Source organism: Sarcophilus harrisii, chromosome 1 (assembly GCF_902635505.1).
Source record: "Sarcophilus harrisii chromosome 1, mSarHar1.11, whole genome shotgun sequence".
Taxonomy (NCBI): domain Eukaryota; kingdom Metazoa; phylum Chordata; class Mammalia; order Dasyuromorphia; family Dasyuridae; genus Sarcophilus; species Sarcophilus harrisii.
The window spans coordinates 677,718,220-678,871,652 of record NC_045426.1 but is presented as its reverse complement, the minus strand read 5'-3'; the positions used below and the strand labels follow the sequence as shown (position 1 = coordinate 678,871,652).

The 1,153,433-nt window shown below is 37.5% G+C and overlaps 6 protein-coding genes across 23 annotated transcripts; 4 read left to right on the top strand and 2 right to left on the bottom strand.

Moving 5' to 3' along the window:
• The first annotated feature begins 174,861 nt into the window (after nucleotides 1–174,861).
• On the top strand, nucleotides 174,862–180,628 carry FZD10 (frizzled class receptor 10). The gene has a single exon (XM_031948413.1). It carries the CDS (start codon nucleotides 175,369–175,371, stop codon nucleotides 177,112–177,114), a length of 1,746 nt encoding a protein of 581 aa, XP_031804273.1. The 5' UTR covers nucleotides 174,862–175,368; the 3' UTR covers nucleotides 177,115–180,628.
• Nucleotides 180,629–394,754: 214,126 nt separating this feature from the next.
• Nucleotides 394,755–437,691, top strand: LOC100935365 (piwi-like protein 1). Of its 6 annotated transcripts, XM_031948409.1 has the most exons (22): nucleotides 395,234–395,443; nucleotides 396,266–396,283; nucleotides 397,112–397,210; nucleotides 397,893–398,001; nucleotides 409,468–409,593; nucleotides 410,217–410,431; nucleotides 411,082–411,203; nucleotides 412,474–412,554; nucleotides 414,266–414,463; nucleotides 415,059–415,170; nucleotides 418,960–419,086; nucleotides 419,362–419,479; nucleotides 420,259–420,373; nucleotides 421,589–421,776; nucleotides 423,844–423,916; nucleotides 426,592–426,792; nucleotides 427,255–427,358; nucleotides 429,440–429,510; nucleotides 429,666–429,819; nucleotides 433,536–433,661; nucleotides 435,560–435,707; nucleotides 435,861–437,691. In XM_031948409.1, exons 3-22 carry the CDS (start codon nucleotides 397,133–397,135, stop codon nucleotides 435,975–435,977), a joined length of 2,583 nt encoding a protein of 860 aa, XP_031804269.1. In that variant the 5' UTR covers nucleotides 395,234–395,443; nucleotides 396,266–396,283; nucleotides 397,112–397,132; the 3' UTR covers nucleotides 435,978–437,691. The 6 variants fall into 6 exon arrangements, with proteins under 6 accessions (XP_031804268.1, XP_031804271.1, XP_031804269.1 ...); XM_031948408.1 differs by lacking the exons at nucleotides 395,234–395,443; nucleotides 396,266–396,283 and adding an exon at nucleotides 394,755–394,953; XM_031948411.1 differs by lacking the exons at nucleotides 395,234–395,443; nucleotides 396,266–396,283 and adding an exon at nucleotides 395,019–395,193.
• A 34,956-nt stretch (nucleotides 437,692–472,647) lies between these two features.
• Nucleotides 472,648–530,247, top strand: LOC100914441 (piwi-like protein 1). The gene is made up of 21 exons (XM_031948407.1): nucleotides 472,648–472,846; nucleotides 474,572–474,659; nucleotides 475,237–475,690; nucleotides 484,074–484,202; nucleotides 485,733–485,947; nucleotides 487,925–488,046; nucleotides 489,044–489,127; nucleotides 494,485–494,679; nucleotides 495,249–495,357; nucleotides 499,863–499,986; nucleotides 500,252–500,369; nucleotides 501,110–501,221; nucleotides 502,292–502,479; nucleotides 506,421–506,493; nucleotides 511,087–511,287; nucleotides 511,738–511,841; nucleotides 515,285–515,355; nucleotides 515,493–515,655; nucleotides 523,475–523,594; nucleotides 528,649–528,796; nucleotides 529,534–530,247. The coding sequence occupies exons 2-21, from the start codon at nucleotides 474,582–474,584 to the stop codon at nucleotides 529,648–529,650; spliced, it is 2,925 nt and encodes a 974-aa protein (XP_031804267.1). The 5' UTR covers nucleotides 472,648–472,846; nucleotides 474,572–474,581; the 3' UTR covers nucleotides 529,651–530,247.
• A 2,442-nt stretch (nucleotides 530,248–532,689) lies between these two features.
• On the bottom strand, nucleotides 532,690–1,021,894 carry RIMBP2 (RIMS binding protein 2). 9 transcript variants are annotated; one of them, XM_031948398.1, is made up of 30 exons: nucleotides 1,021,365–1,021,893; nucleotides 1,021,053–1,021,259; nucleotides 1,003,740–1,003,862; nucleotides 992,288–992,416; nucleotides 978,304–978,603; nucleotides 970,588–970,725; nucleotides 828,348–828,485; nucleotides 695,636–695,725; nucleotides 684,005–684,127; nucleotides 646,209–646,313; nucleotides 633,456–633,506; nucleotides 618,118–618,322; nucleotides 607,758–607,909; nucleotides 604,556–604,632; nucleotides 599,706–599,815; nucleotides 590,553–591,365; nucleotides 576,454–576,605; nucleotides 574,359–574,826; nucleotides 565,763–565,915; nucleotides 564,070–564,228; nucleotides 559,373–560,113; nucleotides 557,026–557,143; nucleotides 549,255–549,407; nucleotides 546,489–546,673; nucleotides 544,948–545,116; nucleotides 543,819–543,884; nucleotides 541,362–541,462; nucleotides 538,893–538,964; nucleotides 536,604–536,738; nucleotides 532,690–534,296 (listed from the first exon to the last, which is right to left on the bottom strand). In XM_031948398.1, exons 2-30 carry the CDS (start codon nucleotides 1,021,089–1,021,091, stop codon nucleotides 534,108–534,110), a joined length of 5,454 nt encoding a protein of 1,817 aa, XP_031804258.1. In that variant the 5' UTR covers nucleotides 1,021,092–1,021,259; nucleotides 1,021,365–1,021,893; the 3' UTR covers nucleotides 532,690–534,107. The 9 variants fall into 9 exon arrangements, with proteins under 9 accessions (XP_031804258.1, XP_031804260.1, XP_031804259.1 ...); XM_031948400.1 differs by lacking the exon at nucleotides 1,021,053–1,021,259 and adding an exon at nucleotides 992,715–992,854; XM_031948402.1 differs by having other exon boundaries at nucleotides 534,164–536,038; nucleotides 1,021,365–1,021,894.
• Nucleotides 1,021,895–1,040,243: 18,349 nt separating this feature from the next.
• STX2 (syntaxin 2) lies at nucleotides 1,040,244–1,091,542 on the bottom strand. Of its 4 annotated transcripts, none has more exons than XM_031948396.1 (11): nucleotides 1,091,390–1,091,542; nucleotides 1,071,933–1,072,007; nucleotides 1,068,352–1,068,451; nucleotides 1,059,800–1,059,874; nucleotides 1,053,858–1,053,931; nucleotides 1,053,037–1,053,145; nucleotides 1,052,704–1,052,777; nucleotides 1,052,458–1,052,595; nucleotides 1,051,163–1,051,190; nucleotides 1,047,246–1,047,373; nucleotides 1,042,399–1,042,511 (listed from the first exon to the last, which is right to left on the bottom strand). In XM_031948396.1, the coding sequence occupies exons 1-10, from the start codon at nucleotides 1,091,417–1,091,419 to the stop codon at nucleotides 1,047,279–1,047,281; spliced, it is 798 nt and encodes a 265-aa protein (XP_031804256.1). In that variant the 5' UTR covers nucleotides 1,091,420–1,091,542; the 3' UTR covers nucleotides 1,042,399–1,042,511; nucleotides 1,047,246–1,047,278. The 4 variants fall into 4 exon arrangements, with proteins under 4 accessions (XP_031804255.1, XP_031804256.1, XP_031804254.1 ...); XM_031948394.1 differs by lacking the exon at nucleotides 1,051,163–1,051,190 and adding an exon at nucleotides 1,050,519–1,050,629; XM_031948395.1 differs by lacking the exons at nucleotides 1,047,246–1,047,373; nucleotides 1,051,163–1,051,190 and adding an exon at nucleotides 1,050,519–1,050,629 and having other exon boundaries at nucleotides 1,040,244–1,042,511.
• Nucleotides 1,091,543–1,123,304: 31,762 nt separating this feature from the next.
• RAN (RAN, member RAS oncogene family) lies at nucleotides 1,123,305–1,128,503 on the top strand. Of its 2 annotated transcripts, none has more exons than XM_031948393.1 (7): nucleotides 1,123,305–1,123,504; nucleotides 1,124,776–1,124,821; nucleotides 1,125,230–1,125,314; nucleotides 1,125,396–1,125,521; nucleotides 1,126,565–1,126,752; nucleotides 1,127,079–1,127,249; nucleotides 1,127,344–1,128,503. In XM_031948393.1, the coding sequence occupies exons 2-7, from the start codon at nucleotides 1,124,786–1,124,788 to the stop codon at nucleotides 1,127,386–1,127,388; spliced, it is 651 nt and encodes a 216-aa protein (XP_031804253.1). In that variant the 5' UTR covers nucleotides 1,123,305–1,123,504; nucleotides 1,124,776–1,124,785; the 3' UTR covers nucleotides 1,127,389–1,128,503. The 2 variants fall into 2 exon arrangements, with proteins under 2 accessions (XP_031804253.1, XP_031804252.1); XM_031948392.1 differs by lacking the exon at nucleotides 1,123,305–1,123,504 and adding an exon at nucleotides 1,123,936–1,124,040.
• The last annotated feature ends 24,930 nt before the right edge of the window (nucleotides 1,128,504–1,153,433 follow it).

The following is a 1,153,433-nucleotide window of genomic DNA, read 5'->3' as shown; positions in this document are numbered from 1 at the left end:
CCTGCCCTAAGATGCAAGATTAAAAGAAGGTAGGTATCCTGTAAAAGAGTTGCAGTGAAAAATAAAATTCAAAGGTAATAAGATTATTAGGGAAATAGAATATACAGTCTAGTATAATACACATAGTCCTATCTGACTGGTGGGCAGACACTGGTGGTATTTCTACCATTGGTGGTGTTTCCATCATTTTCCACAAAACCAGAAAATCCCTTGGACTTTTCCTATCATTCCAAGGGACCAGTGATGGAGCTTGCTCTCTACCTCCTGACAGAGATGATAGACTCAAAGTGCAAAAAGGAGAGACATTTTCACACGTGACTAATATGGGGATTTGTTTTGCTTGAATATGTATATTTGGTGCAGAATTTTTTTCTTTTTTTTTAGGAAATTTTTTAGGAAATCAGAAGGACCAGTGCGACCAATGATAGGATACAGAAAATAATAGAGAATATAAAATAAAGGAGAGTCATCAAAGCATTTTTTAATGTACAGAAGAGAACAGAAAAAAAAATCAGAAAGGACCATAGAAGAGGACAGCTTTGAAAGTTACATGATGAATTTGTTACATATTTTAAAAGAAAGCAAACTATGGAACAGAGATTTTCAACTTCATGTATAATCTTCCTTTTCCAGCTTGCCTTATATATGGAAAGATTTATTTTATTTAATAAAAGTTAAGTTCAAAATAAAAATAAATTTAAAATTTTTTTTAAAGAACCATACAATGAAAAGTATGCTAAATTTTGTGCCAGAGGATTGCATCCAAGTTCCAGCTCTGCCATTTACTATCTATATAATCTTGGGTAAATAACTTTGTCCTGTATAGGTCTCTGTTTCCCTGAATAAGGGAAGTTGGACTAGAAGGAAATTTAATTGGCCAGTTCTTGTGAGATCTCTGTATAAGGACATGCTCTCTATGTGGCTTTGTAAAGAGTTCAGCCTATGGCAGAGTTGAAATCCATGATTCTCATCCAACCAATACACCTTCTGAAAGGCAAAAGCTACACTTGTATATGTATATAAAACTAGTATTTTTTGCCCGATGATAATTAATTTATATTGTTGCTATTATTTCAGTTATGTTAGACATTTCAGTTATGTCTAACTCTTTATGATCCCATTTGGAGTTTCCTTGGCAAAGATACTAGATTGGCTTGTTATTTCCTTCTCATTTAACAGGTGAGGAAACTGAAGCAAATAGGATTAAGTGACTTGCCCAAGATCACACAGCTAGTAAGTATCAGAGGCCAGATTGGAACTTGGGTTGTTCTGACTCCAGGCCTGATGCTCCATATTACCTTTCTGCCTAGCTTATGTTAAAATTGACTATATTTAGGGAGGGAATAAAGTTTTAGCTATCTAATTGACATATTACAGTTTTCTTAAAATACATTATTTTTCCATGGTGTGCTACATTTATCTCTAAACTCCATGTGTAAAGTCCTTTATAGTTCTTTAATTTGGGATCTTTTAAGACCCCCCCCTTCACAAGACTCTAAATGGAGCACCCTAAGCCTCTCTGTTTCAAACACTTCTCAAAGTTTTCTTTAGAAAAGTAATAACCTAGGTAATAACACTCTGGACCAATATGTTTCTTTCATCTAAGGATCTCAGAGCACTTAAAAAAAACATTAATGGCTTAATAAGATCCCCTGTGGCCCTAGGCAGAGTAAGTCACCTCTATCTCTGATTCCCCATCTGGGAACCTGGCCCGATGGGATCTAACATAATAACACCTCTAGGAGCAAGGCATTATTAGGTCTGATTAACAGATTGGAAGACTGAGACTCAGGGAAGCTAATAACATGGCCGCCCACCTGCTTGCCTGCTCACAGGAATGTTGTAAGGGCCAGTGACATCATGTCTACCTGGTGCTAAAAATGCCTCAGGAAGCTCAGGCTTCAAGAAACAAGAGTGGAGGGCGGAATGGCTCCAATACTGGCATCTGGGATCCCCCAACTTAAGCCGGATATTGAAAATTTGGAGCCATTGATAAGAATGAGAACTACCAAAATGGCAGAAGAATTGGTAAGTGCATTTTACAAGAACAAGCTAAAGGAACAAAGTTTACTTTGCTCAGAGAAGAAAATGCTAAGAGATGATTTAGTGATCACAATGGCTCCCGTTTCCCTCCCATTTCTTCTCAAAAAATCAGGAGGAAAGAAGTGTATATTGTAATAGGAGTCATACAAGTTAGCCATTAGGAAGACTTTCCTAGGTCCATGGGATAAAGACAAAATATGTTGACTGAGGTCTCCTAAAGGAGTTTAAGAAAAGAAAAAGGGAACATAGGCTTCTTAGAGACAGGGAGAAGGCTATATTTTCCAAATCTCAAATTAGAACATGCTTTCCCTGAATTATGTTGCCCCTTGCCTCTGCCTCCTGCCTTTCCTGGCTTTCTTTGAGCCCCAGGTCTCCTGAAGGAGGCTTTTGACTAGTTTCCCAGCCTCTCCCTCCTGTCTCCATCACCAATACCTTCCCTTTATTTACACATATAGTCTATTCCCATCTCCACCCCATTACAATGTACACTACTTGAAGGCAAGTACTTGCCTCAGCCACTAGCACAGTCCCTGAAACCTAGGAGACACTGATAAACAAATAAACGAATGAATGAATAAAAATATTTGTTGATTCACTGATGATTGATTGACTAGCTGACCTTGAAATCTTTCTTTTCTTTCAGGGCTTGGCTCAAATGTCTCCTCCTCCATGAAGTTTGCTGTAATCCTTACCTCATCCCAAGAACTATGGTTCTCTTTCCTCACATTTTCTTCAATTTTCCTTAGTTTTCTAGCTCTCTCCTTTTCTAAATCTTTCCTTTGTTCTGGTCACAACCTGATTTGATATAAATCAAATTTATTTTTGTCTAAGTCATATCTCACTATATGGAGGGCAGAAATGCATTGTATGTTCTTTTTTTTTTTAAGTAGTTGCATCCCTAGTACAGAGAATCTAGGGGGTACAGTAGATAGAGCACTGACCTTAGAGTCAAGAAAACCTAAATTCAAATCTGGCCTCAGACACTTACTAGCTGTGTGACCCTGGATAAGTCACTCAACTCTACCTCAGTTTCCTCATCTGTAAATATGAACTGGAGAAGGAAATGGCAAATCACTCCAGTATCTCTGCCAAGAAAACCCCAAATGGGGTCACAGAGACTGAAAATGACTAAATATTAACAACATAATTATCAATAAGAGTAAAAAGAAAACCCCAAATGGCATCATAAAAAGTTGTAACAACTGAACAATAGCAACAATACCCAGGACCCAAAACCCAGCCCTACACACAGTAGAGGCTAAATAAACATTTGTCAGATTGAGTTGAATGCTCATAGCATCACATAATTAAAGACAGAAGAAATCTTGATTTCATCTAGAATATCATCCTCACTTTATAGAGAAGTAAAGAAACTCAGAAAAATGAAAGGATTTATGAAGGTTCCATGGGCAATAAATGGCCCAGTAGGGACTCCTCTCCCTCAAGTCTATTTTTCCACTTTATCATCACATCCTAATACCACCCCTCTGCCCACTGCCCTCATGCAGTTCTGCCAAAGGATATTCTTTTGGTCAATTCTCCTTTTGCCAAAAAAAATGTGGTGAATAGAGATCTGACTATGAATTAAAGAAGATCTGACTCCAAGGCCTTCCTCTAACATGCTGGCTTTGTGAAAACACAATTGGAGAACTTTTATTCCAAGTCACTGTAAGACTAGAAGGTGCTGAACTACTTTAGGTGGAGGGAGGGAAGAGAGAATTTCCTCACTGGGAGTTTTCTACACCAAATGAATCCCTTTCCCTAAAATCTTTTTTGAGATATATTTTCATTTCTTGAAATCAAGACTATCTCAAAAGAAATCTGGAACTCTGATTCCCTTCGGATGGAGCTCAGATGAATTTCTAAATGTCCTTGAAGGGCTTCAGAGACCTCTTTGAGGGAAATAATTCTAACATTACAAAACAATATATTGAGTCCCTTAGTGCCTCCTTCTACAAAGCTCATAGTCCTTATTAATCAATACTGAGTTTGGCCCATGGCAGGATGGGAGTGGAGCTTCTTTGAGAGGGAATTTACAGATGGGAAGATGAAGGAGTAGGACAGGAAGACTTGGGTATCAGTAGATAAACAGGCAGATATTTCCAGCAAACAAATCCCCACTCCATCCCCAATCTACCTCTGAACCTCAGTTTACTCATCTGTAAAATGGAGGTAGCAATGCTTAATTCACCTACCTAAGAGACATACCCAAGGTAAGGGGGAAATAGGAATTTTAAATAAATATGAATTAATGAAATTATTATATGCCACATAATACTCTTGTAAAAACAGACTCAAGTCTTTTACCTGTAATACTCTTGTAAAAACAGACTCATCTATCCTCCTGAGATTTCCACCACTGTGTCTCTCCTTAGAGTTTGTAACCATAGGAAAATCACCTTCTCTCCTCAATTTTTCCATCTGCAAAATGGAGTGGGGAGTGAGTGGGCCAATTCTAAGAGTCTTCTCACATCCAAATCTATGATTCTATGAGTCTATTTGCAGCCCCCTTTTTATCATGATGAAAAAATAGTAAATATTTCAGCTAAATGTGAGGGAGGGCTTGATTTTTTCATTTTTTTCAAGGCTCAGTTCATGGGTCATTTCCTGTCCAAAAAAAAAAAAATCCCCAACAGTTGTTAGATCTCTCTCTTTTTTTCAAATTACCTTGAATCAACTCATTTGTGTTCATATTGTAAATCCCAACCGAATGTAGGCTCCTGGAACTGTGCGGTTCTTTTTGCCTAGATTTTCAAGGTTTCTAGCACATAGTAGGTGCTTTAAAAAATTCTTATTGGACAAGTCTGGGTCTGCCACCCCGGGCTCTATCATTTTTAGAGTCCAGAGAGTTTTTAGGGCTGAAAACATTCTCCTAAATATCAGAACGCTGCTTCTTCCGCCCCAGCTCACCCGCAGTCCCTCAGGAGAGAGATGGTTCAAGTCCAAGTACACTAGTCAGTCCCAACATTGATTTTCTCAGTCAAGAAAGTTTCTTTCTCCCCATCAATCTGATTGAAATTTTCACATGTGACCACAAGGTGGCGATATGGGCACTTAGAAATCCAGGCTGCTTTTGGTTTGTGTAAAGTTCTGATCATCCCTATCTGAACCCACATTCTCCGCTTTCTTTCCTTTTTATTTTCCTCCTCACGTCCGGATGTTCCAGCTCAATCCCTGTATGACCACTGACAAATCACTCAACTTCTCTGTACCTCAGTTTCCTGAAATGTAAATTGAAGAGAATCAGGTTAAATAGTCTCTTTTGTCATTCAGTCTTTCTATTGTAACTATACTCATTATTAAATTCCCTTGGTCTCTCCATCACTTTCCACACCTGCTGTCCAATGCCCCCTGCCATTGCCTATCTATGTGTTAACTGCCCTTCCCATATCCTCAGGGTCCCATATATAGTGTGGCCAGTATAATATAGTGGAAAGAATATTGAATTTGGAATCACAGATTTTGAATTCAGATCCTGCCTCTGATATGTGTGATCTTGGAAAAATCCCTGGTGCTTCTTTGAATTTGTTTTTTTTTTTTTCCACCTATGAAATGAGCCAGACTAAGATGAACTCTGAAGTACCTTTAATTCTATAACCTGATTTCAAACCAGAGATCTTCCATTTATTGATTGTGTGACTTGGAACAAGTGACTTAATCTTTTTGAATCTGGGTGTTCCCAAGTATAAATGAGAAAGTTAGACTAAATGGCCTCCAGGAGGCCCTTCTAGCTCTAAATATGTGATTCTCCGACTCAGCCTGCACATTTACAGAGTCCTTATTGTTGTTCATTTATTCTTTATTTTCGGAAGACCAATGACATCACCAGTGATGTCTTAATTTGTGCTTGAATTGGATTTAATTGAGGCAGAGCTGGACAAAATTATCAGCCTCGGTGTCTCTTCCAAAATCATAAAAGTCCGGTGTTGAGACAAAAGTTGGGAGAAGAATGGGATGCAATGATGACTTTGATTCTTCTGTGACTGACCAAGCTCTAAGCGCTCCATCTTGCCTACTTCAGACACTGTGAGACATCCCCCAATGAGTTTGGTCAGTCTGTTACCCTTAATCTAATTTAGCCCCTCTCCCAAATTGGTTTTACCAGGGTTCAGCTTCTTGAAGCCAAAAATCCAGCTCTGAGATCTGGATGACTGGCTGGACACCCAAGGTGGATGAACAGCCCTGAAAAGTGTTCAACAAGTCCTCACACTAGGTTAGGGGGTATTAAGAGAGAACAAACATTTCTTAAACATCTATTATGTGCTACCCAAGGCTTCTGCTAACTATGATGAAATAAGGAGCAAGAAGAAGAACTAGAAAAAAAAGTAATTTTTAAAAGCTCCTAAGCAGCTCCTAAGAGCACATTTATCATCATGGACCCACTGATTTAACAAGCAGACCTCACACTCTCAAGCACTCCTGGGACTTCCAGGAATTAATGGATTAACATTATCCTATGAGGTTCTGTGTCTCCCACACCTTCAATACTGATTTTTATATATTTACTAATTCCTTACTAATGTATATTTTCTTACTAGTAAATTATCTACTCAGTCTCTATTATTTTTTCCAGCAAAATAGGTCATCCAATGAAGAGAAAGAAAGGTTGGGAGTAGAGGGCAGAAAGTGGAAGGAATACTGCATTTGGAGTAAGAGGACTTAGAGTCAAATTTTGACTCATTTTCCTCATTTTCAAAATGAGGAAGTTGGATTAGATTCAAACTCCAAATTCACAGTCTTGGCCTTTTTCCTGCATTCAATGTAAGCTCCTTAAAAGGCACGGAGAGTTTCATTTTTTTGTCTTTTGCCATTGTTGTTCTTCAGTTATTTTTCAGCCCTGACTTTCCATGGCTCCATTTGGGATTTTCTTGGCAAAGATATTGCAGTGGTTTGCCATTTCCTTCTCCAGCTCATTTTATAGATGAGGAAACTGACACAAACAGGGTTAAGTGACTTGCCCAGGATCATACAGCTATTAAGTCTCTGAGGCTGGATTTGAATTTGCAAATATGAATCTTCCTGACTCCAGACCCAGGGCTCTATTCACTACACTATGCTGGTACTCCACTACTACCTAGAAGCTCTAATTGGCTTTTTGTGAATCAGTAGGGAAAGTGTGGGAGACACGTGGCCCCATAGGATCCAAAGGTCCATTCCTGGAGGTCCTAGGAGGTTGCCTCTGGGAGGATGGCACTTTAAGTAAGTACTTAAATATACTCTTTAATTGACTGATTGAATGCAACACATACTTATTAGTGCCTACTGTGTGCAAATTTCTTTAATTGGAAAAAGTATCTAACTCAGCAAGAGCCTTTTATATGATGAAACCTGATTCTATAAGATAGAGTGAGGGACCGAAAGTCAGAGAAATCAGAATCAAATTCTGATTTTGCCACTTATTACCTGACACTCTTTAATTAAGTCATATGTCTCCAGGTCTTACTGCTCTTGTTTGTGGAACAGGAAAGTGGGGGGTCTCGGAGGTCCCTATCTCCCTTAGACCTAACCCCTAAAATCTTTCTGGCAAATTACAGCATCTCCATCCCCTAGCCCTTGATCCCTTCACTCAGGTGAACAAGTAATCTGACTAATAAATCTTTAGGAGGAGAGATGAAGATTTAGAAGCTAGATTATAGAGAGATTAGTGATTCAATCATTCATTCACTAAGCAACCTTAAATCTATTATGAGAAAGATAGTACTGATTAAAATCGTAGGTCAGGCTTTAGTCTGTACCACACTTCCTATATGAATTACTCCATCTCCTCTCTCTGAGCTTTTGCCTTGGCTGTATCCCATGCCTGGAAGGCACTCCCTCTTCACTTCTGTTTTAGAATCTATTGATTTCTTCAAAATTCAATTTAAAAAAAACATCCTTTCATCATCTTCCTTTCCTCAAACACTCCCCCAGCAGAGGGGAAAGTGAAGCTGGTGACTTTGCACAACTCTCCTCCACTTAAATCCACATTCACTTGCATTCCATGCCTCTCATGTGCTCCATTGCGCTATCCTCTTCAGGGACAAAGCACAAAATAACAACAAACCCCAGCTGTCAATGACTTCTCTCTTCACTTTCTGTTTTGTTTATACTTACCTAGGTACATGCTTTCTTCTCCATGGAACTCCTTGAAGATAGGCTCTGTTCCACTTTTTGTCTTTGGCAAATAAAATCTTAATAAATTAATATTTTATTAAGGATATAACTAATAAATAACAAATATAATTTAATCAATATATCATTTATTATTACATACAATATACATTATATAATTATATAATATACATTACATAATTATTGTATAACATATGTAATTAATAAAAATTAATATATAAATAATATAATATTAATTAATTAGTAATTTAATAAATTTAGATAAAGTCTTTAATTGATAGACCTCAAAGAGTTTACAATTTAATAGGAGCATGAATAGTGCAAAGAGTGTTGGATTCAAGTCAGGAGAGATCTGAATTCAAATTCTGTTTCTGAACACCACCTAACTGAACTTAAGCCACTTAATTTTTCTGTAATACCTCATGAGGTGGTTGTAAGAATAAGTGACATAAAGTATGAGGTGCTTTGAGATCCTTACAATTCTTCATAATTGTCAGCCATTTTAATTATTACTTGGAACATAAGGCATGCTCAAGAATAACTTTAATAGGAAATAAAAATTACTTTAGTGCACAGAAAGAGTCAGAAGGGAATGAGAGATTAGGGAGGTAAATTTATTTCTAGTTGAAAAAAAAACAAAGGTTTCCCTGAGGAAGAGATACCTAAACTATGAAAGCAGCTAGGCAAAGTGCTGGACCTGGGATCAATGAAAATTTAAGTTCAAATCTGACCTCAGACTTCCTATGTCCTGATGCTGGACATATCATTTAACCTTAGTTTCCTCATCTATAAGACAGGGAAAATAATAGATCTACTTTTCAGGATACTATTGAGGATCAGACAAAATATTAATTGAAAAGTATTTAGAATATAGCAAATAAGTAAATAAAATAAATGTTAGCTATTATTACTGAAAGAAGGGAATTTTTTTCAACTGGTGAAGGTTTAGAAGGCACAGGGAATGTCACAGAAAGAGGAAAGGATTCAAGAACAGGTATAGGTTTAGAAGGCTATAAGTGTTGAGTATGAAAATGACTTGTTTTAAATGAAAGCCTTGAATACCAGGCTAAGGAATTAATTTTGGTTTGGGTTTGGTTTTGTCCCATAAGCAATGAGGAGGTACTGAAGGGTTTTAAGCAAAGGAATGAGCTGATCAGATCTATGCATTAGGAAGAAAGTCAGCAATAGTATGAAGATGGACTGAAGAAGGAAAGGAAGAGACTGGAGGCAGAGATGGTGAAGGAGGCTTGAGATAAGGATTGGGGCCAAAAAAAAAAAGGGCAGAAATGAGGGATTTGGGAGCTTTGTGATCTACATGAGCTGGCTGCTGTTAGAAACATAGAGAAAAGAAGGGGAAAACAGGTTCCAATTCCAGTAGTGTCATCAATGGACTAGAAAGGATGGGGAAGATTGAGTTACATTGAGATCCTTTTAAGATAAGCACACAGTTTAACCTGGAGGCCATTGGTTAAGTCGGTGGTTGGCTGAGCAGAAAGAAAGAAAGGCTAGATGAGGGAGGAGAAAAGTTTTGGAGATCTGAGGTACCTGGATTAGTAAAACCTGAGTTCAAAACCGTGGTCTCAGACACATACTGGCTATGGAAACCCAGGCAAGTGACTTGGCCCTATTTGTCTCAGTGTCCTCAACTATAAAATGGAGATAATAATAGCATCTAATATTTGAACATCAAATGAGATCCTATTTGTGAAATGCTTAGCACAGTACTTGACATATGGTGAGTGTTTAATAAATGCACCTCCCCTGACAACTAGGTGGTACAATGGATAGAATTCTGGGTCTGGAGTCAAGAAGATGAGTCTTCCTGAGTTGAAATCTGGCCTCAGGCATTTACCAGCTGTAAGTATCAAAGAATCTCCCAGAGGCACTTAGGCCTTGTGACTTGTCCTGGATATATCCTCTGTTTGGCTTTAAAAACCCTTCTACGACTTGGCTCAACTTACCTTGCCAGGTATTACACATTATTCCCTTCCAGCCCTTTATGGTCCAGCAAACCTGGCTTTTCCTTATCCCTCTAACTTATGACCCACCTCCCTAAACTACCTTGTATTTTTCTGCTTATTCCTTTTATTTTTGCAAGTCACCTTTTATTTTTCAAAATAAGTCATGTACCTGGGGACTGTTTCATTTTGTGGCTGCAATCCAGGATCTTTGACTTCTAGTAAGCATTTGGGGCACTATGTGTCCCTCCACTGAAGCAGATCAAATAAATATACCCCTTCTTTTATGACCCAGCCTGCTCCACAATAGGTAATTCATAAATGCTATTGAATCGAATTGAATCTAATCATCCATATGTGCTGCTTGTGAATCCCTGTCCCCGAGACTGGGGCTGGAAGGCAAGAAGGAAGTAGGACTCTTCAGTGGTCACACATTTTTACTCTCTATACTTATGCATATGCATATCCTGCCCTCCTATCTTATGCAAGCCCTGGAGAGCAAGAGTTATTCTGATTTTATCATTGTGTATTTCCATCAAATGATTCTGAGTCTGGCACATTGCTGCAATTTTTAATAAATGTTTATGGATTCTTTCTTCTCATTTTCCATAAGAGAACTCTAAGATCCAGAAAAATTGATGTATCTGCCTAAGGGCCATTCAAACCTGGGTCTTCTGGACTCAGAAAGGCAGAGTCAGAGCTGAGTAATAGGAAGTAGTAAACAGTAAGATTGTAAAAAGATCAGGAAGCCACACTATTCCCCAGAAACTTGGTTCCTTGAAATTTAGTCCCCAATGAATTGGAGAGAGGGGGAGGTAATGAGCAAGTTCCAGACTCCAGGAGTGTCCTAGTTCCCTGAAATCCAGTCGCTAGTGAATTGGGGAGAGGGGAAGGTAAGTGAAGAGCAAGTTCCAGACTCCTGGAGCGTTCAACTCACCCTCTGCATGTTAAGCATTTGTTTTCCTTAAACTTGAGCAAGTTGGTAAACAGGCCCCCATTCCGCCCCCCTCTTTTCTTCCCTGTTGGTTTGTAGTCAATTTGTTTGGGTCTCTGACAGTTCCCTTTATTAAAAGCCTTTTCACACCTGAGGCCCCAGCCACCTTGGCAGGGGGGAAACGATTGCTCAGGGTAATCCTTTTAAATCCCTAAACAAAACACTATCGCCTACAAATCTTCCCCAAACTTGTTTTTGAATTTAAATCCCAGGAGGCATTTGTCTCCTATTTGAGAGTTAGATTAAGGGAATGGCTGTTTCTCTCCCCCAGCAGTGTGCTCTCAGAGGGCAGATGGGTCCAGCAGAAGTAAGCGTGGGGAGGGGGAAACTAAGTCCCAGATTCTAGTGGAGGCATCCAATGGCAGAGGATAGAGCACTGACCTTAGAGTCAGGAAGACCTGGGACTGACCATGGTCCTATTTAGGACTTAACTCCCTAATACCTCTAGGGTAAAAGGAAAATAGTTCAGCTTGACTCTAAAGAGCTTCAACTTTATAATCTTCCTACTTTTCCAGGCCTTTTTCCAATCGCATCCCTTCATACACTCTTCATCCCAAACAAACTTGCTCCTTTCCTATGCCCCAATCAAGGCATTTCATCTCCTACCTTCATGCTTTTGTAAAGCCATTCCCAAGGGCCTGGAATGCAACCTACTTCCTTTGTAAAGCTTTTCCTAATCCCTCTCTTCCTCCTCCAATCTTGTCCCTACAAATTATCTTGAATATACTTATCTGTGTAAAGATGAGATCCTTCCCACAGCCTAATGCAAACTCCTAAAGGGCAAGGATATTAATCATTTTTGTTTTTCTATGCCTATCGATTAGCTTTTTGCCTTGTCAGAGCAAGCAGGGAGAATGCTCCTCTTAGACAAGAAAACCAGAGTTCAAATATGGCCTCAGTTATTTATTTAGCATTTTAATCCGGGACAAATTATTTTATCTTCTCAGCTTCACTTTCTCCATCTGCAAAATGAGCATAATAATAACACTTACCTACAATCTTGAGGATAAAGTGAAGATAATATATATAAAGCATTTTGCAAACCTTAAAACCTTGTATAAATGCTAGCTGCTACTATTATTGCTCAGGAGGCACTTAATAAATGCTGATTAAATAGAATTAATTTTAATTTGACTTGAAGAGAGGCAAATACATGAATTTATATCCTGCCTTTGACCCTGATACAACTTGAGCAAATCATCTAATCTCTATGAGCCCAATTTCTTCATTTGGGTTTATTGTCTGAAGTCAGATTTGAACTCTGAAAGATGGCTCTTTCTGATTCCAAATCTAGTGCTTTATCCATTATGGCACCATCTAACTGCCAAGATCATCATCTTAATATCTGATCACATAGTCTTCTGCTTAAGCCTTTGGAGCCTCCCTAATCTTCTACTGGCTAGAGACGGATCACTACACTTTAATATAGAATTAACATTGAAGAAACTTTTCCTTAGAATAACCCTATCAGACCCTCCAATGATTATCACCATTTTATAAATAAGGAAACTGAAGCTCAGAAAGATAAATTTCTTACAATCAATTCCATTTTTGTCATGCTTGTGATCATGGAACAGACCTAATTGTATCCTCTATACCCTTCCAGATGGCGTGTTCTGGATGATGAGACTTAGTAGAAACAGTACTGAACTGATATCAGAAGACCTGGGTTCAAATATGGGGCAGAGAAGAAAATGTCAAATCATTCCAATATCTTTGCCAGGAAAACCCAAAAACAGATCATGAAGAATCAGTCATGACTGAAATGACTTTACAACAATATTGGCAGCTGTATGGAGATGGGATTGGAAAGAGGAAGCAAAGAGACCACTAAAGGGGTTGTCAAAATAGTTCTGGTGACAGGTGATGAGCACCTGAATTAACATGGTGGCCATTTGAATGGAAAACAAGGATGAAAATGAGAAATATTGTGCGAGTAGTTTCATTGAGATTTAATAATCATAATAGCTAATATTCTTCAACAGGAACTATAGGTGAGTTTTATTTTTGAAATTTTTCCCAGTTACTCTGGAATAAAAACCAACAATAAATAAGCAAACAAATAAATAAATAGAAAACAGAGAGCATGAGAAAGTTTAAATACCTCTTTAGCACTTTAAGGCTTTAGAGAAAGGACAAACATTTATTAAGCACTATGCTAAGTGCTTTATAAATATTAACTCATTTGATCTTCATAACAACTCTTGGAAGTAAGTTTTAATACCAGTTTTATAGTGGAAGAAAATTGAGGCAGGAAGCAGAGGTAAAGTGGTTTTCTCAGAGTCACATAGTAAATAATTGAGGATAGATTTGAACTCAGATCTTTTTGACTCCAAGCTCAGCACTCTATTCATTGGATTACTTACCTTCCTATAAATTATGGCATAAAATATGTGGCAACTAATTGGATTTTAAGGAGAAGGGAAAGGAAGAAGTTAAGAATTAATTTTGACATCATAAAGCAGAAAGGGTAGAATTGTTCTCAGCTGAAATAGGGAGATGATGGCCTCTTTCTCACAGGTCTTCAAGAAAAGGTCAACCGACAACTTGGTGAGCATATTATAAATAGGATTTTTATTCAGGGACAGATTGAACTAGAAGACTATGAGATCTCTTCTCGCTAGAGATCCAACAATCCAAGGAAATTGCTTTGTAAACCATAAGGCCCTGTCAAGAAATGGAAGCTATGGTAATTCTTGTCACCAACAAGACCAGACTAGACTACCTGTGTAAATTCTTCCTGTAACCAGAGTCCTTATATTATGGAGAAAAAATAATTCTACCAGAAGAATTTCTTACTACCTTATGAGGGATGGAAGGCAGCAAGTATAATTAAAGTTAAGGAATTATCTTTGTAAGATGGTTAAAAATCCTTTATAATATGATTAAAGTTAAGAATCAGCTTTATAACATGATTAAAATAAAAAAAAATCTATTATAATATGGCTAAAGTAAAGAATCAGCATTATAACATGGTTAAGGTAAAGAATCAGCATTATGGTTAAATCAGTGTTATAACATGGTTAAAGTAAAAAATCGGTGTAATAACATGGTTAAACTATACATTGAATTGCTTGCCATCTAGGGGAGGGGGTAGAGGGAAGGAGGAGAAAATCTGAAACACAAGGGTCAATGTTGTCAAATTATCCATGCATATGTTTTGAAAATAAAAAGCTTTAGAAAAAAATAACATGGTTAAAGTAAAGAATCAGCATTATGGTTAAAATAAAGAATCGGTGTTACAATATAAAAGTTAAGAATCAGTATTATACCTGTATCAGATTATTTGCTCTCTTAGGGGAGAAAGAAGAGGGGAAGGGAGAAAAAAATTGGAACTAAATCTTATAAAAGTAAATGTTGAAAACTATCTTTACATGTAATTGGGAAAAAAATATTATTAAGTTGGGGAGAAAAGAAGGCATAGGAGCATCAAAAGTAATCTTAACTGCACTAAATTTTCTAAAATATTAAAAATCAATATAAATATTAAAAAACAAAACAATGTTATAACATGATTAAAGGTAAGAATGAGTATTATAACATGGTTAAAGTTAAGAATTAGTTTTATAACGTGACTAAAGATAAGAAACAGTCTCCTAGAGAAACAATACATTTGAAACTAAATGATAACTAGACGAAGTTTTCCAAAAGAGTAATGGGATTCTCTCCAGCCCTCCCAAATGATATCTAAAGATTTCAGTTTTGGGAAGTAAAAAGGACCTAGCAGCTCTGACTCACCAGACTCTTATTGGACATGTTCTATAATGAATTCCTCCAGGTACATTGCAGCAACTGTAATTTTCCTGAGTGACATCCTGCAAATACTGAAGCTGAAATAGGGAGTAAGTTGATGTTATCAAAGCCTGATTTTATTTTCAAAGTGACTTTTAATTTGGGTGTATCTTATTTCAGAGAATGAAGGCTTCTGTGAGGGGAGAGCCATGTGAGTCTGGCTGAGTACCTTACATAAGAATGGGAAATCTGGCAATGTTTCCATTTAAGGCTACCAATGCCCACTCCTATGAACAGGAAGGCATATTTCTACAGGGACATCAGGTGGGACCCATGATTGAAATCTATTGTCCCAACCATCTCTCTCCTTAATCATTCTCTTTCTCTAATTTCTATCTTCTGCACTCCAAAACAAAACAAAACAAAAACAGAGTCAAATGATAACAAAAATGTAATAGTGATCTCATCACGGCTAAGTTCAAGAGCCTCTTCCCCAAACATCCCAATTAATTGCTCAACCTTCTTTTCATCTTCACAGACACAGAGAATATGAGAATTGGAAAGGAACTCGGAGATCATTCACTTCTAAGTGGGAATTTCTAGGACTTATGGTCTTCTCCAAATGGGCCTTCAAGTTTTTTGTCCCCTTCAAATTTTTCCACTGAAAGGAAGTAGAATGTAACGATAATAATAATAATAATAATAATAAATAACAATTCCATATTGCCTACTATATATCAGGCACTGTACTATATGCTTTACAATTGTTATTTTATTTGATCTTCACAACAATCCTTTCACTTTAACAAAATCCTTTCTAAATTGCATTACCCGTAGTGGATCAGCTATGGTCAGAACATATTCCAGATATGGTCTGATCAGGGTCGAATATAGCAGAACTCCAACCTTCCTTCCCCTCACTCACACCCCATTTTTGATACTATACTTCTCCTAGATCCTAGATTTAGAATTGGAAAGGGCCTTAGAGGTCATCTAGTCCAACTCTCTAATTTTAAAGATGAGGAAAGTGAGGTAGAGAGAAGGAAAATGACACAGGTATTATTAAGCAGAGATTCAAAGCCAGGTTGTAGATTCCCAATCCAGCATTCTTTCCACTATTCCGGGCAAGAGGGAATAGATCTCTAGGTCCAAAGGCAGGAAGATCTGAGTTCAAATACAGTCTCCAGAGACATTATAACCGTGTAGATTTAAACAAATCACTTAACTTCTCAGTGAAAAGAAACAATTTTGTTAAACTAGAAGTTGCAGAGAAAAGATTGGTAGACATTGGTAGAAGAAGTTTCTTTGACAATTAAATCAGAGGGTTGCTTTATAAAAAGGAAAAGTGAAATTAAAATCGTTTGGCCCCAGAGTAAAAGACAAGAAGGAATGGGTGAAGGCTGCAAAGATGTAAGTTTGATGTGAGAAAAAGTTTCCCAACAACAAGAGCCTCTCAAAGTAGATGAGATGACTTTGGGATATATTGAAATCCATGCTAAGCAGAGCTCTTCATGCAGACTGAATGACTATCAGGGGATGTGGCTGAGGGGGATTCTTAGTCGTATACAGGTTGGCTAGAGTGGCTCCTTCCAACTCTGAGATTCAATCACTTTCTCTTGAACTTTGCCTTATATATATATTTTAGGGCTGTTTTCTTATCCTTCCCACAGACTGGGGGATGGTGATGTAGTTTGTGATCTGAGTACTCTGCAGATTCTGCCTCCTGATCTGTCTCTTCTGCCTCGGGGGATAATCATCTTTGGAAATCATCAGTCCTCATGAATCCTTCACCAAGCTAACTCAATAGCATGTTTTTTTTTTCTTCCTTCAAAAATTTCAGATAGTCTTCCTTTGTAGTTTAAGACACTTTTCTTCCCGTATTCCTTGCTCTTCACTCCACTGGGGCAGCAGGTGGAGAGAGGGACCCCTAGAATTGACCATCCATTCTGAATTATGGACTCTCCTGCTCCACTCACTCTATGGTTCTAGGAATAGAAAGGTAGTTAAAACAGTGTCAGATTTAGAATGGCAAGGGACCTTAGAGGTTACATAGTCCAATTTACTAATCAGGAAACTAGGGGCCAGAAAGTACAAATAATTTATCATAAGGTCTTAGGTGGAGGGGCTGCTAGATGGCTTAATGGAAAGAGCCCTGGCCCTGGAGTCAGAAGTGCCTGAGCTCAAATTAGGACCCAGACAATTTATTACCTGTGTAACTCTGATCAAGTCACTTGACTGTTGCCTCAACAACAACAAAAGATCCTAGATGAAGAGGTAAGAGGGATCTTAAAGGCCATGTAGTCCAATCTCCTCATTTTATCCATAAGTAAACTGAGGCACAAAGGTTAAATGCCTGATCCAGGGTCAAATAACTATTGTATGAGGCAGCATTTGAATACAGATCCTCCAAACTCCAAACTCTATCCACCCTTACATATTGCCTATGTACGTACTATATAAGAGGAAGTTACTGAGTGAAAGTGCATATCTGTTCTGAAATGTAGGACTTTGGAGAGTATGATTGCCTACGTTTTTCTTTTTTTTCTTGATCAGCTGACAGTTTAAGGATCATAGACATAGGAGATGTCTATCTAAGAGGTACTAAGAGGAGTATCCTGGCTGTGGAGTCAGAAGACCTGGGTTCAAATCCTAATTTAACCTAACAAATTACAGATGAGAAGACTGAAGCTTGGTCAGATAGTGATCTTGCCTAAGGTCACTCAAGTAAAGGTCAGCATTATACTTTGGTCTCTACCTTATTCTCAAATCCCACAAGTTTTCCACTATTTCACCTTGTTTCTCATAAGACTTATTCAGGGATACCCACCCACAGGTGGGTCCACCTGTTCAAATCTAATTTAATTCATCTTTCTTGACCTCAGTTTCCTCCTCTGTAAAATGGAAAGGTTGGACTAAATGGACTCTTAAGCCCCTTCCGCCTTGAGGTCTATAATCTTTTGACAAATTAACCTCTTTGAGCCTGTTTCCTCATTTGTCAGATTAAGGGATTGGAACAGACTCCGAGGTCATCTTCAGTTCGAGATGGATAATTTTACTACAAGTTAACATTTCTGGCCTGAGTTTCCTCATCTGTTAAATGAAGCGTCCTCTAAGGTTCCTTCAAGATTAGAGAGACAGTGTGGTACAATGAGTACAGAGTAATATACTCGTGAGAGTAACAAGTTTGACATCATCGACCCGTGTTCAAATCTCAACTTTGCTCTATAGCCAAGTCTTTTCCCTTCCAAGTCCAGTGACAGAGCCGGACTTTACCCATCCCCAGGGACAGAAACGGACTTTACCCATCCCCAGGGACAGAAACGGACTTTATCCATCCCCAGGGACAGAGCCGAACTTTACTCATCCCCAGGGACAGAGATGGACTTTATCCATCCCCAGGGACAGAAACGGACTTTATCCATCCCCAGGGACAGAGACGGACTTTACTCATCCCCAGGGACAGAGACGGACTTTATCCATCCGCAGGGACAGAGACGGACTTTACCCATCCCTAGGGACCGAGACTTTATCCATCTCCAGGGACAGAGCCGGACTTTTCCCATCCCCAGTGACAGATGCAAACTTTATCCATCCGCACCTTCCCCAGTTGACCAAACGCAACATTTCCCTCTCCAGACTGTTGTCCGAAGCTGTTGCCAGCCCGGGCCCGAAGAAGAAAGATAATTAATTAGGGACGGGTAGGAAGGCAAAAGCTGCTTCAAAGTTGCTCAGGTCTCATTTCAGATTCGATGAGCAGAGGAAAATTTGCTGGAGATCAAATGAATTCAAATACATAAGAGGAGCTCGCGAGGGAATGCACTAGAGCGAGGCTGGAGCAACTTCAGAAATCGACTCCCGAAAACCTGACGGAAAGCAGATGGTCCCTCACCTTCCACTCGCCGCCATTCAGTGTGAGGCTGCTGTAATGTGAGCGCTGACCTCGCCGGCAGGCAGGAAGCCCCGCTCTCCTTTTGATTTCTCCCCTTATTATATACTGTCCATTTATATGTCACTCCGAGGTTACCTTGATTAAAATCAGAGGCCGCTTTGTGAGCAGAACAGACGGAGGGCGAGAGTGCAAGCGAGCCAAGATGAGTGCTTGCCTCCCGCTGTCGGGAGGGCTCAGGAGCAGCCTCTAATTCAAACAGAGGAAATCTCCAAGAGACATCCTGACTTAGTAGAAAGCCTTAGCAGTTTTTTTTTTTTTTTTTTTTTTTTTTTTTAATAAAGGAGATAGCTAAAATAATTCCCTGGCCTGCTTTCCTTCAAGCTACCTTAAGGGAACGTTGGCCTGTGACAGGTACCAGTTAATTGGGACAAAGCTACCTCTCCAGGCACAGGTGCTGGCTCGGTGACCTTCATTTGTGTGTATTTGTGTGTGTGTACGTGTGTATTGTGTCCTCTCCCTGTCCCTCCCCCTACAACTCCAACACCCAGACAGCTGATGGCAAAGACACTCCCTCTTGTTTGAAGCTGGTTCCGGGTCTCAGGGTGGCTCATGTCACCGAGCCCAACTCTCCCCTTAGAAATCAGATGGCCAGCAGGGTCTGTTCTTGGTCAGCTGAAGCAAATCCGGGATAACGGTTTAATGTGAGGATATGGAGAGCTGCTAGAGAAAATTCCCTGATCATTCTGCTGCCAGTAGAGTTCCCTAAAAGACAGAGATCAGTTCTTCCTCCCATTTCACCCCCACTTTTTTTGGTCTTTATATTCTTGGTACCCAGCACAATGCCAAAGGGAAAGAAATAGCTAAGATTTCTCTAATATTTTAGTTTGCAGGTCACTTAGCCTTTCTGTGCCTCAGTTTCCCCATCTTTAATATTAAGATATTGGTGATGGTGCAGTGGATAGAGTGCAGGCGCTGAAGTCAGGAGGACCTGAGTTCAAATTCGGCCTCAGACACTTAATATATCCTACCTGTATGACCCTGGGCAAGTCACTTGACCCCAATTGCCTCAGTAAAAAGAAAAAAAAAATGTTGGTTATGATAAATCCTTTTAGCTCTAAGTCTATATAAGAGTTTTGAGGTCAGAGATGGTCTCACTTTTGAATTTGTAGCTTCTAAACTTAGCACGGTATTTAAAACATAATAAGTGATCAATAAATTCTCTTAATTTATTCAAGGAACTTCTTTTCCATGAAAAATCTTGGGGGAGAAAACTATGTCCAAGCAGACAAATTGCATGTCTACATTATATAACAATCTGGCTTTGCCTAAATCAGAAAAAAGTCATCCTCATCATCTCTGATTTTTTAATAGCACTTTATATCTTAAAGCATACTTGAATTATTTCATTTGCTTCGACTTTGTAATATAGTACCAAATGCATTAATTTCTATTTTACCCATGAGAAGACTGAAGCTTGGCCAAATAGAGTCTTGCCTAAGGTCATTCAACTAAAGGTCAGAATTATACTTTGCTCTCTCCTTTATTCTCAAGTCCCACAAGTTTCCCACTATTCCACCTTGCCTCTCATAAGACTTATTCAGGGACACCCCTCCTGTTGGGTCCACCTGTTCAAATCTGCATAACTGGCTCCTTTACCTACCTTTCAAAGCTTCCTTCTCCCTGGGCCTGACTCTTAAGAAGTCTGTGTAAGCTGCTTTACTCCTCTCTGACTATATTCCCATATTTCCAGATGAACATATTCTGTCTTCCCCCCCCCCCATTTCTACCACCCCATTTCCTGGAGAAACAGCTAGCACTGGTTTTGCCCTCTGACCTTTATTCCAGAATCTGGAACAGAAGCCCTACCCCTCACCCCAATGCTCTTGAGTTTCTGAGCCCCAGGACTTCCCAGCAGTCTCCAGACTTTCAGGCTCCTGATATCCAAATCAGCTCTTCGCTCCTCCCTCTTCCTCTAACTTTTTCTGTCCCTTCTCTGATTACTCTCTTCTCTTCTGAATTTTCTTTCTCTCCCCTGTTACATACCTCAGTCTAAGGTTTCTTTCTTAGTGAAGGTTCCTTGTTTACAAATATAATAAAATATGACTTCTACTCAACAAATCCATTCAACGAATATTTCTTTACTAAGTGCATCCTGGGTGCAGCAGGGAGTTGGCCATATATCCCTACACTTGTGTTAGATACCTTTTTAATTCACTTTCATCAGTAGTTAGTGGGAAATTGTTAGAAGCAAATCAAAGTATAGTTAACCCCTAAGACTGGAGGCAAGAGCCTCATCAAATCAATGCTTTGTTATCTGAAAGCTAAAAAAATTTTTAATTAAAAAAAGTGATTTTTAAAAATAAAACATTTTTTAAAAACTCACAAAATCCCAATAGGAATTCTATTTTTGTTCATTAATTTATAATTATTGTACTTTGACACGTATTCTACTAGATTCAGCCCACCCAATCCCATACAAACAAGAATTCTCTTTAAAAAAGTCAAAAGCCCAACAATGAAATAGGATATGTTTGGAGGTAGAGATTCTCTTCTTATTAGAAGAATTCAAGCAGAAGTCACATAACTTCTAATCAAAAAAGCGGGAGTTCAAATCCCATTTCGGACACTTAGTAACTATGTAAGCTTGGATACACTACTCAACCTCTCCTAGCCTCATTTTACCCCTCTCTAAAATGGGAAAAATAAAAGTACTCACCTCATAGGGTTGTTGTGAAGATTAAATGAGATAATATTTGTAAAGCACTTTGCAAACCTTCAAATTCTATATAAGTGCTAGCAATTATGACTTTATTATTATTATTATTATTAGAAAAGTGGTAGAGATTTGGAGATTGGACCCTATGCTTATTAAGGTTCCTTACAACTCTAAAATTCTATTAAGTTTAGTTTTAAACAAAGTCCAATTAGTCTTGGGTGAATTTTGTCATTATTTTTATTTTCTACTTTGGTCAAGAGCCAGAGTCATCTTGTCATCCAGTTTGGAGTTGCTTCTCTGTTTCACTTTTGCCATGTACTTACACTAGTTCTCCTTTGTTGACTTCTCTATCTGGAGGGAACTCTTTTAATCCTCTATGGTCTATGGTGCTAAATTAAGCTTGTTTCAATGTTAACTACTCAACTAAAGTCTGGGCAAGTTGTCTTTTAGAGGTCCAGACTCATTTGGACACAAAATATCATAAAGACATTTAATTTTCATTCTTCTGATGGTACTCTATCTCCAGGGCCACCATGCTGCCATAAAAATCAAAATCATGAGTGACTCAAGAGGGAATGGAAGTGGAAGTGAGAAAGCCATAGCTATTACTAATAGTAATTTGTATACCAGAAGACAAGATCAAAGACCTTGTCTGCTTATCAAATTGTGAATAGCCCAAAGCTAGGAGACTTGGTTAACAAGCTAGGTGAAAGTCAGGAATTTAAAAGAACTTGGCAGGGAAGACCAAATAAAAAAGATGAAATGGAATAGAGATAAATGGAAATGTTGAACTTATTTCAGAAAATCAACTTCAGAAATGCAAGAAGAGGAGACATAGCCAGAGTAGTTCAATTTAAATATGTTTGTGTGTATGTATGTATGCATGTGTTTGTGTATACAGGGACAGATGCATACAGATTTTAAATGAGATAATATTTATAAAGCACTTTTCAAATATTCAAGTTCTATATAAGTGCTAGCTATTACAATTGTTATAATCATTATTATTAGAGAGAGAAAGTGAGTGAGAGAGAGAGAGAGAGAGAGAGAGAGAGAGAGAACTGTAAGTTTTACACCTAAGTCAGTAAATTAACAGTATGACAAAGCAATCATGAGATCTTGGATGACCTGTTAAGACAGGCTTAGTGTCCAGGACTGGTGACCTACATAGTGTATGCATTTGTATTCTGCCTTAATTAGACCATATCTGAAATGTTGTAGTTCCTGGTACCCCTCATCAAGGACACTGACAGGTTGGAGAGTATCCAGAAGAAGATGACCAGTTTGAAAAAAGACCTTGAAGTTATGCCATTGTTGAAGAAACTGAAAGTCATCAATCTGGAGAAGAGAAAGTTTAGGGAAATCAATAGAGCTCTCTTTTAAGTAATTCAAGAGCTGTCACGTGGAAGAGGGGTCAAGTTTATCTGGCTCAAAAATCGGAACCAAGAACAATGGATAGAAATTGAAGAGAGGAGACTGAACTTCCTAACCATTAGAAATATCCCAAAGTGGCGGGGCTTCCTGGGGCGATAGTAAGTTGTCATCATTTAAGACATTTCAGAAAAGACTGGATAACCATTTGTTAGGAACGATGGGGAGGAAATTCAAAGATCTTCCAAAATCTAAGATGCTATAAGTCTGTGAATGACTAGTTGATGCTACTGACAATAGCTGTTGAAAGAAAGAGGATGAGCTCTTGACTAGTTGACCAAGGCATCCATTGGATAAGAGAGTGTCCTATTCCAATTCAATTCAATTCAATTCAACAAGCACTTATTAAGTATCTAGGAGGAGCCAGCTACTATATTGGTTTTGTGAACACACAGGCAAAAATGAAACAACCCCTGCCGTCAAAAAGCTTAGTTTTCTTACTGTCCCCAATGAAAAAGTGGCTGAAATTTTTACTCATTCTGAGTTATTCTTCAGACAAAAGTTGACACTACCCATGAAGTTAACTGCATGAACTTTCCCCTGGCAAAGTAGGTACAGACCTGTACTCTGGGTAGCTGAGATACTCGCCCTGTGTTTCTTGTCTAAATGTGTGTCTCTTTGATGCTAGATAATATTGGTGTGGCTTTTTATGAAGAAGGGGAAAGATGCCATGGTTAATTCAGGAATTACAAAACATACTGTAGGTGTTTCTCATTTGCATTGGGTAAATAGAAGCTGTTTAGAAAAAAAATACAAGAAAATCCCAAAGTAGAAGAAAAAAAATTTGGAATTGAATAAGGACATCAAAGGTTCTAGTGAAGCAGGTGGTAAAAGGGGTGGGATTGAGTAATCTCCCCTTGGGCTCTGCACACCCTATGAATAAAACAAATGAAAAGAAAGAGAGAAGTCTACATTCTGGCAAAGAACAAACCGTTCTAGACAATTACAATTTCATTTTCTCCTGACACATATGAAAAGTAAGAAAGGAAAAAAGCATACTATAGAGAGTCAAGGAAAACAAGTATCTCAGAAACCAATGAGTTTTTCACCTAATCCCCACTATATTTGAGAGCAGAGCTGTACAATTTCCCCCACTTCCATCCTCCTCCAACTTTTTTTTAAACAATTGTTCTTCCTGGGAGGTAGATAAAAGTTAAATATATTGAAAAGCCTGGGAAAGACTTTTCACCAGTTGCTGACAGAAATTATCCATCCCATACAACACTCCCACCAGGATGCTCTGGGCAGTTTGGGACAAATGCTATATATATGCATAGGCTCCTTGAAGGCGTGACAGGGTTCTTTTTTCTTAATGTTTCCCTCAAAGACCCGAGTCTTGAGAATGGATACTTGACAAAAAAAAAAAAAAAAAAAAGAACAGAATTTAAAGGCAGAGAATCTGAGTTCAAATCTCAACTTTGCTACTTACTGCCTGAGTAACTCATTTGATGTTGTAGAGCCTGGTTCTTCATCTCTTTGTGTCCCCAGTGCTTAATACCTACAGAGTAGGAGCTATTGATTAAATATGATCTGGAAAATGAGGGTCTCTAAGATTCTTTCAAACTTAAAATCTCCATGATCCTATAACCCCAAGTAAATACTGAATTATATTGCCAAAGTCCCTTCATAGGAATGAAAATGAATGTTGTCTTAGGTAGCCTCAGCCGTCCCAGAAAGTCTATAATCAATTCTTAGCTATCTGCATACAAAGTTCAAAAGTTCTCACTTCTTTTCCTCTTCTCCTCCCTTTACTAGCTTTCTTTATTTTTTCCTTCCTTCCTTTTTTCTTCTTCTTTCCTTTCTTCTGTTCTTTATTTCTTTTCTTCCTTCCTTTCTCTTTTCTTTCATACCTTTTCCTTCCCTTCCTCTCTCTTCATTTTATCCTTTTTCTTTCTTTCTTTCTTTCCTTTTTTTCTTTCTCTTTCTTTCCTTCTTTTTCTTTTCTTCCTTCCTTCCTTTATTTTTCTTCTCTCCTTCCTTCCTTCCTTTCTTTCTTTTTCTTCTTCCTTCCTTCCTTCCTTTCTTTTCTCTCTTTCTGTGTATGTCTCTCTCTGTGTGTGTCTCTGTCCCTCTCTTGACAACACATTCATCTAGAAGCATCCCCAAAGGTTCACATTTAGAGGTCATGCTTTTTGACTTAACACACACACACACACACACACACACACACACACACACACACAGCCATACAATCAATCAGGCTTACTCACAAAGCTCACTCCAACTCAGAATAACCTAATCCAGGGATTTGACTTGCTGTTATTCTTACAGAAAAGATAACTAGTTCAGTAAGGGGTTTGATCCCTTAATACTCACACGTTATATAGAGACTTGAAAAATTTAGGGAAGCCATGATAGCCATCCTGAAGTATTTGACAGATTATCACACAGAAGAAGGATCTGATTTGTTCTGCTTGGTCCCAGAAGGCAGAATTGGGAATAACTGGTAAAAACTGAAGAGACAGATGTAGGTCATTAGATTTAACTAAAGGTAGAATTTTGTTTTGGGAGGAAATGGGGTCCCTCTCAAAGGAGATGTTTTTAGGTATGTTGCAAAGGGGATTTCTGGTCAGGTACTGGTTGTTTAGATGATCTTGAGATCCTTTTCAACTGTGGAATTCTCTGACTTTGAGCATAGATTAGACTAGGAGAGAGGGAAGGAGGAGAAAACTTTTATTTAAAAGAATACTGAGATGATGACAGGAAGCAGCATGTTAGAGAAAGGTGATCCTGTTAGGAAATATAAAAAAATGGGAGAGAATTGATGACTGAGAAAAAAGAGAGAATTCGTTAGTTGTACAAAAGGACGGCAAAAGGTTTTGGTCCAAGGGAGGAATGTTATTAGAGTTCTTCGCACAGAGCATTTACATGGAACACCTCACTCAGAGAAGTTGTATTGGCTGAGCAAGCTGATAGGTTCTATACATGTGTCAGATAGACCCATCATATAAATAATATCAATCAATAGATAATTGATTATAATAGTTAACAATATGCACAACTTTACCATTTACAAAATGTCTTACATACATTATCTCATTTTTTCCCACAATAACCCTTAGAGGCAAGTATATTATTATCCATTTGTACATATGAGTAAACAGACTCAAGGAAATTAAATTCTATAAATTCTATATGAGGTTAAGCATAATACCTAATTAGCAAGTGTCTTGAGTAAGATTTGAACCCAAGTCTTCTCCAATTCATGTCCAGCATGCTATCCACTACTCTATGCTGTCTCTCAAAAATGTAACTTTTTTTAGGGTCCTATAGGGATGCAGAGATGAAAATAGGATGACAGAAAGAGTGTCATAAGACTGGATTCAAATTGTAGTACTGTTTTTGTGACTGTGGACAAGTTATTTCAGTTCCCTTAATCTTCCACATGCATTAAATGGGAAAGTTGGAGCTGGCTTTTGAATCAGTTCTAGTCTGTGATTCTGTGACCTTAGACACTTGACCCTCACTCTAATCCTCAGTTTTCTTAACTATGAAATGAGGGGGTTAGATAAGAAGCACCTTGATATCCATAATTCTATGATAATTTAAGCCTGTCAATACACTAAAAATGCTTTAATTGTTTTAATTTTGTCTGCTTTTACATGTATATAAACTTTTTTATTTTTTCCTAATAAGTTTATTTTTAATACACATTGTTTTATGAATCATGTCGGAAGAGAACAATCAGAGCAAAAGGGGAAAAAAACCATGAAAAAGATTTTTTAAAAAAACAAAAAATGTTGATTTGCATTCAATCTCCTTAGTTCTTTTCTGGATGCAAATGGCATTTTTTATTGGGATTACTTTGGATCACTGAACTACTGAGAAAAACCAAGTCTTTCAAAGTTGAACATCGTACAAATTTTGCTGTTACCATGTACAATGTATATATACCTGGTTCTGCTTGTTTTGCTCAGCAACAGTTCATGTAAACCTTTCTATAATCAGCTTGTTCATCCTTTTTTTCTTCTTGCCCTCTAGAACAGAACTAAGATAAAAGCTCTGGGGAAGCAGATTTTGGCTCAGTTGTGATCCTGTGACTTGTATCACAGGGAGGCAGATTTTAGCTTAACATCAGGGCAGACATCTGGGGGAAGGAGTGGGGGGTAAGAGGTGAAAAATTGGAACAAGAGGTTTGGCTATTGTTAATGCTGTAAAGTTACCCATACATATAACCTGTAAATAAAAGGCTATTAAATAAAAAATAAAGAATTTTAGGGATTAAAAAAAAAAATAAAACATCAGGGCAGAACTTTCTAATGATGGGAGCTGTCCAGACATGGGGAGGGATGTGTGAGCAATTTCAAACAAACTGGGTGACCCTTTATCTTAGGGATACAGGGGAATTCATATTTCTGATTGGAGTAAGACTATCTGATCTCTGAACTCCTCAGTTTAGGACATGGGATCCCATTATCCCCATGATCCCTTGAAATCAAGATGTTTGCAATATCGTAGGGAAGACATAACTAACACATAGCAAAAATCAATTATCACACAAGACAGCCTCTGCTAAAGCTCCATGAGTTATGGAGGGGCTTTGAGCAGCAGCAGGACCTCAGAGGAGAGAAAGATCAGGGCAGGGAATTCCTGCACATCCTTGCTGAAAGCCCACAGGGGCTCCCAAAAGGGGGGAGGAGGGAAGAAAAACAAGGGTGGAAAGCATCTGTCAACAATCCTACCTCCCTAGCTGAATCTGAGACTGGGTCCTGCACTTGACCTTTATGCACATGGAGCCGGCTTTACTCTTCAGCTTGCCTGAGAGCTGTTAGCACGGCATAGATTGTTCTCCACAGAAGGGGCTTCCTTCCACTGAGTTCCCAAACCACACACATGGCAGTGAATGCCCCATCCTTTGAAATGTTTTGACCTTGGGAATCTATTTGATCTCCCCCCTGCAGAAAGAAGGGGCAGCAGGGCAGAAACAGGGCTCAGGCCTCCCATGTCCCTTTATATCCCTCCTAACTCCATTCTTCTATCTGGAACAGGATACTAAACGGGGAGAAAGCTTCAAAGTGACAGATTTCAGTGGGATGTCAGGAAGTAAAATAAAATAAAATAAACTTCCTGACCACTAGAGGTTTCCAAAAGTAGAATAAACTGCCCTGGAAGATGACAAGTACCTCCCATGGATTGTTCATTTGATGCAAAAACTCCAGAAGCATTTATTAAGTAACTACAAGATTAAAAATGTAACCAGCCCTGCCCTCAAATAGCTTACATCGTCTTAGAGGCAAGGAAGAAGGAGAAACAGATATCATATGAACAGTTCAGTCAGACCTTCAAGGCAGCTAGCTGGTGCAGTGAATACAGTACTAGAGTTGGAAGCAAGAACTGAGTTCTGGGCAGCTAGGATAAAGTACTGGTTCTAAAGCAAGAATATTGAAGTTCAAATCGAGGAGGAGGAGGAGGAGGAGAAGGAGGAGGAGGAGGAGGAAGAGGAGGAGGAGGAGGAGGAGGAAGAAAATGACCTGAATTTCAGACTCAATCATTGTGACTCTGGGCAAATCATTTAATCTTAGTCAGTTTTGAGTTTATTATTGGACTCCATGACCAGCTCTTAATCTAGGATCCTTTGGGCGGATAAGCAAATAAAAAGTAATTTTAGAATAGAGAGAGAGAAATGCAAAAATTGATCAAATGGGGTTAATAATTGGTACCTGAGCTGAATCTTGTATGGAAGATATGTCAAAGGATGGCTTCTCATTCAGGTACAGAGGAGACAGCTTGGCTGCTGAGGTCCCTACCAGCTAAATGGCACTATCTTGAAAGTGAGTGTACCTGGATTCAACTCCTGCTACTGACCTAACATTTCCCTTTCCTGGGCTTCAGTTTCCCCATATGTAAAATGAAAGATTGGGACCAGCTGGGTACTTCTAAATTTAAATGTACTGATTTTAAGTCTATTTCCCTGCCTGAGCCTCAGTTTTGCCAGATGTAAAATAAGGGGGTGAAACCCAGTATCTCTGAGGTTTTTTGTGTGACTGGAACACATGATGGCCATTGCTGGGATGACAATGGGAGCCCTCCTGGAAGGCTGTTTTGTGTCCAGTCACAGTGGGGGAAGGAATGAAGATGAGGAGCCCGGAAAGGGATTAAACTTTGGGCTGGGAGAAGTCTATCTGGCCAAGGGGGGCGGGGGGGGGGAGAAGGCTCCCTTCCCACAGTGTATCAGGCCAGACTGTCAGAGTGAGGGTTTGAGGGGAGAAAACTGACTCAACCCCCTTTCTGTGGAAATTTGTTAGTCTTGTAACTTTCATCTTCCCAATCTCCTGCTTAAAAAGAAAAAGAAAATAGAACTCTTAAAGAGGCCCTGGTCTGGGATCATTAATCTGGTCACAATCATCTCCCTTCCAGCCCTCTTAGAGCAAGGAGTTGGATTTCAGACGGAGACATACACAAACATACACACTCACATGTGTTCATGCTCATATACTCTCACTCACACACTCACATTCACATATACCCACTCACTCACACATTCACACACACTTCTGGATAGGGAGACTCCATCTACTAACAGGTCAGAACCTTCTCTACAGCTTATTAAAGCAGTGGTTCTTCTCTTGACCATTTTTTGTATTGGAGACCCTTTGGGCACTCTGATGAGGCTTTGGAATAATATTTTTAAATGCACAAAATATCTAGAATTATGGAAACCCATTATATTGAAAGATAATATTTTCCCCATTCAAATTAATGGATCTCCTGAAATGAATGGATCTCTTGGGGGATGATCTGGGGACCCCAGGGTAAGATCCCCTATATTAGAGAATTACCTACATGCTGAGAGGTTAGGACTTGCCCAGAATTCCAGTCAAAACACCCAGATCTTCGCTTTCAAGATTGGGTCTCCATCAACTATACTATGCTGTCTCTAAAGACGGCAGCAACAATGATAGCCCACACATATGTTTGCAATACACTATATATATTATATCATTTGATCTTCACAATCACGACATAAGGAAGGGGTTATTCTCATCCCCATTTTAGAAATGAGGAAACTGAGGCAAACAGGGTAAGTGACTTGCTCAGAGTCACACAACCAGTATGGTTCAGAGACAGTACCTGAATCTAGATCTTAACTTCAAGGTTGATTCTCTACAATGCCATCAGGTCTCTAAGGGCAACAATAATAACCAACACATATTAACAAGTTAGTGTTTGCAAAACACTTTATATATCTTATCATTTGAACTTTACAACAATGCTTTGAAGTAAATGTTATTATTATCCCCATTTTAAAGATAGGAAGCTTGAGGCTAAGAGATTACGTTGTCATTAATGAGTAACTGAAGGGAAATTTGAACTCATTTCTTTCTGACTCCAAGCCTAGCACTCTATCCACTGTCTGTCCTTTGCCAGTGTCGCTAAGCTAACTCTTTTGCCTTTTCCCCACAAAAGCTCACTAGGTTTAAAATTAGCCCTGGCAGGAATCAAAAGACCTTCCAAAAGCAGCCAGGAGAATTTTCTGTGCCATTGGGTACAATCTTCAAAACACTCTGGCCAAAGCTGTGCCCCTTCATTTTCACCTTTATTCCTGAATCTCTTTGGGTTGTTTCATAAACTACAGGATCAGTCTCAGAATCAAGTTTGGAGGTCCCAACTGAAAGAGAACTTGAAAAGGAGGGCTTATTGACCCCTGAACTTACAGAGCAGGAAGCTAAGCTTTTAGACTCCAAAAAGAGAGGCACTATTATGAAGGAATAGGAGGGAGATAATCCTTCTGTTTTCTGCTTCATTCGGGACACATCTGGAATCTGGTGTTCAATCCTGGTCGATGATGGAGATGTTTCCAATGGAGGATGGCTGTGATGTCATAAGACTTGGAGGAGATTCGTAGGGAAATATGGTAGTTGTCTTCAGATATTTGAAGAGCTATTAATGAAAAAGAAAGTTTCTTCTTGTTTTTGTTTTTCATTTGTTTGTTTATTTTTTAACCAAAGGGTCAAACTAGGAATCAGATAGTTAACAAGCTCATTTAATAAAGCTTACTATGTGTCAGACAGTGTGGTAATCACTGGGGATACAAAGAAAAGCAAAGATAATTCCTGCCCTCAGAGGGGGTATTCTAAAGGGGAAGAAAGCATATAAACGATTGGGTAGAAACAAGAAATAGACAGAAGCAGATAGAAATTACAATGGGTGGAAGTGACAAAAAGGTAAAATTAAGTTTTGTATTTTTGTTTTGTAGTTTTTCAACTCTTTGTGACCCCATTTGGGATTTTCTTACCAGAGATACTGGAGTGGCTTGCCATTTCCTTCTCCAGTTCATTTTATAGATAAGTAAACTGAGGCAAACAATTAGATGGCTTGCCAAGGTCACACAGCTAATAAGTGTGTGAGGCTTGATTTGAACTCAGGTCTTTCTCATGTCAGGCTCAGTGTTCTATTCCCCTATGAAGCCACCTAGCTGCCCAGGTGATCCATTCCATTTCAGCAGAAGCTTTAATTGTTAAAAAAAAATTTTCCTTCCATACCATTTATGTTTGATTCCTCTAGGATGGTACCATCTTTGATTCAGAGCTGGAATGGACCTTAGAGATTATCTGGTCTTCCTGACCTAAAGTCAATGCTCTTTCCATTGTGTTAAACTGTAACTTGAGCTCATTTTGCTTCATTCTTCCTTCCAAACACATTTAGAGAAAGTCTGGTCCCTCCACCCTAACAACTGCAGCATGTAGAGTAGGTCAGTGGATCTGGAATCAGGGAGGGTGAGATACTGGCTAGTTTGTGACTTTAGATAAGCCCTGTAAATTCTTTGTCCCTAGGTTTCCTCCCCTGTAAAGTGAGGGAGTTGTATCTGACTGGCTCTAAATTCTCACTGAGCTCTAAATCTCTGATTCTACCATCCAAATCACTTTACAAGTTTCTCATTTGAATCTTACAACAATCCTGTGAAGGGGCTAGTGTCTCAGTTCATGCATGAATTGGACACGAGTGGGGAAGAACTGAGCAAAATCACTCTCCAGAATTGTCAAAGTCCGGAGCGAAGAAAAAGTCAATAAAAGTCAAGCTTAAGGACCAGGAGATCATTGTATATACTTCAACAACAATACTGTATAATGATCAATTCTGATGGACGTGGCTTTTTTCAACAATGAGATGAACCAAATCAGTTCCAATAGAGCAGCAATGAACTGAACCAGCTACACCCAGCGAAAGAACTCTGTGAAATGACTATGAACCACTACACAGAATTCCCAATCCCTCTATTTTTGCCCACCTGCATTTTTGATTTCCTTCACAGGCTAATTGTACACTATTTCAAAATCTGACTCTTTTTGTACAGCAAAATGACTTTGGACACGTAGACATATATTGTATTTAACTTACACTTTAACATATTTAACATGTATTAGTCAACCTGCCATCTGGGGGAAAGCATGGGGGGAAGAAGGGAAAAATTTGGAACAAAAGGTTTTGCAATTGTCAATGCTGAAAAATTACCCATGGATAAATCTTGTAAATAAAAATTTATTATTAAAAAAAAGTCAAACTTAAATATCTGGGAAATGGGGAAGGAGAAGAGTGGTCTAGAGAACAATCTGATTCTGGCTATGGTCAATGAGTCAGTAAACATTTATTAAGCCCCTAATATGCACCAAGCACTGTGCTAAGCACTGGAGGGAGGGGGTCAAAGAAAGACAAGGCAGTCTCTGTTCTCAAGGGGCCTGCCATTTAATGTGATCCATCACACCAGGGGGAAAAGCAGGTCTGTTGCCACCCCTGGAGGGCTTAGAGGGAGAATAGGTGAGTGGTAAAAGGATGCTGAGGGTGGCAGCTCTGCCACAGGCTAGCACAGGGCAACAGAGGCCCAGGAAGCCCCATTTACCTCACCATAGTGAAGTTCCAGCTTGGTAAAGCAAAACATTAGTGAATTGACTGTCCTAATCTTTTATTACAATTCTCTCTCGACCTCTCCAGGGTCCCAAGAATTTAATTTGAGAAATTCTGTTCCATAAATTATAAAGCTCCTCTTTAAAAAAAAAAAAAAAGAAAGAAAGAAAGAAAGAAAGAAAGAAAGAAAGAAAGAAAGAAAGAAAGAAAGAAAGAAAGAAAGAAAGAAAGAAAGAAAAGAAAAGAAAAGAAAAGAAAAGAAAAGAAAAGACAGTTTTCTATTTTCCCTTCTGGGGTGAATTATGTTTACTAAATAAATATCAACTCCTGACTTTCTCTAAGCCACAGACTTGGGGCTTGCCCATCCTAGAGGGCAAGATGCTTAACTTAATACATCCTTGTTACAGGGCAACTTCTACATGTCCACTTAACACTTTTTGAAATTTCCCTCTATAAGTTTTATGTAACATAAAACAACATTTAAGGCAACTAAAGTGGATAGAGCACTGGACCTATAGTCAAGAAGACTCTTCTTCCTGAGAACAAATCTGGCCTTAGACATTTACTAGCTGTATGAACCTGCTGAAGTCACTTAACTCAGTTTGCCTCAGTTTATTTATCTGTAAAAAATCAGATAACAAGTGAATAAAAATAATAACAACATGATTCTAAAGGGAAAGAGTTCCAAGAAGACAAACATGATTGTCTGGATTAACTGGGAGAGGTCCTCCTTCTCTTCATCTTCCTCTTTTTATCTTCCTTCTGGTCCTCTTCTTTATCCTCCTCCTCCTCTTTATTTTTTTCCTCCTCTTCATCTTCCTTCCCCTCCTCTTCTTCCTTTTCTTCTTCCTTCTCTTCTTCTCATCTTCATCTTCCTTCTCCTTCTCCTCCATCTTCTTCCTCCTTCCCTTCATCTTCCTCTTCCTCCTCTTCCTTCTCTTCCTCCTTTTTATCCACCTTTTCCTCCTCTTTATTCTCTTTCTTTTCCTCCTCTTCATCCCCTTCTCATTTTCTCTATTCTTCTCCTCCTCTTCATCATCCTCCTTTCTCTTCATCTTCCTTCTCCTCCTCTTTCTCCTCACTATGTTCTTCTCCATCTCCTTTTAGCTCTTGTTCTCAATGTCCATCTTATTATGGAAATCATAAGTGCTCTACCTTTTCCCCACCATCTGAGCACATTTAAGGGACAATAGCTCAATGCCTTGGGCATAGTTTAAGTTCTTAAAAGAAAGAGATGAGGCAGCACCTTCGCCATTGTTCTTTACAGAGGTAGAAAACTGTGGGTGTGAGACACTGAATAGAGCATAAGAATTTTTTGCCGTTCATTGACTAAATTTATTGCATTGTGCCCCCTTTTATTATAATGGATAGCTGGGTAGAGAAGAATTATTTTTAAAAGTATAAAGTGCCATATGAATATGAGCTCTCTGATTATTGGGCCAGCCAAGACTGCTAAACAGAAAGTCAAAATTCAAAGAAATGTAGATTCATGTGGTTGGATCCAGAGAGAAGGCAAGTAGGGAAAGGTTCAGAACACATTTTTCTCCTCCCTGAGGCAATTGAAGTTAAGTGACTTGCTCAGGGACCCACAGCTAAGAAGTGTTAAGTGTCTGAGGTCAAATTTGAAGTCAGGTCCTTCTGACTTCAGAGCTGGTGCTCTAACCACTGAATCACCTAGCTGCTCTGACACACTTGTTCAGCCAGCACCCAGTCACCATGACCATTGATGATAACAGGGATCCAGAGCCCATCAGACTGAGTAAGCCATCCCCACATAGACTGACCTATTTAACCATCTCCAGAGCAGGAGATTTCAAAGTACAGTCCAGGTATTCTGGGAGACTCCACGGTCCTTTCATGGGGCCCCTAAAATCAAAATTATTTTCATGATAATGCTGGGATATTTTAATTTCTAATATTATAAATATCAATATATTTTGTTCAGTCATGTCTGTTGCTTTGTGATCCCATTTGGGGTTCTCTTTGCAAATATATTGGAGTATCTTTTTTTTAGCTCATTTTACAGATGAGGAAACTGAGGCAAACAGGGTGAAGTGCTACACAGGCATTGATCTATGGATTAAGAGCCCCATTCTAAACTAATATTCTTATTATTTATTTATTTTTGCTGAGGCAATTAGGGTTAAGTGACTTGCCCAGGGTCACACAGCCAGGAAGTATTAAGTTAGACTAATACTCTTATCTGAAGCCAGAATGCCTACATTACCTCTGGCCAGTGGACCTCAGGACTCCAATTAGATGCCTGTTCTGTTTTTTCTTCTCTCTTTTGGAAATTTTTCTCAGCTCTTCCTTCTCTTCTTCTCATCTTCATCTTCCTTCTCCTCTTCATCTTCCTCCTCCTCATCTTCCTTCTCCTTCTCCTCCATCTTCTTCCTCCTTCCCTTCATCTTCCTCTTTCTCCTCATCTCGCTTCTCTTCCTCCTTTTTATCCACCTTTTCCTCCTCTTTATTCTCCTCTTCCTCCTCTTCATCTCCTTCTCAGGGATCAGGGATTTTAGGACAGGTGCCCCTCCACCCCCAAAGGCATTCTGTTTCTAGACATCCCCAATTGTGAGATTTTCCTGTATGATGATTCTGTTTCTCAGAAATGTCCAGTCCCAGTCCTTACATTGGGAAGAGACCGAGTTACCGAGAACCAGGTCTGCCCGCGTGCTTTTTGTCTGGCTGATTAGCAACAGGGAACATTGCCTCCCCTCACCCCAAAACAGCCATTCTGCCGGCTGCCAACAGGGTGTTATTTCACCTGGCGATCATGACCTGTTTCCATAACAGGAAGAATGAAGACTTTTCAAGCAGAAACAGAGCAGGCAGCCCATGGAGATCTGCGCCTATGTTTAGTAACAAACACGTGCAGGGAAAGGTTGTAACTGGCCCAGCTCGCCTCCCGGGCTCTCATCTCAGGGCCCAAGGAGATTCTCAGAAGTGACGCCAAAGTCTCCGGGAAGCAGCAAACAGTGGGCTCGGGCTGCTTCCAGCCCCGCAACCCCTGCTGTCCTCCCGCCCTGGGCTCCCATTCCTCCCACTCCCTGTGGTGACCAGGGTGCAGCTGGGGTGACTGTGTCCTAGCTGCCCCCCAGAACCTCAGAGACCTTGCCCGGTCCTCAGCGACCAAACATAAATCTAAAGAGGGGACCAGGGGAGCTTTCCTTGTCTGCCACTTTCATGGGGGAGGAAGGACCATTTGTTCATGGGAAGGATGCTTCCCAGAGAGAAGTTCCTCCAGATCATGGATCCTAGCATTAGTGTTGGGGGACAATTTAGAGGTCATTTAATCTAACTTATTTGTCTGTCTCTATCTCTGTTTCTCTCTCTACAGGCACACACTCGCACACAATCCCTAAGGCCTTTCTTAGCCTTAAACCTATTGAACAATAATTATTTATTAACTTTTTCTTTATTTTGTGTGTATTTGTGTGTATGTGTATAAAAAGATACATGTGTATGTGATACATAAGCTTATATATTGGTTGGTTGTTGTCCATAACTAGAATTTATATAGCCTTTAAGGTTTATAATGTAAAACACTGTACATGCGTTACTTCATTTGACCCTCATACCAACCATGAATGGTTAGTGTGATTATTGTTTCCATTTTATATTTGAGAAAACTGAGGCACAGAGTGATTTAAGTGACTTACCTGGGGTCACACTGCTACTAAGGAGATGCTATATCCCACTCCCTTTTCCTCAATAGAATATAAGCTCCCAAAAGGCAGGACCCATTTTTGTCTACTTTCATCACCTCCTCCCATGCACGGCAAACAATAGGTGCCTAATAAATGCTCATTAAATCAAATGGAACTGAATTGCATCAAAGTTCTTTTTTTTGGAAGTAAGGATGTCAGCCCTTCGGCTTTTTGCAAAGCTGGGGCTCTTGGTTCTCCCAGACACAGAACAGGTGGGGCAGATGAGGTTAAAGGGGAGGAGCTCCATCCCATTGTTCTCCTGGTGTTTAAGGAGAAACACCGGGCACACCTTTCAGCATTGGCGTAACTTCACAACATATTCGCAGACCTGCATTAGCAAGGTGAGAATGAGAGGAACCTGACAAAGACCCAGGATCCTCTTTTCAATTCTACTCAGCCAGTTTTTCAGTGGGAGAATCACAGAATTTTGGATTGGGAAGGAACCTCATCAGCCTTCTGCTCAAATCCCTTTCCCCAAAATGAGTCTGCTCCCCACTGTCCCTAGGGTGATCATCCACCCTTTCCTTGAAGGCTTCCAATGGAAGGAAGTCATTGCCTTATGAGGCAGCTCATTCCATCCTTGAGCAGTTCCCCTTCTTGGGGGAATTAAGTCTAAATGCATTATTCTTGGTCTTGTTGCTTCCCAATTCTGGGAAAAATTAGATCAAGTCAAATACTTTTTCCATGTTCCAACCCTTCACAGCTTAAACACAATCATCATCTTCCTCACCCAGCACTTGACACAGTTCTTGGCACATTTGGTGGGGCATTCATTTCAATCAGCCTAACCCTTCATGACTCCTTTGGAGTTTTCTTCACAAAAATCCTAGAGCGGTTTGCCAGTTCCTTCTCCAAATGGCACATAGTAAGTGTTTAATAAATGGTTATTGACTAAGTCTTCTCTTCCCCAAGGTAAACATTCCCAGCTCCTTGAACCCTTCCTTATCATAACATTCAGTAATGTTCAAGGCTTGCCTTTCAGATGCCCAATGACATCTCTAGGAGCAAGTACTAGAGCTAAAGGGAGAAAAGGGTAGAGAGATCACCTCCCATAACTTCAAAGGTAAAAGGAACTTGAGAAGTCATCTATCCCAGCCAGACCCTGAAAAGAAATTCCCATCCCACCCTCTACTACAGCATCCAAAACTGGGTCATCCAGTGTCTGCTTTCAGGAAAACTCCAAGAATGGAAAACCTGATGTCTTCCCAATTATGCTGCCCGTTAGTTATCCTTTTGGGCAACTCTCATTGATAGGAAGTCTTTCCTGACAGCACAGCTGAATTAAATTGGTCTCTGCAATTTCCAGTTTCTGGTCCTGGTTTTGGTCTCCGGGGCCAAATACAACAAGTCTAATCCTGAGGAGAGAAGGATTCTTGAGTCCCGATTTATGATTCTTAGATTCTATCTTTCTCCCCACCCCTTCTCATCCCACCCTTTCCACCCTCCTTCCTGGACATCAAAGCTCTATTCTTTTCATCACCCTCACCCATAAAAATAGAAATGACAAGATTTTAGGATGGTCCCCTCAGAGAAATAAGGTCTCATTGGCAGCCTTGCCTACTCACAGTAACTTTGGAAGCAATCAAAAGAATGAAGAGCAAGATAAAGAAATAGGGAATTGAAAAGCCCAGCTGGTGATATTCTTCTGTCTGCATGAATTTTCCCCCAAAAGGGCAGCTCATCCCTTTCACCCCCTTCCAAGACAGCTCATTCCAATTTTGGACATCTCTCATTGTCAGGGCATTTTTTTCTGACTTCATGCCTCAATTTCCCTTTCTCCCCTCCCATTTCTCTCCATATTCTGTGCTGGAGCCAAACAGAATGGCTCCTCCTTCTTCCTTACAATATTTCAAACATTTTCATTTGGCTCTCATTTCTTCTGTGTGTCTCTTCTCCAAGCTAGAACCCTAGTTCTTCACCTGAATCTTCAAGGACCAGGACGTAAAGTCCTGAGACTTTACCAACCTTCCTCTGAATATTCTTCAGCTCATCAACATTGTTCAGTCATTTTTTCATCCTGTCCAACTCTTCATGATCCCATTAGGAGTTTTCTTGGCAAAGATACTAGAGTGGTTTACCACTTCCTTCTCTAGCTCATTTTACAGATGAGGAAACTGAGGCGATGTTAAATGACTTGCCCAGTGTCTGAGGACACATTTGAACTCAGGAAGTTGAATCTTTCTGATTCCAGGCTTGGTGCCATATCCACCATGTGCATAACACATAGCTGGCTCTGAAAGAAACTACATATACACATATCAGTCAACAAGCATTTATTAAGGACCTACTATGTGCCAGGCACTTGGAATACAAAATAAAATAAAACAGTCCTCACCCCCAAGATATTTATATTCTGAGTTGCCCCTGAAGATGGTAAGCTCCCCTTTTCCTTACTTTATGACTTCAAATAGAAACAGGATGTATCACTCCTCTGGGATTTTAGGATGGAGTTCTTTGAATATTGGAACTGTTCTATTTTTTGTCTTTACATTCCCAACACAAAATATAATTCCAGAAAGAGAGTAAAAAGATGTAAATGCTTGCTGATTGACTGATGGATTCATATATGGTCTCTATTCATATTCCTTCCTTCCTAGGCTTCAATCTACATCAAAAGTTTCAAAGTAACTGAGAAAAACCACTCAGGGCCAATATCCCACTGGACAGCTTTACTGAGGTTGCAAAATTCAGACAAGAGAAATTGCAAAACTGCTCCTGGGATTTTTTGCTTGCCCCTTCCTGCCCCGAAGCCAGCCTGCCCTCCCCACCTCGTTCCCCAGGGATAAGGATTCTCAGAGCCATGGGGCCAGCTTCTCCTAACAACCCTCCAAGCCAGACCTTGCCAGCTGCCCGCCTCTGGCCTTGTGAAAGCCAGGGTCAGTGAAAATGTCACTCCTTCCCTTGGTTACTTGCCTTCCCAAGAGACTCTTCAGGGTTGCCAAGGATTGGCATTTCAGGCTGGCCCATGGGCTCCATCCATGAGAAGCTGAATCCCCAACCGCGGCTGCTTTTGACAGGTCTCATTGTTGGAGCAGCAAGAGGCAGGCTTGATGAGATTTACCTCCCTTGCACCCCTGCCTTTATTGGGGCTCTCATCAAGGGCCCAGAAGGCTGTAGGGATTGAACTGGTTGGTTTACAAAGTCACTAAGTCAGAGGGCTAAAAGTTCTGGGCAGAAGGATGTTTTACTGAAAAATTAAGCCATTGAGAAGAGAGGGAGAGAGGGAGAGAGGGAGACGAAGACAGACAGAGACAGAGACAGAGAGTCAGAGACAGAGACAGACACAGAGAGAGATAGACATACACACACACACACACACACACACACACACACACACAGAGACAGGGAGAGACAGAGAGACAGAGAGAGACAGAGAGAGAGACAGAGAGAGACAGAGAGAGAGAGAGAGAGAGAGAGAGAGAGAGAGAGACAGAGACAGAGACAGAGACAGAGACAGAGACAGAGAGACAGAGAAAGAGCATCTTACCCCCTTCCTTCAAACAAAAGCAATGGAGGGCAGAGCCAGCTTGAGGAAAGGATCCATTCTTTAAATATTCTAGATGGGCATTTAAACAGCTTCAGCTTGAAGACTTCTAGAGACAGTGAGCTCACTACTTTTAGAGACAACCCACTTAAAAATAGCTATTATCATTAAGTAATCCCAGGACTTAGTAGAAAGAGTATATATTTAATTCAAGGGTCCTGGGTTCAAATTTGACTTGGCTACTAAACACCTGTATAACCTTGGGCTTCATATATTGGACCTTGGTTTCTTCTCTGTAAAATGAGGAGATCCAACTTTGTGGCTGGGAGGTGATGAATTTGAAATGCAGAATGAGGCTCGTGTTTTTTAACGTGGCCAAAGTGGAAATCTGGTTTGAAATATGCCTATTTTTATAAGGATTTTGGTTTTGATTTTCTTTTTTTTCCCATTGAGGACAGAGGAAGGAGAGAAAATCAGCACTTGTTAATTGAAAAACAATAAAAAAAAGTGTGTGGGGGGGTAATCTTATACTCAAATGAACAATAAATATTTATCAATGTTAATCTTTATCTTTATTGTGTGATTATATGTGCATAGAAAGAGATATGTGTATATGTGACACATGTGCTTATAGATTGCTTGGTCGTGGTCCTTCATGTTCTGAGAGGACTAAAATGTCATCACTATGCTGGGGTCAGGGAACAAGGTGCCAGACTATGGCGGATCAGACCAACAGGTATCAGAACGCTCTCCCACCGCTTGGGCTCAAACAGTCCACATGAACATTTGGAATAGAGACATCTTTAAATATGCACCTCATGTCCCACATGCATGTACATATATACATGTATGGGCATATAGCACTGGCATACATACACCTGTATATAACACATGTATGTGTGCATGTGTCAGTATATTGCAACGTGCAATGCACATGCACACATGTGCATATCCATGTATTGCATGCATTCTTTAAATCTGCACTCTTATGTTTAATATATGCATACATCACATGTACATACATATATGCGCGAGCCTGTTGTGCATGCATTGTATGTATTGCATGTACATAGGCATTGTGCACATAGACATGCAGAATTATTTAGGCACAGACACATGCATGTAATGCATATATGCAAGTATATTGCAACATGCACATACATGTGTATATTAACATTTCCATGTGCACAAATCCATATATTGTAGGTATGATTTTAAATCTGCAATCTTGTGTTTTGTATGTGTGTGTACATGTCCATATACACATGTATGTATAAACACATATGGTGCGTGTATATGGGTTGTATGTACATATGCACTGTATGTATGCATGTGTAGGTGCCTATAGACACATGAATGTGTGTGCATATGTGTAAGCACATTACCATGTACCTATATACATGTACACACATATGTATATAGATGCACATACCCATATGCATGTGTGCAATTCATATATACACATAAGCCCATATATACATAGACATATGCATATATATCTACATATATATGTGTATATGTAGATATATTTATGTTATTATTTTTATATCATTATTCATATATGTGTATGTAAGCATGTGTGTATATGTGTGTGTATATATATATATATATATATATATATATACACATACACACACACGCGCGCGTGTGTGTGTGTGTGTGTGTAATTTGCAATACTTACTTTATTAGAAAGGACGCTCCTGGCACATAGCAAGTGCTTAACAAATGCTTCTTGATTACAAGAAACATTTTGGGGGTTTGACTGCTGTTATTTGTGTCAACGCCCTCTGACAGCCCTCCAGAAGCAGGCTGATACTACTCAAAAGATCAAGAAAATTTAATTTAAATCCAGCGCCTAAAATTGAGCTCAGAAGGGCTGAGAGAAGAGCCCCCCTTTTCAGGAGTTTTTCTGAGAATCCTCAGCAGGAGCCAGCTGGTGACCCCACATACCTCAGGGAAGGGATCCTTGTCTAAACGAAGGGATTTCTTTGGCTCTGGCTGCCATCACCGACCCCCACCCGCTAAGATGTCGAACATCCCCAGTTCCACATTATAAACATCACACAACTAACTATATGTCTCACTACCTCCCCGACCATCTCTGCAGCTTCCCTTCGGTGGTCCGAGAACCCTTTGCAGACCCCACAAGAGTTGGAGACTTCCCATTTCTCTGGGACAGACGCTTGGGAAGAGGAAAGTAATTAGATTGTGGGTGTTTCCATGTCTGTATTCTCGTTGGGATCCTACCAACTCATTCATTTCCATGAAATTCCCCCAAAGCCCTTTGGGGCTCTTTTTTTTGGTATTACATTTTATTAGCTATTTTTATGAGAAGAGGGCGGGGAAAAGTCTCATTTCATATTTTATCATGATGTACTTCGTGAGATAAAGTGGTGAGATTTCAAAGAAGCTAAAGCATTCAGCGAGCTCCAATGGAAAAAGTCTCGACTCCTATGTATGATGTCTGGGAACCTCAGTTTCCTCAAGTGTAGAACGAGAGAAGTGGAAGAGATGACCTCTCATCTCTCTGCCAGCTCCAAATAATAGATGATCCTTGCCAGATGATCCTGGCAAGGAGGAAAATTCCCATGAATCCTCAGAAAGAGCTTCTCTCTTTCTCTATTCAAGGAAAGTATTCTGGGTCGAGTCAACAGTTTAGCCACAGCAACATCCTAAATCAAATCAGTGCTACCAAGGAATGTTTGGGAGAGGGCAAGACAGTTTTTATCTATGAAATACCTCATCATTCTTTTGTAATGTGTAAGTCTTAGGAATTCTGCTTTTACCTTCCCATCTCCCCACTCACAAAAGTTGCCTATTTTTGCAACAGCCTCCAGCAAGAGCAAAATCTCTTTGCTTCCAACCTCAGCCTTCTCTAATCTAAACTCTAAGCCAGCTGCCAAAATACTTCTCCTGAAATAGAGTCACTCCCTGACTCAAGAATTTCCAATGGTTCCCTCTTGCCTCCTAAGACTAATTCATTTTACACATAAAGAAATATAGGAAAACAGGGTTAAATGGCTTGTCCAGGATCACACAGCTAATAAGTGTCAGAGATCAGCTTTGAACTCCCAAAGTTGAGTCTTTCTGACTACAAGCCTGGTGCTCTAGCCATTAAACCACCTGGCAGCTCTTTACACTCTCTCCTTTCCAGTCAAATTAGACTACTTACTCACCAAGCACATTTTCTGGCCTGGACATTTCATCAGTTAGCTGGTCCTCCATGCCTGAAAGACATTTCCTTTTCACCTCTGTGTTTTAGAATTTTTAGCTTCCTTCAAGGTTCAGCTCATGTACCAACTCCTCTTTCCTAATTGTTCATTTTCTCTTCCTCCTATCATCCTATCAATTGAGATAATATGGGAGATAAAGACTTACAATTGCTTATTATTATTATTATTATTAGCTGCATTAATGTTGTATCCCTTTCTCTCTACTAGGGCTTGGAACATAGCATATATTTAATACAATTGAAAGAGTTTGGAGATCACTTTGTCAAGAAGCACTTATTAAACACCTACTGTGTGCTAGATACTTTTCAAAGCCCTGGAGATACAAAAATCAAAACAACATCTCAGTCCCTCAGTGCTCTCAAGGAGCTTACTTTTGATGTAAACAAATTCTCTTGATGAAAGTAAATAATTTGTTCAAGGTAAATACAGAAACAACAGAGAAGAAGCATTATTTGAACCCAGATCCTCTGACTCCAAACCTTGGTTACCTGGGTCTCAATTTCCTTGTCTGTAAGATGTCATGGTAGGATTTGATGAGTCTCTCATAATTCTAGGTCTGGGATGCCATGTGTTGGTCTTTGGACAAGAGTCTTCCATCTAGAAGGTCATCAATTAGACTGACATTGATTAGATGTCTTCTCTTAATCGGGGATAATTTCCTTGATGCTCTGGGTTGCTCCCAGATATTTGGAGGGAAGGGATGATAAAGCAGCCTCACTTTGGGAGTCATTCCTTCATACATATCTAAGCAAATAAATCCTCAAATCAAGCCTCTTTCTTCCCCTCACTCTCTCCAGGATCCTTTACTCCTTCCTTGTGTCCCCTCCAAGGCTGAGATTTCCAGTGACAACAACAAAAAAAAAAAAAAAAATGAGAAATTCTGATGTTAGTAACTGCATTTGTCTTTGCAACCTCGGTAGCCCAAGGGTTCTCACACATCTGCACATGAGCACAAGTCAAGTTTCAGCATGTGATCTAAGGGAATCAGTCCCAAATTCAAGGGTGCATTTGGGCCATTAATATGCTTCATTGTCAGATTCATTTTGCAGCCTGTTTGGGGCCTGAAGGAAAGTGGGGGGAGGGCCAAGGGGAAGGAAAAGAGGAGGCTGAAAACCTTGCCAACAATATTGGAATCCATATTTAGAGAGTGAAAAAAAAGTCAACTAAGGAAGTCAGCTTTCTCTTGAACCCATCCCAGCTTTATTGAGGCTGGGATCCCTGCCACAAATCTGAAGAGGTGAGAGAAAATATGACTGGCGCCAAAACTCCATCTTAGAGTCAGGAAGACCAGAGTTCAAATCTGGCCTTAGATACCTTATAGTTGTGTGACCTTGGGAGAGAGGAAGGAAGGGAGAGAAAGAAAGAGACAGGGAGAGACAGAAAGAAAGAGAGAGAGAGAGAAATAGAGAAAAGGAGAAAGAGAGACAGAGAGAAATAGAGAGAAGGAGAGAAAGAATGGGAGAGAGGGAGGAAAAAAGGGAGGGAAGGACAGAAGAAGGAAGGAAGGAAGGAAGGAAGGAAGAGTGGGAGGGAAGGAGGAAGGAAGGAAGGAAGGAAGGAAGGAAGGAAGGAAAGAAGGAAGGAAGGAAGGAAGGAAAGTTAGATAAACTAAGTTTCTATTATGTGACAAGCATTGTGCTAAACACTTTACAATTATTTCATTTTACTCACACTTATAATAACCCTGGGAGGGTTGATACTATTATTATCCCCATTTTACAATTGAATAAATTGAGGCAGAAAAAAAGTTAAATAACTTGCCAAGGATTACCAGCTACTAAATGTCTGAGGCCACATTTGAACTCTGATCTTCCTGACTTCAGCCCCAGCACTTGCTCCACAGCACCATTCTGCTGCCTCCAAGTCACTAAACCTCCATTTAACCCAGTTTCTTCATCCATAAAATGGGAATAATAACAATTAGCACTTAGCTCCCAGTATTATTATGAGGATCAAAAGCAAGATACTATGTAAAGTACTTTGAAAACCTTATAATAGTATGAGGAAAGCTGATCATTCGGCCTATTTTTTTTTTTAACATTTTTAAGCATCTACTGTGTTCCAGGCCCTGTGTTAGGTTCTGGTGATATAAAAATAAAATGATATAATTGTCTCAAGAAGCTTGCATTCAGAGATCATTAATTCTCTCTCTGATGGCAGACAGCATTTTTCATTCATGGATCCTTTGGAATTAGCTTAGATCATTGTCTTGATCAGAGTAGCTAAGTCCTTCATAGTTGATTATCTTAACAATATTGCTGTTACTGTGAACAATGTTCTAGTTTTTCTCACCTCACTCTGTTCTTATAAGTCTTCCCCAGTTTTCCTGCAGCTCTTCTGCTCATCATTTTTTAATGGCACGATAGTATTCCATCACAATCGTTTATCACAACTTGTTTGGCCATTCCCCAGTTGATGAGCATCCCTTTGATTTCCAGCTGTTTGCACCACAAAAAGAGGTATTATAAATATTTTTGCATATATAGGTCCTTTTCCTTTTTCTTTGTTCTCATTGAGATACAGATCTAGGAGCCAGTGTTGTTGGATCTAACTGTATGTGCAGTTTGGTTGTCTTTTGGGCATAGTTCCAAATTGCTCTCCAGAGTGGTTGAATCAATTCACAACTCCACCAACAATTCATTAGTATCAGTTTCCTCCATTCCTTCCAATATTTGTCATTTTCCTTTTCTATGACTTTAGCCAATCTGATTAAGTGTGAGTTGTTTTAATTCACTCTGATCAATAGTGATTTAGAGCATGTTTTCTCATGACTATTGATAGCTTTGATAATTTCATCTGTAAATGGCCTGTCCTATCCTTTCCTTTGACCATTCATTCTTTGGATTCCTCCAATGGTTAATGCTCTCCACCCTTTCCCAAAATTATATAATAGATATTCTGTAGATACTTGTTTGGGCATGTGTTGTTTCCCCCTAACAGGATATGAGCTCCTTGAAGGCAGTCCCTGGATTTTCAGTCCTTAAATCCCCAATGTTTGGCACATAGTAGGCAATTAATAAATGCTTGTTGGATTGAATTGAATCCAACAGTAGGTGCCAGCTTACTAATGGAGTTGGAAGCAAGAACAGAGAAAAAAACTTCAAAAAGATGAATTGATAGAATCTTCTGACTTGTGCCAGGAATTGAATGAAAAACAAGGAGCCACCCTCTCCTCGTTTAAGCTGGTAAACCTCACCTCAGAGCTTATTTCAATATCCCAGCTAAGTCTCTGTTGTAGATTGGAAGGAGTAAAATGGAATTAAATCTCCAAGTTTAGAAAACACCCAATATGAAAAGGTCCACGGCATCCTTCTAAACACTAATGAGTCTGGGATCCTTTCTTTACTCTCCTTAAATTTTCTTTAGGAGTCTGCCTGGATCTCTCCACGACTGCGATCCTTTTGGATTTTGAATCATATTTATTTGAATATAGGTTTTAGCAGAGTACAATCTCCTTGAGGACAGGGAATGAATTTCCAGCACTGAGCTCAGCACACTTACTCCCTGTAGGTACTTAATCAATCTTGGAAATGAATCAAAATCAGAAAGTTGAGTTTGCTATTGCCAGCACGCATTTTGTCCATCCTTTGGAGTCATCTCCCCCTGAAGGATGGGCATCATTTCAATCACTATTTAAGAGCTAACTAACAATCAGACCCGCCCTGTGTCTTTGTTCAGAAGGCAGTTGTAAAAAAAAATCAACAATGTAGTCCTTGTATGCTCTCCCACAGTGGGAAATCATTACACCCAGGGATTGGCTCCGAATGGAAGGAACTTTCTGGGCCTTTTGGAATCCTCATCCACAGGGTTCTGTTGGAACAACACACAGATGGAACCTTTAACAAGAAGCCTGGGTGTTATAATAATAAGAGCTAATATTTTTATAATACTTTACAATTCACAAAGTACCTTACATATGTTATTTCATTTTATCCTCAGAACAATGCTGTCAGGGAGGTGCTACCATTTAGTCGTCTCAGTCATGTCCAACTTTTTGTGACCCCATTAGGGATTTTGTTGGCAGAAATAATAGACTGATTTGTCATTTCCCTCTCCAACTCATTTTACAAATGAGGAAACTGAGGCAAACAGAGTTGAGTCACACAGCTAGTGAGTGTCTAAGGCCAGATTTGAATTCATAAAGTCTTCCTGAGTCCAGGCCCAGTATCCTATCTACTATGGTACCATCTAGCTGCCCAAGATGTTGTTATTATTATCTTCATTTTACAGATGAGGAAACTGAGGCTCAGAAATTTAAGTAAGTTCAAATGGCTAGGAAGTGTCTGAGGTAGACTTTATTTCACACTTTAGTTAGTGATTGTGATGAAAAATTAGTCCCAGAATCAATGAATCTCAGAATTAGACGGGACCTCAATAGCCACCCTATCCAACCTCTGCCCAAACCAAACATATGGCCAATAAACCTTTGTTGGAAAATGTCCAAGAAAGGGAAAGCCATTACTTCCTCAGGCAGTCTTTTTGGACTGCTCCCACAGCTAGGGAGTTTGCTTTTAAGAATCATAGATTGAGAGCTGGAAAAGATTGTAGACAGACCATTTAATCTAAAGCCCTAGATTAAGAGAACTTGAGATCCATAGAAGTTTATTTGCCCAAAGTCCCACAGATAATAATAGGGTGAGAGCCAAGATTTGGAATAGGAACAGTCATTCCACAAGCATTTTATTAAGTGTTTTCTCTATAAGATATACCAACCACTTTCCATTATTTCAAGTTCTGCCTCTGGGACCAAGCAGAACAAATCTATCTGTCAGTCAATAAACATTTATTAAGTACCTACAAAATATTTGTTAAACATCTACCTTTGCACCAATCATTGTGGCAAGCCTGAGGTTAAAAATATACAAATAAAAGCAAAGACTGACTCTGCCAGCCTTTCAAATTCTTCCCCAAATGACTAGTGTCCTGTGGAAGTAACTGGCAGGAAGTAGAGCTTTCTGGAGCGAGTGCTGAGAAAAAGGACAATATTGAAGGCAATCCCATGGAAACTGGCCAGTGATTGCCTGGCCAGGTCTCCCTAGGACTACTGGGATGCTGATAATCTGGATAATGGGACAACAGCAATTGATCATCTCTAGAGTTAGACTAGAAGTATCCCTTACTGAAATCATTGCTTTATTTTTCACATTTGATGGATATCTATAACAGGAACTGAATGAGGTGTTTAATATGGTAAACACTAGAGTTAGTTTTCTTCTACCAAAGAAGATTGGCTCTAGAGTTAGAGAGCCTGAATTCATTCTATTCTATAATCTCCTGGGGTCAAAGCTTTTTCATCTGTCAAAGGAGAAGGATGGCTTAGGTGGTCTCTAAGGTCCCTTCCAGCCTCAAAGCTACTGATCTAATGAAACTTCCTGGGACAGATAAGACACGTGAAGTTACTCCCAAGACTATAAGTCCCTATATTGATTAAGTGCTGGCATGAATGCTACTGTTGCTTGTCCTTTGTTTTTGAAGAGGACCAATGAAGCATGGAGTGATGTCTTGACTTGCATCTGAATTAGATTTAAGTAAGGCAGAGTTGCCAAAGTCATCAGTCTCACTTTCTCCAGGGTCATCAAAGTCTAGTAGTAAGACAAAAGTCAGCAGAATTGGTGATGATCCAGAATGCAATGGACGACCCTGGTGTTTTTAATGATTCAGATGATTAACCAAGCTCTAAGCACTTCACCTGCCTTAGTGAGCATTAGAACAAAATCTTCTCCACTGTCCATCCTGCTGGGGGAAGTCTTTACACACTTGAGGAAGACACCCCCTAATTCACCAACAGGTTTGAGACTCCTCAGTTAACCTCAACCAGGGTTAGCCTGTCTGATGAAACAGTTTATTTGCACTGCACATATTACAGCTTCATAGAGTCACAGGAGAGTTGAGTGCCTGAAAAGGTTGAGAAAACTTCATAACACTTACTAGTCCTCCATGAATACTCCACACATTTCATGAGTTGGATATACTGCAAGTGCAAAAGAATTCTGAAGAGTGAAAGCTAATCAGAATTAAGGAAGTAATTGAACATCAAAAAAGAGAAACATTCCATTTCTTCAAAAAAAAATTTTCAGTTACTATTATTCATTGTATTTCCCGTTGTTTATTCTATTTGTCTCCTTTAACCCTGTCCTTCCTTTGCTTATTATTACCCGCCCCCTTTTATCCCTTCCTTTCTGTTATCCCCTTCCGCCCTACTTTTATACCCAATTGAATGTTTTTCTTATTCCCTCTTTCAACCAAGTCCCAGGATAGTGAGTTCCACTTATTCCCTTTCAGCTTCCCCCTCTTCCTCTCCACTGTAAAAGCTTTTTCTTGCCTCTTTTACATGAGATAATTTTCTCTATTCTACCACTCCTTTTCCCTTTCTCCAAGAACATTCCTTTCTCACCTCTTAATTTTATTTTTTTAGATATCACTCCTTCATATTCAACTTACATTTGTTTCCTCTTTGTATACACAGTCTAACTGCTCTAATAATGAGAAAGTTCTTTTGAATTACAAGTATCATCTTTCCATGTAGAAATGTAAAATGTAACCTTATTAAGTCCCTTATGATTTCCCTTTCCTGTTTACATTTTTATGATTCTCTTGAGAATTTTATTTGAAATTCAAATTTTTTATTCAACTCTGGTCTTTTCATCATTGAAAGTCATCTATTTCATTGAATATCCATTTTCCCCCTGATGGATTATACTCAGTTTTGCTGAGTAAATGATTCTTAGTTGTAATCCTAACTTCTCTGCCTCCTGGAATATCATATTCCAAGCCCTCTAATCCTTCAATGTAGAAACTGCTAAATCTTGTGTTATCCTACCTGTGGCTCAATGATACTTGTTTCTTCTGACTACATGCAGTATTTTCTCCTTGACAAGGGAGTTCTGAGATTTGGCTATAATATTCCTGGGAGTTTTCATTTTAGAATCTCTTTCAGGAGGTGATGGGTGGATTATTATTTTATTGCTAATTTCTTGAAAGATGATGTCTAGGCTCTTTTTAAAAAATCACAACTTTCAGATAGTCAAATAATTTTTAAATTATCTCATCTGGATCTATTTTCCAAGTCATTTGTTTTTCCAGTGAGATATTTCACATTGTCTTCTAATTTTTCTCTTTTTTTGGTTCTGTTTTATTGTTTCTTGATTTCTCATAAAGTCATTAACTTTGATTTGCTTAATTCTAATTTTTAAGGACTTATGTTCTTTTTTGCCTCTTTTTCCATTTGTCCAATCCTGCTTTTTAAGGCATTCTTCTCTTCATTGGCTTTTTGCACCACTTTTACCATTTGACTTAGTCTGTTTTTAAGATGCTATTTTTTTTCAGCAGTTTTTAATCTCCTTTACCAAGCTATTAATTCCTTTTTCGTAATTTTCTTGCACCACTCTCATTTCTCTTCTCAATTTTCCCTCTATCCCTCTTAATTGATTTTTAAAAATCCTTTTTGAGTTTTTTCCATGGCCTGAGACCAATCCATTTTTTCTTGGAGGCTTTGGATGTAGAAGTTTTGACTTTTTTTCTTTTTCTGACTGTGTTTTGATCATCTTATCACTATAGTGACTTTCTATGGTCAGAATTTTTTTTTCTATTATTTTCCTAGCCTATTCCTTGACTTTTAACTTTTTGTTAAAGTAGGACTCTGCTTTTAGGATAGAGGGTGCACTATTCCAAGCCTGAAGAAACCCCCAACTGTTTTCAGAGATACTTCTAGGGACATGTAAGTTTTCAATTCTCCCAAGGTGGTATGATCTAAAGAGAGGTGTTTACTCATGGCATGTTCTTTGGTCTGTGAGTGACTACAATCACTCTTTAATGCCCTAGAATTATGAGGAGCATCCCTGCTCCACTGTGGCCGCAAGCTCTGGTGTGCTAATACTCTTCTTTCCCCTGGGACTGCCACTCAGGATTGCAACCAAAATCTAGGTGTGGGCAAAGCAACAGAGGCCTGCCTCAGTGATAGCAGAAACCTCTGTAATCTCCTTCTGATCAGTTGTTTAACCCCCTTATTATTTATTGGCAGAGGTTTTGGAAATACCCACTGTTGCTGCTAATTCAGTAGCTGCCAATGCTTTCTCTTAGCTTGCTCCTGGGACTGTGCTCCACTCTCACCCAAATACAACAAACCTTTCTTGTTGAACTCAAAATTGTCTTGGGCTAGAAAATTGTTTCACTGTCTTTTTGGGTTCTGCTGCTCTAGAATTTGTTTAGAGTAATTATTTAAGAGTATTTGGAAGGATTTGGGGGAAGGCCCAGGATAATCTCTGTCTTTACTCTGCCATCTTACAATTTCATTCCATTTCAATAAATATTACAGGACAATGAGACATAAAATACAACTTTCACCAAAGAACTAAAAAATGAATATTACAAAGAAGACAATGGATACATACATTAGGAGAGTGAATAGGGTGCAACATAAAGCTCCTGAGGCCATGTGCTAAAAAAGATGAAAGTACCTTTCCTTATGGTAATTTAAAAAAAAAACACCATAGCAGCACCAGCTCAGCTGCTCAGAAAGCAACTCCAGTGATAGTACAGCAAAATGATGGCTTTGATAACATGCTTTAACTATTTGAATGCTAGTGAAAAGTCAGTGGTGTTTCTTCAGTAAGGTGAAAATTCACAAAAGAGAGGAAGAAGTACTTGTCCTTTGATTATGAGTTTCACTGGCCTTATTGGTTCTCTATATGTGTCTTTCTACTTAAAATGGTATATTAATCCGTAGAATAATTACATCTGTGTATGTTAAGAATTGAGGGATGAGAAGAGGAATATATCTTGTCATTTGTTTTAATATACAGTTTAATTAAATGTCATTTGGTTTAAACTAATGAGTCATATGATTGACCAGCTAAAAGAAATACATCAGTAGGGGCATGTGAGCTATATTTTTGAGTGAATGATGGTCTATAATATATCTTGAATATGGAATAGCTTTCTAGGATCCCACATGTGAGAAAAATTTCTTATATTATAGCTGTACTATTTAGAGCTGAAAGATTTTGAATAATGCTTTTTATATCAGCCTAAGCAAAAGAAAAAGAAAAAAGGAAATCAGCAATTAAAGAACATACTTTTATAAAAACCACAAGATTGGGGCAAGTCAACCATTTGGGGTTATCCTTCAGAACCCAACCCAACCCTACCCCACCCCTCCCAAGCATTTATTTCCAGGTAAGGAGCACACACTCCTGGCAAATATCCATTAGTTTGTGAGTCAGTCTGCATCAAACCCAGAGAGGTCATTTTTACTGCAAGAGATTCAAAGGAAAACATATTTTGTTGCAGTCAATAAGTCATAGCAACATGAAAATGAGGAAGAGAAAAAAAGGCAGCAGAGGATTCCATCCCGCTCTCCTCCTGGGGGCTCAAACATGCCCACACATCCTGCAGGGGCTCCAGAGCTTTGCCAAGTCGGTTTGAAGTAACTGATGCTAAGATGCAAATCTTCAGAGACTATTAGACAGTCTAATTGATTTCGCTGGTGGGGAAATTATCCTGCAATTCAGTCTAAAATTTCCTTTCCTTTCATCCCATGGCTTCTAATAGTGCCTCCTTGGAACACCATAAATAGGCTCCATCCCTCCTTGATGTCAATTATAGTTTGATACTTATCACATCCACTTCATCATCTCCCACTATCCCCACTCCAAACTAGGACTTAAGTATTATTCAACTCTACTGGTGGGCTGGTTTGGAGAAAGGGGTTGGGAACCTACCAAAAGCCATTAAAAGTCATGTGGTTCCAGGTAACAATTATGCTCTTCCGTTGCCTCTCTCCCTTCCTACATGCTCCCTCTGACTTCATTAATATTGTTCTTTGAGTGAGATCTAGGTTACTCCCAGGAGACATCCCACACCATAGATACAATGAGGGAGGCCCATTTCAGTGGAAAATAAAGGTCAGTTTTAAATTTTTTGTTGTTTATACTGGGGGGTGGGGGTATTGTTATAAAAGTCATTTAATATCCACTTTACTGCCCCACCCTAAAGACCATGGGATCTTTCATCTCACTTGTAATCAAAATCTTCCAAATGTGTTATCTTCCTCTTTAGAATGCAAGCTCCTTTGAGAGTAGGAAAAGTTTGTGTATTCCTAGCCTAAGTATAATGTTGTATATATGGTAAATGTTTAATAAATGCTTCATTTATTCATCCCCCATTGCTCTTACTTTGTTTTGATCCAAATAAATGAGAATGAGCAACTACTGTGAAGGTCTCTTCAACAAGACAGATTATCAACTGTTGTGCAATTTATGTATGATAATTGTGCATGCTTGTTTCTCATCCTCCAACTAGACTCTAAGCTCCATGAAGGTAGGAGCCATCTCCTATCTGAAATTTATATCTCCTCTTTCCCAGTACCTTGTGAAGAGTTCTCTATACCATCGTTGTTGGTTGAATGAAAAAATGAATAATAATCTGAATCATAGCTACTTTTGAGTTAGCCAGTAAAGATGTTAAAACCATTTTTCAGATGTGGAGAAAGGGTACAGTAACTTGTTTGCCATCACAAAGTTGGAAAATGTCAAATTAGGGACAGGAACTCAAATCTTTGAATTCTAAAACCAGGGATCTCTTTGAAGATCAATCCTCCAACAAGTCTTCACTGATTACTTATTGTTTGTCAGGTACAATGCTAAGCACTATTGGACCATTTGGTTCTCCTCACATAAAATATGCTCCATCTCCCATCTCTGTACCTTTGAACTGGCTGTCCCCCAAAATTGAAAAGCTCTATGGCCCCCTTCTTTAACTCTTAAGGAGGTCACTGACTCCTTCAACACTCAGCTCAATCAGTCTAAGGAGATTGAGAGACTTTATAGAGGAGGTAGCATTTGAGCTAGTTTTGAAAGCTCTGTAGAAACAGGGAGCAGAGGACATTTCTGATGGGGTGAAAAGTAGGAGTAGAACAGGGGGTGGAGGGAGATATAGGTTGTTTGTAGTAGAGTAGTGGTCAGTAGCTGGTGAGTTTGATGCTGTCATATACCCACTCCTTGGTCCTGTGACCCAGGGAGAACCAACATGTCCCCCACGTGAATTGTTGGAAAGAATTTTTCCAAATTGCTTCCTTCTCTACTCCCCCACTTCCTAATTCTGGAAATTAGGAATCCTGGCTAGTTCGTTCTCTCCAATGAACTATGATAATAGCCTCCTAATTAGTCTTTCTGCCTTCACTCTCCCCTCTCTCCAATCCATCATCCACACAGTTGCCAAATTTATATTCCCAAAGTACAAGTCTAACCATGACATTCTCTTCCTTGCCAGCTCTCATTCTCTTCCTGGCTATAAAGACTTTGCAGCCTTCAACATCATTCCCTATATCCTGCGCCCTTCTTCCACTTGAATTATAACTCCTTTTTATGTGTCATCTTGCCCCATTAGGTTGTAAGCTTCTATCTCTAGTTTTGTACAGTGGCTAATACACCATGAACTCTTGAGAAATACATCTTGCTTTGTCTGGTTTTGCCTTACTTTACCTTAAATTTTAAACTGCCCTATTTGTCATTTAAAGTTCTTCATTCATTTTCTGGACCAACTACACTTTTCTGGCCTCATTATGCCTTCTGTTTTTTTCTTCATCCTCTAGTCTGGCCAAACTGACCTTTTTGGGGCCTCCTCACACACAATCCCTTCTTCAACTGATTTTCCTTTGTATTAGCTGTCCCTCATGACTGATATGTCCTCCCTCCTCCCTCTTGCTTTATGAAGCAAGTTCCTAAAAATCAATACTCAGTTCAAGCATTACCTTCCACATGAAATGCCTGTTGATTCCTTTTAACTACTAGTGCCTTCCCCTTCCAATTACTTCTGTAACCGTGCATTACCTTAACTATGGAGGTCAATTTGATTTCCCCAAATCCACTAGTCCTAAGCCATCGGTGATTGGTGGATATCAGGAAAGAATATCCATCTCAGTGGTGATTCTGACATAGTGTTACACCTTGTATAAATTTTGCAGAGATTGTATTTATATAGATAGATATTATGTGTTATATAGAGAGAATATTATATATGTGTATATATGCATATATATAATACATAGAATTATAGAATATATAATATCTATCAGACAAGGAATCATTTTTGTCCTTGGTCCTCCAATGTTACCATAATGCTTAGCATAAAGTAGATACTCAACAAATGATCAGTGATTGATGGATTGAATTCCCATTAATGGCATTAATTGCAGGAGTAGCTTTTTAAAGGTTGTAGGTCACTGGTTTCCTATCTTCACTGTCACTAAATGGAGTTGAATAAGCTATTATTTCCTCTCATACTAGACTGGGAGTTCTCACAAATCCAGATTAACAGTGGGTTATTATTCTGAAACCCATGATTATCTTTTTTGGTTAATCTTTTTTGGTCCTCTTCTGGGGACCCAATCTCACCTTTATCCACTATTAATAAAATCTAAAAGATTTATATCTCTATGTTCTTGAACACATGAAACAAGGTGATTTTAGGTACTTCCTCTTTCAAAGCATCAGTTTTCTTATCTGTAGAGTGGGGATAATAATACCTCATGAGACTGGTGATCAAGGCACTCTGCAAATCTTAAAGCAACATAGAAATGCCAGGTTTTGTTATGACTATATTATTAATAATTTGCAAAAATAATTTGGTCTTAAGATTGATTGGGTTGAGCACAAATAGAAACATTATAGACAAGAGATTATATAGGAAAAGAAGCATAAGAAAAATCATCAGTGAAATATTTGATTTTTTAAAAAGACCATAGACAAGTTGTCTAGCAAAAACAAGGAAATGCTATAGACAGACCTTGTCTCCTACTGAAATCTTTAAAAAATATATATACTATCAAGGCCATAGAATGCTATCAGATCCCCCTGTGATTAAATTATGGGACAATTTGAATAACAGTCATACAGAATGGGTAGATACAGATGGATTGTGATCTGCATCACTAAAAGGAAGAAAGGAATATCTATATAGATAAAATCCCAGAGCCATTGAAACATAATAGTAAATCTTCATAATAATAATTAAAACTAAAATAACTCAATACACTTAGATCCTCCGAAGAGCCTGAAATTTGGAAAATCTCTTGGTCTGACATCAGCAAGATTTAAGTTCGACTCCCACTAGGTGTGTAACCATGGAAAAGTTAGTCTCTGCCAGACTCAGTTTCCTTATCTGCAAAATGGAAGAAATAATAGCACCTACCTTCCAGGATTAATGTACGAATCAAATGAGATAATCAAATGAGACATAGTAGGTACTTAATAAATGTTTGTTGCCTTCTCCTCTCTTTCTTACAAAGTTCCCCCGAAAGTCTCCCCTGCCCTTCCCATTTTCCACTCTGCCTGGAAAGTAGGAAGACTAAAAGTGTTGGTTATTACTACTATTTTAATCTTTCAGTCTCAAAGAGACCATGACATCATGGAGGTGATGCAGTGAAAAGCACCGAGTCAGTAGGGGCATCTGAAACGGGGAGTACCAGCTGTAAAGAATATCTTATCATTGGCAAAAACCTAGCAGTGGATCATTCCTGGTCAATAGGAACCACCTGGTCAGTGGGAAGAGCCTGATTAATTGAAGAAGAGAAACTTATGGATCTGGTTAATTTTCTGATCCCAAAACCTGGGAAGGGGGTGAAAGAAGGACTGGAGGGGGATTTGTGGGTTTGTGTAAATTGGATTAAGAAAGAGCTTCTGAAACGATAATTAAGGGTACTTAGGAGTTATATAAGTAGCAGTCATGAAAGTCTGCCAATAATGTCATTCAGAATTAAGATTTGGGTTTTTTGCTGTTGTTGGGTATGTGTGTGTGTGTGTGTGTTTGAAGGAAGAGCCAGGGGTTATGAAATCATAATGATATGAAAATACAATGTTTCTGAAGTCATTTTGGTCTTCTCAAAAGCTGGCCTCAGGTGCCATTTTTCAAGCTGAAATGGGAATTTCCCCAATAGACATTTCAGCCTCAGCTCATATTAAACTTCTTAGAAGGAATTAAAATATTCACTTCACCTCGGTGAGGAGTGAATCAGTCTAGCTTATAGAGTTTTCAAAGCTCTTTCTTACACAGCTAATCCTGACTGCAACCAAGGGAGATCAGTAGGGTGGGTAGTCTTATACGTGGGGTCAGAAAGACCCAATTCAGACATTAATTAGAGTTAAGTCAACTAGCCTCTCTATAACTCCCCTATCTCAATAGATTGTTCTGAGGATCAAATAGAATTCTGTATTTGAAGAATTCTAAGTTTCAAAAAGCAATTTAGTTATGATACATCTCCATTTTAATGTTAAGGGACTGAAGGATGTTAAACTGATGGATCAGGTTAAGCAATCCATTCAGAGTTATGTTAATAGTTAGGGTCAAAACCAGGATCAAAGCTGAGAGGTCTCCTGGTCTTTAGGTTTATTGGACTTTTAAAGTTCTCCACAAACTGCTTCCAAGGTCCCCTTCTAGCTTGAGGACACACTCTTCTATGCAAATTAGCCTACTTGTTTTTTCCCCCTCACCCCACAAAATTTTAGTTCCTACCTCTACACCTTTGCATAGTCTGTACCTCATGCCTAATGTGCCCTCTCTTCTCATTCACCTCTTGGAGTCTCTAGATCCTTTCATAGCTCAGCTTAAATGCAACTTCTTTTTAGAGGTTTCTCTTGATTCCTTCAATTATTGGTGCCCTGCTTCCCAAAGCAGAGTGCATTTATTTTGAATATATTCAGTATATCTTCACCTAAGAAAATATTGTATATCCCTAGAAGATATACAGACAGAAGAGAGTGTTCCATTTTTTATCTTCATATCCCTAGAACTGAATACAGGGCCACCTGAATATATTCAGTATATATTCACCTAAGAAAATATTATATATCCCTAGAAAATACACAGACAGAAGAGAATGTTCCATTTTTTATCTTCATATCCTAAAATTGGATACAGGTTAAACTGAAGCAATTGGGGTCAAGTGACTTGCCCAGGGTCACACAGCCAGGAAGTGTTAAGTGTCTGAGGCCAATTTTGAACTTAGGTCCTCCTGATTTCAAAGCTGGTGCTCTACCCACTGCACTATCTAGCTGCCCCCATATTAGGCTTTTAATAAATGTTTGTTAATTGATTGATTAGCTTCAGCTCTGGTTAGGGCAGCTAGATGGTGCCATAGTGCACACTGAGTCTGGCCTGGATTCATGTTCTGAAGTTCAAATCTGGCCTCAGATACTTCCTAGCTGTGTGACCCTACACAGGTCATTTAACCTAGTTTGCCTCAGTTTCCTCATCTGTAAAATGAGCTGAAGAACTAATGGGCAAATCTTGCCAGTATCTTTGCCAAGGGGGCCCCAACATGGGTCAGGGACATTACTGAAACAACTGAATACCTCTGGTAACTACCAGGCATGTTTCTTACTGGAGACTGAAAGGAGACAAGAAGAGGAAAACGGAGGGTTTTTTTTTTTAATTCAATAAACGTATTAGGTACTGAGCCTTATGCTAGTTTGGGAGACAAACCAAGTTTAGATAATTGAAGGATTATAGGGTCATCAATCTGAAACTGAATGGGACCCCAAAGGACATTTAATGGGACCCTTCATTTTATAAGTGAGGAAACTGAGGCATCTGAAGGATTAAGTGACTCGCTGTAGGTCATGCAAGTAATAATCATCAGTGTAAGGATAAGAGAGGGTTCCTCCCCTCATAGAGTTTACAGTTTAGCACAGGATATGGACACATACAAGAGGAGAGAAAGAGAGAGAAAGACAAACAGACAGACAGAGACAGAGATGGAGAGAGAGAGGAGAGACAGAGACAAAGAGACAGAGATACACAGGGGGAGAGAGAGACAGAGAGAGACAGGAACAGAGACAAAGAGACACAGGGGGAGAAAGAGACAGAGAGAGACAGAAACAGAGACAGAGACAGAGAGACACAGGAGGAGAGATAGACGGGCAGAGACAGAGAAAGAGAGACAGAGAGAGGGAGGAAGAGAGGGAGAGGGAAGGAGAAGAGGGAGAGGGAGAGAGACAGAGAGAGAGAGAAAGAGAGAGACAGAGAGAGAACTACATGCTACTTCCCTCCCAAAGGCTTCCATACTGCCAAAAGGTAATAAACCTCTTTACTTTGGCACATTAATGAACTCAGATTTCCTGCCCCTTCTTTGCTTCCTTCCCATTCCCAACACACACACACACACACACACACACACACACACACACACACACATACTCCCCAAAAGCCCTTGGTTTAGCACATCCCTGCCTTAAAAAAACAGCTCAAAGTGGGCTGTGCAGGTACTGAACTCCACAAGGAGCAGCCCCTGCCCTTGCAGGCCCCGGCCTCTTTCAAAGACCATTTGTTTTTATTTTATGTGTTGTTTCCTGTTCTTTTCACATTTTCCTCTCTGGCTTTCAAGTCCCAACAGCAGAGATTCGCAGGGACAGATTATAAGTTTCCTCCTAGGTGAGATCAAAGAGGTCTGGGGAGCGGAGCGGCCTGCCCGTCTCTCCCTGAACAAGCAAACTTTCCAACATCTGCTGGGCCCAGCCGCCCAGCCCCGCTCAGTGAGTGTGGCTGCAGAGGCAGAGATAACCGGGGGTGGAACAGAGGAGGTCGGAGGCTTGGGGAGGGTCCGATCCCCCCACCCCCCTTTGCCTTTTCCCCCCGCTTCTCTAAAGGCAGCCAACTGCATACTGCATCTGAATGGGCTGGCACCTAATAAAATGGGGCAGACACAGCCCGGCCAGAGCGTTTCCTGCCTCTTATCTCGCTGGTCAAACGGCAGCTGTAGCAGTAGCAACAATACAGAGGGATTTGTGGTGGCTGATGTTTACTGAGAGATGGGTGGCTTGACTCCCACTTCTTCCCCCATCCCTCCCTCAGCCCCACAGATACTTCCCAGTTCCCAGTTTTTGTAAGTGACAGAATCACAGAATCTATGGCATGGAAAGGAACAGAGACTCATAGACCTAGAATCCAGTGGGACCTCAGTTGCCAACTGATGCCATTTATCTCAGCAGCAGGCATACTATAGGAGTTTAATAATTGCTTGTTAGGGTCATAGGACATGAAAAAAAAGAGGAGGAGGAGCAAGAGGAGGAAGAGGAGGAGGAAGAGGAGGAAGAGGAAGAGGAGGAGGAAGAGAACAAGAACAAGAAAAAGAAGAACAAGAAGAAGAAATGAAGAATTTAGAGAAGGCCGAGATTTTGGTAAACATACACAGTAAAGAAAGAAGAATCATATGTATGATGACTACAATGTACACAGAATAAAAAGAGCATTGGGTACTGTAAAGTTAAAATGATCAAGCTTGGTCTCTGAGAGAAGCCAGGAAATTGGTATTCCATTCACTTTCTGCAGAAGTCAGGGACTATGGATTATTGCATACATGATGCAATAGAAAGGACTAGATTTGGAGCCAGAAGACCCAGGTTTCTCTGAAGCAACTAAGTGGCCCCATAGTACATGACCTGAAATCACAAAGCCCTGAATTTAAATCCAGCCTTAGATAATCCTTAGCTTTGTAACCCTAGACAAGTTGCTTGATTTATTATTATTACTATCACTGCTACTAACTGGTACTCCTGTTACTAATAGTACACTATTATAAGTACACTATTACTACTACTACTATTATTACTATTAATACCACCTCTACTATTATTACTACCACTACTACTAACTAGTATCATTATTACTAGCAGTAGTAGTGATGCTAATAGGAGGGAAAGGAAGAGGAGGAGGGATGGTACTAGACTACTACTATTACTACATTATTACTCCTAATACAATCACCACCATCACCACTACTATTATTACAACTACTGCTGCTGCTGCTGCTGCTACTGCTACTACTACTACTTTTATTATTACTATCACTAACCACTACTACTATTCCTCTTTCTTCTCCTCTGCCTACTAACTACTACTACTATTACCATTAATTACTACTACTACTACTGCTACTACCACTACTATTACTACTATCACTAACCACTACTATTATTCCTTTCTTCTCCTCCTCCTACTAACTACTACTACTATTACCACTAACTACTACTACTACTGCTACTACCACTACTACTACTACTACCACCACTACTCTCACCATCACTACTGATAACTACTAGTTAGTACTACTCTCACCAACACCACTGACCACTACTACTACTGCTGCTGCTGCTGCTGCTGCTACTACTATTACTATTATCACTAATTACTACTACTATTCTTCTTCCTCCTTCTCCTACTGCTGCTGCTGCTATTACTACTACTACTACTACTACTACCACTACTACTACTCCTGAAGTTGGAGGTAAATGAAATGGTCTCTAAATTCTAGTGAGGAAGAAACAAAAGTTTACCCATCAATGAACAAGCATTTACCGAGTGTCTACTATGTATCACAATGTTGCTTAGGATCTTCTGAAGGTAGGAGAGACCAGTGTTCTCATTCTTTGATCCTTTAAAGAGTTCTTATGAGAGATCATGTGGGAGTTCCCTCTGCCAATGTATTAACAAGTGTAGCTTATTTCCATATCCTTTTTTAGTCAAATAATTTGTAAATTTTAAACAATATACAAATGATGATGATGATGATGATTCAGTATAGCATAATGGTTAGAGGCCTGGCCAGCCTCCGAGTTAGGAAAAAACTAGGTGTGAGACCTTCCTCTTCTATATCAGCTATGAAAAAATGGGTAACTCAAAACTCTCAATACCCAAGGAAATTCTCTAAAACTTCAAGTTTTATGTAGAAAAGCATTTAATTTTCTCATCAGTGGAATGGGGTCACCCATTCACTAGAAGTTGCTACGCTACAACAATGAAATAATAATATGCACAAAAATTAGTTGCCAACCTGCCTCAATGGAGGGAAATTTGCATACCTGGAGTTCCCTCTGTTGATGAAATCACAGGTCTAAAATCAAAAAGAAGACAAAGAGAGAGAGAAATCATGGAGTGTTTATTATCCATTAGAAAGTCAAAATAGATGCTAGAATCAGAGTACATATTTTTGTCTTCCTTCTGATGGTACATGCAAATCCCAAATTGTGTTTTATCCCCAGAATTTTTTTAAAATCACTCTTGAGATAAAATGAAATAGAGAAAAGTTCCAGTCTGGGGAGATCTTGAGCTCTGTGCATGTAATAACAGCAATCTATAAGGGAATCTAAGCAGGGGAAATAGAAACTATCAAAAGAAACTGCCTGAAAGACCCAGTAATTTAAACTGTCATTGATCCTCATTACCAAAGTACTGATAAATTCATCTGAAGTGGGAAATAAATGTCAATGTACTTTTGTAATTTAAATGAGAGCTTGTAATATGGAAAACATGCTTCCCCAGTCTGGTCCTTGAAGGTTTGGCTTTGAAATAGGAGTCCCTCATGACCCTTTTTCCCCCTTGTCTTTTATTTTGAAAACTCAGTGTCACTGGTGACATTTGGGCAGAAGGCTGCCCAATTATAACAACTAATTTCCTCAGGGAGGGAGGAGGGAGTTCCTCTCAGGATCGTGGGGAATAAGATCGTGGGTAAACAGAGAAGTGGATGACATTATCCACAGGAAACTGAGTCACTCTGTTGGTCAGAGTTTGGATTTGTTACAAAACACTGTGGGTTGTATTGAGAGAGCCTGATACCATCTACCTTTCTCCTCCCTTTCAGTCAGTGGCTAATCTGGTCCATTCACCCTTCCCTGAACCCATCAACTGCTGTGCCTTATTTCATGTCCTTCTCTTTTCCTGGAATCTTTGTTCAATCTCATCCTCAGTACTTTTTCAACCAAATCAAAGGATCATAGATTTAGATCTGGAACCTCACAGAACCGCCTGGTTCAGTTTTCTCATTTTGTAGAGGAGAAAAATGGGGTCCAGATTTGAAGTGACTTATATGAGGTCACACATAAAAAGGTTGGGATTTCAACTTGAATCTTCTGTGTGGTATGTGTGTTTGTATGTATGTATGTGGATAGATAGATAGACAGAGATAGTATATTATTAAAATACATTCCCAAAAGACAAGTGATAAAGGATATGAATGGTTCTCAAAGGAATTGCAAACTATTAACAACACGTGATTGAATGGTCCAAATTACTAATAATAAGAAAAATTCAAATCAAAACAAGTTTTCTGGCTTACTCACTGCCAGAAAATAGTCAAATATGACAAAATATGAGAAGTCCATGTTGGAGAGGTTGTAACATAGGCACAGTGATACATTGTTGATAGAGATATGAATCAGCATAGCCATTTTGGAACACAATGTGATTGGAGTGATCAAAAGATCAATATCATTTGACCCAGAACTTCCATTACTAGGTTTATACTTCAAAGAAGCTACTGCTAAAAAGAAAGTGTCTATATATTGTATCCAAAGTATACAAATGTATACAAGTACAAAATGTATTGATTCCAACGTACATGAATACAAAATATTTCTAACATCTCTTTTTGTGATAACAAAGGAATAAAACAAGCGCTCAACAAGTAGAGACTCCTGAATGTAATGGAGTATTACCAAACTGTGATAAATTATTAGTGTAAAGAATACAGAGAAACATGAAAAGATTCATATGAACTGAGGTAGAGGGAAAACAACAAATATAATAACTATAACAATGCAAAGGGAACAACACACAGAAATCAAAGTGAATATTGTAAAATTATAAAGAACAATGGCTCAGAAGAGTTATGAGAAGCCATTTCCAGCCACAAATGTTGCTCAGTAGGTTGCTAGATGGCACCATATTGTAAAGAGCACTGTTTCTGGTATCAGGAAGAGTTGAGTTCAAATGTAGTCTCAAATACTCACTAGTTGGATGACCCTGAACAGATCACTTCACCCTGTTTGCCCAAATTCCTTTACTGTGAAATAAAGAGTACAAAAGCACTTACCATGCACAATTATTGTGAGAATCAAATAAAATAAGTGTTTAGCACAGTGCTGGTACATAGTTAGCACTATATAAATGTTGATTTTTAATATTGTATGTTTTTGGATGCATTGATCAATTGAGCTGGGGTTTTTTTTTTCTAATTTTGGTATCGAAAAATTATTTGTTAAAGCTAAATAGAAGTCTTTCTTGGATGAAGCTGGAGACTAAAGCAATGTTTACATTAAACTATTCTGAATTTTAATTTCATAATAAATTTATAAAGTTTTAAAAATATATCATTTGTTATATGGGATAGCTTTCTGGGAGAAATAATGAGAAAGATACCAGGAAAAACTATAATTATTTTTTTTAAAAATCAAAAAACCTTTTTAAAAGGTTCTTCATAGCCTGACCCCAATCTACCTTTCTCTTCATCTTACTCACCTTGTTTTCTTATTTTCCATCATTGGTCGCTTTGCCATTATACAGATTTAAAATGCTCTCTTTCTTCAATTATGCCTCTCAGGGACCCTTTTGTTGTTGTTCAGTCATTTTTCAGTCAAGTCTGACTCTTCATAATTCCATTTGAGCTTTTCTTGACAGAGATACTGGAATGGTTTGTCATTTCTTCTGCAGCTAATTTTTAAGTGACTTTCCCAGGAACACACGGTAAGTGTCTGAAGCCAAATTTGAACTCAGAAAGTTGAATTTTCCTGACTTTGGGGCTGGCACTTTATTTATAAGGTACCACCTAGAAACCTTCATTTCCTACAAAGCTTAATTTTTAAGTACCCTCTCCTACATCTTGATTCCTCTTCTGCCCCTTTGCAATTGCTTGCTTCTCAAGATTACCTTTTTGTAAAAGCATATTTTGTATAAATTTACATGTATATGTTTCAACTTCTCAATTAAATTACAAATTTTATAAGGGTGAGGACTATTTCAGTATTTTTTTTTTATCCTGGGCACTTAGCATAACACCTGGGATGTGGGAGCTCAATAAATGCTTATAAATAGATTGGTTGGCTGATTGGTCTAGATCTATACATGTACCCACATGGAGAGCTCCTGTTGTGACAGCTTCCTCTGTTCATGGAAATGGGCAATGTGTCTATAATTTAAGAATCTTAAAGGAATGGCAGGAAATTGTAAGAGGCTTTCCTATGATCACAGAGGTTCTTAACCAGAACCCTGGCTCCAGGATCACCTCTCCAGCCTCTCTTACACTGCCTCTTACCCCTTACTATGTGCATTATGTAGGAAAATGATTTAGTTAAATAATTGGGATGAATTATAAGAAAAAATAAGGATTTTTAAAAGAACAGAGTTGGAGTTTTTAAAGATGACTCCACAGAAATTAAATACCATAGGTAAGAGAAAGATCATTGAGAAAATTGCCAGTTTCTGCGTTAATTTAAGTTCACATGATTTTAACTAAACACACACACACACACACACACACGCACACACACACACACGCACACACACTGACCCCATGCTGGAAGTTTAACTGAGTTGAGGAGAAAGTAAAACCTTGTCACATTCTGCTACAGATCCTATGGTGCTAATGATGGAAACACCATGTGAATCTTAGTTTAAATATTTGGACTTCAGACGCAGTAAAGAGGTAACCTGCTCTCACTCACAGCGGTAGCCAAGGGCACTAGGGGGAAAATCACTCCAAAGGATTTATCCTAGGTCAAGGGGAGACCTGCCACCCCTAGGGTAAGCATGTGGGGAATTCAAGCCATGCTGCATTGAAATGATGAGTTTCAACGGAATTTCAATTCCTTGGATCATTTTACAGGGTGGGCAGAGGCCATGGGTTATAAGGGTATTATTTCACTTATTATCTTGTAGTTTATTTTTAAAAACACTGCCAAAATAAAAGGAAGTATCCTTCCCCTATATCAAGCTTTAAAAGAAAAGTCTCAGTTTTAAACAATGCTTTCAATCTGAAAAATGGTATTCATGGTCACCACGACTAGTTATTAAAAAGCAATTGTAGCTGAAATTTATGTGTGTATACAAATAAACACATGTGTGTGCACATGCATACATGTGTATTGTACACATGTATACAAATACATATGTGTATATCTGCATGTGAGTGCAGAAAACCCAAATAATTGTCTAAAACAAATAGCTGCAGGTAATGGGGTACTGGGGCCAGCTCTAAGGAGCTCAAGAGAGCCAGTTGTTGAATTTCCAGTGTGAACATTAAAACCTGGGAAATTTTCAAATATTATGAATCATAGCTTGAATTACTCTTTTGTTAGAAAATCATGGAGAAAATATTAATAAGATGGATAAATGTTGTTCATGGGCAAGGGAATCTGGAGAGCCAGGATCACACAACTAGTCAGTGTCTGAAGCTGGATTTGAAGTCAGGTCTTCCAGAATCCAGACCCAGTGCTGTCTATCCAGGGTGCCACATAGCTATCCCTATGTATAATATATTAATAAAATATAATATATATTATTTATGTAATATATAAAACTATATATATATATAACTGAAGTTTAGTCTGCATTTTTAGCATTTTCCCTATCACTTTCTTAAGTGTAGAAATCAATAAACCCTTTAAGTTCATGAAGACAAAAATTGTTACCCCAAATCTTCTCTTCTTTACCTGAAATATCCCTGGTGACTTTGACTAATCCTTATATGTCAAACAGTCAACAAGCATTTATCAAGCACTTACTATGTACCAGCCACTGTGCTAAGCTTGTTGTTAATTAAGCACTAGGGTTTCAAGGAAAAGCACTGGTGGTTCCTGCCTTCAGGAAGCTTACAATCTAATGGGTGAGATAACGGGCAGATAAAAGACTTATACAAAATAGATGAAAGGGGGAATATTAGAAACTACCTCCTCACACATGAAGCTCCCTATTGGCCTTTTCACCATGGAATATCCCTTCCACCTCATGGCCCCCTTAAGCTTTGATGAGTTCTTCCCAGTATTCCCATTTCTAAAAGTCCAGGCCAGCCCCATTTCTATTCCTTCTACTCCTAACTCCAGATTTCACCAGCAAGAATGTTAAGTTCTCAGTTACTTTCTCCCTCTCCCCTTTCATCTCACTTTTATTTGTGTCGTCCCCTATTAAACTATAAGTTCCTTGAGGGCAGGATCTCCTTTTCTTTTGGCTTGTATTCCCCCACCCCCACCCCAGTGCTTAGCATTGTGCCTGTCATTATAACAAGTGCTTAATAAATGTTGATTAACCCAGGGAGTAAAAAGAACACGACTAGGAGCAGCTCAGATAGATTGTTGTTGTTTGTCCTTCATTTGAAAGATCAAGGACATCACAGGTGATGTCTTGATTGGGACATGAATTGTATTTAAGTGAGGCAGTACTGCACAAAATCATCCTGCTCACTTTTTCTTCCAGAGTCATCAAAGGCCAGTGACAAGACAAAAGTTAATATGATTGGCAATAGATGTAATAGATGATCTTGGGGCCTGGGTTCAAATCTAATCTTAGACACTTAACACATCCCAGCTGTGTGACCCTGGGAAAGTCACTTAACTTCCAATTGCCTCAACAAAACAAACAACTAACTAAATGAATGAATGAATAAACAAGCAAACAAATAAGTAAATAAATGAATAAATAAATAAATAAGTAAAAAATAGATGATCTTGGCATTTGAGACTCCTCAATTATCCTCAGCTTGGTTTAGTCTGAAATGCTTTTACTAAGGTGTGGCCGCTGAGCATCCTATAGTTTCTTGGAACCACAGCTGAGAGTTGGATGACCCCACTGAAAATGGCATCATAGAGATGCTAGTCCTCCTGAACACTCCATATATCCCATAACAGACCATGTGCAAAATTCACCAATCAGCTAGGTAGCTTAGAGTTATGAAGACCTGAGTTCAAGTCCCGATTTAGACAATTATTATTATTATTATTACTATTACTATTATTATTATTATTAGTGTGACCCTGGGTAACTTAACCACCACCAACCTCAGTTTCTTCCTTCTCTGAACCGGGAATAATAATAGAACCTAGCTCCCATTGTGATTGAGAAACTCAAATGAGATAACACGTACAAAGCAAAGTGCAAATCTTAAAGAATTGCATAAATGCTTACCTGCTACAGCAGGTATCCCAGACTGAGGTGCTAATGGATATCTTTTTGTTCTCGGGAGACACACCTAAGTGTGATCTTCCGGGTGACATTCTAAGAAAGACTGCTTTTCATTTGAATGGATTTGGGTGAAGAAGTTCTCCAGAATTCTCTGGCCTTCTTTTTCATGTTGACAAATTCCAGATGCTGCAGCTCAAGAGATGCCATAAAATTTAAAGCAGTTTTTAATCAAAGGGCAGCTTGTTCTGGGCAGTATTCATGGTAGGGTGCCCCTCTATTACTGAGGAGCCCATTATCTTTGCCACCAACTGAAGGCATTGACCACTGGACCACCACCCCTAAGCTGCACTGTCCCCAGGAAATGCCTGGGGATGCTACATAAATATCTGTGGGGATCACTTACAGGCCATCAATGGTGACCTCCTCTGGGGAGAGCGGCTGTCTAAATGTTTTCCCTTCATGGAGAAGAATCACTATGGGTCTGGCCTGGGGGGAAAGGGGAAAGATCATCCATTTTTCTTCATGTTTTTAAGTCAAAAACTTACTCACCTTGTGGCTTCCAGCCATCTGCTCCTTTCCTGAATCATCCTGAAACTCTCCCAGATTTTCCCTTTTGACTGTCCAGTACCATATCATTCAGGTGTGAGAATTCTTCTCTAGTTTTTTTCCCCCTAATTTGTTTTCCCTTTATAGGGTTTAGATCACCTGATCTGAAATTGTGTTGACTCAGACATGAATTGAATTTAAATGAGCCGGTATTGCACAAAGTCATCATCTTCACTTTTTCTTCCAGAATCATCAAAGTCCAATAGCAAGACAAAAGTCAAGACTAGTAATGGCCCAGGATACAATAGATGACCTTGGCATTTAAAGCCCCTCAGTTATCCTCAGCCAGCCAGAAGTATGATAGCCAATGTTTAAAATCAGCTCTCTTAAAAAAAAAAAAAAAAAGTTTTCAGTTCCATTCAATTGAACAGACATTTTAATGACTAAATTAAATTAAATTAATATTTAATCACCTGCAAAGTACCAAGCCCTGAACTACAGAGAGAGTCCCTACCCTCAAGGAAATTACTGGGACCATGCACTATATAAACAGAAAAGGAAATACAAAATGTTCCCAGAGTCATTTCTAGAACTGCATTAGACTAAAATGTGGTTCTCAAAATATGGTCCTGAAACTGCTGAAATATCTCTAAATCCTTTACAGAATTTATGAGATTTTTATGAGATCAAAACTATTTTCATAATAACATTTCCATATCTGATACAGGAAATATCAATAGCTTTGACCCCATAAACAAAAGCTCTTGGGGAAGGCATTCTAATTTTTAAATTAAATTAATAATTAATCACTTGCAGAGTACCAAGCCCCGAGCTACAGAGAGAGTCCCTACTCTCAAAGAGATTACTGGGACTTTGTACCATATATATATATATATATATATATATATATATATATATATATATAAAAGGAAATTTTAAATGTTCCCAGAGTCATTTCTAAAACTTTGTTAGACCAAAATGTGGTTCTCAAAGTGTGGTCCGGGGATTGCTGAAAAAAATCTCTAAATCCTTGATGAAGTTTATGAGATCAAACATATTTTCATAGTAATACCAAGACATTTTCATTTCTAATACAGGAAATACCAATAGCTATGACCCACATAAACAAAAGCTCTTGTGGAAGGTGTTCTAATTTTTGAAAATGCAAAGAGAGTCTGGGACCAAAAAATTTAAGAACCACTAGCCTAAAATTCTTCCCCACAGTCTACCTTGTCTAACTACTCTTGTCCTTAGGGATACAAATCTGGAGGTCTCTTCCCTCAAAGAATTTAGGCTTACATCCTTTCAGCCTAACCTTCCTAACCAGTTACTTCTTTAAATTCTATGGATTACCTGGTAGAGATTATCAGCTCTTTGAAGACAAAGGTACAACTGGAATCCAATGCTTAGTTTAAAAGTCAATGGTGATATTTTCTGTTTGGTGATTGTCTAGCCTTAAGGAAAGTGATAGAGAAAATCTTATTATTACAAATGAAATTTAAAAGGTATGCTATGATTTTTTTTTCCAGAGAGCTGGTTGTTAAACATTTACTATCATACTTCTGGCAAGGACTGTTGCCTCTTTTTTGTCTTTTTAGCCTAACATAGTACTTGGCTCTGGAGCTTAATAAATGCTTAATAGATTAAATCAAATGCTCATATATGAACAGAACAAGTAATTTGAAGCTCAGTTTCTTCTAACCATGTGCCCAGTGATTAGTAAAGTAGGAAGCTATGGTGGAAAGAGCACACTGCACTGGGAGTCAGAGGACCTGGATTTGGATTCTGACTCCATTACCTGTATGTCCTCAATCGAATCCATTTACTACTCTTGGTTCAGTTACTTTCTCTACAAAAGAGGGAGTTCCACTAAGGGCTAATTGTGTGTCAGAGGGCTCAGACCCACATACGCCACATAATGCTCCTAAATGCTACCAGAACCAATTAAAATATAATTGGTAAAGTTAACAAAATAGATGAAAATACAATAAAACACAGGTGTTGTTACATTTTAAAACTACTGTCAATTTATGGCTGGCAGTGATCCTTATTTATGAATTGATAGACTTGTTTAGCTTGTTATCACTGCTCTACATGGTCCCTTCTACTAACAAATTCTATAATCAGGAACATGGCTATAGACATATGGAAGATCTGGACACAGTCGTGATAGAGATACTGGGTAAAGAACATCCTGCTTTTAAGCAATAGAGAGTGCTTGCTACATCTGAAATGACAGGACCTGATTTCAAATCTCTCCTTTGTCATTTATTAACACAGGCAGGTCTGGGCCTCTCAGATTCAATTTTTTTAATGATGAAAGGAGGAGATTGAGCAACCCCAGAAGATTTAATGAGGAAACACTCTCTCCCTGACAGAGAGGTCACAGATTTAAGATGAGAAATCAAACATACCTTTATGGATGTGGCAAATATGTGGATTTGTTTTACCTGACTGTGCACAATTTTTACAAGGACTATAGTTTTTCTTTTTCTATAGAGTATGGGAAGAGGGAAGTTTGTAAAAGAGTTGCCAAGAAAAAGGATAAAAGAAATAAAAGGTCATTGAAGCATTAAAAAAAAAGGCAAAGAGAGTTAAAGGTAGTTCAGCAGGAAACAGACAAGTGGGACAGCTTTGAAAATAACATGGTGAATTTATTTTATAGTTTTTTTTAAAAAGAAAGCTGAGAAACTTCTGGTGCTAAAATGGTGGAAGAAGGAAGGAACCCTCTGAAGCCCTCCCAAATTCCCCTCCAAACAACTAGAAAACCACCTCAGAATAGATCTAGGAACAGGGAGAGGTTTACCAGCCAGGCAGTGAAGATCAACCTCTTGTAGGTGGAAAAGGAGTGACAGTCAAGAGTAGCAGCAGCAATCGCAGTCAGGCAACTAGTTTCAGAGCAGGGCATTCCACCAGCCAGGTTCTGCCCTCTTGCAAAGCAACAACCCCATAGACAAATGAGTAGTTTGTGTAGCACAGAAAGATCCCACCCCAGTGAGCCCACCTCCAGCCACTAGTAAGGCCTTCACCCTTTTGCAGACCAATAATGAAGCCCTCTCCCTGAGGCAAACCAGCAACAAGATTTCTCTTCCAGGCCCTTCTTTAGAGAGGCCCTGTTTTCATAGCATCCCAGCAACAAGGCCCCAGGGCAGCCAGTAGCTAGACTTTACACCCAGGGGAAATCAATAGGGAGGCCCCATCCCCAAGTCCAATCCAGAAGGGAAGCCTGCTCTCCAGTGAAAGCAAGTGGCTAAGCCCTGAAGCCCACTGAAAGCCAGTCTAAGACCCCAAGTCTCAGCACAAAAGATTTGGGGCAGAGCAGCACCAGAGCCCAACTGTCACATAAAATGCCAAGTGCCAATAGAAGAAGAAGAAGATAAATAGAGCTTTCCTTAAATTTCCTTAAAATAAGAAGTATCTACCTAAAACTGATATCAGCAAACATTATCTGTAATTGGGACAATCTAGAAGCCTTCCAAATACAATCAGAAGTGAAGCAAGGATGCCCATTATCACCTCTATTGTTTAATATTGTCTAGAAATCTTAGCTATCGCAATAATAGAAGGAAAAGAAATTAAAGAAATTAGAATAGGCAATGATGAAACAGGGCTATCACTCTTTGAAGATGATATGATATTATACTTAGAAAATTCTGAAGAATAAACTAAAAAACCTACTTGAAATTATTAACAACTTTTGCAAAGTTGCACATTAATCATCAGCATTTCTATATGTTAACAACAAACTCCAGTAGAAAGCAATAGAAAGAGAAATTTCATTTTAAATTACTGTAGATAATATAAAATGCTTGGGAATCCACTAGGCAAGAACTATATGAACTCAGTTATAAAACATTTTTTACATAAATAAAATCAAATTTAAACAATTGGGAAAATATTAATTGTTCATGGGTAGATCAAGCCAAAATAATAAAAATGATAATTTTATCTAAATCGGTCTACTCAGCACCATATTAATCAAACTATCAAAAATTATTTTATAGAACTAGAAAAAAATAACAACAAAATTCATGTAGAAGAGCAAAAACTCAAAAAATATCAAGGGAAGATTAAATAAATAATAAATTTTAAAATTACCAAAAAAAGGTGATCTAGTTGGAACAGACCAAACTATATTATAAAGTGGTAATCTTCAAAAAGTCTGGTACTGGTTAAGAAACAGAGTGGTACTACACACCTCTCAGATTGGCTAGAATGATAGGAAAAGATAATGCTGAATGTTGGAGGGGATGTGGGAAAACTGGGATACTGACACACATTGTTGGTGGAATTATGAATACATCCAGCCATTCTGGAGAGCAATTTGGAACTATACTCAAAAAGTTATCAAACTGTGCATACCCTTTGATCCAGCAGTGTTACTATCGGGCTTATATCCCAAAGAGATCTTAAAGAAGGGAAAGAGACCCACATGTGCAAAAATGTTTGTGGCAGCCCTTTTTGTAGTGGCAAGAAACTGGAAACTGAGTGGATATACATCTATTGGAGAATGATTGAATAAATTGTGGTATGTGAATGTTATAGAATATTATTGTTCTGCAAGAAATGACCAGGAGGATGACTTCAGAAAGGCCTAGAGAGACTTACATGAACTGATGCTGAGTGAAATGAGCAGGACCAGGAGATCATTATATACTTCAACAACAATACTATATGATGATCATTTCTGATGGATGTGGTTCAACAATGAAATGAACCAAATCAGTTCCATTTGTTCAATAATGAAGAGAACCCGCTACATTCAGCTGAAAGAGCTCTTGCAAATGAGTGTGAACCACTACATAGCATTTCCAATCCCTCTGTTTTTTATCCGCTTGCATTTTTTATTTCTTTCACAGGTTAATTGTACATTATTTCAAAGTTTGATTCTTCTTGTGCAGCAAAATAACTATGGGTATGAATATATATATTGTATTTAACATATACTTTAACATATTTAACATGTATTGGTCTACCTACCATTTGGGGGAGGGGATGGGGGAAGAAGGGGAAAAATTTGGAACAAAAGGTTTTGCAAGGATCAATGCTGAAAAATTACCCATGAATATATCTTGTAAATAAAAAGCTATTAAAAAAAAACGAAATAGAGTGGTAGAGTAGATTTGGTACAAATTACTTTATAATAAATGACCACAGTAATCTAGTATATGATAAATCCAAAGATCCAGACTTTTGGAAGAAAAACCCATTATTTGATGAAAACTGCTGGAATAATTAGAAAATAGTATGGCAGAACTAATTATAAACCAATATATCACACTGTATCCTAAGAAAAGGTCAAAATGGGTGCATGATTTACACATAAAAGGTGATACCATAAGAAAATTAAGACAGCATAGAATAGTTTATCTGTCAGATTTACAGATAAAAATAGAATTTAATACCCAAGAAGAAATAAAGGACCAATCTTACAAAATGAAAAACAATTTAGATTATATAAAATTAAAAATATTTTTGCATAGACAAAATCAATGCAGCTAAAAGTATAAGGAAATCAGAAAAATAGGGGGGAAATTTGCAACAAATATCTCTGATAAAGGCCTTATTTCTCAAATATGTAGAAAAATGAGTCACATTTACACAAATACAAATTATTTGGGATGGAAAATACAATCTTCATTGAGAGAGAGAACTATGGAGACTGAATGTGGATCAAAGCATTGTATTTTCACCTTTTTTGTTTTTTTGCTTGTTTACTTACTTTTTCTTTCTTATCTTTTTTTCCTTTTTAGTCTGATTTTTCTTGCACAACATTACAAATTGGGAAATTTATTTAAAAGAATTACACATGGATACATTTAAAAGAATTAACAGATTACTGTTTTAGGGAGGAGGGATGCAAGAGAGGGACAGGAAAAAATTGGAATACAAAATTTTATAAAAATGTATGTCAAAGACTATCTTTACATATATTTGGAAAAATGAAAATACTAGTGAAGAAAAAAATACAAATCATTCTCCAAATTAATAAATGGTTGAAGGATATGAACAGGAAATTTTCAGATAAAAAGATCAAAACTATCTATAGCCATGTGAAAAATGCTCCAAATCACTATTGATTAGAGAAATGCAAATTTAAACAACTATGAGATACCACCTCATACATATCATATTGGCTAATATGACAAAAAAGGAAAATATTGGATGCTGGAAGAGATATAGGGAAAGTGTGACACTAATGCATTGCTGGTACAGTTGTGAATTAATCCATTCTGGAGAGCAGTTTGGAACTTTGCTGGAAAGGCTATGAAACTGAGCATACTCTTTAACTGATGTTATTTATGCTCTTCCCCCAGGAAGAAGCTATTATCAGATCATTCTATTATCAGATAATTCCCAGACTATCTAGGAAGGAACTCTTTTGTAACCCCCATTGTCCATCTCCCAATCTCTGGGGTATCTTCCGACACCCTTTTAAGATAATTGATTAACATATCTTAAAGTAGGTTTGATCTGCCAGGTCTGGCTCCTGACCCCTCCCCCTATAAAAGATCTGCTTATGATAAAGATCTTTGCTAAATTCTCTCTAGGACTAAGCCCACTAGAGGTATTCTCTTTCTCTCCTCATAGTGAATTTCTTCCTATGGCGCCTTTCTCCTTACTTTAGCTAACTCTGGTTAATCTAACTCTTTGCTCTTCCAACTCTATTTCATATTTACAATTCCTGGTATTTATTGCATCCTTTCATTTTGTCTGTAACCTCTTCCCCTAAATAAACCTGCTTCTTACCAAAGAAAATGGTCATTGTGAATTTGTCACATGTTTATTTCAAACTAGGTATTGCTATCCCAACCTCATCAATACCACTGCTATGTCTATATCCCAAAGACATCCACAAAAGGAAAAGATTTATTTGTATAAAAATATTTATAGCAGTTCTTTTTGTGATGCCTAAGAATTGGAACTCAAAGGAATATCAATCAGTTTAGGAATAGATAAACAAACTATGATATATGATTATAACTGAATATTATTGTGCTATAAGAAATGACATACAGGATGATTTCAGAAAAGCCTGTAATGACTTTACATGAACTGATGCATAATGAAGTGAAATGAACTGGTACACAATACCATACACAGTAAATATGTACATAGTAACAGAAATATTGATTTTTGAAGAATTATGAATGATTTGGCTATCCTCAGCAATCTAATGATCCGAGACAATTCCACAGAACTAATGATAAAACATGCTATCCACCCCCAATGGAAGAACATATTATTTGAAAACAGATTAAAACATGCTATTTTTCACTTTGACTTTTTTCTTTTGAGTCTTCTTGTATAAAATGACTAGCAAAAAAACTAAAAATGTTTTATATAATTGTGCATGTATAACCTATTTCTGACTGCTGGCTGTTTCAAGGAGGAGGGAGGGGAGGGAGAGGAGGAGGGATAGAATTTGGAAGTCAAAACTTTGAATAAAATGTTTTTTTTAAGCAAGCTCAACATAAAACTCAAGGAGGTTTTTTATGTATAATCCTCTTTTCTGCTCTAGTTGGTATATGAAAATGTTTCCATTTTTGCTGTTTATTAAATTCAGAATTAAAAATAGAATTAAAATAAAACGAGCAGGTTGGATTAGATGAATTTCTTGTGGTCTAAGCATTCTCTAATTATAACAAAGCCTATTTATCATCAGTGCAGCTTTAAATTCTAGATCTTGGAGAAAACTTGTACAATAGGAACTACTTTGTCATTAGTGAAATAAATAAGTCTACCAAAAAAATCCTTATACAATGTTAGAAATGAAAGAACATTTAAGAATAGTCCCCATCAAATAGCATTTATTAAACATTATTATATGCCTGGCCCTGGAGATGTAAGAAGGTTGTATGAAAGGGGCTCTTTCCCCTTTGAAACTATAATCAGGGGTTGTTTATGTCTTTCTTTATATCCCCCAATGCTTAGCACAGTACAGGACAAACAATAGGAGCCTAATAAATGTTTATTGACTTTTATGAAGTAGTAAAAATGAAAGTGGCCTAAGAGCCTAAAAATTTAATTTGAATTTCTTCTATTTTACCTTAAATTGCTCACTTACTTTTCAGAGACCCACTTTCCTCAACTGCCCCTATATGCTGGCCTTCCACTAAAGGATGGCCATAAGGACAGCATTTTGTACTCTGAATTGCACTATAAAAAATAGAAACTCTACATTTTTGGTAGGGACAAAGGACAAGAAATAGAAGAAAAGCCCATTGATTATGAAATGAATGGCTAATAGAACTATAAAAAGAATATTATTGAATATAATGATGCTTGAAGAAATGATGAGTATGATAAATATAGAGAAGCCTGGGAAGACATCAGAACTGATGCAAAGTGAAGTCAACAGAGCCAGGAAAATAATCTAGACAAGGACTTTAACAATACAAATGATAAAAATAATAAAAGCAAAATACTTTAAACTAAATATGGAGAAAGCATTATGGCCAACTGGGCTTAGTTCTAAAGAAGAGATAGGAGTAGACACTTCTCTGCCTCTTTTCGGCAGAGATGAAAGATTAACATTATGGAAATATATATATATATATATATATATATATTAATATCTTGGCTATTTTTTGCTGAATTATTTTTTCTTATTCCTTATAAAAGAGAATGGCAAAGGAAGAATACATTGAGAAATGTAGATGATGAAAAAACCCAAAGATTAACAAAAAAATTACTTTAAAAATAACAATAATATAATTTATAAAAAATAAATTGGAGCTTTATCTAATTAGTTTCAACCTCAATTATTCCCCCTGAGCTTTAGGAAAGAACCATGGGTCAGAGCAGGAAGGAAAAGATCCTGTGGATATATCATGTTGGGGTTGTTCTGTATATTTTCCTATCTAAATTATTCTGCTTTAGTAGAATTAGAACAGCAAGAAGACCTTGCCTCCAAAGCAGCAATATGAAAAACTCTATCAAGGATATAGTGGAGTAGAAACGGTTTGATAAGTAAGATTCAAGTATGATGGATAGAGGGTAAGACTGCCAAGAATTTAATTCATCCTGCAGTTATTAAGCAACTATGATATGCAAGTTCAGCCCTGAGCAGTTCTGGGCAAGTCATTTAATTTCTCAATACTCAAGGTAACTTCTTATGACTCTAGGCTTCAGAGAAGGTGATGAATAACATGCTCTGATAGAAGAAACTTCTTTTTTTTTAATTAATTGTTTTATTTTTTCTAGTTATACATGCATATTAACTTTTTAAAGACACATTTCTTCATGAATCCTGTTGGGAGAAAAAAATCAGAACAAAAGGGAAAAACCATGAGAGAAAGAGAAAAAAAAAAACAGAAAAAACTGAACCCTACCATGTTTACATTCAATCTCCATAGTTCTCTTTCTGGATGTAAATGATGTTTTCTATCATGAAGTGTATTGGGATTGCTTTGGATCACAGAACTACTGAGAAGAACCAAATCTTTCATCGTTGATCACGCACAATCTTGCTGTTACTGTATACAATATATTTCTGGTTCTTTTTGTTTTGCTCAGTATCAGTTCATGTAAATCTTTCCAAGCTTTTCTCAAATCAGACAAGAGATTGTCCAACCCTCACTTGAAGATGTCTAAGGATGGGGGAAGCTCTTTAGGAGTTCTCCATTCCAAAGAAATGCTAGTGTTTCTTTCTATCTATATATCTAATAGAGTATATTAAATACATACATACATAAATATAGATATAGATATATTATATATGAGAGTGTGTGTGTGTGTGTGTGTGTGTGTGTGTGTGTGTGTGTAGAAGCTCTTTGCATAGGAAACTCTAAGGCACATTTCAACTCTCCCTCCAGAATCTCTAGTCTTAGTGAATGCTCCAGGGATTTGAGTGCCTTGTGCCCAGGAGTCACAATAATTAGGTTTGAGTTAAATGGAGAAAGGAATACAAGCCATTTCAAAATAGAGTAAGCACCACCTGGGGGAAATGGATAAGACTTTCTGTCCAGAAATGGCACCCAGGCTGTGCTCTAAATAAAGTCAGAGATTTATGAGATTGTTATCATTTGTCCTTCATTCTCAAGGAAGGGAGAAGACAGTTTGAGATCCAAAGGAAATCCTCTACCATCCTAAAAAGATCCTCTACAATTAGGAGGTAGGAATATTTCAATTCATTTCAATAAACATTTATTAAGGGTCTATTTTGTGCCAGGCACTATGCTAATATGGACCAGATATGTGATTTTGGTGATACAGAGAATTCACCAATGATACAAATCTCTCTGACAAATGTGGGCAGACATATTCTCTGCAACCTATAGTCTTTTATATTGCCTGCTCTGGGACATGTAGCCAGGATGCATCAAAGTGGGACTTGAATCCAGGGGCTTCTATCTATTTGTTTTACAGAAATCCTGTTTACTATGCAACCTCCCTCCTCTATAAGTGATTTACGGTAAGAATTGGGCAAGAATCATACAGGATAGAGAGGTATCAATGAGTTTCATTTTGCCCCACTGGAGGAAATCCCATCAAAGAATATTTAAATCAGACCCAAGCACTGATTTTTTTCCCCATAAAAGAATCCAGATATCACTGTGTCTGGTGATGACAAATCACTGACAGGAAAAGGTTGTTCTGAAAATTTATGAATTCCTTTTAGGGCCAAAATAAACAACAAGTATTCTGGCTGCTGCTTGAGGATACCCATTATTTATTGTCAGAAGAAACATTTTGATGGGGGAAAACAGAGGGAAAAAGAAGAATGAATGAATTGAAGAGCATTTAAATTTTTCTTTTATATCAAAATGAGGACATCAGACTAAACTGATAAGAAGGACTTCATTTCCAGGTCTAGAACAATGATTCTATAGTCACTGGTTTAAAAGCTAACAAGTAGTTCAGGATTGTTGTTGTTCATTCTCAAAGAGAATGGATGACATCATTATGGGGTGTCTAGACTTGCCCATGAATGGGATATAAGTGAGGTTGAGTTCAGGATAGACCTAATTTGAGGGCAGAGTTTTTAAGGGATGGGGGATGGGGATAGAGAGCTCTTTTCTTTTCAGTGGCTCATTATTTTCCTGATCCATTCCACAGACTAATTCATTTGGACATTGAATCTAGAGCTGGAAAAGACTTGAGTCCAACACTTTTCATTTTATAGATATGGAAAAATGAGGTTCAAAGAGGTTATATGAATTGCCCAGGCTCACACAATTAGTGTGTGAGACTAAATTTGAACACAGGTCTTCCTGACCCTTGGTCTAGCACCTATACTACCTCAAATTCAATTCAACAAATATCTATGAATCTTACTATGCATATAGTATAGATAGTACATATTACATTACAATGACATTGTGTACATATGCATTATGTTTATATACATATGTTTATACATTATGTTTTTATGTATATATAATATATCACTATTTTTGGTCCTGAGAATATAATGATAAAAATTCAATAGACTCTGAGGAAACTTATAGTCTAATAGTAGATGGAAGAAACCCAACAGATAAGTAAACACAAATGTAATTTCAGGGAGGGTTGGTGAGAGAACATCCTCACAATTGAGTGGGATAAAGAAGGGCTTCTTTTAGGAGGTAGCAACTGAACTGATCCTTGGAGAGAACTAGGAATTACAAGAAGCAGAAATTAAAGTGGGAGAATTCTGGATATACTAGATGGTTTATGCAAGCGTTCAAAGGTGGGAGATGGATGGCCATGTGCAAGGAATTGCAAGTAAGCCAGATTGGCTGGAATGGAGACTATATAAGGTGGAGTCAGGTGAAATTATCTTTAAAAAAAAGGATATTTTTTTTCCACAGGATGGTGGAACCAGATTATGAAGGGGTTTAAATGTCAAACAGAGGGGAGAGTCCCTCCCCAAAAAAACCTCAGACACTTTAGACAGTAGCCATCAGCACCAAGAGAGCACCCAACATTCATTCTTGTCACATAGCTAAAGTGGGAAGAAATTAGATTTGCCTAGCAATGCACAGGAACCAGAGAAACTCATTAGTTGAAACTCTATCTGTGACCTTCATACCATCCTCCATCTTAGAGAAATCACTTAACTTCTCAGGTTCCCAGGCAACCTCCATGGTGGTCAGATGGAAGTATAATCCTGACGACTAGAGGAATGGGTTGGGATGATTGATCAGTTCAAGCTTGGAAATAGTTTCTCCGAGTCTGGAAGCAGGCTCCAGAAGGTGCTAAGCAGTCCGATATACAGATCAAAAGGTGGGATTGTTTCTCCATTCTGGGTGCCAACCAGAATTTTGTTATTAGGGAATTTACTTTGATTATTGTCTGGACATTCTTGACATTTCTCATGTCTTTTTGCTTTCTTGTTTTCATTGAATTAGTCGTACACAATTTCTTTCGCTCTCATAGAGGAGTTTGGTTCGCTCTGCTGGGGAGCTTGGGATATTTTACAGACAGCATCTGTAGGCTGTCGGAGAGTTTGTGACAGGTTTTGCTCATAGGAGATTAAAACGTAGGGAAGATTCTTGAGTTTTCAAGACAAACCGAGAGGAACACAATCCACCTTGGGTGAAAACAGCCTTTCACAACTCTGTTTATTCAGCAAAAGTCTTTTTATTTCCAGCTGCTGCCTGAGTGCATCTATCATCAGCTGTCAGAAATATTTTGATTAAAAAAAATAAGGAATCAGCCAGCTCTTCGACTTCTCTTCACCATCACTCAGTCAAAAATTAGCAGGATTTGTTTTAAGATGACATGAAAGCATTTTGTGTGCTTCCCATCTCTGCCATGACTACCCTTAGCATCATGGATGCTCAGGATGCATGTGACTAATTTTACCAGACCAGCTTAGAGCTACATTTGACACAAAGGCAGAGAGACACTGGAAAGAGGACTGGAACTGGTATCCCAGGAGCTGAGTTCAAATCCTAATTCTAATATTTAGCAGACTTGTGTGACTTTGAGCAAATATTTTAATCTCAGTGGGTCTCAGTTTCTTCAGCTGTAAAATGAGGGGATCAGATCAAATGGCATTTGAGATTCTTTCCCATTCTAAAATTATGATCTATGACTCTAGGAAGAGTCCAGAAACTGGAGTACAATAGTTGCATGTGGAGAACATGGCGCCAAGCCCAATCTTGGAAGTCCTGCTGTGTGAGACAGAGCCAACCTCCTGAAAAGAGAGGATCTGACTTTCAAGTGACCTAGTCTCCATTTCCTGATCAGCTCTGTGCTGATCTCTCTGTGGTTAAACCCTAGCCTTTCAGAGACAGAAGAAACCTAGAGGGAGGCACATCCAGCCCATGTCTGATGAGGAATTGACTTGACAAGATCTTTGACAACTAGTCATCTATCTTCCACATCAAGATCTCCAATTATGAAGAATTCACCACCCATAGAGCCCATTAAACTTTATAATTCAGACAAATAGACAGCTAGATGGTGCAGTGGGACTATAATCAGGAAGATTCATCTTCCATTCTGACCTCAGAAACTTGCCTGCCTCAGTTTCCTCATCTGCAAAATGAGCTGGAGAAGAAAATGGCAAACCACTTCAGTATCTTTGCCAAGAAAACCCAAAATGGGATCACAAAAAGTCAAAGATACTGAAGTAGCTAAACTTTGAAAATGTTAGGAAATTTTTCTTTGTATCAGTTCAAAATTTACATCCCTGTAGTCTCTAATCATTGTTACTCATTCAGTCCACTGAGGTCAAGAAACAAAGATGTTGCAGATATTAATAATGTGTCCAGGAGCAGGAAGGGTGATAGAAATCAGATGTGTCTCATGCTGATCCCACATGATATTAATTTTTTCTACTAGTATCTGGTGTCTTTTTTAAGTTTTTCATTCCATGCCTAGGAGATACTAAGTATTTAGTATTAATAGAACTATTTTTAAATATTATTATTGTTTAATAATCCATGGTAAAGGGATAAGACTTTGAGAGGGTAATAATAATAACAATGTTTAATACTGCTGTTTTATGCTGGGAACTGAGAGGGGATAATAGTAAAATAGGGAAACACCAGCAAGGACTCTGTGGGTTCTCAGAGCATTAAAGTAGCTTTGGAGGTCTGGAAGAAACCCTGAAATAGTCAAATTTGGCTCTGATGATCCCAATTGATTGCATTATCATTTTAGTCACTGAGAAAATGCCCCTAAAACTCAAAGAAAGAGATGGGGTAGCCCAGAGTGGCAGATTGCTCATATCCCAAACTTTTGTGATGATAAACTTTACCCAGAGAATAAATGAATGGCTTTCCTTCTGTTGCAGGGCCAGAAGAAGGAAAGATATACCAGAACAAATCAGAAATGCCAATCCCCCAGCTGCCTTAAAATAGAGCAGATGCCCCCAACCACTGAAGTGAGAACATGCTGAATGAACTGATAACTTGAATATATTCAGTCTGCACCAATGCCACATCATATCATATTTCTCCCCTCTTTAAGACCTCTTCATTTTTCTCCTTGGATACCATATTATCCCTTTACTCCTCTCATCTTGGTTTTTAAATGTTTAAATGTTTCCTGAGGGATCCTTCTTCTCATTTTAGATACAAATTTCATCATTTCCAGGCAATATTATTTTTTTCTCAAAATCATCATAACCTCCAAATTACCCAACACATTGCTGACTACTGCAGAACAATTATAAAAAAAATAATTTCCTTTCCAAAACTCTAGGCTTAGAGGAAATAAAGAACTAAACTACTAAAAAAACCCTACATTATTAATATCATAATTATTTGCACCATTTTTGTTTCTTGACCTCAGCGGACTGAATGAGCAGCAATGATTAGGGAGTACAGGGATGTGGATTTTGAAAGAAGGAAAAGCTGAAGAACTTTTGGTCATTGAAAGTTTTCACTTAGGAGTTCAGGTGGCTGAGTGAAAGTTATTAGCAAGGCTTGTGTTTAAGATTCCCTTCTCATATACACTAACTGTGTGACCCTGGGCAAGTCACTAAGGCAACTCTCCAAGGTTCTGTCTTGCAGAAAAGATACAAACTTGCATTGGAAGAACTCTCCTCACTCAAGAGTTTCCAAAATCAATGAAACTGCAAGTCTTATTTCTATTCCCCCCAAGCTGTAGCTAAATATGGAAGGGAGGAAGGAAGGGATAAGAACTGATCAAATGCTTACTGTGGGCCAGGCTTGGTATTAAGAACTTTACTAAAATTATCTTATTTGATCCTCACAACAACCCCAGGAAGTAGGTACTATTATTTATCCTCATTTTATAGATGAAAAAAACTGAGAAAAATAAAGGTTGTGACTTGGCTACATCCCATAGCAGTATATGTAAAACCCATGCAATGCTAACAAAACACAGGACCAATTCCAATGACAGTCAAAAAGAAAGGTGAACATTTCTTCATTAAAAAGAGGAAAGAAGAATAATAAACATTCTCAAAGCATATAAGTTACAGAATAATTTTTAACAAGCTGACATCATTTTATTGAGCGATAATAAAGCATGGTAAGAGGTAAACACCAAGAGAGTTGCCAAATATAACTCAGAGTGGGTTATCTCCTTATGGTATGACCTACTATGAAATAACTAAGATCCAAGAATGGAGTCAAAAAGCCCTTCTTGGGTGACATCTACAGCAATTCAGTCAATGTTTCCACAAAGGAATATTGAATAAATGACCAAGTTGCACAGGTTTAGATGATGGCAATTCTGGAGCAGATCATGTCCACCCTAAATTATAGAAGGGTCATCCTTAAGGATCTTGAATTATTAATCAATGACAATTATTCAAAGTAACAGGAGATTCTATGCCCTCCATCACTGTAGGCTCTAAAAATGTAGCACTTGTTGAAGTTGGACATGACCTGAAGCTTTAAGTTTTTGAGAAAAGCTTAATATCTTTAAAGATTGAGAGATGTCAAATTTTCACAGAATAATATAGAGTTCAACGCATCTTTGAGAACTCAGTCAATAAATTGTTGTGTATCAGAGCATCACGAGAGGCCATATTGCTATACACAGTCAATCAGACATTATTATGGACCTACAAAAACCTAAAAACAAAGTTTTTAATAAATGTTTCTATACAAATGCTCAGTCTTCAAACTATTTGAAATGAAATAGTAGTAGAATGAGAACTAGCAGAAGAAAATGCCTGAGTCCAAAGCATGTTCACTAGCTGTCCCCCACACCTGGAATAGTCTTCCTTCTTCAATTTTCCCTCTGGTTCTCAGGCTTCCTTCAAGTCCCAGCTAAAATCTCACTTTCTACATGAAGCCTTTTCCAGTTTTTAAAAAGTTTACTACTTCATTGATTATTTCCTATTTATCTTGTATGTGGCTTATTAATACGCAGTGTCTCTTCATTAAACTGTGAGCTCTTTGAAGGCAGGCATTCTTTTTTTCTCTGTATTTGTATCCCTAGTGCTTAATTCAGTGCCTGGAACACAGTAGGTACTTAATAAATGTTTGTTGACTGACTGACTAAAATAAAAGTCATATAGAATCAGCATGAGCTAAATTTTGATCCCCATCATTCTCTCTGTTATTAAAGATGTACCAAGGGTATTTTAATGAACCTTTGGAAAGTGAGTTTATATTCTAATCTTTTATATCTGTATAATAGTCCATAAAATATTAAATAATAAAGTATAACAGCAGGAAAATAACTTTTCCCTGGATGATTTCTATCTCAACTCCACAGAAAAAGATGAGAAGAATTCTATGGAGACTCTCCTAGGATATTTGAGCCTCTTATACATTTTTAGAGATGCACTGGAGAGGTTCTCTATATATGTTAATCCTTTTTGGATGCCTTAGGATTGTAGGGATCCACTGAAAGAAAAAAAGATTTTTTTTTTCTTTTTATTTCCAACTGTAACTGGACAATCAATTTTCTAGCGTATTTCCTTCGCAGATGACAATGGTTCCTTTGGGATAACTTTTCCATGGTTGAATGTTTATATACCGATCTGTCTGCTAAGTTACTGTACCCAATATGAGTACAGATTTCTAGTGCCTAACAATTTGTCTAATACATACCGTGAGAGCTCATCTATTTTATTTTATTTAGTTTTCTAGCATACCTAAACTATTTACCTTACTCTGACATGAATCTGAACATCTTGTCTGAGATCCTAAAATCTATAATTCTATTATCACAAGGAAGGGGAGAGAAGAGGAGGTAAGTTTCTCTCTTTCCCCTTCTCCTATAAATTATGTGCCTTTTGAATCTGAGATGCCTGACCAGTAAAGAGATAATGTATCCAGTAGAAGCAAAGACACAGACTTCAGACAGACACAAATACAGAGGAATAGTCACTGAAGGGAGAAAGCAGTTTTGAAAATGTGACATCTGGCAGCCGAGAAGAGAGCCGGTTATACATAGGAGAGGGGCAGCTAAATAATATGTGTCAGAGCTTTGAGATGATTGTCCAAGGAGAGAAACAGTGTCAGTCCTGTGACTTACCTTGGCCATATATGTGCCTTACATGCATAATTCACTAGCATTATAATCTAAACTTGTGATTTCCCTTCTCTGCTGTGGAAGACTGTGTCCCCAAGTTTGTGAAGGAGAGGGATGTCTGTAGCTACTATTCTCACCATGCCATTTGAGTAAATGTTCTGGCTTTGAGCTAATTAAGTCTACAAGATGATTGTTTAGGGGAAGCTTGTGAGTTATAGTGTTAGATGTATGACCCCCCACTCTTGAACTATGATAATAATCACTACCCTCTGGGGACCCAATCCACAAGTAGAAATTCAAGTTGGGGTAATGGCCCAGATAGAGCCCTATATCCCATTACTCCAAAACAAAAGGCAGTCTTTCCATTCACAAATCATAAGTATAAAAAATAATGGCAGGATCAGATCTCCTCCAACTGTTTTTGTCTGAAACTCATTTAAAAAAGGGATGGGAATTTTGAAGTAACAGTGATAATGATCATGATGATGATAATGGCAAGAATAACTCACAATCTACAGGGCTTAAAATTTGCAAAATGTTTCCTCACAACTCTGTGATATAAGTAGTGTGTGTAATCATTTCCATTTTAAAGATGAACAAAAAACACTAAATTAATGATGAAACAATAAAAATAAAAGTGAGGGGAGAAAAAAAATGAAGAAAGTAAGATTGAAAGGTTGACTGGTCCATGACCACAAGGTAATTGTTCCAAGAAAAATACTTTGTAAAAACGCCCATAGAAATGGAAATTCATGATACCTTAATACTTCTAGTTATCGGTGGTTCTATTTTGTAAAATTTTGGGGAAGTCATTGAACTTCAATGGGCCTCAGTTTTCTCCTCTGTAAAATGAAAATATTGGGTAAGAATATCACTAAATTCCCTTCTGGCTCTAAATTTACAAACCTATAAAATCTTTTTCATCTCCCAATTGTCTCTTCGACAGCCAAAAGATCTTTAAGTCTTGTTTTGTCAATATTATGTAAAATCCCTCCCAACCTTTCTGGGCCAGAGCTTTCTCACCTGTAAAGCAAGGCAGTTGGACTAGATGGCTTCTGAGGTCCCCTGCATCTCTAGAGCTATTATCCCATAAACCTCTTTTGTTAGTCCCATAATACCAACATTTGAAGGGTTTCCACTGTTTTCTACACTACCTACACCCCTCCTCAGTCACTCTTCCTCATTGACTCATCACAAATGATCTCTCCAATTGCAGATAATTGCATAACCTGTCACTCAAACACTTCATCCCAAACACACCCCTCTGTTCTTTCTTTATTCAAAAATCTCTTTCTGGTCAATTGTGAACATACTCAGGGGCTGACGCTTGGTGCTGAGACAAACTGTAATCACCAGCATCAAAAATACAGTTTTGGTTGGGGGCGGGGGTAGAATAACTACCAATTACAGGCAGTTCCCAGCCCCTTTCACTTCCTTGAAGAGCTGTCTGCTTTTCAAAAGAGGGGCAGACAGAATTAAAAATAGCCCTCTAACAGGTCTTGCCACCTCTGATCTTCACTCTCTCCAATCTATTCTGTATTTGCTCCCAGGTGAGTCTTTCAAAAGCAAAGCTCTAATCCCCACTCCTTTAAACCCAGACCTTCCTTAGCTTGGCACTCAAGGTCATAAAATCAATCCTAATTAGGAAGAAATATTTCTTTGTGTCAAGTCTAATTCTTCTCTCAAATGAAAGTCTTACATCAAACCAAAATCTAGCTCTTTACAAATTTCCATCATTATCTAACAGTAAACCTTCTACTCCAATCAAATTGGTTAACTTACTATTCCTAGGCCATGTTTTTCCACCTTCATGCCTTTTCTCATACTTTACCTTTTGTCTGCAATATCATCCCCAGATTTTGCATCTTAAAATTTTATTCTCCCTACAAGACTCCCTTCAAGACTCTCTTCCATAAATCTTTTCCCCATTAAAGAGGATTACTCCCCGTTTTGAAATCTCCTAACACTTTATCCCACTCCTATTCTTTCTATCTATAAATCTGTGAAACTATTGAAGCGCCTCTTAGTTTCCAGAGAAAGACAGAGATAGACACAGAAACAGAAAGAGGCAGGAAGATAAAAAGAACAGATTCAGTATATGCTCATGATTAAGTCTATAGTTACAATTGATCACTGATACAATATTGTTTTTCTGTGTGGAGTGATCTGATTCTGCTCCCTTCACTCTGCATCAATTCACAATAGGGTTCCATACTAAGAGTAGATGGAGGAATTGTCTCTTTTCTTATTTCTACCAAGTTAGACAACTATGATGGGGGTTAGGGTTAGGGAGGGGAATCAGTAAAAATATTCAGAAATTGACAGGAGATAAAATCCAAGAAAGGAGTTAACAATAAAATACCTGGTCTCAGAGGTCATTATCAGCAGCAGCAGCAGTAGCAGCAGCAGCATTTATCACTTTAATGTTATACAAAACATTATACAAATCAAACCTTCTCTGATCCTCACAATAATCCTAAGAATTAGGTATTATTATTAACTCCATTTTACAGATGGGGAAATTGAGACAGAATGAGATAAAATGACTTGGCTAGGGTCACACAACTAGTCCAGATTTTAATATCAATTTTCTTGACTCCAGGCCCACTTTAGCTAACTATAGTTAACTAGAGATCCAAAGTATAAAGAATCAAATCTAAGACTAAAATATCTTTAGAAGGACATAACTTATTTTTTATATTTTTGTTGTTGTTGAGGCAACTGGAGTTAAGTGACTTGCTCAAAGTCATACAGCTAGGAAATGTTAAGTGTCTGAGATCAAATTTGAACTCAGGTCCTTCTGACTTCAGGGCTGGGGCTCTATCCACTGCACCACCTCGCTACTCCTGGGCATATCTTATTTGAAAGGAATAGAGGAAAAATTGGCTCTCTGGTCAGAGGACCTGGGTGCAAATCTCACCTTTTATACTCACTACCAATATAACCACAGACCATAACATCTTTGAACTTTAGTTTATTAATCTATAAAATGGATTGTATGACATCTGGAGTTTTTTCCAACTAGGTGGAACAATGGACAGAACACCAGGCTTAGACTCAGGAAGACCTGAGTTAAAATCCAGCCTCAGACACTTACTAGCTGTGTCATCCTAGGCAAGTCACTCAATCCTGTTTGCCTCAGTTTCTTCATTTGTGAAATAAGTTGAAGTTGAAAATGGCAAACCACTCCAGTATCTTTGCCAAGAAAACTTTAAATGGGGTTACAGAGACTTAGGCATGACTGAATTGAACAAAGAGTCCCTTCCAACCCTAGGTGTATGATTCTATTAATCCTGACTTTTTTTACTTTAGAATTGATAAAGGACGGGGGAAAGAAGCATATTTTAAGTTAAGCTCATTTAAAAAAAATTCAGTGGAGGAAAAGCATTGTGGAAGAAGGCATAGGAGTAAAGATCAACAAAAAAATAAATTATGCTATTCTAGAAACATACTGTTCAACTGGACAGAAGATGAAAAAAAATGAGGAACATGGGAAACAGCAGAAGTCTAGTTTGGTATAGTCATGGTGGAGGGATTTCAATCATCTGAACACACAATGAATTTCTCTCACTGCCAAAGGAGAGTACTTAAGAAGTTAACTTCTCTCAATAATCATTTAATCTTCCAAAAGAAGGAAATATGAGATCTAGCAATCTTGACTCTGATTCTTACAAATCATAAGCAATAAGCAAGGATTTATTAAGCACCTACTATATGGCAGGTACTTGCTAGAGACCTGGAGATTCAAATACAAAGAATAAAAAAAATTTCTATTTAAGATTTGAGGAATTTATATTCCAATAAGGAACTCAAGAAGTACATATAAAAAATGTACAAAGTGGATAAATACAAATCTATGCAAAATAGTTAACTATAATATAATTTGAGAAAGAGGCAATCAGGGAGGGCTTCATGAAGAAAATGGTGCTTGAGATGTCTGGAAGGAAGAGGATTCTATGAGGCAGAATTAAGGAGGGAGTATACTCCAATAAGGAAGAATTTATTAATGAAGTAAGAATTATGTGAACATTGGAAAAATAATTGCAATTCATATTAGAGAAGGAACACAGGGGATAGAAGGATATGCACTAGTGATTTGGGGACAGCAGATTTCAAAGGATACAGAGAAAAGATAATAACTAGGATCCCATGCACTAAAATTCTAATTGATGAGTCAACCCACAAGGGCTGGGAAAGTGTCAGGAATGAACATTTGAAGCCACAACGAGATGAAGAAGAAGGAAAAGGGCTTGACCAAAGTCATATGGCTAGTAAAGGGGAAAATTAGGATTTGAACCCAGGACCTTGCCTCAAAATTCAATGCCCTTTTTGATACCCCATATTGTTTCTTTGCTAAGAGTATCAAATACACTACCCGTGGGCTACAATTGCAGTAACTCACAACACTTCCAAGTATGGTTCAATATTAAAATATAATTCGTATCTAATTTTAATGGGATGGTATATTTTAAAAAAAGAATATAAATGGGTATTTTTTAAGTCAATATGTGGTCTGCAGAGATCTTTATGTAGGGATTAATGGTCCAAATTTCTCTTTGAGTTTGACACCACTGTTTTTTACCAAAAATAAATCTCAAAATAAGATTCACTTCCAAGTTTCAGGGATTTCAGAATTCAAACCAGCACGGGACTACCCTCATTAGATTTCTAGTCTATTGTCATAACCATTTGGCTACCCTCTCCAAAATGAACAGAGAAACAGAGCAACATTCTGGCCTGGGGCTCTGACTACTATGAAAATGATATATTGTGGTACATTCATTTTAGAATCCAGCTACTCATTTTATGCATTTCCCTGGAAATTCCGAGGAAGAGCAGCTTGCATTCCAGCCAAGGAAAGCACTCAGACAATTAAAGGGAAAAAAATGTTCTTTAGTTTTGGAAATTTTTCAAATGAGCTTATCAGCCACCAAGCTGAAGTTACAATTTACATCTCAGGTTTCACCCTTGCAATTCATTCCACCCATCAAAGTCCACTTAGCACTCAGATCAGAGGTAGGAGGGGGGGCTGCTGGGCAAAATGCTATATGGTCTTCCTAATTTAAATATTTTAGGACAGGATAATTGAATCCCACATTTTCTGTATTGGGTTTCGATTTGCAAAGTGCTCAGCTCAAAGCGTGTCTGAGCACAGGGGAGGAAAGGGAAGGCAGAGAGAACGTACAAATATTATTGTCCCCATTTTACCCATGAAGAAACTTAGTTTCAGAAAGCTTTAGTGTCTGACCTGCAGATACAAGTAACAGAAACAGGACTCCAAACCAGGAAGCCATACCTCCCGGACTCCTAGACTACTTTTCTGTCCAGTACTGCACACTGCCTCTCAGTGGAAATGATCACTGGAAAATATGCCTTGAAATAACCTAACTTGGACCCAGTCAAATTTGAGTCATTTCTATGCAGGTATGAGTTATTTTTTCTTCTAAGTCATCACATCTCACCTTTAGGGTTAAAATAATAGTCTTCTTACCTCTGATTTCTCTCCCTCTCCATTACACACTCCACACAGCCATCAAAATTATTTTCCTAATAAATCTGCCCAATCACTTACACATAATAGGTGCTTAATTGGTCATTGACTGACCTTTTTTTAAGGCTCAGCTCAGGTGCTATCTCGTCCTAAAAGCCTGACTGCCTTGATCTTTTTCCAGATGAAAATAATGTCTATTTCCCCAAGTTTCTTACCTTAGATCAAATTCCATCATCTTTCAGACATTTCTATACATCTCTTATCTCCCTACTCCCCCAGTTCACAGTGCTCTGTCTGAAGGAAGACTATTGTTTTCATTTTTCTGTATCCCACCTAACCCAGATTGTGTCTCAGTTTCATACAGAAAGTTAGTTCTTAAACATATTTCGTTTCTCCTGGCACTGACAGCCAGCAGCACTCTCAGAAATGGGTCCTCTCTAAGAATCAAAGTATATGAAAAATCCAGAGGAACATGAGAAAAGAGACAGCCTAGAATAAAGGATGGAGAGAGGGTTTTAGTCAGTGTCACTTTTTTAGGTCTCTGTTTCCTAATTTGTAAAATGAGAAAAGTATATTTTTCAACTAGTTGATCTCTATGCTCTCCTTCCACCTCCACTTGATCTTAGCCAAAAGAAGCAAAGAAGCAATCTCTTCTAGTTCTAAATCTAGTCTCTGTGATATTATCTTTTCTTTCCATTTCCTTAACTATAAAATTGGGATAATGATGATTATACTTTGAGAAGTCATGTAAGGTAATACATAGGAAGCTGGCCTCGGTCAGGAACAGTCAGAAACCCTCCTGCTTCTGATGGCTGCTGGTTGTATGACAAGTCTCTTCATCTTCCAGGGCCAATGCAGGGGTGTGCTGAAGTCAATTCTAAGAAATTAGTTCTTCATTTTTTTTGTGTAAATCAGGGATTGATTCATTTATTGATTGATTGATTATTTAGACTTATATACAACACTGATCCCCTTCCAATTCCCTCTCCATGAAGGCTAGGTATGTTATCTCTCATCTTTCCCCCAGGGTTCTTTGGGATCCTTAAGGGGGCCAGGGTATCTAAGGTCTCTGGTAATGCTCTAGGACCCACTAATAGTGTTCTTTCAACTTGAGAGATGATCCCCTGTACCTCAGTTCTATTTAACCTCTAACAGTCAGATTAGCTTTTGCCAAAAAAAAAAATTAATTCAAAGATATATTGACAAATAGACAAATAGCTTCTACCGACATAAGAGACTTAATCCCATCCAAGACCTTCCCAACTTTAGGTTCCTAACTTGATTTGGTTATTCAATTAACTAAGGGAAATCAACAGGCTTCAAACCCATAGGTGAGTTAGAAGGGTGACTACTCCAAGCATGTAAAGACTTTCCCTATGGAGTGGCCATGGAGGTGCCTGAAGTAGACACTTGTGGAGTACTTAGAGCTTTGAAGGTCATCCAATACGTCCCTGGCCATTCCCAGTCATATTGACTTTTGTTCATGGACTTTAATGAGTGAAAGAGAGAGTAGGGCTGAAGACTTTGTACAAGCTTGCCTCACTTAATTCCAATTTAAATGAGAGTGAAATCATCACTCCATGATGGAATTCTCTTAAAAAGTGGAGGACAAACAGTGGCAACAGCACAGTCCCAAGTTCCATGTCTAATCCCACAAGTCTAATCCCACCCTGCACAGATTCAAGTATCAGCCCCTTGAATTCTCAAGTATTTCTTATTGAACTGACTAGCTACAACATCCTACCTGGTCACCATGATTTGAATTCCCAAGTCCAGTGGGAATTACTGTTAACACCCAAAACTGAGAAAATTGAACAAAACCAAACAAATCAAACACCTCAAAGATAGAGTAAAAAGAAGAGCTGGGAAAAAGAGGAAGCCTTCCCTCTTCCTCCCCAGCCACTGGTTCATTTCATGTTCAATTCAGTTCATGGTGCCCAAACTCTGAGTGAACTATAATCTTTACTCTCTGCAAGAAAGGGAAAACAAGGAGTGAGTCAGTCTCTCCATGTAAAGTTTTACCATGTACTTTACATGTTAAAAACTTAAAAACTACTTTACATGGTAGTTTTTAAAAACCTGTTCTGACTACGTGATAGGAAAACTCAGAGAAACCTCCATGTTAGGTGATATGGCATGATCCAAACTCCTTCTTTTGCTAAGAAAGTAATGAAGAAAATATTAATAATACAGGTTAAATTTAAAATTCTGTGGTGTGTTCATATTTGTCATTGTTGTTTCCCGAGAACCAGCTGATAGGCATTTACTAACATATCTGTGACCCTAGGATTCTAAAATTCTAAATTGCAGACAAAGTACCATCCTACAATGGCAAAGGGAGTTTCCTCCCTGATCAATGAAGTCACAGGTCCAGTCCCATCCCATCCTATGCAAAAATTTACATAAACTGCCTCAAACATAAACCAAAGAAGACAATATATTTGACTCCAATGGAGTAAATGGAATAAAGCCAAAAACTAGAAAATGAACTTTGTAATTATAATGATCAAATCTGGCCCCAAGGAAGAGACAAAAGAATGCTCCCTTCTCATAAGCAGAACTGGGTGTGGAACATTGCATCAACTGTCAGATGTACAAGAGTACCAGACTGATGAACTACTTAGTTTTTGTTAAATTTCCCCCTTCTCTTTTTTTATTCTTTGTTAGAAGAGATGGTTCAATGAAGAAGAAAGTGGGGAGAGATAAATTTGGAATTGAAGGTAATATTAAATCTGACTTCATCATCTATACAATGAGAAAAGAATTAGACTATATGGTCTTTCAAGTTTCTTCCAATTCTGATGGGATTCTGTGAATTTGTTGTAAATATGATTCTGTGACTAAGTTTAAAAAAAAAAAAAAGAATCTCCAAAAAATTGCCTACTTATAGGAATTGAGTAGTCATTTCCCACCATCACAACATGTCAGAAGACAGATTCTTCCCTGGGACCTCTACTTTGCCAGCATTCCCCTTTCCCCCCCACCTTATCCTATCCCCAGGAGGCTGGATTCTTAGCCTAGCTGAGATCACTTTCCTAACCAAGGCAAACCTTCCAGCCATTTGAGACACACCCATCCATTATTTGAGGGAAGGCTCAATCTAGGGAGGCTTATTACATGAACACTCCAAAGTGTTGATAGAAATGGGTTCCAGTGAAATGCCTTCCTGGCAAATCTGTCTATAGGATGATTTCATGTGCAGAGACCCAAGCTCACATATACACACCAAAAAAAAAAAAAACAAAAAACATACAAACAAACAAAAAAAAACCCCCACACACACACCTATAATGGCAGGCTGACAAGTGTTTGGAGATCATGGGCAAATTTCTGATGGCTTTCTAGGAACAGTCTTGATGTTAAAAATCCTAAGACTATAAATCTTTGAAATGTCCATAAATTTCAATATTTTGATTAGTGGTAGATAAATGGTCCAATATGAGTTCTCTAGGTTTACATATAGAGAATCACAATTCAGAAAAGTACAATTGTTTATGAAAACATCTGTATTCCAATTTGTGCTTTAGATTTTGATTGGGGGCAGCTAAGTGGAAGCACCCACCTTGGAGTTAGAAGGACTTGAGACAATATTAGCTGTATGACTCTATGAAAGTCACTTACCACTACCTTAAAAAAAAAAAAAAAAAAAAAAAAAAAAAAAGATTTCTATTGTACTTGTAATTTGAGTTACATAGGGAATTCCTTTTAATGACATAGATAAGCATTTACTCTGTAGCTTCCGGCCTTAGAAAGTTATCTAAATGACTTGCCCAGAGCTTAAATCCATGTTTAATTGACCTTGAAATCAGTCCTTTATCCACTAAGTCCCACTACCTCTCCAGGTGATATCAGTCTGAAGAATCGGAGGGTCAACATCATGGTAGTATAGACGTATCCTTGGGTCTGCAATCTAGAGGCACTGACTAGCCCACTTCTTAGCTATGTGACCATGAGTGAACCACTTAAACCCCATGATCTTCAGCTTCCTCATTTGTTAAAAAAAGAAGGAAAGAAGGTCTATAATTTCTACCTTACAAGATTTAATGATCAAATGAGATAATGCATGTAAGTTTCAAAACCATATATAGATAAATAGCTGCTGTTATCTTAGGATTTGGAGGGGGATGAGAATATTGAGATTATTGTTCTGCATCCACAGCTTTATTATAAAGAGGAAGAAATGGAGATCGAGCATGTGATCACTACACACACTCTAATCAAACAAGGGCAGCTCCTCTTAACTAATTCCTTATCCCTCATGGTAGCCCTTCAAATATTTGCAGATAGTTATCAAGATCCCCTTCAGACAGAGGAGCAGAGATATATCTGGGCCAGACCAGACCATCTCATTTTACAGAAAATAAAAATGAAGCCAAATGAAGAAAAGGTCTCCAAAAGAGGTCACAAAGGTAGTAGGTGTCAGTGGCAAGATTGGAACCCAGGTATTATACATCTGAATCTTGTGGTTCTTCCCCTTCCTTTCTCTACATAATTCTTTTCTCCATATTCACATGGCATAAGTTATTTTTACCTCCTAATTATCTTCCTCTGGATACTCCGTGATGTAACCTGCTTCATGGTAAGATATTATGAGAATCCAGTGAGACAATAAAAAAGATTTATCAACTGAGAGGCCCTAAAAATTGGAAACAATTATGGTGTCTGCTGTGAGATGGGATTCAAATCCTCCCTCAGACATATACTGGCTACTTGACACTGGCTAGGTCACTTAACTAATCAGGGCAACCAATCATAAGCAACAGACACTGACTTGCTTTGGGGGGTGGGGAAGGGGAAACACAGCAGGAGTTTCCTATACCAATGAAGTCCAGTCTTTTTGATCTAGTCCAAAAAGGAGGGAAAAGGATGCTTATTAACCAGGCTTATTATCTTAGTATCCTTCCAAATACCTACAGGGTGGAGCTCAGAAAATATTTTTTTAATGAAAGGCTTCTAATGCCAGTGTTAGCTATAGTTACCTACAGGTTATTCTAATAATAGTTAACATTTAAATAGCACTTTAAGGGTTTCCAAGTCTTTGACATACATCATTACCTCTGATCTTCAGACAGCCCTACCCTCTAGGCACTAAAGGCACTGGACCAGAATGTCCGAATTTCTGGGTTCTAGTCTCAGCTACACGCTCATGATGAACAATGTCGGTTTATTTTTCTGGGCTTGGGTTTCCTCTTTAATATACTTCAAAGAAAAATTTTGAGGTTCTCTTCACTTTAAGTGGAGGAAACCAAGATTAAGTGGGTATCTAGCCCAGATGCTCATTCTAGAGAGAGGGAAACTGAGGTCCTCACAATTTAGGTGACTAACTCATGCAGAATTCTCCTGCTTCCAGATTTAGGCTTTTCTCCACTGCCCCACATTGTCTCTCCATTAACAAGGACAACATTCTGATTCAGTTTCCTTAATTGAGACAAGTGAGTTCCACTCACCTGTAGATATACAAAGTGTATCCTTCAACCTGTGGTGGAGAAGTGAAGCAGTGTGGGTGGAGTTCAAAGCTCTGCTGTTCAGTCAGGAGGCAGAATGTTAGGGTCTTAATGCCCCTGGCCAATATTTATTAGATCAGTGCCTAGCACACAGTCAGTGCTTAATAAATGCCTTATCTATCTTCCTATTTATTGTCTATTTACTTATCTTCCTACCTGTTTATGTGTCTATCAAATATCTACCTTTTCATTTATCTACTTCTCTAGCTACCTATCTACCAAAGTACTTATCTCTCTACCTTTTTATTTATCTATTTCTATCTATGTATTATCTACTTATCTACCTGTCTATGTACTTATCTCTCTACCTTTTTATTTACCTATCTATCTATGTGCTTATCTATCCTCTATCATCTACCTATCCTTTTATTTATCTACTTTTCTATCTTTATATGATCTCTCTACTTTTCCACCCACCTTTCTATCTGATCTATCTACCTTTTTATCTATCTACTTCTCTATCTCTCTACTTATGTATTATCTACTTATCTATCATTAACCTTTCTGTTTATCTACTTATCTACGTACCTGTCTCCCTAAATGTTTATTATCTATCTTTTAATTTATTTCTCTATCATCTATTATAGATATCCACCTGTCCATCATCTATTCATTTCTTTATTTGCTTATAGATCTATCATTTTCTCCTTATCTATCTACATGTCTAGTACCTATCATCTACCTACTTTTTTATCTCATCTGTGTCCATCTACTTATTCATTGTCTACTATCTATTTACTTATTTATCTACTTATCTACCTACTTTTCTATCATCTATTTTTTATTTATCTACTTATCTTTCTATCTACTTATCTACCTACCTAGGTACTTTCCTACCTGTCTGCCCTTCTATATACCATCAATCTACCTACCTTTCCATTATACATCTCTGATTATTACTTTAGTTGGCAGCCCTCCATTTAACATCAAGCTTTACCTCTTGTTACCTGTGTGATCTTAAACAATTCCCTTTATCTCCAAGGCTTCCATGAGGGCACATCTAGCTCTAAGAATCTCTTCTTATGACCTCTCTTTGGAGCTCAATTTCCTCATCTGGAAAATGGGGCTAAATCATATTCACAGAGGTTCTATGAGGAAATTATTTTATAAACCTTAGAGCTAGAGAATCATGGGTTAACCTTCAAGCTATTATTAATGGTATCACAGATGTGTGTTCCTGTGACACTGCCGATGGTCCCCACTGCAGGAAAATAACTCAAAAGCACGGGTTAGACTCTTGGCCTATAAATGGTCTCATGAGCTCATCTTTACATTCAAACCCAATGTATTTCCTAATACCAAATGGCCCTGAGCCACTGAGAACATCAATATTTAAGTTCACACTCAGCTTCCAGAGTCCAGCTGGGCTGGCTTCAGAGTGCCGCAGACCCCTTCTATTTTTCCGCCACAATCTCTGATGGCCTGGCTGTCTGGCTTCACTGAGGTCAGATTTTCAGATCCTCCTCCCTCCCAAAAGGATTCTGGGGGTTGTTATTCTATCACCCTCAGCTATTCAAAATAACAGCCACTAGCCCAGAACCCCCTGGTGAGCCTAAGTCATCCCAACCAAGAAACTGTGTATTCGGCTCTCACCAGCCAGAATGTGGGCTGGGCTCCATCCTCTCCAGCCCCAGCTCAGCCTGCTGGGCCCTTTCTTGTGAGCAGCAGGGGAGAGTAACTGATGAGAAGCCTGTGTGCTTCAAAGAACAAGAGAATCTCAACAGAACTGCTTTCTTCTTCTTCTTCCTCCTCCTCCTCCTCCTCCCCCCTCCTTTTCTTCCTCCTCCTCCTCTAAGTCTCCTTTCTTCCTCCTATTCCTCTTCCTCCCCAGCTCTTCTTTCTCTTTCCTTCCTCTTCCTCTCTTCCTTCTCTTGTTTCTTCCTCTTCCTCCTCCAGATCTTTTTGACAATAGCAGAAAGGGAGGATGCAGGTTGAACAGAGAGACTATTTGGGGAAAGAGAGAAAATGAGGGAGGGAGAGCAAAACTGAGAGAGAGAAGAAAGAGAGAGAGAAACAAGAAAGAGAAAAGAGAAAGAAACACACAGAGAAAGTCAAGAGATAGACACAGACAGAGACCAAGAGAGAATTCAAGGGAAGCAAAATTTCCATATTGAGTAGTATCTTTCCTCCTTCTCTTGGCCTTCTTTCTTTCTCCTATTCCTTATTCTCCCCAGTTTTTCTTTCTTTTATTTTCCTCTTCTTCTCTTCCTCCTTCTCTCCTTTTTTCTCTTCTTCCTCTAGTCCTCACTGCAATGACAGAAAGGGAGAATGCAGGTTGAATAGACTGTCCAAAAACATCAGCGCTCTCTCTCTCTCTCTCTCTCTCTCCCTTTCTCTCTCTCTCTCCTCTCTCTTTCTATGTCTGTCTGTCTGTCTCTCTCTCTCCTCTCTTTCTCTATGTCTGTCTGTCTCTCTCTCTCTCTCTCTCTCTGTCTCTCTGTGTCTATCTCTGTGTCTCTCTTTGTCTGTTTGCTCTCCCTGTCTCTCTCTCTCTCTCTCTCTCTCTCTCTCTCTCTCTCTCTCTCTCTCTCTCTCTATGTCTGTCTCTCTCTGTCTCTCTCTCCTCTCTCTCTCCTCTCTCTCTCTCTCTCTCTCTCTCTCTCTCTCTCCCCCCCTTTCTCTCTCTCCCTTTCTCTCTCTCTCTCTCTCTCTCTCTCTCTCTCTCTCTCTCTCTCTCTCTCCCTTTCTCTCTCTCTCTCTCTCTCTCTCTCTCTCTCTCTCTCTCTCTCTCTCTCTCTCCTCTCTCTCTATGTCTGTCTCTCTCTCTCTCCTCTCTCTCTCTCTCTCTCTCTCTCTCTCTCTCTCTCTCTCTCTCTTTCTCTGTATCGTTTCTGCCTCTGTGTCTCTCTGTATCGTTTCTGCCTCTGTGTCTCTCTGTTTCCCTGTCTTTTTCTGTGTCTCTATCTTTCTATATCTGTCTCTCTCCCATCTACATATTGGGCAGTATCTCTTTCCTCCTTCTTTGCCCCAAAGCAAGCATCAAGGGTTAGTTAAGTAAGTTTCACCCCTCCATCCTCATGCCTCAATTTGGCCCAGAGAGCCTAGAAAAGTCCCTTGCACAAAATACAGATAAATAAAAGCTCATTGAATGTAGAAGACCTGGATTTGAGCCTTTGCTGTCTCTGACTATGACCTGATCATTTGCTCTCTCTGCATCGTATTTTCTAGCTGTAAAAAAAAAAGAGGGGCTCAGAGGAAGTGGACCTCCAAGGTATTCTGTTTCTAGATCTGTCGTTTCCTGAGCTTATGAAGGGCTACAGACCCTGGAACAGACCCAACTTTAGGGATGGGAGTGAGGGCAGAAGTGAAGATTCCTTCCATGGCCTTTTGGGAAAATCAAGAAAACTAACTTCTCTATAAACATCTCCATCCACCCTAGAAGGTCTCCACAGGCCTGGAAGGCATAGTATAATAGTGGAAAGGCTGTAGAATTTGGAGTCAGAGGTCCTGAATTCAAATAATGATTAGTTCACTGACTTTGGGTAAATTATATTCTCAGTGACTCAGTTTCTTCAACTTTCAAAATGAGACCATTAAACGGAATGACTTCTAAGGTCCCTTTCAGCATCCTGGCTATGATCCCAAGGGGAATTGGAGAAAGGTAATAGATAAAATGGATCTCGAAGCTGGAAGGGGGGGACTCTGGGATGTTGATTTGAACATGATGGAAAAGAGGGGATTACAAAAGCTTTGACCTTCAATTCCACATCTAGTGCAAACCTCCCCTGCTTGGAGAGCAAATGGGGCAGAGATGGGCCTGAGCTTGGCAAGAGGGAGCTTCCTGTTCCCTCTCACAATTGGATGGAAAGTGGCTAAGCAGCCGTAGGGCACCGTGCCCCCCATTCCTGGTCCCAAACCACAACTGGTACAGAGGAAGGCCATCCCATCCCCCACCTTTTTTGGGGGGGATTTGAAAGAGACAATAGAAGGAATAGGATTTCATTTTCTTTTTTTTTTCTTTTCTTTTTTTTCTTTTTTTCTTTCCTTTTCTTTTTCTTTTTCTTTTCTTTTTCTTTTCTTTCTTTCTTTTTTTTTTTTTTGCTCAAGGAAATGCTGCTTTCAAGGCATTTTCAATTAAAGCCAGGGCCGGGATACCTCAAGTAGTTACAATGTTTACATTTCAAAGGCCTAATCCGCTTGTTAGGCCCGATATTGTTTCATGCGGGCTCCTTAATGAAAAGCATTTGTCGGGGATTATTCCTTAACAGCAAATGAGATTCCCCCAAGCTGTCTGACTATGTGGGAAAGTCCATGTGGCTTGGGGGGAAAGGCCGGGGAGCCGGGGTTCTGCGGTGGGCCCGGGGAAGATAAGAACCTGGCGTCTGGGGCCCCTGCTCCCTGGGATCCTCCACCAGGAAAGCCACAGAACAGACCCGGCCCCCCCAGCTGCAGGAGTGGATTTATCACGCTCACAACAAGCCTGCAGACCCGGATTCTCGGGTTCACCCCCAACCCCCAGTGAGCAACAAGGGGAAAACCCTCCCTCCATCTTTTTCAGTGGTCACTTCTGACCATCCCCATGTAACTTGGAAAAGAGGCCCCAGATCTCCCAGAAAACCCATCACTCAGGTTTAAAGCTTTCCAAGCAGGGGGACAGAGAAACACAGACTTAAAATGAAATTAGAGACCATCTAGTCCTATTTTACATAAGGGGAAACTGAGGCTAGGAAAGTGAAGAAAATTGTGCAAACTCACACAGCTAGTTATGTCACCAGTGGGCTCTAGAAGTGACATTCTGCTCCGAGTATAGTTGTGGGATCATGGATGAAGGCAAAGATCTCGGAAATCACCTCAGCCCAGCATCTGATTTTGTGAGGGAGGACATCGGGGAGCAAGGGGATGATGGGATTTTCCCAACATCCCGAGTTGTTCTGTTTGCCTGGGGTGGGTTGAATCTGAGGCTACAGGGAGACAGAAAACTAAGAGAAAGAAACCAAGGATGAGAACCAGGGTGGGAGAGAAGGGACAACGATGAGGTAGCTATTTTCTTTTCCTTAAAAAAAAAAAAAAAAAAAAAAGTTTTATTAGAAACAACATTGAACATGAATACAGTCAACGAAAGGCATTGTGCCATGGTGGGTAGGGTCAACTCAGCGGCCGAGGCGCAATTGTAGCTCCTATACATTCTATTTGTGTGATCTTGGGAAAGTTACTTAACTTGTTAGTGTCCCAGGCATTTGTATAGGATTGCAAATTGCACTAGTTGTAGAAACTGAGAGACAGTTTCTTCCCAGAAAAATTCCCTGCTTTGATGAACTCACTGATTTGGGCCTTTTAAAAAATAAAAATTTTAAAAAAACTAAACTTGACAAGTAAATGTTTGTATTTAAATTAATTTCAATGTATAAAGTGTCCTTCTGAGGTTTTCCCTCTCTCTTCATCTAGGTCCTCTGTCCATTTCTTTTTTATTCATTTTTCCCCACCTAATTGTCACAGACTTCAGTTTTTAGGTTCCCCTTCTCTTTTTCCTCCTCTTCCTCTTCCTCCTCCTCCTCCTCCTCCTTCTTCTTCTTATTTCTCTTCTCCTTCTTATTCCTCTTCCTCTTCTTCATCTTCTTCTCCTTCTTCTTCCTGTTCTTCCTCCTCCTCTTCCTCTTCCTTCTCTTCCTTCTCCTTTTCCTCCTCCTTCTCTTCCTTCTCCCTCTCCTCCTCCCTCTCCCCCCCCCCCCCCCCTCCTCCTTCTCCTCTTTTTCTCCCTCCTCTTCCTCCTCCTCCTCCTCCTTCTTCCCCTCCCCTACAAAATCAGGGGCTTGGACTAGGTGACTTCTGAGGTCTTTAAATACATCTATCATTCTATGATTTTGTAGGGAAGGAAATTGGGCCCAGAAAGGTGATATGCTTTTCCCAAAGTCACAAAGATCATAAGAATCAGTCAGGGCTTAATCTCAAGTCCCAGGACTGCAAATTGAGGACTCAGCAGTGTATTTCACTACAAGACCTCTTCCCAAATATCACTGACTGTCTCATACTTATCCTTTCTCACTATGCAATATTATTCCATTATGTTCATGTGACCCAATGTATTCAGTCACTGCCTAGCTATGGATCTAGACTAGAGCTGAAAGGGGTCTTGGAATACAAAGTGTCCCAAATGAGAACCTCCACTTGAGGGAGGGAACATGTATACTACTCTTTGCTCTCTCTCACCCCATAAACATCATCCTTGATTTCAATAATCTCTGCTACTTTTAGCATGGCTGGGCCTGGAATCAAGAAAACTGACTCATATCCTTTCTTAGACACTTATTAGCAAAAATCATTTAACCTCTGTCTGCCTCAGTTTCCTCATCTGTAAAATAGAGGATCATAATAGCACCCATCTCCTGAGGTTGTTGTAAGTTTTCAATGAGATAATAATTGAAAAAATATAATAATTATAAGTGAGATAATAATTAAAAAGTAAATCATTGTAAAACACTATCCCTGGTACATAGTAATATGTATCCTAAAAGTGCATAGATTTTCATAAATCGTAGAACACTATGTCATAGTCACAAGGGACTTTAAATATTAGTATCCATCCAGAGAAGGAATATTATCCCTTAGCTCAGTCAGCAAAAGAAGCTAACTTTTGGTGCTCTTGTCTAATCAGGAAATTAATCACACATCTTCATAGAGTCACCTGTGGATGAAAAAATGCCCAAACCAGAGAAAGTTTCCAGAAGAAATCCCCCTGACTTTCCTCAAATTTTCATTTTCTTTAAAATATACTCATAGCATGAGTTTTTTTTCCTCCACTTCTTGAATTTTGGGTTACTTTGCTCTTTGGCTCATGCTACTAAGAATAGATAGAGGAGCTGTATCTGTGATTTACTGATATAGGGAACTACAGAAGGAGGAAGTCCTTCTCTGAAAGTGGGTCAACACTTTTTCTGCAATGGATAGTCTTAGAAAGTTGTTCAGAGAAATGAGAGGCTAAATAATTTGCCCCGGGTCACACAACAAGTATGTGTCAACAGTGAACCTTAGTGGGCAGTTACATGGAGGGGTGGATAGAGCACCAGCCCTGAAGTCAGGAGGACCTAAGTTCAAAATCTGTGACCCTGGATAAGTCACTTAACCCCAATTGCCTCAGCAATATATATATATATATATATATATATATATATATATATATATATATACCTTAAATATATACCTTAAACCTACATTCATGGCTCTGAGATGAATTGTTACCCACCAGGTCACACTAACATTACGCTGTCAAGTCACAACAAAATGCCAAGTCCTTTCCCTCATTAATCTTTTAATATTAATAATGAAATCACTGGGAAATGGAAGAAAGGAATTGACTTTGTGAAGGCAATTAAGGAGTAGTTGATAGGATAAAAAGCATTCCATCATGTTGACAAACTGTATTTTTCTTTCTTTTTTTTTTTTTTTTTTTCATCTCAAAATCACAAGACAGAACTTGCTGAACTGCCTGTTCTGGGGGATCTGGGACTGGAGGGGTTGGAAACAGGTAGGAGATGTGTGGGAGGAGGGAGGGGTGTAGGGGAAGGCTGCCAAACAGAAGAGGCCTCTCCTGGAGAAAGCCCACCTCCCTGAGAGACATCTGCCCTGATGGAGTTGAGACTGATGGAGACCTCCTCAGCTCTCTGGAGGCACTGGGAATCATTATGCTCATTCCTAACTACTAGATCCGCTTCTGGAGGGAGGGAATGACGTCTCAGCATTGGAGCTGAGCCTGGATGACCATTTCTCTTGTGTGATGTAGAGCCTATTTCTATTCAGTAAGAGTTAGACTCGGTGATCCCTTTCAGTTCTGAAATTCTATTCTCTCTTTTTTTTTAATTTTTTTTTATTTAATAGCCTTTTATTTACAGGATATATGCATGGGTAACTTTACAGCATTAACAATTGCCAAACCTCTTGTTCCAATTTTTCACCTCTTACCCCCCCACCCCCTCCCCTTGAAATTCTATTCTCAACAAAGCTTCTGTGTCTTAGGACCTAAATGTGGAGCTAGAAGGGACCTCTGAAGCCTTAGTCCAATTCCTACATTTCACAGATGACAGACCCAAGGCCCAGGAGGTGAAATAGCAGCAGACACATTAGTTGAACACAGGTATCAGGCTCACTACCATTAGTGCTAAAGCATTGGACCCAATTAGGCTCATCATTACAGACTCCCTGATCTCCAGGTCCCCATATCCTCCATTAATTTCTACAGTAATGATAATTTAGAACCAAACCTAGAATTTAGATAGAGAACTTATCTTGTTCTGTTAGTTCCATGGATGGACAACTTTGGGATGGCCCACTCCCAAACAGATTGTAGGGGTATAGGATACGATTCCAGAAGGGCTTTTTATTAATGAGGACCCTGAAGCCCACAGAGGTTAAAGATCACACAACTAGAAGTGACACAGTCAGAATTCAAAATTGAATGTACTATGGTATGTAAATGCATCAGAATACTATTGTGATCTAAGACATTTAGGGAAAGATAGTTTCAAATAAAAGAGAAAAGATTTATGAACTGATGCAATGAGAAGGCAGCAAAGCTAGAAAAACATTTTATATTACTATTCCTTATTATAAAAACGATCACATTTTGAGCAGAACCAGGAAAACGTTGTACACAGTAACAAGAAGATTACATGATGGTCAACAGTGATTGATTTGGGTCTTCCCAACAAGGCGGTGGGTCAAGGCGATTCCAATGGACTTGGATTGGCAAGTGCCATCCACACCCAGGGAGAGAACTATGGAAACTGAAGGTGGGTCAAAACATAGTATTTTCACTTTTGTATTTGTTTATTTTCTTGTGTTTTCCCCCCTTTTGATGTGATTTTTTTTTTTTTTTTTTTTTGCACAACGAGACAAACATGGAAATATGTTTAAAAGGATTGTACTTTGATACTTAATAACCTATATCAGATTCAGGGGTGAGGAAAAGTAAGGGAGAGAGGGAGAAAAATTTAGAACAAAACATCTTACAAAAACAAATGTTGAAAACTATCTTTACATGTATTGGGAAAAATAAAATACTGTTAAAAAATGAACGCTTTTGGAAACTTTCATAAATGGATACAAAATGAAATGAACAGAGCCTAGAGAGGGATTTATATAAGAACAACAATATTGTTGAAAGAAACAACTTTGAAAGATACAAGAAGGCTGATCGATGCCTTGACTCAGAGTACCAACAATGGGAACATGTTAATTATGTCCTTTCAGAGAGAGAATGCTAAGAGGGTGCGGAGATATATATTGTTTTAACACAGACAATGAAGGAATCTGTCTTGTTGATCATCACAATTTATTACAAGAATTTTGATTTTCTTTTTTCCCTCAAAAGAATGGGAGGTGGGAGGGAGAAGAAAGAAGTTTCTGTTAATTAAAGAAATTAAATGTAATTTTAAAAATCACATCCAACTCCTTTGATTCCAAACACCCGAGTCTTTACAGTGTACATTTCTCCATCTTTGTTATTGGTCTGTGTATCCCCCACAACACTCTTGACTCATCCCTGCCAACTCTCTACCCTGTTCCAAGGCACATAGCAGCTACCCACTAAATACTTCTTGACGATAATATGGTGCTCACCATCCAGGGACTAGCAATCAAAGGAGTTTACAGTAAACAGAGTTGGGCTAAGATAGAACTTGCTGAAGTTCAATTAATATTCAAATATTTCAATGGATCTATTATCTTCTTAATGTGGATGTTCCCAGCACTGATGTGTATCACCACTCATGTCTGTTCATCTTGAGTGATTCTTTTATACATCTTCCCATAAATCTGACTTGGGGGGCTATACACCCTAAGGTGGATTCTGAGAGATGTCCTCAATATCTCTTGACATCATGTGAATACCAGTTGGGCACACAACCTGTCCACTGTTATCCCTTGACTTTCTCTTTCAAGCAGAAACGAAGGAAGGAAGGAAGGAAGGAAGGAAGGAAGGAAGGAAGGAAGGGAGGGAAGGAGGAAAGAGGGGGAGAAAAAGAGAAAGAAAGGGAGAGGGAGGGGAGGGAGAGAGAGAGACAGAGACAGAGACAGAGAGAGACAGAGAGTCCATGAAAGCACTAAGATACTATGGTCCACAGGATCACAATGAGTTGGACACAACTAAACAATAAACCCCTGGGCAAGTTTTTTAATCTCCCCCAACCTCAGTTTCCTCTTCTGCAAAATGAGGGATAGGATTTGATGCTCTCTAGGATCCCTGCCTGTTCTAAATGTAGATGTTGCACAGTCCTAGAACCCAAGCAGCATTTCTCATCATTGCTGGATTTCATTTTTACCACTTTGGAACCTGGAGCCTTCTCAATTTCTAGCCAGACATTGATTCTGAATGCTAAGGGGGAATTTTGTCCAGTATGTTCCATCTACCTGGCCCCAGGTAATAGGTGTACATCCTAGTCCCTTTGAGGGCAGCCAGGGGTTGTCTCCAGATCTTTTCTCTTCCTTGTTTAATAAGCAGGACTTAGCCCTTTTTTCTGACATAGATTCCTCTGGCAGTCAATCAGCTAAAGCCTAGGGGGCCCTTCTCAGAATTAGGTTCTTAAATGCATGAAGTAAAATACATAAAATTATAAAGGGAACCAATTATATTAAAATAGCCACCAAAACTTTTTTTTTTAAGTTTATGGACCCCAGGGAAAGAATCCCTCAATGGTAGGGGGATATTTTTTCAGGGTTGTTCTTAAACCTGTCTGTAGCTAGACTTTCCTCTCCATTCTTATTCTCTCCCCTTTCCTAAGCATCCTTGTAGCCCAGTAACCCCGAACCCCTACCCAGCCCCCAGAGGCCTACACTGTAGTGAAGTTCACACTTCTCGCTCTCCAGGGGACCCGCTCTCTGTTTGGAGTTTCTTTATTCCAGCTCTGCCCACAAACTAGGAGAGAGAACACATCTCCATTCATTGGCCTTTCCCAGAGTCTGCAAAGCCGCCACCCTCTGTGAGCCATAGAGCAATCTTGTCCCCTTTGGCCCAGTGCTCAGGGGGTTGACTTGAGACCCCCTCCTTCCCTTCCCCTCCTCAATTTTATACCTGAAAAAAAATCTTTCTTCTTAGCATCAACAGTATTAGAGTGAATTATTAATATCACATTAGTTCCATTATTATTTGTCATTATTCAATTGTTCTCAGTAATTTCCAATTCTTTGTGCCCTCATTTGGGGATTTCTTAGCAAAGATACTAGAGTAGTTTGCCATTCCCTTCTCCAGTTCATTTTACAGACGAAGAAACTGAGGCAAACAGGGTTAAGTGACTTGCCCAGGGTCACACAGCAAGGAAGTGTCTGAAAGCAGATTTGAACTCAGGGATATGAATCTATTTCACTCCAGGCCTAGCACTTTATCCACTGTGTCACTTCAATGGGTTATTATTGTTATTATTACCATTATTATAACATTATTTTATTATTACTTTTATAATAACTAGAACATATAGAGTACTTTAAAGTTTGCAAACATTATATACATATATAATATATGTACTATATATACTAATATATATTAATAATAGTATAGTTATATATGTATATATAATATATGTACTATATATTAGTATATATACTAATTATAGCATATAATTATATATATAGCATATATACATATATATAATTTGAACGGCACAACCTTGTGAAGTGGGTGCTTTTATTATCCCCATTTTATAGATGGGAAAGCTGAAGCTTAGAAAAGTTAACTTATAGTTAGTACTGAGCTACTATTTGAACTTTAAGCCCAACATTCTATCTATTATGGCTACCTGCTGCCTATAAATTTTACAATCCCATAGTTTATTCCCCATTTTACTAATGGGGAAGCTGTGGCTTAGAGAAGTTAACTTACAGCTAGTACTGAGATAGTATTTGAACTCCAACCAACACTCTGTCTACTATGGCTACCTGCTGCCTATTAATCTTACAATCCCATAGTTTATTCCTAATTATGATTGATATTCTATCATTATTTTAGTTTTATTATATTTTATAATCACAAGTAGGTATATTTTATAATCACAATTCTATCATTATTTTATTTTTATTAAATTTTATAATCACAAGTAGGTATATTTTAAAATCACAATTCTGTCATCATTTTATTTTTAGTATATTTTTGATCATCACAAATCCCCAGGGCCATATAGCTGATCTACATCCTAAGCAGAACTAGACCTGAGTCTGAAGCCAGCTCCTCATGGATTATCCCACACACCTTCTCTAAGGGTAAAAATCACCATCCCCATTTTACAGAAAGGTAAAATAATTTCCTGGCTCATAGATTTGAGGTTGGAAGGGATTACTTCTTGGATTCTATGCACTAAAATCAGTTAGAGGTGGAAGCGGGGACCTTGGTTAGTTGAATCCCCTCAATTTCCACCCCAGGAAAGCAGACCCAGAGAAGGCACCTTTCATGTGCTCTGTACAGCTCTTGGACGTCCCTGTTTATATACACATAGCACGGTAAGATGTCTGGGCAGGGATCGGCCTGCTTTTTGCCCTCCCCGACACCCCTAGCGCTTCGCCCAGTGCCCGGCATGTGGGCAACACCTGATGAAAACATGTGGGCCCAGCGTGTGATGACAAATCTCTCCCTCCTCTTCCCGTTCGTTCTGCTTCCCCTCCGGCAGGTGCCAGTCCTGGTGTGTAGCAGGGTCCGGCCTCACTGCGGGTCCCCGGCTCAGGCCAGTGACTTCTCCTAGGGCTGCTTCTCCCAGGAGGGAACAGAGGCTCCTGTGCTGTCTGTGACTCATCAGACAAGATGGGCAGGGAGCCAAGCATGAAGTGAGATTCCCAAAGCTCTTGACGACTGGCTTTTAATGAAAGCTATTTAAAGCTGCCCTCAAATCCTTGTTTACGCCTTAGGAACCGAGCAGCTTCCCCTCTCCTTCTTTTCTCTGAACAAATCGCTTAAGAGCACTCCTTGATGTGTGTGTGCGCACATGTGGGTGCTTGCCCTGTCTCCCCCCCCCCACTCCCACCCCCAAGCCTCGTTCACACCCTTCTCCGGGCCCTGCTCTCGCCCCAGTGTTTGTGGTCCTTGATTCTGCCTGGCACGCTGACCGGCTTCTCTTGGAAGAAGAAGTGGGCACTGAAATGAACTGCAGAAAGCTGGGCATAGTGGGAGCCCTGATGGTACCAGGGCGGAGGGGACGAGCCATGAGCAGCAGCTGCTGAGGAAGCTATTCCTGGGACAGGGCGTGTCTGCCAGGCTCTCCTACCCCTGCCCTTGGAGAACTCGAAGGCATTTCTTATGAAATCTCCATTGTGGCGAGAACAGCATTTAGGGAGCAGATGCTTGCTGGTCTCTGCAAAGGAATAAGGTCCCCACTGCTACCTGATCCCGGGGAGAGAGATCAAGGAAGGCCTTTCCAGAATGCTTGGTCTTGATCTCATGATCTGTAATGAGAGAAGATAAAACACCCCTTTCCACCAAAAAGTCTTTATATTGGACAGCCGAGGATGGCAGGATCAAAGATTTAGAACTAGCATATAAGGTAATAAGAGGGATTCAAATTCAGATCCTGAGACTCCAGATTCAGCATCCTCTCCACAGCACCAATTGGAAAAGCTACTGGGCCAATGGCTTAGAGACCAAGATCCTCACCAGCCAGAAAAGCTGGGCTTTCAGTAGGAAAAAAAAAAAAACTGGGGGGAGCTAGGTGGTGCAGTGGATAGAGCACCAGCCCTGAAGTCAGGAGGACCCGAGTTCAAATGTGATCTCAGACACTTAACACTTCCTAACTGTGTAACCTTGGGCAGGCCACTTAACCCCTATTTCCTGGGGTAGACTCAACACCTCTTGGACAACATAGCCAAGAGGCCAGATGTCCCTAAAACAAATTCAGTCCAAAGAGTAAGAGCACTAGATAGGAAACCTAAAATTGTTAGATATATTTATATTATATTCCCTTGAAACATCTCTCACACAGTTCCCCATGCCTGCAATACCATCTTTCCCTCCCCCTTCCTTTGCCTACTAAATTCCCATTTGTGTCTGAGAAGCACCACTCAAAGTCTCCCAGAAAACTTCATTGCCTCACTGACTTCTCCGTCCTATTGTTACTCCCCTAGACTTCATGGGTTTTTAAAGTATTGTTACTTATCTAAGTATACAAATATACAGGAGACACCTAACTGCCCATTAATAAGTACCTATCATACTAAAAACAACTCTGAAGTATTTTTTTATTATGCCCATTTTACTGATTAAGAAGCTGAGGTACAAAGAGTTTAAGAAATTTGTCCAGAGCTACACAGTAAGTTCCTGAGGCTGGATTTGAATTCAGGTGTTCCTGACCTTAGACTAAGTGCTTTATCTGCTGTGTTACATAGCTGCCATATTGACTGGATGTGGGGCAGTGAGAAAAACTGAGGAGTTCTAGATGGCATCTAAGTTTCTGGCTTGAGTGATTTAGTTTCTTCAACCATGAAATAAAGATAATAAGAGCATCTGCCTCACAGTATTGTGAGAATCAAGTGTGCTAATATTTGTAAAGTGCTTTGCAAACCTTTAAATACTATACAAATCATCATTCTTCTTGTTATTATTATTATTATGGTACAAGAGGAAGAGCTCTGAATTTAAAATCCAAGAAAGTTGAATTCATATTCCGGCTCTACTTTAGATGAAGGGTGGATTTACTTTCTTAAGTCAGTTTTTTTTCCAGTAACATGTTAATAATTAACCCTTCCTCAATTCACAGGATACTTGTGAGAAAAGTACTTGATAAACTATAAGAGATAAACTATTGTCAAAATATACACATGATTAATAAAGTATATCAAAGGTAACCTTAAAGACTTAGATAGAATAATTACATTACATAATTACTATGTGGTTATTCATAAGTATTTACCATCAAGATAATGGGCAACACATCTTTAACTCAAAATGTCAAGTACGGCAATGAAGCTGGTTTTTTTCCTGGCTGATTTTGGAGGTAAGAATGTTTCTCACCCGAAGACCTCTGGTTTCCTATAATTTTCTGGTCACTGACATCCAAATGGATGAAACAGGGAACTTCCTGATGTCTCTTTTCATGGGATGGAGAAGAGTTATTTTGGTGAAGGAGGAGATTCTGAGGACTTTTTTTAACTCATTTTGTTTGACTGGTCATATGGTTGGACCTTGGAAAAGGTCTTAGCTTAAAAGGCCAAGGTCTTTCCATTGCATCCATTACCTCCAATCACCCTAACCCACATCTTGCCTGGACTCAGATGGCTCTGGAGGAGAAAGTAAGGCTGGCAACTTTGCCCAGCCCTGACTCACTTAAATCCAATTCACTGGAAAGCAAAACATCCCCCTCCTGAGATCATTGGTCTTCTGAGAATGAAGGATGAACAACAACATTTCCTAAGTGATCCACTCACAACCTCCATTGGGAGACCATAGTGCAAGGAGAGAGAAGTTCTAGGGGCCAATCCCCTCTGATTTCATGTGACTCTTTCACTAGCTCAGTGTTGACTTTTCCTTTTAATTGAAAGACACTGTGTTTCTGATCCCGGAGTTTTGAAGGGGGAAGGGCCAGCTTTTGCAACCAGGCCAGGTTGGATGATTTGAGGTAAGGCCAATGCTGTGTAGGAACTGAATTAAATTTTGAGCCTTCTCCTGTGACAGAGGTAGGATTTAGGGCTATTTGGGAAATATGTAGGAAAATGTTTGTATATTTATTCTTGCTATATCTTGGAAGTAAATATCCATTTGTAAAAGCTATCTAATATTAAGGTGTTAAATAGAACTAAGAAGTTAGTTATTGGTTCATTAATGATGGATGGGGGCAGAAGAAGACAGCTAATGGCAGGTTGAGCCAATGGCAATGGAGAAAAGACATCCCACATCTTCATTTATTTATTCATCTTTATTTAGCATTTATGTTGAGTTTATACATATACACATATGTGTACATACATATGTATAGCATTTACATAGAGCTTTAAAAATCTGGTCTCAGACACACCACTTCCTATCTGTGTGACCATGGGTAAGTCACTTAATCCCAATTGCCTCAGCAAGAAAAAAGAAAAAGAAAACACTATAAATATTATGCTATTTTACCTTCACAATAACTATTATCCCAATTTTATAAAAAAAGGAAACAGAGTTTAAATGACTTGCTAGTAACTTAAATGATAGCTAGTAAGTATCTAAAGCTAGATTTGAACTCAGATATTTTCATTTCATTTCAGGTTGAATTTTCTCCCCTAAGACCCTCAAAGAAGAGGCAAAACCTCTGGGAGAGAGAGCTAAAACTCAAACATGCTACATTGGGTTGTGTGCTTTCTTTTTTTCTAAATGAAGAGGGATTTTCTAAAAAGATTTCCTGGAAGCAATTAAGCATTCCACTGGGAATTCTCATTGCCAACAATGAGTACCATGGTCTCTGAGTCATTGGTCTTCTGTGATAATTTAGCACTTCCTAGAAGAGGCTCAGATTTTAGAAGAAGAGTTAGGTTATCCAAGCTTGCCTTCCATCCTTCATCCCTTTTCTGGGCTAGTTGCCACAGGAACTAACCTTAAGACTTTCTCCCCCATAGAATGGATGTCAAGTGCTGGTTGCTCCCTGACTCTCAAGCCTCTTGAGTGTGGAGGTGAGAGATCACAGATTTAAAGTTACAAGAGTTTTGAGAGTCACCTAGTCTACTTCATTTTACAGATGAAGAAAAATGGAAGCCCAGAGGTAAAATGACTTCCCTGCAGTTGCACAGATCAGAAGTAGCTGAGCCAGGATTCAAACCCAAATTCCCTGACTCCAATCAAATCAAGTACTATTTCTATGACATCACACTGCTTCAGGACCCATGTTCAAATCCTAACTTCACCAGTTAGGACCTGGGTAATCTTGGGCAAATCCTTTCATTTTTCTATGACTCCAGTTTTTCAACAGTAAATGATGGGAATGGATGAGGTAATCCCTAAGGTCCCTTCTAGTTCTAAATCTATGATTATGTGGATAGATATTTAAATTCTTGTCAGTCTCAATTCTTTTATCTATAAAATGAGGGAGTTGGATTAGACAGCTTTTAAGGTTCCTTCTAGTTCTAAATCCCAATTAAAATAGACCATATATACAGAGAGAGAGAGAGAGAGAGAGAGAGAAGTGTAAGGATATATTTATATGTAGATAGATATATATATGATATATATAAATAAGTCTATAACATATCTATAAAATATATTTATTTAAATCTATAAAATATACTTCTATAAATAAATCTATAAAATATATTTATAGATATAATATATTTTCTATTATACAAAATATATTTATTATTCTTGTATTGATTCCTTGCGTCTGACTCTTCATGACCTCATTTGGGGTTTTCTTGGCAAAGATACTGGAATGGATTGCCATTTCTTTCTCTAGCTCATTTTACAGATGAGGAAACTAAGGCATATAGGGTTAAGTGATGTGCCTAGGGTCACATAGCTAGTAAATACCTAAGACCATATTTGAACTTGGGAAAATGAGTCTTCTCTGCGCTCTATCATGTACCACCTAGCTACTCCATAAAAATATGTAAAGTATTCTAAAATATACAAAAAATAAGTATAACATATGTTGTATATGCTATATCACTTTAAGGTTTGCAAAGCATTATAAATGATCTCATTGCTCATTGATTATATTGTTATGGCAATGTTTAACAGTGTTATTATCTCCATTTTTTCAGATGAATAAACAGAGATGTGAAGTGCCTATATTATTAGTCACATAGTTATTAAGTACTGGCCCTGAAGTCATCCTGCTATTACTGTTTCTACCTGTGTGACCTTGGGCCAATGATTTAATCTCCCTAGATCTCAGAGTCTTCATCAGAAAAATGAACGTATTTGGCCCAGCTGGCCCTTAAGGTCTCTCGTACCTCTGAACAGGATTCTTAACCTGATTTCCAAAGGCTCTCAAGGAATCTATGAATAGATTTCCAGGGTGGGGATCTGTGAATTTGGATTTTAAAAATATTTATCTTTTGTTTCACTAACCTTTGTAATCTTGTTTTTATTTGATGTTTTAAAAGTCACAATTCTGAGAAGGGGTCTGTGAACTGTCCACGACACAGAACTCTCTAAAAAGCCCTTCTTGAGGCTATTATCCTAAGTGTCAGTCCAGAGTCAAACCTATTCCTCTCCCCTATGGAAGCCTGGTCTTTCTTCTGTATTCTGCCATTTGGCTTGCATTAAAAATCCCATCGGTAACAACCTAGAGTGGATCAGGCCCCTTCGCATATATGGCTTCATTTCAACATCACCACAATCCTATAATAAATGAGGCAGGTGTTAATATTCCTACTTTCTAAACGAGGAAACCAAAGATACCAGACTTCAAATTATTTCCTCATGATCACACAGCGAGTCAATAGCATTGCTTACATTAAACACGATTGAACCAGAGCAAATTTTGCCCCGTCCATAAATATTTACTATTAAAGGTCCTTATTTCTTAAAGTCTTTACATTTTATTCTTCGGTCTACTTGTGTTCTATTCTCCCAGCAGCACTGGCTCCTTCCTTCTCTGTAGCCCCCAATTCCCACTCCCAGGAAAGAATTTAAATATTTCAGCCACAGTCTGGATAGATTGGGCTGGCCATAGAGGCCCAGGGGCCTCTTTCTGCCTCCTTTCTCAACAGCCTAATGTGGGAATGACAGAGAGTAATGGCCTGCTGCAAACAATGCCCACTGGCCCTTTGTTGTCTAGCTTCCTCGGCCGCTAATAGTGGGCATTTGGGGCCAGGTGGTGTGGGGAGCCCAAAGGCCATTCAACTCACTGATGGAGGGGGGGAGGGAGCCAAGGGTTGCCTGACTGTCATATGTGGCAGTTCATTGATTCCCTCAGCATGGGTGTGGTCAAGGGCTCCAGTAATACTACACAATAGTTCACATTTGCATAGCCATAGTACAAAAGCTCTTGGTGAGCATTTTCTCGTTCAGTCCTCATCACTGAATGCCACTGGAAAGGGAGCTGGATTTGAAGTCAGAGGAGATGGATTCAAATCTTGGCTCTGCCCCACTGTGATCTTGGGGATGTCACTGCCAGTTCTCTGGTTCTCAGCATCCTCATCTGTCCACGAGCAGCTTGGATTTAGCTGGCCTCAAAGACTCCATCCTGTCCTAAATTTATGAGCTATCATGTGTTTATTTTTTAATAAAATATTTAAATAAATAAATATTCTAATTAATTAGTTTAAAAATAAAATAAAATTTTAAATCAATTAATTAAATAAACAAATGCTAAATAATATTTTATTTTTCTAACATTCACCTATGCAAAACCTTGTGTTCCAAATTTGTCTCCTTTTCCTCCTTCCTCCCCAAGACAAGAAATAATCCAATACTAAGTTAAACAGATGTACTTCTTCTAAACATATTTCCATGTTTACCATAATGTGTAAGAAAAATCAGAACAAAAGGGAAAAAACCATGAGAAGGGGGGGGGGGAAATAAGCAAATAAACAACCAAAAAGGGTGCAAATATTATTCTTTGATCCTCATTCAGTCTCCATAGTTCTTTCTCTGGATGTGGAAGGCTCATTTCATCCCAAATCTATTAGAATTGCCTTGAATCACTTGATTGTTGAAAAGAACATAGTCCATCATAGTTGACCATCACATAATCTTGTTACTATTATAAGGTTCTGCTCACTTGATTTATCATCACTTCATGTCCAGACTTTTCTGAAATCAGTCTGCTTACCATTTCTAATAGAACAATAGCATTCCGTTATATCTATACCTTAACTTCTGCAGCCATTCCCCAATTGATGGGCATCCACGCAATTTCCAATTTCTTGATATTACAAAAAGGGCTGCTACAAATATTTTTGCACATTTAGGTCCTTTTCTTTCTTTTACTATCATGTGGGTTTTGAGGTCCTGACTTGGAACCTAATAAACAAATCACTCCCAGCTCTCTAGTTTCTATGTCATCATCTATAAAATGGGAATAATGATTATGGGTGCTTTCTTACTTCTTGAGATCGCAGAATTTTAGAATTGGAGCTAAAAAGAACTTCACAGAAAATATAGTCCAATCCTCTGATTTCAGAAAAGAGGGAACTGAGGTTTGAGGAATTGAGGTCAAATAATTTGCTTAAGGTCAGGAAGATTCAGGATTTTGATTTGAGTCTTCTGATTTCAAACCCAGTGCTCCTCCCCTGTATAGAAGAAGTAGACTAATACAGAGTGAATGATGTGTTTATCCATATGTGTATAATCTGAAGTCCTTTATTCTTGCCATCACTTTGATATATTCCTGGACAGAGAGTGGGAAAGGAAAGCAGAAAAACAGTCTGCTGTCTAAAAAAATAAAAAATAAAAAATTTCCCACATCATAAATCCACAGTTAAATTAATTGTGTAATGGTTTTCTCTAGCAGCATAGATAATAGAGAGAGCTGAATATATTAAGAATTAGACCAGAAAGCTATTTTAAGACAGAAGACAAAGCATTATAGTATATAGTCACCAAAAAAATGTAGGGATTAATACTGTTTCAATAACTTCCTAGATATGTGGCCCCAGACATGGCACTCAACCCCTCAAATCTCAGTTTCCTCCTTTGTAAAATAGAGATGACAGAAAGACATCTAGGGATGAAACCAATATGGCAGAGTAAGAACCCAAATCCCCAGAACTAGCTATAAAATAACCTGAAGCTTTAGACAGTGCCCACCCCCCACACCATGCCAAAAATAGAGCCCAACATTAACACAAAATTCCAATTCAAGAAATAGGGTGAGGAAATGAGCAAACAAATGAAAAAAAAAGTTAGTAAAAAGTATCACTAGTCAAAAGTACCAGTAAAAAACTACTATGATGATAGGTAAGATCAAGACACAAACTATAATGAAGACAAAATAGTCACAAAGACTTGAAGAAAAAAATATGAATTGTGCACAAGCCCAACAAGAATTCCCAGAAGAGCTTTGAAAAGGTGATTTTCAAAAGCAAATAAGAATGGTAAAACAGAAATTAGGTAAAGAAATGAAAGCAAATGTAGAAATTATGAAGACAATTAACAATCTGATAAAAGAGGCATACAAAAAATATTGAAGGAAATAATACATAAAAAATTAGAATTAGCCAAATGGAAAAAGAGGTATAAAAACTTACTGATGAAAACAGTTCCTCTTGAAAATAAATTGACCAAATGGAAAAAAGAGGCATAAAAATTTACCAAAGAAAATAATTCCTCAAAAACTGGAAAAGTTAAATGAATTATAGGAGAAAATACAGTAAAAGTATACTAATTGGGAATCTCAACCCTTTGCCTATCATAAATATGACACAAAATAAATAAGAAAGAAATCAAGGATTTGAATAGAATTTTAGAAAAATAAGATATGATAGGCCTCTTAAGAAAATTGACTTGGGCTAAAAAGGATTATACATTTTTTGGCTGTACATGGCACCTTCACAAAAATTAAGCATGTATTAGGACATAAACTTACAAGCAAATGTACAAAAGCAGACCATGATGCAATAAAAATTACATTGCATTATTCATGGAAGCATAGATTAAAAGCTGATTGGAAACTAAACCACCTAATCCTAAGAAAGAATGGTTCAAAGAGCAAATCATAAACTCTATCAATAATTTCTTTAAAGAGAATGACAAGACAACATTCCAAAATTTGTAGGATACAGCCAAAGCAGTGCTTAAGAGAAAATTCATATATCTACATGCATACAACAATAAAATTGAGAAAGAACAGATCAATGAATTGGACATAGAACAAAAAAAAACTTTTAAAAAGTACAGGCTTTAAATCCCCAGTTAAACATTATATTGGAAATCTTGAAAATCAAAAGAGATTAATAAAAATGAAATAGGAAAACCATTGAACTAATAAATAAAAGATAGGGCTGGTTTCATGAAAAATCCATTTTGATGTAATTTGATATCATAAAAAAGAAAATTAAATTACCAGTATCAAAAATGAAAAGGTCAAACACACCACCAATTACAATGAAATCAAAGCAATTATTAAAAATTATTTTATTTAATTACATACCCCAAAACTGACAATCTAAGTGAAATGGATGAATATTTACAAAAATATAACCTTCCCAATAAAAGAAAAATAGGAGACTATCATAGAAAAAATCTCAACTACCAGATAGATTCGCAAATGAATTCTATCAAACATTTAAAGAATAATTAATCCCAATAATTTTTAAACCATTTGGAGGAAAGAAATTAAGTAAAAAACTCCTACCAATTTTTTCTGTGACATAAATATGGTGCTTATACTTAAATCAGGAAGAGCAAAAATAGAAGGAAAAAAGACTAATTTCCTTAATGAATATTGATACAACATTTTAGCAAGTATAATACTAGCAATAAGATTACAGCCATATATCACAAAGATCATAAATTATGATCAGCTGGGAATTAATACCAGAAATGCAAGGCTGATTTGATATTAGGAAACTACCAGAATAATTGACTGTGTCATAACAAAAATAAAAATCACATGACTGTTTCAATAGATGGAGCAAAAGCACTTTTACAAAATATTATATCCTTCCTATTAAAAAAAAAAAAAAAAAAGCAGAAAGCATAGAAGTAAACAGAACATTCCTTAAAGTGAGAAGCGTATCTATCTTAAACCAAAAGCAAACATTATCTCCAATGGGGATAAACTCAAAGCTTTCCCAATAAGATCAAAAGTGAAGCAGGAATGTCCATTATCAGCACCATTATTCACCAATATACTGAAAAAGAAATTGAAGGAATAAAAATAGGCGATAAGAAACAAAACTACTATTCTTTACAGAACATGATGGTATACTTAGAGAACTCTAGAGAATCAATGAAAAAATTAATTGAAACAATTAACAATATCAGCAAAGTTGCAGGATATAAAATAAATCCACATAAATTGTCAGCATTTCTATACACCCCCACCAAGTCTCAGCTGGAAAAGATAAAAAGAGAATTTGAATTTGAAGTAATTACAGAAGTTATAAATTACTTTGGAGTCTACCTGCCAAGACAAGCCTAGAGATTAAATGAACAGAATTACAAAACACTATTTTAAATTTAATTTTAACTTAATTTTTCTCAATTACATGTAAACAAGAATTTTTATCATTTTCAAAATTTTGAGTTCCAAATTCTCTTCTTCCCTTTCACTTCTCCCTTTTTCTTGAAAGGCCAAGCAATTTGATATAGATATTATATGTGAAGTCATGAAAAGTACTTCCATATTAGCCATGTAATAAAAGAAAATGCAGACAAAAAGAAAAAACAAAACAAAAAATAATCAAGTTTTAAAAGTATATTTCAATCTACATTCAGACTGCATCAATTCTTTCTCTAGAAGTGGATAGCATTTTTCATCACTTGTCATTCAGAATTGTTTTGGATCATTACATTGCTGATCAGAGATGCTCATCATATAATATTGTTATTAATGTGTACAATGTTGTTCTGATTCTGCTCATTTTACATTGTATCACGTAAGTTTTCCCATGTTTTTCTGAAAACATACTGCTTGTCATTTTTTGTATCGCAATAGTAGCCTATCACAATCATATACAACTTATCAAACCATTCCCAAATTGATGGGCATCCCCTCAATTTCCAATTCTTTGCTACCAGAAAGAGAGCTACTATAAATATTTTTATACTTATAGATCTTTTCCCATTTTCTTTGATTTCTTTGTGGGTATAGACCTCATAGTGATATTTCTGAGGTGGTATGTATATCTTTGGACTTAGTTCCTAATTAATCTCCAGAATTGTTGGATCAGTTCACAATTCCACCAACAGTGTATTAATGAATCTATTTTTCCACATCCCCTCCATTATTTGTCTTACTTCTTTTTTGTCATGTTAGCAAATCTGACAAGTATGAGGTAGTAGCTCAGAGTTGTTTTAATGTTTTAATCAATAATAATTTGGAGCATTTTTTCTTTAGATAGAAAAAATCAGTATTAAATTGCCTTCTCAAGGAGGAAGGAAGAGAATTTGGAATTGAAATAGTTTAAAGTAAATGTTAAAAAAAATTACATGTAATTGGAAAATATCTAATGAAATACATAATAATGATTTTTAAAAAATAAAATAGAGATCATAATGATAGCACCTACCTCTACAGCAATGGTGAGGATCAAATGAAATGACAGAATTATAGATTTTTGAGCTGGAAAGGCTATTAGAAGTCATCAAAATGAGGAAAAAAATAGGATCATGGAAGTTAGGTTGTGCAGTTCACAAAGTGCCAGGTCTGGAGTCAGGAAAATGCCTTTCTAAGTTCTCAGAGAGTTACTAGCTATGTGACCATAAGCAAGTCACTTAATCCAGTTTGCCTCAGTTTTTTCATCTGTAAAAGCAAGAGAAGGAAATGACTAACCTCTTCAGTATCTCTGCCAAGAGAAACCCAGAGGGCATCCTGAAGAGTTGAATTGATTGAAATTATTGAATTTTGATTGAAATTGAAAATTTTGAATTTTGAAAAATTAATTGAAAAATAACTGAACAACAACTTGTCCAAGTTTACATAGGCAATAAATTTCTGAGTGTAATGTTATATGTACAATAATACATACTGTAATAATACATAAAGCATTTTGCAAACCTTAGAGCACAGCATAAATAGTAGCTATTGCTAACAAATATTGGATACTATGGGGTTAGTAGAATTAATTCAGGGGGAAGAGGAGCATGGAGGGATCCCAGTCCAGTGATTTCCTTGACAAAGGGAATTCCCAATAAAGAAACACCACTTATTAAGAATCTGTTACATACTTGCCATCACATTAACTGCTTGAGATACAAATCCAGAAAATGAAACAATCCTTAAACTCAGGTAGTTAATATTCTGAGAAGAAAGTACCCATATAAGTATCAACAAACCATAAATATCAGCAATTCTTCTGCAACTTAGAGGTTTGTTGCTAACACTGAGTAGTTGTGTGACTTGACCAAGGTTACACAAGCATCACGTGTAAGAATCTAGAGCTGAACCTCCCTGACACAGGGGCTACTCCATCCAGCCTATGCTGCTTTTCTCTACAGTAGATTAGGGATAGAGACTGGATCTGTGACTCCATTGGTACGGGGATGCTTTCTACAAATTCAGGTCACACTTAGGACTCATAGAATCACCAGATTAGAGTTTGGGGACCATCAAGTCCACCCCCCTCATTTTATATATGAACTGAGACTGTGAATGGTGAACTGATTTGCTCAAGATTATAGAGCTAAGAAGGCTCTAAGCAAGAATGTATGGAGTGTTCAGGGAGGACTAGTGCCTCTGATGTATTGATTGCCAAGCTCCAACTCTCACCTGTGGCTCCAAGAACCTGAAGCACGTGCAGCAGCCACACCCCAGTATCTGGGCCAACAGTGTACGCCAGGCTAAAAGTAACCAAGAGAACTCAAGCTCATCCATGAGTTTGGGGGATGGCTACCCAAGCATGTGAAGACTAATGGAATGGGCAGATGAGAACGATTTGTTCCAGTGGTCATCAAGGTGGCTGAAGTAGGCCCTTAGAGCTTGGTCAGACCCTAAAGGTGCCAGTTATCCACTGTTTTCCAGGCCATCACCACTGAGCCTGACTTTTGCCTTGCCCCTGGACTTTGATGAGTGAGCTAACAACTCAGTGCGACTTTTCCCTCACTTAAATCTAGCCAAGACGTCATCTGTGTTGACATTCTCTTCAAAATAAAGGACCAACAATAAGCAGAAATTTTACCCCAAGCCTGGTGCTCTTTTCACTGCACCATCTAGTTGTCCAGGGGATTAAAAGAAGACAAGTAGAAGGGCAAAACTTGCAATATTTCCAGCCTCCACCATTGGAAGGTGGAGAGCAGGAGAGAAATGACCCATTCACTATGCCCAGGTGGGGGGAAAAACCCACAAGGATGGCAACAACAACCCATAATCCTGTCATAGAGATCTGATCCTGTGTTCCCTTCCCAAGGCTAGACTCTCTAAATGCCATTGCCCCCACAGAATACCACCAGGGCAGCTGTCTTCTTGGACTTCTTCCTAACTATTTTCCCATCATTCCAGGGATAGGAACATTCTCACTCATGTTTGTTTTCATAGCGCATGCAGGCTTGAGACTTGGCCTAAGACCAAACCCTTAATGCTCTTTATTTCCCATCTGCCCTTCTCTCCCCACATCCCCCCGCCAACAAAAATAGCATTGGGAACACTCTCTTGGTACCAACATGTGTGACCCTTGGCAGGAGATGGGGAGGCAGCCCGAGTGGAGGTGAAAGCCAGCTCTGGGACGCCTGTTTTCTGCTTATCCTCAATCCACTCCCCAAAGGCCTCTCTATTCCCCCCCTAAGTTCCTGATTAGGCCCAATCCTTCCTGGTCTTCAGAATGGATTTGTATTTTTCCCAGCCACTCTGGTGCCTCGCTCAGATAAGTGGCGGCTGACCTGGAGTCCTTGGCTGATCTCAGAGCTTAGGCCATCGCCACTGGGTGACTTGATCTCCCCTAGGCTGGACGCAAGGAATGAATGGACTCAGGCTGGGGATGTCAGCCCCTCCCCATGGACAAGAGCAAGTGAGTCAGATCAACTTCAGCACAAATCTGGGCTTAGCTAGCACCGTCAGGCATAAATATTTTTGGCTAATTCCCTTGGCAAGAGATGAGAAGGAAGGAAAAATGTGGCCAAGTTTTCTCCTCCTTTCAGAAAACAAAACAAAAGAAATCAACAACAACAAAAGAGGGGGAAAAAAAACCCTAACCCATGATTTATTCCAAGTAAAATCCAGGTCAGGAGGGAAAGTTGACCAATAATTTAGGAGAGTGCCCTGACTCATACAGTTGCCAAAGAGCAAGATAGGCTTGTTAGAAAGGCATAGAACAGAATTTCTGACCTGATGCCCTGGAAAATGTCCAGATGAGTCAAAAGAGGACACAGTCACCATTCCTAGTCCCTTGGAAGGTTTTTTTTTAAATGCCCATTTGAGTTCTAGAAATGAAGGAATTGAATAGAAGCCAAGGGAAGTTGCAAAATTATAGAATCAAAGATTTAAAATTGGGAGAAAAACTTAGAAGTAATGCATTAACCCCTTCTTTTTTTATATACATGGGAAAACTGAAAGAGAGGAAAAGCTGAAGGCTTCCCAGCTAAAAACAGCAGAATCAGAATTAGAACTCAGGACCTCTGACCCCCTGTCCACTGCATTAACAAATACATGCTGAATTAACAGAGTTGATTTCTTTACTGTGGCAAAAAAAAAAAAAAATCATCAGGCAAAAATCATAGGCATTTCGGGAGAATTAACCAATAAGCAGAACATGTGGTTACTTTTAGGGCTCATGCCGATGGGGCAGATATATAAATGTGCCCTGAGTACAATGTAATTCTATATGTAGAAATGTAGCCTGGAAGAAGTCTGTGTTTTTGCCCGCTGGTTACAGAGCTTCATCGTCTAAGAGACAGCTAGAAATTGAGCTTCCAGTCTTGCCCTAGGTTAACTCCTATAAGGTTCTCATTGGCCTTATGGACCCCAAACTATGGGACACCGGGGAACATGAAGACAAATTCAGACAAATGTATTTGTGACAGATAATGTTATATCTGGTAAATATATTATTTAACAGAATTGAAAAATATACACATAATTAAAGAAAAGCCATTTGATTATTGCCTTTCATTTTCAAAGAAGAACAAAATGGCACCCTTACATTGGAGTCTAGTTAGACATCATTATGTTGGATTACAGTTACAGTGTGTCCTAGTGTGTCTAGTTACAGGGTGTCCAGTTGTGGCTGATCAGACAACATGAGCTCAGAAGGCTCTACCACAGGCGAGGCCAGGCATAAATAATCCATGTGAACATTTGGAGTGGAGGCGGCTCTAAATTTGTGCATCTCATGTTTCTTTTGAGTGCTGCAATTCTGCTTCATTCACAGAACATGGCACCTTCTTTAACACGGGCATGTGTGCCATCCTTGCCAGTGTCTCCTATATCTCACAATTGATTCCAAAGTTCTTTAGAGAGACCTTGAGAATCTCCTTATAGTACAAGTTACAAATCAATATACAAATAATAGTAACACAACTTGATATTTTAAGTCAATAATAATAACACATGAGGTCCAAGAAAGAAAGGTCATGGAGGCTAGAGACTCAGCTTAGTGCCAGTAATAATGCACACGAACAACTCAAAACAAAACCCCTGAATCTCTTGTTTTCAAACTTATTTGAAAGGTAAAATTAAAATAATAATAATAATAATACACATAACTTGGCAGTAGCAGCTAGGGGGTGCCATAGTGGATAGAGTCTGAAGTCAGAAAGATTCACTCTTTTGAGTTCAAATCTGACTTTAGACACTTACTAGCTGGTGACCTTGAGCAAGTCACTCAACTTTTTTTGCTTCAGTTCCTTCATCTATTAAAAAAAAAAAAAGCTGGAGAAGGAAATGGCAAACCACACTAGTATCTCCACCAAGAAAAACCCCAAAGGTCATGAGGACTTGGACATGACTCAAAAATGACCACAACTTGGCAGCGGAATCCAAAACTCTTTCATCATAATAACCGTAAGAGGTAGGAAGTTAAGTATTGTTAATCCCATTTTACAGATATAAAACTGAGAGTCAGAGGCAACTTGAAATTAGCTTTCCCAAAAGTCACATGGCAAATTAAAGATTGATTTAGTGGTTAGGGTGCAATGGCAATCAGGAAGACCTGGGTTCAAGTCCAGTCTCAGATACCAGTTTTGTGACTTTGAGTAAATATACATGACCCTACTGTAACTCACTTTCCTGATATATGAAGGGAAGAAGCTGGACTTGGTGGTCTCTGAAGTTTCTGCCAGTTCTAAGTCTATAATCTTAGTAACAAATATAGTGACAATCTTAGAGACAAAACTTAAATTTGAATCCTATTCTTCTGACTTCAAGTCCAGTGCTCTTTAATCGTTGACATTTTCATAATGGTTCACAGTTTATAAAGCACTTGACAAATTACCTCATTGGAGTTTTACAACAATCCCATGAGGAAGGTGTTATTACTATGCCTGTTTTACACATGGGGAAACTGAGGCAAATTGAGGTTAAATGACTTGTCCAAGATCATACAGCTAGTAAATTGCAGGGCAGAATGGAATCCAAGTCTTCCTGACTCCAACTCCCAAACTCTAGCCATTGTGTTGCCCCTTCTCAAATGCTCTTCTGGCTAGGAATGGAACCTGATTTAACTCCTAGGAAGGCAGCTATAGTCAATTGAATCAACAAGGTTTCTTCTCCAAGAAAAATTTCAAGCATCTCCTCTAACCTTCATTTTAGAAAGTTGGCTTTTAGCTATTGCAATGACTTGGCTGGCTGCACTCAGTACAAGAGGGACTGAATTTATGACAATAAAAATAATAGCTAACACTTATATAGGGCATGCTATGTGCCAGGCAATTTACAAATATCATTTCATTTGATCCTCACAACACTTCTGTGAGGTAAGTGCTATTATAACCTCCATTTTACCACTGATGAAACTGTAAAGATGCATTGCCCATGGTCCTATAGCTAGTAAGTGACCTAATCAGGATTTGAACTCAGGGCTTCCTGATTATAGGCTCCGTGCTCTATCCACTGAACTATTGAATTCACTGATGAAGTTTCATTCTCAGTTTAAAGTGATTTCCCAGAAAGGGGCAGAGGGAAAGCTTCTGGATCAAGAGCTCACACGACCCTTTGCTCTTCACTACCTACCATGTAATATTGTGTTTTGACGAGGAGAATATGAAATCCTGCTCTTTGGAATATGCACCCCCCCCAATTCCCTATTTGGTGAGTTAAAGTCTGAGAATTTAAAGGTTGAAGTCCTCAGTTTGAATTTAGTGCTGCTACTTATTACCAGTGTGAGAAGTCACGTTAGTTCTCTGGACCTCAGTTTCTTCATCTATAAAATAGATGGTGGGATTGATAATCATTGATGTCTCTTCTACCTCTAAATCTATTTGTTGCTGTCCAGTCATTTCAGTGATATCAGATACTCCCATTTGGGATTTACTTGACAAAAAATATTGGAGTGATTGGTCATTTTCTTCTCCAGTTCATTTTACAGATGAGGAAATTGAGGCAAACATGCTTAAGTGACTTGCCCAGGGTCACACAGCTAGTAGATGTCTGAAATCAAATTTGAGCTCAGGAAGATGAGTCTTCCTGGCTCCAGGCCAGGACTCCATCCCCTGTGCCATCTACTTGGAGAATAGATGCTAATAAATGTTTGAAAAAACAAAAAGGATAGGGCAGCTAGGTGGTGCAGTGGATAGAGCACCATCCCTGAAGATAGGAGGACCTGAGTTCAAATCTAGTTATGTGACCCTGGACAAGTCCCTTGATCCCAATTGCCTCAGCAAAGAAAAAAAAAAGTAATGAGAAGATGGGGAATCAAGGAAATGAAACAGGTATTCCTCCCTTCTCCATGGAGCATGCTCAGTCATCCCTCCATCCAAAACTTCAGGAAAGGAAGGGTGGTTCTGGGATTTATGACTCATGCCTAAATCCCCTGATTGGCCGCTGGGCCAGAAAAGTTGATGACTGAGTGGATATACAAAAGGGATCAACCCAGCCCTGTACCTCTCTCATTCTTTTCCACTGTTTCAAGTTGCATCCTTAAAATGGGATAGGGGAAGGGGAAATTGCTTCCATCTCCCATCCAGCTTCCAAGTGACAAAGAACCCAGGCAAGCCCCTGACTGGCTTTGTCTCCTGTGCTTTGGTCCATGAGGAGCCCAGTCCTTAAAGTATGTGCAGATATATACAGAATATATACAATATTTCCTGCCTCATTTTAGTTTACCACATAAGGCTCAGTGACCCTGCTTCTCACCAAGAATAACTGCAGATCTGAATGACAGAGAATCTTCTCGTTGTCTGAGGAACTAGAACTGAGAGTGCTTACTGAAGATTCTAAAATAAAAGGCCTTGCTTTCTTTCCTGATGGCTTTCAAAGAAGGAGGAACTGTTGCAAGTTTCCAGAAAGGGAGAAGGAAGAAGCTGCAGCTGCCTCATCTCATCACCTGGATGCCATATGGCCCCGAGCACATGGTGCTTATTTCTTCTGTGTTTTTCTTCCCTAATCTAAAATGAAAGAATACCTGGATATGGAATGGATTTGGTTACAATCTTGTTATCTTCTAAAGGTCCAGGATCTCCTTAGAAACCAGAATTAAGATCAGATACTACCAGATGCTGTTGTAGCAATATCTGGGTTTAGAAAATAACATCTTTAAGGTGCAAATTGCTTGAATCAGAGCCGGAATGGATTGAACCACAAGCCAGAACACCATATCTAACAAGGAGAGCAAAAGGAGAAAAAAAAGAGAGAAAGGAGAAAAAAATGTTATTTTTTTAACACTATTCCCCAGAATAGACTTGATGGGGATTCCTTAAAGAAAGGGACTCCCAAAACAGAGTCAGGAGGTATCCTTCAGCCCCATTTTTTCTGTAGATTTGGGGCTCTCATTTGAATTCACTTTGTCCACACTTTTTGTGTTTGAATAGAAGGGAGATTAAGCTTTCAGGATGAGAAAAATGTTTTGTTTCATGCCAATTTAAGTTTGAACCCAATCTCCCAGGCAAAAATGTTCCTCTCATTTGGGGGATATTTTTGTAATTTCTGTTCTTGATATACCTTCTGAGTAAATATTCTTTGTAAACGCTAATGGTGTCCAGCATCCAGAGAGAGGACTATGGGAATTGAATGTGGATCACAACATAGTATTTTCACCTTTTTGTTGTTGTTTGCTTGTTTTTTTTCCTTTCCCATTTTTCCCCTTTTGATCTGACTTTCTTGTGCAGAATGATAAATGTGGAAATATATTTAGAAGAATTGCACATGTTTAACCTATATTGGATACTTGATGTTTAGGGGGTAGAAGGGATGGGAGGAAGAAAAATTTGGGACACAAAATTTGCAAGGGTGCATGTTGAAAACTATCTTTGCATGTATTTTGTAAAAAACAAAATAATTTTTAAAAGATAATGATGTCAGCTGGTTGATCAGTACCAAAGAGAACATACCAGATAATAGTTTGTGAATAATAAAAGTATTAGAAACACCAGCTTTTAGAGTTCTATTCTGTAAAGCAATTTGCAACTTTGCTCCCAAAGTCACCGACCAAAGCTTATTCTGTGACCAACTAACATTTCTATTGGATCCATATGCAAAAAAGAGAAATGTCCATATGTACAAAAATATAACAATTCTTTCTGGAGTAGCAAAGGCCTGTAAATTAAAGGTTTGCTATCAGTTGGGGGATGACTGAACAAATAATGGATAAGTCAATGTGATAGAATATTCTAGTGCCATAAGAAATACTGAAAGAAATGGATTCAGAAAAATCTGGAAAGATTTATATGAACTGATGGAGAATGGAGGAAACAGAACCACGGGAACAATTTATACATTACCAATAGCAATAGAATAACAAACAATTGTAATTACCTTAAGAATTCTGACCAATTGGGGCAGCTAGGTGGCACAGTGGATAGAGCACAGCCCTGAAATCAGGACCACCTGAGTTCAAATCTGACTTTAGACACTTAATATTCCTAGCTGTGTGACCCTGGACAAATCACTTAACCCCGATTGCCTCAGCAAAAAAAAAAAATTCTGACCAATATAATCATAACTTCAGAGGACTTCAGATGATAAAAGTATGTGACCCATTTCCTTTCACAGAGGTGATGGACTCTAGGGGCAAAATGACATACATTCTTAGACATGGACAGTGTGGGAATTTGTTTTACTTAATTATCATATTTGTTTTCCTTTTAAATTGGGGAAGAAAAGGAAAAAAAAGTTTGTTAATCTAAAAAGAAAATACAGTGAGGGCTTAAAAAAGGGTAGAAAGCCTAGCTCTTCAGGATTACCCCAATGATAAATCCCTGAGAGGAAAAGTTAGTCGGTTGCCCTCTGGGACTCAAGCTCTCTATTCCTGTGAATGTTGAAAGAATGAGCCCATAGGAAGTGCTTTGTGAACTTGTTCTTTCATATCTTAAGGAAATGAGTGTGTCATGATAGACATGCATGGCACTGAGGACAATATTGTGAATTGAAAAGTTATGAAGAGCTGGCTCCAGTGAGGGGAGCCATTGGTTGTGGCTGGAGTGGGCTGATGGCAAGAAAGCTTTTGAGTCAGATTGGAATGGCTCAAGCTTAGCATTTAATTTGATAAGGAAGGAGGGAGAAAAGAAGGGAGGGGGGAGACAGGAAAAAAGGAAGGAGGGAGGAAGAAAATGAAGGATGGAAAGAAGGGGGAGAAAGGGAGAAAAAGAAGAAAGAGGGAGAGAAGGAGGAAGGGAGAAAAGGAAGGAAAGAGGGAGAGAAGAAAGGAAGGAAAAAGGCATGAAGGAAAGCACAACAGAGGGAGAAGGAAGGAAGGGAGAGAGAGAAGAAAGAAAGGAGAGAGGAAAGAAGGGAGTGATAAGAAGGAGGAATGAAGGAATGAAGGGAAGGAGGGAGGGAGGAAGGGAGGAAAGAAGGAGGAAGGAAGGAAGGAAGCAAGGAAGGAAGGAAGGAAGGAAGGAAAAAAGGAAGGAAAGAAAGAAATTTCTTTTAAAAGAGTACATGTAGCTATTCCACGCAACTCCTACATTGCCCCTGCTGTCTCACATACCAAGTTTCTGAGTCATTATGTGGTTATCAGTTTTTCAGTCAAGAAATTGAACCACGGAGTTTTCTGGATTGTGAGTTCTGATATTTGGCAATAATGCCAAAGACTATAGACCTCACAGTACAGCTCAGAGACCTCTTATCCTGGCTGTCAGTCAGCCAGATGCTACAACATGCTGGAGATACCTCTGTGTGCAGCTCTAGGTGAAGGATTGTGAATAGAAAAATAAAACATAGGAATGGAGCCAAGTTGTACCAATGTTAGAACTGGTTCTAAGGGCTCCTCCTGCTCCTCCTCTTCTTCTTTTCTTCTACCCTTCCTCTTCCTCCTCCTCCTCCATCCTCACAATAACTCTTATTTCTCTAGCACCGTAAAGTTTACAGAGCACTGGTTAGGCTGGTAAGGTAGGTAGCATTATCCCGATTTTATAGATAAGGAAACTAAGTCTTGAAGGGATAGAGTTGACTAGGATTACAAAACTAGTTCTCAGCAGAGCTGGCATTCAAAGGCAAGTCAGCCTTCTTTCCACTCCAACATCATGGCTGTCATGGAGCTGGGGGTTGAAGACCATAATGCATTTAGTCTAACTCCTGCATTTTATACAAGAGGACCTTTAGGGAGGGGGGGTCTTTCCCAGGATCCTAGAGCATGATAGTACCTGTCTGTGACTAGAAACCAGATCTCCTGATCCCCAGTCCTCTCAGGACACCTCAGAAGAGTCCTGATTCCAACTCCCAAGGTCATCGGGAAGTGTCTGCATGTTCTCACATCATACATATGTTCTGATGGGGAGCTGCTCATTCTCTGTGGGTGTGCCGTTGACAGAATGCCCTGGCACAAGCTGGGCTCTGGCACTGCCAATGTTATGACTGGCAGAGGAAACGCGTCTCCCAACTCCTGTTTTGCCAAGTGTAGTTTGATGTCCTGAATTATGTTCAACGACTTCATCAGATTACCTGACATGCAGAGGTCTGCCCAACCTTAACATTATTACAGTGCCCGAGACAACAGCCAGGCTGATTCCATGGCACAAGGGAATCGTGGGGTCTTGCCAGTCATCTAAGAAGGAACAGTCTGCCCATACAGGAAAACACATGAGACACAAGACAAAGGAGAGTTTCCTATGAGCATCTGTCTACATAGATAGACATCCGATGGATGCTCCATTCTTTGCACCGGTGGGAGCCAGGAAAAGCTTGCACAATTCAAACCCAGTTTTCTCCAATCCTGTGTTCATGAAGCATTCTCCCATTCCCCAAACCTACCGATTCTGGTATCAGCCGACACAATGAACTCATTCGATCACCTGTGGCAGATCAGCACTGGGTTGGGGGAAGAACATGAGCTGGGGAGGCAAAAGATTTGGCTTCAAATCTCAGCTCTGCCAATTATGACAAGTCATGTGGCCACTTTAGGTCTCAGTTTTCTCATCTGTAAAATGGAGAGGGTTGACCCAGTTGAACTTGAAAGCCCCTTTTAGTTCTAAATCTATGATCCAATGATCTTAGTTCATACTGCATCTGCAGCTCTGCTTGTTCTCAGCACCAGGAAGCAAGATGTCCCTGGGACAGATACCCTCTGGTGTTCCATTTCTGACCCTTTCCAACTTCCTTTCCCATTCAATTATAACCTCTTTGAGGGCAGGACTGTGTTTCCCCAATGCTTAGCACAGGCCTGGAACATAGTAGGCATCTAATAAGCACTTACTGAATTGAACTGAAAATCATTTAGGAGATTTTGCAGCCACAAAAGCCTGTGTTGATAATCTAAGACAAATCCTGGTGAAACTGAATGGTGTTGAATCTTTATCAGCTTCCTAGTGACTCTAGGATAAAATTTGGACATTTAGAGCTCTTTATAATCTGGTTCTGACCTATTTTTCCAGTCAGATTACATGATTCCCCCTTCTGTATTCCAAGTTCCAGCCAATTCTGGCCCTGTTCCTTGCTCACAAAATTCCATCTTCTTTCTACATAGCATTGCTTAAACAAACTCTCCACCACCATCCCCAGACCTAAAACTCTCTGCTTCACTTCCACCTCTTGGAATCATTAATTCCCTTTAAAGTATAATTCTGATGCTAACTCCCACAGGAAGATCTTTTCTGACCTTCCTATTTTTGAAGTACCTTACTATGTCTATGCACTCTGTTAAATTCCAGGGACAAAGCAATCAACCTATAAACTTTTATTATTAAGTGACTGTGATGTGCCAAGTGATGAGGATACAAGAAAAACAAAAACAGCCACTTCCTCAAAGATCTCACAATTCTGTTGTGTGAAACACTGTCTTTATAAATTGAAATATTTGAGATACATACTCCTGCTTCACATTGGATCTGGCTGAAGACAATTTGTTGGAACAGTAGAGTTAGGTTTTCTTTTTCTTTTAGCTCTAAGGGCCTTGGGGTCTGAGGATGAAATCATTAATGTCTTAAAAACAACACTGTCCAAACCCTTTTGTACACAGGCAGCTTTGACTTGGATTCAAGCCTTTGAACAGGTTTAATAAGTTGGACACAATAAATCTGTCTCCAGCCAGAGTTGACAAGCCTCTACAAGTAGTTGACCTGTAGCGAAATGCCCTGCAGGTCGAACTTGGCAGCCTCAAAGACATGTGTGTATGTTCATAATATATAGGTAGAAATACTTTATTTTAGTAGTATGAAGCTAAACAGGGTATGCTATATGTCTCTCTCTCAAGCCTGGAGAGTAGGAAAAAAATCTGTTAGGGGACTATCTGGCTGTGACAAAAGCTATCTCTGACCTTCCACATAATCACAGGGTGAAATTTCTCTGAATTCATCCAACAGAGCAGACAAGGGCATTTCAAAAAGTGCGCCTCCCCTTCCTCTCACTTCTGTTTAGCCAGAGCTTCCTTGTGTAGAATCTAAGTCCATTTTGAAAGCCTATTGGCACCCCCATCAGTAAGTAACAAAACTCCAACAAGGCACCATGGATGGCCCCAGGCCATTTCAAAAAAATGAAAGTCAGAAAGGTGTTCTCTGGGATGATTCAGACACTCCAGGAAGGGACCAGGTGCTCAGCAATTAATGCCATGAAAGATGGAGGGAGTCAAGTTCACAGTTGGAATAAGGCACCAGTAGCCAAGTGGGTGAGATGGGGCTAAGCAGAGATAGTGATCTTGAAGTTGGGTGGTTTGTCCTGTTGTTGGAGTGAGGTCTGATGTGATGAGAAGAGATTAATCTGATCTCACAGGCAACTTCAAAAAGACTCCCCTACAAGTGTAGTAGAAAGAAAAGAAGAAAAAAGAAAGAAAAAGAAAGGAAAGGAAAGGAAAAGAGAGAAAGAAACAAAGAAACAAAGAAAAGAAGGAAGGAAGGATGGAAGGAAGGAAGGAAGAAAGAAAAAGAAAGAAAGAAAGAAAGAAAGAAAGAAAGAAAGAAAGAAAGAAAGAAAGAAAGAAAGAAAGAAAGAAAAAAAGAAAGAAAGAAAGAAAGAAAGAAAGAGAAAAGGAGAGAAGGAAAGAAGGAAGGAAGGAAAGAAGGAAGGAAGGAAAGAAGGAAGGAAGGAAGGAAGGAAGGAAGGAAGGAAGGAAGGAAGGAAGGAAGGACAGAAGGGAGTGAGGATGGAAGGAAGGAAGAAAATGCTTTGCAGTCAGGGGTTCAAATTTCACCTACATCTCTAACTATTTGTGTGACCTTGGGCAAGTCACACTTCAATTCTTTGGGACTCATTTTCCTCACCTGTAAAAGGAAAGGCTAAACAAAGAAGGAAAAGGGAAAGGAAGGCTATTTCCATTTCAGCTTTCCATAATGGTGGCAAGGTTTAAAGTAGTATTCCAAAGAACACGGACAAACAAGCTATATCTTTTGAAATCTATACAGTATCTTCTTACCTGCTGGGCTTAATTTCAGACTCAAACTTGTTCATTAAAGGGCAAAAAAAATGTGTTTGTGCTTTTATCTGGTCCATTCCATTGCAGCAATTTTCATCAAAAATAGCCAAGGGGGTTCTGGAGATGAGAGTTCATTCTCCAAACTCACCCCACCCCCAATTTTCTGATCTTCAGAAAATTAATTCTGTTCAGGACTGTCTGAAGCTCAAACCAAGTAATATTTCCTTGGGAAAAATTATATATATATATATATGTATATATTTATATACATATATATGTATATACATATATATGTATATATACATATAGATATATATTAACATGAGTTGGAGCACTAGCAAAATTGAGAGACAGTCTATTTGGAAACCACAGAAAATTAGAGTAGATTCTATTAGGAGCATGTCAAAGTGCCTATGACTGTGAGATAGTGCAAAGATTGCTGCACTGCTACACTGAGAGTTGGGAGACTTTGGATGAAGCTCCAAATTTTTCACAATCACAGTTTTGAATCATTGGATTCAGGGTCAATGGCTTGAGGTTCAAATCTTGCTTAGTTACTACTTATAATTACTACTTATACTACTGTAAAATGATCTTAGATATGATCCTTTTGCTTCTAAATTCAAGATTTTATGATTTTGAATGATCCAATTTTTCTGAGAATGCAGAGCACCATTATGAATTGGTCTACTGTTCTGGAAACAATTTGGCAATATACCATAAAAATCAATGATTTATACATATTCTTGGATCCAGTGGTGCTACTTCCTATACAACATATAAGCCAAAATAGTGGAAAAGAGAAGAAAAATTCTATAAATACAAAAATCTTCAAGGTAGGATTTTTTTGAGGGGATCACAAAGAACTGTAAGGAAAGTGGACACCCACTGATTGGGAAGTGACTAAGAAATGTATGGAATAAAATATTACTGTGTCAAAAGAAATAATATGAAAAATTTAGGGAAATGTGGGAAATTTTGTATAAATTGATGTAGAGTAGAATAAAAATCAGGAGAATAATTTAAACAGTGACTGCTATAAGAGAAAATAGCATTTAAAGACTTTAGAATTCTGATTAATACAGTGACCAATTGTGGCTTCAGAAAACTGATAGTGAAACAGGCTTCCATTTCTCAACAAAGGGGATAAGGAATAAGTTAACACTGGCTCAAATGAATTAACATATGAAATGTGCTTTGTAGACCTTAACCACTATGTAAATTCTAGTTGTTGTTATTAATGAAGCATACATTTTAAGTCAAGGTCAAGTGTTAATTAGTTTTGCTTAATTAATTTGTTATGAGAGGTAAGGAGAGGGACTTAATTATTGGGAAGTGATACTGATTCTTTTTAAAGAACCTCAATAATTTTTTTTTTTATGAGCCAGGTATAGATTTTAAATAAATAAATATAAATATAAATATTACTAAATGTAAAGTTTTATATTGGGTTCAAAAAATCAACTTCACAAATATAAGATAGGAGCATGTCAAAGTGCTCGGCTGTGAGATAAATACATTCTTCATCAGAAAAAGATCTGGGCAATTTAATGGTCTAAAAGCCCAATGTGTGTTGACAATGTGAAATGATGGCCAAGAAAAGTAATGTAATTTTTGATTGTGCTAAAAGAAATAGCATTTCATATAATGTACCCTGCATATAAGTTAAATAAATAAGGTGACAATATACAGTCTTTTTGTACTTCTTTTCTAATTTTAAACCAATCAGCTGTTTTGTGTTCAGTTCTGTTGTTTCTTGGCCTACATCCAGGTTCCTTAGACAACAAGTCAGATGATTTGGTATTCCTATCTCTTTGAGGATTTGCCATATTTTAACTGTTATCCAACAGTCAAAGGCTTCAGCATGGTCAATAAAGCAAAAACAAATTTTATTTTTTGGAATTCCCTTACTTTCTTCATAATACAGTGGCTTTTGATAATTTGGTCTCTAGTTCCTCTGCTTTTTCAAAAACCAGCCTGTACTTCTGATAATTCTTGGCTCATATATTGCTGAAAATAGCTTGTAGAATCTTAAGCATAAATTTTGCAAATGAGTGCAATTGCTATATAATTTGAACATTCTTTGGCAGTATCCTTTTTTTTGTTGTTTTATTTTTTTATTATAGCTTTTTATTTACAAAATATTCATTGACTATAGCCAGAATCAGATTGTTCTCTAGACCACTGTTCTCCTTCCCCATTTCCCAGATATTTAAGCTTGACTTTTATTTTTTTATTATTATAGCGTTTTATTTACAAATATATGCATGGGTAATTTTTCATCACTGACAACTGCAAAACCCTTTGTTCCAATTTTTCCCCTCCTTCCCCCCAGCCCCCCACCCATGGCAGTTATTGTCCATGTCCATACAGTTATTTTGCTGTATAAAAAGAATCAGACTTTGAAATAGTGTACAATTAGCCTATGAAGGTAATCAAAAATGCAGGTGGACAAAAATAGAGGGATTGGGAATTCTATGTAGTGATTCATAGTCATCTTCCAGAGTTCTTTCGCTGGGAATAGCTAGTTCAGTTCATTACTGCTCCACTGGAACTGATTTGGTTCATCTCATTGCTGAAGAGGGCCACATCCATCAGAATTAATCATCATATAGTATTGTTGCTGAAGTATATAATGATCTCCTGGTCCTGCTCATTTCACTCAGCATCAGTTCATGTAAGTCTCTCTAGGCCTTTCTGAGCATCCTGCTGGTCATTTCTTATAGAACAATAATATTCCATATTATTCATATACCACAATTTATTCAGCCATTCCCCAATTGATGGACATCCACTCAGATTCCAGTTTCTGGCCACTACAAAGAGGGCTGCCATGAACATTCTTGTACATACAGGTCCCTTTCTCTTCCAATCTATTTGTCACTGCTGAGTTTTCCAAATTTGCTGGCATGTTGATTGCAGCACTTTGTCATTTTTACTGTTACTCTATACAACATTCTCTTCGTTCTGCTCATTTTGCTCTTTATTATTTCATGTGAATCTATCTATGTTTTTCTAAGATCATTAAGTTCACCATTTCTTATAATAGCACAGTAATATTACATCACAATTACATACCACAACTTGTTCAAGCATTCCGCAATTGAAGGATATCCCTATAATTTCTAATTCTTTGCCACTACAAAGAGAGTTGCTATGAATATTTTAGAACATATAGGTTCTTTTCCTTTTCCATAATTATTTTTGGAAATAGATTTTTCCAGCTTACTTTGGTTCTTAGATCTTATATTCTAGGTTCTTATATAGTAAAGATCTTTAAAGCATCAGACTTTCCTTTTGTCATCAGACTTTCCTTTTGTCATCAGACTTATCTGTAGCTGCACTTCCTATTGGCTTTGATCCAACCACTTCATTCTCTCTGAAGTATTTGTATTTGTCTTCTGCTCATTCTCGGTAGTGTATCTTCCAACTCAAGTGGTTCATCTTCCAGTGTCATATTTTTCCCATGGGGTTTTCTTGGCAAAGATACTGATGAGATTTGCCACTTCCTTCTCCAGTGGGTCACCTTTCATCAAGATTCTCCGCTATGACATGTCTCTTAGTTAACTCTGCCTAGCATAGATCACAATTTCATTGAGCTACACAAGTCCCTCTACCCATAAAAGGCAGTGATCCAGGAGGGATAGAACACTGTAGACACGTCTAGATGTTTATTGTTTGCTGGATTAATGAAAGTTCTAAAGTTAAATCATTAAGTGCAAGTGTCAGAGGCCATGAAGGTAGAGTACATGGGTTCAGATCCTGATCTGTGAAAACCCTGAAAAAGTTAGTCTCTTCATTTATAAAGCGGAAGGTTTTGACTAAATCATCTCTAAACTCACAATCACTGACACTATAGGACTATAAGTTATTACTATTTCCTTGGTGCAAACAAAGAAATTAATAACTGGAGGAGGGGGGAAGGAGACTTATTCTATGCCCAGAGTGAGGGATAAGGACAACCTGAGTGTTCCTTTGGTACCAATGAAAATTTTAAAAGATCTAAGGGAAAGCCAACAATGCATTGGGTGGATCCTCTTGAAAGAATCTTTGGAGTACAGACTGAGAATACAAGGTGAGAAGGTGGGGTTAATTTGCTAAGTGCATCAATGGAAGGAGTGGTCCAATTCAGTTCAATCAGTAAACATTTGTTCAGCTTGAACTGTGTGCAAGACACTGATGTTAGAGGTGAGGATATAGAGAAAGATGAAAACAGTCCCTGCCCTTTGCAAGGTTTCATTCAGCAGGGAGATTACAATAGTACACAGAGAAGCATAAATACAAGATATTTGAAGTGGGACAGGACACAAAATAAGTGATGATGGGGACTGAGTCCCCCCAAAATAGAAGATTTCTGGAAGGTAGAGATGAGGAAGGAACAGTATCCGGCATTGTATATATATATAATAAGTGTTAAGTGTTTATTGACTGACTAAACATGGAAGGTATAGAAGACAATTTGTACAATAACCAAATCTAAGAAACAGAATCTCAATTCAATTAATATTTGTATCCCTCCTTGTACAAACTACTGTCATATTCATTGGCAAGAAAAACTCCCAAATGAGAAAGCCCTGGACTTCAAGGAGCTTGTCCCTAATAATGTTTCTGTTGATTCTAATAAAATTTCACCCAGAGTGTGAAGATTTAATAAACCATTCTCTTCACAGAAAAAAAATAGATAGATAGAAAGATAGATAGATAAACACACACAAGTACACCCCCAGGTAAAAGCATTCTGCAAGGTTGAAAAAAAAAGCAATCTATAGGAATATCTATGCAGGTAAAAAGTGACCAGCAATGAGCTTAAATGCAATGGGCAAGGAAGTTCTCTGGATTCTCAGGAGCCCTTTGAAACAGTTCTAGAGCTACTATTATGTCCTCTTGCCTAAAGACACCACAGCTAAGAAAAGTAAGAAACTGGAAGAAAAACTTTGCAACAAATTTCTCTGATAAAGGTTTCCTTCCTAAGATATATAGGATACTGAGTCACATTTACAATAATACAAGCCATTACTCAGTTGATAAATGGTCAAATGTCAGTTTTTAGAGGACAAAATCCAAGCTACCAATAGTTCTATGAAAAAATACAGTAAATCACTAATTAGAGAAAGGAAAATCAAAGCAATTCTAAGGTACCACCTCACATCTATTGGACTGGTTAAAATGACAAGAAAAAAAGGAACAGTACCAGAGTTGTTTTAGGAAAACAGATAAGATTACTATACTATTGGTGAAATTATGAACTAGTCCAACCATTCTGGGAAACAATTTGAACCTATTCTTAAAAAGCTATTGTGCATATTTCCTTTGATCCAGCAATATTGCTACTGGATCTATAACTTAAGGAGATCAAAAAAAAGAAAGAATAAAAGGATAAATATATGCAAAAATATGTATAGCAACTCTTTTTTTTTAGTAGTAGTAAAGAATTGGAAACAGAAGGGATGTAATGACATGCTGGAAAATAGCTGGACAACTTATGGCATATGAATGAGACAGAATACTATTTTGCTGTAAGCAATGATGAAGCAAATGGTTTCAGCAAACATGGGAAGAATGGTAGGAACTGATGCAGTGAGAGGTACTGGGAGAACAATTTATATAGCAGCAATATTGTCAAGATAATCCATTTTGAAAGACTTAGTAACTACGATCAACACAATTTTCAACCAGAATTCCAAAAAACTCATGATAAAACATATTATCTACCTCCAGATAGAAAACTGATGAACTCAGAATTCAGATTGAAACATTTTCTTCTCTTTCTTTTTTTTTTTTTAACATAACAGATTTCATTTTTGTGTGATTATATTTTGTAATGAATTTTGTTTTTCTGATTTTTTCAAAGTCTAGGGGGATGGGGAAAGGGACACAATTCAAAATTGAAATTTGAATTAAAACAAAAGAAAAATCCCACAGCTTTCCTAGATGAATCCACATGGGACAAAGTTAACTCAGTCTTTTCCAAATTCTGTTTCATATCTCTTTCTCTCAAAACAGCCCCAAAGCTATTGTTGGAGTGTGAGTGGTTAATAAGAGCCTCCCTACCTCCACCAGTGTAGTAGGCAACACTGGAGTTGATAACCTACTAAGAGGAAACAACATACATACAAATAAATATAATAAAAAGGAAATTAATGAAGGGAAAAGAACTAACAACTGAGAAGGTGGGAAATCAGAGAATATTTCACAGAGAAATGGTACCTAAGAGTCCTGAAGAAAGATAAGAGTTTTGACCTATGGAAGAGAGAAGTTTGTACAAATGTATCAATGAAAGAAGACCAATGATAAGACTAGCTAACAATTTACAACATTCCTATGAAATGGGTATTACAGATTTTATTATCCTCATTTTACATATGAAGAAACAGAGACCTAGAGAAGTTATATGACTTGATCATAGTATTCCAAGGCAGCTCTAACTCATCCCAGACTAGTAGTGCAGACTTAGAATTGGAATGTGTGAAACATAAGTCAAAAACTACTTAACAGAAAAGTGTACTTAATCAAAAAGAATCAAGGAGTATACAGTGTTGACTCCATCAGAGATAACTCTCCTCTGTCTTGGAATTTGTCACAATAGTGATAATTAATCAAGGAGACATTACCACTTTAAGAATTCTATGAAGCCATAATTAGTCCTGACTATTTATAGATGGGGCTTTTATGCCTCATGTGGCCAAGAAACAACATTAATCATCAACCAATCAACTGATTATTATGAGTTAGCATCATGCTAAGTACTGGAGATACAAAAAAAGGCTAAAGGTAGTCCCTGGTCTCAAGGAGCTTATACTCTAATGGGGGAGACAATATATGGGCAACTACGTACAAACAAGATAATCAACAGAGGGATGATGCTCATGTTAAAGGGGAGTATGAAAGGCTTATAGAAGGTGAGATTTTAGCTGGGATTTGAAGGATCCCTGAAGGGAATCAGGAAGAAGAGATGAGGAGGGAAAGCATTACAGAGAGGCAAGAGATGGTTAGTGAAAATGCACTGAGTTGGAAAATGGTGGGTCTTGTGCAAGGAACAACAAGGAGGAGTCACTGAATCATAAAGTACATAGAGAGTGAATAAGGTAGAAGTAACTAGACCGGTAAGAAGTGACCTTGTGGGAAAGGCTTTAAACACTAAACAAAAGATTTATATCTAATCCTGAAGGTAAAAAGGATTCAAGTTCAAGCTCTAATCTGTCAGACCAAGCCTATCCCAAGGATATCTTCCCTATTTCTTAAAGAACACCTAGCCCAGTCTACATAAATCAGATGTCATTCCTGTCCCACATGGTTAGCAAGGGGTGTAGACATGATTTGAATCCAGGCTTCTCCATAAAGTAAGTCCAACACTTTAGCTAGTATATCATTTTGCTTTTTGGATCTATCAAAATTTCACCATCGGGTAACTAACCAGATCCTATTCACTACAAAGGGCCTGACACTCCTGGAAATTTCACGCTCATCTTGGCAGTTAATATGCCTCAGACTCCTGGAGGGAAGTACCAAGCTCTCTGTGGTTCTCAGACAGGAGATAAGCCACATCTCCCACTGGCATCTCTCTCTGGGTAGCCGGGTTTAATTCATCTAAGGGAAATGATTAGTACAGAACCACTCAATAAAAGTAGCTCTGAGCCCTCACCTCATTTTCCACCTACTGGAAAAATCCTACATCCTCTTTGACCTTGTTCTACTTCTCTGAAAATTCTCCTGAATGTGTTCACAAAAAGACATCCTTTTTTTGCCTAGAAACAATAAAAAGAATAATCAACACATACTAGAATTTGCTTATCTTTACACCCATAGTTTTGAGAGTCTTTGCTCTGAACCCAGAAGTTCTAGGAAAGGCATCATTCAGTCTATTTCGTTTCCATAATTAAGCCTCCTATGAATGGACAAAGAAGTGAGTCAACAAACACTTGCTGAATGCTATCTTCCAGAAACTGGAGGGGGAAAAAACAGTTTCTGTTCTCAGGGAGCTCCCAGTTTGTTATAGAAATAACTCTGTACAAACAAGATAGGGACAGGATAATTGAAGATGACCAACAGAGTTTTAGCATTAAAGGGAATCAAGAAAGATGACTTTTTGCAGAAAATGGGACTTTCGCTAAGACCTGAAGGAAATCAAGAAAGTCCCAAAGTGGAGATGAGGAGGGAGGGAGTTCTAGACATAGGAAAGAATCAGCATAAATACTTAGTCAAGAGTTGTTGTATCCTGGATGAAGAATAGCAAGAAAGCTAGCATAACTATAATAGGTGGGTGTGTGGAAGGGAGAAAGGTGCAATCAAAAGACTAGAAAGTAGGAAGAAACTATGTATAAAGTGCATTAAAGATAAGCAAAACTTAATATTTGATTATGGCAGTACTAGGGAACTATATGGAGGTTATTGAATGGGGTGGGGGTGGAGTCTGATATAGTCAGACTTTCACTTTTGGTAGATTGATTTCACAGCTGATTGGAGGATAGGATTGAGTGGGAATAGACTTAAGGCAAGATCTCCAAACATCAGTCCATTTTAATTGTCTAGGCAGGAGTGTTAGGTTCTGTATGTAGCTGGATGGTATCAGTGTCAAAGGAGAGAAAGGGTCAAATACAAGAAATGTTATAAAAGTCAAAATGAAAGTGTTTGACAACTGTTTATAATTTCCAACCAATGTTAAATTCACTGCATTTGGTAGAACCAGTCACTTGAGGATGAACTCCAGAACTCTTCATTTGGGTCTTGACTCTTCCTGAAGAGAGAGAGATACAAATTAATGAAAGCATCTGGTGTGGACAGAAATTCCTTTGGCTTGTGTTTCCCTTCCCTTCTTCCTTTATTGATAGAAACTTCTGACTGCTTTGGTTCTGTGAAGTCATTACTCTTAGAAGAGCAGGAAATAGACTCAAAAGTCAGCCCTGGGAAAGAGAATTTGTTGCTATTCCACACTGACATCTCTTGCATCCTAGACCTATAGATCTTCAGCTTTCTTTTCCAGAAGGCAAGAAGTATGTCACATTTTCATCTATACCTTTGTTTCTCTTTGGTTTGGGGGGCTTTGTAGGAGGTCAACCAAAGACAGAGTTACTGTAGTCATATAAGGGGGTATGAGGAAGCTATTCATCCCTCTGCTACAAAACTATTTCGGTATTTTTTAAATCATTATTAAGGACAAGGTTCTGCAATTCATCCATAGACTTGACAAATACTGACAGATAATCCGACCTGAAGCCAGATTTCTTCTATAATGCTATATTCCTTTTTACCACATAGGTTTGAAAAATACTGTGGGGATCTCACCTTCTAATGATGAGATGACTGCTTACATTACCCAAAATGGATAAAAACCAGTGTCATGACAATTTCCAGAACAACAGCAGCTACAACTATCACCAGGAATATATATTTTGAATAAAAAATTCTCCTTTCCTGGGAGGCCTCTATTTGCGTAAGAGTATGAGGATGGAGTATCTCTGTCTTTGATATGAATAAAAGCAGCCTCCTGAGAATGTTCTAAAAGTCCATCCCTAATTGGTAATGCCCTTCAGAAGTCAAAAAACAAAATGGACAACTGCAACAAATGTTTTATTTTAATTTTCAATAGTATTTTATTTTCTGAATACATATATAGTTTTCAACATTTGTTTTGGTAAGACTTTGTGTTCCAAATTTTTCTCCCTCTCTCCTCTACCTCTCCTTTCCCCAACACAGAAATCAATCTGATATAGGTTAAATATGTGCAATTCTTTAATCACATTTCCGTATTTGTCATATTGGGCAAGAAAAATCAGGCCAAAAGGAAAAAAAACAGAAGAAACAAACAAAAAATGAAAATACTATGCCTCCATCCACATTCAATCCCCAGAGATCTCTCTCTGTGGATAGCATTTTCCCATTCCAGTTCTATTGAAATTGCTTTCAATCCCTACATTGTTGAGAAGAACCAAGTCCATCACAGTTAATCATCATTGTAATCTTATTGTTACTTTATACAATGTTCTCTTGGTTCTGTTTACTTCACTCAGCACCAGTTCATATAAGTCTATCCAGGCTTTTCTGAAACCAACCTACTCATCATTTCTTATAGAACAATGATATTCCATTACATCATATACCATAGTTTATTCGGCCATTCCCCAATTTATGGGCATTCACTCAGGTTCCATTTCCTTGGCACAACAAAAAGGGCTACTACAAACATTTTCTCACAGGTGGATCCTTGCAACAGATGTTTTATTAAGTTATCCTGGATAATCCCTTGCCTTCAGGTAGGACTACATCTAATAAAACACAGACTATTACTACTTTCAGGGAAATAGATTTCTAACAAATTCTTGGGGTATCTTGCCATACTCTCCATTATAACAAGATATTTGAGGGTAGCGACTATATATATGTCATTATTTGCCTCTGGCACTCCGAATAGTGTCTTGCTCAAACTCATGGTCTCCTCCCTGGTATGAATATTCCATTAATCGGTTTATCTTTATTTCTAAGAAATTCTGTTCAGCGTTCTCATATTTGTGAAACATTTAGCACAATGCCTGGCATACAACAGGTGCTTAATAAATGTTGTCCCCTTCCTTTCCGCCATCCCAAGATTCATTCTTGTCCTTTGGGATTCTTGTCTCTGTATTTCCACACATCCTCCACAGACCACCAACTCCCTGAGAAGCTTACCTCAGTTTCCTTTGGCTACTAATGTAACACTAAGATTATCTGCCATCTAATTGACCCCTATATTTGAAGTCAAAAGACCTGAATTCAAATCTCAGTTTTATCCTTAATTTTTATATTATTTTGTAGACGTCACTTGATTTCCCTGGGTCTCATTTTCCTCATTTGTAAAATGAAGGGGGGGTCAGGTTAGATGGACTTTGAGATCTTCTACAACTTCAGTTCTTTAATCCTATGGTTATGGTCCTGGATCTACAACCCAAACTCTTCCTCCTCACAACTCTCCTCTCTCTCTCTCTCTCTCTCTCTCTCTCTCTCTCTCTCTCTCTCTGTGTGTGTGTGTGTGTGTGTTTCTCTGTCTCTCTTGTCTGTGTGCATGTCTTTCTCTCACTCTGCTTTTCTGCTTTTTCTCTCTGTCTCTGTCGTTCTGTCTCTGTGCCTCTCTGTTTTGTTTCTCTGTTTCTCTCTATCTCTGATTTTCTCTCTTTCTATCTCTATTTCTGTCTCTGTCTGTCTCATTCTGTTTCTCTCGGTGTATCTCTATTTCCCTCTACTCCCTTTCTCTCTCTTTCTGCTTTCCTCTTTGCTTTTCTCTCTCCATCTTTCTTTACTTTCTCTTGCTCTGATTCTCTGTCTCTGTCTCTCTGCCTCTCTGTGTGTGTCTCTATCTCTCTCTTGTCTCTCTGTCTCTGTCTCTCTTGTCTCTCCCTCCTTCCTTCTGTCCCTCCTGTCTCTCCCTCCCTCCCTTCCTTCTGTTCCTCCCTCCCTTCTCCCCCACCTCTCCCTCCTCCCCCTCCTCTCTTCATTGATTCTGGACTCCTATCTTGTAATTAATCTACAAACATTTATTGTGCCTTTACTCTCTGCCAATCAATAAGCATTTATTAAATACCTATTGTATGCTAGGCACTGCACAAATAGGATCTGCTCAATGTTTGCTAAATTAAAAGAAACTTCCTAAGGTCCATTATTTTACCAAATACCCCTTAGAATTGGTTTCTTTAGAAAAGAACAAACCTAGAAATACTTAGTCTTCAACGCAGGAAGAAAAGTATTTGTCCCTGCATTTTTTCAGCAGACCCTCCTGCAGGGTCACAATGGCTCCTTAGATTGCTTCCAGTTGTGTTTATGGTAAGCCCAGAACAGACAAATGCCTTTGTCCTTGTGAAAGATGGAGAGTCATAGGAGGTGAATTTTCATCCTAAATCTTTTAGTAGCAAATACTGGGTGGTGAGTTAGAAATGAAAAACACAAGGTTTTCTAATACAAAACAGTTCCTGTAACAGACCCTAAGACTGGAAGGGAAAGGCATTAGTTTAAGATGGAAAGACAAAGAGTTTGGTTTAGGTTTCAGAGTAGGTTGGGTTTTTTCCCTTTTTTTTTCCTTCTTTCTTATTCTTTTCTTTCTTTTTTTTTTGAAAGTGACTGTTGCGTACTTTCCACTCCCAACAAGAAATTCCTTTAGTCTTTCCATATCAAATTCAGATCTGAAAATTTGACTGGAGCTTAAAGGAATACTAGAGGTCATCTCATTCAACCCCTCATCATACAGATAAGGAACTGAAGGAACTTCATAGCATGTGATTCATCAGCCAGGGATATCAGCCCTGATTTTCCATTCCCACTGCCCCCCATTAAAATCTAGGATATCATCTCTGACTCATTCTATGGTAATAGGTTCTTAGTTTGTCTCCTTTACCCCGTGTTTCCACCTCTTCTCTGAGCCATCCTGTGCACAATTGTAAGGGTAACCTTGATAATACACAACTCTGATGATTCCAGTTTTCTATACAAAAACCATCCATTATCCTTCAAGTTCAGACTCTTTAAATTTACATTTAAAACCTTCTACAGTCTTCCCAATCTCATTTCAAATTACTTCCCATCATTCCTTGCTTTTTCCTATCTCTGTAATTTTGTTCACACCTAGCTTTATGCCTAAAATATCATCCCCTTACATCAGCTTGAGTTTTCTCCTCTTTCAGTGAATATTCCCTGATACTTCTCAGACTAGCACTTATATAGCACCTACTGTGTACCATGTTCTGTGCTAAGTGCTTTCCAATTATTACCTCCCTTAATCCTCATGGCAACCCTGGGGAGGGAGGACCTATTATTATCCCTATTTTACAGATGAGAAAACTGAGAAAGAGATTAAGTGAGTTGGTCAAGGTCACAAAGCTAGCTAGTGTCAAAGGCCAGATTTGAAGGTCTTCCTGACTCTAGATCCAGCACTTTATCCACTGGGCCACCTAGCTGCCACAACTGTTCTAAGCACTGGGCTGGGCAATAAAGGATAACAACACAAAAATGAGACAATCTCTTCCCTCAAGTAGTTTACATTGGAAAAAGCTATCATGAGTATCAAATGAGATTAAGTATCCAGAAGTGCTTTGTTTACAAAGTACTGGTATGGGCTGGTGAAGGAAATGGGAAATCACTCCAATATCTTTGCCAAGAAAACTGCAAACATGACTCAATAACAACAAAAAGGTAATAGTTGGTTATTATCATCATCATTACTGTAATCCATAACAGTGCACACACACACGCACACACACCACCCTTACATTATTATTACAAAAAATTACTCTTATCATGCTCAATGGAGCTCAAATAGAAATAGTTCTGGGACAGGTCACTACCCTGCTCTCATCATTATATCATTATCGTCACTGAGAGCTATTTTGCTGAGCTAATTCATGAAACCTTAGTTGTATTTCAGTGATCCAGGCTGCCTATCCCAACTTTGATACAGAGTGACTAGGGGCTCTAAGGAAAGATTTTCCAATTCTCTGTCTCTGTATCTTCCCTCACCTTCAGAAACCTGCCCATCCTGTCTAAGGGCTGGGTTCCCGAGGTTCATACATCCTCCCACCTTCTGGTCCTTCCTCAAAAAGCCAGACAAACCTTCATGCTTTCAGTTCCCCATCTGAACCTGGTAGTGAAGTCAAAGCCCAGTCTGTCTTGTGGACACATAAGTCCTGAACCAAAAAGTCTTTATTAAGTTTTTTCAGTCAAGAACTTTTGTTTAAAAATAAATAAAAATTAAAAAAAAAAAAAAGGTCTGAGCACTTCCAGGCAGGCAAGCAAACATAAGACACATCAACTTGTAACCACGGTATGAACCTAGAAAGACACAAGTTCAAAGTCACTTCAGATACTTGTACTAATTATTTAAACCCAAATGAATCATAGATAAATGTATGCATGTGTATTTGTGTATATATATATATATATATATATATATATATATATAATAAAGTGTATATATATACACATATATGCTTATGTGTTATATATACACATACATATACATTTATACAACATTTATATATATATATATACATATATATGTATATATATATATATATATATATATATATACACTGTGTATACACACCATCCATATATGTATATCTCAGTATCCTATAAAATTAGAACTTTGAGCTCAATGGCCATCAAGACCCCTACCGGCTCTAAAACATGAGCCTATGCTCCGATGATCTTGTCAGAGGAGAACCTGACAAACATCCACTGAGAATCTGAGCAGTTGCTTCAGAATAATACTTACACGTGCTGGCTTGAGTAGTGTAGTTTGCCCCTTTGGGAGGATTCCTTCTATTACTCCTACCTGCATCACCTTTCAGAAACAAAACAATCATCACCCTGGGAGTACATTCCCATATCACACACAGTCCAAATACACAGCCAATACACCCTGCTCTGATTTCCACTGGGCCTCCTCCTTCCAGACGCCACAGAATCAACAAGGTTGGGTTTGTTTTTTTAAAGGTTTACAAAGCATTTTACGTGTATTATCTCATCTGATTGTCACATCAATCCTATGTGGCAATTATTGCAAGTATTTTTATTCTCATTTTACTGACGAGGAAACTGAGGTCCAGAGATATTAAATGACTTGCCCTGGATCAAAGAGCTGGTCCATGGCACATGTAACCAAAACTAGGTCTCAGCTGAGTCCAATTCCAGTGTAAACAAGGTTGATTTTAAAGAAGGCTGAAGCTGAGTCTGGAAGGGGCCATGACTTCCCTGCTACATCCTTTATCTGTTCATAAACATACTGGGTCCAAACATTTAATTCAAAAGAGAATTGAGAAAAATGAGGATTTTTTTAAGACAACATACACTTGTATTTAAAAAAAAAAAAAAAAAGGATGTGGAAGTATTGGAGTCAAACACAGGGACCTTGGAAGAGGGAACTCCTCCAGAAGTGAGAATCCCAGGAGTGGGCAAGCTGATATTCCTGCACACAGGCAACAGAATATCAAATTATAGTCACAAGGAACAATTAGAAAGAAATGAAAAATAAAGTTAAGCCAGATAAGACAGGGCTCAGGGTAGTCATAACTAAGGAGAGGTGAAGATGGCTTTGCACCAAGGTACAAATTTTCAAGAAGCATGCTTCTTCCCTGCTCATTGATGGTGCTTCCCAGTCCCCTGAGAACCTCTTGCCATGAGAAAGCACTTAGCCTGAATACCTATCCTGTCTCCTGCGTACCATCCCTCCAGACACACATATACCATCTTCCTTCACCACCTTCCAGAGGTTGCCCACTATAATTATACCAAACAGGTTTCCCATTTCAAGTTGCCAACCCATGTGAGCATGTGTGAGTACACACACACACACACACACACACACATACACACACACACACACACACACACACACACACACCTTGCTTCAGTATAACTGCCTTACACACAACAGTACCAAATTGCTCCCTACACCCCCCTTAAGAAAATGTCTTTCAGACACCAATATTCATAGTTAGAATTCTAGGGTTCAGACAAGAGAGAAATCTAGATTGACTGAATTAATGAAAAAAAGTTGCCCAAGAGAAATGGGCTTTGAAGGCTGAGGCAGAGAGAAACAGGCGATGAGGAGGAAGGAAAAAGGCAGGTGGAACTATATATCCACATCAGAATGGAATTCATTGATTGATTAAAAGAGATTTATTAAGGACATATAAAAAGGTACTTTGAACTGATGAGAGCTGGCCTGATTTGCAAATAGTCACCCTGCTCCCTGAGGGTATCAAAAAAATAATCAGAGCTTTGAAAAGGAAATTAAGAAATACCAAGACTCCAGCAGAATGTAAACTCCTGGAAGGTAGAAAAAGATTTGATTGCTTTGTTGTTTTCCGGTTTTTTACCTCGCATAAAGTAGGTATTTAATCAATGCTTTTTGAATGTATGAATTTTTTCCCCAAAAACTTTCTCATAGTTTTTCACTGAGTTTCCAGACTAAAATACCAAGTCCTGGTCCTATATCATCAGTCAAGACCATCGTACTTTGGACATTTTTACTCTCACATACCCTTCTGTGAAACCATAAATAACACATATTTATTGGTTATCTCCCAGCAAAGCTGCCATGACCCCCAGGCTCTGCCCAGTGATCCATGATTTAACTAGGAAAGGAAAAAGTAAGTAACCTGATTCCCAAATCATTTTGATAGAGTCTAGTATAGCACTCAAAAATCTTGACTTCCCACCATCTTAACCCCAGCAAGAAACAAAAAGATAGAGCAGAATTTCCTAGCTGGGTTTTTAACCTAATGGTGCCCAACAAAGGATGGTCATCAATTTGCCCCCATCTCCTCCTTCTACCTCATCCCTCAGTATATCTCCAAGTTTTTGGTCAGGATAGGGCTGTGAACAAGAAACATCATTCCTGGGCACAAATTATATCCTTTGGTGTCAAAGGAAAATAGAAAGACAGATCTGCCATATAATGTCAATCCATGAGATAAGTGGCTGGTCGTCCAAGAGAGGGCATGTCCCATTTCTGAACTATAAGCTCCATGAAGGCAAAGATCATGTCTTCTCTTTACTTCATATCTCTGCCATTTTAGGCTCTGGGATCTTGCATAATGAATGTTTGTGGAAGAAATGAAAAGTCATTGGGTAACTGCCATGAAAGAGAAGGAAAGGTCATTCTTTATGACCTTGAACAATTGATCCAAATCTCTGAATCTCTTTTGTAAAATGAGGAAAATTGGTCTAGAAAGGAGGCGTCAAATACTCCATAGTATCTTGTAGTCTGAACCAGATTAAAATGGAATTGGGAAATATTTAACAAAATAAAAAAAAAAATCTGTAGATAACATATTTTAAAACCACGTCAGTGTGTGGCCTGAAAGAATCCTTATGTAAGAATTAATGACCCTTCTTTTTAATTCAATTTGATAGCACTGGGCAAGATAACCTCAAAAATCCCTTCCAGCTCTTAATCTTGTGATTCTATAAAGAATGAATGGACCAGGATTCATGAAACTAATGACCTCTTTTTGTTAAATAATATTTTATTTTTTCTCAATTATATATATAGTTTTCAACATTCATTTTTATAAGATTTCAAATTTAATTTTTTCTCTCTCCCTCCCTCCTTTCCTCCAGACAGCAAGCAATCTGATATAGATTATACATACACATGAACATGTAAAACATATTTTCACATTAATCATGTTGTGAAAGGAGAAACAAAGGGGAAAAAATCAAATAAAACAAAAAACAAAGGAGAATGCTTTGATCTGTGTTCAAACTCCATTTTTTTGTTATTTGTTTTCTGGATATGGATAACATTTTCCCTTTCCAGCCTTTTTGGAATTGTCTTGGTTCATTGTATTGCTAAATCCATTGTGTGATATACAATGTTACTGTTACTATATACAATGTTTTCCTGGTTCTGCTCATTTCACTTAGCATCAATTCATGTAAGTCTAGGTTTTTCTGAAATCTTGCTCATTATGGAAGTAAATCACCTTTCAATGAGATGTTATGGTCTTCTATATCCTGTAACCCTCTTCTTCCATTATAGTAAACCAAGATTTACAGGCTCCAGACTATCATCTTCTCTTCTAAATTCTCTAATACAAGTTCCCATGAAGGAAAAGAACTAAAGCTCTCTGCAGGAATCTCATTTTCTTGTGAGTCAATTGAATTCATTAAATGTTTGCTATGTTCCAGGGCAATCACACTTGCTGGACCTTCCAAGACAACCCATCATCACTCATCCCCATTCTTTTGTACTCATTGTCCCTTATGCGTGGAATATTCTTGATCCATCAGCTGAATGACCTTGGGGAAACAGGACCAAGACTTCCTAATTGCTCCTTTTTTTTCCCTCTAGAGCACCCAGATGGTCTTCAAAAGCATACTGAGCAAAGTCCCTTAGAAACCTGGGCTTCTGAGAACGTGGCTATGTTAACCATCTTTCATGGATCTGTCAACCATGGTGACTCATTTTTGCTTGGCTTGGATTGTAGAACCTGAGACAAGATCATAGTGAGAACCTCTCCCTGGGTCTTCTGACCACTTACAGCAATCTCACAATGCTTCACAAATGGTAATTAAACTTCAGAGCATTTGTGCCGTACATATAATTATGCCCATTTCACAGGCGGGGAAAACAAGCAAGGGAGAGTTTCACTTTCCCAGCTATGTCATTTTCATAGCTGAGGTTGGAGCCCAGGGCTTCATTCTTCCTATAAACTCGAGGCTCACCTAACTAAACTGTAGCTGACCCCACCAGGGATAAGCAAAGGCTTAAATTACCACAGGAAGAATTTAAATACGATATCAAGAACACACTTATTGGGGTCATTGCTCTAAGACTAGAAAAAGGTCCAACCACCTCACTTACAGAAGTCTAGAGACTGGATATGGTTTGTCTAAAGTCACACAGGTGGTAAGTGGCAAAAGCAGGATTGGAACCCAGGTCCTCTGACTCTAGAGTCAGCATCCTATTCACTGGTGTTGAAGGCATTAAGCCAATTATTCTCTTAATAGTAATGACCAGCATTTTTATAACACTTGTAATTTGCAAAATGCTTTTAATATTCTGTCTTTCATTGATCCTACTGATATAACATTTCTCCCATCCATCTTCTTCCTCTCTCTCTCTTTTCCCCTCTTAGTCTCCCCCATCTCTTTCACTCTATGTGTATATTTCTCTCCTTCCTCTTTCCCTCTCTCCTTCCCTCTCTTCCTCCTCTCTCTCTCTCTCTCTCTCTCTCTCTCTCTCTCTCTCTCTCTCTCTCTCTCTCTCTCTCTCTCTCTCTCTCTCTCTTTCTCTGTCTCTCACTCATCTCCCCATTTCCCCCAGGCTAGGGTTGATCCCCTTCAGTGGTCAGCATGGAGCTTTGATCTCTCCTTTCCAACCTGAGTCAGGATACTTCTCTAGTAGCCTAGTAGCCATTCATCCCCAGATATTCACCATACTGATGTTGAATTCAGTGAAGACCTCAATTAGCATATTCCCACTGCAGCCCAGAAACCCTAAAGTCAAGCAATCCACCCGCCTCAGCCTTCCCAGTAGCTGGATTCCAGGCATGCATTATTACTTCCAGCAAAACATTCTCATATGAACCTAACTCCCCAAACTCTAATGTAACTAGTATATGATTATTCCTATTATAGATGAAGCAACTGATTTTCAGAACAAGGAAATGATTGATTGATGGGATGTCACTTGGCTGGTACATGGCAGAAACAGGATAGGGCCCCTTGAGGGTAATGGCTTTGCCTTATTTCATCACTAACTCCTCACTAAGAACTAACACCCAGAAATCCTTAATATATCTCTGATTTTTCTCTCCCTCTTTCCTCCAGTCTGCAGGGCAGGTCCCCAGCTACAGCACAAACCCAGCCCTCCTAGTCATCTGACTTAACACCCTAACCCCACCAGTTGGTCTTTTCCTTACCTACACTTCAAAGGTTTGGCTGGCAACAAGAAGGTTCAATTCACAGTCTCTTCTGCCTGCCTTGCTAAATAAACCACATCAAAGGGATTTGAATTTTACAGCCATTGCAATTTCCACAGATCTCCCTGCTTAGCTTTTCAATGAAGTGTCCCTCGGAACTGCTTTCCTCACTGCCTGGTCCCCTACCGTCATACATGGGGATGTCATTCATTGAAGAGTCATCTAATTAAGCATCTACTGTATGTCAGAAGGGGAGTTAGAAGGTGCAGTGGCTAGAGCATCAGATCTAGAGGCAAGAAAATCTAAGTTCAAATCTCTGACACTTATTAATTGTATTTGCCTCAGTTTCCTCATTTGTAAAATGAAATGGAGAAGGAAATGGCCACCACTGCAGTATCTTTATCAAGAAAACCCCATATGGAGTCACAAAGAGTTGAATATGACTGAAATGCCTCAACAAGAACAACAATGTTTGAGACTCTAGGGTTGGGGCAGATACAGGAACTTAACCTATAATTTCATTGGTAAAGGGAAGTCTCCAATGAGGAAACTCCTTCTGTGGAGATAAAAAGTTTAAATACAAGAAAGAAAGAGGACCTTATATTCAATTCAATTATTCTTTAAAAAAAAAAGTATAGCTTTTTACTGACAGAACATATGCATGGGTAATTTTTACAACATTGTTCCTTGCACTCACTTCTGTTCCAACTTTTCCCTTCCCTCCCTCCATCCCTTCCCCTAGATAGCAGGCAGTCTTATACATGTTAAACATGTTAAAGTATATCCTAGATACAATATATATGTGTGTAGATCTGTACAGTTCTTTTGTTGCACAAGAAAAAATGGATTCAGAAGGTAAAAATAACCTGGGAAGAAAAACAAAGATGCAAGTAGTCCACATTCATTTCCCAGTGTTCCTTCTCTAGGTGTAGCTGATTCTGTCCATCACTGATCAACTGGAACTGAATTAGATCTTCTCTTTGTCGAAGATATACACTTCCATCAGAATACAATTCAATTATTTTTTAATTTAATGAATATTAAGTGCCTTGTACATGCAAGAGCTCAATATTAAAGTTGATGATTCTTCTAATTCAATGAATATTTATAGGTATAAGGTCTATCCAGTCAATCATTAAATATTTAATAAATATTTACTATGTACCAGGCACTGTGCCAAGCACTAGAGATAGGAAGAAAGGCAAAAACAACCCCTGCCCTCAAGGAGCTTGCAGTCTAATGGGGAAGAGAAATAGATTCAGAGAAATAGAAAGTCCACACCAGCACCTATGGGAGCCAAGGAAGGTCTCCTACAGAAGGTGAAATTTGGACAGGTCCTTGAAAGAATCTAGGGAAGTAAGTCATGATAGCATTGCAAGCATGGGGGACACCCAGTGCAAAGGATACTATCTATAAATGAAATGTGACTTGTGGAAAACACAAGCAAGAAGACCAATGTTGTTGAATTAGACAATAAAAACATGAAAGAAAACTGGAAAGATAGGAAGGAGTCATTGATGATTTTAAGGTCCAGATTGCCATACTAGGGATAAAATAATAATAATAACTAATATATTCCAGGTTCTGCGCTTTATAATTATTATCTCTTTTGATCTTCAAAAGAACCCTGCAATATAGATTCTATTATTATCTCAATTTTTAGAGATGAGGAAACTGGAACACATAAGTGATAAAGTGACTTGCCCAGCATCACATAACTAGTAAGTATCTAAGGCTGGATTTGAACTCTGGTCCTTTTAACTCAAGGCCAAGCTTCTATCCACTGCAGCATCTCAATACCTCATCATAAAATGATGAAATAAATATCATCTAGCTCTTGGTTCAAATTTAGACTTGTAATTTTCCAGATTTCAATACCATTTGCCATCTTCTCAGCCTACACATCCCTCTGTTGTGCTAGTTCCCTTCTCCGATTAGTGTATTTCTTCTAGGGCCTTCATTTTGGGAAGCATCCCAGACTGGCCAATCTTCATTACCTTCCTGGTTGGTGAATCTTCCAGACTTTAACATCATGTCTTCCCAAAACCCTTTCTAGATCCCTTTTGGGTATTGTCTTCCTTCATTAGAATGTAAGCAAGGGGACTGGGAACTGGGAAGAGAGTGTCTTTTCGCTTTGATTTGTATTCTCCAGCACTTAGTACAATGCTTAGTACATAAAAAATGCTTTAAAAATGCTTTTTGCCTTGCTTTGCCTTTTACTGAACACTCAATATTTATATACAAATAACTGGAAGATTAATTAGACTATAACATATAGGAAGGTAGCGTAGCACAATAGAAATAGTAGTGACAATCTTTTTATTCAGTGCCCTACTAATCAAAATAGTCAAAGGATATGAACATACAATTTCAGATGAAAAAATTAAAACCATTTCTAATCACATGCAAAGATTCTCTAAATCACTACTGATCAGAGAAAAGCAAATTAAGACAACTGTGAGGTACACTACACACCTGTCAGATTGGCTAAGAAGCCAGGAAAAGACAATGATCAGTGTTGGAGGGAATATGGGAAAACTGGGACACTGATACATTGTTGCTGGAACTGTGATCTGATTCAATCATTATGGAGAGCAATTTGGAACTTTACTCAAAAGGCTATCAAACTTTGTTCACCCTTTGACCCAGCAATGTTTCTATTGGGCTTATATCCCAAAGAGATCTTAAAGGAGGGAAAGGGACCCACATGTGCAAAAATGTTTGTGGCAGCCCTTTTTGTAATGGCAAGAAACTGGAAACTGAGTGGATGCCCATCAATTGGAGAATGGCTGAGTAAGTGATGGTCTATGAAGGTAATGGAATATTATTGTTCTGTAAGAAACAATCAGCAGGATGATTTCCAAGAGGCCTGGAGAGACTTACATGAACTGATGCTGAGTGAGATGAGCAGGATCAGGAGATCATTGTACATGGCAATAGAAGGATTATCCAATAATCAATTCTGATGGATGTGGCACTTCTCAACAATGAGACAATTCAAACCAGTTCCAATGATCTTATGATGAAGAGAGCCATCTGTACCCAGAGAGAGGATTGTGTGGACTGAGTGTGGATCATAGCATTTTCATTCTTTTTGTTATTGTTTGCTTACATTTTGTTATCTTTCTCATTTTTTTCCTTTTTGATCTGATTTTTCTTGTGCAACAAGATAACTGTATAAATATTTATGCATTTTTTGATTTAACATATATTTTGCCATGTTTAACATATATTGGATTACTTGTTAGCTAGGGGAGGAGGTGGGGAGGAGGAAGGAAATTGGAACACAAAGTTTTTCAAAGGTTAATGTTGAAAAATTATCCATGCATATCTTTTGAAAATTAAAAAGCTTTAATTTTAAAAAGAAAATTAGCAAAGGCTATAATAAAAAGAAAAAGAAAACAAAAAAATGAAATAGTATTGACTCTGGAGCCAGAAGATCTAGTTTCAAATCCTGTCTCTGATGCTTACTACTGACTTTGAACAAGTCAGTTAACTTCCCTAAACCTTAGTTTCCTGGGTGTTTTCTAAGGTCTCATTCACTCCATATCTATTGTCCCATAAATATATCATGAAGAAATCCAAAGGCCTGTAACAAAACTGAGGAGTGAGAAATCACTTTCAATTGCTAGAATCAAAACAGACTTCCTGGAAGAGGTGGTCCTTGACTTGAGTCTTGAAGGATAGAAGGGACTTCCTCCTGGTTTCCCAACCCCTCTCCCTTCTAAATTTCTATGATATACATTTCCACTCTACTTCAGTTACTCACTGTAAAGGACCCAATTTGAGACTTCATCATAATTCAAACTGCTCCATATTTCATATCTTGAATTTTCAAAATCCCTTCTCTAACCACCAGCCTCATTAATTCTCATCTCTTCTTCCCTAATTCCAGATAAACTTGCTCATAATTTTCTTAGTGACCTTTGTCTATCATTCCCATTCTGACTTGTCTCTCTATTTGGGATGGAACTGAATGGTCACTGATTTCAATCATGCCTTATTACCCATCAGGAATCCTTTGATTCTCTTTCTGTCTTTCTGATCTGGCCAATCTCTAGTCCTGGTTAAACCTACTGCTTCCAGCTGTCTTGTGCAGCAATCTGATTCTTATTCACTGCAACTCCAAACCTTTTCTTTTGAATATCATTTATGACATTCTAATTTTCAAATCCATCCTCCCTGACTGCAGAATTAAATGTTCTTATAATTCCCTGATCAGAATCTTTGTCTCTTTCACTATCCTCTTTTTCTACCAGTTCCAAAAAAAGTTTTCACCAAGTTTCTATTATTTCTTTAGTCCCCTTTTTCTTTTCTCTATTATCCCTTTCCCATCCCTCTTCCCGCCAAGAGCTCTTCTCTTCTACAATTTCTTCTCTATGTGGATAAGTCCCAAAATCTATCTCTACTATCAACTTCTCTCATAATTTTCAGGATGAAATTTTCCTTACCTGTTGGATGTCTTTATTCAAATGTACAGCTGGCAGCCCAGAGTTAACATGACTGATTTAATTTAATCCATCACCCATAATGTATTAGCACTGATTGTGTACTAGACACTAGGGATGCAATAAGTATCTTATGAGCCTTTCTGTACAAGGCATTTTGCTGAACATTAGGAGACACAATGATGAAAAACAATGCAGTCCTAACCCTGACAGAATTTATAATCTGATAATGATTGAGGAAGGATATTGCATAGACAGGAAATGGGATAGGGATAAAGAGAAAATGTGGATCATAGTTCCAAACGGACGATGATGAAATATATTCCTCTCTTTTTGATAGAGAAGTAAAAGACTAAGAATGCTGAATGATGTTTTCATGTGTGTGTGTGTGTGTGTGTGTGTGTGTGTAATATATTATATAGGAACATGTATAATTATATATTATTTTCTTTTAGATTTGGATGATGTGGAAATTTCTTTTGCTCATCTATACCTGTTTATGAGAGGGTTTTTCTTTTTCATTTTCCTTTAGGGAAGGTGGGAGGGAAAGAAAGTAGATTTTTGCTGAGTGACTGAAAAAATATATAATTTATTTTTTTAAAAAGATGGATAATAAGATCATAGAACCCTTGATTCGATCTAAAAGGATTTTCAGAGGCTGTCTAGTCCAACCCCCTTATTCAGAAGTCTAGAGAGATGAGATGATTTGTTCAATGTCACACCATTAGTAAATCTGCAGTTAGGAAGGCAGTGCTATAGAAAATCTGAAATGAGATATAACACTTTAACTGGAAGGAGAAAGGAGAAGAACCAGGAAAGGCTTAATGAAAAAGGAAGGGCCTAGATGTGGGCCTTCATTTCATTTCAGTTAGAGAAGAGAAACATTTCAACAGGTAGAAGTAGGAGGCAGTATATTTCAGACCTAATAGGTAGAAGGTAGGTTGTGTGAACGCACCCAGATGGGAGATAATATGTTATAGTCATAGATGAGCTAGCAGGAAAATATAGACAGACCGAAGGTTGTTGTTTGTCCTTCATTCTGGAAGAGGACCATGACATCAGAAAAATGATTTCATGACTTGCAAGTGAGTTGGATTTAAGTGACATAGGGCTGGGCAAAGTCACCAGCATTACTTTCTCCTCTGGAACTATCTGGGTCCAGTGGCCCGATATAAATCAGGACTACTGGAGATGGACTTAAAGGCAATGGAAAATCTTGGTCTTTTTAAGCAAACAAAGGATAAATAAAAGGAAATGACATGAGAGAGGACTGGAAATATAGGAGACAGCCACACAGCACAGAGGCTTAAATGCCAGGCTAAGAAGTTTATATTTAATCCTAAAGGTAATAGGAAACCATAACAGGTTTGGGCAGGGGCTTAATGTGGTCAGAGTTGTGCCTAAGGAAAATCATTCTGGGAGCTGTGTAGAGAATAGATTGGAGGCCAATTATAAGGTGCTGAGGGTGGTATACAGAGAAGGGAATATATTTAAGAAGTGATGTGAAGGTTCAATCAACATAACTCCAAAGCTAAGTGAATATGTGAAAAAAAAAAAGAGGAAAATTCAAGGAAGACTGAGGCATCATAGCATAGGGCAGAGATTCTCAGGGCCCCAAAGATTCTTTCAGGGGATCCATGGAATCATAACCACTTTCATAAAAATAAAGACATACTAAGTTCTAATATAGGAAATAATAATATGTATAACCCATAAAAAACAAAACTCTCATGGGATCCTCAATAATTTGGGGGAGTATACAGTTAAGAGAAAATTAGATGGCACAATGGATGGAGTACTGGCCCTGGAGTCAAAATGACCTGAGTTCAAATCTAGCCTCAGATACATACAAGAAGAAGGAAGAAGATAAAGAAGAAAGAAAAAAGAAAGATAAATCATAAGTCAAGTTTAAAAAGAAAAGAATAAATCACAAGTCAAGTTTAAAAAAGAAAAGGAATGACTGCTATCCCAAAACATAGATGACTCATTCTGTGTGTTCCCAACAGAAATGGAGGACATTTGGAAGACATCAGTAATCAATGGGGGAGGTAATGAACTGATGAATTCTGTTTATCAAAGTATGGAGTTTGAGATATTGGTAGAGCATTCAGATGGAGATGTGAGAAGGTAGAAACAAGAGATATATAAATTTAAAGGCAGCTCCCTCCTAAATATTCATATAGACTGTGCCCAACTGTCTGAGTTCCTATTGGTCAGATCATTCATAATTAGACATACTGTACCTTAACCCCACATAGTGATGTCATTTTGATCCTCTTTGAGCATAAAAAACATCAAACTCTTTTTTTATTTAATAGTATTTTGTTTTTTCCAATTACATGTAAAGAAAATTTTTAATATTTATTTTTTAAAGATTTGGAGTTCCTAATTTTTCTTCCTTCCTTCTTCTTTCTCCCCTTCCACAAGATAGCAAACAATGTGATATAGGTTATCCATGTGCAATCACATAAAACATATTTTCAAATATGTTCCATCACATTGTGAAAGAAGCAGGACAAAAGAAAAAAGCACAACAAAAAAAGTGAAAATAGTATGCTTCAATCTTCATTCAGGCTTCATAGTTCTTTCTCTGGATACAGATAGCATTTTCCATCATGAGACTTTTAGAATTGTCTTGGATCATTTTATTGCTGAAAAGAGCTAAATATAGCTTAGTTGATCATCACTCGGTATTTCTGTTACTCTGTACAATATTCTCCTGGTTCTGCTCACTTCACTTAGCATCAGTTCATGTCTTTCCAAGTTTTTCTGAAATCTGCCTGCTCATCATTTCTTATAGTACAATAGTATCCCATTTACATTCATATATCACAACCTGTTCAGCCATTCTCCAACTGATAGATGGTCCCTCAATTTCCAATCCTTTGCTACCACAAAAAGACCTGCTATAAATATTTTTGTACATATGGGTCTGTTCCCTTTTTTATGACCTCTTTGGGATACAGACCTAATAACTGTATTGCTAGATCAAAGGGTATGCACAGTTTTATAGTCCTTTGGGCATAGTTCCAAGTTGTTCTTCAAAATGCCAACCAACCCATCTTGCAGAAATATAAGCAAGATGTTTTAGGAAGTACAAAAAGTCTTTAGTCAATTAGGCAATATGTGAGACATTAATTATGAGGGAAATAAGAGTTGAGGAATCTGGTTAGGAAACTTCCTGGTAAGAAATTATGGGAGCTTTATTCAAGTGATATCCATCTGGGAGAGAAGTAGGAGGCTAATGTGAGAGGTACTATGAAGAAGCCATCAAGTGGACTTGATTGAGTAGAGAAGAGTACCAAAGATAAGATTACCAGTAGCAGTGACTGAGAGACTGCAAATGTCATCATTAGAAATAGGGGAATCATTTGAAGCAGTGATTTATGGGAGTTGGGAAATGGGAAATGAGTTTTAGACTGAAAAATTTGGGGCATTTAATCCTAAAATTATAGATTTAAAGCCATAAGAAACCTTAGAGGATATTGAATCTAAACCCATCATTTTACAAATGAGGAAACTAAGGTCCAGGAAAGTGACTATGGCCAAGGTCATACAAATTATATGCCTGAGGGAGGATTTGAACTCAGATCTGGGGTTCAAATCCAGTACTCTTACCCTTTACCTCAATTACTATTTTAAGCTCCCTGATCCCAATCCTCTATATCTCAAAATTTCCCTAGGTTCTCAGCCATTCTCTCTTCCATTGTCTCAGTCTCAGAATGTAAGGGGAGAGGGGTGTTTCTTATTGCCCCATCCCTTTCTGACTCTTCAGGAACCTCAACCCATCAATATAAGCATTTCTTCTAGCTTTGATTTTGTGCCCTTGTTCCCATCCCCTACTCCTGGAGTCTACCCTATTCATTATTTTCTTTCTTTTATCTTCAATCTTTGCCTTTCTACTGCATTCTCCCATGGACTTCCCTCCATCCTTAAAAAAACAAAAACAAAAATCCTCCCATTGACTGATGTATTTCATTTCCTTCCCCCAGATCTTTACATAGTTCTGTTTTCCATATCTGGAACATACTTCCTTTTCCCTTCCCCTTGCAAAATCCCTAGCTTCCTTCAAAGCACAACCTGGGTGCTCCTGTCCAAGGAATTTCTTTCCTCATTGTCTAATTGTTAGTATGCTCTCCTTCCTGAATTCCTTTTAATTTACCCTGGATATATTTTGTCAGACAAATCTGGTAGTACAATGACTAGCAAGCTAACCCCAGAATCAGAAAGACCAAGGTTCAAGTCTAGCCTCTGATACATGTATTAACCTTGTAAATTTAGGTAAACCGTAGAACCATTCATCACTCCAGGGAACTTTGGAAGAACCTAAATTTCCAGGTGAATCTGATTGTGTCTGAATACAGATTGAAGCATTCTCTCTCTCTCTCTCTCTCTCTCTCTCTCATCTCTCTCTCTCTATATATATAAAACGTTGGACCTAGAGTCAGGAAGATGGAAATTCAAATGTGACCTCAGACATTTTGCTTGTTATGTGTGACTTAGGGAAAGTTGTTTCATCTCTGTCTGCTCCAGTTTCCTCAATTGTAAAATGGGGATAATAATAGTCCTCACTTCCCAGAGTTATTGTGAGGATCAAATGAGATACTTGCAAAGCTCTTAGTCTAGTGTCTAGCACATACTAAGCACTATGTAAATGTAGATATTAGCTAAAATCAACACATGTGAAGTTAATTTTTGAACCCATGTAGAAAATTTTACATTTATCTTTATCATTACCTCTTACTATTTTATTATTTATTACCTCTAGAAAGTCAATATAGTCTAGTGCATAAAGAGTAGATCTTTGAGTCAGGAACATGTAAATTAATGCATCACAAAAACCTTCCAGACATACCAATGGTGTGACATTAGACAAGCAACTCAATATGCTTATAAATTATAGAACCCACCTGTACTTGGGGAGATCGAGTTTCCTCACAGAGAATTCCTTAACCAATGAAGTCACAGGTCCAATTAAAAAAAAAAAAAAAAAAGATCTTATTAGATTTAGCCCTATATTCTTTCTGGTCTGCCAGTGAATCCTGACTCTGATGTCCAATGTATTAGCTCCCATCCCAGCTAATATAATATAATATATATATATATATATATCTCACTAATGCCTTATTTCCCCACCCTAAGTATTTCATTATTGGACTTCCCTCCCTTGTAACAAAGAAAAATAATTAAGCAAGACAGTGATGCAGAGACTCTGTCTGTCTGACAAATACACACTCATTGGGTTCCCCCCAAAAAAACCGTATATGTGATGGCCTATTCTCTGGCATTCAGAGCTAGCCTGCCTTTTAGTATTGTTTTTGTTTATATTACGGTGATCATCATGTATATTGTTTTCTCCTACAAAGCTTTGTGTCATTTGCACATTTGATGAACTTGCTATGTAAGTCTTTATCTAAGTCATCAATAAAAATCAGTGACTCATCCGGTGAGGTTATGAGTCACCAGAAGTATCAGATCAAGTGACCCTACTGACACTCTGTGGTACATGAGTCTCAGCTTGTCTGTGGGCTGAGTAGGTGGTGACTTTGACAGGTATTAACATTTCCAGTTTCAGAAACACCCACTTAAACACCCTGCCCACCAAACTGACATGTGCCTATTACCCCTCTTCCATTCTCAAAGACAATGGAACCAGTGTTATCTATGTGGGACCACACTGCCTCCACTTGCCTACTAAGTGACAGCCTTATGTATGTCCTGATGGAAGCTTTCAAGGACCATCTAGCTTTAATTGATTGATTAAAAGCTTCATCATCATAAAAATGAAATTCCTACATATAAGACATCATATTAAAGACAGATTTAGAGTGAGCCAAGACCTTAGAAGTGAACAGAAACTAACTGGGTAACGCAAGATGAGTGTAATAAGAAATCCTTTTTAATGTTTACTTTTTATGAATGCACATTTTTTTTTAATCAGAAAAATTCTGCTCTCCATGGTACTTAGACATTCATATCATGATATGAAGTCCCTATGTTAACAGTGAAGGCTTAGAGCTTCTGATGATAGAGTGGAAGGATATGAAGAAAGAGGAGTTCTATTTCTTTCAGCTTTGATAGTGTCATACAGGAAAAGAATGCTAGATTTAGAATCAGAAGTCCTTAGCTTGAGAGCTTTGCAAAAATAAGTGAAGGCAGGCTGCCGTGGGCCATAGTGGGCAAGGTCCTGATCTAGAAGAATTTAGGTCCATCTATATAATTCTGCTAAGACCAATTACCCAGCTTTCTTTCTACTCCCACCATAAAGAGTAAACAATGAATGACCTTTCACTCTCTGCCTCAGCCAAGAATTCTTAAAAGTATCCAAATCAGGACAGCTCCCAGCAGGTGATAAAATATGCAGCCGGCCAGATAGGGGATGCCTATTTGGTCACCTATTTGGGAATTGTAAAATTCTGCTTGGAGCAGTCCTGAGACTCGCAAATAGCGAATACAAACTAGTTATTTATTGAATTGAAATGAACTACCAAAAATGGTAAGAAATTCTGCATTCTGCAACTTTATTATTATTCTGCACCACTTATCAGACATTGTTTGAGCGCAAATATTTGGTCTCCAGAGTGAAATTCTTTGCTTTCTTACAGTCATTGAGGGCAAAGAATGTCATTCTCAAGACCAAATATTTTAACTCAAGCAATGTCTGATAATAAATTATAAAGATGGACTAGTGAAAAGAGTAGTAAAGTAGGAGTCAGACAAGGGTGTATGTTGGTAAATATAACAACCAGCGCTTTGAGAAAAAGAAAAGGGGGGAGGGGAGGGAAAAAAATGTAGGTGACACGCTTTTCTTTTTTTTTTTCTTTTTTTTTTATGTTTTTATTTTTTATTTATTTATTTTTTTTTTATTTAATAGCCTTTTATTTACAGGATATATACGTGGGTAACTTTACAGCATTAACAATTGACAAACCTCTTGTTCCAATTTTTCACCTCTTACCCCCCCACCCCCTCCCCCAGATGGCAGGATGACCAGTAGATATTAAATATATCAAAATATAACTTAGATACACAATAAGTATACATGACCAAAACATCATTTTGCTGTACAAAAAGAATCAGACTCTGAATTATTGTACAATTAGCTTGTGAAGGAGATCAAAAATGCATGTGTGCATAAATATAGGGATTGGGAATTTAATGTAATGGTTTTTAGTCCTCTCCCAGAGTTATTTTTCTGGGCATAGCTAGCTCAGTTCATTACTGCTCCATTAGAAATGATTTGGTTGATCTCGTTGCTGAGGATGGTGACACGCTTTTAAACTTAATGTGTATTATTACCATTTTCTTCATCATTTTTTATGTCTAGATATTCAACAAAATAATAATAATAATAAACAAGCTCCAATTTGTAGTCTTTGCCAAATTTTGTGATGTAAAACTTCATAGTGAAATTTTAACAATGGGCTCTCCCAAGCAGGTTTGAACTGGTTCTGGTACACATGAGAAGACTCTATCCTACTTCCACATCAGTTACCGACTCTCAGAATGACCTACTGCAGATTTTTAGACTTTGAGAGTCAGAGACCAAGAAAGAAATTTCACTCCTTTGATTTCAACTATATTTGTAATATAATTTTTTCAACTAATACAGATGTTCCAGGAAGAATTCACTAAATGGAGAAAAGGTTCACAGAGTCAAAAAAAAGAAGCAGCTGACAATGATGAAGAGAGTTAAATTGTACTAAAGGGTCTCTAAGGTCCAATCTGCCACTAAAATTATGATGATTTCTCCTCATGCTCTCTTCCAAAACAGGAAGCTGCGTTGTAGCCAAAAATGCAAAATGCCTTTGCCAGAGAGGGAAGACTGCTGTTATCTCTAATGGAAAGAACAAAGTTTATACCAGTCCTGTAGCCTATTTCACCACACTAGAGGAAGATCAGAGGAGTAGCCTTTATTCATTTCCCATCCATTTAAGAACCTTGCAGTGGACTAATGCATCCTCTTTAAATGAGGAGCCCAGCAACAGAAAATTATCTAATGAGATGTTCAGTTAGTGTAATAAAATATGAGACTGAAACCAGAACTCTTCATGAAAGACAACAGAAGCCCATAACTGAGTTACAGACAATTTATCCCTGGGGGTATAGGGGAACACCCCATCTCCCCAACCCCAACTACTTTTTAAGGAAATATCTCTTGTAGGATTCAATCGAGACATCATGTGTTTTCCTTACTTCAGCAACAGAAGCTATATAGGGACAAAGAAGGACTAGTGAAAATAAGGAAGCTAGTGAAACAAATGGAAATGGGGTGAAGAAAGAACTCTTTTAGACCCAAATCTTAATTTTACAAAAGAGGAAGTCAGATTTAAGCCAGTCGGAATCATAGTTGTTTGTTGTCTACTTGTGCCCAACGTTTCATGAACTCATTTTGGGTTTTCTTGGCAAAGACAGTAGAATGGTTTTCCATTTCTTTCTCCACTTCATTTTATAGATGAGGAAACTGAGGTTAATAGGGCTAAATGACTTGCTCAGAGTCATACAACTAGTCTAAGACTGGATTTGAACTCGGCAAGAAACATTATTCCTATCCAGGTTGCACTTCAGACCTGCTCCACCCATTATCCTGTTTCTGTTATGTGTCTTACTCCATTACAATGTAGACTTCTTGAGATCAAGGACCTTCTTTCTTTCTACTCATATTTGTATTCCCAGAATTTAGCACAATGCATGGCACACAGCTATCACCTAATAAATGCCAGTTAATGGCAGAGTGATATAGTGGATATAGAGTGATATCATGATATTTGAGCCAGGAAGATCTGAGTTTGAATTCTGTCCCCAGAAGTATTATGAGATCTTAGACAAGTCATTTTTTCCATCCATCAATCAATAAATATTTATTAAACACCAGCTATGTTAAGCGCTGGAGATACAAAAAAAAAAAAAAAAAAAAAAAAAAAAAAAAAAAAAAAAAAAAAAAAAAAAAAAAAAAAAAAAAAAAAAAAAAAAAAAAAAAAAAAAAAAAAAAAAAAAAAAAAAAAAAGAAGAAGCAGGCAAAAACAATACCTGTCCTCAAGGAGATTGCAATTTAATTGGGGAGACACTATGCAAACAAATACATCCAAAGCAAGTTACATACAGAATAAATAGGAAATAACTTGAAGGAAAGTCCTGGAATTAAAAAGGGTTGGGGAAGATTTCCTGTAGAAAGTGGAATTTTAATTGGGATTTAAAGAAAGCCAAAAGTCCAAAGTCAAGTGGAGGAGGAAGAGAATTTAGGTCTGGGACACCAGAGAGAATGTCAAGAACACGGAGATGGAGTTGGTTGTTCTTTAAACAGCCAGATTGAATGAATCTCAGTTTCCCCATCAGCAAAATGGAATTAGCGTTACTACTTCCCAGAGAGAAGAAAGAGTGCCGTATAAACCTTAACTCATCATAGAAAAGGCAACAATCATTATTCATGTTTGAAAAGCTCTTTTGGTCTTTCCTCCTTTAGACCTCATAAAATCACTAATTTCCTTTAAAAGAAAAAGAAAAACTCAGATGCCCCTTCCCACAATTAGTTCTTTCTTAATTCTTCCCAACTATTCTTCCCCTTTTAATGACTATTCCCTTCATTTTACTTTGTATATGGTTGGCTTTTATTTCCATATGAACAAGTTGTATTCCTCACACACATACACCTTAGTGTATATATATATATGTGTGTGTGTGTATATATATATATATATATATATATATATATATATATATATAAAGTCTGTTGATTCCCCGATGTTGGTTTTCCATAGCGGTTGCTTAGTAAATGTTTGTTAAATTTAATTGAATCTTCTAGCTGCAGAACAAATTTCAGCCAGAAATCACGAAAGGAACCTTAGCGATCACATGATCATATATTTAAGGCTGAAAGAGACTTCAGAGTTTATCTAGTCCAACTTCTCCCGTATTTTTCAAATCAGGAAACCGAGGCTCGTAAAAGGTAAAATGATTAGTTTATGGTCACTCAGCATCCGATGGAGAATTCGATTCCGGATCTCCAGATTCCTAGGTCAATTCTTAATCCAACATCAAGCCGACTTAAAGGAGGGGGATCTTAGAGATCCATTCTTAGGATAAGACTCCTTTTCCAGAGATCTTGCTTGATAATCACAGGGGGAGCCCAACTGAAATTTGAATCCAGACCTTTTGATTGCTAATCCAGCGCAATGTTTATTACAAACGGATACAAGGCCCGCAGGAGGGGCGACAGGCGGAAGGGGCGAGGGAGGGCGGAAGGGTCGGTTTCCCCAGTCCCTCACTGAAGCTGAGGTTACCCTATATCCCTTGGGTCTCCGTCACCTGCGGAGGCGATGGTAGAGATAACAAGGACGGGAGCCCAGCATCCCATATGGTGTCTTCTCTTCCTCCCAGGAATGAAAGAGTTGAGGGAGGGGGAACTCTTGGGGGGAGGAGGGGGAGGAAGAGAGGAAAAGAGAAAGAAAACAGATGGGAAGGTGAGTAATTAAATCAATATATACAAACATTTCTCCCTCCCACCTCCCAAGCTCACCTCCCACCCCCAAAAAGCGTCGCGAGGAAGAAAGGAAGCCGGTGGAAGATTGGAGTTTGAACTCATCTTCTGTGTGATTCCAAATCAGATAAACGCCAGCTAGGTCTTTGTCCCGGAGACGTTGTTTGAAATGGAAATGCTAACAATGGTGGGGCTTTTGTTTCATTATCTCGAATGTCTTTGACTGTTTCAAAATGAGGCTCCCCAACCAGCCCCTGCCCCAGCTCCAGCCGGCGGCGGAGGCTTTATGTATATTTTATTGGGACTAGTTCTGTCGCCGGGCTAAGATTCATTTGTGTGTGTGTGTGCTTGGGACGGGCATGTGCTAAGGGCTGCCTATATTTTACACAGATAATGTCCTTGTAATTTGAAAGTACTTACGTATAAGGCTGGCATTGTCCCGCTTTTATCATGCTTTTGTGGAAAGAAAAAGCAATACTGTATCTTTAAATTGGGAGGCGCTGAATCATGAATCTCGGGCAGTGAAAAGGCTAATGTGCTGTGGAAAGGAAGGAGTTTAATCTAATTTAGTTGGAGGGTGTCTGTCTGTGGTGTTGTTTTTTGGGAGTGTGGGAATAGTGGAGAGGAGCTGCCCCCTTGAATGGCTCCCCCTGCGCCAGAAGCAGTGGGGAGTCCCTCAGACGCCACTGATCCAAAGCCAGGCCTTGAAAGGGGGATTAAAGAAATGTTCTGATTTGCAATTCACACTAATGCACCCTGTGGAACCTTTGGTCATATTTCAAACCCCACTGCTAGGGAAAGAGCCGGAAAAAGCCGCTGAGATGGGGCTGAGGCAGCAGCGCTGCCTCCGCCGCTCGCTGGCCACTTCCATTTTCAGAAGAGGGGCTGAGGGGGCCGACAAGGTGTTTGCACACACACACACACACACACACAACCGGTTGCTGCAAGAGTTTGCCACGACACGCAAAAATGGGTCTGGGATTGGGATGGGTCAAGATTAGAAGCGCTTCTAGATAGGGGGGTGGGGGTGGGAATAATAGAGGGAAGGGGCTTCGTTGTCGGGGACCTTCCTTGGCTACTCAGGAGTGGGAGGGAAGGGATTTTTCCCCCCACTCCGCATCCTTGGAAGGACACCTAGGGAGTCACGGTGGGTGTGAAAATCAACAGTAAGAAAAGAAATCACTTTTCCGTCCAGGGTAAGGGAGTTTAAAGAACTCCCCCTTGCAGTATCCTTCCCTCTCCCCCCACCCCTCCTGATTTTGCTCCTCAGCTCCAACATGCTGGGAAGAAACGAAGAGCGACTCTGGATTGCAAAGCAAAAAACTCAATCAGGCGGCCCCGTTGCTTTGTAACTGGGATACTGTGCTGGAAAACCCCAAGAGGCCGGCACGCCGGGCCAGAGGGAGGATGCAATCCCTTCTCCCAGCTGGTTTTCCGCTAGTGTTGCACCAATCTAGGGCTTTCTCTCCGCCTCTGCTTCCGAGGGCCTAGCGAGAGAGAGCAGCACGGCGCCCCCTCCGCTGAGCCAGCGACTGGGTCAAGCCAGACCGAAAGAGAGGGATGAAATCGAGAAGCTTAAAGTGTGTGTCACTGCATTTTATCTCCTAGGAGAACCTTTGCTTTAATCCCATCGCACAAAGGCAGGCCTGGCTAGGCCAGTAATTGCCCAAGACTGTAACCGAAACGGGGGCAGAGCTACAACTCGGATTGAGAGTATTAACCACATCTGGGTTGTTTCCTACCACTCTCTGGCGGGATACAGCTCTTTCTGGCTGAGGACTGCTCCTCTTTCTCCCGAAACATTCCCTCTTCCTAATCTTTCACTTTCTCCGGAGAACACTGGCCAGCCTGAAAGGCAGATGGATGTGTTAATGGGGAGTAGGGGGGGGTGGGGAAGGGGGGAAGGGGAGGACTGGAACCGAGAGAGGGAGGTAGCAAATTCGCGTTGTTTTTTTTCCTGGAGCTGGCACATTATTGGAAATCATGTTCCATTATAAAGTTTCCTCTTAAAAAAAAAAAAATACCAAAAACGACAACCTGTACTCAACATTTTGGAGGCTTAATCAGATTTCTATTAATTTAAACATATAGCTATTCCCACGACAAGCCCTAGTGCTTTCTTTCCCCCCTTTCATCTGTGGTTAAATATGTAAATAAAATGTCTAAAGTCATTCTTCAAAGAAGACAAAAGAAAAAAGAGCTGAGGGAAAAGACAGCCATAAAATTCCTCCCAATTCTCCATAACATTTGCCAGAGGGGGGCCGGGCTGGCCTGGGCCAAGCAGCAGGGGTGCCCGGCGGCTCCATACAATCCCCCATCTCCAATCCCACACACAGGAAAAAAATAAAATCCAATATCTTTTCAGCTGGAGCCATCAAAAGGCCCCTTTCATTGGTAGGTATCTTCCAGTTGCTGATTTCTCAGAGGCCTCTCTGCTGGCTGACTGGTTGTCAGTTGGATCCTAGCTCTTCTGGGTTGAACTAGGGAACAGGCAGGCAAGAAGGTCCTTATGCACCCTGTTTTCCACAAATTCTAACTGGAAGTGCTTATCTAAATTAAAATTGAATATTAAGAAGTCAGAGATGTGTTTCCAAATCGTTCCTACACAGCTCTGAGCAAGAAGGATGTTTGGGTATATATGTGTGTGTATATGTATATATATGTTTGTATGTGTGTGTGTATGTGTGTATATATATATATATATATACACATATATTTTTTTCTTTAAGAGAAGGAAAGGTGAAGAAGAAGATGAAATAAAATTTTGTCTTGAAGGGCTTTACATGGAAGGAAAAGGTCAGAAAATAAACATATCCACTACTTTGTTCATTTTTTGCATCAGGGTTTAGCAAAAATACACATTTCTTGGTTCTTGAAAAATATGCCCATCTATGAAAAATGAGAGAGATCGGGTGATTTTCAGTTTTGCATTATTGTCACAGAAGTAGTTTGGCATATGCCAAACCTGGGAAACATAAAACCCTGAATTTAAATAACTAAATAACTCGCAGTCTCAAAGCACATATGTGTCAGAAATGAAATTTGAACCCAGGTCTTCTTAAGAAAATGTGTTCTCTAGCCACAGATTTCAACATTTAGCTATTCCCAGGAGATGTAAGATGCTTAGAATTGATAGTACAACTTTAGGTTGTCTTGTCTAAACTATTCCCTCATCTCCTATTTCACTGTCTGGTATAAGTGAATCCAGCCTGCCCAGCAAAATCCATACCAATTATTATTTCCCAAAGACACTGAAATGCCCAATTGTGTAATCAGCTTCCTAGAGAAGCAAATCAATAAGCCATGCAGAGAGGATTGGTCTAGGATCTGAGTTTGAATACTGGTTAGTTCTGTTTGCCACTAGCTGCTTAACTTTAGGCAAATCACCTGCATCTCTGGACTTTAGTTTATCTTCATCTGCCCAAAGGGATTATAATGATTCGCTCATGGGCTATAAGTATCAAGGAAGATAAGAAGTGAAAGTTTCTAGGTAGATAGATAGATGTAGATATATACCTAGGTAGAGCAGATAAATATATAGACATATACATATATCACACAATATTTTCATAAATAATTACTATCTGGGTGTGAACATGAAGTAAATGAGAGATGACTATTAACTTGTTTATACAAAAGGTACAGGGCAGATGAGTTAACATCAAACCAGGAATCTTTGTGTGGATGTCCTATATGGAACACCAAAAGGAGAGCCCAAAGTCATTTTCCTTATTTGTTTTTTTTTTTTTTTAAAAGGGGGGGGGTGTAATTTGGTGATAACTTTTACAGTCCCTTCCAGCATGAAAGTTCTGTGATTTTGAAGTCAGCTTCAACCTATGCCAGTGGTCTTGGAGTTGGCCAATGTGAGCCTTTCTGACCAAAATAATAATAATAATAATTTTTTTAAATAAAAACTTTGGAAGGTGCTCTGACAACTCTCTTTCTTAGATACCCTACTCCTGAAACTTCCCAGAAAAACTGGGAATATGCCTCTTCCCAATCAGTTCCTTCTCTCTAAATCTTCTAGAATGAGAAGCATATTAGGTGATGAACCATGTTTTCACTGAGCGAAGTATTTTCTTTGCCATATATATATATATATATATATATATATATATATATATATATATATATATAGCTTTAGCATTCCTTAAGGGTTGCAGAAGGCCTGGGTTACTACCTTCTTCCTATAGTCAGTCACTTTACTTCTTTAACAGCAGGCAGGAGAAAACCCCAAGGGTCATGGAGAGGGGGGGGTGGCTCAAGGGGAGAGTGACTACTGGGATATTAACTTTGCCTTTGTGAGATTTTTGTAGCTTTCAGAGAGAATTCCGATCCTTTCCCTTGTTAGGAGGGATCCTAAAACGTGAGAGACCTTGGCCACTTCTCTAAGATACCCCGAGGGCTTTATCTGGCCTGTTGACTTTAGCCCCTAGGAGTTCAGAAATTGCCTAGTTTAGGCTAGCTTTCGCCCTGGAGTGAGTGAGTGGGGAGGGGGGAGGGAAGGGGAGCTCAGAGAAAGGAGAGGGGAGGGGAGGGGGGGCTGTCCTGCGATTGTCTATGGCCACTGAACAAAAGTGGCAGTGACCCAGGATAGGACGAGAGCCAGGTGTGAATGGGGCAGGGAAACTCGATCCTTGCCTTTGAACAAAATGAACTCAATTCGGGTCAACGTATGGCCACCGAGCTCACTTTGGGAGTTGGTGGTCCGCAGGCCTCCTTCCAGCGGCATCTTGCACCAACAGAACCCGAGGAAGAAGCAGTATGGAAACATTCCTGCTTGGGAAATACTATAAACAATGAAGATTTAGACTCAAAGTAAGCCTAGCAAAAATTCATTTCTGAGATAAGAGCGGACCTAGTGGGTGTGGTCCGGGGGGTCACCACTCCCCACTCCAGTCCCATTTTCCTCAGTTTGTTTGTTTGTTTTTTTAAAGAACAGTTTCCCTTTATAACCCTGCCATTTCCTCACCACCACTCCCCAACCCCGCTTTGGAGAAGTAGGAGGTGTTGTCCCTGAAATTTCGGCCGTTCGGGCCCCCAAATCCCAATACTTTGAACCCCACCCCCATCCTTTTAGTTCTTCCCTTTGAAATATCAAAGGAAACCCATCCCCCCAGGCCCGAGCCCAGGACTGGTAAGGACCCAGCCAGGAGAGGAACTCACAGGGGTTTATGGCCGGGGCTATAAAAAGCAAATCCCACGTCCCCTTGAAAGCGCCCTCCGCCCCCCAACCCACCATAAAAGAGAAGGAGGGGGGAGGGCTGTGGAAGAGAGATGCAACACCTTCCAACTCCGATCCCCTCCCCCTTCGGGGCCCTGACCCTTGGGGGCAGTGTCGGCCATCCCAGGGGGGTCCAGGGAAGTGGGGGGGGGGAAGGGGATAGAGAAAGGGAGAGGATGGGGGATGGGCGTTCAGAGGCATTACTCGGGGACTGAGGCAGAGACACCGAGACAGAAGGAGGGAGGGCTAAAGAGCCCGAGACAGATGGACAGAGGCACATGCAGGAGATGCGCGGAGAGGCCAAGCCATTCAAAGAGCGGGCCGAGACTCCGGGCCAGACAGAGCGCCGCGGCCCGCCGGCCTGCGCCCAGCAGGGGGCTCGGCATCCCTGCGGCGCGGAGCCGAGAGGCTGGGAGCGGCGAGGAGCCCGGCGGCCCGCGGGAGTCCCGGGCGGCTCAGCGCCCTAATCCCCGTAGCAGCGCTGGCTTTCTCATGCAAAGCAGCGGCGGGGGCGGGGCGGGGCGGGCGGCCGGGGGGCGGGCTCTGCCACCACTTGGCCCTTTCTCCCCCTTTCCCTGTTTGAGCTTCTCCTTATTCCGGGACGCAACCCCCTAAACAGCTGCTCCCAGCCCTGGCCAGAGGAGGAGGAGAGAAGCAGCAGCAGTAGCAGCCCGAGCCGCCGCGGAGCGGGGAGAGAGGACGCGAGCGTGGGGCGCGGGCGGCGCGAGCCGGACCACGAAGGACAGCGGGGTCAGCGGCGCCCGGGGCAGCTCTCCGCGTCCTCAGCCCCGGGCCAGCCGGGGAAGCTGCGGGGCCACCACCCTTGCCTGCACCTGGGCGCGCGCGCAGCCGGGAGACCGGGAGGGACGGATTGCCAGACGGCGGGCCGGGAAAGTTTGCTGCGCCTGTAAGTTGGTAGCGGCGCCGCCGGATCTAGCCCGGCTTTTCCTCCTCGCCGCACCGCATTGTTTGCAAACTTTGTTTTCGCCTGCCGGTTGGCCTGCTCGTTCCCCCTTCCTTTTCTGCTCTTCCCCCTCCCCCCTCCCTCTCCGGCCAACTCGGAGGACTCTTCGGGAGGACGCAGCGGAGGCAACTCGGAGCTCAGCTCCGCGCCCGGGGCTCGGCGCGGAGGAAGCGGCGGGCGAACAGCTCGCTTGCCCTGCCCCGGGCGGGCATGGGCTGCGGCCGGGGCTGGGGCAGGAGCCGAGGGGTGCAGCGGGCATCTGCTGCAGCCCGGCTCCGGGAGTTCAGGCTCTGATGCGGCGCGGCAGGCGGAGTGTCTGAGCCGGCCCGCACCGCAGTGTCGACTTGTTGGACCGGCGGGTGCCACTGCCGCCGCCGCCGCCGCCGCCGCCGCTGCCGCCGTTACCCTCCCTGCCCCCCGCCCGGGACCCGACGCCGCCATGAGCCTCCTGGGTTCCCGCCTCTGGGTTGTGCTGCAGGTGGTGGGGGCGTGCACGGCCATCAGCTCCATGGACATCGACCGGCCGGGAGAGGGCAAGTGCCAGCCCATCGAGATCCCCATGTGCAAAGACATCGGCTACAACATGACCCGCATGCCCAACCTCATGGGCCACGAGAACCAGCGGGAGGCGGCCATCCAGCTCCACGAGTTCGCCCCGTTGGTGGAGTACGGCTGCCACGGCCACCTCCGCTTCTTCCTGTGCTCCCTCTATGCGCCCATGTGCACCGAGCAAGTCTCCACCCCCATCCCCGCCTGCCGGGTCATGTGCGAGCAGGCCCGGCTCAAGTGCTCCCCCATTATGGAGCAGTTCAACTTCAAGTGGCCCGACTCGTTGGACTGCAGCAAGCTACCCAATAAGAACGATCCCAATTATCTGTGCATGGAGGCCCCCAACAACGGCTCCGACGAGCCGGCCCGGGGCTCCAGCATGTTCCCGCCGCTCTTTCGGCCCCAGCGGCCCCCCAGTCCCCCGGAGCAGCAGCACCCAAAGGACGGCCTGGGCCGCTCGGGCTGCAGCAATCCGGGCAAGTTCCACCACGTGGAGAAGAGCTCGTCCTGCGCGCCTCTCTGCACGCCCGGAGTGGACGTGTACTGGAGCCGGGCGGACAAGCAGTTCGCCGTGGTGTGGTTGGCCATCTGGGCGGTGCTCTGCTTTTTCTCCAGCGCCTTCACGGTGCTCACCTTCTTCATCGACCCTCCCCGCTTCAGGTACCCCGAGCGCCCCATCATCTTCCTCTCTATGTGCTACTGCGTCTACTCCGTGGGCTACCTCATCCGCCTCTTCGCCGGGGCGGAGAGCATCGCCTGCGACAGGGACAGCGGCCAGCTCTACGTCATCCAGGAAGGGTTGGAGAGTACCGGCTGCACCATCGTGTTCTTGGTCCTCTACTACTTTGGCATGGCTAGCTCACTCTGGTGGGTCATCCTCACTCTTACCTGGTTCCTGGCCGCGGGGAAGAAGTGGGGCCACGAGGCCATCGAGGCGAACAGCAGCTACTTCCACCTTGCAGCCTGGGCTATCCCCGCGGTCAAGACCATCATGATCCTGGTGATGAGGAGGGTGGCCGGAGACGAGCTGACGGGCGTGTGCTACGTGGGCAGCATGGACGTGAACGCCCTCACCGGCTTTGTCCTGGTCCCCTTGGCCTGTTACCTCATCATCGGCACCTCCTTCATCCTCTCGGGCTTCGTGGCCCTTTTCCACATCCGGAGGGTGATGAAGACGGGGGGTGAGAACACTGACAAACTGGAGAAACTCATGGTCCGCATCGGGGTCTTCTCCGTGCTGTACACGGTCCCGGCCACCTGCGTGATCGCCTGCTATTTCTACGAGCGCCTCAACATGGATTACTGGAAGGTGCTGGCAGCCCAGCACAAATGCAGGGTCAACAATCAAACTAAAGCCCCGGACTGCTTGATGAGCAGCTCGATCCCTGCCGTGGAGATCTTCATGGTCAAAATGTTCATGCTGCTGGTGGTGGGGATCACCAGCGGAGTGTGGATCTGGACTTCCAAGACGCTGCAGTCTTGGCAAAACGTATGCAGCCGGAGCCTGAAGAAAAGGAGCCGGAGGAAACCTACCACCGTCATCACAGCCGGGGGAATCTACAAAAAAGCCCAGCACCCCCAGAAAGGTCATCACGGGAAGTACGAAGCAGCCACACAATCACCCACCTGCGTGTGAAGTGTGCGTGTGGGGAGGGGTCGGGACTGCGGGGACTAAGCAGCTAAAAAAGGCTGTTTCCCACGGAAAGACTTGTACAGGACTCCAAGAGAAGGGCAAGGGAACTAAGCCCCGGTGCTTTTCTCAGACAGGATGGGGGGAGGGGAGGGGAGGATTTTTAAGTTGGGGAAAAAAAAAAAAAATTACTGCCCTGAAATTCAGGATCTTCCCATTCGCTTCAAGTTAAATGTACCTAAGAGTTTAACATGAAACGAATATTGTCAGTTAAATGGCCTCTTCAGTTAATTTGAAGTAGCTTGTGGGGAGGAATATATATATATATGTTATATATGCATATTATATAGGTGTATCCATATATACATGTGTGTATATGTGTATATAAATATTTTATATACATATAATATATATATGGATAATACACATGTGGATCAAATCTGTGTGTTTCCCTATTTCCTATAGGAAGAGAAAACTTCTGTGGATAGCAAAGAAGTCCCTCCCTATGCTTCCCCACCCAACCCCCCAAATTTCTTTTCTCCGAAAGCCAAAAGTCACTCTTCCTGAAGCCCTCCTTCAGGTCATGGCCCTCACCATGTGAGAAAGCAACTTCTGTAATCACCTAAGCAAAGAAATCTCCTTTTAACAACACAACACAGACAAGGGGGGTGGGGGGGTGAGGGGGAGAGAATAAAAACTAAAAATTATAGAGGCCACAGCCTCCGCAAAACTTTTTAGCTAAAACGGAAACTTCCTCCGCCCCCCAAACCCCAAAACAAAATCGCCAACTTCTGGGCAGCCTACACACGCAAACTATGTGCAATACATTTTTTTTTTTTCTCCTACCATGAAATAAGAAAAAAGAAACAAGTATTTTGCTGTACATAAAGACCACAAAAGAAACCTCTTAACAAAAGAACTGAGAGGTCTGGCCCTCCGAAACCCTTTAGCGTTACATTTTGTGGCTTTTTAATGGAAATCAAGCCAATGTTATACAAGTTTGAACTGATTTGTGGAAAAAAAGAGAGAGAAGAGAGAGGGATCATTCAAAGGTACCAAGGGCTTATTGACTCTTTCCATTGTTAAACAAATTCTTGCCATGAATAGATACAGGAGCACTTGTGGTGCAAAGGGAAAATTTTGTATATTGTGATGCTCTTCGCTGTGCTGGAAAAGCTCAGTTTCTTAGTTGTATATAATTGTAACATATGATTATTTTTCATGCTCCACTATTTTATTAAAAAAATAAATAAAACATGTTCTTTAGTTTGCTGATACTCCCTTGTGATGGCCACTTTCCCTTTCCCAAGCCGGAGTGTGGAGGGGCTGAAAGGCAACTTTGTTCTTGGCCATTGAGTCTGCAGGCACAAGGGAGACTGCTCCCCTGTTTGTAGACATGGGCTGATCGCCCTTTCCAGCTAGGACAGATGTGGATTACAAGGGTGGTAGAATAATGGGACTTACAGGTTACATAAGAATGACATGTGGCCAACACAGAGAGTTAGGGGATTGTTCCTGGGGAATCTTGGCAACTGAACATGAGAGGTCCGTTGTAGGGACAATTCGTGCAAAGGGAGCCTTGTTTACTGAGTACACACTGTGGCAGTAATCTTTGTTTAGCATCCTTTTTCTTCTCTTCAGAGATGGAGGAATGGGGGAGAGGGGAATTCTCAGGACAGCTTCTTATAATGTCCCTCCCTGGTATCCTTTGGAGAAAGGGGCAAAAGAGAACTCCAGTTCTCTGCCCTTCTACATAAGCTGGGCTGATGGGATAGAAGGGTCAGTGGTGGTCTGGATAAAGGGTACAGCTATACACTTGGGGGAAAACTTCTGGCCAGACCAGACTTTTGGCTCATCCAAGAGAGAGAACTAGGAGAGAGATGGAGGGAGAGGTTTTATTCTTGGCTGCTCAGAAGCAATGAAGCAGTGATCCAAGCTCGCAAATCAGATGTCTTTGGTTGACTGAGTCAAAGGCACCATTCAATCTTTCTTTTTCTTTTTTTTTCTTTTTTTTTTTTCATCAATTAAGGGTACTTAGAGATGAAATCAGAGATTTCTTCAGACTGTGGGTATCTCAGGAAAATCAGTCTCTGACTGCCCTTGAGAACTTGCTAGGCGATCAAACATTTGCTTCCCAGCAAGTGTGAAAGCTTAGGTACGGACCAAAGAGAACTTGGGGAGAATGAAACCAGTCTGATACAACTGGAATCCACTTATTCTTGGATAACCTGTTTGTTCAGTAAACAGAAGCTTTTGTTTTGTAAGCATTTATAAGCATCTTGTCTGAAGTCTGCTCAAAACAGACTTTCTTGGCTCAAAGAGGCAAACTAGAGAAAGGCCTGTAAGATCCTGTGGTTTGGGCCCCATTTCTGCTTGTGGAAAGTTAGTGGTTAATTAAATGATTGGCTAAGAAGGTTGAAAATAAATTAAGGAGTAAATGTAACTATGGGGTAGGGGAGGCGAAGTTTTGGGTTATTTTTAGAATTAAAGCCTGAACATCTACTTTTCTTTAAAAAGTGGGTTTCCTAAGAAACCAATTTTTGGAGAGTCTTAGAATTATAGGATTGTAAATGAGACCAATAGGAAGGCAGTGGGGTGAGGCAGAAAGAGCATGTGAGTAACTCTGAAGTCCAAGGACCTGGGTTCAAATCCTGTCTATGTGGTACTTGTGTGACATTAGGAAAGTCGATTTGACCTCACAAGGCTTGATTTTTGAGATCTTGGTGAAAGGCCCCAAGATTACCCAACTCTTTAGTATCTGTGTTGGGATTTGAATCTAGGACTTCTGACCATAAGACCGCTATAACAAGAATGTGAATAATGGCAATAAATCAAAAATGCACTCTAATTTTTAACTGAATGTGTAGCTGTGGGGATCGCAGTATTTTCTCAGGGAATTTCTACAGGGAATCTTTCCAAGATTCTAAATTAGTGAAGAGTTGCTCATCTTCATTGGCAGAGGGAGTTTATATTCATGGGAATCTCTCCACATCAATAAAATAATAGGTCCAATTAAATTAGACAATTGAAATTGTTTTAAGAGATTAAAAATATATGGGCAGATATAGCTAATAATGACTAACCTTTCTATACCACTCTCTATATGCCAGGCATTTACAAATATTATCTTAATTGACCCTTCCCTACAAACTTAGGGGACAGGATAGTGGCTATTACTCTCTACATTTTACAGATGAGGGAACTTCAGTTAAGTGACTTGGCTAGGGTCATATAGCTATTAAGTATCTGGGATGAATTTAAACCCAGGTTTAGGGATCCAACCACTGTGTTATCTAGCTGCTTAGTCTCATATAGTTGATCATATATGAGCCAGTCACAAATTTAATGCAATCTGCTGAAGGAGCACTCAATTTATTTAAAATTCACCATAGTAACACCTTGTTTTGTAGTTTGCAGAGTTGTTTCCCATATTTGCTAGGTATCCTTAGGTTTCTGGGTGCCAGTCCTCCCTAGGAATCCTCATCTTTTCAGCACCTGATCATCAGTAGGTCAGTATGGTTCAGATTCATCTGAATTTTCTAAAAGTCCTCTTTGAAGAATATTCAATCAACAAACAGCATTTGCCTAGAGAACCAAGAACTAGCTAACCATCAGCCAAAGATCATCATGCAGTTTACTCTCTGTATAAATGAAAGAAATGAATGGAAAAGTTTTTATTAAGTGCTTACTGTATGCAAAGGAAATCTAAATAGAAAGGCAAAGCAGATCTCTATTTCAAGAATTCATATTTACATTTTAATAAAGAGAGACAGCTCCTCTTGGGAGGAAAGATCTCTTGACTCTCAGGGCCCAGGGGCAAAGCAGAGTTGATGAGCTATCTTTTAATGACATTTCCATGAATAAAAACTACATCCATTTCTGATAGTGAACCTTTTTACAACTCCAAAGATTTTGATGTTGAGAAGTTTTGTTTGTTTGCTTTGTTTTGTTTTTCCTGGGTAGTCAATAATGACAAAGACGCAGAGGCAGCCTCCCCAAAAGGATTGCTCCTTTAGGACAATCGCTTGCTGGTTGGTCTGTTGAAGAGGGCCAATGGCATCCTGAGAGTGATGTCTTGAGAGCAAATTAGATGTAATTGAGACAGAGCTGTGCAAAGTCACCAGCTTCATTCTCTCTTCCAGGGTCTTTAGAGGACAAAAGTCCATGCTGTGAGTTGGAAGCAGACAGGGCACCTGGGACAGTACTGTGCCCAAGCTTCTTAGGCTTACCTGTCAACAACCAAGAATATCATTTCACTCCCTCGATCTTATTTCCTTAGTCATAAGAAAGGGGTTAGACTAGTTGACCTTTGAGATACCACCTTTAAAATCTAGGATTCTGTGGAAATTACCTCAGTCTGCCCAAAGTTTGAGGTAGGATTTCCCAAGGAATAGCCAATCACTTCTTGTCCTGGCCAGAACTGTTTCTAGTTCCTGTAGCTTAGAACAAGGAGAATAGGAAGAATCTGGGGCTTTGGGTTTTAGTGGCAGACCTGGCTCTGTCTCCCACAATGACCATGTGTCCCTGTCACCTTGGGCAAATAACTTCTTTTGGGGGACTGACAAAATCGCTAAGCTCTACCTTATGATCAAAAAGAACTCTGGTCTTTGAAGTTAGAAGAATTGGGTTTGAGTTAGCAGTTCAATCTTTTGTAACCCCAGTTTCCTAGTCTTTAAAATGGGAATAACATTTCCACCGCCCAACCTTTCAGGACTAATGTGAGTAACGATCTTAAAGACCTATATGAGTATGTATATGTATGTATGTGTATACATATATTAATATATACCTTTATATACATACATATCTTTACATGTCCATATAGATATAAGTTTATATACCTTTGCATATCCATATATCTTTATATATGTGTGTTTATACCTTTTTATGCATATACTTGTGTGTATTTATATACTTATATATCTTTATATGTGTGTACATAATATATGTAATTATATATCTTGTGGATATATATATATATACATGTGTGTACATATAATTATATTTAATATATGTATACATATGTATATAAAGGCAGTTAGATGGCTCAATGGATAGAAGGCTGGACCTGGAGTCAGGAAGACCTGAGTTTAAATATTCACTAGCAGTGTGAACCTGGGTTACTTAACTCGTTTTCCCCAATCTGCTAGAGAAGGAAATTGCAAACCATTCCAGTATCTTTGCCTAAAACATCCCACTCAGGGTCCCTGAGAATCAGGTACCACTGAATTACAATAAACACATATCTTTATAAACATACATCTTTATGTGTATATATTTAATTACCTATATATCTTTGTATATGTGAATGTATAACACATACGTATATTCTTATGGATATTATTATTTTTACTATTAATAGTACCATTTCTAAGATCAATGACAGGACTTAGGAAAAAAGAGAAAAAAGTAACCCTTTAATTCTATGGAAGAGGAGAGGTGGATTATAAAAAAGTCTCACTCAGTCCCTCCTTTCATCTATACTAGTGGCAAAACTTATGCTATTTCTTTAATTTAACCCCTTGTCTGCTCTGGCAGACTAATCCCAATAATTGATGTTTTTAAAATTATTGTGGTAAGCTGTGGTTTCTCCTTCAAGGCAGAGGGGGAAATGAGTAGAGGAGAAGGTATTTGGAGAGAAATTTTCATTTTCATTTTCTTTTTCTTTTTTTTTTTTTTTACTGAGAAGGGATCAGCAAGAAATCCACAAAGGGGTATAGAGAAGGGATGAGTAATAAATTCAAGGTGTCCCTAAAGTCTCAGGGCATTAAAACTTAAAAATGCATTAAGACTTTGGGGATACTTTTAAGTTAATGTGATATATTTTATTTAGTCATCTGTAATATCCAATGACCTAAGGGTTTGGGGAGAGGCAAAGGTCCTCTTTTTAAAGTTTTAAACTTTTTAAGGATTAACTTAGGCATTCATACCCATGATTTGGAGAGTATCTTCATTTCTTCTCATTCTTCTCTTTCCTTGCCTCCTGAAGAAAGTTGTATTCATTTGGCTAATAAATGAAGGGCCCTCATTAGAGGATTTTTTACCTCCACTGTGGCAGTTTTTGAAGTGTCTTAAGGTTTAATAAAATAATCTACTAATTCTAAAAGATATGAGAAGAAAGAAAAATAAATTCATATTTCTTTTTGTGAGAAAATTTTTTTTCATTCTTAATGGAATATACAATAACATGACATTACTCCATTCACAGGACAGCTGATATTGAATTTAGAAAAACTCATCTTAAGAGTTATCATATTTAATATGAAATATCCTTGGAAAAAGTCAAGAAATAATGATTTTTAAAAATCAGACCTGTGATTGCTGTGGTTTAGGAAACACTTCTACCAAAGCCTGTGAACAACCTTTCTTAGAAAATTATTGTTACATCATGTCTGATTCTTTGTGAGTCTATTTGGGGGTCACAGAGATTCTGTAGTGGTTTGCTGTTTCCTTCCGAAGATCATTTGATGATGTCTTATAAATGATATATAGATATGATATATAAATGATAATGTCTTATCATTTGACAGATAAGGAAACTGAGGCAAACAGGGTTAAGTGACTTGTCCATCCATGGTCACACATCTGGGACGTTCTGAGGTTGGATTTGAACTCATGAAGATGACACTTCCTGACTTCAGACTTGTGGCATTATCCACTGAGCCACTTACCTGCCTGAGACATTAAGGGAAGAAATGACTTGTGTAGGGTCACATAGCTAGTAGGTGTAGACATAAAGCCAAGGATTTTTTTTTTTTTTTTTTTTTTTTTTGTGATGTAGCCCCTTCCTTCTATTATGGTAAAGTTTTAGGGAAGATTATTGAACCAACTGAGGAGACATTATGATAATATCATAGATTTAATTCTGAAAGAGACATCTGAGGCCATTTAATGCAAAACTTTCATTTTATAGATGGAAAAAATTAAGGTCCAGAGAGATGAAGTTGGCTAAGTCTCCACCGGCAACAGCTCTGGGATTTAAACCCAAATTGCAGGATCATAGGTTGAGAGCTGGAATGGAGGCTTAGGTTTCCCTATTCCATTCCTCCTGGTGATACTGGTCTTCTTGCTGTTCGTTTCTATCATAATGCTTCATTTTCCCACTCTGCATCTTTTTTTTAAAACTGGCTCTCCCCTAGGCTTGGAATACTCCTCTTCCTGACCTTCACCACTTCCTTCAAGACTCATCTGAAAGCCCCTCTTCTGCAACAGACCAGTTGCCTGATGTCTACTGCTAGGACCTTCCCCACTTACACTTTCTGTCCTCTTTGAGAACGAAGGAACAACAACTATTTTGTAGTCCATAGTTGCTTGCGAGTTGTTACCGCCATTAAGATGTGGGCTCATTGAGATCATTAGACCATGTTTTTATCTTTCTTTCCTGGGCACTTATGGGATCTGACAGAGAAACGGTGATTAATAAAGGCTAGTTGAATGATTGACACTGAGAGGTTAACTACCTTACCCAAGGTCACACATGTATCGACAAAGGCTCTTTCTACTTCTGTTTAAATTAAAGGGTAGCCTATAGGCAGGTGAGGGAGCTATTGAGGAAAATGGGCTTAGTAGAGATGTGTAAGGAACAAGTCTCTATTGCAGCTGTTGAGGTGATCTGTCATAATTTGGAAGCGAAACACCCAAACCACTGGAAAGAGGCATCTGTTAAGGTGAACACCACGTCCAGAGCCCAGTGGGATGGTTTCAACCAGGACTGTTATTGGAAACCACTATTCATTTTACAGCCGTCATTCTGGAGGGCTTCCCGTCCCTAGCCCAGCAATATCAGCTTTGAAATCCACCCGTCCATCCTATCTGAATGTTTGAGATCTCCAGCTTTGAAGGAGATGGATCCATAATGAGGGGATGGGATGTACTCAGGTGGTCTTTGATGACAGGTGGTCTCTCCCAACAGGTGGCCTCAAAGGGGAAATTTGGTAGCATTTCCCTGAACAGTTGCACTTTAAAAAAAAATCTGAAAACTTCTCCTGGCAAGGCTTAACTATTTTAGGCAGAACTACAAAGTTATTAACACTGACGGATGACAAAATTGCATCTGCACTAAGAGGTGGGTGATGGTGATTAGGAGGTCTCCCGGCTGGCTTTGATCAGAAGTGACAAGCTCCTCAGGTTTGGGGCTCTCCACCTCTTCTCTCCTTTCCTCCCACCCTTCCCCGGGGGGCATATCAGCACCTGTTTATATCTTTCAGCCTCTTTTACCTCCTCCTGCCTCCAGGCACTTAGCTTCTCTCCCAGAACACACAACTGGAACTGACTAGTTATGAGCCACCCGATTATTCATTTTCAAAATACTTTTCTTCTTGGAAGTTCTCTGAAACAGGGACCTTTTAGCACTTGTTTGTATCAATGCATTGGATTTAGGAAAACCTTTTTTCCCCCCAATTAACTCAGGGTTTAGAGAGAAAGGCAAAAGTACTCACATTCAAAGAATATCAGAGAATTTGAAGAAATAGCAGGCAACTAGATAGTACAGTGGATTGAACACAGAGCCTGGATTCGGGAAGATTATTGTTCATGAATTCAAGTCCCTTAACCCCTATTTGCCTCATCTGTAAAATAGACTCACTCTGGAGAAGGAAATGACAAACCACTGTAATGTCTTTGCTCCCTCTCTCTTCCCCCTCCCCCCCCCCAAAAATGCCACAGATAAGTCCATGAAGTTGGACATGATTGAATAACAATATATAGTACTCCATGGGTTAAGTCAGTGTTTTACCCATATGATCTCATTTGTCCTTCATTACATAGGTAGTAGAGCAGAGTTGAATCTGGGAATCCCAGAACATGAGCTCCATTCCTGATTCTGCCATTTGCTGTGTGAGAGAGTTACTTCTTTTCTCTGGTGCTTAATTTCTTCTTCTGTAAAATAAAGAAGTGGGACCTGGTGTTTTTTAAGGTCTCTTACAGCTCCCAAGAAGGAGCCTGCATTGCACCTGGGAAAATAGCATAGGAAATATATTCAAGATAAATACACGGTAATTTTTAAGGGTGATGGAATGTTAACAGCTGGGAGGAGGGGAGAATTAGGGAAAGCTTCATGTAGGAATGACTTTTTAGTAATGCTCTGAAGGAAGCTCTGTTTTCAAAAAGTCTCAGGTGAGGGCATACATTCCAGTCACAGAGGACAATCTTTGCAAAGCCCAAGGGTGGGAGATGGAATCTATGCTATAAAGGTAGTTTGAGCAGAACCCAACAATATATAATATTTATAACATTATATATTACATTTTATTATGTATTATATTATTGTGTATACATACAACAATATAATATAATATATTAATATATCTTATAATATACTATTTAATATAATTTAATAATAGAGCTGGATTATACTACCATAGGGTGGAAAGCATTGGATTTGCAGGTTCAAAATTTTATAATAAAATCCCTATTCTTCACTGGTTTTTACCTTGACTGTCTTAGTCTCCTTTCTAAAGTGGTACATTACAAAAAAATTAAATGGATTATATTCTAACAGGAAATGAATGGCTACCCTTCTTTAGATTCTGAGGTCATTGAAAACAGGAACTAATTTATTTTCTCTTTCTTTATTTTTCCACAACTTAGTAAAGTGCCTAGCACATGGTAGGTTATTATTAAATCCTTATCAATATATACATATATAAAGCACAGGACATGAATCTTCTTGCCTCCTAATCTGGAGAGGGAGACCAATTTTCTAAATGCTATGCTAGGCTGTACATATCTCAAGGGGACATCTTGTGGGTTTTAAAGACATTCTTCATCAAAGGGGAGTGTAACTCATATCTTCTTTCAGATTACGAAGTCTGAATCCTTGGGAAAATTACCACCCAAAAAAGCAAATGGGAGAAAGAAGTTTACTTCACTTATATAACAACTCAACCTGAGACTAAGTAGGTTCCTTTGATTATCTGATATGGACGGAAGCAGAGATTGGCAGCCTAAGAGAAAACGGTCAGTAGCTCCCAAAAAAACCTGTTTGGGCCAAATGGGGCTAAGCACAAGAGGAGGGGTCACTTTTAGCTTGGCCTCCAGTGTCCACCCTCTGGCTATTAAACCAATGAGCTGAGCAATACCCTGCTGAGAAAGACTTCGAGGACCTCTAGGAATGTCTCACTGGAGCAGCCTGTCCCATCCGGTCTCCTCCCTTCCAAGCCTCTGGGGAAGCTGCTGGAGATCTTGTCTCTCTCCTTTCTCAGAGGTCATGACTTGAATCATGAAGAATGACTTCAACAGAGGCTGAGACCTAAGAGCAACGTTTCATCTCTGAGGATTCTCAAAGTCAGTAGCTACCACTGATCATGGGACCCTAGAACTAGAGCTAAAAGGGACTTATGGGTAGCATTTAGCCTAATGTTTCTCCTTTTGATAGATGAGGAAACTGAGGCCCAGGGATGGGAGGTTAGGTAATAAGGATGAGAGCAAGATTCAAACTCAGGGTCTCTGACTCCAATGCTGTGGTTCTCTTCCATATGCATTGAGAACTGGCAAGGAGATCTTGGAGAGAAATAAAAGAGTCTTTCCCTTTAGGGAGGCAAAAATAAAAGCAAAATATAAAACATATCCAACTTATCATTCTCCATTTTCCAGCCAGACTGGACACTCACTGTTCCCAAAAAATGACATTTCATCTCCATCCTCTGCTCCTCAGCCTCAATTTCCTCATCTATAAAAAGAATTCTCTCTTCACTTCTTGAGAGCCCTAATTCCCTTAAAATTTCAGCTCATATATCACTTTCTGTGTAAGATGGCCACACCATCCTCAAGTAGTGAGTTCCTTCTTCATCCCAGGTTTACGCATTATTTACTTTGAATGTAGTTTGTATTGAATTATCTATGGATAGGCTATCCATCCCAGCCCCACTCCCAAGTGGAATAGAAGTTCTTGAGGGCAAGGATAATTTTGTCTTTCTCTTTGTGTTTGTAGAATTTTGCACAGTGAGTGACACGTAGTAGGTGCTTAATGAAAGTTTACTGAGTTTTGAGAGAAGTGTGTTTAAAAAAAAAAAACCAAGAACAAAACCAAAAACTAATGACTTGGGACAGCTAAATGGCACAATGGATAGAGCACCAGCCCAGAAGTCAAGAGGGCCTGAATTCAAATGTGACCTCAGACATTTAACTTAGCTATATGACTCTGGACAAGTCACCGAACCTTAACTGATTTCTTAAAAACAAGCAAGCAAAAAACCAATGGCTTGCAACTGCTCTCTTAGAATTTGTATCTGGTGGCACAGCCTGGGTGGAATGGTGGAATGAAGAGACATTTGGATTGGGAGCCAGGAAGACTTGAATTTTAATTCCACTTAGGACATTTCAAAATTTTGTGACCTTGGACAAGTCACTGAACTTTCTATGCTTCAGTTTTCTCATCTATAAAATGACTCAATAGCTGCTAAGGGTTCTTCTAGCTTTAAATCTTTGATACAATGACTTTAAGAAGGCCCAAAATAGCTTGGTCAGGGAGATAGGCTTTACTTCTGAATTTATGAGATAAAAAGGGGTTGAGGGACTAGTACTGGTTCATTCTAGACTAGCAACAATTTTCACGAGAACCTTAAGCTAGAGGCGGAGAACCAAAGACATGACCCCATTCCAGCCCAAGCTGACCAAGAGACAGCAGTGAAAGACGTCAAAGGGTCTGTGTTCTACTTCTTAGTTGTATGATCTTGGGCAAGTCAAGGTCTGTCTTTTTTAGGGCTAGTTTCAACTTACTCATCCTGTGAAATGAAAGACTCAGAAGGATTACTGCCTGTATAACCCCGAGGAATTCGCTTAACTTATATGAACCTAGGTTTTCTCATCAATACAATGAAGGGGTTGGATTCAATGGCTTCATTGGTCTTTTCCAGCTCTAAGGCTGTGATTCTAGAATTCTACTTGGACTTGAGTTTATATTAAATATAAAAGGCTGTGTTTGACATTCAAAGCCCTTATAACCTGGCCCCTTCTCTATCTTTTTAGTCTTCTTATACCTTCTTCTTCAACATGTACTCTTCTACCAAGGGACACTAGGCTCCTGGCTTTTTTACAAACAAAATCATTTCTCAACTCAGTGTATATTCCCATATCTGGAACACACTCCCTCTTCCATTCTGACTACCGACTTTCCTGACTTCCTTCTGATGCTAACAGGGCAGCTAGGTGGCACAGTGAATAAAGTGCCAGGCCTGGAGTCAAGAAGGCTCATCTTCCTGAGTTCAGACAGCTGGATGACCCTGTTCAAGTTACTTAATCCTGATTGCCTCAGTTTCCTCATCTATAAAGTAAGCTAAAAAAAAAAAAAATAAGAAATGCAAAGCACTCCAGCATCTTTGCCAAGAAAACCCCAAATGTGGTCACAAAAAAACAGTGAAACACAGAAAACAACAAAAAAAAAATCCCAACTGCAACTGGATGCCTTCCCCAGCTAGTCATAGTTCCAGTGCCTTCCCACTGGGAATTAATTATTTCTTCTTTATCCTGTAGATAGCTTGCTTTGTATACATTTGTATGTTATTTCCTCCTTTAGATTGTAAGCTCTCTGAGGGCAGGAACTGTCTTTTATGTCTATTTGCAAGCCCGTATTTAGCATAGTGTTTGGCAAACAGTAAGTGCTTAATAAATGTTTTGTTGATTGATTGAATTCTGAATTTGGCATTGGGACACCTGAATTTAGATTCCAGTTATTTTACTTACTATAGGTATAAACTCTTGGGGCTCGATTTTCCCCTTTGTAAAATGAGGGGGAGTAGAGAGAGTAATGAATTTGGAATTAGAAGATCTAAAGTCAAATCCATCATTTGTCATTTGTCACCTCTGTTAGACAAGCTCTCAGAGCCTCAGTTTCTCACCTCTAAATTGGAAAAGTTTGAATCCTGAAATGTTAAAGTCTGTCTACCCCAGCATTGCAATTAGGACTCTACAATTCTTCCAGCTCTGAGACCCAGGTCACTGACTACTTCTCAAGCCTTTGCCATTTAAAATTTGTCCATGCTTAGGTAAGGCTGCTAACTGGTTGTAGACTGTTTCCAGACATTTGAAACCATACCCTTGAAGTCAATAAGTTGGTGAAAGGCCTAGAGTCCGATATGATAATGGGCTTCTGCCCCACATTCCCAGGTTCTCTTTCAGCACTGAAGATTAAAAGAGAAGTTGTCATTTGTTCCTTCTGTCAGAATTATGGCTTTGCCAGTTATCTTTTCAGAAGACCTGACTCTTATCCCGAGGGGCCTGTTCCTCATTATAAGCTGAACTGGGCCAACTCCACCTGGGGAGTCAGCCCAAGAGGATGTGTGTTGACAAGTTCAGAGAGCTCGAACCCTCCAGATTTGTCCTCCAGGTCTGAGAAGAGAAACTTCTGGGGGTCTGACTTTGTTTTTATTCTGGAAAAACCTGGTTTCCTGTTTCTTGGAGGATTGGGGGGTGTGTGTTAAGGGAAGGGTTGGGGGGAAGGTTTAAAAGACCTCATAAAAAAGGCTCAAAGGGTACTAAACATCAAATGACTCTTAACAGAACAAGACTGGATGAGTTAAGTGTAAAGGAATCAGAAACAGACGGATTAAATTTCCTCTAAGATACACATAGGTTATAAATTAAGGGAGAAGAGTCAAGTCAAAACATGCTTTGGGATTTTGCCAAAACCCAGAAACATTTGAAAAATAAGTTCTGAGATGGCGGATGTGCCCTTGTCCTGGCTACTGTCCCTCCCTACAGCCCCACTCTTCCATAGTTATGTCCCAAGATCCCCACATTGTGGTTCTGGCCAGGGCCCTCTTTAACTAAAGCAGCCCAAAGGCCTGCTCTCTATTCAAGTGATCAATTTTATTTTATTTTCCATCAATAGACCCTCATACATGCAATCACCAAACATCTTCTATTTGATTCTGGGTTACATTTGGGACAGCCAATGTCTCCTGTTTATCAATGAGCTCCATTGCCATAGGAAAGGAAGGACGGGAGCTTTTACGACTCTTGGTATGTTTCTCATTTAAATTCAAAGGCCAGGAAAGGAAACACAAATCTCACTGAATTCAGTGCATTATCAGGGGATAGCTGCCTGGCCTTTTCTCCACCTGCTTTGGGGATTTCTAATTCCAGCGCCTGCTGACATGCCTTGGAGTCCAGCAGGCAATATCATTTAGCACATGCACAGATAAGCAAAGCAACCCCCACTTAGAAGAAGTGGGACTTTTAAAGGATGAAAACAATGCAGTGAATTTTTACTCAGTGATTGCTACTGAGGAAATTCCTTTGCCTTCCACCCCTATGGAGATTTTTCTCTCCTCTAATTACTGGGAAGAGACCAAGTTGTCCCTAAGTAAAGTTGAACAAAATATAGCAATGAAAAGTTTCTCTCCCTACTCTCATCTCCTCCATGCTAATGGGATTCAGTAATTTGGTGGAAATGGCAAAGAATCCTCCAATAGAAACCCCAGTCTTTTAATTCACTGTGTGACCTTAGAAAAGTGACTTCAATCTAATCAATTAACAAACATTTCTCAAGCTCTTTACAATGGACCGGACATTGAATTAGGTGCTGGAGATATAAGAACAAAAATGAAGCAATCTCTACCCCCAAGGAGTTTCCAGTCTACTGGAAGAAATAATGTGTATATGTAAGTATGAGTATGTGCATGTATATGTACATGTGTATATATGTGTGTGCATAAACAAAAAAATTATGAGGAGAAGAGATCACTAGCACCTACAGCATCAGGAGAAATTTCACTTAGTTTCCAGCTAAGACAGAGGAAATTAGACATTCTAAGGGGTAGTAATAAAGTGGGTTAAATTCTGATTTATCTTCCAGCTCTTTGATCTTAGTTCTATAGCTGGAAGGGACATTCAAATCTAACCCCCTCTTTTTTTATACAGGCAGCTATGTGGCCAAGCTTAGAGACTGCTGGACTTGAAGTCAAGGAGATCTGAATTCAAATTTTGCTTTAAATTCTCACTAGCTTTGAGATTTTGGACAAGTCAGTTACTTTTTCAGCTTTGGTTTCTTTATATATAAAATAAAAATACCTAATATTTTTATGAAGCTGCTAGATGGCTCAATGGATAAAGTGTTAAGCCTAGAACTAGGAATACCTACCTGAGTTCCAATCTGCTCTCAGACATTGACTAGCCGTGTGACCCTGGGCAAGTCAATAAGCCCATTTGCCGTAATCCACTTGAGAAGGTCCTGGCAAATCACCCCAGTATCTTTGCCAGAAAAACCCCACGTAGGTCACAAAGATTGGACTTGACTGAACAAGAATATCAAAGTATTTTTTTACAGATACATTATTTGAGCTTCACAACAACTTTTGGAAGTAGGATAATATTTATCCCCATTTTACAATTGAGGAAACTGAGGGAAGATGCCTTGCTCAATGTCACCCAGCTGGTAAGATTTGAGGCTGGATTATAAACTTGAGTCTTCCTAATTCCAGATCCAGCATTTTATCCACTGTACCATCCCATCCGTCTTAATAACATGGAGGTATTAAGAGCACTTAGCCACAGGGTTATTATAGGAATCAAACAAGACATTGTATGTAAAATGGTTTTAAAATCTTAAAGCAAGATATCAGTGCCAACTGTTATTATTGTTGTTGTTGCTATTATTTTTGTTATCATTCAGACACTGGGGCCCAGAGAAATAAAGTGCCTTTTCTAATCTCAGACAGCTAGTAAGTATCTGAAATCAAGTGTGAACTAAGAATCTCTTGATTTTAAATCACGTGAATCTATGCCAAGTTGCCTACTTCTCAGTAGAATCCTCAGAGGCTCTCTAATCCATTTCATTTCATAAATGGGGAAACTAAGGCTCAGGAATATTGAGTTATCTGTAACACAATAAGAAAAGGGAATTCACAGTTTACTTTCTCATGCTTTATTTAGATCATTTCTTCTGAGCTTCCTAAAGAATGGTAAACTCTTAGCAAACATATTTATTGATAAAGTCAGAGTAACTCTGGGTCATTATTATAGCTATTTTTTTTTCCATCTTAAAAAAATAGAGTATAAGAATGTTTCTCCAAACAACTCCACCTACTGATTATCCCACACTCCCTACCTGGCCTCAGAACAGACAGGAAAGTCTGGTCACAAGGGCATGAAAAACAGCAAAAACCTGTCATTCTAATCCACCTTGATCTTGAGAAGTGTATTAATTGGACTTTGGCTGAGCTACCAAGTTCCTAGATATGTCACCCTCCCCCTTATTTAAAGTGATGCTGATGAGAAAGGTGGGAGTCTTGGTGACAGATTCCTAACCACTTGGGGAGCTTGCTGTATACATTTAAATTAATTCAACAGACATTTATTAAGCACCTAGAACATGTAAGGTGTTGTGCTAGCTACTATGTATACAAAGGCAAAAATGACATGATCTCTGCTCCCAGACAGCCTTTATTCTGTAGGAGTAGGGCTGGAAAGGAGTGCCAATTTGTGCAGAAAGTGGATACAAAGATAGTCCCGGACAAGCAAGGAGTCACTGAGGATAGAAAGACAAAAATTATATCCTTTCTTCCTGCTCTTAGGAAATTCTAATTCTCCTTTTCATAAGGGGAAAGAAGGAAGGAAGAAGAGACAATATGTAAACACAGAAGAAAATCCAAAGTTATTTCCAGGCTATATATTCTCTCTCTCTCTCTCTCTCTCTCTCTCTCTCTCTCTCTCTCTCTATATATATATATATATATATATATATATATTCTAGGATATAATTTAAAACTGGTTAAATCAGGAAAAGTCCCTGTAAGAGGAGTCAACTAAATTGAACCTTGAAGGAAGCTAAGGAATGAAGGATTCATTCATTCAATAACTAGCATTTCCTTGGTGTCCAGTACAAGGCACAACCCAATGATGGGGGCCACAAGAAGAGAGACTGGAAAAAAAAAGTGGTAGCATTTAAAATCCACTTATAAAATATTGGTGTTATACAATCAGGAGCTTGTAAAGACTTGTTGTTGTTTAACCTGCTCACATGTTATAGATGAAAAATGAAGTTCAGAAAGGTACTGCAGTATCAAATGTGGAAGGGGAAAAAGGAAGGAAGAAAAGGAATATTTGGAAAAAAAGAAGAAGAAAGTAATGCAGATTCAAATCCTGACTATCCCTTATTACTTATAAAATAAGGTACATAGGATCCTTGTTAGGACCTTGGTTTCCTCATCCATTAGATGAGGAACTTGGATTAAATGAATTTTATGGTCTCTTCCAACTTTAAATTATGCTCCTATAAAAGAAAATGATCATATAGGTCATATAGATTTTTTTTAAAAATCAGAGGCTAGCATAGAAACTCAGGTTCTCGGTTTATAAAGGCCACACCCCATCCATTTTGCCATGTTGCCTCCTTGCCTACTGCAATTGTTCTGGGTGGCTATGGTAAGCAGCACACAATCTAAACACTGAAGTCCAGCCAGACTAAGCTGCTTGAGAATTCAGACTCAGGACTTCACTTTTTATATAATAATCTCTAGTTAAATATTTGTTGATTTGCTTATCCAGCAGCAAGAACAAAGACCTAGCGACAAATATTAGAGAAGTGACCAGCAGGTGGACAAATAAGAATTTGTTTCTAGTAACAAGTGAACAGCTTGTTGAGGATGGAAAGGTTGACTTTGGGGTCAGGAAGCCCTGAATTCAAATTATACCTCTGATTGATATGTATTTGGAATGTGGGCAAAGTTACAAAAGAACACATTTTTAGAGATGAAAGGGGATCACTTTTAGGACTTTTAATCCAACCTCTCATTTGGCAGATGAAGTAAAACTGAAGCCTGGGGAATTTATATGCTATATAGACAACCAATAATTATAATATGATTGTTTTAGAATTGGAAGGTGATCTTTGGATGATTCTAATCCAATTCTCTCATTTCACAGATGAGGAAACTGAGACCCAGAATGGGAAGTGATTGAGGATGATAGATTTAGACATGGAAAGGGCCTTGGAGTCCATCAAAATAAACCTTTTGGTTTTTCAGGGCGAAAAAACAGGCCCTTAGGAATTAAATGATTTGTCCAAGGTCATATAAGTTATAAATAAGAGAGGCAGTATTTGAACCATATCTTTGACTCTAAAGTTATCATGCTTTCTGTACTACGCTGAATTGTGTTGATTCAAATTAGTGGAGTGAATTTCCACATCAGGAGTTCCCCATATTGATGAAATCATAGGTAAAAGATCAAAAAATAATTTTAAAATATCAAAGCAATAAGTAATAAAAAATTCTAGGCTTCATGCAGCTTATACTCTATTAGTCTATATAGCCATGCTCTGGGAAACTGCCAACATGAACATCAAGAACAAAAGGGGAAAGGTCCTTTGGAGAATGGGACTGAGCATTTCATATTCTCCCATCTGGAGATCTTTCCCTGTTGTTACCAAAATACCCATTCCCCAGGAAATCAAACAGAGGCCCTGGAGTTTGTCATAGTTAAGTTCATCTGAAGGAAGTAAATAGGTCCAACTGAGGCCAGGGAATTCATTTGGAGAGAAATCATAGGGAAAAAACAATGCAATAGAAAGAGCCATTGCTATGAAATCTGAAGCCCCGGGTTCAAATCTTAAATTTGCTATTTACTTTTAAATTTATTATTTACAGGGGACGTGGACTAGAGTCGGGAAGCTCTGAGTTCAAACCCAGCTTTAGACATATACTAACTGGGTGATCCTGAACAAGTCATTTCATTTCTGTTTGCCTCAGTTTTCCTCAATCATAAAATGGAGGTAATAATAGCACCTACTCCCAAGGGTTGTTATGAAACTCAAATGAGATTATTTGTTAAAAAAAAAAAATACTTGATCCAGTACCTGACACATAGTAGATGATTTAGGAATGTTTATTCCACCTCTATTCACCCACCTGATGTGACTTCAGTTTTCATATCATCTGTCTGAGATTTAGGTTCCCAAGTTACCTAGAAACTAAGAGCTGAACTAAGTGAGCTCACTAAAAAAGTGAGCTTTTTTTCTGGCTCTGATTTTTGTGATACTTCGTGGACCTGAATTTATCTCCCAAAGAACAGTCTAAAGGAAAAGAAATATTCAGAACACTGAAGTTATACATGTCCCCTAACTTAACATCATTTGTTTTTATAATTTTTTTGTTTTGAAAAAATTATAATTTTTAAACTGAATTTATCCCCCTCCTTTTGCCCTTCAGTATAGGGAATAGAGAAGGGAATCCTGTTTAAATGACCTACATTCCTCCTGTTTTCTCCCTGTCAGGAATCTGTGCTGGCTGTGAGCAGTGCTGGGAAGAGAGGTGCCAGCAAGGTCTCTCTTTGCTGGGTCATAAACAACTTTTTGTCATTCTTAAATTATTTCCTTGTCACTAAAGTCAAAGCCAGTTAACCATGTCAGTACCCCATTGCTATGGTTTATTAATATAGTGACATGCCCCGATTACAAGCTTTTCTCATTGAATCCTTAATTTGCTCTCTTTTGGGTAAGTGTTTTAAACAAGTTGGATAATTGTTTTGTTGGATTGTGGGAATATTGAAAACAAAGTAGAAAAAGAAGAGAAGAATGAAAAGGAGGGAAGGAAGAGATCCAGGGAGGGAGAAAAAGAAGAAAGAACAAATAATTTTAAAAAACACAATTCTATATGAATAATCCCCACATCTGTATATCCAGCCCTCAACTTTCTCCTAGGGCTGCTAGGTAGAACACTGGAGTGTTGAGTCTGAAGTGAGAAGACCACATTCAGATCTGACCTCAGACACTTACTAATTATATGAGCCTCAAGAAGTTACTTAACTCTGTTTGCCTCAATTCTTCACCTGTAAAATGAGCCAGAAAAGGAAATGGAAAACCATTTTATTGGCTAACAAAACTCCAGATGGGAGTCACAAAGTCAGACATGACTAAGAACTCTCCTACATTGCAGTCTTATATCGCCAACTGTGTACTGGACATCTCTACCTGGATAGCCTATCTTAAATTCATTATTTCTAAAAGATAACTCATTATGTTGCTTTTTTCTTCAAGTCTTATATTTATTAGGTTTTCTCCAGAACAAAGGCTTACAAATATTTTACTTCTTTACATAAGCCTGATAGAAATAATTTGAAAAACATAAATTTACAAAAAATAAGTAAGTATAAAAAGGGCTACCCATTCAGACTTAAGTCAACTCTAAATAGAAATAATTAAGATAAAATTTAATTGTTTGAAAAAAAAGTTCTAAAAGTACCTTTTTTCTCTCTCATAGAAATTCATGCCATGCAAATTCATGAAGAGAAACCATTATAAATTTGTCCAGATGTAACTCATTATATTTCTCCCAAAAGAATTATTCCTTCTCCAAACTTCCTTATTTATTTTCCCCCCATGTTTAATTTGACTTATAGCACTATCCTCTCCAATAGGATACTGGTAAATGTTTATCAACCAGCTCCCTGAAAGGAAAAATTTAACCAGGGCATACCTTTAAGTTTATTAACATTTCTTCCACACTTTTACAAACTCTAGGCCATCAACAAAATAATGACTCAAGCCTGGATTTGTAGTTAATCAATTGTCACAATCATATATTCAAGTACAAATGCCTATGCTGAAATTTATCAATCAGCTTAAGTGCCTTAGAACAAGCTCCAACACACTCTTGTTCCTTTCTCTCTACCCCAAATCTTGGGTCTAACCAGTTTCTGAGTTTTGCTAAACCTGCTTCTACAGCATCTCTTGGATCTGTCCTTTTCTTACTATTCCCATAGCCCCCACACTAGTTCAGGCCTTCATTAATCACTCCTTGCCTAGATCAGAGCTTCTTAAACTTTTCCTACTCATGACCCCTTTTCACCCAAGAAATTTTTACATGATCCCAGGTAAATAGATATATAAAATAGACATAACAAATCTAATATTTGCTGATAATAAATCATATTTTTGTGATCCCCACATTCAGTTAAGAGACCCCATGTGAGATTGTGAACCAGAGTTTAAGAAGCTGAGGTTGAAACAGCTTTTTAACTTTGTCTCCCCATTTAAATTTCTCCTTAAGAGAGCAGAAAGTGTTTGGAATTCAGATGGAGAGAACCTGGTTTTGCATCCTGCCTCTGCTATTTGTTAGCTATGTGTCACTTACCTAATCTGAGCTTCTGTTTCCTTTCTTGTAAAATGAGAAGGTCAGCCTGGACTCTAAGGTTCCTTTCCATTCTAGATGTGTTATTCTTCTGTGACCCCACTCCCATTCGTATGCCACTTGGCTGCCACACTGATAGTAGTATTAAAACACAAATCGGACTGTCTAAATCCACTCTCCTATGTAAGTTTTCTCAGTGGCTTCCTATTTCTTCTAGGATGGGACACATTAGAATAGGGAACTCTCAGTGATGAAAACTCATTTGACTAACAAAATTTGGTATCTGCTCTAATCTTAAATAATTGCTTGAGTTAAATGAGTAGTCCAAGGTCACACAGTCAATATGTGACATAAGCAACATTTGAACTCAGATCTATTAGGTTCACTATACCCTACTGTCTCTTACCTCTGGGATAAAATCAAAGACCTTGAGGCTGGTATTTTAGACCCATTACTATTTAGCTCTTGTCTGCTTTTCCAATCTTCATGTTATTCTTCTTTCCACTCAACTTGACCTGTTTTTTGTTCCCCATATATAATGTTCCAGGCTTTCATTGCTGAAGCTCCCCGCCATACTTGAAATATTCTCTGTCCTTATCTTTTTCTGGATAAGTTCCTAGTTGCCTTCAAAATATAGCTCAGATGTCACCTACCTTTCCTGGACCCTCCAGCTATTAGTAATCTCTCTGTCTGATTTTGTTTTACTTACTTGGATACAAATCATATACTTCTAACAAAATAAAAACTCCTTGAAGACAGGGATTACTTTGTTTCTGTTTTTGTATCCCAGGATCCAGTACAGTTCCAGACACACAGTTAAGTATTAATAAGTATTTGTTGAATTGAACTGGACATGAATTTATATTTTTAATGGGTTAAATACAACTTGTTTTATATTCCACTCCTGCCCTATATTCTATTGCTCTTTCACTTGGCTTTTAGCATCACTTCTAAGCTATTATGTGTTGACATGATTTTGAGACAAGGGGAAGAATGAAGGCAGCAAGAAGAGATAACATGTGTCAGCTTATTCAAAACACTCCTTTGACCACAATCTCCCCTGGAACCTCAGTAGAGAAGACCCAGGACTCAAGAAATTCAGGCATAATAGCACTTCCCTAGTCCTTTCTAAAAGCTACTGAAGGCTAGATGATGAAATTGATTTTCCAGTGATAATCTCAGGGAGAAACACACCAATGGGGGCTCGAAACGAATTCTTTGAGGAATCATCTCTTGACTTTTCAGAGCTCCCCAAAAGTATGCAGGATATATGGCAAAAATCAATTGTCAAAATTTCAGTGTATTTACAACTAAGAAATTGGGAAGTGCTACCAATCAGGACTTGATATATTATTTTGCTGATGATCTAGGCTTTAAAAAGGGATGGCGAAACTGCTAATAATGCAGATTAAATGAAGAGTGCCCCCTTTGCACTCTCCTGCAAGCATCCCCAGTGCCTTTAGATTGTAAACTCATTGAGGGCAGGGGTTGTCTTTTGCCTCCTAGTATCCCCAGAGGTAAGCACAGCTCCTGGAAGGTGTTTGTTTTAAAATCATTTTTCGAGTCTTGCCCCTATTTGTTGTTTTCTTCACAGAGATAATAAATGGTTTCCCATTTCCTTCTCCAGCTCATTTTACAAGTGAGGAAACTAAGAGCAATAGGGTTATAGTGACTTGCCCAGGATCATATAGCTAGTAAGTGTCAGAGGCTGGATTTGAATTCAAAAAGATAAGTTTTCCAGACTTCAGGTTGGGTGCTTTATCCAATGCACCACCTAGCTGCACCAGTATGACCCAAAGTAATTAACTGAATAAATGTTTATTGATTGATTGAGAATCAAATATTAAGCATTTAGCAGCCTACCACTGGAGCTACCCCTAAAACTCTGAGGGGGTAATATTCAAGCTCCAGGCTCCTAATCTATTAGTGGAAATGGAAATTAAAATAAATAATATGTCAGAGCTTACATGGGCTATCTTTGTTACTCTGTGAAGAAGGGAGCTGGTGATACTAATCTGCTACTTCAATGGCAGGGAAAAAAAAGAAAGCAAGTTGGTTATGTATTGTCCTTTCTTTAAGAGGACCAAAAATGAAAGATATTTTAGGACATTTTAGGACAATTTAGGACATTGTTTAGGACTAAGGTGGAGTGTGTCCCCCTGTAGCTGATTAGAACATGAGCCTGGAATGCTCTATCACAGATCAGGCACAAATAATCCATAACATTTGGAGAGGAAATGTCTCTAAATTTGCACATCTCATGTTTCTTTTGTGCTATTGCAATTCTATTTTGCTCATAGAACATAGCACCTTCTTTGATGCAGAAATGCATGCCGGATGGTCCTGTGCAAGTGTTTTTCGTGTCAGAAAAAAAAGAAAGTAAGATAAGACAGTTTTCTGAAATATAGTTATAGATATATGTTATATCTACCCAATGAAAATGTCAAAAAAGACAGAGACTATTGAGCATGGAGACTGTTTCGCCTTTGTTTTTGTAACCCCAGTGGCAAGCGCAGTAGTGCCTGGAACAGTGAGTACTGAAGAAATGCTTGTTGATTGATTAAAGAGTAAATCTTTATTTAAAAATAGTCACTTTAGCATTTGGAGAAGAGGTTTAATTTTTTTGTTGTTGTATTGTTGAACAGACTGAAGTCCCTATTAAGTTGGTAAGCTTCCCCTCTGGGGCTTACAGGCAGTGGCCCAAAAAGTGGGAAGGGTCTGTGCCAAAACATGCAAAGCCCTGTGAGAGCAGGTGCAGCCCTGATTGTCCTGGGCACCGAGCCATTGTTAGCTTAATTCACCTCTGGTCTTTACATGTCATCCCTTTCAAGCCAATATTGTGTTTCTCAGTTTTTCTTCCTTAAGAGTATAAAGTCAATCCATCAATAACTCAGGTTTGGAAGCAAAACTAAGTGTTAGTTGTTGATTTCTCTGGTTCTTTGCCACTTGTTTCTCAGATGAACCAATGAGTTATTACTGGGTTTAGTCGGATGATAGTTGCCAAAAGTGCTTTGAACTCCTCAAGGGGAGAGGAAGGACAAAGGTGTGACAGTAAGCCCAGGCTAGGGGCACATTCTGAGGCTGCCAAATACGCTCAGACTCTGGCTGCAAAAATCAAGTCAAATCTCTTGTATGTTCTTTCTTGCAAATTCCTCTATTGTGAGAAGAAAAACAATCTGCTGGCATTGTTGTTGGGAGAGTGTGCCATAGAGGCAGCTTGGAGTGCCGAATGGGAATATAGGGTCCTCTTCAAGCTCTGTTTCAGCTTTAATGTGGGTCTGGAGTAAGGCCCCAGAATCCATTTGCTCTAGGCTCCTGGGAATCCCATTGCTCCTCCCCCAAAAGAATAATAATAGCATCCCATATTCCTATTAATCTTTAAGGTTTCCAAAGTCTTTTTCATCCAAGTGACAAGGTAGTTTGTATGAAAGTCCCCATTTTACTGATGGAGAAACAGGCTCAGAGAGGTGAATGCATGTTGCCCATAAAGCTTGCTGAAATGAATCAGATGGTTGTAGGGGCATCTAGATGGCACAGTGGATGGAGTATCAGGTCTAGAGTAGGAAGACTCATTTTCCTGTGTTCAAATCCTGCCTCAGACACTTACTAGTGGGGTGACCTTGGCCAAGTCATGTAATCTTTTTTGTCTCAGTTTTCTAATCAATAAAATTATCTGGAGAAGAAAATGCCAAATCACCCTAGTATCTGCCAAGCAAACCCCACTTGGGGTCATTTCAGTTGTGTCCAAATGAAAAAAGACTAAGCAATAACAAGCATAAAAGTTATTGTTTGTCCTTCGTTCTCCAAGAGGACGCCGACATTGGGGAGATGACATCATGATATGCAAGTGAATTGGATTTAAGTGAGGGAGGGCTGTGCAAGGTCACCTGCCTCATTTTCCCTTCCAGAGCTACCTGGGACCAGTGGCCAGATATAGATCAAGAAAATTGGAGGTGATATGGGAGACTTTGGCCTTTTTAAGCTAAAGTCTTCAACAGGTTTCAAATTGGCTGTGGCTGTACCCATTTAGTCATTAAGGCTAGGTCACAATTGAGGCAAAGCATCTTCTCTTTTACCAAGTCCAAAAAAAAAAACCCTAAATAAATAAATGAATTTGGGAGGGAAAGACCCTCAAGATTTCTGGCCAAAGCAGATACGGCAGCTACCTGTCATTCAGTCTGAGTCAATCAGGACCCAAACAATGACCAAACAGGGGTGGTCTTGGACATATTGGTGGCCAATGAGAATCAGATTGGTTTTGGTTTAAGGCTTGCTCCTGAAGAAAGAAATCTAGCCAGATATCTACCCAATGATATCTTGGGAGGATTCAGAAATGCAAAAGAGAAAAAAAAATGCTTTTAAGAGCATCTTGTAGAGACTTTACAATGATCAATTCTTATGGACATGGCTCTCTTCAACAATGAGAGGATTCAAACCAATTCCAGTTGTGCAGTGATGAAGAGAGCCATCTACAGCCAGAGAGAGGCCTGTGGGAACTGAGTGTGGACCACAATATAGCATTTTCACGCTTCTGTTTCACGCATTTTGTTTTCCTTTTCAGGTTTTTTTTTCTTTCTAGATCCAATTTTTCTTGTGCAGCAAGATAATTGTATAAATATGTATGCATATGTTGTATTTAACTTAGATTTTAACATATTTAATATTTATTGGACTACCTGCCATCTAGGGGAAGGGGTGGGGGGAAGGAGGGAAAAATTTGGAACAGAAAATTTTGCAAAGGTCAATGTTGAAAAATTACCCATGTATATGTTTTGTAAATAAAAAGCTTTAATTTAAAAAAAAAAAAAGAGTATCTTGTAGGTACCTTAATTACTGAATGGGTAAAGCTGGCCCACAAAGTAGAATTGGTCAATTGGAAGATACCTTCCTTCCTTCCTTCCTTCCTTCCTTCCTCTCTTCCTTCCTTCCTTCCTCTCTTCCTTCCTTCCTTCCTTCCTTCCTTCCTTCCCTCCCTTCCTTCCTTCCTTCCTTCCTTCCTTCCTTCTTCCCTCCCTTCCTTCCTCCCTCCCTTCTTTTCTTTCTTTATTCTTCCTTCCCTCCCTCCTTTCCTTCCTTCCTTCTTTCCTTCCTTCTTTTTCCTTCCTTCCTTCCTTCCTTCCTTCTTTTCCTTCCTTCCTTCCCTTCCTTCCTTCCTTTCTTTCCTTCCTTCCTTCCTTCTTTCCTCCCTTTGTCCCTCCCTCCCTCCCTTCCTTCCTCCCTCTTTCCCTCCCCACTCTGTCCACATAGACTCTGTAGGGGTCCTCAAACTATGGCCCTCGGGTCAGATGCGGCACCTGAGGATGTTTATCCCCCTCACCCAGGGCTATGAAGTTTCTTTATTTAAAGGCCCACAAAACAAAGTTTTTGTTTTTACTATAGTCCGGCCTTCCAACAGTCTGAGGGACAGTGAACTGGCCCCCTATCTAAAAAGTCTGAGGACCCTGACATAGAGTATCATACAATAGAAAGTATGAGATAGGGAGAAAGACTGGTCCTTTAGAGGTAATTAGGTATTATAAAGTGATGGACCTGCAGTTAGGAAGATCAGAGATCAGATGCTATCTGGATATCTAATCTTTCTCAGACTCAGTTTCCTTGTCTGAAAGAATAGGAATAATAGCCAGTCATGGGGACACATACATGTAGTTCTTGGTGTTAGAGGGGCTGAGGCTGGTGGCTTGCTAGTTCAGCAGCTTTGAGGCTCGGTAGGTCTAAGGCCAATAGGGTGGCACAAAGTCTTATGGTGAGCCAATAGGAGCAGGGCAGGGAGGAGGGTACCCGGCTATTATATAAGGATGGATGAAAAGACCCACATTTGAAACAGATCAATTCAAAGCTTCTGAGCTGATCCTTGGTAAGTGGCCTTTACTCTTTCATCTAAAAAAATAACCTACTTATTATAAGGAATTTATAAAGCACTTTGCAAACTTCAAAGTACCATATAAATTATTGGCATTATTATTGGTGTAGGGAATTCCCCAAAGAGGAAACTCTCTCTCTCAAAACAGGTCAACACCTTCTCTGCAATTTATCATCTTAGAGAGTTCCCTCGGGGAGCACTGAGAGATTTAATAATCTGCCCAGGTTTAATAATCTGACACCCAGAATGTGTCAGACAGAGGCAGGACTTTAATGAACGTTATTCTGACTTCAAGGAAGGCTCTCTGTCCACTATGTGATCCAGCCTTTATAGAAGTAAAACAGAGAAATCATAGGACCATATATTTAGAGGGATCTTCAAGATCATGTAGTCCAGCTTTTACTGATGAGGAAATTGAGGTTCAGAAAGAAGTTGGCCAAGGTCAGCACTGATATATAACACTGCCTTCCATAAAGAAGGCAATAGAAAAATCGGGGGACTGGGAATGGATCAGTCTCAGGTCCCTGACATATTCCTCAGTGGAAGTATTCTCCCTCTCTGGGCTGCTCTGTATATATACATTTATACACACATTCATTTATACATACACATATATAACATTTAGATGGTGCGGCAGTAAACAGAGTGTAGGTCTGGAGTCAGATAGCTCTATCCTAAATGCTTGGCACATAATAGGTGATTAAGAAATATGCTGATAGAGCACCAGCCCTGAAGTCAAGAGGATCTGAGTTCAAATTGGAACTCAGACACTTAACACTTCCTGGCTGTGTTACCCTGGGCAAGCCACCTAACCCCAATTGCCTCAGCCAAAAGAAAAAAAAAAAAAAGAAATATCTGTTATCCTCCCTCTCTCCTTCAGGAAATATATGTTTTATGGGTTTCTATTATAACCCAAATCTTTTCATACTTTTTAGCGCACTCTCATCATTTTCATGAGCAGTAGCACTAAGGGAAATCGGGAAAGGCTTTTTGCAGAAGATAGGACTTCAGATAAAACTTGAAGGAAACCAGGAGATGGCAGTGAGGAAGGAGATCTCCAGGAATGGGAGGTAGCCAGTGAAAATGTTGTGAGTTGGAAGATGGAGTGTCTTGTTGAAGGAACAGTGAAAAGATTGGAGTATATGGAGCAGGAGGTATAAGATCATTGGAAATGGATATGAGGGAGCAGGTTCGAAAGGGCTTTGAGAGCCAAATTGAGGAGTTTCTACTGGATACTAGAGATAACTGATTGAATGGGGGTAGGGAGAGTTGGTGGAGGATGAATTAGAGTGAGAGAGATTTCGGGCAGGAGAACAAGCACCAGGCTCCTGTAATAGACCAGGTATGGGATGACAAGAGCCTCACCACATTGGCAGCAGGGTCAGATGAGAGAACTGGGCTTATATAAAATAAGCTACAAAAAGAAAAAGGGCAGGACTTGATAAATGATTGGCTACGTTGTGGGGGAGAATGTTACAGAGAAGGAAGAATGGAGGCCGACACTAGATTGTGAGCCTGAGTGTTCAAGAAGATAATGGCATCATCTACAATAATAGGGAATTGGAGGAGAAGGGAGGAGTTGGGAAGGAGATATAATCAGCTCAGTTTTGCAAATATTGAGTTTAAGATGTCTACATCTTAAGACATCTAGTTTGAGATATCCAATAGATATTTGGATCTGTGGGACTAGAGGTCAGGGGAGAGATTAGGGTTGGAAAATATTTACAAACCTGTTTCTTCCCAACTCCCTTTATTTCTCCTTATTGGTCTTTCCATGGGAACAAAAGATGGTCTCTATTGAAGACTGATATCATTATTAGACAGGCTAGTTTTTAAAGTATTCTGAAAGTTGTAAAGGATGCACTCAACCAAATCACTGCAAAGGACTTTGAACCGAAGAGACACTGATTGGTGGAGGAAATAACAATCATTAATCAGAGAATGGGCCCTTACTCCAGACAGTTATTAAATGAAGGAATCATTATCCAACATGTAGTATTTATAACAGCAAAGTTTTAGAGCTAGGGGAAACTATTTAGTCTAATACATTCCTTTTTCCTAATGAAAAAACTGTAGCTTGTAGTGATAAAGTTTCCCTGACAGTCACATAGCCAGCAAATGAATTCATATTTGATCTTAATTCATTGAGATTCCAGGTCTGGCACTCTACAGGTCTTTTGTTTTGTTTTGTTTTGTTTTGTTTTTCCAAAGCTGTTTGACTTTGGGGGGCTTTTTGCTCCCCAGATCTCTGCCAGGAGAGAGAGAAAAAGGACAAATTTGAAAAAGGACCTCACAGTTTACCTAGTGCCTCTAGCTCATTCTTGCAGAGAGGAAGCAAAAACCTAGAGAACAAGGGATTTCTTAGTAATAGAATTGGGTCTAGATCTCAGTCCTGAACATCCCAGCTCATGATTCTTTCTGTGTTAGTACAGAGATCAGCTCATCCTCAGGACTAGAGTTGAAATTGGATATTTAGGAAAGTCCCATGGGATTTGGAATCAGAGTGCTACCCAATATCCCTAGCTAAGGGAGAACTATTGCTCATGTGTTAAATTAATAGCTAGTGTTTATATAGCACTTAAGGTATGCAAAGAAATTTACATACACTATTTGATTCTCACACCAACCCTGTGATGATGCTGATAATAATAATAGCTAACATTTACATGACATTTCAAGTTTTACAAAGAGCTTTACAAATATCTCATTTGATCTTCACAACAATCCGTGGAGGTAGATGCTATTATTATCCCCATTTTATGGATGAGGAAACTGAGTGTCAGAGAGATTAAATCACTTCCTGAGGGTCATTCAGCTAGTAAGTGTTAGCAGAATTTGAACTCCTAACTTCTCAACTTCAAGTCCAGCATTTCATTATTACATTCACTAACTCCTTATTTATTTATTTCGTTTTATTTTTAATAGCATTTTTTTTTCACTTACATGTAATGAATTTTTTTGGCAAGGTAATTGAAGTTAAGTGACACGCCTAATAAATGTCAAGTATCTGAGACCAGATTTGAACATCTGTGCTACCTAGTTATACTCCTCCTCTCTTTTTTCATAAAGACAATTTTTAACATTCATTTTTTAAAAATTTGAGTCCCCAATTTTTCCTTCCCTTCTTTCTCTCCTTTTCCCTAAAATGGTAAGCAATTTGCTATGTGTACAATTGGGTAAAACATTTCCATATTAGTCATGTGGACTAACACCTTATTTAAAGTAAAAAGGGATAAATGTGGAAATATGTATAGGAGAATTGCACATGTTTAACAGATATTGGATTACTTGCTGTCTAGGGCAGGAGGTGAAGGAGAAAAATAAGGTTTTGTAAGGATGAATGTTGAAAACTATCTTTGCATGTATTTTGAAAATAAATACTATTACTAAAAAAAAAAAGTAAAAAAGGATAAGGATCAGGATAAACTGTTCTGGAGCCATTATTGAGAAGCATTTGCAAATTAAATGTATAGCTGAATTCTGTCTGGTTGTGTCAATATCCAGAAATAATTCAGTAAATAAAGTGAGAATCTCTCTTCCTCTAGGCTCTCCTCTACTGTCTATTTTTGCTCACTCCAGAGTGGTTAGAGACAATATGAAAACAACTGTCTTTGGGTTTCAAAGGAAACTTTTTTTTAAGGACTTCATGAAAGGAAAAACTTTGGTTCATCAGTTTCCTGGAGAGTCAGATTTTGCTGCTTAGTTCCGAAGTTAGCTTCAATCACCTTCCTGGTTTCCTTTGTACTACTCTGATGACTTGCTCTTTTTATTATTTTTTTAATATATTCAAAGTATGACTAAATTTATTAGCAGAAAGATTCTATCAAATCTTTTTTTAAATTACTTTTTATTGACAGAACATATGCCAGGGTAATTTTTTACAACATTATCCCTTTCACTCACTTCTGTTCCGACTTTTCCCCTCCCTCTCTCCACCCTCTCCCCTAGATGGCCGGCAGTCTTACACATGTTAAATATGTTATAGTATATCCTAGATACAATATATGTGTACAGAACCGAACAGTTCTCTTGTTGCTCAGGAAGAATTGGATTCAGAAGGTAAAAATAACCTGAGAAGAAAAACAAAAATGCAAGTAGACCACATTCATTTCCCAGTGTTCTTTTTCTTGGTATAGCTGATTCTGTTCATCATTGATCAATTGGAACTGAATTAGTTCTTCTCTTTGTTGAAGAAATCCACTTCCACAGAATATATTCTCATACAGCATCGTTGTTGAAGTGTATAATGATCTCCTGGTTCTGCTCATTTCATTCAGCATCAGTTCATGTAAGTCTTTCCATGATGACTTGCTCTTAAAAAAATTTTCATACCCCTTTTAAAAACTGATCGCTTAACAAACATTTCAATGCACAACAAAGGAGAACAGAAAAAGAGGATTGCATGTGAAACTGTGAACTTCAGTTATGTTTTTGAAAAATCATATCTATTTCACTTGATATGTATTAAAAACTAATGGTACAGTGAAGAGCGCTCTGCGTTTAGAGTTAGGAAGACTCGCTTTCATAAGTTCAAATCTAGACTTAGACACTTAATAGCTGTAAGTGTCACTTAACCCTGTTGACTTAGGTTTCATCACCTGTAAGATGGGCTGGAAAAGGAAAGGGTAAATCACTTCAATATGTCTGCCAAGAAAACCTCAAATGGGCCCATGAAGAATCTGAAAATGACTGAACAACAATAAACTTTCAAGCACTCTATATTAATCAGGATAGCTGGGTAGTACAATGGATAGAGTGTTGGTCCTGGAGTTAGGAATTCTTGCATTCAAATACAGCAATTTGACTTATTAGTGGTGATACACTGGGCAAGTGATTTAATCTCTGCCTGCCTCAGTTTCTTAAATAATAACAGCTCCTACCTCAGAGGGTTGTTGAAAAGATCAAGTGAGGTGATATTTGTAAAATGTTTAGCACAATGACTGGCACATAGTAAGTATTATATAAAAATACCTATTCACTTCTCTCCCATAAGTATCAGTTGTGATTTGTATAAGATCACACAACAAGTTAATAGCAGGATAGGATCCAGATCTGGAAAGCATCTCAGAGAACTCCTTCATTTTACTGAGGTAGAGAAGTTGTGACATATGGAAGGTAGGAGTGTGCTGGAGTTAGTTCCAGCTCACAAGATCTCATTGTTAAATTTTTATTGTGAGAACTTACACCTTGAAAATGCTCAAACATTACAAATCAGGGCTTGATTTATGGTTTTGTTGATTGTCTAGAATTAAGAAAGCAATGGTGAAATTGTTAATAATGAAGATTAAATTTAAAAGAACATTTTTTTCTGGAAAGCTGGTTGTTAAATGTTTACTTCTATCCCAAGCTCACCCAGGAAGTTAATAAATGCCACAGCCTCCATTTGAATGATCAAAGTATTATACCATTCTTCAAGAACACAGGTCTCCCATCTTTAGTCCAAGCTTTATGTGGACTAGGTCCCTGTTATTGAAGTCAATATAGTACAGAGGACATGGGTTCAAATTCTGTTGCTGCCACATCTCTTTGGGGCTCATCTTCTTCTACTACAAAATGGCCTTGGATTGTAGGAAACTTCTAAGGTCCCTCGATATTCTGATCCTATGAATCCCATTCCTTTCGAAAAGCCCAGTCTGGAAGTACCAGGGACTCTGTAGGGTGCTTTTGGTTCCCCTCTTTCCTCTCCCCTCTGAGGCCTCAGCCTGCAAAGAGCTTAAACAAACTCAGAGCTGAGTGGGCTTTCAATTATACCAAGTTCAGTGGAGCAAAGATAGGTAACCAGAGGTCAGGGAGACGGCTTAACAAAAACACCAGCTTCCATCCATCCGAGTGTAACAATTAGCATGAGAAATAGAAAAGGCTCCCCTGTTTAAGGAGTATTTTCTCAGGCTGGACTCATGAGCTGTGTGATAGTTGTGTTATAGGAGGCAGTAGGGAGAACAGAGTCCCCTCTTTCACTTCCCACTCATCACTTGCCCTCCTTGGAGAGGGAGGATAGCACCAACTGAATAGGAGCATTGCTTGTGACTCGAAGAGATGCTTCTAAGAAAATTCCCTCTTAGCCCCAGGAGTGGCCCCAATGTTCAAGGTCTGTACTCAGCCTGGAGCACTCAACCCTGTCAGAAGACCTGGCCAGAATCCAGAACTCGGGAGACCTCAGGCAATGTGGAGAGAAGCCGAAGGCTAAATTCCCCAGTAGCCAGATGTATTGAAATTCATTCTCATGCCTCAACTCCCCCATTTTGCAGATGAGGAAACTGAGGTCAGAAGGGCAAATTAAATTGCCCAAAGCCATATAAATAGATAATAAGATACAGATAGAGTTAGGATTTGAATCCAAGTCCCATGACTAAATTCAGTATCCCCTACTAGTTGTATAAGACACCACTCTACCCCAGACCAACCTGCCCCGGTAGACAAGCTCACTGGCTCATGGTGAGCCAGCCTTTCAAGAATGCACTCCCCCAGCTTGGGACGGGGGTGGTTACAGGGGCCAGGGTGCGGAGGATGCAATCCTCCATGCCAGCTTGGATCTAAACAGAGCAGAACATTCATCTGAGTACTTTGACCTCAGTGCATTCTTTCTTAGCCCAGGAGGCTGAACACTAGAAATCTGATTCCATCTCTCCGCCAGACAAACAATCGTTTCCACTTGGCAGGCTCTCACAACTAGGGCCACACAAGCCCCATCAGCTGTTCCAGCTCCTACAGAGCCTTGCCGTTGGTCTTTGTCAGTTCTGTTGTTGCCCATGTCGGGCCTTCCCAGCAGTACGGGGAGAGTAGACTCCAAACTTCCAATACTTGCTCCTATGTTTATAGCAAGGGTGGCCCTTCAAGCCCTTATCACCTACATTGGCTCTCTTGCCAGAAGTCCCAAGACAAGCCAAAAAACATTTTTAAAGCATCTACTATGTGCTAGATATTACATTAAGGCAAAAACAGTCAGTGCTTTCAAGAGCTCATAATCACAAAACATTTCTCAGAAAACATTTAATTTTTATTTTATTTTTTCTCAATTATATGCAAACAAAAAATTTTAACATTCATTAAAACCATATTTTTGTGTTCCGTATTCTTTACATCCCTCCCTTTCCATCCCTCACCTTGAGAAGGCAAGCAATTTGATATAGATTATACAGGTGCAATCATGCAAAACATTTCCACATTGTTGTTATTGTTCAATTGTTTTCAGTAATATCTGACTTTTCCTGACCCTATTTGGGGTTTTCTTGGCAAAGAAACTGGAATGATTTGCCATTTCTTTGTCCATCTCATTTTATAGGTGAGGAAATGGAGGCAAACAGGCTTAAGTGACTTGCCCAGGATCACACAGCTAGTCTGTATCTGAGGCTGGACTGGAACTCAAGAAAATGAATCTTCCTGACTCAAGGGCAAAGCCCTCTCTATCCACTGTGCCACCTAGCTGCCCAGATGTCCATATTAAAGTTGCAAAAGAAAATGCAAACCAAAAAGATCCAAAGAATAATAGTTTTTTTTTAAAGCATACTTTGATTTGTATTCAGATTCTACCAGCTTTTTCTTTGAGGTAGACAGCATTTTATTTTATCATGAGTCCTTTGGAATTGTCTTATATCACTGGATTACTGAAAATAACTAATTCATTCACAGTTAATCATTGTACAATATTGTTGTTACTGTGCCCAACATTCCCCAGGTTCTGCTCATTTCACTTTGCATCAGTTCATGTAAGTCTTTCGGTTTTTTCTGAAATCATCTCAAATATCATATATATATATATATATATATATATATATATATATATATATATATATTATGTGTGTATATATATATATATATATATATATATATATATATATTTGCTAAGGCAATTGGGATTAAGTGATTTGTCCAGGGTGACACAGATAGTAAATGGTAAGTGTCTGAGGTCAAATTTGAACTCAAGCCCTCCTGACTTCAGGGTTGGTGCTCTATCCACTGTTCCATCTAGCTGCCTCCATTTTTTATTTTTTATTATACTTTTTTTATTTTTCCAAATACATGCAAAGATAGTTTCCAAAACTCACTTTTGCAAAATCTTATGTTCCAAATTTTTCTCCCTCTCTCCCACAAACAACAAGCAATCCAATATAGATTTAACATACTGCATATCATTTTTAATATTCCAATAGTATTCCACTACAATCATATACTACAGCATGTTCAGACTTTTCCAATTGATGGCCATCCCCTCAATTTCCCATTCTTTACACCCTAAAAAGGCTCACAATTTTTTTTAAAAAGTCAAGAGAAGTATATTTAAAATGCCTACTATGTGCCAAGCACTGTGTTGGGAATAAAAAGAAAGGCCAAAAAAAAAAATTCTTGCCCTCAAGGAGTTCACCTTCTAAATAGATCATGGAGTTAAAGCTGAAATCACTTGCAGGGACTATCTAATACAAAACCTCCAATTTTCTTTCCTACAGATGAGAAAACGAGACTAAAAAGTTAAGTGACCTTCCAAGATCATAAAGGTAACAAGTGGCAGAACTCATCTGAAAGCTGGATCTCTGATTCCAAGTCCAGAATTATCTTTTTAATCAACTAAGAAATGGTTACTAAGTACACACTATATGTCAGACATTATCCTTAGTATTAGTGACACAAAGAAAAACAAAAATAGTCCTTGCTCTGGGGGAATTCACATTTTTTCACAATAGAATTTTATTTCATTTTTCAGATCTGCATTCTCTTCCTCCTGCTTCGCCATTAAGAAAGCCTAGAAAAATAAAACTATAACAAAAACAAAGCACTTTCATTTGCCATGTCCAAAAAGGAGAAAATGTGCCTCAGTCTACACTCTGAGTTTTCCATCTCTTCACTAGGAAATGTATAGCATGCTCCATTATTAGACCTTGGAAACTGGGGATGATTCTTGTTTTAATTAAGTCCCTAAGTCTTCTCAAGTTGCTTGGCTTTAGATTATTGTTGTCATTTTAAAAATTGGTTCTCTGGTCACCTCAGTTTGCATCAGTTCATATAAATCTCCCCAGGTTTCTCTGAAATTGTTCTCTTCATTATTATATTGTGGAGATTTTCCATCACATTCATACACTATATGGTTATTCTTCTTTCCCATTCTCCATTTGATAGGTTTCTTTCAGCTTCCAGTTATTTGCCAACACAAGAAAAACTATTATAAATGCTTTTGTACATATGGGATGCAGAAATCTTTTCCAGGATTCCACCTTCATATCTTTTTCTATACTGCCAAATGATGCAAGATAATTGAGCATTTGATTAAAGTGAGGATAGCATTTCTTCTCTGGGCATTTTGTGTCTACTTCATAGTAGGACCGATAAATTCATGAAAAATTGCAAAATCTGAATATCCCAGCACCCCACAATGTCCCAAAAAGGGACCTCAGAGGTTAATCTAGTCATAGACTGAAAAGATCATCAAGCCAAAGCTGGAAGAAACTTTGGTAACCTTCTGAGTCTAACTTCTTCATTTTACAGATGAGGAAACTGAGGTCCACACACTTTGGGTAATTTGCCAAAAGTCTCACAAGTAGAATCAAAGGAAGGAAGGGATTTTAGAGATCATCAAGATTTGGAGAAGGTAAGGAAGTTGTCCAAGATCACACAGATAGTAAGCATCTAAAGAAGGTCTGAAATTCCAGACTTTCTGATGTAGCAGAGTCAAATTTGAACTCAGGTCCTCCTCGGTCCAATTTATATTACAAAAAGAGGAAACCAAGGCACAAAGCAGCAAAGTCATTTGCTCTAAGACACACAGGCAGAGTATGACAGAGGTAGGAAATGAAATCCAAATCTTCCTTCTCCGAGTTCAGTGTTCTGCACTACAGAATAATAATTATCATTATTATTATAATAGCTATAGCCAGCATTTATAGAAGCTTTAAGATTTGGAAAGTATTTAAAATGTCATTTGATCCTCATATTGCTTTAAGATTTAGAAAGTATTTTAAATGTCATTTGATACTCACAATAACCCTGGGAGGTAGCTGCTATTATTATCCCCATTTTACAGATAGACTGAAGTAGAGAGATGATGTGAGTGGCTCAGGCTGGCTTTGAAGTTATTTTTCCTGATTCCAGGTCACTACACATTTAGCTGCCTACATAATTCATAAGGAAAAATATTAGCCCTTTATTTATTTTTAATTAATTCAATTCTCTGATATGAATTCAGAAGCCCATTTCTTCCTGCCTCATTTAAAAAAAAAAAAAAAAAAAGGAAATAAATCAAGCCAGCGTCCTTCTCACTGAAGCTCAGCTGGCTGCTCTGTCCTTGGTAGTTACTTTTATTGACAAAAGAGAGAAAGACTTTCTAAACTCTCATCATAGTGCATTCATGAAGCCTTTAACACTTGTAGGGATGTTTCTAGGAACACTCTGGGGTGATTGAAAGAGTGCAGGGCTAGGAGAGGAGATTCCTTCCACTGGTTTGCTCTGTGACCTCCCTGGAAGAGTAATTCTACTCTCCTAAGACATCAGTTTTCTCTTGGCAAAATAAGACAGTGGGTCAGATGAGATTGAGGCTAAGTCTCAGATTTTATAAGTTGTCCAAGATCACACATCTAGTACGCAGCCAGAATTTGAACCCAGAACTCAGATTAAAAAAAATTTTAACTATAGTATGGCTGTCACAACTGCCAGAGTGATTTTCCTAATAAATATGATTGTGTTACCCTGCTTAATGAACTGTAATGGCTTTCTCCTATCTCAAGGACCAAGTAGAAATTCCCTTTGATTTTTAATGGTCTTCACAACTGGGCCCCTTCCTGTATTTCCAGTCTTCCTACCCTTTCTTCCCCTCCTTGCCTTAAGCATTCTAGAATAGAGATCTATTTACTGCCACCATAACATTGCATTTTCTGTCTCCCTGATGATAGTAAACATTTATGGAGCGATTATTAGGTACTGTATTAAGCACTTTGCAATTATCTCATTTGATCCTCACAATCCTGGGAGGTGGTTGGTATATGTCTGAGGCTAGATTTGAACTCGGGTCTTCCTGACTCCAGAACGACACTCTATTCCCTGAGTTACTTTCGCACTGACTATCCCCTATATCCGAAATGTATTCCTTCCTCACTTCCATATCTTGGAAATTCTGGTTTCCTTCAAGACTTACTTCAAAACTTACATTCTTCATGAAACTTTTCCTGATCCCTCATCAGTTAATGGCTTCTCTCCCCAAACTACCTTACATTCATTTTGTGTAAGGCACGTATAATAAATATAATTACATAATAATTTATGATGAAAAAAGTATCTTTGGAAGTATAATAAAACAGATCTTTTTTTTTTTTAAAAACAAATACATAAATAAATGGCTTAGGTGCAGTGGATAGAGCACCATTCTTCAAATTAGGAGACCTGAGTTTAAATTCAATCTCAGACACTTACTACCTATGTGACCTTGGGTAAGTCAATTAGCCCCAATGCTTCTTTCCCGCCAAAAAATCAACAGCAACAAATAACATATTAAGCCTGGGGCAACATAATGTTTCCCATCTGTTTCCCTCTTCTGTTGATTAAGGGCATTCATATTAAATGACAATTGTTCAGAGACTCCAGTTTGAAAAATTCCCAACATTCAGACAAGAGTTTGGCTCTCTGTCTTTTTATATTTATATTTATTATTAAGTAACCCTTGGTCTCTTTGTGGTTGAGGTAAAATTTAGGTTACCAAAACTGAGTAAAGACATGAGTAGAGTATTTATAGCTGTCTAGGAATAGACAGCAGCCTGGAAATTGGAGAAAAAGCAGATGTCTTCTTGAAACTTGCTTCTGTCCTTGAGGAGGTAGATACAGTTTGTGGCTTAAGCCTGAATTGTCTGTTCCTTAATGCCCATAGAGCCAATGGCCCTCATCGAACTCTCTCTTCTCTGCCACAGTTCAATCTGTGGCAGATTTTTTCTTTCTCCTTTTGTAACTTCCCTCAATGCTTCCAATTTTTTTCTAGCTCAGCACTAGAAATCCCCAATCCTTCCCCTCAGGCCTATAATAACCTAGACCTATAATAAGACCCTATAATGCCTAGTTCCAAACTGGAGCCATATTTTATTGTCCACCCCCAGGTCATGACCTAGTTTTCGCAACCTATCTGGAAATACTTCCTGCATAATGTCACTGATTCATCACATCAACTTTCAAAGATCTAAATTAATCCAAGACTTTTTCTTCACTTAGTATAAAGTCTATCATTGATGCATCAATAGAGAAGACTTCCCATTTTGTTAAGGTATAAGGGTTTACTTACTTACTTTAAGTGGAGAGGGATATTTGATCAATCCACTCAATAATCCTTTATATGTACATAAACATAGATGCATATGTAGAATATAAGCTCTTTGGGGACACTTCATTACCACAATGAAAGAACTGATTTCCAAGTGATAATGATGATGATGATGAAGATACTTTAAGGTCTGAAAAGAACTTCACAAATATTGTCTCATTCTATCCTCATGACAATTCATGGTGCTATCTAGATGCCTTTAAAAGTCACCTGCCTTACTCTTCCAATTCTAGCATGGTTATAAGTTGTGTTCCCCCTAAGCCTTTTATAATCCTATTCATAACTCATTTTGTAATTAATATTGGAAGAGCCTGAGAAAAATTGCATCAGAAGTGAATGACAATAATGTTTTCCTCTTTCTCTTTTATATTTCCACATGTTAAACGGAGTCAAACAAGAGAGATGGGAATAAGGGAAAAAAAAGTAAAGAGAAAAATAGCTTTCTGATACTTTTTTTTTTTTTTGTCTTTTAGGATTAGGAAAAGAAAAGGTACATTTTAGTAACCTGATTGATCCATATTTTGATTGATTATTTGAAACTATAACTTCCGTTAAATTTCCAGAGATACCTCTTACTCGAAAACATTCCTTTTGGGATTATTTACATCAATTCTGACTAGTACTGGGAGTTCGGGTCCCCAAGAAGGCAGCTGCCATCTCTTCCACTCAGAATTCTAGGGTTAACGCTCAAGTGTTGAAGTTTTCATGTATTTCAAGTACCATCTGATGTGCTTCATATAGATTATCAGTCAGACTTCATTAGCTTTTTAGAAAAGGTATTTACTAAGAGAGTATATAGTAAGCATAGTTTTTGTTTGTTTTTAGAAATCACATTTTTTTTTTATAGAAACACACACACACATAAAGCCTACACTCTTCCCACACAAGCTCACTTGGGAGAACTCAGAGAGTTCATATGGCCAAAAGGTAAGCTCACAGCTGCAGATTCCTGGGAAATGTTTTTTTCTATGGCACCCTCATGAAATTACCCTCAGGTCCAGATCCATGTAGGGTTCTGAGAGTGGGTGCTTTGGAGGATCCCAAAGTTGCCTTTCCTCACTGGGTCTAACTGGTCCTAGATGTCTCGGCTCTCAAGGCAAAAACTGTGCCCAGAAATTGTTGCTTTGGGACATTGCCATTGAAGCCCACCCATAGCAAGAAGAGCCTCAATGTTGAGTCTTCTGGATCTCTGGAACTTACACAATTGCCTGTAGGGTAGGAAAGAATTTCTCTGTCTCTGTCTCTCTCTGTCTCTTTCCCTAGCTGTCTGTCTGTCTGCCTCTCTCTCCTTCTTATCTCTCTCTTTCCTTCCTCTTTCTGTTTCTCTGACTCTGCCTCATTTTTTTAATCTGTTGTGTTTCCTCTCTGTCTCTGTGTTTCTGTCTGTCCATTTCTCTGTTTCTCTGTATGTGTGTGTTCCTTCCTCTTCTCTCTCTGTCTCTCTCCTTTCTCTGTCTCTCCTTCTCTCTCCCTGTTTCTTTCTGCCTCTATGTGTGTGTCTCTCCCTCTCACTCCTCTGTGTCTCTCTATCTCTGTTCTGTCTGTCTGTTTCTCTGTTTATCTCTGTCTGTCTCTGTCTGCCTGTCTCTCTGTGTGTGTTTCTCTCTGTGTCTCTCTCTGGCTCTCTTTCTGCTCTCTGTCTCTCTTTTTGTGCATGTCTCTGTCTCTTTCTGTCTGTCTGTCTGTTTCTGTCTCTGTCTTTCCCTTTCTTTCTATCTGTCCCAACAATTCCCTTTCAGGAACTTAGTTTGAGCTGTTCCACTGTTAGATTGCTGCTAGAAAGTATGATTTGGACTTGGCACACTGTGTTATGCATAGATTCACAGGTGTGTCTGGTCCTTTGATCCATTCCCAAGATATTTCCCGGATGGCATCATTTCCTCCAATCCATTGATTTAAAAAATACTTTCTCAAATTAATTAAAACCTTGTTAGCACCTTTGATTGATTAATTTATTCAAATGAGAAAGTCTAGGCTTTCTTTGTTTACTGGTAGTAGGAATTTCTCAACTGGAGTCAGGGTTTCCATTTTCATCCTTGCACTAGAAACAGAACACCTCCTCCCCTCCCCACCCCACCCCCACCACAAGAATGAAGTATCTGATCTGGAGCAAGGGAAATTAGTTCCCTGGGGCCCTGAGCCACAAGGAATGGCAAGAGAAATGACAGGTTCTTTACTCTGTATCATTTCCCTGTCTCCCACATGAAGGTAAGCTCAGAATAGAACTTTGCTTGGAGGTTCCTTTTGTTTCCCAGCTTCCTAGCTCACCCCACAGAGCTTTCCCTGAATCTAGTTTCTGTCTGATTTATATTGGAAGCCAACCACTGATTTATTGGACAAACTTCCTGAAGGCAAGAGACAAGATGCTCTTTGATAAATTATGGCCATTTGCTTCTTGAAAGTTCAAGTTATGTTGGTTCCTTCCCTAACTACACTTTTTCATCCAGCCAGCATCTATAGCCACTTACAACACAAGCCTTTAAAGGCTTTGGACCATTTTACACGATCACATACTCCTTGACTCTGGCTTATTGCTCTTCGGTGTAACTTTTAAAATTGTCCACTCTGGTAAGTTGCTCTGTTTTGTGCAGTAAAAAAAATTTTTATAATAAAATTATAATCAAATAACAGCATCAGAAGGAGAGAGGCATAGACCCCAACACAGGAAAGAGAATATTAAGAAATTGGCTGGTGAGAGAAGCAGTCACCGGTTGGAACAGTATAGTTCCCAGGAACCAAAGTTATGTGTATACATGTGTGCGTGCATATAAAAACACAAGTATCTATGAGTATATACATATATATGTGGAGAAAGAGAGAGCAAGAGAGAGAGAGAGAGAGAGAGAGAGAGAGAGACAGAGAGAGAGAGAATATCTATATATCTTGGAAACAAAACCCTTTTCAGAATAATTTGAATGAAAGATTTTCCCCCATTGGGTCATTGCCCTTTTTTTGACCTAGGTGCATTGATTTTATCTGCATAAAAGCTTCTCAGGCTCATGTAATCAACGTTATCTATTTTAATTTTTTATAATTGTCTTTATCCTTTGTTTGGTTAAAAATATATCATCTTCCTATAGCTATACAAAATATATGATCTACTTCTTGATATCTTTAAGATTAAAACCATACATTCATTTTTACTGTATTGTATAGTATAACTGCTCTTTGGTTTTCCTAGTGGTTTTTATAAAATAGAAAGTTCTTTACTAAACAAGTTATGCTTTTTAGAATATTATTGAGTTTCCTTATCTCTAATTTTCAATTCTCTAGCCCATTGATCTACATGTCTTCTTTTAATATAACATTACCAGATGGCCAACTTCCTACTGCTTTATGATACAATTTGTGCTCTGAAAGTGCTATTTTCACTTTGTTCTACATCTTTTCTTCATTTTCATTGATATGCTAAATCTTTTTTCAAACAAATTTTATTTTTTATTAAGTTCTGTAAATTACCCTTTTGATTATTTTATTGGGATAACTTTAAATGTGCAAATGCATTTGAGTGGCATTGCAATATTTGTTATATTGGCACAGCCTACCCATTCATTGAATGTATGCAAGGATTTGGGGCACCTTGATAGATTGATCTTAAGATAGTATGTGCATTTTGTAATTTGGAATGGGATTTCCCTATGATTGTCATTTACATTTTGTTACTATATATGCTGTTGACTTTTTGATTATTTATTTTGTAGCCTGCAACTTTGCTGAAGGTATTAATTGTCTCAGTTAATTTCTTTGCTGATTCCCTAGGATTTTCAAAAGGAGCTATCATATCATCAGTAAATAGGGTTAATTTTATCTCCTCTTTACCTATCTTTATTCCTTTAATTTCTTGAAGATTGTATTTCAATATAATTGCTTTCCTTTGTAATTCTGTGTCTTTGATTTTATGCACTTAAAAACATTATTCTTGAGATAACTTCACCTATGCTCAAAAGGTCCAGAACACACACACACACACACACACACACACACACATATACACACACACACACACACACACACACAATTTCTCCTGATCTAGACACAGAATAACAAAAGGAATACCAGAAGTTCAACCATTTTGTTATCTTATTTCTGAATTTCATAGTATTTATTTTTCAACATAAAACCATTGCATTTTTAAAATACTGAGAGCTTACTTCTATAACTTGTTTAAGTGGCATTTGCCAACTTCTCCAAGCTCCTAGAGTCAAGAAATTCTTCCAAAAGTCTAAGCCAGTTCTTTCTTTTGAAAGTGAAGTCCTGTGTTAACTGGAAAGAGAAAATAACTTCTTCCCATTAAGCATACATTAAATTAAGATGTCCTATTAGGTCTTCCACCACTATCTCATCCTATTCTTTTTCAGGGAATGTGCAAAAGACCCTTACCCAAGGGAATATAAGTTTGAGAAGGAGTATAGAAATGGAAGCCATCACTACCCCCCATTCACTCTCTCTTGCTTCCATAATAAATAGCACCAACAAACGCTTCATGAGAATTAATGGGTGCTAGTAATACTTTAGATAAAATCTTGTTTTTAGTAACCATTGAAAGTTTATTTTTAATGCATGTTTTAAATGGAAGCTTGAGAAGTAAACAGCTAGTTGCAAATGAAACATGAAAATAGTCAATATTGGCGTGCAATTAGGGAAGACAGGCATACTATTAGTACATTGTTGGTGGAGCTATGAATTAATTCAAACAATTTAAAATTATGCTTTTAAAATTACTACAACAGGGGCAGCTAGGTGGTACAGTGGATAGACCAGCCCTGAAGTCTAAATCTGGTCTCAGACACTTAACACTTTCTAGCTGTGTGACCCTGAACAAGTCACTTAACCCCAATTGCCTCAGCCACCAAAAAAAAAAATCATTTTCTTTGATCCAAAGATAACTCCATAAGGAATTTAGTCATTTATAGTAAAGACATAAAGCTCTTATATACATCAAAATATTTATAGAAAAGAATTGTAAATAAATTAGATAGATGCCCATTGATTGAGGAATGGCTAACCAGATGATGGCATGAAAATATAAAAATTATAAGTCTGCATCTTACTGAATGATGAATGTGAAGAGTTCAGAGAAGGATGGGAAGAAATATTTGAACCAAAAAAAAAGAATGAAGTGAGTAGAACCAAGAGAACAATACACATATAATTATAACAATGTAAATAGAATCAACAAAAAAGGAAACTTTATGCAGAATAATTATAATGACCAAGATCAAGACCTTAGAGAATGGTTAAGAAAATGTATCTTTTTCTTCATTATAGATAGGGGACTATGGCTGTGTAATATATATATATATATATATATATATATATATATATACATATATACATATATATATATATCAGACATGACTGATACATTCTTTAGTTTTGCTGAATTTATTTTCTTTCTTTTTTTTTTAAATCCCTGGGTAGATGAGGGAGGAAGGAGATATTTGGAAATAAATGTGGTGGCCCAAAAAGTCACCAATTAAAATTAGATTGGTATTTTTGGTTTTTTGTTTGTTTTTGTAGTTTTTTTTGTTTTGTTTACAAAACACACTAATACAATATCTGGATTTCAAGATTAAAATATAGGAAGTAGAGAATCAAGGCTAAGAATAAAGTACAAGGCGAGATGATGGATAGTTTTATTAGTACAAAAATCAACTCAAATCCAGTCTCAGACATTTAGTAACTATAAGTAAGTAAGGTCCAAGATAACTCATTTAACTATTGGCTAAGTGTTCATCCATAAAATGGGTGCAATAGTATCTATCTCCCAAGGTTGCTGTAAGGATCAAGTAAGATATTATTTATAAAGTATCTTTAAAAAAACTTTAGAGAAATATTATTTATAAAGTGTTTTAAAGCAAACTTTAAAGCACCATAGGAATGCTAACTATTATTATTTACTGGAAATATCTAATCAAAATGCTTTTAAAGTGAAAAATAAAGAAGTAAATAAATACGATAAATAAATCTACCAAGCTATAGACTACAGAGAGTAGCTACAATGTAGAAAGAGTAATAACAATAGAGATTCTAGGATTTGACTCGCTGGAGACAACCCCAAGGGCAGCTAGTTGGTACTATGGATGGAGTACCAGGTCTGGCATCAGGAGGACCTGAGTCTGAATCCAGCCTCAAGCAGCTACTACCCTGGGCAAGTACTTGCCTCCGTTTTCTCACCTGCAAAATGAGCTAAATAAGAAAATGGCAAACTATTCCAGTTTATTTGCCAAGAAAACTCCAAATGAGGTCATGAAGAGTTGAGCACAATTAACAGCAAAGCTAAACCTAAGAAAAGAGAAAGTAATCAAACCTATGGACTCAGATAATTGCACAAATGCACAAAATATGAACCACAAACAATGAGATCCTAGTGCTGAGTCAAATTCAATTTCATAAAACACTGAGACTTTGTGGGATGAGATCCAGACTGGAAAAAGATGGGTTAAATGATATTCATTATTCTTCCTCAGAAGGTCATTAGCAATTTTTTTAACTTCTGTAAGTTTCAATGTTCTTATCTGTAAAATGGAAATAATAATAATATCCACCTCACAGTATTGTTGTGAGAATCAAAGGCGACGATATATGTAAAACAATTCATGAACTTTAAAGTGATACGTTAAACGTTGTGATTATCATCATCAACAACAATAATTAAAAGAAATAGTTTAGATAAAAGGAAGAATGGTTGGAGGTGGAATTACATTGTATATTTAAGAAAATGTACTCCTGTGAGAGAACCCAGGAACCAAATCTGGAAAATTTGGTGGAGAACTTTTGAGTGAAAAGAAATAGAAACATAAACAGAAGTTATATTGCTATTGGAATATGTAACAGACCACCTGGATAGGAAAAGGAAGTAGATGAGAAGTGTGGGAAACATAACAAGCAGAGCAAACGAAAATGATATAGGGAACTTCATTTCTGGATATCTCTATGCCAAAAGCAGAGCAGCTAATGATTTTTTGACTTGCCTTAATGACCATTTTATCTTAATAATAATAATAATCGTTTAGAAAGGATTTAAATTTTGCAAAACTCTTTACATATATTAACTGATTTGATTCTCATGACTATTATGATCCCCATTTTTAAAGATGAGGAAACTGAGACAAACAGATGTTAAGTGACTTGCTTATGATCCTACACAGCTCAAAAGAGTCTTAGGCAGAATTTGAACTTAGGTCTTCCTGATTCCACATCCAGTACTCTATCCACTGACTCCCACCTCTAAAGAAGGACTGGTTGCTGAGCTGGAAATGGTAGAAATATGACAAGGTTAGGTCAGGGGTTTGGGTAGGAGAGGAGTACTCATTTCATTTTAGAAATGATCATAAGTTCAGAGCTAGGAGAGACTTTAGAAGCCATTTAGACTAGACATAGAGATATGATAAAGCAAAGGAAATTTGGGGATAACCTGATCTGTGCCCTAACTTTGGGGAGAAAGATTTCAGAGGATCCAATAAACTGAAACTTATAGGAGAATTCAATTAAAAAATGAATGGGGAACCTTGTAATAATGACATTCTGAAGGCACAAAAGAGAATTCCAATGAAGAAGAAAAGGGTAACTAAGCAAATAGACCAATATGGAATTGATTAGTCACTTAGATCCTTTCTTTGTTTCTTTCTTTCCTTCTCTCTCTTTTTTCTTCCTTCTTTCTCTTTTCTTTCTCTTTCTTCCTTTCTTTCTCTTTCTTTCTCCTTCCTTCTTCCTCCCTCCCTTCCTCCCTTCCTTTCTTCCTTCCTTCCTTCCTTCCTTCCTCCCTTCCTCTTTCCTTCCTTCCTTCCTTCTTTCCTTTCTTCCTTTCTTTCTTCCTTCCTTCCTCCCTTCCTCTTTCCTTCCTTCCTTCCTTCCTTCCTTCTTTCCTTCCTTCTTTCCTTCTTTCCTTCCTTCCTTCCTTCCTTCCTTCCTTCCTTCCTTCCTTCCTTCCTTCCTTCCTTCCTCCCTTCCTTCTTGTTGTTATCTTTTTTTCTGCCTATCTATCTGCATGTATAGCTATCCATTTTTGAAACTGGCTCTCCCTAACTCACCTAGGATGGAAGTAAAATGGTTATCACTTAATTAGCATTTATTAATCTCATGTCAAGTTTGAGCAGCACAAAATCTTTCATGCTTTCTACTTCTGACCTCAACTGATTCAACCCTCTTTAGACAGTCTGTTCTCAAGGGTGTGCCATATTACACTAGACTTAGTGCCAACCCCTGACCAAGTTTAAGCCTACTGCAACTCAAGCAGCCCATCAGCCTGAGCTTCCCCTGTAGCAGAGATTATAGGCTTGTGCACTATACCTATCCAATTTAGGTTTTCATAGACATTTACTGCGAGACAGAGCAAGGATAAATAAATAAGGAAAGATGAACTCAGAAGGATGACATATCTCCAATTTAATCTTGTGTATCGCTTATTTGTATATAGTTATTTTGTGTTGACTTCTCTGTTAGACCACAAGCTTTTTGAGAGAAGGAACTGTCTTCTGCTTTTCCCCACTGGTTAGCATAGAGCTAGGTTGCTTAAGGAAAACTCCCTGTCTCCCTTACTCTAGATTCTGTCATTCTTATCTACCTGTCAATAGCTTTATGGTTCCCCCAGGCCAATTCAGCTTTACCCTCACTCCTATTACATAGGAGGCTGCTTTTTATCATTAACCTACTGCCTCTTCCTATCCCCACCCCATGGGGAATGCTTAAAGTCTCCCTCTCCCCATTCCATGGAGTGTGCTCAGAATCACCATATTTGATTCTAGAACCCTGGTGACAACATGGGGAGGGGGCTATTTTTGGCTTTGTGTGACTCATTGCTGGGAAGAACTTGCATTTCATTAGGAAGTGGTAAACTCCAAGTGGTCCCTTGGTTGTGCACTATCCTGTGACAATAAGAAAAGGGTGGGCCATGCAACATCCATTAAAGGAAGAAACTGCTTCCATTTCAGTCATTTGTCTGTGATTCTTCTGTGAAACAGGGAATTCTATTTTTAATTTGACTTTCACCTTTGGCAGAGTGGAAGGATGGGAAGTGCTACCATCTCATATGACCTACATTAGGTGATCCATACCTAGTGCTTTACTGATCTTTTCCTATTTGGATTTCTTTTCCCTAGTTGGAAATCAAACATGGTTTCAAGGTATATATATCCAGGCTTGAAGATGGCCTTGTGAGTTCAAAAAGAGTCTTAAGTTCTTGGGTCCAATGAACAGAGTAATTGGTTCTATCAATGACAGGCGGGGTTGGAAGGAGGCAAATTTTTGTGTTATCAACAAGATCATTGACCCAAGCCTGTAGAAGACATGAATTAGTAGTTTTATGGAGAGTATCACTATTATAAAGTGACTAATGAACCATCCTGAAAACTTTTTTATATTCTGATAAGGTTTAATTATCAGCCATTCAGCTGATGTAATTGTGATCATAAATTAAATTACCCAATTTTGTTTTAAGTTTGTCTTTTTAAATGGGTACTGGTAAATGTCCTATATTTAGCATTTTTCTTATATTTAGGAACAAATCCCCTGTCCCATATTTGATTCCTATTGTATATTGAATACCTTTTTCTATTTCCCCCTTTTGGGGAAGTGCTAGTCATAAGCCAAAATATAAAACAGAGTTGTTGACCAAAGGCTTATCTAATCTTTCTGATTTCTAGCCCAACCCTTCAGATGCTGCCCTATATTTATTTTGTGTGACACTTTACATTGACTTATGTCTATATTGCTTCCTTCCAATAGAATATAAACTCCTTAAGTGTAGGGACAATTTCACACTGTATGAACTAATGAGCAAAAAAAGAACATTTATTTAGCATCAACTAGTGGCAAGTACTAGGTATACAGACAGAAACAGAAATACATCTATTCTGAGGGGGATCTCACTTTAAATGGAACAGGCTATGTATATGGGAGAAGTCCCCTGCATGACTGGTATAAAAGACTGGAAATATGACTGATGGCTAAGCCAGGGATCCTTAGGGTGAACTGGCAGGTCAGATAGCCATACTTGGAGGACTGGAGGATGTGGTAGTAGGAGAGATGGTAGTATCTGGAAGACCTTAGAATACATCAGTTGGGGAGATAGCAAGGCTTACCGTCCACCATCTAAATGGGTAGGATAGTGTTTGGTGACTCAAGGTTCAACTAAAGAGCCACATTTCTCTTCAGGGGGAGGGGAAGGGAGTCACAAGAGCAATGGAGGAAAGGGCATTTAATTAATATTTGTTGAATAAATGAAAACACTAATGAAACCTTGGAAGGTCTGTAGTGTACATGATCCTATGGGATTTAACATTTTTGACAATAACTTAGAAAAAAAGCATAGACAACATATTGATCCAATTTGTAGATGGTTTAGATCTGGAAAGAATACCTAACACATTAAAAGGGATGGGGGATGGGGCCAAAGGAAGGAGAAAAGCATTTATTAAGTGCTTGCTGTATACTAGTCACTATACTAAGTGCTTTAGAATTATCTCATTTGATTTTCACAGCAACCTTGAAATGTTTTTTGTTTTTGTTTTTACAGTTAAAGAAACTGTCGCAGACAAAAAACAAACTCAAGATCCGATAAATATTAGTAGACTAGAGCATTGGTCCAAAATTAAGATATTTAATACTAAAGTCTGCCAAGTTCAAAATATAAAATATTTCAAAAGTAGAATGAGGGAGCCACATCACTATAAAGTTAATTTTTTAAAAATTCTGAGGATTTCAATGGACAGCAAGGTCAATAGATGTTTACATGTGATTAAATAGTATGAGGAAAATTGGGTGACATTAACAGAATCCCCAAAGTGAAAAGATTTCTCTTTACCATCAAATGCTTACACAGCATTTATCAGACCAAGGATTCCAAGAATTTGTATGACATACTTTTATATAACTAGAAGATATCAGTGAAGCTTATGGACCCCTTTAAAGAATAAGTCTTTTAGATGCATAAAAATATTTAAGATTATAAATTAAACCAATTATACAGTTATGAAAAATTTAAACCACGTTCATGGATGCCAGGCAAAGAACTTTTGCATCTATTGGTGGTGAGAAAATTACCCAACAGAACCGCTGTGATTCAATCATGACTTCCAACTCTAAGGTAGCAGTGATGGGGCTGATGAAATGATATCCTGTTTGTGTGTATTTTGCGATTCCAAGACCCATTTCCTTCAACTTCACAGATCAATGTGTCCAATGACACGTGCTGCTCAGAAAACATTCTTTCCTTTTCTCAAATTCCCATCATTGGCTTTCCCAAGGACAGTCAACTTTCTTCTCCTGTTCTTGGGAAGGATAATGTCTTGCGAATTCATCTCTTATTTAAGCCAATTAAAAAAAGATTGCCATATAAGGCAAAGAATAATAACAGTAACTAACATTTATATAGCAATTTAAGGTGGTTCATAAATTGAATGCTGGGTCTGGAGTCAGTTTGCCTCAGTTTTTCCATCTATAAAAAGAAACAACCACTCTAACATCCTTGCCAAAACAAACAAAGGAACAAAAAAAACTGCAAATGGGGTCATGGAGAGTTGGACATGACTGAACAACAAACTTTAAGCTATGCAACATACTTTATGAATATTTTTCACTTCATCTTCACAATCTCCCTAGGAGATTTTATTATCACTATTTTACAGATGGAGAAACTGAGGTAGGCAGTGGAGAAGTGAATTGCCCAGGATCATAGCCAATAAGTACTGAAGGCTAAATTTCGATTCAGGTCTTGCTAAGTTCCCCTAATTACCTGAAAGAATTGGAAGACAAAACTTGTTTGCATCCTCTCCAGGGGATTCCCTCTACTGTCAATTTTACACAAGACCCAAATTCCCAGGTAACTGCAGCCATGTTACTTGCTTCTGTTGAGTGGGAGTCATTTCTCACTGCACATTTCAAACCTCTTTGCCTCGGGGTGGGAGAAGAGCAGGTGGCTGGTAATTTCTCCCAGTCATTTCTCCTTCTATGCTGAGCAATCAGTTTGGAGAGCCATGAATATCATTAGCTTACTCATCAGCCTAAAGGATCTTCCCTTGGCTCTGGGATGCTCCAAAAGAAATGATGCATGAGCAAAACTGAACTAGAATTACTCTTACATCACCGAGGCCATCTAAAGATCAAAGAGTTCAGGGAGGACACTGGGTTGACTAGAGAAAAAGTGATTGAGAAACATCTTCTGTGGCAAGCTGACATGGGAGTTTCAGGAATGTCTTAAAATCAATCAATCAAAAGAATAAGCATTTATTAAGTGACTCTTAAGTGCTCAACAGAAAAAAAATTAAAACAAATATTAAAATGGCCTCACCTACAAAGAGTTTATATTCTGCTGATAGGAACAATATAGATACACAGGAATAGGGTCATTCATCACATTAGCATAGGGATCTTCCAGGTCAGACAACACCTTCCCTGCAGCTTAGAATTCTAAAGGGCTGCCTAGACCACTGAGAGTTTAAGTGACTTTCTCAGAGAAACCATTCCAGGGAGAGGTGAGATTTGAACTTATTTCTTTGTGGTCTCATCTACTCAGCCATTTTGCCTTTCATCCTGCAAAACATATACAAGATAAACCCAAGTTTATTCAGGTGGTTGGCTCAGGGGTGGCGGGGCTTAAGGGGCAGCTGAAAAAGAGAGAAAGAAGATACCAGGAGACAATCTGGATGACAACCTGAAGGATGGGGCACTTGGGCTGAGCTTTGTAAGAAACTAAGGATTCTAAGAGATGTGAGTGAGAAGGGCATACATTCTACAGCAAGTGCAGACGCAGAGATGGGAGCTAGATGGTGCAGATGGTTAAGGAGTAAATAGAGTTTTATTTGGCAGTCTCCCCTCTTACTTCTTTTATACTCTTTCTGATCTAAAACACTTGCACAGAGCAAGGGCTTTACAGATTATTTGGTTCCTTCTAATGGCAAAAGGATAGGGCTTTCATCCTTCTACAAACTATAAGGTGAAACCATTATCTCCAAGGTGCCATAGTAATCCAGTTCCTCATTCACCAGCTTTTTAATGCTACATCTGATAAAGAGTTGTAGTATGTCCAGGAAGGGAAGCCCAGTGTCTTTTTACTGGCTCACATTTAAATTAGGCTCCAGAAAAATACAGGAACTGGTCATATTGGGCTCTGGGTAAGTGAGCTGGTTGAAACTCACAAGGACATAAAAAATCTGGATTCAGAGCATGGGAGCACTGGAGTGATGCTTTCTTTAGTCATACTCGGAGCTGACTGGAACATCTATCCCAACTGCTCCAGCAGGTTGGGGAGGGTCCTTCCAGCTTCTCTAAATTAAGCTTCCATTGGAATGATGAGTCACATATGTGGTTCCCTAAGTTTGCCAGAAATCTGTCCCCAGACTCAATGGGGTGGAAAGTTTGTCATCCCATACAGAACGGCCACTATATTCCCCATCTTTGGAGGAACCTACATTTTACCCAAGCTGGAAGCATTTAAGTGAGCTTCTTCTTGCCTTTTTTGCCAAGCCACTGAATGCTGTCTCTCCTGGGTTGCTGTCCACACTGTCCCTCCCCGCCTCAACTTGGTCCTGTTAGGTTGTTAGCTCTAGGTGCTGCCATCTGGAACGTCTGACAGAGAAGCTAAGTCAGCAGATATGCCAGTGGGCAAGGGAGGGGAGGAGGATGGAAAGCTGAGGGTTTCATCTTGCTTCTGCAGATTACCAGTCTAAACAACCTTGAAATATAGAGCAGATCAGAAGCATTCTGCAAATATCAATGGGGAGCGTAGAGGTACAATGAGTCAAAAAGACCCTTCTCCTGACAATTATTAGCCATGTGACCGTAGACAAGTCTATTGATCTCTTTGAGCCTCAATCACCTCCCCTATAAAATAAAGGAGAAGGGGAGGATCCAACTTGTTAGATCCTACAGTCTCTTTTAGGTCTAAAAAGCTATTATCAAATGATTTTAAAAGCTTCTCCCTCACTCAATCCAACCTTCAGCAGCTTTTCCCCATCTTCATCCCTTTTCTCAGCCATTCTGTTTCCAATTGTTTTAGTGTGAAAAGGATTAGGATTTCAGTACCTCAGTGTACACTGTGCAAAGTACCCAGAACAATGTAGCTTGGGAGCGACGCCAGAGGAGCGGATGAATACGTGAATCTGCTAAATTATGTCATGTCAGCACTATACAAAAATGCTTCATGGAGAATGAAGGGGCTTTAAGGAACTCAGTCAGGTGGTTCTGCCTTTTTTTTCATTGCAGCCTAAGAAGATTTGGGGGGAGGAGTCACTTTGGAAAGGTGGGGAAGCCTTCGCCCTAAGGTTGCCTCAGTAAGAGGCTCCTGCTGTGAAACTTGAAAGCCCAATAGACATGTCTGAATTTATAATACACTCTTGAAGTATTCATTCATAATCCTGGAAGGCTTTTCAAAGCCACAAAGAGGATGTATTACTTTTGACTGGCTAAGGGGGAGAAAGTATTCCTTTCATTGTGATAAACAAACAGCCCATTGGGGTGCAATGAATGGGAGCTTAGAGCTCTCTGAACTCTTGGGGGGGTCTAGGGGAATCCCCCCAGCCAAAACTTGTCATTTCATCTGCTATATTCTCATCCTGTACCCCAGTTCTCTCTAAAGGCAGCTCTGGTAACTGCTGGGACAGTCTGATCTACAAAGGATGCCAGACTCGAGTGAACTCCACCAGAAAGAAAGAGAAGATGACTGGTACAGTAATAGTTCTTTCAATGAATGTACTTCATGGGCTCTATGAATAATGCCATGGGCCAATGACCTTTGGCTAGAGCCAGTTGGGGACTGGGAGATCTGTGGATGTCCATGTCCTCCATACCATGAAATATTGCTCTATGCTCTATGCAAAGCAAGTTAAAATCGAACCATATGTACTTCTCCACCCACTTGCCACCTATGGGTGCCTACGTTCATACCATGATCCATCGTTCTGCACAAAACAAATTGAAATGGAACCATACCTACCTCTCTGCCCACTTGCTCATTCAATTGAAATGATTTTTGCAATCATTTGGGGGTCATCAGGCTGACCAAAACTATACTTAGAAATATATTCATTAAATTTGTATTTATTAATGTGTTCTTATTGTGTACCAAGAAGCGTGAGATGACTGGCATTAGAATGACCTGGGTACAGATCCTGTGTCTGACCATATTTTCTGTGTGACTCTGGGCAAGTCATTTAACTTCTCAGTGATCCCAGTCAGATCTCTAAGGCCATTAATTGCAGAGCAGATGTTAATTGGTATTGATAGAGAGAATGTCCTTATTGTATCAATGAAATCATAAGTTTGCTTCAAAAAATTATATGCTAGAGACATAAAGACAAAAATGAAACACTTCTTGCCCTCAATGGGTTTCTATTCTTTTGGGAGGGACAAGAAGGGAAACATTTACACAGATAAAGTAATGTAAATCATACACTATACAAAGTATTCTGAGAATGGGGAAGAAATTAGTAATTTTAAGAAGTCAGCATTGGCTTCCAGGAGGAAAAGAGTGCTAAGAGACGGAGATGAAAAAGAGTTTCCCATAGACCACCAAAAAATCAAGCAAAGAAGAGCTAAAAGGAGGTAAAATTGTTAAATCTCGTTATTGCTACCCTACAATTCTCACCAATTTTAAGATATGATCCAGATTAAAAAGAAAACTCTCCTGAGTTGATCAATCACCAAGTGACTGGGGAAAGGAAGGAACTCACTCTTTGCCATGGATGGCATCATAATACATTGGAAAAGAAATGCATTTGGAGTGAGAATATTTGAGCTCAAATCCCACCGCTCATGATTATTCCCTATGTGACTTTGAGCAAGTAGCATAATTTCTTTGTGCCTCAGTTTCTTTACCTTTAAAATGAAGAGGTCTAAACTTTTTCTACTCATTAGCCCTTTTCATCCAAGAAATTTTTATGCAATCCTGGGCATATAGAAATATAAGATAGAGATACAAATCAAACATTTACTGATAATAAATTATAATTTGCAAAACCCTTCACACATTAAGTTACATGATCTCCTAATTTAAGAAGTTTGGACCACATGGCTTTTGAGGTCTATTCTGGCTGAAGCAAAAGCATCAGGAGAATTTCTACCCTCGGGATGGGACCGAAAAATGAATAGATATATATGAGCATTGTATTAGCCTTTCATTCATTTGAGTCAGGTGCTATTGTTCATTTATTTTTTTTTCAATTTGGAAAGGAGTAGAGATAGAAGGAAAAAAATACTGTGAAAATATGATATAATTGGGGAAAAAGTATAGCGCTGGTAGGCAGAATTTAAATCCAGACTCATATTTAGCCCCTGCTAGCTGTGTGTTCCTGGGCAAGTCATTTACTCCTATTTACCTCTGATTCCTCTTCTATAAAATGAGCTGAAGAAGGAAGAGCAAACCATTCCAGTACTCTTGCCAAAAACATCCCCAAATAGCATCACAAAGAGTTGTACATGACAGAAATGACTCAACAACAACATGTGTAAGATTGTGTGTTTGTGTGTCTGTTTTAGCGGGATCTGTGATTACTTGATGGAGATAATTCCTGGTGAAGAACTTTCTCTACCAATACAGATAATATCTTCTCTACAAGTTATATAGTGAGACTGAATGAACCTCTAGGGATAACATCCCCACATTACTCCTGCCCCTGGTTTAAAGAGTAGGAAGCAAAATTCCCCTGGCAACCTCCACGAGCTCCAAGGACATGAGTCTTTGACCAGACCTTTTGGGGTTGAAGAACTTTCTGATTGTTCCCAGTGCCCCAGAACAGAGATGACTTGGTTTTTTAGAATGATGTGGAAATCTCGAAATATCTTGATTCTCTCCCAGTCTCATGACAGTGGCAGGCAGGGAAAGGGCTACATTTGTTAACAGAAGAAATTACTTCCTCTCAGCCTTCCAGGAAGCTGCTTCTTTTAGTGAGCATATGAAATTCTTGATAATATCTTTTAGATTGCTCATTTCACGTAAGGTACGATTGTCAATATTTTTCATTCCAATTGCATTCACCATCAAGGCTCTTAAGTTGGAATCTGTGAACTTTGTATTTAAAAAGATGAAAGCTATATTACAATATACAACTAGGTGATATATGGATAAAGTGCCAGGCCTAGTCAGGAATACTCACCTTCCTAAATTCAAATCTTGCCTCGGATACTTTCTACTTGTGTGACCTGGACAGGTCATTTTACTCTGTTTTCTTCAGTTTTCTCATCTGTAAAAATGAGTTAGGGAAGGAAACAACAAACCAGTCCAGTATCTTTTCCAAGAAAACCCCAAATGGGGATCACACGACTGAAACAACTGCACAACAAATAATTAGAACATAACTGATTTCTTGGTTATTCCATGCATTTCATTTTGTGCATTTAAAAATATGATTCTGAAGAATCCATGGACTTCACTTCCAAAGGGATTCATATCTCTCTCTCTCTCTCTCTCTCTCTCTCTCTCTCTCTGTCTCTCTGTCTCTCTCCCTCTCTGTCTCTCTCTTTCTCTCTCTCTGTCTCTCTCTCTCTCTGTCTCTCTGTCTCTCTCTCTGTCTCTCTCTCTCTTTCTCTCTCTCTGTCTGTCTGTCTCTGTTCTCTCTCTCTCTGTCTGTCTGTCTGTCTCTCTCTCTCTGTCTCTCTCTTCTCTCTCTTTCTCTCTCTCTCTCTCTCTCTCTCTGTCTCTGTCTCCTCTGTCTCTTGTTCTCTCTCTCTCTCTCTCTGTCTCTCTCTCTCTGTCTCTCTCTCTCTCTCTCTCTCTCTCTCTCTCTCTCTCTCTCTCTCCACACACACACACACACACACACACACACACACACACACACACACACTCAAGTTAATAGGCCCTAATTCTAGAGACAGCTGTGTAGCTTGATGGATATAGAGTGTAGGGTTTCAAATCAGAAAGACCTGAGTTTAAGCCCTGTTTCAGATGCTTATTAGTTAGATGACTCAAAATAAGTCATTGTAACTATCAGCCTCAGTTTTCTTATCTGTGAAATGAGGATGTTAATAGCACCTGTCTATCTCACAAGATTATTGTGAGAATTGAAAAAAATTTAAATAAATAAATACACATATATACACACTCTAATATATATACACATATGCTTACACAATGCACATAGCTATATATACACACATAAACATGTACACAGACTTATATGTACACAGATATATATGTATATACACATGTATATGAATCTCTCTATATATATCTATATGCACAAATATACACACATATATATACACACACAAACAGGGCAACTAGGTGGCTCAGTGGTTCAAGAGCTAAGTCCCAGTGTCAGGAAAACCTGAGTTCAAATGTGACCTCAAATACTTACTAAACCCTGATTGCTTCAGTTTCCTCAGCAGTAAAATGAGCTGCAGAAGGAAATGATAAACTTCTTCAGTATCTTTGCCAAGAAAACCCCAATGAGGTCACAAATAATTGGTCACAACTGAACAGCTATATACATATATATATATACACACACATATATAAATATATATACACACATATAGACACTTTACTAAGCTGAAGGAGCATTCTAAATTCATTATGATGATTATGCTTATATCTCCAATGCTCTTTGAGTTATCCATAATTTTGATATTTTGTTGATTTTGGAATTCTATATATTGAAATTAAATCGTAGCACCGGAAAATATTGGGGTTAAGAAGACAAGTTTCTGTGTCAGAGAACAACTTAGAATCAAAGAAAGTGTTGGCACATTTCCAAAAACAATCCCATTCACTGTTTTCCTCTTGCTTCATTCTGGGCTCAACTCAAGTGCCTGTCCAAGGTATGAGTAATGACTAATTATCTCAGTGACCTGCCCACCAAATTTCATACTATAATCTCAATAATGTGCATCCTTCATGCAGCAGTGATCTTAACATGAGCATGGGAAACACCTTGTTGAGGGAGCCTTTTAAAAGATTGTGTTTCTGTTTTGCTGAGTCAGATGCTTTAAAAATTAGAGAATCACAAACTACAAACAGTGGGAGCTTGTACTCTCTGTACTTTTCAGTCAGTTGTAGGTATGTAAAGATGTAGAAAGATCTTCAGAAAGATGGTGGGATCAAGACTCCTAGCCTAACTGAGACTTTCAACTCTACCTCAAAAAATAATAATGAAAAATATGGCCAAGTTAAAAGGGAGGAAGAGAGAGAGAGAGAGAGAGAGAGAGAGAGAGAGAGAGAGAGAGAGAGAGCGCGCAAAAATTCAGCAAGAAATTCCAAAAATTATCATAGGCTCATAGATTTAGAACCGAAAGGGAGTTCAAAGGCAATTTAGTCTGCTTATTCCTCATTTTACAAATGCAACCCAAGTGTTGAAGCATATTATAGTGACTAGTGTTGGAATTGGAGTCAAGAACACCTGAATTCAAATCCTGTCTTAGGACTTTAGCAATTCAGTAACCCAGGGTAAGTTCCTTCACCTTACACTGAGGAAGCAGGTGCCACTATTATTTCCATTTTATAAATGAAGATATTGAGCAAATAAAGGTTGTGAGGTGTTTTTTTTTTACTCTATGCCTGATTAATCAGCCACCTCATCATCTATATAATTAATGATTGTGTTTCCTCTTTAAGCAGCCCAGAGTTTATCTCAGTAAGTGGCTAACTGATTTCTACTCCTATCCTAGATACTGAGCCAAGCATCCCAAAGATACTTTGCTTGGAATGATGGGTGTGGAAACTACTGAATGGAAAGTTTGAAAATTGCTCCAACTAATCTGTACAATTACTAAATTCTTTCATCTAATCCTCAAATTAACAATAGCTAGGATTTATTTAGCTATTGTTATTAACAAAAAAATTATTGATTTAATTGGTCAACTTTATTTTTAAAAAAGAATATGACCAAGTTATTTAAATTATAAAATGAGAGGTGAGAATTTAAAATGAATAAAGGAAATAAAATTATCAGAAAATTATATCCATGTGTTAAAAAACTGAAATCCACTTGTATTTAAAAGATACAAACTACACAAATTAAAGGAATAAGGAATACAGAATCTAAACAACCCAGACTCAAAAAAAGACATTAATAAACTGGGAAATATTTAGAGGACAGCAATTAGAATGGTGAAGGGACTCAAGTCCATGCCATATGAGGATTAGATGAAAGAATTGGGAATATTTAAACTGAGAAGATTCACGCAGGGCAGGATAAAAGACTTCAAGCTGACATAAAAGCTATCTTATGGGGGAAAAAAAGATTAGATTGTCTTTGTTTGGCCCCAGAAGAACAATGGATGGTTTTGTAGAGAAGAGAATTTAGGCTCAATATCAGGAAAACTTAACAATTACTTCTGTCCATATTGATGTAAATTTAAGTAAACTACCCTCCCAGTTCCTTAGTCTCCTCAATTTCTATGACTCACTCCTTTCCCCTGCCTCAATTACATTGGGAATTTTCTTGATCTTGCCATACCCACATGTTCCGCTTCCATGCTCAAGAACTCTGAAATTTCTTTACCTAATCACAACCTCCTATCATTCCATCTTGTCCTTTGCTTTACTCCTTCTCAATCTCTTCATCTTCACCATGACCTAAAATTGTATCTCAGTACTTTTCCACACTATCATTCCTATCTGCATATTTTCTCTCCGTTTTAACACCTTAGTCAATCAATTTAACTCTATACTATTATCTATTCTTCAACCCCTACCTCCCTCATCTTCTCATGCGATTACACTTTGACAAATCCCACCTAGATAACTTTCACCATTCACATGAGAAGAAAATGAACAAGCAAAAATCTTGTCATGAGATTTAACTAATTGGTACCATCTCAAAGGTAACTACAGATGCTCTTGGAAAACAATATGGTGCAATATAAAGAATGCTAGATTCATTCACAAATGCTTGGACCTGGGCTCAAATCCTGGTTATGCTACTTGTTATCTGTGTAACTATGAACAAGTCAATCAATCAGTATTTATTAAGCACCTACTATGTGCCAGAATCTGTGCAAATGATACAAAGAAAATCAAAAAACTGTTCATGCTCTCAAAACTCAGTCTGATGGAAGAGACAACAATGTACAAATCTGCGGGATAAATTGAATATAATCAACAGAGAGAAGACATTATTAAGTCTTATTATTAAGAGAATTGTGGTATTAAGAATATTAAGAGAAATGTGGACAAAGGTGGGATTCTACTTGGAACTTGAAGGAAGCTAAAAAGCAGAGATGAGGATGGAGAGCAATCCAGGCATTGGAGATAGCTTTTAAATTTCTAGTGTTGGGAGATGGAGCAAATGTTCAAGCAATAGCAGCGAGGTCAGTGTCACTAAATCACAGATTACCTGGAGAGTGGGAGAATAAGATTTAAAAAGAATTAAAAGGAGGAAGGGGTCTAGCTGTGAAGGGCTTTAAAAGCCATATATATATATATATATATATATATATATATATTTGATTCTGGTGATTATAGGGAGACAATGGAACTTATTAAATAGAGATGACATGGTCCTGCACTTTAGAAAGATCACTTTGAAAGTTGAGCAGAGGATAAATTGGAGTGGGGAGAGATTTAAGGCAGAGAGATTGAACAGAAAGATTTTAAAATTATCCGGGGATGAGGTGACATGTGCCTGCATCAGGCTGGTGGTTGTGTCAAAAGAAAGGAAAGATGTCATGAAAGTAGAATGATAGCTGAGTGGATATTGGTAGAAGAGAGCTGAGGGGAATCAGAGAGACTAAGAAATTGAAGATGATACCTAGGTTATGAGCCTGGGTGATTGTTTTATAATGGTGGTACTTTTAAAAGTAACAGGGAAATTAGGAAGAGGGAAGTGGGTAGGGGAGAAAGATAATGGGTTCGGTTTTGGCTCTGCTGAGTTTAAGATATCTATAGAACATCCAGTTTGAGGTGTTCAATAGTTGGCCATGTGAGACTAGAGTAAAGAGATTTGGGTTGGATAAATAGATTGGAGAATCAGCATAAAGAAATTGAAACCATAGGAGCTAATGAGGTCATCAAGTGAAATAGTATAGAGGAGAAGAAAAGAGGAGATAGGATGGAACCTTGGGGGATACAGAAGATTAGCAGACAACCCGGATGAAGATCCCGTAAAAGAAACTGAAAAAGAGCAGCCGGATAAGAGTTACTTAACCACTCTTTTTTCAGTTCTCTCGTCGTAAAATGAGGGAGTTGGATTTGACAGTCTCTGAGTTCTCTTCCAGCTCTAAATCTATACTTCTATGAAATTATAAGGAACACAGGGCAGCATAGAGCACCAGATCTAGAGTCAGAACATGTTGAGTTCAAATAGGACCTCAGATACTCAATAGCTGTGTAACTCTGGACAAGTCACTTAATCCTATTTGTTTTGATTTTCTCATCTGTTGAATGATGTGGAGGGGAAAAAAAGGCAAAACACTACAGTATCTCTGCCAAGAAAACCCCAAATGGGGTCATGAAGAGTCGGACACAACTGAAAAATGATTGAACAGCAACACTAAGGAATTGTAACATAGAAACAAAGTAAATGATTTGTATTTTGTTCTAGAGGCAATGGGAAACTACCAGAATTAATTGAGCAGAAGACTCAAGGATGAGATCTGTCTTTAAGGAAAATCATTTTGGCATGGATATGTTAGATGGACCGGAGTGAGGTTAGACTTGATCCTTCCTCATGATGTTTTGCCCTCAACTACAATGTCTCTCCTCTTCTTAGTCAAGAAAAAAAAAATTTGTTGATTGGCAGGGTGTTTAGGACTTTGGAAGTTTCTTTCTGTAGCAACTATTTTCAATGTCTTACTTTTATCCATTTCCTATTTCTAAGAATCAATAGATTGTTTATAGGGATAGGATTATAACTGCATGGTTTCTTTTCTTTAATACTTTCTTCTTTTTAAAATTAATTTGTTTAAAATTTAAATACAAAATAGAAAAAGATAAAAGCAGAAAAAGAAAAAGAAGCCATAATGCTTTCTTCTATTATGATGTTAGTGTTTACCTAGACTACTGTCTAGCTCATAAGATATGACTATTAAATTGGTAAATAACACTTTTCTATGGGGATACAATATAGGAAATTTCTTATTTTGTGATGTTTTGATGATCACACAGTGATCACTATGTACTGTGCCTTCCAACATTCTTCAAGTCCAACCTCAAACATTTACAAGCTATGTGATACTGGACAAGTCACTTACCCATTGTTTGCCTCAGTTTCCTCATATACAAAATAGGGATAATAATAGTATCTACCTTCCAGAGTTTTTGTAAGAATCAAATAAGATAATAATTGTAAAATTCTTAGCACAGTGCCTGACACATAGTGTTATATAAATGTTAGTTAGTATTATTATTTTTATTATTATTGAAAGTATATACCTAATAGTCACAAGGCTACAAATATTTGACCTCTTTCATTTCTTAGTCCCAAACAATATTTTCCAAAATATTTTTCACTGTTTCTGATTAAGATAGATTGAACATAGACCTATAGCTAGAAGGATTCTATGAGGTCATTTAGTCTAACTCCCCTGTTTTATAGATATGGGAACTGAGATCCAGGAAGGAGAAAGTACCTTGCCTAAAGTCACACAGATAATATGAGTCATAGGTGGGATTAGGACATCTGGTTCCAGAGCCTGCAACCCTTTCCTCTCTATCACCCTTTTGGGATACTTATTTTAGTATGAGGTTAAGATAAAGATTCAAAACACACAATACACAATAATATTTTGTACTAAATAATATATTGTGTGAGGGATGAAGACTTTATCAATAAAATGTGTGTATGTATGTGCAGGTATGAGCATTTGTGAGGTGGATGAGGGGACAGAAATCAATCAATCTACCAACCATTTATTTAATGCCCACAATTTGCCAGCCACTTCTGGAAATACAAAAATAGACAAAAGACAAATCTTCCCCTCGAAGAGTTTACGATCTAGAGTACAAATATCAAGCACATAAATGTATACAAACAAGCTATATAAAGATTATATAGGAAATAATTAACAAAGGGAAGATAAAGGAATTAAGAGAAGTTAGGAAAGACTTCCTGTGAAAGAAAGAATTTTATTTGGGAGTAAAGGAAGCCAGGGAGATCAATAGGCAGAGATCAGATAAGGCTTGTTGGAAGAGACAGAATTTAAGTTGGACTTTAAAATTCAATTGGAATTCAATAGGTAAAGGGAGAAGAGCAGGTATCCTACCTTTTAGGGACAATATGAGCAAAGACATAAAGGTGGGAAAGCCTAGCATTGGAGATAGAGCTAGGACAGAGAATATATATTAGCATTTATCTTCCAACAGAATAACCTGAAGCAGAAAGTAGCAATTTTAAAAATAGGAAATACAGAGCATGTACACAAAACTGAATTATCCCTAGTATTTAAGGAAGCAACTCAATGCAATTTTTAGCAGTTGTATTTCATTTATTTATTTGTGAGGGAATTGGGGTTAAGTGACTTGCCCAATAAGAATTAAGTATCTGAGGTCAAATTTGCACTCAGGTTCTCCTGATTTAGGGACCAGTTCTCTCTCTTTCTTTTTCTCCCCCTGAGGCAATCGGGGTAAGTGGCTTGTCCAGGGTCACACAGCTAGAAAGTGTTAAGTGTCTGAGGCCAGATTTGAGCTCAAATCCTAACTTCAGGGATGGTGTTCTATCCACTGCGCCACCTAGCTACCCCTGGGACCAGTTCTCTATTCTTTGCACCATTTAACTGCTCCTAAGAGGTATTTTTTCAGAGCTTTCTGAAATTTTCTGTAACAAGACTCGGTTAATGCTCCCTCCAACAATAGAGAGGTAGAACTATAAACATGGATGTCGTGGATGTGGTTTATAAATATTGAGTACAAATCAAAGGAATAGTAATTTTGGTGTTAACTCATAACTCCTTCCTGTGCAAAGATACGTAGATAATAAGAACAAAAATGTCCATTTGAGCAAAAGCTGTAACTTCTACATGAACATGTGTGATAATAAGGATCAATGAGAGCTGTGGGACCAAGATACACAAAGTATATGATGGGACAGGCTCAGGATATGGAAGGAAAGAATCTGTAGGTCTACAGTTGGAAAGGGCTATTATCAGCAGACATCACATTCTGAAAATCTACTGAGAACCAGTGTGGTGTAAGTCCTGGCACTGGTGATTTGGTCTGGTTGCTCATCTTTATATACTCAGGGAGGGTTATTATCCAATGAATCATGACCCTTCCGTTGAGATAATATTAAATTACTACAACTTATACAGGAAATAGGGAAAAGATTTAAAAGAATCTTCTAGTGTGAATCATAGGATTTTAGAGCTCCAGCTCATTTTACAAATGAGGAAACAGACACACAGGGTTAATTGACTTAGTCAGGGTCACAATTAGTAAATTTCTAAGGCCAGATTTGAATTCATGATAATCAGTCTTCTTGATTCCTATTCCAGTACCGCATCCATTGCTCTACCTAATTGCTCTAGGTTCTACATGTGCAATCATGCAAAACATATTTCCATATTAGTCATTTTGTGAAAGAAAAGACAGACAAAAATCATTTTAAAAAAGTAAAAAATTGTACACTTTGATCTATATTCAGACTCCATGAATTCTTTCTCTTAATGTAGAAAACATTTTTTTATCATTAAATCCTTTGGAATTGTCTTGAATCTTTGCATTGCTGAGAAAAGCTGAATTATTCACAGTTGATCATCATATTATATTGTTACTGCGCATAATGTTCTTCTGGTTCTACTCACTTCACTTTCATGAGTTCATGTAAGTCTTTCTAAGTTTTTCTTATAACTTGTCATTTCTTATAGTATAATAGAACTTAATCACAATCATTTAACACAACTTGCTCAACTATTCCTTAATTAATTCCTCAACTATTCTCAATTTCCAATTCTTTGCTACCACAAAAGAGCTTTTAAATATATTTTGTAAATATAGTTTTTTCCTATATCTATATCTATATATGAGGGAGGGAAAAAAGAGAAGGGAGGGAGAGGCAAAGAAAGAAAGACAGAGAAAGGGAGAGAGAGAGAGAGAGAGAGAGAGAGAGAGAGAGAGAGAGAGAGAGAGAGAGAGATTTTTGGAATACAGACCCAGTAGAAACATTGCTGGATCAAAGGCTATGCACAATTTTATAGCTCTTTGGTCATTGCTCCAAACTGCTCTCCAGAATGAGTGGATCAATTCACAACTCCACTCACCATTAAGTCATATCTCTCTTAACGTAGCCCAAACTCAATTTGTTGTTGTTGTTGTTGTTGTTGTTGTTTTTGGTCTGCCACACCACACTGCAGAATATACCCTCCCAATCTTCATTTAGAAAAAAAAATAGCAATAGCAATAGTTAATATTTCTATAAATTTGCTAAATGCTAGATATTGTGCTAAGCACTTTACAATTATTATCTCACTTGATCCTCACAACAACCCTGGAAAATAGGAGTTATTGTTATTCCCATTTTATAGATGAAGAAATTAAGGCAAACATGTTAAATGACAAGCAGAATCGTACAACTAGTGTCTGAGATTCTATTTGAACTCAAGTCTTTCTAACTCCAGTCCCAGAACTCCTATCAACTGCACCACCAAAGTACCCCTCCTAAAATTACAGCTCAATCATGCATTTTGCATTTTGTAGCTAGGAGACTAACTTTTTCAACCTAAGTATAAGGCTTTGCATTTATTTCCAATGAAGTTAATGGTGTTTTAGTCATGATTTTGCATCCTGACTTAGTCACCAGTGGTAATTGCGGTTAGTCATGATTTGGATCCTGACTTTGTCATCAATGGTAATTGGTATACTATCCAGCTTTATTTTCTGGAAATTTTTGAAGTTTCCAGCCACACCTTGATTGATCTAAATCATTTATATAAACACTTTAAACAATACTGAGCCAAGCACAGATCCCTGGGATACTCCACTGAGGATTTCCTTCCAAGATGACAATTGAAATAACAGCTATTTTTTTTAACCCAGCCATGTGACCAGCTCTGAAACCATCTGAGTGCATAATTGTCTCATTCACATCTTTCCATTTTCTGCACAAGAAGACTGAATGATTAGCAAAATGATTGCTAAAATCTAGACAAACTATTTCAGTGGGCTTCCTCTTATCTTTTGTGTTCAATAAATGTAAAAAAAAAATCTTCTATGGGTTTTTCTTAAGTGCTTTCTCATCACCAAGTGGAATGGATCTCTTCTCCCATTTTATCTCATGGTATTTTATACTCCTTTAACCCAAAATCATTTTGAAATTATATTTACTTTTATCTCTATACATTTCCTATCTTTTATTAGGTTGCAAGCTCACTGAGGGGCCAAGACTCTTACTAATTTTAGCTTCACTTTTGCTTCTCCTCCTGGGCTCATTCCTAGATACTTGCTTCAGTGATTATTTTTTTTAAATAGTATTTTATTTTTTCAAATACATGTAAAGATACTTTACAATATTGATTTTTGTAATTTCCCCCTCCCAGCCTTACCTTCCTCCTCCTCAAGACATCAAACAATCAGATACAGGTTAACTACGTGCAATTCTTTTAAACCTATTTCTATATTTGTCATATTGTACAAGAAAAATCAGATCCAAAGAGAAAAACACAAGAAAGAAAAAAAACAACAATAACAAAAGGTGAAAATGGCATGCTTCAATCCTCTATCGTTCAGTCTCTATAGTTCTCTACCTGGATGTGGATGGCATTTTCCATCTCTAGTCTGTTGGAATTGCCTTGAATCATTTGGTGATTATTGGAAGAAAGAAGAATAACTAACATTTATATAGCACTTTAAGATTTGCAAAACACTTTACATGTCATTATAATTAGTTATTTGTCATGTTTATTAAGTTTGTACTAAATATGTGTTTAATTCATTACATTTAATTAAATATAAATGAAAGTATTATAAACAATAACAATAGTATTTATATAACGGTCTGAGATTTGCAAAATAGCTTATTTGTTATTATGATTAACTGCCACATTTATTTAATATATTAAATACATGTTTTAGTTATTATATTTAATAATATGCTAATGTAATTATAAAAATAATGATAATGGCTAGCATTTACAAAGCACTTTAAAGTTCACAATATGCTTTACAAATATTTCATTTTATCCTCACAACCATCCCGGGAGACAGGTAAAAATTATTATCCTAGTTTTATAGATAAGGAAACTGAGGAAGGCAACAGCTGTGATTTGCCCAGGGTCCCACAACTAGTAAATGACTGAGGTAAGATTTGAATTCAGGACTTCCTGACTCCAAGTCCAGTGCTTTATGCTCATATCAATTGTGATGATGACGGTGGCTATTCCTTTCCTAGAGAAGTGTGATATCTAAGGATCAACCAACCACTCAGTCAATGAATTAACTCAAGAGTTGGTCTTGGAACCAGGAAGCCCTAAGTTCAAATCTTACCTCTGATGTGTACTATACACCATGGGGCAAGTCACCTCTCTCTTAAGGCAGCTTTCTAAATGCTTTCCCTAGAGGGAATCTTCTCATCTGGGTGCACCTTATAGAGAAATAGCATGTACAATTACAGTTTTGACAGTTAGATGGTGGAGTGGATAGTGCTGAGTCAGGAAAACTCATCTTCTTGATTTCAGATCTATCCTCAGACACTTCCTAGCTATTTGACCCTGGACAAGTCAGTTAACTTGGTTTGCCTCAGTTTCCCCATCTGCAAAATGAGCTAAGGAAAGAAATACTAAACCACTCCAAATGGGTCACAAAGAATAGAATGCAACTGAAAAAAAATGACTGACCAGCAAAAACAACATTGCTTACGATGATGAAAAAAGATGTTTAAATACACTTTATACCTTTATATCAAATGCATGATCCCGTGGGAGCTGAGTAGTCATTCTCAGATCAGTTTTTGGGATATGAGGATGTAGGAGGTGGGGGGAGGATGGGGAGGGCAGACCTATTAACTGTTAAGGAACACTTTTCCGTGATAGTCAGCAGCTCCAATGCAGATGTTCCCTGGCTGCAGGGAGATTGGGATGGAGAGAGGAAGAATCCATCCCAAAGCTATCTCTTGCTGAGTGGGAGCATTTTGTAGTTGGTAAATCGACAGAAAGCCCAGGATGGAAGCTGCTCTGTAGCCAAGATAATGATTCCTTTTGGCCGATAGTTCTAGTTGCTGCCTGCTGGCTGGCACACCTGAGAACATGCTAGACACCCTTTTCTTTGGAAACAGCAGGCATTAGACCACCCTTTCCAGACTGCGGGTATCAGAGCCCTGATTGCAGATAGTGCAGGGAGCTGGCAAATTCTGCAAGCTGCAGGGGGGACCCAAAGAGGAAGGCTTTTAAATATGATTTCAGGTAAACACACAATTTTTTTAAGTACATGAAAAGTTCATTCTGAGACTTATGGAGCATCACCTTATGAAAAGTTAATATACATGAGTTACAATGGAGACTCGGAGCCTTAGGTGGGTAGTATGAAAAAATTTATTTGCCTATTTTGCTCCAGCAAGAACTGTGATTTCACTGGCATATGTAACTTCAAGGAAGAAAATTCCCTCTAACTGTGCAACTAGGTAATACAGCAAATCAAGTGTTGGGCCTGGACTCCAAAAGTTCAAATCCACCCTCCAACATTTATTAGCTATGTGACCAGAGGAAGTTAATTAAATTCTGTCTGTTATCAGTTTTCTCCGCTGTAAATGGGGATAGTAAATAGCACCTAATTCCCTGAGCTGTTTTGAGGATCAAATGAGGTAACATTTATAAACTTTTTAACACACAGTTGTTTGTCTTTGTTTTCAAACAGGACCCATGACATTACAGGATGTTATCTTAATTTGTGCGTGAGTTGGACTTAAGTAAGGCAGAGCTACACAAAGTCGTCAGCCTCACTCTTTCTTCCAGAGTCATCAAAGTTTCTAGAACTAGAGGATAAAATAGAAATTGAAAGAATCCACTGATCACCTCATGAAAGCAATTCCAAAATGAAAACTCCTGGGAATATTGTAGCCAAATTCCAGAGACTTCAAAAATCCAAAGGCAAGACAACAGTCAGGATGACGGGTGATGGCCCACACTGCAGTAGATGACCATGTCTGCCCAAGCTCTGACTGCTCACCAGCTTCATCCACCTTCATTACTGCTGGAACAATTTTCAACCATTCCACTGAGGGAAGTCTTCATATGCTTGGGGTAGACACCTCCCTGACACATAATAGGTGCTTAATAAATTCTTGCTCCCTTTCCTCCTTCACAACACCCCACTCTACCTTCACAGATCAGCACCTATTTCTTAGGGAGTGCCTCAGACATTGAGAAGTTAAGTAACTTAGCTAAGGTCACATAGCCAGGATGCGGAAGAGACTGGACTTAAACCTCTGTCTCTTGACTGATTCTCAATAAGGTCAATTTTCAAACTTTGTCTCAGGTCCAGGCTCTAATCTCTGACCTGTAGGTTGGTGGGGAGAACTTCAGAGATGAGGAAAGAGTCATGCCAATCTCAAATACAGTATGGCACAAATAAAAATGGGTGGTGGAAGAACTACTGGGTTTGGAATCAATTGGTCACCAACTATTTATTAAGCACTTACTAAGTACCAGGCATTATGCGTGCTAAGTTACTAGGGATACAAAGAAAGGTAAGAACACAGTCCTATCCTCAAACAACATAATAAAATAGTCATACAGATTATTCATGCCCAACCTGTGTCAGAGCATCGTATTGGTCTGATCAGCCGCAGCCAGACATACCATGAGTCGACGCTAATGTGGTGATGTCATTTTGGTCCTTTTTAAGAACAAGGACAACAATCAAATCAAAATATTCTAATGAGAGAGACGTTAATAACTAGATACAGGATTCAGGATGGAGACCTATCACTATTTCATTCAACATGCCCCCAATAGAACTCATATTTCCCTCCCAAATCCATTCCTCTTCCCAACTTCCCCATCCTCCCCATCCCCTGGCTCCCAAGATGGGTAGCTTCTTTTTTTCCAATCTGTTTTTAGATCTTCTCATTTCTATCTTTATAACCACTTTCAAATTCCTCTTTTTGTTCCCAGTCACACAACACACCTTAGTGTAGGATACTATTAGCTTTTATCTGGACTGTTGCAATAGCTTCCTAACCAGTCTCTCTGCCTCAATCTTTTTCCATTCCAATTCATCCTCAACACAGCTACTGAAGGGATTTTCCTAAGTTACACTCTCCCCCTAAATCAACAAATTCCCATGGCTCTCTATTACTTCCAGGGTCAATTATAAAGTCTTTATTTGGCATTTAATGCTCTTCACATCCTTGTCTGTTCTTCCCTTTCCAATCTGTACTGCTTTTTATGTGAGCCAACATACTGGCTCATTGGCTCCCCTCCACTCTCTGGACCTTTGTACTGACACTTCGCCTTCCATGGAATACTCTCCATCCTCATCCTAATCTCTTAGATTTAGATTTCAAGATTCAAAGGCCATCTTGCTTAGTAAGTCTTTCCAAATCCCCAGAGCTGTTAGTTAGCATTTCCAAGAGAGGTTTTGTCATTCAATCATGTCCTACTCTTTGTGACTTCATTTGGGATTTTTTTGGCAAAGACATTGGCGTGGTTGGCCATTTCCTTCTCCAGCTCATTTTATAGATGAGGAAACTGAGGCAAACGGGGTTAAATAACTTGGCCAGGATCACACACCTAATAAGAATTTGAAGCCAGATTCAATATTTTCTTGGCAAAGATTCTGGAGCGGTTTGCCATTTCTTCCTCCGGCTCATTTTACACGTGAGGAAACTGAGGCAAGTAGGATGAGATGACTTGCCCAGGGTCACACAGCCAGTAAGTATCTGAGGCCAGATTCCTGTCTCCTCTATCCACTGAGACCTTTAGAGCCTTCGTTTTCTCAAAATGAGGGGGTTGGGATTGATAGCCTCTGATGCCCTTTCTAGTTCTACATCTAAGATCCTATAAACACATAGAGAGCCACAGATACAAAGCGAAAGCTCTGATCTTATGTTCTTATGATCAACACATACTCCCTATTTATCTGTTCTGTATATGACGCAGAAACCTACACATGGGATGGTGGGTGAGGAGAGCTGATTGTTTAAATATTTGCCTTCTGCTTTAGCCCCCTTTCCTACTTAGCTCCTTTCAACCTTCTCTCCGAACTGCAGGTTGTCAATGCTCAGCTCTAATCCTCTTCCTAGCTGTTCCACGTTAACACTGCTTTATTTCCGAAATTGGCTTTTTAGATTTATATTCCACTAATTGGCTTTTTCACCCTCTGAACTTTTTTTTTTTTTGCTGCCTCCTGCTGGCAGCCCAAACCCTTTACTGCCTAATCCTCACTTTACCACATTCCTATCCCTCCAATCTCTCATTTTCTTTCATTTGCCTTGATATGGTTTTTCCTCCTTTGCTCCCCAAACAGCCTTGTTCTGCCTTGCTAGAGCCCAGGAGGCATCACATTGAAAAACAGTTTTTCCCAGCTCCTTTTCATCTTTATCACTTCTTTTCGAACTTTTTTTTTTTAAAGGTACCTTCCTTTTTTTTTTTTCCTATCAGCAAGCTGACTGCATCCCAGCCAGCCTTAACACGCTCTGTCCAGTTCAAACAGCAGAGTCAAGAAGAGCACAGGAGGAATCCTGGAGTTTATGATTATTATCCCCCAAAAGGATATTTTGGGAACATCTGGCCCCTTACAAGTCCTTACTGGATAAGGCATTCCTTCCCTTCATTTAAGCCCTCCCCCACCTCAGCTTCAACTCCATTCAAGGCCCATAAAAAAAAAATCAAACAAGAAAGTAAAATCTCCCTCTGTTTTTCAAAAGCAAAACTTTAACGAATGGTCTTTGATCCACAAATGTAATTAGCATTAGAATTGGAGATGGAACGGATATTTGTCTAAAAGCATTAATTCAAATCCTGGCCCAGTTTCTTTCTTATCAGTGCCTGTGGCAGAATCCAAAATGGAACAGAGGAACAAGGGCAAGCAGAACTTCCATAGAGAGGTTTTAAAATCTCACTAATTTTGGTTTGGGGTTTTATTTTTTGTAGTTTCTTTTTTTCTTTTCTTTTCTTTTCTTTCTTTCTTTCTTTCTTTTTTTTTTTTTTTTTTTTTTTTTAGTGATTGTTATTGTGTGTATTTTTTCCCTAAATTAAGAAAGACTAGGTCATTCCTAATCTTCCCCATCCAATTCTCTTGTCAGGCTGTGGAATGCCATTCTTTTTTCCTCTGACCCCAATCTATATCTAGTTTGGCTTGGTTCCCTCCTTTTTTATTTTATTTTATTTATTTTATTTTAGCAGAAGGAGCCTCAGAAATAGGGCAAACCTGATAAAGCTAGTGAGTTCTAAGTAGGTTGGTTTGGATCACATTTTAGCTCCAAGTTTCTTTCCAGATAGTTGGTGTTAAAAAGAGCATTTCATTAATAGGAAGCTTGGCAGAGTATCTACAATGTTGGCCACAAAATCAGGAAGGTCTGGTTTCATTCCCTCCACCCCCTTCCACCTCTAAAAGCCATGTGACTCTAGATAAATCAGTTACTATCTGAATTCTGTAGGCTCCCTGGGAAGTGAAAAATCCGTCAGGGAGTGTCTTTGTCAAATGGGACCCTTTATGGATGGACAGTGGTCAAGGGGTTCATTGAGTTTAAATTCACATTCTTCTTGCACTTCTCCAGAACCAGGGTATACACAAAACTAGTAGGAGTTCCTCATTCAGTTATCATGTGAATTTTATGTCCTTTCAAAGAGGAAGAGAAATCATTTAATAAGTGCTATTTTAGAGATGCAGCATGGTGTGATGGAGAGAGAATGGGTCTCTGAGTCACTCAAGGCTCAAGAGTCTTTGGTTCAGGGTCTTTTACATATACCATTTAAGGGACTCTAGCCAAGGCACAAATCTCAATCTAAATTACAGTGAAGGAGACAATCTGAACAGGTAGAAGGAGTTTACTCGGTTGGGAGTTACTTAAACTGATGAAATCCCAGATCAAGTTCCAATCCTTATGTCTCTCTGTAGAGACTGTAGATAAAAGGCCAATTAAATAAACAAGAAGACTAGGTTCAAGTTTTTTCTTTAGATAATGGCTATGGGACTTTGATCAAATCACTTAACCTCTTCATGCCCTCATGTAATTCTCTAAATCTATGTAGAGCAGGGGGTTGTCCTGCATTGGAAGAGGAGATTGGTTTACAGACTTTCCTAAACCAGTGAAATAACAGATATAAACCCAAAAAAGTGCATTGAGTCTTTAAAGTTTATATCTTCTTGTGGCACTGGAGCCTCACAGAAACCTATGGGTACTATGATTATTATCAAGTATTATCACCCCCATTTTAGAGACGAGAAAATCAAGTTTCAAAGAGAAGTGACTACTCAAAGATTCCAATTCTAGCACACTTTTCCTTACACTAAAAATTCTGGTACCCTAGATTTGTAGGCTTATTCTTATTCCATGTATCAGTCACTAAGCATTTATTGAGTGCCTCCTGTTTCTTAAGCCCTGTTTAAGATTTAAGGATTCAAAGACAAAAATGGATCCAATCTCTGTTTTGATTTTATGGCCATTCACAACCTGGCTTCAACCTGTATTTCCTGCCTCATTATATATTACTTCCTTTCCTTTACTCTGTGATTCAACCAGACTGCCCTCTCTGTCCCTCACACAATGCTCTATCATCCTTCCCAATGCCTCTGTGCATTTGTCCTGGATCCTTCATGCTGAGAATGCACTCTCCCCTCACTTCTGCCTCAGAGACACTCTCTCCGCCTTCAAGGAGTAGCTGAAGCTTGCCACATTAAGCCTTTCCTAATCTCCCAAAGCCAGTGCCCTGCCTTAAGAACTACCTTCTCTTTGTTGACATTGTCTGAATTTAGGACTGAATTTATTCTCTTTATATTTACTCTGTATCTGCTTATATATGTATGTTATTTTTCATATAGAACATAAGCTCTTTATCAGTAAATATTGTTTCATTCTTTGTATTTGTTTGCTTAATGACTAGAGCAGTGCTTGATACATAGTAGTAGTGGTAATAATAATAATAATAATAGCTAGCATTAATATATTGCTTTAAGATTTACAAAGTATTTTTCAATATCCTCTTAATAGTCCTGGGAGATAAGTATCATTATTACTCCTATTTTACACATGAAGAAATTAAGGCAGACATAGGTTAATTTGCTTAGGATCACATAGCTAATAAGTATCTAAGGCTGGATTTGAATTCAGATCTTCCTGATTCTGGGTCCAGCATTTTATCCCCTGTCCTACCTAACTACTTAATAAATGCTTATTAACTGATTAATGTTCAGTTAATTGATTTAAAGTTCCTCCAAACCAAGTTAGATATCATAGTGGAGGGGGGGGGGGTACAGTGTCCAACCTTCTATTTTGTTTATTAACTGGGTGATCCAGCATAAGTAATTTAACCTCTGTCTGACTTAACTGTAAAATGGGAATAATAGAAGCTCTAATTTCCCAGGTTTATTATAAAACTCCAAGCTACACATTACCAATACCTCAATTTTCTGACCTGTGTCTTTTGGAGTGAGGGACCCTTTGTTTTCTGGAGTCTCATCCCAAATAGTTGACATAACTGGAAGGAGAACCTTGCTTTCCCTTTTCACCTTAGCACCTGGGTCCTTTGACTGGAAGATAATGGTTTTTAAGGTCAATAACTTGTTGGTGTTTCCCTTTTTCCTAGAAGGGTAATGTTTTTTTCCCCACCTTTTTTTCATTATCTAGGGAGGAAAATAACGTGAGCAGGAACAAAGCCAGTGTGACTGAGCCAAAGGCAGGCCTCAGAACCTTATTTATCAAAGCCCCAGCAGAGTGGGAATAATTACTGGCACTCTGTTGGGGGTGTCAGTAACACCATCTGAGCACAAGGATCACTCAGGCTTTTCAAGGAGAAAAATTAAAAAGGAAAAGCAAGAGAGAGTCGGAAAGGAGGGGGGCGGGGTGGGCAGAGATGCTGCTCCTTCCTCCTTGGACTGTCACTGATAGTCCTGGGTCCCTTGCATGGAGTGGCAAGGAGGCTGCCTAAAAGAGGGTTTTGTCTTGTTGAAAAAGGGAGCGGGGGAAACAGGATCTTTTCTCAGCTTCTATTCTTAAAGCAAAATGGGCTCTGTTGCCTTGGGATTAGGTTGGTTAATAAGGAAATCATGGTGGGCGAGCGGGTGGACTTTCTTTTATTTAATAATTGATTAGTTCGCTCTTCAGAAAAGTCAGCACAGCTTCATTTTTTTTTTAACATAAACTCTTAGAAGATGACAGCTGGAAAGAATCTCCAGAGGTCATTTAGTCCAGCCTCCAGCCTCTAAGCTGAACCACCTTGAATGGGCTCCTCATGCTGCTCTTAAGTACATCCGATGAGCAAAGGTTAGTGGCAACTCTTCAGACATGAAATTGTTAATTGTCTTTTAAATACCAGTCCAGCTTTTCCCAGCTAAGCAACCAGATCACAGGATTTAGGACTGGAAGGGGTCTTAGAGATCTAATTGACTAATCAATAATTATTTATTAAGCATCTGCTACATGCCAGACAGCATGTCTGGAGCTGGGGATGGAAAGAGAAAAAAAAAAGGATCCCTGCCCTCAAGTAACTTAGAGTTTATTGAAGAGAAACAAATATACAGAAATAAAAACAAGATACCTGCAGAACCAATACAAACAGCTGACTGGAGTATTAGTACAATATTGATGTCCTTTCTTCCATTTGTATCCCATTTTGAGACATAATAACTTTTTAGATCAGGTGGAAATTGATTTAATTCCATATCCTATTTTCCCCCCTACATTTTATTCTTCCTTCTGGCTTTGTATTAATTTTGATCTTTAATCTAATAAAGTGGTGTTTGGTCTGTGCAAAGGACATAAACATAATGCAAGAATGATTCCTACATCAACAATAAGTTCTCATCTATTAAAATATATTCCTTTTTGCTGTTTTGTTATTCTTTGCCCAAAACATTGTCCAAAATCAAACTCAGCTTTTTCCAAAACTCACTTCCAATCTTCCCTATTGCTATTGAGGGCACGACAATCTTCCCATTAACTTAGATTTTTTTCTGCTCCCTCACCTCATTTGATCAAATGAGAACTTTGTAAAGCATTTAACACAGTGTTGGCACATAGTAGATGCTTAATAAATGCTCATTCTGTTCCCTTCCCACATCCCTATTCAATTAGCATTTAAATCTCATTGATCTGACTGACATAACATTTTCCCCATCCATTCTTCTCTCTGTGTCTTCCTGTCTCTGTCTCTCTGTATCTGTCTCTGTCTGTCTGTCTGTCTGTCTGTTTCTCTGTCTCTGTCTCTCTTTCTCTCTCTCTCTCTCTCTCTCTCTCTCTCTCTCTCTTTCAGAGAATCCTCTTTTTTAAATTTACCCAGTTGCCATATAAGTTCAGTACCTCATGGCCTCTCACCTGAACCATTGCAATAGTCTCATGATTGACTTCCCAGCATCCAGCTTCTCCCCTCTCTAGTCTATCTTCCACTCAACTGCAAATTGATATTCCTAAAGCATAGATCTGTCCATGTTATTCCTTTGCTTGGGAAGCTTCCGTAGCCCCCAGTTACCTCTAGGATAAAAGACAAACTCTTTTGACTTTAAAGCCTTTATAATCTGCCTCTAACCTACCTTCCCAGACTGATCTCATCCTCCTACCCCTTCCTTGTTCCAGCCAATCTGGAGTACCTGAGAAAGGAAAAAAAAAAAGAAACAGGTTTGAGAGAACTTGACACAAGACTCAATTGGACATAGTCATCCTGGGGGCGGTTTGGGATGAAACATGGAAGAGATAAAAAAAAAAAAAATAGAAGAAGAAAATAATCAACAGATTTTGACAAACTTTTTTGTTTTGTTTTTAACTCTCAAGAGGACCATTGAGCACAGCACTGCATATGTGTACTCAACTATCAGAATTCAATTTTGAAGTTTGTAATTATTCCTCTGAATGGGGATGGAATGGGCTCAAATCTTCCTCCAGACATCAGCCTGGGGGCAATAGAGTATGGTGGAAAGAGGAGAGGCTTGCAAAAGAAGGCCTGGATTTGCATTTTGGCTCTGCCACTTTCTACTTGCGTGATCCAAGAGAAGTTACTTCCCTCTCTGGTCCTCAGTTTTCTCATCTGTAAAATGAAAGGGCTGGACTACATAACCCTTTCAGCTCTGGATTTATTATTCTATGAAATCCAGATATTTATATAGAGAAAGTAGAAATGACATGGATGAAAGTGAAAAGGAGCAGAAGTTGGACTAGTCAACTAGTAATTTTAGAGTATTGAGGAATGGATTCTCAAAGTATATGAAGGAAGGGAGCATATCAAAGGGATGAGAATCTCAACCATAATATGACCCCAAAAGTGCCCAAGAAAAAACAATAACTACCAACCTGTATGTATATTTTCTCATCTGCATAGCATTTTATGAGAATTATCTACACATGCCCCAATGGCATCCTTGATGGTCATATTAGAAGGGAACAGACAAGTTTTATACAGGTGCAAAAACTGAATCACATCTTTGCCATCACACAATTGACTAAAGGATGTTTGGTGACTATTAAAAAAGCAACAACAACTATTATTTAATTTAATAGAGCAGACAAAGGTTCTTCTCCAATAAATGGCTTCCCATGCTTATATCAAGCCTAGAAGCTAGCAAGGTTTGGGTTGGAGTCTCACATATTGGCTCTATGTGACCTGGTCAGAATGATACAAGAGTTCTTCAAATATATGCCAGAAATCAGCTTGTTCATGACAACTCTGATTTTTAGTATCAGGGAGAATTATTCTCACCAAGGACAGTCACCACTGTCGTGGAGGAGACTTAGCACAAAGCCAAAATGAAGAAGGGTTCCCAATATAATGGTGAAATACTCTAGATGCTTCTGTTAGCAGAGGATGTGGTACAATCACATTAAGCAGTACCTTCTAAGCAAGATTCAGAATCACTCTGAAGATTTCTAACTATTTACATCAGAAAAACTAGATCGATGAAGAATGAGAATTGTCCAGTCTATTTCCTAACAAGCCTTTAACATTCTTAACATTAATATCTGGAAAGATAATAGCATTTATGGGACACAATGACTAGAGAGCTAAATCTAGGGTCAGATAAAATCTAATCTCAATCTGGCCTTACATACTTATTAAAACTGTGTCCCTGGCCAAGTAACCTCTTTCTGCCTCAGTTTTCCTATCTGTAAAATGGGGATAATAATAGCACCTACTTCCCAGTGTTGTTGTAAGGATCAAATGAGAAAATAAATGTAAAGTTCTTGGCAAACTTTAAGGTGCTATATAATATTTGTAACTGAAATTATAACAAGACTATTGTGAGGATCCTTTGTAGCCTTTAAAGGGATTGGAATTGGACTAAGGATTCGCTGGAGAAGGAATGAGGAAATAAGAGAGAAAACAGCCTCTGAGTGCAAATAAGCCCTTTCTCTGCAATTTAAAATGATTTGCATAGAATTACCAGGCCAGTAAGTGGGACTCTAACTCAAGACTTGCTGGTTCCAGGCTAGACTGCTCTTCTCAACACTGTTGCCTCTCTGGTCTTTACGATGATATAAAAATAGGAGCTATTATTCTTTGGCCAAAATTGGCCTCTCTGTAACTTTCACACATTGGTCCTAATTCCATTCTCTACAGCCAAGCAGAATAGTTCTATAGCTAAATGGAATTGCTCCAACAATCTTTAATTGTTTATGATGAAATATGCTTGGGATGAGTAGCTCCTGTTTCCTGGAGAATAAGGTACACAGTGAGAGGGAGGAGAATAGGTCAGAGGGTTAATTAAGAAGGTGATCCAAGACAAAGGCAAAAGAGAGATTTAGTTCTATTTAGGAGCTAATAGTCTTTCTTTGAGAGACTTTTCCTGTGTAAGACTATGAGGAACGATTAGTCAGAGAGATAATAGAATTATGATTATTTTTAAATTGTGTAATATCTCACTAATATGGTCTTATGCAAAGAGAATCTAGTTAAACAGATAAGGGACATTTATACAATAGTATTTAAAAATCTCCTTCACTTCTCTCTCTCTCTCTCTCTCTCTCTCTCTTTCTCTCTCTTTCTCTCTCTCTCTCTCTCTCTCTTCTCTCCTCTCCTGTCTTCTCCTGTCCTGTCCTGTCCTGTCCTGTCCTCTTCTCTCTTCACTTCTCCTCTCCTTCCCTCCCTCTTCTAGCCATCTTGGGCTCCCTTTCCTAGAAATACTCCACCTAGCCTATATATATTTTTTCCCTTAAAATATGGTTCTCAGGTCTGTATTACAGATGCATCGTCATGAAAATAGAATCCTAAGGAACTATCAACTCTTTCATTCTGCACATCTCCTTTCTAAATGCAGACTAGGATAGTGCTGTCTTTCGTTGGCTACCATAACCCACTCTAGACTCATGTCGAGTATTCCACAATTCTTGGTTCTTCTTCCTGGCAACTATTATCTAGCTATGATTCTCTCTTCCTCTACTTGAGAAACTGATTTGTTTTAACCCAAATTGAGGAAATTTATATTACTCCATTATATTTCATCTGATTCAATTCAGCCCATTGCCCTAGCCCAGTGGTTTCCAAAATTTTGTGTTCTGCAAACCCATTTCAACAACAATAGCCAAAACATAATGTAGACCCTCTAAGGTAATTGAATATACTACTCAAAATATTCTTTCAGATTTATTTACTGAGTGCTTACAATACAATGATAGCTTTTGTACCCCAAAAGCTCCAAATTAAAATATAATTGATATAGTTATAAAATATAAAATTATATTCTAAACTATAATCATATAATCTCTTTATAAAATCATAAGACATTCTAAAATAATTATGAATATTTTATGTAGGAAGGGAATGAGTCTTTATAAAGTATCTACTATATAGGTATATAGTTAGATATACTATATAGGTATATATCTACTATATAGGCACCACTATATAAATATATACTTTGTACCAAGCACTGTGCTAAATACTTTTTAATAAAAATGTTATCTCCTTTGACTTCCATAAAAACTTTGTGAAGTGCTGTTATTAGCTCCATTTTCCAATTATGAAAATTGAGGCAGAGATTAAATGATTTACCCAATGTCACATAGCCAATAAACGTCTAATGCTGGATTCAAACTTAATTATTCCTGATTCCTGGCCTAGAATTCTATTCACTGAGTATGAGGATTGCTATAATTTTTTTTTTCATTTAAGGAGAAACAAGACAATGCCCTAGGAATACTTAGAATATATAAATCCAGTTTCCTGGAGATTATGACATACAATGAGAGAGATGAGAATAGGCACTATGACAATAGAACTAATTAAGAAGGTCACCCAAAACAGGGCAAAAGAAAGATTTAGTCTTTTTTAGGAGGCGTTTTCTTCATATAGCTTTTTCTATTTAAGAATAAAATGTAAGAATTAAAACAAATAAGCTGGCAAGGTTTCATATGTTTATTATTATCTGCAAGATGTTATGCTAAATAACTTTTAAAATAAATTTTCTTGACTATAATAATATATTTAAAGAAATTATTTACAATTTGGAGGATGTTTAACATAATGCATTTTATATATAAGTTTAATTTTGATGTTCTTTTTTTTAATTGAATAGAAGTTTGAAATACTTGGCTCAACATCAAACAAACATCATCTTAAACTTGGTTCTTCATCAAGTTTATTTAATAATGATGATGATGATGATGATGATGATGATGATAACTGCCAGAATTTACATAGTGTTTTAAAATTTACAAAGTGTTTTACAAGTATTATGTCATTTGATCCTCACAACAACCCTGAGAGGTAAGTGCAATTATTATTCCCATTTTACAGATAAGAAAATTGAGTCCGACAGGTTAAATGCTCAACTGAGGGAGACAAAGCTAGTAAGTTATAGAGAATAGAACTGAATTCAGGTCTTCTTGACTCCAGCTCCAGGACTTTATTCACTGTGCCACCTAGCTGCTTCTCCATATTTTGAATTAAAACAGGAATAAAGTAAAAATAATCATTTATGCAAACGTGTGGCAGAATTTAACAAACTGTCTTGCTGAAAGATGGAAATTCATTTTTTATTTTTAGTCATCTCATCAATTGATGAAAATGAAGAGCTGGTTATAATAATAAATTATGTACGTTTCTACTTGCTAATGACAAGGCTATATTGAATGATAAATGTGCTTAAAGTTCAATTGCATATACTATGCAATTTTTCATTTTTAACAATAAAGAACGATCCCATATTTGACTTTATTCTCTTCTACAACGGGCATATTAGCTCTATTCTCATAGGAGTATAGATTAAATATAGTAAAGATTAGAGATAGATATATAGACTTTGCATATTCTTTATAAACATTCTCATTCTCCTCTGAATGAATGAACAGCATTGCCAAACAGCCCACTTAAAAATTCATCTGATTAACAGAACAGTAACATGAACAGAGAATTCGTTTAAATCAGAAAATAGCCTTGATTTTGCATTGAGAAACAATATGAGGTTTGTTTTCACAGGAAGTTTATAATGGTCTATGGTCATTTCAAGGTAGCTCATTGGACACAGGCCCAGTGATCATGACTTTCAAACAGCCAGATATTGGTAATGCAAGAATGCAGACATAGTAATATTCTGATTACATGATTATTCAGCTGACAAGGCATATGTAACAAAGGGGACATTTGATGAGGGGAGATAACAGAAATTAAATGAAGATAATGTCCATGACAGATGTCTGTCCATTGGGAATCAGCATGCATTTAAATGCTAAACCCTTTGCACACTCAAATGTCAAACTGCAGCAACTTGGAAACAATTTGAGCACAGATTGAAAAACTGAACCCATCAGAGTCTAAGCAGTTTGATGTAATTGCTTCATGATCACCAAAATCATTGCGAGCATGATCATGACAGTTTCAAATCACTGAAGAAACAAATCTGCATTGCTTCAAACAGGCATATGCTTGTTATTACAAAGAAAAATAGGTATTAATAACTTAATTGGATAATTATTTACTGCTTAAGGCACCGCTGAGAATTTTTTTTCCTAGCACGAACCCCTTGGGGATTTGCAAACCACTAAATAGGAATTACTTTTTTAACCCACTGATATATGTATATTTTGAGATCTGATCTTTGTCATCCAATGTACTTGCTCTCCTTCCAAGCTTCATTTCATTTGTGAATTTTATAAATGTTCTATCTATGCCTTCATCAATCAATCCAATCATTTATTAAATACTTGCAGGAAAAAAAAACTAAGATTCTTTAGTTCTGCCAGGCACTGTGTTAAAAATTGAAAATGTACACATCTTAGCTGTGTGATTCACTTAACCCCAATTGCCTCAGGAAAAAAAAAAAAGAATTGAAAATGCAAAAAAGAAATAACAAAAAACATACTTGTCCTCAAGGAGCTTACAGTTTAAGCTTCTTCTAAATCAAAGGCTCTTGTCCTGAGATTCATGAATTTGTTTTGTTTTGTTGTGCATATATTGATAATAATATGTTGAGATAATTAATGTTCTTTGTAATCCTATGGATTTTGTTTGATGCATTTAAAGAAATATTACTCTGAGATAAGGTTCATTGGCTATGTCAGACCACCAAAAGGATATATGAAGCCAAAAAAAGTTAATATGTCCTAAATTTAAGTAGTACAGAACCAAAGGCACTCTCATTTTTTCCCCATGAAACCAGGACAGATATTGAATATTATGGATAAGGTAGAGGAAAGGAAAAAAAACAAGCATTTATGGACTTCTATGTTCCGGGCATTGAATCAAGGACTTTCCAGATAGTATCTCAATGGGGAGGGAGGGAAAGAGGAAGGAAGGAAGGAAAGAAGGGAGGGAAAAAAGGAGGAATCCATCCTTCTCTCCTTCCTTCTTTCCTTCCTCCCTCCCTCCCTCCTTTCTTCTCTCCCTTCCTTTTTCCTTCTCTCCCTCTCTCCCTCTCTCCCTCTCTTCCTTCCTTCCTTCCTTCCTTCCTTCCTTCCTTCCTTCCTTCCTTCCTTCCTTCCTTCCTTCCTTCCTTCCTTCCTTCCTTCCTCATTTGCTCAGTGCCTATTATGTGCTGGGTTCTGGAATGGGATGATTACGGTTATGGTCCTTTTCCTGCCAAAGCATCTTACATAATAGACAAACTTCCTTAAACAATACTTGCTGAGTCTATAGGCTGACTTCAGATATTATTTCAGACCTATGACAGGTTAGAAAACAGGTTTGAGAACTATTCTCCTGGTGTCCATTGGAGAAATCCAATGCCTTATAAAAATAAATAAATAAAATGGCCTCCACTCACCCACACACCCAACTGCCAACTCTGCTTCTAGTTAGGTTAGTTTAATGCAAGGGAAGCAGTCAACTCTAAGCCCAGTGTTTCTCCTAGAGGGTTGGCAGAACTGTTTTAAAAATGAGTTAAAGTACCAAGGGGAAAAGCGTTCTCCATTGTCAAGAAGATATGGTTGGTGCTGCTTTGATTTTTCTCTTAAAAAAAAAAAAGCATCAGCAGCTGCTACTTTCAAAGTCAGAGAGAAGACTTTTTTTTAATCTCAAGGAAAGAAATAGCAGCAGGGTGTTACCTTACTCAGTCTGTGCCCTTTAAAATCCAGCACAGGATATACTATTAATTTTCCTCTCTCTTTTTTGACATGGGGTTTTTTGAAAAAATATATATATATCCATCATATTGCACATCTCGAGATGAATTATTTTCAGATCTGTTGCCATTATGAATATGGTGTGAATAGGAAGCTCTACTCTACACCCTCCCCCCCCCCCACTCCACATCCCCTTGCCAATAGCAACTGGTGACCACATGGCCAAAGTCCTGTTGATCCCTCCACCAAAGCAAAGTAAAGCTGATCAGGTCTGTCTCCCTCTGCTGCCACACAATGCAGAGATGTGCAGCTGCCCTGACCCCTGGGCCACCGAGATTGTTCGCAGGTCAAAGCCCTGAATATCAATAGACTAATTCCTTAGCCCTCCAACCCCTCAGTCCTCTGCTTGGAATGGAAACTTCTATGCACAGTTTTCACCTTTGGCCCTTGCCATCTTCATGGCTTCACACTTCAAAGAATACTGTTCATGTAGAAAATGCCTTATTGAAAAAAAAATGGTCATAGAGACACAATTATTTTAGAAACTTCACATTGTATTTTAGCTGGGGACAGGAGCACAGGCTAAAGTCTTCCAGGCTTTCAGGATTCAGATCTAAATGCCGAGGTTTCAAAATATGAAAGTCAGAACTACAATAGACTGAACATACAAAGCCGATCTTGGCTCCTTGAAATACATGAAATTAAAGAGTGATTCTCAGTTGGACAACTCACCTTCCCATTTTCAAATACAGGCAACAAAGAACCTGGCTAATGAAGCCAGCGTTTGATAGTTGAATTATACTGATGCTTTTCTCTCTGGTTCCCTAAGCCTTTAAACAACAGCTATCTGTAAACGGCTCTCAACAGTCATGCAAGAAGCCTCTGACCTTCGAATACTCTGATTTCTCTTCTGAATTCCACATCAGAGCCCTTTCCGTGGCTAGTCACAATATGGAGGCCCTATGGGTCAGGTTGGAGATATGGTACCCAAAGAGGGGAGTCAAGAGCTTCAGCAGAAATGCAGGTCCCAAGCAAAGTAAGCTGCTCAGGAGGAATGGGATGGAAGAGATGGCCGAAGTCCTTCCTCAATCTGCTTCAGCTATATGATTGAGCAACGGGGATGTATATTAATGAAATAGGAGGCATTGTAGTCAGGAAATATGGCGGCACACGATGACAATGGAGTTTAACTCACTTGATCCTAGACAGATGTCTGATATCTGAGGTGACCCTATGCTCTGAAAGGCGATGACAGCAAAGTGGAAACTACAATACATCTAAATAGGTTAAAAAAAAATCTCTCGTCCAAAGACCAGTCTAGATAAAGGTCAAGAGACTAAACACAAGGTGATCAAGGTTGGAGTTGTGGTTGTTTGGGAGGGAAGGGTTGGATTGTTTTAGTTTTATTTTGATGTTTTTGTTTTTGTCATGTCTCTGGAATGGACAAAAACACAAAATATTGTCTTTTGCCTTCCTTCAATTTTTGCTCTTATGATTATGGCTAATGATCATGATAGTGGAATGATTATGATTATGAAGTGAAGCAAAGGGGGAGGGGAGAAGAAGAGGTATTAAGAATCCTTTTTTAAAATAAAAATGAATCAAATAATATTATGAATATCTCTCCCATTGCCCCACCTCATTGTATAATTAAAACAAAACCCTCATAATAGATCCTCATACAATACAGGAACACATTGTCTCTGCCCCAAAATCTAGGTCTCATCCTGCCATATTTCTGGCAGAAAGTGGGTTATGTATCTGATCTTGAGTCCTCTGGACATGAATTATTTATAATCATATTGATTATAGTTCTAAAGTATGTCAAAGTTGTTTTTCTCCTAAATACTACTGTCATTGTGTAATACTCATCCCTCAGTGCCTACCCTTTAGTTGCCACCTCCTACATGCAGTCTGCCTAGTATTTATCAAGGCAGAAGCAAAGCTCTTTCACCCCCAAGCTCTCATCACACTGATTATGCCGTTCTTGGATATTCACCAGACTCTATCACAAATATTTGTATGGGGGAGGTAGTTAATTGTCATGGAAAGAGAGCTAGTTTGGAACCTGGTTTCAAAACTCTTTTCTAATAATTACAAACTATTTAACTATGAATTAATTAATCTCATTGAGCCTCAGTTTACCCATCTATTAAATGGGGATGATGATATCTCTAGTACTTGGCTCTCGGGATTGTTTTGAGGCACATATAATATGGCATAAGGGAAAGGGCTGTTGCTCAGGGTAGAGTCAACAAATGATGGCAAAGAACAATGGAATATCCCAACTCCCCAACTCATATTTTTTCCTGTTTTCTCTTCCAAGTATCATACAAATACAATACTGACACTAACACTAAGGCTAATATTAATACTAATATGAATATGTTGTGTCTCTCCCTCCCCCTTTAGAGTTGAGAGCAAGGACTATCTTTTCTATTTGCATTTAGCACTTTAGGGTTTTGAACATGATAAGTGCTTTCTTCGTTCATTTATTTATATAACTTTGAGATTTGCAAAGTGCTTTGTATCTATGATCTTATTTGAGCCTTACAATAACTCTATGAAGAACAATCTGTGGATTAATAATAATAAGTCAATGTTTATAAAGCAGTTTAAGATTTGCAAAGTCCTTTCCAATATGGTCTCATTTGAACAAAATTCCATAATACCCAAAGTTAAAGACAATTCTTGGAACTCTGGATGTAGAGGAAACCCCACTTTCAGTGAGGGGAGAGAAGGGGAGGGAAGGAAGTAGTCACTTCCAAGATTAGATGGTAAATGAATAACTGTAAATCTTTTAAGTCTTCAAGACTTCAGTCCTTCCAGTCAATGGAGCTATGTCAAAACATTCCAACAGGGTAACAAATAAATAAATAAATACACTTTGAAAAAAAGAAAAACAAACAAAAAACCAAATGTGGTCTCATTTGATTCTATTTAAGAATGGTATCCAGTGAATTCTCTGCATCAATTCTCACCCAGGAAAATACCCAGGGACAAAAATATATATACCTGGCTATATTATTGGGCTTTATTACCCATAGAAATTCATCATTCTTCAATAATTTTTTTAAAAATCAAGTTGGAAAGACACCTTTTCCGCACTCCTTGCCCCTGAACTCCTGCTCTCTCTCTCTCTCTCTGTCTCTCTCTCTCTCTGTCTCTGATTGGAGAAGGTAGGAGATGGACATCTGGGAGTTCCTCTCTGATGCTCCTTCATTTATGGATGACATTCTAAGATTTTGCCTCATCCTTTTTCACTCAGCCACATTCTTATATGTCATCATTTCCAAAAATGCATATTCTGCAAGATGAAGTGAACTCAGAAATGTACACTTCTTCAGATCAATTTCCTACCCAACGTGCATAACTTCTTCTGCCCTATTCCCACTCATCAGATGACCCCCACTTTTTATATGTTGTCTCCTCCACTAGAAGGTGAGTTTCTCAGAGTCAGAGACTGATTTATCCCTAGCACTTAGCACAGAGCCTGGCACTTAAGAAATGTTTATTTAATTTAAATATTTGTTTACTACTAACATTCTCACAACTAAGGGAGGTAGATGTCATTTTGCAGTTGAGGGAAAAGGCAGACATCTCAATGACAGCAAGTTTAGTATAAGTCTTTGTTTCACACTAGGCAGAACAAAAACAAAAATGGGGAGTTGAAAGCAAAGATATGCAAGGAGAGAGTAATTAATACCCATCTAATTGCCCTCAATGATTTTCCAGTCACCAGAGCTGAGACAAAGCATACCTCAAAGCACTGAAAGACCCATTGATGTGTGAGTTGAGCCACTGTTGATGATCTTTGAAATAATAATAATAGTAATAAGACTATTATTTCTATAGTATTCAAAATATGCAAAATGCTTTACACGGATTATCTCATTTTATCCTCACAATAACCCTTCAAGTTAGGAGTTATTGTTATCATTCTCTGTGAAACAGTGGATAGAATGCTGAACCTGGAGTCAGGGAGATCCGAGTTCAAATCAGCTTCAGATACTTATTAGCTGTGTGACCCTGGGCAAGTCACTTAATCTTGTTTGCCTCAGTTTCCTCAAATGTAAAATGAACTGGAGAAGGAAATGGTAAACCATTTTAGTGTCTTTGCTATGGAAACATCACATGGGGTCACAAAGAATCAGACATGATTGAATGACAAAAATAGTCATTTCCATTTTAAAGATGAGGAAACTGAGGGAGGTAGTGACTAAAATGATTTGTCCAGAGTCACACAACTGCTAAGTATCTGAATCAAGAGATCATGGTGCACAGAGTAGGTGCTAAGGAAGCAGAGAATGGTAAATGAGATCCCAATTTTAAAAACCAAGTAATAGAGTGGGGTCTGCAAAGCACAGGGCAACAAACTTGCCTTCAGTTCTTGGCAAAATTCTAAAATGTACTATTAAAGAGCAGGTTGGCAAGCATCTAAAAAAGAAAGAAATCATTCCAAAATCAATGTGATTGCATCAAATTCAAAGCTTGTCAAGCTATGTTCAATTCCTTTTTGTTTTGTTTTGTTTTGTTTTTGGCAGAACTATTGGATCAGTAGATCAGACTACATGATTTACTTACATTTCAGCCAAGTATTTATGTGAGACTCTTGAGGGAAAAATGAAGAGATGTAACTTAGATAAGAGTACAGCTAGGTGGATTTGTAACTATTCAGATGGCTGGGTATAAAGAATTGTCTTTAATGGTTCAGGTTTAAGAGAAAGGGTAGGAATGAGGGTTCAGGCATTTGTGTTTGGTCCTAAGCTGTTTTATAAAATTATAATTTATAAAAATTGAATTTTATTTTCAGTTATCAAAAAACAATCTTCTCACCCTCCCCTCCTCCATTGAAAAAGAAAGAAAAACAAAACTCTTCTAGCAAACATGTAGAGTCAGGGAAAACAAATTCTTACATTGGCTATGTCAAAAACAAAAACGTGTCTCAATCTGCACTCTGGATTTATTACTTCTCTACCAGGAGATGTTTAACATTTTCATCAAAAGCCCTCTGGAATTGTGGTTGGTCACTGCATCAATCAGAGTTCCTAAATCTTTCCTAGCCACTTATTTGTGTGGTTTTTACAATATTGTTTTAATTTTATCAGTCATGGTCTTGGTTCTGTTTCCTTAATTCTACATCAGTTCATATAAGTCTTCCCAACCTTTTCTGAAGCCATTTCTTACACACAATAATATTTTATCACATTTTATCTCATTTATCATTTGTTCATCCATTCCCCAATTGGTGGGATCCCCTTCACAAAGAGCTGCCATAAATACTTTCATACATTCTTAGGTGGAGTTTGTTTTTTCTAGAACTGATTTCTCTGTTAATCTACCATCCTTTTTATTCTTCCCCTCTTCTTCTTCCCCTTTCTCTTCTGTCTCTTTGTGGTGAAATATATTTCTGTACCCAGCTATGTGTGTTTATGTGTGTATTGTTATCTCCTTTGACCAGTTCTTTTGAACTTCTTCATAGATGTGTCAGCTACTCCCTCACTTTCCCCCCATTTATATAAACTTCTACTTTGCCAGCCCAATTATGTGAGATAATTTCCTCCATCTTTCCTCCCCTTATCCACTCCCAATATATTCTTCTTCCCTTCCCTTTGATTCTATGCCATTAAATATTTTCATTAATGACATCAGCTAAAGGATAAATGGCAGATCACACAAAGTTTGGAGAGAAACCCAACTCTCTCAGTGACAGATTTAGGTTCCAGAAGATCTCTACATGGTAGAATACTGAGTCAAACATCATAAGATAATGTGTAATATGGAAAAATGTCAAGTCTAACATTTGGATTAAAAAACCTCAACTTCCTAAATACAAGATGGTAAAGAGTATATACCTTTTTTCTGGGAAAAGAAGGTGGGGGAAGATTTAGTGGACTTTATCCTCTCTTTTCAATAGAGATGACCTTGACTGCTACCCAATGGTATGCTTCTCTCTCACCAACTTTCCAGTTTCCTTTTATATGTTTTCTTCCCCATTAGATTATACACAACTTAAGGACAGGAAGTCTTTCTTCTTAGTTGTATCTCCAGCACTTAGCACAGTTCCTAACACATAGTAGGCACTTAATGTCCATTGAATTAAATTGAACTTTCAATTTAGTAAGTCAATAGCATTACATGGCAATCAATCCAGTTAATCTGATATCAAGTTACTCTCAGAGAAGCATAGTATTCAGGACTAGCAAGGAAATAATTCCTCTGCACTTTCTCTTGTTCTGACCTCATGTACTATATATACCACAGTCTGGGTACCACATTTTAGAAAAGACAGAGATAAGTGGGAGAATATACAGAAAAAAATAACATAAGATAGGCTATAGGAACTTGGAATGTTTAGCCAAAAGAAGAAAAAGGGGAGGGAAAAATAGTAGCTTTCTTTAAGTGTCTGAAGGGCTATCAAGTGACAGACAATTTTAGGGAGAAAACCTCTATAACTTCTGACTGTTCTTCAGTTGGCAAAAACACTGGAATAGTTTGTCACTTCCTCCAGTGTTAATTGAGATTAAGTGACTTGGCCAAAGTCACATAGCTAGTAAGTTTTTGAGACTAGATTTGAATTCAGATTTTTCTGATTCCAAACTCAATGCTCTATCAACTGCACTATCCAGCTGTCCTCATTAATAATTAGAGATGTCCCAAAGGACAATAGTCAGTCTCAAGAGGTAATGAGATCCTCTTCTCTGGAGGACATTAGGCAGTTTGTATAACTATTCATTGGAGATGTTGCAGATGGAATTCTCTATGGTATGAATGGAACTAAATAAACGTTCAGCTATGGTTCTATAAATAACAACTCTCATTTATACAGCACCTACTGTTGTTTTGTCCTTTGTTCTTGAAGACCACGACTTCGGAGACGTAATGCAATTGAATTGGATTTGAGGGAGGGAGGGCTATGCAAAGACCAGCCTCATTTTCTTCTCCAGAGCCATCTGAGTCCAGTGGCCAGATATACATCAGAATGACTGGAGATGGCCATGAATACTAAGTGTCAGACACTGTGCTAAGTGCCTTATAAATATTATCTCACTTGATATATACAAAAGTGCTTAGCTTAAAATTCACTATACACAGCCAATTATTATTACATTTATTATTTCTACTGCTGAACTAACTGGTATATAGATGCTTGGGGGCAGGTCATAAAACTGAATTCAGAATAGCAATGGGATGACCAGAGCCAGACTGCTAGTACTTCCCAGGCAGGGATCATCCCTTACTCATGCCAAAATTTCTTGAAGCCCTTTGCTTTGTTAATCAACTAAGTGACCAAAAAACATGTAGTCTGTATGGTTGATCTTTTTTAGCTAGGGTTTCTTTCCCAAGCCTTGGAGAAGCAATTTCAAACATTATTAGCATTTAAAGATAATTTTACATAATTTTAAGTGATCTCAGGGTTATCAGATGAGATAATATTTTGTAAAACATTTTGCAGATGAGATCAACCAAATCATTTCCAATGGAGTAGTAATGAACTGAACCAGCTACGCCCAGAGAAAGAACTCTGGGAGATGGCTAAAAACCATTACATTGAATTCCCAATCCCTATATTTATGCCCACCTGCATTTTTGATTTCTTTCACAAGCTAATTGTACAATATTTCAGAATCTGATTCTTTTTGTACAGCAAAATAACAGTTTGGTCATGTATACTTATTGTGTATCTAATTTATATTTTAATATATTTAACATCTACTGGTCATCCTGCCATCGGGGTGGGGGGTAAGAGGTGAAAAATTGGAACAAGAAGTTTGGCAGTTGTCAATGCTGTAAAGTTACCCATACATATAACCTGTAAATAAAAGGCTATTAAATAAAAAAAAAAAAAAGAAAAAAAAAACATTTTGCAGACCTTCAATCACTAAGTAAATGCTGGCTATTAGTATTAAAAATGCAATCAGATTCTACGTTAACATCAAAAGACAGGCAAAGCACATGCAGACTGGAGACCATGTCTATTCATTTTGGATTCACTGTTTCCCTTGGAGGTATATATTCCAAGGAGATAAACTACATGAAGAACCACACAAACCATCAAGGATATATCCAAAAATTGACTGTTCTTCTGAATTAGGTCTCCTTCCATAAAGGGACATTGCTCCAAGGCACAACTTTGACAACGAGATTTCAAGTGCAGTGCTGTGGACTTAATATGTTTCCCATAAACAAAGAATGGGAACTGAATGGTGTCATAAAGTGAATCGTTATATAGTGTCTTTTTCTTTTTCCCAAAGGATCTATGTTAAAATTGGTTTGTTGTATTCCAGACCAAGGAATTAGCATCATGTAAATTGTAGATATGACCAAGAGTACATAATAAGAGCAAAATCACAAACATAAACCTCTATAATTATGTACATGAGTAAAATTATGCTCCAAGTCCTATAAAATGGGCATAAAAGTACTGTATAAATTGATTAGATCCCAGGCTCCAGTGGAATATAGAACGTACATAAAGTCCTTAACATATTGTACTATACCATCTGAAATTTGGCCTAAAGCTAATATGCTGACACAACATACATTAAATATCCTTTTATAATTTAGAAAAGCCTTGGGGGATGATTTAGATAGGGAGGATTTCTTAAAGGTGCTTTCTAGAACAGTAACAACAACATCAAAGACAGAAATTGAAGACTGTGTAATTACACTGACCAAGATCAGCCCTGGAGAAGAGATAGGAGGAAGCACCTCCTTCCCTTCTTTGCAGAGATGGGAGAATATGAAGGGAGGATATAGCCTTTATTGTCAGACTTTATTTATGTGTTGGCTAGCTATGCTGAATTGCTTCCTGCTGCAGCTTCTTTTCCCTATTTTTATTGTTACAAAGAATGATTTTCTGAGTGGGGAGATGGATATATTGGGAAATAAAAGTATTATAAAAACAAAATATGTTAATAAAATTTTTAAGAGAATGGAAACTACTTGATGACAGTTCATTTTTTTTTCAAAGCCCATAGAATCCATCTACATAGACTTGGAAGATACTTCAGAAGTTTTCTAGTCTTACCTTCTCATTTTGCAGAGGAGAAAATCAGATGAGGTCTATAGAAAGATTGACTAACTTGACTCCAGAGATGGAGACTTTTTAAAAAAAAAATTAAATTAAACCTTTTAAAAATTAATTTTGTTAATGAACAAGTTTTTCTTTTTTTCACTCTCTTAACCTTTCCCATCTCCATCAAAAATAAAAAGATAAAACTCTTGCAATAAATAGTCAAGCAAAATAAATTTCCATATTAGACATGTCCAAAATTTCATGGCTCATTCTGCATCATCATCATCATCATTGCTAAATGTACATAACATTTTAAGATGTACAAAACACTCTACATATTAAGTCCATTATTTCTCCATCAAGAAAAGTGTATCCTTCTTCATATCTGTTCTCCAGAATCGTAACTGATCATTATATTAATTGGAGAACTTAAGTCTTTCTGAATTGTTGAGTTTTATGATGATACTGCACTATAAATTGTTCTCTTGATTCTGCTCACTTCACTCTGCATGAGTTCATACAAGTCCTCACAGGTTTCTCTAAAACTGTGCCTTTCATTATGATTAATAACACAAGTATTTCATTATCTTCCTATATTATTCAGCCATTTCCACTTGGTTTTCCATGCTTTGCCACACAGACACAAAAACGTTTCTATAAATATATATTATATATAATATAATAATTATATATAAATTCTATAAATACATTTTCTTTTTTATTAATTTATTTTATTAGTTAATTTATTAATTTTATTTAATTTTATTTTTAATTTAATTTAAACCCCATAAGAATGGGGTATTGTAATAATATTTTTGGGTCAAAACTCTGCACAGTTCAGTGACTTTTGAGATGTAATTCTAAATAGTTTTCCACAGTGGCTGGACCGATACATAATTCTATCAACAATAATGCATCAATATACCTCTTTTCCTATTTCCCCTTCAGTGTTTCTCATTTTCACTTTTAGCCATTTTTTCAATCTTATTTAATTTGCATTTGCACATTTTTAGTGATTTGGAGCAATTTTGCAAATGGCCATAGATACACAGGATTCCTTCTCTTGAAAACTATCTGTTCATATTCTTTAACTATTTATTAGTTGGGGGGGGTGTTGAAGAAAAGCTACTATTCTTTCTACTGTCCCATGTGATCTTCTTCTCTTTGTATGTCTAATGTCTACCAGTGTGTCTGGCACATAAGAGGGACTTAATAAATTGCTTGACTGATTAAAATAAATCTGAACACTACCCAGATGGATTTTTTTTCAATAATGGAAGAAATGGTGGAATATGTTGGAAATATACATGAGTAGTATCACCATTCATGTCCTATTCTGACATCTCATCATGACATGAAAGTACCTCTAGGTTCTAGACATCTGATACCAAGAATGTCACTGCTGGCTGTTTGTCCCTAGGGAATTTCTGGGCATCTTTGCTGCTATTCTTCTTGTTATAATTTATCTTTATTTGTATCTAATTTCATAACATTTGGTTTCTTCCTACCCCATCCCCACATCTACCATTGTCTTTTCAATTTAGAACCCACTTTGATTAGATTTGCAAGACTAAAAGTAAATGCATTTTTTTTTTTACCACTCCTTATCATTTTATTTCATCCCTGGTCAAGAACCCATTATCACTCTACTTTAAATCTTAGCTCAACAATCTAAATTCTATCCTCACACACCATCTTCTTGACTACTGTGCTACTGAAAAGAGCAAATAGAAAGAATACAAGAAATATGGAAATATTTAATTGAAGTAATGCTGAGCAAAGAAAACAGAATTAGAACAGTAAAGATGTCAATGGCAACTATGTTAAAATTTTTTTTTTACATGACCAGAGTGAAAAGAGCATTGTCGGAGAATAGGAATTGGGGTGGGCACGGGAGGGGGTTGAGAAAAGAGAAAGTGAAAAGATTATTTGTTATTGTTGGCATTTTAAAAGTTTGCATTCTTTCCTTTAAACCATGTTATTCATATGGTTTTACACGAAGTTATAGTTCTTTTTGCCTAGATTTGTTATTAAGTTCATAATAAAAAATATTTGTTAAACTAAAGGATATGAAGTGGCGATCACATAATTAAACTGTTTCCTCTGCCAAGGAAAATAAACTTCAGGCTGGCAAGAACAGAACAAAAATGACAAGAAGAGAATTGATAACCAAGATAAGGAGGGAGATATTACAAGCCTTGAGCTCCCCTAATGAGTTCCACTTACCAGGCACACAGATGAATTCTATCTTTAGATGCAACGGGAAGAATTGGCAGAAGTGATCACTGAGCCACCGCATTGATCTCAGAAAGACTGTTGAAAACAAGAGAGCTACAGCAGAACTGGGAGAGGACAAATGGGCCTCTATTTTCAGAAGGGAAAAGAGAAAGGAAGCTGCAAACTATAGATCAGTGAACTTGGTGTCAATTACTGGCAAAAATTCCCGAATGTATCATTAAAAGGATGGTCAGTGAACACCTAGAAAAGGAAGCGGCAATGACAGCGAGTCTACATGGCTTCATCAAGAGCAGATCATTCCAGGCTAACCTCATTTCCTTGTTTTGAAAGGGCTGTTTGATTTGCAGGTGGTGGTGAGGGTGATGGGAGTTGTAATTGTTTCTCCTTTTGTTTTTGAAGAGGACTTGCCTGTGAATTCGATTTAAGTGAGACAAGAGTTGCACAAAATTGCCAGCTTCTCTCTTTCTTCCTGAATCATCAAAGTCCAGCAGCAAGATGAAAGTCAAGATGACGTCCGATGGTCCAGGATACAGTGATAGAGGGAAAGCATTGGCATTAAGGGGAGTTGGGGAAGGCTTTGTGTGGGATCTTTATTGGGAAAAAAGGAAGTCAAAGAGATCAGTAGTTGGAGTGGAGGAGTAAGAGCATTTCAGGCCTGAGAGATGGCCAGAGAAAATGTCCAGAACCAAGAGATGGAGTGTCTTATTCATGGGAGGGCCAGAAGGCTAGAGTCACTGGATTGAAAAATGTATGATAGGGCAACTAAGCGGTGCAGTGGATAAAGCATCAGTCCTGAAGGCAGGAAGACCTGAGTTCAAATCTGATCTACGACACTTAACATTTCCTAGCTGTAGCAAGTCACTTAACCCAATTGCCTCAGCAAGAAAAAAAATATACATGTATATATACATATATGTGTGTATGTGTGTGTGTGTGTGTGTGTATAATAAGGGGTGGGGAGGAATCAGATGTAAGAAGAATGGAAAAGATCAGAAAAGAAGTCTGGAATTCATATATACTAGGCAAAAATTTACCTTTTAATGGGATTATAGCATATACATAAATAAGCACATGAAAATATAGACAAGACATTTACAAGATAATTCTGGGAAGGCACCAAATATCTATTGAAAAATATCACTGTCTAGTGACTAGAAGGTTTGCTATCAAAGACATGAAGATCTGATTTCAAGTCTCATTTCTGACATTCACTGAGTATATGATCCTGACTGAGTCAATTTACTTCTAGACAATTCTCTTAGAAAAGTTACTAGCCTGCATTTGTAGTGGGGCTTTCTTTGCCTGGAAGTTCTCTACCCCAATAAAATAAAAGGTCCTGTCTCTTGCCCCTAACCCTTCTCTCCTATAAAATATATTAGATCCATCTTCTCCCTTATCTTTGCTTCTTGAATAATTTTCTTTTGAATTTTGAATGCTGTGGCTAAGTTCATTTACCTTGGCAGGATACTTGGCAGGGATGTCCACAAAGATGATGAGGTTGATGCAAACATTGATAGTGCTAGCTCAGCGTTTGGGAACCTGTGGAGGAAAGTGTGAGGGAGAAGAGGCATTTGACTGCCTCCCAAACTGAAGATCTATGAACCCACAGTGCTAACCTCATGGTTGTATGCTGGGATAGTTTATTAGAATCATGCCAGAAAGGTGACTCTTTTCAACTTGAATTGTCTCAGGAAAATTCTGACGATCGCCAGGGAGGATGAAAGCCTTTCTTAAGCTAAACTCTACTGCAGAGAGTGCAATTCTGATGGGTCAGCCACGTTGTTCAAATGCTGAAAATGTTTGCCTGAAAGACTATTTTATGGAAAATTCACAGGAGGCAAGAGCTCAAATGGAGGTCAGAAGAAGTGCCCCAAGAACACTCTCTGAGATTTCTCTGAAGAACTTTGGAATCAATTGTGAGACATGAGAAACATGGACACGGGGCTGCCAGAAAGTGCTGTCCTCCATGAGTAAAGAAGAATTGCAGTAGCTCAAAAGAAATGCGAGATGTACAAATTTAGAGACATTTCCATCTCCAGTGTTCATATGTTCTATTTGTGCCTGACCTGTGGAAGAGCTTTCTGAGCTCATATTGATCTGATCAGCCACAGTCAGATATGCTGTACCTAGACTCTGATATCATTTTGGTCCTCTTTGAACACACACACACAAAAAAAATCAAACGTGATTGGATCCTAACCTGACACAGGGTATATAGTAGGAGATTAATAAAAATTTCTGATTAGACTTGATTTGAAAATAGTTCTGTCTAGTTTGGCTTTTAGATGTTTCTAGGGAACTCCATGGCCTGGGAATTTGGGAGGTCTTTCCTAGTTTCTAGTTCAGTGCTAATTTTTTTTTTAGGTACTGAAAGTTCATTGGCAGAAATATACAATGTGAATATGAGCTGGTGTTATGAGGGTCCCTTGCCCTGGAGGGAATAAGTTCTTTATAAACTGAACAGAAAATTCCACTTCTGAAAAAATGCCAACACATTAAAGCCAGAGAAAGCAAAGAGCTCTTATAGACAGAGCTGATCATTAGATGCTTTAATTTGGAAAATATTTTCGAGCAGGGGTTTCCTTTTTGAGTCCTACAACATGCTGATCTGAAACATCTTCCCCTACATTCTGGAACAGGATTGTAATGCTTTAATCATTAATTGGATTGTGGTTGAGTTAACAAAGAATGCACTGCAGCATTTTCTCTTTGCTTCTTTTTTTCCTTTTCTTTTTCTTTCTTTCTTTCTTTCCTTCCTTCCTTCTTTTATTTCTCTCTCTCTCTCTCTCTTTCTTTCTCTCTTTCTTTTAGAAAGAGCATATGGCCTGCCTTTATTATTCATTAAACATTATGTTTCATCCATTAGCTTTGCTCATAAAACAGTCTTAGGTCTCTAAAATGAGAGAGCCACACGAACTTTTCTGTAATTCCCCCTTGTATCCCCCAACCCCCTCCTCTAACTCAGGGAGGCCTAAGCTTCCTTTCAGTTAAGCCCTGTTTGGCAACACCCTTGTTTCTCCTAATGCCAACCATTCCACAAGCCACAGGGCCTAAGGACAGACAAAGTGTTTCAACATGGATCTAATCTACAGCCTGTAGATTTCAGAGATGGATTGCTTCTGGGGGACTCTGGAAGAGACTTAGGAGTAAGTGAATGAATGGCAGCTGGGAAGGCTGTGATGAAGAGAAAGAGAAAGGAGAAAAAGCCATGGAGCAAGGTAGGATAGTGAAGATGAGGAAGAAGTTGAGGAAAATAATAATGAAGGATGGATCAGAGGGAAAGGCATTGGTTTGGCACTCAAAAGGGCAGCTAGATGGTATAACAAAATAATGGGGTTGGACAGAGTACTGAGCATGGAATCAGGAATACCTGAATTCAAATCCAGCCTCAGTTCCCTCAAGTGTAAAATGGGGATAATAATGCAATACTTATCTTGAAGGACTATGAGGATCAAATGAGATAATGTTTGTAAAATGCTTAGGACAGTCCCTAGCACATGGTAGATATTACAGAAATGCTTTTCTGAAGATCACCAGGGAGGATGAGACACCAGACACTGAAACCCTTTCTTAAGCTAAAATGTCAAATTCTATTGCAGAGAGTGCAATTCTGATGGGTCGGCCACGTTGTTCAAATTTCGAAGATGTTTGCCTGAAAGACTATTTTACAGAAAATTCACAGGAGGCAAAAGCTCAAATGGAGGTCAGAAGAAGTGTTCCAAGAGCACTCTCAAGGTCTCTCTGAAAAAATTTGGAATGGCAGGCGCCTCTGAAGCCCCTTCCAATTATAGATCTATGACCCTATGATGAGATGATGATAGAGGCAATGTGACATAAACTACTGAAAGACTTGGGATTCAATCCGGATTTCTCTGCTAATTAGTCAGCATTATATGGATTCTGTACAGATATCCAGTGGGGAACCATTGGGAAAGTAATTTTTACATTCTAGAGCCTCAGTTTCCTCACCTGCTAACAGGAGAAAATAAAATGTGCCAAGAGATAGCCTGAGTAGGGAGGATAAACCAGTCTTGGGGTAAGAGAAGACCTTTCAAATCCTCCCTTTGACCTATTCTATCTGTATGACCCTAGGCAATTAATTCAAATACTTAATACTCCCAAGCAACTCTGTAAAAAGCTGTACTATACATTACAGATGAATTGCAGTTGTGCAAATTTCGCAGGTATTACACTCTTTATACTTTCTTTCCTGATGTTTCTCATGCATAGATTTCCATTTCCCACCTCCATGCTTTTGTACAGGCAATCTCCCATGTCTGAATGCGCTTTTTCTTCTTCTACACATATTAGAATCTCTAGCTTCCAAGTTCAGATCAAGTCCCACCTTCTCTATGAGGCTTTTCTCAGAGGAGGAGACAAGGAAGGGTTGATTTCTAGCCAGTAGCCCCTTTACGTGTTGTCTCCTTGATCCATTAGACTGTAAGCTCCTTGAGGGCAGAGGTTGGTTTTGCTTTTATATTTATCTTTTTTCCTTAGCATAGGCACATAACATATAACAATATTATTATAAACATATGTATTATGATCACATAATATGTAATTAATAAATAATCATTCACTCATAGTTGATGTTTAATAAATGCACGTTGGTTCATTGGCAAAGGGAGTTTCCACACCAGAAGTTACATGGTGTATCTGGAAGGTATCACAGGAATGGACATTGCCTGTTTCTTAGGACTAATGAAAGGAAAATATGCTACAAATATATGTTATCATGTATCATGTATTACATAGTTATTTACATGTTGCCTTCTCCATTATAATGTGCGTTGGTTGAGGGCAGAAACTGTGCTTTTACCTTCTTTTGTATCCCCCACATTTAGTACGGTGCCTGACACATAAAAAGTACTTAATAAAGCTGAAGTTCTGAGCTGTTTCTTCACTTGTAAGATGAGGATCTTGGGCTACAGAGGTTCTGATATTTCTTCCAAATCTGATCCAAAATTCTGTAATGTTGAATCTCTGTAATCGTTGACAAAATTATTATTGTAATTTGAGCCGGTTCTTGAAGAACAATCATTGGCAAGTGTATAATGATGGAAGTTAAGAAGTGGTTTTTTAAGCACCTACCATTTACCAGATCTTGTGTTAAGCCTTTACAATTTGATCCTTATAACAGCTCTTAGAGGTAGGCACTATTAATAACTCCATTTTACAGGAGAGGAAACTGGGGCAGACAGTAATCAAATGGCATGCCCAGAGTCACCCAGGTAGTAAGTGCCTGAAGCTGGATTTGAACTCAGACCTTCCTGACTCAGAGTCCAGAACTCTGACCATAGTCTCACCTAATTGCTCTAATGCTTTGACTTGGGAGGCTCAGGGAGGTTTGACTTTGACTATGTTAAGTCACACAGCTAGTGAATGAAATACCTGAGATGGAATTTCACAAAGTATGAAGGGTATTTCTGAGTTCCCAGGGATGGAAGACTAGAACCCATTTGGCTTTGAATGTTTGCAAAATCGGAGTCTCTGTTTCTCCCTCTCTCCATCCCGTGGGAAGTGGAGTCTATTGCATGAAAGGCAGGCAAATGTCCCACAGCATTCTGGGATGGTCTGCCCTATGAATGACCATACTGTGTGGTCGAAAGAACACAGACTTTAGGAGTCAAAGGATGAATAGTTCTGCCAGCTACAGTACAATTTTTTGAATCAAGTCATTTCCCCTAGCCTCAGTTTCCACATCAGTCAAATGAGAGAATTCACTAGATGACCTCTGAGATCTCCTGCCATCTCTAGATCTCTCATCTCCTGAGGGGGCCTGGGCGGCTTCAGGAAGGGGCAGGACGGGCCTCTTGGACTCAAGGTGTTTTATACAGTGCCGCCCCCCACTCTCGCATCCCGGAGGTCCTTAATAATTATTCCTGGAATGAAAGGATTCCATTAAGTGAAATCAGCAGCCCTGGGAGGGATCCCTTGGACCACCCTCATTTTCACAAGGCACATTTGTACTGAGACAGAGGGACAGCTGCTTGCAATCTAGTGGAGGGAGTGCTTATAAACTCTGCACCCTCCAGTCTGTCTGTTGTATGGCTACTTTCTGTTCCCCACCTGTACTCAATAAGCCTTCCTTCCCCACACCTAGTGCCTCCCAGGAAGAGACACTTTGGGGAAGTAGTAACTGGAGAAAAAAATGGGGAAAATACAGTAATCCAAAACAACAGAAACTTAAAAAAATACAGAAGCTACCAAAAAAAAAAAAAAAAAAAAGTCTTCAAGAATGGAATTCACTTTCCATACTTTAAAAAGAAGGGGGGAAAAGGAAAGAAATTGTCCCTGCAAATTAAATCTGCTGCCAGGGGGTTAGCTGCTGTAATCTGATCTTCCATCAATACCTAGAATGTTCATGCCCAGGATGATCAGACAATTTCTTAAGAATCCATGGCAAGCTGGGAAAATTGATTCTGGCTTTTCACTTTTGGTTTAAGTGGGGCTTGAGGCAGTGGAGGGAGAAATGTGGTCATCTCAGCTTAATCCCCCAGTGAGCCTTCTCCGTCCCACAAAGCCAATCCAGCCGTACACAATTGCCTAGGAAGGCGGATGTCTTCCCATATGGCCTTCCTTTCCCTTCCCTTTCCTCTTTTCTCCACCCCCAGGAGGTAAGAGGGAGGGACAGTTCCATCCCATGGATCTGGGCCAGTGGACACAGCTGTAGAGAGGCTAGCCCTAAAAAGCAGAGGTTCTTTCTTTGTCCAGGACTAAAGAGAAAGAGAAGGTGGGCCTCTTCTCCAGGAAACATCAACTTCGGCTCTCCCATGGACAGTATGCTCTCACTTACCCCTAGCAACAGGGATCCCATTCATCCCGGAAATCCCTCAGATAATCCAAAGCCTCAGTTTAAAGCCCTCCACCCACCAAATTTTCCCAGAATGGCAGAGTACATTTCAGATCCACATCCAATTTACATTCTTCATAGGAATATCTCAGGTAGGGTGGGCTGATTGACTGATAGAAGCCCTTCCCACAAAAAGTGAGTAATAAGATATCTAATTAATCACTCTCATGGACCTTGAATAAATGAGGAAAAATTCTTTATAGTATGTTAAAAGAATTCTCACTCTGGTGACATCCTATAAATTATTAAATAGAATCCATTCATTAGAAATGGAAGTTCCATGGAATTCCAGCATAGTCCTAAGGAAAAGCTATGGGAGAGAAGGGAGATATGAAGAAAAGTCATGAGTTCTATTGGGCATCTCAAAGCAAAACTAATAGACTGAGAGAAGTTCTGAGAAAAAGTTAGCTCTTTCCCCATTTTTTCCTCTCAATACCCATTTCTACCCACAGACACTATAGTATAATATATGACTTTGTGGCTAAAACATTTCCAGTAAACTGAATTTTGACAGAACTACATAGAAGTCAGGGGTCAACTACAGATATAAATGTATAGTAGGCAGCAAGTTGACTTCTGCCTAAATATTTGGAATTTTATTAATTAGGGGCTCAGAGTAACTGTGATTGAACTAATCAATTTTTCATCTAAAATAAGCTCCCTAAAGTGAAGAGGAGGGAAATATATGGACCATTGGGACAATTATATTGACTCAGCCTAAAAATAAACTTATTATTATAGCGTCTTAAAATTAGTAATTTTATATTTAGCAGGGGAAGGAACAGATCTTCAGGGGTAGATCATTCTGCAAGATGTCTCCATGCTCATGAAAAAATTTGAGAATGAGAATATGCAAAGAGCTTTGGCCTTAGAAATCAGAATAAATCAATTAACCAGTGGAAGGAAAGAAGAAAGGAAGGAAGGAAGGAAGGAAGGAAGGAAGGAAGGAAGGAAGGAAGGAAGGAAGGAAGGAAGGAAGGAAGGAAGGAAGGAAGGAAGGAAGGAAGGAGAGAGAAAGAGAGAAAGAGGGAGAAAGAAAGTGAAGGAAGGAAGGGAGGAAGAGAGGAAGAGGTGGAGGAGGGAAGAAAGAAAAAAGGAAGGAAGAAAGGAAAAAATAATGCCAGATGGAACAAAATACAAGGTCCAAGAAGATGATTAAAAATGCTAAAACTATAATTTTAAAAATCCACATGTGAAGGCAACCCAAGAGGGTTTTTCAGTGAATCACAAGGAAACAAGAGACATGATTTATTCATATTTTTTACAGCTTAGCACCATGGTATGCTAAAATTTAAAAAAAAAACCCACAAATATGACATTCTCTTAGTTCTGTTCATACATTCTTTTTTCTTTTAATGAATAATCAAAAATAATGTTATTTGGAGAAGTTGGAAAATTCACTTTGATTCTGATTCATTCACTGATTCTTCAAGAACAACTTTAAATGGAATTTAGGCTTTATTTGATGTTTCTGATTAGAAAGCAAAACCTCTCCCCCCACCTGCTAAAAACTTAAGTTTTAAAGACCAAATTCTTCCCTTGATTCATGTAGGTGACTGGTGGATAGCAGTCAGTCTTTCTAAGACTAAGTTTGATTTCTTTACAGAGTTTATGGGCATTTAGAGAATTTAGAAGCCATGCTGCTTGGTTAAAATGCCCAGATGTCACACTTACCTGGATTCAAGTACTTCTTTAGGGCCTAGGAAGAGAAATCAATCACACTTTCTTTAGCTCCTATGTCCATTTCATGGATTGATTCATTTGGTCAAGCTTGTGTAGGATCAGAGGAACACAGATTTAGAGGAGGAAAGCACTTTAGGAAACATCTGGATCAATGCCCTCCCAACTTTCTTTCTTCCCTCCTCCCTTCTTTCCTTTCCTCTCTCTTCCCTCTCTTCTTTTTCTCCTCTCTTATCTCCTTCCTTTCCTTTCTTCTTTCTTCTTTCTTCCTTCTTCCCTTTCCCCTTCCTTCTACCCTTCCCTCTCTCCTTTCATCTTTCCTTCCCTCTTCCTCCTAGTCTTTATCTCCTCCTTCACTACTTTGCTTGTATCTCTAAGCACCATCTTTAAACCTGAGAAGTTCCTTGGGATGGGTACTTTGTGGATAAGCTGCTTCCTTCTCTGTGACCCTGCCCTCTACACCCACCCCAGGCTCAAATCCTCTCTCCCGAGGTGCCCCTCTCCTATCTGCTTCCATTAACTCATATCTCTTTTCAATCTCTCCAATTCCTGATAGGCAATATAGAATGCAATCTGGGGACTCCTGGAGGTGCCCAAAACCTTTTCAATGGGTCCATGAAGTCAATAATCATACTAAGATTTTTCATTTCTTGTATGATAAAATACCTATAGATATAAGCCTCACAAACAAAATTTTAAGAGAATAAGGGGTCCTAAAATTTAAAAAAATTGAAAACAGCTGATATAGTAGGAAAATACTCTCTCTGGCAGGGGGCCTCAAACTACAGCCCGTGGGCCAGATGCGGCATCTAAGGACGATTATCCCTCTCACCCAGGGCTATGAAGTTTCTTTATTTAAAGGCCCACAAAGCAAAGTTTTTGTTTTTACTATAGTGCGTCCCTCCAACAGTCTGAGGGTCAGTGAACTGGCCCCCTATTTAAAAAGTTTGAGGACCCCTGCGTCTCTGGAGTCAGAGGATTTGGGTTCAAATTCTGCCTTCATTCCTTCACTTATAAAGAGACAGGGTAGAACTAAGAGGAATCCATGTCTCTTTCAGTTCTAAATGGATGCTTCTATGATTGATATAGACCCCCCCCATCTCCATCTCTATTTTCTGTGGCAGTTACCTCAGTCAAACTGAGACCTGGGAAAGACCTTAGCTTAAAAACATCAAAATCTCCCACAGCATCCAGGGGCCATCTCCAATCATCTTGATCTGTATCTTGCTACTGGACCCAGATGGTTCTGGAAGAGGAAATGAGGATAGTGACTGCACAGCCTCCCTCACTCAAATCTAATTCACTCGCTTGTCACAGCATCATCTCCCTATTGTCATGGTTGTATTCAAGAAGGAAGGAAAACAATAACAACAGCTCTTAAGAGGCAGCAAACTATATTATATTGGATAATGAATGTGGAATCAAGAAATATAAAGAAGAGAGAAAGAAAACTATTTATTAAGTCATTATGAGCCAGGCACTGTGTTAAACCCTTTAAAATATGATCTTATTTTATCCTCACAACAGTCCAAAGAGTTAGTTAGGTCATATTATAATCTGATTTTACAGTTGAGGAAACTGAGGTTGGAGGAAACTGGTTAAGCTAGTAACCATCTAAGACTAGATTTGAATTCATGTCTTCCTGATTCTGAATTTATCTACTGGGATACTTAACTACCTCTAGATTCAGATCCTGCTTCTAATATTGCACAACCCTGAGTTACTTTATCAGCAAGCATTTATTAAACTCTTATTATGTTTCAGGCACCAAAAGAAGCAGTTAATTTGTGCAAAAAAATGGGAACGATACTGCTGATAGCACTTACTTCAGGGTTGTCTTAAGGACCAAATGAAATAATAAAAAATAATTTAAAAATGAATGTGTTTAAGACACTAACCAAATGCCAATTTTGCAAGGTTTTATTATCTGTATCTGTTCCCTTGTTAAGGCCAAATCCATTCACACTCCCATCAAACAAAAATCCTCAAAGGCCCAAGCATGATGTTAAAAGAGATGTTTACACTTTGGGTGATAAGATATCTCCAAGAAAGGTCTCATACTTTTCTATCTTGACCCAGCCACTGTGGAGAGGTCACATTCTTTCCACTGAGAAAGTGGACTAGTGGCATAATGGATAAAGAATTGGGCCTGGAATCAAGAAGTTTACATCTAGCCCCGGATATTTACTAGCTGCACAGTCTTGGGCAAGTCATTTAATCTCTCTCCATACTTTGGTTGGAAATCAACTTCAGCATATACTCAGCTGGAAGGATGTTCTGACCCTATAAGTGAGCCTGGGGACTTCCTCCTCCTCTGGAATAACTGTCCCAATGGCCAGTCCCCAAATTCCATAAATAAGAGTCACTTCCACTGCTCCCCTTTATCTTTGCAGAAAAAATCTCTATCAGTGGTCACAGATGTTTGTTCTGAGGAGCTGGGAACAATGTGGTCGGGGCGGTCTCTGCCTCCCAGCAGTATCTGTGTTCTTTCCTCAAAAGCATCCTGTTCTCAGACCCTTGAATCTCTTTGCTTCCAGCTCTGCTTTGTCAGCTTCCTGATCTCCCAAATTCAAGAGGCCCCCAGAATGAGCTTCTATTTTAAGGTTCCTAATCATTGATCAAGAAACAAAGTTGGGATATTGATTGAAAGCAGACCATGGTCCTCTGGGACAACCTATGGTATCTGAAACAATAGACCACATGAGGGTTATCTGAACAGTGAATCAGATTATGGACAGCAATGGGACTGGCTTTTGAAAATCAGCAATTGATAAAACATTAATAAACTCCAATGATTATCATTAGCTTTTCTGTCTCACTCCTAGAAAAACTACCAAAGATAATTTTTACTTTTGGGAAATATGTGTATGGCAAAAGATGTCAGGAGATATTCAAGATATGATCAACATATTTCATAGGTCAAATACTTTTATAAGCTGCCAAATCTCCAGAAGTGGGCCATCAGAATGATGAAGAGCTCAAATCTGTGAAGACTGCTTGGAGGAATCAGGGATGTTTAATCTGAAAAAGAGAAATTTGGGGAGATGGAAGAGGTTTCTGTCCTCAAGGATTTAAAGGTATATAATATAGAAAAGGGACTAAATTCGTGTTTGCCCTTAAAAGGCAGAAATTAGAGTGATAGGTAGAGACTGCAAAAAGACAAATTTAGGAATGATATCAGGAAACATTTTCTAACAATTAGAAGCATCCAAAAGTGAAGCAGGCCACCAAAGGAAGCAGTGGGCTCCAGGTCATACCATCTGTGAACAAAATCTGGGTGACAGTTTATTGGTTGGATTGTCGTAAGGATTCTTTTGTGGATGTGAGTTGGAATATGAGGCCGCTGAGGTCCCTTCCAACTCCAAAATTATGTGATTCCATGATTCTTAGGACCACTAATTAACTAGCAAGTCAGTCAACAAACATTTCCTAAGTATTTACTATAGACCAGGCACCGGGCAACAATTATATCCTGTGGATATAAAAATGGGTGAAAATACAGTCTCTCAGAGTGTTCACAGATTAATGGGCGAGACAACAAGTAAACAACTATGTGACATACAAGATGGTTGCAGAAGGTAATCCCAGAAGGAAGGCACTAACAGCAGAATTCCCTAAGGTGAGCTACTTACTTCCAACAAATTTCCAATTTTAGAAACAAGAAATTATATTTCTGGCAGATCTGTTGGAACTTAACATCCAAAAAGAGAGGAAAGCCTTTCAGGAAAGTTCCAGTGGGTGAACACAGGAGTTAATACAACTATGGGAAATCTATCTTAATCCAGACACCTGGCTGAGAAACCCACGTCCCCCACAATGCCATTTCCCCAGTTAATTCATAGGGGCAAATTCCTTAGAGGAAGTCAATGTTGGAAGAATGGAGAAATCGTTGCTTTCCAAAAATAGACCATCCATGGCCCCTCAATAAATGCAACAAGGAGAAACCAGAGCAGTTCTGAGGACTCTTTTTCTGGGCTTTGTCCTGAGCCAAGTGAGCACCCTGCTGGTGGAAAGGAGGAAAAATCAGACCTCATCTCCAAAACATAGGCAGATACAGTTGTGATGGAAATCTGCAAGTATAAAGTGAGATGCTGCCTAGTTTTTTAGACTGAAAACCCTGTACCCCCACTGCCCTCCAAAAGAAAAAATAAAATTAATTTGGTATGATCAGTTCTTGCTCATGTCATGCTGACCCTTTGTAATCATTGCTTCTTCTAAATGCCCACTAACTACTCCTTTGATAATATATTTTAGAATTTTGTCAAGAATCAAGATTGAACTCACTGATGTAAAATGTACAGATTCCACTCTCCTCTCTGTTTTAAAAATTGGAAAAACATCTGCCTTTCTCCAACCTCATTCCTTGTGTTTTTTTCTTTTTCCTCTCTGAAATTCCAAAGATCATTGAAATTGGCTCAGCCATCACAGATGCCAGCTATTTCAGCATCTTAGGATGTGGTTTTTCTGAATCAGGTCACTTGACCTGATCAAAGGCACCTCAGGGTCTTACTATTTCCCTCTATATTATATGTTATGAACTTCTCTCCCATTTTCTTCCTTTAGAGGTCATTCTCACTATCAGGAAAAAAAAAACAAGGAAAAAAGTAGAAAGCAAGTCAGTCTAAGATTAAAGAACTAGGTTCAAGATCTACCTTTGATACAAGTTGCATGTGTGACACTAGGCAAGTGGTTTTGCCCTTTAATGCTCCAAGCAACTTGCTGAAACTATGAATTGCAAAGCAAGTATGAAATTATATTGATAAAACAAAGTCCCTTCACCCAGGAATTCCCTATACCACAGATGGGGAACAAAGCCCTTGGGAATCATTATACTCCAAATGGGATGAAATCAGATTAAAATGCAGCTAGGGTTTCATTGGCACCCCCAATCGGGCAGAATCAGATTAAAAATTTATCAGGAATCAGGAAAGAATTTATCAAAATAAATAAAAATATAATAGAACACAGAAAATGTAAATGGTTTTCTAGTTCAATATCTGACTCACTGGGATCTTTATGTACAGATCAGGAGCCTCCAGTTTTATTTGTGTTTGACCCCATTGGCCTAGACCAATAAAATAACAGACCCACTCCCCTTAAAAGAGGAAGTAGAGTGGGGCTGCTTTAACTTTTCTACTGTGTATTATCATCAAGTCTTCCACTAGTTGCAGGAAGTTCTTTCAACTCCTTTTTCCCAATATAGCTTTTTAAAAACCCAATCTTTTCTTGTTGTCTTTAGCTTTCTTCACCAGCCTCAGCTCATTCTAAGCTCTAACACCTTGAGGTTTATCCTTCTAGGCCCATATTTTTATATTCATCCTTTGTCACCTGCCCCGGTTTTCATCTTGACTTTTATTTTTCAAATTGAAGTTGGTTGATGAATTACCTGTGTGTTCATATTTGTCTCTTTAGAAAACTCCCCTTTTGCTCCCTCATTAGATGAGTTTCTCTTTTTTGTCTTCAGAATTGCATTCTTGGGCACTTCCTTTTCCTCTGGGGCTGACTTTCCCTGTAGAATTTTAGTCTATCTTTTGTCTGAATACTTTGAAATCTGCTCCCCAGTAATCTAGGGCACATGTCAGTCTATGCCCGCCCTCCCTTTCTGTTCCTCTATCATAAATTCCAAGATGTCCTAGACAATGAGCTGGGGGCAATAGCCACAGGGCTGGACACCCAACTGTGAAAGGAGAGACAGCATTGCAAATCTAAACGCTCTATACTGGATGATGGGCAGAAATGCATTCCAGGGCAGGGCTTTTGGATAGATACACAACGAAACCAAATTTCCTTTCCTTTCTCAGAATCACAGATTTAGAGCTGAGAGACTATCTAGTCCAACCCCCTCATTTTAGAGATGAGGAAACCAATGTTCAGAAAATCATCCGGCTAGTTAAATATTGGAATCAACTTGAACCCTGACTTCCAGGCTGATCCTCTGTGATTTCTGTCCTAGGTCTGAACTCTGTCCCAGGTGCTAGTCCCTTCTTGAAGGTGTGAATGAGTGGGTTGAAAGCTAGTCAGGATCTCTAGAGACAACATTACTACTGTCTCCCGGACTGAGTCCTTTTAATCCCATCCAGAAGAGATATAATTGACAGTGCTGAAAAAGAGAGACTCAGAGACTTTGTATATTAGCTTATTAAAAATGCATTCTATTAAAACCATGGTATGTTAAAGGGGGCTACTTTGGGATTTTTAAAAAATGATTTATCATTGCTGAAGGCAGAATATAGCAATAATGTTTTAAGAATCCAAAAGGTTCACAGGTATCTCCTTTCCTTACCTGGGGAGTAATAGAACTTGTGGGGAGGAGAGAAGAAAGCAGGACAGGTGTAACTCTTAGAGTTAGCTTATAAAGTTAGCTTATCATTTTAAAAAATTTGACTTGTTAATGCAGCAAACATTCACTTGTCCTATCCCAATGGGAAAAAAGCCAATAGTTTTTCCCTGCAGGCAATATCTACAGGTGCTCATTTGAAAGGAAATCTTTGTATCTCATTCCCAGAATACCTTCGGGTTGAAGACTAAACCTCTGCTAGGTTCACTTTTGGTGATCCATTATTTTCCAGGTACTCCCTTCCCATCGCAGTTATCTTTAATCTAGCATTTGTAGGTAGGCAGGGGAAGCTTCCCCCCAATGGTAGCGATCTGTGTTTCTGGGGGAGAAGGCCATGATCTTTGTGCTTTGTATGAACTCTGTCCCAGGTGCTAGTTTCTGCTGGAAGTTGCCAGTGGGTGGGTTGAAGACTAGCCAGGAGTAACTCTCCTGACTGCTCTAAAGCCTCCCCAGGTGTTTTTGCAGAGTGTCAAATGAAGGCCAGAACATCTCGAATGCTACATGTCAGAAAACATTGGAGACTGTGGGGCTTGTGGGACGGGCCTGCCATTGTCTCTTTGGTTGGCAGGACTGACAAGCCCTGTTGGGCCAGAGCCCTGTTTCATCTGGAAACCATGGCGGTGTCCACAGAGTCCCAGGGAATTCATTCCATAGCACTGCAAACATTGATCTAAATGAAGAATGCTCCCTTACTTTTTCCTTGCCCCAGGAGAGGTGAATGAGAAAGATTACTTGTGGATTATAATTGCTTAAAATAGGTTGTGATGTAAAAATCTAATCCCTTCTCCTCTTCAAGAGCAAAGTTCTACAGACAGAGAAATTATGCTTAATGCCAGGATACTGAAGGGAAAAAGGAGGCTCAGTTTTCCCTTTGGGGGAAGTATAAGGACGTCTTTTTAGAGCTGTCGGAATTCACAAGCAGTAATAAATTATTCCTTTTCATTACTGATTTATTAAGTAGGCTTCTTGCTGTAATGGCAGAAAATTTCTGTTTAATTTTGATAGTCGTAGACCACTGTGTTCCTAAAATGAAATCAACTAGGGAAGGGGAGGGATAATTCTATTTTGTGTTCCTGGGCCTGTCTTCACCAAATTCTGCCTTATACAGAGTTTAATCCAGGTGATTATTTGACTGTTCAGAGACTGTCTTACCAGAAGTCTATGGCCTGAAATAGTCTTTAAGCTGTCATAGACCACAAAGTCATGGGATGATAGTAGGAAGTGACTTTAGAGATCTTGGGGTTCAATCCTCTCATTTTTTATATGAGTCAGTCAGTAGGAGATTTATCAATCATCTATTATGTGCCAGAGTTCACAGTGCTAAGCATAGATACATAAAAAAGCAAAATGCAGATTCTTCCTTCAAAGAACTGATAATCTAACAGTGGAGATAATAAATAAACAACTATGTACAATAATAAATAGAATTTATTCACCAAGAAAAGGCAGTAGAATTAAGATGGGTTGGGAAAGACTTCCCATAGAGAATGGAATTTTAGATAACACTTGAAAGAAGCCAGGGATGGAATCAGAGATAAGGAGGGAGGATGTTCTAGGCAAAGAGGACAGCCAGAGAGAATGTCCAGAACCAAGAGATAAAAGGGTCTTGTTCGTTAAATAGCCAGGATTACAGTATCATGGATTAAAGAGGACATGGAGGAAGCAAGAAATAAGAAGACTGGAAAGTTAAAAGTCTAGGTTTTGAAGGGGGTTGAATGCCACACAGAGTATTGTGTGTTTACTTCTAGAGGTTTCACAGAAGTTTCTTTTAGGAGGAACGGGTGAGACTTTCATAATATAGTCAGACTTGCATTTTAGGAACTTTGACAGCTGAATGGAGAATGCTTTGAAATAGGGAGAGACTTGTGGCAGGCAGACCTGCCAGCAGCTATTGGAGTCCTCCAGGAATGATGTGATGAGATCCTGTACTTAGGTAATGGCAGAATCAGAGAGGAAAGGGATGCTAATTTGAGAGATGCTGCAAAGGTAAAATAGACATGCCTTGCAATATATTGGACATGGAGGGGGTAAGAGACAATGAGCTATCTAGGATGATACCTTGGGCTGAATAGGCAGATTTGAGAATTATCTAGGAGATTAATAATTACATTCATGGGAGCTGATGGGATCATCAAGTGAAGTAGTATAGAGGGAGAAGAAAAGAAGATCAAGAAGAACACTGTTGGTTAGAGAGAATGACCTGGATGAGGATCCAGCAAAGAGGACTGAGAAGGAATGATCACGAAGATAAGAAAAGAACCAGAAGACCAAAAACCTAGGGAGAGGGAGGAAAGAATGATCAGGATTATTAAAGGCTCCATCTAGGTCCAGGGGAATGAAGATTGGGAGAAGGCCATTGGATTTGGTAACTAGGAGATCTTTGGAAACTTTGGAGAGAGCAGCTTTAGATGGAGCCCTGAATGGAGGGGATCAAGAAGAGAATGAGAGGAAAGGAAGTGGATGAACTTTGATAAACAGCCTTTTTGAGGAAGTTAGCCACAAAGGACAGAAAACATACAGGAAGAAGAAACCGAGAGGTCCAAGGAAATGAAATATGTAGATAAATATCATAATAGATAGAATTCTGAATTTAAAATCAGCAAGACATGAATTTAAATCCTGCCTAAGACTCTTAGTAGCTATTTGAACTTGTGTGGGTTATTGAACCTCTTTCAGACTCAGTAAAATGGAGATAAAAATAAGACCTACCTCATAGGGTTATTGGAGGATAAAATGAAATAATACCTATAAAGTTTTGTGAACCTTAAAGTGCTATAAAAATACATATTTCTATTACTAGTATTTCTATCATGATTATTATGTAACTTGCCGAAGGTTACACATTGAATCAGTGTCAGTGGTGAGATTTTAAACCAAATCTTCATAACTCTAACTGACAATTTGGTGAGTTTAGTTACTTGTTAGGAGTTCTATTAGGAGTTCTATCTATCTCCCGATCTCCTAAATAACAACAGTCCTGGACCTGGAGTCAGATAGAACTGAATTCAGCTTTCGAGACTTCTTAGCTGGATAGTTCTAAACAAGTAACTTCCCTTCTGATTTCCTCAGTTTTGTTATTTGCAAAATGAAGATAATTAAAGCACCTATTCTGAAGAGCGGTGGCGAGGATCAAATGAGAAATTTTCTGTAAAGAGCTTACCACAATATCTGGCATGTAGTAAGTTCTATATGAACGTTAGCTATTTATCAGCTATTATCTACTGGGTACAGAACAGCATGATAGATCTTTGAGGGAATATAAAATTTAGAACAGAAACAATTTCTGTTTTAATAGAGCTTGGAATAGAGGCTTCAAGGCTCCATTTAACTATGCTTCACCAAAACTCCATGAAACAGGTATTTCTGCTATCTCCACTTTACAGAGGAGAAAACCAAAGGTAACGAAGGTCAAAGGACTTAGCCAAGATAAAACAACTAGGAAACAGATCTGTTTTTACCTAGTGATAGACTGAATTCTCCACTACACCATGCTGCCTTTCTGATCAGACATTCATACAGAATACTTATTATACTTCAAACTAATTGATAAGTTCATTAAAGAATTACAAAACAAAACTCCATGTGAGATCCAAAGGGGAAAGCTGTTAGTGATGAGAGGGAGCAGGAAAGACTTTCTAGAAGAGAAAAATTTTAGTTGGGCTATGAAGGATAGTCTGCAATTTAACAAGAGAAAAAGAAATGAACAATCCAAGCTTTGGAGACAGATTTATCAATGGAACCAAGGATCAGGAACAAAGTTCATGTTGCAACTGAGAGTGATAGAATTGTAAGGGTGGATGGAGGACCACCGAACATAGCTAAATAGTAGAGTGTTTGAAAGTGGCAATGAGACATAAGGTTGGAAAAACAGAAAGGGACAAGATTATGGAAGACTTTGAACAAGAAAAATTCTGAATGTTACTCAGCAGGTAATAGGGAGCCACTAAAGATGCATGAGTAGCAGCATGATCTCTTACCAAGTAGATTTTAAGATGTCTTTAGAAGAGACCCTAAGATTCCTCTTGGAATATAGGGTATAGAAGTCTCTGTGAGTCATGGGATTCTACTCTAATTTGGAATTAGAGCAGGAAGGAATTTACTCTGAATTTCAGTAAGAAAGGTTTCTGAGCAACTAGGCGGCGCCATAGTGGATAGAGTGCTAAACCTTGAATTAAGAAGATTAATCTTCCTGAGTTCAGATCTAGCCAGAGACACTAATTAACTGTGTGACCCTGAACAAGTCATTTAATCCTGTTTGCATCAGTTTCTTCATCTTTCAAATGAGTGCAGAAGGAAATGGCAAGCCCCTTCAGTAGCTTTGTCAAGATATAGAATCACGAAGAGTCAGATATGACTGAAATACCAGAATAACAAGAATGATTTCATAAAGAACAAAATGTGGACTAGAAAATTTTAGGTCATCAGCAAAAAATAAGAGGACTCTCATAATTATAAAATAAATAGTTCTTTTTAATTATAAAATAAACAGATCTTCATTCCCCCATGTGAGATAGTTCCCATGAGGATCAGTGCCCATGGAGAGACAAAAGGAAGGAACCAGCAGGAGCTATTTGTTCTGTTTCCTAATTCAGATTCTAAATTGAGTTGTATTGCTGTGCTCCCTCCCCCTTCCTCATCCAATGTGCAAGATGATTTAATTCATATGAAAAATGAACAGCAACAGCAAAATGGTAAATATTGTTCTTGGCTGGTCTTCATTATTTTTCTTCTGTGGACATACATACATATGGGTTTTCACACTTTTATATATATATATGGAAATAAATGTGTCTATGTGTGTGTCTACATATGTGTGTGTATGCAATCCATAGAAGACTAACCAAGAACATTTATATGTGTGAACATATGTATGTACATATATCTGTATGTAAATATATATGTGCACATACTTTTGTCTTTTTGATATATTTTGTGATTTTTGCCAAATAATATTAGCATGGGTGGTCCCTTTTGTGTCAAATAAAAATCAAAATCCAAGATTCTCCTTCTTCCACTTGTCTCATTTGAATCTTATAATAACTCTAGGATGTCAGTGCTGTTATTATTCCCATTTTTGCAAATAAGAAAACTCAGACAGACAGAGGCTACCCAAGTTCATATAACTATTCAGTGTCTGAAGCTGAACTTGAACTCAAATCTTCCTGTCTTCTGCTCCAGATTCACTGTATCATCTAGCTGTCTAATGGAGGTTTCTACCTTCAAGGGGGAATGTGATGGTGGAAGGTAGCACTAGTTTGTTCTCTCAAATACTGGGGGAAAAGGAGATTAGGGAATGTGAGTCAATAAACTTGGGTTCCCAGGCTCTTCACTGAACTCCCATTCAGCATCAGTTCCTTAGTCTCATCCCCAAATGGTGAAGATGATGAATAAATGAATGAAAAAAAATGCTTTCTTGACATATGGAGCTTAACTTTGACTCTTGGTCAATACTTAACAAATGTTTGTTGATCACTGAAGGGTCTTGTGAAGTTCCAGAAACATGGCATTTAAAGTCACTTTGAGGTAGAGCCTTTCCAAGGCGTGCCCTAAATAAAGTAAACTCATCTTGGTTCTTGCCAATGATTCCCTGATAACGCATCCTCTTCACTCAAGTTCCTTCCACAAGGTGATACAGGAACACGTTCTGAGTCACTCTGTGGGCAACTACCAGAGAAACCCAGAGAAGTGGGCAAGTTTCACCAATCTGGATGCCAAGTGGGAAGCTGTCTAAATTAAACTGAGTCAAGCTTCTAATTCAAAAGCAAATAGACCGGTGCTCTTCTCCTGACCAATCCTTGGACCATTGCCCCTGCCTGCCCAGAATGCACCTGGAAAGTTTGGGCTTCCAGGAGGGCGTTCAGTTTGCAGATGGTGGGGTAGGGGCAGGCCCAGGTATTCAAGACGCCCAGTGATCCAGAAAATCATTACAGGCAGGATTTCAGTTTCGACAAGGGGGGGGGGGATTTTTAAAATGGAAGAGAAACAAAAAATAACAGGGCCATTAATCTTTCATTAAGTGAAAGGGATGAAAAGGAATCGCTTAAAGTATCATTCTTTCCCCCACACCACAAGCATGTATGCCCCCTGCTAACTTCAAAGGCACTACAAAGAAGTTGGTTAATATTGTTGGCACCAGACCAGGGTGTGGTTTACTTTTCTTTAAGTATAATTCTCTTTCCCCCCCCCCACCTCCCCTTAAACAAAGAAAGTGTAAGAGTAGGAACAGTCATTGATGGGAGCAATCCAACGTAAAGGGTGGTTTTGTGCTGCAAGATTTTGGCATCCCCCCTGCATTCATGTTCCTAGACTGTTTTCCAACATGCATGGAACCCAACACAATAAAAATGTCCCTGAGAATAGAGTCATTGTCCCTACGCCATCCGTGCTCCCAGACAGGGCTCACTCAGGCACTCATCACTTTCTTGTGTTCCTATAAGTGAATCTAGACTCAGCTTGGGGTGGGGAGTTGCGGCTGGAAGGGGGTGATAACCATCTGAACAACTGCTCCCCAAAATATCAATTAAAAGCTGAGGTCCCCTCACCTGTTTCAGGAGGTCCCCAAGGCTGCATCTGGGAAAGAGGATAGTTTTTTTTTTTTAAGATTTGCACTGTTTATTTTAAAAACAAAGCTAATTGGTGATGAATGACAGGAGTCTGCAGATCTATGTCTTTTCTCTTTGTACCAGAAGTTGCTAAGTGGTTGACTGAGGCAGCCCCCATCTGGCAAATAGCAGACGACAAGAGACAGAGAAAAAGGAAAATGAGATGTGTTGGTGATGGTTTGATGATGTGCTGAAAGGTTGATAGATCCAGGAAGGCTGGGAGCTGGGGTTACATTTAGAGTTGGGTTTGCCTCCTCTTTCCCTCAGCTACTTTGTTTTTTACTTTGTTTGCTTGTTTTTTCATAGGTTCGAGTGTTTAGGCTTAAACATGTTTTGAAGATATAAAGTCAGCTTCCTGAAAAGGATCGGGTGTCCAGGGAAGCTGATCTGTTGATTCAACTCACATCTAACCCAGATTAAGGATTATATGCAAGATACTCTTAGATACTGGGGACACTGTGAGCCTGTGTCCCAAATCCTCTGCCTGATGTGTGGTGTTGGACAAATCCCTTCTTGGGATTTCAGCCTCAGTTTCCTCATCTGTAAAAGAAAAGGCTGGATTTCATGGTCTCTGAGTTCTTTTCCAGTTCTAGACCCAGAATCCTGAAAACCTAACACAAAAATGAAAGCAACATAATTAAAGAACTTCTCTTTTACTGGGGTTATATCCAGTTAAATCCAGTACTCATCAATCAATAAGCATTTAGAAAGTACCTTCTGTGTGCTGGGTATGGTGTTAGTGTCAAGTACTTACTATGCCCTCTACTAAGTGTTGGACACTGGGCAAAGTGTTGGAGATGATAGAAAGATAAGAATGAGAAGGTCCTTGTCCTAGGGTACTCATAATGTACTACAAATATAGAATGGGAAATTGGTCCAGGTATAGACACCCCTCAGCTTTCTTGGCTGATGAAGCCTTTCCATGTAGAAAGCTTGTTAAAGATGAGAAAGGGAAATGCCTTGGAGAGGCTGTGAGTTGTGGGTAAACATTTCCTAGCTGGTTCTGATCATCTAGCCAGGTGGTGAAGGAGAAGCTCTTGATTGCCTTTGGGGGCTTTCAGAAAGATCTGTCACCATCCATCCCCTCCTACCTCCCATCCCTTCATCTGGTGACTCCTTGCTCTTTGGAGCATCAATACTGAATTAGTTGGGCCTGGCACATTTGTATGAAAGAACACCCTCCTGACATTTTAAACCAGTCCTCCCGACTTTAACTTTGGGGTTTATCTACTATGCTACCCAATTGCTATCTAGCATGGTCTCTCACTGAATAAATCCATTCTTTTGGATCAAAAGGGAGATAACATTTGTAAAGTGCTTAGCACAGTGCCTGGAACACAGGAAGTGCTTAATAAATGCTTGTTCCCTTCCCTGGGAACAAACTCTCTATTGTCATCCCCTTGGACAGATTGCATTACCCAATCCATCTTATAGAACCTGGCTATGTACCAGAACCCCATTAAATAATTCTATACAGAACATATTCAAATTCAGTACAAAGGTAGGGGAGGCACTGAGAGCTGGGATATGGAGATTAGGAAAGTTCTCATGTAGGAAGCAGTGTTTGAGCTGAGCTTTGAAGGAAGCTAGGGATTTTAAGAGGGGCTACAATTCAAGCATGGGGGACTGCCTATAAATGTGTAGAAGTGAGAAATAGAATGTTGCATGAGGAACAGCAAACAAATCAATATTCAAATTAATTTAGGAAAAGACTGCTATGAATTGTAAGGGTCAGAGAAAGATTCCCTTAACCTACATGAACTCTTTTGGACCCAAGGATACCTAATGGTCCAGAACCAATGCAATATCAGACTTTTCTGGCTGTGCTACATGTAAGGAAGAACCCTAGCATTTGCCTTAAGAAAAAGCCTTAGCTTTTAGGAAATAGGCATGAGCTGAGACAGATGGGAAAATAAGATAAAAGATTGGAGGACAGCACACTGAAAAGAGCCCTGGGTGCAAATTCCCACTTTGGAAATTTACTGCCTACATGTTCTCAGTCAAGGCAACTTCCCAAGGCAACCAGACAACTTGTATGTAGAAAGAGGATGGTGGGCTTAAATCTCATCCCAATCCATCTTCCACAAAGTAATTTTCCCATCAGGCAGAGCTGTCTATATTAACTACCCTTGCTTCCTTATTATCTCGAGAAGCAAATATAAACAGCTCTGTCCTTTATAACCCGGCTCCAGCCAATCTTTCTGGTCTTGCTCTATGTATTACTCCCTTTCACATACTCTATAGTCCAGTCAAACTGGCTTTCCTGTTATTGTTCAGTCACTTCCAACTCTTCATGACCCTCTTGGGATTTTTTGAAAGACAAGAGTAGTTTGTCATTTCCTTCTCCATCTCATTTGACAGATGAGGAAACTGAGGCAAACAGAGTTAAGTAATTGCCCAAGTAAGGTCAAATTTGAACTCAGGTTTCCAGACTTCAGGCCCCCCTCTATACCCATAGTGCCACCTGGCTACCATTTCTCTTATATCTCACTCCATTGATCACCTGAGTACTTTTGTACTGGCCCTCGTGCCCTTCTAGAATTCACTTTACCTCTTAGTATTATTTCCTTTTACCTGATTTCCATTCCAGACCTTATAATCTCTCCCACAGTCACCTTCTATATCCTGTCCATGATCCCTTTGACAGTCTGGAGAAGTCTACAGGCCCCTCCCAGAATAAAGTTTTTAAATATTAAAATACATAGGATTACAAAGAAAACAAGCATAATTAAATACAATGACCAAAATGTCCCAAAAAGACATCTGCAACCCCTGTGTTAGGATTCCCTGAAAACACAAGTACATGTTTGTCTGCCTGGCTAGAATGTAAACCTTTTGAGGGCAAGTATATGTTCCTTTTTGTCTTTGTGTACCTAATACCTATCACAAGGTCTGGCAAACAGAAGGTGTTTAATAAATGCTTGCCGACTGATTGAGTAGATGTCACCAAAGGTTCCTAGGTCTCTGATCTGATGAATAATGTCTCCCCACTCTAGAACCCTAAAATCCAGAAAGGTTCTCCAACCCACTTCAGAGAAGATGCCTCTAGATTTTTATCCCTGGGGAGTAAACGTGTTCACCAAACATTAGGATTGTTGTCCTTTCCTTTGTTGGTACTGTTTCTAACCAATCCCATTCAGCTTTGCAGCCAGCAGTCATCCCTGAACTAACAGGGGCTCGGCTCCAGGCTGTCCTGGAGAAGGTAACTATTTGGGATTTTGACCAGAGACCTTCATTTTAAAAAATAGCAAAAAGGGGAAACCATTTGGCAAGGTCTGAGAGCATTTTTTTTTCTGATGATGCCCTGGGGGAGAATTTAACCAACTTGCCAGTATTTATAAACTGTTTTCCATGAGCTCCTCAAGTCAAAATTGGGAACCAGAGTTGAGTACAGACCCTCCCCATCTCAGGTAAGTCTGACCCTCGGTTAACCCTGCCACACATGGGCTGAAACTAGTTTATTTGCTCAGGCATCCCATTAGTTGCAGGAAACACTTGAGCCTTAATCTGGACCATTTGTCTGGACGTGAAAGGAAACAACCAATTCAGAATGGTAGGGAGGGGGTGGGGAAAGCAGGGCTTTGAAACAGAATTAGACAGATTTTTCCAAAGTTGATTTCTTACTGTAAATTCAGGAGATCTGAAAAGATGGTGGCTTCCTATGTTAGGTGGAAACTAATTAAAATATATTTGGCATAAAAGAAATTCTACCAAATTTTCTAGACATTTAATAGATACTTACCGGGTCAGGAAAACTAATAATAATAATAAATAAGAGCTAGCATTCATGTAGTTCATATGTTTAGAAAAATTACACATGTTTAATCTATATCACATTGCTTGCTGTCTTGGGGAGGAAAGAGGGAAAGAAGGAGGGAGAAAAATTGGGGATTTCAAGGTTTTGCAAAGGTAAATGGTGAAAATTATCTTTGCACATATTTGGAAAAATAATATTTCAACTAATCTTCACAGCATCCCTGAAAAGTAGGTCCTACTCTTATCCCTATTATACAAATAGAGAAACCGAGGTAAGCAGAAGTTAAGTGACTTGTCTGGAGTCATATAGCTAACAAGGATCCAGGGTGGCATTTTAACTCAGAACTTCTTGATACCAGGTCTAATGGTCTATGTACTGTACTACCTGTGCCTCTTTAAGACTATATATGACCATATTTAGGAGGGCTGCTGATCTGTGCTGGTAAAACTTTCTTCTTTAAGGGGTTCCTATCTCAACAAAATCATAAATCTACTATCCTTTTTCCCCTTTCCTAAAATGGACAGAATATTTTGCTGAGAGTCGGGAAGACATACACACATGCACATACTCACAGAATTAGGGTACAAATGGAATCACTGGAAGTCCTAAGAAAGATGTAAGTAAAATGATCTGTAATGTGCCGGCAGGAGAGGGGGAATCATTTATGGTACAGTAGAAAACTGTATTCTAGAATCATAGGACCTGAGCTCAAATCTCAACAGTCATTGGGATTTGTATGATCTTAAGCAAAACTCTTAGCCTGATTAAACCTCATTTTCCTCATCAGTAAAATGAAGAATCAAGGTGAAATGATCTCAGAAGTCTCTTTCAGCTCTAATGATGTCTTCTTTCATTTCTGGTTGTTGCTCTTTGTTCTCAAAGGAGATAAAAATGACATGACTATGTTGGGGTATCTTGATCAGATCAATGCAAGCTCAGGATGCTCTATCACAGGTTGGGCACAAATAGTCCATATGAACATCTGGAGTGGAAATATCTCTAAATTTGGACATCTCGTGTTTCTTTTGAGCTATTCCACTTCACTCATGGAGCGCAGCATCTTCTTTAACATGGGCACGCCATGCTGGGCAGTTCTGTGCCAGTGTCTCCCACATCTCACAATCGATTCCAAAGTTCTTCAGAGAGAGTCCTTGTGTCACTTCTTCTGACCATCATGTGAGTGCTTGCCACATGTGAGTTCTCCACAAAAAGAGTCTTTTGAGCTTTTGACATTTGAACAATGTGCCCAGCCCATCTGCAGTAGAGTTTGACTACTCGGCATTTTAGCTTGAGAACGGACTTCAGTGTCTGACTCTTTATCTTGCCAAGTTATTTTCAGAATCTTTCTAAGACCATTCAAATGCTGAGAGACTGTCCAGGTTTCCCAGGCATAAAACACTGAGGTCAGCACTCTCTAGTTTCAGTTTGGTAGTCAGTCTAGTACCTCTCCACTCCCAGGCTTTCCTTTGGAGCCTCGCAAACACTGAGCTAGCTCTGACAATCTCATCATCTATATGGACATCCCTGGAAAGTCAACTGCCAAGATAAGTGAACTTATCCATAGCATAAAAAATCTCTGTTTGGAAAGGGACCCACATGTGCAAAAATGTTTGTGGCAGCCCTCTTTGTAGTGGCCAGAAACTGGAAACTGAGTGGATGCCCATCAGTTGGGGGATGGCTGAGTAAATTGTGGTATATGAATGTTATGGAATATTATTGTTCTATAACAAATGATCAGCAGGATGATTTTAGAGACCTGGAGAGACTTATATGAACTGATGCTGAGTGAAATGAAGAGGATCAGGAGATCATTGTACACGGCAACAACAAAATTATGTGATGATCAATTCTGATGGACATGACTCTTTTTAACAATGAGGTGATTCAGTCCATTTCCAATAATCTTATGATAAAGAGAGTCATCTGCACCCAGAGAGAGGACTATCGGGACTGAGTGTGGACCACAACATAACATTTTCACTCTTTCTGTTGTTTGCTTGCCTTTTATTTTCTTTCTCACTTTATTTTTCTTTTTTGATTTCATTTTCTATATTTCAGATAATTGTATACATATATTGGATTTAACATCTATTTTACCATGTTTAACATATATTGGATTACTTGCTATCTAGGGGACGGGGTGGGGAAGAGGTGGGAAATTGGAACATAAGGTTTTGTAAGGATTAATGATGAAAAACTATCCATGCATATCTTTTAAAAATTAAAAAGCTTTAATGAAAAAAGAAATTATAATGGAAAAAAATCTCTCCGTTTGCTGTAACTGATGGGTCCATGGATGAGTAGTGTGATGCTGGCTGGTGGGAAACCTCTGTTTTCTTGGCACAGTGGAGGAAGATCTTGAGTTCCAGTTCAGTTTCAGACACTTACCAGCTGTGTGACCCTGAGAAAATATCTTGGTCTCTGTTGACTTCAGTTTTCTCATCTGTAAAATAGGGTTTGTAACATTATCTATATCAAAGAGTTGCTGTGAGGTTCAAACGAGATAATATTTGCAAAAGGGTTTAGCAGAGTACTTGAAACATAGTAAGTGTTTAATATATGCTTGTTTCTTCCATTTCTGTGGGTTTCTTTATGAGATTTCTGCTCCCATTCATTTGATTGCTTAGCTTTTTGTTGTTGCTGTCCCCGTATCCAGGCTCCACTTATCACCCCAATGTCTTTCCAAACTAAAGCATCCCAAAATACCATTTTTCTATATTTATAATCTCTCCCATTAGAGTGTAATTTCCTTGAAAGAGTGGATCCATTTTTATCTTTGTGCTTCCAGTGCTCACCACAGTGCTTGGCACATAGCAAATCCTTACTGATATTTTTTCATTCATTGCTTCATTCCAAGAAATATTTGATCTGAAATGGAGCCAGGGCAATCATGTAGTAGATTTTAGATGTGCTTATACATATAGAATACTAAAGGTGCAGGGATGGGCTCTCCAAGGCCACAAGTAATTTCTCTGTGGAAGGATATTGCGCTATTCTCCAAATATAAATATGAAGTAAATGTCTGTTAAACTTGTGGGGGAAATTATTGCATTATTTAAATCTAGCTTTGCATGGCAAGCACTTGTATTGCTTAGAGACCAGACTTGTTTATTGTTTAACTCAGGAGGTGCAGGTCATATTGGTCCCTGAAACCTTCCAGGAGACCTAAAAATTGATGCAAGGCATTTCCAGTTTCCTTAGCTATATACATACATGCATGTGCACATCTATACACATATAAGTATGTGTAAATATATGTACGTATAAAGTAATCTATGAATTCTATTTGGAGGTTCAGAGAAATGAGCCATTTATTTTGATTCTTCCCTCTTCCAGAAGACTTAATACATTTCTTTCTAAAAAAAATTTTTAGTTTTAGTTTTGTTCTCATCACCAACAATTTGGTGTTAGAAGTGGGATCCCTGATTGTTAACCTGAGAAGTCCCAAAAGCTCAACACTGAGTCTCTATGAACTCAGTATCAAGGTAGGTGAGATCGACTTATATAAGATCAGTTAGCATGACAAAAACCTAGTCAGTCCCCTAAGATTTGTGTGGAACATAGTCAAGTTTCCCCTGACCCCTAGGTGTACAAAAAACTAGAGGGTTGTGTGGCATTTTTACTGGGGGAATTAATCAAGGTAGTTAGATCTAGCCTAGATACCCTTATCAGCAAATTATTGGTCACTCAGGGGTTAAAATTAGTCCTCCAGCTGATTCTCCCTGTCTGTCTCTGTCTGTCTCTCTACTCTCCCTCCTTCTCTCTTTTTCTGTTTCTGTCTTTTTTTTCCTCTTTCCCCATCTATTTTTTCTTAAAACCCATGATAAGTAGAGATAAATCGGATCCTTTATTTGAGACTATATGGTGGTGCTAGCCTGATACATATTCTGGTGAGTATGGAACGATGATCCAGAACTCCAAAGCAAGGTCTCCCAGATGAACCACATGACCTTCTGGGAAGACCCAAATAATCCAGATATTTGTGTATTGTATTATTCTAATACCTGTTTAATTGATTGAATAAACTTAATAAATTGGTTTCTACCAAGAGTGCTATATCCATCAGATGACCCCTGATTAATAAGGGAAGTTTGAACATGTATCAGTTTGACCAGGATCAGGAATTTCCAAGTTAAACACTCATACTTCAACGATAAGGTACCCATTTTTCTCTATGTTTCCCACAAATTTCTCAAGAAAACTTCTGCCTTGTGTTGTGTCTAGTACTGTTTACCAGTTCTCTCTGAATGGGTCAATTTAACTCTAAGAAATACCCACAATTGCCCACCAATAAGATGTTTAGATTCTGTGGTTCACTCTTGTGAAATATCTTTCTTAATGACACATTTTATACCAGAAACAATCCTACTTTGCAGTTCCCTGAGGAAGATTCCTTTGACTTATCTATTTTAGAGGATCAATTGAGATTGCCCTAGACAGACACATATCCTTTGGTATGAGATGACAACCAAAAAAGAAAATTTAGTCTATGGTTTGCAATTTAAAGGAAAATGAGTGGAGGCCAAATAAGGAAATGACTAGCTTAAGAACTCAATTTAGGGATAGAGAGATGCTACAATCAATTGCCACAGAAAGCCATGAGTTCTCCTCTGAGTGCTCTAGTCCCTTGATTAATCCTTGCCATAATTCCTAAAGATCCTCCCCTGTTTCCTGAGGACTTCCTGGATATACATACATACACACATACACACACACACACACACACACACACACACATACATACATATATATATATATTTAGTACTAGGGATGATAACTCTTTCTGGATAGATATATATTCAGGGATATATAATTCTCCCCCCCAGGGAGAAATTAGGGATGACTAGGGATGATAACTCTCACCCCCAGGTCCTCAGTCCCTCCAAAACAGAAACCTAGGAAATTTTAGCACATAAAGGAAACCTAATTGACCTCCCAGCATTCTTATAAACTTTGGTTCAAGCATAAAGGGACAAGTCAAGTAAAGGAAAGGAAGCAAGATGGTGTGGCAATGGATAGAATGCCAGTCCTGAGTTAAAATTTGACCTCAGACACTGACTAGTTGTATGACTCTGGGAAAGTCACTTTATCCTGTTTGCCTTAGTTTCTCAATCTATAAAATGATCTGGAGAAGGAAATGGCAAACCAATTCAGTATGCTTGCCAAGAAAACCCCATGTAGAATCACTGAGAATCAGCCATAACTGAAAAATGACTCGACAATAGTAACAGATAAAAAGAAGTTCAAGAGAGTTAGGAGGGAGGACAAATAGGGACTCCTCCTATTACTACCATGTTTTTAACAGAATTTCTGCATAGATTGGTCTGCTTAAATTAATTTATATATTCTGGCTACTTATAGAGTTACATCATTGGGAGTTAGACTTCCCAAAAATCCAAGATAAATCCATTGAATTCATTGAAAAGTTGCAATCTGTCTTTAAAGTCTATTGTCCCTTTTGAGAGGACATCAACTAGTTTCTAATCTTATTTCTTGGAAAGAATCTATTAAGTCCACTACTGAATAAGTCAGGATAGCCCAAAGAAATTCACTGAGATCCAATCAAAGCACAGAGACCTTAACCTAAACAGATTAAAACTTTCAGAGAAATATTTTCCCAGACGAATTGGGGTGCTGTATCCAGCAGAAGGATGAACATACCCTTGAGATTATTTCTATTGATTTCAGAGTTGTTTTAGAAATCATAGCCCTCTTAGGGAACCTGGTGGGAGAACTGGAGTGGGGAGTGGTGGAGGGGAAAGAAGCCCATTTCACTTATTCCCCCTGAGAACCACTAAAGACAGATTCCCCCAAAGTCTTGATTAGTATACATGAGGTTGCTCTTGAGAAAGTTACAAGTTGCCTAAGGGTTTTTGGAATAGGACAAAACTATAAAAAGAAAAAAATGGGGGAAAAAACCTTATGTTACAGACAGTCAGAAAAGTCTATCTCTCTTTCCCAAGAGAGAACCTTTTCCAAGCAGGGGCCCTTTGAAAGAAGGACTAGTATTGGCATCTATCCCTCCTGAGGGATACCTATACTTATTGTAAGCAGAAGGGGCATTGAAGAAATGATTGTCTTCTATGGAAGAGGGATAACAGACCACATTCAGATCGATGAGATAGCCAGACAGTTCTTTCACTAACCTTTGTCCATTGTCCACCCTCCCTTCCCTTCCTCAACCTATTGTTACTGTTCATTTTGAGGAGGTATCTATGGTGGACATTGTCCAGTCTTCTGGTGGACATTGGTATTAGTAGGTCTACGTTGCACAGGATTGATTTGCCTAACTCCATTTTCCAATAATTCTGTGCTGGCTGTTAGAGTTGGGGATCAGAATACTCCACATCCTGTCTCCAAGCCCCTGAATGTATCCCTACTGGATTGGGACGAAGAACATCAGTTTTTTATGAGCCCAATCATCCCCATGAATTTATTCTCTCCTCTGTCAGTGGGGCTGCTACATTCAGTGACCTGATGAAGGCTTGAAACTTAAAATACCAGATTTATCCATCTCTTATTCCCCTCGTCCTCCATTTCTTCTGAGGAAGATTCTGTGGGACTCTATCAGGTATCTGACTCTCTTTGGACTTCAGGGGAGAAAGATGCTGGCTGGGTTCAAGGGGATCCCATAGCTATCCCCCATAAACACCATTTGCCTTTCCCCTCTCTCAAACAGTGCCCCTTACTTATGAGGCAAAAGAAAGTATTGAACTTGTCCTCCATGGCCTCTTGTCAATCAGAATTCTGCCCAAAACTAAATCCCCTTGCAATATCCATGCCCAATCAGTCCTAAAACTAGGAAAGTTCACACCTGAAAGGAAACAAGTTTATCATTTTGTTCAACATCTCATTAATTCCTTTGGAGCTCCCTTATATCCCATTGTACCTAATCTCTTGACAATTATCAGTTCTGTTTCATCAATCCATCCTATACACTTTGCCTCTTTCTCTGTCTCCATCCACCGGGTAGCTGGTTTTTGTTTGCCTTCACCTTTAAAGAGGAATTATAGAGCTGGACTCATCTGTTTTAGAGTTTATGAGATCCCCCTACCATCTTTTCCACTCAGTTAAAACAAGATCTCCAGTTTTACCACCCTTCTACCACTCTGATCCAGTACATGAATGACCCCCTGCTTTGCTCCCTCACCTAACTTCATATCAGGAAGATTCTCTGTCCATTTGTTTACATGAATATGGATAGAATATGCGCTACAAGACTCTCCAGGAGACTGTTCTTTCAGTTCATTACTTAGGTAAATTTTATTATTTCAGGGACTCACCAATGTACCTCTCACTACAGCAGGTCCAAGACATCACCAATTTATAGCAACTTCAGATTAAAAAAGAATTGTGGGCCTTTTGGGAAAAGGTGATTACTGCTACCTATTATTCCCTGATTATTTCAACACTGTCCAGTCCTTAGAGAAACTAACCATTTAAGGATATCTTAGGTTACCAGTTCCCATGGTCCTCAGAGGCACAGGAGGCACTTACCTCCAGAATTCCCTTCTTGCTTTTCCCACACTAACTATAACACGCCCTCCGGACTTTATTGTTGCTAGAAGCAAGGGTTTGTCTCAGGGGTCCTAACTCAAGCTCAGGGGGACTGAAGTTGGTTGTAGCTTATTATAATGTTCATCTTGACCCTGTAGCCCAAGAACTCCCTTTTTGTCTAGTGAAGTAGTTACCATTGCAGACTGTGGATATTTAAGAATATCCCCTTATTGTATGATATCCCTTGGATGCTTGGCAACTGTTTATACCATGAGATTACCCAACTCCTTTTCTAATCCTCAACTAGCCAGAGATGAGAGGCTCCTTCCTGAGAACATCACTCATTCCTGGTGTCCTGTTCTCTATCCCAAGATGCTTCTTTCAATTCCCCAGATTCTGAGGATGTCTTTCTGATTGTGACTATTTCTCTATACTCACTTCCCAAGCCTGGAACAATCTCTTGGATGCTCCCTTTAATAACCCAGACTCCATCTTGTTTGTTGATGGTTCTTCCCTTAGAGATGAGAAAGGGAACCTCTGTGTGGGTCTTCTGCCCCGCTCCCTGAGTTTATTGTTCTCATGGAGACCAGACTTCCACTACTGATACAGATAGCAAATATGCCTTTGGGTAGTACACAGCTTTGCCAGCTCTGGAAGTTCTGAGACTTTTTAATGGCAAGGAGAGCTCCTTTTAATGCTGTATATCTTGACCCCATATCTTCTTCCCTTGCTATTTGTATGTGCCAGGCTCATTCATCCCCCACTGATTCTGTCAGACAAGGGAATGTCACCACTGATCACACAGCCAAGGTGGGGGGAAGAGGGGTGCAACATTTTGCTGGATTGTTACTCATTTTCAGTTCTCTGTTTCTACTTTCCTGGGACACCTTCTTGTCCTCCATGGAACTGTTTGGTGACAACCCCAGAAATCACTCCTGAGACTGAGCAAGCAACTTGGAGAAAGCTTGGTTTGAGTTCTGATGACATTGGTATTAAGATCTCCAAACAGGGCTGCCCAGTCATCCTCCATGTTTTCTCTACTTGGTTCACACTGTCTATTTCTTGGTTCATGCAAACCAAAGGAGAGCAGCAGAGGAAATCTAAGAGATTGGGAGGCTCTAGAGTCACACAAGCAGCTAAATTAACCAGTCCACCATGCCCTATCTGCATGTAATACAATTTAGGCATTAGCATTGAGATCACCCCAATCCCCTACCTGGAGATCCTTTGTTAACATTCTGGTGGATTTCACTTAATTTAGTCCCCTAGAGAAAATATAAGTATGTTCTCATTATGAGAGGCTTGTTCTTGGTCTTCAAGACTTCAAGAAACATGGTCTTCTTGACCCCTGCTGATGTCAACCAGCCTCGGTCAAGATGGATGGGAGCATTTCCATAGAGAAAAGATGGTGGTAACTGTCACAAAGAAATTGATAACAAAATTCATTCCCAGATTTGGAGTCTCACTGGTCATAAATTCAGATGGGAAGTGGGAAAAGTACATTTTACGGTCAAATAATCTCACAGGTAGAAAATAGCTGAAGTATATTATGGCTACCACTCCGAGTCATCGGAAATGTGAAATGTGAAAGGAAAAACTAGGACAAAAAACAGAGATGGCTAAAATATATGAACAAACAGGATCAAAGGCCCTGTAACTGAACCATATACAAGGTTGAAATAGAAAAATGGGACAATGCTCCCATGAAGTCCGTTTTGGAGGGCTCTTGAAAATGCTCCATACTAGACCTACTCTGAACACTTTGGTCTTGTATGATGACTCACTGTTAGTAAGTGTAGAGTAGAGGCTAACTCTCAAGGACATTCAGGGTTAATCACCCTATTGCTGAAACCTCCCACAAAACTGTCACTCACTGCAGCCAGCAGACTGAGCCTCCATCAAAGAGAAACATGGTCTTCTCAATCCCTGCTGATGTCAATCAGCCTGGGTCAATTTTATCTCCCAACTGTAGTAAACATCTCGTTCATCCTTGTTTTTGAAAAGGACCAATGATATCAAAAGATGATAACTTAAACTGATGTGAAACAAATTTAAGCAAGGCAGTTGTACAAAGTCATCAGCTTTACTCTTCCAGAGTCATTGAAATCCAGTGACGACAGAAAAGTCAAGATGATTGACAATGGCTGGGGAGACAATGCATGATCTTGGTCTCTTTAATGTTTGACCAAACATTTCATAATATCTGCTTCAACTGCCTTCATGGCCATTGGAATAAATTGGTTGTTCATCACCCATTCCAGTGGGAAACGTCTTCATCTGTAAAGAGCCATCAGACCCTGGACAAATCATTTCACCATTTACTTAAGGTGCAGGGAAGACCTCACTGGGTAATTGCTAGCCAGTGCAAACAAGGCTACCCTGATTTGAACATACTTAAATTTGTGGTCAGAAGGGAAGATATCCCAGTCCTACAACTTGAGGTGGAGGGAAAGGAAAAAATCTCTTTCTCATGAACCAGATCATCCAGTGAGTCAAGTAGCTGGAGGTGGAGAGCAAGAGTAAATGAGAATTATTCAGACTGTATGATATTTGGATGGAGACTAAGTAGTAGATCATAATCAATGTGTCCCTCTTGGGTTTCATCCTCCTGATGGTGGTGAATAAGATGTCTGTTCTGAGGAATCAAAAGTACTAAGATTGTCAGAATCTACTGACTAATAGCTCAGCAACACAACATGGCTCTCATTAAGATTATCACCATCATGGCATGTTTCATCCAAGTAGAACAAAGAATTAACTATAATTCTAAAAAAGATCCCTCCTGCAAAGGAGTATGTGGATTATTCTGTCTACTAGCACTTTCAACAACAATGGTCACTTTTGTCTACTAGAAGGACAGTAAGTAAGCAATATCATGATTTTATCCTACCCCTACTGAACAGACTGGGGACCATATATTTTTCCAGAATTTTGACATAAATAGGTCCTACGAAAAAATGTTAGGCCCTATAATTGTTAAGTTTCTTCTGTCCAGTGTGAGTTATGATGAACCATGTATGGAATTTGTGAATTTACCCTAAGCATGAACCATATTAATAAGGACACATGTTGTAACCCAACTAACAGAGCTTCACTTGCCTATGTGCACATGCACCGTCCCTATGGGATAGTCTCTCCTGTGCACTGGGAGAGCTGATACATATGTACTAGCAAATAGCTCAGGGGACCTTATACCCTTATTTAAATCAGGACATTCCTTTTCCTTTAAACCAAAATGCCACTACATCACCACTCGGGGAGAAAAGGATCTCCTCACTATGATTATAATGACCACATCAACCTTTTTTCCAAAGCTAAGTGTGTTTCTTTCATCTACCCTTACATTGATGTTCCAGGATTAATCATTGGGGTTAAAGAAACTGTCCAAAATGGCATGAGTCTTGACCACATCCTTAAATCTCATGTGAGATCTATGAGCTCAGCACTGAGTACTGAGTTAAGGAAAATTAGAGAGGCTAATTTACAGAATAGGGCTGCCACTGATTCCCTTTTGTCCAGGGAGAAAAAGAGGGAAAAAGAAAAAAGAAAAAAAAAGAGGAAGGGATAAGGAGGAGAGAAAAGGGGGGAGGTGAATAAACATGGTTTCAAAAAATGTCAGGGCATGTGTTGCTTTACTATCTTAGTACTATTACAAATAATATTCACCATTTTCTGAAACCATTTCTATAGATCTAGAGGATCTATAGAAATTGGTTATAAGTAGCCAATAATTTTCCACTCCCTGGTAGATTTGACTGCAGCCATGGGTGCTTAGCATTGGATGGCTCAGATTCCAGTGGAGTTAGAAATACTCATGGCTATCAGTAGTTTATCTCTGATGTTGCTTTCAATGCTTAGGAAAGCTTTCTATATTGTGTTGAATATTCGTTTCCTTGCAAAAGACTAAACCCTTGGACTCTGAAGCCCCTTATGTTGATCTTCTTGACTCTGACTCATTGAGAAGAGATCTCCTTAAAGGAATTCCATCAAGCTCTTGATAAGATAGGCAATAAATGCCTTCACTGTTTTGTGTTATTTTAATGAACTTTCTTTTAAACCTTAAGCTAGTTCTCTATATCTATAATGGTCCTTCTGCTACTATGACCAGACTTGTTTACTGCTTAACTCAGGAAATGCAGGTCATGTTGACTCCCCAAAACCTTCTGGGGGATTTGATCAATGTTAGACATTTCCAATTTCCTGAGATGTACATTTTAAGTCATCTATGTGCCTTACTTAGAAACTAATTACATGCTGGCCAATCAAAAGACTATTTTCTAGGTCCTTTGTTTCAGTCCTATATATAATGTGTAACTCAATAGAGGTTCATGGGAATCAGTCACCTATTTTGACTGTCCTGGCTTCCAGATAACTTAATAAACTTCTTTCTAAAACTTTATTTTTAGTTCTGGATCTCTTCTCAGATTGAATTCAATTGAATCAATCAATTAACAAATATATATTTTTATTAATTTATGTAGATAGATAGATAGAAAGAAAGAAAGAACCTACTATGTGGCACTGTATTAGGCTACAGCGATCCAAATACAAAGAATCAAACAAGTCCTATTCCTTAACTCAAAGCAAGTCTCAGACATTTATTAGCTGTGTGACTCTGGAGAAGTAGTCACTTTACCTCTGCCTCAGTTTCATCAACTGTATAATGGGGATAGTAATAGCATCTAGATTTGTTTTGAAGATCAAATAGATATTTGTAAAGCACTTAGCACATTACTTGGCACATAGTAGGTACTTAATAAGTGCTTCTTTTCTTACTTCCAAGGATCTTTCTAAGAGGAGAAAAAACAAGTATGTATAAAATGTATTCCATATAAATATGTTGTTGATAAATATAAATATTTACAAATTGGTTAAATAGCACTAATGGTTGGGGGGCTGGGTAGGTTCAGGAATAGTTTCAGGCAGATGATGCTTGAACTGTATTTAAAAAGAGTTTTATTTATTAAACTTATCTCTCATTAGAAATATAAACTCTTCGAGGAAAAGGGATTCATCTTTAGCTTTGTGTCTCTAATGTTTATCATGTTACTTGGTTTATTTCTTCAGTCAATAAACATTTATTAAGCATCCAACTCAGCAGGCATTATGTTTAATACTAGGGATACAAATAGAGGGAAAGACAGTGCCTGCCCTCAGGGAGTTTACAATCTAATAAAATAATAAAAGCTTAATTTTTTTTTCTTTTATTCCTTCTTTCAAAGAAATATAATATTAGAAAAGAAGCCAAGGCAATCATATATCAAATCAGGTATACTTAGACAAACAGGATGCTATGTCCTATATGTGTGTGTGTATTTGTGTGTGTGTATACATACAAATATATATGTAACATATATATATATACAAATATACACCATCATAGTCATTTCCAGTATTCTTTTTCCTTCTTCTCCCAGAGAGATATCTCATGTAACAAATAACATTTTTTTTAAAGAAGGAAACAAATTAGCAAAACTTATTGAAAGATTGAAAAAGCTTGAGCTGCATCTCACAGGACCAAGGGGACTCTGAGAAGCAGAGGGAGGGAATGCATTCCAACAATGGGAGATGATCAAGAGACAAAGGGCCCTGAAGAACAGAGAGAAGGCCAGTTTGCTCGGTCTGAAGTGCAATGGGAAGAAGATCTTCTAATAAGACTGAGAAACAAGGTTAGGGTCAGGTTTCAAAGAACATTAAAAGCAAGACAGGGATTTATATTGTTAAACTAATTCTGTTTGTATCATGTCTATCCCCATGGGCAGCAGCTAACTTTGCAAAATTGTTGGACTCTTCTTATGATTCCATCATCTGCACTTTTTCCCAGGGCAGAGTCACTGTGGAAACCAGACCTAACCTAGAAAGAATTCCCTTAATGAAAAAAATGCAAAAGAAGAAGGTCTAGCTGTGCCAGACCTATGTTATAAAGCAGCAGTCATCAAAACCATTTAATACTGGCTAGGAAATAGAGTAGTAGATCAGTGGAATGGGTTAGGTTCACAAGACAATGACTATAGTAATCTAGTGTTTGATTAAACCCAAAGATCCAATTTCTGGGATAAAAATTCACTATTTGACAAAATTTCTGGGAAAACTCAAAATTAGTATGGCAGGAACTCAGCACTGACTAATATCTCACACTGTATAGCAAGAATGGGGTCATGATTTAGACATAAAGGATGACACTATAACCAAATTCGGAAAACAAGGGATACTCTACTCCTCAGATCTGTGGAGAAGGAAGGAATGTATAGCCAAAGATGAATTCGATAACATGAAATACAAAACGAATAATTCTGATTTTAAATTAAAAAGTTTTTGCTCAAGCAAAACCAGTGCAGCCAAGATTAGAACGGAATCAGAAAGCTGGGGGGAAGGGGAGATTTACAGTCAGATTAAAGGCCTCATTTCTAAAATATATAGAGAATTGACTCAAATTTGTAAGAATAAAGTCATTCTCTAATTGATAAATGGTTAAAGGATATGAACAGACAATTTTCAGATGAGGAATTAAAGCCATTTCTAGTCATATGAAAAAATGTTCTAAATCACTATTAATTAGAGAAATGCAAATTAAGCGCTAAACAAGTCAATCAACTTCACTCAGCCTCAGTTCCCTTATCTGAAAAATGAGGATAATGATATTACCTACCTTCCAGAGCTGCAGCAAATTTCAAAGCAAGGAAGATATGTAAAGTGTTTAAAAAGAAATAATGAACAAAAATATTTATGATAGACCTATTACATACTACTTCACACCTCTCAGATAAGATGATGGGGAAAGATAATGATGAATACTTGAGAGGATTTGGGAGGATTAGAATACTAATACATTATTGGTGAAGTTGCAAAATGATCCAACCATTCTGGAAAGCAATTTAGAACTATGCCCAAAGGGCTATAAAACTGTGCATACTTTTTGATCTAGCAGTATCTCTACTTGTATCCCAAAGAGATCATGTGCAAAAATGTTTATAGCAGCCCATTTTATAGTGGCAAGTAATTGGAAATTAAGTGGATACTTATCATTTGGGGAAAGACTGAATAAGTTATAGTATATACATGTAATGAAATATTATTGTTCTATAAAAAAATGATGAGCAGACTGATTTTAGAAAAGCCTAGAAAGACTTACATGAAAGAATTTCCAAACCTATCTGGCCAACAAGAGACTTTCTGAACACTGAAAAATATTATATATCCATAACCCTTTCTAGCTGTGTGGCCTTAAACAAGTCAATCAACTTCACTCAGCCTCAGTTCCCTTATCTGAAAAATGAGGATAATGATATTACTTACCTTCCAGAGCTGCTGCAAATTTCAAAGCAAGGAAGATATGTAAAGCGTTTAAAAAGAAATAATGAACAAAAATATTTATGATAGACCTATTACATACTGAGCTCTGTGATAAGTACAAAAATGAGTCTTCCCCACAAGAGATTCTGTTGATAGAAGCAATACATATAGGAATAGTATCTGGTTATTGATTAACAATATTATCATCATTATCTTCAAAGTTGGAACAGGACTTAACGTCAGAGAATTCCCAGTTAGTGACAAAGGGACTTCAATATTTCAAATAGCTCCATGTATTTCAAGCCACAGAACTGTGAGTGAGCAAGAACTTAGCTAGAATTTCTATTCTATTATCGTAGGACTAAAATTTGTTGGGAGAAATGTCAGTATGTTCAGGAAAACAGAGGATCATCTTACTGCACATATAATGAAATTACTTCATGCTGAGACTTGCTGTTATATAGAAACCATATCTCTGTCTTCTCTGGTGATTAAAACTCATCTACCCCCAACTAGAAAGTTGCACCGGCAATGAACATTCATCTTGCCAGCATTCCTTATAGACAGAGTACATATTAGAGATTCCCAGGGAGGGTGGTTAAGAAGAATCCATATAAGTCATTTTCTTGAAATTTAATGAAAATGCTATTATTGGACTCAGAATAAGGAGAAGGCAACAAGCATCTATTAAGCACCTACTCTGTGACTGTTTTATAAAGAACTGACACAAGGTAAGCACTCTCAGGGAGGCTGGGAGAAATGATGTAAGGACATTCTCAAGACAAACTTTGGAAATGATTGTGAAACATGAGAGACACTGACAGAGACACCATTCATAATGGTGTGCCAGCATCAAAAAAGGTGCTATGCTCTATGAGCAAAGAAGAATTGCAATAGCTCAAAAGAAATTCAGCAACATCTCCACTTCAAATGTTCATGTGGACTATTTGTGCTGACTTGTGGTAGAGCTTTCCAAAGCTCATATTGGTCTGGTCAGCCACAATCAGACACACTTGGATCTTGACCCCAATATAATGATGTTATTTTGGTGCTTTTCAAGAAGGAAGGGCAACAAGCAAACAGCTATGTGGCAGGTACTAAACACTTTACTAATATCATGTCATTTAATTCTCACAACTCTGGGAACAAGGTGCTATTGTTATCTCCATGCTACAGGTGAGGAAACTGAGGTGCCCAGGGTCATATACTTAGAAAGAGGTTGGATTTGACCTCGTTTCTTCCTGACTCCCATTCTATTCGTTAAACACATTATCTCTCACAATCCCACTTCGCTGAACTCATTCACCCCTCATTCAAACTCATTCTTGAAGTTTAATTCATGTTCTGTACACTGTGGGATTCACTTGCCTCAAAATCAGAACTCGTGGTGAATATTTGCATAATAGAGACATTGGAAAGATCCCATCTGTCCACATGAATTAATACTTCTGGGTATGATTACAAGGTTTGAGTACAAACTACTAATGGAAAGAGCTTGGGTTTTAATTTATCTGCCATCATTCAGTTGTCTGAAACTAAAATTGATCTTTAATATTATAAAAATATTAAAGAAATAGGATATTCGTTTTATTGAGGGGAAGTAATAGGGTTAAATGGTTGGCTTGTGGAATATCAATTTCATGGAAGAGAAATTGCTCTACGAAGTTATAAATGGCAAAGAAAGATGAAGTGACTTATGAAATGACGAAAAAGGATTAAGGAATCTAAATTACATTGCTCATGCTGACGTATTATTTTTTAAAGTGTCAATGAATTAATAAGCATTTATTAAGTTCCTTCTGTGTAGTGAACATTACATTAAACACCAAAGATAGAAAAAGAGAAGAAATTACAATAATGTCTGATACATACAAAGACAGAGGGAAGATCACAAAATAAATAAGATGATGATGATGATGTTAAAGGTTGTATCGCTATAGGTACATTATATTACCTTTAGTAAGCTACAAACTACTTATTTTTAAGAATTGATGACTTTCTGGAAAAAATCATCTGAATTAGGACTATGTAAACACCATGAGGGCAGAGACTTTTTCATTTTTGTCTCTATATGCTCATTGTCTAACAAAGTGCCTGGAACAAATAAGTAATTATTTTCTTTGGAGATGGAGTTTCCCTACCTCCCTCGGGGCTGGAAATGAACATTGATTCTGCAATCTTGGGCAAGTCATCTTTCTGTGTCTCTGACGTCTTTCTAAGATCCTAACTTGGAGAGGAAGTGCTGATCTGCACTTGGGTTTGGGTTTTTTGATTTGTTTATTTGTATTGGCTTTGGTTTTTGGGTTTTTGCCTGGGATCCTCAGAACTTGGCACAGTGCTAGCTGACTAGCTTTTATTCTCATCTATAAAAAGTAATGGTAAGTGGATACTGGCAACTTCAAGCTTATTGGTCTAATTTAGGGTAAATAATGGCAAAAGAGTCTTCCCAAACATCAGATAGAGAGTAGTCTTTTGAGGCTTTTTTTTTTTTTTTTTTTTTTTTTTTTTTTTTTTGCTGAGGCATTTGGGGTTAAGTGACTTGACCCCTGGGCTATGTGCCCAGGGTCACATAGCTAGGAAGTGTTAAGTGTCTGAGATATCTGTCTCTCACCAGTGCTCCAAGAAGTTGTAGCACTGGCAGTGATCACAGGCTGGTAAAACCCAGCTTGGCAGATGGGCTACACCAGTTTCAGAGAATTTCAGGCTAAACCAGGTTCAAGCCACAAAAGGAAGGAGACATGGGATAGATAAATCAAGTGAAGAGTTTTTGAGGATAGAGTAGATGTGGGAAAATTTGTAGCAGTAAATGAGGAGCCAGGGGGCCAAGAAAGAGATTGAAGATCCATGATTAGTGAGAAGAGTAGAGATGACAGAAGAGCAATTTGCTGGAGAAGATAGGACAGGACGGGATGGGATCACTTGTGAATGTAAGTAGTTAACTTTGGCAAGAAGAGTCCCTACCTTATGTAAAAATGAGTGAAAGAAGAAATGAGGGGGAAAGGCACCTTGGTGATGTGAGATGAAGATGAGGAGAGAAGAGGGAGCTCTTGGTGAGTGACCTCAATGTTTTTAGTACTGAAGGAGGCAAAGTTCTCTAAGAGGATTCACTTTCCATGTACAATTCTGCTTTTTTGAAACTCAGTTTCAAAAACTTGTGCTTGCATATATTGTATCTAGGATAATTGTGCCATATTTAACATGTATAGGACTGCTTGCCATCTGGAGGCGGGGGTGGAGGGAGGGAGGGAAAAAGTCAGAACAGAAGTGAGTGCAAGGGATAATGTTGTAAAAAATTACCCTGGCATGGGTTCTGTCAATAAAAAAGTTATAATTATTAAAAACAAAACAAAAAAAAAAAAAAAAACTTGTGCTTGTTTGAACTCAGTAGAAAATGATGTCCCATCTAGGATAAACTGATCATCTGAATTCTCATCATCATGACTTTGTTTACCCAACCTTCCCACCTCCCTCAGCTTCCTCTCTGATGGAATGGCTGGAGGGTAGAGCAATTAACTCCTTCCATATCTTTCCTTTATTTAGTGCTGGAATTTGGACTTTTCAACTACCTCTCACTTTCCATTTGGAGCTCTTTTTGGTTTCCATCCCAAGGAACATGTCTCCACTCCAGGTGCCCCATAGTATTCCTTCCTTCTTTTGTGTGTTGTCTTCCCCCCCCACACACATACCTTAGATTGTAACTTCCTTGAGGGCAGGGAATCTTTCTTTTTATTATTTATGTTCCAGCATTTAGGACAGCTCCTGGCATTTTGTAGGCACTTAATAAAAGTTTATTGAATTGACTGAATTAAGTAATTTGTCCAGGGGTACACATACAGTATATGTTTGACATGGTAGTTTAACCTGGTACTAGTTCTGATACTAACTCCCAGTCTACTACCTATGATTCTCATTATGTATAATTTTTAAAAGATCTTTATAAAGATGGTCATGACGTCATTTTTGTCATCTTACCCATTTTTTGGCCTTAGCCACAATAAGTACATGAGGTCTTGATGTCCTTAGGGAGTTTAAAATAGTTTTCATTTTTAAGATTTAAATAAAAATACTGTATTGGGATATTTTTCTGGAAAACAAGTGCTTGGGATACTAATATTATTTGTAATATCTATATATGGGTGTGCATGTATATAAATAGATATGTATGAATGTGTAGAAGTATCCATATATACACATATAATTTATACACACAGGTGTGTAAATATACACATAAATACATACACATAAAATACTTACTATGCTAAATGCTTTACAAATATTATCTTATTTAATACTCACAGCAGCTCTGGGAGGTAGGTTTTATTATTGTCTCCATTTTACAACTGAGAAAACTGTGGCAAGACAAAGGTAAAATGACTTGCCTAAAGTCACACCAATAATAAGCATCTGAAACTGTATTTGAAATTGTCTTCTTGACTCCAAGCCAGTCTTCTATTAGCTGCCTTAATCCTATTTTTAAAAGTATTCTCTCTGTGAAGCATCATTTTTCCTTTTGCTGAATAAAATTTTTAGCTAGATCTTAATAGGAGCTAATATGTACATAGCAATTACTATGTGCCAGGCACTGGGCTAAGCACTTTACAATTATTATTATGTTTGATTTTCACCAAAAAACTTGGAGATAGAGTGCTATTATTATCTCCATTTTAGTGACTTGTCTAGGGTCATACAGGTAGAAGTATCTGAGGTTAGATTTGAACTCCAATTCTTCCTGCCTTCAGGCCCAGAACTCGATTCATTGCTTTAATATTTTTAAAATATTCTTTCTATAAAGTCCTTTTGACTGTGATAAAACTTTAAACTAGATGTCTGTTTGGTGGCTTAAGTCAATAAGATGATTATTCCTCTAAAATATTAGCCTCAGATCCAGGAAGAAAAGCAAAGATAAAGAAGTTATGGAAAGATTTAAATCTGAAGCTCTTTTCAATGAAATGAAGCAGAAGAAACTAGAAAAAGTTCATTTAAAATACATGTATCCTTGACCTATTACAGTAAACATTATAAAGACAAACCAGAACCAGGAAAATGCACCAGAATTGGCAAATTCTAGAAGGGTTAGGACCCTGAGAGAACAAGGATACTAACAGAACATGGACTTCCCCTTAACAATTAGATACTTCAAAATGGAAACTTAATTGAGTTTTTCTATTCTTTTTCACTTGTGCCTAAAAAAATGAACTTAAAAAAAAAAAAGATACTCTCTACTATGGAACCAAATGCAAGAGAGAGAGACAGAGACAGAGAAAGCAGAGAGAGTGACAGAGAGAGCAGAGAGAGTGAGAGAGAGACAGAGAGAGAGAGAAAAGAAGAAGGAGAAGGAGAAGGAGAAGGAAGGAGAAGGAAAAGAGAAAGGAGAAGAAGAAGGAGAAGGAAGAGGAGGAAGAGGAAGAGGAGAAGGAGGAGCAGGAGAAGAAGAAGAAGAAGAAGAAGAAGAAGAAGAAGAAGAAGAAGAAGAAGAAGAAGAAGAAGAAGAAGAAGAAGAAGAAGAAGAAGAAGAAGAAGAAGAGGAAGAAGAAGAAGAAGAAGAAGAAGAAGAAGAAGAAGAAGGGAAGGAGGGAGGGAGGGAGGGAGAGAAGGAAGAAGGAAGGAAAGAAGGAAGGAAGGAGGGAAGGAAGAAAGGAAAGGAAGAAAGGAAGGAAGAAAGGAAAGAAGGAAAGAAAGTAAGGAAGGAAGGAAGGAAGAAGGGAGAGGGAGGAAAGAGGGGAGGGAGAAAGGAAGGGAAGAAGGAAGGAAAGGAGGGAGAGAGGGAGAAAGGAAGGAAGGGAGCAAGGGAGGGAAGAAGGAAGGAAGGAAGAAAAGAGGGAAGGAAGGAAGGGGAAAGAAAGAAAGAAAGGAGGGAAGGAAGGGAAGAAAGGAAAGGAAAGGAAGGAAAGAAACAAGGAAGGAAGAAAGGAAGAAGGGAGGGAGGGAGAAAAAAAGATAGAGGAAGAGAGGGAGGAAGGGAGAGAGGGAAGAAAGAAGGGAAGGAGAGAGGGAGGAAAGAAGGGAGGGAGAAAGGAAAGGAAGAAGGAAAGAAAGGAAGGAGAGAGGGAGGAAGGAAGGAAGGAAGGAAGGGAGCAAGGGAGGAAAGAAGGAAAGAACAAAAAAGAGGGAAGGAGGAAAGGAAAGGAGAGAAGGAAAAACGAAAGGAGGGAAGGAAGAAAGAAAAAAAAGAAAAAAAACAGATCACTAAAATAACTAAATCACTTTTTTTTTTTTTTTAATGTCAAAAGCCATTCAGTATCTTTAGAAAGGGAAAAGGAATACGAACAACTGAGATGCATGGAAGGTTTTAAACTTCATCAAAAGCCATGAAACAGATGGATAGCCTCCCTTTGTATTAGGGCTTTGGGGAAGTTTTTCAGGATCTGTATTTATTTTAAATCGGAAATACTTACAAAGCATACCATTTTGCAAATTGTGTTTCATGTTCAATCCTAGAGATGACCTCTACTATGCTATGTTGGATTTAGATATTATTTTTTAATGGAAAAATAAAAGAGGGATCTCTTTAATCAGCTTAAAAAACATTGTGAATAGACACTCCTCTTATTTAAAAGTTTAACTTTACATTCATCAATTTATAATCAGAGTTCCTCTGGTATGTTTGATTCCTGACAAACAAGGATAAAAGTCTTGTGCCCCCATTGCTAATGAGATGATAAAACAGCAGGGGCCAAGTTTTTAATTACTACGGGCTATGCACTGGAGAGGTAGCAATGATATTTTCTATTGCATGTCTAAGTTGTAACTTCAGGCTTATGACAGTCCTGCTGTGCTTCTGCGCCTTTGATGATCACTCATCTTTGTCTCCTGAGAACATACAAAAATTTCTGAGCTAGAATCCTGGGGGGCTTGTAATTATTGGCGTAACCTGGTGCAGGTTCTACTCTTGAACCATCATTGCTCAGTCAGGATCCAGGACTGTAATGCATCCCATTATATCAAAAAGGAAATTGGATAGCCCAAGCATCTGGGAACTTTTCTACTCAGATGATACTAACACAACATGGACTTTCTTTTAACAATTGGATACTTAATCAAAATGGAAACCTCTGATTGAGTTTTTCCATCCCTTTTAATTTGTTCCTAAAAAATGGATTTCCAATAAAAATCAAGCATCATCTCCCTTTTTATAAGCCCTTTACTACCTCCTTAATCTCATCTGGTTAAAAATAAAAATTAAAGGAATGTAGCAACATTAGCTTTGTGTTTTTTTGTGGTTGATGGTTAGAATTGGGGGAAGAGGCAGTTAGGGGATACAATGGACAGGGTACTTGACTTGGGAGACCAGACAAATCTGATCTCAGACACTAGCTGTATAACCCTGACAAGTCATTTCACCCCATTTGCCTCAGTTTCCTCATCTGCAAAATGAACAAAGAAATAATTACTAATACACAGAGCATTCTCATGTTTATGTTTATGAATATAACTTTTAATACAGAGTCTAAGAATCTACTGCCTAAGAATCTAAATGGTCTCATTTTAAAAATTAATAGCTATAATAATACCTTTGTACATGTACACATATACATATTGTACATTTATAATAATGTACTATGTTCATGTACATACTTTTGTGTAATACTTTAGGATTACAAAATAACTATGTTTATACCTTGTATTATATAGTTATTTAGATAGTCTCCCCAAATAGTTGCTAAGCTCCCTTAGAGACTGCACAGTACTTAACACAGTAATCCTAAATAAATTCTTATGGATTGATTGAATTATGAAACTCTTTCCTTTTTTTTCCTATTTTAATCTCTGCTTTTCACAGGACTTTTTGAGTATTCAAAAAGTCCTGTGAAAAGCAGAGATTAAAATCATTCTACAAATGATATCAACAACAATGAATAATAATATACATTCCAAATCTGCCATCACTGAGCCTACAGAAAATAAGCTTATATCACACTACTTATATTCAATTATATTATTGCATTATTATGTGTGTGTGTTTTTGTTTGTCTATGTAATAGTATGCTGAACATTAAAAATAAAAGAATAATAATAGGATATTGACACATCTCAAGACTATTTCAATCTGAATGAATTAAAAGGAATATATTAAATGCTTTCTCATTCTGCTAACCAATGGGCATTACAATGGGGAAAGAAAAAGTACTACTATAAAAGCCCACAGTCTCTCTCTCAAGGAGTTTCCATTCTAATTGGGGTAGGGAGAAAAGGGAAACAAAATATAAAAATTAATGGTGACCAGGGAGAAGTGCTTTGTTTGGAAAGTTAGGTGGAGTCCATTGAACAAAATGAGAATTGAGATAATACTAATTGCTCAAAGTTCATAGAACTTAAAGGTTTGAAAAGAGTTTTCCACAAATAGGCTCATTTAATCCTGTCAGGTAGATGTTATCATCACCCGCATTTTACAGAGGAAATGGAAGTTCTGAGTGGTTAAGAGATGTACCAAAGTCGGAGTAGCTATTAGTGTCTGAGCTGAATACAAGCCCAGATTTTTCTAATTCAATTGTGATAATCTTGGAAAGAACCCAAACTGTGGGATCAGAAAAAACAGATTTAAATCACTTCTTACTCTACTTATATTTCACTTAACCTTTTTGGATCTCAGCTTCCACATTTGTAAAATGAAAATGTTGGCCATATGACTTCCAAAGTGCCTTCTGGCTCTTTGTCTATGATTTTAAGGTTCCAAGTTCAGTCCTCTACCCACTATACCACATGGCCTTCCTGATGAGCAAACAAGACTGAAGGGGAGTAAACTAAATTGCTCAAGGTTCCAAATGTAGTTAGCGTCAGAGATAGGCCCAGAAGTCTGGGTATTCCTACACCAAGTCATTTTTTTTTCCTTAGTGAGTGCCTGGCACAGAACAAGCATGTAATTAATGCTCGCTGGCTGGCCGAGTGACTTCACCACTCCATCTCTCTTAGCCAGAGACAAAAAACATGAGGTATTCCTATAAAATAAGTCCATCATTTGCAGGGGCCAGAGAGAAACCATAAATGTCAACAAATGGAAATACGGATTTTTTTTTCTGTCTCCTTTCTGCCCAGGATATTGATAATGCATAAATGCTTAACGTCTTCCCTCTCCCCACTAAGTGTCTTCCACTATAAACCTTAGATTTCCTGAGCTTTTAATTTATTCTTTCATTATCAATCCACTCCTAAAACCTTGCCCTTCTTTTCAATCATGGGGGGAAGAGGAGAAGATCCCAAAAGTTAGAAATAGAGTATAGCAATTGCTATAATAAGTACTATAGTGCATTAGGATCCACACATGGAAGAGGAGCTGTATAATTTAACAATTCTTTTTTTTTGTTGTTTTGTTTTGTTTTGCATGGCAATTGGGATTAAGTGATTTGCCCAAGTCACACAACTAGTAAGTGTCCAAGGCCTCAGGTTCTCCTGACTTCAGGGCTGGTGCTCTATCCACTGTACCATCGAGCTGTCCTTACTTCAACAATTCTGAAAAGAAATCATATTTTAAATATTCTACTTTCAACTCAGAATCTAAACTCAAGATACTGGTTATGAAACATCTGGTTTATTTGTTTTTTAATAGTAGTAATATAAATTTTATAGTCCTTGTTTAAAAATAAGTTCATTAAGAAACTGCTGATTTATTTTCATAATATTGAGTCCCCAAAGGGGTATTTCAAATGTTTCAGTAACTCCAACATAAAATATTGTCTAGCTAAAAATATATTCCTAAATTTCAAGTTGCTCAAGTGAGTTTTTTTCCCTTGATCAAAAAAAAAAAAAAACAAAAAAAAACTAAAGTCTCTAAGAAATATTCAATTAAATTAAAGCAATTCATACCAGTGTATAAACAATATCAAAGGGCATTTAATCTACTTTATAACATGACATGTAGTGAAATTGGCCATAAAATACTAGTAATATAAATTGTAGAAATCTTTCTGGCTTTTTAATGATCAGCTCTCTGAACGAATTGTCTTTAAAAGGTTTAATAAATGTGTATACAGAGAGCATAAATAATGCCTAATTTCAGAGTATTATTATTTAAAGTTAGTTTACAGATCTGATAACATCAAGGACTATATTAATTTTAATTAAAGCATAGCTAATATTTTTTAAATTTCATTTAGTAAATTATGGCTTACGCCCTTGATTTAACTCTTTGTGATATTAGGGAAGTAACAGGTTGCAGAACAGAAGATGCTGAAAGTAGATCAGTGAATCAGATATGATGGCCCAGGTCTGAAAACTCTACAACTATGAAAGCCTAAGGCTGGTAGATTGCTTGAGCTCTGAAATTCTAAACTGACGTATGGCTAAAATCATTCAGATGTTCTCATTAAGCCTGCCACTTCCTGAAAGTAGATGTTCAGGGGTGAGGGTGGTAGATACTGGTCTAGTTTAGTAAAAGGGAGCAGACTGAAATTTCTGTGCAAATTACCCATGTAAGATTGCTTCATTTCCATCCTTGGCAAGATAAAGCCAGGCTCAAAAAACAGAACAAAACAAAGTGGGGTGGATGGGGTCAGATAACAAAGGTAGAATATATGAGACTGCAGTTGTCCAAGGAATGTCTATAGTCTATAGTTGGTAATCTAGATATACAGACAGACAGACAGATAGATAAAGAGACAGATATAAAGATAAACCTATGTGCTTTGCCCTGAGATTTGCTTGCAAAATTGCTCTGCTATAACTGATCAAGCATTAATATTTGATTCCTATTGAGCTACTCCCTAACAGGTTTATTCATGCAGACTCGTGTATGTTTTTGTAGAAGATCATGTAATATTTATCATGCAATATTTATTGATAATTTGCCCTGGTTTATTGTCTGTGTCATGAACCCTGAGCAGCACCTAGGTGGGTTCCCATTGGAAAAATCTCTGACAATATCCACCATGATCCTTGGTATCCCAGAGCTTATGAATGCTGAAATACCAGGAAGAGACTATGAAAAGAGACAGAATATTGTTCCTAGAGGCTCAGTAAACATCCAAAACCATACTGGGTACCAGGGAGAACTAGAAAGTTGGATATGACAGGAGTCTTCCACCTCAGGGCACTAATGAGTATAAATCTAATTGATTTATAAAATACATATAACACTTTGGTGGCTCAGTGATTTCAAAAATTGAATTGAATATTGAAATCAATATGGCTGCTGGATCAACAAGCATTTATTAGGCATTTATTATATATTAAGCACACATTGTGATATCATTTTGGTCCTCCGTTATTTTCTAGACACCTGAACTGAGTGCTGGAACACAAAGCAAAAGCAAAAATAACAACAAAAGCACAGTGCCTTAAGTGCCCTTAAAGAGCTTTTATTTTAATGGGGGAGACAATAAAGACATAAATGGTTAGTTGTTTGGTTTGCCTAAACTACTATTTTATAGCGAGAACTCACACAAGAAAGATGCTCATAAGGTAGTCAGAGGACACTCTCAAGGTCTCTGAAGAACTTTGGAATTGATTGTGAGACATGGGAGACAGTGGCACAAGACCACTCAGCATGATGTGCTCCCATCAAAGAATGTGCTGTGCTCTATGAGTGAAGCAGAATTACAGTAGCTCAAAAGAAATGTGAGATGCAAAAATTTAGAGAGATCTAAATTATATTCATATGGACCCATATTCATATGGACTGTTTGTGTCTGACATGTGAAAAAGCATTCTAAGCTCTGGCTTTCATTGATCGATCAACTGCAATCAGACACATTATAACCTGGTTCCAATTTAGTGATGTCATTTTGGTCCTTTTCAAGAACAAGGGACAAACAAGAAACCAGAGGGGAAGGCACACCGAAGCAGATCAAAAACTCTCTGCCTCACTTTTTTTCATCCTAGGTAGTTCTTGTCTATTTCATACATACTTTTTCATACAAAATACTAAAGTCTCTCTTCTTTTTTTTCCCTGTCTCACATGGATCTATATCTATTATTATGCATGTTTGCTACATGAATACTTTTTTTCCCCCCTTTCTAGTCATATGCAGAATTTTTCCAAAATCTATTAGCTCCAACTGCACTAAGACTTTTTAGACACCCTCAATGCCCCTAATGATATCCAGATATAGGTAAACTCCCCAGGAGCTAGACTGTTTAATTTTTTGTCTTTGTGCCCCCAGAACTTAGCATCATGTCTGGCAGATAGTAAGTACTTAACGTTTGTTGGATTACACTGGCTTGTCTTTTTTTTTTTTTTTTTTTTAACAAATATCTGACCTAACAACTCCATTGATTCCCTATTAATCCCTGAGATAAAATATAAACTCTGTTGTTTGGCTTTCCAAGTCCTATGCAATCTGTGCTCAGCCTATCTTTTGAATCTTTCTAGAATTAACTCCTCTTAACTGCATACTCTGTTATCCTGTTCAACTGATCTCTCTGTTCCTTTCACATCACACTCCATCTCCTACCTCCATGCCATTGTACTGGTTCTTTCCATTCTACCTAATAGAAACCTTCTCTTCCCACAGGGTACAGTTCAGTTATCATCTTCTGAATGAAGCCTTTTCTGATCTCTCTGAGTACAAATGCCCTCATCACAACCACTTGTAAAACTCTGCATTCATTAATTTCTCCTTTATATATCTGTTTACATACTTGTTTCCCCTATTAGAACTCAAGCTCCTTGTAAGTAGAGCTTGTTTTATTTTTTATACTTGTATTCCAAAAGCCTGGCATGGTGTTTAATGAATACTTGCTGATTGATTGGTTGATTTTACACCACTTATCTCAAGCATCATTGGTAATATGCTGAAGGCTATCCATAAGTATTACTCCTTATTCCATAGTCATCTGGGTTAGTTGTGCAATAAGAAGAGTGGCCATTGATGGTATTGTCTTGAAGGCATACACAAGTATTTCCTACCTGGCTCCAAGCCAATCCTTGGGAACTTTGGAAAACCAGTTTCCACATATGAATGATTGAGAGGTTGATACAATCTAATGATGAAAAGTCTTCTAATTGTCTGTGAAGGTAAAGATTCCGGAGGTAATGAGATGGAATGGAGTTCATATATAAAAAGAATAACGCTGATCTCTCAATCTCTTCCTTCCTTGCTCCAAGTGATGTTAGAACTCTTGGGAACTTTCTCCCTCCTTTCTCCTCCACTCCCTTCCCTTAGATGGCAAGTAATCCAATATGTGTTAAACATATGCAATTCTTCTATACATATTTCCACAATTATCATGCTGCACAAGAAAAATCAGATCATTTGGAACACAAGGCTATGTATGCAAGGGTCAATGTTGAAAAATTATCCGTGCATATGTTTTGAAAATAAAAAGCTTTAAAAAAAAAAAAAAAAAGATCAAAAAGGGGAAAAAGGAGAAAGCAAACAACAACAAAAAATGAAAATACCATGTTGTGACCCATATTCAGTCCCTAAGACCTCTCTCTGGGTACAGATGGCTCTCTTCATCACAAGACTATTGGAACTGATTTGAATCACCTTGCTGTTGAAAAGAGCCATGTCTCTCAGAATTGGTCATCATATAATCAATAAATCCCTTTATAAGACACACACAGATACATACGCCCAAAGCCAAAGAGTGTATAGACACATGATCGCATAACATATACATGCAAATATGTAAAGAATCTGCATTATCATTAGAATGGGGAATTCCCAGTATGGGGACTTCCTTTCACCAGTGAAAACTGCACATCATCAATTTACAACTTAGTAGATACATCCTATGGATATTTCTTGTTGGTCTTAAATACTGAATTAAAACCAATTCCTTCATGTACCTTTGCAGGGAGAAATTTTGAGCTATATTCCCTTTAGCTTCTTATTGCCTCCCAGTTTCATTTGCTACAAGAATTCAAGTTTGATATGATTCATTTCCTCCAGGATTTTGTCAACTCCTCAAGGAATATGTCATCACAAAATGATACTAAGATGTTATCATTTAGAATTTGCATAGCTAAATTCATAGTGATCTAAAAATTGCAAGACTCCTAACCCTTTATTATTACTCAACTCTGGTCACTACATAAGCCAAGGGAGCACCAAACAAAACTGAGAGTCTTCTTGTACTTTTAGTTTATTTGTTTCATGGGTTACCATAGCTAAAGAATTCATTATGAAGTGTCCAATCTCCTGGTGAGGAGCCTTTCTTCTTAGCTACGCTGTTTATCAGAAATCAGGCATGGTCTGTTGCCAGGATCATCCTCAAAGCCTTTTGAGCATGTTAGATCTTGCCAAAAATCTGCCATAACCAAGAATGCAGGGTCACTTCCACATTACCATGAGGCACTGGGCCATAAATGTATCTTGGGCATAGACTAATCCAATAGAATGTTATGGAAATCTCTTCTGTCATTGATGGATGCTTCTGGCTTGACTGTGATTTATCCACAGGCTCCAGGATTCCTGGTGTCTGATGTGAAAAAGGTGTCAGCATGTGCTTAAAGACCTCCAGTGAAAAAACCTACCACCACCTTCTGAGTTAGCCCATTTAACATTAAGATAACTCTAATTGTAAAACAATAAAAAAAGATAACTCTAATTGTTAAGAAAAATTTCCCCTGAATTTAAGACTAAAATTGCTTCTGCTGCTTCTACTTATCATTTTCAGTTCTGCCCTCGGAGGTCAAACAAAACAATTCTTCTTCCAGCTGACAAATTTTAACAGCTGAACAATTCTAGTTTCTTCTTATATGGCATGAATTTGAGGAATCTTCATTTTTCTGGTTACCTTCCAATGGAATCTCTCAATCTCAACACTTTGTGTCACCATCATTCTACAACCCAAAGTTGCTAGTATGGCACTAAGAATTAACACATTTGACCAGTTTTCACTATAGTCTACTTTCTGGTGATGTGCTTTATATCAAATAAATGTTCCATGTACATTTAGAAACATATTGATGTGTATATGTGTATGCAAACATGTCTTCCTTTAAAAGATATAGACAGTGTTGTGAGACTTCCAACATGGGAAGGTCTTTCAAATATGTGGGGGAGAGAAGAAAAGCTCAAGGATGAATTCCTGGAGTTATTTGAAAAGGGATTTAAAGGAAGGGAATTCAGTGGTTGGAAATATTGGAAGAGCATTCTAAACACGAGGAAGAACATGAGCAACGACCTAGAAATGGGAAAATATATAATGTGGGAAGTGGCCAGTAAGCCCAGTCTTTAGAGAAAGAGCAACAGCTCAGTCTGCTGATACTAACTCATAGGGAAGCTTAATGAGTCTACTTGCAGAAATTCAGGACAGAGGAGATCTCCTTCTCCACTTCAGCCCTATTGCCTGTTGACTTAATGGGATGATGAAAAGCTTTATAATTGGCTTCTAAACTGATACTGAATTTACATGCAACATGATTGAACAAATGAAACCCATTTCTCTTTCCTTGTGGCAATCAAGGCAAGAATTGCTATGAACTTCCAGATGGAGAAGGGGATTCTGATCCTCTCTCTCCCTACTCATCTACCATGTGGGCATACCACTATTTCTATTGTATTTATTCTTCCCTAATCTTAGGAGAATGAGTATCAGAGAAATAGAAGAGAATGAATATTAGAGCAAATGATGATCTGGTAAGATTTAATAAGTTGGAAGAGCCATCATTGATGTCATCATTTGAAGCTACTGGTAGCATTAGCTTAATCTGGGTCAGAAGTTGAATCTGAGGAATGACCAGATCAACTCAAGTCATCCATGAGTCATCCTGGCAGCCAAGACTAGTAAGCCATGACATGTTCATCATGTCCAAGGTGGCCAAGGTGGTAGAGGAGAGTATACTTCAAGTTTGGGAAGTTGTACTTCCATTGATGCCTTTTAGGTAAATGTTCTTTTGCATAAACTAATTTGTTTTAATTAGTTAAATGACATTTACTGACAACTGGTATTAGAGGAAACACACTATGTGAATACTTCTGAAAGGTAGTATTAAAAGGGAAATACCTTAGAAATTAGGAAATACCTTGTTTCCTGAGAGGGGAAAATGAAACCACACTTTGGGACATGCTAGTCCAAATGGGGGTTGAATTAATGGAGAGTCTGTGCCATATATGTGACATCTACAGGGAGAGCAAGTAATATAGTTTGGTTAGAATATAATGGCAGAATAAGGTGAACTTGGAAAGATAGAATGATTCCTCTGGATCCAGGCTGTCCCCTTTTCAACCCATCCTCTACACAGATATAAAAATAATTTCTTTAAGGCACAGCTTGGACCATTTTACTTTCTTGCTCAAAAACTTTCAATGTTCTTAAAAAGAAAACCAATTGTCTCTAAGATAAATATCTCCTAGGCATATCATTTAAAGCCCTCAATAATCTGGTTCCAAACTACTTTTCCAGACTTCATGCCCTCAGGGTCCCACTCAAATTGCACTCATAGGAATCCAATTACAGTAGAGTTGCTGCCCCGCCTAACTCCGGTATTCCAGGTCTTGTCTCTTTGAATATATGGCTAGCCACAAAGCTTAGGGTGAACTCTCTCTTTACCTGTAATTCTTATCACCCCTAGCTTCTTTCAAGGCTCAGCTAATGTGACCTAGACTAAACCTTTCTAATTCTTTTTATTCTCTCTCTCCCTCTCTCTTTCTGTCTCTCTCTCTCTGTGTCCCTGTCCCTGTCTCTGTCTCTCTGTCTCTCTCTGTCTCTGTCTTTCTGTCTGTCTGTCTCTCTCTGTCTCTCTCTCTGTCTCTCTCTCTCTCTCTCTCTGTGTGTGTGTGTCCCTGTCCCTGTCTCTGTCTCTCTGTCTCTCTGTCTTTGTCTCTGTCTCTGTTTCTCTCTCTGTCTCTGTCTTTCTGTCTGTCTGTCTCTGTCTCTGTCTCTGTCTCTCTCTCTCTCTCTCTCTCTGTCTCTCTGTCTCTCTCTCTCTCTCTCTTTCTCTCTCTCTCTCTCTCTCTGTCTATCTGTCTCTCTCCCCCCCTCCCCTCAATTTGCCTTATTCTTGCTTATCTTCAAAAGTTAGCTGCTCTTGACTTTTTAAAGCAGCTATGTATTTAATTATCTGTGCCTATTTATTCTCCTCCAACCCAGATCCAGCAGGATGTAAGCTTCTTAAAGGCATGGGATGTTTCCTTTTTTTGTCATGTTCTAAATGCCCCCCTTCCCCCCACCATTTTTCTTGATTTCATTGATATGGGGAAACTCCACTGGGAAGAGTCCCTGTATCAATAGCATTAACAGGGACTCTATAACTAAGAATTTTAGAGAGTTCCCTTAGGTATTGAAAGATTAAGTAACTTGCCCAGAATCACACAGCCAAGCAGAGTCAGAGATGGTATTTGAGCCTGGGTAAGTCTTCCTGAAAGTGTTCTATGATTCTAAGCTTTCTTCTCTCTAGAGACTTTAATATTTTCTGAAGTTGAAGCTGGAATACTACTAGGCAACAGAGGACCTTAGGTTCAAGGCTCAGCATTCTACTCATGTCCTGTAGGAAACCATTGTAAAATTGTTGTTGTTCAATTGTTTTAGTCATGTTTGACTCTTTGTGACCCCTATTTGGGATTTTCTTGGTAAAGTACTAGAGTGGTTTGCCATTTTCTTTTTCTAGTTAATTTTATAGATGAGGAAACTGAGGCAAACAAGGTGAAGCGACTTGCCCAAGAAGAGTCTGAGACTGAATTTGACTTCATCAAGATGACTTTTCTGATTCAAGGCCTGGCATTCTATCCCTTGCACCAGTGAATGATACAGTATTTTAACTACCCAAATGGATTCCATTGATGTTTTTGGATCAATTGATGTGTCACATAATTAAGTTTCCTTTTATTCAAATGCTGGCATTTTTCCTGACCATCCCCTTCATCAGTCCTTTCAGAGAAAGACTTGATGACAGCATTTGAAATCATTATAAGACCTAGTTTCTCCAGTCAGGACCTAAAATGGACAATAAATAAGAAATCTGAAATGACATGAAAGATTCAAAGTTCAAGCCATCTCCTTTTATTTTTAGCTTTCAGAGATGTAGGGAGAATCATATAAAGCACTCAGGACCTTGGACTTGATGGTGGGCACTTACCTAAAAAGCCTTTTTTGTTGTTGTTGAAGCAATTAGGGTTAAGTGATTTGCCCAGGGTAACACAGGTAGGGAGTATTAAGTGTCTGAAGCCACATTTGAACTCAGATCCTCCTGATTTCAGGGCCGGTTCTCTATCCACCCTGTCACCTAACTGCTCCCCCCCTCTTTTTTGAAGACTTGGATTTTTATTCATTTTACCAAGATGGAAATACCTGAATGCTTCACTTTTAGTAAAACCCATTAATGTATTCTGATAGCCCTCAAAATATTTTAAATAATTAATTGCAAGAATTAAATCCTCTCTTCTCCAAGCTAAATATCTCTACTTCTTTCAATCAGTGTTTATACAGAACAATCTTGAGAGTCATCACTCTCCTAATTATCCTCCTCTGAATGGTTTCCAGCTAGATGGCATGGTGGATAGAGCAGTGGACCTGGAATCAGGAAGATCTGAATTTGAATTCAGCCTCAGACTTCAGGTAAATTGTGATTCCAGGCAAGTCATTTAATCTGTCTGCTTTAGTTTCTTCATTTATAAAATGGGGATGACAATAGGATTTTTTTTAGTTGTTTTGAGAATAAAATAAGACAACATTTGTAAAGAACTTTGCAACCCTAAAAAACTATATAAATGATTATTACTGTTATTATTGTTACTATTACTGTCAGTGTCCTTTCTAAAATATGATGCTTAATATGAACATAATATTCCAACTATGGTTTGACCAAGAGCTGAGAACAAGGGAAGAAATGGAATTATACATATACATATATATGTATATATGTGTGTGTGTATGTATGTATATACGTGCATATAAAATTATTCTCCAAGAAGGCAGTTTGTCCACTTAAGACTATGATGATTCTATGATTTCACTGAGCATAGTCTCAAGTGGACAAGCTACTTTCTTGTATATGCATCTCCCTCCAGGAGAAGTCCCTGACTTGTCATTGTAAGAGCAGACTGGGATAAGTCAGTCCATAGAGAGAGCTGCTGGTACAGGTGCCATATTAGACACCATGTTCAAGCTACACTACTAACATGAACATGTTGGGTACCATATTGCATTTCATTTATAATTAAAAAGGAAAATTAAACAACAACCACCACCACCACAATAATCCACCTGGGAAGATCATATTGGATTGAATAATGGAATTGAGTCAATCATGTGATCAAATTTATATCTATCAATCATTTATCTATCTACAAAGATAGATAGATAGATAGATAAGGAGGTAGATAGGAAGGTAGGTAGGTAGGTGAATAGGTATAACTTTGCAACCATAGTACTATATAAATGGAGCATTATTATCATCATGTAATGAGAATGAGAGACAAGATGTACATGTGGCTAAAGTATTATGATAGGACACTGGAGATAGTAAAGACAAAACAAAATAGAATATAACTTTAAAAGGGTATTCTAGAAAAGACTTATGAAAAGAAATAGGCAACAATAGAACATGTCAAAATAACTTCTAAACTTTTAGAATTATAATATATTATTTATTTATCATAAATATATTTATATATGTTATATGTAATTATAAATATAATAAATTATATTTCTACAACATAATAATATAATTTATATTAATTTAGAATTACATATGTATGTGATTTATATACATATATACATCCACACACATATAATCTTTTAAGCTCTCTTTACCATTACAAAATAAAAGCAAATCGAGCATCATAATGCAGGGATGGAGTAATTATCCACTGGCGAATATCTGAACCTGGTATATATGGTATGTGAATATGATGGAATGCTACTGTGCTGTAAGGAGCAATAAAACAGATGGTTTCAGAGAAACTTATATGAATTGATGCAGAGGGAAGAACTGGGAGAACAATTTATACTATAGTAATATAAAAATAAAGTTTTGAAAGACTTAGGAACTTGGATAAATACAATGACCAAACACAATTTCAGAGAACTAAAGAAATATTCTATCAGCTCTAGAGAGAGAGGTGGTTGTGTCTAAGTGCAGAATCAGGCATATTTGAGGTGGGTGTGGGGATCACAATTAATGGAAAAATTTGTTTTGCTTGAACAAATATGTATTTCTAATAAGTTTTCTTTTTCTTGCTTCCTCAGTGGAGGGTGGGGGAAAAGAAGATGGAAGAAGATAATTTGGAGATAAAAATAAAAGTGAATTTTTTAAAAAGAAAAAGAAGAAAGAAGAAGATATTTAGAGGCTGGAGTTTGTGTTGATGGACTCTTACCTGAATTTCTTCCACAACACTGACAAAGACCTTTGGAAAGCCCATTTGCCATCACCACCACCCTTTTTAAATGTTTGATACAATAATTAGAGGATCATTGAACAAGTTAGCATCTGTTCCTTTTCCAAAATTGTTAAGTGACCTAGTAGTTCGTTTGGACTTGGAATCAAGAAGGTCTGAGTTCACATCCTACTTCAAACACTGACTAGCTATGTAGTTCTGAGCCTCTCTCAGACTCAGTTTTCTCACCTATAAATTGGAGACAATCTTACAAAATTGTTAAAAGAATCAAATGAGATAATATTATATAAAATATTCTGTAAGCCTTAACTATTATTATTATTATCATTTTAATTTCAATGAATCTTGTATAATTTTAATATCTATTTGGGAAACATGTTCAAAGTAGAGGTTCTTAATCTGGGTAGGTGAACTTGTTTTTCAAAGAATATTTTGGTAAATCTATTTAAATATAATTGCCTTTCTTTGTAATTCTATGCATTTTATGTTACGCATCCATAATATTATTTGGAGAAGAGAACCATAATCTTCAACAAACTGCCAAAGGGGACCAGGACACATACAAAATAGTTAAAAAGCCCTGCTCTAAGGTGATATTAATTGATGATGTTAATTGAATTTTTAAACTATAGCCAACAAAAGACAAACACAATGAAATTTTGCATTTTCTATGTCTTTGGGTCAATTGCACGATTATGAAGGAAAAACATATTGTGAAATGTCATTTGAAAAATGACCTGTCTACTATCTCATTTAGGATGTCTTTGGTGCATGTGTAGATTACATGGTATGGAGGGGGAAGTAATCATATCAGACAATAGTTTTCAATATTCTCAAAGTCATGGTTATAAAAGTATACCAAGAAACATACATCAATAAAGATGGGCTACCTATGTGATGAAAGCAAGGGATAACTGGCAGGTCTCTTGGTCTAGCACAGTAATGCTCTATTACGCTATTCCCATATGGTTGATACTTGAAGCTTAATGACAAACAACCTTTGAGTGTAGTGCTTATTATGTGCAAGCCCCTATGTAAGTAATGTTTACATGTCTTTCTAAAGATTACTCTTTCTATGGAAAATCGGATTTTCAGGAATGAGGTTAAAATAGTAATTAATTTTTTAAGCACATCGGAATTGGGATATTATATGAAGTCTTTTAAATAATATATAGATATAGATATATGTATGTATATAGATCTATATCTATCTATATCGAGAGAGAGAGAGAGAGAGAGAGAGAGAGAGAGATACACACACACAGGTGACACACACAGAGACAGAGGGAGACAAAGACAGACAGAAAGACAAAGACAGACAGAGAGAGAGATTATGTGTGGATGTGTGTGTTCATATATACATATATATATGAAATGTATATTTCTCTCCATATATATATGAAACCTACATAAATGACTACAAAATGTATCAAGTAATTTGCATTGCTTTGAAGATTAAATTTTTCCCATAGCTGTCACAGTATATGTAAAGTTTGCATATTTTAATGGGCAAAACATGTTTTGGGGTACAGTTTTTCTTCCTTTTATTTCTTTAAAAAAAATCTTTAAGTGATTTTTTTCATTCCTCCATCATCATTACCAATAGCCATAAAGAAAATACATCCCATCTCCTAAATGACTTGAAAGAAAAATGAAGAAAGTAGAAAGAATTCACTTGAAATTGTAGTTATTCTGATTCTAATTTAGTCAAATGCAGAATAATTCAACTTCCAACAAGCAGTAAAGAAATGACTTGCTGAAAAGTGCATTTAATTTCTGCAATCTAAAATGCAGCAAGTTACAGAGAATGAAAAGTGACAGGGCAACAGAGTCTTCCAGGGGTAGGAAAGTCAATGATATATATGGTGGCGAAAATTTTGGCTTCATTTGTAGGCCTTGACTGACCTTGATTTGTGTGACAATTCCCAATGGCCTCAAAAGCAACAAGAAAATGATACTTTGTGGGAAGTGGGAGGCCTGCTATCACACCAGCCCCATAGTAGGGGAAGATAAAAGCAACCTCTGTTACTAGTTGTGATGCAGTTAACAAAGCCACACACACACACACATACACACACACACACACACACACACACACACAAGTGTTCAGGAGACAAATGTGAAACTATATGATTTCTTCTCCTGCTATGTTAAAAATTCATCCCCCCCACCCTGCCCCAAGCCCATTCCGATTAAAGAGGGCACAGCTGTTTTAAGTCCCTCTTTTATGAAAATTACTGAGCTTCCTCAGCGTGCTTATCTTTTAATTTCAAAATTCTTTGTAGCAATAACTTAAGATAATAACCAACCATATTTCTGTCCCCTTTAGAAAAAAGAGAGAGAGAGAGAGGGGAGAAGACGAAGGAGAAGAAGAAAAAGAAAGAACCATTTTGAGCTTTGAACTCCCTTTTCTAATCCCCTCCCCCCCTTCGGGCCTGGTTTGAAAGGGCCCCCTCATTTGCGTTTAAAATGGATGTTTCATACTGGTTGATTAGTGTTAGTATGGGATACCAGCCGCTCAGAGCCTAAGGCTCAGCTTGAAATTCTAGGATTATTCATCAATTTCCCCGGCAGGGGGGAACCACTTCTCACTTTCACTGCTCAGCACCAAAGGGCTCAGCTTTCCTTTTTAAGCATTTTCTTTCTTTCTTCCCCTCCCCCTCTTCACAAAGTTTTCACCCCTCCCCTCCCCCTGAAGGGGGTTACTTGAATGTACATGACACGGGATCACTTTTTAATGCCCAAATCTGTCCCCCCTTCACCCCTACCCCCCCCCCCCCCCCAGCCTTTCTGTTTTGAATGGCACGTAGGGCCTTATTTACCATTTGGGTCTCTGCTTTAAACTGTTGTTTAAGGGGGAGATTATCTAGAGGTATCATCAGGGATTTGAAAAGGGGAAAACTTCATATTCTTATGCCATACTTCTCTGCTCCCTCCTCAGGGCACTTTTTCCTTTCTTCCCCAAGCATTTATTAACTAGAGAAACACATAAAAGGAATCTACTAGGTAGGAACCTACTACCTACTAGGAAAATCAGTTGCCAGAGCAAGATGGTTAGCTGCAGCCTATGCGATTAGAGTGGAGAACGGGAAAACATTGAGCTTCCAGCCTAGTCCCTTGCTCTGTTACTGGCTAAGGCAGCAATCCTTAAAGCAAAATGGATAGCTAATTTCTCCCTTTCCGCAAGTAGAGGATGACATTTTCAAAATGCTAGAAAGCCAGGGCAATTCAGAGAATACGGAAGTCCCAACATCTTTTTTCATTTGTGTTTTATGTTTTAGGGTTTCACAGTAGGCACTTAATAAATGCTAGCCAATTGACTGAAAGTTGAAATAGACAAACATGATACTCTCTCTTCCAGCCAAACCTTTATAAAGATACAAAGGATCTACTCAGTGCTTCATTTGAAGCCTTGGTCAGTCAAATCAACTAATCGGTCATTAAGTATTTATTAAGCACTTACTATGTGTTAAGATAGATATTTAATGCTTCAATCTCTGCTCACCTACTAAAGGAGGATAATGACATTTTCGAAATGCTATAAAGTGAGTGAAAGACAAAATTGATGAAAACCTAACATTTTTTCACTTGTGTTTTGTGTTTGAGGGGTACACAGTATTTGGCACATAGTAGACATCTAATAAATGGTTATGGACTGAAAGTTTAAATAGACAAAAATAGATTTATCTACTCAAATCAAAGCATTTAGATTAATGCTTTATTTAAAGCCCACAGTCACTCAAATCAATCAGTCAGCCAACTTATTAGGTGCCAGACTTAGCAACACTTAATAAATTCTAGTTATTTGGCAGGTTGAGGATTTAAAAAAAAAAAAAAAAACCAATCCCTGCCCTCACAGGGCTTACACATTCTAAAAGGGAAGACAAACATTAAAATAACTATGTATATATAGGCTATCTACAGATTATGATAAGCAGTAAACTCAAAGATCAGGTATTATTTCTATTACATTCATTATTTTAGGACTCACATTGTCTACTTTTTCAATAAATATTCACCTCAGAAAATTCCCACTAAGTCACACCTTTCAGGGTTGTTGTGAACATAAAATGAGATATTTGCAAGTGTTTTGCAAACCTGAGAACACTATAACTGCAAGCTATTATAGCTATCTATTATCACTATTCAGGATATATAATATATACAGTATACAATAGAATATAAAATGCAACACAATATACAGAATATATACAAGATATGGAAATCTTATTGCTTCCCTCTTGCTTCCCTCCATTTCCTACTTCCTGCTTTCTATTGCAGTCATTGACTTTGACTTTGCATCCTCAGTGGGGATATAGATTCAAAATTGAAGATAGGTCTACTAAGAGTTGTGAATTTTCATTGTCATTTTAAATGGAACAGGGTAATAAAACTGATGGTAAAAATGGCATCTACCTGTGGATTATAACAGCATATATATATATATATATATTGCTTTAAATAAAGCAATAATATGTATATATACACATATATACATATATACATATACATATACATATATATTTCTGCTGTGTGTTACACAGATAGAGTAACTACTATCAGAGGTCAAATAAGGGAAGAGATTCAAATCTAGGTCTACCATACTGTACTCTTCACTGGGGATGGTCATAGAAGGCTTAAGAGAAGAGGTGGAATTTCAGCAGAAATTGAAATTGTGGGAATTCAATAAGCATGGGCTGCTAGGAGAGAGCAGCATAATCAAAGATAGGAAAGAATTAGGCGCTCTTATTGGTTAGAAAATACTTAGCAAAGATTGGTTGTTCATTATTTCATGGATTTTTTTAGCAACGTTTTTGGTTCTATCCCCTTACAGGGACAAGGGTTACATCACTCTTAAATGGATACATACCTGAATGAAGGACTGTCATCAAGTGTTGATTCTTATTAGGCTCTAAGAGTAAATTTCATAAGGGATAGAGAATCGAAGATGGCAAAATAATAGGAATAAGTATAGGAAAAATGTGGAAAAACATTTTGCATGATTTCATGTGTATTATGGGTATCATATTTCTTGCCTTCTCAGTGGATGAGGGAAGGGATGAAGGGAGGATGATACTATGGAAGTGAAAATAAAAAAAATTCAAGAAAAAGTATAACTCTCTCTTTCACACACACACACACACACACACACACACACACACACACACACATCTAACCAAATCTAGAAAATATATCAGACTGAATCCTAATAGGAAAATCCAAGGAAAAAAAAATCAAAAGTAATTTTTCCAGCTCAGCTCAGCGTAGAGAAACAAGCTGAAAGGTCTGTGGATAGTGGAAACAGAATCTAACCAGAAGCACTCAAGGCAGAGCATTTCAAAGATTGTGCCCAAGAGCAAGACAAGGTCCCATACTCCTGCATGCAAGTTGTGGGAACAGATGCCAACAGACACTACCCCACTGTTGTTCATTATCCAGGTGCAAGTCACAGATCCAAGGTAGATTGAAGAAAGAACCTGTGCACAGAAGTAGAGTTCTAGGGTTAGGGATTGTGAGTCCTTTCCTACGTATACAGATAAAGAGAAAAATCAGAAGCAATCCTCCATAATGTGACTCAGATCTCCAGAATCAGAGCAGGTTCTCAGTTCCAGCTTCTAGCTCAGTCTGGAGTCTGCAGAGAAATAACTACCACCACAGGAATCACAGATCAAAGAGAAACCTATAGTTCTATCACTCTGAACCAGGGAACTTTCCAGGTGGCTGATAGGGACTGAATCCAGCCGTACTCTCCGGTGGCCCAGACTTAAAAACAGATCTGAAAGTTGCAGAGCTCAGGCTAGAGGAAGCAGTGATCATACTTTGTCCCGGATTACATCACTTTGGGAGCACTGAAAGCTTTCCAGATGCCAGCCTGGAGTTGTTCCCAAGAGCCTTAAATACATACATACATATCTATATATATATAAAATACCTCCAAGAAAACAACAGAAAAATCAGCCCAGACCTTTCCTCTAGAAACGCATAAAGCCTGGACCTAATATGTTCAACATTAAAGTAAATTGGAAAAATGACCAAACAAACAAACAATCCCACTATAAAAAGCTACACTGGCAACAGAGATGCTCAAAACACATGCTCTGAAGGAGAGAATGACTTCAAAATATCTAGAAGCAAAACTTACAAGAAAAACACAGTTGAGGAACAAATTCAATTAGAATTCCTCCAAGTGAGGCAAGATTTTTTTTAAAAAGAATTCAAAAAGAGGCAGTTAGGTGGCAATGGATAGAGCACCAGCCCTGAAGTCAGGAGGACCTGAGTTCAAATTTGAACTCAGATACTTAACACTTCCTAGCTGTGTGACCCTGGCAAGTCAGTTAACCCAACTGCCTCAACAAAAAAAGAAAAAAAATTTAAAATGTTTTCATGAATTAAATTAAAACACTAGAAGAAAAAAATGGAAAAGAAATGAAAGCTATGGAGTAAAAACAGAGGGGGCAAAAAGCCAGGGAACAAACAGCTGGGTACAAAAAGTACAAAACTTTGCCCAAACAACATACTTCCTAAGAATTAAAATGGACCAAATAGAAGCAAATATAGAGATCCAACAAGTTCGGACACCGGGAAATATAAAAACAAAGTCTAAAGATTTGAGGGGAAAAAGAGGAAAAACCTGACAAAGTATCTCATAGCTAAAACAATAACATGGAAAACCCAGTGAGAAAAAAACTAGAAAACCTGAAAGCTATGACCAGACAAAAGTATTATATTTCAAGAAACCTTAAGAAAATTTTCAGATCTCTTAGAGTTAGAGAGCAAAACAGAAACAGCCAAAGTCTACTGATTGCTTCTTAAAATGAAAACGAAAGCAACATAACAAAACAAAACAAAAAACCAGGAACATTATAGCCAAAACCTAGAGTTTCCAGGTCAAAGGAAAAAAATATTACATGCAATCAGAAACAAATATATATTTCAACTCCTAAGGATGCCTTTATCTATGCTGCTCCTAAGCTCCTAAGGATGCTGATCTTGAGAGCCTTTGAGCATAACCAATTTGCTTAGCATGGAGCTTGCTTTCTTCCTTACAAAGTAGGTGGGATAACTTTTAATTAGCTACGACATATGTATGTATTTTATTGTTGTTCCTGTTCAGTCATTTTAGTTGTATGCAACTGTTCCTGACCCCATTTAGGGTTTTCTTGGCAAAGATACTGGAAAGGTTTGCCATTTCTTCCTCAGTTTATTTTACAAATGAGGCAAACAGGGTAAGGTGATTTGTCCAAAGTTACACATATAGTATCTGAAGCTGAATTTGAATCCAGGTGTTCCTGACTCCAGGTCCAGCACTTTAATCACGGTACTTCCTAACTACCTGGTGTGTGTGTGTGTATGTGTGTACATAAATACATATACATACTCATAAGCACAAATATATATGTTTGTGTGTGTGTGTAAATTTATTTACAATATAGAAGTTTATTTTGCTTGACTACACATGTTTGCAGCAAGAGTATTATTTTTCTTTCATTCTCACTTTGGGGAAGAGGGGTAGGATGACAAGGAAAGAAATTTTACTGATTGAAAAAATAAAAGTTAATTTAAAAAAGCAATCAACTTGGGGATGCATGTATACATGGAGATCTTATTTCCCTGAAAAACATTATTCTACACACACACACACACACACACACACACACATGTTTGTGTGCATGTAGCATGAAAGAGAAATAGGAGAAAGAGGGAGAAAGAGAAAGTCCAGCGAAGCATGGGAAGATGTGAACTGATACAAAATAACACAAAGCCAAGAAAGTAACATACATCATGACAACTGTCTCAAAGGGTAAGAACAATAACAGCAAAATAAATAAAAACTAAATGCTACATAATTATAATGACCAAAAAGGCCTTGAGAATGAGGTGAGAAAATGCATTTCACTCGGTTCTTTGAAGAAGTAGAGAATGATGGGTATGGACTATTCCATGTGCTATCAGACTTGGTTGAGATCATGCTTGGTTTTACTAAAAGTGCTTTTTGTTTCCTTTCCTTTTTATCCTTTCTGTAAAGAATGTTTCTCTGGATATGTGATTGGGGGAGAAGAGGCAGGGATATATTTGGAAATGAAAGTGATATAAACATAAAAGAGATCTTTAAAAAGAAATTTAACCCAGCCTCTTCTGACATTGGCCAGTCACTCAGTAGGGCAAAAGAGATGTATGCTACAAAAGACTTGAAGGAGATGAAAGATTAAATAAGCTATTCCTAGTATTATTTGCATAGGAGTACTCCAAACAAAGTGCTATTTGGAATGTCAAGCTTTGATCAGTATTATTCAATATCTTTATTAATTTTTTTTGCATTTTCCCACAAAAGAAAACAAAAGAATGAAGCATAATAGGCTAAGTAAAAACTTGGCTTTGAATTAAAAAGATCTGGATTCAAGTTCTGCTTCTGAGATCTTTTGGCTGTGTGAGGTACCTTAACTTTATTTGAATCAGTTTCTTCATCTGTAAAATGAGCTGGAAAAGGAAATGGCAACTCACGCCAGTACCTTTGCCATGAAAACCCCAAATGAGATCACAGAGTCAAACACAATTAAAATCACTGAACAAAAAAAAAAAAAAACAAAAAAAGTAAATATTTATATTGTCCCCATTGTTTTCTCTGCTCTGGATCATGTCATATAAACTTTCATATGCTATTTTGCATTCTTTATGTTTATCATTCTTTATAATTTAAGCACACTCCTTTACATGAGAGAATAAGTAAATAAATACTATTATAAATCATTGGACATAAAGGTTGTTTTGTTGGTATTATTATAATGAATTTTTTTTAACAGATTTTGTTTTCCCCTAAATAACATTTTTATGAGAAGCAGGATGATGTAACACACAGAGAGCTGACCTGGAAGCCAGGAACCCTACATTGTAAGTGCCTCTAATACACATTGACTCTGAAGTCAGACTATCTTTTACCTCTTTTTATATTCCCATTTCTTCTCACAGTTCCTGGCACATAGTAGGCATTTAATAAATATATAATGTTTAGTCATTTTAGATTCATCTGATTCTTCATGACCCCATTTGGAGTTTTCTTGAAAAAGATAATGGAGTAGTTTGCCATTTTCTTATCCATTCATTTTACAAATGGGGAAACTGAAGCAAAGAGGAGTAGGTGGATAGACTAAGAGCATCACATTTCATTTCAGTCTTGAATCTGAAGTATCATCCCAGATTAAGGTAGGTCTGACTTAGTATTATTACATATAGCAAAACTTTGGACTGATTTCTAAATCAAGTCAGATGTATCACCCCCATAGAATTCTAGGGGTACCTTTGCAATTTCAGAGTGGTTTTCATTAGTGCCATTGGCTAAAGTCTCCATTTTGATGTGTCTTTTCAGCTATTTTTCTGCAAAAATTAGCACCATTGAACCAATTACAAACTTTTGCAAAGGAATATTTGCTGAGAAGATATAGCAAGAATAGAAATATAATATTTCTTCCAACACCTGATGGAACTGTCTGTTTTATACAACCTCACCATAGCTAGAAGAGAGCTAGAGCTAGTAAGTGTCTGAATTCAGCTCTTCCTAACTCCAGTCCTGGCACACTATCCACTGTACCATCTAGCTGCCAAGACTAATACTTGGCAGAAATGTTTCAATCTGCAGAGGTAGAAAGAGCTTCCTATCCTTACTTTAATGAAATCATAGAAGTCCAACCCTATGCCTTAAGCCCAATACCATTATTAGGATACAGACACTGAAAGGAAATCAGGTTTATAACTCACTGAATAAATATTATCTGATTGCTCCCTGAAAAGAGCTACACAATTCTTAGCTACACAAACAATGCAAAAGAATGCCTAAGAGAAATTTTTATTGTTTTTTAATTCTCCTTGCTAATTTGAAGTAGTATTTTAGAAACTTTAATTTGCATATTTCTGCTTGTTACTTTCAACATTTTTTAAGTGATTATTAAAACTCTGTTTCTCCCTTTGGGAATTAGCCCTTCATACCTTTTGATTATCCATCCATTGGAGAATGGATTTTACTCTTATATATTTGTATCAGTTTTTAATTTATTCTTGTATCAGTTCTGAATGTTGGAATTTTATCAGAAATATTTACCTATGGTAGGAGGACTGTTTCCTAGGATCCTCAGCCATGCTGACTGTTTTCTTTAAAAAGTATTAAAACGGTCCTAGAGATTTGTTTGGCTCAGGAGCCCAGGAATAGAGTATTGATATAGCTTCTTGGTCACTTGAGCTGAAAAAGGGATAGAGTCAAAACTTCTGACTAGAGACAATCCTATTGTTCTCAGCTGAATAAAGGCTATCTCCTATTGAGTATCTTTTCCATGTTATGAATGTCTTTTCCTCTGCTATGACTAATTTAATCTCTTTTTTATTAACTGTTGGATGGACTAAGAGCATCACATTTCATTTCTTGAGTCTTGAATCTGAAGAATCATCCCAGATTAAGGTAAGTCTGACAGTATTATTACATATAGCGAAGCTTTGGACTGATTTCTAAATCAAGGTCAGATGTATCACCCCCTCGGAATTCTAGGGGTACCTTTGCGATGTCAGAGTGGTTTTCATTAGTGCCATTGGCTGAAGTCTCCATTTTGATATGTCTCTTCAACTATTTTTCTGCAAAAATTAGCATCATTGAACTAATTAAAATCCTTTGCAAAGGAATATTTGCTGAGAAGATATAGCAAGAATTGAAATACAATATTTCTTCCAACACCTGAGGGAACTGTCTTTTTTATATAACTTCACCATAGCTAGAATGAGCTTTTGTCTCAGCTACCGATGGGCTGTGTCCCTAAGGTCATACCACAGAGCTTTGATGTTTGACTGACTGGTGGCAAAACCCAGCAAAACCTACTCCCTGATCTCTTTGAGAATCATTCTCCAGATCTTTTGAAGCTTATGAGTTTAATCTCCTTTACTTAAAAACAGGAAAGAATATACCCCACAGAAACAAAAGTAATACCTTTATGTGTTCTCAGCTTCATGTCATCACCATGTGAAAGAAGGACTCAAGCCCATCCTCAATCTGGAAGCTCACAGCAGTTCAGCCTGCTTTTTGAATGCCATCCAATTTGGGTAGAACTAAGGCCTACCATCAAATGTATCTCAGTTCTAGCTATACAGTCAATCAATATAGTCCAGTTCCTCATCATATGATTAGAAAACTGGTTCTATCAATACTTTTCTATTGCCTCCAGGAAGAAATATAAAATTCTGTTTGACTTTTAAAACTCTTCATAGATACCTTCCTACCTTTCTCTCCCTCATATTCCTTACTCTCCTTCACATAATCAACCTTTCAATGACACTGGTCTTCTTGCTGTTCTTTGCACAAGAGACTCCATTTCAGAATTTTGTGTTTATATTGGCAGCCCCCCACACCTGAGATGCCTTTCTCCCTTGTAACTAACTGCCTCTTGGTTTTTCTGGCTTCTCCAAGTCTCAGCTAAAATCCCATTCCAGAGCTTCTATGAGAAGTCTTTCCCAGCTTCCTTAATGTTAGTGCTTTCCTTCAGAATTTATCTCCAGTTTATCTTGTATTTTTTTGTTTGCACATAGTTGTAGACACATAGGGAAAGGACTGGTTTTTTTTGGGGGGAGTTGTATCCCTAGAGCTTAACAGAAGTACATAGTTGGCACCTAATAAATGTTTGTTGACTTAACAGAACCAGCTACAGAATATTTTTCCTGCCTTCACATTCTCCAAATCATGAGCAGGATACTTCCATTACATGTCATCAACTGAGAACAGATTTCCCAGCTTCTTCCACATGAAAATAAAACAAAACAAGAATGTACCTCCTCCTATGCACTCAACCAAGTGTGTTATTATCTCGCTTGATATTCATAATGACTCTGGAGGTTAAGTGTTGCATTATCCCCGTATATTAATTGAGGAAACTAAGGCATATATGGATTAAATGACTTGTCCGTGGTTACCCAGCTAATAAGTATTTGAGGTAGATTTGAACTCAGGTCTTCCTAAGTACTTCCCTGTGCTCTATCCTTTGGGCTAGAGAGTTGCCTCAGCAATAGGTAAATTGTCAAAATGATGTATGAGTCAAAATGCATGTAAAAGATACCTGTAAAGCTATAAAGCTATATATATGTATGTATATATATATATACACACACACATACATATGGTTGTGTAGATATATATATATATACATATACACACATAGTTGTATATATGTATATATATGTATGTATATGTATATATATATATATATAATTATAAAAGAAATAAACCAATCAGTTGTGGAATGAAAATGAGAAATAACAGATGAACTTCTAAAGAGCTACCTACCATACTAGGAATACTAACAGAAGAAAAGGAAGACTTTCAGTGCACTGAGTAGAATATAATCTCCTTAAGGGCAGGGACTGTTTCATTTTTGTCTCCATTTCACTATGTCTAGAAGAGTACCTGACACACAGTAGAGTGCTTATTGACTTTTGATTGACTGATCTTCCACAGAAAACTTACAGCTCCTTTCATATGTTGTCTTCTCCTTTTGAAATATTAATTTCTTAATGTTAGGAGCTTACTCACTTACTTGTATTTATATCCATAATGCTTAGTGCTGTGACTGGCATACAATAAGTATATAGTATATGAACCCAAGAAACTGAGAACAGCAGTCAGATAACAGGAGGACCAGAAGAGAACATTATCTCCAAAGCTATATCACAGAAATCAAGAGAAGAGAAAGTATCTGAGTGGAGGGAGTTTCTAACATTGCTGAGAGCTTCTGAAGGAAGAATGAGGAGGAAGGAAAGAAACAGAAATTAGCAGTTAAGAGCTATAGTAACGTTGTTGAAGGCAATTCCAATGAAGTACTTGAATCAGAAGACTAATTTTAGGAACTTGAGACCCAAATGAGTGATAAGGAACTAGACAGTGAAAATACACACCTTCTAACATCCTGACAACAAAAGTGAAAAGAGGAATAGACCAATGGTTTAAGGGAATGACTGGGTCAATTGAGATGTTTTCTCCTCCAATAAGGTCCTGTTCAGATCTGGATTACTTCTTCTCACCCCCACCAAATTTGGGAAGATGTGATTATATTTATTAACAGTAGGGAAGGCATTAGCAGAAAAAGAAAAACTAAAGATGAAAGAAGGGAATAATTGGAAGGAGGTGCTCTCCAAGGTAATAGGAGAGAATAGAAACTAGAATACATATAGAGGTGTTGGTCTTGACTAGAAGAAGGATCACTACTACTTCCTCAGGGTCTGGAGAAAATGATAAGGAGATTTAAAAGAGTTTAGAGATGTGGGGAAGGGAGATAAAGAAGATTATGCTCCTTCACATTCTTAATAAAATAGCGGATAAGGGCTATCTGCTAAGAATGGGGTAGAGTCTTCAGAAGAGAGACTAAGGCTTGGGACAGCTGCTTTTAGTAATGTGATAGAGTCAGGGGGAAATAAAAGGATTATAGAGTAGCAGTTAAGATTCACTTAAGATTGGATAACATTAATTTGTGGAGGACTCATTTGGTACCATTGAGATTCCCTGTAACAGATTTCAGCAGAATGGGATTATAAACAGAAAGGTGGATATTGGTAGTAACAATGGAATACTAGAAGGGAAAGACATGAAGGAGTTTTTGATGCGCATGGTTGGAGAGGATATCAATACTTCTGAGATGAGAAGTATAGAGAAAAATTTTTCACAATATTGTTTTCCTTTTCACTCTGTACCGCTATATATTTTTACTTTGCTTCTACTTCAGGCCTTGATTGACATCATTTCCCTCAGCCTCCTCTCCCTTCTGACTAGAGAATTGTGGGGTGAAGTATCAAACTCCTCCAAATGCCTTCCTTTCTAGAGATCAGAAAGGAGACTTTCTGAATCCATTCTGTAATTGTTACTCCTGCTATTTCAATTCGAGGGAATAAGATGACCTGTTCTACTCCCTGTTGTGTGATTCCCTGCTTTCTTTTGTGTGTTCTATCTCCCCCAATTTTAGATTATATATTTCTTGAGGGCAAGGATGATCTTTCTTTTAATTAATTGTATCCCCAAGGCTTAACACATAGTAAGTGCTTAATAAATGTTTATTTGATTGGCTTGGATTGTGCAAAATTCCTCTTTTAAAATATTTACTGATATGTTTTGCTTGAACATTTCCTAATAACTTTTTTTATAATAGCTTTTTATTTTTTCCAAATACATATGAAGATAGTTTTCAACATTCACCTTTGTAAAACCTTGTGTTCCAGACTTTTTCCCCTCCCTCCCTCCCTCCTCCTTTCTCCTTCCCCTAGAAAATAAACAATCTTCTATAGGTTAAACATGGAATTCTTCTAAACATATTTCCATATTTGTCATGCTGTGTAAGAAAAATCAGATCAAAAAGGGTAAAAAACAAGAGAAATTAAAAAAAAAAGTAAACAAATAACACTACCAGGAAAAGGTGAAACAACATTTTTTTTTAACATTTCAGCAAAATTACTTTACATTGTGATTTCAACTTGCTAACACATGTAACTTTCCACTCGAAGTTGATAAGAGCAATAAAAAATGTAATCTAACTTTTATAGTAAAATACCAACAACCATCTTTGCACTTGACATAATACTAGACATATTAACTTAAATATCTTCCTCAATGTTTCTTTTTTTGTCTGATCTTATGGTCCTTATTAGGGCATCCTATCCTTAGCAAGGAATTTGTTGCTTTTATATTTTACATTATAGTATTGAAACTCAATCTTGTTCTCAGATGAGACATCAACCTCTTAAAGAGCAGTTTGGTTCCTAAGGGAAAAATAAAAATAAAATAAAGTTGAACCGAATACTTCCTAACATATCTTTCCAAAAGTAGAACGGATTTTCCCATTCTAGGTGACTTTAGGTGATCTTAAAACAGGCCTGGACAAACATTGTTTGGGATACTTAAAGTTGATTTCTGTTGAAATGTGAAGTGTAAAGTCTAAGTTTTCTTCCTACATTTTGATTCTATGAATCACTTTGATACATTGAACGGTTGTCTCTCCAAACTCCTGGCAAAATATCCTATTCATAAGGATAAACACATGAGAGTTGGTCCATGGTTCAGTGAAAACTAAGGACAGCTAGATGGTGCAATGGACACATTACTAGTCTTAGAGTCAGACTTCAATTTTAGATTCAGACACTTCTTAACTGTATAACTCTGGGCAAGTCACTTAGCTCTTTGTGCCTCAGTTTCCTCATCTGTAAAATGTAAAAAAAAAAAAAAGGAATGCCAAACCACTCCAATATCTATGCCAAGAAAATCTTAAATGGGATTATAAAGTTAGACACTGAAAAATGACTGAACTGACTTGGTGAAATCTAGGTAGGTCAACCCATCTGATTATAATATTTTCCTAATTAAGAGCTATCAATTTTAGGAGATTTTTCTTAGGCTAACATAAAAATTCTTGTGTGGGATATTAAAGTCCTTCACAATCTGACTACAATTTATCTGACTGATTTGATATCACTTTCCTTTGCTCCCCCCTTCAATCTATATCAAGAATTTTTAACCTGGGGATACATTGACTCTTTAAAAAATGTATAAATATATTTCAATATAATTGATTTTCTTTGTAATCTTATGCATTTATGTAGTGCATTTTCTAAAATTATTTGCGCCCAGAGACTTTATTAGACTGCCAAAGAAATACAAAAAACCTTTAGAACTCCTGTTCTACATCCTAGTCAAACCTGTCCGTTTTATGCTCTTTTATGGTCAAAATAGCATTTATTTTATATAGGCCATCATCTTTTAGTTGATCTGGAAGGCTCCAGGAAAACCCAGCTTATTTGGGCTTGGGATTCAAGAGGTTTTCTCAGAAATCTCATTGTCCTGAGGAAATGCCTTTTTTTTTAAAGCCTACATTGCTGATTGTTTGTGAGGAATACAGAAGAAAGGAAAGTAGGTTTCATTTGAATTTAAGCAGGAATCATATGCTTTTTAGTTTTATCAGTGAAGTTGTGTTTTATGATTTGCGAGGACTTCAATGCATTTTAATCCAGTCTGAATTACTCAATTGACCTAAACTAGACTTGTCCTATAATATTTGACACAGCTACAAAGGTTGAATATAAAGACCTTTATGGCTAATTTCATTGTTGAAATAATGAGGGAAGAAGGTTAGTATGGAAGAAATAGAATCTCAAGTGATTGACTGACCAAACAAAGTGCCTACCTGATTATTTAAGAGTAGATGGAAAATTCTCTCAATGAGATTAAAAAATGCTGTAGGATTGATTGATTCATTAAGTATTTAAGGAACTTGATAGGGAGGACAGAAAAATGACAAGTTTGGCTATTCCCTGGATCTTATTATGATTTTTAGAAAAATTGTGTTGCCAAGAAAAAAAAAGAAAACAAATTGTCTTCTCATATTTAGTGATTAGGGGCTGGCTTGAAAGGGTATATATGATTTTTAAGGACCATGACTTGAAGCCAGTGAAGCAGTTTTGGGATCTAGTAACATCATAGGTGAAAAGGGCAATGCTAATGGGGGGTGGAGACTGTTAGATTGCAGGATATAGGAAATAGGAGCTCTAACCTACAAGAATATGTTAAACTCTAATGAGATTAGGGCTTTAAAGGAAAAGAACAGAGGCAGGAGTGAAAAAGATTGAAAAATAGAACTAGGGGGAAACAGACCAACATCTATATATTAGATTCAAATGAGATAATGTATGTAAAGTACTTTGCAAACTTTAAAAACGCTGTATAAATTCTAGCTTTTTTTTATTCTTATTTTTATCCCATTACTATCTCTCCACACAGGGAAGTGTGATTAGGTAGACTTTCAACATCAAGGAATTTGAGAGGTTGCAAGAGAAGTTTAAACATCAAGCTAATAAATTATTAGAACAAATGTCTAATGAGAGTGCGATTGGAGAGGGGAGAGATTGGAGGCAGAAAGACCAATTAGGAGTTTACTAAAATAATCAAACAAGAAATAATGAGTTCCCAAACCAGGGTAGAGGGTATGCTTATGGGGAGGAGAGAGATGTTAAGAGATACTATGAAAATAGAAGGAAGCAGTTAGGTGACTCAGTGATTAAAGAACCTGGCCTGGACTCAGGAAGCCCTGAATTCAAACCAGACCTCAAATACTTATTAGCTATGTGACTCTAGGCAAGTTATTTAATTTCTCTTTGCTTTAAGCCACTGGAGAAGAAAATGACAAACCACTACAGTATCTTTCCTAAGAAAACCCCATGGATAGTATGGACAGGGTCATAAAAGAGTTGGACAGCAATAGAGATAAAATTGATGAGATTTAGCAAGCGATTGAATGTGGGAGTTGAGTAAAAGAGAAAAGTCAAGGATGATTCCTACATTGTAAACTAGATAACTGAAAAGATAATGAAGCTCTCAATAGAAATAGGGATATTTGAAAGAAGGGTAGAGTTGGAGGAAAATATGGATTTTTTTATTAGATATGTTGGATTTGAGACACTTATAGAACATGGGATGTCCAAAGAGCAAATGGTAATATGGGGCCAGAGTTCAGATGAGAGATTAGTATTAAATTTATAGGCCTGAGATTCATCTGCTAAAAATGATCTAACAAGTTCATTAAGGAAAAGGTTTCACAAACAAAGAGACTTAGATGATGCTCATATTTAGAGGGTAGGAGGAAGAAGATGAGCCAGTAAACCAATTGAGTTGTGGTCAGATAAGTAGGAGACCCTAACACCGTGCTTTGTAAAGATAGCAATATCACAGAAGCCAACAGAGAAAAAAGCATCCATGAAGTTGGGCTGGGGCTGGGGATGTCAATAGGATTCAAAAACTGCAGAAAGATTAAAAAGGATGAGAATTAAGAAAAGGTAATTGGTATATTCACTTAAGAAATAATTGATAATCTTGAAGAAAACAATCTCAGTGGAATGATGAGGTAGGAAACCAAGGGATCATGAAATATTTGAGTGGTAAGGAAATGGAAGCAACAATTATAGAGAACAATTTTTTAGATTAAAAATAGGAAAGAGATAAAGAGGGGTAGATAGAGCATAGAATCAAGATTGTAAAAGGAAGGAAGAGAAAGGAATGACATACTGAAGGAAGAGGGAGGATTAGGAGGCCTCCTAAACCTATTCATTTTTATCACCTTGACTTCTAATCTTCCCTACTCAAAATTCCTGAAAATTTTTAAGGTTCATAGTTAATTATAGCTAATATAAGAACATCCAAGTGAAAGGAAAAAAAAATACAGCAAGAAGCAAGAAAGATAGAGTTCGAATACTGAAGAGCCATAGCCAGGATCACACAAGATACCATAATAAAGGAGAAAAAAGCTTAGAATGTGATATTCTAAAAAGGCAAAAAATGATAATAATTCTTAATGACCAAGAATAAACATATCCAGAAAATTAAATGTAATCCTATACGATAAAAAAACCTGTTCATTAATTAAATACAGTACTTTCATTAATTCCTCTTGAAAATATCAGAGTTGAGTAGAAACTCTGAAATGTTCATTCAGGAATCAAAAGAAACATAAAATGATAAGCACATGTGAGCAATCTGAAGAGACTGTACTAGGATAAATTGTTGGGAATGTGAAGGTAATGAACTCACTCATAAAGCAAGAAAACAACAACACTGATTGAAAGCAAAATTCAACACTGTCATTTACAAGAAATATACCTGACACACAAAGGTTCACAGAGTTTAAATAAAAGACTAGAACAAAATCTATCATGCTTCACTTGAACTCAAAAAAGCAGGAGTAGCAATCATGATCTTTTTTTTAGGTTTATAATTTTCTTTTTTTTATTATAGCTTTTTATTTACAAGATATATGCATGGGTAATTTGACAGTTACAAAACCTTTTGATCCAATTTTTCCCCTCCTTCCCCCTACCTCCTCCCCCAGATGGCAGGTAGACCGATACATGGTAAATATGTTAAAGTATATGTTAAATACAATATATGTATACATGACCATATAGTTATTTTGCTGCACAAAAAGAATCAGATTTTGAAATCATGTACAATTAACCTGTGAAGGAAATCAAAAATGCAGGGGGACAAAAATAGAGGGATTGAGAGTTCTATGCAGTGGTTCACACTCATTTCCCTGAGTTCTTTCATTGGGTGTAGCTGGTTCAATTCATTACTGTTCTATTGGAGTTTATCTGTTTTATCTCATTGTAGAAGAGGGCCATGTCCATCAGAATTGATCATCTTATAGTATTGTTGTTGAAGTATATAATGATCTCCTGGTCCTGCTCATTTCACGCAGCATCAGTTCATGTTAAGTCTCTCCAGGCCTCTCTGAAATCATCCTGGTGGTCATTTCTTACAGAACAATAATATTCCATAACATTCATATACCACAATTTATTCAGCCATTCTTCAATTGAGGGGCATCCACTCAGTTTCCAGTTTCTGGCCACTACAAAAAGGACTGCCACAAACATTTTTGCACATACAGGTCCCTTTCCCTCTTTTAAGATCTCTTTGAGATATAATCCCAATAGTAACACTGCTGGATCAAAGGGTATGCACAGTTTGATAACTTTTTGAGCATAGTTCCAAATTGCTCTCCAGAATGGTTGGATTCATTCACAATTCCACCAACAACGTATCAGTGTCCCAGTTTTTCCACATCCCCTCCAACATTCCACATTATCTTTCCCTGTCATCTTAGCCAATCTGACAGTTGTATAGTGATATCTCAGAGTTTTCTTAATTTACATTTCTCTGATCAATAGTTGTAGTGTTCTTCTCTAAAATATAAGGTTCTCTGGGAGCAGGCTTCTTGGGGAGCAGCCTTTGTTTCAGTTTAGTGTAATAATCACCTCAAATGCAGCCAGGAGTAAAAGTCCAAGTCCTTTATTTTCTCCTTCAAAGTCTTGAATCTTTTCCTGGGACCCGGTTAGCGTTCTTAGAGGCCTATCTCTCTCCTTGGTTCCTGCTGCTAGTCTTTTGCCTCTGCCAGCTTCAGCCGCTAGCTCCCTCTGAATCCAAAGCCTCCAGCCAGCACAAAGGTGGAATATGGAATGAATCTGACTCCACCTCCAAGAGTAGGCTTGTGGGTTTCCCAAAGTGCATCCTGATTGAGGCTCCTAACTTATATGTGCTCTCTTAAAGGTGTGAATCTTGTAAAACTCTTAATAAATACTAAGTACATTTAGAGAACTGTTAAGCACCCTGCTGAACAACCATTGTCTCTTATCAATTCCACTGACTTGTAAGAATCATAACAAATGGTGATTTGGAACACCTTTTCATAAGACTAGAAGAGTTTTAATTTCTTCATCTGAGAATTGTCTGTTCATATCCTTTGACCATTTATCAATTGGAGAATGGTTTGATTTCTTATAAATTAGAGTCAATTCTCTATATATTTTGGAAATGAGGCCTTTATTAGAACCTTTGACTGAAAAAATGTTTTCCCAATTTATTGCTTCCCTTCTAAGCTTGTCTAGCAATCATGATCTTAAGGGAACAAAATAGATGAATGGATGGATGGATGGATAGATTAAATGATAGAAAGATTATTTATAAACACTTACTATGTACCATGTACTGTCCTATGTGGACATAAAAGTTCAGGCAAGGAAGGTAATGCCTCCTCTAAAAAAGCTTACATTTTAGTGAGTGAAGACAATATATAAAAGGCTGATAAAATGCTGAAGGAAGGAGAATATTGAAAAAGGAGAAGACAGTACCTCCTAAGGAGCACAGTGAAGAGATGGTTAGAAAATACCATGGAGGGCTGAGTCCAGGAAAGCTAAAAGGCAAAAAGTCACCTCTCAAAGCTAAAAGACTCAAGAATGGAGTCCAACTTTTTGATGAATTGAAGATGGTCAGAGAATGAGGTTATGATGAAGAGATGAATGGATGTAATAGTGTTGTAGAAACTGGAAAGGAATGAATTATTCTCCTACCCTCTCAAAACACTAGCTTGTTGGCTGGAATTGTTGTGAGTAGGAAAGATGTGATAAAGACCAGGAGGAGTTTGGGTAATTTTATCCCAGGTAGATTGATCTGAGACCCAACTGATGGAGGAGGAGAGGTTCTTTGGGCAAGAGTAGTATAGAGATACTTTTTTACAACATTTGAGGATAGTTTCTGAGAATCCAGGGAATCTTCTTGTGCTTGCTTTTAAATTTCTTATTCCAACTTTACTTTCAATTTCTTGGGGAACTATTTTTACCTATGGGTATTGGAGTATGTTTTTTAATAAAAGAACTCTTTGAACCCTTGAGTTCCAAGTGATCCATTGCACCAGTTACAAAATATCAATTGATGGAAATAGACTGATTTTTAAAAAGGAAACTATGTTATTCATAAAGGCACTTTCTATTATGAACTAGTAATACTTAATACAGATGCACCAAATGGCATGCATTGAAGATAAAGAAAAAGTTATATGAGTTACAAGAAGAAATACACAATAAAAATTAGTTGGGGACTTCAATATACTCCTTTCAGATCTAGACAAATCTAATAACAACAACAAAACAAAAAGCAAGAAAGAAGCTAAGGATATAAATAGTTTTAGAAAAATTAAATATCAAAATGATCCATGTATTATAGATCTCTGGCTATCACTGAATGGGAAGAGAAAGATGTGTGTGTGTGTGTGTGTGTGTGTGTGTATGTTTTCTTTTTCATTAGCTGTAAATGGCACCTTTACAAAAATTGGCCACACCTCAAGGCATAAAAATCTCACAAACACATGCAAAAGAGGAGAGGTGTTAAATATATCCTTTAAAGACAAATAGGTAGCACAGTGAATGGAACACTAGACTAAGAGGCAGACCTGAGTTTAAATCTGGTCTCAGACATATACTAGCTATATGACCATGACAAAGTCATTTAACCTTTCTCTCCCTCAGTTGCCTCTTTTATAAAATGGAAATTGTGACTTCCCAGAGTTTTTGTAAAGATAAACTGAGGTAATATCTATAAAACACTTTACAAATATTTTACTGTTATCACTGGCCATAACACAATAAAAATATATTCAATAAAGAACCATTGAAGAAAGAATTATAAATTAATTGGAGACATTACTGGGTCTGTATCCCAAAGAAATCATAAAGAAGGGGAAAGGACTCACATGTGCAAAAAAGTTTGTAGCAGCTCTTTTTGTGGTGACAAAGAATTGGAAATTAAGTAGATGCCCATCAATTGGGGAATGGTGAAATAAGTTGTGGTAGATGAAGGTAATGGAATATTATTATTCTTTTTAAAAATGATGAACAAGCTGATTTTAGAAAGACCTGGAAAGATTTACATGAACTGATGCTGAGAGAAACAAGCAGAACCAGAAATACATTGTATACAATTAATAGCAAGAATGAACAATGATCAACTAAGAAAGACTTGATTCTTCTCAGTGTTTCAGGGATTCAAGACAATCCCAATAGACTCTGGACAGAAAATGTCATCTGCATCCAGAAAACAAACTAAAGAGACTGAATGTAAATCAACATAAGCTATGTTCACTTCTTTTTTCTGTTTTTGTTTTTTTATCTTTCCTATGGTTTTTCCCTTTTGCTCTGATTTTTCTCTCCCAATATGATTCACAAAGCAATGTGTGTTCAAATAAACAATAAAAAATAAATTAATTGGAGACTAATAACAATCCTAAAGAATCAATAAGTCAAAAAACAAATCATAGAAACAATATGTAATTTCATCAAAGAAAATTACAATGGAGAGACAACATACTACAATTTTTTTGGTATTCTCCCCAAGTAATCCTTAGGAGAAAAGTTTATGCCTCAAAATGCATTCATCAGCAAAAGAGGACAGATCAATGAAATAGATATGCAACTAAAAAGAAAAATGCAGAAAATCAAATACAAGTATGCATTTAGTTTTTGCTATATCCAGAGAACTCACCAAGAGGAAACAGATTTAAAGTTGAACCCTGTGATTTTTGTTAGATATTCTCAGGGAGAGAAATTTTAATCAAAGTGATTAAAACATTCTAATGAGTTAGGTACTAAATGAAATTGTGACTTTTTCAACCTTAGGAATTTTTAAAGAACACATAGCCAACCATCTGTTTTTTATGGCTTGCTGTACTGAAGGCAGGGGACTGGACTCAATGGTTTCTTGCAGCCTCTGACCGATGGCAAGTTTGGGAGCATTACTACTTATATTTGTCCTATATTTGATCCTTTTGCAAATGAATGGCTCAGATCCGTAAAGACCACAAGGGTTTTTGCTGGGCTTGGGCTTTTTGAAAGTAAAATAAATGTGGTCAGCTGCCTAGATGTATTATTCTGTCTCCTTTATATGTGTAAACAAAGAAACAGATCCTTACTTTCACACTGTAGTCTGCAGCTGATGCTAAACATCAGCCCACTTCCTCATGCTGGTCCATTCTGTTTCCATGGTACTAAAGCATTGTGTGAGCTTTCAGATTGGAGCAAACTAAAATTTTTTTAAAGCTTTTTTTTTTTAAACCCCTATCATTCATTTGTTGGGGGTGATGCCAGGGCGGGCAAATCGAAATTAAAGCAGAGGGTCCAAATTAATTTTTCTAAGCTCACATTTTCTAAGAGATATGACAAAAAAAATCACTCTTGAAAAATACATTGAAATCCTTTAAATTCAGACATGGGGAAATTTCCCATATCATCTCATTTCTAAAGAATGACCAATTAAAGATTAAATGGACTATTGATTGTTTTGTTTCAGTTTATAGCTTAGTTATAAATGGCTAATGGAAAATGATGACAAACCTTCTATTGTAACCCTCTGGGAGTTCATTAGGTCATTTCTGAGAATGTTGGATAGAGTCATCTGTTGCCCCCAGGTGCTGGATAGCGGCTTTCCTCTTGGGAAAGAAATTTAACAAAGGAGTGTATTTCAAAGAAGGCACTCTATGTTTTCCACCTTTTTTCTGAAGTGTTTTCAAACACACTCTAAGCTAAAAATTCTTAGAAGTAAGAAAAGGAGGTATATATCAGATGACCCCTGAAGCCATTGACAATTCCAGGGAGCAGAAGATAGGGTCAGATTCTAGATGCTTGAATCCCAAATACATTTTCTCCATAGGAGGGCCTGATTTATTTTTGCCCCACCCACTGGGTCCAAACTTTGAAATGCTCAGTACAAAAGCTTTGGACTAATGCCCTACTTGCATGTCTTACGCTAGTGAAATGTGACATGTCTTATTTCGATCTTATTCCAAAACCAATGGGCAGTTTCTTTGTTGCCAAAGGATGTTTCATCTATCTAAGCTCACACATCTCCCTATTTTAATAAAGATATAGATTTGTAAGTAAATTTGTGAGTCATTATTGGAGTAGATATCATAAGGAATGAGTTACATGAGTTTGTGGGGAAGGATATGTTAACACTGCAAAAGAAATATTGATGACAGGATAGTGAAAAGAAACCATTTCAGTTAAGATTTCTACATGAAAGTTTAAGGGTAACTTATTCATTGGTAATTAATTATAATTGTGCTATGTTTTGTACAGAACATAGATTTCTGTGTTCCGGATTATACTTGATTATAACATATTTTTCCGTTTTAAGTGCTATATAGCACATTCGGTAACCTTTTTTTTTTTTTTTTTTTTTTTTTTTTTTTTCATCAATGACCTTTTTTTTTTTTAAATAAAAATTGAATCATTCTAGAATTTCTTTTAAAATTCTATTTAAAATCCTTATAACAAAAAGGGATTTCCATGATCAGCATTTAAGTATCTGAGGTTAACCAAATAATTCACAATTTTTTTTAAAAAATCCATAAACTATAATCAATGTGATATTACTAATGGCATCAAGCAAAAAAAAAGTTGTTTACATTTTTAGAATAAAATTTACTATTGCTGTTATCAATGTTTCTATATGCCAAGGTTAGTCATTTACAGATATAAAAAATATTTTCATCTTTAAAAATTGGAAATGCTTATAAAGTTATAGATTTAGAGCTGGAAGTTTTTTATTTTTCAAATTATGAAAAGAAGCATAAAAATATTAAGTGATTTGTTCATTGGTCACGCATCTAATAAGGCTCTCTGGCAGGATTTGAATCCAAATCTTATCTTCTAATCCAGCACCATTATGCCTTTCTGCTTTTTTTCTCTGCTGATAAAAGTATCTAGCATAGTCAAAAAGTAAGGTTATTGAATTTTGAAATTATTTTTCATTGGGTTTCTTAAGTACTTTAAGTTTCTTAAATCATTAACCAAGTCCATCACAAAGTAATGTTGGAACTCCACCTAGACTATGATTTGAGGGACAATCTGTCCACAAGCTCACTGCAGTATCTCAGACTATTCACATCATCAACATCATCATCATCATCATCCATTTGGGCTGAAAATTTTTGGGAAAGTGTTAAAATGCAAATATATTATAAACTTATATACATTTTACAATAAAATAATACTCCACTTATTTTTGTACTTGTTAAAAATAAGAAAGTAAATTAATGAAACAAACCAGATGTAGACGAATCAGAAATAATCAAATTTAATGAGTCAGCATTCAATAAACCCTAGAAAAGAAAATGCTCAGGAAGAACTTCCCATAGGACATAGACTTCTGGGAAAACTGACCATCAGTCTGATGCAAATTAGGTTTAGACCAACATCTTATAACAAATAGTACAGTAAGCTTAAAATGGATGTGATATTTGAATATATAAAGGCACCACAGAATATTGGAAAAGAATGAGATCAGGTATAGCATGGTTATGACTAGGGGGGAAAATGTTTAACTTCAAACAAGGAATAGAGCCAATCACAAAGGATAAAATAAATCATTTTGACTACATGAAACCGAAAATCTTTGCAGTAACAAAATCAAACCAGTTATGAAGAAATGGGAAAAGCACTGAATGAGAAAAGCAATCTTTACTTCAAATAATTCTAATTATGGTCTAATATCTAATACACATGGGAAATTCACACAAATAATTAAGACCAAGAGCCATTTTGTAATGAATAAGTAGTCAAAGGATACGAATAAACTATTCAAGCTTTTGACAATTGTATGGAAGACTATTCTAGGGGCAGCTAACTGGTATACTACCCCTGGAGTCAAGAGGACACAAATTCAAATATAACCTCAAATACTTGACACTTACTAGCCGTGTGACCCTGGGCAAGTCATTTAAATCCAACGTCTCCCTCCAAAATAAATAAATAACAAGAAAAATGTTAGAAACAACTTTGAGATTCTTATCTTTTTTTTTATTGTGGTTTTTTTTTAATTTAATAGCCTTTTATTTACAGGTTATATGTATGGGTAACTTTACAGCATTAACAATTGCCAAACCTCTTGTTCCAATTTTTCACCTCTTACCCCCCCCCCCCTCCTAGATGGCAGGATGACCAGTAGATGTTAAATATATTAAAATATAAATTAGATACACAATAAGTATACATGACCAAAACGTTATTTTGCTGTACAAAAAGAATCAGACTCTGAAATATTGTACAATTAGCTTGGTGAAGGAAATCAAAAATGCAGGTGGGCATAAATATAGGGATTGGGAATTCAATGTAATGGTTTTTAGTCATCTTCCAGAGTTCTTTCTCTGGGCGTAGCTGGTTCAGTTCATTACTGCTCCATTGGAATGATTTGGTTGATCTCATTGCTGAGGATGGCCAGGTCCATCAGAACTGGTCATCATATAGTATTGTTGTTGAAGTATATAATGATCTCCTGGTCCTGCTCATTTCACTCAGCATCAGTTCGTGTAAGTCTCTCCAGGCCTTTCTGAAATCATCCTGTTGGTCATTTCTTACAGAACAATAATATTCCATAATATTCATATACCACAATTTATTCAGCCATTCTCCAACTGATGGGCATCCACTCAGTTTCCAATTTCTAGCCACTACAAAGAGGGCTGCCACAAACATTCGTGCACATACAGGTCCCTTTCCCTTCTTTAGTGAGATTCTTATCTTATACTCAGCAAAAGAACACAGATGACAAAAGATGAAAATAGTGTTGGAAGGGCTGAAGAAATTACAGGCACACTAATGTACTATTGGTTGAAGTATATAAAGTTAATCATTCTGGAAAGCAATTTAGCAGAATGTTCCACTCTGCATCTGCTGCTCTATCTGATTTTAAGATGACTCAGTGCTGGTGGTACTCAGTAGTGTCCCACTTCCCCTTTCCTGCCCTCTTTTGTTTGTTGCCTCCATTATAAACTCCTTGAAGGTAAGGTCCATATTTCTTTTCATTAACTGTATCCCTAGTATTTAGCACAGTGCCTGGCACATAGTAGGAGCTTGAGAAATGTTGATTGGATTGAATAATGCTTTAAAATGAGTAAAAAGTCCATATCCTTTGATTCAGAGGTCATTCACTGTTATTCAGTTGTGTCCAACTCTTTGTATTCTTTGGACCATAACATGCCAATATTGAGTGTGATCTTTTTGGCAAAAATACTGGAGTGATTTACCATTTTCTTCTTCAGTGGATTAAGGCAAATAGAGGTTAAGTTTAAGTTAAGTGACCCAGGATCACACAACTAGTGAGTGTCTGTGGATGGATTTGAACTCAGGTCTTCCCAGCTCCAGAATAGCTCTCTATTCACAGAACCGCCTCCTCAGAAATCATACTGCTAGGCAAATACCCCAAGAGGGTCATAGACAGAAATAAAGTTCCTGTATATACCCCAATATCTAATTTTTGTGATAGCAAAGAACTAGAAACAAAGTAGATAAACATCATTTGAGGAATGACTAAGCAAACTGGGGTATACAAATATAAAGTATTATTGTGTTGCAAGAAATGGTCAATATGAAGAATTCTGAGAAGTATGAAAAAACTTTTATGAGTGATGCAGAAGGAAGTAAGCAGAATCCGAAAAAAAAATATATACATAATAAGTATAATAATGTCCAATAAGGGAAAAACCCAATACAATGAAACTGAATGCTATATAATGAATAAGTTGACTCCAGAGGAGAATCTGGAAAATGTACCTCTCTCCCTACACTGGAGGAAAGATTGTCGTATATTATATATACAGTCATATAGATATGATGTATTGATTAATTTTGCTTCTTAATTTTTTCTTTTTAATTAAAAGGAATGACTCTCTAGTAGGAACATATTGGTAAATGAAAGTGATGTTAAAACAAAGAGCATCAATATAAATAAAGTTATTTTTTAAAATAAAGAAGCATGTTTCAAGAAGAAAAGTATCAACAATCTTTCAAAAGACTATTCTAAATTAGTAATAATACAAATACATATTGGCAATAATTGAGATTTCATATATCACAGTCGTCAAATTAGAAAATCAGCAAACCCAGAAATTGTCAATTTTAGAGGGGCATATGGGAAGATGGGCACACTAATGTATTACTTGGTGAAGCTATGAATTGATCCAAACATTGTAGCAATCAGTTTGCAAAATTGCAATTTTGCAAGAGAAGTTTCTTTCTATAGCATTTGACCCAGAGATCCTAACACTGGATATTTACATCATGTAGATAAATGACTGAAAAAAAAGCAGTGCACCCTCTCTCTCTTATTGTGTGTGTGTGTATAATGGATGTATATGCATATGTTAATGTAAAAGTTAATTATCCAGAAGAGATGAGAGAGACTTCAGTGAACATAAGAGTTGACCACAGTGAAAAAAAAAGGTTACCTCTTCAGAGCCTAGAGCAGAGAAAAGAATGAGGGAAGGGGGCAGAGCTTTTTTTTTTTTTTTTAATTTCATTTTATTTATTTATTTTTTATTCATTCTTAAACTTTATTTTTAATTCTCTATTTGAAATATGGAATTAAAAACAAGAAACATGTATCTCACCCTTCCAATATTTAATGGCAATTAATAAATGCATAGTCAGTAAATAACAAATTAATTAGTTCATACTTACCATAGCTCAAGTGGATTATTGTTTCATTCCCACAACTTTTTGGTCTCTCAGAGAACCATTCCAATTCCAAGTCTCTAAGTCTATATTCAATGTCCATCCTCCATCTATCATTTTTGCTACATAACTCATACAATTTCTCTGTGGGTTAACTTATGTCACACTTTGCACCATTTTATAGAGTTCAATAATATTGAGATAATATAGAAAGATTTTACACATTTTCTTTTCTTTATCCATTGGGCAGCCACTATAATCTGTTCTTTCCTGTTCATTATAGATCAGCATTCTATTGCAAAGATTATGGCAACCAGAACTGGATAACTGAGCATTCCTCTTCCAATCATCATATTCCTTCAGTATTAATGTAACATTCCCTCCAATGTTACTTTCCCTAAGCCCCACTCGAATTAACAGAGGGTCTCTCAGAAGGACCATAATGACTTCTCCCTTCAGAGATTTTACAAGTGATCCAGAGAACTCCATTAATGTGTTCTCACTGACTATCCAAATGATTGCAATTGTTCAGGTGTTCAGACTCTTTGTGACCCTTTGGACCATAGCATGGCAATACTGGGTATAGGGTTTTCTTTGCAAATATACTGGAGTTGTTTGCCATTTCTTTCTCCAGTAAATCAAGGCAAACAGAGGTTAAGTGCCTTGCCCATACTCACACAGCCATTAAGTGTTCAAACACTTAACATCATGTTTGAACTCAGGCATTCTCACTCTAAACACTCTAATCTGTCATTCTCCAGTTGCTGAATGTCCCTGTTGACTTTTAAAATAGGGTTCCCAACAATACCTCATTCCTATAATTTTTTTGATCCAGGTGGTGGAGAAAGAACTGGGTCTAAAGTAAAAAAAAGAATTGAATTCAAATCTAGCCTCCAACACTTAACTAGCAGTATGATCTCTGTTTGCCTCTATTTTCTCATCTGTAAATATATATATATATATATATATATATATACACACACATATACATATCAGATATAACAGTTCCCACCTTCTAAGGTTATTGTAAAGATCCAGAGATATTTTTGAGCCTTTAGCACAGTTCCTGGCCCATAGTAGGTAGCTAATAAAGGCTTGATCTCTCATTAGTAGAGTTAAAGATGGTAACTAGCAATACCCTAGAATTTTTTTTCAAGCCTTTCTTGCTATTTCTTTTTTTTTTTTTAAATAAATGAATGGGATGGGATGGGAAGAATAACAACCAGCTTTTATATAGTATCTTATGGTTATTTTTGTTATCTAATTTCTTTCTTACAAAAAGAATAAGATTTTGATATACCCAGAACTGGAAAAGGAAACACATTAGGCTAACATGCAATTTTTGTAATCTTCCCAGAGCCCCTTGGCTAACAATTAAGTTAAATTAGGTCCTAAATTTAGACAAATTTTATCTGAACATATATGATGTTAAAATTCCTATTTTCTGTTACTAGGCTTGGAAAAGCAAGTGAAGATAGTAAAGTAGCTTCACATAACAAGCATCTTCTTAAGAGAAGAACAGAGAGGCATCTTGGGGTCATAGAAAGGGGGTTAAACTTGGAAGGCCAAAGACTGAATTCAAGTCCCACTTCTGACATGTCCTGGCTGTATGACTGGGCAAAGCATTTCACTTTTCATTGTCTCAAACAACTCCTTAAGACCATAGAATATAAACACATAGTAAATATTTATTGACTATTGATAAAGGAAGACTCCTCATCTGGGATTCCCAATATTCATGAAATCAAAAGCACAATAAAAACAAACAACAACCAAAATTTTTGAGTTGTGTTAATTTGGGTTGTTGTTGCTTTCAGTTGTTTTCCACTTGTATCTGACTCTTCATAACCCGCTTTGGGATTTTCTTGGCAAAGATACTGGAGTAATTTGCCATTTCCTTCTCTAGCTCATTTTTACAGGTGAGGAACTGAGGCAAATAGGGCTAAATGACTTGCCCAGAAATACTCAGTAAGTATCTTAGACTGGATTTGAACTCCTGAAGATGAGTCTTCCTGATTCTAAGTCCAGTTCTCTATCTACTATACCACCTAGCTGCCTATCTTAACCTGTAACAGTAATATATATAATATCAGTGCTGCAGTTCAGTATAATGGTCATTATCCCATAGCTTGGACCTATTTATCATTCTAAATTTCTGACATGACTACCCCTATGAGGATGTTTACTTTCAATTCTTCCTTCATTTTAAGTCCAATATTCAGTCAATCAATAAATATGTATTAAATATCTAGTCTGGAATTTATAGCCAAAGAAGAACTAGATAACATTATAAAATGTAAAATGGATAATTTTGATTGATTTTTGTGCAATTAAAACCAATGCAGCCAAGATTAGAAGGGAAGCAGAAAGCTAGGAAATAATTTTTACAGCCAGTATTTCTGATAAAGATCTCATTTCTAAAATATGTAGAGAACTGAGTCAAGTTTACAAGAATACAAGTCATTCCCCAATTGATAAATGGTCAAAGGATACAAATAGACAATTTTCAGATGAAGAAATTAAAGCCATTTTTAGTCATATGAAAAAAATGCTCTAAACCACTATTGATTTGAGAAATGTAAATTAAGACAACTCTGAGATACCACTTCATGCTTTTCAGATTGACCAAGATGACAGAAAAAGATAATGATTAATGTTGGAGGGGATGTGAGAAAACTGGGGCACTAATGCATTGATCTAACCATTCTAGAGTAGAACTATGCCCAAAGAGCTATAAAACTGTGCATACCCTTTGATCCAGCAATGTCACTGCTGGGTCTATCACCCAAAGAGATCATAAAAGAAGGAAAAGGAACCACATGTGCAAAAATTTTTACAGCATCTCTTTTTGTAGTAACAAGGAATTGGAAATTGAGTGGGTGCTTATCAGTTGGGGAATGACTGAATAAGCTGCGGTAAATGAATATAATGGAATATTATCATTCTATAAGAAATGATGAGCAGGCTGATTTCAGAAAATCCTGGAAAGATTTACATGAACTGATGCTGAGTGAAGTGAAGAGAACCAAGAGAACATTGTGTATAGTAACAACAGGATTGTGGGATGATCTACTGTGATAGATTGACTTTTTCAACAATAAGATGATTCAAAGCAAATCCAATAGACTTGGGATGAAAAATGCCATCTGCACCCAGAGAGAGAAAACCATGAAGGCTGAATGTGGATCAAAGCATAGTATTTTCACCTTTTGTTTGTTTGCTTTTTTTCCTAGTGATTTTTTCCCCTTTTGGTCTAATTTTTCTTGTAAAACATGAAAAATGTTGTAATATATTTAAAAGGATTGTACATATTTAATCTATATTAGATTACTTATTGTCTTGGGGTGGGGAGGAAATGGAGGGAGATCAATTTGGAACACAAAATCTTACAGAAATGAATGTTGAATGTTATCTCTATATGTATTTGAAAAATATAAAATATTATTGAAAAATAAACACCAATATGTGCCAGGTATTATGTTAAGCGTTGGGAATCCAAAAAAAGGGCAAAAAGCAATTTTTGTTCTCAGGAAGCTCATAGTTTCCAGGGGAAGACAACAGGAAAATGATTTTGTTCAAACATATTATAAACAGTAGATAAATTGAAGATAATCAACAGAGAGGAGGCACTAGATTATTCAGACTTTGAAAAAAGAGTAGCAACATCATTTATTTCTGCTGAAATGTCTGGTATGAGGATTTGGTGTCATCAATATGGCACATGATAATACAGGTATGCTCAAAGAGAAAATGGAATAAATCTATTTCAAGATGTAATAAAAAAAAATTAGACTGTTTTTAGGGTTTGTAAGTCATCTCCTTGTGAAGAAAGCAAACTCAATGAACAATTAGCAAGAGTTCAGTTTTCTGGAGGGGACATTTTGGAAACAGTATTTATGTCCTAATTATGTTCTGAGTAAGGGGGGATGGAGGTAGAGGTATGAGTGCAGAATCAATCTATCCTATGCAATCATGGAGAACATTGCCTCATTGCAGCTATTAGAGCTCTACTGGCAAATTCCACTCTCACTTCACAACTAATTGAATCTACAGGGAAATCTTATTTGATTTCAGATACCCTCTATTATGAAAGGGTTAGCATTTCCAGTAAAACCAATCCAAAGACTACAGAGAAAATCAGAAAGAGAAGGCATGTACTATTCAGCATGAATCACTGAAATAGCCATTTTAAAACATAATCTTAAAGAAGCCAAATTCACTTGGTTAAAAATTTGACAATGTGGATTTTGTATTTCTTGAAAATACTTAGGAGTCAACTTTAAGGTAGACACATGTAATAGAAGCTGAGCAAATTAATGCATTTTTTGAAAGTTTCCCATCAGGAAATGCCTGTAATTTGTATGGGTGGGACGGGCAGAGGATTTATCACTGAATCCTTCAATATGTTAACGAAGTGAACACTTGCCAATTTTCCCTGAGTTTGCCATTTTCATGAAGAATCGGTTTTTGAACCCCCCCCCCCCCCAAATAGTCTAGTTCTGGATTAAATCTTGAAATGGGATTATTCTATTTTCCATTTCATCATGACATCATGTCATGAGCCACGTTGCTGACACACAATCTTTGCTCCAGACATTTCAACTGTCAGGCACCCGAGAGGTCCTCTAGTCAACTCCTTTATTTTGCAAATAAAAAAATGAAGGCCTGGAGAGCTGAATTGACTTGTCCCAAGATCACAAGGATAGTAAACAGCAGAATCTTCTGATTTCAAATCAAGTCTTCTGATTCCAAATCAATTGCTCTTTCCATTATATCATATTGCCTCTTTTGTTATAATAATCTCCTTAAGGTTATTTGCAGAATATCAATGGTAGAAGCTTAGAATAGGGAAAGAGTCCAGTAGAACTCCATTAGTGCACATGCCTTCAATACTCTCTCTTTACACCCAGTCAGTCAACAAGCATTCATTTACCCTTTACTCTCTACCAGAGACTATACTAAGTTCTAGGGATATTTTGTTGTTGTTCAGTTATGGCTGATGTTTTGTGACTCCATTTCGGGTTTTCTTGGCAGAGATACTAGAATAGTTTGTCATTTCCTTCTCCAGGTCATTTTATAGATGAGGAAACTGAGGCAAATTGATTAAGTGATTCGCTTAGGTTCACCCAGCTCAGTATCTGAGGCTAGATTTAAACTCAGGAAGATGAGTCCTTCTGACTCTAGGTCTGATACTTTATGCATTGGGACATCTTACCTGCCCTATATTTATATCTGGGGATATAAAAAAAAGGTTAAAGAATATGGTTCCTACCCTCAAGGAGGTTTTGCCTCAGTTTTTTTTTTTTTAATACTAAAATTCCATTTTCTGCAGAAAGAATCCCTGGATTTCCCCTCTTCCACTCCAGCTCCAAAATTATTAGTGCTTTTACTTTGGAGAGCATCTCCCATTTATTTTGGACATAATCTGCAAGTAACCAGTTATTCACATGTTTCTCTCACTAGAATGTAAGCTCCTTGAAGGCAGGGAATTTCCTCCCACTTTTTTTGGGGGGGGGTATTTCCGTCCTCAACACTCAGAACAGTGACTGGCACATGGTGAAAATTGAAGAATAATCCAACCAAAGGCCTCAGAGTGAAATTTTTTCATTTTATAGGATCATACAATTTTGATCTCAAAATCAGAAATGTGCTGATAAAGATTTTTAACCACCAGCTCTACAGGGTGGAGAAATATAAGCATAACACACTTTTAGTGTAATATATACCATTAACATTTCCCCAACATTTTCTTATGTCTAGAGTAGCATTAAAAACAATAAATCAAGGCCTGATATGTAGTGTTTACAGATTTCCATTGGTATAAATGATCACACCAAAAATTTAACAACTATCTCTTCATTAACACTGCTCTCCTCCCATTCTTCCCTGATTTTCTAGATGAGGAAGCTGATTTGAAAGCTAATAAATAGCAGAGATGAAATTTGAATTTTAGGCTCCAAAACTGGTCCTCTTTCCCCTATGCTTGCTGTCTATGTCCTTCCAAGCCCAAAGATACTCTAAAATTGTTGTTTTGTGATCGTTTACAAGCAACACCTAAATCCCCATAAGTCTCATTTAGAGGTAAACCTTTAGACAATCTAGCCTTTAAATTTTTCCTCAGTTCTCAGAGATACTGCTTGTCATTCAAACAAGCACCATGTTCATGGCACTTGAAGTATTTTTATTTTTAATCCATTTGAGATAGGAAAGAAATAGCTCCTAGTGGTGATGGATAGTCTATTTTTTTTGTTTATACAGCAGCAGAGATCAAGTCAAACCCATTATACAATGTTCTATTAGGTAGCGTATTAATCTGATTGATTCATTCTAAACTAAAGATATTAAAAAAAGATTTACTATAAGGGAAAAGTAGAAAGCTAAGAAAGTCTTATATGCCCAGAGGTAAAAGTGATTTATATTATCAACCTCTTACATAGTAGTCATAAAAAAAAGGCTAATAAGATGCTAGATTATATTAGCAGGAGTATAGGAAACAAAAAACAAGTGTGCTGACACCATTAATTTATAAAGCACTTGCTGAGTCCAGATAGAAGTCACTGGAGCTCTGAGCATTGTACTGTAAATGGATAAATAATGAAAAAAGCCTACTATGTTCCAGGAAATACTCAATGCTGGGAAAACAACTATAGGTAAGAAAGATCTTTGCTCAAAAGATGTTTACATTTTACTAGGGAACCTAGATGGAAGAGGGGGGAGGTTTACTTGTACTGCAATGAGCTACACAGATATAAGATATGGAGATGTGGTTCACTGAAAGATAAGGCTGAGAATTCACCCATCAGAGTGCAGAGTCCCAGAGTCAGAGCTTGGGAGGGAGATAAGGAGGATGATCAAAATATAGGTGACAAGGTTTGGAAATCATTGAATTTCAGATTGTGAAGGAACTCAGCAGCTCTACTTGAAAAAGAAACTCTTTTTCAACACAGCCAGTGAGGGGTCATTCAGTCCTTGCTAATAGTCAGTCTAAATTTTTTTTGGACAGACCTGGAGTCATAAAGATCTGAGCTCAAATTTGACTTCAGATGCCTACTAGTTGTATGATCCAGAATAAGTCACCTATTCCTGTGTGCTTCAGTTTCCTCACCTGCAAAATAAGCTCAAGAGAAAATGGCAAATTACACCCCCAAATGGGGTAGCAAAGAGATTTCCAAGAGTCATTTCCAGACTGAATAACAACAAAAATTATCATTTTTTTTTTGTTTTCCCAACACCTCACTTAAATCTCTCTCTTTGCAGCTTCTACCCACTGCTCCCAATTCTGCCCCTAGAACCAAAGGCAACAAGTCTAATGACCCTCTTCCAAATGAGAGTCCTTCTTGTATTTGAAGACTCTTGAGTTCCCTCTTGAATCTCCTCTTCTCCAGGTTAAACATCCTCACTTCTTTTACCTAATCTTCGTAAGACATGAACTTGAGAGTTCTTCACTATATTTCTCCTCCTCCTCCTCCAGACAATCTCAAACTTATCAAGGTCTTTCCCAAAATATGGTGTCCAAAATCGAGCACAATATTTCAGGTCACTAGGCTCTGATCATGATAGAAAAGCCCCATATGTGGCAATGAAAATTACTCCAGATGAGAAAAATCTAAATTAAAAGACAAAGGACAGTTTACTTAGCTTTATCTTCTTGGAAACATTAAATCCTATAGCTGATTTCAGGAACTCTCAAAAATCCTGGGAAAACAGACATGCTAACGCATTGTAGATAAGTTGTGAATTAATTGGTCCAGTCAACTAAAAAGCATTTTAGAATTTTGCCAAAAACTTCTTAAATTGCATACTCTTTGACCTAGCAATACTCCTATTAGGTCTGTATCCCAAATTGATAAAAAGAAAAAGATTTAAATGTACAAAAATACTTGTGCCAGCTCTTTTCATGGTGGCAAAGAACCCAAAACTAAGGAGGTGACTATCAATTTTGGAATAGCTGAGCAAATAAGGGTAAATGAATATAATGGAATACTACTATGCCATAAGAAATAATTAAAGGGATTTTAAAAAGACAACTTGGAAAGACGTATGAATTGATACAGAGTAAAGTGAGCAGACTGGAGAAAATATTATATCATTGTAAAAAGAAACTTCTCAGTCAATGATAAAATGTGATTCCAGAGGACCAATGATGAAGAAGGCTCCCTACCTCCTGACAGCTAGGTGATGACCTATATGCAATATGAGATCCATATTTTTTGTAAGATTTGTTTTGTTTGTTTATATCTATTTGTCCCAAGAGTGTTTTCCCTCCCAACATGGAAAAATAGAAGGGATAATAAATGCCTGTTAAGTAATTAAAAAGGAAAAACTGAAAAAAAATCTTTGTAGGAGCAAGATGATGGCTTGAATACTGATATCTAAAGCTTAAAGGCTATTTTGGGAGAGAAAAGTCATTTATTCAATCTGGGAGTAGATTTATTGGCATCCAGGCTTGGCCAAGAAATTTTTAGTGAATTCCTGTTTGGGATAATAGATGGCATTACATCTATTGCTACTCTTTCTTAGGTAGATCCTGCATCCTGTTAATTAGCAGTAGCAAAATTTGTTATTTTCTATACTCATCCGGCCATCCAGAACAAAGGTAGGAAGGAACCAACCTCTCCTCCAGGACTTGAAGGACATTGCATGCATAATGTGGGGTTGGCTTGGAGAATGCATAGGTAGCTTCCCTTACCACTGCAAGATCTGAATTAAATGTTGCTGCCCTCTGCTGCACATTTCTTTTGCTACTGAGACAATAATAAAGGTGAAAAACAAGAGGTCGTGGGGTCTCCCAACTCTGCTCCATTGTTCTGGAGACCATCAAGTCCCTCTATATGGGGTGAGTCTGCCAAATATCCCAGAGTGCCTGATAGAGTTGAAATGCTTCTCTTTTTCTTGCTCTCTCAATAAATGATTTAACTCATGGTTCTTTACTCTGAATCCATGGAGAACCTGATCAGCTGGACCTGTATAACATTTAGATAGCCCTTACTATATGTCAGGCAATGTATTAAGACTTTACAATTATTATTTTATTTGATGTTTACATCTACTCTCAGAGGCAGGTCCTATTATTACCTCCACTTTACAAATGAGTAAAGTGAGACAGAGATTAAGCGATTTACTCCAGAGAGGCTGGATTTGAACTCAGCTCTTCCCGATTCTAGATCTAGTGATCTATCTACTATCCCATTTAGCTACCTTAACATAAGGTGAATAATTTGCAGAAAATTGGTGAAATATGTCTATTTTTATTAAATACATATGTTTCTAATTAAGTATTAATATCCACTTGAAAACAAGAGAAAGAACAAACAGGGTTTGTTCTGTTTGCAAAAGCAGAAACATTTCAAAATCCTTTAATTTATTCAGCAACTATTTATTATTTGCACATATTATGTGGAAAGCTTTATTCCAGGGAGAATACAAATATAATTATGACAGTCCCTCGTAGCAGATCCTCCTTCTCCCCAAAGTTGTGGAAATGTGGCTTTATTCTGTGCAGCTGCACAGATGTGTCTTTCAGCATGCCCTATCCACCTGGCTACAGTGATACATCCTGTCTTCTTAGTCCATCCAGGCAAGAAAGAGAGGAGCTTTGCAAGATTGTCCTAGAGCCAGAAGCACATCTGGCTTTATTCTTAGAGAAGAGGCAAAGCCAGATATCACGAAGAAACAAAAAGGTGGCAATGTGATTCAATCAGGGACAGGCATATGGAATGCATTTAATATAGGTACACAGAAGGGACTAGTTAAAAAAAATCCTGCTATTTAAAACACATTCACAGAACTGTCCAAACGTAGAATGGACTTTCTTCAGAGGCATTTAGTTTCCTATTGCTGTGGGACTTCAAACAGAGACTGGATGCCCAGTAATGCATGTATGGTGCTTTGCAAACTTTATGGCATCATATAAATGTCAGTTGTAATTATTATCATCATTTATCTTTCAAGAGAGGTGAGTACCATTATATTAAGTATTAAGAGCCTTACTTTGCGCTAATGTTCATGATAAAGAACAAGAGCAAGACTAATTCAGGAAAATATGTATATAATACACGCATATGTTTTTATGTACATGTATGTATACATATACATAATTCCAAAATTCTTTGTTTTTGAAGGGAAGAAAATTTCCAAAATGAAAGAAGAGGGGGAAGAAGAATTGGGGAGCAAAAGATTAATTAATTTCAACTATTTTCAGAGCTTTGACCATTATAATAAGTTGTGTTTATACAGTGTTTTAATGCTTACAAAATAGTTTACAGATATTTCATTTGATCCTCACAACCATCTGGGAGGCAAATACTATTCTTATTATTCTTATTTTACAGAGAGGGAAACTGAGGCAGCAGAGGTTAGCATCCCAAAGCTAGTTGAGTGCCTGAAGCTAGATTTGAACTCAGATTTTCCTGACTCCAGAGGCATCTCTCTTTCCACAGAGTCACCTAGGTCTTCTAATTTTCACATTAACCCTCTTCCCTACTTGTGTTCGTGGCCGTATGAGCAAAGCAGTCTCGGATCTCAGAGACCTGATTTCACACCCAGCATTTCAGAGCCCAAGGTCTCATTGGCTATAAGGAAAGCAGCACCACCTACCACCTACCACCTCTCACAACTGTTGTGGGAAAAACACTTTTGTAAATCTCAGAGCCCTGAAGAAACGAGTGCTTTTACAATTCCTCCGTGAAGCGGATGGCGATCGCCTTCACCTATTGGATTTCTTTTCTAATCTCAGGGAGAATCTAAGACAAATGGACAAAACTAGATTTGACTCAATACTCCAGAAACTCTCCTAAATTAAAGGAAAAACCAGGGAGCTGTGAGTCTGAGAAGCCTTAATCAAGCATCCTTTGGTTAATCTATTTCCCCTGGGTCTCCTCTAGCCTATAAAATGTGTTCCATGCTACTCTTATTCTTTCTATTAACCAATATCACTTCATGTCATGTCTGATAATATTCCCCTAACATGCCAATCTTGCAAACGGTTACATTTGCTCTTACTTTATGCCAGACTCATTGTGACAAGAAAGGGGGAAAGGGCCATATGTTACTGGTTAAGAAGCCTGGCCAGACGAGATATGTGCATGCCAAATCTGTGAAAGACTGATTTGTTCCTGAAGGGAGGGGGGGAAATCTCATATTTATTACCACATATGGGACTCAGACAAGAAGATAACCTAAGCTGCATTAACAGTCTGCTGGATGCAAGTTTCTGACAGACAAGTCCTTTAAGAAACACACAAAGAAAGCCGAAAGAAACCAGAGAGAGTCTTTTAAATATTTGATTTTTTACGTTGCCAATTTAAAGCTTAACCACATATTTTCATTAAGCTAACTGGCTAAATGATCATTGTCTGCAGGTTTATGCCTACATGCAAAGCATACGTCTTGGACAAATAAATATACTTTCAAAACCTCCCCAAAAACTAGTGATCTGAGTGTTTGGATCAATTTAAATCCAATTATGCATTTTGAGGTTGGCTGAAATCCACAAGACAGAAATAAAGATGTACAATATACATACACACGTATCTACCTCATTTTAAGACCAATTAATTTTTTTTAGTAGAAACCTCTTAGATTTCCATAAGTAAATAGAATAGTAAATAGTAATAGAATAGACATAGTAAAATACAATAATATTAGAATATTAGAAACATAATAGAATAGACAATAGTAAATAGAAGACAGATGATCAGAGAGTGCTTATTATTAAACACTTATTATGTATCAGGTATTGTGCAAAGCAATCAGGATGCTAATACAGGGGTGTCCCTGACGCTTCAGGGAGCTATATTTTAAAAGAAGACAACAAACAAAGGGAAACTGGAGGGGTGTGGCTGGTGCTAAAATCATGAAATTGCCAGGAAAGTATAGTTAGAGGTTGGATCCTGATGAGATAAGGTCAAAATCGACCCATTAGAGACAAAGTGGTTCTGAGGTAAAATCCAAAGTTCAGATGATAATAGATATACTGCCAGAGGGTAGAAGTTTAAAAATGAGACTTTTTTATAGCTTCATATACATATATATGTTTATGTAGTCTATGTATATGCTTACATATCTATCTCTATATATCTCTATAGCCATCTCTCTATTTTATATATTTATACATATATATACATATATGTTCTAGTGAATATAGACATAAATATAGACATGTGTTCGTGTCTACAGCAATATATGGTTTCATTTTCTTATAATGGGCCCACCTTAACTATCTCAAATTCAGATAGCTAACAGCCTTTCCTTTCTCATACATAGTTGAGATTCAAGAAAGAAGTAAAAAAAGATATCTGAGCCCCACCGCCTAAAAAGGCATTTGGATCCATGCACAAGCATGTTGGTCAGGGGCTCGTGGAAACTTAACTTATTTCATTCATAATTTTAAGAAGTTTGGTGATCTCATTTCCAAGTCCCCCATCCTAATTGACTAAATAAATACACAAGTGAGGAGGGGACTTGTCTAGGGAGGCTTATCCGTTAGGAATTAATCCATTGATAGCTCAAAATAGAGGGAGAGCTCACAGAAACTATAAAATACCCAGACATAAAATGAAGAAGAGTATTCTGGAGCCATTTTTGTACTTGAGCAAAGAGCACCCACTAATATACCCTAAGGATATAATTCTTTTATGGTAAAATGTAGTCACTGGTGTTTAAGATGATGATTATTAGTTATCAAGATAAGGTTAAATATGTTCCCTATAGTCTCCTTGTCCCTCCTTTTTCACTGAGTCATCCAGGCATGGAAGTGATCTTGATTTCTCAAAATCTATAAAAGTTAGTATCAATAAGCCCTAGTAGAGCCAAAGAAAATGTTTCCAGGATGAAACTGTATGAAAGACTACCTGTTTTCTGAGGATCAGCCAAGTTCTGGTCTTCTAAAAAATAACAGGTTGGTGATCTAGAAAGACCAATACTTTCTGAAAGAAAAATTCAGCATATTCTATTAAAGAAAGAAGATTTTCTGTGTTTATAAAGATTTTCATCCTCATTACTATAAATAAAGCTTTTTTCACTCTAATGGGTAAATCTTTGAATAATTCTCTAAACTTGATGTGTTTGGAGTTAAAGCTTTTGAGAATTTGAGATTTATTACAAATTGTAAAACATTCAATAAGTGTTTAAAGGAGCACCACATTTCCAGTATGGATTTTGTATTTTCTTCCTTTTCTAGAATAAGCTCACATATTAGAGAGACACTTATGAAAGTATTATAAATCCAGTCCAGAAATCCCTACTCGTTAAATGAATGAGGACCCAGAATGCTAAGAGAATGGGATATTCTGGTGAGTTTTAATTTTCTGGCTTAACTGAGGATTTCAACCCTTATTGTACATCTCTCTTCAAAGATTCATCTACCATTTTACCTTAAAATGGATGGATGGTCAACATAATTTAATCTGTGTTCAATAACTGAAGGGCCTTTAAGTGTCTGGAATGAATCTTCATTGTGAATACACCTGTGGTGAGTAATGAAAAATGGGCTGATTCTGGTGGCGTCACTTCTAGCTCTTAAAGTTTATCTCCAGTTTAAGTTTGGGTAATAAAAGTCATAGAGTAAATCAAGCAACTAATCTGCAAATCTTGGTTTTTGGCCTTTAAGCTCAGCTACATAAGCTTAGACATCTCTCCCTTATGCCTATCTTTTCACCTGTAAAATGGAGTTGAATTAAATGGCTCATGATATTCCTTTCTGTTTAAAAGTTTTATGACTCTGAATATATACAATGGACACACCACTGATGTGCTTACACTGTTGAGAAGGCCAGATAGTAAGAAAGTTTATATCATATAATGTTTATATATATGTTTATATTGATTGATAGAATTCTATTGCCCACATTATTAATCTGCCGTCCACAGACCATCTACCCATTTGTGGATAGACTTCCTGGAGTTCTGTGTATTTGGAGAGGAAGAAATTACATCTTTATTTAAATACAATTGGCTTCCTTTGTGATTCTATGTGTTTTATTTTATGCATTTCAAAATATTATTCTGAGAAGCATTCCATAGGCTAAACCAGACTGCCAAAGGGGTTTAAGACACACACAAAAAAAGATTTAAAATCTCCAATCTAGCAGAAATATCAACATAGAACCAAAAAAAGGAGAACTCTTTGAGTGAGAAACAACATTAGAAGTCCAATTCATCCTCCAGCTCCCTGAAAAAAATCCCATCAATGATAGCAAACTTAAATAGAACCAGAAGCCCTACTTCCCTAAGAATCCCTGCAGACTATATTTTGACTTAGAAAAACACATATTAATATTATCTATATCCTATTATATTTTTATTCATTTTGTCAAATATAAGGATCTCCCATTTACAAGAGCAACAGTTAAGTCAGTGTCTGAAACTTATCATTCCTAATTTTATCAGTTCCCTCTTTCTTTACTATTAGAGCTGTAGGACCAGGTGGACAACTATTTTCTTTCCATTCATAAATTGCAATGCCAAGAAATAAATCACCTTCTTGTGGGAAACTGGATGATGAGAAGTATCTTCCAACTAATCTAGGTTGGTCCTCAGTTTGTCACAGTTTGTCACCAGCATCATACCTGAAGCTGTTTCAACATGGTGGGGACCTGCCAGACAGTCAATTTCTGCTCTGGAAAAGAGAGAATTCTGGTTAATATTCCAGGGATAGACTTTCTGAAGCAGCTTGGGAGTCATTAAATATCACACAATGTTTCAAAAGTAGTCTATTTTAATCTCTTCTTCTTATATCAGTATGGGCCCAGAGCACAGTCCATCAGCAGCAACATACATCCAGGATAATGATACTGATGTATGGCTATTCCCCCAAGCTGCCGGTACACAAATAATGCTGATAAAATTTCTAAGATTAGTAGCAAATCAGAAAATACTTAAGTGACAGTGGTGGTAGGTAGATGGATAAAGAGCTATACTTCTTATTTGTAGTTAGTGAGGTAGAGTGGAGAAAGCCCTGGCTTTGGAATCAGCATGCAAAAATCTGGGTATTTAGGTATCGACCTGGGTCCCAAAATGACCTTAATAATAATAGCCAAAATAGATATAGCTTTTTGAGATAATAATAATAATAACTGGCATTTATATAGATTTTAGGTTTACAAAATGCTTTACAAGTGCTTCATTTTGTCCTCCCAACAACCCTGGGTGGTATTTTGCATATTATTTTTTATATATTTTTCATTTGATTGTCTTTTTATTGTTTTCCTAATTTTGTTGAGAAGGAAATCCAGGGAAGCAGAGGTCTATGACTTATCCAAAGTCATCCAGCTAGTGTCTGAGGCAAGATTCTCCCTCACTCCAAATTTCTATCCAGTGTTACCTAGTTTCTTCTATAATAGCAGTAGGAGTTAATGTTTGAGAAGTGGTCACCAAAAAGAAGGTCACACAATTGACCATATGTCTGAAATTGCCTACTGGAACTTTCATCAGAACTATATTTGAGGAAATCAGTCAGTCTAAGCTTTAAATCATGCCTTTTGCCCATCTCTGACAACAACATAATACAACAAGCAAATCTAATGCCATAGGCCACAGATTAATCCTGGCCTATAAACCCATATTTTCTCAAGCACTAGTTTAACTGAGGATTAAAGGCAATCATTTCAAAAAATGATTCTATAGCTTAAGAAAACATACCCCAACAATGACTGTTTCCTTTTCCACACAACCAAATTCACTGTACGTTACAATTTTAAAGCTAAGATCTAAGGTTCAGTTCAACTCTTTAATCCCAACTGTGGCTTTGGGTACTTCCTGGTATTAATGAGCCGAGCCCCAGGCCTGCAGCTGGGCTTTGAACAACAACTAAAAAAACCCATAATGAACTTAGTTGACTGGGAACAAAGTTTTAGAGTATTAAAAAGGTTGTTATAGCACTGGAAGCTATTGATACTTCAAGAGTCTGTAACTTAATGATACAACTTAATCTTTCCTTGTGTATCTTCTGAGTGCTCCAATTAAATTAAATTATTTGATTTGACTAAAATGTTTGCCGTAACCCTTTGTAGTGGCAAGGAACTAGAAACTGAGTGGATGCCCATCAGTGGGAGAATGGATGAATAAATTGTGGTATATGAATATTATGGAATATTATTGTTCTATAAGAAATAACCAACAGGATGATTTCAGAGAGTTCTGGAGAAACTTACTTGAACTGATGTTGAGTGAAATGAGCAGAACCAGGAGATCATTATACACAGCAACAACAAGGCCATAAGATGATCATTTCTGATGGACGTGGCTTTCTTCAACATTGAGATGATTCAGACCAGTTCCAATGATCTTATGATGAAGAGAGTCATCTATAATCAGAGAGAAGACTGTGGGAACTTAGCGTGGATCACAACTCTGCATTTCCACTCTTTTTGTTGTTGTTTACTTGCATTTTGTTTTCTTTCTCATTTTTTAAATCTTTTTGATCTGATTTTTCTTGTGCAGCATGATAATTATGGAAATATGTATAGAGGAATTGCACATGTTTAACATATTATTGAATTACCATCTAGGAGAGGGGACAGGGGGAAAGGGGAGATTTGGAATACAAGGTTTTACAAAGGTCAATATTGAAAAATTATCCATGCGTATGTTTTGAAAATAACAAGCTTTAATAAAATTTTAAAAAACATGGCTTCTCCCATTTTGATGTACCCCTTTCCCCTTCTCTCAGGAAGCTTTAGGGGCTCTTTTCTGCTTCTAAGATGAACTACACAATTCTGTTTGGCACTTGAGGGCCATGACCTCTGAATATCAGAAAGTAGAAAGAGCCCTGGCTACTGAGTTGAAGACCTGGGTTTGAATCTCACCTGACACATACTGTGTCCTAAGGCAAGTCCCACTGTTTCTCAGTTGCCTCATCTATAAAAAGGAAGGATTGGTCTTAATGATAACTATTACTTTTCAGTTCTAAATCCTAAATTCCTCTGACTCACTAAGATCACACAATTTATTTCACCAGAAAGAAAACTACAAATCAGATTGACTGGCCCTTGTTTCACAGGCCAAGACACCTTAGATTATTTCCAATTTCTATAGTGCTGCCTCAAAGAGGTTGTTGTTGGTCATTCTCAAAGAGGACCAAGATATCAGGGACATGATACCGTTATATGCAAGTGAATTGGACTTAAGTGAGGAAGGGCTGTATAAGTCACCTGTCTTACTTTTCCCTCCAGATCCAATAACTAGACATGGATCAAGATGACTGGAGATGGCTCTAGGAAACCCTAAAAAGGTTATTGTCACTTAAGGAAGTAAATACTGCATAACCTCAGTGCATTTTGATCAGTCTAGCCCCTCTTACCTAGCTTGTGACAAAGTACCAGGTGTTACTCACGTGGATACCTTGCTCCCAAGGAGCTCAGATTCCACTAGAGGTATGCACCATGTTCACAGATGAGTAAATTGAGCATCTTTCTGTCTCTGGTTTTCTCTGAATCTGTCTCTATCTCATAGTCAGTGATGAGAAGTGAGGGCCATGGTTTAAGAGCTCTGGGTACCAGGAAAGATCATGTGGAAAGAGTGGCCATTGTCCTGAGCCGTGGATTTACATGATATGGAGGTAAGGAGACAGATCATTTCAGGCATGGGGAAACAGTCCATGAAAAGGCATCCATGTAGGAGATGGAATGTTATGTATGGGAAGCGGTAAGCTAACATTTTGGCTGAACTGTCAATCTAGAGAGATAAACCAGAGTCATTCTGTGGATGGCCTTAATTGTCAAAAAGATGAATATGTATTTTATTGTAATGACAATGGGCTGCTGCTGAACATCCTCAATCTGGATCAGATCTGTACTTTAGAAATATCAATCTGGGAGCTGTATGAAGGAAGGAGGAGAAAGCTTTACGCTATGATCAAGTCTTACTGGTAAAACTAAATGGAAAATTGAATAACTCATAGAGTGCTTCAAATCTCTTTGTTTTTGCTGGTGCAAATAAAGCTTTTAAAAGAACAACAGAAGACAAGACAAGCAAGAAAGCCTAATTCCAGGCCCCACTCCCAATTCTGATACACCCTCCTATTACAAATTCTCTTATTATTCTATCTCTGAAAGTGCTACTAACAACATGAATCCCCAGCTGCCTACTGAAGCAATTCCGGGCTCTGCAGGCATCTTTTTCCTGTTTATACTCATACATCAAATGGGCCTTTGGAAAATTCCCTGATTTCTTTTGTTCTGTTTTCTTTGTTCTATTTCCATGCAATCTCTTTCCCTTTAGAGGTGACATAGATGGGAAATGGCTTTTTGCCGCAACAGGAGGCCACAGGCAAGAGGCCCACGTCATGGGAAAAACAAACATCCAAGTAGAGCCCTTGCTCTGGGGCCGCAGAATATGTATATGCTTTGGTCAGATCAAATATTCTTACCTTTGGCAATTTATAGCAAATTTTCCCTAAAGCTTCCAATTTCTAAAACACACAAATAATACAATTTCTTCTTATAAATATACCTGCTTACTATCTTGTTAAACCTTTTGTCTATTCCTTGTCCTTGATCAGAAGATGCTCATTACATAGGTATGTTTGCCTGTTGGACTGGTGATAAATATGGCACCATGAAAGAAAAACACATGCTGAAATATCATACACAGATATTATCCATAATACCAGGTTATGAGTCAAATATTTAAAGAGAACTAGGAACAATACTTATTTTATGGACACTTGTTTTCAAATGAGATAATAATTATAAAGCACTTAGTAAGCCCAGCACATAGTAAGATTACATCAATATTAGCTATTATTACCATTATTTATTATTATTACTTGAAACACCAAAGGAGGAAAGTGCTTTAAGAATTGCTTTTGCAATTCTTAATTGCTTCAGCAGCTTTTACCAATTACTGGCTAAAAATAATTGGTGTCTGGCAATATAACATTGGAAAATTGACAGGAATTGGAAAAATTAATATCCAAATAATATCTGAAGGGTTTACAGATTTGGTTTGGATTGGATTAATTTCTTCTCCCCCAACTCTTGCCTCCAATGGCTTAAATGATTATGATGAAGCTTTTTTAATCCTGATTATCTTTCTAATAAAACTGAGTTCCAATGATCTGTATGACAGGTTTGGACAGCTTTAACCTGCTGCCCCTAGAACAGATCCATGGGCCAAGTAATAATATTCCCCACTATGTGTAAAGAGTCCAGGGAAGTACAGCACTGATCATTGTTCCTAAAAGCAGTAAGCATGTCCTGCCTAACTGTGCTGTTAGCTTTGTTAAAATATCCATCTACATTAATATTGAACCAATGAAATTATATATTGAAAAGGACTGTGGCCTTCTTTGTGACCCCAGGTTTCCTATCTTAAATTGTGATTGCAGAATTAATTTAATTGATTGCCATTTAGGATAACAATAAACACAATTGAACTCAAGGCTCACTAGAACTAAAGCAAGCAAAGAACTTTGTTGGTTTTAATGCCAATTAACTGTATTTTTTAACCTAGATATAAACAAGTGATCACAACCATAAAAGTGAAGTAAGCCAGTTAGCCAATTTTCAACTTAATTGATTGTGGATAACTTTGTGCAACTCAGTCTCTTTAATCCAATTCACCTCATGGCATCATTGGTCCTCTTAGAAAGGAAAGATGAACAACACTTTTTTTTATGCTGTAGAATTTCTCTAGTTCATCAAAACAACATTCCCCTGACAAACCTTAACATAATTTTTGAACTAATTAGTATTATGAGAATTAATGAAAAAAACTCATGTTTTTAACAATAATTTTATTTATATTTACTATATATATAGTTAAGAAAATAATTTTTTAAAATTAACTTTTTAGATCATATTCATTTTCAAATACATCCCATAATCAGCAAGTTTTATTAATATTCAATGACTAATGAATTAATATGATATATAAAGAGCCATTTCTTGTAACAAAGATTAAAAAAGGGGGAAAGCAATTCAACAAAACTAATGGAGGCGCTGACCTCTCATACAATAGGCCACTTCAACAAAGAAGGAAAGAGGCCTCTTCTCTCAACTTTTCTCAAGAACCAGGCTTGGTCATTATACTCATGGAATGGTTCAGTATTTTATTTTTAATGTTCTTTCTATTTGATGTAAATCAAAATCAGGAAATCATTATTTTGACATAAGCTCTCAAACTACTGGTTTTTCTTCTTCATTAGACTACATTAGCTATCAAAAGGGAGTTAAAAGAATACATCAGCTTCTGGGGCAAAGGAGTAAACAAAACCCACCATTTATCAATGTACTGGGAAATATTAATGTTAAAAAAAATGAGTAATTTCAGCAGTGGAGGGCCAAATTCTTCCTAAATGCTAACATTCATTCAAAGTCTAAAGATCAAACAACAAAATGAAGAACAAATTTCTATGTGATAGTTAAGTTGCTGGTGATCAACACCTCTACAGTTAGCCAAGTTGGTTAAACTAATGTCATTAGTTCCCAAAGCAAAATTCTTCCATTGTAGTAGGGTTAGTGAAAGATTGGATAGCATAGAGATAGAATAGTTTTCCAAAAGTCAGGGTCACATCCAGAAAGACTTTAAAGGAAGCTAAAAGCAAAAAACACCATTTTATTGCTTACAGCTTTCTAATGAACAACAGCAGTTGTGAATTCAACTGCTAGACCCAAGAAGAGGCACCATTTATTAATTTACCAATGGAACAAACACATTCAGGGTATGCACATACTGATATACACAAACTGTTATTATTAAACTGTCACATTGGGACAGTCATAAAGAAAATAATTATTTTTTTTCTTTCTAAGGTATTCTTTACAGTCTAGATTAATGACAATTAAAATAAACTGACATACACATAAAATTTTAACATTTCTTAAGCATCTTTTTTTGCAAATTATTTGAACAATAGTGTGCAGTTTTTAGAAGGTACAGGAAATAAAATGCAAATAGCTTGTACTTATTCAGATGAAAGATGGTTTAAATTAGGGAGAAATGTAAAACATTAAGTTCTTTTAAAATTTATTTTCTTCTTGTTTTCAAATACTTATAGTACTATTGCATTTCAACAAAAAGCAATGTCAGACTTGAAGATTATACAGAAAATATGAAAACTTCTCTATAAAGTAAAGCAAAGCCAATGTGAAATACTGTACAGATTCTGATTTTAACATGTAAAGTATGCTTAAACAATCTTAAAGAATGAAAAAGACATTTTTTTAAAGAATGAAAAAGACACATTCTGATTTTAACATGTAAAGCATGCTTAAGCAATCTTAAAGAATGAAAAAGATCACAGCACCAATTAGCTTTTAGTTGCTATTACTCTTCAATTATATAAGTTAAAATTTTAATTATAAAGATGATTAAGTACAAAATTTTTAAAACACAAATTTACACAAAAATGACATTTTTAAAAAGTTCCAAGTATGGATTCTATTCAATTTAGCAACATAAGTGCTTATTCCTGGCAAACTCTTTCTCTTCCTTCTTGGTTAATTCCTTGAGAAGGCAGTCTACAATAGGGGCCTCCACTTCCTTTCTTCCCATTCTCTTTTTAACTCTCTTTGGTTTGGCTTTTGACCTCAGCATTCAACTCCAAAATCACCCACAATTTCTTCATTGCCTAATCTAATAGTTTTTTCCCATTCCTCACTTACTTTACTTCTAGGCAAACTTTGATACCATTGATTCCCTTTTCTCTTAGATACTATGTCTCCTCTAGATTTTTGAAACTTTGGTCTCTGGATTCCTTCTCAGTCGTCTTTACTAAGTATTCTTTTAAGTCACTCCCCCTAACACTGGGAATCCTAAGCTTTGTTCTGAAGCTCTTTTCTTTTAGAGTACTCCACTTAGTGAACTCATTACCCCCCGTGGATTTAATTATCTTTATGTCTATCATTCACAGATGTATTTGTCCGTTCCTAACCTCTCTTCTGATTTCACATCTTTAATTGTCTATTTGTTTATTCGTTGCAGTCATGTCTGGTTCTTCCTGATCCTATTTGGAGTTTCTTGGACAAAGATTCTGGAGTGTTTTTCCACTTCCTTCTCCACCTCATTTTTACAGATGAGGAAATTGAGGCAAACAGAGTTAAGTAACTGGTCCAGGATCACACAGCTAGTAGGTGTCAGAGCTGGATTTGAACTTTGGAAAATGAATTTTCCTTATTCCAGGCTCAGCACTCTTATCTACTACAACACCAAGCTGCTCAGTTGTCTATTCCAAAGCTCCTTAAACTCCACTGAATGTGGTGGTCATGAAAAATTTAGCAACAGTAGGAAGTATCAAATATTTAATTCTTTTTTATTAAAGCTTTTTATTTTCAAAACATATGCATGGATAATTTTTCAGCGTTGACCCTTGCAAAAGCTTGTGTTCCAAATTTCCTCCTCCTTCCCCTAGATGCCAGGTAATCCAATAGATGTTAAACATGTTAAAATATGTTAAATCCAATATATGTATGCAAAATATTTAATTCTATATGTAAAAATAAACAAACACATCCATCCCATTAGAATAAAAATTTGCTTTTGTCTTTAATAAGTAGTAAAATTATATGTGTATCAACGAACTACTTAAAAATAAATTTCCTTATGATTTATTATCAGCAAATGTTTGATTTGTATATCTTAAATACTTTTATACCTGGGGACCATGTAAAAATTTCTTAAATAAAAAGGGGTCATAAGTGGAAAAAATTTTTAAAGTCTTGGACTATTAGACTATAAGCATCTTAACCTCAACAATTCCAAAAATGAGCTCATTATTTTTTCCCCAACACCCTCCCACTCTTCCAAACTCCCCTAATATTATCCAAGGCAAGACCATCCTTCCAGTTATCTGCACTCACAAGCTTTGGTCCCCTTCTCACTGTTTTTCTCATAATTATTCCAAATCTCCAATCTATTATCAATTCTTATCATTTCAGTCTTCAGAACGATACTTGTCTATGTTTCCTTCTCTTTACTCCCAGCTACCATTTTGGTTCAGGGTCTTATTACCTTGTGTTTCAGTTATTTCAATAGCCTGGTCTCCCTGCCTTAAGTCTCTCCCCACTCCAATTCATTCTCCATTCAGCTGCCAGTTGTTTTCCTTGAAGTATAGATTATAACTACCACGAGCACTCAATCCTGTCTCCTGGAGGATCAAATATAAATTTCTTTCTGTGTCATTTAAACACCTGCACAACCTGTGACCTTCCTTTATGTCCAGACTGATTACATTTTACTCCTCACCATACTTGCTGTTTCTTATAGGAAATATTCCATTTTCCAAGTCCATGCCTTTTCACTGGCTGTCCCCCATGCCTGAAACAGTTTCCCTCCTCACCTCCAGTTCCTGGTTCTTTCAGCTTCCTTTAAGATTCAGCTCAAATTCTACTTTCTGCAAGAAGCCTTTTCCAGTTCCTAATGACTACTAGGGTCTTTCCTAGGAAATTATCTCCCATTTAACCTGTTTATATTTTGTGTGTGCATAGCTATTTCCACACAGAGGAAATTTAATTATCTCTATGTGTATCATTCTCATTAGAAAGTGAGTTCCCTCAGGGCAGGGACTATATTTTTTGCCTTTCTTTGTATCTCCAGTACTTAGCAGAGTGCCTGGCTTGAGTTTTTCATTCAATTTTCATTTACAAAATTAATGAGGCTTTAAATATAATACACTTGACTTTGCATTGTGGAAAGCTTCACATTCTCAGTCAGCCAGGCTTAAACAGCCTTACCTCAAGCTAGAAAGGCTTTGCATATAGGCCTTGTGCCAGGTAGTATATACAACATTGGAATGCCTGTTTTTTTGTTTTTTTTTAAATTCAGAAAGTCAAATAGACCACAAGAATTTATTCCGAGTTTACTTATGTGCCAAGCACTGGGCTAAGCTTTGGAGACAGAAATAGAAGCTGAACGACAATCTCTGACCTTGGGAAGCTTACATTTTAATGAGAGAAGCCAAAACATCAAAAGAAATTATTAGAGGAAATGACCAATCAGAGGAAGGAGCTTCAGGGACAGAGAAATCTTCCTGTGTTTTCTGAGCATCACTTGGGCAGTTGTGTAGAAGTCAGGAATCTGGTTATATAGAAACAATCTTCTCATTGGCTAGCCTGCAGATATTAGGGGCTACCTGGTTTTATCCTAAGGTAGACAAAAGGGGATGGACTTTTTTTTTTTTTTATAAATGCATCTGTCTAGAATAAGTCAGAAGAGGTTAAACTCAGTAGTTAGTAAAATTCCTTTGAAGTTAGAAGTTGTATTAGTGGATGTTAATTTATTCAGGCTCTCACTTGCTACATGCCCTTTTTCCTTTTCCTTTAGATTGCATAGAAGTCCAACCTAGAATAATTTGAATATTCCAAAAATTAATACCATCTTGTTTTTCAGGATACAATTATCTTATCTCATCATTAAATATTGTAAATCACAATTATTATAATGGGAAAAAAGAGAAACCAAATTATGTTTCTTTCTAACAGCTATAAATCAGAAGAACTGGATTCAAGTCCTATGTCTGATCCATATTGATCTATGTGATCGTTAATCACTTAAATTTACAGAGCCCTACAGGAAACTCATTAAGACTAAATTACAGATGAATTGTCAGTCTTCATTAGTAGAAAAAGTGGCTAAGATTTTTATATCACAGGTATGGACTTTCCAAATAAGGTCAGAAAAATTTGCATATTCTTCTTTCTATCTGGCATTAGATGACTAAATTTCTATTTATGATTCTTTATCATGAAATAGTGTCATGATATGAGTTATATGGTGCTCTAGAGTTGACTATTCATGATCTAATTTTCATGGGTCACACATTGCATAAATATGTCAAGAAAACATATCAGGGATTTGTTATTTCAATCCGTGTAGGGACTTCTTTCAGGTTCAGCTTCGAATGTTGATGTGTTACTTATAGCTTAAGAAAATTAAGTGACTTGACCACAGTAGGCCACCTAATTGGGTTTTTTGTTCACTAATTTCATCCATATTGAAATCTTTGTGACCAACATGTATAGGACTGTTTGCCATCTGGGGGAGGGGGTGGAGGGAGGGAGGGGAAAAGTCGGAACAGAAGTGAGTGCAAAGGATAATGTTGTAAAAAATTACCCTGGCATGGGTTCTGTCAATAAAAAGTTATAATTATTAAAAAAAACCAACAAAAAGAAATCTTTGTGACCTCTTTGGATCCTGGAGTGGTTTGACATTTTAAACTCAGGAAAATGAGTCTTCCTGACTCCTGATCCACACTCTAGCCACTTAGCCACCTAGCTTCCCATCTAATCAGCACCAGAGAGTGAAGTCTTTCTGACTCTAAGGCTGATTCTATCCATTACACTACTCTTGTTTTTCATTATATAAAAATTGGCTACGAAAGAAGTATCCAATTTTGGTTTTTGCTATAATTATTTCAGTAACTAAATTCCTGAGGATATAATTCCAAGAGCATCAGGATTTGAATAATTAGATTATAATAGAGTTAAGGGTTGAATATTGTTTTGCATATTATATCCATCCTTACTACTAACTGATAATTCTGATGAATGTATGCTACAGAAATGCATTGTATAATAATGGCAATAAATGTATTTTGTTCCAATGGCTCTTAAGCTTGTCAAATATGAGAACTTCTTTTTAATGTAAAAAATAAATTATACAGAAATCCCATATGGCAGTAATTATTAGTATCCCTTAAGTAGCGGTGGCTGGATAGTACAGTGGATAGAGCCCTGGGCCTAAAGAAAAGAAAACCTGAGTTTAAATCTTCCCTTCCACATTTACTAGCTGTGTGACCTTGGGCAAGTCATGATTTATTTGCTTCAATTTCTCCAATTGTAGAATGAGGATGATATATTTGTAAAATTTTTGTTTAGTACAATGGTTAGTGCATAGTGTTATAGAAACATTTATTCTTTTCCCTTCTCATTGAGAACACACACTGCCAAAAAGCTGTCACGAATCCAATAAAGGCTATAATTTAGGTTTTTTTTAATCACAATATGCATATGAAAGATACCAATATGCGTGAGAAATATATTATTTATTTAGTCTGTTTGGCAGACATATCAATTCACAGAACCCTTGCAATGGCTGTGGTCCCACAGAGTGTATGACCTACAGATTTGTAAACAATTTTTTTATACTGAAGAAAATAAATGTCAAGGTTTTTTCAACCAGTTTAACTTTGGGAATATAATTAATTCCTTTTTGTATCATTTGATTATACTGTCTCACTTCTATATTTATCACAATGCCTAAGCACACCAATAGGCATGTAATAAACTTATTTTTTAAAATATTTACTTAGTATTAACTATATTCCAGATACTCTACTAAGTTAGGTAGCACCATGGATAGAAGGCCAGCTCTGGCATCTGGAATCAGGAAAAGCCGGATTCAAATATGATCTCACTAGCTGTATGACTATGGGCAAGTCATTTAGCCCTGTTTTCCTGGAGAAGAAAATATTAACTACTCTAGTGCCTAGAAATGGGGCCACAAATAATCAGATTTCTGATCAGGTACTGGTTGGACCCTATGATCTCTGGATTCCCTTCTATTTCTGTTTGTCTGACTGATAGCTTGGGCTGAAATAGCCTATTAATATTGGGTATTTGTCACTCAGCAATACTGTTTTATAATTCTTGTCATTTGTTTTGAAAAATAAAGGCTGATGACACTTTTAAAGTCCAATCTTCATTTATCTGCATTTGGTGGGGCCCTTGGAATGGAAGAGATGAAGAAGCAGAGTAATTATATAGCAAGAAAACTAGAGCATAGTCTCAAAGATTTAGGGCTGGAAAGAATCTTAGAGTCATTAAATCCAACCCTTTCATTTTATACATGAAACAAATCAAAGTCCTTCAGGATTAACTTACTTGCTTAGAGTTATATCATTAGGGCCTAATGCAGAATTTGAACCCAGCTTTTCCTGATTCCAAATCCAGTTATCTATATCCTCTCCCGCATCCTCTGCTTCTCATGGTGATCTACAGCAGCAAGAAAATGTGTCTAATTTAAATTTGGGAGAAATCATTATCAGTAATTACCACATATGTAGAAGCAAGTAAGTAATATATACTTACTTATATGGCAGTAAAAGAACCAGTACCATGTGTTTTAATGAGCAGGAAACTGGATGATAAGTGACCTATAACATAAAGGAGTAACTTTACATCAGACTTTCGGAAGAAAAGGCAAAAAAAAGGGGCTAGCTGGGTGTTACTGTGGAGAATTATGATCAAATGAGATAATGTTTGTAGAACATTTAACTTGGTTCAAGTAAGTGCTATATAAATGTTAGCTATGATAATGATGGTGATGAACCACTGGCTGAATACAGGATCACTTATATACAGCACCAGGACAGACTTTGAGTGGATTGTGTTATCAATACACAATCTCTAAAAGAATCAAGCCTTTTTATTCAGCACAGCAAGAAGTCTTCAGAACCTAGACTCTTGATTCCAATAATGCAGCAGGCAACCTGTCCATGACTACATTACCTGTGGGATTGTTGCCGGCTATTTCAAAACTATGCACAGAAGGGCCCACCTAACATGCCACAAGGCCTTCCCAGATTTCTCTCAACTTCTCCAGAATATTAGTGGGAACCTGTCACCCCTCACTCTTGCTATATGACCAATCCACCTCTTCTTATTGGCAAACACAGTCTCTTAATGTTGTCCTTTATACTTATTCTGATTGTTTGTGTGCTACAGCCCTCTCCCACACCCCCACACACCTGATTCTCTCACTTTTAATCCTTTGGAGGCAGTAGTGTTTCATGTCTTAGTACTAATGGCATAATCAGTATTTAAAAGATGTGCTTTTTCTTTAGGAGAAAGCTTAGAACTTCACAATTTCCCCAAAGCAATTCAGCTTGCTTTCTTCCTCTTGTTCAACTCTATTCCCAACACTCTGTCCATTTGTACTGGTTGCCTCAGATGTACTACAGATGGATGAGTCTCTTGGAGAGCAATTCAAATGCAAACTGAAAGGTGAGCAACAGACATTTTTCATCTACTTGGTCTTTCCCATAAGGATCAAATAACCAAAATTCCTTGAGTGATTCCAAGTATCTTTTAGGAGGCTTTGCCAGATCCTGGGGCTTGATAGAGTCTTAACAATGTCGCTCACAAACAGAAGCCTTAGAAGACTTTATCATACACAAAGAATCCCTTCTTATTCTACACTCCCTATCCATCAGCTTCATCACAAGTCGACTCCATTTGACAAGAGGTTAGTGTTAGATTATTATTATTCAGAAGTTCTGGGTTATCGAATGTTGCTTGCAAAAGCCAATTTGTTCCTTATCTTCATCAAGGAAGCCTTCAATTGTACAGATGAATGGCTTTCATAAAGCTTTGGGACAGATGGATACATTGGCCTATAAGCCAGCTGATAGTGAGTTCTTAATAACATCTGGGGGGCATTAATAATAAAGTTCAAGATTTTTTCCCCTTTACGTCTTTGGAATGCTCTTTTGAAAATTTTCTATATTAGTGCCTCAATTATAACAGCAATTATTTATTCAAATATCCTATGTGCCTAGAAGTTTAAGGCTGTCTTTCATAACATAAAATCAATGTTGCCCAGGATTGTAATAATTGTGTTAGGATGATTTTTATAAAGCCACATGGTGAGTAGGATGTACTCTGAAAATTAGGAGGTTGGTTCTAAACCCAGCTTTGTCAGTGAACCATCTTAATGTATGGCTTTAGGCAAATCCTTTTATTTATCTCCATAGATATGCCATTTGTCAGTCAGTCAGTTTGCATTTATTAAGTACCTTCTAAGTCTCAGACAATGTCCTAAGCACTAGGGATGCAAAGAGAGACTAAAGACAGTTCCTGGCTTCAGGGAGTTCACAATCTAATGCAGGTGACAATAAGCAGATATACAGACTAGCTATATGCAGCACAAATTGGAAATAATTTAGAGAAGGTAGGCACTAGAATTAAGAGAGCGTTTGGAAGGACCTCATGTAGAAGGTTTTATTTAGAACTTGAAGGAAGTCTGGGAAGCCTGGGGGCAGAGATGAAGAGGGAGAACATTCTAGGAACTGGGGAAAGCCAAAGAAAATGACGAAAGCTGAGAGATGAAGCAACTCTCTGTCTCTGTCTCTCTCTCTGTCTCTCTGTCTCTCTCTCTCTCTCACTCTCGCTCTCGCTCTCACTCTTTCTCTCTCTCTCTCAATAGATAGATATAGATAGATAATAGCCATAGATAGATATGTAGATATATATATGTATATATAGATATAGATATAATAGCTAGACAAGTATTGGCTGGGAGATGGAGGTAAGAAGAGAATGTAAAATGTAAGAAGAATGGAAACATCTGGGGAGAGGTAATAAGTTATGAAGGGTTTTGAATGTCAAATGGAAGATTTTGTTTTTGACCTTTGAGGTGGTAGGGAGGAAGGGATGACATGACCAGACCTGCAATTTAGGGAAAAGATTTTGGAGGCTGAATGGAAGGTGAATTGGAGTCAGTAGAGTCTTGTGGCAGGTCCAACCACTTGCTGGCCCGAGATAATGAGGACCTTTACCAGAGCGGTAGCAGTATCAGAACAGGGGGCAAATTTGAGAAATGCTGCGAAGATGAAATTGGCAAGCAATATATTGGATGGGGAAACGGAGGAGAGAATGAGGCTGGGATCTGGGAAACTGGAAGGATGATAGTGTCTTTTAATAGTTTTTTGAAATTTTGGAAGGGAGGAGGATTTATAAATAAAGACAATGAGTTTAATTTTAGACTGGAGTTTACAGAGATGTTTGGGATTGATAGAAGATTTGACAATCATCAGCATGGAAGGTGATTAGAGGGATAAAACAGAGCCCTCTAGGATGGCATAAGATGCCAGTGGTGATAAGAGGAAAGAAAGAACAGCTGAACACTATCTTCCTTCCAGTTCCGCAGGCTCCCAGCCTGGGTTTTACTCTCAATTTTTTATTCCCTCCACTCTTCCCCCATTCCATTTGGTGCCAAGGTTTTCATTTTTTTACAAAATTCCTTCTAAGATTCCCTCTAGCTTTGAAAGTATGTGATTTTAAGTAGCCTTGCCAGTTAAAGGGTACTTAAGTGATGTCTCAATATAGATCAGTAGACATCAGAGGCAGGATTTGAACCTAGGTCCTCTGATTGTCAGAGTTTTTTCCATTATATCATCTGTTTCCAGATCAACTCAACAAAGATTTAAGCTCCTATTGTAAGCCTGGAACTGTGCTAAGTGTTGGGTGGTCCTCTTAGATGACTCTATTGAGTAATTATTACAAGATGAATCCCAAGGGAGAAAAAGGGACAGTTGTTAAAATCCTGATTTTCTATTCTTGTACTATCATTCAGCTGACAGGCTCACTGTGGTTGTGTTTTTATGTATAAGGAGATAATGTATCCAGGCCTCTGAGATTTTGAATGAATAGAACTTAAAAGTATTAGTCAATTAGATTTAGGATCTCTATGGGACCATCAATACAGGAACTTAAAAAAAAATCAGAATATTTCTCCTTTATCTCTTATTTTTAAATTTTGAAACATTTGTATGATAATCAAGTTTCTATAACTATCAAATTAAATCAAATCATATAAGGAGAAATTTCCTATGCAAATATTAAAGAAATATATGAATATAAGCTATTAACAGGTAGTTTTACTTACAAGAGAAACATCTCTGAATGAGATCACAGACCATTAGTCATATTAATAAGTGTCTCCATCAATCTGCTTTCATGTAAATTTCTTTAAAAATCACAGAGAAAAAGAAACCATCAACACAGAGACTTAAAATGGACAGTGCTAACACTCCGTTATATTTTTATGGATTTTTTTTTTTTTTTTTTTAGTCCATGGGATTACATGGTACAAGTTCATTTCTTGTTCCATTGCTCCATCTGTTGGCAATATTCAAGAACATCTTTTTCAACTCAAAACACTCCAAATCCCAATGGAGTTTAGAAGAAGACATTCTTGCTAAGAAACAAAACCATCCATCTGAAAAATCTAGTTGCCTGGACAAGTGTTTCACATTGCACTTTTCTTTGCCTTTTCTAATGTAAAGAACTCAATTAAATTTTCATTTGAATTTCCATAGCAATAACACAACTAGTACTAAAGAACTGAATAAGATCCAGGATGTGGATCTCAAAAAATCTTAGAGATAAATTAATCCATTTCTTAATTTATTTTTAATTATAGTATATAGCAGGAAATATAATCTTATATCCTATTTTGTCAATGTGTTCTGTTCTTATTATCCAGAGTTCTGAAATGCTTTTCTCAGATGACAATCTCCTAACCTCCTATCTTGCCTTTTCATTCTACCTAAATTTTTCTCCAAATTAGAACCAGCGAGGGAAGGCAGGAGGTAGAACCTTGGACCTGGATCAGGAATAGTGGAGTTACCTTGGGCAAGTAATTTCAACCTGTTTGCCTCAGGTTCCTCATCTGCAAAATTATCTGGAGATAGAAATGGCAAACCATTCCAATATCTTTGCCAAAAAACCCCAAAAAACAAAAGGGGTGACAAGAATGGGAACTAAATTATAACAGAGCCACAAAGCTTATTAGGAACAGAACAGAAAATTAGGTCAGTGATGATAGTGTTTTTCTACCATGCTGACTACTATTTCCACACCATTTCCCCAATGAACAAAGTCGAGTGAATTAGAAAAGAGTGGATTCTTCCTAATCTACAACTGACAATTCTTCTGGCCACAGTAAGATAATGAAGCAGTATTCTTCATTTTAAAACTTTTTTTATGCTAACTGTCAGGGTCCACTCAATGCATTTGCTGCTCTCAACCTCCATTGAACTTGTAAATTCAAATACTACTAATGAAGCCCTACTTAGGGTCCAGCCCAGTGCTGGAGACTATAAGAGCTACTGAGAACAATGCTTTACCTTGTTTTACTCTCCCAGAGTGCACAGACCTGGAAGAATGGGGTGGATGCATAGGTGGAGAATTGTTGTTCTCGTTATCAGGGACAGATAGATATTTCATAGGGTCATAGGACTTATGGCTGGGAAAAAAAACCTTAGAAACAATCTAGTGTAATTCCTTCATTTCACAGATGAGAAATTGAGATTCAGCAAGATTAATAATAATTCACATTCATAAAGTTTTCAAGGGGGGAGGGGAGAGTGAAAGCAGGTGGTGGTTGTGTACACAAATTGACAATTCTTGTCAATGTCTTCTTAGGTTCTAAGAAGACATTGACAAGAATTGTACAGGATGGGAAGGCATGAATATATTGAAATCTGCAACACTGGAAGGGATCTAAAAGTTGTTGAGATCATAAAAGTCAGTTCAAGTCTAATTACAAAGTTGCTTGTTTTCCACCTCTGAGGTATCACTTCACACCTCTCAGATTGACTAAGATGACAGGAAAAGACAATGATAAATGTTGGAGGGGATGTGGGAAAACTGGGACACTGATGCATTGTTGGTGGAGTTGCGAACTGCTCCAACCATTCTGGAGAGCAATTTGGAACTATGTCCAAAGGACTATCAAACTGTGAATACCCTTTGATACAGCTGTATCTCTACTGGGTTTGTATCTCAGAGATCATAAAAAAGGGAAAGTGATCTACATGTGTAAAAATGTTTGTAGCAGCCCTTTTTGTAGGGGCAAGAAACTGGCAATTGAGCGGATGTCCATCAACTGGGGAATGGCTTAATTAGTCATGTGCTATGAATGTAATGGAATAATATTGTTCTATAAGAAATGATGAATAGGATGATTTCATAAAAGTCTGGAAAGACGTCCATGAACTGATGCTAAGTAAAAAGAGCAGAACCAAGAGAACATTGAACACAGCAACAAGATATGTGATGATGACCTGGGATGGACTTGGCTATTTTCAACAATGAGGTGATTCGAGGCAATGCAATGCAGAGCCATCCCAATCCAGAGACAACTATGGAGACTGAATGTGGATCATAACTTAGTATTTTCACCTTTTTTGCTGTTTGCTTGTTTGTATGTTTTTTCCCCTTTTGATATGATTTTTCTTGTGCAACTTACGAGGAATATGAAAAGATGTTTAGAAGAATTGCGCATGTTTAACCTATTGCATGCCGTCTAGGAGAGGAGGGAGAGAAAAAAAAAAAAACTGAAACATAAGGTTTTGCAAATGTGAATGTCGAGAATCTTTGGAAAAATAAAAAGCAATCAAAGGACTGTCTTCATCAGCCCACGTGGAGGCTTCCTTATTTTCATTTTACCAACATGGAACTGAGGCTGGTTGTCAGATTCTGAATACGGATTTTCTGAGTAAGGTCTTGTTCTCTCAACACCATCCTGCTGCTAACGTTTGGAGGGTGTTTATTGAATCTGAACACAAACAGTCCAGCTTGGAGCACCAAGGAGATACTGCCAGTCAGCCCGCAGCGCAGGGCCTCCCCTTCCACGTCCTGGGATTTGCACACCACGCTGGGAGAATCAGAGTGATCTGGACAGCGAGTTTCCCGGAAGAACTTGGTGCTGGGGGAAAGCGGGCCAGGTCCTGAGCCCCAGGATCCCACGCTGACTGGCCCCGGGAGAGCGAGTTCTTCCTGCCCCTCCCCACCACGTGTGCTGCGAGGCATACACGCCCCCCGAGGTTCCGGGGGAAACCAGCAAGCTTTTCCTGCGTCTCCGGAACGTGCACAGTCCTGGTCAGACGCTGCCCCTGCTTGCTACAGACATCTTCCAGCCCTCTCCGTCTCTGCACCTCAGGAGGCTTGGGACCCCGGGGCCGGCCATGGACCACCTGGACTCGATGAAGTTCTCAGGTTTCGGAGGGATGGGGCCCCAGCAGCCGCACCGTTGGCAGGGGCCGCCCGCCACCATCCCTTACCGAGAGGAGGTGAGCCCCCCCCCCCCCCCCCCCCCCCCCCCCCCAGTGCAGCCAATGGGGCCGAAGTGTCCGCGGGGATGGTGGGCGGGGCGGGGCGATGGCCTCGGGCCTTCGCCACGTGCTTTTGAGGCCACTGACCTTCATTAAAGTTAGTTTCTGACCCCTCCGCCCAGAAAAGGAGACCCACCCCCCCCTTTCCTCTGTCTGGCCAGCAGGCGAAGTTCTGGAGTCCCAGGCCTAACTGACAATGTAGGGGTCACTAGGGAGATTTTACCAAGGGAAGGCTGGGGAAGTAGCCCATTGAGACTGGGGGAGTGGGAGGCTTGAAACGGGCTGCGGAGGGATCGCGCTGACCGCAGGCTAGCCGCTATAAACTATAACCGTTGGGGCTCGGGGGGGAGTCAGCCGTTGTTGCTCCAGCACCGGGTGGGTGTCGGGGGTCAAGTAGAGTCCAAGGTGGAAGGCGATTAAGGATTGTTGGGAAGAGGGACTTCTGCTGGTGAGGATGGTTTGCCACTTACGGTAATGCCCCTGTAACGGGGCTACTTGGAGGGGGAGGTCTCGAGGAGGCTGGGTCGCCCCCACTCTCTTGTAATAGAGCCATTTGAGGTCTCGAGAAAGGGATGGACCCTGGAGAGTGAAGCCTTGAACCTTAATTGCGAAGCATCTTGGAGACACCTCTTGGCAACTATGGGAAAGGAGGGCTGTCTCATCGAAACAGGGTGATGGTTGTTTGTTGCTATTGATTTTTTTATAACCCTCACAAAGCAGAGGCTGGACATCTTGGCTTCCAACAAGCCCTTGGGGGAGTTTTCTCTCCTCCTTGTCGGGATGCCAGTCTTGATGGACTCTCTCCAGGAACTGCTAAAGAAGGGCTTTTATTAGCGCAGCTGATCCTTTTTTTTTTTTTTTTTTTTTTTTTTTTTAGCGCAGCTGATCCTTTTTTAGCAGGGATTGGGAATGGGGAGTTTTGCCCACCTGGCTAAACAGATACGTTGTTTGTTATCCGAGTTCTCCAACTCTTCTCTTAAGCCCGACCTGCAAAGCCCTCCTTGACTTGAGCAAGTTGAGTAAATTAAAAATACTCAGTTTGCTCTAGGCTGAACAGAATAGAGTGGAGAGCTTGCACTGACCTCGGTACCATTTTCTTTTCTACCGATTTGATGTGATTTGCCCATTAAGACAATTTTATTAAGAGTAAAGCCATTTTAAGACAACCCTGGAGTGGTAACACAGAATTTCTTACTTCGGAACTGGAAATTATTATAGCCAATATGTAAAGCACCTTTTTAAAGTTCATATGCCTTTTTTTTTCTTCCAGAATACACATGGACTTCTGGTAAATAGCCCAAGAAAAATTCCCCAAACTTTTATTACAGGAAGAATTGTGTAAAAAGAGCTGAAATGCAAGCACTGAGGTCTCCCTCCCTTTCTCTCTTCCTTCTTAATAAATTGACTCCCTGCCCCACCTGTCCCCAAATCACCTAGAAGCCAAACCTCAGGTTAAAATCAAACCTTTATATATTTAATATCTAGAGTAGTCATTTTTGTAACATTGCAGAGTAAATTCCAAACCACAATTTTCCTTCAACTAAGAAATAGTTGAAAAAATGGAAACATGTGTAGATACTGAAAGTTTGGTTCAAGTAAAGAGAAATGCTAATATGTTAATGACAAGAGCAGAAAACTAAAGAATTGAAATTCAAACAAAAGAAGTTTTGGTAAAGAATAATGTAAATTTAGTTTGAAAAACATTGTTAATTCTTTGGGTAATTTGCAATACATTTGTTTCATGCTTGGGCACTCTGAAAATTTAGAGCATTTAAATCAGGGGTCCTCAAACTACAGCCTGTGGGCCAGATGCAGCAGCTGAGGACGTTTATCCTCCTCACCCAGGGCTATGAAGTTTATTTAAAGGTCGACAAAACCAAGTTTTTGTTTTTACTGTAGTCCGGCCCTCCAACAGTCTGAGGGACCGTGAACTGGCCCCCTATTTAAAAAATTTGAGGACCCCTAATTTAAACCAACCTCCTATATTTTCTTGTGTTGAGAATTTAATTTGGGGGGAACCTATTTTGACAAAATTTTCAAAATATAGTGAGAACTTAAGTCAAAGTCAAGGAAAATCAAATTGATTAGCATACTCAGAGCATATTGCACATTTCAGAATTACACATTTTCAGAAAAAATGAGTGGACGTGCACGAGCCAGAGCAAGAGGAAGGGCTCGAGGTCAGGAAACATCACAACTTGTGGGACCTGTTGCAGTAAGTGTATTCTTTAGTTACTTAGGGAAGCTACTAACCTCATTATTGATCAAATATTAATTGGTGAATTGATAGTTTTTGTTGAAAATGACTGAAAACTTTGCCATAAGGGAGACTTATGCTGAAGATAAAAAAAGGATTAAGGTGCTTCAGCTTATCTATCTTTATCTAATATTGACGACTGAAGGAATGGAAACAACCCTGGACTTGGAGCCAAAAAGGATTAGGTTTTGATGCTGGCTTTAGGACAGTGGGCAAAGACCTTGATCTCTATTTCCAACAAAGAGGCAAGGCCTGTAGTAACCTGATGCAGGTGAGGTTCAAATGGAATGTATGCTAATAAAGCACTGAAGATATAAATGTCTTCTATACATGTGAGGAGTTTGTAATCTTCCAGGGGAAAAATGTTTTATCCCTTTGTCCCAAATTGATTTGTCATGAAATCCAAAAATAGTTTTAAAAGGCGTTTTATAATTTTGGGCCAATTCTTTGATTTCTTTTTTTTGGGTCAGTTTTTTTAGTGGAGTAAAATATTTGCATATTTGAAAGATAAAAAGATAGATCAACTTGAAAGACTTATTTAAAATATTTTACTTAGTTGTACACTTCTGTCCTTTACTTGCATGTAAGTTATGTTTTAAATTGCTCCCCTCCCTTCTCCACAACCAACAAAATTTCCCAGAGTCAGCAGCCTGGATATTTGAAGCCAAGACCTCAGCAACCAACCTCTGAAGGTGAACTTGTTGGGCGGGGACGACAGAGAGGAGCACTAGGAGCAACCAAATCTCAAGGTGAAAGGGGTAGAGAAGGGACAGTTGTTTCTTTTTCTTGTTTAAGTTCTGTGCTGGTTACAGATGTGAATAGAAACTCTAGGTGAGGAAACCCTAAGTCCTACATTTGGATCAAATTCTTTAAGCATATTTGGTTGATTTTTAGCGTTATTTGCTGTAATATGCTGTATGTTCTTACAGTAGCTTAAGTTTCCAAGGGTGAGAAGTCACCCAGAAGCATCATTCTTCCTATATCCCAGATAAAGATTATACTGTTAATCTACAAGCAGTTATTAAATTAAGTACCTATTGTGTTCTAGACAATTGTGCTAAGTGCTGGGATGTTAAGACAAAAATGAAACAGTCCAAGACTTCAAGGTGTTGTATAACTTCTTGTATAATAACTAAACACTTAAGGTGGTTTTCAGAAAAGGACTAGCAACTGGAGAGGTTTGAAAGGGCTCATGTAGGAGTGGCATTTGCACTGCTGAAGAATTAGGGATTCAATGAAGAGGTGAGAAGGAAGTGTAGTCCAGGGATAATAGAAAGTCTGTGCAATCATGGAGATGGGAGATGGAATGTTGTGCACAGGGTCAATTTTACTGAGGGTTCACAAAGGGAAGCAATATGAAATGAATCTGGAATCCAGATGGTAAAGGGCCTTAAATGCCAAATAGAAATGAACAAATATTTGTGTGTGTGTGTGTGTGTTTCTCTCACATATACCCCCAAGGTACCAAGAAGCCATTGATAGTTTTTGTGCAGGATAGTGACATGATCAGATTCAAGCTTCAGGAATATTTCTTTGCTTTGGAGGAAGGAATGGGAAAGGGAATAGTAGGATAATTTGGAGGCTGTTTTTTAGTCTTAAGAGAGATATGATGAAAGATTTAAGTAGATGGAAAGAAGGGAACAGTTGTGAGATATTAAGATAGAATTTGTGAGCAAATAAGTGGAGGGAGAGATAAAATTTAGGTGAGTGGATGGATGTTGGTATCCTCAAGAGAAATAGGGAAGTTAGGACAAGTTGAGTTGAGAGATAGCTAAGGGACATGAAGCTGTCAATATGGTACTGAAATTCAAGATTTTTTTGACTGGAATTGGATGTAGGAATCATCAGACTAGAGATAATTGAAGTAATGGGAATCTTATGAGATCACCAAATGAGGGTGTAAAGACAATAGATGTAGGTCTTGCTGAGACTCTTAAGAGGTATACCCAGAGATAAGGAAAAAGACAGTGATGGTGGTACAGCAAAGTAAAGTTAAGCTAAATGTTAAGAGAACCAAGAAAAAAGTGTCATGAAAATCCAGAGAGAATGGACTATTCTGGAAGAGAGGGTGGGCAAAAGCATAAAATGCTCTAGTGAAATCAGGAAAGGACTGAGGAAAGACTCAATTGTGTTGACAGTTAATTGATTATTGTAAAATTTGGAGACAGCAGGCACTAAACTGAGGGATGAAGAATTTCTAGATTGCAAAAAGTTGAGACAAGGAAGTGGAGGCAGTCAGACACTGGTTGTATGCTGAATGCTGGAGTACAAAAAAGGCAAAAGAATAGTACCTGCTGTCAAGGAGCCTGCAGTGTAATGGGGAGACATGTGATAGATGAGATAATCAACAAAGGGAAAGCCCTAGAATTTAAAAGAATCAGGCAACTCTTCCTGTAGAAGGTGAAATTATAACTAGGACTTGGGGGAATCCGGGAAGTGGAGATGAAAAGGAGAGAAGTCTAGGCCAGTGACAGGAAGTATAAGGTGTAAAAAAGGGGAGGAGAATGACATGTTTTGAAAGGCTTTGTATATTAAAGGAGACTTATATTTGATTCTGGAGATGTTAAGTCACTGGAATTGACTGAGCAAGGAAAGTGACTTAGAATTGCATTTTAGGAAGATCATTTTGACAGCTGCGTGGAGGCTGTACTAGAATAGGGAGTCTAGAATAAAGCAGAATTGTTGCGTAGACGGAAGTCTAAGTAGGCATGTACCAGGGCAGTGGCAGTGTCAAAGGAGAGAAGGGCACATAGGAAAGATGTTAGGAGGGTAAAAATCACTGGACTTTGGCAACAGGTTGAACTTAAGTGGGATGAGAGAGTGAGGGAGTCCCAAGACAGAAGGTAGGATAGTGGGGGAGGAGTTGGGGAGAAAGAATTAGTTTAGATATATTGAGATGATTCCGGATTATTCATTTTGAAGTGTTCATTAGACAGTTTGAGATACAAGATTGGATGAGCAAAGGATATGAGAACAGTAGATTATGTCAGAGGTTCTGAGATAGGAGTGGAGAAAAAGACTCAATTACATTTGGCATCTTATTTTCTCAAAAAAGTATGAGAATAGAATTCCCTGCTGAGTGGGGGAGGTGGGAGGGTCATATGGAAGACTTGAGCAAGAAGTAACTAACCTTAGTTACTTTCACCATTAGTAGTCTACTCCATCTCTTCAAGATTTTGGGAAAACATAGAAAGTACCCCTAAAGGCAACTAGGCAGGCTTAAGGCACTTCAATTAAATCTTAGGGATAAAATTTTGAGTTACTGCTGACCTATTTTCAACATGTTTTAACATGTTGGATCTGAATTCTAAGGAACTTAAGGGGAAATTTGGTCAAAGTTGATACATAAACAAAAATCATCTCACAGATGTTCATTCATATTCTATTGAAGTTTTTCCTTATACTGTTCTAACTTGCCTATTTTTTGCCCCTTATGTCATTTTCCCTCTTAGTCCTAACCTCTCTATCTACTTGCTTTTCCCATTTGGCTTATAATTTTTTTTCTTAATTTTTTAAAATTTTCAATACATATACAAAGATAATTTTTCAACATTGACCCTTGCAAAACTTTGTGTTCCAGTTTTTCCCTCCTTTCTCTCCACCCACTCTCCTATGTGGCAAGTATTCCAATATATGTTAAAACATGATAAAAATATGTGAAATCCAATATAGACATACATATTTATACAATTATCTTGCTGCACAATAAAAATCAGATTAAAAAGGGGGGAAAACAAGAAAATAAAATTTAAAATTTATGGCTTACTAATTTAAAATGTTTTATTTCACCTACTAAATACTAAAGTTTTAGAGATAGTTCTCTTCCCTTTCAAAACCATAATCCTAGAAAAACCTACCGTTTTTGCTTCCAATTTTCTCATCTCTCTTTTCTCATTGCTTTTGCTCTTGTTTCTTACTGTACTCACACTGAAACTGTTTTTTCAGTTTATTGGTGACCTCAGTTACTAAATCTAATGGTCCTAATTAACATTTTTGCAGATTTCCTCTGTAACAAGAATTCTTAGTTTTCACTTTTCTTGGTCCATCTATTTTATTATACTCGCTAAGATTTGGTTCCATTCTGGTGACAAAGCTTTCTTGGCCACTTTTTCCAACACTGATTGAATTTTCCCATGGTATGGGAATTGGGACACTGCTTGCTCCCCATTGTCACTTATAGGCTTTCCTTCTACATCATCACTCAGTAATCTCTTTTGAGGTTCATTTAATCCATATTTATCCTCCAGTCAAGACCTTTCTCAATGAGTTCAGTATCTAGATCCTCTCTATCCTCTCCTGCTCCTGCCTTAGGAGACTTTAGCATGCACAAAAATTTATAATTAAATACCTCAATTTATACAGGTAAGCTAAATGTAGGATAAATCAGAAATTAATAAAGACAGGGAAGGTACTAAAATTAAGAGTTGGAAAGGTTTATTATAGATGATGGGAAGCCAGGAGACAGATAAGGAGGGAGTGCATTCCAAGAACAAAAATGCCTATAGCCGCTAGTCTGGAGTGTATTGTTTATGGAACAGTAAGGAAGTCAGTATTGTTGGATCAGACTACGTAGGAGGTGTAAGGTGTAAAAAAGATTGAACAGATAGGAGTGGACTAGGCTATAAAGGGTTTTGAATTTTTTCCTGGAGGCAATAGTTCATAGTTGGACCTGTACTTCAGGAAAATACTTTCAGTGGACAAACAAAAGGTGGATTGGAGTGGAGAGAGAGTTGAGGCAGCAGGAGTGCCAGCAGGGTTAGCAATTACTGAGGAGTTCTTGAGGGTGGGGGGCTGCACTTGAGTAGTGACAGTGTCAAAGGAGAGAGGGGGCTGCTGGAGAACTGTTACAAAGGTGAAATCGCTCACAGGAACAGCCAGGATGAGCCTGAGGGACTAGGAGGATGGTGTTGCCCCCTACAGGTGAGGAGAGGAATGTGGTTTTGGGGAAAAGATGAGTTCTGTTTGCGATTTCTTATTCAGTTCAGAATGTCTAAAAAGTAATTAGAGATTGGAGACTAGACTTCGATGGAAGGATTAGGATAAAATAGATTTGAGAATCATCAGCATAGAGATGGTAATAAGTCCATGAAAGCTGATGAGATCACCAAGTGAAGTGAAGACAGGGAGAAGAGGGATAGGACTGTGGAGACAGAGGAGGACTTGGATGAGGATCCAGCAAAAGAGACTTGGGACTGCTCGAAGAGGTGGGAAGAATCAGAAGAAAATGGGTAAAGAAGCCTTTCCTGATTCCCCTCAATTTTATCTCCATTTTATCCTGTATGTAGCTGTTTATACATATTTATTTGCCATATTAAGCTATGAACTTAATGAGAGCTAGGGTTGGCTTGTATCCTTCATATCCTCAGTGCTTAGCATGATATGTGGCATATAATGGCACTTATTTAATGAATACTAGTTACTGATAGCTCAATAACTTGCCATCACCTATATAAAACATTTTATTTCCCACTTTGTGACTTTTGGAAGTCCATTCCTGGAATGATTTCTGCCTTTAATTCCCTCTCTTGGAATCTGTAGCTTCCTTCCAGATGTGGTATAAATATTTTCTCTTACAAAAGGTGTCATCGTTCCCCATTTACTACATTTTTCATATTTATGGGTTATTTTTCTCAAAAAGATTTACATTTCTTGAAGATTTGTTCTTTTGTTTTTCTAGCTCAAGCACCTAATGTCTAGGATATAGGAGGTATTAAATGTTTAGATTGAATGTAATGTGATTTTGATACTGAATGTCCTAGACTCCCTGGGTTTTTGTATCCTAGTACCTGTCTGACTTAAGTCTCTTTTACCAGATTCTCATGTATGTCCTGCCTCAGGGTGTCTGCAGACCCTATTCTTCTCTCTTTCTTTTAAGTGGTCTCATTGGCTCCCAAAGTTCTGTTGATCATATCTGTGTATACGACTCATATAAGCCTTAATAGCTCTATGTGAGCTTTAGTCCCATATCATCAGCTTCTTGGACAATACTAGACATGAACTTTTCATTAGAGACCAAACTAGTTGACTCTGATCATTGCTTCTTTTTCAAGATATTTGCTAACCATTTTTCTTAATGCTATGTTCTAGAATTTTTTCAGCAATAAAAATATTCATTTACTTGGAATTGTTGGATCCTATTTTTTTTTTTGATCACCAGGTGATAGTTGCCCTTCTTGGTAATGCCACCTTTCCCAGGCTTCCATGAGTGGTCCAGTAATTATAGATATACTTTTCTCAGATTCCTGCCTGGTGAATTAAATTTAAGGCACCTGGGAGCTTTTTATTTCTATATTTAGCCACTTAAATATATTCATCTTTTGTTGTGTCTTTGTTGGTTTCTTAAATGTGTGCTTGAGAGAAAAACTTGGCATAGATAATAAAATTATTTTTAATATGAGGCATATTAAACAAAATCACTGATAAGGGATGATGCTAAACTAAATATTGTTCACATGGGATTTAAGTTGTCCACTTTTGGTCTCTGATCAGGTGATATTTCTAGCTTGATAAGTAGTTAGCCCTCCTCCTTTTGGGCATCATAAAATATGCACAAAGATTTTTTGATTTTAAGTTGGTGATGGAAGGTGATGGACCCTACTGACTTTAGAGAAATCCTAGTTTGAAATCCCACCTGTGACAACTATCAACTATATGAAATTGAGTCACTGTACCTTTGTAGACTATAGTTATCAGCCAATAAGGGGGTTGAGCATCTGATGTCTCTTCCAGTCATAGATTTACTTCTATGACCTCTTATAAAGATTTGAAAAAGCCAGATCTGAATCCTGTCAGCCAGATTTGACTCAGAAATAGAAGGGACTTAAGTGGCATCTCATTCCCTTCAGAGGCAATTAGATAGGCTCACAAAGGGTCAGAGTGTGTGTGTGTGTGTGTGTGTCCAGAGTATGGAATATTGATTTAATATTGACACGTTTTAGGCTACATAGATCATACTTTTCCATCTGCCTTTAAACATGCTTGAGTCTTGAAAAATCTTGACTCTAAATGTTCCTAAAAGGTCTAAAGGACTATTAATCACTAAATCCAATGTTTTTTTTTTTTCCTAGTTCTCTAATATAACAGTGTTTTGATGCAACTGAATAAATCCCTCCTTAATTGGATTCTTCTTTTGTGGTTTTCTTTCTTAACTGTATTTTAAATTTAAAAAAAATTTTCTTAATCACTTATATTTACCATCCTTTAAAACATATAGTAAAAAAGAGAAATAACAAGAATTCAGCAAAATTAATACAAATCAAAAAAATCTGATATTCTGCAGTGTTCCACACTTATTGTTCCCCATCTGAAAAGAAAAAAAATACTTTTTTGTATCTTTTCTTCATGGCCAAGTTTGGTCATAGTTTTCACAGCATTCAGTTTCCATTATTTCATTGTTGTTATGTCCATTACATTATTATAGTTATTGAATATACTGATTGTTTATATGAAGTCAAATGAAGTAATCAGAATCAGACAATCTCATGTTTTTCTGTAGGAGTAACACCCGCAAATGTTTATTTAATAACTGGCTTTTCAAGAAAAAAATGTAGGCACCACATATTTTAAAGTTCAATCTGCATTATTGACATTTATCTCTTATCGCTTATGTCTAGATTATCAATAAAATAATAAATTAAGCCCTGATTTGTAGCATTTTCTGATTTATGAATAAATATTCACACAAAAATTTAATGATTGACTCTTCAGTCAGTATGAACGGACTTGAGCTCATCACTTTCTCTTTAGTTTATCATCTTATTAATAAGTTCATTATAATGAAGTCATATTTCATTACATTCATATACCATAATGCTTATCCAGTATTAGATTGATGAGCATCTACTTTGTTTCTAGTTCTCTGATATTACAGAAAGTGCTGCTATAAATATTTTTATGTAAATGGGACTTTTATATGTCCAGCAGTAGAATTTCTTGATCTCAAAAGGTATTAAAACTTTCAGTCTCCTTGGAATAATTCCAGATTGCTTTGAAGAAAGGTTGTACCAATGCACAGATCTACCAAAAGTGCTTTAATGTGCTCATCTTTCTACCATCCATTCATCATTGATTATTCTTCTTTTTGTAATCTTTAATAATTTGCTATGCATGAAGCAAAACCCAAGGGATGTTTTGATTGGCTTTTCTATTATTAATTTGTAGCATTTGTTCATTTGATGGTCAATAGTTTGCAATTCTTTTGTTGTTCAGATCCTCTGACCATATCCCTGTTGAGGATTTTTTTTATTTTATGTATGTTAGTTGCCAGTTCATTCAACAAACATGTATTGGGAGACTGCTATGCACCAAGAATCTTATATTAAGTTGTGTAAAGAACATGAAAGTTTGTGTCACTGGCTTGCAGAGTGTAAGGACGTCACAATGTAAGATGTAAGAAGACTGAAAAGATAGGGGATGGGAAAAGATTATAAATAACTTTGAAGACCAAAAAGAGGATTTCATATTTGATCATGTGGGCAGCAGAGAGCCACTAAAGTTTGCATAGAAGAATGACATGATCAGATTTGTATATATAATTAAAAAAATAGCTTTGACAGCTTGGTGGAAGATGGACTAGAGTGAGAGTGAGGAAAGACTGGTGGAAGAGAAATCAACTTATAAAGTATTTGCACAAGTCCAGGCGTGAGGAAATAAGGATCATTATTAGGATGATGGAAATGTCAGAAGAGAGAAATGGGCACATGCAAAAGGTACTACAAAGATAAAATTGCCAGACCTTTGAAACAGATGGACACAAGGCAGAAAAGAGAGTGGTAGTACCATAAACAGCAAATAATGAATGTATTTAGAGGGGGCTGTTTTTTGGGGGGAAGATAATTGTTTGAGATATCCTGGGTTTAAGATTCTACAAGACATTTAGTTTGACATTTAGTTACTGTAGGCAATTGGAGATGCAATTCAGAAATCGGCACAGAAATTCCAGTTGGATAAATAAATTTGATACTCATAAGCATAGAAATAATAGAATTCATAGGAGATAAGATCACCAAATTAAATAGTATAGAGGAAGATGAGTACCCCAGATAGACACTAGGGGACAACATGAAGAGCCATCTAAGGGGAATAAATTAGAACAAGGATTATGAAAATGAGAAAGTGTGACTGATTCAAAAACCAGAGTTAAATTCACTAGGATAGTGGATTTAGAAAAGGTCAAAAGATTTGGCAGTTGAAAAATAATTGGTAATTATTTGAGTTGAACAATAGAATCCAGTCTATATAGTGTATCTAGAGAGAGAGAGAGGTTGGGAATTGGAGCCACTAATTTTGGATGGCTTTCCTCAAGGAATCGAGTATAAAAGGCAGGAGAGAAAAGGGACAAATATACCTCAGAGGAATGGATGGATCAAGTGAGCTTTTTGAGGTTGGAGAAGACATTTTTTTGTTTTTGTTGAAGTAGGTCATGAACTGAAGTTATTTGAAGGAGTTGATTATATATCTTAGGTTTCAAACCATTGTCAAAGATAGGATACAAAGACTTTTTTCTAAGTTCAAGTTTAATGTCCTTTTTTTTTTGACTTGAGATAATTGGGGTTAAGTGACTTGTCCAGGGTCATATAGCCAGGAAGTGTTAAATGTCTGAGGTCAAATTTGAACTCAGATCCTCCTGATTTCAGGGCTAGTGCTCTATCCACTGCACCACCAAGCTGCCTCTGGTTTTAATTTTCTTAAGTTCTTGATTTTACAACAGCTTTCCACAAAGTTATTTTTTTACCTTTCTCAACCATTTTTTCACTAGCTTATTAAAAATTATGAACTCAAATACTGCATATTACAACAAAAAGATGAAAATTATGTAGGGAAGACGACTACATTAAATATATATTTAGCATGTTGGTACAGTGGAAGAAGCTCTGAGCCTGGAGTCCAGGAGACCTGAATTCATATCTGGGGTCAAAAAATCACTAGCTGTGTGATAATGGACAAGTCACTTAAGCTATCAGTTTCTTTACCTATAACATAGAGATAGATAATAGAGTTATTATAAAGATAGAAAGAAATATCTGGCAATAGTGCTTAATAAATGCTTATTCAAGTGTGTGTGTGTGTGTGTGTGTGTGTGTGTGTGTAAAATTTATAATGTTACTAGCACATATTGTGTCCCTTTCTGATCTTGAACTAACTTGTCCCTGACTTCCTTATAAATAAAAAAGAATAGTCAAAGCAAAAGAAATCCAACACATAAGCCATGTCCTGAAAATCTCTTCTCTCGGTCCAATCCTTTTAGTATAAAGCCTCTCTACCATGTAATAGAAGTTATGCTTCCATCCAAATTCTAGATTGATCATTGTGTTCATAAGACCTCTGAAGACCTTCACAATAGTTTTCCTTGATTGTGATTATTGTGCAAATGTTTCTTGTTTTGCTCACCTCAGTATCAGTTTGTACAAATCTTCAAATTGCTTTTAATGATTTATAATCATAAATACATTTTTACCAGTAATATTCTTACACAATAATTTGTTCAGCCATTTCCCAACTTGACACTTTTAAAAATTAACTTATTACAATGAAGGTGCTGGACCAAGTATTTTTGTGCATATGTATACTTTCCTTCTCTTGATATTGCAGGTGAGAGGAATTGTTTAGCTTAGTGACTTTGAGTAGTTTTGTATTTATTTTCCATTGCATCATTTCAAAGTGGCACCATCTCTGGATTAGTGTGGTCATTTCTAGTCTGTCAAAGGTTTTTCTTTTTGTCATTTCTGCTAATCTGATGGTGGGAGGTTTGAAACCACAGAATAGTTACAATGTATATTTCCATTATTACTGATTCGAAGCACTTTTCCACAAGTTGATAACTTTTTTTAAAAAGTATTTTTGAAAAGTGTCTGTTTCTTTAAAACACATTAAAAATGGTACTTGTTTTTATATAATGATATCAATCCCATATGTATTTTGTATATTAGATATATATAAAACACATTTTCCCTAGACATCTTTCCTTTTAATTTTTTACACATGCAAAATTTCTAAAATTTATGTAATAATTGCCTGTTTTACATTCTGTGATGATCACCTTTATCACTTTTTAGCTAAGAATCTCCTCTGCAGACATAAGTTACAAAGGCATCTCCTTTCATGTTGGGTTTATTATGATACAAAATGTTGACTGAAACCTAATTTCTGTCAGACTGCTTTCCAGTTTTACCAGTATTTTTGTCAAATTTGAGAGTTCTTGCCCTGTAAGTTAGTTTCTTTAGGTTTATGGAACATTGAATCACGTTTACTCAATCTGTTCCATTGATTAAACACCGAAAATCTCCACCATGTTTGGTATATCCTATATAGAGGACAGAAGTGGCAGTATTGAACAAAAGTCCATAGAACTTTTGTATATGGCATTGAGCAGATAAGAAAAGTGATTTTGATTTTTGCCAAGCATGTTTACATAGACTCCATTTTCATTTAATGGTAGTTTTAAGAAGGCAAAGGAATAAGACTTACAAAATATTCTTTTTATGTGAAAATTGCATCTTCCCAGTCCTTAAATTAAAATGCAACCTTGCCTGTCATAATTATATGTTTTACTCACAAGAGCATTGATTTTTTTTTTAAACTAGGATTGGTCTCATAGCACAAATTTGAAATAGAAATTCCATCTAGGAGAAAACAAGAAAATACCAATTTTAAAAGTTTAAGCACATGAGTTCTTGTCAGTTATCTGAGGGAGAGGGGAAATAAAAGATTATCTTTATTCATAATCTTTACACTCAGTTGAGGAAAAGTATTAGGTATATGCTTTTATCTGAAGAACTTTTTATTCAAACTCACTACTGTTACACATTTAATTGAAAATGTTACTATACTTTCCGCTACTTAGAAAACTGCTGTCCAGTGCTATCAACATAATAAATGTTTTAGTGTATAATAAGGAAAATGATACATAGACTAGAAAACAAAAATTGTGTAGGTCTGAGAGATACTATCTTGATAATGTTACTCATTTCTGAAGTTGTATCTTCTAAAGATTGTTGAGAAATTCTTAAGGTTTTACTTTATTTTATTATTCTGCCAGCAGATTAACCAGAGCAATGTTGATAAAAGTTCACCTGTACATTGTCCTGAGTATTTCAGCTGCATTCAGAGATCTGTTTTAATAGCATTAGGGAAATTAAATCTCATAGTTTCTTATTTCTATATGAGTAGCTTTATTTCTTAACTAATGTATAATTTTACTTTTCACAATCATTAAGAGCTTCAGATTTCAGCTGGATTCCAGGAGCTATCTTTGGGGGAGAGAGGAGGCCGTCGAAGAGATTTTCATGACCTTGGGGTGAATACCAGACAGAACTTAGAACATGTTAAAGAGTCAAAAACAGGTATGTGAACTTTAAGGAATGTCATTTTAGAAGGTTTCATCTTAAGTCTACTAATGTACATACTCGTTTGGGAAGGATCTATTAAACAAATGAGAACATAATTATTAGGGTATTCCATTTTTCTGTGTCTTTCATTTACAATTTATCTTACATGCATTGCAAAGTAGACAAAATACTATGAGAGATCTTGGTCTGCACTTTTTTTTTTTCTTAACCCTCTTTTTTTGGGGAAAATTTCTTACATCTTGTTTTGAAATAAACATGTCAAGTCACATTTCATGGTTATGAGAGATTAATTCTTTGTTTGCATTGGTTGTTTCTGTGTAAAATTAGTGGCCATTGGCTAGTTGTTTGATGGTAGTGAGATTATTTGGCAGGTTATGTGTTAGTTAACAAACCTCTGAGTAGGCTTAATTGCTTAGGGAATAAATTTATCTGCTTAGATAAATGGATTAGGTTATAGTCTTTAAAGAGTTGGCCATATCTGAGACTGTACTTTTGTTCTTTTTTGCTTCTTATTTAAGGAAACTGATTCTCTTAGATTTTTATGTGAAATGTGTTCAGGAAAGAATTAACACTTTTCAATACTTCACAGTTGGATAACTTCTTGTTCTGTTTTTCAGGTTCTTCAGGCATTGTAGTAAGATTAAGTACAAACCACTTTCGACTGACATCTCGTCCTCAGTGGGCTTTGTATCAGTACCATGTTGATTATAACCCACAAATGGAAGCCAGAAGACTCCGTTCAGCTTTACTTTTTCAACATGAAGAACTAATAGGAAGGTGTCATGCTTTTGATGGAACAATATTATTTCTACCCAAAAGACTACAGAATAAGGTTGCAATATTTTTAAAATGCTTTTTAACATTAAAAAAAATTTTAAATTTAAGGAAAATAACTAATTGCTGGGATACTGGATAATTCAGAATATTAAATAGTATCAGTTTAAGAGAGTACTTAAGGGTGTTGATGTTTGAATGTTTGAGCTGCAGGAAAAACTGCCATCGGGGACAGCCTGCGTCCTTGCCACTTTCTTTTGCTTTTATTTCTTGACTTCACAGAATTTGGATGATTTGAGAGTTAGTAATTCCATTCCTTTTCATGATAGAGGAATGATCTAGTCCTTGCCATCATTCCTGCCATTCCCACTTAAGATAGTCAATTTGCCTTGTAGAGACTGCTAGCATTTTCGTCTTGTCTTAACTACTTATGTAACCTAATGACCTTTGGGCCTTGCCATCTGCCCTGTCATTTAATCCTTTACTTTGTGGGCCTGTAAGTTATATTGAATTTTGTATTATGTGCTATTCTCCTCCTGACCTCATCCTTTAAGAGTTTTTGATTCCTGTAGAGCTGGTACTGTCTTATTCTTTGTATTGTTAGCACTTAAGCAATACTCTTAAAACACAGTGCTTCCTACATACATAGAGTGCTTTACTAAATGCTTTAACAATAACAAATGCTTTTTTATTTATCATTCCTCATAGGTTACAGAAGTGTTTAGTCAGACTCGGAATGGAGAAACTGTGAAGATAACAATCACTTTAACAAATGAACTTCCACCTACTTCACCAACTTGTTTACAGTTTTATAATATTATTTTCAGAAGGTTTGTTAAAACTTCTCTTACTCTTACTGAGTAATTCTCTTACTGAGAATGTTGACTTTAGGGGCAGTGAGGTAGTGCAATGGACAGTGTGCTGGACAGGGAGTCAGGACGACATGAATTCAAATCATTTCTCAGAAATGTATTAGCCACATTACTCTGAACAGGTCACTTATTGTTTGCCTAATTTTGTCATCTGTAAAATGGGGATAGTACCCCATTAGTACCTATTTTCCTGGATTGTTGTGGGGATCAAATGAGATATTTGTGAAGTACTTTGCACCGTGCCTGAAATATAATAAGTTGAAGTAAATGTTAGATATTTAACTGTTAGTTTGTATCAAGTCATGAAGAGAAGCTTTTTACAATTTTAAAAATTTATATGGTATGGTTTATATTTGAACCACTTTAAATACATAAAATACAACTTTTTAATCACTCGAGATTCTTCTTTCCATTCTCATTTTTTAGTTGTAGGTACTTTTTTCTCACTTTATATCATTTTGAGATTTTTTCTTTTTTCTGTATTTAGTATTTTAATTATAATAATCTGTTACATTAATGTACCACTTCTTATTCATTTGGCCATTCCATCCTTTGATGTTTAGGTTGGTTGATTCTCAGTTTTACAACTACAAATGAAGCCATTACGAATGACTTCAAAAAGTTGATTCTTTTTCTTTGTGTTTTTGTTAACCCTTTCAGGATGTATTTTGTATTTAATTTAATTTAAAGGGTATGATTATTTTTTATCAGATCCTGCTTGATTGGTTTTCAAAAAGGTTTTATGAATTTGCAATTCTTCTAGTAATTAATGATTATGCTTGTTTCTTCATAATCTTACCAGGATTTAGTTTTGATATCAAATTACTTTGGCTAGTATAATGGGTGTGAGGTAGTATCACAGAGTTTGAATTTGTTTTAGTAAGGCTAATAGTTTAAGATTAGTATGTAAGCTCTTTAGGTCTTCATTTGCCATACCAAGAATCACAAAGGGTGGAGAGATTATGAGCTGACTGTAGGAAATAAGAAACAGGAAAGCTTAGATGTCAGTTAATATCGTAGATATGCCAGCGAATGTGGGGTCAATGTATCAATATTAGGTAGATGTTTTCCTAAGAAAATAGTGTCTACTATACACTAGGTACAAAGTAGACAATACATTAACTACAGGTATTTAGTAAATGTGGTTTTTGATCAATTGATTAGTAAACATAGAGTGAAAGTAAAGTGAAATAAACTACATTAAAACTCTTCTGACTGCTATTTCTAGGCTTTTGAAGATCATGAATTTGCAACAAATTGGACGTAATTATTATAATCCAAGTGACCCGATCAATATCCCAAATCATAGGTTAGTATGTATCTTAGATATTTTAGTACTGGAAATGAAAGTATTATTTGATGGGTATTTTTCAAGTGTAGGAACTATTAGATTAAAAAAAAAAACTCAGAACTTTAGAATATTTGAGCTATAATAAGAGTTAGACTAGCTAATTGCTAAATCTTCCCCTTTTTCGGGAGAATAAAAAGGCCCAATTATGAAAATTTGAGCCTTGAGGTCTTTTAGGCTGTTTCTGCTATAAAAAGTTTAATTACATGTTGGACTTCCTGCTACAGATCAGGTATAAATGTGAAGTCTTCTGTTTTTTTTTTTTTTTGTTTTTTTTTTTTTTAAGTTTAGGTTCCTGATACATGATGAGATTTTTTTGTTGGAGGTAAAGGGAAGGTGGAATTTTAAATAAGGTAGGAAGGGCAAAAGAAAAAGGGCCTTTTAGATTGTTGATATTAAATTATCCTTCAATGTCAAATTTATACACTCTTTAGCTAAATCTTATCAATTTTTGGATATCTCAAGGCAATACAAATTTAAGAGCCAAAATCAAAAGATGAATTAGATCTACTAACCCTAAATTATTTGCTTCTTTATATTTTCATTGATTAGATAAACTTGTAAAAAATATTATCAGTGCATTATATTATTTCACATTAATTTAGTCACAACTCATTTAGATTTGGCTGAATCAAATAATCTGTATCAAAAGACTACCCATGTAGTAAGTTAAATACTCCAAAAATTTGGAGTTGTAGGATATGTGTTTCAATTGTCCATCTGTCAGGTGAAGGAGTTGGACTAGTTAAGCCCCTTCTGCAGCTTCTTGGACTATAAAAATCTGTGGTTTTAGAATTTAAAAAGAGGCCTTGGATTTCTAATCTCTCCAACTAACACGTGAACAATTTTTCCCCCATACTATTTCTATGAACTGGACCCCTTAGCTTTTTGTTGAAGACTTTTAATGAAAAGAAATTAGCTACCTTTGAAGGTCATCAGTGTCACCTTTAGAAAGAAAACTCTAATTTTGCTAAGTTTTTCCTTGTATTAATCCTGAATGCTTTTTTTCCTTCTTAGTTCTGGTTTTTAGGATCAAGCAAAAAAAAAAAAAAAATCTTAACTCTTAATCACTTTTTGACAGATTTTCAAATATTTGAAGAAAATTAGAAAGTTTTTCTTGAATCCTTTTTTCACAAACTAAACATCCTTCAACCACTGTAATTATAGCACAAACTTGAGAATCTTCTCCACATTTTTTCCATTCTTTATGTTCTCTGGTTTAATGAAATCCTTCCTAAAATGTAGACCAAAACGTAATACTTCATATGTAGTTTGACTAGGCCAGAGTAGAAAGAGATTATCACAGATTTAAGATTTCATTAGTTCTTCTGGTTACTATTGCACAATTTCTAGTCATTTTGAGTTGGCAATCTGGTAAATAACTACTTATCCTTACATTCTTTCAGATGGAACTGCTCAACAGTTCGTTATTTATCCTTCAATGAAAATGCTTTTAAAATAGATTTAAGACCTTCTCTTCCCACCCACCCCCCAACAAAGAAAATAATGACAGCTTGAACAGACTAATCAGAATGAAACTTAAAAGCTTTCACTGTTGAAGAGAAGTGAAGAAAATCTGAATTATGGGTCATGTGCAAATTTATTACTTGAATATATTGAAAGTATCATGCATTTAGTAGAATCTCTAAAATTTTTTTATACTCTTTGACAGATTGGTGATTTGGCCAGGATTCACCACCTCTATTCTTCAATATGAGAATAACATTATGCTTTGCACTGATGTAAGCCATAAAGTTCTTCGAAGTGAAACTGTTTTAGATTTTATGTTCAGCCTGTATCAACAGTTTGGTGAACATCGATTTCAAGAACAAGTCTCTAAAGAATTAATAGGATTAATCGTTCTTACCAAGTGAGAAAGCTCAATTTGTTTTTTCTTCATAATTTTCTAGTCTTTCTGTAAATTCTTCACAGTAAGGGTATGTTGCTCTTAAAACATGTTCCTCTTCTTCTTTATAAGTACAGACTGAACCTATGGCTGATGGACCACTTGAATTCTCAAAATAAGGAGAATAGGCCTAAGGAAGGAATAATTTCCCTTTGACCCATCTCAGAATTACATAGCTTTAAGGATTGTCTTGCTGTACATTTTCCTTCTGATTATGAAGTACAAAAGCAACATCCAGGGAAGAACTTTAATTTTCTGTTTTTCTGGAGTGTTAATTCACAGATGGCAATCTCCACGATTATTATTAGAACAGACTCTTCAAATTTTCCTTCTTTTAGATAGTGCAGTTAGAACTAACTAAAATCTTTTTTTTTTTTTTTTTTTTTTTTTACTTTAGAGACCAAAATTTTAATTTAATATTATCCTCAGAACTTTTTTTTTTTTTAATCAGAAGAACCACTTAGCTGCTGTTCGTTCATTCTGTTACCTAATCTTATTTAAGGTAAAAGTTTGCAATTGTCACTTCTGGATTATTGAAATTCCTGGAATTGTTTCACAGGTACAACAATAAAACCTATAGAGTAGATGATATTGACTGGGAGCAAAATCCAAGAAGCACCTTTAAAAAAGCAGATGGCTCTGAAATCAGCTTTTTAGACTACTACAGAAAGGTATAAAATATTTAATAAATTTATGTGGTTCCCTTTCTTCCTCTCATTTATGCTCTCAAGGCAGGTTACAGTGACACACCCAGAATACCTACCTATACAATAAAGTTGTTTATCTGGATGTAGCCTATTTAGCAGTATCAGCTATCTAGGAAGTGGGGGAAGGGCTTCTGAGCAGTCAAAATTGCTGTCATAAAGTTAATGGATCTTGAGACTTTATTTGGTGTTTGTTTACTGTAATTTTTTTTAGCCATAAAGCTATCATATTGAGCATACTTGTCTGTTTTCCAGCCAATAGCTGATGAAAAAGAGATTACTAGAGACATATGCACACTTGAAATAGCAAGAACAGCTGGCAGCCTGGTAATTGGAGGAAAAAAATAAAAAGGTGATGCTCCAAAGCAATGATGATCTAGAGATAAATTCATGTAGTAGCCAAAATGCAATGGAAGAAGCCTGAGATCATCCTGCTATTAGGATATTTTGCATAATAATGACTTTTTGTCTTCAGGAATAAATTAAGTATTCACAATAAATTCATACTGTTATAAACAGGGCTAAAATAAGTATTTTAGTACTTAGAAACTTAAAACTTCAGTTACCTGAAAAATCTAGTTATGAAACTATTCCATTCCCTGGGATGCCAGGTAAATGAAGTTTTACTTTTACTGCTCCTTTTTTTTCTCTCATTGGTAATTTTCATCTCAAAGGAAATTTTTAGTGGTGATGAGAAAGGGGACACTGAGAGCTAGGGAAATCTCTTCTGATTAATAGGCATTATTAAGTGAATACTTGGTAATGTCCAATGTAGATAGTTTTCCAGGGCTATTTAAGCAAACTTGGCAGGGGTGAGGAGAGTAACATTTTTTAAACACAAGTGAGGATAATAAAATGGATGTTGAAAAGAACTTAGGTTCGAGGCTAGAACTATTACGCAAATATCAAGGTCATCTTTGGAAGCAGTCCAGAAAATTTTTCCTATAAGCCTGACTTGCTAAAGGAAAAAAAAAAAACTAATTTGATGCAGAAAGCTACTTATAGGAGAAGAGTGAGGATTTTAGAATAGTTGAACATATACTGAGTGGTCATTATTATTTTTTAGTTTCAGTCATGGTTCAATTTTTTGTGGCCCCATTTGGGGTTTTCTTGGGAAAGATACTGGAGTAGTTTGCCATTTCCTTCTCCACCTCTTTTCGTAGATGAGAATACTGAGGCAAACAGGGTTAAGTAACTTGTGCAGGATCACATAATTAGTGTCTGAGACTGGATCTGAACTCAGGAAGATGTCTTCTTGACTTCAAGCCCCACAGGTTGCACAACCTAGCTGTCTCATAACTGTAGGTAGGCTTAATTAACAAAGAGACAATGAGGGTTTGCTACAAGTTTTTGTTGTTTTTTTGAGCTTTCTAGACATAAAATATTACAAGGCCTTAAATCAAGTTGATAATAGTAGAAATCTGGAAGTGTTTCCAGCTTACTCCATTCCTTCCTTAATAAAACATTGCAATTATGGCAGAGAGAGAGAGGTATTGGTGGTCTGGAACAGAGTTTCTTAAAACATTTTCCATTCATGACCCCTTTCCAGGAAATTTTTACAGGATCTGTAGGTATATACAATCAAGCATTTACTGATAATTATAATTTTGTGACCCCCCACATTCAGTTACAAGACCTTACATAGGGTTGTGAACCACAGTTTAAGAAGCTGGGGTCTAGAAGGCATCTTGATCCATCAATTTCAACAATTACACATTACTAGTTGTGAAAATTACTATGGAGAAAATAGAGAATCTTTGGGTAAACAGCATTCTGACATTGATAAATTGGTGGACAACCCAGATAAGATGATAAAACGGAAATACATGTAATCAAGAGATTAGTTGAAACTAGTACTTAGGTTGAGGTGGGAATGACTTACTGAAGAAACTTGTAAATATTCGGAATAAAGATTAGATTTGTTTAATTTGTCTTTAGAAGGGTGAAAATTAGTTGGTGTATAGGTATATTTCATCTTTAAGAAAACTATTTAAAATGAACTGTCATAAGTGATGAGTATCTTGTTTTGGGCATCTTGAAGTAAAGAGACATGTCACAAATAGCTGAAACTATATGACCTTTGAGATCTTTTCCAACTCTCATTATATCCTATAACGAAAAAAGGGTCAGCATGATATAGTGCAGAGGTGTCAGATGACCCACAATACTTCCAAATGTAGCCTAAATCAAAATAAATTTGACAAAATTTATGTAATTTAAAATACATTTTATAACTAAATCAACATGCAATCCACAGGGAGCCTTATATACAGTTTGTTTCTATTTCTATACAGTTTGCCTCTTTTTTTATCTGAGTTTAATACCACAGGTGTAGTGGATAGAGAACAGATCTTGGAGCAAGTGAGACCTTGATTTCAAGCTTTGTCATGTCATACACCTGGCTTACTTAACCTTTAAATGCTTTAGACAACTTTTCTGAATTAACACATTGTAGCAAAAGGTGCAATATACATTGGTAAAAAGGGCTTGCTCATCCAGGAATTTTCTTTAACAATGAAAAAACAGGAATGAAGGAAGAAGTGGCACTTGGATAAAATGGGCTGGATATAAGGGATTGAGAACTGTAAGAAAGAAACTTTAATCTCAACAATGGGGTAAGACTGAAAATGCCGAACTAAGAATAAAGGAGCATTTAATCAAATTGCTCTTGGGGATAACTGGCTAAATGTTATACACAGTATCTTCTATGAATTTGAATTGGAGTGGTAAGTCGTGTGAATTGAAATATGACATATGAGTAGTGATAAAAGTAAGGAAGATATCCCTGAGGGATTCCTTGGTGGTTTGATACAACCACATAGGAAACCACCAAAACTACTTAAGGATAAGAAATCAGGTGATAAATAGATCCTTTAAATAGAAATTGGAAGGAGTGAGCAATATGATTTGCTGTCAAGTTTAAAGAACTATCTATATGGCCTTAATGAGACTTTAAAATTTAGGAATAATGGAGAGAATTAAGAGGAAGTTTATCATCTAAGAATTTATGGAGATCAGTATTTACCATTAAAAATGGTTTAACTTAAAATAAATCACGAAGATGTCTCCAATTTATATAATTATTGCTTTTTTATGCACTTGGCATGATATCTCATTGCTTTATTTGCTTTAATGTACAATGACTCAACAAGTATTAGAATTAACTATTAAAACACCTGTAAACTGGTTTCACGGCATAGATTCCCTTTTCACAGCATAGACTAACACAGCATTAGAATTAAGTTCCTTTTAGAGATGCTAATACTTTAATAAGAGTAGAGTTGGATGAGGAGAATAATGAAGACTAAAACTAGTTTGTTTGGCATGGGACTTGTGAAACAAAGACATCTCTCAAAGATATAAAGTTGGAAGAAACTTTATAAGCTGCTAAATGATCCACTTAAAAGTCACAAAGGTAGCTATTAAGAACTTAGAATCAAATACTGATACTAAATCCAGAACTATTTCCGTTATACCAAAAAGAATGCTTAACATAATTAATATTACAATATTCAATATTTAGTGAGGCTATTGGTAAGAACATTGTAGTATGGCTTTTGGCCATAATATTTCATGGGAGGGAAAGTGACATTATTTCCACAGCATACAAACTGATGGTTTCATGGTTAGATTTAAAAACCTAAAGTATTAGCATCCAGTCTTGCTTTCAAACATGTACTTAAGTTTGCTTGTTACTGTGACTGTTACTAAGGATAATTGTTAACATTGATAGTCTTTCTTGCTTCTGTTGTATAGCAATATAACACAGAAATCACTGACTTAAAACAACCAGTTTTGGTCAGCCAGCCTAAACGGAGGAGGGGCCCTGGTGGTGTATTACCAGGACCTGCTTTGCTCATGCCTGAACTCTGCTTCCTCACAGGTATTACATTTTATTTACTCTGAAGAGAGATGACAAGCTACTTTACCATCTTAGTACTTAATCATCTTTTTTTTTTTTTTTTTTCCTAGAGTAATTAACTCCTTCACATTTTCTGGCCCCTATTTAGGAAACATGAATAAACTTAAGTTTCCTGTTTCTCAGCTCTTTAAGTTTCTCCTGTGTCTACTATTACTCTGTTCTCTCTTCTTCCTCAATTTTCCTTATTTTGTAAGTAAAGTCTTCTTTATTATAACTGCACATATTATCATTCAAAGGTCTAACTGATAAAATGCGCAATGATTTTAATGTGATGAAAGATTTAGCTGTTCATACAAGATTGACACCAGAACAAAGGCAACGTGAAGTTGGAAGACTCATTGACTATATTCACAAGTAGGTCTCCTGAAAAATATAATGGGCTAAATGGTTTTTTTAAATAAAAATTTTATATTCATCAGTTATTATAATATGTGATAATTGTCAGAATTTTATTAAATAATCTCAACATAATTGAGTTGAAGTATCACAGAATTTCAGAGTTGGAAAGGACCTCAGTAGAACTAATTGAAAACATGCCCAATAAGTAGCCATTACAATAGCTTTTCCTTTTATGAAACCTAAATCTTCTTCTTTATAGAACTTTCATTGCTTCTAGTCTTCCCTTGGGGTCAAGTACATATGTTTAAATTATATGTATGAAAAATCATATGTTCCCTGAGTTCTTCTAGACTAAAATCCCCAGGTCTTTTAGCCACTACTGTACATGGTATAGATTCAAGGTCTTTTCATCATTTAAGTTGTTCTCCTTTTTCCTCATCTTATAAATGTCTTAACTAATTTGGTATACAGAATTGAGCGCAGTATTTCAGATATATTCTACCCAGAACAGAACATAGTAGAGTAGAAAAAGAGTTTATGTAGAGAAATCAAGTTAATTAAGTTAAGCAGCTTTGCATGCATGATTCAGTAGAAGTAAGCTGAGAGATAAGAAACATTAGAGAAACCCAAATGAAACAAGATGATAGTGATACACGAGGCATTTTGTGGTTATTTCTATGAGAAAAAAAAAAAAAAAACTAAAAACACCGACTTAATTATTTATAAATGATTTGGTTGGGGATATAGCTTATTGTTTTGATTTGTTTTTGTATACCAATATTTTAAATTAACAGAGATGATAATGTTCAGAAGGAGCTTCGTGACTGGGGTTTGAGTTTTGACTCCAACTTACTGTCATTCTCAGGAAGAATATTGCAAGCAGAAAAGATTCACCAAGGAGGAAAAACAGTTAAGATTTCCTAAGTTGCTTTCTTATAAAATCAATTTGGTTAAAAGTAAAATAATTAGGTCATATATGTTAAAGTTTACTTATAAAGTTAGAAGACTTCTCTTCTAAGATTAATATTGCATAAGGAGTTGGAAAATGGGACATGATAGGGAAAAAGGTGTGGAGACTGAATGTGAATCAATAGATGCTATGTTTACTTTTTTTCTTCTGGTTTTTCCCTTTTGTTTTGATTTTCCTTTCCCAACGTTATTCATAAAGAAATTATATTAAAATTTTAATGTACATGTATAACCAGAAAAAAGAAAAACTATAAAAGGAGGAAAATGTAATAAAATAAAGGGTGAGTGATATTATGTCACCATTAGATTGTTTTATTCCTATACTCATTATCCTAGTACTAAACTTTGATAAAATGTCCATACTAGGTGTTTATTCTTAGCTGATTTTTAAAATAGAGGATGGTATTAAATATTTTGAGAGGTTGCCAATTAAACCACGGTCTTAAGAAGAAAGTTCTAAACACTTGATTTGACAAACAGTACTTTTTTCATTTGGCTTCTGTAAAATCTAGTGGTTAGTGGTTTGGTTTTTAATCAAATAATTCTTATTTCATTAATCATATACCATTATCATATATCATATGATATATGTCATATCATATGATATATATCATTAAAACAGTTTGTCAGACCATCATTATTTTTATAAGAGCGTATCAAAAAGGTTAATTTACAGAATCACAATCAAAATTTACTAAATTTGGATTGGGGGCTTTTCAATCCCATTTCAAGGATCATCATATAGATTTTATAAAGTGCTAATTTATATTGTAAAACACGGGTTGTATGCCCTACTTTTAAAAGAAAAATGGCAAACTTAGAAAAGCAAAATATTTTACAAAATACAAGCAGTTTTCTACACAGTCCATAAAATGATATCTGAACTGAAGTGTCTGATAGTATATATAGTATATAAGAGTATATATTTAATGTTTAAGAGTATATATATTCTTAAGAATTGTATTCCAGGATCAAAAATTTTAAATCGATTTACTAATTATATAGCATATCAAATCAGTTTTAGATACAGTGATCAAATGTTTTATTTTATAAATGTTGATAACCATAACTTCAATGAGGGTAGGACTCAAATACAGGTTAGCTGTTAATATATACCTTGCTTTTTTATAAATGTTTTCAAAATTTCTCTTTTAGTTTGACTACAATCCACAATTTGCAGATTGGTCAAAAGAAACAAGAGGTGCTCCATTAATTAGTGTCAAACCACTAGATAATTGGTTATTGATTTATACTCGAAGAAATTATGAGGCTGCCAATTCACTAATACAAAACTTATTTAAAGTTACACCTGCCATGGGCATACAAATGAAAAAAGCAATAATGTAAGTACAGGTTTAAATAAATAGCCTTTTCTCATATTTTGAATAATGATTATTAGTACAGTATACACTAAATTTAAACCTTAAGGGTTAATTTGCAGAAATAATTCTGTTTGAATGAGGATGAAGAATAGTTAAGAAAAAGTACCCAATTAAAATTGAGATTATAAATGGTTAAAGATCTTAGGAATTCTTTATTATATAATATTTTGAACATGTTTAGAAAGCATTCTCATGATAGTAACTTGGAGAAACAATGGAAAATGTGTTTGAAAAATAGGAAATATAAAATGGATGTTTTGGAATATGTTACTTCTATGCATATTAAATTTCAGATGATAAACAAAAGGATTGTGGTGAGTATCAAATTGTGTGGGGTGAGTGGTTGTGTGGTATCAAGTTGAATTGATTATGTTTGAATCACTCATTGAATTTTTTGAGCCTTCTTATTAGTTTGTTTTTCTTAACTGTGTTGATGACATAAACTTGAATAATTTTGATCCTTTGCACACACTATGAGCTCTCTACAATTCTCCCACTTAACAAAACTTAGCATCACCAGGAAGACCCTTTTTTCTAAGTGGCCTTTACTTCAGATCTTTGCCAGAGAAAGTGAAGTTAAAGAACTGTTTGAAGAGGTTTGGCAATTGTTAACGCTGTGAAGTTACCCATGCATATAACCTGTAAATAAAAGGCTATTAAAAAAAAAAAAAAAAAAGAACTGTTTGCTTCTCCTTGCCTGGGACAAAAAGAATAATGAACTGATGAATCACTCTTTCCCTTCTGTTACTACCTTCATAGTCGTGGGGGCCCAAACTACTATTACCTCTAGCCCATTAAAAAGCTACAGCCTGGGTACCACTGAACAAAGTTCAGTCCAAACTATAAAGTCCTTTTGCTTACAGATGATTCTCCCTTGATTTCTCAGACTATATGAAGTCAAATTAACTTCAGAAAAGAAAAAAAAAAACATATCCAGATACTTATTAACTTTGTGATTTTAGCTGAACTGCTAGTGTGAGTTATTTGTAATGGGCTGAGGTTTGAGTTGATGCACTGAGGTCCCAAGTACGTGAGGCTAAATAGTAATTGGACTATACTCTATTAATATACATGATTGGATAAAGAATGGACCCTGCCCACTCTGTGCAAGTCCTGATGTGTTGTATAGGAAATGACGATTTTGGTGGGTGGAGACAGAGAGACAGGAAGAGAAGCTGGGGGAGATTAGCCTGGGTTCCATGCTTGTAGCTGCTGGTCGTGTGGCTATTGGTCTAGCTAGCTTCTTGACTCAGCTGCACACATTGCTATCGCCGATTCTCTTCCACCTCCAATCTTTCTTCATTGAGAATAAAGACTGACGATTTTCCCCTAACCTGAATTCCTGACTCCGGCTGATTTTAAAATACGCGGTCTTCACAATTATTAGTTATTTCCCAGAAGGAGATGAAAAATTTTAAGAGCTGTAAATTAGAATGAATGTGGACATCTGGTACTTAGAAGTTCTTACTCCCAACTGTTAGAATACAAGTAATATAAAGTGATGTTTTGAGGATGGTGTAGCGTTTACAATGTTATTAGATACTAATTTTTTATAGTACTGGAAAATCTCTCCCTCTCCTTCATCATTTAAGGCAATTTTTCAAAGCAAACTCCCCATATTTTAGCAGCGCTTATCTTTGGGCACAAAAAGAGTGCATAATGGTCAGAGCCCCCAGCCTGGAGTTCAGATCCAGTTTAAGACATTTGTCAGTTAGCCTATGTTTGCCTCAGTTTCTTCTACTTCAATAACAGCATGTAACTTAACAGATGTAAAACTCAAATGAAATAAAAATCATAAAGTACTTAGCATAGTGTTTGGCACATAAGTGTTGTATAAATGTTAGAGCTATTATTGTTAAAGTTTTGATTTGTGTCCTTTAATTTTTTTTTAATTCAATTTGAGGTTTCACGGATTATTTCTTAGTATGTAAAATCTTATTGTGATCTGTATGAATTCTACCCTCCTTGCAATTGCATGAATCTTTTAATATTTCATGCATTATGAATATAAACTAATTTTCTTCCTAGGATTGAAGTGGATGATAGAACTGAAGCCTATCTTAGAGTCTTGCAGCAAAAGGTTACATCAGATACTCAGATTGTAAGTAGCTACATTACATATAGGCATTTTCCAATTGAATGAGTTCTGTTTAAAAGTTTAAGATCTAGTTATTTAGGTCTTGGAATGGAATTTTTCCCCCAGAAAAATACTTTGTAATTGGGGATGAGGGACCTTAATTTGATACTGTCCTGTGTTTTTAAAGGGCTGAAAAGCAAAGTACTAAACCATGCTAATATTTATTTGAATTGCTTTTGTTTGTCTTAGTCTCTTTTATTTCTCATACTTCACTATCACTCCATCTTTTTAAATTTTCCTATTCAAATTCCAACCCACGCCTTTCATAAACATGTTTATAAACCTTTTAACTTCATATCTAGATATACTTAGTTCTTTCCCATTTATCAATTCAACTGTATTTATAATAATAGTACCCTCTTCAATGGCATATCAATCTGTTTCCTACAAGTTGGTCTTTTCATCTAGGTTACTTCCCTACCTTCCAGGAATTAATACTGTATGTAGTATTTTTCAGTATTTGGAAGGAATCATTGAGGGGATTCTCTATCATAATATAATCTTCTTTGATAGCATGGTCTGTTGGTAATTCCCAGTGTTTTTGAAAATAGCATCTAAGTTACTTCAAGAGTGTATTAAATCTAGTGTATTTTTCATTTGTGGAGTTTACTTCCCGTTCATAATTTTTATGCTAGTGTATATATATATATGCTACTGAGAGCAAAGAAATGAATACTTCTTCATTTAAATGTATTACTTTAACTTAACTGATTCCTGAGAAAATTATACTCATACTGCATTAATGCCTATCCTTTCTCAAGTGCCTTTTGGTCAATAGATGTAGTATGTTAAGAAAGATGCAAACAATTCTGAGATAAAAATGTACTTTAGGGCAAGGCATAAAGAAATAGGGATTATGTTCTTTCTAGGCTCTTTATTCCAGAATTAACTGCCAACCTCAAGTTGTTGTTGCTATATTTAGCTGAGAATTGGGAAGGATAAAAAAGGGGATAGTGTTGGAAATAGTTTCACCAATCTGCAAAAGAAAACCCCAACAAACATTTACTAATAGCTCTTATGAGCTAAGCAATAGGAAAGAAAAAGTTGAGGAATTAGGTACTTATTCTAGAAAGTTCACAATTGAATTGATTGAATTTTGTCCTTTGTTCTTAAAAGAGGACCACCAAAATAATATTATGTTAGATCAAGTTAACATGTCCAACTGTGGCTGATGAGACTAATTAAGCTCGGATGTTCAGCCACAGGTTGGACACAAATAGTCCCTGTCAGCCTCTGTAACTGTGCACATCTTGTGTTTCTTCTGAGCTATTTCAATTCTTCCTGGCTCATAAGAGCAGAGCACTTTCTCTGAAGAGGGCACGCCATGTTGTACCAGTGTCTTCCATATCATACAATCAGTTCTAAAGTCCTTAAGAGAGACCTTTAAAGCGTTCTTTTTCTGATCACCATTTGAGTGTTTGCCTGGTATGAGTTCTGCCTAAAATAATCGTCTTGGCAAGCATGCCCTTGGCATTCAAATGGCCTGGCTAATTGAGTAGCACAAGGGAGATATGACAGAAATAACTAGGATAGCAAACTCACATAAGCATGAGAGGAGATAGAAACAACATAGTGAGCATCATTACTGGAGCAAAGAAGGGGGTCATGCAGATGGCTGTGTGGAGAGGCTCATGCCTTAGTAGTTAGAATATTAAAATGAGAAGTGTATTACGTCAGCTGTGAGTAACAGTGGGATCAAAAGAAGATAGAACAGCTTGAGTTCTGGTTTGCCTAGAGTTTAGAATATGTGGGTAGGGAAATGATATCCATCTTGCTCTAGATTATGTCTGCATATGTTAAATAATATTCAGACTTCATGAATGATTGTTTGAGAACTGCTTTTTTTCCCCAACTGAATTTCATTTGAATGTCCATAATATTTACATTCTGCATGCAGTTTTCTGCCCTTCCCTACCCCATTGTCTTTATTGGGGTAGCTAGGTAGCACAGGAGGTCTAGAGGCATTAAAATACATCTTCCTTAGTTCACCTGGCATAGACACTAGCTGCGTGTCCTTTGGCAAGTTAATTGACCAGGTTTGCTCTTATTTCCTTTCCTCATCTATAAAATGAGCTGGAGAAGGAAATGACAGACAACTCCAATATTTTTGCTAAGAAAACTCCAAATGGGGTTTACAAAGAATCAAACATGTCTGAAAAATGAATAAACAATAACAAATTTTTGATATTTTAAAATATTACCATAATTTATTAATGTATTCACCTTCCCAGAAAGCCTTTTCACATAGACAATATTTAAAAAAAAAAAAAGAGGAAAATGAAAAGAAAAAAGTTGGATAACCAATCAACATATCAAAAAAGTCTTGAAAATATGGGCAATATACTACACTTGTGGACTTACTGCTGCAAATGGATGGCTGAGTAGAGTGGGGTTAGGAGGATGGTCATGGTGGTAGTGATGATAGCACTTTCTCTTTCAAGCCATTTTTGTTTTTATAAAAGATACTTGAAACTGAAATTTTGTGAGAATTGAATTTTATATGCCAAAGTCATCAATCTAATAAGCTATGTGGTAATCAAAAAAATACACAATTGCCTTATCTATTTCAGTAATTTGTCTACAGAAGTTAGCTGAAATTCTTATACTTTTGATTGTTTTTCTGTGTTTTTTCCCCTAAGGTAGTTTGTCTGTTGTCTAGTAATCGGAAAGACAAGTACGATGCTATTAAAAAATACTTGTGTACAGACTGTCCAACTCCAAGTCAATGTGTGATAGCAAGAACCTTAGGCAAGCAACAAACTGTAATGGCCATTGCTACAAAGATTGCCCTTCAGATGAATTGCAAGATGGGAGGAGAACTTTGGAGGGTTGATATGCCTGTAAGTTTGATTTTATTGTACTCTTCTTGTTTTTGATAATTTGTCTGGGTTTAATAACAATTACATAAAGATCTAAAAATTTGATAATTCTAAGCCACTTAAGTTATGGCCATTAGAACAGAAGTTGATTTGAAGCAGAAATCCAAGTTAAAGTAAGTTATGAATAAAGGACTCAGGTAAAACTTTCTTTGCAATTGACAATTTGACATAGTCAATATTCATTTTAAGAAAATAGATCTTATTGATTTTGTTAAAACTATTTCTGTTAATATCTTTGGGTTTTATATCACATTTCCCAATATAGATAGTCCTCTGTCCCCATCATATCTCTTTAGGGCCAAGATGGGTGGTCATTAATTAATCTTTTATCACTTTATTACTTTTTATCCTTTTGCATCTCCTTGATTTAAATTGTTATATTTGTAACTTATGTGACTGAAATGTATTATTTTTTTTCTTAAGTTAAAGCTAGCCATGATTATTGGTATTGATTGTTACCATGACACTACAGCTGGGCGAAGGTCAATTGCAGGATTTGTTGCTAGTATCAATGAAGGAATGACACGGTAAGGAAGGTTTGATGTAAAAATAACTTGAGTGAATTTTACAAATAAAAGCCACAGCTATGGCAGAAATGAAAAGAGACTAAACAAGAACTCCAAGGAAGGAAGGAAGGAAGAAGGGAAGATGAGTTGGTGGGTAATTCTTTTTGTGGGTAATGTCTCTCTGATTCAGTGGCTACTTAGTTTTTTGCTTAAAGATCTGGAAGTTGTATAAATAGACATTTTTCTTTTGGAAACTTATAAATTACTCTTGTCTAATTGCTTGTTGGCCAAATCTTTTTAAAAAATATATTTTATTGAATTTTTTTGTTTTTATATCATCTTTGTTTTCCACTGTACCCATCATCTTCCCCCCTTCTATAGAGCCATCCTTTATAATAAAGAATAACAAAAGAAAGAAAAAAAATTCCACAAAACAACCCAAGTCTTACATGTAATATCCCATACCTATGGTGTATCTCACTTTTGCAAAGGAGCAGAGTATGAATTGTCTCATGTCTTCTTTGAGACTAAGCTTAGTAATTTATTTTCCCATCTATTTGCCATTTCCATTTCCATTATTGTAGTAATTGGCTATATTCTTTTCCTAATTCTGCTCACTTTACTTCTACCTTGTTTGTATTTCTCTCTATTTACCATTTCTTATAGCACAGTAATATTCCATTTGTTTCCCAATTCGTCTTTCCTCTACTGATAGTATTTACTTTCTTTCAAATTCTGGAATCTCTGGGTCAAAATATTTGAATATTTTAGTCACTTTTTTTTTTTTTGCATTTTCCAGAATGGTTATACCAATTCAGAATTCTACTCAAAATGCAATTGTTATAATTATATATAATTATAAATTCATAATTACACCTAAACAGTTCATTTTCCTGCAGAAAGCTCTTCATCACCAAATATTTATTAAGCATCTCTATGAAGAGGTTTGTGCTAATGGAACTAGAGAGATTAAGGGATAGTCCCTGACTTAACAGAATTCACAATTTATTCAGAAAACAATAATAAGTGTTTAAATTTTGGACAATGAGGTTTATTTTTACAGGAAAATTGGAATGTTTCAAATAAGATTTGTAAATAAATTTTGGCATACAATCTATCTTTAGGTTGAAGAAACAGATAATAATAAACTGTAATGATCATCTATTTCAATACCCTCAATTTCCAAGTTGAGAACATGGTAATATGTCAGAAGCCAAGGTGTGAATAAATATCCTCTGATTCCAAATATAACTTTATTTACATATCATCTCTATTAAGAAACGTGTTATCCAAGGAAAAGGAAACAGACATGTTAATCAAAGACATTAATTTAATTTAATATTTAATCAATAGTTTACCAAAATTATTTTAAACTTTAACATAAAGGTAGTCAATTACTATCAGCTGTTTGAAATGGCTATGAAACCTCATACAGAAATAACTTCACCCACACACAAATGAGCTCAAAAGTAGTCTATATTCTATTATTAAACTTAACAGATAAGTTTTGGTCAAGAACAGATCTCAAAAAAGGCAAATCAAAGCAAGAGAGGAAAGTCAATGTTGAAATAGTCTTGAAAAGACTGTGGTGATGGGACTCATATGGTACTTTAGATAATTAAGTTTTTTGAGAAAAATTAAAAAATTCTATTATACCTGGCCTTATAACAACATTAGCAGAATATTTTTTAAATGGGCCTCTTCCATAGAGAAGCTTGGAATTATTAAAAGAACCATACACTTTACTAAGGGCAATCTAGTATATAGTCTACCTCTTGTTTGGCCATGGGTCCAATTGATTGTCCATTTGTAGTGTTTGTTCAAGATTATATGTGTGTGTGTGTGTGTATATATGTATATGGGTGTATGGGTGTGTGTGTGGGGGAGGGGGGTGTAACATATATAAATGATGGGAGCCCTATAATGTAAAGAAATTTGACAGTTTGTGATATTTTAGTTGGAGAGATTAGAATGTTCAACACTGACAAACTCTATGTAAGCATTATAGTAGAAGTCCAATAATATGTGTGATATTTTAGCTATAAACTTTTATTTTCATATAGTTTTCAGATATTAATAGTTTTTATTTTTCTCTGAAAAAGCTGGTTTTCTCGCTGTGTCTTTCAAGATAGAGGGCAAGAACTAGTAGATGGTCTCAAAGTCTGCTTGCAAGGTAAAAAATCTAAATAGTTTACTTTGTATTTTAAACTTAAAGAAAGCTATATTTAAAAGCAACATCATTGAAAACTACTGAGCCAGAATTCATTAGAAATGCAAACTACTTTTCAGGCTTTTGTTCTTTTCAAAACTTTATTCATTTTTTTTCAGCTGCATTGAGGGCCTGGAACAGCTACAATGAATATATGCCTAGTCGCATTGTTGTATATCGGGATGGTGTAGGTGATGGACAATTAAAAACATTGGTTAACTATGAAGTACCACAGTTTTTGGACTGCCTAAAATCTGTTGGTAAAGGATACAAGTAAGTACACACAATATAAAATGACTTTTTTATGTTATTCTCATAATCTTCTAAAATTGTTATAAAATGTAACTATAGGTGAAAAAGGAATTATAGTTAAGCATGATTTGAAAATACATAAAAGTACTTGAATTGGTGAAAGGGAAAATATTTGTTCCTTTATTTCCTTTCTCTTATAGGAATGATAGAGTAAAAACTTAAGTCCTTTCAAGAAACAAGTAAATTGGTTTTATCTCATGCTCCAGTGTTCAGGAAACTTGTTTTGGTTAATAATTGCTGCCTTGCAAAAGAATGTAAGCAGCCAGAAAGGCAGTTTTCTGTATCACCATTACTATTTTTCTGTCTTGGGAATTCTAACAACTTTTTCCCTTTGAACTTAGTGATGATTATACTTCTAACTAAATTTTTATGATCACCATTTCTTTTATTTTTGTCCTTTTTTACACAACATCCCTAACTGGTAAATTTCCTAAGTGCAGGGACTGAGCTTCTTACTTGTGTCTACCCAATAACTTCTGCATAATAAAATTTTTATGTTTCATTGGAGTATCTTGGTGAAAGTCCCCCAATAAGTTTGTACAAGGATTTTCTCCCCCTCTAAAGAAAGGGACAACTTCTATTTTGCATTTAAAGAGAAATTAAGGAAATTGCTATATGGGCCAGATTTAGACATAACCTTATTTTATTCAGCCTTTAATTTAAAAGTTGATCTAATAGTTGAAAAGTGTACCAAAGCCCTAAGACTATAAGGTACTAGATAATTTTTTCCTCTATAAAATTAAATGTGACACTTGCTTTTCCACATTAGGAAATTGTAAGTTTATTTTGTTGAAAATGGGGAAGGGGAAGAGATTTTGAATCTTAGCACTAACTAAAGTAGTATCATCTCCCTATATTGACTACAATTCCTCTCTTGTATGTCTCTCTTTTTCTCTCTCTCTCTTTCTCCCTCCCGCCCTTCCTCCCTTCTTCACGCTCTCTTGCGTGCGCGTTCTCTCTCTCGCTCTCTCTCTCTCTCTCACTCACACACACACACACACACACCCCAGGACTTTTGCTAAACAGCTTTTCTTTTTTGTTATTAATACCCTGTCTGCTGGCTGTTAGGAAAGCATCCTGTTTTCCAACTCTTTTAAACATATTCTCATTTTTTGACATTTCTTTTACATTTTACATTTATAGTTGTATTTTTAAAAAAATGAGAAGATGTAAAATGTAATGTCCACATTCTTTAGTAGTTTGAATAGTGAAATCTTAGAAAAGTAGAAAGGCAATGGCCAGTTAAGTGGTATAGTGGATAGAGCATTGGCCCTACAGTCAAGAGGACCCGAGTTCAAATCCTGAACTCAGACACTATATAACAAACTATAGCCCCCCTCTCCCATAAAAAGAAGGCAAATAGGTCATATCTAGTAGACCTCTTTCCCCCTATAATCATACAAATTCTATTTTACCTGCCCACTGACTGCGTTTGGAAACTTGGAAGTATAGTACATGTCAATGTTAGTGATAGCTTCTTTCTTGTTAAAATAGGTTTTTGTTTTTGTTTTTGTTTTTGTTTTTTTTTTTGCTAAGGCAATCGGGGTTAAGTGACTAGGTGGTACAATGAATAGAGCACCAGCGCTGAAGTCAGGAGGACCTGAATTCAAATCTGGTCTCAGACACTTAACACTTCCTGGCTGTGTTACCCTGGGCAAGTCACTTAACCCCAATTGCCTCAGTAAAAATAATAATAATAATTTTAAAAAAGAATATAAGCTTCAAAATCTCATTAATTTTCTAAAAGTAGTTACTGGCTCCACTCAAATTACAGCAAAAAGCTAAGGAGATAAAAAGAGCAATCCAATATACCTCTTAACAACCATCTAAGCAACTGGGTAATAAGCTAATTTTTATGGTTTTAGGTTATACAAGAGGGAAAGTATCCCATCCCCAAGAAGAAGCCCAACATCAATGTTATACTTAACATGCCCATTCAAAACTCAGTAAGATGGTAATGAGGATCAGAGATTATCAAAGTCTGGAAGTACAAGTTTTCTGCTACAAAGCTAGAGGACTTTGCTCTAAGGTCTTTGCACTAGAAGCAAAATGTTGCTCTAGAGAAATGATAGTACTTAGGACTGAAGGATTATAGAGTTGATTGTCAATTGATGGAAAAATTAAACAAAAAACACTCATTTTATATAATTTTAGAGATCCTTTTGAAAGTGATAATTTAAAATAGCCTACATGCAATTGTTCATTCATATTCTCTGTGATCCTATTTAGGATTCTCTTGGTAAAAATACTGAAGTGATTTGCCATTTCCTTCTCCAGTTCATTTTATAGATGGGTGAACTGAGATAAAACAGAGCTAAGTTTCTTACCTGCAGTTACAGTGTCTGAGGCCAGATTTGAATTCAGGTCGTCTTGACTTCAGGTCCAAAACACTATTCCAGTGTGTACTTAGCTGCCTGTATGAGCAGTGGTTTCCACTGGAAAAAGAAACAGCCAACTGTGGTTGAATTGTCTTTTTTTTTTTTTTTAATGGCATTTCATATGACTACAATTCAAAGAAAAAATTAGTATATATTTTTTTAAATTGGAGAAATTTCTTTTCTCTGTGATGAGGTGTATCGGGTTGCTCTTTTTACCTCCTTAGCTTTTTGCTATAGTTTGAGGGGGGCCAGTAGCTACTTTTAGAAAATTAATGAGATTATTTTGATGATTTATTTAAAGTTACTAAACAATAAGGCACTGGAGATGGAAAATAAAGACTTGGGTTCAAATCCTTCCAATCCTTACCCTTCTCAGGGTTTCATTATCTTTATTTCTATGAAAGAATTTTGACCTTAATTAAATTGAGTCCCGACCACCTTTAAAGTCCTAATTATAATCTGAACCTTCTACTTGATTTCTAAGTATACTGTGGAAGGAAGTAGCAGTAATAATAGAAAAGCTCACTGTTTCTTTGACTTTCCAAAAATTTTTTTATTTGATTTGTTTGTACAGGAGATGCCTTTCTCTTGGTCTATCTAAATATATTATTATTCTTGTAGGGCCCTGTTTTAAGTTTCTTTCTGCAACAGTGGTTTTCAAAAGTTGGCCTTTATAATCCACTTTACATCAGAACAGAATAACTTGGGAGGTATATATTCTGTTTACCATCTAGTGGGGGGGAAACAAACTCAAGAAAATATTAGATATTTATTGTGTATATAATAAAGTTCTGAGTGCAGTGAGGATATAATAGTATACTAGAGAAATATTCCTGCTTTAAAGGTGCTTTCTGTCTAGTTGGAGAGTTAACACTCAACTTAAAAAAAACTTATAAGTTAAATGCAAAATGAATTATTAACAAGTGCTGTCCAGAGGAGAGGAAAATTCTGTTCATTTGCCGTTATTCAGAGAAAACTTTTACATAGGCACAAAAAATTTTGCATGCATTGGGACAAAGGATACACAATCTACTGCGCCACCTAGCTGCCTTGAAACAAGAACTTCTGTCTATTCATCTATTTTCCACTCTATTCAATAATTCTTTTCTGACACTGCAACTGTTTCTGGTAGAATTATTGCCCATAATTCCATGCAGATAATATGCCCTCTAGAGCTTTTCAAGTACAGGGTGTTTAATTCCATGCTCTCTTAAAAAGTATAACAATACAAGAATTCCTCGAAAAATTTCAAGGAATGACTTTGTGATAAATGTCACTATATTTTTATCAATCTTTAAGCCCAAGATTAACAGTAATAGTGGTGAAGAAACGAGTGAATGCCAGATTTTTTGCACAGTCTGGAGGAAGACTTCAAAATCCACTTCCTGGAACAGTTATTGATGTGGAAGTTACTAGACCGGAATGGTAAGTTCCCTGGCCCCTTCTCTTTTGCTTAGGCAAATGGGGTTAAGTGACTTGCCCAGGATCACACTATAGGAATTGTAAGTGTCTGAGGGCAGATTTGAACTCAGATCCTCCTGACTTCAAGGCTGGTGTTCTATCCACTGCACTACCTCACTGCCCCACAGAATGATAAGTTCTAATGGAAAGATAATTAAACTACATTGGGAATCCAAAAAAGTAGAAAGAATTTCTGGATGAAAACTTAATGGTATTATTTCACTTCTTTTCTATAAGCTCATATGTACATTAACAAGTTCACTCCTTGATTTCTGACATTTATTTTTATAAATTCTAAGTTCATCTTCATAACTTAATTTGTCCTTTTTAACTCAACATAGACCCAATTGTATATTTGTATATTCCCCTCACCCTACTACTTCCACCACAGATAACTAATTTTCTAACCCAAATTCTTACTACCTTAACACCCTACATATTTAGTGGTCAGATTTCTTGGACCTTCAGACAACTAAAGCATAGCTGGAAATTCAGAACAAAGTTATCGGGGTTTAAAGGAGAAATTCTAGACAATAAAACTTATTTCCTTTTATCCAGAGCTATCTTTTGTTCATCACCTAAACAATAGGATACAAGTATGAAGTAGATTAGAAAGAGCACATTGACAAGAAGGAGGAGACAGCTGCATGTTTTTTATAGCAAAAAAGTAGCACAATCTGTGGTCATTTAGTATATGAATAAAGCATTCAGTTCAGTAAATATTTAAAAGCCTTTTTTGTGCTTAAGCATTTTTGCTGGGATAGAAATAAGTGGTACAAATACTAAAAATTAAAGTCTTTGGTCATATGCTCTTATGGAAGGAATTGTATGTCCATAGACAAGTAAGGCCCATCCCATCTTGGGCTAATTTATTATCAAAATTAAATACAGGTACAATTCGACAGCCATTTATTTTATAATCTAAGCTTAATCCAGTTAATGAGTATAATACTCCATAGTATTCACACACGAGATAGGTTTTATAAACTGACTGTGAACACTCAATAAATTTTAAATAAAAGCAGCAAGCAAGATCTGACTAAACCTGATCCTTGGTAATCAGGAGCCTTGAATTTGAATTCTGACCAGATACAGACATCTATGTACATCTACAGTAGAGTTAATGGGAAATTATCTTGAATTACAGTTTGATAAAATAATTAACATAAATATATTTAACAAAGAGAAGTGCATGTACGGTCTAGATTAAGTGAATTTTCCAGATAACAAAGGTTAAAATTATGTGTTTTTATGTCTGTGTAGTCAACCATTCTCCGATGGCAGTGGTATATATAATCTAAATCTTAAAAATCACTTTTATGATTTAGTTGGTGACATTTTAACTTCCAATTTGTCTCTTAGACAGATGTTAATTTTTAGGAGGGTGGTTCAGAATAGCTCTGGTTAAAAAGATGAGACTTGAAAATCCTGAAGAGAGAATTTCTTCATGTTCCTAGTCATGCAGCCTTAATTTTTCAAGTTGCATGTATGTTTTATAATTAAAATTATCAGAGACACTAGAGAAAGTACTGTTATTAATTTCTAATATTTAAAATTAGTAAATGTATGAAGGAGAATCATTAAAATGACATAAGTGTTTTGTGCTAAAGCCCCATAACCAATAAGGTTAAATAAAATATTTCTATTTATTCATGTTAAGGCATTTCTTGTCAAATTTTTCCTGAAACTTTTAAATTCATTTAACACACTTAGTAAGTGAAATAAAAATATAAATATTTTTGTTTGCAAAACTTAGTGTTATATAAATGCTATATTATTATTATTATCAGTTGCTTTCTTTGTCTGATACTTTGTCAGTTTTTAAAATTTGGCAATACATCTGTGGATTTTGTAATTTGCAGGTATGACTTTTTTATTGTGAGCCAGGCTGTAAGAAGTGGTAGTGTTTCTCCTACACATTACAATGTAATCTATGACAATAGTGGCCTGAAACCAGACCATATACAACGATTAACTTACAAGCTCTGCCATGTGTATTATAACTGGCCAGTAAGTATTTTTCCATAATGACTTTTTTTTTTCAAATTGGTGATTATTATTTTTAAATTTTCAGTCTGTTTATATTCATTTAACATTGGAAACATTTATAGCCTTGTTAAATTTAATACAAAATAATTTTTTCCCCTCTCTCCTCCCCTAAAGGGTGTCATTCGAGTTCCAGCTCCCTGCCAGTATGCTCACAAACTGGCTTTCCTTGTTGGCCAAAGTATTCACAAAGAACCTAATCTGTCTCTGTCAAATCGTCTTTATTACCTCTGAATTATAGAAGAACACAGAAAGTAGTATAGAAGACTAGCTTCATAGATTTTTTTTTTCCTTTTTGCAAATGGAGCTTTCAGAAGTCTTCCTAGATGCAGCATTTTCCCCCCTTAACAACTGTAACATGGAAAGGGAGATAAGAAATTTGAGTTCTGTTGTCAACTCTGCTATTGACTTATTGTGTGAATATGCAAGTGACTCATTTTACAGATGGGGAAACTGAAGGAAGAACAGTTATCTTGCTTTTTTACCTCTCACAAGAATGTTATAGTGGTTTCGTGATAAAATTGTAGATACCGCACTTGAAGCACCAAACAAAAAGGCTATTTGGGAAAACATTGGGCATTACTCATGTTAGATTATTTCTGGAAACAATTGACATAATTGTAAATTATATAGTTTTTTTTAAAATTGGTATTGGGAATGCCGATATTGTGGGGCAGTTTTATTTTGTGTTTTTTTTTAAAACCTCCTTTATGCTAAAGATATGATTTGCCATTTAAAGATAAAAGCTATACAAGATGGGGAGAAGCTAGAAAGAGCAAACTGACATTTTCAAGTTGGAAGCTTCTAGTGATAGAAACAGTTTGGTGCCTTTCCACCAATGGAATAAATCAAGGGCTATATTGGCATAATTCATGTTTTTTTCCCCGTCATTCAAAGTGTTTTTGAAGATTTTGAAATGTGACATTCTGTTAGCTATATTATGTTCTGACAAAGTACTAAAAGCAGAAGAGAACATTACAAGTCTATTTAGTTGAATTCAGAACTTTTTTTTTAAATTAGAAAGTATATTCATTCCTTATTTTCTGAGTTCATGTTGAAATATTCTGCCCAGAAGAAAATTCTCCATGTCCTAATTTTTTCTTACCACTTAACCTAAGGAATAGGTTGGGTGTATAAGAAAAACAAAACCAAGAATGAGAGCATCTATCCAAAAGGAATGTTCAAGTCTATTTTTTTCTATCCACCCAAAGAAAAGAGGAAAAGACAACTTAATTTTAACTTTAAATATGATCAGGTTGAAATTAGATGTGTTTTTCTTAACTTGGTGACTTGACATATCAATTTATAGAAATAATTTCTTAAAGGAAGCAGACAAAAGAGCAGTTAAATAGCTACTAAATATTTGAAGAATTAGTGCAGGTTGAAATCAACAACTGTTCTTTCAATGTAAATGCCATTTCAGCATTGCTATTCAATATGGACAGTAGATACTGTAAATTTAAATTGATGTAGTTTGTTTTAAAATATATGTTATTATTATATTTGTATCTTATTGTAAGTGTTAGTTATACCTTCTGAACCTGTTAGAAAGTTTTATTTTAAAATTCTCAAAGCCAATCTCAATCAGCAACACTTTTTTTTTGAGCCGCTTGCTCATGTCTAATTTCCTTCCCTCAAGAATTTTGGAAAATAAGAAAAAGAAGCAGTACTTTGTGAAACTCTAGAAGGAAAATTGATGCCCCAAAGCCCCAGATGTAAAAGATGCTAAAGTTTATCACAATATTAGAAGAGTATGTTTGTGAGAGAAACTAACTTGCAAATTGTTGTCAAGGGATGGAATAAATTGTTGTCAAGGGATGGGATAAGTTTTGTCAGCTTGTAAGCTCCAACAGGGCAGGAACTATGTCTTAATTTTTTGTTTCTCCCCCATAGCACCTGCACAGTGCTTTGAACATAGTAGGCGCTTAATAAATGGTTGTTGAATGAATTTTGTCTGTTTAACTTTATCCATTTATAAAAGTGAGCTAAATTTTCACTTAGGCAAATACAAAAATTCTTATTCCTCTTCAATTAAGCGAAGCCCACCTAAGATTTTCTAAGTGGGTGAAAACTAGGCTTGTGGGAAAGTTATTTTTAAAAGTTGACTCAATTTCATATTTCTGCAATTTTATTGGAAAATAGTTATCTGGAAAAACTATGTGCAGCAAATAGAATTGCTGTCACTAGCCAAAATTCTACTTTCACATATTACTGTCTTGTTCAGGCATAGGCTAAGCACAGGCAGAGGACAGCTGTTCAACCTACCATTCATAAAACTTTGTTTTCCTTTGTGTGCAAGGTTTATTTAAGTTTCACCTTATTCAGCTCCAGAGTACCTTATTTCATCTTAAAATATTGTAATAAAAACATTTATATGGCAATTTCAAAAAGTTTAATATAATCAATCTCTAAACTCTTATGAGGGAAGTACTCTTCCCCCACTTCACAGATGAAGAAACTTGAGGCTGAGTCACTTCGACTAAAGCCATGCCTATGTCTGAGGCAGAATTCAAACCCTGGTCTTTGTGACTCCCAAATTCACAATTAACATCCTGCCACCCACTACTAGTATTCAATATGTGTTAAGTGCATTTAATTCATAAAGAATAGTACATAGGGAATGCACTAGAGTTTAATCTCAGTACTGTGACTTGAATTATCTAAGTAACCTTGGGAAAATCTTAAACTCTCCTCCATAGTTTCCCATCTTGGCTCCTAATAATATCCCCTACAGATCTAAACCTGTTCTTTTAGCAACTGAGCCATTAGAGTATAGACTCTATACTCCATGGGGAGTATTTCATGAGATATTTTAATTTGTATCCTTAGTTAAGATAAGGTGGAAGAACAGTGCTTTAATGGGCAGCTAGGTTGCAGTGGCTAGAGTACTGGACTTTTGAGTCAGGAAGGCCTGGGTAAAATTTGGCTTCATAGATAATGTGCTATGTGACTAGTCAAGTTATTTAATTTCAAGCTGCCTCACTTTCCTTACTGGTAAAATGACAATAGCACTTCCTTCATTGTGAGGATAAAACATTGTACTTTGTAAACTTTAACATTATATTATTGCTAGTTATTAATATTTAGTTATATAAATTACTCCCCAAAGTGAAGCCATTTGAATTTACCTCAAGGGAAGACTATATTCAAAAGTCTATGCCAGTATGAAGACTGTAATTACTTTGATTCAGTTAAGTATTTGAGGCATCAGTGATTGTTTGTGGGGGTAGTCTTACATTCATGCATATTTTAACAACCCTTTTATTATGCCTTAAACTATCTTGGAGTTACTATGAAACTGTTGAACCATCTTGGGATTGATCCTGTCTCGATGCAAGATTAAAGTGGTAGCACTTGACTTGCTAGATCAGGAATATGAGTTGAAATTCTACTTCTGATAACTTGTATGACAGAGGGCAGACACTTTGAAGATTATTTCTTCATCAAAAATTGGGCTAAGTGGAATACCTATACCTCACAAGGCATTTTGAGAACTGAATGCATATAAAGCACTTTCTAAATGACTAGGTTGATGCAACTTGCTGTTTGTGAGGGAAGGGAAGTGGTGGGAGAGAGGGAGAAAAATTTCAAATTCAAGGTTTTGCAAAGGTGAATGTTGAAAATGATCTTTGCATGTATTTGGAAAAATAAAAAGCTATTTTAAAAATTACTAGGCTGATTCTTGGATGCCAGATAAGTCTGTTACTAATCTTTTACTCATTTTCCTCACCTACTCCTCTCTGGCCCCTTGATTTCCCATTAGTCTTGTGGGAGGCAGGGCATGTCTTGAGTTCTGTGGTACAAGATCAGAGATTGTCCCTATGTTGGGATGTGGCATCAGAGGACTTAGGATTTTGCTTTTACGAAATTTTACTGCATTGTGGGCATTCAGTGAGTTAAATTTGTCTCCAGGGTTATTTATAGATTACTTAAGAGAATAATGTAAGAAAAAAAAATCTATAAACCTACCTCAATGATAGAATGAACTCAGTAATTTATCTTGCACACATGCTTTGCATATGTAGCAGTTACTAAATGTAAAATACTAGTTATTTTGTGTGCCTACTATTTCTTAAGGTAACCTCTTTTAATGCAAAAATTATTTAAAAAGCATAACACAGTAACATATGGGGATCTTACTACTCATGTGGAAATCCAAAGCTTAGGCAGTTTAGTTACATAGTAGTTAAGATTTCTCCACAGACAGAATAAACTATCCTATAAAATATTTATTTAAATGAACTATACATAATGCACAAAATTAAGCTATTTTATTTAGCTAAACACTTTGGTCAGTAATTGGTTTTTTTTCTTACATTTACCACAAATACTTTAGAAAAAACTTAGTTCTCTAAAGGCTTACTGGAAATAACTTTGTTTACTATGTTCATACATTACAAAATAATTACAAGTGGATGAGAATTGTAAATTACAAAATACATGGAAAATACCAGTAAATTGTACTATTACTTTTGTTTGGGACAATGTTAAAAGCAGAATAGAAGAACAATTTGTGTTTAAAGTGCCCAAATGTCATATTTTAAGGAAGTACTCTCTCCCTCTCAACTATAGAGCTGACTGGCTATGGTCTAAATAGTATGGCGCTATTTTCAGGGTGTGGAGATGTAATTCTAACTGTGTGCTATATGGAAAAAAATAAAACATGGCTGATTCTTTTTCCCGATCTGGAAAATAAAAACAATCAGAATAAATTCTAATAAAAATTACTTGATTTGGATGCTAATGCATAAAATGAACCGAAACATGTTCTTTCCATTCTGTGTTTATTATGCAAGTGCAATCAATGCTTAGCTCATTTAATGTAATTATACCAACATTTTTTTAAAATGACAAGTTAAATATATGTGGCAAATATTCTGAAAATGAATTGCAAGTCATTCTACCTAGAGGAAATGCACAAGAGACTAGGTACAGGTAAGGAGCAAGCTCTCTTTAAGTAGCTGTCTTAACCTGTTCTTAAAATTATCCAAAAATCAGACTTTAGAAAATTAGTAGATGATTGGTAGCAATAACATATTTTTCTCATTATATAGTACTATAAAATTGCCCTCTTTTAGCTTTATTTGGTGGTAGGTTTAGAATAATTGCATAAATATCAGACTATTAAATGGTAAAGTTTTTTATCCAGTGGTCTTTGCTACCTTATACTACAGATGCAGTAAAGTGGCCAAGAGATAATTTGAATGAGAGAAAAAAGAATGCAACCTTTTAGTCCTGTTAATTTTAACTTCTCAGACATTCATTTGAGCAGATTGTAATTATTAAAATGCCTAACTTTGGGGATAGAGTTTTAGAAGGCTCTGGCTCTGCCCCCAAAGTTAGACATTTTAATAATTACAGTCTGCCATTATTTACAGTATATTATTGTTGAAGCAATTAATTACCATTTGGGAAAGTAATTTGAAATTACAAAAAATAAAATATAACTCTTGACCCAAAGATAACACTAGTAGGCACATACTTTCAAGGAGGTCAGTGACAAAAAGGCTATAGTAGGTATATACGACAACCAAAAGCTCTGAGTGTGTGTGTGTACACACACACACACACACACACACACACGTATATGTGCACACCTAAATACTTTAGCACTTTTTCTTTGGTAGCCAAGGTTCAAAAATGGCAAACTGTGGTATGTGAGATGATGAAACTACCGTCTTTACAAAATGATGAACTTGACAGAATCATGAGAAAAAAAATGAACTGATGTGAAGTATGCAAAATCAGGAAAACAGCATACACAATGACGACAATGTAAATGGAAAGCATGAGACAAAAGCTTATATGAACCAGTTTGGCCCCAAAGAAGAAATAAACTACATCAAACCATGTCTATGGAACACTGCATATAACACACTTGTTATAGTTGGTTTTGCTGAATTTTTTTCTTTGATTTAGGTAATAAAAAAGGGCATAATTATAATAATAATCAATTGGGGTATTGCTACACTGGGCAATTAGAAACTGTCCATTAAATTTATCCATTGTAACTACAAGATGAATGCTTCCATGCCAGGGGAAGCAGATTAGGTTGTCAAGAGTGTGTCAAAAGAAAAAGCTCTTGCCACATGACTTGCTAAATTTTCAGTGTGAGAATTTACATCTCAGAATCAATGCTACAAATTTGGACTAGATTGTCTAAAATAGTAATGTTAACATAGATTAAAGTGTATACATTCCCCACCTCCTCCCAGAGAATTGTAAAAACATTTACCAGTATATCCCTGGGTGCTAGGACTTTTCATTTCAGTTCTACCTGTGCTACCACTGCTTGGGAAAAGAATCTTGAAAGAAGGAAATGGTAGAAAAATAAAGATATCTTTGCAGGTAATACGTTCTTTCCTTTCATTTCTCTGTCTCTGTTCAACCTAGCACTCCTAGCAGCTCTTTTTTTATTTTAACTTTTTATTGACAGAGCTCATCCCTGGGTTGTTTTTTACAACATTATCCCTTGCACTCACTTCGGTGCTGACTTTTCCCCTCCCTCAAGCAATCCTACATGTTAAATATATTACAGTATATCCTAGATACAATATGTGTGCAGAACTGAACAGTTCCCTTGTTGCACAGGAAGAATTGGATTCAGAAGGTAAAAATAACCCGGGAAGAACCAAAATACAAACAGTTTACATTCATTTCCTAGTGTTCTTTGGGTGTAGCTGCTTCTGTTCCTCGTTGATAAATTGAAACTTGAGTTAAATCTCTTTGTCAAAGAAATCCACTTCCATCAGAATACATCCTCATACAGTATCGTCATTGGAAGTATATAATCTCCTGGTTCTGCTCATTTCACTTAGCATCGATTCATGTAAGTCTCTCCAAGCCTCTCTGTATTCGTCGTCCTAGCAGCTCTTTTTCACCATGGCCATAAAGTTGTGGTCCATTTCCCTAATCTAGATGAAACTTGTTACCAGGATTTAGAAGACTCAATGATAAAAGATTAAGAAGGAACATCTGGGAATCCTGTTGCAGTTGAAAGATCTTTGATTATTTGTAAATTGATGACATTCTCTAATCATGCTAATAAAAATTGAGATAAAGAAAAATATTAGAATTGCCCAACTAAATTTTGAGGCTTTATAAGCTCATATATTTGAAGCTGAATCTTGGAGCTATTTATTCCTGTCTCCCATTTTGCAGGAGAGTAAACAGATTTGAGAAGTTACTTGACTAAGGTCACAAGGATATTAAGCTGGCAGCAAGTTGAAGATACCAGAGTGAAAGGATGGAAAAGAGCAAAGTTCTCACTTTCCCCTCCCAAAATGTACTAGTTCAAATTCTTATTGGGACAGCTGAAAAAATCATTTTACTAGCCTTGGACAGCTTAGGGGAAAAATCTATAAACATTGCAGACAGGATCTATACAGAAACATCCATTGGGCAACATCAGGGGAGCACTCCAGGGATCAGTGACAGCATATCAAGATAGGGCAAAAAGAGATACCATAGATTACTCATCACTGGATGAAAGAACAGGTGCTATCTGTTCTATTGCCCATTAACCCAGTTTTGGTCAGGAGTGCAGGCCCTAAACTGAGCAAGAAACAAATTCAAGAAACCCAGCTGAATGGCTTTGATCTCAGGAATAGGAAGATGTCTCAATTTAGCATTTAGACAAGTATCTAAACCTGAAGTAGAATAAGAGCAGGAGTTCCAGAATGAAGAGGAGCAAGCAATTTATTCATCTTCATTCTAAGAGTGATGAGTTCAGCAGCCTACTTAAACTTTAAATCAAGAGCCAGAAGTCAGCAAAACTCAAAGAAGGGCAGTAAACTTTCCCTGGATTATACTTCTATGGGAGTACTGAAATTTTGCAGGTCCCCAGACTTTAAAAATTGCAGAAAGATATAAAAGACAAATTCCGACTAGACATTTCCCCAACTTCCAAGAAGTGCCTGAAGCCTAGTATATTAAAGTCTAATAACTAGCTGGAGGGAAGGGGGGGAGCAGAGCCAGGATGGCAGAGAAGACACACGCTTCATTCAAAGCTCCCCTTCTACCCTCATTATTACCAAATTCAGCTTCAAAAATAGTGCTTGATTAGTAAAATCCACCAATACTGGGAATACAACAAATTGTCAGCCGAAGATAATCTGGAAGATTGCCAGAAAAGGTTTGTCCTGATCAGCAGGAACTGGCCAGCGCAGGCAGGGAGGCAGATCCAGAGGCTAGCACACTGAGCTGACGGGGCGAGGGCAATCTCTGCAGGTGGAGATTTTGCAGAGAGGACTCTTACCACAGGTTGGCTGCTCTGCTTTGGTTGCAAAGCAGTAGATCAGAGAAGTTACAAAAAGGCTAAAGGTAGAGTGTACTCCAAAAAACACCACAACCTAACAGGATCTGGCTATACCCACCCAGCATTGGAAGTGACCCAGCATAGACTGCAGCACAGCTGTGCAGCCCCATTCTGCAGCTCAGGGCTTTTCCCCAGGGCAATCACAAATTTGCATAGCAGGGGGGCTTTGCCAACTGTGCTTCCCAGAGCAGAGACACTTCCTGCGTGGGGCTTTTTCCATGCCAGTTGCTGAACTACACAGCAGGGTTTGGCCCAGGGCAGTGACATTTTTGCTGCTCAGCCTCTAGTGCCAGGGCAGCCACTAATCCGCATAGTGGGGCTCTTTCCAGGGCACTTCTGCAGCTCAGCCATGCTTCCCAGAGCAGAGACACTTTCAGTGCAGGGGTCTTACCAGCACTTCCACAGCTCCACCGCTCTTAGCAGCCCATTTGTGGGACAGCTACTGTCCATATATCTATCCCTGCTCTGCAGAGGAAGCTGGTAACCCCCTTTCCCTGAAGGCAGATCCTAAGGGCTTTTAAAAAATGAGTAAAAAAGCCAAGTCCATCAATAGTTTCCATGCAGAAAGAGAGCAGGCTTTCAACCCTGAGGAGACTAATAGTAGACAGTCTCTAGACAAAACCCCAAAGGGGGAATGTAAATTGATCCCCATCACACAAGGCTCTCCTAGAAGAAATTATAAAAAATCTTGAGGGCTAGAAGAAAAATAGGGAAAGGAAAGAGAAGCTTTGTAATTGAGTACAGAAAAGGCATATAATTTAAATAAAAAATTTTGATAAAGTGGAAAAGAAAACAACTTCTTGAAATGTGAATTGGAAAAGATAAAAAACTCCCAGGAAAGTAGAATGTGTGAAATGGAAAAGATAAAGAACTCCCAGTAAAGTAGGATTTGTGAATTGGAAAAGGAAAATAACTCAGTAAAAAATAGTGAAATGGAAAAAAATTCCATAGAGCAAAACAACTCATTTAAAAACTTGGACATTTGCAAAAAGAAATAAAAAAGGTAATAAAGAAAATACTCATTAAAAATCATATCTGAACAAATAGAAATGAATGCTTCATTGAGACATCAAGAATCAGTCAAGCAAAACTGAAAAAATAGAAAAAGTGTTAAATATCTACTTGGAAAAACAATAGACCTGGAAAATAGATCTAGGAGAGATAATCTGAGGATTATTGGACTTCCTGAAAATTATGATGAAAAAAGAGTACAGATACTGTTTTACAGGAAATCATCAAAGAGAACTTCCCAGATGTAATAGAATCAGAAGGTAAAATAGGCATTGAAAGAATTCATCGAACACCTTCTGAAAGAGATCCTAAAATAAAAACTCCAAGGAATATTGTGGCTAAATTTCAGAGCTATCAGACTAAGGAAAATATTACAAGCAGCCAGAAAAAAACATTCAAATACCAAGGAGCCACAATAAGGATCACTCAGGATCTAGCTGCTTCCACATTAAAGGATCGAAGGGCCTGGAATCTGATATTCCAAAAAGCAAAAGAACTTGGAATGCAACTAAGAATAAACTACTCAGCTAAGCTGAGTATTTTCTTCCAGGGAAGAAGATGGACATTTAATGAAACAGGTGAATTCCACTTATTTCTAATGAAAATACCAGAGCTAAACAAAAAATTTGACCTCCAACTATCGGACTCAAGAGAAGCAGAAAAAGGTAAAAAGAACTCTTGAGAAGTGTATTTCTGTTATGGACATAAAGAGTGCATGTATAATTTGATTTTACTGATATAATATAAAAAGTGGGAAGTATAAATGGAAAGGGGATAGTATCAGAAAAAGGGAAAAGGAGAGATAAAAAGAGGGAAACTACATCCCATGGAGAGGCAAAGGAAACCTATCATATCTGAGAGAATTTAGAGAGGGAGAGCAACATTGTGTGAATCTTACTCTCATCAGATTTGGCTCAAAGAGAAAATGATTGACATATTTGGTTTAAAGAGAAACTTCTCTCACCTCATTAAAAAGTGGGAGAGGAAAAGAGAAAAGGAAACGAGTAATAAGGGAAAGGCACAAGAAAAGGGAAGGGGTTCAAAGGAAGTGGGAGGGATTCTAAGGAGGGAGAGCTGTGTGAGGCAAGTGGTGCCCATAAGTTTAATACTGGGATGGAGGGTAAGAGGGGTAAGAAAAAGAAAATTATAATTTGGGGAATAATAAGATGGCAGGAAATACAGAATTAGTAATTTTAACCATAAATGTGAATGGGATGAACTCTCCCACTAGAAAACAGGATCAAAAGCCAGAACCCTTCAATATGTTGTTTACAAGAAACACATTTAAAGCAGGAAAATGCATACTTAGTAAAGCTAAAAGGCTGGAGCAGAATCTATTATGCTTCCGGTGAAGTCAAAAAAGCAAAGGTAGCTGTCCTTATCTTAGATCAAGTAAAAGCAAAATTTGATCTGATTAAAAGAGATAAGGAAGGAAACTATATCTTGGTAAAGGGTAGCATAGACAATGAAGCAATATCAATACTAACCATATATGCACCAAGTGGTATAGCATCTAACTTCCTAAAGGAGAAGTTAGGACAGTTGCAAGAAGAAATAGATAGCAAAACTATAATAGTGGGAGATCTCAACCTTGCACACTCAGAATTAGATATATGAAGCCACAAAACAAATAAGAAAGAAGTTAAAGAGGTAAATAGAATATTAGAAAAGTTAGGTATGAGTGATCTTTGGAGAAAACTGAATGAAGACAGAAAGGAATACACTTTCTTCTCAGCAATTCATGGAACCTATATAAAAATTGACCATATATTGGGACATAAAGATCTCAAAATTAAATGTAGGAAGGCAGAAATGATAAATGCCTTCTTTTCATATCACGATGTAATAAAAACTACATTCAACAAAAAGCTAGGGGTAAATAGACCAAAAAAGTAATTGGAAACTAAATAATCTAAACCTAAAGAATGATTGGGTGAAACAGCAAATCATAGACACAATAATTTCACCCAAGAAAATGACAACAATGAAACGTCATACCAAAATTTGTGGGATGCAGCCAAAGTGGTAATAAGGGGAAATTTTATATCTTTAGAGGATTATTTGAATAAAATAGAAAAAGAGAAGATCAATGAATTGAGCTTGCAACTTAAAAAGCTAGAAAAAGACCAAATTAAAAACTCTCAATCAAATACTGAATTTGAAATTCTAAAATTAAAAGGAGAAATTAATAAAATTGAAAGTAAACGAACTATTGAATTAATAAATAAAACTAAGAGTTGGTTTTATGAAAAAAACCAATAAATAGATAAACCTTTGGTAAATCTGTTTAGAAAAAGGAAAGAGGAAAATCAAATTGTTAGTCTTAAAAATTAAAAGGGAGAACTTCCCACCAATAAAGAGGAAATTAGAGCAATAATAAGGAGTTACTTTGCCCAATTTTATGCCAATAAATTTGATAACCTAACTGAAATGGATGACTATCTTCAAAAATATAGGCTTCCCAGATTAATAGTTGAAGAAGTAAATTGCTTAAATAGTCCCATTTCAGAAAAACAAATAGAAAAAGCTATTAATCCAAAGCAAACAATAACAAAAAGTGTGATATGTTGTGATCCATACTCAGTTCCCCCAGTCCACTCTCTGGGGGCAGATGGCTTTCTTCATCACAAGACCCTTGAAACTTTCCTGAATCATCTCATTGTTGAAAAGAGCTTTGTCCATCAGATTTAGTCATTGCATTCTCATCTTGTTGTTGTACAATGATTTCTGGTTCTACTCACTTCACTTAGCATCAGTTTATGTAAGCCTCTCCAGGCCTCTTTAAAATTAACCTGATGATCATTTCTTATAGAATAAAAATATTCCTTAATATTCATATACCATAACTTATTCAGCTGTTCTCCAATTCATCCATTCAGTTTCCAGTTTCTTGCCACTACAAAAAGGACTGCCACAAACATTTTTGCACATGTAGGTCTCTTTCTCTCCTTTAAGATCTTCTTGGGATATAAGACCAGTAGAAACATTGCTGGGTCAAAGGCTATGCACAGGTTGTTAACTTTTTGAGTATACTTCCAAATTGCTCTCCAGAATGGTTGCATCCATTCACATTTCCACCAACAATGTATCAGTGTCCCAGTTTCTCTACATTTCCTCCAATATTCTTCATTATCTTTTCCTGTCATTCTAGCCAATCTGAAAAGTGTGTAATGGTATCTCAGAGTTGTCTTAAATTGCATTTCTCTGACTAATAGTGATTTAGAGGACCTTTTCATATGATTGAAATGATTTCAATTTCTTCATCTGAAAATTGTCTGTTCACATTTATCAACTGGAGAATGGCTTGAATTCTTATAAATTTAAGTCAGTTCTCTATATATTTTAGAAATGAGGCTGTTATTAGAACCCTTGAATGTAATTTTTTCTCAGTTTATTGCTTCCCTTCTAATCTTGTCTATTTTGGGTTTTTATTTATCTACAGTTATTTTAAATGGAATTTCTCTTTGTATCTCTTGCAGCTGGACTTTGTTGATAATATATAAAAATGCTGATTAATTATGTGGATTTATTTTGTATCTCTGCAACTTTGCTAAATTGTAAATTGTTTCTAGTGGGGTTTTTTGTCGATTCTTTAGAATTGTCTAAGTATACCATCATATCATCTGCAATGAGTGACAATTTGATTTCCTCATTACCTACTCTAATTCCTTTCATTTCTTTTTTCTCTTATTGCCAAAGCTAACATTTCTAATACAATATTGAATAATAATGATGATAGAGGACAACCACGTTTTACCCCTGACCTTATTGTCAATGGTTCTAGTTTATCCCTATTACATATGATGCTTGCTGATGGTTTTAAATAGTGCCACTGACTATTTTAAGGAAAAGTCCATCTATTCCTATACTTTCTAGTGTTTTTTTTTTATAGGAATAGATGTTAGACCTTTTCAAATACTTTTTCTGCATCTATTGAGATAATTATGATTTTTATTAGTTTGGTTATTGATATAGTCAATTATGCTAATAATTTTCCTAATATTGAACTAGCCCATATTCCTGGTATAAATCTTACTTGGTCATGGTGTGTATTATCCCGGGGATAACTTGCTATAATCTCATTGTTAATATTTTATTTAAGATTTTTGCATCAATATTCACTAGGGAAATTGGTCTATAATTTTCTTTCTGTTTTCACCCTATCTGGTTTAGATATCAGCACCATATCTGTGTCATAGAAGGAATTTGGCAGAATCTCTTTTCCTATTTTTCCAAATAGTTTGCATAGTATTGGAATTAATTGTTCTTTAAATGTTTGGTAGTATTCACATGTAAATCCATCTGGCCCTGGAGATTTTTCTTAGGGTATTGGTTAATATTGTTTAATTTCTTTTTCTAAAATGGGACTACTTAAGTAATTTTTTTCTTCTTCAGTTAATCTGGGCAATCTATATTTTTGTAAGTATTCATCCATTTCACTTAGATTATCAGATCAATTGACATACAATTGGGCCAAATAGCTCCTAATTATTGTTCTAATTTCTTCTTCATTGGTGGAAACTTTTCTTTTTTCATTTTTGATACTAACAATTTGATTTTTTCTTTCCTTTTCCTAATCAACTTAATTAAAGGTTTATCTATTTTGTTACTTTTGTTTTCCATAAAACTAACTTAGTTTTGCTTATTAATTCAATATTTTTATTATTTTCAATTTTATTAATATCCCCTTTTATTTTTAGAATTTCAAGTTTTGGTATTTAATAAGTTTTTTCTAGCTTTTTAAATTGCATACCCAATTCACTGATCTTCTCTTTCTCTACTTTGTGCAAGTAAACATCTAGAGATATAAAACTTTCACTAAGAACTGCTTTGGCTGCATCCCATAAATTTTGGTATGTTGTCTTATTGTTGTAATTCTTTTGGATGAAATTATCAATTTTTTCTATGATTTGTTGTTTCACCTACCTATTCCTTAGGATTAGATTTTTTAGTTTCCAATTAATTTTTGGTCTGTTTTTCCCTTGACCTTTTATTGCATCATAATTTGAAAAAATGCATTTACTATTTCTGCCTTTTTATATTTGTTTTTGAGGGTTTTATGCCCTAATACATGGTCAATTTTTGTGTAGGTTTCATGTACTGCCAAGAAAAAAAGTATATTCCTTTCTGTCTTCATTCAATTTTCTCCAAGGTCTATTATAGCTAACTTTTCTAGAATTCTATTTACCTCCTTAACTTCTTTCTTATTTATTTTGTGGTTCAATTTATGTAGTTCTGTGAGAGCAAAGTTGAGATCTCCATTAGTATAGTTTTGCTGTCTAATTCTTCTTGTAGATCTCTTAACTTCTCTTATGGGAATTTGGAAGCTATAAGAGCTAGATAAATTTAACTAGTTTAAATTGTTTAAATTCAGTGGAGTTTACTGAAATAGGGAAAAGTTTGAGGTAGACATTAATTAGGAGACTATTAAATAGGTAAGGTAAGAGATAGTTATGATCTGACCTTTTAGAGGAGAGAAGATGATGGATTTAAGAAATGTTATAGAACTAGATAACTACAATCATTCTGAGGGGAAAGAAAAATCATAAAATTTGGTGATTGTTCAGATATATGACGTGAGGAAGAGTGAAAACTTGAGTAGTTTGTAAACCTGGGTGATTAGAAGGCTGGTGATACCCTTTATGGAAATAGAGTAGTTCAAAAGAGGAGTAGATTCTGGAGAATAGATAAGTTCTGATTTATTTCTTCGACTTCACCATGCCTCCAAGTCAGGCATAACCACAGCACCATCCCCCTACCTCATACGCGCTTTTCAGCTTTATTTTGTGTGTCTTCCCTCATTAAATTGAGAACAGAGATTATCCTTTAATTTTTCCTATACTTAGCTCAGTGCCCAGTACATAGTAGGTACCTAATAAATGTTTATGACTATTAACTATCTGCATGAGTAAACACAGAGGAGTTCATGAAGTCACACAAATTGCTTCATGCTCTCATGATTAAGCTTTAATCTCCCAGGGATGTAGAAAAGGTGCCAAAGCATCCCCAGGATAGTGCCTTGGCATACACTCATAGTTGCAGGATGAGAAGTAGATGATGATCCACCAAAGAAGACTAGAAAAGAGCACTCAGACAGATGGGAGGAGATAAATCCAAGAGACATCCATGTCATTAAAAACCTACAGAAGAGAAAATATTCAAGGAGAATAATCTTAGCTGTCTGGGAAACTGTGAGGCTGATTTGCCTCTAGTCACACATCCAGCCTGTGCCAGAGATATAACTTAAATATATATCTACTTGCTACAGTCATAATCTACTGCCTAAAACCACATTTAATATTATTGTAGAATATGTAAATTATGAATTATAATACACACCTCTCATCAAAATCTTCCCATTCTCAGTTTTTTTTTTTTTTTTGGCAATCAAGGAAGAAAGCTATAATCATAGAAAGAGAGCCAATGCTATGTATTCTACTTACATTTAATAAATGAACATTAATGATAAATGCTTAAGAGGTTTTTGAGGGGAGGAGGGATTACACATAAAAGTTTATTTCTTACTTAATTTCTCCATCTTCTGGCTAGATCATATATCTGTTTCTAGTGAAGGGATTATTCTCTACAAGTTGCATAAACAAATACAAATACTTTTTCTTGCTAATTCAGTAATATCTGACCCATATAGAACTCACTCATTGGTTCAATAAACATTTACTAATGCTTCATTGCACTGAAAGATGAACAGCAAAAACTAAAAAGACATGTTAGTTAGAACCATTTAATCTTGGGACAAGTATTACTCAACAGATTTCAAGGACATCATTGTTTAATAACACATTATATAGATAAATCGTAATAATACATATCATTCATATAGCATTTTACAGTTTATTAAGGTAATAATCTGTGAAGAAGGTTCCTAAATCTTGATATTTACCCCTTGACGGGTAAATTGACAAAAGAAGATGAGGCCATAATTACTTGAAAGAATGTTCACCTGCATTAACAATCAGAAAAATGCTAACTTGACTTGGTTCAGGACCTTGCCACTTTAGGTTCAATGTTGGGACAAAATGAGGCACTTGAAGGTTGATGAACAATTTGAAAAAGTTTTTTTAAATTTAAAAATTAATTCTAACATTGAAAGGATATTCACAAAGATATAGTGACATGGGTAGAAATGGCACACTCCCCTTCCCCATATAAAAATTGGGTCAACAGGGGAGAGAGTGTGATGACTTGAGCAGAGAGACAACTGTTAAATCTGAAGGTCCCCAATCTAAGGTAGGTGTGCCCTTTAGTGATTAGTAAGCAATGCCATTATTGCCAGAGGCTTAGAAGGCCTCAAGGGAGGCCTACCTTGCAACTTGCTCCATACCCAGGCCAATCAAGTGTGAGTACTGTCAATTTTTAGGGTGAAACTAGACTAAACCATAATGCAGAAAAAATGGTAGATGTTGGATATGAATGGGACGAAGTTTTCTCAGTTTGAAATTAAGTCATATCATCCCTTTTCCTAGAGCAGGAAGATGAGGTCTTGAACCCTGGGTTGCAGGGAATCACATGGTCTCTAAAGATCAGAAGTGATGTGTCCTGTGGGAATCAGACAACATTGGTTTAGTCTATCCAATGAAAAGGCTTGGGTCTTTTGCTTTTTAAATTCCCTACAAGCCTGAAGCTGGGAAGCGTCTCAGGTTTCACGAGCACATGGTGGGAGTTGGGTTGGCTCCCAGGTGTGTGTCTGGGTCCCTTCAAGCAGGTACTAAATAAAAGTTTTCTCTTTGTATCCAAATGTCTCTGATTAGTTAATTTGGGAAAGGGGGTCTAGCACCTGTCCCACACAGAGGTATTAAAAATGCAAATTAAAACAACTCTGAGGAACCACATTATGCTGATCAAATTTGTAAAAATAACACTTTCTTCTGTCTGCTTCTCCACCTACCTATATCTTAATTCTCCAGTCTCCTTTGCTGAATCTTAATCTAAGTCACATCCATTACCTATGGGTACCACTAGAAGGTTTTGCCATGGGCCCTATTCTCTTTTCCCTTTACACTATTTAACTTGGTGAGATTATAACTTCTCATTGATTTAATGATATTTCTCTGCTGATGATTTTCCCCCACATTTCCATTTTATTTTAAAAAATATTTTCCCCAGTTATTCAAAATAATTTTTTACATTTGTTTTTTTAAAATAATTGAATTCTAAGTTCTCTCCATTATCTCCACCCATAATTATGAAACCACATGTGAAATGGTTTTCATAAAAGTCAAGTTGTAAAAAAAAAACCATAGCTTTCCCACCCTAACAAAAATTAAAATTCCCAAGAAAAAAAAGAGAGAGAGAGAGAGAGAGAAAGAGAGAGAGAGAGAGAGAGAGAGAGAGAGAGAGAGAGAGAATGCTTCAATCTGTATTCAGACAATCAGATCTTTCTCTGGGTAAGGATAGAATTTTTCATCATAAGTCCTTCAAAGTAGTCATGGGTGATTGTACTACTGAGGATAGCAAAATCATTCATAGCTGGTTTTCCCAAAACATTGCTATTACTTTGTATACAGTACATTTCACTTTGCTTGAGTTCATGAAGGACTTTCCAGGTGTTTTTCTTTCTCTTTTTAAAATTAAAGCTCTTTATTTTTAAAACATATGCAGAGATAATTTTCAACATTCATCTTTTTTATTATAGCTTTTTATTTACAAGCTATATGCATGGGTAATTTTTCAGCATTGACAATTGCAAAACCTTTTGTTCCAATTTTTTCCCTCTTTCCCATCCATCCCCTTCCCCAGATGGCAGGTAGACCCATACATGTTAAATATGTTAAAGTATATGTTATCTATCTATCTATCTATCTATATCCATAGTTATTTTGCTGCACAAGAAGAATTGGACTTTGAAATAATATACACTTAACCTGTGAAGGAAATAAAAAATGCAGGTGGACAAAAATAGAGGGATTGGAAATGCTATGTAGTGGTTCACACTCATTTCCCAGAGTTCTTTCACTGGGTGTAGCTGATTCTATTCATTATTGAACAAATGGAACTTATTTGGTTCATCTCATTGTTGAAGAGAACCATGTCCATTGGAATTGATCATCATATAGTATTGTTGTTCAAGTATATAATGATCTCCTGGTCCTTTTCATTTCACTCAGCATCAGTTCATGTAAGTCTCTCCAGGCCTTTCCAAAATCATCTTGCTGATCATTTCTTACCAAACAATAATATTCCATAATATTCATATACCACAATTTATTCAGCCATTCTCCAATTGATGGGCATTCATTCAGTTTCCAGTTTCTAATCACTACAAAAAGGGCTGCCACAAACATTTTTGCAAATACAGGTCCCTTTCCCTTCTTTAAAATCTCTTTGGGATATAAGCCCAGGAGTAATACTACTGGATCAAAGGATATACACAGTTTGATAACTTTTTGAGCATAGTTCCAAATCGCTCTCCAGAATGACTGGATATATTCACAATTCCACCAACAATGTGTCAGTGTCCCAGTTTCCCCACATCTCCTCCAACATTCAGCATTATCTTTTCCTGTCATCCTAGGCAATCTGACAGATGTGTAGTGATATCTGAGAGTTATCTTAATTTGCATTTCTCTGATTAATAATGACTTGGAGCATCTTTTTATATGGCTAGAGAAAGTTTCAATTTCTTCATCTGAAAATTGTCTGTTCATATCCTTTGACCATTTATCAATTGAAGAATGGCTTGATTTCTTAAGATTAGAGCCAATTCTCTATATATTTTGGAAATGAGGTGTTTATCAGAACCTTTGACTGTAAAAAATGTTTTCCCAGTTTATTGTTTCCCTTCAAATCTTGTCTGCATTAGTTTTGTTTGTACAAAAACTTTTCAATTTGATATAATCAAAATTTTCTATTTTGTGATCAATAATGATCTCTAGTTCCTCTTTGGTCACAAATTCCTTCCTCCTCCACATATTTGAGAGGTAAACTATCCTATGTTCTTCTAATTTATTTATAATCTCATTCTTTATGCCTAGATCATGAACCCATTTTGACCTTCCATTGGTGTACGGTGTTAAGTGTGGGTCAATGCCTGGTTTCTGCCATACTAATTTCCAGTTTTCCCAGCAGATTTTGTCAAACAGTGAATTCTTATCCCAAAAGCTGGGATCTTCAGGTTTGTCAAACACTACATTATTAAAGTTATTGACTATTTTGTCCTTTGAACCTAACCTATTCCACTGATCAACTTCTCTATTTCTTAGCCAATACCAAATGGTTTTGGTAACCACTGCTTTGTAATATAGTTTTAGATCTGGTACTAAGCTAGGCCACCTTCATTTGATTTTTTTTTCATTAGTTCCCTTGAAAGTCTTGACCTTTTGTTCTTCCAGATGAATTTTATTAGTTTTTTTTCTGGGTCATTAAAATAGTTTTTTTGGAATCTGATTGGCATAGCACTAAATAGATTAGTTTAGGTAGTATTATCATCTTTATTATATTTGCTCAACTTATCCAAGAGCACTTAATATTTTTCCAATCGGTTAGAATTGACTTTATTTGTGTGGAAAGTTCCTGACTTTCCCTTGGCAGATAGGCTCCCAAATATTTTATACTATCGGCAGTTTAAATTGAATTTCTCTTTGTAATTCTTACTGTTGGATTTTGTTAGTGATATATAAGAATGCTGATGACTTATGTGGCTTTATTTTGTATCCTACAACTTTGCTAAAAGTGAGAATTATTTCCAATAGCTTTTTAGAAAGATCTCTAGGGTTCTCTAAGTATACCATCATATCATCTGCAAAGAGTGATAATTTGGTTTCCTCATTACCTACTCTAATTTCTTTAATCTCTTTCTCAACTCTTATTGCCAAAGCTAGCATTTCTAATACAATATTGAATAGTAATGGTGATAGTGGGCAAACTTGTTTTTACTCCTGATCTTATTGGGAATGGTTCCAGTTTATCCCCATTACATATGATCCTTACTAATGGTTTTAAATAGATGCTACTGATTATTTTAAGGAAAAGTCCACTTATTCCTATACTCACAAGTGTTTTTAATAGGAATGGATGTTGGATTTTATTAAATGTTTTTTTTTCTGCATCTATTGAGGTGATCATATGGCTTTTGTTAATTTGGTTATTGATATAGTCAATTATGCTAATAGTTTTTCTAATATTGAACCACCCTGTATTCCTGGTATAAATCCTACTTGGTCATGGTGTATTATCCTGGGGATGATGTAGTGTTTTTGCTAATATTTTATTTAAGATTTTAGCATCAATATTCATTAGGGAGATTGGTCTATAATTTTCTTTCTCTGTTTTCAACCTACCTGGTTTAGGTATCAGTACCATGTCTGTGTCATAAAAGGAATTCGGTAGGAGTCCTTCATTCCCTATTTTTTCAAATAGTTTATATAACATTAGAATTAATTGTTCTTTAAATGTTTGGCAGAATTCACATGTAAATCCATTTGGTCCTGGGGATTTTTTCTTATGGAGTTGATTAATAGCTTTTTCTATTTGTTTTTCTGAAATGGGACTATTTAAGCAATTTACTTTCTCCACTATTAATCTGAGAACCCTATATTTTTGAAGGTAGTCATCCATTTCAATTAGGTTATCAAATTTATTGGCATAAAATTGGGCAAAGTAACTCCTTATTGTTGCTCTAATTTCCTCTTTATTGGTGGGAAGTTCTCCCTTTTAATTTTTAAGACTAAATTTGATTTTCCTCTTTTCCTAATCAGATTTACCAAAGGTTATCTATTTATTGGTTTTTTCATAAAACCAACTCTTACTTTTATTTATTAATTCAATAGTTCTTTTATTTTCAATTTTATTAATTTCTCCTTTTAATTTTAGAATTTCAAGTTCAGTATTTGATTGAGGGTTCTTAATTTGCCCTTTTTCTAGCTTTTTAAGTTACAAGCCCAATTCATTGATCTTCTCTTTCTCTATTTTATTCAAGTAATCCTCTGAAGATATAAAATTTCCCCTTATTACCGCTTTGGCTGCATCCCACAAATTTTGGTATGATGTTTCATTGTTGTCATTTTCTTGGGTGAAATTATTAATTTGTCTCTGATTTGCTGTTTATTGACCGATTTTTAATGTTTCAATGAATTTCTATTTGTTCAGTTCTGATTTTTAATGAGTTATTTTCTTCATTAGCTTTTTTTTTTTTTTTTTTTAACTTTTTTGGTAAATGTCCAATTGAGTTTTTAAATGAGTTGTTTTACTCTATGGAATTTTTTTCCATTTCACTAAATTTTTTTTACTGAGTTATTTTCTTTTTCCAATTCACAACTCCTACTTTCCTGGGAGTTCTTTATCTTTTCCAATTCACAAATTCTGTTTCCCTGGGAGTTCTTTACCTTTTCCAATTCACATTTCAGGAAGTTGTTTTCTTTTTCCACTTTATTAAATTTTTCTTTACGTGAATTATATGCTTTTTCCATACTCTCTTGAAGAGCTTCTCTTTCCTTTCTCCATTTCTCTTCTAGCTTTCTTTTGAGATCTTTTATAATTTCTTCTAGGAGAGCCTTGTTTAATGGGGACTAGGTTACATCCCCCTTTGAGGTTTTGTCTGGAAACTGCTGTTCGTCTCCTTGGGATTGAAAACCTGCTCTCTTTCTGCATAGAAGCTATCTATGGTTATCAGAGGCTTGGCTTTTTTACTCATTTTTTAAAAAAAGCCCTTAGGGTCTGCCTTTAGGCCAAGGAGGTTACTAGCTTCCTCTACAGAGCAGGGATAGATATATGGACAGTAGCTATCCTGTAAATGGGCTGCTAAGAATAGTGGAGCTGCAGAAGAGTCCCTGGGAAGAGCCCCACCTATCCTGGGAAGTGTAGCTGTGCTGTGGAAGTTGTATTGCTCTGAGCAGAGTCCTCCTGCTGTGCAGATTTGTGGCTGCCCTAGGCAGAGCCCCCCTGCTGTGCAGATTTGTGGCTGTACCGGGCAAAAGCCCCATGCTGTAGAATGGGGCTGCACAGCTATGCTGTGGTCTATGCTGAGTCACTTTTGGTGCTGGGTGGGTGTAGCCAGATCCTGTTAGATTCTGGCATTTTTTGGAATACACTCTACCTTTGGCCTTTTTAAATTTTTCTGCTGATCTAATGCTTTTCAATCAAAGCAGAGTAGCCAACCTGTGGTAGAGTCCTCCCTGCAAAATCTCCACCTGTAGAGATTGCCCCTGCCCCCGTCCACTCAGTGTGCTAGCCTCCATATTCTGCTTCCATGCCTGTGCTGGTCTGCTCCTGCTGATCAGGACAAACCTTTTCTGGTGATCTTCCAGATTATCTTTGGGTGGTAATTTGTTGTACTCCCAAAATTCATGGATTTTACCAGTCAAGCACTATTTCCGAGGCTGAATTTGGTAATTAGTAGTGAGGGGAGAAGAGGACCTTCGAATGATGTGTGTGTCTTCTCTGCCATCTTAGCTCTGCCTCCCTCAACATTCACCTTTGCAAAACCTTGTGTTCCAAAATTTTTTTCCCTTCCCTTCCTCCCACTGCTCCTCTAAATGGCAAGTGCAACTTGTGTAATTTTTCTATGCATATTTCCACAATTATCATGATTATGGCTGATGATTCTTAAATCCACTTTGTTGTTCAGTCTTTTTTCAGTCATGTTTGATTCTTGCTGATCCCATTTGGGGTTTTCTTGGCCAAGATATTGGAGTATCTCGTCCATCTCCTCTAGTTCATTTTACAGATGAGGAAACTGAGGCAAATAGGATTAAGTGATTTGCCCAGGGTCATACAACTAGCAAGTGTCTGACACCAGATTTGAACTCAGGAAAATTAGTCTTCCTGACTCCAGGTCCAGCACTCAAACCACTGAGCCACCTAGCCCAGTTATATTCTGTTATAGCTGTCCAGTTGTTTCCAATCTTCATGACCCATGGTTAAGTTCCTGGAGTTTTCTTGGCAAAGATACACTTGGGTTGCCATTTCCTTCTCTGTGTCCTCATTTTACAGATGATCTGAGGCAAGTAAAGGTTAAGTGACTTGCCCGGGCCATACAAGTAGAATCTGAGGACAGATTTAAATTCAGATCTTCTAGACTCCTGGAAGTGTTTTATCCACTGCAGCTCATAGCCCTAAATTCTCAACTTGCCTCTAGTATCTTATGTCTAAAAGCCAATTGGATTCCTCAAACTGGATGTCCCATTTGCCATCTTAAAGTCAATATGTTCAAAACTGAACTTACTGTCTTTCTTCCCAAGTTCCTCTCCTTCTAACATCCCTCTTACTGTTGATGGTACCCCTACTTTTCCAGTCAAAAAGATTGCTAACTCCCATCTTATAACCAATCATTAGGTCTGATAATTTTCCTTTTAAAAATATTTTTATATATACCCCCTTATTAATTTCTTAACTTGTCTTATGTGTGCATTTCAAAGGTGAAAGACCCAAAAAGACAACTGTTTTGGATCTGGTTTTAACATGGAAGAATTTTTTTCTAGAAGATAATACAGAGAACCCTGTTGGTAGTTAACATTTCCTCTTAGAGTTTTTATTAGAGAGAAAAATCTTGTCATACTTAGATATGAATCGCAGATTTGGAGAAAGGACATTTCAAGATTCAGAGAAAGGATAAGTAGAATCTCATGAACTAAATTGCTACAGGAAAAGTTAGCCCAGGAAAGATGGAAGATGGTTCTAGGAACAGTGAAATAATTCCAAAGAAGACCAAAAAATTAAGGAATCTGAAGAGAATAATGAGTATAAACAGGGAATTCCATAATTTAATTATTTATATTTATATTTAGATCATTTGACTTTTTTGTTTTTTAAATACAATTCCCAATATAATTTTCTCTTCCCTTATGAGAAAATAAATGGGGGGAGTTAAAAAAATGACCAATATGTTGAAAAGTCTGACATCTGCAATGCTCTTTACTAATTGTCATTTACCTGTTCAAAGAATAGAGGTACACTGTCACAAATCTTCTTTGGAACCACACTGAGTCATTAAAAATTTAATAGCATCCTGTCTTGTCTTCTTGTTCTTTCCATTTCCACTACTACAAAACTGTTTTCCTGGTGGTGATTACTTTAGTTTGCATCAGTTCATGTCTTCCTATGATTCTCAACTGTCATCATTTCTTAAACACAGTAATAATTCCATTACGCTCAACAAAACACACAACACAACAGTCATTACACTTGTTTAGCCATTCTCCAATTGATACACATCCATTTTATTTCCAGTTCCTCAACACTACAAAAAGTGTTACTATATATTGGTTTATGTATATGAGATTTTTCTTTTTAAAAAAATATCATTAGTCTTGGAAGTATATGCATAGTATTAGGACCTTTATATCTAAAGATATAAAATCAATCATTTGCTAGCATAATTACTATCTACTTTCAAGATTGGCTAAACCAATCCATTAGAATATTAATGTGCCTGACATTCCACTGTCCTGCCAAAATGAATTATTTTCATCTTTTCATAAATGAATATGCACTCAGTGTAGCTTCTAAGACCAGGATGCAAGAGAATATGAATTTTTTCTCTGTCAGTTGTACTAATTTTGGCTTGACAAATACCATCAAGAAGACATAGATTGTCCACCAGCCAGCACTGCACCATCCATACATGGATCCACTGGTCACTGAAAATGAGAAATTTTGAATGTTGTGGATAAATTTACTTACTTTGGCATTATTTTTTCCAGAGATGTCCATATAGATGATGAAATTGATGCATGACCTTGCCAGAGCTAGTTTAGTGTTTGGAACATTACTAAATTATGTGACTTTGGGCAAATTATTTAACCTCAGTCTGTCTCAGTTTTCTCAACTGTAAAATGGCGATTTAACAGCATCTCCCTAGTAATCAACCTAATGGTTGTGAGGATCTAATGAGGTGATACTTGTGAAGTACTTAGCACAGTGCATATGGTAGGCACTATATGGAATGCTTATTTTCTTTCTTCTTCCATGCTACCTAAACTTTAGGTAGTTTGGACATTTAGTGAAAGTTTCATACTAAAAGACCTCCAAAATCTAACCTTTTTTGTTTTATTTATTTATTTTGGTTATTATTTATTTATTCCCCTATATTCACTCTTACATTCTAGACAAGCTCAACCCTCCATTCAATATTTTGTTCACATGCCTAGAAAACACTCTTCCTTATTTCTTTGTACATCCTTCACTCTCCACCTCTATCTTTCTTGCTGAAATTCTCTTCCATTACTTCAAGGCCAACTAACATGTCACTTCCTCAAAATTCTCAAATGCTGAATATCTTCTTTGATTTGAAGAATATTTTGCCTTGAATTAGGAATTGAAATGTACATTTTTATCCTCTTCTTTCCCATTAACTTCCCTTAAGTCATGTTTGGAATTTCATCTTTGTACTTTAGAAATGACAAAAATAGGAAGTGTTTAATAAATGTTTATTGAATTCAACCTCCCACATTATTTAGTACAAGGACTTGTACAAAGCAGATGCATAATGGGTAAGGCATTAAAAAACAGAACTGTCCTTCTTGAGAAAATAATTAGAAAAGTTACCTAGAATTAGAGACATAGAAGAAACCTCTATTGCAATTTAGTCTAGCCCATTACTGAAAAAGAATTCCCTCTAACAACATATCGGACAAATGATTTTCTGCTTTTTGTTAAAACATCAAGCCTAAATCTGTCTCTGCAATTTCTGCCCACTGTTTAGTGCTGTCACCTTGGGCCAAATAGAACAAGTTCAAAAGCTTCATTTAATGCCTCATTGTCTTTCACCTCACATTTCCTACTTAATAAACTACTGGCTCCCTATCACTTCCAGGATAAAATATAAAATCCCTTATGTAGCATTCAAAGCCCTTCATAACCTGGCTCCTCCTTCATTTTCTACTGCAGTTTCTAGTTTCACCCCATTTCCCACATACTCTTCAATATACTACTGTTACATGAACATGTTACATGTTCCATCTCTCCATTCTGGGCATTTTCACTGGTTGTCCCCTCATACCTAGAATGCTTTTCCTTTTCATCTCTGACTTTTGATTTCCTTCAAGTTTCAACTAAAATCACATGTTTTATAAATATTCTTAAATCTAATGTCTTTCCTCTGTTGATTATTCCAATTTATCCTGTATATACCTTCTTTCTATGTAATCATATAGATATTTCCCTATTAGACTTTGAGTTTCTCAAGAACAGGGACAATTTTACTTTTCTTTGTATCCATAATATTTAGTATAGTGCCTGGCACATAACAGGATCTTAATAAATGTGTACCAACTGCAATTACTCCCCTCCTTTGATTCAAATAAAATGACCTTTTAAATGTTTCTCATAACATATCAAATCCATGCCTTGGTACAAGCAATTATCTACCCCATTCCTGCAATGAATTTCCTCCTCACAATCTGCTTCTTACGATTATATATATATATATATATATATATATATATATATATGTGTATACACACACACACACACACACACATATATGTATATTCACACACATGCGTCACACATCTCTCCAAAGGGATGGAATGTGGTTAAATACTATTTTTTTCTTCTTTAATGTCCCCACATTTAGTATGGTCAGCTTGACTTAATAAATGTTTCCCTAATTATGGAAACACAGGTTTCCTAATTCATTATTGATGAAGTCGTGAATTGTTCAGACAATTCTGGGAAGCAATTTGGAATTGTGCTGAAACACACACACGGAAATCAAAGGTGGAAAGGTCCAATATACAAAGAATTTATAGAAATGCTTCTCTTAAAGCAAAAGAACTGGTGTAGGGAGGAGTAAATGTTCATTGATTGAGGAAAACTGATTGTGTTACATGAATGCAACATTATGTTTCCATACAAGAAAAAAAATATGATGACTATGCAGAAACATGGGAAAACATAAAACTCTCAGAAAGTAATGTAATTAGAACCAACAAAATTTATATTGACTGTAAAAACAAAAATGGAACAAACATCGAAACTAAATAAAGTGGAATCATAACAACCAAGAATTTCTCAGGGGAGGAGATAGATGCACTTTTTTATAGAAATGATAGAGTACAGAGGTAGAAAGGACTGTTTATGCTTTTAGATTTGATTGCCATATTGATAAGTGTTACTGAACTTCGTTTTTCATTTTTTAAAATTAATAAAGGGTGGTTCTTCTAAGTAGGGAAGAGGAGGAAAATAATAGTTAAAGATAATGTAACAAAAGAAAAAAACATTAAAATACTTTCACCATTGGTGGATTAATTTCTAAGCAAAATGAAAAACTATATCTATCCCTCTTAATTTTCATTTAAAATGAGCGTATTGGTATATTATTGATTGAGCTATGAACTGTTCCAGCCATTCTGCAAATAATTTAGAACTACGCACCAAAATTCACTAAACCATAAATATCCTTTGATCCAATGACAACACTACAAGTTTATAATCCAAAGAGAAGAAAAAAGAAAAACACATTTGTTCAAAAATATTTCTAACACTTCATTTACATTGACAAAAACATTTAATATTGAGAAGGTGCCCACTGGGTGAACAATTATGGCATATGAATGTAATAAACCATTATTGTGCCAAAGGCAACAAAAGGAAGATTTCAAAGAAATCTGGGAAGACTTATATGAACTAATACTGAGTGAAATATATAATATATACACTAACAGTGTAAAGACAAAGTTTTAAAAAATTTAATATTTCCCCCCATTAAAAACAAAGTTTTTTTTACAGTTGTTTTTAAAATTTGAGTTCTAGATTCTCTCCACCCAGAGTTAAGAAATCACATGTGAAGTTATACAAAACAGAGTTTTGAAAGCCTTAAGAACTCTGGTCAAAGTAATGAATAACCATTCTAAAGGGTCACACTGATGTAGCCAGTAACAGAGCTCCTGACAGAGAGATTATATAATCAAAATGGAAATTGAGATATACATTTTTGGGTACGGCAAATTTAAAACTTTTTTGTATATTTATTACAAGTTTTCTTTTTGCTGTTGTTTGGAAGTGTTAGAAGGGAGAGAAGGATTTAAGGACAAGCTACTCATCCAGATTAGAATAGAACCAAAAGAATCAGAGACACAGATGAAAGTTTCATACTGAATTTGTTATATATTTACAAAGAAAAGCAAGCTCTAAATAGAGATTTACATTTTGAGGGAATTCTTTCCTATTATATTCTGTACATGTCTTATTTTGGTGAGACAGCTAGGTGGCAGGATAGATAGAATGACAGGACAACTTTGCATGGGTTAAAAATGAATAAGAATGAGATGACTGGTGGTTTTAGTAGACTGCAAGTTCAATACGTATTGGCAGTTAGGTGCAGGGGAAAAGAGATCTGCTCTTAGATTCAGGAAGATCGGAGTGTGGCCTCTATTTGTTTGACCTTGGGCAAGTCTTAATTGCCATCTGCCTCAATTTCATCATCTACAAAATGTGGATAATAATAGTACATGTCTCCCAAGGATGTTTTGAGGATAAAAGATATTTATAAAGTACTTTGTAAATTGCAAACCATTACATATGAATATTATGATGCTGAAAATTAGACAGAACATTCACAGGATTAGATTTAGAACTGAAAGAATGTTAACATCTTTTCCAAACCTTTTGTTTTACAGATGAAAAAAACTAAGACCCAAAGATCTTAGAAAGCAGGAAAAAAAACCCAATAGCATTGAGAAGAATAGTCAGGACTTTGTGGACTAAAACATTAAAAGGAAAAGTAAGCCAGAATAGATGAGAGCAGTTCTTAAAATAAAAATTATAACAAAAGAAACAATACCAAGAAAAAAGAAAATTGGTTATCTAAAGAATTATCAAGTATATAAAAGAAATTCAGTAATATGTATATTCATAAAAGACATAGAGAAGACAGAACCAAGAACAGGTAACTGGGATAAATACAAAAGCATGGAATAGTCCTGCAAAGATATTGTCATGAGAGATAAAGCTTAGAATGAATTGAGAATGGCCAAAAAATCTGAGATTTTCAGGATTATATCTCTGTTTGGGGTGGATGGATGATAAATGACTAGAGGCATAAAGGTTCTTATATTTTGTTTATTTCCTCTGCCACAGGAAATTATCTTTGAACCGGGAAAACAAAAGTTAATAAACACTAAATTGGTCACTTCTCCTCAAGATTCCCATAACTTTCATCCCAGCAACCAAAATCCAAATAAAACACTATTTGAAGGATTGAATAATCAAGATAAATCATTAGCTATATTTTGGAGGATGAAAGGAGAGAGAGGAAACAGGGAGAGGTGGGGCAGAGTGTTCCAGTAGAACTCTGGATAAGTGAATCCCCCACTGTAATATATTGCTTTTCTAGGCTTGTGAGATTTCTGAGTTTCTCATCTATTTCTTCATTCTTTTAAGGCGGGCCATAATATACCCTGACGGTAATATGATTTCTATTTCTGCTTCAATGATTTTTCACCTAATTGTTTTTTTACTATACTTTCCAATGCTGCTTTAAAAAATTCCTCACATATAAATATCATTTTAATTAAAGATTTTTATTTTTAAAACATATATATGGATAATTTTTCAAAACTGACCCTTGCAAACCTTGTGTTCCAATTTTTCTTCCCTTCCTCCTACCCCCCCCAGATGACAAGTAATCCAATACATATATATACATGTTAACATATGTATATAACAATGTTACTTCTACCCTCTCTAAATTGCTTTAACTACCTTGTTTCCTTTGAATAACTTATCCTTCCAAAGCCATATTCCAGTGGGCTTCATCCCATCAAATATCAATGATATCTGTAAGGTCAAACTTATTTCTGTGTTAGGATCTCTAGTCCTTCTTTAGACTATTTTTTTTTGTATGCCTATATATATACATTTAAGAACTGGGATTTTACCACTTGTTCCTTTCTTGGATTTTGTTGCCTATGAAATGGCCATCTTCATTAATGGTATTTCTCCATTACAACTCTGTTACAACTATTTTCTCTGGCATATAGTTTATACATATCTTTATTCTATTACTTTTCAGTTTAAGTCCTTTTCATCAGATTTATAAAACCTTAGACAACTACAGTCTTACTAACCCTCATTAAATATATTACATTTCAATCAAGCAGCTTGTCATTCCTTTATTTTAAGCCATGATACAGAAAGACAAATGCTATTCTCACATATCTTTTAAACTACTTCACTCACAATTTACCTTTTCTATTCTGCTTCCCTTTCTTGTACTGAAGCGCAACATTAAAAATACCACACTGGATCATAGATTTTAAACTATAAGGGACAAAGATTATCTTGTCTAAGTTCTCATTTTATAAATGAGAAAACTTGGTCTCAGGAAAGTTAAGTTACTTGTCTAAGTTCACACAGATGCTAAGTAGGAGTCAGAATTCGAACTTGAGTCTCTTGATTCTAAATCTAGAGATACCATCTTTAGTAATGCTTTCCAGTTTTCTTCTGCTAGGTACTACTTGTTTCAATATAAATTATGCATAGTGGGTCGTAGTCTTCCATTTTGACAAATCTTGGAAGGCTATCAAGTCATGGATACCTGCTCCAGGATGACAACTTAGCTCTCTTGCAAATAGTTGCTTCTGTACTCTTCAGGAGAGAGTCAACAGCTACCACTATTCTTTTCGTCCTTTGAGGTTTATTTTATTTTATGTGATCTCTCTTGTGTAAAAAAAAAAAGTAATTATTTATCTAATTTGTCATTCCTTGGAGTTCAAGCAAATGCTTCTTTTTCCCTCCTGGAGGAGCTTCAAATTTGTTTCTAAATATTCAGTAGACTTTTTCCTCTCCTTTCTTCATGGGATGTTCTTCCATTCTCTAACCTCCTAATAAGGATCAGGATTTCCTTCTCTCTTTTTGGGTTCTTTGCTCATTCATTGAAGCCCTTCACTTTTTCTCCCCCTTAAAGAAATATTTCATTGTCCTTAAGTGTATGGAAATCAGAGAAGTATTCTTAAAGTCCCTTTGCTTTATGTAGGAGCAAAAACTACCTTGTTGGTGTTCACATCTATTGGTTTATAGCTTGAGTTTGTAGTAAAGTCATTTAGGGGTTGACAAGCTACAAAAAATGAATTAAACTATTACTAGGGAAATATCCAAATATAGCAAATTTGAACAAAGGAAAAACTTTCGTTATGGTGACAGCTCCATTTTTAACAAATCCATTGCAAAATAAGGCAACTCACTACTTACTAAGTAAATCTTCCATATTTATGAAGTTTGCTTTATTCTTGATAATGTGATGGAGTAAGAATGTTACATAGTGAAGCATACTGATCAAAATAGCTGATTGAAGAAGAGGTGAAAGAAAAAAATCATAAATCATAAGTAGCACAAAATAACTGCATTTGAAGTTATATTCTAATTTCAATAAACATTTAATTGATTATATGATATGTAAATCATTGAGCCCTATTCTAAGTTACAAAATTTAGAAAAAACAATTCCTTAATGAGACACAAACATAGAAAACTATAACAACACAAAATAGTAATACCACAACAACTAGTTTTTATTTGTCCTGGATCTGTTGACAATTAATAGGGAAACCCTTGATCAAATTTTTTCAGTTCTGTAAAGTTTCCCCAATCCTTAAACTCTTTTCTTACTTCCTTTCCCTTTCTTGAGTGACCATAATTCCTTCCTACTTCTGCTCCAAAACTTTCTTATGTTCTGGTTTCCCTAATCATATCAAAATAATAGGGAAGACCCGAACAATCCTTTCTACAAGTTAAGTGGAATTTGTACCCTGAATCATTCTTAGTAACATGTTAGAAGAGCCAGCTTAGAGCATTTCAAGATGCTTATATCTAATTTATGAGAAGAAGCAAGGTAAAGTGGTTAGCCCATCAGTCTTTGAATCGGGGAAAACCTGGGTTGAATTCTTGCTTATAACAAAGCACAGGTAAGCAAAACAGCCACATCTGACAATGTTTGTTTCATTCTATACTTGTATTCTAGTCAGTCTAGGCTAGAAGTGTCAAATTTGCTGCCTGCAATTCAGGAATATTATTGGAACCAGATTAAAATTAAATGTTTACCAAAATAAATAAAAATACAATAAAGCATAGATAACATTTGTTTATGGTTTTCTTTTCCTTTTTTTTTTTTTTTTGTTTTTGTTTTGTTTTTTGCTGAGGCAATTGGGGTTAAGTGACTTGCCTAGAGTCACACAGCTAGGAAATGTTAAGTGTTTGAGGTCAAATTTGAACTCGGTCCTCCTGACTTCAGGGATGGTGCTCTACCCACTGCACCCACTAGCTGCCCCTAGTTTTTGGTTTTCTAAGTTAATATACACTGCTGGAATCCAACAGACTGGCTTTTGTGGGATGAGTGAAAGAGAGGCTCTAAGAGCCCTAGGTGACAGGATGCTGGCAACCTTGACAATAAAGAAGTTTTGGAGAAGGAATGTTTTGGGAAGGGGAATAAGATAATAAGTTCTGTTTTAGACATGTTGAGATGTTCAAGAGGCAGTTTCATAACTACCTCAGCAGAGACTAGGGCTAGATATGTTGATCTTGGAATAATTTGCACAGGGGTGATAACTGAATCAGAACAGCTGATAGAGATCACTAAGTGAAATAGCATAGAGTATAAAAAAAGGAACATAGAGCAGAATTTTGGAAGATATTACAGACCTAGAACATCAGCTTCCTTTAAGACTCATCTGAAATCCTACTTTCTGTAGGAAGTATTTCTTGGTTTTACCAAACTATTAATAATTTTCCCTTTCAGATGCCCACATTTACTCTTTGTATGTACCTAGTTATGGACATGCTGTCATTCCAACAAGCTTGTTGAGGGCAGGGACTCTCACCTACCCCTCATTTTTGTATACTCAGCCCTTAGTGCATTAATTGGCACATAGTAAGCACTTAAGAGATGCTTGCTGACTGATTAACCCTCCCATGAATGTGTCATCTGAAAATATGATGAGCATACCATATGCTTTTGTGTCTTTATCCAACTCATTAATAAAAACATTAAACAGTACAGGGCCAACCTCAAATTCCTGGGATTCTTGCACAGGAGAGTTGGTTTAAGATCAGCGTGGCAGGAAGGGTTTTTTGTGCCTTCCAAAAACAAACAAACAAACAAAAAAAAAAAAACCCCAGGATCTATCCAAGTTTTTTTCTTTATTTATGGAACAAAGGATTTTACCATTAAAAAAAATAATAATTACTATCCAGTAGTTGGAGAAATAGATAAGGGCACTGCAGTAAATCAATTCTGTTCTATGTTAAGTTAACCTCACATTGAAAGGGTTTTTCTTCCTTGCTAAAATATATTCTCAGTTACCAGCCATTATGACAGGAAGTATTTTGGAGGAACTGATCTCCTAAAATCACACTAACCCTACTCTGCTTAGTTTGGCACATAGTAAGCCCTTAATAAAATGCTTGTACAATGAATGATCCATCCCTGAAACTGAAAAAGATGCTGGCTCTGAAGGCAATTGTGGAATAAAAGATTCTTCTTTGGAACAAAAAGACTTCTTGTTAAAAAAAAATAATAATTTCAGTCAGCATACACTGGGGAAGCACTGTTGTGGAATATATCCTGGGAATTACAGTAGGCTTATTTTGCTAGCTCTGAAGTTCACTGGACCATTTAAATTTTTTTCTTGTTAAAAAGGAAATTCAATCAACATTCATCAGGTGGGAAGTTAGTTGAAAAGCATTCAATTCTGAAATCACACCAGGACCAATCTGTTGCCCCTGAAAGCAATCATAAGAATAAAAGACTTTTCTTAATTGGACTCAAGTGCTAACTATTTCCTAGTTAACAAAAAGATTCAACAACCATCCACTAACTAGGGAAGAGTCTGGAGCACACTCATAATTGAAAAGGACATTAGGTCTACTTTGTCCAGAATCGCCCAGTGTTGGAGCTGGTAGTGTAAATAAGAGGCAACTAAGCATAATTCTAGTCTTGGAATAAGGAAATTCTTTGCCTTAGACTTTTACTAGCTGTGTGATCCCTTCTTTATTTCTTAAGTAATCAAATAAATAAGTAAAAAACTGAAAGGATTAGAATATCTCAAAGGTTCCTTTTCCCAGCCCTAAACTTGTGATGTTGTGAGATCCAGTTCCTAGATTTTAGAGGAAGAAACAGTAGGCCAGGGAAGTATCAAGGATCCATGTCTTTTGTCACTAAAGTGGCAGAGCAGGGATTTCAACCTTTAATCTGACCCTAAATCTTTTATTCTTTCCTTTAATAATTACAGGAAGGGTGTCTATAGTGTTTCAAGAACTTAGCATACTTATTTCATTTGATACTCACCACAACCCATCTGGATAACTCTGTTATTTCAGAGATCCTTATCTGTAAATGACTTCAAAACTGAACAACTTTCTAAAGGGAGTTTGGGAGAGAGGAAATGTGACAGAGAATGAGAAATGTAGGAAAAGGTGAAGGAGGGGATGAAGGAGAGGAGGAAGGGGAAAAGGACGAAAAGGGAAAGAAAAGGATTAGAGGGAGGAAAAATGAGGGAGGGAAGAAGGAATAGGAAGGGAAAGAGGGAGGGGAGAAGAAATAAGAGGGAAAAGAGGGAGGGGAGAAGAAATAGGAGGGGAAAGAAGGAGGGGAGAAGAAATAGGAGGGGAAAGAGGGAGGGGAGAAGAAATAGGAGGGGAAAGAAGGAGGGGGAGAATTGGAAAGGAAAGGAAAGAGAAAGGAAAAGGAGAGAGGAAAGAAAGGGAAAATTACAGAGGGGAGGGGAGAAAAGGAGAAAGAAAGGAGGGGGAAGGGAGGAGGGAAAGGTAAAGCAAAGAGGGAGAAGGAAATGAAAAGGGAAAGACAAGGTTGACAGGAAAAAGAGGGGAAGGGGAAGAAAGAAGGGAAAGGGAGCAAAGAGGGGAGATGAATCGTGGAAAAGAAGAGAAAGGAAGGAAAGGGGAAGGAAAAGAGGGGCAGAGGAGGGGGGAGGGGAATGGAAGGGGAAAGAAAAATGAGAGAAGTAAAAGGAGCTTCCTCACACATTTCAATCGGGGGAGGGGGGATAAGGGCAGGGTCGCACTGCACGCTTCAGCACCCTAATCCGGGCTAGCTCCTGCACTCTTCCGCATCACTCTATCGGGCACCCTCCCTTTTTTCCAGGCCCACCAGCTGAACTTTCCGTGAGGATTTTCGAAGCTTCGATAAACATCTCTTACCTGGGCCTGTCAGGCCGGGCTTGCCTAGATGGACTTCCTTACAGCCACACCGGTTCCTGGGCCAGCGGCTCTGGCTCTGCACGGAAGCCGGAAGGGGCGCCCCTCCTTACCTAGAACATGAGCTCCTCCTCGCCTCACGGCGGCCCCCAGGCTCCCCGCGGATCCTCGCCTCGCTGCGGCCCCCAGGCTCCCCGCGGATCCTCGCCTCGCTGCGGCCCCCAGGCTCCCCGCGGATCCTCGCCCCCTGCGGTCCCCAGGCTCCCCGCAGATCCTCGCCCCCTGCGGTCCCCAGGCTCCCCGCAGATCCTCGCCTCGCTGCGGCCCCCAGGCTCCCCGCAGATCCTCGCCCCCTGCGGTCCCCAGGCTCCCCGCAGATCCTCGCCTTGCTGCGGCCCCCAGGCTCCCGGCAGATCCTCGCCTTGCTGCGGCCCCCAGGCTCCCCGCAGATCCTCGCCTCGCTGCGGCCCCCAGGCTCCCCAGATCCTCGCCCCCTCCCCATCCCCAGATCCTGCCCCTGGGTCCCCAGGCTCCCCGCAGATCCCTCGCCCCCTGCGGCCCCCAGGCTCCCCGCAGATCCTCGCCTCCTGCCCCCAGGCTCCCCGCAGATCCTCGCCTCGCTGCGGCCCCCAGGCTCCCCGGATCCTCGCCCCCTGCGGCCCCCAGGCTCCCCGCAGATCCTCGCCTCCCTCGGCCCCAGGCTCCCCCAAGATCCCTCCCCTGGGTCCCAGGCTCCCCCGGATCCCCCCCCTGCTCCCCAGGCTCCCCCGGATCCCCCCCCTCGGTAGGCTCCCCCGGATCCTCCCCCCCTCAAAAGGCTCCCCGCAGTCCTCGCCCCCTGCGGTCCCCAGGCTCCCCGCGATCCTCCCCTCGCTGCGGCCCCCACCCCCAGATCCTCGCCCCCTCCGGTAGGCTCCCCCCAAGATCCTCTGGCTTTGGCCCCCCAGGCTCCCCGCAGATCCTCGCCCCCTGCGGTCCCCAGGCTCCCCGCAGATCCTCGCCTGGCTGGCCCCCAGGCTCCCCCAGCCTCCCCCCTGCGGTCCCCAGGCTCCCCGCAGATCCTCCCTCGCTTTGGCCCCGGCTCCCCGATCCTCCCCCTGGTCCCAGGCTCCCGATCCTCCTTGCGGCCCCCAGGCTCCCGGCAGATCCTCGCCTTGCTGCGGCCCCCAGGCTCCCCGCAGATCCTCGCCTAGCTGACCCTCCGGCTTCCGCCACCTTGAGCGGGAGCGGGAGAGGACAGGCCGAGGCAGCCAATCCCAGGACAGCCTGAACGCTTGTGGGCGGGGCCTCCCGGCAGGGCCAGATGGAGAATTCGTCCCATCACAAGATGGTCCGTGGATCATGTCCATCCGCGCGGGGAAGGAAAAGAGATCCTAGATCTAGATCCTCCTGTCGGTCCAAGTGGGGCGAAGTCCTGAAGTGTCTTGGCTAAATTGTATGAGATGGATGTCTTGGAATTTTTCAACAGAAAAAAGAGGGGAAAATAACCCCCTGTGAAGGTCTTGGAGAATAGAAAGTGGCGGAGTAATCCGAATGTTGGGCTCAAGGCAGGTGTTATAATTAGAAGGGTTGTAAAAAGATTGAAGAGGTGGTGTGTGCATCTGGTGGACTTGGGAGAGGTGGGACGCTGGGAAGCGGAGAAGGAAGAGGAAAAGAGACTGATTTTATTAGTGAGTTCTGTTTGAAGCAACCCCCCCATCCCCCCCTCCCCTCCCCTCCCCTTCCCCCCCCCACGCGCCCCCAATCCTTCTCATTTTAGGCATGCAACATAACCCAAGGGTCTGTTGGAAAGTATCCTTCTCCCATTAGTGGATCTGGGTGGCTCAGGAGAGGCTTCCCTTCCCTAATTTGTTAATTCCTCTCCCCTTGGGCGTGGGGCTGTTTAAAGAGTCTCCCTTCCCCCACCCTGCAAAGCATCCCCTAGCCCTGGAGAAGAATATTGACAGTCCCAAGGGTCTCCCACCATACACATCCCACAGAGCTAACGACGCCTTCCCTCCTTGTATAGCTCTTCCCCAATGGCAGAATTCTTTTGTCTTGCTGTCTATTTTTTTCTTCTTTTTTATTTTTAAAATTATTATAGCTTTTTATTTACAAGTTATATGCATAGTGATTTTTCAGCATTCACAGTTGCAAATCCTTTTGTTCCAATTTTTCCCCTCCTTCCCCTCCCCCCCTCCCCCAGATGGCAGGTTGGCCAATACATGTTAAATATGTTAAAGTTAAATGCAATATAAGTATACATGCCCAAACAGTTATTTTGCTGTATAAAAGTCGGACTTTGAAATAGAGTACAATTAGCCTGTGAAGGAAATCCAAAATGCAGACGGACAAAAATAGAGGGATTGGGAATTCTATGAAGTGCTTCACAGTCATCTCCCAGAGTTCTTTCGCTGGTTCAATTCATTACTGCTCTGTTGGAACTGATTTGGTTCATCTCATTGCTGGAGAGGGCCACGTCCATCAGAATTGATCATCATATAGTTTTGTTGTTGAAGTAAATAATGATCTCCTGGTCCTGCTCATTTCCCTCTTGCTGTCTATTCTTTATCTCATTTGAACCTTCCAACTCTGTGGGGGAAAAAAGTACTATTGACATTATTAACAGCCATTATACAGATGAAGAAACTGAGCCTAAGGTTCAGTGAGATAACTATGGTAAGTACACATCTTGTAGATTCAGACCAGTATTTTCCAAACTACAACACTCTCAAGTCCAGCACTCAAAGCAACATGTTGACATCCTAAGAGCTTAGGTTTGGAGGATAGAAGATGGAGTCAAATTTTGTATTTCTGCTAACAATTTGTGTGACTGATTGCATGATGGAATATAATTCAGAATAATTGAATTTAGAACTCATGATCATGGGCAAATTACTTAAACCTGAACCTTTCTGGGTGTTGGTTTTCTTATTTGTAAAATGAGTTTGAATTAGATGACTATTAAGATTCTTTCTAGATCTTATTTTCTTTTCATAAAACTGAAAAGCTGATCAATTAGAAATAATGATTAGTCAAGTTTTTTAGCCTGAATTTTCTTTTATGACAAAGGACATATGTCATGACTTTTTCAGTTCTTGTGCCCCAAATCCTCAAAATAATAGGGGGAAATCCTTGTTAAAATATTTAATTTAATGATCATTCCTTTATAAGATATTGTTATTGTAATACAGAATTGAAGTAAATCCATTCCTTAAACCTTATTTGAAAAAAGCTTCCCCCCCCCCTTATGGTAAGCTACCTCTGGTGATTGGAATGCTTTGTCCTAAGTGAAAAGAGTTATTGTGTTGTGTGTGTGTTTGGTAAATACATGTTCTTCAAAAGTTCATTTTGAATATTTAATCAAAATTAGAGAAACTCAAGTATTGAGGAAAAAATATATTGCTCATTTTTAGAGAGAAAAAAATGAGTGGTCGAGCCAGGAAAGGTGGAATGGCAAGAGGAAGACCACCAAGGGAAGCCCAGAGTGGTGCACCTGTTGAGGTGAGTGCTCTCAGTTTTGTAAATGTAGTCATATTGACAACCATCCAGCCATAATTTTCTGCTCGACATGTTTGGGAATTTAGTATCCCTTACATATTGAAGATCAATGGGGCTTATATGTTGAATATTATAGATAAGACCTGTACCAATAGTTAGCAGTCCTGCTGTTCTCCTTCCAATTAGCAACCCCCTTTGTTATTGTTGTTTGTAATTCTATATTCGCAGTGATTCTATATATTCCCTATAACTTCTTTCCAAGTCATTTGATTACAGTAACATCATGCATGTTTGCTTATTTAGAACCCTATTTTCCAGACAGGGATTTCTATGAGAGAATTCCAGTGGTAGCTCATGTTATTTTTCTCTTCTGAAAATATTTAAATGAGGAACTGAGCAGAAGTGTACTGGCTTACAAATAGTTTTAACTTTCTTTGAATTCTTATGCTGTATCTTCCTATTTTGGGGATAATTTGGATGTTATTTTAAATATAATTTCTTGATTATACAATTGAGTTCTCTACTGACACATGAAATTTAATGGTATTTTTTAATTACTATAAATAAATAAAAACTGCAGGGTCAGCAATATGGTACTAGGAGGTCTAGGTATCGACAATGGCAGCAAGTTCCAAAACTGGCTCCAGAACCATCTCCAGAACCGGCTCCAGAACCATCTCCAGAACCAGGTCCTGTTTCAGCTCCAACCCCAATTCCAGTTCTAGAAGTGACTCAGGCAGCAACATTGACTCAGGCACAAGGTGGAGCAGAAACTTTGACTTTGCCACCACCACCAGCAGCAGCAGCTAGGGCATTAACTTGGTCAGAAAGGGTGGTTCATTCACTAGGACGGGCTCGGACACCAGCACAGGCTCGGGCACCTATACGCATGCTACCACCACCACCAACAACAACTGTAGTATCAACACCAGCAGCTCGAGCTTCCACACCAGCACCATCAAGTGAGCTTGTTAGGTATGCAGAGCCAAGAGGGGCAGAAGGAGGAGCTGAAGAAGGAGCAAGTGCATTTCCAGGTAATGTCTTAGGGATAGAATTAAACAATTATGAGATTCTTTTGGTTTTTTTCTTGTTTCTTTTTAAAAAATTAATTTATTTTTAACATTCATTTAAAATAATTTGAGGTCAAAATTCTTTTCTTCCCACCCCTCTGTCATCTATTAAGAAGGAAAAAAAATGAAATGTCAATTATACATGTGAAATCATGCAAAACATTGCCATATTAGTCATGTTGCAAGAAAAAGAACGAAAATGAAAAAATTATACTTCAGTCTTCATTCAGACTCGCTACTTTCTCTGGAGGTAGATAGCATTTTCATTTTTAAGTCCTTCAGAATAGTCTTGATCATTGTATTACTCTGAATAGCTAAGTCATTTATAATTGATCATTGTACAATATTACAGTTACTGTGTAGATGATTCTCCTGGTTCTGCACACTTTACTTTGCATTGGTTCATGTCTTTCCAGGTTTTTTTTAATCATCCTGCTGATCATTTCTTTAAAAAAAAAATCATTTCTAAGAGTATAATAATATTGCATTATTATCATATTACAACTTGTTCAGTCATTCCCCAATTGATGGACATCTCCTCAATTTCTAATTCTTTGCACCACAAAAGACCTGCTATTAAAATTTTTATACATATAGGCTCTTTTCCCTTTTCTTTGATCTCTTTTGAGATACAGATCTAGAAATGGTACTGGTGGTCAAAAGATATGCACAGCTTCATAGCCTTTTGGGCATAGTTCTGAATTGCTCTCCAGAATGATTAGATCAGTTCACAATTCTACCAGCAGTGCATTTAAGGGTCCCAATTTTTCCATATCTCCTCCATTTCTCCTTTTCCTTTTCTATCATTTTAGTCAATCTGACAGGTATGAGGAGCTAGCTACATCAGTTGTTTTAACTGGCATTTCTCTACTCAGTAGTTATTTGCAGCTTTTTTTTTTCATGTGACCATGGATAACTTTAATTTCGTCATCTGAAAACTGCCTGTTCATGTCCCCTGACCATTTGTCAATTGGGGAATGACTCATATTCTTATAAAGTTGTCTTGATTCTTTATATATTTGAGAAATAAGACTTTTATCAGAGAAACTTAATGTTAATTTGTCCCCAGGTTTTTCCCTCTAATCTTGGTTGTATTGGTTTAGTCTGTACAAAAACTTAAATTTGATGTAATCAAAATTACCCATTTTATTTCCTATAATCCTCTCTTCTGTGAACATAAAGTTTTCCCTTTTCCATAGACTTGACAGGTAAAATTTTCCATGCTCCCCGAATTTGCTTTTAATATCAGTCTTTAAATCGAAAACATTTGTTCATTTTGACCTTATCTTGGAATATGGTATGAGATGCTGGCATAAGCCTAGTTTGTGCCAGACTACTTTTCTAGTTTTCCCAGTTGTTTTGGTCAGATTGTGAGTTTTTATACCAAAAGCTTTGATTTTAGGGATTATTAAACACTATTATTATAGTTGTTTACTATCATGTATATAGTATACCTAATCTTTTCTGCTCGTCTTCCTTTCTGTTTCTTAGCTGGTAGATTGTTTTGATGATTACTACTTTGTACAAAAGTTTTGAGATCTGGTATGGCTATTCAATCTTCCTTCACTTTTGTTCATTGTTTTCCATTGATATTCTTGACCTTTTGTTTTTCTAGATGAATTTTTTTCTAGTTATGTAAAATAATTTGTTGGTAGTTTGATATAGCATTGAATAGTTTAGGTAGAATTGTCATTTTATTATATTGACTTGGCCAACCCATGAACAATTTCTTTAGTTGTTTACATCTATTTTTACTTTTGTGAAAAGTATTTTGTAATTGTGTTCACAAAGTTTATGGGCTTATCTTAGTAGGTGGACTCAATATTTTATATTGTCTACAATTATTATAAGTGGAATTTCTTTGTCTTTTTGCTGGATGTTATTGATAGTATATGGAGATGCTGGTGTTTTCTAAGAGTTTATTTTATATCCTGCAACTTTACTAAAGCTGTTAATTGTTTCAACTATTTTTAGTTGATTCCTTAGAATTCTTTAAGTACACTATCAAATCTTCTGCAAAAAATGATAGTTTGTTTCCTCACTGAATATTCTAATAACACCAGTGTCCTTTTTTTTCCCCTTATTACTATAACTAGCTTTTTCTTAGTACATTATTGCTCTCAGCTTCCTTTTTGAAGAAGATTCTCTTGTTCATGTCCTGTTAACCAAATGTTCATTCTTTTTAGGTTTTCTTGTATCCCCATTCTTTCTTATTGCAATTACAGGTACTTTGTATGCATTTATTATGTTAGGAAGTTTACAAGACTTGGGGATAAAAGCCCAAAGAAACAATCCTTACTTGCAATGAACTTATAAACATATACAGCATCAAGTTGTAGCTTTATGCTGTATATATGTAGAAAGTGGATAAATACAAATATGTGCTAAGTATTTGAATAGAAGGTAGTTTGAAAAGGAGGGCACTAGCAATGTGAAGGGTTGGGAAAGGTTTCATATAGAAGATGGAAGTTGAGCTATATCTTAAAGGGAGAGAGGAAATAGTCCATTCCAGGGATAGGGGATGCCTAAGGCAGAAGCAGGGAGGCAGGAGATCTAATATCTCTGTGCAAAGAGCAGAGAGAAGGCCATTCTAGCTAAATCAAAGTGAATGGTTTGGGAAGGGAAAAGCCTATTGAGGGTAAAAAGATAGATTGGGGTCAGGTTGTATGGGGTTATAAAAGCACAATAGAGTTTGTTTTCCCATCAGATTCTCCCTTAAATACTAACAGTTCCTTCTGAATCTGGTTTCCTAGAATCAGTCCCTTTTTAAATGTGTGGGGATACCTTAGTACTCTGCAGTGGGTCATCTTTTCTCTCTTTGTATCTCTTGATCACATAAGCACTAATGAGTTTGACTATCATCTCTATGTAGATGCCTCCCAGTTCTCCATATCCAACACATATTTTTCTCATGAGCTCTAGCCTCACAGCAACTGTATGCTGTATGCCTGGTATCTCCACTCTTTTATCATCTTGGTTTCTCAAATTCAATATGTCCAAAGCAGAACTCATTAGCTTCTGCCCTAAATTTGTTTTACTCTCTAAATACCCTTCTTCTAAATACCCTTCCTGTCTTGGAGGCATCAGTTTCCCATGTTCAGAACAGGGACTCTTTTTAAAACTTCTTCACATGCATCAGTTCCTGACCATTCAATTTCAGATTCCATTGAATTTCAAATCTATTATATTCACTCAACTAGCTATCACCTTTAGTTCAGATCTTTATGGTCTCTCACTTGAACTACAACATCCTCCTAAATATTTTAACTGCTATCCTTTAGTCTCTCCCCGTCCATCATTTACACAATTGCCAACTTGTTCCTGAAGCATGACTCCAAGTTGTATTATTTTGCTCCCCTGTTCAAGAAACCTGTAGATTTCTTAATGTTAGGGTAAAAACACATGTTCTTGTCTGCATTTAAAGCTTTTCACAGTCTGGTACTAGTCCAGGTTAGTTTTGCATCACGTTCCACCACGTCCCCTACTTTATAGTCAAACTATCCCACTTCCTATTTCCCCATACATTCCATGCTGGATTTTGAGCCTTTGCACAAGCTATGCTCTCTTCAAGGCTTAGCTCAAGTTCTATGCCTTTTACAAAAGGCCATTTCTTATTTTCTCATCACCATATTAATTCATACATAACATATAACATTCATATATATATATATATATATTTAATTTATTTATCTGTATATAAGTTTTCACCAGCAGAATAAGTTCCTTTAAAGTAATGACTATTTCATTTGTCTTTCAACTCTGATATTTAGTATATTGTCTTGCACATAGGCATCTGATAAATGTGTTTAATTGGGAGAAATTATTTTAAAAGAGCATGATAATAACAAGTATAAGAGAAACTTGAAGTAATTTAAACTGGTGATTTTTAAATTATCATTTCTAGGCTTTTGAAAGTAGAACAGCAATAGAATCATGGATGGAAATGAATTGTTCTTATTAAATCTATATTATGCTATCCAGATATATCTTCCTTTCTCTTATCTTGTATTAGAGTTTTCTATTGTAATATTATTTTTGATATATAGATTTCTTCTGAATTGTAGTTAGCTTAAAGGCAACAAAACCTCTAGTTGATTCAGAATTTCTAGAGGAGAGAGTGAGGTTGCTAACTTTACAAAGCTCTGTCTCCTTTTAATCAAGCAAGTTAAGACATGATATCATGGATCTTTTTAGAGAAGGAACAATAGGGTTGAGGTATCCACGATGAGTTAGATAAGATGGTTTATATTTAAGGATAAGAAATAGTTATTACAACAGTGAATTCTCATTCATTTAGATTAGCAGAGGATTTGGGAATTGCTATGGCTAACCAATCAAGATGTTCTGAAATAAATATGGTTCCCATTTTTCATCATAGGCATCATCAAGCAGAGCAGGAAAACCAATGGAACTTTAAGAGGAAAGGTTAGCCTGGATTGACTAAACTGTAGACCACAGCAGGGAGAATAACAAGCTATAAACTAAGATGTCACCATATTGTCGAGAGCATTTCAAATTCCAAGCAATAGCATTTCAGCTTTATTTGGCAAGCAATAGGAACCAAGGAAGAACCTACCTGGAGAAGTGAAATTACTAGATTTATGAATTAGGAAGATTAATATTGTGAAAGCAAAATTGGAAGTTGAATGGAGACTGAGAGATATTTAAGAGACCATTGAAATAATTCAGACCAGCAATAATGTCTTTAATCCATAATGGGAGAGTTATCAATAAAGAAGTAGTAAATGCAAGAGATTTTAATATATATTAAAATAGATTGATTTTAGTTGAATATAAATGAGAAAGGAAGATCAAAGAGATCTTAAACATTGGGTATTAGGTACTACTGACATAGTGAAGGCAAGAAAGGAATAAAGATTTTTGGGAGGGAGAGGAGTAGAGAAAAAATATATTTTGCACAAGTTAATTTGAGATGACAATAGCATATCAAGTAATAATGTCCTTCAAGCAGATGAAAATTTTAACCCTAACCTCAGAAATAGTTTCTAGAGAATTTTTTGGAGTCACCTTCATAGAAGTGGTAGTTTTTTTCCTTTGTCCTTTTTCAAACTATGTGCAAAGATAGTTTTCAGCCTTCATTCTTGCAAAACCTTGTGTTCCATATTTTTTCTCCTCTTACCCCTAGTAATCCAATATAGGTTAAGTGTATAATTCTTCTAAACATATTTCTTTATCATGCTGCACAAGAAAAAATCAGATCAGAAAGGGAAAAAAAGAAACAAAAAACCAACCAAGCAAACAAAAAACAAAAAAGTGATAATATTATGTTGTGATCCACATTCAACCGGATAGTCCTTTCTCTAGATGCAGGTGGCACTATCACAAGTCTTGGAATTGGCCTGAATCACCTCATTGTTGAAAAGAGCCAACTCTATCACAGTTGATCAACACATAATTTTGTTGTTGCTTTGTACAATGATCTCCTGGTCCTGCTCATTTCACTCGGCATCAGTTCATGTAAATCTTTCCAGGCCTTTCTGAAATCATCCTGCTAATCATTTCTTATAGGACAATAATAGTCCATTACATTCATTTACTATAACTTATTCAGCCTTACCCCAATTTTTGGGCATATATTTGGTCTCCAGTTCCTTGCCACTACAAAAAGGGCTGCTACAAATATTTTTGCACATGTGGGTTCTTTCCCCTTTTTTATGATCTACAGATCCAGTAGAGAGACTGCTGGATCAAAGAGTATACACAGTTTGATAGCTCTTTGAATATAGTTTCAAATTGCTCTCCAGAATGGTTGGATCAGTTCACAACTTCGCCAATGATGAATCATTGTCTGAGTTTTCCCACATCCTCTCCAACATTTATCATTATCTTTGTAGAAGTGATATTTTAAGATCTTATGCCAAAATGGATAAAGCAGTTGAGTCAAGGAGATCTGGGTCTGAATAATATTTTTGACATATACTGTCATCTTGGGAAAGTCACCTAACCTCCCTGACAGCTTAGCTTCCTAATCTGTAAAATGAAAGGAATTGGATTCAATGATGTCTATGATCTCTTCCAGCTTTAATCTGTGATCCTGTGCTATTTTTAATTTGATTGTCAAACATTTATTTCCCCCATCTACAATCCTATGACAGTACTGAAAAAGGAAGCCCATAAACATGTTGGGAAATACTCATGTTAAAGAATCAGGAGGAGATTAAGGAGCTAGAGAATGATCATAGACTTTAAAAATGGTATAGTCTAGATCAGGGGTCCTCAAACTACGGCCGGCGGGCCAGATGCGGCAACTGAGGACAATTATCCCCCTCACCCAGAGCTATGAAGTTTCTTTATTTAAAGGCCCACAAAACAAAGTTTTTGTTTTTACTATAGTCTGGCCCTCCAACAGTCTGAGGGACAGTGAACTGCCCCCCCATTTAAAAAGTTTGAGGACCCCTGGTCTATATCTTTCCTCTTACAGATCAAAATACTGAGATCTAAAAAGATTGATTTTTTTTTTTTAAGGTCATGACACATAAGGAGCAGATCTGGGAGATAGAAAATGTGATGAGAGAAATAGAGGGAGAAAAAGGAGAACATGATGTCCCTGAAACCAAGGGAAGAGATGGAAAAGATCAGTTATGTCAAAAAATATTAAAGAGTTCATGAAGAATGAAAACTGAGTTAGGACATAGATTCGGTGATTAAGTCATTAGTCCAGTTCTGTCTGCCTCTTTCATAGTACATTCTGTAACTAACAAAATTTTCCTTCATTTTAGAACTCTTCCTCTTTTAGTCCTTTTATCATCTAACAATTCACAGAAACTGGGTTTCCCACATGATCTGGAATCCCAGCCATGCTTTCCTGCTCCGGCCATCCCTTCTTTTACTTTATGACCCCCTTCAACTCTCCCATCCCCATGTTGGTGCTGCAGAGGCAGCAAAGTTGTTCTTGCTTCCCATTGCAAATTCTATCCTTTCTCTTTGATGTCTGAGGCTCCTCAGCAAGTTCTCTTCCTTTAAAGTTCACTATCAAATTTTATTATTGAAATACAGATCATAGTAGCAATTGTCCTGGTCCCCAGGTTGTTCTACTTCCTTTCTCTAGGAATTTAGCATCTACTGTACTGTCTCCTTTACCTTTCCAACTCTTACATTACACTGGAAGACTCCAGCATTCATTCATGTTGATGTTCCCTCAAACATCCTAATCTCCAGTTCTTTCATATTTTTCCATAAAATGACCTATTTCTCAACTCCTCTTCAGCTTCCATTTTAGATTTCACCTCATCTACAAGTATTCCACTTTTTTGACCCAAAACTCTATTATCTGATCATAATCTTTCATTAATCCCCTTCTCTGTATGTGCTTTATTCTTGTTGAATTTATTCTTCATTGTGTGATCTCATTATGATCTACAATTCTTCAGTTTATATTTAAGCAGTTACTTCAGTCTGACATCAATTTACAACCTCTGAGTCATCTGCTCTGGAATGGCTCCTTTCTGTTGTCTCTTGTACCTGGCCAAACTTGAGCCCCAGATAACTTCTACCATAAGCCTTCTCAGCTTCCACTCACACTATGAAGAATGGGACTAGAGAAGTGGTTTCCAAATCTTTTGGTCTAGGGCTTCCTTTAAATCCTTAAAAGGGATTAAATCCTTTAAATCCTTAAAAAGAAGGTGGGAGATGGCTCAGCATATAGAATGCTATCCCATGATTTGGGAACCTGAGTTAAAATGTGACCTCAAATGTTTACTAAGCTGTGTAACTCTGGGCAAAGCATTTTACCCTTTTTGCCTCAGTTTCCTCAACTGTAAAATTAGCTAGGGAAAGAAATAACAAGTGTCTTTGCCAAGAAAATCCTAAATGAAGTCACAAAAAGTCAGACATGATTGAGAAATGACTGAACAGCAACAGCTTTCCTGACTCCAGGTCAGTGCTCTATCCACTGAATTTTCTAGCAGTATTATTCTAAGCTACAATGCTTGGAGTCAGTCTCAACTGTGGAATTTCAACTCCTTCTGTTCCCTCTACTTTCCCTCTCTGAAACTTTGAGTTGCTGTGGCTAGAAAATTCTTGACCTAGATCTTTACTTCTCTCAATCATCTCTATCAAATTTTATTTCTCTTATTAAAACACAAGCTCCTTGAGGGCAGGGATTTTTCTTTTAGCTTTTTATTTGTATCCTCAGCTATCAGCACAATGCCTAACGCACACTGGGCACTTAATAAATGCCTATTAACTGATTTATTGGTTACTTGCTTTTACTGCTTTTCCTTAACAATAAGGGATTGTTTCTTTTTACAAAGTGCCATAAGAACACATGCTATTATGATTCAGGTTTATGTATTGGCAAATGTTTGACTTTATTTTTTGCAATCAGAAGAAGAAGGTCAAGTTTCAGCAAGATCAAAGGAGCCATCACAGAAGAAACAATCTAGTAGAAAGAATTTCCATGATGTTGGTGTGAATACTAGGGAAAAACTACATCATTTCATAGAGTGCAAAAGAGGTATGTCCTGTTCTCAGGAGTATAGTATTATCTCTTTTCTCTAGTACTCAGTAAATAGTGGGCAAAATCCAAGTCCTCTTTTTACTTTGTTTAATCTATTTTTTTTTCTAGTTAAGTTTTTTTTCTTAGTTAAGTTTTATTAGAGATTATATGGTATAGTAGATAAGAGAACTGACTTTGAAGCCAACATACTTGGGTTCAATCCTTGCCACATAATGTTTGTGTGACCCTGAGCAAGACATTTAACTGAGGACTAACCAGTTAACCCTAAACAACTGATTGTGGGATTGTAAAGTACTGGGAAGATTTCCTGCCTGGATATATAAAGGAAGGGAGTTTTCCTACCTGGGAGTAAGGATTTCTATTTCAGTTAAGTCACAAGTCAAGCATCTAACTCTAATCTATTTTATTGTTTAGTATGAGAACATACTAGAAGAGTTGGGCCATCTTTTGTCCTTCCCCCCATCTGTCATATGGAAACAGAATGTCTACTGTTAGTTTTTAAACCTGAAGTCCTCATGACTCAAGTATTATGATTAATTGAAGGAATATCCCTTTGCTCTGGATCCTGGCTGTACCAAATATCACCCTTTAAATGGACTGTCTCACTCATTTTTAGAAATCTTTGCTCTGAAGAGGTTTTTCCTTTAAAGGAATTTGATTTTTTAAAAAGGAGGATTAATTCGTAAGAGTGTGCTTTTTTGTTTCTTTGTTTTTATAATGTAAAGTAATATTTTTAATTAGTGTTACTACTTTGAGATTTTGCTTTTGCTTTAAAGACTGGCTTTGATAGGAGTTTTCATCTTTATTTTGACCATAACTAGAGCACCACAACACTTTCCAGGCATTAACAAACCATGCTGCTATATTTCCTATTCCCTTTCTTCACGCCTCCTCACTATCTATCCCCTCAACTTTTGAACTTCCTTCATTAGAGCATAAGCTTCTTGAGGTAAAAGCTGTGTAGATTGCTTATGTTTGTCTAATCAATCAGTGCTTAGCACAGTACCTGCCTCTTAGTAAACACTTCAGAAATGCTTTGTCATTCATTGTTTTATTCTTTGAGGGCTTCTTTGTTCTAAGACTGTCAGCTGAAATATCATTCTCTGCCATTTTGTGAAAGAAGGCTGCCTGTTTAGACAGAGCATTTAAAATATGTGCCAGAGAAAAGTCAAGTGGTTTGCTATTTTACAACTGATATGGCCTAGGTCAAACTTTGAAACATGTAGGTTATTGATAGTTCTTAAAAAAAATCTTTTGCAGATCTGAGATTTTCATAAGAGACTTTTGATACTACTAAATTAGACCTCTGACTAGGTTCACATATTACTAAAGACATACTTTTATATCCATTCAAATGACTTTTAGATTAGTTTCCTTAAGAATCAGGTTTTTCCCTAAGAACTCTGCTGTTTTGTGCCATTTTTTATCCTTGAGTCTTAGAAAAATGTCTGGTTAGATTAGAAATGGTGGAGAATAAGAAGTAGACTTGATCTCTCACAGGCTGTCAAATCTGACTCAATCTTTCAGGTACTTCAGGGACAGTAGTCCACTTGAAGACAAATCATTTCCGGCTGACATCTCTTCCCCAGTGGGTACTGTACCAGTACCATGTTGACTTCAACCCACAGATGGATTCCAAAAGACTCCGTTCAGTTTTACTTGACACACACAGACAACTCCTAGGAAAACGTTATTCTTTTGATGGTACAATATTATTTTCATGCCATAAGCTACAAAAGAAGGTGAAATCATATTTTTGATTGGCTTTACAGCTTTAGGCTTTTAAAGAAAATGTGATTCAGTCACTGCAGTTGCTAGTAGTGATAAAATATAAATATAAAATGAAGTAATGGTGTAGTCAGTTTTAAGGTAGCTCCCTAAGGTTTTATAGCTGGCAGAGCTTAGATTAAAATTCAGGAATACTTATTGTTTTCTTTGTCACTGTTTTTGGATCCTCTGTAACCTAACAGGATGGTAGTCTTAATAAATGATTGTTAATTGATTTAACTTCATATTTATATTAGTACATGCAAATTTGAATTAAAGTTCTTTGCAATAAAGGCACCACATTACTTTAGGCAATAATTCTCTATCACTTCCCCATGTATCTGACTTGCACAACAAATCTTATTAATTACCTAATATGGACAAAGTCTTGTGATAGTGATGAAGCACAGGTTCTAGGAGAGCAGTTCAGAAGGTGAAAAACTCAAAAGGTTTTATTATAGCCACAAGGAATCCTATACTTCTTTAAGGGTACATGGGCTTTGAGTAGAGGGATGCCGTTTAAAGGTGAGAAGCAAAGAGGGAGAGGGCAGATATACACAGAGAGGAATTGGGAATCCTAGTTGAGAACAAATTCATGTCTACATGATAGGAACTACATGATAGGAACACAGAAGTGGGATATATTAATACAAGATAAGGAGGGTGCTTTGATCACAAAGGTTACTTGTAGGGCAAGAGTATTTCTAGTGCACCTACTCAGGAGAAGGAAAGGTTCCTTATCCTGCAGGATCCTTACTGATTTGGTAGTTAAAGCAAGCTTTAGTCATGCTGACTAGATAAAAGTCCCTGAAATGTAGTCTCCTTTTGTGTGTTATAAGGTTATCATTGATTAGAGTTCATATCATTCCTGACAGTGGTTGCATCACATAAATAGTAAGCCTGATTATATCCTGTACTTATATTTTGAAGAACTTTTCTGTGTTTTTTGCTTTCAAAGATCTCACTTTTGAAGGACAATCCATATTTGGACAATTTAAGATGATGTGGTAAATAGCAGCTCAGTGAGTTCAAATCTGGCCTCAGATCTATCCTAGCCATGTGATCCTGGTCACTTAATCCTAGTTACTTAACCCTGTTTGCCTCAGTTTCCTCATCTGTAAAATAAGCCTTAGAAGGAAATGGCAAAGTTGGCCAGAAAACCCGAAATGGGGTCATAGAGAGTCATAAATGACAACAGATAGTTTTTAGATGTTTAGACTTTTTTTCAGGAATGTCATTAGTAAGGATTTCTCTACTATTTTCTAACATATAATTTTGAAAGAAAAATGGTATGATAAGTATAAAACCAGGTTTCCTAACCTTACTGATTTCTAAGTCACTAGCCTTTTAAGTGTCTCTCTAAGACTAAGCTTCAGAAAAGGTGCTGATCTTCAGGAAGAGAGAGAATTTTCTCATCAGAAGGTTCTCCAAGTCAATAACAGTTTAGAAACAATCTCCTCTTCCTCTTCCTCATCATCACTCCAAACTTATGTTTATATGGCTAATTATATTCTGTATATACATATGGTTACTGAAATTTAGGTTCCTTGTTGTTCTTTGGTATCATTCTTCATCCCCCAAATTCAAAGTGGAAGTATTTCTAAACTAGACATCTCCAGTTCTTTCATTAAACAATTTCTTGAGGTGCATTTTAGAAAGCTAAAGTGTATAATTGATTATTTTTTCCTTTTTAAGTTTCTATTACTGGGTTTAGCTACCAAGGCAATTTATTTTTTAATGAAAATAACTCTTAATAGACTATTAGATTTGCCCCAGGGCTGACTCTAAAATGCTTATAAATCCAGACTAGTTGTGGGGGAAAAAAGGACTCTACTTCTGGGAGCATCTCAGAAAGAAAATTGACCTCCTAGTTCTGCTTTACTGTTTGTGTTATTGTGATTTTTTTTTCATTTTGATTATCTATTAGGCATGTTTTTTATTATTTTTTTCAGATTACTGAAGTATTTAGTCAGACACACAGTGGAGAGAATGTGAGGATAACTATCACTTTAACAAATGAACTTCTACCTAATTCATCAGCTTGCTTACAGTTTTACAATATTATTTTCAAAAGGTTTGTTTGATTCTTTTTACTTTCTTGGAACTCAGAACATTGCACCATTAGGTATCGTAAACATTAGTGAAACTAAGGGCATGTTTGCAATCCTTTGTGATTTTTGAAATCCAAACATGTAGGGGGGTGGTAAAGGATTTTACAGGCTGTTTATTCTCAGTGTAGATGTCGGCTCCCTCTTTCCCTCAGTAGTAACTTCATGGGAAGGAAGATGGCTCTGGAAGAAAATACTTGTAATAGATATATTTAATAGAGACAAGGTATAATTGCTCTGATTTCCTGCTTTATAGAGCCTGAATTTAATCAGCAATTTCTTAGGATCAGCATTGAAAGTACTGGGTAGATAAGTAATAAGCATAACCTATGTCCTTTCTATAGAGCACTGAGCCAGTTGCTAGTAGAAAGGCAGATTTAGATAAAAAAAAGTCCTTCTGTCTTGAACTTGGAAAGCTGAGTTCAAAAAGCCTCAAGGTCCTTCATTAAGTCACTTTACCTCTCTATCTTTCTTAGTTTTCTAACCATAAAATGAGTATAATCACGATAGGAAGGGGGAAAAGAGTAAAACATTTATCAGATGCCTGCTAGGTGCCAAGCACTGAGCTAAGTGCTTTACAATTGTCATAACAACCCTGCTGGTTGGAGGATATTATTATTCCTATTTTAATAGTACCTATCTCCCAAGGTTGTTGTAAGGATCAAATGAAATTACTTTTGTGAAGTAGATATATACATGATAACTATTATTCACCATATTTTGAGATGGGGATGTAGTAGACATCATAAGCTAGCATTTCTATAATCCCATATACATAATAACAATTAAATATATATATATACACACACATATATATATATAAAATAAATAACATTTCTACAGCACTTTCACTTTTGTAAAACACAATGTTGTCTCAGTTTAATCAGTTGATATCATTTTCATCTTGGGAATAAAGTAGAGTAAATATAAATAATAAAACTTTTGTGTGTTTTTAACTTCTAGGCTTTTGAATGTAATGAAGCTTGTACAAATTGGGCGCAATTTTTATGACATTTACAACGGGACAGAAGACTTGAGAGATTTAGGGTTTGTATAACAGGAATGGATATCTATATAGCATTTAACAAAATAGAACACTTCATATTTTCTAAACAAAAAAAGGAGTTATAATCTTTCAAATTATGATATTTTATGTTATAGTTATTATGTTAAATGCTACAATATCAGCTGGGGATTGATTGGCTCAATTTTCTAAAAGAATATAATTATTACAGGAAACTGAGCTCTTTTTCTTTTAGGAGACAGCGTCTAATATCTATTCATCACAAAGTTAATTTTTAATCAGACTTTTATTATTTAATCTATCAGAGAATAATAAAGTTTTACTACAGATATTTGTGGGGGAAAATTTTGATACTTAAAAATGTCCTCAAAATAGATATAATTAGACTACTTAAAAATGAGTCTTTTTCTTTCTTATTTTAAATTTTTTGTTTTTAGTGTAAAAATTCATTGATCATGGATCTTTCACTTCCTTTTAACTTCTATTTGTCATAAACTTGAGAATTTTTTTTAATCAAAACAAATTTGGATGAATGAAAATCATAAAGTAGAATATAATAGAATATTAGTCAAAATTTAATGTTATATATGCTGTGAGATACTAATCTAATAAGGATTATTTCAACATACTATCATCCAATTTTCCAAACAATATTTTACTAAGTAATTCATTATTCCTTACTTTGATCTTGGATTTTTAAACACCTGATTTATTACACGTTTTTGGGCTAGCTCTAGATTACTTAATCTCTTACATTGAAATTCTTGCTTTTTTTATCTTATACTAGGTGGCTTTAATAATTATGGTTTTATTATAATGCTTTAATGAAATCTGGAATATGAGTACATATTTCTCCTTTTCCCCCTAAAGTTTTATTATTTTTGTTAATTTCATTTTTCATGGGATTTTTCTTGCTTTGTTTACTCTTATGAATTATATCGTAATGGTATTTTATATGTTATCTCAAATCTACAAATGAATTTATGTAATACTAAATATTTACTTTTTTTTGGCAAGGAAATTAGAGTTAAGTGACTTGATCAGGGTCACACAGCTGGTAAGTGTCTGAGGTCACATTTGAACTTGGATCCTTCTGACTGTCAGGGCCAGTATTCCATCCATTGAGGCATTTAGTTTTCCCCCATCAGTAAGTACTTAGTAAGTATCTTCTATGTATCAGGGATGGGATAAAGGACTAGCAGTACAAAAGGTGGCAAAAAAAAATTAGTTTCAGCCTTTAAGGAGTCACAATTTAATGAAATAAGCAACAAGCAAATGAATGTGCACAAACAAGCTATATATTTTATTAAAGCTTTTTATTTACAAAACATATGCATGGGTAATTTTTCTAACATTGACCCTTGCAAAATCTTCTGTTCCAAATTTTCCTCTCCTTCTCCTCACCCCTCCCCTACCTGGCAGGTAGTCTAATACATGTTAAATATGTTAAAATATAAAATATATATTAAATCCAATATGCGTATACATAATTTATACAATTATCTTTACCTTTATATACCATAACTTAATCAGCCATTCTCTAATTGATGGGCATCCACTCAGTTTCCAGTCTCCTGCCACTACAAAAAGGGCTGCCACAAACATTTTTGCACATACAGGTCCCTTTCCATCCTTTAGGATCTTTTTGAAATATAAGCCCAGTAGAAACAAGCTGGGTTAAAGGGTATGCACAGTTGGATAACTTTTTGAGCATAGTTCCAAATTGTTCTCCAGAATGGTTGGATCCATTCACAGTTCCAGCAACAATGTATCAGTGTCCCAGTGTCCCCACATCCCCTTCAACATTCATCATTATCTTTTCCTGTCATTTTAGCCACTCTGAGAGGTGTGTAGTGGTATCTCAGAGTTGTCTTAATTTGCATTTCCTAATCAATAGTGATTTAGAGCACTTTTTCATGTGGCTACAAATAATTTCAATTTCTTTACTTAAAAATTGTCTGTTCTTATCCTTTGATCATTTATCAATTGAAGAATGACTTGATTCCTTATAGATTTGAGTCAGTTCTCTATATATTTTAGAAATGAGGCCTTTATCAGAACCTTTGAATGTAAAAATGTTTTCCTGGTTTATTTCTTCCCTTCTAATCTTGTTTGCATTAGTTTTGTTTATACAAAAACTTTTTAACTTATTATAATCAAAGTTATCTATTTTGTGATAATTAACTATTTTGTGATCATTAATGATCTCTAGTTCTTCTTTGGTCACAAATTCCTTCCTCCTCCACAGATTTGAGAGGTAAACTATCCTATGTTCTTCTAATTTGTTTATAATCTCATTCTTTATGTCTAGATCATGAACCCATTTTGACCTTATCTTGGTATACTATGTTAGGTGTGAGTCTATGCCTAGTTTCTGCCATACTAGTTCTAATTTTCCCAGCAGTTTTTGTCAAATAGTGAGTTCTTATCCCAAAAGCTGGGGCCTTTGGGTTTGTCAAATACTAGACTGTTATAGTCATTGACTATTTTGTTCTGTGAACCTAACCTTTTCTATTGATTGATTACTCTATTTCTTAGTGCCAAATGGTTTTGATGACCGCTGCTTTATAATATAGTTTTATATCTGGTAAAGCTAGGCTACCTTCATTTGCTTTTCTTTTCATTAATTCCCTTGAAATTCTTGACCTTTTGTTCTTCCAGGTGAATTTTGTTGTTATTTTTTCTAGGTCAGTAAAATAGTTTCTTGGGAGTTTGATTGGTATAGCACTAAATAAATAGATTGGATTAGGTAGTATTTTCATCAAACAAGCTAATATAGGATAAATAGGAAATAAATAAAAAGGAAAGCATTAGAATTAAAAGGGTTAGGAAAAGCTTCCTGTAGAAGATGGGATTTTAGATGGGGATTTAAAGGAAGCTTGGGAAGCCACTAGGCAGAGATGAGGATGGAGAGCATTCCAGATATGAGGGATAGCCAATAAAAAGACCAGGAGCCAAGAAATGGAGTGTCTTGTACATGGAACAGTCAGGAGGCCAGTGTCACTAGACTGGAGAGTGCATGTAAGGGGTAAGAAGACTAGAAAGGTAGAAGAGGGACAGGTTCATAAAGGGCTTTGAAGCCCAAACAAAGGATTTGGTATTTGATCCAAGAGGCAAAGGGGAGCCTTGGGAATTTATTGAATATGTGGATGACCTTGTCAGCAGCTACAGAGAGGTCAAGGAAAATTAGAACTGAGAAAAGGTCATTGGATTTGAGATCATTCATAACTTATGAAGTTTAGTAGAATGATAATGTTTGAAGTCAGCAAGAGATTAAAAAAATGTGAGAAGAGAAAAATTGGAGGCATTTGATTGTAATATTACTACTTAATTATGGTGAGTTTAGTTGGCCCTTTACATTGAATGGGTCTGTGTGTGTGTGTGTGTGTGTGTGTAAGAGCAAGCGCAAGATGGGGAAAGTAGGCAAGTGAGATGGATAGATATTTTCTTAGCCTCCATTTTTTTTTGGTGGTGGGGAATAAAGTCTGAGACTTTTTATAAGGATTTTTGATAATCTCTTCTTCTTCAAAAACTTTGAGGGATTGATCTCTCAGTGTCCTCAGAATTATTCTATCCAGTACCACCATCCTCTTTGTTTTCTTCGTCTGTTTTAGTGACATTGAAGAAAACAAAAGTGGGAACATCATTTCCTTCCTTGTCTAGTTTAGGCTAATTGATGGATTCCTGCTAGTTCCATTGACTCAGATCTGGGAAAATGTTGGTTCTTCCTTTTGTCAGACAGGTGATGAGGAAATTCATGGCTCTTTGACTAAGACTTAGGTGATCCAAGAAATATAGCTCACCCTTGATTGTAATGTTTATTTTCTCATTAATTGTTAATGTCAATTAATTGCTACCTTCAGGAACACCTGCTCTTCCAAGGGAATATAAATTGTGAATTCATTGCCTAAGGGGAATTTGGTATTCAAGGGTTCCACTAACCTCTTTTATTAATAATATGCTACCCTTATTAATAAAATTATTAAATTATCCAGAAATTATGTCTCATGAACTTTGTAAACATCACAAATTTGTGATCTTCAACTGAAACATGACTTTCTTCAGTTTTGTTATTGTCAAAAAGATTTTAAAAATAGACTTCACAGAACTGTTTCTCTTCTCTGTTACACTTCATTCAATTTTGCCTTAAAATGCTTTGGGGTGACTTTGCTTAGTTGCCAAGCTTTTTGTAAACTTTCTCCTTTACTGCTATTTTATCAAACAACACTGCTTGTTATTTTTTACCATTTTGCCCTGTAAATCTTACAAATGACTTTATATTCTAAACCATGATTGCCCTTGGCAGTTCTCTTTCCTCTTGCCAAGTGGACTAAGTGTCTATGTTCTTTTGATCTCTTCCTTGCGACAATAGATTTACATTTACATCATTAGGCAATAGTGATAGTCTGTGTCGATGCTTTTTAAAATAAATTTGGATTTTTTCCTGGTTCAGCAGAATATTTAAATTTGTTGCCTTAATTTTTACATCTTTTCATTTTTATTCTAGTGTGGTATTGATTTTTCTTCTAACAAATCAGTTTTCTGACAATATGTGGAAACAATTGATTTGAAAATGATTTCCCTATCAGTAAACAGCAAATGTCTATCATTTAAAATGTAACCATTTTAATATTTTTGGTAATATTTGTTCTTTCCCTTGCTCAGTACCTTCCAATACTTCTCAAAGAAAGTATTCATAATAGAAAGGTATGAGTCTTCTGTGATTTGTTTCTTAATGCTATTATATTTTCCTATGTTTCCAATATCACTTTTGCTCTCTTTTGTATTGAAGTCACTGAATATTGAAATGTACACCTATAATTTTTAACGTAGCCAATGTGTGGATTCATTTTGTTTGTGTTTTTGTTAACCAAAGGAGGGAGTTTTTTAAAATTTTGGGGTAGAATTGAAGGAAGAAAGGAACTAGTATTAATAATACCAAAAAAAGAAAGGAAGGAAGGAATGAGAGGAGGGAAGAAAAGAGGAAAATCTTACATCTATTGCTCAAGACAGTCTTTCCATCATGATTGAACCTCGTCAATCTTATACTTCTAGTAGAGTCTTCCAGAACCAAGGCTCAATGCCAATAAAGCATCAATGTAGAACTTTTAGAGCTCATTCTGTTAAAATTACTTTATAATTATCTTCATATAAGTTATATGTTTGATCAAGTTTTTGATACATTTTATCATTAATAGCATTCTTCCCTTCCCCCAGTTTCTTTTATGTTTTCTTAGAGAAATGCTGATTTGTGTGTGTGTGTGTGTGTGTGTGTGTGTGATTTTATCTTTTGTAGTGAGGCTACTATGACTCTAGTAGTGGGGGTTACTATTTCCTAAAGTCATCGATTAAAAAAGGCAATTTTTATTTGGTCTGACAGGTTGAGTATTTGTCCAGGTTTCATTACCTCTATTCTTCAATACGAGAATGACATTATGCTGTGTACTGATGTAATTCATAAAGTCGTCCGAAATGATACTGTCTTAGATCTCATAAAGAAATTTCAGAGATCTCCAAGAACCACTTCCCGAGAAGCCATTTGGAAGGAAATAGCAGGACAAATTGTTTATACCAAGTAAGTCTTTTTTGTTTTCCAAGTTTTTTTTTAAATTAATAAGCAAATGTTTCATCTAATGTCACTGTGCTCTTAAGTGTCCTCAAGGTAGGAGAAGATATTTTAAAAAATAGCAAGAGGGGAGGGAAGAAATGATGGTTATCCCTTTCCTGTTCCTCGGAATTATTCTGAGGAAAGCAGTAAAAGCTACTTGTATGTGAATCATTATCTCACCCCCTACTCCAGCAAGGGAAAATGGCCTTGTTGTAGGAGGGTCATTTATTTTCCCAACTGTGTTTGTTAATTGATAAATAACTGTTATGCTGTATCTAGGACACAGCTTTTCCAGAATTTTCTGCCCCATTACTAGTTCTGTTAAATGTGTATATTTACAACTCACTTTAAAATTGTATAGTTTTAGTTTTATTATCTGAATATTTAAAGAGTTTCACCTTTAATCACTCATCACCCTCAGACCTCTGAACCTAGAGAACTAGTCAGCTGCTACTTATTTTTTCCAAATATTATTTCATGTAGAGAAGCTTCAGGCATCAAACTGCCATAAATCTCCAAATGTATTCCTTCCACAGACACAACAATAGGACATACAGAGTTGATGGCATTGACTGGAAACAGACTCCACAAAGCACCTTTAAAAAAGATGGCTCTGATATCAGCTTCTTAGACTACTATAGAAAGGTAGAAAATTGACTTTCAAGATTTTATTCTCTATTCTGAAATATTTCAGTTGTAGCAGAATTTCAAAATGCCTTCAATAGAATTACCTTTTTTTCTTTGTCATCAGTTACAAATTACTATAAGTAAGTGATGCTTTAGAAGTTGCTTTTGTAAATATAAATTTGTAGATTAGTGACAATCATTTTTGATGTATTATATTCTGTTGTTTTTGTTTTAAATGCCTCTTGCATATAGTACTATGTCATGGGCTATACTTAGTTTTTTTTATGAGATGAAAATCATAAAATCTTTTTATTTTTTTTTTATTTTTTATTTTTATTTAATAGCCTTTTATTTACAGGATATATACATGGGTAACTTTACAGCATTAACAATTGCCAAACCTCTTGTTCCAATTTTTCACCTCTTACCCCCCCACCCCCTCCCCTAAATGGCAGGATGACCAGTAGATGTTAAATATATTAAAATATAACTTAGATACACAATAAGTATACATGACCAAAACATTATTTTGCTGTACAAGAAGAATCAGACTCTGAATTATTGTACAATTAGCTTGTGAAGGAAATCAAAAATGCAGGTGTGCATAAATATAGGGATTGGGAATTCAATGTAATGGTTTTTAGTCATCTCCCAGAGTTCTTTTTCTGGGTATAGCTAGTTCAGTTCATTACTGCTCCATTAGAAATGATTTGGTTGATCTTGTTGCTGAGGATGGCCTGATCCATCAGAACTGGTCATCATCTAGTATTGTTGTTGAAGTATATAATGATCTCCTGGTCCTGCTCATTTCACTCAGCATCAGTTCGTGTAAGTCTCTCCAGGCATGGGCTATACTTAAACATGTTTAAGTGTTTCCTGTTTTCTTGAGAATTATTATCTTAAGATGAATTCTGAGATAATGTTTAAAGAGCTGCCTTGAAATCGGGAAGACCTAGGTTCAGTTGTCATCTGAGTCATTGGCTGTGTGATCTTGGACAAGTTATATATTTGAACTTACTGTTCAATGTACTAGGCAACTCTTGCAGGTATTAAAGCAATTTCCTTACCTGGGAATTTATGATACTAATGAAATCAGAGGTTTGGTCCCTTCTACTATCCTCTACATGAATTGTACAGATTTAAACATGTAGGTGACAAGCATTAGAATAAGACAGATGGCTAGAGAATTTTCTGCTATGTATATCAAGATTAAGTATATTTTTCTGGTGCTGGCTTAAAGAATGAAATATTTGAACCTCAAGGCATCCACGGTTAGGTTTCAATAGGTTTATAGACTTGCATGTTGAAAAACTTAAATCTTTATTTTCACCAACTTTCTACTTAAAATCTAGCATTTTATTCAGTTGTGAATTATTAATAACAAATAAAAAAATAAAAAAACCTACCAACAGACAAGTCTCTGGATTTTACTAGAATGGAGTCCAGGACACACAACAGATTATGAACTCCTGATCTAGAAAGTATCTTTTAGGTTTGGATTTTGGGGAGTTGCTGGTAAAAGAATTTGAGAGGAGGCCCTAGAGGGCATTCTTGGAATGGTCCATCTTGGAAAAATACTCAATCAGGTGCCAGCTCAGATCACTTGACTTGTAAATAGTAGAAATGTATGGGATAGGCTGAATTTCAGAATGAGATTGTTCAAGGATAGCCATTTGGTGGATGGCACTTCTATATGGCACCATCCGCCATATGCCAGGCACTGTGCCAAGCTCTGAGTTTACAGAGAATAATAAAAAACAGCCCTTGCTTTCAAGGAGCTCACAATTTAATGGGGGAGACAATATGCAATCTACTATATAGAAACAAAATATAGACAGGACAAATTGGAGATAAACCACTGAGGAAAAGCACTAGAATTCAGGAGAGTCAGAAGAGACTTTTTGTAGGCAGTGGGAATTGAGCTAAAAGTTGAAGGCAGATATGGAAGCCAGGAACAGGATGAGGAGGAAGAGAGCATGTGCGGCATGAGGGACAGCCAATGACAATGTCCACAATTGGAAAACAACAACAACAACAACAACTTCAGTGGATATCTCCTAAGACTGTCCTATGCCTCTTTCTCATCTTGTCCTTTCTTCCTATGATTTCACTTAGTGCTCTCATCAGCTCCCATGGATTCATTTATTATCTCTATGCAGAAGATTCTCAGATCAACTATTATGATTCCCTCTCACCTTCGCCAGTCTCCTGCTTTTTTTTTTTTTTCATTTTAGTCACATTGACTTTGTTAATGCAAAAACTGTTTAATTTTATGTATTCAAATGTATGCATCTTATCTCCCATGAGTCTTGATTGATTAGTATTTTCTAAATGTACTATTTTTTAAATGATATTTTCTTTCTTTTTCCTTTTTTCTGTTCTCATGATTCCCTTTGTATGATTATACCTAACATTTCCAGGATTATGTTAAATAGTAGAGGTAATAATTGGCTTTCTTGCTTTACTCTTGATCTTATTGGAAAGTCCTTTAACTTTTTTCCATTACATATGTTTGCTCTAGGTTTTAGATATTTACTCTCTTCAGAAAAGGTCCACTTATTCCTTTACTTTATAGTGTTTGTTTGACTTTTTTTAAACAACTAGGATTGGATTTGGTCAAATCCCTTTTCAGCATGTACTAATAATAAAATCATTTAAATATTAATATGATCAACATTATTTATTATATCTGTAATCTTCTGGGATAAACCCAACTCGATCATAGTGTACAATATTTCTAATATATTTTTGTAGCTTATTTACTAAATTTTATTAAAAATTTTTGCATTATTGTTCATTAAGGATATTGTTTAGTAGCAGGGTTTTTTCCTGCTTTGTCTCTCCCTGGTTTAGGTAACAAAACCATATATATATATCATAGAGACTAGAAGGGCTCTTTCATTTCCTATTATTGCCAATAGCTTATAGACTATTGGAATTATTCTTCTTTGACTATATGATAGAATTCATATATATAGATGTGTATATATGTGTGTGTGTGTATTATATGTAAATATGTTTAAAATTATTAAATAAAATTTAATTTTTATTTAAATAAATTTAAATAAATAAAATAAATAAATAATTTAAATAAATAAATAAAATAAATAATTATTTAAAAAATTAAAAAAAAAATAAAAAGACCTCCAGAATAAAATATAAATTTATAAATATATGAATCACATATTTATTTATTTATTTATTTATATTTGATTCTGGAGGTCTTTTTTCCTTTGGGAATTCTTTTATGGCTTGTTAAATTTCTTTTTCTGATATTGATTTCTTTAGAGTCTATTTCTTTTGTTAATATTATTTTATATTTTTATAAATGTTCAACCATCTCCTCCAAGTTATCAATTTTATTATCATATAATTGGTCAAAAATAATTTGATAATGTGTTTTGTTTCATTTTCAATTTGTTGTCATTTTCCCAGCATCTAACACATTGCCTGGCACATAGTAAGCAAATTATTATTATTTGTATAAGAAGTCTCCAAAATAATCAAATCAAAGTTATTAACACCACCTGTATTATTAAGAAACAATCACTGAGTATTCTAAAATGTCCTTGCTTTCCCTCTAATGAGTAGGATATCTTAAGACAAGTCTATCTTTCTGGGCCTGAATTTATCCATTTATAAAATGAGTTTCAAGTAGGTAACATTTGAAGTTCCTTTCAACTTTAAATATATAATTCTTTTTTTCTTAATAGTGTTTTATTTGTCAATTACATGTAAAGATAGTTTTCAACATTCATTTTTGTAAAATTTAGGGTTCTAATTTTTTCTCTTGCCTTCTTTTGTCTCATGCCCCCTCAAGATAGCAAATAATCCAATATATGTTATGCATGTACAATCATCATTTTAAACATATTTACATATTAGTCATGTAGAAAAAAAAGATCATAATAAAAAAAACATGAGAGAGAAAACAAATTAAAAATACCTTGAAAATAGTATGCTTCAACCCATATCCAGTCTCTGTAGTTCTTTTTTTGGATGTAGAAGCCATTTTCTAGCCCAAGTCTTATTGGAATTTCCTTGGATCACTACATTACTGAGAAGAACTAAGGTCATCATAGCTGATCATCATACAGTCTTGCTTTTACTGTGTATACTCCTGTAAAGCTGTGATCCTTATGGCAATGAAAGTTCTAGGTGTGGGAAGAAATCACCAAAGGAGCTATAATTTATACCATTTACAGGCATTTTTAAGTTGTCCGAAATCAACACAACTTCTGATATTCAGTTTTTGCCTTAATAATAATAATAACAACTAGTATTTATTATAGTACATTAAGATTCTCCAAGCAAGTGTGAAAGTTAAACTCTCTTATTTTTCCCATTTTATGGAGAAGGAAAGTGAGACTGAGAAATAAGGGACCTGCCTCAGGGTCATACAGGGAAGGAATAACTGAGGCAGAATTTCTGCTCAAGTACTCAGATCTGGTGGATTCCCTTGTTCTATTCACTGTTAGAAGAAGTGACGGTTAATGATGATAACTTTTTTTCCCCTTACCTAGCAATATGGGACAAGGATCACAGACTTGGAGCAGCCAGTCCTGGTCAGCTTGCCCAAGCGGAAAAAGGCTGATGGGACAGATCCAAGCCCTGCTCTGCTCATGCCTGAGCTCTGTAACCTCACAGGTACTGTATAATTTTTTTTTTCCTTTGGAGGGATGACAGAGTCACTTATCCATTTCTTTCTTGCCCATCACTTCCTCTTCTGTCCTTCATTTAACATATCTTCCTTCTGGTGCTCTGGCCTCTGAGACCCCTAAGCATATCTTCTTTGAACCCCTGCCCAGCTTTCTCAGAGAGAGCTTCTTCTGCATCCCAGTGCTCACAGAAAAGTTAGTAAGCATTCTTAGATCTTGGTTTGAACACAATATCCTGTGTCTTTATCACAAAGGTCTAACACGCTCAATGCGAAGGAATAATAGGATCACCAAGGGCATAGCTAATTGTACAAGGTTGTCACCTGAAAGAAGACACAGTGAACTCCGAAAACTCATTGACAATATTCACCGGTGAGTTTCTTTGTTGTAGGGGGTCATGACCTTTTTTGTGTTATGTGCATCTTATGATGATCTTTTTTTTTAATGCATAAAATGAAATACAGGTTTAAGAGGAAATCAATTATATTGAAATAGAGTTCTCAAAATGCTAAAAAAAAAAAATTCTCATGTCCCAGCTTAAGAATCCCTAATATAATAGGTGATTTTCATGTTATCAGATTTTCATTCTCATCTTTAATAACATAAATGACCAGCATTGTTCAGATCAACCCATTCATGATTTCCTTCATGCTTTAACTCAGTTATCACCTCTTTCATGAGACCTTTTCTGATTTTTATCTTCCTACTCCTATCTAAATGACTTTTTGTGTTTGTGTGTTTATGTATCTTGCTAAATAACTATAGTATAGGTATCATAGTCTATTTACCTTTCTGGTTCTGTACCAGATAACTGTAGCAGAGGAGAACTGTAGTAGCAGAGAAAAAACTCTTAATTTCTCAGCTCTGTCATTCAATCACTAGAGACAGTCCCAAAAGTAAGACAGGAGGATAGAAAGCTACCTTGGATTATCTGTGTGTTTTGTCGTAACAACTTTGTCAGAACTTGGAGTGACTTTTTATAACCTCAAATCTGAGAGGTATCACCTACAATTTTTGGTTAAGAGATGTTTATCTTAATTCTGGTGCATTTCTTACTGGATATTACACCATTGTTTTATTTATCAATGTTCAAATAACTTTTCACTTGACAGAAATGCTGATGTCCGGAGAGAGCTTCAGGAATGGGGTTTAGACTTTGAAAAACAATCATTATCTCTCACTGGAAGAGTTTTGCCAGTACAGAAACTCAATGAAGGCAGCAGAGTAAGTTTCTTAAATTAATGGGTTTTTTTTTCCTTTTAAATATTCAGTTCACTTTGGTCCAAAGCAAACTTGTATAACCAAAGTAAACTTACTCATACAAGTAATTAGGACAAAAGTTTTACCTTATTCTTTTATTGGTTTTCCTACTGTATTCCCATATGAGTGAATTAAACTAACTTATCACCAAAACTATAATTTGGTGTTTTTTTTCTATACTGCTTAAAGGTTTGCAAAACACTTTGCAAATATTATCTCATTTGATCTTCACAATAACCCCCAGAAAAAGGTGCTATTATGATCCCCATCTTTACAGATGAGGAAATTGAGGTTGATAGGTTAAGTGAATTGCCCAGGATCACCCAGCTAAGAAGTACCTGAGGTGAGATTTGAACTCTGGTCTTTGGAAAAGCCTAGCACTCTAACTACTAGGCCACCTGGCCGTTTCATCAAAAACAAGAAATGTGTAAAAGTGATGGTTTCTTAAAGTAGGAGCAACGTTTGTAGCTATCTAGGGCCTGAGATTGGTGTCTTCTCTGCCCAGTTGCAAAGTTATCAAGGATCTTCCTAAGCTTTGCTCTATCCATGGTGCTCCCCTGCCCTAAAAACTCCAGGGGTCCCTCTTTGTTCTAGAACAAGGCTCTTGTGGTGGATGCTCACCCTGTTTTATGCTTTGTTCTTATTGTTCAGGACTCTGTTTCCCATCTTTAGCTCTCCTGTCCCTGTACCTGAATGCTCTCCCACTCCCTTGCCATCTTAGAACTTTTAGCTCCCTTTAAAACTAAGCCCAGGGGCCCCCTCCTCCAGGAGACTTTTCTTGCTTTCTGTGTGCCCCCCTAATTCCCTTTGTATCCTCTGGCACAGTTGTTGAGCAACTGGGTGGCGCCATAGTGCCACGACATTGTGGACCTAGCATCCCATAACAAGCCTCAGCATTGGATTGTCGGCACACATACTGGGGCTTAATAAATAAATAACGAAAGGAAGTGTTGACTTCTTGGAATTTAACACTTTGTGGAGCACAATTAACTTCTCAAAATATATCTTCTGAGTCTCTTTCTCTCTCCTTCTAGGGTATATCTATCCAGTGTACAGAGTGGTCAAAAGAAATCAAAAGAGTACAGTTAAATAATCCTAAACCACTGACTAATTGGCTACTTGTCTTTAATAAAGAAAATTCAAGTCAGGCGAAACTCCTACAGAAGGAACTACACTTAACTGCACATGAGCTAGGCATAAAATGGAAGGATCCTGTTATAATGTAAGTAGAGTTAAGTTTTTCTCATAGTTTAGAAATTTAGTGCTGGTAGTTGACAGGTTAAACATTTGGGGAAGGTTGCTTTTTTTTTACCCTGAGGCATTTGGGGTTAAGTGACTTGCCCAGGGTCACACAGTTAGGAAGTGTTAAGTGTTTGAGACCAGATTTGAACTGGGGTTGAGGCCTGGTGCCCTGGGTTTTTTATTTTTTGTTTTTTTTTTTTTTTGTGTGTGTGTGTGTGTGTGTGTGTGTTTGGCAAAAGTTTTGAGTGAGAATGTAGAGTTCAAATCTAATTCAGTATAGAGATTATTCAGCAATGCTTATAATAAGTTCTCCTAGACTGGATATAAAGGGGACCCTTCCTATTTGAGGAATATAAAAATATCACCTGCAGCTTAAGTCCCTTCAAAAGTCCTCAGCCTATAAGATTTAATCCTCACTCCTTACCTTCAAAGGGTCATTTTCTCTCTTTTGGCTTTGGCTTAAATTTCAGAGATGAATTTCCTCCAAAATGTGGGTAACAAGGTTTCTCAACACCCAGAAAGGCATTCAGTGTACAGTATGTGTGTCAGGTGTATAATGAGCATTATGGGTATAACAACTTTTATTTCACCTATTATAGAAAATTCAAAAGGCACATAGATGATTCTCGGGAGCCCATGAGCAAAAACATAGCACTCAAATAATCCATTAGACTCTCCCCTCTAACTCCCAAAAAGCCAAAATATTTTATGGCGTATTGAACAATCATTCTCCAGGATCTTGGACTGACACTGTCTAAAAAACCCATATCCAATCACCCATTTGGCCCAGAGTTAATTAAAATTGATTCCTTTTCTCAGTATTTCTATTTTTTTAATTTTTTAAAAAAAAATTCTTTATTATAACTTTTTATTGACAGAACATATGCATGGGTAATTTTTTACAACATTATCCCTTGCACTCACTTCTGTTCCGACTTTTCCCTTCCCTCCCTCTACCCCCTCCCCTAGATGGCAGGAAAGGTCTTATACGTGTTAAATATGTTATAGTATATCCTAGATACAATATATGTGTGCAGAACTGAACAGTTCTCTTGTTGCACAAGAAGAATTGGATTCAGAAGGTAAAAATAACCTGAGAAGAAAAACAAGAATGCAAACAGTTCACACTCATTTCCCAGTGTTCCTTTTCTGGGTGTAGCTGATTCTGTCCATCATTGATCAACTGGAACTGAATTAGATCTTCTCTTTGTCAAAGAAATCCACTTCTATCAGAATACATCCTCATATGGTATTGTTGTTGAAGTGTATAATGATCTCCTGGTCCTGCTCATTTCACTTAGCATCAGTTCATGTAAGTCTCCCCAGGCCTTTCTGAACTCATCCTGCTGGTCATTTCTTACAGAACAATAATATTCCATTCAACCATTTTCCAGTTGATGGGCATTCATTCATTTTCCAGTTTCTAGCTACTACAAACAGGGCTGCCACAAACATTTTGGCACATACAGGTCCCTTTTCTTTCTTTAGTATGTCTTTGGGGATATAAACCTAGTAGTAACACTGCTGGATCAAAAGGTATGCACAGTTTGATAACTTTTGGGGCATAATTCCAGATTGCTCTCCAGAATGGTTCTCCACCAACAATGCATCAATGTCCCAGTTTTCCCGCATCCCCTCCAACGTTCATCATTATTTTTTCCTGTCATCCTAGCCAATCTGACAAGTATATAGTGGTAACTCAGAGTTGTCTGAATTTGCATTTCTCTGATCAATAGTGATTTGAAGCACCTTTTCATATGAGTAGAAATAGTTTGTTTCATTATCTGAAAATTGTCTGTTCATATCCTTTGACCATTTATCAATTGGAGAATGGCTTGATTTCTTATAGAGTCAATTTTTTATATATTTTGGAAATGAGGCCTTTATCAGAACCTTTAACTGTAAAATGTTTTCCTAGTTTGTTGCTTCCCTTCTGATTTTTTGCATTAGTTTTTAATTTGATATAATCAATTATCTATTTTGTGATCAATAATGATCTCTAGTTCTTCTTTGGTCACAACTTCTTTGCTTCTTCACAAGTCTGAGAGGAAACTATCCTATGTTCCTCTAATTTATTTATAATCTCATTCTTTATGCCTACATCATGGACCCATTTTAATCTTATCTTGGTATACAGTGTTAAGTATGGGTCCATGCCTAATTTCTGCTATACTAATTTCCAGTTTTCCCAGAAGTTTTTATCAAATAATGAATTTTTATTCCAAAAGTTGAGATCTTTGAGTTTGTCAAACACTAGATTGCTATAGTTATTGATTATTTTGTCCTGTGAACCTAATCTGTTCCACTGATCAACTACTCAATTTCTTAGCCAATGCCAAATGGTTATAATATAGTTTTAGATAGGGTACAGCTAGGCCACCTTTATTTGTTTTTTTTTTTCATTAATTCCTTTGAAATTCTTGACCTTTTGTTCTTCCATATGATCTTTGTTGTTGTTTTTTCTAGGTCATTAAAATAGTTTCTTGGGAGTCTGGTATAGCCCACAATATTTCTATTTAATGAGAATCTGGATTTTTATTAAGAAAGAAACTAATCTGTAGATTTTTCATTTGGTATTTCCTTTTAATTCTCAATCTCCAAGTTAAGGACTTTTGCCAAAATGAAGGTATTATCCTAAACTTTTTATCATCCGCTTGTACCAAGTGTTACCTATTGGAAGCATTGGTGGCAAATGAAGAACTGTCTCATTTTGTGAACCATCTATAAAGAAAGATTATGGGAAGAATTTTCTGCTCTGCCCTCTGCCTCTCTAATGAAAGAGGGGATGTCATATTGACCCATATTCAGTTTGCAATCGGCTAATACCAGCCTAGATTCTCCCCAGAGTTCTCATAATTTTTTTTTATCAGAAACCAGTTCTTCCATGTTTGAGAAAATCAAATACAGACCAGTGTTTCCCCTAGTGGATTCCTCCTATTTTTGAAAGATGAAATTACCATTTTGGTAAATCAAAAATTATTTGCTATTGTTTATTTTGAAAGGTGATAGATCCATCAGATGACCAAAGAAATGAAATCCTCCATCACTTGTCCATTGTCACTCTGGGCCAAATAGGTGATTTGTTTCTAGATTCCCTCATCTGGTTCTTCTTTTGGTTTAAGAGCTCTGTAATACATACTCTGACTGCTCAAATGAGGATGTTCTTTCTTTCTTTCTATACCTACTAATCATATTCTTCACATGCTCTTTACACTATATCTTCCTTAGTTCCTGGACAATAAACCACGCCATTTGTGTCTTTTAACACATCTTCTTGCCAATTTTTTTCCTCCTGCTGATGTGGGTTTCGCAGACCATTGTTGCTTTTGGCTAATAGCTAATAATAAGACCATTTCCTAGACCCCTGGTGTCAAACTCAATATTGTCTTAAAAAAAGTATATTAAAATAATCCACATTGTATCATATTTTTATTTATATTGTTAAATATTTCTTAATCTGGTTGAGATAGCTTTGGAGAGCTGGCTGACAGACAGAATTATGACACCTCTGTCATAGAAGATAGGAAGAACATTTTATTAAGAAGATGGAAAAAATATCAGAAAGTGCCCTATAAATATAAGCATATATAATCAAAATTGTGTGCTGAAAATGAAGGCAAGAGATTTAAAGTAGGAACATTTCTGAGTATTCTGACATTCTGAGTATCAGACATTTTGGTAGACAAACCTGGTAAGGGACTAGAAAAAATTTCCCCCTGAAATTTCTGGTGACCTTTATGGGTCCCTTTTTACTATTTGAATTTTTTATTCTTTGTATCTTTTTGTATTTCCTTCTTTCTGTTTGGATTTAATGTGTGAATTCATTACTCTATGAAACTTGTTTAAACATCTGTGAATAATACAACTTGAACTGGCCATACTGACTTCTGAATATAATGAGTTTATTTACTGCTTTCCTAGATCAGATGTACCATATGAAATTAATACGTATCTGGAAGTCTTAAAGGAGAATATTACAAAACAGACTCAGATTGTAAGTAGCCAATTTTTTTTACTTCTGAAATTGCAAGTATTTGGTTCTTCTATTTCCAATTGGCTGCAGAGCAGTTTCCACTCTACTGCACTCCTTTGATGCCACATTCAGAAACTCAAAAATGATTCACTGGGAATGCAAAGATAAAAAGGTGATCCCCTCCCTGAGCCTGTGTTCATGGTTTGTTTGTATTGTGGGAGCAAGGAGGAGAAGGTGATACCACAATCACATATGTTTAAGTTGAGGGAGAGGGAATTGACAACTGGAGAAATAAAGGAAGACTTTGTAAAGAAAATAAGGGAAGACTTTGTAAAGGAAATGTCACTTGGGCTGAAGTTTGAAGGATGGTACTGGATTCTGAAAGACAGGGACAAAGAGAGAACATTCCAGGAATGGGGAATGGCTTGTGGAATAAAGAAAAGCAGTGGATAGAATTTCAAGTTTGGGGAAAGACTTATTCAGGATCCTTTTACCTTCCCATCCTTATCACATCTTTATGTATTCTCCAAACTCGCCACGCACTCTGCTACTTTCGTTATTTTTACATGTATTATTGATTCTCCGCCTGTCCTTCTGGATTCAGCTAAAGTGTTACTTTTTCTTTGATGTTTGCCCTCCACCCTCAATTAGTAAGGATCTTAACTCCATGTCAAGTAACCTGTTTGGCCTCTCTGCCTTGCCTCATATATGGATTCTTTATAGTCTTCCCAACAGATAGTCTGTGCAGACAGAAATCTCATCTTACTAACACTTTGTATCTCTCCTTATTGTAGCTTATTTTCTTCCCCTATCAGGAAGAAGCTTTTATCAGATAATTCCCGGACTTTTTAGAAAGGAATTCTTTAGCAATCCCCATTGTCCATCCTCCAACGTCTGGGTATCTACAAATCACCTTCTGAGATAATAACTAGCATATCTTTAGCAAGATACATTCCATCTGGCTTCTGACCCCTTCCTTTTGATTTCAGTGCCTTGACTTCTCTGGTTTCCCTGAAAAACTCCTAAGGCTATATTTCCCCTATAAAAGATCTGCTTCTGATGAAGATCTTTGCTAAGGTATTCTTTCTCCCTCTTCATAGAGCCTTTCCTCTAGTGGCGCTTTTCTCCTTACTCTAGCTAACTCTGGTCAGTCTAACCTGCCAGACAGTAGCTTTCCTCTACCTCATGGAGTATTTCTTTTCTCCTGGTTAATTGTGAGTTCCTCTGTGTAACTTGTCTTTTATTACTTTAGTCTTAATCTAACTATCTGCTTTCCCAACTCTGTTTTATATTTAACATTCCTGGTGTCTATTATATCCCTTCATTTTGTCTGTAATCACTTTCCCTAAATAAATCTATCCTTTGTCAAAAAGAATGAGCATTATGGATTTGTCACATGTTTATATTGAACAAGGTTTGTGAAGGTTTGTTTTATGTAATTGAATTCCATGGGACCAAATTAGCTTTTGTTCCTGCTATATTTTTTGCACTATTTTTTACATCTTTCTACACAGGTATCCTTTCTTAATCCTATGCATTCTTTGGGACTCAATTCAAGAATTTTTTCCTGAATTAAGAGCTAGCATTTATAGAACATTTTCTTTTTAAGTCTGTAAAACACTTTACAAATACATAATTTTATCCTTACAATCCTAGGAGGTAAGTACTTACTGGTGGATTCTCCCTATTTTATAAGTGTGGAAATTTAGGCTTAGAGAGGTTAAGTAAATTGTGTAGTATCTTGCAAGTAGGAAATAATTGAGGACAAATTTGCACCTGGGTCTACTGTGTTACAGCATTACTGAGTGCCTATGGGTGGTTGATTATCTGCTGTTTTAAAATCCTGTTAAGATTCCCTTCTAAGAATAAAAAAAAAAAAGGTTTATTTTAGGAGAATTCCTGCCTCAGGCTTCCCACTGCCATTGGGGTAAGAGAAAGACCATAATGGGAAAGAAACTATGGCTTGGACTTTTTGCTGCCACCATGATAGGAAAAGGTTACTGCCCCACGCTCTATTTTGAGCTTCCAGAAATTGTTGCTGAAAGATCAAAGGTCACAAAACTACAGAATCAGGACTGGAAAAGAATCCACAGCTCTAGTTTTGACCGGCTGAAAAGTGTCAAAATTTTTCTTCTGTTACTTATTTCCAGAAATATATACCTTTTCCTTCCCTTCTTACTTTCTGAAAAATACTCTATATCCAAATAATCTCTATAGATTATCTCCTTAACATTATACAGAGTTCAGGTAAAGATAGAAAGCACAAATGTTTATGTATATTTCAAATTTTCAGATGACTTAGTTTAATTTGATGTTTTCCCTACAGCTCTGATGTTTATTATGATGTTAACTCCATAAGATTTTATCTGAATTCCTTGGAAAGGTCTGGAAAGCTAATGTGATTAGGTTTTGTAAGACCTTACTAAATTATAATTTTATCACTTACACATTTAAGTAACATTACCTAACAAAATTCTACAAGTGGCCTGGAACCTAGAAAGTTGATCTACTGGAAGAAACCCTCTTCAAATATTCTCTAGAAACAAAGTCCATTCTAATACTGTTAACTAACATGCCAATGAAAGACTTCAGGAATACATGTTTCTGAGTTTAAGTAGACCAAACTAAACAATTTGTGGGCAGTGATTTGATACAGAATTTCCAAGGGAAAATATTTCTTAGAAGCAGATAACCTTATGAAGTAGATGGCTAGACCTAGGATGATAGGATAAGAAATTTGATATTTACATGGACATTGAATTTTACGCAGGTATCAAACCTCTAATGTTACTCAATATTTGAAAAGCTCTAGAAGAGATTAAATATAAAAGGAATGTATATTTAGGACATTTGGGGTTTGTTGCCAGGAATAGTCCAAATCAAGAGAGTTGTGAAAACTTTGTATTTTGTAATACAATAATTGTTGAACTAATTTTTCTCTATTGTGATAATTGGTACTTCCCAATACTTATATCTGTCTGTGGTACTTCCCAATACTTATATTATGCCTGCCAGAAAACTTACATATAAAAGTATCTCGAGAAGAAAACAATAAGATTTCCAGAAATTTGGATATGCACATGTGTGATCTTTGACCAAAAGTGGACTGTGGCAGGAGAGTTTGTGGCTCAGGCCTCTTGCTGCCATTATGATAATAATACATTGTCCTGGTCTTTATTTTGAGTTTCCAAACATTATTCTTAAAAACATAAAGGTCACAACACCTGGAGAACCAATGCAGGGAAAGAAGTCACAACTCTTCAGTTTTGAAGAGCTGAAAGGTGTCCTTGTCTTCTCCTTTTGTTATTTGTTTCCAGACACATATGTTTTTTTCGCCTTCTGCTTTCTGTAAAATTCTATTTCTCTGTTGCTTACATATCCACAATCTATATAGAATTCTGTGTAGAAGGTTGAAGCTGACTCCTGGGTTCTCGGACTTTTTTTTTTTTTTTAAACACAGATGAGCCTTGGCTCATTTCTTAATTGTCCAATCTGGTGTCTTTTTCTCAGTCCTCACACTTGTTTTCTTTGTAACATTTGACACATTTCTGGGATTTCTTTTGCTCTTGAGTTTTTCTCATGAGAAATGATGGGAGAAGAATGTTCTGTTTCCATAGATATTATAACTTGGTTACAAAAATAAGGAATTGGAGAAGTCAAATCAGTGGTCTATATAATCTTGGTCAATAGTAGTGCTTGTAGTCACAAAATAATTTATTCAGAGATAGTCAGGATGAAGGGAAGAATTAAAACATCCTGTTAAGATATCTCCAACTAATCACTTTGTGAGTCAAGAAGCTAGCTAAAACCTAATTTTCTGAGAAGGGGGCCCTGGCTTAAAATGGCTAAAATCAAATGGGGTCAGTGACAGGACACAAGATTTTTTCAGCACAGATGCTTAATGACCTTCATGCATATTAACCGACACCCCAAGGATGAGATTAGTCCCCATTTTTCATGTTGCCTAACAAATCGAAGGTACTAAATTCCAGCAGACTCTCTGAGAGAGATTATCTCTATGCAGATTACTCTGAGCTATATATTCAGCTCTCATCTTTTTCCTGAGCCACAATTGTTGGACATCTTCAAATGGATATCTCATAAGTTTCTCAAACTCAAGAAATATAAAATAATTTTTTCTTTCCCCTCTAAACCTCTCCTTCCTGTAATCTTCCATATTTCTCTTGAGTACACCATCATCCTTCTTGTGATTGTTGTATCACCCCTACTCATTAAATTCCATTGCTACTTTCAGGCTTCTCCACAAGCTATCCTTCATGACTGCATCAGATTTTCTTCTTATTTCTATTTCTTAGATTCTTTAACTTCCTTTGTGGTTCACCTTAGGTTCCATTTTCTCCTGGAAACCTTCTCTGATCTTCCTAGTCACTGGTTTGCTACTCCCTCTATCCAAATTAAATTGTATTCATGTATCTATCCCAATTCTATGTTCTCCCATTAGAACATAAGCCCCTCAAAGACAGGTGATAATCTTCATTTCATTTTCCTTCTTCTGGCAAGTATATTGCATAAAACTTTGTATACAATAGACACAAAATATATGCTTGTTGAATGAATGACTCTTTATGATAGGAGTTGTCTTTTGTTTTCAAGGTCGTTTGTCTGCTGCCCAATAATAAAAAAGAAAAATATGATGCTATAAAACGTTTCCTATGTGTAGATTACCCAGTTCCAAGTCAGTGCATAGTAGCTGAAACCTTAAACAAACCCCATATTCTCCTGGCAGTTGTTAACAAGTTGGTTCTGCAAATGAATTGCAAGATGGGAGGACATCTTTGGAAAGTTTCTGTCCCTGTAAGTTGTACTTCACTGAAACGCCTCTTTTTGTAAATTCCATTTTGTAAATTTTATAAATTGGTGTTTTTGGTTGTAGTTTAGGCACATATATAGAAGTTTTAATACTTCTGAGCCACAGTATTAATGGAATTTAGGAATTTTCTTCTGGAAGCCTAGAAATTCAAGTAGAAGTGAATGCTTTATCTATGCAAGCCAACTAAGTTGTTGGTCTTCCTGTCATGTACTAATATAATACATGACTACCAGGTAATATGATAGGCAACTTCTATTCTTATTTATGCTGTGATAAATATTTATGCTCACATGATAATAGAGAAAATCTTTCTTAAGGCTTCTAATCATGAGTCATTCAAGACTTACATTAATAAATTTTAAAGAACATTGCTTGATTTTTTTTTCCATGCATTTTTTCTTGTGTGTTTGAATATAAAACTTTTTTCATTTTAGTTCAAAGATGCTATGTTCATTGGTATTGATTGTTATCATGACATATCATCAGGACATCAATCAGCTGCAGGATTTGTTGCTAGCCTGGATGCATCATTGACTAAGTGAGTAATACTTGGTAAATATAAAATGAATTTTACAAAGCTTTTTGGTCTGAATTCTACTTGGAGCAAAGACCAAAGGAATTCTAGAGACTTGAATGCCAACAAGGTAAGATTAGAGAATTTTTTTTCTGTGATCTAGATTTCTTTTCTTATTTCTCTTGATCCTTTAGTTTCATTGAAAGTATCTTCATTGACATTCCCATCATATCCATTTTACAGAGATGGAAAGTTCACTAGTGTTATCCATTGCTTAGTATTTTCAAACTTATTTGATGTATTGGTCAATTATGCTGATATTTTCCCTCCTCTTTTTCTTTTTCTCTTAAACACTGTTTGTTAAATAGGATAGTTCTCTGAGAAGGGGAGAGGGAAGGTTACTGGGAGAACTATGATTATGTAAAAAAACAAAAGATCCAAATTAAAAAACTTAGATTTTTTAAAAAAAGTATTTCTATTTGTTTTCCTATTGATATTTTCAGATATAGTGAAAATGATAAATACAAAACTTGAAATTGGGGAGGATTCTTTTTTGTCTATTTGTTTTTCTTCTTTGAATCTAGATCTATAGATTTCATAAGTTTGGGGAACTCCCAATGTAGAAAGTCTCTCCATCACTGAATATTAACTGACTGCCAGAAATTTAGTCTTTAAGGTTTGCCTACAGAAGGGAAGGGGGAAGAAGAGGAAAGGGAAGACTGAGAAGTGAAATGACTTGCCCGTACTCACATATCTAGGATGTGTCAGAGGCAGGATACTTAAACCTGAACATTTATCCTAATAATAATAATTATTATAATAGCTAATATTTATCTAATGCTTTAAAGTTTGCAAAGCACTTTATGTGCTTACATACTTACGTACAGATCATTTGATGTGATCTTTACAATTAGTCTGGAAAATAGATATTATTATTATCCTTATTTTATAGATGAGTGAAGTGAATCTGACAGAACTTTAAGGTACAGGGTCACACAGCTAAGAAGGTTGTAGGGGCAGGGTTCAAACTCAGATTCTTGCTGGTTCTAGATCCAGTGTTCTGTGTACCATACTGGCCCCATACTTCTCTGACGCTAAAATCTTTAGTCTAGCTCCCTAGCTACCATGAAAATTGTGGGGGGAAGCTCACTAGAACGTAAACATTGAGGGCCAGGCTGTTTCTTTTTTGTCCTTGTTTCCACAATATTAGCACTTAATAGATATTTATTGTTTGGAAAAGCTGAATTTTATTTCTAGTTCCAAATTCAATACCTCTCATATCCATCCCCTCCTGACATAGTTCAGGCTCTTATCAGTTCTCATCTAAAATATAACAATCTCCTTCTAACTGATATCTTGACCTCATGCCTTGCTCTTATCTCATTCATTTGCCACACCATCCCACATGATTTTTTTTTAAGCAAAGGTCTGCTTATGTCACTCTCCTACTTTATAAGTTCTGCAAACTCCCTATTGCCTCTAGAATAAAAGAGAAACTCTTTTCCTGAGCTTTTAAACCCCTTTGCCACCTGGCTTCAGCCTCCTTTCCATTCTTATCATGCATTGCTCCCCTTCCTATACACTGTGGTCCAATCAAATGGGCTTTCTTGTTTTTTCCCCTCACCTCTTCATCTTCTCACTCTTTGCCTTTTACTTGGGCATCCTTCCCAAGGCCCCTCTGCTCGAAAATCTCTTCCTTCTTTTAAGATTCAGCTCAACATCAGAGGCTTGTAACTTGTGTGTTGTAAACCCTATTGGCAGCCAGATGAAGCCTATGACTCCTTTCTCAGTCATATCTTTAAATAATTGAAGGAACTGCAACATTTCATTTAGAAATTAGTGAGAGTAAAGATGCCATTTTTTCCCATTCAATTTATGCAGTCCCTGAGATTCTTCATGGATTCCAGGTCAGGAACCACTATTCTACATGTAGTTGTTTGTGATCCCTCTGTTGCTTGGGCCCTCCTTTAAAAACGGCTTTATTTAGTTTACATACATGCCCATGTTGTTTCTTCCAACAGAATATAAGCTTCTTGAGGGAAGGGACTAGTTTCTTTTTGTCTTTGTATCTCCAGAGGCAAGTACAGTGCATGGAAGCAGCAACACTATCCTCAACAAAAGGTAGTCATTATCTGAGGTGGGATTTGAACTTGGGACTTCCTTACTCCAGGTGGGGCAGACTGCACTGCAGCATCCACTACTACTTAACAAATGGTTACTATATGATTGAAAGGGAGAAATATGGATGGTAGTGGGCTTAATTTTTTCTCAGAAAGCAGTAATAATGAATGTAAACATATGACCTAGGATGGGGTATGTGTTCAATAGTAGTTGTAGACTTCATTCCAGAGAAGTTGGAGCTTTCTCCAATGACTTTTTTTCTTGTTAACTTGAACATCCATCTAAAAAGCGTCTCTCAAATGCTCCTTGGATGCCTCCTTGTAAGAATGATATAACTTGTACAGGCTGTGTTCTGACCAGTCCTTCGGGCCAGTGATCAGATAGTGGCGATTGGTCAGCATTCTGATGCTGGTGTTCTGACCAGTCCTCCCGACTTGTAAAGGCCTTGGTTCCACAGCCGATTTGGAAGGGGTACCGAGGAGGCCCTGATTTTCAGGGAGCCTCTGCTAAGGAATATTGTGATGTGTGCAAGTGGGAAGTCAGACTCTGGATACAAAGAGAGCCTCACGTGGGCAGATGAACTGCTCATGAGAAGGCAGCTGGGTGAGGCTGTGCCTAGAATCCTGCACCTCCACTATCTTCTGTCAGATGCTCAGTTTCCTCATCTGTAAAGTGGGAGTACTAATAGCTCCTCTTTGGTGCTGATTGTCCTTCCTTCTCAAGAAGACCAAAATGACATTACTGTTAGAGTGGAATTACAGTGTGTCCTGGGCTGATTGGACCAATAGGAACTCAGAATGCTCTGCCACAGGTCAGACACAAACAGTTCCTGTGAACTTTTAGGGTGGAGACAACAACTATATTGTGTGCAAATAGTACACATATACTTTACATATAACTCTCCAAAATCCCATTTTAGGGTTTTCTTGGTAAAGATACTGCAGTGTTTTGCTGTTTCCTTTTTCAGGTCATTTTATAGATGAGGGAACTGAGGTAAGCAGAATTAAGGGACTGATCTCAATCTTCCTGACTAATCCCCATACTGTATCCACTGCCCCACCCAGCTGCCTCTAGAGAAACAATATAGATGTTGCGACACAGAGACTTGTTTTACAGCCTAATATCCAATCTTCATTAAACTTCCTGACTGAAACACACCCCAAAAACAATCCTTTCTTCTAGAAATAGTCATTCTAAGCTACCTTAAAGCCCTACATAAGTAATCCTTGTTATAATATAACCTAGAATTTTATATAATGTTGTTCCATTATATTATTTATTATTTCATAATTATTCTTATTGCAGAAAAATCAGGTTCATGTGAATTTGACTTTCCCTCTTAACAGGTGGTATTCTCACTGTGTCCTTCATAAAGCAGGGCAGGAACTTCTAGATGGTCTCAGTGGTTTTTTAGAAAGTAAGTTTCTCATTATTTAATTAATGATATCTCAACTTAAAGGTTAGCTTAAATTGAGCAATGTTACAAGTAACAACCTTGAGAAATATTGCCTTACAATTGGAACCACATATTTTTTTTTCTTGATATCTTTTTAGCGGCATTGGAAGCCTGGAAGGAGAATAATAAACAATCCATATTACCTAAAATTATTTTCGTGTATCGGGATGGCATAGGAGATGGTCAACTTGAAACTATGGTGAATTATGAAGTACCTCAGATATTGAATTGCCTAAATTCTCTTCCTAATTATTCTTACAAGTAAGCACGAGTGAATTATAAAGTGATTATTGAAACAAACTATTAGCTCTAATCTTGAAAAGCAATCTGTATCAAAGGTTCTTAATTTGTGTTTCACAGGAACCCCCTCTTCTCCCCACTTCCAACAGCCATAGATTTAAGGGGATGGAAAAGATTATATCTTGAATACAATTGACTTTATAATCCTGTATGTTTTAAGCATTTAAAAATTGTTCTTGTCCATTCACAGACTTTACAAGACTGCCCAAAGGAATTTTAACACCCCCAAATGATTAAAAACTTCTGAACTACATGGAAAAGAATCTTGTCTAGGATAGGCAGTAGGGCTTATGGTGGTAAGGAAATTATACTCCAGTATTACAATGAATTAATAATCTCATCAATGTGATTATTCCCTACAATATTAAGGACTAAATCCATTTATACCTGCCCCTCCAATTCTCATCCATGTGGTCTTTAGCAGATCCCACCACATGTGCTGGGATCCTTTTTTGTGTCCTCTTGACATTGCATGGATACATTCATGTATGTTTACTATCCATCAGCAGTCTCCAGCTGCTCCAGTCTATAAATTTTTTTGAGTTGTGTATTTCTCTAATACCCTTTATACCATTTCCCTTTCGTTCTTTGTTCAGAATATATTATGACTTGATAATGCTGCTAGATGTCTCTTCATTGCCTTTTGGGGGAATTGCTGCTTCATTCTTCAGAGATTATAGTGTTAATAGCACTGTAAATTAAGTTTTTGTTTTATGAAGAAGCTTGGGGTTCTGAAAAGAACCAAGCCCAAAGACAGTGCAGCCCTTTTTCTTCCTGTATTGTTCCATTTGCAGTGTCTGACCTAGACGTGTGTGTGTGTGTGTGTGTGTGTGCATGTGTGTGTGTGTGCATGTGTGTGTGCATGCATGCTTGCACTCATAGATAGATGCACAAACTTGATCGGTTGTCTATTGACACTTCTTAGCATGGACAATAGTCATTCTTTATCCAATTTTTCCCCACACATAAATAGTTAGAATTGCCACAGAAAAGAAAATTTGGTAAGAGACCAACTAAGCAAAATCATCTCAAGCATATTTAAGAATGAAACTGGAAAAAGTACAACAGACAAAATGAAAAAGTCCTGTTATCATATTTATAAAAACCTCTTTTTATTCTCAAGGATCATAGAGCCATTGAATACTCTTAAAATTACTACCCCTTATATGCTTTTGGAGGAGTTAAAACTGGCATTGAAAAAAAAACCACAAAGATAGGAAAAACAGCTGGATTAGATCAAGGACCGAGAAGAGCTCTGTGCTCTAGGCCTTAGATATCTTTGGCACTGAGGATGCAGGCCTCCAGGCACCTGAAAGAAAGTCAGCATGTCACAAAGCTATGGGGCAATAAAGGGACAAAAAGACTTGCCCTTTTTCACTTTGTCCTTTTACCCCATAGAGCAAAAAACTAAGCACGAGAAGACTGATGTTTTCTGTTGGTTTTTCTTTCATGTGGAGAGATTGAAGCTTTCATAGCCCAGTGAGCTCCAGTGTTTAGAGATAGAAAGTTTTCCCTATTGTGCAGTTTGTTATTTATATTGCTGATTGAGGGAAAGGTCTTCTCAAGAGAAAAGAGTGTCTGTTGAAAAAGAATATTTTGTTAAGGAGAATGTGCTATAATGGGATTTAAATTTCAGGACAACAGTTTAAAATATAGGAATGATAGAATGCATTTTACACAAATTAGCACAATATAGGAAAAAAGCATGGCAAAAGAAAAAGATGAGTTGCATTTGCCCAGTGGATCGTTGAGAGTGGGGCTTCTCCATCAGTTTTCAAAGGCACTCTGTGGATCTAGACTCTTAAAATATAGCTCATGAACTCTTACCAATGGATTTACCTTTATTATTAACCCTAGAGGATGAGCTTGAAACAAAACCCTTCACTCAAATGGCATAATTAAGAGAAGTAGCTACAAAAGGTCTCCTGCCCCTTTTAATTTGAGACAGCCTTTTAGAGCAGACATACCCAACATAGGAGCATGGGCCCAAGCTAGTGATGGGGGCATGAGGTGTGAGTGGGGGGAGGGGTGCATGTGACCAAGACAGTTCATACCCCGTGCTCTCTGGGCCTGTGGTGCTCTCTCTTTCAATGGGGTCCTCCCCTTCTCCCTCTGGAGCAGTATTGGGCTTTCCTGGGTCTGTTCTCTATAGCCCAGTTCTTGACTAGGATTACTTCTGTCTTGAATCTACAGAGAGGAGCTTCATGATAACTCTAGGAGAGGAAGGAGAGAGAAGAAACCCTGAACCCTTCCTCACTTCATTAGAGGCATAGAAGTCTAGCAACAAATCTGCTCCCTGTTCCTTCCAGCTGGGCTGGCAAACTTGGCTTTTTAAAAGCCACCAGAGATATGGCCAATGTCTGGCCAACTAATAGTAGCCCTTCAGTATGTCTTCACAGTGCATAGGTGCATAATTGGGCATAGTCAAACCTTTGTATTTTTTTTTCTTTTAACATAATAACACATTGCTATGTGTGTTACTTGCTCATTACTTTCTGTGATTCCATCAAATAGCTTCTGGGGAAGGAGAATCAAAATTTTCTTACTTCAGACAAGTCAAGGAATCCTATTTATGCATAAACTCAAAGAATGGATAATGAAAAAAAATTAACTCTTAAGAGACAAACACAGCTTCCTAGGTATGCCACTGAATGACTTTGGGAGGATGGGTCTTGTATTCTGAATATGGCTGTAAGCTATACATTTTTGCTTAAACAAGCAACAAAATAAAAAACCAGGCTTTGTAAGAGACAGGTTAGCTATATATATATATATTTAGATGTACTCAATCAATGTATTCTCTCCCCCTTCTTCCCTCCTCTCTTTCCCTCCTTCTCTTCCTCTACCCTTCCCCAGAACAATGGCAGCCATGTTCCAGAATATGGAAAATGAGGATTTCATTGTACAGTATACTCTGAAATATTTTAGGTACTCTAGGACATTGGCAAGACTAGAATATATTCCCTGGGAGGAAGAATAGTTTAGTAAAGAGACTTGAAATCATGCCTTATAAAGATTAATTGAAAGGATTGAGAATACTAAAAAAAATTTTTTTAAAAAAAAGGAAAAATAAAGGAAGACAGATTAACTGTCTTTGAGTATTTGAAGAGCAATTAAAGTGAAGACTTTCTTTTGCTGGGTCCTAGAGAATGGAACCAGAAAGTGGCAGATTTGAATGCAAATTTAATCTTTTTCTAAAGTAAATGAAAACAAATACAAAAAACTTTTCAGCAGTTATCCAGAAAAAAAATGGATTGCTTCCTTGGCACTGGGTTCCTCTACAGTGAATGTTTTCAAGCAGAGGCTGGATGAGCAGAGACTGAGAAGTCATCTAGGCCAACCTGTACACAAAAATGTTCAACAAATATCACCAATAAGTGCTCATCCAAACTGCTTGAAGACCTCATGAAAAAAACTGTCATGTGCATAGCAGAACAGAGGAGAGGATTTAAAATATAAAGCAGTAAATTTCCATTTTGAGAAAGCCTATATAATAAATACTATACATTGGGTTCAGAACTGTCCATCTTTTCTTCCTTGTATTCTTTTATTCTCTGCTATGTACTTTTTACTTTATTCTTTTTTTTTCCTTTTCCCCCACCCAAGAAGGCTATAATTAAGCATAAACAAACATACATATATATACACATACATATACACATGTATATACATACACATATACATATCTACACATACATATGCATAAATATCTATATTTTTATGCATCTATATACTATGCTTGTTTGTCTTCTGTTTCTCTGAAGGTGGATAACATCTTCTTTCATAAGTCCAAATCTTTCCATATTTTCCAACTTCATAAACTCACCATTTTGTATACCATAGCAATGTTCTAATCTTATGCTATATAATTATTTTAATGGTCTAAAATATTGATTAATATGGCTGATATATATAGTATGATTTCCCTATTTTTCACTTTTGATTAAATTTATTTTAGTTTTAACCTTGTTTGACATCATGATTGGTACTCTTGCTTTTTTATATGATAAATTCTACTGATTTTTTTTTTTTTTTAGTATTTGTGCCTATCCCTTATTTTAACTATCCTTCCTAGCTCCTCTTCTTTACTTCTTCCCACTACATTGGCCTCCTATTATTTAACTTAGCTCTCTTCCAAGAATCCCTCCCTTAATCTCTCCCCCCTCCCTTTTCCTTTTGCCCTCTTCTTTTTATCTGAATTAAAAAAAAAACTTTTATAGCCTTCTAATACATGTATATGTGTATATATATATATTTTATTCCTTTTCCATTAATCTACATACTTTATCCTATCCCTCTTTCTATACCCCCCACCATTTCCTCACCCTCTCATTTCTTTATAAAGTTAGATTTTATTTTCTTCTAAATATATATGTTCTCTTTTTAATCTAGATCTGATATGAATAGGGTTCCCTTTATAAATTCTTCCTTTATCTACTCCCCTCTCCTTATTCCCTTATCCTCTTATTTTTTTCTGAATTTAGAAGACTTTTATATCCTTCCAGGTATACATGTATTGTTCTCTCTTTAACCCATTTCTGATGAATAAGGTTCTACAACTACCAACTTTCTTCCTCCTTTTTAATTCCTCTGTGTTATTTTATACAAATGAGGTGAAAGAGGGAAAAATTAAGTACTCATTTTTACCTTTTCCTACATAGTTTTTCTCATTAGAATCACATCATACTCCTCTTTACCCCTATTTTTCTTTCCAACTACCAATTATTAATGACAATCTTACATATGATTTACATTCCCACATATAAAAATATTTTTTCCTTATTGAGTTTCTAGTAATTAGCCTTTGATATTTGCTTTATATTTCTCTTGGATCTTGTATATCAGATATTCTGTTAAGTTCAGTTCTTTTTGCAACAAAACCCTGAAATTCATCAAATTTCAGGCCTTGCATTGCCTTACATAATTTTACATGAATTCAGACAATTTATTGAATCTCTATTTTCTTTTTCATTCAGGATAATGATTAGTTTAGCTGGGTATGATATGCAACCCCAATTCTTTTGCTTTTAGCTATATCTGTTCCAAGACTTGTTGTCTTAATGTGGCAGCTGCTAGGCCTTGTATGATTCTAACTGTGGCTTCATCATATTTGAATTGTTTTTTCCTTGTTATTTCCTCATTGTTTTCTCCTTGACCTGAGGCTTTTGGAATTTGACTATGATATTCCTGTAGGTTTCCCTTGTAGGATCTCTTTCAGGTAGCTTGGTGGATTTTTTTTTTCTTTTCCTACTTTCCCCTCTTGATTGTGACTTCAGAACAATTTTCTTCCATTATTTCTTGTATTACTACATCAAGATTCTTTTTTTTTTAATCATAGCTTTCAGATAGTCTGATTATTCTAATGTTTTCTCTTCTTGATCTGCTCCAGGTCAGTTGTTTCTCTTATGAGATATTTCACATTCTCTTCTATTTTTTCATTCTTTATATTTTTCCATTATTATTTCTTGTTAGCACTAATTCTTAAAAAAGTTTTCCTGACCTTGAACTGAAATTCCTTTTTGGAATTTCCATCCCTCAGTCTTGGTTCTGCCTTCTGGGGCCAAATAGACCAAGGCTATTCCCTTCTCTACAGAGCTGCCTTTGAAACACTTGAATATAACCACTCCTACTCTGTCAGAGATACTAGAAAGCAGACTCCTTTCCAGAAAGAAGTTGTACTAAATGACCTGTCAGAACCCTGAGTACTCTGAGAATGTGATCTTTAAATCTTACATGAATGTTGCTTGGTTTTGCATCATAATGTCATAGAAATTAGTCAATAAACATTTATTAAGTACTTACTATACTAGGCTCTAGAAATCCCTCTTCCCCTTGGAAGAGGAAAAGAAACAGTCCTTGCTCTCAAGTTGTTTATAGTCTATTGAGGATGAGAGTGCAAACAGTGATATATTTATATAGATATAGATATATAGATAGATATAACAAGGTAAATTGGAGTAAATCCATAGAGGAAGAACTGCAGCCAGAGTTTCATATCCCAACACATTCATTCTTAGTTTGGTAACTTGACACTGGTTCTAATGGGATGAGAACCTCCTCTTCCTATAACTTTATAGGCTGATTTAAAGCATTTCAAAGCTAGAAGAAATCTCAGAGACCATTAAATCTATACCTCATATAGATATTTAGCTTTCCTGTATCTTTCCTCAGTACCTGAGGCATTTTTACCCTACAACCTCTCTCTTACCCATTTGTGACTTCTTTCTTGGGAAGCCTCCACTTTCTGTATGAGCCCAGCCAAGTTGACCACTTTGCTCAGTTCCTGACTATGCTACTGAGTCTCTGGACTTGTCCACCATGCCCCTGATTACCAGCTCTCCTTCCCCACTTTCAACCCCCTTATAAATGTTGTCTTCCTTCATTAGAATGTAAGCTCATTGAATCTTTTTTGCCTTCTTTTTTTCCCCTATCTTCAGCCCAAAGTACTTGGCACACAAAAAATATTAATTAAATGCTTATTGCCTGATTGCAAATTTCTGACAAATTTTATTAATGTTTTAAAAAAATGTCTAGATAGCAAGTATTGTTTTTTTTCAATTGATCTCTTCCTCTACTATTTCCTCCTTTACCACTACAATTAAGCAAATTACAAATCTATTTCTTTGCGGCTACTAACCATCATTTTTTGAGGCCATGGAGAACCAACCTAATCCTTCTTCTGCAATATTGCCTTTCATTTACATAAAGGGGAAGAAAAAAAAAGACTCTGATAACTTAGTTGTCTTTTCTGCAATCTAAATAACCTTAGTTCCTTCAAACACTTCTTATATGCCTAGTGCCCAGGCCCCTTCCTGCCCTAGTTAATTTTTTCCCCACATTTTCTATTCAAAGTTTATTGAGATTGCCTTGGATCACTGAACCCCTGAGAAGAAGAACCAAGTCTTTCATAGTTGCTGTTACTGTGTGTAGTGTATTCCTAGTGCTGCTTGTTTCACTCAATATCAGTTCATATAAATCTTTCCAGACCTTTCTAAAATCAACTTGTTCATCATTTTTATAGAACAATAATATTACATAACTTTCATTACCATAACTTATTCAGCCATTCCCCGATTGATGGGCATCTATTCATTTTCCAGTTCTTTGTCATCACAAAAAGAACTGCTATAAATATTTTTGCACGTGTGGGTCCTTTTCTCTCATTTGATTTCCTTGGAATATAGACTCAGCAGAGATATTGCTGGCTCAAAAGGCATGCTATTTGATAGCCCTTTGGCCATAGTTCCAAATTGCTCTCCAGAATGGGTGGTTCACTTCACACACTGGTTGACCTCTTCTTAATTATCTTTTGGTTTCCTAATGTATTGCCTAAAATATGGCACTCAGACTTAAAATTAGTATTTCAGAGGTCAAACTTGGATAGAAAACAGTAAGACCATGACCTCCCTTGGCTAGAGTAATACTCCTTAATATAACTAAGGATTATATTAGTACTTTTAACTACTGAATCCTCCTGATCCTGTTGAGCTTTCATTCTCCTAAAGCCCCAACATGGTTTACTTGCTTTTAGGGAGTGATTACCCCCTCCCCATTCTGTCTTCAATTTGATCTCTTTGAATCCAATTTTCCCTAAGGCAAAGTATTCCCTATCATTGGAGGGTGGGAGTAAGAAGTGAAATCTTACTTTTTTTTTTCTTTTGAATGAGGCATATGAAACTTCCCAAATGCCTCAGCTTCCTTGAAATTATAAAAAGCTTTGAAGATACAACTTCAAGGACATGTAAATGAAATGTGCCATCTCTTGTCTTTTAACCCAAAGACTTGTAATCATTGTGGTGAAGAAACGAGTGAATACCAGATTTTTTGCAGAGAATAACGGAAACCTCATAAATCCAAATGCTGGAACAGTCATTGATGTGGAGGTTACCAGACCAGAATGGTAAGTTCAATTTTAAAAAATGAAGGAGCAAGGTTAGAGATCTAGCAAAATAGAAGGAATAATTTTTACAACAGATTTCTGTTTCTGTAACTATTTGAATATTGCTTCTGCCATTTAAGAGTTCAGTAAATTTATAAAATTCAGACTTAGTTGATTTCTATAGTTGGGATATGTGAAACTCTTAAGTGCATGGTATTGTTATAGTAGGCCCTTAATAAATGCTAGTTGACCAACTGACTGACCAATACTATACTTTCAAACCTAAGATCTAATTTATATTGCTTTTAAAGAAATTTTTAGGTGTTACATCCTTTTCTTACCTAGTCATTTTCTAAGAACATAATGGATGGGAGCATAATCTGTGCCAGTTGATAGTTTTTCACATTGGTTTAGCTTTGGAATTTATTGTTCCTTTCAGTCTTTTCAATTTTATTATCTCTATTTTAAAGATTCCTTGGTAGTAACCCAGGATTTATTGTTCAATGCTGCCTGATTATTGATGACCCAATGGACCATGTCATGTCAGGCCCTTCTACTGTTGTCTCTTAAAGTCTGTTCAAGTTCATGTTATGATTTCATGACACTGTCTATCCATCTGATTCTCTGCCAATTCTCCTTTTCCTTTTACCTTGATTCATTCCTAACTTCAGGGTCTTTTCCATTGAGTCTTATCTTATTATAAACACTTAATAATAAGTGTTTAAGTTTCAGTTATAGTATTTGACTTTCCAGGGAATAGCCTGAATTAATTTCTTTAAGTGTGGTCTAATTTTATCTCCATGCAATCCAAGAGACTCTCAAAATTTTCCTCCAGAGCCACAATTCAAAAATGTCAATTCTTCAGTGCTCAACTTAGCTTATAATACAACTCTAGCATGATGGCAGAGAAATAAAACTGAAGTTTTAGAAAGCAGTTGGAGCATATACACTTTAAATGTCTCTTATGGATTTAAAACTTCAAGTTCTTTTCTAATTTCCTTGCAAGAGCTTTACATGACCAGTTTAAGTCAAGAGGCTACTTTAGGATCAACTGGACTGAAAAATGGCGAGTGCCAAATAGCACCACATCCACAATATGAAATGTGTTATATGCTAACAGATAGGAAATGCCTTGGGGGTTTTGTTTGTTTGCTTTTTTTGAAGTTAATATTTCCTATATTGTTCAGGCTGGAAATTTAGTAATCATTCATGGGGCTTAGTCTCAGTACTGCTTGGCATGGAAACTTTAACCAACTCTATTTTCCCCACCTGAGCTGGCTCACACAATCTTACTTGGGCAACCTTGTAATCCTCTGCCTTCAGGGCCTTATGCTATTGTTGTCAGACTTAGTGTGGACCCCTTAGCAGTGGTAGCCTACCTCCGGAGCTAAAGCAAATTCATCAATTTTCTCAGCAGCAGCATTCAGAGATGGGCTACTATCCTTAGTAAGGAAATGATTTGTTACTATTATGGCATTCATTCCTAAATCAACTGTCTGTGTAATTAGTCCACTAACTTGTCCAAGCAAAGACCAAAAATGATGTAAAAGTAGAAGGATAAAAATGATAAATATAGGGTGTACAGATTAAACAGGGAACAAAAAAGGGAAATGGGTGGAGGAAAGAATCCATTTACTAATTATAACAACTTCATTCAAAAGTATAACCTGTAGAAATCAATTTCTACAAGTAGGCCAAACCTACCTAAAAACTCCAGAATGAGTAAATGTCTGATTTTCTTGCCAGGGCAGGAGATACGACCATGAAAGGCAAAAGCAGCTTAGAAGATATACTTCCCTATAAAAGCTTGTAGAAAAGGATAGTGGAAAATGATGAATATTTCCTCAGATTGAGAAACAGGAGAAGGGGGGGAGGAAGTTTAAAGAACATTTGGTACAAGACATAACTGTAAAGTGAGGAGCTAAGGATGATTAAAAACACTGGATTTCCCTCAATAATTCATCTGTAACACTTGGCCAAAAGAACTCTATTGGGGCTCAGAATCAAGCTGCATACATTTTGGAGATCATATGTATCTTTTTGTTTTGATTGTTGAATTCACCAAGGAGTCTATTCTACACCGTTGGCAGTACTCTTAGAAACATGTTTCTATCAATTGTGGTGATATCTTCCTATAATCCCTGATACCAGAAAGGCTAGAGCTGGTGGATCTCTACAGCTTGGGAGTCTGGGGCTTCAGTGAGGCAAGCTGGTTGGTCACCAAGTCTCACAGCATTATGATGAGCTGCTTGCAGTGAGGGATTGCCAGCTTGTCTAAAGAGAAGAGACAAAGCAGATCAAAGCTTCTGTGCCAATAAGAAGCAGAATTGAGTCATGATTAATCATTATACTTTCTGCCTGAACAAGATAGGGAAACAGTCTTAAAAAATAAATAGAGAGACACAGAAATTATATAAAAATGTGTGTGTGTATACACACATATATATATATGTATATGCATACATACACATATATGTGTGTATACACACACACACACACATATATATATATACTTATATATATATATAAAATAACATTTCTCTGTCTATCAATCTATCCATTCATCTACTCTAGTTCATGGGCAGCCCAGGAGAATCTGTAGAATCTTACAGATTCTATTTAGTAAAATCTTTGTTTATATAATTCATCTGTGACAACATTTATAGCAAATGTTTCCTCCTCAATTCAGCATCTTGCCTTAATATCTATAATAAAAAGATTTTTTAAAGTTTGTCAGTCTGACTTGATTTTGTTGAATGATTGAGTAACATCTTGTCTGAGTAAACACTGTTGCAAACTACATCTTTTTCCCCCCTCTACTAAGTCAGGTGCTTTAAAAAAAAAATCAATACATAAACAATAGTATTTTCTGTTTTTTGCCTATCAGTAATGTGTCTGTAAAGACATAATGTGCTATAGAAAAGTGCCTATGGAAACCTTCCTCCTTGTACTGTTCTTCAGTGTACTGTACATGGTTGCATCATAGATCAATCTCATAATTTTCGTTAGAGTTGAGGAAGGCATATGAGGTAAGAGTTGCTGATGTCTCTTTGGTAAAAGCAATGGCTGTGGGATTTTCCATATATTTAGAAGTTTCTCTTTTCTGACAGAGTTTTTAGAATTCTGCCGCCATAATTCTTTTGAAATAATTCACTAGACTTCTCTGTAGACATGGACAGATGTAGTTGTATATGCCTGTATTCTTGAGTCTCTAAGATTGAGCATAGGAGTTCTGAGTTACACTGAGTTTGTCATGAGAATGGTGAACAAGTGGACAGAAGAGGAGGGTACAGCAGGTTGCTTTAGGAGGGTTGAAATAATTTAGATAAAAAAATGGGGCAGGTCAAAATTCCTGTGTCAGTTAGTAAAGGCCACACATGGGTCCCATCCCACTCCAAGTTTCTAGTGTGGATGAGATGGAAAATATCAGTCTTTCCAATTTGTGTGTGTATGTTGTATATGTTATTGTCCTGAAGCCGATTAGTTACTACCCATATTTTGTGGAGTTGTGAATTTTGTTAACCAAAACTCAAACCAATTACATATATATTATTTGTGTATTAAGGACATGTATATATGTATTAAATGTTTGTGTTTTATTACATATATACTCACATATTTGGGCATCTGTCCCTCTAAAGTATGTTTTTCTCATATGGGATATCAAATGGATTAAAAATGGTAGTGTTCAAATGTGATATTTCCATTATTGCTATCTATGATAATAGAACCCTCAAAAACACTGGGAGATCTATTTCATTTTATCTATCCTTTAGTTTCATCTACAGATGTTCTCAAAATAACCTGTTTCACCTGGAATTTGTCAGTATCTTCATAGGCTCTTTTCCCCTTAAGTGATTTTTATAGTGAAGTTAAAAACTTTTGATGTTCTGGTAAAGATTTAGCCATCAGCTTTACAGAAAAAAAGTATGCATATATGTACATGCATAAGTTTATTTTACTGATATAAATGATATGTAGTGCAATTTACAAATAATAATGGAATGCATATTATTCTTTATTATAAGTTCAATATAGTTTCTTACAGAATACTTTTTGTTGATTTTTGCCAAATCTTGTATCCACAGTCAATCTACAGCTGTTAATTTAACCATAATTTGACAAATGACATTGCCTCCCAAACCACTGAATCTTTTCCTAAGAAATACATTGTCATTAAATATGACATGTGAGTTGCTGGTACAGTATTTCTCGCCATCATATAGTTTGTGTTTATGAAAATGTCACGTCTTTCAGCTTCAGGACTAGTGATGACCAGGGGTTATCTCTTTTTAGTTTTCTGTTGAGTTTTGGGGATCAAAATATTGATTTTACATCATTATTTACAAAATCCCTCAAATACTTCAATACAATTTTGTTTTAAAATTTCACTTAGGTAAGACAATTTTTTTCTGCTGGCTATCCATGTGAATTTAGATCTTCATAAGAGCAAGTAGATATTTCTAATAAATCAGAATAATTAAAAGTGTTTTCATTGATAAAAGATAAATTTATATGTTGATGGATTTTCTAATAACATAGATCTAGGAAGAAGATTATTAAATGGACTATCTTTAAACTTATTTTAACAATCATTCTTCAACTTGAGATTCATTCTTTCTAGAACCAAACTTTAAATTTTTCCAAAGGTTTAATGGTCCTATCCTCACTTTTACTCCTTTTTGAGCTTCCTTTGTGTGTTCTCTTCCCTTATTGGATTGCAAGCTCCTTGAGGGCAGAGATTGGCTTTTCTTTTTTCCATATTGTCTAATCTCTAGCTAGGACAATCTCTAGCATATAGTAGACACTTAATAAATATTTATTAACATTGAATATCTAGCTTTTTTCCTGAAGCACATTGCAAGCAGAGAATGAAGTTTGAAGTCTAAGTACCAAAATAATTTTGGCAGCAATTTTGACATCTTTTATCTAAATTAACTCATGCTTCTTGACTCCAAATGTTTGAAATGTAGTTGTTTGTAGTCTTAAATTAATAGCTTCTACTATATATTAGTAAGTTGTAGCGGCCCCTCAATTTTCTTATGGATGAGCATTTTTGTGTTTTGTAATTACAGGTATGACTTCTTTATCATAAGTCAGTCTGCAAAGGCAGGTAGTGTGACACCGACACATTATAATGTGGTCTTTGATAATACTAACCTGAAACCTGATCAAATACAGTGCTTAACTTATAAGCTGTGCTACATGTATTATAACTGGACTGTAAGTATTTTTCTCTTCCTTCTCTTACGATACACAGATTTTTAAGGGGTCCATGGATCAGATTTTGTGGAGAGGTGCATTTTATTTTCACTAAAATTTGGTTTCATTTGTAATCCCATGTCTAATTTTGTGTGTTTAAAAATCTTATTCTGAGAAGACATCCACAGACTTTTATAAACTACCAAAGATTATTCAGGATACATAAATAGTTAAAAACACTTGCTGTAGCAGCATCTAATTTATATGTAGATCTAATTTATGAAGAAAGCTTGGGGGATGGAATTCTGTCAGCAAACCAGTTGACAAAAAAAAAAAAAAGACATGGAATCCCATTCTAGTGAGAAGGACAAAATGTAACTAAAGTTGTACTTACTAGATAAATGCAGAGTAGATGATAAGTAATCTAGGGAAGGCTTTAACTTGGAATCATGAAGACTTGGGCTCTCTTGCTCTGCCATAATAGCTGTATGACCCAGGTTCTCAAGGCCTCAGTCTGTACCCATGGATTTATGTGCTAAGGGTTACTAGTAGTAACTAGCAAGTTGCTGATGGTGAAAGATTTACTGATGCTGATAAGACTAAATTAGGAAAGTATTTTTTGGAAAATGGAAACAAACATTGTAGATAATAAATGCTTATTGACTGACTCATTATTCAGCAGACTTTTACTTAACGTTGAAAGAACTTAAAATATGGCTGACAAACTAAATGTTGAATTGTTTTCCCCTCCGCTAAAGGGTGTAATTCGAGTTCCAGCTCCATGCCAATATGCCCACAAACTGGCTTTCCTGGTCGGCCAGAATGTACGTAAAACTCCCAGTAAGGACCTGTCAGATCGTCTTTATTTCCTTTGAATAGCAGACCCTTCAGACTTCATTCACAGATGAAAATTTTCAGAAGAATCTTGGAATCAACTTTACATGAAATACAGAACAGGAAGATTCTTGCAGGAGAGTTGGATTTTCTTTATACTTATGGGTAAACACTATTTGAAGAGCTGCTGGCTCAAGTGAGAATTCTTTTGGGAAAATAAGAGAACTACAAAGAAGAACCATCCTCAAGTAAGAGAGGTAGCCATTATGGAGAATGGGACCCATAGAGACTGGTAGACAGGGAAAATTAATTTTGTTGTGATTTAATGATGATTCACATCTAAGATTGTGATGTAGATTCAAGATAGCAACATTTTGCTGTTAATGTAATATTAACAGAGGATAGTCTAAATTTGTTTACTTAAATGTTTCATTTTGCATGTTTTATTTAAAAGTACATGTGTTGTTTTCTATGAATTCAGAGGGTAAATACTTAGTTTAGGACCTTTATGTGTCCTTAGTCATTGTTGAAGTTCATGTCTGAGTCCTATATTTCTTTTGTCATTTAACCTAAGGAATAGCTTTATAAACATTGTTGTTGTTTGTTTTGGGGAAAAAAAAATAGGGATAATCTAATCTGCTCTAAAGCAACCAATTTTTTTTTTCCAACAAAAGATAGAGAACCAATGATTTTTTGGTTTGTTAATTTTTGCAAAAACAAAAATAGTGCGACATATCAGTCTTAAAATTAAAACATAGCACTGTATTCTCAGTGTTATTAGGGATGGGTGGGCATTTGATATTCTTGTTTTCCTTAATTTCCTTCTTTCTCATTCCCTATTGTATCTTTTTCTTTTGAACTGATTTGCTAGCTGCAAAAAAAGAGACTGGTGAAAATATCCACATCAAGTCACGGGACATAAGATTGAATAAATTGGAGAAAGCATATGAACACATATAATTTTACATTTCCAAATCTGATAAAAGGGACATCAAGTGTTTCTTCTGATTACTGATCTTCCCATCTACCTCATGCATAACAATAGACCCACTAGAGTAATCAATACAAAGTAATTAAGTTGTATTAAAGAACTTTCTCATTGCAAAAAAATATTGAGAAAGTACATGAATATACCTGTCTTTAGCCAAAGATTAGTGAATTTTGCAGACTGGGTCATGAGTTTCTATGGATTATTTTTTTTAATTTTAAAATTTCAATATTTTTATTCATTTTGGCTTGTATGCTTAAATAATAACAAAAACAATGCTTTAAAGGAAGAGTGATCCTTAACTACTTTTTCTTAAGGAATTACTGTATACAAAAAAGGCCCAAATACTACTTTGATAAAAATGTATGTTAAAGTCTAAATAGATAATGGTGGCAGTTAATTTGAGATTAAGATGTGATACCATAGTTAAATAAAGTTGTGCATGTTACTACTGTTTTGAATTTTGTCACCATTATACTAGTAGTCTATTTCCAAAGTGGTTCATGAAAAGTATTTAAAATTATAAGGTATGGGGGCAGCTAAGTGACACAGTAGGTAGAGTATCGGCCTTGGAGTCAGGAGAACTTGAATTCAAATCCGACCTCAGACACTTTCTTATTTTGAAATTTCACCCCATCCCGCTTCACTTGCCTAAAAAGAAATCAACATTTATGAGAATTATCATAGAGAAAATTTGTGTAAAAAGTGGTAAATGGTGGGATGGCCAAGAATAGATTTTTTTTCTAGCTTCTTCCTCTATCCTTTCTGCAGAGGAAGCAAGAGTTTGGGGTCAGAGGCTGACTACGGTTTTCTCAAAGTAGGGGTCCCAGAATAGAATTATATCTATCTGGAGGGAATTCTTGAAATTTGATGGAATAAGCCATCCAGATTTCCTCCACAAACAGAAAATCGCCACAAAGACTGTAAAGCAAAAAATAAAGGAGTAAAGCATTGTATTCCTAAAATAATTTGAGAAGACCTCAAAAAAGATAGGGCCTTCAGATGCTAAGGATTGACTTGAGTGTAGTGTAAACACCCTGAAGTTGACTTCATTGAAGCAACAAACAGTAGGCCTTAAGGGCAGCTCCATGAGGCAGTGGACAAGACCTCCCAGCCTCAGGAACTTTTATGTCACAAATTTTCATTTAAGGAACAGCAGACAAGCTAAGTAGGGGAGGATTTAAGGGCAAACCCCTCTTACTCACCGCCCCCCCCCCCAACATTGTTTCTGGAAGTCAGATTCAGTGATGCTGTCTGTAGATGATCCTGGCCTCAGTGGCTGTGTCCAGGGAGGATTGAGCATAAGCCCTGTGATACTGCAGGGAAAAAGGATCCCTAGTCATGCTATCTCCAAAATGTCCTAACTGTGGTTTAGTGGAGGAGAAGAAACCCTGGGACTGAAACAATAAGGAAAACCTTATTAGGAAAACCTAGGACAACACTATCCACAAGTCAGGATTAAAATCTTATTATAATTATAAACTGCTAAAAGTAAGTTAAAATAAAGTAAAATAAAAATAAAAATGAATTGGCAAAGGAAAAAGAACCCAACCATATATAGCTACTTTGTTGTAAAAGATGATTTGGATTCACATTCAGAGGAATATATTAAGATTTTTAAAAAACCATCCCTTCCCTAAAGAGTAACTTTAAATGGTCACAAGTCCAAAAAGAGTCCTTGGAAGAACTTTAAAAAGAACTCAAAAATCAGAGAGATTGAGAAAAAACTAGGAAAAAATAAAAGCAATCCAAGAAATTTAATGGGAAGGGAGATCATGCATTGACTGAGTACATATTTCACAAATACTTGCAGCATCAATATTTTTGTGTGTCACGGACCCCACTGGTAGTCTGGTGAATCCTACGCTGTTTTTAAATATATAAATGGACAATATTTTTAAATATATAAAATCATACATAGGATTACAAAGGAAACTGATTATATTTGAAACACAGTATACCAAGACTCTTTCTACTTGAAGGAAGAACATTCCATTTCCTTTGTTGTGTGTTTTTATGTACATGTCTTTGTTATACAACATTAATGACCAAACCTCCAACAAGTCCAAAGAAATGTCTCAACAACATTCTATAAAATATCAAATATTTTATTTACATAAAATATCTTACATGAACTGTACACATGCACACACCCACACAATATTTAACCACAAATTTAGGCCAGTAGTTGTCTTGAATTTCATACATCTAGCACACACAAATAATCGCTTTTTTTTTTTTTTTTACAATAATTTACAGTCGAGTTCTTTGAAGACACAATGGGGGGGAAGCTTTGATCATTTATAAACCTTTCATAAGTTACAAAAGAAAGGCAGTCTGAAAAGTATGTATAAACAGTAAAAACAATTTTCAAGGGGACAAGAGTTACAAAAGAGTCACTGCCAAATAGATTGGCCAGCAACTGGTAAGACCGCTTTTGTTCAGCAGATGCCAATACTGAAAAATGGGCATGGAAGCAGGTGGGGCTCAGAATTTTAGGATGCCTTCCTCGTGCCTTTTGTGCCTGGTGTAGCATTTTAGACACACATGCACACGTGACACCAAACTGATGAGCCCATTTCCGTGTATTTCACACTGACATCAATAAAATGAAAAATGATTGAACCGAAACTTGCACAAGCTACAGAAGAACACGGAAGGGGCAAAAAAGCTTGCTTTCCAGCAAGCTGGAGGACTCAGACATTACATGGAGGAGAATAGCCCAAAATGGATTTTACAAAGTGTTTTGATTTTATTTGTGAAAGACTGATAGGGCTTGAGAATTTTATTTTTAGGTTGTATCTGGAATTATTTTTCCCCCAATCAGTGAACTCGGGCTAATGTCTAAAATAGAATTAAAATGAATTTACTGTTCTTTTTTTCTCCCAAATTGCAGACATAAAATGGAACCAGCAACAGGTTATTCAGTTTCAAACTCGTGTTTCAATGAGAATGAAGACATTTGAATGTAGAACACATACAAAGTATACACTGTATATTTACTAGACAGTACAAATCACTGTGCATTTTATAAGGCAGAACATCAAGGCTGAATAAACTAGGAATTTCAAGACCATAGTTAAGTGACATTTACGCATCATGAGGCAAGCATTTGGAACAGGAGAAACTTGAAAGTCATCCCTTTAAGGGCAGATAACAAATGCAGAAAGATGAGATATTGTAGGTGGGGAGTATAGCTGTTCATCCACCTGTTGTTTAATGATTCCCCTCTCCCCCACAAATTATACTTTGGAAAAATCAGAGCAGATTGGCAACAATGACTTGGAAAGAACAACAGGCCCACTTTACTCTTGCAGTTGGTTAAAGTGGACCATAGTGCAAAATTGCATTTTTCCCCCTACTGGTATCAGAAAGGAAGGGGAAAAGAAAAAAAAAAAAAAAAGAAGATGATGTTTTTCAAAAGTACTTGAGTGAGTCATGAAAGCCCTAGTTTGGGATGAAAGGAAATTACTTAGGCCAGTCGTTACAAGTCGTCCCGAAGTACATAGATCACTTCACTGCACCCAGTTTTCTCAGAAGTTTCTTCCCTTTGGAAAGCAGACCCTTTTTCTTTTTCGAGGCCCTTTCCCTGCCTCTCCCAGGACTACCAGAACCCATAGATGACGGAGGTGACCCAGAATGGAGATGGACTGTGGGGGATGGTGCTCTCCTTGACGTACCTGTATTCTCAGGAGGAACCTAGTAGGTATATTGTGACAGTTTATTGAATGTTTGAAAGCTAACAACATCAATTTACTGAGGGTAACATCTTAAGGGACCATTTCCCACCAAAAGGGGGCAAAGAGGCTTACTTCTTCTATCAGTGGCTTAAATCATACCAAAGGCAAATTTATATATAAGCATCACCTCCCAAAGTACAGCGGCCACCAAGCGTTAAGACACATGCTTTGGGGACCTAATGGTTCTGAACAATTGCCGCATTTCATTTTGCCAAAATAATGGCAAAAGAAAAAAAGAGAAAATTTCGGCAAATCGTAATTTGAGCTTTTTGAATTAACATAGCAGTTAGCCCAGGATAAGTACAATGGGCTAAGTACCAGCAACTGAATCTTGGGAGCAAAAGTTTCCCAAAGAAATTCCTACTGTATTCAAAACAAAACAAAACAATAACAAAAAAAAAACCACTCTGATGATGTAAAATTCTGATGTCTGAATCATTTTGTACAATTTACTGTGCTATATGTATATATTGGAGAGAGATGGCACATTGGTTAAAAAGAAAAAAAACTAAAATGAACCTTAATTGCAATCAAAGAAAGCTTAAAGGCCCTTATTATTTTGAAAGTGTGCTTTGTATATTTCAAAGTAAAGATGATTTTTTTCAGTGCTTAGGACTTGAGAGCATTTCAGCATATTCTAGATATAACACAATCCTTGAATCCTATTGGTTGAATTCTTTTATTCTGATAGTACAAGGCAGTTACTGTTTGCCTAAAGAAGGCCACACAGTTAGATACATGTTTTAATGTATATGATAGAATTCACTTTCCCCACAATCCTTATTATTTTAGGTCAGATCTTATTTTTAATACATGTTCCTTGTTCTACAGAAAAAAAATTTAGCTAAGGGTCTTCAAGCTTCCTTGGATTTAAAATCAAGGCCTAATTCTAATGGAAAACAATTTAGTAAAGCATCCCAAGTACACCTGAAGATACCATGTCTTTAGCCTAATGCATTCATCCACTGAGCTGCATGACCCATGACAGTTAACATTGCATTGGTAAACCAAACACTATTCAGTGTCTCCCAGAGGTTGGCTCATTTTGTTTCTTTGTTTTTAAAATATCTGTGATGGGTTATATATCATTATATTTTTAAATATAGAAGTCGAACTGCCTAAGAAAACATTTCTAGGTAGTTCAAGCCAGGATTTGAGCTTGCTAATGGTATGAGACAACTCCAGGCCAACTTGATTAAACTATTCATGTGAATTTTAATCTTCCATATGAATTTTTCTGGAGGGGTGGATAAAAGTCTTTCAAGTAATGGACCGTGTTTTTTTTTTTTTTTTCAGAGATTGGCTAACAATGCAATCTGCAGCTTTTTCTTTTTGGAATCCTTAGACATTGGAACACTTCTCTACATAAACAGAAATACTTTTTTCATTAAGAAATATGTTCCAAATGTTGACCTTTTCATGAATTTGTTGTAATATGATAGTGAGGAATGGATATGAGAGAATTTATTTTATGACAAATTCAGTTAAGCTTCATAACTGAGAAAAAGCAACATCCTCAGATTTGGGGGCCAATGATTTTTTGAGACATATTTCTTTTTTTGAATCCCACAGTTAAGTCTTAAGACTACTGCATTAGTTATTGCAAGGTAGCTTAAATTGGTATCTTTATTGGTATCTTCAGTTGCTCACTTACGTGAAGGCTACATTGCCTTATTAAGGTGTGAAATGAACACTCTTCTTCTGTTTCCAAGCAGATGAGCAAAAAATAAAAATATATATAAAATATATAATATAGAAAAACTTGAAGTGATGAAACAAAATAAAGATGAAACACTCAACACGAATGTAATCTCAGATTAGAAAAAATGTATCGGAAATAGTACATTAATGTTAATGTTAGGGAGGAATTGATAAACTTTAATGGGAGACAAGCAAATAGCAACCACTGCTCACCAAATCAATTTAGGTTTTCTCTATAAAGAACTATTATCCTTTTTATTTCATTACATTTTCTCTTTTATGGAGTATGTGAGACACGGGAAGCTTCTTATGAATAAAAATTGACCAAATTAGAATTAAAATGGAACTGCTTGGTAAAGCAAATAAAATATAACTTAAAGTTTTCGATTCAGTAAGAAACCAACACTGAGCAACTAGCCGAACACATTGCAATGTTTCAGGTGGTACATTTCCCCCACCCCATTCCCAAACCCCAAGTATAAAATGTCCATGTGTAAAAAAGCATGAGACAACATATTATGAAAGACTGGAACATATATTAAAAATATGTAATACAATTGCTTACCCTTTTAGCCTTGGTACGCATTGGGGCATCTTGAGAATAACGAGATGGTGTATCCGAAAGGTAGACTTCTACGTCATCAGGCACTTCTTCCAGAAAGTTTGAAGGAACCAGACCCTTTTGTCCATTAAGCTCTCCCTATGACATAGGAGGGTGGATATAAAGTCATTGGAAGTTTCTGATCAACTGACCCCACCAAAGATGAAAAAGGCTAATTCCAGAAACATTTCATTGTCCTGCTACCCATCTGCCACTTAATAAGGACAACTTAATGAAAAAATCACCTCTCTGGTCCTTAGTTCCCTTAACTGAAGAAAGTTAGGGGTGAGGGACTATATGTATCTGATGCTCCTTTTTGTGAATGCCAGGACTTCTCTGACATGTAGATAAATTCATTTTGACGGCTTATATGCATTAGAAGTTGAGCCAAATTGCACGTGCATGTGAAAAGTAAGAATAAGGAGTTTTACATGATGTATATAAATGTTTTTAAGAAATAATGAGTTTAAGAACCTTATAAACTACTTGATTCCTTTAAGGATGCAAGAGTGTTATTTTGTTGGCAAAGAGGCAAGCTGTATTGACGCTTGTCAAAATCTCTGTGTTCCAGATGAGACAGTTATGGGAGATACCCAGATCACAGATATATCCATTCCCTAGTAGCCAATTCTTAGGTCAGGAGCATCTCCAAATTTATCCAGGCTACTTCTGAGATGACAGACTACCCTAGGGCCCGTGCTAGAAATCTTTACCGCTTGATAGATTTGATGGATCTTCAGTGACAACAGCTGTCAAAAGACAATGTTGCTTCCACAATGGGATTGGAGTGGATTTTAATGGAGGATTCTATCCATTCCAACAAAAAGGCCTCTCCCTGGCCACAAGTGTGGAACTGGTCAGAACACAGGCTACATGGGCTCACAGACTGACCCCGCTTCTTTATTTGTATTTCCAGCCCCAAACAGTGTTTGGTGCACAGGAAGTGTTTGAGGTGAGCCGCTAGGTCGTGAGCCTGGAGCCAGGAGTATCTAAGTTCAAATTCTGCCTCAATCACTTACTGCCTGTGTGACCCTGGACAAGAGATAAATCTTGTCTACCTTCTGTCTCCTTAGTAGTAAAATGGAGACAAAAGTAGCACCTACCTCCCAAGGCTACTGTTAGGATAAAATGAAAGTTTTTGTAAAACACTATGTATTGTTGTTGTTGAGTTGTTTCAGTCATGGCTTTTCTTGGTAAAGATAGCTGGGGTAGTTAGCCATTTCCTTCTCCAGATCATTTTTAGAGAGGAAATTGAGACAAATAGGGGGAAGTAATCCATTGAGTAAGTGTCTGAGGCCACATTTGAATTCAGATCCTCCTGACTCCAAGGCTGATGACCTATCTACGATACCACCTTGTTGCCCAAAAGGCACTATATAAGTGCTAGCTACATTATTATTAGTGATAATTATATATCAATATGTATATACATAATTACATATAAATTGATTCAATCATATTCTCAAACATATATGTTGATTTGTAAGTCAAGGATTCATGATTTTTGCAATTGCTCTTACAACACATATCATGTTCTTCTATAGCTTATCATAAAGACTTTGAGAATTACTGTGGGTGAAAAAAAATGAATCCTTTTGACCCTACTTAGCCCAGCCAGGGATGGGCTTCTCCTACCTTGGCTCATGTTTGTAATGCTATACAGAATCTGTCTCTGGGCCTATCCATGAATCTGTTCTAACCAGGTAGTAACTACTAGCGCTTCTGCCCTATTGATATAACTTTGGAACACTTAGATTAATTCCTTTAATTTGTTCTTGGAAAGAACTTTATTTCATTCATGGGCAACCAAAGCTTTTGTTGACAAAGAAGGTTGGGAAGGGGTATGTTTATTGATACCATGGACCAGCATGCTTATATTCCACCCTGCCACAATATCCTGGCCCACTTTGGGTTCCTCCCAAGCCTGAAAAGAGAAATTACTTGTATGGAGAAAGATCTAATGATACTTTTTTTTTTGGTTTGTTATCTCATATCATGATGTCCCAGGATGAGACTTTGGGAAGAAAAGCATCTTAGAAAGTTGTGTAGAGCAGAGTTTGAGTGACTTGTTCCAGGGTCACACAGACAGAATGTGTCAGAAACCCAGGTCTTCCTGGATCAGAGATTGACTCTGTATACTGCACCCTGCTACCCCTTACAGGTGAGTGTTTTACACTCACATACACACACACACACACACACACACACACAGAATGAATATGAATATCCTCTTTTGGTATATCTAAAACTTACATAGTAAAATCCATCTTCATCAATTTCACCAAACACAGTAATAATGTCTCCTGTACAAAATGTCAGTTCTGCCTATAAAGATAGGAAGGAAAAATAGTATTGAAATGAGGCAATACTTTTGAAAATAAATTTGACATTACTGTTTTCCTCTGTGTGGTTATCTGAGAAATGGCAGTGTATACTTGCCCTCTGAATCATGTTTTCCCACTGTTTACTGAGGGTGGTACAAAATTATATAGAATGTAAGGTACCTGTGCATGAACCATTTCAGTTTTGTCTCTATATTTTCAGGACCCAGCACAGTATATCATGTGAGTACTTAAGAAATGCTTGTTAAATTTAGTTAAAGAGAAAAATACAGAAGGTAGAAAGGAAGAAAAGGAAGGAAGAAGAGAGGGAAGAAAGAAGTGAAGAAACAGGAGAGAGAAGGAGGAAGAGAGAAATCAAGGAGAAAAGAAAAGAAGGGAGGAAGAAAGGATGAAAAAAAGAAAGAGGAAGAAGGAAGATAGGAATAAAGGGAATATGGAGGGAGAAAGAGGGAGAAAGAGAAATAATAAAATAATGATTTTATATATATATATATATAAAATAATAATAAAGAGAAATAATAAAAGAAAATAAAGAGACAGAAAAAGAGAAAGGGAGAGGAGGAGAGAGGGAAGGAGAAAGGGAACGAAAGAAAGGAAAGAAAAAAGGGAAAGGAAAGAAAGGGAAAAGAAAGGAAAGAAGAAAAGAAGGAAGGAAGAAAGAAAGGAAATAAGCTTTTTTTTTTTTTTTTTGCTGAGGCATTTTGGGGTTAAGTGACTTACCCAGGGTCACACAGGAAGGAAGTGTTAAGTGTCTAAGAACAAGGAAAGGAGGGAGGGTGGGAGGGTAGGAGGGAAGGAGAGAGAGAGAGGAAAGAAAGAAAGAAAGGAGGGAGGGAAGAAGAAAGGAGGGAGGGAAGAAGAAAGGAGGGAGGGTCACCAGAGATTGCTCCATTCTTTTTTTTTTTTTTTTAATTAAGTTGGTGCTTTACAAATTCTTGCTAAGGCTCAGAGGAGTTTATATGTCTTGACCAAGGACACACAGGTGCTTTGGGGTCCTCTTGTTCCCAAAACATCATCAGTATATAAATAGGTACTTGCAGAGATGTGAAGTAAAAAGTGCACAAGGCTTAGAATGAGAGAATCTTGGTTTAATTCCTCTGTGTGACTTGGAGAAGTCCCTTAAAAACCTGTGAGCCTCATTTGCCACCTCTGTACAATAAGGGTTTGAACCAGATACTCTCTTAAGAGCATCGGACACATGCTTTTCACACAAAACCATATCAAAAAAATTGGAAAGATATCAATTGTTCATGGACAGGCAGAACCAATATAATAAACATAACAATTCTACCTAAATTAATTTATTGATTCACTGCTATACCAAAAATTATTTTATAGAGCAAGAACAGTCCACCTCAGGATCTGGTTTGTAAATTCTATTGGGAAACTAACTTTCTGGGCCTCAGTTTTCTCATTCATGAAATGGGAATGACAACAGCAACGAGCTCTAGGAAAGACCTTAGTGATCATCTCATCTAGCCCCTCATTTGGTGGAGGTGGAAGCTAAGACCTAGAGAGAATAAATTAAGGGAGCTGCCCAGTCCTATATAGGGAGAGTTTAGTGATCTGAACCCAGGACCTACATCATACTACAATTCCTGCCTTTTAATATTTGACAGTATTAAAATCTGAATCGTTTTTTCCTCAGGAAAATCACTTTGTAAACCTTCAAGTGAGAAAGTTGTAGCATGACCAGGATTTGCAGTTTTTACACCTTTACACATTTCACTTGCCTTGGTATAATATTCTCCAGAAATGCTTCATTTTTTTCTCTTTTTTTATTTCTCTCTCTCTTTTTTAGAACTGTTGCTTTCCTTAGAAAACAGTGGCTCAGGAGTGATAAGGACTGAGCATTATCTCTCTCACCTAAAACTGCTGGCAGCTAACTGCTGACCTCAATCTTTGATATCAGTGCCTGAGGGTTTGGTGGTACCATCTGTAAATAAGTAAGGGGGCACGTGATCGTGCAGCTGAAGAGACTGATCATAACCTTTACTTCCCTTTGGCTATTTTCTGGCAGGGCTGGGGACTATTCCTCTGCAGAGAAGCAAGAAAGGTGAAAGTGGATGGGGTGAGGGGTTGGGGGGGGGTATTGACACCAAACAAATGGACACACCATGCACTTTTAAGTTTAATTTGCATTTCTAATATTTCCTCCCTCACTTTTTTAAGTTTAGACAACCAATAAAATAATACATGAAGCTCTGCTTCATGGCATTGTGATTTCCAAGGTATAAACGCTCATGCTGAAAATTTAACCACTGACTCTCTTGATAAGGCAATAGCTATCTCTAGCACCTTGCTGGAAGGGACCCTCTTTAGACAAGGCTGCAAGAAGTGGATTTTGCAGAAATGAACCAAAACAGTGTTGAGTCAATACCTCTACATCAACATTAGGAGAGCTTTCTCTTGGGTCATAGTCATAAAGAGCCACCATTCTTCTTGTAGACATAGGGTGTCTGCCACTCCGTCTGTTCCTCTCTGTTCCAGGGGAAGGAGAGAAAAAAGCTATCATCAAATTATTCTTTTAAAAAATACACAGTGTTTGCCCTCTCTAATGCAGCAGCCATGTTACAGATCTGGTAAGCTAGACAGAGACCTACTCTATCCAAGAAAATGAACCAGGGTCCATCCAAGGTACAGAGCCTTCTCACAGAATGAACTGTTTATTCCTTTACATCAATTGCCTTGGATTTCATTTGTCCTGTTTTTTTTCTTTTTCCTTAAAAAGGTCATTATTAATCATTCAATTGTTTCCTTTCCTTCAATTCATTGGTTAAATTACTTAAAATTCAGGGAGTGGGAGAGCAAACTCCTGAATAAAGCAGGGGACTGCCACTATCTGGCAAGGGATTTGGTTCTACCAATATTGGAGTCATAAAAGAAAACTTTTCCCATAAATAACTACATGCCCCGGATGTTATTTGATATAACTGATCGAGTCTTTCTCCTTCCTTTCCCCTAGAAAAATGTACTTGGGGAGTACAAGTACAATTCTGTTTTTGTCTCTATATAAGCAGCGATTAGTACAAAGTCTGACACAGAGTGAGCACTTTAATTGAATTAAAATGAATCCTCTAGCTATATTAGGAAATATGAGAAGAGAGTTCCTTTGCTCATACCATAAGTGTGCACAACTCAAATAATACAGATCATATAAAAATATTATATATGTGGAGGAAGGAATACATGATCCCCTGGAAATGATTGACCTATTGCACATGTTCTTAAGCTGGACTACAGGGATAGATTTTAAAGTCCACGAATTTGAGTGGGAAAAATCTTCATTTTAATTTATTTCAGTTCTGTAATCTTGTGAATTTTATTTTATTTGTTTAAAAACATTGTTCTGAAAAGGGATCCATAAGTTTTACAAGGCCCCCTAAGGAGTCCATGGTAGAAGAATGGTTGAGAATCTCTTGTCTAAAAGATCTATGTATGTAACTATCTATTTATCTATCTCTCGTTATCTAGCTATCTATCTACTTATCCATCGATTATCTATCTAGAATCTGTTTATTCCTTGGAATGGTGTTTGTATGTGACTTTGTTCCAGGTATATACAGGTAGATCCCAGCCTTTCAATGCCTTAATAAATGGTCTTTGTGACTTATTATGACTGAAACATTTATCTCCATCCAGCCAACTTAAATGATAGAGTCCAAGGCTAAGGTTACACTAAGAATCATCCTGTAACATCTCAGTGGCTAAATTAGCTCTATGAATGGCATCTTCTCTTAGAAAAAAGTTGCATATTTCTTCCATCCTTCTAAATAGAGTCAGGGCCATCTCTTCTCTCCCAATACGATTTTTAAACTTCTACAAATTGTGATTATTTTTCCCAGTAGTATCAAACAAATGAAAATGTGTCCAAGGCAAATGGTTTAAAAAGCAATGAGAGTTGGTAATGTTGCTTTCTTGAGTGACCACATTTAGCTTTCCAAAGAGTTGCAATTTATGTTTCTTTTAAAATTAGGAGAGCAAAGCAAACCAAAAGCTTACAGGTTTGTTTGGTTGTTTTTTCCCCCAGAAGTTCAATGTGATATGAAAAAAAAGAGACATGATTACAAGAAAATTTGAGAAATGTTTCATTTTAAGACAATGAGAGAGACATGAATGTTTTTGAAGTGTGGATGAGGTGATACAGGAGAAACATGCTGGTTAGTTTTACTTACAACAAACACTGTGGGCTGGCCAGATGAAGGACATTGTTTCTTGCCACTTAAGACCCTGAACTTGGGAACAATCTGAGGACTAAAGCTACAGCTGATAGCTAGGGATCAGCAGTGGAAGGAGGGTGTCTGAGAGAGGGAGGTATAGTGAGAGAGATTTTACTCTGGGCAAAAGAAGGAAGTGTGTGTGTATATATCTATATAGTTTTTTTCCACTGACCTGGCAACTAATTTGGGGAAGCTGAATCTCCTAAGGGAAAGTTGGACAGATCTAACATTTATGATGGTGCTGAAAGGTGAAAAGAAAAGTGCAAGAAGAATCAAAACAGAGAGGGGGAAGAGAGAATAAAATGAGCATATGTATAGATCAGGGGAAAGTTCCAAACAAATGGTGGAAGGAAAGATTAGGACCATCTCCCTCTTCTTGGATATTCTACCTTGGAAAAGTTGAGAACAACCACCCATAGCCCAGTTCTTAAGGACTTAGTGAGGCAAGTAGATACCTAAACCTGGATGTTAAGGGTCTCTCTACTAAAAACAAAAAAGAAAAAGAACAGGAAAGAAAAAGAAGAAAAATAAAAAAAATATAAAAAGTCAATCTGGACAGCTCAAAACACTTCACCTAGTTGATCACATAAATCAAGTTACTGTTTCTTAGCACAGACCTCTTTTAGACTTTCGGGATCTGCGGTGTACAGAGAGAGCGCTCTCTTTGAAACGATCACAGGTGACTTCAGGAAAGGGATGCATATAAATAAAAAAGAGGAGAAGATATGAAGCTGTTCAAAGACCTCCAATCTAAGGGACTTAATGTGAAGGTAAGGGGAGTGAAAAGAATTATGTAAAATATATTCACATTTAAACTTTGGATACTGGGTGTGGATTTCAATTTGAAATAATATGGCTATTGAGAAACAATCCTAAAAAGGGTAGGGTATCTCTTGGAATAGTATATATTCTTTGGACTTGTGAATTTAGGGAGGAGGGAATTCTAAATTAAAATGATGAACCCCATTTTTAAAAGATTAAAATATTAGATCTGAAAAATGCAAAACTGGCCTTTATCTCCATTTCTGAAGCATTTGGAAGGAGAGGCATTTTTCTGTGTATGAGGGTGGGTAGATTTTTCCTATTGCTTAAAAAAGTAAATAAGGGAAGTAAAATAATTCTGTTGAAAACTGGCTGAAAATGGTTTCAACCAATGCTTAACCACTGGTTTAAGATCATTGGTTTGAGGTGATTAGGTTAAGATAAATGAGTGAATGTCAAAATACCTACTACAAAGAAAATGTTTGTTTTATGTAAAAAAGGAACCAAAAAACCCCTACAGCCCCCCAAAACAAAAACCAACCCTTTAAACCTTTTGAATAAGTAGTGATAACTTGAAGGATGAAATAACCCTTTGCCATCATCCTTTCCCATTTGTTATAGATAAGATATTTAAAAGTAAAATATACAAACACACACAATAAACAAGTAGTTATGTTATGCTTTCTAGCCAAGTGATACTACAGCATTGAGTTCTATCAAGCAGAGTGTTCTTCTGTGTTCAGGATTCTGTTTGTCCTTAAAATATCCAGTAAGAACACCAAAGTTTTGCCCTGTCAAGTTGATCTTGCCCAAAGAGCTCTGATGTTCCCATTTTCCAAAGAATTTGCAACAATTAAAGGATACAGAACAGGGCCTCCATTGTGTTGGCCATTGGTCTGGGATTCAGCTATAAAATTGGAAGAGCAAAAGCTGGAACAGCCCAGACAACAGCCTTCAATCCCTGTGTTGTGGATTGCCCCTTACCTATTTTTTCCACGGGGGTATTCAGGGGGAGAAAGCCTTGCTTAAGGAGCTGGTCCATCATTTCTTCATCATCAGCTTGGATTTCTGAGACCATGTTACAAGGTATAAGGCCAAGCCGGGCACAGGTTTCACCACGGTAGAAGCCATCAGCATCTTTGTCTCCATAGACCTGAAGAGGGTTCAAGAGTCATGGTGTTAACCATGGACACTCTCGAGAGCAGGCATTAAAAAAAAATTTGTCTTTGTATCCCTAGCGCCTCACATAGTATTTTATTCTTAGGTAGAGATAATGGACATTGATGAGATCACTAATATTTTAAGTTATTAAAATATATAAATAGTGGGATAGATCTCTTCTGTAGGTATTGTTCTCCTAGTAAATTGTCTCCCTCTCCTTGAAAACAAGGATGGCATTACTTTTGAAATTTTATTCTTGGTATTTAGAACAGTGCTTTTTATAGTAAATATTTAATAAAATCTCATTTTATTATTATTATATTTTTTGCTGAGGCAATTGGGGTTAAGTCTCTTACCCAGGGTCACACAGCCAGGAAAGGTTAAGTGTCTGAGACCACATTTGAACTCAGGTCCTCCTGACTTTAGGGCTGTGTACTCTATCCACTGCACCACCCAGCTGCCTCCTCATTCATTCTTAAGAGTGGAGACTGGACCTCTTATTTCACTGATATTGGGAAATCCCATATGACAAAATTTCCTCTGCCAAGGCAAGCTTCATCACCTTCTCTGCAATTTATGGTTTTAGATTATTGAGAGCTTAATGATTTGTCCAGGGTAATATAACCAGTATTTGTCAAAGGCTGGATTTGATGTTAGGTCTTCCTGATTCTGAGGCTGACTCTTTATCCATTTCCCCATAGCTACTTCTTGCCTTGCACATAGCAAGCATTTAATATTAAATAGCTTGGATTGCAAGTTCTTCATGGGAAAAGTTTTTCTTGTGAACTTTAAAAAATATATTTTGGTAGTTGTATTTCTGATCTTCCTTATAATCCTACATATTTTTAATACAATTAAAAATAATTCTTTGAAAGGATCCAGAGCCTTTTCCAGATAACCAAAGGGGGCTATAGTGCAAAAAAAGACAAAGAACCCTGAAGCTAGCAGGTCCTGTTAAGCTGAATAAATTATGAATATGTCCTGGAAACAAATTACTTCTGTTCCCCAAGAAGAAGTATGAAGATAAATAGCAGATTATCACTGAGTGATTAATTCTTTCACCATGGAAATTCTCAAAATGAATTTTGAAAAACACAAATAATGGCAATCTTTAAATTTTATGCAAACTCATAATGCTTTGTTAAAAGCATTGTGAATCATTCATTTAATCTATCAAATGTATCTGAAATTAGGAGCTGATTAATCATTAGGTTCAGTTAATGTTACAGTTATCAAAGAAAGGTTCTTTTGAAAAACTAGATTGACCACTTTTCCCATGGAGGAAAAAGGAAAATTTCAGTAGGCATGGAAAGAATGGAACAGAGACAAGGGAGTGGTGGTGATGGTATTCCATCTTCTTGTACCTTAATAATCTGTCCTTCCTTAAATGGTAACTCTTCTTCCGCCCCATCAGGATTGGGAGACATCGTATGTGGATCATAGTCAAAGAGAGCGACAAATATTCGAACTGAAAGGTCCTCAGCACCGGGATCTGTTTCAGACTCCTCATACAGGTCTGGAGACAGGCGATCCCGGCTGCAGTACCCATCTAGAAGCATAGGTAAAGAAACATAGAACTTGGTGGTTCTTATCAATTCCTTTCCTTGGCTGGAATTGAGATATTCATCTCTGCTTTGATAGGAAATAGTATTTCAAATCAAATTCCAGCTAGAAACCTTGTTGGATACTCTCATTTACCTTTTTTCGTATAAAAATTAACTTAGTTAAGAATATTTTTAAAGAACACCTTGAATGAGAAGACACTCTTTGGGGTAGGCAGAAAAGTAAAATGTATAATTATCATCATTCTTCTGTCTAGTGTTAGCTGACATGCCATAGGAGGAAGAGGCAGTTGTTTATCTCTTTGGGTGGAACTTTTGGATCAGAAACCCTGGCCAGAAGAAATCCATTTTCCAAGCTGAGGGTCTTGTCTTTTGTAATATAAAAGTCAAAATCACAGCATAGTCAGTGTTTTATTTAAGTAACCAACATTTTCCCTTAGCACCATATTTGTTTTAGTGTGTTTATGGGAGTATATGAGAGTCACACAAGACAGGTAGGTATTGGCTGGATTTAATTTACATGATCAGAGGGGCAGTGCCCACAATGATGAGACCATAAAACCATTAGAGTACGAGAATGAATATAAATGTTTTAGCTAGTCCAGAGATATAAATACTTAGATAGCAATGAGAACTGGACCAGTGATTTCAGTGGTATTGGGAACCCCTTACCCCAATTCATACAGAAAGTACCTTCTCTATAACTTGCTGTCTCTAGAGATTTCTAGGTTTTAGGGCGAGTCACATCAGTAAATGTCTTGCTCAAAGCCAGTGTATGTAAGAGGCAAGACACGAACCCAAGTCTTTTCAATATTAATGATTGATACTACAAGGACAATCACCAAATTCATTCAATGATGTCAGTTCTCTATTCATTACATCACATGTGATTAAACAAGTGTTAATCCATTATTACTGAACCAGTAGATAATATTATTTGTCCTGCAAATAAGTGGCAATTTCCCATGACTATTTGTCATCTTAATCAGTGTTTCAACTGTTTGAGCAAATACCAGTTTGATTTTTTGTTTTTATTAATTACCTATTTAGTTTTTGGCTGGAAAACTGAAATAATATATACACATGTATGCATATAGATACATATATACTGAATGACATTATATGTATAACCATATAGCTACACATATACAGTGGTGAGTAGATGGGAGATGATTGATGATGTTAAATATTCTTTTTGTCCTAAGGTTCATAGCAGTGAGAGGGAGGCAAATGGGAAAATTCAGGAGTGAGGAAGTTGGAAGGACAGTCCAGTTTAGTATTAGCACACACATGCACATATACACACAAAAGGGAGAAGAGAAGACAAAGACGTGTAAGAGAAGTGAGTAAATAAGCACAGCACCCACAGTACTTGGATTTTCCCCCTAAAGGCAACAATCTTCTTGCAAGGACCTGAATGTTCATCTCCTTTCCAGGCAACTTTTAAAAGCCACTTCTCCCATGAAACCTCTCCTGGAATCTACTTCCCTACTTCCACAAGCTCTTCTTCTGTAGTTTACTTAATTCCTTTCTGCCTCTGTGGTTGTCTTCAGGGGCTATATAGATGCTAAATATTAATGATTGATACTAAAAGAACAATCACCAAATTCATTAAATGAAAAAAATTCCTCAATAAATTTGTGTACTCAATGCAGGGAGGGATTCAAATATCTTGGCCATTTTGGTCCACATAATTTTTTTTTTCAGACAAATCATAAAATTTTGATAATTTGCTTAATTACTGTTCCCTGCTAAGAAATAGGACTTTTAAACATTATTTTTTGAGTGCTGGCCTATTATTTAATGAAGGCTGGGAATCTTCTGGTATAAAGACTCAAATTTAGTAACTTAATGTTTGTTTCCCCTGGATGTCACACTGCATGTCTGTAAAATGGTCAACTTTTGAGATCTAAGAGAATGTTTTGGTTTTTGATTGTTGTTTTTAACTTTTGACTCTACATCCTCAGCACCCAGCATAGTTCCTGACACATAAAGAGCCAGCTAATAAATACTTACTGACTGACTGATTTTGTTTAGTTAATGAGTGATTATGTAAGATGTGATTCTCCTAGATGGGGAAGTTCAAGGCTGGGCAAAAGATGGGCTTATCACTGCTTCTGTTTATTTTAATTTCTTGCTGTGATGTCACTATTCCACTAAAGAAATCCACCTTATGTCCACTGATAAACATTTATTTAGCACATTTGACATTTAGTACATGTGAGGCAATGAACTATGCTCAGGAGGTACCCTGTTCTGTGTTTATGAGTGTCAAACAGCTATGGAAAGAGACTGGATAACTTTACAGAGGTTCATGCAATGAAGTGTTTGCAGCTTTAAAAAATCATTATGAAAAAGTTTTCTGGAGTAAACAGTTGGAGGCTTTTTTAAAAATCTATTTTCTCTTAGGGATTAGGCTGGACTGAGGCCCAGGAACTTACCTGCAATGATACCCCATTGACCTCCTGTCAGGCCCTGACATACAAGCTTGTCACAGACACGGAGTTTGATTAACACGCAGTTGGAAGATGCGTCTTTGTGATAAAGGAGGAAGAAGTTCTGGCATACCGTGTCTAAGGTCAGGGGCCATGGCACGATGCGGAGGCTGTATTCTGTGTCCACCCATGCCGCGACAATAAGCTTCTTCTTTTACAGAGGGAATATTACCCTCACTACCTGACCGAGACCGACCGCCTTCACTGTTACTGTCCATTGTAATTTCTATGGAGAAAAAGGGAACGGTCTATTAAACAAAGCCTCCTTTGGCGCGGGAGGACCATGGAGATGAAGGTCTCCTTTTTTTAAAAGGCCAGCCTTCACTGATTTCATCCGGGAACAAGTTATAAGTGAGGTAACGGCGTGTGTGGTGGGAGGGAAAAAAGAAAGTGGATTTTTGAAGCAGATTCTTACCCTGAATTTGATGCTTCTTACTACGTTTTAGAAAATTGGACTAATATAATGAGCCCTTTATTCTGATAAATAAAATCTGAATTAACTTTAAAGAGCTGAGGATTAAGAAAAACTCCTAACATAATTAATTAGATACTTCCTGACAATTATCTTTCAACACCATGCTTAGAAACCCTTTGATACTGGTAGAATCTCCTGGTATTGATTTTTTTCATGGCTATAGAATTTTAGTTAATTTAAATTGAAATGGAAAGAATATTAGACTGGGAATCAGAGGCCTTGGGTTTGAATACAGGTTATGTTACCTACTTCCCTTGCAAGAGACTAGCTGTATTTCAGCTTACTCATCTGTAAAATGAAAGTGTTGGACTAGTTGATCTCTTCCATCTCCAAAGAGATTTCATCATTATAAGAGTTCTCCCTACTAACCCCTCTCAGCCTTTCTATAACCTAAAGCCCTAGAAAGTTGGTTGAAGATCACAGCAAGAGAGGCAAAGGGAGGGGCAGCTAGGTGGTGCAGTGTATAGAGCACCAACCCTGAAGTTAGGAGGACCTGAGTTAAAATCCAGCCTCAGACCCTTAATACTTCCTGGCTGTGTGACCCTGGGCAAGTCACTTAACCCCAATTGCCTCAGCCAAAAAAAAGAGAGGGGGGGGGGGGCAAAGGGATTTGTACAAAACAGTTCAGGTTATGTCACAGGTGGAATATGAACTTAAGTTTCCCTGACAGCAAGTTCAGCACTTACCCTACCATGCCATTTTGACACATCCTAGCTGAGAAATCATAATAGGATCTTTCTTAATATGCAGGAGTTCCTTGTACCAATAAAAAACATTTTGTGTGTGTTATCAGTCGATATTAAATTTATAAAGTGAGACGACTTCTGTAAAAATCAAGATGAATATTTTTGTGTTTTGGGCTTACTTTTACCATATTACAAGGGAAATGTGATATCATTATGGATGGCCTATTTAACTGGCTTGCCAGGTCAGGGGCACCATAGTGCATAAAGCACAAGACTTATCTTCCTGAGTTCAAATCGGACTCTAACACTTATTGGCTGGGTGAGTCTAAGCAAGTCCCTTAGTCTTGTTCCTCAGTTTTCCCCATTTGTAAAATGGGCTGAGAAGGAAATAGTAAATCATTCCAGTATCTTTGTCAAGAAAATCCCAAATGGGATTATGAAGAGTTGCACATGACTGCAATGATTGAACAACATTTAGCTGTTAGAATCCAATCATTTTCTTGGGTACTCTGCCCTGTTCTCCCTTTCAGGAGATAAAATGGGAACATTTACTTGTGTTCTGTTTGGAAATGTCTCCAAATGATCATAAAATTTCCCTCATTTTAATAAGGAGAAAGTAGAAGCCAATGAAAGCTTACTGACTTTTCCCACACAGGGATGGGCATCAAAATCGGGATCTAAAACCAAATTTTTAAACTCCAGACTCAGTGGTCTCTCCAAACACTCTAGCTACTGATCATTTTGAAGTAATGTCTTACATGGAATCATTCCCTTCTTCCTCATTTCTTGTTCTGTTAACAAATCATTGGAACTCAAGGATATGACTCCTCCCAGTTCTTAAGGTGTATTCTTGAGATATGTTTTGGGATCTAGTTCAGTGGCAATATTCAGAGATAGTTTACAAAAAGGATTACTAGAAAACTTTTGATATAATTTACTCTATTTTTCTAGAATTTATCAAAAGGTCTACTAAATAAAGATATGTGCCCAGCTTTTAACTATTTAAGTAATCATGGTTGCTTACGTTTGCAAGGCATATACAAAAACACACACTCATTTGATAGTTGTGGATCCACTGATTCAATACTTAGAGCTAAAAGGAAATTTTGAAGTCATTTACTTCAACTGCTTCATTTTACAGATGAGAAAACTGAGGCCGGGGGAAGGGAAAGGTTAGGAGATATTCCTGACATGACACATGTAAGTAAAAAAGTGGAACCATTATTCAAACCCAGGCCCTCTGATTTAAAATCCAGCAATCTTTCTCCAATATCTTCCTTTCCTGTCTTACTTGGTGGTCAAAGAGAAACTTTGGCTTTTCCAATCCCCCTTAGGTAGCTCCTGGACAGGACCCACGGACTTGGACAGATATGCAGATGTATTCACATTAAATCAATGGAACTTCATTGGATTTTTGGCTTTGGAATTGAAGAGTTATTATAGAACTAAGTTCTGCCTTGATTCACTCTGGGATCTTGGGTTAAACCCAGTCCCTCAATCTGTAGGACTCAATTTTCTTCTTTCTAAAACAAAGAACTTTAAGATCCCTCCTGGTTCTGTAGTTCATTGACTTTATGACTCTAAATTCTGGAAGTTTTAGTTCGGCAGATTTTACATTCTTAGTCTCAGGTCACTAGAATTTATTCCCACTATATCCATAAAAACAACATGGACTATATGAATCTATTGTAGTGACTCAGCTAGCAATAATTCATGGGAACAAGACATTGTTTTACCCTCCTTCTAACATCTTGCTTGAAGTGAAACTCAGAAACAAATTCCATAGAGGTTCTCAAGAAGAAATAAAAGGAGTCCCTTATAGTTACCAAGTCCTGTTGATTTTACCTTCACTACATATTTTGTATATAATCCCTTCCCTCTTCCAACTCTGCTATCTCCTTGGTTTAAGGCCTCTTTACCCCTAGCCTGTACTCTTTCCACAGTCTGCTCGCTGGTTTACCTGCCTCAAGTGTCTTTCCATTATAGACACCCTCCACTTTCCTGTCAAATTGGTTTTCCTAAATTACAGGAAACTGTGGAAAACTGACTTTTTTGTTATTCCTGCTATCCTGAGGTCAACCTCAGCCTCTGTTCAATACACTTTGTTAACTCCTATCATCTCCACTATCAAATGTAAAATCTTATGTTTGGCTTTAAAGCCCAAATAATCTGTCCCTTTCATATCTTTCCTTTCTTCTTACACCTTCCTCCTCTCCATACATTCTGTGATTCAATGACACTGGTTATCTTCCTGTCCCTTTAGCAATATACTCTATCTCCCAATTTTGCATTTTTGCTGTTTGTCTCCTATGTTTGAAATGCTCTTTCTCCTCATCTCTGGCTATTCTAACTTCCTTCAGTTCCCAGTAAAAATCTTATTTTCTGCAAGTAGTTTTTCATGTTAATGCCTTTTCTCTAAGATTATCCTCAATTTGTCCTCTATATTTTTTGTTTGGGGGTAGCCCAGTGGTCCTGTGGATAGAATGCTGAACCTGGAGTCAGGAAGACTCATCTTCTTGAGTTCAAATCTGATCTCAGACACTTGTGTGACCATGGGTAAGTCACTTAATCCCATCTGTAAAAATAAATGGACAAAAAGTGGCAGTATTTTTGCCAAGAATACCCCAAATGGCATCATGAAGAGTTGGACACAGCTGAAAAACAATTAGATAATAACAAGTATCTTCCTGTACATAGCTGTTTGCACATTATTTCTCCCATTAGTCTGTAAGCCCTTGAGAGCAGGGACTGTGCTTTGCCTTTCTTTGTATTTTCAGCACTAAGCATATTGTTGTTGCCTTAAATTGACTTGACGTGATAGGATCAATCCTCATTTGACTCTAAGATTTCCTCATGTTATCATCTTAAATCTCTTTTTCTTAGCCAGTCTCCAAAATGAAGCTTTCTACCTTCCTTGTTTCCATTTCTTTGTAATTACTTCTTAATCCTTTGCAGTTTAGTTTCTGACTTCCTTGTTTTACTGAAAATGATCTCTCTAAAGTTATCAATATTCTTTTAATTGCCCATTCTGATGCCATTTTCTGTCCTCTTTCTTGATGTGTCTCAGCAGACACTGCTGACCATTCTCTTTTCCTAAATACTCTCTCCTCTCTGGTTTTTCATGACTCTTCTCCTTCTTGGGTCTCCTGCTACCTGTCTCAGGTTCTTTCTGTTTCTTCATTGCTGGGTCATCATCTACTACTAATCTTTTGATGATTTTTATGTTTCTCAGGCTTCCTTCTCTTTTCTTTTCCACATTCTTTCTTACTCTCTTTCTTGGAAACCTCATCATCAACCATGGATTTAATTTAATTATAATCTCTTTGCAAATGATAGCAAGATCTATATATCTAGTCCCAGTTATTTTTCCCCAAGCTCCCAAACTCTATTACCAATGGATATTTTCTACTGAATTTCCTTTAGGTATCTCTAATCCAATATGTTTAAAGTAAACTCATTATTTTTTTTCCCCAAACCCATCTTTTTCCTAAACTTCCCTATTACTTGTGAGAATACTATTATCCTTTCCATTGGCTAGGTTTGCAATCCAGGAGTCATCTTTTAATCCTCAATTGCCCTTACCCCAACACATTGAATCAATTGCTATCTGTTATTGAATTTACCTCTGCAATATTGCTCACATCTCTCCCCTTCTCTACTCACAGTCACCATCTTAATTCAAGCCTTAATCACTTCTCACTTGAGTATGTGATTGAAACAGCCTCCTAATTGCTCTATTTCATCACTTCCCTAACTAATTCATCATCCGTACTGCTGCCCAAATGATCCTTCTAAAGCATATGTCTGACCATATACTCCCTTTTAATTTCAGTGGTTCCCTATGTTCTTTACAAATACAAACTCTTCTATTAAGCATTTAACACCATTCAAAAATTGGCTTTAATCTACCTTCTGATCCTTATTATTATTCCCTTTAATGCACTCAATGGTCTAGACAAATTGGCCTTCATAGTTCTTCACACATGGCACTCCTTTCTCCATCTTTGAGCTTTTCCTTGTTGTGCCCCATTCACAGAAGGCATTCTCACTTTCACCAAGGAGAATCCTCAGTTTCTTTTCAAGTTCAGTTCAAGTGTTGCCTTTTGCATGAAAGTTTTTCAGATCCCCATGGATGCTGGTGACTTTCTGCCAAAATTAACTGATATTTATTTATTTTTACATATCTTTAATATATAAGATGTTCCAAAAGTCTTAGTATAGTCTTAAGCTTTAATAGCTTTAAGACTTCTGAGATGTCCCATATTTATTTATGTAGATAATCTCTCTCCCAAGAGAATATAACCTCCCTGAGGGAAGATAATATGTTTTTTTTTAATCTTTCTATACTAAGCACAAGTATATATCTGGTACTCAATAAATATTTGGTCAGACGATCAAATGAATAGATTAACTCACCTATCAGATTATCTGCATAGTTGTCTCCCTTTCTCTCCCTTCATTATCCCTTCCTTTTCAAATTTTTTCTTCCTCTTCCTCTCCTTTCTTCCTTTCCTTCCTCTTTTCTTCCTTTCATTTTTGCTTTCCTTTCCTTTTTTCTCTTTCTCTTTGTCCTTCATCCTTCCTTCAATTTCTTTTGTTCTTTTTTTCTCTGTTCCTATTCTTCCTTCTCTCTGGCTTTCTCTTTCCTTTCTTTATTCCCTTTTTTCCTTTTTCCTCTCTTTTACTTCTTGCCTGATTTCCTTATTTTCTTCTTTCTCTCCTTCCTTTTTTCTTCCCACTCTCTCTTGTTTTTTTCCTGCCTTCTTCAATAATAGAGGAAAGGCAAACCTTAGAGTAAAGACGCCAAATCTGATCTCTCTCAAAAACAAATCAAAATTTGTAACCAACATGGAGGAATTTCCATACAGAATGAATGTAGATTTTACAAGTGGAGCTTGTTGAGATGATGAATACTTTATAAACTATTATGGAATGAGTTCTTTCTATTTGTTCAAGTTAATTTGCAATGTTTGTGATTGCTAAAGATGTTTTGAAGGGCAAAGACTGTCTGGGACTTTTCACATCATTTTAAAACACTGCCATACTTTAGAAAATCCTGCAATATTCCATCAGAATTATGCTGACAGAAATCTCAAAAATTAGAATGAGGCAGCTGAGCCCAGTTATACTGAGCTGTCTCAGAATAACTGGGGGAGTTTTATAATTGCACAGGTGACAGGAAAACCTGGAAAAGGAACTTATTGCTCTATTAGCATTTAGGGTAGAATACTATTAGTGGCCCATCATCAGCTGCTCAAATGGTATCATTTTTCTGAACTCTTTGCTAGAGAAACAGGGTATTTGTTGATGATTCTTTTCTTCTTTCTTTTTAAATTTTGTAGTCTATTTGCAATACTGCTATGATTTCAGTTTCTTTGAGTATAAGAGAGGTTCTGCAAGTGTGTGTGTATATGTGTGCGTGTCTGTGCATGTGTATATGTGCATGCACAAGTGTGTCTTTGTGCATGCTTTAAAAAATACAACTTTGTTCAATAACTGAGTTCCATTATCTTGTGCATGATACTTTTTGGAATTTCTTTTTTTCTTTCCTTCTTTTGTTTGTGGTTTCTTTATTTTACTTTATTTCTTTTCTCACTCCCTCTTTTTTTTTTCTAGAACAAAACTCTATCTGATCCTGATTCATTCCAACAACAGAAGAGTAAAACTGCTCCAATGTGTCCTCTGACATTTGCCCATAGGCGCCTTTTAATCCAATGGATCCAGTGAAATAAATGAAAGGACAATTTTGGCTCAACTTGCTGAATTCCAAAAAGTAATTCAGAGAATGGAAACTGAAGGTTGGATGATGATCAACAAATGAAAGGATGGCTAGGTGAGTGAATGGAGGGAAACACTAATTTCAGATTCCCATATCTATATCTTGGAAAGTCTTTCTCTTCATCTCGGTTCTAAATTTTGTCAACTAACATTTTAATATATAGTCTTCTCCCAGTCATTGCTTTTACTTTACTTTTTACTTCTATACCATTTGTCTGGTTTCACTTGATCAAATGTACCCTCCCCCCTCATTTTCATATTAACTCTCAGTGATCCAAGGATTGATAAGCCATTTTATGGATTTCATAATCTTTTGATTTTCTTTCCTCTTACTGTCATTTTCTTAGTAGTGCCCATCCTAGGATGAGCTATGGATAGGAGAAACAGAGAAATTCAAACTATTTACATATGGATGCTAAACAGTAGCTCGGTTTAAAATAACAACAACAATAACAACAATTAGATATTGAATTAAAGGCTAGAACAAGAGGGTCTTCCCATAGGAAGCCTTTCCTGGTTCCTTTGGCCATCAATGCCCTCTTCCTCTTCAAGTTATTGTTTGTCCTTATATTTCTCTATTTCCATGTTGCATTCTCTCAGAATACTAACTTCTTGGGGACAAGACTATTTTTGTCTTCATATCTCCACTGCCCAGCTTTATTCTTGGCACTTATATGGAACTTAAATTATACTTCTTAGATTGAATTGGATTACTCTTCCTATCTTATATTACTATGGATTATTGAGAGTTTTTTGTATTTTATCTTTTAATACTATGCCTTCATATAAATAAATATATGTAAACACAAATATATAAACACAAACACACATATGCAATACATTAAGGACTGAGAATTCACTCTGTACTCGTAAAGAACAGAAATGTACCAATCAGGCCAACTGACCAATGGAAGGGACCATCATTGGCCGGGGCCTCTGAGGTCCAGCACTGCCATGTGATAACCTTCGACCTGGGTGATCCACCCTATCACTCCGTCCTGCAGACACTGGATTTCCTAAAAGCTGAAGACAAAACAACACAACAGAGTCACAAGTTTCACCATCGCTAGGTTCAAGGACATTTGCAAAGGTCATTTCGGTTGGGGAGCAGAAGCTCTAAAGGCAACTAAACTTAGCTTTTAACTGAAAGGTTAGCTGAAGCACCTGGAAGAAAAGCAGACCAGCATCAATCTCCAATCAAGTCACGTTTGGACATGTCGCACAAAATGGTTCACTTGGGTGCCATGTTTTGGGTCTGCTGTTGCTGTCCATAAAGAATTTGAATAAAAGTTGCAAAGGCTTATATTCTTGCAGAATAAGATATAATTTATCATTCCTTTAAAGACAATGAAGGTCTTCCCTCTAGAGTTTGAATGCTAAGGTGCCATATGAGTTGTTACTGTACATAGCCAAGGGATACATTTCAACAAGACTCATCTCTTTCTAAGCAGTGTAAGAGAGAATGGAGAGAACCCTGAACTAGAAAGCAGGAGACTCAGGTTCCAGTCCCAACTCTGCCATTAACCTTATAACAAGTCCCTCCCTTTCTCAAAGGTCCCCAAATTTCCTTTTTTTTTTTAAAATAAAGAGATAGGGCACTATGATCTTTACAATGTCTTCTATTTGTAGATCTATGATCCAATGATCCATTAATCTGTAGGGCTCTTTCCACACCTCATTTTCTATAGTCTTAAAAATTCAGAATTTTCCAAATAGATTCCTTGGATGTAGTTGTCTATGTGAGAGTGATAAAAAAACAAAACTCTGGACTGGAATTTCTTCTGCAAGTTCAGATTGCCTGTACATAGCTTGTTCTGTGCATTGCGCTGAAACAAACCTCAGTGATTTATGGTGAACTAAGGGGAACTCCTGTTTACTGCTCATCTAGATAGAAAAGCTGAAATTATTCCAAGGAAAAAGAAAAAAATCGTGATATTTCATGATACTAATTTGAATAGAAGAGGTTATGATGAACAAAGGGAAAGTATATTCAGTCGTATAATTCCTAAGCTTTGGGCAACGAATCCTGAGTACAGAGAGATTAAAACCTTAAGACATCCTGCTGGTGAAATCCTTGCTTGGTCATGGTCTCATATTTAGTGCCCACTTACAGAAATATAAGGGATTGCTCCAACTCAGACTTTGGAGTGGGGTTAGAAGGGGTGGATGAATGAGGTTGGGGGAAGGTAAAGGCTAACCAGCTCAAAGCTTCCTCTGCAATTCCATTCCAAGGTCCAGGGTATGGGGTGATCTGAAAAGAGGGCACAAATTAAAGATGTATGGGAATCGACTTTGTATGGTGGATACAATGCTGGACTTGTTCTTGGAAAGAGCTGAGTTCAAATAACATCTCGGATACTCACTCTGTGACCTTGGTCATGTTGTTTAATCTCGCTATGCCTTTCTTTCCTTATGTATAAAATAAAGGGTTTAGGTTCAGTAACCTCCAAAGTTCCTTCTAGGAACTCTAATCCTATGAAATCACTTTTTCTAAGTCTTAATTTCCTCATCAGCAATATGGAGGTTTTAGCCATGTTCCACAGAATTATTAGAAGGCTCAAATAGGATAATATCTGTGAAGTGCTTTGTAAGTTTTAAGGCACTATACAAATGTGGGTTATTATTATTATTATTACTCATGAATACCTATTCTTTAAATGTTAGTAACTCTGCTCCTGGGAACAGGTTAGAGAGTTGTCCTAAGTTGTGAATATAGGCTGGCAAGGGATAGAAAATTCATCCTTGAATATGAATGGCAGGAAGGCTAAGGCAATCTAGAAACAATGCATAGTCTCATTTATGAATTCTTCCCTTCAATTTTGTTTTAAAGTCAAAGAATAAAAGCCAAATACTTTAATCCACAATGATCTTGTTATCAGCAGCTGTCATAACAATGGTAATAGGGTGTATTGAGGAGGAGGGGAAAAATACCAAGAAAGCCAAACTTTCCAATAATTCTAGTTCAGCTAACCCTTAATTAAAATTTAGATTCAGTTGTCCTTTAATAAAAGCAGCCATTATTGTAATTTGTTCTGTGGGAAAATCATCATTATAAGCAAAGTAAGGAGGTCTTGAGCATGGTAAGAAGCCTGCGAAATGATGAGGCTGAGGAAATTAAAAAAAAATGCATGAAGAATGAAAGGAGAGCCAGTGGGGGAAATTCCCAAAGATGGACACTAGGAAATCAAAAGAAGAAAGAAAATAGATTGGATTGGCAAGCAGATGTTAGAAGGGAGGTTTTACTTCACACACCAAAGAACCTTCTCCATCTCTGGGAGCTGATTTTGTAAGCAGGACAGCTGCCCTGCTGTCACTCATCTGGACCTTCCAGCCACAGCAAGGGTCTTCTGGCTTCATGGGATCACTGTAGTGACTCTTCCTGGGGCTAGTTCTCTCGGGGCCAGGTGTGGTCTCATTGTTCCTGGTGACCTCACTGGGGACAAACTGCTCTCCAAAGTCTTCCTCAATGCTGGTCTGCCGGGTCAGGGTTTTCCTATGGGCTAGGAGGGGCCTTGGACTTCTCCGGCATGAACAGTGGCTGCGGCCAGGGCAGCAGGGGGTACGAGGGTGAGGGGATGGATGACCATGGACATTTCGGAAGCTAAATCGAGACTCCTCTTCCTCACTCCCACAGTCAAGCCCACTGTCTGGGCTCCGGGTGAGGGCCTGGCTAAATCTGTAACCCTTCTCTTCAGGGGCAGAGTCCTCTGAGTGATGGGCAAACCCAGAGAGCCTGTGCTTGGTGGGGAACCAGGTGGTCTGTTGGACCTTGTCTTCAATACAACACCTGGGGAACCTAGGTCCTCTGGCTCTGGGGGCTTTCATCTTATAGGACAACCCTAAACCTTGTTTGTGCAGCAGCTCAGAATAGTCTCCATCTTCTTCGGCTACTTCTGGGATACTAAAAAGTTTTTTACTGTGGTGGGTCTGTTGGGGAAATTCGGGCTGTTCCCAAAAAGTTGCATCGGTGATGGTCCTATTTTCACAGCACTCCTTGAGTAGTATGGGATGTTAAACCAAACAAACAACAAAAAAGAATAGGTGCAGAAGAAAAAGTGAAAGAGAAAACAGAAAATGAGGCCAAAAAAGGGAAGGAAAGAAAAATAAAAGACAGAATTAGTTTTAGACATGATGACAAACGGAAGGCATGCGGCTTACTCAGTGGAGGGGGAATGGCAGGCTCTGGATGGTTCTCTGAAAATAAAGACATGTTGAGAGTGTTGGAGAGAAGGCAGGAGGTCACAGTACAAACAGAGAGCAGGCATACTGATGCTTGAAGAGGAAGGAGCCAAAGCAGCCCATTAAAAAGAGAGAAAAAGAGAGAGAGAAAGAGAGAAAATCAAAAATGGTACCTTAGAGAGAGGGGCTGGAAGAGGGAGAGGTTCTAGGTTCTATGGGGATTAGAGCTAAGGATGGTTCCAAGCTCAGAGCTAAGACAGGTTCTGCCTCCTTGTTTTCCATGCTGACAGAATTGTGTTGAGGGGTTACATTGCCTGTCCTGTTTTTCCTTGGACCATGTGTGCTTGGAATCCACTACGGATGGGGGTTTGGATCTCAGTCTACCTAGGTCCCAGGTGTCCTGTTGGTTGGGACAAGTTTTACAGGGTACCATTTCTTACTGGCAAAAGGCACCTACCACAGGAGAAGCATTCCAGAATGGTACCCCACACCATAACGGGGAACCCCTACATGCTGATGACAAGATGGCACCAGCATCTTTTACCCCCAAGCTGGAAACTTCATCCAACCAAGAAGCCTAGAACTTTTATCTGACATCAAGCTCTCAACCATATCTTGTTCCTAGACAGCCGCCACCCCCAAGGAATGGAATACATACCAGGTAGAGAGAAGCACCCTCGGAGAGGAGCAGCTGGAAGGAACATTCCATGTAGCTGTTTCTCAGACAGTAAATGAGAATGAATTTGTCTGTTAAACATGCAAAGTACCTCCATATACTGGAGAGCACGTATTAGTATTGGGAGGATGGGGACCTTTGTGTGTGGGACCTGAGGATGATTTAGAGGGAGAGGGGATAGGAAAGATTCTATTGGCTTTCTATTAACACAGCACCATAATCTTTCTCCCTGGAAGAAATTTTTTCACTTAGGACTCCTTAGAGATTTTACCACTATTGAGAGACTTTGTTGGGTGGGGAGACAGCATTGCTCAATTGGATTGGATCCTATAAGATACATGTGGAATAGGTGGGCAGGAAGGGTATCAAGAGAAGTGGGGGGGGGGGAATCATCCTGAGCTATTTGCACTAAAGTGAAAAAAACTAGGAGTACTCTGGGTTTCAAAAGGTTCTGATTGAAAGAGCTCACTAGGAACTTAAGTACAGATTGCTCATTGGATTGGACCCCACAAGATATCTGCACGGGGAATAAGTGGGCAGGAAAGGTATCAAGAGCAGTGGGGGGGGGGGAGAAAATCATCTTGTGCCATTTGCATTAAAGTGTAGAAAACTAGGAGTACTTCTGGGTTTCAAAAGCCTCTGACTGAAAGAGCTCCAAATGCTCATTAGGAATGTAAGTATAGATTGTTTGGGCCAGTTAATAAGGAAAGTGCATCAAGAGTTTGGGAGGATGGAAGAATCATCACACTTCAGATCTGGGAAGGACTTTAGAATTCATCTAGACCAGCCCATGTACTTAATTTAGGAACTTAATTTAGTATATCCATGATCTAGCCCCTTAGGAAAATATACCCTCCAGTAAAGAGCAACCTAAAAACTTTGACCACTGGATTCACTACTTTAGAATTATTCTATTCCCCCTTACTCTGTCCCCTCAACTATAGAATCCTTATCTCCCATTTCTTTGTATTTTACCTTTTACAGGATTTAGTCATGGAGGACCATGTTACTGGCCAAATAAGTGAAAATCAAAGTAAGTAAGAAGATACTGGAATTTTGCTCCTTTAGACCTTTTGCCAAGGAGATCATAGAGGGAATTCCTAGTAGAAGGTAAGCTCCTTGAGGGAACAACTATTCCATTTTAATCAGTGCCTGATGTTCAGTAAGAGATGCTCAATAAATGCTCACTGAGTTTAATTACAATTGAGTTTTCTGACCTCTCAGGTCTCTTCTAGTTCTGAGGCAATAGGAACTACTAGCAGGAAATAAAAGTCCCACTGAGAACAAGATTTGATATTGTTATCTTCAAGATCAGGAGGCATGGCATTCTCCAGAAGTAGCAATCAAAGTGTAGGGCTCATGGGAGAGGGAGGTTTTCAGGACCTCGTCATGGCACATTGGAAGAAGCAGCCTTTCTCTATGCAATGGGTCACTGATTTGGCAGCCATATTTGGATGATGGGTTTGGTGACTTCCATTCAAGCCACATGAACCAGTGCTCCAGTATGGCTCATAGATTCTCACAGAAGAACCAGGGGAACACAGGGAGCTTTGCTGAGGGCAGGCGGGGAGTGTTCCATAAATGGGAAAAATTCTCTACAGGCTCCCCCCAGAATTGACACACTCTGAAACTCTTGGAATATGGTTAGGGAAGCTCCAAAGAAGGAGGAAAATAAGTCTATTCTAATGTGGGTGAGGTAAAGAAGGGAGGGATAAAGGGCCATCTCTCATTTGTGATCTTATTTTTCCTTTTTATGGACCTATCCTTTCACAAGTGAAGTAATTTTCCTTAGGATAAGGAGAAAACTGCCTCTTTCAATATTGGCCAGTACTTGCTCTACAACTGATGCTCTTAGAGAATCCCCTGGGATACTCAGAGGTCAAGTGACTTGCTGAGTTAGAAAACCAGATCCTTTTAGCTAACTCCTAGGCCAATTCTTTTTCCATTATACCTTTTTACCCCCTCTAGCATATGATTCCCTGGCTCAAAAAGTTCCATTGATCCCTCATCACCTTTAAGACAAATTACCTCTACCTTAAGCCAAGATTTTCATTACTCAGGGGTCTTTTCTCTCCTACTATGGATAGAAAACTAGTCTTGGAGTCAGGAAGACCTGGTTTCAAGTCTCACCTCTGATGCACATTTGATTATGTGATCCCAAGCTTTGTTTCAACTTCTCATTTTGCCTTCAATGCTCTGGATACTCTTTAAGATTCTAAATTGCAGAAAAGTTCTGACCTGCGTTGACAGGAGCTTCTCCATCTGAGAGTTCCCTATGCAGTAAGATCATAGATCCAGTTTTCATCCCTATCTTAAGTATACTCTGAATTTACTGAAATACAACCATGAAGAACACAACAGAATGCTCTATGAGGACTAAAGGGGGAAAGCTTAATATTCACTCTGTGTGTGTGTGTGTGTGTGTGTGTATGTGTGTGTGTGTGTAAAATCAAGGAAGAATTCATGAAGGATGTGGAATGTGTGCTCAGCTTTTAGAATGGGTAGGAATCCAGCCAACAAAGAGGACATAAGGATCCATTCAGACAAGAGGGTGCACAAAGGTGGGAAAGTATGGCATGTGCTCAGATAGAGAATAGACCAGAGAAGATGTGGGGGTCAGGAATGCAAGATCTTCCAGGTCTGGAAGGAAGTAGGAGTACCAGGTTCTGGAAAGCCTCGAATTCCAAGGAAAGAAGTTTGAACCATCCTTGACAGGCAATAGGGAGTCAATGAAAATTTTTGATCATTTTAGAATGGTGTAACTCAATTTCTCCACCTTATTTCCCCACTACCAAAAATCTCACAGAGGACAGAAGTTATGTGTTACCCATTGCTGCATCTCTCGCTGGACACAAAGAAAGTGATCAAGAATTCTATTTATTCTCCTCCAAAGCAGAATTCCTGAGGAAATGAGGCAGAAATATACACGCCATTCCTGATACTGGGTTAATGCGCTGCCTCAAAATTGAACATCTGTGTATGCAATTTGTGGGACCATCTAGAACTGAGCTGATCAAAGGGACAAAAAGAGATTGAGAGATGACCCAGCGAGAGAGAGCTCCAGCCCCAGCCAGAACCGCTCCTGGCCACTGACCTTAAGTGTGTTGTGCGGAGTTCCACTGGACCGCCTCCTGCCCCCGTCCTCCAGCTGCATTTCGGAATAAAGTTCCTCCTCATCCTCTTCCATAATGTCTGACAGGTCAGAACCCCGGCTGCTCTCTGTGTGATATTCCTCCCCATGACCATAGTGGGACTGCAGGATCGGAATTGAGAGAATGGGATACTTAATTGAATGGCTTTCCCCATAGCACCTCCCCTGACAGGATGCTGGGGCTTCTTTAAAACTCTAACTCTTGGGGCAGCTAGATGGCATGGTGGATAGAAAACTGTTGTGGAGACAGGAGAACTTGAGTTCAAATCCAGCCTTAAACACTTCATATTCATTAACTCTGTGAACTGGGCAAGTCACTTAATCTTAACCAAAAAACACTGTGTAGTGCTAGAGTAGGAGTAGGGAGACAGAATAGGCAAAGAGTTTCCCACGTAACAAATAAAGAACTTCCTCAAATTGAAAGCTACCTTATTGATGGCTCAAATGAATCCTGATAACTTTATAATCATGACCAATCCTGGCTCCAAAAAAAACTTAGAAAAATTAGTCCTCTTTCCTTCAGGGGAGAGGTAGGAGACAATGGGTATAGAATACTGCATCTACCATCAGATGCAATCATAGTTCATTGGTTCTGACCATTTTCTGTTATCATAAAGGAAAACTCATTGAATATATCCGAAAACGACATTGATACAAAATGCAAGGCATTAATAAAACGTATAACTTTCAAAAATTTTAAGTTTACTTACAATTTCAAATATATGAAATCTTGTGAATGGAAAAAGGAAAGAAATAAATATTTATTGATTGTGTGATATGTCTAGTTCCATTGACTTGCCCCATCTTAAAGCTCTAAATTTTAGTTTATATTTTAGCTTATTTGTTTCTGTGCTAAGCACTTTACAAAATCTCATTTGATCTTCATGAAAACCCATTATCATATTCATTTTTAAATGTCTTGCCCAGGGTCTTGTCACATAGCTACTAAATGTCTGTGGCTGGGCTTGAACTCAGGCCTTCTTGATTTCAGGACCAATGGCTCATCTATTGTGCCATCTAGCTGCCTCCAATCTCACATTGTTGCCTAGGAGCTTTGTGATGGAAAAGATGATTTAATTGTTAATGTTTTAATAGGTTCAAGGGAAGCAAATTTAGTTTGCCAGAAAGAAAACTTCCTAGAAAATAGAGCTGATCTAAAATAGAATGTTTCAGGAGGTCTTATGTTGAAGACTGGATTATCACTTGTTGAGAATATTGTAGAGGGATTCTCATATGAGTTCAATCATGTCCAATTGTTCATGACCGCATTCAGGATTTTTCAAATTTTCTTGACAGCGAGAAAAAGTCCATGATAGGGTTAAGGACCTCTTAAGGACCTTGAGATCCTCTTAAGGACCTCAAGGGTTAAGAACCACTGCTTTAGGTTAATGAATGGATAATTCTAAATAATAAATGAGAAAAGGATCTATCTAAAGGAGAGAGGTCATATTCTCTACCTTTGCAGGTCATTTCAATAAATATTAAGCACTTCCGACCAGAGGATTTGATGGGGAGAGTTTCTGAATTTTGTGCCTGAAATGGTAAAATTCAGCTACAAAGGTGGTGACCAGGTTCCTGCTGCCATATGGGAATCATTAAGAACTGACCACTGATAGTTCCACAGGCTGCCAATTACCTGCTTGCCAAGTTCAGAACCCTTCAGAAAATCATCCACAGAAGCTCCTCTCCTTTTGATGTCTGGTGAATCATAGCCATCTTCTTCCTCCTCATCAGAGTTTGCATAATGCCCAGCCCGGCTCCTGTCCTCGAACATGCTCCTTTTCTCCATCTTGGAGGGAAAAAGAGAAGAAGCAATTGAGTAGATATTCTACTTTGTTTCTGAGCAGCTCAATCTCTACTTCAGAACATACAAACTATAATAAGGACTTGTCCATTTTATAGATGAAGAAAATGACTTGTTTAGAGACATACAGTTAACATATGTGTGACGCAGACTCAAACTCAATTCTTCCTTAATCTATGAAATTTCAATTCTTATGCTTAAGACCTGTGTGATCTTGGAAAAAATCATTAGCTGTAGGCTCTCATATCTTAATACAGTGCTTGGCACAGTAGGTACTTAATAAATGTTTATTGATTGATCTTAAGGCAGATTAAAATCATATTAACTTTATTGGTGGACACATTGATGTCTTAAATTCCCAGGTTTTTTCAGAGAAACTGATATTTAATTGTATTTCACTTAGTTCTTAATCTTTAAAAAAAAACATACTAGTGGGCAGCTAGGTGGTGCAGTAGATAGAGAACCAGCCCTGAAGTCAGGAGTTCAAATCTGACCTTAGACACTTAATACATCCTAGTTGTGTGACCCTGGGCAAGTCACTTAACCCCAATTGCCTCAGCAAGAAAAAACATACTAGTAGGGAAGAACAATAGCTAGCAAATGGATCTCAGTTAAGTTGGGCCTTCCTTGGCAAAGTTATTGCAGAGACTCAGAGTTGGAATCTTGAGTTCACTTGTGAGTTCATTTTTAAGGATATTGTCAGTGAGAGAATGAATGACCTGAGACTTGCCTTTGAGCATTTGAAATAAGAGAGACTAGTTTTTCCATCCTTGGAGCCAGAGAGAAGAACTAATGGGTAAAAGTGACAAGTTGATTTAGGCTTAATGTTGGAGAACTATCCAAAATTGGAATGTGCTACCATGACAGGTCTTGAGTTTTCCTCATTGGAGGTCCAGTGGAACCTGGATAACCTTGTCAGGGATGGTGTAGAACTTCCTGCTGTGAGATTATAGTAAACTATCCTCTAGTAGGGAATCTGAGATCTCTTGAGTGACCACAGATGTCATCCTAATTCAGTCCACTGGGTGGCACTACCTGCTTGAGCCTAAATTTTTTTTCTTAATTCTGCCTTTTTGGATAGATGCTTTGAAAAGGAAATGTAACTAGTTTTTTTTCCCCTGATTTTTCCTACTTGTCTACTAATATTGTCTTTATAAGGGTTTATCCTCCTAGAATTGGATTTCTGAGATCCTAGAACTCAGAAGAGATTCTCTATTAAGTAGAATACAGGGCAGTGAGGGAGGGACCGGCTCTTTGGGGATACTTATCCTAGAAGAGAGAAGATGCAGGGGAAACATGATAATGTCTTCATATATTTGAAAAGCTGTCCTAAGGAAGAGGGATTATCCTTGCTCATGTTGGTCCCAGAGGGCAGAACAAGGAACAATGGGTGAAAGAAAAAACAATGCAAATTTAGGGTGGATATCAGTGGAGTTTCTTAAGAGGTAAAGCTGTCTAAAAGAGAAATGGGTTGTAGAGAGTAGGTTCTCCTTAAGGGAGATTTACAAGCAGAGGCTGCATGGTTTTGGGGGGTTTTTTGGTAGTTAGATGACACAGTGGATAGAGTTCTGGATTTGGCGTTATAAAGCCCTGAGTTCAAATCAGAACCCCCAGAAACTCATTAGCTGTGTGACCCTGGACAAGTCACATTTTAGTTTTCTCAATTGTAAACAGTCACAATAATAAAATTTACCTTGCAGAGTTATTATGAGAATAAAAATGAGATAGTATTTATAAGATTTATAAATATATATAATTTATAAACTTAGCATAGTGCCTGGCACGTAGTAGGTGGTGTGTGTGTGTGTGTGTGTGTGTGTGTGTGTGTGTGTGTTTTATTACCTAGCAGCAGCAGCAACTCATTCTTAGGTATGGATTAGTTGTCCTGGGTAAGGTTCCTTCTCGTTCTGACATTCTATTATTTTGAGTGAAAACGAAGGAACAGAGGAGACCCTTGGGATTTGGATATTCCAAGGCATTACAGGTCCCCAGAAATATCATAACACCATAAAGAAAACTGCTTTCACACAAATCATGAGGATAGCATTATACTTTTTAGACCTTTGAGAAAGAAACTTTCCCAATATGCTCTCAGCAAAATCCTGCAGATTGATGTGGGTTTTGTTGAGACTATTGTTTTGACTCTGATTTGTTCACTGAAATGTACTAAGTCTTAAAGAATCTGGATAGCAGCTTATATTTGCCACTTGCAAGCTGGCTGATCATAGGGACCCAGGAATGGTGAGAGAAAAAAGTGGCTCGGAAGTCAGAGAATGTAGGTTCAAACTCTGCCTCTTGACATCATTGTGATGTTGGATAAGTTACTTAATCTCTATAGCCCTCAGTTTCCCCAGGTATAAAAATGGGGTCCCTTCTAGCCTGGTTTTCTTCATCTATAAAGTGTTATTAATAATGCTTGCATCATCTACCTCTGAGAGTTATGGAAAGAAAATCCTTTGTAATCCTTAAAAGGCTATAGAAATGTGCCTTATTATTACTATTATTTTAATCTCTTTTTCAACTCTTATTGCCAAAACTAGCATTTCTAATACAATATTGAATAGTAATGGTGATAGTGGGCAACCTTGTTTCATTCCTGATCTTATTGGGAATGGTTGCAGTTTGTCCCCATTACATATGATGCTTACTTATTACTATTGTTTATTCATGCTTTAAACTTTACTTGTCCCTACAGTAAATTGAGGGACATTTGCTCCCAAAGTTAAAACAAGATGTTTTTAAGTATCTATTATCCATTGTGTCTTTTTATGATTATGGATTATTTTGTTCCTGACCTACGGGAAAGACTTCTGAGCTTTTATTAGTCCGATCAATCACAGTCAGACACACTGTACATGACCCCAACATAGTGTTATCATTTTGTTCCTCCTCCGTAGGAAGGACTATAACTAACCATGGACATAACCAATCCATAGCTATATCTTCACTCAGTGGGGTAGCTTAAGACCCCACTAAGACTTTGGGGACATATCCCAGAAGAAATTGTGTCTTCCACATTGCACTTGTCTAGAGAAAATTGTACATTTCTCGATGAAGATACTAGCATCAGACTATATTTTGCTCATCCAAGAATGGTTAAGAAGGATCCTTCTGTATCTATATAAATCTTATAAAAATTGCCTGGTGCAATGACTGAGCCCTAAATTCAATGACAGATGAGTTTGAGTTTAACTTCTGAGCCTTCCTATCTTCATAAACTTGGAAAAGTACCTTGGACTTTCAGTGCTTCAGACATGAGGAGCTGATGACATAAATCTATCAGTCAACAAACATGTATTAAGCACACACAAGTGCTGACTCTGTGAGAGGAGCTAATATATATTAAGGGCTTTGTCCATGGCAGCTACTGTTAAGTATTATTATCTGACTTCCTTTTGGATTTTGGGGTGCTCATAGCATCATGGATCACAGATTTAGGCCTGGGAAGGGACCTTAGAGGTCATCTCATTCAATCCCACAGGTTTTACAAATAAGGAAAGGGAGGCGCAGAGAATAAGTGGTTTGCTCTATATCACAAGGTAATAATAACTTGTGAGCTGGGACTCAAATGCAGGTTCCATAATTCCAATTTTGGCCCTTCTTTTCTCAAAGCCATAGGACAAGTTGGAGACAGAGTTCTACCTTGATCCCACATGTCCAGCTGATTAAATCACATATCTTTTGAATATTCATGCATCACTCAAACAACCAATAAGCATTTATTAAACTCCTATTATCTGTCAGTCACTGTATCAGGCATCTGAACAGGAAAGAAACAGTCCCTACCTTTCTATAAAATACATATTTTAAGGCAAGTCAATAGCATTTATTAAGCATATAATATGTGGCAGACACTGTGCTAAGCACTGGATATATGTGTATTAGTCTGCACACATATATACATATGTTTATACAGGTATATACTTATGTGTATATATAAGTAAATGTGTATGATAGCTTTTTTTTTTTTTTTTTGCTGAGGCAATTGGGGTTAAGTAACTTGCCCAGAGTCACACAGCCAGGAAATGTTAAGTGTCTGCGAACAGATTTGAACTCAGGTCCTCCTGACTTTAGAGCTGGTGCTCTATTCACTTAGCTGGTTCTGTGATGTCATTTTTATCCTGTTAAGAGTATGAAGGACAACCATGGTCAGCTCCAATTCTCACAGATACCTATCATAACTTTTAGTGGGGTCTTAAAGTTATTAAAGGTGACTAAGGCTTTGGACACACCCTCTATATCCCAGAAGAAGTTGTGCTTGTATGTATGTGTGTGTGTGTGTGTGTGTGTGTGTGTGTGTGTGTGTGTGTAGAGAAAAAGAGAGTATGTAAATAAAAAGTATGCATGTATATTTGTGTGTACATACATATATATGTATACAAAGGCACACATATATTATTATTGTTCAGTCATTTCAATCATATCCAATTGTTCATGACCTCATTTGGGATTTTCAAGTTTTCTTGACAGAGAGAGTATGTAAATAAAAATATTCATGTATATCTGTATATACATATACATGTATATACACACATATGCTATTGCTGTTCAATCATTTCCATCATGTCCAATTGTTCCTGACTCGATTTGGGATTTTCATGTTTTTGTTTTAAGTTTTCTTGACAGGGATACTAGAGTGGTCGGCCATTTCCTTCTTCAGCTCTTTCAACAGATGAGGAAACTGAGGCAAACAGGATTAAGTGACTTGTCCAGTGTTACTCAGGTAAGAAGTATCTGAATCCAGGACTTCCTGACTCTAGGCCCAGTACTCTAGATGCCTTATATATACCTATCTGTGTGTACACATATGTTATGTAATGTCCTCCCAATATATACAAGATAAATCTGGATGGAGGGAACTGGAGATTCGAGGGATCAGAAAAGCTTCGTGGAAAAGGTGCCGCTTGGAAGAAACTAGGGATTCTAGGAGGAAAAGATGAGATGGGAGTCCATTGAAAGTATGGGGCCCTTGCCTATCCAGCGTATTCACTCAAGGATCTGATACCACATGGTGAGAGCTCCTTTCACCAATAAATCCTAATTCATCAATAGTAAACAATCTTAGGGAAATGTCTGATACTCAGACAGTTAGTATTTGTTAGAGGCAGTATTTGAACCTACTTCTTCCTAACTCCAAGATTAGTACTTTATCTACATAAAGCAACCATCTTTCAATTCCTGCTACTAATGAAGGAGAACATAATCTTCCCATTCCCCAAACATTTATTTGTAGAATTAAACACACATTTTCAGGAAATACCTTCCCAAAGAAAGCAATGTGGTGTAGTGAGTTTCAGCCTTAACCCTGTGACAAGAGATTTGTGATCTTAGACAGGTAGTTTGGCATCTTTTGGATGTGATATTGCCATCTGAAAAATTGGGGAAAGAGAGGAGGACCTCTCCCTTGTGAAAAATGAATGCACAGAATTCAAGAATACTCATAATAGGTGTAGAAATTAATATGTTTGTAGTGTTAAAGTGTTTTCCCTTTTGTTGATTACCTTCATGATGACTTGGGATCTTTAGGGAAGTAGGGAAGAAAGGGGATAAAAGAAGGAAAAAATGTAGGAACAAATAAAAGGAATGAAGGAAGGGAAAAAGGGAGAGAGGAAGGGAAAGAAGAAAAGAGGAAAAGAGAGATGGAAGAAGAGATAAGGGAAGGGTAAAAGGGAGGGAGGAGGTGAAAAAGAAGAAAGGAAGGGAGGAAGGGAAGGAAAAATTGAGATAGAGAAAGAGAGGAAAGAGAAGGGAGAGGAAGAAAAAAGGTGAAGAAAGGAAGGGAGAAAAGGGAGTCTAGGAAATATGATAAAGAAGCAAAGAAAAAAGCAAGACAGAAAGTGAAGGAGAGAAGAAAGGATGAAGGGAAGGAAGGACAGGACAAAAGAAAAGAGAGAGGGGAAAAGAAAGATGAAAGGAAGAATAGAAGGAAGCTCTGGAAGTTATTGTAGACCAAATGAAGGAACACGAATAAGGGTAAACATGAGGAAGAGAAAGAAAAGGGACAAGTGTGAGAAGGAAAGAAAAGAAGGGAGGGAAGGAAGGAAAGGAAAGACGAAAAGAGGAAGGAGAGATAAAGAAGGAAGAATACAAGACAGGAAGGAAGGGAAGCTAGGAGGGGAGGGCAGGTCTCAGGCCCTCCTGCTTTGTTATTTGCTGGGATTCAGAGTAGTAGCAAGTAAGGCACTTCCAATGCAGACAGAACAGATGGTTTCTGCACAGACTGGGCGGAAGGGAGTGAAGGGTCAAGTTCTTTCCCAGCAGGGACCACGTCCATTGCAGCTGGCCCTATGTAGGCTCCAGCAGAGCCCTAGGTGGATGAGGATGAGCCCTGGCGAAGCAATCATTTTGAAACTAGATCCACAAAGGAAGCTCCAGAGTCTCCTTGCTCCCCACAGAAGATGGGAATTTATCCTGCTGAGCCAGCTCCACTTAGGGACAGGAACAGGGGAGGAAAGAGAAGGTCCCTCCTTGGAGCAGGTCCTGGGAGTCTGGAATATCTTTTTACCTCCCTTTTTATCTTTTAGATCTGGGGGTGGGGGTGTTCAGAGAATCACAGAGCTTTAGACTATCAGAGAAGAAAGGCTGTTCAGCACATAAGCCCGACCTTTGTTTTTTCCTGGGACTAGGATTTGATTTAGATGGTGCACTAGATAAAGCAATGGTCCTGGAGTCAGGAGGATTCATCTTCTGAGTTCAAATCTGGACTCAGACACGTACAAGCTGTGTGACCCCGGGTAAGTCACTTTATACTTTTTGCCTCAATTTCCTCATCTGTAAAATGAGCTGGAGAATGATATGGCCAACTGGTATCTGTGCCAAGGGAGTTCCAAATGGAGCCGTGAAGAGTCAGACGTAACTAAACAAACACTAAATTTTGTATTTTGCTTGGCAATAGGATGGCAGAGGGAGTAGAGCTGACCTTGCTGATGCCCTCTACTCCTGCCATTTAAAACAACTTCATTATCAGAGGGCAAGTGGCAACGCTCTTCAGCTCTGAAGCTCTCATGAAGGGACTGAATTGGGATAACTCTTCTAGTTCCTTCCTTCCAGCTCTACATTTATGGTCCTATATGGTTTTATGTTAGTGATTAGCATAGCAATTTGGGGGAATGGCCCATTATTTCATTAGAATTGGGAACTTATAGTGAGGAAATTCTCTCTCCTAGTTCATGTCGGAGAAGAGAATAGTGGGAAGGAATGTAGGAGGAGAGGTAGAGGATTATAATCTCCATTTTACAGAGGAGGAAACAGAGGCAATTTGTAGAGCAGGTTCTCCCAAGGCTAAGTCAGTGCTTTCTCTCATGACACACTTCCACTGTTAATTACACTTTTCCTGTAGTAGAAGTCCTATCATCCAAAACAAATCATGAGCTTTGTAAGGGCAGGGGCCATTTTGTATAATCTAATTACATATTCTTTTGTTGAAAAAGAACAAATGAGTGAGAAGAGAAGAGCAGTCAAAATATCAAGAAACCTGGTGGCAGCTGTGATTATCTCCAGGGCGATCCTCTTCTCAGAACATTTCCTTCCTCTATTATCACCTTTTCAAAACTGAAATCCATGATCCTAATCAGAGAAGTGCCCATGGCATTTATGAGCTGTGACCATATTGCATATGTAGCCTCCCCAAGTAGTTAGCAGAAAAAAGGTGGAAAATGATGAAAAGATATTTCTAGGGCAGAGAATACTGAACAAGGGCTGGAGGAAAACGGTGAAATGCTATACCAAAAACATGGGAAGAAACTCTTTGGAGGTGGGAGGGAGTCAGAAATCTCTGAGTTCAAATCCAGACCTCTCAACCTCTTCCATCCTCAGTTTACTTATTTGTAAAATGAAGATAATAATGACACGTACCTCCCAGAGTTATTGTGAGACTCATATGAGAACTCCTAACATAATATATATGAAACTCTTTGCTGACCTCAAAATGCTATGTAAATGCCATATATTACTATGATTAAGATCTGGGTCTTGTGTAGACAGAAACTAGTTGTGCAATCGTGGACAAGTCCCTTGACATCTCAATCCCCTCAAGGAGCTTTCTATGATGCTATAATGTAGAGGGTTTGCCCCTGCACCAGAAAAGGAAATTTTCACACTAGGAGTTTTCTATACTGATGGAAATATGGACCCATCCCATTCCCATAACTGTATGTAATCATATGAGGATATTTTGTATCCCTCCAACAAAAGATCAACTTCTTAAGAGCTGACACTGTTTCCTTTTAACTTTGTATCTCCAGTGCCTAGCACATAGTAGGCAATAAATGTTCATTTTTATATACATTTAACATTAATTAACATATTTAATTTATACGTATTAATTTATATATTATATATTTATATATAAATAAATTGATTGGCAATATTAGATTGGGCATTTCCCCAAGAAAAACAAACAAAGAAGGACAAAGGGATCCTTACTTACTCGATTGCTCTCTGCCATCCGTTGTGCGGCTTCCCGTGCCATGGCTTTAGCCACAGTGTTGGGGACAGGGGCACCCTGCGGCTGGGGGAGAATCCGATTGGGAGAGGGTGACCGCCTCCCCGGAGCTGAGCTCGGAAAGTTAGATGTCGGAGGTTCCAGCATGTGTCCGTGTGTGGGGGCAGCTGAGCGAGTCTGCTCCCAAGACTCATCCATTTTGAGGTGGGGACCCAACTGTTCGTCTTTGGTATCTGGGGCTCCGGCACTTGCTAATGGCTTAGGTTTGGGAGTAGTTCGAGGGTGTGGGGTTGGAGGCACCAGTAGGTCAGGTGGAATGGCAGCTATTAAGGAGTCCATGGATTCACCTTGGGTGGAAAGTGTTCTCACGGTCACCTCCTTGGCTTCCAGGTTCCGGATGCGGATCAGCTCCACTGTTGTGCTGTCGGCTGTCGGGAAGATGACTTCAGCCACCTGAGGACACAGAGAGCCAACTTAAAAGCTGGTTGACAGATGCCCTTTCTGGCATTTTCTATTAGACCCATATCGTGTCTCTTCCCCATAGTCAATGAAGGGAAATCTGGCTCCTGTGAATAGTAAGTAAATGCTAATTACTGCCAGGTCTAACTGCCCATGTAACTGGAAAAAATGTGGAGCTGGCCAAGCCAAGTTCAAACTGGGCAGGAAATTCTGTGCCAAACAGATATAGCTTGAACAAAATATGTTTAATGAGAAACATTTGGGACCTAATGGGCCTACTGAGAGGGGCCATCATCTTTTCATGTCTTGTATGAAGGAAATGGGGGTTGGTTAATTTGATGATGGTCTTTATCTCCCAATAGGAAGGTGGGGAACAATCCAAACTACTCCTGGTCTGTTACAATGCCAGTTTTAGAGGCTAATTTCTCTAGGTCAGGGGTTTTTAACTTGGGATCTATAGTCTGTGGGCAGATTTCAGGGAGTCCGTGAACTTGGATGGAAAAAGTAATGACATCTTTATTTTTACTACTACTGGAATTAAATGTTTCCTTCAATTATTTAAAAACATGATTCTGAAAAGGGTACTTCAAGCTTCACCTGAGAGAACATGACACAAAGAAAGGTATCAGACTCTTATTCTAAATTAAGGCAATGTCCTCTGTTCAAATGTTCCCCAAATGCATAACTCATCCTAGTCATTATTTCCTTTAATTACTAAAGACAACTGATTGTTGATCAGGAAAATTAAAAATGAGCGATAACTCTTTCCAACCACCAATAATCCAATTAATAATCAGTAGCATCATATTATAGTTTAAAGGTCTCTGGATCAGGATGTGGTTTACCCAAGCGTGAATTTCAATTTTGCTGCTTGCTATCAGGGTAACCTGGGAAAAATCTGTTCCCTCATTTGCAAAATAAGAAGTTTGGACCCAGTTACAACTGAGGTCCATTCTAGTTCTTAATCTGTGATTTCATGAACTTTTCTAGTGCTGGAAAAGATCTTAGAGAGTATTTTGTCTGGTGAATTTAGTTGAGGTTGGCTGGAGTCACAACTTAAAATTGTTTGGGAATGGTACTTAGGACTTTTGTTGGGAATTATGGGAAAGGTTCAGAAAAATGAAGTGGGAAAGATTGGTTCAGTTAAGACACTGAATGAAAAGACAAAGGGCAGTTGGAGGTTAAGCTAAAAGCATCAGGGACCTTATTGAGGAAGGAATGCTGAAAGTGGGAGAGCTCCCCTTGCTTCACAGTTTTTCCCTAAAACTGGCTTTGGGGAGGCCCATCTGGCCCATGCCCTCTGCCTAGTATAATAGAACTTCATGTTCTATTGAGGATACCATCTATCTTTTCTTTGAAAGGCATCAAATCCAATGATGCTGATAATTGGAATTTGGATATGATATGACAGAATCACCAAATTTTAGACTTAAAAAGTTGCTTAAAGCTCATCTAATCTTAACTCCCTTTCTTTACAGATGCATAAAGTGAGGTTATATGACTCCCCCAAGGTTTTACGGTTAATAAATTATAGAGTTGGGACTCAAATCTAGGTCCTTAAGCTACAAATTGAGTGCTTTTTCTGCTCATGTGGTTCCACTTGGGGGTCGGGGGGACTCACCCTCTGCCCTTTTGCATAAACACCATAGCCAGACACATTTGCTCCATTGGACATCCCAGTGGGTGTGAGAATTGGTGGTTTCCAGGAGACCTGTATGGTTGCTGGAGTGGTCCCGGCTTGAATGGTGACATCTTGAGGTGGAGCTGGAGGACCTACAATGATCAACAAATCCCATCTTTCATTCAATGACTACTTGATTTTGTAGAGTGGTTGTCACTATTTCCATTGCTATAAAATTGGGAGAGTATGTCCTTCTATGTGTGGTCCAGGATCACACACAAGCTCAAAAAAGGCAAGTATCTTGGTAAATTAAGGGAGAGAATAAGAAATATTTGTGAAATTGGGGGAAAAGTTGTTAATAGCTGGTTTAACGATTTGGAGAGTGGAAATTGTAAAAGTTATAGAATCACAAAACTAAAAGGAAGCTCAGAGTCCACCTAGCCCAATACCTTACATAAAAAATTTATTCTATGGCATTCCCAACCAATGACCATTGGACTTTTACTTGGAGACTTCCAGTAAAGAACATAATACCTCAAGAGGCAGCTCATTCCACTCTTGGGATACTGTGTCTAGCTTCCTGGTCCAGCTCAAAGGTGCTGAAGGGTTTAGATAAGAAGAACACCATAAATTCCCTGCCCTCAGGAGTTTATAGTTTAATTGAAGGAAGAAATGAATCCTATATAAGGAACAACCAGGCCATGGATCAGATTATATGCCCAAATATGCTCTCTTTTCTTTCTCAAGAATCCATATCTGTCAGGAATTTCTTTGATCCTTGGAGGATATCTTCTCTGTTGGGAAGAACTTTTCTCCCTATCTTTATTTTAAATAACAATTTTGCATGGCATGGTTCCCAACAGAGGGACAAGTGTATGGAGATATGAGGCATCATAATTGCTTTGTGTTTGCCAAAGGCAGATAAACAAATACTTATTATCTGTCCCTAGAGCTGCCCTGAGATAGATAAATGCCTTTGTTTGGAGCATTTCAACTATGGTACAGATGCGGAAACTGCCTGAGAAACAGCTGCTTATTACTGGGGAGGGCACCTTACCCATCAAAGATCATTTGTGGGTTGGTGGTGGTGGTGATGGTGAGGTTTTTGGTGAGTTTGTGATCTCTGGGATGATTCCACCAAACCTGCTGGGCTAGCATGGTGAGCTTTGTGAGTACTCACATAAGTGACTAGCTAGAATTTATGGAAAAAATTAAGATTTGCAAAGCACTTTATATATGTTATCTCATTTTGGGCCTCATGACAACCCTGTTAGGTAGATGCTATTACATTTTTACAGATGAAGAACTGAGACTGACTGAGATTAAATGACTTAATCGAGGTTACAAAGCTAGGAAATATCTAGAACAGAATTTAAAATCAGGTCTTCCTGTCTCCAAGTCAAGTATCCATTGACTATCCCAGCTAGGTGACTACTAAATGCTTGTTGAATTAAATTGAATTCTATAATACAAACCCAGCATTAGGCATGCTGACTCCAAACCAAATAGAAATCAAAGTGGTAAAGATACATAGAAGGAATACAAAGTTTGCTATATGAAAATTTTAGATGAAATAATATTTAAAGTTCACTTTGTTCCAGGCAGTGTACCAAGAGTTTAGGATACAAAGAAAAAATCAAAACAAAAATAGCCCTTGTCTTCAAGGAGCTTATACTTTAAGCATAAATAGGTGAATTCAAGAGACAGAGTAGATAAATGGTAATCTGAGAGAGGGAGAGGCACTGGCAGTTTGGGGCTTTAAGGGAGCCTCCTATAGAAAATGGAGCTTGAACTGAATTTTGAAGAAAGCCAGATGTTGAGAATAGATAATATTAGGCATTATGAATGAAAGCATGTCAATGAATGGACTTTTTGTTAACATACTGTTAATATACCTGTATCTTTAGCATTTTATAGTAGAATTAGGTGGAAAGGGATGGTTATTCCCTTTTTAGAGACTGAGGTTGACCAAGGTTTAGTGATTAGCTCAACTTTATATAGGTAGTTGGGATTCCATACCTGGTTTTCTGACAGGGCTCTCTACTGTACTGTGTGAGATAAAATTCATTGGCTCAGCTACTCACACTATTAGCATCAGTTGTTCATCCCGTAAAGTAGGAGGGACAAATATCATCATTTAGCTTTTACAGGGAAGGAAACTGAGGTCCAAAGAGAAATCATTTGCTCAAGAGGAACACAGGCAGGAAGCATCAGAGGCAGGATTTTAACCAGATGCTACAAATCCAGAATCGATGTCCTTTTTCCCATACCATACATACAAATACATTGCCAAATCTTGCTTATTTCTATCTCTATTGTATCTCTTATACAAGCCTCCCCTTTTATCTATTCACACAGTCTGATACAGGACTTATCGCCTCATGCCTGGATTTTGCAATAGCCATTTGGTGGATCTTCCTACCTCAAACTTCTCCCCACTCCAATTTCTTCTCCATTTAGCTGCCAAAGCAATTTTTCTAAATCACAGATCTGAACATGTCAACCCCAGTCAATTATTTCAAGTAGTTTCTTCTATCCACCTTAGTCCTATATTGCCATCAAGAAGACTCATCATGAGTTCAAATCCAGCTTCAGAAACTTACTAGCTGTGTGACTCTGGGATAATTAAATTTTTGCCTCAGTTTCCTCATCTGTAAAATAAGCTAGAGAAGGAAATGACAAACCATTCCAGTATCTTTTGCCAGAAACACCTAAATGAGGTTACAATGACATGCATGAAACAATCGAACCTTATAAGGAATAATAATAATAACTAGATTCTATTAAAATATATATTATATATTGTATTATATAAAATAATAGAATATTAAAATATTCTATTTGATCCTCAAAACACAAATTCCTCCATTTGATTATTATTTGTCATGATCTTGAATCCCTTGACTATCTAGATTTGTTCTCTTCTGGATGCCCTCTAAATTTTCAATGTCCTTCATGAAATGTGGGACTCAGAACTTAATATACTACAACAGATGTGGTAAGAGTATAGCTAAGGGCAGTGGGATCTTCCTTAGTTCTGAACATTATTTTCTCTTCCCTCAGTCTATCATCACATTTTTACCTATGTACATGTATCCACTTCACTACCACCAGGTAGGGCTATGACATTTAGAAAATCTTTCCATCTCTAGCACTGAGCACAGAGCCTGCTATATCACATTTGCTTAACAAATGCTTGTTGAATCATATTCATTAATATGAAGACAGTCCAATTCTATCTCTTTACTATATGGGGAAACTGAAGCCTAGTGGGGTTAAGTGAGTTTTTTAAGGTTTCATAACGGTGTTGAAGAACTGAACTGAGATTTGAGCAAATTTGCCTATTTCCTGGCTATTTTGTCTATTCTGGTTCTCACAGTCTGTTATGTGGCTTTCAAGGTAACACCTAGGAAAGGATAATTCAGTAATCAAAATCCAAAGCAAAAAAAGAGATAAAAATAATATTGTTAAGGTTGTTCATTTTGTTTGATTCTGCATGATTCCAAATGGGAGGTGTCCAAGGTCAGATTTGAACTCCTGAAAATGAGTTTTCCTGATTCTGAGCCCAATGCATTACACCACATAATTCTAAGCTCATAATCACTCCATAACCTAACTAATAATAATAACAAAACTAACAGTAATATAGTAATTGCATTAAACCCTCCTAATAACCCTGGAGTCTAGGTACTATTGTTTTCCCCATTTTACAGATGAAGAAAATGAAGAAGATAGGGATCAAACCACTTGCCAAAGTTCACACATCCAGTATCAGAGGAGTTCAACATTTTAGCCACTTGACCAATTAATCAGTCTACCAAGTAAGACACAGAATCTGAAAAATAAAGCCACAATTTACTTATTTAGAAGCTCTTGCCAAATAAAATCCAGCCTTCCCACAATCCTGTTTTCCTAAACAACAACAATAATAAATAACAAGAGATAATATTCATATAGCAGTTACTATGAGCTACAAACTTTACAATTATTATCCATTTAGTTCTCATAAGAACTTTAGGAAATGAGTGCTATAATTATCCCCATTTTACAGGTTAAGGAAATTGCAGTTAAGTGATTTTTCTGGGGTCACATGGTGAGTAAATTTCTGAGACTCGTTGTGAATTCAGGTCTTCCTAATTTCAGTCTCAGTGCTGTATCCATTGATACAGCATCTAGCAAAAGGGACTATTATATTTCAAAATAAGCCAATACTCCATACTCTTTTCTTTCCCCCATATCTGAGTCAAATAACTTTTACCAAAAAAAAAAAAAAAAAAAAAGGAGGAGACTCACTTAAAGAATAATGTGGAATAGGAGAAAGCTTCTTAAACTTTTACCCTGGAGATCTGGGTACAAATTCTAGCTGATATTCCCTAACTGTAAGTCAATGGGCAAGTTCCCCAAACTTCTTTAAGCCTCATTTTTCTCCTCTGAAAGAAGCAACATAATTGAATCCAATGCAAAACATGTTAATTAAGCAACATGATATGATGGAGGGAGAGTCAGATTTGAAATCGAAGGATCTGGGTTGTGAGACTTATTTTCTTAGGATTTTTGAGCAAGTAATTATACCTTTCTATGATCCAGTTTCCTCATCTGAAAAATGAGGGGGTTCAAACTGAAGATCTTTGAACTCCTTTCCATCCCATCCCAATCAACAATCTTAAGCATCTTTTATGAGCCCAACCAGCACTGTACAAAGCACTGGAAAGCCATTCAATTTGTTAACAAGAATTTATTAAGCACCTACTATGTGCTAAACACTATGTTAAGCCCTTTGGAATATAAACAAAAGCAAATAGCAGTTGTCTGTCTTCAAGAAACCCACTGTCCCACTGGGCTTATATCCCAAAGAGATCTTAAAGAAGAGAAAGATGTATGTGCAAAAATGTTTGTGGCAGCCCTCTTTGTAATGGCCAGGAACTGGAAACTGAGTGGATGCCCATCAGTTGGAGAATGGCTGAATAAATTGTGGCATATGAATGTTATGGAATATTATTGTTCTGTAAGAAATGACCAGCAGGATGATTTCAGAAAGGCCTGGAGAGACTTACATGAACTGATGCTGAATGAAATGAGCAGGATCAGGAGATCATTATATGCTTCAACAACAATACTATATGATGATCATTTCTGATGGATGTGGCTCTCTTCAACAATGAGATGAACCAAATCAGTTCCATTTGTTCAATAATGAATAGAACCAGCTATATCCAGTGAAAGAACTCTGGGAAATGAGTGTGAACCACTACATAGCATTTTCAATCCCTCTGTTTTTGTCTGTTCCCATTTTTTATTTCCTTCACAGGTTTATTTTACATGATTTCAAAGTCTGATTCTTTTTGTACAGCAAAATAGCTGTATACATATATTGTATTTAATATATACTTTAACATATTTAACATGTATTGGTCTACCTGCCATCTGGGGGAGGGGGTAGAGGGAAGAAGGGGAAAAGTTGGAAAAGAAGGTTTGCAAGGGTCAGTGATGAAAAATTACCCATGCATATATCTTGTAAATAAAAAGCTATAATAAAAAAAAGAAACCCACAGTCCCAAGGGGAAATAATATACAGATAAAATATATATGTATGTTTACATATATACATACATCTATACATATATATGGTAAATTGGAGGTAGTCTTAGAGGGAAGGCATTAATATTAAGAGGGATTGGGGAAGGCTTATTACAGAAAGTATATATACCTTCTATATTTCTATTTATATAGAAGGTATAAAAATTTTTTGCTGAGGTTTGAAGAAAAGTAGAAATGAAAAGGGAATGTATTTTAAGCATAGGGGACAGTTACAGTACTATATATATATATATATATATATATATATATGTATGTATACACATATATATATATATATATATATATTAAATGGTAGATTATTAAAAGGACCAGACATACTGAAGACTGATTCAAGTTAATAATACCAAAAGTAATAGATGTATCATGGAAGAAGCAGTTGATTTGGACTTTGGATAGATTCAACTATTAACTCTACCACCCACTACCTGTGAGATTTTTGGGGAAGTCAACTTTCCTGGGACTTAGCTCTCCCCTCTGTAAAATGAGGGCATTAAAAGATCCCTTCCAATTTTAAATCTATGAACCTATGGAAAAAAAGACAAAAATGAAATTAGTTTCTGCTTTCAAGGAATGTACATTCTGCTGGAGAGACAATGCTATCCAGTACAGCTAGTGCCTCAAATCCAAGCATCATGGACTTTGTGGTGGAAGGAGTCTCAGAAGCTATTTAATCCAACTTTTATAGGCAGACTCTCCTTTTATAGGCAGACTTATCCCCCATCTGAAAGAAGGAAAGCATCTTTTCTAGTATTATCAGTGGCAAAATGGGTCAGAGGCTGCTTCACTGGTCTGACAGCTGCTGAATGGTTATTTTTCAGGAAGTGCTTCACTACTCTTGCTACCGGTGAAAAGAAAAAAATCTCATCCTTGAATGACAAGTTCAAATTACACATTCATTTTATGGAGGCTGAATTGAAGACAACTCATTTAGTAATGCTTCATTAGCATGGGTGATAAGTTATTGCCAACCTGGAACAGTAACAATCAATCCGCAAAGTGTCCTTTGCAGAAAAAGACTTATGAAGATGATAACTCTATCTCACAGCCAAAAAAAGAAAAAAAAGGAAAAGAAAAGAGAAGAAAAGACAAAGAAGAGGAAGAAGGATCACTAGCAGCTAGGTAGCGGTGAAAAGAATGTTGAACCTAGAATCAGAAATAACTGAGTTCAAATTAAGTCCCAAACTGTGTGACAGTGGACAAATCAGTTTGGCTGTCTGCCTCAGTTTCTTCATCTGTAAAATGAGCCGATAAACCACTCCAGTTATCTTTGCCAAGAAAACCCCAAATGGGGTCATAACTAGGCACAACTGATTGGTTAAACAACATGAAAGGATCAATGGGGAGAGAAATGGAATAAACCCCCAATTCTTCAAGTACAAATTCCCATGCCCTGTCCCAGGTGCTGAGAGTACAAAGGCAAAGATGAAAAAATAACTCCTGTCATCAAGGAGCTTATAAACAACTTCTTTCTCAAGTCCCCAAAATGCTCTTTTTCTTTTCCTCTGAACAGAAGACCTCAGCTTTCATTTTATTCAGAAAAAAATGGAGGTATCCCTCATGAATGTCCTAGCCTATCCCTCAAAATCTCTCTCAATCAGCATGTATTCTCTCCTCCCAGAGTCTTGCCACTAGTGGTTCTTATTGGCAGTTGAATCCAATTCCTTCTTTTTACAGATTTTCAAACAGAGATATTAAATGATTTACTCTAGATCTTGCAAGTGTCCTGTAGCACAGCAGAGACTCAAACTAGATTTCTCTGACAATCCAGAGCTCTGTCTCTAAGCAAGCAAGCAAAAGTCAAACTGTTCTACATCAAAAACCACACACATACTAACTCTGAAGTTAGAAGGGATATTAGAGGATATTTAGTGTAATCCCTTCTTTTTTTACAACTGAGGAAACTGAGGCCCAGGGAAGGCAGGTGACCTATTTGTACCTTTTATCCTTTCTTATTTGCTTCTTCAATCATTATTACCCCTTTTACTTTTACTTTTCAATGTCTCCTTAACTGTCTGGCTCTTTTCACTGCTACCTACAAATACATACAGCTCTCTTCAATATTTCCTTCAAGCCATAATCCTTTAACTCTTCTCTCATTCACAGGTAAGAAATTCAATAAATAAAATTCTGGACCTGAAGTTAAGAAGATATGGTCTCAGGCACTTACTAATTCAACTCAGTTTCCTCATCTATAAAAAAGGAAAATAATAGCACCTCCCTTCTCCTCCATTTATATTCTCTCTCAGTGATCTCAAGAACTTCAAGAGTTTAATTATCATCTCTATGCTAATGACTCTCAAATCTGTATTTTAGTCTTCATCCCTCTTCAAAGCACCAGCTAAAGAACTAGATTTAGAGTTGGAAAGTTGGATTCTGTCTCCATCACTTACTGTCTGTGTGATCCCTAGTGAAGTCTTTTCTCAACCTCAGTTTCTCCTCAACAGCAAAATGGAGATAAAAATAGCACCTCAAGAGTAGTTGTGAGGATCAAATGATAATCACTATCATTATTATAGCTAGCATTTATATCACATGAGATAACACATGTAAAGAACTTTTCAAACCTTAAAGCGCCATGTTTTATGACTAATTTTTACTATTATGATCTCCACTCAAAAGCTCGAAAAGCATCTCAAACTTAACATGTCTAAAATCACACTTATTATCACCCTTGTTTGTGAGGAAAATTTAACAAAAAGATAAATTGAGGTAATTTTTATGCAAGATAATATTTATTAATAGTGATATATCTATATGTCAACAAATGGCTCAATGGTAAGGACCCCAAGAAAAACCCCGTTTATAGGTTCTGAGGAGTACAGAATAAATAATAGAACAGGGTAAGTGACATCATGGGATTGAAGACAATATGATTGGAGCTCGCGATGACTTCTCCCCTCTTTTCTTTTGAAAGTAAGAAATGTTTGCTAGTTGAATGCAGCTGCAAGGTTTAGAGATAAAGAGCAGATCTTTTGGATACAAACTAGACATCCTTGAAAGATAGCTTGGTGGTGCAAAAATATTAGATCTGACTCCCTTATGTTCACAGTCATCCCCCAGTGTCAGCTAAATTCCTTGAGGCAAGAATAGATCCGTGATTAGCAAGAAAGCTGGATTTTTAAACTTAACCCATTATGGACCAGTTGAATTTCTGAACTAAATTAAGAGACAAAGAACCATGATGTAAGCAGTTATAGGGCAAAAGCAATAAATTATAAATGATATTAATAAGAAAATAATACAGGATCAATTTAATCTCTCACCCCCTACATTGCCCTCCTCCAAATTTGCCTAGTTATTTTAAAGGAAATCTCCATCCTCCTTTACATAGATTCTAAAGCTCTTTCTTTGCTCTTATCCACTGCACAACTCACAAATCAACTGCCCAAATTTGTTAATTCTACTTCTATAATATCTTTTATATCTGTTCCTTTCTATCCACTCCCATGGTGACCTCTTTTTCAGGCCCTTATCTAAATCTCTCACCTAGAATACGATAATAGCTTCCTAACTGTTCTCCCTGCCTTAAGTTTCTTCCCTGCCTAATCCATGTTCTGTACAGCTGCCAAAATAATCCTCCTAAAACACATGCCTGACCATGCCAGTCTCTGGTTAAAGAATCTTGGATTTTCTACTCACCACTTCCTAAGCTCTCCTCTTATCTCTCTGCTCCTGTTCATAGCGTCACTGTTTTTCTATTTCCCAAAGTTTACCACTTAGCTTCATCCAATAATAGGTAACATTTATATTTAGTGCTTTAAAGTTTTGCAAAATGCTTTACAAATAATAACTCATTTTTAAAAAGGGAAAATGACCTATTTGTACAAAAACATTTATAGCAGTGTGTGTGTGTGTTGGCTAAGAATTGGAAATCAAGGGGATGTCCATCAATTGAGAAATGTCTGAACAAGCTGTGGTATATGATTGTGATGGAATATTATTGTGCCATCAGAAATGACAAACATGATGATTTCAGAAAAACCTTAACAGGATTTACAGGAACTGATGCAAAGTGAAGTGAACAGAACCAGGAGAACATTTCACACAGTAACAATATTGTACAATGAAGAATTATAGCTATTCTCAGCAAAAAAATGATCTAAGACAATCCCAAAGAGCTAATGAGGAAACATGTTCTCCTCCTCCAGAGAAAGAACTGATATTGTCTGAATTCAAACTGAAGCTCACTTTTTCTTTCTTATTTTCTTTTTCCTTTCTTATTTTTCCTTTTCTTCTTTCCTTATTTATTTCCTCCTTCCTTTTCTCCCCCCTTCCCTTCCCTTTTTTCCCTTCCCTTTTTTCCTCCCTCCCTCCCTTCTTTCATTCTTTCCTTCTTTTCTGAATTCTCTTAACTGATTGTTTGACTTTCAGTATATCACCTCCAACCCTCTCTAATCTTTGTGGCAAGAGATTGGGTCTCTCTGTCTCAATCAAATGTGATGATAATGAGCCCAATCTCAATAGTAATCATACCAGAAGTTTTATTGCAACATTGCCTAATGTGACCTGGGGTTGGGCATTCTGGTCTTCCTCTATTTCCAAAGTTCACCATACTGATGCCAGACTTAAGGTGGATTGGTTCTAAACCTATTCCAGCTCAGATCAGCAAATAGTACCTATCCCCCTTCAAAACCATCCTTCACTCCTCTTGCTTGCGCCATCACCTTAATGTACCTCATTGAGCATATGTTTTCTCTACTCAGAAATTTTGGGGGTTCCCCATTGTTTACAGAATAACATAACTTCCAACTCTTGTATTCAAGGCTCGTCATAATCCAGTTCCAAATCACTGGAACTGTCCAGTCATAACTTGTACTATGTTCCTTCACTTAATCAATATTTCAGCCAAATCAGATCACTCTTCCCTCATTCTACTCCTCCTCCTTCCCTCTCTTGACTCACATCATCATAGACAGCTAGATGATTTAATGGTAGAATAAGGAAGACATGAATTTAAGTCATACCTTGGACACTTTATGAGCTTGTGAAACACTGAAGAATTCAGTTAATCTCTCAGATTCAGTTTCCTTGTTTGTAAAATGAAAATGCCCAAAGTCAAAAGGTCGCAAACATCCTTACATATATGCAGTTTCCGGAATTAGACTATAAACTTCCTGAGAGCAAGGAGGGATGATTTTGGTTTTTCTCTGTATCCCCAGAACTTAGTATTAATTAGTACTATTCCAGACATAGTAAGGACTTAACACATATTAAGCACCTAATGTTTGTGGATTGATTGATGGAAGATATAACTGCCTTTGGTAGTCTCTAAATGTTAGCAGAACCTGAGGCAAATTCCCAGAATGCCCAGGGAATGCCTTATGATAAAATTTATGAGAAATTTTACAGAATGGGCAGGTGTCAAGGGGTTTTGATCTCTACCTTTGAAGGGAAATTTTACATCAAAGAGAATATGCATTCATTGGAGTACTTAAGTATATGCAAAGATAAAAATTAAATGTTTTTCCCTTCAAGGAGTTTACATTCTATCTAAATGTTTTATTGATTGAAATTGTCAGTGACTTGTAGCAAAAAAAAAGCATTGTACTACAAACAAAGTACAGATGCAGACCCTCTTGGAGTTTATTTATTAAATATTGATTTTAACAGTTAGGTGGCACAGGAGATAGAATGCTGCATCTGAAACCAATCTAGCCTCAGACTCTTATCTGTGAGGCCCTAGACAAACTGCTGCTTCACCCTGTCTGCCTCACTTTCCTCATCTGTAAAATGAGCTGGAAAAGAAAATGGCAAATCACTCAAGCATCTTTGCTAAGGAAATCCCAAATGGGGTCATGCAGAGTCAAGCATGAGAAAAAGATACTGAACAACAGCAGCCATTGATTTTAGAATTAGGTGTTAAGCGGGAGTCATGAGCAGTGTGGGAATGAGAAAACAGACATGAAATGTTTGGTAAAAGGAATTAGAGAGATGATATACAAAAGCTGCCTTTTGAAAATTCTCTGTCTCCCATTCTTGCCCCCCACTCTCAATCCCTTCTTGTTGGACTTTTATTCTGTCAAGTAAGTCTAGAATGAACTTAAAAGAGAAAAAAAAATACTTAACATAAGTAAATGATTTCACTTCTTCTTATCCCCAGCAAGGTTTCAGAGTATAATTCCTCTCCCTCCCCAACTTTCTATCACCACTATATATTTTACAGCAAAGATTCTTAACCTTTTTTATTGCATGGATCCTTGTGGCAGACTTACAAAACCTCAGGATAATCACTTTCATTCATAATTGACATGAATGCTAAATTTCAGTTAGAGGTTATTGAAAATAAAGTAATTTTTTTCCATCCTGATTCACTGACCCTTTGAAATCTGTCTACAGAAGGTTCAGAATCTCTTTCAAAAGGTTCAGGAATTTTAGAGCTGGATCAAAGCCAGTGCCTTCTTTGATCAGGTAAGGAAACTGAGGTGCAGAAAGGTTTATATAAGGTCATGCAGCAAATGAAATGCAGAATTGGGTTCCAAACTCAGGACTTCTAGAGCTCAATTTTTCCCATTCTCCTATGGAGACAAGATATATTTTGTGTAGGGCAGGGGGTGAGGGAATGGCAAATCATTCTTTTAACTCTGACTTGTGATTCCTGAGGAAAAAGCTTCCCTAATGCACATGAAGTAGAACCAATTCTAGCTTCAATTCAACTTGGCTGCTTTCCCCTAATGCATGTAAAATAGAACCAAATCGACCCTTTATTCAGCATGGCTCTTTTTCCCTCTAAAGTGGTGACCCCATACTGTTTTCCTTGACCTGTATCTCTCTGCAAAAGGATGCAGGCAGGCTGAGTTACTAATGAGCTTGCTCACAGAGCTGCCTGTACTTCCAATGGATTTAAATGTGATGATGATGATGATGATGATGATGATGATGATGATGATAGGAACTGAGTGCCTTTTCTCTGCTCATTATCTTATACAGGAGAACAAAATACATGCTCTGCTGTCTTGTTTTTCTAGTATCTAAGGGAACCCTTTGCTTTATTTTTCACAATCCTTTGCAAATACCATAGACTCTTTCATGACCAATTCATCCCTATAACTAATTTGTCTCTCTTATAAGTAGTAACAGAATGTTGCAGGTCCCAGAGGCTCTAGTCATTTTTATGGTCAAAGATCTTAAACTCATCATGGTTGTTGATGGGTATTGAGAAGAGCATTTTGTTTTGAATGGGTTCACCCAAGTTCTAAGCTCAGCTGTACTTCTTACTAACCAAGTCATTTCACTTCTCTTGATCCCAGTTTTCTCATGTGGAAAAAGAGAAAATTAGATTAAATGACCTAAAATCCTTCTAGTTCTAAATCCTTTGGGGGTTTTGGTGGGGCTTTCTGATTTGAAAACAAGGGGGGTGGAGCAGGTGCTCTGCTTCCAGATTTAGGATCTTTTCCACTATATAAATGGGAGAGAGGGAGAGATGAAATCTGTATTTTATTCCTTAGAATATGTGAGAAATGAATTGTATGAATACAAGGGGCAAGTTGGGTAACAAACATGGACAGTCATAAGCTTGAAGGATAAAGGTTTTATGATGATGTGAAAACAACTGAGAGGGAAGTGAAGAGAAGGGGGGAGAGAAAAGAAGGAAGGAAGAAAGGAGAGAAACAGAGACAGAGAAATAGAAAAGAAGGGAGGAGGAAAGAGGAAGAGGAGACAGAGACAGACAGAGAAAGAGAAAGAGAGAGAAGAAAAAGGAGGAGGAGGAAGAGAGAAAGAGAGAGAAGAAAAAGGAGATGAAGAAGAAGATATTATAAGGAGATAGCCTCATGCCTCCTATTCAGAAAAGAATCTCCATCTTGATATCCCATTGTTCCCACCAGGGAAGAGAATGAATGGAATGATGACTTAGTTACATAACAATTATGGATTATACATCCTAGCTATATTTTTATGTATTGAGATCTTTGCTTTGTTCAGGATTCTGATAATAGTTATTAAAATTATGTATTGGGACAGAAAGCTGCATTGACAGACACAGAGTACTATTCCAGTTTGGATATTTTTCTGTCTAAACTAGAAATTTCCATTTTAATAAAATTATTAATAATTTCCATATTAATAAAATTCATAAAATAAAAATATACTATACTGTAAATTGAAATTAGTACAATATTAATAAAATAATTTCTGTAAAATAAAATAAAATTGTTTCTGGTGGATGAACTTAAAGCAGGGAGTACAGCATTAGTGTTCATGTTTTTATTCATTAATTACTAACTATATTGTTGTTTGTCCTTCATTCTTCAAGACAACCATGACATGGGGGGATGCCATGACACACAAGTGGATTTAAGTGAGGGAAGGTTAGGCAAGGTCACCAGCCTCACTTTTTTCCCAGTTTGGGGGCCAGTGGCCAGATAGAGATCAGGATTACTAGCCCTGGATGAAGTGGGAGACTGTTTTCCGTGTATCCTCAGGGCCTAGCGTGGTGCCTTCTATCTAGCAGCCTTTTAATACAGTCTCACTGAATTAAATACAAGGGACATAATAGGACCAACCTGCTGGCAGAGTAGAAAACTCCACAAAGGCCTCCTTCTTTTCTCTCTGCTCCAGAGGAAGCTGCCACGGCATCTGGTGGGGTTTCGCCAAAACCTTCACTTTGTAAGCCATATTGGGCTTCAGGTTAAAAAACTGATACTTATACCTTGCGGCCTTGACGATATCAAACTCCTCCTCATTGAGAAAGATAACGTGGCTGTAATTGCTGTTGGTCGGGAGCCAGGAGAGCTCAGCTGAGATCTGAGTGATGTGGTCTACCCGTAAGTGGGAAGGGGCTACAATGACATCCTTGCCCACCAGCAAGGTGCACTGGAGCTCATCCGAGCTTCCCCGGCTCGTGATGCTCTGCACGGAGATCCGGTACGTGCAGGCTGCAATGTTCAGCTTTTCTATCAGGGCTTTAGTTCTGCTCCCCAGGGTGAGATTCATGCGGGTCTCGTTGTCAACAAGGACATTGTAGCTGATCACTGTCCCCCATCCTGGCGGCACAGCCGGGGGGTCCCAGCCCACAATAACACTTTTGGCTAGTTGTTTGATAAGGGTGATTCGTCTAGGGTAAGGCACAATGTCTTCTCCGATCTCGTCGATGTTCACGTCCAGCGTCCCGGCCCCATTGTTGAGGATGCTGGAGTCCCCCTGGGTAGGTGAATTCAGATCGAGGATGCTTTCTCCTTCCAAGCCCACACCAGAATGGTTGATAAAATTCTGATCTTGTTCACTCCCCAGTGTGTTGGACAAACGGGATTCATTATCCTGGACAAAATCCACAAAGTTGGAAGGGACCAGCCCTCTCTGTCCATCTAATAATTCTCCTGTTGAAGACAAAAAAACCCATTACCATGCAAAAAACGTAACTGGAGTTCTACCTTATCTTGATGCAGTTTGTTTTGATTCATCAGCCAGAAACACATCAGGAAGGCTGAGAACCAGGATGACATTATTTCTGAAAATGGCCCCAAAGGATATACAAACCTTGAGTTCTTTGGAAGAGCACACAGTTAGATAATATACTGTTGTTTGAATAGACTTTGCAGCCTTCATACTTTCTCCCACCTACTCTGCCATCCAGTGGCACCAGACCCCCTCTCCTGACTCTGTCTGTCTCAATGCCTGGAATTTTCTCCCTCCTCATTTCTGCCTTTTGCTTCCTTCAAAACCTTGCACAAAAAGCCTTTTTGTAGAAGTTGTAGTTTTATATGTAATATAAACATTACACATGCTCTTTCTCTTTACAGATATATGTGTGTGTATGTGCTGCCTATGTAAATATATAAACATATGTGTATATGCTGTATATCTCGTGTTGATTACTTCTAATCTATTATAAATTTCATATATTACATATGTTGTATATGTGCATATATCCTTTGTTGATTATTTCCAATTTATCATATATATATAGAGAGAGATAGTGTGTATATATATTGTATATGAATCTACTGTATACATATATATACCCCTTTGTTCATTACATTGCACATACAATTTATATGTAATACTATATGTATCTACACTGTAAACTGTATATATCCCTCAGTTGATTATTTTCAATTTATGATATGTATTATATACAATATACTGTGTATATATTGTTGATCACTTCCAATTTATCATATATATATATCATATATATATATGCTGCACATATACTTTGTATATATATATTATATATGCATTTTACATATACTGTTTATATCTTTCTGTTGATTATTTCCAACTCATACACATATACTGTGTAAATATTGTTATTATAATTTATTATACATGCTGTTTACATGTATATACTTCATGTATATTATATATGTATATTCTATATATATTTATATATCCCTCTGTTGAGTATTTTTAATTTATTATATATAGACTATATATACTTTGTATATATATATATTCTTATACACATATATATTTATATTCACATATAAATATATGCATTTATATATACCTCTGTTGATTATATCCAATTCATCTTATATACTAAATAATACTATAAATACAAACAATATATACTGGTTATATATTTATTTGATAAATTGGATGTATATAGGTAGATGGATAGATTTCTGCTCATTTATATACCCATTTATATATCCCTCTGTTTATATTCAATTCATCATATATATTAAAAATACTATAAACAGTATATGCTGCTTCCATATTTATATGATAAATTGGATATATGTGTGTAGATAGATAGATTTATAACCATTTATATATCCCTCTGTTGATAATATCCAATTCATCACATATACTAAATATGTATATATATATATATATATATACACACAATATATATACTAAATATACTGTAAATATAAACAGTATATACTGCTTATATATTTATATGATGAACTGGATATATGTATGTGAAGTAGATAGATAACAGATAGACAGATGGATGGATATATCTAGATATCTTGTTTGTACATATTTGTTTGGATGTTTTATCTTCCCATTAAATTTTGAGCTTCTTGAGAGCCGAGTTTTTATTTACTGGTTTTCCTTTGCTAAGTATCCCCAACATTTAGAATAATATCTGATAAATAATAATACATGTTTGTTGACTTATTCACTTGACAAGAGGGCTGTAACTAATACCATGCCCTAGGACATTGAAATTTAGAAGTCTCAAGTAACATTTATACTCCTTCATCATCTTCATCCTTATCACTGACCATTCATGTGATCCAGGGCACATTATTTAACTTTCTAGTTCCCTCATATGTCAAATGAGAGAGCTAGACTGGATGGTTTCTTTTTCTAGATATGTGATCCTATGGCCCTAAGTCACCCAGTCAATCTCAATTTCATGTGTAAAAGGAGCAAGCTGAACTAAATGGCCTTTGAGGTTCCTTCCAGGTAAATTAATGATCCACCTAGAAACAAAACCAAGATCAGTGACTACTTAGCAAGAAGGTTGTATCCCTCCTCTTTCAAAGGAATTTTTCTTTTAAAGTTGATTGGAGGCTAGGTTTCATTCTGTTTGCTCCAGGGACATTCTGGGGAAGTTCATGCGGGGTGCCTAAAGTGCTTGTTATAGCTTTGTTGAGCAGTAATGTAAAATGCTATTAAAAGCTGAAACACACACTGATTTTTTCTCATGGTAAAAACAAGCATACAGATGCTGCCTTTTAATCCTCTTAATCAATACATCAGTTCTTCATGGATCTCTGCTTTCATCGATGCAGGTTTTCTCTCCATTGATGAAGATCACAGACCCTCTCTGACTTTGTAAATGGTATTTGGGAGTTTCTAAAGGATGAAAAAAAAATCCTTCACCTTTCAATCAATCCAGCAATGAGCTTCTCAGCCCTTAGCTGGCGGTGGTCCTTGGATGGCAGTACAGTGGAAAGAGTGTAGGCTCTAGAGTTTGAGCAGCAGGATTCAAGTCTTACCCTTGACACTTACTGTCACTAACCTAAACACCTCAGTTTTCCTGAATTGTAAATTGGGGGGTTAATAACTCTACTTACTTCACAGGATTATTGAAAACTCTTTCTCTTCCACTTAGAGTCTCACAAAAGTTCTGTTGTTTAATCATGTCCAATCTTTGTGATCCCATTTTGAAATTTTCTTGGCAGAGATACAGGAGTGGTTTGTTCTTTCCTTCTCCAGCTCATTTTACAGATGAGGAAACCGAGGCAAACAATGACTGGTCCAGGTCACAGCTATTTAGTACCTGGAGCTATATTTGAACTCACAAAATTAGGTCTTTCTGACTCCAGACCCAGTACTCTATTTTTTGAGCCACCTAGCTGCCCTTTGAGGGGAAGAGGTTAAACTATGACCCCTGAGGTCTTGGATGTATGATCCTGTTTGTCTCTGGACCTATTCTTGAAAACAACTACTGGAGTTGGTACTTTGCTAGTATAGCCTGTGGGTCACCTCTGTCATGATGTGAGATCAGTTTAGGACTTTATTAATTAATATACAACAAAAATATCTGGTGGGAGCAGAGAAAGTTTCAACCAAATGCTCCATGGAAAAAATCAGTGAAAAAAAGATGTCAACAGAATGCCATTTTCTGTTTGTAAGAAATTTCCTTTTTCTATCCATTTGCTAGCTAGAGGACCTTGGGATGTATCTGAGCTTCAATGTTCTTTATTTGTAAAAATGGAGGGTTCAACTAGATGGTTTTAAAAGTCCATATGGCTTTAAAATCTTTGTTCTTATGACTGATAGTATTATAATCCTGATTTCCATGGTTTCTTCCCTGTTAGGGTGATAAGGACTAAACATCTGATTTCTTTAGCATAGGGAACTTTTAGATGAAGAAAATCTCCTATATGAGGAAAATCACTTTAATTATCAGATTGGTATTCTTCTCTAAAATGTATTAACTTTCAGGGTTACCCAGCACACTAGCAAGTTATGTGACTTGTCCAAGTTCACACAGCTTCTATGTGTCAGAGGCAGAATTTAAACCTGTGTCTTTCTGGCTCTCCATCAGCTATGCCCCCCATACCTCACTATTCATTTTATCCCCACTGCTTGACTTAAAACAGAGGCCTTGAAAGAGCTACAAAAATAAGAGTGTTGACCCTACTAAGAAGGTACTTCAGCCCTCAATTCTCAGTCTTCCCAGAAGGGAAGCAGAGTTTTTCCCTAGACATGACAGGGTTTTGCCATCATGAAAGATATCTGGAATCAAAATGACAGTAAAATTTTGAAGGATAGTGCTGCTCCGGTTATGAAGAGACATTTTTGTCAAATGCAAGTAAGTGACAGGCCTCCAAAAGGGAAAATCTGAGCAAGCCCAGGAGGCAAAATTAATTCCAAGAACAACTAGAATTATTCAAAAGAAAGGAGGGGATGTCTCCTTTTTGCCCTTTTTAATATGTCAATCTCACTTCCAGATACATCTATGTGCTCAGCTAGATATTGTATATGGAGTATAAGGTAATCTCAGAAGAGAAAGAAGCAGCAGCTGGTAGGACTGGGAAATGCCTCCTGAGGAAGGTGAGATTTGAGATAATTCTTAAAAGATGAGGAAGCTGAATCACAAAAAGGGGAAGTGACATGCTTCAAAGTCACACTGGGAGTAAATGTAAACTGGAAGCAACAGAATCCTTTAGGCAAATCCTCCACTCAGACTTGTAAGGTCATGAGTATGGGAAAAGAACAGATTGCAGAATCTGTCTCCAAATGTATTCTTCATTGTGTGATACACCAGAGATACTCAAGGTTGGCTAGATATCTGAGAAGTAGGAAATATGGGATGTGATAGGTGACAGACTAAGATTTGAGCTCAAGGTAGGCTCCTGGCAGGCTCTGCATATGGTGGCAATATTCCCAAACTACCTGTAATAAGCCACCTGGGTTTAGTATTGGGTCATTTCAAAGCAATCCTTGTCCTTGGTCCTGACTTAGTCAGAGAGGAGTACATAGATATTGCTACATTTACCATTCTTTCCGCTATGGGAATGCCATGGACACTCATGTGTTTAGGTTTCAACAATGACTAAAAAGGGCTTCCCATGCAACCAAAGTGTTGCTCAATGGCAGTTGTCCTTGGGCATGGATCCCATGTTCCTGTGTGAATCAATACCAGAAGGATAATTTATGCCAAGGACTCATTCTTTTGCTACCAGCTGCCTTGAAATTCTTTTGAAGAATGAAACAGAAACATTGCACTAAACAGTGAACAAGCTCTCAGGAAGTGAATCAGCAAGCCTTCCGAACTACCATGCACAAGGGCCAACGGAGATGACTTGAGAGTGTGCTCAAAACCTTTGAGAGTGTCTCAGCCAAGGCTGTACAAGAAAGAGTTGTAAGGCCAGAAAGGAGGGTTCTGTTTGTAGGGTTCCCAACCAAAGGAGCTATGTATTGTTTCCCAGAATTTCTATTAGTAAAGGAAACTGTAAGAGATAATTGATTTCTTAGGTTTTAATTGAATAGTTTAGGGAATCCATTAACTGAATCCTTTGACTGCTAATCCATCCAACTACTGCTACTAAGTTTACTTGCTTCTCTCCTATTTCTAGAGCAGAAAATGTAACAAATATATAAATCATTTTAGAGAACTGCAGAATCATGTAATGGGCCAAATTGTCCAGGTAGAATGGTCCAAGAGAATCCAACCCATTCTCTTTTTTGTATCTTTTTCAGTTACATGTAAAAATAATTTTTAACATTCATTAAAAATCTTTGAGCTCCAAATTCTCCCTCTCTCTCCTCATTGAAAAGGCAAGCAATTTGATACACGTTATACATATATATTCATGTATTTCCACATTATGCAAACAACAAAAAATCCAAGAAAAATAAAGTTTTAAAAAAGTTTTCTTTTATCTGTATTCAGATTCCATCAGGGTATTTCTCTGGAGATAGATAACATTTTTCATTATAAGTCCTTTGGAACTGTCTTGGAGCATTGTATTACTGAAAACAAATCATTCACAGTTGATCATCATACAATATTGCTATTATTACATACTGAGTTCTTCTGGTTCTGCTCTGTTCACTTTGTATCATTTCATGGAAGTCTTTTCAGATTTTTCTGAAATTATACTGCTTGTCATTTGTTATAGTACAATAATATTCCAAATCAACACATTTTTGAGCAAGAATTATTATGATGAAGATCAAATGAGATAATTTTTGTGAAGTGATTAGCATAGTGCCTGGAACCTAGTAGGTATTGAATAAATGGTTGAATCCAGTGATGAATTTATAAAATGCAAACATACCTTCTGTAGGCTGAGCAAATACAATGTCTTACGCATGTGTATTGCTACTTTTTCAAAGTTACAAAGATGCTTCAGATAATAGGATATATATGGGATGTTAACATGAATTTAGATCTAGCCTTTGACACTACTTGAGTAATCATAGGCAAGTGAGTTAATGACTCTAAAACTTAGGCAACTTGAGAGTTACATGTTACAAAAGCCTTGGGGTTGGGGAGCAGTAGGATTCCCACACTGTTTTATTCACTCATGGAGATTCTATTGGTTTTAGTAATAACAATGAATTCATTTTAAAAGCATGACTAAATTCGGGAAACTCTCTAAGACTCTAAATTGCAAAGTAAGTATATTTGTGCATTGATAGAGATAGTTTCCTTACTGGGGAGAGGGGGAGAGTTCCTTTTTTGTTTGTTTGTTTCTGTGAATCTGATTGGCGATTTTATTGTTGTGGGGAATGCCAGTTGAATTCAGGACATCTCCCAATCCAAATCTATAGTTGTGCTTCTATTTATAAACATCAATGAAACTGCTCTCTCCAAAGTCAACAATGACTTCCTAATTGCCCAATTCAATGGCCTTTTCTTAATCTTCATCTTTCTTGATCTCTCTATACCCATTGATACTGTCAACCAGTCTCTTTTTGTTACTTTCTTCTCCCTACATTTTCATGGCACCTTTTCTCTGACTGCTTCTTCTCAGTCTCCCTTGCTGTATTTTTATCCAGGTCATACCCATTCATCATAGTTATTCCTCAAGAAACTGTTCTGAGCCCTATTCTTTTTTCTTTCTATATTCTTTGCATGATCTCATCAGCTCCTATGGATTCAACTATCTTTTCTATGTGGATGATTCTTAGATCTATTCATCCAGCCCCAAACGGTATTTTGAACACCATTTTCGTATCTTCAATTACCTATTGAATATCTTTGATTGAATGTCTTGAAGATATCTTAAATTCAACATATACAAAACTAAACTCATCATTTTCTCCTCTCCCCTCTTCCTTATTTCCCTATTACTATAAAAGGAACCATAGTCTTCCATCACCCAAACTTAAAACCCAAGTTTCCTCCTTGACTCCTCAGTCTCTCTCACTCTTTAAATCCAATGTCGTCAAGTCCCATCAATTTTACATTAAAACCATCTCTCAAATATGCCTCCTTTTTCAACTCTGATATTTCTACTATACTGGTGCCAGCCTTTATTAACTTACTAATTGGCCCTCCTGATTCAAATCTCCCCACTCCAGTACTTCCTCCACTGTGTCAGACCATGTCAATAAACTCCCATGGCTCTTTCTTACCTGTAGGATCAAATATCAGATCTTCTATTTGGCATTTAAAGTCTTTTATAACCTGGCCTCTTTTAATATTTCTGATCTGTGAACCTTATCATGTGCTCTGTGATCCATTGTCAAAGACACTCCATCCTCCAAGGTACACAGCCCTTTCACTGGCTGTCTCTTATGCATGAAATTCTTTTCTTCTCTCTTGCTATCTTCAAATCTCAACTAAAATTATTCTGTAATAAGCCTTTCTTGCACCTTCTTAATGCTACTACATTCCCTCCACTGACTATCTCCAATTTAGCCTGTATATTTGTTTGCCTGCAATTGTTTATATATCTCCTATCAGACTCTGAGCTTGTTGAAAACAGGGACTATCTTTTGCCTTTTTTTGTATCCCTTTCATTTAGCATAGTACAATAAATGCTTATTGACTGCCTTAAAGCCTTCCAAACTTTCTGAATCTGCTTTCTTGAAATTTAGAAGAATATACGTGGTATGGGAAATAAGGGGAATCAGAAAAGGCTTCTTATTGTAGATGAGTCTTTATTAGGTACTTAGGGAGATCCAAGAAACCAAGAGGCAGAAATGGGAAGGGAAAAAATTCCAGGGATGGAAGACAGCCAGTCCCATGTCACTCACAAGTCGAAGTATCTTGTGTGAGTAAAAGAAGGGAGCCAGTGTTACTGTATCTCAAAGTTCATGGTAGGACGAACAAGGTGTACAAAAGCTAGAATTGTAAGACATAGTTCCTGCTGCTCCTGGAAAGTTAAATTTGGCTAAAGATTTTCCTATCAGAGAAACCCATGAAGATTTGTCTGAGCTGATGAAGAATGAAGTGAGCAGAACCAGAACAACTTCTATAATGACAACATTGTAAAAACAACTTTGCAAGACTTAACTGATTAATGTGATGATGAAACACAATTTCAGAAAATTCATAATGAGGTATTCTATCAACTTTTTAAAAGAGAAGAGGTGGATTCTAGATGCAGAATGTGACATAAATGTTTGGAGAAGGCCAGTGCTGGACTTAATTGTTGTTATTCCTGACTATGCCTATTTGTTAGTAGGATTTTGTTATTTTTTTATTTCAATTGGAATGGGGTAAAGGGAGGAGAAATAACTACTTATTAATTTAAATAAAATGAAATAGAAGTAAAAAAAAACATTACAACCTTCATAGAATCCATCTTCATCCATGTCACCATAGACATAGAGGTATTTTCCTGCTGTGAGGGGGAGTTCAGCTTCCGGGTTTTCATTTGGTCCATCAAAGGGGTTGTAACTAAAATAAAGCAAATTTATAATAAATATATGAGGGAATTTGAATTTTATCCAAAATTCTTCTTCTTGGGATCACTTCTTATCTTCATTCACATCAATGAATTATAGCCACATGTGGCAGAATCACTTTATTTCTAATGGAAAAGAACCTCATTAAGTCCTTCTTAATCTTAGTACTTTCCCACTGAACCAAATTTCAATTTATTCTGGATATACCCTGTTTGTACATCTTTTTGTTAAAGGTCATTTCCCTCCAGGAGACTGCAAGTTCTTCAAGGACAGGGACAATCTTTTGCCTTTCTTTGTATCCCCAGAATCTGGCATATAATAGGCTCTCAATAAGTACTAGTTACTTGACTTACTCTGAGGAAATTATGGTCAGTCTCTACCCAAACAAAAATCCTTTCTTATACCATATTTGACAGGTGATCATCTAACCTTTAGTGGGAAATCTCCATTGAGGAAACACCATCTCCCCCATGAGATTGTAAGCTCTTTGAGAGCAGGGCATGTCTCTTGCCTTTCTTTGTATTCCCAGTGCTTATGTGTCTACCACATAATAGATGCCTAATAAATATTTACTGATTGAATGACTGATTTCAAGGCTGCCCATTTTCTTTTTCAAGAACTCTAATTGTTAGTAAATCTTCCCTCAAATCAAGTCCAAATTTATCATTTTATGCAAAACTTCCACTTATTGTTCTTACCTTATGGGACCATGTAGAATAAGCTATTTAATCTCTCTTCAATATAACATCCCATAAGATATTTGAATACAACTCTCAGGCCCTACAGAAGTTTACTCTAGAATCAATGTTCTCAGTTCTTTTCTCATATGGCCTGACTTAAATTATCTTCAAAATCTTGGCTGTCTCCCTCCTCCTGACTTCCTTCCATTTACTCATGCTCATTCTAAGATGTGCTTGGACCAGGCCAGAGCAAAAGGGGGATCATCATCTCCAAATTCCTAGACATTCTTCTCTTAATACAACCTTTTAGGTTTCCACATCTCACTGGTGACACATTGAAATTGCAGATCTTTTTTCAGACAAAGTTCTGTCCAACCATATTTTCCCTCACACTGGTTTTTTTGAACCCAAGTTTAAGACCTTATATTTATTCTGTATTACATTTCATCTTACTGAGCTTGATTTAACATTTTTGCCTGTCAAGGTCTTTTAGATTCTGGGCTTTGTGGCCAATTGTATTAGTTAGCTTTTCCAGCTCTGTGCTCTCTGAGAAAACAGTCCTTTTGTATCTGATATTGGATGTATAATATTGAAATTCCTTGAACAGTCTGTGCCAGCTCTTCTGTGTCTTTATAAGGCTTTTCTTGCATTCCTGGAATCCTTCAAGGCTTGTTCAGGGACTAACTCTTCTGTAATGACTTCTTTGATTTCTCCCTTAATTGTTAACACTCAAACCTGCTTCAAGTCATAATGCATTTGTATATTTGCATTCGTGTTATTTGCTTTAGTAACAGACTACAATATCCTTGAGAGCATGGATTTGGGATGCTCAAATGTAGAGATATCTCTCTCTCAAATGGCTACAAAGATTATTTGTGCCCAATCTGGGGTCCAGCCTTCTGAGCTTGTGTTGGTATAACCAGTCAAAGCCAGACCCAGTATACATTAACTCCCAACAACATAATGTATGTTATTTGGGTCCTCTTCGAGCATGAAGGACATACAGCAACAACAATTTATTTATGTTTCGACACAGTGTTTTATATATAGGAGATGCTTAATAAATGCTTCTATGACTGGTTCCACTCACCTTCCCTCTGACTTTCCCTCTAAAAAATATCCTTCTTTGATTATCGTAACTCCATTAAATCTTTTGACTCTCCTTCTTAGATTGTAATCTCCTTGAGATCAGGGCTATCTTGTTTTTGTATTTGTTTACTTAAGAATTCAGCACATTGCCTAGTCCATTGTAAGTACTTAATACATGCTTTCTCTTTTCCTGCTTCTGTTTCTCCTGTCTGTCTCTCTTTCTGTCTTTTTGTTTGTGTGTCTGTCTCTCTGTGTCTCATCTATTTACCAGAAAAACTGACCTTTAAGTTCATATCACTTAGGGATGGAAAGGAAAAAATGGCAATGACGGCCAAGCTGGGGACTTAAACCAGCAATGTTCTAGAGTCAGCAGCTGAAACCTGTATTCTCCTTCCTCAGAACTCAAGCTTAAAAACAGAAATAAGTTAGATGGGGGGAAGAGTGGGAGTGCTGTTGCCATAGAGGAAGCCCAGTGGGCACAGGGCATAGGGCAAGCAGGCTCTAAATCTCATGGAACTGTGCACATCTTAGATCACATCTGTGAGCTGTAATTAAAAAAGAGAAAGAGAGCTAAGCTGACCAAAACTCCCACTCCCCGTAGTTGATCTGGAAATAAGGATCAGCTCATAGAACTACAGACCTGAAATCAGAAGCAATCTTTGAAGTCATCTACCAAAATCTTATCACTTTCTACATGAGGCTGTCCCTGACTCCTCCTTTGCCAGGGTTCTTTCCCCTACATGTAGCCAGGGCCTGATTAGTGCAAAAAAAAAAACGAACTCCATGCAGTGGTTGCATGTATTTGAGTTCATACTATTTGAAGTTATAATTATGTAAGATATAGTCATTGCCCTATATTGGTTTTACATATATTTTTACCATGTTTAACATATATTGAATTACTCGCCATTTAGGAGAGGGGTGGGGGCAAGGGGGAAATTAGAACACAAGGCTTTGCAAGGATCAATGGTGAAAAATTATCCTTGAATACGTTTTGAAAATAAAAAGCTTCAATAAAAAAGAGATGGTCATTGGCTCCAGTCCAAAGAAATAAAAGGCATTTGAACAATGTGTCCATCTCAGGGGATTTCTTAGTTGCACTATTGGGCATCCAAATGTAACTCATATTTAAGTATTAGTTTCATATAGACATATTGTCAACATAGACATGTTTCTATCCTAAAAGAATGTAATATCCTTAAAGGCAAAGACTATTTCTTTTTTTGTCTTTTTTTCTGGATCAAGTGAGATATTTTGTAAACACTTTAACACACTGCCTGTACCACAGTAGGTTTTATATATATATATATATGTATATATACATATGTATATATGTAAAGGTCTTTTTGATTCTGGCAGTGTGGTCAAATGTGTTAGCTAGTCTTCCCAACTCTGGCTCTTCTTGCATATATGTACATCTATGCATATGGATGTATAATGCAAGTATATGTATGGGTCTCATATGTATGTATATGTATATACATTACACATATGTATGTGTATATGTACATATATAGTTACATATATCCTTCTCTTCTCCATCCCTCTACCTTTATCTTTTTATCACCTAATTTGACACAGAGCAGACACTTAACAAATCCTTATTGACTCATTTTACAGATGAGGAAACTGAGACTCAGAGAGACTGAGCAAGTTCCCCAAGATCACAAGGGCACTATAAAAGGCAGGAATCAACTCCAAGCCCTGTGACTCAAAGCCAGTGTTCTTTTCCCAGTATCATGCTTTTTCCCACCAGACTTTTCAAACATTTCCTATTTAACTGCTGGTATTCCCTTTCTAAGCAGAATCATTTTTCCAGGTAGCATCTTGCTGAGCTTTCTGAATTTAAGCAGATGTGCAAAATCTCTTCCCCAGTCCAACCCTGTAGGGTGCATTTCATGGGCCATCCACATTTGCTTTTCTCCATTATTTGGGGGTGAGAAGGCGAGAAAACAATCATAAAAACCTCACTGATGAAATATCAACCACAGTGAAGCAACCTTAAATGGGAGATAACTCCTGAGTATAGTATTTGGTTATTCACAGTGACTTAGTAATTAAAGTTTAATAAATAAATTAATGGGGTAATTGTATTTTATTTTTGCCTGGTTTCCTGCTGGTTGGGAAAGCGACTGGCAGGCTGTAGAAGCCTTTAGCACCTGCTCCTAAAACAGTCTCTTCCCTCTCTGGGGGATGTGAAGTTAATTCAAGCCTGGCAGGGGGTTGTATGTTTCCCTGAGTATCCATGTTTTGTGTTCCTGCTCTGCTGTGTCAGGCCCATTAGTGGGAAATGGGACAGGTTCAGCTGGCCCAGTATGTGCTGGAAGAAACAGAGCTTTGTGAAAACATTGTCTCAATGGAGCAACCCAGCACCTGCCTATCAGCCTTGAGGTGGGTATCCAGAGCATCACAGCTCTGGGCTGCAAAACGTTTGAATGATGTTTTATTGGTACCTCCTAAGGTTGTGGCCTCTCAGAGAGGAGGCAAGAAGTCTCCCTGAACTGTTTCTTGGTCCTTCTTCTGCTATTCAAGGCCCAGAAAATGAATTCTCAGCAAGTAGGTCAAACAAATCACACTGTCTTTGTGGAACTATGGAATGTCATTTGGGAAGGAAGCATTAGAAATGATCTAATCATTTTACTCAGATCAGTCAACAAGTATTTATTAGGCACTTACTATACACCAGACTTTCCATGGATAATCTGAACTAGGGTAATGTTTCAGAAAAATTGGAGAGTATAGGATCTGAGATCTAAGGAACTGGGTGAATCCTATTTGTGCTTCTGTGGATAGGTAACCCGACTTTCCTAGATGTCATCAGTCTCCTAAATATAAAATGAGAGTTCTGGGCTAGATGGCCAAGTTCTCCCCCGGTTCTAAATCTACTCTGTTCTTTGTATCAGGCTCAAGAAACAATGATGATGAGAAAGAAAGGGGTGAGGAGAAAAGTTACTGAATTTTACCTGTAGCGGGCAACACACAGATGAACCTTCCCGGAGTATTTCTGCTTTGAGGTATTGGAATTCCGTTCATTATCCATCTATTAAAAAGACAATTAATTCTTGGTTTGTTGAGGCAGTTATGTATGGGAGCCCAATCTTACAAACCCATGAGAGTTTCCATTCTTGATTCTATTTTTTCTCTACTTACACCAGAGAAACGAGCTAAAAATTGTACATTTCCCATATTCTTTTGATATCTTCATAATCTTTGAATTTGTTAGGGGTACAGAACATGCTTTCTATATCCAGACTTTTATTCTATAGCTGAAAATCATGAACTTAATTAAGCATAACAAAAGCTGACTATAGCCTTCAGTATTCTCAAGCTAAGAGTCAACTCAATATTGGGGACTTTCCCACAGGGCAATACAACATTTGCCTGGTCCCTTGAGAGGTAGTGCTGCATTTTGAGAGTTTTCTTTTGTGGGATTTTTTACTGATATTTTCTATTTCTTATATCACCAAAGTAGCCCACATATTCTTTCCCCTCTTATCCCCTAGAGCCATTCTAAAAATGTGGTCTATTTATTTTCAAGACAGTAGGAAAAATCAGAATAACCGATCAATGCATTATCAAAGTCCCAAAATGTGTACAATGTGTTAATACCTATACACCTCCCACTTTCACCAAGGGGTAGATTGGAGCTGTCTTCTCATATCTCTTCCTTCGAGTCTCACTTATCTTTATCATTTTGTTACATTTATTTTTCATTTTTTGATGTGTCATTGTTCTTTCCATTTATCCTGTAGTTACTGACTTTGGGGCTTTGGAGGGGGATTGAGAGAAAGTAGCAACATTTATACCATTAAACTTTGCAAAATTTTTCTGGGATTTATGCATTCACTTGATGGATATTATCCAAATAACACACCACAACATTCTCTTTCTTCACGTGCCCCTGCCAAAATTCCCAATGTTTTCAGATAAACCAATAAATGGTTCATAATTAAGCATAAAGACATTGTTCCAATAGTCCAGAAACTCCCACTATCAATCATATTATCAGAAATATCAGCAGTGTTATACCTATCATGGTAAAAAGTCTGAAAGTTTAATTAAAGGTTTAAAAAGCAGAAGCAAAAACCTTCTGGAACCATGATTCTATCTCAGTGGGGAAACTTCCTTCAGAGTTATAAATTAGCAAATTGTTTATAATTAAAGAGTTATCCTGAAGGGACTGGGAAGATTCCAGAATCAATTTGTCACAAGATGCATTTAAACCATTCTTTCAGACTCCAAGCTCAGCCTTCTATCTGCTATCAAAATTCATACTTACTTCCATAATTCTTCCTTAGTCTACTTAGTATTTTTGAAAAATAAGTAGAGAGAAAGGTTTGGGATGAACACAACAGAGTTAGTCATTATAAATTAATATTTTGGGGGGGTAATTATTAGAAGGAATATGATAAATGCAAAATGCTCCAAGCTGCTTATAACTTATTGAAAATACAATCTTAATTCTCTATGTTTCAACCTGGAAAAATTCAAAATTTGGGGCCATCAAAGGACTCCCTTACTCGACTTTGAGACTAGTCATTTTATCCTGGTCGGAAGTCTGGAAAGACTTATTTAGTTACTAGGGCTGGAGTCTTTTGAGCACCAGGGGCAAGGAAGCTCCTTGAGGCAAGGGGTATGTCTGCTTCTCTCTGTGAAAAAAGTTGGCTGACTAAAGTCACTTATTGTGTATGACAGGACAAGGAAGCAATTGGACTAGGGATGGGCCAAGTTGAGGAATAGAGCATTTATCTTTCATATGTGCATAAACAATTTCTTAGCACCAATCTGGGAATCATACCACACACAGGACCACTGATAAGATCTCTATCTCAGCAAGGATTTTTTAAGATCCTTCGGTTCAAAGGGAGGTCTTCCCAGAAAAAATTCTGAAAGTGTCTTAAAGGATTTATACCCATGACAAACCTCAGCCTCCTAGTCTTTTGCCAATGATCTTGTGTTTTGAGCCTTAGAAGATGCTTATTTTCCAAACATGAACCCTAGACTTCCAAAGTGTCTTCACTGATAAAGTGAGCCTGAAACTCCCACTAACATTTAACAGGCAAACAGAACAAACATGGGACATCAAGAGAGTGGAAGGAAAGGCTGGAAGAACACAATTGGTCCTTTTGCATACCCATTCCTCACAAAAGTGGAAAGGGCTCTTCTGACAAGGACATAGATATTTGGAAACAACTATTTGTGGAGTGGTGTAAAAGCCAGCCTTTGCCAGTATGGGATCTATTAAAGGAATGGAAGAGGAAAAGAAGGGAATGAAGAAGGAGTGAAGAGAGGGATGGAGAAAATGAAGAGAAAAGGAAAGGAAAGAAAAAAGAAAACGAAGGATGAAATCATAGAATCACAAAATTCAGGAGATGCAAGGAATCTCAGTGGTCATCCCATGAACAAAAGGAAACCCCATCATAAGATATCCAGTCATTAAGGAAGAAAGGGAAAGGAGAAAATATAAAGAGAAAAGGAAGAAAAGAGGAGAGGAGAGGAAATAAGGTAAGATAAAGGAAAAAGGAAAGAAGAGGGGAAAGGAAGGAAGGAAGGGTGAGAGAAAATGAAACAAGGTGGAAAAAAAGAGACCAGGGAAGAAGTAAAGGAAAGGGGAAAATGAAGTAAAGGAAGAATGAAGGAATATGAGAGAGTAAAGGAAGGGCAGAGGGAAAAGAAAGAAGGAAGGTGAAGGAAAGAAAGAGGAAAGGAAAGAGGAAGTAAAAAGAAAAATTAGGGAATGAAGGAAGAAGGAATGGGAGAGACGGGAAAGGAAGGGAAGGGAAAGGAAGAGAGGGGAAGGGAAAGGAAAGGAAAAGAAAAAAGGGAAAGGAAGGGAATGAAAAGGAAAGAAAAGGGAAAGAGAAAGGGAAGGGAAGGGAAATGAAAGCAAAGGGAAAGGGAAGAGGAAAAGGAAAGGAAAAGAGAAGAGAAGGGAAAGAGAAGGAAAAGGGGAAGGAAAACGGAAAGAGAAAGGGAAGGGAAAGGAAGGGAAAAAGAAAGGAAAAGAAAGGGAAAGGAAAGGAAAAGGAAAAGAAAGGGAAAGGGAAACGGAAATAAAAGGGAAAGAGAAAGAAAAGGAGATTCCTCCTTCTTGAATGTAGTAGTATAATAATATTGAAACTGGCAAATTCAGCAATCCCCTGGCACAGTCACAATATGACTCACGTCTGATTCAAATCTGCATCCTGGGCTGCCAGATCTCGACCTGGATAGAAAAGTAGGTTTGACAGACAGTGGTTCAGGTTTGTCACTGGAGAGTGGTCGGGGTCGAATAAATTCAGCAATCACAGAATGACTTCCAGAAGTACTGTCCTGACCTGGCCATGAAAATACAATAAAAAAATAGAGAGAAATAAAATAAAATCTGAAACACATGTGCACACACACAATACACACACAGAGGCCAAAGGAACAGGCATATAAACATGGACATTAATGACAACAGACCAGTTCTGTTGGGCTGAGTGGAAGAGGGGGAAGTTACATCTTTAGTAGCTGCCATGACCTTTTCTCTCCCTCAGAAATTTATTTCAATTTAATGAGCCTCCCATGTACAAAGTGCTGTATTTTTGTGTCAGGAAGAACCTTGAGGAAGCCCAACCTTGGAGGAGCTGGGGAAAGAAGCTCTTGTTGAGCAGACATGGTTCATGGTGTTCAGATCTAAGGTTACCTTGAGTACGACACTCCAACTCCCCTAACTCCATTTTCTCTATAAAGTATAACATGGAGGTAATAAACCAACCTACTTCTCAGGGTTGTTGCGAAGATCAAATGAGGTTACATATTTCAAATTCTTTGCAATATCAGCTAATAATTAGAATTAAAAAAAATCAGGCTCAATCCCCACTACAGCCTCCCAGGAGTCTTCTTCCTCAAGGCAGCATAGTGTAGTGTAAATAGGACTAGACTGGTTCTTTTTTTTTTTTTAATAGCCTTTTATTTACAGGATATATGCATGGGTAACTTTACAGCATTAACAATTGCCAAACCTCTTGTTCCAATTTTTCACCTCTTATCCCCCACCCCCTCCCCCAGATGGCAGGATGACCAGTAGATGTTAAGTACATTAAAATATAACTTAGATACACAATAAGTATACATGACCAAAACGTTATTTTGCTGTACAAAAAGAATCAGACTCTGAAATATTGTACAATTAGCTTGTGAAGGAAATCAAAAATGCAGGTGGGCATAAATATAGGGATTGGGAATTCAATGTAATGGTTTTTAGTCATCTCCCAGAGTTCTTTCTCTGGGCATAGTTGGTTCAGTTCATTACTGCTCCATTGGAAATGATTTGGTTGATCTCGTTGCTGAGGATGGCCAGGTCCATCAGAACTGGTCATCACATAGTATTGTTGTTGAAGTATATAATGATCTCCTGGTCCTGCTCATTTCACTCAGAATCAGTTCGTGTAAGTCTCTCCAGGCCTTTCTGAAATCATCCTGTTGGTCATTTCTTACAGAACAGTAATATTCCATAATATTCATATACCACAATTTATTCAGCCATTCTCCAACTGATGGACATCCATTCAGTTTCCAGTTTCTAGCCACTACAAAAAGGGCTGCCACAAACATTCGTGCACATACAGGTCCCTTTCCCTTCTTTATAATCTCTTTGGGATATAATCCCAGTAGTAACACTGCTGGATCAAAGGGTATGCACAGTTTGATAACTTTTTGAGCATAGTTCCAAACTACTCTCCAGAATGGTTGGATTCATTCACAACTCCACCAACAATGCATCAATGTCCCAGTTTTCCCACATCCCCTCCAACAACCATCATTATTTTTTCCTGTCATCTTAGCCAATCTGACAGGTGTGTAGTGGTATCTTAGAGTTGTCTTAATTTGCATTTCTCTGATTAATAATGACTTGGAGCATCTTTGACTAGACTGGTTCTTGAGATAAAGGGCATAGATTAGAATACTTCCTCTGATGTTTGCTGCCTTACAATCTGGGACAAATTATTTCCTTCCCTCACTTAATTTTCCCTATCTATACAGTGAAGGAATAGGTATTGGTGAGGTAAGGTCCTTTTCAGTTTTTAGTCTTTGAAGTTATAATAAGACTTATTATTCCCTGGGAGATTTCCCCTGAGAGGATCTGGTATCTCTTTGGGATTGGGAGCTTATATTCATCTCCTCCTAATAAGGGCCCAAGTGACTTTCTGGGTCCTAGGTAACAGGCAATTGATATGTAGTTCTATTGTATGAGGAGGCTAGAAATGAGGTGGAAAAAATCTGGAGAATAATTAAATTCATTTCCCTCATCTGTTCATGGCTTCTAAAAAATTCCCACAGATGTAGACAACTCATATTCTTTCTCCCACTCACTTAAGGCTAAGCTCACGTACTATCTAATTCATAAAACTTTTCTTGGTAACTCAAAGTCTGTCATCCCTCCTTCTTCTGAATCCATATTGTCTATGCTATTCTTCTGGAACTTACTGTACAGTGTCTCTTATTCTTACCTCTTTATATATAATAATATCATCTCCTACCAATCACAAGGAAATCATAAACTCCCTGAAGGAAGGGGATGTGTCATCCACAGTGTCTAGCATTGTATTTTGCACTAATCTGAAACTTAGCATGGAGTGTCTCTTATTTTATCCATCTATCATCTATCTATCTATCTATCCATCTATCCATTCATATTCTCTCCTCTCCTCAATAAGATTGTAAGCTCCTTAAGAGAAGGGAGTGCATCCTCCATGGTATCTATAATACAATTGAGTAGTTATCTGAAACTTATCATGGAATGTCTCTTATTTTACTTACCTACCATCCATCTATCTACTATCTATCTATCTACCTAGATATCTGTGTATCTATCTATCTATCCATCCATGTCCTTTCCTCAATGAGATTATAAGTTCCTTAAGAGATGGGACTGTATCCTTCATAGTATCTACAATAGAACTGAGTGGGTATCTGAAACTTATCATGGAATGTCTCTTATTTTATCAATCTATCTATCTATGTACCTGTGTATCTATCTATCCATCCATCCATCTATCCTATCTAATATATCTATTTGTCAGACTCAGTATATCTATCCATCCATCTATCTATCTACCTATCTATCTACCTACCTACCTACCAATCTCCTCTTCTTAATGAGATTGTAAATCCCTTAAGTAAGGTAGTGCATCCTTCTTAGTATTTAAAATAGTGCTGAGTAGGTGTCTAAAACTTTTCACTGACTGTTTCTTATTTTTGCCCATTTATGTATTGAAATATCCTCTCTCCATTGAGATTGTAAACTCTCTAAAGGAAGAGAGGGTGCCTTTTCCATGCTGTCTAGCATGGTGATGAGTACAGAGAAGACTTGCAACACAGAAGGAACTCGGAGGACAACTAGTCGCACCCTCTCATTTTGCAGATATGTAAACTGAGTCTTGAGGGGTTTAATGACTTTTCTAAGAGCTTATTTCCTTTGTAATAAAAAGTCTATATTTTTGAATTTTTATATGGTTTCTGGTGAAGCCATTTTCTCCTCTCAGATAAAGCAGCACACTTTGATGAAAAGAGCTTTAGGTTTATAGTACTGTGGCTAGAGAACTGGATTTGGAATCAGGAAGACCTAGCAAATCCTGTCTCAGATTCTAACTAGGTATGCGATCTTGAACAAGTAGCTTCACCTCTCTGACTCTTCTATACCCTTTACACCCAGAAGTTCCCCATCTTTTTACCCCAAACTGTGTGGTCCAGTGACACTGACCTGTTTCCCTTCCTGGAACAAGATGCTTCATTATCCATCCCCAGCATTTCTTCCATTCCTTAACTGCTCTCTCTCCTTACTGCCTCCTAGCTTGTTTGGAGGGACGTTCTCCTTTCAAATCCTAGCCCAAACCCCTTCTTCTAAGAGAAGCCCTTCATCCCCCTTAATCTAGCATCTTCCCCCTGGGGATTATCTCCAATTTAAACTGTATTATCTTCTGTGTACATTTATGTTTGTTGTTGTCTCACTCCTTTAACTGGGAACTTCTTTAGAACAGGGACTATTTTCTCCCTTTATTTTTTTTCTTAATTCTTAGCACAGTGCCTGGCAAATAGTAGGTGTTTAATAAATGTTAATGGACTTATTGATTGAGCTTCAGTTTCCTCCTCTTTAAAATGAGAAGCTTAAGCTGACTTTTTGTGGAGGAAGTAATCAGGGTAAGTGAGTTGCTCAGGGTCTGTCTTAGGTGAGATTTTAATTCAGGTCCTCTTGGCTCCAGGGTAGGTGCTCTATCTGCTGCCTCAAGAGAAAGTTTTTGCAATGGAAGTTCCCCATACCAATGAAATTCAGATTTAAGAAACTGTCCAATACACTCTGCCAGGCACTGGAAGATACAAAGGCTCACGTACTTTTCTGGGAAAATACAGCAGATCACCAGATAAGTGCATATAGGATAATTTGAAAAATTTGAAGAAGGAAGAGAATCAAGAAATGCTAGAGACAGGGGTGGCACTTGTAGCGAGCATTGAAGGATGCTAAAAATTGTGAGAATCTAAGGAAAGGAGGAAAAGCATTCCAGAAAGGGCTGTTGGGGTGGAAGGTACAGCTGGTACAAAGGCACAGTGGTTGGAGATGAGAGGCTGAGTTCAAGGAACATCAAGCTCACCAATTTGGTTGGAACATAATAGTTCTGGAAGGGTAGTTAATATAAAATAACGCTCAAAAGCTAGGCCAGATTATTTAACATATATTGGATTACTTGCCATCTGGGGAGGGGGTGGGAGGAAAGGGAGAGAAATTGGAACACAAGATTTTTCAAGGGTCAATGGTGAAAAATTATCCTTGCATATGTTTTGAAAATAAAAAGCTTCATTAATTTTTTTATAAGTTGGGCTACAGCCAGACAAGCTTGTAAATACCAAAACAAGTTCTATTCTAGGGTCTTCCTAACTGCCCTGATTGGATATTGCTCTTAATTATAATTCATTTCATGCAACTGCTCTGAGGCAGGACCTAAATCCTGAGTCTAGTGCTCTATCCACTATGTCATAATATCTCTTACAGGGCACTTGTGAACATAAAATGAGATAAAATGTACAATATATTTGGCAAACCTTAAAATACCATGTAATTGTCAGCAATTATTAGTTGGTTTTTTAACAGATGAGGAAACTGAGGTTCATAGAGATTAAGTGATAGGTACAGGTTTATATACCTATATAATGGGTATATATATTTTCCTATATTTGAACCCAGGTTCTTGATTCCACATTCAGTGGTTTCGTGGCCCTGAACTGGATCATATGGGATTCTGTCCTTTGGTTTAACAAGTTAAACCACTTTACAAGGCAGAAAAGTGATGAGTCTGCACAGGAAATGCTTATTATGGATATCCTGCTGGGTTTCCCATCAGGGAATCCTGTACAGTTATAAGACCTTAAGAACTGGCCTTCTTCATAGAGAGGATATTTTGAGAGATTTGTTCTGAGAAAGTGTTATTAAAAATATATGGATTGCAATATTGCTTTGACCACCCAGAGGGATGGTACTTCTGGACTCTGTTAAACATTTTTAACTTTTTAAAGAGGCTCCAAAGCAGCTGTTGCAAAGGACTCATTTATTTGTCCCTGCTGAAAGGCTGATAAATCAGAAGTATACCAGCATATGGCACCCTTCCAGAAAGCCCAGTGGCCTGACATAAATCACCATCAGGTCCTCCTCCCACAATAAGAAATGACAAAGGAATTCCTTGGTCTACAAATACTACCTACTTCACGTTGAGATTCTTGGAATAGTAAATAGAACCTGACATCAGAAGGCATAGAAAGGAGGCAGCTTGGAACAATGAAAAGAGCATTTCTGGCTTTCTAGTCACAGGACCTGGATTCAAATCCTGATTCTGACTTTAAGAAAGTCATTTAACTTCTTGGACCTCATCCATTAGATTTTAAACTTTGTGAGGGCAGAGATAATTTTTACTTCTTTTTGTATCTTCAGCACTTAGTACAGCACCTAGAACTTAATAGGCATTTAATAAATGTTTATTGATTGATCTGTAAAGTGAGGTTGTTCTAGATGATGTGAAAATTCTCGTCTAGCTTGGGATCTATGAACCAAATACTCTGGACCTCTTCACTCTGCCCTCCACCATGACTGTAAAACCTTTTCTTTACTTCCTACTCTTTCCTTTCCCACAGGCATCTGCTGCTAGGTCCACAATCTTCCTATTACAAAGGAAAACATTTGCAGAGCTCATTCACATTGACCTTTGACTCAATATATAGTACCCTTCCCCTCTCAGGAGTGTTTGCAGTCTTAAAGAAATCAATGCTAAATCCAACTAATGGGAACACGTTGGAGAAAGTAGGAGATATAGTTTTACTAAAAGGATTTGCTGGTGCTTCTTCAATCAATCAATCAATCAATTGATCAACAGATATAAAGGCAAGGGAAAGAACACTGTCTCTGGATTCAGAGGAGCTGAGTTCATCAACTGTTTCTGATACAGCTTCTGGACAGTTAATTCAATCATGCTTGATCTCAATCTGTGCATCTATAAGTGAGCAGGTTGGATCAGACAGCCTCTGAGGTCTGATTTGTGGGGTAACCAGGAGCTTTGCTGGCCCTTGATGCTCTGAGAACAGAGTTGGACCCCTCTGCTGAAAGCCCATCCCAACACACCTGTACGTTAATACCTCACTAAATAACCAAAGGTCAGAGGGCATGGAATCCAAGCGATCATGCTTGAAGATCTCAAATGAGGGAGATTTCTTCATCTTCTCCCTCACCTACAGTTTCAGTTTTTCTCTATGTGTGTCCCTCTTTCATTCTCTTTCAATCTCCAACCCCCATTTCACAGATTTAGACTTGGAGCTCTAAGAAACCAGGGGTCATCACAACTCCATATGGGGTCTTGTAACTGAATGTGGGATTCATGAAAATGTGATTTATTATCATTAAATGTTTGATTTGTATACTTATTTTATATGCCTATATTCTCAGGGTCCCATAAAAATTTCTTGGGTAAAAAAAGGTCACAAGTGGAAAAAGTTTAAGAAATACTGATCTACTCCAATTCCTTCATTAACTCACAATTGTTAACGTGTGTAAAATGCTTTGCAAACATTAAAGTGATATGTGAATAGTATTATTACTTTTAGTTTAAAAAGTTAGTAAGCAAGTTCATGAAGATGAAATGACTTACCCAATACATGCCAGGAAATGGTAGATACAGGATTTGAAACCTAGTCTCTCTTTTCTATAATTAGCATCTTTGCTCAATCATCATCTTTTAAATGTTTTCTGGCTTATATTGATAATTTCCCTAGCAAAATATTATGCCCCAAACTGTATGTGGTAGCCCAGATATGGTCTAACCAAGAAACAGTATAAAGCAGACTTTTTCCTTTGGAAAATTATACCTTTTTAATGCAGCCCATGATCTCATTAGCATTTTTACAGCTATTTCACACTGTACACTAATGCTGAGCTTGCAGTCCAACCCAGGTCTTTTTCAAATGAGCTATTCTCTAACTACCTGCATTCCTCTATCTGGTGTTTAGGAAATTGATTTTTCGAACCCATGCATAAAACTTTACACTTTGACTCAATTAAATTTAATATTAACTTGATTAGGTCCATTCTTCCAGTTAAATACCATCCTTGTGGGGTCCATGGATGAAACTATAATGTGGTGAGGATGCATGTGAAAGTGTCTTACACTTACAATGGCTACCACTGCCATCACTGCTGCTGCTGCTCTACAGAGCAACATGGTGTAGATCTTGTAATCGGGAGGACCCAGGAGATAAAATTCACCATTGACATAGACTGTCTGGGGGACTATGGGTAAATCGCTTAACTTGGGCAATTTCCTAAGTCCACGAGATCCAGAAGAGTGGATGATCTGAATCAGATGACTGCTATGAGCCCCCTTACCTCAAGTCCCTCCTCTCCCATGTCCATCTCCCCCAAACAGCTGCTAAATTAATATTCCTAAATCACAGTTCTGACCATTTTACTCCCTTGCTCAAGAAGGATCACATGGATGACTACAGTTTTTTGGATAACATACATTTAAAACTCTTCACAATCTGGTTCCATTCTACCTTATTACATATTACTAGGTACCTACATTTCAGCCAAACTGGCTTGCTTGCTACTCCTAGACACGGCATCTTTCTCCCAATTCTGTGGCTTTGTACAATCTTCCTCCCATGCCTAGAATGCATTCCCTGCTCCCCTATCTTTAATAACCCCCGCTTCCGTCAATGCTCAGTTTATGTGCCACCTCCTACTCAAAGCCTTTCCTGTTTCCTTCAGCTACCAGTCCCCCACTTATAATTACTTTATTTGTGTCGTACATATTTTATATTTTTAATATATGTTAATGCTTTTTTCCCCTAAAAGAATACAAATCCCATGGAAGTAGAAACTATTTTTTGTTGACTGCATCCCTCAGAATCTTAGACTTTAGTTGTGTTAAGTCTTTTTTCAGTCATATCTGATTCTTTGTGACCCCATTTGGGGTTTTCTTAGCAAAAATACTAAAGTGTTTTGCAGTTTCCTTCTCCAGGTCATTTTACAGATGAGAAAACTGAAGCAAACAGTGTTAAGTGGCTTGCCCAGGGTCACCCAACTAATAAATGTCTGAGGTCAGATTTGAACTCATGAAAATGACTTCAGGCTCAGAGATCTATGCTCTATGGTACCCACCTATCTGTTCCCACCTAAGGCCATCTAAGTCATCTAGTTCAAATGTTCTGCAGGTGGGACTCATACAGCTCAAAATACCCCCAAGTACAAAGCCATATTAAAATGAAATCAGAAAAAAATTAACAAAATAAATAAAAATACAAAAAAAAAAAAACAATGTTAAGATGTGCTTTTCTAAGGCAACCTGGACCCACTGAGATTCTTGAGTGGTTTAGTGGCTCCAATTTGTATCTGAGTTTGATACCATTGACATGGGCCAATAGACTCACTTTTCAGAACAGGAAATCAAGACTCAGAGAGGTAAAAACAGTTTGTCTGGGTTCACCCAGGTAGAAACAAGGAAGAGATGGCACTCAAACTCTGGTCCTCTGATGCCAAACCCAGAGTTCTTCCCATTGCTCTATAAATTTAATCCACGCATTCAAAAAATGTGATAACCTCCCTTCTGCTTAATCATATTTATTTTAATAATTAATTTAATTTTAATTAATCCCATTTAATTCATTAATCATATTTGATTTAAATTTGGTTTAGCATGTTTAATTAATCACAATTAATTTTATCTAATATTTGTTTATATTAATTTAATTTAATTTTTTATTATCATGAGCTACCTAGTTTATTTGAGGCCATGTTCCTGTTGTTTGCCTCTAGTACCAAAATTGTTTATTATAACTATGTTCCCTAGGGCATCACAATAGGAGGGTCCTCTATCTAGTCTATGAACCAATAGGGGTTAACAAAAAACTATGGAAGATCTGAGCCCCATTTTCTCTACCTGGGCCAGGAAAAAGCTAAAGATTGTATTTAATACATCACTGGATCATAAATTAGAACTAGAAGGAACCAACTCCCTCAGCCCCATTTTATAGATGAGAAAAGGGCAGATGAATTACTCAAGACATCAATTTGAAGCTAGAACTTGAAACCAAATCCTCCTGGCTACAAGTCTATTCCATTAGACACAATAGCATGCTACCTCTCTCGTTCTATTTTTGTTCCAAAGATTAGTTTTTAGCACTTAACTTTGGTAGATTAGAAAAGCATCAGCTTCTAAAGGCAGTGAAATCTGGGGACTGTGGTCTTGCTCCATTTAACTCTGCATCACGGGCCCCAAACTGCTCTGAATATTGCCCAGACCTGCAGACTTCTTCCCTCTCATCCCTCTAGGGAGGAATAGACTGATTTCCCTGAATAAACTCTGTGATGTTTTTGCTTGTGATCAGGCTCCAACTTCACAGAGATAACGTTAAGCTCAATTGTCGTCACCATGGTGTTTTCCAAGCAGAAATTTCGTGCTAAGAGAGAAATTCGTCACTGCTTTCCTAAGCACTGGGTTTTTCAAAATCAAAGTAGCTCTAAGACCTTCATGGTGATCGCCGTCACTGGTGAATGATGGCAATGTCCTCACGTATGAATTCCTAAGAGAAGCAGCTATGATTCATTCCTCCCCCAACACAGATGGCAATGATTTCTCTTAATATAGTGGTATCAGACTCAAATGGGGCCACGAAACCAGACATAAGGATCCCTGTGGGCTGCATATTGACTCAGAAAACCACATAATAGCATTCTCTAGGGGGGTTTTGTATTTTAATTTATTTTGTAAAATATTTCCCCATTATATTTTAATTTAATTAATTAAATTAATAATTTAATTTAAATCTATATTTAGTCCCAGGGAGCTGTCCAAGGTACATTGCATCAAGCAGTGTCCCCTCAGCTAATAACTATCAGAAGTGAGACGTGAAGCAGTCTAACTGGCTTCAAGTCCAACAAACGCCACCTCTTTTTCTCTTCTGAGTCACCTCAGTACCTAGCAAGGGAAACTGAGTTAGGAAGAGGTTTCTGATCTCTTACCTTTGCCAAAGGAGGCGGCTATTCCATTCATAAAGTGGGTGAAAGGCTTGTTAGGGGAGCCCGGGATATCCAAAGACACCACAGAATTACTGCTCAACAGATCAATCTTCCCCGCCTGCTGCCGAAACTTCTCCAGCTCCCTAGACAGGAGGTTGAACTGCTCACTTTGGGTCCGACATTTCTCTTCCAGTTCTCGAACCTTGGACTGTACAACAGGGGCATGGAGATAGGGTCAGTGGGGAGGCAGGTCCCCCAGAGTGGGCTGGTATGGCAGGAGACTGGCTCCTGGTTTGTAAAGTGAAGAAAGGGAAAAGTGGGTGAAAGAAATGCAGACTGCCAGCTGAGTCACTGGCCCAGTTCCATCCCGTATTAACATACAAAATCAGAGGTACCAAGCTGTCTGGCAAGCATGAGGAAGATGCTGCTCAGAAATTCTGGGCAGCCTGAGTCTTTTAGGAGTGGGAGGAGGCAGCTTCTGTCTCTTGGAGTTTGATTTGAAGGCATTAGCCTGAAATGTAGGAGGAATTGGGGGGAGCAGCTCATTGGCTATCTGTCTGAGGCCCAACATGGTTGAAAGAAGCTTTTTTTCACCAGGGAAAAGTTGATCTTGGTCTGTCTGCATCACAGTAAGGTCTGTGGTGTGGAAGGTCACATAGGACTTGGGGGATAGTGTATATAATTACGTTGTCTCTCCTGAGAGAATGTAACCTCCAAGAGAGCAAGGATTGCCCCCATTATCTGTATTTGCACCCCTGGTGCCTATTGGAGTTCTTGACACATAGTAGGTGCTTAATGCTTATTGAACAAATGATTGTTTTGAGGAACACGGGGCTAAGACAAGTCACAGGCAGGGACTTTACTTTGGACAAAATTAGGAAGGAGAAATTCAATCAATCCAATCATCGATAAGCATTTCTTGAGCAACTACTATGCACCAGACAGTGTGCTAAGTGCTAGAGATATAGACAAAGACAAAAAAAATTCCTGCCTTCAAATAATTTATATTTATTATATTATATATTATATAATTGTATATAATATATTATTATAAAGAGAGATGACATGTATAATGTATATACATTTAAATATATATACCCATATATTCAAAATAAATACATACAGAGTCTAACAGCTTGGGAATGGGGATGAGGAGAAGAATCAAGGAAGACCTCAGGTAGAAAGTAGAGCCCAAGCAGACTTCAACATTACCCTTTCAGCTCCTCTTTCCTCTCATTCCCTTCTTGCTCCCCTGTTCTACCTCTACCTCCAACAAAGAACTTGTTGCTGTGGAAGTCATCCTATGCCATCCCAGGATCCTTAGCATCTTCACTGTGGTAACAAGGGGCAGTGACTAACCCTTTGAAGACTAGCTGGGTGATCTTGGGCAATCTTCCCTTTGTGTTTCTAAGATTCAATTTCTTCATCTGAAAAATGGGCATAAAAATAGCCCCTACTTTCCCTTTCCTGTCTACCTTATGGGGTTACATTATGTTCAAGATACTTACTAGGTGGGGTACAGCAGAAAAAGCACGAGTTTTACCCATAATACATGACATCCTAAAAGTCTTAGCGCCTTTTAAAGCATTAATGACTAAAATAGTTGAGGGAAAGAAGAGGAATAAACACTTATATAGCACCTACTATATGCCAGGAATTGAACAAATTTTTTAACTATCATCTCATTTGATCCTCACAAGAATACTGGAATATAGGTACTATTATTCTCTGCATTTTAAAGTTGAAGAAATTGAAGCAAATAAGTTAAGTGACTTGCCAAGGTCTCACAACTGATTGTCTGATGCCAGATTTGAATTCAGATCTTCTTGACTTGAAAAAATTAATTAGCAAATCGATGACAAATAATAAGTTGGTAAATTACTTGACTCATTGACATTTTTAAGATTATTTATTAATTTAATTATTATTTATTCTTGACTTGAGGCCCAGCTCTCCCTCCACTGTACGACATATTTATCTAATTAGATGACCTTAGGTCTAAGTGTCTTCATATCTGAATCAATGAATTTCTTCATCTGATCAGTGAGCAGAAAAACATTTGTCTGCCTGCCCCTGCCCTGCTAACCCTGAGGAGTTGTTCCAAAGATCAAATGAGCTGATCTAGAGAAAGGAGTTCTGTGAACTACAAAATTCTAGCATTTGTTCCCCTCTGCAGATTATTAATAACAATCCTCATTTGTAATTTACCCCACAAATAACTATTCACATTTTTAAAAATGCTTTAATATCTGCAAAGTACTTTATGGTATTCTTCCATTATATCCTTATTAAATACTGTCCAGGGAGGTGCTATGACTATCTCTACTTTACAGGAGAGGAACCAAACATTGATGAAATTTTAATGTGTTCAGAGCCCAGTGCTAGGGGACACAGGAGAAACACCTTTTAAATAATCTCATTCCTTGCCTTTATGGAACTTATACTCTAACCCCAATACTACAGAATAAAAGGTTTTGCTTTTATTCAAAAGATTACAGGAAGAAGTCAGGGGTTACCCTTTTGTAGCCAGTTCTTTTATAATTATGTACTACTTAGACAATTACTAATAAGTGTCTAAAGCCAGATTTGAAGTTAGGCCTTCCTGACTCCAGGTCCAGCACCCTATCAATTGCACTGAATTTTAATTGAAGACCTGTTCAGTCCCACATCATTTTATTCCAGGATTTAATCAGTGGCTATTTAATTCAACCCATCCCTGAACAAGAATCCCATTTACAATACCTCTGACTTGTCCAGGCTTTGCTTGAAGAACCTCCAGAAACAGGAACCTACCACCTCCTCTATGCTAGACTGATCTGGATTCTTTGACTTACGGGGCATCCTTTGGCAAAATCACCAACTGAGATGAACTCTCCACTCCAACCTGATTCAAAGTTCTGATATTTTAAAAATGACCATCAGTCTTCCTCCCTCCTCCACAGACAGTGAGCCTGCTGATTCCTGGTACAGAATGAAGCGCTATTTGTTTCTGTGAACACAGCTTTCTAAAAATAAACCTAATGAATTCCAAACCTATAATTAATCTCTTCAATTCATAAAACATCAGTAAGTTTATTCCTACTCAGGAAAAAAAAACCTGAATGGATTAAGCTGATGATTTATCCTTCCATGGAGAGAGCAATCAACAACTGAAACCCAGGGGCTGCTAAGAATGTCCTTCCAAGTAGATTACCTTTGTCTTCCTTGACCTCTTCATATCTAGCTGAGTTCAGCCCCCCCAAAACACTTCCTGAATTCACTTTGACTCTGTTTCTTCTTAGAATTCCCTGGTACCATCAGTATGTAAGTCACAGATCATAGATTCACACAATCTCAGGGTCAAAAGGAATCTCACAATCAATTATGGTCCAATCCATTTTCGAAAAAGAATCCCCACTACAATATATCCATCAAGAGATCAATCCAATCTTCGCTTGAAGATCTCTAATGAGATGGAGTCCCTTAACTCCTGGGACAGCCCTTGACTCAAGGTCAAAAAAGAAAAAGTCAGCTTCCATACAGTTTTCCAATAAAGTAGAGATAGCCAAATACAGAATCCTGGCTCAGCCACCACTTTTGTGACTTTAGAAAAATCTGTTTCATTTTCCCTATCTGAAAAGGGCAGGCTAAATGATCTCCTTTTAGCTCAAAAACCCAAGATTTTAGACTTTAGAAGCTTAAAAGATAAGACTTATGGATCCCTTTCCTTTGTCTTTGTAGATTCAAGGCTAATGACTTAGACATATGAAAATGGGAGGAGTGTTCTTACTCTTGACACTCTTGGGAAAGAAAGATAGTAGTCTAAGTCATTGTGAAATTATGACAAAATGGGCATTCTTAGAATGAAAGGTAATACGATTCCCTCATTTTACCAACAAGGAAACTGAAACATAGGCTAGTCAACATTAGGGAAATTAATCAGATGTATCTAAAGTCATAAAGGTAGTCAGAACAGAATTTGAACCCCAATTCTCTAGGACCAAGTTGATTGGGCCCTCTAGGACTCACTTTCTCCTCCAACTATGTCATAGCACCTTTCCTTAATGTTTATGGCATTTTATTTTTTGCAGAAGCAATTGGGGTTAAGTGACTTGCCCAGGGTCCCACAGCCAGGAGGTGTTAAGTGTCTGAGATCAAATTTGAACTCAGGTCCTCCTGACTTCAGGACCAGTACTCTATTCACTGCACTAACTAGCTGCCCTATGCTTATGGCATTTTTACCAACCAAGGTTAGACCCAAGAATATATAGGACAAAAGATAGGCAGAGAAGGGATTTTGGCTATTCTTTGTCACATTCCCAATCAATTTTCAATGGCCTGATTTACCTCAAAATGCCAAATTCCTCAAAATGTTGAGCAAGCAAGGGGCAGGGCAGTTAAATGGGATTAACTACATAAAACCAGTCCCAGGTTACCCCATAATAGCTTGTTCCACTGTGGTCAGTGCTGAAGGGGCATCTAAGCAGCCCTGGCAACAAACCCCTCCGGCATGTAGAATTTGGGGAAATAATGAAAGATAACCTTCTCCCACTGAAGAAAAGAAATGCTTAATATGAAGGCCATCTGCCTATGTGTTCTCAGATATAGAGTGATCCTGATTGAATCTCCATAGGCCCAATTTATATGTCATTCAGGAAACTCAGACAATTTTTATCAATGACTTAGGGATGTAGATAGCATGCTTACCAAACTTGCAGAATGACACAAAGCAAAGAGAAAACAATAATTAATATAATGAATGATAGAATCTAAATATCTAAAGACCCTAAAAATGGAAGCAACTATAAGTTGGAATTAGATGGGGAGAAATTTTAAGTCTTTAAAAAAATTTTTCCTATTATAAAGTGGATAGCATAACCTTACCAAAATTCCTCCAAAAAAATGGTAGGGGGAAGAAAGGATTTAGTGAACTTAAAATTTAAGGTTGACTGCATCTTATAGAACTATACTTAATGAATTTTAATAGGGACAAATATAATCCAATGTTTGTCTAAAAAATCAATTGCATAGGAAATGGAAGGAGGAATGGTGCACATCTAGCCAAAGATCTGGAGATTTTAATGTGCCACAAGCCCAGTATGATTCAAAAGTATGACCCAGTAAACAAAAAAAAGGCTGTGATGACATTAGACTTCATTAAAAACAAATAACCCAATTTCAGAACAATTGGGGGGGGGGGTTATAGTCCCTTTGCAGTCAACCTTAGATCACATTTGGAGTAGTGGGCTCACAGCTGGGAAACTCTTTTTAGGGAAAACATTGACAAGATGGAGAATATCCAGGATGGTGAAAGAACTCAAGTTTAAGTCATTTGGAGAAGCCGAGGATGTTAACTTGGAAAATGACAGCTATGTTTAGTTACTAGATGGACTTGGTATGTGGAAGATGGATGACTTGTTCCATTTGGTCCCAAGTGGACAGAACTAGAAATTGCAATAAGTTACCCGAAGGCAGATTTTGGTTCCATATGCAGGAAAATTTCCTTATTGAACCATCCCCAAATGTAACCAGTTTCCTAGGAAATGGTGGATTTTCTATTACTGAAGGCTTTCAAGTGGAAGCCAGAGAGCCATTCATCAGAAATGCTTTTGAATGGTTTTCCATTAAAATTGTCTATGTTTCTTTGGCTCTTTTATTTTGTAGGCTTATATTATCCTCTTTCGTGCATTATGTTTCACCTAAACCAGAAAATCTTGCCTCCTAAACCTAGGAGTACTTAGAGCATGGGCCAAGTTATGCTCTAGGTCATTCACTACCATTGGCCCTTTTCCCTTGTCCTCAGGGCCCATAATTCTATGACTCTCTGTGCTTCATAATATATTCTGTGCTCTCCCATCTTTATACCTTGTCCCACATGGTACCCTGAGCCTCCATCTGTTGAATCTCTACCCACTTTTAAAACTCGTGTCTCCAACTCTTGAAGTCTTCCCTTTACTATCAAATCAGCAATGATGTCCTCATTAGACGAGTTCTTTTCTTGCAGTTTTCTAATGTACTTATCAAGTAATGTTTATTCCCTAGTTTCTAACTAGTCTATGAGGTCCTTGAGGGTTAAGAATGTCTCAGCCAAACTTTGCATCTCCTTCAGAAACACAAGCACAAGATTTTCCCTGCTCACAGTAGGTTCTCAACAGATGTTTGTCAGATTCAAATTAATATATGTTCATGAAATGCTAAACATGTGCAAGATGTTGGAAGTATATTATAGTAGCTAGAAGGCTGACCTTGTTTCAGATGCAGTTTTGTGATTCTGAGAAATTTACTTAACTTCTATGAGCCTCAGTTTATTCATCTACAAATAGGGTTGATAATAATAACACCTATATCACAGGGTTTTTATGAAGATCAAATGATACAACATAAAATGCTAATTATTATTATTATTATTGCTATTGTTATTAATTATACTGGCTCTGTGGCCCTGGACAAATCCTTTTACCCCTCAGTATCCTGGGAAATATTCTAAAACTTTTAAGTTGCAAAAACAAACCAACAATCTACATTGGTTTCCTTGGCCAATGAAATCACAGGTCTTGACAAAAATAAAAGACCTATATTGTTAGGTGTTTGATGACTATATAAAAGAAAGAATTAATGAATATTCAAAAATAGTTAATTCCTTGAGCAAGTAGAAATGAGGCACTTGAGGAAGTCTGTTATTTTTCATTTTTTTCAAAGCCCTATTTTCAGCATCTACTCTCCTCTCTTTCCTCAGGTATCATCATCATAGAAAAGAGGTGAAAACATGTGAATGTATCACTTTTCCTCTTCCCACCACCACCAGGAAGCTCCTGTTCTATTGAGCCCTGACCTATAAGAAAGGAATCAATGAACATATATTTGGTCTTTGTGGCTCAAATACTCACATGGTATCTGGTAGAAATCTCAGAGACCAACTGGTCTAACAACTTATTTTACAGTTGGAGAAACTGAGACTTGTTCAAACACAAAGGGGATTCTTACATATTAAACTCTACAGGGACCCATATATCTCTTTGTCTGGATATAGATACGTGAATTGCATGGTTAGTAAACTCTATAGCAAGCACCAGAGGAACACAGGTTGGAGGATCATATATTTAGAGTTAGGAGGAATTTTAGAGTCCAATTAATCTGACCCTCCACCCCTTACTTTACAGTTGAGGAAACAGTCCCAGAGAGGGATCGATTTATCTAAGGATACACAGGTAGTACTAGAGAAACAGTTTGCTCTTGCTACTGTAATACCTTTTATTGCCTGGTACTCTCTGGGGAGGGAGAGGGACCTTAGCCACCCAGGGAAGAAATACTCAGCTTGTGAATTTAAGGTCTCTCAGGTTAAGAGGGAGGATCGGTAAGTTTTTGTTATTGATTTTTGGAGGCTCAGATGAATGATGCTCAGGGATGTAGCTGAGCTGGAAAGGAATAAAAAACTGCTCCATAACAGAGAAGGAAAACTATGTGCAACTGAGCCTCCTGCTTCCTCCCTTTTTGTAAACTGTGCTATTCTGCACCAGACTGGTTTATTTGCACATCAATATTTATTTTGGGCATTCAGAGGGTTTGTCATTTCTCTAGTTCAGCTTCTCTGCTGGATGGGATGGGACCATGACTCTGCATTAACCCTCTGCTGCATTTATAAATCACTGTTTACACTCATCTCCTGATTCTAAGCCACCTGCAACTTGGTAAGGAGTACAGAACCCCAGCTCGGCATCTGCCATCAGCCGCCAGGCAGCGGGGGCAGCGGGTGGCAATATCACCGTCATCAGCAAATGAGCTATAATTGGAACCAACAGCAGAAACTTCCAAATGTGGATGTGGGTATTTATAAAGATGAGTAAAACAAAATGCAAAAACATGATTTCGAAGATTCCGTTACTTGGTTTTTTATTTGTCAAACTAACTGGCTTTCTTTATCACAGGAGGACTTAAGGATTAAACTCTGCAGGGACCCGTATAGCTGTCTCTTTGTCTGAATACAGATATGTGAATTGCATAGTTAGTAAAACTGGAACATTTGAATATGTCAGCAAGGAAAAAGGTCAATTAATAAATTCATGGCATTAGCGGAGTCATTAATTAGGGTTAATTGGTAAATCCATTCATTATGGGCTCATTATTATTACTGTTGTTTGCTAGTTTCTAATTCAGTGACAACCCTAAATATTTATTCCTTATATTTAATTTATTCCATTAGAATACTATGAGCTCTTTGAGAGCAAGAACAGGTTTTTTTTGTTTTATTTTTAGCCTTTTTTTGTTCTCAGTGCTTAGCAAAGTGCCTGGCACGTAGTAGGCCCTCAATAAAAACTAGTTGGTTAAGTCTGATTCTTTTTGTAAAGCAAAATAACTGTTTGGACATGTATACTTATAATGTATTTATTTATACTTTAACATATTTAATATGTATTGGTCAACCTGCCATCTGGGGGAGGGGATGGGGAGAAGGAGGGGAAAAACTGGAACAAAAGGTTTTGCAATTATTAATGCTGTAAAATTACCCATGAATATATCTTGTAAATAAAAAGCCATAATTAAAAAAAAAACTAGTTGGTTAACTTCAAGCTAAAGTCCTCTGTTCTCATTAGTCATTGGTACCAGTTAAAGAATGAAAAAGTATTTGAAATTAAATATGCATGTGTGATTGTGTTAAAATTGCAGGCCAACATCCTTAGCTAAGTTGAATCATTAATCAATTCATGAATTAATCTATGAATACTTCAAATTGTAATGAACGTTGCATATCATGTATTCATAGTCCCATAGGATCATAAGGTCCTAAATCTAGAAGGAACCTCAGTAGCCATCAAGTTTACTTTTACAGATGAGGAAACTGAGATCCAGTATAACCTTTTCATTTTACAGATAAAGAAACTGGGACCCAGAAAGGAGAAATAATTTGGCCTTAAAAACATTATCCTGAGAAGAGCTCCATAGGTGTCACTATAGCCATGGGGGAGTCCATCACACAGATGAACAGCTGTTGCAAAGAGCAGTAACTTTCAAGTTAGAGAGATCGGGTGCAAATGCTAGCTTCGGAACTGATAAGCTGTGTGATCCTGGACAAGTCAGCTCATTTCACTCGTGTAATTACAGAACCAACAACAGTTGAGCCGGAAGGCATAAGGTCCAATCTCCTCATTTTACAGATGAAGAGAAGTAATTTGTCCAATGTTACACAGGTAGTTAGTGGCAGTCGAGACTTAAACCCAGATTCCACATCTTTCAATTATATCCCCCTTCTCTGATATTAGAGCTCTTTGAAACTCAGATTGGTATTTTACAACTAAGGAAACTGAGGTTAAATGACTCTGTCAAGATAATATAGTTAACTAGTAAATCTGGTCCTCTGACTCTGCTGGATTAGCCCGAGGCTTGGGGAAGGAAGGAGGCTGCCTGGAAAATCCCTTAACTTAAAGGCACTGGGGATGCAAAGTGGGGATGCAAAATCTGATTTCATTAGGAGATCAGATGGATTTGGGTCATCACAACTACCTTACAAAATAGTAACAGGAAAGACATACACAGAGCACATAACCAATAGACTGAAAACTCCTTATGGGCAGAGATGACTTCATGTTTGTTTTGCCTCCCTAGCACCTTGAATAGTAACTGACACTAAAAGCATTTTGGTTCCTTCCTGCCTGCCTGTCTTCCCTCCTTCTTTCTTTCCTTCCCTCCCTCCCTCTCTTCCTCCCTTTCTTCCTTCCTTCCTGCCTGCCTGCCTGCCTTCCCTCCTTCCTTTCTTTCCCTTCCTTCCTTCCTTCCTTCATTTCCCTTTCTTTCTTTTTTCTTTCCTTCCTTTTTCCTTCTTTCTTTTGTCTCTTTCTTAGGACATCTTAAGTGCCAGACTCATCTCCAAATACCAGTTCTGCTGATCAACCTAAACCTGAGTTCCCAAAGTTCAAGAAAACACCTTTCTCTGTTACAGGAAAAGAATCTGTTAGAGATGGAATGACTTTACCACCTCTCCTTCTGGTCTCTCTAATGGGGACAGAAAAAAATGAACTTCCCATTGATCCTCATCCTGGAAATCAAAATATTCAAGCCATATGGACTTCCCAGATGACCTTCACCTTTGCTATTTTAACCATTTGGGCAGATTAGGATTTTAGAGTCATATTTTCTTTCACTATTCTTTTTTTTTTTTAGCAGAGTGCTGAAGTTTCTCCTCCATAGGATGCCCATATCCAAGAAAGAAAGCTAGGCTGATCATCTCTGACCCTTCTCAGCCTTCCATACTAAATTGACAATTTAGGATTTCTCTCTTGAAAATCTCTTCTCAACTAAATTTAGGGCTAACTTTGCCCTTTGCCCTGCCCCCAATCTTCAATCCAGATCTTTACCTCCTGATCAAATCTTTCCTAGGGCTAGACAAGAATCATTTCTGAGACACCAAAGAATTTTCATGGGGTACTAAATTAGCAATAATAGCTAACATTTGTATAGTACTTTAAGGTTTGCAAAGCACATTACATATTTGGAATGAATTTTTTTTTCCAACTCTCCATTCCAGGAGCCTGACTATTGATATTTGAACTAAAAACAGAACTGAGAATAATTTCTATGCAGATAACCTCCAAATCTACATATTTAGCCAATTTGTCTCTACCAAGATTCAGTCCCACATCACCAACTGCCTGTTAGATATTTCAGTTTGGATATCTCAAAGACGTCTTTGATTTAACTTGTCCTAAAGGGAGTTCTCTATATTTCTCCTAAACCTTTTTCTCCTTTGTTTCCTTTTTTAAAATTGTGGATACCATCATTCTTCCAGTTCCCTAGGTTTGATAGTTATCCTTCTAGTAAGCTCTTTGAAAGTAGGTATTGTTTCCTTCCTTCCTGCCTTCCTTCTTTCTTTTCTTTCTTTCCTTCTCTTCTTCCCTCCCTCGCTCTTTTCCTTCCTTCCTTCCTTCTTTCTTTTCTCTCTTTTTTCTCTTTCTTTTTTTCTTATATCCCTGCCATCTAGCACATTGCCTGAAAAACAAGAGATATTAACTGAATGCTTGTTGATTGAAAAATTGAATGATAGGATATAAACTCCATGAGAACAGACCTGGTTTTGTTCATGTATCCCTAGGACAAGAGATTCTACTTGGGATACTGTTTCATTTTTTTCTCTTTGCATCCCGAATCCTGACACATAGTGCTTGTTGATTAATTAATCTTAAAATCCTCCCCCTTATCTTTCATATCCAACCAGCTGCCAAATCTTGTCAATTCTACTTCCGTCTTTCCTCTCATAAAGCCTGGTTCAGGCCCTTCATACTTATCACCTGGATTACAGAAACTGACTTAAGTTGGTCTGCCTGACTCTAGTCTTTCCCATCTCCAATTTATCCTATACCTAGCTATGAATCTGAAAACAGATCTGACCGTGTTATTCACATATTGAAAAAAGGTCTATAGCTTCTTATTACCTCTTAAAAATAAAAATAATATGCAGCTCTTAATGTAAAGCCTATAGCTGGGTTCCACTATCTTTCCATCTTATTCTTTATTTTAAGCCCTAGGTCACAAATCAACCCAATATTTCATTACTGTCCCTGTTTTACTGATCTGAACTAGGACTAATTAGCCTTTTTGGTGTCATGGGCCCCTCTGGCAGCCCAGGAAAGCTAATGAATTGAACTTTTTGCCTGGATGCCTAATGAAAAGAAATGCTCTATTTCAGGTAGCAATAAGTGAAAACAATCCATGTTTAAGACTTCATTGGCATCTATCCTCAAATCTCTTGGGGGAATCTATGGACCCCAGATTAAGAATCCCTGCTTGAGCATACTCCTGCAGAAAGCAGACTTCCCAGTGTTTCAACAAACCTTTCTGCATTGATGTTGAAAGAGAGAACTAATCTCTAGTTCTGTCTTTCTCCCAAGGTTTAGTCTGCGTTTCCAATTGTCTGTTGTTCAATTTTATTTTATAAAATTTCCCTTCAATCACTCTCCTTTCCAGCCAAGCTGGTCTCTTGGCTATTCCCAGGTCTTATATAGTATCCCATGGTCTACCTCTAGATCTTTTGTGTATCTTATGCCTAGAATGCTGTCCCTTCCTACCTCCCCCTTGTAGAATCCCTAGTTTCCCTCAATTTAGTTGCCATCTCCTCCAGGAAGTCTTTCTTGATCTCTCTGGCTCTTAGTTGCTCTCTCTTTCTTAAAACTATTTCATATATATGTGTCTGTGTGAATGTACCTTCACTCCACCTTCTAGCACCATTCCATTCTGCCTCCAGTCCCAATTCCAGCAAGGAATTTTTTTTTGGTTTGTCTTGATATACTCAGGGCTCAGCACATAGGAGAATTCTAAATTATGTTGGAATAGGGAACTCTTTGCCCTAAAGTAGCTATTTACCTTCTCTGCAATGAGGATTACATTGAGAATCAGTGGGGATTGTAAAGAATCCCTTAGTTCTGGGGCAAGAGGAAAGATACCCAACTTCTCTTTTCCCAGGTCATTTGAATTGAGAGGAAACTTCCAGAGCCTGAAAGTTACAACCTGGACACTAAAGTCCAACCGTGTTCACTGGGTCTGCTCAGGGAAGAATGTGGATTAATATTTGGTTATGTAGGACTAGAACCATAGATCTTGAGCTTGAAGGGATCTTAGAAGTTATGTCCTTCAATCTCTTCATTTTATAGATGAAGAAATAGATGCTCAGAAGTAATTTGCTTAAGGTACCATAGTCAGTGGTACAGCCAAGATTTGGCAGAAACCAGATCTTCTTGTCTCTAACTTTAGTTACCACTGCTTCTGCCTCACAGCTGCCTCTCCTATTCATGTGGGAGTTAGGACCCCTTTCCCATTGGGAATCAGGCAGAGTGACAGTGCAGTTAAGGAGGCTTTACAACCCGCCATTTGGATAAGCACATTACTTGTGCGGAAGACCATCTGAGCAGACCCAGATCATGGGGCTCTACAGTGGTTTCTATGCAAGGGAAAGCACTCGGGACAAACACACACCAGGAGTGAGGGCAAATTACACTCCAAAATACCTGCATGCTGTCCAAGGCGGTCTGGAGCAAAACAAAATCCCAATAAGATACAATAACAGAAAGATGAGATGAGAAAATGAAAAAAACCACAATATTATATCCTTTCCCCCTTCCTCTCCCTGTTTCCCATTTTTAAAAAACAAAATAAACACAGTAACTACCCATAAAAACATGCACCAGGCTAAGCACACTAAATCACAATCACAACAACAAAAAAACACAACTCTGGCACTTTGCCTCAATCTCAGCAAGCAGATTTAAACCAATACAAAATTTCAAACAAATAGGTCTCAGTACAGCTGGGAAAAGCAACAGTGAGTGTCCATCTCGAAGATTATTGCAGATGGAGGCTGCCTGATACAAGGCAGGGGGTGGGGCAGCATTCAGCAAAGAGGAGTCCAGCGATTTTTCAGGGAGACAAATGGCCATTTGGAGGTTTCCTTATTTCCCCAGGTGTTGCTCCCGCCCCGAGTCCCCCTTATAATTCATCATGGGCTTCCTACTAGGGATTCATTATCTAATAAGTGCTTAAAAATCAATTTTAATATGTAGGAGAAGAATGATGAAATCTGCTCCTGGGGGAGGAATAGACTTGGAAAAGCAACCTAAGAGAAGTGTTTTCATTAATGGCTCCAAAGTTCCCTGGGGTAGAAGGGAAGGGCCCCTCTGGGAAGAAGCAGCTGGACAAAGGGCCTGGAGATTGGAGAGAGGAAGGACAAGAACCCCTTGGCCTTTCTTAATGGAATAAAGCCACCAGGGAGGGTGAGCCTATGGCAGAGATCACTGAATTCTGGGAGTCTGGACCTTTGATGAATTTATGTATGATGGCAGATCATTAAGGGTATGACCTTTGTCTTAAGCAGGTAGGACTCCTGATGCTCATTATGGCCTATCCATTATGGATGAAGGAGCGATGGGGATGAGAGCGGATGCTGCAGGTGTCCTGTCTCACTCCATCCTGGGCCTCAGAAACTTATACGTCCTCACAGGAAAGAATATAACCCAAAGAAAGAGCCTGAACGTTTGGAGAGAAAAGTCACTAAAAAGTTCTCCCAACAGTGGGACTACAGCAAAAGGCCGTGTCTTGGGACAACTGCCCACGTTTGTGACATGTCGTACCTCATCATGACTTATTGGACTTCGTTGGTGGGAATGCATTTACTATCACAGAACAAGACCCCTAATAACATCCACGGAACCATGTTTAAGAAATTCCCAAAGAAGAGGGTTCAGTTCTATTTAGTTGGCATGAGGTGGAGCCGTGAGTGGGTACTTGGAAAAGAATTACAGAATTTCAGAGCTGACTGGGTGGCCAGCTAGTAGAACCCATATCTCCCAAAGAATCCCAACTGCAACACCCACAAGCCATTATCCCTTCCAAGAATTAGTGGTTATCCTATGGTAATGACCTGCCTCCCTCCCCCACTCTGAATCCTTGTTGGGCAATCCTCATGTGTTGGTGGGGGGACAACAGAGCTTAGTAGTTAAAGAGACAGTCTTGGACTCAGAAAACCCAGAGTTCAAATCTTGCTTCTGAAACATGGGAAAGTCACTTGAACTCTCAGTGACTCTAAGGACCTTCCAAGGCTTAAGTTTTAGAGCAGGTGCCAATCTGCACTAGTAAAGGGACTTTCCTCACCTATGAATACTCTCCACCAACAAAATCACAGGTCCAGTTAAAAAATGTATATTGGGGTGAGAAAAGAATTATCTTTCTTTCTATTGACTATATATTCCATACAGTCTTTATACAGGAAAAGAACTTGTAAATGATTTCTTAGAATCTTTTGGTTGGTCTTTTACTCCCCATCAAATACTGATGGTACTTTTTCCCTAATGTCATAATCATGTCATAATGTCATAGAATAGGTTGGGCTGTTCCTTGTTAACATAAAGTCATGGTTATTCAAGCCCAGGGTTCTTTTTTTAAATTCACAGCTGTCCTCTTCTTCCAACTTTATGATGGCCTTGAAAAGAATGGACCAACATATTTCTACACAGAGTTTTGGTAGCATTTAAAGAAAATCCCTCCATTGAAGACATCTCTAGAACTGACTAGAGGCAATGACTTTTTTTGCCCTCTCTCCCAAGATGAAATCAAAAGCAATTAGTGAATCAATTAGTGAATGAACCTTATTCCCAATGGAGGGAAAGGGGCTATAGAGTATTGTTATTCCTTCATTTTTGAAGAGGACCAAAATAGTGGGAAAAGGGCTTTGGAGTATAGTTATTCCTTCATTTCTGAAGAGGACCAAAATGGTGGGAAAGGAGCTAGAGAATATATATGGCAATGGAAACAAAGACCTTGGAAGAGATCATCTATGCACCATTGAGTGACTCCAGGAAAAAAGGAAGAGAACAAACACTCACCTCTAGCAGTTGCACTGCCCCTTCATGCTCTTTCTTGGCTTCAACCTGAGCCTTTTGTGAGGGAAAAAAGGAAGAAAACCAGGTTAATGATTTAATATCAGAAGATCAATATCATCCCACTATACTAAGTATACATATTATATCAAGTTGTCTCCTGACTTTATTTCTAACTTTCTTAGATTTCTCCTATATCACAAGACTTCCCTTGATACCATTACATCTTCCCAAAACTGATGGAGGATGTTTTGTGCTGATTTCGGGGCTCTTGAAGAGATAGGAGAGAAGAGGGGGTACCTGACAGAGATGAAGGTAAGAATGACCTTTGGGACTCTGCTGTGCCTGGGAGTGGGAATGGAGGAAGAATAGAAGCATTTAGAATAGAAATCCAGAATGGAAGAAACACACACACCTGCTCTACTTATTACTTTCTAATCCATTTCCAGTGACTTGAGACGGGTTGGTAAGAATATCAATTTAGAGCTATAAAGGACCTCAGAGGCTATCTAGCCCAACTGATGAGGTAACTAAGAAGTTACGTGACTTGTCTAAGGTCATCCATGGAACAAATGGCAAAGCTGGGATTTAAAATCTAGTCCCATGACCTAAAGCTCCATCATCATTTTCACTGTAGCTTCTAACTCCTTTCTGACTTCTTAGAAAAACCACAAAAGAACTTTGCTCCCCAGCCACCACAATCCTTTTAAATCTCGGCAAAGGTCCAATGCCTCATTCGAGAGGTCTGATGCAGACCGCTGTGGGCTGGGTTTGGGATTGTGGAACTAAGTGCTCACCAGCTGGAGGATAGCTGGATCCACCAGCCCAGCTGGTTTCCTCCTAACTAGCACATTTTTGGTGAAATTCTTCATTTTCTCTTATGCACAGTGCCTGGTACATAGTCAGTGCTTAATAGATGTTTTTTGATTGATCGCTACTTTCTGTGTGACCTTGGCTAAGCTGAGTCATTTCGCTTTCCAGGGCCTTAATTTCCTCATTTGTAAAATGAGAGGGCTGGAATGCTCTTATATCTGTCTCTCTCTCTTTATCTGTGTGTGTTTGTATGTATACATATAGACATATTATATATATATATATATAGGATATATGTGTGTATGTATACATATATGTATAGGATATGTGTGTGTGTATATATATGTACAGGATATATATGTCTGTGTGTATATGTGTGTGTGTATATATATATATATATATATATATATATATAATGACTTTCCTCACCTATGAATACTGCCCACCAATAAAATCATATATACATAGCATATATATGAGTATCTATCTCTATATATACATACATATATATACATATATATTCCTAAGATCTTCCCAATTAAAATGGCTCACTCCATGTGATCAGAATTCACACAACCTTTTGGGCAGGTAAACAGGAGCATTTTGCCAATTTTGTAGATTGAAAAACCAAAAATTCTCATCTTCTTTTATGGCTTATCACAGTACCTTCCATTTATTCTGGTCATCTGGCCCGGAAACACTTTTATAAGAAGCCTTGTGACTGCTTCCAAGAAAGATTCAAGAAGTCCCCCCTCAAAGAGGATTATCCTGGAACACCCCTGAGCACCTGCCCCTTGGAAGTCCTTAGCATTTAGAAAGAATGCATGAGCAAGATTGACTTGTACATAGCACATGCTGAGTCTTTGGCTGGATGTTTCCTTCTCTGTGACTGAGGGATAATTAGTGATGGATACAGCCAAGAAACTTAACGAATGGAAAGATAAGCTTGTTATTTCAGTGGTTTTCCATTTCAACTTGCAACATTTAAAAAAAGAGAATTGCAGCATTTTAGAACTGGGAGGGACCTCAAAAGCTGAGACCAACCCACAGCTGAACAAGATTCCTTTCTTAAGTATTCTCAACAAGTCATCATACAGCTTTGGCTCAGAGATCTCTGGTTAGGAAGAGCCCGTAGTTGTCTGATTTGTGGATGGTTCTCATTGTTGGGAGAAGGAGATGAAGAAGGAGGAGGAAGGAGGAAGAAGAGAAAGAGAAGGAGGAGAAGGAAGTAGAGGAGGAAGAAGAGGAGAAGGAAGAGGAAGAGGAGGAGGAGAAGAAAAAGAAGGAGAAGGAGAAAAAGGAGGAAGGAGGAGGAGATAAAGGAGGAGGAGAAGAAAAAGGAGGAGGAAGAAGAGGAAGATAAGGAGGAGAAGGAGGAGAAGAAAGTAGAGGAGGAAGAAGAGAAGGAGGAAGAGGAGGAGAAGAAAAAGGAGGAGAAGAAGGATGAGGAGTAGAAAAAGAAGGTGGAGGAAGAGGAGGAGGAGGAGAAAGCAGCTAATATTTATGCTTTACTATATACCAGACACTATACTATGTGCTTTGAAATTATCACATTGATTCTAACCTTAGGAGATAGGGTCATTTTAAAATTATATTTTTATATTTTATATAGAAAACTTTTATAATTTTTATATTTTATATTTATATTTTACAGTTAAGGAATCTGAGACAAACACTGGCTAAGTGTCTTGCCCAAAGTCACACAGCTATTAAGTGCATATGAGTTAAAACTCAGGTCTTTCTGACTCTCCTAGGGCCAATGCTTTGTGATTTATGGCACCACCTAGAGGGCCCTTCCCTCTGAGATTATTGCCCATTTATGGTTCCTATATGATATATAGGAGTTTGTTTGTTTGTTTGTTTAGCCAGGTGCTTCCCATACTAGAGTGTAAGTTCCTTGAGGGGTGAGCCCTTGTTCTTTATTTTCTATGTACAATATTTTACAAAGTGTCTGTTGCATAATAAGTGCTTTAAAGTACTATTTTTATTATTAGCTATTAGCAAATGCTTTTTGAAAGACTTAAAAAAGGGTTTAGGGCTGTTCAGACTGGGTACACTGTTTGCACTAATAAAATCAATGACTTTCCCACAAACTTCCTCCTTTACTATCCCCACCCTAAGGAAAGCACTAAGGATCCCTGAAGGTTTCTAGTCTAAATCCCATATTTTACAGATGGAGAAACTGAGGTCCAGGAAAATTAAATGATTTGTAGGAAAACAGGATCACAGATTTAGAGTCAGGAGAAATTTCAAAAGTTAGCTGGTCCAATAATCCACACTTTATAAATGGAGAAAACCAGACCCAGGAAATTCAAATGACATAATACAGGGTTAAAGACGGAACTTTAGAAGCACCTCAAAATGTATCTAGTGCAATCCTCTCATATGTCAGGTGAAAAAACTGAACCCCATATAAAAATGACTTGCCCAATGTCACACTAGTAAGGATTCAAACCCAGAGCTCATTACACTATAAGCAGAATCTTTTTTCCATCAGCTTTTGTCTTCCAGTTCTTTAGTGTCCTTATTACTAAAATATATTCCCCTCCAAACAGGACATAATCCTCCAGAGATCATCCATCAAGACAGAGGGCAGGTTAGAGAAATGATCAAATCCCTAGTTTTGAATTAGGGCAGCCGAATGGCACATTGGATAGCGTGCCAGCCTTGAAGTCAAGGAAGACCTGACAGCTTAGACAGCTGTGTGATCCTGGGCAAGTCCTTTTACTCTGTCTGCCTCAGTTTCCTCATCTGTAAAATTAGCTGAAGAAGGAAATGGCAAACCCTCCAGGGTCTTTGCTAAGAAAACCCAAATGGGGTCACCAAGAGTCAGACATAACTGAAACAAGCAAACTAATAGCAACAGCCTTGAATTTGATGCTTTTCTTCAGATCACACTGGTGGGCAGTTGAGTAACCTCATGTTCCTGCCACTTACTTCATTCTATGCCTATTTGCAGTGAGTTTATTGGCAACAAGGGCTCCTAGGAGAACATAGGAAATTAATTATTTCGCTCTTTAAATCAACTTAATAGTTGTTCCCAGAGATGTCAATTTTTCAAAATGGCAGAAAGGGAAAAAAATTGGAGAACATATAGAGCAGATATAAATAACAGCTCCAGTGATTCAGTGGAGTCAAAGATAATTGTCAACTGGCAAGATTTAAGGATTTTTTTTAAAAAGCAATAACAACCGCACAACAGTAGCAGGCAGTTAAAACTCAGCCAAATTGGCAATAACAACACTGTTTCTAAGTTGAGCTGAAAATTGGGAGCTCATTTTAGCAGCTACTTCCAAATGGGAGCATTTTGGGGCAGGAAGTGAGGGGGGCTCCAAGGAAATTATTAGAACTTAAAAGCACAAGCAGTAAACTGAGGCATAGCCTAAAAAGGAGGCACCAAGGTACAGTTGTAGCAATTTTGGATGAAGTCAGAAGGCCTGGTTTGAATCCCACCTTTTTCACTTTCCACTTGTATAATTTTGAGCAAAGGTCTTAATTGCTCAGGTCCTCAGTTTACTCATCTATAAAATAGAGATGTTGAAATAGCTGACTTCTCTGATCCCATTCAGGTCTAATTCCATGAAGCTATAATCCTATGACTTTGGGTGAGACCCTTCTCTGGAGCTCAGTTTTCTCATCTGTAAAATGAGGGAGTTAGGTTCTGTGAGACAGTGGAAAGAACTGATTACTTTGAAGTCAGAAGACCTGAGTTCAAATGTGACTTCTGTTTTTTTTTAATGTGACTTTTATTAGCTGTGTGACTTTGAACAAATCAGTTGTCACTCTGGATCTTAGTCTTCTCATCTGTAAAATGAGGGGATTAGGCTCTGTGGGATAGCAGAAAGAACTGATTGTTTTAAAACCAGAAGATTTGAATTTGAATGTAACTTATTTTTTTAATGTGACTTTTATTAGCTGCGTGACTTTGAACAATTCAGTGGTCAGTTCTGGATCTCAGTTTTCTAATCTGTAAAATGAGGGGGTTAGGCTCTATGGGATAGTGGAAAGAATTGATTATTTTGAAATCAAAAGATCTGAGTTCAAATGTGACCTTTATTTATTTTTTTTTTGAATGTGACTTTCATTAGCTGTGTGACTTTGAACAAATCAATTGTCAGCTTTGGATCTCAATTTTCTCATTTGTAAAATGAGGAGGTTAGGTTCTGGGGTATAGCGGAAAGAATTGATTACTCTGAAATCAGAAGAATCTGAGTTTGAATGTGACTTTTATCAGCTGTGTGACTTTGAACAAATCAGTTGTCAGCTCGGGGTCTCTGTTTCTCAGTCTCTTTAACGAGTTGGTCAACTCAATAATTTCATTTACTTCTAATTCTAAATCTAATTCCAAGTTAATGGTTCCAACAGCTATGGTAAAGCTTCTCTCCAGAGGCAACATCCAGCCTCTAGAAAGATTCTGGCTGCTGAGGCAGGTAGTAAGACTTTAGGTAAAGTGACTTCCTGGAGATGATGATGAGCTCAGAGAGAACAAATAGTCCTTTTTCATTGGTTCATAGAGCAAGGACGAGAAGCAACTTGAGCTTCTCATTGTGAAGATGAGGAAACTGAGACCCAGAGAAGGGAAGTCAAGTCAATAAGCAATCTTTAAGCACTTACTATGTGCCAGGCAGATAGTTAGATGGAGAAGTAGATAGTGTGCCAGCCTTGAAGTCAGGGATATTTGAGTTCAAATTTGACTCGACTCTTACTAGCTGTGTGACCCTGTACAAATCACTTTATGTCTATTTGCCTCAACTTCTTCAACTGTGAAATGGGGATAATAATAACACCCTGGGAGTGTGAGTATCACATGAGACAATATTTGTAATTTGTTATAAGTACTCAGCACAGTACCTGTAGAAATAGAAATGTTAGTTGGGATTATTATTTCTCCATTATAATATGTTTTCTCTGACATCAGAGTATGCTTTCTCCTTGAGAGAACCGAGTGCCCTAGTCTAATTATAAGAATCTGAGGGGGGTGTCATGAATTCTACTACTGCTAAGAACACAGTGGTACACCTATTTCTGCCTGGTCTAGGTATTCCTAATGTCTTTCTAAAACCTGAGTGTCTTTTAAAATGATAACATCTCCTAGAAATCACTTGCATCATGTAACAGATGGGCAGACTGAGGCTGAAGTGCAGTGACTTGCTCTGGATTATAGAGATTCTAAGCCACCTTCTATCAGATTGGAATATCCTCTGACTCCAGCTCCAATGTTTCAATAAAAGAAGAAATATCTGTTAATATGTGCCAGGCACATTAATGTAATGAACACAAAGGCAAAAATGAAGTAGTCCCTACCCTCAGAGAATTTAAATTCTATTTTTTTGAGGGCATCAGGGTTAAGTGACTTGCCTGGGGTCATAATTGCTAATAAGTATGTGAGGTCAAATTTGAACTCGGGTTCCTGACTCCAGAACTATATCCACTGAGCCGCTTAGCCATCCCTTACAACATACTCTTTTTGAAATGGCTTGGATAGGATAGTGTTTCAATCAAACTTGGTCCCATCATGGAAGAAAGTATATATGGTAGGAGACCATCATATTAGCTATATATAACCAACACTAAAATAAATGTGCTTTAGGTTCCTGTAATTTATATTCAGGGTAGCCAGGAAGGTCAGTGGAAGCTGTGTAATCCCTTTGTGTTTGCAGTGTGTCAAGGGGAACATAATTATTCTTGGCAGATCCCACCTTACTCATGGGTCTTTCCTATCTCCCAAAGGCACAGAAAGTAATTAAAATCAGGGGACCCAAGAGCAGAGTTTGAAATTCCCCCAGAAACATTCATTATAGATTTTTAAGTTGAGTTTTATGCAATTCAGTAGCAGCATTTATAAAAACGAGGGAAATCATTTCACAAGTATGAGAGATTAAAAATAATGGTGAATCAATCTGGCCCTCTAATGAATTGGAAATGTGCAAAAAGCCATTTTATGGTAAAAGCTTGATCATTACAACTGTCGTTTGTGATGGAAAAAAAAAGAAAGGTGGAGGATACTAAGCGTAGAGGAGATAGGAGTCTGCTGTCAAGAAGACAGAGTGCACACAGTCCATTGATAGCTATCAGCCTTTGCTGGGAGAATGTTCCTGTCTTTGCATTTTGTAACTTTCTGAATAAACTCTTAATCAATTGGAAATCTTTCTCGTGAAAGCGTTTCCATATATTGCTCATGTAAATGAGAATGTGGGGGGAGAAAAGATGCCAGAGGGAATAGAATGTTGGGTTGGGAGTTAAAAAATTGCCTTAGATATTAACTGTGTCATGCAGTTCACTTCACCTGTTTTACCTCAGTTTCCCCATTTGTAAAGTGGAGGTGATAACAGTAGTTTTACCAGGATGCTGTAAGGATCATATGAGGTAACATGTAAAATGCTTTGCAAATCTTAAAAGATCAGGTTAACAACAGATCCAAAAGAGAACTCATTAACTTTCCCCGTAAGCCCTACCTTCCCCATTACTGGACAGGATCCTCCCTCAGGTCACAAGCTAGGCGTCAGTCTGGATTCCTCACTCTATCACACCCCAATATCCAAGCAATTGCCAATTTCACCTACACAGCATCTCTTGAATACGCCCCCTTCTCTCTTCTGACACAGCCATTCCTCTAGTACAGACCCCCATCACCTCACACCCGGACTATTTTGGGTCTCCTTGCTTCAAGTCTCTCCCCATTCCAATTCATCTTCCATTCAGCTCCTAACATGAGTCTCTTAAAGTACAAGTCCAATTATGTCATCCCCTATTTAATAAACTGCAGTGGTAGTTCTCCAGTGTCTCTAGGATCAAATAAAAAATCTCTGCAATTCAAAAACCTTCCTATCAACACCTTCTTCCACTTTTCCAATCTTCTCACACCTTATTCCTTGATTCATATTCTCCGATCCAGTAGCCTCCTGGCTATTCCAGAAATCTAAGACTTCCTATCTCGATTCTGAGCATTTTCTCTGGCTGTCTCCCATTCCTGGAATGCTCTCCTTTCTCATCTCCACCTACTGGCTTCCTTTAAATCCCACCTAAAATTCCACCTTCTACAGGAAGCCTTTTCCAATTCTTCTTAATTCTAGTGCCTTTCCAGATTTCAGAAAAACCTGGAAAGACTTACATGAACTGATGTTGAGTTAAGTGAGCAGAACCAGGAGAACTTTGTACAAGGTAATAGCACCACTGTATGATCAACTTCGATAGACTTTGCTCTTCTCTGGAACACAACGATCTAAGACAATTCTATGATGAAAAATGCTAAACACATCCAGAGAAAGAGCTATAGTATAGCATGCTATTTTCACTTTTTTATTGTTTTTTCTCTTTCACATGACTAATGTGGAAATTTGATTGTGCATGTATGACTTATATCAGATTAATTGCCATCTTGGAAAGGGGAAAGGAGAAGGAGAAAGAAAAAAATTGAAATTCAAAACCTTACAAAAATGAATGCTAAAAAAATAAAAAATAAAAAAAGTTAGTAAGCTTAAAAAAAACTAAAAAATAAAAACAAAAAAAATTCACTGCCTTCTTTCTGATAAAGATTTCCTATTTATCCTACATTGAGCTCACTTTGATTACATTTGGTTTCCCCAATAAGCTCCTTGAGAACAGGCACTATTTTTACTTTTCTTTGTATCTGTAGCACAGTGCCTGGCACACAGTAGGCACTTTATTAACTTTTACTGATCAGAGAGAGAAGGTAATGCCCCAGGTCACACAGCTAATTACAGGCAGAGCTGGGATGTGAATCTGGGTCTTGAGCCACAGGTTCATAGATTGAGAGCACAAAGAAACCTTAGAGGTCAATGACTCATATCCCCCTCACTTTACAAATGTGTATACAGAGGCTAAAATATAAAGTGACTTAGGCTGTTAAGTGGCACAATAAATAGAGTTGGAACTGAAGTTGGAATTAGGAAGACCTGAATTCAAATTCTGCCTCAGACACTTCCTAGATGTGTGGCCCTAGGAAAGTCATTTAATCTCTTAGCCACAGTTTCTTCATCTGTAAAGTGAGTGGGCTGGATCCCTTTCCAATCTATTCTCTAAATCTATTCTCCTAAGGGCAGATAAATGGTGCTCTGGATAGAACATTGGCTCTGGAGTTCAAATCTAGCTTTAGATATTTTATACTTCTTAGCTGTGTGACCCTGGGCAAGTCACTTAACCCTAATTACCTCAGCAGAAAAAGAATCTATTCTCCTATCAAGCCTACTGTCACACAGTCAGTAGGCCTTCCTACTTACTCCAAATGCTATGCACTTTGCACAGTATTATGATGCTTCCCTTGTCTGTGATCATATCCCACGTTCACTTTATACCTATTCTTTCACTCCTTCCTTCTCCAGATTTTGAATATAATTGCTGTGTGACCATAAAAATCAGAGTTGGGAAGGAAATCAGAAATGATCCTGAACAATTCATCCTAAAACAAAAATTCCCTCTATAAGGTTTGAAATCAGGAAAATAAGTCTTCCTGACTCCAGGCCCAGGACTCTATCCATTGTGTCACTCAGGTGCCCACTCTGTAAAATGGAGTGGACAGAGAACTAGCCACTTCTACTCAAGGCTTTAAAATCCTTATTCATCAAATATAGAGCCAAAAGAGTTGGAAAATATCTCAATTAATTATCATGTGTTTCACCTATTTTCTCTTCCTCAGAGAGTTAACTTGGTATAGTTAATACAGTACTGGACCTGAAGTCAGAAAAACTTGAATTCAAATTTGACTTCAGATATTTACTAGCTATATATCTCTGGGTAAGTCAGTTAAATTCAATGTCTCAGGTTCCTCATCTATAAAATGGGTATAATAATAAAACTACCTTCTGTGTTGTTGTAGGGCTCAGATGAGATATTTATAAAGGACTTTGCAAATCTCAAAGTGCTGTATTAATGTTATTATTAATGTTGTTGTTATAGCTGGAAGGGACCTCAAAGCTCATTTTTTATACAACTCTCTCATTTTTGGATCAGAAACTGAGATTGAGGAGGTTAAGTTTGACTTGCCCAAGATCCCACAGCAAAGAGATGCCAGATGCAGGGGATTTCAAACCAGGTCCTTTGGGCCCCTTTCCATTATCCCATATTAACCCTTTCTATCATGTTTCCCTCTCTAATGTTAGATCTTCCTGGAGTGAACTTAGCCCCAGAATATTGCACCCAGGGCTGGGAGAAAGAATGAATTCGTGTGTCAGGAAAGCACATTCATCTCCAATTCAATAACAAAGTCTCTGGGACCCCAGGTGATGAGCAGACTCATATTTCTTCAGCAGCCCTAGTAATATCTCCACCAGATGGCATCTGATAAAATACGGCTTCTTGGGGCGTTAGCAAACCCATTATGACAGGAAATAAAAACTATGGCATTGCCCATCACCCCTGGCTTAATAAAATCTCTCCTTAATATGAGATCTTGATAAATGATTAAGAATACAACCTTGGGAGTTATCGCTTGGCAGGCTGGAGGGGGCTGCTAATAAACTCCAGAGGAGAAAAATCACTTCGTCAGATTCCTATCGACAGTGAGGTTGAACAAGCAATATGATGTTCTTCATTTTTGTGATCAAAGAGTTGGATAAACACTCTGTAATCTGCAGAGGTAGCTATATATAAGAAAGAGTAATTACTTGCTACCCTAGCATCAGGATTAAGGAAACTCATAAGGCAGCTGCTGTTATTAGTTTTGTTTGGGGGGGGGATGCTTTCTGAGGATTTCTGTATCTCAGCATCCTTCTGAGAGGGAACCTCAGAGGCGATCCTGGCCAACTTATCCCAGAACACAAATTCCCTCCACTAGATCCCTAAAACTGGTCATTGAGAGCCTTTATCCAATGCCTGTGATGAAAGGGGCACTCCCTACCCCTCAAGACAGTCTTCCCTACATTGAGCTGAAATCTGCACCTCTCCAATTTCTATCCACTGATCCTTGTATGCTCTTTGGGACTAAGGTAGAGAGATGCAATGGAAACACTAACAATACTACAGTCAGAAGCCTTGAAATCAAGGCTTTCAAATATTATATCATTTACTTTCAAAAGAACCGCAAGGTGCACAAAGTTAGAGTATCCACTCCAAATGTTCAGAGGGACTATTTGTGTCCAACCTGTGGCAGAGCGTTCAAGCATACTCTCTCAGCCAGTAAATTAGCATTTATTAAGCATCCACTATGTATCGTGTTGGGAATACAAAAAGATAGTCTTGTCCTCAAGGAACTTATAATCCACTGGAGGAAACAACCCACAAACAAATATGGACAAACAATTTATCTACAGGAGAAATAGAAGACAATTAAACAAATATGGACAAACGATTTATCTACAGGAGAAATGGAAGACAATTAAATATGGACAAACGATTTAGCTACAGGAGATATGGAAGTAAATTAACAAGAGGAAAGGCACTGTGATGAAGAGGGGCTGGAAAAGGCTTTCTGTAGAAAAGAAATTTTTAGCTGGGGACTTTTTAAGGAACCTGAGATATGGAGATGAGGAGTAAGAACATCTCAGGCATGGAGCCAGAGAAAACACTCTGTTATAGATAAGGAAACTGAAGTTCAGAGAGGAGAAATTACCTTCCTAAGGTCACATAGGTTATGAGTGGTGAAGCTGGCTCTCTTACTCTGATTCCAATAACAGACAAACAAACAAACAGTTTTTAGAACTGAAAAGGACCTTGGATCCAAAAATGTCAGACTCAGAGCTACGTGGCCTGCAAAACTTCTGAATGAGCCTGAACTGGATTAAAATGGAATTGGGAAATGTTTATCTAAATTAATAAAAGTACAATAAAACAGAAAAAAATTTTGGTTACCTCAGTCCACATCTGGCCTTTTCCATTTGAGTTGGATACCATTGAATTCTAATCTATCTCATATTACAAATGGAGATACTAAGACCCCCAGAATCACTTAATCAATGACTTGCCATGATCACATGGGTAGTGTCAGAGGTAAGATTCAAACCCAGGTCCTATCATTTCGATCCAGTGTGTTTTCCATTATACAAGGTTGCCTTCACGCTTGACTTTAAAGTGCTAATATTTCCATCTACAAGAGTCACCAGCACTACCATTGCTGGTCCAGGACTGTAAGGCTTCATAGTTCAAAGGAAATTTCAGAAGATTAATAACCAAAGGTTAATTTTGTAAGGAACACAAATGTGTGTGGATATGGTGAAAATTTCTCTAGAGTGGGAATCCAAAGCTTGGGGTCTAAATCTGGACTCTGTGTAACCTTGGGTGAGCAAACCACTTCTCTCAGGTTTTGGACAAATCTCTTGGGTGCCCCCGACCATTTTTTCTTCATCTATAAGATGAGGGGCCCCCCAATTCTAAACCTCTATATTCTGTTTATGAAAGAACTTTTAAAAATTCTGGCTCTAACAACTTAATAACTGTGTGATCTTGGGTAATTCCATTTGAACTCAGTTTCCTCTTCTGAAAAATGAGAAGGTTGAGTTAGGACTATAGACCTGGACCTGGACAAGGGACCTCCTCAGGGGCCATTTAGTTAGACCTCATCATTTTATACATCAGGAAACAGAGCAATGAGATTAAGCAATTTTGTGCAAAGTCATATTGGTAATAAGTGACAAAGAGAGATCCTCTGCCTCCAGAGTCAGTGGGGTCTTTCCTAAGTACCATAAACTCTAAGAATCTTTCTCAATCTCAAGCAATGGTTCTAGAATACCAGTTTTTGTTTCCCCTCTATGACAACATCACAATCCTTGGAAATGTATGCTCTGAACCTTTTTATCCAAGGCATAAAGAATAATAAATAGAATAATAAAATAATAAAAAGAATACAACAATAAAATTAATAGTAATATATCTTTAGAAGAAAGTATCTCCTTTTACCCTCCCTTGTAGGCTTTGTGCTCGTTTCCCTTTCCCCTTTTTACTACATCCTACCTTACTCTCTCTTCCAACCCAGACCCCAAGTAACCAGCTCACCTTCTGCAGGAGTTCAATTTCCCGCTGCTTTGCGTTGAGAACGGCCAGGGCTTGCTCATGCTCTAATTCCAACTGTTGCCGCCGTTCTGCGGCCTCTCGCATATGCTGTTGGAAGGGAGAGAACGAGAGTGAGAGAGGACATAGTTCAGAATCCCTGAGGTTTGGGGCTGGAGGCAGGGATGCTGGGGAGCACGAGTTAGCTCCCAGAGTCTGACTCAACAGGGAACATTCAGTCTAGCTTTGGAGGCGGTGAAAACAGATGGGTGTTTCCACCACGGCTGTCCTCCTGAGCAATGTGGGGGATGGAGGTGGGGATGGTGGGAAATCTGCCCCGCCTTCATCTCCCATGGGGAGGCTTGCTTGAGCCTGGGAGATCTCTTCTGATGGGAAGCTCCCATGACAAACATTCCCTCTCCCTCTTGTCTCATGATCCAAGAAAAAGTCACAAACCTGTCCTCAACTCCCTCATTTCCATTTTCTTCTTTTAAATCTTTTTTTTCTTCTTTTGAGTTTTTCTTTGTAACATAAAGAATAGGAAAAGTCTTTTAATTTCAGGTTTGGATAGTTACTGCTCTGATTGTGTCACTTTCCCAACTCCAAAAATTCCAATGTCTCCCCTTTAACTTCTGAATAAAGGGCAGAATTCTTTGTCTTACAGTCACAGCTCTTCCTCTAGTGGGTTAAGAAATACTGGGCATTCTTTTTCTTGGCATAAGTTGGACTCAATGACTTTTGAGATTTTCTCCAATTCTGAGACTGTGGGATTTACATTTAGGTCAAGTGCAATTTGGTTCCAAAATACCTTTCCAGCCCTCTCTCTCCCGTCACCCTACAAATGGACTGGAAATAATAAATAAAAGCAACAACAACAAAAACAACAAAAAAATAGTACCTGAGTTCATCTTCCACTGTGGGACTTCAATGTGTATACAGATAAGAAAATAAATCAAGATGGAGTTTTTGTTGTAGACTAATGACTTTATTGATGCAGGGGACCCTCAGTTTAGAAATACTTTCTACCAAAACAAATCAACAACTATTCTGAAAGGTACAAAATAATGAAAAATAATTTCAAGAAGAAAGCAACTCCAACTTCCAAGAGTGATAGGAAATTTCTCCTGTAGTGACCCATCGAGCTCTGCTTTGAAGAGAACGGGCGATTCTAAGGTAGTATATGTCGGTCAGAGTATACCAACTGGACAGAAAGATGAAGGCAGGAAGAAGACTTTCTGTTGTTTCCTATGTATCCTTAAGACTTTCAGGGCTATGGAAGCATGTGTGTGAGTGTATAGTGTATTGGGTGTGTATGTTTATCTCCCTAACTAACCTCAAAATTCTTTGCAAATTAGGGCCAGGTTTTCTACTTATTCTTTCCCCACAATCAATTAAGAAGCATTTTTAAGTGTCTCATATGGGATGGATAATGTGTATACAAATGCAAGAAGCTTACTTTCTACTAGGGGGAGATAGGTATTAGTAGTAGTGTTATTAGTATTAAGTGAAGAGTGTCTTATAGGCTGATACATTTAGAGTTAAAAGCTAATGGCCTTACAGATCAGTGAGTCCACTCCTCCTCATGCTACAGATGATAAAATTGAGGCACAGAGAAACTAAGTGACTTTTCCAGGATCTCACAGAATATAAGACAACCGTGACTTTGTGATCGCAAATCCAGCACCCTTCCCACTAGTGAATCACTAGTCATTTAATTTCTTAATAGCCCCAACCAATTTTCTAAGACTTGAAGTTGAAGGAAAGGCACAGATTTGTAGGAGTAGAGGAAGTTCTTGCCAGGAGTTCTCTACATTAAAGATCAGAGTTGCAGGCCCTATAAAAATCTCTATCTTATAATTTAATTTATAGGCTTGATTTCATTTGAACATCATAATATCCTTTGTGGGTAGGTCCTGCAAGTATTATGAACCCTGTTTTACAGATGAGGAAGACTGAGGCTTTCAAAGTTAAATAACTTTCAGAAGGCTGCTTAATTATTAAATATCAGAGACATGTCTTCTTGAATCTAAATCCACTACCGTCCACAACATAATTTTGATATGTTCTAATAACAAAGTAATGTTAGGTAAAAAGTAGAACATGACATTATGCATACACTAATTATAATAATAGAACAGCATCTCTATGAAGACTAATACACTGAAGTAATAGAAAACAATGCACCCTATTTAAGGTATTGATTTTGGGTTGGGCAGAGTTAAACATTAAATTAAAAAAGAAAAAAATAGGTAGCATATGTTGACTGTTTTCAGAATCACATGGAAAACATCTTCCACTAAAATATTCTTCCTGTCCACATATATTTGTATTTTTACAATGAGGTAATTACTTAGTTGTTTCTTCCATGATTTTTAATCTTCTGAATGCAAATACCAATGATAGAAGAAACATCTTATACTTTCCAGGTTATAGGCTTCCATGAACTCATAAGGATAAAGTCACTGTAGAATTGTGACCCAGAATATGGGTCTTTACAGAAATAAGATGGAACAGCGTTCAAGAATACTGAAAGTTCTGGAATGACATTTCTAAGTTAATTTGTCCGTGGACTTTTTCCAGGTAGGAAGTTGAACGATTTCTACCATCTTGTTTTCACCATCCAAAGAACTTCTGCCTCATCTGTTTGTTGTAAAAAATAAAGTCCTGAACATAGTTTGGTATACTACTTGGAAAACTTGCATATGCTTTGTATCTCCTCGTGGTGACTATTCATGCTAAATTTCTTTCTCTTTTTTAAACCCAACAACCTTTGGGTCCCCTCTACCATGTGCAGACATGGATAGCATGAAGCTATGAAAGCAGAACCTGTAATTACCGCCACACTCAGCAGCAGGCAGGTGGTAGTTTCCCTAGTGCTGTGAGAGTTCTCATATGGACTCCTGATAGCAGGAATCTCTGAAACAGAGATCCTCAAACCAGGTCAAAATAGACAGTATAAGCATACTAGTATAAGAGTAAGAACATATAGTAAGTAGGTGTCCCCTAATTAAAAGAAAGAGTACTTCAGGAATTGAAAGAATTACCTCCCCCCAAAAAACAAAAACAAAAAGAATTACCCTTATTTAGTTTCTGTTAGTCTTAAAACATCCATGAGGGAGTCAGGTCTTATTAAAGAAAAAATTATTTAGTTTTCAGTCAACATGAATTTATCATGTTAGATAGATAGATTCACAGAGCATTTATTAAGCACTCAATATGTACCTGATACTTTACTAAGTTCCAGTCGCACAAATACAAGATTGTCCCTGTCCTCAAGGAGACTACATTCTAATGGAGGCAGTGCATGGGGGAGGAGATGCATGAAAGGCAAGGAAGCAGAGATGTCCAGAGGAAAAGCAGAGCAATGATTACTTATTAATCACTTACTGTGTGCAAGGCACTGGGCCAAGTGGTGGTGATACAAAAGGAGGGAAAACAAGTCAAGTTCCCTTGACTGAATCCCACAGGATATTGAATGTATAGGAACAAAGTCTTGGTTCTTCAAACTTGCCTTCCTAAAAGCACTATACCCAAAGAATTTTGGTTTGCTGTCTCGCTGAATTTCAGCAAATCAGGTTTAAATTTTCTTAAAATTTTTAGTTGAAATACATTTTCAATCACTAAAATTTAAATTAAAAGGACAGATGAGAAAGACATAACAAGCAGGAGGATAGATAGGAGGGGTGTTATGGTTACAAGGAAAGAACCCTGATTTGGGGTCAGATGATGTGGTTTAAGACTCAGCTATGCTTCTTTCAGCCTGACTGACTTTAATTAGTTCCCAAATTAGTTTCCAAATCTGGGCATCTATGTCTTGTTCATCTATAAAATAACAATATTAAATTTGATCAACTCTAAATTTCCTTCCAGCAGTTAGGTAGTACCATAGTGTATAGAACACCAGGTCTGGAGTCAAGAAGACTCATCTTAATAAATTCAAATCTGACCTCAGAAATTTCCTTGTTGTGTGACCCTGGGCAAGTCACATAACCATGTTGCCTCAGTTTCCTCATCTGTAAAATGAGCTGGAAAAGGAAAAAACTCCAGTTATCTTTGTCGATAAAATCCTAAATGGAATCATGAAGAGGTGAACATGACTGAAACAATCAAGTTTGCTTCCAGTCCTAAATTTATAGTCCTGAGAACTACAAAAAAAAAAAAGAATTCTAATTATTGAATTTGAAAACATTATTAAAAATCATTGGATTCTTCCAAAGCGCAACAACTGATTCAGAAGCAATAGAAATTGATTTTTCTTTCCTCTAAGCCTTAAACTATATGATGGGGGCTTGATTATTATTATTATTATTATTATTATTATTATTATTATTATTTTGCTTTGCCCCATGGCATCCCAGTCAGAGCTGATGACTCTGTTAGAATCTGGAGTCTGGAGCTTCAGAGAGAATTATTTGTCTCATGTTCCAAAAAATCTCCAGGAGGTCTACGCCTGCACCTGGCACGTTCACACATTTGGACTGTTTAGTTAAATGTTTAAATGAATCGGCATTAGAAGAGAAAAAAGATTTTCGCCTCCCCTTCAGCCACCATAGTTTGGTGCAACAATTATACAGCTGTTTAATTACACAATTATTCTAGCTAATTTTTCTGCTTCTGTTTATTTTAGAAATGGGCAATGCAAAATGCAGCCTGGTAATCTTTATTTAGCTCTGGGAAGGAAGTTATTAGCTAGTGGCGGAAACTTGCTCCTTTACAAGGTTTCATTATCAACATTAACTAAATATGGAAACAATTGGTCTAGACGTGCATATGTTGCCAGATTCTGACTTGGGACCATCAAAGGGCAATGGAGAAGCAAGATTTGGGGTGGGACATGATAGATGGAAGGTTTGCTTCTGGGGTCCTCTCAATTAGGGTCAGAGAGTAGAGAAACATGGCAAGATTTCAGTCAATAAACACTTATTAATTGATAATTACATGCTGGGCAACATGCAAAGTGCTAGGCTAAGTGTTGAGGATACAAAGAAAGGCAAAAATTAATAATGATCCCTGTCTTCGAGTAGTATGTGATCTGAGGTAAACAAGATGTAAATAATGATAAAAGATGCTTTTTACACTCAATAAAATAGGTCAGAATGAAGGTGATGTCTACAATAAAAATAAGAAAAATATGCCCCTCATGGAACAAATTGGATGATGTGAAGATAATTACAGTAGAGACACTATATCAGGTGCTATTTTTAACATCATCATTCTCTCTGACTCTTCAAAACATGAAATGCACGGGGAAATTTTTTTTTCCACCAACAGCCATTTTTAAGCACCTACTAAGCACGCAAACAGTCCAAGTGGGTGAATATGCCAGGTGCAAGGATAGACCTCTTAGAGATTTTTTGGGGAATATATGGCAAATAATTCTCTCTGTTGCTTGAGACTTCAGATTCAGCAATTCCACAAGGCAAAGTGAAAAAGAAGAAAAAAAGCACTGTGCTAAGCACAACAAGAGGCAAAAGAGAATTCTTCCCCTCAAGGAGCTCATAATTTATTAAGTGCTTACAGAGATGTAGAAGTAGTAAGACTTTAAAAATCACCTAATTCATCTGGTCTTTTCATTTTACAAACAAGGGGAGTGGACCTTAGGGAAATTAAGTGTCTCATCAATGGAGATAAAGGGCCAGAGGAAGAATTCAAATCAAGTCTTTTTGGTTCTAAATTCATCACTCTTGTCAAGGTACCTACTATATACCTCCCTTGCAGGGCTGTCATGAGAACAGAGATTTGAGTTGAAAGAGAACTTAGTAGTCAGTATAACTTCTTCATTTCACAGATGAGGAAACTGAGTATATCTAGAAAGGTAGGATGCCATAGGAGATAGTGCACTGGCATCAGGGACTATGGACAAACTGTCTAACCCACTCTGAGTCTCAGTTCTCTCATCTAGAGTGTTACTAAGTAGAATTAGTTAATTCTTGCGATCCTGACTCATACAGTTGTGGTAAGCTTGAAACGAAATAATGTAGCTCATTGTAAGTGTTTGTAAACTAAAGTGCCATGTAATGTCAGGATGCCCAAGCTCACCCAGGTGGGAGAGTTAGGATTTGAAAACAGGGTCAGACCTCAGTTTCTGGGATCTCAAGTACTTACCACTACACCATGCTGCTCCCCAAAAGCATAGCATTAATCCTCACCCTTCTGGGAAGTCTTCCTTGACTATATATTTATCTCTGAAGTATAACATTTATTACCTGACTCTCCAATTCCATCACTTGGTCATATATTGTCTATATATCATTTTAAGAATTGCAAAGTTTATATATATAATATTGATATATAGCCTGTTAAGACTTACAAAGTATATCTATATAAAATACAATATTAATATATATACATATATATATAATGTCTATTTAAGCATGTTATTTGTCTTCCCAAGTTGGGAAGGCAATTTGTAAGGGCAATTACCATGTCTATTTTTCTTGGAATATTCCAACATGCTCAAATAGAAGTGAATAGTACATTTTTACCTTAAGGGAACTTGGGGATCTCTCTAGTCTAACTCTGACTTCACCATGGTACCAATAGAAGACCTAGTAATGGCTGACATTTATTATATATATATATATTAATATTGAATATTATGTAGATATACTTTGTAAGTCTTAACATGCTATATATCAATATTATACATATAAACTTTGCAATTTTTAAAATGATATATGAATATTATAAATATGCATTGCAAGTCTTAAAATGCTAGATATAGCTCTCTATATGTATATATGTACATACATATACATGTACATATATAAAACTATAGATAGATGATGACTAGCTAGATTGATATATACATGGTATATAGATAGATGATAGATGATAAATAGAGCATTTTGAGAATTGCAAAACACTTGATATCTACAAGTTTTGTTTGACCCTCAGGGCAAGTTTATAAGGTAAAGATTATAGGTATATAGTATATGAAAGACAGAGAGAGAAAGAGAGAGAGAGAGAGAGAGAGAGAGAGAGAGAGAGAGAGAGAGAGAGAGAGAGAGAAACAGAGAGAGAGCATTTTGAGAATTGCAAAAAACTTTGACCCTCAAGGTAACTCTATGAGATAAGGATTACAGGTATATGATAGGTTGGAGAGAGACAGAGAGACAGAGACGGACAAAGACACAGATAGAGAGAGAGAGACTGAGACATAGAGACACACAGAGACAGACAGAGACAGACAGACAGACTGAGAGAGTGACAAAGAGAGAGAGAGCATTTTGAGAATTGCAAAACAGTTGATCTTCATAAATTTTGCTTGATTCTCAAGGCAACTCTATAAGGTAAGGATTATATTATACCCATTTGAAAGGTGAAAAAACAAATTTAGATTTATAATTATTACTCACATAATAATAATTCATATTAATTTAAAACTTTAGAATTTATAGGAACTTAGGAATATTATCTCATTTAATCCTCACAATAGTCCTATTAAGTAAGTGCTAAAAATTATTCCATTATCCAGCTGAGGAGACTGAGGCTCAGTGATTTGCTGGATAGTTGGTACCAATAGTGGATTTTAACTGAGATCTCATCCAATTCCATATTCAGCACTTAATAGATGGAAAGAAATTGCTTGACAGAAATATACACACGTCCAAAAGGTTTGCTTAACGTCTGGGTAAGAGAAGATGGCTATCTTTCAACACTTGATGGTCCGTCATAATGAAGGATGAGATTTATCCTGCTGGGTCACAAAGGGCAGAACTACAAGCTATGGGGGGAGGGTGCAGAGAGACAGAGTTAAACTGGATAGGAAGAAAAGCTTCCTAATAATTAGAGCTGTCCAAAAGAGTAATAGGCTGCCTCAGGAAGGAACGGGCACTTCCTGCTCCACAGGTCTTAACTAGAGACTGGATGATGCCTTGTTCCATCTAGAAGAGGAAGCAGAATATAGTACATAATGCCTTGAATTCATAGTCAATTCGATGTGGTTTCAAATCCACCTTAGAGAGTTATTAACTATGTGACCCTAGCCAAGTCACACACGCTAATCTATAAGCAGGGATGATTTTGGGCAACAAACCGAGAAACCAATTTAAGAAGGAATAAGTCAACTTAAAACTTTACTTAGAGATGATAGGAGGGAGAATGATACAGTGAAAAGAGTCTTGGTTCAGAAGTCAGAGAATGTGGGTTAAAATCTTGTCATTGATATTCGCCACCTGTAAAACCGTGGTAAAGGCAGTTTCCTCCTCCCAAAAATGAAGGAGCTGGATAATATAGGAGATGGCCACAGAGATAGCTTGCAGCTCTAGAACATATAATCTTATGGCTTTTCTGAGTCTGTTTTCTTTTTTTTAAATGAGGAAGTGGGACTAGAGGCCTCTGAAATCTTTTACCCTCAGTGGTCTCAATGTATCATCAAACTACTTTTTACTCTATTAAAAAATAAAAATGAAGACAAACCAAAACTCCAAAGTAAGGCTCTATGTCTATAAAAATAAAAGTGAGTTGACTTTTCCTTTGTCATTTCCATTTCAAGGCTTTAGGCTTTATTAAGGAGTTTGGAAATGCTTGTCTATTCCTACCACCAAGATACATCTTAACTTGCCTCTAACTTTTTTGATTAGTTTTAGATAAACTAATTTAAAAACCAGACCTTGATGCCTAGTGCTACCCACCAGCAGCATGAACTCTCAAGATAAATACAAAAGGCATTATTCCCATTTTTCAGATGAAAAAATTGAGGTTCAGAGAAATTCGGTGTTGTCCAGAATTATTTAGCTAGTAAATATCTCAAGGTTTTGTATAGTTTTTTTAAGCAGATGTCTCTATCTAGATACCAAATTGAATATTTTTCTATTACATCATTCTGCCTATTTTGAAAAATGAGAGCAAAAGATCTCATTTGTGAGCATGGGAGTCTGTGTGCACATGTATGTGTGCGGGTGTGTTGGGGAGGAGGAAGGGCATTTTGCAATAGAGAACAAGAGATGCAAGGGGAGTTGAGGAATAAGGTGGGAAGCAAGAGTTCACACAGAAGCTGATTAGAGCCATTCCTTGTGCCAATGGGAACAGCTGTTAACTGTTCTTCCTGACAACATTGACAGGCAGTAATTAAAAACCTTGTTAGTAGTGAAGGAGACCTTCACTTGCTGAGAAAAGAAAAAGGAACGATCTCCTTGTTCCTCTAGTTTGGACATAAGCAGATTGCTGACACAGTGTCTCCAGATGGTCCTTGAAATGGCCCTTGAACTAGGGTGTGGTAGCTGGGCCTGACAGCATGTTACATGGCACAGTTGAGCAATCACGGGGGCTCAGAGTCAGAGGACTTGGGTTCATATTATGACTCTGTCACTTACATAGGACTTATGTCCCTTGTCCCTGTCTAGGAGTTAGTTACTTCCCTGGAAAATGAGAAGATTGGACTAGAAGTCTTCAAAGGTCCCTTTCAGGCCTCAATTTATGATTCAGTGATTGGTCAGGGGAACTGGAAATCAATTCAATGTGCCTCCAAGACTGACATATAGGGAGTGCTTATTAATTGATTGTGTACTTTGTGTCTGTGGCACCAGGTGCTCTGGAGTCAGGAACTGAGTTCAAATCCAGTTAGCTATATGAGTCTGGGCAAGTCACTTCATTCTCCTTGCCTCAGTTTCCTCATCAGTAAAATGAGCTGGAGAAGGAAATGGCAAAAATGTTCTAGTGTCTTTGTCAAGAAAACAGCAGATGGAGTCACAAAGAGTTAGAAACTCTTTGTTTGACTGAAACGCTTCGACAACTCCAACAAACAACAGCAATGGAATATCATCTCCTTAAGAGCTAGTGGTCTTGGTCATGAGGGTATTAAAATATTGACTATTACATCTGAGAAGAATATAAATATATCTGAGAAGAATAAAACCAGAAGACAGTCTTCCACAGTAACAGAGGAGAGCTAGAAAGACATTCTTGTCTTCAGAGCATTAGCTAAGCTTGGAATACTCTCCCTCTCCCTCTCCCCCTACTCGTCCTTTACAATTCAACCTAAATTCTGCCTCCTCCGCGAAGAATCCCTTCCCAAGTTCCTCATTTGGTAAAGATCTTTACTTTCTCTCTCAGAGATTCACACTCAATTAATCTTTGGATCCCTCTAATGTATAATGATAATAATAATAATTAGCATTTATATAACAACTTAAGTTTTGCAAAGTACTTTACACATATGGTCTTATTTGAGTCTCACAGCAACCTTGCAATATAAGCACTATTGTTATACTCATTTTAAAGATGAGGAAACTACGGCACACAGTGACTTATTCGGGTTTACAAAGCTAATAAGTGTCTGAGGTAGGGTTTGAATTAAAACAAAATCTGGCACACAGTAAATACTTAACAAAAGCTTGTTGATCAATAGAGCTTGAGTCTTCTTGAATTCTATCAGCTAACTCGAATTTATCCAGGAAATGTCTTGTTTCTACATAAGTGTTTGCCTGCTGGTTCTTCAATTAGACTGTGAGTTCCTTGAGAAAAGAGATTGATTCCCCCCTCTTTTTTGTTACCCCAGTACTTAGCACAGTTCCTGACAATAGTGGATGCTTACAAATGCTTATTGATGTAATTTGGCTTGACCAAACTCATCATGTAATGTTTTTTATATTTTTCTGATTTAGGATCTTATACTATTGCTAGTCTAGTAAATTAACTTTCTGTGTTTCTCAATCATTCATTTTACAAGTACTAGGTGTTTAATAAATATCAGTTAAACACTTCATCCTTCACTCAACTCCCTAAATTATTTTCCTGAAGTGTAGGTGTGACCATGTCACTCTCATATTCTATAACCTCTGGTGGCTCCCTATTACCTCTACAATCAAATACAAACTCTGCTGTTTGGTATTTGAAACCTTTTACAATCAGACTGAACAATCTCTTTTCACAGACACGTTTTTTTTAAAAATAACATATTAGTGTCCTTAACACATGCTATAATTCTGCATCTCTCTCTCTCCCTTTTTCATATTTGTGTGTGTATGTGTATGTGTGTGTGTTGATGGTAGTAACTGAGAGAAATTCAGCTTTCTAGACTCTTAGAAACATAGATTTAGAATTAGAGAATGTTTTAGAGCTCAATGAGTGCAACCTCCTCATTTTATTTCATTCAAATACAAAATGCTTCCTAATCTTGTCTCCTCCTACCTTTCCAGGCTTCTTATATTTTACTCCCCAATAGGCTCTCTTGTAACCAGCGACCCTGGTCTCCTGGCTATTCCACAAAGACTCTCCATCTCTCAGCTCTACAAATTTGCTCTGGCTGTCCCCCATACCCAGAATGCTCTTCCTCCTTTGCTCCAACTACTGGCTTCCTTCCTTCTTTTGAGTCCTGATTAAATTCCCAACTACTACAGGACATCTTCCCCAATCCCTCTTAATCCCAGTGTCTTCCCTCTATTAATGATTTCCTCTTTATTTGAGATAGAGTTTATTTGTGCACATTTGTTTGTTTCTTCTCTCCTCTGCTATGCTGTGAGCTCCTTGAGGACAGGGACAGCTGGATGGCTATGGTAGTTCTGGGCCTGAGTTCAAATCTGAGACCCTGAGTAAATTACTTAATCTTGTTTACCTCAGTTTCTTTGTCTGTAAAATGAGATGGAAATGGAAAAATACACCACTCCCTTTACCAAGAAAACTCCAAATGGGATCACAAATAGTTAGGATATGATTAAAATGAGTAAATAAGAACATATGGTCAGGGACTTTTACTTCTTTGCATCCTCAGTGCTTAGCATAGTGTTTGGAATCTGTTAGGTCTTAATAAATGTTTATTTATTGACTGGTTTTACATTTTAAGGATGATGATTCTTGTCCCTTTTCTTTGTATATGAACTTCATCCCCTTCCCAAGTTCCTGATTTTATAAATGAATAAAACAGGGTCATGAAAAATCTCTTGAATACATCTTGGATCTCACTATCATGAGCAGTAAAGGGAGGAACGGGCCTCCTTCCAGGAAGCCTCCCACACTGTTCCTCCCTGTCTTTCATTTGGTCTCAGTTTCCTCAGGTGACCTTTTTTGAAGTAAATCTCCTATTTTCTCCCTTTTCTTTCTCTTTCGCTCTCTTCCCTTCCCTCTCTGCAGCAAGGAGAGTTTGAGGAAGAGGAACTAAAAAACCCCGGCCTCCTTTCAGCAACTGGGTTCTCACAAAACTCCACATATCCCTTTTTAAACCGTTTTCCTGATCCTAAAGGCAGAGACATGTCCTGTAAAGAAAGCGGAGTCGATTGTTTTCACCGGGGGAGGATTTCACATCTAGAAAGCGCTCCACGCACCACAAAGCAGGAAAGCCCATCAAGAAAGCTTTGCCAGTGGCAGGATGTATTTTTAAAAGAGATATTTATAGTTGGATGCCGACATTAACACTGCCTCTTAAGTAGCCTTACTCGGGTTAGAGTCTTGTTTCCAGGAGATAAGGAGGCCGTGACAATGAATGAATGAGCCGGCTTGCTGGAGCCTGTCTCTTCTTCTCGCCCCCCCCCCCTACCCCCACCGGACTGAGAAGATCAGAGGATTGGTTCTGTGGCCCTGAGCCCTCCCAGCCAGAAAATGGGGGTTCAGCAAAAAGTTGTTTCTCCTAAGAGGGTAGCTACAACCCTCAGGAGTCAGCACCCAATTTATCAGAGCCACTTTAACAAGTTCGGTTTTGACAAATTTAGAATCTGGTATGAATCACAGAAAAAAAAAAAGCCAAAGCTTTTGTTAGCTTTTGTCCTCTTTCTCCTTCCCTCTCTCCCTCCTTCCTCTGTTTTTTCTTTTCCTTTCTCTATCTCCTTGTTCTTTCTCTCTTTTTTCTTCTTTCAACTTTTTTCTTTCTCTATCTCCCCTTTCTTTTAGTTTTCTTTTTTCTTTCTGCCTCTCTTCTTTCTCTTTCTCCTCCCTTTTTTTCTTCTTTATCTCCATTTCCTCTTCCTTTTCTTTTGATTTTGTTCTTTTTTCTGCTTCTTTTTCTTTCTCTATCTTCTCTTTCTTTCTTGTTTTTTCTTTCTGCCTATTTCCCTTCTTTCTTCATCTCCCTTTTTTCCCTTTATCTCCATTTGCCCCTCTTTCTCTCCCCTTTTCCTCTTTTGATTTTTCCCCCTTATTTCTGTTTCTCCCTTTTCTTTTTCTCAATCTCCTCTTTCTTTCTCTTTTGGTTGTCTTTCTTCTTTCTGCCTCTCTTTTTTCTCTTTCTTCATGTCTCTTTCTTTCTCTTTATCTCCATCTTCCCTCTTTCTCTTCATTTTCATTTTCTTTTGTTTTTTCTTCTTTCTGCTTCTCCCTTTTCTCTCTCTCTCTTCTCTTTTTCTTTTAGTTTTCTTTCTTCCTCTCTTTCTCCATCTTCCTTTTCTTTTTCTTTCTCTTTATCTTAAATTTTCCTTCTTTCTCTTCCTTTTTCTCTTTTTTTCCTTATTTCTACTTCTCCCTTTTCTTTCTATCTCCCCTTTCTTTCTCTTTTGGTTTCTTTTTCTTTCTGCCTCTGTTCTTTCTCTTTGTCCATCTCCCTTTTCTTTTTCTTTATCTCCACCTCTCTCTTCTTTCTCTTCCTTTTTTTCTCTTTTGTTTTTTTCTTCTTTCTGCTTCTCCCTTTTCTTCCTCTCTCTTTTGGCTGTCTTTCTTCTTTCTGCTTCTCTTCTTTTCCTTTCTCCATCTTCCTATTCTTTTCTTTCTCTTTATCTCCATTTTTTTCTTATTTCTGTTTTTCCTTTTCTTTCTCTTAATCTCCTCTTTTTTCCTCTTTTGGGTCCCTGTCCTCAGGTTGTTTATATTCTAATGAGGAAAACAACTTATAAATAGATAGGTACATGCAAGGTATACATAAGATTATATGGAAGGTAAATTTTTGAAGAGAAGGCTCTAGCATCTGAAGGATCTAAGGCAGGATTTAAATTCAGGCAACTCGCATTTCATCCTGGTGCCCTGCTGCCTCTCTGGTTAAAATTTCACCTAAGCTAGAGTGGTATACCTCACTTCAAAGCTCTCTGCTAGAGCCCAGAATCCTAAAACGAATCAGTCTACCTTGAACCAAGAAGCAGGATTATTTTTCGAAGGCACTATTTTTAACTTGTCGCTCAAAACCCCACAGTGGCTCCCTACTTTTACTGTATCAAATCTAACCACTTCAGCCTAACATTTCTATCCTTTATTCCCATGGTGTTGTGGGAGAAACAGTAGATTTGAAGTTAGATGATATGAGTCCAAATCCTGTTTCTGTCACTTACTATATGATTTTGGACAAGTCCCTTAACTCTGGGAGAGGTGTCTCAGTTTCTTCATCTGATAAAATTACAGAATCGAACCAAATCATAGTCTCATAAATTAAGTGTCAGAAGGCACCTTAAAAGTCATCCAGTCCAATGTGCTAATGAAAAAACTGAGGTCCAGAAGAAAATTGGGTAGGGCATAAAGTGGAATGGGGGAAAATGAACCAAGTCTTCTGAATTCTCTATCCTGAGCGCTTCCAAATTCTAAATCTGTGACACAATTTATTCCCCGCTATTTCCCAATGTGATATTTCTTCTCTAGTCAAGTCATTCTCAGAATTCCCTGAACAAATCTTCCATGTTCATGCCCACTGCTTAGAAGCTATCCCTCTAGCTGGAATGTTCTCACCCATCTCTCTGACAGTTGGTCTATCACTGGCTCCCTATTACCTCCAAAATAAAACACAAAGGCTCTTGGCATTTAAAGCTCTTCACAAGTTGGCCACCTTTCCAATCTCCTTACATTTTCCTCTCTTCCATACGTCCTACCATCCAGCCAGCCCAACAAAGTTATTCATTATTCCTTGAACAGGACTCTTCATCTCCTTTCTCTATGGTTTTACACCTGCCACATCCCATGCCTAGCATGTCCTCCCACATAACATTCACTATGTCTCTCTAATGATGCAACCATCTCACATCCATCAAGTATCTGACTCATTTAGAAATAACATTGTTTTAAGTGTACTTCCTGCATAAAGGAAGCAGTTTTGAAATCTATCTCAAATGCTTACTGATTATGTGGTCCTGTGTTAGTCCCTTCATTTTGCAATCCTTTTCTCAGCTGGATACCACCATCTCCTGCCTGAATGTCTCGATTTCCCCTCCACCTCTTGGAACTTCCAGTAGTCCCCAAGGTTTCACCTCATGTGTCTTTTTCTGATTTTTCCAGTTGTCCCCTCCCTCCTCCACAACTTTTTATAAAATTAATTAATATCCCATATTTACTTATCTGAGAAAATGTTGTATACCCTCCAGGAGAGTGTAAGATCCTTGAGGGGAGAAATCACTTTACTTTTGTCTTTCTATCCCCAGAACCTTGGTCCATAGCAAGTACTTATTAATTCTTGTTGATTGACTGTGTACATGTTATTCCCCCACCCATCTCCCACAGTAGAATGTAAGATCTTTGGGGATTTTTTAATTTGGAGCTTTTGTTCTCTATACCTAGCACAATGTTAAATGGTTACCAATTGGTTGGTTGTTTGATTGATTGATTGGTTGTAAAATAGAATAATAGTACTTGCACTCCCCACCTCACAGAGCTATTGTTAGAAAAATGCTTTGAAAAATTTGAAATGCTCTAGAAAGATAAAATAATTATTTTCATTGGCATTATTACCACTTGTTCTTTACAACTGCCCTTTGTAGTAGATGAGAAAGATCTGTTGATATCCATTTAATGAGAATTAAATGGGAAATAAGATGAGGAAACTGAGGGGAAGAAAGAGCCTTTTAGTAAGATAGAGAAAGAGGACATCCAATTCTCTAAGAAAGCTGATTTTTTTTTTAATATGGAAAAGGAGACTGGAACTTGAAGGACCAGTGAAGAAGAGGATTCATATTTCTCTTGCCCAAATCACAAGTCAGAGAGAAATGCTAAGGAAATCCATCACTGTCTGGCAATGCACATTGGACAGCTCACCCTACCCCCGGCCCACCCCTCACAGAGGAGACCAACTGACATTCTGAGAATAAAACTATCTAAACTGGTGGTATCTCTTATTAAAAAAAAAAACTTTCTCTATATGTGTGTAATGAAACCTCCAAAGTAATACATTTCCTGTTTTGCAAGATTGTCTGAACTGCTAGATAAGTCCACCCAATATTCTCATTAGATCAGTCAATCCCTGTACACTGTTCCTATCAGCTGTCATGCAGCAGAGAATACTGTCAGGGACTTCTGGGGGAACACAGGAAATGAATTTGAAAACATTAATTAGACTAGAAAACTCTGGTGGAGGCTGTTTGATTCCTTGATAAACCAATGTGACCTGTCATATTACAGAGGCAGGAGAGACCAAGAGAGGAGTTAGAGTAACAAAGTAAATTAAGATGATAGGATCATCATAATGCAGAATGAGCGCTGGAGGGACCTCGGATGCCAGCTCATCCCTCCCTCTTATTCAGAGGGACTTGCTCAAAGTCTACAGCTCTAGGAACCATAATGTGTCTGTGGAATTGAATCCTGGGTATTTTATATTGAAAACTGACAAACTGTGCCAGATGTCAGCATTTCCATTGGTCTTGAGGATCCCTTCCTCCTGCTTAAGATCCTTGAATGATGGTGCCTCTGCTATGTTAAATACTTAATGCAACACAGAGACATTTTTGTTCACGTTAGCAAAATCAACTAAACTTCAAATTAGCAGTCACTTTTTCTTTCTGTCTGGGGTGTGCTAGTTGAAGAAGGAAATCGATCAGAGTATTTATTAGTTCCTTAAGGACAAGGATCCTTTCTTCTTTGTCTTTTATCTCCATCACCTAGCCAAGCACAATATAATTATCACTAGCATTTATGTGGTGCTTTAATATTTGTAAAACATTTCACCTATGTTAGAAACAGGTGGTACAGGACATAAGATCTTGGGCCTGGAATTAGGAAGACTGAAGTTCAAATCCAGTCTCAGACACTTACTACCTGAATGACCCTGGACAAGTCATTTAAGGAAACTGCCTTGGTTTCCTCAACTGTAAAATGGGGATAATTAACAGCATTGACCTCCAGGGTTGTTGTGAGAATCAAATAAAATAATATTTGTAAAGTGCTTAGTATAGTACCTGGGATATACTAATTATTGCCTATTCCTCTTAAATACAATTTGATCTTCAAAACAAGCCTTTGAGTGAGGTAGTTGCCATTATTATCCTCATCTTAAGATGAGGAAACTGAGGCAGAAAGAGGTTCAGTGAATTTCCCTGGTTCTAAGGGAGGATTCAACATCAGGGCTCCCCTTTTATAAGTCCAGAGTGCTATCTACTATATCCCTTAGTTGTCTCTTTAGGATGTGGATCTGTGATTTCAAAGGGACAGAGATTTGCAGATGAGAAAATTCTCTTTTCCAATGCAAGTTGGCACCTTTTCTGGATCTTGTACTTTAAAGAATGACCTGAGGCACAAAGGCATTGAAAGACTGGTCCAAGGTCACAAAACTCATGTGTGGTAGGGATAGAACCTGGATCCTGATCTTGTTGGCTCTGAGGCCAGATCTCTATCCATGGTCCCTTTTACATAATTCCTGGCATGTAATACATCTTCAATAAATACTCGTTGAGGTAGACTGAATTACTCTAAGCCAAATGCCTCTAAATAAATGGTAGAGGGGTCTTCTTAATTTTTTGTCTGCTAGCCACCACAAATAAACATTTTAGTCAGACAAAAAAAAATGCTTGGAGAAATGGATCAGTGGTCAAAGGATATGATCAAACAATTCTCCAGTGAGGAATTATATAAGCTACTGACAACCATAAAAAGATCCAACTGTTATTTAAAAGCCTGTCATTATTTTTTAATTATAGAAACTTTCTTTACAATAATATGTAGTAATTATAAATTTAAATAAAAACCAACCACATAGCCCCACAAAACCAATTCAACACATCTGTTCTGAAGTATCCTTTCCTTTGCCTCAGGGGAAAAAAGATAGATTAGTCTTCTATTCAGAATAAAGCCAATGAGAATGAATGACTTCTGAAAGTATAGAAAGATTTTTGGATCTCAAAATTATTTTTAAGGGCCAATCCACTATAAGTTACATTTTCTCCTAAATTAGATAATTATCCTTTTGAACACATTCCACTTCTCCCAAAGCCACATCCCAGAGTCTGCACACATGATCCCACACTATACCATTCCTTTGAATCTGAAGCTGGGATTTGATTGGGATTTTACATTTGTTCACTTGGTTTGGAGGCTTTTCTGAGGATCAACAGTCTTTCTAGGAGAAGTTTCTGATCTCATTGTTACCACTAACAAGAATATTTACACTGAAAGTGATGAGAATCCCTAAAGGATTTTTATCATTGATTTTTCTCTGGAGGATGTAGAAAAATGTATTAGATACCATGATGAAAGGCAGTCTGGCGATAGAATAATTATTGTATTAGGAATCATAGGATGAAAGATCTAAAATGGGAAGATTGCTTAAAGATTATCATGTCCAAGTTTTCTGGTTTTTCCGAGCCTCAGGGAATTTGAATGACTTCCCCAAGATGACATGGGTAGGTAAGTAGCAGAACTGGGGTTCAAATTCAGGTCTTTTAACTCCAAATGCAGAGTTTGGCAATGCATTATACTTCCCTGACAAAACTCAGAAGTCTTGGGTATCAGTTGCAGCTTTGATACTTAGATGCTATGTGATCTTGAAAAAGTCATTTAGTTTCTTCATCTGTTAAATACCATTTTTATTAGCAATTTCACAAGGTTTTTTTTTTTGGGGGGGGGGAAATTTTGCAACCTCTGAAATTGCTACAGAAATGAGACCTGGGATTGTTAGTAGATAGGCTCATCTGGAGAAGATGAAGACTAAGGTGGAAAATTCATTAGGCTATATTTTTGTCTCTACTCTGGACTCTAGGGTAGGAGCATTTGGAAAGATTACAATGGTAGGAGAGGGCCAAGTTATGAACAGTTTTGAATGACAAACAAAGGATTTTGTATTTGAAGGCGTTTAGTTTATCTAGTAAGGGTCACCCCTTTAAGAAAATCATTCTAGTGTCTGAATGGAGAATAGACTGGAGTGGGGAGAGGCTGGTAGCAGGTAGACTAGCTAACAGATGGTGAGGAGATGAGGGCCAGCAATGGGGTAGTGGCAATGTCGGAGGAGAAAAAGGGATGGATTTGAGATATGTTATAAAGGCAAAATTAAAAGGCCTTGGCAGCAGATTGGAGATGCTGCCATACCCAATGGCATATAGTGAGAGATGGTGAAGATAAAAGGTTAAAAACCTAGGTTATAAGAAAAATTAAATTAAATTAAAATTTAAAAAAGAGAATTTAGGCTGTGAGCATAAGGGACCGGAAGAATGATGATGCCTTGAACAGTAATGGAGATATCTAGAAGGAGTTTCAGAAGAAACATAGGGAGTTCAATTTTGGACATGTTGAGGTTGAAATGTCTACTGGACATCTTATTTGATATGCTTAATAGAGAGTAGGAAATATAAGAATGGAAGTCAGCATAAAGGTTAGGATTGGATCCATAGATCTGAGAATCATCAGCATAAAGATGCTAACTGAATCCATGGGGGTTGATGAGATCACCAAGTGAAATGGCTGTACAGAAGAGAAGAAGATTCAAAATAGAGCCTTGTAGGACAATCTTGGAGCACAAGCCTAGCCTGGTTGAAAAGGCAGCTAAGGAAATTTAAAAGGAGTCATCAGTTAGGGAGGAAGAAAACCAAGAGAGAGAGGTATCCTGAAAACTGAGAGAGAAGAAACTATTGAGGAAAAGGGGGTTTGTGGGTCAAAGACTTCAAAGAGGTCAAGAAGGCCATTGGCTTTGGCTATTAAACGATTGCTGGTCACTTTAGAGAAAATAGTTTCAGTGGAATCATGAGGTAGGAAGTCTGGTTATAGAGAGTTAAGAAAAGAGTGATGATGCCAAAGCACTTATTGTATATGGTGTTTTTCTTTTTTTAACTTAAAAAAAAGATTCTGAGTTCCAAATTCTCTCTCCCCCTCTCTCCCTCTCCCTAAGACAGTAAGCAATCTGATATAGGTTATGCATGTGTGGTCATGTAAAACATATTTCTGTAGTATTCATTTTATGGGAAAAAACTCAAACTGAAAAAGAAAGAGAGAGAGAAAGGAAAAAGAGAAAGTGAGAAGAGAAAGAGAGAAAGGAAGGCAGAAAGAAAGACACACAAAGAGGAAAAGGGACAGACAGAGAGAAAAAGAAAAGGAGAGAGAGAGACAGAGAGACATAGACAGAGAAAGACAGAGAGAGATAGAGAGAGAGACAGAGAGAGAGAGAGGAGAGAGAGAGAGAGAGAGAGAGAGAGAGAGAGAGAGAGAGAGAAGAGAAATATGTTTCAGTCTGTATTGTTTCCATCATTTCTTTCTCTGGAGATTAGATAGCATTTTTCAGTAGATGATTGTCTTTTCAAACAATTTAGCCACAAGAGGCAGAAGACATATAGGGAAATATTCAGGAGTGGAAAAATCAAGCAGGGTTTTATTTTATAATGAGGGATTCATGCACATGTTTGTAGAAAGCAGCTAAAGAGAGACTAAGGATAAATAAGAGTGGGAATGCTAGAGAGTCAATCTTCTGGAGGAGACAGAATAAAATGATCATGTAGAGGAGTTGGCTTTGGCAAGGAAAAGCATCTTTCAATCATGCCAGATGGGGATGAAAGAGATGAGTGTGGCAGGGGGCATCTGGGTACAGTGAGATAAAGAGTCAGCGAGAAGTGAGAATTTTCCATGGATGGGAAGTGGGAGTGAGGTAATGATAGGAGGTTTTAGGAGGGATAAAAAGGTTGGGAAGTGTCATTTTGGTTAAGTGGAGAGCGAGTTGAAAAGGGAGGTGTAGAAGTATTGCCTAGCAGCAGTGAGAGCCTAGTTGTAGAAGTTTGTAGTAGACCCGATCAGAAGTTGTTTGATTTAAGCTTTATTTAGTTGCACAAGTGTAGAGGAAAGGTAGCAGATGATGGAAGTGATCCAAGGCTATGCCTTGGCTGGAAGATTAATTTGACATTTGAGTAGAAGATTATAAACTTCTGTAATCTCAGTCATTTATATCTGAAACCAGTGATGCCCATGGATGCTACATCTCTCTGATTGACAAACCTGTTGAGTGTTTGCTGACTACAGTAATTTTTCAGAGTCCCTCTGGTGTTCTTGAGACAAGTGATTTATCAGTTAAACTTCTGTATGAAATCGGCACAACCAGTATTAATGTATTTCTTCCATCCATTTCCTATTTTTCAGTCTGAATAATATGTTAAAGTAGGTCAGATTGTAATTGCCTTCATTGCAAACCATTTTTCTGATATTTATTCTTTCTTCTAATTTTGTAATCATTTTGATCTTAGTTCTAATTAATCAGTTAGTCTAGCTATAGACAGAGAGCTGATTCAGCAATGACTACTACAACAGAATGAGTAGATTCCTATTTGTTAAAATAGAATCAGTTTTGGTTTTGTGATCTTAATTGTTACTCACCACAGCAAGTGTCTTCCAAATCTTTACTTTTTTCTTTTCTTCTTTCTTTCTTTCTTTCTTTCTTTCTTTCTTTCTTTCTTTCTTTCTTTCTTTCTTTCTTTCTTTCTTTCTTTCTTTCTTTCTTCCTTTCTTCCTTCCTTCCTTCCTTCCTTCCTTCCTTCCTTCCTTCCTTCCTTCCTTCCTTCCTTCCTTCCTTCCTTTTTTGCTGAGGCAATTGAGGTTAAGTGACTTGCCCAGTATCACACAGCTAGGAAATGTGTTTGAGACCAGATTTGAACTCAGGACCTTCTGACTTCAAGGCTGATGCTCTGTCCACTGCATCACCTAGCTGCTCCCCCCAATCTTTATTTCAAAAAAGTATTCATGACGTATAGTCACAAGGCTCTGGATAGCTTATAAATATTTGGCTTCTTCCATTGCTTAGCCCTGAACCATACTTTTATGAAATATATTTTGGCATTTTGGTCTCATCACTTTTGTAGTGTGGAACACAAGACTTGGAGGCAAGAAGATCTCTGTTCAAATCCTGTCCTACATTGATGCATTGCTGGTGGAGTTGTGAATGAATCCAACCATTTTGGAGAGTAGTTTGGAACTATGCTCAAAAAGTTATCAAACTGTGCATACCCTTTGATCCAGCAGTGTTACTACTGGGATTATATCCCAAAGAGATTATAAAGAAGGAAAGGGACCTGTATGTGCACGAATGTTTGTGGCAGCCCTTTTGTAGTGGCTAAAACTGAAACTGAATGGATGTCCATCAGTTGGAGAATGGCTGAATAAATTGTGGTATATGAATATTATGGAATATTACTGTTCTGTAAGAAATGACCAACAGGATGATTTCAGAAAGGCCTGGAGAAACTTACACGAACTGATGCTGAGTGAAATGAGCAGGACCAGGAGATCATTATATACTTCAACAACAATACTAGATGATGACCAGTTCTGATGGACCAGGCCATCCTCAGCAACGAGATCAACCAAATCATTTCTAATGGAGCAGTAATGAACTGAACCAGCTATGCCCAGAAAAAGAACTCTGGGAGATGACTAAGAACCATTACATTGAATTCCCAATCCCTATATTTATGCCCACCTGCATTTTTGATTTCCTTCACAAGCTAATTGTACAATATTTCAGAGTCTGATTCTTTTTGTACATCAAAATAACGTTTTGGTCATGTATACTTATTGTGTATCTAAGTTATATTTTAATATATTTAACATCTACTGGTCATCCTGCCATCTAGGGGAGGGGGTGGGGGAGTAAGAGGTGAAAAATTGGAACAAGAGGTTTGGCAATTGTTAATGCTGTAAAGTTACCCATGCATATATCCTGTAAATAAAAGGCTATTAAATAAAAGAAAAAGAAAAAAAAACAAATCCTGTCCTAGTTACTTAATTGTGTGACCCTCAGAAGGTCAGTTTGCTCTATCAACCTTGGTTTCTGCATCTGTAATGGGGAATAATAATAGTGCCTATCTTCCAGGGTTGTTGTAAAGATAAAACAAGATAATGTAAGGGCATTATTCATCATCATTAAATTACTAAGTATCAAAATGTATGTTAATTAAATTAAATTTTTCTAAGTTCTTCACATAATATTTCTACTTTATGAATTGAAACAGAGACTGGTACATAAACTACAATATTTTCATGGTGCTCTTTTAGGAAATACTGAGCATGAGTACTTTGATAGAAGATGATCAAATATCCCATGAAATAATGTTTTCGGGCTATATTTGCCTCTTTTTAGAAATTCTATATGTCAAACCTTGAAACAGCGGTCATCAAACAATTGCCCCAAAACTAAATCTGTTTTTGTACTGAGAAAAGAATGGGTTTTTTTACATTTTGAAATAAGATGTTATTGTATTAAAAATGTAAAAACATTCTCACCTATACTCCTATCTTAAACAACCAATTACAGCTAACTGTAAACTCCTTTCATCTTTTTTTTTCATTTATAAGGAGATTGTCAAGAGTGATGTGATTCATTTGGTCCAAGACTATTGCCCACTCATTGGTCATTAGACAGGAATGGACACAGGGTATGAATCCACGATTTCATTGTCATGGAAAAATCCTTAGTCTTTAGAATTAAGATTTAGAAATCCTTAGAAAGGCCTTAGTCTTAAGGAGTTTATCTGGGACAGTGAGAGTAAGTAAGTAAGTAAAATTTTCTTTCTTAACAAGGTCACTCTGTCAGTAACAGAATCTGGACTTGAATCTAGGGCTTCCTCTCTCTAAAGGCACCTCTCTAGCCAGCCAGTATACCACACTGTCTCAAATTAGTCATTGGAGCAAGATCTCTGATTTTGAGTACCAACAACTACCTTAGTGTCTGTAGATTGTTTGGAACTGATTCTTAGCACCCTGTTCCCTTTCCCATCTCTCAGCCACTGTCACTGCAAAGTAGGACCAGGAGCTACTTTGTCTATTTCGTTGTTTCCTGGGTTGTCATGGCCAAAGAATTCCTCATTAAAGAATCATTTTACTTGTTGGTAAACCTCATTGTCCTAAACCTTTAAATCAGACACAATCTAGTCCCAAGACTGTCCTGTCTAATAATGTGGAAAATATCTATGCTCTTTTGGCATATTCTTCTATGTCCACTTGGATTCATGATGAAAAATCAAAAGAGAAGAGTTCCAGCATGTGGTCATCCCTGAATAAAAGCCCATGGATTTGGGTTGAATATTTATGAGGAAAAGTGACTTTTTTATGTAATAATGCCTTCCCATTATATTTCAATATAAATACCTTTGAATCCCAGAGATACAAACTCTATGGACAGGTATCCCTAACCCACAAATAGTTTCAGGTATTGAAATAATCAAGTACTCACAAAATAATGGGTAAAAGAAAAAGCCTGGATTATCTAGACTAGGATTTCACAAGTGTGTGAACTTGCTTTATAAAATATTTTGTTAATGATATTTCAAAATAATTGCTTTGGAAAAAAATGAAATGCTATTTTAAAACAATTAGTTTTCTTTGTAATCCTATATATTTTATTTTATTCATTTAAAAACATGATTCTGAGAAGGGATTCATTGGCTTTATTAGACTGCCAAAAGGATCTAGGATGCACAAAGGGTTAAGAACCCCTGCTCTAGGCTAATTACTCAGGCCAACTAGACCCTAACTCCAGAGTTGCTCAAAGTCTACTACTCTTTCTTCAGGAGTAGAAGACAGTTATTTTTTCGTGCTTAAAGTTATTTTATGTTATTATTTCTCAATGTGAGAAGTTAATTAGCATTGCTCAGTATGGCTAAAGATACCTCAACAAAGAACTATTGTGCTTGGTTTGATTCCTTAAACAGCCAATTACAGGGCAGTGAGCAAAAGCCGTACTGTCTTTAACTAAATGTAATTACTGATACCAAGCCATGAAAAGGTAGCACATGCCTGAAAAAACCTGTTATTGGGAAGATCAAGGCTGATGGATTCCTTGTTGGGAGTTCTAAGCAGCTAAGTCTAAGCCAGTCAATATCCACATGAAATCTAGCACCAAGATGAATGGGATGCAGCAATGGGAATGACTATTTTAGGTGGCCTGATCAGAAATGGGATCAAGTCTGTGAGTGGCCAGTGTGCTTCCAGCATGTGAATGACAGTCTCAAAATTGATGATGATGATGACGATGACAATGACAAGAGAGAAGTAAGCAATATTTGGAAGACAACTAATAGTGGATAGAAACTTAATTAGAAGTTCAGAGGGACTCTGCAGCAAATAGAGATATAATGGGCTTTGCAAGTCTGAAAGTTCTCCTCCTCTCATATTCACTTCATTTGCTTCTAATCTGACCAGGGAGACCACACAGAGCAAATACTTGAAACTAGCTTTCATGTTCCTTCCTCAAGTCTTCTCTAGCCTAATAATCACACTTTTAAATGGGTCTTCATTGGGCAAGATTCAAGACCCTTTACTATTCCATCAAATGCTGTTAGGGTTTCCCTTAAAGCAGACAAAATGTTACAGAACACTGTCAGAGGACCTGGATTCAAATGCTACCTTTGATGATTATTACTTGATGATCTAGATCAACAACGAACGATTATTTATTAAGGGTCTTCTGTAGAACCAGCTCTGAGGATATAGTCATATTATCCATGGAGTTTACATTCTGAGAGAAGCACACACACGTGTGCACATATGCATAAATATATACAGGGTGTCTCAAAAGTCTTTGCACACTTGTAAATGTTACATATTTATATCCACACATATACCTACATGTATATCCCTGTGTATGTGCATATATATGCATATGCATGTTTGTGCATTGGGTAATGTGTATATCTATATAGATCTATATAGATCTATATAGATCTATATAGATCTGTATAGATCTATATATATCCAAAGGAGACAAAAGGTAACCTTGGCAGAGAAGGAATTGGCAGCTAGGAGAGGAGAAAGGTGTCATTTGACAGTCTTGAAGGAAACTAGGAATTTCAAAAGTAGAGCTTCAGAGGCACAGGAGCCAATCAATGAGAAGTCACAAGATGGAAGATAAAAACATTTCACTTCCCTGTTTCCTTATCTCTCTCAAGTTTCTCATCTCTCAAATGACAGATAGTCTGGTTGCTTTCATTTCTGTTTATGAGTCTGTGATCCTCTTGGACATGAGTTCTTAACTTGGGGTCTATGAACTCATTTTTGGTTTTCTTCAATTCTTAATTTCTCTTATTTTTAATTTATAGAATAAAATAAGCATTTCTGTAACATAGTATAATAAAAGAAACTTTTGCATATGAAACTGCAAATCCATTATGTACTAACTACTTGCCATTCCCTTTATATATACAATAAAATTAACATGTAAATTTCCTTTTTTCATTTTTATTCTTCGTTCCAAAATCAGTTTTATTTGTGACCTTATGCATTTTATTTGATGCATTGAACACTCTGATTTTTAGAAGGGGCCCACAGAAATCTGCAGACTGCTACTGAAAGGGTGTGTTCCACAAAACATGATCAAAGAATTCTTATTCTGGAAGATGTTCTCAACCCAGCATTTATCCTATGGAACTGTGAACACCAGATGTTCAAATCACAAGGTCCCATTATTATCATCTGATCATCACACTTTAATGAGCATGAACTGCTTTGACTGGTATTCTGCTCCTCCAATAATCAGGTGAGAGCACCCTCCTTCCCTCTCCCTCTCTCCAGATGACCTGTGGCAGCAGAGGAGAAAAGGCACAGATCTCCTACAAAAACAAGCCCGCGATCGGAATACATCCCATCTCTAAACACACTTGGGCAGCTTTGACAAGCAAGGCCTCTTTGCATGAAACACCCAATTACTGAAGCACCTCTCTGCCCTATAATGCAACTAAGAAAATTACACATCTGAGATTTCCTTGCTCTGGGCCATCTTACTTCTAATGAATAAAATTCATAGGATAATCATGCAAATTGAAGATGGCATGTTAATATATGAAATCTTAATGCCCATAATATTTCTGGATACTGCGTTAGCTCGAAGTAATGCCATTTGTTCCTTGTGGGGAGGGTCATTTGCCTTTCTGTGTCACGTTTCTTTCGTCCTAAAGATGAGATGATTCCACGGGAGGGAATGTGGTAATGTGAAAAGACTGCTAAATTTGGAATTATTGGGCCTGAACTTGAATCATGGCTCTCCCACTCATTATGTAGCCAATTTTCCTTCTGGGTCTCAATTTACTCATCTGTAAATTGGGAGGGAAAGTTGTATTACAAGACTTTCAACTGTATAAATTATATCTCTATAATCCCACAATAGAGAATTTCCTCCCCAAACTTGGCTAATTTCAGAAACACAGAACTGGAGAATTGGAAGCCATGGAGTTCAATGGAGATATGAAGGAAGTCCCTACTGCACTATACTTAACATATGGTTGTGCAGCCTCTGTTCACAGACCTCCAAGGAGGGAGAATCTATTTCCTCTTAAGGCAGTCTATTTCTTTTTAAATAGCTCCAATGTTAGGGAAAATTTCCTTTCTTCAAGTCTAAATTGGTCTCTGGGGAACATCTACCCACTGTTGCTTGGTTCTACTCTGGTATCAAAAGGAATGAGATAATGTATGGGAAACACACAAATCTTCGTGAGACATGGGCCAGTCTTTGGAGATTCTTCCATCCCTCCTTCCCACAAGAGATCTTCAGTACTTAGAGTTGCCATTCCAGCCCTGAGCCTTCTCTGCTCTAGACCAAATATCCCCAGATCTTTTAACCAGTACTCGTATTAACTGCATGCAATGTCCTCCCCATGTCGGTTGGACTTCCTCTGGATCCCCGCTAGATTTCCCCTTCACAAGTAGCTTGCAGATATAGAGCTAGAAGGGACCTGAAAGATCTCCTAGTCAAGAATAACAAGGAACAGCTGGGAGGGGAAGTAGCTAGTGCACTAGCCATAGAGCCAGGAGGAGAGTTCAAATCTAGCTTGATAGGCTGTGTGACCCTGAGCAAGTCACTTATCCACAACCGTCTACAATAACAATAACTGACTTGCTCGGGATCACCCAGCCAACAGGAGCCATGGATGAGACTCAAATCTTGTCTTCCTGACTTAGAGGCTAGCTCTCTACTCACTCTGCAATGAAGCCTCTCGATGTCTCTACAGAATATAAATTCCAGAGCAGGTATTGATTTCATGACAGAAAGAAGTTGTGAGGACCTAATTACAGATCCAGCAAAAGAAGGAAAATAACAAGTCCCATAGCTAAAATTGACCTCAAATGAAAGGCAGGTACTATAGGATTTAGGGGTTTTGTGTCCATTTTACAGAAAACTAAGTCCAAGAGTGCTCATGGGACTGCTCAAGGCCAAATAGCTTGTGTTAAAGGAGCTGAACCCAGGTCTAATCCAAGTCCACACTTTCAAAAATGGACAGCTGGGGGGGTGTAGTGGATAGAGCATCAGGCTTGGAGTCAGGAAGGTCTGAGTTCAAATCCAGCCATAGACACTTAGAAGCTATGTGATCCTGGGCAAGTCACTTCACCCTATTTGCCTCAGTTTCCTCATCTGTAAAATGATCTGGAGAAGGAAATGGCCAACAGCCATCTCTGCAGTGCTCCCCCCACCCCAATTCCATGGTCTGCTTTGGATCAGTTGACCATCATCTGGTTCTTGTTTTATTTAAGGTAGGGATTCTTAACCTGAAATCTGAATTTGAAGTACCTGTATGTGTACACATGTGCATGTGTGTGAATATATACATGTACACGTGCACACAATGCACACATCTGTATATACATGTTTATGTAGGTATAGATAAATGTATTTCCATATAATTGGTTCGCTGGTTTCACCTTATTCTTCAGTTTTATTCTTTTAAAAACATTCTTCTGAGTCTCAAACCACAGGTTTCCCCAGACTGATGTTCAGGATGGCCCCTGGAAAGACTTTGATTGCCTCCCACAATGCCTCCCCTGGAATTTCACTTCAAAGACTATATCTACTTATATGGATTCTATGTAATATATTGTTGTTGCTAAATGGCTCCAAAATCAATCAGTCAATCAACAAACATGTATTTAAACGCCTCCTGAGCGCAGCAGTGAGCTGAACCAGATTCTTGGAGAAAAATAAATAAAGCTTAGAAAGCCAGTAGGATGCCATAGAGAGAGAAGTGAACTTAGGGTTCAAAATTGAGTTTGAACCTGACCCCAGATATCTACTCACTGAGTGACCCTGTTCAAGTCACTTCACTTCTCTGTGCCTCAGTTTCCCCATCTGCAAAACAGGGATAAAAATAACAGTCACCCCACAGGATTGCTTTGAGATGAGAATGAGATGATGTATGGAAAACACTATGCAAATCTTAAAGCCTTATATAAATATCAACTATTCTAAGAGATGGGGACGGTCTTTGTAGACTCATAGGATTATAGAATGTTAGCACTAGGAAGGACATTAGAAATACAGTCCAGTTCTCTCATCTTAATAATAGCTAGCATTTATATAGTACTTTCAAGTTTGCAGAGCACTTTGCATATATTATCTCATTTGAGCCTCATAACATCCTCTAGGAGAGAGGTCCTATTATTATCCCCTTTCTCAGAGAGATGAAGTGACTTGCTCAGTCACAGCTAGTAAAGGTTTGGGGCAGAATTCAAACTCGGGTTTTCCTGACCCCTCAGTCCAGCACTCTGTTCAGGTGTCTTATGGATCAGAAAAGTGATATCACTCCCTGGCAACCCTATTCTAGTGCCTACTTGTGACATGAAGTTTAGTTGGCTGAGCAGCATCAATCAATTAATCACTGTGTTTGTAGTTTATTACAGTAATAAGACAACAATATAGAGAGTCACGATATAATTTTTAAATGGGTTGGAGAAGTAAGAACCAAGAATATTATCTACATGAGAAATGAAAGGGGGGCCTCCTGGAGGAGGTGACTTAAAAGATCTGAGCAGAAGCCATTAGGGAATTCAGGGCTGGGTGAAGTCCTCCACTAGCTGGATCTTTGATTAGATTCCAATTCTGTTTGGACGTGAACAATAAAATAAGAGATGGGACAGGATGGCAAAGGGGTGGATCAGATTCAGAGCACCTGATTTCAAATCCCAGTATGTCGTAATGGATAAGACACTGGTAGTACTGGGTTCAAATCTCAGATCAACTTATGTGTGTGATCCTAGACAAATTGCTTAACCATATTGTGCCTCAGTTTTCCCATCTGTAAAATGAAGACATTGGTCCTAATAACTCCCAATGCCCCTTAAGCTCTAAAGCTATAAATCTATCATCTTTTGCCTCTAAGACATGAGGCATTTAGCCACTCTGTGCCTCAGTTTCCCATATGTAAAATAGGCACATTAGTCCAGACAGACTCTTAAACTCTTTCAACTCTAAATCTAAGTCCTTGGACCCGTCTCTGTTTCTTGGCTATGTGACATTATGTATTAAGTCACTTAACCTTTCACTGCTCCAGGCAAGTTTGAGTCTATAGTTTGTAGAGGCAGGTTCCTCGTTAGAAGTTCCCTTTATCAAGAAAATCACTCCCTCTCCCCCAACATAGGCCAAGAACCGAGCTTCACAAATGTTAGAGGCTGTGTTGTAAGCAGGACTGATTTTGGTTGTCTCTCCCTAGTCTAGTCCCTTCTTCACTGAGCTTGCCCCTGTACTCAATAAACTCCACTGGTTTCCCATTACCTGACAAGATCAAGTCCAAAACCTTCTCTTTGCCTTTTAAAACCCATCTCAATCTGGCTCCTTGTTTCCTTTCCAGTCCTCCCAACACCTTACCCCATCCATGGATGTTACAATCCAGCAGTACTGGCCATCTTGGTTTTACTCCCCCACAAAATTCCACCTCCAGATTCTGCCTTGTTGCACTTGCAAATTCCCCTTGTCTGGAACTTCTCCTTTTTCATCACTGCCCCTCCTCCAAGACACAGATTAAACCTTGCATTGTGGGCAAAGTCTTTTTCAGTCCTGACCCCCATCTTCACTGCTAGTACCCTCTCCAATTCATTATCTACCTTATAATTCTATAGCTTGTAAGTAGTCACTCCCATTAAACTTTGTACTTCTTAAGAGGAAGAACGATTTTTTTGTCTTTTTTTCCCCTTTAGTGACCTAATGCTTTGGATTTCAATCTCATCGCTGACAATGAGTCACTAGCTTTGTGAAACACTGTGCCTTTGTAGACTTTGCCACCACTGGGCACATTTAATAAATGCTCATTGGCTGATTGGTTGTGGATATAGTCCTTGAGAACGGACCCATTCTGCATCAATGAGAACGATGAGACTGACTCCAAAAAGCTCAAAGGTAGTAGTGATTGGTCCATTCAGATATTCTGCAAGAATACAGCTGTGTGTCTCAGAAATTTGTCCCGAAGCAATAGAACTTCTTTGTCCAGTGAGATGTTCGATTCACCACTCTTATATTGCTACTAAAGAGTAGAATGATTGATCCCATTGCTCAGGAAAGGGTATGGGTTCAGCACAAGCTATGATTACCCCAGAGATATCAGAAGAAACTGAAAAGCCTTGAAACAGCATAAAATTGATGCCCAACTGTCCTGAGGATATAATTATCCTGCCACTCTAGAGGAGGGTGGGGGACGCTTTCCCAGAGGAGAAAAGTCTGGAGGGCTCTCTTGCAGAACCCAGTGGAAGAAAGGCACCACTTCCACTTCCCAGAGTTCTCTCACACCAAGCTAACCTCATTTTCCCAGTTATAAGAACTTGGCAAGATTACATAGGATTTTGTAAAAATTGCATGATGATGATTTCCTTTCAATTATTTAATAGCACATAATTGCTCACCCTCCTTCCATACTCCTTGTTTGAAAGGACAAAACTCTTGATCTCTCTTTCTCTTTATTCTTCATTCACTGTTTATAGCACTTGGACACAGAGCTGTTTTCCTTCTGAACGTAAATAGCTTGGCAGCCAGAATGGGATCTGAGCAAAGTCATGAATGGGCAAAGTTTGTTTCCTTTCCTTTGCTATGCACAGAAGCCTTCTTTTATCATTGCTTCTTCTTCTTCTCCCTTCTTCTCCTTCTCCTCCTTCTCCTCCTTTTTCTTCTTTTGCTTCTGCTTCTTTTTGCTGTGCATAAGTCTTTTATCATTGCTTCTTTTTCTTCTTCTCCTCTTCCTCTTTGTCTTCCTCCTCTTTTTCCTCTTCCTCCTCTTCTTTCTTCTCCCTCTCCCTCTCCTCCTTTTCCCTCCCAAACTCTCTCTTTTTTTCTCTTTGCCTCTGTCTCTCTATCTCTGTTTCTCTCTGTGTCTGACTCTATTGATTACTTTAACTGAAGACATTTAAAACTAAACTCATGTATTGCAATGAAGTGTGCACAATATCTCTGGACCCATCCTAGAAATTTCTCGAAATTATCTTTGCAGTTTTGTCTCTCAACACAGAAAACTCTGCCTCAGAGTTGGGTGGAAGGGATCTCAAAGGTCATTAAGCCCAATCCACAATTGAATGAGAATCCCTCCTATAGCATCTTTGCAAGTATTCTTATAGCCTTGATTTAGAGGGAATTCATTACCTTGCAAGGTAAATTCCATCAAGAAATAGTTCTCCTATTAGGAAGTCTGAAGCATAAAGTCACAATTGAGTCATATTATTCTGGTATCATGTGGTTAAAAGTGACTCTGTACATGAGGGACTGGAGGAGGGTAGGGAGAACAAGACCAACAAATCACTTTAACCTCTCTGAGCCTTGGCTTTCTCATTTGTACAATGAGGATAAAAATAACAGTAGTATTATTGTTCAGTTGTTTTTCAGTCATGTCCAACTCTTCATGACCCCATTTGATATTTTCTTGGCAAAAATACTGAAGTTGTTTGACATTTCTTTCTCCAGCTCATTTTACAGATGAGTAAACTGAGGCAAACAAAGTTAAGGTCACCCAGCTAGTAAGTGTCTGTGAGCGGATTTGAACTCAGATCATCCTGACTCCAGACCTGGGACTTTATCCACCATATCACCCAGCAGCCCACAGCAATAGTACATGAACAGGATAATTGGGAGGAAGCTATTGAGTCCAAGATGAGCAGATTATTTTAACCTCTCCTAACTCGTTCCCTTCTCTGCACGATAAAAAGAATAAGGATAGTAGGAACCATCTTATCGGCCAGTTTGGAGGCATAGAGCTGATAATAACTAGTTTAGTAAATTTTAAAGAATTATAGAAACATCAATTGTGATCATTATTAAGACCAGACCTGTTACTTCACTGTAGAAGGAAGTCCCTCTATCAATACATACCAGCCTTTGCTTAAAAGATCAAAATCTTAGTAGTCTTAGGGTGTTGCCTAAAACATATAAAGGTTAAAGGACTTATCCAGGGCCACACATATAGCATATGTCAAAAGTAGAATGTGAACTCAGGTCCTTCTGAATCAGGAAGGCAGTAAGGTAGTGCAGAGGAAAGAGTGGATACAGTAGAGTGGACTGGGAACCAGGAAAACCTGAGTTCAAATATATCCTCAGATAGTTATTAGCTGGGTGACCTTGGACAAGTCACCAAACCCTGTTTAACCTCAGTTTCCTCATCTATTAAATGAGCTGGAGAAGAAAATGGCAAACCTACTGCAATATCTTTGCAAAAACACAACAACAACAACAAATGGGGCTATTAAGGATTAGATATTGAACAACAACTTCCTGAATCAACGACCAACTCTCCATCGACTATACTATACTGCCTCTGAAATAGTTATCATTATCATCATCATCATCATTGTTGTGGGTGAAAGATGAATGAGGAAATAAAGGTTTCATCTTCTAAGTATATTGATTTATTAAGCAATATATGGCAATTGCTTAATAAAGTGAAACCAGACTTAGGGCTGGGTCCCAAATACAGGGGGAGACAAATCTTTAAACTTTAAAAACAATTAGTCAAATAATACCTATTCCTCAAAAGGAAACATTACAATATTAGGTAATCTGATTTCTAATTAGAGAAAAGATTAGGGGCTTTCCAAAATAGGAGGGGAAGTGTGAACAGCTGCAATTTCCTGAAATCAAAAATGGAGGGGAATAGTGTCTGTAAACAATCAAAGGAACATAGAAACAATACCTAATTGATAAGAATGGAACAAGTTTTCAGATAAGACATGTGGGTTGTTTGAGATATACAATTGTGAGAAAACTCCTTGCATCGATCTTTGTATCTGACTGAATTTCTAGTTAGTGTAATCTAAGTAGTTGGTTAAGGGTCTCAAAATAGCTCGTAGAAGTGGCCTAGCTTCCCAGCCATGCAGGGCTAGGTTCAAACAATACAATAATGTTTTCTCCCAATTTTCATATTTGAATAATGTTTTCTCATGAGATAATAGTTGGAACAGATCCATAATTGAATAGAAGGGGAGCTAAGCTAGCTCCAGAATTGAGTCGCAAGTTGGGATCAGTGTGGTTCATTCAATTTCCACTACTACTGTCCTAATACCCTTAATTCCAGCAGTAGTAATAGCATCTCTCATCCTCGTGTCCTATTGAACTTTAAATGAGAATAGACAATTTCTTTATTACATATAATCTTTATTGCATCATGATCTGAAAAAGGATGCATTTGATATTTCTGCTTTTCTGCATTTAATCATGAGATTTTTATGCCTTAATATATGTTCAATTTTTGTGTAAGTGCCATATGGTACTGAGAAAAAGGCATATTCCTTTCTATCCCCATTTAATTTTCTCCAGAGATCTATCATAATTGTTTTCTAAGATTCTATTTATCTCCTCAACTTCTTTCTTGTTTACTTTGTGGTTAGATTTATCTAATTCTGAGAGGAGGATGTTGAGATACCTGATTAGTATAGTTTTGCTATCTATTTCTTCCTATAACTTTTCCTTTAAGAATTTGGATGCTAACAAGAAGATGATACAATGATCAACTCTGATGGCCTTGATTATTTTCTACAATGAGATGATTCAGGCCAATTTCAATAGTCTTGTGATAGAGAGCCATTTGCATCCAAAGTGAGTACTAGGGGGACTGAATGTAAGTACAATATAATATTTTCACCTTTGTTGTTGTTGTTATTGTTTGCTTGCTTGTTTTTTCCCTCTCATTTTTTCCCTTTTTGATCTGATTTTTCTTGTGCAGCATGATAAATGTAGAAATATGTTTAGTAGAACTGCACATATTTAACCTAAATTGGATTACTTGCTGTCTAAGGGAGAAGGGAGGGGGAAAGGAGGGAGAAAAGTATGGAACACAAGTTTTTGAAAGGGTGGATGCTGAAAACTATCTTTGCATGTATTTTGAAAAAATAAAAAGCTATTATAAAAAAGAATTTGGATGCTATACCACTTAATGTATATAAGTTTAATATTAATATTACTTCTTTTAGCAAGATGTAGTTTCCTTCCTTATCTCTCTTAATTAGATCTATTTTTGCTTTTGTTTTGTCTGAAATTAAGATTGATGCCCCTTTGGAATGGGAAATTTCCATTCTAAGGAAGAAGCAGAGTTCTAGAATTGGAAGATTTCTAGTATTTGGAGCCAATGAATCAAAGAGAAAGTACTCCATTCTGCTACTTATCAACTTTGTGACTTTGGGCAAGCCCTTTTCTGATTCTTAGCTCCTCCTCCAGTAAAATGGGGACAGCTGGGTCAGTTGCTCTCTTGCATGGTGTAAAAAAGTCCTGGATTTGTCATTCAAAAACTTGGGTTCAAAACCTTGTTTTGCCACTTCTTATGTAACTAACTTTTGATAAGTCATTTAAGTTCCCTGGGCTACATCTTTCTCTCTTGTCAAATGAAGGGGGTTGTACTTAGTGACCTCTATAGTCTTCATCATCCAGTTCAACATCTATGATCCTATCCTCCTAATGTGTAATAATTCTAAAAGATATTGGTACATCATGACCCCAGAAGCACTGAGATGTTTCTAGATAATGCTACTCTGTGATAATCTATAAATGAGAACAAAGAATACCTGGCAAATCACACAAAAAAGCCTAGCTTAATATTTCTACAGCTTTTAAAGCTTTGTAAAATATTGTAAATCCATTATCTCATTTATAAAATAAAATTTTATTGATAGCTTTTGTTTTGACATCATCAATATTTCCTCCTTCCTTCCCCCAAAACCTATTCCATACAACAAAGAATTTTTAAGAAGGGGAAAAAAAGTTCAAGAAATCAAATCAGTCCTTGATAAAAAGTCTGAGATTCTCCTTTTCTTGTTCTATAATCAATCTGCAATCTCTGTAAAGAAGACCTCCTCATATCTCCTTTTTGGTCATATTTTGTGATTTATTTTTTATTTTTACATTTTTAGTTTTATTGAGGTGTTTTGTTTTAGAGATGCTTACATGTCCTAGTGGAAGATCTCTTCTAACAGAGTACAACAGTTAAGCAAAATGAATAATACAGTGATCTTAACTGAAAGTGTGTGCCCCATTTCCCACTTGCATTGTTACATTCATCGCACATATTGGTCTTTTGCCTCTGCTTGTTCTTTATTCTTTTCAGTTCGGCTGGACTCTCCCATTTAGGGGTTTTCTTAACAAACATACTAGAGTACTTTGCTTTTTCCTTTTCCAGCTCACTTTACAGATGAGGAAACTGAGGTAATCAGGGTAAATGACTTGCTCCAATGTCACAGAGCTACAAGTAGCTGAGGTCTGCTTTGAACTCAGGAAGATGTGTCTTCCTGATTCCAAGCCCAGTACACACTGTACCACCCAGATGCCGCTGCCCTTGCTTCTGCTTACTTCCCCTGAATTCACTGGAGGCAGTAATGAGAGGGGTCAGCCCTATTCTATACATCTGAGTCAAGTGGCTGGTTGTCATGTTTTGTTTTGTTTTGTTTTTAAATCAGCTTCATTGCTTTAGCTGGGAGGTTCCCTGGGCAGCTTCCTTGCCCCAAACATCTCAATTAGTTGTTATAGAGATTCTTTTTTTTTTCTGAAGGGGGTTCAGGGGAGGGAGGAAAAAAACAAATTTAACACATTTTCAAATTTTCCCCTGTTTCCCTTTTTAATCAGCTTTAGACACTTCCAGATAAAACACCTTTTTGCTTTTAAAGGAGACAGATCTAATGCCTCTGTCATTTGCATACTAGCTCACAAAATATGAATTAAAATGACTTGTCTACAGGAGGCTATCAGAATTCAAGTCAATTACATCATTAGCAAATCAAGCCCTGGCTCCCCTATATGCCAGCATCCTAGGAAATGGTCTATTTAAGCAGATTTCAATCCATCAGAAATGCATAGCTAGTAGCCAATTTACCTGCTCCCTGATAAAGTAATTTTCTGATCTAACTTTCCTCATTATAATAAAGCTTGTTAAACATTTGAGAAGCAGCTGAAAATTCATGAATTCTTTTTTTTTTAAACCAATACAGATATTCAAGTCTTTCAACTTAAGCAGGCTACATTTCCAGGTGGATGACTCTGTTCAGTCTCCCAGCTCAGTAGTATTTAACTTTCTAAGCCATGGAATCAGTTTTATAGCATCAGTTCCAAAAACATTAATGTTTCATTATTTAGTGTTTTTCCCTTTAACCATAAAAAGAAGAGTTGCCCTAAAAATCCACAACGTTGACCTTCCAATGGACCTAATATCTCATCAATATGTCAACAGTGTATATCCTATCTATCCTATATGACCTTTGTCCATAATGTTCCCAAGCTTCACACCAAGAGATACACCCCTGTGGGTAGGCAGCCTTTCCCAAATTCACTTGGCATAAAGAACCCATCACTCACTCTCACCAAATGGCCACATACCCATGTTCTTTTTTAACCACGTATTTCTTTGGTGATATCCTTTACAGCTTCTTATGGATAGCAATCTCAAAACAAAAATGGAACATATGTCTCTGAAGCTCCTTGTGATTCCGTATCCTATCCTTCACCCTCCTTTGTCCCACTGGTCTTGACAAATCCAGAAATGAGAAGACACATTGGCTGCACCCCTTACCTTTAGGACCTGCTCTAGATTCTCCAGTTTGGCTTGGAGCTGGTATTTCTCCTTCACGGCCAAATCACGTTCTTTGGTCACTATGGTGAGGGTGAGGCTGAGCCGGTCATAGTCTGCTTTTACCTTTATAAAAGCAAGAGGGAAAAGAGTAGAATGTAAGTTCTCTGAGGCATGGATTATTTTCAGTCTTGTGCTGGTTATTCCCAGTGCTGAGCTCGATGCCAGGCACTTAGGAAATCTTCATAAACATTTGTTGAATTGAATTATATCGAATCAGGAGAGATTTCATTTAAAGCTATCCATGAGAGAAAAATAAAAACAGAGTGTTCCTCAAACCTTTCTTGAAATAGGATAAAATTAGGGGAATACATCTCTGACTCATTTACATAAAAGCCTCTAGCAGTTAAGGGCATATTCATTTGCTAACCAAGATAGAACAAATACAGCTCTGGAATCATGGAAAGAACACTGAGGTAGTAGACAAGAGACAGGATTGAGCCTCACCTCTGCTATTTACAAAGAGGCACTGTGATTAGAGTGGAGGGAGGCTTAGGGTGAGAAGTCAGGAGGACCTGGGTCCAATCTGCATTAGTCAAACTAAATTTGGGGCATTGTTATTTCCAGTTCTAGGGGTTACCATCAAGAAAGACATTCATAAATAGAAGGACCAGAGGAGAAAATGAGGATGTTGAAGGGCCTCAAGTTTATACAATATGACATGAAAGAACTGAGAGTGATCACCAGGAGAAAAGAAAGTTGAGAACAGGTGGGACATGAGAACTGTGTCTGAGCATTTAAGGTGCTTCCATGTGAAAGGGGTATTAGATTTAGAATATATGAACTTGTTTGCCTCACTTTCTTCATCTGTAAAATGATCTGGAGAAGGAAATGACAAACCACTTTTTTTTTGCCAAGAAAACCTTAAAAGGGGTCATGGAGAGTTGGACACACCTGAACAATAAATATGGTCCCAGACAGAACTAGGAGAAATAGAAGTTTCAAAAAGAAACTTAGGAAAAACTTTGTAAAAGTGAGAGAGATTCTCAAGTGGGTTAGATTGCCTTGGGAGGCAGTGAGTTCCTCCTCACTGCAGGTCAAGGCAAGGTTGGATAATGACTTGATGGGTTTACTGTGGAGGGAATTCTTGTTCAGAGATCTATCAGACTACATAGTGATTGAGGTCCCTTTAAAAATTCTGACTCCAATCTCACTAGCTATGTGACTGGGCAAGTCACTTGACTTCTTTGGAATTCAATTTTCACCAACTGTAAAATAAGGGATAATTTAATTACTTACCTTATAGAAAATGTTTAAGGAATGTACTATAGAAATATATTACCTATGTTGTTCAAGTCATTTCAATCATGTCTCTGTCTTTGTGACCTCATTCAGGGATTTCGTGGCAATGGCACTAAAGTGGTTTGCCAATTCTTTTTCCATCTCATTTTACAGATAAGGAAACTGAGGCAAACAGGGTCAAGTGATTTGTCCAGGTTCACACAACTGGTATGTGTCTGAGGCTGGATTTGAACTCAGATCTTCTCTCCAGGCCTGACACTCTGTCTATTGCACCACCTAGCTTCCCATTACCTAGCTGACCTTGGCCAAATACTTCCCTTCTCTTGCTCTAGTTTCCTCCTCTGCAAAATAAAAGATTAGATAATGATTTTTATCATCTCTTCCAGCTTTAACATTCCATGGTTCTGCATGATTATCAGCTCTTCAGATACTTATCTAATTTTTTATCTTATTTTATTTTGGATTAGGTCTCCCTAACTCACTCAGGGTGAAAGTACAGTGGCTACTCACAGGCCTGATCCTGATCTAGCAAAGTTCAGACTGGCTCCATTTTCCCAACTTGGACACGTTTCACCCCTCTTCCGGCAGCATGAGGAGCCCCCAAGGGCTTACATTGCCACTGGACTCAGTGCAGACACCCACTGGCTTTAGTTTTCTCATATCTCAGCAACCCTGGACTCAAGGAATCCACCAGCCTCAGCCTCCATCAAAAGCAAGGATTACAAGCCTGCATCACCACACTGTGTCTTTGTTGTGATTTTTAAGATTAATATTATTCAGAGAGGGAATGGGGAATAATGAATAGAGGACCAGCCTCTTTAGGCAAGCCTCTGGCACTAGGAGTATGGCCCTAGCCATAACACTTAGCCTTTTGGGGTCCCAAGTACCTCTCCTAGACCATCAGGTAGAAATGATTTGCCACTCTATGTCAGGGGAAGAATTTCAACACCAAAAGTTCCCTCCCTTGATGGAATCACAGGTCTAAACCTCATCCTCCCCTTCCTCAAAAACTCCTAGTTTTTTAGTGTTTAAAGATACCTTTATGATCATTTTAGTCCAATATCTCATTTTTGGATGAGAAGCTACATTTAAGGATGATGATCTTTCAGGGATGTCCAGCTAGTCCAAATCTATCTTTTGGCTTCTGATAAGTGTGAGTCACAAGACAGAGATATAGAAACGGTTTCCCCTTTACTTTCAAGTTCTTTTTATTGTTGATGATACAGAAGATCCATTTTAACCCAGCTGAACATTTGCTTTCTCCCTAAAATGTTTTCCCATGAATCATACTGCTATAACAGGTTCTTTGAAGGTCATGCTCTTTTGTGGGAGAGCTTCATTGGTTCCACATGCCGTGTATGTCATGATGTTTGCTTTAGGTGACAATGTCAGTACCACTAGACACACAGAAGGTGAGAGGCACGAATTTTCCAGGCTTCCACTGGAATGTTGTTACCTGTCTGGAAGGTGTTCTCAGAAGAGGTCATGGAGAGGTTTTGTGGATACAAATGTCTTAAAACAGTTTTGCTATTAAGTGATGCATCAGACAGCCAGAGAGAAAAAACAACTTTCAAGTTCTCAGAGGCGAAAATGTCATGATTGGCTTGTAACCTCCATTTAACTTAAAAAGTCAGAGATCCTTTTAATACCTTTGATTTTTAGTTTCCCAGAATACTGGATCGAGATGCTATTATTTTGTAAGGATCTGGGGAAAGCAAGTAAGAGAACAAAAGGACACTGCCCTTCAGGAGAAGCTATTTCAAGGTAGAATAGGCTACCACAGAAATAGGAGGCTTCTAACCACTGAACCAAAGGCTGGGTGCTACCCACTCCTGGAAGTCTGTGCTAACTCTCCTGGTTATTGATGGCCTCTCCTTACAAATTACTTTGTATTTATTTTACATTTGTTTTATGCACATATTGCATAAATGTCATCTTCTCAATGACATTTTGCATTAATTTTTTCCCTGAGGCCATTGGGGTTAAGTGACTTGCCCAGGATCACACAGCTAAAAAATGTTAAGTGTCTGAAATCAGATTTGAACTTAAGTCCTCCTGACTTCAGGGCTGGTGCTCTATCTACTGCACCACCTAGCTGCCCCCTACATTAAATTTTTTTAACGTATAAGTGAAATCTTCTTGAAAGCATGGCCTTTGTATCCCTGATTCTACATACAGTATATGTTTAATAAATGCATGTTGAATTTGATCGAATAAAGCTACATATTAGGAAAGATGTGGATAATTTGGAGACCATTCTGAGGAAGATAACTAGGATGCTGAAGAGTCTTGAGATCATGTGATATGAGGATTGACTGGATGAATTAGAATGGTTATTCTGGTGAAGAGAAGATTCAGTAGAGACAAGATAAACATTTTAAAGTGTTTGAACCATTATGACACGAAGAGGGGATTAGCTCTAGAGGAAAGAACTGAGAGACATGTATAGAATTTGCAGAGAGACATAAGAAGCCTGATAGGAGGAAGTATCTTTTGACTATTAGGGTTTTCCCAAAGCAGAACGAGCTTCCAAAGAGTCCATGGGATGCTATATCACAAGAAATATTCAAGCAAAGGCTAGATGACCACTTAATGCTTCTGTAGATTCTTATCCACATATATGTTGCACTAGGTGGCCATTGAGACCCTTTACAAGTCTGGGAGTTGAAGTCTTTTTAAAGCCTAAGAAACAGAATACATGTCACACTGTTTCCATGCTTAGGACTTCTATAAAGCATTTTAATTTATAATATAATATATTATTATGTAATATATATAAAACAATATAATATTATATAATATAATAAAAAATAAATTTATAATTACTCATTAGATGGCAACAGACATCATGTAATCATTAGTAGGGAGGCAGCTAAGTGGCGCCATAATGGATAGTTTTGAGTCTGGAGTTAGGAAAACCTTAGTTCAAATCTGACCTCAGCTATTTATTAAACTGTGTGATCCTAGGTAAATGACTTGATCCTGTTTGCCTCAGTTTCCTCCTCTGTAAAATGAGCTGGATAAGAAAAGGGCAAACCACTCCAGTATCTTTGCCAAGAAAACCCCAAATGGGGTGATAAAGAGTAGAACAGAACCGAAACTACTGAACAATAACAACAAATCATCCCCAATTCTAGATGAGGAAAATTAGTCTAAGGCAGGTCAAGTGACTTGTCCACAACTAGTCACATAGCAAATAAGCACAGGAGGAAGGACTTAGAGGCTGATCTTCCCAACTCCAAGTGCAATGCTATTTCCCCTTTGCCAAGTCTTTTCCATCTCTAAATCTACGACATTAAATAGTTGCAATAGGTCATAGTCACTTTGAAATCTTGTACTGTAGGGAGTGATTTTTGGACTGGCTTAGAGAAGGAATAATATGGGGAAGGTGAACTTTAGTAAAGATGATATCAACATTCTAGGACACTGTTCTACCTAGCATCCTTTCCCAATGCTCCTACTTTGCTGCTACAGTGTAAAAATTATATGTGATTTTTGCAAGAAGTCCTCTGTTCCAACTTTATCTTGGATGGAAAGGTTGAGAATTGGAAGCGGAATCTGTCTAGTACTATCTACTCCAAGAAGACCTGATTTTTCCTAAAAGACATTTTTATCCTTTTCATCCAAATACAGGTCAAAGTTTACTTCCTCCAGAAAGCCCTCCTCTCAACACTGACATTTTGTTCCTCTATGTGGAAAGGACCTTTGGAATTCAACTAATCTAATTCTCTCATCCTACTTATGGAGAAGCTTAAGACCTAAAGAAGTTCAGTCATGGATACATAAGTAGCAATAGTTGTAGGAATTGTGTCAGAAGGAGCTAACAGTGATTGGTCAGTGTATTGCAAAGGACACTGCATTTAGAGTCAGCATCTAGTCCTACCCAGCAATATCTGGCAGAGCCTGGACCTGAACCCTGATCCATTGCCTCCTAATCCAAGCTCTCCTTCTTTAGCATATTTTGTCTAATTAGACAAAATATGGATGTTTCTTTAAAAAATGGGGGAGCAAATTTTGGTTCAATTAAAGAAAAAACTCAGCAATGTTTTGTTGTTGCCCAGTCGTTTCAGTCATATCTCATCCTTCATGATAACATCTGGGGTTTTCTTGGCAGAGACACTAGACTGGTTCACCATTTCCTTCTCCAGCTCATTTTACAGAAGTAAACTGAGGTAAACAGAGTTAAGTGACAGGGTCACACATCTAGGAAATATCTGAGCCTGGATTTGATCTCTGGTCTTATTGATTCTAGGCCCAGTGCTCTACTCACTATGCCATCTAGCTGTTCCAAGCAATGTACATTCATGTAAATGGGATTATTATGGAAGGTAGCAAGTTTTCCACCACTGGAGATCCTTCTAGTAGCTGATGTTGGACTCATCATCAGTACCGAAGAGGGGATCCACAAGAACATAGATTGCAAGTGAACTCAGCAACCATTTGATCCAATCCCCTCATATTACAGTTGAGGTAACTGAGGCATAGATAGGCATCTCCTCACTATATCTTACCCCTCTCTCACACACAATCTATTGCCAAAGTTTATTGATTTTACTTTTATTGCCATCTCTTGCCTATATCCTTTTCTCTTCCCCGACACTGTCACCGTTCTGTCACAAGTCCCTGTGATCTCAAGTCTGCTCTCTTGTAATGGCCTGCTGGTGGGCTCAGATCTAACCCACCCTAATGTCCTCAGCCTCTGCTCAGCTGTCAAAGGGATCTTTCCAAAGTGCAGATCACCCCTTCATTCCAGACTCCAGCGGCTGGCTCGCTAGCCCCTCTAGAACCAAATATAACATCGGTGGTTAAAAGTGCTCAAAGCCCTTCATAACTAGTCCCAACTTTTCCAGTACTTTCAGATCTTAAACCCTCCCTTTCTTTACAGCCACACTAGTCTTCCTTTTATTCCTCAAACAAGGGACTCCATCTATGGACATTTGCACTTGCTGTCCCCGGGACCTGCATCCTGAGACCCTGCAAAGAGTAAACTCCCACTTTTTTGTCTCCCTCTCTAGAGGCAAGGAGGATGCTCTGTGCACAGCCAGCACTCTGTAAATCACCACTGACCTCAACAGAGAGTAAGAATATCTCCCCGATGTGTCTCTCTAGTGCCAACTGGCTGGTAGTCTCCATAATGCTGCCTGCTGAACTGCAGCACAAAGCTGTCACTGAGTATGAGTGCACTTCTACCTTCACCAAGCCTTCTGCCCAGGAGCATCTGGGGCACGCATGGAATGAGCTCACATGGGGCACACAGCCACTCTGTGCTGCCGTACCCGGTGGCAATGGCAGCTGACCCAGATTGCTGCCTGGGCCACAGGCCTGTGGGAGGATGAAAATGCTCAGCATCCTTGGCTCTGCCAGGCTGCTGCTCTTTTGCCTCACGCTTCAGCCCCGCTGTAGGCCCTTCTCTACTGCCTGTTGGCTAATAGTTGGCCCAGAAAGAAATCACCTCAGGAGACTGGAAGAAAAATCAGTTTCTGGAGTCCTCGAGGCTCTTTTATTAGCATTCCCATGCAAAGCACAATCTTTGCATGGAGTTTGTACTTGGCTGCTCCCAGACAGCCTCGGTCTATTAGTGTTGAGAGGGGTTGTGTGCACTGGGAAGTTGCAGCAAAATTACCCTTCTACTAATTCACTATGTGATACTGAGCACAACACTTGATTTCTCTAGAGCTCAGTTTCCTCAAATAGAAAATATGAATATTATGTCCTATCCTAACAGCCCTACAAAATTGCCATGAGGTTCCGGGATGTATTAGGAAGAGCTTTGTAAAGCTGGTAAGTATGATCTGTAGGGCAGCTGTGTGGGCAGCTAGATGGATAGGGTTCTGGCCTTGAAGTCAGGAAGTCTCAACTTCCTGAGGTCAAATCTGGCCTCAGACACTTAGCTAGGAGACCCTGGGCAAGTCATTTAAACCTATTTGCCTCAGTTTCTTCATCTGTAAAATGAGCTGGAGAAGGAAATGGCAAACCACTCCAATACCTTTGCCAAGAAAACTCAAATGAGGTCATGGAGAGTTGGATACAATTAAAATGGCTGGGCAACAAAAAACATTTACATGATACTTTAAGGTTTGTAAGGCAATCCCAAATGAGCTCAACAAAGAATAGGACATGAGGGACAGCGAGATAGTGCAGTGGATAGAGCATCAACTCTGAAGTCAGCAGGATCTGAGCTCAAATCTGACCTCAGATACCTAACACTTCCTAACTGTGTGTGTGACCCTGGGAAAGTCACTTAACCCCAATTGCCTTAGCAAAAAAAAAAAAAATAATAATAATAATAACACACGGATTAAATGACTCCCTGCCCTCAAAGAGTTTTTACAATCTAACGATCTCTTTGAGTATCTACCCTGCCATGACCTGAAGTCTCTGTATTGAACATCCCCTAAAAATAAAGTACTTCATAAGTACCTACTATGTTCTAGATACTATGCTACGTACCCAGAATACAAAGACACATATGGGAGTGACCCTATGTTCTCAAAAGCTCTGCTAGAACAGCATAAACTCTGGAAAGACTGTAAGTGTGGGACAAAGGATGTGACAGACAATAAGTCTTTTGTCTGAGGACCAACCAAGCTAAGTTGGTTCAGCATCACCTCTTAGAAGATGACAAATATTTCTGATGCAGAAACTCAAAAAATACACCTGCTTGGGTGACTTTGTGCACAGAATGGCCTCAGTTTACTCATCTGTAACAATGAGGAGCTTGGAGGAGATAACTTCAGAGGATCCTTCCAATTCCAGATATAGGAACTTGTGTTCCCACTACATTCAAGGAAGAGCTGCTATTTGAGGTGATAGAAGCACTTCCAGTGACAAATCATCAGCTCCTTGAGGTACTTCATGATTATTAAAATTTTAGCTACCCACTTCCTATTTATATCACCATCCTTTACACTCAATTTGATTGCCTCCCTTCATCTATGTGACAAGGCGACTGACTCAGGGGAGCTGCCACTGAACATTTCAGATGGTCCGATGTTCCATCTTTGCCTCGGCATGCCAATTATCTCAATGCAGGCTTTAGGGAGGATGCAGGAGAAGCACTTTCTTGCATCCATAATTAAGAGTCCCAATAATGAATTTTGTTCTCTCAAGCTCCACTACCAGTGAAAAGATTGTAAAGTAGGCAGTGGAAACCAAGACCTGTCTTTCCCCAGCTTACAGAAGGTTTCTGTGTGTCCTTGAAACAGTGTTAATGCCGTTACACAACTCTAAGCTGGCACTAGGTGAGCAGGTATTCCCTGGCACTCCAACAGCTCTCCTGGCTGCCCTCAGACTCAGGTGACTCACAGTTTTTAATTTATTTATGTCTTTATGTGAACAGGTCAGTTTTCTCATCTGTAAAATTGCTGGGGGGTGAGAAGGAAAGAGTAGGTTAGATAGCTTCTGAGTTCCTTCCAGCTTTACCTTTACTATTTTTGCCTTTTTAGAAAAAAATTAGTCCCTGGCATATAGTAGGTGCTTAATAAATGCTTATTGACTGACTGTGAGGCAGTATAATTTCTCTTGGTTCCACTATGGGCACTTTGAGGGTAGGAACTGTTTATTTCTGCTTTGAATCCACAACATCTAGCATAATATGGTACATAATGGGTACTTAGCAAATGTTTATTGATAAACTGTTTAATGTAAGAAGTTAAAGAATATAGAGGAAGTCACCTGAGGAGATCAGGCTTTTTTCCCTTTATTAAAACACATGCACAGACAATTCTTTAACATTAGCTCTTGCAGGGGCAATGGATAGAGCATCAGTCATGAAATCAGGAGGATCTGAGTTCAAATCTGGTCTCAGACACATAACACTTCCTAGCTGTGTGATCCTGGGCAAGTCACTTAACCCCAGTTGCTTCAGCAAAAGAAACCAAACAAATAAAACAAAACAAAACAAAAACAAACAAACAAATAAAAAACATTAGCCCTTGCAAAACCTCCTGTTCCAATTTCCCCCCTTCCTAAGATGGCAAGGGGTCCAATATATGTTAAACATGGTAGAAATATGCTAAATCCAATATATGCATACATATTTATACAATTATCTTGCTGCATCAGAAAAATCAAATCAAACCAGAAAAAACAAGAAAGAAAATAAAATGCAAACAACAACAAAAAGAGTGAGAATGCTATGTTGTGATCCACACTCAGTTCCCACAGTGCTCTCTTTGGGTGTAGATGGCTCTCTTGGAACTGGTCTGAATCATCTCATTGTTGAAGAGAGCCACATCCATCAGAATCGTTCATTGTATAATCTTGTTGTTGCCATGTACAATGCAGAGGTCAAGCTTTTACAGAATACAAAGTCCCAGAGGGAAGGAGTTTGTTTCATTTTCGTCTCTTTATCCCTCATGCCTACATGAATATTTGTTGATCAATCTGACAACTAACGGATTGAAGGAGAACTCCGGTATTGAGATCAGACATTTTAATCTGGAGGTGTAGACCCCACCCTTTGTTCTTTGCTAGCTATTGAGGAGCAAAAAAAAAAAAAAACAAGCTTGGAAAAGGAAAAAAAAAAGTCAAACAAAAGCTCTGGCTGACTTAGTGCTTTGCTTGTTGACTTTTCCAGGGCCCTATCTTTCTTTATCTGCCTCTGCCCCTTTCTGCTCCCTTAAAGCTGTGCCAGCAGATTCTATTTACAAGGCTGTCTCAGTGAGGGATCAAGTTTCTAAACTTCCTTTTTAAGGAAGAAACAAGAAAGAGATATACAAGGTACGGACTGTGGAGCCAGAGATGTTAAATGATGGCACGTGTGGGGGCTTTATTAGAAAACCTGAGCCAGACTCCAGGAAGGGAGGCAAGGAATCTGTGAGCCTGCCAAGAGGTCTTATTCACAGCTCTGACTTGGTTCCAGCGACAGCTGCCAAACATTCACCGAGCAGCATTACTGAGCAAATGCTCTGTGTTCCTCAGCCTTGAACAAAACAGTTTTTATTTTTAAAACGTGTGATTATAGGGATAAAAGAATAAAACTTAAAAGTGTGATCTGTGATTTTAATCAAACTAGCAAGCAACAATTTTATAAGCCCTTATTAATCTCCTGTGTATTAAGCACACAGGGATACAATGATGAAGATTGTAAATTGGCCTCTGCTCCCAAGGAACTTATTTACAATCTGTAAATCTCATTTCTACACTGATTTCCTCATAATCGCTAAACTTGATATTTGCAGTGTTTCTTTTCGATGTCTTTTAAATCTGACTACGTCCTTTATCTCAATCAACAAGGATTTATGGATCACATTCAAGATGCCGGGCATTGGGGATTGTAAAAATAATAATGAAATAGTACTTTCCCTTGAAGAACTTAAAATCTATTAGAGGAAACAAAAAATATACCTATGAGATACAGAAGCTATATACACATGCATATATATATGTAAATATATGCATGTGCATCCATACACACACATATGGAATGAATACAAGATCATTGTAGGAGGGAGGACATGATCAGATTTAGGTGCTAGACATCCGAAAAGGAAAAGGCAAGATGACTCAGCTTCCCCGTCTAGAGTTTATTTTGGCAGAATATTTTGCCTATTCAAAGTATTTTATGAAGAATGGAGACTCACCAACTTCCCTTCTCAAGACGTATCAGTCTGTCTCTGACAACTGCAATTCTACCATTAGAGACTCATTCCTTTGGTTTAAGGCTATGTTCCACCTTGTCTAAAAATGAGCACATCTAAAACTGTAAACAGGGCTTTCAAACTGAATACAGCATGTTGGGATAATCGGGTTCCCCCAGAAGTCCTGAGAGGTAGCCTGGTACTCTGGGAAGAACAGTGGGAAGCTTTCTGTTCAAGTGCTGATATGGATACTTAATACCCATGTGAGCAAGGCTTGGTTCTGTGACTCGTTTAGGGTCCCTGGATGGTGATGATAATTTTTAGACCCTTTCCATCGCTGAATTTTTGTGGGGAATGCACTTTGTGGGCCAGAATGCTGTAGAAAGAAATGTTAGCTCTCCATAATCTTATGGATATTTTCCTTACAACTGAGTGCCAAGTTTTTCTGTTTTGATTGTGTCTCTGTGTGGGCTTGTATTTATAGCATCATCATATCAATCAACGCGCTTTCATTAAGCATGTTCTAGACACTGGGTATATAAAGACAAAGACTAAACTGAAATCTTCATTGTCTTCTTCTGCTGGAGCTTATGCTTATGCTTCTTTTCTTTCTCTTCCCCTTCCTTCATCATCATCATCATCATTGACAGAATTCCTATAAAGACCTTACTCTGGACCTTGTGTCTAGCTAAATACTATGCTATATAGGGTGATTCCCCCCTTTATTAGATCAGTCAGTTCTCATGGTTACCTGCTCATATTGCAGTGCCTTGTGGGAAAGGTTAGCATACTGAAGTCTCAGGCGACTCTTCCCTTGTGCAGCATCCTTCAGTTCATGCTCCTAGGAGAGAATAAAATGTTCCCATGAGAAACCTTTTGTACAGGTCTTACGAAGTCAGCTGGGTGGATGGAGGTAGACATGATCAGAATAACAGTAATAGTCAAAATTAACAGAGTGGTATAAATGAGAGGCAATGTAGAGGTAATGTTCTGAGTTCAAATCACACTCCTGACTAGCTATATGACATTAGACAAATCACTTAACTTCTCTGGACCTTATTTTTCTCATTTGCAAAATAGAGTTGATAAGACCTATAGTTTCCACTTCTCAGAATTATATATAACTTAAGAAAGGAAGGCTTAAGCACTTATACAGTATCAACTAGTGTGCTTTTGGAGGCAGCTATGTGGCACAATGGATGGAACATCAGACCTAAAGTAAAAAAGACCTAAATTGAAATCCAGCCTCTGACATTTACTGGCTATATAATACTAAGCAAGTCCCTTACCTCAGTTCACCTCAGTTTGCTCATCTATAAAATGAGCTGCAGAAGGAAATGGCAAACTGCTCTACTATCTTTGCCAAAAAATAATTCAAATGGGACCAAAGATGTGAAAACAATTGAAATACAATACATTTAGTGATAAAATTATTTACAAATATTCTCATTTGATTCTTGTAACAACCCCATGAGATAAAAGCTATTGTCAGCTCCCTTTTAGTAAAAGTAAAAAAAAAAAAGGAAAGAAAAAAGAAAGTTTACTAAAAGTAAACTGAGACAAACAAAGTTTAATTGACTTTGTCTCCTTGACTCCAGGCTCTATCCACTGTAGTACCAACCTACCATAAATGAAATAATGTGTGAAAGCACTTTATAAAGCTCAACTCACCATACAAATGTGGTTCTATAGATTGCAGAGCATATATTCCATGTCATTATAGAGCTATATGTAAGAATTCTGCATTCATTGGTTCCCTCAAATATTTCTAGAAGTATATCAGGACTTGGTTAAGATCATAAAACAAGTTATTGGAAAGCTTGGAATTTGAATCCATAGCCATCAACTCCAAATTTAGTGGTCTTCCCACAACCTGATGATAAGATAATAATAGTTGCTTTTCCAGATTCTGGAGTGAAGGGTAAACAAGAAGGTCTATTTCATGGAGTACTCTCTTAGGGAAGTCAACTTGGGTAGAATGTTATGGTTGAGCTTCCTAGAAAGCTAGAGGCTGAATTAACCTACTCTTGATAGAATGCAAGGGACAGGTGAGCACATGTGATGGCACAGGAGAGGAAAAATTAAATCATTCTGCCTTTTTCCCTTTTGATCTGAATGAACTTGGGCAAGTCACCTACAGTCTTTGAGTTGCAGTTTCTCCATATATAAAATGAAGGGATTGATTAAAAAGTCTCTGAGGTTCCTTCTGTTGCTAGGTATGTGATCCCATGATCTCCACAGGAAATTCAAGGAAGGTGGCCGGGTAGTTTGGCCTAGATACCAATAATAACAACTCACTTTTATATAGCAGTAAAAGATCTACATTAATTACCTAGCAATCAATCAATAAACATTTACTAATTATATATGCCAGGCACTGTGCTAAGCACTGAGGATATGCAGAAAGATAAAACGATAGTCCCTCCCCCTCAAAGATCTCACAGTGTAATGTCAATTAATTTTTCATTTGGGGTATTTTTTCCTCATAACATAATGAATCAGAAAATGGGAACATTTTTATTCCTGTTTTATAGACAAGGAAACTGAGATTCAGAGAGATGATATGATTTACCCAAAATAAACCAGCTAATAAGTAGGGAAGTCTGTACTAACAGTAGGGACTTATTCCCAATCTTGGGATCTCACCACTGCCTCTTTGAATAGACAATGTGGCTTGGTGTAAAGTGCTCTGACTGTGGCTTCAGACAAACTGGGTTCTTTCTGTCTCTGACATTTATTACTATCTGGGTGATCTTGGAAGTCATTTGCTTCTCAGTTTCCTTATCTGTAAAAAGTGATGAAATTGAACTAGACAGCTTTTAGGGTCATAAAAATCTATGATCCCCTGAGTCTTTTCATTTCACTATAGGGGATGGCGCTAAGGAGTTGTTAACAGTCAGGAAATATGATGTTTCTGGTTGAATGAAAAGGCATTAATTATCATCTACTATGTGTCAAACAGGTTGCTAAGTGCTAGTCATTTCTGCCTTGCCCAGAAACCCTGAGGGTCTTCCCCTCTCAGATTCATTTATTTCGAGTTTTGGATTAGGTAAAAGAGGAGATTCTTTGTCTCAACTGCTACCTATGCTTAAACACTGAATGAGTGTTGCCTCAGTTAAACAAAGACCAGTTAAAGACCTTAGGGTAAAAAGGCCACTGCATCTAGGGACTTCTCCTGTTGTCCTGATCTATATCTTGCCACTGGACCCAGATGGTTCTGAAGGGTAAAATGAAGCAGGTAACCTTGCATAGCTCTCCCTTACTGAAATCCAACTCACTGCACATCATGATCCTCTTTGAAAATGAAGGACAAAAAGCAACGTACAAAACAGGGATAGTTCCTGCTCTCAAGGACATTTTCATAAGAAAAGGCAATATACATAGGTGAATAATGGCCAGAGAAAGAGATTTTATAAGGAGAATATTGAACTGATTCAAAGGGCAGTAGACTGGCCTAATCTTTCCAGATGCCATAATAATATTCATTTGGTTACTGTACCCAAAGTACAGTATAGGAAAGTACTTACAGCAAGGGAAAAGATTGGTAAGTGAGAGCAGAGGGATGTTCTCTGTGGCAAATGGGATGGTGAGATAGTCAAAGTAGACAGGTATGGAGCCTGGTGTAGTAAATAAGTGAGTCTGTAGTCACTATCAATCAATCCAGAGTGGGAGTGAAATGATCAATAAATTAACTCCTCCATGGAATGGGCTTTATGGTTGACTTAGGGTAATGAATCCAAAGGTTCAGTCACTTACAATGGTATGGTAGCAAAGGAATGGGAATAAATACTAGATTTTGCATTACTTACTTGTGTATATATATTCCCGATGGAACATAAGCTAATTGAGGAACAAGACTGTCACTTTTGTCTGAAGAGGGGGAGCAGGAAGAAGGGAGAGAGCAAGAAGAAAAATGGGGAGGGAGATGAAGAAAAGGAGGGGGGAAGTGAAGTGGGGCGAAGGGGCAGAATAAGAGGTAGAAAGGAGAAGAGGAAGGCAGGGAGAAAAAGGAAAGGGAAAAGGTGAAAAGAAGAGTGGCTAAAGAAGGGATGATAGAAAGGGAAAAAGAGAAGGAAAAAAGGAAAAGGAAGACAAATGGAAGAGAGGCAGAGCAAGAAGATAAAAAGAGAGGAAGAAGGAAGGGAGAAAGGAAGAGAAAAAAAAGAAGGAAGGAAGTAGAGAGGAAATGAGAAAAAGGTGAGAAGGAGAGGAGGAAGAAATTCTTGGATCTAATAAAACCTAAAAGCTTTTGCCTGAATAACAGGCTTTTTATGGGTCCAGAATAGGCTCCCTGTTGGCTATCAATTCTATAAAATGCAAATCCCATATCTATTCTTCACTATTCTTTGTGTCCCCTTTGGGATCCTCTGTTGGTGGGAATATTACTTTCACTTGACTGTATGTGAATGCCTTCTAATTAAGGTTGATTTTACATCCATATCCCAGAGTAGCTGAGACAGTGATTCAGAACAGGTCAGTGCCATGGTGATAAAGAAGAAATCTCTGCTGAAAAAAAAACCAGATGAGGGGAGGAGAAAGTCAAAACCACAGAGATCAGCTCTTCTCAATATTAGTGCTTTTCTTCTGCCAAAAAAAAACAACACCTGTTTTTGCACCTTGGAATATAACACTCAGGATGATTATGGCTTCCTGGCTTTTTAATCTAAAGAACAAGAGTTTAGAATCTCAATTCAGTTTGAATGCAATCGAACAAATATTTCCTAAGCACCTACTATGTGCCAAGAACTAAGTCAGGGGCTGGAGATGCAAAGACAATAATGTAACAACCTCTGCCTGTCCTCAAGGTACCTATATTCTTTGAGAAATACACTATGTATGCAGACAAATAGATATAAATTATATGGAAAATAAATACAAAATAACATATGAAAGTAAATACTTTCATAATACTTTATGGAGGCAGTTAGGTGGCACGATGGATAGAGCAATGGGGCTGGATTCAAAAAGACTCATCTTCCTGAGTTTAAATCCAGCCTCAGATATATACTAACTGTGTGATCCCAGACAAGTCACTTCACTCTGCTTGCCTCAGTTGCCTCATCTATGAAATGAGCTGGAGAAGGAAATTGTAAACCATTCTAGTCTCTTTCTCAAGAAAACCCCAATGGGGGTCATGAAAAGAAGGACATGACTGAAAAAGGACTGAACAATACTTCATACATGCAAGGAGAATTCTCAAACATGAGAATAAGAAAAAGCCTTAAAAATGGAGAAGAAGGAATCAAAAAGTCCTTTTGAAGGAAGGGGTACCTAAGCTAAGCCTTGAATTTAGCTATGGTTTTAAAAGATGGAGGTGAGAGGGGAAAAGATCTAGTTCATGCAAATGCATCGTGATGGGAAAAGAAATGCCATATATGGTGAAGAGTAAGCTAGACAATCTGGCTACAATGTAAAGAAAGGTGTAGGAGAATAATATGAAAATAGTAAAAAGACATGATGAAATCAAATCATGAAGCACTTTAAAGTCCAAAATGTGAAACCTGTATGAAATCCTTGAAGCAATGGAGAATCACCAAAGCAGGTGAGTATAATGGTCAGACCTTGGAATATCAATTTGGCAATTTGCTGTATAGAGCCTGGGGTCAAACTTAAACAAAGATGGGGCAAACTAAACAATATAAGAATCTAGAGTCTGCATCTTAACCTAGAAAACTACATATTATTATTATTATCTATTTTGTACTGTATTTTTATTCATTTTGCTAAGTATTTCCCAATGATGTCTTAAGCTGTTTGCTCTGGCATTTGAGTTTTGCGGACTGAATCTGACACCTCTAACTGTACAGAACAGCTCCGAGAGAGAAGAGGTGATAGACCAATTAGGAAGTGATTACAATAATCCAAGGAAGAGATAACCAGGGTGGTAACTCTGAGAGTGAACATAATGGGTTGGATGCCAGAGAAGTGATATCGGGGAATAAAAGAAACAGATAACTTGTAAGATTTAAATAACATCTGACCTTTGTACTCTTCTGGGAGAGAACTGGACTCAGACAAGCCCTTACCTATTACTCTCTATTAAGAGAAATATTAACACCCATTTTCTATGTGAAATCACTGAAATCAGGGCCAATTCCAAGCAGGTAGAAATTGATTTATCGATCTATGTCTATATTTATCTATATGTATATATCTCTATTTCTCAAAATCTCTATATCTATCCACCTATTTATCTCTATGTATATATTTTATCTATATCTATTTATTGATATATATATATATATGTCTCTACACATATGTATACACATACATATACACATATCTCTGAGTCTTTGTCATATCAGGGTACCTCCTGTTCCCATTATTAACACCATGCTTTGGGTTTTTGTGTCTCCGAAAGTTGTCTATATTACCAAGGTGGACTACGCATTAGTCCATCGCTCACTAAAACAGTCACATAATTCATAAGAAATGGAGGCTTAGATAGGGGCATGGGACTTGGCCAAGGCCACATAGCAACTAAATCGAGGACCTGGAATTTGAATTCAGGACTATTGACTCCAAAGCCTTTCTCATCTCCATGATGACCAACTAGATAGCAATCATTTGCACAAATCCTGAGATGAAAAGGAGGAAGGGTCTGTTTCATGGTGTGCTTTCCAGAGAGGGCACGCCGAGTAGAATGCAGAGTTGTCTAGGAAGGACTCAGGCTATCAAATACTACAAGAATGCAGGGATATAGGAGATGGAGTATGTGATCAAAAGCTAATTTTGTCCTGGGCCTTCCTGTCACTACATCTTAGGACCACATGAACTTGGACAAATGACAATCTCTCTGGACCTCAGTTTCCCCATCTACAAAATAAAGAGGTTTGACCAGAAGGCCTTTGAGTCCTCTTCCATCTTTAAATAAAGATTCCTTGATCCCAGAGCAAGATCAAGGGAAGTAGGCAGGTGATTTGGTCAAGATACCAAGAAAAGTTCACATTTATATGCAGTAGGAAATCTACAAAGTATTTGTTAGATAGCAGATAATTTCATCCTTATGGCAACCCAGTGAAAAAAGAATAATAGCTGACATTTATATAGTGTTTATAATGCACCAGACACGATGCTAACTTCTTTACAATTATCTCATTTGATCCTTAAAACAACATTTTGGGGACAGCTAGGTGGCGCAGTAGATAGAGCACCTGTGCTGAAGTCAGGAGGACCTGAGTTCAAATATGATCTCAAATACTTAATACTTCCTAGCTGTATGACCCTGGGCAAGTTACTTAACCCCAACTGCCTCAGCAAAACAAAAAAAAAACAACATTTTGAGGTAGGAACTATTATTATTCACATTTTACAAATGACAAAACTGAGGCAGACAACAATCAAGTGACTTTCCCAGGGTCACACAACTAGAAAGTGTCAGATATCAAATTTTGAACTCAGGGCTTTCTCACTCAAGGCCTGGCATGCTATTCACTGTACTGCCTGGTGCCCTTAGTAACCAATAATTATTAACCCCATTTTATATGCCAGAGAGCAAAAGAAATGCAAAAGGTACAACTGAGAGAGTGGGAGAGAAGAGAGACAGGAATAAAGACAAAGATAGAGATAGAGAAATCTCCATTCTTTTATTCAACCTATTTCCTCAATTTGGAATGTCCTTTCTATCAGCTCTGACTATCTGGTGCCACTTCCTCCTTTCTAGGAGGAGCTTGGACAGTAGAAAGATCAATAGATTTAAAGTTGAAAGACTTGAGTTTGAATCCAGACTCTGCTACCTACTATGTACTTCAGACACAAATCATTTCAACCATCTTGACCTTCAATATGACCTGTCAACCATAAATTAGGACCTGGAACTGACTTCAGGAGTAAGTGCTATTATAATCCCCATTTTCCAGATGAGAAAACTGAGGCAAATTGAGTTCATTTTTAATAAATGAAATTGAGACACAGAAAAGTTAAGTAATTTGTTTAAGGTAACATAATAAGTATCGGACAGGATATGAACTCAGACCCTCTTAACTCCAAAATGCAGCCTTTCCTAGATTCTTAGTGAATAGAAACTTGAACCACAAAGAGCCAACGCTCAGCAGATGCATCCAACGTTGTTCTCCCAAAGGCTTCCTCAAGGAACTCCACCTTAATAAAGCTTCTGACATTTCCATTGAACACTGAACCCTCTTTGATATTAAACAAAGCCTGAAACAATTAAGAGGAATTTATTGCAAGGAGTCCAGTCCTCAAGGAGCTTTCTTTATTGAGTGGGCTCTTAAAATTGAAGATCAACCAGGGCTCCTCTGGGAAAGTCTAGATGGACAAAATCTTTTCCAGGAAGTCTGCTGACCAAGGCTCAAGAGATTGCTTAACACTCTGGATGGTCCAGAAAGCATCTTTGGAGCTATGGCACTTTCCCTGGGGGTGTGTATATAATAATCATGACCACCTGCATTTCTAGAGCACTTTAAGGAAGCAAAAGTACCATAAGAACTCTGGGAAGGAGACACTCTAAACATTAAGAGATGACTAATTATGTATGAATAAATTGAAAAAAATGAATAAAAAGGCTCTTGGACTTCCCTATAATTTCAATCATTTATTAAGCACCTACTGTATACCAGGAACCATAATAGATAGCAGGGATATGAAGGCAGAAAGTAAAAGTGAAATTGAAAGTTCCTGTCCTCAAGGAACTTACATTCTAATATATTCCTCATTAGAGTGGGAAGTCCTTGAGAATGGGGACTGTTTTTGTTTTCTCTTTGTATTTTGTATATCACAAGTGCTTAATAACCAATCAATAAACACTTATTAAGAACCTAATCTGTACCAGACATTCTGTGCTAAGCACTGGATGTTCATTCTCTCTATAATTAATTACTCACTTGGTGTGAGGTATTTAGCTAGAAAGGTGAACTTTCTCCTCTCTCCAGTGGATGCTTGTACCACTATGAAGTTGTCTTTTTTTTCCTCAATGGTATACTCTTTTCCTATAGGTACCTTGGCTTGGCGTAGAATTGGCTATAAAGAGAGATAAAGATTCAAGTTCCTGCCCTATGAGGATCACTAGAAGGAACTATGGTGTTTAGCTAGAAGAGAAGGCTTAGAAAAGCACAAGACAGTTGTCTTCAACTCTTTGAAGGGCTGCCATGGAGAAAAGCGCTGACCTTGCTTGGCTCCAGAGGAAAGAATCAGGGATAATGTTTGAATGGTGCAAAAAAAAGAATAATTTAGACTTTAGAGGCAGCTGAGTGCCTCAGTGGGTAGAGCACAGGGCCTAGAGTCAAGATCTGCATTCAAATCCAGCCTCCAGTCAAATCTAGACTACTCACACTAGTTGTATGATGTTGGTCAAATCATGTAAGCTCTATTTGTCTCAGTTTCATCATCTATATAATGGGAATTATAATGGCACGTGCCCCTCCCCCCCAGGTTGTTTGGGGATCAAGTGAGACAATATTTGTAAAATTCATAGTTGTCACTTAATATTTCTTTCCTTCTTTTCTTCCTTCCCCATTAATGTAAAAACCATTTGTTACCTATGATGAATAGGGGATTCATAGATAGACAGACAGACAGATAGATAGAGACAGATTAGATTAGATGGCCAATAAGATATCTTCTAACTCGAAACTAATTCCTTCATGAATTAGGGATGATCTTCACCCTTAGTACAGAGAAGGCCCAGAGAAGGAGACCAACTTGATCACATAGCTGGTAAGCAACACTACTGGGATTCAAGTCCAGGTCTATTATTTCCAGATTTAATATTTTATCCTCTAGAGAATTCTACTGCTCTCTCCTCCTGAGCTGGGAATGGAATCCAAACAGGCTCCTTTCACTGAACCTCCTTGTTACACTCTCCTGTCCATAATACAGTCTTTGCCTCTTGGTTATGGCTGCCGAACAGCTGTGAATATAATAAGCAAATGTATTTTTAAAAGTAGCAAAATAGATTTTACAGGATTAGTATCAATTTGGGAGTGAGTCAGAAATATTACTAATCAGCTGCTGAGTAACGCCATCAGAGCCAGCTTGAGCCCAGATCGGCATGGTAGAGCCCACTCAGCAGAGGACCAGCATGTTAAGTGCAGAGACCATTTAACAAATGGCTAGCAAACACAGAGCCCAGAAATGGGTGCTTGCTACCCAGTTCTCTGGCTCTCCTCAGTCACGGGAAAGGAAAGAACATTCACAGAATCACAGAACCTCAAGAATAAAAGAGAAGATGATCACAGATTTCAAGCTGGAAGCTTAGAGATCCCTGAGTCCTACCCTATTATTTTCTAGAGGAGGAAACAGAGACTCAGAGAGGCCATGTGGATACCCACAGATGGTAAATGCCATGCAGGATTAAATCAATTAAATCCTTCTGAATTCAAGTCCAATATACTATTGATGTGAGCTATGATGTGGGGTTTAGCACCAAAAAAATGATATGATCTAAGATGTGGGGTCTGGCACCAAATAATGGCAGGCAGGGTTTGGTCTTGTGAAGAATTCACAATGGCCATTCTTTTTGGCAAAAAGTAGAGTTATTAAGGTTACAGTCAAAATGAAGGGATACAATAGACACCGGGTTTGGTAAATATGAAATAGAATGGAGAAACACATAAAATACAAGTTCCTCAGTGGAACTCACAATTACCTGTAGAAAGGGAGCACCCCGTGACGTTGGGGCAAGCCCTTAGCTGGCAGGCTAAATCCTGAAAGAGACTTAGCATCCTAAATGAGTTAGTTAGCTGTAAGGAGAAGTGGGGTTGGGAAACATAATGGAGTTAGGGAAGACATCACATGGCACGGGGGAGGAGAGTTAAGGAGAAAAACACCACAAGGCAGAGTACTGTGGCAGACTGACCCAAAGGAGGGCGGCCGCCATGGGATGGCCTACAAGTAGATTTCATAGGGAAAATGTAACCTAATGGACATGACTGGGATGTCTACAGAGCATGGATCTCAGGAGAATAATATAACTTGGATTTCAGACTGGACCACCTCCCCAAAAGGAGGGACCATGGAACTAAACTGATCTTGCCTCAGGGATCAGTTCTTTAGTTTCTCTTGGTCCAAAACACCACTCAGGACCTCATCATTATCACTGTACTCTTATGCAATAGTAGTCATCTAATCCAATATAGAATTAAACCATTTCTATATATATTCAATTCGTGGTCATCCAGCCTTTGCTGACAGACCTAGTGAGGGAGGAAATTTCTCCATCTCGAGGCAGGCCACAACACTTTGGGACAGCTCTAAAGTTTGCCCTTAATTTGATTCTTTACAGTGTCTATCCGTTGCTCTTAGTCTTAACTTCTAGAGCCAAGCAGAACAAACAAGATCATATGTGTAATTTTTTTTGCAAGGCATTAACATAAACAATTATCATCATCAAAAATCATCAAGTACATATTATGTGCCGAGCTCTATGCTAAGGTACTAGGGATACCAAAAAACAAAACCCAAGGTCCTTTCCCTCAAGCAATTTATTTTCTAATGGAAAGAACACACACACATAATAAACCAAAATGACAATAGCCAAATGAAACAGTACAACTGATAAAAACACAAATGAACAATGTTACTGACAACAGCACAACTGAACACTCTAATGAGACTCTTACAATAACAAAATGGAACATTGTAACTGACAATAACACAAATGAATAACAATAACAAAATTGAGCAATGTAACTGATTATATAATAAATAATTATTTGTGAATAATAATAATAAAAGTGAATATTATAACTAACACTGTAAGATTTATCCCAAAGAAAAGTTGGAAATATTCATTTCCCTTCTTTGCAGAAATGAGGAACTGAGCGTAGAACAATGTTCCAGTCTTAACATAGTGCCTAACACATTGTAAATGTATAATCAATAGTTGACTTGACTTGTTAGATTAGAATTCCATGTGTTTTAGTTATGTCCTCCTCCACACCTCTTTCTTTCCTGTTCTTGGTTATTTGGGTCAGAGGCAGGGGAAGGTTAAACATACATAAATAAAGATGATAGAAAAATAGAAGTTATTTACAGCAACAACAATTTAGTTTATGAGCTGCTAGGGAAATTGAACCTGCAAACCCATTTTTTACATTCTAGCATGATTTGTGGCCAGACCCACATTTCCCCTAGAAAGGGATAAAGAAGAGATATACATTGTCCTTCTCCTCCTTCTACTGTTCAACACTCTTCAATAGAGTTTTGTTGAGTTCAGGCTGTTTCTCCTGGGGCAGACGCCAAAGTAAATGAGAAATTGATGAACAAGTGTACCACTGAGCATGCCAGTGACCTCTCCTGTCGAAATCCATTTTCCTTATTTTTAGCAAAGGCAATTGTATGAAAGCAGCCACTAAAAATAATCTACTCTCCAGTTGTTATCAAAAATGTAAAAAAAAAAATCTGAAGCATAGGAGAGAAGCAGAGATAAAAAGCTTCCACTTTGCTAAGGACCAAAACAGTATCATTGAGGAGATGAAAACTACACTATAATAACCCAGCCTTGTTAACATAAGGGAACCAACATAAGGTGAGAAGTCAGGAGCATTCAGAGTTTGTGCTAAGGAACATAGGAAAAAATAGACTTAGGATAATTTCAGCAAACAGGATAAATTTTCAGAAATACTGAAGGAGCCAAATTACTTTGTCTAAGAAGCTCAAATTGGACACCATGTATCTACCCCACTGTCCCACCCTGCCCAAATTTTCTTATATTTATTATGCGTATATTATATGTATATACATGCTATTTCCCCCATAGAACGTAAGCTACTTAAAGTCATGGATTTGAAAAACATTTTTTTTAATTCCCAGCACCTAACACAGAGCCTAGAACATGCAAGTTGGAGATAATGACAAGGTTTATGACTTTATTGGTATAGGGAACTCCCACATGGAGATTGGGAGGAGTGTGATTCTTTACAAATACGGTTAAATCCCTTCTTTGCCATAAATGGCATTAGAGAGTTACCTAGACCAAAGTTCTTAAACTGTGTTCACCCTATATGGGATCTCATAACCTGAATATGAGGGGGTCATGAAATTATGATTTATTATTAGTAAATGTTTGATTTACATATCTATATACCTGAGGTTGTGTAAAAATTTCTTGGATAAAAGGAGTTGCAAGTAGAAAAAATTTAAGAAGCCTTGAGTATATCATTCAGTTGTAAAGTGATCTGCCAAAGGTCACATCGCCAGGATATTCTAAGTGAGATTTGAATCCAGGCCTTCCTAAATTGAAGTTATCCACTACATTCAATGTCTGGGACATACCAGGTGTTTAAAATATATGATTCCAATCTCTTTTGTAGCTCCTTTGGCTATTCTTAGAAATGCTCCAAGTATTCCAAAATATTTATAGCATCACTTTTTCAAACTAGCAACAAATAGATGCCCATGGGTTGGGGAATAACTAAACAAATTATGGCCCATTAAGTATGATAGAATATTATCAGGTTGTGAGAAAAAACAGAGCTGAAGAAAGCAGAACAACAAAAACATCACATTCAATGAATAAAATGACATAAATATAAGATAAAATAACAAAACAATGGAAACTGAATGCTATGAGATTTCAACAGTTGATTTTAGAGCCAAAGAAGAACATGGAAAGGTAACTTCCTTTATAGAAGTGGAAGACTATGGAACACTATATGTGACTTCATACATTTTCAATATGTAGAACAATTTGGCAAAATTGATTTTCATTAATTTCACCTTTTTATTCTTTATTATAAAGATAGCTTTATTGGGAGCAGCAAGAGATATACAGACACATAAATATAATACATATTATATACTTATATGTACATATATATGTATATGTATATACACACATATATATTGGGGGCTGCAAGAGGGATATATGTCTATGTCTCTCTCTCTCTCTCTCTATATATATATATATATATATATACATATATATATATACATCTACACACATATAAGTACACATATACCCTCTTGCTGCCCCCAATATATATATAATGTGTGTATACATATCTATATACATATACAATGCATATATATATGTGTATATAGTATAAAAATAAAAGATTTTAAAGGAAATGGGCCTTAGGTATAGCAATCAAAATTAAGGATTAAAAAAGGCCTCCAAGACCAGCTATATCAACCACTATTTGAATTCCTTCTACAGGATATCTATGTAATTAAATGAGATAACATATATACAGTTCTTTGCAAACCTTAAAGTATTATTTTAATGCTTTTATTATTATTAATTACTATTATTATAGTTTTCTCATTTAATAGATAATGTCCCTGTCAGGAAAACAGATGGATGGAGGTGAGTGTTCTTCCCATGTATTTCCTCTTCTTGACAGCTACTAGTGACACTAATGCTTTCCTTCCAACAAATCATTGTGACTGAATCTCAGAGCTAGAAAGGACCTCCAACTCACACTTGGACAGCAATCCCCTCTTCAGCACCACCAAGAAATGGTCTCCTGAGATTTGCTTGAAGACCTTCAGTGAGGGGGTAACCCATTATCTCCAGGTGTTAGCAAGTTTTGCCAACACCTCCAGTGCTACTCCTTGTGTCCTAGTTCTAGGCCAATCATAATGAACCTGAGTATCTTTAACAAGATGGTTTTTCCAATACTTGAAGATAGCTCTCATCCTCCACCAGTTTTCAATGAGACACTAGCTGCTTTTGAGATGTTTCCCATTCACAGAAACGTGAAGACATATGAGGGATAGCTGGTGAGTAGAGCTATAAAATGACTCACTCTTAGACTGCCAGTTCCCAAGAACAGCTGTACTCCAGCTCCAACCAGGCAGGGAACTCCTTTGGGTTCCTTCATTCATTTCTCCTTTAAAGTCTGACAAAACCATCCTTCTTTCCTCAGACTCTTGTTTCTAAGGATTGTGAGATATTTGATCAAGATGCAAAAGCAACAACAACAACATCATGAGGATGATGATTTAGATGCTGCTGCTACTGCTCTCTAGCATTTGTATACTTCAAGGTTTTATAAGACACTTTACAAATATTATCTCATTTGATCTTCATGAAATCTCTGGGAAGTAAGTGCTATTATTCCCTTTTATAGAAATAAAGTCACTAGCCCAGGGTCACACAGCTTCTAAGTATCTGAAGCTAGATTTGAATGCAGTTCTTTCTGATTCCAGGTCTAGGGCTTTTTGCATTGTAATCAAGAGACAACTGGGAAATACAAGTAAGCATGGACCAGCAGTAAGAGATGACATTTACATTAAGGCAACTAAGTGGTCAGTGAATGGCTGAACCTGGAGTCAGATTCACCTGAGAGTAAATTAAAATCCCTGGCACTAGCTATATGATGTTGGGTAAGTCATTTAACTTTTCTCTGCCTCAGTTTTCTCATCTGAAAAATGAGGATAATAATAGCACCTATCTCTCAGGTTGTTTTAAGGATAAAATGAAATTACTTTGTAAAACACTTTGCAAACTTTAAAATATGATACAAATGCTAACTATAGTTATTACTATTAATATTGTTATTGCCCTAATGTTTGCAAAAGATTTTACATGAATAATTCCTTTTGAGCCTGGAAAAGCTTTATTATACCCATTCTGGAAAAGCGTTATTATACCCATTCTGGAAATTGGAGGACAGAGGGCTATGACTGGCTTAGGGCCACACACAGCTAGTCAGAGATGAAATACAAAGCCATATCTTCTTTGGCTCCAAGCCCAGTGCTCCTTTCCCTGTAACATATTTGCTTACTGAGACCCATCTCTAGTCATGCTTATTTATATCTGGCCACTGGATCCAGATGGTTCTGGAGGAGAAAATGAGGCACAATCCTCTCTCATTTCGATCCTGTTCACTTGCATGTCATAACATGCCATAGCCATCACCTCCCTGGTGTCATGTACCCATTGGGGACTCAACTGGAACTGTCCAGATAGACAACAAAGATCCTTTTCTTTCCCTTTTCCCTTCTTTTCTTTTCCCCTTTTTTCTCTTCTTTTCTTTTCATCTTCTCTTTCCCTTATTTCTGTCCACATAGGGGCAAGGCACTCTACCCAAAACTATGTAAATTTTAATTGCTGAAACCTCACAAGGTTTGGGATTTATCTGCAAAATTTCTTTGTGAAGGACTATGCCTTAAATCCAAATCACTGGTTCTGATGGATGCAAATGTTTCTGTTTTGGCCAGAAACCCTGAAGGTCTTCCCCTCCCAGATTGATTTTTTTAACTAGGTAAAAGAGGCCATTTTCTGCCTCATTTCTTACTTAGCTTTAATCATTGATTGGATGTTGCCTCAGTAAAACTGAAACCTGTTAAAGACCTTAGTTTAAAAAGGACAAGGTTTCCCATTGCATCCAGGGCCATTGCCAGCATCCTGATCTATATTTGGTCAATGGACCCAGATGCTTCAGGAGATGACTTGGTGACTTTGCCCAGCCCTACCTCACTTAAATCCAGTTCACTTGCATGTGGGGACATTTCCTCCCTGACATCATTGCCCTCTTAATGAAAGAAGGCAAACAACAACTTGCCTATTATTAAACTGCAGCCACTATTGATAAGGGAGATTGAATACAAAATGGACTTAGTTCTGAATTCATGTGCCCTCTCCATTCAGTAGGAGTGATAATAATAAGAGGGTAGCACCAGGGTTGTTTATTAACTCTACTTATATAAATAATGATAACAAGATATTTGGGGGGGGGGGTATATGCACACTTGATTAAGACAATGCTTTCAATACCAGATCACTCTATCCCGACCCAGGTTGCAGCCTATTTAGGAAGTCAGATAGTGAAGGAGAGAGGGAACTAGAAAGATTATTGACTTTCTAGTCAGAGGACTTGGATTCGAAAGCTAATCACTTACTAATTAATTACTAAAAGCTTATCACTTACTCTTTATGTAGCTCTAGGTAACCCATTTTGCCTCTCTGGATCTCAGTTTCCCTATCTGTAAAATGAGAAGTTGGACAAGATGGATTATAAGTCTTAAATCCAAATGTATGATCCTATGATTGCATATTCAAAGCAAAAAAGAATGGTTCTCCATCTTCCCTATGCATATCTTCAATGGCATCCCCTGCCTAGAATGTGGCTTGACCACAGGAAGTTCATAGTCCATGCTGGACAACTCAGAGTCTTCCAACCACAGATTATGTTTAGAAACATCATGCCCGTACTCTCCAATTTCTAAAGCTTCTTCAAGGCTGAAATGAATTTTTATCAAAGATCTGCAGAATCCCTCGATACTGCCAATGTTTTCTAATCCCCAGAGAGGAAAAAGGAAACCATGAAAGTGGAGGGGAGGAGATGGGAGGAGAAGGAAGGGAAAAATCTCAAGACTGAACCTTCCAATTTTAAAGAATTAGAGAAACAATGATGGCATGTCCGCCAGCCACCATTCACACCTGCATAGAGGGAATAATACCCTGATACCCCCCAATACAATTTTAAGGCCCAGCTTCCAGACCAATCTCACCCCTAGCCCACTTTCCCCAAATCAAAGAACCATGGAATGAATATCAGATACCATAGCCTTTTCAGAACCTCACACTAGTGATTCTAAAAAGGTAATCTGGGACTAACAACAGCTGACCCCATTTAGGATGTGACTCATTCTCCCAGGCTGTGGGCCACTAATGGGGATTAATACCAAGAGAGCTTTAGGGGGAAGTGTCTTTGTGCTCCAGAAACAAGCTCTTCCATTGTTATTTATCCATTCTCCCAACATGCCCCTATTTATATGTGAGGTACCACAATGAGAGCAGGGGAGAAAAGACAAAATATGAAAGTATCCCTCCCCTCAAGGAGCTTACATTTTATCAAAGGCAACAGCATATGTATAGGCAAATATATATAAAACATGTGCAAAATGACTGCATAGAACATTTGAGGGCATTAATAATATTATAAGGGGAAGCTAGATGTGTAGAATACAGGGCCTGAAGTCAGGAATACCTGGATTCAAATCCATTCTCAGACACTAGCTGTGTCTCCTTGGGCAGCTCATCTGTAAAATGAGCTGGAGAAAGAAATGGCAAACCATTTGAGGATCTTTGCCAAGAAAACTCCAAATGTGGTCATGCAGAGTTGGATACGACTAAAACAATTTAGCAGCAGCAACAAAATAAAATACATGGGATTACAAATGAAACCAATCATATTAAGATGCAGTTATCAGAATATTTTTAAAAACAAATTCTCAGAATTTGTTAAGAACTCTTGGAGAGGATTTGAGCTCACTTGTAGCTGGCCCAGCAGATAGAATAGAATGCAGGACCTAAAATTAGGAAGACTAGCTTCAGATACTAGCTGCATTAGTGGGCAAGCCTATTTGCCTCAGTTTCCTCGTCTGTAAATGGTGACAATAAAACCACCTCCCAGAGTTGTTGTAAGGCTCAAATAAGATAATACTTGTAAAGCACTTAACACAGTGGCTGGCACATAGTAGGTACTATATCCATCTTACTTCTTGTTGCTTCTCTTGTTATGGGTGAAGAGATTGCAATAAAGATTTCATGATAGGTATAAGGGAGTGTGGATACCTGGTGTTATTTATCTAATCATGAAAGAAAACTGAATCTATACTTTCTCTTGGATGATACGATAATATAGTTAGAGCTGGAAAGGATCTCAAATCTGTCTGGTCCAACCCTCTCATTTTATAGATGAAGAAACAAAGGCCTAGGAAAATTATTTTTCTGTTTCTTCCAGGATGTGGGAATTACCTCCACCAATAGAGGTTGCAACCCATCTCTAAACTGAGCTGGATTAATCATAGAAAGGAGTTCATGATGCAAAAAGGTTAAATGAAGTCACACAGAGAATGTATCAGAGATTTGAACCCAGGTCCTCTCAATCCAGAATGAGTTATCATTCTAACACAGTCTGTAGCAGAAGGAGCATCAGCAATCCAGAGACTTGGGTTTGGGTCCTAGCTTTGTCATAGATTCATGATGGGACCTAAAAATCTTGTGCTTTTTGTTTTGGACTGGATCTGTGATTTCATTGGCATATGGAAACCAAGGGAAGAAAGTGCCTTTATCAGCACAGGTCTGTGATGAGGGAGATTGTACAATTGTCAATAGCCCCAGTGCTGGATGAGGGCCATAACACTTGGGAAGGTAGTGACCAGCCCATTATCACAGAGATACTATTTCAGTCCGGAATCACAGAATCTCTGAGTTGGGAGGAACCATGGAGGTTTTCTTTTTCTGTACCTGACAAAAAAATCCCTACTATAAAATACTCAAAGTGCTTTTTCATCTTCTATCTACAGAACCCAGGTTCTTCCTGTCTCCAAGTCTTGTTTTCTTCTCATTTTACTATGCTGCCTCTTTGAAGGCGTTTTACTATTTGATAAGTGGCAAAAAAAAAGCAAGTGCATAAATTATCTTTATAGAATAGGGTTTCTTAAATTTTTTCTACTCACAATCCCTTTTTATCTAAAATTTTTTAGATGACGAGAGGTATATAGGTACATAAAATAGATGTTCAAATAAAATTTTTACTGATAATAAATCAGAATTTCATAACTCCCACATTCAGTCAAAAAATCTCATAGGAAATTGTGAACTATACTTTAAGAAGCTGGGGAGTAGGGGCAGCTAGGTGGAGCAGTGGATAGAGTATCATTCCTTAAATCAGGAGGACCTGAGTTCAAATGTTCAAATCTGGACTCAGATACTTAACACTTCCTAGCTGTGTGACCCTGGGAAAGTCGGAAGAAGGAAGAAGGAAGAAGGAAGAAGGAAGAAGGAAGAAGGAAGAAGGAAGAAGGAAGAAGGAAGAAGGAAGAAGGAAGAAGGAAGAAGAAGAAGAAGAAGAAGAAGAAGAAGAAGAAGAAGAAGAAGAAGAAGAAAAGATAGATGGGGTGGGGAAAGGAGTGGTCACATGACAGCAGCCATCTTCAAATATTTGTAAAGTTCTTAGGGTTACTCATTCAGCTCCAGAGGTTCTCTATTAGCTCTGGGATCCAATAGAAAAATCCATGTTTGGCATTTAGCATGTCACTACCTTCTGTAACTCTACTACCCAATGACACTTGTCTTGGGGTTTCTCCAGGAGTTCAGAGTGTACTCTGCCTTCTGTCTTTGTATCTTGTCACTGGTTGTTCCCCACTCCTGTAACATCCCCTCCCTCCCTTCCCCTCCTTCCCTTCTTGGCTTCTCTGCTTTCCTTCAAATGCTGCCTACTCCAGGAGGCCTTTTGTATTCAGGCCCCTGCGGTAGCCCCAATGCTAGTGCCATCCTTCTAAGCTTATGTCCCATTTGCAATATATATATATACCATGTATATACATAGTTATTTTCATGTTGTTTCCTCCCATTGGGATGTGAGTTCTTTGAGGGAAGGGACTGTATTTTATCTTTCTTTGTGTCTCTAGCACTTAGCACAGTGTGTGATACATGTTAAGTGATTAATAAATGCTTGTTAACTGGTTGATAAGGAACAGAATTAGACTTGTCTAAAAGTGGAAACAGAAACCTTAGGAGGAGAGAGAGGCAGACAGACAGACACAAAGAAAGAGAGAGAGAGAGGAAGAGAAAGAGAGATGGAGAGAGGAAAAGAGACAGATAGACACAGGGAGACAGAGAAAGAAAATTAGAGTGAAAAAAAGGGAGAGAGGGATGGAAGGAGACTGACAGAGGCAGGAGAAAGAGGGAGAAAGAGAAAGTGAAAAAGAGGGAACGAGAGCAAGGGAGAAAGTCATACAGAAACAGGGGGAGGGAGGGAGGGAGAGAGAGAGAGAGAGGAAAGAGAAAGAGAGAGAGAGAGAGAGAGAGAGAGAGAGAGAGAGAGAGAGAATGGAAAGAGACAGAGACAAGGAAAAAGGGAAGGAGGGGAAAGAGAGGGCGCAAGAGAGAAAGGACAAGAAAGTGAAAGAGGGAGACAGACATACAAGGAGATAGAAACAGACAGAGTAGGAGAGACAGAAAAATTCTAGCAAAGTCTGGGTGGCCATTTGTTGCAGATATTTATTTTATTTTTTACAAGGTAATTGGGGTTAAGTGACTTGCTCAAAGTCACCTATCTAGGAACTTGAATTCAGATCCTCCTGACTCCAGGGCCTGTGCTCTATCCTCTGTGCCTTCTAGCTGCCCCTTGTTGGGGATATTGTAAAGGATTGGACTAGTGGCCCCTAAGTTCCCTTCCCCAAATGAGCTTTTGTGATATTTTTCTGTCTGTGGATAATGTAGCAAGAGCTTAAAAAGTTTCTTCTTTCCTTTCTCCCTCCTCTGTCTCTCTTTTTTGTTCTCTCTTCCCCTTCTCCTCCTCTTTCTCTTTTCTTCTCTTTCTCACTCCTTTCTCTTTTTCTTTTCCCTCCCCCTCTCTCTGTCAAGCAGCTAAGAACTTCTTAGTCCAGTATTTTAATCACTTAGCAAGGGTGCCTGCATCTGAGCAATCCAGGCTTGAAGAAGGGAGGAGATCAAAGGAGTGGAACAGGAGGACGTCAACATGGAGTGACGTGAAGTGAAATAGAAATGCTAGGGAGCATGGGAAACAAAGGTGAGGAGATGGAGAGGGAGGGCCCAGGCAACAGAGGAGAGTTCAAAGACTGATGGAGTAATCACAGAATCTCAGAGTTAGAAAGAATCTCCAACTCACATGAGAAGAACATCTTCCTCAACATTCTTGACAAGTTATAATCTGGCCTCCATTTGAAGACCATCAATGAAGGGGACCTCACTACCTTTAGAAGCAATCCATGTCACTCAGATATTTCCTACCAGGCTGAGCTTCTCTGGACTTTGCCATTTTGTCCCAGAAGCCTCCTCACACTGTAAGATAGCTTTAGCCATGGAACTCCCACTTCTTTGATACCCTTTGCCCATGGAACCCAGGCTTCTGATTGTAGAGGGTGGTGACATTAGAGAATTCTTCCAAGGACTTCCATTTCAGGAGGACACCCAAATTATACATCTCTTCATTTCTACCTGGCTTCACTGTTCTGAACTTTTCTGCCATTCTCTCAGATAGGACAGCTCACTGCTCCCTTTCAGTTTCCTTTTCTGTGTTGTCTACCCCCATTAGATTGTAAACTCACCGAGGGCAGAGATTTTATTTTTTTTTTAGTCCCAGGAATTAGAACAGTGCTTAGCACATGGAAGGAACTTAATAAATTCTTATTGACCAACACATTTTGCCCCTAATCAAGCTAAAACGTTTCCCTTTTCACTTTCTATGCAATGGTCTTAATTTTGTCTTTGGGGGTTAAGCAAAATTAGCCTAATGTCTCTTTCATATGACAGTTATTCAAATAAGATCACAGAATCACAGATTTAGAACTGCAAGTCCCTTTAGATATCATCTAGTTTAATTTTCTCATATTACAGATAAGGAAAATAAGATCTAGAGAGGTTAAAAAAATTTCCCAAATTCACTAAAGGGTTACCCCTTGTAGACAGCTGTCATGTGACCTTCTCCAAGTCTCCTCTCCTTCAGTTCCTTCAGTCCTCAGCCCTTCACCATATTGATTGCCTTCCTTTGGATGCTCTTCATTTCACCATTTTTCTTTCCAAAAATATGCTTCTTAGAACTCCATATGAATACTCCTGATGAGGTCTGAGTATTTGAGGGCAGAGTTCAATGGATGGTCATCTACCTCTCAAAGTAATCCCAGCTTCCATCTGCTTTATTGTCATATCACACTGTTGATTCATATTGAAGTTGGGGTTTCTCTAAAGTCTATAAACTTTAGAGTCACAGAATCCTTCCTCATCCAAATTGAGTCTTAAGAAGAATCCCCTTTACAACATACCCATTGAACAAATCAACCTGCTTTTGCTTGAAGACCACCAGTGAGGGGAAGTTCATTCCTTCCATAGGCAGCCTATTCCATTCCATATCTGTAAATGAATTTTTCTAACATTAATGACTGAATCTTCTCATTTACTACTTTCTTCATCCTCTGGACTTTGCCATTTTGTCCCAGAAAGCTAGAGTTCTACCTCCTAAGACCTAAAAGAACAAATCTAATCCTTTTCCCTTGGGGCATCATTTCGAATACTTGAAGTCCAGTCACATATGGTGGCACATATCTATAATCCCAGCTACCAGGGAAGCTGAGGCTGTTCGATCTCTTGAGCTTGTAAGCTGTGCTGACTGCTGCCAATTTGTTGCCTGTACTATTTGGAATTAATTTATTGATTTGGGAAAGGAAGGATCAGGATTTCTAAGGAGAGGCAAACTTCTCCAGGTCAGGAATCAAGCTGCTTAAAGCTCCTATGTCCATAAAGGCCCATAAGTATTGCTCACACTTCCAGCCCCGATAACATAGGGAGACCCAATTTTAAAAAAATATTAACAAATGAAAAACTATTACTTGAATATAGAAGGATCCAGTGTACTCTAACGGAAGGGGTCAGTGTTTCTCTCTTCCCCTTCTTGCAGAGGGTTGCTAGCCAGCGCAAGACATCTGGACAAGCAGCTGCCCGGTTTTGCGATGTTGAGTGCATGGGGAAAATTGAATTTGTGAGACCAATTTGAAGTGAACTATGCTTCTGCCTATGCTATCTCCACCGGTGCCAGGCTGCTAAATGTCTTTCTTATTGACAATGTTATGGCCATTTGACTCATTTCATGCTTCATGAGTTTCATAAACTTAGATTACCCAGTAATCAACATTTCTGTTTGTTTTCCTTGACAGTGTTATCTGACATTTTAAAAGTGACTTTAGGATTATCTAATTGCTACCCCAACCTCCTCAGCCACCATTCAGTTTATTTTTAGGGAGGAAAAAGTCATTGATCATTATATAATTGTACCAGTAGAAAAATAGGAAAATAAGGGAATGGAGAGCTGGAAGGGACTAAAGATAGCATCCAGGACAAATGCCTTTATTTTTTCTCCATTACCTAGTTATTTTACATTATTAAAGTGGTATTTATGTATTTTGTTTTTACAACATAATTATTCCGGGATACATCTTCCTTCCCTGCTCCACTTCAGTAACAAAGGGGGAAAAAATCAGCTAAGCAAAACCAGGTGACACATTGACCATATCCAACAGCCTGTGCAACAACTCCAAACCCATAACATCTTTCATCTTTTCTTTCTTTTTTTCCCCAAGTCAAGGGACAAAGATGTCATTATACAGCTAAGAGTGGGCAAAATCCATAAGGGTTTTTAGCAAAGAAAAGGGATTTTAGCAATTAACAAAGGGAAATATAAGTTCCCTAGCAGAAACACCATTAAGGCATGACAAGTGAGGGATTATGAGGATAACCCTAAAAGGAGTTTAAGGTCCTAAGAGATTCTAATTAAGGTCCTAATAACTCCTAATAGGTGCTAGCTATTGTGATGCTTAGCAAGAGGACTAACCTCAAAAGGGGGTTAGTGGGGGAGGGACACTAGGCTATTGACTGGCAGGCTAACCCTTTAAGGGTTAATCCTAAAAAGAATTAGTCATCTTTTACTTTTTTAATGAAAGAAGGGAATTCCATTTCCTTATTTCCTCACTAAGGCAGGATTCTAACTCCCTCAGATAGAAAACTAACCTCAGAAACAGAAAAATCTCATTCTGTATCTCTTTCTCTGATCTATATTAGCTGGGTGATAAATCCCCTAACTTCTGTGCTTTAAGCAATTCTGAGACTCTAAACTGCAAAGAAGGTGTCAACCTATACTGGCTAATAGTTTCTTCATCCAGAAATTCCCTCTACCAGTACAATCATAGATCTTATCCCTAGCCTTAATCTGAGCATCTCTTTGTCAACTTCTTAGCATTCATAATTCTAGGACCTTAGTTTAGCTTTTATTTGCTGTTTCTCAGACTTGGTCTTCATGTTTCTCTAACCCATCCTTTCCATCTTCCTAAATCCAATCTCAATCATGTTACTCCTGCCCTCAAAAATCTTCAGTGACTCCCTATCACTGTAGGATAAAATGTAAGCTCCTTACTTTGACACATCAGAGCTTCCACAGTCTGGCTCCCATCTACCTTTCAGTCTTATTTCACATTAGTCTCTTTCTATACACCTCCAGTGTATACTATACTGAGGGTGTATACTTTTTATACACCCTCAGTCAAACTGGACTCTTGGATATTTCCTAGACTCATTTTGCCCTCTCTCATCTCTATGGATCTACAGAGGTGACCTTCCTTGCCTGACAAGCTCTCACGCCTTATCTTGAGCTGAAAAAAAATCTTTTCTTTCTTCAGAGTTTAGTTCAAGGCTCATTTCCTCCATGAAGTTTTCCTTGCTCCCCTCCCCAAGTAAAATGTTTTCCCTTTCTCCATATTTTTCCACATTATCTTTTACTCATAAGGAAATGCCTTCCACCACTACAAATTAGTGCCTTATCTACATTTATAGCTTTAAAGAGTTACCTAGAATACTGCAAAGTTAGGTCACTTGCCCACAGTCATATAGCAACATGTATTGGGGCAGGACTTAAAACCAGATCTTCCTGACACTGAAGTTGTCCATCCACTGAGGCACAATGTCTCTATTATCTGCAATGAATAAATAGTAGTTGAACTGTTGAATTCCCTCAACTTCTCTCACAAGGACATATGTAATAAATACTTTTTGGTTGGAATTTTCACCCACCAGAGGAGACCAGAAACTTAGGTTGTAACATTAATTGGGAAACAGCTCTCTTAATCTCTTGTTCTAGACACTTTCCCACTATTTCCCATTATTCACTATATTTCTTTCTTTTTAAAGATTAGATTATTTGGATAAAACAAAACAAAACAAAAACAGAACCCCCCCCAAATCCCACAGCCCAAAGGATGAGATTTTACATCATAAAACATTTCCCACATAGCAAATCATTTTCATAGAAGATATCTCTATACAAAGTTTATGTCTTCAGGTAATAATGCAAATCAGTCCTTGTACCTAAAAGGGAAATGGAGAGAACAGCTTCCTGAATACAAATACTAAAGGAGAGTGGAACTGAAGAGGGCAAACCCTACTTTATCAATATCTCTGGCAAATGGGTGATGACTGCTTAAGTCTAGGATATGACCTCTAAATGTCTACTCTATAGCTAATGGCCAATACATACCAATTACTTGTATTTAGTAATTTATTCAATTTGTCTACCTTTCATTTCCACCTTATAAAATGATTTAACATACCCATTGCTGCAGCCACACAAATCCCAATTTACCAACTTGACCAGACTAGAAATAATCTAAGATTGCCTGGAGAAGAATCATGTGAATATTAGAAACTGAAATGGCATCCTCTTCTCATGGTGAATGAAGGGGGGAAAATATCTACACTAAGTTGAGCCTCACAAAGTTGCACATAAAATCAAATACAATGCTCTTTTGCCTCCTACAATCATCATTTACCATTTCAGGGGAAGTTAAATAGCCACACACTAGTCTAAGTACATAATAAATCTGCATGTTAGTGTGGGATCCATTGGAGAGAAGGACAACTCCTAACAACAATCATCAAAAAAAATGAAGAAACCTGCAGGGGAAAGGTTATCAATTTAACAGCCTTTCTATCAATCCATTCTTTATTCACCTCCTAAGATCACCTAAATGATCAAGGACCCTGGTGCTGGCACAGACCAGGGTGAGGAACAAAGATTATTCACCATATTTCATGGTCTGTTTTACAAGATCATAGAATTTGGGAACCAGAGGGGACTTCTATAATCATGTAATCCAACCCTGACATGAATTGATTCTTCAGTATAAGTCCAAAATATCCCTAATACTAAGACCACACCACCACTACCATCCATCACTCTGCCATACATGGCAACCTATCTTTTGCCTCTATTCCATTGCGTGAATATTCTAATATAGGAAGATTATATATATATATATATATATATGTGTGTGTGTGTGTGTGTGTGTGTGTGTACAAAGAGAGAGAAAGAGAGAGAGAGAGAGAGAAAGAAAGAGAGAGAGAGAGAGAGAGGTGAGTTTTGGCCAAGAAAAGGAGGTTTGGTCTGTAGAGCTTCAGAGATAATGAGATCATCCATAGGACAGTTGTTAATGAGCCCTTTCCAGAAGCAATATTAGCCTTGATTTGATTACTGTGCCTGGGGCAAGACAGAGAAGCCAGAAGGGAGAGGTCCAAGAAGAGAAATACATGCAGTGAAGAACAGATGGCAAGATGGCTAGGGTAGAAGACTGGATGGATTGAGAAACTTGTTGTGGAGCTGGTTAGAGATGGGGGTTTGGAGGAATTTCCACACTCACCTAACTGCTCAGTTCAGATCCAGGTGGGATTCCAAACTGAGGGCATTTGGACTTCCTTGGAGAGAAGCAAATAGACCTGATTTATTGAGGCATGTCTAAGAACTAGGAGGAAAGATGGTACTCTGCACAGAGCAGATGGCAGATTGCCCAAGGAGGGCTGGCTGGCTGAGATGAAGTAACTTTGCTTTTGACCTTCTCCCCTTTATATACGTTTTTCAATTCAATAAGCATTTATTAAGAACTTACTCTAGGCATGGAATAATGATCCTAGGTGATGGGGAATATAAATGTAACTCAGGTTTAAATAGCTACAAAGGGGTCTTATTCAAAGTTCTGTTTCAGAACAATGAGCCCAAACTAGTGACTTCCCTCAGAGAACTTATGGAGACAGCTATCTTTACAGAGAATTATATTATATGCAAAGTAAGACAAAATAATTTTAAGAAAGAACTCTAATCCCTGGAGGCAGTTGGAAAGGACACATATTGGAAGATGGCACATGAGGTAGGAACTGAAGGCTAATAGGCTGACAGAGTTGGAAGGATCCTCACCCAGTCCAAGAACCTCATATTTTAAGTGATTAAATCAACACAGAGAGCAGTTAAGTGACTTGCCCAGTTTCACACAACAAATATTTGAGGCGATATTTGAACCATGATCTTCCTTACTCCAAGCTGGGGGCTCTACAAACTATACTATGCAGCCTCCAAGAATTCCATGAGTAGAAGTGAGGAGGGAGTCTGCAGGCCCATTTGCCATTCAAGGATCATAGCTTAGCTAAAATATTATTCCCAAACCGTATATATTCCCAGTCAATAAACATTTATGGAGCATTTAATACGTGCCTGGTTGCATGCTAAGAGTTGAAGTTATAAAGAAAGGAAAAGATAAGGTCTCCAAGGAGCTTACCTGCTAATGGGGAGATAACCTGCACACAGCCATGTTCAAATAAGACATGTACGAAGTAAATGGGAGTAAAAGAGACTCTATGTTCATGTTTTTTGCCACAAAAGGGCCCACTTGTGATTAAGAAATCTGGTGCAATCCTCATTTTTCTCAATGAAGCTTGTTTATTACCCAAGGACTTCAGAAGGCAGCTAGGTAGTTCAGTGGATAGAACTCCAGGTCTGGAGCCAGAACAGATGGCAAGATGGCTAGGGTAGAAGACTGGATGGACTGAGAAACTTTAAATTGAGAAATTTAAATTCAGCCTCAGACATTTTCTAGCTGTGTGACTCTGAGCAAGCCACTTAATCCTGTTTGCCTCAGTTTCCTCATCTGTAAAAAATGGCAAACCACTCCAGAATCTCTGTCAAGAAAACTCTGAATGGGTCACAAAGAGTCGAATGTGACTGAAACAACTGATTGAATCATACAGTGATGTCCTTAACTAACTGAGGAGTCTGAATTTCAGTGTAAGATGGGCTCTGAAGGCAGGAGATTCTCACACATCATCTTCTAACTCTGTTGGCAGAGTTAGTGTAACTTAAATCAAATGTCCACATTTCACACTAGCATTTGCTATTGAAATTGTTTTCAAATGGTTTTAAGGCTTTGGGACATATAAAAGCCAATGGAAACAATATGATCTCCGCAACGAGTTATGGAAGATTACATGGCTTCCCAACACAAGAGGGAAATGAAATCCTTGATTTATTGTCGTGAATGTGGAGACTGAGAGAAAAGACTGAGAGCAAGATATAATTCGAGTGCACCCAACTCCTACCTACACTTTAGGGTACAGCAATGAATGGGTGTGTACAACTCTGAGACGTGGGGTAGGCAGCCACTTAGGGTACAACACTTTAAGATGGGGTACAGCAGTGGTGTAGTGGAAAGTGGGTTGGATTTGGAGTTAGAAGATGTGGGTTCAGATTCTGTGTCTGCCCTTCCTATTTATGTCACCCTCAAGGGATGGTGAGATCATCCATAGGACAGTTATTAATGAGCCCTTTCCAGAAGCAATATTAGCCCTGATTTGATTTCTGTGCCTGGAGCAAGACAGAGAAAGCCAGAAGGGAGAGGTCCAAGAAGAGAAATACCTGCAGTGAAGAACAGATGGCAAGATGGCTAGGGTAGAAGACTGGATGGATTGGGAAGCTTGCTGATTAGATATGGAGGCTTGGGTAAATTCCACACTCACTCACCAAACTTCTCTGGGCCTCAGCCTAGGTCTGATGGCCTCTGAAGTCTGGACTAACTTTAAAACTTGATCAAATTATAGATACTTCTTAATATGCATTCATAAATGCCGGCATGGTAATGCCAGAAAATTCTGTTCTCCATGGCATGGTGCATGCATGTGATGGGAAGCCGAATTTCATCCAGTACAATGAAGATGTAAGTCAGAGTCAGAGAATGGTCATGTGAAGCATTAGTAACGAACTCTGTCAGTTATTGTCTCCATAACCTTGGGGATAACAGCCAGAAGTCAGCAGCAGTAATAGTAACAACAGCAGACATGCAAACGGTGCTTCAAAGTTTGAAATGTGCTTCATAAGCATTTCATTGGACTGTCACAACAAACCTGGAGATTGGTAGGTTTAAGGTGATGCAGTGGATAAAAATTTTGCCCTGAAATCAGGAGGAATGAGTTCAAATCTGTCTTCAGACACTTTACTAGCTTCATGATTGTGGACAAGTCACTTAACCCATTTTTTGTCTCAGTTTCTCCTCATCTGTAAAATGGGCTGGAGAAGGAAATGGCAAACCACTCCAGTATCTTTACCAAGGAAACTCCAAATGAGGTCAGGAAGAGTCAGACAGTATTAATCAACTAAACAAGAACAACAATAAGGCCGATGTTCCATGCATTATCTACATTTTATTAAGGCTCAAATAGATATGTATGCCCTTGATTACACAGCTAATAAGTGTCAAGGGGAGGATTTGAATCTAGTTTCTTTCTTAAACTAGTTCTATGAAGTCACTGAAGACCTAGGAGTCTGTTTCCTCATCTGTAAAATTAAGCTATTTGATCAAATTTTCATCAAGGTCTCCTTCCAGTTCTAAATTCTACTTTCCTCCCATGGTCAAGTAATACAAAGGACACACTATTTATTTATTTAGTGAGGCAATTGGGATTAAATGACTTGTCCAAAGTCTCACAGCTAGGAAGTATTAAGTTTCTAAGGCCAAATTTGAATTTAGAGCCTTCTTACTCCAGGGCCAGTACTCTATCCAGTATGCCCCTCTATCTAGCTGCCCCTGGAGACATCAATTTCAAACCTTACCTAGGGATAAACCAGTCATATAATGGATATAAATTTGGATATAAATGGATATTTATATCCACTACTATAAATAGTCAACCTGAAATTATTAAGTGTCTACTGTATACCAAACGTTGTACTAAGTGCTAGGGATGAAAAGAAAGACTAAAAACAGCCTGCTTTCAAGGTGTTTACAATCAAATGGAGATTCATAGTCTAACCATACACCTTGACAAGATAACTAAACAATCCAGTATATAGAAACATGCTTATATACTTTTTGCTATTAACAAAGACAAACTTCTCAGATGAGTCTTAGAATATGTGGACATTTGCATTTCCAAATACAATTATTTATTTAGTGAAGTATTTGGGGTTAAGTGACTTGTCCAAGGTAAACAGGAAGTATTAAGTGTCTAAGGCCAAATTTGAACTCAGGTGCTTCTTACTTCAGGGTACTCTAGCCACTAACCATCTAGCTGCCCCTGGAGATATCAATTTCAAACCTTATCTAGGGATACACTGTATTCCAAATACAGTTATACTATAGCATAATACCACATAAATGGTATTACATATATATGTAGCATAATATCATATATATGCTAAAGAATCTCGGAGATGAGAAAGTGGTGAAATGAGGGAACATTTAGCAGTTTTTTGGAAGGGCAGCCTCCCAGCTGATGTTGACTGGGTTCAATTTAGCAATAGAAAATTAAGCATGAGAATCCCAAGGAATTTCTAATCCTGAGTCAGAATGAGACCTCTGAGAGAAATGATGCCCTTGGTGAGCAGGAAGTTAAAATTTAGAAGTAGACTGAAGGTATTATCAAACCCAAAGGTTTGTCCTGAAAAGCAAGGATACTTCCTGGCTCCAAAGTGCTTGGGGCTACCTGACTTCCAGATCATGTAAGCTATATGAGGGAGGACTAGATATTTTTTCTGAACCCCATGACTTCCTAAACCTTTTCAAAACAGAAAGAAATCTGGGCCAAAGATAAAATGACTTCAACTGTCTCTACGGTCTAGGGCAGCCAGAACCAAAAAAGAAAAGTTAAAATACCTCCCAAACCCCATGAACAGATACTATTATAGAGATCACTTGGCATCCCTTCCCCACCTCCCACACTACCAAGAGTAAAGCTTTACTAGCCCAAGAATGGCACACAGGTCAAGGCTTATAACAAAATCTAACCCTGCACCTTGGTTCCCTCTCCCTTTCTGCAGTTTGAAGGAGACTGTGGCTCCAGGCTCAGACACTGCCAAAGAACCAGCATGGGAGGTAGCAACTCTTCAACAGCAAAAGCCTCCTATGTAACCCCAGCAGCAAAACCCTGAACTACTAGTGCTTCGGTGAATAATAACCTTGTAGCACCAGTGTGATTGATAGTGCTAGAGTTATACAATTCCTTAGCAGCAGTGTGGGAACTCTCAGAACTGCCTAAAGAGTGGAACAAGATATCAGGACAGGACCTATTGGTTTGTACATGTGGTGATGGTGATGGTAGTGGTAAAGAGTGGGAAGGACCAAAAAGAGGCTATGCAGAGCTCCACTAAGCCTAAAGAAAAAAGTATCCATTGAAGTCATTGGAGGTCCACAAACTGTCCAATATGGGAGGAACTTTTTAAAAACCTTTGAGATCCAGAACACAAGAGAAGCATCAGAGGGTACTATCAGAAAGTAAAGAAGAGAAAATCAGCAGCAGGATGATTTCAGAGAGGCTTGGAGAAACTTACATGCTGATGCTAAGAGAAGTGAATAGAATCAAGGGAACATTATACACAGCAACAAGATTATGATCAACACTGATGGACATGGCTCTTTCCAACAATGAGATGATTCAGGCCAGTTCTAATAGACTTGTGTTGGAGAGAGCCCTCTGCATACAGAACAAGGACAGTAGAAACTGAATGTAGATCACAACAATATGTTTTTACTGTTTTTGTTATTTGCTTTTTTCTTTTTTTTTCTTTTTGATCTGATTTTTCTTGTATAGCATGATAAATGTGGAAGTATATAGAGAAGAACTGCACATGTTTAACATAGATTGGACTACTTACTTTCTAGAGGAAGGGTAGAGAAAGGAAAGGAGAAAAAACAAGGTTTTGCAAGAGTAAATGTTGAAAACTATTTTTGAATATATTTTGAAAATAAAAACCTATTTTTTTAAGAGGGGAAATTGGGGGGTAAAGAGGGAAGACTGAAAACACAAAAGATCTCAGGAAGAAGAATTCTCAAAGACCTTAAGCATTAGTGGCTACATCAGAAAGAAAAACATGAACAACAGAAAGAAATATGAAAACAAAGGGAAATTAATAAACACTTGATGAGAAAGAGGATCTTGTGAATGTGAGGAAAACATGGAACCACACAAAGTGTTCTTCATGAATAGGTAAAACAGCTGCTTTTTATCTTCTCAAAAAATGAATCAGAAAAATAAGAACAGAATTTATGTCCTGATCAGGAAAAATAACATGCAGAATAGAAAAACTAGAATCTACAATGGCAAATCTCATCAGATAAACAAAGGAGAAAACAATAGATTGGGGATACAAATACGCAGTAATCAAGAACAATATAGAAGAGAAGCAAAAGAAAAACATTAGCATTCCAAAAAACTGCTCACTATGTAAACAAAATATACTGATTTCAAAGATAGGATGTACAGAGGCAATCCAAGAATCAAAAGTGTCCCAGAAGAACATGATGAAACAAAATACTTTGACATGATAATGGAGGAAATAGAGAGCATCACATTTGTGATAGGATTTGTATATATGGCAGAAGGATGGAAGTAGTAATGATGGTGGTGGTAGTGGTAATGGGTGGATAGGAACATCACAAATGAATATCAATGGAAAGAATTCACAGATCAGCCTCAGGAAAAAAGAAAAAGAAAAAAAAAGGTTGTGAATTCTAATATATGTAATGCTTGAATTTAACAATCCGAAATAAAAACAAGTTCTGTAAGTGAACAGGGAAACACCTTCAAATATAACAAAAAAAGAAATTTAAATAATACAAGATTATTCTCTTTCCACTAAGAAACCTAAGAGGTAATGGAATAATGTGTTTTAAAGAGCAATGAAGCTCTTTTTATATGACCTACGTTATCCTATTCTGCAAATATGAACTTAGCCATACATGGGGGAAAAAAAGATACTCAATTATAAATATTTGAACATTTTCAGAAAGAAAATCAGAAGAAAATATTTACTACTTAAATCTCCAAACAATTGAAATACAGGAGGAATAAATACATGAAGCAGCCAAAGACAGTAACAAAATGATTACAGAGAAAGAAACTTTTTTTCTAAATGTACACAAGAGTGAAGGCAGAAGTAACAAAGAGAAAGATCTAGGGCATTATAAATACAATCCAGTGACACTCTGTCTAAAGGCAAATCAAGACTTTTTAGTGGAACTGTGTCACAACATAAGAGGGCACACAATGGTGGTGGGAGGGGAGGAAAACAGATTAATAAAGAGGAATGGGTAATACGTCAAGATCAAATCCAGAACTGACAATTAAAGGAAGAAAGAGAAGTACAGGGAAGAGGGTGAGAAGTAGGTGGGAAGGTTTAAAAGGCAGGGGAAGGAAAAGAAGGAGACTCTACTTTGGTAGTAAGAGGGAACTTCACTGATTATGTTTTTATGGGTGAAGAGAGATCATCTGTGAAAGGAAGAGGGGGTTCTTGAGCTGGGTTTGGTCTAGGGGAATTGGTGCTTGAAAAGTGTAATCATCCTATTATCAGAAGAAATGAAGCTGGGACTCTTAATGGTAACTAGCACCTGGAGGAGTAGGAAAAACGAACCAAAGGAAGAGATTTTGAGGTAAATAGGGGTAAGGGAAAAGTAACCAGAGGAGAGTATAGATCAATAGTAGGCTGCCTAATCAGGGAAGTGGTAAGGGAGGAGCTCTACCATAGGGCAGTATCCTCTGAGATACCTGCCATATTGTTCTGAGAGTAAGGCACAATGGAAAAGAGGATTCCATAATGCAAGCTCTACAAGGTAGAGGCAAAAATCACCTAAAAAGAAGAGTCTGGAATGGACACTTTGGAAGAATTGATTACACGAGGAATAGAGAGAAAAGAGCGAGCAGATAACCATAAAGATGAATTAGAGAATGAAGGCCTAGAGAAGACAGAGAAAACAGATAATAAAGAAAAGGAGAGAAATCACTTTTTTTGAGAAAAGGGTGTAAAATGCAATTAAAATAAAAACTAATAAACAGAACTAACTGAAAGGGAGGAGAAAGGGGGGAATCTATTTGACTGAGGAGAAAAAAGAAGGAAAAATTACTTAATCAGATAAAACTGCAGAAAATAAGGAATCAATAAACAAATCCCCCCCAAAAGGGGAGGTAACAAATGACAGTGGAAATCATGATGAAGGGGAAGAAAGCCAGCAGGAACAGGACTATCTTTTTTGAAAATTAAAGTAAAGTAATTGAAGGAATATAATTCTGTGTTAATAAAAGAAGAGAGGGGAAATCACTACTTAAACCATCGCCCCCCCCCAATATTACAAATAGCTGTAGGAAAAGATAAATCTAATTCTCATAAATTTAAATGTAAATTGATTAAGCAATCCAATAAAATGAAAAAGAGTGCCAAATTGGATAAGTAAGCAAAACTCTACAATCCTTATAAAAAACAAATTTAAAAAACAAAGATAGATACCAAATAAAACTGGAGGGATGATGAAAAAAATTACTCTGCATCAAATGAATTTTTTAAAAAGCAGGAACTGCAACCATACTATTGACAACAAAAACAAACATTCAGAAACTAAAAAGGGATTAAAAAAGAAACCACATCATGCAGAATTATATACATCAAACACAATATCAGTGACAAATATATATGCTCCAAATGTGATAGTATCTGAGAGAAATTATGCTCCAAATGTGATAGTATCTGAGAGAAATTATTATTTCTCTCTTATCAAGAATCAATTATTGAATTAGAACAAGAACTTTTTCAGAAGCTTTTTAAGTTGTTCAGTCTCTGAAGAACATTGCTGATAATGAGAAGGAATTAACTTTCTTTTCAATCTTGTTCAGATCCTATGCAAACTTACCAAGAACATAATCTAAGGTATAGAAAACCATTGCACTCTACACAGATTTTGAGTAGGAATAAATTATTTGATAAGACTGTTGGTAATTTAGAAATAAATGGCATAATCAAAGTGATATCCCACCCCAACTCCTCATTAGAATATGTCCATTTCTCATTGTAATATTCATTCTCTCATTAAATGTAAGTTAATTGCCATGTTCAGGATTACTCACTCTACCTGGAACATATAACTGTGAGCCCACCCATTTTATTAGCAATATACTAGAATTATTAATAAAATGATTAATTATCCAGAAATTATGTCGCTCAAACTTTTCAAACATCAGACATCCAAATTCAAAGACTCCTAGAGAGGAGCCTCCCATTCTCATTATACTTTTGAGAAACAGACAGACTACTCCAAAGGGAAAAAAAACTGCTAAGGATTATGCCCCCTTTTTGTCTTTATAAAAAGAATTCTAAGAAAAGATGTTCTAGGTTTTAAGCTAGCAGTGCAAGGGCAGAGTCCAGCTCTTACTCTGAGGAAATGTCAACATCTCAGCTGATAATGCCTTCTAAAGCCAGAAGCTGGAAGCAGAGGTGAGCTATACCTTAATACTTAGAGAAGCCATTCTTGGAAGTAATCATCAGGAGCCATGGAATCATTGAAGCAACAAGTAAGGACCCAGTATGTGACAAAATCTGATAGAGATTACATGCCATGCCCCCATGCCTGGCAATGATTATAGACTTGGCAGAGCCTTCATGCTTTTGGAAAACAATATGGAACAAGTCCAAAAGAACTAGTAAGGTGACATTACCAGATGAGTTGGAAAGTACTATAGATCAAAGTCATGAGCTGCCCCCCTTCACACATGTGCCCTGAACATATGGGCTCCCTATATATGTGACTCTCCACAATGTACTCTATATTTGTTCATTTTTTTTGATTGATGATGGAAGCATTTGTGAGTGAGTGTGCTCAATATATATAATGGAAATAATTTATTATTACTATTCCTCTGTTAATAAATGAAAAGCTTTTGTCCTCTGACAAAATTAGTAAATTATGTCCTCTGATAAATTAGTAAAGAAGAATACATTGATAGAATACCAAAAACTATGATGCTGAGTGGATATGGACCCACAAGGTAGCCTGACACTGGAGTAAACTGGCTGAGGGATTGACTATGTACCTTTAGGAGGTAGCCTTGGATATTCAAAATAATGAGGAAAATGGAGGCAAAAGAGGTTAAGTGACCTCAAGATAACAAGGATAGTAAGAAACAGAGTTGGGATTTGAAGCCAGCTCTTCTAACTCCAAATTCAGTGCTCTTTTCACTGTAAGGTGCAGAAGATACCACTTGAGTGAATTTAAATGCTCCTGGAGAGAAAGAAAGGCTGTAATTTGCCTTTGGATTGAAATAAGAAGAAAAAATCAGTGCTTCATATGCTTATCTGGGGAGCTCAGCAGGCTACCAGCTCTGAGCCAAGAGTTCTCAGCACCATCACACATCCCACATCCTCTTGCTCTATGTCAGGCTCAGACATGCCAATCACTTCCCACACCCTCATCCTGAGGGTCCAAGAAAGAGAGACAGAAACAGAGACAGATGAACAGACAGAGACAGAGAGAGGACAAAGGCAGAGACAGAAAAGAGAGAGACAGAGAATGAGAAGGAAGGAGAGAGGGAACGGAAAAGGGAGAGAGAGAGAAAGGGGGGGAAGAGGAGGGAGAAAGAGAGAAGAGAGAACTGAAAATGCAGAAAGAATTCCTTTTCCTCCAATGAAAACAAGTGGGTGACATTTTGATTAAAATAAAAAAATAAAAGAACCATCTACCAAACACCAAGAAAGCCTACGGCTTTGCTACCTAAATGAAAACAATTTTGGAGTAACAAAGTGAGACTTGAGGCTACTGGGGAGCATCCATCTATCTAAAAATATTTATAAGGCACTTATTCTGTGCAAGACCCCGAACTGGGGATAGAGGAGAATATGAATCTGAATCAAAGGGGCTCCCTGTCCTTAAGCACCTCATAATCTAACAAAGAAAGGAGCATAAATGTGTTAAAAAATGGGGCAAAATAAGGCTTAATAATCTCATCTAATTTTTGTAAATAATCAGTTTCAAAAGTTTGAAAAATTATCTTTTGTAATTTTGCATTTTATGTAGATATTATATCATATATATAATTTTTGTGCAGATGTTACATTATTTTGTGTAGATATTACAAGGGAATTCACAACTTACTAGTGAAAGGCTATAGTACTTAGGGCAGTATCTGGCACTTGGTAGATATTTAATAAATGATAGTTGGCTGACTATGAGATCATGCCTTGTGGGGATTAGTTGAGGTGAAAGGAAATATTTAGCTGAAGAAGAGAAACCTTGGTGGGGGAGAAAGTGCTGTTGTTCAGGCATAACTGACTCTGTGACTCCATTTTAGATTTTTTTTTTCTAAGATACTGGTGTAATTTGCTATTTCCTTCTCTAGAGCTCACCTTACAGATAAGGAAACTGAGACAAACAGGTTAAGTGGATGGCCCAGGTTAAGTGTATGTATTGTGGTTGTTGGAATTAGTATAGTAGTTTGTATTGAGTTATTATATCATTGTATTTTTGAGTTATTGGTGGATGGAAATATGGTAAGGCTGGACGCATAGATAAGTCGTATATAGAAGAAAAGGTTTAGTAGGGCTGAAAGGGCTATTGTTGTGGCTGTTATGATGTTGCCATTGTTAATTAGTTCTTGTAAGATGAGTCATTTAGGTATGAAGCCAGTGAGAGGTGGTAGGCCTCCTAGGGATAGTAGGGTAAGAAGGATGATAATGGTTGCTGTAGCCGATTTATTTCATAGGCCGCCTAGGGATTTGATTTTGGTGGTGTTTGATAGGTTGAGGGTTAGGAATATAGTTAGAGTAGCTATAACATAGATAGTAAGGGTTAGGACAGTTAGGGTTGGGTTAATTTGTACGATGATCACTATTTAGCCTATGTGGGCAATGGAGGAGTAGGCTAGAATTTTTCGTAGGTGGGTTTGGTTAAGGCCACCTCAACCCCCTACAATGGTGGATAGAATTGCTAGGGTAATGAGGATTTTTATATTGAGATGGGGGGCAATTTGAAAAAGAATAGCCGTAGGGGCAAATTTTTGTCATGTTAAAAGGATTATTCCAGTTAGAAGTGGGATTCCTTGTGTTACTTCTGGTACTCAGAAGTGGAAGGGGGCAAGGCCTAGCTTGATAGCAAGGGCTAAAGTTATTGAAAGAGAGGCTCAATTGTCTGAGAGTTGAGGCTCTCACAATTAATAAGTGTCTGAGACTGGATTTGAACTCATGAAGATGACTCTTGTTATCAAACCCAGGGATCTATCCAGTGTACCACCTAGCTTGTCCACAAGGTGGGGAATAGCGGAAAATAAATTAGCTGGCTTCAAATATTTAAAAAAGCTGTCATACAGAAGCGAAGAAGACATCTTCTGTTTGACCCTGGAGGGTAGAAAAAGGATCAAGGGGTCAAAGATGCAAAGGTGCACATTTAGTTTGGATGTCAGAAAAGACTTCCTCCCAATGTGAGCTATGACCTGCCTCAAAAGAATTTTTTTCTTATTTTAATCCAAAGGCAAAGTTTTCACTGACCCTTTGTCACCAAGCAGGGTCTGGACGCCCATTTGACAGGAGCAGTGCAGAGAATATTTGTTTGTTAAGGTACAGAGTGGACAAGATGGCCAAATGAGCTCTCCTCTGGTTCTGAAGTCCTGTTCGTATTGGAGAAAGGTGAGCATAACATGGACAAAGTCCTTGCCTTCAATATAACCATGTATTTATAACCATTTTAAAGAAAACCTTTCCATTGTAAAATGGCAATAGTATGGAGGATGTGGGACTTAGAGAATGGCTCAAACAAAACAAAAAATAAAAAGACACACACACAAACATATATGTATGTATGTATACACACACACATATACACATTTGGTCAGCTAGATGATGCAGTGGATAGAGCATTGGTCCTGGAGTCAGGAGGACCTGAGTTCAAATTCAGTCTCAGCCACTTCATACTTACTAGCTGTATGAGCCTGGACAAGTCACTTAATTCCAATTATCTCACCAAAAATAAAAACAAAAACAAAAACAAAAACAAAAACAAACCACCAAACATTTCTCTCTCTCTCTCTCTCTCTTTCACAAACACACACACACACACACACACACACACGCACACACATATACCCGGAGATAGAGAAAATGGCTCATTGAGATTAGCAGATGCTAATGTGTTGATATGCACATACACACGCATGTATGTGGGTATGAAATAACATGTTTGACGAACACTGTGCAGATAAGTTTAGTTTTAGGAAAGGGCTTAATATAGAGAGGAGCAGCAGAAATAAGGCTGCCAAAGTAGGCTAGGGCCAGATGGTAGAGGGCCTTGAATCCCAGGGTGAGAGATTTACATCTCTGAGATATTTCCACAGTGAAATAAATAGCCCCAATAGTTTAATTTGTATTCAACATAACCTGCACAACCTGCTGGAGATGAGCATGTTGCCAGGTAATGGCCAGTGGAGAAAAAGGACAATTATGTCATAACAATAGAAAGATCACAGGATGTGATCACCTTGGACACGCTTTGTTACATTAGCAATGATTCTCGATTTCCTCATCTAAAAAACGAGTATTATAATAATAGAATCATTCCATGAGAATGGGTACGAGGATCAAATGAGGTAGGGTACAGCGGGTAGCGCTTGGGGCTTAAAATTGGAAAGTTTCAAATTCAAATCCTTCTTCAGACATTAGTTGTGTGAACTTCAAAGTCATTTAACCTCTGCCTCAGAGGCAGTATAACCTGTATAATGGGCATAACAATAGCCCTTACCTCTCTTGGCCTTAGTTTTCCCATCTATGAAATGGGGCCAATTATACCAACCCCCTTCCCAGGCTTGTTGTGAAAATCCTATGTAAAGAACTCTAGAAGTGTTAAAGCACTATCTAAATGCCAGCTATTGTCATTTCTGTAATCACGACATGTCTATTCAAAGAATTGGTTTTTTTCCCCCTTACATTTTAAATGTCCTGAAATTACTTTGTATATGTTTTCCACTTACATGTTGCCCTTCAAGGACAAGAACTGCCTCATTTATTAAAAAGCTTTTTGTTCCCAAATATCCACGAGCACCTAGAAAGCTCATAGTAAGTGCTAAATAAATGTTCCCTGCGATCCAATTCCATTATCTTACAGGGCAGAGAGGGATGTATACCACTCGTTAGCATGACCCGTTTTGAATCTCCAAGTGGCCCAGACCTTTCTTCCACTTGATGGTGGTAGGAAATTAAGAAAAATCACCTTAGGTGTGGACGATTAGATCACAATGATAGCGATGCATCCAGTGGTTTCCCATCTCATCCTAAATAAATGAATCATCAGACAAAAGGCTTCTACCTTGGAGTGCTTTCCCGAGCTGCGTTGAGGCACATAATGGGGGTGCTTGCCAGAACACTTGAGCTGACACCCATGAGGACTGATTCCCCAATCCTGAGCTGAGAGGGAGCACTGACATTGAAACATGAAGAGCTCCTTCCTTGGAGAAGGGATTAGAATAGTAATTGGTTTCCTGGGTTTGGGGAAAGAACAGATGGTAATTGATGTTACTTGGGGTGTTTTCAGAAAATTTGCAGTTTTGATGGGCAAAAATGCTAATGAAGCAATGTCTTCTCATAATCATAGGAGGTTAAAGGTCCTTGAAGTAACTAACTTGGAAATGGACCTGAACTTGCTACGCTGGGAATGTCTCTGGCTCCTTAGCAGTGATTAGCATAGGGCAATAAATTCACACAAAAGGAAAGAGTCATGGCTCCACAGATAATTGCATGAGGTTGGGAAGTCTGTTTCTAGAAGGAAGAGTGGGAAAAGCTCTGAGTCTAGGATCAAGAAGTTCTTGTTGTTGTTCAGTTGTGTCCAACTCTTTGTGATCCCATTGGGGGTCTTCTTGGCAAAGATACTTGGCAAAACCATTTCCTTCTCCAGCTCATTTTACAGATGAGGAAATTGAGGCAAACAGGGTGAAGTGACTTACCAAGGGTCACCCAGGTGGCAAGTGCCCAAGACCAAATCTGAACTCAGAATGCTGAGTTTTTCTAACTCCAGACCTGGAGCTATATGCACTATGGTGCCATTAGCTGCTCAGAACCAAGAAGACCTGGAATTAAGGGCACCAAGTGACTTTAAACAAGTTACTGATCCAGTTTTCTCATCTGTAAATTGAGGGGGTTTGGTTCTACCTCTACTATCCTTTGAGGATTCTGTAGGGAGAATCATTGGGAAGCAACAATGATGTTAGGAAAAAGAAACAAAAATCTTTTTAAAAAGGCAGCTAATAATAAAAGAAGAGCTAATAATGGTCATTCTTTTTTGGTCCAGACCTGTGATTCATCAGTGTAGGAAATTCTCTGGGAAGGAGCTCACTCCACAAATGCAAGTTACCAAGTTATAGTCAGAGATGGTTGCCTGAAACATTGAAAAGTTAAGTGACCAGTCTAAGGTCACACAGTTCATATAGATCTTCTCAACTCTACTCATCATGCCTCCTTGCCACTACAATGATTATGATAACAATATACAGGCATAGTTCATTTTATTGAATTTATTTTATTGTGTTTCACAGAGTCGGTTTTTTTTAAACAAATTAAAGATTTGTGGCAACCCTATATTGAGAAAGTATATCAGTGACATTTTTCCAATAGCATGTGCTCACATTGTATCTCTGTTCACATTTTGGTAATTCTCACATTATTTCCATTATTATTACATCTATTATAGTAATCTGTGATCAATGATTGTTGGTGTTACTATTGTAATTGTTTTGGAGGACTATGAATGATACCCATTTAAAACAGTGAATTTAATTGGTAAATGTGTGTGCTCCACTGAGAGGCCACTCTGGGTTTCTCTCCCTTTCTTCTGGCCTCCTTATTCCCTGAGACACAACAATATTGAAATTAGTTCAATTAATAATCCTACAATGGCTTCCAATGATTCAAGTAAAAAAGTCAATTGATACAGCAGATTTCATTTTTGTTTAAGAAATTATCACAGCCAGTCCAGTTTTCAGCAATCATCACCTGGTCAGTCAGTAAACAACATTTGAGGTAAGATCCTCCCATCAGCAAAAAATTACAACTTTCTCAAGTATCAGATGATTGTTAGCATTTGTGGCAATAAAGTATTTTTCAATTGAGGTATATACATTGTTTTTAGACATGATAATATTACACACTTCATAGACTATATTATAGTATAAACATAAATTTTATGTGCACTGGGAAACAAAAAAAAAATCACAGGACTTCCTTTATTGTAATATTTGCTGTATTGCAGTGATCTGGAACCAAACCTGCAATATCTCCAAGATATGCCTATCACAGTATGATGTCAATTCGTTCTTGTGGAGTTATCATCTCATGTTATTTCCTAGCTGGTCTATCAATTGCATGTTGATAGAGAATAGGGAAAATGGAAAATACTGATACCGCCAATGGCTGATGGAGGAAACAAGTATCCTACTGATCTAAGAAGGGAGAAGTTGTACCTGAGGCAAGAGCCTGCTGGGAATATGGTGAAGCTCGAGGGAAGAGGAGAACCCCAAGGTGACCCTGGGAAGGAGCAAAAAGTAGAAAAGGAAGAGAAAGGAACACATGATGGTCATAAAGTCTCTATTTTTCACTTCAGACATACAACATCATTCAATCATAACTATTAAAAAACACACATATATTTATTTTTAAGCTGAAAACTTTTAGGTACTCTTGAAGTCAAGGGACTGAGTTTAGTTCCTGGCTCTCCCGTGTAACCTTGGGCAAAGTTTGAGTCATTGATTCCAAAGGCTTCTGAGTCCCTTTCAATTCTATATCCACCTTCCTTTGACCATTTCATGAGGAAGGCCATTGGGAAGTAACAATGGTGTTAGAAAAAAAAGAGAATCAATAAAATAATTACCTTTTAAAGGGGGGGGATAATAGTAAGAAGAACAAATGACGATGATGATGATAATTTTGGAGGTGAGGTTCATAATTGTTGAGTCATTTAGTCATATCTGACTCTTCATGACTTCATCTGGGGTTTTCTTGACAAAGATACTGCAGTGGTTTGCCATTTGCTTCTTAAGCCCATTCTAAAAATGAGGAAACTGAGGCAAACATGGTTAAGTGATTTGCCCAAAGTCACACAGCTAGTAAGGGTCTGAGACCAGATTTGAACTTAGGAAACTGAGTCTTTCTGACTTCAGGCCTAGCACTCTATCTACTATGCAAGCTGCCTAGTGGGGTTTAAAGATATGATTCTGTCAGTGTAGGAAATTCTCTATGAAGAAGCTCCCTTGCCAAATCATGTTGGCATCTGTCTGATTTAGTTGCCTGGAGATCAAGAAGTTGGGTGGCAATCCAAGGCAAGATCATTTATTTCCCTGCCTCATTTTCCTCATCTACATAATAGGAGGGCAGGGATTGAACTAAATGACCTTGAAGATGCCCTTCCAGCTCTAAATCTATAACAATATGAACTCCACAGAAGAGCAGGACTAAGAAATGCCATTAAGAAATTATCTAAACTGTATAAATATGCATACATATATTGGATTTAACATATATTTTAATATATTTAATATGTATTGGACTATCTGCCATCTAGAAGAGGGGGTGGGAAGAAGGAGGGGAAAATTTGGAACAGAAGGTTTTGCAAGAGTTCATGTTAAAAAAAAATTACCCATGCCTATGTTTTGTAAATAAAAATTTTTTAATTAAAAAAAATTTATCTGATGGGTACTAATAGAGTGTTTCACCGGTACCCATGCAATCTTGGGAGAAAAAAAAGACAGGCTTCCAGCCTATTAGGTGGACTCCCTTCGGTGAACTTATGAGAGACAATTATGAGAAACACAATATAGGTGGGCATGAAGGAGTAAATCTTCATCATTAAAAGGAAAATTCAAATGGACAAAAATCACAGATTAATCTGAATATTTCAGTAAGAGCCTAGAAGGCGTCTCAAAGCAATTCAAGGCAAATTGCTTAAGTGATCACTTGAGAAATCAGGAAAAGCTGGTAAAAATGTATCTCTGTATTACTGGGGGTATAAAAATGTATCTCTGTATTATTAGGGGAGTCCAGGAGTAAATGAAACAGGCAGACAGTGCCACATTATGGAAAAAGCACTGAATTTGGAGTCTGCCTATTTGGGAGGTCCAGTTACATAACTTATTACCTGTGTGAATGAATAAGTTCCCTCCTTCCCAATTAACATGTGGATCATGAAGATTTTTTGCATGATTGAGTCTAAAAAGCTAACAAGAAACCATTCAGTGTTTCACCTAAGGGAAGAAGTAAAGACAAAATGGAAGGGAAATGCTTTTTGTAAACTGCCAGCCAACAGTCCTTCAAAAGCTTGTCTCCCGGGAAGTTTTCAGATTTTTCCTTTTAATTAGAAAATGATCCATGCACAAAGCAACAGTTTTCAGGCTGCCTTCCCCAATCTAAAAGGAAACAGCAGGGACCTTTCTGTCCCTTTAACTTTGGGACTCTTTCTCTAAAATGGATTTTTTTTTTCTTCATAGTAGCCCATATTAACAACCCAGCAGATACACCAGGATGGGGAAACTGTTTGCAATCTCGCTATTAAAAAACATATGTCCCATGCCTGGCAAAACTTCATGACTATTTGGCTCCACTTTGTAAAACAATAATTAAAAGGTAACCGTGAACTCCAATGGCTTGGAGAAGGACGTTTCCCCAAACCAGACTGATTGTAATGAACAAAGGGAATGCAATGCCAAACAGGAATATCAGCCGTTGTCAAGGCAACCGCATGGCACAGCAGGTGAACATTACTGGCCTCTTGTACTTGGGAGGGAGGATGAAAATGAATAGACTCGTGTTCATTTCTTACTGGGGCTCAAACTCCCCTGTAGTCTCTTTCTTTTTTAAATAATTCTTTTTAAAGCCAGCACTGTAGAGATTCCATTGGAGTTTTTGCACTGACCCATGTCATGTGTGAGCATTACAAACCGGATGAGGTTCTGGGTATCACCAGCCAAAGAGAAGTTTCTTAGATTGGGGTTCTTAATCTTAAGGAACGCACCCAAAGGGTCCCTGGGTAGAATTCAAGGGTTTCATGAACTTCAGTGGGAAAAAAATTATATCTCTATTTCAAAGTGGTTTCCTTTGTAACTCTATATATTTTATTTTATGCATTTAAAATTCTTGATGCGATATACTGGATTACTTGCCATCTAAGGAAGAGGATGGGGAGGAGGGGAAGGAGAAGAAAATTTGAAACCCAAGATTTTGCAAGGATGAATGTTGAAAAGTATCCACGCATGTGTTTTGAAAAGAAAAAGCTTTTTAAAAATCTTAATGTGAGGAGTCAATAAACTTCACTATGCTGTCAAAGGAATGACACACACACACACACACACACACACACACACACACACACACACACAAATAAGAACTCCTGCATTAGGTAATATCCATAGGGGATCTTATAGCTATGCAAAAGTAGGCTGGGTTACCTTAGTAGGAAGTAGGTTCCTCATCACAGAAATCACAGAATATGAAAATTGAAAGAGACCTCAGCAGTCACCTAATCCACTCACATACAAGAAGAGTACCCATTTAATATCTGGACCTAATGGTCATTCGTTCTGGGCATGGGGAGCTCACCCTTTCTTGAGACAGTCCATTCATTGAAAGAGGTCTTCAATGAACCACATGAACCCTTGCTGAACACGTCATAGAAAGGATTCTTGGCTAGATCTATATTAGATTCAATGATCTTTGAGGTCTCCTTCAATTCCTAAATTCTATGTTCTGTGAATCCAATGGCCAGAGATACTTTCTCTGGCACATTCTAGGTCTATAATCTACTCTAATCACTAGTATCATTTAACCAACAGTTATGAATAAGATCCTGGATATACAAAGTCAAAACAATAACAATATTAATAATTAACATTTACATAATGTCTTTAAGCTTGCAAAGGGTTTTATCTATATTATTTCATTCAACTTTTATGATCACCCTATGAAATGGTGCTAGTATTATATTAATTAATTAAATGGTGCCATTTTACAATTGGGAAAACTGAATGAAGTTGAGAAGTAAGATAAATGTCTGAGGGTGGATTCAAATCCAGTTCTTCCTGATTCCAAGTCAGGCACTTTATCCATTATTTCAATAAGCCTTCACGGCCTCAAGAAGTTTATATTCTAAAATGGGTAGGTAAGAGAGCCGGCGAGAAAGCATCTAACCAAATGTATAAAGGTATAGGAAGTAAGCTGTGATGTCACTGACATGATGAACTCTCAATGAGGGGACACCCTCCTTTCTCTACTAATGCAGTTGGCAACTTCTATGAAACTTAAGAGAATTGCATAAGACTTGAATAAGGTAACATACCCAGTATATGTCAGGGAAAGATTTGAAAATAAATCTTAATGCCTCTGAGATGAGCTATCTGCTAGGTACAATGTCCCTCTCTAATATGTGTATATAGACATCAAATATGAGAGGGGACAGAATTGGAAAAGACCATTAGATTTACTAATTAGATCATTAGTAACCTTGGAGAGAGCTGTTTCGGTTGAGTGGCCAAGTCAGAATTCAGGCTTCAGAGAGTTGAGAAGAGATGACAGGAGAAGTGGAGGCAATGAGTACAGATAATTATCTAAAGAATGTGGCTGATAAAGAAATAAAAGCTAATAGTGGGGAAAAGTAGGGATGGTTTTTTAAGTATGAGGAAAATTTAAAGATGTGTGTAGACATCAATAAAGTAAACTATAGTTAAGGAGAGTTTGAAGATTACAGGAAGAAGGGGAATAATGATGGGACTAACCTAATCATAGAAAAGATGAGAGGTAATGGGGATCAAGGGTACATGTAGAGGGATTTGTCCCAGTAAGAATAAAGAGCTATGATTTTTTTAGAGGGTAAAGGAGGAGATAGTGAGAGAATAATATCAGAGATTCAAGATGAGGAGAGCAAGAGAAGTGGTGAGCTTATGGTAAATTACCTTTATTTTTTTTTATTAAAGCTTTTAATTTTCAAAACATATGCATGGATAATTTTCAACTTTCACCCTTGCAAAGCCTTGTGTTCCATTTTTTTCCTTTCCTTCTCCCCACCTCCACCCCTAAGCAAGTAATCCAATATCTGTTAAACATGTGCAATTCTTCTATACATATTTCCGCAATTATCCTGCACAAGAAAAATCAGATCCAAAAGGGAAAAAAATGAGAAAGAAAACAAAACACAAGCAAGCAACAACAAAAAGAATGAAAATATTATGTTGCAATACACACTCAGTTCCCATAGTCCTCTCTCTGGATGTAGACTGCTCTCTTCATCATGACTGTTGGAACTGGTTTGAATCATCTCATTGTTGAAAAGAGCCCCTGTTTATCAAAACTGATCATCACATAATCTTGTTGTTACCATGTACAATGATCTTCTGGTTCTGCTCATTTTACTTAGCATCAGTTCATATAAATCTCTCCAGGTCTCTCTGAAATCATCCTGATGATTTTTTCTTGTAAAACAATAATATTCCATAACATTCATATACCATAACTTATTCTCCAACTCATCCAATCAGTTTCCAGTTTCTTGCCTCTACAAAAAGGGCTAATATTGTCTTTATTTTCTCAAGAAAGAACAAAGTTGATCCTCAGCTGAGATAGAGGGAAGGGTAACATGAAAGGTTTGAGGAGAGGGTAGAAGATTAGAAATAGTTGCCGTGAACAGTGGGAAAGAGAATCAATTACAGAAGAATAAAAGGTGATACAGTGGTTAGAATGGCTGGACCCCAGATGACTGAGTTTGAATTTGACCTTAGATACTGTGCTTACTATGTGTATGACCCTGAATAAGACATGTTTCCTCTCCCATTCTCAGTTTCCTCAACTGTAAAATGAGGATAATAATAGCACTTACCTCCCAAGGTTACTATATGGATTAAACCATTTTGCAAACCTTAACACATTATGTAGTATAGTAATAAGAAATATTCAAAATCATCATAAAGGAATTGCCTTGCTTCAGTGGGAACCCAGTTGAAGGTGTCATTGATGTTCAGCCATTTCATTTGTGAATGACTCTCCATGCCCTATTTGGAGTTTTCTTGGCAAAGATATTAGAATGATTTGCCTTTTCCTCCAGGTGAGGAAACTGAGGCAAACATGGTGAAATGACTTGTCCAGATAACCCAGCTAATAATATCGGAAGCCATATTTGAACTCAGGTCTTCCTGGCTCCAGACCCCATGTGTTATCTACTGTAGCACCCAGCTGGCCAGTTAAAGTTAAATAAAAAAAATTGTAGTAGACCCAGATAAGGTGGATAAGTGACTTACTCAGTTTCATTCAACTTTATGTAGCTAGGAACAGAAAAGACAGAAGAATTCAGAGTTTGTCAAGGCCTGAGAAATAATAGCACAAAGGAGAAGATATAAGAAAGCATGGGATAGTATGGATGTGAATTGGCTAAACAAAGGATCAAAAAAAAAAAAAAGTAAAGTATAGCCAGAGTATGATTGATACCTTGGAAAAATACTCCAGGATGGAAGGATTGTAGCTCACAATAGGGCCAAGGAATAGATTTTGGAGGAATAAATCACAGGGGATAATGGAATGATCATCAAACTTCAAAACCCCACTTGTCTCCCTCTTGTACCATCAATACATGAATAGCTACTTTCATTTACCCAGAATTCCAAGAGAAAAGTAATATAAAGAGGAGAAGGGAACAAGTGTTTATTAAACACTTATTATACACAAGGCACTATGCTAAGCACTTGACAAATAGCATCTAATTTGATAATAAGCATGGTTTATAATAATCTTAGCCTATATCTCCTCCCTGCCCCTAGCTCTGGCCAGTTCCATAACTTTCCTTTCTCAGCCATTATTCACTCTCTACTATATTGTCTACTATATCTCTTGCTTGTAATTAATTCCAATGCTCCCAATATATCTCCAAAGGTCCTGCTCTCCCAATGGCAGTATCTGTCAATAGGAACTGGAAAATGGGTGCAGAAGGAAGACAGGGAGCAAGGAGTAAACGTGGACAAGACCCATGATTGGCCCATAATGTGATTTTAGTAAGGCATAAAATTCTGTGGGCAGATGGGTAGAACTGTAGATCAAGGACTGGACTTGGAACAAGGAAACTTGGGCCTGAATCTCATTACACTTACTAGCTGTGTGACTATAGGTAAGTCATTTCCTTCCCTGTGCCATGATATCCCCATAGGTAAAATAAAAGAGTTGTATTCAGTGGTCTTTGACACTCAATTCACTTGCATGTCATGGTATCACCTCCCTGACGTCATGATCCTCTTTGAGAGCTAAGGACAAACACAATCTACCAGTTCTAAATCCAAAACCAATACCCAAGTACAAACATCTTAGACCTCACTTACCTGGCCCCAAGAACATTTCGCTATTAAAAGGGTCTTTGAAGGATCGATTTCTGATATGAGAGAAATTACCTTTCATCTAAACTATTCTCCCAACTCTTAAAACAAGGGTGAAATGGTGAGTGTGTAAAGATTTTAATCAACTAAGAGAGAAAAAGTCCTGTTGCCAGAGGGGAGGAATTTTTCATTAAAGCAACCTGGGCCAGATTTCATCATGGTTAACACCATCCATAGAGATGTAGTTTCATTTTTTAAAGTATCTATTCATTTTGTTTTGACAAAACAGATACTTCTCACTGAGCATCCAGACAATCCCCCATACAAACCGTATTTCCCTAAACAATTCATTTATTGATTATTAAAAGAAAGCAGAAATTCCATACTAACTCTGACCATCTTAACTGACTAGAATTCTATTGTCTCTTTGATGCTTTTATCGTCTTCATTTTTGTCCTATTTGTCCTTGAATCTCTCTGGTCCCGAGCAGAATACCTGGTTCATAGCAAATGTTTAATGACTTTAGGCTTGGTGTCAGGATAAATTGTTTAACCAGTTAACTAGACTTGTCCCAAAGTGAAAAGAGCTGCTTTGAGAGGTGGTGCCTTGAAAGTCTTCAATCACAGTCTTGATGACCATTTGGTTAGTTGTCTTATAATTAGGATCACTTTTATATATGTGTTAGACTTGATGGCAGAGGACATGGCTCTCAAAAGTATTCTGTGGATTCTTGCATCATTATTTATGTTACTCCTTTTTTTAAATCTTTGCTTCCCTTGTTCTGTTTATGTTTTTTTCTCTCAATTCTACCTCCTAACTTATAGAATATGAGATACTTTAGGACAAAAATTGTTTTCATTTTTTTTGTCTACTCAGTACTTAATACAGTAACTAGTACATTGATGATCAATACTCAATCAATGCTTAGTAAGTACTTACTATGTGGCAGGTACAGGGCTCAGCACTGAGGATACAAATAATAAAAGGAAAAAACCTACCTTCAAGGAGCTTACAATCTAAGAGGAAAGCTACACAAAATAAAACTGAAATAGGAGGGAGAAGATCCCAATCAGAGGGACAGAAGATATAGATGTGTGAACATCTGAAGAAGTATGAGTACAAAGTTGATTCACTCTCAGGGGATGGTGAGTTTTCTGATAACAGAGTTTCCTAGAGACATGATTACAATAGAATCCAGTCCAAGGAAGGTAAATGGTAGGAAATGAAAAGTTGACTTGCACATAGGCTTAATAAGTAAATACTTTTTATTTGATTTATATAATTTCATATAAGCTTTCATATATTTCCCTGAATTATTCATATTAACTTTTTAATATACTCTCTTTGATAAAAAAAAATCCTCCCTCTTGGCCATTATCCTAGGTTTATACTCAGATCCCCTACTTTCCTTGGCCCCTTGACAAGAGTATCTTGGGTCAGATACAGAGAAGTCAAATAATCCTGGAAGAGTCACTTGGCTGAATGGTCCATTTGAGGGATTAATAGCCCTTCCCTTTAGGTCTCTAATTACAGAACCAGTATTCTATATCCAATGGCTCTCAAGGGCACCTAAGCAAAACACATCGTAGCCACGTTCAATGATGGATGTTCCATTCAGTACTCAGAGTCAACAAACTCTATGCAGACAAGAGAGTGGGTATCAATTCTCTGAAGTTAAGAAGTCATGAATTGACCACAGGTCTTCTATCTTTTGATGTAATTTTCCTTTACCTTACATTTACATTTACATATGATAAATTGTGAAACATCATTTCCAAGTGAGTCCATTATTTAAAAGATAGAACCTAAGGCAGCTGGACCTGGAATCAGAAAGATCTGAGTTTAAATACAGCCTCAGACATTTGTAATTTGTGTGACCCCGAATAAGCCACTTAACCTTTTCGTGCCTTGGGTTCCACATCTATAAAATGGGAATGTACCTTGAAGGGTTGTTATGAGGATTAAAATGAAATAATATTTATAAATCATTTTGCAAATCTTAAAGTGGTATGGAAATGCTAGCTACTGTTATTATCAAGTCCCAGCCACTGCTCTAGGTTTATGAGCTCAATCCTTAAATCATAGAAAACCACCAGACCTGACAGGTGCATTTTCATCTTTCCACATCTTCTATGCTTGGAGCGAGGCACTCTGACACAGCTCATCCCCTTGATTAACTGCTTCTGAGACAGTCAGTCAACACTAATCAATGACAAGGACCCACTGTCATAAAAACAGTTTCTTCTTACTTTGCACCACCTTAGTTTCTTTCTGAAAATATCCTTGGATGTGTCATAGAGTAAAGGGCCCTAGACTTGGAATCACCAGCCTTGAACATTAAGTTGACATGGTCTAAACCTTGCAGAACATCAAGCCCTAGTATTCTCACTTGAAAATGAAGAGGTAGAACACCATGATCCTGACAGCTTTTTGCAGCTCTTAAAATAATCCAAAACCAGAGATGGCTAGCTCAGAAACCTGGGCAAACAAGGATTTCTTCAAGAATCAAATGCCATATTTTACAGAATATTCCATAGGCACCTCAATATATTATGTCAACATATTATTTCAACTTAATTAACTTTCCCCAAAACCTCCCCTTCCTATAAATTTCAATATTATTAGCAATGGCACCCTAGCCTTCCTAGTCATCCAAACTGTCAATGTTGACATCCTCAACTACCCACTAACACTCACTCCACCTAGCCAATCTATTACCAAAATATTGCCAAGCAACAGTCCCAGATTCATCCCCAGATCAGCAATACAAGCAACAGATGACTGATAGCAACTCAGACAACATTCTTCTCGACACCATCATCATCACCACCACAACTCTCACTCCCCTCAACACACTCAGAACTGATTTTACAGACTGGATTCTTTTTTTTCCTCTGTATTCCAAATCTCAAGTTTATTAATTTTGCTACTTTAATTTATTCATGACCTTTCTTCCAGAAAAATCTTGCTCTAAATATAAATTGCTAATCATTTAATTTATTTTGAATTACATATAGATGTTATATTCTACTCTCTAGAAAGATCTTGAATATATTCATCTCCCACCACCATAATGCTGCACAGGTGGCAAGCCCTTCTTCCACACCTGACATCTGTCTTTTGATAGTTCTAAATCCCCTGGAAGCGCAGTTTAGGTATCATTCCACAAGACCCCTTTTTTGATCTTTTCAGTTGTTAGTGCACTCACTTCAACTCCAAGTCTTCCCCCCAATCCCCTTTAAATGACTGTGTTTATCATTATAGAGAAGATACATGGCAAATTATATTCATTTAAAAGGAGAAAGGATCACTCCAAATAATAAAATCTCAGATCCTTTAACAGATGAAAGTAAAATGAGTCATCCCACGGTCTTAATAATCCTAAGTGTTTCAGTGGACAGAATACTGGACCTGGAGTCAGAAAAACCTAAGTTCAAATCTGGCCTCAAATATTCAATAGCTGTATAACCCTGGGCATGTCAATTAACCTTATTTGTCAAAATAGTCTCAGTTTCCTCATGTGTAAAATGAGCTGGAGAAGGAAATGACAACTCCAGTATCTTTGCCAAGAAAACTCCAAAACTTGAGTACAACTGAAAACAATTAAACAACAATATATATCTGTAAGTCTATGTTTATACAGGTGGTGTGAGATAGTGGTTAGGGAGTTAGCCTTGAAGTAATGAAGTCTGGGTTCATGTCCTACTTCTGGCTGTATAAGCTGTACAAATCACTTAACCTCTCAAAGCACTAGGCAATTCTCTAACCCTATAGATTACAGAGAAGGGGCCAATTTATATGAGAGGGGGAAAAAATTACTCCTCCAGGAAATTACATCTTTTCTAATCCCTACACTCTCTGTCTCTGTCTCTGTTTCTTTCTATCCATAAAACTATCTATCTATCTATCTACATAGATATAAATATATGTTGTGATCCTCAGTTGTGTATCAGTATATTGAGGGCAGCAACTGCTTCCGTCTTTTGGTTTTGCACTTTCAGTCCCTAGTAGTCAGTCAGCCAGGAAATAATTAATAATTTTCTATTTTATAAAAACTTTGTGTCCAGGAACTTTGTTAAATTTTAAGTTTACAACTAAAGGTAAAAAGGCAGTGTCTGCCTTCAAGGAGCTTCCAATCTAATGAGGGAGATAGCAAATAAACAAATAGATACAAATGAGCCATGAACAGGAAAAATAGAATAATTTTAAAAAAGGAAGGCAGTAGAATTAAGAAGGATTTGGAAAGGGATCCTGCAGAAGAGGGATTTTAGTTGTAAGCCAGGAGGGAGGGATAAGTAGGGTAAGCATTCCAGGCATGGAGGACAACTAGAGAAAAAGACCCAGAGCTGAGAGATGAAAAGTCTTGCTCAAGAAATAGTTGAGCCAGAGTTACTGGATCAAAGATGGGGAGGAGATAGGTGAAAGGAGATTGGAAGTAGAGGTGAGGGGCTTGGTTAATGCAGGGCTTTGAATATCACAGCATTTTGGATATGATTCTGGATGTGATAAGGAGTCACTGGAGTTTATTGAGTAAGAGGTATGACATGGGAAGACTTGTGCTTTAGGAAAGTCACTTTAGTGACTGAATGGAGGACAACTGGAGTGGGGAGAGACTTGAGGCAGAGTCACCGGCAGCTACTGCAGTAATCCAAGTGTGAGGGGATGAGGGTCTGTAGTAGAGGGCTGGCAGTGACATGGAAGGGGGAATACTCAAGATTTGTTGAAAAAGGAAAATCCATAGGCGTTCACAACAAATTGTTTATAGGGAGTGAGAGATAATGAGGAGGGAAAGATGACATTTAGATTGTAAGTATGAGGAACCAGGAGAATGGTGACACCCTCCATTGTAATAGGGACAATACGAGAGTCAAAGTGTTTGAAAGAGAATGACTGCAGTTTGGGACATGTTGAATTTAAGATATCTATTGGACATCTACTCCAAGATGTCAGAAGGAAGATGGAGCAAGTATTTATTACATGCCTACTATGTATTAGGCACTATTCCAATTAGGCACTTTGCATATATTATTTCATTTAATCTTCACAACGTCCCCACAAGATAAGTGCTATTATTACTCCCACTTTATGGCAAGAAAAGTGAGGAAGAGAGAAATTCTGTGACTTGCCTAAGATCACACAGCTAGTTTTTAAGGTTGGATTTGAACTTAGATCTTCCTGAATCCAGGCCCAGCACTCTACCCCACTATACTACCTAGCAATCTCAATCTCTACCTGAACCCTTCTAAATAATATTCAACAAGTCGTTTTTCCAGCTTCTATTTCAAGGTACCTAATTAGGGAGAACCCTAAGGAATCCTAAGACAACCCATTTTTCTTTTGGTCTTACTTTAGGAAGTTTTTCCTTAGCTTATACTTCTACAAGTGCCAGTCATTGCTCTAGGAAAACAAGTCTAATGCTTCTATAAACTCTAGTGGCTCTCTGTTTTCTCTAGAATTACATACACTGCATTCAAGACAGTTCTTATTGTTCCTCAAACGTGGCACTCCAACTCCCATCTCCAGGTCTTTGCATTAGCTGTACCCCACAACAAGAATGCATTGTCATTTTACTTAAAATCCCTTATTTCCTTTAAAACTTGCTCAAGCACAACCTTCTACATGAGATCTTTTCTCTTATCCCCAGAAGTTAGTGCCCTCTTCCACCCCTGCCAAATTATTTTGAATTAATTCTGTAATTACCTCGAGACATCCAGAGCCAGTAGATGGTTCACTGGATAGAAAGCTCAACCTTGCTGAGTTCAAAACCAGCCTCAGATACTTACTAGCTGTGTGGCCTTGGGCACATCATTTAAGCTCATTTAATATACTGGGGAAAATAGCAAACCACTTCAGTATCTTTGTCAAGAAAAAACCCCTTGGACTGTATGGTCCGTGAAGTCATTCACGGACATGACTGAGAAGCAACCACAACTGAGACGCCCATGCTCTCTCTTCACATTAAACTCTAAGCTCTTCAAGGGAAGATTCTGTATTATATTTAGATCCTCTGTCATAATGCTTGACCGAGAGTAAGAGCTTAATAAATTAATTCACTAATAATAATTAATAAATATTAATTAATTGACACATGATAAATCTTCAAATACTTGAAGATAGATATCATTCCACTCTTCTAAGTTTTCTCTTCTCCAGGCTAAACATCTTCATTTTCTTCAACCAATCCCCATATGTCATGGACTCAGGGCCCTGACCTACCTTATCTACCTTCATCTGGATGTTCTCTACCTTACCAAGAATCTTACTAAACCATGGTGCCTAGAACTGGATACAATTGTCCTAATGTGGTCAGAGCAGGACGGAGTCAATGAAATATCCACCCAAATTCTTTTGTCATTTAAGAGGACTTTGTCTCAATGAGAACAGCTCACCAATGGTAACAGTAACTATTAATATAAAAAATATATCTTAAAATAAAATTTCACCACAGTTATGATCATTTTGGACATCTGTGATCACAATATTTGTGATAATAAACATACACACCTCTGAATAGACAAACAAACACAGCTGCATAATTGTGAGGCTGTCTTCTCTTCATACCCAGTTTCTCAGAATAAATATGCAATTGTACCTCTGTGCAACTGAAGAAATTGAAGTTCCTGAAACCTTCTATCCCAAATTGGTCCAACAAAGAGGTTTTTAACCTGGAAGGTCATGGAACTTGGGTAGAAAAAATAATTCCATCTTTATTTTCAATGACCCCTAACAAATTTAGCATTTCCCTCAATTATTTAAAAGTAAAAATTTCAGAAGGATTTGTAGATTTTACCACATTGGGAATGGGTTCTGTGATTCACACACAAAGTTGGGAATTGCTGATCTAGTAGGAAAAATTGTATTCTATAGGGAATACAATAATGTCAAACTTTTTAGTTTTCAACACTCTTGAGAATATAAGTGAAAGGATTGATATCTAAACTGATAGCGCAGCTAAGAGAAGCTGGGGATGGAATAATATTCTTGGAGTCAGGAAAACTTGGCTTCCAATCTTTTCCTCAGATACTTACTAGTTATGTGATCCTGGTTGATTCACTTAACCTCTGCCTCAGTTTCCTCAATTGTAAAATGGCACTATTAATAACATCATTTACTTATCATGATTATTATAAGGAACAAATATCCCATTTGTATAATAATCATGATAAGGAACAAATGGGATATTTGTAAGGCTTAAAGCAACACATAGAAATGCCAGTTGTTGTTACTGTCAATGTTGTTATTATTGTTCAGAACTAAAGCTAGTGGTTAGATGTTTGTTGAATAAAAAAATGAAACTGGAATAGTTCTCATTTCATATATGAAGAAAATGAAACTTAAATAGGTTAAGGAGCTGTCCATGGTTTCAAATAAATGTACTTGTAGAATTACAGACTTCATTTTTATTCCACACCACTGAAGTGCACTGAAAACAGCCATGATCTGAGCAGAAGGCAATACAATGACACCACTGCCTATTTATTCCAAAATCTATGCTTCTATTTAAAATAAGACCAAGAGACCTTTCTCCCTTTGGAAATCTAATGAAAAGGGTTACCTTTGAAACAGGCCAGACAATAAGCAGGAAAATTTTTTTTTAACTTTACAATAACAAGCTAGGTCTGCTTAGTCCATGGTAAAAGTTTTGCTGATGTTGTTCAGTCATTTTTAGTCATGTTCAAATCTCCATGATCCTATTCATGGCTTTCTTGACAAAAACATGAGTGGTTTGCCATTTTCTTCTCCAGTTCCAGATGATGAAACAGAGGCAAACAGAGTTAAGTCACTTGCTAAGGGTGATAGTCAATAGGTGTCTAAGATCAGATTTGAATTCATGAAGGTGAGCCTTCCTGACTCCAAGCCTGTTAGTCTGTGTGCTAGGCCCCCCCCACCTAGCTGCCTTCATCTTGTTTTTTTTTTAATCCTTTCTCAATTGTATCTTAATTTTTATGAGCCCATTTGGAAGTGGCAGTGGTTTTGCCATTTCCTTCTCCAGCTCATTTTACATATGAGAAACTGAGCTAAACTGGGCAAAGTGATTTGCCCAGGATCATCCAGCTAATGAATGTCTGGGGTCAAATTTGAACTCAGGTCTTCTTGCCTCTAACTCCAAAGTTCTATTAACTGTACCACCTTGCAGCCCCAAAGTTACTCTAGTAATCCCAGTTCTGTGTGAGAAATAGAGAGTAATACTCAATATGGGAAAGATCTGAATTCAAATTTTCCCTTTAGATATCTGTTCATTGTGTGACTCCAGGCAAGTCACCTTATGTTCTAATTTCACAGAATTCTCATGGTGGGGGGATAGAGATCAAATAGTACCCCAAAACTCTTAGTGAAGCTTTAGTCTATCAAACTTAGAACTGGACTAAAACTTCTGGTTTAACAAGTATATGTGAAATGCTTTGCCAATCTTAAAATACTAATATTAGCTACTGCTGCTACTGCTACTACTAGAATCAAAGTTCAAATTTGGACTGATACTTAATAGCTGTATGACAATGGGCAAGTAATTTAACTTCTATTTACCTGTTTCCATATCTATAAAATGGGAATGACATTTGTATCCACTTCTTAGGTTATTGTGAGATTCAAATGAAATAATGATTGTTAAATGCTTAGAGCAGTACTGGGTACCTAGTAAGCATTATATGAATGTTAGCTATCATTACTACTACTACAATTACAACTACTACTACTACTACTACTACTACTATTATTACTACTGTGACCTTGGGTAAGACCTCTCTGGACCTCAGTTCTTCTGAGCTGTAAAACTAAGTTATTAGATGAGATGACCTCTAGAATTCCTCCTCCCAGCTCTATATCTATTGTCTTACTCCCACCCACAAATAATTTTTATTTATCCAATGTTGGATTATATGGAGATAAAGTAAATGTATCTTCATATAATCCAACATTGGATAAATAAAAATTATGCCTTAACTTTAAAAAATTATGGGTTTTCCCCAACCCTACCCAATTGTAAGCTAAATCAAAATTTTCCTTCTAGAACCATAGGACCAGATGCTTCTTGGCAGTAACTAAACTGAGTTTCAGAAATATGAATCTTTTCTAGGTTAAAAAAAAGGGATTGTGTATGTGTGTGTGTGTGTGTGTGTGTGAGAGAGAGAGAGAGAGAGAGAGAGAGAGAGAGAGAGAGAGAGAGAGAATTTTGCAGCTACAATATTCTCTCTTTCAGGAAAAAACCCCCAAAATACTTTTTTTACCTTGGAATTTCAACTTAAATTGTAAAATCAGGGGGAACATGGAGTCTTCCCTGCAGTTCTTCTATAAGCATCTCCAATTGTGTTTTTAAAAGGAAAGGTGAAAGGTGAAAAATATTCTTTTCTCTTAATAGGATTTTATTTTTCCAAATTCATTTTATATAAATATTAAGTTTTGATTTTACTTATTTAATCAACAAAAAAGAAATGCATTGTTGTTCATAGGATTTTTATTCTAACATTATAAAAACTCTTGACTGTCCCCCATGCCTAGAATGCTCTCCCTCCTCATCTCTGCCTCCTGGCTTCCTTCAAGTTCCAACTAACATCTCATCTTCAAGAAAACTTGCCCAATTTCCCCAATTCTAGTTCTTTTCTCTATTGATTATCTCTAATTTATCGTGTTCAGAGTTTGTTTTTCCATAGTTATTTGCTTGTTTTCCCCATTGGAAGGCAAGCCTCTAGAGGGCAGGAACTGTCTTTTGCTTTTCTTTGTGTTTCCAGAACTTTGAAAAGTGACTGGAACATAGGAAGAGCTTAATAAATGGGTCCTGATTGGTTGATATTATCTAATGAAAGCATTTGTCATAGTATGCAGTATTCTAAATTCTTATTATAATGCATCGCCAACCAGGCATACAAACACCCTGATTTAAATCCTGGCTTTTATGTTTATTCATGTACTCATTTAGCCATAGCTAAGTCACTTAGCCTATGTAGATCTTATCTATAAATGAGAGTTTTGCACTAGATAGTCTTTTAGATCTCTTCCAATTCTAAATTACATATTATAATTAGTGCAATCCAGCAAGAATTTATTAATCACCTACCTGGAATATGATTGATTTGAAAGTTAAATTTAATGTTTCAGATCATAATCCTTTTTATAATTTGTCCAAAAGGAGCCCCAAAGTGCTAGTCCTCCTTGATTTTTTCTCAGTATTGATAATCAATAAAACAAACATACAAAGATAAAAATAAAATAATACTTGTCCCTCAAGAACCTTGCCTTCTATGATCCTATAATCTCCTGAGAGGATACAAAGTTCTTTTCTTAAATAAATTTGATCCTTAACAATGTGGAATTTTTTTTTATGAATATAGCCTCCAATAGCAAATTTTCTATAATTTTGCTTCATTCCTCAGTCAAAGAGAAAGCTGTAGTCACACCTCTCATTGTCACCATCTTTGATAGCGAGATATTCTGATGACCTGTGTGTGACTCATTTACATTTGTCTAACCCAAAGGACTTCTGCTTTCAAATGAACTCAGTGCTACTACAAAATTTCAGGAAAAAATTCAGCCTTTCAGATAATTTTTAAAATCAGCAAAACTTTGACCAATTCTTCTCATACTGTGTTCTGAGAAGCTACTAATTCTTCTCATATTTTACTTTGTAGTTTCCATAGTTACAGGAACTCAGATTTCCCTACAGCTTGATTTTTCTTATTACTTGTTCTATTCTTCTCCAGGCTTACACCAAGGGGTCATTTGAATGACTGGGAGGTGAGACTGCCTGCTTTTGCTGAAAGGATCTGGTGAACTTATCCAGTGGAGAAAATCATAGCATTTCTGATTCAATCCCCTTCTTTCTTTCTTACAAAAAAGAGGTTATGACTCTAAATTATGCTGCCAATTATATCAGCTCTTCACTTTACCTTCACTAGATTGATTATCCTTGTATGTACTCTCTCTCTCTCTCTGTATATAATAGGAATTCTTCAAGGGTATATCATGTGCTTAATGCTTATTGTTTCCTTATTCTATGCATCTGTTATTGTTCTCTCTGGTCAACAAGTCTCCATGGAGGTCAACAAAATGTCTCCCAAGTTTCATGGTTTGATTAGAAATTGAAGTTTTTCTCCTGTCTCAGTTTTGAACTAAAATTAAAATCAACATTTGTTGATTTGTTAAAATCAAGCATTTGTAGATGCAATAGATTTTTCTCAAAGAAGTTGGGTTTTTTTTCCTATTTAAGCTAAAACTTAGTGGATGACAGAGTCAATATCTTAGAAAGTCTTCAGCAGGTGAGAATGAGAGTGGACCTACTCATATGATATTTAATAAAAAGAAATATGAGGTCTTATGCCTAGATCCAAAAAAATCAGCCATAAAAATATAAGGTTCAAGAAGGGAGACTGGACAGAAAAAAGATCTGGAGTTTTTAGTCAAGTAGGGTTAAGTACTTGTTGAGTGTCAGGCACTGCATCATACACTGCAGATAAAAAGAAAAGCCAAAAAAAAAACCAGCCCCTATCCTCAAGGAGCTCACAGTCCATTCCCCAGTTTCTTACGACCCCATGTAGTGTCTTGTAATTGAATTGGGGAACACAAAATTAGTATCAGTAAATGTCTGATTTCCATATGATATAAATATATACTTGGGGTTATATAAAAATTTCTTGGGCAAAAAAGAGATAAAGTTTAAGAAGCCCTGCATTTAATTATGAACTCCTTAAGGGCATGGGCTGTCTTTCCTTTTTCTTTTTTGTATCTCTAGAGCATAACACAGTGGTTGGCTCCTAGTAGGTCCCTAATAAATGTATATTGAATTGAATTTAATCTAATTAGGGAAACAACATGTAAACAACTATAAAATATAGACAGTATAATATAAGACATGGTTAAGATGTGATATAGACAGGAAAAAATAAGGATAAGTCTCAGAGAACTGTTTGCTCAATATTAATCAACAGTATGATATCTCAACTAAAAAATAAATTCAATCTTAGGCTGAATTAAAGACACAACATGCTCAAAATTCAAGAAGTCATGGGCTCTTTGAGCTCTAGTGTAGCCACACCTGGAGCACTGTCTTCCCTTCTGGATAACACATTTTTGAAAGAGCATTAAATAAAGTATGCTGATAAGAGCAACCAGAATATTGAAAGGTACCAGGTTTATTTTATCTGAGGTATATTATCCAGGGAAAAAAGAGAAGGGATGTGAAGGAAATTATAACTGTTTTCAAGTATTTGAATGTCTGTCACATGAAATAGAAATTAACATTGTTCTTCTTAACTGAAGAATAAAAGAATCAAAGAATATGAGAATGTGAAAAGTCATTTCATTCACCTACTACATAAAAGGAATCTAAACTAGATCATATCTAAGGAGTGGTCTTCCAATGTCTATTTGACCCTGCCATCTTCAGGGAACCTGTATTTTAGCTGTCGTCTCATATTACTATCTCATATTGGTCTTCAAGTTCACTAAACTTCAAGTCCACTAAAGTATAATCATGTTTCTCTCATCTTGTACTAGTAACATTGATTTTGTGTGTGTGTGTGTGTGTGTGTGTGTGTGTGTGTGTACGCCTACGTATAAGACCTTACATTTATCTATATGGAATTTTATCTTATTAGGTTCACCCAATGCTCTAGCTGTTCAAGATCTTTTGGGATTCTAGCTCTCTCATCTAATGTGTTAACTGCAATATTCACAATGAACGATTATGGCCACTCTAAGTCCAGACATACAGTATTTCTGAATCTAATTCTCTATATTTCTCCAAATTGTCTACAAAAATAGCATGAGATACTTTATTAAAGGTTTTGGTAAAAAGCAAGGTAAGCAATCTACCACTGTAGTCTTTTTGAGTTATTCTTTTACTCATGTCGGAATCTTTGTAACTTTATTTGGTGTTTTCTTGGCAAAAATACTAGAATGGTTTGCCAGTTCATTACAAGTGAGGAAATTAAGGCAAACAGGGTTAAGTCATTTGTCCAAGGTCACACAGCCACTAGATGTCCAAGACTGTATTTAAACTCAAGAAGAGAATCTTCCTGACTTCAAACCTGGAACTCTATCCATTGTGCCATCTAACTGCCCTATTCGCTTTATCCACTAATTTATTTATTCTGTCAAAAAAAGAAAAAGAAAATGAGGTTAGTGTGGTTGATGAGACCATGTTAGATCTTTGTTATCACCTCTTCCTTACCTAGGTGTTTGTATACCATCTCTTTAGTGGCTGGTTGTACAAATTTCCCAGGAAACAAAGTCCAGCACATGGTTTTCTGATTATTAATTCCTCTTTTGAAATCCAGGAAAATTGTCCTCCTCCAATCTTGTCATACTTCACCCATTTTCTATGAGCATTCAAATAATACTAATGGTACCAAAGCCAACCCATCTGCCATTTATCTCAATACTGAGGATGTGGTTTATCTGTGTCTGGTGAATTTATCAAGGGAAAACTTCCTTATCTTGGTTATTATCCCCTTCTTATCTTGGGTACCAATCTTTTATTAGACATTTTTGTTTCTTTCATTTTTACTTCAAAGATCATTCTCATTGACAGAGAAAACAGAACCAAAATATCTGTTGAGCCACTTCTGCTGTTTTTTCTGCTCTATCTACTCTAATTAAAGGCTCATTCTAATGGAATGCCATTGTGCAATAAGAAATGATGAACAAGCAGATTTCAGAAAAACATGGAAAAACTTGTATGAACTGATGCAAAGTGAAATGAGCAGGAAAACATTGTTCAAAGTATCAGTGATATTGTGTAATGACTGACCATGATTGACTCAGCTCTTCTTACCAACACAATAATCTAAGACAAGTGCAAAGAACATAGAAAAATGTTGTCCATAACCAGATAAAGAACTGATGGACTCTAAATGCAAATTGTAGCATTTTTTTATTTTTTATTAAAAACTTATTTTCAAAATATATGCATAGAAAATTTTCAACATACACCCTTGAAAAACCTTGAGTTCCAAAAATTTCCCCTTCTTTTCTCCCATCCCCTCCCCTAGATGGAAAGTAAATAATTGCTGCTTCTTCTTTTATTTTTGGTAATGCAATTGGAGTTAAGTGATTTCTCTAGAGTTACAAGCTAAGAAAACTTACTTTATTCTTTCTTATGTTTTTCTTTTGATCTGTTTCTTCTTTCACATTAATTAATATGATCAACACTGAACTATGTTTCACATGATAGCACATATTTAAACTACATAAAACTGACCATCATCTTTGGGAGCAAGAAGGGGAGGAAGGAAGGGAGAAAAATTTGGAACTCAAAATCTTGTAAAAATGAATATTAAAAATTTAATTGACATGTAATTGAGGAAGACATACCATTTTAATAAGTAAATGAATGAATGAAGTTCCATTCCTTCTTTGATCCTTTTTTTCTCCCAATTGAGTGAACAGCAAAATACTTTTTAAAAAATTAGTCTTACTTCTCTGATCAGCCTCAGTTGCACCTATATCTTAGTACTCCTAATATTATTATTACTCAGTTGTGACAATACCATCTTCATCATTTATTATGTGCCCTTACTGCCATCTTCTCTATTTCTTTTTAACATTTGTTTGGTGAATTCCCTATGCATCCATATTGGTCACTTCAGATAAATCCTGTTTTTTCTCCTTATCAGAGCAGTTTCTTTGTTTCTTTGGGATCCATTCTTGAGTATCTCTTATTCCTACTGGGCTTGCTTCCCCTTGACAAGTCAACAAGCATTTATTAGGTACCTCCCATGTGCCAGGGACTACAAACAAAGGGCAATGCTAAAGCATTTTATTCCACTTTATTTCTACCTACATTTCATCTGAAGTCTTTGAGAAACCAAAATCTAAGAAGAGAGTATCAGATTACCAATTTTCTCTCCCCCTATAACAAACTCTAGAATGGTCATTTTTCCCTCAAGGTTTCTAACTTTACAGAGTGGGGCAAAGTAGAACCATGACTTTCATTTTTGTAGACAAGTACAATGCAAAAGATAAAAAAAAATGTTGCCTCATTATTAGCTGTATAACCTTGAATAACTCACATAATCTGAGGCACAGTGAGAAGAATTTGAAAAGAGGAACAAAAACTTGAAATAATCAAGCTGTCCAAACAGAGAATAAACTGCCTTAGGAGGAAGACGGTTCTCAAAGCAAATGACTGGAGTAGATTATAAGAGAGATTCTTGCTCAGGTGTGGCCTCAACTGGAAAATCTCTGTTCTATGGTTCAATGATTAGCCAGAACTTATTGCTCTCAAGGTGACCAGGAACTAGATTTTAGAAGAATTTTCCTAAATGTTGTGGCCCTATGGGCAAAAACAGAAATATCATCTAATTCAGTGCTATTCTAAGAAAACAATGTAGATCAAGGAGATGGACTTCACCAATGGCTCTTAGACAATGGAGGAAAAACATTTTGTCATAGTGGATAAATCACAGGTTGTTGTTGTTGTTGTGTCACGTCTGACCCTTCATGACCCCATTCATTTTTCCTGGAGGTTTTTTTGGCAAAGACACTGGGAGTACTTGGCTATTTTCTTCTCCAGGTCATTTTACATATGAGGAAACTGAGGCAAATAGGATTAAATGACTTGCTCAGGGTCACATGGCTAGTGAATGTCTCTGGCCAGATTTGAACTCAGGAAGATTTGTCTTCCTCATCCCAAGCTTTGTACCATCTAGCTGCCCATAAAGTACAAAGCTTGGAGTTCTGGGTACAAATCCTAATTTTGAACCATTTATAAATTAGTCAATATAGTGAAAGCCATTAACTTCTGGGGAGATGAGAAGAGACATCCTTTATGTGGATCAATTTTTCAACAGAAAATGGTTGGCAAATGACTTTGCCCTTCCTTTTCCCTGAAGTCAATAAATGAAAGTTTTAAGCCATATCTCAAGTACATGCTTGGGCTCAAAAAAAAATCCCCAAGTTACACAAGCATGAAGGGACTTATCCATATATCACATGTTCCAAAGAAATCCTGAAGGATGCTGTGTATCTGACATCTCATCAAAATTCCCTTGAGCACTTTTAAGAGAGAAAGAAATTGAAAAGTCAAAAGAAAACCATGTACTGTATGTAGCAACTCACTGCATATCACCAAATCTAAACAACTCAGTGTCACCTGTCACCATATGCAATCACCATCTGCCTCCACTGGTCAAATCCTTCTTTCTAACTGAGAACAAAATGAGATCTCCAAGTCCGACTTCTTTGTTGGAAAAAAATTATTATTCCACATGTGGAAGCAGCCCTGCAAGAGCTTTTCAAAAACCATTTTAGAATTTCAAGAGCCAAGTGACACAAAATAGCCCTCCCTGTCAATTTGACGTCTTAACTTTCCTTTTGCCTGTCTACATTTTCCTCACGTGCTTGTTGTCAGATGCTTGAAAAACCTTTCTGTGTCCTGCCATGCGTACTCACAACAAGATATCTTTGTGGTGTGTCTCAACCCAATAATTAGCCCACTAATTACCTCGCATCCAAGAAAACTAAATTATATCCAATGCTGAGTAGAAAGGGGAGTTCAGACAGTGTGCCTGGATTTCAGTGGATTAATATTTCAAGACCAAAGGTTAAGGGGAAAAGATTTTGGACTCTCCCTTAGTGACAAATGAAGTTGCCCAAAGGAATAAATAGACAAGTTACCCAGGCAAAATGAGGGCAATTCATAAAGGAGATGGCATCTTAGAAGTTTGTGTTTTAAATTTAATATCAGACTCAAGGCCAGCAGTCTATTCATTATATTGTGCTGTCTTCCAAAAGATCATAGATTTACAACTGGAAGGAACATTAAAAAGAATCTAGTTCAATTCAGCTTTTTACAGGTGGAAAAAAAAAAAAAGGAAGGCCTAGAGAGATTAAGTTTTGCCTTATGTGATCTCCAGTAAATTACTTAATCTCTTTAAACCTCTGTTCAATTGGAAAATAAGGGAGTTGCCCAGCATGTTGTCTAAAATTTCTTCCAACTCCCCAGAAACCTTTTGTCCTACTTTTGGACAGCCCCAAATGTTAGGTAGTTTTTTGGGGGGAACTGATGTGTGTGTTTACTGATATCAAGCTTCAATCTGCCTTTCTAAAACTTCTAGCCTGTCTTCCTATTTCTTCCATCTGGGATCAAACAGAAAAAGTATATTTTCTCTTTCAATAGTACTTAAAGGTAATCATCAGGATACTCCATCATTTCATCAGGATACTCCATCATCTCTCTCCTTAGGATCTTACAGCTGAAAGGAACCAATATCAATGAAGTTCCAGGTCTTGAATGAAATCCTCATTACAAAGGATATCCTTATCCTTATCCTTAGATATCCTTAAATAAGGATATCTAAGGATCCTTAGATAAGGATATCCTTATCCAGTCAGCTAGAAGGCACCTCAGAGGCCATTTAGCCGTTTGGAAGAGACCCCTGGAAGCTAAATGATTTGTTCAATATCATATACGTTGTAAGTACCACAGGAGGGATTTGAATACAGGCTCTCTAATTTGGGAGTTACTATTTTCCCACCATACTAACTTCTCTTCAAACAACTTAGCTAGCATGGAAAATGGGCATCTCACTTGCTATCATACTGGAAGTTGGTCCCTTTGCTTTCTCCACCACTACCTGGTTCCCAAGAACACAACCCACCCAATCTTCCCACCGATACTATGAGCACTAGCGATGCTCATCAGTTATGCAATGGACATTATCCTTTCATTCAAAAAGGATCGATATAAGGAATTGTTTGTTTCCTTGTACTATGCCTTCCTTCTGAAAGCCAACAAACTGCATCTAACAAGTTACCCACAGAAGAGTACAAGCAGTCAATGGTAAGATTTCAAAGTTAACAAATTATGCAAATTTTCTTCTTTGGGGTACTGCTATATAGGATATTTTGACCCAGTTATACTAGAGAATAAAAAATCAAAACAACTATCACCAGTCCCTCTGTACATTTTAGATGTAAGTATCCAGGGATTGTTATATTAACATAATACCTCTCCACTCTCACAATGGAGAGCAAAAACTGGGATATGTTAAGGGCAATAGATTTCCTCCTCCTTTTTTATTTGAGCAGATTTGTGAAACATCAGGACACACTATAATTAGCTCAGACTTCTAATGACATGGAACTCTGTGACACATGACATTGTTAAATGTGCTGTAGAGGAAGGAACAGGGCTTAGGCTAACAGGAATTAGGTCTCAATCCTGATTTCACTCACTCATTAGTCCTGAGACCCTGGACAAGGCATTTCACTGCTCCTTGCCTTGGTTTATTCCATCATGAAATAAAGGGTTTGGACTGCATAATCTCTAAGATCTCCTACTGCTGGCCCCATGTAAATCAAAGACTAGGCATCCTTCCTCGGAGCTAACTTGTTCCTCTTAAACACTGGGATCACAGATCCAAATCTTAAAGGGAACTCGGAAATCATCTAGCCTCCACAATGGGCAGTGAAGTGGTGCAGTGAATAGATCTTTAGTCAAGAAAAGAGCTCAGTTAAAATCCAACCTCAAATCCTTCCTAGCTATGTGATCCTGGCCAAGTTACTTTACTCTGTCTCAGTTTCCTCATCTGTAAAATGAGATGGAGAAGAAAATGGCAAACCACTGCATTATCTTTGCCAAGTAAACCCCAAATGGGGTCATGAAGAGTCAGTCAGGACTGAAAGACTCAACAACCAAAAAAAAAAATCTACAAAACATCTCTTGTAGCAATCCCCTTCTCTCTTCAATTCCTCTTATCTGAGCCAATCTCTACACAATGATATAAAATCATCTTCCCAAAGATAAATTTGCTCATATTTCTTTCCCTATCTAAGAAGAGACAATAAATAAAATATTTATTAAGCACCTACTATGTACCAGACACTTTGCTAAGCAGTGGATGAAAAGAAAGACAAAAAGTAGCCCCTGTTTTCAAAAAGCTCATTGTCCAATGGGGAGACAAGATGCAAATGGCTATGATCAAACAAGCTCTAGACAGGATAAACTGGAGATAATCAGCCAAGGGAAAGCACTAGAATTAATGAAGAGATATCACAAAGGCTTCTAGCAGAAAGTAGGAGTTTAAGCTGGGAAATGAGGGAAGCCAGGAGGCAGGGATGGGAAGAGAGAAGATTCAGGCTTAGGGGACAGCCAGTGTAGCATGAGGTTGGGCTGAGGTATGAACATACATCTACTAACTCCAGTTCTCTTGCTATAGCATACTATGCCTATGATGGGCAATTGCTACAAAAAGAGGCAGCAATACCTGCTAGGAGAATATGGGCTCCATACTTGGAGAATTCTCGGCTTTAGATAGCGGAGAGGCAGAGAGGCAGAAATAGAGAAAGAAAAATTAATTGTGTTGTTCAGAATTATACAACCAATGTGTGTGATTGCTGGAAACATCTGCATTCAAATCTTCTTGACTCAAATATCAGTCTTTGGGTGAAATGTATTTTTCATGCCTCAATCTATTGAATAATTCTCCTTTTTGCACAAACTATTAGCTAAGGCTTATTTCTGTTCATGATCAGCATCAGAAAGACAGACTAAGACAGAGAGAGAAGAAGGAAAGGGGAGGAAGAAAGAAAGAGACAGAGAAAGAAAGAAAGGGAAGAGAGAGAGGCAGCCAGAGAGAGGGAGAGAGAGAAGAGATAAAGAGAAAGAGACATAGAATCAGAGAGAGAGAGACAGTCAGAGAGGAAGATGGGAAGAGAGAGATGGAGACAGAGACAGAGAGGGATGGAGGGAGAGAGTGCAAAATCCAAACTTTAATCTCAAAGACTGGATTAAAAAAAGAAAGACTTTCTACCATGATGTACTGAAAGGACATCTTTTGCTATCAAAACCATGTGGTAGAAGAAAAAGGGATCCAGGAGGAAAAAGAGCCAGCAAAAATCCCCCTAGAGTTTGAACGGTACAAGGCTGTTCAGTGATGAAAAGCCTCATGTCATCAGAGGCTCCAGAATAGCTGCTGAGCATGAGCAGAAATAAGTTTTAGCGAACAGTTTGTGCAAATTGGAGAATTAGTCAATAGACTAGGAGACATGAAAAATACATTTCACCCAAAGACTGATTTTTGAGTCAAGAAAATCTGGCTTTCTAACATGCCAGCAACCACACATATTCATTGTATGATTTTGAACAAGTCAACTAACTTTTTATTGTCCCCAGGTCAATCTACTAGACTCTGAATTGCCTATTTGTCTTGGTGGAAGAAGTGCCTCCATTATAAATGAAATCAGAGGTCTGATTAATAGGAAGATGAATTCTCAATAATAATTGTTGCATAATAATCAATCTTGGTCCTAGAGATTAATTAATTAAATTAATGAAACATACTTCTCCCCCTTCAGCAAAAACATTATTAGATATGATGATTGTTATCAATTGTTTTTGTTTAGTTGTTTTCCTGTATTACAAGAATATTAGGGAAATGAGACAAACCAGAAATGAATAACATAAAAATAAATTATAGCTTCCCCCTAAATCATATCAACTTAGAGGCAACATATCCTATTAGAAGCACCACAGGAGCTGCGTTCAAATCTCAACTATGATAGTCATTGCCTAGGTGATCAGATCTGTAAAATATGATATAAAATTGCCTCATACATCACAAGGTTATTGGAAGGCATATTAGAAGCACAATATTGTGATTATTAGAAGTCCAGCTGTTCAATGGGGGAGAAAGATCAAAACAGACTGAAAAGGGGCTAGGAATAATCAATCAATACACATTTATTAAATATCTACTATGTACCAGGCACTGTGCTAAGTGCAAAAACAAAGTTGATCATATGGAAAGGGAAGGAATAGAAAAAACAATGTAAAGTATAAAGTCTAAATGGATCGAGAGAGGAAAAAATAAAATCATATTTAGAATTGGTCAAATAGAAAACCTGCACAGAATGCAATCAGTGAAAATTAAAATTCTGTCACCCAGCTAACAAGCAAATCCAATAATCCTACTTACTTTGTACAAAGCACCGTGTAATGTACAGTTAGGTGTTACATAACTCCCAGAACTTAATAAACATAAGTATTTACTGATTTATTTATTGTTGTATATTTTATTAAGAGGAAATACATTGATTTCCAAAGATCATATTTCAGGAGGTCACCCCAAAACATGAATTCATGGAACAAATCCATGAATAGGATTTACATTTTTAACATCTTGACCTCCCAGGTTTTCTTTTGGGGGAGGATAACATTAATAGGAAATGAAGAATGATACTAGGTTGGAGATAACTGATTTATCTTTAGCTTTAAAACTCAGAAATAGTTGAGAGAGGGGCTTTATAATACTTTGAGTGAAATCAAAGTACCTGTCCCACTAATAGGTCCCTTTTGCAAATTCCTCCTATGTATTCCCCCTAGTTCTCTAAATGGAAGTGCTGCACTCTGCTTAGAACATTCCTAGTCCCTAACGCCACCTCAAGTCACATCTCCAAAATAAATATTTTGACAATGATGCCTTTTGTTTAAGAGAAGACTACATTTCTAATTCTCAGCTGTTAGCAAAGAACCAGATGCTTCTGGATGAGCAAACTATCCTGAAAGAAATATAGGTATTTTAAGAGACACATTAACTTCTTCTACAACCCAGGGGAGTCATTCTTCAGAAGAAGTTAGTAATTTACTAAAAAGAATTCTTGGGACAAAAAAAGAAAAGAAATGGAAATGGAAATGGATCAAGAAGATGCAGAAAGACTTCCATGAAAATACAAATTTCATTTTCAAAAACCATCCAAGAGAAATCTTTTCTATGGAGCTCTCCACACTACTGACATATTCAGTATCTACAACCATCTTTTTGAGTCCCTCAGTGGTTCAGGCAAAGTTCTGTCTATGCTTATTTTCCATCTGTTTTAGGATATTTAACCTGAAGAAAAGAAGACTCAGAGAGGTTATGACAGCTACTTTTAAGTATTGGAAGGCAATTAGGATCTTTCTATTTGGCTTTAGAAGAAAGAATAGGATCTGGAGAAATGGGTAGATATTAGAAAGCGGTAAAGTGATTTTCCTTTCACAATATGAAAAATATGAAAATGTGTTTTAAATGATTACACATGGGGCAGCTAGGTGGTACAGTGGATAGAGGACCAGCTCTGAAGTCAGGAAGACCTGAGTTCAAATCTGCCCTCAGACACTTAACACTTCCTAGCTGTGTGACCCTGGGCAAGTCACTTAACCTCAATTGCCTCAGCAAAAATAAATAAACAAAAAAATAAACAAATAAATAAATAAGTGAATGGATGAATAAATAAAAATAAAAATAAAAATAAATGATTGCACATGTATAACCTATATCAGATTGCTTGCTGTTTTAGGGAGGAATGGAGGGAGAAAAAAATTGGAACTCAAAATTTTACAAAAATGAATGTTGAAAACTATCTTTTGAGCAGGCTGATTTCTGAAAAGCCTTGAAGAACTCACATGAACTGATGCTAAGTGAGATGAGCAAAACTAAGAGAACATCATACACAATAACAAGATTATGTGACGATCAATTGTGATGGACTTGGCTCTTTTCAACAATGAGATGATCCAAGACAATTCTAATAAATGGCAATTGCCACCCGCATCCAGAGAGAGGACTATGGAGACTGAATGTGAATCAAAACATGGTATTTTTACTTTGGGGGGGGTGCTTGCTTGCTTGCTTGTTTGTTTTTTCCTTTCTTGTGTTTTTTCCCTTTTGATCTGATTTTTCTTGTGTAGCATGATGAATATGGAAATATGTTTAGAAGAATCCTGTATAGGATTGTTTGTCGCTTTGGAGAGAACAGAGGTAAGGAGACAGGGAGAAAAATATGGAACACAAGGTTTTGCAAAGGTGAATGTTGAAAACTAGCTTTGCATGTATTTGGAAAAATAAAATACTATTAAAAAAAAAAAGAAAACTCTTTATATTTCATTGGAAAAATAAGATACTATTAACAAAAAAATTCAATTTATACACAGCTTTTTGGAAGCATGCTTACTGTAATAAGTGAGGTCCAGTGTTCACTGTTAAATCGTGGGTAATTGGACTTGATTAAGTAAGACCTGAGACATTTTACTGCAGAGCAGGGAGGAATTGATGGAGACTTCCCAAATAAATGAAAAAGTATTTCTTAAGGAATTATTATGTGTTTGACATTATGCTAAATACCAGAGATGCAAATACAAGGAAGCAAGCAAGACAGTCCCTGCCCTCAAGGAGCTTATGTTCTCATGAGGGTTGGTTTGAGGAGGGGGATGATCAACACATGATAGTACATGTCTAGAGCTAAGGCTGGATGGGAGCAGAGAGGCTGGCAGCAGTCAAGGGTATATGCAGATGGCATGGTTCATGGCTCACTAGAGAATGGCCTGATTCAGGAAAAGAAATAAAAACTCACCTATTGGAATTTACTGGGTTTCCAGGCCATGAATCTAAATTCCATGGGATTAAGTGGATAAGCAAAGGGGGAGCACCATGGTTTAGAGCTGTCCAGGAAGAGACAATCAATAACAATAAAACAATTTTTAAAAATAGCAAGACGACTGTCTTAGGGAAGAAGAAAGGGAAGGAAAATTTTGAAACTCAAAATTTTAATTTAAAATGAATGTTTAAAATTATCCTTATATATAATTGTAAAAAAATGAACTATTTAAAACAATAACCAAAAAATAACAAAATGTTCAACAGGGGTAAAAGAGAAAGTAGATTATTCTCAATTAATAATTTATTCCCTGAACTCAAACAAGGACTCTGAAGATCGGAGACTAATTACTTTTGTTTTTCAATCCCCAGAATACACCATTGTGCTTAACACTAACACTCTAGGTGCTTAATAAATACTTGTTGTTCTTGTAAATTATGGGAGCTAATTCCAAAAGAATATAAACTCCTTAAGGGCAGGTACATCTTCCTTTTCTCTTTCTATCCTCAGCATCTGACATATAGTAGGCCCTTAAATAAATGCTTGCTCTACCAGTGGATGAATGGAACTACCAATCTCAGTGGAAGATAAACTCCTTGAAGGCAGGCTGTCTGCCTAGTGTTCAGCACATTATTTATAATCCATACTTACTAAATGCTTATTAGCAATTGAATTTCCATAACCCTTACTTTAGCACAGCTGCAGAATCTGTCCAAGGACTTCCTAAGCTGTCTACATAATTGCTATTCCAGAACACATCTGGAAGTTTTAATTCTCAAAAGACAAACTGGAAACACTCATTTTATGACTAAAATTTTATACATGGTATTTGCATTATATGCCACAGATGCTTCCTGATCTATAATCCTCCTGTTCCTCATACTATCCACACTCCCAGAAAATAGAATTTTCTCTTATAATAACAAAGTTAAGTAGCAACCAACACAGAGGCCATGACTAACAACATATGGAACATCCATATAACACCTCCGTATCCCTTTGTTTTAACCAAGGGGAGTAGCTCTTAGAAGATGCTGATTGTTTGTTGGTTGTTGTTTTTTTAATCAAATGGAGAAAGTGATTTTTCCCTGTCATAAGGGGAAAAAAGTCCATAAGTAAGCACAACATTTGCCAATTAAAATTGAACATCATTAGATCAAAGGCCAAAATTCAACCCACAATTCTGCTGCAAAGGCAGAATTCTGGCTTTCTTTCTCAATTTCAGCAATTCACGGATGGCCCTCCTCTCCAAACCACTATTCATTAAACAGCAAGAAGCCTCTCCCAGCTTTCCTTTCTCTTGATAGACAGCTGGGAGTAAGATATGAGTACAAAATGTTATATACCTATCAGATGGAATTGCTATGTTATTTTTGCTTAATCATTTTTCTTTGGTACAAGGGAGAGAGCTCTATTGGAAGAGGTATAATGAAAAGAGAATATGATATAAAAATCATTAGTAAGATTTTTAAATGGGGAAAGGGAACAAATCTGCTGAAAAGCAACCATGGTCTATCCCAAACCATAAGTAATTCTTAAAAATAAAATCATAATAGCAGAATCAATCAAGAAAATCATGGAAATAAACACATATTCTCACACCTAGGGAAATCAAGTGATGGACTCAACTTGCTTTTTTGTTGTTTTTGTGGTTGAGATTTGAAAATCTGGTTCCCAATTTGGGAAAGGAAGAGGGATTCTGACTATTTTATGTTACAGGAAGCAGATGGATGCTTGTTTATCAATCTAATGAATAAAATCCTTTTCTGATGCTTAATCATAGTGGAGAGGTAACTCCAGGGTCTTCAGGGACTATTCCAGCAAAACAAAAGTTGGCCGCATCTACCAAACCGGCAAGCCTTTAAGTGTAAGCCAGTAGATGGTCTCTAGGCCTGTCATACCACAAATTTGGGCCCTTTGGAAGATTAGAACTAGAGAATGAATGTCACTTGCAAGTAGGAACCGGGGATGTTTAATCAGGAGAAGAGTAGATTAAGGGGGAGCAGATCATTGTTCTCAAATACTTGAAGGGTTGTCCCACCAAAGAGAAATGAGAATCATTCTGCTTGCCTCACAGGGTAGTAACAATGAGTGGAAGTTGGAGAGGGATTGATTTAGCATATTTAGTCTTCCTGCCAATAACAGCTCAGCAAAAATGGAATGGGCCACCTTAGAGGATCTTAGGTTCCCTCTCACTGGAAAATCTTCAAGCAAATATTAGGTTCATTCAATCCCACTAATTAGGATTATCATATCCTAATAATAATAAATAATATAATAAATAAATAATAAAATAATAAAGCATATCCTAAGATGCCAGACCCTGGAAACACAAAGACAAAAATAAAGCAGTCCCTGCCTTCAAGGAGATGACATTCTAACAAAGGAGGTCCTATCTTAATGAATTGTGTATCTCTCACCTGAGTACTAGCTCAGCTGGTCAATCAACAAGCATTTATTAAACACTCACTATGTGCCAGTCACTATATACCTAACACTGTACTAGGCACTGAGCCAACAAAAATAAGAAATCAAGGAGGGAGTTGGGGATAGGCAAGGAAGGAAAGCAAAGTAAGAAGCCTGAGAAGCATTTAAAATATGTGCAGAGACTGATTCTTGGAAGGTCACACTGTGTGTAGCAGGGTAGGGGGGTTGGTGGTGGTCTTGGAAAACCAAATGTTCACGGTAATTTCCTTCATCTGCCAGAAGGTCTCCTGCCTCTTCCTTCCCAATGCCTCTTTCTTGGCTCATTTTTTCCAGTCTTAACCCACAGTTCTGTAGATGAGATGTGGATCTGGGAGCATAAAAATTGTTCCCAAGGAAATAACAAGCATCATGGATCTTAGCAACTAAGTCTGCCCTTTAAAGAAATCAAAAGAGCAAGTTTCAATTTAAATGTACTGCTGAGCTTGAGAAGCTGAATGGAAGTGGATCGATGTCAGAAGAATCCCAAAAGATGCCAAAAGACCCAGATTCAAGTTCTGTCTCTGACACATACTGATTGTGTGACTCTAAACTCACCTCTCAGGAGACCCAGGAAATTCTCTAAAACAATAAATTGGAGAACAGCTTGAGATCTTCCTTGGAGGAGGGAGTTCCCTCACCTAGAAGTACCTTACACTAGCAAAATCACAAGTAAAGGCTAAAAATTAAAATGATTTTGTATATGTGTACATGCTTTCTCCCAAATATAGGCTTTCTGAAGGCAGGAACTCTTTCATTTCAGCCTTTATAATCCCAGCTCTTATCACAAAGGCTGACACAGAATAGGTATTTAATAAATTTTTGTTGATCAGTTGCATAGAATGAAGAAATGGCTCCACTGATAAAATTGTAAAAAAAAAAAATTAGAACTAGAATCTTAGAGATTATCTAGTTTCATTTTACAGCAAGAGGAGTTGGTACCCAGGAGGTTAGGTGACTTACTATAGACACAGAGGTATCTAGAGGGGGACCTGAAGCCAGATATCAGTTAGTTCCAAGGTTTGCTTTTGCCCAAGGCAAAAATCAGTCAATGGAAAACCCACCAGAGTAGGAAGCTTTTGCCAAATCATTAGGAAGCAGTTTTATCTTGAGTCTTAGGGGGTGGGACTACACTAGTATCACTGCAGTGATGACAATGGCTGGTCTTTCTCCTTCTACGATGTAGGGAAATCTACTCCTGGGAGCCTTGCCATGGAGGCCAAGGAACATATGGAGACACCACATGCAGCAACTTGAGCCTCCAGAATCCTAAACGAAACACATCAGGAAAAAGATTGCAGAACACTAGTATTCTAGTGGCAAATATACAGGCACTGTGCCTCCAAACTGGTAATCCTTAAGCAATAAAGCCTAAATAGGAAGCCAGGCTCTAGGGAAAAGGCATTGGAGTTGGCAGAGAGGTTCAGGAAGGTTTAAATATTAAAGCTCAAAGCAGTAAAAAGGAGACAAGTTTTTTGAGCGGGGGGGGAGGGGGGGGAGAGAGATAGGTAGATCTGAGCCTACGAGCAACAAGACAACTGTGTAAAGGATGAATGAGAATATGGAGGCCAATTATAAGTCCATTGCAACAGTCCAGGCATGGGAAAGACCTTGATAAGCTGGAGAACATTCAGAGATAGTCAAACATCATGGTTATTTAGAGAGACACCATGAGGTTCAAATGAAATATTAGTGTAAAGCACTTTGCAGAATTAAAACAGTTCAAATGCCAGTTATTCTCATTATTATTAATTAACTCCTGTGGCATTTAAAAAGGTTCAAGAAACATAATTTTAGGGTAATGTAATTATTTTGCTAATAATTTCAGTACTCTGATAAAAGGATGATCATTTGACCATCTCTCTCTTAAACTAAAGTGGTGGGCTCATAGTATATATATATATATATATACAGAGAAAGAGAGAGAGAGAGAGAGAGAGAGAGAGAGAGAGAGAGAGAGAGAGAGAGAGAGAGAGAATATTGAAAGGGGGTGGATCTGAACTTTGATCATGTCATCTGCTTCTAATTTACCCCTAGCCTTAGGCAATTTATTTAAAGTTGCCCTATCTGAGTTCAGTCTGGAAAGAATAGAAGGTTAACTCAACCTTCAGAGACTGAAATAAGGTTAAAAGAAAAAAGGGAAAATCTGAATCTCTCCAAATCATTGGTTATTAATAATATAGCCTTCTACTGCACTCCTGCTGAGCTTCAGCAACATTCAAGAGCAATACATTGTATTACTTTATTTAACTACCAGGCTCCCGAAGGAAAGTGTATCACAAAGACTTTTAAGTTTAATCTGTATTCCTGCCACTTTCCTAAATCTAGAAAACCAACCAAACAATAAATCAAGTCCTGATTTGTGTGATTCTCATTTCTGAAGTATAAATGCTCACCTTGAATATTTAATAAACCTTAGCTCTTGTTAGCTAAAAGTTAGAGTTGGCTGCAACAAATCCCTGGTAAGACCCTTAAATTCATGTTAGAAGAGGTTCAGGAAATTGAGAAAAAGCAGAATTGGAGGGGAAGAGAAGATATGATAGCTGTCTTCAAGTATCAAAGAGGATTCAGGAGCAATAGAAAGTGGCAAAAAAAAAAAAAAAAAAAAAAAAAAAAAGTCCATCCAAGCTCAATGTCAGAAAGAACTTGCCAACAGCCAAAGCTGGGCCAAAACTGAATGAGCTGCAGGTAGATTTGCCTAGGGTCACCTAGCTAGTAAGTTATAGAGAGGATTTGAATCTAGGTCCTATAATTCCAAAACTAGTGCTTTTTTCACCATAGTAGGCTCATCTAAAGCATCGAAAGGACCTCTGAGACCACTTAATCTTTCATATTCCAAATGAGAAAACTGAATGGTCTATTTTAAATGCAATGAGCAATTTAGACTCTTATAAGACAGGTGTGATAATCAGGAATGCAACTCTCAATGCAATTAAATGCAACTAAAAAGAACACAGGATGATAGGATAACTGAGCTAGAAGGGGCCTTGGAGGCTATCTAAGCTGGGACTTTTTCCATTTGCAATTCCTTTTTACCCAGGAAATTTTTACACAACCTCAGTTATACTGGTATATCAAATAGGAATACAAATCACACATTTACTGTTAATAAACCATAATTCCACAACCCCACCTTCTGTTACATGATCCCCTATGGGGTTGCAATCCACAGTTTAAGAAGCTTTCATCTACATTAAAAAACAGACAAGGATTCGTATGTGGAAAAAATATTTGTAGCAGCCCTTTTTGTAATGACAAGGAACTGGAAACTAAGTGGGGAATCAATTGGAGAATGGCTAAATAAGTTATGGTATATGAATGTTATGGAATATTATTGTTCTATAAGAAACAATCAGCAGGATGATTTCAGAAAAGCCTGGAGATTCTTACATGAACTGATGTTAAGTGAAGTGAATAGAACTCAAGAAAACACTGTATATGGCAACAACAAGATTATGTGATCAACTGTGATGGATCTGGCTCTTTTCAACAATAAGTTGATTCAGGCAATTGCAATAGATTTGTGATACAGAGTCATCTGCATAGTGTTTTCATCTTTTTTGTTGTTATAGTTTGCTTGTTTGCTTTTTTCTTTCTTATTTCTTTTCTTTTTGATCTGATTTTTCTTATGAAATATGATAAATCTGGAAATATGTTCAGAAGAAAAAAATGAAGCTTTGATCTAGGTCTAGTCCCTCATTTCACACAAAGGAAACTGGAGGTACTGAAACAACTAAGTGGACAGAAAGCTGGATCCAGAGACAGGGAGAAACCTGCCTCAGCTACTTACTATTTGTATGATCCTAAGCAGATCCCAAACAAGATCTGTTTGCTTCAATTACCTCAATTGTAAAATGGATAATAATAGCACTTATCTATTGTAAGAAAAAAATATTTATAAAGGGCTTAGCACAATGCCTTCACATAGTAGATGCTATATAAATGCTAGCTATCAGTAGTAGAACAGAGAAGTAAAGTATTTTAGGATCATAAATTCTAGAGTTTAAAAGAGACCTCAAAGGCCACCTAATCCAAAACTCTCATTTTACCGAGACCTTGGGAGATTTTGTAAATTGCCTAAGGTGAGTAAACTACAGCTTAAACCCAGGTTTTCTGACCCCACTAGCCACTGTTTTATAGGATACAATACTTATGGGGGAAGGAAGACTTTATAAGTCATCAAATCCAACTGTCTTACTTTACAGATGGGAAAATAAAGGTCCAGAGAGGTTTGGCAGTTTGCCTAAAGTCATATAAATAGAAAGAGGCTGGATTTGAAAGTAGGTCCTCTGATTGCAAATCTAGCCATCTCCCGTCTTCCGGGCTGAGTTGTTTTATCTGAAGACTCAGAAGTAATCTGGGGAAACCTAAAGTGTCTTTCCCAGATGTGGTTTAGAAGATGAAAATAAAAGAATCAGGGAGAAAGAGTGGGAGCCAAAAGTCTGTGTTTCAGGGAAGCTCGTGACTTAATCAAGCTGATCAGCCTTGCTAATGGTAACTGAAAAATCCATGTTCCTTTTCCCTGTCTTAGAATTGTGGTATCCTGGCTATCTTCAGTCATCTCAGGAAAACACAAATATCTGTTTAAAGGAGAAACACAACAGAAGCTCTAGGAAAATAAAATGCTGTTAATTCCATTAGCTACAGCTCACCTCCCACACAGCTGAAATACGCACACACACATACACAGGCGTTATTTTTAGCAACCAAACTCTTTCTCTTTTTGTCCTTTTATGTCCTCCCAGTAAAAAAATCTGATTTTTAAGAGAAATAAAAATAAAACCTACCATCTCCACATAATTGTTGCCTCCATTGTGGCCCTCCTCCCCACCTGCACCTCCAAGAAACCCTGAACTCAGCCTCTGGGACTCCAGGCTCCCATAAGGAGGCGGGCTTCTTTCTTATTTTGCCCAGTACTTGGCCTCCAATCCATTTCCAGGCCACCTCTATATCATGTTCTCCCACTTATCCCCTTTCAATTGTTGTGCTTGTTTAATTGTTACAATTGTGCCCCCATTTAGGGTTTTCTTGACAAAGGTACTGCCAGTAGTTAGCCATTTCTTTCTCCAATTTTCTTCGGATGGGGAAACTGAGGCAAACAGGGTTAAGTGACTTGCCCAGGGCCACACTTTTAGTAAGTATTAGAGACTGGATTTAAATTCAGGGAGATAAGTCTTCCTGATTCAAGGCCCAGAGCTCTATCTACTATGGCACCACCTAACTGCCCATATAAATACTAGCTATTATTAAATTATCAAAAGAAGTCCAAAAGAAGAACAGATTTCCATAAGAAGTAGTGAGCTCCTTTTCATTATGGATTTCAATGAAATTAGAGCTTCCAGGCTCATACCTTAGGTCCCATCAGAAATTTAAGATGGATTTCAGAACTTAGCCCTCCATTTCCCCCATTCCTGAGACAGTAAGCAATTTGATATTGTTTATATATGTTTTGCAATACTCGACTTAAGAGCTTATTTTTAATGAGGGACATAGCAATTGTTCAAAAATATGTCAGGGCTAAAAGAATTCAGTATGATAGTTTTTTTCCTCCAAATGACCCCGATATTCATGATTTAATGTGCCCATTAAAGTTTCCAGGCTCATACCTTAAGTCCCATCAGAAATTTAAGACGGATTTTAGAGCTTATTTTCAGAAGCATTTTATGTCATTTGCCCTTTGTTTTCTAGGCTAATAAGTATTTTTCATGTCTTTATAGAAAGTGATGTTTTTTAAAAAATTCCGTCAGGGTTAAGTTGCCAAGCAGGGTAAATCCATCCCAGCCTAATGAGCAAATGAAAATTCCTAGCCACATCACCAATGGTATTGACATCAGCTGTTCTCAGCATAGTAGAGTCCTGTTAGGGGAGGAAAATCAGGTCTGGCAGAAGCTGGAAGTCCACCTTCCTCCCCAAAGACAGCCAAAATGGATCACTGGAGTGTTAGGCTCAAGTTCAACTCGGTCTGCTAAGTGACAGCATTGTTAATGGTTTTTAATTAGTGATCATGTCCTCTAGACACCCAAAGAGGCATTCTGAGGTAAGCAAAACTAAAAAAGACAATGAGATCTTTTGTTCCTCCTCCAAAAGGTTAACCCAGATCTCTTCTGTGAGAATCCTTTCCATCTTGGTGCTGTTACTTCAGGATGCAGGGGCACCTTGAGAAATACTTAAGAATCCTCAATCATTCCATCACACCCATCAAATTGGTAGAGATATAAAAACTCATTGCTGGAAGGATTGTGGGAAAACAGATACAAGTCTTTACTGCTTGTGAACTGGTTCAACTGTTCTAGAAAAATATTTGGAAACATGCAAAGAAAGTTTCATATTTAAGGTTATTATATTATTGATTATTAAAACTTTGATCCACAGTTTTATCCTACAGTTAAAATTATAGCACTGAAAAGTTAGAGACAGCAAAGAGAGGATCCAAAGTCCAAAAAATCCAAAAAAAGAAGGAAACAGATCTATTCCTCTCCACTGGAAAATGGCTGAACTGTGTTGTATAGATATCATAATGTAATGTCATAATAAATGGCAGATATTAATAATACAGAAAAACAGAAGACTTGATTCAAAGTGAAGAAAGCAAAGTAAGAGTGCAGTGGAAAGTATATGGGTTTACACTAAGAGGTTTCTTAGCTAATTTTCTAGTCATGTCCAATCATCATGACCCCTTCTTGAGTTTTCTTGGCAACGATGTCGGAATGGTTTGCCATTTCCTTCTCCAATTCCTTTTCCAGAAGACAAAACTGAGGCAAACAAGATTAAGTGATTTGCCCGGGGTTACACAGCTAGTAAAACTCTAGAGTCAAATTTGAACTCAAGTTCTCCTGCCTCTAGGTATGGTACTCTATCTGTATCAAAATTCTACATTGGATACTTACTAATTAAGTGATAGTAAGTATCACTTAATTACCACAGATATCAGATTCTTTGTTTTTAAAATGAAGGGATTGAACTAATTGGTTTCTGGGATCTCCTCTGTGTCTACTTTAAGGATCAAAAGCCAGAAGGATAATATATACAATAACTCCTGCTGAGGGATGGAACACTCCATCTGTATTCATACTAATTTAAAAGATGTAGGCTTAATCCTAGCATGCTTCTTATGGAAAGAAGTTTGGGAAAATTTTGGACAGAAATTGCCTAAGAAAAGACTCACACAGGTTACAACTGATACCGTGGACACAAGGGACTGATTGAGTTGATGAAATCTCAGATCCACTGGAGCACTAAAGTGAGCAAAGGAAACTCTCAGAGAAAGTTACCTGAATTTTTCAAGGTCATACAGCTAGTGAGTGGTGGAGGCAAACCCATACCCAGTTCCTGTTGACTCTAAATCCCATGCTCTTCTCCTCAGTCTGCCCTGCTGTGTCACACATACAGTGACAATATGTCTACAAGTAGGGATTGTCCCTTTTTTTTTTCACTCCACACAGAAATTCAAAGAATCGTCAATACCACATTCTCACAATGCTGAGCAATTAGCAGATGCTACTCTAACCCTGGGCAAAAGTGGCAGGAGTATGGTCTCAGTTCTAGTCTAAAGCACTCAAAGTACCACCAGTATATTTTTTATTCTGATAATCCAAAACCAATCTCAGATTCGTTTTTCCACTGTGGTAGAATCATGTGATGAATGTGCTCCTGTTACCAGACAGTAGAAACTAGTGCTAATCTATTTGGACAGGACTTGATGGCCTGAGACTCTGGACATGGCAGAACTCAGGAGAAGCTAAGAGCCGCAGACAATAATAAAAATTGATTGATGAAGCCTCTTGAAAAAAGAATAAATTCAGGTCCACAAAAGCAGAGATTCATGTGACTATCACCTCCCCCCAAAAAAATCCCACTTTTTAATCCTGGAGTCAGGTTGGTCCCTGGTACCACGTACTGGTTCTGGTCTCTATCTGGGGGTATGGATTAGGATACCAGAGGCAGTATGTTGTAATGCATAGATTCCAAGGTTCAGAAAGTAATGGCCTCCACTCCCACCATAGACATTAATAAATGTTTATATGAGAATGGGTGAGTCATTTAAACTTTCAAAGCCTTCTTCATCTGCATAATGTGGATAACAATTATAATAATAATATTTATATCATATGAGTTATGTAGATTTAATGAAATAATCAGTAAGAACTGCACTTTTAAAACTTATATTAGGGGTTAAGGATAGAGTTCTGGGCCTGGAATCAGGAAGAGCTGAATTCAAATCTGGATTCTGTGTGACCCTGAGCAAGTTATAAAACCCTGTGTGCCTCAGTTTCCTCCTCTGTAAAAATGAACTGGAGAAGAAAATGGCAAACCTCTCCAATATCACTGTTAAAAAACACCCAAATGAAGAGTTAGACATGGCTGAGATGACTCAATAATAACAACAACTTAAATTATTATCACTATTATTATTAACCTGGTTCTGCAACATGACTTATATGACTAAACTTAATATGTTGGAGATTCTATTTTCTTTGAAAATCTAGGAGAGGAGGGGGTTGACATAGATGATATCTAAACTCTCTGGAAAAATCAAGAAAGGCTTCCTGTAGGAGAGGTTGAGCTGAGCCTGGAATAAAGTCAAGATTCTAAATCTAAAAAGCCAAGATTCATAAGTGAAGACTGAAATATGGCAAAAGAAGCAACTTCCAAAGGCAAACCATGAGGCTCTTTTTAAAATCACCATACTTGGCGGCCTTTGGTTATTTCTCTTCTAACTGCAAAAAAAAAAGGGCAATATTTACAAAGTAGGCAAAGACTTTAAGGACATTTTTTTTTTAAATCAGACACGGCTGCTCTGAGATCTCTGACACTTCTACTTGGCACAGTTTACATTTGTGGGAACGAACATTCATTTCCCTCTCCTGCTACTTGGATGAGGTCTCCAAAAAAAGAACTTCAAAAGTATTAGTGGCTCTGGGCCCCATGAGAAGATTTTTGTGGAGAGTTAAGAAGGTTCTCTAAAGCAGGGAAAAAAGGAGTTTAAAAAAAAAAAGCTAAGTTTATTCCACAGAGAAATTCCCAAAACCAGAGGTGTAACTAAAGTGGTGCAGAGGAGGATTTGACCCAATGTGCTAGGGGTGGAAGGATGTTGTCATTCTCTCTGTACCTCACCCACCATCCCAAACCAAACATGGTATCAATTAGGCAGAGAGGGGGATGTTCATGTACGTATGAGCAGACTATCCCCTGTCCTTTTTTTTAATTGGTGAGACAATTAGGGTAAAGCGACTTACTCAGGGTCACACAAGCGTTTTAAGTGTTTGAGGCCAGATTTGAACTCAGATCTTTCTGACTCCAGGGGCCAATGTTCTATCCACTGTGGCATCTAGTTGTTCTTCCCGTCTTCTTGCTGCCCAGCCCACTTCTTCTCTTCTCTAATTTTCTGCTCTAAGTAAAACTATTCCTAGTTGTCATTCTGGTGGAAGAGATATGAGCATTTGAGTTTGCAGTCAGAGAATTTAGGTTCAGACCTTGAGTGTGACACATAATATTCATGTGTTTGTAGCTACGTCACTGACCTTGTCTGGACCTCAGTTCATTTTTCAGACTACATAACTTTGAAGGTCCATTTTAGCCTGAAATCTATGATCCTATTTCCTTTCTTGTTGTTTTAAATGGGAAAAAATGACAAAGTTTGTTTTATATTTTTAAAAGAAGCTTAATAAGGAAGAGGTTGGACACTAATCAGCACATGGGAGAAGAATATCTGACACTGATGGGGACAAATGAACACACTGTCCTCATTAGCTCCTTAAAGGAAGCCTCGAAGATGGAGCCTCGGCTTTCTCTACCTTAATTATCCCTAAACTTGGTGTTCACAGAGAAAATTCAAGCCTAGATCAGGGGTTCCTAAATTTTTTATGGCAGTCTAATGAAGTTTATAGGACCCATTCCTTCTCAGAATAAGGTTTTTAAATGAATGGAATACAAAGAGAGTTCAAGGGAAACCAATTATCATGACATAAATCTCAAAATATATTTTAAAAAAAGTTAGGAAGCCCTGTCCTAAATTGTGAAATTAAGAAAACCTCTCTAAATCCTGCTGAGAAGGGATCTTTAACTCAAAAAACAGTTATAAAGGATCTCATCAATGGGGTCACTTTGCTGATACAGCTTGTAATTCATCCATGATTTTTCTTTTCCATGTTCTGCAATTCTTTTCTATGTTTTTCCCCAAATACTACATTGGAGAACTACCTTCTCTTGACATTTTGTGCACACCAAAGGCAAGTGAAAATTTTCCACTGACTGGGACATGCTGGACCATATTTTCTGGTCTGATTTTTTTCTAATAAAGTCACTACCCTTGAATTGTTTTAAGTTGGTAATATATTTAATTCTTCCATTATACTATACTGTAAACAGGGGGAAAAACTTTGATCCAGGGAAAAAAAACCCAAATAGTTATATGGAAAGAGACAGAGAGAGAGAGAGAGAGAGAGAGAAAGAGAGAGAGAGAGAGAGAGAGAGAGAGAGAGAGAGAGAGAGAGAGAGAGAGAGAGAGAGAGAGAGAGAGAGAGAGAGAGAGAGAGAAGGGAGAACTGAAGTCTCTTGCTTCCTGAGAGTTCTCTACTGGGAGTTCTCTACAGTTATAAATGGGGAACCCAGACTCAGAGCATGGATCCATCTGCTCCAGGGATGGGGCTCCTTGTATCCTGGGCCTTCAGTCACAAAGATTAGATAACACAATAACACAGTTGGGATTCAAACCCAGTGAGGTTTCCACTGTACCATCAAAGATTTAAAGAGCTCTGTGTTAGCAAAGAGCACAATCTGGAATCTAATGGGTTATTTGTTTATAATACTAACCCTGGGGATGTACCCAAATCACCTTCAACACAAACTGAAATGGAGGAAAGAGGAACACCTCTGTACTAAAAATAATGCTGAGGCCAGAAGCTATTTCTCAACATTAGAGGCTGGCATACTCCTCAGTAGGCTAACAAGATCCCACAGGCTAGGCTATGGTGTTGGGTATACAAGCTCCCTGAAAAATCCTACTAACTTTCAGAATGTTGGCAGCATCTGTTGGTTAAGAGAAAGCTGCAAAGTTTCAGTTCCCAGAACTTGGGGACAGTCCCGAGCTGGGAGATGATCCAAGCAGAATTCCTTAGTGGGAATGGGGGAAGAACAGGTCCCATAAGAAACCCCTGCAGAGCAAGCTAGCCATCTGCACAGAGTACCTTCTCCCCCTTCCTACCCTGCTCTTTGACCCAAGCCTATGTTGCCATGAGCTGTGATTTCTTGGAAACTGCCCATCAAAGTCACCTCAGCAGCCTGCACGAGTTCCAGCATTCCCTCGCCCAAAGCATACACTGAAAAGTGACTGAATCTCTTCCAAGATAACCCCCCCCATCTGAGAAATAAAAGACAAATGAAGGAAGTTCTTGGAAATTCTGGTACCTCTCACTCGCACCAGTTCAGTCAAGGCCCAACCTTTATGCCCATCCTAAATATTCTAATGGTCAACCCCTTCTCTCCCTCCCTTCCCAATGAGAAGCAGAAATGAGGGGACACCATTCATTTAAAGAGTTTAGTTCATTGCTGAAACCTCTCAGAATGAACAAATTTCCCAAGAGTTACTTTATCTTTTATGCCCCTAAGCACTTTATTAGCAAACCTGACAACTTCATTCTCTGCAATTAGGACAAGTCTTATTTCACAGAATCACAGAATTTAACCACTTAGCCCAATTCATATCTTTCTCTTACATACATACATCCCATACACACAAATCATTGCCTCTCCAATAGATTTGACAAGGATTTATCCAACCTCAAATTGGAGTCCTTCAGTGGGGAAGATGGGAATGAGCCACAGAGTAACCACAACCTCCCATGGCAGCTCCTCACCTTTTTGCATGCTTTAATTCTTAGAAAGGGCAATTCCATAGTGCAATGGATAGAGTGCCCCACCTGGAGTCAGAAAGACTCCTCTTCCTGCATTCAAATCTGGCCTCAGACATTGGCTAGCTGATCCTGGGCAAATCATTTAACCCTGTTTACCTCAGTTTCCCCATCTGTAAAATGAGCTGGAGAAGGAAAGGATAAATCAGTCAAGAAAACCACAAGAGATCACAAAGAGTCAGAGATGACTGAACAACAAACTTTGTTAAGAAAACTCCAGCCACTAAGAATCAGGTACAATTGAAGAACAGAAATTGTGGCTTCCTTCCTGCTATTCTAAGTAGCCTTGTTACAATTGGAACTTCCTTCAATATTCCAGCTCCCAGTTCTTGCTTGCACTTTCAGTCTGAACATTTTCCTCCATGCATCTCCAGCTTTATCAAGTACTTCTGTAACATAGGGGGAAATTCCTCAACATGTATTCCAGGCAGAATTGGGAGGTGGAAATAAGCCATTTTTGCTCCTGGAGCGATCATGAGCAGTTGGGAGTGGGACAAAATATCTGGAATACAGAAACAGGGAGGAAGCTCTCCACAGATCAGCAAGGATCATACCTATCCAATGTGCACCATCTGCTAAGAGCACCCAGTGATGAATGGTATTTAAATGAAAATGTTATACTAGAAAGAGAAATGTCACTTTCTGCACCTGATATCCTGTAAGTTTCCTTCAAAAACTGTTTTTTTCATTATGGATTTTTTTCCCCAGAAACAAGCATTGCTAAATCAAGAGAGAGACAGACACAGAGACAGGCAGAGATAACAGATACAGAAAGAGGCAGTGTGGAACAATGGGGACCTAGATTTAAATCTATTGTCATTTAATATCCATAGCCCTTAGACAAACTGCTAAACCAGATTGGGCTCAGTTCTCTCAGCTGAAAAAGGAGGAGGTTGGACTAATTGGTCATCGAGTGTCCTTCCGGCTCTAACAAAAAATTTCATCATATCCAGAATGGGTACTTTCATCCATGTGGGAATTTCTTCCATCAGCACAGAAAGCAATGTGTCTAGAGAAACAGTGAAGGAGTTGTTGGAAACTCAGAGATGTTTAATACTTTTCGTAGAACAGCTGTGTCATTCAGTAGATAAAGTTCTGGGCTCAGAAAGACCTGAGTTGAAATACAATCTCTGACACTTACCTAGCTGTGTGACCCTGAGCAAGTTACTTTTGTTTACCTCAGTTTCCCCAATTGTAAAATAGGGATCATAACAGTACTTCCTTTCCAGGGTTGTTTTGATGGTCAAATGAGAAAATAAAAGCACCGAGCACAGTGCCTGACACATTTTGTGATTCAGTGATTTCTCTGTCTTGTTTGACTCTTCACAACCCCATTTGGGTTTTCTTGGCAAAAATACTGGAGTGGTTTGCCATTTACTTCTCCAGTTCATTTTACAGATGAGAAAACTGAGATAAACAGGACTTGCCCAGGGTCACTCTGCTAGTAAGCATCCAAGGCTGGATTTGAACTCAGAAAGATGAGTCATCCTGACTGCGAGGCTGGTTCTCTATACACTGTTCCACCTGGCTGCCAAATACCACATAGTAAGTACTTAATAGATGCTTATTTACTTCCATCCATGGTTATGTAATTTGTAAGTATCAGAAACAAGATTTGAACCATAATCCCCCTACTTCTGAGTCCAGCACTCCACCATTTAAATATTTACTACACGAGCGATATCAAACTCAAAAAGAAATGGATCCCTGCTGACTGCATATTGATTTGGAAATTCACAAATTAACATTAACAATGTTGTCTTGTATTTTGACTTATTTTGTTAAACATTTCCCAATTACATTCTAATCTGATTCCTACAGTGCTCAGGAGTTTTATAAACTGAATGGGGGTCTTAGGGGCTGAGAGTCTCTATATTACACCCACTCTTCTTGCCCCCTTCTGTATCCCCCAGCTCTTAGCAAGGCACATGGCGTACAGAATAAATGCCTTAATAAATGCTTGTTATTTGACAGTGAATGTCCAACAAGAGATTACTGTAAGAACATTAGGAACAAGATGTAAAAACCACCACAACAAAAATAGGGTTGTTTTCCTTCGGTTCAGATAGAAAAATCAAAACAAAATCCTATCAGGAAATGATCTATAGGCCCCTTGCTCTCCAACTCAAAGGTTCCCCTGGGAATGGTGACGTCCATGCTCAATACCTCTTTCAACATCCAGTTAAAGGACCCATTCCTAGAGTTAAAGGCAAGACTAGCTAGGCAATAAAAATGATTCATTCTCCAAGCACCTCTGGGTTTCCTCAGCTCAGCAAGGAGGATTCCAAAAGAGAAGCCAAAAGGATGGGAGCTTACCTCCTCTATGATTTATTCCTCAGCTCCTAGGGGGATGGGAGAGGGAAAAAAGAGCTTACAGACTGGAGAGCATCGTGGGAAATTAATTCCTTCTCTGTTAAGCTGCAAAGAGCAGAAGGGCTCAGCAGAAACTGGATGCATTCAAGTCCCCCCAGCCCCAGCCCCTGACTCACCAGGATCTGGAAAACGTGCCTTCCATGATTACTAAGAGAGAATGCCAAATGCGGCTGCACCCTGGGCCTCTCTGAAGCCAGCTTAAGAGCTGTTTTTCAGACTGCAGCCAGCCTGTTCTGCTCTGCAGGGTGCAGAGGCTGAGCGACCGATGGGAGGTGGGGGATGTGGGGTGGCTAAGAGGCCCTGTCTGGTTTTAGCTGTCCCTGACCGTACTACCCCACCCCTTCCCCCAGGCCTTAACCATATCTGGCTTCATTTCTTCTCCTTGCTGCCTGATTGGAGCTGCCTCCCTACCCCTAAATACCCCCAAGATGCATCCCTCCTGACTTGCCCCTGCTTGTGCCCCAAATATTTCCTGAGTCCAGCTGGGCTTCTGGCCCACCTAACCAGACTACACCCCAAATGTTATCTGTATTCAGCTCCTATGCCCTCAATTCTACCTGACTACAGTTGCTCTCCCCCAAGCCCCCAGACTTTAGCTGATCTAACCACTTCATGACCTGAGAGAGCCTGAAATTAGAAGTAAATCATGACCTGAGGATTTTTAATCTGGAAAAAAATAATTCCTTATCTCAATTCTCACTCACCAACACAGCCTTAACTCTGTGAGAGTTAATCCGATCAACTGCCACCCTTCTGGTTTCAACTAACCACTCCTCCTTGGTATGGGATACGCTTCCACCAATATGTAGCTTCAGCTGAACTTCATTATCTGACCTGTCTCCCTCCTCAAATTCCTAACCCTGCCAGCTTCAGCTATTGCCTCCACCCCCAACTTGCACCAGCAATGCCCCCTTTGACCATTTCCAAACCCCACCTGACTTCCTCTTGCCCATGAGACTTCTGTCTTCGATAAGATTATAAACTCAAAAGCAAGTCTTTCTCTCTTCCTTTCCTTTTTAAGTCTTCCCTGTAGGGCCTAGCATGGTGCTGGCTATCCAGTGAATGCCCCATCAATACTTACTGCCTTATTTCTTCAGATTCCCAGAAGCTTCTCTCTCTCTTCTTTCCTAGTCTCCCCCCCCCCCGGCTTGGATTTCCCAATTTACTCATGGTTACTATATGGGCATTGTCTCATAGCAGCACTGGGAGGTTGCCATCCAGTGAATGCGCCATCACTATTTACTGCCTTCATTCTTCAGTTTCCCAGAATCCTCCTTTCCCCTTCTTTCCTAGTCTCTCCCCCTTGGATTCCCCAATTAATTCATGGTTAATGTATGGGCATTGTCTCATAGTAGCGCTGGGAAGTTGCAATGGAAATTTTGCCACCTCCACACTCATAATTTATTAATAGTATCATTACAATTCTTCACCCTGCTTCACATTTGTATATGGCTTTTATTTTCAAAATATTTTGCATTGATTATCTCATTTTTATCCTCAATGTCCCCATGAGATCTGCAGAAGTATTAGTTGCACATCACAGAAGCTCAATAAAAGCCAGTGGTTTTGATTTTAACTTTTCCATTTTATAGATGAGAAAGAGAAGTCCCTCACCTCAGTTTCCTCATCTGTAAAAGAAGGGGTTTGTCCTACTTAGAGAGCCTCTGAGGGATCTCATGAAACTGTGAATCCCAAAGAGTGGAATGATTTGCCCAAAGATTATATGGCAGGTTAGCAGAAATTTGAGGAGCATAGCTAGAAATTCTGCCACCTGAGTGGGGTGGCAGGAATTGGTGGAAGGGAGGAAAAGGAAATAGTCTACTATGGTCTGCTCCAGATTTGCAGGGGAAAGGCGGGAGTCTGAAAGTCCTCTGACAGGACTCTGAAAGTCAAGCCCCTATAGCATAACCGACAACCCCAAGCTTCATAACTTTGGGGAAGAGGTGAAGGAGAAAAGGGGTTCAATCACAGAAGAGCCATGGGAGAGGGCTAAGGCCCTTGGTAGTGGCAATCCCCAGCACATCTAAGGACTAGCAAGAAGAGAAATCACATCCTTAGATGTTGGCACTCTGGGACCTGATTGCCAAACTTTACTTATAGCTCCCAACTAGGGAAACTATCCCATGCTCAGCTGCCAAAATGATTTTCTGTAAGCATATGTCATTCCTAGACTCAATAAACTCCAATAGCTCCCTATTGCCTCTTAGATTTCAGATAACTTCCTTTGTTTGGTTTTTAAAGGCCTTAATAACCTGGCCCCAACCTACCTTTCCAGCTTTATTATACTGTACATTACTCTCCTTTACACATTCCATAATCCATTTCAAACAGGTCTCCTTGCTGCCGCTCACACATGATATCTCACCTCCTTTCTCCACATGCATTGGGTACCCCTCATTCCCAAAATGCACTATCTTCATCTTCACTTCTTAGATAGAAAACAGATCAGACATCACCATCTAGCTGAACCTTTTTCTGATCTCTCCCTGCTCCATTCTTAGCTGCTGGAGCCTTCCTGCCCCAACAACCTTGAATTTATTTATTGGGTATCCATTATATATATACATATCCCAATGTAGACATTAGACACATTGTTTCTCCACTTTAAAATGTGAGCATCTTAAAAGACAGACAGGATTGCACTTTTGTACTTGTATGTCAGCACCTAGGACAGTGCCCGACTGTTAATAAATGCTTATAGGTGAATTGATATAGGGACACTAGGGTGAGGCAATAAGTGGACAGAATGCTACGCCTGGAGTCAGGAAGTCGGCCTCTGACACTCACTGTGTGTGCCTGAGCCGGTCGATTTCTATCTGCCTCAATTTTCTCAACTGTAAAAAAAAAAGGAAGGGAGAGTAATTAATATCTCCCAGGGTGGTTGTGAGGATTAAATGAGATGATATTTGTAAAATGCTTAGTATAGTGCCTGGTACATAGTAGTTACTTAATAAATGTCTGTTGCCTTCCTGAATTTCTTTCCTTCCTGAACAAAACAATGACTCTTCTCACTAGACAGGTACATCAAATAGTCCCCCCTGTGATGGAATGCTCTCCCCAAGGAGTTCAGACTTCATTTTCACCAGCTGTCATCTTCCAATTATGCAGCTGCTTTGCCCAATTCTAAAAGCAGCCTTTGGGGAAGAAAGGCACCTGTCCAGTCATGGAGAAGATAAGTCGCCCTTCAAGTACCGCCTTTCTCACTAGCAACCATCTTGCTGCATGAAAAGTAGACTTCATCACCAGCTCTCCCGCAGCCAAACCAGTCTATTAAAATTACATGTCTTTTAACAAACCTTTCCGATTGCCTTGAATAATTAACAGCTGCAATTGCTTTTGAAAATGATGAAACCCATGCTAGAGACACATTTGAATGTTAATACCAGCCAAGAAAAGGAGGCAGTATCTTCAAAAGGATTCTTAACTTTAGACAGTATTTCCTGGTACTAAGATAAATGTCAACGTATAAGTGCATAGAAAGAATATTAAGAGACCATTCCTAGTCCATCCCCTACATTTTACAGATGAGGAAACTGAGTCAGTCTAGGAAAAGAGATTTACTCAAAGTGACAAAGTAAGCACAAAGTGCCATTGGGAGCAAAATCCCAGCAACCATATCTTGTGGGCTTTTCCCACTATACCACATACTACTTTCATTCTTTCATCTTAAGATGTTTAGACTTTATTAGTTATTCTTGTCCTTGGGTAGATCCTTGGGTAGATGGAAATGTTTTTAGATTCACAAAAACATGTTTGAATTTTTCATTCATGTTTGAATTATAGATCTGGAGAAGGAAGGGACCTGAAAGGCCAATTAGTCTAAGAGTTCTGGTTCTAAACTTTTAAAAAGATATTTATAACTATTTAAATATCATTTATTTCCTTTGTAATCCTACATATTTATTTTGGTTTATTTGAAGACATGATTCTGAGAAGGGATGCATGGGCTTTCTTAGACTGCCAAAAGGGCATGCCACCAAAAATCTAAAAACCCTTGATCTAGTCCAATTCCCTCATTTCTCAGGAAGAAAACTGAAACTAAGAGAGAAGTGATTTGCCCAAAATCACACAGTACAGATAAGTAAAATTTAAACCCAGTTCCTTTGACTTCCAATCAATCACACCTTCCACTAGACCATATCCTTGGGTTTAGCACAAAGATCCACATGGGGCTAACACTTCTAAAAGTTGCTTTTTGTGGGGGGAGCTAGAGTCACACAGCTATTAAGTGCTAAGAATCTGAGATTGGATCTGAACTCAGATCCTCCTGACTTCAGGCCAGTACATTGTGCCATCTAGTTTTCCTTAAGAGTTACCTCTTAATCAAGACAAAAGTTAACAAATAATTCTCCTCAATAACAGAAACTTGAACAGAACTACCCATACTCTCTTGTCTTGTTCTACTTCTAGCATGACTCCACATTGTATGGGTCAGCTTATAGCCAGAATTAAGAAGAAGAGGTCAGTTAATCAATAAGGATTTATGGAGTGGTTACTTTGTATTAGATACTATGCTAAATCTTAGAGATACAAAGAAAGGTAAAAGTTCTTAAGAGGGGGATGTTTGGATGTTGGAGATAATCACTAGAAGCAATGCACTAACATTAAGGGGGGTCAGGAAAGATTTCTTGTAGGTAAGAATTTTTTCTTTCCCCCTCCCCTTTTTTTGCTGAGGCAATTGGGGTTAAGTGACTTGCCCAGGGTCACACAGCTAGGAAGTGTTAAGTGTCTGAGTCTTGATTTGAACTCAGGTCCTCCTGACTTCAGGGCTGGTGCTCTATACACTGTACCATCCAGCTGCCCCACTGTAGGTAAGATTTTAACAGGAATTTGAGGGAAGCCTACAGGTAGAAACTAGGAGGAAGAGAATTCCAGAAGTGGATGGCAACCAGCGAAAATGTGCAAGTCAAGAGGTAGAGAACCTTTTATGAGCAAGAGAAAGACCAGTGTCAAAGAACCACTTACTACAGGTTGAAGCTAATTGGTCTATGGAGTTTGTGACTTAGACACCATTAGCAGTGTGCTCTAACCAACTGTACTACCTTATATTTTCTATTTTACATGCTAGTAGGTTTGTTGCCACTCATAGTCGACCTAATTCAATCAAACAGAGCCAATGGCTCCGTAACAGAAATCATGCCTTTGTGCAGAGAGCTATCTTCAAGAAGGCAGAGAGCCCTTATGGGAAAAAAAAAAAGGAAGAAGCCTCAAGGAATCCTAGGATTTGAAGCTAAAAGGGGGTTTATGATTATTTAGTTCTACTCCTTTCTATGATTTTTAGTTCAGCTCTTTTGTGATACATATGAGGAAGCCTTAGCCCAGAAAGAGGAAGTGATTTTCCCAGTCACATAAAGCTGTTCGTTAACATCTTCCTTCCCCCAACTGAATCATACTTATTTCATCTTAAGTAACCTCCAGGGCCATACAGCTAGTAAGTATATGAGGCAGGATTTGAACTTGGCTTCTCCTGATTCCAGGCTCAGAACTCTATCTACATGGCTACAAGGACTCTCAAGGTCTCTGAAGAATTTTAGAATCGATTGCATGAGATGGGAGACACAGGCACAGGACTGCCCAGCATGGCATGCTCTCATCAGAGAAGAACTGTGCTCAATGAGCAAAGCAGAATTGATTAACCCAAAGGAAACACGAAATACACAGAATAAGAAAAGCTACTCCAAATGTTTATATGGATTATTTGTGTCTGACCTGTGGTAGAGCATTCCGAATTCATACTGGTCTGATCGGCCACAGTCGGACACACTGTAATTCAACTCTAACATAGTGATGTCATTTTGGTTCTTTTTGGAAAAAAAAAACATATTTATTTCATTTCTATTTTGTACATAGTTATGGTATGTTGTCTATCTCCGTACCTTGAAGACAAAAATTGATTCTCTGACCCATTCTCAAACAAGCATATGGGTCTCCAACATATTAACTCAGAAGTTCCCTTCAATGACACAAATTACAGCCCATCATGACTATCCTTTTTATGTGACTTTTATCCATCTTCTCTCATGACAGCAAAAGGTTTCCAGTATGTGCATAAGGCCTTTTTTCTGATATCCACAGGATACCAATGAAACCTTCTGGCTGTCATACTGTCACTCTTGCCATATGACTAGCCCATCTTTTCTTTCCATCAGAGAATTCCTAAATTTGGTACAATAATGGCTTATAACATAGAAGGCATTTAATTCAAATCCTCCTCAGGCACTAGTGGTGTAAGGCTGGATAAGTCACTTAAACTTTCTTAGCCTCAGTTTCTTTATCTATAAAATAAAAGATTTGGACTCAGTGACCTAAATAGGATTCTATGATTTGAATCTCCCTTCATTGTTATTAAACCTGAAACAACAACAAGATTAGCCTATGTTCTGGCAAGAATGATGAGAAAATTAATGAAACGTTCTCTAGATATTAATGTTTTCTCCTTTCACAAAGTATCTTGAATTTACTTAGCTGTTTACATAGTACATCCCTTAAGTAAAATATAAATTTCTTGAAGCCATGGATTGTTTGTTTTTGTCTTAGTATCAACAATACCTAGTACAGTGCTCTGCACATAGTAGGAGCTTAATAAATTCTTGTTTGAAACCAGAATTACAAAGGCATGGTTGTTTCCATTCCATCAAACTATCTCTTTCAAGATGGAACATTCCACAGAAAATGGTTGAGGGGAAGGCACCAACCAATAGGATGCTGACTCATCATCATCTCCTTCTCCCCTCTTTCTCTTCCTCCTCTCCTCCTTCTCCTCCTTTTCCTCTTCCTCCTCCTCCTCCTTCTTCTTCTCTGATACATGGATCACTTCAAAGTTTATAAAATTCTTTAGATAGATTATCTCATTTAATCTTCATATTGATGTTACAAGAATTAATATCTTCAATTTACAGATGAAGAAAACAAGATTCAGAAAAGTAACTTGTCCAGAATCACAGAGCTAGCAAATGTCAATGCTAGGAGTCAAAGTCCTCTCTTCCTGATTCTTATTTGAAACCCTATCATAGAATCATAGATTTGGAACTGGAAGAGATCTCAGAAGCCATTTGGTCCTCAACCTTTCATTTTACAAATGAGAGGACTGAGATCCAAAGAGGTAAAAATTGTTAGAATTCTTACAAGGTACTAAGTCAGTGGAATTGATAGAGACAATAATTATCTAATTTAGCATGGTACTTAACAGTTCTCTAGTTCACTAATATACTTAGTACTTATTAGAGTTCCACACCTTTAAGAGAGCATATATAAGGAGGAGCCCACTAAAGGACAAGCCCACTAAGACAGAGCCCACTAGAAGCTCTCGGAGGAGGAGACAGATTCATTCCATCTTCCACCTTTGTGCTGACTGGGGACATTCGGAGGAAGAGAGGCTGAAGCTGGCAGAGGCAAAGGACTAGCAGCAGTAGCTCTTGGAACTAAGGAAAGAGATAGCCCTTTAAGAAAGCTTCCAGGCCCAAGGAAGGAGACAAGACTTGGAAAGAGACATAAAGGATTTAGACTTTAATACCTGGCTGCATTCAGGGTGATTACACTGAACTGAAAGGATTTCTAATTCTAAATCAAGATCCTATCTGCTATGCCATACCCTAATGCCTTTGGGGAGGAAGCAGCATTAATTCCCGTAACTTTGCACATGATGGTAAGAGGCAGCATGGTCTAGTGGATAGAGACTAGGAATCAGAATTAGGAAATCCTGAGTTCAAGTCCTGCCCCTTGATACTGGTTGTTCAACCCTTGACAAGTGACTTAATTTCTCATTATCCCAAACAATGGCCTAAGACTATAAATTAAATCAAGGTGGGGATCAGCTTAGGCAAAGGCAGTCTATTCACTAGAAACCAAGGAAATCCTAAGTCCAGTCCCTGTGCAAGATACTTGTGATAGAAAAATAAAAAATGGTCCCATTCCTTAAGGAACTTACATTCAGGAAGCAGAGAGGAAGGAAGAGAACACCAAGAAAGAAAGAACGCAGAAAACTGAGGCATGTAAGAACAGTGACACCTGAAGATGAGAGCAGTCAAGAAAAGCAAGTGAATCGAGGTTTAAAAGAAAATAAGTCATAAGTCATGAACACAAAGTTCATTCTAGGTATTGAAAGAGACATGTAAACCTAGGGAGGCAAGAGAGGGATTATTGAGTTTGAGGAGCATCCAGTTTGTCTGGAACATTGGGGTTCATGACTTCAAAGCCCCCCAAATTCTCTGATTCTCTGGGGTCCTCACTCAGATCTCCATGTGGACAGAGAAACAAAGTCAGGAGGTAATTTTTGCCTTTTTCTAAGTCCTGGAGCTGCATAAGGGAAGAAAATAAATTTACTAGAAAATCTGATTATCTCTTCTTTTTTTTTTTTTTTTTTTTTTTTTTGGATTTCAGACCAGTGGTTTTGTAGCCCATCCATCATCTTGGACTGCGGGTTGGGTCCGTAGATTAGAAATTAATTTACTCTTGGTCTGGCTTCCAACTTGATGACTTAATTGAGTTTGCCAGGGAGCCGCTGCTCAGCTTGCGGGCATAATTTTGTCCCAGACTAGAGGTTTCAGTGTTTGCAGAGAGGTTTACGTGGTCCATAATATGATTACCAATCAGCACATACAGAATCCTTATCTCTAAAGACACTTTGGATTGACCAGGGCCCTTCCTGCCTATGTACCTGGGGACAGAGTGATTGATTTAATTTATTTAAAAGGATGTGCTTGGACTCACAAGGCCTCAAAGATCTGACAATAGCTGACATTTATATAGGACTTTAAGGTTTGCTAAGCACTTGATTTACATCATCTCAAGCAAGTCATACAATGCCTCTCTGAAGCAAACACTGAATATTATCTTCTCCATTTTTACAGAAGGGGAAATTAAGGCTCAATAAGGTTAAGCCACTTACCCAGCATTATATAGCTAGCAAATGTCTGAAACAGGAACCAGACTCTGATGTCCCGCACACTATTACACTACACTCAAGAAGACAAGAATTCAAACCCAATCTCAGACCCACTGGCAAGTCATTTAATTTCTACTCACCCCAATTTCCTTAACTGTAAAATGTAGATAATAATAGCACCTACTTCTCAGAGTTGTTGTAAGGATCAAGTGAGATATAATATAAAGTGAATATTACAGTGCCTGACACACATTGGATGCTTCATAATACTTGTTTCCTTTTTTTCTTTCTTCCCATTGGAAAGGAATATAAGCTAACTCTTCCAGATGGACAGCTTGCCACTGGTTGTACCTAAAGAGGCAATCGATCCTCTTTATAGGTGATTGCCTATAATTGCTATAGCCACGGATACATCAAAATATAATCTATGGTTCAGGTCCAGAATTCTAGGTTCAAACAGTCACAGAAGCAGCAGGAGGCAGAACTGAGATCTGAACTTAGCTCCACTGATTTCAAAGCTAGCACTTCTATTTCTATGCCATCTAGGCATAGACAACCATCAGAAAAGCCTGGATTTTCCTCCAAAGTCAGCACCACCCATCTTACTTTCCATTTATTGCTCTTACAAAAACAATTAAGTCACTACTATTATCATTATTGCAAAGGGTGTGACATCAACTGGCTACGGCTTCATTCACCACCATCCCTTTGATTGCCTAGACCAAAATTCCTTTTTCTGAGTACTGTTCTTTTATGTCCCTTTAGAAAGGAAACAGTGCTGAATAATGGATTGTTAAATTAAAATAGCATTAGTATCTCAAAAAAAAAAAAAAAAGATCACCGTACTCTTAAGAAAATATTTTTGTAGGTACCTTAGAACGGTGGAGTCTCAAAACAGTTCTCCCAGCTAATGATAATATTAAGAAAAGACTAAACACAAAACAACAAAAACAATAAAAGAAAAAAAACTGAGTTACTCTCACTGACTTTTTGATTAAGATTTTAGTGGGAAATGAAAAAAGAAAACTTCAAATTCTTTGTTCTTCTCTGTCTTTACAACCCTGGCCAGCTTGGATATTTTCAGAGATAAGGAAAGGCAAGAAAAGGAAGAATGTTTTTTCTAATTTGTGGAAATTTATGGCCTTAGAAACTAGAGGCTAAATTTATAACTGAAAAATAATACCTATTCCTGTATATTTCCAAATTATGTTTTAAGATTCTTTTGTAACTGCTGAAATATCTTAGTGGATTTTTGAAGTTTATAGGTAAGATCAAAAATAAGCATAAAAAGCACTTATTTTCTCTTTTTCCTGGAGGGCAATTTTAAAGGTATTTATGGGAAGGTGGAAAGAAGGACACCATGAAGCTTTGGAAGTGTGTGAGCTGAAACAGGGACTTCTGAAATTTGAATTGCTGACAGCCGATGATCCTTTGAAAACTGAGATTTTGTTACCATTAATGGTTATAAATCCAGATTTAATGTGGTTGAAATTTGTCCTGAAACTAAATTATAATGTGACATATGGTTTCCTATTATAATTGTGGAAATCAGAACTTAATGAAAAGTAGATTTGCTATTGGGTATTAAGGCAATATGCATGGAAAAATGCAGAGGCCAGGAAACTCCAAATTCAAATCTTCCATCCTCAAAAACTTATTAGCTGTGACTTTAAACATGATACTTTACTTCTGTTTACAGAAGTCCCTTAATCTATAAAAAAATCAATAATGACTGGTAATGACTCCTGGGATTGTTGTGAAGATTACATCACTGTAAACTTAGAACAGTGCCTAACACACGTAAGCAATAGATAAATGTTAGTAAATATAAGTACTTTATATTGGTCTTAAAAGCAATCAGAATAGAATGCCAAAAGTGACCAAATGAATGATTTTCTGTGTAACATAATTTAGAAATGCATTCAATTGAATTGAAGTCATGTGACTGGTAACACAAATTTGTTTCATATTTTAGATGTATGATATTGTTTATATTTTTATGCTTTGTAAAGATTTTTTTATATTGTGAAAATATAAAATATAATAAAATATATACAAATATTGTGAAAATGGAAAACCATTGAACCAGAAATGCTGTTGGAAGAGTGATTACTCTTTTCATCTGTATGCTTTTGAATTATGAATTGAACTATTAAAAGAAAGTAGTTAAAATGTTTGAAAACTGTGAAATATTTAATTGGGCATATTTTGCTTTTAAATGAATAATAATAACTTACTTTTGAGAGAGAAGTAGCAAAGACCTCTTTTGTTATCCTTACTTGTGAAGTTTCTTGGGATTTTCTATTCCAGCAATATCATACAATCCTATCATCCCTTACGTCAATGTTGTAAAGTTCTAAAGAACCAAGGTTGAAAAATGAGGACCCCTCTCAGTCAAAGTGGAGAAACCTACAAGTTTGCTTATAATAAAGAATGAGTTTCATCTGAAATTATACCATCACTTATGAAACTTATTAAATTGTACCTTTTAATAAATAGTATGTATTGAAGTTACAACTTTGAGTTAACTTAGTAACAATAGATCTTAGATTCAAAGATTTCATTTTATCTCAGGGTTAACAGGCAATACAAATTGGACACTTGCTGTAGTCAGCATTTCTCATTTCAGAATCAACTATCATGTAGTCATGTGTGTGTGAAACTCTGGCATATAATTATTCTTAAATTATAAATGACGGGTAAATAAAATGTCCTTAGTAACAATAGACCTTAGATTCAAAGATTCCATTTTATATCAGGGGTTAATAGGCAATACAAATTGGATGCTTGCTGTGGTAAGTATTTTTCTGGGACTTAGAGTCAACTATCACGTAGTCACGTATGTGTGAAACTTTGGAATATAATTATTCTTAAATTATAAATGAGGGGTAAATAAAATGTCCTTTGATTGTTAACTGTTAGTGCAACATGAGAAAAATGACGATAATTTAGCCCTAAGCTGTGATATGAGGCAAACTCTCTTGAGATGGTAATTTTATATTATTCTGAGTTCTGATTTCATAGATGATTGTCTAAACTGTCATTAAGCCAGTAGTCCACTATTCAAGGGGAATGCCATGTACTGCCCAAAGGGAATGTGATTTGAAAACTGCTTCAGATAGATATCTTTATTTGAGAAAATTCAGGGGATAACTTTGCATAAGCAAAAGTAGGAATCTTTTAACTCATTTTCCCATTACGTAATTCCTTTCTGAACAGGAAATGTTTCCACCTGGTTAATTCGGATCCCACTATGGATTGGCTGTTAAATTTGACTCATTCCTGGAATTAGACAAAACTAAAAGAGTTTTCCCCTGTTATGGCTTATGTCAGTCTGGGCCCTTGAAGGGACAAATCTTGAGATCATCATAACATGTCCCCCCCTTTTTTTCATGATAAATTTCTAAAATCAGGGCAGGTGAATAGAGAAAGCTTTATCATTATAAAGTACATCTATTAATTAATAAATTAATATTTCAACATCCTTGAATTACCATAATGGGATTCAAGTAGAGGAGATTTTACTATTTTAAACCAAATTTGTGGTCAACTTCCTATTCTTAGCAAGTAGGCAAAATAACTTCTTATTCTTGTCAGTCCTCACATGGTCCATAAGAGCCACCTAAAATACTGATTATGCCCATCCACTGTCATCCATCCACTCAGAATTGACAGGAGGCTGTTCTACAAGATGAATTGTGGGTTGTGCTAGATGGGTGCCCCATTGCACATAAATGATCAGTCCACCTGTTACAATAATTCCATGCCCAAGGCCATATAGGAACTGAAGCTTCAAGGTTCATCCTGTGTGTTCTAGTTGCCTTTTTGGACAACAGTCCAACTCCTCATGGAAGAAAACCGTGACAAAACAGAGTGAAAGGGGGCAATAGTACCACTGAACACTTCGATTGGATTTTATTAACTTCCTAAAGTCTGAGGACTTTGGGCATGTTGTGGTGTGTAGAAACCAATTGAGACATCTGGTAAAGGCCTTTTTGGTGACAGATGTCACAAGCAGCACAGCAGTCAAATGTTTGATCACGGACATAACACAAGCATTGGCCTGCCATGGACTACTGATTGCAACCACAGGGCATTCTTTTTTGCAGAAATAGCTAAGAAACCCTCTAAGTGTTTTGGAATAACCCTGAGCCTGACAGGGATGGAAGCCCCAGAAGCTCTGGGATATTTCTGTCTAATTCTCTTTCACACATCTGGAAGGAGACAGCCTTGACACAAATTCTGGCCCATACAATTGGGCCAGGAGACTACGTGGAGATCTACAACTTCAAGAAGACATTCAGTGTCCAGCCCTTCTAGAAGCAGCTTTTCCATATCTGGCTGAGCAGTCATACTATCATCAAGGTTGCCAAGTGGGTGACCTATGTACATCATTCCCCCATCAAGCCTATTCATGGTGATTAGGGTGTATTTGTTGTCTCTCTCTATCAAAAGGTATTTTGAAAAGCCAATTGACAATTACAAAAAAAAAAAAAAAATCTGCCCTGTACATGGTGTTATTAAAATATGTCCCAAAGGCTCCTTGAGAAAAAGGATTGTTTTTCCTTTTTCCCCCTTCTTTCCTTGTATCTCCAGCAATGTCTGGCACACAGTAAGTGCTTAATAAATGCCTAGTAATATGACTTGGTAAATATCTTTTCCAGTCACCTAGGCAGTTGCTCTGACTTAAGAGTGCCACCCTGTGGTTGAGGCTCTCATGTAAGACAAGAACTACAGATTTCTAGTTAGTAGCTGAGTACTGGAAGGTCTTGTTTGAGGAGTCACACAGAAGCCAGAATCACTGGATTGTCAGAAAGTCAGTGGATGTAGGATGGTTTATGACGGCCTTGAATATCCTAAAGAGGATTTTATATTTGATCCACTGCTCTTGTGTGCACCATCTTTCTTTCTCAGGTACTTACTTAAATAACTACTTTAGACCCAAGATCATACCTAGCATTGACCCCATTTCACTCCTCCCACTTTAAAGGTAGGGAAAATTTGAGGTAATTATTGAGGCAATTCTCCTTCTCGAGGACCTGCAACTTCCCTTTTACAAACAGGACCATGACTGAAGCATTTAAGACCTATGAATATAAAGCTCTATTCCTTCTCTATGGTTGGTACACAAAGGTTTACAGCTAGTGCATCAGTCACATAAAGCATCTTTTATTTTGTCATCTTACCACTATAAAACACAAAGTGTTACTACAGATCTTCCTCTAAGATATCATCTTAGTGATTCCTAACCATGGAGAAGAAAACACTGAATTTTAAAAATCCAAGGTCAAGTCTATGAGGGGATTGTTTCATCTATTCCATTTCCACATTCTCTTAAAAAAAAATACCAGGTTATGTCACAGGAAACTAGAGTAAAAACAACTTCAGAGGCTACCTACCCCCATTTTCATTTTATAAATGATGAAATAGAAGCCCAGATTGGTTAAATAGCTACCCAATACCAAAGAGCTAGTAAGTGCCAGCACTCTCAAAGACCATCTAATCCAATCCCTTTTTTATACAGATGAGGAAACTGAGACATCAGGAAAATAAGTGCCTTGTTCAAGGTCACACATGTAGCAAATGTGAGATATCCTTTCAATACAATTCAACAAATATTTATTAAATGCTTACTATATGTGAGGCATTGTGCCAATTGTGTACCACTGTACCAAGGGTTACTTAGGGATATAAAAATATAGAAAGCTGGAAAACAATTTTTACAGCCAGTATTTCTGATAAATATCTCATTTCTAAAATACATAGAAAACTGAGTTATATTTGTAAAAATACATTCCCCAATTGATAGATTATCAAAGGATATGAGTAGAAAATTTTCAGAAGAGGAAATTAAAGTCATTTCTAGTCATGAAAAAATTCTCTAACTCATTATGGATTAGAGAAATGAAAATTAAAACAACTCTGAGATACCACCTCATACCTGTAAGATTGACTAAGATAACAGGAAAAGATGATGATAAATGTTGGAGGGGATGTGGGAAAACTGGGACACTGATACATTGTTGGTGGAGTTATGAATTGATTCAGCCATTCTAGAGAGCAATCTGGAATTATACCCAAGGGACTATAAAACTGCATACCCTTTGATCCAGCAGTGTCACTACCAGGTTTGCATCCCAAAAAGATCATAAAAGAGGGAAATGTGTGCAAAAATATTTGCAGCAGATTTTGTAGTGGCAAGGAATTGGGAAATTGAGTGGATGCCCATCAGCTGGGGAATGTCTGAATAAGTTATAGTATATGAAAATAATGGAATATTATTGTTCTGTTAAAAATGATAAACAGGTTGATTTCAGAATGGCCTGGAAAGACTTACATGAACTGATTCTGAGTGAAGTGAGCAGACCCAGGAGAACATTGTACATAGTAACAAGATTATGTGATCATCAACTATGATAGACTTGGCCCTTTTTACTAATGTAGTGATCCATGACAATTCTAATAGACTTGAGATGGAAAATGTCATTCACATTCAGAAAGAGAACTATGGATACTGAATGTGGATTGAAGCATAATATTTTCATTTTGTTTGCTTGCTTTTTCTTTCTTGAAGTTTTTCCCCTTTTGCTCTGAACTTTCTTTCACAACATGACAATGGAAATATGTTTAATGATTACACCTATTTAACCTATATTGGATTGCTTGCTTTAAGGAGGGGGGAAGTAAGTAAGGGAGAGAAAAAAATTGAAACACAAAATCTTACAAAAATGAATGTTGAAATATTATGTGATGAGCAACTGTGATAGACTTGGCTCTTCTCAACAATGCAGTGGTTCAAGACAATTTCCAATAGACATGGGATAGAAAATGCCCACATACAGAGAGAGAACTATGGAGACTGAAAGCATATCAAAGTATAGTATTTTTCATCTTTTTGCCTTTTTTCTTTCTCATGGTTCTTTTCCCTTTGTGGTCTAATTTTTCTTGTAAAATGCAATAAATATGAAAATACATTTAAAAGGATAGCACTTATTTAACCTATATCAGATTGCTTGCTATCTAGGGGAAGGGGAACATAAGGATGGGAGGGAGAAAAAATTAAAACACAAAGTTTTACAGAAATGTATGTTGAAAACTATCTTTACATGTAATTGAAAAAATAAATTATTAAAAGAAAAATAGTGTTTGCCCTCAAGGAGCTTATATTCTTTTACCTCCTTTTCTGAGTCCTAAAGAAATTTAATGACTTTAGTCCAAAATAGTAAGTTGCCAAGTCAGTCAGTCAGTTGATCAGCTAGGATTTATGAATTATTAAACACAAGAAGATCCATGCTTTGGATTTGGGTATTCTTATATCAAATTTGACTCTGTTTTTGGCTGCTATTTTGATGCCTCTAAGGTCCAGTAAGATTGGGGATCAGGCTAAACTCACATGTATTATTACACTCTATTAAGTATAAAGAAGAGGGGGAATGTAGGTAAAAGGACTGAGCAAGCAATTTTGATTTTCTTCTAAGTAAGTAAAAAGAATCCCTCTTGGTCATAGACTGCAATTAAGAAAAAACTACCTATAAGACATAATGCAATATAGTAGGGGAAAAGCACTGGATTTGATTTTTTGTGGATGTGGATTCAATTTCCAACTTTGTTACTTAATGCCCCGGTTCTCCCCCCCAAAATGACTTGTATTTTGTACATGCTTACATTTGGCCATGCTATGTCCCCTAGTTGATCATAGTGTACTTGAGAAAAGAAATTCTTTTTATTTTTTAATTTCTTCAAGAAGTTTCTTTTAAAAAATAGAATTTAATTTTGCCAAATACATGCAAAGATAGTTTTCAGTATTCACCTTTGCAAAACTTTGTGTTCCAAATTTTTCTCCCTTCTTCCTCCCTCCATCTTCCCCAAGATAGCAAGCAATCCAAAATAGTTAAACATGCAATTCTTCTAAACGTATTTCCATATTCATTATGCTGTGCAAGAAAAATCAGATCAAAAGGGCAAAAAAGAGAAAGAAAAAAAACAAGAAAACAAACAACAAAAAAGGTGAAAATACTATGCTTTGAACCACATTCGGTCTCCCTAGTTCTCTCTCTGGATATGGATGGCACTATCCATCACAAGTCTATTGGAATTGTCTTAGATCACCTCCTTGTTGAAAAGAGCCAAGTCTATCAAAATTGATCATCACACAATCTTGTTACAATGTAAAATGTTCTCGTGGTTCTGCTCACTTCACTCAACATCAGCACATGTGAGTCTTATCAGGCTTTTCTGAAATCAGTTTGCCCATCATTTCTTATAGAACAATAATATTCCACTGAGGAAAAAATGATTTTGTTGCATTTAGCTGTGCCTGATACATAGTAGGTACTTAATAATTGTTTACTGATTGATAGATCACAGGACAAGTCACTCTGGAGCATAATATCAATCTACATACACTTTCTTTACTATCCCCACAAGACCTCTCCATTCCTAGAATTTACATGTTGAAACAACGCTCTACCTGCCCACCTACTTTCCCTCTAATGGATTGGTTACTCCTAGAACTTTAATGTAAGAAAGTAGCTGCGTCTCAGTCCTCTCCAGACTGTCTCTATCAATCAAGCCCTTCTCCTTACCACCCCCCCCTTTCAGCTTCTTTTTATGTGTTGTCTTCTTCCATCAAATATAAGCTCCTTGAGGGCAGATACTGTCTTTCTGCTTGTATTTGTGTTCCCAGTGTTTAGTTTAGTGCCTGGTTCAGAGTAAGCATTCAGTGAATGTTGGTGATTGATTGGATGATCAAATGTTTAAGCTTAGAAGGGACTTTAAAGGCCATTTAGTCATAAGATCAGAGATTTGTAGTGGGAAGGGACTTTAGAGACCACAATTTAAATTCAACTTTTCAAAAGAGAAAATCAGGATCTAAAAAGTTTTAAGTGAGTCACTCTAATTCACCTAAGCAATAAAGTCACATCTAGGATTTGAACCCAGAATTTTTTTTTCCCCAAAGCACAAACCTAGTTCAACCTTGTTAAGATTGACTCAGTTTCCTCATTTGTAAAATGAAAGGAGCTACACTAGATAACCTCTAAGGTAAAATATCTGATTCTATAAAATTATTCTTGGTTTTATGTTAACCAATAATTCCACTCAACTTTCTATTAGTTTCAGGCACTCCAGAATGGTTTTCTCAGTCTGAGAATACAAAGATGATGAGGAGGACCAGGCTTTGCATGGCTCATGTAAACTCTACTTATCTGAGCAGAAAGCCTGGACTTCTATGAGTATTCCTTTGTCAGGTGGGATCTCTAAATATAGACCCTGGATAATCACATAACAAGCATGTCCAGAACACCGTGCCACAGATCCCAACCTCCAGAAAATTTTCATTAAGCATCTGACAAAGTTCTTTCTACAAGGAGAAAGAGACACAAGGATTGTTGTATATGTTCTGATCTCAATTTAAAAGGCTAATTAGGATCCTATTTAATAAGGCCATTCCTAATTCTGAGATTTACTCCAAGTTATTAGATATATATACCTACTAATTGTCACTTTCTGAGCATTCAAAGATTTCACAGGATTCTAGCAGTATCTTTAAATGTTTTTTATAAAAGCTTTTTATTTTCCAAAATACATGCAAAGATAGTTTCCAACATTCACCCTTACAAAACCTTGTATTTCAGATTTTGTCCCCCTCTCCCTCCTTCCCTATTCCCTAGATATTAAGTAATCCAATATAGGTTAAATATATCAATTCTTCTAAATATATTTCCACGTTTGTCATGTTGCACAAGAAAAATCAGATCAAAAGGGAAAAAAACATGAAAAAGAAAAAACAAGCAAACAATAACAAAAACAGTGAAAATACTGCGATTTGATCTACATTCAGTTTCATAGTTCTCTCTCTCTCTCCCTCTCTCTCTGAAGGCTCTTTCCATCACAAGTCTATCGGAATTGTCTTGAATCACCTCATTGTCGAAAAGTGACTAGCAATATTTTTATATCCAGAGCTGTGTTGCCACATGCTCTCGAGGAACACATGGCTTATTCATGATACTTAGATCATCCATTAGGAGCTTCCTTAGAGACAGATATGAAAACATCACTTTTTTGTGTTATCTAGTAGGCAAATGGTTCAACTATCAAGTAAGACAGCCCTAGGATTATAGAAGCAAGAATTTCAGGGTCAGGAAGAATCCTTGGGTTTATCAAGTCTCATATCCAATGCTGCCTGAAGGCATCCAATGAGGGGAATAAGCACTTCCCAAGGTGGACGATCCCACTTTGGAGAAGCCGTATTTGCAGAGAATATTCCATTGATCACAAATATCACCAAGCAAAGTCACTGGAGCCATCCCAAGAGCAGCAAGATAATGTGGTGAGTAGTTCCAGTCTCTGGTAGCCCTCAATATTAGTGTCTCTGCCCACTCCTCGCCTACCACAGGCCCCTCTCCTTCCCAATGTCATAGGAGCATAGCTTAAGAATTGGAAAGGACCTAAAAGACTGTCTTGTTCAACCTTCTCATTTTATCAAGGAGATTGAATACCTAGAAGTTAAGTGACTTGACCAAGATCACTCAGAAAATAAACAGCAAGATGAGACAGTTCCTTTTCCATTGTATTATATGTGCCCCTCTGACTATTAGTCAATCAACTAGCTCCTACAAGGTGTCAAGTAAACTCCTATAATCTTCAAGGCACTATATGATAGACATTAGGGATACAAAATAAAAAATTAAATCATTTTGCCCTCAAGGAGTTGGCATTCCACTGGAAAGGCCTGGGAGATATATTTCAGCCTCACACTACTTAGGAAATTCAATATTCACCCTCCCATTCCTTTATAAGTTCAGATCTCCCTTCACAGGCTAAATACAAATATGTCTACCCACCATCATGTGCTTCTGCTGAAAGTCACTATTACGGTTTCTAAGAGGGGATGGAAGCAAGAAATCCTTTCCCTTGCTCATTCCTTCAATACTCCAACACTTTTATATCCAGAGCTGTGTTTTACAACACTCCAAAAAAGAATGGCTCAATCAATCAATATGATTTTTTAAAGTATTTAACTATGTACCAGGCACTGGGGTTACAAAACCCACAAATGAAACAATCTTCTACTTTGAAGGACAATATAAGCCTAAAAATATATTCTCATATTATCAACCAGATGTCAAGAATTGCCAATGGCCGTGCCCCTGAATGGGCAATCATTCATTCAAGAATCACTTGTTATTAACTCACAACATACCAAGACCTGTGCTAGGTGCTGGCAGTAATACAGAGATCAATGAAAGTAATAACTCACTTAAGCAGCATTTTATGGTTTACAACATCTTTTCACAGTACCCCTGTAACATAGGTAATGCAAGGATCTTTATCATTTCACAGATGATGACAATGAGATTCAAAGACAACTTGCTAATGTTCAAAAGTCCAATGAATGTCAGAGACAAGAATGGAACTTGGGTCTTCTGACTCCTGAGTCTAAGCCACATCATCAATAAGCTTGGATTGTTTTGCAATAAGTACTAAAGAAATATATTAGAGATTAGGTTAAGAACATGAGAAAGGAAAAAGGAGAAAGAAGGAAAGAAAAGAAAGGAAAATGGGAAAGAAAAAAATGAGAAAAAAGAAAGGAAAGAAAAGAAAAAGAGAAAGAAAAGACCATAAGATAAAAGAAAAAAGAGAAAGAACATGAGAAAGAGAAGAGAACTGAAATAGGAATTACGTCCCAGGTAAATTTCCATGTTCTGTTCTGAGGTATTCTCATCCTTCCAGGATCAGTCCAAAATCATTAGAGTGATTAGAGTTCTGGATTTGACCTGGACTCAAATCCTGCCACTTTATTGGGTCTTAAGTCTAGGTCTAGAAGGGATTTTAGAGCTTATTCATTCCAAACTTCTCATATTACAGGTAAGGAAACAGACCTCAGAAGGGGAAGAGATTTGCCTGAGATGTCTCAGACAGTACATAGTAGATCTGGGGTTTGAACTCAAGGGCTCTTCCTTTCACTGAGCCCTAGTTTTGTGATCTTGAACTAGTCACTAATTCTTAGTGTTCTTAGAATTTCTTAGAATCTCAATCCCCTTGTCTAGAGGAAAGGATCTACCAATGCAGGTTCTCTGAAGCTATATTATAATCAAAAATATCGTGGAGAGCAATGAAACATTGTGTACATTGCCCAGATTCACAGATTGACATATTACTATTGAGGACATCATCATCCTCCCAGTCCCTCAGGCTCTCAAGCTGGGAATCTTTCTGGACTCCTCACTGACTCTCAGCTCCCCATATTCAAGCTGTTGCTATAGTTTGTCATTTTTACCTTTTCAATATCTCTTCAATACACTCCCTTCACTTTTCTAGTGCAAACCCACATCATTTCTATAACTGCTGGAGGTCTGCCTGCCATCTCTCCCAAATCCTTCTTCATTCAGCTGCCAAAGTGAGCAAGTATGATATACCACACTAAACAAACATCAATGTCTTCATATTACCTCCAAGATCAAATATAAAATTATGTTTAGCATTCAAAGGCCCCTTCTCATCTTTTCAGGTTTCTTACATTTTTCTCCCATCCATACACTCAACAATTGAGCCCAACTGGTCTTCTTATTCCTCATCCACAATACTGCATTTCCTATCTCTGTGTTTTTCTACTTGCTGTTTCCCATGTCTAGAATGAACTCCCTTTCCACGTCTGCTCCCTGGAATCTCTGATTTCTTATCAGGACTAAGTGTAAACATTGCCTTTTGCTTTTTTTCTTTCTTTGCAAGGCAATTGGAGTGACTTGCCCAGGGTCAAACAGCTAGGGAATTTTAAGTGTCTGTGGTCAGATTTAAACTCAGGTCTTTCTCACCAAATTTGAACTCTGGTCCCCTGACTTCAGGGTTAGTGCTCTATCCACTGCACCCAGCTTCCAGCTGCCCCAAATACTGCCTTTTTCTAAGAAGCCTGTCCTGTCCTACCTACTGCCAGCCTTGGGATTTTGAGGGGAAAGCTTACCTTGCAATTTTTTATACATATGTGCCCATTTTCTATATGCCATGTGGCGTCTGTTACATGGTAGGTGCTTAAATTCTTATGGACTGACTGCCTCTGTGATGTAAGCTTTATAAAGCAAGGGCTATTTGATTTTAGTCTTTGTTCCCCAACATTTGCAATGGTACCTAGCATTCAGGAGGTACTTAATAAATGTTTGATAAAATAAATGGAATTGAATATGTCCTAGATACCTAATTCAAGTTCAAACTATTTGGATACCAATCTGGGAGAACAGCCTCTCTCCAACATGGATTGTCTTGAAATTTCAGGCTCTGAGTCTTTCCCTCTCAACCACAACATGAGCATTCTAACAAATCTATTTTCAGTCTATTCATTAACGAAAATGTGTTAAAACAGCCAAGCTGAACAACTTTTAGAACCTATTTATCGTAGTTTCTTCGGACTGAACGGTTGATAAAAATTCTCAAGTTATAAATATCTCCCAGAATAGTGAAACCTAAGTATAGTCTGAGTTAGGGAGAAGAAATTTCTCTTTATTATTCATAGTGAGGGACTCATTATATAACACAGCAAAGGGAAGAATGAATCAAAATCAGGAAGAGCTAGGATCAAATTCTGCCTCTTGATATTTATAAAATGCATTATGCAGTCTCTGAGCTTCAGGCCATTCTCTAAGCAGAAGATGCTGTGTTGGTAAAGTCTGTTGACTCATGAGGATCCCAATTTTGCCCACTTAGAAACCTTAAGCAAGGAACTTTCACAATATAGCAGATAGAACTCCAGACTTAAAAAGTAAAGGCTCTGAGCTGAGATTCTGAATCAGACGTTCGCCAGCTATAAAACCCTCTCCAAATTACTTAATATCTCAAGTCCTCAGTTTCTTTCCCTGCCAAATGTGGATTATAAATCTCTACATGATCTGACTGATGGGACTGTTGGAAAAGAAAACTTGGCAGACCTCAAAGCGTTCCATAAATGTTAACTATTATTTTCAAATCATTTGATCACTGAACTTTTCCAAAGTTACAGTGTTTCCTCCTCTTTAAATTGAGAAAGGAGTACTAAATGCTTTCTAGGCTCTTCCTTGACATCTCTTCATCTTCTTATTTATCGTCATCATTACAGGTATTTATAAAGTGTCTTAAAGTTTGCAAAATATTAGAAACTATGAACAGGATCTTCTGTCATACCTAAAGACAAGGACCTTGGATGACTCCTGACCTCATTAGCCTGATGATCCTTTAACCATTTCTTTTAAATCTTTCACTTCCTCCCTTCAGATATGTATATTATTTATCTAAAACTTAAATACAATAAAAAGGAAATGGAAAAAATATTATCATGTGCACAGTAGAACATAAGAGAAGATTCAAAATATGTTTCAATAAATTTCCATTTCAAGACAGTGTACATAATAATAGCACACATTGTATTCAGAGCTGTCCATCTTTTTTTGCTTCCTTGTAGGTTTTCTTTTGCTTGGCTGTGCACCTTTTACTTTATTCTTTTTTTCTTCTTTCATCCCCACTCCTTAAGCAAGCTACAGTTAAGCATGAATATATTTATGCATCTCATTTTTCTAAAAACACAATGTCCTTAAGAATGCATTACAAACACTACTGACTTTATCCCAAAGAGATCATAAAAGAGGGAAAAGGACCTATATGTGCAAAATGTTTGCAGCAGCTCTTTTTGTAGTGACAAGAAACTGGAAAGTTCCCCATCAATTGGGGAATGGCTGAATAAGTTATAGGTATATGAGTGTTATGGACTATTATTGTTCTATAAGAAATGAGCAGGATGATTTCAGAAAAGTTTAGAAGGACTTATTTGAACTGATGCTAAATGAAGTGAGCAGAACCAGGAGATCATTGTACACAGTAACAAGAAGATTACGCGATCATCAACTATGATCTATTTAGCTTTTCTCAGCATGTGGTGATCCAGGGCAATTCTAATAGACTTGGGATGGAAAATGCCATCCATATTTAAAAAACTATAGCGACTGGATGTGGATTGAAGCATAGAATTTCACTTTTTTGTTTGTTTGTTTGATTGTTTTTTCTTTCTTGTGATTTTTTTTCCTTTTTTGCTCTTATTTTTCTTTCACAACATGACAAAAATGGAAATATGTTTAGAAGGATTATACATGTTTAATCTATATTGGATTGCTTTTCTTGGGAAAAGTTGAGGAGGGAAGGGGAAAAAATTTAAAACACAAAATCTCACATAAATGAATGTTGAAAGCTACCTTTACATGTATTTGGGAAAATACAATACTGTGGAGGGAATAAAAAAAGAATGCACCATGGAAACCATATCCAATTTAGTTAAATTCATTTCAAGTCAATTGTTTTAAAGTGCCCACTCCCCAGATACCAATGTTCAAAGAAAAAAGTAATTGCAGTGGACTTACATTCTAACAGGAGGGATTTGTTAATGAGATAAAACAAAGGGGCAGTGATGGCAATAGGATAAGTACAAGGATGAGTCAATATAAAATTTACACAAAATGATTCCAAGAGGCCAGGGCAGCAACAACAGAGAAGAAAGAAATGAATGAATATTTAAGCATTTGAGAGCTCAATAGTTATGTATCAGGTATACAAATACAGAAGTAAGGCAGTCCCTGCCCTCAAAGAGTTCACATTTTGATAGAATGAGAGAACAAAAACAAGAGAATAATATCTGGGGAAGAGAATTTTGATTTGGATAATAAAAGGAATTGTAAATTGGTCATAGAACAGCTGCTGGCAATCCCTTTCTAGAAGCAACAATAGTAGTGAATTGACTTTGGTATCTATTGTTTTCTTGATAATTCTGGATTCTCTGGACCTCTTCCCCAGCTTCAGCTGCTTTTTACTCCTAGAAGATGCCTCTGTCCCTGCAACTCCATCCTCTAATTAGTGACTTCCATTTTGAGGAAATGTCTAGGACCAAGCTCTTTCCTTTGTTCTTCCCTGCTCTGCTCCTGACTCTCCAGGTATCATGTGAGCATCTTCTCCGTCCACCCTCACCTCCTATTCTCTCCATTTTAAAATAAAACCTCCTCCAATTAGGATATAAGTTCCTTAATCAAGAACATTATCTTTCACTTAGCTTGTATCTATATCATTAGCACTCAGAGGCTGGATGGCACAGTGACTAGAATCATGAGCCTCATATCAGGAAGAAATGAGTTTCAATCTGTCCTCAGACACGGAATAGCTGTGTGATTCTGGAAAAGTCAATTAACCTCTCTGTTGTTCAGTCAGTCATCTCTAATTCTGTTGGACTCCATAGACCATAGACCATCAGGTTATTCTATCTGCCACTAACTCCCAAAGTCTGTCCAAGCTCATATTTGTTGTTTCCATGACACCATCCATCTCTTCCTCTGTCACCGTTTTTTCCTTTTGCTTTCAATCTCTTCCAACATCAGGGTCTTTTCCAGGGAGTCCTATCTTTTCATTATGTGCTATGTAATCTTCAAATGAATAGTTCAAATTAATCCTTTTAAGTGTTAGCTAGTTTGATCTCTTTGCTGTCCAAGAGACTCTCAGAGGTCTTCTCCAGCATCAGTTCTGCAGGGGTAAGCTTTCCTTACAATGCAACTCTCACAGTTGTATATTTATACTGGAAAAACCATAACTCTGACTATATTAGCAGGGTGATGTCTCTGCTTTTTAGTATGCTATTCAGATTTTCCCTAGCTTTCCTTCCAAGAAGCAAATATCTTTTAATTTCATGGCTGCAGTCACCATCTGCGGGGATCTTTGAGCCTAAGAATATAAAATCTGACACTGCTGCCATTTCTCCATTTGTCACGGAGCAATGGGACCAGTTGTCACAATCTTAGTTGTTTTTTAAGTTAAGCTTCAAGCCAGCTTTGCCATTCAACTCTTTCACCTTTAACAAGAGGCTTCTTAATTTTTCTTCACTTTTATTACTCAAGTGTAAAAAAAAAGGGAATAATAATAGCAGTAATCTCAGAATTGTATTTATATGGTAAATCCTGTTTCCCATGCCTGGAATGCACTACCCCCGCCCCAGCTCTGCCCTCTGAAATCCCTGGTTTTTTAACAAAAGTCAGTTTCCTTCTGCCTTTTGAACCTGTTCTGCAGTTGTCAATGCTCTCAACTCCAAAATTGCTTTGGGATTTGATATACATATGTGCCCAAGAATTTATTGAGCACTTAATGCCAGGTACTGACTTAATAAATTATTGCTAGTTGATCCAAAGCAGGAAGGAAAAAGGGGAGAAAGAGTAGAGGGTGAAATGGGGCCATTAGTATTGAATGATTTGGATGACATGTGAAGCATTCTGGGGTCAACCAGATAGAGCAGCTAGATACTTGTGCATTTACTCAGTTACCAATCTTCAAGACCCCTCAGCCCCAGGGTAGAAGTCCCAAAGCTGAGTTGTACATAGAAGGAATCTAGATATTCTGTAAGTTGAAGAGAAAGTACATTCCAGTTTAAATGGGTTCACTGAGGCTTTCCAAAAAATCAACTTCTCTTCCCCTCCTCCAACCAAGCCATTTTTCTTTGGCCTGTCCCTTCCTGGCACTAACTCTCAGGAGTTAAATGTTGTTAAATGTGGCTTTAGATTCAGTTCAAGATTGGAGGAGAACAACAACATTGATTTCCTATGAAACTATTTCCTCCTCTTGGACTAACCCCAGTTGCTTTTTGCCAATAATTATTCTTGAGTTTTCCCAACTGATAAATGGTCAAAGGATATGAAGAGGCAGTTTTCATATGAAGATATTAAAACTATCTATAATCATATGGAAAACTACTCTAGATCACTATAGATTAGAGAAATATAAATTAAAAAAAATTCTTAGGTACTATCTCCTTCCCATTCTGTTGACTAATATGGCAGAAAAGGAAAATGATAAATGTTGGAGAAGATGAGAGAAAATTAGAATACTAATGCATTGTTGGTAAAGCTCAACCATTCTGAAGAGCAATTTGGAACTATGTCCAAAAGGCTATAACAATGTGCATACCCTTTGATTCAACAGTATCACTACTGGGACTGTATCCCAAAGAGATCATAAAAAGGGGGAAAGAATCCACGGGTGCAAAAATATTTATAGCAGTTCTTTTGTAGTGGCAAAGAACTGGAAATTGCGGGGATGCCCATCAGTTGGGGAATGGCTGAACAAGCTGTGATATATGAATGTAATGTCCTATAAAAAGTGATGAAGAGACAGATTTCAGGAAAACCTGACAAGACTTACATGAACTGATGCTGAATGAAACAAGGAAAACCAGGAGAACATTTACATGGTAATAGCAACATTGTGTGATGATCAATTATGATAGATAATTATTCTCAGAAATACAATAATCCAAGATTAATCCAAAAGACTTGTGATGGAAAATATTATCCCCACCTACAGAAAGAATGTATGGCGGCTGAATGCAGATCAAAACATACTATTTTCATATTTTTGTTTTTTGTTTTTTCTTTCTCCTGGTTTTTCCCTTTTGTTCTGATTTTTTTTTACAACACGACTAATGTGGAAATATATTTTACATTATTGTATATGTATAACCTATATCAGATTGTTTGCTATCTTGGGAAAGAGAAAGGAAGAAAAATTGGCCCTTAAAATCTTATAAAAATTAATCTTGAAAACTATCTTTACATGTAACTGGAAAAAATAAAACACTAATAAGAGGAAAAAATAAAAGGATAAAAAAATTAGTCTTGAGTCTGGACTCCTTAGTAAAGGGCAAGAAATGGAGTATTGTTTTGACTTTCTCCTCAGTCTACTCATAACCTGAGTAGTTCATATTAAATCTTCAGTGTTGGCTTTGGAGTCACTAAGACCCAAGTTCAAATCTTGCTTTCAGATATTTACTAGATTGTGACCTTGAAGAAATCACTTAATCTTTCAGCCTCAATTTTCTCATCTTCAAAATGAGGGGACTAGACTTGGTGGCATCTAAAGTATCATATAGTGTATAATTCCTTAGATGCCACCAAGTCTAGTGTTCCTTCATACTAGAAATTTCAGTGGTTAAAAACAACCAGAGCCAACAGCACTTACTGGGCACTAGTACCCCCAGTATATAATCTGAACTCAGCTTTGTAATTCATACTGTAAAAACAAAACAAAACAAATTTAGAGAATCATAACTCTGGATGGTATCTCAGAGGTCGTCTCTTACATTGCCCTGATTTTTATAGATGAAGATTTTCCCAAGGTCATGCAAAAGGCAGAATATGAATTGTTCTCTTACTCTCTTTCCATTGGGACCTTCTTGCCAATTGAGTGGAAGAGAATGTTATCATAGTTGCTCAGATGATAAAATCTTAGGTTCAAAGACTTTCAGGAGAGATTGGGGAACCCATGTTCTCCCTATTCACTTTCACACAACTTGCAGGAAGGAAGGCAGCATTGGGATGATCAGTAATCATTGTTAACTGCTATGAGAGGGAGGGTGGGGTAACTGTTTGTCCCCTTGCAGAGGAGAGCAGTAAGAAGAAATCCTCCAGTGGAATAGGACAGTGTTTCTTAATCAATAAGGAGAAAGGAAAGAAAGATCCATAATTCCTGGAACAAGGGTCTCTTCTTTCCGATCCCTGGCTCAACACCTGAGCTCTTACTCCCTCCCTTCCTTCTAGTCTGCTTACTAAAGGAGCAGATGTGTTCAATTTTTGCGTCCGCTCAATTTCCCACTTTGGGCCAAAACTCTTGTTAGCTTAATTTACAACCAATGTCTTTTTCAGCATGTGGCTCAAAGAAGAGGCCGCCAATCTCAGGGCTTCAACCACAGGTATAAATTGCAGACATTAACTCTGATAGCAGCTAAAATATCCTTCTTGGACAATTTATTTCTATCCCAAAGACTGCTCCAGGTTCAAAAGGTTTATATCTTCCTGATTTCCTGGGTTCTCTACTATGGTCAAAACACTGACCATAATCTCCTATAAATTTAGCTCTATTCCAGTCCTGGGACATGTGAGAGGTTTTTAAAAAGACATTATTAATTATACATTTTGTGAATAGCTCATTCCCGGCAAGCACGACACAGAACACTTGTCCACCCACTTGCCTATAAGGTAGATGGTTAAAAGCAGCTAAAGCTGAGGATGCTGAACACAGCTTTCAAGTTTGCAGGCTGCTGTAAGGCAACTATGGCTGGGGACAAAGACCTCTCCCTTTATAAGCCCAGGTAGGAAGTGGGGAAAACCTCCCCACATCTGCTGCTGCCTTGGCCCATTTAGGAGCAACTGGAGAGAACACAATCCTAGGGAAGAAGGAAAGGCTGAAGAAGTCACAGACAGAGGAATGATGCTGGAGTCTTCTGTGGAGCTCCTAGTGCTCCCGAGACCCATAAGTCATGGCCACTGGTGCAAACTCTTATCATCTTATGCCTGGATGATTGAAAAGCCTTCTGTGTAAATCTCCAAACCTTAAATCTCTTCTTACTCCAGTCTATTCTCCACTTGGCTGCCAAATTAATCCTCTGCCCCAGAGTCAGAAGAACCTAAGTTCAAATCTAGCCTCAAATATTAGCTTGTGACCCTGGGCAGATCACTTCACCCTGTCTGCCTCAGTTTCCTCATCTGTAAAATGAGTTGGAATAGGAAATAACAAGGCCCTCCAGTGCCTTTACCAAGAAAAGCCCAAATGGGGTCACAAAGAGACACAGAGAACAGAAACAACTAAACAACAACAATGAAGTTCAGGTCTAATCATGTAACCACCCTAACTCATTCAATAAACTACAGTAGCCCCCTAGTAACTCCCAGATCAAACAGAAAATCCTCTGCTTGTTTCCAAAGTCCTTCAGAACCTGGTCCTTCCAACCCCTTCAGTCTCCTTATGCCTTAGTCCTCTCCACGTACTCTGTGATCCAGCAGCTCCTAGAGCACACGCCATCTCCCAATTCCACAGCTGTCCCTCCTGTCGGGGAGGTTCTTCCACCTCATCTCTGTGTCCTACATTCCCTGGCTTTCTTCAAGACCAAAATGAAAAGCTACTTTCAGCAAGAATCCTCTCATTCTCCTCCTCCTCATTAATGCCTTCCCTTTGGGATGGTTTCCAAGTTATGTTCCAATTTAAACAAATGATTGTTTGCATGTTGTCTCTCCCATTATTTAAGTCAAGGACAATAATTTTTGCTTTTCTTTGTATCCACAATACTTAGTACAGTGCCCATTATATAGCAGGTATTTGTGACACAGCGGATGGAGGTTGGACTTGGAGTCTGGAGGTCAGATCTGACCAAAGACACGTACTAACAATGTCCCTAGGCAAGTCACTTAACGTCTGACTCAGTTTCCTCATCTAGAAAATGGGGATAATAACTCTTCCCTACCATGGCTGCTGTGATGATCAAATGAGAGAATAACACTCTTAGCACATAATAAACACTATATAAATGTTAAGTGGTAGTAACAGAAGTAGTAGTAATAGAGTTCTAGTTGCAGTTGTAGTATAGTTGTAGTAATAATAGTAGTAGTAGTGATAGTAGTAGTAGTTATAGTAATAGTAATAGTTGTGGTAGTAGTAGTGGTAATGATAGTTGTAATAGTAATAGTATTAGTAGGAATAGTTATAGTAGTAGTAGTAGTAGTAGTAGTAATAGTTGTGGTAGTAGTAATAGTTGTGGTAGTAGTAGTTGTAGTGATCAATTGAAAGATAGTTTAGCAGAAAATAGATCTGGTCCCACCTTCTCAGAACATATAACAAACTCCAACTGGATAAGGTGTTTAGCAGGAGATACCATAACCAAACAAGGAACAAAAGAGATCTCAAAAGATTAAATAAATGGTTTCTAGTATATTAAAATTAAAATCGTTTGCACAAAGTCAATACAACTAGGAAAAATGGCATGTATAATGGGAAAAAATATGTGAATCCATTATCTCTGATAAAAGTCTGTGATCCAATGTATATGGGAAGTTGATGGAAATATATAATTATTCTAACTCATTCCTTAAGAGATAAATGCTTTAAAGATAGGTATTTCTTTTCGTTAAAGATAGGTTTTCTAAAGAAGAAATGAAAACTAAGAAAAAATATGAAAAATGCAACAGAAAAGTTATACTAAGAATAATTAAAATTAAAATAGTTGTAAGGTTTTAGCTCATATCTATTAAATTGAAAAAAAAAGTATAAAAAGCAGAAACAGTTAATATTTGGGGGTACAATAGGAAGACAGGCAAATTAATATACTGTTGATGGAACTGGATTTGTCTATCTGTTCTGGAAAAATTTGGAATCACAATAGAAAGGTCACTAACCTGTTCATACTGTTAGACCCAAATAAGTCTACTACTGTGCAGAAACCTTCAAGAAGGTCAAGTCCTATCTTTATGAAAATATTCATAGCCTCACTATTTTTAGCACTGAAAAAATGGAAACAAAATGAAGGTCCATTGATTAAAGAAAATCTGAACAAACTGTTGTATAGGAATATAATGGAATATTATTGTAGGATAAAGAAGTGACTAATACAAGACATAATGAGAAATAAAGCTACTTACTGTGGAGAAAAGAAGGCTAGTGGCTAGGAACACAATTACTTGTTTCAAGTATTTTAATGACTGACATATATAAGGAAGATTAGTTTTTTTTGTTTTGGATTTTGGGGTTTGGGGCTTTGATTTGATTTGATTTTGTTCTAATTACTGAGTCCAAAACTTGAAGCAATGGTGGAAGACAGCACAGACACCAATTTGGGTTTGATTAAAGATAAAACTTTCTAATATTAGAAACCCCAAAAGGGGAATGGGCCAATTGGAGAGGTAATCACCACCACCCCACTAAAGACCTTAAAGACTGTATTTGTCTTTGTTGGATAAAGATGGAACTGTGTGCATTTGGTGCAAATTAAATTGTGTGGTCCCTGAGGTACCTTCCGACCACAAGATTTTGGGATTTTTTGTGACTCTGAGCCTTGATTGAGGTAAGCATAACTTTTGTTCCTTCTTACAGCTCGCCTCTGGCTGCTAAAATTGTCTTCTCTTCAGTACCTGGCCCATATTAAATGATCAATAAAAACTTGTTGACTGAGGGAACTCTGAGTAGTTCCTCCACTGTCATGGTGGGAAAAGATTATTAACTCTTGATTTCATTTCTCTGCTCATCAATCAGGATGAGCTACATAGAGTAGCATAACCTTATGGAGGCTCATGTAGGAGTAAATTAATATGCTTTTTGATGTTATTTCTTTCCCCCACCCAACCCTTTCATTCTCAAAGGAAATCCCTGAAAAGTACTTCATTCTCTCCTTTTCTAACATGAATTAATTTTTCAGCCTAACAGAAACCTTCTCTACTGCTCTTTGTTCTCTCTTTTTTTTATCTCTTCCTAATCCTCTTCTCCTTCCCTTCCACCTTCTTTCCCTTCCTCTTCAGTCTTCTATCCCTTTCTCTGTATATCTTTCTACCTTTTTTCTCTGTTCTCCTTCCTCCCACTGACTCTTTCCTGTCCTCCACCCTTATATCCCAGTGACTCTACTCTAGCTTCATTTCTCACTTCTCTTCCTCTTTCATTGTATTCTTTTTCTTTTCTTTTACTCTCTGCTCCTCTCTATTTCTCTTTATATTCTCCTCTCTTCTTTTCTTCTTTTTTCACTACTCTCCCTCTTTTCCTGCTTTCTTATTCCTTTCTGAATTTCCATCTCTGTCTCTCTTTGTCTCTCTAAGTCTCTCTGTCTCTGTCTCTCTGTGTGTCTCTCATCTCCTCTTCTTTTTTCTCTTTTCTCTTTCTTCTCTTCCCTGTTTTTTTCACTTTGGCTCTTATGTTTTATTCCTTCTTTCTCTCACTTTTCCTCATTCGCCCTTTCTCAGTCTAACTTTCTTCAGCTCTAACACAAATGGAAGGAACTTAAGAATCTTGCTACAGAACTCATGATCTTTCTGTCCTCACCTTCTCTTTGTATTTCTCCTCCCTTTTGATTTCTCCTCCACCCTCTTTACATGCATGTAAGGATTTTTCAAAGGGGATTTCAAGTCTAAAGTGATTTTTTCCATCATCTTTTCCTTACTTCCATAACTGTGACTGTATCTAATTAAATACTGAGAAAGATACTCTGTCTACATATGTTTTAATGGAAGAGGTAGCCTCAGCATGTCACATTTCAAAGAGAGGCAGAGAGATGGGGGGAGGAGATAGGAGGAAAAGGAGAGGGAGGGGGAGGAAGACAGACAGACACACAGAAACAAACACAGAGACAGAGAGAGAGACAGAGATAAAGAGAGAGGGGGAGGGAGAAAGGGAGGAAGGAATGAAGAAGGGGAGAGAAAGAGAGAGATTGAGATTTTCTTTCCTTGTTGATCTGATTTTTTTCTGTGCAACAAGAGAATTGTATAAATATATTTATACATATTGGATTTATCATATACTTTAACATGTACAACATATACTGGATTGTTTGCCATCTAGAGGAAGAGTTGGGGGAAAAGAGGGGAAAATCTGAAACACTAGGCTATGCAAAGGTCATTGTTGAAAAATTATCCATGCACATGTTTTGAAAATAAAAAGCTTTCAGAGAGAGAGAGAGAGAGAGAGCTGAACACATATTCCATAATGCTTGTCTTTGATTCTTCTCCATTTTTGTGGGACATATTATATGCCTGGAAGCCATATCTGATGACCCTGCAGCGATCAGACAGTGAAGGCAGATGGTTCCTAAGTGCTGGAACCATCCTGTCTTTTGAATTTTTCCTTCCCATAATAATGATACCCATAAAGGGCAATGGAAAGATTAGGCATGGAGGCTGAACATTTTATTTGCCCATTTGAGATATTTATGAGATTTCCTTGTAGCCAAGCACTGATTCACTAAACTCATTTCTTGTTTTTCTCTCTTCTGGGCAGGAGTTCATATTGAGTGTGTGTGTGTGTGTGTGTGTGTATACATGTGGGTGGGTGTGAGGGGGAGGAGGTGTTATAATCAGGCTTTAGAGTTATCCATTTATATATTCTATTCTCCCAATAGACCATGAGTTCTGGGAGGGTAGGGCCATTTCTCTTCTAAATGCAGTATCTCGGCCAGTATTTGTGCCTAGCACTGGGTTATGCACAAAGTATGAACTTCAATGTCTGCTGAACTGAACTGATTGAAAAGAATTAAATACTAAATTTATACCACTTTCCTCTTTCTCTTCCCAACAAATAAGTGAGGGAGATTTCTCTTTTCCAGGCATCTGCTATTTTTGTTGTTTGTTAAAGATCTGGGGGTGGGGGACGTAATGCTCTACAAACTCAATAAAAGTCAACAATGTGATGTGGCTTTTAAAAAAGGAAAATTTAAATGCTGAACCATATTGAGACAGAGAACCAAAAACTAGGGAGTAATAATCCCACCATGTTCTGGTTAGATAACATCCGGGGTACTGCAAAAAGACTAAGGGGATCCTTTCTTATGTTGACCCTCTTCTGAAGCTGCCTAAAAAGTTTCTGATGATTCTACAATGTGAAAATCAGTTGACACTTTCAACTTTTCCTAATTGCTTGGTGCTTTCTCCAAAGTTATCCAGCCAATAATATATTTCCACCTTACCTTATTCTTGCCTCATTAAAATGTTGTAATCAAATGATATGATAACAATCAGAGTCACTAGTGCCCTGCTAAGTTAGAATGAAAGATAACTGAAAGAGTATGAAATTAAAATTGCTTGGTCATAGATTGGAACTCTGATATTCAATCTAAATTTTATCAAGGAAAAGGCGCTATGTCTTGAGTTCTGAAGGTATTTTAAGAGTAGATAGGAAATCTTTGTACTGAACACACTATTTCTACACTGAGTTAATATTCAGTTTTTTATACTCTGAGAAAGTTTGTTAAGCAAATTAATAGGCTAAGCAAAATTTGGAGAGCTGACAGGGACTGTTTATCCTACTTAAGATGAAGGATAACAAAATGTTTTCCGAAACTAAAAATAACATTGGTAGGAGTTATTTCTGTACAAACTACTCAAGTTTTACTTCAAAAACAATTCTCATTAATTCATTAAGTGGAGAAAATTAGAAGAGACATGATACAGAAAAGATGCAGGACCTTCCTCCTTTGCAGAGGTGGGGGTGAGTCTTATGGATAAGCACATTACATTTTCTCAGACCATTTGTTGTGTTGCTTTGCTACAATTCTCATCTCTGTATGTCTCTCTCTCCATCACTTTATCTCGGTCCCTCTCTCTCCATCTCTTTCTTTGTTTCTGTGTCTCTATGTGTCTCTGCCTCTCTTTCTCTCTGTGTCTCTTTTTCTCTCTTGTTCTCTCTGACTGTCTCTCTTTCTCTCTGTGTGTGTATCTCTCTTCTGTGCGTCTCTGTATGTGTGTGTCTTTGTATCTGTCTGTCTGGGTGTATCTCTGTCTCTGTTCTCTATCTTTGTGTGTCTCTATCCCTGTCTTTATCTCTGTGTGTCTCCATCCCTGTCTCTGTCTCTGTGTGTCTCTGTCCCCCTGCCTCTCTGTATGTGTCTCTCTCTGTCTTTGTCTCCCCACACAAAGAGCCACTGAACTGTTTGAAGACAATGGTCATGGACCTTCCTAAGCCTTCTCTTCTCCCATCTAAACTCCCTTACTTTCTTCTGCTGATTTGAGTCACCACCATTTTCATCACAGAACCAATCAGAAAGATACTGTAAGAAAAGAAACTGACTTTACAGCTTCCTGGCTCTTGAGTGGCGGAAACAAAAAAGTGAAACAAAAGAGACAAAAAAGGAACAAAAAAAAATCGTTGTCCTTAAGAAGCCGAATCTGCCTGAAGTAGCAGCTTGAGCAGAGTCTGAGAGGAGGCTCACAGAGCTTCCACTCGATAATGCTAACAAGGTTGAATCATCCCTGGGTCTCGTGCTATAGATTTCCCAGAAACCAGAGCTTTGGACACCCTTTGTGGATTCAGCTCATCTCAGTTTGATTTTCTCAAGCAGGCTGAATGCCAAGGAAATACTTTGAAAAGGGAAAATCAGAAAGGTGTCATTCTTTGGAGGCATTCAAATGGAAAACTGTTTCTCTTCTCCTTGTAATGCTAATCACAGCACTGTCTAAATTTCTGGAGACTGATGGCAAAGGAAGGTTTTGAATAAGGATAAGGTAGGGCCAAAGGGAAGATCATAACCTGTTTTTAGGATGCTGGCCATGGGTTCAAATCCCACTTCTAGTAACTATTCCATTCCATTACATTTAACCATCCCTCAGTTTCTTCATCTCTCTGAAGCAACTCCAGTGCTAGAGATTGATGATCTTATGGCTAGTTGATTATTTTGAACCTGTTTCCTCATCTGTAAAATTAGGGTGGTGCATTCTATCCAGAGCTCATGAAGTCTCTTCTAGTCCTAAGTCTAGCATCTTTCAACTAGTTATTTAATCTCTCTGAACCTTGATTTACTCAACTGTAAAAACCAAAGAGACTATGAAAGTATAATAATAGGATGATAAGTTTAGATTGAAAGGGGACTTAGAACCAATCTAAGATGAGAAGTCCACACTATACATACAGGGAAACTGAGGTCCAGGGATGTGAAGGTCAGAGAGGTAAGAAGTATCAGAGTTGGGATTGTAACATCAAAGAAAGCCATTTTCCACTATACCACATACACAGAAAAGAATATGTCAAGAAAAGAACAAATGGGGTATGGAAAGGAATTTGTAGACTATAAAGAATAAAGTATGTACAAAGTCCTTTGAGGGGGAATATTACAACTGGGAGGATGGTCTAGAAAGGTGCCATAAGGAAGTTGATATCTCCTCCAGACCCCACCATAGGAACATAAATCATTGATTGAAATATCAGAGTTGAAAGGAATTTTCAAAATAATCTAGTTCAGCAGGCAGGCATATTTTACAGATGGGGAAACAGAGGCCATGTTGAGCCACTTTCTGAAGGTTACTTAGGTTAATGAGTACTACATTCAGGTATCTCTAACGCCTAAGTTATTACAAGTCCCACTCCATTCCACCACATCCCTTCTCCTTAAGGAGTCACTTAAGAAATGATTGCCAGAGCAATAAAACTTACCCATCCAAGAAACAGGTGTGCACACCAGCTTAGTGAAATGAATAAGGGCAGCTCTGTCTATGGTTTAAGGCTTCTCCTTGCCTTCACTTCTCCCTAGATTCTACTCTGAACCCTCCCTGTCATTAGCAATCACCTGCTAACATCATCAGTCTCTTGGCTACACCCAGTATCCCCATAGGAAGTCAACAGTGCAAAGTCTCAGAAGATACTAACATTATCCCACCTCAGGTCTTAGAGTCCAATCATTCAGGAAGAGTCCTGGTGAATTCAGGTTTTCAGGGACTCTAAATGCTGCAGTTTCCTTAAGTGAAATCAGAGGGAGTTAATTTTTTTTAAATTCCCACAAACATTACATGCTTAGAAATATAAAAGTAATTCTTGTCTGATGTGTGTGTATCACTGAGCAGTCATGTTGCCATAGGGATTGGGCCTATACCAAGTCCACAGGTAAAAATTAAACTTTATCCGTTGTTGTGTCCCCTTATCAACATCCTTTCCAAATCCAAAGCACTTGAATTTATACACAGGGAGCTAATATTCTTCATGGATTGCCACCGCCTGTAGGAAATGCTTCTGTTGCCTGGTTACTAATGGGTAACCAGTGCAAACCCCAGTTAGAGGCTCCCATTCAAAGACTAATGATAGGAAATGAGGGCTGAATAGCATCTATGGAGACTGGGTCCTGTGGATAGCTGCATTCTCTACCTGTTGGTTCTTTTTACCCTGAAACAGAGCTGGAGGGAGGGGAGGAGGGGAAGAGAAAGAGTACAGAGCAGATGTTGATGCTTGTTTACATGTGACAGCACATACTGTACAGAGTAAAGGGTAGACTTAGAGCTGGGGGCTGGGTTCTAATCTCCCTCGGATATTTTGGACAAGTCACTGAACCTCAGTTTCCTAATCTGTTAAATGGGGGTAATGATAATTGCACTGCCCATATCATAGGATTGGCAAGAGAAAAGAGATCACAGGATCACAGATTTAGAACTAGAATAATAATTCCAATTAATAATATAATTATATATTATAATATATAATCAATATGATATATTATAATAATAATATTATTATATAATTAACATAATATAACATAATACATAATAATATAATCTGATCTCACCCCCCTCGTTTTACTATTAAGGAATGGAGAACTACAGAGGTTTAAATTTACTTGCCCAATCTCACTTAGATAGTTAGTGACAGAGTCAAGATTTGAATTCAAGTCTTCTGACCCCAAATAAGGATTTGCATAATATTAAAACAATACAGTCGTCCCAAATTAGAATGGGCTGCACTGGAAGGTCGTGGGGATCTTCACAAATTTTATATTCTCAAGCAACCATTCAAAATGACCAAAAGGAAAAAATGCCTTTTCCACCTCAGATCTACCTCTTAGAATCTCTAGCTGCATTCAAGGCTCAGCTTAAGTGCTCACTTCCTGTATAAAGCCTTGTCCATCGATTCAGCTATGAATGTTTACTTTTACCATGTGATTTCAATGTGGACCACAGCCACTAGCCTCGAGGATGTGGCCATTGACCTCTCTTATCTGCAACTGGCCCATCTTTCTGATTCACCCTTTCCTATGTTCTTAGATAACTGATGGCTGTGTTCTGCTACTTCCACTTCACAGCACCAGTAACTTCTTATTAGACAGTTAATTGTGAGCCCCCACTTCAATTAATTAAGTAATATTTATTTGACTGAAAAAATCTCTACCCATAAACAATTGTGCTCTCTTTTGTCTCTTTCTATCTGTTCTTCTCTCCCCTCTCTCTCCCTTTCCCTTTACCTCTCTTTTCTTCTCTCTTCCTCTGTCTCTCTATCCCTTCCATCTTTCCCCCTGTCTCTCTCTCTTTTCATATACATGTACATATATAAATGTACTATGTATATAATCAAATAAGGTTTAAATAAATATGAAACTACTTTCTATGTAATTTATTGATAGAGTAATAAATAATAAAGATACTAGGTACTGGACATGTGGTTTCATTAGTATAAGGAACTTCCTGGTGATGAAACTCCCTGTATGAATGGAAAACACCTTCTCTGCATCTTATAGCTTTAACTTCCTGGCAAATTATAAGATCTTGTCCACAGTAATATAGACAATACATGTCAGATTCAGGATTTGAACTCCTGATTGTGATTTAATAGTAGCTCTTTATGCCCTATAACACACTGACTCTTAAATAATAGCCATCATTCGGGGTGAAAAGAATCACTGCCAGACTTTTCTTTACTTCTGGAACACAGTTCCACCATTGTTTCTTGACAAAATAAAAGTTGACACAGGTCTCTCAGTCTAGAAGTTCTTTTCATCCTTTTCCTCTGTTATTTCATTAAGTCATCATCAGCTATGATAATTAGGACAGAGTTCAGAATGAAGTAAATTTCTAGTCTCTCAGGGTTTATTTGCCTCTCTTTGGAAAAGGTTATTGAAGCTGGTTACTTCTTGGGATCTTTAGTTTCTATCAAGGCTTATCTCAGGCAAGCTCTTATGAAATTTTTAAATTGAAAAAATTCCATAGATTCAAAGCTGGAAAAAGCCTCACAGACCATCTACTCCAAACCCGTCATTTTACTAACAAAGTGTTAGAGCTAACTAAGGCTGAGGATGGCTAAGTTACTTCACCAAGATCACAAAAACAGCTCATGTCAGAATCAAAAACCGAACCCAGGACCTTGACTCTGGAGTTAGTGTGTGCACTTTCCATTTTGTTACATGACATCTCTTTTAGAGATGAGAAAAGTAGGAATCAGAGAAAGGAAATGAATTAGCAAGAACACTCAGTAAATCAGGGGCAAAGCTGAGACCAGCCATCAGATCGGAACAGATTTTAAGACCTCCTAAGCAATTTAAACTACTCTTGTTGCTAGGTCTATATTCAGTCATGAAATTAAAATAACTAAAGACTTGTACTTTTTTCTTGGCTAGTATAGTATAGACAAGACTTAGGAAAGCATCAAAGAATCATGCTTAACAAGAATAAATAGCAAATTTTGATGGACCACTGTGGGCATTTTGAGTGGGAGAACGAGAATATCTGTACTGCTTTGATTTCTCTCTCCAATTTTTTTAAAGTAAAGAGAATTTAAAATCCTTAATTGCTCTAATGATGAAGGATGATGGCATCAGGGGCTGTTTTCAGGGAACATTTCCTCTAGAAATAACATTATGTTGAGACAGTCAGTCCTGAGGTACAGACAGATACCAACTCCTGGAACCTGCTTGAGAAAAGCAAAGACTGATAATACTTCTTCAACTTTGATTCTGAAAGAACAGCTCCCTGGCTGGCCATGGGGCTGTTCACACAATTACTTAGGCAAACCTGAGAGCAAATTCAGAGTGGATATCCCAATCAAAATGATGGCCATATGGCCGCCTCCCACCCACAGCACAGAAGAGTTCGGAAATATTACATAATTAAATGTAATATGGAACACCTGCAAAGTACCCTGAACAACATAGCACTAGCTTTCTTCCAAGTTATCCCTGATATTGTTAGAACTCTCCACATGGATAAAATCCTTCTGCGCTGCATATTGACTTGAAAAACCACATGTTAAACACCATCTATGTTCTGCTATATTTTTATTTATTATGGCAAATATTACTTAATTACACTTTAATCTGATTCTGGTAGCACTGTGGAATGATGTCTGACTGATCATGATATAGGGCAGAGTGGCCAATCACCCAATAAACATTTATTAAGCACTTACTGTATACCAGGCATTGTGCTAAGTGCTATAAATGAAATCACAGAATCTCAGAATTGGAGAATCCCATTCATACATGAATCAAATCCCCTCTAGCTGACAGATAAATGATCATCCAGGTAATACTTGAAAACAAAATAAGGAAAAGGAATTCACCTCTACTCCACCTGGGATAGTTCTAGTTCTTAGGAAGTTTGTCTTGATATCAAGTTAAACTTGGCCTTTCTACAGATCCCAGCCCTCTAGAGCTGAATCACAATATGTCTTCTCCATAGGACAGGCCTTCAGATACCTGACCATTGCCATATGTCTACCTTGAGTTTTTCCTTCTCCAAGCTAATCACATCCCCTAATTTTAACCAATCCTCCAATGAAATAGTATTGAAGATAAATTTCTCTCCGATAAGCAGAAAACTCTGTGAAATATGCTTCTGTCTGGCCCCCTCCACCTCAACCCTTAATTAAATATCTAACCACCTCCAGAAGTAATTAGTCTGCCTCCCAATTTGGAAAGTCATGTACTGGGCTTTCTCCACCACCACCCATACAAGAATCATTCGACATTTCTACTCTGAGATATAAGAAGCTAATTTTAAATGAGAAAATTTAAAATGAGGGGAAAAAAACTCATATGCACTCACCAAGGTTCTCTAATGCTTTCAAAATGGGAACAGAACCTGGTCCCAATTAGACATTCTGTGACACAGTCCAAAAAAAAGTAGATAATAAATTCTCTGTATAACCTGCCTGCAACCCAGGGAGAAGAGAGAGAAATTTCCAACCTATGTAAGCTGCTATTGAAAGAATGACCTTCTTTTTCTCCATATTCATAGCATCACAGAATTTCAGATTTGAAAGAGACAAAAGCAATCTTCTAGTCTTAACTGTAACATGAAACTGTACCAAACCGGGAAAAAGAATCCCTTCAGCAAATAAACAATATCCAGACCTTCAATGAGGGGCAGCCCATCACCTCCACAGATGTCCACTTTTGGACAGCTCCCATCATTAGAAGGATTTTCTTACTAAAGTAAAATTTGTCCCTAGTCTGCTTTTTAGAGTCAAGTACAATGAACCTTAACTATTCTGCTACCTGATAAACCTTCAGATACTAAAAACTATGATTATTTCTTCTCTTCTCTGGGCTAAGCATTCATACTTTCTTCATTATTTATTCTTCAACACGAATTCATGTCTGTCTTTTTGTTTTGACTAAACAGAGTTGATATGAGATAAAAGAAAATGATGTATACAAAGTGTTTTTGTAATATTTAAAGCATCATAGAAATGTGAATTATACTATTCTGGTTTATTTTTCAAATATTAATACTATCCTGATTGTCCTCCTCTGTAGGACTTTTCAGTGTCTTTCCTAAATTGTGGCATTCAGAACTGAACTCAATACTCCAGATGTACTCTGCCTTCGGCATCTTTATTCTGGGATCTTCTACTTCTTTAATGTAGCCTAAAATCTCATTAGATTTCTTGTCATTTCCTCTTTTGATAAACCACTTCCATGAAAGCCCTGATGATGACACACCTTGAAAGGCTGAGGACCATTTTAAGGAAGCATTTCATCATTACAGATCCCAGAAGTAGCTGGCACAATGCTCAATTTAATTACATAAGTGATGATAATGCTAATGATGATGGTCATGATGATGATGGAGGAGGAAGGGGCAGTGATGATGATGATACCATTTTTTAACATCTTCCTAAGAAACTCTTCTCCAAAGACCCTGCCTAATGAGACTTTTTCAAATTAAGTTCTATTTTTGCATAGCTGGATCAAACACATTTTTCTTGCCATTCTTGGAGAAAATAAACAATAACTTGACCTTTATAGCTAGCTAGTCCCTGCAACACTTGTAGGGCTCATGCATGGAAATAATAAAAATAATAACTTTTGTTTATAAAAGAATTTCAGATTTGAAAAGAATTTCAGATATTTAATCTCATGTGAGGTCCACAATGACCAAAATAAAATAGGTTCAATTGTTATTATTTACAATTTACAGATGGGGAAACTGAAGTTTGGAGAGGTTAAAGGAACTTGCCCTTTATCATGCAGGCTAGTATCCTGGGATCCATGTTTTTCTGACTCAGACTTTAGCACTTTATGCACCATACCAATGAGGATATTACTGGACTTCTGCCTGTGAATCTGGTCTACTTTTTGCATTAAGGAAAATTGCCCTAAGCCAGGTTCTAGTGAAATTAAGCATAGCCTTCTTCATATAGAAAGAAAATCAGATAAATCATCTACTTGCAATTGTCTTGACAGAGAAAAATAGGCATCTGAAAATGAAGGATAGAGTCACCCATAAACAAAAAGAGAACATTCCTTTTTCTCCCGGCAATTCAGGTTAATAGACAGTTTTTAAGGGCTTGGGTCCCTGCAGCTATTTCCTCCAACCTGGAAAAGTCCAAAAGTGGGATTCTCAGTGGGATACCTAGGTTGATGAGTATGTGCCCTCACCACTATCTGGGGGAACCCCTATCTTTCTTAAGACAACATATATGAGCCTTTCAAACTCTGCAACTTGGGATCCTGGGCTAGAAAAACATTTTACACATGTACCAATATTATTGAACATGGGATTCCTTTTAGGAAAAGAAACATAACCAGTGGTAAACTTTACACAGCCAGGACACTATCACAAGATCATCAATTGAAAACCAAGAGGGCATCAAATCTAAGTCTTCCATTTTATAGATGAGGAAACTGAGGCTAGTGGAAGTTAATTCATTTGCTCAAGGTTACATAGTAAGTGTTTAAGGTAGTATTTGCACCTAGAGTTTTCCAATTCAAAGTTGGTATGTCAGTTCTAGAAGGAGTTTGCATCTAGCATCACATACACAAGGAATCCATCCCCAAAGTGGACAGACAGAGCTCTCAGGCAAAGGTTCCATCCATTTGATGCCTCTGAGAGGGATCACCAAGAGAACTTACTGCAAGGCTCCAATGGTGAGGATCTGGGTTCAGAGCAGGTACATGGGCTGGGGAAATCCGCGGCCGCTCTTCTAAAAGTCGGAACTGACCAAAGGCTTTCTGGGGGACTGCAGGTTGCAAGTACAGATCATTTCTGAACTGTGGGAAGAAAAACAGGAACATATCACCAGATGGAAATTATCTTTCATTTTTTCCTCTCACTTAGCCTTCTCACTACCCTTATAAGGTTAGCAAGAGAAGAAATTATTGAACCCATTTTTTTCTCATGCAGGCATCGAGCTCAATGGATTTAATATACAATAAGTGGATCAAAGAGCAAGGTAAGCAAAATTGGTCTCTTAGCTCAGGGCTTTCGCTTGTTCTGCTTCCTTGTAATGGAAAAAAGAGATAGCTATTTATACTGCCCATTTTGTAGATGAAGAAATTAGGTTTGAGTGACTTGCCCATGGTCATACAGACTGGATCTGGTCCCATGTTTTCTAAATCCAGAGTTTAATCCTTTATCTATAATATCAGTCATTATAAGGAATAGCCATGCCCCAAAATTTGACTTATTGCATGAGGAAAAAAAAATCCTCAGCGCCACATCCCAGTGACTTAAGAGGATAAAGTACTTGGATGGGAATCAGGAGTCTACAGTTTGAATTGAAAATCAGATACTGATTAGCTATGTGCTGGTGAGCAATTCATTTAAATTCTTGGAGTCTCAGTTTCTTCATCCATAAATGGGAGTGATAATATTTGTATTACCTATCTTACATATCTAATTGTGAGGAAAGCATTTTGCACATCTGAAAACTACTAATACGTCACTAGCATTTACAGGACAAATACAGTCCTGTAAGGTTTGGAAAAACTTTGCATGTTATATAATTTGATTCTCACAGCCATCTAGGAAGACAGGTAATGAGGTCAAGGTAGCAATTCCTAGTTCAAAATAAACATGATAAATTCACAATGGCCATTCTCTTTGCCAAAAGGTAAGTTTATTTAGGAAAAAAGGTTACAGAACAAATGGAGAGGTAAAATAGGCACCAGGAGCAGCAAATATGAAATAGAGTTGGGAGAGCAATGGGGTTACCAAGGAAAGGAGTTTGGAAGAATACATTAAAGGAATATTCTCTGAGGCCTGAGTGTGCGCCATTGATTGTCAGCTTAAATTCATAGAGATGTTTAGCAGACTAACCAGAGTTAGCTATTGTAAGGAAAAAGACACCATTAAATGGAGGACACTATAAGGGGAAGAGACAGAGAGAGACAGAGACAGAGAGATAGAAACAGAAACAGGGACAGAGAGAGACAGAGGCAGAGAGACAGAGATAGAAAGAAAGAGAGAGAACAGAGAAACAGACAGAAAGAAAGAATACTTCATAGTGGGCTTAGTCCCGAAAAAGATATAGCAAAGATCTTCATCGTGGGTACATCTTTAGGGGGGAATACAACCTCAAGGATTTCTCAAGGGAGAAGGGGAAGTACCAGGGAAGAATTTGGTAACTCAGAGGGAGAGACCAAAGAGGAGTCAGATGAAATATACTCGAATGACCAAACCCCAGACCTGTCTAAAGATATGCTAATTAATATCTCAAAGATTGCTTACAGATACCCAGGGGTTGGAAGGATAGACAATGGAGGCTGACAGAATTCCAGTCTTTCAAAGCACTCTCTACAAACTGGATAGTCTGGGTCTCAGCTATGTCTGATAATAGCCAGGGAAGAGAGTAAGCTCCAAGTCCACATCACAGGTATTCCTAATACCTCTATTTTGTAGATGAGGAAATTAAGAGAAATTAAGTTACTTGCTCACAGAGCTAGTAAATGTCTCAGGCAGAATTTGAACTCAGGAGTTCCTAAGTCAGTCCAGCATCTATCTGAACTAATCATGCATTTAAAATAAAAGTGAATGTCATTATTTTTAAATTACTGCAAAGGATTTGCAGAAATACTGAACCAAAGGTTTCACAGATTCTTGAGTCCTCTTTCTGATGTTACATGCCTGCCCAAAGGAATAGTTTAAAGATCCAATGATTATCAGCACTAGTCAAAAGAGGGACCTTACAAGCACAGGTTCTAATCCTCCCTCTGATACTTATAAGATATGTGACATAGGCAAGGCTCTCCGAGTTTCAGATCTAGCATTTGCAAGAAGATATAATACTTGGAGCCATTTCCTCCTAGGATTGCTGTGAGATTTTAATAAGGTAATGGATATAAAGTAATTTAGAGACTGTGAGGAGTCATATACATGCCAATTACCATCACCATCATTAGTTGTAAGGTATTCTGGAATCTGGACAGGGACCAACAACTCATTACTTAGCTAGAATTTCCGTTAGAAGCATCTATAATTACGCAACATGACCAGAGGCCAAGTGGCTTATGGGCAGTCTGATTATTGGCTGAATTAATTAATAAAAATCAATAAACACTGGCAAATTGGTTAAGGCAAATGATCCGTCGTTTCTCATTTCTCCCCAATAACTCTAGGGCAGTAATCTCTAAATTCGATTAACCCTTCATGTTCCCTTCATTAGCACATAACAAGGGGCTTACACTTTCTTTGTGTGTCTATGTCTGTGTGTGTGTGTCTTTCTTCCTCCCTCTTTCTCTTTCTGTGGGCGTGACTATGAGTGTCAGTGTTTATTTCTTTATTTTTGTCTTTGTCTCTGTCTTTCTGTGTGTGTGTATGTCTATCTATGTCTAAGTCTTTGTCTCTCTGCCTTTCTCCATTTCTCTACTGTCTGTTTCTGCCTCTTTCTGTCTGTCTGTCTCTCTCTTTGTCTCTATCTCTTTCTCTGTATGCATCTCTCTATGTGTTTCTATGTCTCCATCTCTTTCTGTGTACATCTCTGTCTTTCTCTGTCTCTATTTTTGTTGTTCTCTGTATCTCTTTAAATGTCCTTCTGGGTCTTTGTCTCTGTGTGCACCTCTGTGTGTCTTTGTCTCTCTGTTTTTTATCTATCTATCTCTGTTCTCTCTCTTTCTTTCTCTGTGTATGTCTCTCTTTATGTGTCTGTCTGTGTGTGTCTTTGTGTGTCTATCTGTCTCTCTTTGTCTATCTCTCTATCTCTCTTCTCTCTGTGTGTCTCCATCTCTGTGTGCATATCTGTGTTTCTCTGTCTCTCCTAACTCTGTCTCTATTTCTCTGTCTTTCTCTCTGTGTGTCTCTCTGCGACTTTGTCTCTGTGTGTGTCTCTGCTTCTCTATTTCTATCTCTGTTCTCTCTGTCTCTCTTTCTCTGTGTATCTCTCTGTATCACCATCTGTGTGCATCTCTCTTGATTTCTCTGTCTCTATCTCTGTCTCTTTCTCTGAGTGTCTCTTCTTTTCAGTTTCACAACAATAATTTGATAAGATGAGGAGGATATACAAGGACAAATGGAAACTACAGCTCTTTCAGAAAAAGAACCAAAAGCTAAATATTCCACTTTCCATTCCCAAACCTCACAGTATAGAGAGAAAAGTAGAAGAGGTCTGTGTATAAGGGAAAGAATTCAACAATAGAAAAGCTACTCGAACATGATCATTTATTAAGCACCTACTATATTTTAATCACTCAATTATGTACATTCAATGACAAAAGGAAAAGGCTCCCTTTCTTCAAGGAGATTATATCCTATCAGAAAGACAGTACCAATAGATCAACCAAAATTCATGAAGTATTTACAGTGTAGTGAGAATACACTCACGGTTTTTGAGGAACTTACATATAATGAGAAAAACGATTTATTTTTATAATGAGATATATATAAATTAGATACATGGGGAAATGAGAGGAAAAGGCTTCAGCATGAGAGGTGACTAAGATAGTTCCTGAACTGAGTCTTGAAGGAAAACAGGAATTGCAAGGATTGTGAATGAGGATGCATGGAGTAGGACCAGTACCAAGTCACAGAGACAGGAAGTGACAAGTTGAGTGTGAAGGAATAGAGCCAGTGTGGCTGGACTCTAGAATCAGAATGATTTTAGAGAGGCCTGGAGAGATTTACATGAACTGATGCTAAGTGAAGTGAACAGAACCAGGAGATCATTGTCCATGGCAACAAAAATATTATATGATAATCGATTCTAATGGATGTGGCTCTTTCCAACAGTGAGATGATTCAGGCCAGTTCCAATGATTTTGTGATGAAGAGAGCCATCTGCACCCAGAGACAGGACTGTGGGAATTGAGTGTGGAGCACAATATAGCATTTTCACGCTTTTTGTTTTTGTTTGTTTGCATTTTATTTTTTTCTCATTTTTTTCTATTTGATTTGATTTTTCTTGTGCAGAAAGATAATTGTATAAATATGTATGCATATGCTGGATTTTAAAAAATAGCATGATGACTGCAGATGACAGAATGGAATGGGAGGACAGAGGAGACTATCAGCTATGATGGAGTAGAACTGAGTTCTTGTATAGATATGTCTTCTCTCATGCCCCCTGGAGCATTCATCCAGAAGAAATCATATTCTTTGCTTCTTGTTCCCATTTAGAGACTGTCCCTTTGGCACCTTTTCTCCTTGTTGCAATTATCTACTGACCCCCCAGGTTATCTTCCCTCCTTTTTCAAGTTCAGTCTCGTCTACTGGCTTTCCTTTTTGTGCTAACCATTGCCCTAGTTGCCCATTTTGAACCACTTATCAATGTCCCCTTAACCACCTTGACTTCCCAGGTCATCAGTCTGCTAATCTTCCATGACCTCCATCATTGCTTGGCTCATACCCACATACAGGGCCGGACATGCCATTAACACAACCCTCAGCCTTAACTCTTCTCTGCAGATAAAATAGAATTCTAACACTCCTCTCTGAGCACAGCTTCTTATCCTTATAGAAGTAGCTAACAATAATAGCATTTCTATAGGACCATTCACACCCCCACTGGGTCAGTTTTATGGTACAATGGATAGAGTTCTGGGCCTGGATTTAAAAAGAATCATTTTCATTAGTTCAAATCCAGCCTAGGACACATATTAGCTGTGTGACACTTAATCCTGTTTGCCTCAGTTTCCTCATTTGTAAAACAAGCTGGAAAAGGAAATGACAAACCACTCCAATATTTCTACCAAGCAAAACCCAAATAAGGTCACAAAGAACCAAACATGGCCTAACAAACAACTTTCTGACTCCATGTCCAGAACTCTATCCCCATGCAAACTAACTGCTAATCTTGACTTACGTCTCAGTCCTGTTAAACCTTTTCATCCTCACCTTTCCCTTTCATCTGTCATCTCTTCTCTGGCCTCCCTCCCTAGTTTTCATCCTTTGGTTTACCAGTTCAACTACACAATTTCTGGGGTTCCGAGAGATTGTAGGCTTTCCTCTAAGGTCACGCAGCCAGTACAGATCAGAACCACACTGGAAACAAGGTCTTATAACCTTATGCTGCCTCTTCCCATAAGGAAAACAGGCCCTGCCTCACCAGGATATCAGAAGAGTTGTTGGGGTTTGTAAAACTCTTAAAAGATGAAAGACTTCTCTCTATGGGAAGCTGGAAGTGTGGCTATTATTAATTCAGAAGCAGTCAAGCCAGCAGTGCCTTGGAGGGGTTGAATAAAACCAACCCCTAATGAATCAAAAGCAGTGACTATTGAACTATCAAATGCCACTTCAGACAAAGTTTTAATTAACAGAGCTGATCGGGCTACTCTGGGTCTGAAAATAAAGATTTATTGATGTATTTTTACTGCCTGTCATAAACTACCTGGAGAAACATAAAACACCACCCACCTGCTCGCCTCTAGAAAAACACCCTCAGCTGAGAGCATGACATGAATTCTCCTGAGTAAAAGGTCTGGCTTTCTAATCCTTCCTGGGTAACATAAGTCCTGTCTACTTTGTTTACCCATCTATGGCAGGATTTTCTCTACATGGAGAAGATGAAAATGAATTTTCTGGTTGGAAGAGACAAGCAGCCTTCCTAGCCTTCTGACGCTCAGAAAAATATTCATGTCCATGAACTTCATAAATAGGAGCAACACTCCACAAAGGCTGATTTGAAAGAATAATGTTGTTCATCTTCTCAATTCTCTGAAAAGTTTAAATAGCTCAGTCTTAGCATTCTGCTAAAGATAGTGGAGTTTTTTTTCTTGTCTAGAACAGGGATTCTCTCTATATAGAGAGATATTTCTAGCTCTTTAGTGAGGTGATTCCTTCACCTAAGGAAGATCAGTGATCCTTCTGTAGCTTAGAGTCATAGAGAACTGCCTTGAACCTTGAGAGGCAAAGTAGCTTGCCCAGGATCACACAGCCATTAGATGCCAGAGGCAGAATAAAAAGCCAAGACATTGGGGTCTCAACCCTGGACTTCAAGGCAAGATCTCCATCCTTGGGGTGACTTGATTTCTACAATAAAAATAATTATTTCTAATAAAGCATTATTTTTTTGTTGTTGTTCAGTCATTTTTAGTAAAGTACAACTTTTCCTGATTTCGTTTGTTTTTTTTTTGTTTCTCCATCTCATTTTTCAGATGAGGAAACTGAGGCAAACAATATTAGGTGATTTGCCCAGGATCACACACATATTAAGTATCTTGACAACAGATTTTAATTCATGATGATGAGTCTTTTTGAGTCCAAGCCCAACACCTCTATCCACTGAGCCACCTAGCATTTTATATGTTTATTATATATTATACATAATAAATTGTTTTATTATACATTATGCAATAAATTATTTTGTTTTTTTTCTAAAATTATAATTAATAACTATTATTTTTATTAGAGAAGAAGCATGTTATAGTGGATAGAAATCTGGTCTCAGAGTCAGAAAGATATAAGTTCAAATTCTCTCTCTGACACATATTGACTGTTCAATGCTGGATAAGGTACTTCTCTGGATCTCAATTTTCTGTTCTGGAAAATTTTGATTTTGTGAGTAAGAATGTGTGTGTGTGTGTGTGTGTGTGTGTGTGTGTGTGTCTGAGAGACAGAAGAGAAGAGAAGAGAAGGAGGAGGAAGAGGAGAAGGAGGAGGAAGAAGAGAAGGAGGAGGAGGGAACAGGAGAGTGAGACAGAGTCAGATTCAGAGAGGAAGAGAGAGATATGATATGTATATATACTCACACATATATCTGTGTGTAAGTGTGTGTGTGTATGTCTGTGTATGAATACCAAAAAGTGCTCTATTTAAATGTTAGTGGTTAGCTATTAATTTCTAATGACCAAAAATTCTTAAATTACAAAGGAGTTGATGACTGGCATTGGTGGAAAGTAAAACCATAGGTCAAATCATATACATCCCCTTAAAAAAAAAAAAAAAAAAAAAAAAAACCTATATGGGATATCCCAAAAGTCTTAGTGCTGTTTTAAGTTATTAAGCTAAAAACTTCACTAAGGCTTTTGGAACATGCAGTATATCTAACACTTCAGAGTTTGCAAAACACTTTATACACATTATCTCATTTGAACAACAACAAAAAAATCCCTGAGGAAGTTACTACGAGTATTATTAGCTCCATTGTATAGACAGGGAAACTGAGACAACTTCATAGCACTGATCAGATCCTCATTTTATAGATGAGTGCCCCAGGCACAGAGCTGGTAAGTGACAGAGATGGGGTATCTGAACCCAGGTTTTCCTGACTCCCAGTCCGGCACTCTGACCACCAAGGTTCACGTGAGACTGTGCCTGTTGAGAGCTTTGCAAAACTTTAAATCTCTAAAGAAATGTTGCTGCTTATTCAGCCCCCTGCTTAGCCACTGGGTAAGGATGAGAAGAGAAACTGGGACTAGCCTGCATGTAACACGATGCTGTACGTCAGACAGAGTCAGAACAAATGTTGCCTTGAGCACCTGGGATTAAATGTTCCGAGTGTTAAGGCCGGGACTCCGCGTGGATTCCCCCAGGCTGTCATCCGGCCCGCCCCCAGGTCTCGGGCTGCACCCAGCAGCCCCTAATTCAGTGGAGACTATCTGAACAGAGATCCCAGCTCTCTATTTCCAGTTGCAATGCCTTCTTTTTACAGATGAGGCTCGGACTAGTGAAGGAAGAAGTCCTTCAGAGCCGGGAAAAGCGGAGAGGTAAGATTTGAAAACACATTCTCTCTCTCTCTTCAAATCCACGTTGGAATCATTGATCTATAGATCTACGGCTAGAAGGGACTGCAAGAGTCCTCAGCCTCCTCCACCCCCACACGGAGAACAAAATAGATCCCCGGACTAGTCCCTTCTGCAAGGGCTCATGGGATAAAACTCATCACGACGGGGATTCGAACCCGGAGTCGGCGATCTCTGGCCAAAGCCTCTGCTGCTTCCCTTCCCTCACCGTGGATCACAGCGTCAGCCCACCAGGCTCCCCGATCGGCTCTTTCCGGAAAAATGCCCGTACTTACGAACTGCGCGCTGTAACCTGGCCTGCGACACAGTCCTAGCCGCCTGGACCGCCCGAGTTCTTTCTGATCCGAACCCTGGATGTGGCCGGAACCCGGCCCCTCGTGCACGGCGGCGGCCTCTTCACCTCCAGAGCCAGGACTCCTTCTGCCTCTCTCCCTGGAAGGCTAGTTACTTATTCATGTGCTACCTAAGCGGGACCAATAGCTTCTTTGTATCAGCTGAATAGGACAGTAATTCAATCCCCAAATGGGAACAATTCGTCCCACGTTGTATCCCTCCTAATGAGGCATTCAGATAAAAGGAAGACTTTTTATCTACTCGCAGTTCAGTTGTCCGTCAGCTCTGCAAGCTTGCAAAACTTCTATTCTCGCAAATAGGCAGTGGATAAACATGGCAGAGAGGGATCCCCCCTTCTCCGTTTTGTTGTTCCTCCCTCCCTCGCTTTCCCTTCTCTCCTCTCTCTCTCTCCCCTCTTTTCTCCTTCTTCCTCTGTCTCTCTCCCTATCCCTCCTTCCTCTGTCTCTCTCCCTATCCCTCCCTTCCTCTGTCTCTCTCCCTATCCCTCCCTCCCTTCCTCTTTTCTCTGTGTCTGTCTCTGTCTGTCTCTCTCTCCCCCCTTCTCCTCCTCCTCCTCCTCTTCCCCTTTCTCTCTCTACTCCCACCCCATAAAATCAAAATCTTATTTTGTGAAGGTCATGTCGAGGAAGGAACCAGAGAAATAAAGGGTGTTTATGCCCTCAAAGGAGATCCGAAGATCATAAACCTAGAGCTGCACATGACCCTAAAGACCATCCAGTCCAACTTTCACAACTTACAGATGAGGAAACTGAGGTTCAGCCAGGATAAGTGACTTGTCCAAGGTTGAACAGGTACTAAGCACCAGAATTAGTATGCAGACCTAGACCCTTTGGCTAAATTTTGCCCTACTTCCATTGGGCCTCCATCTTATGAATTCTATGTCCACAAAGTCCCTCTCATCTGTCCAGGTCCTTCTCATTCAAATGCTCATTGATGGTTTAAATGATATAACACTTAAAGAGTTTTTCAGACTTTAAAGAGCCATATAAATGCAGGAGTAGTAGTACTAGTAGTAGTAGCAATAGCAGCAGCAGCAGTAGCAGTTAGTAGTCTTAATTACAACAGCAATAGTAGTAGTAGTAGTAGCAGTAATAATAGTGGTAGAAGTAGTGGTAGGAGTAGGAGTAGGAGTAGGAGTAGTAGCACAGAAGTAGTAGTAGCAATACCAGTACTTCAGTACTAGTCCTAGGAGTAGCAATAGCAGCAGCAGCAGTAGTAATAGTAATAGTGGTAATGGTAGTGAAAGTGATGGTAGTAATGGTAGTAGTGGTGGTAGCAGTAGCAGTAGCAGTAGCAGCGGTATTATTAATAGTAATAGTAGTAGTACTAGTGGTCCTACGAGTAGTAGGAGTGTTTTAGTCAGTGAAAGAGAATATCGAGGGACCATAGGTTTATAAAGGCCAAAGGATTATTAAAGAATGGTGGAATGGTACAGAGTCTTTAGAAAATGACTACCTGGTCTGGAAGCTCTGAGCCTCTCTCCATTCTCCATCCCCTTTTCTTACATACACATAATCATTAAGAGTATCTGTATTCAAAGCTGACTTTGTCAACCCCCAAACAGATCATTTACAGTTTTCATTAACATCCGTTTCCCTGGTGCCCGGAGATAATGGAAAAGGCAGAAAAGAGAAATAATTCCATGCAGCAAGGAAGATATGAGATTGGGAGCCGAGGATATGAGGTTAAGTGGTAGATTAAAAAAAAATCTTGAAGCCATATTCTGGTTCTAAGGGGAATCATGAATAATAGAAATATGTAATTTGGACCTCCTGCCTGCCTTGAGCTATAGTGAAGGAGGTACTTTGTAAACCTTAAAGTGTTATAAATATTAGCTATGATTACTAGGATAGAAGCAGGGATTGAACTTGTAATTTCCATATTTTGAAAACTCCCAGGTGAGGAAGTTTTCTCTGCCAATTTAGGGAGCATCTTCTCTAAAATGCATCTATAGTCTTAGAAAAGTAGCTGGGAGCACTGTAGGGTTTAGTCACATGACCAATATTGTACCTGTGAGAGATGAGACAGGAACACAGACCTTTTGGGCTTACAAATAATCACTCCTCTGTCTACTATACCATACCACACTGCCTCTCATCCTCATTACTAATAATTGCATTATTACTAATGTATTTACTAATTATATGATGTGCTTATTAGCAATTTATTCCAACATTATTACTAATAATAGTGTTATCATATCCCATTGGAGAGAGTCCAGGACCCTGATTAAGAACCTAGGTAGTCGGATTGCCCCTGACAACCCCTAATCACTGGTCCTGAATTTAGTCCAGCCTAAATAGACATTTTTCAAGGAAGAAACTCCTTTGGATAAGGGACCCCATGAAAAGTTGGAACAGAAAGTTTTGCAAGGGTCACTGTTGAAAAATTACTCATGCATATGTTTTGTAAATAAAAAGCTATAATAATTTTTTAAAAAGATAAGGGACCCTATTTTATAGAGGAGGAAACTGAGGCTGAGTAAGACTTAATAACTTGCGCAGGGTCATTCAGACAGTATGTTTCAGAGACAAGACTTGAATCCAAGTCTTCTTAACTTCCAGATCATTTCTCTACTATACTTCATTGCCTCATACTTATAGGTATGGAGGATAAAAGAAAAAAGACAAGAAAATTGTGATTTCATCTCTAAAGGAGTTCAAGTCTTGTAGGGGGATGAACACTGTGGTAAACAGGATATACAAATATATGTAGTTCCTATGGAGATATAGATATAGATATTCTTACAAGTACCTCTTTCTATCTGTTAATAAAGTCAACTGTCATCCATTTATCATCCATCTATCTACCCAGATTTCTAGAGAGCTGTCCTTGAAATCAGGAAGATCTCCCTCTAACACCTCAATATTAGTCATGTGACCATGGGCAAGTTACTTAGCCTATCAATGTCCCAAACAACTCCCTAAAGATTATAAAATTAGAGATGAAATCTTATCTATGTTTATGGAAAGACTTCCATGATAAAAAATCACAATCTAGATGAAACATAAAACTGGATGAATAATAATAACAAAGTAAAGGATGGAAGTAATATATAAATAAATGAATACACAAATGAATAATAATAATTAACATTCATACTATACTTTACAAATATCATCTCTTGGGATGTAAGGCTACATCTAGTACCAAGCTGTCAATTAAAAGTTCTGGGCACTACCCTCTGCCAGGAGAGGCAGAGAGCAAAAAATAACACAGCTAGTCGTGGGGAGTGTCTCATATATCATCATTATTCAGTCATTGTGCAAATCATGTGAGAGAGACAAAGAGACAGAGATATACAGAGACAGAGACAGACAGAGATAGAGAGAGGAGGTAGCATGTGTAAGATAATAAATATAATGATTATGGGGTTTGATTGATGCCCTGAGAATGTCCCCAGATGGCTTGCCAGAGACTAAAGTCCCAAGGCTCCTGGTTTTGCACTTTTTTGTCTAAGATTCCCAAGAATGTTTTCAAAGTAATAGAATATTACCAAAATATAAGAGAACAGGTTTTATTGTTAATGCAGGAAGGTATCACTCCGCAGAAGCTTAATTTGAGTGAGGATCTTAGAGCTGAGCTCACTTAGCAGGTGACTGGACAGTGAGCACCTCAAATGTACATGCTCTTTTCAAAGACTAGGATCCCAGGGTCCACTGAGCCCTATGTTCATTCATACATTCCTCCTGTCCCTTGCTGTTGTTGAACAATCAAAACTCTATCACAGTCATGTCAGCAAAGGATGTGATCATCTTTTACCCTATGGATTCATTCGGATTTCCTAGGATCCAGTGGTAGATAGCCCAGGCTAAGGTTCCCTATCCTGACCCTCAGATCCTGCTGCCTTGTACCCATCCACACCAGCTCCAGCCCTCTTGTGTCCTTAACTCACTCATTTCTCCCCTCTCATTGTGTCCTTAGAAAACCAATTCTACTATAATCAAACTATTCTTCACATTAAATATGTGCCATCCTCAGCCCTGTTTGTAGTGGCTAGAAGCTGGAAAATGAATGGATGCCCATCGATTGGAGAATAGTTGGGTAAATTGTGGTATATGAATGTTATGGAATATTATTGTTCTGTAAGAAACGACCAGCAGGATGAATGCAGAGAGGATTGGTGAGACTTACATGATCTGATGCTGAGTGAAATGAGCAGAACCAGGAAATCATTATATACTTAACAACGATACTGTATGAGGATGTATATCTGATGGAAGTGGATCTCTTTGGCAAAGAGAAGATCTAACTCAGTTTCAATTGATCAATGATGGACAGAAGCAGTTACACCCAATGAAAGAACATTGGGAAATGAATGTACTGTTTGCATTTTTGTTTTTCTTCCCGGGTTATTTATACTTTCTAAATCCAATTCTCCCTGTGCAACAAGAGAACTGTTCAGTTCTGCATGCATATATTGTATCTAGGATACACTGTGACATATTTAACATATATAGGACTGCTTGCCATCTCGGGGAGGGGGTGGAGGGAGGGAGGGGAAAAGTCGGAACAGAAGGGAGTGCAAGGGATAATGTTGTAAAAAATTACCCTGGCATGGGTTCTGTCAATAAAAAGTTATAATTATGAAAATAAATAAATAAATATGTGCCATCCTTCTTAACATGTCAGCTGCTTGAGGACAGGAACTGTTTTATCTCTACCTTTGTATATCCAGTGCCTAGAATCTGTGTTTAATAAGCACACATAGAATTGAATGAAAGAAGTCATCCAGACATTGGTTGAGAACCTTCAAGCATAGGAAACTTACTATCTCACAAGGAAGTCTGTCCCATATAGCTGGACACTTCTCTTCATTTTAATTTATCTATAAATCAGGTTTAGACAAATTGATACCTAAGGCCATTTTTCCAACTCTTACATTCTATGTCCTAACATTAGGTAGTACAGTAAATAGAGTGCCAGGACTGTGGTCAGGAAGATTCATATTCCTAAATTCAAATCCATCCTCAGGGATAGCAAAAAGCTATCAGTTGGGGAACATGCAAAGACATTGTGTTGCATGAATGCTCTGGAATATTAAGTCTCTAAATCAACAATTAATGTGAAGAATTCAGAGAAGTACTAGAAGACACTAGAAAACACACACTAGCTATGTGACCCTAGGCAAATCATTTAACCCTATTTACCTCAGTTTCCTCATCTGTAAAATAAGCTAAAGAAGAAAATGGCAAAACACTCCAGTATTTTTGCCAAGATAACCCCAAATGGGGTCACAAAGAGTTGGACATGACTGAAACAGTTAAATAAATCCCAAGTCTGCTTCTATGCTCTAAGATCCCTTCTAACCTTAATATTCCATGTGCTAAGGTAACCTTGTACCTCTGACATTCTGTGCTGTAAGATTCCAGATCTGATGCTCTATGTTCTAAGGCCTCTCACCCCCCTAACATTCTACATTTTAAGGACATTTCCAGCTCTAACATTCTATGTTCTACAATCTATTCAAGCTCTCTTTAGTCCACACCAACAGAAACTATTTCTGAACAGAAAGAAACAGCACTGCCTGGGAAGCAAAAATGAATGGGTCAAATAGAAGAACAACTTTCTCCCCGAAGTCAAGGGGAAGCCAGTTACCCAACAATTGGAATTAACCAGCTGAAGAATGAGCAAGCAAAGACCAAGTAAATCAATTTAGGAAGCATTCGCTTTGTCTTCCTTAAAGTGCAAAGTCAAGTTAAGGTTTCAAGAACGAGGTCTGATTTTTCATACAGATGATGACATCCATTACTTTTTGTCTGACAGCTTAAACCCTTTTGGACTGCTGAAGTGTAAATATTCCATAGAGTTTCCAGCAATATCGAAGACAGAATGGTACAGTTAGAGAAGCAAATTATATTACAATTTCTTATTTGTCTTGGTTATGGTACAATGCCCTTGGAATGGTGGAGGAGAATACTGTGTTCTCCCTTTATACCTTGGAATCTCAAAAGGCATTTTGAAAGAAAAATCCCAGAATGCTAGAATTTCAATTAAAGGGGACTCAGGAACCTTCTAGAACAGCCTGGATTTGAATAAGAATATCACCTTCAATATCTCCTGCAAAGAGTCATGAAGTCTTTACAGGAAAATATTATCATGTTTAAACTCAATAAGAAAAAAATTACTCCTATAACAATATTGATGCAAATAGGAAGAAAAGCTAAATGCTTTAACTTTTCCTTTGGGTTAAAGATTAATCTTGATTTTTTTTGTAGGTTAAGAAATTTTAAGACATCTTGCAATTTAACAAGTTTTTATTAAGTACTATTAAGTACTGAGCACTAGAACTACACTACAAGTACTTCTTCAAGGTTCTTCCATTTTACTGGGATTAGGATGAGAGTAGGGTGGAATATATAACATGCAAACAGATAAATATAATATAGGTGGGTAAGGTGTTAAGGATGGTAGGCTGAAGGAGGTAAAAGATGAAAAGAAAAATCCCATATACAACAAAATGTTTAGAGCAGAGCTTTTTTTTGTTGTAACAGAGAATTGTGAATAAAGCAAAAAGCTATCAGTTAGGGAACATGGAAAGACATTGTGGTGCATGAATGCCATGGAATATTAATTCTCTGAAGCAACAGTTAATGTGAAGAATTCAGAGAAGTACTAGAAGAATTATATGACCTTATAAAAAATGAGGTAAGCAGAACCAGGAAAATAGATACCCTCACGTCAGCAAAGTAAAGGGAAAGAACTACAAAGAAAAAACAAAAAAGTAGACTGTTTTGTATTTAAATTTTTGAATTAGTTTTTAAAAACTTTCGATTCCAAATTTTGTCCCTTCTTGCACACTTCCCTCATCCACTGAGCAGAATGTTGTACATTTGTAATAATGAGATTTGTTCTTCAAAGGAAAGGAAAAAATGAATCTTCTTCACTTCTTTTCAGGATTGGAAAATTAAGTCTCTCTAAACCATTAAGTTCTTTGATGTGTTTGTCAATCTCTCTCTCTCTCTCTCTCTCTCTCTCTCTCTCTCTCTCTCTCTCCCCCTTCCTCTCTCTGTCTTTCTCTTTGTCTGCCTCTGTGTCTCAGTCTCCATCTCTCTGTCTCTGTCTCTCTGTCTCTGTCTCTTTGTCTCTGTCTCTTTCTCTGTCTCTGTCTCTGTCTCCCTCCTTTCCTCTCTCCCCCTCCTTTCCTTTCTCTCTCTCTCTCTGTTTTTTTCTTCCCCTCTCTCTGTCTTTCTCTCCCTTCTCTCTGTCTCTCTTTCTCCTCTCTCCCCTCTCTCCCTCTCTCTGTCTCTCTTTGTTTGTCTCTCTCTATCTCTCTCTGTTTATCTGTCTCTGTCTCTCTCATACACACACACACACACACACACACACACACATCTCTCTCACTCATTCTTTGTCACAAGGGATAGCTCTCTGGGGAGAGCTGGGAAGGGATATATATATATATATATTTTAAAGGTTATGTAAAAAACTGAAGAGCACTCCTAAAAAGGACTTTTCAAAGGATATGGCAACTGAGTTAAACACTGAAAGAAAATAAGAATTCTAGGAAGTAGCTAAGAGAAGATGGGAAGGGAGGCAAGAGCATAAGTATAAGTGCAAAAGGGGTTGAAAACAGCATTTTCAATGCTGTCCTTCCTGATTCCAACCCCACAAGCTGGCTCATTCTTGGGTACTTTGAGAATGGCTGGCTCTTTCTTGCCAGCATTGTGTGACTAAGCACTTCTGCACCTTTGTGATACTGAAGCTTTCTCTTCTTGGCTTATTGGCAACTAAGCAGTAAGAGCCAATGACTTAGTGGACCTTTAAAAAGGGAGCAACTCCATCTTGGATGCTCTTTCTATTGACTCTCTTACGTGGCAAGTTGTCACTTTTACTAGACATGTAATTGAGGGTGGGAGTGGGAGGGGTGGAGGAAGACCTGGTACCTATTACATGACAGCTGGGTCAGCTTGCACCTGGGCCTTGTATTGGCTTTTTAACTTTGTGTTTCTTTTCTCTATTTAGTGACTAAACAGAATTCTCGAAATCTATGTTTCTTAGCTTAGAGGTGACATGGGGAATTCAAGCAGTCCTTTGTCTTTCAGGTAGAATTAAGTACTGATAAGTTCCTTCATTGAAGGAAAGAAAAACCAAGAGACGGATGGGTCCAAACCCTAGCCTGTTAACAGAAGATATTGACTAGGAATTGTATGGACTGTTCAGAACCAAGATAAAAAAAATGGATTATCTATCTACTAGTCCCATATGATTCAATCTTCCAGTAGATGATATACAGTAGTTATATAAGTTATTGATTGCTTTTATTTTATCAGTCTTATGTGCATAGGAAATAAATAACTGTCCCATATCTGATTTGTACCTCTTCGGTACAACCATTTTGGGGAGACCCTTGAACATAAGCAGAAACTAAGCCTTATATAATTTTCCTCCAGGATACCAAAATGGGGGACAAAGTTAAAGAAAGGAGATCTTCTCTAGCTGAAAGGTAGATTTGCAAGGTCTTGAACTTGTCTTACAGTATGTATGAGTCTCATGAGAGGAACTCTTTAGTGAAGAAGGGAGAAGGGAGGAAAGAGAAAGGAAAAAGAAGGGAAAATATTTCCCACCTCCTCCCACTGTGTAACAGACACTTATTGTTAGAGGATTATGTGGAAATAATGAATCAGTTTGCTTAACAGAGGCAGAGAATATGTAAGGGAGAGTGATGAACAGTAAGTCTAGAAAGGTCATCCTCATCACAATCTTATAGTTGTTACACATGCTATTTTATTGTTCCTACTATCATCACTGTACATCAGTTCATCATCTCTTCCTCGTCTCACTTCCAGCCAAAGACAGTCTCATTCCACTTCTGTTCCATCTGTCTGACCCCCTCCTCCAAATGAAATCTGTGCCCTGAGCCCAAAAACAGAAGCATGAGATATAAGAGGACAGAGATATTGTCTTCTTCCAGAGTTAACCCTTTTGTGCCAATCACTAGAAAGCTAGGTTGCTGATTCATATCCTGTTTTTTCACCCTAAGCCTAATTCAACAAAAAATATTTTATATCTTTTCCCTATATACTTATTATATATTTTCAGGTCCTGATCTGGCACTACAAGGAATAAAAAATGGAAGACCCTAGTAGGTCCATGGTTGACTATGGCTGTGAAATGCAGCCCCTTCTCCTTCCCAAAGCAGAAAGGTCGTTCGTGCCATCAGAAGACCCAGACAAATTGATGCAAGAATTTTTAATGATGTTTTATAATTATGCCATAATTTACTATAATTTCTGCCATCTGTGAATATACACTTTAAATACAAATGATTACAAGCACACATAATTCTATTTTGAAATAAAATTTTCATCCTACTTTCTCCAGAGCCTAGCACAATGTTTGGCACATAATAAACACTTTATAAATATTTATTGACAGATTGATTGGTATATATAATTGGTGTATGTTAATTCTTTGAGGCATTCTTAAATTCTGGTACTTAACTAATTAATTGGTGAAAAAATATCAAAAAAAGAGCATTAGATGTAAACTAAAACTAAGAAATAACACGTGTCATGAAAAGGTATTTGGAATAATAGGACTCTGTTCAAATTCTAACTCTGCTGTATATGAGCTGTGTGACCCTAGGCAAATAACTTGACCTTTCTGAGAAATTCTGTGAGTTTTCTCATTGTAAAATGTGAGGATTAGATCAAATAACCTCTAAGGTCCCTTGTAGCTCTAAATCTAGAAGCCTATGGCTTACCTTTTCTGTTTCACTGGTAAAATAAAGGAGTTGGACTAAATCTAAATTTCTCTTCAGATAGTGTTTAAAACAGATGGTCTCTGAGCTTATTTTCTACTTTATGACTCTCAGATAAATTGCTAAGATCTCAGAGAAGTATTATCCTGCCCCACTCTGTGATTCAGAAATTAAGTCAATAAAGAATTGACTTCTGCTAGATGGCTGCTAATGGGAGAGAAATTATAATAGGAAAAATGGAGTAGAGGATAATTTTCTAAGAACTGAGCCTCTGGGCACCCAATGAGGAAGACTAAACAAGAAGAGGAGAATAATAAGCCAAGCAAAATTCTCTTGATATAAGAACCCTTCTGGCAACAACCAATTTCCTTTTTGGACGAATCTTGTTTACTATAATCTAGGCTCCCAATGGACCAATCCAAGGAAGGAGCTGATGTAAATAGCCAGGATGGATTCTCCAGATAGACACAGTTCCCCTCATTAATGAGTAATTGAGTCAGCTAAGTGTTTGTAAGATCAGGAAGACCTGAATTCAAATTCTGCTTCAGATCCTGAACAAGTAATAAGAATTATGATTATTAATACTTATTGTATATTATCTATAATTTTATTTTATATTATATTAGTATTAACCTATTACATATTGTTATATAATAATGATTATTATTATACAGCTACTCCTATGTCCAAAGCACTGTGCTAAGAGTTTTTAAATAAATATTATCTCATTTGATCCTCACAACAGCCATAGGAGGTAGGTGCTATTATTATCCTCATTTTTCAGATGAGAAAATCAAGGCAAACAGATTAAGGGATATGCCTAGGGTCCCAAAACTAGTACATGTCTAAGTCATATTTGAATTCAGGTCTTCCTGACTATAGGTCCTGCACTCCATAATGAATGAATATTCACTCCAGAATGAATATTCTGCTACTTAATTTATATATAAATTTATAAAGAATAAATGGAATGAGAGGTATAAATGAAATGTGATATAAAGCCTAAAAGTATAAATGTACCCTCCCTGAAATTATTCCTTAACATCCCCCAGTGCCTTGAAATAGGTTAGGAAAGGCATTGATTGAACTCTCCTCAGACAACTGATTGTAGAACTTACATTCAGAAACCAAAATATTAGCCCTTAAGCCAGTGGTGTCTTTCTTATCTCAAAGCTTTAATGGTGGATTAGAGTAGAGAGAGAATAGTAAAAGGGAAGCAATGACAAGAGTATTACAGTGGTCAAGGCAAGAGGTGATGAACATTTGAACTAGGGTAATGGGTGCATAGGAAGGAAAAAGAGAAGAACGAGTGAGAGAGGTATTGGAAAGTAGAACCTGCCAGAATCACCTTCATGCTTTAATGAGACAGTTGAAGATTTTATTGAAAGCAAGGAACATTAACTTCTGAGAAATCAAGATTACTTGGCATATAAATCCCAATAAGGTAAAAAATAATGTAGAGAGGAAGGTCCTATATATAACTGTAGCACATTTTGTAGCAACAAATGGGTTAAAACCAAGAACAAACAATATCTGTAACAGAGATAAACCTGAAGCCTTCCCAATAAATTCAGGGGTGAATCAAAGAGGACCATTGTCACCACTGTTATTAAATATAGTACTTAGATTTGCTAACTATAACAATAGGAGAAGAAAAAGAAATTGAAGGAATAAAAATAAGCAATCAGGAAACAAAACTGTCACTCTTTGCAGATGACATGATGGTGGAAGCAACTAAAAACTAGTTGAAACAATTAATAATTTAGGAAAGTTGCAGGACATAAAATAAACTCACATAAATCATCAGCATTTCTATATACTACCAACAAAATCCAGAAGGAAGAGATATTTAAATTCTATTTAAATTAATTCCATGTAAAATAATGATAGATACTATAAAAAATATTTGGGACAAACCCCATGAATTACATGAACGCAATTATAAAGCACTATTCACAGAAATAGAAACAGATCTAAACAATTAAACAAAAATTAATTGTTCATGGATAGGCTGAGTCAATGTAATAAAAATGATCAAGATAAGATCAGAATAAATAAACAATTTAGACATAAAGGTTGTTAATATAATTAAGGGAGCATAGGAAAAAGTATCTGTCAGATTTATAGATAAGGGAAGAATTTATGACCATACAAGAGATAGAAAAAAATCATGGGAAATAAAATGGATAATTTTAATTGCATGAAATTTAAAAGCTTTTGTACAAAGGAAACTAAAGTCAAAATTAGAAGGAAAACAAGAAATTGGGGGGGGGTGTTTAAAGCAGATTTCTCTCTTAAATATATAGGGAATTGAGCCAAATTTATTTAAAACAAAATAAATTATTCCCACTTAATAAATACTAAAGGATATGAACTGGTAGTTTTCAGAAAAAGAAACCAAAGCTATCCACGTGGAAAAAAACACTCTAAATCACTACTGATTAGAGCAATTACTCTGAGATGTCACTTCATGTCTATCAAATTGACTAACATGACAGAAAATAAAAATGACAATTGCTGAAGGGGATGTGAAAAATTGGAACACATGCACTGTTGGTGGAATTGGGAATTAATCCAAGAATGCTGGAGAACAAAGGGCTATAAAACCGTGCATCCCCTTTGAACAAACAATACCACTATTAGGTCTATACCCCAAAGATACCAAAAAATAAAAAAGACATATTTATGCAAAAATATCAAAAGCAGCTCATTTTATGGTGGCAAGAAATTGGAAATTGAAGGAATGTCCATCAACTGGGGAATGGCTGAATATGTTGTGATTTATAATTGTACTGTAACAAATTGTGGAATAGAAATAGTGTCAGAAAAACCTGGGAAGACATATGAACTCATGCAAAGTGAAGTGAGCAGAACCAGGAGAACACTGCACACACTAATAGCAATATTGTTATTGATGAGATGATATGATGATCAACTATTATTGATTTAGGTATTCTGATCAAGCCAATGATCCAAGGTAATTTCAAAGGACCCATGATGAAAAATTTATTCACATCCAGAGAGAGAGAGAGAGAGAACTGATGAGCTCTAAGTGAAAATGGAAGCATATTTTTATAATTCTTTTTTTTGTTTCATATCCGTACTTTCTTTTATAACATGACTTATATGGAAACATGTTTTATATTACTTCACATGTATAATCAATAGCAGATTGTTTGCCTTCTCAACAAGGGAGGAGGGATCAAAGAAAGAAAGAGAATTTGGAACTCAAAAATTTTTAAAATGAATGTTAAAAATGTACAATTAGGGAATAGCTGAATAAATTATGATTTATGATTGTCATGGAATATTGTTGGTCTAAGAGAAGTGATGAGCAGAATGTTCTTGGGAAAAAACCCTGGAAGGTCCTCCATGAACTAAGCAAAGTGAAAGATACCATGTACAAAGTAATAGCAATGTTCTGTCATGACCACCAGCTATAAATGACTTTGCTATTCTTAGCAGTACAATGATCCATAACTATGCTGAAGGACATATGTTGAAAAATCCTACCTATATCCAGAGAAGAAACTGATTCTGTCTGAATACAGACTGAATCATATTCTCTCTCTCTTTTTTAACTTTATTTTTCTTGAGGTTTATTTTATTTATTTTATTCCCCATTAAATTAAATTAACCCAATGGGTTTATTCCCATTATTATTAGAATGGGAGATCTGTGTTTTCTTTCACAATGGGACTTTTATGGAAATGTTTTGCATAACTTCACATCTGGTTTCAGAATGAAGGCTGGGGGTGGGGATAAGGGAAAAATCTTAAAAGTTTAAGAAAATGTTAATAAATTATTTTAAATGTAACTGGGAAAATATTAAATAAATAAGATTTAAAGAAAAATGTACATGTAATTGGGATATCTTTTATGAAATAAATGAAATGTATTAAAAATAAAAAATAATAACAAATTGGAAATTAAAGTGGGTTCTCATTGATTGCAGAACAACTAACTAAAATGTGGTATATGAATATAATAAAATATTATAGCACTATAATAAATGATAGATGTAAAGAATTTGGAGAAACATAAGAAGATTTCCATAAATTGATGTAGAACAAAAAAGCTATATATTATAACTCTTGTATGGAAAATGAAAACAATATTCAGAAAAAGCTGAATTCAGATTCACAGCAATGAAAAGTTTTATCCTTGACAACAGAAACTGTAATATATCCTTCCTCTTGATAGAGAAGTGAGTCAACTGTCACATTTAATGGGTTCCATTACTGACTATTTCTCTTTGTTATAAAGGAAAGTATTGTGCATGTTTCAGAGATATGTAAAAAAAACAAAAACAAAAACAGCCCAACAGACATAAAATGAAATTAAGAAAAGAAATATAGGAAAGGGAGTCATTGACATCAATGACAAAATTTTTGGATCTCGTTCAAATGAGGAGGTTGTTACTTTCCATAGATTTTATGATTGCTAACCAAATTTGACTTCTGTCTTGTTTACAGCATCCCCTCCAACCCCCCACCCCACCCCTGCACATACCTATCTGAAGTTATTAAAGTTAGGAGCTGCCCTTCTCCATTGAGAAGGATTAGGATATCAGTGGAAAGGAGGAAGTCCCTTTAAATCCTGAAGTGAAGATCCAGGAGAAATGCAATAATGAACTAGTTGCTAGATTGTATTTTAACCTAGATTATATTTTAACATGTCCTTTTCCTTTTCAAGATACCTATAAATATTATCTAAGATCTTCCTGGGGCAGACAATCATCCCAGAGACCATGTACCAATTTGTACATCTCTTTCTAAGCTAGAAATAGTTTGGATATAGATTGATGATGTATTAAATAAAATTATTTCTTGGAGACCTGAGCCTAAAAGCACAGTTACCCGATTGCTCAGTTGTGGAATGCTAGCCTCGGTTGTATTTTAACACACCTTTTCCTTTTTCAAAATTTCAATAAATGTTATCTGAAATGTTCTTGGGGTAGAGAGTCATATTGGAGGGCATGGAAGACTGTGACAATTGTACATCCCTCTTTCCAAACATCCCGCTTTCCAAATTAGAAATAATTTACATAAAAATTCATTCTATATTAAACTCTGTGGCATTAATGATACAGCTAGGTGGTATAATGAAGAGAATACCTGGTGTGAAGTCAGGAAGACCAGAGTTCAAATGTGACCTCAAAAATTAGCTGTGTGACTCTGGGCAAGTCATTTTCTCCTGCTTTTCTCAGTTTCCTCATCTGTCAAATAAACTGTAGAAGGAAATGGCAAATTATGCCAGTATCTTTCAAGAAAACCCCAAATGGGATTATAACAAGTCAGACATGACTAAAAAAATAACTGAATGACACTAAAAATACTAAACTGTTTCTTGGAGATTTGAGCCTAAAAACAGTATGGCATTAGTATTAACATTTTTGACACAATATAATGTGTTATATATGTATATATTATGAGTATTTGCATATACACAGATATGTGTGTTTACATGTAGATAGATGATGGATGGAAAGATAAATAGATAAATGACAGATAGATAAACAGATTTCTTTCAAGAGACTTGCAAAAATGTTTGTAATGGCTTTTTTTGTGGTGGCAAAGAAGTGGAAAGTGAGTAATTGCCTATCAATTGGGGAATGACTGAATAAGTTATGGTATATGAAAGTAATAGAATATTACTGTTTTATAAAAATGATAAACAAGCTGATTTTAGAAAAACCTAGAAAGATTTACACGAATTATGCTGAGCAAAAAAAGTAGAACCAGGAAATACAAAATGTAACAGCAAGATTGTGCAATGATCAACTATGAAAGACTTGGTTCTTCTTAGTGGTTCAAGGATTCAAGGCAATCCCAATAAACTTTGGATAGAAAACTCCATCTGCATCCAGAGAAAGAACTATGGAAAATGAAGGTAAATCAACATGTTATATCCACTTTTTTTCTTCTTCTATTTTCTTTCTCTCATGGGTTTTTCCCTTTTGTTCTGATTTTTTCTCCTGACATGATTCATAAAGAAATATTTATTTTAAAAAATTAGTATATATATATAACCAGAAAAAATTTAAAAACATTAAAATAAAAAACAATAAAAAATATGCTTTCCATACACATTTACCTACATAGAACCCTAATAAGTCAACACTGAGTTTACTGGTCCATGAGGGAGCCTCCTAGAATCTTTGTTCCCCTATTATCATTCTGCTGAAGGGCATAAGAGATTTATGAAATGTTAGAGATGATAGAGATAATCTTCAGAATCAACAAGTCCATTCCTCTCACTTTGCAAAGCAAGAGCCAGATCCAGGAAGAAAAAAGGGATTTGCTCAAATTCTGCCAGCCCATAAATGAAAATCAAAACCTGAATGCAGGACTTTGCATCTCTAAACTCATTCCTATTAATATGGCGCCATATTGATGGCCTGCCACGAAACATGTCTAAGTGCATTAACAATCCCTAGATTGGAAGGGTGAGTTGCCTGTGGGAGCTTCTCACTTTGTAAATGACACTGCCTCCTGACAAGCTGGATTTCCCATCATGTTGGAAGGATGCTAACACAAAGTCTTCCATTTGAAGGGAAAATATAAAAAGGCCCCAACGCCCAAGGAAACCAATTCCAATTCAAATCAGGAAGTCACCAGGACCTAAGAAATAGGATTGCCTCTGAGGGCCAACCTAGATCCCTGCACAACCACCAAAATGTCCTGCCCTGTATTTAATTAAACACATGAGTTCTCAAAAGCAATTCCATCTCCTTAAATGAAAATTAATTTGGCTCTCTCTAAAAGGGAGCACTGAAGTAACCACCTTCTAGCACAGAAGATCAAAGTTTCCTATGGCCTAATTGTCATTAAAAATAGGTTCCTTTTTCAATTATTTCACTTGCTTGCTAATCAGAAGTCAAAGGAAGCCGACACTCGCCTATGGGAAACAACAAGGCTTTGGGGAAGTTTCTGTAATACTTAACAAACCACTTTAAAGAGACAGTGTTTTATAGACAGCAGATACGCCATCGTGTTATTAACCTCATCCTCAATAAACTCCAGTGGTTCCTTGTCACCTCCAAAGTAAAAAACAAAACTCTGGTTTGTTTTTTTTTTTTTAAAAAAAAGGAGTTTTTTTAAAAACTCTTGTTTTTAAACCCCTTCATAACAAAGACTCCCCGAATCTTTCCTTTCTTCTTATACCTTCTACTCCATATTCCCACATACTCTTCCATCCAGTGATACCAGCCTCTTGGCAATTCAGGAATAAGATATTTTTATCTCTGGGCTCCAGGAGTTTTCTGTTTGCCCCTATATCTGGAATGTTGCCCCTTCTCATCTTCACCTCTTGGATTCTCTGGCTTCCCTCAAGTTTCAACTAAAATCCCACCCTTTTACAGAAACCTTTCACTAAATCTCTTAATTCTAGCAACTTCCCTCCATTCATTCTTTCCTATTTATCCTGTATGGAACTTATGTATGTTTGTTTGCTTGTCTCTCCTATTTGATTGTAAACTTGAGACAGGAACTATCTCTTGCCTTCTTTGTATCCTTAGCAGAGTTCTGTGCACACAATTAGGAGTTTAATAAATTAGTGTTAATTGATTGACTGACAAGTAAGTATGATGATAGAATTTTGTTGCCCAAAGTCAGAAAAAAAACAGTTAATTCATTTATTCATTCAATTCATCAGTTTTTTAAGTGGTATAGTATATAGAGTTGTGGGCTGGATTCAGGAAGATCGAGTTCCAATGTGGCCTTGGACATTTATCAGCTTTAACTCCCTGAGCAAGTCACTTAATTCTGTTTGCCTTGGTTTCCTCATCTATAAAATGAGTTGGAGAAAGAAACGGGGTCTATCACTTGCCAAGAAAACTCAAATGGGGTCACAAAGACTTGGACATGACTAAAACAACTAAAGAATAACAAAATGGGAATAATAATAGCACCTCCTTCCTAGTGTTGTTGCATTCAATGAGATTCTATTTTTTAAAATGCCCAGCTCAGTGCTTGGCACATAGTAGGCACTTAAAAATATTTATTCTCTTTTTAAGTACTTATTATGGGCCTGGCAACTAGAAGCTTACCAAATTGCCCATATTTCCAAGGAGAAAAGTACACTCCTTTGAGCAAAGATGATAAGCTTATCAAACTTGCTTATTGGGAACGGGCCAGTAGAAATATCGCAACAACTGAAAACAGTTGGCAAATGTTAGAAAATCTTATGCAGATTAAAAAACAACAACAATAACAGACAAGCCCAAAAATATCCTTTTAAAGAAAAATGCAAATCCACAGAGCCGCTGAAGATTATTTCTGTCACCAATCATGCAAAGGGGAACAGAAAGCAGTCATTCTGTTCCTCTGGCATCTGTGACTAAGACTAAAAAAGTTCTCTTACATTCTCTGGAAAGACAAAACCAGTGACTTGTGCCTCGGAGGATCTCTGCACTATAAAAGCCCCACAGAAGCTTGTTGGTACATGGAAGTTCACAGACTTAGCGTTGGAGGAAACTTTTCCTTTACACATGAGGAAACTGAGGCCCATGGATTGTTTAAGGTCATGCAGGTGGTACGTTTCAAAGATGGGATTTGGCTCTTTCCCTTAGGAGGCTCTGATTCTGCGATGGCTATCGGGAAATTCTTCATGAGCACAGAAAATGTTTCAGATGTGCTGACCCTGGCCTGTCTAAGTAGTCTAGGTAACCCTTTGGGGGGTCCCTTGGTACTTTGCATTCATAGCCACGCCAGACCCAGCTGCAAGCATGGCTGTTTGAAACACTTTGATGGAATTCATAAGCAGGGCTTGAGCATTTAAGAAATTTCACATATGTCTAAATTCCATAGGCCTAAATTCTCTTTACTTCATTTTTCTATTTGTTGTTATTTAGAATTAAAAAACATACTCCAAGTGTTTTTTAATCCTACATTTATTCCCTTAGAGAGTTTCCCATAAAGAAGTAACTCTGTCTGGTTACATTTATAAAGGATTGTTAGACTGTTGAGTTTAGAATATATATAGTCAACATATAGACTTATTACTCTCTGGACCCAGAATTTTATCATTCTTCTTTAACTTTCCCCCAGCTGGGAAAGACTTATTGTACATCCTTCCCTTCATAGATTTCTCCAACTTAATGTGACCATTATATCAAATCTACCATTCCCAACCTCTCCCCTCCTCTCTCCTGAACCTTTCATATAATCATAGACCTGGGCTTAGAAGCTATCCCATTCAACTCCTTCATTTTCCAGATGAGGAAGCTAAAGTCCAGGTACATGAAAGTCCAGGTAAGTTGGAAACATCAAAAATGAGATCTGAACTCTGGTCCTCTAACTCCTGAGCCAGGCAGGGCTTCTTCCACTGTGTCACCCTCTTGACACGTATCCATCCTACTTTCAGAGAATAGATTTGCTCCTTCCCTCAGCCTTTTCCTGCTGAAGTACCTCCCACCTCCCTAAAGTCAGCTAAAAGGCCACCCCACCTGTGAACACCACCCAAGCCTGGTGAGAATGAGCTCTCCTTCCTCATATTTCTCACTATACCATACTTGTACCTCTCCTCTGCACCTAGCACAGGTGCTTATCTCCCTTTACTTATCTTTATTTGTTTACTCCTTTTCCCTTTCCATTAGATGATAAGATTCCTTTTAAAAATATTTTAAGATGATAAGATTCTTGAAAGCAAAATGTTATTAGGCTCACTCCTGGCCATGGAATGAAGACATTGGTTGGTGATGGAAATATTATGATGCTAGACAGAAAATGGTTCTAATTTGGAGCAAATCAAGTTCAAACCTCTCTTTCTGGCTTTGAAGGATGGCTCTCCATACTCTGGTACCAGTCAATTTCCAGCCTTGTCTTTTACAAAATTACAAAATTTTACAATATTACAATATTTTACAATAAAATTACAGTTTTACAATACAATATCTTTTACAATACAAAAATGACTGTGTAGTCATTTTTCAGTCTTGTCTGACTCTCTGTGATCCCATTTGGGGCTTTCTTGGCAAAAATACTGGAGTGGTTTACATTTCCTTCTCCAGCTCATTTTATAGACGAGTAAACCAAGGCAAACAGGGGTAAGTGACTTGCCCAGCGCTCCATGTTCTATGGCACCACCTAGCAGCCAAGAAACAAACACAATTCTCTCACTTGACAAATGTGAAAAGTGAGGTCCACAGAAAGATCCCATAGGTAGTAAGTGACAGAATTCAAATCCAGAAAAACAGCTAGGATCTGAAAACAATGAATTCCTCCAAGAGCAAATCTAATGTTGTTTGCCACTCTGCCTTTTGTTTTCACTAGGTAATCCTCCAGGTATTTTTTATGCCTTCTGTTGGAATGCTGTGACTTAGCCTGTTGGACCCACATGGGGATAATTACAATAGCTAATATTGAAATAGATCTTGAAAGTTTACAAAGCGCTCTACAGACATCATCACATTTGAGCTTCGTGACAGCCCTCTGATGTCGATTGTCTGGGGTTATTATTTAATCAGCATGGGGAACTCCCAGCAAGGAAATTCCATCTCCCAAGGTAGATCGGCGGTTACGCCATACCATCCCACTCGTTTGGCTAAAATGAAAATTTATCTCCTGCTTTGTCACTGATTGTCCCTGCCCACCAAAAGCAAGGACCCTCCCAGACTTTCAGAATCCTCTTTTCCCATGGGAGATTGGGGGAATTGTTAGGGTAAGCTATGTTCAACTTTGAGACAATCCCTGAGGGTAAGCTGTCCTGGATATTGAAAAATTTGTGAATCAATACCCAGCTCAGGCCTCTAGAGCTAGCCAGTCTTAGATGGTACTTCATCAAAATTCAGCCACTTGCCATTCAGGACGCCAGGGCTTAGCTCTCAAGAGTCTAGGAATGTCTCTTAACCCATCACTACTAGCCTCCCCTTGTCTCCCACTGCTTTCCATCCCTTTTTCAGGAAACAATAATCAAATTACTGACATCATTGTTACTGGAAGTCATGTTCTATTCCCATTCTTTGTAAATGCTGAATGTAACTGGGAAACATTTTTAAATGAATAAAGTAAATACTTTGTCCAAAGCTGTCTTCCCTGGTTATTAGTCCTGTTGTGTGTTGTGAACTCTAGAATATAAATTCCTTAGGTAGGTTGTGCAATGGATGGATCCCCAGGCTGCAGTTAAGATACCCTCTAGTTCAAATATGGTCCTGAGTGTGACCTTGAGTAAATCACTTCACTCAGTTTACCTCAGTTTCCTCAGCTGTAAAATGTACTGAGAAAGAAAATGGCAAACTATTCCAGTATCTTTGCCAAGAAAACCCCAAATGCAATCACAAAGAGTCAGAAATGATTGAAAAATGACTAAAACAAAAACAAATGGGGGAGGGGGGAGAACTCATGTCTAAAATTCCTCATACCTAAAAATGACTGCACTTATTAGGCACTTAATACATATTTACTAAATGAAAGGTCCTGAGGATCCATCTCCAGACCTGTGATTTTTTTCAGTGCAAAAAATTCCCAGGCAATAAAATACTATTGAAGAAAAACAATTCCCAGGATCATTGAAGAGGAACTTCTCAGAAGCCCAATGCCTGGGGCACTATAAAGTCATGCTATTGTAGCAGGAGGGGGACCTCTAAGACCATTGAAGGAAGCCATGTCATTTTTAGTTAGGAAACTGAGGCAAGCATATGATTGACTTGCCCAGGGTTACACAGCTAGTACACATCCAAGGTAGGATTTGAACCTGGTCTTTCTAATTCCACATCCAGGACTTTATCTACCACACCACACTGTTTCTTTAGATTGTCTCTCCAAAGTCACATACCTAATATGAGTCAGAATCAGGATTTGAATCCAGATCTTTCTGACTACAAGTGTAACTCTTTCCACTACCCCCATTCTGCTTCTGACAGATTGAACCAGAAACTGTTCTCAATAATGCTGGAAAGGGGGTCCTCAATCTCCTAAATCATTCCATTTCTCTTTCTACAATGCATTGATTCTTCTGAATCACTTAGAGATATATGACATCATAATTAAAGAGCTCTCCAAAGCATTAACTGGCCCTAATTCTTCTTCTATTATTCCCCATTTCAGAGATAGGACACTAAATAATTAGCCAGATTATACCACCTGATCCTTAACCCAAGAGGGACAAGCCTTTAAGTGGTGGGAGAACAATTATGCTTTACAGATGACTTCTGTCACACTATGCCTTACATCATAACAGCTTATTTTCAGGATTACAACTACAGCCAGCCTTCCTCCCTTCCCCATTATAATTGTAATTTTAAATTCCTTTCTTCTAATGAACCACATGGGCTGATAGCCACTCATCAGTGACTGAAAATTAACTGCTGAACTGCATGAGAGCAAACGTGTTCCCCACCATTGCATGGTTTGGAGAAAGGGCCCCAATTGTTGGAGCAGTGGAAGGCCAGTTCTAGAACAGCCTGCTAATCACAGGAATTATGAAAGAAAGGGGAAGAAAAAGAAGAGATTAGGAAGTTGGGCACTGCTTTTGGCTAAAGCTGAATCTACTACCATGGAAAAAACATAAGAAAAATAACAATAACAAATAATGATGATGACAATAAAAACTAGCATTTATATAGCATCTTAATATCTACAAATTACTTAACATATGTAATCTCATTTGAAACCCCATGAGTCCCCATTTTACAGATGTGGACATTGAAGCCCACACTTCTTCAGGATCATGTAGCTAGTAAGTATCAAGGTAGGATTGAAGGTTAAGTTTCCCTGAATCCCAGACCAGCTGATAAAGTGAAAAGCGGGCCAGTTTTGAAGGTAGGCATCCAACAGTTTGATCCTTTGAGTCAAGGTTGGATGATTCTTTATCAGAGATACTGTGGTAGGGATCCTTATTCAGCTGTGGGATGGAGTAGATGGCCCCTGAGCATCTTTGCAACCCTAAGATTCTGGAATATTTCTATAAATGCAATTTAAATCAATATTTATTAAATGCCTACTATTTGTAAAACACGGAGTTTTAAATTCTAATTTCAAAAACTTAGAAATTGGAACCAACCTTAGAGCTCATTTGGCTCAATCCATACCTGACCCAGAATCCCTTGGGTAACATCCCTCACAAGGAGCATTCTTTGTAAATGCTGAATGTAACTGGAGGAAATTTTTAAATGAATAAAGTAAATACTTTGTCCAAAGCTGTCTTCCCTGGCTATTAGTCCTGTTGTGTGTTGTTAACTCTAGAATGTAAGTTCCTTAAGGGCAGCTAGGATGTGCAGTGGATAGATCCCCAGACTGCAGTTAAGATACCTTCTAGTTCAAATCTGAAGACCTAGTGAAAGATGCTGAATTTGGAGTTAGAATACCTGGCACTGAATTCTGACTCTTGTTTTTAGTCTCTGAACCATCAAAGGAAGTCTTTTCATTTCTTTGGATCTCAGTTTCCTCATCTGCATAATGGAGGAGCTGTACACTTTCATCTCTAAAGTTCATCCATCTCAGTCGGAGAAAGATTTCATAATTTCAGATGCTTATATCTGTATGTCTTTAGTCAAGTCATTTGGTCCCCCGTTTCCTATTATGTTGGACTAAATTATTTCTAATGTTCCTTTCATCCCCAAACTTATGTTCATATGAGGAGTACCCTCCAACACCAGCCCATTCCAAGCTGGGAGATCTCTATTAAAAGGCTATTTTTTCTTTGCCTGGAACCAAGATTTGCCACTTTTTCTCATTAAGATGGTAATTTCATGACCCTGAACAAATCATTTATGATCCTAAATCTATAGCTGCAAGATACCTGAGGTCATTTCGTCCTTCATTTGACAATCACAAGACTTAGAATCCCTTGGAAGGACTGGGGCAGGGAGTCTCCTCTCCCCTACACAGGTTTCCAAAACACTTTGGAGAAAGCCATAAGATTTAGGGAGACTGCCTTGCACAGATGACCACAAAGCCTTTATTTAGCCTTTACCCAATCTGATGCTGATATGAGTGAACCTAAAATTACTCTCGCCATCTAAATGCTTTCTTCAATTCGATTCAACAAATTTATGAAGTGTCAAGTATATACAGGCACTGTCTTAGGTGGTCAGTACAAAGACTAAGAAAAAAATCTCCTTGCCTTCAGGTAACTAATATGTTACTAGGGGGAAAAAGTGCAGAAATAAGTAAATACAAAATATCTATGATGTAATGGGGGAGTGGGACTGAGAAAAATGGTTATTTTCTTATATTAATAACCAATTTTATAGATGAGACCCAAAGATCTTTTTTTTAATTTCTTCATTCAAAGCCCAGCGCTTATGAAGAATAAGGCTGACAATGATACATTCACTTCAATTTTGAGCAGGATTCAACCAATAGAGAGAGCTTATTTCTGATTAAAAAGGAAAATGAATCTAATTTAAGTGAATTCCAAATCATTGTTCTACTGGGAAGACTGAGCAGAACAAGTTTAACCTGTATCAGGTTGCTTGAGTTCTTGAGGAGGAGGAAGTAAAGAAGGGAAAAAGGAAAATTTTGGACACAGTCTTATACAAACAAATGTTGAATACATCTTTACATGTATTCTGATAATAAAATACTATTGAGTGGGAGAAAAAAGACTGGGATCCCTTTGTCTAGATTGTCCAAGGTGGGAGTGGTCTGGCTTGAGATAGATCTCTTTGTCCAAGAGCTCTGATATGATCAGTCACATCCCCCAGCCCCTCCTTGGAATAAGCCCACCTCTTATAATATTCATTCACTCATTAATTGTTAACCAGTCAGATTTGATTTCTACCCATCAGAGACAACCTCTTTTCTGAAAGTATATAAACATTCAAGCAGTCTCCTGTGTGGGGCCTTTGATTTCTGACAGAACCACTGACCTCAATTTATTGATTATCTGCTAGCCCAATTAATAAATGGATTATTAATTACCCAGAAACTATGTCTTCTGAACTTTTCATTCATTTCATAACAAATAGGGAGAATCAGGAAATGTCTCATGTAGAAAATGACATCTGAACTGAACCTTGAAGGGAACTGGGGATTCCAAGAGCCAATTAGATCAATCAATAAGCACTTATAACTCTAATAACACAGCACCTACTATGTGGCAGGCACTGTGCTAAGATACCCAATGAATACTTTGTGAATGAATGAAGTCCTTTAGATAAGACATTACTTTCAATTGCGATCTGCCAGCCAGTCCCAGAATCATATATTAAAGGCATAATCATCAGGGATAAAAAATCATTTGTCATGCTCTCACTTGAGGGTGCCAATTATGGAAAGGGAGGGAAAGAGGGAGGATTGATCTCAGGCTCTGCCTTTGATGAGCTTTGATGGGGGCAGGGAAAGGGGAGAGACAGAGATAACAGACAGAGACAGTAATTGAGAGAATATATAATATGTGAGGAGGGAGCAAGAGGCAAAGAGAGATAAAAGAGAGCAGAGACAAGTGGACAAGCAGAGAGACAGAGGGGAGAGAGAGACAGAGGGGAAAGAGAGACTGTAGAATGATGACAGAGAAATAACTAATATAGATATTATATTAATATCTCTTGGGAGAGATACTGTAGCATTCAGCTATTCCTTCTCCAGCTCATTTTACAGATAGCGAAACTGAGGCAAAGTTAAGTGACTTGCCCAGGGTCACATAGCTAGTAAGCATCTAAGTCTGCATTTGAATTTGAGTCTTCCTGACTAAGAAAACCTTAGAGGAAAGTAGGTAATATAGTGGATTAAAACACCCGGTGTGGAGTAAGAAAGATTCATCTTCCTGAGTTCAAATCTGGTCTCAGACATTTACTAGCTGTATAACTGGGAAAGTCACTGATTGCCTCAGTTTCCTCATCTGTAAAATGAACCGGAGAAGGAAATGGTAAACCACTTCAGTATCCTTGCCAAGAAAACTCCAAATGGGATCATGAAGAGTCAATTGAAACAAGTGAAGAATAACAACAAAGAAAACCTCAAGTTAAATTCCTTGCTCTGTGAATGGAGTGTGATTTCATCAATATGGGTGATTCCTCCCACAGAATATGTTGATTGGATTTAGAGTATGACAGCCTAACACTACCATATCAGAGTCTGATAGTTTCAGATCTAGAATGTATAGTTCTTAGGATCATCTAGTCCAATTCATTCCTAAAAAAAAAAAAAAAAGATATTCTTCCCAACACATCAGATGAGTGATAGAAACCAGTTCTACATCTACTGGTCATCCTGTCATCTGGGGGAGGGGGTGAGGGGTAAGAGGTAAAAAACTGGAACAAGAGGTTTGGCAATTGTTAATGCTGTAAAGTTATCCATACATATAACCTGTAAATAAAAGGCTATTAAATAAAAAAAAGAAAGAAAGAAAAAAGAAACCAGTTCTATAAGGAAGATTTGCTACCATCTTTTTGGATTAGAACTAGCTCAAATGGCTCTTACTACTCTTATAACCTTTATTTTGATTCCTTCACGGTTGCATCCTTGGTTGGACATGCAGCAAAACCCAGCCTAGTTACACAAATTGCATTAAAAAGCCCAATTCAATAATAGATTGAGGCTGTGTCAATGGCCTCCTGCATTAGCCACTGTAAGAAGATTAACCATTAAAAAATCAATACAAATGGGATGGGGAGATTAAAAGTATAATTATTTCAGAAGGGCTCAACTCCAAGTGGAAATTAATTTGTGTGAGACAGCACCTGGTCCTAGATCCAGCTTCAGAAAGTGAGACCTAGAAAGTAATAACACATTTCACTAACTTCAGCTTTTGCTAACTTTCTCCAGCAGTTTGCAAATCCAATTACTCTCATCTTACAGATAAGAAAAGAGGTTCTAAAAGGACAAATAATTGGCCAAGGGTTAAACAACTGTTTTGCTTTTGTTGTTTGTCCTTCATTTATTAAAGACGACCAATAATATCATGGGGTAATCTATTAATTTGTGAGTGAATTGGCTTTAAGTGAAGCAGAGCTGTACAAAGTCATCAGCCTCTCTCTGTCTTCCAGAATCATCGAGGTCCAGAGGCAAGACAAAAGTCAGGATGAATGGCAATGGCCTGGGATGTGGTGGATGACCTTCGATGTCTGACCGTAGAGTTCCATTTTAGCTGCCTCCATGGCTGTTGGAGGAACAAATTGTCCTCATCCATCCCTTCCATCAGGGGAGTCTCCACAGCCTTAAAGCAGAGATTCTGCCATTTCACGGACAGATTTAAAACTCCTCATTACCCTCAACCTGGTTCAGCCTGGCTATTAAGTATCTGAGATAGGAATCTAAGCCCAAATACCCTCCACTAGAAGTTCAGCCCAGCATCCACCTCTTGATGCTGCCTCTTGAACAGAAAGAAGATTTTAAAACCGAGAGCACAAATGTTTAGTTACATTTGGCTTTATGAACCATTTCAGACTAACCAAAGAATTCTAATAGAATGTAAGGCCCTTGAGAAATGGGATTATTTTATTTTTGTCTTTGTATTCCCGGCATGGGGCATGTGCCTGGCATGGGATAGGTATTTCATAAATGCTTGGTGAATAGAATTTAATTGAAAGGAATTGAATAGAAAGTACTTTAATTTAATTAAAATTTAATTTACTCAAAGAGGAATTGAATTGAGTTCGATTGAATTGAATCGAATGATTTTTGGAAAGTCCTTTCAAACTAAGGATCTTCTGTTCCTTCTTACTGCTGTGCTTCTCAGGTGAAAACTTTCATGTTCTTCACAGTGTTGAAGAAAGATTAAGACCCAACTCAATTCACTTCATGAAGCACTTACTAAGGACCTATTGTATACAAAGCACCATAGAAAGATGAACAGTTTAGGTATGGCACAGTGCCTGCCTCACTGTAGTTTTCACCCTAGTAGCGGGGATTATATTCTACAAAGAGGGGCCCATGCTCATTTTAACTCAAAGGCTACCTGACATGATTTTTGCTGTTTCCCTATAGTTAGCACACCAGCCTGAGTGAGTCAGGTAGTTGCCCACCCCTTACAAAAACCTTGAGTCCCCAAATCAGCGTGCCTGTGGAGTATGAGCTGACCTGTGTTCTTCTCTGTACGTGCCGTGATTCCACAAAAGGAGTTGTGCTCTGTGGGAAGAGACTTAGATTTGGCTTCTGGCATCTGGGCAACATAATGGCTAGAATGCTGGACTTCGACTAAGAAAAACGTGATTCAAATCCAACCTTAGAGACTTATAGCTATGTTCTCCTGAAAAAATCATTTACTTTCTCCTCATCTGAAAAATTTAGATGATGATACTTCGCTAGGTTGTTGTGAGAATCAGGTGAGATTACACCTAATAAGTTTGGAAACCTTAAATCAATATAGAAATGCTTTATTGTTATTCAATCATGTCTGATTCTTTGTGACCCTGTAGAGATTTTCTTGTCAGAGATACTGGAGCAGTTTGCCATTTTCTTCTCCAGCTCATTTTACAGACGAGGAAATTAAGGCAAAGTTAAGTGACTTGCCCAGGGTCATACAGCTAGTAAGTGTCTGAGTCTGCTTTTGAACTCAAGTCTTCCGGACTCCAGACCCAGCACTCCATAAACAATGGCACCCCATATATCAATGTATGTTCTTTTTATGAGACTGAGTTTGAATCTTGGCTCTATCATTTACTAACTATGTGGGTGAGCCCTCAATTCACTAACAGTTCCCTCATTTGCAAAGTGGGTTTAATGCCTGTTTGCTCACAAAGAGAGGTTACAAGGGTGAAAGAGCATAAGTTGAGAGTCATAGAACCCAAGTTCAAATCTTACCTTTGAGATTTATTTGTGTGATGTTTGGTGAGTCACTTAACTTTCCAGCTTTCAGATTTCTCATCTTTAAACTAGAATAGAATTAAAATAGAATGGAAAACTTCCAACGACTTCAGCACTTACTGGATTTATGATCCTTCAGTGAACTCACCAACAGGACAGCCTGTCAGGTATGCTCAGTCTGGTTTAGCTGACCAGTGTGGCCACTGCAAAGGCTACAAGCTACAGCCGAGTCGGGAGACAGTGGACACCAAAAGTGGATGAGAAGCCCTGAAGAGGAGCTAGCTCTCCCTGAAAACCCCATATACCCCAATGGAGGTTAGTACCTACTTAACAAGAATACTAGATAGAGTAAAAATCTTTCACCTACACTCCTCTCCCATCCCTCCCCCTCCAATCTCTGTGTCCTCTCCAGCTATATTTGAGGGCATGTTTTATGCTTACTTCATACTTACTAATCTACATAAGTTGTTCTGTCTCCATAAATAGTAGCCACATAATAAAGTTTGCTGTATCTGTTAAAATTTTGTAGAATATTATGCTCTGTATGACCAACCTAACAGCCAGACCACCCATATCTTTCCTTGTTACAGAGTTCACATGTATTGATTCACTTATTCAATAACTATTATTTTAATAATATTTAATTTTTCCAAATACATGTACACATAGTTTTCAACATTCATTTTTTGTAAAACTTTGTGTTGCAAATTTTACTCCCTTCTTCCCTTAGCTTTCCCTTCCCCAAGACAGCAAGCAATCTGATATAAGTTAAATATGCACAACTCTTTAAAACATATTTCCATATTTGTCATGTTGTGCAAGAAAAATCAGATCAAAAGAGAAAAAAAAACCTATGAGAAAGAAAAACAACAAGCAAACAAACAAGAACAAAAAGGTGAAAATATTATGCTTCAATGCACATTCAGTCTCCATAGTTCTTTCTCTGGATGCAGATGGCATTTTCCAACCCACAGCTATCAGAACTGCCTTGAATCACCTAATTGTTGAAAAGAACCAATTCTATTACAGTTGATCATCACATAATCTAATAACTATTATTTAAGTATCTTTTCTATGCAAAGAAAGAACCAGGTGATCGAATTCTAAGTTTAAGGAAAAGCTGAAAGACCAGTTTGGTGGGAATGTGTAATATATGAAAGGTAGCAATATGAAATAAACCTGCAAAGGGAGAGTGAAACTAGATTATGAAAGGTTTAAATGCTAAGCTATAGGGTTATATACAACAACCATTATTTAAGTGTCTAAGCCTCTGCTCAACACTGGAGAAATAGGATTTGGAGCTGAAAGGGACTTAAGAGACTTTCTTTATTTTTAAAGATGAGGAATGAGAAAGAACAGTTAAATTATTTGTCCAACGTAACAAGATGAGAACCAGGTCTTGAACCCAGGCCTTTGAATTCCAAATATAGTGGTGAGATTTTCCCTACTATACACTTTGAGGTCATACACCATCATCTGATTATTGGGTTAATACTGTCTGGTTCCACTATCTTGATACACACTGTCTTTTCCATTCTTAAAAATCTCCAGAGAAAAAGCTAAGCTTCCTTTGGTAGCACGGCACATCTTTGTGTCTCACTCTCTAAATATAGTCTCATTTAACACTGTATCTGTGCTTTTTCTATTTACTGCTTCCTTCTGTTCAACTGGACCAGTGTGTAAGCTCATCATAGCACACTATTTCCCTTTTCTGTGGCTCTGGAGGAGGGGAATCCCAGCAAGACCTCAAGCCATCATGGAGGCTAGTCCTTTGTAGAAAGCTCTCTGACCCCCTCCAGCCTTGTAAATTAAACAAACCCACCCTTTACACTGTCCTCTGCCCTCCCTCCTGGCCTTGGGATTTAAAATTGATTATCAAGGCCCTCAAGATAATGTTGTCATATATAAATCCTGTCCTTGATCCTCTAACTAGGGAAGTCCAAATTTAATCAAAATGGCTGTGGACCCCTGGTGTTTTTCTAATATTCAGGCAGCACTCCTCAGGATTTGAATAGAGAGTTGTTTTCTATGGTACACAAATGGGGGTGAGCCCAGGGAAGGAGACCATTTCAAGTCTGGACATAACTTCTGGAGTTTAAACTAAGCTCTCATCTTAAAAGAAAATGGCTTGTAAAATAATACTGACCTTGAAGAGAAATCACAGGGAGTTGAATTTGAAATAGCATCATCTTGAATCAAAATTATTCCCTGTGTTTGTGTTCCTACAAATATATATTTATAAATGTCACAGGAACAATAATAATCCAACAGACTGAGAAAAAATTACAAGCAAAAAAGGTATTTCTCTCTCTCTTTTTTTTTCTTCTTTCCCTCCCTCCCCGCTCTTATCAGAAGAAGAAGACCAAACCTAAGGTCAAGAGAAATAAGCATCATCCCCAGTATACTCGTTAATGTCTTTATTTTAAGGCCAAAGGATTTGTAATCTTTGGAATGAGGGCAACCCCTCTACTAACCACAGATCACACCTCATCCACTCCTGCCCTTCATGTATGATTCCTGTCCATTTGTTCCCATATTCCTTTATATAAGATCATCCCAGAGTGTGGTAGATCTTTTCTGTATTTCTGAAATATCTATGGATCTATCCAACCATTTAGGAAACAGTTTTGACCAATAACCCGAAAGTCACTAAACTGTACATCTTTTGATTCAGCTTTTTAAAAAATTTTTGATTCAGTCACTACTATGTCTAGCAGTGACCTATAACCCAAGGAGGTCACAAACAGAGGAAAGGTTGTACTTACACATATTTGTGACAGCAAATTCTGTTGTAGCAAAGAACTGAAAAGAAAGTGGATGCTGTTCAAGTGGGGAACAGATGAACAAATTGTATGTGAAGGTAAAATTGATTCAGAGAAACTTGAAAAGACATGTATGAAGGGAAACAAAGTAAAATGAGCAGAACCTGGAGAACAATTTACACAATTGTTATTTTTAAAAGTATGTCTTTTCAAGTTTCTCTGAATCAATTTTATTTTCAGTCTTGTTCAAATTTTTGTGACCCTGTTTGAGGTATTCTTGGCAAATATATGGAAGTAATTTGCCATTTCCTTCTCCAGTTCATTTTACAAATGAGGAAACTGAGGCAAGCGGGTCACTCAGCTAGTAAATGCCTGAAGCTGTATTTGAACTCACAGAGATGAATCTTCTTGACTCTAGTCCTGATAGTACCCATTGTGCTACCTAGCTGCCCTGTATTTAGAGGGTTAGTAGTATTCAAGACTTTCCCCCTTAATCTAGGTGGCAGAGTGAACAGACTGTTGGAATTGAAGTAAAAAAAAAAAAAACACCTGAGTTCATTTCTTCTCTCATATACTTATGAGCTTTGGGACTCTGGGAAAATTATTTAACATTCCTCTGATTGTTTCATCATCTGTAAAAATGAGAATAGCAATAGTACCCACTTCACAGGGTTGTAGTGAAATTAAAGAGATAATGCACATAAAGAATTTTGTAAAGCTTAAAGCAATATATAAATGCTATCTATCAATATTATTTATTACATTTACTGGGTTCTTCTCTACTTTTTTAAGCTTACTTACTATAATTCCCCTTTATGCACACAAAACCAGTCAAATTAGAAAATCCAAACCACTTGGTGTTTTCCTGCCCCCAAGCATTGGTTTCCCATTATTCCTTATTGCTGAAATCTCCTTCTTCCCTTCTTGTCTTGTCAGACACACTTTTTAAAGCTCATCTTAAATGGCATCTGTTCCAGGAGTCCTTTTGCCCCCTTCCTGGTTGGTTAAAGATCTTCCCCTTCAAACATCTCCAAAGCAACTTGTTTTGAACTTCTTTGATGTTCTTATTATGTGATATGGTGTATTATAACTGGGCAACTAGATGGCACAGTGAATAGAATGCCAGGGCTGGAGTCAGGAAGATTCATCTTCCCGAGTTCAAATCCAGTCTCAGATACTTACTAGCTATGTGAGCCTGGGAAAGTCACTTAACCCTGTTTCTTCATTTTCCTCATCTGGAAAGGAAATGGCGAACCACTAATGCTTATTGAATGACTAAGTGAATGAAGGAATGAATTACAATAAAGAGGCAAATTTTCAGTGCTATAGCTTTGTGTTAGGGAGAAACAGAACAGAATATGATAAAGGTAGCATTATGCTAAGTGCAGAGGATGAATATATATTCATCACTATCTTCAGTGAGTTCAAAGTTTTCTAAGAAAATAATTATACACAGATTCTATAAAGAACAAAACAAATCAAAATGACTAAGTTCTAAATTGAATAGAATCATATACCAAGATATGTACATACAAGTGATGTTGCAGGTTATTGGGAAGAAGGGAGTTAATACAGGATGGGGATTTAGGGAAAAGTTTCATGGAAGAGGTTGGTTTTTGGCTGGACCCTGAAAATAGAATTGTATATGGTTAAGAAAAAATAAAGGAGAAACAGAGGGTAGGGAAAACATATGAGAAGTAAGGAACATGATGTACTGGGAATGGAAGGACTGATCTGTTTGGGAGAAAAGGAAGGAAGGAAGGAAGGAAGAAAAGAAAGAAGGAAGGAAGGAAATAATCATCATTAAGTAGTTACTATGTGCCAGGCATTGTGATAAGCAATTTATAAATACTATGATATATAATATATAATAACATCTACTTCACGAGGCAGGCAAGTTAAGTGAGTTGTCCAAATTCACACAACTAATAAGTGTCTGAGGCCAGATTTGAACTTTGGTCTTTCTGATTCCAGACTTCTATCTACTCTGCTCCTTTGTGGTTAGAAACAGATTTTAAAAAATAATGATCTATAGTCTTCTTCATGAGATTAGAGACTTCTCTAAGTGCTCTTTAGTTTCAAAGCCATGGGCAAAAGTTTTAATCCAAGAAAAGATGCTTTGAATTCCAAAAGCAACTTTTAAAAACTGGCTATATTACCCCAAGACTCCCAATATTGGGGTGGGAGGGATGCTAGGTTTAGAGTCTGAGGATGTAGGGTCTGAATTCTATCTTTATGACTTTATCCAAGTAACTGAAACTCACTGGTTTTTAATTCATTCTCTGGGAAAGGAGCAGGTCAGATTAAATGATCTCATAGGACTTTAACCTTTAAATCCACATTCCTATGACCTTGGAAAGAGCATGGTACAATGGAAAAACCCCTGACTCTATCTTTCCAGTCTTCCTTACTTCCCAGCGCATACTCTTCAATCCAGTGACACTATTTCATAAACAAAATCCTTTGGCCCCTGGCATTTTGTCTGGCTGTCCCCCATGCTTGGAACATTCTCCCTCTTCTGCTGACTACTGACCTCCTTGATTTCCTTTAATTCCCAAATAAAATTTCATCTTCTACAGGAAGTCTTCCTCGACTATTAATTCAAGCACCTTCTCTCTTGTTAATTATTTCCTATTTATCCTATATATGGATTGCTTTACATATATTTGTATGTTGTTTCCCCCATTGGATTGTAAGCTCCTTGAGGACAGGGATTATCTTTTACTTTGTTTTTTGTATCCCCAGCATTTAAAACTGTACCTCGAATACAGGAGTTACTTAATAAATGTATATTTAATTTAATTGACCTGGATTCAAATGTTGCTTCTAGTGCTTATTAATTGTGTGATCTGGAGCATGTCATTTTCCTTTCAGGGACTTCAGTTTTCTCATCTTTGAAATTAGTGGTTGAAATAAATGGTCTCTTAGGTCTTTTCTAGCACTTCATCTGTACTCCTAGTTAGCTGCTTCTAATTTTCATGCTTTATCTCCTTAAGATATATTTCCAGTCTCTACCACATGACTGTTAGCTCTCCACATCTTTAGGCATGGCACACAGTGGGTAATTTTTATAGACCTGTCAAATAAATTTGAATAGGATGACTGGTATCAATAAAACAATGAAAATTTAGTCTAGTTTTCTAGCAAAGAAAAGCTTTAGATTATAAACTTATAGAATGAAATAAAGAGGTAACACTTTCAAGAAGGTTAAAAAGAGATGTTGCATTAAAACGCCCTTAACTTGGGGGGCTCACTTTAGCAGTAAATAAATGAAATGCATAGCTTAGTCTTTAAAAATAGAAACACCAGGAGAATCAAAATAGAGGATGAAAATGACAGGGGCGATTCCAATATATTTAGGATATAATCTGATTGCCAATTCAGTTCAGGAAAGAGGGAAGAGAGAAAATAGATGGTGATTCTGATAATTAATTATCATCAAGCAACTAATTCTTTTAACACAGAACGCATTTCAGATCAGTCAGCTAAGATAGGGAAATATATATATATATATATATATATATATATATATATATATATTAAAGAAGACTGTTCATATCATGGGAAAAAAAAGAATTTCCCATAGCAGAACAGATACTTGGCAAACTTGTGAAGTAAATGAACTGTGCCTTCGGAACCTTCTCTCGCCCTTAAAGGGGAATATAGAATCATCTTCCTCCCTTCACTTCTCCCTCTTTGCTAGTCAAACCTGACCAGAATTCCAGGTAGTAGCTGTGCACTGAATACAAATATTCACTCATCTTCTAGACTCAGATGTCATATTATCCACATATCACACTGGAAAAGATTAGATAAGTTAATTTACACTAAAATGCATTAGTTGTTACATCTGGCCTCTCAAAACACCCTTAAGCTAAGCCTTTAGGAGGACACTAATCTTTTGCCATGTAGAAATAGTACAAAGTTCTACTATAAAGACACCGGGAATGATGGGAAGAGAAACAGAGACATGTATATTTTCCTTGGCTTAAATCCTTCTGGGGCAGAGGTCATAAGATTATAAATCACAAGATGATGGATCAGTGCAATGGGGAAGAGCCACAAAATTAGCAGGGAAAGGCAGATAAAACCCTGGAGCAGGGCCCTTCCTCTGCCCAGAGATTTACCTGGATCTTACTTTCACTCTGTGATTGACAATGCATAAACACAGGCTGGTCTAATTATAACAACCAAACCCCAGTACAAACCTTTCCTTTATAAATAGCCTGAATAATAAATATCTTGTGAAGGAAGCTGCAAGGCTTGATGCTATCCACGACTTCCAAGCTGCAACATCCATCAACCCTAAACTTTGAAGTAAGAGCTGAAATAATAATGCTAACAGGGATTAATAGCAGCTTTGTGGGTCAATCAATTAATACACAATTATGAAGCACCTGCTTTGTGCCAAGCACTGTGCTAAGTATTGAGGATACAGGTATAAGTCCTTCCCTTAAAGGATTTTATGGTCATTTTCTTAGTGTACCTCTCAACTTTGGCTTTATTGAACTAGTGATTTATGGGAAGAGAAAGTTAAGGGCAGAAGGATCTCTGGATCCTTCTCTCATCACGCTGTGAAGTTGACTGAATATTCCATTCATACCATAATTCTGGAATTTCATCATTATTGGGGTCCATAGGAATAATGCGTAGAAGGACTGGGTATCAGGTATTCTGAGAAGCAGTTATTTCTGCCAGTGAACTGCAGACAAGCTATGCTCTGAAAGATCCTTCTGGATACTTTTTCTATTGCTATGTTTTTAAATGGGCTGGCACTAATTGTAAATTAACTGCTCAAATTTAGGCTCTAAAAACCTACATGTAATAATTTCTCTGGTGTGAGGAATAGATATATCAGTTCTTTCTTTTTGGTATCTGAACATAAGCCACTTGACAAACAAGCATAAATGTAGCTACATTTTAAAGTTAAGATGCTCTGTTTTTTGTTTTTTTAAATCAACAAAGAGCATACCTTTTCATTTTTTCCTAGTTGGGTCAATTAAGACTCAAAGCCTTGAGCCATACAGCCCAAAACTCTGAGGTTACCCCAAAAAAACACATGCACAGAGTGAGTCCAATATAGATTTATGGCATAAAAAGAATAACCAATCAATTTCACTATGTGATTAAAGGAACACTGTTTGGGCAAGATGAAGAGACACTTTAAATAGTAATTGCCTTACAAATATGTCTTATCCACTTGCTGATTTTTTTGGAAATACAACAAAAATTTATTAACAAATTTCAAGTCCCTGATACACTGTTGGTGGAATTGTGAATACATCTAGCCATTCTGGGGGATGATTTGGAACTATGCTCAAAAAGTTATCAAAGTATACATACCCTTTGATCTAGCAGTGTTACTACTGGGCTTATATCCCAAAGAGAGCTTAAAGGGAAAGGGTCCTATATGTGCAAGAATGTTTGTGACATCCCCCTTTGTAGTGGCCAGAAACTGGAAACTGAGTGGATGCCCATCAATTGGAGAATGGCTGAATAAATTGTGGTATATGGATATTATGGAATATTATTGTTCGGTAAGAAATGACTAACAGGATGATTTCAGAAAGGCCTGGAGAGACTTACACTAACTGGTGCTGAGGAAATGAGGAGGACCAGAAGATCATTATTTACTTCAACAACAATATTATTTGATGATCAATTCTGATGCACGTGGCCCTCTTCAACAATGAGATGAACCAAATCAGTTCCAATAGAGCAGTAATGAACTGAACCAGCTACACCCAGCGAAAGAACTCTGGGAGATGACTATGAACCACTACACAGAATTCCCAATCCCTCTATTTTTGTCCGCCTGCATTTTTGATTTCCTTCCCAGGCTAATTGTACACTATTTCAGAGTCCGATTCTTTTTGTACAGCAAAATAATTGTATGGACATGTTAACATATATTGTATTTAACTTATACTTTAACATATTTAACATGTATTGGTCAACCTGCCATCAGGGGGAGGGGGGAGGGGGAGCGAGGGGAAAAGTTGGAACTAAAGGTCTTGCAATTGTCAATGCTGAAAAATTACCCTGCATATATATTGTAAATAAAAAGCTGTAATAATAAAAAACAAACAAACAAAAAAACAAATTTCAAGTCCTAGGACACTGTCATAGAGAGATCTCAAAACAAGTAAGACAGTCCTTGACTTCAACAATATCAGTACAAGTAAGGGATAAAAGAAAAAAATTAATTATAAGTCACAATAAATACAGAAAGGAGATATAAGTAAAGTATTAAACCAACTATTTGCTTAATAAGGTTTAGAACTAAAAGGACCTCTTCACAAAATATTTCTCATTTTTACAGTCAAGACACCGAGGCCCAGAAAAGGCAAATAATCTATTCAAGATCACACAGACAAAAAGTAATAGATATGGCATCCTAGAATTACAATCACTGAAGCTAATAAATGAAATTTAGTGGAAATAAAAACAAAGTCATATGCTTGGGTTTAAGAAACTGACTTTGCAAGTACAAGATAGGGAAGATAGGATTACACGTGTTAATTTGAGAATTCTTTGAAGGACTTAGAACTCAATATGATCCAACAATATCACATGACAATTTAAAAAGCTAATACATCATGTCACATTTAAAAAGGGGGGAAAGAAATTTACATAACTTCATTAAATGGAATAGCAAGTAGTAAATAATGGATTTACAGATTTATGGGCAATCATATTTTCAATTGCACTTTGTCCATATGTTAAAAATAAAATAATTTTTTAAAAGTTCTACTTTTTATGAAAAAAGAAAATAATCATGTTCTGCTCAGAACACACCTGTAGTATCATGTTCAATTCTGTATGTCAAAATTTGATAAGATGTAAAGCATCCAGGGTAAAGCAACAGAATACTGAAGGATTTTTAGTCTATGCCTCAGGCAGATTAGATGAGGAAATTGAGGTTGCTTACTCTAGGGGTGGGAGTGAGGTGGGAGGTGGATAGAAAGGGGATATTTTATCTGTCCTCATGTATTTGAAATATTAAATAATCATTTAAATAAATGATCAAATAATTAAATGTTAATAACTCATGGAAGAAGAATTAGACTTATTTTGTTTGCTTCTAAAGAATAAAATTAGTCAATATGAAGAAGTTGCATATTTAGACTTGACATTGGCAGGGGGCAAAAACATTTTCTAACAATTAGAACCATCCTAAAATATAATAGAATACATCAAAAAGCAGTAAGGTTAGCTTCCCATCATTAGATATTTTTAGCTTTTTAGGTTCCATGTACACATGTTGGATAGCTATAGGAAGAATCTTTTATAAGGTATTTAAATTAGATGGCTTTTGGAGTCATTTCCAACTCTGAAATTAATACAGGGCTTTAAGGTTTCATTGGACTTTATAAATGCTATCTCATTTTTATTCTCACGAAACCCCTTATTACCTCTATTTTACAGATAAGGAAATCGAGGCACATAGGATCAATGTGCCCAAGATCACCCAGCTAGTAAGTTCTGGGGTCAGATTTAAACTTAATCTTTCTGACTTTAAATCCAGCATGCTATCCAATGTGCCACCTCGCTTGAGGTTGGAAACCTGTCAAATCATATTTAAAATAGTCTTTTATTGATTGAAAGGCAAGACAAAGCTGATATTGCCCATTTAATGATTAATCCCATGGTTGGCTTTGTTTCCTTATTCTTTGGTTTCTTTTCACCATAGGGCATTTCCTTGATCTTTTCCCAATCCCTGAAAAATGACCTAATTTTCATGAATAAAAGATTTCCTAAGAAAATGCCAATTTTCTGTAATAGTTATAATTTTTTCATTTAAACTGAGTTTTCAATAAATATCTGTTTAATATTTTAGAAAGAAGCCTTAGCATTTTCCCATTTCTGGACATTGGAGAGATGCCATTTTTATTTGAAGCCAAAAAGCAAATCCTATTATTTGACAATAAATTTTCACAGATTTCTTTGATATTATACAGCCTATGTTTCAGACAATTGGCAAATTTTCAAGCTATCATTTACTCCTTTATTCATGAGACCAAAGCCAACCCCTGTGAGAAGTTAATTCTAAGATCTCTTTTGTATCTTTGATAATTCTATATGTTCCTTAAAAAAAAATCCAAGATATCTCATCACCTCTTGATTGCCTACTGTTTGCCATACCTGACTTTATATCTCTCACATCTACTACATTTTTGCATCAACTTTCTCCCATTCTTGAAATGTTCTCCCTTCAATTCTTGGAATATTTAACTCCAAATTTTAGTTCAGATACCAAATCCGAGCTTTTCTTAACTCCTCAAGTCCTTACTTCTCCCCCAAATTATTTTGTATTTACTTAGGCATATATGTGTGTATATGTATGTGCATATGTATATATATATATATATATACATCCATGTATATATGTGCAAGTGTATATGTATCTATATTATATATATATATATATATATATATATATATATATATGTTTATTCATATATTGCTTTCCTGAGTAGGATATAAGTTCCTTAAGAGAACAGAATTTATTTTTTGTCTTTGCTCTACTAAGGACCAACACAGCCCCTTGTACAATACAAATACCTAATAAATCCTTATTGAATTATATAAAATTTCCACCCTGGGGCTACAATCTAGGAACGAGTGACTACACAATAGTATTATTTGAATTCTCATGATGAATTTTAAGACTTCCTTTTGAAGCATTTAACTTTTCATTTCATGCTAACAAACGTGTATAGGATATCTATGTGCACAAACCAAATCACTTTACCGACTCTTTAGAACAAAAATCATATTTCCTGTCCTTTGAAAAGACATCTAATTAACTCCATAGGTGCTCCCATATATGTGTGTGGAGAGAAAAGAGTGTTGTATCATATTTGTGATTTTGTTGACTTAAGGAACTTCTGATGAAGAAAATCTTGCTATTTCAATTGATACCTTCTCCACAATCTATACTACAGGTTTAAAGAGCTGCCTGGGGAAGGAAGAGATTATGTGACTTGCTAAGTAACCGGGATACATCCCAAGTGGGATTTAAAGCAGGCTTTCTAACCATTCAATTAGTCAATAAACATTTATTAAGCACCTACTGAATTCTAAGCACTGTGCTAAACAATGAGGATAGAAATATCATCCTATCTAGAAACCTCCTTCCATAATCCATCCTCCAACCAGCTGTCATGTTGACATTCCTAAAGCACAAGTTGGAGCTTGTCACGTCTCTTCTTAAGAAGATTCAGTGGCTCCCTATTGCTTCTAAGACAAAAAGTAAACTGCTCTGTTTAAAGTCACAGCACGGTTAGCTCCTGCCTGCCTTTCTAGGTTGATTCTACATTAAATCTCCTCAATTCAATTCAAATAGAATTTGCTAAGTGCTTACTATTTGCAACCCAAGGGTCTAGTTGGAGTAGATACAAAGGTTAAAAAGTTATGCAAGCCCTCTCTTTGATAAGCTTGCAGTCTCCTGGGGACGTAGAATGTGATCATGTATGTTAATTGCACTAATACATTATCTTTCCAAAATCTCATCCTGTATGATTTGTCTCATGTGATACAACATTTACTTTCTTTACAATATGATAATCTATGTACCTATTGCTCTGCTTTTCAATGATAACCTTTTTTTCTCCTTTTGGATCTCCAATTTTGACCTTTGGAAAAAAAGGGGGCCAGATTAAGTTATCCTTAAAATTTCATTCTCTGCATCTCTGATTATTTAATCAAATGTAGGGACAAAGATAACTTTAAAATGGAGAATTGAATACCATGCAGCTACTTCAATTACCAAAAAAAAAAAAAAAATACTAAGAGAGGAACCAGAAAAATCATATTTCACCGGGCAAATTAACAAAAGGTCAAAAAGCTTGATCTTTGCCACTGATCTGTTGGTTTGAAAGCTGAGTTGCCATTTAAATATTTATAAGAAGGCCTTGTAGCTGCAGTTTGTGATGACCTCAGATGAATATTAAAAAGGGGTTGGGGCTTTTTTGAAAGAGATAAGCAAGTCATTTCACCTCATGGAGGTTTCTGCCTCCATCAACCAACTAGCACCTTGGTCTGAATATTCACTATGCTCAAAGCATTGTGTACAAGGCCCAAAAAGAGCCAGAATGTATCACTCTTGCCTTATGAGAGCTCCCAATACGTGCATGGAAAATACGTAAGAACATTTGGTCAAAGAACTAACTGTTTTGACCTTGGTATAATCCACAGCATATAGCACAGTGCGAGGTACACCATAGGTTTAGATTTTTAAAAATGTTAATTGATTGACTAATATAGGGCAAATTGAGTCTCTCAATTCAAAAGGAAGTCCCACTGAGGAGGGATCACAAAGAGCAAAGGAACTATGATGCATGTGGATGCGAGAAGGTTGCAGGAGAGCTGGTTTAGAGCATATAAAATCTCAAAGCTCTATCTAGCCAATTCACAATACTATAATAAAAATTCATTCATGCATGAATATATGTATTCATTCAATAATGAGTTCAATGAGTTCTATGTGCTAGACACTGGGGATACCAAAACAAAAACTATCCCTGCCCCTAAGGAGTTTATATTCTACAGAAGGAAAAAAAAATGTACACACAGATTAGGAAATAAAAATATCTACAAAGGAAATACAAACTCATATCACGTAGTGGAAATGCTCATGATGAACTTGTTTCTCCTCAAAATTATCAATAGCTCCCTCTCTGCCTGTGGGATAACACCCAAACCCCTTATCCTGGTATTTAAGGTCATCCCCATTTTTATTCCAAACTACTTTACAGCCCAAACTCCATAACTTAATAAATGGGGTGTTGTGGGTATTGTGGGGAGGAGTATTGGTAGGTAAGGAAAGAGAACTGAAAGAAAATGGAAATTCTAAAAAGCGGTAAAAACCTATTTGTCTAAGTCCTAAAGAAGATATAAAACTTAGATACGACAGTCCCTATTTTTGTGGTGTTCAAAGAAAGAAAGGAAAGAAATAAGTATTTATTAAGCACCTACTATGCACTACTGCTATAGATATTATCTCATTTGATCTTCACAAAAATCCTGGCAGACAGGTACTATTATTATACTCATTTTACAGTTGAGAAAACTGATGCAAACAGATATTAAGTAACTTGCCCAGAATCACACAGCCCATCAATGTCTGAGATTGAATTTAAACTCAAATCTATCTTGACTCTAAGCCATTGTGCCACTTGACTGCCTCACAGAGTAATACATGAATAAGACACAAATAGAGGTAGCCACATTATAGAACATAAGTTCAAGAGGCTAATGTGAAGTCTGAGAGGGAAGGACATTATCAATAGGAAACTTTGGAAAGAAGGTGGAAGCATGGAAATGGTAGCCTTTGAGTTGGGCCTTAAAGAACAGAAATGGGGAGAAAGAGATCACTCCAGATATAGAAGAAAACATGAATAAAAAAATACAAGCAAGGCAGGTGAAGAAAAGGTTGGTATATATTTGCAGGGAAGGGGAGAGACTTGTTAAAAATTGAATATAGAGCCATACTCTATACAGCAGTGGAGAGAGCACTGAGCCTGGAATTAGGAAGACTTATCATCCTGAGTTCAAATCTGCCCTCAGACATTTACTAGCTATGTGACCCCTAAGCAGGTTAGTTATCCCTTTTTGCCTCAGTTTCTTCATCTGTAAAATGAGCAGGAGAAGGAAAAGGCAAACTATTCCAGTATCTCTGGCAAGAAAATCCCAAATGAGATCACAAGGAGTCAGATATGACTGGAAAAAAAAAAACAACTGAAAAACAGCATTGTAAGAGATAAGACTGGAAAATGACTGATGTAAAGAGCCTTTCTTCAAAGGCAAGGAGAGAGTGCTGAACTTGACTTGCTCCAGAGTAGAGCCAGTTTTCTGTCCAGCATCATCAACCAATGTTCCCATTTCATACCCAAGAGAAGGCCTAATATTGTGTCATATTCATCTTTCTTAACAATAAAGCAAGCTAAAAAGGCGATTCAGAGAAGAATTTACCATGCCATTCTTCTTCCCAGATTTAGAGTTTAGGAAAACCTGCTATTGACTAGAGATTATATAGAAGCTGAGAGCATAATTCATTTCTTATACTGCTCTTGTGGGGCCAGCAGGAAATAGCAATTAGGAGCCACTTCTGAAATACAACCTATTAGGTGGAGATGAGGCTTGAACAAACATCTAAATGGAAACTCATGTCTGAATTAAGATTACTAAACTGTGTGCTTGGACCAGATGCAAATGGATATGATATTCAGGTTATTTTTTTAAATTAATTTAAGTTTTGTATTCCTGAAACCTAGAATAGTTCCAGGTTCCAGAGAAGAATTTACCATGCCATTCTTCTTCCCAGATTTAGAGTTTAGGAAAACCTGCTATTGACTAGAGATTATATAGAAGCTGAGAGCATAATTCATTTCTTATACTGCTCTTGTGGGGCCAGCAGGAAATAGCAATTAGGAGCCACTTCTGAAATACAACCTATTAGGTGGGGATGAGGCTTGAACAAACATCTAAATGGAAACTCATGTCTGAATTAAGATTACTAAACTGTGTGCTTGGACCAGATGCAAATGGATGTGATATTCAGGTTATTTTTTAAAATTAATTTAAGTTTTGTATTCCTGAAACCTAGAATAGTTCCAGGTACAAAACAATCACTTAATAAATGCCTGTCAAATGAATGAATAGAAGGATAGCCTCTTCCAAAACAAACGGTAGCATTACATCATGGTTGTGAGACTTATCCCCATGAATCTGACCTGTGACTTCAAACTGATCATTGAGTTTGCCCAAGGGGAAAGAATAATAAGAAGGACCTTAGAGATGATACTTCCAACATCATTAAAGATAAGAAGGACTTAAATGAATTGATGCTGAGTGAAGTGAGCAGAACCAAGAGAATATTGTACATGGTAACAACAAGATTTTATGATGATCATCTGGGATAGACTTGGCAATTCCAATAGACTTGGGATGTCAATATCAATCATCTCCAGAGAGAGAATTATGGAAACTGGATATGGATCAAAACAGCACTTTTACTTTTTCATTTGTTTAATTTTTTTCTTTCTCATGGTTTATTCTTGAGAAGGAATATAACTTGTTCAAGGTTAGCCAGGTATTATGACTCTCTACTTTCTAGCTTTATCACAGCACAAAATATAAAGGCAACCTGGCATAGTGGATAGTAAACAATCAGTTCTTAAAATCAGGAAAATTTGAGTTCAAGTCTTAAGTTCAAAACTTAGCTGTTTTTAAGGCACTAAAAGTTTTGGGACATCCTGTATACTGACCATGTCATTTAACCTCTCAATGTTGCTCCCAAGCCACTGGAAAATCTCTAAAGCAGAGGTTTTTAATCTGGGTGGTAATCCATGTATAGATACCAGGAAATCTATGAACTCAGGAAAAAATGCATCTTTATTTTTTATTTTAACTGAAATTTAGCATTTCCTTTGATGTCTTACAAATGCTATTTGAGGAGAGGTCCATAAACTTCATCAGATTTCCAAGAGGGTTCAGGACTCAATAAGATCCCTGCTAGAAATGTATAAATGGTAGTTCCGGTGTTTTCTACTTGAATATTCCAACATCTTATCCTGAAAATAATGATAGAACCCACTGGGCTTTTATGGTTGAAAGGGAAATATTTTGAATGTTCTTAGGTATTTCTCTGTATCCCACAAGGTTCTCCTGGGGTTCCTTGGAACCCCCCCCCAGGAAATGGCACCCTAGGGAACCTTCCTGAGACAGCGGTTTCTTTTCCAAGCAGCAAGAGAATGATAGCAGCTGGGGGCCTAGAATGATTGATAGCAAGAGAAGGCAGAGCATCTGCTTCCTCTGCTCCTCCTCCTCCTTCCCTCCCATCTGCAGCCACAGAGCAGGCCAGTCATCCCAAAGACAAACAGGATAGAAAAGACAGATGGCCACTCCTAGACACCATTGGTGAAATCAGGCTGACAATAAAATAGATCCACCACACTTTTTGACTCAGCTTGACGTTAAGAAATCCACAGGCTTAGCAGTACCCCGGCAACCCCAGGCCCAGTGAGATAAGGAAAGGTATCAAAAGACAATCAAGTTTTCCTAAAATAGCCCTTTTCTTAATGAAATGGATACTGGAACTCTTAAGGCAGACCAATAAATAGAAACAGACTTGAGCTTTCTAGCCTCCCAGAACTAAGCTGAAATTATGAAGTCAGCAATATTAAAAGGAAGAGATTTTAAAACAAGAATCCCCCTCTGTGATTTCAATGAAGCTTGAAGCTAAACATGGGGCCCCTGTGACGTCTACATCTACCAGCCAAATACTGTTCACGTGCCTCCCAGCTGGTGGGAAATTCAGGCAGCATTTCCAACAAAAGCTGTTGACTTTGTCTTGGCCCTTGCGAAGAGATAAGGTTACATTTAGTCAGAGAGGTGTGACCAGGCTAGACAGAGATCTGAGGGCTGTTTCTTGGGAATGTTCGTTGAAAGAAATGGGATGTTGGGCCAGAGAAGAAATCCATCAATCCTCATTTACCAAGTGTCTACCCTGTCCTAGGTACTGTGCTATGTACTGAGAAACTGCATGTAGGTAGGGAAAAAAAGTATTCATTAAGCACTTTCCTACATGCAAAGCACCAAGCCTAAGTGCTAAGGATGGGGCAGAATCCCCATGGATGCTACATGGATTCTCTGCCAGCATGAATAAAAGACCAGTTCTGGAGCCAGGAATATTCAAGTTCAAATCTGCCTGCAGATTCTGACTCTAAGTTCAGTACTTATTCTGAGCTACTTCCCAGCTTAATCACAGCACAAAATATAGAGACAATACTACTTTCTCTCTCTCTCTCTCTCTCTCTCTCTCTCTCTCTCTCTCTCTCTCTCTATATATATATATATATGTATATATATATATAAAATACCATGTACTACATATGCTATATGTACTAAATTACATATTGTACACTACATATACTAATATATACTATGCCATATACTACATGTGCTATACTACATACTATGTATGACATATGCTACATATAATACTATATACTATACTATTATACCATATACTACATATGCTATATATACTATTTATACCATATACTACATGTGCTATATAGACTATATACTATGTATATATATATATTATATATATATATATATATAATACTATGTATTACATATAATACTTATATGTAGTATTCTACACACTATGTACCACATATACTACAATAATTCACATTAGTTGTATGACTTTGGGTAAGTCATTTAATACTGTTTGCCTCAGTTTCCTCATCTGTAAAATGAACTGGAGAAGGAAAGGACAAATGACTCCAGTGTCTTTACCAAGAAAACCCCAAATGGGGTGACAGAGTTGGACATGATTGAAACAACTGAACAACAGGTGCTAAGGATACAAATAAAATAACAGCCTATCTCAGTTCTCGTTATTCACTCCCTAAAATGGGAGACAATTCATCTAAGAGATTTTAACTGTGAGTCAAATGAAAAGGTTCTGTGCTCCTCAGGATACAGTGGCAAAAGAGATGGTCATACAGCTTCTCAAATAGCATCTCCATTAATAAAATCATATTGATTCCTGAAGCTGAACCATTTGACAGTGCCCAGGACTTGGGAGTGAGAATGCTGTCTTCCACATCTTCAGCAGCTGTGGCTACAGAGTAGGCAGGGGCTGTAGTGCCCTCAGAGACGTTCACCAGGTGACATCTCCACAAGGGTTGTTTCCTAAAACTATGCTAAAGGCTAAGCTAGGAGTCTTTTGGGTGGCAAAGTGCCACCATTCCCAAGGCTCTGGGTGCACCCCATTATCCGTTGGTAGTGCAGATGGTAGAAAAGACAGTCAACCCTCTTTTCACAAGACTTATTTGCCATACACTCTTTTTTGTAGTGGCTAGAAACTGGAAATTGAATGGATGCCCATCAATTGGAGAATGGTTGGGTAAATTGTGGTATATGAATGTTATGGAATATTATTGTTCTGTAAGAAATGACCATCAGGATGAATACAGAGAGGCTTGGAGAGACTTACATGAACTGATGCTAAGTGAAATGAGCAGAATCAGATCATTATATACTTCAACAATAATACTATATGAGTATCAATTCTGATGGAAGTGGCTTTCTTTGACAATGAGAGGATCCAATTCAGTTCCAAATGATCAGTGATGGACAGAATCAGCTACACCCAGAGAAAGAACACTGGGAAATGAATGTGGACTACTTGCATTTTTGTTTTTCTTCCCAGGTGATTTTTAACCTTCTGAACCTAATTTTTCTTGTGCAACAAGAGAACTATACAGCTCTGCACATATATTGTATTTCAGATATACTTTAACAGGTTTAACATGTATGAGACTGCCTGCTATCTAGAGGAGAGGATGGAGGGAGGGAAGGGAAAAGTTGGAACAGAAGTGAGTGCAAGGGACAATGTTGAAAAATTACCCATACATATGTTCTGTCAATAAAAACTATAATAAAAAATAAAATAAAAAAAGAATTATTTGCCATAATGATGACTGAGGGGCTGAGCTGGAAATGGGTCCAGTGTTCTCAGCATTACTTAGGGCTCTTGGGTTCAGGGTCTTAAGCGTTATTCTGTAGGGTCTGAGAGGAAGTGATGGTCCATGGTGTTTGACCCACCTGGTATATGCTGACCTGTCTCTCCTTTAGAATACTTTGCTATTTTAAACTACATTATCTTGTCTTCCCAATCAAGGGCAGTTGGTCTTCAATTTATGGTGGTAGTGGGGATGGCAGCCCCTTATCCACTAGGGTTGCCCCCCTTGTTGAGGCTATGAAGGTCAAACAGAGGAAATAATAGTTTATTTGGAGGGAATCTTTTCTCAGGGTTCTTGGGCTCAGGATCCTGGACTTTCTTTAGTAGACAGTAGGAGTAGTTTAGATGCTTCCTCATATATCTTCCCAAGGTGTTTTGCTACCTCAACTAGGCTTTTTCTCCATTAGTAACAATTGGTTAGCATTTGGTGTTTGTGGTTTTACCCTCAAGGAACTTCCATTCTAAAAGGGAGGGGCAATAATTACATGTGCATTTGTAACTACTCTGTGTCTATATCAGCACATTTAGCTACTATATGCATATACATTGTATATAAAATATATTTTGTATATATAAACCTATACTATATGTGTGTGTACACACACACACACACACACACACACACACACACATACACACACACACACACACACACACACACAGAGGGAGAGAATAAATAGAAGACAATTTATGAGGGAGGCACTAGCAGTTTTTTAGATCAGGAAAGGCTCATGTAGGAAGTGATGGGTCTTGAAAGAAACCAAGAATTATAAGTGGGCAGGGTGAAAAGGGGATACATTCTTATAAAAATACTTACTAGAGACTTGAGAACTGTTTCCAAGAATTTGAAAGATTTGGTTTAATAATAACTAACACTTATTTAGCTCTTTATAACTTATAAAGCTCTTTAGACATAATATCTCTTTTGATTATCATAACTATGTAAGATAGGTGCTATTGTTGTTTTTAATTTAAATTTTAAAATATATATTTAATATTTTCCTTTACCCTAATTACATTTTAAAATGGTTTTAACATTTGTTTTGCTAAATTTTGAATCAATTCATAATTAGTAGGTGATATTGTTAGCCCATTTTTACAGATAAGTAAGTTAGATTTGAAAAATGTTAAAAAAAAAAAGAAGAAGAAGAAGAAGAAGAAGAAGAATTCTCCCAGAATGCTTCAGCTATTAAATGCCTGGGGTAGAATTCAAACACAGATTTTTCTGACTCTAAGTCCAATTCTCTATTTACTATACCATTTAGCTACTCAAATACATAATGTTACATTTATTCTGCTTTGCCCCTGATGGTCAAAATAGGAACAGAAGTGGATGTTATGGAGAAGCAGCTTTGGACTTAATGTTAAGAAAAACTTCCTAACAATTAAAGGTACCCAAATGTAGCTGCCTTGAGAGGAAGTCCATTTTAAAGATCTCTTTGGGATTTTTTGAGGCAATCTAGATTCCCATAACTTTTGAGTAACTGAGGCTAGATTTGAACTTCATGAATCCAGGGCCAGGATCCATTCATTGCATCATTTAGTGACCTCTATCCTAAAAGTCTTAAATCATGCTGAATCATGAGTGTTAGTCAAGAATGGAGGAGAAAAGATTGCAGCCCAAAATATATATAGCCTTTTTGCTATTAGGACTTCATACTTTTCAAAAGTATCGAGGATCCCAATGAGATTTATTTTTGTGGATTATATCTATTGATATTTACCATGTTAGAAATGAAAACATTGTGAAATAGTTTGGAGATGCTCTGAAAGTATCTCAGGGACTCCAAGGATTCCAGGACTACATTTGAGAATTCCTTGGTCAGGCTGGGGCTTAGAGATTTCACGCAAGAAGACACTTCTGAAGCCATTTAGTCCTCTCACTCCTCTGTTTTACAGATGGGGACAATGAGGCTCAGAAGCATAGAGTTATCCATCTACCTACAAAGTATTTAGATTAAAAAAAATGTAGAACTTGGAGGATATCTGGCCCAACTCTCTGCTTTTATATATCAGGAAACTTGAGCCAAAACAGGTAAAATTATTTGCCTAAAGTCAAACAGCTAGCAAATGCTTATGGCTTCATAGATTTATAGCTAGAAGGGACTTCAGATGCCTTCAAATTCTGAAATTATATGCTTCTGTTCTTCAAACTGGCTCCCATCAGAGTTGTTCAGGAATAGTTAATTCAATTCAACAAATGCTTTTTTGACTCCTATTGCATAAATATAAGATGAGATGGACAGACAGACCTTAACATCAAACATCTGATAGATTTGTAATGATACCTGCTCCATTTCTAATTATGGACCATCACTGAAAGGTCTAGATTGTTTTTTTAAAGAACCTAATCTATATCCCTAAACTAACATAATAGATACAGAATCTCAGAATTAAAAGGGACCTCAGATAGCACCTAATCCAATGAAGGATGTATTGATAAATGTTTTTAACAACTGTCTCTCCAGGGGGGAAAAAAAGGTATAAATGACACATTTTAAAGTTTAATCTGCATTATTACCACTCTTAAATCTAGACAATGAGACAATAAATTAAGCCCTGATTTGTAACATTTACTGATTTCCAAAGTACAAATGCTTGCATTAAGATATAACAATTGGTTTTTATGTGGGCTGGTTTGAGCTAGTACCAGTACACCTCTGAATACAGTGTATTCATGAGCAACAATCCTAAACATAACTGAACTTGAATCCATAATTTCTTCTGTAAATGTTTCACTCTGCTCTTAGAATTCATTGCTCTTGAACTCTCACTGCTCCAACATAGGATTTCTCTTTCTTTATTTCTCTGCTCCTTCTCTAGGATATTCATCACTAGAAGCTGTAATGAAACTGATATTCCAACCACTAAAAAATCATGGAATGTAATCTCCATTGAGTATTCACCGCTGTTCAGCAATCCAACATTTTCTGTAGGGACTTGCTTACTTCATTCCTTACACAAACTGTTCTAAACCATTCCCACTAACCACCATCACCACGGATGATTTAGCTTTCTATTTCATTAAAATGATTGAACCAATCTAAAATGGATTCCCTCAAACCCTCTCTTCCACTGAATTAATGTCAAAAAAATTAAGTACTTACTATGTATCATATACTGTGATAAGCATTAAGAATACAAAGAAAAAAATTTCAGTTTTTATCCTTAAGTAGCATGCATTCTAATAGATAAAGATAATAATATATATATAGGAAGTAGTAGCCAGGGAAAGGTTTTTAAGCTGTCTGCACAGCAGTGACTGACGTTTATATGGCATTTTAAGTATTGCAAGGAGTTTTACATGCAGTAAATCACATAATCTTCACAACTCTGTGAAAAGAGTCCTGTTCTTATAGCTGCATTTTATAGATGAGGAAAATGAAGCTCAAAATTATACTTTTAGAAAGTGTCTAAGTCATGGTTCATATATGCTGCTTTCTGATGCCAGGTTTAACATTTTGTCCTCTTACTTCAAAAATGCTTCAAGCAGACTTCCTCCAGGTCAGCAAGGTAATACATGGGACCTGGAATCAGGAAGAACCAATTTCAAATCCCATCTCAAGCATTAGGTGCAGGATCTCTGCAAGTTATTTACTCTATCGGTTTCCCTATCTATGAAATGTGAATAATAATAGCACCAGATGATTGTGAGAATATATATGCATGTGTGTGTATAGTGCTTTGTGAACCTTAAAGTGCTACATAAATGTGATTTATTATTATAGAATCTTCTTTCTCACAAAAGAATAATTATCCTTATTACAAATTAAGGCTTTATTCCCATTCTCTCCTGCCCCTCCAGTCTTTTTCCATGAATCATATTCATTCTTTCTTTCTGTCTCTCTCTCTCCCCATAGTTACATAAAAAATTCTTTAAATCACTACTTATTAGAGAAATGCAAATTAAAAGAATTGAGATACCAGCTTAAATTTATCAGATTGACTAACATAGCAGAAAAAGAAAATGATAAATATTAAAAGGGATATGGAAAAAATTGAGACACTAAAGCATTGTTGGTGGCACTCTGAACTAGTCCAAGCAATCTGGAGAGGAATTTGGAACTATCAAAAGGTCTCTAAAACTGTTCACATTCTTTGACCCAGAAATACTAACAGTCTGCATCAAAAGGGATCACATAAAAAGGAAAGGAACCCATTTGTACAAAAATATATTTCTATCAGTTCTTTTTGTGTTGGCAAAGAATTTTGCAACATGGCTAGTATAGAAATAAGTTTATATGGCTTCACATATATAATCAACATCAACTGGTTTGTCTTCAAAGGAGGGAGAAAGGGAGGGAGAGAAAGAAAATGAGGAACTCAACATTTTAAAAATGATTATTAAAATTTTTACACATAATTGGAAAATATTTAATGAAATAAAGAAAACATTTTTTTTAAATGCCTTCCCTCAATGTCTCTACTTCCTTACTATCCACTTTCCCTTCAAACCTTGAGAATCTTCCCTCTACCCCCTACTTCAACAATTCTTCCTAAAGTCACTCTATTGCCAATTCTATTAGCCTTTCTTTAGCTCTCACCTTCCTTGACTTTTTGTAGCTTTGGGAACTATCAAATGATAAGGCAAATTTCAGGAAAAGTGGAGCGGGGGAACCTCTTTCCTTTAGGATCCTTTCCTCCCCCATTAACTTGAGAGCTCCCCCAACTTCTGTGGTCATTCTGTACTTCACTGGAGATTCCGTCTTTGTCTCCTTTGCTTCCTTCTCATCTTCTCTTACCTTTAATGTATATGTTCCCCAGGAGCATTCTGGACACTATTCTCCACTCTTGCTGTACACTTTTCCTTAGAAGTCTCATCCACTTCAACAACTTCAAGTACCACTTCTATTAAAATAACTGTCAAATCTAAATCTTCAATCAAGTCCAGCTTTTCCTCTGAACTCCAACTCTATAATTCTCCCTACTATGAGACATTTATAAAAGCATGGGGGTATCGTGAAAAAAATGTGCTGGTTTTAAAGTCAGAAGAAATGGATTTATAAATGGGGAAACTGAGGTTGAGAGAAATTAAGTATTTTACATTGGGTCCTACAGCTAGTAAGTATCTGAGACAGGATTTGAACTTAGGTCTTCCTGACTCCAATAGAAGATATTTACTTTGCCACTTTCTGTGCAGCCTCAGAAAGCCACTTACTTTCTCAAGGTCTCAGTTTCATCATCTGTAAAGTGGAGGGGAGGAATGAACTCAATGACATTCTAGGTTTGGTTAATATCTAAATCTATGATCCTGTTTTCCACTTGTATAAGAACTTGTAGTTCTGAATCTTAATATATTCAAAACCAAGGACTCCTGTATTTGGAATCAGGAATCTGGGGCACAAATCCCTCCTCTGTCACATCTTACCCTCTTGGGACTTCAATTTCCTCATCCATAAAAAGGGTTAGAAAATTGTATTTGCTGACCTCAGAGGTCCTTTCCAGCTCTATTTCTATGATACTATGATTATTATGATTCTTTTAAACATGTTTATATTATTGATTTCTGTTAGCATCACCTTCATCTATTCTTCAGTATGCTTAACCCTCAATGATCTTTTACTCTTCCCTCTTCCATTTTTATGTCACATTTGAACCTCTACCTCCAACCCAATATTCCTTCCCTGAGTTTCTGATTTGTGAATGTTCACTGGAACTTGGCCAATACAGATTCACTACATTGTTTCTGTTCCCCTGACACCTTCATTCCATACCACCCCATGCTCATCCCATTTCATTTTCCACTATTGAAACAGTAATCAAATTCATATTATCATTATTGAAGAGATGCTAATCTGTTGTCTCTTGACTCCATTTACCATAACTATGATTATCTCTGATAATTACACTCTTCCTTGGCCACCACTCTATTATATGTGTTGTCTTTTATGTTTAGAATGTTAAATAAGTTCGTTGAAGAGAAGGCTATCTTGATTTATTGTACCTGGCACATAATTAATACTAGAATGAATTCTACTTCATTCCCTTACTTCTCGTAATCAATCATTTATCAAGTCTTGTCAATTTCACATTTAAAACATCTCTGACATCCATTTACATTAATAGATCCTCATTGAGATCCACTTGGGCTATTGTAATACTTGGTCATGTCATTTCTCTGCCCAAATAGTCACCAGTACCTCCTTATTGCCTATGAATAACATTAAATTCCTTGGAGGACCAAAACTAGTATCATTCTTGTCTTTGTATTCTCATATCCTAACACAATGGCTTGAAAATAGTAGGTGCTTAATAAATGCTTGTTGAAGTAAAGTGAATTGAAGAGTTGCTACGATCTTATTTCAAGTTCATGTTTATTCCTTCCATACACTCTGGATAACTCGTCTGACCTCTAGTCATGGACTTCCATGGCTCTACCTCTAATGTCTTTCCTCACAAATTTAAGTTTGTAAGGCCCTACCTCTTCATTTCTGTCAAATTTCTTCTCATTTTTTAATGTTCAACTAAATGGTACTTCCTTTAGAAACCATTTTTGATTCTACCTGTCTACAAAAACCTTCTCCCTCCAATTTACATAGTACATTTTGGTAATTATTTCATGCAGTTATCATGCAGCATTGTGCATAATAGCTATGTTCGGTGTCTTACAGTAGCTTCCTGTTAGAATACAAACTCCACAAGAGCACAGACTGTCTTATCTAAAGTTTTTTTTTTCTCCTCAAATGCCTTGTACTGTGTTCTGAACAGAATAAAAATAAAGGCATATTGTTTTTGTTTCATTTTATTTATTCTTTTAAAATAAGGAAAGCTTGATTCGTGGGTTTCAAGTAAATATCTCATTCAGAGAATTAAACTATTGAATTAGATCTATTCTTCCTTAGCCTGGAAAGTATCTTTTTATCTACCTTCCATAAGTGCTCTCCATCTTTGGCTAAAAAGCTGTATTTATCATTTTTTAAGCCTCAATCCAGGAATCAAACCTCTACTATGGAACACTTTGTTCCTAAGAGTGTGGATCACTTCCCTAAGGAACATCACCAGAAGACTCAATCAAGCATACAAAAACACCACCTATGTCCCTAATGCATTAAGTTAACATTCAGTTTTCTGGCAACCAATTGCATATGTATTCCACTTAATCATACTATGTTCAAAATGACTCTCTAAAACTCCCCTCCCCCATTTGTTCTTTTTTTTTAATAGCCTTTTATTTATAGGATATATGCATGGGTAACTTTACAGCATTAACAATTGCCAAACCTCTTGTTCCAATTTTTCACTTCTTACCCCCCACCCCCTCCCCCAGATGGCAGGATGACCAGTAGATGTTAAGTACATTAAAATATAAATTAGATACACAATAAGTATACATGACCAAAACGTTATTTTGCTGTACAAAAAGAATCAGACTCTGAAATATTGTACAATTAGCTTGTGAAGGAAATCAAAAATGCAGGTGGGCATAAATATAGGGATTCCCCCATTTGTTCTTTTGAAAGGCAGCAACTTTGGCTTTGGGGACACCAATCACTGGGAAATATCAGAGCAGCAATAATAATGATACCTGATGTTTATATGGTACTTTAAAGGCTTAGGGGGGGAAAAAAGCACTTTACCTAATTAGCTTATTTCAAAAAACTCTTTAAAGCAGGTACTATCTTTATTACTACTGCCATTTTGCATATAAAGAAGGTAAGGTGCAGAGTGGTTAAATAATTTGCACTGGTTATACAGCTAGTAGTATTGGAAGCAAAATTTGAATTCAAGTCTTCTTCACTCTAATTCTAGCTCTCTTCTACTTTGTGTTCTCCTCTCTTAGGACCCAGTCAGCCAAATGTAAAAACATTCTCCCAAAGAAAAAGTAGCACTCCATGCCCAGAGGCAACTAGGTGGATAGAGCACTGGGAGTGGAGTCAAGAAGATCCAAGTCCAGAAACTGAGTGGATGCCCATCAGTTGGAGAATGGTTGAATAAGTTATGTTATATGAATGTTATGGAATATGATTATTCTATAAAAAATGATAAGCAGGATGATGTCAGAGAGGCCTAGAAAGACTTACATAAACTGATGCTGAGTGAAATGAGCAGAACCAGGAGCTCATTGTACATAACAACAAGAAGATTATACAATGATCAATTCTGATGGACCTGGCTCTTTCCAACAATGAGATGATTCAGATCAGTTCCAATGGTTTTATGATCAAAAGAGCCATCGACACCCAGAGAGAGAACTGTGGGAACTAAGTGTGGTTCACAACATAGCATTTTCACTCTTTCTGTTGTTGTTTGCTTGCATTTTATTTTCTTCAACATTTTCTTTTCTGGTTTGATTTGATTTTTCTTGTACAGCAAGGTAATTTTGTAAATATGTATGCATATATTGAATTTAACATATATTTCTACCATGTTTAACATATATTGGACTACTTAGCATCTAGGGGAGGGAGATGGGAGAAGAGGGGCAGAAACTTGTACACAAGGTTTTGCAAGGGCTAATGTTGCAGAATTGTCTATGCATATATTTTGAGAAATAAAAAGCTTTAATTTAAAAAAAAGATCTGAGTTCAAATCCAGCCTTAGATACTTACTAGTTAGTTTTATGATCCTGGTCATGTAATTTAACCTTTACCTCAGTTTCTTCAAATGAAAAATGGGGATAAAAAGGATTGTTGTGAGGATCAAATGAAATAATATATGCAAAACATTTAGAATAATCCCTCATCTCAGGATGACAGTGGATGTCTTTGATGTCTGACTAAGCTCTAAGATCTCCAAAGCACCTCTTTTGGCCACATCTGTGGCCACTGGGACAAATCATTCTTATTCTAACAGGGAAAATTTTCACATTTACCTAGACATTTCCCTATATCACTGAAAAGTCTGAGAGCTGTCAGTTACCATCAACCTTAGCCTTTCTGCCAGGATGGTTTACTAGGATGTGCCCACTGTTAATGGTAAAGTTTCTTGAAACCGTGAGAGTTGGATAAAGATGTACCCCAAAGGTGGGTAAGCAACCCTGAAGAGGTCTTGGTCATCTCTCACACCAGGGAAGTCTTCCCGGAATTCTCTCATCCATCCCCTCACTTAATATAAGCTTCTTGAAGGCAGAAACTGTTCCCTTTTTTTATGCGGATCCTCAGAACCCATCACAGTGCCTTTTAATTGGTTTTTGATTGGATGAATGGATCAATCAATCATTCTACCATAGACCTGTCCTTTTAGTTGAGTTTTCTGGATACCAGGTGAAAAACACAGAAGGGTTTCATTTGACCAAAAATCTCCTAGGGCTTTCTCATCCCAACAGAGGCAGAGTGCCAACCCTAAAATGTTGAACACAATTGTCTGGAAGCTGTCTCCTCCTCTGGCCTCGTGTCTGAATTCCACTGCCATCAAGGCAGGAAGCTTGTGGAAATGAAAGCATTTTGATGAAGACTGAGAATGGTTGTCCTACTTTTCCCCATTTGGTGAAGTGTGAGCCAAGTTATTAATTATACTGGGGACTCAATACTGAGCTGGAATCGAAAAAAAAATTGAGGCAGAAGGAAACTCATCATCACTTTAGTTGAGCTACAATTTAATTCCAAAATGGTCCACCATTTGACTGCTCTCCTGGGACCTGAACAATGTGGAGTCTTTAGCATCACAGCTGCCCACTCAGGCCCCAGGGGTGGGAAGTGGGTGGGTCATACCCAGTGCTTTATATTAAACACATCATTTATCCAGTGATTTATCAACCATATACCAAGCAGGGCCAGCAACTGAAAGTATTTCCAGTTGCTACCAAATGGTTCCTAGGCCCAGAAGCTGAGAAATTAGACCACTATAAGGCTTGTACTTCCATTCTGAAAGGGTACATGATATTTACTATATTGGTATTTATGGCATTGCAGAATTACAGAATTGAAAGGGTCCGAGTCATCAGACGTAGAGAATCACAGATTTGGAGCTGAAAGGAGTATTAAAGGTCAACATCCTCATTGTATAAAGGAAGAAGTGACTGAATGATATTTCTAAGAAGTGTTTGAGGCAGGATTTGAATGCTGGTCTTCCGGATTCCAAACCCAATGACCTCCATTACACCATAAAAATACTTTCTACAACCTACCCATCAAGTGGTTATATATCTTTGAGGAAACATATTATAAATGATTTAATTAATTAATGGGAAAGGAGAGAAAGGAATAAGCATTTTTTGAATGAATGAATGAAAAAAAATTGATTAGTGCCTACAATGTACCAAGTACTGACACTTATAGCAGCCCAGCCCAGCCCACTTTGGGATAGCTGTAATCATTAAAACACTTTCCCTGACAGCTTAGATTTGGTTCTCTGCAACTTCTGTCCACTCTTTCTAGTCCTGTCCAAGTGGGGTCCAATCAAAATAAATCTAATTCTCTTCCCTATGATAGCTCCTCACTTCACAAGCACAGATTGCTATCCCCTCCACACCTTAATAGGCCATAAGGAGGCTTATTCATGAACTATTATATCAAAGAGAGTTATCAGCCAGCTATAAACCTGGAGATGAACCTCTCCAAATTTAACTAATCTGATCCTTCAATGGTAGACATACATTTTGCCTCCATGTTCATAACTGAAGCTTTTCTGTCTTCATGGGACCTCCATGTCATTGCTGTCTGCTAGCTCTTTGAGATTTCAGCATCATCCCACAACATAATGCAGCATCAGAGGAAGACTTAGCTATATCCCAAGAAAATCATAAAGGAGGGGAAAGGATACACATGTGCAAAAATATTTGTAGCAGTTCTTTTGTGATAGCAAAGAATTGGAAAAGGAGTGGATGCCCATCATTTGGGGAATGACTGAATAAGTTGTGGTACATGAAGGTAATGGATATTATTGTTCTATTAAAATAATGAACAAGCTGATTATAGGAAGGCCTGGAAAGATTTACATGAACTGATGCTGAATGAAACAAGGAGAAGCAGAAATACATTGTACACAATAACAGCAAGAATATGCGATGATCAACTATGAAAGACTTGGCACTTCTCAATGGTTCAGTGCCCTGAAGCAATCCCCATAGACTTTGGACAGAAAATGTCATCTGCCTTCAGAAAAAGAATTTTGAGACTGAATGTAAATCAACACATGCTTATGTTCACTTCTTTTTTCTGCTTTTTTTATCTCCCCCATAGTTTTTCCCTTTTGCTTTGATTTTTCTCTCCCAACATGATTCATAAAGGATGCATATTTAAAATAAATAAACTTACTACAATTAAAAAAGGAGAACTTAGGATCATAATTCAGATACTTCAGATAGCCCAGGAAAGGAATTTAGAAGTCATCTAATTCAACTCCCTCATTTTACAGGTAAGGAAATTGAGGCCCAGAAATGTAAAGTCACATGGGCAGCAAGTATGACAGCCAGGACTGAATTCCAAGTTCCTTTGTATCTAAAATTCAAAGATTTTCTAAGGCACTACTTTATTCTGCATCTGCTTCAATTCTATAATAATGTGCCCCTTCTTGGTTAAGTTCCTCACTAATCCAATCTCATCACTACTCTGTTAATTCAAGCCTAGACTAACCCCATGTACCAAACTCCTCCTAATAGCTTTCTTTATAGAGGGCAGAAACTAGACTGGGAAGAATAAGAATTGTCTGGGGGTTTCTGTAGACAAGTAGATGGTCATACCTCATTCATAAGAGTATATTGTCCCATTACCTGCCATCTAGGAGAGGGGATTCAGGGAAGGAGGGGAAAAGTTGGAACAGAAGTTTTTGCAAGGGTCAAAGTTGAAAAATTACCCATGCATATGTTTTGTCAATAAAAAGCTATAATAAAAAAGAGTATATTGTCCCAGTGCATTCTGGACAACCCTTATTTTATTAATGGACAACTGGTTTCGTCAGTTTGAGTTTGAGTACCTTTAGAAAGTGGGGTCCAAACCATTTCTATACAACATATGTTTATTAATCTATTACCAAAGGTAAAGATCTGTGACAGGCATTAGGGATATATGGGACTAGAGGAGGAGGCAGCAATTAACCAAAAAACCAGTCTCTGATCCCAAGGAGCTTGCATTATACTGGAATGATCCAAAGTTAAGATTCAAAATTGTCCCCAAGAAACACCAACTACATGAACCTTTCTTGATTCTCCCACCCACTAGTGCCCTCACCTTTCCCCCTCCCCAAAAATTAATATATGTATGTGGGTATGTATTTATGTATCTGCATATATGTACACATATACATAAATGTAAATGTATATGTGTGCATAGGAATACATATGCCCATTTATGTAATGATTTTCTTGAAACAATATAAACTTATTGAAGGCAAGGATTGTTTCTTTTTTTTTTCTTTGTATCTCTAACACCAACCACAGGTACTTGGCACTTAATGTGTTATTTATATACCTACCACAGTGCCTTAAATATAGTAGTTACTTAACATATGCTTCTTGACTGACTAACCAAGAAGTTTTAAGCCATAAATGGCAAACACTAACATTTAGTATTCAAATCTATAAAGTTCTTTTCAACATTCAAATCTTTCCTCTCTTCTCCTTGGGAAAAGCGGAGGTTGACCAGGGTTCATCTTTTAGAGGGTCAGAATCAGTCAGAATCTTTCCAGTTCCCTATTATTTTCTAATTCAAGGTTATTATACCCAAGGATCCAAAGATATCACTATACATTATAGTACTAATGATGTGTCAAAAGGATCAGTCAACTAAATGGACTGAGGGCAAAATGGGACACATGGAAATGGACTTATGAAGAAAGAAGATCCAGTTCCCATTTAAAACATAATTTATGAAAGGATCTAAGAGGAAAAAGCAAACTACCCCAGCCATAGAACATAAAAATGACAAGAGACTGAGAGATAACAGATAGGATACAGGGACATGATGTATTGGTTCTCTCAAAGGAAATGCAAACTATCAGGAAAAAAATCTCGTTCTATCCAATTAGGAAATGGAACATTCATCTTGGGGATGGTCTGGCATTGCATCTGCATGACATGAATAATTCCCATTATACAACAAAAGAGCTGCTACAACAAAAGATCATTGCCCCCACAAGTTTCCCTCTAGGGAATCTATTCATGGGATGGACTTGAACCCTTTTAAAATCATTCATTAACTAATAAGAGTCATCCTTGCAGTGCCTAGAGAAAAATATTATCTCTATTATTTAAAAGAAAAAGAATGCTTCCACCCAGAACACTGAAGATTTCTTTGTTATTGCCTGAAAGGTTATTTGAAAGGGGAAATGTTAATGTCTTTGAAATAAAAGGGCTAATCATAATGTTTCATTAATATTTAATGATTGATAGCCTTCCTCAGAAAGCCAAAGTATTATCAACATTATCCTTTATCTTTAAGCATAGCTACCACCAATTCTTACCACTATTAATATAGTCTTCTTCTTGTAACTTCCTCCCTGGGTTTTTGGAATCCCAATTGTCTTCCCCCACATTTTCAATCCAGTCCATCCCTCATCCCTATCTGTTTGAAACTTCTAAATGCACAGACTTGAGAGGTAGCATGGAGTAATGTATGGCTTCTTAAACTTTTTCCACTTGGGATCCCTTTTTGCCCAAGAAATTTTTGCTCAACCCTGGTTCAATGGATAAATAAAATAAGTATAAAAATCAAACCTTTACTGCTAATAAATCATAATTTTGCAATTCCACATTCAGTTATGTGACCCCATTCAGAGTCACAACCCACAGTTTAAAAAACCTTGACATAATGAACAGAGAACTGGCCTTGGACACAGGAAGACCTGGGGTCAATCCTGACTCTGTCACATACTGGTTCAGATCCAGACTGTGTGGTTCAGAAACGGTGAGGGGGCACCTTTTAATAAAAAAAAAAAAAAAGCTGAAGAGATCTCTAGAAGCAACGCAGTTTATTATACATTCTCTTGAGAAGGGCATCCCACCCATTGAGCAGACAATCTAAAGGAGGAAGCACCCTCAGGGACAGGGTCAACACTTTCAATTCCTAACACAAATACCCCCTCCCACCATTGACCATCATCCTCATTGGCTGAGGGTTTTACATTCTAAATGCAGGAACTACCCAAGAAATTGACCTTGACCAGTAAGTGCATAGTTGCCCTTTTTTGACTGAAATAGGAAGAAAATGATATTATGGGAGGATAGCAGGAAGGGGACTTAGGTATGCCCTTGACTCAATCTTCAAAGTCCTTCAGGCCTCCACAAATTCTGAAATAGATGAAGCCTTACTTGATTTTCACAACTGTCTTGAAACATCTCACCTCATCTGGTTCAAGACCATCTTACCCTTCCCCCAGTAAGCATGATCCTACTATTAAAAAAAAAGTAGGGGAGAAGATTGAGAAATATGGATTCAATCATAGCCCAATCAGATGGACTTAGAAGAGTTTGATGGCCTAATTCAAATGCCAGTTGTTAATTATTACATTGTGAATACCTTGAGAGCAAGAATGGTCTTTGCCTAAAATGGTCTTTTTGTCCAGCATTTAGCACACTTTAATAAATTAATAAACATTAGCTGACTTGTTGACTAAGGTCAATGTCAAAGAAACAAAAGGTCTCCAGTGGAGTACTTCAGGGATCTGTGCTTGATCTAGTATTCTTTAACATTTTCATCAATGACTTAGATAAAGGCATTGATGGCATGCTCATTAAATTTGCAGATGACACAAAGATAGAAAGGAGAGCTAAGACACTGGATCCAACAGGATTTTGATTGGCAAGAGTACTAAATAAAAATAGAGCATTGGATCCAATAAAATGACTTGCAACAGTAATTTCAATGTAAAATCTTATACTTGGGAACAAAACTCCACAAAATGCATGACTAAGTATCAATTGTTCTGAAAAAGATCTAAGGGTTTTAGTGGACCTCAAATTCAATATAATATTGTGATCTTGACTTTTATTGAGGGTCAAAGTATTCAGCAATAGAGAAGTAATAATTTCACTATATTTTGCCCTAATCAGGCCTGAATTATATTTGGTTTTGGGTTCCATGGTTTAAGAAGTAAATTAATAAGCTAGAGAATATCCACAAGGGGGCAACCAGGTTAATGAGGACCCTTGAATTCATCTCAAATGAAGACTGGTCATTTGACCATGTGTGTTTATCTTGAAAAAGAAAAGACTCTGGGAAGACATGATAGCCATGAACAACATAGACTTGTATTTGAGGGACTCCACTTATTCCATTTGGCTCCAAAGCAGTGGGTGAAAGTCTAAAAGAAGCTAATTGAGGTTGACTGTTGGGAAAATCTTTCTAACCACAATGACCATACCAAAGTGGGATAAACTGCCTAGATAGGATGCTGGGTTCCTTTTCCATGGAGGTCTTCAATTAGACAGTGCACCATCATTCATGCTGGGTCAAGCTGAATGTCTTGGGGAAGCAGTATGATATGATGGAGCTGACCTTAGCCCCAGGAAAACCTAGATTCAAATTCTGCTTCTGACACATACTGGCCATATGACCCTGAGAAGCTGATTTATCCTCTCAGTGCTCTAGGCCAGTAGTGGACAAAATCAAATGGGAAGGATCATTAAAGAGAATTTATAAGACTCTCTGTGGGCTGCATATTGACTTAGAAAACCAAATATTAATGTTATCTATGTTTTATCATAATTTTATTTTGTTAAATATTTCCCAATTACAGTTTAATTTAGTTTGGCCTGCTCTCTAGAGTGTTGTGGACCAGATGAGGCCTGTAGGTTACATGTGACCCACTGACCAAGTGTTTGGCAACTCTGAATAATTAATTCCCTAAGACCATAAGTTGCATAATGTCTAGCTGCAAGTTTTCCCTAGTACATGGAGGTTTTTGCTGGGAAATGACAAAAATCACATGTCCTATCTCCTCTCCCTTCCCAGACCAAATGACTGTGACCCTATGAATGTCAAATGAAATGATGTAGGTAATGTGCTTTGTAAATTATAAAGTACTACAAAAATGTGAGCTATTTTCATTCCTCTCCTCAAAATCAATGATTCACAACCGCCTACAAAATAAAGTCTAATTTTCTTAACCTGGCAGTCAAGGCCCTCTATAAATCTTTCTTCAATTTACCTTGTCAGCCTTAATCTCACACTATTTCCCAACTGAAACTCTATGCTCTATCTCATTATTATTGTTCACTTGTATCGGACCCCATTTGGAGTTTTCTTTTCTTTTCTTTTCTTTTCTTTTCTTTTTGCTGAGGCAATTGGGGTTAAGTAACTTGCCCAGGGTCACACAGCTAGAAAGTGTTAAGTGTCTGAGACCAGATTTGAACTCAAGCCATCCTGACTTCAGGGCTGGTGCTCTATCCACTGGAATTTTCTGGACAAAGATTCTGAGATGGTTCACCATGTCCTTCTGCAGTTCATTTTATTGAAACTGAGGCAAACAGGGTTAAGTAACTTGCCCAGAATCACACAACTAGTAAGTGTCTGAAGCCACATTTGAACTCAGGCAAGTCTTCCTGACTCCAGGTTTGGTATTCTACCCACTGCATCATCTACCTGACCAAGTGGTTTGTACCCTTCAGCATTCAGAATATATACCCAGCCCCAATCCCTCTCCTAAATTTCAGCTCCTTTTCACCAAAAGCTTAGGAATATTTTGAACTGGACGTTCCATTGACATCTATGATGGGAGAAATATCTCCTATCATAGAGTCAAACCCCTGGCCAAATGGGCTTAAGAGGAAGAGTCTTCAAGTATGAATTTTCAAAGACCTTTTCTCCAATCAGCACTTTGGATAGCACCATAGTTCACATAAAATAAAAGGCTTTGAAACATAGAAGGTCTCTTGTGTTTCTGGGAAATGAGAATTGCAAAAGGGACTAAAACAAAAAGAGAAAGAAACAGAAACAGACAGAAAGGAAACAAGTCAGAGACAAAAACAGAAAGAAGCAGATACAGAGAAAGAGACAGATAGACAGCAACAGAGAGATGGAGAGAGATTTTTCAGTATAAAGACCAAAAAAAGCACAAACAAGTAGTTGGGCATATCAGCTGGCAGACCCCTCCAGGGCTAAACAATACAAAGAATTTCCACAATTTCTTGCCTGGAATTAGAGGCGATCATTTTTCGAATGCCAGCTCCTTTTTACTTTAGGCTTTTATTTCCCCTCCAGAGAAAACGGCTAGATTGTCCTTTCCATTTAGATGGAACAGACAAACTAATCCCCACAAGAAAACTACCAGTGATTTAGTTCAGAAAATATTATCATACTTTGTATCCTGAAACATTTTACATAATCATATATACATATAATTTCCCTCTCTCTGTTTCTTTCTCTGTATACACACACACACAGTATATATATATATAAAATTCCCCCCCGCCATGGTTCTATGTTTGTTTCTGTCTTTGCCTCTGGTTCTGTCCATCTCTCTCAGCTATCTGTACTCTCCATACTGAGATTATTTCATATTTATCATATAAATGTTGTATTTCCTTGTCTGGATACATACTGTTTCTTCCAGTAGGATTTAAGCTCTTCAAGAAAAGAGATTGATTTGTTTTTGTCTTTATACCTTCAGAGATCAACACACTGTCTGTCACATGGAATGTGCTTAAGAAATTCTTGTTGGATTAAATTCCCTCTCTTTCATAGGTTTAGAGATCTTCATGCCTGGACTATTGCATGGATCTAATTGGTCTCCCTGACTTGTCCCTCCCTTCTCCAAACTACCCTCCATCCAAATACCAAAGTTACTTTCCTAGCTCAAAGCTGCCCATGTCATTCCCCTATTCAGTAAATTCAGATGGTTCCCTATTGCCGTTAATTTAAAACTTATTTTCCTCAATTAAGTTTTTAAAGTCCTTCATACTTGGTCCCAGGCTACCTTTCCTTACTCTTATATTCTTCTTCTTCTCACATTCTGTTATCCAGCCAACCTGGGTCTTCCATTTCATACACCCCTTAGAGGAAGACCTTTTCCCCCCCACTTTTCTTCATATCTACATCATTTATACAAACTCATAGAGAAGTAAATAGACCATATTTTTGATGTATTTCAAAAAAAGGGCTTGAAATCAGGATAAAAGAAGATGAGAGTAAAGTTCCCTTAGGGTGAGAGAATCCCATATATATATTCTTTAAGCTCTGACTAGTTTCAAGTATTCCCTAAGGGTAATATGTCCAGGGAACTTTTCTGTTTGACCCTGAAGTTGAAGGAGACTGATAGGGTAGCCAGACAAAGCCAAGGGAGCCTGAAACAAGAAGGAAGACCACAGATTGAAACCTTACAGGATGAGTGGGAAATGGTGGAGTCTGAAGCCAGAGCAGCAGCATCACTGGAAATTTCCCATTGAATTTTGATTTAAGTCCCATCAGGTATTGCCTCTCCACAGTCACAGAGGCAAGCATGAAAGAACCAGGGACAGAATCCCAGAACCAGCTAGTGAGCATCTGGGATGCAGGAAGGGGACAATGATGAAGTTGTCTAATAATGACAACACCCTTTGTGTTTTGTGTGACTCTCATCTTGCATCTGGCCCCACTATCTTATTTTACCTGTTCTCAGGATGGAGAACAGTTCTTAACTTCCCAACCCCCACCCACGGCAGCCAATTCTTTCTGCTCTTAAAACAGCTATTTCTGTAAAGCATATTATTTTAAGCATTTTCTTATTATGTGTGAGTATTAAAATCTGGATGGCCATTTAAATCTGTGCCAGTTCTGCTTGCTTTAATGCTAAAAAATGAAATTGGGAACTGAGGGAGGGCAAAATCCCAGAAGGGAAGGAGTTATAAATGACTGAAGTTTAATCCCAATATGACTCAAGTTAATGTTACCAAGGCAAGACTTCTGACTGGAGATTCAAAAAGCAAAGCATGGAAAGAGATGATAATTTATTTGAAGGAGAAAGGGGACAATTTTCTGGACCAGATACTTTTAGCACAAGTAAGGGGGAAAAATAAATAAGTAGCTATATGGTCCTGGGCTTGGTTTTCTGTATGAAGCCTTTTCAGATCATACCAAGTGGGAAAGCCCTCCCTCTCAAAACTACCTTGTATTTATTCTGTCTATATTCTACACATAAATGCATACATATACATACATATGTAATATGTATGTATATGTAACGGTGAGAATCCATTGAGTCAATTAACCAAATTACCTCACCCGACTTAAAGTAACTGATAAGATACAATATCCTGACACAGTTGCCCAATAAGAATACATCTCTATTGAATCAATTAATCATAGGCTTTAGATTAAGCCTGAAAAATACCTAGAACCTATATATCTTTTTAAGTATTTGATAGTTATAAAACTGTTCATGCCCTTTGACCTAGCAATAGAAAGAAACTACAATAGATCAAAGAAAATGAAAAACAATCCATTTGAATAAAAATATTTTTAGCAGCTCTTTTGGGGAATGGCAAAGAACTAAAAATTGAGGAGATGTTCATTGGACATTAATTAATGAACATGAACTTGGATAGACTTTGGGAAATAGTGGAATTTAGAAGGGTTTGGAGTAATATAGTCTGTGGTATCACAAAAAATTGGACATTACTAAACAACTCAACAACAAATATTAATTGGGGAATGACTGAATAAGTTGTGATATGTGATTGTAAGGGAACACTGCTGAGCTACAAAACACGATGAAGGGGAATGGTTTCAGGAAAACCTCAGAAGATTTATATGAACTAATGCAAAAGTGAAGTGAGTAGAACTAGGAGAACACTGAACACAATAACAGCAATATCATAGGAATAATCAACTGTGAAAAGACTTAGCTACTCTAATCAATGCAATGATCCCAAGACAATTCCAAAGGATTCATGATGAAAAATGCTATTCATCTCCAGAAGAGAACTGATGAACTGTTGGTACAAATTGAAACATACTTTTTTACTTTCTTCATTTTTCTTGTGGATTTTTCCCCTGCAATATGGTTAATAGGGTAATATCCTTAGCGTGACTTTATGTATAATTGATATGTTACTTGTGATTTGGAACTCATTATTTTTTTAAATGAAAGTAAAAAATAAATAAAATTTTATAAAAATAAAATCATTGGAAGAATTGGAGTGATATTGCACATATGTTTGGCTTGGTTGAGAAAGCCTGGTCACATCATGTGGGTTATCTTTGAATGACCCATACTACAAGTGACAAACAAGTTTGTAATCCAGAGGTTCAGGTGTCTGGTAGCCGAGGGGAGAAGTCACTCCTAAAAAGAAATAGCTCGAGGAAAGAGGAAGGATAAGAGTTCTGATTAGTATCAGTCTCCTTTCCAAGCTGATCAGAGAAGGAACTTATGAACTTCAAAGGATTGAAAGGAAGTGGACTTTTTTCAATAATATTCTAGTCTTAATTCCCTTTAATAACTGAAATAGTATTTGAATAGGAAAATGAGAACAAACTAAGTATCCTGAAGAATTGAAGTTTCAAGTTTCTTTAAGAAGTCCATCAAAAAGACAGGAAGAAAAGGACTTCCAGCAACCAAGAAATATATCATCCAGACTTGAATCTAACTTCTCTTGGGCTCTCTATGCTATTTGAAGACTGTGTCACAGATATTAGGGAATGGAAAGTTTTGTACCAATTGTTCATTCCATACAATGTGATGGTGATGCTATGCTATACTCCTTTAATAAATGTCCCTTTCTAAATTAATAATAATTTGTGGAAGTACATCAGGGATCTTGGGACATAGCATTATAGCAACATTTCCCAACCACTGAGGCATATCCTGGAGATCTAGTCTGCCACTGCAAGTGGAATATGGGAGAATCGTCTCAAAAAAGGACCTATAGATAAATGTTTTCTTTCCCATTAAAATGTAAACTCCTAGACATCATGTATTATTTCATGTTTGTCTTTATATTTCCAGAGCTTATTATAATTACTGTCATATATTGAGTACTTAAGAAATGGCAGCTAGAGGATACTAGTACATTGTTGGTGGAGTTGTGAACTGATTGAACCATTCATATGTCCAAAGAGTTATAAAACTATGCATCTCCTTTGACCCCACAGTGCCATTACTGGGTCCATGAACCAAAGAAATGATAAAAGAGGGGAAGAGACCCACATGTGCAAAAATGTTTGGAGCAGCTTTTTTATAGTGGCAGAAAATTAGAAAGTGAGTAGTTGCCCATCAATGGGGGGATGGCTGAATAAATTATGATATATGAAAATAATTGAATATTAATGTTTTATTTTAAAATGACAGACAGGCTGATTTTAGATTTACATGAACTGATGCTGAATGAAACAAGTAGAATCAAGAAAGCAGCAACCCCATTATGTGATGACCATCTCTGACAGACTTGGTTTTTCTCAGAAGTTCAATGACCAAAGGTAATTCCAATAAACTTTAGGTGAAAAATACTGTCCATATCCAGAGAGAGAGAACTATGGAAACTGAATGTAAATCAACACATGAGAGGTTCACTTTTTTCTTTTTTCTTCTGTTTTTTTTTCTCTTGTGGTTTTCTCTTCTGTCCTGATTTTTCTCTCCCATCATGATTCATAAGGAAATATGTAAAAAAAATTAATGTATATGTATAACAAAAAATGTTTCTTTCATGTAACTGAGGAAAATAAAAATTTTAGAAAAAAATAAATGAATGAAATGGCAACTGGATGGCACAATGGATAGAATGCCAAACCAGGACTCAGGAAGACTCATTTTCCTGAATGCAAATCTGACCTCAGACACTCACTAGCTGTGTGACCCTGAGGAAGTCACTTACCCATGTTTGCCTTAGTTTTCTTATATGTAAAATGAGCTGGAGAAGGAAATGTCAAACCACTCCAATATTTTTTGCAAAGAAAAACAGCAAAATGAGGTGAAATAGGGTGAAATAAGGACTGAAAAAATGTAACAACAAATGCTAGTTGATTTATCTTCCTAAAACTTGGGTTTGACAATCTCAGTCTCTTATTTAATAAACTTGTCATCTTTGGGATCAAATATAAACTCCTCTTTTTGCCATTCAAACTTCCTCATAATATCTTTTCAGTATTCTTCTGCTTTCCTCTCTTCCATTTACTCTATAATCCAGCAACAGTGGCCATTCATTGAACATGACACTCCATTTGCTGGCTCCATCCCTTTTCATTAGCAATCCTCCAAGCCTGAATATTCTTAATCAATCAGTTGATGATAATTTATAAAATGCCTACTACGTGCCAGACATTTTGATGAGTACTGACAATAAAAAGAAAGCCAAAAGTTGGTGCCCGCTTTCAAAGACCTCAATCTTATGGTAGCAACAACATTAGAACAACTATGTACAAACAAATAAAGATGGAATTGATTGGAAAAAATCAATAGAAGGAAGGTACTAGCATTAAAGGAGACTGGAAAAAGCTTTTTGTAGAAGAGAAATTTTAATAGGTAAAGTGAAGAAAGCCAGGGAAGCCAAGAGCAGAAGTAAGGAGGGAGGACATTCTAGGCACACGGGGACAGATACCAGTGAAAATGCCCAAAGTTGTTTCTCCCTTCTATTGCCTGGCTACCCTGACCTCCTTCAATAACCAGGTTAAATCCCACCTTCCTCAAAGTCCTCTTTCTGTTCCCTCAACTACTGATGCTTTCCCTCTGAGATTATTTTCCATCTACTCTATACACTCTAAACACAATTTTCTGTGTTTAATCCCCACCCCATTAAAATATGACTTTTTTGAAAGCAAAAACTGGCTTTTGACTTTTTTGTTTCCTCAAGATTTATCACAGTGCCTGAGCTCATCACAGGTATTTAACAAACATTTGTTGACTTTCTACTTAAATGAGCCAAGCTTTATATGATGCGATCTCCATCTCTTTCATCACTCTGGTTGGCCAGAATACCAGATAAATCAAATCGAATTATAGGGCAGGTTGTTCTGTAATACTCTCTCAAGTCCTCTTGGAGGCATTCTAGTGGGAGCTACTGGCCGCTATAGACACCCCTGGATGTCTGAATCATGACAGTTTGATTTATAAGTTTGGAGTTTTTTGGTAGAAGTCTATACCTGCTGAGTAATTGATTGTCCAAAACAGCTTGTACAAACCCTGCTGAAAGCATCAGGTGCTACTGAAAGGCTTGAAAGGATTGATCATTTGGGTTCTTTTCCAAAGTGAATCCCCGTATCAGGAGCATCAATTACTCAAATGCCCAAGGTCTAAAGAGAAGCCCCTGGAGAGAGTCAGGAACTCGCGTCACTTTACCCCTTCACAGACCCATTCTCTGTCTCAGCCTGGCCAGAAGTGGGGGACGCCCAAAGGCTCTATGCAGAAACGGGACTGCATTACTCTGAACCTGTCCAGGCTATCCCAGAGCTGGGAGGAGAGCCAGTTGTCTTCCTCTTAGTTACTCTGCTTTGAATAGTTCATTGACCTTCATCCTGACAGGGTCAAACCCACTATAATAGGAGACATCTCAGAAGTCTGCAAGAAGCCAAAGTTAATTCATCTCTTCCATATTCTGTTTTCCCACAATCATAGGCCCTTGAACTAGAAGGAGGTCATAATTTTTTACTCTGAAAATTAGAGTGTGTATATTAATAAGGTTCTAGAAAATACTAAAAGACTTGCTAAGGGAAATAAGTGGGTTCAGAAGGAAGATGGTGAAATATGCCTCCTTTCTCTTGGTGGAATAGGGGAAGAACAAGACATAAATTGCTAAATATGGCCAGCGTATTTCTTTGTCTTGAATGTAACATGGGGAGGGATGGGAAGTAGCTTCGATGTGTTAGGGCAATGCAATAATTTCCCAAGTGGAAGAGGCTGAGAGAAGGGTTCTATGACAGGGATGGGGAAGACTTTTTGGAAATTAACAACAATGTATAAAGGGACCATCAATAATGCAGATAAATAAAAAAGAAATAGATTATCTGGATTCAAACAGTGTTGAGTGGATCAAAAAGCATTAGATTTAGACATTTAGACATTTAGAACTGGAAAAAATATTAAAAGCTATCAATCAAGCTTTTCTCTCATTCTGTCAGCATCTCCTTTTCTGTCATCTCTTCCTGTTGGTGAGTTTTCCCCAGGTCCTTCATTTGAGGAAGCAGCTAAGTCAATCATGCTCACTTCTAAATTGCTTCAACTCTCCGATTTTCCATTCATTCATCCATCATATATTAAGCACCTACTATATACCAAACATTATTCCAATTATTGGAGATACAAAGGGGATGGAGCAAGAGAAACAGTCCCTACCCTCAAGGAGTTTGCAATCCAATGGGGGAGACAACAAGCAAACAACTTTGTACAAACAAGCTCTATAGAGGATAAATAGGAAGTTATCAGAAAAGGGAAGGCACTACAATTAAGGAAAATTGGGAAAGAATCCCCAGTACAAAGTAGGGTTTTAGTTGACTTTTAAAGGAAGCCAGAAAAGCCAAGAGAATGAATGTCCTTGAATGGGGGACAGCTGGCAAAATGCCAGGAATTGGAGATACAGCATCTTATTTGAGGAATAAAAAAGTCAGTAACACCATAAGTGCTTAATAAATGTTCCCTATCTATGGTTCTCTGAATCTTTCTTTCTGACTGTCTCTGTCTCTTTCTCAAATGTTTGAATTAAGAGAATAGATGAGTTACTGAGGGGATAAGGGAAGACTTCTTGGAGAAGGCAGCATATAAATTGGGCTTTAAAAGTCCCATCTATCCCTAGATACTTACTAGCTATGTAACTCTGGGAAAGTCACTTAACCACTCTTTTCCTCAATTTCCTCATCTGAAAATAAAGGATTGGGCTCAATGACCTCCTTAAAAAACCTTAAGGATGGGGCAGCTGGATAGCACACCGGCCCTTAAGTCAGGAGGACTTGAGTTCAAATCCAGCCTCAAACACTTAACACTCCCTAGCTGTGTAACCCTGGGCAAGATACTTAAACCCAATTGCCTCAGCAAAAAAAAACAAAACAAACATAACAAACCTTAAGAATGACTAAGTTGCGACATATGAACAAAAGTAGAAACTGGATGCCCCTCTGTGCATGTGTGTCTCTCTGTTTCTCTGTCTCTGTATCTGTTGCTCTGTCTCTGTCTGTCTCTGTCTGTCTCTGTCTCTCTCTCTGTCTCTCTCTCTGTCTTTCTCTCTGTGTCTCTCTGTTTCTCTCTCTCCCTCTCCTACTCCCTCTCTCTCTGTCTCTGTCTCTCTCTGTGTGTCTCTCTCTCGTTCTCTCTCTCTCACGTACATGTTATCTTTGCAGAGTATGGCAATGAATGAGTATTCATGCCATCTATGATTCCTGAGCTCCATTCTCCTTCAGTTGGATGCAAGGTTCTTTACAAGGTCCCTTCAGAGTCTAAATAGCCTATAAGCATTTGAGGAGAGCATGAGAAGCATGGGAAGCAGTTTGAACCAAGATCTAGGGGCAGGAACAAGAAGGGTATATACAGGGAACATGGTAGGTTGACCAACCTGGTTAGAACAAAACCAATCCTCCATTGCTGTGATAATGACCATGAGAGTGCTTCCTTCGTGCTATACCCAAATCCAAGTCTGCTGAGATCCCTGCAGCCATTAGGCTAGAAAGGTGAGCCTTGGAAGCTGCGCTGGGCTAGACATACTGCTGGTTTCTCTTCAAGAGGCAGCTTCAGAGACTCGCTGGAAAAGCATTGCCAATCAGGAGGCAGGGGGCCTGGATTCTGTCTCGACTCCTGATTCCCTTGGGAGCATTCAAGTTCACCACCTCTTCTTTTGCCCAGTGGAAGACCAGGCTAATATTGCCTGCCCTCATCTAGCTCCAAAAGAAGTCCATAGAAAATGAATGAATATGAACATCACCTGCCTCTTTCTTTCCACAGTCTCTGGATCTAGTCTGCTTTCAAATCCCACTCCTGATCATTATGACCTATGTGACCTTGACTAAGATTCCTACCCTTTCTCAACCTCACTTTCTCCATCTGTAAAATGGACTAGATACCTTAGAGGTTCCTTTCAGCTACTGATTGAGAATCCTATGGTCTTACAATTTGTTGTGCACCTCAAATTGGTGTTGACTGGGACTAGAAGATACCACTGAAGGACCCTAGGATTTAATGCTAAGAGGGATCTTCCGGGTCATCTTATTCAGTCCCTTTATTTTATAGAACTGGACACTGAGAAGGGGAAAAATCACATGCCTAAGCTCACACAGGGAGTAAGCAAAAGGACCGAGGTTCAAGCCCAGACCCTTGAATTCCTGTGTTCCACTTAGTCTTAGAGAGAAAGAATAGTGAGTTCCATTGGTGCTGGCCCATGAGTGTGTGTTACGGCGGTATCACAAATCTAACTGGGAAGCTGATATCAAGAAAGAACAGAGACTTACCTAGGAAATCTTCCATCAAAGGTGAGGCAAGTTAGCAGTATTGCAGAATTCATTCCTTAGGAGAAGGCTGGAACATGAAGAAATCCAACCATGATACCCTGATTCTAGTGATGTTAGGATAGGACTTGGTCCATCTTCCAGATTGATGATTCTAATAGGGATCAGGGGGAATGTGGACATCATGTTAATGGATCCCTGGGAAGGATATCTTGGGAGGAGTTGTAACCCAACGACAATGGTCCAGGAGACCTTTGCTTGTGTGTGTGTATATGTGGTGTGTATATATATATATGAATATATGTGTGTGTGTCTATATAAATAGTCACCTTCCACTAGACTGTAAGTTCCTTGAGGGTAGTGATACTGTGCTTTTTTTGTCTTTATAACTCTAGTGCCCAGCACAGAGCCTGGCACATGAGTACTTTGAAAAATATTCATTGACATTAGCCCTGAAGTCAGGAAGACCTGAGTTCAAATCTAATCTCAGACACTAAATACTTCCTAGCTATGTGACCCTGGGCAAATCACTTAATTGCAATTGCCTCAGGGAAAAAAATCGATTGAGTTGTAGTAGGAAGTGTGCCCTCCCCAGGGCCAGTGCCCTGTAATAAAGCTCCATTTACCTTGAGGGTGTAATAGAGAGAAGAGATTGTGCAAAGGAATTCTGCTGGGCCCTGGATATCTAAATACTGTCAAAGACTGGTCCAGATCTGGCTTAGGGCAACCCATATAAAAAATTGATTTTTATCAGCATTACTAGATGCTAATATCCTCCTCCTTGTTTCCCCCTTCTCCCTTTCTTTGTTTGTTTTTAAATGAGCATTTTAATTACTTAAAGTTAAGCAGTGAAGAATAAAGAATGATTTGATCATTCTTTATCCTTGTTTTTTCATTTATTAAACTTTAATTAAAAACCATTAACAGAACCCAGCACTGACACAAAAGAATAATCACTAGGGGGCTCTTCCCACACCGGTATCTTTCCACCATACTCTGGATTCCCTTGGAAGGGATGTCAATGGACCATCTTAAAATCCAGACAATTTATTTGGGAAAACAGAAGTCCTATTTAGATTCAACAAATATTTGCTGAATACCTGCTAGATATAAGGCATTACACTAAACACTGAGGAGAGCCCTAGATCTTTGGTGTAGCGAGCAAACTCTGGTCCAAGGCCATACCTTTGCTACCTGGAGCATTAAGAGCCTGAGTGGTTTCCATTACATTGAATTCCCAATCCCTATATTTATGCCCACCTGCATTTTTGATTTCCTTCACAAGCTAATTGTACAATATTTCAGAGTCTGATTCTTTTTGTACAGCAAAATAAGGGTTTGGTCATGTATGCTTATTGTGTATCTAATTTATATTTTAATATATTTAACATCTACTGGTCATCCTGCCATCTGGGGGAGGGGGTGGGAAGTAAGAGGTGAAAAATTGGAACAAGAGGTTTGGCAATTGTTAATGCTGTAAAGTTACCCATACATATAACCTGTAAATAAAAGGCTATTAAATATAAAAATAAAAAATAAAAAAAAATAAAAAATAAAGAGCCTGAGTGGTTTGCACCAGCCACGTGTGCCTGTATGTGTCTGGAGAGAGGCTTGAATCTAGTTGTTCCTCATTTTCAGGCTGTTTCTCTGTCCACTATAACATGATGACCTAAGGACGCAGGGACAAAAAGCAAAATCTCCTGCTGTCAAAGAGCAGCTACTAAGAGAGCTGTGACCTTTCCTCACTACTGCACATTAGAAGGCTGGGATTAGAAAGCTGCCTGTCATTCCTGCTATTAGGAAGGCAGAAGCTGGGGATGATCGGATGTCAGCACTAAGTCCTGCACAATAGGGCAAGTTCCCAGGAGCAGGGAATCATCAGGAGGTTCAAGGAAGTGAGAACTGGACTGCCTGACCCTGAGCAAGTTACTTTACCCTGTTTGCTTCAGTTTTCTCATCTGTAAAATGAACTGGAGATGGAAATGGCAAACTATTTCAATATCCTTGCCAAGAAAACCTCAGTCACAAAAGAATCAGACACAACTTAAATAATAGCAAAATTAAGAAATTTCAAATAAATAAAAAACCCAAATACCTATGAGCTAAGATAGAATGTTACATGGGTAAAACAGTAACTTCTGTGGCCCTAAATTTCATGCTTTGTAAAAAAAAAATTAAGGGGTTTGATTCTGTGCTAATCAATCAATTGATCAATTAAAAAGCCTTTGCAAAATGGAAACTTTTTCCCAGAACTGGTGGGAGGTGCTAGGATGCAATAAGAACAATGAAACGGTCCCTGCTCTCGGAAAGTCTACATTCCATTGGGAATATGTCATGCTAAATCCTGTAGCATCTTATTAGAAGATTCTATAGTTCTGTAGAACTTTACATATGAATGATATGACACCTGCATTCATATTTACAGTCCAACAGAGGAAGAGGACATAATATATACAATGAGAATAGACATTATAGATTAGGAGCTTCAGTGAGTTTCAAAACAAAAGATTGTGGGACCTTGCTAAACCAAGATCTTGCTAAACCATATTAAGGATGCTTTTCAAGGAGGCAACAAGGCTCCATGAAGAATTAGAAGAAGAGGGGTTCAGAACCTGGCTGTGCCTCTTCCAACCTACATAACTATGGGCAAATGATATCAGCTCTCTGCAACTTACTTTTCTTATTCATAAAATTAAAGGAATGGTTCAGATAGTTTTCAAAGAATTTTCTAACTCTAAAATTCAAACCCTATAAACTTGGATGAATGATGAAAGAATCAGATAAAATAATCTCTAAGCTCTTATCCAGCTTGAAGACATCTGGTGGTTAGATGGTCTCAAAGGTCCCTTATCATATTACTATTGTATTGTTCCATAATCCAGTTCATTTGGAGTTGGATTCAACTGAACAGCTGAAGAATTTTAAGAGGGAATATTGTGTGTAACTTGTCTGTTTGCTCAGAAACTTCCTGGCATATATTAATAAATATTCTAGATATCTATCTATCTATCTACCTACCTTCTCGCTCATTTTACAGATGAGGAAACTGAGTGAAAAAGGGTATAGTGACTTTCCCAGAGTCACAGTTAGTAAGTGTTTGAGGCCAGATTTGAACTCAGGCAGATGTGTGTGCCTGACTCCAGGCCCAGGGCTCTATCCATTTTGACATCACCTAGCCGCCACTTCAAGGCCAGTCCATTATCAAACTTGTTTCAGACTCTCCAAGGAGTGGGATAGGAATGTCTATGAAGTCTGAAAGGGGAGAGTTGGGTCTCGGAAGAACTTTGGGCTATCTGCGGCTCTGACAGCCATTATCAACTTACTCCTAATTAGCAGTGGGATATCTCATTACCATCTAGTCTGTTACACTGATCCTGTTCACTTTGTTGTCTTCAAGAGTAAGACACATAAAGACCCTGGTGGAGCACGCTTTGTTGGAGGAGCAAAGAAAGAGACTGGGGGGGGAGGGGATTTAGCCTGGCTAGGGGAATAGGAAACAAATATACACATATGCACAAAATACCTTTGGGCACTTGTAAAACGTGAACAAAAGCTAACAATTATATAGCATATTAAGGGTTTGCAAAACTCTTTTCTAACAGTTTTTTTTTCAAAACACATGCAAAGATAGTTTCCAGCATTCACTCTTTTTTTATTTCTTTACTTATTTTATTTTATTTTATTTTATTTTTTATTATTATTTTTTAATTTAATAGCCTTTTATTTACAGGTTATGTGTATGGGTAACTTTACACCATTGACAATTGCCAAACCTCTTGTTCCAATTTTTCCCCTCCTTCCCCCCATCCCCTTCCCCAGATGGCAGGATGACCAGTAGATGTTAAATATATTAAAATATAAATTAGATACACAATAAGTATACATGACCAAACCGTTATTTCAGCATTCACTATTGCAAAACCTTATGTTCCAAATTTTTCTCCCCCCTTTCCATTCTACCCTTCCCCTAGACAGCAATTAATACAATGAAAGTTAAGCATGAACAATTCTTCTAAACATATTTTTACATTTGACATACTGCACAAGAAAAATCAGATCAAAGGGGAAAATAAACCAGGAGAAAACAAAAAGCTAAGCACCATAAACAAGAAGAACAAAAAAGGTGAAAATGCTAGCTTTGATATATATTCAATCCTTGTAGTTCTCTCTTTGAATGTAGATAGTTCTCTCCATCACAAGTCTATTGAAACTGGTCTGACTTCATTCTTGAAATGAAACCTCCATTACAGTTAATCCTCACATAATCTTCTTGTTTCTGAATACAAAATTCTCTTGGTTCTACTTATTTCACTTAGCATCAGTTCATTTAAGTCTCTCTAGGTCTCTCTGAAATCATCCTGCTGATCATTTCTTATAAAAAAAACATAAATTCCATAACATTCATATACCACAACTTATTAAACCATTCTCCAAATGATGGGCATCCATTCAGTTTCCAGTTGCTTGACACTACAAAAAAGGCTCCCACAAACAAATTTTGCACATGTGGGCCCTCTTTCCTTTTTTATGATTTCTTTGGACTACAGGCCCAGTAAAGACACTGCTGGATCAAAGCATATGCACAGTTTGATAGTCCTTTGGGCATAGTTCCAAATTGCTCTCCAGAATGGTTGGATCAGTTCACAACTCCAAAAACTTATTAATGTCCTGGTTGTCCCACATCCCCTCTAACATTTATTATTATCTTTTCCTGTCATCTTGACAATCTGAGAGATGTGAAGTGGTATCTCAGTTATTTTAATTTGCATTTCTCTAATCAATAGTGATTTGGGACATTTTTTCATGTGAATAGAAATGGTTTTAATTTCTTCATCTGAAAATTGTCTGTTCATATCCTTTGACCATTTATCAATTGGAGAATGGCTTATATAATTATAAATTTGAGTCAATTCTCTATGTATTTTAGAAATGAGACCTTATCAGAAATCTTGGATGTAAAAATTTCTCCCAGTTTTCTACTTCCCTTCTAATCTTGGATGCACTGGTTTTATTTGCATAAAACTTTTAAAATTAATATAATCAAAATTATCCATTTTGCTTTCCATAATGTTCTCTAGTTCTTTGCTATAAGTAACTTCCTTCTTCATAGATCTGAGAGGTAGACTATCCCTTGTTCTTCTAATTTGCTTAGAGTATTACCCTTTATGTCTGAATCATGAGCCTATTTCAACGTTATCTTGGTATAGAGTGTTGGGTATTGGCCATTACCTAGTTTCTGCCATACTATTTCCCAATTTTTCCAGCAATTTTTGTTAAAAAGTGAGTTCTTATCCCAGAAGCTGGAGCCCTTGGGTTTATCAAACACTAAATTATTATAGTCATTGACTTTTGTGTCCTGTGAACATAACCTATTCCACTGATCCACTACTCTGTTTCTTATCAAGTAGTAAATATATTTAATGACTGCTGCTTTTTAATATAGTTTTAGGGTTGGTACAACTAGACTACTTTTGTTTGCATTTTTTCCATTAATTCCCTTGAAATTTTTGATCTTTGTTCCTCCAGATGAATCTTGTTATTATTTTTTCTAGTTCTATAAAGTAAGTTTTTAGCATGTTGATTGGTATGACCTGAATTATTTTAGATTGAATTATTAGATTATTTTAGATATTAGATGAATTATTAGATTATTTTAGATAGAATGGTAATTTTTATTATATTTGCTTGGCACACATGAGTATTTGCTATTCTTCCAATTGTTTAAATCTAACTTCATTTGTGTGAAAAGCATTTTGTAATTGTACTCATATTGTTCCTGACTTTGTTTTGGCAGGTGGAGTCCAAAATATTTTATATTATCTACAATTATTTTAAATGGAATTTCTCTATCTCTTGCTGCTGAATTTTTTTGGTAACATATAGAAATGCCAATGATTTATGTGAATTTATTTTATATTCTGCCACTTTGCTAAAGTTGCTAGTTGTTTCTAGTAGTTTTTTAGGCGATTCTCTAAAATTCTTCAAGTATCCCATCATAGTGATAATTTTGTTTCCTCATTACTTACTCTAATTCCTTCAATTTCTTCTTTTATTGCTAAAGATAATATTTCTAATGCAATATTGAATAGTAATGGTGATAGTGGGCAACTTTGTTTCACCCCTGATCTTATTGGGAATGCTTCTAGTTTATCGCCATTATATATGATGCTTGCTGATGGTTTTAGATAAATGTCATTTATCATTTCACAGAAAACTCCATTTATTCCTATGCTTGCAATACTCAACATACATTTTCTCCTTTGATACAGTTTTATAAAGTAGATGCTATAATTATCCTGATTTTGCAGATGAAGAAGCTGAGACAGATAAAAATTTAATCACTTGCCCAGTGTCATGTGGCTGGTAAGGGCCTGAGGCTGAATTTGAACTCAAATCTTCTTGAGTCTAGCACTCTATTCACTATGTCACCACCTGCTTAGTAACAATGGCTATTTAGGAAATTAAGAAATAACATGAAGGAATTTTAGAAAATCTGAGAGTTGGAGAAAGCTTTTGTGGGCAAGATAAAGTGAAAGAACCTTGGATTTGGAATCAGTGAAAGCTACCACCTCTAACTCTGCTTCTTTCTTCCTGCATGCATTAGATAAATCATTTAATTTTTCTGTCCTCATTTTCCTTACCTGTAAAATGAAGCAATTGGATTAGATGGCCTCTAATGAGCCTTTCAGAGAAAGAAGAAAGGAAGGAATAAACAAATGAACAAAGGAACAAATGAATGAATGAATGAATGAACAAAAAACTGAATGAAAACACAAAAGAAAGAAGGAAAGAAGAGAAGAAGGAAGGAAGGAAGGACAATCCTTATGCAAAGCCACAGACACAATGACGATACCTTGGTAGTATATGCAACTTTCTGCGCCCATAAATGCCCTCTCTCTCTCTGAAAAAAAGGAGGCTCATTTCCTCCTCCTTTCTCCAAAACCAACTTCGGACTTCCTAGACCATTTTACCGACTATTTTAGACCATTTTACATGTATAAGACAATTAAGCAAAAAGTCACTTTGAACAAACCCAAAACCATGAAGCAACAAGTTTTGGGGACTAAAAATGATCATAATCACAACTTACCTTTCAGGAAACCCAATCTTCTTACCTCTAAATCTAGCTACTAAGCTTTGCTGCCTCCTAATATTTCCATCTCAGATGTAAGGAAAGGGGGGAAAAAAAAGTCTAAAGATCATGCATGAACTGTTCCACTGTGTAAGAAAAGAATGACCCACACCCTTATAGCCAGGGGAGCATATGTCTGAGTTGTAATCACACCCACTTGAAAAGATTGCAGGTTTATTGTAAAAATGCTTCCCTGGCTGTAGGGAAGAAAAATCTGATGAAGGAGCAGCCTAGCTTGGGGAAGTTTGTCATGTGCTTGGACTCCAGAACAGAAAAGAAAATAAATAATGAACCTGGGATTCAGTCCAGGCCTTATTTCTCTGTAGCTGGTTTAAAAAAATTTTTTTAAATATGAAGTACTGTATTCAACCTGGGGAGTTTTCTGGCCTGGAAATTAGAAAAGGAGCTTTTGGGTTCTGTGAGTTTCTAATTATAGTTTCATTTAAAACAGAAAAACCCAAGCCTCATTCCCACACCAGTCTTTTTCTGAGATTCTCTGTCCTTGGAGATTGCTTTCTCTTGCTTCTAGTCTGTTCTAACTAGAGACTTTGATAGAAGACATCTGGGAGCCAAGATGGCAGAGTAAGCAGTAAATTATTGTTAACTCTCCCGTATTCACCTTCAAATAACCATAAAATAGCACCCCAAAACAAATCTTGGAACAGCAAAACCAACAAAAAGATGGGGTGAAACAATCTTTAAGTCCAAGAAAATTGGAAGACAGTCAGGAAAGGTCTGTTTCACTTGGATAAAAGGAGAATGCAGGAAGTTTTACAGCAAATACCTCCTCAGCAATCCAGTGGGAGATTCTGAGCCCCAGTGCAATGGATCAGGCAAACACCAATACTAGGACTACCCATATGCCCCAGCATAGCTGAGGGAATGAGTAGATTCCAGCTCCAACAACCACCACATGCTTCATCCTAGCCCTGGGCAAATAGGTAGTGACCAGCCCTACAAGTACTTCAACTAACAGGCAGCCTCCTTTAGCCAAATGGCCACTTGCTTCAATGTAGACCCAGGGAAATGTAGAAATACCTCACCAGCCTGAGTACACACCGGACACCAGCACTAGTATCCTGGCTCAGCAATCAGTAAGTTGCCAGATACCTACAGACACCTTTTGCAGTGCCAACCACTCCACCTCATCTATTTAACCCATCACTAGACATAAGAGTCACCTCTGGGCCCCCAAGCAGTATCAGTGAAGCACCAAGTAAACAGCCAAGACCTGTATCCCTTGGCACAAGAAGGCTAAGACAGTGTTCTACTTCAGGAGCAGAGCTTAAATTTAAAATAAAAAGGTAAAAAATGATGAGGAAAAATAACAATAAAAATAATCTGACCAAAGAAAGTTATAATGGTGATAGGGAAGATCAAGACACAAACTCAGAAGAAAACAACAATATTAAAAAAAAAAAACACCTATGGGAAAAACCCAAAGAAAAATGGGAAGTGGTCTCGTCTAGAAAAAAATCATGAAAGAATTCCAAAAGGTATAAGAACAATTGAGGAAAGAAATGAGAATGATGCAAGAGAGTTATAAAAAAAAAAATCATCATCCTGTGAAAAGAAAACTGTTTAAAAAATACAATTAGCTAAATGAAAAAGGAGATTCAAAAATCCACTGAAGAAAAGACTACTTAAAAAGTACAATTGGCCAAATGGAAAAGAAAATGCAAAAGCTAACTGAGGAAAATTAACTCCTTAAAGTTAGAATTGGGCAAGTAGAAACTAATAACTCTATGAAACATCAAGAATCAAACAAATTTAAAAGAATGAAAAAAGATAAGAAAATGTAAAATACCTCAGTCAAAACAATAGATCTAGATGCAAAAAAAATAGATCCAGAAGAGATAATATCAGAATCATTGGACTACCCAAAAGATAATCAAAAGAAGGACTGGAGCAGCATCTTTCAAAAATTATCAAAGAAAATATTCCTCATATCCTGGAATCAGAGGGCAAAATAGACATTGAAAGAATCCACCAGTCACTCAGCAAATAGATCCCCAAATAAAACTCCAAGCAACATTATAGCTAAATTTCAGAACTACTTGGTCAAGGAAAAATTGCTGCAAGTAGTCAGGAAGAAACATTGAAATACTGGGGAACTACAATCAGGATTACATAGGATTTAGCACCTTCAACATTAAAGAATCAGAAGTCAAGGAACATGATATTTCATAAGTCAAAGGAATTAGGGCTGCATCACTTAAACATCACTCTTATCAGTATTGGCACAAAGAAAGAATAATATACAAAATCAGTTGAATATAAAATATATCTTACCCAACAAGAAAGTAGGAGAAGAGGAATTTAAGTAAAGAGGGAGAGGGATGAGCATGCAGACCAGGGGAGTTAGTATAAAGAAGCAAAACACTGTCAAGGAAGGAAAGAGTGAAAAGAGAGAAGGGAAAATATCATCCAAATTCTTAAACAAAAAGTTAAGGGAGTTATAGGTTCATGACCAAACAAGTGATAGAAAGTATTTAAAAATATACATAATTTTTATTATATTAAATTAAAAAACTTTTGCACAAACAAGACCAATACAACCAAGATTAGAAAAAAAGCAGAAAGCTGAGAAACAATCTTTACACCCACTGTCTCTGATAAAGGCTTCATTTCTCAAATAGGGAATTGAGTCAAATTTATAAGAATATAAGTCATTCCCTAATTGATAAGTAATCAAAGGATAGGAAGAGGCAGTTTTCAGATGAAGAAATCAAAGTTATCTATAGACATATGAAAAAGTGTTCTAAATTACTTTTGATTCAGGAAATGCAAATTTAAACAATACCCCCTCACATCTATCAGATTGATTAACATGTCAGAATAGGAAAATGATAAATGTTGGAAAAGGTGTGGTAAAATTGGAGCACTATGCCTTATCGGTGGAGTTCTGAACTGATCCAAACATTCTAAAGAGCAATCTGGAACTATGCCCAAAGGGCTATAAAACCGCATACTCTTTATTACACTACTAGATCTATATCCCAAAGAAATCATTAAAAAGGGGAAATGATCCACATATACAAAAATATTTATAGCAGCTCTTTTTGTGGTGGCAAAGAATTGGAAATTATGGGGAAGCCCATCAATTGGATAATGGCCAAACAAGTTGTGACATATGAATACAATGGAATACTATTGTCCTACAAGAAATGATAAGCAGGCAGATCTCTGAAAGACCTACATGAATTGATGCTGAAGGAAATAAGCAGAACCAGAAAAACATTGTATACAGCAACAGCAACATTGTGAGATGATCAACTATGATACTTAATTCTTCACAGTAAGACAATTGTGCAAGACAATTTCAAAAGACTTGTGATAGAAGCTGACATCCATAGCCAGAGAAAGAACTGTGGAGTCTGAATGCAGATTAAAGCATACTGTTTTCACCTTTTTTTTCTTTCTCTGAATTTTTCCCTTTTGTCCTGAATAATATGAAAATATGATTAAAATTGTACATGAATAACCTATGTCAGACTATTTGCTGTCTTGGGCAGGAGAGACAAGGAAGAGAGAAAGGAAAATTTGGAACTCAAAAATCTTACAAAAGTGAATGTTGAAAACTAAAAAAATAAAAATGGAAAAGGACTTTATAGCAGCCTTTTTCATAGTGATAAAATACTGGAAATTGAAGGGCTGCCCATTCCCACTTGGGGAATAAGTGAACAAGCTGTGGTATACGAATATAATAGGATATTACTGTGCAATAATAAATAATGAACAGGCATATTTCAGAAAAACATGGAAAGACTTTTAAGAACTGGTACAAAATGAAATGAGCAGAACCAGAAAAATATTGTACACATTATCAGTAACACTGTGTAATGACCAACTATAAATGACTCAGCTCTTCTCAGCAACACAGTGATCTAAGACAAGTACAAAGGATTCATAAAGGAAAATGCTATGCATGTCTGGATAAAGAACTGATGGACTCCGCGTATAGATCAAAGCATAATTTTTTCTTACTTTATGTGTGTATGTGCTTCTTTTCCTTTTGATCTCTTTCTTCTTTTACAACTGTGATGACTAATATGGAAATGTTATATATGACAGCACGTATATAATCTATACCAAATTAGCTACCATTTTAGGAAAGGGGGAGGAAGGAGGAAAAAAATATTGGAACTCAAAAATCTTGTAAAAATGAATGCTAAAAATTATCTGGATATGTAAATAGGGAAAATAATTTTACTAAACAAAATAAAATATTTGATGGAATATTCCAAGATCCATCTTGCTAGGTAGTTGTGGGTCTGGCTTTGGAATCAAAAAACCCTCACATTCTGGCTCTGCCTCTTCTACTGCTATGACCTGGGCACATCATTAGGTCTCAGTTTCTTCAAATGTTAAATGAGGGTTCAGCTAGATGACTGCTCAATTATTTTCCAGCTCTAAATATATGATAGTTTTAAGATAATAATAATAATTAGTAGTATAATTCAGGATCAGATCATCCACATCAGAAATTATAAAAGGGTGGTCTTTAACCCAGGTCCTCTGATCCCAGAGTCATCATAATAGACTGTACTTAATATATATTCATTGATTTGAAGTAAATTGAAACAGGGCCCTCATGCCTTCTCTTATCTCCTTGGAAAAAGATAGTTGGAAAATCTCATGCATCTTTTTTTTCTGCTGCCTTTGTTTTCAGACCTAGTATAGGTAGTATGGGCAGCTAGGTGGTTCTATGGGGCATAGTGTGTTGAGGTTGGAGTCAGGAAGACTTCCTGAGTTCAAAATATAACCTCAAACATTTACTAGCTGGGTGGCCCCAACTACAGGACAGATAATATCCAGATAGTGGCTTATATCAGAGTCACTTCTATTTGAAATCTTTCAAAAATCATAATAATTATATGGATCATAATAATCATTGAGAGCACTTTAGGGGCAAGTATTAATCTCAGATAACCTTAATTTCCTCATCTGTAAGTTAAAAAGGACTGAACTCAATTAATTTCTATTTCAAATTTCAAATAAAAAAACACTTGTCTCCAATGTAGAGGCACTGTGTTTGACAAACCAAAATGGCATTGGCTCTTCAAGAGCTTCCATTCTACTCTATGATGTCCAAGGTCACTTTCAGATCTATCCCTAAGAATCAATTATGTCACCACAATAGCATAAATTAAGAAAATACAAAAAGTCTTCTTAAAAATAAACCTCTTATCAAATACAATGGACAAAGTTGGCAACAAAGTGTGAAGACTGAACTCCTTCATTTCTGTAATCAGTAAGCCATAGAAATTGCAAATGACCGACCCTATCTATTAGGCAGTCACTCTATTATATGAATAGGAGACCCTTTTCCTTGATAAGGCAAACTCCTTTACATCAGCAAGTACTCTCATTCCATCTGATCTTCTTTCAGAAGATTGCCCCTTGGATCATTCCCATTTTAATTAATCGTCAGTATTTCCATGTCTATTGGCTGCTTTCCCCAGTATTGACAAACATACCCATTTCTCCCTCATGCTTGGAAAATCCACCCTTGTTTCATCTATCTCCATTAGCTTTCATTCAATATCTCTCTTCCCTTTCATGGATAAGCCCCTTGAGAAGGTCATCAGAAATCTATATATCCAACTTAACTTTGATTTCACTCTCTACAATGTGACTTTAAGCCTCCCCATTCAATTGAAACTGCTTTCTCCAAAGTTAACCAATTATTTCTTAAATGCCAAACCAAATAGCCTTTTCTCTATCATCCCTTATCTTTCTTGACCTGTCTGCAGCTTTTACACAGTCAAGCAATTTTTTTGATTATTCTCTTCTTTCTGGGTTTCATGGAACTACTCTCTGGTTTCCTTAATCAAAAATGATTGTTTCATGACAGTGGTTTTTTTTGGTTTCTTTTGTTTTTTTTAAGGAGGAATATCTCCTTTTGCCAAAATAAAGATACCAAGAACACGCAAATCTTGCTTCTCAAGTGACTGTGGCTCCTGCCAATATGGAAAACCTGAGTCCTACAAGCAGTCCACTTTCCTCCACTTAACTGTTCCATTCCCCTATTTGTGACAAGCTGCTTGTATCCAGCAAGGAACACAGAAGGAAAATTGTCCTTAATAAATGCATTCACCAATCCTCATCTCATACTTCAGCTGTTAACCTGGAAATACACATGCTGGTGATGTGGAAGAAAAGTTCTCTTCCCAATCACATAATTAATCAATCCTTAAGGAAAATATTTCCAAAATATCATAGAGACAGAAGTACCTGGATACTTTCTGGATAGTAACTTCTTTTTCTAAGCTACCCCAAACTCAAGAAGGCTATCTTTTCTCATTTCCTTAAGGATCCAAAGCCATCTTCTTACCAGATATATGTCTTCTCCCACACTTTATCTTCCTAATACATTCCCTTAGATGTCAAATATGATAAAGAAGCTGTCTGCTGAACTTAGGTGCCTCCTTGAGAAATAACCATGAATAATTCAATTCTATAAAAAAAATACAGACATTCCTATAGTACTTTAAAATTTTACAGAGTATTTTCCATAGAGTAACCCTATAAAGGAGTCAGTACTAGTGTTATTGTTTCCATTTTACAGATGAAAAAGTGGATTAAACTTGCATGGAAAGACATATGATAACTTCTTCACTAGTTCATTGATTAAGACCTGTAAAGAGTCCAAGAGGAAAAATAGTCCAATATCCTAATTTTACATATGAGAAAACCAGGGGCCAAAGAAATTGCCCAAAGTTCATCCTCTCACTCCAAAATCTATCACTCTTTTCCTTGTCTATTCTGAATATCCACTGGATAGATCCCTGGGTTGGATCTTGTGGGGGGAGGTGAGATGGTAATGGACAGGAAGCAATAATGGCATTAAGAGAAGCAAATCTCCCAGGTCCTGGGGATATATAAAAAGCAAGTCAGATATTGGACACTTAGCTAGTTAAATCAAGCTATCTATCAAATCAGTCATTCCTTCCCCTGGAATGTGCTCACCATCCATCACCCAACTGTCCCCTTTGCCCTATCACTTTTCCTTGTCTTCTCTCTGCCTGTTGAAGTCTTACAACTCTTTTAATATCACTTCTTTCAGGAAGCTGTCCCTGATTTCCTGGTCAGAAATGATCTTTCACTCCTCTGAGAATCACATAATACTTTGTACTCCTCTCATGCATGAAACATTCCAAAGTGTTAGGAAGAAGTGGGCTTAGATCACCAGATACCTATTAGCTGTGTGATCCTGGACAAGTCCCTTAACCTTGCAGACTTTCAGCTTTGTCATCTGCTGGATTGTGACAAAGATCAAATGAGATCATAGGTAAAAGTGCTTTGGAAACAATTTATAAATGTTAGCTAGCCTTATCACTATCACTAGTACTACTCTTACTGCCACAACCACCACCATCACTACTACTACTACTATTACCACTACTAGTACTAGTACTACCCTCTATGATTCCTGAAGGTAGAAAGTAATTTAGTCATATGTTCAGGGGCTTTTTTGTGAAATCAAAAACCTGAAAACAAATAAATGGCTAAACAAAGGATAGTAGATAGATGTAATGGACTAGTATTATGCTGTCAGAAATTATAAAAATAAAGAATTTTGGAAAAGTATAAGAAGACTTATATGAACTGACATAAAGTGAAGTAAGGAATACTAGGAAAAGAAGATCCAAAATGATTATAACAATGTAAAGGAAAGAACTTCCAGAAAAGAAAGGGGGAAGAAGAAAGGGAAAGAAAAAAGGGAAGGAAGAAGGAAAAGGAGGAAGTCAAAGAAAGAAGAAAAGGAAAGAGAAGAGGAAAGGAGAGGATAAAAAGAAGAGGTGAGAAAAAGAGAGTGGGGAAGAAAGGAGAAGAGAAGAGAAAGGAAAGGAGAGGAGAAGGAAAGGGAAAGGAGGGGAAGGGGGAAGAAACTAAATGTTGTATAATTATTATAACCAGGTTTGTTTTCTTCATTGGAGAAATAGAGGACTCTGGATATAAGACATTGTATATATTATTAGACTAAAGTAATAAATTAATTAACTTATAAAACAACTTCTTTTTTCTTCTTTTACTCTTTTGCAATAAGGGGTGACTCTGGGTAGTAAACAGGACAAAGGCTAGATTTAGAAATAAATATTATATAAGTACAAAAGATGTCAATAAAAATTTAAAAGGGAAAAGTAGACAGGTGCTTAATAAATGTGTTTTACTCAATTTGGATTTTGTCATGACTTCCAGTTCTGTGCCTCACACTCTACCATGTTTGCCTAAATGTATTTATTCAAGAAATATGTATTGAGCCTAGCCCTGTGCGTAATGCAACGTTTTCCATTCCTGCTGCCCAGAATCTTTGGTCATGGCATCTAATTCTACTTTGCCTAAAATTCTATTGTGTCTTTAGCAGGGTGGCTAGGTGGCACAGTGGATAAAGTAACAAGCCTGGAATCAGGAAGATTCATTTTCTTAAGTTCAAATCTGGCCTAAGACTTAGCTTGTGACCTTGGCTGAATCCTGTTTGCCTCAGTTTCCTCATCTATAAAATCAACTGGAGAAGGAAATGACAATTCCAATTATCAATTCCAGTATCTTTGCCAAGAAAATTCAAATTCAAAGAGTCTAACACAACTGAATAGCAGTAACAACTGATCCTCTATTCTCATCTTCTAATACTCTACACTCATAGTCACCACCCTACATAAGTTACAGATCCCAAAGGAGGCTGGTTCCAGACTCATTTCAAGAAGTCTATAAAACCATACTTTGTCAGGTATTTTCACTTTTGTCTTTATCTTCCCAAAAATAATGTAGTGTTTAATACAGAGCAAAATCATCATATTTGAGAGAAAATATTCCCAATGATTACAACATTGTTAACAAAATTTTTACAAGAGTATCAAGAAAACGTGAACAAATACACAGAAGAAAAAGGTCGAGGAGACACAAATAACACTTAAAATCTACACCTAACAAATGTTCACGATTTCACAAATAATCATCTTTTTGTTGTTATTCTTGGTGTACTAAAATGTTCATTTTGTTGATGCTTAAATACAGGATAACAAGCAGAGTCTGAATAATTAAAGACCCCAAGAAACAGCATGACATAGAGGTAAGAGAGAGTGGGCACTGGCATCAGGAAGACCAGGGCTTCAATTAAGTCCAGCTTCTGCCCATCCTGCTGAGTATTAATCACTTAACATCTCAATATCCTGGGGAACTTTCTGACTTCCACACTGAGCTCCTGGGGCCTTTTGCTTTGATTGGAGGGCATAGGGCTCCTCCCAGAACCTCCATTTAAAAAAGGCCTTCAAGCCAACCATCTCTTCAAGCCAGGCTTCATTTATTCTTCTGAATTTTTCCATCTATCCATTGCATTGGATACCCTCTCTCCCATAACAGAGCAGTTATCTAGATGTGGGCTCTCAGCCCCTCATTCCTATATTTAAAATAGACTTCAGTGAATCTCCCTGTCTCAAGTCTCTCCTCATTCCAATCTAAATTTGATTAAGTTATCAAAGTGATTATCCTTAAGCACAAATCTATATCACATGCAAGACATATTCATTTTATGCTTATTTACATGTGAGCCTATCCCAACAGAATATGTAAGTAGACACACATGTGAATAAGCATAAAATGAATATTAGTCAATCTACAGAATAATAGAACATGCATAAATAGCATTGTTTATACCAATAGATAAATAACAAAATTGCTTTTCTTTAATAGGTTAATGAAAATGTTTTACACAAATATGCAATTAATTACAATTTGCTTCAATGAACATATGCAATTATGTGTAAAGAACATCTTAGAGACAAAAACACAAGTACCAGCATCAGCCTACATGAAGCATTTGCTCTTTTCCCAATTAACTCTATCAATTAGTCTAGTCACAAGTCTAATAGACCTAGCTTCCAGCTGACCTATCTTTTCCTATGCTTGGACTAGCTGATGATATGAATTGATCATAGTCATCAACAGAACTAGAATTCTACAACCCCAATGCTGGATTTGTGGAAGGTCTGAGGAGCTCACTGAGCTCCCAGGTTCTGTATCCCGGCATCCTCTACAATTCAAGTTTGAGGCAGGAAGGTTTCGCCTCTGGGTTCTGTTTTCTCCCCCTAATTGTCCTCTTTGTTAGGTTAGAGTGCACTCAGTTTTCTTCCCTTTAAAAATTTGTTTCCCATTAGGTAGTTCAAACAGTCTTCGAAATTTCCATAGGCTGTCTTCTACAGCATCCCCTAAGCTCAAGAAAGTGCCCTTTAGTCTCTTCCTGTGTATCAAGGAGTCAGATTTACCCTCCTTTAGGCAGTAAATGGGAGCAGTGAATAATCTCTACAGGACCTCCCCTTCTGCTCATTTCTGGAGTTGTATTCTGTAAATGGGCAAGATGTCACATCTCTCAACAAGCAGATATTGATTGATATGTTAACTCTTGTACCCTATGAACAACAATATTGCTTTTAAAAACAGATTTTTATTGATAACTTCTGTTTTTACATCACTGAGTTACCACACACACACACACCAAAGAGGTCTAATTTTTTTAAAAGAAAGAAGAGGGGAAAAATTCATAAATTTGGTGAAAACATTGAAAAAGTCTGAAGATATGGGTGATGCTCCACACCAGTGGACTTCTATGACAGGAATAGAGGGAGGTGTCTTCTCATATCTATTCTGAATTCCAAGATTTCTTAGAAAAATTATTGTCTCCCATATGTGCAAAAATGTTTATAGCAGCCCTTTTTGTAGTGGCAAGGAACTGGAAATTAAGTTGGGAAATGACTGAATAAATTATGGTATATGAATATAATGGAATATTATACTATAAGAAATAATCATCAGACTGATTTCAGAAAAGTCTGGGAAAACTTACATGAACTTGATGCTAAGGGAAGTGAGCAGAAGCAAAAAAACATTGTACACAGTAATAACAAGATTAGCAATCATGATGGAGTTGGCTCTTTTCAACAACATGGTGATTTAAGGCAATAGACTTGTGATGGAAAGTGCCATCCACATCCAGAGAGAAAACTAGGAAGACTGAATATGGATCAAAGTCATAGTATTTTTACCTTTTTTGTTCTTGTTGGTTTGCTTAGTTTTTTTTTTTCTTTCTTGGTTTATTTTTCCTTTTGATCTGATTTTTCTAGTGCAGCATGACAAATATGGAAATATGTTTAGAAGAATTGCATATGTTTAACCTAAATTGGATTGCTTGCTGTCTTGGGAAGGAGAGAGGGAGGAAGAGAGGGAGAAAAATTTAGAACAAAAGGTTTTGCAAAGATGAATGTTAAAAATTATCTTTGCATGTATTTCTAAAAAATAAAATACTATTTAAAAAAATAAAAATTCTTGATATTCAACCTTAGGCATTATTTTTTTCTATCAGGGCTCTTTTGTACGTAGGAGGTGAGCTTCTTTCAGTTTCTCAGTCAAGAGATGTAGCAATTATATAACTGGAACACAAAACTACCTCATGGCGACTCTTCATCTTCGGAGACTATATGGCACAAGTCAGTAGGTAGGTATGGTTCTCAGATGTGAGGAGACACTTTTCTCCTCTCCTGTCCAGAGATGGATCATTGCCTACATCTTCAATTCATATGTCAGTTTCTCAGCCAACATATGCAGCAGTTGTAGCCAAGAAATGCAGCATATGATGATAATAATAACTAGTGTCCATTTAGCATTTTAATATTTGCAAATCACTTTACAAATATCTTACTTGGTCCTTGCAGCAACTCTGAGAGATAGGTCCTATTATTATCTGCATTTTACAGATGAGAAAACTGAAGTAGACAGAGATAGCTTAAGTGACTTTCCTGGAGTCACACAACTAGTTTCCTAGAGTCACACAACTAGTTAAGTGCCTGAGGGAAAATTAGAACTCAGGTTTTTCTGACTTTGAGTCCACTTGCTCTACCACAAAGCTATCTTATCTTTTCACAATAAAACACGTTATTAATTAGATATGATTCCTATTCCCAAAATATCAGCAAGTATAGCACAAAGAATCAGACACAACTGAAAAATGATGTAAAATCTGTAGCGTCATTTTTGGTAGACTTGAACATATGTGTGGCTGGGAATGTCACTGAGATGGCTTTTCTAGTCCCTGAAGTAGCAAATGTGTCCAGTAGTGATCAATCCAGGATGCCAGCCACTGTGAGGATGAAAAGGGACCATTCTGGACTTCTTGACGCCAGCCAAAATGAACATCTCTCTCCTTTTTAAGTAGTGTATTTTCAGAGTCTCTGCCTTGATGCAAATGGATGGATCCTGGCAGGAAGTCTATATACTAAGGAATATTTCATCCACAATAATTGAACAACTGTGGAAATCTTCTGGTTTCTGGTTCTCCTCTGCCTGCACATACTCTGTGAAATGGTCAGTCATCATCATTCTACAACTCTTGTTATTACTCTCTCTTTCTAAGATAGAAAATCAATGCTAGTAAGTTCTAAGGGTTTGCAGGTGCAGATTCCCCAAATTTTTGGCATAAAGTAGCAGTATTTTTCTTTTCATGTAATGGGCACAAGTCTCACACTTCTTAGTGATTCTAGCAGTCATTTGGGACCAGTAAAATCTGTTCCTGACTAACTCTAGGGTTCTCTTTTGATCCATATGTCCAAAGTCATCAGGTAAAGCTCTTAAGGCTACAATGCATTATGCCTTAGGTAGCACTAGCTTTAAGGTTAGCAAGTCACTTTACAAATAATATTTCATTTTGATCTTAATACGCCTTGGATGGTAAGTGCTATCATGATTGAGGAAACTGAGATAGATAGAGATTGTGTATTATTCAGGATCACATATCTACTGAGAAGTATATGAGGTCAAATTTAAATTCAGATCTTCCTGATTCCAGATCCAGTACTCTATCCACTTTGGCCCCTAGCAGACCAATATTGCTACCCATCTGGGCCAAGCAGCTTGTAACTTAATGCTGATTAGAATATATTACATCATAACTGTGTGACCCTGAGCAAGTCACTTCAACCATGTTTGCTTCATTTTCTCATCTATAAAGCGAGCTGAAAAAGAAAATGGCAAACCACTTTAGTATCTCTGCCAAGAAAACCCCAAATGAGGTCACAAAGAGTTGGAAATTACTGAAAAAATGACTGAACAACAGGAAAAATGTATCAATAGACAGTGACAGTCCACATTTACAAATTGACTCTATATACTCAGTCTATGAACTTCTGACAGTCCACTTCAAAGCTGAAGTTCCAGCTCATATAAATGATGAGTTTCTCTGCTTTTAGTCCTCTGTTGGCAAACACAACTAATTTCTAGTGACCATCTCTTTTGGTTAACTCTCCAATCTGAAGATTTCTGGACTTCATTGGCCAATACTGAGACATGTGTAAACTCTTAGAAAGCTTCTTTGGTGTCTGTTCATTTGGTTCCCAAGGATTATGTAAATTTTAGGGCAAATTATCCATTTTTTACCTTTTGTTTTTGATTCCTTTCGACTCCATGATTCAAGATTCAATCATGAAAGCATAAGAGAGACCATTTAGTGGTTTAGCAACAGAAATGTAGCCTGTAACAAACTTCTGTAGACTTGGCAAAGGGCCTGGCACCCCTAAGATCTTAGTAAATGCTTGTTGACTTGACTTGACTTGACATGTGATAGTTGCCATTAGGTTCGATGGGAGTGGCCAAGTCAAGAAAGTCTCTCTTTTCTAAGTCATACCTTACTGAGATACTAATCACCCATCCTCCCATTTGATAGAAGCTCTTCAAAACTGTTGTTTTTCCATTATAAACTTCAGGTCATTTTCCTCTGGCTCATTCAATCAGTTATTGGGGGTTTTCCCTAAAGACAAGGATCTCAGGGAGGTATATTAACAACACTCTCACAGGTCATGTCTCTAATCTAATTTTCAATGAATTATTTAGAAGTGGCAGGTGCCCCTGACGCCTTGAGGTATATGTTCACATTGGTAAAATCCAACCAGGGAAAATGAATGAAAGCCATCTTCTTTTTCTTCGTCTTCCTCTGCATATATCCAATAATGAGAACCTCTAGCTGCCTAAAAAAGAGTCCAGAGCATCTTCTTCTGTAAGCTTCTCTCCTGGATTCAGGAAATTGACTTTTAAAGATCCCCGAGTTGTGTTCTCTTATGTTTCATTCTATGGTTTTGGGGAAAGGGGTTTGCGCTCTGATTCAACAGGGGACTAATTCACCTTCATAAAAGGGATTGCCTGGTATGGCCACTTAAGACTTCGTTGTCATCCCTTTTTTTTTTTTTTATTAGGTTGTGAACCTTCAAGACCCACTCCTTTACACTTTATTATGAGATACCATTCATTTGGAGGAGGGAAATCACTGAGTATTTCCAGAAATAACAGTGACAGAAGAACAAAAGGCAATAATACAAATTATTTTTTTAAAAAGGAATAGAAGGGGGCAACTAGATGGTGCAGTGGATAAAGCACCAGCCCTGAAGTCAGGAGGACCTGAGTTCAAATCTGGTCTCAGACATCTAACACTTCCTAGCTGTGTGACCCTGGGCAAGTTACTTAACCCCAATTGCCTCAGCAAAAATAAAACAAAATAAAAATAAGGAATAGAAAACTATGCAGTATAAATGCAGCTATTATCATTGAGTGATGGAGGAAAAGACAATTAACTTACTCCATGAAGTTATTATTGTTGGGAAAGAGGTCAGTGGCAAGGGAGACTCTCATATAAAAACAAAACATGTCAATAAATATATTCTTCAAAAGAGTTATTTGTAGTAGGAATGCATCTACTATCAAATTGTGGTCCATAGAGAAAAGCTATGCTAAAATCAATAAAACATGTTTTGTTAAAAAAATAATATATATACACAAAGAGAGAGAAAATGATTGCAACTACTATGTCACAAAGTCCCATTATAGAAGGGAAATTATTTTTCTTTAAAAGGGGAATATTTTCTTTAAAAAAATGTTTTTCTTTAAATTTCTTTAAAATTATTTTTCTAGAAAGGTTGTTGCTAGGCCAAAGAACTTGCTATAAATAAATAAATAAGTAGATAGGGAGGGATACATATATAGATGATAGATAGATAGAGAGATAGATAGGGCTGGGCAGTCAGATGGACAGATGGATGGATGGATGGATAGACAGACAGATGGATGGATGATTACCTAAACAGATTGACAGGAAGACAGATAGAAAGACAGATGGATAGATGAAGTGATGAATGGATGGATGGGTAGATACATAGAGAGGGAAAGATATTGAACGGATGGATGGATGGATGGATGGATAGATAAATAAATAGATCAGTAGATATAGAGACAGATAGATGCCATGGGAAAGGGTTCACATAAACAGTGCTTGCAGAGAAGACTGTAAGGTCTTCAGTAGGCAAGAATAATGAATTTGGGATCAGAAGATGCATAGATTAGACACAGTATTGAAGACTTTGAGAGCTCTCTTTGTGTCCTGGATCCCTGTAGAAGTCAGTCTGGCAATGCCATATGGATTCTTCTATTAGTGGTCAATGAAAATAAAGATATAACTTTTTTGCCATGGACCTCAAATTAAGAAATCCTGATCTAATCCAGCTCCCTCAATTTGAAAATGAGGAAACAGGCCCAAGTCTCTAGCTTTAAGCCTTTCTCCCAGAGATCATGTTCAGGACAAGCTAAGCCAATTAGCCCTCAGCTCCCCCCCTTGGCTGTTTTCCATCCTCCCCTCCCCAATTCCACCTCTGGCCCTAATCAAATCAACACTACTGAAAAAGCTATGTCTGGGAGCTACACTATTGTTCCATCCAGAAAGAATCTCCAGACCTTCCCAGACCAAAACACCCTGACCTAAGCACCACTCCCCTATATATAGGCTCTGCCTCAGATATAATTCCTTGAGAGCAGTCTTGTGGCAGCTGGGTGGGGCAGTGGATAGAGAGCCTGGAGTCAGAAAAATGAGTTCAAATCTGACCTCATCCCCTTTCTAGCAGTGTGATTTTGGCTAAGTCACTTAATTCTGTTTGCTTCAGTTTCCTCATCTGTAAAATGACTCTGGAGAAGGAAACGATCCACGACCTTTACCAAGAAAACCCCAAATGGGGTCATGAGAAGTAAGACATGACTGAAAAAAGACTGAGCAACAAGAAACTGGATGATAAGAGCACCTATGTTCCAGTATTGTTCTGAGACTCCTTAGTGGGAAGATATGCAAAAGGCTTTGCAAGCTCTACATAAACATTAGCTGTTATTAAGAGTCCTAGGAAAGGGGCAACTAGGTGGTGCAGTGGCTAGAGCACCAGCCCTGAAGTCAGGAGGACCTGAGTTAAGTCAGACACTTAACAATTCCTAGCTGTGTGACTCTGGGCAAGTCACTTAACCCCAATTGAGTCCTAGGAAGGGATCTGAGGGGCCAGCTAGGCCAGCCTCCACTTTGCAGTCCCAGAGGTGGAGGATCAGAAGAGTTAAGCGATTTTCCTAAAATCACACAAGTTCTAAAAATCAAAGGCAGGATTTGCACTCCAGTCTCTTGATGTCAGCGCTTCTAAATGAGACTTCTGACTTTCAACAGATGAACCAGGGGTCCTCAAACTTTTTAAATAGGGGGCCAGTTCACTGTCCCTCAGACTGTTGGTCTGAGTAAAAACAAAACTTTGTTTTGTGGGCCTTTAAATAAAGAAACTTCATAGCCCTGGGTGAGGGGGCTGCCACATCTGGCCCACAGGCCGTAGTTTGAGGACCCCTGATAGACCTCTGTGGGCCTGTTCTGACCCGAATAAGCTGAGCTCCCTAGTCTGACATTAGGTCCTGGGGCAGGGACAGGAGTCCAAGACACATCCCCCTGCTCTTGTCTGAGCCCGACACAAACAAATCAAGATTCCATCCGTGCCCTTCTCCAAATGGCCCAGCCCCACCAAGCGGCTAAGCCCTTTCCCGCCTGGGTGACTTCCCCCTGAGCTGCTTGTCAGGTGGGCCCAGCCTGGCTGCTGCCTCTGCCCGATCCCAGTACACACACAGTCTCTGCTGCCAGCCAAGATTATGTAACAGCAGCTCCACAGGGCATTACCTCTCACGTGATGCTGATCCTCTAATACCTGGGGCTGCCACCTACAAACTCTAATTAGCATTCTGCAAACAAGCCCCACACTCCAGCTCCTCTGGAGGGAGCCCAGGTAGGAAGCTTCTCTTTATTTAAATAAAATTAAGGTTTGGTGTTTGGTTTTTTTTTTCTATAATGTAATGTTGTAGGTTTATTTTAATGGTCTGGGGAGAAAAAAATAACCAAACAAAAACAAGCAACCCAAGGGGCAGGAGGCAAAGAGAGAGAAAGATACTGCTTGATTCCCTCCTCTCATGGGGCTTCTACCCGAATTCAGACCCTCATCATCTCTTTCTTGGGCTATTAAAATATTCTCCTAGTTGAATTCTCTGTTTTGGTTCTCCCAGTTCCCCAAACATTGACAAAATGCCAACTGAGTGCCAGGCCAAGATGCCAACTCCGTATTTCTAGAACACATAGATGACCATGTCACTGGGCTCCTTTTTACGACTGATAACATGTGAGATGCTCAACATGACCTCTGAGGTCCCCCCTTTCTTTTCAGTCCAGTTTCCCATGATTCTGCTCCATTCCAGGCAATTTGACAGCTAGATATTCTCTTTCCACAACATGCAATTTCCTGTCTCAGTGACTTTGGGGGAGGGAATCGCCCCCAAGAGAAATCCCTCACTTCTTTTAAAACCCAGTTCAGGAGTCCCCTCCAACACAGGTGATCCACCAAGTTGTTATTGAGTTCCCTCACATGATTTTGCATTGTCTTGGGTTTCTTTGTTTTTCTCTGTGTGTTCCAGGAAAACATGAGCTCTTTGAAGGGAAGGGCAGTTTCATTGTGGCCTTTGCATGTCTGGTGCCCAGCAGATGGTCAGCATTTAAAAGCTGACTAATTGATTGATTGATTGATTTACATGTAACCCCTGCACCTAGCAAAATTCCTTGCACAGAGAAGGTGCTTAACTAAATTCTCCATGTCCCATTCAACTCTTCCTTAGTGGGAACCTATAGTTTAATAAGTTTATTGTTATAATTATTCTTTAAATAGTTTGCACTTTCATATCCTTTCATTTAATCCTCATAACTATCCTTTAGAGGAACAGGGCAAGGATTATTATCCCCATTTGACAGATGAGAAAATTGAGGCTGAGAAAAGTGACTTAACATCACTCATAAAGTCAGAGACAGAAATGAGATTAAAGTCTTCATGATCCCCATCTGGGGTTTTCTTGGCAAAGACACTGGACTGGTTGGCCATTTCCTTCTCTGGCTCATTTTACAGATAAGAAAACTGAGGCAAACAGGGTGATGTGACTTGCCCAGGCTCACACAGCTAGTGAGTGTCTGAGGCTGGATTTGAAGTCAGGTCTCCTGACTATCAGCTGTACCACCTGAGTGCCCCTGATGCTCAGTACCTACATAGATCACTTAATCTCCCTGTGCCATAATTTCTTCATCTATAAAATGAGAGGTCGGACAGTGACCCCAGAAGCACTTTTCAGCTGTATATCTATGATCCCCATTCTTCCCAGCTCAGGCCCTTCATTAGGTCTCCTACTGCGCTCTACCCTTCACTCTGGAAGCAATTTGCTTTGATCTGTGCAGTAGACTTTTTTCTTTTCCTCTTTTAGATCATCATGTACTGGATATAGGGCCAGCCTTGAAATCAGCAAATCCTAGTTCTGCCACGCATTAACCGTGTGGGCCTGAGTCACTTAACGCTTCACCACATCTCTAAGACCATAGGATGTGGGACAGTTGCTGATCTCATACAGGCAGAAGGGATTTCTAACACTGGGAGACCCCTACACTCTTAAAATCAAAAGTCAGTGTCTTCTCCCTTCTCCTCCCCACCTAAAAAAGATAGAATCTGCCCAAAGGAGGCACCTGGAGGGAGAGGCAGCAAAGCTTCTCCCAGCCACTCACCTTGGCTTGCAGTGTTATTTGCCGGACCCAGTAGATTAGCACAATATCTGCTTTTCTGTAAAAATTCATTGTTGTTTCATATGCACTGATTAATGAAAAAATCAATTACAGGAGTTTCCTCCTACACTTAAGTGTTATTGCTCCTGTAACCATCTTTAAAATTTCCATTTAAAAAAAAAAAAAAAAAACTTTTCCTTTGTAATGCTTTGTTGGGTATGGATGGAAATAGGTCATAGATGGGCTTCTATTGTCCAGTCTCAGCTGTTTGTTTTCCTAGATTGAAGACAGAAAACCAGACATCACCATTGCCCAGAGCCTTTCAGGCTTTGTAAATAGAACTGTAACCTCCCTGTCTATACAGTTTAATTCAACAGTCATTCCCTGAACACCTATTAACCACAGAGAGCCCTGAACTAGACAGGGGGGAGGGAGGAAAGATGAGGAGAAGAATGGGGAACACATCAGCAGGAGCATGGTGGAGCCAACTCAGAGCAGCTCTCAAGCTGATTGTTAGATTTTCAGGCAGAGCCTTTAGACCTCAAAAACTGGGAAATGCTACAAATCAGGGTTTGATTTATTGCCTTGTTGATCATGTAGAGCTAAGAAAGTGATAAAGAAAATTTGAATAATGGAGATTAAACTTTAAAAGTTTGTTATCTGTATTTTTTTTTCCAGAGAGCCACTTGTTAAACATTTACATCAATACACTCCTTCATATAAACGTGATTAGGACAAGTTTGATCTTGATTTCAAGGAACTTGTAATGTATTTAGTGATTCAGTCATTAGGAAGTGACTTGCTTTCCTGAATAGAAAGCTGGACCTAGAGCTAAGAGAGATGGATTTGAATTCCCCCTCAAGAATTTACTAAACTTGATCATAAGTACTCAGAGCCTCAGTTTCCCCATTTATAAAATGGAGAATTCTAGGATTGAAGTCCAGGGTTTAAATCTTGTCACTGACTAGTCACTTAACTTGTATGACTTCCAGGGGTCCTCAAACTACAGCCACAGGCTAGATGCGGCAGCTAAGGACAATTATCCCCCTCACCCAGGGCTATGAAGTTTCTTTATTTAAGGGCCCACAAAACAAAGGTTTTGTTTTTACTATAGTCAGGCCCTCCAAAAGTCTGAGGGACAGTGAACTGGTCCCCTATTTAAAAAGTTTGAGGACCCCTGATTATTTTAGGCAAATCCTTAAAGTAGCTAGATGATCTAGTGGATAAAGGACTGGGCCTGGAATCAGGAGGACTTGAATTCAATCCTGCCTCAGACACTTACCAGATATATGGCTCTGGGCAAGTCACTCCACCTGTTTGCTTCAATTTTCTCATCTGTAAAATGGGGATAATAACAGCACCTACCTCCCAGAGCTATTGTGAGGAGCAATCGAGATAACTTTTGTAAACCACTCTATAAACCTTAAAGTACCACATAAATGCTAGTCATTATCATTATTATTGTTATCAGATGAGTTACCGATTGCAATGTGCATTGGTGGAGGTAGATCCCATGCCATTTGTGGTAGGAACAACATCCACTAAGCTATTTCCTTCATAGGAAAGGTTACTTTTTCACTAAATGGCAATAGAACCATTCTCCAGACTTAATTGGCCTAGGGAATTATAGCTTGAATTGCTGATGAAATACTCTGGCTGACTGACTATAACAATTCCGGAACTAGTTGTGGGATCTTGAACACTTGACTTTCCAAGTTTCAGTTTGCTCATCTGTAAAATGATTCACTTATAGGGTGGACTTTGCATAGCTCAGCTTGGAGGAGATAATGTGTATAAAGTGATTTGAAATGTTTAAAGGCTACTGTCACTTAAATGCTGTCACAGGCATTTAATAGTTATGTGTCACTAGGTGAGTCATCAGATCTTTTCCAGTCTTACTTTCATTAGTTCCAAAATGGGGACAATAGCAGTACCTAATTCATAGGATTGTGAGGATCAAGTAATGAAATATATGTAAAATTATCAGGAAAGCTTAAAGTACTATATGAATGTTCATTATTATTATTATTATTATTATTGCCAGTCAAGGAATAAAAATGCTACCAGTGCTTTTAAATTTTAGTACCCAGAGAAAGAGTCCCAGATGCCCCACCTTAGTTACAGTTCTACTTCTTACTAACTCCCTGTAGTGTATTCTTTAGACAAAAACACTACCATTGCAAAGACCCCTGCTGTCAGTTAACTTTGACAAAATATAGAAGTGGCTTCAAGAATTAGGGCTTCCCTTCCTAGGAGGGCTGAAGCAAAAAAAAAACAAACATACTGAAGACCAATGCAATTAGTACCGAGGCTAATGGCCACTTACACTGATTAAAGTCAATCCAGCACCAACATTCAGCTCCCACTGTGCCCTGAACCGATGATCAGGCTGATTGAACTATTAAAGGGATAATAATACATTTGCACTCTGCATCCCAGCATTTGATATATGATTGCATGGGTCTGACCTCATAACTATGGGGTTCTTCTAGATGGTGAATCTTGCAGAGAACAAGGGATCCATGGCAAAATAAACAGAGCAGTTAGAATATTCAAGTCAGTAAAAACTTTCTGGGAAATAATGATTGAATATGAGGGCCATGTTAGTGTTTGCTTTGATGAAGATGTATACACTGTGAATTTCTTGATTATCCTGGAGCTCTAACATTATGATTCTGTCATATGACTTATTCCTCTGACTGGAGTTGGAGTCAGCAGACTGAGACTTAAGACATGATTCTAGTTACTGAAAAGCATTGAGGTGCAGTGAAAAGAATAGCCAGAGGATCAGGGATCCTCAGTTCAAATTGTGTCATTGATGTCGGGACTTCACCTCCCTGAAACCCAGTTTCCTCATCTGCATGTAATGGCATGGATGGGCAGTCCTTGATCCATAGACAGAAAATCCCTGCCTGATTTTGGCCCAAATGACCATGCAGAAATTGGGTGGGAAGGAAAGTACTCTGTTTTTTACCAAGGAAAAGGGACTGCTACCTTGTTATAATGAAAATTCTTCTAAGCTACAAAGCAGGGAGAATTAAAACTTGGGGATTCTTGAGCCAAAAAGAGCATGCATACAAAAGGAACAACTACCACCTCGTATCTTTTTCCTTTGTAGCTGAGGTTTTTTTAAACCTGTACTGAGAGGTAGGAGAAATACAGCATCCCTGTCTCTCCCTCTTAGTCAAAGTGACTGTGAACATGGGGCTGCCTTTGACTCTTTGTATTTGAAGGAACATGAAATCTTTATTTTAGACAAATACGTATTCTGAGTGTAAAGTACTAGAATAACCTTGAATACTGAGTAAGCTTGGTAATATAGTGGATAGTCCCAGGCCTTAGTTCAAATCTGGCCTCAGAAACTTATAAACTGTGTGACTTTTGGCAAGTCACTTAATCCTGATCGCCTCAGTTTCCTCATCTGAAAAATGAGTTAGAGAAGGAGATGGCAAACCACTCCAGTTTCTTTGCCAAGAAAACCCCAAGAGGGGTCATTAGGAGTCAGACATGATTGTAAGTGACTGAACAAGAAAAACAAAATATTGATAATTTGGAATATCCAGAGATCCAATTAACAATGGGAGCTGAATTGTACCAATAGTAGTTCTTAAAGTAGCAATTTGGCCAATAGTGATGGAAATTACTGCATACAAATGGGGAAAGACAGTTACATGAGGACAGCAGCAGCTGCAGGAAGTGGCAGAGAGAAATGTACTTAAAGGGGTTACTTACTGAAAACTTCAAAAAAAGAAGAAAAAAAATTTTCTATGACCAATTGGGAGGTAGCCCTTTGTTATATTGTATATTCCTTATATATTTGTATATTCCTTATACAGAGATCTCATTACATTGTGCTAACTTAAATGTTCTAGGAGTATTTGTGGAAGAGTGTGTCTCAGACTTGAGGGAAATATTTTTATTATTGTTACTATTATAGTACTATTTATTCTTGCTTTACCTCCTCAATAAAACTCTATTCTAAAAGCTCAAGTTGTCAAATGGTTGACTATTTATAGAGAGCACAGCAATGGGGGCTCAAGAACAGAAGTACTACAGCCCTGAGAATATCATTCCAATCAACCTCTTGGGAAACCTAACTTTTAAATGTGAGTTGGGTGAATGGCCTGAAAGAGGATAATACATATAAAATGAGGGGATTAAATTAAATAGCTTCTGAGATTTCCTTCTAGATCTAGATGGATATATGATCCTATGATCCAAAGTAATCCAAATCATACTCCAGAATCTGGATATCTTCTAAACTAACAAACAACAAATGCCCATGTCACAAATACAAATGAACAAATAAGTGATACTGGAACCAGTCTTTTAACAGATAAACACCTTTACACAGAACTATGTAGACCAGAGATGGCTCTCAGTCCAAATCTGACTAGCCTATTTTAATATGATCTGAAAACTAAGAGTTGTTTTTACATTTTAAAGTAAAGTTTTGTTATATTTTTAAATGTTTATAAATATATGTATGTACACATATATATCTATATATACATACACATATACATGCATGCATATATTTGTGTGTATTTATGTGTATACATACACAAATATATATATTTATATGTATAAATATATATATAAAGATATAATTCTTAGTTTGCTGGAGATACAAAAATAGGTGAAAGAGCCATTTGGCCCTTGGGTTAACTATGGCCTGGAGATCACACCAATCCATAAACCTTTAAGAACAAACAACATTTTTATTTGATATTGCCATACCAAATACTCATAATCCCCAAACTATGTGGAATGAAAAACTTTTAAAATATAGACTTAGAAATAAAAGTAGGTCTTGATAGGCCATGTAGAAGAAGGCGTTTATGATCATCCCCATCAACCTATCTGCAATCAGAATTGCATCTTAATGATGCTTTCAAATAATGTATAGAAGAAAACTTATATCCCAAGACCTGAGGTATCAAATGGCTAGATATATTCAGTTACAAAAAGCAATCATGTGGTCTACCAAACGGTAAACATGAAAGGACAATTATCAGATAACAACTTGTCCCACGACCATTTCCATCTGATCTCTACTAAATATAAGGAAAAGAGGTAAAGGAGCAAATATTTATTAGGCACCTACTGTATGCCAAGAGTTTTGCAAACCTTTTCTCATTTTATATCAAAATCACTCTACAAGGTAGGTGCTATTAATATCCTTATTTTACAGCTGAGGGAACTGAGGCAGAGAGAGGTCAAGTCAGCCAGGGTCACACAGCTAATAAATATCTGAGGTTGGATTTGAATTGAGGTCTTCCAGACTCCAAGTTCAGTTATTATTACTAGAATAATAGCAACTGATGGATCTAGAACATCTAAAAGTTTGTAAGGTACCCTGCATCAAGACATTATCTCATTTAAGCCTATAAGAAAGGTACAAAAGGCATCTCTGGATCCATTTTATAGATGAGGAAGCAAAGTGGATGAGGTGGATCTACTCGCCCAAGATCACACAACTAGCAAATGTTATATTAAAGATTAAAACTCAGGTCCCCAAGACTACAAGTCTGCTCTCATCTAGTCCTACTCTCTCATTTTACAGAAGAATAAACTGAGGAGAATCACTGATTGTGGAGTATATTATGGGGAGGGCTATATGGTAGTTTGTTTGTTATACTTTCTTCTTGAAGAGAACCGATATGACATCTCTATGCCGGAGTTAAGGCACAGTGTGTCCGACAGTGGCTGATCAGACCAATTCAAGGTCAGAATGCTTTATGGTGTAACATATAAAATAAAGGGGTTGGAAGAACAACAGGCTTTGAAGAGCTTTGGATGTCAAATAGAGAGTTTTCTATTTGACCGTGAAAGTAATAAGGGATCCACTGGGATCATCCAAACTTATCCCTTTATTTTATAGAAGAACTAATGTCCAGAAAAATAAAGGGTTTTGTCCGAGGTCATAGAAATAATCAGTTACAGAAACAAGATCATATCCTAGACTCCAAGTCTTCAAAGTCAGTGTTCTTGTGGCAATATCCTAGTGGCACCAGTAGCTATTTCTTAGTTCAAACCATGGCTAATTGATACTGTCTGGACTCCCTCCTAGATCACAGATCTGGTTGGAAAGTCTGGTTGACTTAGGGACCATCTAGGGCAGCCTGTTTATTTTATAGTTAAATAAATTAACCCCTAAGAAATCAAATATTTGCTCAAGGAGATGCAACTCTTTGGAGTCAGAACTAAGGCTTAAACATGGGTGCTCTGAGTACAAATCAACATTCTTTCCACTGCATCAGGCTGCTTCCATCCACCAAAGGAGCAAACAAAACAAAACAACAACAAAAAAAAACCCCCACCCATTCTGCCTTATTTTTTCTGCTCATCTCTGAATCAGATGTAATGAACTGGCAATGTTTCATCAGAGAAAATCTGAACAATTATGGGGGAGTATTATTCCATGTTGGGGACAATAAGTCAATAATGACAATTAATAACCTGATTGTGAGAGAGAGCTTGGATCCACCAATGAAGCAGTCTCTTCTAACTATCATCATCAATGCTCACATGCTGGTTTTGGCTGCTGGACTATTTAATCAGGGAGGGAATCTTACCAAAAGTCTCCCTGTTAGGTCGGTTCTCTTCAGGAAAAAAAAAAAACTTTATTGAATGAATAAATGAATTTTTTAAAAGCATTTATCATGTACTTACACATTATAAATGGGGATACAAAGACAAAAACAAAGGTAGACCCTGCCTTCAAGGAGCTTATATTCTAAAGGGAAGAAGAGCCTCCCCTCTTAGTTGAGCAGAGAAGGATGTTTTGGTCTGGGAAGCCTGGAAATGGTGAGTGGAGCCATAGAGAAATCGAATAATATGCCCTCTGTAGAGACAATGATGATGTTGATTTTCGAGTTCCCAGAGCAAGAGGTGGAGATGGAGGGTAAATGGTACTTGCAGCTAATCTGGTGCTGGCTAGATAAAGAGACTGGGACCAGAGCCCAGGCATAGGAGATCCAGTTTCTCCAAAGCAATGTCTCTAGAGGTCCTGAAAAGAGTGGACAGCGCCAGCAGTAAGTTGGAAAGTGATTGGAGTGAGATGGTATTTTTGCATCTAGGGCAGACTAGCCATAGTGAAGTCTTGCTATAAGAATAGATTGGCCCCAGGGTACGAGCTTGATCCATCAAGCAGGACAGGGTTCATTGGTGAACCCCAGAAGGAAGCCAAAGGCTTCTTCCAGACTGTCAGCACTGATTCAGACCACTGATCCAAGGCTGATGTGACCGGGACAGGTGAGTGTCACAACAAACCTTCAGACTGATTTTTAATCTGCTGCCAAGAAACCTGTGGCCCAAAAATAAAATCAAGACCCTAAGAAATCTCATCTCTATCCTCAGTCTGCTCTCCCTGAAAGAGCAAAGGTAGCAGGGACCTTAGGACCCACCAAATCTGATCTTCTCATTTTACAGAAAGGGAAACTGATGCCCAGGACTATGAAGTGACAAAGTTACACAGTAAGTGACAGAGCAGAGATTGGAGCCCAGTTCCTCTAACTTTGTATAGCACCTTTAAAATGATTAAATATGCCACCTTAAAAACTTTTAAAATTAAAAATATCAACTTTTTAACTTTTAAAATAAAAATAGCTTCTAAAAGAATGTCTAAATTTCTAAAAGAAATAACTTCTAAAAACTTTTAAAATTAAAAACATAGCTTTTTAAAACAAAAAAAAACTTTGATTTCCCCCCAGTTTCTAGAGTACCCTCCCAAAACTAACTTGTATTCACTTTGTAGCTATGATATACAGATAGGGACAGGAATAGACTTATTATTTCACAAGAATTCCTTGGTGGAGAAACTTCTGTTTGATATGCAAAGTCTTCCATAAGTTACCCTCATGAACATAAACATACACTAGGTTTCTAGATTTCTTACACTTTATATCATCCCACTATCTCCAAAAACCCCTTTGATTCAATGACACTCACCTCGTGGCTGTTCCAATAACAAGACACTCCATCATTCAGCTCAAGGTATTCTCTCCAGCTATCCCTCATGGCTAGAATGTATTCCTTCCTCGTCTCCAACTACTGACATTTCTGGGACTTGAAAGAAGTCCCAGCTGAAACCCCACCTTCTACACAAAGTCTTTCCCAACACTTCTTAATTCTAGCGCCTTCTTTCTGTTAATTATTTCCTATTTTATATGTGTGTATGTATACATATATATACAATTATTTCTTAATATATTATATTCCTATTATATTATACATTTCTTATTATATTATAATTACATAACATATAAAACTTGTTTGTTCATATTTGCTTATTATCTCCTCCATTATATTATAACTTCCTATCTTTTGTCTTTCTTTGCATTATCAGTGCCTGGTATATAGTAGGCATTTAATAAATGCTTACTGATTGACAATGGAATTGGTTTCTTTGAATTCAAACTGGATACATTTAAAAGCATTATTCTGAGAAGGGGTCGACAACCTTCACCACACTGCCAAAGGTCACTGTTACAGGAAAGCTTAAGCGATCCCTTGTAGTCATCTTGGGCAGTTAGCTATACCTCCACATCTAACATTTTATTCTCTGCTTCCACATCTTCATACTAGCAGTATATATGTCATACTATTATAAGAATATAGAGACTATACCAATGGTAGGAAAAAATTATGTCTGGAGAGTTTCTTTTAAAAAAAAAGTTTATTTTTATCTGTTGTCATTCAGTCATTTTCAATCATGTCAACTCTTCATGACCTGATTTAGGATTTTCTTGGCAAAGATACTTGAGTGGTTTGCCATTTCTTCCTCCAGCTCATTTTACAGCTAAAGCAAACAGGGTTAAGTGACTTACCCAGGGTGACACAGCAAGTAAGTATCTGAGAACAAACTTGAACTCGGGTCTTTCTGAGATCAGGCCCAGCACTCTACCCATTCTGCTCTTTAAACATTGTTAAAGATGAAATAATATATAAAATTTAATTTTAATTACATTTGTTATTTAATACAGCACTTGACATTAGTCAGTAAAAAAGTAAATGTTTTATAATTGCCTTCATTTTTGTTGATCAGTTTTCAACTCTCACCAAAGAGAACATGTAACATTCTCCTATTCCTACTACATATTTGTGTGAGCAAGCACTATTTTGTTGTTGTTTTAAACCAAGATGCAGAAATAAAATCAATGAAGAACCATATTTAAGACTGCATTGGTCTGCTATTAACCTCAATACTGCAAAACCTTTGCTCGAATAAAAAAAGCCCAACATAGAAATTAAGTTTACATATGATTATTACATTATACTAGACATCTTCTGAGTTGTAACTTATTTCATTAAAAAGATATTTATGTTCAATAAAATTTATAAAATAAAGACGTTTAATATAATGTAGATAATAATAAGCAGGTAAAGTCTTGCTGGAACTGTTTCTTTTCATTCTTGAAGAATGTCTCCCAATTATAAAAATCATCATAATTATTTTATAATTAAGTTTTCAAATTTTATAGCATTTTTATAATTATAAGTGGAACAAAATTTTATAATTACTGTTGTTCAATCATTTTAGTTGTGTTCAATTCTTTGTGACCTCATTTCGGGATTTTCTTGAAAAAGATACCAGAGTGATTTGCCATTTCCTTCTCCAGCCTATTTTACAAATGAGGAAACTGAGGCAAACAGGATTAAGTGATTTGCCCAGAATCACCAACAGCTAGCAAGTGTCTGAGGTGAGATTTGAACTCATAAAAATGAGCCAGACCCAGTGCTCTATCCATTGTACCACCTAGCTGAACCTAAAATACCTTTAACATTTCATGATTATAATTATATAATGACATTTTAATTTGGGAATTTTAAGGGGCAAAAATTGTGAATGTAGTTAGTGTAAGCTATAAATAAATCTAAGAGATTATGAGTCATACATTAAATGATCCTGGGAGTTTATGACATATTTTGTTGTTGTTGAAAGGGGTTCGCAAAACAAAACCCTGGGAACCACCAGACTAGTGGAACCCTCATCTGGAATGTGCCCTCCTTATTTAGCTCTGGAATGGAACTGAGGCCATCTCATTCAACCACCTTATTTGACAGATCAGGAAGCTGTGGTTCAGAGATGGTCTATCACACAGATATTAAATGGGATTTGGACAAAGTTTTTTGGATTCTGAAACTGGATCTTGGTCCTCCAGATCCTGCACTCACATCAACTTCATTGAATGTCTCTTTCTTTGAAGTAAGAATTTCTGATCTTTTTCTATGTACTGGACCTCATTGTTTGTGAAAGCTTTCATAGACTCAAAATTTTAAATGCACAAAATAAAATATATGGAATTACAAAGGAAACCAATTAAATAAATTATAATTATCCATTTAAAAAAAGTTCACTCCACCCCAGATTATTTCTGCTTGAAAGCACAAATCAAGTATTACCTCTTATATGAAACTGTTTCTGATCTCCCTCCTACCAGACTAAATTCCTCCCAGGTATCAGAATCCTCCTAATTTCTTTGTGTCATTTTGGATAGAGGGAGCCATAATGGATGGAGCACTGGGCCTGGAGTCAGAAAAACTCATCTTCCTGAGTTCAAATCTGACCTCAGGGACTTTTACTAGCTATGTGACACACAGCAAGTCAGTTCACCCTCAGTTTTCTCTTCTGTAAAATGATCCGGAGAAGAAAATAAACCAATCCTATCCACTGAACCATCTAGTGTCCTCTTTCTTGAACATAGTAGGCACTTAATAAGTAAGACTTAAGTATTTGTTAGCTTGAATCTAGACCCTGTGGAGGAACAGAGAAAATGTTAATTTTTCTAAAAATCAGGAGGTCATAGTCTGGTGCAATGTCCTTGGGAGAAGGCAAGATTTTTCCAGAGCAAGAGAAGGCCCTTCCTCCTTCCACCCCATTAGTGTACATGCTATGTAAAGATATCCTTTTCAATGGAAACTAGAAGAAATCAATTTCTAGGAAAATGGAGATGACTATTTCTCTTCAAATGAGGACTGGGAATTTAGGGCTAATAGCCTTAGCATAATTTCAGTTAAGTGTAAATTCTTTGGGGAGATGAGGATGGGCAGGAGGCCCATCTATCTAGAGTGTTCTATCTAGATTTTGTCTTTGTGTATCTCTGCCTTAGCACCATGTCTAGTGTATGTAATAGGAATTCATTTATATATAGATATATATAGATAGATATACACATATAGATATGTATCTATATGAACCTGTTGTCTTTGTGTAAAATACAATCTACTTGGGTACAAGGACCATTTCATTTGTGAAACTTTTTATTCTCAGTGCCTAGCACAGTCCTGGTTCATATTAAGGATTTAGCAAATACTTGTCAGTTGATTGATTGAAGAACTAAATACTTGTTGAATATAATTGAATAGAGAGTACTAGAATTGATGTTACCTTAAGTTTTGACCACTCAATGAATGAAAATCAAGAAGACTCTAAAAACAAAAGCGAGTCTGAGGAGCCATCACCGGTTCTTTAAACAAATTTATGATTTGGGAGGCTGAAATCTTCCAGAAAACTCCAGAGAAGACAAACTGACATACAAATCAGTCCTTAACCTGAAGAAGTCTTCATTGTTGCCAGACCTCAGACAGAAATCTTACTTCTCTGCAGGAAAACACTAGCCTCTTCTGCTCAAGTCTTTATTTCATGAGATCTATGAAACCCTTCAAAGAAGGATAGTTAGAAGGCTCTTTAGAGACCATTTACTCTGATCTTTTCATTTTACAGAAGATAAAACTGAGAGCCACAGGAAAAGAGACTTTCCCAGGGTTGTACAACTAGTAAGATTTGAACACAGGACTCATAGACACCTTGCTAACCCTGATCGTGTTGTTTTCTCTAAAATTCTCAAGTGTATTTAGGGGGAAAAGTACCTAATGGGTACTACTACCAATTATGATTATTAATAATCATAATTGTCATTATTATAATAATTATGGCAGCATTTATATAGTACCTACTGTATACCAGACACTGTACTAAATATTTTTGCAAATATTGCCTCATTTTAACATTTGGATCACATTTATTTCCAGCCTTTATAGAGCACTTTCCCCAGAGATGTTCAGAATGCTTCTGGGACAAGAGTTTATGAATATTTACAATTTTTGGATATAATCAGAGATCTTATGTATCATGAGATAAGACTCAACAGAGGGCTTTAGCTCCACTGGTCAACACTGGCTTCCCTGGTTCTGCCTCTAGCTTCATGCTCTTAGGCAAATCATCTGACTATCTCCAGATGCCAGTAAGGCTTTTGCTATAGGCCATTTGGCTTCAGCTTTTGGCTGTCCATCCACTTCCCCATGGACGCACCCGGGGCAGAGCACTAACCTCCCAGTCAATGTCTCCTCTCTCTTTGTGCTAAATCTATAGGTCAGTAAACAAAGACAATGAAATCAGGATTCCAAGGATCAGCTTGATTGGTCCCCTGTCATCCAAGAGGTAGAAATTCAATTCATTTGGACCATGTGCCTCCAAATTAAACACAGAGACCCTTCTTTTGGAAAAATGTATCCATCCCCACAGAGTTTCACAATATCTTGGTTTTCTAGACAAGTAAAAAATGTCATCAACTTCTGAACTGAATTTGGGACTGTTGATATTTGTTAAAAGAAGGAACTGAGGGAGGGAAGATTCAAAAATTATCTAAGTAGCCTCCAAATGCTTTCTGTGTCCTGGGTAAAATACCATATGGCCACACATTGAGAATTCCTAAGTATTTCTGTCTGCCTCTCTCCATGCTGTCCCAATCATGGGAAGAGAGCCAGTCTGCTTCAGCAGGAACTAAAGGAACTTGGAACCTATAGGGAACTGAGAACAGAGATCATGCCCTGTCTGTAAAGAAGGCCAGGAAATCTTCATTCAGTGTCACTCTACTCAAAGTAATTGTTCCCTACGATGCACCAGAATCCCCAGAACCAGAAGAGAAACAAATAGCCATAGATTTCAGCAAGTAAGGGCGGAGGGGGAGGGGGGGGAAAGGAAGGTTGGGGTAAAGGGTGGGAATCTTTTTGAGGAAGGATTTGTCACATAGGGTAAATCCAAGTCAACTTCAATGGGAAAGTCAGTTTTAAAATGTCTACCTGGATGACCACTTACACATACACACACACGCACACACACACACACACACACACACACACAATGTAATATTATGGATGCACCTATATTATATACATATACCTTATATGTATATTTATCACATAATTATGTGTCATGGAAAACATGCGAACACTTCATCCCCATCACAGACACATGCTTACTACTAATATATCATACATACTTCCGTAACCAACACCCACACCACATTCACATGCATGAACACACAGCGTACTCATACTCATATGTACGGCACTTGACAAATATCCCACATATCACATGTAAACATATTCTGTACCATACCACACCTCTATGTACATCAGTCCCCGATACCACACACACACACACATTTATGTAAAACGTAAACATGAATACTATAATGTGCTATGAACATATACCTACCTCACATACACAGCATAATAAGCGCATGTCTCACACACAGACATGTACGATCAACTTTCACACAGTACAGTCTATATATATATCCCACATGTATGAATACATAGACACAACGCTATAATACATATATACAGAACACACATGCTATAGATGCACAACAAAAAGATATGGGCTTATTACGTACCCTCAATCTCCTCCCCCATACATACACACACAAACACACACACACTACATATAAATCAATACTTGTGGGGGAGAGGGGAAACTTCCCAGGTATCAGACATAAAAAAGAAAGTTATTGCAACTGCTAGCAGTCCTGCTTCTGTCCATGGTAGCAGTCCATGATACTGCCTCATATCTTATCTCCCATTGTAAGAGGTTTCTCTTCTACTGCCGTCTCTGTTCTTTGAAAATTCCTCTTCCTTTGGAGCAATGATTTCCCCCTTCCTTAGTGGCAGGCTGCCTTTCCATCCCTGAATGCTGCCCCCCACCCCAAGCCGCCCCAATCCTTCCATGACTGCCGGGATGCTTGGATAGAGATGTGCTGGAGGTCACTGGAATTACTCCAAGATCTTTAACACATGCTTTTAACTGTTCTTGAGAAATCGCTGCTCTCCCCCCTCCCTGGTTGCAAGGTGTGACAAGGCAGAGTGATGGACGATTCCCCCGGGGCTGGCCCTCATCAGTCTCCCCTGGCTTCTCCTCCCCCTTGCCTGGCTCTCCCAGCTTGGATTTAATTCTTTCAGCAAAGACACAATCTCTGAACGGCCCTTTCTGTCTGTTTTCTGCCTCTTTTCATGGAATGGCTGTTTTTGGAATCCCGTAGCAGGAAGCAAACCACTTTGGAGAAGGGCACCAAACAGACCCTCCCCTCCTCGGCTCCCACAGACTCAGCCACAACTTACTTCCAAGCCTGATCAGCCCCAGAGCTCTGGCCATTGCCCTCCCCACCCCACCCCACCCCTAGCAGGCCGGTTTGCATTTCCAGGTGAAACTGAGCAGTGCATTCTGATCACACACTGGCTCTCTGGCCAACAGCCCACGCACCCATGCCTGGGGAACATCTGTCTTGACAGATGAATTATTCAACTTGCTCTCTAAGGGACGTTCTGCATGGAATGAGCCTTTTGCTCAATATCTTTTCAATCAGAATGGGCCTGGAATAATACCATCTACCTATTGCACTGTTCTGGACCACTGACCCCGGCAGGACTAATGGGGTGCTGATACTTGGATGCCAACATCTGAAGCATTTTACCCAATCTGGATGTGGGAAACGGGAGGGGGATGCCCTCGGGAGATAGAGACAGAGAAGAGAAGAGAGAAGAGAAGAGAAGAGAAGAGAAGAGAGAGAGAGAGAGAGAGAGAGAGAGAGAGAGAGAGAGAGAGCCAGCCATCCAGGATGGTGACTAACTTTGCCCAGAGGAGCAAAGGGAGAGGAAAGAGAAAGCGACACAGACAAAACCAGACAGATCACCATCATCAAACCCGTCCCTTTAAGAAACCTGTCAGTCCTCTCCCAGGAAAGCAGCAAGACACGATATCTAAGAAATCAACAAACAAAACCCAGCAGTTCAAGGGTAATGGGCCAAAGGCCGTTTTAATCCCTCTAGGCATCCCCTCAGCCAGCCAGCCAGCCAGCCCATCCCTCCTTCTGGACAGCTACCTGAAACGCACACTGAAGGACATTTGCAAAGGACTGCGGGCTAAACTTTATCTTTCTGGCCTGAGAGTCCCAGCCACGAGAACATGGCTCTCCTCACTGCAGCTTTTTCTTTCCCCCTTCTTCTGGTGTGCTAGAAGGTGATGGAAGATGGTCAAAGCTATTTTTAGGAGGAAAAGAAATCTCAGCATACCTTGGAATCGAGTGCTTCCCAGGCTCTCCAGCGGCCGGCTGCTGAGACAACTGCAGTCTACTGTGTCAGATTACAAACTGGGGGGAGAGGGAGAGAGGAGAGAGGGAGAGAGAGAGAGAGAGAGAGAGAGAGAGAGAGAGAGAGAGAAGAGGAGAGGAGAGAGAGAGGAGGAAGAGGGAGAGGGGGGAAGAGCCCAAGAGGGAGAGAGGAAGGGAGGGGTGGCAAGAGGGCAGAGGCAGCGTCAGGCGGTGGAGGCAGCGGCAGCAGGAGCCCCTAGCAGCCCCACATTTGTGTGCCTGCCCTGCCTGGATGAAGGTAGGAATGATTCATTAGCTGTCTGCAGGCAGAGCGAGAGAACGAGCGAACGAGAGAGAGAGAGAGAGAGAGAGAGAGAGAGAGAGAGAGAGAGAATCAGCCATACAGCAGGAAGCTAAGCCTATGAGATGGCAGTGCTCAGACTCTCGCACACACACGGGGACAGGGACTCGCACGCACACACACACATGCATACACACACATACGCATGCACACACGCGCGAGCGCACACGCACACACACAAAGATGGCTATCCCATCTCCGCCGCTCTTCCTCACGTAGCATTAGTCCCGACATTCTGCCCGGGAGTTTGGACAGCGACATCAAAGAGAAAGGCAGCTTTTAGCCCAGCATCCCGAGCTTTTGCGAGAAGGAGAGTAGAGGCAGGGAGCTATAACTATGGGACTTCCGTGTGATAACATCCCAGGAGCTTCCCCATGGGGAGCAAGGAGTCGGTCCCCGGCCAATGTTGAGCTATCCTTCAGCTCGCCGCTCCACTGCCCCACTCCATAAAACAGAAAGATGAAATACTCAAACGCCCGAGGAATTAAGAGATTACTTGGATCATCCCAAGCTGTCACTGTCCTCACTCTCGCGCTCCCCCTCCCTTTAGCCCTCGCTATATAATTATACTCTATGTGGGTATACATAGCCTCTATACAGGCGTATTATATATGCGTGTGCATATGTATAGCACGGACATGGTCCCAGCTCTACAGCAATAAGGAAAAGGTAACTTGGGAATGGTTTAAGAAGAAGCTCGAAAAAGGAAGCACATGTACCCTCCCCTCCTTTTCTCCCAGTTCAATCCCTTTAGCTGTTATTTAAAGACATTCGCTTAACTAATCTAAGAGATGGCCACAGGAGAAACTTTAGAGAGTTTATATGCCCTGGCTGGGGCTCCAGGAGAGACTATTAAAAGATAATTGCCCATATGATAACACAGAGGTGGGTTAAGTGAAGTCTTCAGTTATCTGCCAGGACTTGGGGGCAGGGAGAGTAGGAATGCGATTCCAGGGGGCTCCCCTGATGCTTCTCTTATTCTGGACACCTTGGAAAACACAATGAGCTTGGTGGTGAAACATGACCCAAGAGCTACCGACCATCCCTCTCCAGCCATCCTTGCATCAATTAGCTGGTATAAACTAAAAGATAAAAACAAGAAATGAAATACTCTCCAAATACAGCTTGGCCATCATCCTGGCATTGAAATTGGAAGAGATTCTCACATGGCAAGACTCACTCTCCCCTCTCAGAACACAGGCTGGCAGCCTGGATTTGAAGGCAAGCCTGAGGAGTGTTGGAGTGGTATTACCAGAAGGTTTTTAATAAATATTTTTATTCAAAATTTAATTAAAAACCATTTTAATTAATTTTATTATTCATAAATATGTCATCTATACAATGTAATATATAGATATGGTTGTTATTAATGACCATGCTAGCACTTACTTATAAAGCACTTTTGATCTTATTTTATTTGACCTTTAAACAACACCCTGAAGGAAGTACTGTTAGTATTCCCATTTTACAGATGAAGAAACTAGGTTGAAAGAAGTGATTTGCCAAGAGTAATATAGCTAGTAAGGGTCTATAGAAGAATTTTAATTCAGATCTTCCTGACAATAAGTCTAGCCCCTTATCTACCATACCATCTAGATGGTTTTCTTCAATTGATTTTCATCAATTATTATTATCTCAATTATTTTTCATCATATCTCTCATCATCTGTTCACTCTCTACCTTATCAACATCCTTCTTTAAGGAAGGAAGGAAGGAAGGAAGGAAGGAAGGAAGGAAGGAAGGAAGGAAGGAAGGAAGGAAGGAAGGATATTGAAAAGAATACTGGCCCTAGAATTAAAAAATCTTCCAATTTTACCTCTAATTATTATCAGCTGTATAATCTTGGGCAAATCATTTCATTTCCCTGGGTCTCAGTTTCTTCACTTTTCAAATGAAAGGTTGCACAAGATGGTTCAAGAGGTCCTTTTCATTAGCAACTCTGCTCCTAAGACAATTTTTTGAGTCCTGGCATTCAACCAATTCCAAATCTACCTAACTGCAATGCCATCTAGTCCACATGTCACCATCATCTCCACAAAGACCTCATAAAAGACTTTGTTTAAAAAAACAAAAACAAAAACAAAACAAAAAACCTAGGTAAATTAAATCAAACTTTTCCCTTGAACTACCATAGTAACATCGTCAAAAAAAAAAAGAAAGAAAGAAAGAAAGAAAGAAAGAAATGATATTGGTCTGGTATAAATCCTTCTGAATGATCAGTTCTTAGTGTTTATTACTTCCCTTTCTAAATGTTCAATAACCATCCTTTTAATAATATAATATAGAATTTAGTAAGAAATTGAAGTCAAGTTTACTGGCCTATGGTTTGATGACTTTACTTTTTTTTTTAAATCAGAACATGTTTAGTTCTCCAACCCTATAGCATTTCCCTAGGCACAGTGATCCTTCAAAAATCATCGACATTGGTTCAGCAATCACAACAATGATATTTTGGTAACCTGGGATATAGGTAGTCTCTACTTGGTGATCTAAAACTCATCAAGGGTAGCAAAATACTCTCTTATCTGTCTTTTCTAATCCAAAGGTCACTTTCCTTGGCAGAGAAGACAAGCAAAAGCAAAGCTGAGTATGTTTATCTTCTTTCCATTTTCCATTATCATGGGCCTGCTCACCCAAACCCTACCTATTCTTTAATTATCTTTTTTGCCCAACATTTTGGTCCCTTGTTCAATCAGGTAAATATTTTGATGATGATGATGACTTTTGATAGCTGACAAGCATAGTACCAAAGTTTCATTTCAGATTCACGACCTCCCACCACCACTAACTAAAGTTTTCTTGTGAGAGAGAGGATTGTGGGAAGATGGCAGAGTAGGTCAGAAAATTCCAAGCTCTCCAGATTTCCCCCACAAACAAAATAAAATCGCACTTCCCCATGAACATTGATTAGTGAAAACGGAACAGGGGATCCCCAGGAATAATCTGAGAAGTTTGGAAGAAAGATACAAGGTTAGAGATTTGAACCCATTGAAGTGTAAATACCTTCAGGCTAGCTCCACTAAAAGAGCAAGTGGTGAGTCTGGAGCTACTGGGGTTTGGAGATAGTCTCAGCCCCAACCACAGGAATTTCTCTTCCAGGATAGTGTGAGGAGGCTAGCATTTGAGTCGGAAAAGATTAAGGGAATTTCTGCTAATAAGGATGCTCTTATTTTTTAAAAATGAGCAGGCAAAGGAAAAAGAACTCAACTATAGAAAGTTATTATGGGAAAAGGAAAGACCAGAGTTCATCTTCAGAGGAGAATACTGAAGTAAAAAAAAAAAGCCTTTCCCATCCCAAAAAGTAGTCAAATGATTACCTGTAGGAAAAAGAATTCTTATGAGAACTCAAAAAAGACTTTAAAACCAAATGAGGGATTGAAGAAAAACTTTTATAGAAAAAGAAAAAAAACAAGAAGATTATGAAAAGAAAATCAACCAACTAGAAAAGGAGATGCAGTCTTCAGAAGAAAGTGACTCTGAAAATTAGAATTGAGCAAGGGGAAGGCAGTGAAGTTGAGTACAAGAAATAAAATATAAAGAATGAAAAAATAGAAGATAATGTGAGTCATCTCAAAAGAAAAACAACAAATCTAGAGAACAGATCAAGAAGAGAAAACAAGAATAATTGGACGACTTGAAAGCTCTGACAAAAAAAAAAAAACACCTTGATACAATACAAGAAATAATCAAGGAAAATTGTCCTGGTGTGATAGAACAAGAGGGGAAAGTTGAATCGAAAAAATCTACCAATCACTGCCTGAAAGAGATCATACAAGGAAAACTTACAAGAGCATAATTGCAATATTTTGAAATCCCCAGATCAAAGAGAAAATTTTATAAGCAACAACAAAAAATTCAAATGTGATGTACCTACAATTAGATTCACAAAAGGCCCATCAGTGATTACAATAAAAAACCCCAGCTCCTGGAATACTATATATCGATAATCAAAAGAATTAGATTACCACTGAAAATATTATATCTAGCAAAATTAAGTATAATATTGAATGGAAAAAATGGGCATGCAACGAACTGTCAGATTTTCAGAATTTTTTTGCAAATGAACCTGAAGTCAATAGAAAATTTAACATATAAGAATCAACATCAAAGACTAATTTCAAGGAGTTCAATAGGGACAAATTGTTTATATTTTATAAGTGGAAATGTAAACCATATGTCTTAGATTGTCATTAGTAATTGGATAATCTAAAAGAAAAATTGAGGTAGAGCTAAGTATTATGTGATTCTAAAAAGCAAAACTGTGTAGGAAAAGGTAAAAACAGTAATTATGCTATACAAATGAAGTACAAGAGCAAGAACCAACAAGGAGGAATTAGATGGAGGAGGAGGGTTGTTAGTTCTGAAATCCTACTCACATCAGGAATGAGTTAAAGAGGGAATTATATATCTCTGTGTAGTTATATATACATACACACATATATATTTATATCTATGTATACATACGTAGGAGGGTATAGTACTCTCCAAAATCTATAAAGAAATAAGAGGAATAGGGAAAAATATAAGGTGGGATACAGAAGAGTGTGTTAGGGGAAAGGATACAGGAGGGATTTTTGATCAGGGGAGAAGTTAAGTAACAGCAAGGCAAGTTAGCAGGGAGAAGTAAAGTAGAAGAATTAGCAGGGATGGGTAATAAAGGATAATGCATATATATGTGTGTGTGTGTGTGTGTGTGTGTGTGCATATATATGTGTGTATGTATATATATGCATATATATGTACGTGTATATGTAAACATAAATAATATCAGTGCTTAATTGTAGCCTGCTTGGGAAGAGGGAAGTGAAGGGGGGGGGACATAAAGAGTGCACAGAAGAGAACAAAAGAAAATCTATAAGGAAGCAAAGAAAAGGACAGATCTGAATTCAATGTGTTCTTTTATTATATACAGTTTCTTGAAATAGAAATTTAATTTTTATATATTTTGACTCATTCTGTTATGCATGACAATAGTTTTTTCTGTTTTTTTCTTTTTATATTTCATTTTTTCTATTTTCTATTTAAGTTTTACATTTTAAAAAATTAACGAGAAAGAGAAAATTCCTTTGGCTTTTGAAAAAAAATAAAGTTTTCTTGTGTTTCCTCACATTTTCTTAGAGGACTTTCTCTAGATCTCCACACCTCTTCCTTTAAACCCAACTTGTGCCATATTTATACATTTATAAGCCATCCATAAGAAGCAACTTGGGGTAATGGGCAGAGAGCCAGCCTTACTAACAGAAGACCAGAAAACCCCATTACTAACATGTACTGGCCAGGTGACCCTAAGCTAGTCATTCATCAGCTTGGTGTTTTACTCAAACCTCTAAGATCCCAAATTTTGAAAAAGGTGCTGACCTGCATTGGAGAAGGAATTTCCTATATCAGTGAAATCACCAGCATAGTCCCAATCCTCTGTATCCTACACAGACCCTTCCCAATAGAGATGGTGACTAGAGCATTGGACCTGGAGTTAGTAAGACCTGAATTTGAATTCTGTGTAACTCTAGGCAAAGATCATATGCACTGACTGCCTGAGTTTTCTCTCTGTAAAATATTACCTCCTACCTCCTACCTCCTCAGATAGCAGTGAGGGGTAATAGAATCAGACACGACTGAACAACAAAAATATTTGTAGAGCTTTTTGTGAACCTTAAAGAGCTTTATAAATACTAGCTATTAGTAGTAATAATAACAGTGTCAATTAGCATTATTATAATATTATTATTATTAAATAGAAGAACTAGATCATTTTAAAACTATGTATCCCTAGTACTAGTGTACTTTAAAGAACTTTGTAAATACTAGCTATTAGTAGTAGTGTCATTATAATATTATTATTATTAAATATAGGAACTAGATCATTTTAAAACTCTGTATCCCCAGTAGTAGGGTCAGTGTTATGGATGGAAATCTTCAACACTATAGTCTCTGAAAAATTGATAATGGGCACCACCCAGAGGCCAATGGAGAGGCTCATGGTGAATATGAGCAGGCTGCAATACATACAACAAATAAAGAATCATGAAGGAAAGCAGGAACACAGGCTGTCATTTGAGAACTGTGTGGGCATAAATGGTGGGTTAGACATTAACAAGAGCAGGTGATAATCCATGAACACTACATGTTCCACCAGTATCCTTGTGGTGTCATTGGGCCAACCCCCTAGGGAAGGGTATGAACAATAGTAAGACATGACAGATGGGTAAATTTGGGTTGTATTCAACATCATGGCACCCACATCAGTGAGATCACAGATCCATTACAATATTAGTTTCTTGGGTGCTTAGCAAAGCTCCTTTTTACATAGCAGATACTTAATAAGTATTTATTGAATAAATAAAGATAATAAATAAATACTTTATTGAATGAATGGGTGACCCTTACCTAGCACAAATAAAAAGAGCCTTAGATTTGGAGGAAAGAAATAATAAAGTAAAGAGTGCACAGAAGAGAACAAAAGAAAACCTACAAGGACGCAAAGGACAGATCTGAATGCAATGTGTTCTTTTATTATATATGCTATCTTGAAATGGAAATTTATTGTTATATATTTTGACTTTTATGTCAAGAAGCTAGATTCACAGCCTAGGTCTATCATTTATAGCCTGTGGGGCCATGACAAAGCTTCACCTCCAGAGCCTCAGTTTCCTTATCTTTAAAAGAAGATGGTTGAATTAGGCCTCTGAGGTTCTTTCCAGATCCTGTGAGCTCATAAACAGTGGTAAAGAGATAAAAATATCAAATTTAGACTTCACCTTTACTCCCACCACAGTCACAAGAATGGGCCATTGGAGAAGACTATATGGTGTTATAAAATGTCTTCTGATTTTCCCCGCAAAGATGCTACTGATTTATGTGGCATCTGTGAAGACTGAGACAGGTTCAAAGTCAAAGGTTCAGAGAAATCAGACAATGACAAAGTAAGGACGCCAACCCCTCCTTACAGTCAATAAGGTTTGATTATCTCTACATGATACAAAGAAATTGGGTAGGAAAATTCCAGGGTCCTTTGAACTTGAAGATTCCATAATTCTATCATTCTATGAATTATGAGTTCCATTTCCAAGGTATTTTAAGCATTATCAAATAAGGTAACAGATGTAAGGCATTTTGCAAACCTTAAAGTACATTATTGTTGTATTATGTTATATATTGTATTATAATATACTATTGTTAGCTATTATACAAATAATTTTCATAATAATTACCATTAATCATAAGAGCAGATTGTTATAATGGGTGTTATAATATAGAACAATAACAGATGACATAGTATCATACCTCTAGATCTCGGAAAGACCTCAGAGTACCCATTAGTCACCCTTCTCATTTTATAGATAAGGAAATTGAGACTCAATAATTAGATTTCAAGTTCTTACTAAACACCAGCCTCTATGCTAAGCACTAGGGATTTCAAGAAAAGCAAAGAATCCTTGCGTGCAAAGAGCTTACACTGTAATGAAGGAGACAATATACAAACAATTATGTCCAAACAAATTACTTACAGGATAAATTAGAGGTAATCTTAGAGGAAAGGCATTATTGGCATTAAAGATAATTTGTCCAAGGTCACACAACTAGTAAAAGATGGAGCTAGGATCTGAAACCAATCAATAAGTCTGGGATGGTCCATGGAGCTTAAATCACTTGTAGGGTGTTATCTAAGGCACTCAGTCTATCTCCCTTATTTTACAGATGAGGAAACTGAGGCCCATGGAAGTAAAAGAACTTGCACATTTGCAGAAGAACTATTTAATGAGTTGAGGTCACAGGATTCAGGAGCAGGATGTGGAAATTGCAATGTGGGAATTTCAGGTGACTTTAGGCATGTTCTTTATAGACTCTGGAGTGTAGTTTTCCTATCTGGCTAAATGAATGGATTTATTGCTACCTTTCCATTGGATTGAAAGCTCCTTGAGGGCTTGTAGTAGATGGTAGAGCTGGGATTTGAACTCAGGGCTTCTCAATCACTAGGTGCTGAGAAAGATCATGAAGATCAAGTTTCTTGTAAGGTCAAGAGCTGGTAGAATCACCAGAATCCATCTAAGACAGTTCATTTTGTGGATAAGGAAACCATTTGATGCTTCTAACAACCCTATGAGGGAGATGCTACTTTTTAATCTGCATGTTACAAATGAGGAAACTGAGGCTGAAAGGATTCAAGTGACTTTCTGAGGATCACACAGTTATTAAATGTCAGAGATGACCTTCAAATTCAGTTCTTCTAGACTCAAAGTCCAACACTATTTATAATGCAAAGGTCAAGGGTACATTCTCTAGGGAAATCAATCTATCAATAAACATTTATTAAGTGCCTACTATATGCCAAGCACTATGCTAAGTTTTAGGAATATAAAAAAGGTAAAAGGCAATCCCTGCCCTCGAGGAGCTTTCAATCCAATGGAAAGATAGCAATAAATCCATTCATTTAGCCAAATAGGAAAACTACATTCCAATAAAGTACATGCCTAAAGTCACCTGAAATTCCCACGTTGGAATTTCTACGTCATGCTCCTGTGGACCTCAACTCATTAGATAGTTCTTCTGAAAACCTCCATTAAAGAGGTTGACCAAGTCAATCATGTCTTCATTTTCTATAGGGCTGAATTTCACCAGACCTCCTCTATTACCAGTTCTAGCTAACTCCAGCATACCCCTGCCTATGACATAATACTTATCTGATATGATAGTTAACCAACTACCAAGTCCTATAGACTCTTCTTCTTTGGGACCTCTCATGTATATTCCCTCTCATCTACTCCCATTGCTGTCACTAAAATACAAGCCTTTATCATCCCCTATTGCTGTAATCTCCTAATGGATCTTCCTATTTCCATTCTTTCTTCTTCTCCATCTCTCTTTAAAAGTAATCTTCCTTATTCACAAATGTCATCACATCAGCATTCCCTTCAAAAATCTTTAGTAGTTCTCTTTTTCCTTGTCAATAAAGTCATAAGCCCTTTACTTGACATTTAAGGCTTTCTCATCATTGGCCATTACTCTGTATTTTCAATTGAACTTCACCTTACTCCTCTCTGCATATTATACCCTTTTATTAAATTACAACTCTCTCCTCACAAAACAAGTTCTATAATTTTTCCTTGGTGCCCTTGCTCATAAAGTTTACTCCTTCAGTTCTCACAAATATTTCATTTTAAAACGTTATTGGTTTCCAGGAGATCATTATACATGACAACAACAAGATTATAAGATGATCAATTCTGATGGACATGGCTCTTTTCAACAATGAGATGATTCAGGCCAGTTCCAATGGTCTTGTAATGAAGAGAGCCATCTGCACGCAGAGAAAGAACTGTGGTAACTTAGTATCATAACATAGTATTTTCATTTTTTTTCTTTTTGTTTGTTTGCCTTTTTTTCTTTCTCATTTTTCCCTTTTTGATCTGATTTTTCTTGTGCAGCATAATTGTGGAAATATGTATAGAGAATTGAACATATTTAACATATATTGGATTACTTGCCATCTAGGGGAGGGTGTGGGAGGGAAAAAAACTTGGCACACAAAGTTTTACAAGAATGAATGTTGAAAATTATGCATACATATGTTTTTTGTTTTGTTTTTCTGGGGCAATTGGGGTTAAATGACTTGTCCAGCTTCACACAACTAGGACATGTTAAGTATCTGAGGCCAGATTTGAACTCAGATTCTCCTGACTTCAAAAAGAATTCTTTTTTTCATACATATGTTTTGAAAATAAAAAGCTTTAATAAAAAATGTTAATGGTTTCAAGACATAATAGTCAATGACTATAGTAATTTAATGTTTGATAAACCCAAAGACTCCAGCTTCTGGGATAAGAACTCACTATTTAACAAAAATTGCTAGGAAAATTGGGAAATAGTATGACAAAAACTAAGCATTGACCAACACTTAATATCCAATACCAAGATAAGGTAGAAATGGGTTCATGATTTAGATATAAAGGGTGATACTATAAGCAAATTAGGAGAACAAGAGATAGCATATCTCTCAGATCTGTGAAAAAGGAAGGAATTTATGGCCAAAGAAAAACTAGAAAACATTATGAAATGCAAAGTGGATAATTTTGATTATATTAAATCAAAAGTTTTGTACAGAGAAAACCAGTGCAGTCAAGATTAAAAGGGAAGCAGAAAACTAGGGAAAAAATTTTACATCCAAGGTTTCTGATAAATACTTCATTTCTAAAATATTTAGAGAATCGACTCAAATTTATAATTATACAAGCCATTTTCCAATCGATAAATGATTAAAGAATATGAATAGACAATTTTCAGATGAAATTAAAACTATTTCTAGTCATATGAAAAAATTCTCTGAAGCACTATTGATTAGAGAGTACCTCTGAGGTACTACTACATACCTCTCAGATTGGCTAAGATGACAGGAGAAGATAATGATAAATGTTGGAGGGAAATGTAGGAGTGGAAAAACTGGGTTGCAAATACATTGTTGGTGGAATTGTGAGCTGATCCAACCATTCTGGAGAGCAATTTGGAACTATAGCCAAAGGGCTATCAAACTATGTATAACTTTTGATCCAGCAGTGTCTCTATTGGGTCTGAACCCAAAGAGATCTTAAACAAAGGAAAGGGACCCACATGTACAAAAATGTTTGTGGCAGCTCTGTTTGTAGTAGCAAGAAACTGGAAACTGAGTGGATGCTCATCAGTTGGGGAATGGCTGAATAAATTATGGTATATGTATGTTATGGAATATTATTGTTCTATAAGAAATGATCAGCAGGATGATTTCAGAAAGGCCTGGAGAGACTTACATGAACAATGTTAAAGTGAATGAGTAGAACCAAGAGCAAAAACAAGACTATGTAAGGATCAATTCTGATGGATTTGACTCTTTTCAACAATGAGGTCATTTGGGCCACTTCCAATAGACTTGTGATGGAGAGAGCCATCTATATCTAGAAAAAAATACATAGGGACTGAATATCTGTTACAACATAGTATTTTCACTTTTTGTTGTTGTTTGTTTGCTTTTTTCTCATTTTTTTCTTTTTTATCTGATTTTTCTTGTGCAGCATGATAAATGTGGAAATGTGTTTAGAAGAATCGCACATATGTAACTTACATTGGATTACCTGCTGTCTAGGGAAAGGTGTTGGGGGAAGGGAGGGAAATAAATCTGGAACACAAGGTTTTGCAAAGGTGAAGGTTGAAAACTATTCTTTGAATGTATTTTGAAAATAAAAAGCTATTATTTTTTAAAAGAAAAAGTTATTGGTTTTACAAAGGTATCATTTCCACATATAATCTTATCCCTATCCAATGAGCTCTTCATCATTCCAGCTTGTTTTATAACTTTTTCATGGGTTTACCATTGAAATATAGTCTATGAAAAAAGAAAAAAAAAAGAAATATAGTCTATGTAGGTATTTTGTTCCTTTCCTAGAGTGTAAGCTCTATGAGGGCCATGATCATGTCTTGGGTGAATTCTATATCTCTCCCAATACTTACATAGCACAATTCTCTGCACACAGTAGGCACTTAATAAATGTCATTCCAATTGAGTGCAAATTATTTTCAGAATGGAGAACACATTCTCCCCATCCCTTCCTTTTTTTTCTCTCTTGGCAGTCAGTATTAGACAGAGTGCTAGATCTGTAGTCCTCCCAACCTGATATTTAATATTTGTGTGAATCTAGACTTACCTTTTATTTACCTCAGTTTCCTCATCTATAAAACAAAATAATAGGCCCTATTGTCTCAAGGCTACTGTGAAAAGATAATGAAATATATATGTGTGTAAATAGTTTTGCAAATCTGAAAGTGCTTTATAAATGCTAGATGTTGTTATTACTGCTTGGACATGCTCAATTCTACCTCACAGACAAGGGGAAATAGCCTAACAATTTTATCCAAGAAGGATGTATGGTGCTTAAGAGATAATGGAAGAAAGGAATGAGGACAAATTAAAGTTCTCTGTCCAGCTTTTCAGCACATAGGAGATGATGCTGAGAGTAAGAGATCTATGTTGTGTAGGAGCTGAAGAAAAGAGATCTTCAGACTGCATTAATTCTATCCCAAACCAACATCAAGAACAGAAAAATGGGATAAAGTCCCAAGGACAAGAGGGAAAGGATGTATCCTGAGTCCTAAGCAAAGTATGTTCGATGACAGCAGATGAAGGAGAGATTTCAGAGTACAAAAACTCTGGTCTGGAGCTGTCTTTGAGTTGCCCTGAGGGAGAATTTGTGTCTCTTGCTATTAAAGGGAAATTCTGAAATATTTCCCTCAAAATCAAAGAGTAAGCATTTTTTCTATAGGGAAAAAATGGCTAGCAATGCCCCCTGCTAGAAACTTACCAGAATTGTAGGTGGAGTACCAGAAAGTCAAAAAGCCCCAAATAGAAATAAAATGAATTAACTATGGAGTGGAATAGAGTAGGGCTTTTTAAACTTTTTCCACTCACAACCCCTTTTCATCCAAGAAATTTTCACATGAACCCAGGTATTTAGGTATGTAAAATACATATACAAATCAAACATTTTTGATAATAAATCATAATTTTCAACCCCCACATTCAGTTACAAGACCCCACATGGAGTTGCAAACCATAGTTTAAGAAGCTTTGATACAGAGAATCCTGGGTTGAAATCCCAGCTCTACTTCATATGTGAACTTGGGCAAATCATTTTACTTCCATAGATCTCAGTTTCTTCATTTGTAAAATGAGTAGATTAGACTAGATTCTAAATCCTCCTGAGAGGCTGTAAGTAGTAGCCAGTGGGGTGAGGCACCAAGAACCTTAAAACTGTTCAGGAAGAACTTGGTTCAATAAGAAAACACTGTACACAGCAATAACAAGATCATGTGATGATCAATGTGATGGGCTTGGCTGTTTTCAACAATGAGGGGATTCAGTCCAATTCCAATAAACTTGTGGTGGAGAGAGTCATCTTCACCCAGAAAGAAGTGTATGAGGACTGAATGTGGCTCACAACATAGAATTTTCATCTTTTTGCTGTTGTTTGCTTGCTTTTTTTCCCCCCATTTTTTTTTCCTTTTTAATCTGATTTTTCTTGTGCAGCATGATAATTGTAGAAATATAGTTAGAAGAATTACACATGGTTAACCTATATTGGATTATTTGTTATTGAAGGAAAGGAGTTGAGGGGGGAGGTCCATTTTGGGTTTTCATGACAAAGATATTGGAGTGTTTTGCCATTTCCTCCTCCAGCCTATTTTACAGATGAGGAAACTGAGGCAACAGGGTTCAGCAACTTATCCAGGGTCACACAGCTAGTCAATGTCTAAGGCCAGATTTGAAGTCAGAGAGATAAATCTTCCTGATTCCAAACTCAATGCTCTATTCATTGCACCTGCCCCTCTTAGCTTCCCTGACTTCCCTCAAATCTCAACTTAAGTTCCATCTTCTATAAGAAACTTTTCTCAAGCCCTATTAATGCCAGTTCCTTCCCTCTTGATCATCTCTGATTTTGCTTGTATATAGACAGCTTGTTTCTACATGATTGTTTACTGTTCCTTCCCACTGCCTTCTGCCTTTGTCTTTGTATCATCATTGCTGAACACTTTGCCTCCATGCTTAATATACACTTAATGATGTTGCTGCTGTTGTTGAATAGGTGTCATGATACAGTAATAACAAGTCTAGATTTAGATGGCTCAAGAGCAAATCCCCACGTTGCTATTTGCTGCCCATGTGTCAACCTCTCTGGGTCTCATTTTCCTCAGCCATAAGAAGGGGTTGAACTCAATAGTCAAAGGTCTGGATCGAAATCTATAATTCACTGATAGTAGAAAGTATTCAAAATAGTTTGAAGGAGTCATCGGGTTCTGAAAAGATGAACTTTCCCTAACAAGGGCAAATTCAGTTTAAAAACAAAAAAATAAACTCTTTGGATGCTTATTGTATGTACCTTATAATCTCCTGACAGAGAAATAACCCACACAGAGGCATTGCTATTAACTTGGGCTATTCAGCTATTAAAGAATCCTATAAATAATTTACCATTTGTTTATCTAGCCCTGGATGTGATGAGTCTTGCCAGATGTCAAATATGCACCAGCTGCAAAGTTGCATAATTACCATTCAAAGAACTGGAGTTTTCCAATGCCACACAACAGAAAAACAGAACTGGACTGTTTCCACTGGGAGAGGCAATCAAGGGAAACACCATGACCTTGATGCAACATATTGTGAAGGCCAGACAAATTTTGCTATTATCTTATGAGTCAAAATCTTCTTGGGGGGTGAAGAAGGGTCATGTGGCAGAGCAAAAAAGAGTACTGAACTTGGAATTTTAAAAATAGGTTTTTCTGCCTCCATCTCTGATACTTATTAGCTACATGACTACAAGGAATCACTTAGTCAACAAGCATTTCTTAAATGTCTATGATGTACCAGGCACTATGCTAGGTCCTAGAGATATGAAGAGGAAAATGGAACAGTCCTGCCCTCAAGGAGCTTACGTTCCATCATAAGAACAACCTAATAAGTAAATAAAAAAATATACAAAGTATGGGGAGGTGGGAGTTAATAATACTGCGGGAAGAGAGCCATTAAAATATTTTTAAATACAAAGAAGATAACAGAGGAAAGCTTAGACTATCAGAGCAGTTTTCAATTTATTTTATTTGGAAGCTATTGCATTTAATTGACTTGGCCAGGATCACACCTTTGGTAAGTGTCTGAGGCTGCATTTGAACTCAGGTCCCCCTGACTCCAGGGTCAGTACTCTATCCACTGTACCACCTAGCTACCTCCAGGGCAGTTTTTAAAATAATGTGTGGGATTTATATACTTTTTACATTTAATAAAAATTTTAGGAGCAGCTAGATGGTGCAAAGAGCACCAATCTTAATGTGAGGAGTTCAAATCTGGACTTAGATACAAGTCAGTTAACTCCAACTGCCTCTCCAAAAAAATAACAATTTAATTGATTGAATATATATATATATATAGTATAAAATATATATGTATACATATATATATATAGAATGTAGTATATATACATATATATAAAGAGAAAGAGTATAAGGTAAAAATTTCATATATAAATTTTCTGGGTGTTCTGCTATATCTATGGAAATGTTTTTTTTTGATGTTTAAGTTCAAAGTGAAATATAAAATGCTTTTAAAATATACTAAATAAGCAAAAGACAACTTTGTATTGGGGATATATCTGCAGCTAAGGCAAGAGAAATTAGTAATAGCTTCATGTAGAAAGCAATCAGAGAGATGCTGGTAACTATTTAACAACCAACCCTCCAAAGAGCAGCTAGATAGTACAACGAATAGAAAGCTTGATCTGGAGTCGGAAAGATTAAATTTGGGCCTTAGACATTTACTGCTGTGGGCAAGTCATTTAACACTATTTACCTCAGTTTCCTTGTCTGTAAAATGAGAAGGAAATGACAAACTACTCCAATATTTTGCCAAGAAAACTCCAAATGGGGTACCAAAGAATGGGACACAACTGAACAAGTTCTTCCCACCAATTCTCTCTTTTCTTTCAATCCTTCCTTTCTACTAAATCAAAATAATCTATCATAAGCATATTCCTTATCATACACATCTTTATGGTTTCCTTCTACCTAAGTAAATTTCATATTCCTCTAGCATCTGGTTTTTGCCCTCTATTGTAAGGTAAGCTCATTGAAGGAAGGATTGTTGTACTTTTGTTTTTATATCTACAACTCTCAGCATAGCTCTTGGAACATGAAGAGTATCCAACAAATGTCTTTTCATTCATTCATTCAATCATTCAAAGCCCTGCTAGCTAGACTGTGAGCCCAAGGAGATAAGGACTATGGCTTATCCAAACTTTTTAATTTATAAGTTTTACAACGTATATATATATATATGCACAAATTTATATATTTATAATTTATAATTCTACCCAACAAAGAGCTAAAACTATAGCCAGTTAGTCTTTAATAAGGAAAAGTACTTGGCCCATAGTAGGTGCTTAATAAATACTAGATAATTGTATTAACATCCTGCTTATCCTATGAGACTTTTCCATTCTAGTTGCAGTTGAAACCTCCCATAATATGTGTTGTTTCTCCCTTAAGAATATGAGTTCTTGATGTTGAGTGAAATGAGCAGGACCAGGAGATCTTATGTACTTCAACAACAATACTATATGATGATCAATTCTGATGGACGTGGTCCTCTTCAACAATGAGATGATCCAAATCAGTTCCAATAGAGCAGTAATGAACTGAACCAGCTACACCCACGGAAAGAATTCTGGGAGATGACTATGAACCACTACATAGAATTCCCAATCCCTCTATTTTTGTCCACCTGCACTTTTGATTTCCTTCACAGGTTAATTGTACATTATTTCAAAGGCCGACTCTTTTTGTGCAACAAAATAACTATATGGACATGTATACATATATTGTATTTAACTTATGTTTTAACATGTTTAACATGTATTGGTCAACCTACCATCTGGGGGAGGGGTGGGAGGAAGGAAGGGAAAAATTGGAACGAAGGGTTCTGCAATTGTCGATTCTGAAAAATTACCCATGCATATATCTTGTAAATAAAAAGCTATAATAAAGAAAAAGAATATGAGTTCTTTGAAAGCAGGGACTGTGTTACTTTCCTATTTGTATCCCTAGCACTTACCACTTACATTGTATATAAATACTTAATAAATACTTCATTCATTCAATTATCATGGAAATGACTGGACTTTTAGATAGTAGAGCACAAGACTGAGCAAGTACTTCATAGATCAGTAGGGTACAGTGGCAGCCCATGCTCAAGACACCTTACTTTTCTGGACCTCAGTTTCTTCCCTTCTAATGGTAATAATAATACCTAATGCTTTGTTGTTTCCTCATGTCTGGCTGGCTCTTTGTGATCCCATGGACTATAGAATGTCAATACTGTCCATGGGGTTTTCTTGGCAAAGATCTTGGAGTAGTTTGCCATTTCTTTTTCCAGTTCATTTTACAGATGGGGACAGGATGGCAAATAGTATTAAGTAGCTTACCCAGGGCTGCAGAGTTATTAAGTGTTTGAGGTTGGATCTGAACTCAGGTCCTGGCTCAGTGCTCTATGCACTAGCTGCCTCAAATATCTGGGCTACATCCCTCAAAGTCGTGGTGAGATTTAAATGAAAAAATATACAAAATAATCTTTGCAACTTTGAAAATGCCACATAAATGTAAGTTATCACAACCACCAGTACCATCAGCACCAAGTTGAAAAAGGCTTCAAGAAATTATATATGAGGAGCAAGAGTGAAGAAGTGTCTCACTTGATGATATTAGAAATATGTTGGGTTTTTTTTCATGATATAATATTATTATTAGTTGTGGCCATAATTAACAATAGGTAGCATAGTGGATAGAGTAATGAGTCTGGAAAATCTTACAGAATTCAAATCTTTCCTCAGACTAGCCATGTGATCCTGGGTAAGTCACTTAATCCTGGTTGCCTTAGTTTCCTTATCTGTCAAATGAGCTGGAGAAGGAAATGGCAAATCCCTTCAGTAATTCTGCCAAGAAAACCCCAAATAGGGTCACAAAGAGTCAGAGACATCTAAATAACAACAAAATTAAATTAATAAAAATTATTATTATATATTCTATTACTTAGGTTTTATATTATATGTTTATATTTTGTACATTTGTAATATTTTATTTATGCTGTTATCTATTATTAATTAAATTAATAAATTAATGTTAGGCATGATTATTTGTTGCAGTAATTAATTCTTAATATAGGATTGCAATTATAATCATAATTATATTTTGCTTAGGCTGAAGTTAAAATTGAGGGTGAATTTACTGAGTAAGAGAAGACCCTGATGAGGAAGAGGAAAACCAGGCTTTCTTACTATATGTTTGTAATTATAATCATAATTCTATTTTGCTTAGGCTGAAGTTAAAATTGAATGTGAATTTAGTGAATAAGAGAAGACCCTGATGAGGAAGAGGAAAACTAGTCTTTCTTCAGATAAAAATCATGTCCAACAAACCGCCAACTGATTAATCCACACAAGCATGATTAGGAGTCACTGTGAATTTTAGACTTTTAAAAACCCATTTTTCTTTAGTGGGGCATTTGAAAAATATAAGAGAAAGTCAGCCTTTCCTTCCCCACCCACACCCCATGCAGTCTGCCTGGAGGCAGATGGTGCAGGGACTTACTTGGTCCGGAGGAGGCAGGAGGTAGGTGGGACTTCCTGTAGAGACGAAGGCCAGCTGCCTCTGTAGCCAAAGCAGCTCCCTCTGAGACTGTTTGAGCAGCTGCTCCACGTCAGCAGGCTTCTGCCCGACCAGCCCTTCCTGTGGCAGAAAATTGTGCCTCCTGAGCAATCATTCATCTCCCAAAGCCCGCTGAGGGGCCCTAGAACCCAGGGATGTTCCCCAAGGCCAGGGTCTTTGGACCAAGGTCACCTGGGTGTTCCTTCCTCCATTGGCCAGGAGAGAGCAGGATCCATCACACAATTTAATTTACTGTCCCTAATCAGTGACATCCATTTACTCCACCTTGAGCAGAAGATGCAACTTTTTCTTTCTTTTCTTTTATTATTATTATCATTTTAATAATAAATTTAATTTATTTTTAAATCAATTAATTTATTATATATTATTTTATATTATATATACATTATAAATATATAATATGTAATAATATAAATAATATATAATAACATTATATATAATATATAAATAGTAAATATATATTAATTTAATAAATAAATAATTTGATAATAAAAATTATTATTTTTAAATGTGCTAATAATCCTGGCTGGAGATCTGTGTGCTAAAACCCTGCAATCAGTGGCTGCTTCCATCAGAGGTTCAGAGTCAATACCTGGCTAGACAGAATAAGAAACCCTTTACAACAAGCTCTGTTTAATACAGGCTCAGAACTCAAGCAAAGGATTTTGTTTCATCCATTCAAGACAATTGACTAGAATAGTAGCGTGGCTTCTTAAACTTTTTCCACTCACCTGATAAATTTTTATGCAACCCCGGCATGTAGGTAAATAAAACAGGTGATACAAATTAAACATTTACTGATAATAAATCATACTGACTTCCCCACATTCAGTTATGTGACCCCCATATGGAGACAAGACCCACAGTTCAAAAAAAATTTGGATAGTGGATAGATTGTTGGACTTAAGAGTCAGGAAAAAGTGAGTTCAAATCCCATCTCTGAAACTTATTGTGAGATCCTGTGTAAATGATTTAGCCTATCCCAACCTCAGTTTCCTCATCCATAAAATGGGGATAATAATAGTACCTAACTTGTAGGGTTGTTATGAGGATTAAATGTGCTAACAAATGTGCTTTGCCTATCTGGAAGTGGTATATAAAAACCAATTTTAAAGATTATTTTTATTATTTTTACCCATAGAAATAGAAAGTAACATGGGGGTATGATGGAAACAGCAGGGATTAAGTACATGTAGTGTTTTGGAAACAGGCAACTTTCAACCTCCCTGAGTCTCAGTTTCTTCATCTGCAAAATGAAGGCCATAAAATTAAGTATCTACCTCATAAGGTGGGTAAGGCTCAAGTGTTCAGGAATCTCCAGTGACTCTGGCTGGAGGCCTTTTCCGATCCCCAACTCCCACCAAATTGCTAGGTATGTAAAGCACTTTGCCAACAGTCGATGTCAGTTGTGATGATAATTCCAGACTCATTGTTCTGATTGAAGATGTTAAGTATGGTCATGGAAAGAGCCCTGAACTTTGAGTTTGAAGGGCTATGTTTGAGGCCGCTTTTGCCAATGCTTAATGATGCCCTTAGAAAGGTCACTTTCCCTGTGTCCATTATCCCAGTCTCCCCTCAGTGTCAGGAGGACATTGTCCTAGAGAGATCCTTCCAGGTCTATGATGTCATGATTCCAAGAGATAAAAGAATTCAGATAAATAAAATGGAAGCATTTTATTATCTCTAAGAAGGGGGAAATGGCCATATCTACTCCATATTATGTTTCTAGGAAGGAAGCAAAATATAGTAGAAAAAGCGGTGGAATTTGAGTCAGAAAAATCTTGTTTCCTGCTGGCTGGGTTGCTGCGGATAGAATGTTGGGCTTGAAATCAGGAAGACTCATATCCATGTGTTCAAATCCAAAACAGACATTTATGAGCTGTGTGACCTTGGGCAAGTCACTTAACCCTACTTGTCTCAGTTTCCTTCTCTATAAAATGAACTGGAGGAAGAAATGGTGAAACATTCCAGTATCTCTGCCAAGAAAACCCCAAATGGAAGAGTGGGACACAACTGAATAATGCTGGAAACAAAAGACCTTGTTTTTACTCCCTGCTTAATTGCATGAATCTGGGTGAATGATATGATTTCTCTGATTTGATATGATTTCATCTGTGAAATAAGGATAATCACAATTCTATTATGAGGATCAAATCAGATCACATAAGTAAAGTGCTTTGCAAATCTTAAAGTATTCTATAGATGCGAGGTACTATTTTTGTTTTCAGGCCTCATCTGGAGAGCAGAAACATAAATGGGGCATGGCAGGGATCTCCAGAGCCCATTTCAAGGAAAGCTCATTACATTGCTCCTATGTTTTCTCAGAAGCTCACACATAATATTCAAACACAGAAGTCCCAGAGATGCCCTTTCCAACTGTTTTATCTTTGCTCTGCCCATGATGTGTATTTTTCTCCAACCCTTTGAAGAAGATTGCAAAAGTCAGTTTACTGTGGTTGGATGGACTCCAAAAGTTTATGGGGACATAGCCCCAAGTTGCACTTTATGGAAGGCTGATGATTTTTACACTGAAAAGGAAAGGACTGCTGGACAAGACCAGCCCTCAGGAACAGATTTTCCTTCCGAGTATCTGGCCAATTTAAAGACCAGGAACATTCAGAACTCAGGATTGAGAAATTGAAGTCTTTGTCAAATACCTTTGGGACGGGATATGAAAGGTCTCTGAGAGAATGTTAAAGTCTAGGATCATAGAATTTTATAAGCAAGGGTGATTAGAGATCATTTCATTCAAATTCTTCCATTTTAAAGGATCATAGGTTGGGAACTGAAAGGGACTTTTGAGGTCATCCACTTGTTTTACACATGAGAGAACCAAGGTCCAGAGCTCTCTGACATAAGATTTAAATCTGGGATTCCTCACACAATACCCAGAACTCTTTGTATAAATATCACATGAGACTCCCCAGCTCTGGCTTTTCAGTTTATCGTCTGTTATTCATCAAATATGTATCAGTGCTTCCTATGCTCCAGAGGCTGAATTAGGTGCTGGGGTTCAAAAGGAGAAAGTTCCTGTTCTTGAGAAGTTTTCATTTTATGAGGGGAGATAAATGTACAAAAGTCAGTAAGGAATGAACCAATCAACCTACAGCGTTTTGGGCACTGTGCTGTGCTGGCCCTAAGGACATTAAAAGAGAAACCAAAACATTCCCAAACTCAATAAGCTTACTGCCTAACCAAGGGACCTCTATACCTCTATATATACTTCTATAGATATATGGAAAATAGATGCAAGATTTGGTGATAATGTGTCAGGGGGAGCTAGAAAGGGTTAGAAAGGCTTCATGTATAAAGTAGAAATAGAACTAAACCTTGAAGAAAACTATATTATATATATTATTATTATATTATTATATATTATATTATATATTCATATATTATATATGTATATATGTATAAATATGCATTTTATATATGTATATATAATAAACACATGTATTATTGTATATAAAATATTTAATATTTAATTTAATATTAAATTCTCTATTATGTAATTATGCAATATATATGTATATATTGCATATTAATATACACAATATATTATACTATATACTATATGGTATAATTATACTATTTAATATATATACTATATACACATATTATACTAATATATACAAATATTATACTATGTATTTCATAATATACCTGTATTATACTGTTACCTATAATAGCTATCTTATATAACAATGTATATATTATATGTATATTATGTGTATAATACATATACATTTACATATATAGTGTATGTTATCTCTATATATTTATGTGTGTGTTTATGAATACACATGGTTATGAATATCTGTATATGTTTGTATATATCTGTATTTATGATAAATAATTAGAAATAAAGATAGATAATTTGAAAGGGAACACAAGTTTTGGAGTAGAGGATCAGAATTCAGAGTTCGCTATATATAGGCTTAATCTCCAACATCACAAGCAGATTATAGATAAAGTAGGTTCTATTTATTCCAGCTAGCACCTCAACAGGACCCTTCAATAATGCTGAATATGATCAAGGTAGAATTAAAAGGGCTTGTGTCATCTGAATGGTCAAAGCCTAGTAGACTTCATTCTATCACTCGCTGGTGATACAGCTGTGGCACAGATTAGCTTTGGCTGAACTGAGAGCTTCAGGGTAACATAGAGGAAAATGCATTGGGCCTTCAGTAAGATCCCTTGCAAGCTAAGTATTGTTGGCAGATTTTATAATACAACAATAATTTATTTAATAAGTAAAAATAAATAATATATGATAATAATAAAATAATAAATAAAACAATGAATTTATAATATAAAGCATATTCAATAATATTACTGGCTGAAGTAATGTTATCATTAAAATAATGGATAACATTTATATAGCATTTTAATATGCATAAAGTATTTTACATATATTATTAATGTGGTAGCCACACTCACTATTATTCCCATTTTACAGATGAGAAATCTGAGACTGAGAGAGCTTGAGTGCCTTATCCAGGGGCTCAGGTTTATACATTTTGAGAATCTGTTTAACGTGGAGAAGACTTAGAGGGGGCATGGGAAATGTGACATTGCAGAGAAAATAGATTTCTGTTTGATTCCAGAGGGCAGCTAGGTGGTGCCATAGTGCACAGAGTGCTGGTCCTGGAGATGGGAAAATTCATCTCCATGAATTCAAATCTAACTCCACCATTCAGAAGTTGTGTGACCCTAGGAGTCACTTTACCTGATGTCTCAGTTTCTTCACTAAAATAAATTAGAGAAGAAAATGGCAAACTACTCCATTATCTCTGCTAAAAAAAAAAAAAAAAAAAAAAAAAAACCCAAATGGAGTCACAAAGAGTTGAACATGACTGAATAAGAAAAAGTCTCATTTTCATACATCATCCAGATCCATCATCATTTCTATGGCAACTGCCTCACAAGTTACTATGAGATAGCCATTGGGGAACGGTTGAACAAGTTGTAGTATATGAAGATAATGAAATATTAGTTTCTTTTTTAAATGATGAGCTGCAAAAAGTTATCAAACTGTGCATACCCTTTGATCCAGCAGTGTTACTACTGGGCTTATATCCCAACGAGATTATAAAGAAGGGAAAGGGACCTGTATGTGCACGAATGTTTGGGGCAGCCCTTTTTGTAGTGGCTAGAAACTGGAAACTGAATGGATGCCCATCAATTGGAGAATGGCTGAATAAATTGTGGTATATGAATATTATGGAATATAACTGTTCTGTAAGAAATGACCAACAGGATGATTTCAGAAAGGCCTGGAGAGACTTACACGAACTGATGCTGAGTGAAATGAGCAGGACCAGGAGATCATTATATACTTCAACAACAACTAGATGATGACCAGTTCTGATGGATCAGGCCATCCTCAGCAACGAGATCAACCAAATCATTTCTAATGGAGCAGTAATGAACTGAACTAGCTATGCCCAGAAAAAGAACTCTGGGAGATGACTAAAAACCATTACATTGAATTCCCAATCCCTATATTTATGCACACCTGCATTTTTGATTTCCTTCACAAGCTAATTGTACAATAATTCAGAGTCTGATTCTTTTTGTACAGCAAAATAATGTTTTGGTCATGTATACTTATTGTGTATCTAAGTTATATTTTAATGTATTTAACATCTACTGGTCATCCTGCCATCTAGGGGAGGGGGGGGTAAGAGGTGAAAAATTGGAACAAGAGGTTTGGCAATTGTTAATGCTGTAAAGTTACCCATGCATATAACCTGTAAATAAAAGGCTATTAAATAAAAAAAATAAATAAATAAAATAAAATAAAATGATGAGCTGATTTTAGAAAGGTCTGGAAAGATTTACATGAACTGATACTGAGTAAAACAAGAAGAACCAAGAATACATTGTACACAATAACAGCAAGATTGTGTGATGATCAACTGTGAAAGGCTTGGTTCTTCTCAGGGGCTCAGTGATCCAAAGGAGTCCTAATAACTTTGGACAGAAAATGCCATCTGCATTCAAAAAAAAGAACTAAGAAGACTGAATGTAAATCAACACATGCTGTGTTCACTTCTTTTTTTCTTTACCTCTTTCATGTTTTTTCCCTTTTGCTCTGATTTTTCTCTCCCAACATTATTCATAAAGTAACATGTATTAAAAATAAACTAATTTACTAGGAAAAATACAAGGTTACTATGATGGAGCAGCTAGATGGCACAGTAGATAAAATACCAGCCACAGAGTCAGGAGAGTATGAATTCAAATCCAGTCTCAGACATTTAACACTAGCTGTGTGACTCTGGGCAAGTCACTTACCCCACAAAAAACAAAAACAAAATTAACAAACCAAGGTTATTATGACACTCCTAGGAGATAATGTATGCTAAACACATCTGTCATGATGGTGGTCCTTTCCTGTAGTATTATTATATTGTTATTATAATTACTATTTATTTTGTACATGCACATGCACAACACCTAATAGAGGTTTATATATTTCCTTTGTATATAGAAAGAAAAAAATCCTTGAGAGAGGCAACATATAAAAAAAATTTTGTGTATAAATATCATGTGTTGTGTTTTGTTTCCTTCAAAAGAATCTAAATTCCCTGAGGGGAAGAGGTGTATCATTTGAGTCCCTAGTGGGAGCTTATTAAACACTTGATTGAGTTAGCTGACCTTGCAGGATTTCTGGGATAGAATATTACATATTATCTATCCCTTTCATTCACTGGGCAATTATTAAGTGCCTACTGTTGTTGTTCAGTTCTTCAGTCATGTACAACTATTTGTGACTCCATTTGGGGTTTCTTATGAATATACCAGGATAGTTTGCCATTTCCTTCTCCAGCTCATTTTATAGATGAAGAAACAGAGGCAAGCAGGATTATGTGCTTTACCCAGGGTCACACAGTTAGTAAGTGCCTGAGGTTGAATTTGAACTCAGGAATATGAGTTTCTGATTCCTGGTCTGATGCACTATCCACTATGGCATCCCCTAGCTGCCAAATCACCTACTGCCTAGGCTTAATCAATCTATAGATATCTATTAATTAATATCTATTAATGTGCCAGGTACTGGGGAGCATCTCAGAGGATAGTTAGTCCAGGCCTATTATTTTATACATATCAGGATCAGAATTCAAACTTAAACTACAGCAGCCTAGATCTAAAACTGAAAAAGGATCCCAAAGTCCAGCTCAACTTCTTCCTATTTTATAGATGTGAAAACTGAGGTCTCACTAGGTGAGATGGCTTGTCCACAGTCACACAGGGAGTGGGAATCACGTAGAGATTTAATCCAGATCCATTGATTTCAAAATCTGTATTCTTTTGACTTCACCATATATTGTTTCCTATACAATGATCTCCCTTCTTAAAAGTGTGGACATCCCTGAACCCAAGTTAACACAGGAAAAATCTGGCTGCTCCTAAATAATTTTGCTCTTTCTTTGGAATTCCTCCTCTCCATGTGCCAGGAAGTAAGAGACTGAAATTCAAGGGACAAATCCCAGAGAATGAGTGAGCCACCTCCATAAAGGCATTTGCAGTGTTTTTAGTGAGGAAGGGAGCTCTGAGTCATTAAAATAAAAGCACTCCCTCCTCCCCAGAAAGAGCTGACCAGCCTCAGAAATGACTCAAGGGATACCTCACCTCACAGGGCTCAGCCCACTCTCTTTGGGCCAGTTCCCCAAGTCCACTTCCTCCAGCCTCCAGACTCTCTGGCGGGCCCACAAAGCGAAGGGGATTGACCCGAAGACATCCCAGCTGGCCCCTGAGCTCCGGGTGCTCCATCTGCAGCAGCTGGATCTCTGGGTCTTTGGTGATATTGAAACCCCTTGGGGTGAGCTGGAGATGGGGGGCTCCTCGGTGGCCCGAGTGACCTTTTGGCATCAGAATGTGTCCCGTCCTTTGCTCAGCGGGAGATGAGGAAGAGGACAAAAAGCTGCCCTTCTGAAAGGAAATAGGAGAGACCCTGAATGTCACTCAGTTTGAGCTGAGATTGGTAAGTGACTTTATGGCAGATTCAAGGGAGCATCTAGGGTGAATCAAGCTCTATCCCGTAGTCCTGGAGCCTCTCCTCCTCCCAAAAGAAGCTATTTATACAGATAGACTATGGGCCTAATTCTAAAATCCTGATTCAAGCAAATCTCCCATGGGTAGAGAATTATGCACTGGACTCATAGTTCTTATTTTCCTACCCCAAACAGAGCACTTACACATCTGTTTAATTATTAACATGCAGCAGATATATTTAAGATATGGCTATAGCATAGAATATATTTAAAACACAAGCATTTCCATTATGCTACTAAATAAAGGATGAGGTATATCAACTACGTCTCGCTCTATCACCTGGCAGCTCAACACACACTTGTAGATGGGTAATCTCATTCTAAGAAGGAGAGTACGGCCCCCAAAGTTGGGCAGGGAAAGATTTTAAAAAGAGCAAAGATTAAAGAGAGTTTTTCAACATCAAGGGCCATTTTCTGCAGAAAGCTTTCTCTGGTGCTAGGATTGGAAATGAATATGACCCCTTTAAAGCTGGGTGCTAGAATTGTTCTCAAAGGACATGAGTTCAAATCCAAATTCTTCCATTTATTACTTATAAGACCTCAAGTTCATGTTATCCCTTTGAGTCTCAGTTTCATCACCCTCATTAAATGAGGGTTTTGGACCAGATGGCTTCTAAGATCCTTTCCAGCTATTTCATCTTATGACCCATACAACTTTGGACAAACCATTAAACATTTCCAGGTCTCAGTTTACTTATCTGTAAAATTAGAGGTTTGGACTAGATGGTTTGCCCCTAGAGCCCCTTCTAGCTCTCTTTCTATGATCTGATCCTCCTTTTCAACCATATTATAATCTTGAATACATATCCCTGTGTCTTTATACAGTTGCCCCCACTGCCTGGAATGTCCTTCCTCACTTCCATCTCTTAGAATTCCTGGTTTTTATAGAAGTTTAGCTTAATGTCATCTCCTACACAGATCTCTTCTTCTCCCATGCTCCCTTGGGCAGCTCTTAATGCCTACCCCTTCCAATTGAAGTTTTTATTTTGGCTGAATGTCATACCTATTGAACTGTATTTGTGCTTTCTCCCTTGATAAAATGTAAATTCTTTGAGGGAAGGGATAATTTAATATTTGTCTTCCTATCTCCAGCACTGAGTACAGCGTCATACCTATGGTGTGTATTTGTGCTTTCTCCCTTGATAAAATATAAGTTCTTTGAGAGCAGGGATTATTTCATTTTTGTCTTCCTATCTTTAGCCGTACTCTAGAGTATGGCATACTAGCCATAGAAGTGAACCCTTATTGATTAAGAGATCTCCTTTACTAGATTACAAAGTCTTAAAAAGCAGGAACCATTTCCTATTTCATCTTTGTACTCTCAACGGCAAAAATAAAGCAGAGTGTACTTAATAAATATTTGCTTAAGTGAATCCAAGTGACTCATCTTGCAGAGAACTCACGCTGTGTGAGAACTACAAAGAAAAAGGAAAGGTCCTCTGATGTATTTCCCAATACAGGAATAACAACAACAACAATAGCAACAGTAATAACAAACCTTTAAGGTTTTCCAATAATTTTGCAATATTCTCTCTTATTTCTCACAATAATGCTAGGAGGTGAATTCTAGAAGGTTGGCAGATTATGTGACTTGCCTAGGATCACATCACTAATAAGTGTATGGAGACAGGATTTGAATTTGGGTCTTTCTTATTTCAAAACTTTGTCATACTTTATTGATCCCACCTATAGCAATTCTAACAAATAAATATCTAGTCTCTGCCTGAATACTCCCAACTATGAAGAGCTTAATCTAACCCAAGGAAGTTTAATGACATTATGTCATTAAAGAACTCTAATCAAAAAAGCTCTTTCTTCATATTGAACCCAAATCAGCCTTCAAGTAACTTCCATGCATTGTATTTTGGCCTTTAAAGAAGAGGATCATATTTCTTTAAAAGCTTGAGATTATTTATTCAGAAGATTTTCTACAAAGTGATTATCTTCTTCTCTACAAATTGCCTATCTTGTGCCTCAGTCTGAAAGATTCAATATTGTTTCCTTTTACAAGATTTTGCAAAAGGCTATTTTCACTTCCAAAAACCAATCTTGAAGAGCAAGGATGATTTTCTCAACCTTGAGATTGCTCTTACAGTTGCTTCTTCCTTCCTCAGGCCGATTCCAGGAGTACAGATGCTCTGGCAGACAAATGCTGTACGCAAGAAACCACCCACTGATTGGAGCAGATGTAATGGTCCAGAGAGTAGCTGAAGCTAATTCTTGCTACATATTCTGAGTGCCTTAAATAGGCCTTGGCATCTTGTGGACCTTCAATTACTTAATGACAGAATAATAGCCCCTAAGGAGGCCTTAGGAAGAAAGCCAGACAGATGAGGGGGTGGGCTACTCGAAGGGGCAACGGGCCCTTTGCCCAAGCTGCTTCTTCAATATTTCAAGATGCTGCAATATCTGTGTGAACTATTATGTAGTTTTATAGAGGTGTAGCATTATGTAGATGGTGATGGTGATGATGATAAAGATGAGGATGATATGATGGCTATGCTGATGTTGATGATGAAGATGTAATGATGATGTAATGAAGATAATGATGATGAAGATAATAAAAATGATGATATGAAGATGGGGATGAAGAAGATAAAGATAATGGAAATGAAGATGATATAATAAAGATGATGATGACGATGAAGATGATGATGATGGTGATGATAAGTCACGTTTATATAACAATTTAATAAGTGACTATGTATGTGACATCAGGTTATTTATTTAATAACCTCTGGGCTTTGCTTTCCTTCCCTGGAAAGGGAATTTGGGCTAGTTGGCCTCTAAAGCCCCTTTTGGTTTCAGGTCTATGAGCCTATGAGCTCTTCTCCCCCTCTCCTAACCCTCAAAAGGGCACTGTCATCAGTTTCTTCTAATGGAAACACCCGATATTATAATATACTCTGGTGCATCTCAGTTGGTTAATGCATGACCAGAATCATAGGTTCAATCCCAATATATAACATTTAGCTTTGCTCAGTTTTCCAAAGATGACCAGTCATCTCAGAATCTTGAACAACTGGACTCTAGGCCTACCTGGTAACAAAATCTAGTTAATTGGTACTTTGACTTTGTCACTTTGGGATAATCAACTCAGAGAAGAAAAGCTGGAAATGGGAAAAAAATCATCACTACTTTTTGATATCTGGAGGCTTGTCACAGAACAAAGACTTCAGGGTTTTATGTCCCTTGGCCCTAGCTGGCACAATTAAGACCAATGAATGACAGATACAAGCAGTCATATATTTCTATTTAATAGATAACATAGAGATGTATCCAGGTGTAGTGGATAGAAAACATTTGCTAGAATTAGGAATAGTTAGTCCTATCTCTGATGTATCCTGGCTATGTGATCCTCATTAAGTCATTTATTTTATCCTGGTAACTCTGTAAAACTTTGTAGAACAAATATCAACCTCTCTGGTCAATGGGAGTTTCCATATATAAATGTATATATATAAATATATAAATGAAATAAAGGAATTCCATATATAAATGAAATCACAAATTAGTAAAAAAAAAAAAAAGGCATTGTGGTATGTAGAAAAATATATAGAATATGGCTTCAGAAGCTTTCTAAGACTGTTTCCCCATCTATAAAATGAAGAGTTTCAACTAAATCCAAGATTTTTCTGAGTCACAAATTCTTTGGTGACTGGGTAAAGCCTATGGATGCCTTCTCAGGATGTTTCTAAATGCATAAAGTACATGGAGTTTTGAAGGAAGTCACTCATTTTGAAATACAGTTATCAAAAAATTTAATCGAGTTCATAGATTTCAAAGATGCCTCTGCCTGGAACAAAAGAATAGATATGAGTTCTGGAAATGTGATTTAATTGCTACAGGAAACTCATCAATGAACAAACTTCTCTTCCCAGTTTATGATTAGCATCTTCTCTATCATTATAACTTTAGAGCTGGAGTTCTTAAACATTTTTGTAGTCATGAACCCTTTGGGCAGTGATGATTTTTCCCATTTCTAGCTTACGGAACCCCGGGTATGTGTTTGAATGAGTTGCCCAGGATAATACAACTAGTATGTGTTTAAAGACAAAACTTGAACCTAGATTTTTCCAGCTTTGGAGTTCAGATCTCTATTCCCTATTCTACTCTGCCACTCACTTAGCTCCATACATTGTAGGAATCCGTTCTTCTACAGAAGTTTCCCTTTTGTCTTCCCTGGATCCCCATATTCCCCAGACAAACTAGTTATTTTCACCTCCCACATTCCACAGAGGTTGAGAACATTCTTCATGAGAATATTCTACCCTCTGGACTTAGCCCTTCTCAACAATGTGGTGATTCAAGGCAATTCCAATAGATTTGGGATGAAAAATGTCATCCATATCCAGAGAGAACTACTATGGAGATTGAATGTGGATTAAAGCATAGTATTTTAACATTTTTGTTTATTTGCTTTTTATTTCTCATGATTTTTTTTCCTTTTTGGTTTGATTTTTCTTGTACACATGACAAATATGGAAATGTTTAAAAGAATTCATATATCTAATCTATATTGTTTGATGGCATGGGGAGGGAGACTATAAGACTATAAGGAAGGAGGGAGAAAAATTTGGAACGCATTATCTTACAAAAATCAATGTTGAAAATTATCTTTACATGTATTTGGAAAAATAAAATACTATTTAAAAGTTGTTTTTAATTTTAAAGAATATTCTATCCTCTCTGCTTCCATCTTCCTCCTTCCTTCTCCCTCCTCACTAACATCCCCTACAGACACTCGGAGGATATTAGATACAATGCACCTCTTTTTGGCAAAGTCTTTCTGTTTATTTCCTCATCAGCTACTCCACCATTTTTTCAGACATTTCCTCCATTGACTTTTGTTTGGACCCACCTGCATTAGATTATCTTATTTTTATAGGCTGCCTCTTTACTTCTCTGTGTTTTGTAAAGCCCTGGGTATATTTACTGCACCCTTGATAACTATAATTTGTTATTAACTAACTGCAACATGGCACTTCTCCTACCAAAGACTGCTCAAGCCAAAGAGGAGCTCTCCAGTTTCAGAAACATGGTGTCCATCATATTCGCAGGTTACTAGAAATATAGGCTGGGGTGGCAGGGGTCAGTGAGTGGAGGGAGGGGGGAAAACTTCTAATAACTAGAAGTACCTTAGAAGAATGGAGGACAGATAGCGACAGTGATCTGTGACTGATACAATCAAATACTTTGCACTCCACTTCTCAGATATGTGTCTGTGATAGTCACCAAAAAGTCAAATAAAAAAATTAAACAATCTCTACAGTCAAACAACCTATATTCAAATAGAGAAAATGACATATACATATGTTACACATATATAGAGAATAAATTCAAATAATGCAAGGGAACTAAATACAAGATAGATAAGGAGAGCAGATATATCAGATAGGTAGATATAGATAGCTAGATGGCATAGTGACTAGAGAACCAGGTACAAAGTCAGGAAAGACTCATTTTTTTCCCAAGTTCAAATCTGGCCTCAGCCATTTAATAACTGTGTGACTATGGGTAAATAATTTAATTCTGTTTGCCTTCCTCATCTATAAAATAAACTGGAGAAGGAAATGGCAAACTACCCTAATATCTTTGCCAAGAAAACCCTAAGTGAAGTAGGAGAGTTGGACACAACTGAAAAATGAAAGTATTAGCAATTGTGGAGTGGGAGGAAGATCAAGAGTTTGTTTGAATATTCAGTAGTGAGTAAAGTAAGAAAAGAAGTCTATAAAATGGAGTTTATAGAGTGCCATGGGCAAGTCAGTTTTGCCTCAGTTTCTCCATCTGTAAAATGAATTGGAGAAGAAAATAGCAAACCACTCCTATATCTCTGCCAAGAAAACCTCAAATGGGGTCATGAAGAGTGAAACATGACTGAAATGATTGAACAGCCAGAGAGTCATGTGGGAGAAACAGAGGTCAGTTCCATTGGATCATGGTTTTTAGTACAGTAGTACTAAATGATGAGGCTGTTATCTACAAACATTCATAGAAGACAGTTGTATTACTTCAATACTTTTTCAAATTGTGCTTCTGGACAGCTTAAAGTATTTAAATGGAAATTGAACGTACTTGCCTCCCACTTTTAGAATACTCAAACTTTCTTCAGACAGTTCATGTACCCCCATCCTACAGGAAGTCAATTCAGATTCCCCTTCTTATTAGTACTTTATGTCTCCTCAAATTTTCTTTGATTTACTTACCTGTAGACATATTGTGACCACCCAACAGAATGTGAGTTACTTGAAGGTAGGAACTATGTTTGGTTTTGCCCTGGATAATAGTCTCTCCATAAATGGTTGTTGAATCGAATGAAGTCTATGATCTCTGTCTGTCAAGGAGCCAACATGATTTTATTAAGCACTTAAATGTTACATGCTGGGTATATTAAAACAGATTTAAAAACAAAAATTCCTCACTACTCTTCTTATCCTTAAGTAATTCATCTTCTAATAAGAAAGATGATTTTTTTAAAAATCACACATACAAGAGGTATCTAGAATAGATAGGACATTGTTGTTTTGTTTGTCTTTTTGTTCTCAAAAAGGACCATGACATCAGGGAGGGATGCCATGACATGCAAGTGAATTGGATTTGAGGGAGAGGGGACTGGGCAAGGTCACCAGTCTCATCTCCTCCAGAGGCATCTGGGTCCAGTGGCAAGATACAGATTAGTATGACTGGAGATGGGCTTGGATGCAGTGGGAGACCTTGGCCTTTTAAGACCTTAGGAATCAAAGGGTAATATTTTAGAGAAGGTACTAGCAGTGGGGAAGGGGAAGGAGATGCTGCAAGAAAGTGAAGGATAGGGAAAGAAGTGAAACCCCAAGAAATGCCTTCTATAGAAGGTGATCTCAGTGGTGTGGGTATACCAATCACATACCACTTATAATTTCTCATTCAAGAAACCCTGGAAAGGCTGTGTGAGAATGTTTTCTCAGTGCCTCCCACAATGCCTGACACATAGTAGGTGCTTAAGAAATGTTTGCTAACCACCAAACAATCAGAAGTCGGTATTGTGAGACTAAAAAGAATAAGAGTAACCCCAAAGAATAGGTAAAAGAAGGTGTCCACAGTCTAATCCTTTGCAGAGGTAAGATGTCCTCAGGTATAACAAATTGCATCTCTTTCCAATTTTTCTCAATATATTAATTAGTTTTGCTGATTTTCCCCACTTTCTTTTTTGAAAAAATTATTTGTATTTCTTTAAAATGATATGTCTTTATTATGTGTATTTTTAAAATATTGTTTGAGCTACATGTGACCAGAAAGGATTCAGCATCTATCTGTGGAAAAGGATATCATATAAAGATTTTACAAGGTTCACTGACACCTTCATTTGAAAAAGGAATAAATTGAAGATCAAGAGAGGTAAGTGATTTAGCAAAAATCAAACCCTACATCCTTCTTGCTCCTAAGCAAGTACACTTAGAACAATGCCTGGTGCATCCTGTTAGACTTAAATCCTCCTACTTAGCACTTAGCACAATACTTGGCACAAAGTTTTCATAAAATATGGCTGACTACCCCTCCTGCTTCATATCATAATAAACACAATTATTGGGAGGGGAGTCAGTTAATTATCATAACTTAATAAACTATGCACCAAGCACTGAAATACAAAGGTAAAAAAAAAAAAATCACTGCTGCTCCCAAGGGAATGACAAATAATGCTGGGGGTGGGGTGAGCCAAAATATAACAAAATGCATGGAAAAGAAAAAAGCGGAATGAAATTATGAAATCACTAGTGCTAGTTAATTTTTAACAGACCATTAGCTGCTTCATAGGAAAGGGTCTATTTTGGAAGAGACACAAAGAAATCTAAAAGGCATCAAGAAAAAGAAATATTTCTGAAATTAATTTGAATGGGTTATGGAACAATGAAACACGAGTTGCTAAAATTTAATTTATATGTTACATTTAAATGAGGGATGGACCAGCAAACAGCTAAGGGAGTTTCCTCTATAGCTGGTGAAGATCTCTCCACTCAAGTAACTGGGAGATACTGACCTCTAGTGGTCTATCTAGGACTCTGCAGCCTCACTCTCCATTCTACTTAGAAAATTTAAATTAAGAAATCTCACTTATTTTTGTTTTCTCAAATTCAACAAGTCCAAAAGCAGAATTCATTTTCTCTCAAAAAAATTTCTTCTTTTTAGACTTCCCTGTTGCTATTTAGGGCACCATTATCCTTCCAAGAGGCTGAAGGAACAAGTGAGATAGTATAAAGCTCTCTGAAAACCGTTAAATGCTACATTAGCTAGCAGCAACAGCAGCATTATCGTTGCTGCGTTGTTCTTGTTGTTGTTGTTGCTGCTGATGGTGATGACTCGATTCACCCAGATTTGCAATATCAACATCATCCTTGATGCTTCTCTCTCCTACCACATAACCAGCCATTGGCTAGATTTTGTCATTTCCATCTCCACATGTCTCAGGTATGTTCCCTTCCCTCACACAACTGCCATACTCATTCAGGCCCTCATATTCTCTTGCCCAGACCAATGGTTCTCAAACTTTTTGACCTCAGGAGCTCTTTACACTTTTAAAAACTAGTGAAGATCTCTGAAGAGCTTTTGTTTAGTTTGATCAATGATTGATTCCTGAAGAATAGAACCTTAGTCTCTCAAAGACTAAATCAATAAAGAAAAGGTTATCATTGATGGTGAGTAGCAACTTTGAACATAATTCTTCCAGAGGCAAAAACATTTAGGTATTGATTCCAAAAGACAATGATCCATTTACTTCTATTCTGAAGCAAATGCATTTTCCTATCTTTGAATTATATTTATTACATTAAGAATGAAAATGTTCCATATTGTTATAAAAAAAGTTTCTATCTCATTGATCTCCTGAAAGGGTCTTGAAGGGTTCCTTGGGTCTTTAGAAAATTGTAGAGAGCCAGAACTTTGGAGAAGTATACTTGAAACAAGGCATTAACTCAGTGGAATTGATGAGATGATGGTTCTCTCTCTCTCTCTCTCTCTCTCTCTCTCTCTCTATATATATATATATATATATATATATATATATATATATATTTCTCTCTATATATATATATATGAACTAGAGAACCATCATATATATATATATATATATATATATATATATATATATACTTAGTACTTAGCATGGTGATGTAATGGTTCTCTAGTTCACACATACTCAGTGTGCTGTAATGATGTGATTGTAACAGGTATTTAAGGGCTGAGAAGGACTGGAAGAGAGACATTCCATCTTTGACCAGCCTCATGGTATCTCTCCTACCTTCATCACTTCTCCACTAAGACCAAGGAATCAGGTTGATCCTGAGGTCCTCCAGAAAGCTAGCCCTAACATTACAGAGAACCCATGAGGATCCTTTGCCTACAGGGAATGGGGTGGAGGGTTGAGGGAAGGCAACTAGATGATAGAATAGATAGAATACCAGGCCTAGAGTCAGGAAAACCTGAGTTCAAATTCAACCTCAGAAAGTTATAAGCTGTTTGACCCTGAGCAGTCACCTAATCCCTGTTTTGCCTCAGCTTTCTCATCTGTAAAATGACTTAGAGAAGAAAATGGCAAACCATCCCATGTCATTGATCATGAAGAGTTGGATGCAACTGAAATGACCGAACAACAACAACAAAACCAGGGGATGGTAAACTACAGACTGTGGTCTGTTTTTGTGTGACTAGAGAATTCAAGTACAAAAACATTCAGGGGCCAATGTGGCCTGCAGACCATATTTTGGCAATCCCTGACCTACTTCATTGCAAAAGCTTCCTACTTTAGTTCCCCTACCTTATGTCTCTTCTCTACTCCAATCCTTCCTCCATCCAGCCACCGATGGCCAAAGCACAAATTTGACCATATCACCCCTCTTAAACTCCAATAGCTGTCCTTTACCGGGAGGACTAAATCTTTATTCTTTGGTTTGTCATTTTGAATTCTTCATGACCTGTCTCCTTCCTTTCCATTTATTTTACACATTACTTCCTTTCATGTACTTTACAGTACAGCCATATTTTCCTACTTGCTCTCTCTTAGAGAGCATCCCATTTCCATGGCTGTCCACCATGTTTAGAATGTTCTCCATCCTCAATGCAATCTCTTAGAATCCCCCAGTTGTTTCAAACAGCGTCACCACAGGAGACCTTCCTAAAGCTCCTTTACCAAGTTGTCCCTCTAAGGCTACCTTCCATCTACTCTGTACCTATCCTATACCCAATTATCTATGTATATATTGTCTCCTTCAAAATGTAAGCTGCCTAAGGTTATTATTGTTCAATCATTTCAGTCTCTTTGTCACTCTAGTTGGGATTTTCTTGGCAAAGATCGGGAATGACTCGCCATTCCTTTTCCAGCTCATTTTACAGATGAGAAATTTAGGCAAATGGGGAAAAGGGACTTATAAGTGTCTGAGGCCCCATTTGAACTCATGATCCCAAGCCCCATGTTCTATGTATTATGGTGCCATAACGGCCTAATCTGGTACATAGTAAACTCTTCTGATCACTGATTGATTCCCAAAGAATAGAACCTCAGGCTCTCAAGGATATCAATTAAATCAATAAAGGGAAGGTGGTCATTGATGGTGAAGACCAATTTTGGAGATAATTCTTCCAGAGGCGGAAACATTGAGGTATTGATACCGAAAGAAATGATCCATTTACTCCTACTCTGAAGCAAATGCAATTTCCCATCCTTGAAACAGTTCATTTTTGTCGTGAATGAACAGCCAAGAGAATTGAATCACCTTAAAATGACCCATGAATATTTAAGAGATGAGCTGCCACTAAGCAGTGGGATAGTAAGCAAACAGTGAGAAGTCTTCACCCCCTTCTTGAGTGCCCTCAGACTCTGGCAAATTCAGCGACTGCCAGACAATTAAACACTTACTGGTCTCTTTCAGTGGCTTTCAATAGCTTATATAAACCATAGCTGGTTGAAGGCCTTAGTCCTCCCTCATTATCCCCATGATGGCTGAAGGTAGCTGCTATTGATCTGTCTCCTTGCTCAAAGACCCAGGCAATGATGGAGAAAGTGGAACAGTCACAAGTGAGTATTTTTTTTAACATCTGTCAGATTACAGAAATCAAAGAGCAGACCATCCTTCCCCAGCCTGAGGAAAGTACTCTAAATCTAAGGGCATTTGCTAAAATAAAGTATTGTCCTAGTACATAATGAATTTAATCAGATTTATTCTATAGATTTAATAATTATCTTTTGAATTAGAGTACTGATGTCCCTCCGATCCATGATTTGTTCCATGGCCTGATTTGGTGTGGGACAAGACAAACCTCAATAATTTGAGAGATTTTGTTGCCTAAACACCCTACTCCAACTCCATCCACATACACACACACACACACACACTCCCTTTCTTCAATAACATTGCTTCAACAAAAATTCACTAAGAGAAGAGGAAGACAAGATATTGAATATAAATGTCTTTTTCAAGTTTGAAGAAGAGAAGATAAATATTATTTTGATACTTGGTAGTAAGGGAAGGGTGTAGTGATGTTTTTTTAAGAATGAAGGAGACCTGGGGTAGTTAGGTAGTATCATTGATAGAGCACATTCCCTGGAGTCAGGAGGTCCTGAGTTCACATTTTAATCTTAGACACTTACAAGCTGTATGACCAATGGGCAAGTCATTTAACCTCAGTTTCTTCATCTGTAAAGTGGAAATAACAACAGTGCCTGAGTTTGTTGTAAGGACTGAAGAAACAATCATTTTAAAGTATTTTATATAGTGCCTGGAATACAGAAAGCATGACATAAATATTAATTGCCATTATTATTATCTACACTCCTATTCCCAGCCTGCTTCAGTAATGTCTCTATTCAGACTTCTTCACCAATAACTTCTGTCAGTTTTTGCCTTATCTTGCCAAGGCATAGGCCTCTATTATTGGCTCTATTTATTTTTAATAGTATTTTATTTTTTCCAAACCTGTGCAAAAATAATTTTCAATATTCATCTCTTTAAAACCTTGCATTTCAAATTTTTCTCCCTCCTTCCTTCTACCCCCTTCCTCAAGACAGTAAATCATCCAAAATAGATTAAATATGTGTAATTCTTCTAAACATATTTCCATATTTTTCACACTGTGAAAGAAAAATCAGATCAAAAGGGGAAAAAACACAAGAAAGAAAAAAAGCAAGCAAATAACAACAACCAAAAGAAGGTGAAAACACTGTTTTGCTCCACATTCAGTCTCCATAGTTCTTTCTCTGGACACAGATGGTACTTTCCATCACAAGTCTATAGCAATCACCTTGAATCACCTCATTGTTGAAAAGAGCCAAGTCCATCCAAGTTGATCATCATATAATCTTGCTGTTGCTGTATACCGGTTCTGCTCACTTGACTCAGCATCCAGTCACGTAAGTCTTTCCAGGCTTTTCTGAAATCAGTCTGCTGATCCTTTTTTATAGAACAATAATATTCCGTAGCATTCATATGCCATAACTTATTCAGTCATTCCTCAATTGATAGGCCTTCACTTAATTTTACTGTATTTCAAGGCAATTAAATAGACTGCCTCCACTCAAAGCATCCCCTCCCATCCTGCATCCTGAACACTTCTCCTGTATCTCTCAGCTTTCATTTGCTTTACCAAACTGGAACACCAGCCTCTATCCCAATTCCTGCCCACCACATCATACCATCCTACTCTTCACCTTCCAACTCTCCTATATGCACTCTTTTCCCATTAGAATGAGGGTACCAACTGCCTCACTCGCCACAGCTAGTGAGTGTCTGCAGTGAGATTTGACTCATGAAAACAAGTGTTCCTGATTCCCAGCCTAGTGCTCTGTACTATTGTCATCTGCCTCAAATGAACAGCATCATAAATGAAAGAACCACTGTATATAATTATGGAGTCACTGTTCATGAACAGTTAGAGCTATTCAAAAGTGAAATGAGCCTCTCTGGGAGATTACTTGCTTCCATTCATCAGAGATTGTTCAAGAAAAGACTAGATGATCTCTTTCTACTGTATCATAGTAAAGATATTTTTTCAGTTATCACTGAGACTAGATGTCAGCTAGGTAACAAAGTGAATAAAGTGCTTCATGAGTTCAAATCTGGCCTCAGACCCTTTCTAGCTAGGTGACTCTGAGCAAGTCACTTAACCCTGTTTGCATCAGTTCCTCATAGTGAGCTGAAGAAAGAAATGGCAAAACACTCTAATACTTTTGCCAAGAAAATCCCAAATGGATCATAAAGAGTCAGATGGGGATTAAACAACAAGAAGAAAGTTGTCTGACATTTAGCTTCCTTGTAATTCTGAAATTCCATAATTCTGGGAATCTGGGACTTTCCCTAATCACCACCATCATCTCTCAGGGAGATTGTAAGCCCAGCAAAATAAAGAATTCATTTTTGTTCTAATTTGTTTAGTACACAAAGAACTAACATCTAGAACAGTGACTGGCATATGTATAATAAAGACTTATTGAGTTCAACTATTTGATAATTTAATATTTAACTTATTCAACTACTTTATTATATTTAACTAATTTGATAAAGATTTTGGGATACACATGATTTTGCTATTGTCCATACCTTACTCTTCCCCACAGATGCAGGACCCATTCTGACTGGAGGGATAGTCCGATCTGTTCGTCCTCCTCTCAGTGGATGTCTCCCCACAGTATTTCTTGTCACCAGCTGGTCACTGTTGACTGCTTTTGCCTGCAAAAGATATTGTGGATAGTGACGTTTCTGAATTCACAAGCCCAGGATTTGGGTGTTATAGGGAATGCAAGGATAAATTCCAACAATTCCTCTATCAGCTTATAGTTTTATGTGTGGGCAATGTGGACTAATGGAAAGAATTGGTCAAAAATATTTGGATTTGGGTTCTGCTTATCACACATATTAGCTTTATAATCTTAGACAAGTTCTTTAACTTTTCAGTAGTCTGAGCAACTCTGACACTATTAACTGTTGTGAAATTAATGACCAGCATTGGTTGATGGAGTTTCCTCACCTGGAAAATGAAATCATGAGTCCAGTTCATATCCAGGAGCTAGGGCATTGGACAGGTAGAACTAGATTCACACTCTACTTCTGGCATTTACTAGGTGTGTGATCCTGGGCTCACTATAAAGTTCTCCTCAATGTTGCCACCTGTAAAATGGGGATAATATTACCTGTAGAACCCACTTTAAGAATCTTCATGGGAATCAAATGAAATGACATATATAATATGTTTTAATAAATCTTCAAACACTACATTGATCAATCAACAAGTACTTATTAAGCACTACTATGTTCCAAGCACTATCCAAGGTGCTGAAGATACAAAGACAAAAATAACACAATCCCTGTGCCCAAAGAACTTAAATTTGTTTTCATCATCATCATCAATCAATCAATCAATTAATCAACATGGCCTGAAACTATGAGTTTCTTTTGTTTTGGGTTGGTTTTAGGTATGAGATTAGGTTTGCTTATCTTGCCCAGGCTAGAAACAAAGTGGCCATTCACAGGTTCAATCCCAATGTCAGTTGACACCAGAACTTTAATCTACACTGGTTTTCCAATGTGGGCTTTTTTGCCCTCTCTTTTGACATCCTGGAAGGGCCCCTGCTCCTAAGGGTTCACCAGAGAGGTACCAAATTTAATGCAAATACCCAAAGGCTTTAGCCTTCCTTCACCTCAGACCTTTCAAATTCAACAGATCTATTAGCCTCAATCTTCAGGATGTCCAGGACTTACTGGCATGCACCAGCACTCCTGGCTAAAACCCAGACCTTCGGAAATCCCTTGTGACCTCAGAAGGATCCCAGAGGCCATCTAATCCCATTCATTCCTGAACAAGAATCTTCTCAGTGATAAATGTGACAAATAATCATTCTTAAAGAACTTTACTGAAGGGAGATGTGCTCTCTCTCATATCACCCAATTTGGCTTTCAGATTCTTTCAGATTTGTAGTTCTCATTCTTAAGTTCTCATTCTGATGGCAAATCAAGGAAAGTTGTGATGTGGTCATTGCTCCATATAGAAAAGACTGAGGTCTTTAGTGAATAAGAGCAGTGTGATGAACCTGCAATCAGGTTTGAAATCATACCTGATGCTTCCCAAGTTTCATAATCCGAGAAAAGTCACTCTTTTTTCTCACCTAAATTTTTTGTTGCTTAATCACATCTGATTCTTCAAGTCCCCATTTAGGGTTTTCTTGGCAAAGATAATGGAATGGTTTGCCATCTCCTTCTCCCAGCTCATTTTATGGATAAGGAAACTGAGGCAAAGGGGGAAAGAATAAGTATTTGCATAGTTCCTACTAGGTATTAGACAACGTGCTAAGCACTGCTCCTCTTACAAGGCAGGTGCTATTATTATCTCCATTTTACAGATGGGGAAACTAAGGTTAAGCAATTTGGCAGTCACATTGCCAGTAAGTGTCAAGCTGAATTTGAATTTAGGTCTTCCTAATTTCAGACTCAGTGCTCTATTCAGTAAGGGTAACCTTACTGCCCCAAGGAAATTTTTCTTGCATTGAACTTAATCTTTCTTGCCCTCAGTTACTTTTTGTAATAGGAACTTTAGAGTATGCTCAATTCACCTAAAATGATAACATCTCTAAGTAGGCTTGTCCTGGGCAGCATAGGTTTCCTGAATGGAGCCATTATTAGAGGCCAGGTTGGTTCAGTCTCCTTTAATTGGCTGCCTAAATGGGCGCCCTATCCACTATGGCTCTAAGATGACAAAAAAAAAGAAAATGATAAATGTTGGAGGAGATGTGGGAAAACTGGGACACTAATGCATTGTTGGTGGAACTGTCAAATGATCTCCATTCTGGAGATCAATCTGGAACTATGCCCAAAGGACTATCAAACTGTGCATTCCCTTTGATCCAGCAGTAATTCTCTATTGGGCCTGTATTCCAAAAAGATCTTAAAGGAGGGAAAGGGACCCACATGTGCAAAAATGTTTGTAGCAGCCCTTTTTGTGGTAGCAAAGAATTGGAAAAGTGGGGAATGACTAAGTTGTGGTATATGAAAGTAATGAAATATTTTGTTCTATAAAAAAACGATTAATGAGATGATTTTAGAAAGGCCTAGAAAACAAGCAGAACTAGAAATATGTTGTACACAATAACAGCAAGGATGTGCGATGATCAACTATGAAAGGCTTGGTTCTTCTCAGTAGTTCAGTGATCCAAAGCAATCCCAATAGACTTTGGACAGAAAATGCCATCTGCATCCAGAGGGGAAAAAAAAAACTAAGGAAACTGAATGTAAATCAGCACATGCTATGTTCACTTCTTTTTTCTGCTCTTTTTAAATCTCTCTCATAATTTTTCCCTTTTGCTCTGATTTTTCTCTCCCAACATGATTCATAAAGCAATATGTATTAAAAACAAATAAAGTGAAAAAATAAATAAATAAAACTGGCCAAACTGAGAAAGAAACTGTCTGCCTCATATTCTCTTCTGTGATCTCTATCCTGAGCAGAAGGTGGGGATCCCAGTTAATGCACCACACAAGTACCTTGAACTGATTCAATAACATGGGAAGGCTCCTTCCCCTGCTCTTTTTCTTTTATTCCAATCCAAAAATTGAGCCCAGGAGAGTGTTGGTTTCTATTCTGTTTCTATTCTGTTGTCTTCACCTGCAATGATCCTCCCACCCAAATTTGAGCTATGTTGACCTTGGAGACAGGATTCCAGGAGAGGTGGTGGATCTAGCCAGTCAGGTAGGAAAGTCAGAAAACTAGTAGACACACCTTTGAGCAGAGACAAAAAAAAGTATAGTTGAGAACTATTTAACAGAAGAAATGAAAATACAATAAAACACAGATAATGCTAATTTGTGGTTTTCTAAGTCACCATTTATCTCTCAGGGATTTATTTCTATTTAAAATGTGATAAAGCTGCTCTTTTAGAATTGAGCCAGAACTCTGAAACTAATTCCCTTTCCTCTTCCTAGATACTAAAACAGTATAAAAGGGAAAGATTATGCTTCTTTGTGTTAGAGAAGTAAGGTTGTATATTTGTGTATAAATATTTCCTCATAAAATCTAATCTGATTGTTAATGGTTAAATGAAACTGGGGTTCTGGAAATCAACCCCAACAACTTGGGGGACACCATTATTGGGGGTTGGAGTCACTGGTGAAGGGCCTAGATACTCTCTCACTCACTTCAAGGTACTGGAGAACCTTAGGGAAGGGGTAAAAATTTAACCTTCACTCAACGGAGGCCAGGGTGGTCAATGTTACACTTATCAGTTTTTAAAATTTCTTTTCAAAAATCTGATTGGCAAAGATGAAAAAAAAGAAAATGACAAATGTTAGACTGGCACCAGGAAAACCAGCACATTAATTCACTTTTGGTGAAGTTGTTAACTTGAATAGACATTCTAGAGAACAATTGGAAGCTAAGTCCCCAAAATTACCAAACTGTACATATCCTTTAACCCAAGAATATCACTATAAGTTCTTCTCCTATTCCTGAATCAGTCCAAAGTGGTTGTGCTGTGGGTTACCTGGGATCCCCATCTTTCTCCAGGATAGAGATCACAGAAGAGAGTATGAGGCAGAGAGAATTTTTTTTTTCAGTTTGGCCAGTTTTATTTATTTTTCCGTTTATTTTATTTATTTTTAATACACATTGCTTTATGAATCATGTTGGGAGAGAAACTTGTAGAGTTCAAAAAAGAAGAAGAAATGTGTTATATGTACAAAAATATTTATATATTTATGTTAGCAAAGACCTGGAAGCTAAGGGAGACTGTCAAGAGATGCCTGTCAAGGTGGGAAATTAATGAATGAATGGCATATTAATACAATAGAATACTATTATGTCATAAGAAATGAAGAAGAGATGATCCAACCATTGTGGAGACCAATTTGGAACTATGCCCAAAGGGCTATCAAACTGTGCACATCCTTTGATCCAGCAGTGTCTCTAATGGGGCTATATCCCAAAGAGATCTTAAAGGAGGGAAAGGGATCCACATGTGCAAAAATGTTTGTAGCCGTCCTTTGGTAGGGGCAAGAAACTGGAAACTGAGTGGATGCCGGTCTGCTAGGGAATGGCTGAATAAGTTATGGGATATGGATATTATGGAATATTATTGTTCTATAAGAAATGATGAGCAAGAAGATTTCAGAAGGGCCTGGAGAGACTTATATGAACTGATGCTGAGGGAAACAAGGAGAACTAGGAATACATTGTACACAGCAACAAGAATATTGTGTGATGATCAATTGTGATGTAAGTTGCTCTTTTCAACAGTGAGATGATTCAGGCCATTTCCAACGAATTTGTGATAGAAAGAGCCATCTAAATCCAGACAGAGAATTATGGGAACTGATTATGGATCACAACATTTTTTTCCCTTTTTGATCTGATCTCTCTTGTGCAGCATAATTGTGGAAATATGTATAGAAGAATTGCAAATTTAACATATATTGGATTACTTGCTGGGTAGAGGAGGAGGGTGGGGGTAAGGAAGGGAGAAAAATTTGGAACACAAGTTTTTGCATGTTTGAAATCATGTTGTATCTTCTCATGAATTCTGAAAGTAAAAAGTTACTATTAAAAAACCTAAAATTAAAAATAAAGAAATGATGAGCAGGCTGATTTCAGAAAGGTCTGGAGAGAATCACATGAACTGTTGCTAAGTGAAGTGAGCAGAACCACGAGAACATTGTACACAATAACAAGATTATGTGATGATCAACTGTGATGGACTTGGCTCTCTCTGTGGTGATTCAGGCCAGTTTCACACCTTTTTTACTTTATTCTTTTTTCCCCCTTTCATCCCCAAGTCATCCCAAACAAGTGATAGTTAAGAAAGGATATATTTATGTAGATATATACATCCCCATACATATCTCCACGCATACACACATTTTTTCTATTCCTGCTCACTCTGCTTTGATTCTCCTCCTTAACTTCCCCCAGTGGATCCCTCCCTGGTCTTCTTTCCTCACCTTTTACTTCTTCAACTGCCCATCCCTCCCTTTATTCCTTTGTAGAGCGTTATACCCTTCATGGTACCCTTCAGATTGCCTATTGAACCCATTCCTACTGTGAGTAGATTTTCAGAACTACAAGCCTTCCTCCCCCTCTAAAGTCTTTGTGTCTATTCTTCCTCTGAACCTCATTTGTAGGACATAATTAGTATTTTTACCTTAACTCTGCCCCACTCTTTCTTTTGAGCTGCTGTATTGTAGATGCCAATCTTAAACATATGGTACACATTTCCCATGTAAAATAAGTTTGTCCATTTTGAGTTCCTTAAAATTGATTTTTGCTATTGGCTTATATATTAAATTTTCTATTAAGTTCATTTTGGTTGATAGAAAGTCCTGAAAATCTGCAAGTTTGTTGAATGTCCATTTTTTCTTGTTCAATATTATAGATAATTTTGCTGAATAGGATATTTTTTAGCTGCAGACCTAGTTCTTTTTATTATCAATTGTCAATTGCCGCTTTTACTGTAGCTCCTCCTAAGTCCTGTACAATCCTAATTGTAACTCCAATTCAAAGCAATTCCAAAAGATCTGTGATAAAAAGTGCCATCCACACCTAGACTGAACATGGATCAAAGCATAGTATTTCACCTTTTTGTTGTTTGCTTGTTTTTTTTCCCTTTTGATCTGATTTTTTTTCCTAGCATGAGAAATATGGAAATGTTTAGAACTGCACATAAATATGTGTAATCAATCTATATCTAATTGCTTGCTATCTAGGGGAGTGGGGTTGGAGGGGAGGGAGAGAGACAGAGAGAGAAGAGAGAGAGAGGAGAGAGAGACAGAGAGAGGAGGAGGAGGAGGAAGAGAGAGAGAGAGAGAGAGAGAGAGAGAGAGAGAGAGAGAGAGAGAGAGAGAAATTTGGAATACAAGGTTTTGCTGAGGTAAATGTTGAAAACTATCTTTGCATGTATGTGGAAAAATAAAACTTTTTAAAAATGAAGAGAATGGTTTCAGATAAATCTGAGAAGACTGCATAAACTGGTGCTGAATGAAGTGATCAGAATTAGGAAAGCAATTTATAAATACCATAAAAGTGAATGATTTTGAAAGATTTAAGTCTGATCAGCATGATAATCAATGGTGATTGGAGGGGACTGAGGAGAAAGAATGTGATCTTGCTCCTCACCAAAAAAAAAAAAAGGTGATAAATTCTAGATGCAGACTGAGACACAATTTTGGTTATGGGCAATGGAGGAATTTCTTTTCCTTGACTACATTTATTTATTTATAAGGATTTTGCTCTGTTTTTCCCAGGAAGAGGAGGAAAAGAGAGAAAATAAATACCTGTTAATCATTTAAATTAAAATAAATTTTAAAGAAAGCAAAAGGGCTTAAACATAATTGTTTGTTTTTTAAATGCTTTCATTATGTTGAAACTAGAGGTGACACAAAGGATGCAGAGTGGGCTTTGTAGTCCAGGGAAACCTGTAGTAAAGTACCTGTGGTAACATACTGTCCTTATATTCCTCTGCTTTCTAAGGCAATTTCTATAATTATAAATTGCAGCAAAGATGCCAACCTGCTTTGATAAGGGAAGTTTCCTCATCTGGACACCACAGAGTTAGTCCCTTTATCTGACCATCATTTTGAGATGAGCAAAAGGAATTAAAGCTAGATTCAGTAAGTGAGAAGATGCGTCTGATCCCAGATCTTATAGAACTCAGTTTCCTCCCGTGTAAATGAAGGAATTTGGAATAAATCATTTAGAAAGTCCCTCTCACCATCTTCTTCTTCAGTTTAATAAAAACTATCATCCTTTTCTAGGGACATTCACAGCTCAGAAAGGGAAGTTTCTTTTCCACGTACTGCTTTTACTGTCAACCAACAGCTGTTCCCTGTCTTTATATAACATTTAATCTTAGTTAAAAACAGCTGGTTTGACTAAATAGACTGATTGCAAACACGCCATTTCCTTCCTGTCTCTCTCCTTTCCTTCTCTTCATTTCTCCCAACCCTTGCCTTTCCACTGAGCTTTAAAGAGATGCAAGGTGGGTCCCAGATCATAAGATTACAGAAGTAGAGCTGAGAGGACCCAGAAGGCTTCACTTGGATGGAATGAGGAATAAGGAATTGAGGCTCAGAGAGAATAAGATAACAGGTGAGCAGGGTGGACTATGTAGTTTAATCTTTAGGAAGAAGGAATATGCTCATATCAAGAACATTCCCAACAATTTAGAGAACTCCCTCAGGAAGTGGGAGCATCTTGTGCTAAAATTCCCACCTCTCAGGAAACAGAAATCCTTCTGCAGGGTTTCTGGGGCGAAGTTTGGGTAATTTGGAGTAAATTTCTTGGGCAATCAGGTAGATTGAAAGAATAACCAACCAATGGTCCTTTTCAACATATCCACCGGGATAACCCCACACTATTGAATATTTTTATCCATGACTCTTATAAAGCCTTAGAATGCATCCTTATCAAATATGCAGGTCACATAGAGGAAAGTCAGAGATGGTTGTTGGAGGGATAACTAGTATATTAGATGACAGAATCAGATTTCACAAAGGTATATCTTATGCTATGAAAAGAAGTAAATGAGTTTAAAATCCCACTTTGCATATATGACCTTAGATAAATCATTTAAGATATCTGGAACTTCCTCACCAATAAAATGAAGGATAACAGGTAGCACAATGGATAGAGTATTGGGCCTGAGTCAGGCAGACCTGAGTACACATTTAACCTCAAACAGTTACTACCTGTGTAACTCACAGGGATCTTCAAACTACAGCCCGAGGGCCAGATGCAGCAGCTGAGGACGATTATCCCCCTCATCCAGGGCTATGAAGTTTCCTTATTTAAAGGCCCACAAAACAAAGGTTTTGTTTTTACCATAGTCCATCCCTCTAACAGTCTTAGGGACAGTGAACTGGCCCCCTATTTAAAAAGTTTGAGGACCCCTGTTAATTCACTTAATCACTGTCTCAGTTGACTCAGCTATAAGATAGGCTTAATAATAGCATTAATAATAGCACAGGATTGTTGTGATGATCAAATGAAACGATACTCATAAAACAACCAGAAACTTGGAATTGTATAAATGTTCATTCCTTTTCTCTCTCCCATGATTTCCCTACCCCAGATCTAGATCATTGATTCTTTAATCTCAATATATCATGGGCCCTTAACAACTAGGATGAAATTGAATAAATATAAATGTAAAGTCTTACATTGAGGTTCAAAAAATCAACTTCCTAAGTACAAAATGGGGAAAAACAGCTAAATGAAAATCTGATTTAAGAAAAGATATGGGAATCACAGACATCAGAAAGCTCAAGATAAATAAGCCATGTATACAGTAATTAGGAAAGCTGAAATGATTTTAAGTTACCTTAAGAAAGGGACAGTGTTCAGGAAGGAGATGTAGTCTGCTGTATTCTGACTTCATGAAACCAGTTAGTTCAAAACCAATATAAGAAAGAAAATTCAAAGAGTTACTCCATAATTAACAAACTTCATTTCATCTTTAACATCCTTCATCACTCCTTTCATTTTCTGTCACTTATAGAGAAGTGGCTCCTTCCTGATAACACTATTTCCCTTGCCAGTCAATCTAATCCAATAGACATTTATTAAATTTTTTTGTGTGGTAGAAACCATGCAAAGTCCTAGGAATACATTTAATCAAAAGAAAGAAATTTACAACTACTTGAAGGAAACAACATACAGAAGAAGACAAAGAAAATAGAGTGTGAGAAGATAGAATAAGGGAGTCCTGCTCAGAGGTATCATGGTCCATAGAGCTGAAACCAGACAGGGCAGCAAATGCTAAAGGGAGCCACCCATTCCATTACTGGTAGACAATTTCTAAAGTTTCTAAGTCAAATAAAAAATATGCAAGAAATCAGAAAGAAATAATTCAAGTATCAAGAGGATCACACAGGATTTAGCAGCCACCACTTGAAAGGAAAAGAAAACTTGGTTTATGATTTTCCAGATGGCAAAGAATTTGGGCTTATAGCCATGAATAACTTACTCAGCAAACCTAAGTATGATACTACAGGGGAGAAATGGACCTTTAATGAAACAGAGGATTTCTAAGCATTTCTGATGAAAAAAACTAGAGCTATGGGGAGACCTTTAAGTACAAACAGGAGTAAAAATATAAACAAGTAGATGTTAATGGATAACATATAAAGGAACAAACAGAGATGAATTCTTTACATTCAAATATGGGGATGTGTATGTATGTGATATATGTATCCCCTCTGTTCCCTACCCATCATGGTTCATAGAAGGGGCCCAATCAGAAAAGGCTGGGATTGGTTCTTTTATGTCTTGATGATCTTAAGAAAAGAATGGAAAGAGAGGAGACAAAGAATACTATGGAGAAAGGAGTGGGGAAGAAGGTTGCTGAAAAAAATCTCACAAAATGTGTGCATAAGTAGATATCTATACAAATAAGGATTAAAGGGTAAGGAGAAGCAGCTGACATCTGAAACTCAATCTCACCTGAATTAGTCAAAAGAAGGGAGAATACATACACATACAGTTAGGTATAGAAATACATTTCATTCAACAGTAAAATAGGAAAGAAAGCAGAAAAGAGGGATAGAATTGGAGGGAAGAGGGTAATCCTAAAGGAAGCATTAGATCTGAACAAAACAATTTGTAAGGATATAGGAGAACATTTATATCTGTTTTTGAGATGGCTAAGAACAGGAATCTGAGAGGGTGCCCATAAACTGAGGAATGGAGGAACAAGTTATAATACAGAAATGTGATGGAAAACTATTATGCTAAACTTTTACTAGTATAATGACCAAACAGTATACCAAAGAACTAATGATGAAACATGCTACTCATCTCCTGTTAGAGAGCAAATGAGATAAATATTTTTAGGATATGGCCAATGTGAATTTTTGTTTTTAAGGTACGATACATGTGTGTAATAGGTTTGTTTTCCTTACTTTCTCAGTTTTGTGGTCAGAGTAGAGAAATCAGAGGAAATGAAAGACTGTTCTTTGAAAATAAAATAAAATTTAATTGTAAAAAAGTTTAAATTAAAAACTTTCTTAGCATCAGTATTCTCATCTCTAAAATGGAGATAGTAATAAGCACCTACTTCACAGGCTTATCATAAGGATAAAATGAGATAATATACTTAAATTATTTTGTAAATCTTAAAGTGCTATATAAAGGCTAGCTTATTGTTGTTATTTCAAGGGTTTTTTTTTTTTCTTTTTCTTTCTTTTCTTTTAATGGTAAGGGCAGAACAGAGAGGAGAGAAAGGGTGGTTAATTTTTTAAATTAATTTTTTTTAAAGCATTGGTAAATGTGGAGTGTATCCTAGACATAAGACAGAGACTCTGGGGATTTCTAAAATGTCATTTAGTCCAATCCTCTGCCTCCAGAGGTAGGATTGTACCTAAGCCAAGGGTCAGTGGAGATGGCTATCAGGTCTATCTCAGGTTTGTGAAAACTCCATTATCAGAAACTAGTAGCCAATCTGTATTAAAACTGTCATTAGCTCCCGTGGAAATTCAGGCTAATGTTAAAAGACTCTCACTGCCTAAGACAGTCTTCCTTATAACTAACTTGGATCTGACCATCCACATGAGCACTCAATAGTTATCAGGAATGAGACTTGAGGCTTTTGCCTCTATTCTCTTTCCCTTCTCCCCTCAGCAAGTCAAAACCCACAATTTATTTTGTTTGATAGAACCAGCCCACCACAGTGATGATAAAAACCGTAGCATTCTTACTCCTAGGTAAAGCACAGGCTGAAAACATGGGATCTGCAGTCAGAGATCCTGGATTTGATCCCTACTTTGTGGGACCTTTGTGACCCTGGACAAGCTTGCTTCCATTTTCTCATCTGTAAAATCAGAACAATATCTCCCTCTCATGATTAGGATAATAAGACAATAATTTGTAAAGTTCTATACAAACCTTAAAGTGCTAGCCAGTATAACCATTCTCCTCTCCGGGTCTCAGTTTCCCCTATTGTAAAATGGACCAAATAATCCTTATGTTTCTCATTAACTCTAATTTATACATTCTAACAACCACATCTGCTTCACTCACCAGCTTTCCAGAGTCTTCCTGAGATTGGTTATGGATCTCCTTCCCCTTCGTGGACTTGAAGTGCAGGCTATATTCCCCAGAGGTACTAATGCAGCCATTCGGATGGTCATCCCTAACCACTCCCTGTAAGAGAATTCAAATTCAAAACTCATTCACTCTCTTCTGAAATAAGATAAAGGGATCAGGATGGAAAGCTGAAGTGGGGGAAAAATCCAGGAAACTGTAGCTCTTCACCAGCCCTACTTGTTTCTCTGGAATGAGTATAGGAGGCATGAACTTTCTGGGCCAACCTTTCCCAGTGTACTCTACATGTGTACCCACTCTTCCTCTTAATGCTGTATGTAATTTTGGCAGAGTGATTTTTAAGTAATAATGGTTTTCTGTTCTTAGTGTGCTATTATAGTAAATGCTTTTCTCTTTAGTTAATTGTATCAACTGGCTCACTACCAAAGGTAAATGCACCAGTGGGGGCTCATGAGTTATAGTATGAGGAATACGGACCTACACAGTACCGTGAAACTCAGGTACTCTTTTACCCTTAGAAATTATTCTTCAAGTGTAAGTTAGGTGGTTATCTGAGAGGGAACATTAAAAGCACAATGAATGAATGAATAATGAATGTGTGAATGAATGAATAGATAGATGATGAATGAATGAATGTAATTATATCAATCTAGCCTTAATCTTCACATCTCCATCATCATGGTCTCTTCAGCAATCTCAAACTAAAAGTGGAACTCATTATCTTCCCCCTTTAAATTCATTGCTCCTCCAAACTTCCCTATTTCCACATTGATTCTTCCCTTTCCCACATCCTCTCCCCTTACATTCAATGAATTATCAGGTCATATTAATTCTATCTCCATAACATAACATCATCTGGCCTATTCTCTCCATATAGCCAATAACTCTATGTTAAGACCCTCATAATTCCTTTCCTGAAAATAGCCTCCAAATCATTTTTCATAATTTCACTCTCCTCTAATTCAACTTCCAAACAGCTGACAAAATTATATTTGTAAAGCCTATATCTGACACCATTGCTTCTTTACCCAAAAATATTCTGTCTCTCTCTTTCTGTCTTTGTCTGTCTCTCTTCTCTCTTTCTGCCTGTCTGTCTCTCTTTCTGTCTGTCTCTCTCTTTGTCTTTCTGTCTCTGTCTTTCTATCTGTCTGTCTTTCTGCCTCTCTCTCTGTCTGTCTCTGTCTCTCTCACACACACACAGAGGAGACTGGAATTATGAAAACTGATTTGGAGAGTAATTCCAAATAAGCAATAACGAGAGTCTTAATCTAGAGTTGTTGACCATATGGAGAAAAGATTTTAGATAAAGTTATATTATGGAGGTAGAATAAAAACAATCCAACAATTCCTTTAATTTGAAAGGAGAGGATGTGGGAGAGGGAAGAGTCAAGTTGGAAATGGATATGATATATATATATATACACGCATATATGTGTATGTATATAAACAAAAATATGTGTTACATGCATAGATACATACAAAAGAAGAGGAGAGAGGGTGAGAGAGAAAGGAAAAAGAGAGAGGGAAATATTATTTCCAAGATAAAAATACAAATTCCCCAATCTGACATTAAAAGTCATTCATAATTTGACTGCTACTTGTCACTCTTGACTTATTTCCTACTACTCTTCTACATATATTCTTCAGGCGAATTTACCTACTGTTTCTCAAATGCAAAATCCTATTTTCTCCTTTCTCCTTAATAATGTCTGCATAGTTTTCTATGCCCAAAATACACTCCCTTCTAATTCCCACATGTAGAGAACATCAAATATCCCAGCTTGTTTGGAAAGTATAAGTTTTTAAAGGGAATACTCTGAAATCCATTGGAAAAGACACTTTACAGCCTTATTATAAATGGCTTTAAATGCCAAGCATGGAGTTTATATGTTATCCTAAAGATAGAAGGGACTCACTGAAGTTTCTTGAGGAGAAGAGTTAGTTATTTGGTCATATCCTTATTTTAGAAATGTTAATTTGGAATACTGATAAGAGAGGGAGGGGATAATTGGACACTGGGAGACCCATTAGCCTAAACTAAGGTGTTGGTGTAGTGCATGGAGAAAATGGAATGAATGCAAAAGATATCACTGAGGTAGAAGCAGCAAGATTTGGCAGCCAATTCCATGTAGAAGAAGAGAAGGTGAGTATGGAAAAAATTTTCTCTCCTATTTTTTTTAATCAACTAGTTGACTAAAAGGAAATAGGAGAGAAGTTTTTAAAGAAATAAGAAAGTTGATATAAAAATAACTCTTTTATAATTAGATCGATTCAAAAGCAGAATACCTTGGCAGATGGGGAGTTTTCCCTTATTATGTGCAAGAATCACATCATATAAAAGAGCATGGATGGGTTACAACTCACACTGCTGCACACAGTCCCCACATGAGATAGTGAATATTGCTGCAAATAGTACCCATTTGGAGAAACAGAGACTACATTGCTGAGTCAGTACCTATTTTGGATAGGCACAGAGAGACAGAAATAGAGAAAGAAAGCATTTATTAAACATTTATTAGGTGCTAGACCCTGTGTTAAGCACTGGAGATACCAATATAAGGAAGACAGTTCCTGTCCTCAAGGAACTTATATTCTAATGTGAGAAAACAACAGCAATAAAAAAAGCTGAAAAGAGGGTAGGAGAAGGATGGAGCAGGACATGGAAAAGGCCTGCATGTCTAATGGAGACAAACAAATTATATTCCTTTGATGTGGACAGTAACCTAAATTCAAATTCTTCCTCAGATACTTACTAACTGGGTGACTCTGGGCAAGTCACTTAATCCCTGTTGCCTCAAAAAAAAATCCACCAAAAATCTGTCTATATGAATGTTAGCTATTAGCATGGTAATAGAATTAGAGAGTAATTTCTGTCTCAGCCAGGCGACACAAGAGAGACTGAACAACAACCTTGGGATATCTGAGAAAATTTAGAGCATAGAAAGAGCAAAGAAAGAAAAAGAGAAAATAAATCCATTTTCTCAAATTGTGAACTAAATTCCAATCCTTTTTTCTGATTTGTTCTTGACTGAATATTTCATTCCAATATAAGTCACTGCATTTCATCCTGTGTTTACCAAGAAATCTCACTTGACCCAAAGGCTCAAGAGGCAAGGTCATAGTAGATGGTGAATGGAGTAGTGGATAGAATCCACTGAAATGTTTATGAAAAGTTTATGTCCCAACTCTGATATTAATAAGCTATAAAATCAGGGGAAAGTCACTAGAACTCAGTCTCCCTATCAGGAAAATGGGAATAATAATATCTATAGGTTCCAGTTCCTCAGGTTGTTATGAAACTCAAATAAAGTGAGGTATGTAACATATTTCTGAATGAGACCCAAATTTTTTAACATTCAGTATTCTTCTGATGATGCTGCACATGTCTGTATAAAGTATCCCCAAAGTCTAGAGAAACTTGATGCTTTAATAGCTTACTTTAAGCTTTAACAAAGATTTAATAATAAAACTATTTAATAGTTTAAAGCTACCTAAGACTTTTGGGATATGCTGTCCATAGAATGGGAGAAAAATAACTTAAATTTCCATAACACTTTAAGGTTGTTGGGTTTTTTTTTTTGAAACATTTGTTATCCAAATTCTCTACTTCCCTCAGGCCCTTCCTCCATGCATTAAGAAGGCAAGCAATATGATACTCATTATATATGTGAAGTCATGCAAAACACATTTCCTTATTAACCATGTTGCAAAAAAACCAAAACAACACTCTAAGGCTCAATACCACCTAGAGAAAACTTTTCCAGGTGGCCTCCATCCCTAGCTGTCAGAGCCTTTTCCTCTAAGGTAATCTATGTGCTTCTCTGCACATGCATCAAATATGTGAGAATTGGATGGGAATTTAGTTTTCACAGAGTTACAAAAATTAGATTAGAGAAATGAATCCAACTTAAGTTAGAAAAATAAAATTGAAACCCAAGAAAGGGAAGCTAGGACAAGTAACAAAACTAATAAAGGAAAATGTAATCAGGGTGGGGATTTAAAATAATAGAACACATTGAAACACACTGTAAAATATAATTAGAAGTGGGTATTTGGAAGAAGGTGTGGTGATATGATCAGAGGAGGAGACTTTGACTCAAGTAGGGGAATTAAACTCTTCAGATGGGCCATAACTTTTATAGTACTCAGTCAATAGGGAATCAGGAGAAGGACTAAACTATGTACAAATAAGGTGACCACCCAGGGAGAAATAATGATGTAATTGGGGTAGAGATTCACATGCACATGGGGGGATTACATGCTCTGTGATAGTCAGTGGGGTATCAAGGAAGGACGTGTGTTTCCAGTATAAAAAAAAAAGGAAATGTATTGATTAATAAGGTTTCCTATTCTGTAGGATATCTACCTCTGCAGTTGTGTAATTAAAGACTTTTTACTTCACTCCTCCCAAGTCCAGTGGAATTATTTCTCACAATATATGCACATGTTTATGGACATGCTGTCTCTTACCAGAATGAAAGGTCCTCTGATAGCAGAGCAATCTGAGCTTTCTATGAAGTGATGCAGAGTGAAGTGAATAAAATCATGAGAACAATTTATAAAATGACAACAAAAAGTAATGATAAAAAATTTTAAAGTGCTTAAAACCTCTGATCAACACAATGATCAACCATGATTCCAGAGGACTGACAATGAAACATGTCGCCTATGTCTTGACAGAGGAGTGATGGATTAATATGCAGAATGAAACATAGAACTTCAGATTTAGCCAATGTAAGAATTTGTTTTGGTTAATCATGCTTATTTCTTTTTTTTTTAAATAATGAAATTTAAAACGTGGTTACATAAATATGTAACCACGTTTTAAATTTCATTATTTATTTAATTTTAACACACATTGCTTTATGAATCATTTTGGGAGAGAAATATCAGAGCAAAAGGAAAAAACCATGAGAGAGAAAAAAAAAACAGAAAAAAGAGGTAAACATAGCATGTGTTGATTTACATTCAATCTCCATAGTTCTTTTTCTGGATACAGATGGTGTTTTCTGCCCAAAGTCTATTGGGATTGCTTTGGATCACTGAACCACTAAGAAGAACCAAGTCTTTCATAGCTGATCATTGCACATTCTTGCTGTTATTGTGCACAATGTACTCCAGGTTCTGCTGGTTTCACTCAGCATCAGTTTGTCTAAACCTTTCCAGGCCTTTCTAAAATCAACTTGTTCATCATTTTTATAGAACAGTTATATTCCATCACCTTCATATACTACAACTTGTTCAGGCATTCTCCAATTGAACCCATGCTTATTTCTTATAGGGGTTTATCTGGGTATCTGTCTTTCTCTTTCTTTTTTTGCTTTCTCTCTTCCTTTCTTTCTTGTTTGTTGTTTTCAATGGAGGAGGAGATGGGAAGGAGAAAAAATAAATATTTATTATTTTTTAAAGTAATATTTCATGAACAGAACTAGGAGATCATTGTACATGGCAACAGCAATATTATATGGTGATTGATGTTGATGGACATGGCTCTCTTCAACAATGAGATGATTCAGACAAGTTTGGAGGACTGTGGGAACTAAGTGTGGTTCACAATATAGCATTCTCATTCTTTTTGTTGTTGTTTGCTTTCTTTTTATTTTTTCATCTTTTTTCTGACTTGATTTTTCTTGTGCAGCAAGATAAGTGTATAAATATGTATGCATATATTGGATTTAACATGTATTTATGCCAAGTTTAACATATATTGGACTACTTGCAATCTAGGGGAGTGGGGTGGAAGAACAGGGGGATGGGGAAATTGGAACACAAGGTTTTGCAAGGGCCAATGTTGCAGAATTATCCATACATATGTTTTGAAAAATAAAGAGCTTTAATTTAAAAAGTAACATTTTTTTAATTGTATGATTCTTGAAGTGGGGACTATTTTCTTTTTAACTTTCTATCTCCAGTACTCAACATAGTGTCTGGTACCTAGTCAGTGCTTAATTACTGCTTTTGGATTGATTGATTTGCAAATGTCTTTCCTCCCAACAACACTGTGGGGGTACATAATGCAAGTATGATTAATTCCATTTTACAGCTGAGTCCAAATGCCTTCCAGTATTAAGTATAGGAGTCAAATTTGAATATTTGGATCAGGGAATGCCATAATCTCTGAAGAAGTTAAGTCAAAAATTCATTCCAACAGCAATGGAGAAGGGCAAGGTTGGAGGACATGGGCTTTGAAACATTACCAAGTAAGAGACATAAAGCAAAGGATGCTTTCAGAGAGGAGAATGACAGGACAAGAAGCTCATGTTGGGAAAGTGAGATTTCACCAGTGGTTGGTCTCTGAGCCACATGGAATAAGAAAGCATGGATGGGTTGGGATCTCTGTCCCTGGAGGGACTATCCACATCAGTGAAATCACTCTGCATGAAGGCCAGCTTTACTGCCTGGGGCAGATCAAAAGGTAGTTGCCAAATGCCTCTTTTTGGTTCTCTTTGGTCCTCAGGTTCAATAAGTACCACATGTGAAATTCTCCATCCTCAGCTCATCGCATCTCAGTACCTGAGGGAACTGGGGAAAGCTCCTCCTAGGGAACAAAGTCTTCACTGTGATCATGTTCCCCTTCCCACATCTACATCAGGGGAAGATGCCCCTGGAAAGTACCCCAGCCCTCAGGATTCAGCCTGGAAATTATGGGGGCCAGATAGGGCAGTTCCTAGGATATCATCCCTTTCTCTTTAATGGGAGAGGGCCAGATCCTACATATACAAATCCTGTATAATATACATAATCTTCATATACCTATATCCATGCCTCTTCCTGAGTTCAAATCTGGCCTCAGATCTCACAGATACAGCCGGTATCCCAAAGAGGTTTTTAAAAAAATGGAAAAGACTTCTATGTACAAAAATATCTATAGTAGCTCTTAGTGGTACAAAGAATTGGAAATTGAGGAGATGGTCATTAATTAGAGAATTAATGAACAAATTGTGCTATATGATTGCTGGAATACTATTGGACTATGAGAAATGACAAGTAGGATGCTCTCTGAAAAACCTATAAAGACTTAAATGAACTGGTGCAAAGTGAAATGAGAAGCAGGAAAACACTGTATACAGGAACAGCAAAATTGTATGATGACTAACTATGAATGACTAAATTATTCCCAGCCATACAATGATCCATGACAAAAAAAAAAAATGAAAAACCCCTACTATCACCCAATAGCTTCTCAGTTTTCCTTATCTCCATATAAAACCATTCTAGCCAGCAAGACAGGATATGGTGATTCCTATAATCATCAAGTTGGAAGGACCCTGATTGTCCAGGATTGAAGTATTAGGTAACCAGAAAACCGTATCAAGAGATGTCAATCAGGTTTTGAGGATTCCCTTGACTTTTAGGAAAAAAAATTATGCTTGTTGCAAGAGGCAGAGGGAACCCTGCTGGGTAAAATGATTATTGTTGCAAATCTTAAAGTTCTATGAAAACATCAGCTTTATTATTTAATATTAAGCCTATACTTGAAGCCCTTCCTTCATGGAACCCGCAAGGAATTTTTTTCTCCTCTGAAAACACATTCCCCTAACTAATAGGAAAATATTCCTTCTGCAAGTTGCAGGTGGAGGGCTGGGCAACCTCAATAATAATTTGCATCTCTTAAATTTTGCCAAGTGCTCTCCTAATAGCAATCTGGGAGAAGTAGGCAGTGTAAGTGTTATCATCCCTATTTTATAGATGAGAAAATTAAGGCACAGAGAGACACAACAGTTTACCAAAAGTCACACAGCTAATAAATATTGGATCCAGGATTGCATTCCAAGATTCCTTAACTCCAAGCCTAGTTCTCTTTGTTTAGAAACGTAGAGACAGATCAGACAATGAGTGGGTCTAGAACATCCTAGAGGAATTGCTAATAGGCAATAGAAAAAATAAGAGTTGTCATGGATTTAGGCTGTCCCCAAAATCTTGAGGTTTAAAACCGCATGAAGACTTTTGGGACACCTGAATAGTGAATTTTAAGATTTGCAAAGCACTTTACGGACCTTCTTTCATTTTAGTGGGAGTTTGATGCCTCAGAGAAAATACTGTACTTGTATTCAGGAAAACCCAGGTTTGAATTTCACATTAGATACCAGCTGTGTGATCCTGGGCAAGACACTTCCAAGTCTCTTTGTGTCTCATCAGTTAAAAAAAAAAAATAAGCAGATTGTCCTCCCCGACCTTTAAAGTTCCTCCCATTTCCAAATCTATAACCCTCATAATTTGTGAGTGAAATAAAAGATGTACCATTGTCCCCATTTTACAGATGAGGCTCAAGTGCAAAGTAGCTAGTACCAAAGGTTCAGATTTGAATCCAAAGGTTCCTGACTCGGAGCACAGAACGTCATCCACTTTGCCAAAGCTTCTTAAACTGTGGGTTGCAACCTCATAAGGGGTCTCATAACTGAATGCAGTGGTTGTGAAATTATAATAAATTATCAGTATCAGTACCTATATACTAAGTTATTATATTACTAAATATATATTATTTAAATTATATATATATGTTTATACATATAAATTATTTAAATAATATATTAAAATATTCTATTACTAAAAATCAGTAAATCAAGACCTATATACCTGGAGTTGCATGAACATTTCTTGGGCAAAAAGGGGTGGTAAGTGGGAAAAGTTTAAATAAACCCTACACTATGTCAGAGTGAGAAAAGTCATCTGAGTCAAAAAATCAAGGGAAAGATTTCTTTTAAGGTAGAACAAGGAGTTGATATGTCTGGAATTGCATAAAAATTTCTCGGGCAAAAATGGGTTGTAAGTGGGAAAAGTTTAAGAAGCCCTTACACTATGTCAGAGTGAGAAAAATCATCTCAGTTGAAAAATCAGGGGAAATTTTAAAGTAGAACAAGGAGCTTGCAAAGTGTTTATTAGTTATTAATCCTTGTGATAGTAGAGAGAGGAGCATGGGGGTTAGTGGTGGGATGCCCACTCTTGGGGGATTCTGTTCTTTGCAGGATGTTCAGCCTTGCTATATATGCACTCCCCAGACTAGAACCCACCGGGCCTGTTTGCAGGATGCCAGGCCATAGGAGCACTCCCTCACTCTCCTCAAGAGCTATTCCCAAGCAGTAGATAGTTCCCACTGACCCTTACTGGCTCAGCCTAGACCTAGGATGGGGCAACTAGAGCTTTGTTCCAGGGTATCAGAATTCAGAGGCACAAAAATAATGACCACAAAATTAAAGATCACATACTTCCTTCCATCCCCTGTCCTTGTCCTTCTGTCTCCGTCATAACCTGGAGCAGCACCCTAACAATTTTCCCTAGAGTGTGTCTCAGCTGAATTTGTCTTAAAATTCGGGAGAGCAGGGGCGGCCCTTCTATTTGCCCCAGGCCGAATGCCTCCCCCGCAGCTGGGGCTGGCCCAGCCCTTTCTCCAGGGCCCCTGCCTGGGGATGTGGGAGAAAGGGAGTCAGAGACAAGTGTCTGCACCCCTTCGCCGCAGTCTGCTTCCCCCACCCAAGCTGACACATCCCCTGGAATGGGGCGTTTGCCTGCAGATGGAACTCCCCCGAGCTCAGGCAGTCGTGATCAGTCACCCCCGTTTGCCCAGGACTGCTAGGAAACCAGGAACAGCACAAAGATGCACATTGTTCTCCCCTCCCCCTACCTTTGACCTGAGGGAAAGTTACACCAAGCAATGAATCAGCTGGCTCCTGAGGAGCTGGAGGGGAACAGCAAGGGGGAAGCTGCTCCAAGGGCAATAATGTGGGGAGGGGGGAAGAAAACGAGGCGAATGAGCACTAATTAAGCGCCTACTGTTTGCCAGCTGCTGAAAGGTCTTCTCATTTGATTCTCACAACTTGTGAGATACATGTTATTATGATCGTTTTACCACAAAAGTGGAGCAACTGAGGTTAAGTGACTTGTGCAGGATAATGCAGCTAATCGGTATCTGAGGGAGGATTTGAACTGAAGTCTCCTTGCCTCCTTGCCCAGTGCTTTACTTATGTGCCATCCAAGTGCCTATGGCTCTAGAATCTGGGGAGGAGGGATCGGGACAGACTGTAAGATGTAGGTTTTCAGCTGAGTTTTAAAAGAAATTGAGAATTAGATGTAGAAGTGAAGAAGAGGGGGCATTCCAGGCATGGGGCACAGCCAGGACAAAGATGCAGAGGTAAGAAGTGGGCTGTGGGGTGCAACAAAGCTGTTCTGGCTGCTCCAAGGGGACTGGGATATCCTAGGTCACAGGTAGCTGATGAAAAGCCCCCTGGGGAGCATCATAATGCACAGAGCACCAGGTCCGGAGTCAAGGGTTCCTGAGTTCAAATCCAGCTCATTTCCTATGACCCTGGTGAAGTCACTTACCCCTTTTTGCCTCAGTTTCCTCATCTGTAAAATGAGCCGGAGAAGGCAATGGCAAACCCCTCCAGTGTCTCTGCCAAGAAAACCCCAAAATGGGTCATGAAAAGTTGGATACGACTGAACAACAGATTATAAGAGATTTAAATGCTAGAGGGGCAGTTTGTATTTAAGCCCAGAGGGAAAAGGAATGAAATCCAGGTGTCCCCACCTTTGTAAAGCCTTCCCTGACCCCCATCTCTTTTCAACATTGCCACAGTCTCTCTCCATGGTCTGATCTCAGCCTCCCCCTTAACTCTCCTCCTGGGTTATTTGTAAATACAGCTCCTTCCCCTCCCACCAGTTTTCCTTTGTAAACTCCACAGAGGCCTGGCTTTGGGCTCAGGACAACCCGAGATTAAAATCCCACATCAAGTACTTGCTGGCCTTGAAACTGGGCAGGTCATTTGCCTCAAGCCTCCCTTGGTTCAAATGAGAGAGAGAGAAAGAGAGAGACATGGAGAGAGAGAGAGAGAGAGAGAGAGAGAGAGAGAGAGAGAGAGAGAGAGAGAGAGATTGAGAGACAAAGACAGAGAAAAAGACACAGAGAGAGGGAGAGACAGAGACAGAGAGAGACACAGAAACAGAGACAGAGATCGAGAGACAAAGACAGAGAAAAAGACACAGAGAGAGGAAGAGAGAGACACAGAGACAGAGAGACAGAGAAAAGATCGAGAGACAGACAAAGACAGAGAAAGACACAGAGAGAGGGAAACAGAGATAGACAGAGAGACAGAGACAGAGAAGAGAGAGAGAGAGAGAGAGAGAGAGAGAGAGAGAGACAGAGACAGAGAGAGAGAGAGAGAGAGAGAGAGAGAAGGAGGGAGGAAGGGAGAGAGTGTGTACACATACATATATATGTTGTATTGTGTATATATAATATATACACACTACATATATGTGTGCATATACACATATATACCTGAGTAATATGAATATATAACACTCAGCAAACTTGAAAGTACTGTCAACATAGGTTATTTTTTAATTGTACTTTACATAGTAGGGGCTTAATTAATATTCTTCAGCTGAATGAATGGAAGTAGCATGAAAAAGAAAACTTTGTTTTTCCCTTCTAGAAAAAGAGATAAAAATGAAGAAAAATAGGGAGAGGGAAAAACAAAGGAGAAAAAAGGGAAAGAGGAATGAAGGGAAGGGGGAGAGAAAAGACCAATACAGAAAGAGAAACAAGGGATAGAAGGAGAGAAAGAGGAGAGAAGGGGAGAGAAAGTCAAAGAGACATGGGAGAGAAAGAAAGGCAAAAAAAAGCTAGAGACAGAGAGGAGGAGATAGCAGAAACAGAAAAAGGGAGAGAAGGAGGAAAGAGGCCAGGGAAAGGAAAACAGAGAAAGCTAGAAAAATAAAACAGGAAAAAAATCAGGGTTAGAAGGAAAGAGAAAGAGAGATGGAGAGACAAGGAGAAAAGAGGCAAAGGGAAAAAGAAGAGACAAAAAACAGAAAGGGAGATAGGAGAGACAGATTAAAGGGGGAAAAGAGAGGCAAAAAAGGAGAAGAGGAGAAAATGAGAAACAAAGAGAGAAATGAGAAACTGAGGCACAGGGAGGTGACCTGCTCAAAATCACATAGACAGTAAGTATCAGACAATAAAACATTTTTCATTCCTGTTCAGAAGAGTGGGAAGGAGACCACTCAAGTAGAATGTTATAAACATTATCAGGAAGTAAGGAAACAAGCATTTATTAAGCTCCTACTGTGTGCCAAGCACTGTGCTTAGCACTTTACAAATGTTATCTCTCTTGAGTCCATCTTGCTATTAATATCTCCATTTTACAGATGAGTAAATTGAGGCAGATAGAGGTAAAGTGATTTGGCTAGTGTCGCAGAGCTAATAACTGAGAATCTTCTCTTTCCAGACTTAGCATTGTATCCACTGAACCGTTTTGCAGCTTTTAGGGATCATAACCAGTTGTTTTTGCTTCCCTACTTTTTCATGATTACAGAGAGGGTTTGCTTCTAGGAAAGGAGAGGGTGGGACTGCAATTTTTATAAAAACAAGAGTCATCAATAAGACATTAAAAAGAAACATAATTACTGCTTTTTTCTCTTCAGCTTACTACCTACCCTTTCCCATTACCCATTTTCCCCTTTAGTATTTAAAATGGGGCACTGGATTTTGATCTTTGCTTTTACAACCTAGCTAGTGTTCCAGGTCTATTCCACCAAATTCTATAATCCACAGGACTAGGTTGCCTAAAGCAGCCCTTTCTTTCCTTTCCCTGCCTCCCCTCTTCTTACCTCTCCTTCCTGGAACCATCTCCTTCATGTCACTTCATGTTTCCTCCCTTACAATCCTACCGAGGCAACAAGTATCAACTTTGGAACAAGTCTCTGCCACGCAGAATCCGCAGAATTTTAGGCTCGGGAAGGACCTTGGTGACCATCTATCCCAGTGGGCACCTGAACAAGAATTCCCCTTCCCAACATTGCCAAGTCTTCATCCAGTCTTTCCCCAAAAATGAGTGAAAGAGGACCCCCCACATCTGGGGGCTTATGTGGACAATGTCTGATCATAAACACGCTGGGATGGCCCCAGATTTCGGCAAGATGTCAAAAATGAGATTGTTTACTTATTTGCTAATTGACCCTGATTACAAGAGAAAATTTCCAGCCACTTAAAATGAATAAATGGATGATTTTTAAATGAAATTGAGAGTGGTTCCCAGCATTCTAAATGTGACCCTGTGGTATCAATTAACCACCCAGAAAATGGGCCCATTGACCACAACCATGGTACATTGTGGTTCTATCTACCAAACAGCTCTCTGAGAGTCTCCAGTCAATTGGCAATTATTGATCTCGCCAAGGACTGATACTTTGCTAATGCAGGCCCAGGAAGCCAGGGAATCCTCCAGGGTGTTTGGTTTGTTTGTTTTCTGTACTCAATGTTCTCAGGAGAGATGGGCACAAGGTTGTATACCAAGATGGGACCTACATCTCCTTTCCTTGGTCCACTAGCCACAGCTACAACTCCTATACCTATCAGAAAGACCCGGATCTAATGAAACACAGAAATAAATCCATGTTCTAAATGGAACTTCTGGTCTGGTTGAGTTTGTGGCTCTAACTAGGTTGGGATTTTTCTCCAGGGTATCAACATTTAAGGGGGCCTCTTCCTTTCCACCATCTCAAAACTGATAAACCCCATAATACAATGGGTTTATTACATTAATACAATTAGTGTGATTGAGAGGAGAATGATAGCTAGAGGAAGACCCATAATACAGTGGTCTTCCTCTAGCTATCATTCTCTCAATCATACTAATTAATGGCTCATTTACCTTAAAAACACTTTCAATTACTCAAGAGAACTGATGACTTATCACAACATGACCACTTGCCATAATATGATATATTTCTACACTAACAGAAACAAACCGAGCATTCCTTTAAGGGTTGGATGGGAAGACAGGAAAAGCTTGGGGTTTGTGACCCATGAAGGATGGGATGAAACAAGATCTGTGGTCAGAGCATGCCCTACGCCATTACCATACTTCATGCCTCCAAGTTGTCCAATGTACCATCGTTGTCCCCATACCCATACAACCCCACAATGATAGTAATAGCTTTTGACCCATATTAAAACAAAATTCCTAGTTATGCTTCTTCAAGGGCTTAAAGAGTAACAATAAATCCATCCTTATTATCAGAGAAATCAACCCACAATTTAGAGCTTTATTCACTATACTGTCGTTCAGACATTTCTGACTCAGTATCCCCATTGGGGGATTTTCTTGGCAAAGATACTGGAGTATTCGCCATTTCCTTCTCCAGCTTATTTTACAGATGAAGAAACTGAGGCAAACAACTTGCCCAAGCTGGTATTCTACCTACTATATCGCCTCACTGCCTCTTGTTTCTTAACAAATAAATCAAGTGATGTAGCCAAAGTCACAAAGAAGAGAAAGAGCCAGAGGATGAAATCAGACTTCCTAACTCAGTTGCTAATTCTACGGTCGTCACCATCACATGGAGCAGCAAACTTCCATGGTGACTTCTTTTCCTGTAGGGAAAACATATTTAGAGTTATCGTTACCACTTCAGTAAATGGGCGCCCAAAATAGCCCGCTCATAGTCAGCCTTTCAGCTCCCATCTGCCAAAGTCAAAGACTCTGACCACTGAAGAGGATGCTATGGCAAGAAGAGTGAGTCACAGCCCTCAGGAGGAAGCTGGCTGCTGCTTCAGATCTCCCACCACAGGCAGCCCAGACGGCCCACTCAGGAAGAAGCATCCTTGAAGCTAAAGCACCGGCAGCAGCGCGGCCCTCCCTAGGTCTCCTCCAAGCCTCAGACTGAGGCAGCGAAGTGGACCTGCGGTCCGAAAAATCAAAGTTCAAATCCAGCCCCAGCCACATCCTTGGAGGGACAAGTCACTTAATGTATACCTGACCCAATTTGCCCATCTGTAAAATGGGGACAATAAGATCACCCAACTCCCAAAGTTGTCAGGGTAAAAAAAAATTAGAATATTTGTGCAGTAGATAAAAAAATGATGGACCTGAAATCAGAAGGGCCTCAGTTCAAATTCAGTCCTAGAAACTTCCTAGCTGGGCAAGTTGGTCAATCTCTGCCTTAGTTTTTTTAACTGTAAAATGGGGATAATACACTACCTAGCTCACAGGGTTGTTGTAAAGATCAGGTAAGATAATATTTGTAAAGTGCTCAGCTCAATTTGGTAGTTGTTATTATTTAGTCATGTGAGACTCTTTGTGACTCTATTTGGGATCTATTTGGCAAAGATACTAGAGTGGTTTGCCATTTTCCTTCTTCAGCTCATTGTACAGATGGGGAAACTGAGGCAAACAAGGTTAAGTGACCTGCCCAGGGTCACCCACCTGGGAAGAATTCAAAGACAGATTTGAACGTATTTCTTCCTGTCTCCTTGTCCAGTGTTCTAGCCACTATATCACATAGTAGGTGTTAAATACTTACGTAAATACTTCCTTCCCTTCTTCATTTCTATGTGTAAAGTGTTTTGCAAATTCCAAACAGCTACATAATACTAGTATTAAATCCTGTGATTCCTAAATTAAAGATTTAGGAGGCTGTAGGAGAAAAGGGGAAAGGGAAATGAAAGGAAAGGGATAAGTATATATATATATATATATACATATTCGTACATATATGTGTGTGCATGTGTATGTATATATGTGGTAATGATAACTCTTCCTGCCTCTCTCTCCATATATATACACACAATTAATCTATTTGTGTTTTTATTTATATATTTTATTATATTATATTGTATATTTTTAATATTTTTATTTATTCTTTTGCAGGCACTGAGTTAAGTACTTTACAAGTGCTAGGAACACAAATAAAATAGCCCCTGCTCTAGGACAGCATCTATAAGAAGGTCCAGCCACAAGTTATATGGAAAGGTCTCACAATGCAACAACAAAGTGGCTGGTAATTATCTTCCTCAGTCTCATTTCCACTGTCTAATTTCTGATACTGAACCACAGGATTTTGATGGCAAGAGCAAGGATTTTACAGCTGTTGCTATTTCTGCATAATGCAAAATAAGGCACCTTGACTGAACATACCTTTCTAAAAGGGTTCTTTTCGTTCCATGATTCACTCCTTGCCTCCAACTGTGGCAGTATGGCTAGAATGGAGTGATGAAGACCCTGAATTCAAGTCCTCCCTCTGGCAACCCTTAGCTATAGGACTGTGAACAAGTCCCTTAGCCTATCAAACCTTATTGCTCCTGTGTAAGATCTTACAGATAAGCTGAAAGACTAAGAGAATCAGGATGGCATTTATTAGTGAAGAGAGAACCAATCTCAAAGTCTAGAGAGCATCGAATCAAGTTCCACTTCTAATAATCCTGATAGATGATATTGGGCAAACTTCCCCAAGCAATTCCATAAAACCAGCAGCTGCAGTCTAGGGGTTAATCTGTATTAGAAGTGCCTGACACTAATGAAGCACAGGTATGAACAAAAAAGAAATAAATGAATGAATGCCATGAATGAGTGGATGAATGAATAAGTAAAAATAAATAAAAGTATGAGATTTGAAGATAGTTCGTTTTCATTTTCAATTTAACTCTGACTCTGTAAATAAATAAATGATGAAGGTAGCTTGATTTTAGAGCTAGGAGAGATGTTATAGAACCTATTTTAAAGGCTAAATTTATTTCAACAAGTACTAATTAAGCACCCACGGTGTTCAAGGCATCATGCTAAGATGCTGATAATACAAAAAGAAAAAAGTAAACAGTCCTTACTGGATTATGTTATAATAATAATATCTGATTTTTTTCCTTTTTAGCATTTTTTTACATCCATTATCTTCTCAAAGTCCTCTTCAGCACTCCAGGCAAAATTATCTCTATTATAGCTCTCAGAAAACAGGCACTGGGAGTGATTTATCAATAGTTCCATCCTTTAAGATTGTCAAAGGGGTGACTTGAACCCAGGACATTTTTCTCTAAGTCAAGCATCCTTCCAGGAAGGGGAAGGAATTTCTCCAATGGCAAATATGTCAAAAAGGGCCAGACAAAACCTTAGAGGTCATCTCATTTTACAGATCAGCAAAAGGAGGCTCTTAGAGCTTAGCTGTCCTGCCCAAGGTCACTGAGGTAATAAGGAAGAAAAATAGAATTCGCACTCGGGTCTTCCTTTCTCCAAGTTCAGTATTCTATTTACCTACACCATCACATCTAGTGCCTTCCCTCTGTATATACAGGTAGAAAACAAATTAAGCGTTTTGTTTTATAGGGATCCTTGAAATCCTTTGATTTTAATTATCAAATAACTAAGCATTTCCAGAATCCCCACCGAGCCAAACTTAAGTTTCAAGCATCTGATCCATATTGTTTTAATTTGACTTCTAGTCACGTGGGGTCAGATCTGGACAAAAGAAAAGCCTCAAGGGCATCTAGCAGGTAGGGAACACCACCGGGTCACCTACCTTCTTCTTCTGTCTTGAACACCAGGGCCCCTGCCCCATTCAGAGAGCAGCTGCCCAAGCTGGTTTCCCCCTGATCCAATCCCAGTTCCCGGGTGCCAGCCCTGCCCTTCTTCCTCTGGGAACCGAGAGTCCAAAAAGTCTCAAGGTATCCTCGCTTTTAGAGAACTTGCTTTCTCAGAACCCAAGTTCCTTCAGAGGAGCCCGAGGCTGTGTAAAGAGAGACACTCAGTGGTCTGCTTTGCTGGGATCCTGGATCCTGGTACCTCCCTCCAGTTTCCCCCAGCACACATACACATGCACAGACACACACACCTCTCCTGGGTTTCTTTGGATGCTCCAGTATCCTTGAACAGAAGAACAGTGACCAGTCTTTGAGGGATCCCCTTAGGTCCACAAGCCAAATGATCTGGCCCATCCGAAGTCCTAACGGAGGCAGTGCTACTCAGGAAGAATGAGATGCTCTGTTTCCATAGCCTCCTGCCGAACAGCAGCGATGTCTCAGGCAGAGTGGGAAAAATTATCCCTTTCGTTCTCATTGACAAGTGGAAAAACACACAAGTCTCTCACCCACAGGAGTGTCAGCAGGAATCCCGATCGCCCCTCCGGCATCACTAGCTACAGATTGCCCAGTTTCCCTGGGGAGAGTCCAGATGCCCTGGAAGACATAAGAGCCGGCAAAGTGGGGGAGAGAATGGAGCTCCTGGGGCAGAAGAAATATCAGGGACAGGACAGGAGTTTTCTTGGGGAGTGCATGATTCTTCCCACCTCCACATAGGAGAGAGAGGCTGGTCTCTGAAGCTTACCCATCAAACTCCCAAGCAGAGAAGGTGTTTGCCAGTGCCCATCTAGGCAGTGAATTCCCTCCCCCCGAGCCATTCAGAGAAATGTGTCATGCTTTTCCTGAGTACCCAGCTGCTGGTGCTTCTCTCCCTACTTCATATATTTATATAAAAGATCATAGAGTCATAAAGCTAGAGGTGGAAAGGACTGCAGAGGAGGAAACTGAGGCACAGAGAAGCATCAAAGTCAGAATTTGCACCCAGATCTTCTGACTTCATAATAGCACTTTTAACCTGCTATCTCTTTGTAGAGATAATAGAATGTAAACTTCTTGAGAGGAGGAACATTGCATATTTTTTGGTTATATTCCTAGCACCTGACAGTATCTGTGACATAGTCGGCGCTACATAAATACTCAGTGATTAATTCGAGTCTGAGTCCATTTTCATCCCTATCCAAGTTAGAAAAATAGTTTTGATGTCATAGTTTAGATTTAGGGTTGGAAAATCTCTCTTGCCCTCAGTTACTTTATAAAATGGAGATGATAGTTTCCATCTCATAGGGTTGTTGGATCAAAAGAGACAGCAAATAAAAAGCACTTTGAAAACCTTAAAATGCTATAGAAGGGCTATGATTATTATCAATTGTAATAGCTAATAATCTGTGTGGCCCCATGTGGCTTATTCCACTTGTCTGCGCCTCCAAAGGAGAGGTTCCTGCCATCTAGTTATAATCAGAACGTTTCAGTCATTATTAATCCTATATCTCCAGTGATGAAACTCTCCAGCCCCACTTACAGTCAAAGACTTTTTTGAGGAAAACTGCCTGAGGATGTGTCAAATCAGGAAACTATTCATTTCTCCAACCCATCTGGAGAGCAACTGTCATAAGTCTTCTGAAACTAAGTGGGGGAAAACAGGGCAATCGTGGTGTTGCAAGCAGAGTACATGGACTGAAATAGAGCTGGGGCTCATGGAGTCTCTGTTCTGTCCAATCCAAATCCATTGCCTTTTTCTTGATCCAGATTTAGGTCCTTCTTTGTCTTTTAGAGCCATAAGAATCCCGGAAGATCAGAAGCGAAAGGGACATCAGAGGCTATCCAGTCCAATATTTATATGCTTATACAAGAAACTTTGTGGTGGTCTGGCTTTGAAGTCAGGGGAAGTGGGTTCAAATTCTGACTGTCATTATCTGTGTGAAATTGGGCAAATCCCCGAACCTATCTGGGACTCAATCTGGGACCCTCCTATATAAGAGGAAGAACCGCTCAGATTTCTTCTATTTGTAAATATATGGTGCTATAATTCTTTAATTTAACCTCTTTGAGACTCAGTTTCCTCATCTGTAAAATGACACAGCCGGACTATATAGCTTCTAAAGTCCCTTCTAGCTCTGTCTACATGTTTAGGATTTTATGATAAAACAGCTCAGGTGACGCATTTTGCACACATTAGCTCATTTGCTCCTCGCAATAACCCTGAGAGAGAGATGCTATCATTCCTCTGATTCTATAGAAGAGGAAACCAGTTGATACACATAGGAAGGTCACAGATGTCCAAGAGAATCGTTTCACCCCATTTTTTACAGGTGAGGAAACTGAGACCCAGAGGGGTAAAGCATCTCACCCAAATTCAAGCAGGTAATAAGAGGCAGACCTGAGATTCAAACCTAGATCTTCTGCCTCTGAAACCCATGCTCTTTCACTATATCAGGGCACCTATCAATACTAATGATAGCTAGCATGTATAGTAGAGTACTTTAAGGTTTACAAAGCACAATAGGTAGCCAGAAACAAACTCCTGAGTCTCAGCTTTCTGAGGCAGCTAAGTGGCAGATCTGAGCTTAAATTCAGCCTCAGATGAGCTGTGTGACTCTGGCCAAGTCACTTAAGCTCTGCCTCAGTTTCCCCATCATAAAATGGGGATAGTCATAGCATCTATCTCACAGGATTATTCTAAAAATAATAAAACAAAATAAATGCATATAGTAAGTGCACAATAAATGCCTGTTGCCTTCCTTCGTGATTCCAAGTTATCACCTAACTATCTCTGAAACACAAATCTGCTCAAGAAGCCTCACTGATTCCTGATCTCCCTTAGCATAAAATCTAAATTCTGTTTGGCATTTAAGGTCCTTTCCAAGCTCTCTATGCTTCTTTTAGATTTGAGCTCCTTAAGGGCAGGGCCTACCTTTCTTTTTATTGACTGTATCCCTAATTCTTCCCCCATAGCTGGCATATAGTAGGTGATTAATATATGTTTATTGGATTACATTTCAAGATGATTACACATTGTTCTTCCTCACATACTTAAACCCCTTCAGAACCTGCTGCTCTCCTTTTCTGGGGAGGCAAATAGGATTAAGTGGCTTGTCCAGGATCACAGTTAATAAATGAACTATTTGAACTCAGAGTTAGGGCTTTATTCCAGAGCCAAGTTCTATTCCCTGTACCACCTAGCCACCCTTTCTAGTCTTTTTACATCTTACTTATTTGTTGTTTAATCATTTCAATTGTGTCTGATGCCCTTCATGACTGTATGTGGGGTTTTCTTTCCCGAATATCTCTGGAGAGATTTGTTATTTCTTCCTCCAACTCATTTTACAGATAAGGAAATGGAGGCAAACAGGGTAAATTGACTTGCTTGGGATCATACAGCTAGTAAGTGTCTGAGTGTGGATTTGAACTCAGGAAGAGGAGTCTTCTTGACTCTAGACCCAGCACTCTGGGCACTGAACTGCTCCTCACTTCCTAATGTCCCCAACTAACTTTTAGGACAGTGACACTGGCCATTTGATTATTCTACAAGCAAGACCCTCAATCCCTCGGCTTTAGGACATTTTCTCTGGCTCTCCCTCTGTCTAAAATGCCCTCCTCCTCCTCATGTCCTCCTAGTGTCCCTGGCTCTCTTTAGGTCCCAACTAAAATATCTCCCCATCTATAGGATGTCTTTCCCAAACTCCTTTATTAGGGTCTTCCTTCTGAGAAAAAGTGCTACCTATTTCAAGAGACCTTTCCTGATTCCCCTAAGTGTTAGAAATTCATTAAAATCACTGTGCATATGTGGATATGTTTGTGTATGTGTACATATAAATATTTATGGGTATGTGTGCATAAATATATATATGGGGATATATATGCATATGTATATATGTATATTCATATATGTATATATAGATGTGTGTATATGTACATTATGTGTGTATGAACATGTATATATGTGTGAATGTGTGTGGATATATGTGTGGGGGTATATGTGTGTATAAATATGTACATGTGTATATGTGTTATATGTTTGTGTGTATGGATATACATGTGTGTCTGTGTGTGTATATCCTATATATACTTATCTATGAAAGTGTTGTATCCCCCTAGTAAATTATAAGCCTTATAAGGATGCTCACACTAATACGATAATTTAAATATACATAATCAATATATGCAAGCAATAATTTTATGTAAATATAAAATTTTAATTAAAGAAATAGTAGCTCACTTTTATACTGGTATCCCAGGCTTAGAGCCAGGGGATCTCCGAAGGTGTTCTAATTCAGCCCACTCATTTTACAGATGAGGAAATGCAGCTCCGAAAAGCAAATGTACTCTTTCAAAGTCACCCAGCTAGTAAAAAGCAGATCAAAAATTAGAACCCAAGTCCTTGGACTCCAAATCTAACATTATTTTCATTGCAAGGGACACATGTCTTGAAGAGGCTATGGAGCCTCAGTTTGTTCACCTGTAAATGTGTACACTTCTGATACCTGTATCTGGTTGATTAGCCATATGACTGGGAGGAGACTGATTTGGCTGGCTGTGATGCTGAAATTATTGGCATCTTCCTAAAAGCCCGAGTTAGTTCTAACCATCCAGGGATTCCTTCTCCAGCAGCCTCTGGGGAGAGACCACACTGTATGGGGAAAGGCCCCCAGACCCTATAGTCCCTGAGAAATGGGCTTCAGACTTTGGCCCTTTTCTTTTTTGTCTACTCCAGAAGGGAGTCAAGTCACTGACCTTGGGAGTTTCAGGAGAGAGAAACCTGGGAAGCTGGATGTTGGAACCAGGCTGAGGGAAGATCAGCATCTTCAAGAATGACCTTCAGCCCAGTCATGACACATCTGAAGATGAGTGTAGAGGATCAATGCTAAGTAAGAAATGAGCTTAACTCTCCCCAGAGACCAAGATACTGCTAGGGGACAGAAGACCCTGGAGGTCTGGGGGAAATGTTTGTTCTTTCCACATTGGAAGTAAATCCTTTTTGTAAAACAAAAAATTGATGTCATATGGTTCAATGGAAATGGGGGGACCACTGGTGGGGGCTCATGTTGATGGCAGAGAAGAAGGAACCTCTGTGTAACTATGAGATAGTGAGCCAGAGCGCACTTGTTCCACGTGGAAATGGAGGAAATGTGACTGTTGTTGAGTAGACCTGAAATTGAGCCAAGCTGCTCTCTATGAGGTGGAGATATTTAAACAACCCAAATCCACCAGCCTCACTCCCAGAGCAGGGACCGCGGGCCCGGGGAGCAGTCTGACAGCTGCTCCCGCGATGAGTAATGCATTGGCCAAGACGCCTCGCAGGAGTTGACTCGGCAAAGTTATTTTTAAATGTATTGTAGCATGGATGCCCGAAAGCTGCTGGTGGCATTTTGCAGCACTGACTTGCAGCCTCAGGTGGCCCACAGCCTTCATTGGGCCCTAAAGTCTCAGAAGCTGGCTCCATAGGACCTTGGACAAGGACCAGTCAAAGTGGCTCCTCCCCATCTCTCATGTCCAGGCCTTCATAATGTTTGTCTCCCTCACCAGAATACCTGGTTTCCTTCAGGACTCGGCTCAAACTCTGCCTTTGCTGATTCCTTCAGCCAGCATCTGCTCTCCCTCTCAGAACTACCTTTTACTGATTTTGCCATATACTTAGATACGTAAGTGTTGTTCATTAGAGCGTAAGCTTCTTGAGGGCAAAGTCTGTTGGACTTCTGTCTTGGTTTCCCTAGAGCTTTCCCCAATGTCTGGCACATATTTGGAATTTAACAGTTGCTTGTTAATTGAGTATAAAATAATTTCACCACTCTGTGCTATTTGGTCCCTGCCTTTATAATAGGAGGGGGCTAAACTGAGTGGCCCCCAAGTGCCTTACGTCTGAAAATATATGACCCTAAATTAGACAAGGCTCATTCAATCTGCAGGTCTTAAGCTTGCCTTCCAGGCCAATTTGAAGATTCTGGGAATAGGTCTCTGCTGGTTCTTATTCTCTTCCCCGCCTGAGACAGGAATATGCTGCTAATCTCTCCTTCCTTCATCCTCCCAACATCCAATCTTGACACTTCATCTTTAAAATGGTTCTAAGACCATCTCAGGACAGGTAAATCATGTACTCGGGCTCAGATGGGCTTAATGGAACCCGTGCCCCAAACTAAAGTGGTCCACCTGCTTCAGGTGTAACACACATTACTTCTCTTAGATAGAATGCACATTCTGTTCATTAGTAATCACAAAATGTGCTGATCTAGGGCCCAGTGGGCTTTCCAGACCCCAAGAAGAAAGAAGCTCACTTCTATTCCTTGATACTGCTCATAGGCTTAATACAAAGTAGCCAGAGTAGCCAGGGGTACTAAAGAATATAGGTTATATGAAGACTGACCTAATAGAGAGTAGCAGGAGGGTACCAGGTTCAAGAATATGGGCTATTTGAAGACTGACCCAATAGAGAGTAGCCAGGAGGGTACCAGGTTCAAGAACATGGGCTATTTGAAGACTGACCAATCACCACTATATCTAATGATCTGGACTTTTTGATACTGCCTTAATGGAGGCATCTTTTCCCAGGGAAACTCTAAGACAAAGGGAAGTGGGAGGGCAGTATCTAGACGCACATTTGATAATAGCAGAGTTCCCAGAATACTCCAAGAGTACAAGAAGCCAGGACCCAAAGTCAATCAGTCAATGAGAAACCCAAGCCCAAGCATTGGGTTAAGCATTAGGGATACAGACAGAAGTGGAACAAGCCCCAATCTCAGGAAACTTACATTCTAATGGGGAGCCACCACTTCAGGACTGCTGGGAATGGACCATATATCTAGGATTTCTACCTAATCTTATATATATATCCTTCAATAAATACTTCAAGCATTTAAGTTACTCATCCTTATTCTCATTTGGCAGGTAAGTGGTCCAGGAGATTGAGCACTGGATCTGGAATCAGAAAAACCCGAGTTCAAATCTGACCTCAGTTACTTATTACCTCTGAAAAAGTCATATAACTTGTTTGCCTCAGTTTCCCTATATACAAAATAAAGGAAATAACAGCACCTATCTCCCAAGGTTGTTGCGAGTATAAAATGAGATAATATTTGTAAGTCATTTTTGCATGCCTTAAAGCACTAAGTAAATGTTAGCTATAATTATTATGCAGCTATTTCCAGCACCATATAATTCAAACCCAAGCACACTGATTGGCTGTTCTGTCGGCAATTAAAGGAATGAAGAATTAGTTCCTTCTTTTTTCTTCTATCACTCTCTTTTAAACCCTCTGAAATCTGGCCCATTCAATAGAAATTAGTCTCTCTAAAATCACCCTGATCTCTTAATGGCCAAAATTTGGGGAGTTTTCCTCCCCAATTCCCCATTCATCTGTCCTTGTCACTGTTGATCACCCTTTTCTCCTACATAATCTCTCCTCTCCAGGTGTTCCTGGCAATGATATTTCTCTACTTCTCTCCCACACGTCTGGCTTCTCCTCCCCTTCATTCTCCCCTGCGGCTTCTTCATCTGTGTCATGACCACTAACAATGGATACCTATCTCCCAAAGCTGTTTCTGGTAATTTTTCTCTTCCTCTTTATCCTATGACACTCGGTGAACTCATCATTTCCCATAGGCTTAATTATCATCTCTATGGAAACCCATCTCTAGATCTTCATCTCTACCTAGGCTAGCTCTTGAGCGATGGTCCCATATTACCAGTTTTGAACATCATCTGAATATCCCACGGCATCTCCAATAGATTATGGTTTCAACAGAAATCAGGATCTTTTCTCCCCAAAACTGCACTCTTTTGAACTTCCCTTTTACTAGGAAGGGAATCACCACCCTTCTAGTTACCCACTTCAATGGCAGCTTCATTTCTCCACTCTCACTAACCCTACATATACAATCTGTGGTCAAAGCTTATAGTTTCTACTTGCACAGTAACTATTTTGATTGCGTCTTCTCACTTATAGCCACTAGCCTAATGAAGGCCTTCCTAACTTCTTGCCTTGGCTATTTAAAGAGCCTTCTGATAGGGCTGCCTTAAGTATTTCCCTATTTAATGCCTTAAAGATGTGCCTACAGAGCATAACCTATAAGATATCTTAATTTTTAAAATAATATCCCTTTTTAAGGTATTAGAAGAGATAGAAATTTTGCATAAGACAGAGTCCTTGCTTATCTACTTTTCTCAAGGATCTTAGGGTTTTGGCAGATAGATTGTGTGTTCTAAGGACTAGCCAGGCTAGTTTTTGAGAAGCTTCTCATCCAAAGATTCTTTACTGCATGGGGAATATTTGAAGTGAGGGGGGGGGGAACCTATGTATAACAACTCAGAGATGAGAGAGAATTTGTGGGACCTTTTAACCATGAAAGGAGGGACCTCCACCAGTAAAATCAACATTGAAAAAAATCAGATGTCTTCTCTATGTAGGATGGGAAAATCAAGGAAAAAGCCAGAAATACATTTTCAAGGTGTGATCATGTCACTTCCCTAGTCAATATACTTCGTGATTCCCCATTACCTCCAGAATCAAATACAAAATCTTCTCTGGCTTTTGAAGTTCTCCATAATCCGGCTCCTACCTATTTCTCTAGATTTCTTACACCTTACTTCCCTTCATGGACTACACACTCCAGTTACGTGAACTTTACTATGTCGCTCACACAAAAGACACTCAGTCTCCCATCTTTACTTTTGCATTCGCTTGAAGTTCCCTTCTCACCTTTCCTTCAAGACTCAGTTAACAAATTCCCCTTTCCAGAAGAGGCCTTTTTCTGCCTCTCCAGCAATGAATGCCTTCCCATTTTAGATTGCCTTCCATTTACACAGTTTATATAGTGAGCAGCCAGGTGGTGCAATAGGTAGTGCTGGGTATGGAGTCAGAAAAACTCATCTTCCTGAGTTCAGATCCAGCCTCAGACTCTTCCTAGCTGTGTGACCCCAGTCAAATCATTTAACCTTGTTTGCCTCAGTTTCCACATCTGTAAAATGAGCTAGAGAAGGAAATGGCAAACTACTCCAGTAACTTTACCAAGAAAACCCCAAATGGGATCGTGAGAAGTCAGACATGACTGAAAAATGGTTGAATGACAGCAATAGGCACCTAATAAACATATTGTTGACATATATTGCACTCAGCTGGCTGCTGAGGGCAGGAATGGTGCTTTTTGCCTTTCTTCGCATTCCTGCACTTGGCACCTTGCCTTACTCGACACTCTGAATGAAGTGCTAACAACCAGAGCTATCCAAAGGTGAAATGAGCTGCTAAATAGGTACTAGAGTTTGACCAATCAAAGTTGAGTGACTATTTACTAAAGAAACTGAAGAGGGAATTCAGGTTCAGGTGCAGGTTGAACCACTTGGCTCCTAAGGGCCCTTCCAGAGCTAACATCCTGGGGTTCTGTTTGCAACAAGCTTCCATCAGGACAGCCCTGAGGAGTAAATAGGGCAGGTCCTTATTTCCTCTTTACCATTAAATTACATACATTAACTTTGTTTTTATCTGGACGGTAAGCTAGCTCCCAGATGACAAGGATCACTTCTCATACTGATGTCCCTTTCTCTCAGGGACAGTCCGTAGCATCGGACTGGGTGCAGATGGACCAGCTGACACTTTGGGATTGACTGAGTTCACAGTTCATTAGAGAAACTTTCCTGGGAAAGAATCAAGCCTTTGAGAAAATCCACATGGCCATCATTGTTTAGTGAACCGTAACACTCTTAGCTGTGACTGGAGCAAGCCTCAAACAAGTTTTGAATGGAACTATTTCCTATCACCCATCAGGAAGGCAGTAATACCCCCCAAAAAAGATTTGGAGCTACTATGTATATACAGGATGAAAATTATTCATGAATAACTGAGAATAACACTTTTTTCATCTCCTTGTGAAGGCAGTTAGTGGTTGGCTATCCCCCAATGATCAAAAGCAAAGATGTAAGATAGTTCTGAAAGATCTTTGCAATGATTCATAAACAGAAATTTTTTCCTATATTGTAATGTATCTCCCCAGACACCAGCATGATACCTTGCATATAGTAGGAACTTAATAAGTGTTTATTGATTGATGACAATTATCTTAGAGTTATACTGGGAGCCTGTCCTGGGAACTGGTGTATGGTACAAATCAGATCATTTCTACCTTGGAGAAATATGCTCCATCCTTATCAAGTGTGCTATAAGTTTGATTTAATAGAAATTGTTAGATCTGGACTCAAAGGGACATAAGCTTGTGATATAGTGACTAGTTAAAAGACCACTATCAGGTCATTATAACTCTGAGCCTCAATTTCCCTGTCTGTGAAAGGGGATGATAACAGCACCCACCTCAGAGGGTTGTTGTATCAAGTGAGAAAATGCATGTGAGATGCTATATAAATGTTAGCTACTATAACTTCCTCACATCTCTTTGGTCATAGCTGAGTAACCAGGAGGCAGCAAGGTGGGACAGCAGATAGAGCACTGAGCCACAACATCCTAACTGTGTGATCCTGAATAAGTCACTTAACCCTTTTGCCTCAGTTTTGCCATCTGTAAAATAAGCTAGAAAACAAAAATAGCAAATTCCAATATATTTGCTAAGAAAACCCCATGAGGTCCATGAGGTCACAAAAAGTTGGACATGACTGACTGAACAACAGCTGAGAAACTACAGAGACAAAAATATGAAATAAAAAGTGCTTTTCCTCATTGTCTAGTTTTATACCTTTAAATGATGCTTTCCTTCAGGCCTTCTTTACTTCTCCCCTCCACCTCCAGTTACGAAGCTCTTGAAAAAGATTTCCTCTAAATGAGATTCAAGATCCACTGCCCCATATCCTATTACATTTCTGTTCCTGAAAAGGTTTTAACTTCTAATTTCAGATCAGTGGGGGTGTCCATCTCATTATTCTTCATATCCATCAATTGTTCACTGTTTCTTCCTATTCTATTTCACACTTCTTCCTTCCTCTGAGAAAACCCAGGAAGAATGTCTACATTGATAGAAGACCAAGACTTCATAAATTAAATCAAAGACCCTTTCAAAGAAACCCGCTTCTAAACAGACTGTGGAGCAAGACTTAGTCAATCAACAAGCATTTATTAAGCAACCACAGAGTGCCAGACACTGGAGATAGATACAAAGAATGAAATAACCCCTACTTACAAGGAGGTCTAAAAGGAAATGAATAAATGAGTAAATGAATGAATAAATAAAGAAAGCATTTTATAAAGTTTTGGGAACAAAGCCTTGTGCTAAAGTGGTAGGAATACAAATAAGAAAGGGAAAATAACAAATACACATAGATAAGTGTAATGGGAGAACTGGGCCCCACATTGCTATAGGTATGTAGCATCTAATATAAAGAGAATAAATTGTAATTAAGTATACAAGGGATGGGGCTAGCATTGGGAAGGACTAGGAAAGAGTCCAAGAAGAAAGTAGTATTTGGATTATATCTTAAAGGGAGATTCTGTTCCCTTTTTGGGGGGTGAGGAGGTGGAGGGGGCAAACTTTCAGAATTAAGCCCAGGGTCTTACAGCTAGTCAAGCCCGGCCAAGCTTCTGAGGGTGGGTTTGAACTCATGTTCTCCTGACTCCAGGGTCAGTGCTGTATCCACTATGCTACCCAGGTGTCCCATGAGGAATTTTAAGGAGTATATTTTTCACAAGGAGGATGGTCAGTACAAAGTAAGAAATGGAAAATGGAATATCCTCTGTGAAGAAGAGAGCCAGAAATAGTGTTTGTGGACAGGCTGGGAAAGGCTCTAAAGGCCAAATGGGAGAATGATTGATTGATCAATTGATCCTAGAAGCAAAAGGAAGCCTCTAGAGCTTACAGAATAAGAGAATGACATTGTCATATCTGCTCCTAAGGAAAATTACTTTGGCAACAATATGGAGAACGGATTAGGGCAAGGACGAGACTTGGGGCAGAGAGTTGCAGTAATCTAAGAGAGGTAATGAGATCCTGCACCAAGATGGTAGCTGCAGTAGAAAAAAGGGATAGGAGGGAAAAGCCAAGATTTAGAAAAGACAAATGAGTGGATCCATGAGGTAAGGCAGAGGGAGGAGTTGAGCACTAGACTTGAGGAATCAACCCTGCAGACAAGAATGATGGTGCCAGCAGAAGAATTTGTGATACAAATACTGAAGTCTAACCCACCCCCCAGCCCACACCCACCCCCACTGAAAACCAACAATACTCTTTTCAGCCCGTCATCTGTGGATTTCAACTAAAAATAATTAACTCCAGAAAAAGCGTTTGGAAAAAAAGAAAAGAAAATTTAGAAAAGCTTCAACGTATATATTTTTTCCAGAATAAATCATAATCAAATGCACATGTACACTTTAGGGTAGTGACCTACATCTTGAAATCTCTAAAACAGGGAACACTTTTTGGAATGTGTCTCAGTAGTGTAGAACAGACCCCATCTCTCAGAACCCCTTTGCTTGCACACCTGAGGCACCAAGTCCCCCACCTCATCTCCCCACACAATTGTCAGTCCCTCATTTCACCTTCATTACTTTCACCTGTTCCGTGTGCTATTCCCTCCCTCCCCAGGTAGAAGAGAAGGCCTTTGAAGACAGAGAATGATTATCTTTTATGTTCTATTCTCTCTACTCTCCCCATACCCTGTAGAACATAAGCCCCACAACAGCAGAAAATGACCTGCTCTTGACTCCACATCCTACCCCAGGGGTGTCAAACATGTGGATGGTATGTGCCTCACAACACTCCCAAGTGAAAGCCGAGCCAGACTGAAATATATTTCCAACCTGATTCTGACGTTGTTATGTATTAATGATGAAAGAAAGAAAGAAAGAAAGAAAGAAAGAGAGAGAGAGAGAGAGAGAGAGAGAGAGAGAGAGAAAGAAAGAAAGAAAGAAAGAAAGAAAGAAAGAAAGAAAGAAAGAAAGAAAGAAAGAAAGAAAGAAAGAAAGAAAGAAAGAAAGAAAGAAAGAAAGAAAGAAAGAAAAGAAACACAAATGGGTGGGGTTTTCTGTCAACATGAGGCCCAGGATGTAGATTAATAAATCCACCTTCTATTTGAAGGGGTAGCTGGGAGGCACCATAGTGCACAAAACACTGGGCCTGGAGCCAAGAAGATTCCCCTTCACAAGTTCAAATCCGGCTTCAGATACTTACTAGCTGGATGGTCCTGGACAAGTCATTTCATTCTGTCTGCCTCACTTTTCCCATCTGTAAAATGATCTGGAGAAGAAAACGGCAAACCATTCTAATATCTTTGCCAAGAAAACCCCGAATAGAGGGGAAAACAACTGAACTCATTTCTCTTTGAGTTTGATCCCCCTGGGCCTTCACTGCCAAAATAATTGTCAGCCAACTCTTGTTATGCTGACTGGAGTTTGCTTTCACTTATCCAATATAAACATTTAAGCTTCTGGTGAATGGGGATCACATCATTCATTATCTTTGTGCCCTCCCACATGCCTAGCACAGTGCCTGGTCCACTGACATGGTGCCATATATTTAATAGGTGCTTGTTAAATCAAATTAACATTGATGTAATTCAATCTACGCACAAGTAACTTGGATAAGTCACACAGTAAGAAGTAGCAGAATTTCCCAATCCCTATATTTATGCACACCTGCATTTTTGATTTCCTTCACAAGCTAATTATACAATATTTCAGAGTCTGATTCTTTTTGTACAGCAAAATAATGTTTTGGTCACGTATACTTAGTGTGTATCTAATTTATATTTTAATGTATTTAACATCTACTGGTCATCCTGCCATCTAGGGGAGGGGGTGGGGGGTAAGAGGTGAAAAATTGGAACAAGAGGTTTGGCAATTGTTAATGCTGTAAAGTTACCCATGCATATATCCTGTAAATAAAAGGCTATTAAATAAAAAAAAAAGTAGCAGAATTTGAACCCACATCTTCAAACAAAATTTAGAACACGTCCTTCCCAAGGACACATCTGTGTACATCGGGAAACCCTTGGTTGGACACCTGTGAATATTGCTTGTTTGAGGTGCCATCAATTTTAGATATCGAGATCTGGATTTCAGATGGAAGGCATTGCTGTATCACAGAAAGGGCATGGCACTTAGAATCAGGAAAGACTTGAGTTCAAATCCCTCTTCTGACTTTTAAAATCCAACAGGCTCTCAAAGTTTCATCATTCAGAGCAGTTAGATGGTGCAGTGGATAGAGCACCAGCACTGAAATCAGGAGGACCTGAGTTCTAATCTGACCTCAGACACTTAACATTTCCTGGCTGTGGGACCCTGGGTAAGAGACTAATTGCCTCAGAGGAAAAAAAAAGAGAAAGAGTTATCATTCGCCTTGACAAAAGAGTCACTTCACAAAAGTACTCATCAAATTATTTTTTCCTGAGCAAGAACTAATCAAATAAAAACACAACCAGCCCATAACCATCACCCTAAATGCCCATTCTGTTATGTGCTATAGATCAGGTCAGGTCTCCAACCAATTTTGCTTTCTTACAAGACCACCCAGACTTGAAGGGACTGGAGTGAAGGGAGTTGTGGAAGAGAAGTTGGGAAATGTCAAAAATTGCTCTAAATTTCATCTCACTTAACAGCCAAAGAAACAGGGGAGGCACAATGTCACATTCATTAAATTATCTGCTCATCTTTCTTCCTAGCCACTCTCAACCCATCAAATCCATTTCTACAACCACTCCTAACTGCAACTGGACAATTAGTCACTAAATTCAGCAAAGTGCCCCACTGCAATCAGCCCTTAGCTAGCCACTGAATATGACCAAAAATGTTAAAAATTAGCATTCAACAAAGAAGATAACGGCTCTTTGTTGAGGCCGCTGGTACTCACCATGTCCATTTTGTAAAACCGATCCTGTTCCACAACAATTAACAAGAACAACAAAACGGATCATCCAAGTAACGTTTGGGTTTCTCGGTACTTGAGGACCTCCTTGTTTTCAGGAATTGGATTTTTCCTTACAGATACTTAGCCTTGGGAGTCCAATTTTCTCTTAGTTTGAGACTAAGCTTTGCAGGTTCGACTTAGCATGCTTTTCCGGCTTCTCTAAAATAAAGCTGGTGACTTTGGAACGAAGGAACCAATCACCAGACGTAGGGTAAGAAAAAAATAAAAAAACCTGAGCTGCTTCCCAGGTGCAAGGATTGGCCCACTGACCTAAGTCAGAAGAGCCCTTGCATGTTTATATTTAGCTTGGCACATGAGTCATATAGAAGAATATCAGAGCACATTTAATACCAGCTCATAGCTGTTTCTGAAGGTTTTCCAGAAGGCCAAACCTTCTTAAATATCCTGTGGCTATTCTTTTTATCACTCACCAGAATGATTTTCTAAAATAAGCCTGTTGAGTGTATTTTTTCCCCAACGCCTTACAAAATTCCTCCCCCCCAAAACTCTCACTTCTTCTCCCCGCCCGATATCATAAGATCATAAGATTTTAAGCTCAAAGGAACCTTAGAGATCAGCACATCCAACCCCCTCATTGTCTAGATGAGGAAAGAACAGGCCCACACTGTGGAGTTTGCAGGCTTTGCAAATCTGCAGTTTTTAAAATTCTATGAAAGATATGAGTTTATTCTTAATAAAACACAGGTTTTAAAAAATGGTTATCTAAGTGATGACTGGCAAGTGACTTAAATCACAGTGTTCCAGGCTACTCTCTAAAGATGCTAAGGTGAAGAAGAGTTGTTGATCTGCACTGGTGAAGGGGGTTTCCACATGGAGAACACTTGACTTGGACATGTTGCCTCTCAGATTAGAAAGTAATCAGGGGAACATTTAACAAAATACATAAAATACATTTTATTTTAGCATTAAATTTAAATTAGCACTAGATTTAAATTAGATTTTATAATCTAATAAATAAAATACATTTTATTTTAGCATTAAATTTAAATTAGATTTTATCTAATTTTAGATTAGATATTTGATAGATAAAATATGTTAAAATGTGGTTTTCTAAGTCAATAGCCTGCCTAGTGTAGTGCTCCTTTTCCCCTTTGAGTTTTTTATCACTGCCTTAAACCAATTAAGTAAAAGGAATCCACCTCCCCTCAATACACACCACAAAAAAAATTACCTTGTTTTAATTTTCCTTTGACAAGGGACCTCTGTATTATGGTTCAGATTGGAAATATTATTTCTGAGATGTTTAAAGTTTTCATCTAGATATGTAAAAATTCTTGGCACTGAATGATTGTGCACCAGATTGTCTTTTTTTTTCTCTTAGCTTGAACAAAATACTTTCCATGTTTGTTGAAATTTTGTTTTTCTTTTCCTTTCCCTCTAATGTTAGTTTTGACAAAACACTTTTCACGTTGTTGGAATTTTTTTTTAAGTTAAATAATAAGAGAGAATGGAATATTGGGGGTAGAAGGGACACTAATAACTATGACAGAGTTAATAATTGATGATAACTGATGATTCTGCTTTCACTGCCAAGGTGAATAGTCTTTATCTTGGCAAGGATTGAACAAAAATGGCTCAAGGAGAACAGTTCTCCAAACTAAGTCACTGGGAGCACTAAACTGACCCTGATGAGCTCATCACTGTCTTTGGGCACTAGTGATGTCTTAGATGCCAAATCCAGCAGCTTTTTCTCGATTCCCATCCTTCTTGACCTCTGTGCCTTGGAAGCTGTTTCCCTCTCCTGCTCGATATTCTGCTATAAGTTTTCAGGACACCTCTCTCACCTGCTTTTCCTCCGGCCCAGAGGAGTGCTCCTTCTCGGTCTCTTCATCCAAATCATTACTACTAACCTTGGGCGTCCCATAGAGACCTTCTCTTCTTCCTCTATTTGGTTTGGGGATCCCACGGATTCAGTGATCACTTTTATGCTGTTCATTCTCAGCGCACTCATCCAAACCTTACGCTCTCTTCTGCCCTCTGCTCTCACATCACCAACTGCCTATTAAACATCTCAAGCTGGATTTCCCATTGACATCCTAAACTCAACATGTCCCAAACTTAGCCCTCTTTCCTCCAAATCTTCATGCTGATTTCCCTGTTTCTGTTGGGGGCAGCAGCATCAGCTTGGTCATCCAGGTTGGTAACCCTGCCCACCTGAATTTTCACTCTGCCCCAGCCCCCTACCTCAGCCTGTGGGCTTGTGCATGTGTTTTTGGCATCACTTGTGTAATGAATTCCCCCTTCCCTCCTCCACCCACTCTGGACTCATACAACAGCCTGCTGATGGATATGCCAGCCTCAGTTTCTCCCCACTCCAATCCACCCCTCAGCTGGTAAAGTGATCTTCCTCAAATGAAGGTCTTAGCCTGTCAGTCCCTCCACTCTAAGTTCCAGTGGCTCCCTGTTATCTCCAGGATTAGATATAGTCTTATATTTGGCTTTTAAAATCCTTCAAAAATTGAGCCCACTTCACTCTACAACCCAGTAATACCGGCCTCCTGGTTATTGCTCACACATACTTCACCTCCCACCTCCACATGTATTCTCTGCCTGTCCCCCATGCCTGTAATGCTCCCCTCTCCCTAAAGGGATTCTGCTTTCTGGATTCCTTTAAGTCCCAGAATCCTGTCTTCTGTAAAATCCTATCTTCTGTAAACAGTTTCTCCTAATTGCCCTTAATGCTAATGCCTTCTCTATAATTCAAATTTATTCTGTGTTGTTTATATTTTTTTTCATGATATCTGCCACATTAGGCAGTAAACTCCTTGAGAGCAAAGACTAATTTTTTTCATTTTTCTTTGTTGCTCTTCTTTGAATCCGACACTTAGCACAATGCCTAGGATGCAGAAGGTTCTTAATAAATGCCTATTGAAAATACTATGGAAATTGTTTATAGATGTGCAATCATGTATAAAGCATGTCAGATTGCTTATGTCTCAGGGAGGAAAGGAGGAAAAGAACAATAGGATTTGGAACTCAAAACTTTAAAGTGTTTAAAATTGTTTTTTTAATATAATTGGGAAAAAAAAGTTTTTTTAAAAATTAAAATGGATAACTTGGTTTGACTTGGTTTGATTAAAAGAACGGGCTGTTTTGATGGCCAAGGCATAATAGCTTTTGAAAGACTGTGGAAAATGAACGAAGTTCCAGAAGATCAGAGGAGGACAACTGTCATCCTGATTTCTGAACATGGGGAAGAGAACTGAGACTTGCTGGACACAGTCCCAGAAGCCACAGGGAGATCACACACAGAGGTAAAGTCCGGACCTCAGGAGAAAACACACACAAAAATAAAAAAGCTCTCCTAAAGTGGCCGGGGCTCCCTGAGGTGGTAGAGGGCCTGACAGGCCGCCCATTCGGGCATGGTGATAAAGGCTGTAGCCTAAAGTTGTGATTCCAAGGCAAAATTAAGAACCGCGGCAAATGTGACAGTACTTGGAAGGTCCATGATTGCTGGTGTAAAGGTTCAAGTACCAAAATGGTTGAACCTGCACTTATAGAATCTTTTCAGATTTACAAAGCGCTTTTTAGGCTTCATCTCATTTAATCTTCACAATAACCCTGTGAGGGAGGTGTTGTTATTGTCCCACTTCACAAATGAAGTAAACTGAGGCTTAAAGAGGTTAAATGAACTGTTCAGAGTCACATAGCAAGTAAATTCCTGGGGCAAGAATCAAACTCAGGTCTTTGTGACACTGAGTCCAGACTTCTAGCCCCCGTTTCACCTAGATGTTTCCTGGGAGGTGGAGTGGGGGAAAGAAGGGGGCAATGGAGTCAAACCCAAACACAAGACAGATCGAGCCCCATCCTGACTTAGTCACAAATTAGCATGATCTATGGGGTACAGTTTTTAATGTATTTTGTCAAATGTTTCCCAGTTACATTTTAATGTGGCTTCTTGCTGGGTGGTCTGCAAGCTTGATACTTCATGACCCAGTTCTCCATAACTCAACTATCCCTTGGGGAGGAAGCCCAACTGAGTTCAGTTGTGATGTTAGGACAGCCATTTTAAAGACCCATAGCTAGATTTTTAAATTAATAAAAACAAAAATATAAATTTGCAATATCACAGATTTTTAACTAGAAGGGTCCTAAAATATGACTTGGTCCAAACCGCTTATTGTCCAAAAAAGGGAAACTAAAGCCAAAGAAATAACATGTCCTTGTTGGTACACATTGTCAGTAACAGCTACTGGATTCTAATCCAACTCCGATTTCTGAACCTAGAGCTCTCTCCATTATTATTAACTTACAGAAACATAATAACGGCAACAGACAAAAGTATTTTTCTTTAACATAACAATTTATTAATGCAGATGCAATAAAATATTTCTATCATATAGTTTTCCAGAAATAAGAATGCGAGCATAAATTTCCTGTGTGGCCCTCCATGAACTTTTTTTTTTAAAATAAAACATGCAACATTTAGGGAACAATGAAAACTACAAAAAGTCACAAAGAAATCTACAAATATATTCTAATATTCTAATACCAAATAAGAAAAAGTGATTTGTGTACATTAATATGGGACATTTATGGATTTAAATATCTAAAAATAAATCAAGATCATTTCTATCAATTCAAACATAAAAACTTAAAAAATCCAACACTTTAAATGAGGTCAGAAAGACACCACCAGAATAATTATATGAATGCCAAGTTCCAATGTGACTAGGCCCAGAAGAACCGGGACTCGAAGGCACAGACAGTTAGTTATTCAATATCACAAAGTTCTACAATTGTACATAATTCTGAAAAATAAATGTACAAAAAGCCCATAAAAAACAATTTCAATGCCAAGCATTCCAGCTAAAGAAGCTTACTATCCAAAGGGCAAAATTAGGTGAGATTAATAAACATTCTGCTTGATGCGTCTGTTTAAAGATACTCATTAATTCCAAAACATACAATCATATATAAAAAGCAAACAAAATGCAGTATTATAGAGTGAAAAAGATTTAAGAATATACTCAGGAATGTGAATGAAATTCATAATTGTATTAAAGAAAAAAACCTGCCTTTAACCATTTCATAGTAATCTAGTATACATCTGTACTTCCATCTTAAGGTTGGCTCCATACCCAACATATGCAATTAACTCTATGAAACATTCAAACATCGGGGAAAAGGCTCATTTTCACCCTCAGCCACCAGCTGCACTCCTCGGCCCAACCGTGCCGGCTGACGCTTCTTTGGAAAAGTTTGAAACATTTACTCTGAATGTGAAACTAGTGGAAGGCACGTCCATTCGGTACAATCCTTCACCAGCTTGGGCTGAACCAGCAGTCCTTCCTACAGAGAAATTCCAAAAGAACTAAGGAATGAGACTCTGGGCCTTGAAATCCTCAGTGAGTCATGTAAACTTCAAGGTATTTTAAAGGATTAATGGTCTGTGGGTCACCAGACACAAGTGTCCCCAGCACCTTAAGATTCAAAAAAGCACAAAAATGACCTCCCTGGGAATGCATGACTTTAAAAAAAAAAAAAAAAAAAGATCATTTCTTAGATTTGTGCCCCCTGTCTGGTTGTTTCACCACATTTCCATTTCAATCTGAGTTTTGTAAACCAGGGAAATATGTAAACAATGAACAAAGAAAACAAACCATTATCATTACAGGGTAGTAACTAATTTATTATCTTGGGTAACAAAACAGGAAGAAGTAGAGTTAAATACAATAATGTAGACTTTTCTAGAGGGCATTAAAATCAGTTTGAATTAATTTATAAATCACTAATAACAAAAATCTGCTATTAATAACAGAAGGCACTTGAATTATTATTTGAGTGTTTCATGCCTATTGTGTCTTGATGATGATGGCAACTTTTCTTTATTAACAAATTTACTTAAGGATGCTGTACAAAGATGGATTAAAAATTAAATGAAGCTTTTATACAAAGGCAATGTTTAATATATAAAAATAGGATAAAGAAAGGTATTAATGTATTAAATTAATATATTAAAATTGTCAAAAATTTTTACAAAAGGGTTGTTTGGATAATTAGAAATTATTTTGCCAACAGGAAATAACCATGAATAAACATAGTAGAAAAACTTTTCTTAATGAGCACACACAAGCTGTGAGGGGAGAGGAAGTCACAGAGCTGGAACCCAACTGCTTCATAACAGCATGTACTCCTAATTAAATTTCATATTAATTTAACACTGAAATGTCAACAATTGAAGTCTTCAATCATTCCTCATTTTAAGGCCACTAAAGCACATTTCCCATTGTCGTCTGTTATTTACAAGCAAAGGATATTTGTGATTAACTCACGACATCCATCCTGTTTCCTCCAGTTGATTTTGTGGACATCACTTTCTGGAGTCTTCCCCCAAAGTCACTAATCGTAAATCAGCAGCATGAATACCACTTGTCTCAAAGTATATGGTTCATTCGTGAAAAGATGGGGCATGAGTTTCACCGCAGATGTTCTCTGAAGCTCCAAAGATAATCAGCTCCTGAGATGCATTTGCTATGACAATGTTGCTGCTAAGATAATTCCAAGGATCACAAGCAAAACAATTACACAAATAATTATGAACATCATTTTCTGTAAGAGAAAAAAAAACCCTCAGTTAATTTAACAAACTATCAAAAATATATCGCACCAACAGGAAATAAATAGCAAACGTCACTCCCTCTGACAACATCTGGCTAGAACACTGCAGAATACAAAGAGTAACAGAAAAATAACAAAGTCAAAAACAGATCTTTTTAAATGGTTTACTTCGGGAATGTGGATATTATTTCATCTTAGATATTTTAAGGCATGCATTATAATGCAAAATGACCAATCACATTTGTATTGATTCATCTTCATACTTTGTATTTGTGTATGTATCTGACAAAAATGGGCTTTTTCTAGATTCTACTACATAAAAATTGCTTAGTTTCCTCCCATTTTTTTTATGACCTTTGTTTATCAGGCACAACAGCCTGTGAATTCTGTTGGTTTGCTTAATAAATTCTCTCTACTGAACATGATGAAATTGTCAGGAAAATACTACCGTCTGCATACGAAGACATTTTTTAAAGCCTTCAGTGAGTTTCTATTTCATTTGACTAATAAAATATTGCTGAGTTTGGTTACAAAAGTTCCCATCTGATGAGTTTTTCTTTAGGTTAAAACCATTTTCTTTTAAGAACAATGTGCCAAGCATGAGATTACTGATTTCCTTTCTATGGAAATATGTACCATCTCTCTGGCTAAAGGCATCAGCACTTCCTAAAAGGATGGAGGGAAGTCTGTTATACTGGGGAATCTCCCCTTTCCTTTTATAAAGTATAGACTCTCTTAGAATATCAGATGCTCCTTGAAAGTAGAGACCTCTTCATGTTTCTGTCTTAGGGTCATGCCCACAGAAAGCACGTTACACATGTTTACTTAATTCCCAAACTTCAGAATGCAAGCCCAAGGTGGAAAATAGTCATCTCCATCAATGGGACAGCTCCATTCTCACCCCCACTTCAAGGCCTGACATGTGACTTTTTGAGCCTCTTCTCACAGAAATTTCAAGTTGCTCAAAAGTCCTTTGATTTCTGCTACCTGAGAATTTTCCCCAACTGTTTCATCATTAAGATTCAGAGCTGTCCCCATCATCTGAATGTCCATTCTTTGCATGATCAACTTTGCATTTCATTGTTAACCACAATGTATTCCCTTCTCTCCAACAATGCAGTTTTCATTTCCTTCCAAATCCAGGAAGAGAGCCTCCGAGATCAGCCCCGTCCTGTCTACTTCCGTAGCACCATACCTACTAGCATGGCCTTCAGTTGGGTGATTCCTAAGTGCTCCATTGTTTATGTGTGTGGAATTTTGTCTCCACTTCAAGAGTGTCAGTGGTTTAAGATGGAAATCAATTTTCTTTTTCTTTTTTTCTCTCCTCCAGCTCAATCCATTCTCTGCTTATACAGGTGTTCCATATGAAGGACAAGGGCTACCCAAAGCAGGAATTGCTCTTCTGAATGATTTGTGAATCTATTCAATAGCATTCAGGGATGGTAGATTATGTCTTGGGCTGAACAACCATTTTTAATCTATAAATTGTAGTCAGGCACTGTGAAGACTTCTTATAAAAATCCTGTTCTCATGCCCTTCTTACAGTTCCACGAGTAAAACTTGGGCTTATCTTTTGTACCTATATAGAGATTGACATTTAACTCTGTATCAACATATTTCTTCTGTTCTTCACATACAGATGTGAGAAGAATTGTACTATGTGCTTTTATAATAGTTTTTGTGGGAATTACACTGATCATCCGTTTTCTTGCCCTGGCAATAAACTGTTTACCTGGCTGGAATTAAGGATTTAATTTGTGAAACTTCTTTAATGCTAAATTCTGGCCAACTATAGATGTTTTATTCAAATGTGATTCTTGGGATCCATTCCATACTTGCTAGGCAAGACTATCTTAATCTTGAAAATGTAATAATATTCAATTAATTATGGGTGCAGATCAATGCTCAGCAATTTTCTTAGCTTCAGGACCCCTTCACATTCTTAAAAATTACTGAGGTTCCCTCCCCCCAAAAGCTTTCATTTATGTGAGTTATTCCAATGGGCCTTTACTACTTAGAAAGTAAAACACAGACCCATTTTTGAGTACAAGGGTCCCTAAAACATATGTTGAAAACTGCTGGCACAGAAAATAAACTGAGAAAATCCTCTGTAATCCACTATTTTAGGAGGAATTCTTTGAAGAAAACCAATAGAACACAAATATTCCCTTATAACATGGAACTGTCTCCCCAAAGACCTCATAGAACTTAGGATTGGTAAGGGAGGGGGGGAAAACTAGAGGTCATCCAGCTTAATCACTTTCACTGTGTAAATGATGCATCCAGTACCCCAAGAGATAAAGTGACATGCCCAATTTGACACTGGTGGCAGTCAGTGGTGGAGTTGGGATTCAAACACTGAGCCCATGGACTTGAAACCTGTGCTTTGACCATGATGTCCTGCCCCTGAACTGCTGAACTGTCAAAAAAAAAATTTTGGATAATAACTGCATTAAAAGTCTTCTTACAAATTCCAACAAAGCTAGAAACTTGCTGTTACTGAAAGAATGAGAAGGAGAGTTTTTCCATCTTAGAATATATAACTTAAGGGCACATTTTAAGAAAGGAAAATTATCCATTTCAGAGGCAAACCCTATAAGAAAGATATTTTATTTTGACTCTCATATGAAAATCTATACTAATGTATGACAGAAAAACTGCCCTAAAATGAAAGAATGAAATGAAATTTCCCTTGTATTCTATTATTCTTTTTTTAAAAATTAAGATGAAGTAAGAAATGCTGAAAAACTGAGTTTCCACAGTATTGCAAGCTTCAAGGTAGTGTGAGATAATGAGTACCACTAGTGGACCAAGAGGTTTTAGAATGTGAGAGGTTAAAAAAGTTTAAGATTCCACAGGATAATTAAGTGATCAGTGGAAGTCTTGATCAAAGGAGGAATTGGGGGGCTAGGGAGGCCCAGGTAGATTTAGCAAATAAGAAAGAGTCTTGTGGTTCTGAGAAAATCACTAACTTAAGATAATAGCCTATCCAGCCCAAAAATTGGGGTCATCGACCTGACTTAACCAAATCACTACTGCAGCTGCTTAATAGGCTAATTGAATAATAAACAACACACTCCATCCTGTAGGAGTTTTCTGCCATTGTTGAACATAGGATGTATGATGGGAGGGGAGGGGGGGGAAGAGAGGAGAGGAGATATGTTTCATTCATATTAAAGGTAAATATGTAATAGGTGTACCAGAAAGGCTGTAACCTGGAAGAAACAGACCAATTCATTCTATGAAGGGAGAGGCTGTGCCAAACTAGCAAGCATAAAGGATCCCCCATTTCTGTACTCTTCCCAAAGAGGAGTGGGGCCTGCTTCTGGCCAGAAACGTTAAGACGATTCCTTAAGATTCTTCTTTAATAAATTTTCCTCGATATCAGATTTTCAGTGTCAAGAATGAATTTCTAACAATGTTAGTAAAATATTATTAGAAATTGGCTTGCAATTGTTGACTTCTATTAGAATAAAAATGTTGAAATATTGTAAAATATCTTAAATACATTATCTCCATTTACCACTATTAAATATAATGTTGCATTTTTCTAATTTTTTTAATATAAATGATTTTTTTTCAAGTAAGTAATGAAACAAGGCAGTTAATTGGTGCAGTGGGTAGAGTGCCAGGTCTGAAATTAGGAGGATTCATCATCTTCCTGAGTTCAAATCCAGCTATAGGCATTTATTAGTTAAGTGACTCTGGACAAATTGTTAGGCCATAGCCCATCCTTCCCATGTTGGGCCCTGGATAGCCAGCCATACATCCCCTTTTCTTTTTCATTTGTGCAATTAGACTTGGGAATATTGAGTTTAAAATGAAAACTTTAAACCTTGAGGATCTGACTCCCCTTCACATACCACTGCGACATAATGAAGGATAGAAAAGAAAAACAGTCTCCAGGTGCTTGCCTCTCCGACATCATCCCTATCCAAAAACTACCTGGGGAATAGAATTATTGTCAAAGACAAAGACACTAGGTTATGTTATCTAGCTTCCTCCCCTGTCTGACAAGCCCCAAGTTGTTAATGCCAAATTAGCTCCTCTCTCTTTAAAGCTGCAAACGCTAATTGCATTCTCCACTTCTGTATTCTGCTTGCAAACTCTGTAACATGGAATGCTTTGGAAGCATATTCCCATTTCGGTCAGCCAGCTTAAGCTCCACATTAAAAATCAAAACCTCTACTCGCCTCAGTTTCTCTGGTATTACAAAGTCACTTCACCTTGTTTGCCTCAATTTCCTGGTCTGTAAAATGAGCTGGAGAAGGAAATGGCAAGCTAGTCCAGTATCTTTGCCAAGAAAAACCCAAATGAAGTCACAAAGACATGACTGAAACCCTTGTATGACAAAAAAAAATAAGAAAAACACATATAAACCCAAAAACAGTCTCAATAAGAGTGCTATTATAATCATATTGAAACAGATTCTGAAACAAAACTCCAGAAGAGCCACCCCCCCCCCTTAAAAAATTTCCATGTAATAAAATGACATTTGTTAGGAAGTGAATTACTGAGACCAAATGCATTACACTTTGGGGCACAGATTTCAGAAAGACAGATGATATTACTCACAGGGACATGCATTAGAAAGGAGGTGAGGGGGCAGCCACTAGCCAGGCTTTTATGACTTTTAAAGGGGAATTAAATGGGATGATCACTACTGTAGCAAATTAGGAAGGTTAAAAAGTAACAAAAACCAAAGTTAGTCAATTAGTTACTTACTGCCACAATGGCAAAGAGGCAAGCATGCTGCAGTTATCCACACATCATCATTTGCCAACTGATAAACCAATAATTAGGGCAAGCAGGGCAGCCACAACCAGGGAGACAACGACAATTATCCACTTTTTCTGTCAAAGAAAAGTAAGCTGGTTATGTCACAATTAATTTTCAGCCTCAGGATTAAGACCCCTTCGGTATAACATAAATCAATTCAAATTCTACAAATGACTCCCTCCTTAACCCTGTTTGACCTAATTCTCAATTCGAAAAAACAAAGTTACCCTTAACTTGTTACACTGAGACCATCAGGCACTGAAACTGCCCTACAAGTATGACTACATTAGCTCTGACCATTACAATGAGTAAACGTTTTCATTTTTATTTTGTTTTGCTAAATCCCTATTATCCTGAGAGCCAGCCTGTACACTTGATAAATACTTTTAATAGCTCATGGCAACTTGATGGTGACTCTAGGTTCTTAAAGGCTCTATTAGTAAAGTGGACATCCAAGAAGGTCCAAGGGAGGGTCCACATTGGGAAGGCACTGAGTGCAGACCCCGAGCTGGCACTGACACATGGCACAGGGCATAGATAACACAAGATTCTGTGTTATTGCTGATAAAGGGAAATGTATAAACAACTGCTGTGCTGATAACCTGCTCTGTGCATTCAGTATGGTAAATAAAGCAGCTACAAAATCCACAACACTTGCCCATCTTACCTCAGGCCTTAAACCTGTGAAGAACTCAACGAAAAGGCAAGCTCTCAGGGAAGGGGCCTGCACCTCCTGTTCTCACACATTTGGCAGGCTGGGTCCTCCTGGCCAAGAACATTGGACCGACCAGCGGCAGACTGCAGCACCTAGTAAACCTGAGCTTCATGGAACAACGTACTGACCTCTTTTAATGTCTCCAACTTCCTAACGTTAGAGAGCGCATCTTTGTACAATGGCTCTACCCCTCAGTGCCATCTACCAGGTCTCGTTGAGCCTGTGACCCATAATGCTCTCTGGCAAAGCATGGGCCACACAAAATGCCACTGTGATTTCAGCAGCAATGTGGCAATAGAAACAGGATGCCCGGGAACCCAGCACCCAACTTCTAGAATGGGAACGATGATGCTAAGAAACTAAGGGGAAAACTGTCAAGAGATCTAAGCTTTAGCCAATAAGTCTGGCCCTCTCAGCAGTCGCGGAATCAGTGCACAAGAATAGGCAGCCCAGGCCCTGGCTCCTTTCCATATCCAAATGATTAACTTTGTGTCTATTTAGCCAATTAAAAAATAAAAGGCAGTCAATGTGCTCTATCTAAACTGGATCGAAGAATTTAGGACTATTCTCAACTGTTAACTTGCTACCCCTTTTTCTAACTAAAGAATCCCTTAGATTTTCTTCTCATAGTCTGGTAGGAAGGGAAGATAAACCGGATAAAGCTGAAGGGCTTGGATTTTACTTACATTTTTTTTTTTTGAGGCAATTAGGGCTAAGTGACTTGCCCAGGGTCACATAACTAGGAAGTGTTAAGTGTCTGAGGCCAGATTTGGACTCAGGTCCTCCTAATTTCAGGGTTGGTGCTCTATACACTGCGCCACCTAGCTGCCCCTTGAATTTTACTTTCAAAATCGATACAAACTCAATCATCAATAATTAGCATTTCTTACTTTTAGCTTCTCTGTAGTACTACTGACTTCTCTGCTTAAGTATCTGGAGACAATATCTTTATTTCTGCCTATTCACACTCTGATACTACTATTGAACTAACAGGGGAATCTACCACTAAGAAAGACATTTTCATCCAATGTTACCTCCCTCCAAGTGTGGGCTAAAGGACAATGAAGGGTACTCAGATGGTACTCTGAGAACGACTCTCCTCAAGAGTCTCCAGCGTCACTTGAGAGCAAGGAGTTAAACAGGTAAATAGCATAGAGAATATGGATGGCTTTCCAGTTTCTCAGTCAGTTCTTCACTATTTAACAACAATAATTTCTTGTAATACTTTCGATTTTTATAATAATAACTTTTTATTTTTCAAAATACATGCAAAGATAATCTTCAACATTTGCCCTTGCAAAACCCCATGTTCCAGACTTTTCTTCCTTCCTCCCTCTTCCCTTTTCCCCCTTCCCTAGACCATAAGCAATCCAACATAAGTTAAAACGTGCAATTCTTCTACACATATTTCCACAATGATCATGCTGCACAGGAAAAATCAGATCAAAAGAGAAAAGATGAGAAAGAAAAAAAAAAAAAAACAAACAAGCAAACAAAAACAAAAAAAGGTGAAAATATTATGTTGTGATCCACACTCAGTCTCCACAGTCCTCTCTCTGGGTGCATGCAGATAGCTCTCTCCATCACAAAACCATTGGAAATGGGATGAAACATCTTGTTGAACAATAAAGATTTCTTTGCAGTGCTTTGATTTCCCGAACACACATTCAAATAAGAATATAAACATGTCTTCCATGGCCAAATGTCATTTTTGCGTTATTGTAAAATACCTTAGATCATCAGCACTACTGCATTCTTCTATTTCATAGAGATAATGTTACATAACAAGTGTCCAATTGTAAATCCAATGACAATAAAGAAAAAATACTTTAGCCTAGTGATCCATTTGCTACATTGCCCTTTTAAGAAAATAAAAATCGAAAGAGCCCCTTAATACGTGCTAATAATAAAATTAAGGAAACTTCCAGCAATACAGAAACTTCTTGAGTAGAAGCTATGCTAACTACCTAAGTTCCCTAAGGCAAATGGAAATCAAGGGAACAGCAATCAAATAAAGATAATAATAAGCTATTTATTAAAACAAAAAATTAATGAGAAAATATTTTAAAGGAAATGTTTTATTCTGATCTGATACTGTATTATTTTGTACCAGTTGTTACAAAGACTGACATAAACATAAAAAACTTTTTCTACTTTAAAACAAATAAAGTTGCTTCAGTCTAGTATGTGAGAAGAGAAACATTATGTTTAGTTGTAAAGGGTCTGCACTTATTTTGGGTAATGAAAAAAATGTGCAAATAATGTGTAATGCAATGGTAATGTAAATGTTAAAAAAATGTGTAAAAGGAGAATGCTTCTTAACTAAAATAATGTAAACATATCCAATAATGTACTAGATTTTATTCTCAAATAGAATAGGTACCCAGCTTTATTTCTTCAATAAACTTTATAGCAAAATGGCCTTCATGTGCTGTGATCGCAGATCAATCTGAAGTATATTATTAATTGTTCGTTTTTAGCAGGTCTGAAAACTTAAAGCTTACCCTTCTCGCTTTGCTTTGGTACTTAACAGCTTTTTTAGTTTCTTCTTTAGCATGCTCTACATAGTCTGAAGCATTCATCACATTCTTTTCTATGTTGTTGATCATTTCACCCTAAAATAAAAATTTTAATTTTAGAAAAAATGAACTACCAGATGTATATCCCAGAGCATCCACATCAACAATGATTTTGAGATTAGATGCATCTTACAGAAGGGATGTCTGCAAGTTTTCATTAACTTAGGAAGGAAGAAGACAAAAATCTATTCTGCTCTTGGCCAAAAACAATGGTTGAAAAATCCATTCCAATTTTTAAAATTAAAGTTAAAATAGATAAGTTTTCAATGTTGATAATTAAAGGCATATGAGTTTTTCAAAAATGAAAATAGTAAAAAAAAAAATTAAGGATGAGCATGAAGATGGAAAGGAAGCTTGCTTTGGGTTAAGTATTTTTTTTACTACATGCACAAACAAATATATATATACACACAGAAAATGACATTTTTTTTTAAATGGATGTAAGTTTTTCATTATGTACTTTTTAAAATGTTAACCATACATACTAAGCATAGCTAAATTGGCTGAATTAATGAACAAACTTTTAAACAAGGAAATATGGTGAAATGTTAGGGGAGAAAATGCATTACCTGGTTTCTGTCCATTCGCAGACATAATCTGCAGCAGTAAATAGCAAAGTATTGAAGAATGATGCACAAGTAACTCATTCATTCACAGATAGATTTAAATTTCCCAACACAGTCTGAACTAGATTAGATCAATACAATTATTCTCCCCATGTGTGTTTGTGTAAGATAAATCATACTAACAATTTCTAATGGTAACTGACAAGACAAATATGTAAAGTACTAAGATTCTTTCTAATGAAGTCCAAATTAAAGAATTACTTTCTGCAGAATTTATATGATAAAAGGATGACTCAACAGAATACACGTATGCTCTAATAATTCTCACCTAGTTAATTTGTTTCCTTTGAGATAATTCAGAAATTGGGAAATGAGTAGTTTTGTCTGCTAACCCATCCATTTTTGGTATCAGTAATGACAAAGGACACCACACAAAATAGGAAGGAGGCGAGGGAAGTGAAATAATCCCTCCCCAAAACATGTACACATATCCAATAGATGTTAACTTGTAAAATGCTGCTAACATAAATCAATTTCTTTCAATCAACTTTTGTGATCTGTTATTTAAAATAACGATGTCATATTGAAAAGGTAGCTGAAATTTATATGAAATAAACCCTTTTCATAAATCCCCTGCCCCACAAATTGCCAGACACATATAGGGAACTAAAAGCATTGACTAAAAGCATAAAAGTTCAGAAGAGAACTATCTCAGAGTGAATATATGACTGCCTCACTGCCTGTGTACTTTTAATCCTAAATACCTATTCCGAAAGAGCACAAAATAGAACTGACTTAAATTTTGCCAAAAGAAACAGGTTTCAGTAAGAATCCATTTATGAGGGAATAAGTCTATTGGATTTAGGGGGAAGTGGAAGAGAGAAATGGGTATTCATCTTTATTGGACCCAATGGTTCCTCATTAAACTAAATCAAGACCCTCCAATGATATATAAAAATGAAGAGCGAATCTCTTCAGAGCTACACAAATCACGTTACACTTTATATTTTAATTAATCACTCAGAGAAACTGAAATACTATTTACAAAATCTCCATCTTGGAAGGGACCTCAGAAGTCATCTGGTCCAACCCACACAAGAATAAAGGGCCCTTCCTCAGAACCCCTTGGACAAGTGGAGATGCAGCCTCTGCTTGACCAATGATGGGGAGCTTCCTCTTATTTTAACAGAACAAAAAAAATAGAGGCATACTAGAAGCTATTATTTGACCAAACATAAAACTCTAAGTCTCAAAGAAGATTTCCTTTTAAAGAAATTAATTCAAATCAGTTTAGTTACCTGAGTCTCAACAAACATAGCCATATCCATAAACATTTCGTGTAGCTCTCGTATACTGGACTCCAATTTCATAATATCTTTGTGACGTGACTCAATTTCATTGAGAGCTTGCCTAGTAATTTGAGAATCTGATATAATCTTTGGAATGGAGAAACAAGAAAGAAATGCTAATGAACATATGGTTGGTTTGCAATATTTTTTTAAAATAAAATGCATATCCAATCCTAGTGACATTTGTATGCTTACATCTGAAGTGAAAATAGAAGGATTCCCACTTTCCAACATTTCTTCTAGTTCCTCATCAGTGGTAGTTCTTCCAGCTAAGAAGATATTAACATAATTTTATGCATTTCAATTACCGTGTTGCACTTCAAAAATGACACATTTCTCACCATTAACAATAATAATGACTCACACTTATAAGCAATTTTCCCCACAACACCCTTATAAGGTAAGTAGTATAAATAGTATTATTCCAATTTTACAGATAAACAACTCAAAGTTCAGTGGTTAAGACATTTCTTCATAGTAACACAACTGATGAGATTTCAGTCAAGATAACAATGCTATCTTGCTCACTTATTTCTAGTTGACGCTGAATCCGTCCTTTGCTTCGTTCCCGAAAAAAGGTCTGTGTTTCATTATACTCTGTCATAACTTCCACAAATTTCCGAGACAGTACAGAATGCTATAACAGGGATAAAATTGATAAAATGTTAACCTTTTTTCTTCCTCACTAAGAAAATGAATTTCAGCAAATCAACCTATTATACCATTCCTCCATATGGAAAAATATATATTTAAAGAATATTTATTTAAATTCCAACCCTTATTAGTCATATTCAGTGGTAGAACCTTGATAGTGCTAAATGTTTCTTGTTATGTGTTTGTTTTTCAGTCATGTCAGACACTCTATGAGACCCCATTTGGGGTTTTCTTAGCAAAGATACTAGAGCAGGGGTCCTCAAACTACGGCCCACGGGCCAGATGCGGCAGCTGAGGACGATTATCCCTCTCACCCGGCCCTCCAACAGTCTGAGGGACCCCTATTTAAAAAGTTTGCGGACCCCTGTGCTAGAGGTTTGCCATTTCCTTCTCCAACTCACTTTATAAATAAGGAAACTAAGACAAATAGGATTAAATGACTTACCCAGGGTCAGTTAGTAATATCTGAAGACAAATATGAACTCAGATCTTCCTGCCTCCAGGCCCCCAGTGCTCTTTCCACTGCCCCACCTACCTGCCCTTTCCAGAGACTGGAAATTTAACTGGCTAATTTAATTATTCTATGCATATTATAGCCCCTACTTTGAAAACAGAGAATGTGTTAAGACAAGCATGCCATCTAAAGGAATGATCTCTGAGCTTTTATTTTAATCAAGTGAAGCTGATGATCAAACCTGCGTTTTTCGTATCCGAAGATCCACTGATGTTCGATTGACATTCTCATCTTGATCAACACTTTGTTCAATAGCTATGAACAAGCAGAAATGAATCACTGAATGCTGACCTCAGCTTGCTTGCTTTTTTGCATGGAATTCATTTCTTTCTTATCTCCTCCCCCAAATAAAGCTAAATTGATAAATTACTGAAGAAAGATTTAAAATAAATCAGTTAAGAGATTATGCTTATGAGATCAACCAAATCATTTCCAATGGAGCAGTAATGAACTGAACCAGCTACACCCAGCGAAAGAACTCTGGGAGATGACTAAAAACCATTACATTGAATTCCCAATCCCTATATTTTTGCCTACCTGCATTTTGGATTTCCTTCAAAGACTAATTGTACAACATTTCAGAGTCCGATTCTTTTTGTACAGCAAAATAACAGTTTGGTCATGTATATTTATTGTGTATCTAATTTATATTTTAATACATTTAACATCTACTGGTCATCCTGCCATCTGGGGGAGGGGGTGGGGAAAAAGAGGGGAAAAATTGGAACAAGAGGTTTGGCAATTGTCAATGCTGTAAAGTTACCCATACATATAACCTGTAAATAAAAGGCTATTAAATAAAAAATAAAGAGATTATGCTTAATTAAATTGAAAATCTTAGTATAGAAAAACTTTGGTTTTAAAAATACCTGTGCTTCTCCATAGTCACAAAGGAATCTCCATCTGGACTCACACACAGAAATCAAATCACTCAAAAAAAACACTGCTACCAAAGTTGAATACATCATAAAAAATAAGTCAGATTATGCTGTAGCTTTTAAAATGTCTAGTATAGATTTATCTTTTTTCTTCAAAAAAAAAAAAAAATACTGGAATGGCGGAACTAAGATGATAGTGAAAAGAAAGGGATTTGCCAAAGCTCTCCCAATTCTACTCCAAAAAATTTTAAGATAATTCCTCAAAAAAAAAAAAAAATTCTGGAGCAGCAGAACCCTCAAAAGCACAGGGCAAAACAATTTCTCAAGCCATGACAACTGAGGAGTTGGCAGAAAAGATCACCCAAGTGAGAGTGGCCCCTGCCAGTTCAGGCCTGGGGGGCAAATGAATCAGCAGCAGCAGCAGCTCTTCAATGGCAGTAAGCGGGCCGGACAACAGGAGCTCCTTTACTGGTCCTGAGAAAGACTTGTGCACTGCCGATTATCCATGGATCTAGTTTACAGTTCTAGATGTGGGGGAGGGGGAGCACTAATGCACTAGAGCTCCATACTGGGAAAGAGTGCTTATAATCCCTCCTAGAGCACAGCACAGCCAGAAGAGAAGTCAACATACTTCTTAGATCATGTTACCATGGAAGAACTGAAAACCTACAGACCTTCAAAACTCACTCCGAAAACAGCTACATAAAAAACCTGAAGAGGATACTGCCCGATCCACCTGAAGAGCAGAGCCTAACTTTATCATAAAGTTAAAAGTTGCTATGGAAAAATGAACAAACAATAACAAAAAGAATATAACCACAGAAATTTATTATGGTGACAGTGAAGATCAAAGCAAAGTCAGATATAGAAAACAAAATTTAAAAGGCTATATCCTAAACTTCAACAAAAAATGTGAATTGGTCTCAGGCCCAAAAAGAATTCCTAGAAGAGCTCAAAAAGAATTTTAAAACTCAAATAAGAAAGACTAAGGAAAATTGGGGAAAGAAATTAAAAATGATGCAAGAAAATCACACACAAAAAAATTAAACAAGCTTGATAAAGGAAACACAAAAAAAAGCTAAAGAAAATAACACCTTAAAAAATAGAATAGGCCAAATAATAAAAGGGACATAAAAGTCAACTGAAAAGAATTCCCTAAAAAAAGCAGAACTGGCCAAATGGAAAAGGATTTGCAAAAACTCACTGAAGTAAATAATTCCTTAAAAATTGTAATTGGGCAAGGAGAAGCTGAGGATATCATGAGATATCAAGAAACAATAACACAAAATCCAAAACGTGAAAAGCCAGAAGAAATTGTGAAACATCTCACTGGAAAAATAAAACTGACCTGGAAATAGATACAGGAGAGATAATTATTAGACTACCTGAAAGCCATGACGTAAAAGACAGTTTAGATATCATGTTTCAAGATTATCAAGGAAAACTGCCCTGATTTTCTAGAACCAGAAGATAAAACAGAAATGCAAACATTTTACCTATCACTTTCTGAAAAAGATCCCAAAATGAAAACTCCCAAGAATATTACAGCCAAATTCCAGAACTCCTTGTCAAGGAGAGAATATTGTAACCAGTCAGAAACAAACAATTCAAATATCATAAAATCACAGTCAAAATAAAAGGTTTAGAAGCTTTTACACTAAAGGACTGGAGGGCTTGAAATATGATTCCCAGAAGGCAAAGGAGCTAAGATTGAAAACAAGAATCACCTTATCCAGAAAAACTAAATATAATCCTTCAGGAAGAATAAATGGCTATTCAATGAAATACAGAACTTTCACGTATTCCAAAAAAGACCAGAGCTAAAATTTTTTAAATGACTTTCAAATACAAAATTCAAAGAAAGCACGCAAAGGTAAACAGGAAAGAAAAAACAAAAGGGATTCAACAAGGTTAAACTGTTTACATTACTATATGAAATGATGATACTTCTTTTTAATTCTGAGGAAAGTTAAAGAGAAGATACATAAACTACAAAGACGGTAGCTGAATATGACTGGATGATATTTTAAAAAATAAAATTAAGGGGTGAAACAAAGGAAGATGATGGCACTGGGAGATCAGGAAAGGGAAAGGTACAAAGGGATAAAATTATCTCACATAAAAGAGGCATAAAAAAGTTTTTATACCAGAGGAACAGATCAAGAAGGCAGACAAAAGCCCTTGAACCTTATTCTCATCAGATTTGGCTCAGAGAGGGAATAACATATGCAATCAATTGAGTACAAAAATCTATCTTACCCTATAGGAAAGTAGAAGGGGAAGAGGAAGAGTATACAAAAACCTATCTTACCCTACATGAAAGTGGGAGATGGAGAGGATAAAAGAAGGGGAAGGGAAATGGGAAGGGGTGAGGATTGAGGGAGGTAAAAGTCAGAAACAAAATACTTTTGAGAATGGACAGGGTAAAAGGAGAAAATAGGATAAACAGGGGGGGACATATGGGAGGGGCAATACACAATAATCATAACTGTGAAGAACTTTTTATACCAAATTGATTAAGATCTCATTTCTCAAATACATAGAAGACTGAGTCAAATTTATAAAAAATAAGAGCCATTCCCCAATTGATAAAAGGTCAAAGGGTATGAAAAGATAGTTTTCAGATGAAATAATCATAATTGTATATGATCATATGAAAAAAAAAGTTCTAAATCATTACTGATTAGAGAAATGCAAATTAAAACAACTCTGAGATGCCAGCCCACACCTAACAGATTGACTAATATGACAGAAAAGGAAAATGACAAACCTTGGAGGAGATATGGAAAATCTGAGGCACAAATGTTCTACTAGTAGAGTTGCCCACTGATTCAACCATTCTAAAAATTGAAGAGTAATTTGGAACTACACCCAAATTTTGGAACTACAACTGTGTATACCTTTGATCCTACCATATCCCTACTAGGTCTATATCCCAAAAAGATGAAAGAATAAAGAAAAGTATTCATATGTTTAAAGATATAGGAGCTCTTTTATAGCAAAGAATAATAAAATGAAGATATGCCCATAAACTGGAGAAAGGCTGAATAAGTCATGATATATAATTATAATGGAATACTATAAGAAATAATGAGCTGGATGTACTCAAAACAATCTGAAAAGACTAACATGGAGTGATGCTGTGATGTGAGTAGAACCAGGAAAATATTACTGTACAGTGATCAGCTATCAACGACTTAACTGTTCTCAACGATAGTGATTCAAAACAATTCCAAAGAATTTATAATGAAAAAATGTTCTCCATCTCCAGAGAAAGAACTGACAAAAAAGTCTGAATGCAGTTCAAAGCATACTTTTTAAATTTCCTCATTATTTTTGGAGGAGTTTTTTTGGGTCTGTATTTTCTTGTGAAAGAAAGATGACTAATGAAAATATGTTCTGCATATCTGCACATGTGTGTATCAAATTGTATCAAACTGCTTGCCAAGGAAAGAATTTAAAATTCAAAGTTTTTTAAAAAATGTTCAAAATTGCTTTTACATGTAATTGAGGGAAAAAATGAAATATTTTTAAAAGGGCCACTGAGTATATATAATATACATGTATGCACATATGCACACATACACATATAGAAACACAAATTACGTTGAGCTTGAAATAACGAAAATTTAGTAAAAATAATATAAGAAACTAAAATGAGACTATAATATTAGTATACAATCAAGTGCTCAAAGTAACATAACTTGTGATTCTTTTGAACAAAAAGTACTGACATAAATGATATGAATCAATAACATTAATCAGAAGAGCAATGAATAGTTTACTTGTTTATGGGCAAGGGAAGAATTTAAAACCAAACAAGAAACAGAATATTATAAAATGCAAAATGGATAATTTGATTACATTAAATTAAAAAGATTTTGCACAAAGAAAGCCAATGCAGCCAAGATTTGAAGGAAAGCAGAAAAAAGAATAGAAAGTGGGGAAACAATTTTTACAGTGTTTTTGATAAAGGTCTAATTTTTAAAATATATAGAGAACTGAGTCAAATTTATAAAAATACAAGTCATTCCCTAATTGATAAATGATCAAAGGATATAACCAGGCTGTTTTCAGGTGAAAAAACAAAAGCTATAGTAATTATTTGAAAAAAACAGCTCTAATTCACTATTGATTAGAAAAATGTAAATTAAAACAAATCTGAGGTAGGTAACCCCTTCACACATATCAGATTAGCTAACAGGACAGGAAAGGAAAATTATAAATGTTGGAGAAGATGTGGGAAAGTTGGGATACTAATACACTGTTAGTAGAGTTGTTAGTAGAGTTGTGAACTGATCCAACCACCCTGGAGAGCAATTAGACCAAAGAACTATAAAACTGCATATCCTTTGATCCAACAATATTACTACTGTATATCAAAGAGATCATAAAAAATATAAAAGGACCTACATGTATAAATACTTACAGCAGTTTTTGTGGTGGCAAAAAACTGAAAATTGAGGTGTTATGCATCAATTATGGAATGGCTGATCAAATTATGGTATATGATTGTGATAAATACAGCATTATTGTGCTGTAAGAAACGGTGAGCAAGTGAATTTCAGAAAAACATGGAAAGACTATATAAAGTTTGTTAGACAAATGAGCAGAACCAGGAGGACATTGTACATAGTGACAGCAACACTGTATGGCAATCAACTTCGATAGACTCAACTCTTCTCAGCAACAGGACAATCCAAGACAATTTAAAAAGACTCATGATGGAAAATGCTATCCACATTCAGAGAAATTACTATGGAGTTTTAATGCAGTTTGAAGCATATTATTTCCACTTTTATTTTTCTTTCTCATGATTTGTCTCTTTTGTTTCTATTCTTCTTTCACAACATAATTAATGCAAAATGTTTAATATGATTGTACATGTACATTCTATACCATATTGTTTGCCTGTCTTAGGGAGGAAAGAAGTGGAGGAAAAAAACTGGAACTCAAAATCTTATAAAACTGAATGTTAAAAACTACTTTTACATGTAATAATTGGAAAAATAGAATGCTATAAAGTAGTAAAGAAATTTCTTTAAATTTTCAATGATATTTAGTTCTTCATGTTCAGTTCTTCAACATATTCACAGTTCTTCAAATATCTTAAAATGGATAAAAGGACTGATAACTGAAGCGAAGACTCTTCCAAAAATATCAGTATTTATTTAATACTGATATTTCCAAAATATCAGTATTAAATAAACATTTACCTAAAAAGGAGTTAAACTTTTAAACTTACCTTTTAACTTAGCTCTAATTTTATTAGCAATTTTCTTGATTTCTTTGTTCAGTTCTTCCAGCTCTTCTTTTGTCCCTTAAAAAATAAAGTATAATCTGAGATATAAAATTTAGAGATCAATAGTAAACATTAAAGAAATCAATATTTGTTATTTCATAAGCTACATTACCAATGCTGTACTGGCATTCGCCCACAGAAGATAAGGCACAAATAATCCAAGTGAGACCTGCTCCAAAAACAGAGCTCTAAACCTTCTTGGGACTATTCAAGAAGCCATGTTCTCTAGATACCCACCTAAAAAGGCAATCATCACTACGCCCTGCTATACAGGGCACTTAGTAACACTGGACCAACCAGCTAGTTACAAGGATATTTTCCAAATGGCAACCCACACCAACCTCTGAGCAGGTGCAAACCCAGTGTGATGTTAACATCTGCACACAGTCTTTCGTATATTGACTTATTTAATCCTCATCATACCCTATGGAGGATTCCTCTCTTGCAGGAGAGGACACCAAGATACAGCGAGGTCTCTGATGGCCAAGGTGGACCAAGGCCAGCACCCAGAGCCCAAGCCTCTCACCACAGTGTTCTTCCACCAGATCTCACTGCCTAATCCCCGATAATCCTGCCCTACCCTACACTTACTCATGTCTGCTGTGCACCAAGCACGAGACCAATAGCTACTTTAGCCAGGAAACCATTCCATGGTTCCTGCCTTTCCCTTCCTTCCAGCTGTTTCTTGTAGCTGCTTGGCAAATAGTTTGGGATCAAATTAGACAGTGACTACAGGTTTCTGTCTTCTACGATCCTAAGTAAGAAGTACCCATGATCTCTAATAGCCAACATCTGTCCAAGATCCCTCAATAGTTATTGCATTCATTAACCAAGAGAGATAGATAAAAGTTTAAAGACTACTGATGACAGGTGTATCTAGAGAGTGAAATGCTATAAAAATAGAATTTTTAGACAATGATAAATGTTGGAGGGGATGTGGGAAACTGGGACACTAATACATTGTTGGTGGAGTTGTGAACGGATCCAGCCATTCTGGAGAGCACTTTGGAACTATGCCCAAAGGGCTATCAAACTGTATACTTTGACTCAGCAGTGTTATTACTGGGCTTATATCCCAAAGAGATATTAAAGATAGGAAAAGGACCCACATGTGCAAAAATATTTGTGGCAGCCCTTTTGTAGTGACAAGAAACTGGAAACTGAATGGATACCCAACAATTGGAAAATGATTGAATAAATTATGGTATATGAATGTTATGGAATATTATTCATCTATAAGAAATGATGAGCAAGAAGATTTCAGAAAAGCCTGGAGAGACTTAGATGAACTGATGCTAAGTAAAATGAGCAGAACCAAGAGAACATCACACGCAGCAACAAGATGATCATGGGATGATCAACTGTGAGGGACGTGACTCTTTTCAACAATGAAGTAATTCAAAGTAATTCCAATAGACATGTGATGGAAAGAGCCAGACACGCCCAGAGAGGAGACTATGGAAACTGAATATGGATCACAACACAGTATTTTCACCTTTTTTGTTGCTTGTTTTTTTTTTTCTCATTTTCCCCCCTTTTCATCTGATTTCTTGTGCAGCATGATAATTGTGGAAATATATTTAGAAGAACTGCACATGTTTAACCTTTGTTGTTTAGGCTGAAGGGGGAGAAGGGAAGGGAGGGGTAACCAGGTAAAACAGTGAACATAATGATTAAAATAATGTTAAGTAAAAAAAATGAAAACAAACAAAATAGAATGCTAAATAATTATAATAACCAAGTCTGTTCCTACAAGAGAGATGAGGAAAAAGCCCCTCCACTAAAGATGTAATGGACTTCAAGAATAAAACAATTCCAATATTCTCAATTTCAGTGTAATGGTTAGTTTTGGTAATAATAATAATTTATTTTCTTTCTTTCTGTTTTTGGTTATAAGGGATGACTTTATGAATAAGAGTAGAAAAGATAACTGGAAATTAAAGTAATATAAAAACAAATGATTTCAATAAAATTTGGAATATCTTAAAAGACATAGCAAAATAGAAGTGTAATATTCAACAAAACTAAACACACACTAAAAAAAAAACAGATTCATATAAGAAATCAAGATTCATAGAATTACTGAATTTCAAGTACAAAAGATATTAAAAAAATCATCAAGTTCAATCCACATCTGAAAAGCAAGCAAAAAATCTCTACAACATAGAAAACAAGTGGTCATCCCACCTTTGCTTCTAGACTTCCAATGAGGAAGAATCCAATACTTCCCCAAAACAGCCCGGGCTACTTTGGGCTAGCTCTTCCTTTCCTTAAATCAAGTCAAAATTTGCCTTTGCAAATTCTAGCTCTTTTTCCTAGCTTGGCCACATGGGGGCATGCAGTACAAGCCTAATATCTTTGGATTACATCACAACTCTGGAAATACGGTAACCACTCCTGGTTTTTCCTTTTCCAAGCTAAACACACCCTCAGCTCTTTGGACGAATCCTCCTATGACATGATCTTAAATCCCTTTAAAAAGCCCTGTCTGCCAAACTCTCAGGTCAACCAACGTCCTGATGAAAAGGAGAAAGTCAGAACTAAGCACAACAGCTCTGCTCAGGTCTGATCAAGGCCAAGTACAGTGGGGCCACATGATAGCCGGGCTTTTTTTGGCTTTCACACTGCAGAGCTGACTCACATTCAGACTGCAGTCCACTAACAGGCCGAGGTCTTTTTGGATAAACAGATGTCAGGCCTCCTCCTTCTAATACTTGTGAAGTTTATTTCTGGTACGCCACAGGAGGAATAAATGTATCCGATTAACTTCATTGTACTAGGTTTTCCTTAATGTTCTTTTTGGCTCCTTAGGCCGAGATCCAAGGGGTCAGCCAACTTTCCCAGATTTGTGCTCTGATGAGCACACCGTCTAAGCCTTTATCGAAGCACGTCATTGATAGAAACCTGCCAAGCAAAGCCACCTGTCAGCATTAATTGAATGTTTACTAAGTGCCAAGTGCTGCGAGCCAAGGGGAGAGTCCAAGAAAAGGCCCAGAGCAGAGAGAAAGAATACCGCATGTGAGGAGAAGCAAATGGGCTGGGGCTGCTGGGTCAAAGAGAACACCCGGAGGAATAAAGTGTAAGAATGTTTGATGGGTAGGAAGGAGTTATGCTGTGAAGGGCATGAAAGGTCAATGAGAAGATTTGATACTTGCTTGCTGAATAACAGTAAGTCCTTGGGGGTCTGCAGAATGGGGAATGAATATTTTGGTCGCTGAGTGGAGAACAGATTAATGTCATAATCATATAAAATTTCATGGAGTATTTAGAGAGATAATTTATCCTATTAACCAATATCAAATGAATTACAAAGCATGGAAACAAGCTCACCAAAGAAGTTTGCTCTAGCATGTCTAAATGGAGGAGGAACTTCCTATAAGTAATAAGTTGTCCCAATGCTCCTGTCTGCAGATGACAATGTGAAGGCCACAACAAGCCTATGATGCTACTGGACTTCCTCCTCATAATTAAGATCCTTAGTTATTCAAAAAATATCAGCCTTAATATGGAAATATGTTTTGTATGGCTTCACAGATATAAAGGACAATCATATTGCTTGATTTCTCAGTGGGTGGGGAAGGGGCAGGAGAGAATCCAGAATTCAAAATAATTCAGTTTTAAAAATGAATATTTTTTTAAAAAGGATCAGCCTCATATTACCCAGAAAAAAAATAAGCAAATTCACACTGCCATATTATGACTTGCAGTTGGAATGGCAGCCCATCTGTTTGTCCTGCAAAAATATCTTGAACAGGCATTTCAGATGGATGATGAGCTGGACCCAGAATTGGGACAACTGGTTGGATCATAATTGTAAAAGCATAGAATACTGAAATGATTCTCTGCCGTCTTCTGCTGCAAATACTATCAACTAATCTCAGGTCTACTACATGGATATCAACCATTGAAATATTGTGGTCTCAGGAGCACCAAAACTGTAAATGACAAGAATGAAGGACATTTGAAAAAATATATAGCAGATATCCTGTGGGCAGCTAGGTGGCAAAGTGGAGAGAGCCTTGGGCTTGGAATCAGGAAGACTTGTCTTCATGAGCTCAAATCTGACCTCAGACATTTACTAGATAGGTGACTCTGAGCAAGTCACTTAGCCCCGTTTCTCTCAAATCTTTACCCTCTAAGGACAACCTGGGAGAAGAAAATGGCAAACCAATTTTCTTACCAAGAAAACTGCAAAGGGTCACAAAGAATCGGAGATTGTTAATGGCTAAAAAACTACAAACACTGCGCACAGTTTGAAGCATGCTCCCAAAGGTGACTTCATATAAAGTGAGGGATAAAAGGCAGGTAGATAGAGGTGACCATAAAGGAGATGAATAAGCCTCACTGGGAAAGGCCACAAACAGATATCCCAAATGGGGCTCTGGTTTCCATCAAACATTAGATCCAGAAGATCTTCCGTAGAGGATTTATAGGAGGAAGAATGTGAAGGAGAAATTAACACCATCCCAGAGCACAAAGTTTATGTTCAGGAGCTTTTCTACAACCATATCACAAGATACAAATAAATCCTTAATCAATTAGGGGAACACAACAGGGTCTGGAGTCACTAGATGAAAGACACTGCCCAGACACATTTGAGTCTAATAAAAGAAACTGCTCAGCTTATACTTAAAAGCAAGACACTGTTCACAGTCCAATGGAGGCACTAAGCCTCCATCAGAAAGCTAGCAGCAGGGCACAGGGTGGGGAGAGCTTGCTCTCCTCTCCCTCCGAAAACCCTCCATGTCATTAGCTAGGAAAAAGGAGCAGAGACACAACCTGGGAATGGAGAGAGTCTTTCAAGGGAAGAGGCCAGCCAGGGATGTCCACAGTGGGGGCATCGGCGAAGGAGCTCCAAAAGGAGCAGACCCTAAGACCCCAGCAGAGAAGCATTAGGACGCCATGAACAAGAGGCTTTGCCACAAGTGTCACTTTGAACCCAATCTTCTAGATACAGTGAGGAAGTCCAGAATCTAGGGTAGGGAGAGTGTTTCACACAACTCTCACTACCCTATCCTAGTAAAGCCTTTGTTCAAAGCTAAATAACTGTACTGATTGTTTTTTTAGGTAAGTTTTTTTTTCCAGTTAACCAAAACCTGCCTCCTCCTGTCCTCACTTTTCTTCTACCCCACTCTCAGCAAAAAAAGAAAGAAAAAGAAAGCCTTTTTAACAAATAGATAGAGAGAAGGGAAATGAATTCTGTTTTGGACCTATTCAAAAGATGTACTGCACTCTGAGTCTACCACATATCTGAAATCCTTCACATATAAGATAATCCTTTCATCACTGTGTTGATCAAAGTTCCTGAGATTTTCAAAGCTATTTGTTTTTACAGTATTTTTGTTACTTTATAAATTGTTCTCACTCTGCTTATTTCACTTTGCATTAGTTCATAAAAGTCTTCCCAAGCTTCTGAAATTCCCTTCATTCCTTGGTTTGTCTTGGCAGGTAGACTTCCAAATATTTTAGATTGTCTGCAGTTAACGTAAATGGAATTACTCTTTCTGTCTCTTGCTGCTGAACTTAAGAAGTCACATATTATTAACAATTTTGATATTCTATGCTATTTATTTATTGCATAAAGTGTTTCCCAAATATATATTAATCTGGTCCAGCATGTGGCTTGTCTGACTGATACTTCTATCTTATCAGTTGCAGAACAGGTTCCCATCTGCACAGTAGAGGGAGGTTCCTCACTGGGACTTCCCTATACTAATGAAATCAGCAGTTCATGACAAAAGAAATTATTTTTTAAAAATCATTACTTGAACAAACTGATGCAAAATGAAATGAGCAGAAATAGAAAAACAATGAACATAGTAACAGCAACACTGGGTGAAAAAAATAGAAAAGAATGTGAAGCATCTCCTAAGGAAAAAAATGATGCTGAGTGAAATGAACAGAACTAGGAGATCATTGCACACGGCAACAGCAATATTATATGGCGATCAATTCTGATGGACGTGACTCTTTCCAACAATGAGATGACTGATGCCAGTTCCAATGATCTGATGACGCAGAGAGCCATCTATACCTAAAGAGAGGACTGTGGAGACTGAGTGTGGATAACAACAAAACATCCTCACTCTTTTTGTTGTTCACTTGCATTTTGTTTTCTTACTCATTTTCTTTCCCTTTTGATCTGATTTTTCTTGTGCAGCAAAAGAACTGTAAAAATTGTTTACACATATTGGATTTAACATATATATAATATATATTGGATTGCTTGCCATCTAGTAACAAGAAGAAAATCTGAACCACAAGGCCATTATGCAAGGATCAATGTCAAAAAATTATCCGTGCATATGTTTTGAAAAGAAAAAACTTAAATAAATAAATGGATAAATGAATGAATGAATGAATAGGCTAACCAAACTGGGGAGGTGAGGGTGGGGAGGGGAAAGAAAAACAACTGGTTTGGAGAACAATCAAGCAGAGAAAATATAAGAACAATTCAGACTATCTGAAAACTAAACTCAAAAAAAAAGAATCTTGATACTATAATATAAGAAATAATTAGAGAAAATTTTCTTCAAGTGTTAGAGCAAGAGGGGAAAATAGAAATTAAAAAACCTACCAATTACCAGTTGAAAGAATTCCTAGAAGAAAACTTACAAGAATATTGTAGCCAAATTCCCAAACCCCCAGCTCAAAAAAAAGTTACAACAACAAAAAACAATTCAAATATGGCAGAACCACAATTAGAATTACACAAGACCTAGCAGCAGCTACACAAACAGACCAGGTCTTGGAATACCATATAGAGAAGAACAAAAAAATTGGAGTTGTGGTCGAAAATAACATAGGCAGCAAAGTTAAGCATAATCCTGAACAACAAAAATAGAGATTCAATAAATTGCCAGATTTCAGGATTTTGTTGCAAAAATATAAAAATTAACAGAAAATTTAACATATAAGATAAAGACATATAATGTAAATATCAAAAACTAATTATAAGAAACCCAATAAAGACAAACAGTTTCCTTTAGATTGTCATTCGTCATTGGGTAGTTCCTAAGAAAGATTGGGGTAGAGCTAAGTGTAATATGATTCTAAAAAGCAAAACAATGGAAAAAAAGTAAAAAGAGTAATTATACAAATGAGATACAAGAGGAAGAATTGATATTGAGGAAATAAATGGAGGAGGAGGGTGATAGTTCTGGAACCTTAACTCTCATCAGAAATAGAGCAAAGAGGGAACAATACATATAAAACTAGAAGGGCATAAAAGTCTTCTAAATGCAGAAATAAATAAGAGGCTAAGGGGATGGAGAGGGGGGAAGAGGATAAAAGAGAGATTTTTAAAGGGAACCCTACTTACATCAGATTTTGGTTAAATAGAGAATAAGTAATAATAATAACATAATAACATAAGTAAAAATAATAGCAATATGAGAATAAGTAATAAATAATACTTAAGAAGGGAACAGAAGTCTTCTATTCTAAAGAACTAAGAGGATGATAGAATAGGACAAGGGGAGACTATAGAAAGGCTGTAATTAACAGGAATAGGCTAAAATGTATAGATTAATAGGAAAGAGATAAAGTAAACATATATCTGGAAGACTATAAAAGTCTTCTGGATTCAGAAAGAAACAAGAGGACAAAGGAAAAGGATAGGGGAGAGGAAAAGGGAGGAATTCTTGGAGGGGAGTAGGGTTAAGTATCATGATCTCTAACTAAGTTAAAGCTAAAATAGATTTAATCAAAATAGAAAAATAGGGAAATACATTACATACCAGTCATATTAATCAATATTGTTTTAAACTATTGAAAATAAGCAGACATACTTTCTAGCTGTGTGACCTGGGGCAAGTCACTTAACCCTGGCTGCCTCAGCATGGGGAAAAAAAAAAAAGCAGACAACATCAGACTGCAATATTGTTGTAGTGTAGGAAATGATGAGTTGGCATTAGAAAAATATGAGGAGACTTGGACTTGTGAAGGAAGACATTACCCACCTTCAGAAAAAGAAGGACAAACAAGCAGGGTACAGGCTTATCTAGATGCATATAAAAATAAACATGTATGTGTGTGTGTATATATATATATATATATATATATATATATATATATATATATATATGATTATAGATATGTATGTATATGAAGATGTTTGTATATGTATGTGCATGTGTGTATATATGTATATACATGTGTCTCCATGTTTACTGTAGTATTCTTGGGGGAGGGGGAAGGAGGGGAGGGAAAAAGAACTAAAAAAAGAATAAAGTAAAAAGTACACAACAGAAAAAGAAAATCTACAAGGAAGCAAAGAAAAGATGGACAGCTCAGAACATAGTATGTAGTTTTTATTGTATAGCTTTCTTAATATGGAAACTTAATGTTTTATATTTTGAATTCTCTCATGATCTGCTATGTATATGACAATGTTTTTTTCTTCTCAAAAAAAATTTGAAAAATTAAAAAGTCACTACTTGTACAAATTGAAGGCAAAGTGAAATGACCAGAAACAGGAAAACACAGTTACTTACTTGCATCTGGATTTGGTGCTGAGAGGATGATGCTGTGATTTTTTTTTACTTCTTCAACAATCTGTGCTATTTTGGAGATACTATTTCTGATCTCTTCAACCTGAGGAAAAAAGATGTTGGTATGTTTAAATTTACTATGTTTTACATGCAGTATTTCAGAAAATAAATTTTCAAGTTAACCTGAGAAATAAAAGACTAAATGGGAGCCACTTTCTTATTTTCCTTGTTGATATTCTTTGATTTAAAAGGACAAGAGAAATATCAGTACATTTAAAATTTTCTCTTCTGGTTAAGGCAACATCAATGACAAGCACAAATTATACAATGAAGTATAATTTCCAGTGAAGGATCAGATAATGATAATAATGGATAACATTTAGAGAGCTCCTACTATGTGCCAGGAGCATTTTACATATATTTTCATATTTGAGCCTCATAACAACCCTGGAAGGGAAATATATTATCCCCATTTTCCAAATGGGGAAACTGAGGCAGCCAGCTTTTAAATAACACACCCAGAATAAGAGAGCCAGTAAATATCTGAGGCAAAATTGGAATTCAAGTCTTCCTGATTCCAAGCTCAGAAGTCACTTAGCTGTCCATGTACAGTATTACTGGCTCTTCTAGTTAAAGAAAGAAAAATATTTCAATCAAATATATGAGGTACTATGATCATTAGTATCAATCAAAAAATTAAGAGTACATATTTACTACACATTCTTGCAGAAGCCCAAATTAATCTCAACATCTCTAAACATAATTTATTCATTATCAAGTTTGGGCTAAATGGGTTGAGTCAATCATAATTGTATTGCTGACAAGGCACTATCAACTTTCACCAAATATTAGGATCTTGACAATCAACAATATTATCCATTTCATAGGAACTCTCTTAAATAAATTATTCACGTTAATATTCATGTAGCATGGTTTCTAGTCTAGCACCATGGCATAAACTGGCTTATTCTGGTCAATGTTTTTACTTAGTAACTTCCTCTATTTAAAGGAAGGGATCAGTTTCATCTCCAAAACTCACATGATAGAGAATATTCAAATGTGCAGGTCTGCTTATTTTTGCTAACAGTAATTTCTACACTACAATGTCTTAGCTGTGTGCATGGGGAACCTGGGATGTTGAAGGTCTAAAAGCAGGAAGGAGGCGATGGCTGGGGGCAACAGAGTGAACATGCTTTGGGTAAAAGTCTAGCAATAAGTCAGGTTCTTGTCATCTGAGCACCAACCCACACAAGTTCAGAAAGCCCATCACCAGAAATCTGGTGTCTAGCTGACGGGCATTTTTTAGGTCATGGGAATTCAAGAAGACCATTTTCTAAGGTCACAGGATCATATCTTAAAACTAGAAAGAATCTCTCCTGAGGATCAAGTCTAAGACCCATTTTATACATAAGAAAACTGAGGTCTAGAAAAGCAGAGTTGTCATAGACCATGAGATTCAAGACTCACAACCAAGAGACAATGGGACTGAAGGAGTAATTGAAATTTTACTTCAGCACAAATTGAGGCACAATGGGGTAAAGGGCCTGGCCAAGACGCCCCAGGGAGAGCCAAGACTTGAATCGTCAGATTCCAAACAATTGCTCTTCCCACTGCCCTCTGTTACCCCTCTAGCACTGTCATTACAGGGAGGGAAAACTAATGGAGTAAGGTGTATGTTTACCTATGTCTTGGGTCACTTTTTAAAAACTGACATCGAGGTGCCGCGCTTCCCTCTGCATGTTCTGTCCCCTGCTTTGTTCTGAGGCTGCAGCAGCTTACTGTCCCTTGGAACAGTCCCCAAGAACCCAAGGCTAAGCAGAAAGGACTCTGATGTCCATTAGTGGAGAAAGCCCTCCCATGGATGAAAACGTCTCTAGGCCTTGATGACACTTCTCATTTTACACATAGCTTGTGGCACTTCTGTACTCTTTCACTGATTAATAGCATATACTAATTTAACTGTTCATATAAAAGCAAATTAAATATGAACAAATATTTTCCAAAAGCTTACCATTTTAAAACAAAGGTTTGTATATAAATAATGACAATTTTTAATTCCTTTACACACAAGTGCATACTAACAGTGCCAGCCGTAAAAACCCCAGCTATGCTCTTCTCCTTTCAAAAAGAATGCAATTGTAAGCTTGTGGCACAGGAAGCATTAACAAAAGGTTCTATTAACTCTGCCTGTCACCATCACGTGCAGCAATAACCAGCTGCAGACCTAAGGATTCCATATCAGCACCCTCAGGATGACTGCAGTGCAACCATCTATCATTTACTCAGGTTCATTATTAATAAGCGGCAGATCTTTGCCACTCCTATTACAAATTATATTCACTAAAATGGGATTTCTTCCAAGTCACAACTTTTCTGCACTGTGCTATATATTATTTTTAAAAGCTAAATGACATTTTCACAGAATGGACATCTACCATAGCAAATACGTTTCTATATTAATCTCAGTAGTGATTTTTAAAAAGCAGTCAATTTAATTCACAATCAAATCAGAATAAGAGTTCACCTTATAAAACTAATTATTGTTAAACTAATAACAAGTTCTTAAATATAGCAATAACGTGCTCTTATTATTCACACTGATGGCAAAGGTCTATTCCCAAAAAGACTTCAACTAAAAAGCATTCAATGAACTAATGAATCTTTTCATTGAAACCAAAAGTTTTGACAACAAAACTTAATGTTTTATAAAATTCATTTTTTCAAGAAATGGATTTCAAAACAATTAAGTGGGGCCAACTACTTTACAGATATTAAGAACAAGGCCCCACATAAAAAATGACATCTCACAAAAGAAATACAAAAGACTCTTATAAGTCAGTAAAAGGAAACAATATGTTGTGGAAGCTGGCTAACAAGAGTAAAATCAGTAAATCAAATATTTTCTAATCCATGTTAATTTCAAATAAATCATCTTTATTTTGATGTCTTTAAATTTCATATTTTCTTCATTATATGAAAATAGCAACTACCTGATTGAATTAAATGGTATTGGGAACTTACTATGTAATTAAATTCATACTTATCAGGAAATGTATATATTATGGAAAATCAGTACCTCTACTGTTGAAAATTTATCTGGAATGCTAACATCCATTAGTATGAATTTAGTAACAAAAGTAGTAATGGAAGTGGCCATAATTCAAAGTATTCCAAAATAGTATAATTCTTTCCAAAAAGAAGTCTGATTAATCTTCATCTATGACTAAAATTAGCATTTTTAAAAATGAAGCTTTCAGAAAAACAGAAAATCAAATTGACACATTTGTTCTTGATAATCAATGAAGCCAAGTTACCTGCTTAAAGGTTTAACTTCAAAAGATGGAAACCATATCTAATTAAACATTACTTAGGTTGAGTGATGTGAAAACAGTAAAATCCATGTTTTCACCCTATTAACTAATATTATAATATGACTTCTAATTACAGAAGTTTTATTCAAATAGCAACTTGTCAAAATATTATATTCTCTGTTTATTATCATTTTCATCTGAGAACTGCATACTTACAAAAACCTTTCTACATAAACATAATCATAAGTTATCTGCTCCTTTAAAGCATCTTACTTGGTGGAAGAAATCATCCATAAAATGGTCCTTCTCAACGACAACAGTTGTTTCTCCATCTTCATTAGTTTTACACTGAAAGGGGAAACAAGGATTTAAAAGATCAGACATACTAGGAGATGCATCAGCTCGGGAATCAAAAACACAATTTGTAAAAATATTTTACTCATTTAATTTATTAGAACCCCAAAATGTAACCAGAGGAAGAAGCAGGTAGAGGGGATCCCACAGTAGCTTGGGAGTCAGGAAGCTCTGACATCCAATCTGGCTTCAGATACTTCTAAATTGTTAATCTCAGGAAGATGACTACTTCTAAAGGTCTCAGTTTCCTCATCTGTAAAATAAGGGAGTCTGAGGTTCCTATTGCTTCAAACTCTCAAAATTGAATTCTGCAGCCCTTTGAAAATCTCCTCGCTGGAGGAAAGAAGCATGGAGAGCCAGGAATTCAAGTGAACAGTATCAGCATGAATTTTTTATCTATATAAATCAGTTCATCTTCCTTTTGTCTTCAGGTATCCAAAATAAATGTAACTTTGTCTCCTCTTCTCTCTAGAGATATCAATAAGGACAAATACCATCAGCTAACTTCTATGAAACACTTTTTTTCTTAAAAACCATTTTCTCAAAAATCAACTAAAATTTGGCAATTTTTTTCCCCAAAGGATTATTTTTCATCACACTAAAAATTAAAACCATGCCTTTGGTGAGAAACACCCAAACCAAGCTATTAAGAAGCAAAATCCAGTAAACAATAATTTCTAAGTATGGATCAGAAACAAACTTTTAACAATTGATATTTTTATAGAAATATGGGGCAACTTTTCATTACAACCAACAATTATTTATTAAATTCTTATTGTATACATTAAATATATTGTATATACTAATACTATGCTAAGGAATATAAGGAATAGAAAAATAAATAGAAAAAAAAGGAATAAAAAATAAAAATAAGATATTCAGAACCCCAAATCTTTCCCTCTAGACCAGGGGTCTTCAAACCACGGCCCGCAGGTCAGATGGGGCAGCTGAAGATGACTATCCCTCTCACCCAGGGCTATGAAGTTTCTTTATTTAAAGGCCCACAAAACAAAGTTTTTGTTTTTACTATACTCCAGCCCTCCAACAGTCTGAGGGACAGTGAACTGGCCTCCTATTTAAAAAGTTTGAGGACTCCTGCTCTAGACTCTCATATCCCCCCCAATACTGTTAAGACCCCCACCATCCTCCCAGTCCCTCAGGTTCCCATACCCTAGGAGTCACCTTGGACTCCTCACTGTCTCTCACCCCACCATACCCACGATGTCCAGGGCTGTCGATCTCCCCTCTGCAACCTCTCTCCTACACATCCCCTTGTCTTGCCTGGTGCAGAATCTCATCATTTCATACTAGACTCCTGCAAGAATCTGTTGGAGGGTCTGCCTTGCATTGAGCCTCTCTTTCATCCAAGTGATCTTCCTAAACTACAGGTTTGACCGTATGATTTCCCTCCTCAGCAGAGTCCAGCCCCTTCTTGGCCTCAGGAGTAAATACAAAACGTTCTCTTTGGCATTCACTTTCCAGTCATCTCCCTGACCCTTCACTTCCATCCAATCATCTCCAGCCTCCCTCTCTTAGCTTGGGACATTTTCTCCAGCCTCTCCCATCCCTGAATTCACTTCCTCCTTAGACCACCATCTGCCTACTTCGCTGCTTACTTCGAGTTCCAACTAAAATTCCATCTTCTACAGAAAACCTTTCTCAACCTTTCTTACTTTTGCTCCTTCCCAATTTTAATTATTTCCATTTAGCCTGTATATAGCTTGCTTTGTAACAATCTTCTCGAATGATGTCTCCCCCATGAGATTATAAGCTCCTTGAGGGCAGGAACTGTTGTTTGCTTCTTTCTGTATCCCCTGGCACAAAGTAGGAATGTGAAAAATATTTCATGGGAGGACTGATAGTTTTTGCTTAAAAAAAATCAGAGAATCTCAAAACTGGAAGACTTCAGAAGTCATTAAGTTCAACCCAAACTGAAGCTCTTGTTCCCCTCTGCACCAAAGCTTGCGCAACATGAGAGAGATTTATAGTCTATCTGGATAATAACTTGATCATACAGTTCAGTCCAACAGGAACCTGCTATGGGGGAGAGGAAGGGGAAGGAGGCAAGACACGCTTCCTGGGAGGATGACCCCTGGAGGTAAACACCAAAGCAAGTCCATGAGGCAGAGGAAAGGAAGGAGGGTTTTGTGGCCTGGAGCCCAGGCTGGGTGGAAGCACCAGGCTGAGAGCTGGAACACCGTCTCTGGGGTACAAGAAGGTCAGCAGGCCTCCAGCTTAGGACTGCATAAAGCCTGGAAAGACAGGATCCCTGCTTTAAAACTGCAGTCACAGGAGCGTCCCTAATTGCTACCCACCATCACTCAGCATTCTCTCCTCCTTTGAAGTTCCCTCTATTAAACTCTCCCACCCTTTTCCAATTATGGTAGCTGTGGTGCACCAGTGCCTGGGTCACTTTTCTTCCTTTCTCAAGTTCATCATCCTGCTCACCTTGTTCTTCTTCAATTTCTTCCCTTATCCTGAAAGACTCCGATATTCAAGTTGGCCCTTCTTTAAGCCCCTCATAGGGATGGTCACACCCCAAACCACTCTAGCCACATGTTTCCTTTCCTCCATCAAAAACTCAGATATTTCTCTATTTCAGCTCTTCACCCTCATCCGGCCTCTCATGTCTCCTAGAACATTACCCCAGCTCTGACCTCAAGTCTACCCTGTCCCCTATTATCAAATCCTTTGTCCCCTTACCAGTGCCACCTCAATCCCATCTGACTCCCACGATGCACCTCCATTGCTCCTAGCCCCTCCAAACCTCTCCATTTCACCAAGAGCACCCGGCAGCTCCTAGGTTTACAGCCTCAGCTTCGTGCTCAATTGTACTTGACAATCCAGAAGCTGCCAAGTCCTGTCCTTTTTCTACCTCACACAATTACCACATTAGTTAAGGACCTCACCACATCTCCCCTGGACTAAAATCAAGTTTCTCTTCTCAAATATCTCACCCAAAGCTACTTTCCTTAAGCACAGATCTGGCGACACTCATCCCACTGCAGTGTTGCCTCTGGGTCCCCCTCACTGAAACACAATTCACTTGTGTATCCAGCATCACCTCCCCAAGGCGACGGCTGTCTTCCAGAACAAAGGGCACAGCATCTTTGGGAGTCCCGGGGGAGGACACAGCTAGCATCCTGCCTTTCTTTTCTTCCTTCCTTAATATCTTGGGGTTCACAGGCCTTTGGTTTGATTAGCCAACAGAAGGTCCCAGGCCAAGCCTCTGTGATGTTTGTGCCCTGATTGCCTCAGAGTGAAGGTAAATAGCCTCAGACCAATTCCTTTTTTTCTAGATAAAAAAGATCATTCTTTGTCTGATTTCTTTCTTGCCCAGCCTTAATCACCGATTAAGCATTGCCCTCAATTAAACTGAGACCTGTTACTTTAACCTTCACTTAAAAAGGCCCAGTCTCCCCTGGAATCCAGGGCCATCTCCGGAACTTTTTCTGGCCATTGCACCCAGAGAGCAGACCTTGCCTAACCCCCCTCATTTTGATCCAACTCACTGCATGTCATAGCATCCCCCTCCCTGATCTCCTGGTCTCTTTGAAAATGAGAACAAACAACAACAGGATCAAATTATAAATTCCTCTCTTTACCCTTGGCTGCCCCATCCTAACTGTCTGCCCTCACTTAGGCATCCCGGGTTCCTTTGGTCTCTCTCTCCCTGACAGCACTCATCTCCTGCTTCTGGGCCTTTGCACTGGCCAGGTCTCCTACCTGGCATGCCCTCACTCCTCCTCTCAGCCCCACAGAACCCTCTTTCTTTCAGGCACATTTCTGGTGCCACTTATCTGGAAAGCCCATCCAGATCCTCTCCCCACCCCCCACCCCCCACCCCCCCCTACCTCCCCGCTGGTGTTCTGCTTCTCTATCCACTTTGTTTTAAGAGGAGCTCTAATCCAGCTCCCTCATTTACCGAAAGGAAAACAGGCCCAGAAAGATCAAGTATTTTCCCCAAAGTCTCGTAGGCAATAAGGGAGGAAAGCAGCAACTGACTCTGGATCCTCACCCTCCAAGTCTCTGTTCTTTGACTATAAAGCTGTATTGGCTGACTAGAAAAGTTTTAAAAGCCAAACTGAAAAGAATTCTTATTTAATACTGGAGATAAAAAGGAGCTGCTGGAATATATTGAGCAAGAGGCGTCCCAGGGATAGATATGTCTTTAAGAATATAAATTTAACATCTGTTTGGAAGATAAGAAACACGAGACAATCAAAGAATTGATGTGATCAGAGTAAAGAGATTAACTGAAGAAGGGAAAATGTACATCACAGTATAGCAAAGACAACTGTAACATAAGATAGAAGGAAAAATAAGGCGCTAAACTGAAATTACTGTCTATTAGACTATTTAAAGTCATATAATTTAAAAAGTCCATGACAATGTCCACTGGTTGAAACACTAAAATTGTATAATAGAAAATGAGGCAATTGGAAAATACATGGTGTAGGGAAATGTTCTCAACTCTTTCCTGAGACAGACTAAAGGAATTGACTAACTTGAAGCTAATCCTATGAAAACTCCAGTTGTGATGTGTTCCAAACTTTCCACCCTTACCTCTGGTATAATCCCAAAGACAAGGAATCTAGAATGAATTTGGCTGGTCCTAATCCGAGGGTCTGTTCACTGTTTAGTTTAAAACTGGACAAAATATGAAAATATTCTTAAATTTCACCATCAACTGTATGAAAAGCACGTGAAAAAGAACAACTTCATTCATTCAGGTCCTAACTAGAGCTGTATCAATCTGACCATGTTTGAAAGGCTACTTACCTTCTCATTGTTCTCACTCTTTAGCCTAGTGAAACCCATACTTATTGAGAAACTTGTCTGAGCAAATTATCTCAACTACTTCATGTAGCTTAAAGGAATTGGGGAGGGAAAAAAACAGCTTGGGCACCTTAAATGTCCTAGTGTCTTTAAGTAGATGAAGGATGTTTACACCAATACTGAGTGACTGTTCAAGAACAACAGGCTTGTTTATCAGGATGATGAAACCCATGATGGGAAACCATGGGAGACTATCTGGATCTCTCCTTCACCCTTATTTGTACAAAAAGCATTTTGTACAGGAACCAGAACGAGAGAGTTCTACAAGAGGTCTACTGGAACCTTCTGGGTCTATACACCAGGATGACACTATTTACCCACCAGCACCCAAAGGGGCATCCAGCTGGATTGTGAGGAGTTGCACTGATCAATCCATTTTTTTTTTTGAGGTATTTTATTTGGATTAGGGAATATACCCACAGAAGGGTTTGGTGATTAGTTTGGGTCATTTCTTTCTGGGGGGAGGGGGAAGAGGTGATATCATAGAGAAGGAACTCCATCATATGAAATAACTACCTCAACACCCATTTAGGAAAGGTGCCAACCATGCTTCCCCTCACCCCAATACTACCTTCCCTCACCCCAATACTACCTTCCCTCACCTGTCACCTTGACCGTGGTCATTCCCCTACCCCCAGAAACCTCTGTCCCCAGTACTGCATTCAGGATCATATTCCCTCAGCCAAAACCATCATTTTACAAAGGACTCTAGCCAAGCTTCTTTGGTTCCTTAACTCTGTGTTTGTCTGTCAGTCTCTCTCTCCAACTCGCTTTATCTGCTGTCTCATCCTATTAGAATACAAAGGGTAGATATTGTCTGGAGGGCCCAAGGTAGAGGCTATCTTGTTTCATTTGTATGCCTACCATTTAGTACAACACCTGGCACAGAGTGATCAATAAATTAATTTATCAAACAGTGAACAAACCCTAACCATGCTAACTTATTGAACTAAACAGTTAATAGACTTTTCCTTTTAGTTTTCATATTATAGGATATAATGTGAAGAACTGAATTCCATCCCCAGCAACACTATCATTTATTGATTATCTCTACCATTGGACCATAATTTCCTCATCTGTCAAATGAAAGGTCCATCTACCTTATAAGATGGTTGTAAAACTGAAAAAAATAAAAATGAAAAGATAATTTAAGTGAAAACACTTAGTAAATTATAAAGCATTTCACAAATAATAAACGTGCCAACAGATTAAAAAAAAAAACCTACAGTGATTTAAAGACTATTGCTCCTCAGATCTTTCAATGATATCTCCCTTTCTGTTAAGGGATCATGATCAGGCTTGTCAGCCAGGACCACAATCTTGGAATCATCCTTGATTCTTCCCATTCCCTCAACACCAATATCAAAATGCTACTGATTCTCCTGCCCCATCATCATCCTCCCTCTTGCCCCAAGGGAACACCCTTCCAGGCCCTTGCTTCAGGCGCTCCGGCCATTCCTTGTTCAAGACATTCCCCACCCCTGGGCCTCTGCACCCAACTGGGGCTCCAAATTGCCAGGCTTCCAGCCTCTTTTCCAGCGTCGCCTCCTTCCTGAGGCATCCCCCAGCCCAGCTGCTGTTGCCTTCCTCCCACCTGCACTGACACTGTATCCCACCTATGTGCACCTGTCCAGAGCCAGGCCTTCACTGGAGTAGGCGACCCCCTCAGATGCAGGCCCCTCTGCAGAAGCAGAGTCTTGCCAAATCTCCTGAGGTTGAGAGGTGCTCATCTGGGGTCACACAGAGAATTCTGGACCCATCTTCCCCTACAGCTGCCTCCCCACTTGCTTAATGTATTCTAGAGCGTTCATGCAGAGTACACAAGGTGCAGATTCTGGTCAACACGTCTGTGACTGTTAGGTTATCAGAGCGGCCCAGGAGAAAGGCCTCCCAGGCCGGAGCGTCCCATCTTAGCAAAGGCGAGGATGAAACGGAGCAAGAACATTCAGCGGGAAACAAGCAGGACAGGGAAGGCCCTCGGTCCATCTCACATAGATGTAGGGAGTCCTCAAAGACTGGGACCGGCCCTGGATCAGAGGCCCAATTCAAATCCACTTCTGACATGCACTGCCTGGGTGACCTTGGGCAAGTCAATCAGTCTGAATTCTCTCCTCTGTAAGATGCACAAAAGGCACGAGGCCCTCCAGTGAGGATGAGAGGCTGTCTTGTCTCCTGCAGCCAGAAGTCTTCCTCGTCGCCAGCTTCCTTTGGTTCTCAGTTCTCCAAGGACAGGAGGGAGGTGACACCATGACATGCAAGTGAGGGAGGGCTGGGCAAGGTCACTAAGCTCATGCTGCCTCCGCAGCCAGCTGGCCTTATGAAGATAAGGTGTCCAAGGGGTGTGTGAGAAGCCTTTCCCAATCTTGTCTCCTCTGATTATCACCAGTTTAACCTGCCTGCAGCTCGTATGGACACGGCTGTTTGCATGCTACCTCTCACTAGACTGGGTGCTCCTTGTGAGGAGAGACTGTCTTTTGTATCCCCAGGGCTCTGCACAGTGCCTGACACATAGGAAGCACTTGAATGCTAATTCACTAGGATAACCCATTCTTCCCACACCAGATAAAACTGAGCATAAACTGAACAAAATAAAGAGCTGTCAATTCTATTCTGAACTAGACACGCTCATTCTGGGGCTTCACTCCCTTACCAGGAATCCTCCTGACAATCTTCTCAGCTTTGGGGGCTCTGAGCAAATTCAGACTCGCCCATAAAGCCTTCCCTGCCTCGTCCAGTCCACATGGACATCTCCCATCTTGGAATTCTTACTGTTCACATCGCTCCTTCTTGCCTCACTAGACGAGGCAGGGAACATGAGTCCCTATTTCCAGGCTGGCATTTTGTCCCCCGTTAAGGGACAGGTCAGTTCTCTAAGAACCTCCACTGCTGTGGATCCCAGCATCTGAAGGATTGCAGGGCTGCCTTTGCTGACATAGGGGTTGTGGACTGGGAATGAGATAAATCAGAGGCAGAGGGAGGAGGAGAGAGGTCAGACAATGCAACAGCCTCTCAGTCAGAGAGGTCAGAGAACAGCCACTGCCTCTCAGTCTCCTTGTAGCATCCTCTCACAGGAGGAGATCCATTCTGGGTTGGCTCTCCAGCAGCCACTGTCAGGTGGCTCCCGTGTATTCCAACATCCCCCGACTTCCCATAGGGCGACTGTGACTTCTGTGGCTCTTCTATGCCTCCACTCTTGTTGCAAGCTCTGCGCCTGCCATCCTCTCCTCCTCTTTATAATCTGCATCACTGCGCTCTCAAGCGCTCCCCGGGTACCCCATCCTCGGCCCTCTGAGGCCAGTCCGCTGGGCAGGGGTTGGACCAAGAGAATAGCAGTTACGAAGCCTCATCCATGGGAACTGCCACGGGATGCTTTGTTTGGCCTGGAATCAGACAGGCAGGACTCGTGGTCTGGACAGCCAGAAGGCCCGCCCACGTCAATGAGACTTCAGATTTTTTGGAGTATTCTAGAAGTATTTCATGACAAATCAATAGTTACGTGAGTAACTAGCAGATAGAGAGTTACTGTCTCTCCAGTTGTGGTGGATGGAAAGCCAGGAGACTGGGGAAAGAAGTCAACCAATCCAAGTATCATTTATCTATTGTGTATAAACACTGGGAAGAGGGAGGATGACCATGACAATGGCAAGGCCTAGAGATGTAAGTGTGACGACCGCGCTAGCACCCAGGATACCTCAGAATCAGCCGGAGTCAGGATAAGCAAAAGCCTTAGTCTTTATTCTTGGTCTTTAGGGGTAGAAGTGAAGGGGATGGAAGAGAATCTCCATGACCGCCTTCTTCCTCGTCCAAAGTGACTCTGGCTCCTCTTACTCCACCCCCTAAGGCCCTCCTACAATCCTCTGTATACATCAATCATTGAGCCACACAGGATAGTGGGAAGGGCCATTTTCCCAGCATATGCTAATAGAGTACTCTATTATTAAATCGGTAATTAGCCCTAAGTGCTTGAACTGACCTCAGTGCAAGGACTCAGAGTTTCAGCCCTCTACACGTAAGTATGAACCTTTGACTCTTGTTAACCAGGTGACCAGAGTCAAGCTACTTAATGCCTCAATTTTTCCATCTTAAAAAAATGGGAATAGTAGGAATTAAATGAGATTACATGTAAAGTGGGGCAGTTTGGTTCAGCGGTAGAGGGGGCAGAGAACAGGCCTAGAGTCAGGAGAACTCATCTTCCTGAGTTCAAATTTGGCCTCAGACCTTGTGTTTGTGTGACTCTGGGCAAGTCACTTAACGCTGTTTGTCTCAGTTTCCTCACCTGTAAAACAAGCTGGAGAGGAAATAGCAACTCCTCCTCCCCCACCCAGGATGCTTGCCAAGAAAACTCCGAATGGGCTCATGAAGAGTCAGACAGGACCAAAACAACACAGCAATAGGTAAAGTGCTTTATAAATCTTAAAAGTGTTACATCATGTTGTCATTATTATTACTGCATTCTGTAAAGGAAAAGCACGTATAGACAAACGTATAGATGCATCACATATGAATGAATTAAAGAGCATTTCTGAAATGTTCAAGCTGTTGTGGATACTGCTATGTATGAAAGATAAAAATACAAAAAATAAGACAAAAAAATGAGCTCCTTTAAGGAGCTCATATCTAATATTTCACAGGGAACCCCCCCCACATAGAGAAAATGGTGACCAGAGAGAGGAATTGTGGCCGGGGAAGTCACAGGGATGGGAGGGGAGTTATAATGTAACTGAAACATCTCCACCAGGAATACTGGTGCTGGAGATGGAAAATTGAGGAGGAAAAGCATCTGTTTGGGGAGGGAGGGGATATGGCACCGAAGTGGCCAGAGCAGCAGGAGAGCTCTGAATCAAACTGGATGTTGTGGACTCTTATCAGTCAGAAACAGACCCAGGGCACCGGAGCCAGTGCTGGGGGGAAGTTAAGGCACAGCAGCAGCCTGGCATAAAGGTGGCCAATGAATCCAACAGGATGATTTTCGGAGAGGAAGGGGACCAGGAAAGGTCTGATGTGGAAAGTAAGGCTCAGCTGAGATGTGAAGGAGCCAAGAGGGAGAACCAGGAGGAACTCCACAGGAGGTAGGAGTCTGTGACTGTACAAAAGCACGGAGCCTCGGGATGGGAGTGAGCTTTGTGAGGAACAGCCCGTTCTCCCAGCGTGGCTAGAAAGGGAGTAATGTATACTGAGCCTGGGAAGGACTGGAGCCAGATTGTGAAAAAGAGAAGTTTGTATCTGATCCTGGAGGAAGCCCCGGGCATGTGCTGCCTGGGGGATGGTGGGACCAGCTCTGGGTCAGAAAGGTCACTCTACGGACTGGAGAACCAGGAGGCTTGAGCAGGGAGACCAGGCATAAGCTTAGTGTGAGGAGAGAGGGGCCTAAACCGGGAGAGTGTGCAAGCGAGGGGAAGGGCCCACTGTGAGTCAAGCTGTGGAGGGAGAACCCACCAAATGCGGCACCTGAAAGGCAGTGAGGAAGAGGAGGCTTAGGAATCTCCAACGTTCTGAAGAGGAGATCTAGAGGAAGAACGACTTCGAAACAGGGATGTCTGGAAGAGAGGTGGGATCAGAGGAGAAGGGGAGTCAGACATATCCACAATATAATACTAAACCTCCAATAACATGCTGGTCCATCTGCTGTAAAGCTGAACTCCCACTCTCCTCTCTGGGGTGTCTCCCCCTATTCAAAAGCAAAGTCTCTGAAAGCAGAGACTTTCTAGGAAGCTTATTGGTATCCCTCCTCCACAGGAGAACACGTGCTTAACTAATCCTGCTCTGTTCTATTCTATTCCCATCGTACCTAACCCCCCTTAAAAAAATTATCAGTAAGAAGTGGAGCTCAAGAGATCCCAGGACTGGATATAGAGAGAATAATGATAATCGTAACAATAACTGTTATTTATGTTGTGTGTTGAGATTTATAAAGTGCTCTCCATGGGCTATCTCCATTTGATCTTGACAACAACCCTCTGTGGTAGGTGCTTATAGCAACCCCATTTCACAGATAAGGAAACTGAGGCTTAAGAATGGTTTTCCTGGCTTATCCAAGATCACATAAGTGTCTCAGACAGGAAGCACCACCTAGCTGACTCAGGTGCCTTTGGAAATCCTCTGCAAAGACCCGCTATCTAAGTCTATGAGAGCTGATAATATAGCTAGCAGTGACATGGGGATCCTTCTCCCCAGTCCAGATGTCCTCCAGCCTGCCCCGTTTGGTCCCTGGGGCTGGCTCCCCTTCACTCTAACCATTCCCTCTCAGCCCTCAGACGTTTCTGAGGATCACCATCCCACCAGGCCTCCAGAGCACAACCACTCTCCTCCTCCCATCTCTCTCTCTTCTAAGAGAACTGTAATCAAATCACCACTACCTTTCCTCTTGAAAGCTGGTGTTAATGGACTGCTCCACTCCCAATTTCCCATCTTTGGGACCTATGACTTCCCATACCATAATTCTACTTCCTGGTCACTGTTCCCCAGTGTTGTCTCCGCAACAGAATCCAAGCTCCTTGAGAGCTAACTTAGATCAAAGACCAACAAAATGGGCAACCTAAGAATGGTTTTCATCTTTTTAAATAAAGTTTTGCTTTTTAAAAAATATAACCACTATTCTTAGGTCATAGGCCCTATAAAAACAGGCAGTTTGCAAACCCCTTGGTCTACATTTTATTATCTCTATGTCCCCAGCACTTCAGCATAGTACTTACTTAGTACACAATTAATTCCAATTCTGTGCTGCAGTGGAAAGAGTTCTAGACTTGGCATCAAAAATACCTGAATTCAAATCCGGCTGTGTGACCCTAAGCAAGCCTGTTTTCCTCAGTTTCTTCATCTGTAAAATGGGGGTAATATTGGCAACTACCTCCCAAGATTGTAAACTACTTTGCACAGTGCCTGACATATAATAAGTATCAAACAAGTGTTGGAGACAGCTAGATGGGTCAGTGCATTCAGTGCTGCGCCTGGAGTAAGGAAAATCTGAATTAAAATTTGGCTTCAGACACTTTGTAGCTGGATGACCCTAGACAAGCCACTTACCCCAGTTTGCCTCAGTTTCTTCAGCTATAAAATAAGCTGGGAGAAGAAACTATTTCTGTATCTGTGCCAAGAAAATAGAGTCATTACATGCAAAAATGTTTGTAGCAGCACTTTTTTGTAGTGGCAAGGACATGGCAAATGTGTGGCTGCCATTAAGAATGGCTGAATAAGTTACAGTATATGATATAATGAAATATTATTGTTCTAAAAGAAACGATGAGCAGGATGATTTCAGAAAGGCCTGGAGAGACTTAAATGGACTGATGCTGAGTGAAGCGAATGGACCCAGGAGATCACTGTACACGGCAACAACACAATGATAATCGACTGTGATGGACTTAACTCTTTTCAACAGTGAGGCGAGTCAGGTCAATTCCAATAAACTTGGAATGGAAAATGCCATCCACAACCAAAGACAGAAGTGTGGAGACTGAATGTGGATAATAACATAGTATTTTCACCTTTTTTTGTTGTTTGCTTGGGGTTTTTTTCTTTCATTTTTTTTCCTTTCTGATCTTATTTTTCTTGTTCAGCATGTGGAAATACATTTAGAAGAATTGCACATATTTAACCTATATTGGATTATTTGCTGTCTAGGGGAAAGGGGAGGTATGAAGGAAGGGAGAAACATATGCAACACAAGGTTTTGCAAGGGTGAATGTTGAAAACTCTCTTTGCATGTGTTAGGAGAAATAAAAAGCTAAAAAAAAAAAAAAGCTATTATAAAAAAAAGAAAATGGGGTCATGGAGAGTCAGACATAACTGAACAACAATAGCAAACTACCCATTACTGCCACACATTGTGCTAAACAGTAGGAATACAAGACTGTCCCTATCCTCACATTCCAATGGAGTAACTACAAGAAAACTAATATGTACAAACAGCAGTATGCTGCTGCTGCTGCTGCTGCTGCTGCTGCTGCTGCTGTGTCCAGCTCTCTGTGACACTATTGGGGGTTTTCTAGGAAAATTTATTGGCGTGGTTTACCATTTCCTTCTCCAGTTCATTTTTCAAATGAGAAAACTGAGGCAAACAGGATGAAGTGACTCGCTCACACAGTAAGCATTTTGAGGCCAGATTTGAATTCAGGAAAAGAATCTACTTGACTACAGGCTCAGCACTCTATCTACTGGGCTACCAAGCTGCCCACAAACAAACTATACACAAGGATGAAACTGAAATAAATGACAAAGGAAGACACTAGAATTAAGGAGGGGAGAGAGAGGAGGAAGCTGCCTTTAGTCACAAAGCTAAAAACTGGGACAGGACTTGAAGTTCTAAATCTCATGTGTTTTATTTTTCCATTAAATCTCCCTGCTGCCAAATGTATCCAAATTAGAGAGAGAAACAAAAAATGCTTCCTAATTAGATAGTCAAGGGAAGTTTTTGTTAGCAATTATTAAATCACAAGTCTAAATACATTTTTTCCGTCATTTTTTTTTTCACCTTTCATTATATTCTTTATTCCTGAACCTTGTAATGGAAAAATTTACGAGTATGATAGTATATGAAACAACTTCTAAGTCTCTTAAGAATTAAAAACAAGTATTACACAGAGGATAATGGAGAAGTACATAATGGGTGTGAGCAGGCTGCACACATACCCAGAAGAGAAACACCAAAGAACGGGGCATCAAAGATGGATTACCTAAGAATAAGATGGGCCAATCATGTGGTAAGAGGGAGCCACGAGAGGTGGACATACACCGAATTCCACTGGTCCCTGGTACTGCCATAACATCAGGACAAACTAAGGAAGAACATTCAAGAGAGACCCTGGGTAAAGACCTTTAAGGACACAAATGGGCTGAGATCTCTGATGTTAAAGAGTCCTGTTGAAGAGAGTAAACCAAGGACTCATATAAATATTCAATATGTAAACATGAAGGATATTTTTTAAAAAGGATTATAATAATCCTGAAAAAACTTAAATGAGATTTAGTTCATTTTGGAACAAGCCCCAACACAGGCATTCTCAAGCTGCTGTTATATGCTGATATATATTTTTTTTAATGCATAAAGTCTCTTAATTTTTTTGGTTCTCTCAATACCTTTATATCACAGAACAGGCTTGAAACAACAGGACTGCCAAATGGAAATTTATTTCCCAGAGGTTAAGTTCTGGGTATTCCTTTTTAAAGAAAGGAAGAAATAAAGGAAGACAAACAACTCAGGGCATGTTTATGCATGTTAAAGGGGATCTGTATAAGTCAACAAGACAGGAGTAACTCCAGTGGAGACCCCTTTGGGATTCCTTCATTCAATGGTAAACAAAACTGTGTCAAGGTAGGGTTAGCAGCCAGAATATTGCAACCTTGAAGGAAATCTGAAATGCTCCTTGAGAGCTTATTTTTTAAGTACAATAGTTCCAATAATATATCAAGAAAAAAATATTCTATTTGGAAGAAAAAAAAACTTTCCAACACATTTCTAAATTTTAATGTATTTTTAACTTCATTTGAAACCTGGACTTTAGAAGATTATGGGGCTTTTCTACCTTATTTTGAATTATATTTGTTATAGTCTGACACATTTAGCAATCCACAGATTCCAATTTTCATCTTACAAATGCAAAATATCTATTTCACCATTTCCTCAAGCTTAATGTAATAGTGAGCATCATGCACTGAGTGAATATCAAAGACCATTTTTTAAATCAAGAAAAACAAATACACTGTCCACAATTATTTTCTAGGATGAAAAGTTTATGATTCACATCCTCACAAATACTTATTTCATTATTTCTCCTGTATCTCAATGTTTTTCCTAAAAACATCCACATTTGAGACATCAGTCATGTAATCAGTCATGTACCCAGACATCCATCATTTCCTAACTTCCTATTAGTCAATATTTAAAGGAGCTCTGAATTCATTAATATGAATATATCTTAAGGTGTGACTGTTTTTCAAGAGATGCTCCAAAATATGTCCCAATGAAATCAATCTGCCAATGAGCATCTCCAAATATAGTTAGACTGATTCTCAGGTCAAAGACAAATAAACCACTGCCAGGGCTGTTCTCAAAGGCTTTTCGGTTTGGTAGAACTTTCAATAGCTGGTACTATTGAAGGAATCCAGTATTACCTCCAGAGGCAATGAAGGTGAACTTTGGGAGAGCGCTAATATCATATTCCCCATATTCAACTATCTACAGCATCATTGAAATATTTTCTATATTGTGTATATATCCAAGTGTTAATATGAAAGAATAAGCAATAATAAAACTTATAATATTTAGACTAAATTGCAAATATAAATTCAAGACAGTGATAAAGATTACATTTCCAACAGAGAACATAATTTATATATAAAATTATAGAATTCTAAGAAAGTAATCAATTTCATAAAAATGAAATTATGTGAAGAATTCCTTGTCCCCTCCCCTCATAATAAGGTATGAAGCTTCTTAAGAGTTAAAAACATGTGATCTGGGGAAATAACAGCTTTTCAAACTGAGCAATCACAAAATCAATGTCAGGGTTATATTTTCCTTTCTTATGTCTCAATAAGGGACTGATTCTTCAATCACATTAACAAAAGAATGTCATAGGTCTTAAGATTCTCAAAGACTTCTCAAAGGTGAAGATCAGATTATCATGAAACAGACAAGTGGACATTAAGAGGACAAGTAGAATCTAAATTTAATAGAGTATTACTACTATACCCAAAGACATTTAACAAACTAATTCTTCTGATCCTTTCCAACCAGTTTAACAATTTCTCGGCAGAAATTGTCAAATATTTCAACATTAACAATTAAATGAGGAAGCATGGTAGTGGAAAGAAAGCTGAGTCTGAAAGGAATGCAAATCTTGCCCAGAAAACACCTATCTTTTTGACTCCAGGAAAGTCATTTTTCATGCTACCTTCCCTGATAGCCAGGTGTTAGCATCAGCACGTATTTAGTGTATGTCTATAATTCTACAGATGTTCATATGTATGTGTTTGGATCTGGATAGCTCTATACCTACATACATCTGTATACATCTAAAATAACTAAAGGGGGAACTATTTATAAGCAAAAAGACATGAGGACTGGATCAATTTAAAGTCATCTCTCATTTTATTATGTCTTCTTTTCCTTTATTCTCTATCATCAATTAAGATAATTGTCTTTTGCTACAATAGCCATAACTAACTTTTTCAGTGTCAGCAAAAAGTACCTTTATAAGTTAATAAGAGTCAACTCACAATTTATCTAACAGAGTTAGTTGTTTACAAACGTTTCAGAAGCGTTAATTGACTGTGAGAAAATCAAGATAGTTTATAATTGAGAAAGGGAAAAATGAAAGATGACGTCCCCATTAAGGCACTCGGTCTTCCTTGGGAAATATTTCTACTATCTTCTAAACTGTGAGGTAGATAATTCTTATGTATGATTGGCCCATACACTCCTCCAAACAAATCATTTAAGAAATTCTCCTCTTTAATCCACTAATGTGAATTTATACATCTACTAATCTATAAATACATCTCTGTATTAGGAAGTTAAAAAAATTAAGGATGACAAAAAGGGCAGTTTCAAAGAATCCCAAGTCGACTTTTTTTGAATCAATGTGAAGTAAGATGAGCAGAATCAGGGCAACAATTATTACTATAATAACAGTGAAAATAAACCAGTCTGAAAGACTTAGGAACTATGATCAGTGCAGAGGACAACCAAAAATGCCAGAGAATGAATGATGTTTAAACACTCAGAAAGGAAGGACTCAATATGCAGAATAAAATATACAGTCTTGGACACGGGTAATGCAGAACTCTGTTTTGCTTGCCTATGCCAATTTGTTAATAGTAACTTGGGGTTGGGTTTATTTGTTTATTTATTTACAATAGGAGTGAGATATAAGGCAGAGAAAATATGTCTTTGTTAACTGAAAAAATAAACATAAATTTTAAGAATAAAATCAATACTTGGAAAATCCTTTAAAAACAGAAATACTGTGAAGTACTATTTGTCTAAATTTGTCTAAACAATGAAGAATTTCTCTTCAAGCTGTCATTTTAATTCATCTTTTCATAAAATTATTTCTATTTTCAACTTAACATTTTCCCCTCATCCAAAAAAGTGGCTGTAGTCAATTTCATTTAATTTCTATGTACAGAATATCATACTGGTTGCTTCTGGAGGACAATGAAATAACCTTGAGAGCTAACTCTCAAGAAGTAGAGATGTGTGTGTGTGTGTGTGTAATGAGTATCATCCCATTCTGGTACTTTTACCAAACAATTTATAGACAAGGGTAAAGTGATTTTAAATAGCAAAGTCCATCTGTACTTAAGTGCATATAAAGATCCCTTAGCAAGGGCTGATTGCTTTCATGAAACATCATGCAGCTCCAGATCCCTTCTCTGAACTCCTCAATGCTGCTACCACATCTTTCACACCACATACTGTACCTACTCCCCGTACCTATCTATCTCGTTTCTCCCATTGTACAACTAGCATGGGAGCAGAGCCCCTAGTCTGTAAAGGGAATTTACGAGGGTTCTGAAGCCCTGTAATCCAGACACTGGAGTGCAATTAATTCATATCCCAAACTTGTCTACAGATTCACAAAATATCAAGCTACATACTGTGGATTCAAATAAACTATAAATTAATAGACTTAAAGCTTGCAAGAAGCCTTGGGTATAATCTAGTCCAACCCTCTCACCTGATGAGGGAAAAGTAAGGTTCATAAAGAAAGTGACATTCTTCAGATTTATGCTTACAGGCAGTAATCCAGTATCTCTGTTTTCAAATCTAGGGTCTTAATTTAGGTCTTAAAAGTAGAACACATATTTAAGAGAGTCACCTCTAAGATTTAAGGGAACTCCCTCCCACCCTCTTCTGTAGCTAGAATCAAATTATCTCTGGCTGGAAAAATATCAGCGCTGCCTAGTCTAACTCCTATCTTACCATAAATTCCCTATTCAGCATCCCCAAAAAGTGATCCTACAGCCTTTACTTTAGACCTACAGAAAAACAGAACCCATCAAGTCAATGGGGAAGTTTCTTGAACTTTCTCCACTCTCAACCCCTTTTTGCCTGAGAAATTTCTAAATGACCCCAGGAGCATACAGTGAACAAACCAAACATTTACTGATGACAAATCATAATTTTGCCACACCTACATTCAATTATGAGACCCCCAGACAGGGTTGGGAACCACAGTTTAAGAAGCTGTGATCTAGTATTAACACTTCCATTTTATAGAGGAGGAAACAAGACCCCAGAGTCTAGGTTAGACTAGTAGTATGCATCACACTTTCAATCCTTGTAATTCAAACTCTATTCAATTGACAAGCATTTATTAAACAACTACTATGTTTCAGGCACAGTGGACACACTGGAACATACAGGCAAAAAGCTGTTCTCAAGGAGCTCATAGTCCATACAACCAGAGTAGATGGTAGGTTACTTCAGAAAGGAGAGGGGGGTGATGGGGGCAGAAGGGCTCACTCACCAATACGGGGGAAGAGATACCATCTAGGTGACTAAAGGGTGAAAGTAGAGGGACTCACTCCATGGGGAAGGGGGGCAACTTAATGACCACCAGGTCCATAGGGTCTCTCAGAGGGAAGGGGGAGAGGAGAAGCAGCTAAATGACCAGGTTCATAGGGACCTCTCAGAAGGACGCGGGAGGGGGTAGCAGCTAAATGACCAGGTTCATAGGACTTCTAGGACGAAAGGGGAGAGGGGGCAGCAGCTAAATGACCAGGTTCATAGGGACCTCTCAGAAGGACGCTGGAGGGGGTAGCAGCTAAATGACCAGGTTCATAGGACTTCTAGGAGGAAGGGGGAGAGGGGGTAGCAGCTAAATGACCAGGTTCATAGGACTTCTAGGAGGAAGGGGGAGAGGGGGCAGCAGCTAAATGACCAGGTTCATAGGAACCTCTCAGAAGGACGGGGGAGGGGGGCAGCAGCTAAATGACCAGCTCCATATGGTCTTATGAGAGGGAGGGGGAAGGGCAGAGGCGAACACCCTCAAGAGCGAGGGGCTGGCGTCTGAGTGACCACGTCCACTGGGGCCCTCCAGAGCGGACGCAGGGAGGGCAGAGGAAGGGGCCCTCGCGTAGCGGGAATGGGGCGGGCGGCCGCCCCAGGACCGGCCTCAGTTGACAGGCAGCCTCGCAGCACTCGCGGGTGCCCCAGGCCCGGCCCGGGGCCTGCCCCCGCCCCTCTAACGGATCCGGCTGGACGCGAGCCCGCCCAGGGCGGCCTTCTGCGCCCCGCTCGCCGCTGCCCTCCTCGGGACACTCCCCTCCTTATTGGGTCCAGCAGAACGGAGCGCCAGGCGGGCTCCAGATGTGCGGGGGTCCGGCCCGACGGGTCGGCGCAGCCTAGCGCGCCCCCCCCCGGAGGATACCCCCCCCCGGCCGGAGGGGCGGGGGACGCAACAGCGGCTCGGCAGGGGGTCCCAGCTCCCTCTACCCCTTCCCGGGCGCTCCTCCCCTTCCTTCTCCCCTCCCCTCCCCCCAGCCCCAGCGGGCCCGCCGGGCCCTCCCCAGACGGACCCCCGCCCGCTCACCGCTGTCAGGTCCGGCAGCCGGTCCCTCATCCCGCCCCGGCCGGCTCCGCGCCCCCCGACGCCCCGGCCCGCGGTCCCGGGGCCGTCTAGCTCAGTTTAGCTCCTCTGCTCCCTCCCCGCCGCCCGCAGCTCGCAGCCCCCGCCCCGGCCCGATGCCACGGCAACCACCGCCAGCCCCAGCGGTCTGCGCATGCCCGGCCGCCCCGCCGGCAGTCCCCACCCCAAACAAACCGCGGCCGAGCCTGCCCGAGGGCTGCAAGCCCGGGGGCGGGGGCGGGGGCGGGGCCTTGCCCGGGCAGATGTGCCCTCGCGGGTCTCTAGCGCGGGGGGGGGGGGGGGGGGGGAAAGGGGGAAACGAGGTCCGGGCCCCTCGGGGAAGAGGGCGCTCCTTTGTTGTCTCTGAGAGAAAACGTGCCCGTGTGGAGCGCGGGGCGGACGCTGGATAATTAACTTAAGGGCACAGCTGTCCGGACGGGCCCCGTGGTGCTCAGAAGACGGGGAATCCGCTCCTTTCACCTTCCCCGGAATTCAGTCTCTTACTAGAAAAGGGGAAAGAACGAAAACACGTGCCTAAAACGCCTACTGTGTGCCAGGCACAGCGCTAAGGGCTTTACCACCCTCTCCTCAATCCCTAGAGGGAGATGCCATTATGACCCCCATTTTATAGCCAAGGGAAACTGACGCAGGTAAGGTCAAGGGGCTTGCCCAGGGTCACCGAGCTAGTAAATGTCAGAGGTCAAGTTAATTCCCGGGCCTTCCTGACTCCAGCCACTACCTCGATGTCGACATGGTTGCCACCCTGACAGGTTAGCTCAGTAGTGCTGGCTCAGCCAGCCAGTGCACGCGGCAGGGTGAGGCTCGGACCCCTCTGGGCCCCGACTGGCTTCCCGACTGCGAGCTGGCTCTCCGTGGGCCTCACCGTGCAGGGCCCGCACACCTGCGGGTGCATGAGTATGTGTGCGGGTAAATTACAGCGTCTCTGTGCATATAGATGCACGCCTGCACTGAGCTCCAAAAGGGAAGGAAACTCACTTTCGTCTGAAGGATTCCCTGCCCTTGACCCTTACCCCACACATGGTGGTAGGCAAGTCAGAGGGTCAGTTTCCTCATCTTTAAAACCAGAGTGATATTACAGGATTGCTTATGTTACTCCCAACCCAGAATAAAAGTCTAATTAACTTTGAAAGAACAAGAAGGAGGAGAATTACTCATCCCACCGGGTTGTAAATTTCAAGAGAACACACAGTACATGTTGCTCAATGTAAATATCATGGTGTAGTGAATAGAAAGTCCCACCTCCAACACATACTGACTGTAAGTCACTTAATCGTTCAGCGTTAGAAAAAGCTAATTCAATTCAATAAGCATGTAACGAGCACTACTAAGTGCCAGATGCTAAGTGCTTGACCATAGTTTATAGAAAAGCTGCTGCACCCTTAAGGTTCCCTACATCAATGAATTCACAGATCCTATCCCTAAGAAAAATCCTATCTCTACAAGGAAAATAATTTAGGGATGTTGGAAGTGCATTTTTTTCCCCACAAGCTTCAATTCAATTAAATATTATGTAGGTATAAACATAAATATTACGTATAATACAGATATTATACCTATAACATGCAAAAAATATGCTAGGAATATACACATGAAGAAAACTAACCATAGTCTGACTTCAGAGAATATATAGGAAACATATCTAATAGATGGATGAACTTTGAAAATTAGTTGGGTGTGCTAACATATATTTGTCTACTAAGTACCTGTGATGTACAAAGTATGAAGATGAAATGAGATAAAACCTTTGTCTTCATTGAGTTTATAGTCTAATATGAAAGATGACTATATAGCACCTGGATCCCCAGAAAAAAACTACCCCAAATTATGACGTGTGAGCTATGGGATAATTTTTTATGAGCTAGCCAAAAAGCATATAGTTCTAAACAGAAAATATTTAAGCAAGCAGCAAAGCAAATAAAGTTAATAATGTAATAAATCGTTCCATGTACACGTTAGGAAGGTCATTGTCCCACATGTTACTACACCAAAAGCAGAGGAAGGCACAAATCTGAAAAACATGTCACCAGAATTATATATAGGAAATATATGTGGCCAGGAACCCAAGTGGAAAGGTTCACATATAGAAAGTTCTATCTAGCTAAGGCAATTTATACCTGGGATGCTGCCAGGCAACTGACATCTTCCGGTGTCACATCTTAAAGGTATGTTCAGTCCATTGGTTGTCAAATAAGCAATGAGATCTATTTGTTACCATCTCCTGTACTTCAGTACTTTAGATACATCTACTACATTCTCTGCTTCCACTGGTTATCATACAAGAACTAGAAAGTCTCCCCATGCCAAAAATAGGTTAACAGGTATTTAATCTATCACCAAAGCTACTAAGAAAATCAAGCCAGAGTATGTCCAGTGAGCTTGCAGGCAATTATGCTCTTGTTCCATGATGCATTTGTATAGTTCTCTCTGTCTCAAAAAGTTTAACTCCTATAAGCAAAATGAGTACATGATAGGACTCCACTATATGAGATAAAATTTAAAAGCAAGGCTGAAGACAGATTATGGAAAATCTCTAGTGGTAGGGACAGAATTATTTTATTTCATTTTATCAAAGACATGCCAGCCATGACTTCAGGGATCATCTGATTGAATTCTTTCATTTGATTGAAGTCAGTTTGGGATTTTTAGGGAAAGAAAAGTAATAAATTTAAAATAAGAATAAATTCATCCTAACTTTTACTTATTAAAATGAAAGTGTCATAATGTCATTGAAAGAATTTTTAAAAGCACTTAGTGATCATATTATTTTTTTTAATTATATAAATAATAGTACAACTCTTTTATCTTTCCAAGACTTTATAAATGTGTATGTATATATATATATATATATATATATATATATATATATATATATATATCCTTTTATTTGATAATATAAAAAGAAGTGGAAGGGGGTGAGACCTAATTTGATTGAGAAGGCTAGAGTTACTGAGATAGAGGCTCGTTGGTCAGAGAATTGAAATAGTGTCCATTGGTTCATTGATTATATGTTGCAAATGATGGCAAATATCATTATTATGGAAGTGGTGGCTTGAGTGTATAAATGTGTATATGTGTGTGTGTATATTTATATATGTATATATATATATATACACACATACACACATAAATATATATATATTCCTTTTATATAATACAGGGAATATTAATAGATCCATGAAATCACATTAATGTATTAAAGATAGGAGAATTTATTAAATTTTTTGACTTGGGAGAAACAGAGGTCCAGAGAAATTAAGGTAGTAAATGGTAGAACTGGTATTCCAACTCAGGACCTCCAAATCCAAACCCATTTTTTTTGTTGTTGCACCACACATTCATACAACACAATACTACAAGCATTTATCAAAATATTCGTATTCTACTATATGATAAAGTAATTGATAGGCAAGGGAATTCACTGAAGACTTTAGAGGAGTAGTAGAGCATCTTATTAGAAAAATTATACTTGCAGTTCTAGGTTATTATTGTTATTGTTGTTTGTCCTCAGTTCTTGAAGAGGCCCGTGACATCAGGATGGGGATGCTTCAACATGTCAATAAAGTGGATTTCATTAAAGGAGGGCTATGCAAAATCACCTGCCTCACTTTCCCCTCCAGAGCCTTTGGATCCAGTGGCAAGATACAGATCAGGACCAAAGGAGATGGCCCCTGATATAAGACCTTGGCCTTTACAAGCTAATCCCTTTAACGGGTCTCAGTTTGACTGAAGCTGAACACACTCAGTGACTAAGGCTAGATAAGAAATGAGGTGGAGAATGGTCTCTTTTTCCTAGTCCAAAACAAACAAACAAACAATTTAGGAAGGAAAGGCCCTCAGGGCAACTCTAGGAAGAAAGAAAGGAAGGAAAGAATTTTGCTGTGAACTTTCATAGTTCTTTGTTTATGTCTCTTTTGCTGCACTTCTCACATCCTGCCTTATGCTATTCCTTTTTGTGTATTTATCTTATCCTTCTACTGTGAGATTCTTTAGGAACCACAATTTTCTTATCTATATATTTCCCATGCTTGCCAAGCTGGAGACAATATAACAGTGGTCAGTGACCAGCTTTTGGAGTTAGGAAGATCTGGATTCAAGTTTCTTTTCTGGCACATATTGAATGTTTGATCCTAGGCAAGTTACTTAATTTCTCAATGCCCTGGTCAACTCTATATATGACTCTAAATTGCAGAGATTATGCTGCTTGATGGAAGAAGTTTCTCTTCAGTCAGTACTTTCTACAGCAATATAATCATAAATCCGCTTTTTAAAAAGAGCATAATTTTTTCTTTTATTATTATTATAGCTTCTTATTTAGAAGTTATATAAATGGATAATTTTATAGCATTGACAATTGCCAAACCTTTTTCCAATTTTTCCCCTCCTTCCCCCCACCCCTTCCCCCAGATGGCAGGTTGGCCAATACATGTAAAATATGTTAAAGTATAAATTAAATACAAAATAAGTATATATGTCCAAAGTTATTTTGCTGTACAAAAAGAATCGGATTCTGAGGTAGTGTGCAATTAGTCTGTGAAGGAAATCAAAAATGCAGGTGGACAAAAATAGAGCAATTGGGAATTCTATGTAATGGTTAGTCTTCTTCCAGAGTTCTTTTGCTGGGTGTAGCTGGTTAAATTCATTCCTGCTCCATTGGAACTGATTTAGTTCATCTCATTGCTGAAGATGTCCAGGTGCATCAGAATTGATCATCATATAGTATTGTTGTTGAAGTATATAATGATCTGCCCCTGCTCGTTTCACTCAGCATCAGTTCATGTAAATCTCTCCAGGCCTTTCTGAAATCATCCTGCTGGTCATTTCTTACCAAACAATAATATTCCATAATATTCATATACCACAATTTATTCAGCCATTCTCCAATTGATGGTCATCCACTCAGTTTCCAGTTTCTGGCCACTACAACGAGAGCTGCCAGAAACACTAAAAGAGTATAATTTTTGCAAATCTGCTTATACTAATGCTACTTTAAGTATTGCAGTCTTGAAGTAGGTATTGCAAGTAGTGGTGTTCTCATTTCGTATCTAAGAAAACTAAGGCTCTGAGATGGGTCTATTTGTTCATAGGTAGCAGTCCAGGGCTCCTATCTTTAAGGCAATCATGCTATCCACTATACTACTCAGCTTTTCATTTACTGAACCACTGTTTTCTAAAAAGGAATTTGAATTCAAAAGTTATTCATTCATAAATATCATGAATATCTAATCATAGGCAGATAAGTGACACAGTGAACAGAACAGTAGGCCTAGAATCGGGAAAGTCTGAGTTCAAATGTGGCCCCAAACACTAGCTGTGTGGTTCTGGGCAAGTTACTTAACCCTGTTTGCCTTGGTTTTCTCATCTGTAAAACGAGCTGGAAAAAGAAATGGCAGATCACTCCTGATCTTTGCCAAGAAAAACCCCAAATGTGGTCACAAAGAGTGGGCTAAGACTAACTGAACAATAGCAACAAAGTCAAAAGCAGCATATGACTATTGTCCAATTAGCTTTTATCCTGCATTTTCTAATAATATTGAATAATTTCAATGATTATTAAATATTTACAACACATAAAACTCAAAAATTAGCTTTACAAATAGAGCATAATTTTTAAACTTTTTATTATAAACTGAAGTCAACAAAATCATTTCACTATAAAAAGAACAAAAAAGAGGCTTGATATAAGCCCATGAAGTTTTGATATATACAGTTCAGGTGTTTAGGTATATGTAAATTTAATTGGATTTTAACAGTGTGAACTTTTTTTGTTGTTTTCTTCTGCCTTTTTTTAATGTTTTATTAATGTTCTCATAAAGAGACTGAGCCACATAGAGCATGCATAGAATTGATTCTGTGAGGATCATCCCATGAAAAATGCTCTCAGTCCCTTGGACACTCTCAGGAAAATATATGTTCATTTATTAAGGACTTGTTTTCATATATTGCAGCAAACATTGGGTGTTACCTTGGTTCCTCATTCCATGAGGGCAGAAGATAAGACAAGAGCAGGACAGAGCTATGTGTAAACTGTGTGAGATTGGCTACTAACCCAGGATAAATGGCCCATTCAATGGACCTCTGGATTACTCTCTGCTACTTTCTTCTTGGTCCACACAGTAGAAATTTATATTGTCATACTCTTTTCATTTTAAAAAACTATTCACTCTCCTTTTTCTTTAATAGAACCTTTCCCACCATAATTAATATAGTCAAAAAAATTTAAATCAACATATTGGCCATGTCTGAAAATGTATATTTCACATTGTAACTCTAGATCTTTACCTCTCTGCCAAGAGGCAGGATGCACAGTTCATCTTCTAAAGCTTCTAAAGTTATTGTCGATCATTGTTCTGATGAGAGTTTAGAAGACTTTTTCAACTGTTTTCCTATATATTATTGTGATCATCTCATAAATTATTTCCCTTTTTCTACTTGTTTCCCTCTGGATCAGTTCATACAAGTCCTCCCAATTTCTCTAAACTTTGTTTTTTATAGGAAAATTACATGCTATCACATTCATCTACCTCAATTTGTCCAGCCATTCCCCAACTAATAAGTATCTATTTTATTTCTGGTCCTTTTAACAACTAAAAGTGTCACTGTCAATATTTTTGTATATATAGATCCTTTTCCTCTGTCTTTTCCTCTTTGGGCTATGTATCTGCAATTGGTGATTATTTTTCTATATATTAGGGTGGTCTCATAAGTTCTGGTTCTACTAGTTCATACACAAGTCTTCCCAAATCTCTCTGAATCTTTCATATTTTTTGTTTCCCATAGCAAAATTATATTCTATCACATCCATATACCTCTATTTGTCTGATAAATATCTATTTTATTTCTAGTCCTTTTGACAACAAAAAATGCCACTATCAATATTTTTGTACATATGGATCCTTTTCCTCTTTGAGGAACTTTACCTTTTAAGACTATGTATTTACAATGACAAAAGAACATAGTTCAAAATTGCTTTATGGAATACTTGAATCAATCCATATCCCCACTATCATGATATTTGTATCCCTCTCCTTATACTATCCCTCCAACAACTGTCATTTTTATCTTTGTCAAATATGATAGGTATGAATTAGAATTACTTTAATTTGCATTCTTATTAATGTAGGTCAGCTATGCATTGCTCACGTAGGTTATATCTACAGATATCTACATAGATATACATATATAAATGCAACTTATGAGAGGTGTGAATATAGAGAATCTTTCTCATCAAAGGAGCCTTTGATTCCTTCTGGAAAAGTACAGAAAGGCAACAAAACTAGCCATGCTGTTCTCTGAGCTAGAGGAGAATAAGAAAATAATTCTAATCTTTCTTCCCAAACATTATTGATCTAAGGAAATTATTTTTTTTTCTTTGGTTCGAGTCACTTTCCTGGTCATTCCCCCTTAGAGGGTACGCAAAGCTTAAATCCATAGGCTTCTTAGATCCTTCCCAAATATAAAAAAAAAGATCATCATTTATAACAGGGCAAATAAATCCATTTATTCAAGCAGATAGCAAAAGAAATCAGAAATTATAGAGATTAAAATATACTAGAAAATAACACAGAAGGAATGAACTCTGCTACTGGAATCAGAGATACTTTACCTCAACCAAAAGAGAAAGGCTCTGATCTCACCCAAAGGGAAATTTCCCAAGTCTTTTGGGAAGCAAGCTACAAATCAGGGACATTTTCCAAGAGTCAGCTTTCCTCTACATGAATGCCTTCCAAAGTTTGTTCTCTTCTTCATTTCACAGCTGGGGAAACAGGAGTTGTTATATTGCAGAATCTCAGAGTTGTGACTTCAGAGGCAATTGAACAATAATTCCCTCTAGAAGTCACCTAAGGGGCATCTAAAACCACTTTTGGGTAGCTCTGATTGTTAAAGAAAATTTTGGTACATCACTCTTTTATATTTGTTTGCAATTTCTCTGCATTGTTCATAATTCAGAATCAGAAAAATAGCACTCCAAAGAGCAATATAAACAGAATTATAGTCAAAACTTTTTTTTATTATTATGTATTTCATTATTTTCATTCCAATATACTTTTTATTTGTTAAACTTAATTGAATTCAACAAACATGAGAATAGAGAGACTAAAGGGAAAGCATCCTTGCTCTAAATTAGGATATATTCTACTGGGAGAATACAAGATATACACATAAGAATGACTCAAGAAAAGGTACTAACAATTTAGCACTAAGAATCAAGGGAAGTTTCACAGAGGAATTGGTACTGAAATTGAATTTAAAGGAAGACAAGTATTCTAAAAGGTGGGAATGAAAAGGAAATAAATGCCAGGAATAAGGAATAATTTGTGTGAAAGAACAGAACCGTATTGATAATTTTTATTTAGTCATTTTTTCCAATCAGGTTCAGCCTTTTGGCGTTTTCTTGGCAAAAATACTGGAGTGGTTTGCCATTTGTGTAGTTCAGAAATGGTGAGGGGTCACCATTTAATAAAAAAAGTTGGAGAGATCTCTAGAAGCAAAGCAAAGTTTATTATACATTCTCGCAATAAGGGCGTCCCACCCATTGAGCAGACAATCAAAAGGAGGAAGCACCCTTGGGGGCAGGGTCAACACTTTTAATTCCCTAACACAAATACCCCTTCCCATCACTGACCCTCATCCCTATTGGCTGAGGATCTTACATTCTAAAGAGGGAACTACCCAAGAAATTGAACTTGACCAATAAGTACATAGTTGCCCATATTTGACTGAAATAGGGAGATGCTGATGTCATGAGTGGATAGCAGGAAGGGGATTTAGATATGCCCTTGACTCAATCTTCAAAGTCCTTCAGACTTACTCAAACTCTGAAGTAGATGAAGCCTTACTCGATTTTCACAACTATCTTGAAAGATCTCATCTCGTTCACCATCAATAATGGTTTTGTTTAATTTGGTAGAATTTAGAGTAGATGAGGAAAGAGTATGAAATAAGGCTGAAAAAGTGGATGGGAAGCAGACTGTGGAGTATCGTGAAAGCCAACTTAAGGAGCTTTTATTTTATCCTATAGGCTTAAGGAATCACTGAAATATTTATTAAGTGCTCACTCTATGTTAGGCATTGTGCTAAGTACTGAGGGAGGATATAAGGAAAGGCAAAAATAATACCTGCCCTCAAGTATTTTACATTCTAAGTCTGGGGGTGGGGAGTGCGGTGGGGTGGGGAGGACAGCATGCAAATAACTATGCACATATCAAGATAATTAGGATTTGGTCCAAGTTTATCAGAAAAACCAGGAGATGGAGACAAAAAAGAATAATTTAAACATGGGGACAGCCAGTAAAAGGCACAATATTAGTAGATAGAATAATAAAATTATATATAGGATGTGGCTCTCTTCAATAATGAGGTGATTTAGACCAGTTCCAATGGTCTTGTGATGAAGAGAGCCATCTACACCCAGAAAGAGGACTGTGAGAACTGGGTATGGATCATAACATAGCATTCTCACTCTGTTTGTTGTTGTTTGCTTGAAATTTATTTTCTTTCTCGTTTTTTCCTGTTTGATTTGATTTTTCTTGTGCAATAAGATAATTGTATAAATATGTATGTGTATATTGCATTTAACATATATTTTTACCATGTTTAATATATATTGCACTACTAGTCATTTAGGGGAGGGGGGAGGGGAAGGAGAGAAGTGGAACACAAGGTTTTGGAAGGGTTGACCTTGAAAAATTATCCATGAATATGTTTTGAAAATAAAAATTTTAATTAAAAAATAAAAAAAATAAAGTTATATATAAAGAACATTGAAAAAATAAAAAAGACAGTGATACTAGATTGTAGCATAAATAAGGGAAACTAGGTGGTGCAGTAGGTAAAGTACTAGACCTGGAGTCAGGAAGATTATGTGCATTTAATTCTGGCCTCAGACACTTCTTAGCTGGACAGGTCACTTAACTGCTTACCTCAGTTTCCTCATCTGTACAATGAACTGGAGAAGGAAATGATAAAACGCTCTAGTATCTTTACCAAGAAAACCCCAAATAGGGTCATGAAGGATCAGATATAACCAGATCATCTAAACAACAAAGTATACAAAGTCAGGAAATATAGGAAGGATTTAGGTTATAAATGCCTTAAAAGCCAAAAAGAAGATTTTATATTTAATCTTGGAGATAATAGGGAGAAACAGGAATTTATAGAGTAGGAGGGTAAGCCTGTCAGACCTACCTTTAGGAAAACCACTTTAACAGAGGGGAAGAATAAATTGGAGTGGGGATAGACCCCTGGCAAGTAGACCAACCAACAGCCCAAATGGCAGTATTCCAGGCTAGGCCTGTACCAGTGTGGCAGCAGTGCAAAGGAGAGAAGAGGGAGTATATAAAGGATGATACTAAAGTAGAATTTCTAAGACATGGCAACAGATTGGATATGGGACATGTAACAGAGAATGAAGAGTCAAAAATGACTTTTGAGTCTGAGTGAGTGGGGAAAATGGTGGGTGATATCCTTTAACAATAAAAGGGAAGTTTGGAAGAGGGGAGGATATGGGAGAACGAAGAATCCATTCTAGTTTGGACATGTGGAATTTAAGACATCTTGTAATGCCAGAGAAACTGAGGCAAGATAGAGATTAGAGAATATTTAATAATTTATTTAAAAGGGAGAGATTTACTGGGACCAAATGGATCCATGGTTTGGTCCCAGGGCTGAATGAGACTATTGTCTCCAAGAATCCAGTAAACAATGTGAGTTCTCAATGACATATATATATATATATATATATATATATATATACACACACACACACATGTGACTCAGACTCAGGAGGTAAGACTGAGGCAGGGGCGGAGTCAGGGTGCTGAGAGCGGAAGGTGACAAGGTGGGGTGAGGGGGGAATGACATAATAGGGGGGAAGGCACCCCAAACTCTGACAGCTTGAGATGGGGAAAGGCATTCTGATATTCTAAAATATAAGATCCTTTATCTTTATCAAATATTCTGATTAAGAAGGAGGGGTGGTTTTGCAGGATTGAGCAGAACAATTTTAAACTGCGGCAGAACAATTAGGGAAACTGAGTCAGGATAATGAGGGAAACTGAGTCAGGACAACACACGAGAACTGTGGCATAACATTCTAAAGGAAATACAGTTCAAGATGGCTAAAAAGCAGTTTGTAGGTGTGAAACTGCTCCTCAGGAGAGAAGATAAAGCTGAATATAGATATGATGGAGTATATATTGCATTTTCTGAAACATCATTGCTCAGTATAGTGCTCTCTCCATATATGATCATTAATAACTATTTGTCCAATGGGTGTGGAATGGCTGAACATTAAATTCTGAGAATTCAGAGGGCAAGGCTGCATAAAACTAAGATTGAATTTCTACCATGATTTCTGAAACTTGCTAATGTATTGCTTTGAATTGTTCTCCTGCTGTCTTCTATGTATCCTGTCTCCACAACTATATTATTAACAACCTGAGGAGAGAGATAATGTAGAATTAAAGAGGTTATAAAGCATCAAGTCTTATACTAATGTATGATGTGTTATTTCACTGGATCCTTTTGTATTCTTCATAATGTGTGCCTACTGCAGTATTGACTTTTAATTGCTTGTTGAATGAATGGATGAATGAATGTGTTTCTGAATAATGGTTCATAGGAACTAGGATAGATTCCCTCTCTCCTTTAAAACATTTAAATTCTTGTTATAAAGAATGAGATTGTCTTTTAAAGATTCTTTTAAGAACCAAAAGAATAATGAACAATTTTCATGTTGTACTAAATAAAATACTAATAAACTCTCTACTGCTCCCTAGAGGAAATCTGAAAAAAGTTGGAAAAAACTAAAATATCTTTTCTGGTTTTGTTCGTTTTAAAAAGTAGTCAGTTAAAGTCAAGTGAACAAACTTTATAGGATATTTATTATATGTAAAACACTTGGATAGATGATAAGGGAAAGACAAAAATCAAATGGTCCATACTACCAAGCCCCTTACATTTTATTGATCTAAAAGATAATTCACAAAATAAATACTAAAAGTTTAGTGGTGAGATCCTGCAGATGTTGCTGTTATAGCATGAGTTGTGCTAACTGCCTCAAATTCAAGACTGTCATAGGGCTTCCTCACTGAGATTCACAGCCACTCATAAAGAGATTGACATAAATGATTCCAGAGGGAACCAAATGAATGAAGAATGAATAAATCTCTTTATTTCCCACCTGGGTGAAGTCATGATCACATTTTTAATCTGGAAAATCACTTCAGCCCTGGAACTCACATTTTATCAGTCCTCTCTGTCCCTGTTTCTCCTCCTTCCCTCATCTCAGAACCTCAAGGGTTGGGACCTAAGTCAACTATCTCTTCATTTCCTACCAGGCTTTAGATGTATTTCTCTGGATTTCTCCATCATGCCCTTCTCTCCTCCCATTGAGAACCATCCCTTCCTCCACTTCTTTTCAATTTCTTTTTGTATATTGTTTTCCTGTTAGGATTTAAGTTCCCTGAGGGCAGGGACTGTCCTTTTTTGTATTTTCTTACTCACTACTTAAGCATAACAAGACAAATAGTAAATGCTTAATAAATGTTTATGGACTTTATTGCTGACTCAAAAGAGTTTAATTTAACAACCATTTAGCAATTGATTTGGCAAGGAACCACATGGATGAAAAATGTACATTGACCAAATTACACAGTTGGATATTGAGTTGGTACATTATGTCTGTCTTGATCAGTTAGAGCAGATGGATGGTAAGTTAGACAGATAATAAAATAAGAAGAGTTGAGAAGGTTGTGTTTCATTGGGGAAATTGTATAGTACAAATTACATGTTGTTTGCGGATCCCAAAGCTTTTTTTTTTTTCTTCCAAAACATATATTCCAAAATGCCAGTGGATCTGAGCTACCCAGAGTGTGGGTATTCCCTCCAATGATATAGGTCACTATTAATTCAGGTTTGCTCATTCTTTGATTTTTATCTTTGTCTTCCTAAAAGTTTGTAAAAGCAGTTCATCCAATATGCTGAGGGCTTTCCTTGTGATCTATTCATGTCTATACTCATGGAGCACTCAGACTATTTATCAGTTAGTTTTTGTTTTTGGCCCATGGCTAACCCATCCTTTTTGATTATCCATTTGATTATACATTATGACATATTCTTTTCAATCAATTAACAGATCTTGTTACTTCTACCTCTACACTAATTTTGCGTCTGTATCCTATTCTTCACTCAGAGCCACCATACTACTTCATTTCTTTATCATCTCTTGTCTATACTAATAGCTTGTTCATGTAATTTTCTTGTCTTGAGCCTCTTCTATATCTAAAACATATTCCACAAAGATGCTAAAGTGATTTTTTTATAGTACATATCCGATCATATCACCACCCTACTCATTAAACTCCACTGACTCCCAATTTCCTCTAGAATCATATACCAACACTTCTCTTTGGCATTTAAAACTCTACAATCTGACTTCTATCTACCTTTCCAGACTTACTGTTGATTCCTGGATACAACGATCTAACCAAACTGAACTTTTTACTGTTTCTTGTTGATTTGCTGTCTCTTACATTTTATATGCTCTCTATCTTTCAATCAATAGCAAAACTGTGAAAATATCTGCCATATTATATTGAACCAAATCTTTTAAGCAGAAGCCTGTTTCTTTTCTTTTATATTCATTGATACCTTTATTATATGCGCAGATGATACTCTTTCTCAATAGGAATCTGTTGCTCCAGCCCTCTACAATATCTTGGATCTTCTCCCTTCTCTCTTCTGTTTCTTGAATTCTCTGGTTTCCAACAAGACAGTTCAAATACCATTTTCACCATAAAGCCTTTGTTGATCTCCTTACCTGCTGATGCCCCATGAAATTGATGTGGGAAAGATTCCTAACTTTGATTCCCAAACCCCTCTAGTTAATGTAATTACCCTTTGACTCACAAATCCTGGTCCCTTTGAATTCCAATAGAAGATCCGGACCTGTTCGGCCCCATCAGGATCTGAGCCAACTTGGGGCTACACCCAAAAGCCCCTAGAGCTAAGTCTCCTATTATAAAAGGGCCACGCTGGGACCCCTCTTTGCAGAGATTCCAAACAGCTAGCCATGTGAGGACCCTCTGTCCACTGGACCCTCTGTCCGGTGCCCTTCTTATCTCTACCTTCACCTGTACTTTAACCTTGCTTACCCAATAATAAACCTATTTTATCAATCTAGCTCTCGGACTAATAAATGCTTTTATTGGGGACTCGTGCCACTACTAGACCTCATTTACCACCGTATCCTTGCGCCGAATCCAAGGGGGTTGCATGGGAGCTCTGTTTGACTTCCTGTACCCCAAACCTGCCACTAGACCTCAACTAAACCCTAATTTCATTTAGGTACCCCAAACCTAGACCTCAACAAAATTACATTGCATCTTTTTTGTATGTATCTATATATGTAATGTTGTTTCTTATGACTAAATGTAAGCTCTTCTAGGGCAGGAATTGTTTCAATTTGGTCTTTATATGTCCCCCACCTAGCAAAGAACTTGGCACCTCGGAGATTTTAATAAATAGTTATTGACTGGTTGATTGTCCTATAATTTCTTATTTATAATATATTTCAGCTTGTTCACACATACTGTGCACTTCTTCATTGACCTTTGGATGAATTGAAACTTCAATTCTTCAGAGACTATAGTGTTCCATAATTTGGGGCTATGTAATATCACTACATACACATTTATGTATATATAAATACATAAATGTGTGTATATATATATATATATATATATGTGTGTGTATATAAATACATAAATGTGTGTGTGTATATATATATATATATATATATATATATATATATATATATCACTATATATCATGCTCACAATAATGGACATTGAAAAGCTCTGTTTCAAGACTTTGGGGGCAGACGTGGGAATTGGGTCATTAAAAGACCTCAAATTTCTCAAAGTCAATCGGTGGTATCTGTCAGACAGAAAGACAACAAAAAGATAGAGATAAACAAATAGGTAATGTCTATAGATTGTCCCTTCAATTGTATATTATGATCTGGATAATAGATACTCTTTATAAATTTCACTTTTCCTATGTGAATAATTAGACCAAACTCTTTTGCATGATTACAGAACTCATTTAACATGATCTGGGGTTTGATGAAATTAGAACAATGTCATCTGCAAAAAGGTCTAACTGTACTACCTCACAATCTATAGGGAATTTCTCTTCAAAAATGAGAGCTCTGTAACAGATCTCTAACTTTGGTGAGCATACATCTCCCTGTTTTATGTCTTGTTTAACAATAATTGCAAAGCTATAAAACAGGTAATCTCTATTGTTATCTCTTTCAAATCAGCTTTTATGATTTTGACTTTTGCATGGGGAACACTTTATCAGCAGAGGAGGAGGGGCTTTAAGGTAATATTTTGTGTTAACAAATCAAATGTTTTTTTGAGGTGGAATTTTTAACCCTCCAAACCATCTCCGTCACTTGTGATTGTGAAAATGCCTGCTCTGTAATATTCAATTGAATATCATATATAGAGGCCTGTTTCTTTCCTTCCCTAAGGATGTCTTCATTTCATGAGTAGATTATTCTCATAAATATTGTATGCAAATGGAAAACTAAGCATATTAATTTTGCTCTCCATTTTTTTATCCATAATAAGGTCTGAGTTTAACCCTAATTTCATCATACCCAACCTTAATTCCATATCTATTTCCTTTTATCTTATCTATCATATCATATCATCATATTAACACTTGTCTTCTTTCAGATACCTTGAGAATCCATCTTTGAGAACCCTTGACAGCTGTTTTTTACATTCTACCCATTATGCCCTATGATCTTAAAAAAATTTTTTTTGTCATGTTAGTTATCTTAACCTTGTGATATGTGATCTTAAAAAAAAAAAAATCAAAACTGCAAGCAACACAAAGAATTGTGAAGAGATTCGTAGTAGAAATAACCAGTAGAAATAAAATATTATCAATGAAGATACCAAGGGTGGCTTCTACATAAGAAGTGATATAAAGAGGTCATCCATATAAGAATCTAGATGTCCAGGAAAAGGAAGTGGGCTGATCATGTAGCAAGAGAGGAAGACAATTACATTATTGTACATGAAATAGTATAAGACATTGTAGAAGGCCTCTAGCACAATGGTAAGCCTTTATGTAAGAAGAACACAGATAAAGATTGCACATGAATGAGGAATGTCCACAGTGACAAATCACAGATCCTTTAAAGTACCAAAATTAGTATACTGTTAAGATAAAACCCTTACTAGCAAAATTACACTAATTCATATTAATTGGGGAAATCATAGATTAAGAGCTAGAAGCAACCTTAAAAGCAATAAAGTTCAAGTCTAAATAGCTCCAAAAGGAAGAATATTAGAATCGAGAAAATAAAAAATATGCTTAGATTTAAAAAATATTATAAACTAAAAAATTTTAAAAAACAAAAATATTAAAAACTAATAATCAAATAAGATCAAATATATTTTAAAATATTGATTTTATATTATATTTTGTTATATTATTTATACATTTTATTTATGTGTTTATATATTATATATTTATATACATATATTATTTATACATATGTATATATAATATATACATATATATTATTTATATTACACAGAAGAAAAGAATATAAGTGATTAAGAAAACTGCATTATGAATTTTCTTGTTATATTTTTTCTTTTCTGGTAGTGTGAAATAAAATTTTAGCTCAGAGCAAGTTGCATTATCACAAATTTGTGATCATCATCAAATTAGACGAGAATTAATCAGCAAATCAACAAGCATTTCTTATATGACTATTAGGTAGATGGCAGGTACTGTGTTAGAGACTAGGGATACAAAAACAAATATGAAGGTCTCTTAAGGAGTTTTTATTCCATTAGGAGGAACACTATGTACACATCTAATTGGATACAAAATACATACAAAGTAATTACAAGGTAATTTCCACAGGAAAGGGGAAGAGCCTCTGCTGTGAGATCAGGGAATGCCCTATGTAAAATGTGGCAATTGAAATGAGTTTTGAAGGAAACAGGAATGCTCGAAATTGAGGTAGTAGTAGATACTAGAAGTAGAAGTGAGAAGAAAGTACATTCCATCTATGAAAGATAAGACTGTATAAAGGTAAAGAGAAGGGAACATTGTAAGGAACAGAAAGGAGGACAGTTCAGATGGTTCTTAAGAGTTCACAAAAGTCAGCATAATAAGTAATACATTCAGAATGTAGGCTGAAGCTAGATTATGAAGTGCAAGGCAGTGAGAAACCTTAAGGTTTCCTTTGTCCTTGACACCACAACAATTTTAATACACAACAGAATGAAAGGGGAAACTTTTCAGAGTGCCTTGAAAAGCACCAAAGTCACTGATTGCTAAAAGACACTGACATTTAATAGGAAACATGCTGGCTCATAGTTAAGGTGAAAGATCAGTTTATGGCATTTTCTTTGTCCCGGAACCAGGCTGTGCTCCAGAATGAAGCTCATTAAAAACACTCTCTTCTGACGTAATTTAACCTGCTAATTGTTAATTAGGAATTGTTGACATTTTTTAAATTGTTGTTTTTTTTTTTTTAAGAGAATTAAGCATATATTGCTTCAACTCAATAATCTTTTTCAGAGGATTGTTTGATTCATAAGATATGGGATAATAAAAATTAAATAGGACCAAACTTTTTTTAAATTTTTATTTTTGAATCAGCATGAATATTACCTGAATAGGAGCAAGGAAGAGTAGACATACTAGAATTGGAGTAGGGAGGACATAGAGAAATCTAGTAACTTAATAACTGAGCAAATAATGATCTTTATGTGACTCAAATAATTCCTTAGGACTTTTCTACTAACTCATAGATGGGTTGTAATCTGCCTTGGTAAAAGGAGTTGCTACCATGTGAATTCCCCATGCTGCTGAATCATCAATCTTTGATATATTCAGGTAAAATTATTGTCTAGGGAAAAAAAGACATTACTTTCTGGGAACAGTGTAGAGCAAAAAGTTCTAAATCTCAGATCCATGAATGCTTTTTTTATTTCAGGGTTTAAATTTAAGCCTCTGAGTTTCCTATCTTTCTCTCTTTGTTTATATTCCTTATTAGCCACCATTCATCAACTTCTCCTAGATCTTTCAAGAGCCTTCTAAAGTTTATATTTGCTTCCATCTCCAGGGGGTATTGTAAAAACTCCTGACTTTTCATGGACCTATTATAGTCCTTTCAATTTATTATTGTTGTCGATGATGTTTTTTAATATTAATGGTAAGCACAACCAATTTTTCTTCCTTTTTTTCCCTTTTTGACAAATTGTCTTCCAGTAATAATGAATAACAGTTTACATGGATAGAGCATAAGATTTTTGAAGTACTTTTCTTATAACATCCCTCTGAGGTAGATAGTGCTGGCAATAATATCCCATTCCAATAATATCCCATTTCACAGATGAAGAAAATGAGTTAAAGTGATTTGTATAGAGTTATAAGCTAGAAACTCGCTCAAGCAAAATTCAAACCTCTCTGTTCTAATTCCAGACTGTCATCCCAATATCCCATGCTGCCATCTCAGTATAGGAAGTAGTTCATGTCTCTTTTCTCAAGGCTCTCTCAAACCTATTTATCCTTCTTAGATTTAAATGTAGAATTAAATGGTTCCATCTCCAGGAACATCTGTCTTAATCTGGAGAGTTAGCAAGCATCCTTTTTTAATTTCTTCTGCCCAGGGAGCCAATGGCTGCTCCTAATGGGGAAGAAGCCTTTTCAGAATTCCTGATACAGCTCACCCTACTAACATCCTATATACACACATTCAAAGTATACCTGTGAAAAGTGAAAAATTAACTTGTCCAAATCTTACCTATTCCAGATGCAGACAACTATGTCTGCTCCTTAGGTTGCTAAAAGTATCCAAGGTGTTAATGCCTCTTCTCTACTGCTATGAGCTCATTCCCCTATTGGTCATGTCCCTCTACTATTAGGTGCCAAGGATTACAACCCCAATTCTATTTAGCCGCTTAACATCAATTAGCTTTTATAAAGGGATATATTTGCAGAAACAGTAAAAACAAAGTTCTTCTAATTTGTCAGAAACAACCTTTCCCCTATCCCATTTCAGTCTCTGATCTGAGATGAGAACTTATTCATCTTATATAGCATTGGTCCCACCAAGTTCATGTCAAAATGTGGTTTCACTGCTGGATAAATCCTTGTTTTAGTTACCACTCACTGGCTGGTAACTTCAAAGGTAACTTTTCACTCCTTAGAAGAACATTGATATTGAGCTAAATACAAAACCTGGACAATGGGACATCAGGATGCCTAGGTAGGCTTGTTCTCCTGAACTTTCAAAATTCATAAGGTCTGAACCTCCAGATTAATCTCCTTGCTGCAAATAAAACCTTCCCCCCCCCAAAAAATGGTAAGGTTGAAGAATAGAAGCCCAATTTCAGGGCCTTCTGAGAGAAGATCCAAAGTCTGTCCCCTTTATAGCATTATCTTTCATTGCACACAGTCAGCAGATTCAAATCAAGAAAAAGAAGCTCAAGAGAAAATTGATGGAGGCCGACTAAGGCCTTTTCAAGATACCTTCATTCTTGAGCTATATCTTGCCACTGGACCCAGATGGCTGGGAGAGGAATTGATCATAGACAGCTTTCTCTTACTTAAATCCAATTCACATGATGTCATGGTCCTTTTCGAGAACAAAGGACAAACAATATCTCCAGATACAGAGCCAATCAAAGATTAGCAGACTAGAGTCAGTTATATAAAGAGTCATGCTCTTTAGTCTTTCTGAGACTATCATCATAACTTTCCTAGAAACTGATTTCAGGCTTTCCTTGTGGATAGATACCATATAAGGTCCGAATTTCCAGTAATTACTAACATGACATTCAGGGGTAAAGGCAATTTACCCCTAGAATAAAGGTCATTGAAGTAAGACAATTCTCTTCCAATTTATTCCAACTTAAATTCCAATGCAAAAAAAGTAACACATTATCTACTCAACAATATTTTGTCTGATTAGACAGTTGAATAGAAAATAGTCCCTTTGAGAAGTCATTTATATTTAGCATTCCATGTAACATGTTAATTTAATGTTTTAGAAAAACTTCCTTATTGGTTCATCATCAACAGGATTTATGGGAACTACTTAAGTCTAGCTCTGTATTTGGCAAACATATAAAATATTTGCTTAAAGGTTTTATTTGGACATAAGATATAATTATAAAAGGCCTAAGAATAGTAACAATATTTTATACTCATATATTTAAATCCCAAGCCCTTTTGTAGAATATATAGAATCTGAGTGTATCTCTCTCTGTATGCAGATTTGGATAGAAAGACATACTGCCTAGTCAACAATGCCTTCTTTAACACAGACCATAAAAAAAAACAAAAAACAAACAAACAAAAAAAACCCTTTCCTTTGGTTTGTGGCAATAAAAGTCATTTGCAAAGTCTAGCATTTTCAGGAGCTCTGCTGCAAAGAAATCTTTCTTTAGGAAGATACCTGATTGCTGCAGGTCTGGTTTGTTTAGTTTCTTTGCAGTTATTTCTTGGCACTTCAAATGAAAAGAAAATTCCATATGACTCAATACAATGCCACTGATTCAGTGTGAGATGACAAATTTATTTTGATTTTTTTATGGGCAAAACAAACAGTTAATTCAGTAGAAGGGACGACAAGATGTTTTGTTAAGTTTTATGTAATACAAAAGCATTGCTTTTTCTGTCCTGAAAAATATCACACCACCAGATGCAAAATCTAACAAAAATATTTAAATATTTAAATTCTAATTGTATGCATATAATCAGTTTTTACTATCTAATTTATATTTTGAAAAATCAAGGTTTTCTAAGTGTTTGGCTCTGTCATTTGCATTACTATGGGATAAGTAGGTTGTAACCTGTTATCAATACTAATTTACAAACTAGAATTATCATATATGTGAGCTTGGGCATTCTTATCTGTAAAATGAGAAGTGAGATTAGATATACTCTGAGTTCACATCCACTTGGATCCAATAGGATCACATATGTGACCTTAGAACAAAGGATATAGGCTTATATTGTGCCCATAAAAAGAAATGACAATTAGAAGATCTAAAGTTTCACTAGTGTCTGGACAAAAAAAAATCAGAACAACTAGAAAAAGGCCTCTAGTATGTTGGGAAGAAAACTTACGGAGGATTTACAGAAAATTATGAGCAATAATGACAAAGATCAGAGGGATGGCAGACTAAAAGAATCCCTACACTAAAGAGATCTAACCCAATACATTTGCTTTCTCAATTGTTCTTCTCTTTATTTTCCTTTGAGGTAATCCAATTCTGCTTTGCTTATAGAGCACCTTCTTGGAGGAGGGCACACCATGTTGGGCAGTCCTGTGCCCGTGTCTCCCATGTCATACAATCGATTCTAAAGTTCCTTAGAGAGACTTTGAGAGCATCCTTGTATCACTTTTTCTGACCACTTGTAAGCACTTACCTTGCATGAACTCCCCTTAAAATAATTTTTTGGCAAATGTATATTTGACATTCAATCAATATGGCCAGTTCAACAGAGTTGTGCTCTCTGCAGTAGAGTTGGAATGGTTGGCAGTTTAGTTCAAAAAAAGACCTTAGTGTTTAATATCTTATTCTGCCAGATGATCTTCAGAATCTTCCAAAGACAATTCAAATGGAGGCGATTCTGTTTCCTGACATGGCATTGGTGTATTGTCCCTGTTTCATAAACCATATACAAATAGAAGAAGAAAGACAAAGGACATATCTTGACCTAAAGGAGCTTAACATTCTAAAGGGAAGACAACGCATAATTAGGAAGGTAGAAGGAAGAAGGAGAGTTAAACATATGTTTGTGGGGGTACTATATAGCAGAGCTTCTTAAACTTTTTCCACTCGTGACTCCTTTTTCCCCAAGAAATATTTATGTGACATTAGGTATATAGGTATATAAAATGGGCATACAAATCAGACATTTACTGATAATAAATTATAATTTTATGTCTCCCACATTCAATTAGATGACCCCATATGGGGTTATGACTCATAGTTTAAGAAGTTTTGAAGTAGAGGAAGACTAAGAAGAAAGCCAAGAGTGCAGCCCAAAGAGGAAGGAAAACGATGTGTATTGCACTTCTTTGAATTGCACTGAATTTTGGTTTGGGCTGTTATAATTGAAGTATTGTAAAGCGTCCCACTCTGTATTAGAATCCAAAGACCAAGATTTGACAGCCCAGCTCTATTCTTGACTATGCATGTGATCTTGGGCAAACCACTTTATTTCTTTAAGCTTCAATTTCATCATCTGTAAAATAAATGGGTTGGTGTCTTAGATCCTTTTCAGCTCTAAATCCATGATAAATATTCCAGTCATTTTCAAAGCGATCTGCCTCTTCAACAAGATTAAAAGCTTTACGAAGACAGGAACTATCTTTTGTATTATTTCTTTTGTTTTTCTCCCACAGTACCTCATATATTTTGTACAAGATATCAACAATTGCTTGCCTAAGTATAGGGTTGCATGCTTTTTTGGCTCATCTTCAGGTTTCAGTGCCTGATCAAAGTACAACTGGCAAAAGGAAGACCGAAACCAGCTGTTAAACTACAGATGATCAAAAAAGCTTGGGCAAAGTTTTAACGGTAAACAAAACCATTATCTGTGTTAACCAGGAGTTCATTTTCCAATTTTCTCCTGGTACTGTGTGAAATGTAGACTTAATGTAAGTTCTGAACTTTGGACAATTAATACCCTATATGCCTAGTATAAAAACCAATGAGTCATTTAGTTCTGAAGGATAGACCAGAGAAAGGAAAACCATATGATTTTGGTTTGGCACTTCTTTCCTTGGCTTTCATGGGAAAGACTATTAAGTTTGGTCTGGGCTTTCTTCCTTGGTTCCCAGGAGGCAGGCAGTATTATCCCAATTTGCGTCACCTGGGCTCCCTGAAGACTTGTTGGTAGGCAAGCTCAGAACTTGGTAGTTGACTCCTTTGTGGTCATTGAGCCCAGCCTGATCTTCTCCCTTCTGGGAGAATTACTCATCTCTCCAGGGTGGAATCTTTTCTTAGATGACGAGCTACTTAGTCTTCATGGTAATAATAAGTACTTTCATATTTATTATTTCATGAATATCAGGATTTCCAGATTGGAAGGGATCTCAGGATCCATCTGATCTAACTGTATCTGAAAAAGAGTCCCTTTCAGATAAAATGAATAATGTCTTTTAAAAACTCCTTAAACAAAATAAATGTAATTACAATTAGAAAGAAAACAACTGAGCAAAAATTTTTGCAGCAATTTTCTCTAGTAACAATTTTACATCCAAGATATTTAAGGATCTGATTTAGAAATCTATGTATATACAAGAACTATTCCCAGTAGGTATGAAGATAAAAACAGGCAGTTCCCAAAGGAAGACATCCAATCTATCAGCAACTATATTAAAACCACTCCCACCACCACCACCTCCAAATCACTAAAAATGAGAGAAATTAAAATTAAAAGAAGAAAGCTGTAGGTCCTATTTTATATCCATCAGATTGAAAAAGATGACCAAAAAAAAAAAAAAAGACAAATGTTGGAGGAGCTGTAGGAAAAGAGGCTGAATCTGTTGTTGGTGCAGCTGCAAGTTGGTCATTCATTTTAGAAAACAATTTAGAATTATGCCTACAAAGTTACTAAATAATGTTTTACTCTTTGACTTATGATATCACTATTAGGTGCACATTCCAAAAAAAAAAATCAAAGAAAGTAAGAAAAGATCCATATATTAAAAAATACTTATAGTAGCTCTATCTGTTATAGTAAAGCACTGGAAACTGAAGGGGTATCCCTCTTCTGTTGAATGGCTGAACAAATTAAGGCAACAACAGTGTAAAATGGGACATACCTTCTGGGGTCATTAATCCAACTGCCACTTATATTAGCAGGCTCCACCCCCAGAAGGCAGTTAATTACTTTTCATTTCATGGTTCTAGGCAAAATCCTGAGGGTTTTTTCTGGTACTATTAGTCTTGAGTCCCCATCAGTGTGCTCTATTGCTTAATAAGTTAGTATCAATTAGTTAAGGGTACTGTATTTATTAAGGCTGTACAATAATAATAATTGGCTAAAAATCCCCAAAACATCCCTTCAAAATCGGGATATATTTTCTTACAAGTATAGAGTCTAGGGAAAATTAGGTTAAAACTTTGAAAATATATGTGGCTAAGAGGTAATTCATAGCTCCTTGATAGATGAAAGTCCCTTTTTTTCCCCTTCCTGGAGTCCTTGCGAAGTTCACTTGAGATGTGGGTAGCTCTCTCAATAAGCCATGAGTGTTGGGGCCCTTCTAGAACCCATGGGTATATTTCTCCTTGAGCCAAAGACAATATCCTCCCTGAAGCTGTTTTCCCTTGGTGTTTCTAATTTGTCCTCTTTCACCTTCCAGATAGTTACATGTTTGTAACTGGTCTAGTCTCTCTGATAATTGGGATAAAGAGCAGGGAAGGGTATGATACATCTGAAATCAACTTCCCTTTTCCATGCTGCTCTCTGCTTAGAAGCAAAAGAATATGACTCCTCAAAGTAACTCTACTGCTTCCCCTTCAAAAAAGAAAAACAAAAACAAAACATTAACTACATTCCTGTTAAGATCTTTCCTTGTAGGCCCAGGGATGTATTTAATTCTATTACCTAATCCCACTGTTTTCCATCTGATTTCATAATTTCTTGAAAAACTCTACTTCTGGCACTTACTTTAGATATTCCATTAATTTAAAAATTCAGTCAAAGGGGTTTTCTTTTGTTAATTTTTATTTTTTTAATAACTTTTTATTGCCAGAACCCACGCCAGGGTAATTTTTTACAACATTATCCCTTGCACTCACTTCTGTTCCAATTTTTCCCCTCTCTCCCTCCACCCCTTCCCCCAGATGTCAAGCAATCCTATACATGTTAAATATGTCACAGTATAGCCTAGATACAATATATGTGTGCAGAACTCAACAGTTCTCTTGTTGCTCAGGGAGAATTGGATTCAGAAGGTAGAAATAACCTGAGGAGAAAAACAAAAATGCAAGCAGTTTACATTCATTTCCCAGTGTTCTTTCTTTGGGTGTAGCTGCTTCTGTCCATTCCTTGATCAATTGAAACTGAGTTAGATCTTCTCTTTGTCAAAGAAATCCACTTTCATCAGAATACATCCTCATACAGTATCATTGTTGAAGTATATAATGATCTCCCGGTTCTGCTCATTTCACTTAGCATCAGTTCATGTAAGTCTCTCCAAGCTTCTCTGTATTCATCCTGCTGGTCATTTCTTACAGAACAATAATATTCCATAACATTCATATACCACAATTTACCCAACCTTTCTCCATTTGATGGGCATCCATTCAGTTTCCAGCTTCTAGCCACTACAAACAGGGCTGTCACATTTTGGCACATACAGGTCCCTTTCCCTTCTTTAGTATCTCCTTGGAGTATAAGTCCAGTAGTAGCACTGCTGGATCAAAGGTATATGCACAGTTTGATAACTTTTTGGGCATAATTCCAGATTGTACTTCAGAATGGTTGGATTCGTTCACAACTCCACCAACAATGTATCAGTGTCCCAGTTTTCCTGCATCCCCTCCAATATTCATCATTATTTTTTCCTGTCATCTTAGCCAATCTGACAGGTGAGTAGTGGTATCTCAGAGTTATCTTAATTTGCATTTCTCTGATCAATAGTGATTTGGAACACTCTTTTATATGAGTGGAAATATTTTTAATTTCATCATCTGAAAATTGTCTGTTCATATCCAAAGGGGTTTTCTTATTTGGTAAAGGTATCAGGTAGAATTGTTATATCTTGTTATTTTAATTGAGGTAGGAGTGAGTGTGTGTGTGTGTGTGTGTGTGTGTGTGTGTGTAAAAACAGCTTTGTTACAAAAGAAAATCAACTTTGAAAAGACTGTAAGAATGCCAATGAGTAGATGAGCAATCATAATTCCAGGGACCATTGTTGAAGCAAGTTAACTGTCTCTTCCTGACAGAGATGGTAGATTGTTATGATTGTTATAAGGCACTAAGGACAGTAGAATTGATCTGATCCTACAAGGAACTGTTATGGGCCAGAACTTGAAACAAGGTACTAAATGGAATTGCGGAAGCAATGGTTAAATCTAATTTAGCATTGATTTAATCCTATAACAAATAATGGTTTCCTAGTGATATGATGACTGCTGTATACTCAGTATACTTGCTTATACAGCATAAAAGCAAAAAGCTCTGAGGGCCAGACACAGAAGCCCACTAGAAGCTCTCAGAGGGGGAGACAGATTCATTCCAACTTCTACCTTTCTGCTGGCTGGAGGCTTTGGAGTTGGAGAAAGCTAGAGGCTGAAGTTGGCAGAGGCAAAGGACAAGCAACAGGAGCTCTTGGAACCAAGAAGAGAGATAGGCCTCTAAGAAAGCTAACCGAGCTATTTTGGAAGAGACAATAAAGGATCTGAACTTTTAACAGCTGGCTGCATTTGAGATGATTATTACACAGAACTGAAACTAAGGCTGTCTCCAGAAGCCCCCCAAGAAACCTGTTCCCAGAGAACGATCATATTTTAGAGAAGAGAACACTACAGTAGATTTTTCTTTCTTTCATATATACATATATATATATATAAGCTTTTTATTGACAAAACATATATACATGGGTAATTTTTCAACACTGACCCTTGCAAAAACTTCTATTTCAACTTTTTCCCTCCTTCCCTCCACTCCCTCCCCTAGACGGCAAGCAGTCCCATACATGTTAAACATGTTAAAGTATATGTTAAATACAATATGTATACATATTTCTACAGTTAAAAGATGGTAGATTTAAAGAGCACAATGAGAAATACATTTTCAACCATGTCCAATGTGAAATTTTGTTTTGCTTAACTGTGCATATTTGTTATAAGGGTTGTTTTAATTGGTGGGTGTAAAGTCCAGTCTAGCTTCCTGGAGGCCTAAAGGAACAGTAGGAGTCAGGATAAGTAAAAGTCCTTGGCCTCTCTCATTCAACCCCTTAATCCTTACCTATAATTATCTGTATACACCAAATATCAAGCCAGCATGGAACAATGAGAAGAGTCATTTTTCCAAACATATGCTAATAGGATCATTGTCCAATAGGTAATTAGCCTTGGGTACTTGGTTATCTGATTCAACCACACCTTTTAAGAATTTCAGCCCTTTACAAGTGGGGAGAAAGATGGAAGGGAATTAACAATAAGGCTGCTTTCATTCCCCAGACAAAGAGGGGGGAAATAATAACATGTCACTGAAACATTTCTTTTCAAATTCATAGAGAGGACCAGAAAGAAAGCCAGAAGGAAACACAAGTAAGAAAGCCATAAAAGTTACTTATTGAAATGATTATATGCTTAAAATGGAAAGCAACTTGTATATAAGGGATTCAAAATTATATTTACAGTCTTCTTTTTCCTTTCTATATGTGGAAATGCTAATTTTATTTGGTATTTGTTAAATTGAAAATAAAAATATAATTGAAAAGCAAATCTTGGTTACAAAAGAAGGTTTGATGGATAGGGGAGAAGAACTAAATATTTTGACAAAAGCATTTATTAAATAAATATTCTATGCCAGACACTGGAACTCCTTGCCCTTAAAAAACTTACATTTATCTTCCTATTAACCCAGAAATCCCTTCCATTTTTGTTTAAATCTAGTTGTTAGGAATTTTGGTTTCTCCAGGCTCATTTCTGACTTCCTCAACCATTCTACTCTAGTCTTCTCACTCTGTAAATTCACTCTGTCCCTTTAGCCCCTTCTGATTGATCAACTCCTCCTAGACCTTTAATTTTAAGTGGCCAGATCAGTTAAGTCATCATACTCTCTAGGCTCTATCCTTCTCTACACAGGCCCAACAGATACACCTTCAGGGTTTCCTTCTGTGTATTGTTATTGATCCTTCCAGGCAGTAATTATCTTTCTTAAGGTTTGTATTTATGTTTTCAGCACTTTGCTGCTGGGGATTAGGAATTTAATAAATGTCTGTGATTTGACTTTGCAACTTTTGCCCAAAAAGTTTTAGTTCTAGCCTTCTAGGCACACATAACTCCTTCTTCACCAATCAACCCTTCAAATGTTTGAAGAGAGGTATCTCCTCTCCTCTAAACCTACCTCTTTCAGCTGATGCTTACCTACTGTTGTTTTCCAATCCAGATTTTTAATTTAGCATCATGTCCAAAGCATTTGCATTTGTTATCTCTTAGAATTTCTGACTTCCTTCAAGACTCAGCTTGTGTCATTTCCTATAGGAAACCTTTCTTGATGTCTCTAATCTTTAAAGTTCCCTCTCTTCTCAAATAATTACACACACACACGTTTATGTATATCCTTCTCTTCCTCTCCTGCCCCATGTGAATTCCTTGAGGAGAATGAATTGGATTTTGATTTCTTTTTAATCCCACCATTAAGCACAATGTTTTAGACATAATAGGAACCTAAAAATATTTCTTGGAGTGGATTGGATTTTTGGATTTCTCTCTAACTTCTCCCAGAATCTCTGTGGTTATCTGAACATTCAACAAGTTCAAAATAGAATGATTACTTGCTGGGAATGTTGTTTTTGGTCAGTTATAAGTTCCTCTATCAGATGTATTCCAGATTCTTCTAACTTTATCACTGTGCACCAGCTGCCTTTTCAGCCTTGAAGTTTTACTAGAATCTGTGAATTTTTCACCCTGGAACATTTCTTTACCCTATGGCCCTCTCTCATTAGTGAGTTCCTTCAAAATTCATTTTTGGGGAAGTGTCCAAGCCAATCATCCTTCTAAAATCTCTTAATTCCACTAAATCTCCAGATTCCATCATTCCCTTAATCCAAAGACTTTTGTCTTGCCACTGGACTCAAATCACACACAAATCAAAACATAATTCTGTGATGTCATTGGTTCTCTTGGAAAAGTAAGGACAAAAAACAATTACTATTCCCCTAAGCAGGTACTTTATCCTTCCCTTTTTTTTTTGTTCCCTTTTGTTATCTTCCCCTCATTAGAACCTAAGTTTCTTCAGAAAGGGACTTTGTTTCACTTTATATGCGCAATACTAACAGGCACATGATAAGGGCTATTTGACAGGACTGATTTGTTTTGAAAAGATGTCTTTAAAATTCCATGAAAGAAAGTGATAGGATAGTTGATATTTGTATGTCTTCAGGCTTACAGAGTGTTCTACACATATTTTACATTTAAGCCTCCAACAACCTTGCTTATAATCTTATATCCAATTTGTAAATGAGGAAATTGAGATTCAGAGAATGACAGTCAAAATATTGAGAACTGTGGCAGAATGAACTTTGGGTTGGTAATTAGAAACCTGTGTTTAAATTTTGATGTAGGCATTTCTTGTCTTCTCATTTTAGCCAAATCACTTAATCTCTCTTGACTTTTTTGTCTCAGATGAGGAAGGAGAAAGTGACTGTGCTAAGCTCTTTAAAAATGTTATCTCAGGGACAGTTAGGTAGTACAGTAGCAGAGCTCTGGCCCTGGTATCAGGAATAATCTTGGCCTCAGACACTGAACTAGCAGTGTGACTGGGTAAGTCATTTAACCAAGATTGCCTTGTCAACCCCCCCAAAAAAACCCCAACCCCTAAAATATTATCTCATTCAATCTTAATTTGAAGAGTATGGTTGAGTAAACAGGCAAACAGGTTACATGACATAAGCAACATCAAACAACTGGATTTCCTGACTTCAGGCTCAACACACTGTCCTACCTAGTTGCCTTAATAATAATGAAGAATATTGATAAAATGATAATAAGGTAGCATTGATGTAGATTTTTAATATTTTCCATGCACTTGATTTCACCTGAGCCTTCTAGTTTTTTGACAGACTATTTAAATGACCCTCTCAGCCTTCACAAAAATACTTTGGTTTGTGATCCTAAATTGCTCACCCTGTTATGATGGGCAATGTAGCTCTTTTGGTGTTTACCTCTAAACTAGAGTGAATAGACACCCAGACTTGAAGATGGAAGAGAAAACAAAGTATTAAAAAAATCTATTATGTGTTAGGGTAGCAAGATGGCACAGTGGATAAAACACTAGCCCTGGAATGAGGAGGATCTGAATATAAATCTAATTTCAGACACTTAATCCTTATTGCCTTGGGGAAAAAAAATGTTTAGAAATATATTTTTGTTTTAAAAGAAATATTTTTGTTTTAAGATACATCCTGAACAATTTTGCAATGTAATACAACAAAACATTGAGAAACATATATTTGTCTTAAAAGGTTAATTTCCGCAGAGGAAAAAAATATTTTAAAAACACCCTACTAAGTGGCAATCACTGTGTTAAGTGAGATATTACAAATATTCTCATTTGATCCTCACTGCTATTGTGTGAACCTGAGTCCATTGCCTTCTCTCCCAGGATCTAGGAAATTGTGAAATGCTTTTGTAGTGAAGTGCTGACCTACATGTATTGCAAGGGAACATCTTCATGTTTCCTAGACAAGTGAAATCAGAAATCCTCGGCCTCTCTCTCTCCCTGCTCTCCCATTAGGCTACAGGATTCACTAAAGGTTGGGACCTTTTATCATCATTTAAAACCCCAGGTTTCTCTAGCATGCAGTTACAGGGGTCCTCAAACTAAGGCCAGCGGACCAGATGCAGCAGCTGAGGACGTTTATCCCCCTCACCCAGGGCTATGAAGTTTCTTTATTTAAAGGCCCACAAAACCAAGTTTTTGTTTTTACAATAGTTGGGCCACTGAGGGACAGTGAACTGGCCCCCTATTTAAAGAGTTTGAGGACCCCTTTAACACTGGGATTTGGAGTCAAACTAAATCCAAATCTTGGGTGGATGAAAGTGTCGGGAGGACGGGATATCTGAAATTAACTTTTGGCTCTTAGATTTCTATAGCTCCAGCAGCCAGAAGGCATTAAATCCATCAGCCAGTGTTCATTAATTAACTATATGTGCCAGACACTGTGCAAAAGGCAATCCCTGCTCTCAAGGAGTTTAGAGTCTAACCTGGAAGACTTGCAAACTACTGCGTTAAACACACTTTGCAGGATAAAAATCCTGGACATAATCCCCAGAGAAGGCGCTAAAATAAAGCGGATTGGGAAAAGCTTCTTGTCGAAAGTCGGCTTTTGACTGGCACCTGCAGCCTTTATGTTTGATGCTTTGCTTTAATCAGTGGATTTCTAAGGTACCTCCCTCCAGCTCTAAATCCTTTTAAGCAAAAAGGGCTCAGGATCAGCAAGGACTGGGCTGCTGCGCAGTAGGGCTCGGGGCTCCCCGATCGGGCAACAAAGCGCCCCCTCCCCCAGTAATGGAAGCGGGGCAGAGGGTGCGAAAAAAACCCCCAAGGACCTCGCCCAAATCTCAGTTTCCTCTTCTATGAAATGGGGACTGGTAACTACGTCAGCCCCTGGAGAGCCGACCCGAGCGCACACACAGTGTCTTACACACAGAAAGCGCGCAGATAAATAAACGCTTACTGTCTGCCTCAGTCATGGAGGGGGAAAGAGACAACGAGAAGCGATCTGCAAATTCGGAATTGCTCCATGAATAATAGTAACGGCAGCACGCAGGCAGCGCTTTAAGCTTTGCAAAGCGCTTTTTACCGTCGTGACGCCTATTTTTCATCATTATTTTGTGGGATTAATTGATGCTTTTTCGATTTCCTGAAGGGCCCAAGCCCGGCCCCTACATCCCAGCAGACAACGGGCTGGAGAGAATAGAGGCCCTCGAGTCTGGATGGCGGGAGCCCACCTCCCCCGACCCCACCTCCCCCTTCTTCGCAATCTCCCACCGGAGGCGGTTGTGGCGCGCGCTCCCGCGGGAGCCCCAGCAGTTCCTTTCAGACGCATGCGCAGGAGCCGGCTGCGCGCTGAGGCGGGATCGACAGCGAGAGCGCGGTGAGGGAAGGTGGGGTCGGGAAAGAAGGAACTAGAGCTCGGAGGAAACGCTCGAGCGCGCTCACCCGGCAGCCTCAGAAGTGCCTTTGGGGAGCCTGCGCATGCGCACACGCTAGTCGGGAGCCGAGGTGGTAGAGACCGAGCGCAAGAGCGCGGTAAAGGTAAATGAAGGCGGCGGGGAGAAAGGGATTAGAAGGAACCGGAGGGATCACTCCAGGGCGCTCTCGCGTTGGGCCTGGCAGGCCTTGGGCAACGCATGCGCGCGGGGGGTCTGCGGGCGAGAGCGCGGTAAAAGGCTTGCGGGGCGGGGTAGAAGGGATTAGAGGAGTCGGGAGCGGTCTCGCTTGAAGGGAGCGCATGCGCCAGATCCAGCCGCAGAGCTCTTGAGAGCATTGTAAAAACCAGGGGTCGGCGCGCTCCCGGCCTGTCAGTCCGTTTCTCTTTTCCCGCCCCCTTCCTCTGTGCCCCGCCCTCTCTCCCTTTTTTGGGGGCAGCCGGTAACGTAACGCCGATTTGGGCGCGCGGCGGTCCGCGCACGTGGGGGCACGTTGCGCCGTTGCCCCGCCCCCTTCCCCGCCCCTCGGCCCCTCCCTGTTCCGCGCGCGCGGCGGCGTCGGCTGCGTCTCCGGGTATTTGAATCGCGCTTCCGCCATCTTTCCATCGTTCAGTCAGGCGGAGACGGAGACGCTTCTGGAAGGTAGCGGCTGAGTGCGGCACGGGGGACCGGGTCCGGGCCGATGCGGGGAGGCCGGGGCGGGTGGGTGTTCGAGAAGAAGGCATTGAGGGTCCGGCGCCAAGGAGGCGGCGACGAGGCGGGCCCCACGGTCCCTTCCCCGGAGGGGGTGGGCGCCCGTGTTTAAGGGGAGGCCGCGGCGGGCCGTGCTGGGCTTGGCGCGCTTTGTGTAAGGAGGCCCGGGCCGCGCCGCCCATGTGGAGCCCCCGGGCTGGGAGGGAGCTGGGGAGGAGGCCGCGGGGATGCGTTCGTGAGAGCGGTGGGGGGGGGCGGTTTCGCCTTCCTCCCTTCTCCCCCATCGCTGCCCGCCCCTCCCGCGGCGGGCCCCATGACCAGGCGGTTTTCCCGGACCCTACCCGGCCTCCGCCGCCTCTTTTTGACGTCCCTCGGGGACGCCCTCCGAGTCCTGGCGGTTGAATGAACTGGAAGCTCCAGAGGGGGGGTGGGGGAAAGGGCTTCCGCCATTAGCGCTCATTCATCCCCCTCCTCCTCGCCATCCTCGCCCCACGCGGGTGGGGGAGGAGCCGCCACCTCCGCCGCTGAGGCCTGGGCTGGGGATGAATGGGCCGAACAGGCCTCTGCTGCCAGGCAGGGCCCGCCGAGCGGGGACGGGGGAGGGGGGCGGCTTTGTGGGGCGGCTGGGCACGTGGCGGGCGGGAGCGTGCAATCTCGGGCCTGACGTGCTTGTGTCTCCCCCAGAACCATCACGATGGCCGCCCAAGGAGAACCCCAAGTGCAGTTCAAAGTACGTAATTGTGGAGGGGCTGGCGGGGCTGGTTGCGGCTGGGGAGCCCTGATGGCGGAAAAGCGACTCCTACTGAGACCCGTTGGGCCCCCCCCCTTACATAATAGTCCCTGGAAATAGTTTTATTTGGTAGTTGATGGCTTTTCAAAGTGTAGGCCAAGGCTTGTATTTGTTAGATAATCAAAAAAGCGTTTAGGTGATTTAGTGTATGAAATGGTTTCATGAACCCAGAAAATAACGTTTTTTCATGCTTGATTATGAAAACTAATAGTTCTCAGAATCCACCTCTTGTGGATAGCATATAGAAATGGGGTGTTTCAGAAGGGATGGAGGTGGCATTGTTTGATACTAGAAATTGTGTTCGCCTGTTTTTGAGAAGTCCATTTAAAATACTTTCTTTTTCAACAGCTTGTATTAGTTGGTGATGGAGGTACTGGAAAAACCACATTTGTAAAACGTCACTTGACTGGTGAATTTGAGAAGAAGTATGTAGGTATGTATATATTTTTCAATTATATGCATGAATTTTAGTAACAAATTCAGTGAACTAAATAAAAATGTTTCCCTATTCCAGCCACCTTGGGTGTTGAAGTCCATCCTCTCGTGTTCCATACTAACAGAGGTCCTATTAAATTCAACGTATGGGATACAGCTGGCCAAGAGAAATTTGGTGGTCTGAGAGATGGTTATTACATCCAAGGTACGTATGCAACTGGATTGCATGTTTTGGTGCATCAGCTGTCAGTTTCCAAAAGTTTTCCTTATGATTTATAAACGTCTTTACAAGTGACTTCTATTCTTTGGGGAGCTACTTTATTCTAAGACTGAGATGTCAATTTTGGGGGAAGGGGGGATCTTTTGGGGCATCCAATCCAAATTGTTTGCTGTTAGGTGAAAGGGAAAAAAGTTATCTAAAATTACTTTCATTTTTAAAAAAATCTGATCATATTACAAGTAAAAAGGACTCCCCATATATTTTGTCTGAGATTGTTAAAAGTTGTAGCATAATTTTTCATTGCTTAGACATGTAATAATTATTTAGCTGTTTTTGTAGTAGGTAAACTTTAAGGAACTTTTTAATAATTGAAAGGAAAGTACAGTGGCGCAAGTGCCTAATTGTGACAAATTTTTGTACTTTGAAAATGAATTAAATACATACAATGAATAGTGGAGCAAAGATTGTAGGATTTGGGACTTAGATTTCTCTCAAGAAACTGAAATATAGAATGTTTAAACATCCCCTAGGGCGTTAAATCTAGAATGGTCAGATGCATATAAATGTGTAGCATATTTAGTTTTAAATATTTGCTGTCTTGCTGTCTCTGGAACTTAAGTCATTTTAAATTTTAATGTCAAGACTTTAAATTTATGCTTTTCAGTATTTTTTATCTATTCACTTAGAATTATAATAAAAGGGTTTTTGAGATCCTCTAATAAACAAGCATTTCTATAGAGCTTAATGATATTTGACTCATAGCCATGTGAGATAGGTGCTATCATCACTCCTATTCAAATGAAGAAACAGGCATAGAGAAGCTAAGTGACTTGCTCTGATCAACACAGGCAGTATCTTGAGGCATGATTCAGACAAGAGTTGGGTCTTGTATCTTATAAAGCTCAGCACTTGAGCCATTATTCCTAAGGCATTTGCTCCAGATTAGACAATTCCTGGTGGCAGAACTAGAAGTACTGATGAGAGGTCTCATGAGTTAGATCTTCATTTAATTCCACTTTATTTTTCAGCTCAGTGTGCCATTATAATGTTTGATGTAACATCAAGAGTTACTTACAAGAATGTACCTAACTGGCATAGAGATCTGGTACGAGTATGTGAAAATATCCCTATAGTGTTGTGTGGCAACAAAGTGGATATTAAGGACAGAAAAGTCAAGGCGAAATCAATTGTCTTCCACAGGAAGAAGAATCTCCAGGTAACTCTTAAAAATAATTAAGTGAAGGATTCCTAGGCATATCTATTCATATGAAAAGTACTATTTATAAAACAGGACACTTATCAGGCAACATGAATTGCAATCAGAATAAACATTAAACCTACTTTTAATTTGAAGTGCTTTTGTATCATGTTAATGATACAAAAGATAACCTCTACCTGTTAGCTATTCTACAACTGAAATTTAAAGAATTTTTAATTGCACATTAAGGGATAGCAAAAAGCTTAACTGACAAACTTGTAGAATAGTCTTCTTGAGTATTGAAAAGCTAACTAGTTTTAAAATTTTCTTTTTTTTTTGTACAGTACTATGACATTTCAGCCAAAAGTAACTACAACTTTGAGAAGCCCTTCCTTTGGCTTGCTAGAAAACTTATTGGAGACCCTAATTTGGAGTTTGTTGCCATGCCTGCTCTTGCACCTCCAGAGGTTGTCATGGACCCAGCACTGGCAGCACAGTATGAGCAGGACTTACAGGTATTGGTCATAATCCAGTTAGACAATTTTGCCTTTTAACTTTATTTTCTTTATTTTCTTGCTAACTTTTTAATTTCTTAACCACTTATTCCAGATTGCTCAGACAACTGCGCTCCCTGATGAAGATGATGACCTGTAAGGGAATGAAGCTAGAGCCCAGCGTCAGAGGTCTAGTTTTATAGGCAACTGTCCTGTGATGTCAGTGGTGTAGCGTGTTTGCCACTTTATTATATAGCTGAGCAGAACATGTGCTTAATCTTTGGGATGCTGAAGGAGATGAATGGGCTTCGGAGTGAATGTGGCAGTTTAAAAAATATAATTCATATTTTGGACCTGCGTATTTAGCTGTTTTGGACCGCAATTACGTCCCCTTGAGTTTCAAATATAAGACTGCTGCAGTCCCATCACAATATTCAGTGGTGAATCTTGTTTGTTACTGTCATTCCCATTCCTTTTTTCGTTTAGATCATAATAAAGTTGTATTTCAAATATCTAAGCAAGTGAGCTTTATCCCTTGTTTACAATAAGCATTTTAAAACCTGTTTTGTAAGGTCTGTGGTAGATGTATACCATGTTACTATTTAAATGGCCTTCACATTTTTATGACTAGTTGTTTTTAAAACGTATTTCAAACATCAGTAAAATAACATCTGAGTCATACATTTCACAAATTAAAGATAGGGGCTGGACAGGTTAAAACTTTGTGCTACTGTTAGATGGTCACAACTTGGTAATAAAGTTTAAAAGTGTGAGTGTATAATTTAGTTAAAACTTGAGTTTTCACACTAGCTGAATGTAGTGTACCTAAGGTGACTTGTGGAAGAAGGGTAAAGTTGAAGAATAAAATAATCACATAAGTGTTGTACATTTTTCCTGTGTATGAGCTGTCAATAGAATAGAATTTTAATTTATGTGGATTGAGTATCAATTGAATGCAGCTTTTAAAAGATTATATTGCTTTAACATACATGGGAATGGTAACCATGCTTTAAAAGGGTGGCTTGAGGTGATTATGGAAATAAGCTAGACTCTGTTAACTTCAACTTTGATAAGCTTTAAATCCACTGTAGGCAAAGTGTTCTTGTTGAGAAGGAAGCATATCAAGACAAAAGTCATAAATCAGGTAATGCTGTGATGACCACCACCGGAATAGTGAGAAAAAATGGACCATATTCAGTGATGTCAATCTAAATTGAAGCCTTGGAATGAGTTTTGTATTTTGGGTTCTATAATAAAAGTGAAGCATTTAATTTATTTTTATTTTGCATGGTTTCTCCATTTAGCATTTGATTTTAATTGGAGATGGGGCCCAGGGCAACTCTTCTATGAGAAAGAAGAAATCTTCCAAGTGTGAACTTTTTGCTTAGGTAGTCTATTCCCTATTAACCACTATGATTCTAGAGAACTGACCACTCACCACTTATACTGCCATGGATAAATTTTGTATTATCTATGCTAGTGATAAACATTCTTAAAGTAAGATATAACAAAAACACAGAAGGATAACTTTTTAATTGATGAATTTTAACCAGATGTAGTTACATGTCACAATCTGCATTACATAAATGTGTGACTACAGCCAGCTGTTGCTATTTCCAAGTGGAGAAAGTTGCTGCATATAAGAAATAGTATTAATAGACAAAACAAAGTTTATTGGAATGTTTAATATGAATATTTATGTAGCTACTTCCCCCCCATGTGGTTAGATGTGGTCTAGTTGCAAAATTGATGGATCTCAGCATAGGAAATAGTACTTCCAATGTACATAACTTCCAAGGAAATAATTTTATCAGATTACCAAACCCAAGAATTGAGCGGCTACCTCTGGGCTGGGGGGAGTGTGACATTTGAGATACTCAACTTGGGATGGAATTTGTCAAGCTAGATAGTAGACGTGGTTAGCAAATGTCAAATGCAACACAAAGTGCTAACAAATCCTACCCTTAAGTCACATTTGAATGGGATAAAGCCAAAGGAAGTAAAAAAATGCCATGGGAAGGGAGTTGGGGAATAAGTGGTCTCTGGGAATAGGAGTGGAGCAATAGGGGGAGACATTTCCAGTACTGTTTGGGTGGAACGGATGGGTTTGGGATTAGTATATGGATGAACATGGGACAGAGCCCAATGCCCGAGTTAGCCTTGAGACCTGCTAGTTTTCTATGGGTCAGGATTTGACCATTCCAAAGTGTATGGTTATGTCAACATTAAAGTAGTGTAGGGTTTTTTGTTTTTTTTGTGGACATTAAACTGGGACTGAAAATAAGTTTGGCTTGCCAGTTAGTGTTATGAAAGATAAGTGGTTTACCATATACAAAGATGATTAAGCCCTCAATCTTGTCATCTCCCACAAACTAAACATTCAAAGATAATTTCCTTTATTTGATGAAAATTTTGTTGGCTTTTCATATCTGGAGGCTGCTGCTACCTGCACTAGTCACTTTCCCAGTTTGGAGATCCCGCAAGTCAACTTTGAATTCCAAGGTTCCTTAGCTCTCATCACTATCAGCCAGCTAAGACTCGATTCAATCATTTCAACCATTTGTCCCTGTTAAGACTACATGATGAGCTGCAGAGCAAAAGCATCACAACTGCTCAGAAGTCCGCTGCCAATTTGCACAACGTCACTTGGGTTCTTTTAGACAATCCTTTTCTCCCAATCTTCACAATTCTTCCAAACTTTCCCAATTTCTCTGAGAACTTTGATGTTTTACAGAAAAAAATTTTGTCTTCACATGAGCTCTTCCCCTTTTCATTTTCTGTTCCTTAACTTCTCTCTGCCCTATGTCACATAAGGTGGCTATACTCATCAAAGTGAACCTCTGATTCAAATAAATTCAGTCCATAGAATGTCCTCGTAATCCCCACTCTTAGTATCTGCGCTGCCCATATCCCTCCACCTGGGAGGAAAAAAATTCCCCCATCTCTATTATCTAAGCCTTTTTGTAGCAACTTCACCCTCCCCCCCTCAAATGTATATTTATATTGGGATCTCTACTTTTCTCTTTAGCACCTTGCAACCTGGTTTCCCAACTCTAAACTGCTCTCTTCAAAGTTAATGATCTAGTCATGTCCAATGACTTTCTCGATTCTCATTGCCTGATCTCTCTAGCCTTTCATAGCATTTATTATGTTCTGTATTTTTAAGGAGACAATCTGTCTCCATCTGATCCTCTGGATCATTGCTTCCATAGATTTAATTGCCATTTCTGTGGTGTACCTCTAGCCTACCTTTAATTTGTAATCTCTGCTGACCTCCAGTCTCACAGATCCCTTTCAGACATCTTAAAGTACATGTCCAAGAGACAAATTAAGTGTGTCCAAAAAGAATTTTTTTCCTCCCAAACCATCATCCCCTCTCACCTTCCCTATTGCTGTTGAGGACACCCCCATCCTCCCACCTCTCAGGTGCCCAACCTAGGAGTTCCCCCACTCCTACTCAAATTTCAGTAGAAGAGGATAGGGTACCCATGGTGGGGGGAGGGGATAGTAGGAAAGCAGAAGAGAGGGTATTCCAGACATGGAGGATAGCCAGAGAAAATGCCCTGGGTCAAGAGTTGGAGTGTCCTCTGCTTTCCTATTGACCCCTCCCCCCACTGTGGGTACCCTACCCTCTTTAAATCCCAACTAAAATCTCATCTTCTACAGGAAACTTTACTAACTCAATTAATTGAGTGCTTTTTGTCTTTTATTTCCAATTTATCCTAGCTTGGATTTATTTATACATATATTTCCATGTCTTCTATTTAATAGTAAACTAAAGGATTCCTGCCTTCATTTATTACCTGTGGTGATAATCTATCTGATCCATGCTCAGGAAATGGTTGCAGACTTAACTAGAACTATTAAAAAAATTTAGGCCAAAGTACATAGTTAACTGTAGTGAATAGAAACTAGATGCAATTAATTTCCAGAAGAGGATCTTTGGAGAGATGAATGGAAAAACACTTATTAGATTTGTACAATGAGGTGAGCAATGGAGCTGTAGTTATAAAGAATGAGAACCCTTCCCCTCCAGGTGCTTATCTCTTGCAGGTGTTGGTGACACATGTAAGGCAGTTGTTACTAGGAGGTATTTGAATGGGGAAAGTCACAGGAATGAAGTAGAATAATGGGACATTTTGCCATTCCAGAAACAATTGTAAATTTGCTATTCCTTGACTAGGAGATGGAGATGAGATCTGGAAAAGAGCAGTAGCATGGTAAGAAGAGGGGAGGAATAAGTGTTGATATAGCAACCTACTATGTGATGGGCACAGTGATAAATATTTACAAGTATCTTATTTCATAACAGCCCTTGAAGATAGATACTGTTATGACCTCCCCATTTTACCGATGAAGAAATTGAGGCAAACTGAAGTGAAGTGACCTACTCAGGATCACACAGCTAGGAATATTTGAGGGCAGATTTGAGCTCTATCCATTGGGCCATGTAGCTGTCTGGAGGTGGAATGTGGTTGGGAAACACAGCTTTTCATTCACAGCACTAAAAAACACCGTGTGTGCTATGAATGAGTTTTCCAGTGGAGTATTTTCAGAGCATGTATGTGAAAGAACCCGATGGAAGATCTAACTTTGAGCTATAGACCAGGCCCAGAAGGAAAGCGGTTTTCAAGTTTAGTCACTAAAATTCAACCAACTTTTTTGAATTCAGATATAAAACATTACTATATATTAAGTGGGGTGTAAAGGAGAATAAAGAATAAAAATACTTACCACAAATTGCTTATACCAAAGGGAATTTTAAGGCAAATGCATAGACATACGTGTTGTTTTTTCCTAGAGGGTGATGTCTTGATTTTTGACGGAATTGGATTTAAGTGAGGCAGTTTTGCACAAATTCATTCAAGTCCAGTGGTGAGAAAAAAGTCAGGATGATGAGATGCAGTGGGTGACCCTGGAGTCTTCCCAGTCTGACCAAAAGTTGTGTTCATGGCACAAATTGTTCTCATTTGTCCATTCTGCCTGGGGGCAATGAGTGGGGAGTCTTCATATGATTGAGGGAAACATCCTCTCACTCACTGGTGGATTTGAGGCCTGTTGGGTTACCTCCAACTAGCCCATCTACCTGGGGTTGATGATTGTGCAAATGAGAGCTGGGTAATGAACTGGGCACCAAAGGTCTGTGAACAGCACCTGAAAAGGGCTCGGTAAGCCTTCACACTAAGGGAACTAGTCTTAAACACTCCATACACTCCATTATCTCACATAAAAGACATGTGAAAGAGCTTTTACAAAGGAGGGGGAGATGTGGGTGGTGGTGGGTAACACCATTATTCTCCTTGGATTTAGTTCCAAGAAAGAATAGCATATTTAATTGGCTTAGAACTCTGTGTCTTACCCTATAAAGAAATAGGATGGGAGGGGAATAAGAGAAAGGGAAGGGTTGATAGAAAAGAAAGTGGATTAGGGAAGTGGTGGTCAGGAGCAAAACACTTGAGAAAGGATGGCGAAAAGATAAACAGGGAGGAAAAGCAGGATGGAGGGAAATAATAACCACACCTACCCACAAACAGTTCTTATTTTTCTAATTGTTCAGATCTGTCTGTGTGTGGGAAGTGTTTTGTAATTGTATTCAAGTAGTCCCTGGGTTTGATTGGCAGGTAGACTCCCAAGCTTTTTCTATTGTCCAGTTTTTAAAAAAATTTAGTATTTTATTTTCCCCCATTTACATGTAAAAACAATTTTTAAACATTCATTTTAAAACATTTTGAACATTCATTTTAAACATTTCATTTGAGTTCCAAATTTTCTCCCTTCTCCACTTCCCCTCATTGAGAAGACAAACAATTCAATACAGATTATACGTGTATAGTCATGCAAAACATTTTCATAATGGTCATGTTGTGAAAAAAAAAAAGACTAAAACCCTCACAAAAGTCTTCAAGAAAAATAAAGTGAAAAAATATGCTTTTATATTTTAACATGTTTTACATGCCATCTAGGAGGGGGGTGGAGGAAAGGAGGGGAAAATTTGGATGGTTTGAAAATAAAAAGCTTTAATAAAAAAAATTTATGCTTTAATCTATATTCAGACACAATCAGTTTTTTTTTCTTTGAGTGTGGATAGCATTTTTCATCAGAAAGTCATTCACAACTGATCATTTTACACTATTGCTATTAACTTTATACCTGGTACATTTTATTTTGCATCAGCTTTTGTAAGTCTGCAGGTTTTTCTGAGAGCATCCTGTTCATCCTTTCTTATAGCACAATAGTATTCCATCACAACCACATACTATGATTTGTTCAATTATTCCCCCAGTGGTGGACATCTCAGTTTCCAATATTTTGCTCCCAGAAAAGAGTTGCTATAAATATTTTTGCTTATTGGTCCTTTTCCTTTAAAAAGAATCTTGGGATATAGACCTAGTAGTAGTAAGTTTCAAGGGTATACATGGTTTTATATCACTTTGAACATAGTTCCAAATTACTCTATAAGAGCGGTTGAAGCACTTTGTGTGAAAAGAAATTAAAACTTTAATTATATGAAAAGATACTCTAAATCACTTTTGATCAGACAAATGCAAATTAAGACAATCCTTATATACCACTACACACCTCTGAGATTGAATAAGATGACAGGAAAAGATAATGACAAATGTTGGAGGGGACGTGGGAAAACTGGCACACTAATATATTGTTGGTGGAATTGTAAACAGATCCAACCATTCTGAAAAGCAATTTAGAACTGTGTTTAAAAAGTTATCAAATATGATACCCTTTGACCTAGCAGTGTTTTTACTGGACCTGTCTCCCAAAGAGATTTTTTTTTAAAAATAATTATAACTTTTTATTGACAGAACCCATGCCAGGGTAATTTTTTACAACATTATCCCCTGCACTCACTTCTGTTCCGACTTTTTTCCTCCCTCCCTCCACCCCCTCCCCCAGATGGCAAGCAATCCTATATATGTTAAATGTGCCACAGTATATCTAGATACAATATATGTGTGCAGAACTGAACAGTTCTCTTGTTGCACAGGAAGAATTGGATTCAGAAGGTAAAAATAATCCGGGAAGGAAAACAAAAATGCAAACAGTTTACGTTCATTTCCCAGTGCTCTTTCTTTGGGTGTAGCTCCATCTGTCCATCATTGATCAACTGAAACTGAGTTAGATCTCTTTGTTGAAGAAATCCACTTCCATCAGAATACATCCTCATACAGTATTGTTGAAGTATATAATGATCTCCTGGTTCTGCTCATTTCACTCAGCATCAGTTCAGGTAAGTCTCTCCAAGCCTTTCTGTATTCATCCTGCTGGTCATTTCTTGCAGAACAATAATATTCCATAACATTCATATACCACAATTTACCCAACCATTCTCCAATTGATGGGCATCCATTCATTTTCCAGTTTCTAGCCACTACAAAGAGGGCTGCCACAAACATTTTGGCACATACAGGTCCCTTTCCCTTCTTTAGCCCAGTAGTAGCACTGCTGGATCAAAGGGTATGCACAGATTGATAACTTTTTGGGTATAATTCCAGATTGCTCCCCAGAATGGTTGAATTTGTTCACAATTCCACTAACAATGCATCAGTGTCCCAGTTTTCCCGCATCCCCTACAACCTTTGTCATTATCTTTTCCTGTCATCTTAGCCAATCTGACAGGTGTGTAGTGGTATCTCAGAGTTGTCTCCAAGGAGATCTTAAAGGAGGAAAAGGACCCAAATGTGCAGAAGTGTTTATAGTAGCCCTTGTTGTAGTTCCAAGAAACTGGAAACTGAGTGGATACTCATCTGTTGGGGAATGGCTGAATGGTATATGAATGCTATTGTTCTATAAGAAACGATCAGTGGGATGATCTTAGTGAGCCCTAGAGGGACTTGCATGAACTGATGCTGAGTGAAATGAACAGAACCAGGAGATCATTATGCACGACAACAGCAATGTTATAGGATGATCAATTCTGACGGATGTGGCTCTCTTTTGTGATGAGATGATTCAGGCCAGTTCCAATGATCTTGTCTTGAAGAGAGCCATCTGCACCCAAAGAGAGGAACTGTGGGAACTGAGTGTGGATCAACATAACATTCTCACTCTTTTTGATGTTGTTCACTGGCATTTTCTTTTCTTACTCATTTTCTTTCCTTTTTGATCTGATTTTTCTTGTGCAGCAAGAGAATTGTACAAATATGTTTATGCGTATTGGATTTAACATACATTTTTAACATGTATAACATATGTTGAATTGCATGCCATCTAGGGGAGATGATAGGGAAAAGGAGGGGAAACACAAGGTTTGGCAGGGGTCAGTGTTGAAAAATTATCCATGCATATATTTTGAAAATAAAAAGCTTAAAAAAACCCTGTTCATATCTTTTGATCATTTATCAATTGGGAAATGGTTTTTATTTTTATAAATTTGACTCAATAAAAATGAATGAGGCTTTTATCGGATAAACTTGCTTCAAAGTTTTTTTTTTTTTATTATAGCTTTTTATTTACAAGATATATATATATATATATATATATATATATATGCATGGGTAATTTTTCAGCATTGACAGTTGCAAAATCTTTTGTTCCAATTTTTCCTCTCCTTCCCCCCATTTGCTCCCCGAGATGGCAGGTGGACCTATACATGTTGAATATGTTATTTTTTTTTACAGTTACTATGGCTAACTATTTCCCTTCATCATGTTTCTTTCCTCCCCCATTTATTCTATTGTCTCTCTCCTTTTACTTTACTTCTTAAAAGTATTTGATTCTGACTACTCCCTTCTCCAATGTGTCCTCCCTTCTAACATTGCCCTTGACTCTTCTTGTCTCCTTCCCTTCCTACTGTCCTGTAGGATAAGATAGATTTGTATACCCAATTGAGTGTGCATGTGTATATGTTGAACCAGTCCTGATGAGAGTAAGGTTCACTCACTATTCCTTCCTTCCTTCTTCTCCACTGTAAAACCTTTTTCTCTTTTCTTTTAACTGAGCTATTTTGTCCCATTCTATGTTGTCTTCTTCCTTTCTCTCATCACATTACTCTAACCCCTTAATTTTATTTTTTAAAAAATCATTCCTTCACATTCAATTCACATCTTTGCCCTTTGTTTATACATCCTAACTACCCTAAAAGTGAGAAAGTTCTTATGAATTACAAGTATCATATCCTTATTAACTTATAATTTTCCTTTCCTATTTATCTTTTTATGTTTCTTTTGAGTCTTGTATTGGAAAGTCAGTTTTTTTCTATTCAACTCTTTTTTTTCATCAAGAATGCTTGAAAGTTTTTGATTTCATGGGATATTCATTTTTTCCCTCTGAAGAATTATACTCAGCTTTATTGGAAAGGTAATTTAAAAAAATAATTATAACTTTTTATTGACAGTACATATGCATGGGTAATTTTTTATAACATTATCCCTTGAACTCACTTCTGTTACAATTTTTCCCTTCCCTCCCTCCACCCCTCTCCCCTGATGGCAAGCAGTTTTACACATGTTAAATATGTTATAGTATATCCTAGATACAATATATGTGTGCAGAACCAAACAGTTCTCTTATTGCACAGAAGGAATTGGATTCAGAAGGTAAAAATAACCTGAAAAGAAAAACAAAAATGCAAACAGTTCACACTCATTTCCCAGTGTTCCTTCTCTGTGTGTAGCTGATTCTGTCCATCATTGATCAATTGGAACTGAATTAGATCTCTTTGTTGAAGATATCCATTTCCATCAAAATACATCTGCATACAATATTGTTGCTGAAGTGTATAATGATCTCCTGGTTCTGCTCATTTCACTTAGCATCAGTTCATGTAAGTCTCTCCAATCCTCTCTGTATTCATTGTGCTGTTCATTTCTTACAGAACAATAATATTCCATAACATTCATATACCACAATTTACCCAACCATTCTCCAATTGATGGGCATCCATTCATTGGAAAGGTAATTCTTAATTGTAATACTAATTCTTTTGCCTTCTGGAACATCATTTTCCAAACTCCCTGATCCTTTAATGTAGAAGCTACTAAATCTTGTGTGATTCTGACTGATGCTACCATGCTTGAATTCTTTCTTTCTGACCACTTACAATATTTTCTTCTTATCCTGAGAGTTCTGAAATTTGACTATAATATTCATAAGAATTTTCATTTTGGGATCTTTTTAGGAGGTGATTGGTGCATCCTTTTTTTTTTTTTTTTGGTTTGTTTTTTATTTTTACTGTTTTTTTTTTGTTATACATTTTTTAATTACACATTTAACTTTTTTAAATACACATTTCTTTGTGAATCATGTTGAGAGAGAAAAATCAGAATAAACTTTTTAAAATACACATTTCTTTATGAATCATGTTGGAAGAGAAAAAATCAGAATAAAAGGGAAAAACTACAAGAGAGGGAAAAGAAAAATAAAAAAGAAGTGAACATAGCATGTGTTGATTTATATTCAGTTTCCATAGTTCTCTTTCTGAAGGCAGATAGCATTATCCATCCAAAATTTATAGGGATTGCCTTGAATCACTGAACCACTGAGAAGAACCAAATCTTTCATAGTTGATCATCACACAGTCTTGCTATACAATACATTCCTGGTTCTGCTTATTTCCCTCAGCATCAGTATATGTAAATCTTTTCAGGCCTTTCTAAAATCAGCCTTTCTAAAGTCAATTTTAAAAGAACAATAATATTCCATTATCTTCATATACCATAACTTATTCAGCTATTCCCCAATTGGTGGGCATCTATCTACTCACTTTTCAATTTTTTGCTACCACAAAAAGAGCTGCTACAAACATTTTTGCACATGGGGGTCCTTTTTCCACCTTTATGATTTCCTTAGCATACAGACCCCAGTAGGGTCTGTACTGGGTCAAAGGGTATGAACAATTTATGCCTTTTGGACATAGTTCCATATTACTCTCCAGAATGGATGGATCAGTTCACAAGTTCACCAGCAATGCATTAGTATCCCACTTTTTTATCATTATCTTTTTCTGTCATCTTAACCAATCTGAGAGGTGCGAAGTAGTATCTTAGAATTGTTGTATTTCTCTAATCAATAGTGATTTAGAGCATTTTCAATATGACTATTGATAACTTTAATTTTTTCATATGAAAATTGTCTGTTTATTTTCTTTGACCATTCATCAGTGGGGAATGACTTTATTCTTATAAATTTGACACATGTGATGACTACGTATTTTAAAATCAGCCGGAGTCAGGAATTCAGGTTAAGGGAAAATCCTTTATTCTTTGTGGAGGTGAAGGGGGAAAGGCCATATGAAGTGAGAGCAGTCATGACACAAACCAGCCGGCAGTGCCTCTGCCTCTCGCACTCCACCCACCAAATCGTGCCTACGTCATTTCCTATACAACACATCAAAACTTGCACAGAGAGCGGGTAGGGCCATTCTTTCTCCAAGCATATATTAATAGAATATTGTCCAATTGCTATTTAGCATCACATGCTTGGGACCTCAGTGCACCAACTCGAGCTTCAGCCCATTACAGACACAGTTCTTTATATATTTTAGAATTGATGCATTTTTTCAATTTCTGTTTTACCCTCTGGTTTTAGAATATTTTCCTTGATAATTTCTTGAAATATCTAGGCTCTTCTTTTGGATCATGGCTTTTAGCTATTCCACCAATTTTAAAATTATCTCTCTTGAATCTATTTTCCAGGTCAGTTGTTTTTCCAATAAGATATTTCACATTGTCTCCTATTTCTTTTATTCTTTTGGTTTTATTTTGTAGTTTCTCAATTTTTTCATAAAGTCATTAGCTTTCATTTCATTTCATTTCAAATTTTTAAGGAATTCTTTTCTTTTTTTATAATAGCTTTTTTTATTTTTCAAAATACATGCAATGCAAAGATAGTTTTCAACATTCACCCTTGCAAAACCTTATGTTCCAAATTATTCTCCTTTTCTTCGGACTCCCCCCTCCACTAGACAGAGAGTAACATGTGCAGGAATAATTTTCTTCAATGAGCCTTTGTATCTCTTCTTTTTCATTTAGCCAAGCCTACTTTATAAGGATTTTATTTTCCTTTAGTGAAATTTTGTGCTTCTCTTCTTATTTGACTAATTCTCTCCAAACCCAGAGGGTTTTAAAAAAAATTACTATTATTATATTTTATTTTTCCCCAGTTACATGTTAAAACAAAATTTTAAAACATTAAAAAAAAAAAAAAAGATTTGAGTTCCAAATGTTCTTTTCCTCCCTTCCCTCCTCCTTTCTTAAGAGAGCAGACCAAAGGTTTTAAGATTTTGTACTTAGGATATGGTAACTGATCTAGTCAACTGCCAAATGTCATTGCTTCTGCTTTTATATCTATTATCCCTTCCACCTTCATTGCTACCACCCTGATATCTTTCATCTCTCCCTTTTGCCTCTGGGTAAGATAAACATTCAGTAAAAACTTTTCAATCTGGCTCCTGTGGAACTTTCCAGTCTTATTTGTTATTCCTTTTTATGAATAACTTTTAGTCAAACTGGCTTGCCAATTGTTGTTTGTAGATGATTTTCCATCTTCTGTTTTTCTATATTTGCAAATGTGGTTGACCATGACTGGAATATACTCCTTCCTTCATTTCTGCCTGAGAAAACTCCCATTGTCAAAGCACAGTTCAAACCATTGGCTTCCAGGAGATCTGAAGGGATGTTCCTAGTTGTTAGAATTCTTTCCTTGAAATTATGATATAATCACTCCAGTTGAATGTAAGTTCCTTGAGGGCAAAGACTTTCTGTATCTGCGTTGCCTAAAATATAGGCATATTGGTAAGTGCTTGTTGAATTAATTGACCTTCAAGGCTCTATACCATTTGCGACCACTCTACCCTTATAATCTTATCTCATGCTACTCTCCTTAGTCTGTCTAACCTTCTTTCCAGGAAAAACCAGATTCTTTCCTTCCTTTCCTTGGTTCTGTCTGTATTTTTCTCTTTTATCTTATACCATTCTGAATGGCTTGAATAGCTTTCTCTCTTATCTCTGTTAGAATCTTACTCTTATTGCAAGATTCAGACTAGTACTTTTTTTTGAAGACTTAATTGTTTATTGAGCACTGTGGTAGATGTTGTGAAGACCAAAGTAAAACATCTGCCTGGCTAATCTACAATATATGCTAAATGCTCATTGATTTCTTTTGGAAATTTCTATTGTGTTTCAAAGAGCTTTTATACCCCAAAGAATACAATCTGCTTTTTCGAACCAACAATTCTTACTAATCACTGAAACGGAAAAAAAAAAAAACAAAAAACAAAAACAGAAAACCCAAACTCTTCAGAATATAATTTTTCTCCTCAGATATCTACCTGCAATGCATCTGGCTAACTTAAATGAAAAAATTGAATTTTTTGAACAGCTATGTGGCCAGATAGATGTAGGAAGTCTCCTAAGTTATTTTTATTTTGGAGAAGAGGTTTTAAAATTCGCATTAAAGTTAAGGAATGTAATACTATTATCAAAATACCTTTATTGGTATTAGTAATAATTTTAAAAGGCAGCTGGACAGTACATAGAGAGAGTGCCAGGCCTGGAGTCAGGAAGTCTCATTTTCATGAGTTTAATTCACACCTCAGACATTTATTATTTGTGTGATCTTAGGCCAGTCACTTAAGCCTATTTGCCTAAGTTTCCTTAACTATAAAATATACTAGAGAAGGAAATGGCAAACCATCTTAGTATCTTTCCCAAGAAAATCCCAAAATAGGGTCATGAAGAATCAGACATGACTGAAAAACTACTGAATAACAAATCATTGAAAACATTTCTGCTTGCTTCTGACTTGACTTCTCAGACCCTTATAGAATTCTTTGTTAGCTCACAAATTTCATGAAATAGTTTTCAGAGGGAATGATCCTGAAATTTTCATTCATTTATTTAAAAATTTTCCCCAATATAAGTTTATTTCATTAAATATTTCCAAATTACATGTAATTTTTTTTTAACACTCATTTAAAAAAATATTTGAATTCCAAATTCTTTCCTTCTGTCCCACCCTATCCCTTTCTTGAGAAGGCAAGCAATTTAATGTTGATTAGCTATATAAATCACAAAAAAACATATTTCATATAAGCCAAGTTGCAGAAGAAAACACAGACAAAAAAATCTTCAAGAAAAATAAAGTTAAAAAAAATCTGCTTTAAATTGAATTCAGAGTTTATCAATTCTTTCTCTGGAAGTGAACAGCTTTTTCATCATAGACAGTTTGAAATTGTCTTGGATCTTTTTTTTTTATTTTAGGTTTATTTATTTATTAAAGTTTTTTTTTTTAATTTTCAAAACATATGTATGCATAATTTTTAAACATTGATTCTTGCAAAAACTTTGTGTTCCAAATTTCCCCCTCTTCCCCCTCCCCCCTCCCCTAGATGGCAAGTAATCCAATATATGTTAAACATGTGCAATTCTTCTGTATATATTTCTACAATTATTGTGCTGCATAGGAAAAATCAGATCAAAAAGGAAAAAATGAAAACAAAATGCAAGCAAACAACAAAAAGAGTGAAAATACTATGTTGTGATTGGATCATTTTCTTGACCAGAGTAACTCTTTCACAATTGATCATCCTTATAATACTATGTACAATATTCTGTGTGTATGATATTTATACAATACTCACTTCACTTTGTATGAGTTTATATAAATCCAGATTTTTCTGAAAGCATCTTGCTTGTCATTTCTTAGAGCATGATAGCTCCATCATATATGTTATAATTTGTTCAGCCATTCCCCAGTTGATGGGCATTCCCTTGATTTTCAATAATTTGTCATTACAAAAAAGAGCTGTTAGAAATATTTTTGTACAAATGGATCTTTTTTCTTTTCTTTGATTTCATTGGAACATAGACCAGTAGTGGTATTGCTGATACAAAAGATAGATAAAATTTTATAGCCCTGTGGGTATAATTCTTAATAGCTCTCCAGAAGGATTAGAACAATTCACAACTCCACCAAAAGTATATTAGTGTCCCTGTTTTTCCACATCCTTTCAAGCATTTGTCATTTTCCTTTTCTGTTATATTAACCCACTTTATAGTGTGAGATAGTAATTCAGTTATTTTAATTTGCACTTTTTTAAAAAAGTAGTGATTTGGAGCACTTTATTCATGTTATCATTGGTAATTTTAATTTCTTCTTTTGAAAACTGCCTTTTTATTTCCTTTGATCACTTATCAATTGGGGAATGGCATTTATTTATTTATTTAAAAAATAAATTTGGTTCAATTTTCTTGAGTAAAAAGCTTTTATTAGAGAAATTTGTTGTAAAATCTCCCCCCCCCAGTTTTTCTTCTAATTTTGTTGCATTTATTTTGTTTGTAGATAAGCTTTTTAATTTCATGTTATCAAAATTATTCATCTTACATCTTGTGATTCTTACTATCTCTTGTTTGATCATAAGCTCTCCCCTTATCCAAAGATCTGATTAGTACTTTTTTTTCTATTCTCTTTTAATTTACTTATGATATCACCTTTATATTTAAAGACCATTTGTCCATTTTGACTTTATCTTGGTATACATTTTGAGATGCTGATCTATGCTTAGTTCCTGACAAACAGCTTTCCAGTTTCCCCAGCAATTTTTGTTAAATGGTAACACTTGTCCCCCAAAGCTTGGATTGTGTTTACTGAGCACTAGTTTACAAAGGTAATTTACTACTGCATATTGTATATCTAATCTATCCTATTGAGCTACCATTCTATTTTCTAGTCAGTACCAGGTTGTTTTAATGATTACTCCTTTGTAATATAGTTTGAAATCTAGTACTACTAGTCTTTCTTCACATTTTTTCCCCATTGATTCCCTTGATATTCTTGACCTTTGATTTTTCCAGATTTGTTATTAAATTTATTGTTATAAATTTATTTATTATATTATTATTGAATTTATTATTTTTTCTAGCTTCACAAAATATTTTTTTGGTAATTTGATTGGTATGTCACTGAATAAATAAATTAACTTAAGTAGAATTGTCATTTTTATTATATTGGCTTGGCCTATCCATGAGCATTAACATATCTTCAATTGTTTAGCTCTGACTTTATATGGAAAGTATTTTTAAAATTATGCTCATATAGTTCCTGGGTTTGTCTTGACAGGTAGACTCCCAAGTAGTTTATATTGTCTTCAGTTACTTTAAATGGAATTTATCTATTTCTTCCTGTTGTCCTTTGTTTGACAATATAAAGAAATGTTGATGATTTATGTGGATTTATTTTAATAAATTTATTTAATATTTTCCCCAGTTAACATTTAAAACAATTTTTTTACATTTGTTAAAAACTTTTGAGTTTCAGATTCTCTCTTTTATCCCCACCCCTAGCCTCCATTAAGAAATTATATGTGAAGTTATGCAAAACATTTTCATAAAAGTCATGTTGTGAAAGTAAACATACATTTCCCACCTTAATAAAAAAAAAAGCCCTGAAGAAAAACAAAGTTGAGAGAGGGTGGTGGGAGGGAGAAGGAGAGAGAGAGAGGAAGAAGGGGGGGTGGCAAAGATCGAGAGAGAAAATGCTTCAATCTATATTCAGACATAATCAGTTTCTTTGGGTATGGATGAGATTTTTCATCATAAGTCCTTCAGAGTAGTCATGGATCATTGTACTGCTGAGAATAGCAAAGTCATTTACAGCTAGGCAACCTAGGACATTGCTATTACTTTGTACACAGTTTATTTCACTTTGTTTGAATTTATGGAGGATTTTCTAGGTTTTATTCTGAGAGCATTCTGTTCATCTTTTCCCATAGAACAATAGTTTTCCATAACAATCATATATCACAATTTATTCAGTCATTTCCCAATTGATGGAAATTCCTTCAATTTTTCTTTTCTTTTTTCTTCTTTTTTTTTTTTTTTTGCTCTGAGAAGAATGATGCTACAAATATTTTTGTATATACAGATCCTTTTCCTTTTTAAAAAAAATCTCTTTGAGTAATCATAGCTAGTAGCTATATTGTTAGGTCAAAAGATAAACATAAATTTATAACCCTTTGTGCATAAATAATATATTTTGATCACCTATCAATTGGGACATGGCTCTTGTTTATTTACAAATTTGACTCAGTTCCCTTTATGTTTGATGAAGCTTTATCAGAGAAACTTGCTTCAAAATTCTTTTTACAATTACTATACAATTACAATTACTATATATACTATAGTATATACTATATATATAGTATGTTTGTAATATACTATATATATATATATACATATATACTTTATACAATTAGTATTACAATAATATAACTGTATTTTCCCTCTCCCATTTTTCCTATTCTTTTTCTCCTTTCACCCTCTCCCTCCTCCAAAGTGTTTTGGTACTAACCACTATATTCCCCAGTAAGCCCTCTCTTTTATTACCCTCCCCACTTCCTGTATCCCATTCCTCTCCTATTTTCCTGCAGGACAGTGGGCTTATTTAATGCAACTTTGCTGAAGTTAATTATTTCAACTAATTTTTTAGTTATTTCTCTGGGATTCTCTTAAGTATATCATCATATCATTTGAACTGATAGTTTTGTTTCCTTATTGCCTATTGTAATTTCTTCAATTTCTTTTCCCCCCCCTCTTATTGCTATAATTAACATTTTTAGTAAAATGTTGAATAATAGTAATAATGGAAATCCTTGCTTTACTCTTGATCTTATTGGAAAGGCTTCTGGATCATCCCTATTATAGATAATATTTGCTCATGGTTTTAGATAGATAATTCTTATCCTTTTAAGGAAGTTCCATTTATTCCTATGCTCTGTTGTGCTTTTTAATAGGAATGATTTGTATTCTGTCAAAAACTTTTTCAGCACCTATGGAAATAATCATGGTTTTTATTGTTGTTTTTATTGATATAGTCAATTATGCTTATACTTTTCCTAATATTGAACCAGTTCTGCACTTCTGGTATAAATCACACATCATCTTGGATATCACCTTTGGTGTATATTGCTATAATGCCCTTGTTAGCATTTTATTTATTTATTTGCATTAATATTTATTAGGTAAATTGATCCATGATTTTTATTCTGTTTTTATCTCTTTCTATTTAGGCATCTACACCATATTTGTTTCATAAAGAGAATTTGGTAGGACAACTTTTTAAACTATTATTCCAAATAATTTATATAGTATTAGAATCAATTGTTCTTTGATAGAATTGACTTGTGAATACATCTGGTCTTGGGGAGTTTTTCTTAGGGAATTTATTGATGGCTTCTTCTATTTTTCTAATATAGAGTTATTTAAGTAATGTATTTTCTCCTTTGTAATTTGGGCAGCTTATATTTTTGTAAATATTCATCCATTTAACCTAAATTGTCAATTTCACCTGCATTTAATTGGGCAAAATAATTCCCAATTGTTTTCTGTTTCATTTTTATTGGTGGTGCATTCACCTTTTTCATTTTTGATATTGGTAATTTGATTTTCTTCATTCTTATTTAATTTAAATCATTTTAACTATAGTTAACTCATTTCATTCCCCCCCCCAAATAAATTTTATTTTATTTATTAATTCAATGGTTTTCTTACTTTCTATTTTATTTATCTTTCCTTTAATGTTCAGGATTTCCAGTTTGATATTTAATTTAAATTTTTTAATTTCTTCTTTTTCTAGTTTTTTTAATCACATGCCCAATTCATTGTTCTGTTCTTTTTTTATTTTATTGATTTAAGCATTTAGAGATATAAATTGCCTCCTAAGTACTGCTTTCACTGCATCCCATAAATTTTGCTTTTTGTTGTGAGGGTTTTATGCCTTAATATATGGTCTGTTATATCTAATCTATATCTATATCTTTTCTAAGAGTCTATTCATATCCTTTACTTCTTCCTCATTTTGTGGTTATATTTATCTAGTTCTGAGAGAGGACAGTTGAGATCTCCCATTAATATACTTTTACTATCTATTTCATTCTTTAATTCATTTAACTTTTCCTTTAAAAATTTTGATGCTGTTTCATTAGGTGCATATATGTTTAGTATTTTTATCACTTCATGTCTGTGATGCCATTTAGCAAAATGTAGTTTCCATGCTTATCTCTTATAATTGGAGCCATTTTTGCTTTTGCTTTGCCTGAGATCATAATTGTCTTTTTTTTTTTTTTTTACTTCAACTGAAGCATAATATATTCTGCTCCAACCCCATATTTTTACTGTGTGTATCTTTATATTTTTCTTGTAAACAACATACTGTTGGATTTTGGTTTTCAATCCATTCTGCTCTCTGCTTCTTTTTGTGGGTGAATTTAACCCATTCACATGGTTAGTTCTGATGATTAACTTTGTATTTCCTGTCATCCCATTTTCCTGTTTCTCCTTTCCTGTCTCTTTGTCTCTGTTTTTGTCTATATCTGTCTCTGCTTCTGTTATTTCTCTTTTTGTCTTGGATTATGGCCTTTTCAAGATAAACAAGTTACCATCAGTGTAATAGCTGCCCTTGATGCCATTTTTTGTCCTCATTGAAGCCTTCTGACAGCAGTGCTAAAAAACATAGGAGCAAGCAAACATCCTAGTATCACCCTCTTGGTGACTGGGAAAGCACAAGAGCATCATCCATTATCTAGAATCTGTATAAGCATGCTATCATGGAATTGATGTGTAATACTAATGAACTTTTTTCTGGCAATCAAATTTTGACATAATATTCCAAAGATCCTCATGACTGACAATATCAAAGGCCTTGGTCAGATTGATGAACATTGTGTACAGATCTCTGTTCTGCTCCTGGCATTTCTCCTAGACTTGTTGAGCAGCAAACACCATATGGACCATTTCTTGGCTCTTTCTGAAACCACATTGGCTCTCAGGCAGATGATTATCTTTCAGGTTAATCATCAGCCTATTAAGGACTCTGGTAAGAATCTTGCCAGCAACAACTAAGAGAGAGAAGCTTCTCTCCCCACAGCATCCTCATAGTTGTTATAGAGAACCTATTTCCTTTTCCTTTATAGAAATGGATGGTAGCAGCATCCTTGAACTCCTGAGGGATAACCTCTTGCTATATAACCCAGAAAATCATACAAACATATTTACATACATAAACAGCCATCTCTCTCTCTAAGCTTCATTTACACATTACTTTTGATGGAGTTTACCATTATCTTCTTAGAGATGGATGAACTATCCTGTTGGTAAACCCGTGGAATTGTCATTTTTCATTTAGTAGCTTCTGAATTTCCCCATCATTTTTGTCAAATCAATCTTGATATAGTGTTCTGACTCAGATGAGCAAATGCAGTGCTGTATCTTTGAATCTTTGAAATCTTTGAAAGCTGCTTACATACTTTTCTGCTACATACTCATGCCAACAATTGGCATAATATTGGCTCAGTTTTCCCTCCAATTTAGCAAAAGGAACTGTTCCTGTTTCAAGAAGTTCTCTAATCTGTGGACATTAAGTCTTTTGGTACCCAGGTCCTAATAAAATTTTTCTTTGATCTCATCATTCATCATGGTCAGAAAATAGTATTGCTAATGATATGATGCTTTCCTGAAATTGCATTGTTATGAACCTGTTGTTCATTCCTTTCGGGAGGCATACAAGCTTGTTGACTACATTAATTTTGATTGCAAAATCTGTACTAGCTTCACAGAACTTCCCTTCACTGCAGCAATTTCAGGAAAGAAAAAACATGTATCCAGCTCTGACTGGTGAGCTTGCCTTCATTTGCTAGCCTTGTTTCACTCGGGGCTGCTATTTGGATGTGAAACCTGCTGAGTTTCCTTGCAATGAGAGCTGTTTGTCTTTCAGGTCTACTAGATTTCATGTTGTCCCTAAGTGCACATATTCCATGTTCCAATCATCTTAATTTTTTTTTTTTTTTTTTTTTTTGCAGTTGCCAGCATTGGTCAGAATTGTAAGCAGACCAGGTTTGGGTGAAGCAGACAATTTTTAGAGCAGTTTTTCCAGCTCTTTCTTCACATCAGGAGATGAGCCTTAAAAAAGGCTACTTTGATACCTAAGGGGCTGCTGAATCCTGCTCCTGCTTCAGTCCAGTGAGAAGATGACCCTATGGCCTGGGTAGCCTTTGTGTAGGTTTGTAACTGCAACTCCCAATGTATCTGCATCTGCTGCTTTATCACTTGCCTGTTGCCACAGGACTTTTGAGGTAGGTGATGTCTTTGGATTCATGAAAAAATTGGATTTAAGTCAGGCAGAGTTGTGCAAAATTGTTGGTCTTATTTTATTTTCCAAAATCATTGATGTCCAGTAGCAAGAGAAAAGTCAAGATGATTGGGATGTAGTGGATGACCTCGGCATTTTCAATGTCTAACCAAGTTCTAAACAGTGCACAGCTCCTGTTTCAAGTACCTTCATGGAACATTGTTCTTATTCACTAATTCTGCTGGGGGAAGTCTTCATATGTTTGGAATAGACACCCCCTCCAACTCACCGAAGGGTTTGAGATCCCCTTGGTTATCCTCAATCTGGTCTGTTTGCTGAAATGATTTACCTGAATATGGCTGCTGCTCAGGCTATAGCTTCTTGGAGTCAGAAATAAGAGCTGAATGAATCAGGTGGACCCCAAAGATGTAAGCAATCTTGAAAAAGGCTCAGCAGCCTTCACACCGAAGATACTAGTCTTTCCTGAACATATCCTACCCTGACTTTCATCTTTGTGCTATATTGCTCTTATCTCCTTGCCAATATTTTATTTAAAATTTTCTCATTGATATTCATTAAGGAAATTGGTCTATAGTTTTCTTTCTCTGTTTTTGCTTTCCTTGGTTTAGATGTTAACACACACACACACACACACACACACATATATCTATATCTATAATCTATATATATCTCCCCTCCCCCCCAAGGCAATTAGAGTTAAGTGACTTGCCCAGAGTCACACAGCTAGAAAGTATTAAGTGTCTGAGGCCAGATTTGAACTCAGGTCCTCCTGACTTCAGAACTAGCACTCTATCCACTGCACTATCTAGTTGTCCCTGTTAAACATATTTTTGTCATAAAAAAAATCTAATAGCATTTCTTTACTTATTTAAAAAAATAGTTTATATGGTACTAGAATCAATTGTTCTTTGGTAAAATTGACTTGTAAATCTATCTGGTCCTGGAAATTTTTCTTAGAGGCTCATTCATGGCTTGTTCAATTTCTTTTTCTAAGATAATGTTATATAAATATTTTATTTCTTTTTCTAATAATCTGGACAGTTTATGTTTTTATAAATGTTCATCCATTTCACTTGAATTGTCAGTTTTACTGGCCTGTAATTGAGCAAAATAACTTCTAACAATTGTTTTTTTTTATCTTCATTGATGTTTCATTCATTCTTTACATTTTTGATACTGGTAATTTGTTTTCTTTTCTTTTTAAAAAAAATCAAAGTAACCATTTATTTTATGGTTTTCCCTCTTAAAACTAAATCATAGTTTTATTTATTAGTTAAATGTTTTCCCCCTTATTTTATTCATCTCTCTTGATTTTCATGAGTTCCATTTTGGTGTTTAATTAAAGATTTTCAATTTGCTTTTCTTCCAATCTTTTTCATTGTACTCAATTCATTGAGCTGCTGTTTTTTTCTTTTGTTGATAATATGCATTTAGAGGCATAAAATTCCCCCAAGTATTGCTTTGGCTGCATGTCACAAATTTTAGTATGTTGTGACATTGTTGTCATTCTCTTTAATGTTTTTCTCTATTGGTAACTTGTAGATTCTTTCAGTCTTTTATTTGCCCTCAGTTCCAGTGTTTCTGGGAAATTTTTTTAATGATGCCTTAAATGATATGGTGTTCAGATTTTTTTTTTTGTTGTTGTTGTTCATCATGCTTTATTGGGAGACAGATGGTTTTTAGATTCTCTCTCTCTCTTTTTTGTTTTTGTTTTACAGGAAAGTAGTGGTGTTGTTTGTTGATGTTAGAGCATCTAAGTGATCCAGGAATAGAATTCTAGGTCTGGAGTCAGAAAGAGCTAGTTAAGATTAACCTCAGACATTAGCTGTGTGACCCAGGGCTAATAATAAAATTTTTGTTTACTTCAGTTTCCTCATCTGCAAAATGGAAATACTAATTGCACCTGCCTCCCAGAGCTGTGCTGAGGGTCAAATGAAATAATATTTGTAAGTGCCCATATCTCTACACTATGGCAGCCCCTAGTGGCTATTTTGATAAATATCCTTAGTCTTTCAAAATAGACAGAAATGTGGATTTGAATATTTAATACTACCTGTCACTTTGACATTTTTTAGAGATTTGATAATGAATAGGTGCTAGAGTATATAAGACCGATCTTTAAGTTTGAGCCCTAACATAGGTTGTGTGATTCTGGAAAAGTTTTTTACTTCTCCAAACCTCAATTTCCTCAGCAATTTTATTTATCATTTCCATGAGTTTTTTTTTTTTTTCTTTCTGATATCTAGTTCCCTTCTAATTATTGTTATTTTCTCTTTGGGGTTTATTTTAGATTTGTTCAGTTGTCCACTTTCTAAGTAAACAATGAATTTTCAGTTCATTGGTTCTCTATTTTTCTGTTACATGTTTGGAGGACTATAATTTTTCTGCTTAATATTAATTTAACTGTATACCAGAAACTTTGGAACATGTAAAAATCATTATTATTTTCTATCATATAATAATTATTTTTATTATTTGTTCTTTGACTTGTTAATTTCTAATATTGTTAAGTCTCTGAGTCTGTCTTTTATTTGTGGTCTGTGAACCAATGACTTAATTCAGTACAAAATATATGTACTATTTCTGTCTTTTTATATTTTTTTGGCAGTATTTTTGTTGTCTAATACATGGTCAGTTTTTGTCAAGGTTCTTTTTAAAAAAATTGCTGTTAATGGCTTTCAGGTAGAACAATCATTTAAATTTTTTTTAATAATAGCTTTTTATTTTCAAAATACCTGCAAAAATAGTTTTTAACATTCACCCAAGCAAAAACTTGTGTTCCAAATTTTCCCCCTCTCTTATTCCACTTCCCCTAGACAGCAAGCAATCCAATATAGATTAAACATGTGCAATTCTTTTAAACATCTTTCCACATTTATCATGTTGCAAAAAATCAGATCAAAATGGAAAAAGATGAAAAAGTAAGCAAATAATAAAAAAATGAAAATACTATGTTATGATTCCTATTCAGTACCCATAACCCTTTTTCTGGATACAGATGATTCTCTCTATTACAAGCTTATTGGAATTGGTCTAATTCACCTCATTGTTGAAAAGAGCCAAATTCATCACAGTTGATCATCACATAATCTTGTTATTGAACAATAATTCTTTAAATTATTTCTCCTCAAGCTATTTTCCAGGTTATTTTTTCTTTGAGATATTTCATATTTTCTTCTATTTTTTTCAATCTTTTCACTTTTGGAAGAGTAGGGAGATTCTTGATGTTTCATGGAATCATTAGCTTCCATTTGTCTGCTTCTAATTTTTAACGAATTATTTTCCTCAGTATTTTTTGTTTCTCTTTTAATTTTCTTCTGATAATTTTCTTGCAAAGCTCTCATTTCTTTTCCCAATTTTGACTCTTAACCACTCTTATTTGATTTTTAAAATAATTTTTTTGCTCATTTTAAATTTCTTTAGCTCTTCTCATAATTCTTCTTGGCTTGTATTCTATCTGCACATTTTCCTTTGAGGTTTTGTTCATAAATGTTTTCAAGTTATTGTCTTCTGTGGGTGTGTTAGGCTTCCTTCTCATCATAGTAGCTTTTAGTCGTCAGATATCTTTGTTCTTTGCTCATTTTTCTAGCTTACATCTTGTTTTTAAATTTTATGTCAGTATTGGACTCTGCTCATCTTTCAGGATGATAGGGAGAGAGCAACTGTTATGCTTTTCTGCAGCTTTCACAACTCATCTAGGGAGCTATAAATTTGTGGTGCTTTCAATGTGGTGTGATTTGGGGAGAAGTCTGTTCACTATCCTCCTGATCTCCATTCTAGGCCTTTCTCAGGTAAGGCTTCCCTCTGGAAGATCCAGATATTGAATTGGGTAATGGGTAATTAGACTGATAATGTGACCCAGAATTAGATAAAGTATGGCAGAATTCTCAAATAGCATCTCATCTTTCATCCTGGGTTAGTAAAGGGGTCCTCTGGGATCTCTTTCTACACAAGTTTTCTTTCTTTTTTTTTTAAAATAAATTTTTTATTGTTTTATTTTTTCTGCTTATACATGTATATTAACTTTTTAAATATACATTTCTTTATAAATCATGTTGGGAAAGAAAAATCAGAACAAAGGGGAAAACCATGAGATTTACATTCAATCTCTATAGTTCTCTTTCTGGATGCAGATGGTGTTTTCTATCCAAGGTTTATTGGGATTGACTTGGATCACTGAATCACTGATAAGAATCAAGTTGATTCTTGCTATTACTGTATACAATGTATTCCTGGTTCTGCTTGTTTCACTCAGCATCAGTTTATGTAATTCTTTCCAGGTTTAAAATCAGCCTGTTCATCATTTTTTATAGAACAATAATATTCCTGTCTCTAGGATATACTGTGACATATTTAACATATATAGGACTGCTTGCCCTCTGGGGGAGGGGATGGAGGGAGGGAGAGGAAGAGTTGGAACAGAAGTGAGTGCAAGGGATAATGTTGTAAAAAATTACCCAGGCATGGGTTCTGTCAATAAAAAGTTATAATTATGAAAAAAAAAGAACAACAATATTCCATTACCTTCATATACCATAACTTTTCAGTCTTTCCTCAATTGATGGGCATCTACTTATTTTCCAATTCTTTTATGCACAAATTTTCAGTCCTTTCACTGTCCTTGGGTAGTAGGTTGCTTCCTATTGCTTCCCGCCACCACCTGGTACTTCTTTTGTTATGCTGGGTGGTTGATCAATCCAGTATCTGCAGGCCTCTTTTGCTATCTTTCTAAACTGATCTGGGCTGGGGAAATGGCTTACTGTGACTTTTTCTTGGTTTTCCCACTCAGAATTCAGTTTGGTAACTTTCTCTAATCATTGTAGAAGAGATTTTGGGGGAGATTTGGTAACTGTGACCCTTTACTCTGCCATCTTGATTCCACCAGCATCAATGTTTGTAAAAGTTCCAGATGCTGCTGAAGAATACATATTTTCTTTTGCAGGCCAATTTAAAAACATCATAAGTCAAAATTTTAGTTCTGGTTTTTTTAGTAATTTTTTCAATTCTACATTTTCTCTTTTGTTTATCTTTCTGTTAGACTTCAAAATTGAGAGAATTACAATGAAGTCGTCTATCAGAATCATCTGTATTTTTTCATAGCTCACT

Coding starts and splice junctions, on each gene's coding strand:
- RIMBP2 (XM_031948398.1), bottom strand. CDS start 1,021,091: ATGGGGCAGGGGCCCTGGTGTTCAAGACAGAAGAAGAAG. Junction 978,604..992,287: donor CATCTGTGGGGAAGAGTAAG/GTATGGACAATA, acceptor ATTTCCTTTCAG/AAGGGCAGCTTTTTGTCCTC. Junction 543,885..544,947: donor TACCCCCGTGGAAAAAATAG/GTAAGGGGCAAT, acceptor CCTTTCCTGAAG/TCACCTGTGATCGTTTCAAA.
- LOC100914441 (XM_031948407.1), top strand. CDS start 474,582: ATGAGTGGTCGAGCCAGGAAAGGTGGAATGGCAAGAGGAAGACCACCA. Junction 485,948..487,924: donor GCCATAAGCTACAAAAGAAG/GTGAAATCATAT, acceptor TATTTTTTTCAG/ATTACTGAAGTATTTAGTCA. Junction 488,047..489,043: donor TACAATATTATTTTCAAAAG/GTTTGTTTGATT, acceptor TTTAACTTCTAG/GCTTTTGAATGTAATGAAGC.
- FZD10 (XM_031948413.1), top strand. CDS start 175,369: ATGAGCCTCCTGGGTTCCCGCCTCTGGGTTGTGCTGCAGGTGGTGGGG.
- LOC100935365 (XM_031948408.1), top strand. CDS start 394,849: ATGGACCACCTGGACTCGATGAAGTTCTCAGGTTTCGGAGGGATGGGG. Junction 397,211..397,892: donor AACTTGTGGGACCTGTTGCA/GTAAGTGTATTC, acceptor AAAATTTCCCAG/AGTCAGCAGCCTGGATATTT. Junction 423,917..426,591: donor TTACATCAGATACTCAGATT/GTAAGTAGCTAC, acceptor TTTTCCCCTAAG/GTAGTTTGTCTGTTGTCTAG.
- RAN (XM_031948393.1), top strand. CDS start 1,124,786: ATGGCCGCCCAAGGAGAACCCCAAGTGCAGTTCAAA. Junction 1,126,753..1,127,078: donor ACAGGAAGAAGAATCTCCAG/GTAACTCTTAAA, acceptor TTTTTTGTACAG/TACTATGACATTTCAGCCAA. Junction 1,127,250..1,127,343: donor AGTATGAGCAGGACTTACAG/GTATTGGTCATA, acceptor CACTTATTCCAG/ATTGCTCAGACAACTGCGCT.
- STX2 (XM_031948394.1), bottom strand. CDS start 1,091,419: ATGAGGGACCGGCTGCCGGACCTGACAGCG. Junction 1,059,875..1,068,351: donor AGCACCAAATCCAGATGCAA/GTAAGTAACTGT, acceptor TTATTTTTTAAG/GGACAAAAGAAGAGCTGGAA. Junction 1,053,932..1,059,799: donor AATTAGAGCTAAGTTAAAAG/GTAAGTTTAAAA, acceptor GCTTGTTCATAG/CTATTGAACAAAGTGTTGAT.